This window comes from Canis aureus, chromosome 11 (assembly GCF_053574225.1).
Source record: "Canis aureus isolate CA01 chromosome 11, VMU_Caureus_v.1.0, whole genome shotgun sequence".
Lineage (NCBI taxonomy): Eukaryota > Metazoa > Chordata > Mammalia > Carnivora > Canidae > Canis > Canis aureus.
In genome coordinates, this window is record NC_135621.1 from 49401470 (window position 1) to 50364026 (window position 962557).

Here is a 962557-nt window from a genome sequence, read left to right on the forward strand (position 1 = left end):
ATCCATTATAGGCCCAAACTAAAAACAATCTAAATATTGATAGATAATAGGATAGAGGGGCAGCCCAGGTGGCTCAGTGGTTTAGCACCGCCTTCAGCCCAGGGCATGATCCTGGAGACCAGGGATCGAGTCCCACGTCAGGCTCCCTGCATGGAACCTGCTTCTCCCTCTGCCTGTGTCTCTGCCTCTCTCTGTGTGTCTCTCATGAATAAATAAAAAATAAAGAAGATAATAGGATAGATACATAAATGGTGTGAGAATAGAAATGTATGAACTACCGTTACGTACAACACAGTAGATGAATCTCATATGAATAAAAATGTTGAACACAAGTATCCACGCAGCCCACTTCCATTTATATAAAATTTGAAATCAGGCAAATTTATGGTGTTAAAAGTCAAGAGAGTGATTTCCTCTTGGGAAGAGAGGGAGGGAATAATGATTGTGACAGGGCAGAAAGTAGGTGTTAGTCCTACCCCTTTCAGACCCCATTGGTGATCACATGGTGTGTTCACTTTGCAGTAATTCACTGAGCTGTACACTTAATGATTTGTGTACTTTTCTGTACCTATTTAACACTTCAATAGAAAAGAGAGTATTTAGAAATACATACATGCACACATATATTTGTACATACATATGTACCCTGGCTATAAGAAGACAGACCAAATGCAGGTCACAAGTACATAAAGGGTTTCAGTTTGTGTTGTATCCTTCCTAGATTAATGATACTGAACAAATCACTTGATCTCTTTGTTTGTTTTTTAAAGATTTTATTTACTTATTCACGAGAGACACAGAGAGAGGGGCAGAGACACAGGCAGAGGGAGAAGCAGGCTCCATGCAGGGAGCCTGATGTGGGACTTGATCCCAAAGCTCTGGGATCACGCCCTGAGCCCAAGGCAGACAACCGCTGAGCCACCCAGGCATCCCACTTGATCTCTTTCTTCATTTATGAAATTGGGATATTTTCTCTGAGGATCATTGTGAATATCAAATAAGAGAATGTGTGTAAATGTGTTTTGAAAATTGTTAACAAGCATCAGTTATAGTAACAGATATACCTGAAGCCAATTTTATCATATAGGTTAACTAATTAGAATTTAAATAATAACTTGAAAAAAATGAAAACAAACCCCAGACATCCAGTAAATGGTAAAAAATTGCAAGGCCGATTTTCCTTCATAAACCATTCTCTTTCAAGAAATCATATAACACCCAACTGAGAATTAGCCTCCCATATTATTTAATCCTCATGAGTCACCGACAGATGCACTGTATAGCCACACAGATATGTGAGTCTACAAGATAAATTTAGAAACTTTTCATGGCAACAAAATATTGGCATCTTAAAACGGCTGACTTGTCTCAATGGACAAGTATAGGAAAGATTCTTACTTTTAATCTAGATGTGTCAGTTACAACTGTTTTGGTTGTAAATATCAGAAACCAACTCAAGCCAATGTAAGCAAGAAAATAGTGTGGAGATGTCTCACAGAACTGAGGGGCAGTAAAGTAGTTGGGCTTCTGGAATCGGAAATTATTCAGGCCTTAAAGAATCAGGCAGGGCTTTCTCCCCTGTCTCAGCTCTGCTTCCTAAGGATGTATGCTTCATTCTTTTCTCTTTCCTGTGCACGGAAAGGGGAAAGATGCTCCTGAAACAACTCTGAGTCCAAAGCCTTTCTTCTCAAAAGGCCAGCCTAGACTGAGGGGCTTGGCCTCAAATCAAACTTCCCAGGAGAACACCAGTTTGACCTGGCTTGGGTAGAGTGTGATCACCCTGGTTTGGTCAGCTGGCCAGAAGTCCAGTATCATTTAGTACGAATGTATCTGTTGGGGGCCTATCCCACTGGATCAGGTAATTTTCAGAGGAAGGGAGTTATGAGCTGGGAAGACATCTAGAGAACTTTTGTTGCAATATTCTGTAGTTTTGAACTGAAGTTGTTGCAGCAAATTGCCTCTTCTTTGAAAGTTGTTCCTACACCTGGGCTGAGAAAAAATGTCAAACCACATGATCCTTGCTACTTGGATGGCAGCTGATTGGGCCAGGGATTACTATCTAACCCATCACAGGCCAATCATATTTTTCTGTCAGAAACTTGAAAATAGAATGTGAAAGCTGGGTCAGTTACCCAAGGGTCCTGGACTTGTTAAGACCATGGTAGGTTGACGCTGGAGAAGCCATGCTAAGATACAGGCAGGCAAGAGAAACTGGCCTATACTTACACAGTGAAATAGAAGCAGCTGAATGGAGAAATGGAAAAAAGAGAAACCACTCTCCCTTTTAGAAAAAGACACTGCCTGGTTTCTAACCTTTTAATTCGTAAGTTCATCTTAATCACCAATTTGCAGTTGGGTTCCATGAAATCATCCTGTCTGCTTATTATAGGGATGTACTTAGCTAAGCCAACTGGAGTAGACTTATGTTTGCTATAACCAGAACATCTGAGTGAATTTGAAAACATCAGTGCCTGGTGAATGTCCTTTACCCCACAGAGACGTGAAGTTTTTTGGTTTGAGTTCTAGCCATAGTTGTATAACACCAATGGCTATTTTTAGATTTTCCTACAAGACATTACTTAGTGCCTACCATGTTTAGCCTAAAAGGCATTAACAAAGAAATATGGCATATGGTCCTAGCCCCAGGGACTACAATCTAGTTGACAAGTGAATACACAACACACCTAAAACAATTAAAGACTAGCACAGAACAGTATATAATTAGGTATTAAATTGCATGGCACAGAAACATCACTGCCTTAGCTCAGGAAAGAGCAAGATCCTTGAGGCTGTAATGGGCAGAGATGAGAGGGGAGGGGAGGAGATTCCATAGTGAGCAAACAGCAGGAACGGAGAAGAGAATTCATGTCGCTAATTGGTAGGAAATTTGCTTAAAAATAGTTCTCTTATTTCTGATTACTAGCTTCTAGTTGGTGGTGAGTTCTCTTGTAATGTTGGGAAATTATAAAAGCACATTGCTTTAATTGATGCTGTTCTTCTCTATAATCTTTTAGCATTTTCAATGCACAGTCTACTTTCACTTACTTCAGCTTGATATGAGAAGATTGGATTTCCTGGGGTCAATCAGCTATTTGTCCTACTTGAGGAAGTATTTTGCAACCAACATTAACAATCATGTCTAAACCCTCAAGTTGGCTATTGTATGTTGTCCTGCGTGATGGTGATTAATAACAAACCATAATACAGTCATCTAAATATGAACAAACCTGTGCGCATTCATGTAGCAATTGAAATTCACAAAGTGCTTTATTTTATGATATAATCACTCTATATTAAGCAAATATAAGTAATGCTAGGAAGTTACAGTAAAACAAAATTGCTATAGCAGTTGTATATAATCTTCTAAAACACACACACAGAAAGTACAGCCAGAAGTAAGAAACAAAAGTATACATACATTCTTCTATGACTTCTTATTTTAAGTTATTATTATAATTCTAGAATTGACCTACGTAATTTATTAACAATGACACTGATTACATGAACTTGGTGTTAACAAAACCACCAAAATAGTTGTCCCATGTGGGTGGATGACTACAATGATATAGTTTGAAAATTGTATTTATTTAGTATTAATGACCAATTGCATTCCAAAATAATGCAAGAAAACTATATTTTATTTTATTTTATTTTTTAAAAAAATTTAATTTATTTATGACAGTCACACACAGAAAGAGAGAGAGGCAGAGGGAGAAGCAGGCTCCATGCACCAGGAGCCCGACATGGGATTCGATCCTGGGTCTCCAGGATCATGCCCTGGGCCAAAGGCAGGCGCCAAACCGATGTGCCACCCAGGGATCCCAAGAAAACTATATTTTAAAAGATGGCTCTGGGACACCTGGGTGGCTCAGTGGTTAAGCGTCTGCCTTTGGCTTAGGTCGTGATCCCAGGGTCCCAGGATCGAGTTCTGCATCAGGCTCCCCTGGGGAGCCTGCTTCTCTCTCTGACTATGTCTCTGCCTCTCTCAGTGTCTCTCATGAATAAATAAATAAAACCTTTTTTAAAAAAAAAAAAAGATGCCTCTGTTTCCCCCCTCTATAGCTACTTACTGTGTCAAATTTAACCTTAAAGTATAGTAGTGACTGTAAGAGACCCTAAGTAGAGAATTTTGACAATTCTTTTTTTGTTTTTTGTTTTTTTGTTTTTTTAATTTATGATAGTCACACAGAGAGAGAGAGAGAGGCAGAGACACAGGCAGAGGGAGAAGCAGGCTCCATGCACCGGGAGCCCGACGTGGGATTCGATACCCGGTCTCCAGGATCACGCCCTGGGCCAAAGGCAGGCGCTAAACCACTGCGCCACCCAGGGATCCCAATTTTGACAATTCTATCCATTCTGTATCTTTTTAAAAATGGTACTCTGAGAAGGATAATTTTCTTTTAATTTTCTTTTTTGTAATCTGTAGTGACATTTAAACTCTCTACTGCAAAGATAATTAGCTTTTATAAAATTAGTTTTTAGAAAAATATAATTTTGGGGTACGTGGGTGCCTCAGTGGTTGAGTGTCTTTGAGTCAGGTCATGATTCCGGGGTCCTGGGATCGAGTCCCACATCGGAATCCCTCAGGGAGCCTGCTTCTCCCTCTGCTTATGTCTCTGCCTCTCTCTGTGTCTCTCATGAATAAACAAATAAAATCTTAAAAAAAAAAACCCATAATTTTAGGGGCACCTGGCTGGCTCCTGTTAGTGGAGTATGCAACTTTTGATCTCAGGGTTGTGGGTTTGAGCCCCACGTTAGTATAGAAATTAATTAAAAATAAAAGCTTTAAAAAATAGAAGGGCACCTAGATGGCGCAGTTGGTTGAGTGACACTTGGTTTCAGCTCAAGTCACAATCTCAGGGTCCTTGGATTGAGCCCCACTTCAGGCTCTGCACTCAGCATAGAGTTTGCTTGGGATTCTCTCTCCCTCTCCCTCTGCCCCTCCTGCTCATGCTGTCTCTCTCTCTCTCTTTCTAAAATAAATAAATAAATTTTTTAAAAAGATGAGAGACTCACAGAGAGAGAGAGAGGCAGAGATAGAGTCAGAGGGAGAAGCAGGCTCCACGCAGGGAGCTCAATGTGGGACTCTGTTCCCAGACCACAGGCTCACGCTCTGAGCTAAAGGCAGATGTTCAACCACTGAGCCACCCAGGTGTCCCAATAAATAAATCTTTTAAAATAAATAAATAAAATTTAAAAAAGAAAATTAGAATTTTATATAATATGTATCTTTTTTAAGAATAAGCACAAAGATTTATTGATTTATTAATAAGCACAATACCACCAACATGGTAAAGCTTGTCCAAAATGTATCTATGTATCTATTTTTTTTTAAGATTTTATTTATTTTTTTTGAGAGAGAGAGAACAAGTAGGGGAGGGCAGAGGGAGAGGGAGAAGCTGACTCCCTGCTAAGCAGGGAGCATGACAACTCAGAGCTCAATCCCAGGACCCTGAGATCATGACCTGAGCCAAAGGCAGACACTTAACCAACTGAGCCACCCAGCATGCCTGTATCTCTCTAGTTTTTAAAGGTAGTTCATTAGAACTGTGTCCATACCTTCTTGTAAGTAATTTGAAATTGTATTCTATTGTTTTCTAAATGTCATATTTTTAAAAAGATTTTAAGTAGTCTCTATACCCAGCATGAGGCTTGAACCTATAACCCCAAGATCAAGAGTTGCATACTCTACTGACTGAGCCAGCCAGAGCCCCTTAAATGTCACATTTTAAAGATATAATGCTGGCAGAAATACAAAGAAAACCAAGAACATATTTAGAATAAAATATTAATTTAAAATAGTAATGATTTTGTCTTATTTTTAGAAGTGCTTTTCAGAAATTGTTTGCTTTGGGACTCCTGGGTGGCTCAGCGGTTGAGCATCTGCCTTTGGCTCAGGGCGTGACCCTGGGGTCCCAGATCAAGTCCCACATCGGACTCCCTGCATGGAGCCTGCTTCTCTCTCTGCCTGTGTCTCTGCCTCTCTCTCTGTCTTATGAATAGATAAATAAAATCTTAAAAAAAAAAAGAAATTGTTTGCTAATCATTTAGTTTATTAAAACTAAAAAAAAGTTCACAGATACTACTTTCAAAGGACAACCCAAAGCAAAACAAGGTAAAATGTGATGTAAAACTTAACAACTTGAGGGTTGCTGGAGAGGAGGGGGCTGGAAGATGGGGTAACAGGGTGATGGACATTAAGGAGGGCACATTATGTAAGGAGCACTGGGTATTATAGAAGACTGCAAATCACTAACCTCTACCCCTGAAATCAATAATATATTATATGTTAATTAATTCAATTAAGAAACATTTAAAAACCTTAAGTATGGACTTTATGTTTTGCAATCTAGTTGGCAACAAAATATTCAAAGGAAGATTCATAATTGGGAAGTTTACCTATTTGGAAATACTCCATTCTTAGATAACGAATAGGGACTTAGGAGAATGAAACCAGCATTTATTAAGCTTCTCTGCTATGCTAGGCATTCACATAATTATCTCATGGTAATCCTTACTTTGCAAAGTAGGTATGATCTCCCTCTTATGTAGCAGAAAATGAACCTCGTGGCATCTAAATAACATGCTCTAGGAATTCTAGCTAGTGATTGCTGGAACCAGTTTATTGTGGAAATTCAGTTTTCTCTTTTTTCTTCAGTGGCTGTTTTATTTGGAACCATATTAGCTGATGATTAGGTTAAATTTTAAACTCTCAGAATAGGAACTTCTTTCTTTGTAAACAAGGGAAATGGAAAAATGTCTTTCCTATAGCTATTTAAGACTAGTAAAACTGTTTCTACAACTGCCTATGTCTTTTAAAAATTGATGTGGTTAAAAAATGAGAGGCACCTGGGTGGCTCAATTGATTAAAGCATGTGCCTTTGGCTCAGGTCATGATCCTGGGGTTCTGGAATCGAGCCTCATGTTGGGCCTTCCTGCTCAGTGGGGACCCTGCTTCTCCCTCTTCCCCTTGTTCATTTTCTCTCTCTCCCTCTCTCATTCTTTCTCAAATAAATAAAATCTTTTAAAAAATAAGTTAAAATTTTTGAATGAAGGGGGACTCATAGATTAAAAGCACGTAAAGAGATTGATGAGGGGGTGCCTGGGTGGCTTAGTTGGTTGAATATCTGTCTTCAGGTCTGGTCAGGATCCAGGGGTCCTGGGATTGAGCCCCGCATTAGGCTCCCTGCTCCTTGGAGAGCCTGCCTCTCTGCTGCTTCCCCTGTGTGTGCTCTCTCTCTGTCAAATAAATAAATAAACCTTTTAAAAAAAGAGAGAGAGAGGGATCCCTGGGTGGCGCAGCGGTTTGGCGCCTGCCTTTGGCCCAGGGCGCGATCCTGGGGACCCGGGATCGAATCCCACGTCGGGCTCCTGGTACATGGAGCCTGCTTCTCCCTCTGCCTGCTTCTCCCTCTGCCTGTGTCTCTGCCTCTCTCTCTCTCTGTGACTATCATAAATAAATAAATAACTATTAAAAAAAAAAGAGAGAAAAAATTAAATAAAAAATAAAAAAAATAAAAAAAGAGAGAGATTGGTGATGTCCAGGACACGCTACCCCAAAATATGGAAAGCTTTTTCCTCCCTCTATAAAATGTAACAACCAAACACAACATATAAAACTTCATTGAATACTAGACATTCCTGCATACTTAAGTATTTAAGGAGTGTTATGACATCTATAACTTATTTTTAAATGATTCAGCAATAATATAAAATATGTATTGGCAGATAATTGGAGAGTGATGAAATAAATATGGCAAAAGATAACAATTGTTGGATCTAGGTGGAGAGTATACAGATGTTCACTGTAATTTTCTTTCAATTTCTCTCCACGTATGAATATATTAGTAATAAAAATTTTGAGAGATCAAAACCTAGTCTCCAAGCTTCTGCTTAACCTCAAATTTTTATTTTTACTTTTATTTATGTATTTATGTATTTATTTATTTATGTATTTATTTTAACCTCAAAATTTTAAAGTACACTACAAATTATATAAATTAAATAAGTGAGTTTTTATCAACTATCCTACAAATTAAAATAAGTTTCATTCAAAAAGTGAGTTTCTTTGGGGCACCTGGGTAGCTTAGTTGGTTGAGTTTCTGATTATTAATTTCAGCTCAGGTCATGATCACAAGGGTTATGAGATCTAGCCCTGAATTGGGCTTCTGGCTCAGCTGGGTTAAGATTCTTTTTTCTTTTAAGAGTTTTATTCATTTACTCGTGAGAGACACAGAGAGAGGCCGAGACACAGACAGAAGGACAAGCAGGCTTCCTGCAGGGAGCCTGATGCAAGACTCAATCCCAGGACCCCAGGATCACAACCTGAGCCAAAGGCAGATGCTCAACTGCTGAGCCACCCAGGTGACCCTGGTTACGATTCTTTCCTTCCTTCTCCCTGTGCCCCTCATTTCCCCTTGCTTACACAGTCTCTCTCTCTAAAGTAAAGAGAAGAAAAGGAAAGAAAAGTGTGTTTCTTTCATTTGCTGAGGATCTACCTAGTCGAGACCATTCTATGTGTGCAATGCTGATTCAGAAATGATGTCAAAGACAAGGATCTAGGAGCCCCTGGGTGGCTCAGTAAGTTGGGCATCTGCCTTTGGCTGAGGTCATGATCCCAGGGTACTGGGATCCAGCCCTGCTTTAGCTCCATGCTCAGTGGGGAGTCTGATTCTTCCTTTGCCCCTTCCCTACTGCTGTGCTTGTGCTCTAAGATAAATATAAAATCATAATCATAAAAATAAAACTTAATCATAAAAATAAAAACTTAAAAAAAGTTAAGGATCTAGTGTTTAGGAGTAGAATTAGCACCTGTTAAGAAATTAGGGGGGATTTCCTGGGTGGCGCAGCGGTTTAGCGCCTGCCTTTGGCCCAGGGCGCGATCCTGGAGACCAGGGATCGAGTCCCACGTCGGGCTCCCGGTGCATGGAGCCTGCTTCTCCCTCTGCCTGTGACTCTGCCTCTCTCTCTCTTTCTGTGTTTCTCATAAATAAATAAAATCTTAAAAAAAAAAAAGAAAAAAAGAAATTAGGATGGTAAAATTATCAACCAGTGCTGGAGAATTTAAGAGTAATGGGAGATCTCTAGGGACCTATGGGATCTTGTGCCAACCTTTAGAAATGGGGAGAATTTGATTAGCAAAGACATGAAATAAGGATGACTTTAGATTTTTTTTTTTTTTAGTTTATTCATAGAGACATAGAGAGAGAGAGAGAGAGAGAGAGAGAGAGGCAGAGACACAGGCAGAGGGAGAAGCAGGCTCCATGCAGGGAGCCCGATGCGGGACTCGATCCCAGGTCTCCAGGATCACGCCCTGGACCGAAGGTGGCGCTAAACCGCTGAGCCACCCGGGCTGCCCAGCAAGTTTTTTTTTACAATAGTATTTTGATCTTTTTTTTTTTTTCAAAGATTTTATTTATCTGAGAGAAAGAGAGAGTAGAGAGAGAGCACAAGCATGGAGGAGAGGCAGAGGGAGAAGGAGAAGCAAACTCCCCGCTGGCAGGGAGCCCGATGGTGCTCTATCCCGGGACTCTAGGATCATGACCTGAGCTGAAGGCAGACGCTTAACCGACTGAGCCACCCAGGCATCCTTTAGCATGTTTTTTTTTTTTTTTTAATTTATTTATTTATTTATTTATTTATTTATTTATTTATTTATTTATAAAGATTTTTTTATTCATTTATTCATGAGACACAGAGAGAGACTGAGAGAGAGTCAGAGACACAGGCAGAGGGAGAAGCAGGCTCCATGCCGGGAGACCGATGTGGGACTTGATCCCGGGTCTCCAGGATCACACCCTGGGCTGAAGGCAGCGCTAATCCGCTGAGCCCCCCGGGCGTCCCCTTTAGCATGTTTTATAAACCAAAGATATAAAATTGTCATTCTGAACTTCAAATCACTAGGAGATAATTGGTATATCTTCACTGAGTTGGTATAATTCTAGACTCAGAAGCACAAAATGTGGCCAGTGTACCTATATGACAAATGCATGATTTTCTTTAGTTTTTTTTTAAATATTGAAAACCGTTCTCAGATTCATTTGATAACATTTTCTTTTTCAAGACTTATCTATTTTTTTAGTAACCTTCATACCCAATGTGGGGCTCGAACTCATGACCCCAAGACCAAGCGCCACGTGCTCCCCAGACTGAGCCAACCAGGTGCCCTTCCCTAGGTAACTTTTGAGCACAATTAGAGTCAGAGAGCCCTTAAACTGCTAGGTACTAATTTAGGAGTTGGTAACTTTAATTGCTGGTAGGTATTAGATCTTTTAAGTGTGAAAAGGTGATGACTCTGATTAATCTGGTAGCAGTAACTAGTGGCAGCTAATAAAATAGGCTGATGTGAAGGCTAATCTGGGCTCTCTATCAGGGCCTCTAACATTCAAGGGAGATAAATGGATGAGCTCTTTGCACATTGTACTAATCTAGGCAGGCCCCACTGTAGTCGTTCCCAGAAGTATGGTCTCTGGTTCTTTTAAGTATTATCTCAGCCAATTCCAATAACATTCCTTTTCACATAAAACTAAGACTTACTTGAAACCTACTGAGTTATTGAGGGTTATGGAGTTCTGGTATTCATAAACTAAAATTATGATTTGTTAGAGTTTAATGAGGCCTAATTCAGTGTTCTGGGGAGACTGCATACATGTATAGCTGCTATAGTGGCCTGTATGGCTGGTAGAAATTCCCATAATTTCTAGGACAAACGCTTTTATTATCAGTACTTCACCTGAATGGTTTTAGTTTAGCTATGGCTTTAAAGAGTTGCTGTTCTTACATTTCATGCCCAGTGAAGCCTTATCATTATCAGTTTGCTCTGGGGTTTTAATTTACTATATAAAGTATAGTATATATTTGTGTCAGTAGTTGTTTTAGTGTGGAATTTTACGATATTTAGACTTTAGGATATGTAAACATTGTTTCAACAATCAATAAGCCATACTAGAATTGCAAAAATAGATGCATACATAATATCCCCCAATTTTCCCACAGAATGACACTTCCGTATTATGCCCACCTATTTTTCCAGTGGAAAATGAGAATGAGTAGGTAGGAAGGCAATATAGGATATAGGTAGTTCTAGAGTTTTCTCTCCTCCCTGAAGCCATAATTGGCAAAAATAGCTTGAGACCAACTACTCTAGCTACGTTCTGTGGAACTCTAGAAAATGGTGACTCCGGCAGCCCCGGTGGCTCAGCAGTTTAGTGCTGCCTTCAGTCCAGGGTGTGATCCTAGAGACCTGGGATCGAGTCCCACATCAGGCTCCCTGGATGGAGACTGCTTCCCCTCTACCTGTGTCTCTGCCTCTCTCTCTCTCTCTCTCTCTCTCTCTCTCTGTGTGTGTGTGTGTGTGTGTCATAAATAAATAAATAAAATCTTTAAAAAAATGGTGACTCAAGAATAATTGCCTCTCTGGCCAATTAAGCTGGGGTGGCACTGAATAGTAGAGTCCCTCTCTTAATGCATAGAAGCATATTGAAGGCTCTGAGAAGTCCTAAAGCAATTCTGTTTAATGGTTAATCAAATAAACAAACTTATTTGGCAGAGGAAGTTTCTTTCTTTCTTTCTTTTTTTAAATAAACTCTACACTGAACATAGGCCTTGAACTCATGACCCTGAGATCAAGAGTCACATGCTGTACTGACTGAGCCAGCCAGGTGTCTCTGAGGAAGATTTCTTGCTCTGAAAAAATATTCTCTGGAAATTCTTCTCTTGGAAAATGCCTCATCTATCTATCCCTCCATCCATTCATTCAACAAATATATACTGAATGACTACTACATGTTACATGCTTTGAACAAGACAAAGTTGGCTATGACCAATATTATCACTTTCTATGAGCCCCTCACTTTTCATGAGGGCTAGTTCAGGGCATTAGTTGCACTATGTTTTGTTTTGCCACTAATAGTAACTTTGCTAATGGAGAGAAAGAAAAAGCTGGCAGGAAACAATGACAAAATTGGCTAGATATGGGGAATTATAAAGAACACTGAATGGAGAAATGTTGATGCCTTGACAGAGGCAATGAACTTGAGCAAGGTTAGGAAAAAAGAAATCTTGAGTTGGTGGGGGTGCCTGGCTGGCTCAGTTGGTAGAGTGTGTGACTCTTGATCTTGGGGTTGTGAGTTTATCCTCATATTGGGTGTAGAGATGATTTAGAAATAAGATATATTTTTTTAAGATTTTATTTATTTATTTGAAAGAGAGCGAGGGAGCACAAGCAGGAGGAGTAGCAGACAGAGAGGGAGAAACAGCTCCCCGCTCAGCAAGGAGCCCAATGCAGGGCTTGATCCCAGGACTCTGAGATCATGACCTGAGCAAAGGCAGATACTTTATTGCTTTATTGACTGAGTCACCCAGGTGCCCAAAAATAAAATCTTAAAAAAAAAGGAAATCTGATTTGGAGTATATGTATCAATCAGGCTGCTTTTGTTCGCAAATCCCATACTTTGGGATAAATTCTAGTCACCGGCAGGAAGATAATATAAACAGCTTCATTCGGCCTCTTACAGGTTTCACATCCAGCCATTTCTGCTGCTGCTGTGGCTCTGGCTGTTCTGCTGGGATTCTCTGGCTTCCTCTCCTATCACCATTTCTACTTGCCGTTAAAGCCTGAATTACTCAACCCTGATCTTCACTCTTTCTGTGGCCAGGTTTTTGGTTTTTTGCTTTTTTTTAAAGACTTATTTATTTATTCATAAGACACACACACACACACACACACACACACACAGAGGCAGAGACACAGGCAGAAGGAGAAGTAGGCTCTTCGCAGGAGCCTGATGTGGGACTCAATCCTGGATCCTGGGATCACGATCTGAGCCGAAGGCAGCAACCCAACTGCTGAGCCACCCAGGCGTCCCTGTGACCAGGTCTTGATAAGACACCTGCCTCTAGACCAGGTATCTGACTGCCAGGGTCTCTGCTATTTGCCAGAAACATAAGGCCTTTATCTAAAGGACATTTCATGTAGTTCTTAATATGAAGCCTTTTAAACTAATAGCACTCAGATCCTGTGTGTTCCTTTCACCATGACTTTTTTTTTTCTCTTAATGATTTTACTTATTTATTCATGAGAGACACACACAGAGAGGCAGAGACCTAGGCAGAGGGAGAAGCAGGCTCCCTGCAGGGAACCCGAAGCAGAACACAATCCCAGGACCCTGGGATCACACCTGAGCCAAAGGGAGCCACTGAACTACGGAGCAACTCAGATGCCCACCATGACCTTTTCATTGAGAGTTTTCTATCTCTCTCCACACTTGTGTACAGAATCATCAACCTGTGGCTTTACTCTTGTGTTCTTCTCCTTGATATCTGCTTCATCAGAAAGGTTGCGTAGATTCTTAAGATCAGCACTCATGCCCAGCTTTAACAGCAGGAGAAAGAAGAACTTTCAGACAAATAAACAGGAAAGGAGTTGTTGCAGATGTGGAAGAAAAATAAGGAAAAAGTAGCACAAGGTTTCCTTTGGGTTTTTGAAGCATGCACAAACCACCATATTGCATAAGCAAATGGCAATACTGCTAAGAAGCAAAAGATGAAGAGTTGGCAGAAATGTATAGTTTATTGTAAAAAGAAAACAAAACATAACAAAGCGAACGAATAATGTAAATGAATTTGGGCATAAATGCTAAAGTGCTTACATAAATGGCTGATCATAGAGCTTTCTACAGCCAAGCACATTTAAACATTTTGTCATTTTGCAGCATCAATATGGTTGGGCTCCAAGTGAAAAGTGTTTCTGATACCACCCACTGTGTTGTAACCCTAATCTCTATCATCTCCTGTGCATGACACTCACTTTAAAACACAAAGGAGCATCTGACTCTGAGGCAGCTGGCTTTGGCTTCCAAGGCTGAGGGGATTGCATGCAGGATGGCGATAGCTTGATCAACTTCCTCTCTCTGGAGGAAGTGGGGTGGGGGACGGCCCAGCCTTGGCGGGGTGACATTCAGGAAAGGGAAAACATCCAGAACTACTTGAAATTCCCCAAAAACAATTCAGTAAATACTCATTGGGCATTTACTGTGTACAGTACACAACAAAAGGAATAATGTCCTCCCTGAAGATTACTACCTCCTCAGGGGTTATTACTCCTTTTTTTCCCCCCAAAGTACAAATGTCCCAATAAATGTCCCAATAGTGTTTTTTTTTTTGTTTTGTTTTGTTTTTTGTTTTTTGTTTTTTTTTCCAATAGTGGTTTTAAATACATAAAGTTCAGGATGCCTGGATGGCTCAGCTGTTGAGCATCTCCCTTCGGCTCAGGGTGTGATCTCATAGTCCGGGATGGAGTCCCACCTGGGCTCCTTGCAGGGAGAGTGCTTCTCCCTCTGCCTGTGTCTCTGCCTCTGAGTTTCTCATGAATAAGTAAATAAAACCTTTAAAAATACGTATATAAAATTCACAAAGTTTCAAAGGAAACCAATTGTATTGAAACAGTCATCAAACTAGCAAATCTGTGATACAATAAAGCGTAAGCTTCCTTTTTTTTCCCCCCCAAAAAAGCTCTACACCCAACCTGGCGTTTGAACTCACAACCCAGAGATCAAGAGGTGCACGGTCTACTACTGAGCTAGCCAGCCCCTAATACATCTGCTTCTTTATGAATGCTTTAAATAACAAGCGGTGAGTTATTAGTGGTGAGTCTAATAATTCCTGTGATTTCAAATAGTGTTGAGTGTAAATGTACTGTGAGAGACCCGCAACAACTTTAATGCAATGTAAAAATATCAATAATTTCTGTTGGTGATAAAATCACAAGTACTGCTAGTGCTGCTGTGTTGCTGCCTACATTTATAAGAAAGCAATGCTAACTTCAGTTAGAGGTTAGTAAAAATAAATGTTTAATTTTCTTGCTGTCCAAGTTCATAAACTTGTGAATTCAATCCCCTTAGCCTTTGTAGACTGCAGGTCAAGAATTTCTCATCTTGGGGCACCTGGGTGGCTCAGTGATTGAGCATCTGTCTTTGGCTCAGGTTGTGATCCTGGGGTCTTGGGATAGAGTCCCGCTTTGGGTTCCCCATAGGGAGCCTGCTTCTTCCTCTGCCTGTTTCTGCCTCTCTCTCTGTGTCTCTCATGAATAAATAAAATCTTTTAAAAATTTTTTTCTCATCCTGTGCATGTGTGTGCTTGTGTGTGCACACATGTGCTTCAGAGAGGGTAGCATGTTGGAACAATAAATTACCTAAATAATCATAGTATGAGGTAGAAAAGGGTAAGTGTTCTAAGATAGGAACCACAAAGCCCTATAGGGATTCAGCAGGGACAGGAAATCAACAAAGGTAATGGTGTGGGAAAGAGAGGGCTGGGCGTATTGAAGACCCACTGGTGTATGCCAAGACTTCTCGATTTTGCCTCTGCTTATTTTCATTGTGCAGAGATAAAACAGAAATATAGCCGTAAGAGTATTTAAAAATGTTAATGTGGCCATGTCTCTGGGCAGCAGTGTGCCAATGCCAGGCAATAGATCATCGTTAGCCTAAGTCAGTGGTTTCAAAGTGTGGTCCCTGGAACAGGTACCCTCAGAAAGAGGTAAAGAGGAAGAAAAGAGAGTAGAGATAAGAGAGAGAAGCATTTTATCTTCTGAGTCATGCTTTTCTTCCCTTCCTCCTCATTCCCAGCTCATTAAACTGGCTAAGGCTGGACTACCTTTGGAGCTAGCCTTATGTGGAGTATGAGTTAGAGCAGTGTTGAGTTTGTTCTCAGGATTCCTTTGCACTCTTACAAATTGTTAAGTACTCAAAGAGCTTTTGTTTGTGTGAGCTATGTCTATAAACACTTATTGTGCTAGAAATTAAAATTGAGAAATTTAAAAATGTTTTTTAATTCATAAAAAAGTTAGCCCATTATGTGTTCACATAAGTAGAATTTTTGTATGTGTATGAAACAATTGTATTTTCTAAAACAAAAATATTAGTAAGGAAGGAGACATTGTCTTCTGTGTTTTTGAATCTCTTTCATCTCTGACTTAATGGAAGACAGTTGGCCTCTGTATCTACTATTGTAGTATGTTGCAATAGTCCATGTTTTATAGCCTCTGGAAAGCTCTGTCTTCTTCTCAAAGAATGAGAGTGAACTAGGCAAATAATGTCTTACTATTATTGCAAAAATAGTTTTGACCTTGTGGAGGGGTCCTCAGATCATACTCCAAGAACTCTTGATTTAGGGATTTCTTCTAATTTCTTCTGTTTTATAATTTGCATTTTCCTTAACTATAGGAAAAGACTGATTCTATAATTTGAAATAAATGGTATAAAATTCAAATATGTCTGTCTTGGATAGTGCTTGTTCTCCTTCCCGATGTCCAGGTGTCCCTCCACCTTTCTCATTCTGTTCTGTGACCTAAATGGACAATATCAATAGACTCCAGTTGGATTTGATCAAGGGGTAGCACTGGCAGGGGATCAAAGGGAGAGAGGAGAGTGATGTTGGGGTATTTATTCCCAGGTTGAAAAGGGTTCACTCTGTCCTTCACTGGGGGGTGGGGGCAGAGTTCTTGACACAGGACTCTGCACACAACCCTACATACTCTTCCTGTGAGCCCTTCCTACCCACATCCCTTCAGGCATAGGTGTCATAATGTGCCTCCCCATTACTAGCCCAAGGTGATTGGACTGTATGATTTATCTCTATCCTGCCTGCACTTTTGGAAACAGTCCCTTTATTACACCCTCCTCAAAATTCCTAACTTGTGTGTATCATCCATTTCTTGCCGAACTCTGACTAATGCAAGCTGAGAGGACCTGAAGGCTAACTTCAGTTAAAGTATTGCCCATGCCATTGTATCCACTTGATTTTAATGGAAGTTAGGAGGCTGTAATGTTCTGGTGTCTCAGAGCCTAAGATCTTTAATGGCGTGGGAAAGAGAGAGTTGGGTGCATTGAAGACCGACTTGTGTGAGCAAAGACTTTTTATTTTGCCTCTGCTTGATCTTATTTCCTTTCTTTCTTTGCATCCTTCCTCCTTTTCTTTCTTTTCTCTCTCTTTCTTGATTTTATTTAAAGATTTTATTTATTTATTTATTTATTTATTTATTTATTTATTTATTTATTCATGAGGTACACACAGAGAGAGAGGCAGAGACACAGGCAGAGAGAGAAGCAGGCTCCACTCAGGGAACCTAATGTGGGACTCGATCCCAGGACTCCAGGATCACACCCTGAGCCGAAGGCAGGCACTCAACCGCTGAGCCACCCAAGCTTCCCTATTTATTTTTAAAGTAAACCCTCCACCCAGCATGGGGATTGAACCCACAATTCCGAGATGGAGACTCACATACAGTACCAACTGACCAACCAGGCGCCCCTACTTGATTTAATTTTCATCTGTGCAGAGGTAAAACGGAAATATAGCTGCAAAAATATTTATTTTTTTTTAATTTTTTATTTATTTATGATAGTCACAGAGAGAGAGAGAGAGGAGGAGACACAGGCAGAGAGAGAAGCAGGCTCCATGCACCGGGAGCCCGATGTGGGATTCGATCCCAGGTCTCCAGGATCGCGCCCTGGGCCAAAGGCAGGCGCCAAACCGCTGCGCCACCCAGGGATCCCTGCAAAAATATTTATAAATGCTAACGTGGCCATATGTCTGGACCACACTGTACCAATGCCAGGCGATGGATCGTGATTAGCCTAAGTTGGTGGTTCTCAAAGTGTGGTCGCTAGACTGCCAGCAGTGTTACCAAGGAACTTGTTAGAAATGCAATTCTAACAAATGGTGCCTGGGTGGCTCAGTCTGTTAAGCATTTGCCTTAGGCTCAGGCCATTATCTTGGGGTCCTAGGCAGGCTCCCAGCTCAGTGGGAAGTCTGCTTGTCCCTCTCCCTCTGGACCTTCACCCCCAATCATGCTTTCTCTCTCAAATAAATAAATAAAATGTCTTTTAAAAAATGCAAATTCTCAAGTCTCACCTGAGTCCTACTGAATCAGAAACTTTGAGGGTAGGTCCTAACAATCTTTGTTTTCAGAAGCCTTCTAGAGGATCCTGATGCTTGGTAAAGTTTGAGAAACTTTACCCTCAGAAACTCATGACATTCCAGTTCCCTAAATTGCAGGCTTCCCTTACAGCTAGGGATGGTCATGTGATTCTTTCACACCCTACTGCCTTCCACTTGGGCATTTTATCTGAAGCTGCAGTAACCACCCTGCAATCTTGGGGCAACAAGATAATTGTAGAAGCACTGACCTTGACATCACTGCTCACCTCCAGAATTCTTGTTATGTGGGGGAAAAAAGCCACCCACATCCTCCCAGAATTTAAGCCACTGCTTAGATTTTCTGTTAAACAAACATATTTCTGACTTTCTGACATGGTTTATAACAAATCTTGTCCCTTCATGATGATAAAAACTTTAAATATTTTAGTGTTGAAATAAGTATTAAATATGGAACAGGGGGCAACATTCTTATGGATTTTTAAAAAATATTTATTCATTCATGAGAGTCACACAGAGAGAGGCAGACACATAGGCAGAGGGAGAAACAGGGCTTCCCACGGGGAGCCTGATGTGGGACTCAATCCCAGGACCCCGGGATCACGCCCTGGGCCAAAGCCAGACACTCAATCACTGAGCCACCCAGGTGCCTCTTTTACGGACTTTTAAGATAATTTTTAGCATGTGTGGCTTAATTCTTGCTGAATCCTAGATACTTTGGGATAAAAGAGCCTTCATTCTAAGGAGCTCTCTGGAGCTGTTTGAGACACATTTTTAAGAGAAACTATGTTGTGGTTTCATTAAAATCAGGGTTGAGGCTTTCTAAGAAAATAGTAGTGGTCAGTAAAAAGGAAAAGTTGTTTCCCACTCTTACACTTCTGACCCACGTGTGTGGGTGTTTTCCTTACCTAAAGCAATTTTGACACTAACTATCTGGAGTTAGGGCAGTTCCCACAGGTTAAAGACTCAGTCCCATAAGACTGTCCCCACTTTTAGAGGCCCATCCCAAGTCCCAGGTTGTGATCTGTCCTGACCGCCCAGCTATAAATGGGGGATTTCCACAATGCATTCTTCAGGTTTGATAAATTTCTAGAACTGTTCACAGAACTCAGGAAAGAGCTTCCATGGCTTTACCTGGATCGCAAACCTTCTTAGTGCCTCAATGTATATGCCAACTCAGGAGTTCTCCAAACCCGGTCATTTAGGTTTTATTATGGGGGCTTCATTACATAAGCATGATTGATTAAATCATTGGCCATTGGTGATTAAGTCCATTTCCAGCTCCTTTGCCTTCTCTAGAGGTAGGGAGTTGGGCTGAAAGTTCTGACATTTTCATTATATACTTGCTTCCTCTGGCAACCAGCTATCCTCCATGAAGTTACCTCATTAGCATAAATCCATGTGTTCAAAAAGGGGCACCTGGCTGGCTCAGTGGTAGAGCATGTGACTCTTGATCTCAAGGTCTTGAGTTCAATCCCCAGGTTGGGCCTAGAGCTTATTTAAAAGAAAAAAAAAAAAAAGGCTTCTTATGAATAACAAAAATGCTCTCCTTACCCCTATCACTCAAAAAATGATAAGGGTTTTAGGAGCTCTATGTCAGGAACCAGGATGAAGATTAAATATATATTTCTATTATATCACAATATTACAGTTAATTAATTTCAGGCTCTGTGATTCTCTTTCTCTCTGCCCCTTCTCCCACTCGTGATAGTGCTCTCTCTTTCTTTCTCTCTCTAATAAATAATTAAATAAATAAATAAGATCTAAAAAGAAATTTAAAAGGAACGCCGGAGTACTAAAGCCAACATTGGAAAAATCAGAACATTTTCTACATTACATTTAGTATGTTTCCACTATCTTTTGGAGAGTGCTTTGCATTACTAATACCATCTAAAGCTCTTCATTTGGCTTCATAAGATTTTGTGATTCCTATATATACAACACAAAACAAGACTCAGAGAGCCAGATTAGCTGCATTCACAGAGTTAATAACAGAGCCCACTATCATGGTACTCAATGTTTATGATATGTCCATGATAGTATGCACCAATTTACCTTTAAATTTGTGAATCTTGTTTATGATGTGCAATCATCAGCCCACCTAAATGATTGTGCTTTTGTATTAGTTTTAGGGTCAACTAAGGGAAAGTAAGAAGGAAATCAAGCAGATCAAGAAACTTCTCTGATGCCCTTGTGAGATTGCCTGGATTTTAAAGACCAGGATCCTAAGATGTATCCACTTTTATGATCTTTAGATTTCTATGTTGGAAGCTGGGATCCTAGACTCCTTTCCCCCTATATAAAGTGTGTCAGGTAAAGGAGTGTGGTTAAGGGAATGTATTCTATAAATTAAGAAATATTTCCTAAGATCTGATACTGATAATAAATGGGACAAGAAAAGGCAAAGTCTAAATGGGCCTACTTGTTTTTCTTCACTATTTTTCCTCCCAACATGAAGAAGTGGGGAATGAAATTTTAGTCTATGGTATCTCCCTTACCTATATTAGAGGATTTCAGTCATGGGTGTTCATAAAACCCACCTGGGGAATTTGAAACTTCACCTTTCTTTCTTTTTTTTTTTTTTTTTTTTAAGATTTTATTTATTTATTCATGAGAGACACACAGAGAGAGAAGAGAGAGGCAGAGACATAGGCAGAGGGAGAAGCAGGCTCCTTGCAGGGAGCCCGATGTGGGACTTGATACCAGATCCATGACCTGAGTCGAAGGCAGGCACCCAACCGCTGAGCCACCTAGGCGTCCCTAAACTTCACCTTTCTAAATCTTGTTTCTGGAGTCCCCGATACTACAGGTGTGAGTGGACCCAGATATCTGCACCCCAGGTGATTATGATGCAGGTGGTCCAGCCACCATACTATATAAAATGCTATTGTTCCACAAACTTGGGGCATAGATGAAAAAATCTGAACTGTAATCAAGTCTTTATTTCTACCATCTTCACCATAGCCTGGGCAATGGTCCTATTCCTAAATTTGCCCTTATTCCTAAAACATCCACAGCCCCTAAGCTGAATAGCACTCTGCTGGATCTTGGCTTGTCTGTCCAAACCAGTGTATGCAAAACTGATGAAGGTTTAAATCTTTAAGCAAGATACTTAAAAAAAAAAAAAAAAAAAAAGTATCCTAAGGTGTTAGAATGCTTTCATTAGGGGCACCTCGGTGGTTCAGTGGTTGAGCATCTGCCTTTGGCTCAGGTCGTGATACTGGGGTTCTGGGGTTGAGTTCCCCATTGGGCTCCCCGCAGTGAGCCTGCTTCTCCCTCTGCCTATGTCTTCCTCTCTCTCTGTATCTCTCATGAATAAATAAACAAAATCTTAAAAAAAAAAAAGTTGCTTCCATTACACTTTAGTTTCTTTGCGGGGAATTAACCTAACAATACCTGTTAGTCTAATTCCATTGCTGAACGATTCCTGTCCACGTCCCTCTTCTGCCTATAGAATCATTCCTTCTAGACTCACCCTGTTCTTCGTGAAGCCTTCTTCCATAAACCTATCCACAGGGACCATCCCTTATTCACCACTATCCCTTGCACGTGCCAACGGTAGCACCTATCATCTTGTCCTGGGACTGCCTAATTTAGTTCTGTATCTCCAGTTCTAGGAACAGTGCCTGCCAAATAGCAGGCGCTTAATAACTGCGGAACAAACGAATGGATGTCAAAGACTAGGCCCGAGAGTTGTAAAAATCAATGTGGACTGAGAAACAAAACACGGAAATGTCAAGGGCTGAGCGCCAGGCGTTGCAGGCCTAGAAAGAATAAAAATAACCCCATCACAGCAGAGTCCTCTTGAAGGCATCACCTGTTCCCTTTTTCCACTTGGCTTTGCAACATTCTTCCGACAGCCCAATTTCCCGCTCACTAACTCATTCCCTTCCCACTCAGGACAGGTCAGGCAGGTATCCCAGCTCAGCAGCTCTGATTGGTCGGCGATGATTTCATTGTTAGGAAACATCCGGGCTTTTCGCCTCCGCGCACCCTCCCCGCCCCCCCCCCCCCGCCCCAGCCCTGCGCGGCGAGCTTCCCTCTCCCGCGTCCGCCCCACCCGTTGGCTGGAGCAAAACAACTGCCTCTCCCCGGACCGCTTCTCAGCCTCGCCTGCGCCTTCCCTTCCCGTCTCCGAGCCCCAGAGAGGCGTTTGTATCCTCCAATGAGCGCCTAACAGGACTTTGCTAGCCAATCAGCAGCCAGCCCCCTGCGATTGCGGGTGGGACTAGGCTTCCACACCTATAACTGCACAGCGCGTTGGCTCCTCGATGGCGCTTGTCTTACGCAAGGCTTAGGGATCAAAAAAGAGAGGGGCATGGTTCTCGTAGGACGGGAAGGATCCGCACACACTTTCTGGATTTGACCGTTTTCGAGGACTGGCCAATCGCTTTTCGGATACTTCCCCGCCTTTTGCGCGTTCATTTAAAAAAAGCCAGTGTGACGGACTTGGAAATTGGTTCCGTGACGGACACGCACTGGAAGCCAATGGTTGAGGGTTCAAGTCGCCCTTTGGGCCAATAAGAAAAGGGAATCGCTAGGGCTCGGTCTTTGCGAGGCGGAGCGCAGGTGGGCGTTATTTGATTGATGGCCATGTCTACTTATGGCTGGCAGCGTGGGTCAGTCCCTGACGCCCAGGGGCGGGGCTGGGTAAAGTAAATGGTAATGAAGGGTTGGGTCTCGCTCAGTGGGCGGTGTTTGATGGATAGTTGACCTTGCCAATTGAAGGTGGTCACTGGGGCCCAATAGGAAATCAGGAGCCGGGAGGCGGGGCATTGTGGGCGGGGAAAGCTAAGTACGGCGGTAGAGAGCCGCCGAAGTGGGAGGGAGGGTGGTGATTGACGGGCCGCGTGGCCAACCAGGTGCGACACGAGGGCTGCACCGTCCCGATGGGCGGGGGCTGGGGGCGGGGCCCGCCGGGGGGCGGGGAGGACAGGGTGCGGGGAGGGGGTTGCAGAAGGAGCGGAGCGGCTGCTGCTCAATGGCGGAAAAGCCGCCGGTGCTCTGACCGCCTGGTCCCCCTAGCAGTTGCGGGGGAGTTTCCTGCCGGCGCGGCTGGAGTCTCTGTTTCTCAGGGTTCGGTGGCTGGAAGATGCTCCAGAGAGACGAGGCTGCGGCGGAGGAGGTGGCGGCGGCCGAATCGGCAACGGCGCTAGGGTGGAGAGAAGGCGGCAGCGGCGGCGGCGGCGGCGTGCGGGGCCCGACGGTGTAAACAGCCCCGGAGGCGGCGGAGGCGGCGGCCGAGAGCCCGACGGGGCAGCGGCGGCTGAGGCAGGGTCGCGCCTCGGTCGGAGGCCCGGGCGGAGTGCAGCAGGGGGTCTCTGCGGACGCCCTCGACCTCGCTTCCCTCCCTCGCCCCAGGTAAGGCCGCCCAGCGCCCCGCCGCAGGGGAAACGGCTCGCGGGCAGCGCCGAGGCCCCGGACCGTTTTCGGGGCGCCGCCGGCTGCGGGCGTGGGCCCTGCCTGCCTGGTCCTGGCCTCCTGGCTCGGGCGCCGGGGAGCCTGGGCGAGCAGGACGCCGGGCCTGGCTCCGGGCTGGGCCCCTTCCCCAGCCGCCGCCTCCGCGCTCGGCCGAGGCCGGGAGAGGCTCGGGGCAGGGAATTTTACTTTGCTCCAGCGCCTGCGAGTAAGCTGCGGTGCCCGGCCTCCGAGTCGGCGAGCATCTCCTTCACGCCGCCACGCTGGGGCCACCCCAGGCCTTAACCCCTCCCTTCCTGGATCGCGCCTGTTGGGAGACGAGACCCTACCTTTCCCGGCTCTTGCCTCCGAGCTTCTGCCCCACTCTGCGCTCCATTTCACTTCCTTGTTAAATCTTCTTTCTCGCTCCTCTGGCCGTGCGTCTCACCACCTCCTTCCTTCTGAAAAGTGGCTTTAAATCGCCCCTTTTCTTCTCAGCCGACTCCGGGCCTCCCTTCCCTTCCCTTCCCTTCCCTTCCCTTCCCTTCCCTTCCCTTCCCTTCCCTTCCCTTCCCTTCCCTTCCTTTCCCTTCCCTTCCCTTCGTTTCCCTTCCCTTTCCTTTCCTTTCCTTTCCTTTCCTTTCCTTTCCTTTCCCTTCCTTTCCTTTCCCTTTCCTTCCTTTCCCTTCCCTTCCCTTCCCTTCCCTTCCCTTCCCTTCGCCTCCCTTCCCTTCCCTTCCCTTCCCTTCGCCTCCCTTCCCTTCGCCTCCCTTCCCTTCCCTTCCCTTCCCTTCCCTTCCCTTCCCTTCCCTTCCCTTCCCTTCCCTTCGCCTCCCTTCCCTTCGCCTCCCTTCCCTTCGCCTCCCTTCCCTTCCCTTCCCTTCCCAAGCGATCCTTTTCGCATGTCATTCTTTTTAACAGAGAAGTCTTTAAATGAAACTTCTACAGCCGGTACCCCAGATCTTCCAGAGACCCTTTAAGAGTAGACTAATCAGCTTTATAGTGACAGTTCAGTTTTTTATTTATTTTATTTTATTTTTAATTTAACTGGGCCTAATATCCTTTAAAACAACAACAACAACAACAACAACAACAACTAAAGGTTGTATTCTTAAACGTTAAATGTGAAAGTAACACGAGGTAATTTTAAAAACGAAAGATTCAGTGAACGTTGAGAATAGTTATTTCATTTTTTTTTTTTTAAGTTGCCTGACCTCTAATGTGGAGTTTAGCAGATCCAGAACCTTTGCCCGTCTTACTTGGCAAAACTGCTTCTTAAGCGTTTGGAAGAGTCGGCCCAGATTCATCAGTATTCAAGTCGGCTTAAAAAGGACGTGAAAACTTTAAAAAGAAGACATTATATGAACGACTAACTAGGAAGCGGTTTTCGAGAAGTCATAGTTAAAGACCTTTTAAAATAGGCTCCACATGTTTAATGTATCAAAATAAAGTTGGCAGGAGTCTTGTAAAAGGATTATTTAGGAATTTGAGTAGTCTTAGTGATATGTAGCTATTTTGGGAAAAACATTCTTTTTCTGTTAACAAACGTTTACAATTGTGATGTGAGAATTACTGAGGTTTACTGTGGGATTAACACAGGAACTCATTTTATTTGAGCTACTGCACGGATGTAGAAGTGGTAGATTTTTCAGGGCAGATAGCGTAAGTCCATATGTTCTAGGAGGTGCAGAAACATGCCATCCACGCTGAATGTTAATGGACATTATTTCATTTACTTTCTCTGTTGTGTAATAGCAAAGTTCCTATTGTTGGCCTACTTTTAAATAGAGCATTTCTAAAGAGGGACAAGTTATTGTAATTATTATAATAGTCTTTTCCAAGTGTACAGGCTTTTAAAAAGTATGGTTGAAGTTATACTATTAAAATGGTAATTTTTTGAAGAAATATTTTTGTAGGCCTCCTGAAAGAGCACTGTGTTGTTTCAGTTGAACTTTTAAAATTTAGTATTTAGAACAGGTTTTTGTTTTTGTTTTTTTAAGTCAACGGGTTTTTTTTTTTTCCAGGGATAATCCTGTTTTAATTGTTTTCTTTTTCTCTCAATGTCTTATTTTTTTTTTTTAAAGATTTTATTTATTTATTTATTCATAGAGACACAGAGAGAGAGAGAGGCAGAGACACAGGCAGAGGGAGAAGCAGGCTCCACGCAGAGAGCCTGACGTGGGACTCGATCCAGGGTCCCCAGGATCACGCCCGGGGCTGCAGGCGGCGCTAAACGGCGGCGCTAAACCGCTGCGCCACCGGGGCTGCCCTTATTTTTTTTTTTTCTTTTAATGGTGCTTGTTTTTTCCCCTTTCATTTAGTTTTGCTCTCATAAAAGTCTTATCACAGTTTCTGCAGTGGCTTTTTATATTGCTTTATCAGCGTGGAGTAGTATTTTTATGTAATCTTTCATACCCATTTACTAAGTTTTTCTCAGTTTTTGTACATCATCCTTTGAATTTGTTCATGGCCTAGTTCTCTTAGAAGTGACCAGGAGAGCTTTCAATACCTGTTTTCTCATACCAGGTTTCTGCTTTCTGTAAAGACTCCAGCAATAGGTGAAAGCTTTAAAGTTTGTCTGATAGTCATGGCAATAAATAATATTTTATGTTAGTAATTAACATATTATAATTACCAACTCCCTTAAGATTACATCATCTAAATAGCTGTGCTTCTAAGAATATCTCATTTACAAATTGTAAAGGTCAGAAAAAGTTCTTGTTGAAAATTTATTTTCCTATAGTGAAAGATTATATGAAGACTTTTGAATTAAAATTTGGTGCTGATAGACTCTTGGAAGAGTAGAATTTGCCATAATGTAGCTCAGTGTTTGTGGAGATTCATTACAATGGTTTTATCATTGCCTCAGTTTTTAAACATGCCCTTGTCAATGGGTTGGTAAACATTTCTTTTATTGCACATGATACTGACAGTGAATGACCCCCTCCTTTTATTGTTAGTTACACATATTAACCACATTGTATGAAAAATTGCATGTTGCTTGTAACTTAAAAAATTTTTTTTTTAAAGATTTTATTTATTTATTCATGAGAGACAGAAAGAGAGAGAGAGAGAGGCAGAGATACGGGCAGAGGGAGAAGGAGGCTCCATGCAGGGAGCCCAATGTGGGGCTCGATCCCCGGTCTCCAGGATCATGCCCTGGGCCGAAGGCAGGCTCTCAACCGCTGAGCCACCCAGGGATCCCTACTTGTAACTATTTTAAAGTATTATTATGACATTGCCTAGGCTAGAAAGAAGTGAAATAGTATAATTCTAACTCCGTAGTGGTCTCTCATAAAATGCTCATTCTGTAGTGGTCTTTCATAAGGTAAAGTGAATAAAATTAACTTATTAAAATACAACGTGGTATTTTACTTTTTCTGTGAAATATACCTTTCACAGTTCATTGATTTTAAGCAAAAATTAGTTGGGAAACAACTGACAGTGTCAGTGTTAGAATAGTTAAAAAAAAATTCCAGAATTTGAATAGTAAAATTTATTCAAGTAATACTTAGCATAAAATATGAAATTATGGTTAGCGGTAAGCGAATTTGGGGGGAATATGGTTATTTCTGGATAGCCATTATTTTGTTTTTTCCCCCATATTGTACTTGATTCTTTTAATTGTTTTCTTAGTGAACTAATTTCAGAATCTGAGTTGGAACCAAATAATGTGTTAGGAGTTTTAAAGTTTTACTGTAGAATATATTTTATATATCACATCAGTAGAATTGTGGATTTAGGAGATTGATCAATTGGGGATATGAGGTAAAATTCTCAGATACTAGGTACACTCTGGAAATGTAATCTGTCTTTCCATCCCACTATCCATGCTCAAACTAAACAGTGAAGGGAAATGGGGTAGATTTGGGGAATATTGGTTTTTGTAGTTTTTGCTGGACTGTCATAAAATTCATGAAAGGATGGGGCCTATCATCATCTTCTAGCATCTGATTTAACATGTAGAGGTGAAAAGGTTCTTCATAATCTTTGTTTTATTCTTGTTTTTGTTGATAATACTTGTTATACTAAAACATTGATTTAAAATCAGTTGATCTTCTAGAGTGATTTAAGTATGCTAATATATCTGATTTGCCGTTTTGGAATCTTTTTTAAAATGAAACATTTCTAATGTGGTTTAACCTTTGCATAGACTGGACTTGAGTTACACTTCTCAATGTTTAAGCTATATCCTCTCCGGCCCCACAAAAAACCCCACCATTTAGACTAACTTGAGTGATTTGATCAGGTAGGTGAATCAATATTAATTGACAAAAATAAGTCTTTACTAAATTCTTGATAGAATGAAGTTTTCAAAAACGTAGTCTATATATTGTAGTTTAATATCTCAGATTTCATAAAGATCATGAGATTTTTTTATAGCATCATCTAGTAACCTAGGAAACAAATACCCTAAGGTAAATCATTATTTTTTTTTTTTAATTTTCATTCAAATTTCACGGTGTGTTATTTCTCCCTTTCAATTTAATGTTAATAACAGATGTAAACATTTTGCTCTGAATTATGGTAAGTCATGACACACAGGAGTTCTCAAGTAAATATTTTTCTTTTTTAACTACAGCTAACTTGTGACCATATCTACAATATCTTTATTGTTTCTTGGCATGACATATACCTTTTATAATGATACCCTTTCTAATAACTTATTTAAGTTCAAGAACTCAATAGTTTAACAATCAATTGTGGTATTTTAACTTGTTCATATATTAGAACAAATTTACCATGGTTTATGACAGTTAAAGCACAGCTCACCAATTTAAAGCTTTTTTTCATTTACTTTAGAAGACTATTAAGTAGATGGTTTGATATTGAGAGAGAGAGAGATGAACATTGGAAGACTTCCTATTGGAAGACTTCTATTGAATATTAAGGAACTTGTCTCACTGGAGAGATGGGACCAGTTATTGGTGGTGGTGTAGACAGGATAAGATCTGTGTCTAGTATTGCTGGGCTTTTTGTCTACATAGAATGCCCCCCCGCCCCCCCACTTCAAAATATGTTGTGTATGATAAGTGCATTTTTATGATAGAAACTTGAAAAATCTTTTCCTTCGTGGGAAACTATTTTTTAAATGTGGTTATTACTAGGTATGGTCAAATGTGTAATATATGAAAAAATTAAGTTGAATAGATTCTGTTGGATAGATAATACAGACCCAAGAAGCAGGCTTGATAAAGGATATATAGAGTGATTTTTGACGTTCTGAAGGATTTCAAAACACTTTAAAGGTTGAGAGTAATATCACTGGTTCTTAAGTCTAATAGCATTTTATTTTCTTGTTGTAGGTATGTAAAAGCGCACTCTTAACACTGAAAAAGGACAGTTAATAGATGTTCTTACAAGTAGGAGAATCTAGGAGTGTCCATATTGCTCATGGGTACTTAACCTATCCTGGGAAAGAATGTTTCTTTTCCCCTCTTCTCATTAAAGCATTCAACTCTGAGTTAATGAACTGGTGTTACCTATTAAATACAGGTGACCCTCCTTCTGAGTCCTTTGCAGAAAGGAAATAATGAACTCAAAGCAACTCTAAATGATAGAATGTATGGGAGATCAAGTTCAGATATAAGCGGCTTCCTTTTACTTTACTTACTGCAGGTTACCATCCCACTGAGAAGTAAAGCATTTTATGTAGTTAATAATATTCAGTCTGTAGCCACCCCATTCCCAGCCATTATTCTGGCATTCTCTGAGTGCCTTATAATATGCAAGGCACCATCCTCTGGCTGGAGACTGAATAAAACAGACAAAAATCCCTGCCCTCAAAGATTTTACATTCTGATAGCAAACACACTTCCTTAATTTACATTACAACTGTACTCCCTTTGTGGATGACTGAAATTAGGAGTGGAAAATTTGGGATGTGTATGGTGTTTTCCATATTACCCTCAGAAGTTGTGATTAGAGCTTTCGTGGTGTTTTATTTTTTTTATTTATTTTTATTTTTATTTTTTTTAAGTAAGCTCTACAAGCAAGGTGGGGCTTGAATTCACCACCCTGAGATAAGCAGTTATGTGCTCCACTGACTGAGTCAGTCAGGAGCCCCTAGAGCTTTATTTATTTATTTGTTTGTAATTAGGCTCTCCACACCCAGTGCAGGGCTCTCAGGACCCTGACTTCAAGAGTCAGACACTTAACTACTGAATCACCCAGGTGCACAGAGCTTTACCATTTTTAACAAAATAATAGGGAAGGAAAAAAGAGTTTTTCTGTAACTAGACAAAAACTGATACATGGAAAGAGGAAGTAGGAAGGGGGAAATATTGTTGTACCTAAGATTAAAAGGTGAGCCAAATATAGAAATTAGATGAGGGAAGCTGAGGCCTTCAGGTGTTATCATTTACTGCCCAAACTTGGATAAATTGAGTTCCTATAGAGGAAAATGGAAGAAGGTAGGATAATGGGAGTAGGGTAAACAGGACTTTTTAACAGGACTGGTTTAAGTAACTTGGGATGCACCTATAAAATATATGTTGTCGTTAGTGTTTAGAAAAAACTCTGTTGCTGTTTGTGCTCTTTTGTGAGTACAGCTAAAGGTTGGTGATTGGCCATTAGTGTCTGGAAATACTGTTGCTGATTTGTGACTGCTACTTGTGTTTTCTGGTTATTTGACAGTTCTGTTGAAGAGAGCTGATGGAGCCAATCTGTCTCTTAGTTTACTGTGCTAAAATTGGTCTATATATTTGTTACTGCTTCCCTTCTAGAGCTGTGGTGTAGAACTTGAAGTTGTGCCTTTGTTTTTCCTGCATTATAAATTTCTGCATGAGGATGTCTTACTGCATGATATGAAGCAGGTGCTTATTTTTCTACTTTCTGTCATGTACCTTTTCTAGTGATGATCCAGTTTGGTAAAAATGTCTCTTCCTGAGTTTGCACAAACATTGCACACTTCAGATAAGCATGAGAGATCTTTGATCTTTGTTTTTATCTTAATACATAATAGTCTTTTGCTTTCATTTGTGAGGCATTGAGTAAGACTCTCGTGATCTTGCTTGCTGCAGTGAATTGAGATTTTTTTTATTTTAAAGCAAATCAACTTGTGTTTATTTCAGTGCCTCAATATAAAAATGAACACTGGTTCCATTCATGACCTGAGAGACTTCATTTATAGCACCCAAATTCAGCCTTCAAATTACTAGTTTCACTTTTAATATATTTTTGTGACTGTATTTATCACTTGTATCAAAGTGCTGATGTGCGGAAGAATTTGAACTTTTTAAAAAAGATTTTATTTTACAGAGTGTGAGTGGCGGAAGGGTAGAGGGAGAGGAGGAGGGAGAGAATCTCAAGCAGACTCCTTGCAGAACCTGAGTACATCATGGGGCTCGATCCCACGACCCTAAGATCATGACCTGAGCCAAAACCAGGAGTCATGCTCCACTGACTGAGCCACCCAGGTGCCCCAAAATTTGAACTTTTTTAATATATTAAATTAAGTGCTGTAATTCAGACCAGGTTCACTAAGCTGTTCAACATTTTAGATTAAAAAATAAAGCCTTTCCTAATATCTTAAATTATTTCTTATAACTGGTTTCATTTATATAGTACAGAATTTTATTAAAGCTTTTGTGGTTGAAGTCCTAAATGTAAGGGAACGGAGTTTAATATCTTGTATCCCTCTGTTCTGGAGTGTTTTGAAGCAAAATGTAAAACTGAAATGATAAGTTTTACCTTAGTATATCATTAGTTTTCAGTTATACTTTTCCTTTGTTTTTGTTTTATGCAGTCTAACTCTAGTTTGTAAGGGAAGTAGAAGTTTGGAAGGATTAGTGATATTTTAGATAGCATTGTTGCTTTTAGTCTAATTCATGAGTCTCTTTCTCAGTGATAGGTTTATTTTTTAGATCAGGTTATTTACTCTTGTGCTTTTGGTTTATCTTGCTTTTTCCGTCTCTGTCTGATTTCTTGATTTTTATTTAAGTACAGGGTGGCCACCACGTTTAGAAGCGCAGATGCATACAGTAAGTGGTTTATTGATGTTCCAGTACAGAATGTTAAAATAATACCTCTGTTTTTGAACTTTCTGATCACCTTGCAGACTAGAGTTCATGTAGGTGGGTCTTTCGTTTTTGTTCAGGCGTAGATTGTGTGGGTAAATTATGGAGTCAAATATAAAGTATATTTTGAATAGAAAGGAGAGGAGATGCATCATTAATTTTAGAGAGCTAGCTGGAATAACTATGTTTTTAGAAGGACTGAAAACCATCTAACAAAGGTAAGTATGATATTTAATTGATAGATATTTTTGCTAGCAAAGTTTGGGAGATGGTATACAGCAGTAGTTTCAGGGGTATACCAATTGAAAAATGGTCAGAAGAATTGGCCAAATGGACATGACATTAGGAGAATATGGTTTTAGGACTTTATTATTTCAGAGTAATGCTTTGATAATAATAAAGACTAAGAAGGATCTTAGTCACATGTGAATGAAAACCATTCTATGCCTATAGAATTACTTATTCACAAACATGCATGAGGGAGGCTTCTTGTCAACACTTAGATATGTATTTCTGAATTTTTGCTACTTTATGCATTTAGGTAATAGTGTAGGATGCTTAGCACCACTTACTTGTGTATGTTTGTTAAGTATATATTAAATGTAAGAAGGCTGTATACTTGGAGTGGGTTATGTTTCTGGAAAAAGCTTCAAAAGGAGGAGGATGATTGGGAGTGTTGACACTAAAGTTAGACCACTTGGATTTGAATTAATTGTTCCATCATTCCACAGATGGGTAACTTAAAGCAAGTTATCTAATGTCTCTAAATCTCAGTTTTCTCATTTGTAAAGTGAATGATAATATGTAAATTTTTAAAAACTTATTTATTTTTTAATTTTTTAAAAAAGATTTTTAAGTTATCTGTACACCCCACCTGGGGCTTCAGTTCATGCCCCCAAGATCTAGAGTCACTTGTTTTACTGACTGAGCCAGTCCAGCGCCCAGAAACAGTATTTTTAATGGGAGGAGACTAGGGAGAAGGAGGAGGGGAGAGAGGTTTACATTTCTTCTCTTGAACTAGACGCTTGGGGCACCTGGTGGCTCAGCGGTTGAGTGTCTGCCTTTGGCTCAGTTCATGATCCTGGAGTCCTTCATGGGGCTCCCTGGTCAGTGGGAAGCCAGCTTCTCTCTCTACTACTCCCCCTGCTTGTGCTCTCTATCTCTGTCAAATAAATAATATCTTTAAAAAAAAAATCCAGATCACTGAACTTGAGAAGAATTTATTTTGGGTCAAATTTGATATACCTTGAGAACTTTGGGGGAGACTTAAAACTAGTATTTTGAGGAGAGTGATGAATAAAATTTAATAAGCTAACAAATAATCTTGTAATGCATTTTGCCTTTTTATGAAAAATTCTTTTGTAGAAGCATGTTGACATAATGCTATATTTATGAAAAAATTTTTAGTGTGTGAAAAATTTTAATCCTACAGAACATTGTAACAGTTTATGGAGTACCTACATACCCACTACTGAAATTCAACAGTGTATTTTTACCATATTTGCTTTATATAATCTTTGCTGAACCTTTTTTTTTTTTTTTTTTTTTTAAGATTTTATTTATTTATTTGAGAAACTGAGAGAGGCAGAGACACAGGCAGAGGGAGAAGCAGGCTCCATGCAGGAAGCAGGACTCGATCCTGGGATCACAGGATCACACCTTGGCTGAAGGTGGCGCTAAACCGCTGAGCCACCGGGGCTACCCTTTGCTGAACCATTTAAAAATAAATTATAGACATGTGTTACTTCACTTCTAAATTATTAAATATGAATCTCCCCCTAAAATGATATTTTCTTCCTACCTACAATACTGTCATCATACATACACTATTATCTAATGCCTGGAGTCCTCTAATCCCCAATCCATATGCAGATTTACCCATTTGGGTAAAAAATGACTTAACATAGCTTTTCCCTTCCACACTAAGTTCCACTGAAGATCATGCACTGTTGTACTGCATTTGCTGTTGTGTCTCAGTTCTCTTTTAAATTGAAACAGCTACTTAAAAAGTGACCCTCTTTTTGAAGAGGTGTATTATCTTGTAAAATGTCCTGTATTCAAAATTTGTCTGATTTTTTTTTTTTTTTTTTGAGGTGTTTTTAAAAAACTTACTTCTTCTCTGTAGGTTGTTAAATTAGGATTAAAGACTGAGTTAAGTTCAGGTTAAGTATTTTGGCCAGGTGCTTTGTAGTTGATGCTATTTCATATTACATCACACCAGGATGCACAAAATGCCCGATTGTCACAAGATTTAGTGGGTCTAAATTTGGTCACAGGTGAAGTTGGTGATTGTTAGGTGTCCCCATGGACAAGGAATATTTTCTCCTTTGTGATCGTCAGGTAAATTGTGGCATATTTTGTTACCATGCAAATCTATTTCTCCTTCAGAATTTTACTTAATAGATTTAGTGGTTTGTTTTTTCTTTATTTGTTTTAAGATTTGATTTTTTTTTAAGATTTTATTTATTTATTCATGAGAGACAGGAGAGACAGAGATACAGGCAGAAACAGAGAGAGAGGCAGAGACATAGGACATCACTCTTGTGACCGAAGGCAGACACTCAACCACTGAACCACCCAGGAGTCTCTAAGATTTAATTTTTTAAGTAATTTCTCCACCCAGTGTGGGGCTTGAACCTACAGCCCTAGGATCAAAAGTAAGATGCTCTACCAACTGAGCTATCTGGGCACCTCATGATTTCTTTTTTTGAAGATGGATATAGACAGGGGTCACCCAGCTATGGCTCGTTGGCCAAATTTTGTCTCCTGCCTGTTCTTGTAAATAAATCTTTATTGGAACAGCTATGCTCATTTGTTTTCATATTGTCTATGGCTGCTTTCCCACTGCTATGGCAAGTTGAGTAGTTGTAACAGAACCCATATGGCCCTGCAGAGCCCCAAACATTTACAGTTCCTTAAAGAAAAGTTTTGCCGAGCCCTGATTTTTATATATATATAGTCCCATTTTTCTCATTGTAGTGGTAGTAGAGGTATAAAATTGGTGTTTATATATTTGGTGTTCACATAATTGGTATTTATATGTAGCTTCTGCAACCTGATGTTCAAGGTCTGACTGCTTTTAATGTGGTGAAAATTGTGAAGCTTTTCTTTATATCTCCAAAACAATAAAGTATGGTTCTGTACATGGTCCATAAAATCATATGTTAAAAAAACAGATATCCTTCAGATGTCAAAAAAAGGTTATAGAGAATAAGGAACACCAAAGTACCCACTATCCAGTTTAGTTTAGGATAGAGGACATTTCCAGCATACTTGCAATCCTGTTACCTTCACAGATTACATCCTTTCTTTCCCACCGTCCCGAATCTTGTGCCTGCCCTCACATAGATGATCTCTGTGTATGTGTCTAAATAGCATATACTACTCTTTTAAGAGATTTTATAGTTTTTATGTGGAATACTTGTTCATCCAATTCGCTTTTTTCACTTAACATTTTTGCGAAGTTCTTCCTTGTTGCTCTATTCCCCTCTTTCTAATAGTATTGCATATGTATTGTATTCCATTGTATGATTATAATGCATTTAATCTAGTCTCTCTGAGTATTTGGATTATTTTTTTATTGTAAACAATGGCGCTAAAATGCAATTGACCTGTCTTTCAGTTGTGAAAGACTTTTTCTAGAGCACATACTTAGGGGTATAATTGCTGAATTGGAGGCTTTTCTCATTGTACAACCTACCAAGGTGTTTCCAAAATGCTCTCCAAAGTGGGTATAACAATTTATGCTCCCACCAGTGGTATACAAAAGTTTATGTTGCTCTTTATCCATATCAGTACTGTCCTATATAAATATAATGTTGGCCATACATGTAACTTAAAATTTTCTAGTAGCCGCTTTAACAAAAAGGAGTAGGTGAAGGTAATTTTAATAAAATATTTTATCTAGTTTATTAAGATACCATTTCAGTATGTAGACGATAAAAATTAATGAGTTTTTTGCATTTTTTCTTATTAAATCTTTGAAATAGGGTATGTATTTTATATTTAACAGCGTGTCTGGATTGGTTTGGATTGGCCACGTTTCAGATTCTTACTAGTCACATATGGCTACTAGCTATTGTATCAGACAGCACAGCTCTATGTCCTTGTCTACATTCGGTATTGAGAATTTTTTTTTCTTCACTCTAATGAGAGAAGCACTGTTTGACTGTGACTTTAATTTTGCATTTTCCCTATTAGGAAATTTGCATTTTCCTATTATTAATGAGGGTGAACATTATCATATGTTTTACTGGTCATTTGAATTTCTCTTTGTGTGTATTTGCTGTTATAATTTGGTCTTACTGTTTTCTTGTTTTTTTTTTTTTTTTTTTTGTTGTTGTTGTTGTTTTAAGATTTTATTTTTAAGTAATCTCTACCCTCTATGTGAGACTGGAGTTTACAAGCCCCAGATTGAATTGCAAGCTCCACTGACTGACCCAGCCAGGTGCCTCATTTTTATTTATTTGTTTTCCTTAATAACAAAATCTTAGCCATTAGAATGCAGATTTTGCATAAATGCAGATTATCTTAGCCATTAGAATGCTGGTGTTTCTGTTTTGTTTTTAAGAGTTTTTAGGGATTAATTAGATGGTGTGTCTATAAAATGACTCAGACTTTTTTTTTTAAGATTTTATTTATTTATTCATGAGAGACATACATAGAGAGAGAGACAGAGAGAGAGAGGCAGAGACACAGGTAGAGGGAGAAGCAGGCTCCATGCCAGGAGCCCGATGTGGGACTCGATCCTGGGTCTCCAGGATCAGGCCCTGGGCTGAAGGTGGCGCTAAACCGCTGAGCCACCTGAGCTGCCCCTGACTCAGACATTTTAAGGGCACCTGATTGGCTCAGTTGGTGGAGCATGTGACTCTTCTTGATCTCAGGGTTGTGACTTGGAGCCCCATGTCAGGTATGGAGATAACTTAAAAATAAAATCTTTAAAAAAACAAAAAGCCCAAAATTTTTAAGATTTTATTTATGTATTCATGAGAGACACAGAGAGAGAGGCAGAGACACAGGCAGAGGGAGAAGCATGCTTCCTGCAAGAAGCCCAATACGGGACTCGATTCCAGAACGCTGGGATCATCATGCCCTGAGCCGAAGGCAGACTCAACTGAGCTGCCCAGGCGGCCCAAGCCCACCTCATTTTTAATCTACACGTAGTTTGTTTTTTTTTTTTTCTAAAGGTAGTTTTAAAATAACTCCAATAATAATTTGTATTGAAGTAAATGCTTGGAAGTACTTGAATGGTAATATGGGGGATGGAGGAAAAGGTGATTGCTCTATACTTAAGGTAAACAATCCTTTGTGTTTATTTCTTTTCCTCTATACATTCCTACTTTTGCTCAGTTTAGTCTTGTTCCTTTCCTTAATTCTTTTTTTTTTTTTTTTTCTTAACTCTTAAGCCCAAAGACCTCCTAGGAAGAGCTAAGCTGAATAGATTCTGGTCTAGAACCAAAGATGTCCTCAAACGGGCTTACAGGGGTAGACTGAGGTGGGAATTAGTGGTGCTTAATGTAGAACATTTGGAAACAGACCAAGTGATAAATTCGTTAGTGTGCCTTCTGTCTGCAGTAAATGGGTGTGATTGACTCTGTGCTTTAAATGTGAAACACCAGGGCACCTGGGTGGCTCAGTGGCTTTGTGTCTGCCTTTGGCTCAGGTCATGATCCTGAGGTCCTGGGATTGAGTCCGCATCGGGTTCCCCACAGGGAGCCTGCTTCTCCATCTGCCTATATCTCTGCTTCTCTCTCTGTGTGTCTCTCATGAATAAATAAATAAAATCTTTAAAAAAAATGTGAAATACCAAAAGTAGAATTGATAGAAAATCACCACTGAAATAGCCCCGTTGTCAGACAGAGAGTTTACACAGGCATTGGAGATAGTGACAGAAATACAGCTCATGTCTAAGATGGACAGATTCCTGAGGAAGCAGTACATGAGTGTGTGGAGGTTCTGGTGTGTTGTGGTGGCAGTGATAAGAGATTTCCTAATGGTGTGGCCAAGTATATCAGTAGAAGTAACATGCAAAGTACAAACCTAACCTCCCATATATGAGCAAAGTCCTTGAGGAGAAACTTACGTCACCAATGGTGGAATTGGCCATGCTTAGAAATGTTGGTTGATTTGGAAAGTAAAAGCAATAAAAGCTAGGAATCACAAAAATAATTAATAAAATTACTTTAAACACTTAAAAAATTGTTGGAAATAAGAACTGCTTGTACTTAATACGTTACAGTAGATGACAGGTTAATCAGTGTTCCAATAGAACATTGAGTCTCTGCAATTTAATATTTTTGTGAACTTTGTAATGGTTGACTAGGCTATCCTTTCCTAAAGAAGTATCTTTTAATGTGTATTTTACTTAGTAGGTGCTAGGTGTCAGAGTCACTAGTTAGGATAGGAAGGATAAGGAAGGCAAAAATGTCAAGGAATATGGATGGGTCTATATATAGGGATGCTGAGAGGCTGATGGCGACAAAGAGGTATTATTTCTTAGACGCCTTGAATGATTTGGGTGCCTTGAATGATTTTCAGTTCACTAAAAGAAGGTAGGACAAGTTGATTAAGGTGTGAATAATGTACTTGGCCTATGTAAGGCTAGGCAGGGCAGGTTATAGAGGAGGGTTCCAGACTAGATGTTTTGTACTCAGTGTCACTTGGGGGAATGGATGGCTACTACATCTTTTTAGGATGCTTAAGGTATGTTTTAGGGAAATGAAACTGGTAGTAAATCTGCAGGGTAGATTGAAGTCAGCAAGACCAACTAGGAGGCAGTTAGATAATCCAGACAACAGATAGTGATGCTCAGGATTAGCATGGAGGATAAAAGAGATGCTTAAAAGGAAGATTTGGTGGAACATAGTGATTTGGTTTGTAGTGATTGGATTTATATAAATGATTTATGGTTTCTAGCCTTAGTTACTAGAAGAAGGATTAGGGATAGAAAGATTAATAGATAGTGACTACAAATAGATTGGAATATGAAGGTGGTTTGGGTGCAGAGGTGAAGATTTTGGGTATGTTTCGCTTGAAGAGATACATAGAACAGCCAAGCTTAATGATTAAAAATCTGAGAAGTCAGTATAGAAGTGACAGCTATAAGAGGGAGGCACTGTCATGACTGGCTTAGTTGGTAGGACATGTGACTCCTGATCTTGGGGATGTAAGTTCGAGCCCCATGTTGAGTGTAGAGATTACTTAAATATTTTTTAAAAAGTGATATCTGAAGTAATGAGATTGGATCAAAGGGCAGATACTGTTTTGGGTTGAAGGCTAATTACTGTTTTGGGGAACCATCTTCCCTCCTGAATTTTGGAGGCCAAAGGAAAAGGAATGGGCATGAATGTTAGTTTTGTGTTTGGAAAGTCAGCAGAAGTGGAAAGAGTTTCAGGAACCTTAATCTGTAGTGTGAAGTGTAACAAAGTACCTTATCTTGACAGGCCTCCTTTTTAGAGCCAGACTAAAGAATGAGGAGCTGATTCTACCAAAAAGACATCAGTGTTTTGAGTTGTTCTGGTGATTTTTGTTATGAAATGGTTATGTATTATGTTATAAAAAACATTCCCTATATGAAATATTCTAGATATGTTGGTCATACCATATTATGAAGTTGCTTCCGGGAAAAGTAAATTCACTTTTGTGGGTGTTAGGACTACAATGATGCATTAGAGCTATGTTCTGTATCACTTCACTAACTACTTATAAACATGGCACTAAAGATATTCAAACCTATCAATAAAATTGACTCTGAAAGCCTCCTAAAACTTTATGCTGTCTGATTCTTTTTTTTCTTAAGTTGCTTTTTGTAATCTGGAACCATTTATTAGGGAGGGAGGTGAGGACAGAGAACAACTAGAAGTAAATCCTGTAGCTCTGCAGTTTTATTGTCATTGCCAATTGAAAAACTGTTGGGATTAGGAAGAGTGCTTATTTGAGTTCTTGGCTGCTTTGCTGAAGTTAAAAAGGTGCTGTCAATATGTTTGAAATCAATCTTGTAGTAAAACAATCAAGCAGAAGATCATGACAAAGTTCAAGGTACATTTAGCTCTTATTTCATCATCCACATAGTCAAATAAAGATAGGACATGAATTCCCTCTGATTTCAGCAACAGTAGCTAAAAAATTTAATATTATAATAATAATTTAATATTAATTTAATATTATGGTCAAGGGGAAATAATTCTTTTACCTTAAAATATTAAGCTTTTGGGCAGCCCGGGTGGCTCAGCGGTTTAGCGCCACCTTCAGCCCAGGGCCTGATCCTGGAGACCCGGGATCGAGTCCCATGTCAGGCTCCCTGCATGAAGCCTGCTTCTCCCTCTGCCTGTCTCTCTGCCTCTCTCTCTCTGTGTCTCTCATGAATAAATAAATAAAATTTTTTTTTAAAAATTAAGCTTTTAACAGAGACATGCAGGTAGCTGGTGATAAGTCTTTATATAGGCCTAAACTACTTTCCTTAGCCTTTGTGTCTCCATCGTCTTTCAAATCTATTAAGACCTCCAAATTTTTAAAAGCCATGGAAGTAGTTAAGAGGAACAAACTAATGATAAACACAGCATGGAGATAGATTTTGCAGAAAGAAATCAGACAGAAAGGGGTACATACTATATACATTTATGTGACATTCTAGAAAAGGCAAAACTATGCATGAATGGTTGTCTAAGTCGTGTTCAGGGGAGATTGGTTTCAAAGGGACATGAAGGGAACTTTTTGAAGTGACAGAAATGTTCTGTATCTATATTGCAATTGTGGTTACACAAGTATCTACACTTAACTCATCAAACTATGCACGTAGAATGGGTGCATTTTGTTATACGTAAAAACAATAGCTAGAGGTCTTCAACTGGAACAAGTTGGATGGCAGAATGGAATTTTATGGATTGGACTACAATCTGAGGTTCTTCGAGTGAATTGACCTTTTTTTGACAGTAAAGACCTTTAACATTGGTGGTACCCCTTGATGTGTCTGACAGGGAGTTTATATGTAAGAGAATGTAACTGAGATTAATATGCGATTTTACTGCATTTGACATATAAGTAAATATATGTAATCAACGAAAACATTCTGGTAATATCCAGTTAAATAATTTTTTTCTGGTTTGCTGGTTTTGGAAGTCACTGAAAGGATTTCAGTAATGAAAAAGCCTTTAAGAAATACTGACCTATAGTTGAGCCTAGTTGGAAAAATTTGAGAGATCAAAATGTTATCCGTAGGATAATCATCCTCTAAACGTCAGATATTTTCTCCTCTGTCAATTTATATGTGGATAGTTGATCTAGGATGTAAATTATAACTTTGTTATTTGACTACATCTGATTTTACTTATGCATTGAGTTGGTTATGATAGACTAAGGTTTGATTTATGGATTATAATGGTAATGATAGCTAGTACTTTTAAAGCACTTACTTTATGTCCAGCACTGACCTACAGAGTTAACCTGTACTCTCATTCATTTACTACGACAACTCTGTAATGTAGGTGCTTTTATTACTCTTGTCTTTTAGATGGGTATATCACAGCTTTAGAAATTAAATAATTAGGTCAGGGTCATCACATAGTAAGTGGTTGAGCTGGCATTTGATTCAAGGCTATTTTGTGCTAAAGCTCATACTTTTTTTTTTTTTAATGTTAAGAAAGAAGTCTTGAATGGAAGAATGGTGATTTAAAAGAAGAGGGCATGACTTGGCTTTCTGCAGATTCCATGACCCATAATAGATTCTGGGTTCCAAAGAGTCTGGCATTCCTAGCTTTTGACAGCCCACAATGGCAGGCAGTGCCTCATGGATCTGAGCTAATGGTGATGATGGCCATTGGGAATGAGGTTTCTGCCATTCCCAAGGTCATTCATTCCAACAGTCTGGCTCTTGGCCTTTGGGAGACCTTCCTCTTATTTCTTGTCTTCCTCCGTAGCCCCAATATCTTTCTATCATTATCTCTAAGTCAGGTTCATTTGGAAGCATTCATTGGAACAATGTTTCCTGAGTTCTTACAGGTTCATATGAGTTTGTTTACACTCTTTTATACTTGAAATCAAATTTTGTTGGATGTAAAATCTGTGGCAGATGTTTTCTTGCATATCTTAAATATCATTGTTTTCAACTTAGAACATCGCTGTCAAAGTTGACAATGTAATATAAACTGAATGCATATTATTCATAGTTCAAATATGGATGTAGTATAATTTTTAGTCCATGCTATACATATCCAGAGAGTGATAATTTTTTTCTCATTAAAATAGCTACAACAAAAAATTATTTCCACTTCATGACTTATCTTTTCCTTATTGAAAGGCTAGGGGAGGGATTAAAAATTGGTACCCTTGCCCCAAACTTGAAATTTTTAGCTGTGCTTTTGAATTAGAATAAGATGTGAATTCTTGTCAGACCTGGTAGATCTTACTTAAAATTAAAAATTACAAAATCTGTGACTGACTTGATTTGTTTTCATAATCTAGAGCTATAGTTTCCAGCCTTTGGGAGATTCTTCGTGTTTTTGTTTGTTTTGTTTTGGAAGGGAAGCAGATATTAGAATTAGTTGGAAAGACGTGGGGGCACCATGCATGAACGATCCAAATCAAACGCTAGCTTTGCAGCTGGATTAATTGGTATTCCCATTCCCATTCCCATTCCCAGTTACATTTCTTTATTACTGGAACTGGGTGTGGTCAGTGCCTAGTTAGCCAACTATTATAATAAAAAATATTAAAAGTATCAATTTAACAATTATGTAAACCCTTGTGAACTTTCCATATCTGTTATTATTTCAGAAATCTTAAGCAAATGCCACTAATACTACAGTTCAACAGAATTGATTTGGAAGAAGAGAGAACTTAAGAATTGAAAGGGAGGATGAGAGCCAGATGTTCTGTTTCTGTGAGTTTAGTGAAGTAAAAAGTATTCTTTGCTTCTTATTCAAGTGGATACTAGTATTTAGGATTTGAAGCAGGTATTTCTGGAAAAAAAAATCTGCTCTTTTAGGCTCTGGATTGGTATTGTGCCATGTGACTTTTCAAGCATCATTTAGAGCATGGGCTCTAATTATGGATTTTATTACTGCTATCATTTATTTTTAAGATTGACTTATTTTAGGGCAGCCCGGGTGGCTCAGCGGTTTAGTGCCGCCTGCAGCCGAGGGCGTGATCCTGGAGACCCTGGATCAAGTCCCACGTCAGGCTCTCTGCATGGAGCCTGCTTCTCCCTCTGCCTGTGTCTCTGCCTCTCATTCTCTCTCTGTGTCTCTATGAATAAATAAATAAAATCTTTAAAAAATAGAAAAAGATTGACTTATTTTAGAGAATGAGGGTATGTGCCCACAAGCAGGGGGAGGGGCAAAGGGAGAGGGAGAGAACCTTAAGTGGACTCCCAGGGAGTGCAGAGCCCTACACTGGGCTGGATCCCATTACCTCAACTGAAATTAAGACTCAGTCGCCCATCCAAGCCATCCAGGCATTCCTGTTTATTTATTTTTTTAATATTTTATTTTTAATCTCTATACCCAGTGTGGGGCTTGAACTTAGAATGCTGAGGTCAAGAGTTGTGTGCTCTGTAGCCTGATCCAGCCATGTGGCCCATGCTATCATTACTTTTAGCAGCATAATATACAAGTAAAAGTTGTTAATCTTGCCATTGTGTCTAGCAACAGGCTGGTAGTGAAGAGTACTTGGCTGCATTGTAGAAACATTTCTTGATAACCCTTAGGAGAATATGTGGCCTCAGTTAAAATGTGAAAATAGAAAGAGGCACCATTCTAACTAAGCATTTCATCTGTATTAGATTTTTAAATTTTCTCACAACTCTCTGAGGGTACGTTTTATTCCCCATGTTTGATAGAAACTGAGGCACAGGAAAGGTTAGCTAACTTGACCAAGGTCACCTAGCATGTTGAGATAAATGCAAGTCAAGGCAATTTGGCTCTAGGTTCCTTGCTTTTAACTGCAAATACATAGAATAGAGTGCACTGAGGAAACACATTATATTAAGAGATAATAGCTGAGAATTTTACAGACTTGTGAAACCTGGATCATCTGACTCAGAAAGGTAAGCGATACTTAATTAACCTCAAAGCCTTTAAAAGTCTAAGGTACTTAGCCAGGGGTCAAGACCTACAATCCACAACATAAAATTAATCAGCTTGTGGGCTGTTTCTGCTCTTTTTTATTTTTCCTGCTATTGAATTACAGAGTTTTAGTAATTCCGGCTAGTTTTTTTTTTTTTTTTTATTCTGGCTAGTTTGAATGTAACATACAAGTACTGCTGTTATGAATGCTATAATTATTACTTGTTATCAGCAAGAATATTTCCTGTAAATTTGTTTTGCCTTAGATGTCTTCATTTCTAAATGTCATTTTATTATCTTTACAATTGAGTTTTTTAAAAGTTTTTTAAAGTAGGCTCCATGCCTGACATAGGGCTTGAACTCATGACCCCAAGGATCAAGAGTTGCAGGTTCTACCAACTGAGCCAGCCAGATGCCCCCTCTTTTCTTAAAAAAAAAAAAAAAAAAAAAAAAAAATTTTTTTTTAAAGTAGGCTCCATGCTCATTTTGTGCAATTGACTTTTTTTTTTTTTTTCTTTCTTTTTTTTAGTAGACTGCACAGTATGGATTCTAACTGGGAGCTTGAACTCACAACTCTGAGATCAAGACCTGAACTGAGATCTAGAGTAGGATGCTTAATTGACTGAGCCACCCTGGCACCCCAATAGTTGACTTTTTTTTTTAATTCAGAAAAATATGCTTCATATTTTATAATGGAATGCAGTATGAAAATAAGGTTAACTTTCAGTGATCTATTAAGTGAGCAGTCAGTAAAAATACTTTTATATATATAGCAATGAAAAAAAGGTTAATATGTGCTCTGTTTAAAGTTAAAAAAATTTTGTATAGAAGGCTTATAGTGAGGAAAATAAGTATCTCCAGAAAGTTTTTGATAATATCTATGGGCTTTTCCGGTAATTACTTCCATTATCTTTAACTAAAATGTTTATACAACTATTTAATGAATTTTTAAAAAAATTTTTATTTATGGGGTGCCTGGGTAGCTCTGTCAGTTGAGTATCTGCCTTCAGCTGGGGTCATGATCCTGGGGTCCTGGGATCAAGCCCTGTGTCAGGCTTCTTGCTCAGTGGGGAGTTGGCTTCTCTCTTTCTCTCTGCCTGCCTGCCTGCCCCCCTGCTTATATGAGAGCCCACTCTCTCCTCTCTCCCCCGCTTTGTACTCTCAAATAAATAAATAAATAAAATATTTTTTAAAAAGTAAATAAAATTTTTATTTATTATTATTTTAGGCAAGCTCTACATCCAACATGGGGCTTGAACATGACCCTGAGATAAGAGGTGCAAGCTCTACTGACTGAGCCAGCCAGGTGCCCCAGTGGTTTCTTTGTTTTAAGTTAGACATTATCATTTAATTTTCTGATTTGGAAGTACAAAGGAATTTTCTGTCATCTAGTTTTGCTGATGAGAAGTCCCATGTCATTTGGATTCTTTTTTTTTTTTTTTAAGATTTTTTTTTTTTTTTTTTTTTTTTTTTTTAATTTATTTGAGACAGAGCATGAGCAGGGGGAGAGGGAAAGGGAGAAGCAGAAGCAGCAGACTCTGCTGAACTGGGAGCCTGATGTGGGTTGATTCCAGGATCCTGGGATCATGACCTGAACTGAAGGCCAATGCTTAACCCACTGAGCCACCCAGGCGCCCCTGGATTCAGATGACCTTCTAGCTTCATTCTTATCTCTAAAAGCTTGAACAGTTAATTAAAATTATGCTTAAAAAACACATAAAATTTACCCTCTTAAGTTTTTTCCTAAAAGATTTTATTTATTTATTCATGAGAGAGACAGAGAGAGAGAGAAGCAGGCTCCATACAGGGAGCCTGATGTGGAACTGGATCCTGGAACTCCAGGATTATGCCCTGAGCCAAAGGTAGACGCTCAACCGCTGAGCCACCCAGGAGTCCTGCAAAACAAATTCTATACCCACTAAACAACAACTCCTCTATATCCTCTCAGTCCTTGGTAACCACAATTCTACTTTTTTGTTTCTGTGAATTTGACTAGTTTTACATACCTCGTATAAGTGGAATCATACAGTATTTGTCTTTCTTGTGACTGGCTTATTTCACTTACCATGATGTCCTCAGGGTTCATCCATGTTGTAGCCTGTGTCAGAATTTCCTCCCTCCCTACCCACTCCCTTTTTTTCTATTTTAATTCTACTTACTATAGTTAATATAGTGTTATGTTAGTTTCAGGTGTACAATATAGTGACTCAAAAGATTTCCTTTTTAAGGCTGAATAATAATAAGTTATATGTGTATATGCCACATTTTGTGTATCTGTTCATCTGTTCATTGGGCATTTGGGTTGCTTCATCCTCTGAGCTGTTGCGAAATGTTAGTGTGAACTTGGGTGTGCAAATATCTCTGAGACTTTGCTTTAATTCTTTTGAATATGTGCCCAGAAGTGGGATTGTAGATCATTTGGTTTTATTTTTACTTTCTGGGGAACTACCACATTGTCACAGAAAGCTTTTAAGAGATTTTAATTTTTGGTCCTATGAAAGTTCACAGTGATCTGTCTGAACATGTGTCCCTCCCTTTACCCCACTTCTCCCCCAAGCAGTGGACTTTGAATCTGATTACTTCTATCTTCCCTCAGCTGTGAGAAATTGTTTTTCTTCTTTATTAGTTTGATAATTTATTCTCTTGTTCTCTGTTCTGAAATAGGTATTTGGTCTGTTGTGGCACTGCCTGGACTGAACCTGTGTGTTGTTCACCTTTTTTTCTTCTTTTGTATTTGTTACACATATAAACCATTGAGCGGAAAAACCATTGAGCGAGGTGTGTGTTTTTGTTTTTTGTTTTTATTGACAGGGGAGTGGTGGGGACAGTCATATATTTATTTAAATCCAAAGGGCAATTTTTCATCCTTATTCCATTTTCTTCCTTCCTTCCTTTCTTTCTTTCTTTCTCTTTCTTTCTTTCTTTCTTTCTTTCTTTCTTTCTTTCTTTCTTTCTTTCTTTCTTTCTCTTTTTTTTTTTAGATTTTATTTATTTATTCATGAGAGACAGAGAGAGAGAGAGGGAGAAGCAGGCTCCATGCAGGGAACCCGATGTGGGACCCCATCCTGGGACTCGATCCTGGGACTCGATCCCAGGACTCCAGGATCAGGCCCTGGGCTGAAGGTGGATCTAAACCGCTGAGCCACCCCCCCACCCCAGGCTGCCCCCTTGTTCCATTTTCATAGCACCCTGTTCCTATTTTGTGGAAGCAAGATGCAGTATTTTTTTGGGGGGGGTAGAGAGAGAGAGAGAAAATGAGTGGGGGAAGGACAGAGAGGCAGAAGGAGAGGGAGAGAGAGAATCTTAAGCAAGCTCCATGCCCAGTGTGATCTCACAATGCTGAGATCACGACTTGAACCAAATCAAGAGTCAGACACTCAGATGCTCAACCAACTGCGCCATCCAGGCGCCTCTATAGTGTCTTTTTGAATCTCTGATTCTGATTTCTCATTTAAAAAAATTCTCTTCATTGTTGTAATTCCCATAACAGTGGTATCATCGCAGCTCTTTGCCTTTCATGCTGCTGGGTTTCCTTACATGGTTGATTGTCCTTGACCTATCTGTTCATGCTGCTTTGTAAATATGCATTTAAAATTTTACATTTAAAATTTCTTGAGAAAAGAACACTTTTTTTTGTTTGGGGTAAAAAGTCTGGCAGAAACTTTTCTGGATGTGGACTAGAAGGGGAGGTGGGATTAATGGTTCTCTGTAACTTTCAGTAGCTCCCCCCATTTTCATTTTCGTGTTCTCTCCCATTTTGCTGGGTCCAAGCACCATGCTATGTTTGAGTTCTGAACCTGGCTAGCTGTCTTCTTCCCACTTCTAATTTGCTACTTGCATATTCTGAACTGCTGATTCTTCCATTCTGTTTCATTATTCAATCACCATGCTACCATCTGCTTTACACCTTCCAAAGATTTTTGATATCTCTACCCATTGATGGCATGCCTCTTATGTCCCTCTTCTCCCTCCTAGGTTTTCATTGTTTGTTTCATGGTTAAATATCTTTACTAACATTTTGATGGTGTTTTGGGATGGGTTAGAGATAAACGGGCTACGTTCCTTCTGTCTGGAATGAGAAGATCCTTTATCACATGGGTTAATATATCAATATGAATGATGGTTTTTCATTATAAAAACATTTCACTAGCACCTGGCTGGCTCAGTTGATAGAGCATACAGCACTTGATCTCGGGGTTGTGAGTTTGACCCTATGTTGGGCAGAGTTTATTTTTAAACACAAAAAAAATTTCACTGAAGATTATTCTACCCTAGGGCTTTTGTTTGTGTACAGATAGTTTCTTGTTAATAGTCTAGAGAAATTTAAGTATATTGGATTTGGGGAATATATTGACTCTGTAAGTCTTATGTCTTATTTTTCAGCACTTTGAAACTTTTCTCCTCTTGTTCCATATTTTAAAGCTTTCTTTTCTTGTGAAAGTAATTTTAAAGAACTCTCAAAATTTAGTAGGCAGATAAATTTAAATGAGTTGATCTTTTATTTATAAGTGTTAGACCAGGCGTCTGTTAAAACAGAAGTGACATTTATTTTGGCTAAACAGTTTCTGTTCTACATATGTGTTTACATAGCATTTTCACACTCCATAAATTGAACAGAACAAGTACTCATATTTTTGGGTTGACTAAATTTTACTGTAATATTTGTCAAGGAAATGGGTATTAATGACCATTTAATAGTAAAAGAAATTGATGTGGAATTATTGTGTTGAAATGAAATTGTACTGAGACATGAATTTTCATGTCGGTGTATGCAGCTTCTTGAGCAACATGAATGTATTTTTGCCTAAGAATTTGATTCTTGACAAGAGGATCCATGTGCCTATCTCAGGATTTAATGGACATTAACGTCTTGCTGTGTTTGCTTCAAAGTGCTCGCAGAAAGAAAGAAAATATTACCAAATTTATCTAAATATTATCATTCCATCTCTTCTGACTCCTTCCCCCTGGAAGTAACTATTATCCATTTGGTTTTAGTAGTTCAGTAGTTTCAGTTTTTATAGTAGTGAGGCATGTTTTTAATACTTTTTCTGGACATTCACTCATCTAAACTAATCTATTATTGTTTTGTATAACTTTACATAAATAGCATCACACCGTTTCTTTTCCCAGATAGCGTTGTTTTTGAGATTTATTCATGGCGATACATGTAGATGTAACCCATATTTTTAACTCTATAGGGTATTACATTGCATCAGTGTCCTCATGTGCTTTTCTTGTGTATAGAATTTCTCTAGGGTGGAGACTCTTCTAACCCGACAATTCCACAGGAAGTTATGAGCATCTTTACTTTGCCAGATATTATTCTGAGATTTCTGATGCCATTGTGGTTCCTGATTCTCTATGTGTGACCTGTTTTTTTTCCCTTTGGGAATTTTCAGGGTTTTTGTCTTCTCAGTGTTTTGAAATTTCAGTTACCCTTTTTTGTTGTTGTTGTTGTGGTTCTGTTTTCATCAGTTTGGCCAGGCACTTTCAGTCTTGATACTTTTGTTTAGTGCTGGGGAACTTTTCTGAAACTTTTTTTGATAAATTTCTTTTCTTTGCATTCCTTGTTCTTTCTGGAATATCTATTAGTTGGATGCTATACCCAGTACTGCTCCTAAAACTTTCTTAGTTTTATTCTCTCCTGTTTTGAGAGTGTGTGTGTGTGTGTGTGTGTGTGTATTTTGGGATGAAAGAGGCACAGAGAATCATATTTCAGGGTCGTTTTTCTAACTTAATTTTTGTAATCTTTTATTAAAAATTGCTGTCCTCATTTTAGGTTCTAAGAGCACTTTTCCCCCTGATTTTTGTTTTGTTGTTTTGTGTGTGTGTGTGTGTTTTATTTTTTACATATATGCTAGTGGCTTTATTTATATATTTATCTTTAAAAAGTATTTAAGTAAGCTCTCTACTCTGTGGGACTCGAACTCACAACCTTGAAATCAAAAGTTGTATGCTTCTGTGAGCCATCTAGATTTAAAAAAAGAAATAGCATCTCGTTCTTGTTTCATTAGTATAATACTCTTATTTCTCTTGACGATTTTTTTCTTTAAAAAAAGATTTTGTTGGGACACCTGGGTGGCTCAGTGGTTGAGCATCTGCCTTTGGCTCAGGGCATGATCCTGGAGACCTGGGATCAAGTCCCACATCGGGCTCCCTGCATGGAGCCTGCTTCTCCTCTCTCTGCCTGTGTCTCTGCCTTTCTCTCTGTGTCTCTCATGAATAAATAAATAAAATCTTAAAAAAAAAAAAAAAAAGATTTTGTTTATTTGAAAGGGGGGCATGCACAAGTGGTGGGGGGAGGTGAGCGACAGAGGGAGAAGCAGACCAGGGGCTCTTTCCCAGGACCCTGGAATCATAACATGAGCCAAACGCAGACACTTAATTGAGTGAGTTACCCAGGTGTTCCATTGATTTTATTTTTCCAGCTTTATTGTTCTTTCTGATTACTTTTTGGTTTGTCCTTGTGATTTATTCTGTTTTTCATGTCTGGTAATCTCCAGGTTTCTATTCATGTTTAGCTTTGGAAACCTTGTGTGAATTGGTCAGAGACTATCATTTGGCAGGCCTGCCCATAGGATGACCTGACCATTTGTTGAGTATTCCTGTGTATAAGTAATCTGTAAGTACTTTCTCTGGGACTATTGAATTTCTTCAGAGAGCAGTAGAACTGTTACCTGCCTGAGATGTAAACATATTTCTGGAAATTAAATTTGGAAAGAAGGCTGAGGGCTTCAGGATTCATAACTTAAATCTCTGGTTTCAGTAAGGTTTCTTGCCCTGGTTCTCAGCTGAATATGCTGTCTCTAAATTCAGAGGCTTCGTAGTTCATTTTTTTCAAAGTAAACCTCCAGTGTAGTAGTTTTAATATATGTCTGTAAAGTCTTTTTTTTTTTTTTTAGATTTTATTTATGAGAGAGAGAGAGAGAGAGAGAGAGAGTAGAAGCAGATTCCCCATTGAGCAGGGAGCCCGAAACAGGGCTTGATTCCAGGACTGTGAGATTATGATCTGAGCCAAAGGCAGATGCTTCACCAGCTAAGCCATCCAGACACCCCTGTAAATTCTTTTTTAATCTCCCTTTTTGAAAGATGGAGTCTCTGCTCTAAGAGGCGGGGTCTGTATCCCCTCCCTTTGAGTCTGAACGGGCCTTAGTGGTTTGCTTGTAACCATCAGAATGCAGCCCTTGTGACACTCATGAAAGGACATAGAGCTTCTCCTCGTTTCCCGTGGGACATTCCCTCTGGGGAAGGCCAGGTCCCATGTAAGAAGTCTGACTGCCCAGAGATAGTCAAACTGGATAGACCACATACAGGTGCTCCTGGGGCAGTTCCAGCTGAATTCTTACCAGCAGCAACCATCAACTGTCAACCATTAAATGAATTTTCAAAAAAAAAAAAAAAAGAATTTTCATTTTAGGTGACCATCTCCCTAGCCAATATCTCTGCAGTGATGTGAAAAATCCCATGTAGGAACTTCTCATTTAAGCCCTTGTGATTAACGAGCCAATACTGATACATTCTTACTAATCAAAACCCATACTTATTTACTCTGGCTTCCTCAGATTGGTTGATTGATTATTTATTTATTTACTTACTTATTTGAGAGAGAGAGAAGGAGAACGCACAGTGAGGGGAGTGGCAGGCTACCAGCTGAGCAGGGAGCCTGACTCTGGACTTGATCCCAAGACCTTGGATTGTGACTTGAGCCGAAGGCAGATGCTTAACCGACTGAGACACCCAGGTGCCTTCCTCAGATTTTTAAAAAATGAGGTATAGTTGACATATTATTAGTTTCAGGTGTATAGCATAGTGATTCAACATTTATATACATTACAAAACACCATGATAAGTGTAGTTACTTTCACCATACAGCGTTATTACAATATTATCAATTCCCTATGCTGGTACTTTTCATCTCTTTTATATTTTGAAGGTTTCCATAGTGTTTACCTAATGTCTTTTTTCTGTCCCAGGATACCTTTAGGATATTGCTTTAGGTATTGCTTTATGATTATGTCTCTTGAGGCTGCTCTTGGCTGTGGGAGCTGCTCAGAATTTCCTCTTTTTTTTTTTTTTTTAAGTCACCTTGTCACTCTTGAGTACTGGTCAGATGTTTTGCACAATATCTCTATTCGGATTTGTTTAATACTTTTCTAATGATTAGACTGGGTTATGGGGTTTGGGTAGAGACCACAGAGATAAATGCTATTTTCATCATGTCGTATAAAGAGAACATATTGGGAACATGGTTATGATTATTTGACCTTGATGACCTGCCAGAGATAGCATGTGTCACATCTCTCTGCTGTAAAGTTACTTTTTGCCCCCTTTTCATTTTGTGCTCTTTGAAAAGGAAGTCATTATGCCCAGACCACACTGAAAGGGGTGGAAAGTGGTGATTCATCTATTTGAGTGTGAGGTATCTGCATAAATTATTTGGAATTCTTCCGCACTGATGATTTGTTTGTTCTCTCCCAATATTTCTGTCTTTCATTTTTATCAATATGGACTCATGAAGTTTTTATTTTATACTTTGGGTTACAATCCAGTACTACTTTATTTTGTTGCTCTGATTATTCCAGCTTTGCCTATTAAAAAAAGCGAGAGAGCAGGAGCAGGGTGAGGAACGTAGGGATAAGCAGGCTCTTCACAGAGCAGGGAGTGAGACATAGGGGCTTAATCCCAGGATCACAACCTAAGCTGAAGGCAGAGGCTTAACCAGCTGAGCCACCCAGGTGCCCTATTGTCTTGTCTTTTATTTTTATTTTTATTTTTATTTTTATTTTTTCGTATATTTTTATTTTTTAAGATTTTATTTATTCATGAGAGAGACAGAGAGAGGCAGAGGGAGAAGCAGGCTCCCTTTGGGGAGCCTGATGCAGGACTTGATCCCAGGACCCCTGGATCATTCCCTGAGCTGAAGACAGATGCTCAACCACTGAGCCACCCAGGTGTCCCTATTTGTTGTCTTTTATTTTTTTATTTAAAAAAATTTTTTTTATTATTGGAGTTCAATTTGCCATATTAGTTGTCTTTTAAACTGGATTTTTTTCCCCTTGAATTTGACTTAGGTTACTATTAATTAACACGTTTTTGCATTTGTTGCCCTTGTTTGATCTTTTATCTTCAACCATGTATGGCTCTTTGTTGTGAGTGGATTTTTTAAAGTGTATATAGCTAGAGAAGGAGTTTGTTTTGTGTTCCAGTTTGAGAATTATTTTTTAAATAGGTGAGTTTACATTTATTAATATGACATGTCTTTGTTCTGAATTGTCTTATTTGCTTTCTCTTTTAAACGGTTGGAAATTTGGGGGCCTGGGTGGCTCAGTTGGTTAAGCGTCTGCTTTTGTCTCAGGTCACGATCCTGGGGTCAAGCCCTACATCGGGCTCCCTGCTCAGTGAGGAGTCTGCTTTTATGTCTCCTCTCTGCTGTGCTCTCTCTAGCTATCTCTAATTATCTCTGTCTCTCTCAAATAAATAAAATATTTAAAAAGAATTAAAAGTAAATGTTTGAAAATTTAAAAGTATTTTACTGTGTTTCTTTTGGGCATGTTTTTTCTTTCTATGACTTAGATATTTTATAATCTCTTTCTCTGATGGTTTGTGTATAATTGTATAATATGCAATTCTATCTTAATGATATCTCTAAGATGTGGAAATTAGTTTACTCCTAATATTTAGTACTTTATCCTCTTGACAGTTGATTTTGATTCTTTACTTCTCTTTAGTGTATATATCTGTCATTTAATAGCTCTAAACAAATGTGACCATCTTTCCCGTGAAAGAAGAAATTCACACATATGCACTACCTTTTACCTTCACTTTTTTCCAGTACCTTCCAGTCTGTTATTATTTATACTTCATTATGATTAATGTATGTCACTAATTATCCTGTAGTCATTTCTCATTTAGCTTTCAATATTTTTTTTACAAGAAAGGGCCTTGGGAGAATGAAATTGAGGGAAACTTTTCCTCTGCCCTTTATATTCATGGGTTGGGAGTTTGTGAATTAAAATGATACTATATAGAGTAACAAGAGAAAAGACAAAGTTTATATACTTGGGAGGTTTAAACAAATGGTTAGAATTTAGAGTTCAGAATTTAGAGTTCTGAGAACGAGAAGGGGAAGGAGAGAAAGGGCTCTCATGGAAAAAACAGGACATTTAGGAAAGACAAATTAGGTCTTTAGGAGAATAGATGAGAGGTATGACAATGTTTGATTTCTCATTCCAGTGCCAACTCCCTTTTGCAGGTGATAGGAGTAAATCTCTCATTATTGGAAGCCTCCTTTGAAGAGGGATTTTTGGTCCTGATCAGTGCTTTGGGAGGACTCTGCTTTTTAGGCAGAGAAGGGGTGTGGATTTGAGATAAAGCCTTTCAAAGCATCTGTTGATTTTCAAATGTCTTCAGTGCAAAAATAATTTTTATGCTACTGTGATATAATTTACATCCCTTTACATGTTTGAAAGAATAAGTGTAGTCAGAGATAAAACGCTTGCATCGTGCTTTGCTTCCTTGAAGTCTTTACCATTGTTTCAGTTCCTTCTGCATTGTGCTTTGAAGACTGCGAACACCCTGATTTTTTGTCTACTCTCCTGCTTTAAGTGGCTTTATTTAAGAGTGAGTGGGGGACTGAAGGATTGAATTCCCATGGGATTCTCTATTGCCTTTAAAATTGAATGGCTTGAACATACTGTGTTAAACCCCAAGCTAAACTGTAAATATGTTGCCCCAAGTCCTTAGTATATATAGTATTTCGTCCTGTAGATGAGGGTTTATTAGCCTCAGTACTGTTGACATTTGAACCATTAATTCTTTGCTTCCAGGGTGTTGTGTGCATTGTAGGATGTTTTACAGCTGCTTGGCCTCTACTAACAAGATGCCAGTATCCGCCCCCCCCCCCCCCATGCCACTTGTGACAATCAAAAATGTCTCTATATTTACCAAATGTTCTGGGAGCCAAAATCTTCCTTGGTTGAGAACAACTGCTTATAGATTTGGCCCATTCCTCTATTGTTAAGAAATGTAGGTTATTCTTATTTTTAAATAACACTGTAACGAACATCATTATGCACAAAGATTTTCTCTTTTGATGTTGTTATGGTGAATTAGTGATTTTCAAATATAGAACAATTTTTTTCAAAGATTTTATTTATTTATTCATGAGAGACAGAGAGAGAGAGAGGCAGAGGGAGAAGCAGGCTCCATGCAGGGAGCCTGACGCGGGACTCGATCCCGGGTCTCCAGGATCACGCCCTGGGCCGAAGTCAGGTGCCCAACCACTGAGCCACCCAGGGATCCCTAGAACAATTTTTTTTTTAAAGATTTTATTTTTAAGTAAGCTCTACATACAACGTGGGGTTCAAACTCCCAACCCTGAGATCAAATCACATGCTGTACACTGAGTCAGCCAGACACCTCGTAACCATTTTTCTATTCCTGTTTTGTTATAGGGGACGTATTTTTGATACGCCAATAGATTCTATTAATATTTTTAATCTTTTAAAATAGTAATATATTTATGTACAATTTGTGTTGTTTTTTAAAGATAACTTCTCAGAAATGGAATTACTGTCAGATTTTTCAGTTACTACATAATCTTGATATTTTTAGGATACATTTCTAAGCCACTCTATCATGATTGGCAAAGTCACAGGTGGAGAGATTTTCCAGAGCCAGTTTATAATCCTTGTTTTATCCAGCACTTTGGTTGGTGTGAGGTGTTCTACTTAACTGAGGCTTACCTATTAATTTTTTTTATTTATTATTTTTTTTCCTATTAATTTTTTAAATAAACTTTTAATTTTGAAATAATTTTAGATTTACAGAAAAATAACAAAGATAGTACGGAGAATTCCTGCATACCCCTTGATCACTTTTCTTTAATGTTAATTTTTTCTCTATGGTGTATTTGTCTAAATTAGGAAACAAAATGTTGGTACTGTTCTGTTCACTATATTCCAGACTTTGAGTTTCGCCAGTTTTTCTAGCAATTCTCTTTTTCTGTGCCAGGAACCCTTTTGAGTACCACATTATATTAAATACCATTGCCTTTTGAGTCCTCGAACATTTATGTATGTTTATTTTTTATTTTTTAAAAAGAAGACAAGTTTACATGCATTAACCATTGGAGCCTTGAGTTTAAGGATGCAAACTCTAAGCCATTCTGCTGTGGTGTGAATTCAGCCTTGCCCTTTAAGTTTCATTGTCTGGTTACCTGAGGCATCTCAGCTCTTTCTTTTCTTTTCTTTCTTTCTTTCTCTTTCTCTTTTCCCTTCCTTCCTTCCTTCCTTCCTTCCTTCCTTCCTTCCTTCCTTCCTTCCTTCCTTCCTTCCTTTTATTTTTTTATTCATGAAAGAGACATAGGCAGAGGGAGAAGCAGGCTCCATGCAAGGAGACCATTGTGGGACTTGATCCCAGAACCCTGGGATCACGCCCTGAGCCAAAGGCAGATGTTCAACCACTGGGCCACACAGGCATCCCATCTCAGTTTTTTCAATTGTAAAATAAGAACATTAATAACATCATCTTTACTAAATTGTTTGATTAAATGACACAGTGCATATCTATCTCTTCATATAAAGTCTGGGATATAGACCTCACAAAAAATAGTAAGTTTGTTATTATTGCTGTTTACATTACTTTTAGTCAAAAGAACCAACATGCTAGTCTTCAGAAATCCTTGGGAAAAATTGTGTCCATGGGCCTGAGGCATCCCTGACACCACTTTATCCTTTTGATAGGAAGCAGATGGGATTGACAGATTGTGCTGCTCCTATGGAAGGTTTGCCAATGTCCATGTACCCTTTCTACGAAATAGTGTGCCAGCTGTAGGAAGGAGGGGGGGAATTTTGCAGTGTCTGAATATCTGTGGTTGAAATTTTATAATTTCAACTGTGTCTAAAGATTTTTGGTTGAAGTCTCTTTGAGAATTGTTGCTTTTCAGATACTTGTTTTTCTAAAGGGTAGAATGTTTATGAAGCATTTAAAACAGGGCCTGCAACAGAATGAGCACTGTGTAAGTATTTGCTTATTCCTTAGTGCCTAAAATCCGATAAAAGCATTTTATGATTACTTGTTGTAATGAGTCTCTGGAGCAAAAATTAATTGAAATAGTAAGAGGTGAGAGGACCATTAACCCGCTCAGATTAGTCACCTGGTTGTCCCTGAAGGGGCCTGGTTTCTGACCAAACCTCTTTGCAGTCTGCCCCCTCGGGCTGTTGAGACAGCTAAAGCTCCCTACCTTTGGCCTAGGGCTGATAGAAGTGTGAATAGTTTCTGGCATTTGTAATTATGAGGGAATAAAGGAAGAATGAAATTGTTTTGGCAGGGTTTTCTCTACATGTCCTGCAATTTAAATTTTGATACAATCACCAGTATCTGAGTATGGCTATTGAGGAAGAAGTGAAGTGATCTTAATTTTGGGAGAACTTAGATGACATTAAATTAGCTTTTAAAAATTTGGTTATGGAAAATTTCAGACATACATAAAGATAGAAATAATATATATTGAGCCCTCATGTACCTTTCTACTTGAATAGTATTGACATTAAGAGTTTGTTTGTTTGTTTGTTTATTTATTTATTTATTTATTTATTTATTTATTTATTTATTTATGGTAGATACAGAGAGAGAGAGAGGCAGAGACACGGGAGGAGGGAGAAGTAGGCTCCATGCCGGGAGCCCGACGTGGGACTGGATTCCAGGATTGCGCCCTGGGCCAAAGGCAGGCGCTAAACTGCTGAGCCACCCAGGCATTCCCTGAGAGTTTTTGTTTTTGTTTTTGTTTTTTTTTGAAGAATTTATTTATTTAAGAGATTGTGTGAGAGAGAGAAAGCACAAACAAGGGGGAAGGGTAGAAGGAGAAGCAGACTCCCTGCTGAGCAGGGAGCCTGATGCAGAACTCGATCCCAGGACCCTGGGATCATGACCCAAGCCAAAGGCAGACACTTAACTGACAGAGCCACCATGCACACCCAAGAGAGTATTTTTAAATTGTGGTGATCACTTGGGACATCTGGGTGGCTCAGCGGTTGAGTGTCTGCCTTAGGCTCATGTCCTGACCCCAGTTCTAGGATCAAGTTCGGCATCGGGCTCCCTGCAAGGAGCCTGCTTCTCCCTCTGAATGTGTCTCTGTGTCTCATGAATAAATAAATAAAATCTTAAAAAAAAAAGTTGTGGTGATCCCTCATAATATTATCCAATCTAATAGCAACCTTTTTTTTTAAGATTTACTTAGAGAGGGAGAAGAGAGCAGGAGTGGGAGGGGCAGAGGGAGAGGGAGAATCCTCAAGCAGATTGAGTGCTGAGGATGGAACCTGATGTGGGACCCAATCTCACAACCCAGAGTTCAAGACGGGAGACAAAATCAAGAGTCAGACACTTAACTGATAGAGCCACCCAGGTGCCCTAGTAGCAACCATTTTAAGTTTTGTTTATTTTATATGTACAGATTTTACATTATTAAACAAGAGAACAAATACTTTTACTTTTCTGTTTATTTTATTTTTTTGTAAGTAGTCTCAATGATAATTATCTTAGTGGGGAATCATAATTTCTATTTTATATTCCTCAATTCTTTCACCTTCTGTATTTGCTCTTTCCATAGTCTATTCTGATTTTAGCTTGGAAAGGGCACTGACATTTTTATGTTGCAGTTTACACCAAGATGATGATTCATCTTGGTTTCCATATATTTATAAATAGTTGAAACCTTCAAATATAGAGGTGCCTTTTTAAAAAAATCCCTTGTGTGTGTAGGGGTGGGTGGGAGTGCATTTAAACTGAAGTTTCCAGTTTTTTTTAACTTGATGACATCCTTTCTTTTAGTATCTCTAATAATTAACACAATCTTTTAAAAAATGTCTTAATGTTAATTACACACTTTTCTTCCATCCATTGATTCTAGATCTGCCCTCTGGAACCAAGTGTCAAGTCTTTTCCTCTTTTGCAAGGATTCACCACCAGCCCTGTTAGTACTTAGTACCTACTCTCTAGTCTAAGCAATATCAGCTACTTCAAATGTTCTTCATATGTTCTTCAACTGTCTTTTGAGCTATTCTCATTTTTCTCCTTAGGACATACTTGTATTTTGTCAGGGTCCCTCGTAAAACATGGCTCTTAGTGAATGCAGTGCTTTATGTATTTGGCAAGTCAGTATTGAACCTTATGTTAATCTACACTGTTGTGTTCATATTTCCTAGGTTTAATGAGCTTGAGTTGTGAACTGTGGCTTAGCCATTTTAGTTGCAGGACACCTCCCATAACTGAGCATCCTCCGGCACTGCTTCATTTGGTGCTCACTTGCCCATTCATTCATTCCACAAATATTTGATGGGGTGCTTTTAGTCATTTTGACAGTGAATAAGACCGTTTCTCCACTTCTGGAACTTACATTCTTGTTGGGATAAAAAGATAAAGAATTTAATAAAAAACAATTTCAGCAACTATGAGTAAAGTAAAACCGTAAAATGAGCCATGATGGTGTTTGGAGAATACTTTAGATTTTGTGGTCGGGGAGGGTCTCTCTGAGTGGACATATGGGCTTAGATCTAAATGTCAAAAAGGAGTTAGCCATGCTGCTGGGGGTGTAGAGTTAAGGGTGATTCCAAGAAGAGAAAACAGTAAAAACAAAAGTCCAGAGATGGGGAACAAGTGTGACGTAGTGAGGGTATAGAAAAGGCCACTGTGGCTAGTGAGCAGTAAGTGATGATGGAAGAGTTACAGGAAATAAGGCCAGAGATCTAAACAGGGGTCAGATCGTAGAGTGCTGTACTGAGGTTGGGTTTTCTTCTAAGTTCGTGGGAGTCAGGAGTGACATGATTTCATTACATTTAAGAAAGATCACCCTAGAGAGTGAATTATAGGGGGGCAAAAGTGGAACCACTAATTAAGAGGTTATTGTAGTAGTCCAGGCAAAGGATGATGATGACTTTAGCTTGGCTGGTACAACTACAGATGGGGAGATATGGGCTAATTTGGGCTATATTTGGAGATAGAATTGATAGGATTTGTTAATGATTCAAAATTGTGCGAGAGAAAGCAGAATCAAGGCTCTGACCTATAGATATTTTTGTTCCTGTGAAGAAACAGATTTGTTGCAACTCAGGACAAACCTGGTGTACTTTTAATATCGCCGCCTGTGTTGTATTTTGGTGGTGATTAAGAGCATGGACTCTGGACAGACAGCCTGGGATGTAATTTGGACAACCTAGGTTCCTTACCTTGGACATATTACTCAGCCATTCTGTGACTCAGTGCCCTCCTCCATAAAATAAGGACTGTAATGTCTACCTCATAAGGTTGTTGCAAAGAATAAATGAATTGAATGATATAGATGAAGTTAATATAAAGGTCAGTACCTGGTCATGTTATAGAGCCTATATAAAAGTGAGCTTTTATTATTTTAGCGGTTTTGCAAGGGTATTTTTAAGAGTACATAACGTTAGCCATATGCTAAGTGTATACACTAATCCCTATAAAGGATCCAATTCTACTCTTTAATTGTATCTTTGTATTTTTTGTTTTCCCTCAAGGGTATGATCTGTAAATTTCTTGCTTTCTGCCATTATGAAAATTTGGAAAAATTATTATTTTTTAAAATTTTTTTTTAAGATTTATTTATTCATGAGAGGCAGAGAGAGAGAGAGAGAGGCAGAGACGCAGGCAGAGGGAGAAGCAGGCTCCATGCTGAGAACCTGACGTGCGACTTGATCCCAGGTCTCCAGGATCACACACACCCTGGGCCTAAGGCAGTGCTAAACCGCTGTGCCACCTGGGCTGCCCTGGAAAAATTATTTTGTGTTTTCCTGTAGCCCTATGTTGCAAGCTAAAATCTGCATTAATAATGCATTTGTTTCAAATACTTTTAGGATATGCTTATACTGTAGTCTTAGACCAAAGAAATGTCTTCAAAGAGTTACCAGAAATACTGGATTTTTGCTAAGATGCCTTATAGTATAGCTTTTTTTTTTTTTTAAGATTTTATTTATTTATTCATGAGAGATGGGGGCGAGGCAGAAATACAGGCAGAGGGAGAAGCAGGCTCCATGCAGGGAGCCTGATGTGGGACTTGATCCCGGGACTCCAGGATCATGCCCTGGGCCAAAGGCAGGCACTAAACCGCTGAGCCACCCAGGGATCCCCAGTATAGCTTTTATATTCATGGTGTCTGATGAAGTATATGTTAATTTTATATCTATAAAATTATAAAATGTTCTATGAGAATTTTGTTTTCATCTGGTCTCTTACAGAAGCGCAGTTCGTTTAGGTAGAGTTTGATACTTGTACTTACAAGTAGCAGCACTAAATATTTACTCTTGTTCTAAAGTCTTTCAAGAAAAGGATTTTTCCCTTAGTTACCATGGTATATGCATTTCTCTATGAATTTATGATATACTTTACCATAGCTTGATGTTATCTTCTAGACACTGTTACACCTCAGTTTTCATCATGCATTGAGTGTAGAATTTATGCTTTTTTATTTATGTTCTTTTTAATAGTAGGACTCACCAATGAGTTTACTTCTCCAAGGAAATGATGTAATGAACAGGATATATCTGCTGGGTCTTAATGGCTCACTCTGTCAGTGTAGGTGATTGTTTCCGATTTGTTTGCAGAGAAAAAAAACCTTTGGGTATCAGTATATTGATATTTCTAATGGTTTAGATTATTATGAATTAGAGCTTTTGATTGCTAAAAAAGATTCGCTGTAAAGAAATTTTCCTTGTTGAAATAACATTTATTTAATGGCATTAAATTCATGTCATTTAATTTTATTACATTTATATATTTTAAAATGGAAAGGGTACAACATAGTATATAACAGTGTCTCTTTCACTCCTGTCTTCCGACTGCTTGATTTCTCTTCTCTTCTGCATGGTTTCCAGTTCTGTGTACACTTTCAGGAAATGAATGAATACACACATGTGCATGTGTGTATATTTCTTTTAAAAGAATTGTAGGACATTTTTTTCAACATACTTTATCATTCAGTGTGTATCATGATTCATCCTATGATCGATATCCAAATGAATGATACTAAGATTGTTTCATGTATTTTATTTTTGCTTCCAGTGCTACGGTGAATAGTCAGTTTTGTACATGTAGGAATAAACTTGTAGGTAAATTTTTAGAATTTGGTTGAAGAGTATGTGCAACTGTAATTTCTGATCAATTTTTTAAAATTGCCATCCACTGAGGTTGTAGCAATTTATCGGTACCAGCAATGTAAATATGTTTCTGCACGATCTTGTCAAGAGAATGATGATGATCAAATCTTTGGTCTTTGACAATCTGATACATGAAAAACATTATCTCAGTATAGTCTTATTTTAGTTTCTCTTATGAATGTGAGGTTGCGCTTAGTTTAAGATCCATTTGTGGAGTGGTTTTGTTCCATTTTTCAATCAGTGTTGGTCATTTTCTTACTGATTTATGGGACTTTAAAAAATTAAATTGACATACAGTGTTACTAGTTTCAGGTGCCTAACACCTGAATTCAACAGTTGATTAATTCAACAGTTCTATTACTCAATGCTCACCACAATAAGTATAGTCACTATCTGTGACCATACAACATAATATTACAATATTACTGTATTCCGTATGCTGTACTTTAAAGTCCATGCCTTATTTATTTTATAACTGGAAGTTTGTACCTATAATCCTCTTTATGGGTTTTGGCCATCCTTCCACCCACCACCCCTCTGGCAACCACCATTTTGTTCTCTGTATTTAAGTCTGCTGTTTTGTATAAATGAAATAACGTGGTGTTTGTCTTTCTCAGATTTATTTCATTTAGTGCCTCTAGGTCTATCCATGTCTTTGCAAATGATAAGATCTCATTCTTTTTTTTTTTTAAGATTTTATTTATTTATTCATGAGAGATACAGAAACAAAGAGACATAGACAGAGGCTCCCCAGAGGGAGCCTGCTGTGAGACTCAATCCCAGGACTCTGGGATCATACTCTGAGCCAAAGGCAGATGCTCAACCACTGAGCCACCTAGGTGTCCCAGATCTCATTCTTTTTTAAGGCTAAGTAATATTCCTGTGTATGTGTGGGGGAGCGGTGTGGACATATATAAACATACCCATCTTCTTTATCCATTCATTTATTGATGGACACTGGGCTGCTTCTGTATCTTGGCTTTTGTGAATAAAGCTGCAATAAATACAGGAGTGCACATACCTTTTCAAATTAGTGATTCATTTTCTTTGGGTATGTACCCAGTAATAGAATTACTGGATCATATCATATTTCTATTTCTGATTTTTTTTGAGCAATATTCATACTGTTTCCCCCAGTGACTGTACTAATTTATATTCCCACAAACAGTGCACAAGGTTTTCCTTTTTTCCACATCCTCACCAACACTTGTCTTTTTTTCTTTTTAAAGAACACCTGCAGTATCATAGTGTATTTATTAATTATTTTAAGGAATTCTTGGGACACGGGTGGCTCAACGGTTGAGCCTCTGCCTTTGGCTCAGGGCGTGATCCTGGGATCCAGGATCGAGTCCTGCATTGGGCTCCCTGTGGGGAGCCTGCTTCTCCCTCTGCCTTTGTCTCTGCCTCTCTCTCTCTGTGTCTCTCATGAATAAGTAAATAAATCCTTAAAAAAATAAAAAATGAGGAATTCTTTATCCCCAACATGGGACTCAAACTCATGATCAAGAGTCACATGTTTTTCCAACTGAGTCAGCCAGGTGCCTTTCTTACCTTTTTGATACTAGTCATTTTAAGTGGTGTGAGGTGATACTGTGATTTTTGATTTGCATTTAACTGATGAGTGGTTTGGAGCATCTTTTCAGTGTCTGCTGGCCATCTTTGGCTGTATGTCTTTGGGAAAATGTCTGTTCAGGTCTTCAGTCCTTTTTTTTTTTTTTTAAGATTTTATTTATTCATGAGAGACAGAGAGAGAGAGAGAGGCAGAGACACAGGCAGAGGGAGAAGCAGGCTCCATAAAGGAAGCCTGACACGGGACTCAATCCCGGGACTCCAGGATCACACCCTGGGCTAAAGGCAGGTGCTAAGCCACTGAGCTACCAAGGGATACCCCTTCAGTCCATTTTTAATTGAAATTTTTTTGGTGTTGAGTTGTAGAGGTTCTCTATGTATTTTGATATTAATCCCTAAAGAGACATTTTTATATATTAGGAAAATTGGCTCATGATATGAAATGCAATTTCTTGTTTCATAGTATGCTATTGTTTTATTCTTTGCTTCTTTAATTTAGTTTTCTTAAATATTTACATAGTTTAAAGAACCAGACAGTTTTGTGTGCTCTTGTTTTTGGATAAGATTCCCCAGAACCAACCATTTCAAACTCTTATAGCTGATTCCTTTGGAACTTTATTTTATTTTATTTTATTTTAATTTTTTTTGGAGTTTATCTTTTTAATCTCTAATGTGTGCTTTTTGATTTTTAAAAAAGATTTATTTATTTATTTGAGAGAGAGAGAAAGTGCAGGGGGTTAGGGGCAGAGGCAGAGAGAGAATCCTAAGTAGGCTCCATGCCCAGCACAGAGCCTGATGTAGGGCTTGATCTCACGATCCATGAGCTCATGACCTGAGTTAAAACCAAGAGTCAGACACTTAACCGATTGAGCCACCCAGGCACCTCTGATTGTTTTTTTTTTTTTTTTTAACCAATTCTAGGAATCCTCTATCCCTTTACTGAAGATGACATCTAGCTCTTTGATTTGATTATCCCAACCGTACACATAGACATACTCCCCCATACTTCAACATTTTTTCAAAAAGGGATCAGTTTTTACTTCCTGCAGTTTCTTGTTTTCTTGGGATTAATACGTTTTGTTCAGTGTTTGATGGTCTGATCACTAACTCAACCTCTAGTTGAGACAAATGGCATTTTGATTCTTCATTTTTTGAATTAAACCTTTTTATCTCTGATAGCTTATAGGCTTTTATACCTATCTTCGGTTTTTGAAATTTTTGACAGTGTACTTTTGTAAATGCCTGTTTCCATCCATTGTGCTTATTGTAGGATGGCCTCTTTCAATTTTGAAATCCATGCCCACCCTTCAGTTTGAAATTTTTCTTATATAAACTATAGAGACACTTCATTTTATTGAGCTTCACAGATATTGTGATCTTTACAAATTGAGGGTTTGTAGTAACCCTACATTAAGCTGGACTCTCAGCACCATTTTTTAATTTTTAATTTTTTTAATTTTTTATTTTTTGACAGCATTTGTTCACTTTGTGTCTCTGTCATATTTGGTAATTCTTGGGGTATCTCAAACTTTCCCACTATTATAATTGTTAACAGTGATCTGTGATCAGTGATTGTGACTCCTTGAGATCTCAGATAATGGTTAGCATTTTTTAGCAATAAAGTATTTTTACTTATTTAAGAGTGAGCATGAGTGGGGAGGGCGAAGGAGGAGCAAAGGGAGAGGGAGACAAGCAGATTCCCTGCTAAGTAGGGAGCTGGATGCTGGGCTCTGTCCCAGGACTCTGGCATCATGACCTGAGCTGAAGGCAGGTGCTTAACCCACTGAGCCACCCAGGTGCCCCAGCAATAAAGTATTTTTAAATTAAGATATACACATTGTTTTTTTTAAGACATTGTAATAGCATACTTAATAGACTTCAGTGTAGTAGAAACATGATTTTTATATGCACTGGGAAACCAGAAAATTAATTTGACTCCCCTTATTACGACACTTGCTTTATTGCAGTGGTCTGGACCAAACCTTTAATATCTCCAAGTTGTGCCTGCATTTCTTCTCTTCATTTTTCTGTATTCTCTTACTCCCATTTATTGGCTCTTGAACCTCCTGGGCTGATCTCGCCATCTTGTGCTGTAATTTCTGAGCATTTTCCTCAACTTTCATCTTCTCAGCTTTCTCTTCTACAATTGTGTTTTCACTTTACAGGAAATCTTGTCGTCCTCTGAATGTTTTATTTTTCCTATTAATAACATCCTGTTATTTCATGGATTCAAAAACTCTCTTACCTTTTTGAAACGAGTTTGCTTGCGTGCTTCCTCCTCTTCTTGTGAATAACTTTTTTTTTGCCCAATCTTTCTAGATTTTTCTTTTCCAAGCTACCCTTTTGTGCTTGTTTTGGCCCCTCTCTCTCATATTAGGGAAATTCTTCTATGTTTGGCCATGGACTGTCTGCTTATATTTTAAGTGGACATTGAGTAGCTGATTGGAAGCCTCGTGCCTGTCTATGGGGTTTGTTGGCTGTGGAATTCACTGTGGGGTGATTTGACTTTTTTTTTTTTTTTTTAATAATTTCCAGTGTCAGTACATAAGATCTTTCCTGTAGAATTAATGAGATTCTAAAGAATATAAGTAAGCCTCTTCTCATCTTTTATTTAGAGGGTATATATTTGATTGCCAGCATTCAGGGTGCTGAATGTCTGAAAAGGGCTAGTATATCAAACAATAAGTATGTAAACTTTTACTGAATTTTATGTTTTAAGGCTAGTTTCCAGCCCTAATCTCTGCTTGGTATTCTTCAGTTCTCTGTTTTTACCTTTTTCAGAAATAAACTTTCATCTCCTTCTGGAGATTCCTTCCTTCATTCAGCTCCGCTGACCTAGAGAGTGGGAATTCTGGGAAGTCCACCTGCTTATTAAGACTTACATTAAGGGATCCCTGGGTGGCTCAGCGGTTTGGCGCCTGCCTTTGGCCCAGGGCGTGATCCTGGAGACCTGGGATCGAATCCCATGTCAGGCTCCTGATGCATGGAGCCTGCTTCTCCCTCTGCCTGTGTCTCTGCCTCTCTCTCTCTCTCTGTGACTATCATAAATAAATAAAAATTAAAAAAAAAACACATTAAAAAAAAAAAAAGACTTACATTCAGTCCTCTTGTCATTGGCCCCAGTTTTGCCTCCACTCAGCAATACACCTCCAGCAGTACTTTAAGGTAGCATGCTGTTCGTTTCCTCAAAATTAGCTTCGTGTTTAACTAAGTCAGAGTCTTGGTTCCACCACTTCCCAGGCTTCACAGCATGTTCATTGTTGTCTCCGCTCTCACTAACTGTATCTTCTTGGATTTAAAAGTCCCTCCTCATAGTCTTATGAGATTTCAGAGAGGTGTTCTCTACCGAAACATTAACTCCCTTCTTAAATCAACAGTCGTTCTTCAAGGCAGACAGTACCCAGAAACATGGAGAAGCATAGACTTTCTTTACCCAGAGTGTAAAACTAAACTTCTCAAAAAGACAACTGTGCCAAATTAGTGACTCCTTCCTTAAAAAAAAAAAAAAAAAAAGTAAACTTCACAAATTGGGTGAATAATGAAGATATAATAACAAGCAAGCTTAGTTCTGCTTAATGGTAAATTTCAGTTAAGAAGACTGCTTTGGTTTGAGTAAAAGGTTGAAATGGAAACTTGGTACTGTATGACATAGGCAAATACACTTGGGATGATGTCAGTGTTACCATTTGATATCAGGCTTGCAGTATAGAGTTGATTGCCTTGTGTGTGACACTCCTTCCAGAAATTCAGAAAGGTGATAAATAACTTTTGGTTGGAGTAGTTTATAAGATTTCATTGGAGAGAACATGCTTGATTTGATTGAGGTTTTGGTTTTTTCCCCCAAATTGGGGAAGAGGATATGATTGTGATCATTTTGGGGAGCCTTGGGCAATAAGCCTACGAAAGTTCTCCAGTGTCAGTACATAAGATTCAGAAAGTGAAAAATCTGGTTAAAATCCTTAATTCATTTACTTTATTTTACTTATATTTATCCGATATTGCAAATGAAACACAAACTTGCCCAATGGTACTAAACTATCTGTTGTGAGCTGTATTTTGATCTTACGATGTCATATAATTTTATATTTGTTGGCAGTAGTTGGTAGTTTACTTACTAGTCAGACTCTGACCACATAGAATTTCAGGACAGGAAGAGATGCTCAGTATTGTTTTGTACAGCTTTTCTTTTTTTTCTCCCTAGGAAAGCAGATATTTGGTAGAGCCAAGAATCAAACCTAGTATTTAGGCATTCTATTCTGTTCTTGTTTCCTTCAGTTCATTGTCTTAAGATTTTATGTTTATTACGTGTGTTTGTATTTTGAGTGCAAATTTAATATGCTTTTATTTATTATCAGAAAATACTAATTCTTGTAGCCCACTGCAGATAATCTTGATTCTTTTGGGACCATTTCATTTAGTCTTTTGAGGTTTAGATATGTATATACTCAAACACGTATTTAGTTTTCTGGATTTTCTGCTGGATGAAGCTTTCCCAGATTATTTGAATAAAATATGGCACTTAGTCATAATAATCAGCTCTAATAGATGCTTTTATAATTCATGTGAGAAAATTTCCATGGCCAAACCTTATAGATCTGGTTCCATGGCCAGAACTTTCATTCTCAGCTCTTTTGCTTAAACTAAAGTATTTCTCCCCTTTGGGAGACTATCCCTTATTACTACTGCTTCTTATTATTACTGACTTAAGGGGGTCAGAGAGCATCAGTGTAACTTTCAAAGCCTTCTCTAGAACATGGGACTAAGACTTTCCCCCCTTAATGTGACATAAAGTAATCGAGATAAGAACTTGTAAGGTATATTAAAGATAGAGGAAATCCAAAGGGAAATAAAAAACCTATAGTACGATAACCAAATACATAATTTAGTTGATGACTAATCTTCTGGAATGCACAGTGTCACTCATATTGTATAAACCCTGGATTGCCTTAATGTGGTGGACACCATTTTAGCATCCATTCATTACCCCAGATCCCATACCTGGATGCTGGCCTCCGTGGAAGTCTTTCTCTGACAGAACAAGGCTCTTTGACATTGGAGTGATGAGTTTAGGGTTTGTTGTTTTTTTTTTTTTTGCCTGAGGCCTTTCTCTTTTCAGTGTCATATAGTGCATACCTATATCTTTCATGGAATCTACCTTAGTTGTAGGGAGGGTATGGCCTTATGGTAAAGGTATTATTTATCACTTATTGGGAATGGAAGTGTTGCTTTGTTAAACCACTTCTCTCCAGCTAATTTGTAAAAATAATCCTCTAACATTTAGTCAGTACTTGTTTTGGCAGGGAAATAAACATACTATTTTGGGAAGTAGGAGGTATACACAGAGGGACCATTAATTATGCAAAGTAGCATGTACTCAATGGGAAAGAAGTAGCTATTAATGAAGTTTAATGGAGTACCATGGAGAAAGGATTTCTGGAAAAGATAAGACCCAAATCTGACATTTCTGGAAGGATGTAACTTTATATGAATGAGGATAGTTAAGGAGAGGGGGGGAAAGCGCAATTTTAAAATAATTTAGTGGCCGAGTTTTGGTAGACAAAATAGTCCTGCTTTTGAATTGGGGGTGTATTAGAATCTGTTATTACAAATGTTTGGTGCAATACATGTTTTTTCCTTCACTTTTATAAGTTGTTATTTGAAAAAATGAAGCTATATTTTTTGATGACCCATTGTGTTTCCTACTGTGCTGTCATTTTTTTTTGTGCTGTCAGTTTTGATTATAAATATGAAATGTATTTGAGCTTGATTGTAAACTGAAGGCAGCTTTGAAGTGTGTCCCCCTTGGAATAAGATTGATGGGAACAAATCAGCCAGTCTGTCAGCAAAGGCAAAGGACCTAGAACTTTAAATTCAAAGGAATTTTTTAAAAATTTTATTTATTTATTTGTTTGTTTGTTTGTTTGTTTGTTTATTTATTTATATGAGAGAGAGAGAGAGGGAGGGAGGCAGAGACACAACACAGGCAGAGGGAGAAGCAGGCTCCATGCAGGGAGCCCGGCGTGGGACTCCTGGGTCTCCAGGATCACGCCCTGGGCTGAAGGCGGCGCTAAACCGCTGAGCCACCTGGGCTGCCCAATTCAAAGGAATTTTTAAAGAACAAGGCTTCAGATAATTTTTCTTGTTTGTCAGAGAGTTTATTATCACAATAACTGTTAACTGAGTGCACCATATTTAATAGTTTCAGAAATAGTAGTACATTTAATCCATTGACTCTTGGGCGTTTGGGGAGACTAGCCTTTCTTCTCCAGCAGCTGCTACAAATCCAGTTCTTTAGACGACGTTCTAGTCCATAAACACAGTCCATAAACACGTGTAGGGAGAAAGGGAGAAAAAAGCTTCTGTCCTGTGGATTCGCTGGACCTAATGAGTAGAGACGATTATGAATGAGCTGAAGAGGATTTTAGGAAAAAAAGGGAACCTGAAAATCAGTTATTGACTGTTTTAATTATCTGGTGATGAGTAGTGTACCTTTTGACTATGTGTATTTGCATGTATTTGACCTTATTTTGAACATTGTGGTAATATTTCAATGTGAGTAATTTAAACAGCTTTTCAAGTCTCTCTTCACTGAAGTTTGACTTGTTATATGTAAAAGTTGCCCACCTCCCACTTTTACTCCCTTTCAGAGCTAGTTTGTAAGCTAACTGAAAGACCTCAGAATTTTTTATGTAGAGGCTTATTCTACAGAAGAATGTAAACTATAGATATTCATCTGAATTTTAGGACCTCTAGAACTTTTTCCCAGATTTGTTCTTCTCACTGAAAAAACTTTTTCCCAGATTTGTTCTCAGATAGGTTTACTACCTTGTCAGGCAAGAAGGGGATGACACAGTTTTGAGTTATTAAATCCATGATTCTAAGATAAGTAGATAGTGGACATTTCAGTGGGAAGTAATGCTATTCTTAGGATTTTAGTGCTTGTGTTTTGCCCTTTGAAATGCTTATGTATATACTCACACACAAACACACACATACACACTAGCTATACCAAATTAATTGTGCTTTTACTCTTCTTTTGGTCTTTGCATATGCTGGCTTATTCCTTCTCCATCATGTAAGTCTCAGCTTAGGCTTCTTCCTTTAGAAGAAAAGGCTGTCTTGTTTTAAGGATTTTACTTTTTAGTAATCAGTACACCCAACACAGGGCTCAAATTTGCAGACCTGAGATCAAGAGTTACGTGCTCCACCAACTGAACCAGCTAGGGGTCCCTGGAAAAAATTTTGAATAAACAAGGCTATCTTTGATACCTCCTGTTGGCATACCTGTATTTATCCCATTGTACCATATCTCACAGTCTGCCTTCGTTATCTGTGCACTGGGCTTTATCTTCCACCAGACTAGAAGTTCTTTAGTGAAGGGGACAATGTACTTAATACAGTGCCCGGCATGCAGTAGGTACTCAGGAAATACTTGATTCAGGCATGCCTGACTGGTTCATTTGATAGGGCATTGGTTCTTGATCTTGGGGTCATTATTTTAAACCTCACGTTGGTGGTAGTTTACTTAAAAAATAAACGGGGAGGAGAAAGAAAATATTTGAATGAGGAAATACTGTATTGTCATTTGTAATTTTAAAATCAATTGAACAAAGCTAACGTATTTGTTTGACATATACGTTAAGAGTATGTATAAAATATTGCTGTATTTTATGTACTAATTATAAATGAGAAATTGTAGGGTTATCCCAGAATTGAATGTCATATAATATGTAAACATGTGAAACCTTTTAAGTGATTTTAAAAATGTGACTACCTGGGGCACCTGGCTGACTTAGTCGGTAGAGCATGTGACTCTTGATATCCAGTTTGTGAGTTTGAGCCTCACGTTGCTTGGAGTTTACCTAAAAAAACATAGTAAAAATAAAAAAAAATTAAAATGTGATTGCTTAAAGTGATTTAAGCAAATTACTTAGAGTAAATAAAAAGATGAGGAGTCCTCAATCTTCCATGTATGAGAACCTCTTTTAAAATATTTGTCAGATCCTTAACTTTATGGTACAATTATTATATATTGATTGAAAAAGTAAGTAATATCATGCTGCTGTAGTTTCACTAATGTGTTTTCTTCAAAGAAGGCAACGGAAAAAGACAAATGTATTCAGTCTTTAGATAATGCTTCCTATGCCTACATTCTTAGTCTTGTCAAAAGTCTGTGGCCCATAGAGTTGTATACATCACTGATCTCTAAATATTGGTATGAGGAACAAGCCATTAGTATTAAGTTTTTAAAAATTAGAACTTCCATTTATTGTCTTTCATCTTGGAAAAGGCAAATTGCATTTAGCACAGTGATCAACACTGGCTTCCCACACTGTTAGTAGGTCAGATGTGCTGATGAGAGATCTAAAGCATTTTCACTTTCTCACTTGTATTTGTTGTGGTATTGCATTTACGTTTACATGTGATCATGTTGATTTCCATATTATCAGGTTTTAATGAGGCTGTCTTCAGTGAGCAAGTGATAAATTAGATTTATCAAAAAATTAGATTGATTGTAATTATAATAAAGCACAGAGGCATACATATAAAAAATGTTAGAACTCCTAATTCCAGTATAAGCTCTCATCTCATTCTGGGGTAAAAACTATGATATAATCAGATCCGAAATATCAAATGCAAAAATATCTGCAATTGTCGAAGAAGATTGTTTAAAATATGGATCTGTATTATTGAAACTGTACTTGCCTGAGTTTCCACTGTTGCTTATATGTAGCTAAATGATAGCATGAAACCATAACAAGTTAGTAAGACATTTAAAAATTAGGCGTTCTGAGTATAAAAAACCTTTGTGAGGTTTGTGAGGTTATAAATGTTTATAAGGCCCTTTGAGGTTTCTTGTTAAGCAGTAAAAGACAGAAAACCCTACCACTGGGGATGGTTCACAATAGCACTGTTTTATAATTTTTAAAAATGAGAAGCAACTCAAATATTCATCGATAGGACAATGGATAAAAATTGTACACAAGTGGCATATCTTGAGTTATGGCTCTGCATCATTGTACATCAATCTCAGAAATATAGTGGTGAGCCAAATATACTAGAATAACATACTGTACTTCACATCAATGTATATTGTCAAACATTTGAAACTAAACAATTATACCTCAAATGGTTAAACCTCAGTGGTTACTAATGATAAAATTCAGGATAATAGGAAGCTTCTGTGGTCTTGATAATGTTCTTTCTTAAATTGTATGGTGGGCACATAGGTGTTCATTTTAATGTTGGGGTTGTGAGCTTGAGCCCCAAACTGGGTGTAAGAGACTACTTTAAAAATAAGTAGAGATGCCTGGGTGGCTCAGTCAATTAAGCATCCAACTCTTCAGCTCAGGTCTTGATCTCAGGGTCATGAGTTCAAACCCCACTTTGGGCTTCACATTGGTTGTGGAGCCTACTTAAATAAATAAATAAAATAAAATCTTAAATTTGTGAAGGAATGCAGTCCCTGATAAAGCCAATAGGTGACCTATGCTCAGTCAGATACTCGTTTCTTGGACTGAACCCTGAGCATGTGACTTTCAGAGGGAAACCGGTAGGAATCATAGCAGTGAGAGCAGCTGTGGGCAAGCAAGGCCATTCTTGGTGTAACTTTCACAGTGTTTGGCTCCTTTGTTTTTTCTGGAGTGTGGGGTACTCATTTGATGGTTTTCTAAGCTGGCTTTCTAGGCTCCTTTTTTCTTCTTTCTATTGAAGACCCCTTCTTCCTTTTCTCCTTTCTTTATTCCTAACTTAAAAACAAATTTGGAAATAGAAATTTCTAAACTATTGTTTTAATCTTTGAAAGGAGGAGTTCTTGTGAATTTTGAACCTCTTGTCAAAATGAAAAACAGAGATGACACATTTTTTTTTCATAACTGATAGATGGGATTGAAAAGTGACCTGGCTGGCTTTGTTGGAAGAGTGCAGTTCTTCATCTTGTAGGTAGTGAATTCAAGCCCTCCATTAGGTGTAGAGATTACAAAAAATATAAATATATTTAAAAACTTTAAAAATATTAAAATCTAAAAAAAAAGTGGTTTGATAATTCAGTTCATTTGCATTTAGGCATGATCTAAGTTGTCTTTCTTAGCTGAAATAGCAATTAAAAACAGGAATCTAAACTAAAATGTACTTAGAACTAGGCTTTCAAATTGTATCACAGTATTAAAACTGTTAAAAAAAGGGCAGCCCTGGTGGCGCAGCGGTTTAGCGCCGCCTGCAGCCCAGGTTGTGATCCTGGAGACCCTGGATCGAGTCCCACGTTGGGCTCCCTACATGGAGCCTGCTTCTCCCTCAGCTTGTGTCTCTGCCCCTCTCTCTCTGTCGCTCATGAATAAATAAATAAAATCTTTTTAAAAATAAATAAATAAAACTTAAAAAATAAATGTGTTCTTATATTGCTATCAATACAGAATATAATTTTGTATTATACTTAGGTGAAAAGTAATTTTATGTACATTTTAAATCTTTCAGAATTCTTTTGTAAATATTTGTATATGTAATTAGTATAGTATTCTATAACTCATGAAAAATTATAGAATTGCTATAATTTATAAATATATACATGATGGTTCGTCAGGATTTTACAAATAGAGATACATAAATTTTTATTTATTCATTCATTCATTCATTCATTCATTTATTTTTAAAGATTTTGTTTATTTATTCATAGAGATACAGAGGGGTGCGGTGGGGCAGAGACACAGGCAGAGGGAGAAGCAGGCTCCATACAGGAAGCCTGACGTGGGACTCGATCCCAGATCTCCAGGATCACACCCCAGACTGCAGGCGGTGCTAAACTGCTGCGCCACTACGGCTGCCCGAGACACATAAATTTTATTGTAAAGTTAGGTTAATGGTCATAGCTGGAAAAAGTACCTTAAAAAGATACCTAGATCCAAATGAAAGTCAGTTAATTTAGACTAGTGCCTCTCAAAATGTGATTCTTCAGTTGTCAGCATGTTCTTCTCAAGGTCTCTATGTTAGAATACTGAAAAGCAAATCTTTGGGTGTGTGGTAGATGTGCTGTGGAATCTTTATAGTTTTACTGTTTCAAGTACTGCTCTGAGTATACTACATCAACTTGTTCTTCACTGCAACCCTGTGAAGTGTAGGTACTATTGTTACTCCCATTTGACAGAGGGGAAGAGAAGGTACAAATGACTAATTCACAGGAGGAATTTGAGGTACAAGTGACTAAGAAACTTAGTCAAGGTCACACAGCTAGTGAGTATTAGGGCCAGGATTGTAGGTGGGAGACTACTGGGGCATCTGCGTGCTTATTCGGAGAACAACTGCTTCAGTCCAAGTCATCTGAAATTGCAAAAGCTTTATTCTAAACTAACAGTAAAGTCCGGAGAAAGAGGGATGCATAGTGGTACTTTATAGTCCTGTCTGTAGTTTGTAAGTCTCTGTCAGTACCGAGTAAAAATCGTCCTGATATTTCTTCACGGATTATAAAACTCAGCAATCTTAACTATGTTCTGTAAGCACATCATTAAAGTTGAATTGTTTTTAACAGAATCCAAGTAATAGATTTCAGTCAATCCAAGTAAAGTTTGTAATTTGATAAACACTAAAACTTTGATAAAATCAAATGTTTATAGAATGAAGATCTTATGTTTTGTTTTTTTTAAAAAATATTTTGTTTATTTGATACAGAACAAGCAGGGGGGAGTGGCAGGCAGAGGGAGAGGGAGAGGGAGAAGCAGGCTGTCCACTGAGCCCTTATGTGGGGCTCAATCTGGGACCATGACCTGAGCCGAAGGCGGATGCTTAGCTGACTGAGCCACTCAGGAGCCCTGAGATTTTGTTTTGTTTTGTTTTAAAGATTTATTTATTTAATCATGAGAGACACAGACTAAGAGAGGCAGAGACACAGGCAGAGGGAGAAGCAGGCTCCTTACAGGGAGCCTGATGCAGGACTCAGTCCTGGATCCCAGGATCACGACCTGAGCCAAAGGCAGGTGCCCAACTACTGAGCCACGCAGGTGTCCTGAGTTTTGTTTTAATTGAATTTTACAGTTGTTGTCTTAATCACTATCTTACAGTATCTTACAATACATGCATTTGGAAGTATTTCTGAACTATACCAAAGTACCTTAATATATTAGAAAAGATGCCACACCATTCTGAATATTCTCATGAGACAGTCTTCTGTATTGAACCCCAGAGTTATCTTATAAATTGAATATTTAAGAAAACTTAACTGGTAGTGTCTGTTAGTTTTCCTTTCCTGGAACTGTGGTTCTCAACTTACTGCACATCTAAGTCACCAGAGAGGCTTAGAAAAAAAAAAAAAAAAAAAAGATATCTGGGTCCCAACCCTAGAGATTCTGATTTAATTGGTCTGATGATTCTAATGTGCTAGGACTGAGAAACCACTGTTCTAGAATAAGGATGTATGGGGAAATTTTCTTAGTTTCTTTTTTGTTATTCCAGTAAATTCAGATAATACTGGAAAATATACTTCAGATAGGAGTTACCAGAGAACAGATGGAATATTGTAGATTAAATCTGACAGATTTAAACATATAATCCATGACCATTTTTGTTTTCTTTCAGATACATTATTAAACATGGGTGCATTTTTGGATAAACCCAAAACTGAGAAACATAATGCTCATGGTGCTGGGAATGGTTTACGTTATGGCCTGAGCAGTATGCAAGGATGGAGAGTAGAAATGGAAGATGCACACACGGCTGTTGTAGGTATTCCTCATGGCTTGGAAGACTGGTCATTTTTTGCAGTTTATGATGGTCATGCTGGATCTCGAGTAGCAAATTACTGCTCAACACATTTATTAGAACACATCACTAATAATGAAGACTTTAGGGCAGCTGGAAAATCAGGATCTGCTCTTGAGCCCTCCGTGGAAAATGTCAAGAATGGCATCAGAACTGGCTTTTTGAAAATTGATGAATACATGCGTAACTTTTCAGACCTCAGAAATGGAATGGACAGAAGTGGTTCGACTGCAGTGGGGGTCCTGATTTCACCTAAGCATGTCTACTTTATCAACTGTGGTGATTCACGTGCTGTTCTGTATAGGAATGGACAAGTCTGCTTTTCTACCCAGGATCACAAACCTTGCAATCCAAGGGAGAAGGAGCGAATCCAAAATGCAGGAGGCAGTGTAATGATACAACGTGTTAATGGTTCATTAGCAGTGTCTCGTGCTTTGGGGGACTATGATTACAAGTGTGTTGACGGCAAGGGCCCAACAGAACAACTTGTTTCTCCAGAGCCTGAGGTTTATGAAATTTTAAGAGCAGAAGAGGATGAATTTATCATCTTGGCTTGTGATGGGATCTGGGATGTTATGAGTAATGAGGAGCTCTGTGAATTTGTTAAATCTAGGCTTGAGGTATCTGATGACCTGGAAAATGTGTGCAATTGGGTAGTGGACACTTGTTTACATAAGGTATGTAAGTCTTTTTGTTATAATTAAAATACCATTAATTTTGAAAAGGCATGGTAAGTAAAAGTAACCAAACTTAAATTTTAAAAACTTTTCATTAGGGAAAAACTGTATGTCTTTAAATTATTTTTTTCACCAGAAATAATTTTTTTTCCATCTTTGTTTGCCCCACCCTTCTAATTCAAAAATTAAGTTGAATAAATTTGTGGCATTTGTTGTCATTTAGTACTTTATGGCTTTTGTTGTGGCAAAGGCATCTGTATAGAAGTGTGCCTTTCAATTTAAATTCTCAGTATTGGCAATAGCAGTCTTATGCCTAATTTTGAAGCAATTTGATGAACTATGTATATGGTATATTTCTGTACTAGATATACAAAAGATCAAAAGCCATGTGTCATATGGGGAGGTACACCAGAGACCTAGGCTAAGTCAAGTTTTGTAATTTAGATCTGAGCCTCCTAGCAGCTTAAAATGAAAACCGAAGTAAAAGTATGACTTGTATATTTCTTATCATTTAGTAAAAGAAACTGTTTCTTAGCAACAGAATCAAAAAGACATTTACATATGGCTCTATGTAACTGGTAGAAAATATCTTAGAAAATAGAAAATATCTTAACTTCTGGTAGAAAATATCTTCTGTAGAAGATACTAGGATTCTTTTCATATGGATGTTTTTTTCATCACTAATGATTAAAAACCAAAGACTAAAATAAAATATAATGCTGTGAAGGATTCCTGTGGATCAGGAACATTTAATTTAGTTTTGTAATGTTCTGTGAATCTTAACTGGATACAATAATAGGGAAAGCAAATCCAAACTAAGACATATTTGGCAATTCCCTTGAATGTGTTTAAAGTATTAGTTTCAAGTGGGTTTTTGACAGTGCCTATGTAATGCTCAGTTAAAATTTGAATTATCTGGCCAGTGCCTAGAATATGTGAGCATACAAGACTGATTGAAAAGATATCAAGGCAAATCTAACCTTTGGTTATATGAAATAAAGGTTTTGACTTATTTATTCTGTCTAGATTAGAACTGTTCTGTCTCCCAACCACATAAGTTGCCTTGGAAGGTACAGACATAGCCAGAAAGTTTCTGAACAAGGATGTCTGAGTCTGTGGAAATACCCAGGTTTTGGCAGAGTCAACTTCTTTTCCATAGAATGGGAGGAGACAACTTCAAATAGAGAAAATTTAAGGGCTGGTGTTTCCAGTTGGCAGCTTTTTTCTGAAAGAATATAAAATGATGGTTCCTTTATTAGCTTTTCGATTTTTTTTTTTTCCTTAAGCATACTGTATACTTTTTTTTTTTTACTTATCTGGATAGGTTAAGTATGAGAGTATCAATAGTTGTGGTGATTGAATAGGCTCTAAAAATGTTTTCTCCTTGGACTCTAAATGGAGAGATTTTGACCTGCAACTTTTTGAGACAAAAGCAAGATGTTTTTTGCTTGACTAGCAGACAAAAAAGCATTTTCCTTGATTCTAAAACAAGTATATACTTGTTACTGAAAAAAATTCCAGGTAATCCAGAACATATAAAAAAACATTCATAAACTTTGCCACTAACCTAAGTTGGCTGCATTCGCTGTGTGGCATATATCTTTCCAGTCTTTTTTGCCTGCCTGTGAGTATGTGTATTTATGTAAAAATTATACTTGTTACTCGACAGTATACTTTTTTGTTCAACAGTATGTTGTAGAGAGATCTCCATATCTATAGGTATCAGTCTAAATCATTTGTCATGGTTGCATAGTATTTTGTTGGAAAAATGGCATGTTGTTTTGAAGGAATAGCCAAAATCTATTAGGTCTGTAATTTTGGAGTAAAAAAGAAGTTTGTATTGTGGATAAACTGCACTGTTCTTTCCAGTGAAAGGATGTTACTTTTCAGGAATTTTGACCCCACCCTTCTGAATGGGGTTGAAATGATTCTGGTGGTGTATCTTTGCTTGACAGCTTTTTTCAGTGATTAAATATTCCTGTTGATGGTATTAAATATCCCAGATTTCTAGAATCTCAGAAATGATAAATGATAGTAATAGGGACAAGAGGTTGGAACATAATGATTCATTCAATTTTAGTGGAAGTTGACCACTGTGGTTCCTTTGAATGAAGCTGCATTCAAATTGAAATCAGATTTTTTGTCTTTTTTTTTTTTTTAAAGATTTATTTATTCATTCATTCATTCAGAGAGAGCGAAGAGAGAGGCAGAGACACAGGCAGAGGGAGAAGCAGGCTCCATGCAGGAAGCCCGATGTGGGACTTGATCCTGGGTCTCCAGGATCACACCCCGGGCTGCAGGTGGCGCTAAACTGCTGTGCCACCGGGGCTGCCCTTGTTTGTCTTTTTTTTTTTTTTTTTTAATTTATGATAGTCACAGAGAGAGAGAGAGAGAGAGAGAGAGAGAGGCAGAGACATAGGCAGAGGGAGAAGCAGGCTCCATGCACCGGGAGCCTGATGTGGGATTCGATCCCGCGTCTCCAGGATCGCGCCCTGGGCCAAAGGCAGGCGCCAAACCTCTGCGCCACCCAGGGATCCCCCTTGTTTGTCTTTTTTAATTAGAGTGCCCATGCCCTGGAAGGTGAAGGGGCAGAGGGAGGGGAGAGAGAGAATCTCAAACATACTCCCCACTGAACGCAGGGCTGAGACAGGGCTCTATCTCACAACCTAAGATCATGATCTAAGCTGAAATCAGGAGTCAGATGCTTAACTGACTGAGCCACCTAGGTGCCCCAAATTGAATTCCGTTTTGAGAAGCTTGGTTAACTTTGGTGTTGAAACATACAGACCTAAGAATATTTTGAACCTTTACCTGTTATTTAATGGATTTAAATATTAAACCTCTTATCCATTCTGTTTTTCTAACTCCATAATTTTCTCATTCCACTTGTTTGTAGTGTAAAACCAAGAGTTAACAATATTATAAAACCGTATGATTAAAATAGAATATGATTGCTTTGAACTTAGTCTGAAAGATTGAATACAAAATTTTAAAATCCATGGAAAGCACTTAGCTCAGTGTTTGGCACTTAGTGATTGCTCAGTAGGTGCTAGCTTCTTCAAGAGGAGAGAGAGAGAGGGAGGGAAGGAGGGACAGCAGATCCAGTTTTTAAGTGGAAGTTTTCCTGACAATAGATTTAAATGATGTGTTAATATTTTCTAACATTTCTAACACTTATCATGCCCTAATTGTTTACAAGCACTTTTTTTTATATATTAACTCATGAAATCCTGGGAGATTGTGATCATTGTCATAATCACAATAGCTCAGTAAATTATTGCTTTCTGTGAGCCAAATGTTATTCTAAGCACTTTACACATATTTTAATGCATTTAATTTTCACAACGACTATAAAAGGTAGTTAGCATTATTGCTAATGATAATCTTTTTTCAGGATTTCCACCTAGCAATATGAAGCTGAAAGTGTTGGATGACTCCAGTCGGGCATTACTCTCTAAGATATTTAACTGTAGGAGAGAATAATCCCTAACAAAGGAGCTTTCCCATTTTATTGCCAAAGCTAGTAGCTAATTTCAGGTTGCATAGACTATGTAACTTCTGTTTGCATAGCCTTTCATAACTTATAAATAACAACCATTTATCCTCCTAGTAACCCTCTGAGGTGAACGAAATAAAAATCTGTTTCCAATTTGCAATAAGGAAATAGAGGTTTGACATTAAAAGATAGCTGTAAAGTCATATTTTGATGAGTGTTGAAGCCAAGACTAGAATGCACATTTCTTGATTCAAGTTTGTGTGTCCATTGCCGATGTTTCACAGAGGGTTTGATGAAAAATTTTCCCCAAAGGGAAATAGTAAGAGTTTCTTTTTCTTTTTTCACTAATTAAGAAGATTAATAAGAACATTTTTAAAAAGATTTTTATTGATTTATTCATGAGACACAGAGAGAGGCAGAGACACAGGCAGAAGGAGAAGCAGGCTCCCCATGGGGAGCCTGATGCGGGACTCGATCATGGGACCCTGGGATCACGACCTGAGCTGAAGGCAGATGCCCAACCACTGAGCTGCCCAGGTGCCCTCAGAACTTTATGAACATATCCACAGATGATTGTATTTATGTCCTTTTTAAATATCTCATCTCCCTTAAGTAGCCACATATATACTAACAAATAATTCTGTGTTTATTTATACAAACATACAGAAGTATAAAGATAGGGTTTTCTTTCCCTCGTTTTTTTGTTTGTTTTTTACAGAAATGGATTATATTATGCATGTTACTTTGCCGCCTGCTTTGTTTTTCCTAAATTGTAAAAGTCAGTGTCCCTTTAAATTGTTCTTTAATTTTTTTTCTTTTAAAATACTATTTGAGGGATGCCTGCGTGGCTCAGCGGTGAAGCATCTGCCTTCAGCTTGGCATGATCCTGGAGTCCCGGGATCGAGTCCCACATCGGGCTTCCTGCATGGAGCCTGCTTCTCCCTCTGCCTGTGTGTCTGCCTCTTTTTCTCTGTGTCTCTCATGAATAAATAAAATCTTAAATAAATAAATAAATAAATAAATAAATAAATAAATAAATAAATATTTGATTTTCCTAAATTCACTTTATATACCACTTATCAGAAGCTTATTTATTTTAAAACATGAAATTGTACCTGATAGTTGGATAAAATTGAGGGAAAATAACTTATTTTCCAAAGGCAGCACCATTCCAGATTAGTAATACAACATGGGAAATGTACTTGTACACTCCCCCAAAACTGTTTAGCTCTAAACTCAGGAGTTTTTCTGTTACAGGTTTCAGAAAATAAAATTCTAAATACTGCAGAAGTAAACATAGATAGTATTTGGGGTGTGGTTGGGTATTTTGGAGTAAGAAGAGAATGAGTATAAAAATATAGTCTATAGTGTAGCAATTTGCAAATTTTCTTGGTCACATGGTGCTTGAGTATCTCAGAGTTTTTTTGCAATGCTACTTAGCCAGTAGCAGATACAAGTATTATATAGTTAGAGCCAACAGTTACATACTAATGAGATATGTGTACCTGTTGGTCACTGCATAGTTTCTCAAATCTTGGAATCATGGCCCAAAGCTACCCTCATTTCATGTATCACGTTGATTTTCTTTTCTTTATAAATTTTTTTTTTAAGATTTATTTATTTATGATAGACATAGAGATTGAGAGAGAGAGAGGCAGAGACACACAAGAGGAGGGAGAAGCAGGCTCCATGTTGGGAGCCCGATGCGGGACTCGATCCCAGGACTCCAGGATCACGCCTTGGGCCGAAGGCAGGCGCTAAACCCCTGAGCCACCCAGGGATCCCTCTTTCTTTCTTTCTTTCTTTCCTTTCTTTCCTTTCTTTCTAATTACTTATTTATTCATGAGAGACAGAGAGAGAGAGAGAGAGAGAGGCAGAGACACAGGCTGAGGGAGAAGCAGGCTCCATGCAGGGAGCCCAATGCGGGACTTGATCCCAAGACTCCAGGATCATGCCCTGGGCCAAAGGCAGGCGCCAAACCGCTGAGCCACCCAGGGATCCCCATCACATTGATTTTCTTTGGGACTTGCTTTTTAATCTTAGCTACTCTCAGAACCCTGGCTTTGAAAAGATAGCACATTATTGAGAGGAATATAGTGTTACCAGTTGTTGAACTGAACTGCTTCACGGTAGTTTGAAGGGTGTCCACAGATGTGAAGTATCACTCTCTTTCCCCTCATTTTTAATATCTCAGTATATCATAGTACCCTGTGCCTTTTTTTTTTTTTTTTTAAGATTTATTTATTTGTTTTAGAGCCAGAGAGGGAGAGGAAGAGAGAACCTTAAGCAGACTCTAAGCTGAATGCGGAGTCTGGGGGTTGGGGGTGATTCAATCCCATGACCTCAAAATTACAACCTGAGCTGAAACCCAGTCATTGCTCAACTGACTGGCCACCCAGGCACCCCTGAAAGTCATCTTTATGTAGAAATAGAAGAGGCATCATTGAAATCACACATAGCTGAGGTGTAAATTATTTCCTTTTAAAAAAATTATTTCCTTTATTTTTTGATATTTAAACTTCCTGAAACTGTATTTCAGTTAATTTCTTAATTGATAAGATATAATTTTATAACATAAAAAACTTGTGGAAATTGTGTATGTGTGTGTGTGTGTCTTTAATATATATGGTATAAAGCTTTTGCCTGACTTGAATTTATGTGGTCAACCCTGATTCCTATAGAATGAATGTATTGCTCTTTTAGGGGTGGAGGGAGGAAGGGTGCTATTTGGAACCATAGTGTGTTTGTGCAGATATGTATATACACATACAGCCAATACATTATTTCTTATATGAAGGTCTTGGTGGATTTTATTAGAGAATGAAATTAATTTGGGCCTGTCCTGATTTTTTGGAAATCCTGATTTTTTTTTTTTTCAGATATGGAGAATCTGGTTTTATACTCAGGATATTTTTTTCCTACTAAAGCATGGGAGTCTGTGGAAAGAGTTGTTCTTTTTTGAAGCTGCCTTAAGGCCTAACTAAACTCCATCGTCTTCAAGCTTTACTACATTGAGTTTAGGAGGTGGTGGCAAAAGTTTTTCAAGTCCTTTGTGTATTTTTTGGCTGTGTTATATAGGTTTCAAAAAGGTGGCAAGTCTGAACCAAACAATCTCTGCCTAATCCTGGCCATAATGACTGACAAGACAAGAATGGGTATGGCCTTGGCTTTTTTTCACTTGGGTTGGCAAACTGCACCGTCAGACAGAGTGCCTGCCACCTACATTGACTTTGGTTTTTTTAGAGTGGTAAAAAAAAAAAAATGAGGGGGTGGGTTGAAAAAGTCACTATTCCAAGTCACTGGTGTAAGAGACTCAGTTAAAGTAATATACCTATAGGAAAAGTTATGAGAAAATTTTAAATTTATTTCTCATAAGCTCATGGTAATGGTGCTACTTTTTAAAATGTAGATCATTTGTCTGTGGAAGTGCAATTACCAAGGCAGCAGTAAAATTAGTCCCTAAGTTAGCAGTTTTAGCTTCCCTCTGCAGACTCTGATACTATTTGTGATTCTGTATAACAATCTGAGGTCTCTCCTTCAAAAGTTGTTATATCTGACTATATAGTATCTCAGCCATCCAGTTACATTCCATTGTTTGCTGCTTGATTCTCAGAAGAGTTTACAATCTGTTTTCTACTCTGCTTGTAATTGTTCAGTATAGTGTCTTGGGCATCCTAATGATGAGTAATTTTCAGCTATGTTAAATGCAATAGAGTTTTGCTAACATTGCTCTGATGCAGGTTAATTAGCTAGGTGAAAATTGCACACTTGTTTGGGAATGTGTGTTTGGGTGTAAGCCACTTTGGGAATATGCAATCTTGAGTGGCAAACAGTTTAGAAGATGTAATATATATGAAGATATCTTCATTTCTTAGGTTGTAGAGTGCTGGTGGGTAAGAATAGGTACACAGAATTAAAAGTCATAAAATAATTACAGATCTACTCATATCTAGAGATCTTGTTTCTTCAGGGAATGCTTCAAATAGTTCTTTGGAATGGAAATGAATGTTGTTGAATGTGTACATTCTGGTGATTTAAATAAACTATAATTGCTTAATGTAATTAACTTTTGAGTTAAATAATAGAAAGTTGCTGGACTGTGGAAATAGAATTCTTTCTTTTTCTTTCTTTAATATACAGGGAAGTCGAGATAACATGAGTATTGTTCTAGTTTGCTTTTCAAATGCTCCCAAGGTCTCAGATGAAGCAGTGAGAAAAGATTCAGAGCTGGATAAGCACTTGGAATCACGGGTTGAAGGTAAGAAAGGTGCTTTTTTTTTTTTTTTTTTTTTTCATTTAGAAGGAAAGGAAAGGTATTCTCTCTTGTTTATCAAATAGTTCTTTTAGAATTAGGAAAAATAACAATTAAGTATTTCAAAACAAGGCCTTAAAATAAACATGCATCTGTCTACTGAGATTTACTATCACATCTTGGACCAGTGTGTAGGAATTTATTGGCAGGGAGAAGACAAATATGTCTATTATACCACTAAAGAGAAACATTTGAAAATAGTCTGTAAAAGCTTGCTATTTTATTTCCCCTTTCCCTGATTATACTTAGTAAAGAGTCCAGTGAAATTTGCCTCGGGGCTTATCATGAATATCAAATGCTGTCATTCCACCAACAGTAATTCTCTCCTCCCAAATTAATCTAGAAATTCATGATACGGTATGTTTTTATCTTACTGATAAGAGTCAGCATTGATGTTGTGAAAGATTATTGATTTACAGTTGACCCTTGACCACCGTGGGATTTGGGGGTGCAGACACACCCACCCATACCCACTTTCCCCTTCCACTCTCCCCCTCAGTTGAAAATGTGCATATAAGGGGTGCCTGAGTGGCTTAGTCTTGAGCGTCTGCCTTTGGCTCTGGTCATGATCCCACCATCTTCCTGGGATAGAGCCCCTTATCCAGCTCCCTGCTCAGTGTGGAGGCTGTTTCACCCTCTTTCTCTGCCTCTCCCTCTGCTTGTGCTTGCTTGCTCTCAAATAAATAACTAAAACATTAAAAAAAAAAATGTGCATATAAGTTTTGACTCCCCCAAAGCAATAGTCTATTGTTGACTGGAAGCCTTACTGATAAATAGTTGGTTAACACATATTTTGTATGTTCTATGTGTTATATGCTCTATTTTTCCAAAAGTAAGCTAGAGAGAAGAAAATGGTAAGAAAATCATAAAGAGGGCAGCCCCGGTGGCTCAGTGGTTTAGCGCTGCCTTCAGCCCAGAGTGGGATCCTGAAGACCCGGGATCGAGTCCCATGTCAGGCTCCCTGTATGGAGCCTGCTTCTCCCTCTGCCTGTGTCTCTGCCTCCCTCTCTCTCTCTCTCTCTATGTCTCTCATGCATATATAAATAAAATCTTTAAAAAAAGTCATAAAGAGAAAATACATTTACAGTACCTTACTGTATCGAAAAATATCCACATATAAGTGGACTGACACAGTTGAAACCTAAGTCGTTCAAGTATTAACTGTACTTCTTTTAACTTTTTATTTTGCGATAGTTTTTTTTTTTTTTTTTTTTTGCAATAATTTTAAACTTACAGAAAAGTTGAAAAAATAGAGAGAGCTCCCATGGACAATGTGTAGTACCTTTTACCTAGATTCCTCATTTGTTTACATTATAATTGACTTCTCTACTTTCTATAACATGCTCATTCTTTCCTCCCCCTCCCTCTCCCCATGTCTGTCTCTGTCTCTCTTTTTCATTGTGGCAATCTCTGGAGAAATATTTGGTGTCATAACTAAGAGGGTGTCACAAACCTGTAGTGACTAGAGGCCAGGGATATGGCTTAATATTTTGCAGTACACAAGGCCGCCTGTATGATAAAAATTTGTCTGGTCCAAAAGGTCAATAATGCCAAGGCTGAGAAATCCTGTACTAGTATAAGGAGAAATCTTTATACAAGTATAAGGCACAAAAGTTACTGTCCTGCCTTTAAGAAGCTTACAGTCTGTGATACAGTAAACATCATATACATGGAAGCATGTAGCAGTGCACCTACTTCTGGCTTGGGTTGGAGAAGAATTTGAAAAAGTGACATATGAAGTTGAAACCTGAAGAATGAACATGACTGACCTATACAAAATGGATTGGTTGGAATGGCATAAAAAGTGTTTCAAATCAAAGGGAAAGTATATATGAAGATCTAGAAGTAGGAGAAGGCTTCTCTACCTTTGGAGATAGGGGAGTCAGGGGCAGAGTTGAATGGGAGTGGTGAAAGTTAAGGTCATGGCAAGGGGCTCATGAGGCACAGCAGCTGCTAAGGACACTGCTATTTGTTGTCTTAAAGTAAATTGGCCTCATCTGATATTTGAGGACTTTATGTCTTAATACTGGCCAAATAATCATGCTCTAAAGATGTATTTTCCATAAATTGTAAATATAAATGGAATGTGTAAATGTTTTATTTTGTTCTAAGCTTTAGCAAGTTCTATGATTTATTTTCCTTTTTTTATTTTAAATTGTTGTGAAACATAACTACTTTAGGATCAAAAGTCTTATAAAACAGCATGGATGGACCTAGAAGGTATTATGCTAAGTAAAGTAAGACAATGTTTTCACTTTATGTGGAACCTAAAAAAGCAGAAACAGACTCATAGGTGTGGTCAGAGGAAGGATAGGGGACTGGGTGAATTGGGGAGTAAGAGGTACAAACTTCCAGTTACCATAGAGGTCACAGGGCTGACCTCTATTCCAGCATAGGGAATACAGTCAGTGATATTATATTGTATTAACATTGTATGGTGACTACACTTACTACAGCCAGTATTTTGTAATATTTAAAATTGTTGAATCACGGTGTTGTACGTCTGAAACTAGTATGTTAGTTGTCTTCAATTTAAAATAACCTTATAAAACAATTCCTAATTTTTCTCCTCCTCTTTACAATTCTTATTCATCTACCACTTTTTTTGTAATTATAGTGTTAATAACTTTTGTCTTATTTTTTTAATTTTTTAAAACATTTTTAAAATTCACTTTGCCAACATTAGCTCATCATGTATTTATTATTCTTACATAAAATTAGATCAGAGTGTTTTTCCATATAGCTGTACTATGTTCAGAGGGATCATTTTTAGTGATATACACCATTTCACTCATTGGCTATACCAAAATTTTCTTAACTGTCCCTGTATTTTTGAACATTTCACTTCTTCCAGTTTTTACTTTTATGTATGCAAATAACTTTTTATATTTCTTTTATTCCTGTGTGATAGTAAGATAATGTTTGCTTTTTTTTTTACATTTTAAAATTGATACTACAAAAACTAATACACTATATCTTAACTAACTTGAATTTAAATTTTTAAAAAAGAAAATAAATAAAATTTATACTACCAAATACTTCCCTTTGTTTCACTCTGTGAACTCTGAGTTAACACATTAATTTAGGAATTCTTTTTAAAAACTTGCAGAAATTATGGAGAAGTCTGGTGAGGAAGGAATGCCTGATCTTGCCCATGTCATGCGCATCTTGTCTGCAGAAAATATCCCAAATTTACCTCCTGGGGGAGGCCTTGCTGGCAAGTAAGTAGAACAAAAAGAACTAATTTTGAGTTCATTTATAATTAGTAATTAAGTAATTTTGAGGAAGAAGTATATCAATTATCTAAAGATAAGATGGCATGATGGTTCTTATATTAGAGAAGAAAAATTTCATCCAAAGGGTTTTTTTAAAGGGAATTATTTATCACAAGCTTTGAAGGTGAAAGTCGTCCTTTCCTTTGTAAATGAGAATCAATGGCTTATGCTGAATCAAATTCTAAGTGAAATGTAGAAACTGTGTTCTTGCCAAGCATTTAGTGTGACAGTTCATTTTTGAGGATAGTCAGGATGAATTATTATTTTAAATATTCAGAAGCTTAGTAATTGTGTGTAACTTAATAAAACTAAAGCATAATTTTTTTTAGGCGCAATGTTATTGAAGCTGTTTATAGTAGGCTGAATCCACATAGAGAAAATGATGGGGTAAGTTTCCTTTTATTTCTTAAGCATTTAAAATAATTTTATAATGTAAATACTAGAGATAATACATTCACATTATGAAATCTATAATTTATTAGTACCTTTCATGTTAAGGAGTCAGTTTAAGGAAATGTCTAGAAATAGAGGTAGAGATACAGTTCTGTTTTATAGATAAGTTTGTTGTCACTTGATGGGCATTGAGTACCTTTTTGTTGGACTGTACTTATTTCTTCCCTGTATGTCTGCCTTTCCTTCTCCTTCTCCCTTAAATCTTAATTTTGAGGTGAAGAACATGCTTTTAAATATCTGTTTCTCCTTCAGCAGGCTGCTATCCTCACTAGACTTAGTGATAGAGAAATGAGCTATTGTTTTAAAGACCTGACTTTCCGTGCACGTCTGCCCAGTTGAATACCTAAGGATAATTTCTTTCTTAACCTTTAACGTTACCACTGTAGATATTTTGTGTTGAACTGAGATAACCATTCTGTTGTATCCTGCTGTGCTTTATCAGAGCAAAACTCTTCCTTTACCTTCCTGAGAAATAGCGATGAGCTGTCAGCTGTACCTCTGTAGTGTTTTAATCTTAGTACTAGTAGTAGGAGACAAAACAATGCCTACTCCTTCTTTTTTTTTTTTTAATCCCCCTACATTTCAAAGTCAGTAATTTGAATAAGTATTTTCTCGTAAAGTTTTTGAAGTTTTCTGACATCTGTAAACGAGTAACTTAATTTTTAACATACACACTTGAAAGATTTGGGGGAGCTAAGGTTAACTTGTTGAGAAGAAATAGACACCCTCTGAGTCTCCAGTTCTTTGTGTCAGGTCTTGAGAGAGACATCAGCCACTGGTAGAAATTATGTGTCCTCTCAGTTGTACTGTTTTTGTAGGATTCACTATTACACAGCAATATCCTATCACTTCTTTTTTTCTTAACAATAGAAGTATCCTTACAAAAAGAAAAAAGTTAAAATTAATACATTTTAGTGAGTTGGATGAAAGTGGTCTGTATATTGCTAATAATGGGATATATATATATATATCTTGGTCTAGAGCAGTGGTTCTGAGTCTTTCTTTTGTATCCAGTACCTCAGAGTATTAAGAATTATATCTAAAGTTGTGAAAATTCATTTAAAAATAAAGATATGTCATGTGATAGATTTAGAAAGAACCCAGGTCAGACAAACAAGGGCAGAATGTTGACACAACTGAAAAAAGCCCATGGTAACTGGGTGGTGGAGTGGAGAGAGGCTAATCCCTTAGATCACAGGTTCCACACAGCATCCAGCATCATTAGAGGAAATAAGCCCTCAAAAAGTAGTTATTGATTCATTACTAACCATATAAGTAAGTGCTCCTGTTTCTTCATGTGCTTGAAAATGTACTCCTGTTATATAATCTTAAAAAATTATCTCATTATACCTTGCTGAATTTCTTTAAGGTCCCTTGAGAATATTAGCTTTTACTCCAGATACAATTTTAAGAAACATTTCAACCCCCCCCCCCCAATTAACATTAAGTTAATGTTTTAAACTTTTTTAAAAAACAGAAAATACTTCTTACACACAGTAGCTCTATAAACAGTGAATAAACAGCAGAGCCATGAAACTGAAGACAGGCTCAAGGTAAAAAAACTGGCCTCGAATACAATTATTACATGACTATGTAAATTAAGGAGATGCATACTTTTTTTTTTTTTTTTTTTTTTAATTTTTATTTATTTATGATAGTTACAGAGAGAGAGAGAGGGAGGCAGAGACACAGGCAGAGGGAGAAGCAGGCTCCATGCACCGGGAGCCTGATGTGGGATTTGATCCCGGGTCTCCGGGATCACGCCCTGGGCCAAAGGCAGGCGCCAAACCGCTGCGCCACCCAGGGATCCCAGGAGATGCATACTTAATTACCTCTCTACCTCTACCTTATATATAAGCTTTCTAGTAACTTCAGCAGATCAAACATGGACAGACCACCATGTGGGGAATTGATGGAGGGAGGAGACTCCACAAAACATCAGGCATGGTCTCATCCCCGCCGTCAGTGCTGTGAGCCATGTAGATACATGAGTTAAGGAGTAAAATGGTTTATATCATGTAGTAAAGGATAGAAAGAAATGATGAAATATAGAATGTGATTAATTTCCCTGTGAGTTGTACACCTGATTGCGGAAAAGTCAGATTTTTGCAGAGAAAAGAGGAGATAAGAAGAATGATTAGAATGACAGAAATGAAATGAGGAGGATGATAGTTCAAGTGGATGGGAGAGGCAATAGCAAATTTTGAGCTGTCTTGAAAGGACCTCATTTTGACTAGAGCAGAGAACTGCTGGTGAAAAATAAGAATTTAGGATGCCAGAAGTATTTTTGGAGAGACTGAAGAGGCCTTTTGAACTTTACAGTGAGGAGCCACCATATGTTTGGAGCAGCAGAATGGTAGACTCATAGGAATATTGGTGGTATTTTAATCTGTTAGAAACATGTGCAGTGTTAGATTAAAGAGATGTTGGCAGTCAAGTAGTGAAGTAATTGCAGAGATCAGATGATAACGTGTAAACTCATTACTCGACAGATACATAGATTGGAGAAACTTCCCTATTTACTATGAAAACTAACTTTTGCAACCCAGAATCCTGTTTTGGGAAATAATACTTAACCCTTTCAGAATAATCATGATCTTTGAAAAATGTTGAACCATAGCAGAAGCAGAAATATACTAAATGTACATTAGCAGAAATATCCTCTTAAAAGGAAAAAAAAAAAGCAGGAAAAAAATGAAGTAATTATAGGTATTTAATTAAATTCTTAGCTCTTAAGCTACCATAGCAGTGAGTTAGACACAGATGTGTTCCATAAATGCTTCTCAGCTTACATCTGTGGCCAGGAAGTACAGTGGCAGGAGCCAATAGTTGGGTTTTTTAAAATAAAAATTTTTGTACAGATATTAAAAAAAGAGAATGCTAGTCAGAGTTAATCTGAGATGTATTTAGATTCCTAAGATGTCTGCTTTATATCAGAGATAGACTTACCCTGCTGTGAATGCCTATAGGTAATACCTTTAGAAATAGGGATTCATTTAGTTTCCTTACATTAAAAAAATCTTTTGGATAACATTTCAAAAAGCCAAGTGGAATATATGCCAAATTTTATTTTTTATAATATTCCTTTTTGTTTGTTTTTTTAATTTTAGATTGAGAGTAAGTGAGCGAGAGCACATGCAGGGTGGAGAGGGGCAAAGGGAGAGGGAAAGAGAGAATCCCAAGCAGGTTCCACACATAGGACCCGACACAGGACTGAATCCCATGACCCTGAGATCATGACTGGAGCTGAAATCAAGATGCTTAACCAGCTGAGCCACTAGGCACCCCTATAAGTCAAAAGTAAAACATTTAAGATATATTCAGAAAACTCACTATTTAGGGGAATCTTCTAAAGTTGTTAACTAAATTTGTTTTTTAGTTCAACCTTTTGGAATATGTTCAGAATTCAAGCCTCATGTTGGATGTAGAGATTACAAAAAGAAAATAAAAGCTGGGATCCCTGGGTGGCACAGCGGTTTGGCGCCTGCCTTTGGCCCAGGGCACGATCCTGGAGACCCAGGATCGAATCCCATATCAGGCTCCCAGTGCATGGAGCCTGCTTCTCCCTCTGCCTGTGTCTCTGCCTCTCTCTCTCTCCGTGACTATCATAAGTAAATAAATAAAAATAAAAAAAAAAAAAAAGTAAAAAAAAAAAAAAAGAAAAGCTATTTCATTGATTTAGATTCTGATCTTTAAAATATACCACTAATCAAGTAGCCATATATGTTGATGATTTTGCAAGGGTAAGGACTTGTAGTCATCTAGCTATTGTGTGTGTGTGTGTGTGTGTGTGTACACACAAATATTATATATATATAAAATCATAGGTGTCCTCAACACCCTTCTTTTTACAGATAAGACTAAGAGTCAGTGAGAGGAAGTAGCTCTCTAGTTGCAGAGCTAAAACAAGTCATACAGCCAGAATTTGAATCTTGTCAGGGGGGATCCCTGGGTGGCGCAGCGGTTTGGTGCCTGCCTTTGGCCCAGGGCGCGATCCTGGAGACCCGGGATCGAATCCCACGTCAGGCTCCCGGTGCATGGAGCCTGCTTCTCCCTCTGCCTGTGTCTCTGCCTCTCTCTCTCTCTCTGTAACTATCATAAATAAATAAAAATTAAAAAAAAATATATTTGAATCTTGTCAGGGTAACTTCGAAAACTATTCTCTATACCTTTCTGTGTTGCCTGAGTTACTTAAATTACATATATATCCATACTCCACCTCTCTTTCCTACCTACAAAAAATAGTTTACTATTCTTTTGCAAATCTCTTTTATAGTCTTAAGATATTCTGGTTTTGATGAGGAATATTTCATACAGTTTTTGAAACTAAGTCAAGTCCAATTTATTTATCAGTTGTTTTTCATTAAAATATATACAGTTTTATTTATCTGAATCCAAAATCTTTTTAATGCATTCAGATTTTTAAGAAGGGAGGAAAATAAGTAAGTAAGTAAGGGAGGAAAGACAGGACAATAGCCTATCTCCATAATCTGTTTTCACATTAAGTTTTATATACAGTCTTTTTATTTTGATAATTTCAGATAGATCAGTTATAAACACAGCTGCTTTTACATTTTTATAATCACAATTTCAGGACTATGTGAATATGACTTTTTGTAAATTGTTTCTTTTTCACTTGTCAAAGCATTTTTATGGAGAAGATCTATACTGTTTGAAAATAGCACTAGACTTTAGACTATTTTTAAGGATGGTAGGACATACCGCTTATCTTAGCTATGTGGTCGTAACCACTTAAACAACTCTTCAAAATTATTTCAGATTCATTAAATTTTATATGATCCTAGCAAATAACAGATAGATTCTTCCGTAGTCACTTTAATTTTATCTCATGAACTCATATTTGAGGATTTTTCAGCTCTACAAATTATTCTTAGCTGACAAGCAGAGGATAGAACTCCACCAAAAACACTGTTAATATTTATATTAGCATTCTTCACTATTTTCTCCATAATTGATTGTTTTAGCTAATCATTTGAAGCATTTTGCTTATGGCAACTGCATTAAAAAATGCTGCAAATTTGGGCGCCTGGGTGGCTCAGCAGTTTGGTGCCTGCCTTTGGCCCAGGGCGTGATCCTGGGGTCTCAGGATCGAGTACCATGTCGGGCTCCCTGCATGGAGTCTGCTTCTCCCTCTGCCTATGTCTCTGCCCCTCACTGTGTCTCTCATGAATAAATAAATAAAATCTTTAAAAAAAATGCTGCAAATAAACACTAGCTAGTTAAAATTTATCTTTTAAAATGTGCTTAATTTATTTCCCCTTCTGTTTGCTGTCTGATTTATCTATATTCCTATATCTTATTTGGAATAAGGCCGTATTTTCATGAGAGATTTCTTTTAAACTGTGTTTGTGTAGATAACAGTGAAACCTTGAAAATTGAAACAGAGGGAAAAGTTCTATATTCTCATCTCCATAATTGCCTTCAGTTTATTTTCCAGAATAATTTTAACCATCCCATCTAATAGGATTTTTTGTCCTATAATTTCATTAGTCTTCCTATATCAAGGAAATATATTGTAGATTTGAATATGAAATAAATTGTGGTCGACTTCAGTAGTTTTAAGCACTATTTCTTTAGTAAGTATCTATTACTATGGGGTACTTAACTTACTATGTTACTTACCATAACATATTCAAAAGAACATCGGAGGGACACTGATGTTAATTACACCTGTATAGAAACCTGAGCTATGCCACTTACTACTAGCGTTGTCACCCTGCCAACTTAAGTCTCAGTCTATAAATTTCTTTACTTATAAAAATTAGGGTTGTGGTACCTATTATGTAGGCTACCTATAAGGATTAACAAGGTCATGTGCATAAAGTTCTAAGCACAAACATTAATTTTCCTTTCTTAGGTGGTAGGGAGGAAACAGAAAGGAATGTGAAATTCTGTTTACCTGAAAGAGTTTACAGTCTAATTTAAAAGGCTTATGATCAGTTGCAAGGTAGAATTAATTGCTATAAAAGAAGTGTAAACATGATGTGTATATACGGGTTCAGGTTAAAAAAAAGTATAGCTTAACAGTATTTTTAAGAGTCAGATGAAATGGCTGGAAGAAGACTCACCGAGCCATCTTTTATCAGCACAGTAGGAAAATGTAATTTGCTTTGAGATAAAATGACTTTTAAATGTGGTTATTAGGTCAAGTTCTTTTCAGTTCAGTAGCTCTGTGATGCCAGCCAAAGTAAGTTCATCCCAACTTGATTTATAGGCCTGATTTTAATGTGTTTTTTGTAAAAAGCAGCTATTCCTCCCCAACTACCACTACTACAGAATTCACAGAAACATAGATACTTACTGTAATAATAGGTGTCAGATGAAAAGTGAGAGGTGCTTTATCTTTTGAACCCACCAAAATTGAAATACAACCAATATAACAACCTTTAATCAGTAAGTTCAAGTAAGTCGAGTCTATATTGGAGGTTCTATCAGAATCAAGTGATAGGCTTTAAAAACTTATCCCAATGCAATGAATCTGAGTATCATTTGATAGAACTTTAGTATCTATATAATTATTTTTAAAGATTTTATTCATTTATTTATTTTAGAGAGAGTGCAAGCAGGAGGAGGAACAGAGAGAGGGACAAGCAGATTCCCCGCTTAGCACCCAGAGATCTGACCTGAGCTGAAATCAAGATTCAGACGCTCACACAGACTGAGCCACCCAGGTGCCCCCACGTATTTCTATTTAATCTTAAAAGCTCCGCAAGCAATCCTGGTATGAAACCAGGATTGATAAACACTTCAGAATTTATTTCATTGTCATTGAAGGTTTTTGTTTTTGTTTTTTTGATAAAAAGGGGAGTTGTTGGTTTGAGTTGGAGAGGGCAGGAAGTGAGGTGGAAGAGTGTTTATGCCATCTATTAAAAGTTCTTTGTGATATACCGTAAAGTAGAAATTTTCCTTGTGGAAAACCTGATTAAAGACCAGTAAGGTTTATGATGAGCAAGCTTTTACCTCATTGCTCCATCTTATTAACCTTTCCTGAATAGAGTCAAATGAGAAACTTGATTTGGGGATGTGGGTTTATTTATTTAGCACAGAAGGAAAGGTAAGGGAGAAAAAGTCAGAAAAATCTTAACAGAAGAGCACATTTTATTGTTCTCTCCACATGATAAATTTTGCAAATTAAAAAAAAAAAAAAGTTATTTGGGACACTTGGCTGGCTCAGTCCAAATAGCATAGACTCTTGATCTCAGGGTCGAGAGTTTGAGCCTCACGTTGGGTGTAGAGAGTACTCAAATAAATTAAACTTTTTTTTAATTTAAAAATTAAAAGTTACAGTTAATCTACATTAGGTAGAAAATTGGAGAACTCAAAGAAAATAAGGCAGGGCGCCTGGGTGACTCAGTGGTTGAGCGTCTGCCTTTGGCTCAGGTCGTGATCTGTGATCCCGGGGTCTGGGATTGAGTCCAGCATCAGGCTCCCCATAGGGAGCCTGCTTCTCTCTCTGTCTGTCTCATGAATAAATGTGGTTATATTTGTGTTCCTTTTGTTTCTTTGTTGCTGAGTTGTAGGATAGCAGTCTACAGAAATGGTTAAGAGTTTGTGTCAGATCATCTATATCAGTAACCTTTTTGAGTTATTTTCCCAACATTTTATGATTAAGACTTCCAAATATCTAGAAAAGTTGAAACGATTGTAAGGAGCACCTATACACCTTCTGCCTAGATTCAACAATTGTTAACATTATACCGTACCATACTTGCTTTATCTCTCTTTATGTGTGTGTGAATATATATGCTACTCTTTTTTTTTTTTCACTGAACCTTTTGATAGCAAACTGCAGACATTTTGGCATATTTTGGCATGCCACTCTTAAAAATGTGGACATTTCGAGGCGTCAGGCTGGCTTGGTTGGTAAAGCATGCAACTCCTGATCTTGGGGTCATGAGTTTAAGTCCCACATTGGGCGTAGAGCTTCCTTGGGAAAAAAAAAAATGAGAACATCTTTCTACATAACCATAATATAATACTGTTATCATGCCAGTGAAAATTAAGAGTATCATCTAGTACCAAGTACAGATTTTCCCAGTTGTCTCTAGAATGACTGTGATAGTAGTTATTTTGAACGATGGTCTGGTCAGCCTGTTATCTAGCATATTAATGAAGTTTGTAATCAGGTCATTTTTTCTTCCCCTTGCCATTGAAAAAGAAGAGTCTGAGCCAGCTTTGCATATGATGTCCTACATCCTGGATCGTAGGATTTGTTTTGTGTCCTTTAATACCATCCTCTGCTCCCTATTTTCCTATAAATTGGGAATTTGCTTTATTAGATTTAAATTAAACATTTTTGGCAAGAACATAGGACATGGTTCTGCACTCCCTAATGAATCACATCAGGAGGCACACAATGTAAGGTTGTCTTGCTTTTAGACTGTCAGCTTAACTGTGATCAGCTTCGATGTTAGAGCTTGTTCTGCTAACAATATTAAGTAGCTGCTGTTGTAGAAACCTCTAAGTTTTCCAAAATTTAACAAAATATAAAAAGATTAGGTAGTTTCCTGTTCATGTCTTATTATCATGTTTTAAATAATTTGATCTAAAAATATTTTTATTAAGATATGTAAGAACAAAAAGTAAATAAAATTTTTACCCACAAAAGCATTAAAATTTCCCAAAAATCCAGTTTAAATTTATATAATTCTCCACTTTGTATCTCTTTTCCTTACCTATCATTTAGTGGCAGGGATGAAGAAACTAATGTTCTAATGGCCTGCTTTTCTGTCCTTTCCTATTGCTTTAAACACTAATTTCCTTTTGTGCTAAATCATTCTAGACAATTACTGTTTTTTGTTTTTTGTTTTTTCTGTTAAGCAAGTCAGTTTTAGGAAATGCTTGTGTTGCTGTTGAATTCTAATAGTGGAGTAAATTTCAGAGGAAGCTTCAAATGCCAGTGTGAAATAAGATGTAAACTAGTTAATGGTAATTTGCTAAAATTAACTTGATATTTCAAGTGGAAACTTTTATTGACACAAGTAAGACTTGATACTTATTTAATGAAATGTTCTCATGCTTAGACTATATTACTCGTGATAGAGAAATGAGTGTTTTGCTGTGCTATGTTATGAAATACATGTGATATCCTAGTTTGTCTACTGACACTGGGGTCTTGAATCTCAAAAAAAGGCCTCCGAGGAAGCAGAGGAAAGTGGATCACAGGGAAAATTGGTGGAAGCTCTCAGGCAAATGAGAATTAATCATAGGGGAAACTACCGACAACTTCTGGAGGAGATGCTGACTAGTTACAGGCTAGCTAAAGTAGAGGGAGAAGAAAGCCCTGCTGAACCAGCTGCCACAGCTACTTCTTCGAACAGTGATGCTGGAAACCCAGTGACAATGCAGGAAAGCCATACTGAATCAAAAAGTGATCTTGCTGAATTAGACAGCTATAATGAAGATGCAGGGACAAAGATGAGTGGTAAACAAATATGACTTGACTTTGTGGTAATATTTTTGTGATCTTTGATTTGATGGTTTTTACTTAGGAAGTATAATGTATGCATTTATATAACCGTTTTTGTTATTTGAATCTTGGTAAACTAGTTTTATTACCTTCAGATAGCCTTGTTTTTTTAAGAAGGCCTTTGCATACACCTTTATCAGATAGTTTAAAATTGACTATTTATAGTACTTTGAATTTAATAAAATTCTATGTCATTTCATATTGTATGCCAGAAATGAGGCTACTAGTTATTCGAATCAGTAGTTAACTTCATATTAGATAAGATTAGAGATTACTGATAAGCAAGATGACATTATATTGTGGAAAAACTTGTAAATGTAGAATTCTGCTTCATATTATTTTACATATTAGTACACTCATAGTCAGCTTTGTAATAAATTTGTGTTTTCTTTAGTAACTTTAGTTCTTCAACGAATGGCAGATGCTGGCCTGTAATTTTTTTTTTCTTTCCAAGGATGATAATTTGTGTGTTCTTTGACTTGTTTATACTTTACATCTCTGTAGTTTTATTTTTAGAAGTTCTGAGTTGTTGGATGTGTGGTTATTTTCCTTTCTCTGTATTCTTTATTGAAACCTAATTTTTGAAAAACCTATGTATTATTGATACAGCTTTGGTTTGTACATTCTGTATAGCCTAACTACATACATCAAAATGTATGTCAACCACGTGTTTAGAATGAAATTATAAGTGTTCAAGTCCAAATAAAGCATGTGATGTGGAATAATCTATGCATGTTGTACTTATTTTGAAATTAAAAAAAATTTAAACAACCAGGTTTGGTATATTGGAAGAATACCCATTAGAAATTCATTTATATTGATAGAAAATGTAGAAAACTTTTGACTTGGCTTTTGTCATTAACAAAAGAAAACATTTTGAGAAGTCTTGCTTTCTCAAATCCATTGTTTCTTATCCCCTTTTTGTAATACAAAATATTCATCTGTGGCCAGTATAGACACACATAGTCATGTCAGAGACTTTCCATGATGAGCACATTAAAGATTGCAAGACCCGTCATCTTTGCTATAACTATTCATCAGATATTAAGCAATGCAAGAATTACAGGATATTCTAAATAGTGGTAGATATGAATTTTGTTTTCATTAAAATAGGTTTTTAAGATACAAGTAGCTAGTAGTCACATGGGAAAATATTTCTTACAACAAATATTTTGTGAATGTAGAACATTAACTTTTCTTCTTCATGTTTATGTTTATCACATATCTAAAGTTACTTACGGTGCCCTAAGTTGAAACTTTGGATCTTCGGATGTAGCTGATGTTTTGATCTATTTTTCCAATGCCAGAATATTTTTAAGTGGTTTGAGAAAGAGGAAGGCATTTGGTGGAGAGGGGAGAAAAAAACCAGTTATCTATCTGTATTAGATAGATCCATGTGTATACACACAGTATACACCACACACACCTCTCTGTAAAAGTGCCTTTTCAAACAAAGAAAGGAAGGTAATTTGTTCATCTAATTTTGTTTTCTTTTGAAATTCAATCCAACCTGGAAGTGGTGTAGGTAAATAATAATAATATTCTTCCTTTTCTCTTCCTGTAGGGTGCTGGAGATCTAGAAGACCCATGGTAGCCTTATAAACCTTCTAAAATGCTTTTGATTCTGAAAATTGGGGGAAAAAACTTTTAATCACAGTTTTCTTCAATACAAGGGAAAAATATTCTTGTGGATTCCCAACGTTTTATGATATGAGCAGAAAATCATTAGCATTTCCCATCATTTGTTCATATTTGTGTTTTCTGATAATTGCCACTTGTAGCATTGCCTGTACTACAGTATTTTTTGCCAACCTCAGGCATACTGGTTACATCTGTATTGAACTTTGGGCCGTAGGAACCAACGGAGTTATTTCACCACAAATAACAAACTCTGCCTGAGGTGCATGGGAATATAGTTAGCTGTACTCTGAAGATACATTACGTTTTTGTTTTGTTTTGTTTTTGTTTTTGTTTTTTCTGTTTTTTTAGACAAGACACACAACATATAAGCATGTAAGAGTAAAGAATTGTATGGGATGTTCCTTTCTCAGTTCACCAAGTTGGAAGCCTTTTGCAGCTCTGTGGCTTGAAATTTCCTTTGAGCAATTTACTATAGGATATATATTTATTATTAATTGTTATTTAATTTTTTTCTAATTTTACCTGTATTACCGAACTGGGTTTTCCAATAATGTCCAAATTGTAACGTTGCCTGCTTTTCAAGATAAAGTGTATTTGGCAATAATATTATAAACCCTTACAAATTTTATGCATGTATCTACTACATCCTTCAACTCTCACTAGAAAATCTTTTGAAACCAAATGGATTAATTTATGGCTATTTATAATTTGCTTTGACATCTCACTGCTGCAAATTTTTTTAAATGATGAGATTTGCCTTTATAATGTAAATTGTGATTTTTTGTTTTACATGTGGGTTTCTATAGTTTTAATTTTTCAGCTTTTAAGATAAAGTTTTGTGTGTAATTTGGTATAATTTTTAATTGTTTACGTTCTTTTAAAAGCTCAGAATATCACATTGAAATGACTATAAATACATTTAAAATTATCTATTTTAGATCTAAGGAAATATTACAGAGATATTTTCATGGGTTCAGTAACCTTTCATTTTATAACATTGGGCACGGTACAGAGTGGCTGTCACATAAGGTACTTGAAGATTATTATTTTAATTCTATTTTTACAATAACCTTGAATTCTCTTGAGTTTTGCATGTAGTAAATCCAATTAATGCCGAACATGAAGAGTAAAATATTTATCGAAAAGAAGCTATTGGGGTAGGGGAAGCAATGAATGTATCCATTTGTACATGGTTTACATGTTGTGGATGCTTTGTAAACATTTTCCTATATGTTTAAATTGTGTTTCAGCAGGATGTAATTGCCCTTGTGTGTAGTTAAAATGAGTCATCACCTGGTCCTGTGTGAAATGGAATTCATGATATTTTCTGTAACATTTTCCTGAAGCTGTTTCTGGAGAGCCACACGTTTGAATACAGACAGCTTTCCTGATCATTTGATTTATTGTGCACCTGATTTTTTGGTCTAAAAGGAATTATTGCCACAATATATTTTATTTATTCTTTAGATTTTAGCCTTGTAAGTTAAAGTGCTTTACATGATGATGTTTAAAAGCTATCTGTCCCTTTACTGGGTTTGGGGGGTTGTAAAAAGATAGGGAATGAAGAATGCAAAATGGTTTATTGTTCAAACTGTCCACTCTGATCCAACCCTGTACTGATAGTACCTTTCCAGTATGGTATTGTGATGTTTCATACAATGCAGTGAACATAACCAACTTGTTACCTAAATAAAGAATTGATAAAAACAGTGTGACATATTACTATTTGGTATGATTTTTAAAAGTCCAGTTTTGAATGTTACTTTTAAACATTTTACATCATTGGAATATTTTATGTGAAACTTTTCATACAGAACATGTAGAGGAATTAACCAAACTGTGTAGGACGTTGCTAATTTAACCGCTTCTTTGCTCTGAAACTACTCTTTATGCCATTTCCGAAAAATCTTTTTCAGGTGGTGGTTAGTGGCCCTTGAAATACAAATAATGTGTGAATTAGCAAAAGAAAAACCTGAACTAGTCTTGACTAATCTGAATTTTATAGCCCAGCTCTTTTCAAAAAATTTTAGTCTTAAGACCTACTTATGTTCTTTCCATTTATATTTCTAAAGATTAAAGATCGCCAAGAACCTTGCTTTTATGGGTTTTGTTATTTTATATCGCATTAGAAATGAAAGCCAAGAAATTTTACATACTATTTTAATTCATTAAAAAATGAAACCATTGTCTATTAACATAAATAGCATTGTTTTATGAAAAATAATTATTTTCCGAATTTAAATTTAGTGTGACAGGTAGCACTCATTTTTGTTTTTGTAAACCCTCATGTTGGACTGAATTTTTATACCCTTGCATTCATTTTGTTGCAATGTGGCCTTTTGTTGGAAGTATATAAAGAATTCTGGCCTCACAGAAATACATTATTTGGTAATGGGGATTTTAATAGCTTCGGGTTATTGTGGATATTCTATTTGATACATGATTAAAACTTTCGATCTGGTAGTTTCTGGAAGGTTAGGTGCAATGTGAAATTCAAAACTTTATCAGTCAACTTGTACTCTCTTACATTAAAACGCATTTGATCTATCTTGTTGGAGTTTTGAATGGATGCCCTATTTTGGTATGATTTGGTAACATCATGCATTGTATCTTTGGAAAAATACTGGTTCATTGAATTATGCGGTTCTTTAGAATATTGACACATTATTATGCAGTGTTTAAAATTTTTTGTTAATATATCCGATCTCATCAGAAAAAAATCTTTTTGAGTATTGGGACGCTGTCAAGCTCACGGCAATGGATACAGATTTTTCGAAATTCTAATTTTCATTTGAAAGGTGAGATTTTGTCACTGGCAACAAATATTGTCAGTTGTTTTCTTTGAGTGACAGGCTTACTTCATTTATTTCCAAGAAAATGTCTGCTGAATAACTGTAGTCTGTCAATCATTCTTTTGAGTAGAAGTGGTCTCCATGAAAGTGGCTAGTTGAGCACAGCTTGCTAGCACAAGCGACAGCCATCCCACTTCTGCATGCCGTAGAAACAGTACTGCCCGTGTCGTCATCTAGGATATTAAAAACGTGTATTCAAGGACAGGTGTAATAAAAACTTTTACTGCTTAATCAGGGACACTGTTCACTGAAACTGGCTTTTCTCCCCTTTTCTCTGAGCGTGGCATGAAGTTACAGGAGCAGCTAATTAGTTTGTCTTGATTCACAACCAGGTACCTGCAGTTTTACCACTTATTTCTTTTGCACGTGTAAGTGTCAGTATGTCGAAAAGAATAATTATTAGGAAATAGTTAATAGTTCTGACTTAATAGACCTCCTTGCAAGGCTCCCTGGCACGCTGCGACTTTCACAATTGTTGCCCTGTCCACTGGGGCGGTGGCATCATGTGTTCATTTATTCCAAACATCACAGTGTTCACAGTAAGTGAACCTTAACGACGTGTTAATCTCACATAAAAATTACTTTGGGGGGGCTCCGAGGAGATGGTGACTGTGGCCACTGTGCTACTTAACAAGATAAGGTGGAATCTTTAATTTGGTATTTTGGCAGCAAACTCCTCTGATAGGTTTCAACTTGGGAAATTCCTATTTTGAGGTCATACTTAAGAGGAGAGTTTGGTTCTCCTATTGCATGTATTCAGATCACTTTAGGCTTTCAGAATGTCTTCAATGACTCTAGATTTGTGTCATTTCCAATAAAATCGTTTTGCCACAATTGAGATGTCACATTGCGTTGGCCAGATAAAGATAGGACTTTCTTTTTTTAATGACCATTAAACATATCAGGCTTTTATGCTGAGGTTTTTCTGTTAGATTTTTCAATTTGCTGAACATCCGAGATTTGAGTAACGTTGCCATGGAGGTGTTTTTAAAAAAATAAACTCATGATTTCTGTCCCATGTTTCTTGCCCAATTAGAAGGCTTGGTAATTAAAACACTTACTACTTGAGCTTTTTGTTTTAAATGTGTTAAAAGCAACTGCAGCTCTGAATTCTCCTTAAGTCCTTACATCAATTTTGTTTTCAGATGTGGGGGATCCATTTGGGTTTTGATATCTTTACATAGTGCTTGGCAGGCTCTCCGGTCACCTACTAGACACTTGGTCTTCATAAGAAACTAGCAAATTTTATTTATTTATTTATTTTGAAACTAGCAAAATTTAAAACTAAGATGAGGTTTGCGTATAATGGATCAATCTTATGTGAAAAGAGATGGTGCCACCATGCTCTCTGAGGTCTCCTCCCCATCCCCCACCTCGTCAGGCTTCAAAATATCTTAATGACCAGTGAAATGGTATCAGCTGGGGAGAGGTGGTTCTATATTGTTAGCCCAACATTTTGAGCCAGAAATTAGAAATTTGGTTTATATTCCAAACTAAACTACCTGAAATACTTGATGGAATGAGACCATGCGTAAATAAGTATTTTGATGTTATGAACAGCATTTTTGTTTTCAGACAACAAATTGGTCATCAGAAAACAAATGTGTATGCTTTCTGGATGTGGGAAAGTAGGCAATCAAACCAGAGTTGCTGGAGTTAAACTGGGTTTTTATTCAGCTTCAGTCACAGAAATTAACCGGAACTTGTCTATTGAATTTTCTTTTGCTAGCCAAATCATACTTTCTTGTCTTGAATTTATTTTTTCATTTTTCAGTGACTTCTCAAATTCACAATTTCTCTTTAAATTTGCCTTGATTTGTGTTCTGAAGATAATCTGATTTAACTAATAAAGGGAAGCATTTGATAAAAGATTTTAGAATACATTTTGTTTTGGGTGGCTGACTAGTAAAGAATCGTATACTGTGATTTTTTTCACGTTAACACAATGCACAATGCAGACAATCCATTATAGTTGTAAAATAGCCAAATACTAATGTAATTATCATTACGAAGAGAATTTAAGTTATTTCAGAGAAATTTGCAGAGTTAATTGCTCTTGTAAATTGATTCTTAGTGGGCATTATAATGATTTGATTTGCGTTGTTTTCTATGTTCCATTGCTTTAAGATTTTTCTATTCAATTTTGGGGGAGTTTTTCTGTAAGCTTTAATGAAAGTGCTAAGCAAGTGTTTATTTTTTGCCCATTGTTTTGGTTTATATATGTTAACCTTGTGGTCTAGAAGTAAACCAGTGTAGCTACTGCTACAGTTTCTTTTCAGGCTGCGACTGCATTACTTCTGGTTCTCTCTTCTTGCTGGTTTTCCTGGCTGTGTTCTCTTCTCCTCCACCCCTTGTCTTGTTTTAGTTTAATTCTACCTGACACACACTTCTGTTAAATACATCATTTCCTGTTCAAACTTAAGTGGTAGCTGTGCTCTTCTAGTTGAGGAATGAGGGGTACACGATCTCGGTATTATGAGGTTCTCCACCTCATATTCACAACTCTGGTGGAGCAAAACCCCATACCTTTCAAATATGGGTGGAATCAAAGTGTTGGGATTTTTCTTCCCCCTTGACTAATAAACCTAGCCTATAATGGCAAGAATGATTTCTTGAGTAATTAAATCTGTACAACAAACGCATTTTTACATTTCTCATTTTCTTTCTCATCTAATATTTTACATACTATCTCATATCTACCTCTAATGAAAATACTTGGGCATGTATTTGAAGTGAAGAGGACCAGTACAATCCAAGAATTATTCTAATAAAAGGGTCTGATAACCTTCTTGCACTCTTCTGGGTCATTTTATTTTCATTTGTGCATCTACTATGAGAAGGAGTTTCTGTTTCCTTAAATCTTGAAAACGAGGTGCAATTTATTTTTTCAAAACTCCACAGTGACATGATTCAAGAGGATTGTGGAGTTTATTTTCATAGATTTTGCCTAAGCGTAAGCATCTTCTAAGTCAATGGATATAGTATAAAGTTTATTTTAAATACTCATATATATTTATTTTTATTTTTTTATTGTTTTTTTTTTAAATACTCATTTAATAATTGGTATTGAAATTAGTCTTAGGTAGGACTGGCGATCATTACAGAACTTTGATGCTGTTGGAGTGCACTCCCACATTGAGAGTAACTGGATTTTATTCTGGAATTGCAGGTTCTTTAGGAACTGAAAAACATTTTATGAAGAGTTCGCATTTTAAAATTATATATGACCCCAAAATAAACTAATAGTCTTAAGAATTTTCATGTAGTCCAAATTCACTAAAGTGTTATAATTACAAGGGTACCATTTTTTCAACCTCCAGAGCAGTTCTGCTTTTTTCTGTGTTACTTGAGATTCCATCTAAGATTTGATTTAAGGCTTAATGATTTTGAAAAGTTTAAAGACTGGGATCCCTGGGTGGCGCAGCGGTTTGGCGCCTGCCTTTGGCCCAGGGCGCGATCCTGAAGACCGAGGATCGAATCCCACGTCGGCCCACATCGGGCTCCCGGTGCATGGAGCCTGCTTCTCCCTCTGCCTGTGTCTCTGCCTCTCTCTCTCTCTCTCTCTCTCTCTCTCTCTCTCTCTGACTATCATAAATAATTAAAAATTTATAAAAAAAAATTTTTTTAAAGACCACTAGCTTCAGAGTATATATACGACTTGGTGAATGAAACTAAACAGCACATACCTTTACAAGGCAGGAAACTCAGAAGAGTGTTGGTTGCACTATGAATGATGTTTACAGGTTTTGGCTTGTTACCCCCAAGTATTAAGATTCACCTATTTAGAAGGTGGGAAAGGGGAATGGAGTTGCACCAAGGATCAGGATCACCCACCACCAGGAGTCAGCCACCTCATTACCCCTTCCCCCACATGTCCACCCACCATGTTTGGTCAGTTTTGATTTTGGTGGGGGGTTGGGGGGTGGTATTATGGGAAGGAAAGGGTGTTATTCTCAGGCCTCAGGTTTGAATTTATCTGCTCATGTTATTACCTCTACATCCCCTCTTCTATAAAACAAGCTAATGGTTAAACAAAAAATAAACTGGTATAATCCTTCTTATGACTGCACCACAATGTATCCCTTTCCCCACTGAGGGATATTTAGATGATATGCAACTTAAAAAAACTGATGGCGGTGGGCACCCTGGCATGCGTCCTTTGAGTACATGTACCAGTGCTTTGCCTAGAAATAAAATTACTATGTTATTAGGTATGCATACCTTCAAGATAATGTTGCAAATGCATTATACTAAAGGTTTATTAGTCTACACTTCCATGAGAAATGTACAAAAATTCCTATTTCTCTGTCCATTTTCCATAATTTAATGCTGATACTGTTGGATTTTACACTTGTTGGTTAGGTGAACATGAAATAGTATGTCTTAATTTGCATATTTGGTTACCTATGAGGCAAACCTCATTTTCTCTCTGTATGACTATTTGAATTTCCTCTGAAATGATTGCTTATATCCTTTGCTCATTTTTCTTTTTGGTTTGACACTTTTTCATTTATCTGTAGTTTTTTTCTAAATAGTCTTGATGCTAATCCTTTGTTTATATGTGTTGCAAAACCTAGCCTTTTTTTATGCTTTGTATATGGGGTCTTTTGTTATTCATAAATCAGTCTTCTACAGTTTGTACTATTGTCTTTCTTGTTCAAGGAATCCTTGCCATCTCAAGTTCATATATTCTCTCTCTTAAAGTATTCATCCTGGGCAGCCCAGTGGCTCAGCGGTTTGGCGCTGCCTTCGGCCCAGGGCGTGATCCTGAAGACCTGGGATTGAGTCCCACGTCGGGCTCCCAGCATGGATCCTGCTTCTCCCTCTGCCTGTCTCTCTATCTTTCATTCTCTCTCTCTCTCTCTCTCTCTCTCTCTCTCTCTCTCATAAATAAATATTAAAAAAAAAAAAAGTATTCATCCTTCCTCCCAAGCACATATATTTAGGATTTTAATCCATCTTGAGTTTACTGGTTTTTACGGTATAGAGGCAGAGATCCAATTTTTTGCATTCCGCTAGCTAATTGTGCCAGCGCAATGCCAGCCCTGTCACATACCAATTTCTTACATGTGATCCATTTCTCATTTCTCCATCCTCTTCTATTGCCTTTTGTCTAATCCTGTAAAATATCCCACCATTTTAATTAACTGTGGCCTTGTAAATGCTAATACCTGACAGGTAATCATCTAATACCTTCATCTTTCATAACCTTTGTTCCTTTTAATAAAAATGCAATTAATAAGCCCCACTCTCTGCTTCTTAGCAGCCTGCATTCATTTTGGCAGCTTGTATTGAAAATTCTTCACCCTACCTATGAAAATTACTTTGTTTCTGTTGCACATTTACATGTGAAGCTAGTGTGCGGTGCCTTGATTGCTCTAAACCCCCTGCCTTCCCCTGTAAGTCTGGCTGAACCGGTAACAGAGCCCTGCCTGCTAATGTTGGATTCCAAGGCAAATGAAAAAGTCTGTGATAGTGATTCTATCTTTATTTAAAATCTGATATAGTTCCTCATGGTTTTCCCATTAGTTTCTTTTAAATCTTGCATTGTATATTTTTCTAGGTTACTGAATTTTTTGGCCCTAAGGCAATTGTATCATTCATGGCACCTTATGCTCCCCTGATGACTGAATTTCTGGGCCTTTGAAGTGACTGTCTTGAGACCATGTTCCTGATTTGAGGCAGATGTTGGCAAGGAGGAATAACTTAGCCTACTAGTTAGTACCCATTAGCACAAAACAGTTTTTCCTTGGGTGGTTACTGAAAACGCTGGAGAAGCTGGGCTGAGGATCCTCTGCTCCAGCAGCAGCTAGGTGCTATTGGCTTTTCTTCCTTAGGCAGTCAGCCCTCTTAATACTCTAAAAACATAATGTTGAGAGAATCAGCAAGTTCTGCAAGGATGTCATTTAACAGCTTTGATCTCCAAAATATATTCCAAAATGTACTTTTTCATATTTTAATTTCTTTGCAATTGAGAAGCATCTTAGGTCAGTGGCATCTACAATTTCATTGGCTAGGCACAGCTGCACCTGCTTGGTAATAGTGATTCATATTTCAGTTCCATGATTGAGCTTTGCATATGGTTGGGGCTACATGTGTTAAGTCTAATGCCGTTTAAAATGTCTTTAAAATGATTACATACGATTTAACATAGAAGCAAAGTTATAGTGTAAGCAAAACAGAAATGACAGGACTTGTAAAGTCGGTCTTAAAAACCTGTTACAGGGCACCTGGCTGGCTCAGTCAGTGGAGCATATGACTCTTGACCTTAAGGTCCTGAGTTTAACCCCACATTGGGGTAGAGCCTACTTCAAAAACAAAACCAATCGTATTGTAATAAGTATAAAATAATCATAAGTGATATTAAAGCATCATTTTATAGTTTCATTTTTTTCTTAAGTATACATTAAAAGTGGTACCAAAAATAATGGAATCTTAAGAGTTGAGGGATGAGGGAACATGTTATATAATTTATAGGTAAATAATTATAAAACATGCATGGGAATGATAACATTAATTTAGGGCAGTTTATTCAGAAACACTGCAAAGTGTGAGATATTTATTTCCACCCCCCAACCCTCAAAAACCAAAAATGTTAACATGGGTTAAATCTGGGTGATAGGTAAGGGTATCTTATATTCTTTTCTGTAATTTTCTATATGTTTTAATTTTTTATAAAGTTTTGAATTAAAAAATAAAATACATTGGGAAGGGATACCAATTTATAATCCTAACATACAAAATGTCTGTATCTTTTGCTTTCTCTCAAGTGTTGTACATTACCAATCTGGTAGGTAAAATATTGTAATTTATGATTTTTTTTATTTAATTCTCAAATTATTTGATTCCTAATGACATTGAACAGTTTTTCTCCTATTTTGGCTAGTTTTTTAATCATCTTTTATTAAAGCCTGTTTGATATGTTGCTTATTATCTGCTAATACAGTTATCATTTATTGATTTGTGAGAGCTCTTTATATATTCAGGAAATCAACTATTCTTTCAAATATGCCATGACTTATTATTTTATTATTTGTCTTTTTAAATAAGGATATTGGGGATAGGACTAAGAACAAAGCACATCTAACAATATGGAAATGACCTAATTCCTGAAAAACTACAAACTCAATAACATGGGTTTATTTTTCCCCCCAAAAAAATCGTATGCCATGATACTTTGTGTTTTTTCTTACACAGTAATATTGTTTTGGTGCCAGTTTTTTACAGTAAGAATAAAGTCTTTCTGCTATGATTGGAGAGGCACAGGTGAGAGCTAAAATGCTCTGAAGAGTATTAGATAGCTCTCTTTGGTCAAAAATACTAAATAATGCTTTTATCCTCCATACGCCATTTGAAATATATAGTGGGATTTATTTTTTATTTTACTTTTTTGAAGAAGTAAAATTTACATACAGTAAACTGCAAAGACCTTAGATGTTTAATTTGATGAGTTTTGAGAAGTGTTGGCTTGGTTATTTATATTCAATAGCATTAGAATTTGGGACACCTGGCTGGCTCAGTCAGAAGAGCATGTGGCTCTTGATCTCAGGGCTGCGAGTTTGGGCCCCATGTTGGCTGTAGAGATTAAAATAAATAAGTAAGGGATCCCTGGGTGGCGCAGCGGTTTGGCGCCTGCCTTTGGCTCAGGGCGTGATCCTGGAGACCCAAGATCGAATCCCACATCAGGCTCCCGGTGCATGGAGCCTGCTTCTCCCTCTGCCTATGTCTCTGCTTCTCTCTCTCTCTCTGTGACTATCATAAAAAAAAAAAAAAAAAAAAAAAAAAAACTTTAAAAAAAATAAAATAAATAAGTAAACTTCAAAAGTTTTAGAATTTTATTATTTTCTTTAACAGTTTGAACCTTCAGTTGTATACTTAGACAATCTTTTCACATTCTGAGTAAGTAAATATTTACATATATTTTTATTTATGACTTTGGTTTTATTATAAATACGTAATACTAGTCAAACTTACTTTGGGGTATTACACCATGGTGAAAATCTAGTATATTTTCCATTATCCCCGTATACCAGCTAATACATAAGCCAGTCTTTTCTTATTTATTTGAAAATGCCCTTTTACTATATGTTCTAGTATTCACTTGTGTTTTTATGGGCATTCTATTTCATTGCTTTGTATTATGTATCACTATGTCATCTTAAGTATCGTAGTTTTATTATATGTTTTATTATCTGGTAGGGAAAGTGCTCCCTTATTACTCTTAGAAAAATCGAATGCTTATTCCTCCAAATGAACTTTTGAATATTTTGGCCAAGATTTCCCTGCCAAATAAAAATCTTGTTAGTGTTGAATTGTTATATGCTTAGATTAATTGGAGGGAGGGGTCATTGATATCTTGAACAGATAAGAGCTCCAAGCCAGGAAAATGCTGTATCTTACTATTTATATGAGTGTTTTTATGCCCCCCAGTAAAGTTTTATAGTTTTCTCTATATGCATGATGCATTTCTTCAGTTAATTCCTTATTATTTTAGAGTTCTTATTGCTGTTATGAATAAACCATTCTCCCCCAATATATTTTTAATTCATACATTCTTTGTAGGAAAGGACTTAATCACTTACAACAAAATCATTTCAATTTCTATCATTTCCACCAGATGGCAGTCTCGGGCATGTCCATTTGTAAAGCCGCCGAGGGCTCTGGTGACAAGAAGGGCAGTGGCTGCAGACCTTCCAAGCCCCTAAAAGTACAAGGACATGAAGGTTTTTGGTTTTTTTTTTTTTTAATCTGAAAGAAAAATGAACCCCACATTATCTAATTGTGTTATTTATACTGCTATTAACCTGTAATCTTAAAGTCCGTTAACAGAGGCAGAGAAAAACTTTCACTGCACCTTTCAAAATTGCATATTCTCTGTCCCTGTGATAAACACCTGTGTCTTTGGGGAAATATTTTGATTTTATTCCAGGGATTCTCATGGTTAGAGGCTGACTTTAATCTGTCATGCTTGTTTCCCTTCTCCTAAAAGCACCATTTAAATGAGAAGTTACTAGGTTCCTAAATGTTCATGTAAGAACATCTTTCTTTGATTCTGGTATTTGTGATGTCCAGATCTCTTCCGAAATGAGGCTCAGTGTTTAGAGTCAACAGAAAGGAAAGTAAGTTTGTAACCAGCTTGTTCTACATGAATACAAATTTTAATAACTCCCTTAGATTAGACACTTTTTAAACTAGTTTAGATCACGTCAAAGACTTCTGTTTAAGAATATAGAAGGTAGTGGATATCTTGGTCACACAAGACACCAGCTCAGATATTTTCTGGAAAATACTTTCGCAGTGGCCAAAAAACTGTACTTTTGAATGACATATCACCTAAGCAAACTCCCCTCTTGTGCCTTTTATTATAATTCCATTTGTTAACTTTTATATAACAGTAGTAAATGACTAGAACTATACAGTAACTATATACATTCCCTCTCTGAGAGATTGTCCACTCCCAGACCGAAAGCTGCAAAAAAGAATGATAAATAACCCATGTTTGGTCCTTGAGCACAAAGGCTGCCAAATTTAATTCTTGCTTTTCCAAAGAACTGCTATAAATATTCTAGGAAGTAATAAAGCAAAATTTTGAAAGACAGCAGATTATTTCTTTTAGGGAGACCATGGAAAAGTTTGATGTTTTGGTCTCTGGATAATTCTGTGATGTAGTATGTGGAGTCACAGATATCTTGAGTGTATTCCATGGATTTATTCATGTTTTGCATAATATCTGAGAGTGAATATTGAAATAAGGCTTATGGCAATCTCAGCTACGTAGTAGGTATTTCTAGAGCTTGCATGTAATGTACTGAGACCTACCTTTAAGACAAAATTGGAATTGGTTAGAATTAGGTTTATAGCATACCACACATTTCCAGGTCGTTAGGGGTAACCTAAATTATATCAATAAAACTGTAAGTTAAATGTACCTGGAAGATTGGCCATGTAAAATTGTCTTTGAAAAGGAAGGAATTCCCTTCTAATAATCCACGTTTGTATTGTATGTATGATTTTTTTAGGGCTTTTTGCATTTTCAGGGTGGAACATGCATGAATATAACAGGTAAGATGGAATATTCCCCATTACAGCATTATACTGTACTAGACTAGACTAAAGAAGTAGACCATGAAAAATTTATATGATGCTAATTGCTTTAACTCTAGGGGTGAATGGGAGGGAGGCAAAATAGATTACATTTTCTAGACTGATTTCACATCAAAAAACAGCACACACATTTCAGTTGTATCTCAGTAAAACTAGAGGAACACACACGAATGTTTGTCCATTTGAGAGATAAAAGTGGCCAAAAAAAGCAAATTCTGAATGATTTGTAGTTTATGTCCTCAAAAGTTTTAACATAGTAGCTCTGAAGAATTGTCATTTGTGTGCTCTTCAAAAACAGAGTAATAAATTTTGTAGCTGGTCAGATCTTTATATATTTATGGAATTTCAAAGTTGGAAAAAGACATTTAGCAGCCTCTCATCTGACCCTCCAGGAACCAAAATCTTTCATTTTGGGCAGCTCTCCTGGTCCCCAGTTGGTGGTTTCCTCCTTCATTTGTCGTATTAGCTCAAGACCAAACATTTAACAGCAGCTACTGTGACGACTCCTAGCCTTTACTCTTTTCTATCACCAGTTCACTCATCATATGTCCTGGCTTCTGTTGTCTTTACCATTCAAGACCCTTTTGTGCAAATGCTCTAGTTTTCTGTGTCTTTCTGAAAGTGCTCAACCCAGAGCTAACATAAGTAGCAGAGCTGTCATTCCTTTGTGTAGTTAATACTCTTCATCTATTTAGCACCCAAATGATGGACTAGCTTTTCTGACACTCACATGATATTGTGTGAGTCTTCAAAGGTTAACGATTTTTACTGCTGTTAAACAATTTCCCCTCATCCCACACTTGTGTAGTTGGTGTTTTGTTTATTAACCTACTTTGCAGGACCTACATTTATTAAGTTTTCTTTTGTTTGATTCATTAACCTTTTTAGATGTTTTTGGATCCATGTAAGATCAATTTGCTATCTTTTTCTGATCACTCCAAAATTTCATATGTTAAACCTTGTATATTGAATGAAACAAGTCTGAGGATAGTGATCTATCGTAGGCCTCCAAAACTTTGCAGTCAGATACAGGTTGGCCAAGGGATCAATCAACACCCGTTAGTAAGGATGTAGTGATTTGCTGCAGTCCATATCTCTCCAAGGTTACAGAGGATATTGTTGGAGTTTACATTCCTTGCAGAAGTCCTGCATTTCCCAAATGTTAGTCAAGTAACTGCCCCTAAAAGTTTGGAGTCACACCTGTTGATTCAGAGTGAGTGATGGTCTCTCCTAAAGAATTAGAAAACGCTAGAAGGATCTTCCCTGAGATCAGTTTCAAGTTGCCATCATTTTGGGCCTGTCCTCAAAATTGGAATGACCTTTTCTCTTTTTGATGTTGTGGCTGGTCCCTCCCTATTCCACACTTGTCTCAAATGTAAACAGTGGGCTGCTCAGAAATATTCTTAGATTTTCAGTATCATTTTCTTATTTTCTGTCAGCATAGAATAGGAAATGAAGTTCATATTGGCCTTATCCCTTGTGTATAACTTGGCTAATTTACATCTTTACCTTGACCCCATTCCTATACATACCTGCAGATTTCTGGTGGTGGTTTTGCTAAAGGTGTTTCTTGTATCACTTAAACATTTTTGGAATTTGGACTTGTTACATTTCTTCCTGTGAAAACTGCTGGTTTCCTGTTTTTGTTTATTTGGTAATATTACTGTTTTTAGGTACATCTCCCTTTTTCATCCTGTATGTGTGTGATTCTTAAAAAGTATTTTCAAAAATAACGCAGATATGTTTTTAGAAAAACAAAAAAACAAAACTCTTAACGAGGCTGAGAGCCTGAGTGAGGTCAGGTGCGGCATGTAGCTGGAAGATGGGATGGAGCAAAACAGTGCAGTGTCCAAAGGGATGCAATTCACATTTCAGGCCATGGGGACAAGATGCAGGAAAGTGTTCTCAGTATATAAAAGTAGTACAGTTAAATTGCAACCAATATCTGACAGGTGGAAGTAAAGTGACTGTCCAGCAGCAGCCCTGGCTGGAATGTTACATTCGCTTTGGGAAAGGAGAACAGCATAGCTTTCTTCTTTACATTCTTCCCTACCTGTATTATATCCTCTTTCCCCCAAAAACAACAACAACAACAACAACAACAACAACAACAACAACAAAACAGCTGGAGTATAACAGAGGAACTCAGCTCCATGCAGGTGATTGTAAAGGACTAGCTGTGACTCGCTAGGCTTTAGTTCAGCCCTCCTGGAAGATCCCTTCTGGTGCACACTCTGTAGCAGGTGCCTTTTATCTCTTTTCTTGACTTCCTCCATGACCAGGGCTGCAAAAATAAACTGATGGGAAGGAGGAGAATGACCCACATGTAGACAGCTTTGTAAATCTCTGCAGCTATACTTACCATATATACTGTTGATAGTGTATTTGTGTGCATTTATGTATGTATACTATACTTCAATAAAAATATTTGTTTTTAAAAAAAGGGAACCTTGGCTGATACAATAAACTTTATATATATTTGTATTCATAGGAAGTTTTTGTCTTTTAATGGAACACAAATAGTTGAGTAGATGGGTCAGATAATGCTTTGGATAGTATGAACTAAAGTACATTTAATGAAAAACTCACTTTCAGGGCAGTGGGGAGAAAGGGGAGCCTTAAAAAGATAAGCGGTGTTTTAATCAGGGTAAGCAAAACTGCTGCAAAAAACCAGAAGCAAACCTGTAATGGTTCAAATACTAGAAGTTCATTTCTTACTTGTGTTTACCAGAGTGGGTGTTCCAGATAAGTGTGCTGCTTTCTCCCACGTGGTGATTGAAGTCTGAGACTGTTTCCATCTTGTGGCTACATCATCCCCCAGGGCCTTGTTGTCATCTGTATCCAATGAGAAGGGGAAAGTGAGCAAGGAAAAGGTTCCCTTACTTCTTAAAAGTCTCACTACATTTGAGGAATTGAAATCATAGAAGACATATTCTCTGACCACAGTGGAATCAACCTAGAAGTCAGTAACAAAAGAGCAGCACACTTCTAAATAATCCATGTGCCAAAGAAGAAGTTATAAGAAAAACTAGAAAATATCTTGAGCAGATCGAAAATGAAAATCACAGCATACCAAAGTTTGGGGGCTGCGGCTAAGACAATATTTAGTGGGAAATGCATAGCTTTAATCACTTATATGAGAAAGAATGTAAGGTCTCTAATTAAATTTTCAACCTAAGCAGTGAGTACAAGTGTGAGGAAGGAAGGAAGGGTAGGGTAAGAACAGAAAGCCATGAAATAGAAATCAAAAAATAGCAAAATCAAATTAGAAGCTACTCTTGAAAATATCAATAAAAGTGATAACTTCTAATCAGAAAACAAATTGTCAGTATGAGAAATGAACAGGAGAACACCTTACCACAGATCCTATAGACTTTTATAAAAAGGAATATTGGAAAAAAAATTATTCCTATGAAATCAACAACTTAGGAAACATTTGAAAACCAGTGTAATTCAACAGTGGGAGGGAGTATGAAAAAAAAACCATTATCTTATTACATTCAGAAAAAGCGTTTGACAAAATACAGAACCTATTTATGGTTGGAATTCTCAGCAAAGCACAAATAGAAGGGAACTTGCTCAATCTGACAAACGGTAACTAAGTAACACCTAAACCTAAAATCTTTAATAGTAAAAGACTGATACTTTCCCTCTGATATGCTGAACAAGGCAAGAATGTCTGGTGTCACCTCTGGTGTTCCAGGTGACTGGAGGTTTAAGCCAGTACAACAAGACAGAAAGGAAATTAAAAGCATACAGATTGGGAAATTGAAAAAAGAAATTGTAAAGAAAGACACATAAAACTATCCATTTGAATATGGGATGATTGTGTAAGTAGAAAATGATAAGGAATCTATAAAACAACTAATAAGCTTAGCAAGGTCACAGGATACAGGGTCAATGTACTAGAATATCTCTATTTTTATATACTGGAACAAGCAATTAAAAATTGAAATGAAAAAAAATTAAAACAAAAAAAATTGAAATGAAAAAAAATTTACAATAGCATCAAAAAACAATGAGAGGCGCCTGACTGACTCAGTTGATGGAGCATGGGGCTCTTCATCTTGGATTTGTGAGTTCAAGCCCCACATTGGGCATAGAGCTTACTTAAAAACAAACTCTTCAAGAGACGCTGTTAAGAAAATAAAAGGCAAGCCTGGGGCAAAACATAACTGATAAAAGACTCATGTTTATAATAGACAAAATTTTTAAATGGGGAGGATATTGAAAACCTGAGCATTATACCAAGGAAGATAGAACAAATGACTGACTAGTAAGCACGAATGCATGAAGTTATTAGTCACTAAGGAAATGAAAATTGTAATACCAGTACAACTCACTAGGATAAAGTTACAAAGACCAGCATCACCAATTGTCCTCAATAATGTGGAGCCGAGAGAATGCTCACACATTGCCCATGGGAAGGGAAAAAGGTCCAACCACTTTAGAATACAATTCGGCACGTTATCTTTTTTTTTTTAAGATTTTTTTTTTTTTTTTTTTTTTTTTAGAGAGCACAAGCAGGGGGAGCAGCAGAGGGAGAAGGAGAAGCAAGCTCCCCTTTGAGCAGGGAGCCCAATGCGGGGCTCTATCCCAGGACCCCCGGGATCATGACCTGAGCCAAAGGCAGACATGTAACCTACTCAATCACCCAGGCACCCCTGGCACATTATTTTAGTTAGTATAGCTTCATAGTAATTCTCGCAATCAGGTAGTAGGAATCTTCCAGTATAATCCTCCTTTATCAGAGTTGCTCTGACTGGTTCAAACATTCCAACAAACCCACCTCCCTTATAAGCTTTAATACTATACTAACCTTATGACCAGCGATTCCTCAATATTTACCCAAGAAAAGTGAAAACATATGTCCACATGAAAATCTGTACAGAAATGTTTGTAGGAGCTTCATTTATAATAGTCCAAAATTAGAAACACCCCCAAATTCTTTCAACTGGTGTAAAGGATAAACTATATCCATACTAATGAATGCTGTTTCACAGTAAAAAGGGATAAACTACTAATTCACGCAACAATATGGCCTTATGTGGAATGAAAGAAGACACAAAAGATATATCTGATACGATCCCATCCATCTGATGTTCAAGAAAGGCAGAATTATAGTGACAACATATCAGTTGTTGCCAGGGCTGGGGATTGACAGCAGAGGGGTGTAGAGAGCTTTCTGGAATGATGGAATGCTTCACTCTCATGAGTGTGGTGGTCATCACATAGCTATACATTTGTCAGATTTCATCAAATTATACATCTGAAAGTGGTAAGTGTGTATTCAATACACCGTTAATCTGACTACAAGAAAAATGTGTTAATGTAGATTTGGGTTTGTGGGTATTCACTGTAAAATTTTTTCAAATCTGATTTATGTTTCATAATTTCCATTTTAACATATTTCAAAAGATATGAACTTGAGATAAAAATCACCAGAGAAGAATACTCCAAATTTTATGGCCTGAGTTCTTTTTCACAGGGGCCCCTCTTTGTGACCTGCTTAGGGTAAGTAGCAACAGGAACTTACTATTTATTTATTTATATAGTAGCTATATGTATATAAGAATGTACTTACTATCTGATTATTACTTAATGGTTCTCTTAAGCAGCTATGGGGATGAGGGTAAGGTTGGAGTGAGGAGGAAGCTTTGCTAAGTAATCCATTCATATGGGCTGAATTATGTGATATCAAAAAATAGGAATTGATCAAGGCCATTTTATTACATAATCCTATCTGCTGCCTCCCCCAGCAACCAGGAAAACTTATTTGTAGAACATAGCTTTAAAATATTGTAGAGGCACCTGGCTGGCTCAGTCAGTGGGACATTTTGGTCTTGATCTCTGGGTCATGAGTTCAAGCTCCATGTTGGGCATAGGGTTTGCATTAAAAAATAATAACATAAAATAAAATATTATAAAAGTAATTAAAATTGTATTGAAATCCAGCTATAGAAGATGCCCATGGTTGATTTTCTCTCTTCAAGAGCCATGGCTTTGTAACATTTTAAAGCAGTCCCTTCATTGCCAAAACCAAAACCCCTTTCATTTACTACTTATAAAAAGTAGAGTGCCTCCACTGTAATTACGACTTTCATTTTTGATGTCTCTTCATGCTTAGGAGAGTGGAAATCTACCTTTTAAGCAAAGACCATTGCCTTACAGATACAAAGGTGTTAGCATTCATTGAAGCTTTTGGAGTGATAACTTTTTGTAATGACCTCTTAACATATTTAGTTGTTTGTCTTTATTCGATAGGTCTAGGGTTGACAAATTTTGTAAAGGGCCAGTGAGTAAGTATTTTAGGCTTTGAGAGCCACATCATCTCTGTCTCTCAGCTCCTCTGCTATGGCAAGCCGCCACAGATAACACACAAATGAAAGCATTTCATTCATTATAAAATTTTATTTTATTTATTTATTTTTTATTATTATTTTTTTTATAAAATTTTATTTACAGACATGTATTGGGCTGGATTTGATCTGGGACAAAGTTCGCTGACCCTGGCTGTAGATGATAAATACACCCCAAAACAAATCTGCTACCTGCTGTGACAAAGAGTTTATAGAGTCAGGTAACCTGGGTACTTCTATAAAGAAAACTAATATTGATATGATAACAGAGAGGTTTAGGAAATGCTACTCCAAAATATGGCAGCTGGGCATATTGCATATTCCAAGCTGGAAGAATTTGAGAAATAGCATGTTCAGGAAGGACTTTCTGACCCTCCTCTGAAGCAGCTCCTAAAACCACTCTGTGACAAGATGCCCACCTGGCTCAGTTGGTTGGGCATGCAGCTCTTGATCTTGGGATGGTAAGTTAAGCCCCATGTTGGGTGTAGAGATTCTACAAAAGTAAAGTAGGACCCTCTCATGGGGGGCACCTGGGGTGGCTCAGTTAGTCAAGCATCTGCCTTTAGCTCAGGTCATGATCTCAGAGTCCTAGGATAGAGCCCCACGTTGGGCTCCCTGTTCCCTGGGGAGTCTGCTTGTCCCCCTCCCCCTCCCAATTCTTGATCTTGGGATTATGAGTTTTTTACATTTAAGAAAAAAAACAGAAAAATTAATATTTCTTACTTGGAATAATTGAAGATATAAAATTATTCCCAAGCAGATCATTCTTGTTTTGTGAAGAATAATTTGAACCATTCCCTTTAGTTCTATAAATGTAGTGAGTAGACTCTATTGTTCTGGTACTTCATGCTTACTAGCAATTGTTATAATGTTAACAGTAACTTGTATCCTTGACATAGGCCTCACCATGTTCTGCTCTTTGTTGAGGAGGGAACTGACCAATCTTTACAAGAGGAGCCTCTTAACATTGGTAGGTAGCTTGTATATGCTATTTAATTAAATGTTTAATTGAGTTTTATTTAAATTTATCTAAAATAAATTTTAAAATTTAAATGTATTTTGCTTAATCTTCATGACAACCCTGAAGTAAGTGTAACAGGTGAAAGAGCTGAGGTCCAGCCAAGGAGGTTGAATAATTGACCCAGGACCATGGATGGAAGTTTATAAGTTGCTGATCTGGAATTTAAACTGGTCCCAAGATTTTGCCATGTCACCATGCCAAATCGAGGTGAATTACATGAAATTGTAACCCCACCAGCAAGAACAGTGAAGGGCACTGGGCTGTGCCACTAAAGCAGGTGGTGGTGAGCAAGTCATACGGTTGTTGGGCATCTTTGTTTCATCTCCTATAAACAGAAGAGATTGATAATCAATGGTTCCCCCAAACCAGAACTTGAATCCAAGTTTCTACTTGTCCGTCACAAAATTAGAAAAACGAGGACAGTATAGTTCTCCCTTGAAGCTACAATTTACCTACTTAAAGAATTTTCCTGTCATCTAAGATTTGTGTTTTTACATGTTTTGGCATTACAGTGTCCTTCATATAATAAGATACTGGGAGTAGACTATTTTTTAATATCCTTATTGAACAAAGTGAAATGTTGGTGTTGTATTTTTGGTTCTCCCCATTTTGGGATTTTTTTTTTGCCCATAAAATCCCAAAGTTTGGAAATCATTGTTCTAATTATATACAAACTAGCAGGGTGAATATTTGTTGTTAGGATTTTATTAGGGCTACAGATTTTTTTTTCATTAAAACTTTTTTTTTCAGTTTGAAAATTCTGGTCTAGGGGCACCTGGGTGGTTCAGTGGTTGAGCTTCTGCCTTTGGCTCAGGTCGTGATCTCGGTGTCTTGGGATCAAGTCCCACCATCGGGCTCCCTGCAGGGAGCCTGCTTCTCCCTCTGTCTATGTCTCTGCCTCTCTCTATGTATCTCTCATGAATAAATAAATAAAATATTTTAAAAAAGAAAAGTCTGTTATATATAAAGCCTGTTATAGAAAGAAAGCTAATACTTCAGACAGAGCAAAGACTAGAGGAGTATTCATTCGGTCATACACAAGGCCCTTTAAAGAGATTAAGGATATGTTGTGCAGATCCTCTCAAACCTGGATTTGAATTAATTACCCTCATATAAAATTTGGGAGATTCTACATATTAATGCAGATTTTCAGCTTCTCTGGAAGTTAGATCTGTCAATCTCAGTTCTTCATTGTTGCTGTAGCTGAGTGTCCACTGCCCCTATAGTCCGGGGAGGAGCCTTCTCATCTGCCACCACCTTGCTGTTACCCGGTCATCCATGTGTGTCATTTCAGTCTGGCAGGCTTTGGCCTTTGAAACCTTCTGCAGTGTAGTCCAGGTACCACTGCACTGGCCTCACCTAGGAGGTGCTTAGAAATGCAGCACTAAATCAGAACTGCATTTTAACAAGATCTACAGAAGATTTGTATGCAGATTAAAGTCTGCCGAGCCTTACCCAAGATGATCCCAGCAAGATTCTGAACGTTGATCATTGGCAAAGCCCTGGCCTGCTCACTGTGGTGACAGGTACAGCGCTCAGCCATCAGAGTGGAAAGGCCAAATAAAATCACATATTAAAATAGCTGTAATTATGAGGATGAATATACAAATGAGTAAGGAGTTCTGGGAGGGCTAGATGAGTGTCCACTGGAGTTATATTGGTGGGGGATGGCAGATGGAGCAGGGCCTCAGGAGAGGTGGGAACAAGTGTCCAGAACAAGGTGTTCATAGACTAAAGTGGTGAAACAGTAAACATCACTGGTTGACTTGAGCAGAGAGCCTGATTTGGAGATATTCAGAGAGAAATAAGATTAGAACATAGTGTGGGCATGGACTGAAGCTTAGACTTCTAAGCCAAGATATGTGGACTTTGTCTTCTTTATCGTGAGAAGCCACTGAAGGCTACAGAGGCTCAATATAAGTGTTATTGAGAAGATCAGTGGCCTGGCAGATTGTTAGGGTCAGTGGGCTTTACTTTATAGGGACATATTCCCAATGGGTTTATCTATATGGCTACCTTTGGGTAAAGCCATTTCCTTAAAGTATGACATATTTTGTGTCTTTTCTACCTATACTGGCACTCTGTCCCCTGATATATGTTCCCAGAGACCCTGATCCAGCTGAATGTTTCCTGGCTTTAAGTCAGACCTTGCTAAGACTGTCCATTAAAGGTCAGGGACCCATAGAGCTCCACCCATCCCCAGAATACTGGGTTTGGCCTGGGAGTTGAGGGTATCACTCAATATCCAACAACCACATTTCCCCAGCTTTAAATTGCAGAGAATGGCGTTTGTGTCCTAGTGAAGTTCTAATGCACAGTGTTCTCAGATGACTGTAGCTGTTGATTCGTGCTCTTTGATTTTGGAGCAAGACCATTTGTGGCAGTACAGTGTCTACCGGTGCTGATAATTACAAGTTTTCTGGAGCAGCTCCGTGTGTCTGAATTTGAAGTATTTGTCACAGGGTAGGTAACTTTGGTGTTTGACTGTTGGGTGACCTTTTTCAACAGAACTTTGTTAAAGACCAGATATTATGTGTCATTATTTCTTTTGTGATTCTGGACTTTTTTTTTTTTTTTGAGAGCAGTCTTTAAGCAGTAAAGAATTGAGACACCCTCAGGTTCAAACACTTTATAAATCAGCCCATTACACTGTGGATCCAATTACATGGTTGGCCAATGATGTCACATAAGGACATGATTATGCTTTTTTTGTTTCTGTGTATGTTGTTTTGTTTTTTAATGTCTGGAGGATAGGCCACCAGGAAGGCACAGTGGTGAAGTGTTACTATTAATAGCAGTTGCTCTGGATTGACAATGGCCACGGAAATCCCTCATCTATGATTGTCACAAATCTGGGCCTGAGTTACATAGAGATGTGTGTCATTCATCAGGCCGAAGTATTAGCTCCAGGCTGCACCTGGTGCATAAGTGGCTGTTGGGAATACAAATTAAACATTGATGCAGCTCAACAACAAAAAATTGAATAACCTAATTAGATAAGGGGCAAAGGACTTGGACAGACATTTCTCCAAAGATGATATGCAAATGCTGGCAAGAATGGGAAAGATTAGCAGTAATCATCAGAAAAATACAAATCAAAACCACAATAAAACATCACGTCCACATCCATCAGGATGGCTACTATAAAAACAAACCAAAACAGAAAATCGGGAGTGCCAGCAAGGATATGGAGGAACCAGAACCCTTGTGCTGTGTCGGTGAGATTGTTTAACAGCACAACCACTATGGAAAGCATTATGGAGTTTCCTCATAAAGCTAAAACTGTGGGCAGCCCGGGTTGGCTCAGCAGTTTGGCGCCGCCTTCAGCCCAGGGGTGTGATCCTGGGGACCTGGGATCAAGTCCCATGTTGGGCTCCCTGCATGGAGCCTGCTTCTCCCTCCGCCTGTGTCTCTGCCTCTCTCTCTGTGTGTCTCTCATGAATGAATAAATAAAATCTTAAAAAAAAAGTTAAAACTGAATTCCCATATGATTTAACAATCCCAGATCTGGATACATATCCACAGAAATTAAAAGTAGGCTTTTTTTTTTTAAAGGATTCATTCATTCATTCATTCATTTATGAGAGAGAGAGAGATGAGGGGACGAGGGAGAAGCAAGCTCCCCATTGAGCAGGAAGCCTGATGTGGGAATCAATCCCAGGGCCTCAGGATCATGAGCTGAAGGCAGATGCCCAACCGACTGAGCCACCCAGGTACCTCTAAAAGTAGGCTCTTGGAAGACATAAACAAAATGTGGTGTTACATATGCAATGGAATATTATTCAGTTTTAAAAAGGGAAGGAGATGCTGACACCAGCTACATGAACGGACCTCAAGGACAATATCCCAAGTAGAATAGGCCAGTCATGGAAAGACAAATACTGTATGATTCCACTTATAGAAGGTAGCTAAAGATGTTAAATGCCTGGAGACTGAAAGTAGGATGGTGGTTACTAAGGGTTGAAGGGAGGGGGGATAGTTGTTTAATGAGTGTGTAAAGTTTCAGATTTGCAAGATGAAATAATTTCTAGAGATCGGTTTCACAACAATGTAACAATGTGAATATACTTAACACTACTGAACCGTACACTTAAAAATGTTAAGACAGGGATCCCTGGGTGGCTCAGCGGTTTAGTGCTGCCTTCGGCCCAGGGCATAATCCTGCAGTCCTGGGATCGAGTCCCACATTGGGCTCCCTGCATGGAGCCTGCTTCTCCCTCTGCCTGTGTCTCTGCCTCTCTGTCTCTCTGTGTCTCTCATGAATAAATAAATAAAATCTTTAAAAAAATGTTAAGACAGTATATCTTATGTGTTTTTTCATCACCATTGAAAAAAGTGTTAAGCACGTGATAGATTAATTGCATCAATATCCCAGGTAATGGCTTCCCTGTATCCAGGTCCTTTGCCCCAGAACTTCACACATGGACTCTGGGCTTGGTCCATACAGTACAATCCAAACGGGGCTAGGGGCCTTTTGAGGCTGGTCACAAAAAGGAAATAATTGTGCTTTGTTTTCTTTCTGCGGTTGGGACACTCACATAGGGGGACCAAGCCAAAATGCTATGAGGAAACCCGAAGTAAGCCCCTATGGAAAGACTACCTAAAGAGGTCCATGTGGAGAGAACTGGGACCCCCTGGCTGATGGCCAATATCACCCTCACCAAAAAGATAGATGTATGGTAAGTAAGCCCTGAAGAGATACTCAATGTCATTAGTAATTAGGGATGTACAAATCAAAATCACAACAAAATACCACTCTGTACCTACTAGAATCACTAAACTTAAACCTAGTGAACATAGCAAGTGTGGCAAGGATGTGCAAGTACTGGGACGCTCATATGCTGCTAAAGGTAATACCAAATGGTGCAGCCACTTTCCAAGACAGTTTGGTAGTTCCTTAAAAGGCAAAACACATGCCTCCTATATGATCCAGGCTTCCACTCCTAGGTATGTACCTGAAAGAAAAGAAAGTCATATTCTTACAGAGACATGATTGTTCATAGCAGTTTTATTTATCATAGTAAAAAACTGGAACCCCCCCCAACAATGGTATGTTCATACAATGGAATTCTACTCAGAAGTAAGAAGGAATGTACTTAGCAACTATGAGATACCACTACCCTCCTATCAGAATGGCTGACATCTGGGCACCTGGGTGGCTCAGTGATTGAGCATCTGCCTTTGGCTCAGGTCCTGATCCTCATGAATAGATAAAATCTTAAAAAAAAAAAAAAAAAAAAAAAAAGAATGGCTGACATCCGAAACAGTGACAAGACTAAATGTTAGTAAAGAAGTGAGTAAGACTTACACACTCTTATTCATTGCTGGTGGGAATGTAAAATGGTATGGCCACTTTGGAAGACAGTGTGGCGGTCATGCAGGTAATGGACATGTTCATTATTTTGATTGTGGTGATAGTTTCATGGGTGTATACACATGTTAAAACTTACCAAATTATATACTTTTTAAAAAATTTTATTTATTTATTAATGAGAGATACAGAGGGAGATACAGGCTCCCTGTAGGGAGCCCAGTGCAGAACTTGATCCCAGGACCCTGGGATCATAACCTGAGCAAAAGGCAGACGCTCAACCACTGAGCCACCCAGGTGTCCCTCAAATTATACACTTTAAATAAGTATGGTTTATCATATGTCAGTTTTCTTTTGGTAAAGCCATTTTTCAAAGGCCAGAATCAAACAGTAACCCAACTGTTGATTTTCATGACACAACAGTTGATGGGCAGTTTGGTTGACCTGGAGTAGGTGGCCTCCACTGATGCCAGCTGAGCTTGCTCAAGCGTCTGCGGTCCATTGAGCAGCTGCCTGGGGAACAGCTGGTCAAGAAGACCCTACATGGGCAGATTCCACGCTCCTTCCCACATCTCCCACATCCCTCCTTCATCTTTCTGCAGGCCAGCCTGGGCATGATCTCCTGGTGATGGGAGAAGTGAAAGAGGAGCAAGAATGCACAATATTTAGAACTGCTTTTTGTGGTGGTGTCCCATTGGCCAAAGCAAGCCACACGTCCAAGCCCAGGCTCAGAGTGTTAAGGGTCTAAGACAAAAGGGGCAAAAGGCATGCATACAGGGATGCAATAAGTGCAATTAATACATCATGTACTTTAACAATGTTTTAATTTATGTTTATTTCTTTAATTCCATCAAGAAAGTACTTTTATGCAATGACTTTTATATATGTTAATTTCTTATATATAATTTGCAATTGCTTTTAATCTCTTACTGAACAAAATTCAGCTACTGATTTCTTTGCATTAATTCTTTGTGTATGAAACGTAGTAAGGTTTTTTTTTTTTTTTGAAAAGTTTTGTTGTGACATTTGTCACACTCATTCCGTTCACGTTTCTTTTGCCATTTTTTGGGTTATATTAGATCATAAAAATGTTTTAAAGTAGTCTAACTTCCAGCAGAAACATGTTTAAATATTCTCCTCAGATTTGAATGGTGATGTAAGTTTAACTTCCCTCTCTAACAGGCATAAATCTATTTTTTGTTTCCTTCTTATTAGAACTTTTTTTTTTAAGATTTTATTTATTTATTCATGAGAGAAACACAGAGAGAGAGAGAGATCGAGGCAGAGATACAGGCAGAGGGAGAAGCAGGCTCCATGCAGGGAGCCTGATGTGGGACTCGATCCCGGGACTCCAGGATCACACCCTGGGCTGAAGGCGGCACTAAACCGCTGAGCCACTGGGGCTGCCCTAGAACTGGTTTTTAAAAAACGTTTTACTCTGGACCATATTTATAACAGTCAGTCCAGAACCAAGTTAAATGTTATGGTTGAGGTGGGGCCCCTGGGTGGCTCAATTGGTTGAACATCTGTCTTTGGCTCAGGTCATGATCCCAGGGTCCTGGGATTGAGCCCTGCATCGGGCTCCCTGCTCAGCAGGGAGTCTGCTTCTCTCTCTGCCCGTCCCCCACTCATATTCTCTCTCCCCCAAGTAAATAAATATTTTTTAAAAGGAAAAAAAGGGAAACTGGCCGGGTATCCAAGATCAGAGAGCACATGGTAGAGGCACACTGGCATCTCACTTCCTCTGACTTCAAATCTCCTTCATTAAACTGTACCAAGGCAGGAACATTTAGCTAGGTGATAAAAATCTACATTTTTGTGCAGAATGTACTTTCTACTTTTCCTCTTCTTCCTCGTCTTCCTCCTCCTCTTCCTTCTTCATAGAGTTTGGTCTATCAGTCTTTAAGTGATAATTCTTTTTTTAAAAAAAAAGATTTTATTCATCCATTTGACAGAGAGAACCAGCACAAGCAGGTTGGGGGGGAGCAAAGAGAGAGAGGGAGAAAGGGGCTGAGCAGGGAGCCTGATGCGGGGCTGGATTCCAGCACGCTGAGATCATGACATGACCCAAAGGCAGACTTTCAACGGACTAAGCACCCAGGTGCCCCTTTACGTGACTATTCTTTTATTCATTTAATAATGTACCAAGCACAGAGCAGGAGGCTGGGAACTTAGAGATAACTTTGCAGTAGGTCCTGCCCTCGGCTAAACAGGTGAATGCAACATGGGAAATCATTCTTCTCTTTCAAATGTTCACAAACCTGACAGGTTATATGTTGCATATCACTTTGGTGGGTTTGCTGCTGAGTGGACGTCTTTATGATATGATGACTTTAAAATGCCTTATATACATATATTCCCTCCCTCCCCAACTGATGACTACTTCTGTATGTTTGTTTACTCACAGAGTGTTTCTGGATCTTGTGGTAGTCCCTAATATTCTATCTCCTGTTTCCTAGATATTTTTCTCTTCTTTGCTTTACTAGCATGATTGTGTAAGTCACTTGGGGTTTGAATTTACAGAGCAGACTTATCTTCATTATCTCTGATTCTTTGTCCTGATTATCCCTGGTGCCTCTTAAAGCTTCCTTAGTCATTTTGTTCCTTATTCACATTTAAAAGTTTTAGCAGCAGTGTGTTTGGCTTTCTGCAATCAATACATGCTTTTAAAAATATCCTTGAAAGTAAGTTTTACTGATCCTTTGTGCTTGGAATTCTTAGCTTTATGGTTATCTTGTCTAGATGACTGCCAGCTGCCTCTTCTGTCTGGTGTTTCAGTATTGGTTCATTGAAATTCTTTTCTGTCTTCTTTCTTAAAGTTTGCTTTTTTTTCTCTTTCCCTTAGATATGGGTATGGTGTTTATGAATTTTGGATGGCTGTTGCTAGGGGAAGTCACCCTATTTGGAAAATATGCTGAATGACTAATATTCTATCACATGGATATACAATAATAATTTTTTAGCTGGTCTTGCGTCATTGAACATTTAGGTTATTTCCAGTGTTTTCTATTATAAATAGCACTGTAATTTATAAGCCTCATTATATGCAAATTCTTGTTCTTTTTTTTAAGATTTTATTTATTTATTTGAGAGGAGAGACAGCTGGGAGGTGGGGGGCAGGAGGAGAGGGACTTCCCTCTGGGCAGGGAGCCTGACTCAGGGCTCAATCCCAAGACCCTGAGATCATGACTTGAGCCAAGGGCAGATGCTTAACCAACTGAGCCACCCAGGCACCCCTACTAGCTGAAAATTTAATAATGAATGCACACATTCATCTGCCATTTCCCTCACACAACTCTGATTATATTATCTGTACTGTTCTAAAACATTTTTTCCACTTTACACTATATTTTGAATATTTTTTTATCAGCCCAGATACATAAACTTGTCTTTGTAGGATATGTGCTATACCATTGTCTGAATATGCCATAGTTTATTTAAATTATTCTCTAGTGATGTATATTTAGATTGTCTCCAATTTTGTTGTGTACATCCTTGTACACATATCTTGTTGGTTCCATCTTCAATATAAGTTGTTTTTTTTTTAAGATTTTTACTTATTTATTAGTGAGACAGAGAGAGGCAGAGAGACATTGGCAGAGGGAGAAAGAGGTTCCCTGTGGGGAGCCTGATATGGGATTTGATCCCAGGACCCTGAGATCACGCCCTGAGCCAAAGGCAGATGCTCCAATATAAGGTTTTAGCTGTATAATTTCCAAGCAAATGTTACATGATTTCTTTTTTCTTTTCTTTTCTTTTTTTTTTTTTAAGATTTTATTTATTTGACAGAGAGAGGGAGAAATGGAGAAGGAGAGGGAGAGAAAGGCACAAGCCTGGGAGCAGCAAAGGGAGAGGGACAAGCAGGCTCTTAAGCAGGGAGCCTGACACAGGGCTCAATCCTAGGACCCCGAGATCATGACCTGAGCCGAAGACAGACACTTAACCAACTGGGCTACCCAGGTGCCCAAAGTTTATGCAATTTCTAATTTTGACATATATTCCCAAATTGTTCTACATAAAGTTTGCTCTACTTTATGCATGAATGTATGAGTGCCAGTTCCCATATATTTTCGAATGCTGGATTATCGAAGTATTTCATTTTTGCCAAAATGATAGTTTAAAAATAGTGTATATCTTTTGAATTTTTGTTTCTGTATCTTTAATTTTGGGTGAAATTTACATTTTTTTTTGTTTATTAAACACTTGTAATTTTTTTTCCTGCCAACTGCTTATATCCTTTGTCCATTTTCCTATATTGTGGTGTTAATTTGTACAATCAATTTCTATATTATGGAAATCAGCTTGTCATTTGGCTTTGCCATTTAGCTTTTATCTTTGTGGATTGTTCTTTTTTATTTTATTTTTACTTTTTTTTCAAGGTTTATTTATTTGAGAGAGAGAGAGAGAAAGAGAGAGAGTGAGAATAGGGGAAGGGACAGAAGAAAAGGGCGAAGCAGATTCCCCACCAAGCAGGAAGTCCAGTGTGGGGCTTGATCCTGGGACTCTGAGATCATGACCAGAGCCAAAGGCAGACACTCAACTAAGCCACCAGGTGCCCCTAGAACTTATTTTGATGTAAGGAATAAGGAAAGCTATATAATTTTGTTTTCTCTTTCAAATAGCTAGCTAGTGTCCAACATTACTTACTAAATAATCTCTTTTCCTGATTGGAAATGTTGCCTTTTCATGTTCTAAATTCTCTTCTAATAAGTGTCTATTTTTGATGACTCCCATCTGTTCAATTGATCATTTGACCTATCCCTTCTTTCGTACCAACTCCTTATTTTACTGGAGTTTTTATTTTTAAATTTAATGGAACTGGCTTCATTTATTACTCTGAAAATGTTAAAACTCATGATACACATTGCCAAATTACTTTCTAGAATTATTGTGTTAATTTACACCAGACACTTGTCAGCACTATTATCTTTTAGAAATTCTTTGCTAGTGTGATTGAAAGTGCTCATTTGTTTCTCTGATATTAATGAGTTGATTTGTGTGAAATGTCTTTATATTTTTCCCAAGTTTTCTACTGGCATTTATACTTTTTAATTGATATCATGAAATTTCATATATACGTATTAAAGCCTAACAATATATATGTACCTTTGATATTAAAGACAAAAGTGCTTTGGCATATTTATTACCAACATATTTCTAAACTTCATATATACTCTTTAATCAGTATACTTTGTTATATTATATATCCAAAAATTTTGTTCAATCTAGTCCAGCAATCTTCTTTTCTGATTGCTTTTGTTGTTTTAAAAAAAATCCTCTCACTAAAGACCAGAGAATCATTCAATTGTTTTTATTCTTTATTTTTTAAAAAGATTTAAAAATTTTTTTAAATTAGTCTCTACACATAATTGGTGGGGCTCAAACTCATGACCCTGAGAACAAGAGTTGCATGCACTTCCAACTGAGCCAGCCAAGCACCCTTTGTTTTTAAAAGCTTCTAGTTTGCATATCCTGGAAACTCAAAGTATTGCTATTTTAAATGTAGGGAAGTTATTTTATTTCGTTTTAAAGATTTTACTTATTTGACACAGCAGAAGTAGGGGGGAGCAGCAGGCAGAGGCAGAGGGAGAAGCAGATCCTCGCTGAGCAGGGAGCCCGATGTAGGACTTGATCCCAGGACTGCATGATCAGGACCTGAGCTGAAGGCAGACATTCAGCCGACTGAGCCACCCAGGGGCCCCAGGAAGTTATTATCTGAAATAAAATACAGAGAAGTAGAATGGGGCACCTGACTGGCTCAAGTCCATAGAGCATGTGACTCTTGATCTTGGGGTTATTAGAGTGAGCCCCATGTCGGTGTAGAAAAGTTGAAATGAAACATTTTTAAAAAATTTATTTATTTATTTATTTATTTATTTATTTATTTATTATTTATTATTTGTTATTATTATTTATTTCTTTATTTATGATTTTATTTATTCATGAGAGACAGAGAGACAGAGAGACAGAGACACAGGCAGAGGGAGAAGCAGACTCCGTGTGGGGAGCCCGATGCGGGACTCGATCCTTGAGCTCCAGGATCACGCTCTGAGCCGAAGGCAGACACTAAACCGCTGAGCCACCCAGGCGTCCCAAAATGGAACATTTTTGTCACGAAGGCATATTGCTGTGGCGTAGAGTTTTCTCTACATTTATATGATTGCACATTTAGGATTTGAGGTTTTATAGTTATTTTTATGATTTAGAATAATTTTAAAACTGAGTATTTTTGCACATTGTTTTTTTCCCAAACAGTAACTGAATTTCAAGAATTAGATCCTGTGTGAAAATTACCATTATGTTTTTGAGATAAAGCAATTTTAAGACACGATGTTTAAATTCTTTTGATTTTTAAAAAATTCACAAGGTGCATAATTAATAATGAGAGATGCTAGTTATTGGATGCATTCAATGAACTAGGTATTGGGATTTACTCATTTAAAAAAATAACCTGGACAAAATCAAATGGTTTATTCCTCTGTACCATACACTGCTTCTAAATCATTCTACAAAAGAACAAAAACTCAGCACCCATAAGAATTCATACAGCTTTTTTTTTTTTTAAGGTTTTATTTATTTATTCCTAAGGGTCACGGAGAGAGAGCCAGAGACATAGGCAGAGGGAGAAGCAGGCTCCCCGCAGGGAGTCCAATGTGGGAATCAATGAGATCCTGGTGTCCTGGATCAGGGCATGATCCCAGAACACCAGGATCACTCCCTGAGTCAAAGGCAGAGGCTCAACCACTGAGTTACCCACGAGTCCCTCATATGGCTTTTTTAAAGAAAAAAAATTCTTGTTATCTGATCAAATGAGTCATAGGGTTGTTAAAATGCCACTGATTAAATGGGAACCATGAGTCATCTTATATTCTTGGAAGGCTTGCAGAATCTTTAGGAAAGCATACCTAACTTTAATGCAGTTTCCTCAAGGTCACAAATGTTGTAGTTTACACATGTCAATGATTAAATAACTCTTTTATTTTTTTTTTAAGATTTTATTTATTTGGGGCAGTCCGGGTGGCCCAGCGGTTTAGTGCTGCCTTCAGCCCAGGGCATGATCCTGGGGACCCAGGATCGAGTCCCATGTCGAGCTCCCTGTGTGGAGCCTGCTTCTCCCTCTGCCTGTGTCTCTGCCTCTCTCTCTCTTTCTGTGTGTCTCATGAATAAATAAAATCTTTAAAGAAAAAAGATTTTATTTACAGAGAGTGAGCAAGCACAAATGGAGGGGCAGAGAGAGACGCTCAAGCAGACTGCATGGAGCTTGACTCGGGGACCCTGCGACCCTGAGATCACGTTCTGAGCCAAAATCAAGAGTTGGCTGCTGATGAAATAACTCTTAAGTGCAGGTATTAGGTGCATTTATATTTACCTATAGTTAAGCACTTGAACATGCAAGTCATGGAATCCTTTCTCTTTATCCTCTCCTTCTCCATCTTCAGAAAGTGCTTCCAAGAATGGAAGGTAAAAAACAGGAAAGAAGACTGAAGGCATCTGGCGTCCAACAGAGTATACAAATGGTTATTTATATGGTTGACCTGAACTGAGATGAAATTAGCTTCCATAACAACGTGTTGTTCCTTGTCCCCATTCTTCCTCTTGGATTTGTAGGAAGAGACCTTCACGCCAAAACATAAAGGAGAGCCTGTTGCCGCTTGCAAAATTTAGTTTCTTTTTCTCATACCTAGCTAAAATGAACACTTAAAAAAGATTACTTATTTATTTATTTGACAGAGGAAGAGCACAAGCAGGGGAAGCAGCAGGCAGAAGGAGAGCAAGAAGCAGGGAGCCTGACTCAGGGCTCCATCCCAGGACCCTGGGATCAGGATCTGTGCTGAAGGCCGACGCTTAACAGCTGGGCCACTCAGGTGCCCCCAAAATGAACATTTTTAAGCTTTTTTTTTTTTAATGTGGCAAAATATACATGATATAAAATTTACTACTTTATTCAAGTATACAATTCAATGGCATTAAGCACTTTTACATTGTTGTGCAACTTTTTCATCCTCCCATTTGGAAACTCTGTACTCAGTAAACATTGATTCCTCGTTACTTGCCTCCTCTTAACCCCTGCTAACCACCCTTCTATTCTCTGCATAAACTAGTTTAGGGGTCCCCTAGAAGTGGAATCGTGCACTTTTTGTGGCCGGCTTCGTTCACTTAACATAATGCCCTCCAGGTTCATCCATGTTAGGGCCTGCAACAGGATTTCCTTTCCACGGCTGAGTAACATTCTATTGCTGGCATGTATCACATTTCGTCCATTCACCTGTCGAGGGGTGCTTGGCTTGTTAACACCTTTTGACTATTGTGAATAGTGCCGCTGTGAACACCGGTGTCCTCCGTCCAGTCACATCTGAAATCGCAGTGGAACCCCGCCTCCCGTTTCCCTTTCTTCCCCTCTGGGCCCCTGTCCCCATCCAGGTCTGAATCCCTCCGTGTTGGGACTTGAGCCACAACAGCCTCAAGGGCTGATGTAAAGAGAATTTTTTTAAAAAGATTTATTTATTTATGATAGAGAGAGAGAGAGAGAGAGGCAGAGACACAGGAGGAGGGAGAAGCAGGCTCCATGCCGGGAGCCCGACGCGGGATTGGATCCCAGGACCCCATGATCACGCCCTGGGCCAAAGGCAGATGCTCAACCTCTGAGCCGGCAGGTGTCCCAAGAAGTCTTTTTTTTTTTTTTTAAAACCCTTTTTACCTTTGCCCTTTCTCGCTCGCCTGGACTTTGGCCAGCCAGGTTTATTTATAAACCACCAAAGCTCCTTAGAAGCCCAGCGTTTCAGCCCGCCTGTCCACCGTTGTTATTGCAGGAAGGGACAGCGAAGGGACAAGGCTGCGCGACATGGCCAAGGGGACGGACCGGAGAGGCTCCGGGGCGCTGAGGATGCAGGCGTGCCGGACCAACAACGGCTTTGTGCAGAACGAGGGCCTCCCGGCCAGCGAGCCCGAGCCCGAGCCCGAGCCCGAGCCCGAGCGGGCGCGGGGCCCGGCCAGCTCGCCTCCCTGCCCGGGCGGGGCCGCGGGGCTGGGGCTGGGGCTGGGGCTGGGGGCCGCGGGGCCGTACGCAGGCATGCCCAAGGAGGTGCTGTTCCAGTTCTCGCGCCGGGCCCGCTACCGGGCGCCCCGGGAGGCCCTCTTCTGGCTCACCGTGGCTTCGGTGCTCGCGCTCACGGGCGCCACCATCGCCATCATCGCCGTGTCGCCCAGGTGCCTGGACTGGTGGCAGGCGGGGCCCGTGTACCGGATCTACCCGAGGTCTTTCAGGGACAGCGACGCGGATGGGAACGGAGACCTGAAAGGTGGGTGCGGGCGGGGGGGGGGGGGGGCTCCCGACCCAGCCCACGGCGCGCGCTCAGGTTCCGCCGCTGAGCCCCCCGGCGCCCCTGGCCGGGAGCTGCTTATTAGTAAAGAAGCATAAATAATGTTTTAGGGACCCCCGGGGGGCTCAGCGGTTCAGCGCCCGCCTTCAGCCCAGGGCGTGACCCTGGAGCCCCGGGATCGAGTCCCGCGTCGGGCTCCCTGCATGGAGCCTGCTTCTCCCTCTGCCTGTGTCTCTGCCTCTCTCTCTCTCTCTCTCTGTGTCTCTCATGAATAATAAAATCTTTAAAAAAATAATGTTTTATAAAAATATTAAATCATATCTTTAAAAGGTAGAGGCTGAGCCTTTAAAGTTTAAAGAGAGAGATGAAGGAAAGGAAAAAAAGCATTAGCAGGGTGCATTGGACATTACTTGAATTGAGGATGATTTAACATAATACCCCCATTAGTAAAAATAAAATGAAACACAAAGTAAAAAAATTAACTTTTTAAAAGTCATGCCAATAATTTCCAAAGGAGTTCTGGGTAGAATATCCTTAGACTTTATTGCTCAAACTAGGACGCTTTGAAAAAAAAATTTTTTTTTAAGGCTTTACTAAGTAATCACCACACCCAATGTAGGACTTGAACCTTGAGATCAAGAGTAGCATGTTCCTCTGATGAGCCAGCCAGGCAGCCCCACAACCCGGTTATTTTTAGAGTGAGACAGAAAGAGGGCAGGGAGGGGCAGAGGTAAAGGGGTGAGAGGATCTTAAGCAGTCTCCGCACCACACGACCTTGATCACAATCCTGAGATCACGACCTGAGCTGAAATCAGGGGTCAGTCACCTAACCAACTGAGTGACCCAGGTACCTCTCCAGCCCCCGAACACTTTTAAAAGTAAAATTTTACGACAGTAAGCATAAACTGAAACTGTCCTGGACAGCTTGGTTGATATGGTCACCATAGTTCAGGGTAATGATAAGAAACAAAATAACAGGGACACCTGGGTGGCTCAGTGGTTGAACGTCTGCCTTTGGCTCAGGGCATGATCCCAGGGTCCCAGGATCGAGTCCCACTTTGGGCTCACTGCATGGATCCTGCTTCTCCCTCTGCCTATGTCTCTGCCTCTCTGTGTCTTTCATTAATAAATAAATAAAATGAAAGAAAAAAATAAATAAAATAACAAGGTAATTTTTGATAATAATACTTAGTTTGAAAAAAATAAAACAGAATGATTTAATAGGGTTTGGGACCTGGGGATGAGCTTAATCTAACTTTAAAATGTTACAGATAGAATTTGAAATCTCCTACCATCCTTAATAATCCATAAAAGGCTTCTCAGGGCATCTGGGTGGCTCAATTGGTTAAGTGTCTGACTCTTGATTTTGGTTCAGGTTGTGATCCCAGGGTTATGAGATCGAGCCCAATGTGGCATGGAGCCTGCTTAAGATTCTCTCTCTCCCTCTCTCTCTTCCTCTTCCCCAGCTTGTGCGCTCTCTTTCTCTCTCTAAAATAAATAAAATCTTTAAAAAAAAGGGGGGGGGGGGCTTCTCCTTTTCACGATCTTATCAGTTTCTCCTTTTTTGTATCTTCCTGCATCTTCACCAATTGATAGATCATCTGACCTTCAGGGTGCCATTGAAACCCATTTTCTGCATTAATCTTTACTCAGCCTCCCAATCAGAGCATGCTCTGCCATCCCCAGAGCTCCCGCTGGGCTTTGGACTGTTGACGGCACCCTCTGATAACCTTGTAAACTCTCTGGGTGACTTTCCCTTGCACACCCGCCATCCCGGCATGGCCCCAGCACCTGCTGCCTCGTTGTAGTAAATGCTTAGCAAAAGTGATGTTTTTGATAGAATAGAGCTAAATCCCTTAAACCCAAAGATAAACTCCCCACTTCCTAGCCCTCCCTTCCTAATCTCCTTCCCAATATACCCCAAATTCTCATTCACAGATTCCCATGCACAAAGCAGTATCTCATCAGCTCCTACATTGTGTGCCATTTCCAGTAACTGCCTTGAGGGACTAGCTGTTTCCTGTCATCAATAGATATTTGTCCTTGAGGTTGAGGGGATCTGCTTGTTATTATTCGAAGGAACCATTGCGGTTTCAGTTTGTTTTGGGTGATTGCTTTCTGTCCCCTGGAGTGGAGGCCTGGGATCCTTTGTTTGCTTTGTGTCTGTCCAGACCCTTTGTTTTTAACATCCTGTTCCTTTGAGCTTATTCTTAAGATGTATTGTTGTTCTGATTTAAATCAAAATCCTCTTGTTGGCCATGAACACTCCTGGAGGTCCCATCCACATCTCTATGGGGGAACTGAGGTACCGAGGACAAAAATAAGCGGCCTATCACAGAGGAAGAGCCCCAGTCTTGGGAGTCAGGAGGCTTTGTGCTTTGGTCTCAGTGGGCTCCAGCTTGCTGTGTGACCTGTGACAGGCTCTGATTGTAGGAAGCCACTTAGGGGGGTCCCCCAGAAAGTTACTGGGGATTGAATACTAGACTCAAGTCTCTGATCTGCATTTAGGACTGTGAACCAAGACCACACAAAAAAACACACTATCTGCTAAATTATCCTACAAGTTTCCAAGTACAAAGAGTTTCATTCCTGTGTCTACAGCAGCCAAATCCAGAATTCTCTTCTGTATAAATTCTTGGCTTCAGCATTGTCCAAAGGAAAGAGAATGTGAACCACATAGGTAATTATACATTCTCTAGGAGCCACATTAAGACAAATAAAAAAAAAAAGGGGACACCTGGGTGGCTCAGCAGTTGAGCGTCTGCCTTCAGCTCGGGGAGTGACCCTGAGTCCTGGGATCGAGTCCCGCATTGGGCTCCCTGCATGGAGTCTGCTTCTCCTTCCGCCTGTGTCTCTGCCTCCCTCTCTGTGTCTCTCATGAATGAATGAATGAAGAATGAATGAATAAATAAATAAATTTTAAAAAAACAAGTAAAAAAAAAGGGTGAGAAGTTCATTTTAATAATCATTTAATTTTAAGCATGTCTGGCTGGCTCAGTCAGTAGAGCATGCGATTCTTGATCTTGGGGTTGCCAGTTCAAGCCCATTGTTGGGTTTAGAGATTGCTTAAAAGCAAAATCTTTAAAAAATTTTTAATTTTGGGATGACTGGGTGGCTCAGCAGTTAAGTGCCTGCCTTTGGTTCAGGGGACTCTCCCTGGAGTCCTGGGATCAAATCCCACATCAGGCTCCCTGCATGGAGCCTGCTTCTCCCTCTGCCTATGTCTCTGCCTCTCTCTCTGCCTCTCACTCTGTCTCTCATGAATAAATAAATAAAATCTTAAATTTTTTTTAAATTTTTAATTAATTAATTTTTAAGATTTTATTTATTCATTCATTCACACAGAGAGAGAGAGAGAGAGAGGCAGAGACACAGGCAGAAGGAGAAGCAGGCTTCACGCAGAAAGCCCAACATGGGACTTGATCCCAGGTCTCTAGGATCATGACCTTGACCGAAGGTGGCGCTAAACCACTGAGCCACCCGGGCTGCCCTTAATTTTTAATTTAAAATCTCTTTTAGTCATATTCATTTTAAGTATTTTGTTTAAGCCAACATATCATTTCAACATATAATCAACATAAAAATATGAATGGCATATTTTACATTATACTTTTCAGAATCCAGTGAGTGTTTTGTGTTTATAGCACATCTCAATTCACACTGGTCACATTGCGAGTGCCCAATAACAGCCATAGATGTAAGCGGCTGTCGTCCTGGATAGTACAGCTTTGACCATGTGTTACTTTGTCCTTTGGCACTTAGCCCAGCACCTGGCCTAGATTAGGTGCTCAAAAACCATGTGTAGAATAAATTAATATTGTGGCCTTGGTTTTATTTTATTATTATTATTATTTTTTAAAGTAGGCTCCCTGGGTGTGGAGCCTAGCGGTGGGCTTGAACTCACGACTCCAAGATCAAGACCTGAGCTGAGGCCAAGAGTCTGATGCTTAACCTACTGAGCCACCCAGGTGCCCCTACAGCCTTAGTTTTAAATATAAAATATAAAAAATGCACAGATTTTTAAAAAAAGATTTTATTTATTTATTCATGAGAGACACAGAGAGAGGCAGAGACATAGGCAGAGGGAGAAGCAGACTCTCCGCAGGGAGCCTGATGTAGGCCTTGATCCTGGATCCTGGGATCACACCGTGAGCCAAAGGCAGATGCTCAACCACTGAGCCACCCAGGCATCCCTATAGACTTTTTTTAATGTTATACATTTACGGTAAAGGTTAGAGGTTATTTCTAGATGACCATTTGATGCTATAGTAGAACTAGACCTTTCTATTTGAATTTCACTCAAATTCAACCAAATTCCAAATATTTCTGTTTCAATAGAACTGTTTCAATTTTAGGCATATTGGTTTTATTTTTAATCCTTCAACTAAAAAAAAAAAAAAAAAAAAAAAACCTTTGTTTTTCATGGCCTTGACTTTTTTCTTTAGGTATTCAAGAGAAACTGGACTACATCACAACTTTAAATATAAAAACCATTTGGATTACTTCATTTTACAAATCATCCCTTAAAGATTTCCGATATGGTATCGAAGACTTCCGAGACATTGATCCTATTTTTGGAACAATGAAAGATTTTGAGAATCTGCTTGCAGCCATACACGATAAAGGTAAACTGAGTGGCGGAGGGATGGGAGGGATGGTGGGGTTGAGAAAAGCATTCTCCAAATGCTTACTTAAAGCATTTTTTCCTTAACTGACAAGTATTATTCTAATGTAATTTCTTCCTAACATTTGAAATACTTTCACTCAATTAGGTTTAAAATTAATAATAGATTTCATACCAAACCACACCAGTGATAAACATGCTTGGTTTCAACTGAGTCGGAATCGGACAGGGAAATATACTGATTATTACATCTGGCATGACTGCACCCATGAAAATGGCAAAACCATACCACCCAACAACTGGGTAAGTACCAACTTGTCTGATTTACAAAGGGAAAATGGGCAGATCTTCAGTGATTAAACTGATTATTTATAAAGTCCTTTAAGGAAAAAATTAATGGATATAGTTTTGAGGAGGAGGAAAGTTTCCCAAAGAAATGGAAATAAGCTACCCACCCCTCCTAACCATTTGGATTTGGACTTTTTATATCATTCTCAAACTGATATATTTTAGCAAATTATTATTATTATTTTTAAGATTTTATTTATTTATTCATGGGAGACACAGAGGGGCAGAGTCCAATGTGGGACTTGATCTCTGGACCCCTGGATCACGACTTGAGCCAAAGGCAGACATTCAACCACTGAGCCACCCAGGTGTCCTTATTTTAGCAAATTAAATCGTATATTTGCTTAAAAAAATTTATTTGAGAGAGAGAGAGAAAGCATGAGCTGGGGGAGGGGAAGAAGGAAAGGGAGAAGCAGACTCCCCACTGAGCAGGGAGGGAGCCCAACGTGGGGCTTGATCCTAGGACCCCAAGATCATGACCTGAGCCGAAGGCAGATGCTTAACTGACCAAGCCACCCAGGTGCCCCAAAACCTATCATTTCTATTAGCCTCTCCTTCCCTCAACTTTCCACTCTGTCCACATGGACTCCATGTCCCCTTAGGTTAGTAACTGTTTTGCTATTCTCCAGATTCCTTTGCCTTTCTGATTTTGTGACTCCCCTCAAACAGAACCCTAGCTGTAAATAAACCTGCCCATCCACGTTCTCTTTGCCTGAACTTTGGTATCCGTGCCTTTGGAGACAGTCCCCACCTGAACGGAGCCCTCCAGTCTTCTTGAGGATTTTACTATCCAGGGACCTCCCTCATTCTCAAACACCCTACCTGCCATCTCCCCATCTTATCATGCTCAGCAGCAAACTCTACTTCAAAGGGAGAGCAGAAGTCATCAAACCTGCCTCTATTTTTTCTCCTTTTTAAGTTTTATTTTAGAGAGAATGGGAGAGAAAAAACAGTGGAGAGGGCCAAAGGGAGAGGGAATCTCAGACTCTGCAACGAGTGCAGAGCCTAATGCCAGGCTCTATCTCACAACCCCGAGGTCACGACTTGAGCTGAAACCAAGAGTCAGATGCTCAACCCACTGCACCAGCCAGGTGTCCCAAACCTGCCTCTCCTGTGCCCACCCTCCTCCTACTCACTTCTCTTACAGCAAAGGCCAGGTCGGTCTTGACTGGGGTTTCCAGACTTACAAATAAAAATCCAGGAAGCTCAAAGAAATCTGAATTTTAGATAAACAATGCATAATTTTTTAGTATAAAGTATTGCATGGGACATAATTATACTAAAAATCTATGCATTGTTAACCTGAAATTCAGATTTAATTGTATGTCTTGTTTTTCTCTGGCCACTCTGCCCCCCACGCAGGCCAGTTCCTCTGCCTGCTGTGGTCCCTATCTCTCCTGCTTTCTGCAGAGCCTTTTTCACCCTGGATCCTCTGGATCTCCACCATCCAGGCCCTCCACTTCCTTTCCTGACCTTCTCCATAAACACTTAAGAGGCAGGCTCCTGTGCATCAACTTTTAGATGAACCAAGGGCACTCAAAATCGACACATGTTAATGCTGTGTGATCTTCTCCCAACCAACCTCTTAAACCCCAGGCTGATTGAATATACTAGTATGCAGCCTGGTGAACAGGTCATCAGCAATCCTGGTGGTTTGAACTCCTTAATTTTTCTTTGCCCCAGTCCACACGCTTGTTAAAATGATAATGATACTAGCAAATGTTTACTACAAATGCTTACTATGTGCCAGGTTCATGCTAAGTGTGTTATATTTGTTCATTCATTTAATCCACCCAGCAATCCTAGGAGTTAGGTTTCAGTTCTTGTTTTGGGGGCGGGCAAGGTTAAGCACTGTGCCCTCAGTCACACAGCCCATAAATGAAAGGGCTAATGACCCACCACACAATCCAACTGCACAGTCTGCTTTTAAAAACCACCGGTGGGTACATCCCCGGTGGCGCAATGGTTTAGCGCCGCCTGCAGCCTGGGTTGTGATCCTGGACACCCGGAATCAAGTCCCACGTTGGGCTCCCTGCGTGGAGCCTGCTTCTCCCTCTGCCTGTGTCTCTGCCTCTCTCTCTCTCTCTCTCTCTCTGAATGAATGAATAAATAAATAAATCTTAAAAAAAAAAAGTCCAATGATCTTATTTAAAAAAAAAAACAAAACACTGGTGGTTCAGTTGGTTGAGCGTCACACTCTTGATTTCAGCTCTGGTGGGGATCTCAGGGTCGTGGGATCGATTTCTGTGTTGGGCTCCACACTCAAGGAGCCTACTTGTTTCTCTCCCTCTACTCCTCCTTGGGCTCATTCTCTCTCTTTCTCTCTCTCTCTCTCTTAAATAAGTAAATAAATAAATAAATAAAATCTTTTAAAAAAAATTGCCAGCCATACCTGAAACCGTATCATCTCTTGCCTATCAGACTGTAACAGCCTCCTCTTTTGGCATCCAGTTTTTTTTTTTTTTAAGATTTTATTTATTTATTCTTGAGAGACAGAGAGAAAGGCAGAGACACAGGCAGAGGGAGAAGCAGGCTCCCTGAAAGGAGCCTAATGAGGGACTTGATCCTAGGACCCCGGGATCACGCCCTGAGCCAAAGGTGGATGCTCAACCACTGAGCTACCCACGTGCTCTGGCATCCAGTTTTTCCATCTTTCCATCTATTCTCCACTGTAGCCAACATTGTAGGTTTTTTTCTTTTTCAGTGTAATAGCTGATACATCCAAAAATATATGTAATACATGATTGATGTATAAACACCTTGTGTATAACCATACAATGGAATACTACTCAGCCATAAAAGGAATGAATTATTGATAATGGGCAATGCCTTGGATGAATCTCAAAGTAACTATGCAGAGTGAAAGAAGTCAGACAGAAGAGCACATACTATTCCACTTACATGAAATTACAGAAAATGCACATTCGAGCAGCCTGGGTGGCTCAGTGGTTTAGCGCCGCCTTCAGCCCAGGGCATGATCCTGGACACCCAGGATCGAGTCCCATGTTGGGCTTCCTGCATGGAGCCTGCTTCTCCCTCTGCCTGTGTCTCTGCCTCTCTCTCTCTCTCTCTCTCTCTCTCTCTCTGTGCCTCTCATGATTAAATAAATAAAATCTTAAAAAAAAGAAAGAAAATGCAAATTCATCTGTAGTGACAGGAAGCTGAATAGCTGTTTAAAGATGGGGAGGAGTGGGAGAGTAGAGTCAGGGGCCACAAAGGATGGATATGTTCACTATTTGATCATGATGAGAGTTTCACAAACATAAAGGAATGTCAAAACTTATCAAATTGTACACTTGAAACATGTGCAGTGTATTGTATTCAACTTCACCTGAATAAAACTGTTAGAAATATGTGTAATATATATCTAAGTTAGGGGAGGTAATAAAACAGTGAACATCAATGAACCCATCCCCAAATTAAGAACGTGAACATTACCAACACTGCTGAAACCACCTGTGGGCTTCTTCCTGCTTCTCCCTATGCCTCCTCTTAGGGGTAATCACCACCTTGAATTTGGGGGTTTTCCAAGTCCTTGCTTTTGTGTTTTTTTTGCTTTTGTTTTTCCTACATATGCTACATATTTTCTAAAGATTTATCATTTAGTTTCTCTTGTTTTGGACTCTATGATGTATCCTGCTACATGTAAATCTCCTATAAAGAGCTTTTTCACTGTTTTTAATATTCATGTAGTTTCTGGTAGATGTGGTTTATACATTTTCTTTGTTATATTCCGCTGTGTGCATATGCCATGATTTACCTATCCACTCTTCCACTGATGGGCTGTTTCCAGTGGTTTATTTTATTTTATTTTATTTTATTTTATTTTATTTTATTTTATTTTATTTTATTACCAATGATGCCATGGTAAACATTCTCATTAACCTAGTTCTCTTGGGGTTCAGCTATTAGAGCTTCTTGAAGGTAAATAACTAGGAGTGAAATTGCTGGATGCATGATACTGCATGTTCCACTCTGCAAGATAATACCAAAGTAATTGTACTGATTTATAGCCCCTTCAGCAGTGTAAAAAAATACATATTTTCCTTAATTTATTGGTACTGCCACACTTTGTAATTTTTACCAAGTGAACATAAACTGGTATCACATTGAGGTCTCAAATTTACATTTCTCTAGTTATTCGTGAAGATTGATCTAATTACTAATGATGTTGGACATTTCTCCATGCATTTATTCATTTGAGCTTCCATTTCTGTGAAACATCTGTTTATGTTCAGTTTTCTTTTCGATTGTTTGTGCCTTTGAAATTGATTGGTGGAGTTCTTTTTGTATTCTGGATACCCATCTTTTCTCCGTCATATATACTGTGAATATCCCAGTTCATGTCAGGTTGGACCATGAGGTGTGCTGGTAAGGGTGTGTTTCCTTGAAAGGCAGCAGCCACCCCTTAGCTTCCGCCAATTGTTGCCCTGGTGATGTGAACCCCACAGGATGGGGGGGTCTTCCAATTAAAAAGAAAAGGATGTATGCAAAATCCCTTAGTTTCTAAATGTTCTCTTTAGCATGAAATTAACAAGAACCCTGAAAAACTGTTACATTGAAGAAAACAAGTTGACTGAGAAGGAGAGAGAGGTGTGGGAGAGTCCACCAGGAAGGTGATGCTCTGCAGTCACAGATGTGAGCATTCCTAGAACGAGGAAATCCGTACCTGCGTCAAATGCTGCTTGATCCCAGCACTTGAAGTTGTTAGATTTTTATTATTATTATTATTATTCCTGAGGGCTAGAAGGGTGTTTTAAGTGAATGATTCTAATACTTTTCTGAGGATAACAGTTTAAATATTCACTCTGTGTGGATTCAAACTCCAAGACCAACGGGAGGTGTCTTTCTCCCCCCAAATGACCATCATTTGCATTACTTCACAAGCAGGAGTTCAGAGCCTGGATAGAAGGTTCCAGAAAATATATTAGAAGTGTACGCTCTTTAACGTGGCCTTGAGAGCCTTGGTTTGCTGTTGTGGTTGTCACGAACAGCTTCTACTCTGCAAATATATCCCAGCCACATTTGTGTGACATTAGGCCAGCAGATAGCATTTTAAGGAATTAACTTATCTAGTGCTCTCCCTAGAAGGAAAATTCTGAGGATCTGTGCACTCAGCCTGCACAAGGCCAGGGATGGCAATCACCATTTCTTTGTGGGCAGTGCCATTATATGAATGCTAAGTAAGCGATTTGCTGACTTGCTGTTTTCTGTTTGCTAGTTAAGTGTGTACGGAAACTCCAGCTGGCACTTTGACGAAGTACGAAACCAGTGTTATTTTCACCAGTTTTTGAGAGAACAGCCTGACTTAAATTTCTACAATCTTAATGTTCAAAAAGAAATAAAAGTGAGTATGGATACCCACACAGACTTCTCCAATTGCATAGGTGTTTAAGTGGTTACTTGATATACTCGATGTTGAACGATAGCTGTTCAAGCAAAACCAAAGTAATGTAATTAAACTCTGGGGTTATGGAGTCTGATACAGATAGAGGCCCTCAGACATATTGGTGGGTCCCTCCTCCCTCTCACCCAGAATGAGCGACAGGGGAAGGAGGCAGAGATATCTGGTACCTTCTCTCTGTGGTGCCCCTCCGCCTGTGACAATGAGCTGATGTAGCGGGGGGCCAGAGCCTGGGCTCCAGGGTCTGAACCTGCGTCTGGACCCAGCCCCACTGCTGCCAACAGTAGGCTCCTGGGTGAGGTATTTAGCTTTTCTGTAGGTCCCTCATCTATGAAACATGCTCGATGGCACTATTTGTCTCACGGGCTGTTTGGAAGGTTAGAGGACGTAACCCATGCACAGCACTTCTGTGTCGCTCAGTAAATATTAACTCACTGTCTGCTCTGTGCCAGGTCCTCTTCTAAGCACTGGGAATGGAGCAGTGAATAAAAGAAGCCCTGCTCTCGAGGCGTCTCCTGTATACTGAGGGGAAGGCAGACAGTTAACAACTAAATACATGTCAGGTGGTCCCTAAGGGTAAGGGACATCAGAGTGCCAGGCAGAAGTTGGTTTGGAGACATCCCTATGTTGAGGTCCTGTTTGAACAAAGACCTGAAGTTTGAAAGGGAGCCCTGTGGATATTTGGGGGAAGAGAATTTCAGGCAGAAGGAAGAGCCAATGCAAAGATCTGGAGGTGAGCGATGCGTCATGTGTTTCAGGAATGGCCTGGAGGCGGGCGTGTACAGTTGCCAGCGAAGGCAAATAAAAATACAAGACACCAATTAAATTTTAATTTCAGATAAACAGGGGATCCCCGGGTGGCTCAGTGGTTTAGTGCCTGCCTTCAGCCCAGGGCATGATCCTGAGTCCTGGGATCGAGTCCTGCATCGGGCTCCCCGTAGGGAGCCTGCTTCTCCCTCTGCCTGTGTCTCTCTGCCTCTCTCTCTGTGTCTCTCATGAATAAATAAATAAAATATTAAAAAATAAAATATCTCTATTGAGGTATAATTCACATAACCCTAAAATTCACCCCTTTCAGGTGTATAATTCAGTGGTTTTAGTATCTTCATAGGATTGTGCAATGAACACCCTGATTTCGCATTTTCTTCGCCCCAAAACAAAGCCCCATATCCAGTAGCAGACACTCTCCATGACCCTCCACACCCCCGCACCCTCTACTCCCCACCCGCGCGGACATCTGCTCATCTACTTTCTGTCTCCACGGCTATATCTGTTCCGGACATTCCCTAGAAACAAAATCATACAATATCTACCTATATGTCTATGATATATATCTATATTTATCATCTATATTTAACAATTTGAGAAACTGCCCAATTGTTTTCCGAATCAATTGCACCATTTTCTATTCCCACTGGCAGTGTGTGAGGGCTCCAATGTCTCCATATTCTCAGTAACACTTGCTATGGTCTATATTTTTGAGTACTATCACCCTAGTCGGTGTGGGTGGGATCTCACTGTGGTTTTGCAGTTGCCTGATGGCCAGCGATGTTGAGAATCTTTGCATGTGCTTATATAGATTATTATTATATCTTTACAGTAGAAATGTCTGAATACTTTGCCCATTTTAAAATTTTGTTATCTATTTTTTTATTTTCAGTTGTGAGTTTTTTGTATGTTCTGGGTACATGATTTGCAATTTTCTCCCATTCTGTGGGTTGGCGTTTTATTTTTTGTTTTTTTAATGAAAGATTTTATTTATTTATTTGAGAGAGAGAGAGCAGGAGTTGGGGGAGGCACAGAAGAAGAAGCAAATGCTCTGCTGAGCCAGGACCCCGGGATCATGACCTGAGCTGAAAGTAGACACTTAACCAACTGAGCCACACAGGTGCTCCAGTCTTTTTACTTTCTTGATGGCATCCCTCGAAGCACAAGTTTTAAATTGTCCAATTCATCTATTTTTTCCTTTGTTGTTTGTGCTTCTCATGTCATTTGAAAACCATTGCCTAACCCAAGATGATGAAGATTTACTCCTATGTTTTCTTCTCTGAGTTTTATAGTGGTAACTCTAATATTTTAGGTTTCTGACCCATTTTTTCCCCTTACTTTTTATATATGGTGTGAGGGGGGTCTAACTTAATTCGTGGCTATCCAGTTATCTTAGCAATGTGTGTGTTAAAAAGATTATTCTTGGGCTGCCTAGGTGGTGCAGTCTGTTGAGAATTAACTCTTGGTTTTGGCTCAGGTCATGATCTCAGGGTCATGGGATTGAGGTCAAGCTCTGAGCTCAGCAGGGATTCTGCTTATCCCTCTCCCCCTGCTCCTCCTCCCTCTCCATCCCCCCCTCCCTCTCTATCTACCTCTAAATGAATGAATGAATGAATGAATGAATGAATGAATGAATCCTTTTTAAAAAAATAAAAAGATTCTTTCCCCATTGAACTGTCTTGGAACCCTTTTAAAAATCAATTGGCCATAAATGTCAGGATTTGTTTCTAGACTCAGTTTTGCTCTATTGCTCTATAAGTCTGTTATTGTGCTAATATCACAGTGTCTGGATTAGTGTAGCTTTATAGGAAGTTTTGAAATTGGGAAGTGTGAGTCCTATGACTTTATTCTTCTCCTTTAAGATTGTTTGGCTATTTTGGGTACTTGTATTTCTTTCTTTCTTTCTTTTGGTGATCTGCTATTATTATTCATTTGAGTATATTTGACATACAATGTTATATTTGCTTCAAGTGTACAACATAGTGATTTGACATTACTATACAATAATTCCGTACTCACCATGATAAATGCAGTCACCATCTGTCACCCTTCAGGTGTTATTAGACTATTACTGACTGTATCCCTGGTGCTGCACTTTTCATCTCCATGACTTGTTTTGTAACTGAAAATTTGTAACCCTTCATCTCCTTGATTTATTTTGCTCATCTCCCCATCTACTTCTCTGGTAACCACCAGTTTGTTTCCTATATTTAAAAGTCTGTTTTGTTTGTTTGTTTTGCTTTTTAGATTCCACATTATAAATGAAGTCAAATGGTGTTTATCTTTCACTGTCTGACCTATTTCACTTAACATGATACCCTCTAGGTCCATCTATAAGCATACAATTGGCAAATCACATTTTTAAAAATTTTTAAAGATTTTATTTATTTATTTATTTGAGACAGAGAGAGAGAGAGAGAGAAAGAGAGCAGGAGCACAGGTGAGGGGCAAAGGGAGAGGGATAAACAGATTCCCTGCTGAGGAGAGAGCCTGATGGGAGGTTCCATCCTAGGACTCTGGGATTGTGACCAGAGCTGAAGGATGACACTTAACTGACTGAGCCACTCAGGCACCTTCCTTTTTTTTTTTTTTTTTTTAAAGAAGATCACATAATTTTTTTATGGTTGAGTTATAGTCCATTGTGTGTACACCACATCTTTATCAATTTATCTCTCGATGGGCACTTGGGCTGCTTTCTTATCTTGGCTATTGTAGATAATGTTACAGTAAACATAGGAGTGCATGTGTCTTTTTGATAGTGCTTTTGTTTTCTTTGGGTAAATATCCAGTAGTGGAGTTACTGGATAGTACACATTCCATAAGAATTTAGGACCAGCTTGTCAAGTTCTGCAAAGAAGCCTGCTGCTGAGATTTTTTTTTTTTTAAAGATTTTATTTATTCATGAGAGACACACAGAGAGAGGCAGAGACACAGGCAGAGGGAGAAGCAGGCTCCATGCAGGGAGCCTGATGTGGGACTTGATCCCAGGACTCCAGGATCACGCCCTGGGCCAAAGGCAGAGCTAAACCACTGAGCCACCTAGGGATCCCCTGAGATTTGAGTAGAGATTGCATTGAATCTGGGCATCAGTTTGGAGAGGAGTATTGCCACTTTAATGATAATAAGTCTTCTGCTCCAGGAACACAGGGTGTCTTTCCACTTGTTTAGGTCTTTTATTTCTTTCAACGTTGTTTTGTAATTTTCAGTGTACAAGTCTTGCATTCCTTTTGTTAAATATATTTCTGTAGCCTCCTTAGTTTTAAGGCTGTTTTTACTATACATGTTTGATGTTTCCCAGAATTTAGATGAATTGCTTTGGGATCTGTTCTAGAATCAGGGCAGCCTTATCTCATTGGGGTTGGGAAGATGGGGGTATTGAAGGGTGATAGACACAGCTACTAACTAGGGGTTAGTTTTAAACTTCTTTGGTGGAGGTGGGCTCTTTTCTCCATCACCAAAGATCATTTACACACCTCTACCTGCACCTTCCCCCTGACCTGCCCTCACACACTTCTTGATTTACTTTGTGCCGAGTGCTTTACCCGGGTCATCTCATTTAATGCTCACACCAAGTCTAATTTAGGAGATTGCAGGACAATTTTACAGAGAAGGAAGCTGAGGCTTAAGGAGGTGAAGTCACCCACCTGGGGAGTGACAAAGCAGGATTCAAACCCAGAGTCCACTCTCTTACCCACAACTCCACTTCTGACTTGAGGCAAAGCTGGTGCTGTCTCTGTGCTTCACTTTGCCTACACAGTCTTTTCAAGGGTATTCAGTTGGAAATTCATAAATGTGAGCATAATCCAGTTGGTTTATCAGCCGTGGACTTCACCAGGCTCCTTGTGGCGACAGTGATGGATTATCTGGAGATGTTCAAGAAGTGTAATAAATTGTCCCAATATCTGCCAGCCAATACATTAATTATTTTTTGACTAATCCAGCTGTTCCCTTGCAGGCATCCAGGTAGTGGAGTGTGTTTTACTTACTAGTCTCAATAGGATGAGATTCCTTTTGGGATGAATCATTACTGCCTTTAGTTGAAGGTTGGACATTTTTGCAAGGCTGGTATAGATTTGCTATTAGAAGTAAATAAGAAAGGCTAAGAAGCTGTAAGAGAAGGCTCTTTGCTCCCGAAAGGCTTTTTGCATGAAGGAGACTTTCCAAACACCCTTCTACCCCCCAGTAGCTCTTATCTCTGCAGTAGAGCTAAGCAGGTTAATAATTTGCAACCTAGAGAGTTTGTGGTGGGGAGGCATTTGGAATGACCCCTGCTTGCATACCAGCTTGCACTCATGGAGACTTCTCGCTCTTGGCTCCCATCAGATTTCAGATTATCTGCACAGTGGGAGGCTGGCATGTAGGGGACACACAGCACAGAGCACCTTCTTCTCTCCTCTCTGTACTCCCCCTTGGACTGGCCTTCAGGGGACTTGGCTCTCCCCTGAACCTCTCAGGTCTTGAGTGTGTTTACCTAGAGAAGTCTAGAAGCCGCCTTGGAGGACATGGAGACTTACTGTATGTATTTTGTAATCACTTTGGTTTTCACTTGCCCTCAAATTCTGTATTTGACAAATGAGGGAACTGAAGTCCAGAGAGGTGAAGTGAACCATCAGGTTAGCGGCAGAGCAGGGAAAGGACTGCAGACAGCCCAGCCCTCTGCCTGAACTGTGTTGGTGTGACACTGACCTCACCATGGGAAAATGTTGAGCCCTGGACTGTGGGATCCTGCGCTGTTCATGGCACCTGGGGACGGGGAACCCAGATGTCCCACCTCCATCCCCCTGGCTTAAGATGAAATCTAGACTCTAAATGTCAGCTCTGTTCCTACTGAGCAGCATGGTGTTGGCAGCTCAATTCAAAATAAAATGTCCTCACGACCTGCTTAATAACCCGACTCTGTGCTTGATAATAACTGTGCCATTTATTGTACCTCATACATGCCAGGCACTTTAGTATAAATCCTTGACTCATTTGGCAGTGTGTATTATGTATTGACCACATGCCAGGGGTATGATGGTTGGTAAGCTAGACACATGCTGTAGCCATCTTGGGGCTATATCCCTAAGTGGGAGGTAGACCATGAAACAGACCGTTATGTAAGTGTATTGAGTGGTTGTGATGGCAGGAGGTAGGAGTACACAGGGCAGGCACCTAATCTGGACATGAGTGAAACAGACCGGAGAAAGCTTTCAGAGGATGTAGTGATATCTAACGGATGAGAAGGACTGAGCCAAGTGGAGAGGCCTGGGTCAAGCATTGGGAAGGCATGGATCATGGCACATTGGAGGTGCTTGGAGTCATCCAATATGGCTGGGACATGGTATATGGAGAGGGAGCTTGCTAGATGAGACTAGGGGGGGATGAAGCAGGGCTGTGCTGAAGATTTGGCTTTACAAGATCCTAGGGAAATCATTTGCTCTTTGCATTTTGGAAATCAATAACTTTGGAGAGGGGATTTGAGTGGGGTATTTTCAGAGGCAGAGGGGCCAGGGCAGAGGGTGGTTCAGCCATCAGGAAAAAAATATCAGGGTTCAGTGCAATAAGGTGGTTCAGGGTTGCAGGGAAATCATCAGGTTACTTAGCGAGGAATCTAGTGTGACTCTCAGGTTTCAGATTTGACTGGCACTGGTGTCATTTCCTGTGATGAGAGAGAAAGGAGAGGAGGGGGGATGTCTTAGTTTTGAAGAGTTTGAGCTCTCTGTGAGACATCAATTGTTCAATTGAGAGTTGGATATGAGGACAAGGAGTTCAGGGACGTGTCTGGCCTAGAGATAAAATTCTCTGGGATTTGCTGATATGTGGACAAGGCCTACACAGGTCAGGCAGGTAATTGCAGTGAGAGCCCTGGGCCGGCCAGGATGAGGAAGGGGGTCAATTGCAGCTGAGCTCCAGCCGATTGTTGCTACGTGGAAATTAAAGGGCCCAGAGTTAGAAGATCTTCCAGCTGCATTTCTGGTTGCATTTTGGAAGTCAGTAACTTTGGAGAAGGGGGTTGAGTGGGACAGACCTGGAGGAGAAAGCAGAGCAAATGAGTAAGGGTGCCAGAGGGTACCAGTTCTGCTGCCTCTACTTACTAACTCTATGACCTTGATCAACGTACTTTATCCCCCTGTGCCTGGGATCCCTCATTGGTAAAATAGGGAGGGTAATGGCCCATATGTTGTAGGGTTGATGGGGAAAAGTTTTTTTTTTTTTTTTTAATTGAGATTTTATTTATTTAGTTGAGAGAGAGAGTAGGGGGAAGGACAGAGGGAGAGGGAGAAGCAGACTCCTTGCTGAGTGGGGAGCCCAACGTGGGGTTCCATCCCAGGACCCTGACATCATGACCTGAGCTGAACTGACTGAGCCACCCAGGTGTCTCTGTAAGGCATTTAGGTCAGGGTGTTTCTTGTTTTTTGAATACTTGTTAAATAATAAAGGGGTAGATAAATGAGTAAATACTGCTGTGAAATGAAATGAACAGTAGGTAAGAACCCCAAAGAGTGCTAATATTTAAAGGACTGCAGACTAGTGGCACCTGGGTGGCCCAGTTGGTTGAGTGGCCAGCTCTTGGTTTCAGCTCAGGTCATGACCTCAGGGTCCTAGGATCGAGCCCCATGTCAGTCTCCATGCTCTGCTTGAGACTCTCTCTCCCTCTCCCTCTGCCCATCTCACTCGTGCTCTCTCTCAAATAAATAAATAAATCTTAAAAAAAAAAAAAAAAGACTGCAGAGTAGACAGAGAAAAGTGGCAAACGAGGAGCAGGTATCTTGGAGCTAAGGTATATGAATTTTTCTGGAAGATTTCAGTCAGCAGTGTCAAACACTGCAGAGAGATCAGATCATATAAAGACCCAAGTGTGAACTGACTCTAGAAGCAATACCTTAGTCCTCACAGAGACTGCAAGGTGGGTTAGTGAGGTCATGCAGATGCCCCAATGCACACAGCTGGTTGGACAGTGGGGAGATGGGAAGGTTCCTGGGTGGGTTAGAATCTGGAGCTCACGATCCTTCCTCCACGCCCTGCTCCTGGAGGAGTTAGCCAACAATTTTACCAGGATTCCTGGACAGCAGTAGGGTCTTTCCTTTGTTTATAAACAGAGTATATAGTTTTCTCTCTGTACTTTTCAAATATCCTATACTTTCTCATTTCTTCTTCAGATAGCCGACCTGGGGTTTATGTCACTTTCAAGACGATGTCTTACAGATCACCACACGTAAGAGCAGAGCTTTTCTATTTCCCAAACTAAGTTTTTTAGATAAATGGGCCCAATAATTTCAGTCATTGCAGAAGAGGAGGTCTGCCTCAAGGTTTTGTGAATTTGGACATTAGTAATGTTGAATTGATTACTTTTTTACTCAGAGCAGTGAGCTGTTTAAGGAAAAAAGGATGAAAAGGTGCCTGGTAGAAAAACCAGGACTCTGTGATGTCATGGGAGTTGTACAGGAATCGGGGACACAGTGTACTGTCCCAAGAGTCCCATGGCGCCTTGGTGGGTCACCCAGACCCAGCAGAACTAGGCTCTGTGCCCATTTCTGTACCCGGCACCCTGGGAGGGCTTAACTGGAGTAAGGAGAGAGTTAACGATTAAGATCTGGAGCTCCCTCTTCTCACCTAGTTGGGAGAATAAATAGCACAAAGCAAATATTTTTCAAGAGCAAATTTTGGATTATGTCATTTACAATGACTCCCCAAAATACCCAGGTTTTACTGTTTTGTCTCTTTAAACAATGGTAGTATCTCTTCTTGGACTAAAGTGAGAACCCCTGCCAGGACCAGAACGCTTTTGCTGGGGTACACGTTTCTCATTTTGTATGGCTGGGTCAACAGTTGGCAAGGCTACCTATTCCCCAGAGGGAAGAAGGACCCATGAAGAAACAGATTTTTTTTCCCCTAGGAAATCAGTGCTCCAAAGCTTAATGGTTACAACGGCATGGCATTTAACGTTTTCCCACATTTTTGTCAGAGGTGGCTTGGATGGATTACAGCTATTTGTCCGTCCTTCCTGCACCTGCCACCTCCCGCCTCTACCTCCTGTGTTCCCTCAAGTTCAGCGCCACCTGGGGGTGGACCCGGGTAGAGTGGGGTCTGAAGCTGGTGAAAATTTGAGGCCTTCTTAAAATAGCATAAAATTAGGTAGAGTGTTTATTTAGAACAGGGGAAGAAGGGAGGTAGGAAGGGGCCTGCCTAAATGAGGGGTTCTGAAGCTTAAAGCTTTATTAGCTTCATGCTGAATTGACCCCTCGAGCCCCTGAGACTATTCTGCAAATGGGGTGCCTTAATATCTCTGTTGACTTTGCTTTCAACAGCTAACCAGTTGTCCTTACTTCCTGCCATCTAGGGCAGATCCTGCTATTTCACCTTTTTGTACTACCAAGTTCCTCTCCTTTAAAGCTCTATCTGGCTGTGATTTAAATTTTGCATTACTATGTGATGTCTAGTTGGGGATTCTAAGTAAATTCAGGAGACTGAGGGCCACATCTGTTGTAGTTTGCTCATGATGATAGGGTTTAGCTAAGGGCCTGGCCCAAATACTTATTGAATGAGTGTATTTGGTAAGAGTAAGATGCTAGTAAGAACACATTTGTGGGTTTTGTGGGGTAGAGCCTGCTTAACATCATTTGGTTCAATTGCATCCACGCTAAGACTGGTAAGGAGCCTGCTCTTAGATTTGAAAATGCTTTTCAAGCTTTGTTATTCAAAAATGTCACCTTAAAGGGATTTGACCTCAGCAGTGTTAACCCTTGCCTGTGGTACGTAGAAACTGTGGAAATCCTTGAATTGCAGCACTCCAGAGACCCCACATACGCATGTAGATACAAGAAACACGTCAAAGGAAATGTGTGATTTTGGGGGATAGTCTTCATTTGGGAGCTGTGACTCTGTTCCCCTCCATCAATTAGCTACTTAACTCTAGTACTTTGAATTATGGACAGTTTGTTCTAATCTGGTAAGTACTTTCCTATAAAACCTATTTGGCAAAGGATGAGCTGAGGGAAGTGGGGAGAGTCACTGTCCCTTTGCAGAAGGGTAGCCTGTGATTGGTGCTAGCATAGGGCCAGCTAGGAGGGGTAGGGAGCTGAGATCTAGGCCCTCTGCTCTCCAAGGGCATTTGGTCCTCCCACCTGCCCCAACAGAGACCAAGTCAGTCTCTGCCTGTGTGCTTGGCCATCTTGTCCTACAAATAGTCCAGAATGTTCTTTGTAATCTCACTCCCTGATAAACTGTCACTGGTCAAAGTAGAACTGGTATCTCTCCTTTCTCCACGTGTGTCCACATTAAATCTATTAAATCCATTCTTCTGGGAGCTCCAACATCCTGAAAGGGAATCTCCTTTCATGTTGTTGAGCTACACCCACCTTGCACAGGAGGTAACTCTCTCCTGTCTCATGGGCCCCCAACTATAGATGCCCGGATGCCAGGGGACATGTACTTGTAGTGTCCCAACAGTATCCCAGCATGTTGGACTTCTTTGGGCTTGATACTGTGTTCTTCACTAAGGACCTGGTGCTGTGTCAGAGGCAAGGGAAACAAACGAAAGCTGCAGTTTTTCCTTCTGGAATTTCCCAGTCTGGTGGAAGAACCCCTCATGACCTGATGCTTGGCTGATTATTTTCTCTGTTTGGAGTGACTTTTAAGGAACAGGGCATGGGAGAAGATATGTTCCCAGTTTCTCCCGAGTCCTTTCAGCGTGGTTTCATTCCTTTTGAGTGATTCTTTAAGCTTTGCAAATGCACTCATAACCATTACAAATGGAACATTCTGAATTCAAATCTGAGGGAAGTGTGGGAGTCCATAGATGCAGCTGAGAGTTCATTATATTAAAACACTGCTACGCCTACCAGATAAAAATACACCATATGAGTGCTGTGCTGGTTTTGTATGTGGAAATGGCTGTTTCATAATGGGAAGTGATTATAATGTTAATGTAACCAAAGCATTTTGCTTCTTCATGTTTAGGAAATTATACAGTTCTGGCTCACAAAGGGTGTTGATGGTTTTAGTTTCGATGCTGTTAAATTTCTTCTAGAAGCAGAACATCTGAGAGATGAAGCTCAAGTGAACAAGGCTCAAATACCGGTAAAGTTTTTAAACATTATTTTTCCCCCTTTCTGAAAATGCCATCCATGTTTTCTTTTTTAGCACGAGACACCAATGACCAGAGATGAGAATGTAGTTAAATTTATTAATATATGCATTTGAATTTAAGGCATAGTTTTTTTTTTAAGGCTTTATTTATTCATGACACACACACACACACACACACACACACACACACACACACGGAGGCAGAGACCCAGGCAGAGGGAGAAACAGGCTCCATGCAGGGACCCCCATGTGGGACTCGATCCCGGATCCCGGGATCACACCATGAGCCAAAGGCAGACGCTCAACCACTGAGACACCCAGGCGTCCCTTTTTTTTTTTTTTTAAAAGTAAACTCCACACCCAACATATGGGGCTCAGATTCATAATCCCAAGAGTCACATGCTCCACTGAGCCCAGCCCTGTAGGTACCCCTACAGGAAGTGCTTTGAATCATTTTCTTCAGGAAGAAGGAGTTTCAAATCCATATTCTTAGATGTTTCCATTGGTTCCCTTTGGTGTAGAGCATCCTTAAGAAGTATTTTGGTGACAAGGGTTCTGAGGGCATGGACACTGGACTCCACCAAGAGCTGTAACCACTCACTGTGATTTTGTCATCTCACTCAAGTTCAAGTGAGGAGGAGGCCTGTAAATTCCCCAGGTGCTTTTGTTGTCATTAAAGGACACACCAAAGGGAACAAACACTTGCTGAGTGTCTCCTCTATGTTATGTGTTTACTTAGGATAGTCCATTTAACTTTTGTAACAGCTCATGAGACATTTCATGATCCCCATTTAGCAAATCTTAGAGAAGTCAACTTTTCAGGGGTGACAGAGGTGATAAACAGAATTATAAACCAAGCCTCCCTTGCTACAGAGTCTGGTAGCTACACCAGCGGTTCTCACCTTTCCCCCCATGTCACACATGAGAAACAGTAATCAGGACACCACTCTGCTCTTCTGGTTGACCACCACTCTACAGACACTGTACGTTCAATGGCTAAATAGACAGGAGTCCTAAAATGGGTTTCAAAATAATGGATTTGTAGATTTATTCAATGGAAATATTATATACATCAGTCAAAATAGACGAATTACAGTGACACACAATATGGGTGAATCTTAGCAGTGTAATGTTTAGTGAAAAAACCCTAAAACATATATAGCATGATGCCCTTTTAATAAAGAAAAATGAAATTGATAGTTAATTATCAAGTGTCTAGCTTTTGTCCTGAGTAACAGATTTATGGTTACTTACTGATCTCATTAAACCAAATAAATTAAAGTTGGCAATGCATGGACTAATTATGAGAGCATGTCATGAACCAAAGGCCAGTTTTTGGTGGGGTAGGGAAAGCAGATGATTTCCAATAGGAAAAATGAAGGTGTGTGTGATGCATTATTCAATCCCAGAGAGCACTTATCCTTGGAGAAGAAATCTCAAAGTAACCTTGCTAATTATGAGATACTGTAAAACAGGCGTATGTTTCCAGTTATGACAAATGATCAGAATAGGTTTTGTGTGTTTGCCAAGAAAAACTTAAAAAGTTACTTCAGAAGGGACCCATGGGGATCCCTGGGTGGCGCAGCGGTTTTGCGCCTGCCTTTGGCCCAGGGCGCGATCCTGGAGACCCAGGATCGAATCCCACGTCAGGCTCCTGGTGCATGGAGCCTGCTTTTCCCTCTGCCTGTGTCTCTGCCTCTCTCTCTCTCTCTCTCTGTGACTATCATAAATAAATAAATAAATAAAAACTAAAAAAAAAAAAAAAAAAAAGGGACCCATGATTCCAAAAAACTTCACTTGATCTAACAAGTAAGTTCACTTATTTTCAAAAAGGGGTCCATTGAATGGATGGCAATGCAGGTTTATACTGTGTAGTCTGTCCATGTCCCAACCACCTTGGCTTGTGTTAGATACAGTCTTTTACTTTGGATTCTAGATTATTGTAACCCGAGGAAGGCAAAGAATGAATAACAGGAAAAATTACTGAAACCCTGGCAAAGGTTTTTTTTTTTTTTTTTTTTTTTTTAAATACCACTTCTAGCCTTTTTCTTACCATTACACTTTGGATTGCGGTTTTGTGAGCTGACCAAGTATAGGTGTAATAATGAACTGTATGTTTTCTTTGCCTTTAAGTTCAGCATTTGGGAGAAATTAAATGTTTGGGAGGAGGATTCTGTTAAATACACTTGTAATTGTTATTCAGTAAAGCTTACTAGACCTACAGTTAATAATAGCCATCAATATTATGCTGCAGCCACAAAACCCCGTGAGCATTGAAAGTCCTACTATCATCTTTCAGCATGTATGCGTTGGCTTGAGCCCTTTGAAGAGAACGTCTGTATTTGCTAAGGGCAGCTATGGGGATTTGTCATGTGAAATGATGGCAATCGTGCTTTTCTGTTTCCAAAGGACACGGTCACACACTACTGGGAGCTGTACCATGACTTCACCACCACGCAAGTTGGAATGCATGACATTGTCCGGAGTTTCCGCCAGACAATGGACCAGTACAGCAGGGAGCCTGGGAGATACAGGTAACTACAGGACACAATTCTGTTCTTCACAGGCGAAGGGTGTGACCTGTAGTTTATCCTTCACAGCCAGTTATTCTCAAGAGATTCAAACTATTTAACAAACCTCCATGACTACAATGTATTATAATTCGGTTATGCCAAGGCGTAGTATATTCCTTCATGTTGCTTAACTTTGCTGATTTTGTTTCCTTATTTGTAAAATAATGTGCATCAGTATTTACTTCATAGGAATTTTTGTGAAAATCACTTAAAAGATAAAATATAATCTAAATGTTAGCCTTTAAGTATTCTATTGTTATCATTACAATTTGGTCTGCTGGTGTCCAGTATACAGTATGAATCCAAATGTTTCAGCTAAACTGCTAGTAGAGCACAATGCTTTGTGATCAGATGGACCTAAGATAAGAGTTGTGTATAACAGCTGAAACCTTGGGTTGGTTCACTGACTCACGTCCCATTTTCTAATTAAAAGGTGATAGATAGTAATACCTGTCAGGGTTTTATGAGACTGCATGAGATCATGAAGCACTTAAAACAGGGACTGACATGTAATAAACATTCACTAAGCCTCTATGTGTATACAGATCACCCAATAGTATCAACAGAAAGAATTAAATTTCTCCTCCTTAAAGTAGGTCCTCTCTGATTGCCATCCCCATTCTATAGTTGAGAAAACAGAATTTGAGCATAAAGGCAATGGTCATGCAGGGAGTAATGGCAGGGATGGGAGTGAAATACCTGTGCACTTACCTCAAACAGGTAAAGCTAGCATTGACATGGGTCTTTTCAGGCTAATGTGTCATTCCCTAAATAGTGTCTGCTTCTAAGGAAGCTCTACTCCCAACATGAGATAAAGAGTCGCATGCTCTACCAACTGAGCCAGCCAGGTGCCCCCAGAGTTTTGGTTTTTAAGAACCAAGAGTGCACCCAATTATTATTGTGAGACTTTACAAGGATTCCTATACAAGAGGTTTCTGGGGAAAACCCCCTTTCGTGATATGCAGACATACACTGTAGATTCTAACCAGTGATCAGAATTGATAGGCTTCATGGAAGTTACTGAGTTTTAATCAGATTTAGGAGGAAGAGAACAATATTGACTGAAATCAAATGTGTTTAACTCTTTTTTTTTTTTTTTTTATTTATGATAGTCACACACACACACACAGAGAGAGAGAGAGAGAGAGAGAGAGAGGCAGAGACACAGGCAGAGGGAGAAGCAGGCTCCATGCACTGGGAGCCCGACGTGGGATTTGATCCCGGGTCTCCAGGATCGCGCCCTGGGCCAAAGGCAGGCGCTAAACCGCTGCGCCACCCAGGGATCCCCAAATGTGTTTAACTCTTAGACACAGCCTAGTATTAGGCTAGTTCTTGGGTTTATTGTCCATGAGAAATGAGAAACTGTCCAGGTCACCCAGCATGCTATGACTTGGCCATCTGGCTCAATTATGCTTCCTAGTGAGCCCAGCCAAATATGGTTAATAGGCAGATTGAAGGAGCTGCAGAATGCTTCCCAGTCTTCTGACCGGCCCTGAGGACACTGCACCCTGCCAATTCTTCCAGGTTCATGGGGACTGAAGCCTATGGAGAGAACATTGACAGGACCATGATGTACTATGGATTGCCTTTTATTCAAGAAGCAGACTTTCCCTTCAACGATTATCTCAGTAAGCTAAATACTCTTTCTGGGAACAGTGTGTTTGAGGTTATCACATCCTGGATGGAAAACATGCCAGAAGGAAAATGGCCTAACTGGATGGTAAGTCCTCATTGCCTGGGGCAGCATATCTGCTGCTGGTATGCTGGTTAAATAGTTACCCCTAAAACGAGGGGTATATCTTGTCTGTAAGTGACCTTAACCTTTCCCTTCATCAGTGATTATTTAGTGAGCCAGGCCTGTCTGTTCCAGCTTCTGACCATGTTTTTCATATTTTTTCTTCATTCTTTTCCTTCTGGTTCTTAGACTAGGTAATTTTGACTCCTCAGTCTTCAAATTTGCTGATTTCTCTGCCAGTTCAGGTCTGTCCAGTCCATCTAGTGAAATTTTTCTTTCAGTGATCATACTTTTTAATTCTGAAAATTTCTTTCTGGTTATTGTTTGTATTCTTTTTATTGTCTTCACACTTTAAATTCTGTTTTAGTTTTTTGAACATATGTATAGTAGTTGATTTTAATGTCCACTAGTCCAATGTTTGAATTTCCTCAGCTGCATTTTCTACTGACTGCTTTTTCTATGTATGGGCTATATTTTCCTGTTCCTTTGCATATCTTGTATTCCTTTTTGTGTTGAGAATTGGATATTTTAAATAATGTATTTAAATGTAAAGCTTACTAGACCTACAGTTAATAATAGCCATCAATATTATGCTGCAGCCACAAAACCCAAAATTAATGTATTAATGTAGGAAATCCCCTTCTCTCTTCCTCCTCAGTGTTTATTGTTGCTGTTTCTTCAGTGATGTTCTTGAATTAATTTTGTAAAATGTGTTCTGTTGGGTGTGGCTGCTCGGGGAGATCATTGCCAGCTAACAATTGGAAGAGCTTCCTGAACTGCCTTGAACCAGTCAGTCTCCCAGCCTTTGCTGAAGGGGCTGTGTGTGTGTGTGTGTGTGTGTGTGTGTGTGTGTTGGGGCATGCTTTCACCACTCTGGAAGACAGTTTGTAGATTTTAGTCTTCACTTTCTGCTTGCACGGAGTTTCAAGGTTAGCCAGAAGTGAGAGATGAGAGCCTTCTCAAGGCATCTGCATGTGTTCTGGATTCCAAGAATCTGTTAGACTTTCAAAAGCCAGTATGGTTACCTCTTCCGCCAGCTTTTAAAGTCTGGTCAGTCTCCATAGAACCTCCAACGGGTAACACCACGGCAGGCAGGTGGGATGTTAAACAATTGTTGATTGTTTCTAGCAAATACCTTTGGGGACAGGGCATTTCTCAGATTAAAAAAAAAAAAAAAAAGCCAACTAAAAGTGAATGCTTAGGCCAAATAGTGACAGTTCTCTAAATTGAGTTTTGGTGAACTCTAAACTTATTCTGCCCCTCCAGCTATGGTAGTTCCAAGATTGTTTGGAAGGCTATCATGGGTCTCAGGGGCAGGAGTTCAAGGCCAGTTAAAAGGACATAAAGCCTGTCATTTTTCTTGAGTAAATGCTTCTTGGATGGTTGAAAGCCTTTAGCTAGTTTCCAGAGTTCTGAAACAGTGGATTTTTAGTTTTTGCCAGCATTCTCCTTGCTTTTATGGTAGAGATTTTAGAGGTCCTTCCCCTACCATTCCACAAGTGCCCCCTATATTACAAAATTTAATAATGGAGTTTTAGCACTTGTTTTTTCATATATTGAGTCTCCAATATCATAGGTGACTGGGATTTCTGTCCATTGCTGTGAACTATCTGTGGAAATATTAATTTCAGTTCTGAGAAAGAAAGTGCTCTAAGTCCACAAAGCTTGAGAAGCCATAGTTTCTTATCAAAGGCTCTCAAGATAATGAAAATAAACAGAGGCAAAATTTGACTTTTCTGGCCATAAAAATAGAATAATGATCCAACTAAGTTCTTATTCTCAAAGGCTGGTTTTACACCATACCCTGCCTTGAATAAGTGATGTGGTTTCTCAGAGAGCTTGTTTCATCTTTAGTAAAATGGAGACAATACCTGACAATGGAGCAGTACAATAAGATGTAATGTAGGTGTGAAATTACTTTTTTTTTTTTTATAAAGTTTATTTAAGTAATCTCTACATCCATGTGCAGCTCAAACTCATGACACCAAGACTAAGAGTTGCAAGCTCTTCTGACGAGCCGGCCAGGTGCCCTATAAGTACTTTATAAATAGTAAAATGCCATGCTCAACATATGCATATGAAATTGAGTTGTGGTATATATGGTATAGTTTAACAAAAGCTATGATGTTGTAAGGACTAGATAACATGTAATATTATGTAATTAGAGCATTTAACTAGAAATAGCCAAATTTAAAAATAGAAAACACTTTAGAAAATTTACTCTTGGGCTATGTACATTTCCCTATAAAATTTGGTGTAAATTTTTAAGTAGTTCAGAAGTCACCCCCCCCCCCCCACTTAGAAATCTCTGCTGCCTCTGTTCCTTCCACCTGTTCCCTACTTGTTGTGCTACAGGAGAAACATTTTTGTTTTCTTTCTTGTCCATATTCTTTTATCCAAATGTGAGAAAATATTAATATACACCATCATACATTTTGTATTTGCAATCTCAATGAAGAAACTTGTTACCACCATTTTGTTAATCCTAATGCCAAGACAGTAAATTGATCAATTACACAGTAAGTAGCAGGGTTGGGACTCAAATCCAGGCTTGCTGATACCAAGGTACCCACAGATGAACTTTTTGTGGAATAGGGTAAATCTTCCAGAAAACTGTATATTGAGCTGTGTTCTTAAAATATCTGCCTTTCAGATCGGTGGACCAGACAATGCCCGGCTAACTTCTCGTTTTGGGGAAGAATATGTCAACATCATGAACATGCTTGTTTTCACACTCCCTGGAACTCCCATAACTTACTATGGGGAAGAAATAGGAATGAGAAATATTTTAGTCACAAATTTTAATGAAAGCTATGATGTTGTAAGTTAACATAAGAATTTACTATTCCTATTCTATGGCTGAAAATGATTACTCTCTGCTTTCCTTTCTTATTATTAGTCAACTGTCTTGGTTGGGGGCTTAAAAATGCTGTTTCCTAAGACCTACAACTGAATTGTTAGAGCCCAGGAATCTATGTTGTTTTCCATCTGATTCGTAGGCACATTAGACTTTGAGATCCCATGTTTTGAGTTTGGAATATTACTTATTGCCCTCCACCTGAAATATGGAGTTAGGATCATTAATTATACTGCTTGTCTGTACTGCTAGATTTCTTTGAACACAGAATATTCATCCTTTAAAAAAAAATTCGTCCTTTCACGTTAACAAATTGTAAATGCACAGCCTCAGACTTCAGTGGTTTTTATTTTGTTTTTGTTTTATGAATCTCAAAATTGTGTTGTTGGGTGAACCTGAAATAATTTGTATGGTTAGTTTTCAATGTTAGGAGATCCAATTTCCCTAATATTTATTTGGTGTGCATTTCCTAAATTTGTGTATGTGCAGCACTCATGAGCAATAACTAGGCTGGATAAAAGAGGACAGAATTGTCCTCTTACTTATACATGGCTGCATCACTGTACCACAGAATGAATTGGTAACAGTACATTTTGAAATCATACATTACTCATTTTTAGGGAAAAAAAAGCAAAGACTCCAAGCATGTATCAAAGTCTAGTTACTATAGTTTATTGAAACTCAAGATGTCACTATTTTCCAAAAAAAGTGTGAAGCTGGCTTAAGTTAAGGAATTAATTATGAAGTAAATTATGGACAAATGATTTTTCTTTTACTAACTAGACCAATGTTTTCTCTTTATGGTCTTTTGACACAGAATACTCTTCTCTCAAAGTCACCAATGCAGTGGGACAATAGCTCAAATGCTGGTTTTTCTGAAGCCAATCACACCTGGTTACCCACCAGTTCAGATTACCATACTGTGAATGTTGATGTAAGTATCAAAATGTTAATCTGATTCCAGAAACAGGAAATGAGTTTCTCTGCTGATACTATACAGTCACCCTGAGGGTAACTAAAATTTTAACTGATGCTCTCCCTAAATCAATCACATAGACTTCTCTTACAGTTTTTAAATCATTACAAACTGGTACATAAGTACACCATGTGAAATATAGTATAGAATATATTATTCACTGGCAAGACTAGCTATTTGTTTTCCTTTCCTGCCCACAAAAGGAAGGAAAGGAGACCCATCAAGGCTATTTACCTGGAGAAACCAAGACATTCATAAAAGTCAGTGAATTCATAAAAGTAGCTGTTCTGGAAAAGTACATCCTTTGGCTTTTGCCCATACTATTTATTGTTCTTGGGTGATCAAGTTTGCCAAATCCAGCTGGATTTGCTGGAATCTGTGCATTCCTGTTTAGAAAACTGGTTTGCTCAATTTGGCAAAGTGCTAAGTATATTTCCTTAGACCAGAGCAGTATGAAATGGCTCCAAGTGGAATCATGTGCCAGAGAAATTACTAGCATTCCACGAGACTTAAAAAATTTCCCCTTACCCCAAAATATAGATGACATACAATGTTATATTAGTTTCAGGTGTACATGTAGTGATTTGACAATGCTCACACCACAGTAAGTGCAATCTTCCCATGTTATTGTTTTGGGCTTTATGCAAACCGTCCTGTTCCTACAGCTCCCTGATCCAAACTCCAGAGGCTTCAGGGATATAGTATTAGTTTTGTTTTATATATTCATAGGTCTTTGAAAACAAAAATATGTATTTTAACATTTGTGTTTTGGATTAAATCTCTTGATTTTTGTTATGTCCTATACATAAGAAATCCAATAGGGACTCCTAGGTGGTTTAATGGTTGAGCATCTACCTTTGGCTCAGGTTGTGATCCCGGGATCAAGTCCTGCATCAGGCTCACAGAAGGGAGCCTGCTTCTCCCCCTGCCTCTCTCTCTGTCTTTCATGAATAAGGAAAAGAAAAAAAGAAATCCTACATAAAAATGTATATCAGAAAGATGAAAAAGTGCAAGTGCAAATTAAAATTTTTTCTATAACACTAGTCAAGCCTTTCAAATGATCATGAGTAACAAAATGTCTCAAGCAATGCTATTTAATAAAATCTACAAAAGCCCTAGAGATAGGTAAAAATTTAAGTAACTTCTAAAGGAAAGTAAAATTAAGCTTCCCATAATTATTAGAGGTAGGTAACTAAAGACAAGGGGTATCAAAATGCAAAAGTAAATGGATCACCAAGAATCACACCATATTTGAGAAAACTTAAGATGAGACACTCCACTCTTACCAGAACAGTAGAAAGTAGAGGGGATATAGCAAACATTAGATATCTTAGAAATGTAGAACATTGTGAAACACTGAAATAGAAATTCTAATTAGGGTGTTGGAAAACTGATCCAGAGGCTCCTCCCAGAATGCACTGTAAAAAAGCAAAATAAAACAAGAAAAATTTTGGTGTTTCTAGAAGAGAAGAGAAACTAAACTCAGAGAAATTTTCTTTTCTAGAATGGCAAGAATAAAGAAAATACCCTAAAAATATGTAGAAACCAAAACCAAACTTGCCCGAGGAAAGGACTGAGAGTTGGATTGGCTTCTCAAGAGGATCCTAGAACACGTTAGAACTTTAATCTTTAATAGAAGTGTGATGGAAATCTGATTCTATACCTATAATCCTGTATCCATTCAAATTAGTATTCAAGAATATCTGGAAAAGGACCCCAATTTTTGCATATATAGTTTCTGAAGGAATAATCAGGAACTCAGAAAATGGATCTAAAAAGACAATGATGTAGGGTGCTGGCTGGCTTAGAGCATGTGACTCTCAATTTCAGGGTTTTGAGTCCCAAATTGTGTGTAGAGATGGCTTTAAAAAAAAAAAAGACATGATATATAAAACACTGTCAGGAAAGGATCAACAGAACTTAAGGATATTTTTTGATATACAATGTAAAAAAACGGTAAAGAAGATATTCTGAAACAAAAATCTTAGTGATTGACTTCTAAATATGGAAAGTGGCAGGAGAGCAGGCAGCATGGTCTTTTCAGGGCATGGAAACAGAGTAACTCACTCTGGATTTGAGCTGCCTAGTGGCCATTAAATGGACTGAAAAATTCACTTTCTGTGACACACTGGCACCATTTCAAGTGTACTGTAGCTAGTGGCTACCACATTGGACAGCACAGATACAGAACACTTCCAGCACCGCAGGTAGTACATTTAGACAGCATTGCTCCAAATGTCAAGAAAAAAATATTTTTAAATGGGCACTGCAATTTTAAGTGTATAATTTTCAAATAACATTAGAAGGAAAATTATTACATCAAATCAATTCGATGTTAAAAAGGATGAAAATAGCACAATTATAAATAAAGGGCTGTAGGATTATATCTGAACATATGATAATCACAAATATAAATGGTGAAATTCACCTACTAGAAGATAAAAACTCTCAGATTAAGATACCAAGACAAAATCTGACATAAGACCTGCTAAAATAAAAATTTAAAAATAAAGCTTGCCTCCTGGCTATAGCTATCAAACCAAAAATGCATCTAACCTTTTGAACACAGTAACTTCATTCTGTGAATACCTGCTTATGTGGAAAATGATAAATATTCAAGGATCTCTATCACATCATTTTTTAAAAAAGAAGATGACTTGAAAATGATTTAAACATTTTATCAATAGAAAGTTGACTTGGTTATGGTTAATTTATAAAATGGACTAGTATGCAGCTTTAAAAAAGAATGCACTGATATTATGAAACTATCTCTAACATGTACTAAATAAGAAATAGCATCTATAATGGTATCATGCCATAGTGAAAAAGTAGACGTACATGTTTGCACAGGCACAACATGTATCACACATAATCATAATAGTGTCTATTTCTGAGAGAGGAAGTGAAAAGCTAGGGGTGGTATTAGGAAAAACCTTATTTTATATATTGTTCTCATAAATTTTATACTGTGTGCATGCATTTCCTACTAGAAGAATAAAGTTACAAAAAGCAGGTGTGGAAATATTTAATAGCAGACAAAATAGAATTCAATATGAAAAGCGTTATGAGACAAATGCAATTCTCAAAAATTGATAAAAGAACATTCCACTACAAGTCATGAATCTATGCATCTAACAATAGCTCCAAAATTTATAAAACAAGTACTATGAGAAATGTCAAGAGAAAGTGACAAATCCACAATTACAGAGAGACATGTCAACATACTTTTAAGGAAGGAGACACAAATAATAGTTAACACTTACTGGGCACTTCTTTGTGAGTGGCACTGAACTATACTTTTCCATGCATTATCTAAGGCTATAGGAAATGTTAATAGTAATTTGACAAGTCATATACATACACCATATACATATACCATAAATACCTTTGTACCTGTTAATAGAGAATAAACATTTTTTCAGACATTCAGTAGATGTTCACTGAAGACCACACATTAGGCACTTGCCCCCAAATAACAGTAACAGCAACAACAGCCAACACCACCACTGCAGTCAACATGGCTGGCAAGAGTCCAAGGAAATGAACATTACCACTGATTTGGCAATAGCTCTGATGAAGACTAATTTGGCATTATGAATCAAGTGTCCATACTCTTTGACATAGCAATTGTCTTTCTGTACTAAATAACTCAAATATGAGGGATGCACAGAAAATATTAGAAAGTTGAATGTTGAAATGAGAGAGATGATTAAGTATGGTATATCCATCCAATAGAATATTATCTTGTCATTATTAAAATGACATTTTAACATAATAACAGGAGAAGATGCCTGAAATGTTAAAGGAAAACACAACATTAAATTGTATATTTTTTATATAGCTGTGAAATAAAGCCTGATCTTCCTTAATGGACACACATTAAAGTAGTACAATTTTTAACTTTCCCTTTAGGGAAAGCATTTTGCTTTTTATCCCTTTTTGCAACCTCCTGTTCACCATTAGCTACTGTAAGAATACATATCTGCTGAAGTTAAAACAACCCACATATTATTCTACAAAACAGAACAGAGAGGCCCTCAGAGTCCACAGCCACAGTGGCTGCTTTTCTATCAGTTACAATGTAGCATAAAGGGACTGTATTTAGGCAAGTTAAACACCAGATAACTTAGACATGGACATTTGGTTAGGGATTCCTAAGTGGAGTCAAATTTGGTCCCTCATCATCTCTGGCCAAGATGTAGCAGAGCACTGTGCATATGATGACTCCCTGAATTTGCAATACCTCTCAATAGTTAAACTATTCTTATCTACCTATCAATACATATAACTTGGTAGTCATTTTAAGAAGCACAAACTGAGGCAAATTTTTTGGGGAAGGAAGTTTCTATTTGATACTAAAAATATATTAAAAAAACCCCAAACAACTCTTAGAATCAAACCTTTATGTTGATTTTTCTTTTTTTTAAATAGGTCCAAAAGACTCAGTCCAGATCAGCATTGAAGTTATATCAAGAATTAAGTTTGCTTCATGCCAATGACCTGCTCCTCAGCAGGGGCTGGTTTTGCTATTTGAGGAATGACAGCCACTCTGTTGTATACGCAAGAGAGCTGGATGGCATCGATAGAGTCTTTCTTGTGGTTCTGAATTTTGGAGAATTATCACTAGTAAATCTCCAGGAAATGATTTCCAACATTCCCGCAAGAATGAGAATAAGGTTAAGTACTAATTCTGCTGACGATCGCAATACAGTTGATACGAATGCCATTTTACTGGATAAAGGAGAAGGCCTCATCCTTGAATACAACACGAACAATCTCCTTCATCACCAAACAGCTTTCAAAGACAGATGTTTTGTTTCCAATCGGGCATGCTATTCCAGTGTATTAAACATACTGCACAGCTTGTGTTAGGCACCTCTATGAAAGAGATGAAGACACTGGCATTCTGTTTTATTACAAGCATTTGCAGTAACTTCATGTATAGCATGCTGCTGGGTAAAAACAGCTTGAATGCAAAGGTTCCCAAATGTTTTTTAAAAATAATAAAATTATCACTTGCAGAACTTGTAACTTTGTTGAGATAGTATTAATACAAGAGATGATCGGAACCTCAGGACTCCAGATATTAGAAAGATCTGCTGAATTCTAATGTGAAGAATGTTATCTTTTTCGTAAAATACAGGCATAGAAAATTGGAGGATGACTTACTGCTGAAGTGTCTTAAAAACATTCACTAGCAAAGAGGCAGGACCTTGATTTGTAAACTTTTCAAAGAAAATGTTAGAACAGACAAAAAACAAAGCTGTTCTGATGGGGGTGTGGGGAGAGTTGTGCTGTCACCAATCCTTCCTTCACCCCCAACTCCATGTCCTTCTGAGGAGCATGGTTTGAAAACTACTTTCCCAGGCTGAGGGGCATATGCACCAGTGAAGAGAATGACATAAGCAAGTGAGATGTACATTAGACAAAGTTTGGATGGAGAAGCAAATTTTAGAAAATTACTAACTTAAAAAAAAAATCTCACTTTTGCTTACCCAATTGGAAATAAGACTATGAAATATTTCAGTGTTTCCAATTCTCATGGAATGCAGCATTTCAGAATTTTAGGTATTTCTTAAGATTCTCGAATATACTGGTGCTGTCAAGTCCAAGTTCCTCGTACAAGAATTTAATTTGGGCTGTAATCTAAAAGAAACACATTAAAAAATTAGAAGGCCTCTGTTGTAAAACTCCAGTGCTAAAGCTCTTGATCTATCCATCTTCACCTAAGCCTTAAGTCAGCAACTTATGGCAAAGGTACTTTTATTATTTGGGACAGAGGCAGAAGGTGCTCCCAAAAATTAAGATTCCATTACTTTCTTTAATAGATCTCATTTACAAGTGTTAAGAGGGAACCCTTTTTCTCGACTGACTTCACTGTTCTTCCTCTCCGCCCTCCCCCCCCCCCCACAGTTAATGAAGCAGCTATCATAAACCCTGATGCAATCACTGAAATGTTAACTGCAACACATTTCTACTTGTGCATCTGGAAACTGAGAGAGGCTTGATAACATACCTTTTTGTGGGAATCCTCAATTACATGATTGCCTCCAGGCTGAATATCTAAAACAACATTGGGGGCCTGATAACCTGAAAGAATTAACATGAAACAATTAGGTTTTTTGAGACTCATTTTTCACCCTCTTTCCTCCCACATGTGCTATTAAAATAATAAATGAAGGAAAAAGGCATAAACTATCACCACCAAGAAAGAGATGGGAGGGGGCAAGCAGTAGAAGGCAGACTTCTGAAACAGAGAAAGCAGGAGGAGGAGAACCAGTGGCTGAAGACACTAGATGGAAGACATTTGGAGAGCCACATGGAGAAGGTTGTGTCACAAGAGGAAGCCAACTGGCCCTATGGAATCAGAGTCTTTGCGACCTGGAAACAGCTTCTATTGTAGTAGGTGAGTGTGAAGCATGGAGTGAAAACAAGGTGACTGAAAACTTGTATATGGGTCCCTCCCACCCTAAGCCCAGAAGGTCTTGTTAAGGAAGAAAGGTAATAGTTCTTGTCCAGTGAAATGGAAAGATCTAGAGAAAATTACAGCAGCTAGCTTGGGCACTGAAGCTCCAGAGCAAAAGCTTCAGAATCTCTTTTTTAGAGGTTTCCAAGAATAATGGCTCAATTAATATTATTAAATGAATGTTTTATGACAGTACATCTCTAAGTTGTATTTGATGTTTAAACTTATTTTTCTTTGTGCCTTGCCTACCTTATTTTAATATTTCCTTTCAAAAAGAGACAAGTATAGTCATTTAATATGACTCAACTGAGTAGTCAACATAGGAAAACCAATTTTTGTCCAAAATCACAGGCAGATGACTTAGTCTACAGTGTAAAGTGTATTACCGAGCAGTATGTGGAAGGGAATAGTCCATTTAGCTACATTCCCTGCATACAGGTAGTCTCCTACCTTCACCAGTGTCCTTAGCATGCTCTGTAATGGCTTCCTTGAGTTTCTCAGTATAGTTTACAATTCCTTTCAGAGGTACACGCTCATCGTTTTCATAAGCCGTGATATGAATAGAAGGATAATGCTGAAAGAAAATAGATGCAAAGTTTACATTATTCCTTATGGTCCTTTTCTACCCTATAGATTATGAAAAAGAACTACCTCCAATTTTTTTATCTAGGTGCCAGATATATTTTCTTCTCATTTGTTTTTTTGAAGAGTTATTTATGTATTGGATTTTATATACATACATACATACATACATCTATCTATCTATCTATCTATCTATCTATCTATCTATCTATATTTTTTAAAGATTTTATTTATTCATGAGAGAGAGAGAGAGAGAGAGGCAGAGACACAGGCAGAGGGAGAAGCAGGCTCCCCATAGGGAGCCTGATGTGGGGCTTGATCCCGGGACTCCAGGATCATGCCCTAAGCCGAAGGCAGACACTCAACCTCTGAGCCACCCAGGCATCCCTTTCATTTGCTTTTGAGAGATATACAGCATTATAGTACTAGACCACTTGCTACCTGGAATAGCCTTTCCTTGGCTAGCAAGACCATGATCATATCTATTCTATTGAACTATTAAATTGAGTATTAACAGAGATGTTGCTGAGAGGTGTTTGGGTATTTTGAGCAGAAATAACTTAAAACCCCAGTAAAAATTCCTGCCTCAGCATGGTAAGTATCCCTTTGATGATCTTTTCTATCACTTTAGGATAGTGTATCACAACTTGCACTACCTGTGGCTTGATATTTTGATAGGGACAGTAACGTTTTATGTAGTTCTTGTGTTTTTCATCAGATGAAGGATTTCCCCATTCTTCTAATTCTTCTAATGTCAGAGGAAGTGTAGTGTCCATCATGGTGTTGAGAACATCCAGGAAAGGTGCCTTAAAAAAAAAAAAAAAAAAAAAGCCAAAGAAATTTAAATTTTGACTAATAAGTTGTCAAAATGAGTTTCAGAAAGACATTTTATTTTATGAATATACATATGGACATGAGAGAACAAAAGTCAAGAAGCCATGTGGATTCCCAGGAGGTGGACTAACTACTCAGTCCTTAACTAGGTCCTGTAATTTTATAACTGGCCTTTATGGTTTTCAGACTCTGAAAATGATGATGTTATACATCATGTTTATATATGTGTATACACACACACACATATGTATAACAAAACAAAAAATGTTTTCTAATTTCACAATTTTTTAGTTTGATGCCTTTATTTATACACATATTTTTTTTTTAAAGGGGGCATTTACACTGAAGTTTTTTTTTTTAATTTTTATTTATTTATGACAGTCACACAGAGAGAGACAGAGAGAGAGGCAGAGACACAGGCAGAGGGAGAAGCAGGCTCCATGCACCGGGAGCCCGACGTGGGATTCAATCCCGGGTCTCCAGGATCGCGCCCTGAGCCAAAGGCAGGTGCCAAACCGCTGCGCAACCCAGGGATCCCCCACACATATTTTATATAAAAGTAAGAAATGCTACTACTTTACATTCATTAGAATGGGTACTATTAAAAAACTTAAAAAACAAACAAACAAATAACAGTGTTAACAAGGATGTGGAGAAATTGGAACCCTTATGCACTGTTGGTAGGAATGTAAAATGGTGCAGATGGTATGCTAGTTTCTCAAAAAACTAAACTCAGAATTACCATATAATCCAGCAATTCTATTTCTAGGTATATATCCCAAAGAATTAAAAGCAGGTTCTTGCAGAATATAACCATATTTGTAGCAGCATTATAAACAACAGCCAAAAGATGTTAGCAACTCAAGTGTCTGTCCACTGATGGATGAATGGATAAGCAAAATATACACAATGACACAAATACTATTCAGCCTTAAAAAGGAAGGAAATTCTGACATATACTATGATAATAGATAGACCCTGAACCTTATCTAAGTGAAATAAACCAGTTACAAAAAGATAAATATGTATGATTACATTTGTAGGAGGTAGACTCTAATTTATAGAGACAGAGCAGAGTGGTGGTTCTAAGGGGAAGGGAGAATTGGGGAGTTGCTATTTAATAAGTGCAGAGTTTTGATTTTGCAAGATGAAGAGTTCTGGAGATTGGTTGCACAACAATGTGAACATACTTAACACACATGAACTGTATACTTGAAAATGGTTAAGATGTTAAATTTATTTTCTCACAAAAATTTAAAAAACCCAACATGAATAATTCCTTACCAGTTGGGACATTTTACATAAAAAAAAAAAAAAAAGGCAATAAATGTTAATTGAAGAAAATCTAGAAAATATACAACCTCAAAGGAGGAAAAAACATTCACTGGCTTATAACCAGTGTTAAAACATTTAATAAAATGGCAGCTGCTTTTTTTTCACTTGTAGTCTTCTGTTAACATGCTTTTCAGCTTTCTCTTGTATTAACATTAACCTAGTGGGCAAAAGTAATTCCTTCTGGCTGCTTAGCATCTGGACTCCACTTTTTTGCATTTAAACTATTCCTAACCTTATGAGGCAGAGCCTGCCTCTCAGTATGGAGCTGTTAAATGCCAGGTAGTTCCCTTCTCCGTTTTCCCCACAGCATGGAGTAGCTACATGACTTGGGTTTACCAAATCAGACATAATAATGTGCTCCAGACTTTGAATGGGAAGTTTGTGGCTTAAAGTAGGGACCACGAGAATTTCTTCTGGCAAAAGCGACACATTTATGTTGAGTTTTCAGATGCAGCACTGGGAGTATACGGTGACTTGTGCCCAGCAATAGCAGCAGTGATAGCTTCACTGGGCCAGTTTTATGGTATATATGGATATGTTTCTGGCCGTGTAGCCTCTATAAGATTAGTTCTATGCCTGCCCTTTCCCAATACCTTTTAATAAATCTTTTTTCTGCTTAAATTAATCAGAGCTAGTATTCGGTGCTTCTAATTAAAACTATGGATCCTCTATTGTTGGATATTTAGGTTGATTCTACTTCACTATTACAAGCAACATGGGGTAAATACTCTTATACACACATTTCTGATGATTTCCTTTCTAATTTCTAAAATCAAAGATCAGCTGTATTTTTTTTTTTTTATATTGTAAGAAACTTACTATCTTTGTATATAGGTTTTCTTCCCTCTGTACTTAGCATTTATTTCTACCTAAAAAAGTAGATTTGTAGATCAGGATTATTTAACACTTATTAAGAGAAGCCTAGAGTGTATACCCCATAAAAGAAACCTAAAATAATTTACTCTCTCCATCCCAGCTCTTCTTTTCTAGAGTCTGACCAGGAGCAAAATGATGAAAGTGAAACAAGTGGCTATAATACTTCTAAATTTCGGACACCAGGAAAAGATTATACAGTTGACCCTTGAAAGACACAGGTTTAAACTATGGAAGACCCCTTACACTTTTTTTTTTTTTAAAGATTTTATTTTATTTATTCATGAAAGACACAGAGAGACAGGCAGAGACACAGACAGAGGGAGAAGCAGGCTCCCTGCAGGGAGCCTGATGTGGGATGTGATCCCAGGATCCCAGAATCAGGACCTGAGCCAAAAGCAGATGCTCAACCACAGGCCAACCAGGCGTCCCACACCTGGATTTTTTTTTTAAGTAGGTATACATATGGTACTATATAAACAAATGTATTTTTCTTTTTTAAGATTTTATTTATTTATTCATGAGAGACACACAGAGAGAGAGAGGCAGAGACACAGGCAAAGGGAGATGCAGGCTCTATGCAGGGAGCCCGACATGGGACTTGATCCCGGGTCTCCAGGATCACACCCTGGGCTGCAGGTGGCGCTAAACCACTGCGCCAACAAGGCTGCCCCAAATGTATTTTTCTTATGATCATCTTAACATCTTTTCTCTAGCTTATTTTAAGAACACAGTATATAATTTATAGACCATATAAAATATGTGTTAATCAACTGTTTATATTATTGGTAAGGTTTCTGGTCAATGGCAGGCTGTTAAGTTTTTGCAGAGTCCAAAGTTATACATGGATTTTGGACTGGGGGCGGCAGGGGAGGTGGTTGGTGTCTCTAACCCCCATGTTGTTCAAGGGTCAACCGTGGAGACTTTTAAGGTCAAAACAAAATATTTAAATTACAATATAGAAAAACCACCCACTTAAAGACCTTTATGAATGGAGTATCTAAAAATAGAGAGCCTCTACATCTAGTACTGAAATGCTCATGGGCAATATAATATAGTCAAAGGATTTCGTGGACTTCAGAGTTGCAGTGTCCTCTGCCTGATTCCCTGGAACTAGTGAATCACATATGCTCTCTTTTCTAGCAATTCTAAATGTTTTTAGAAATAAGAAATAACTAATGAGAACAGCCATTAATATCTTTCAATGGAAGAAAGGATAAATAAAGGAGAAGTAATTAGAGTAAAAGAAGTTTAGAATAGAGCTCCAATTCTGTGTTTAAAATTTAAAGGCTTTGCTACACTCCTGTGTTATGGTAAAACTGGAACAGAAATATTTTTCAGAGTAGCTTATGGCTTCATGCCTTCCCACTCTGTACATAGTAGAGAACAGAGTATACTCACCTCCAAAGTCACAGCTCTCAGCAGCTCTGGATTAGAATTACACAATGCTCCCACAAGCACCCCTCCAGCACTGAAAGCAGTCAGGGTTGTTAGACTTGGCTGAGAAAAGCCTTGGCCATGAAGCGTCTTAATGCAAGCCTCTAAGTCAGCAAGGCCATTGAGTTTTTTAGTTAGACGGCCATCAGCGTGCCACTGGAGGCCTAACTCACCACCACCTCTGAAATTAAAGGGCAAAAAATTTTTTTAGTGGGGCAAACATATTAATAAGTCAGGGTCAGCAAACTGTAGCTGGTGGGCAAATATTTACTCAGAGGTCTGTTTTCCCCCCCCTTAAATGGCCTTAGAGCTAAGAATGATCTTTAAAGGTTGGGAGAAAACAACAACCACCACCAAGAATATACAATAGAGACCATATGTGGCCTATAAAGCCTGAAATATTTACTATTCAGTTTTTTTAGAGAAAAGGTTTGCCAATCTCTGATATAGACAGTCAAAAATGGATTTCATAAATGTCTTAAAAATAAGTCACTGTCATTTTTTTATTCATTCATTTAAAGTAGGTTCTACATGCAATGTAGGGCTTGAATTTATGGCCTCAAGCACAATGTAGGGCTTGAACTTATGCTGCTCCAACTGAGACAGTCACACACCCCTAAACAAATACGTTTTGGGTACCTCCTACTGTATACCAGGCATTGTGCTAAATGCCGGCCTTATAAATATACAAAAGCAAAAATCTGCCCTGAAGATTATAAGTTTGGGGGTAAAGAAAAGAGCTGCCAAGCAATGTGGTTGCTGCTTTTACACAGGGTATTTAAAGTTATCAAAGAAGCAGCAGGAAGAACATCCACCTGTTAGGTGAGAGGTATATACTTCCTAAAACAAATGCTTGAGGAGGAGATGAAATGTAAGCCACGTCTTAGAGGAAGAATATGAGTTCCCAGAGTGCAAAGAAGGGGGAAACATCAAGACATGGCAGGTGCAAAGGCACAAAAGGGAAAGAGTTTATCAGGTGAAAGGATGTAATAAGGCTACAGTGCAGGACGCATTTGGGCAGTATTCACAGCTATTACTACAGAGATTAACCAGGTTATAAGGATATTAAAATACTACACTGAAGAGTTTGGATTTTATTTCAAAGGTGGAAAGGCAGAGAAGGATTTTAAGCAGAAACATAAAATAGTATTTGTGTCTTGAAAATAGTGAAAATAAAATGAAGTTAGAGTGGAAAAAAGGATCTAGTTTGAGAGACTATTTTAGAAAAAACTAAACTCTAGAAAAAAAAAAGGAAATAATAACATTACTAAGATAATACACAGACTGGTATGTCAACTCTACAAATCTGGTACAAGATCTTAAAAATCTACCCTTTTGCTTTTTAGGTATCAACTAGTCTGTTAAATTCACTTCCACTAGCACATGCTTAGGAATACATAAATTTAATAACACAAATGAGAAAATAAACTTTGCTCCCTGATAGACTTTATGCTGGACATCTGTCACAATGCTCTGGCACTCATACGCCAGGTAAAATGTTGCTGACTCACCGAACATGGCAATATGCTAATATCCACCCATCGTCCACCAATACCCGTCTTTCAGGTCTGAAATTCATTTTTAAATCCATTCCATAAGCTCCATACACATGTACCAGGAGAGGTTTCTTCTGCAAGTCCTCAGAATCTGTCTTGTGGAAAATGGTCATTGGCACTGATTTTCCATCCTGAAAATTAAGAGTTACTATGCATGTAAGTAAGAGTCTTTTAAAACAGTTTATCCCTAACTTTATGCCTTATTGATGTTGAGCACAAACTTCATTTAATTAAGGTAACAGAGGGGTGCCTGGTTGGCTCAGTTGGTGGAACATGTGACTCCTCATCTCGGGGTTGTGAGTTGAGTCCTATGGGTGTAGGACTTTGGGTATAGAAATTACTTAAAAATAACAACCACAACAAAAATAAATAAAAATAAACAACCATAATAAAGACAAGAGTTATGGTCTTTAAAAATACATCATGGTTCATCCCCATTTTCAGCTGTACTACTGACCTATAATATTATTCAGAAAAGAACAATAAGACTCTGGCTTGAAAAGAGTTTATTAAATGTAGCTTTTCATGACAGTAAAGTGATTTTAAGGGGTTCTTCACTACTACCATTACTGTAATTTTCTTCCGTCAAGTCAAAGTCAAAATATACCTATCAAGGTTAGATATACCAGCACAGCATTTTTCCTATACCTAGAGCCAGATAGTGACATTTCTCATCTTTGAGTATTTATAAACATGCTGACTGAAGAAGTTTTAACAGCCAAGTTTTCTGACCTCTGTAAGCAGAGTCCTCAACCATTAGCATCAGAATTTCTTACCCCAACTGACATACATCCTTATACTCTTCAAAGGTCTACCTTTATTTTTTAAAATGTTTAAAAGTGGCTTAAGTAAGTAATCTTAATTACTTTAGGACAGGTTAACTATTCCCCAGTTGAGTTCACGTTCATTAATTGCAAACCGATTGAAACTAGGCATTCCCTGGACAAAATTAACATAATCTGAAGTATTTCTGATATTCCCTTTGTAGAAAAAGGGCAGAGAAATTGGTTCTCACCCTGCTTACAGAAACTAGTGAAATAGTGCTAGTCTACATAAAATAAGAGGAAATAATAAAAGGAAAACAATAACCAAGCCACTCTCCCTATTTTTATGCTTACTGTGAAAACTTAACTTTGAGGCACTAGAGTAATTATCAGATAAGGAGGCAATCTTTCATCCTTCCTTATGATGCTCAACTTGCTACGACAGTGTAACTGGAGTTTCACTTCTCAGATTTATTCTTACAAAACGATGTAGATTAATTTCTACAATTATCTTTGTCTTTTCATCTCCCTGCCTCCTCCCCAACAATCAGAGAAAAACTAGTTGGTTGAAAACTTAAGAAAAGGGATGCCCGGGTGGCTCAGCGGTTGACTGTCTACCTTACCTTGGGCTCAGGGTGTGATCCCGGGGTCTTGGGATTGAGTCCCACATCGGGCTTCCCGTGGGTAGGCTGCTTCTCCCTTTGCCTATGTCTCTGCCTCTCTCTCTCTGTGCCTCTCATGAATAAATAAAATCTTTAAAAGAAAACTTATGAAAAGGAAGAGGTGAGGTTGGTGGCAAGTCTTGTGATGAGCTGGATCTGAGTTAATCAGCAGTGCAAAAATGCATGTGGAAAGTTGTAGCAGTGGGGCACCTTGGTGGCTTAGTCAGTTAAGTGTCTGACTCTTGATTTTGGCTCAGGTCGTAACCTCAGGGTCCTAAGATTGAGCCCCAAAGTGGGCTCCCTGCTCAGCAGGAGTATGCTTGAGATTCTCTCTCCCTCTGCCCTTCCCCTGTACCCACGCACATTTAGCGCGCTAATAAATAAACCTTTGAAAGAAAGAAAGAAAGAAAGAAAGAAAGAAAGAAAGAAAGAAAGAAAGAAAGAAAGAAAGAAAGAAAGCATTTATAGTAGATTCCACTGAGCACTTGTCTCCCTTCTCTAATTCATATAAAGAATCCCTGGGCTCCCCAAGAACTTAGCTTCACTGTTCTTTCCATTTGGGGTATAATAACTACAACAACATTTTAATAGACTGGTATAATCCCACATTTCTAAAGCAGAACAAAGCCTATTCTATTGACAAAAAACAAAACATAAAAATCTATGGTGACACACTAAATGGTAAACAGTAATTACATCTAAGAGGTACAGCAAATGGGACCAAAAAGCAGTCGTCTAAACTTTATATACTTGGCATTTTTGCATTTCTTCTAAGTGTACTACTGCCATAGGGGAAAAGAAGAAAAAACAAGATAAAATAAGAGAGGGATATAAATTATGAAAGACTTTTTTTTTTTTTTTAAAGATTTTATTTACTTATTCATGAGACAGAGAGAGGCAGAGGGAGAAGCAGGCTCCATATAGGGAGCCCAACACGGGACTCAATCCCGGGACCGCAGGATCACACCCTGAGCCACAGACAGACGCTCAACCGCTGAGCCACCCAGGTGTCCCAATTATGAGATATTCTTAATGCTGAGAAACAAACAGAGGGTCAATGGAGGGAAGGTGGGTGGGGGGTGGGGTAACTGGGTGATGGGCATTTAGGAGGGCATGTGATATAATGAGCACTGGGTGTTATATAAGACTGATGAATCAGGGACCTCTACCTCTGAAACTAATAATACATTATATGTTAATCAATTGAATTTAATAAAAGAAAAAAAAAGTGTGTATTGCTTTTCTATTACTGAAAAATATATATTTAAATAAAACTAATAGTTTATTTATTTATTTATTTATTTATTTATTTTTATTTTTTTAATTTTTATTTATTTATGATAGTCACAGAGAGAGAGAGAGAGGCAGAGACACAGGCAGAGGGAGAAGCAGGCTCCATGCACCGGGAGCCCGACGTGGGATTCGATCCCGGGTCTCCAGGATCGCGCCCTGGGCCAAAGGCAGGCGCCAAACCGCTGCGCCACCCAGGGATCCCTAAAACTAATAGTTTAAAGAAACTAATAGTTTAAAGAAAAAATTCACAAAGACAAAAGGCTGTGTCATCATAATTCACTGCCAGCACGTGCAATTATCTGATGTTTTAATATGCTAAAGTCTGAAAATTCTTTAATTTATTCCTCATTTGCACAAACTTTCTTTTTTTAAAAAAATATTTTATTCATTATTTGAGAGAGAGAGAGAGAGAGCAAGCATAAGTCAAGGGCAGACAGAGAGGGAGAAGCAGATCCCCACTGAGCAGGGAGCCCAACATGGGGCTTAATCCAGTGACCCTGGGATCATGACCTGAGCTGAAGGCAGACATTTAACCCACTGAGCCACCTAGGCGCCCCTCTTTTCTACTTTACACTCCCCCCCTCGGTCTTGCCTCTTTTTACTCTAACCTTTGGCTGTATTGTCCTTTTTTATACCTTTTAAAACATTTTACAACATTTAAGTAAGCTCTACACCCAATGTGGGGCTCAAACTCATGACCCCAATATCGAAAATTGCATGCTCTTCTGACTGAGCCAGAGAGGTGCCCCCTCCTTTATACTTCTTCTTCTTTTTTTTTTTTTAAAAAGATTTTATTTATTTACTCATGAGAGACACAGAGAGAGAAAGAGAGGCAGAAACATAGGCAGAGGGAGAAGCAGGCTCCATGCAGGGAGCCCGACGAGGGACTTGATCCCGAGTCTCCAGGATCACACCTTGGGCTGAAGGTGGGCGCTAAACCGCTGAGCCACCCAGGCTGCCCTCCTTTATACTTCTTGAATATACCACTTCTCCCTCAATTCAGGGCCTTTACACAAAATGGATTCCTCCTGCCCCCGTTCTAGCTTAATTCTTAATCCTACTTGAGACCTCACTTCCTCAGAAAAGCCTTCACTGATCTTTCCAGCCTGAGAAAGATCCTTGTGTCCTGTTTCCATTGTACTCAGCGTAGTTTCCTTTGCAGCAATCAGTACATTAGCCAATTACTCCTTCATTGGTCACCTTCCCCACTAGATTTAAGTTCCACAAAGGCAGGACTTTTTTAAAAAAAATTAATTAATTAATTAAAGCAGGACTTTTATTTATTTTTTATCTTTTATTATTTTTTATTTTTTTTAAAGGCAGGACTTTTATAAATCTAGCTCACTCTAGGTCAACTGCTCACCACCTTCACAATTTTTGCCATAACTACAAACCGACTTTGACTACTTCTTTAAGTCAACTTTAAAAATTCAAATAGAAACAACACGTGAACTCAAGAGCTTGATGTGCTGGTTATACATTTTCTAATCCATGTTAAAATAAATATATGAATATTAAAGTTACAAAAAAAATCTATGTATCCCCTAAAAATCATTTGGGCCTTGCTGGAGTGTGTGAGATCTACTTTACAAAACCATGCTACTACAGTACCAGCAACAACTGCACAGCACCTGACAGCATGCCTGTAATAGATGAGGGCTCAGAGGTGAGATTACAAAGCCTTCTTACCTTGCTTTTGGCTTCTAGACGTAAAACACGACTAGTCTTTGTGATTGGGTCTTCATGTCCAGTTTCTTCAAACAGTTTGCCTTCTGCAAACTTGTATGTGTAATATTTTGGGGGACGTATTGGAGAGCAAAGCTGAAAGGGACAGTTCTTTGGGTCTGAATTTGTATCCATTATGAATCCACAGGCCCAAGGAGGGAGCTAAAGAAAGAAAAGTTATTTTTACTCTTTATCTAGACTAAGTATCATTAATTAAATTTCTGAGTCTGCTACAAACAATACGATGAGGATATCAAGTTAATTTTTATCTGTTATACATAATACCTCCTTTAAGTATTATTTCAGCACAAATATATTTTGAGTAACAAATGAACAACTCTACGTAAAGACTAATAAACTAAGGAAAAATTATAGAAAAATGGTTCATTATGAATCTGGATTTACATGAAATCTCTATTAATAAAGTTGTTTATTTTGGGTATAAACTTGAGCAGTGGATAGTAAAATGGTTAAGAAAAAGAGCAAATCAAGTACTAATTCCAGAACCCAACAACATCTATAGGTCTCTGTTCTCAAAGAACATGAAATCTCTCTCATGTGTTTTTAATAATTTACCCATCAGCCCTTCCCCTGCTGCCTAGACAGCCATAGGGATGACAGTTATTATTCCAGGGCTACAAACTGGCTCAGCAGCCCTAAAGCATTTACAATTTGTTTCTAACTTTAGCTCCTAGGCTAACCATTGTGCAGAACAAAACCTTTCCTGGCATCTCCACTCTGAGAGACTCACAGCTATTATGATTATGATTCTTAACTTTAAGAAAAAAAAGGGAAAGGAATCAAAATTCATTCTCTCAGAGCAGCAGGGTCCAGTTTCAAGCCTGCCACTAACATCCCTCTTACACCTTTCAAAGAACTCTGGTAAGCAGATGACAGAGTATAAGAAATGGTACCAAGAGTCAGAACATTAAAAGAAAATTGCCTTTCTTTTCCTGAGTAATTGTAGAAAGAACAAATTCCTTAGAAAATCAGAGGTCTTGGCACAGCAATGTCACTGGTGGGCACTATTCAGAAAGGGTTGGGGGGGGCCATGTGGATAAAGAGTACACCATCTAACCTGTAGAAACTAAACCCAAAGAGCTTATGTTCACAGAAAACGTCTTGCTATTAATTCAAAGAATCTATCTTCCTAAAACACAATAAGGTTGTATATTCATAATGTCTCTTAAAGAGACTTCCTTATTGACTGTCCTCAGATTGAGGATTATGTTCAAGGATAATGTTTACTTAAGTGCAAAGCCACAAAACTGGAAAGAAGAGTGTGACATGTGAAAGTTGCGAAGTTTGGCAGCATAAATGGAGTAAACAGAGACCTTAGCGGGAAAAAGTACCACTGCTACTGGCCTTGTAACCAGGTTTCAGAAAGAGGGCACATGGTGCCTCAGTCCACAGAGGCAAACGTTTGTTTTTTTTTGTTCTTTGGTGAAATTAATAATAAAAAAAAAGTTCCACGTGCCCCATGCTGTAAGCAGTCATACTTTCAGACCAGGTGGTTTCAATAAATAAAAAACTCTCTTGGGTGTTATTTTTTAAAGTAGTAGGACCAAGGTTAAAGTTTTACCATAACAAAACCGTTCCAAGGCTATGGACTTTTTTTTTTTTTTTTAAATTTTTATTTATTTATGATAGTCACAGAGAGAGAGAGAGAGAGAGGCAGAGACACAGACAGAGGGAGAAGCAGGCTCCATGCACCGGGAGCCTGATGTGGGACTCAATCCCGGGTCTCCAGGATCGCGCCCCGGGCCAAAGGCAGGCACCACACCGCTGCGCCACCCAGGGATCCCGGCTATGGACTTCTTAAAATTTATCTAGCTCATGTGGAAATAAGCATTAACCATCTCAAAGACACCTTAAGCCACATTTCCTACTGAGATAATCCTGTAGTAACATCTGGGTATATTAATGGACAGCACCAGAATAATTTTAGGTTGGCTTTGATATGCAGATATTTCTTAGATACTTGACAGAAACAGTTTCAGTTTTAGCATTCTACCAGCAAATCATTTATTTCACTGAAAGATTAAGACATACATGCTGAAAGAAAATTGGCCCAAGCATGTAAACACCTCCTGTAAACTGACATTAATACAAAGCAAGAAACTTTTCACAATTTGCTTAAATTAAATATTATAACCAATTAAAACATAACTTATTTTTGTGAAAAAAAAAATCAGGAAAAACTGATGATATGATGACCAAGGAGAGGAGACAAATATATTAAGGATTTTTACATTTCTGTTTTCAGATTGAGTTTTAAAAAGCCTTTTAGTCAAGTGCCTACTGGGCAGAGATGTTACATACAGAAATACTTTATAATCCACTCTTAGTTTGGCTTAAAGATTTTGTTCTTTGTGATTGACACTGTCTATGCATATTAATCAGTATTACCCAGTTCATGAAAGGCTCGGATCTATAAAATTTTCTTTAAGTATAATCTAGTATATAATGTAGTACTTGATTCCATGTGTTGATAACTCAGAACATTATAACATTATAACAAGGCCTAACATATTGGGAAATACAGAATAAATTAAAGACACAATGATGTTCCATTGGAGACACTCCTGGAAGCACCAGGCTTTGGTGAACACGGAAAATTACATTGCAGGGCACTACAGGACCTCTTCTTCATAAAGTCACCACTCTCAAGAACAAGAGACACAGGTGACTTTCCTAACACACAGAAAAAGGTGCAGAGACTTAAGACAAAATGAGAAGACAGGAATTTTTCCCAAATACAAAGACAAGGTCATAGCCAGAGATCTTAAACAAAACAGATATAAGTAACATGCCTGATGGAGTTTAAAGCAATGATCATAAGGATACTCACTGGACATGAGAAAAGAGTGGAAGACATAAGTGAAACCATTAACAGAAATAAGGAATAACATAGAAGAGACAAAGGGCTCAATAAACGAAATGAGAAACACACCTGATGAAATGAATGAACAGCAGGCTGAAAGAAGCAGAGGAAAGAATTAATGACCTAGAATACAGAGTAACTGTAATCAAGATGAGCAAAAGAGAGAAAAAAGAATTATGCAAAACAAGAACAGACTTAGGGAACTTAGTGATGCCATCAAAACAGAATTAATATTAATATTATAGGAGTTCCAAAAAAAATTAAAGGAGTTCCAGAAAAAAAGAGAAAAAAGGGCAGAGAATTTATTTCAAGAAATAATAGCTGAAAACTTCCCTAATCTGGGGAAGGAAACCGATATCCAGATCCAGGAGGCATAGATAACCCTCCAATGAAATCCACAAAAGGGCAGCCCAGGTGGCTCAGTGGTTTAGCGCCACCTTCAGTCCAGGGCATGGTCCTGGAGACTCCGGATCGAGTCCCACGTCAGACTCCCTGCATGGAGCTGCTTCTCCCTCTGCCTGTGTCTCTGCCTCTCTGTCTCTATGAATAAATAAATAAAATCTAAAAAAAAAAAAAAAATCCACAAAAGCAGATCTACACCAAGATATACTGTAATTAAAATGACAAAATATAGTGATAAGGAAAAAATATTAAAAACAGCAAGACAAAAGAAGACAGTTGCATACAAAGGAAATCCCATAAGGTTATTGTGGGTTTTTCAGAAGAAATTTTCCAAGTCAGGAAGGAGTGACATGATGTATTTAAAGTGTGAACTGTGTGTGTGTGTGTGTGGGTGGCTCAGGTTAAGCATCAGGGTCCTGGGATGGAGTCCTGCATCCGGCACCCTGCTCCATGGGGAGCCTGCTCCTCCCTCTCCCTCTGCGCACACATGCATGTGCTGTCGCTCTCAAATAAATAACATCTTAAAAAAAAAAGTGCTGAATGGGAAAAACTTGCAGCCAAGAATACTCTATCTAGCAAAGCTACCATTTAGAATAGGAGGAGAGAGAAAGAGTTTTCTAGGCAAACAAACAAAAAAAACAAAACAAGGAGTTCATGACCACTAAACCAGCTCTGCAAGAAATCTTGAGGAGGAGTCTTTGAGTGGAAAAGAAAGATCAAAAAAGAGTATGACAGTAGGAAACACAAAAACAGTAAAAATGAATATTCCTGTAAAAAAATCAGTCAAGGAACTCAAAAGGATGTAAAATATGACACCATATACCTAAAACTTGGGGGAGGAGTAAAGAAACTTAAACAACTATCAACTAAATATAAACTTCTGCTATATGCAGAAGAGTGTTGTATTAAAACGTATCAAAAACCACTTATAAATATGCAAGGAATAAAGAGAAATCCAAATATATCAGTAAGAAAGAGAAAGAGAAGAAAGGATCAGAGAAAAACTGCATAAACCACCACAAGTAATAAAATGGCGATAAGTACATACCTATCAATAATTACTTTGAATGTAGATGGACTAAATGCTCTAATCAAAACATACAGGGTGACAGAATAGATAAAAAACAAGACCCATCTACATGCTGTCACAGGAAGCTCATTTTAGACCTAAAAACAGTTACAGATTGAAAGTGAGAGGATGCAGAAACATTTCATGCAAATAGATGTCAAAATAAACCTGGAGTAGCAATACTTACACAGGAAAAAATAGATTTTGAAACAAAAACTGTAACAAGAGACGAAGAACACTATATAATAATAAGGGGGAAACAACAAAAAGATGTAATAATTATAAATATTTATGCACCCAACATCGGAGCACCCAAATACATAAAACAGTTAATAAGAAACATAAAGGAACTAATTGGTAATATAATAATAATAACAGGAAACTTTCACATCCCACTTACATCAATGGACAGATCATCTAAAGAGAAAAATCAACAAGGAAACCATGGTTTTGAATGACACCCTGGACTAGATGAATTTAACAGATATACTCAGGACATTCCATCCTAAAATAAAATACACAATATTTTCAAATGCACATGGACCAAAACAGATGACATATTAGGCCACAAAACAACCCTCAACAAATTTAAAGAGATGTAAGTCACATCATGCATTCTTTTCTGACCTCAATGTTATGGAACTAGAAGTAAACCACAAGAAAAAGTCTGGGAAGATCACAATTACATGGAGGTTAAATAACATGCTCCTAAACAATTAATGGGTCACCCAGAAAACAAATAAAAAATTATGTAGAAACAAATGAAAACACAATGTTGAGTTCAAAACCTTTGGGATGCAGCAAAAGCAGTTCTAAGGGAACGTTATAGCAATACAGGCTTACCTCAAGCAATAAAAAAATCTCAACCCAATTTTACACCTAAAGGAGCTAGAAAAAGAACAAACAAAATCTAAAACCAGCAGAAGGTTAGGCACCTGGGTGGCAGAGTCGATTGAGCATCCAACTCTTGGTTTTGGGTTGGATAGTGATCTCATCAGGGTGGTGAGATCAAGCCCTCTTTCAGGCTCTGCGCTCAGTGAGGAGTCTGCTTGAGACCCTCTCTCACCCCCTCTCTCCTAAATAAAGCTTAAAAAAATAAAAACAAGCCCAGCAGAAAGAAGGAAATACTAAAAGATTAGAAGAGAAATGTGATATAAAAACTAAAAAATAAAACCCCAAAACCTCCTCAAAACACCCTCAATAGATCAGTGAAATGAGGTGCTGGCTCTGTGGAAAAAAAATAAATAGAAATCAATACAGGTGATAAACTTCTAGCCAGACTTACCAAGAAAAAGAGAAAGGACCCAAAATAAATAAAATTACAAATGAGAGAGAAGAAATAGCAACAAACACCACAGAAATACAAAAAAAATCATAAGAAAATATTACGAAAAATTATATGCCAATAATTGTCCAATAAATTGGACAACCTAGAAGAAATGGGCAAATTCCCACAAATATATAACCTACCAAAACAAGAAAAATAAAAAATTTGAAAAGACTGGTAACCAGCAATGAAATGGAATCTGTAATCAAAAACAAAAACAAAAACAAAAAATCCCCACAACCCCCCGCTCCCCCCCCCCCCACAAAATCCAAGACCAAATGGCTTCACAGGTGAATTCTACTGAACATTTAAGCAAGAATTAATACCTATTCTTTTCAAACTATTCCAAAAACTTGGAAACGAAGGAAAACTTTCAAATTCATTCTATGAGGCCAGGACTACCTTGATACCAAAACTAAAGACCCCAACAAAAAAAAAGGAACTACAGGTCAGTATCTCTGAAGAACATAGATGCAAAAACCTTCAACACAATACTAGCAAACTGAATCCAACAATACATTAAAAACATCATTTACCACAACCAAGTGGGATTGGGTTGCAAGGGTGGTTCAATATTTACATATCAATCAATGTGATAACAGTACATTAGAAAGAGAAAGGAGGAGAATCATATGATCATTTCAGTAGATGCAGAAAAAGCATTTGACAAAGTACAACATCCACTCACGATAAAAATACCATCAACAGAGTAGGTTTAGAGGGAACACAATAAAAGCCATTTATGAAAAACCCACAGTTAAAGTCATCTTAAATGGGGAAAACAGAGCCTTTCCCCTAAGGTCAGAAAGAAGTATGCTCTCATTTTATTCAACAGAGTTCTGCAAGTTCTAGCTCAGCAATCAGACAACGAAAAGAAAGAAAAGGCATCCAAATTGGTAAGAAGGAAAATTTTCACTATTTGTAGATGATATGATACTAGGAAATCTGAAAGATACCACCAAAAACCTGCTAGAACTGATAAATGAATTCAGTAAAGTTGCAGGATACAAAAATCAATGTATAGCTACCTGTTGTATTTCTATACACAATAATGAACAGAATAGAAATTAACAATCCCATTTATAATTATACCAAAAATAATAGGAATAAACCTAACCAAAGGGGTAAAAGATCTGTACTCTGAAAGCTATAAAACACCAATGAAAGGAACTGGAGAGGACACAAACAAATGGAAAGACCTTTCATGCTCATGGGTTGAAAGAAAAAACATTGCTGAAATGTTTGTACTACCCAAAGTAATTTACACATTTAGTGCAATCCCTATCAAAATACCAACAGTATTTTTTACAGAACCAGAACAAGCAATCCTAAAGTTTATGTGCAACCACAAATGACCCCAAAGAGCCAAAGCAATCTTGAAAAAGAAAACCAAAGCTGGAGGCATCACAATTTCGGACTTCAAGGTATATCACAAAGCCATAGTGACCAAAACAGTATGGAACTGGCACAAAAACAGACGTATGAATCAACAGAATGTAATAGAAAATCCAGAAATAAACCCCCAACTCTATGGTCAATTAATCTTTGAGAAAAAGATAAAGAATATCCAATGGGAATAAAGATAATTTCGTAAACTCCCACAAATGGTGCTGGGAAAACTGGACAGCCAGTTTACATACAAAAGAATGAAATTGGACCACTTTCTTACACCACACACACACAAAAACTCAAAATGAATTAAAGACCTAATTGTGAGACCTGAAACCATAAAAATTCCAGAAGAGAGTACAGGCAATATCAGCCATACAACCTGATTCTAGATATGTCCCCTGAGGCAAGGGAAACAAAAGCAAAAATAAACAAATTGGGACTACATCAAAATAAGCTTCTGCACAGCAAAGGAAACTAAGCTAAAAGGCGACCTACAGGATGGAAGAAGAGATCTGTAAATGACATATCCCATAAAGGGCTAATATCTAAAATATTTAACTTAAAGAACTCAACCCCCCCAAAATAAATAATCCAATTAAAAATGGGCAGAAAATATGAGCAGGCATTTCTTAAAGAAGATATGGCCAGCAGACATATGAAAAGATGTTCATTTTCACTCCTCAGTAAAATACAAATCAAAACTACAATGAGATACCACCTCACACCTGTCAGAATGGCTAAAATAAACAGAAGAAACAACTGGTTTGGGCAACATGTGGAGAAAAAGGCACCCTACCTCTTTGCACTGTTGATAGGAATGCAAATTGGTACAGACACAGTGGAAGACAATATGGAGGTTCCTCAAAAAGTTAAAAACAGAAGTACTCTACTATCCAGCAATCACACTACTGGATTTTACCCAAAGAATAGAAAAATATGTATTCAAGGAAAATGGAAGCCTTTCCCCTTTCCTTCAGCACCTAGTACCTGACCTACATGTGAATGCTACTTTACCATGGCGCAATAAGGTTGGTATATTCACCAATTTTAACAAGTTCACTTGTATAGGCAGATTTTCTTGGCTGGCAGCCACAGGCAATACCACCAAGTTAGCCTAGAAGGCAGATGTGCCACTATCACACCTCTGCTGCAGCAGGGAGCACTGCCACCTCTCCCTTAAAACCTTGGCAGGTAAGAAAATTGGCAAAAGAAGATGGTGCAGACATAAAGGCAGAAATATAGTGGGCACAGCTACTATCCCTACTGGGGTTATAGGATGGGAGCAGCAAGCAGAATCTGGTTAGCTGTCAAGCTGGCCTGAGCTATCAGCATACCTAAAATTGTAGAGATGTATGATATACAGAGATAAGGAAAAGAGAAAAATAGGACACTTCTAAAGTTCATGCTGTAAGACAGTATTTTAAGTAAAACTTTATTAAAAGCAAGGTCCTCTAAATAATTCTAAAATAAACCTCCTAAACATGAAAAAACCTTGTCTGCTACATGTCATTTAAATTACACTTCTTTTCAGGAAAAAGTACACTGCTATTATTCAAAATTTGATGTTCTGTTAAGCTAAGCTATATGGATTTTGATTAATAGTAATCTTTTGTAAATGAAGCATACCTTCAGAGACCGAACTGAATCATCAGCCAGACCAATCACATTAACATAAAGCAGATTGCTGTGCTTCAGGAACAGAACACAGTGATCCTTAAACATATCCAGGTCTACTACTTTCGTATTTCTCTTCATTGTGAAAAATAAATCCCAGTTCATAATAGCAGGGGTATCAGCTGCTGTTCTCATGAGCTGTGTGAAACAAAGTCAGAAGAGATCTAGGTAGCAAAATGTGATGACTACAGCATCCAGAAAACTAGTCCGTATTAATCTGCACTGTTTTACGAAGAGCCAAAGAACTGAACTCCGCCCCAGAGCTGCAGTGTGTCTGTTATCACGTGAATGCTCATGTGATGAGGCAGCAGGGCCTAGTGCTCACCTTACAGCAAACCGATGTGTCTGAATGAAGGCATTTGACAAACAGCTCACTGGGGATGCATTCAAGAGCCTAGCTGGGATCAGAACTGCCTAGCTGAGATCAATCCAAATTGCTAAATTATAAAAATTATGAGTTTATAAAAGTTTGTTCTTTCGAATCATTAAGTTTGGCTTTGATAACTGGTAAAGATCAGTACATTCCATTTACTAACCTTTTTAGGCATAATTATATAGAAGCATTATATCTAAGGGAAGAGAAATCGGACTGGTTATGGGTAGGAAGGTAGCATCAATTTCTACGCTTTACCAAAAACCTTTATTTTTTAACCAAATGCCAAAACAGTTAATTATTAGAGCAAGAAATGTTGATGGAAGTATGACACTTTTCAAAGCTCAAATAAGTACACGGAGAATCCCGGATTACCTTGAATTCTGTAGGCTCGCCAACATTAGTGAGAATGTATAATTCATCATCTCTATGTTCAACGTAGTAAAGGACTCCATGTATTCGTTTCTGGATAAGTACTGGTGGATCCCAAGGGCTTAGGCCATCTATTAGCCACACTTCAGAAGTAGTCTTATTCATAATATTTATGGTAAGGAAACGACTGTCTTTTGTAAGATAAAGGAAAACAAAGTAGCTGCACACGCATACAGAGAAAGAGAAGAAAATCCAGTAAGTTTCAAAGGCATGCTACCTTAAAGACAACATCTCACTGCTTGTTGTACATATGTTGATTTATAATGCAGACAAAAATTAAAAACTCCTTGTTTTTAGTGAATATTGCTTATACATTAAAAAAACTGGCTATTATTTTTCTCAATTCCTTCACAAAGGTATTCAAAACCATTTTTTCTCTAACATTTTATTATGAACATTTTTCAAACCTATAGAAAAGTTGAAAATGTCAGGTAAATACCTATATACCCACCAAGATTCAATTATTACCAATATTTTGCTATATTTCCTTTATCACATTATCTGTGTATCCATCAATCCAACTTTTTCTGACTGCATCTTACGGTCAACTGTAGACATCATCTAACTCTCACTTAATCACAATAATTACAGGGCTTTTGCTGGGAAGAGGAAATAAACTTCTTAGAGGAGTAGGGAAGAAGAGAGACAGAGTTTACTTTGTTCCTCCTCTGCGTGCATGTTGGCTTTTTTCTCCCTCCCAGTTTTTATAACAGAGTAGAAATAACAAAAACAGAAATAGGAAGAAAAACCCTTGCAATCTCAACACATTAAAAAAATTAATATAACGATTTTAATTTTTTTCTATTTTTCCTTCCCAAGTTTATTTGCATTTCATGCATGCCTGCTCCACTTTATTTTTATTTTTTAAATTAAATTTTATTTTTTTTGCCTGCTCCAACTTTTAAATTAATTTTTTATTAATATTCAAGTACAGATGATACATAATTGCCTATTAGCTCAGGCATACAATATAGTGATTAGACAACTATATACATTACTCAATGTTCATCACAATATATGTGGGGTTACCATTTGTTACCATACAACATTATTACAATATTATTGAGTATATTCCCTATGCTGTACTTTTTATCTCCATGACTTATTTTATTCATGCATATCTTTAAACTGATATAAGTAGAATATAGATGCAGTTTCATATTCTGCATTTGTGACTTCACATAATATCAGCACCCCCCTACCTTAGTCTTCATGCTCATTTTTTTAATGGCTACCTACTATTCTATCATGCTGCATTATCAGAATTTTAAAACTTTGTATTTTAATGTTTATAATATTATTATAAATTCATTATAATAGAGAACATAACAGAGAACTTCACGAAGACAGTTCCTTCTCCCTGGCCTTTACAGTTATTTCCCTGAGATAAATTCTTAATAATGGAAATGCTAATTTAATTAAACAATATTTTTAATGACCTTTATTTTTTAAAGATTTTATTTATTTATTCATGAGAGACACAAGAGAGGCACAGACAGGCAGAGGGAGAAGCAGGCTCCATTCCATACAGGGAGCCTGAAGTGGGACTTGATCCCTGGTCTCCAGGACCACAAACCGCTGAGCCACCCGGGCTGCCCTTTTTAATGACTCTTGACACATAAATCAAATGATATCCCAAGAACATTATATTAATTCACACTGACATATTGACTGGATGTCTTTAAATGCTATATTTATATATTATTATTTTTTAAAGATTTTATTTATTCATGAGAGACACAGAGAGAGGGAGAGAGGTAGAGACACAGGCAGAGGGAGAAGAGAAGCAGGCTCCACGCAAGGAGCCCGATGTGGGACTCGATCCCAGGTCTCCAGGATCACACCCTGGGCTGAAGGCGGCACTAAACTGCTGAGCCACCTGGGGTGCCCTCTATTTTTATTATTAATCCATACTGAAAATACTGAAAAATACAGAGAAGAATGATAATCCTGGATCTTACAACACAGAGATAAGCATGGCTAATTTTTTAAAAAGATTTTATTTATTTATGTTCTTAAAATATTTTATTTATTTATTCATGAGAGACACAGAAAGAGGCAGAGACATAGGCAGAGAGAGAAGCAGGCTCCATGCAGGGAGCCTGATGTGGGACTGACTTGATCCCAGAACTCCAGGATTACACCCTGAGCTGAAGGCAGACACTCAACCACTGAGCCACCCAGGCATCCCAATTTTATTTATATTTTTGACACAGAGAGGTAGAGGTAGCACAAGTAAGGGGAGCCACAGGTAGAAGGAGAGGGAAAAGCAGGCTCTCTGCAGAGCAAGGAGACCGATGTGGGATTCGATCCCATCATGACCTGAGCTGAAGACAGATGCTTAACCGAGTAAGCCACCCAGGCACCCCAAGCATGGCTAATATTCCTTCTGTATTGGTCGTTAACATGTTTGTCAATTGTATTTCTTCTGGGATGTGTCCTTGTCCATTTTAAACTTGGGATGTAGTTTAAATTATTAGTCTATAAACATCACTTCATAAATTAAGGATATTAACTTGCCCTTTTGCTGAAAATACTTCCCCATTTTGCCATCTGGATTTTGTTTATAATGGCTTCTGACGTAAAAGTTTAATATTTTAGGTAACCAAGAATACTGTCACACCTTTTGTAATTTCTTTTTTTTTTTTTTTTAAGATTTTTACTTATTTATGAGAGACACACACAGAGAGGCAGAGACACAGGCAGAGGGAGAAGCAGGCTCCCTGCAGGGAGTCTGATGCGGGACTCGATCCCAGGTCCTGGGACCACGACCTGAGTCAAAGGCAGCCGCTCAACCCCTGAGCCACCCAGGTGCCCTTTGTAATTTCTTCTATTGATTTTATGCTTTGGAAATATTTTATCCAAGTTAAGTGAGGTACTTATAATGTCATCTAGGTTTTGGATAGTTTTATCAATTGATTCTTTACATCTTTTAGGAATGTATGCTGATACACAAAGTTATGAAAAATTTAAGCAGGGGTGGGAAGGGACAGAGAATCTTAAGCAGGCTCCATGCCCATCATGGAACTTGACATGGGGCTTGATCTAACAACCCTGATATCATGACCTGAGCCAAATTGAAGAGTGGGATGCTCAACTGACTGAGCCACCCAAGTATCCTGATGAAAATTATTTTTGTCCACATATTATTTCCTGTACCATTAAAAAATAATACCCATTCAGGGGCACCTGGGTGGCTCAGTCAGTTAAGTGTCCAACTCTTCATTTCTTTCTTTCTTTTTTAAAAATATTTTATTTATTTATTCATGAGAGACAGAGAGAGAGGCAGGGACATGGGCAGAGGGAGAAGCAGGGTCCCTCTGGGGAGTCTGATGTAGGACATGATCCCAGGACCCCAGGATCATGACCTGAGCCAAAGGCAGCTGCTTAACCACTGAGCCACCCAGGTGTCCTTGATTCTTCATTTCTCCTGAGGTCATGACCTCAGGTTCCTAGGATAGAGCCCTGTGTTGGGCTTTGCAGTCAGCAGGGAGTCTGCTTTTTTCCCTTTTCCCCACTCGTGCATCAAGTGCATTCTCTCTCTCAAATATATAAATCTTTAATAATACCCATTCATTTTTCATTAGTCTTGATGTCTCTTTATCCTGTAAGTTGTTTTTATTATTTATTTATTAAAAAGATTTTATTTATTTATTCATGAGAGACACAGAGAGAGAAAGAGGCAGAGACACAGGCAGAGGGAGAAGCAGGCTCCATGCAGGGAGCCCAATGCAGGACTTGATCCCAGGACCTCAGGATCACGCCCTGAGCTGAAGGCAGATGCTCAACTGCTGAGCCACTCAGGCGTCCCTTTCATATAAGTTTTTATACATATAAATTTTAGAGTTATCTATTCCGGTTTCTATTATATGTCTGTCAATTTGTATTAACTATTGTAGGTTCACGTGTTTTAATACATGATTGTAGGACAAGTCTCTTACTCTTGGCTTGATCTTTATTTTCAACACTATCTTTGCTATTTTCAATACTTTTTATCTATTTATTTTTGTTTGATGATGACACAGGTAATCAAAAGATAAATTACTTGGTCAATTACTTGGCAGATATGTGGTCATATGAGTGTCAAAATACAACTGGCTTTACAGGTAAAATTTCCTTAGAAAGAGAAGACAAGTCATGGTAATCACAAAGCAAAAACCTACAGAAAACATACAAAAGATAAAAAGAAGGGAATCAAACCATAGCATTACAGAAAATTGTAAATTCACAAAGGAAGATAGCAAAAGTGGAAGAAAGGAGTATGGGAACTACCAAATAGTTAGAAAACACTAATAAGATGGCATTAGTAACTTCTTACCTATCAATGATTACTCTAAATGTTAATGGATTAAGTTCTCCAATCAAATGGCACAGACTGGTTGAATGGACAGATAAAAAGACCCAACTATATAATGCCTATACGAGATTCACTTCGGCATCAAGGACACATACAGGCTCAAGATGAGAGCATGTAAAAAGGAATTTTATGCAAGTAGAAACCAAAAGAGAGCAGGAGTAGCCATATTAATATCAGATTAAAAAAAATACACTTTAACTCAAAAGCTGTTAACAGAAGATAAAGAAGGCCATTATATTAAAAAAAAAAGAAGGTCATCATATAATTATAAAAAGGTCAGTTCATCAAGAAGATATAACAGTTGCAAATATGCTAATCATTATCTTAACTTTCAGGGAGTGGTAATCATTGATCACAGATTCTCCATAAGCAAATAATGAAAAAGTTTGAAATATCATAATAACTACCATAAAGTGACAGAGACATGAAGTGAGCAAGTGCTGTTGAAAAAATGGTGCCAATAGGCTTGCTCCACACAGGATTGCAACAAAAAGCACTTGTGAAGTGCAGTAAACAAGGTATGCCTATATGCACTCAATATCAGAGCGCCTAAATGGATTAAGCAAATACCAACAGATCTGAAGGGAAAAATAGACAATACAATAATAGCAGGGGACTATAATACCCCATTTCAACAATGCAGAGATCACCCAGGCAGAAAATCAGTATGAAAATGTTGGACTTGGATTTGAACTATGTACACTTAAGACAAAGTGGATGTAACAGACATATACAGACCATTCCATTCAACAGCAGCTGAATACATTCTTCTTAAGTTATACATTAATAGAATAAAAGGAATAGTCTCCATGACAGATCATATGTTAGGTCACAAAACAATTATTATCAAATTAAAGAAGACTGAACTCATACCAAGTATCTTTTCTAACCGCAGTAGTAATTCATAAGAGAAAATCTGGAAAATTCACAAATACATGGAAATTAAGTAATACACCATTGATTAAGCAATGAGTCAAAGAAATAAAAATGGAAGTAAAAAACAATTTTGGACAAATGAAGATAGCAATATAACATACCAAAACTTAGGGATACAGCAAAAGTACTTCTAAGAGGGAAGTTTATAGTGATAAATGCCTACATTAAGAAATATCTTGGGGTGCCTGGGTGATACAGTGTTAAGTCTCTGACTACTCTTGGTTTTCATCTCAGGTTGTAATCTCAAGATTGGGAACTCAAGGCCCACACTGGGCTCTGTGCTCAGCATGGAGTCTGCTTAAGTTTCACTCTCTCTGCCTCTTCCCACCACTCTTTCTCTCAAATAAATAAACCTTCTTTTTTTTAAGGCTTACTTTTTTAAAAAAAAGATTTTATCCATTTATTTGGGGGAGTTGCAGGGGTGGAGTGCATGAGCGGGGGGAGGGGCAGAAGAAGAGGGAGGAGCAGGCTTCTTATGGAGCAGGGAGACTGATTCAAGGCCCGATCCCAGTACCCTGGGATCATGACCTGAGCCTAAGGCAGACATTTAACCGACTGAGCCACCCAGGTGCCCCTCAAATAAATAGATCTTAAAAAGATTCAAATAGGGGCATCTGGCTGGCTTAGTTGGTAGAGTATGCAACTCTTGATCTCAGGGTAGTAAGTTCAAGCCTACCTTGGGTGTGGAGCCTACTTAAAAAAAAAAAAAAGGAAAAAAAAAAAAGGGAAATATCTCAGATAAACGATCTAACATTATGCCCCCCAAAATTAGAAAAACAAAAAATAAGTCCAATGTTAGCAGAAGAAAGGAACAAAGATCAGAGCAGAAGTAAATTAAGGAGACCAGAAAAACAAGAGAAAAGATGAACAAAACTATGAGCCACTTTTTGAAAAGATAAAACCGACAAACTTTTAGCTACCCAAGGAAAAAAGAAGACTCAAAATCAGAAAGGAAGAGGACACATTACAGCTAATAGCATGGAATCAAAAGGAGCATAAGATTATCATGGATAATTACATGCCAACAAATTAAATAACTTAGAAAAAATGATAAATTCCTAGAAACAACCTATCAAGATTAAATCATGAAGAAATAGAAATTTTGAACAGCCCAATAAAGAGTAAGGAGAGGGATGCCTAGGTGGCTCAGTGGTTGGGCATCTGCCCTTGGCTCAGGTCATGATCCCTGGGTCCTGGAATCAAGTCCCACATTGGGCTCCACACAGGGAGCCTGCTTCTCTCTCTGCCTATGTCTTGGTGTCTCTCTCTGTGTCTCTCATGAATAAATAAAATATTTAAAAGAATAAGGAGAATGAATTAGTAATCAAAAATTTCTCAGCAAAGAAAAACCTGGGACTATGGGACTAGATGGACTCACTGGTGAAATCTACTAAACATTTTTTTTAAAAGATTTTATTTATTCATTCATGGGGGGCGGTGGGGGGGGGAGCAGAGACACAGCAGGCTCCACACAGGGAGCCCAATGTGGGACTTGATCCTGGGACTCCAGGATCACGCCCTGGGCTAAAGGCAGGCACTAAATTGCTGAGCCACCGAGGGATCCCTCTACTAAACTTTTAAAGAATTAGCATCAATCCTTTTTAAACTATTCCAAAAAAATTAAAGAGAAGGAAACACTTTCAACTCATTTTACCAGGCCAGTATTACCCATTACAAAAGCCAAATAAAGACACTATAAGAAAACTATCCAATATCCCTGGTGAATATAGATAAAAAATACTCAACAAAATGCAAGCAAACTAATTCAACAGCGCACTGAAAAGATTATTCATCATGCTCAAAATTAATCCCTGAGATACAAAAATAGTTCAAACATATGCAAATCAGGGATCCCTGGGTGGCACAGCGGTTTGGCGCCTGTCTTTGGCCCAGGGCACAATCCTGGAGACCCGGGATCAAATCCCACATCGGGCTCCCAGTGCATGGAGCCTGCTTCTCCCTCTGCCTATGTCTCTGCCTTTCTCTCTCTTTCTCTCTATGACTATCATAAATAAATAAATAAATTAAAAAAAAAACATATGCAAATCAATGAATGTGATACAGTAATAGAATAAAAGATAAAAATCACATGATGATCTCAATAAATACAGAAAAAGCATGTGACAAAATTCAAAATCCATTCACAACTGGATATGGAACAAATGTTACTCAACATTACAAAGGCCATATATTACAAAGGTCCATATATATGGACAAGTCCATAGTTAACAACATATTCAATGGTGAAAAGCTGAACAGTTTTTTCTTCCTCTTGAGATCAGTAACTACACACAATCACTCTCACTATTTCTAATCAACACAGTACTAGAAGTGTTAGCCAGGACAATCAAGCAAGAAAAAGAAATAAAAAGCATCCAAATTAGAAAGGATTTGCAGGTGGTATGATTTTGTATATAGAAAACCTCAAAGGTTTCACTGTAAAACTAATAAATGAATTCAGTAGTTGCAGATGTGAAATCAACATCTAGAATCAGTTGTGTTTTGATATACTAACAGTAAAATGTCTGAAAAAGAAACAAAACAACCGCATTTAAAATAGCATCATAAAACAAACATTTAGGAATAAATATAATCACAGAGGGAAATGATCTGTACATTGAAAACTTAAGATTTTGATGAAAGAAAATAAAGACACAAATAAATGGAAAGATAGGCCATACTCATGATTTAGAAGAATGAGTATCATTAAAATGTCCACACTTTCCAAAGCCATCTATACTCTGAATTCAATCCCTAATTTCCAATGGCATTTTTTACAGAAGTAGAAAAAATAATCCCCAAATTTGTAGAGAACCACAAAAGATCTCAAATAGCCAAAGCAATTGTGAGAAAGTAGTAAAAGGCATCATACTTTCTGATCCCAAACTCTATTACAAAGCTATACTAATCAGAATAGCATTGTACTGACATAAAAATAGATACTTGGTGTGGGGGTGGGGAGTTCCTGGGTGGCACTCAGTCAATTGAACATCTGACTTTTGGTTCCAGCTCAGGTCATGATCTCAGGGTCATGAGACTGAGCTCCATGCTTGGTGGGGATTCTGCTTGAGACTTTCTCTCTCTTTTTCTCTGCCCCCCCTCACTGCTTATGTGCACAGTCTCTAATAAATAAATAAATCTTAAAAAATAGACACTTGGATCACTGGAATAGAACTGAGAACACAGAAACAAACTCTTGAATATATGGTCAATACATATGTATATTCGTTTACATAGAATGTATATACCAATATAAATATATTTATATGTAATATATAAATATATATAATATACAAATATTTGTGTAAATGCTTATACACATAAATATATATATTTACATGTATATATTTATTTGATAAGGGAGCCAAGAATACTCAGAAGGAAATGGAAAATCTCTTCAAGAAACTATTGGGAAAACTGGATAATCCTAAGCTATTGAAATTACCATCCTAATAAAATTGGACCCTATCATACACGACTCACAAAAATTAACTTGAAATAGATTTAACCATAAGACCTGACATTGTGAAACTCCTAGAAGAAAATATAGGGAAAAAGCTCCTTGACATCAATGTCTTGGCAATGTTTTTTTTAATGATACCATAAGTACAAACAGATAGATAAGTAAGTGGGACCACATTCAACTAAGAAGCTTCTACATAGCAAAAGAAAACAACAAATTGAAAAGGCAACCTGTGGAATGAGATAAAGTATTTGCAAACCATATATCTGATAAAGGGTTAACATTCAAAATATATAAGAAACCCCTATACCTCAAAAAAAAAAATCTTATTTAAAAATGGGCAGAAGACTTGAAGAGACATTTTCCCAAAGACATACAAATGGCCAACAGATACATGAAAAGATGTTCTACATCACTTATCATGAGGGAAATGCAAATCAAAATCACAATATCACTTCTAACATGTTAGAATTATCAAAAAAGACACATAGTAAGTGGTAACTGATGTTAGTGAGTATGTGGAGAAAAGGAAACCCTTGTGTACTGCTGGTGAGAATGTAAACTGATACAGCTATTAGGGCAAAAAAAAAAAAAAGGGGGGTTCTCCAAAAAAAATTTAAAAAGGAGAGGCACCTGGATGGTTTAGTGAGTTAGGCATCTGACTCTTGGTTTCAGTTTAGGTCATGATCCCAGAGTCATGGGATCAAGCCCCGTGTTGGATTCTGTGCTCACCAGGGAATCTGTTTGAGATTTTCTCCCTCTCCCATTTTCTCTCTGCCCCTCATCCGGCTTGCAAGTGCACTCTCTCTCAAATAAAATCTTAAATCAAAAAAGGATTCATATGATTGAATCCATATGATTCAATCATCCCACTTCTGGGTACTATCTAAAGGAAATGGAGTCTGGATCACAATGAGGTATCTGTCCTTCCAAGTTCACTAGTATTAACAACAATAGCCAAGGTGTGGAAACCACCGAAGTGTCCACTGATGGATGAATAAGGAATACACACACACACACAAACACACACACACTGTGGAGTATTATTCAGCCATAACAAAGGGAAATCCTGCCATTTGCCACAACATGGATTGACCTTGAGGGCATTATGCTAATAGGTCAAACAGAAAAAGACAAATACTGCATAATGTCACTTATACGTGGAATCTACAAAAGCGAAACTCACAGAAAGATAGTAGAATGGTGGCCAGGGGCTGAGAGCTGGGCGAAATGGGGGAAGATAACCAATAAAGGGTTCGTTTGTTCATTCATTCATTCATTTGGGGGGGGGGGGGCGGGTGGCCCAGGGCCCACTGGAGACCCTAACGTGGAGCTTGTTCTCACAACCCTGAAATCATGACCTCAGCTGAAATCAACAGTCGAATGCCTGACAGATGCCCCCATATCTTCAATTATATAAGATGAATAAGATGTAGGGATTGAATGTCCAGCATGATGACTATAGCTAGCAGTACAGTATTATATACTCAAAAGTAGCCAAGACAGATTTTAAATGTTCCCACCATACACAAAAAAGTGGTAATCTGTGAGATGATTGAGATATTAACTACCTCTCTGTGTTAATCATTTTGTAATAGGTATATGTATCAAATCACCACATATACCTTCAAATTGTCTTATATGTTAATTACATTTCAATAAAGCTGAAAAAAGTAAAACTTTAAAAAAAATGTGTGCATAACAAAACAAGTTATAGAATGATATAAAAGAACTTTTAATTCAAGGAAAAGACAAGGAATGTAAAGAACTAAGGCCAATTCATTCTCCTATTTATTTCTATATATATATATATATAGAAATATATATTTTTATATATTTATATATAAAAATAAAATCTATATATATACATATAAAAGATTTTATTTATCTATTCATGAGAGACACAGAGAGAAAGAGAGAGGCAGAGACACAGGCAGAGGGAGAAACAGGCTCAATGCAGGGAGCCCGATGCAGGACTCGATCCTGGGTCTCCAGGATCATGCCCTGGGCTGAAGTCAGCGCTAAATCGCTGAGCCACCTGGGCTGCCCTGATACTTATTATTTTTTTTCTGATACTTATTTTTAAACTTGAAATATATTTTGCCTGATCATGAAAATAATTCTGCCTACTGTTAAAAATAAGTTGATATCATACTATTCATTTTTCTCACCTAGTACGGTATTTTTGAATTAATTTTAATTTATGATTTAGTAGCAACATATACTTTTTTTTTTTGAGTATAGGTGATGTACAATGTTACATTAGTTTCAGGTGTACAACATAGTGATTTGATAAGTTTATGTTATTCTATGTTTACCACAAGGTCACATACACTTTAAATTCTGCTATATACTGCTAAGAATCCAATGGTTAAAAGGTACTCACAGTCATCACTGAACTCAGATTTTAGCTTGAAAGAGAGAAACTGACCTAAGTGCACCATTTACTCAATGGGCTCAATGAATGGCAATAATACAGGCCTAGAATTCTAGTTATCAATAAAGACACAAAGGTAAAAGTGACTAAGTCTCTGTTCATAATCTAGCAGTTCTAGGTTGTTTTTATGAAATTACATATAGGGACCATGCTGTAGTACACAAAATCAATTTCAATTTTAATAAGCAAACATGTCTTTTTATTAATTACACTGGTTGTGACCGTTATGCCTGCATGGGTAGCAAACTCTAATTTCCCATTCTGCAGTATTATTGGCTATGTTAAGTGATGAGTCTGAAATGATTTGCAAAGTTTTTTAATTTGCATAAATAATTTAAAGATAGGTATAGGTATGGAAGAAACACAGAAGCACAAAATAAACCAGAAAGACTTTTGGAATCAATATGTGAGTGTCATTATCCAAATCCCAAGCATGACCTAGGTAAAGTAATTACCAAGGGTACAGAAACTGAGCAAGAAATGGCTTGTCCAAGATCAAACAATCTGTGTAAGAAATAAGGCTAGAACCATCTACCACGTAGAGGAAAAGGGGACATTCCAGGCTAATTTCATTTTTCACTCAAGAATTTAGGTTCTACTGCAAAGGAAGAGCAGTATCAAGTACTAGAAGATGCAGGAGTCTGGTTTTTTACCTAATCAACTGTATAATTTCATGTAAATCTTTAACTGTTTCTAGATTTAAAAAAACTACTTTCTAAAAGTAGTTAAAGGTCTATTTCTCAGGGTGCTTGGGTGGCTCAATTGGCTAAGCATCTGCCTTCAGTTCTGGTCATGATTCCAGGGTCCTGGGATTGAGTCCCACATCAAGCTCCTTGCCTGGCGAGGAGTCTGCTTCTCCATCTGCTGTCAGCACCGCGCCCCCCCCCCCCCCCCCCCCCCCGGCATGCTTGTGTGCATACTCTCTTTGGTAAAAATAAATAAAATCTTAAAAAAAAAAAAAAAATTAAAGGTCTACCTCTAAAATCCCTTTTACTTGAAATTTCTAAGACATCAACTGTTTAGCACTGCCCTGACTTGTCCTCATTGGGATCTTTGGGGTTTGGACCCCCAGTCTTCATTCAATGACCAGGGCAGGGGCAGCCCCGGTGGCACAACGGTTTGGCGCCGCCTGCAGCCTGGGGTGTGATCCTAGAGACCTGGGATCGAGTCCCACATCGGGCTCCCTGCATGGAGCCTGCTTCTCCCTCTCCTTCTGCCTGTGTCTCTGCCTCTCTCTCTGTGTCTATGAATAAATAAATAAAATCTTAAAAAAAAAAAAAGAAAAAAAAAGACCCATCTTTAAAAAAAAAAAAAAAAAAATGACCAGGGCAGTTTCAGTAACCTCCCAGGGCTTTTTCAACTTAGCTCTGTTCTGGCTTCTAGTGATGAACGAAACTGTAAATCTATAGTGAACAGCATTTGTACCAGTAATAGTTTTTGGTGGTGGTGAGGGAGGTGTTTTTCAGTGACTGAAAAAGGTTTTCTAATTTTGTTCCGATCTTTCCCTTTAGAATCTATATAGTTCTGCTCTCCCTAGAATGTGTGAATTAAATGGCTCTGGAAATATTTCCAAATTTACTCAAACACTTGGAAACAAAGCAGATAAATGTGGTTGCTTAAGAGTTCTTTTTAGGCAAATTCATGACAATACCTTTTAAAAAATCAGGTACCCAAAACTGGACCACCAAGGGCAGGTAAATGGAAATTACATACTTTGGTAAACTTTACTTATGAGAACAGAAAAGGATCAAAGCAAACACAGTAAAGTAGCAACTCTGTGTTTTACAAGTTCTTTGAAGACCTTTATATTTTCGCTTTGGGTATTCTGCTTTTCCCTTTTGGTCCTCCCCTCTGGATTTGGGGATTATAAAGTGTTAAGAATCTATAGACTCGTTTGTTGTAGATCAGGGTTCTGAATGTCAAATGAGGCTTACCCATAACTGGTTAGCTCCTTAAGGGGCAGAAAAGCATGTACAAACCAAGTAGTTTCCACTTTTTTTCCCCACTTTTCTCTTAGAAATTAGGATGGGTAACAATATATGGAAAACAAGTATCTTATTCAAGGATATAGCTTGCTGTGTTCATTCTGAGCTTCATTCACAAGATGGCAAATGGTCTGTAGTCCTAAGTTATTGATATAACAGAATACATTACTAGCTTAAACTGTCACGTCTCCAAAAGATATCCTTGAAAGACGATACATAAAATAGTGGAATCATATGAATTGTTCTGATAATTTCTCAAAAACAATCATTATCAGAGAAGGAAAAAAATTAAAAAAGCAATGACAGCATTACTAGTCCAAGAATGTTAGTTCTACGGTCTGGAATAATAGAATTTCTCTAGACCTCAAATTCTTAATAAAAACTAGGGGGCTAGGGGCTATATAAGATTTTCATTAAGATCCTTATCAGTTCTGAAATTTCATGAAATGATGAGAAATTTCATGAAATGAGTTAATTTTGACTATTAACTCTACTGACATAGATGTCATTTTTTTCCTTATAAAATCTGCTCAGTGACGCCTGGGTGGCTCAGTGGTTTAGCGCCTGCCTTTGGCCCAGGTTGTGATCCTGGAGTCCGGAGATCAAGTCCCATGTCGGGCTCCCTGTATGGAGCCTGCTTCTCCCTCTGCCTCTGTCTCTCTCTCTCTGTGTGCCTCTCATGAATAAATAAATAAAATCTTAAAAAAAAAATAAAATAAAATCTGCTCATTGTCCAAGCTTTACTGTTAAATAACATATATGGTGACAGGACCCTGGTGTTAAGGAAAAATTTCTCATAAATCATTTGGAAAAGTTTATCTGGGTAAGAGTCAAGGGATTTTGCCAGATAAACTTACTGTCATTTCCTCCCAAGCCTGCTAAACGGTAATATGGGACACGAGTCCTAGATAATAAGGAAGTAAAGAGGAATTACCAAAATACTGGGGAGAGTGAAATTTAAAGAGCAGTGGATACCACAGCTCAAAGTACAACAATTTAAAAGGTAGATAATCTATATGAAATGAGTAGTGAATTCTTTGTAACTGACACCATGTTATTCTACCTATGGCCTATAAAAGATTCAGAAATGTAGTATGGCAACCCTATTAAAGATTTAATTAACAACTCTTTTCATATGTCAGTCTACAGAGAATGTTAGCAACTTAGTCTTTGCAGTCTAATAGTGTATTTGTGTTCACTGTGGAGAATGAATATAACGAGATTCCAATTTTGAATCCAAACAACTAATAAATGAATGATTATGCTCATCTTAACCTATTACACCTGGTTCTAGCTGAAATCAATATTTTATGTCAACTAAGAATAGCACTTTATTTATTTATGTATTTTCCCCCAAGAATAGCACTTTAGATAACTGGAGAAAAACTCTGGAGAAAAAGATTTAATTGCATTATCCTAGTACCTTGGGTCCTTTTCTGTGTAAAAACGTTCATTACGTTTGTTATCACCAAAAGTTGCCCGATATACATCATGACAGCGAAGGTTCCTCTGGAAGGTGTAGAATAAAACATCTTCCTCTTCTTCATCCTTTACCCATTCTGAAAGAAAATAATTAAAGAATTATAGATTATATATTACTTGCAGTTGAAAAATAGGGCACAACACATTCAAACTTGAGTGCCACCAAAGAAGAGATGTGTAAGCTCATCCCTGGAAATGTAAATCAAACACTGGTTTGATCAGATCTAACCAATGTTATGTAGAAGTCAGCTTTTTTGGAGAATAAAATGTTGCTACATCAAGTCCAAGGTTTCAAGCAGTTCTCATTCTCAGGTTTCTAATTAAGAATTGGAATGTTCAGTCAGAGTCATGCTTACAGGAAATGAACTATGTTTACATCTACAATCTTTAAGTCTGAAGAAACACTGGATCACTTTCTCTCATGCCTAAATCTTTTCTGTCTTCCCTCAATCCACAGGATATCTCAAACTACCAATACATTTTAATGCTGGAGTTTTCTTGATCTTACCAGAAACTGTCAATAGAAGTTTTCACACGATTACATCATGACTGCCACCGGGCTGACAGTGACTGTATAAGACAGCACTGTATAATGTGCATCGTGATTTGAGAGAGATTAAAATGTACAAAATTTATGTTTCAGGGGGCACCTGGATGGCTCAGTCTGTTACGCATCCAACTCTTGATTTTGGCTCAGGTCATGATTTTGGGGTCATGAGATTGAGCCACAAGTGGGGCTTGGTACGGGGCGTGAAGCTTGCTTAAGATACTCTATCCCTCTCCCTCCGTACCTCCCTCTCCATGTCCTCCCCCCTCTCCACCAAAAGTAGGTTTCAGAATCAATTAGACTATAATTTCAATTCACTGCAAAAGTGCTTAATTATTAAACAATGGAGAAAATTAGGCAGAAAATGAAAACGGAAACAAACTATGAACATATGTATCACTCAGTGATAAAAGAAAATTTATTTATTTTTTATAAGATTTTATTTATTTATTCATGAGAGACACAAAGAGGGAGAGCCAGAGACATAGGCAGAGGGAGAAGCAGGCTCCTTGAGGAGAGCCCCGAAGCGGGACTCGATCCAGGGGCTCCGGGATCACACCCTGAACCGAAGGCAGATGCTCAAATGCTGAGCCACACAGGCGTCCCGATAAAAGAAAATTTAAAGTTGATTCTCTTAGTCAAAATATCACAACTTCTACTGATGAATAAGTTCAACATGTTCCAAAGTTTGTTGGTAGTAACTCTGGGCAATCTGCTCTAATGGCTTGAGAAGATGACGTGAAATTAAAAAAACAAAAAACAAAAAAAAAACACCTAAATTTAAAGTTGAGTAACACACAAAATACAATTTGTATGCAAAAAGGTGTCTGAATGGTAAATTTGCAAAGAATTATTGATACATCAAAGCTGTACAGCTTGGATTCTGGCTGTAATATTTTAAAAAACATGAACATGAATTTGGATATATAATTAAAGGGAAAGTCTCCCGAATAAGAGATAGATAGGAAGCTATGGAGTCCATAGGAATAAAAGGATTAGGCATTCACCTTCTCATTCATATGGACAAATAAAAATGTTTCAAAGGTATAGACAAGTCTCTTATAGTTGCCTAACACAGAAGACTGTTTTGTTTGATGGCTTACCAAAACTGGACACATTTGGGAAAGAAGCTTCCATTACAGGCTGATCACTGAGCTTCACAACTATACAGGTAGATGCTTCAGAATCTTCAGTTCTTATCTTAGCAGCTACATATTTTTCATCAGGAGCAACTCTGATACAATCAATGAAGGGCTGATCTAATTTAAGTTCCTCCAAATTGAATAAGACTTCATAATTATCATTATCTGCTGCATAGAGAAAAATATGAAAGTGATAACTCCACAAGATGTACTTAAAAAAATCTTTAAATTTGAATTTGCATTCCCCTTCTATAAGAGGCTACATTCTGGCTTCCTTCAGCTCTGATACCAGCTTGAAATCAAGAATCTGATATTTCTTATTTAATATTAGCCTATGTTATTCAATATTAATCTATGCATCAGCCTATGTGTTATTATATGACAGATATAGTCTAGTACCTATAGACTATGGAGAAACTAGAAAGTTAACAGAATATAATAACATTGAACTAGAAAGTTAACAGAATGTAATAACATTGAATAATCCATGTAAAATGTCCAGTATAGTATAATATAGGATATTAGAGATGGAAAAAAAACAAAACAAAACAAAACAAAACAAAACAACCTCCATTCTCCCCTCCAAAGCTTTTAGGTATAGCTGTTAACTGTATCTTGAACAAACCCTGATATTAACTAATCATTTTTTTAAAGTAGAAATAATCTAAAATATATTTCCTATGCCTTTGAGAAATTACTATCAAATTTCCTACGAAAAATGTGAAATATGAAAAATCAGAACACTTTAGGAAAAAAGGAAAAACTATGGTGTACCTTCTTCATCTTTGGAACGAACCAAGCAGCAACCTTCTTGATAATAAACGAAACCACCATGTTTAACCTGACAAAAAACAAATAAATGGTTTAATAATAATTTAAACACAATTTAATTAATTGTTTAGTGGTCTGACCATTTAGGATGAAGAAGAAATGAGATCTTTCATAAAAAGCAGACCTAATGAAGTCTACAAATGAACACATAAAAAAATAGAAAATGGATCACTTTTTACAACACAGTAATTAAGATCTGGTTTTCATACATTCACAATTAGTGAAGGAGTTTCTAATATATAAATATAAGAGGCAACAAAGAGAAGGCATAACAAAATCTGTTTCGGTTCTTATGATGGTACAAACCGCTTTAGCTGTCTTTTGGGAGTATGTGACATCCCTTTGGTGGGGCTCAGTTAACAAAAGATTGAACGGCCTCTTTAAGGTAATACAAAATGAGGCAGATGAAGAAAACAGTGGTTCAGGTTAGTCTGAAAACCCAGCCAATAACTTGCTGAGATTCTTTCTTCTAAAATATGCACTCACCACCAACTGTAAATGGTTTCAATTTGATTTTTTTAAAAGATTATTCAAGAACAAGAGAGAGCAAGTAAGTAAGCAGAAGGAGGGGGCAGAGGGAGAGTTTCAAGCAGACTCTTCAATGACAAGGGGCTCTATGCCACAACTGAGGTTATGACCTGAGCCAAAACCAAGAGTCCAACACCCAGGCAACCACACCACCCAGGAGCCCATCAATTTGATTTTATACAATGCATCTAATGGGTTGACATAAGTTGGGTTACAGATATAGACAACTTGAGGTTGAGAGAATATTACCCAATATATTAATAGTGCTCTTGTCTAATACCTACATGTTAAATACAATTGATTGATTGATAGGACTTCACGTAGCCTAAGACACACTTATTACCTGCTAGCTAATGGCTTATTTTCAATCTGGAATTCCTAATTCTTAACCTACTGTTATTTCCATTATACTATGAATGTGATTTTCATTTATAAGCTGTGATTCTATTTTCCGGTCTTACTGAAAAATTTGCAACATGAATGTTCAGTCTGTTTCAACTCGATATTTATGACTGTGCAGTAAGTGGTCAAATATTTGGCTCTCAAGATATTACACTACTTGAAGTGAATTTCCTTTTATTAAAAAAAAAAAGTGTAGACAGAGCAATCAAATCTTTTCAAATAATAAAAAAGAATGATGGTTTCATATGAACATCTCCTTGGAATTATTTAAAACATTTAAAAACAGAATTGAAAAAAAATTGAAAAAATAAAATTAAAAAATAAAAAATAAAAAATAAAAAAAAATAAAAACAGAATTGGCTGTTCCCCAAAACCAGAATTAACACAGAAATTAATTTTGATCTTCAGTTTTAAAAATTGCACTGTTTATTCCTTGTTGTTTAAATTTTTCAGTATAAAGACTAAAGCAGTTTAATTTTGATTTGGGATTATGTCTAGAATCACATTTGCATCTTGATTGGTAAAACCAGATTAAAAAAAAAAAAAGACATTAAGATATCCTACCTCTGCATTGATGATTTCATATTCTTCTTGTGGCTGTGTTTCCAATTTTGTTCTCACTTTTTCAAAGGCATCCATGTTTTCTGAAAGTGGTTTTTCGTTTTCTTGTTTAATAGGCAGAAAATCCTGGAAAGAGTTTTAGTGGTATGATCATAACGTCTCAAACTAGAGAGAAAAACCTTTGCTTTTTAGAGATCATCCTTATTTCCTTTTCTTGCAAGTACTACCATGTTGGTCTATACCTATGAAGTAGTATTCAGTTCAAGGATCTTAAATGCTGTTTCTTAAGCTCAATAAATAATCTCTTTTTCATTTAAAAATGTAGACGAAATAAGGTGGACACCTGATGGCTATACTAATTTAAATGGGTAAGTCGTTACCATGCTGAAGCACTAAGAAGCACTGGAGAATGTTTAGAAATACTATAAGAGAAGTGTATACAAAATTAAGCAGTAAAGGAAAGGATGTTTACATATTTAATAGTCAGGGGTAAGAGGTAGGAAAAAAGTGTTTACCGAGTTATACAAAGTATTACAATATCTTAAAAAGGAAATTTCAAAAAGAGAGGAAGACATTATCTTTATTAATAAATGTTCAACATTTTATTCACAGTAAGAATTACAAGAAATGTGTCTTTTAATTAATTAATTAGTTAATATTTTTAGAAATGTGTCTTCTTAAAGATCTTCATTAGCCATAATTTTCTTCTCATGTGGGGAGAAGGAATCCCACATATAGAACTGTTTATCAGATCAAAAAGTTAATTAATGCTGTGTAAAACAGAGCTTCTTCTTAAGTTTAAGAAAAAAACATGTTTGCTTATAAAAATAAGAAAAAATAATGGACAATTAATGAACATGAACAGAGATACAGATTAAAGCTAAAGAAGCATTCAATGTCTTATTGGAAATATGTAATGAGCTAAGAGCTTTAGGTGACCTGTGGTGAGCATGTAAATTCCACATGAATTATTAAAATTTGGATATCGCAAAAACCTGTTATCAAATAAAAAAATATTCACTAATTCAACACTTCAGAGGTTTGTCTTGGTTAAGCAAAAGCATTCTAGCCAAGATTTTCAACATCAGCTTTCTGCCAAAGACAACAACTGTACAGTGATTTGTGCCAGAGGGGCACTAAGCCTTAGTAAGGACCTCTAACAGCTGGTAAATATTTATTGCACAAGTGTGTCCATGACTTTAAACACTAGAGAATGTAAGCTATAAATATAGTTTACATCACAAAGAGCTTACAATCTAAAATTAAACACAAGAATAAAACAAGTATCATCAAAACAAATTAAATGGAAAAACAATAATTTTCAGTATTTTTCCTTTGGACTTTTTGGAGATGCTTTATGATTTGGATTAGATTCCACTTAAGAACAATTGCTGTTATGGGAGACTAAGTCATTCAGTGTATACTTCAGTCATATACTTAATACGCTTGAGTAACTACTTGAAATCCAAATAGAAGACGCTCATATGATTTTCATTTATTTTTTAGCATTTTCACAAAATCTAGAGTTGATCTCTAGCATAGTGCGGTGAAGTATCTATATCAATAATTTCCTATTATCATCTGAAACATAAATTAGAAGGTCACTAGAAATCTATCCTGAACCTTTAAATTAGCAATAGGAATTGCTATTTCATTTTGAGATAACGTTATTTGTTCTGTAATTCTACTATAACTTTTGAAGTAAAGTCAGAATAGCTAACAAGAGTACCTCTTTCTACCTTGCAGTTTCTAACACATTCTGTGTCAGGGAGCTGGGCCCTGATATTTTTATTTTTATTTTTTTCCTGATACTTTTAATAACCATTCTTCTTCTTTTTAAAAAAGAAGATATTATTATATCTTCTTTTTCTTTTAAAAAATCCTCATTCTTATCGAACCATGGCTAAAGTAGGGCTAAAGGCAACAGAACTGAGAATACCTGTCCACTTAGTAAAATTAATTTTACTTCCTTAACCTTTTTCTGGGTCAAAATTTTCAATAAACTGAGCTTATCTAAACCAAAACCATGGGCAGCCTGGGTGGCTCAGCGGTTTAGCGCTGCCTTCAGCCCAGGATGCGATCCTGGAGACCCAGGATCAAATCCCACTTCGGGATCCCTGCATGGAGCCTGCTTCCCCTCTGCCTGTGTCTCTGCCTCTCTCTCTGTGGATCTCATGAATACATAAAATCTTCAAAAAAAAAAAAAAAAAAACCACACAAAACCAAAACAACCCTGTAAGCAATTAAATGGAAGTAGAACTGCCTTAATAAAATGAAAGTAGAATTCAGAGCTATTATCATCTGAAATATTTCCTCAAAAGGAATTACTCCCAGGAAAACTGAGATATTATATAATATTCATAAATCTAAGTTATTTAAATAAATTCCAATTTTATATAATATTCATAAATCTAAAATATTCAACATCCAAGTTGTTTTTGGTTTTAATCCTGTCCCAACAACTCCCATTGGGTGTTTTACAATGCCAGTTAGCATTGTATACTCTTTAGAGTATACAGCTAAACCTATCCATGTTAGCCAAGTATCTTAATATATTAATAGTCTACTGGTTTGAAGGGCATATACTACTCCTAATGGAGCTGAGGTGAGGATAACTCTAACTTAAAATTTTAAGGTTATATGAAAAGTATCACTCCATTAGTGGAAAAAGGTACTCTTTCCCACTTTTGAGGTGACATACCATAAAACCATTTTAATAATGAAACTTATGAAACAGGAGGATGAAATATGTACCTTTCATTATGGCAACCACAAATTTTTTTTTTAAGATTTTATTTATTAATGAGAGACACAGACAAGAGGCAGAAAGAGAAGCAGGCTCCTTGTAGGGAGCCTGATGCAGAACTCGATCCCAGGACCATGGGATCACAACCCGAGCCGAAGGCAGATGCTCAACCACTGAGCCACCCAGGTGTCCCTGGGAACAATGAATTCTAAAGGCAGAAAAATTGCACACTGGAGAAACACACTGGACAGTTTTTGGTCAAGACAGTACCATTAATAAATGGCTAATTCCATGACCAGGGCAGGAGAGTTAATAATAAGCATGTGAGAAAGCAAAGAAATACCCAAAGCTTAATGGAGATGTGTTAAAAGGTCCAGTTTGTAAAGGTTCCTACATTTGGGGAAAATCTGAGCATCAAAAAGAATAATGATTTTGACTGTTATTACCCTGAAAAATAGGAAAAATCGTAATTTGAAAACAAGTCAAAACAAACAACAAAAAACTCCCAAATACACCAAATTAGAAAAAAGAAAACTCTCTTTACAAAATAGTATCAGCTAATAAATGTAGAAATAATTAGAAAATCATTAGCAACACCAGTGTAACAACTGATTAGGGTAAAGATCATTAATGGTTGTTAAGCTTATTAGGTGAAATGATGTTGGGTAACCCAATGCTCATTCAGCACCCAGTACTACCCTATGGATTACTTAGTAACTTCAAAGAGAATAAGGCCCCCTTAATTATGGAGAGAACTAGCAATTATCACCTTAACCAAAATTATCAACCTTAACATCATTAATAATGGGACAAACTGACATTAAAAGTCTTATTAGGGCAGCCCGGGTGGCTCAGTGGTTTAGCACCACCTTCAGCCCAGGGCGCGATCCTGGAGACCCAGGATCGAGTCCCACATCGGGCTCCCTGCATGGAGCCTGCTTCTCCCTCTGCCTGTGTCTCTGCCTCCCTCTCTCTCTCTCTCTCTCTCTCTCTGTGTCTCTCATGAATAAATAAATAAAATCTTAAAAAAATAAAATAAAAAAATAAAAGTCTTGTGAAATGCAACACGAAGCATTTCAACTTGAGAGAGAGTAAACTTAAAGGGGAATAGAGAAACAGAATAAAGTTGTTTCAATGAAATTGATAAACTAGAGAAGATCAATAAAAAGCTGGTTGCTTTATTTTATATTTTAAAAAAGTTGTCCTCTGAAAAACGTACTAAAAAAAGACATGTAGAGCGAAAGCAATTAGGAAAAGAATATTAGAAATGAATAAGATGGCATAACTACAGATATAACAGATTAAAAAAAAAGCCACAATAAAAATCTTTATCCTATACATTTGAAAACACAGATAAAATGAATGTTTTCTAGAAAATAAATGAATTACCAAAACAGATAAAAAAACAGAACAGCAGGGCAGCCCGGGTGGCTCAAGGGTTTAGTGCCACCTTTAGCCCAGGGCCTGATCCTGGAGGCTGGGGATCAAGTCCCACGTCAGGGTCCCTACATGGAGCCTGCTTCTCCCTCTGCCTGTCTCTCTCTCTCTGTGTCTCTCATGAATAAATAAATAAAATCTAAAAAAAAAAACAAAAAAAAACAAAACAAAAAAACAAAAACCAAAAACAGAACAGCAGCTTTATACACCAATAACTATCAAAGAACTTAAGCTGGTAATTAAGTGTTCTCTTTTTATTTATTTATTTATTTATTAAAAGATTGATTGATTGATTTATGATAGACATAGAGAGGCAGAGACACAGGAGGAGGGAGAAGCAGGCTCCATGCCAGGGGCCCAATGTGGGACTCATTCCCGGGACTCCAGGATCGTGCCCTGGGCCAAAGGCAGGCGCCGAACCACTGAGACACTCAGGGATCCCCAAGTGTTCTCTTTTTAGAAGAGGAACCAAACCCAGATGCTTTCCAAGGTAGCTTTCTTAAATCTTCAAGGAACAGATAATCTTCTCATATGCAAAGAAAAAAAAATGTCTTACTATAAAATACGGGCTAAAAAAACCCACCAAAATAAAATACAATGAATCAATGTATTTTTAAAACACACAAAACAAAAAATAGTAACAATAATAATAAAACCTTATGTGACCAAATAGGATATATCTTAATAAAAGGATGATTCATCATTAGAAAAATCTAATGTCATCTAACACAAATAAAGGAGGTAAGTCTTCAGGCCATTTCCATAAATGCAGGAAAAAGCAGAAAATAATCAACTTTAAAAAAGGATAAAACCTTAAATTAGGAATAGAGAATTTAGAGAAATTGGGAACTACGTTGACTTGATAAAAGGTTTGTTTTTACACAGGAATGTACTAAATCTGTAATTAATACACCTGAAGTGCATTCATATTAGTACACATCTTATTTAGCATCTGTGAAATTCTTCTCAGTAACCTTAATTATAATCACTTAAAATATCTAGTTACAGGGACGCCTGAGTGGCTCAGCAGTTGAGCGTCTGCCCTGGGCTCAGGGCATGATCCCAGAATCTGGGATCCAGTCCCACATCAGGCTCCTTGCAGGGAGCCTGCTTCTCCCTCTGCCTGTGTCTCTGCCTCTCTCTTTCTTTCTCTGTGTGTGTCTTTCATAAATAAATAAATAAATAAATTAAAAAATCTAGCTATATTTGCTGTTTCATTATTCAAAAGTGATTGTTAAATGAAGGTAAGTAATTGCTTCCTATGCCCCCTGCTTCAAATTCCTTTCCTCCCTTTTCTTGAGCCTAAGATTTCTGCCCTTCTCATTCCATTGACTGCTCTTGTCAAGGTCACTGACGGCCACAGCACTACAAAATACAAATGTTATTCCAAGTATTGATATTACTTGACCTATAAACATCATGACACAGTTGATCACTTCCTCCTGAGAACACTTTTCTCCACTTGACTTCCAGGACACCTCATGCTTATTGTTTTCCTAGCTCACTAGCCCTACTTAGTCTCTTTAACTGGTTCCTATTAAATTCCCTGGCGTCGGGATCCCTGGGTGGCGCAGTGGTTTAGCGCCTGCCTTTGGCCCAGGGCGCAATCCTGGAGACCCGGGATCGAATCCCACATCGGGCTCCCAGTGCATGGAGCCTGCTTCTCCCTCTGCCTCTCTCTCTCTCTGTGTGACTATCATAAATAAATAAAAATAAAAATAAATAAATAAATTCCCTGGCGTCTTGGGCAGTCCGGGTGGCTCAGAGGTTTAGAACCACATTCAGACCAGGGTGTGGTCCTGGAGATGGGGATTCCCATGTCAGACTCCCTGCACGGAGCCTGCTTATTCCTCTGCCTGTGTCTGTGTGTGTCTCTCTCTGTCTCTCATGAATAAGTAAATCAAATCTTTAAAAAATATATAAATGCTCTGGCTTAACATCTGCATGGCCTGGACCACTTCTTCATCTACAATCTGCCTGAATTCCCTTGGTGATCTCATCCAGCCTCATGACCTTAAATGCTCTTTATAGGCTGAGGACTCCCAAATTTATAGCTTTACCCTGAACCTTTCCACTGCACAAGTTGAATCTGTTTGTCAAATTGACTACTCAACATTTCTTCTTGAAGGACTAACAAGGATGTCAAAAAATGCCCCAAACAGAACTTCCAATCTCCCCACGTACCCTCACCCCCAAAACTGGTTCTTCAATCACTTTAATCCTGATAAATGACAATTCTGTCCTTCTAGATGCTCAGGTTTAAAATCATAGTCTTCTCTCTTTATACAACCAAGTTATCTGCAAATGTTTTCAAGTTGACTTTCAAAATCTACCTAGAATCTGACCACTTATTACTCTTATACTGGTAATACTCTGTTCATACTGTCATCTTTTCTCCTTTGGATAAGAAGAAAGCCCAAATACTGTTTCTGCTGTCTTCCATAGTCTGTTTTCAACAAAAAGAGCTAGAGTCAGCCTAAAGTCAGATTATATCACTTCTTCGAAGTTCTCCGAGGGGAAGAGGAAAAGCGAAAATCCTTACAATGGCCTGCAAGGTCCTTGTTCCATGACCTTGATGACCCCATCTACTACTATACTCCTCCCACACCCATTTAATCTGAGCCACATTGGCCTCTTTGATATTGCTTGAATGTGATTGGCTTGCTCCTATCTCATTTTCTTAGAACTTGCTATGCCCTATGCCCAAACACCTCCTTCAAGCTATTGCTCAAATGTCACCTTCACAAGCCTTCTTTGACCATCCTATTAAAATAACAATCCTTATTTCAATATGGCCTCTTCATTCTTTCCCTGTCTTAAGTTTCACTGTACCTACTGCTTCTGACATACTTTGTTTTATTCATTTGTTTCTTTGTTCTCTCTTCTCTCAACTAGAATGGTAAGCTTCATGAAGGCAGGGATTTTTGTTCCGTTGCTCACTGCTGTATACTTGTTAGAATGGTGTATAGGAAGTGTTCAACAAATAATTGCTGAGTAGAATGAAACAAAGCATAAAACATAAAAATTTAAAAACCTATCAAAACAAAGACAAAGTGAAAAGACGTAGCACAAATTACAGAAAAGATATCTACAGTACATAAAAGACAAAGGACATGTAAAGAACTCTTATGAATCAGTAAGAAAAAGAAAACCCAGTAGGAAAAACGGTCAAGGTATATGAATAAGTAATTCAAGATAAAACCAAAGGGGTTAATAAACACAGAAAAGATGCTCAACTTCATTATTAATCAGGGTAGTGAATATTAGATGATGACATACTTGACACATTTATCTGTTGGGAGAAAAGGAAAAAGGTCTGATAAAGTGAGATGCAGAACTCTTATATATTCCTTATTTGCATTTAAAATGGTTTTACCAATCTAGTTATTTCATAAGGCAACATTAGCATGCGAATACAATCAGGAATTCCAATTTTAAAGACAGTCTAGCACATATAGATAAAGAGATATATATATGTAAGATTGTGCTTTGCAGCTTTTGTTTGGTAAGTCTGGAAACTGGAGAAAATCGGCTTACTTGTCCAAAGAAAATGGATTGTGTATATTATATAATGAAACACTACATAGTAGTTGTATTAAATGAACTAGCAACATACATATTAATGTGGGATCTCAAAATTTTAAGTTGAACAAAAAAGCTAAACAACTTTAGGGATCCCTGGGTGGCTCAGCGGTTTGGCGCCTGCCTTTGGCCCAGGGCACGATCCTGGAGTCCTGGGATTGAGTCCCACATCGGGCTCCCGGCATGGAGCCTGCTTCTCCCTCCTCCTGTGTCTCTGCGCCTCTCTGTCTCTCTCTCTCTATGTCTATCATAAATAAATAAATAAATCTTTAAAAAAAAAAAAAAAAAAGCTAAACAATTTTACATATAGTATATAAAATCTCAAAACTTGCAAAACACTCGTATATGTCATCTGTAGATACAAATACATGTGCAACTTACATAAAAACACACACGGATAGATACATTAAAGACAATGATCACCCCTGGGGAAATTTGGGAATGTGACTGAGGAAGCACACAGGAGTCTTCAAATGTTTATTTTTTTCCAGTTAAGAAAAGTCACATTGAGTAATGAGTGCTCATTATGGTATTTGGATTTCATAAGCATTTGTACTAATTTGTAATAAAAGATACTAAAAGAGAAAGATTGGGAATCAGGTTACCTGATGTCTAGTTCTGACTGCTAATTTTTTACTTAACCTTGGGCTTTGTGGCTCTGTTTTTTTCATTTTGTAAAGAAAGAGCTCACACACTTCCTGATTTCAAAACCTACTATAAAGCTATAGAATCAAGATAGTGTGGTACTGGCATAATGATACACATACAGATCAACAAGTTAGAACTGGGAATTAAGAGATAAACTGAACATTTATGGTCGATTGATTTTTGACACTGGTGTGAATAAAATGCAATGGAAGAATAGTCTTTTCAACAAATAGTATGGGGATAACTGGATATGTATCTACAAGCAAATGAATGAAGGTGGACTCCTGCTTACTTCTTTTGGTTAATCTTTGATCATTCTGGCTACACTACTCATACTGGTTTCCTCTGTAGATCTGAAGCGTTTATACATGCTGCTACCTCTGCTTGGCAGGGCCTTAACTACATGAGTCATTTCTTCATCCAGCTCAATCCTTTATTTTGGGATTAGTTCCAGAATTATATTGCAATCCATAGACATGGCATTCTATAAACTGATGTAGGCCTCTAATTACAGGGACAAGCATTCATTCAACAATATTACTATATCATGCACTGTTTCAGACAAAAGGAAACAATGCTGAACAAGACAGGCATACCCCTACCCTTATGAATTTTACATTTTAGTTAGGAAGACAAAAACAAAAAGGGAAAATGACCAATGAAATAATAATAAAGTGGCAGGAAAAAAATCAAGGCTATAGTAGAAAATAATTAAGTGAGGAAGAGTTACTTTGGTTACCAGTCAGAAATGTACTTTCTTAGAAGTAACATTTAACTAAGACCTAAAATAGGAGAAGGAACTAAGGTAGAGATAAATGGCATAAGGGAACAGCATGTATGGGCCCTAAGATGGATGTGAAAGAGTTCTGTTCTTTGATCTGGGAGATGATCACAGTGGCTTTACCAAGGTGAATGGGGAGCAAAGTGGCATAAACCAAGACAAAGACAGATGCAGCAAGGCCTTGGGGGCACAAAATTAGGAAACTGGATTTTATCTTTATGTAATAAATTCTATTAGAGTTTTAAGGTAAGGAGTAACATCACTTAATTTATATACATATATATACACACACACACACACACATATATTTTTTAAAGATTTATTTATTTTTAAGACACACACACTGAGAGAGAGAGGCAGAGACATAGGCAGAGGGAGAAGCAGGCTCCTCACAGGGATCCTGATGTGGGACTTGATTCAGTGTTTCTGAAAGTATGTCACACATGATGGCATACAAGATTTGGGGTATGTGAGCATTTTATTAAAAAGAATATAACTAGCACATCACATTGGTCATTTACTAAATTTATTCCTTAGAATTAGCTAAAATAATTAAGTAAATAGTCATAGTGCTACTGAGATATAGTTAAAAAAAAATCACAAAGCTAGCTTGGGATACAGTGCTAAGTGATGTGATAGTAGGGCAAAGGAACAGGAGGAATAAAGAATGTTTTCCTGTGCTCTAGAGTTTGAACAACTGAGTATACAGCAATGAAAAGAAGAACTGAATTGCAGAAGTTCAACTATGGAAAGTTTGTCAAAAGATGTCCAACAGGAGAGTGTTAAGAGGCCATAAAATACTGTGCAGCAGAGGGGAATCTGGGATGAATAACTGCTATGGTAGTTAAATCCACAGGAATGAAAAAAAAATTCCATAGGAATGGATAAGATTACTTAAAAAGAAATTAAAGAGACAATAAAGGGCCAGGACCAAGTCCTGAGAAACTCCAAATTTAGAGGTCATATGAAATAAATGTTAGAAAAGGAGACTGAAGATAGGTTTACAAGGTAGGAAGAAAACCATGAAAATGTGGAGTCAAGAGGCAAACAGAAGAGTGTTTCAAGGAGGGATGGATGGTCAAGTGTATCAAATATGCTGAGAGCCTGTAAAAGGAGCTTGAAAGAGAAGGTCTACTGGGTGGAAATATGCTACATCTCTGGTGACATTAACAGAGTTGTCTTTTTTTTTTTTAACTTTTTTATTATTTTTAGAAAGGGTGGGGAGAGGGAAGAGAAAGAATCTTAAGCAGGCGTAGTGTGGAGCCTCACATGGTGCTTGGTCTCACAACCCCAAGATCATGACCTAACTGAAATTAAGAGTCAGACACTCAGCAGACTGAGCCACCCAGGTGCCCCAACACTAACAGGGGTTTTAATGGAGGAATAGAAGCCATAGTCTAGCAGGTTAAAGAACAAATGAAAAAATGGAGAAAAATGAAAAAATGGACTGGAGAAAATAAGAATGAAGCTTTATCTATAAGGCAATCTCACTTTGATTTATTCCAAAAAAAATTATGAGAGTACAATGTTCACTTTCTTTACTGGCTTTCCTGAATTTTACTTTCAAAATATCCCTTTACTACTTCTTACCTGATGATGTTTCAAACTCATTAGTTAGAACTAGTAGTTCCTACAAATCACAGATCACGAGCACTAGTGATGGGATATCCATCTGCTAACCTATCTCTCTTAGAACTACTGCAGGAACTGCTAATCTGTATTGTAGAAATAGCCAACATCTTTAACCAAAGGATTTCGTATTTTCTCTATTTGGTTTTCTTTTTGTATCTTGTTTAACAATCAAAGATTTTACGAATTGCTTTTGTAGGTACAGAAGGATGTAGAAGAAATATGGTATCTGGTTTGATGCTAGTCTTTGAATATTACTAGTTGGTGTAGAGTATAATGACAAGTTCATTTTGTCCTCTGGTACTGTAAAATGGAAAGCTAAGGTACTTGCCAGTAAGAACTTTAGAACTCAATGAATTCTTAGGTTTAGGTCAGCAACGTTTGGCAACCAAGTATCTCTAGCTCCTACATGCAAGTCCATGGTCAGTGGGAGGCTGGGAATTTCAGAATTACCTAACGAACTTTAAAAAAGGAGGAGAAAAAGACCTCAGTCACAGAGATTCTGATCCAGCAGATATGGAGGGAGATCCAGGAATCTGGACTTCTAAAAAGCTCCCAGGGACTCCTGATATACAGCCATAGTGCAGAAGATGGTACTAAAGAATCCCAAATGTATAGGCGATAATTTATTGCTAAGATTAATAAGGTAGAGGTGATGGAATCATGAAACTTTAGCACCTGGAGGACTTTTAAAGAGCACCATATTGAAACTCCCTTTCTTTTTCCAGTCAAAAGGATTAGAATTCTGACTAGTTCACAAACACACACCAGTCATGCATGGCCAGACCTCTTGCCTTCTAGCATTTTTTAAAAAGATATTTTATTTATTCATGAAAGACACAGAGAGGCAGAGACCTTGGCAGAGGGAGAAGCAGGCTCCCTGTGGAGAGTCTGATGTGGGACTCGATCCCAGGAACCTGGGATCACGCCCTGAGCTAAAGGCAGATGCTCAACCACCAAGCTACCCAGGCGTCCTGCCTTCTGGCATTTCTATTACATATGATGCCCCTTGTTTTTTTTTAAAGATTTATTTATTTATTTATGATAGACATAGAGAGAGAGAGAGAGGCAGAGACACAGGCAGAGGGAGAAGCAGGCTCCATGCCGGGAGCCCGATGCGGGACTCGATCCAGGGACTCCAGGATCATGCCCTGGGCCAAAGGCAGGCGCTAAACCGCTGAGCCACCCAGGGATCCCCCCCTTATTGTTTTTTAGTTAACTTAAGCAGATATATTTTAATTTGCCTACAGGCACTAACACTTTGGTTTTTTTTTAAATGTATCTACAGGAGTGAGAAAGTTAGATCTGAGTGCATGCTTGCTGAAAGAAAATGTATGTTGTTCCAAGGTCTCTTCATAGCTTTCCCAGGTCCCAATGATCATAAAAGCACAGCTTTCAGATCATATTGTTTCTCTTGGAAGAAATGGTTGATATACCATATGTGAAAGCAGGACCAGTTTGTTACTAAAAGAGCTACTTTTTCTTGCAGTCATTTAGTCACATTACAGTTTCTAGGTGACAGGCATCTGTGAGAAGAGAATTAGAAAGTTGCTTCAGGGACAAATGGAGGGAAAAAATAGTCAACCTCCTGTTCAGGGTGTGAGCCAATCTCAGCTGTCAGTCTGCTGGTAATTCCTGCCTACTATTTATAAACTAAGACTCAAGATAAATGTACTCGATGACAAAATGTTCCAAACAAATGCAAAATAAAATGATCTAAAGATCCAAAATTTTTTGAACAGTAAAATTTAAAGTTTCTGTTTCTTAAGTAGAATAAAGCTGCATACACATACACAAGGTAATAATGAAATAAAAGGCATAAAGAATTCCCGAGTAAAAAAGGAATCAAATTGCTAAACTAAGCCAAGATACCATAAAAAGAAAAATAATTTGAAAGACTAAGACGTAAAAAAAAAAAAGACGTAAAGAGTAAAAATGTCTAGGAACCAGAGATAAAAAATCAAAAGCAAAAACCAACAAGAAACAGACAAAAAACAAAACCCACACAAGAACTCACAAGCTTGAGCTAAGAGCATACATTAAATAAAAAAAGAATCTAGTAAAATAAGATGAAAAAAAAATTTTTAAAAAGAGAAGCCACTCAAGTATCCATCGACAAATAGAAATATGGTATATATGTATATACAATGGAATATTATTCAGCCATAAAGAGGATGAAGTTCTGATGTATGCTACAACATGGATGGACCTTGAAAACATTTTAAATGAAATAAGCCAAACATAGAAGAATACCGTACGACATGAATTAACTCAACAGGCAAATTCATAGAGACAGTAGATATAAGGTTACCAGGGGCTTGGAAAAGGAAGCAGTGAGGAATTACTGTTTCATGCATACATTTCTTTTGGGTGATGACAGGATTTTAGAAATAGCGGTGATGACTACAACATTCTGAATGTAATTGCCACTGGCTAATTTTAGGTTTATACACATTTTACCACAATAAAAAAATGAGGTAGTAAAAACAGACTAAAAAGAAAAAAACCAGTACACAACAAAACATTTTAAACCAGAGATTAAAATATTAAAATAATATGGTAAATTATTGCAAAAGTATCACTCCCAAATGAAATTTAAAGAGCCTAAGGAACATAACAAGTTTATGGTAGGGAGGTATGTCAAAGTGGCAGCAGCATAAATAGATAGCTTAATATCAGATAAGTAGGATGACCATGTAATTTACCATCCTAACCAGGACATTTCTGAGAGGAAAGGGGACCCTATTAATAATTACACAGGGACAACAGGTGTAGATTGGGACTGTCCTAGGCAAATAGGAATGTGTGGTGACTCTACACATAAAGGTAATCAGGTCCTCAAGGTTGAGGTCAAGCCCACAGCTTGGGGTCTTGCCAAAGTACAACAGTCTGAAACCATCTTCCTGAAGGACCCAAGTGGTAAAAAATGCAAGCCTTTTTTTTTTTTTTTTTTTTTAAACAAAGGATTAACACAATTACATAGAGTTATTCAAGTTTACTAATTTGGGATTCATAAACAATTAACATCTTATTAGATTTTGTTAAAAGCTATTACGATATTCTGGGAATTCAGGAAGCTGAATTATACTTTGAAACGCACAGATTGGCAACCTTCTCAGGTCTCCTCCCTCCTTGGGAGCTTTGTACTCTATCATTCAATAAAGTTTACTATCACTCGATAAACCTTGCTTTGCTGCCCACAGAATAAGAAAAAAAAAAAAAAAAGAAAAAGGAAAAAAGATATGCACTGGCAGGTGTAAAGATTTCCTTTTTTTTTTTTTTTTTAGGTGTATAGATTTCCTAACGTGAATCATTTTCTATAAATACACATCTTTATATATTACATTACAGTGCTAAAAATTTATACATGTATATGCTTTTATACTTATATTGAACTATAGACAATTAAACCTTAACATTTTAAAAATTAAACTAGAACTACTGAGAAAATTAGTAACTGAGATCCTATCCATTCTTTATCTTTAAATTAAATTATTTTAAACTAAAATTTAAAACTAAAATTAATCTTAATGACCTATAAACAGGTTAACTTAAAAGTCCATACCTTACTTGAGAAGCTCCGAGTTGGGATGTTTCTTGCTAACTCTGATATCGTGGGTTTACTCTGCAGACACTTGGTTAGGTGATATTTTTTCAATTTTATTCTATTGTAATAATGATCAGCGAAGTTACAGTGATTCAAGTGCTGTTTCTGCATGCATTTCCCAAGGTGAGGAATACTATACTTCAAAGCCTGGAGAAATAATTTGCTCTTCTGCTGCATGATATCAGAGTACCTGGTTTATGCTCCCTTTGGAGCATATGATTTCATAGGTAGGATTACACAGTAGTGGGTTCTCAGAGTATCTAAGATCCGTAGTTCTTATCCCTCCCCTTCAGGGCCATCCACCCCTCAGGTTATGAATAACTGCAGACAGCTGATAACTCAGGTTAAAAATACCTGAGAACTTGTGTAAGTTTAAGTTTCATTCAAATCACACTTCTTGGCAGACGGGACTTAAATGTCTCATTTGTACAGTCAGTCCTATCAGGCTCAAACTAGGCAGCACTGATTCTGGTACACATGGGGCAAACTAAAAAACAATAACAAAATAAAAAACAAAAAAATAAAAATTTGCAAATTTACACACACTTAAATGAAGGCATTCTGGAACTCTTGAGGGTGTTAAGAGGCAATTGCGAAATTCAGAACTTATCTTTGGTACACATATGAAGGATAAGCCAGAAAAGCCTACTTAGTAAAGGTAGAAGAGTGTTGAGTGTTTGCTACGTGCCAGACACTTTTATACACTTTGTCTAATTTAAACTTCATAAGGACCTGATAGAGTTGCCATTACAACGTTCATTTTACAGGTGAGCAAGCTGTGGCTCTGGGAAGTTTCCACAAGTGCCCTGGGTCACCTGGACAGAAAGTAATAGGACAAAAAGTCCAATCTGGTTTGGCTCCAAATCTTAGCCTCCCCACCGGACTTAACGTTAAAGAGGTCTTTAGCTCTTTATTTAAAACAAAACACATCACTTCAGAATGGGGGGGAAAAAAAAAAAAAAGAATGTGAGGCCACCTCTGATTTCTGCTGAAAAGATGGTTCTTTATTAACCCATCAAAGTAAGGCTAGTAAGAAGAGACACCTGGGTTCAGGTCGTCACTCCGGCACTCCCCACCTGTGCCTCAGTTTCTTCATCTGCAAAACTGAGATAATGACACCATTTACCTTATGGAGTCAAGAATTAAACTAGACAATTTTTGTTAAGATCTTAATACGGCGCCTGGCTCGTAGCGGGCACTCAATAGATACCGGCTACTGTGATTTTAAGAAAAGCGGCAAGTATCTTGCACACGGTTGAATGTCATCGTGGAAGTCTTCCGCAAAAGGCCCCTCGGTGTCAAAGGCATAATGCTGCGTCAGATTTACTAGAGATCCCTCGGATCTGCTACGACGCCTCCGCCTCCGCCTCCATCATCTCTGTGTCGCAGCAAAATAACGGGCGAGTGGGCACAAGAGATCAGCAGCCAACACTAACCCCCGCCCCGCCCCCCGGCCCTGTCAGGACCTCAGTCCTTACGCCCATGCCCGCAGCCTCCATCCATCCGTCCGTCCGTCCGTCCGTCCTTCATCGGCAGGGAGAGGACAGTATTGCAAGGCTAGGAATGGGGTGGGGGAGACAAATGGGTGTTCCCGGCGCGACTCTCCACCCTGGGGAGGAGGCGAAGTGAGAGCAAACCGGCTGGGGGCTGCGGGTGGGGGTGGGGGTGGGGGTGGGGTGGCGGCCACCGTTTGCGCCACGCGGAGAAGCGACGCCGGGCAAAGAGCGAGGAGCAAGGGGACTGAGGGATGGCTGCGTGAGGGGACGATGGGGAGAACCCCTCCAGGACACGGTATGCCCCGCCATACGTACGCAAGTTGGAGGACAGTCGGACGCGCTCTGCACACCGAAACGGGAGGGCAAGTCCGAGAATTAAAGCTTTCAGGGAGGAGCGCCGGTGCTGCCTCAGTCCCGTCCAGCCGAAGTCTGCGTTCCGCAGCCCGCAGGACGACAGCCTATCCAGAGCCGCCCAGAGCTGGTTTGCAGCACGCTGGCCTACGTAACCCCAGTCAAGCACGAGCCCTAAGCGGATTTCGCCATCTTTATTATGGTCATGAGTAGTTTCTCCTCCGCCGGAGGTTTTTTTTTAAACCCTGAAAGTTCTAAGATTTTTCGTTCTTTGCTAGTCTTTTGAGCTCACGATGAGGCAGAGGACGGGGGGAGCAGAGAAGCCAGTGTCCCACTAGTTCTGCCGCAACGCCCTTACGGTTTGGTCCGCCCTCACTAAAGATGGCCGCCAACAAAAATGGTGCAATGACGCGAGCCGCGCGGGCCTGGTTGCCAAGGAGACGCGAATACCGGAAATGCGGAATTCGGGGAGGGCGCGCGCTCCAGGGCGGTCGGAGGGAGGTCCGGCTCGCAGGTCCTGACTGAGAAGAAGTCGGCAGGTCCTGGCAGGGGAGAGCTGTCGCCGCGACAGCTCGGGGAAGAGGCGGCTTTAACAGGATGGAGTCGCGAGTCGCGGACGCCGAGGCCGGGGAGGCTGAGCGAGCTGCGGGCGGAGGCCCAGCAAGCAGCGGCGCTTCTCGGGGGCTTCAAGTCTCGGAGCCCTTGGGAGCCGCCCGGTGGAAGCTCCTGCGTCAGGTAAGGAAGAGCCTCACCTGTGCAGTCGGTCTCTGCTCGCAGCTGTGCGGCGGGCGACCGGCCGCGACTCTCCGGCAGCTCCGGCAGTTCCCTCGTAGTTTTGCCGGGAGCCCCCTGAGAAGCGCCCCCTTGCTTCGGCTAAGGGTCCCACCAAAGGGGAGGAATTGGATCGGGTGGGGCGGGGAGGGGGCAGCCAAGGCTGAGTTCCTGGAAAATTCGGGTGGAAGTAGGTCTTCCGTTGGGTATTTGTCTGCATCTGGGGACTTTCCCTTTGGCGCGCCAGCCCGGGTGGTGGGACCGCCGCTCCGCACCCTGCGTTGCTCCTCACTCCCGCTTCTGCTTTACTTACTTCTTTCCCGGGGCTTCCTCTCCCGGCTTCTTAGCCAGACTGAGTGCGGTTCAAGTTTGGCCTCTTTCTGGGAGATCCGCGCGGCTGACCGGGTCGGGACTGTGACGTTGCACGTGCTGTCGGGCCCGGGACGGGGCTGGGTTCCCTCTGGCCTTCCCTGGGCTGTGGGAGCCTCGCGTTGATCTTGCCCGGAGTGACCCGCGAGATTCTTAGCGTCCAAGGTGGGCTAGTCCGGGTGTGTCGGACTTGAGGACTTCAGAGCTGTGACCGTTGCTGATGACCTCAGCTGTATGCAGGTTGGACACATTTCTGATTTGACATCCCCGACCCTCTCTCCAAACTTCTTCCCCGCCTCCCCCCCCCCCCCCAACTTCTTGAACTAAAATCTGTTTGTTGTTTTGCACACCAGGGTTATGCCTCTGCCTGGGGTTTCCTCCTAAAAACTTGAATCAGGAGGATACTTTCCATTTCTGACTTGATTTTTAATTAATTCTTTAAATTTTTTTTTTAAAGATTTTATTTATTTATTCATGAGAGACAGAGAGGCAGAAGGAGGCTCCCCGGAGGGAGCCTGCTGAGGGACTGGATCCTAGGACCCCGGGGATCATGACCTGATGACCTGAGCCGGACTGGATCCTAGGACCCCCGGGATCACGACCTGAGCCAAAGGCAGATGCTCAACCCCTGAGGCACCCAGGCGCTTCCATTTCTGACTGTTGTATTTTGACAAGAATTTTCCAGCAATGGCCACATTATTTTTTTGAGATTGTGTGTTGAGGGGTTACTTCGTTTACAGTTGTCTCCAGTCCCCTTCTCATTATGGTGTCATGACATAACTCGGTGATCATTTCTTTTCTGGTGCTTTGACGGTCTATCCAAAGCATTCATGATCTGGTTTTGTTGCTAATGTTGCAAAATTACAGGATAATGAATGCATGTCTTCACATAGATCACTATCACAGGGATTTTCTACAGTGAAATAAACATCATTTAAAGTTGAATTATGAACATAGCCAATTAGGGCCTTAAATTAATCAATCAAATCTTAGTGTGATGATGTCAGTGAATCTTAGTGTAGTGAGAACTCCAGGTGACCAGCACATAGGTTCACTCTGAGAATGCAGAACGAACCAGGACAAGCTTTGGCTATGGCTGCCATTTGAACTCCTATGCTTTGACATTAGATGTTTTGGTACACATGTGTACTCTGCTTAGAGTCTTGTCTTCTTTCCTACCTGTTGAATGACTTCATTTTTCAGATCTATGTTTTAATGAAGTCTCCTGACTCCATTTGGCTGAGTTAGACCCTCAGCTCACTTTACCAGTGAACCCCATATCATATCACTTTATGATCGTTTGATCAGAGTCCGTCTAACTTACAAGAATGGGAGTTCTTGGGACACCAGGGTAGCTCAGTGGTTGGGCGTCTGCCTTTGGCTCAAGGTGTGATCCTGGAGTTCTGGGATCGAGTCCCACATCTGGCTCCCTGCGAGGAGCCTGCTTCTTCTGCCTATGTTTCTGCCTCTCTCTCTGTCTCTCTCATGCATAAATAAATAAAATCTTAAAAAAAGAAAAAAGAATTGGAATTCTCCCTGGTTTGAAAAGATGATATTTTATTGATCTGCATCCTCTGCACCTTGGACAGTGCCTGTCTAGTTGGTTTTTAGCACATGTCTTTAAGCATCATGGAAAGCCTGAGAGGAGGAACAGGTTTTTTTTATTTTTATTTTTATTTTTATTTTTATTTTTATTTTTATTTTTATTTTTATTTTTATTTTTATTTTTATTTTTATTTTTTATTTTTGAGGAACAGGCTTTAAATGGCCCATAGTATCAGGTCCTCAGTATATTGTATTAGTTAACTGTTAATGAGTAACAAGGAAGGCACATAGGGCAGATGAAAAAGCAGCAATGACCATGACACACATTCACAAACACCTACAGAATGAAATAATGTTGGGGCTCCTGGGTGGCTCAGTCAAGCATCTGCCTTGGGCTCAGGTCATAATCCTGGGACATTCTGGGATTGAGCCCTGCATCAGGCTCTCTGCTCAGTGGGGAGTCTGCTTCTCCCTCTCCCTTTGGTGCTGCCCCTGCTTGTGTTCTCTCTGTTAAATAAATAAAACCTTTAAAAAGTAATATTACTGAGAGGTTTAAATCTTGGCTGAAGAATCTGATTAATGGAATATTTCATAGTATGATTTAAATTAAAAACAATGCCATATGTTTGAGACTATCAGTGTTGAAAGAGCATGATTTTTGTGCCTTTTCTTATCTCTGGTATTGAGCAAATTAACATTCCCTTATTTCCCTTCTGACGTAATGAGTATATAGCACAGAGGGTTATTTGAAGATTTAGTAAAGAGTATGATAAGACATGCGTTATTCTTACTTAGACATTTAGTATAATTTGCTGATGCGCAATCTAGGCCTGGAGTTGTCTTTGGTAAGATTTTTTTATGCATTGTATTTTTATTTTTATTTATTTTTTAAAATTAGTTTTAAAGGTAGAATTTAGTGATTCATCAGTTGCATGTAACAGCCAGTGCTCATTACATCAGGTGCCTTCCTTAATGCCCATCACCCAATTATCCCTTTCCCCCCACCCACCTATGCATTTTTTTTTTTAAGATTTATTTATTTATTTATTCGTGAGAGACAGAGAGAGAGAGGCAGAGACCTAGGCAGAGGGAGAAGCAGGCTCCTCATAGGGAGCCCGATGTAGGACTTGATCCCGGATCCTGGGATCACGCCCTGAGCTGAAGGCAGATGCCCAACCGCTGAGCCACCCAGGCGTCCCTATGTATTGTATTTTTAAAATAGTTTGCCATTCAGACTTGTTTCTTCTTGCGTCAGTTTTGGTAGTTGTATTCTTCTAGGAACTTATCCATTTCATCTAGATTTTCATAATTTTATAATATTCCTTTGCTATTTTTTTAATGCCTGCTGGATCTATAGTGATCTCTTTACATCACATTGATATTTATATTTTCTCTTTTTTTTTCTTATTAGTGTCAAGGATTTGTCAGTTTATTAATCTTTTTTTTTAAAGATTTTATTTATTTATTCATGAAAGATACACACAGAGAGAGAAAGGCAGAGACACAGGCAGAGGGAGAAGCAGGCTCCATGCAGGGAGCCTGATGTGGGACTCGATCCCAGGACTGCAGGGTCACACCCTGAGCTGAAGGCAGACGCTCAACCATTGAACCACCCAGGCATCCCTATCTTTTCTAAGAACCAGCTTTTGGTATTTTAATCCTTCTAGCTATATTTTTGTTTTCTACATTATTAATTTATATTTTTGTTTTCTACATTATTAATTTCTACTTTTTAGGGAACTTAATTTGCTTCTCCCTGTAGTTTTTGCAATGGATGCTTAGCTTACTGATTTAGCCTTTCCACAGATTTCCCTCTAAGCATGAATTTATCTGCATTTCATATGTCTTGAAATATATATTTTTTAAATTTATTTTTATTTTTTAAAGATTTTATTTATTTATTCATGAGAGACAGAGAGAGTCAAGGCAGAGGGAGAAACAGGCTCCATAGGGAGCCTGATGTGGACTAGATCCTGGAACCCAGAATCATGACCTGAGCCAAAGGCAGATGCTCAACCACTGTGCCACCCAGGTGCCCCCTGAAATGTATTTTTATTATTCAGTTCAAAATACTTTCAAATTTCCATTGTTTCCTTTTTTGTTTGTTTATAAGTTATTTAGAAGTATATTGCTGTATGTCCACAGATATTTGGTGTTTTAGGTATGTTTTTAGTTATTTTTCATTTGATTATAACTATTAGGATATTCTATATCTTTAAAAAAACTTTCCATTATGGAAAATGTCTAACATGTACAAAACTAGAGATAATAGTTAATAATCACTCAGATATCCATAAACTTCAAAAATTTTTAGCTCCTGTGACCAACTTTATCTCCATTCTCTTATTACAACTCCCACCTCAGATTATTTTGAAATAAATCTTAGATATATTTTTTCTATAGTTATTTCAGTACATATCTATATAAGATGACATTTAAAAAATAACTAAAATAGAGATGCCTGGGTGGCTCAGCAGTTAAGTGTCTGCCTCCAGCTCAGGGCGTGATCCTGGGATCCAGGATTGAGTCCCACATCGGGCTCCCTGCGAGGAGCCTGCCTCTCCTTCTGCCTATGTCTCTGCCTCTCTCTGCATCTCTCATGAATAAATAAATAAATCTTAAAAAAAAAACTAAAATACCATACCACACCCAAAGTAATTTCTTTCTTTCTTTCTTTCTTTTTTTTTTTTTTTTTAGATTTTATTTATTCATTAGAGACAGAGAGAGAGAGAGAGGCACAGGCACAGGCAGAGGGAGAAGCAGGCTCCATTTAGGGAGCCTGATGTGGGACTTGATCCCAGGACTCCAGGATCATGCCCTGGGCCAAAGGCAGGTGCTAAACCGCTGGGCCACCCAGGGATCCCCCAAAGTAATTTCTTGATGCCATGAGGTAGCTGATCAGTTTCCAAATTTTCCCCATTTGTCTCAAAATTTTTCTTTACAATTTGATTATTTTGAAATATGCAACTCAGATGTAAACATTGTTATTAGTTGATAAGTTACTTAAGTCTTTTTTTAAGTACAGTTTTTATTAATTTAAGTGATCTCTGCACCTAATGTGGGGCATAACCCATGACCCCATGACCATGACCCCAAGATCAAGAATTGCTTGCTCTTCTGAGCTGACCAAGTGCCCTGTTTCATAAGTCTTTTTAATCTAAATGTTCTCTCTCTGTCTCTTTTACCTCTATTAGAGTTTCCCGTAATTTGAATTTTGCTAATTGTCCTTGATGATGTTTAATGTGTTCCTTCATGTCTTATTTTCTATTTCCTTTAAAGTTCCTATTTCCTAGATAGAGAGGCTTGATCAGATTCAGGTTTAATGTTTTTGGTTTGGTCTGGTTTGGTTGGTCAAGATGATGGTGAGTATGCTTTCATTAGTAGTCAAAGTTGTGTCTGGTTATTGCTCTTCTTCTTCTTCTTCTTCTTTTTCTTTTTTTTTTTTTCAAGATTTTATTTGTTTAAGAGAGAGTGAGACCAAGAGAGATCATTCATAGAGGGAGACGGAGAGGGAGAAGCCGACTCACCCCTGAGCAGCAAGCCAGATGTGAGGCTGGATCCCAGGACCTGGATCAACCAACTGAGACACCCAGGCGCCCCTGGATATTTCTCTTCTTGGTGATATTTGTCTAGGTTCATGAATTCATGAGGAGGTTGAAAATGGTGATATTCTAATTGTGTTGTTTCTTCATTTATTTATTGTTATATTAGCATAAATACAAACTTCCCCTTATCATCTATTTGTATATTCTTAGTTATAGTTCATGAAAGACAGAAAAATACTTGATTCTCCTCTTTGTTTACTAATTTTCCGAATAATAAATTGGTTCTCTAGCATCCTTTAAAGATCATCAATGGGGCATTTTATTATTTTATTTTTTTTTAGGTCTTATTTATTTTTTTTTGACATAAAGAGAGTGTGAGACAGTGAGCATAAGCAGGGGGCATGGCAGGCAGAGGGAGAGGGAGAAGCAGGCTCCCTGCTGACTAAGGAGCCCAATGCTAGACTCGATCCTAGGACATCGGGATCATGACCTGAGCAATGGGGCATTTAAAAAAAAAACAAAACCCTGATGAACTTGTGTTTTGATTCCATTACATTTATTTCCTTTGTTAGTGGTCACACTGTCCCATCTTTGGCCAATGGCCCTATTTAAATTGGCTTTGGAGTCCTTTTATTTTTTTAAATTTATTTTATTTATTCATTTTTAAAAGATTTTATTTATTTATTCATGAGAGACACAGAGAGAGGCAGAGACATAGGCAGGGGGAGAAGCAGGCTCCTCACAGGGATCCTGATGTGGGACTTGATCCCTAAACTAGGATCACTCCCTGAGCCAAAGGCAGACGTTCAACCACTGAGCCACCCAGGCATCCCTGGAGTCCTTTTAATATAGCCTTTAATTTTTTATGGCTTTCTTATTTTCTTGTATGCAGCATGTCCTAGGTTCATTTGTCCAATTTATGCCATTTCTCCAAGGGACCTTACTTTGTTTTAATAGAAAATGCTATTTAGAGGCAGCAATGTGGTCGTTAAGTATGCTCATTGCTACTGGTTTGGTCATTGTTTCTAGAACTTTTAAGTGGTCAGATGCAGGAAACATATATTTTTAAAAATGTTTTAATAAGTAAAATAGCCATTATTTTCTTTATTCAGATTCAGAGCTGTAGAGTTTTTGCTTAATATCATTAATATTACAGCTATATTTGTTTCTCCAATACTTAAAAACCCAGTTTTCAATGACCCCCCCCAACAAAACTACTCATTTATCTTAAAACAGACGCACATACATACACAGAATAATATACCTCCCCTTGCCTAGGTAGCAAGCTTTGACATTCTAAGTCCACAGGCTATAAAAGGTGTTGCTTATCTTTTTAGCTCTTTTTTTTGTGGAATCAGATCATTGTCCTCACAAGAAAAGTGATTACAAAAGCCAGGCTCACCTCTCTAGATTTATTTCCTTTTTAAAAGTTTTTAGACTGGTAAATCTTCACTAGCTCTCTACTTTGTTCTCTGCTACCTACAAATAATGTTTTAAGGTACTCTGTCCAGGGGTGTCTGGGTGGCTCAGTTGGTTAAGCATCGACTCTTGGTTTTGGCTTGGGTCATGATGTCAGGGTTCTGGGATCGAGCCCTGTGTCAGGCTTTGGGCTCAGCTTATCCCTCTTCCTTTGTTCCTCCCCCTGTTCTCTCTCTCTCTCTCTCTACTCTCCTCCTCGAATAAATAATTTTCAAAATATATTAAAAAATATTCTGTCCATCTTCTCTAGTTCTCTAGTAAGAGGTTGGTCTGCATTATCTAATCTTCTATTATTGGTATTGTAAGTCCAACTTTGAATGCTGTGTTTATATAATGTAAACACAATATTTGGTTTTATTTCAAAGGTTCTGAAGCAAAAGCACCTGGATGATTGTCTGCGACATGTATCTGTAAGAAGATTTGAATCATTTAATCTGTTTTCAGTAACAGAAGCCAAAACAAGGGCAACTGAAGAGGAAGTTGGTGCATGGTTCCAATATACAAGTGTCTTCTATCCTGAGTACAGCATTTCTCTAAGGTAAACATCACTCCGGTGACGATTTTTTTAAAAGTATTTTTCTCTTGTAGAAGAAAAGCCGTCTAATAAGACTCTCATTATTCATTCTATTGAATTTGCAGGTAATCTTGATCAGAACTTGGGTTTTGTAGCATTGTGTTAGGAAATCCTGCTGCTTTAACTGGGTTTTGTTGTATTCTCAGAACTAAAGAAAAAAATTCTCAGGAATGTAGTGGTATTTGAGGACAAAGTGCCTTGCAAATCAAAAGGTTCTTTTAACCATTCTCTCATAGCATTTGACAAGAAACCAAGTTCTTTTTGAGACAAGGAAGGCTGAAAGTGAAAACAGAATTTTCCAAACTACTCTTGAAGTAGTAGTTATCTGAAAAGTCAAGCTTTAGGATTTTTTCCCATTCATGTTTTGTCACTTTCAGAATGGAATCTTAAGAATAGGAGGAAAAAATTCAGCTGAAAACACTGATTTTGTGAGAAGCATACAGAGTGTTCTGGCTTTAAAAATCATTAAAAAAAAAGAAAAAAGACAGGAGAGTTGCAAACTGAAGTAACAAGATACCATCTTTACTGAATTAATTTTCTCTCACAGTTATAGCCTAGCATGTTGCACTATTACCGTAGGTGTTTGATTTTATAACATCTGCCTTTTTTGACAAGATTTCACATTTTGAAAGGGAGGGAGGAGCACATTTACAGTAACTGTAAGAAGAGCAAAAAACATTTTAAGTGGAATGAGACTGAATAAGGTTTAGGTGAGGCAAGGAATAATTTTAAGAAAAAAAGTTTTCACAAAGGATGTCTATTTATAGTATATGTTTCTTGAACTATTTCAGTTTAAAATATCTAAGCTTTAGAAGACATCATAATAGCTTAAAATTTGGGATCTGGATAAAAATTGACAAGGGTGGGCAGGGAAGAACAATTAGGATCTGGTTTCATAATACTGCTTTGTTGGAAACTCCAAAAAGAAGATAAAAACCTAGGGATTTGTGTGAGCTTGCCTGATATTCATTATGAGATTCTAATTAGAATCTCACATTCTGATGGAGATAAATAGTTTTGTTCTTGGTTAGGAAGGGAAGAAAAATGCATTACTTGCTGACTATGTGCCTCGTACAGAGTGAGGTTCTTTGATATATGCTAACTCATGTAATCCTTACAGTACTCTACAAAATAGTAATGAAGATAATTAAACAATTGGGAGATAGGATCTCTAAGGAAATTAAAAAGAAGTCAGAACAGAGTGATCCAATAACAGTCTTCAGGTATAAAGTTCTAAAACTTACCCTCCAAATTCACTGGTGACAAGATGCAGTAAGTGTAAGATGTGCCAAGAATCATATCCTGACATCTTCAAGGTCCTGGTAAGGGTTAGCTAGAGAGAATGTGACATCATCTATTCATGGTTCTGTTGCAAGTGACCTTACTGTAGCAGGAACCCAGGTGCCAATGTAAACCGAAACTCCTTTCTAATGGCATGGTTCTTTGTGACATATCCATTTTTCAAAAAAATAAACACAAATCTGTCTATATAAATATGACATTGAATTCTAATTTACAGAGAGAAGACAAGTGACTAAGCTAGAACATTGGCTGCAATGGCTACCAAGATGTAATCTCTTTTTTCAAACTAGTTTATTTTTCTCCACGTTAGTAATGCAAAAATCACAGTAGCTTACATGTATTCTAGAGCTGGACGCTACCTTAGAATAATTTTGAAAAGATCAGGACCACATTGGTAAAGGCTGACCACTGAGTGACTACGATGTGACAAGCCCTATTGTGAGTGGTTTACAGGTATTAGCTTATTTAATCCACACAACACCTTATGTGGTAAATACTGTTATTATCCTCATTTCACAGATGAGCAAAATGAAACCCAGAGAGGTTAAATGACTTGCTGAGGTCACACAGCCAAGTTTACACCTCTAGTCAAACCCCAGTTGTCTGGTTCCACAGCCTGTACTTTTAAAAACTTTTATTTTGGAATGATTACAGACATTCAGGAAGTTGCAGAAATAGTACAAGGAGTTTGCATACCCTTCACCTAGCTATTTCCGTTGGTAAAATTTTATATAATGATACTCACTGTCTGTACTTTTAACTTCTACATATACTGGCTCTCCGGAGGCAATCGTGTATGCACTTATTCATTTTACAGATGAAGGGATTGAGGCCCAGATAAACTAAATTTCCTCATTGATTATTCTGAGCAATGTGTTTCTTACTCCATAATTCTGTTACCGTATAGGAAATTGCTGAAATTACTACAATTGCTTAGGTTGGGGAGGATTTCCGCCAACAATAGTTCATTCCATTCCATTGCCAATTTTGTTCACCCTGATTTTTTTTTTTTACCACTTTCTCTTGTTTTCTGTTATATGCCCAACATGGCTCTGCATTCTTGTTTCCTTAATATCTCATTACCAACTCTTTTCTCAACCTGCTTTCAAGACATTTATGTAGCTACTTCTATCATCTTCTTCAGTGTTTGAATTGTGAGCATTCTAAAGTTTAAAAAAAATTACTTGCAGTAGCTAAAAGTAGTGGTTTAGAAGGTAGTTTGGAATGGCGTACCATTATTTTCATCTACATTTTTTAAAGTTTGTTGAGTCAACACTATGGAATGATTGAAAAAAAATGATGAATAGTTTTAAATAAATTTAAATCAATAAATATTTAATGGCACCTTCTATATAGGTTAACAGAAAGAAACGTAAGATATATTATCCTCAAGGCTTTTTTTTTTTTTTTTTTTTTTTTTAAGATTTTATTTATCCATTCATGAGAGACACACAGAGAGGCAGAGACACAGGCAGAGGGAGAAGCAGGCTCCACGCAGGGAGCCCAATGCAGGACTCAATCCCAGGACCCCAGGATCACGCCCTGGGCCAAAGGGTGCTAAACTGCTGAGCCACCCAGAGATCCCCTCCTCAAGGCTTTAAATATGTGAAAAGTTGAATAATAAAGATAATTAAGAAGGAAAAGTGAGCATCCATTCTCAGAACTCTCATTAGGCAGTGCATAACTAATTTCCAAAGGAGTGAAAGACTTCATACAAATTAGGCATTTAGAGATACGAGTGATACTTGTGAGGCCTTGACAGGCAGCGATTTAAATTGGATCTAGAAGTAGTTGGAACTTCTGAGGGAAAGGGAGAAGTCATTTCAGATGGGAGCAAAGGCACGAGAAAATATTCAAGGGGAAAACATACAAGGCAGAATCATAAGTGGTTCTCAAGAACCATCACGATCTCTAGGGGAATGGTAGTCAATATGTGATATATGATGGCTCTGCTTCTGGGTTCTCATGAAAGGCTGAGCCTTTGGGATGTTTTGATCGTTACGGATTTTATTTATATATATATATATATATATATATATTTCACTTTCTCAGTTCTTATCGTCTGACATCACCTGCTCCAATTCAACAGGGGTGGTGCCTATCATGATTAATAATTGTTATCAGTACTTGCTAGTATTGTCCTTCTTAAAATTTCCCTACATATTAATTTCTGTCTTGTTAAAGTTTTATTAGGCTTGAAATGAGTTAAATAACTAGATGCTAAAAAAAAAATAACTAGATGCTTGTGAATTCAAAGTACATAGTTGTATCTTGTTTGTACTATTAAAAGGCGTATAAGTGGTGGCCTAAATTAAAACTTGGACTATTATTTTTTGTCAGCCTTGTATGATGATACTTAAAATGAAGGAATAGCAGGGAGAAGTAGGCAAGTGGGAATAAAAAAAAAAAAATGAGGGAACACACAATTTCCCGTGGTGACTTTTCATCAGCGGTAAAAGTCCGGACAAGGTAAAAGTTAGACAAAATCCCCAAGATGTGTTGTCTTTTCTGTGTATCTAAAGATAGTTGACTGTTTGTTCCTAAGCGAACCATTATAAGTTAGGAAATTAAAATCCAGGGTATGACTCCTACTTTATTCCTTGGGAAAGTCTTTTTGTCTTTTTGATACTTTATTTTTATTTCTTAGAACTTTATAGAAGAGGTTCTTGCAATTAAGTAGATGTTTGTATAGAGAACATCCAGGAGATGTTTATATTAAAATCTGCCCCCCCCATCTCGCTGTTTTGTAATCTACAGTTTGTTATAATCTTTTGTTGTAAACAGAGTTTACTATATTGATACTAGAAATTGTTTCCCGCTCTCCATATTTCAACCCAATTTCAGCGTCATAGGAATTTGCATATTCTGGAAGCTTCAAATACTTACATTATATTTGGAACTATAGAAGTGCCTGAGTTATTCATTTATAAATGTGTATATGTCATAGGTGTAGACAAAGCTGAAAGGCCTGAACTCTCCTCCTTTCTTTGAATAAAACTACTGTTGCCATAGTAATTGCTGAATTAGAAGTCTAGTGTTTTTAACTTTTAGCTTGTCCTGGGAGCTTAGAATGGGCAAGAAGACATCAGGAATGACTTGTCTTGGACTGTGGTGCATCTTTCTAGTACAACATATGCACTGCAGTGAGGTCATATATTCCTTCTGTAGGGAAAGGAAAACAAAATCTTCATCCACTGAATTTAGTATGTACTCTGTGAGAGCCCATGAAATAAGAACTAGCGATGGGAATGGTATGCTTGTGAAATTCAATGTATGGCAGATTATCATTACGTATGTGATAGATAATAAGTATCCATTTAAAGTTTGGCAAGGCTGGCATCCCAGGCACCCCAATAACTGGAAGTGTTTACCTCTTAGTACCCTTCACTTGTTTCACACCTCTCCAAGTCCTCTCCCCCCCATAAACAATAGTTTGTGTCCTATATCTGTGAATCTGGTTTTGTTTTGTTTTTTCATTTTTGATTTGCAGTCCCCCGATGACTAAAGATGTCCATCCTTTCATGTGCTTTCACTTATATGTGAAATTATACAGCATTTGTCTTCTCTCTGACATATCTTCTGTCTCACTCTTTAGCCATTTATTTTTGAAAGAGTTCCAAAATGTGTTGTATCTAGAACCGTTTTCAAATCTTTTCCTTCTATAAACCTCTCTTTTTTCTTCTGTAGCCTTTTAGGGCTCATTTTACACTCTGGCCCACTCTTTCTTTTTTTCTTCTTTTTTAGACTGAAATTCAATGGTTTTTGTATATTCATGTTGTGCAGTCGTCACCACTGCCTAATTCTAGAGATCTTTTTCACCCCAGGAAGAAACCCCATACCCGTTCATGGTGATTCCCCATCCTCTTCCTCCCCACCAAACCCTGGCAACCACTAATCTACTTACACTCTGTATGAATTTACCTATTCTGGACATTCCATATAAATATAATCATGCAATATGTGGACTTTTATGTCTGGCTTCTTCAACTTAATGTTTTTGATTCATCTGGGTTGTATCATTATCTCATTCCTTTTTATGGCTGAATAATATTCCATCGTATGGATAACACCACGTTTTGTTTATCGTTTATCAATTGTGGACCTTTGGGTTGTTTCCACTTCCTGACTATTGTGAGTAATGTTACTATGAACATTCATATGAACATTCATATGCAAGTTTTTGTGTGACTGTGTAAGTTTTTAATTCTCTTAGGAATGAACCTAAGGGTGAAATTGCTGGGTCCCATGGTAAATCTTTGTGAAGCATTTTGAAGAATGGTCAAATTGTTTTGTACAATGGCTGCACCATTTTACATTCCTATCAAGAATATGTGAGGGTTCCAGTTTTTCTCCATGTTTGCCAGCACTTGTCATTTTTCCTTTATTATTATTTTTTGTTTTAGTCATTCTAGTGAGTATGAAGTGATATCTCACTGTGGTTTTGATTTGCAGTCCTCTGATGACTAATGATTTCCATTTTTTCATGCGCTTATTGGCCATTTGTATATCATCTTTGGAGAAATGTCTATTCAAGTGTTTTGCCCATTTTTAACTGGGTTTTCTTTTTGTTGTTGAATCATGAGAGCTCTTTATATATGCTGGATACTAGACCCAGTTATTTGCAAGTGTTTTCTCCCATTCTGTGGGTTGTTTTTTCACTTTAATGATAGTGTTCTTTGATAGACAAAAGTTTTTCATTTTCATCATGTTCAGCTTATCTAGTTTTTCTTCTCTTTTTTTTGTGCTTTTGGTACTGTAGTTAGCTCTGGCTTATTTTTAACCTCTAGTTTCAGCCTCTTGATATCCTTAGACTTCAAACTTTTTATTTTTTTATTTTTTAAAAAATATTTTATTTATTCATGATAGAGAGAGAGAGAGAGAGGCAGAGACAGAGGTAGAGGGAGAAGCAGGCCCCATGCAGGGAGCCTGACGTGGGACCCGATCCAGGGTCTCCAGGATCACGCCCTGGGCTGCAGGCGGCGCTAAACCGCTGCGCCCCCCGGGCTGCCCCAACTTTTTATTTTAAAAAAGATTTTATTTATTTATTCATAAGAGACAGAAGGAGTGAGAAGCAGAGACATAGGGAGAAGGAGAAGCAGGCTCCATGCAGGAAGCCTGATGTGGGACTTGATCCCAGGACTCCAGGATCACACCCTGGGCTGAAGGCAGATGTTCAACTGCTGAGCCACCCAGGCATCCCGAGACTTCAAACTTCAAGCTCTGCCTCAGTGTCTTGCTCCCTAGTCCTCCTTACTCCATAGGCCATTCTTGGGAAAAACTCAAAAGTCTTCAGTTCTAGGATAGCTTAAAGTGCTTGTGAAAAAAATACTTCTATGCTACCAAATGATGATCACCATAGCATTAGCTAATACTACTATCATGTTACCATTTCTTTTTGTGGTGAGAACGTTTATGATGGCTGTTGTTATTAAGGACTTAGGGAAATAGGTTAAAGACTGGGGATTTAGGGAAAGATGAAGTGAACTTTTTATACCTTGATATGTTGGCAAAAAATTGTTATATAACATTAATTGGCAGTATAATGCTCAGATTGAAGTTTCAGGATCCCTTCCTTGTAAGTACCTTTCTGTCTAACCACACTGTCCAGGTAGGACCTATGTAAACTGTTGAAAAATTAAGGATAGACAAGATCTTATAGATTTGACACATTAATAAAGTAGATTACTCAGTGAACAAAAAAACATTAAGTTTGGGACAAATGAAAGGAAATGTGAAATAATCAGACTGAATCTTTGCCACATTGTGTGCATGAGAGTTTTCCTATAATTAGCATTAATTCTTATGCTATTGAAGTCAATGATTGCTGATATTATTCTTTCATGAGATGCCTTCTTTTAGGATTTCTAGACTTTATAAACTATTTTCATATTTTTTAAGTTATTTAGAGGTGTAGAGTTAGTTTTACACTTTCCCTACTTTCTATCCCATTTAGAAATGTCATAGGCTACACTCTGTTTTTTAGCTTTAACAAATCATGTTTTCAAGAATAGACAAGTTCTGCTTCAGTGATAACTCTGAGAAATCATACTTTTTATTTTGAATGATGCTTTTTAACTTTTAAGCAAGCATTTTACTTCAATTATCCCAGTTTCTGTTTTTTAGAAATATTTAACATTTTTCAAAATATATATTTAATTTCAAATTTTTATTTCACCCTAAATTGAGAAACTTTTAGGAATTTATCCTAAGGCAGTAATGAGAAATGGTTCAATGATGTTTCTGCAAGGATGTTCACTGTACATAGTACAAAACTGGACACAAACTAAAAATCCAACATAAAGCATTGATTCAGTAAATTACGGTGCAGTCATTCATTGAACTGCTTAGCAGCCATTAAATTCATATTGCAAAATACTTGGTGATGTGGGAAACTGTTTATAATATCTTAAAACACAAATTGCAAATATGTGGACAATGTTCTCTAAGTTATTTAATCAAGGTATAAGCATGACATTAATTTGAATATTTATAAATATCAGTAGCTTTTGTCTCTGCATGATAGTATTAGGAGTATTTTTTTATTCTTGAAGGAACCATATATTTCTTTTATATTTACAAAAAAGATTTTTGAGTTCTGTGCCACATTGCTGATCATTTTAATAGCTTCATCTTGCATTTTATTTTTTTAAAGATTTATTTATTTATTTATTTATTATTTATTTGAGAGAGAGAGAAAGCACAAGCAGAGAGAGGGAGAAGCAGGCTCCCCGCTGAGCAGGGAGCCCAATGCGGGCCTCAATCCCAGGACCCTAGGATCATGACCAGAGTGGAAGGCAGACGCTTAACAGACAGAGCCACCCAGGTGGCCCACTTTATCTTGCATTTTAGATATTAAATACTTTATCCTTTTTTCACTCTTGTTCTCTTACATGTGTACTGTAGTTTTCCATGTTAAGGTAGATAACCTCATCTCTGTATAGAATCTTGTATTATTGGTAACTTATTGATAACATTGGTTTCTTAGATTATGGTACTGATGAGCCCAGTGCTTATTTGGCCAATGATGATGGCACATAAATTATTGCAATCTCACTTAGTGACTCTATCAAGGAACTGGGTCTGTATGATAGAAATAAAAAGTTCTTCTGCAAAGGGTTATTTATTTATTTTTTTTAGTTTTAGGTCTAGAAGTCTGAGATCAAGGTGTTACAGGTTTGGTTTCCTCTGAGGCCTCTCTCCTTGACTTGCAAGTGGCTGCTCTCTTCACATAGTTGTTCTCTGTGCAAATGCCCTACTGTCCCAACCTCCTTTTCTTATAAGGACACCAGTCATATTGGATTAAGCCTACCCTGATGACCTCATTTTGTCTTAATCCCCTATTTAAATAAGACCATTTCTCTAAATACATTCATATTCTGAGGTGCCAGGGGTTAGGGCTCAAGCATATGAATTTGGGAGAGGTACAATTCAGTTCACAACCATATATGTCATTTATGATAAATTTAATGACAAAGTGGTGTTGAAGTAAATTGTATTGTGAGTTATTAACAGTTATTGTAAACTATTATAACATCCTCAAGATTTACAGCTGTAAATGAACTCTCCCCTTGTCGGGGAGAACAGAGGGGATTACAGATGTGTTAACAATTTTTGTTGTTGTTAGAGAGTGCGTAGTGGGGGCCTGGGGGACCCTAGAGGGAGGGAGAGAACCTTTTTTAAAAGTTAATATATAGGGCAGCCTTGCTGGCTCAGCAGTTTAGCACCACCTACGGCCCAGGGCCTAATCCTGGAGACCCGGGATTGAGTCCCATGTCGGGCTCCCTGCATGGAGCCTGCTTCTCCCTCTGCCTGTGTCTCTGCCTCTCTCTCTCTCTGTGTGTGTGTGCGTCTCTCATGAATAAATAAATAAAATCTTAAAAAAAATTATCATATAGTGTATTATTAGTTTCATGGGTAGAGTTCAGTGATTCGTTAATACCCAGTGCCCATTACATTATGTGCCCTCCTTAATGCCCATCATCCAGTTACCTCATCCCTCTCCCTAACTCCCATCCAGCAACCCTCAGTTTGCTTCCTATAGTTAAGAAGAGTCTCTTATGGTTTGGCTTATTTTATTTTTCCCTCCCTTCCCCTTTGATCCTTTTGTGTCTTAAATTCCACATATGAGTGAAATCATAAGATTGTTTTTCTCTAATTGACTTATTTCGCTTAGCATAACAGAGGGAGAGAATCTCAAGTAGGCTCCACACTCAGCGCAGAGCCTGACTCAGGGCTCAATCTCACAACCCTGATGTCATGACCCGAGCTGGCATTGAAAGTTGACACTTAACTGACTGAGCCACCAAGGTGCCCCAACAATTTTTTTTTTCAATTTTTTTTTTTTTTTAATCACCACTGGAAAAGTATTGCAAACCCTATGACCTATTGACATTTGGCCCATTTGAATATGAAGAATAGCATCTTTTATAAGTATTAATAAATATCAGTAATCAAATTCGATATATCAGGAGCTGTCAAGTGAATAGAGATTAGAATTAAAGGGAGTGGAATTAAGGTTAATGGGAAAAAGATACAAAACAATTTGTCCCCTGACATTTTGAACCCTCTAATTGTGGATTGTGCAGACCTGAAGGTGTTAGCTCTTTGTGACTGAAGTTCTGAATTTATTGGGCTGATATAGAGGAAATCTATTTATTGTTGAGTGTGGCTCTGGAGGTTGATGATTTATTTTTCTTTTGAGATTCTTCAAGGTAAGATTTTGTTTTGTTGTCTTTAATAATCTACCTTACCTTTAGATAGCTAAAACAATAACAATAAAAAGTATTTACTAATACTTTAAAATGCAGATTAACTATCAAGAATATCACTAAATATTCTGAGAAATGTATTCTGTTATTTCTTTTTCCTTCTCCCTCTAGTGGGCAGAAAATATTTTGAAAATATTACTAGTACTGGGTGGGTATATCACAGTATACAGTCTCAGCTTTTTAAAAAATTAATAAATGGGCAGCCCCGGTGGCCCACCGGTTTAGCACGGCCTTCAGCCCAGGACGTGATCCTGGAGACCCGAGATTGAGTCCCACGTTGGGCTCCCTGCATGGAACCTGCTTTTCCCTCTGCCTGTGTCTCTGCCTGTCTTTCTCTGTGTGTTTCTCATGAATAAATAAATTTCAAAAAAATCTTTAAAAAAATAAATAAAAATAAAAAATTAGTAAATGTTAATATTTCAGAATCATTAAAGAAAATGCTTTATTCCTTTATAGGCATAATAATGGATCTTTGAATGTTGAAGATGTTCTTACAAGCTTTGACAATACAGGAAATGTTTGTAAGTCATATATTCCTTTTGTGGAAATATTTTTGGTGTTTTTAAAAGTGAATTTATGATTAGTGCTTTTTTCACTAATATTTATTATGACAATGTGCATATGTATGTGTGTAATATAAACTCTTACTGTTTTTAGCTGTAAGATAAGCTTCATATAAGATGCACTTACGAAGTGGGATAAAGCTGTTTTTACATTTTGCATTTGTGTGTATGAGTGTGTGTGTGCATGTGTGTGTGTGACAGAATGTAGGTCAGAGGGAGCATAGGACTCTCCAGCACTACCCCTTTTGTTTATTTCCATTTTGGCCTTCTCAGTTAGTTTAATAGATGGGCTGTGTCTGCTGTTTTGGGTACTTTCTTTTCCACTTCCTTCTGCTTCTCTTTTTCACAATGGAATAAAACCAGAACATTTGATTTCCTTGCTGTTAATACAGTGCCAGAGGTTTTTGTTTTATGCGGTATTATATTATAGAACACATTGTCTTTTCATCTAAGCTTCTGATTGTCATGATAGATTTCTCCATTCAGAGAACCATTTTAATAATTATCATGTCATATGATGAAAGAAATCAGCCAAGAATATCTTTATATCACTGTGTTAAACAATATATGACGATCAGAGCTGTGTATTTCTTCATGTGTATTGCATAAGATATTTCTTTTAAGATAGTGAATTATCAATGTAATATGGCCTTTTTACTTTAATTTTTAATATGACATTTTTAAATGTAAAAATTGTACTCAAATGCTTTTTTTCTCAAAGAAAATTTCATAGCTGCAACTGTTCTCTGAACTAAAATAAATAACACTTTGCTAACAGTACTACTTTATCAGATGCCCTCTGATTTTAGATCTGCATAAAGTGATGTTCAGCAATACTCAGGCAACAATTTTGTTTTTATGCCCACATATAGCAAGCTTTTGATAATATATAAAAATTTATATATTTTGTCACAGAAATCTATAAGTGTCCCAAAATCATCCAAAAATATTTAAATAATGTGAGTTTCTTTTTCATAGATAGTGACAAGTGTACCTTTTAGTTTCTACATGTTGGCATTTGCTGAATTCTTTCCCACCTAGGCTTATCTCATTTTTATTGGGGATTAGGGCAAAGGGTGCTAGTGGTGGTTGAGGAAACATTATCCTTTAGTTCTGGGGTAAGGTAAAATAACATTAAGTCAGGCTTATGCATATATGTTTTAGGAACATGATCCTAGAATGTAAATGTGGAATTTCTGATTTGGTAATGTAAAAATCAAGCGTTGTTCCCAGTGGCTCAGTATGAAATAGGGCCACTAGCTGGCAGCATTATGTAAAATAAAAATACTTTCCTAAAGGTCTGTGCTACTATTTTATACATGAATAACTATCTTATCCTTCCCTGACATTTTTTCTCATCAACTTGTTCCACACCACCTTCATCTACCCCTAGTGGTTGCATTGACAAACGGAGGAATTGCATGGAAAGGGTATTTTTTCACTGATGTATTGTTTGGTGAAAAGGTTTGAGTCTTTGGAATGAGACTTATCTACATTTGATTCTTGGCTCTGAAATTCATCTTGAGCAATTTATATTATGTCAGTTTATATCAGTTTATGTTATGTCTTAGAACTGGATAGAATATATAGAAAATGTATTAACATATACTGTATTCCTCATAGTTGACACTCAGTAAATGGAAGCTATTTATTAATTATTACTGGTGATGAGTACCTTTAAAATGTCTTTCCTTCTTTTTCTAATAATGAAGATAATATTATTAAGGGTTGTTCTCATGTTTTAAAATAAGCTATTTTGATTGAACTAATAAGGCAGGAAAAAAAATAGATCAAATTACCAAAATAGTAATTTATTAAAATGTCTTGTCACAGATGTTGTGTTAAAAACCTGAATATGGTGGGATGCCTGGGTGGCTTAGTGGTTGAGCATCTGCCTTCAGCCCAGAGCATGATCCTGGGGTCCTGGGGAGTCCCACATCAGGTTTCCTGCATGGAGCCTGCTTCTCTCTCTGCCTGTGTCTCTGCCCCTCTCTCTCTCTTTGTGTCTCTCATGAATAAATAAAATCTTGAAAAGCAAAAAACAAAACAAAAAAACCTGAATATGGTGGCAAAAATGAGACCTATTAAAACATGTTTGGTGTAACTATTATACTATCCTCTTATTTTAAGAGAAAAATCTATACTAATACTTTAATTACTGATAAATTGGTAGAATCATGTTACAATAGAGTAAATATTGATTATAACTTTTATATAATCTTTGCCAAGGCTTAAAGTGATCAGTGACCGCAAAAGTGATTTATTGCCTGCTGCCTCAAATGTTTGATTTTATGCTAATATTAGGTTGAGTTTGTGACTAGAAACCCAGCAGAGGGCGCCACAATCATAATTCTGTCTTACAGTCCAATATAATTGGAATAAATATTGAATAATAACCATAACTTTTCATCATGTAAACATATGAAGAAACAAAAAAAAAAAAACATATGAAGATGTGTGCTTAAAAGTTTCCATTTGATTACTTTCTTGTATGTTTAATATATTCAGCAGTTCAAAACATGGATTTTCCTGAGTTGTTTTTGAGTTAATTGTTCAAGTATCAGTTTAATTTTTGTACTTCTAGCTTTAAATAAAAGAATACTTTGGTCTTGTTAGTCTTGAGAGAGAGCAAGAATTCTTTATAAGAATATCTATTCCTAAATCACCACAGTGGTAGTGCACTAATGACACACTGAAAGATATTTAAATGAGGAAAAAGTTTGATACTCTGAGAAAACCGATAGAATTATTCATTTGTTTCAAGAATAGTTTCCAGGTTAATATAACTTCATGAAAATAGAAGAAATAACTAAAATATTGTATAGTTACAAAAGCCTGATATGTATACATGTACAAAACACATATGTATGTGCATATATATAAAATATATTCGCAGTTTAATAGAACCATTAATCTCAATTTAATTTTTAAAACAAAGTAATGATTTTATTTATTGTAAATTTTCAAAGATGAGAGGATCAGTCTTAGTTCCTGAATTTGTTCTGTAACCAAAAAGATATAGAAAATCTTTAATTTGAGGTAGTAAATGAAACCTTTAAATAGTTTCTTATTTCTTGGTATATTAGAAAATAAAATATTTTGTATATTTACTGTTATTATTTAGAAGCATTTTTTGGGAGCAGCCCTGGTAGCTCAGTGGTTTAGCGCCGCCCTCAGCCCAGGGTGCGATCCTGGAGGCCTGGGATCGAGTCCCATGTTGGGCTACCTGCATGGAGCCTGCTTCCCCCTCTGCCTGTGTCTCTGCCTCTCTCTCTGTCTCTCATCAATAAATAAATAAAATCTTAAAAAAAAAAAAAAAAAAACATTTTTATTTTTTTGTTTTTTTTTTTTAATGTTATGACCTGTAAAGTGTTTTAGATTTTTGAGTTTTGTTTTCAGAGTTTGAATTCCTTCAAATGTTGTAGGAAGAAATTAAAAATGAATCTTATGCAATCATTTTGGCATCATGATTCACTGCTCTGTATATTTGCTATTGTGGAAAACACATTTGGAAAGCCACACTCCCGTTTTTGCTTACCTCTATTTAGGAATAGGTATGCATATTTCATTCTTTGGGTTCTACTACTTGAGAATCTATTTCCTTTTCAAATATCAAAGCTGCTCTATGGAGAGGTTATGTCTGCTATTGGTTCATCATGCCTGAAAGAGAAGCCATCACACTACCTAGGGAAAAGTGTAGGATGGCATCCTTTACCTCAAACGAAGTGCTGGCCACTTTTTTCATGTAACATGTCACTTTAATATGTTGGGTAATAAGAGTACTCTGCAAGCGCTGGAGCAGATCACTTGCTTCTGTTTTCCCTGTGGACAGAGTCTCCTTTCTAGCAAGTTCCTAACCTCTAATCAAAGAAGCCTCACTATGCTGTGTCTCTTTCAAATCTGCTTTCTCTTTCTCTAAAGCCATCTCCTTTACTGAAATGAATTTTTTAAAAATGTGATTTTCTCCAAAGCTTAGTTGATTCAAATATGGTTGTCATAGTACATAATGTAACTATTTGGTATTTGCAAAACCTCATCAGTACTTGGGGTTATAATAGCTTCATTTGGACTTTTTTCGCACATCATCCTTCATTTGACAGCTTGAGCAGATGAGATAATACTTTATATAATATTTTGCACAATATATGCAATATATATGTATAAGCCTTTAAAGGATAGGAAGTCAACAATACTATCTCACTGCAGTAACCTAGTATGAATCAGGATCCCTGGCTAACACTGCAGCTTACATTTGAGGAATGTATTAGAAAGACTCCTTCTGCATTCTTTGAAAAAAAAATTTTTTTTCTCCTGGCTGAGCTACATGACATGGTGGTTGTTATTCTCATAGTCTCTTGGAGAAATTTGTGGACTCTCTGCCTTTTATATATTCTTACATATGACAGTGTTAATTCTTTTCCCCTCCATGAATCCTGAACTGGACTTTTAAGGCACACAGCTACAGTCTCCTGCTTCTAGATCCTTCCTAGTGTCTGATAGTAGGACTTGTTTTATGATGTATCCAAAATGGATCTCTTTCGGTTTAGTAATAGTTACTACCTAAGGAAATACTTTTTTTTTTTTTTAAGATTTTATTTATTCATTTGAGACAGAGAGGTACCGAGAGAGAGAACATGAACAGAGGGAGGGGCAGAGGGAAAGGGAGAAGCAGACTCCCTGCTGAGTAGGGAGCTTCGTGTGGGACTCTATCCCAGGACCCTGGGATCATGACCTGAGGCGAAGGCAGATGCTTAACCATCTGAGCCACCCAGGTGTGCCCCCTAAGGAAATATTCTTATTAGAAAATGAAAATATTTTGTATTTTTACCTACATTTGGGAAACCAAGAGGAGGCAACCATTTCTCAAAAAATATAGTCCAAATTTTTAGTTTTTGTTTCATTGTTACTGAGTTACATAGTTAGACCTGTAATATTGGTAGAATTATCAAAGCTTCAGGAACATCAGCTTAGATTTTAGGGTTTTTTTCATCATTCAAATAGAATCATATCTATGCATATGTGTTTATGTATGTGTATAGGTGTATAATATGTATATACATATCCATGTGTATGTAGATATCCATGTGGATATATGGAATATATACTTGGTAAGGTACTTTGATTAAAAAATGAGAAATTTGGGCTTCTATAGGTTATTGCTCTATTTTTAACTTAGTGGGTTCATGTAAAGATCATGGAATATGAGGTTCAGGTTTTAGTTCTGCCATTTACTAGCTATTTAGGTGAGTCATTGAATAAATCTTAACTCCTTATGATTGAATAAGAAACAATAACTTCTAGTGTGGTAAACATAATGTTAGATAACATGAGAGCACTGCGTAAGTTATGTGTATATTAGTATTAATATCATCTATCTCGTTCTTGAACCTTTTCAATATATTTGATATTGGAAAGTAACAAAAGATAGGAAACATTTTTGGTGAGTGCTCTCGTGTTTTAATATTTTTACATTATTTTGTTGTGTGAAAACATGGTGCAAAGCTACATAATTAAAACAGTGTCAGTGCAGAAATGTACATATAAAGCAATATTTTAGAATATAGGGTTCAGAAAGACATAAATATATGTGATTTATCATATGATGAAGATGAAATTTCAGTAGGAGAGGAAAGAGTGGATTCTTCAACAAATGGTATCTGGAACCATTGATTAGAAATTTGGAAAAAAACAAAACAATCTCTCCTTTTTGTTATGTACCAATATAAATTTAAGTTGTGTTAAATATTTAATAAAAATCCTCCTAGATATTTTAGATGAATAATTTTATAATAAAATAAAGTCAGGATGCCTGGGTGGCTCAGCAGTTGGGCATCTGCCTTTGGTTCAGGACATGATCCTGGGGTCCAGGGATCAAGTCCCACATTGGGCTCTCTGCATGGAGCCTGCTTCTCCCTCTGCCTATGTGTCTGCCTCTCTCTCTGTGCCTCTCATAAATAAATAAAATCTTTTTAAAAAATTAAAATAAAAAATTAAGGAAAGTTCTTTTAAGTGTGACCCAAATCCCATGAATTTAAAGGTGAATATACTGATTAAATAAAAAATTTAAAAGCATCAAATAAGTTGGAAGACAAATGGCAAACTGCTTATTATTAGTGACATATATACAGAGAAAGATGTATTTTCTTTTCTTTTTTTAAAGATTTTATTTATTCAGGGCAGCCCTGGTGGCTCAGTGGTTTGGCATCGCCTTCAGCCCAGGGTGTGATTCTGGAGACCCAGGATTGAATCCCACGTCTGGCTCCCCGCATGGAGTCTGTTTCTCCCTCTGCCTGTGTGTCTCTGCCTCTCTCTCTCTCTCTCTCTCTCTGTGTCTCTGTACCTCTCATGAATAAATAAATAAAATCTTAAAAAAAAAGATTTTATTTATTCATGAGAGAGATCGAGGCAGAGACACAGGCAGAGGGAGGGAGACAAATGAGATAATACTTTATACAATTTATTTTGCACAATATATGCATTTGGAATAGGTATGCATATTTCAAGGAGTCCAGTGTGGGACCTGATCCCAGATCCCAGATCCCAGATCCCAGGATCATGCCCTGAGCCAAAAATAGATGCTCAACCACTGAGCCACCCACGTGTCTCAAGATGTATGTTCTTTTTTTTTTTTAATTTATTATTAATTTCGGGATCCCTGGGTGGCGCAGTGGTTTGGCACCTGCCTTTGGCCCAGGGCGCGATCCTGAAGGCCCGGGATCGAATCCCACGTCGGGCTCCCGGTGCATGGAGCCTGCTTCTCCCTCTGCCTATGTCTCTGCCCCTCTCTCTCTCTCTCTCTCTCATAAATAAATAAAAATTAAAAAAAATAAATTTATTATTAATTTATTAATAAATTAATTTATTTAAATTATGATAGTCACAGAGAGAGAGAGAGAGGCAGAGACATAGGCAGAGGGAGAAGCAGGCTCCATGCACCGGGAGCCCGACGTGGGATTCGATCCCGGATCTCCAGGATCACGCCCTGGGCCAAAGGCAGGCGCCAAACCGCTGTGCCACCCAGGGATCCCAAGATGTATGTTCTTAAAAAGCTACAATTCTATAGGAGAAAGACAAAACATGGCCAAAAAATTAGGACAAGTTATTTCACAAAAGAAAATCAATGCTCTACAAACACATCAAATGATTATTTTACTAGGAATGAAGTAATGAAGTGCAATTAAAACAGTGAGGTGGGGCAGCCCGGGTGGCTCAGCGGTTTGGTGCTGCCTTCAGCCCAGGGCCTGATTCTGGAGACCCGGGATCGGGTCCCGCATTGGGCTCCCTGGATGGAGCCTGCTTCTCCCTCTGCCTGTGTCTGCCTCTCTCTCACTCTGTGTCTCTCATGAATAAATAAATAAAATCTTAAAAGAAAAAAAAAGGATCTTATTTATCTATTCATGAGAGAGAGAGAGAGAGAGAGAATGGCAGAGACACAGGCAGAGGGGGGAAGCAGGCTCCATGCAGGGAGCCCGATGCGGGACGCGATCCCAGGACTCCAGGATCATGCCCTAGGCCAAAGGCAGGTGCTAAACCACTGAGCCACCCAGGGATCGCAGATAAATAAAATCTTTATTTTTTTTATTTTTATTTTTTTAAAATAAAATCTTAAAAAAAAACAGTGAGGTAATAATTTTTGTTCATCAAAAAGTCAAAGATGAGTGAGGATAGGTAATCACTGAATTATAGGAAATGGATCTTTTCAACTACTGTTGATTGGAGGGTAAATGATTCTACTTTCAGAGGTGATCTGGCAATACTTTTCATAATTTGAAGTATCTATATCATTTTGACTAATAATTCTTTTCTGAAAACTAATGAAACCACTATACAAAGCTGGAATGTAAAAAAATTCATTGTAGCACAAAGAACAACTGGAAAAAACATGAATCTTTAATTTTAGGTGACTGATTATGGATAACCATGTACATGGAGTATTCCTTAGCTGTTCAAGATCTCTAAATCATATCAAGTTAAACAATTACTTTAGGAAATATGATCTTATTTCTATAAAATACATAGATATGTATTATGCATGTACATACATGCATAGAACTGTGTCTTAATGTTCATCATGTTTTGTAGGGGTGTTGGGGTTATGGATGATTTCTCCTTTATACTTTCCAGCATCATTTGATTTCTTTATGGCACATTATTAGTTTTATAACTGGAATAAGCAATGTTCCTCTTGTTTTTGAAAAAAAAAAGAGATACTCTTTAACTTCCAGATTATTAATTTTTTTGAGTGAAAGCTGTGATAAAATCTCAAATCGCTAAGGACAGCACTGTGGAAAAAAAGGAGTAATTCATTTTACCAGTGAAAAAATATAAAATATTTTGTTTTAAAATAGCATTTTTCTCCAAGGAGCTCACAACATGTTAGATGTTAATGTATTAATCTTCCAATACTCTTATGAGATAAGAGATCAGAGATCAAATCATTCTAGTCCCATATTAGGTTGGGGGAGTATAAAGAGGCTTAAGAGCTCAGTCAGTGGTAGAATATTGAGCTTGGGCATAGATAATTTATAAGTCTTGTTAAAAAATAAATTTATGTTTTAGCGCATCATACATTTATTATGTGGGGATGGTCAGTGGCTCTGAGACTATCATAGGCTTCAGTATCAGTGGGGAGCTAGTGGTTTGATCACTGGCACTGGATTTGGCTCTTTGCACTTCTTGAGAATCACAATGTACACGTAGTATGTGGTCTTAGTGAAAAAAACTTCTGGAGCATAGATAAGAAAAGATTTCTAAAGCCTAGCTAAGTTTCCAGGTGTTAGTTTTCCTAGCCATGTACCTCCACGTATCTGAATTCCTAGTTCCATAGTTGTCAGGGCACTTTTTCTTTTTGACACAGTATTGGGTAAGCATGTCCCTAAGTCATAAACAGAGTCCTACTCATTTTTTACTATTATTTACCAGGGAGGGTCATTTAGAACTCCCTTCATTTTAATTCACTTTTAAAATTTTTATTTGATTGAAAAATGGGCAGAGGATCTGAAGAGACATTTTTCCTTTTTTTTTTTTTAAAGATTTTATTTCTTCATGAGAGACACAGGCAGAGGGAGAAGCAGGCTCCATGCAGGGAGTTCGATATGAGACTCGATTCCGGGACCCCAGGATCATGCCCTGAGCCAAAGGCAGACACTCAACCGCTGAGCCACCCAGGCGTCCCTGAATAGACGTTTTTCCAAAGAAGATACACAGATGGCCAAAGACACATGAACAGATGCTCAATGTCACTAATCATCAGGGAAATCAAATCAAAACCACAACAAGATAATATCTTATGCCTGTCAAAATGGCTACAATCAAAAAGACAAGAAAATAACAAGTGTTGACAAGAATGTGGAGATAGGGATGTCTCAGTGGTTCAGTGGTTGAGTGCCTTCAGCTCAGGTCATGATCCTAGGGTCCTGGGATTAAGTCCCATATCAGGCTCCCCACAGGGAGCCTGCTTCTCCTTCTGCCTATGTCTCTGCCTCTCTCTCTCTCTATGTCTCTCATGAATAAATAAATAAATCTTAAGAAAAAGAAAGAATGTGGAGATAAAGGGACCCTCGTGCACTGTTGGTGGGAACGTAAACTGGTATAGCCACTGTGGAAAACAGTATAGAGGTTCCTCAAAAAATTAAAAATAGAAATGCCATATGATCTAATAATTCCACTACTCGATATTTACCCAAAGAAAATGAAAACACTAATTTGAAAAGCTATTGGCACCCCTGTGTTTATTACAGCATTATTTACAATAGGTAAGATATGGAAGCAACCCAAGTGTCTATTGTTAGATGAATGGATAAGGAAAATGTGATATATGTACACAATGAAATATTATGCAGCCATAAGAAAAGATGAGATTTTGCCACATGTGACAGCATGAATGGGCCTAGAGCATATTATACTAAGTGAAATTAGTCAGATCAAGAAAGACAAATGACATATGATTTCACTCACACAGAATCTAAAAACCAAAACAAATGAATAAACAAACAAAAAGCAGAATCAGACATAGAAATACATAGAACAGGGATCCCTGGGTGGCGCAGCAGTTTGGCGCCTGCCTTTGGCCCAGGGCACGATCCTGGAGACCCGGGATCGAATCCCACGTCGGGCTTCCGGTGCATGGAGCCTGCTTCTCCCTCTGCCTGTGTCTCTGCCTCTCTCTCTCTCTCACTGTGTGCCTATCATAAATAAATAAAAAATTAAAAAAAATTAAAAAAAAAAAAAAAGAAATACATAGAACAAATTTGTGGTTGTCAGAGGGATGGGTGGGGAGGAGCTGGGCAAATTGGGTAAAGGGACGTGGGAGATTCAGGCTTCTAGTTACAGCGTAGGGAATATAGTCAATGATATTGTAATAATGTGTATGGTGGCAGATGGTAACTACATTTGTAGTTAGCATAGCATAACATATGTTGAACCACTATTGTACACCTGAAACTAATACAATATTTTGTATCAACTATTTAAAAACTTCTTTGTCTGAAATATAAAATTATAGAGCTTGAATGATTCTCTTTGATAATAGGAGGTGCTGCTATCCTAAGAAAAAAGTGAAATATACCCTGTAATCCTTTCTAGATTCATCACATGTGTTATGCTTCATCACTGCAATAACACTGGAACATGGATCATAACTTAGCACTAAATCTGCTAGTTTTTCCCTCCTTTAAGTAGTTGAAGGAATGTTCCTAATTTCGGTCCCTCCAAGTTTTAGCAGAAGAGATAAATGCAAAACAAGTCTTTTTTTCTTCCCCTCTCTGAGCAAGTACTGAGTATTATTTTTTTCTCCACCCTCTTTTAAATAGCTATCATTTTTTTGCACCCCCCCCACTACAGGATTTATCAGGAACTTTGTGAATATTGTTCCCACGTAGTCTTTTAACTTTGCAAAGGATAAGGAAACTGGTACTCAGATAAAGATAACTTGCTTAAAAATTAATATTTAGTAGGTCTTTACACAAAAATTTATAACTATTCTGTATTTCTTGAAAGTAACATTTCCCCAAAGTGGCAAGAAATGAATTTTAAAAGTTCACGGTGGGAATTGGAACTAAAAGTGGTAACTTGGAGTGCTAGAAAATAACTTTGGCAAATGGAAAAGAATTCTGTCCACTGGATTGTGTCTCAGAGGAGACTGATTAAAGGTCACTGGAAATGGGCTCTGTAGGGTTCCTGAGTGGTAGTTGACAATCTAATGGAGTGGGGATTTGGGGAGTGAGGATGGGGCAAAAGAATTCATTTTCTTTTCATAGTCTGAAACCTAATGTGGGTTTTGTTTTATATCAGGGTTTTTTTTTTTTTTTTTTTTGAGGGGGGCGGAGGGCTGCTTTTTTGCACAATAATACAATAGTACCAGTGATTTGTGTTTTTACATAGCCTTTTCTTTGAGATACTCAATGCTTTCTTAAGCTTATGGCTATAGTGATATTTAAGCGTTGCTTAACATAAACAAACGTAAGACGCAAAAAGCTTGACAGGATATTCTTGTCTTTAGCAAAATTGTTTGGCTTGTGGCCAGCCTTTCCACAGGGAATTATGGATATTTGGATAGTTGTATGGCCTGTATGTATTGTGCTACTCTCTACATGCTTGATGTGGACAAAATATTTGATGAGCTAATGAATTTAGTGTTAGTGTGTATATCTCTCATCTTTCTTATGTTCTTGCCTCTCACCCTTCACCCTCCACTCCTATCCCTGAATCTATTTGTGTTTAGATAGGTGGGGACAGTTCTGTGGTGGGGACAGTTCATGGAAAGGAAAAGGAAAAGTTTCAGATTCTGTGTGTATGAGCTGGAAAATGTGGATGTATTCTGTGTGTCGTAGATGCTTCCCATGCTCCTAATCTGCTCGTTCTAGTATGCTGTATCAGTAGTCTTTGCTCCTGGTGGTAAATTCATTGTGTGTTTGAAGCTTTTACCTATCCATGTTGTTGGAGGCCAGACTTCTGTGTTGTTGCCATTTACCAGGGGTCTCTTGGTTTCTGACTGTAAGATGTGGAATCCAGAATTTCAACTTAAATAAAGTATCATTTTTGATTATATGATAATCAAAGAAAGAAAAATAGTATTTTGATTAATCCTGGGCTTTGGTTTTATTTTGGTATTTGACAACCCAATCAGAATTTAGTGGGGGTTGGTTGGACTTTCATTATGTACAAGTGAGCAGTAGCATATAATCATATAAAACACAACTCCTCTGTTTGTGCTTGTCCTCTGGATCCTTTCAAAGAGAAATGAGAACAAGAAAGGAGAGATCGATTCATATTGCTGTTTGGTCTCTCTGTCTCTTAAGTCCTACAGGTGTGTAGTTCATATCCTATACTTTAGCACTCAATTTTGTACTATATTGTATTAGTTCTTTGTTATTTTTTTCTCCCAAAATAGAATTTAACCCCCCAGATTACAGGGCCCTTGTCTTATACTTCTGCGATATTAATAAATTCTCTGGTTCAGTCTTAGATGGTGTTAGGCTTAAGTCCATGCAACAAAGGAATTTTCAAATAACTCTAGAGTTTTACTTCTCTTGATTAAATGACATGAAGGCAACACGTATCCCTTAACAATTTTTTTCTTTTTCTCCCTCACCCATCTGCTACCATTCCATGTTGCCGCCAGTTCTGCACCTGTTAAGTACAAAACAAAAAAAATCTTAGAAAACAATTCTAATGCTTTCTCTCAAAAGACAACTCTAGTCTCTTCCCTCTTTCCTTCTAATTCTCTGTCACAGTACTGAAGAGCTAGCCTGACAAGGCAGGATCCTCCTTGGACCGTGTGAGCCTGGAGTAGGCAGAGGGGAGGAGACTGAAGCAGACCCGTTTCTCTTAGGTAGTAGGGTGACTGTACAGCCTGGTTTGTCTGGCATGGTCCCAGTTTACGTCTGTTGTTCTTAGCTTAATTTTTAACATGGCTCTTTTCACTCCCAGAGTGTCCTGGTTTGGATGATAAATTGTAGGCCCCATTTTAGAAGACAGAGAAAGATTAGAAGCTTAAATTAATTACTTATATCTAGTCATATCTCTTTATTCCACCATAGTAACTTGTAAAACGTCTGGCTCAAGTGGTGTTCAATAAGTATGCATCGAATCATTTGAATCCTTAGTCATATTCATATGAATCCATTGGTTCCACACAAGTGTATTTGTATTTGATATGTTATTCTGCTAAAAGGGTAAATCTGGGTCTCAATGTTGGAGGACATATACTACAAGACCCCTAAACTATAGAAATTGAATTCAGAACACATATTTAGATTAGCTAATGAAAAAAATTAGCTAAATGAAAAAAATGAATTAGTGCCAAGAGTTGAAAATAGGAATATTAGAATTTTCTCTTATATCTAGCAGTCTGAATCTCAGCTCACATGGTTATTATTATTATCTGGGCCTGAGCACATTTTCCATTTTGCACCCTTTTACATTCCACTCATGGACATGTGAATTTGCAACTTCTCTTATGTGTTATATATTTTGAGAACTTTTAGGCATGTTTGTATATTTTTCAGGTTGTTTAGTTGTCTACTTAAGAGTTAATTCTGATTAATAATATTATTTATCAAACTAATTAAATACTTGCAAATTCCTTTTGAATATACCTTTTAAAAAATTATTTTAGTGTAGTTGACACACAATGTTATATTAGTTTCAGGTATACAACATAGGGATCCCACAAGTCTGTACATCACGCTATACTCACTACAAGTGTAGCTACCATCTGTCACCATGCAACATTATTATTATTTTTTTTTATTTATTTATGATAGTCACAGAGAGAGAGAGAGAGAGAGAGAGAGAGGCAGAGACATAGGCAGAGGGAGAAGCAGGCTCCATGCACCGGGAGCCCGACGTGGGATTCGATCCCGGGTCTCCAGGATCACGCCCTGGGCCAAAGGCAGGCGCCAAACCGCTGCGCCACCCAGGGATCCCCAACCATGCAACATTATTACAGTATTATTGATTATATTACTTTTGCTGTGCCTTTTATTCCTATGATGGAAATGAGCCTTTTTTAATTTAACAGGTTATTCATTTTGGGGAAATGTTTCTTGCCCATACTTTGTAAGAATGGCAACAGCTATTATAAAAATATTTTTGTTGTTCTAGCTAATGAGAAATAAGCAGATACTATTTACAAGATTTGTCAGAAAAAAAAAAAATATTTGTCAGAAGCCAGTATCTTTAAGAAAACATTTTTTAAACTTAACCATTTGAATTAAAATTGTGAAATACAGTAAAAAATGAAATTGAACACTAATGTAGAGCCATAGGAGAATTTTAAATATTTGTGAATGTATGTTGTGTATGTGTGTACATGTGTGTGTATTTCTGTGTATATGTAAGATACATAGTTAACTTTATTTTCACTTACCTCTTCTTGTTTATAGATTGGAAAAGAAAGAGCAGTCTGAACAAGTGTTTATATTAAGTGCCTATTATGTGCTGTCCTGCATTTTCAATTCACAAATGATTTCTCAACTTTGAACTACAAAGGAATAAAACATTCTTCTCCACATGTTGAAGAAACTACTGTGTGTTAAAATATGGATAAATATCTCAGTGTCTTGATGCATCCAGGTACTTGGATGATCTGTGAATTATGTCTTAAATCTCACCAGCAGACATCTTCTTAAAATAATTTAAAAGAACTATATTGCTTCATCAGTGAAGAATTGAGTCTGGTAACATTTTTAGAATGGCTTGACTTTATGTTAAATGTAAATCTAGGGATCCCTGGGTGGTGCAGCAGTTTAGCGCCTGCCTTTGGCCCAGGGCACGATCCTGGAGACCCGGGATTGGATCCCACGTCGGGCTCCTGGTGCATGGAGCCTGCTTCTCCCTCTACCTGTGTCTTTGCCCCCCTCTCTCTCTCTCTGTGTGTGACTATCATAAATAATTAAAAATTAAAAAAAATAAATGTAAATCTAATTATCTGAACATATTGTCTGAGGACAAAATATTTGTATATTTTTAAAGCTTAATGTATTTTCAGTTAAAATTATTCAAATGTAGGGGCAGCCCTGGTGGCCCAGCGGTTTAGTGTGGCCTTCAGCCCAGGGTTGTGATCATGGAGACCCGGGATCGAGTCCCATGACGGACTCCCTGCACGGAACCTGCTTCTCCCTCTGCCTGTCTCTCTCTCTCTCTCTCTGTCTATCATGAATAAATAAAATCTTTAAAAAAATTATCCAAATATAGACTATCAATTTCATGTTTAAGAGTCTTTTTTGATGCCCCCTGACCTGGTCTCCACTCTAGGCCTGCTATAAACCTTCCATCCTGAAATCTTCCTTAACTATCATCCTGGGGATCTCTTCACCTCCCTTTTTTGTTGGATCTCGTTTCTCAACTCCCATGACTTCCTTTATTGTTTATCATTTTGAGGATTATAAACTCCTTACTTTCTGAGAAAGTAAGGGAATTTTTTGAGACCTTGTGATACTTTGGTTGTATATAAAATGATAGAATTTAAAATAGTTTCTTTTTCACAGTCTTACAGGAGTGTGTTATAGCTTCAAGTGTTGCATTTGAGAAGTTTAATGGTTTTCTGGTTCTTTATCTTTTTATGACTGTTCTCTCTGGAATTTGACAGAATCTTCTATTTCAGTGTTTTATTTATTTATTTATTTATTTATTTATTTATTTATTTTATTTCAGTGTTTTAAAATTTTAAGATATACCTTGGTGTGGCTATGTTTTTAAATGTTGTGTCGAACACATATTGTGTCATATTTTTTCACTTCTGGGAAATTTTCTTGAATTATTTCTTTAATGATTTCCTTCTGTTTTCACTGACGTCTTTCTGGATTTTCCATTTCCTGGATAGGTTCTCAAAATTATCTTTTCATCTTGTATTTCCATATTTTTATCTTTTTTTTCTTTACTCTCAAAGTCACTTTTTAAAGAAGATTTTATTTATTTGAGAGAGAGAGTGCATGAGCAGGGGGAGGGGCAGAGGGAGAAGCAGGCTCCCCACTGAGTAGGGAGCCCCATGGGGGGCTTGATCCCAGAATCCTGGGATCAAGACCTGAGCTGAAGGCAGATGCTTAACCACTTGAGCCAAGCCACCCAGGCACCCCATAATTTTTGTACTTTAGTGACCTTTCTCCTTAGTCTCTGCCTACCCACCATTGCATTTTCTTTTTCATATTTCTCAATTGATTTTCTTAGTTTTTTAAATATATTACTGGAAGGTTGTCCCCCCCACCCCCCACGGTCTCCATTTCCTTCAAGTTACTTTTTCCATTTGTTTTCTTTGGCCTCTGTCTTTTATAATAGAGGCCTTCATCAAATATCTGGTGATCTTTTAAGAGTTGTATACTATGCAACTAATTGAGTACTACTATGATATCCTAGCTTATTAATATGGATTTCACTATGGGATGATCTGGCTGTTTCTTAGGGAACCCTAGATGTCCCTATGTTTAGGTGTTTCTTTTGAGCTAGTCTGTTTCCCAGAGAACATTTTTGAGTCTGCTGCCTTGGTGAGTGTGTATACCTTAGCAGCTAACATGTTAGGAATTGGGTAAGAAGAAGAGTCTCAATATTTAGTTACTTAATCTCCCTTTTAAAAAATTTTTACATTTCCCCCCACTCCCCTCCCTCTACTGTGCTAATGCTGTCCAGTCCAGAGACCCTTGTATTTTATACTCTTCGGAGACTAGACTAGAAATTACCTGATAGGATGGAGGAGAGTTAGAGTTAGTTGTCCAGCTGTCTGGAGTAGAGGATAAGATTCTTTTTTTTTAATTAAAAAAAATTTTTTTTAAAGATTTTATTTATTTATTCATGACAGAGAGAGAGAGAGAGGCAGAGACACAGGCAGAGGGAGAAGCAGGCTCCATGCAGGGAGCCTGATGTAGGACTCAATCCCGGGTCTCCAGCATCACACCTCAGGCTGAAGGCAGTGCTAAACCGCTGAATCACTGGGGCTGCCCAAGGATAAGATTTCAAGGTCTAACTACGTTGTAAATATATTTCCAACAGATTCTGTATTTAGCCCATTCTTACGTTAATTCACAGAGATAGAAATGGCTTTTCTCAGTGCTGATTAAGGATTCAGTGTTTTGTTATCATCCTCTCGTGCCTTTATGAACCCTTGTTTTATTTTGAAATCTACTTGTTGTAGGTAGGGTATCAGGAAGGTCATAGAAGCTAATATGTAGATTCTCATTAACATCTTTAACACATACATATACACACATGCATAAATCATCAATGTCACATAAATGCTATAATAGCTTAAAACAATAAAATTCTTAAAACTTAATGTCCGTAGAACACATACGGTTCTTGTCAATTCTACACTAGAAAAATATTTGCAGCCTAATAGTACTGAGATGAATCACCAACCTTTGCTCAAGTTGTAGGAATTCTTTTCTCTCTTATTTCTGAATTGCTCTTCAGCCTTCAAGATTCAACTCCTGTGCCACTTCCTCTATAGATCTTTTCCTGACTCTCCTAAGTGATAGTTTAGTGGTTTTTCTCGTGTTTATCTGCAGACTTGAATGAAAAGACATACCATTAAGACATATTGCATTGTAGTCTAGTTGTATTTAAATCACTCACTAGGGCAGCCCGGTGGCTCAGCGGTTTAGCGCCACCTTTGGCCCAGGGTGTGATCCTGGACACCCTGGATCGAGTCCCACGTCAGGCTCCCTGCATGGAGCCTGCTTCTCCCTCTGCCTGTGTCTCTGCCCCTTCCCCCCCCCCCCTGTGTGTTTCTCATGAATAAATAAAATATTAAAAAAAAATAAAATAAATCACTCACTAGATTGTAAGCTCCTAGAGAGCAAGAGTGATGTTTTTGTTCTGTATGTACAGTGCCTGGCATGTAGTGAAAAATCAATAAATGCTTTGTGGATTAGGGAATTTAATATATTAAAGAGGGGAACCATACTTTAAATAAATCAGAATATGATTATTTTATAAAATGTTCATTGTGCAAAATAATTTACTGTTGGATTCCTTAAAATAGCCCATGTCTCTAGTGCATTTAAAATTTCCTGGGATAAAAAAAAAAAAAAATAAATAAAAAATAAAATTTCCTGGGATGCCTGGGTGGCTCAGCGGTTGAGTGTCTGTCTTTGACTTGGGGCATGATCCTGGAGTTCCGGGATCAAGTCCCACATTGGGCTTCCTGCATGGAGCCTACTTCTCCCTCTGCCTATGTCTCTGCCTCTCTCTTTCTGTGTCTTTCATGAATAAGTAAATAAAATCTTTAAAAAAAATTGTTTATGTGCTATTTTTCGAGGAACACATTTAAGTGTAGTATGCCTTCTGCATGTATGTGTACATATACACACATTCTATATTGTTCATCTTTAGTGGAGATGTTACTTATATTTGAAGAGAAATAAATGTTATTTTGTTATACATTGGTGATGTTTTTTCCCTCCAGATATCTTTTGCTGGCTGAGCGCTAAGTGGCTATTCTCCTAGCTTTCTGACGATCAGTGCAATATATTTTAAGCAGCTAGCTCTAAAATACATTCAAATAGCATGTCCTATTCCTCATGAATTGCTCTTTCTTTGCTTAAATTTCCCACTCGGACCACCAGCAATCTCTTAAGTACTTTCCCTACCAGCTAATGCTAGCTTTTAAAAATCGACTTAATGTTACTCCTTTCTTTCTCTTTGTTGCCTCTGTCACTTAATATACCTCTATGCCTGCCTGATATTTTTCTTTTCAAGGTCTTTTTATGCTTTTAGGATGATCTTTCCTAGTCCCTTTTTCTACTGTCTTAGATGCTTTGATTCTGCTGTTTCTCCATTGCAAAGAGCTTAGTAGAGGGAGGAAGTGAATATTATGGGTGACTTTTTTTTTCAGTTGTTATGTACAATATTAAAGAAGATACAAATGCTGGTGGTTACTATGTAACTAGTGTTCCAAAAAAGGGTTTTAATAAACCTTCAGAGCCATTCATGAAGACAAAACTTTAAAAATGGGACTTGTTTAAATTTCACAGATAAAGGGAAAAACAATGTTAAAATTTGGCAACTGTTTAAGTTGAATGATCGGTAAATGGAAGTTCATTATTTCCTATTCTCTTTATTTTTGTGTATTATAAAACTTTTCATATACACAATATTTTTAAAAAGTTGAAGTATCATTTTTAAATTCCTTTTGACCTAGCAATCCCATTCTTTGTTGTCTTTTGTCTAGTACATTAGGACACATTACATGGATATTGATAACAGCATCATTTGGATTGGAAACCGTCTAATCAGTCTGTTACCATCACTAATGGAATTATTGAATAAATTGTGGTGCGTCTATACAATAGATTATCATGCAATAATTAAAAAAGATGAACTGAGTTATATACTGTATGCTCTGGAGGATGTTCAAGATGTATTGTTAAGTGCATTGAATAATGTGTATGATACCATGTCATTTTTATAAAAAGGAACTGGTAATATTTCAAAAGCTTTAAAAGCATATATAACAATTACCAGAATTTATTATTTTAGGAAAGTGGGGTCTGAGGGGATGAGGTAGAGGAAACATTAACCTTTTCTCTGTTATTCTTTGTATTGTTTGATTTGTTTCAAGCGTGTGCAACTTTTGGAGGAAATCTAGTATAGATTTTTAAAATAAATATAAAAATAAAATATTTTCAAACTGAGTGTCAGTTCATTCATGATAATAAAAACTCATTTTTTAAGTTTTAAAAGTGGAAAGTGATGTGCGTAAGAAACAAAATGATACATTAGATCACAGTTTGCCTTCAGAAAGAAAAATAAATGAGTTGATACTCCTGTATATGCAATATACCAAATGCTGACACTTTTACCAAACTTCCAACAGAAATTAGCTGGTGACAATTAGAAGACTTTGGCCTTGTCTATATTAATTCAGTAACCCCGGGGCAGCCCTGGTGGCGCAGCGGTTTTAACGCCACCTTCGGCCCAGGGCCTGAGCCTGGAGACCCGGGATTGAGTCTCACGTCGGGCTCCCTGCATGGAGCCTGCTTCTCCCTCTGCCTATGTCTCTGCCTCTCTCTCTGTGTCTCTATGAATAAATAAGAAAAAAAAAATTCAGTAACCCCTCACTCCCTACCCGTTTGTGACTAAAATTAAAGCTTTTTTTTTGTTATGGTTTTGAACTAATCTGTATCATAAATAAAGATGCCCATTTTTCAAGAGGTCACATTTAACTTAGAACTAGGCTACTAGTTACATCCGTTAGGCTTCTTTGATTGCAAGCAAAAAAAAAAAAAAAAAAGAAAAAAAGAAAAAACAAAACCCTGAGTCTGGCTAATTTAGGTAAAAAAAAATGTATTGGAAGGATACTAAGCAGTAATAGAATTTAAGTTTCTTTTGATAATTGGGCATTTTTTTTGATAATTGGGCATTTTGCTTTATGATTTAGTATGCCTCTAATTATATTTCCTGCTTTTAATTAAAGCATTGCAATGGAAGTTCCTAGCCAAACACTTTTTTGTCATCTTGCCTTTTAAGGATTAAATTTAGTTAAGTCTTTTAAAAAATTTGTCATTATTTAAAAGAAACTTATAGAGAATCCATTGTTTAAATTGTTCTCTAGTAAGTGGTGAGTTTGGGATTATAATTAGTTTCATTTATTATAAGAGGGATAACCATTTAAATACTTACTGATAGTCTCAACCTACATATGTTATTTTAGAATTGTCACCATTGAGTTTCTCTTTAATGTCACATCTATGTGTGTATGTGAGTATGTGAGTGTGCTTTTAGCACAGTTTTTTTGTATCCTTTATGTTTCTTTTTTTAATTGTAAATTTCGCAGAGAGATTCTTATAAATGCTTTTTCCTGTTAAATCATGATTTTATTCCTGTGCTATTATTTATCATTTGTATCTACTTGACTGGAATATACTGATTTTACATTGTGATCTGAGGAACAAATTCTTCCAGAAGTTTCTCACATACCTTTTAGTGATAGCACGCTAAGGGGTGCCTGGGTGGCTCAGTCAGTTAAGTGTCTGCGTTTGGCTCAGGTCATGATCCCAGGGTCTTGGGATTGAGCCCCACTTCTGGCTCCCTGCACAGCGGGGAGTCTGGTTCTCCCTCTCCCTGTATGTGCTTGCTCACTGTCTTGCTCTAAGAAATAAATCTTTTTTAAAGAAATATTTTATTTACTTATTCATGAGAGACAGAGAGACAGAGGCAGAGACACAGGCAGAGGGAGAAGCAGGCTCCCCACAGGGAGCCCGATGCTCAATCCCGGGACTCTAGAATTCCGCCCTGGGTCGAAGGAAGGTGCTAAACCGCTGAGCCACCCAGGGATCCCCAAATTAAATCTTAAGAAAAAATAGAAATAGCACACTAATTTTGACCATATTTTTCAAGTTAGTTATCTGGCTTTCTTCCACAACTAAAAAGTTTAACACTATTTTTATTATAAACTATAAATCATTTATATTATATATAAGCTTTTACATATAAATTATATGTCATATATAAGTTGTATAAAGGCCAGCTTAATGTTTTCTATTTTGAGAAGCTTAAGATTCTCCCTGTGCACTAGATACAGGCAGCACTTGTACTTAACATCAGGTGCATTGCACTTGTTTCAGATTTAGCTCGTTTTTCTCATCTTTCTTTGGGGTCAAGTTTCAACTAGCAGTAGGAGTGGGAGTATAAGTGGCATGTTTGGGCCAGATTTCCCAACTAGCCTTTCTTCCTACCCATTTCTCCCTTTCCTTTTGTTGGAGTCAAGATTTAGGTTAAAATATGGGCGAGACTGGGAGGTGGGAGGATGGTGGGTGGGTAAATCTGGGATTAGGTTTTCTGCTTCATAGCTGAGAAATTGATTACAATCAAGGGATGGATGTAAACAAATACAGTGATAATGGGAGGTAAGTGTCAGTGTTAACAAAGGGAATTATAAATATGAAGGGGGGAAGGCTAAAACAAATTTTGTGTTGAATTAGAATTAGAGTTATCAGTATGATCTCATTGCTTTGCAGGTAGGTAGGTAGGGGTGTGTATGAGAATGTGTGCATGTGTCTGGGTATGATAGTAGTGAGCACACTAGCCCTCAGACCTTGGTTTCTAAATATTCTCCACTAAAAAGAACCAGGGATCTTTGAAGAAATGGCTGACCCTAGCACTGGACATTTTACATTATAAAGTAAGGAAGTCTTCAAGTAATTGACATTGCCTAAAGGATACAACCAACAAGTTTGAAGGGTTACTGTTGACCAATTTTGAGACAATTTGAGTGTCAAAATAAATGTAACCCTTTTGTAAAATAGGACTCCATGAATCCATACTGCTATTAATAAATATATAAATGAGAGAGAACAGAAAATTCTGAATGTCATTAAGTAAATCTAGAACCTTGACACTAATGACATTTTGGACAAGAGACTTCTTTTGGGTGGGAGAGGCACTGTCCCGTGCATTGTAGGATGTTTAGCTTTATCCTTGACTTCTACCTACTAGATAGTAGCATCCCTGCGATTCCCAACCTCTAGTTGTGAAAAGCAAAAATGTCTTCAGGCATTGCCAAATTGCAATGAGGAGGCAAAATCACATCCCTGATCCTTATTTGATAATCACTGATCTGGAAATAATGATGGAATTGGAAAATTATCATTTGGTAACTGTCAGAGTGATAGGCAATTAAGGCATGAATTATTAATGGATACTTGTTATCAAATGATGAGGAATAAGATATTACCTTAATCTCAAAACATCTTCACAAAACACTGCTTAGTAACTTATGATAAATACAATATGCTTATAATTAGCTTTACAGTGGGAAAACTGACCAGATACCACCTTTACCAAATAATAAAAATTAACATCATGTGCCTCCTAATATGATGCCCTGACAGAGCACAGCATTGCTTCTGCGGTATCTCTGCCCCAAATCACAAATCATGGGGAAAATCAAATTGGGGGACATTTTACAAACTTAACTGGACTGTACTTTTCCAAAATGTTAAGATCATGGAAGACAGAGAAAGAACTCTCAGTTTGAAGGAGAAAAAAGAGGTGTGATAACTAAATATAGTATGTGATTATAAAGTGGATCCTGGACCTATAGGGAATGTGTTAGGGATGATCACAGAAATTTGAATGGGGTTTGCAGATTAGATGGTAGTATTGTATCTGTTTATTTCCTGATTTTGACGATTTAAATGCGGTCAGATGAGTGTTTTTCAGTCCTCAAACCCACTACACTTCCTTCCTTGAGAATGTTTCTGTTTCTGTTCATTGGGTCTTTCCTTAGTTTTTCTTGTGCGTGGCACCATTTCATCATTTAGGACTCCAGTTTTCACCTTGTCAGAGACGCCATCCCTAATTGCCCTATCCATTGTACCCATCTTTCCTAAATCTCTGTCACTTTATGTTGCTTATTTCATTCTTAGCCTTCATTGTTACCTGTTACTACCTTGTTTCTTTGTTTAATACCTGAGTCCCTCTGCTGAAAGTAAGCTCATGAGAGCAGAAGCTTTCTCTGTGTTGCATCCTCAGTCTGAAACAGTGCTTGATACCTTAGTGGATTTATTACAATAACCATGTGTTGACCCCAAAACTGTACCTGTGAAATCTGCCCTTCTGTGGTAGCCACTTGGTCATATAACGAATCCGGGTATGTTCATGGGTACTTTCCAAATGTAGATGTTAATATCTACTAAGAAAATGATAAAATAGTATCATTTGTACACGGGGTGTGGGGGTACACGGTGAGAGAAAAGGGGAAGGGTAAACAGAAAAATACAATTGTTTGTAAAACAAAGTTTAAAATAATAAAATAGCTCCTGGGGATTGCTTGAATGTGCTGAAAGACTTGGACTGAATATAGTTTCTCTAGGGCATATTTTGCCTAACCATTGAATTAAAACCCAGTGAGTTGCTGGGACCTAGCTCCTTCTGGTCTCTGTGCCAGCTAGGTTCGCTTGGAAGGCTGTAAATAATAAAATCCTTTTAAGATAGAGAGAGGCTAAACATTGTTCAACACAGAACTAAAAGATGGAAATAGATAATGTTGAATAATTCTGATCTCAAGTTCCCATGTCTTTTGGTCTTAAGGAACACGTATGTATTTTTTCCCTGTGAATTAATTTGTAAATAATCACCCCAAATTATTTTTGACATTGTAGTGACCCTAGACCACTGTGAATTGAGACCACCCCCAAGTGGCAGATAAGCTGCAAAATTATTACCATTTAACTGATGAACACCATGCAATTTTGTTGCCTTTTACATAGCAAATTGTATCTTTAAGGTGGAGCTATATGAGCGAGGTCAAGGGAATACTATCTGTTACAGTGAAAAACTTAAACTCAAAACCTTGAGTTTTGATCAGTTGAAAAATACGTTTTTCATCTTATTAACATTTTAATGTACCTTCTCCTGAACCCTCATTAGTTTTATCTATGTTTATAACTTGAGAAGTTGTACACTAAAAGAGATTTCAGACATTCAAATGAAAGAAACAGCATTGAATGTGATGCCTGTATAAAAACATTGTTTTAGTTAAATATGAGACCTGATACCATAAAAATCCTAGAAGAGAACACAGGCAGTAATGCCTCTGACATCGGCTATAGCAATATTTTTCTAGGTATGTCTCCCGAGGTAAAGGAAGTAAAGGCAAAAACAAATTTTTAGAACAACATCAAAATCAAAATCTTCTGCACAATGAAGGATACAATCAACAAAACTAAAAGGCAACCTACTACTGGGGCGCCTGGGTAGCTCAGTTGGTTAAGTGTCTTGACTCTTGGTTTTGGTTCAGGTCGTAATCTTGGGATTGTGTGATAAGCCCCGCATGGTGGTCCATGTTTAGAGTGGAGTCTCCTGTCCCTCTCCCTCTGCTCCTCTGCCTGCTAGTGTTCTCTGCCTGCCTCTCTCTCTCTCTAAAATAAATAAAAATAATATTTAAAAAATAAAAGGCAACTTAATGTGAGGAGATATTTACAAATGACATATCTGACAAAGGGTTAGTATGCAAAATTTATAAAGAACTTATACAAACTAAAATCCAAAAAACAATCCAATTAAAAAATAGGAGAAATGAACAGACATTTCTCCAAGAAAAACATCCAGATAACCAACAGTTATAGGAAAAGATGCTCAATAACTCTCATCATCAGAGAAATGCAAATCAAAACTACAATGAGAGGGGTGCCTGGGTGGCTCAGTTGGTTAGGTGTCTGTCTTTTGATTTTGGCTCAGGACATGATCTCAGGGTTGTGGGATGGAGCCCTGAATCATTGGGCTCCACACTGGGCATGGAACTTGCTTAAGATTCTTTCTTTCTTCTTCTGCTCCTTTCCCTCCCCCCGCCATGCACATGCATGCTGTCTCTCAAAAACAAAACAACAAACTGCAATGAGGTACTACCTTACATTTGTCAGAATAGCTATATTAAAAACACAGGAGCAAGAAGTGTTGGTGAGGCTGTGGAGAAGAAGGAACCCTCTTACACTGTTGGTGGGAACGCAAACTACTGCAGCCACCCTGGAAAACAGTATGGAGGTTCCTGAGAAAGTTAAAAATAGAACTACCTGGGGCACCTGGGTGACTCAATGATTGAGTATCTGCCTCTGGCTCAGGTGGGGATCCTGGGGTCTTGGAATTGAGTCTTGCATTGGACTCCCTGCTCAGCGGGGAGCCTGCTTCTCTGCCTCTGTTTCTTCCTCTCTCTCTGTGTCCCTCATGAATAAACAAATAAAATCTTGAAAAAAAAAAAATAGAACTACTCTATTATCTAGTAATGCACTACTGTTTACTCAAAAAAATCCAAAAACAGAAATTGAAAGGGATACACGCATCCTTAAATTATATTATAGCGGCTTTATTTACAATAGCCAAATTATGGAAGCAGCCTGTGTCCATCAATAGATGAATAGCTAAAGACGTGGAATAAAAGTACAACACAATATTATTCAGTCGTAAAAAAGAATGAAATCTTGCCATTTGCAATGACATGGATGGAGCTCGGGAGTATAATGCTAAGCAAAATAAATCAGAGAAAGACAAATACCATATGATTTCACCCATATGTGAAATTTAAGAAACAAAACAAATGGGCAAAGGAAAAAGGGGAGGGAGGGAGAGACAAGCCAAGAAGCAGACTATTAATTAGAGAACAAACTGATGGTTACTAGAAAGGAGGTAGTGGGTAAGGGGAATGAGTGAAATGGAGGGTGGAGGAAACAGGTGATGGGGATTAAGGAGTTCACTTGTTTGTGTGTGTGTGTTTTTTAAAAGATTTTATTTTTTCATGAGAGACCCAGAGAGACAGGCAGAGGTGGTAGGCAGAAGGAGAAGCAGGCTCCCTGTGGGGAACCTGATGTGGAGCTCAATGCCAGGATCCTGGGATCATGACCTGAGCCAAAGGCAGATGCTCAACTGACTGAGCCACCCACTCACCCTAGTCTCTTGTACTTTATAATTCAATACCAAACGTGGTGTGTAACAAGACAGCAGGGGCTGAGGTAATTATATTCATGCCCAGAGGTGGGCTTACCTGTTGTTCTGTTAGGCTGCTGGCATATGGGTTCAGTCAATCTGGTCAATAGTTGAGCTGGGTTTGGCTTGTATTGTTGCTAGAGTTACCTTGAATGTACTACAGATAAGTTGTTCCAATGGACTGCCATTTATCTTGTGCTTAGTTTGAAGCTTGTAATCCTGGAGAGTCTTTCTCAGAATTTCTGCTCTATGTACGGCTTTCAGAAGGATTCGTATGCTTTTATGAGAGAAAGGGTTTCTCTCTGTGCTGTTGAACTGTGGTAGCAGTGGACTGTCCTAGTTTGTTAGTTCATCCAAGGCTTGTGGTGGGACTGCAGGACTCGGTCTTAGGCAGGCCTTGAGTACCTGAGCTTTAGGAGTTGGCTTTTCCGGTGTCCCCTGCCCTTTTCCAGGTGGCAGCAATTTTTTGCTTTTTATCAGTATGGGATCCTAGTCAAGAGTGGATTTTCTCCCCTTTCCTGAGAGCAGGTAGTAAGTAGCTTTTGCCTAGTGTCTGTGCAGGTGGGGTAATTGGCTAAATTGACCATAATGAACCTTGTTAGTAAAATGGAAATGATATTGCTGTCTACCTCACAAGGTGTGGTAGTGAAACATCTTATGTACTGTAAACGATTTGGTTTTATACAAACATTTGTTAATCTGGTAATATTTAATGCAGAAGGTATACATTGAGCCGTTACTTGGAAGGATTGAGAGGACTTAACATGGGCAGAGTGGAGGGAAGAGAACATACATAGGTAGGTTGAGTAAAGACAGTGATAGCCAGTCACATTTTGTGACTTGGAAGTACTTTTTATTTATTTATTTACCAGATTTATGGAGATATAATTGACATATAGCAATGTGTCAGCTTAAGGTATACAGCATAATGAGTTGACTTACATATATTGTGAAATGATTAGAAAGTACTTTTTCTTAAATCAGTCTTCTGTACCTCAAAATGCCATCATTCATTCATTCATTCATTCATTCATTGTCTCTTGCTGTACTTTACCAGAGTTGGGGTTTCAGAGGCATGTGGCTTAACTGTATTAGCAGATGGTACCTAATGCATTTCCTGATACATTGGGAATGATCAGGGAAATTTAATTGAGTTCTGGGTTAGCTTGGAGGCAGAAGACAACAGCAGAGGGTCTCGTTGCCTCTTTGTAAGAGACCTTTGTAGAAATAATAGCTCTGCTTTATAGAGGTTTGGTTTTGTTGTGGTTGGACATTGACTAGATACTTCCATCACATTCTTTCTAGTCTTTACTAGAACCTTGCAATATATGGATTAGTATGTATGTATGTATGTATGTATGTATTTATTTATACAGGTGAAGAAATAGAGTCTCAGGAGGGTTAATTGAGTTGCCTAAGGCTGCTCCATGAGTTTAAGCTAGAATGGCTTTGACCAAGGTCAGCTCGACTTTAAAGTCTGAGCTGTTTTCATCATATCACTCTGCCTCCCAAGAATCAGAGATCTAGTAAGGCAAGGCAGTATTCAGAAACCTGCAATCAGAAAGCTCCTATATTTTTTGTTTTTAGATGTTTATTTTAGGTGATAACCTTATATTGCTGGATAAAAACAGCTAGCCAAGTGTTAGCTAGTTCAGTTGGTTAAGCACCTGACTCTTTTTTTTTTTTTTTTTTTAAAGATTTTATTTATTTGTTCATGATAGACACAGAGAGAGAGAGGCAGAGACACAGGCAGAGAGAGAAGCAGGCTCCATGCACCGGGAGCCTGACGTGGGATTCGATCCCGGGTCTCCAGGATCGCACCCTGGGTCAAAGGCAGGCGCTAAACCGCTGCGCCACCCAGGGATCCCAAGCACCTGACTCTTAATTTCAGTTCCAGGTCATGATCTCAGGGTTGTGAGATCTAGCCCTGCATCATGTTCTGCTCTGGGCATGGAGCCTGGTTAAGATTGTCTCTCTTTCCCTCTACCCCCGCCCCCAGTCCCCTAATGCTTTCTGTCTAAAAACAAAACAAACCAAAACAGCCAAAATTCAAAGAAATGCCTATTCAGAGTTAATTAGGTCTCCAGCATTCTTTTAGGTATATATTCTCTCAGTAGTTTCCATCTGATCCTTCAGAAACAACCATGACCTGTTTGTTATGCCCAATGTGACATTTAAGTTCTTGTGGCTCAGGAACATGTAAACTTTCATATTACACTATGTTAGGTAATTTACAAATTATGTATTGTTCTGCTTTTTTTTTTTCTCCTCTTGAAATTTCACTTGAATCTTGGCTTGATTTTAAAAGTAGACATTTGGGCAGCCCCGGTGGCCCAGCGGTTTGGCGCCACTTTCGGCCCGGGGTGTGATCCTGGAGACCCGGGATCTAGTCTCACGTCGGGCTCCCTGCGTGAAGCCTGCTTCTCCCTCTGCCTGTGTCTCTGCCTCTCTCTCCTTCTGTGTCTCTCATGAATAAATAAATAAAATCTTAAAAAAACAATAAAAGTAGACATTTAATGTGCAACTTGGAATTTTACTTTTTTTTCCCTACCCAAGCACATCTTAAAACCATTTAATAAGATTAGCAACTATTGCAGTGGCAGATTTGGATGGCTAAATATTTGAAATCAATGAAGACTTGTTCATGTTGTTATAAAAGTATAAGATTATTCATTATAATTAAGATTATAATATATTTTATATTTAATTCTGTATATCATAGGCTATAGAGATTTATTTTTAATTTATTTTTTATTTATTTTAGAGAGAGAGAAGAGAGAATGAACAGGAGGGATAGGGACAAGCAGACTGCACTGAGTGTGGAGACTGATGCAGGGCTCAATCTCAGGACCCTAACTAAAATGAGGACAAGCTGAAATCAAGAGTCAGATGCTTAACTGACTGAGCCCTCCAGGCATCCTGGCTATAGAGATTTTTAAAAAATTATCTATCTATCTACCTATCTATCTATCTATGACAGAGAGAGAGAGAGAGACAGACAGGCAGAGGGAGAAGCAGGCTCCATGCAGGAAGTCTGATGTGGGACCCGATCCCGAGACTCCGGGATCATGCCCTGAGCCAAAGGCACAAGCCCAACTGCTGAGCCACCCACGTGTCCCTAGAGATTTTTAATAAAATAAGCCATGTATAAAATCACTTGGACTTTTTTGATCTTCAAAATGTATAGAAGCAATATGATGGAGATATGTTTAAGGGCTGGGTTTGTTTGTTCATTTAGTCACCTGATTGACAAATATTGACTGTGCTAGATACTTTATTAGGTCTTGGGATACAAGGTGAAATAATATCTGGCCCCTGTTCTCTAATAGTGGAGAGTTTAATGGGGTAGACAAACAATTTCATAATTACAATGTTAGAATATTCTAATAGAGGTATGAGAGCTGCTGTGGAAGCATATAGAACACCAATTGTGTCCTTTTTTAGTGCATTTTCTTTATGTACTTTTGGCTTCTTAACACCAATTTTTACAGAAGTCTAAATCTGTTAGAGAACATGTTTCAGCAGTTTCACATCATGTGCTATCACAGAAGCACAATATAAGAAACCAGGAATCCAGCAATCCTGAGAAACTTCACATAATCTCTAGGTGGAAATATTTTCAATTCCATAAACAATGGATATTTGTTAGACATTAGTATATTTCACAAGCCTCTTTACTTGATGTATAAGGATATTTTCAAGCCAGTGTAAAATGGGGAGGATCCTCTTAAAAATTGAGAGTTCATCAACCTGAAGTCGAAGTTCCAAGGCTATTCACAGCCCAAGGTAGGCTTTCATGACTCATTTCATCTAAGTGAAACATACTCTAATTTATTTGAAGCCAAATTTCAGTTGCCTGTTCTTTAATATGCCAAAAGACTAGTGTAGTAATTTGGAGAAACAACTTCATTAACAAGTGGAGGATTACTGAGGCAAAGAGCAATTGCCTGATAACTAACTGGTAGCAGTATACCCAGAGATTAAAGGAGAATTTTAAGAGGTTAGAAACAACAGCTGTGTTTAAGGATTAGTGAATTTCAGCTCACCTCCAGAAAATGAAGCAATTACTTTTTTGGTGAAATGTATCATTATGTGTAATATTAATTTTAAAAAGAAATTGATAGTTCTAAAGTATTAAGGAACTTTTTGGCTAAGATTTTCCTATTGGAGTTATACACCTTAACAAAGGAAATCTAATCTTTTGAATATCAACCTTGACTACTGAGTTCTCAGAAACGGTCTTTACTGGCATACTCTTTAATTCCTGCTTGTCAGAGCTTCTAAACATAGGAAATTGGATTGTTTTATTTTATAAACACGTCTTTTGTTTAAGCAAATATAAATTTAAAAAAATATTTTATTTATTTATTTGAGACAGCATAAGTGTGGGGGAAGGACAGAGGGAGAGGGAGAAGCAGGCTCCCCACTAAGTACAGAGCTGGACACAGGCTCAATCCTAGGACCCTGGGATTATGACCTAAACTGAAGGCAGATGCTTAACCCACTGAGCCACCAGGTGGTCCTGAGCAAATATAATTTGTAATCTTTGTAGACAGTGCTTTGTATATAATACTCTTGGACATCCAGCTTGGTTATGGTAGATACATTCATGATTAACGTCCTATCAGACTTCATTCATTCATTTATTTGTTACATATGTACCAAATACTACCTAGGCACTGGGGATACAAAAGCAGAAAAAAAAAAAAAAAAAAAGACACTGTCCTACAGAAAAACTACATTTGATTTTTCAAAGTTTCTGAATATTAAAATCCAAGGAATTATACATTTTATACTCATTATATTAGAAATAATTGCATTTTTTAGATATTTTGACTTTGAGCATATAATTTCATCTTTCTAGATTTTAAGTTCTTCATCTATAAAACCATGCATTTGAATTATGTAATCTGTAAATTCACTAATGAGATTTTTAAGATCCCTAATTGTTAGTGCCTCATGATTTTGAATAAAGGCTAGCTTGAAAAAAAAAAAAAGTAAATCCTGGGTAGTAAATTTTTTGTATCTTCTTAATTAGCATATTGAATATAATAATATAATATAATAATAGTATGCAAATAAATATAGCCTTTGACAATGTAATATGGTTACCTTTCTATTATATATTGTATCTACCACTGGAGCAGTCTTTCCAAGTTTCTTCCCGTGTTCTGTTTTTTTTTTTTTTCCTTTTTTTTTTCTTTTTCCGTGTTCTTTTTAAAAAATTCCACTTATTAAACTCCCTCTATATTTTTCTCCTTCCTCCCTATTAAACTACATTTATATGGTTTTTGCCAGTTACCATTTTTTTTAAGGATTTTATTTCTTTATTCACGAGAGACACACAGAGAGAGATAGAGGCAGAGACACAGGCAGAGGGAGAAGCAGGCTCCATGCTGGGAGCCCAACGTGGGACTCCAAGATCACGCCCTGGGCTGAAGGCGCTAAACTGCTGAGCTACCAGGGCTGCCCCATTGTGTTTTGTTTTTTGTTTTTTTTTTTTTTTAATTATTATCAGTCACTGTAGTCTTTTAAATAATTTTTTTTCCTTTGGCATCCTAACCGCTTAGATTTCAATTGACTCTTTTAACCTCACTTTCATTGTTGATTTGCTGCCCCAAGGCATCATTAACATTGTTTTTTTTTTTTTTTCTTCATCATTAACATTGTTAAAGAAACCTTGGTTTTGGATATATAGCCAATCAAGATTTACATGAAAATTCTTTTAAAATTGTTTTCTTCAGCAGAATGTATAGATTTGCATTGAATCCTCCATAATTCTTCAGCCAGGACTCCTTGATGGTAAAGGCAGGTAGTGGAGAGAAGACAGCATATAAAAGTAACCACAGAAAGATAGAACTGATTGTCATGAGCATTATGTCCAACCGTGAGCAATTGAATGCAACAGCTAAAGGTAACTCAGGCTATCCATTTATTTTGTGTATCCCCTGCAGCACCTGCTGTAGTCCTACAGTGGAGGAACAAATATGTGTTGAATGAATGAATGAATGAATAAATAATCAAAATAATGGAGAGGTGTTTTTTTTTTACCACAAATTGTTTTTGGGCCATCAGAGTATTAAAGTTATATATTATATGAACAGAAGTATGGATATCTTGAAGAAGAGGGAATTTACATACAAAAGACTTGTTGCTGTTTTTTCTTTTCCATTCTAATATCCCTCATTTTTAGCTTCTTTTATATGAATATACCTGTTTGTTATTTCCAACACTTATCAGTAATGAACTATTTCCAATACACAGAAAACTATTAAGAATATGAGAAACATCCATGTAGCCACCATCCTGATTTAACTGGAACAGACATTGAATTTTTTATAACTATATAGTTATAAATCAATTTTACAGTCCTATATTAATTAGTTCTTTCCACTCTCTCCAGACTATGGTGATAGTGATACAAATTAAAGAATCACAGATAAATTAATGGTTATACTATCTTTTGAGTCTTTTTCTTTGGCCTTTAAACTGGTAGGAATTTCTAATGAAAACAGCAAATTGCATGTGTGCATATGTATATATATGTATGTATATATATACATATATATACATATGCATGTGTGTGAAATCTATAATGAAATCACAGTTTAGAGAAGGAATTATACGTTTAAACTCTTCAATTTTGTGAAAACAATGATTCCACATTTATTCAAGTGGCTGCCATAGAATGGAAATTGAAATCCCTGGGTGGGAAGTGTGCTAGAAATCATAGTATTCCTTTTCAAAGTATTTTGCATCCCCTTATACGTATATTCAGTAGTTCATTTCTAACCCCTACACACTGAATCATGCTGTGATTCATAATACTGTGTTATGTTTTAAATTCAAATATTGTTTTTAAAGGGAAATTGCTACTAATGTTGGCTAAGCTGCACATAATAGTTTAGTAAATGGTTGTAGGTTTGATTCTTCTCATGTCAATCTAAATGTGAACTAATATTACTCAAAATCCTTTCAAGACATTGAATAATTGTTTCAGTTAACTAAATGCTTCACCAAATAACATCAATTTATGAAGTATAGTTGAGTTTAGTGCATTTATTAAAGAAAAAAGTAATAGGTGCATAGCTACATAATTAAATGTTAATGGATATCTTTTCTTGTTGTTATTAATGCATATCTTCTTAAGTGGCCCTCTGTTCAGAGAAAGAGGCAATTTAGTATCTTAACAGAACAATTATAGATTATTGAAAATTTTCAAAAGTGATGTATGACTTAGTTTTTGCTCTTTTTTCATTTAAATTTTTGAAAGAGCAACATTATTTAGATATCATTTACACAAATAAAGTGTACCAATTTTGATGTACATTTTGGTGAATTTTGCAAATTTTATATACTCACTTAATCACTATCAAAATCCAATATAGAATGTTTATATCAGCCCTGAAAGTTGTCATGTGTCTTTTTCCAATGTTTCCAGTTCTCCTGGACAACCACTGGTACATCTGTCACTGTAGAGTAAACTAGACTCTTCCAGAGTTTCATATATGTACAGTCTTAGGGGCGACTGGATGGTTCAATGGTTGAGTGTCTGCCTTCGGCTCAGGTTGTGATCCCAGGGTCCCTGTCAAGCTCCCTTGTGGGAGCCTGCTTTTCCCTCTGCCAATGTCTCTGCCTCTCTCTCTGTCTCACATGAATAAAGCCAAACTGTGGAAGGAGCCTCGGTGTCCATTGAAAGATGAATGGATAAAGAAGATGTGGTATATGTATATAATGGAATATTACTCAGCCATTAGAAATGACAGATGCCCACCATTTGGTTCAAAGTGGATGGACCTGGAGGGTATTATGCTGAGTGAAATAAGTCAATCGGAGAAGGACAAACATTATATGGTCTCATTCATTTGGGGAATATAAATAATAGTGAAAGGGAATAGAGGGGAAGGGAGAAGAAATGGGTAGGAAATATCAGAAAGGGAGACAGAACATGAGAGACTCCTAACTCTGGGAAATGAACTAGGGGTGGTGGAAGGGGAGGATGGCGGGGGGTGGGGGGTGACTGGGTGGTGGGCACTGAGGGGGGCACTTGACGAGATGAGCACTGGGTGTTATTCTGTATGTTGGCAAATTGAACACCAATAAAAAATAAATTTATTATTAAAAAAATAAAATCTTTAAAAATATTTAAAAGATAAATGCAATCTTACATGCGCTTTATTTTTTTCTCTAGCTTTTTTCACTTAGCATAATGTTTTTGAGGTTCATCTTTATTGTTGTGTCTTTTGTTCATTTCTTTTTTACTGCTGAACAGTATTGTATGAATAGACCTACAATTTGTTTATCCATTCATCTGTTGATATTTTTTTTCCCGGTTTTGGGGATATTTTTAATAACACTGCTGTGAACATTCATGTGCAAGTGTTTTTGTGTGGACATATGCTTTCATTTCTCTGGGGGTGAATACCTAGGAGTGGAATTTCTGGGTATATAAGTGTATGTTTAATTTTGGACAATAGTACCAAACTGTTTTCCAAAGTTGATGTATTTAGTACCAATTGTAAGAGTTCCAATTGCTTCTTACTCTTGTCAGTGTTTGGTAGTGTCTTTGTAGCCTTTCTACTGGGTATGTTGTGTATCTCATTGTGATTTTAGACGTGTACCTGATGACTGTGCTGTTGAATGTCATTTATGTGTTTATTGGCCATTTGTATATTTTCATTTGTGAAGTATATGCTAAATCTTTTGCCCATTTAAAATTGGGTTGTTTGTCTTCTTACTGATGAGTTTTAGGAGTTCATTATATATTCTGAATACAGGTCCTCTGTCAGGTATGCATTGAGAGCACTTTCTCCCAACTGGTGGTGTTGGCTTTTGCATTTTTTCTTTTTTTAAGATTTTATCTGTTTGAGAAAGAGGAGAGCTTGAATGCACAACAAGCAGGGGGAGGGATAGAGGGAGAGGCAGACTCCCCATTGAGCACAGAGCCCCTACACAGGGCTTGAGCCCAGGATTTTTGGACCATGGCCTGAGCTGAAGGCAGAAACTTAACTGAGCCACCCAGGTGCCCTGCATTTGCATTTTCTTAATGGATTTTTCAAAGAGCAGAAGTTTTTAATTTTGATAAAGCTCAGTTTATTAAGTTATATTTCTGTGATTCATACTTTTTTGCACCCTAAGAAATCTTTATCTACACTAAGGTCATGAAAAATTTCTATGTTTTCCTTTATAAGTTCTATAGTTTGGCTCTTATTTTGGTCTATGGCCCACTTTGAGTTAATATTTACATATGGCATGAGGTAGTGGTCAAAATTCCTTTTTGTTGTTGTTGCATATAGATATGCAGTTGTTCCCACACTATGTGTTGAAAAAAAATTCTTTCTTCATTAATTTACTGTTGCATCCTTTTTGAAAATCAATTGAATATATATACATATACATATATATGTCTATTTCTAGACTCTTTATTCTGTTTCATTTATCTATCTTTTATGTCAATACTACATTACTTATTGTGGCTTCCAGTGATTCTGGTAATTGGTCCTCCAACTTTGTTTTTGTTTTCCAAAATTCTGTTGGCTATTTGGGTTCTTATATTTCCATATAAATTTTAGAACCAGGTTATCAGCTTCTACTAAGGAATCTACTAGGGATGCCTGGGTGGCTTAGCAGCTGAGTGCCTGGCTTCGGCCCAGGGCATGATCCTGGAAAGGATCCCCGAGTCCCGGGATCAAGTCCCACATCGGGCTCCCTGCATGGAGCCTGCTTCTCTCTCTGCCTGCTTCTCTCTCTGCCTGCTTCTCCCTCTGCCTGTGCCTCTGCCTCCCTCTCTCTTTGTGTTTCTCATGAATAAATACATTAAAGTCTTAAAAAAAATTTTTTTTAATAAATAAGAGAATGGTTTCATATAATAGCCCTAGCACTTTAGATTCTTTGCTAATTAACTTTGAGGTCTGTTTCTAAAAACTGAGTGAATATAAAGATTTGAGGTTTGTTCCTTCAATATTTAAACTTTCATCTTATGCTAATTGGCCTTGAGAGCCCATGACTAAAATATTTGACCAAATATGGCACTGCCTGGACTCATTTTGAATTTAGCAGGTGCTCTGAAAAGTAAACCAGGTGTCTTTAAATGTTCAATTTTAACTGATTAGGTAATTAATTAATTTTTTTGAGAGAGTGAGAGTGAGTGAACAGCAGAAGAGAGGCAGAAGGAGAGAGGGAGAGAGAATCTAAGCAGGCTCCTCACCCAGGGCAGAGCCCAATGCAGGGCTTGACCTCACAACCTTAAGATTATGACCTGAGCTGATACCAAGAGTCAGACACTTAACTGACTGAGCCACCCAGCATGCCTATTTTATTTTATTTTATTTTATTTTATTTTATTTTATTTTATTTTATTTTACTGTTTAATTTTAACTGATTGCTTATTTTTTTAATTTTAATTGAGTATTTTATTGCTATAACCCTCTAACTTACTGAGACATTAGTACTGCATTTTTTTGCTTTATAAAGAAATAACTTGGGATCCCTGGGTGGCGCAGCACCTGCCTTAGCACCTGCCTTTGGCCCAGGGCGCGATCCTGGAAACCCAGGATCGAATCCCACGTCGGACTCCCGGTGCATGGAGCCTGCTTCTCCCTCTGCCTATGTCTCTATCTCTGTCTCTCTCTGTGTGACTATCATAAATAATAAAAAAAAAGAAAAAAAAAAGAAATAACTTGAACGAAAACTGCATTATATTAACATAGTTTGTTTTGTCCAATGTATTTAGAGAGAACATTGAATCACTTCTATCAGAGGTAAGATATTACCACATCTGGGTAAGATTTAGAAATGGCATATCCAATGATTTATAATTAAATTCCATAAAGATGGGTGTTTGGGTGGCTCAGTGGTTAAGCGGCTGCCTTTGGCTCGGATCCTGATCCCAGGGTCCTGGGACCAAGTCCCGCATTGGGCTCCTTGTCGGAATGCTGCTTCTCCCTCTGCCTATGTCTCTGCCTCTCTCTCTGTTTCTCTCATGAATAAATAAATAAAATCTTTTTTTTAAAATTTTTATTTATTTATGATAGTGATGCAAATGATATACTTTGTTAATTTTCTGTTGCTGCCCTAACAAATTATCATAAACCTAGTGTCCTGAATCATGAATTTGTTATTATTATCTTACAGCTCTATAGGTCAGAAGTCTGACTCAGGTTGCACTGGGCTAAAGTCAAGATGTATGCATACTTCCATCCTTAATAAGGTCTAGAGGCAATTCCATTTCCTTGCCATTACCAGCTTCTGGAGTCTGCTCACATTCCTTAATTCATGAATCCCTTCCTGTACCTTTAGGATGGAGAATCAGGAGGTTACCACCCAAACTGCCGAGTTCAAGAATACATACCTGAGGTCTAGGGATTAGAAAGCTGCCATCATACCTTTCTCTTTCACTCATGAATCTAATGGCTGTACACTGGAATGGTTTGCAGAAAAAAACCCAATATGTCTATCACCTGCTTTATAATAGCAATAGCTAGCCAAAGCATTGTCTTGTGTCTACATTTTACTCACATTGTACCAACATTTCAGTGCATCTCCTGTGCAAGATATGGTAAAATAGAAATATTCAGCATACATTCCAACTTTCTTCTAGCCTGACTTCTAATACTGCAGAAGCAGGAAGACTATCTTCCCATATTCCATTGCACCTAAGATTCTTCATGTGAAATAGGCTGCACCACTTAGATGCACTTACACAAGATTTGAAATGTAGATTGACCAGGAGCTAGGAAAGAGAGTCCTCTTATATGAGTCTGGTTCTTAGCTGCAACAACAGAATCCACACTAGTTGGTTTAACCATAAAAGGAATTTATTAAAGTATTAAGAAACTCATGGAATCCTAGAAGAGCCAGAAACTCAGACTAGGGGCGGGGTGGGGGTTGGAATGCATCAGGTACAATACCCAGAACACAATGGGAAACCACTTGGCACTAAACCCATAGTCCATGTTGAATCCTATTGGCCATTTGCTTCTTCAGTTTGCTCACTAGTAAATGAAGTACTGTGCAAGTGTGTTAGGCTGAGTCTCTTCTATTACCAAGATAAAATGAGTTCTGGCTTTCACTTTGGAGGGGAAGAATTCACAATGTGGGGGGATGCCTGCCTGGGTGGCTCAGTGGTTGAGTATCTGCTTTTAGCTCAGGGCATGATCCCAGGTCTGGGGATCCAGTCCCATGTTGAGCTCCCCACAGAGAGCCTGCTTCTCCCTCTGCCTATGTCTCTGACTCTCTCTGTGTGTCTCTCATGAACAAATAAATAAAATCTTAAAAAAAATAATAATTCACAATGTGGGAAATTTTCTAGACCTTAATGGATGCTCAGGAGATGCAGAGTATTTCACAGGCATGAAGATGTCCACTGAAGTGAGCAGTAAGTTGAAGACATTTAAGTATATTTTATAAACTGAATCATCTGGTTTCCATTATATCTAACCTCCTCTTTGTTAACGCTTAACTTTTTTACAGATTTGATTTAAATAGTTCAGCCTGTCTCAGCTGGGTGATCCAGGTGTTTAAGGACATATGTAGGCCTTAGGAATTCTTATTTTTGGAGGCAAACTCTATCATGCTCATTACAGTGTACCCACAGCCCACATTAAATACAATTTCATTGCAACCACATGTTAAATTGAAGTTTAGTGCTTGTTATGTTTTGTAGACATTTGTGTGAACCTTTGTTAGAGTTTCTGTTTTGTATGTTGGCATAATATTTTTTTTAGATTTTACATATTTTCATAAGTTTTTGGAAAGCACATAGGTTCTAAGCAGTTCAACTGTATTGCCTAATGCATCAAAACACCTTAATGCTTTGTGTGGAATCCAGGGTTCAAACTTGGACCAAAGAGTAACATTGGTAGCCTCCCCCCAACCAAGACAGTGTTGTAGCAACAGTGATAATAAGTGATGAGATTCCCAAGGAGAAAGGAGGAGACAAGAATCAAACTTTTAGGTACCTGAATGCATACAGCATAATAAAAAGAACATACTGCTAATGCCTTTTGTCATGTCACTCTGTTTACTTTATTTAAAGATTTCATTTGTGTCTTTGAGAGAGAGAGAGAGCACTAGAAGAGGGAGAAGCAGGCTCTCCACTGGACTCAGGGCTTGATTCCAGGACCCTGGGATCATGACCTGAGCTGAAGGCAGACGCTTGACCAACTGCGCCACCCACGTGCCCCATAATTCTGTTTTATGAGAATTAATAAAATTAACAAATAATATGCCATAGGAAGGATATGTACATATGTAAGACAATAAGTGCATCGCAAAGTCAAACCAGGCCAACGTAGCTATTTCTAAGCAGGTAGCAAGTGATAAATAATCTTTGTTTACCATGGAATCCCTTGCTTAAAGCAAGAATCTATTCAAAATGAGCAAATCATTCCCTTGATCTGCCCTATCAGTCTAATGTGGCAATTCCCTTAGAACTTATTTTTCTGTGGCTTTCTTTTTTTTTTTCATGGTTCATAATAATCATTTTTTTAAAGTTCAAGGAGTGTCACAATCATCAGATACAATAGATGATGTAATGCCATTATTCTCTATTTTAGTATTTGGAGCTTTTTGCTATCTGAGAGATACTCATACAATGTCACTGATCATCCAAGTGTAGGTGAATACTCAGAGGAAATTACACAGTTATTGTAGGTAATTTTATATAAAGATTTACTAATTGTATGAGTCCAGCATGACTTTAGTAATGATGGGATATAGCTTAAATCTGTGGTTTGTATTTTAAAAATTTCCAGGGATCACATCCAAGTATATGAATTAAAAGGTGACCTGTTCATCATGTATAGTTTGCATATTCCTGCATAAGTTAGTCAAGTCTCTGGCTGTTTTCTTTTCTTTTCTTTTTTTTTTAATTTTTATTTATTTATGATAGTCACACAGAGAGAGAGAGAGAGGCAGAGACATAGGCAGAGGGAGAAGCAGGCTCCATGCACCGGGAGCCCGATGTGGGATTCGATCCCGGGTCTCCAGGATTGTGCCCTGGGCCAAAGGCAGGCGCTAAACCGCTGCGCCACCCAGGGATCCCTGTTTTCTAATTAATACCAGCTGCTGCTTCTGTGATTTCTTTTCTTTCTTTAGTTTTAGGACCTACAGTACTTTCCTCCTGGTTGTGAGAGAGGGGATATATATGCAGAGAATAAAAACACAAAAAACCTGGTGCAGTGAGGTGCATCCAAGACATTTCCTGGATTATTACTAGGCACTTGAAGGTTGTGTAGGGAATTTGGAGCTAAAATCATTTAATTACATCTTAAAAAATATTAGTTTGTTGGAGTTATTCCCAGGACAGACTGTTCCGTCTGTTTAGTAGCCTGCATTCTGCTGGTGGAAGCCACCTTTTTTCCCCCTGTGGGTGAAGTTTTTTGGAGAATTGTCTAAGGGATTAGCTGTCACCTCATTATCTTTGTGAATCGCTTCCAGAGCTTTTTGCATTATCCATCACAGTGGTCAAGAGATTCACAAAGAAAAGAGATTCACAAAGAAAGTGCTCAATCTTTATTCACAAAGGAAGTTGATGTTGGCTGCTGCCTATATCTACTATATATTTCCTTTGAATATTTGTAAGATAATTTCTTGAGATTTGATTCTTAATATTGTATTTGTGGGAGAAGATTTGATATCTGAGCAGTATTGAATATCCAAAAAATAAGACCATAGAAAATAGAACACAAACCATTCAAATCTACAATTAATGATTGCTCAGAAGGATTTAGAATATTCTTCTCTGTATATAGTTCTTTTAAGCAGTTTTCTGGAAAGTTCTTTTTGTTGTTGTACATTATACATTTGGTACATTATATCCCTGGAACTTATTTATCCTATACCTGGAAGTTTATATACTTTTACCTAATTCCTCTCCTCAGAAACCCCATCCTTCAAATCCCTTGTCCATCACCTCTGGTAACTGCAAATCTGATCTCTGAGTTTGATTTCTTTAGAATCCGCATATAAGTAAGGTCATACTGTATTTGTCTTTATCTGACTTATTTCACTTACATAATGCCCTCAAGGTCAATCCATTTTGTCGCAAATGGCAACATTTCCTTATTTTTTATGGCTGAATAGTATTCCATTTTATATTTATACCACATTTTCTTTACTCATTTATCTGTCCATGGATACTTAGGTTGTTTGGATATTGTAAATAATTCTCCAATAAACGTGGAGGGTACAGATATATTTTTGGAATAGTGATTGCCTTTCCTATAGTTATATACCCAAAAGTGGAATTGCTAGATTATATGGTATTTCTATTTTTAATTTATTAAGGAAACTTCTTACTCTTTTCTGTAGTGGCTGTACCAATTTACATTCCCATCAGTAGTTCACAACGGTTCCCTTTTCTCCACATTCTTACCAGCATTTGTTATCATGTCTTTTTGATGATGAACATCTTAACAGGTGTGAAGTGATATCTTACTGAGGTTTTTGTTTTGTTTTGTTTAGATTTTACTTATTTATTCATGACAGCCACACACAGAGAGAGGCAGAGACACAGGCAGAGGGAAAAGCAGGCTCCATTCATGGAACTTGATGTGGGACTTGATCTGGGAACCCCAGGATCATGCCCTGGGCCGAAGGCAAGTGCTAAACTGCTGAGCCACTCAGGCGTCCCTCTTACTGAGGTTTTGATTTGCATTTCCCTAATGATGAATAATATTGAGTACTTTTTCATGTACCTGCTGTCCATTTGAATATTTTCTTTGGAAAAATGTCTATTTAGATCCTTTGCTATTTTTAATGGAATTATTCATATTTTTCCTATTGAATGATATATGAGTTCCTTATATATTTTGTATATTAATCCCTTATAGATGTGTGGTTTGCAAATATTTTCTCCCATTCCATAGGTTGCCTTTTTATTTTGTTGATCATTTCCTTTGATGTGTAGAAGTTTTTTAGTATGATAGTCCCAGTCGTTTATTTTTTACTTTGTTGGTTGTGCTTTAGGTATCATCTCCAAAAAAATTTTTGCCAGGGCCTATGTCAAGAAGCTTTTACTCTATGTTTTTTCCTAGGAGTTTTATGGTTTCAGTTCTTATGTTTAAGTGTTTAATCTATTTCAAGTTAAATTTTGTGGATAGTATAAATAGGAACCTAGTTTTATCCTTTTTCATATGAATATATTTACATGTTTGATAAAAACATCCATGGACTTTTCTTTCAAAGATTAAAAAAACCTCTGAGGGCAGCTTGGGTGGCTCAGAGATTTAGCGCTGCCTTCGGCCCAGGGTGTGATCCTGGAGACCTGGAATCGAGTCCCACGTCAGGCTCCCTGCATGGAGCCTGCTTCTCTCTCTGCTTATGTCTCTGCCTCTCTCTTTCTCTTTCTCTCTCTCTCTCTGTTGCTCATGAATAAATAAATAAAATATTTTTAAAAAACTGTGAAAGTTAAAGTTATAAAATGAATATTCTCTCACAGCTAAGAATGCCTTTCTAGAAATATATAAATGCAATTATCCTTTAATAAATAAACACATCCTCAATTTTTTTTAGTAATGTGTCATGGAAAAAAAATTAAAAGGTGACATTTCTACTCACAATATGAAATGAAAGCAATTGTAACACAGATGCAGGATGTTAGAGATAAATGAAAAATTATCTTGCTTTTTATAATTAAAGTTTGCTAGTTTAATATTCATAACAGGCGTATAGACTTCTTAATTACTCAGGTGAAATATTTCCTTTGTTTTGAAAGCATTCTCTTTTTCTTCCTAAATCAAAAACAGAGAAAACTTAAAGCACATGATTCAGTTATAGTTTTTAGAACAACAATGGGTAAGAATGTCTTAGGCTTAGGAATCCTTTCATCTCTCTGACGATTCATTGTTTTTTGTTCTGTATCTAGTTTCTAGTTGCAAAATAATAGAAACTGATGCCAACTAGCTTGAGTAGAAATAAAATTTATTGGTGTTGGGCTGTTTCCAGAATCTGTGGTGAAGGCTGGAAAGTAGGGTTTGGGGAATGAATAGGAAATAAGGCAGGCTGGGTCCAGTCCCCTCTGCCCAGACCAACCTGGAGGGTAAGTCTTGAGCTTTCTAAGAGGTGAGCTGCTTTTTGATGAAGGGATACAGTGATGATGGATGAACAGTGAATTGCCTGTGTTGGCAGCCTCCAGCTTTACTGTTTTCATTGTGAAGTAGGCTCCTGTTTTCAGAATCACTGTGGTGTGACATGCCACACATCCAGTACACCTTGGGTCTCAGCATTTCTTTCCCCCTCCTTTTCTGTTTAGTAATGAAAGAATCATAGGGACATCTGGGTAGCTTAGTCAGGTAAGCATCAAACTCTTGGTTTTGACTTGGGTCATGATCTCAGGGCTGGGAGTGTAGCCTGTTTAAGATTGTTTTTCTCCCTCGCCCTCTTCCCCTCCCTGCTCACTTGCTTGCTCTTGCTCTCTCTGTCTCTCTCTTAAAAAAAAAAAAAAAAAGGATCATTAAATAATTTTTATTTTATTTTATTTTTTTTAATTTTGTGTCTTTTTTCTTTTTTCTTTTCTTTTTTTTTAAATTTATGATAGTCACACGGAGAGAGAGAAAGAGAAGGCAGAGACACAGGCAGAGGGAGAAGCAGGCTCCATGCACCGGGAGCCCGATGTGGGATTCAATCTCAGGTCTCCAGGATCGTGCCCTGGGCCAAAGGCAGGCGCCAAACCGCTGCGCCACCCAGGGATCCCCATTAAATAATTTTTAATGGATTCCTCAAGAGGAATACTGGTTGTTCTGGTTTTAATGGACTTACCTCAGAAGTGAACTTAGATGTGAGGACAAGTAATCATATGCTCAGGTTCAGACTCAATAATCCTTTAAGGCTCTTAGCTCAAATAGCATTTCCCATATCAGTTCCCCATTTCTTCCCTTCCTCTGTGTTACTGTGCCGCCAAGATACCATCTTGTAAATATTCTATGAGCACACTTACCACTCTGAACTGTAACTTAAAAAAATATATCTAGTCTTCCTCATGGACTATGAAATCTTGGAGAACAAGAAACAGACTTGAATATATTTAAATTTTACTTATTTATTTAAATTTATTTCAAATTTATTTTCTGCACGTAATGCCACATTTGGGATATAGTAAAGGCTCAGTTTTTTGTTTTTTGTTTTTTTAAGATTTTATTTATTTATTCATGAGAGACACAGAGAGAGAGAGAGGCAGAGACACAGGCAGAGGCAGAAGCAGACTCCCTGCAGGGAGCCCGATGTGGGACTCAGTCCCAGGACCTGGGATCATGACCTGAGCCAAAGGCAGATGCTCAACCCCTGAGCCACCCAGGTGTCCCGTAAAGGCTCCAGTTTTAAAAGTCGAGGTGACATACACATATAGGTAGAATCAAATCTTTTATATTTACTTTGATGCTATATTTGATATATTTGATTACTGTTTTGAAGAGCTTATAGTGAAAATCAACAGTCTCTTTTCCTTCCCTGTCCTCATGTCCCTCCTCTCAAGGCCAACACTTTTAACTTTTCTAAGTAGTTTTTCTGTCAGTTACTTTCGTATTTCTTTAGAAATATGCTTATCTTGGGGCACCTGGGTGGCTCAGTTGGTTGAGTGTCTGCCTTCAGCTCAGGGTGTGATCCTGGGGTCCTGGGATCAAGTCCCACATCAGACTCTCCCAGACTCTCCTTATTTTCCTCTCCTTACTATTTTGGAACTCCTATTAATGTTGGATGAACTAGATTAATCCTTTGTTTTTCTCTGTCTTTATATAATTATTATTTAAAAAATTAAAATAATATAAAAGAGTTCACAGTGAGTAGTAGATTTGCACTCCTGATGCCATATGCCCTCGTTCCCTGAGGTAACCCTATATCAGTTCCCACCCTCCCTGGTCTTTCTAGAAGTATTCTATGCATATTGTGGCAGAAGATTATACACCAAAATAGTTGTTTTCTTCTTCCTGGGACCACAGCTGAACTATACATTTCCAACTGTCCTAGCAGTTAGATGCAACCATGTGACTAAATTCTAGCCAATAGAATATGAGAAGTGATGCATGCCATTTCTGGACTAAGACTTTGAAGGACCTAACGCTAGGTCTTCTCTTTACCCTACCTACTGGGAACATGCAGAAAATAATAAGGTCTCTAGGGGAATGGTAGAACCACAGACAGAAGGATCCTGGACCCATAGATTATTGCTTGAAAGAAAGCAGCCTATCAGTAGTAGAAATGAATTCCCATATTTGAGCCATTATAACTCTTTGGCCTGATGGTGATACTGATGTGGAAATCTTGGGATTCAGAGCAAACATTCAAGAAAGAATTCTTGAGGAGTTTTATTAAAAGCACTAGGACAGGACCTGTGGGCAGAAAGAGCTGCCCTGGGGTTGTGTAGGGTGCTGATTATATACTTTCATGTTGGGAGGGGTTAATGATAGCATAAGTCACTAAGAGATTTTGGAAGCAAGGTTTCCAGGACTTTTAGAGGACTAGCTGTTGTTAGGAAAAGGTCATTTATTACTGTCTAGTAAACCCTTAGTCATGAGACCACTCAGATGTGTACCATGAGCCATATGCTTGGAGGATGATTGCTAACATATGTCTTGGGAGGATAGAGATAAAGGAAGTTTCCAAAGAAATTTTTATATGCTAAAGAAGACTCACAAGATCCTAGGAGTCTGGATAATGTTAAGCTAAGATTGCCTTTTGCCCTTAGCAGAGTGTTAACATCGAGACAGCTGAATTCCTAGAGGAAGGTCACTATTTTAAGGACTTGTCAATGGGCTGTAAGTAGTAAAGAAATTTAATTTATTCTTTTGCCTTTGTTTCTCACATCAATACTGCCTAAAATTACCTAATACACATATGCAGTAATTTCTCTGCCTTTTTAAAAACTTTTTGTGATAATTTCTTTTTATCATCTATCCTGTCTAGCATTATAATTTCTAGGAACTTTTGTAATTGTTTTCCTTATGTGTCTAGTTCGTATTTTATATATGCACTATCTTCTTGAATTTGTCTGAGGCTTTCAGAATATTTTTTTCCAATATGTTTCCCAAATTCCTTCTATCTCCTCCAGAGCATTTTTTTATCTACTTGCTGTGGTCTTCTTTTACATTTTAGCTTTTTCTCAACTGTTGAGACTCAGTTGTTCAGTCCTGTGTGAGAATGAGGCGACAGAAACCAGCGGCGAGCTCTGTACGTGTATGGGTAGGGATTTGCCTTGGAATGACCCAAGTGGAGAACACCCATTGATCTCTGTAGGCTGTTCAATTTCATTTTCAATTGTGTAGACACATGGCTGCTAGGGGATCAACTACCCTGTATACAGACTCTCATTCCCTCTGCTTTTAGCTCTGCTCTTAAATCTCTTCCCCTTACATTTGGTGCTTCCAAGCCTGGAAACTCTCTGGGATTCTGATAGTACATTGTCTCCTTTCTCCATTTTTGGGTTCATTGGTCTTGCTTTGCTAACTGCCACTCTTCCATTTGCTTTCCATCTTCCACAGAAACATAAAGGGGCCAATCTTTATTCCTTTTGTGTAACTTCTTTCTTTCCCTTTGCTGTTGTGGGTTTGTACTTTTTAAACTCTATTGTCATTTTAGTGGAGCCTCTAGAAGAAGAGGAGATAAATGCATGCTTTTCAGTGTTCAGAGTTCTATTCTTGATGGCTGTTTCTCTGTGAGCTTTGAAACTTTGAGTCAGCCAGCTCACTTAGAAAACTGAGAGCAAGATGGGCTCAACACTCAACTTTTATGGACTTGTTTTTTAAAATCTGTGATCTAGAACACTAAAAAGTCCTTTAATCCTACCCCTTTTGGTAAAATAGTAAAACCTCACACCTTTTTTTAATATTATTAAAAGTTAAAACAAATTTAATATCATGACTCAGACTTAAGGGACAAAATATTGCTTTGTTTTCAAACTGCACAGATGCTTTCAGAGACATTTATTTATTTATAAAGATTTTTAAAAAGTTATTCATGACAGAGAGAGAGAGGCAGAGACACAGGCAGAGGGAGAAGCAGGCCCCATTCAGGGGGGTGGGGGGTGGGACACTTGATCCTAGGTCTCCAGGATCATACCCCTGGGCCGAAAGTGGTGCCAAACGGCTGGGAGCTGCTGGAGACATTTATTTAGGATCTACTCCTTACCACCATTCCATCCTGTCCTTAGAGAAGTGTTAATTTCAAGATTGCATGGCACATCGTAACCCTTGACTTGAAGTAAATGTTTAATTGGATCTAATGAGAAAAATTCACACACTTCAAGGGAGATTTTGAACAATATTTCTAAGGAAATGATGTAGCATTATAAAGGTATGGATACTTATAGTTCAAGTTCTTAATGAATTCAAGGAAACTGTTGTCCTTTTATCGCCTATTAAATTTGCTTCTGTGCTATATAATACTTAGAGAAAAACCTGTATTATGTTCTGATCCACTTATTTTGGACCTTTGTCTATCATAACTTAAATAACATTTTTATTTTTAAATTTGGCTAACTTCTAGAGCAGGAATCCTTTTATTATTTTTATTTTTTTAAATATTTTTATTTATTCATGAGAGACACAGAGAGGCAGAGACACAGGCAGAGGGAGAAGCAGGCTCCATGCAGGGAGCCCGATGTGGGACTTGATCCCAGGACTCCAGGATCACGCCCTGGGTCGAAGGCAGGCGCTAAACCACTGAGACACCTAGGGATTCCCAAGGACTTCTTTTCAAAATGAACATCAAAAAGTAATTTGAAGAATCTTTCATCCTTTAGATTCTATTTTATTTTTTAAAAGATTTTATTTGAGAGACAGCAAAAGAGAACCAGCACAGGGGTATGGGGCATAGGGAGAAGGAGAAAGAAACCCAAGCAGACTGTGCTGAGCTTGGAGCCTGATGTGGGGCTCGGTCTCACAGCCCTGAGATCACAGCCTCAAGAATGGGACACTTAGCCAAACCAAGAATGGGACGTTCAACCGATTCTACACTTGGGTGCCCCTCATCACATAGATTTTAAAGTCATTCTTTTCTTTTATTACAATTATTTTCCTTTGATTTTACTTCCTAACTGTATTCATTGACTCTCTCTTCTTCAATCCCCTTAATAAAGTGATAGTCATAATAATAATGCTAGGATATGTCACCAGGGTTATATAAGTCTCTGTACTTAATCTCGTAAAATGGGATTCAACCTAAAGTTGATAAAGAAAATGATACTTCTATTTTTATAATGACTTCATTCATATGAGTTATAAAGATAAAGAATAATTAAAAAGAAAGACAAGCTACTTAAATAGATTGTGGCCAGGTTTTTAAATGAATACAATTCATCTTACCAAAAGAGCAATATTTCAAATCTAGCTGAGACTAATGATCTGCCTATCTAGTATCTGTTAACCATTGTTATAACACCCATTTTGATGGAGAAGATTTATTCACATTGTGAAAAGAAGAATATCATGACTAAAAGAAGAGAACAGCAATTGCAAATTATCATAGAGATATAAAGATGAGGTCATTATAGACTCTGACAGTTAATAGAGCAATCAGAAAACAATGACATTTGATATGAACTGTTTTGATTGCAGAAAAGGCTATGACTCATTTTTACATTCATATATCTACAAGAAAATTTTCAGATTTATAAGATTGACCCTTCAATTATTATTATTATTATTTTTTGGTAACATACAATGATTAAATGAGGTTACATTTTCAAGGGGCAAAAGAACTGTTAAATCAAAAGCTGTAAGTGTAAAATGGAGACTGTTTCAGGGAGACTGATTTAATTTTCTCTCTGGGTCTATCTAGGATTAAATCCATTAAGCAAAAAACTTAATAGCTTTGTCCATGACTTAAAAAACACATACGCACACACATGAAAATCATTTTACCAAATAATTTGCTTTGCAAGAATAATTTGAATTATGCCAATTCTAAAGCATAGTGTAAAATTTTTTGAAAAATAATTTTAGTGTTTGTATAAAATAGAACTAAGGCAAAAGCAACTCAACATAATTGTTAAAAGGAAAATGTATTTAGTAGAGGGGTTGCTTGGCCTGAAGAAAAATAAATATTTGAATTTCTGTACAAATTGAAATTTGTGGTTGTACCATTGTGAATGATCTCCTGGCAATTAAGAAAATCTAAATACATAGTATTAAGAATATCTGGGAAAATATTCAGGATGGAGAAAAATGCTAAGAATTTATATTAGTCCAGTTTATAATCAAATTCCTAAAACCAGTAGTTTGGTGAGATTCAAAGAGTTCTTTTGGTTCATGGTAGTCAGACTACCACCACACATACCAAAATGAAATAGTTCATAACACTTTGGCATAAAAATGTTTGACTACCAAACATTAACCATTAGGCTTCAAATGTAATTTAACATGGAGCCCAAGATGCCAATAGCCACCACAACACATACTAGATTCATATTATAATGAATATGTGACTTAAATCACACCATATATTTTCCTTTTTGATAAAAATGTGGAAGTGTTTGTGGATGTAGCAACTTCTTTTAGTAAACACAGTACAAGATTTTCCCAGAGTTCTTGTTTTTGTTTGTGTGTGTATCCAATTTTCTCAGGCTTCTCACACCATTTTTTAATTAATTAATTAATTAATTAAAGATTTTATTTATTTATTCATGAAAGACACAGAGAGAGAAAGGCAGAGACGTAGGCAGAGGGAGAAGCAGACTCCAGGCAGGGAGCCCGACGTGGGACTTGATCCCAAGACCATGGGATCATGCCCTGAGCCAGAGGCAGGTGCTCAACTGCTGAGCTACCCAGGCGTCCCTTCACACCAGTTTAGAATTATAGAGTCACATTATAACTCAGATTCCACTGACTTTTATAACTACTGCTATTGCAGGACCTCAGCTAATGTGCCCCTGAAATATTCTTGCGAGTCCCCAGGAGTATCACAAGTCCTCACACACGAGGCCTCTTTCACCTGGTATTACTATGCCTGTTAGGAATTATGTATCTAGTACTATTCTATTACTGTGGTGCTTTGCCCTATGCCTCCTGGGCAGTACACTGAGGAGGATACCATGATGATATAGAATGTGGAGTGATTAGTGATAAAGAATTTCTCCCATTCATATTTTTCTCCGTTATTCTAAAAATAGTGCTACTTATTGCTCTATCGTACAGAATCTTGTAAAGAGACAGTTTTCCTGTTTTTTTTTTTCTTTTTTTTTTTTTCATGAGTGCTATGGAGGATGTTCAAGAACCAAAAGTCATTATTTCTGTCCGATAGCCCTTCAGGGTCCCATCAGTGTGCTTAGTTTCTGCTTTCCACCACTTTCTGTTTATTTATTTACTTTTAGGACAGATTTCTTAGATGTTTTGTCAGTGACCCACCTCCATCTCTCCGCCCTGTTCCCTACACTTTGTTGGTGTCAACTCACTAAGGTACTAGACATATCAACAGCTGGCTGAGCTTGCATTGTTTCCCTTGAGGCTCCCAGCTACCACTCAGTCCCAGCCTGACAACCTTATTATTTGTGTTAGGCTGTTTCCTGCCCCCCAACCCCCCACTCCTTAAAAGGATTTAAATGGCTTTAGCTTGTGTAAGGGAGCCATAGATTTGGGAGATACATCTCCAAATGCAAGTTTATCATGACTCCATGCGTTTGTAAAACTATTACAGACTTTCGAGAATCTCAAAGCAAGGGCAGCAGTCATTTATACCTGTGCAATGTGTTCTGCCTGCTGGAGTGACAGTCTCAACCCGGGTACTGGAGGAGCAGGAGGTTATTTTGCTTCTGCTTGCCTTTTCTCCACCTATTGGGGGTTTTGAGAATGCTTTGAGTCAAAGGAAGGGATTTGAAATATAGGTCATGAGAATCTTTGTTGCAGCCATCTTGAACTTAAGATCAAGTCAAAGAACCTAGGTCTTCTTACAGGGCCCTTTGAGCCCTTTACCAAAACAGGTCTTGTTAGATGGGCTTGTTAACCTTAAAAATACAGCTGTCGAGTTATTTTACCAGCAAAAATGGTTTTATTCGAGAATAGCAGAGAATTACAATTTGGGACTTGAAGGTTATAGCAAAACCACAAGCAAGTCTGTGGAGAACAGAGGAGAGACCCACTCTTACGGAGAAAAGAGGGAGTCGAAGGGACTTTTATAAATAAATAAAAAGTCCATTTCAGTAAACTGGGAGTTAGAAGTATAGTGGCTTTTCATTGTGAGTCTCTCATTGGCTGGACTGTTTCTAAGGCAGAAGAAAATCTTTCTCCCTCCCCCTGAGGTTGAAAAGTGTTATCCACTTGCAAGGTATTGCTCTTACTATTGGGGTGTGCAATTTACTAGGCCTGGTAGGGAGTTGGAGCTCCCCCTTCTGGCCTTCTAGCTCCATTTTAGCAAGGTTTCCCTTTATTAAATTTCACAGGTTCACCTTATGAGCCCAGAAATGTTTGACTCCCTCTGGGACTCAAGTTGGCAATACCACCCTCCAAGCTATGCAGCTGACTTTGAATCATTGTGGAATGTATTAGCTTGGTGAGGGAGAAGCAGGCTCCTCACAGGGAGCCCTATGCGGAACTCGATCCCAGGACCCCGGGATCATGCCCTGAGCCGAAAGCAGATGCTCAACCGCTGAGCCACCCAGGTGTCCCTAGCTTGGTATCTTGATAGCTTTACTATATTAAAAGAAATTTTCAATATTTTATGGATAGAGAATTATCTATTGTTAATACAAACTAACATTTCTAGATACATGTCACATTCCAACTATAGCTTTAGAAGATTGTTCAGTCTGAAATAACCTTAGCCAGACAGTATCTTTGCCTCTTTCTCAGTCTCTATTTTATCATAACTTACTTCCTCATCTACCATAGTGGGACTACTAATACTAAGACTTACTGAGTCTTCTTCCAAGGTTTGGGTTATGTTTTCTGTTTTTGAGAGTGTAATTTTTAATGAGACTGAAAGAAGAATGTGTCAAACAAAATAAAACCAGAGTTAAATTAACTTACCATGATTAGACAGGCTTTCATTAAATAGGGTTAATAGAGTTTGTGATAGATATATATAGATGTATGATGTTTGTGTATATAACTATATTAAGACAAAATTCCCTAAATAATCAAAACAGTGAGTTACCAAGGGAGATTTCTGTCCATAAAGTGAGAGCATTGTTTTGGGCATTGTGACTTGAATAGCAGAGTGGGCTTTCAGCTCGGAATGCTTGAGATTCCCCTGCTGTAGGATCAAGTCAAAGTATTGCATTTAGAACAAAGATACTTTTTGTGGAACCTGAGGAATAACCTGCTTTGTAGTCTCCTGTGTTACAGAAGCATCTGCTCAAACATGTGATCTCTATCAGATGTAAAGTTAGGGCCTGGAAATACACCTTTCATTTTCTTTCTTTTCTCCTTTAGCAGCCCCGAAGAGTTTTCACCAAATTGCAAACTGGAGTCAGGTAATAATGTTTGTTTCTGAGCTTTCAGAGGAAGCTGTTTATTTTAGTAGGCAATTTTCATGTGTGATGAAGTGAAATGTTGAGAAGGCAGCCTCTCATCAGTGGACAAACAATGCCTAAGAATTTAGCTAATGGCCCCCCTTCAGTGCAGAGAATAGATGGCAACAATTGTACTTGCAGACTAGACCCAGAGCTACTTGTTTGGCTGCTAGGTGTTAATGCAAATTTGTTCTTCAGCTCATTCAACCCTGGGGCTCCCATCCTTTGATTTAATTAAATGTAATTGGTTACATTGCTCCTCCCAGGCCCCTGAGGTGTTTTTGTTTATTGCTTACTCTTTGCAATAAAGCTTCAATTCATGGCACAAAATGCTGGATAAATAAGACTCTTTTTTTCCTATGTTGGATTTGCAGGGAGATTATTCCCTTCAAATAGTTTGGCTTTACTGTTAAAAGTAAATGACCAGTGAAATAAACGCATTGGGTGGCAAATGTAGCATATCCAGAAGCAAGGAATTAAGTAGAGTAAATTACATGAGATTAGGAAAAGATATGAAGTTGTAATGTTAAATTAGTAAAGATTTGCAAGACTACTATAAGAGGTATCAACACTAAATAAATAAGGCTTTAATAAGTAAGATTATCATTGTTGTAGCACATAATAAAGATTTTAAAAAGTTTCTTTAAAATACCAGCTCTGAAATAGTCTGTAAATTCACTTTTAGCCATCCAGAATTCTCTTACTCATAAATATGCAAGTAGCATTGTTGGGGACAAAAGCGAGAACGATATTGACTTAAATGAGGTTGGCACAATTAACCTATTCCTCTTTAATGAAGGATTTTTTTCTTATTGTGTAAATTTTGTTTTTAAGCTGAAGATATTGTAAATAACATTTTTTTGTAAAGTGATATTTTTCCCCCTTTCACGTTTTCATTTTAATTTGAGAGGTGGGATAAATTATCATGATATATTAACCTATAATATATTAACTTCTGAGGAGCATCTCAGAAACTTAGGGAAATTAGAAAACTAGCATTAGCACTTCCCAATCCACTTTTAAGTACCAAACAGTATAAATGACTTTTCCTCCTTTTGTCCTTGTGAGCTGGATAAAAGGCCCCACCCGAAAACCGAAATTAATATATATATATATTTTTTTTAGCGTTTCCTGGTTAGTTCCTTTATTTCTTTCTTCTTTTCCTGGCCTTTATTTTTCCCATTTTTTACTGTGGAGGTATAAGATATTGTACCGATGACGTTTTCATTAATGCCGTAGGCCTTCTAAATCTTGCTGTGTCATAAGCCTAACTCGTATTTCTTCTGATGGAAAATATGGAAAATCTATGATAAGAACACAGGTATTCTCAGCACAGTAGTTTTCAAGCTTCACTTCCTCACAATAGGATTGTTTTGCAGGATTTTTTTTCTAGGCTCCTCTCATATCCAGTTACTGAGGTGCTAGGGTTTAAGGTTTATCGCATTGTGCTGTCAGAAAGTTAGGTCTTTCTTCTGGAGGGTGACCCTGATGAAAACCAAGTGGTAATTATAATAGAAAACTATAAAAAAAAACACTCTCCCCTGGGAGGTGGAGACATGGCCTCAGATGTCAGCTCAGGGGTAGGTGTTCAGAGCAAAGATGGAGCACCATATCCACATGTCGGAAATAAGCCGTCGAAAAAGCTGCACTTCACTTTCAGAAGGAGTTTGAATTAGTCTCCATCAGCTTAGCTGTAGGCAGAGAACCCAGTTGGGACCCTAGGTCCAAAAACCTTCCGGGGGAAGCACAACCTTTGTCAGCTGGGTTCAGGATGATTTAACCTCTCACCTAGTTTTACATGAAGGAGTCACCGTTTAAAATAACTAGTGAGGGGCGCCTGGGTGGCTCAGTGGTTGAGTTCTGCTTTTGGCTCAGGTCATGATCCCGGGGTTCTGGAATCTAGTCCTGTATCGGGCTCCCTACAAGGAACCTGCTTCTCTCCCTGCCTATGTCTCTGCCTCTCTGTGTCTCTCACTAATAAATAAATAAAATCTTTAAAAATAAAACAAAATAACTAGTGATCCACAAATGGCAAATAAGGATGTTTAACATAATGTGGTGGGTACTTAGTGGTTTTTTTTTGTAAATGGAAATGTAATGTTATCGACAGAAAAAAGGGGAATATTCCAATGGTCTTTGAGATAAAACCAGATACTCTTGTACTTGAGTAATTTTCCTCGCTGGGTGCTGGTAATAATAAGCCCATTGCCCGTCCCCTGACTGTGACTCTCCTGAATCCACAGCTTTGATTGGAAACTCTCAACCCCTGACTGGCCTCAGGAGCACTGATTACGGGAGGCACCCCACACACTTCCCTCGTAAACATTTGGCAGATCAGGAAGTGCTGAAAAGCGATGCCCCTGGCTCTCAGGAGAGGGTACTGGTGGGAGAAGAAATAGAACATTTTCCCTCTTGCAGCTGTCAGAGAGTGATTATGTCAAATGGATTTTCAAGGAGCCACAAAGTAATTACAGGGTAACTTCTTGACATTATTTTCCAATGTTTGACGCAGCAGATGATGATGATGAATTGATGTGTATTATTTTATGGCTCTCTGAAACTTTGATACTTTAGATAGAGGTCAGACTAAGTTTTCGTTTAGACTAGTAGAGCAAATCTGCCTTAAATTTTAACATGTTGACTCTCCTTTTGTGATAGATGATTTCCTAAACTTCTGATGGCTAAGAGACACTATGTTTGGGCTGCCTTTTCCATGTAGATTTCATGTGCTTTCAAAGTAGTGCTTTACATTTGTGTTAAGATAATACTGTGGATTTCTGAGGTTATGGTGAGACTTAAATGAGCTAAATCATGAGAAGTAAAAGTAGTTAATACCTGGCACATGGTTGATAGCAGCTATATTGAAATGTGACTGCAGAGGGATGCCTGGGTGGCTCAGTGGTTTAGTGCCTGCCTTCCGTTCAGGGTGTGATCCCGGGGTCCCGGGATGGAGTCCCACATTGGGCTCCCACGGGGAGCCTGCTTTTCCCTCTACCTGTGTCTGCCTCTCTCTCTGTGTCTCTCATGAATTAATAAATAAAATCTTAAAAATGATTTCAGAAAGGTATTGTAAACTTCAAAAAGGTATTTTCTTGTATGCTTACTAATGTTTTGGTTGAATTAGGGAAGATTCTGACACCCTGCTTATTTTCTTCTGTAGTTATGTTAGGACTGGTCTGTGGTTTTATATCTTGTTATTAATTTTAATTCAATATAAAACAGGTGGGATTATTTAAATACAATGGACTTGAAATATATTTTTATTTCATGCCCTCTTCCAGAGCATACCTCACATATATGTCTGTAATTGATTAATTCCAAGCAAGTAATTGATTCAGGTTGGCCAAGATCTGGACATTCTTCACAGGTAAAGAAATTAAGGCATTAATTGAAATAATAAGTAAAAAATAGAATAGAGCTTTTATTATTTTACTGTTTGTAAATTGTAAACATCTTTTTCAAATCAAAGTTGTCAGCGATAGGAGAAATGTTTAGTGATCTTTTTAGACTTTTATAAGCTTGTATACTAAAAGATGTTTCATAGGCAGAATGTTTTTTTAATGAGAAAAATGGAAGTGTCTGATACAATACTCTACATTCAGCCTAGATAGGAAAAAAAACTGTCTTAAGTTTCATTTTTGCCTTTGTTCTGTATAAGTAATATCTATTTGCTGACCCCAAACTATTCACCAAAAAATAACTACTGTACAAGGCACCGAGCTGGCTCAGTTGGAAGAGCATATGACTCTTTATCTTGGGGTTGTGAGTTCAAGATTCACATTATGTGTAGAGATTACTTAAAATCTTTTTTTTTTAAGATTTTATTTGGGGGATCCCTGGGTGGCTCAGTGGTTTGGCACCTGCCTGGGCACCTGCCCAGGGCGTGGTCCTGGAGTCCCAGGATCAAGTCTACATCGGGCTCCCTGCATGGAGCCTACTTCTCTCTCTGCCTATGTCTCTGTGTCTCTTATGAATAAATATATAAAACTTTTTTTTTTTAAGATTTTATTTGGGGGAATCTCTGGGTGGCTCAGTGGTTTGGTGCCTGCCTTCAGCCCGGAGCATGGTCCTGGAGTCCCAGGATCGAGTTCGCATTGGGCTCCCTGTGTGGAGCCTGCTTCTCAACCTCTGCCGATGTCTCTGTCTCTCTCTGTGTCTCTCATGAATAAATATATAAAAATCTTTTTTTAAAAGATTTTATTTATTTATTTAATTTTTCATGAGAGACACAGAGAGAGAGGTACATCGGCAGAGGTTGAGAAGCAGGCTCCCCAAGCCTGATGGGGAACCTGATCCCAGGACCCAGGGATCATGACCTGAGCCCAACGAAGATGCTCAACCACTGAACCACCCACATGCACTAAATTACTTAAAATCTTAAAGAAACAAAAACAAAACTACAATGCATATGAATATCGGATGAATGACTTGATTATGACATAAAGGCTAATATTTGATATACTTCTGAAAACATATTTGAATACTATCATGAAAGTAAGTGCTTTTGAGTAGATTTTTAAAATATTTTCAGGTATCAATATTTCATTCAAAAGTATTATTTTCTCATAAATTTAAGAGAAATAGCTTAGAATTAGGTATCTTGTTATAATAGGACCTTGCTATGTCTTTTTACACATTGACTACATTCCTTTGTGTGATGGTGTCTGTGCTATAGGTGATGTGTTTTGTAAACAAATGAAGTAGGTGAGCTGTCTTTTGGCCACACTGCTTCTGACTGCCAACTGGGTATATCATCAACATTTGAGGTACAAAAAAATGTTTAATCAGTTCAACTGAGTAATCTTCCTTTGTCTCCACATGTGTGTCACAAAGAGAAGATGTTGCTCTCATGGTAACAGAAGGATGGCAGTCTAGGGTTTGTAACGCCATCTTATGACGTGTATACTGAATTAAAAGAAACCAAGTATTCGACTGTGGGATGGTTGCGAGGGATTTGTTTTTTGGGAGGGGTGTGGGTGTTTGTTGTGGTGTCCATTGATAGGATATTTTAGACTTTATAAAAACCATCTCTTTATAGGAAGCACTGAGGGTGTACCCTTCTGTTGAATTTGTTATATGTATTGCAAATAACAGATGGCTCAGCAATAGGTTTTCCCTTCTGCAGGAATTTTGTCTTCTAAATTCAATATTAAAACATATTAGGACATTTGAGGTTTGTTTTCCTTCTAAAATAAGGCTCTTTTTGGCAGTATGATCTATATATCTCTCATCAACTGACTAAACCTTGCCTTGTTGCTCTGAATCATCAGATTTCTTGCTCTACTCAACTTCCACCTTTGGATGTTTGATATTTTTTATTCTCTACCGGAATTATTATTAGGAAGCATTAAGTGCCTAGGACCTTGCCAGGCCCTAGGGTTATAAATATTTACTTTCTATTTTTGTGATTACAGTTACAGCAAATTGACACAGATTACTTCTAAATAAGATTATGGCAGAACAGCAACTCTATATTATTGTGTGTATAACTCAGCTTACAGTGTTTCCTTTAAATTTTCTATGGCTCTTGTGTTTCCTTGAACTTTTTTCTTTCTCGTGAAAGAAGAAACTATATTGTTTTCAGTTAAGATGATTAATAGATACAAAATAATCATATATATGAGATAAAGATGAATGGAACAACATACATCCATGAATTCACTACATTGAGTGAGTGAACTATCTAAGGTAGCAAGAAGGTGGTATATGTATGGATACTTAGGAGCAAGTTATAATAAGTTCAACTGGGTTGGGACCAGAACAGTCTTTCATGGAAATGGATGCTTGTCCAAAATCCAGCTAGTAAAGTTTCCACTGGGAACATCCCTTTTCTGTGAACAGAAGTTTTGGCCATGGCAGCTGGGCAGCAGACTGTCAGCTAAGTATAATGGTTACAAGCTGGCCAGCCAACATTTCAAACATTGAACCAAATGCAAGCGTTTTCCACAGCATTCCACGTACCTAGATAAGTGTTCAGTAAATGCTGTCTGCTATTTTGATGGTGATGTAATTATATATGATAATTTTAATCCCTATTTATCTAGTTCTTGCTTCTATAAGCTTCTTATATAAACTTTTTAATGTATACTCTAATTCCCTAAGGTTTTGTCTCTTCTATCACTCTTAACGTCTTCTAAATTTTTAAAGCAGAAATTTCACAGTTTAGGGTCACCTGGGTGGCTCAGTGGTTTAGCGCCTGTCTTCTGCCCAGGGTGTGATCCTGGAGTGCCGGGATCGAGTCCTACATCGGGTTCCCTGCATGGAGCCTTCTTTTCCCTCTGCCTATGTCTCTGCCTCTCTCTCTTTCTCTCTCTCATGAATAAATAAATAAAATCTTAAAAAAAAGAAAAGAAATTTCACAGTTTAATTCTTCTATGTGATGTATCTATATTCATTCCAGGTTTGCCTAGAGATATCTCACATTTCTTACTTTTCTAGCATGTATATTTCTAAGTCCTATAAAAACTAATTTTTGAATCTGAATTCAACTTATTTTTTAAATGTAATGTTCCATATTTAATAAAGTTTTCATTTAGGTGTTTTTTAAGTTTAGTTTTTGTTTTTCATGCTCATCTTTCCTGATCTAGTAATTACCAAATACAAGTACAAGCTATTAGCAATAAGCATCTATCTGTATGAAAAATAGCCTAATTCAAAGTAACCTCAAGTTTTGTTAAGTCTTGCATGAGTTAAATGAAATTTGAGGTTTTTAAAAAAAACTAGAGGAAAATATTATAGACCTGCGGACTTCACCATCTCTCCCCTCATTTTCTACCCTCACTGTTCCCTGCACATGTCATTCCATCTCAGGTGACAGGAACTGGGAACTGTTATTTATCTGTGTGGCTTATCACTTGTCCCCTAGCAGAGTTGGTGGCTGGCTTCTCTTTGTGCCCAGAGCTCTGTTTATACATTAATTGTAGCACTTGTCCTGTTATCTTGTAATTATCTGCTTACCTGCCATCTGCTCAGCAGACAGGGCAGTGACTTTGTCTTACTCATTTTGCTTCCCAAGCTCAATAAACACGAGTGTGTTGAGTGAATGAAGTAGTTTTGTGTGTGTGTGTGTGTGTGTGTGTATGTGTATGAGAGAGAGAGGAGAGGAGAGAGAGATTGAGAGAGGGAGAGAAAGAGAGGAGAGAGAATCCATCACAGGACATCCAGAGATGCTGTTAATACACCTTTAAGGATCTGATGAAATTCAGCTGTTTTGTGAAAGCTCTCCTCCCCTTTTTAGATAAAGGTTGCTAATAGGCTTCCAACAAAAATGGCAGAAACCTAGACTGCTAATTTACTGTTTATGTTTGCATATATTAATCTAGGACCCCAAATGAAAAAATTAGAGTAGAATGTTAATCACAATTTGAGGTCAAATCAATTAGAAAACATCATAAATAAGTTTGTTATTTCCAACTTCACATAAATGGCATTATGTTGTCTCTGGGGCATGTATGTTTTGGAATATGAACATCGTTAGGTTCTTTTGAACAACTGTACACCATCTCACGAATTTACATATATAAATAGTACTAATTAACATTTGTTTATTATTTTGCATTTCACTGCTATTTACTAACAGATTTCAAGACAATAGACAATTTTGTAACCTCAGTTTTATAAAAACCACTAGTATTTTTGGTCCCTAGCAACCATTTAGTATGTAAATTAGGTATTCTCAGGCTTAATGTACTTCATTTTTATAAAACAAATACATCATTAATCTGATTAAGTTCTTGGATGGGAGTGCTGTCCTCAGATCATTGTGGATCATTTATTGTTGGGCATGCATCCAAAAAAAATTCAAGCATGGCACTTACAGCCTAGGTTTAGGAGAATTGTTGAAACCTCCTAAATGACATTTTCCAGAAGAATAGAAAGGCACTGCTTACTTACAATTGCAAGCATTACCTAAAACTTAATGATGTTCTTATCCTTAATTGCAGCTCAGTTTGATGATGATTCAGTGCCTGAAATTATGCCATGTTTTGCTTTGATGTTATAAAATGTATAATGAAATAAAGGTGATCCAAGTGAATCACAAATAGATTCTGGCTTTCCAGTAGTGACTTAATCACTATGTTTCTGAATTCAGAAGTTGCTTGACTGTCATGGCTATTATTTTGTGTGTCTTTAGCTTTTAGTCAAATTTACTCCTTAAGAACTGAGAATGTTTAATATTAAGGTTAAAGAAAGTTCATGATGTTTTAATTTATCTAGAAGAAGGACCTTTTAAGAAAATTTAAAACAAAGTTTATTGAATTCTGCCTTCTTGGTTTTGTTTACAAAGTTGTGTATCCTCCATTTGGAAATAGTCTTTGTATAATGCAGCACGATTAGAATGGCTTTCACTTATTAAATGTCTACCTTATAGTACTTCATTCATTCCCTAGAAATTGTTATGAAATTGCTAGTTTTTTTCCCCCCCATTTTGCAGATGATTGAATAAAGGCTCAGAAGAGTAAGTGAGGACCCAAAGGCATATAGATAGTGTGTGATTCATCCAGGACTCAAACACAGTTCTCATGCTGGAGCCTCCTCAGATTTTCATCAAAGAAATCAAAATAAAGTTTTAGTATTTATAGTGATATTTTTAGATTTCTGGAAGATTAAACTTTTGAAGCTATTCATTTTAGAATAGAAAAATGAAAGGTTATATTACAAGGAGATTTTGACAGTTACAGAATTTATAACATACCATTTTAATTTCATCCTTGAGTGTTTAATTTTTAAAAAGATTTTATTTTATTTCTTTGAGAGAGAGAGAGAGAGAGAAAGCACAAGCAGGAGGAGGGCCAGATGGAGAAGCTCAGCAGGGAGCCCCATTCAGGGTTCCATCCCAGGACCCTGGGATCATGACCCAAGCTAAAGGCAGACACTTAACCAGCTGAGCCACCCAGGCGCCCCTGTTCAATTTTATTTTAAAAAAAATCTTATCTCCTTGATATTTGAGTTCTTACTCTTCTGTCCCTATACTTTTGAAATTGTAGGCAACTGGTTCCCTTTTTTTTCACAGTATACATTTTTTTGAGGAGTACTAAAGAATAGCTAAGAAAATGGGTTTTTTACTCTTTTGTTTTTTAAGTTTTATTTATGGTACTCAGACTCACAACCTCCAGATTAAGAGTTGCATGCTCTTCTGACTCAGCTACCCAGGTACCCCTTTACTCTTAAGGAAAATCATCGTGTAACTGTAGGTACTGGGCATCTAAGATTTTTTTTTGATAGGTTAATGCTTACGGAGATGTGAATGTTTCTCTCCTCAACTTTTTAATTTATGTTCTAGTTTCAACTGGCTTAGGGTACACAGATTCCAGTCCCTTTCCTAAAGAAGCTCCAAGCAGGGTCTTTGCAGGGCATTTGTCCTCCTGGTGGGACACGGGGAGTGGTGGGAGACTTGGGGCTGTCACACTGATTGTGGGAAACTTGTTTTATTCCGCTCCCCGGCACCCGTGTTTTTCTAATTTCTTTGTTTTTCTTCAAGCCATTAGTAGTGTTGCTTTTGAAAAATTCAGTGTTATTTTGGTGAAGAAATGAAGAAAGTAAAGAGATGTTTGTATCTTTTACCAGACTAGATCATAGGTGCCTTGGAGGCAAGAGGCAAGAGTAGTGCTAAGCCAGTAGGCTTCTAGTTCTTCCTTCTGGGAGGGTAGCCTTCTTAAAACTTTTCCTCTAGCCCTCAGAGGGTTGCAAGGACAAAACCAGTCCCATAGATCCTCATAAACAATTTCACAAAAGATTAAAAAAAGATAAATATTATATAATATCAAATTATAGAGCCAAGAATTAAGTCATTATGTAGGTGGTGAGGGTGGGTTTTTATTACTATTTACCCTTCCTCTTTATTTTGTAAAATTTAATTGTTTTTTATTTTAACTCCAGTATGGTTAACTCAATTGTTATATTAGTTTCAGGTGTATAGTATAGTGATTAGTAATTCTGTACATTACTCAGTGCTCATCATGATAAGTGTACTCTTAATTCCCATCACCTATTCCCCGCACCCCCCAGCCATCTGTTTGTTCTTTATAGTCAAGAGTCTGTTTCTTGGTTGTGCTCTCTTTCTTTTCCCTTTGTTTTGCTTCTTAAATTCCACATATGAGTGAAATCAAATGGTGTTTGTCTTTCTCTGAGTTATTTCGCTTAGCATTATACTCTCTAGATCCATTCATATTTTGTAAATGGCAAGATTTCATTCTTTTTTTAATGGCTGAATAATACTTTATTGCATATATATATACATCTTCTTTGCCCATTCATCTATTTTTTAAAATATTTATTTATTCACAAGAGACATAGAGAGGCAGAGACACAGGCAGAGGGAGAGGCAGGCTCCATGCAGGGAGCCCAACGTGGGACTCAACCCCGGGTCCCCAGGATCAGGCCCTGGGCTGAAAGCGGCGCTAAACTGCTGAGCCATCTGGGTTGCCTGCCCATTCATCTATTGATGGACACTTGGGCTGCTTCCATAATTTGGCCAGTGTAAATTGCCCTTCCTTTCTAAAAAAATTATATCCAAACACACAATCTTGCAATAGTGAGGATATTGAAGGATTTGAGTAGTTCAATCTCTAAATCAAACTGCTAAAGTCTGACATATAGACAGTTTCAAATGATGTTTACCAAACACTTATTATGTACCAGGTTCTTTTCAAACTGCTTTACATTCCTGATCTCATTTAGCCACTTTGGGAGAAAACTGAGGTTTAGAGAAGTTGAATAACTTGTTCATAGTAACATTACTAGTATGTTGCAGGCAGGATTTGAACATGGGCAATATGACACCAAACCCATGCTCTTAAATGGAAAAAAAAATGCTTTAAAAAAATGTTTTATCCTTCCCTGTAACAGTCCTCATTTGAACAGAATAGAACTGAAAGACAGACATTATAGTTACAAAGGGAGGCTGTAAAAACCTGTGACTATGTCCAGGTAATTCTATGACCAATCTTAGGAACAAACAAAACAAAAAATAAAATAAAATAAAAGTTTCTGAGTTTAAAGTAGCTCCTCAACTGATTAGAATTTATGTGTTATGACGTGACTGCCTTTAGTTCATAGGCAATGCTTTTTGTTTGTTCATGTGAAAACTAATATTTTAAGAAATTTTAGTAAGATTAAGCTATGTGTATCAAACAAGACACAGCCCTGCCTATGAGTAACTTATGGTCTGAAGAAAGAGATAGACAGGTAGAGAGAGTCGATTTTAGTATGATGGGAGTATCCAGTAAGCATCAACTGGGGAAGTCAGAGAACGCTTTTTAAAGGGAGGGACAAAAAAAAAGGCAGGGACATCTATGCTGGTACCTGGGGGAATGGGGGAAGGTGTCCCCCAGTTAGAGACAACAGCACAAACAAGGCCCAGAAGTGAAGAAGAACGGCTTAGTTAGTTGTTACCAAGCACTATTGAGTGGTGTTTGAATGAGAATCTTTCAGGGGAGGAAACAAGGTGAGGCCGGAGGAGCAGAAAATCCAGATTGTGAAGGATATATATACCCAATGCTAAAGAGAGTGAACTTGATCCTGAAAGCAGTAGGGAGCTCATAGAGAGATGTGATCAAGTCTGTGCTGTAGAAACATTTTCACTCTTGCTGCAGTGTGAAGAATGAAAGAGAGGAGAACAAGCAGGGAAAATAATTAGGAGGTTGGTGATGTGGAAATAGGGAGAGACGAGTGGGTGAATTCCAGAGATTAAGAAAGTATAGTTGACAGAATTTGGTGAAGGAGTAAACCAAATGTGGGGAGAAAGGGAAGAGGGAGAAGTTACAGATGACATCTTGGCAACTTGTTGGAAAGGGACAATGGGACACAGAGATAGAACTGAAAAGGGAGAATGGAAAAAAATGTATAGAGCTTAGTAGGAGTTTAAAGATGGAATGTCAGCAAAAGGTCTTTGTGTAGTGTAATGGGATTGTCTCTAAACCTCTGCTTTTCTACCCAAATGTTAGCTGTCATTTGTTTCCGGTGTTGAGCTATCCATTCACCCAGTCAGTCTTTATAGATTCTAGGAAAGCAATATTTTAATTTATTACGGGCATTTTTAGATAGAAAGCTTTTATGAGGGATGCCTGGGTGGCTCAGTGGTTGAGCATCTGCCTTCCGCTAAGGGCGTGATCCCAGGATCCAGGATCGAGTCCTGCTCCGGCTCCCTGCACGGAGCCTGCTTATCCCTCTGCCTGTGTCTCTGCCTCTCTCAGTGTGTCTCATGAATAAATAAATAATTTTTTTTTTTTTAAAGAAAGTTTTTATGAGCCAGTGTTTTTAAAATTCAAGGCACAGACTTTGTTGGCTTAGAATTTCAAATACCAGTATGTTTTAAAATATTTTTATGTGATGAGGTTTCAAATTACTGATGCTTGATAATAGTGTTACTTGAGATTAAAGTTTTACTTTCTCTTTAATATCCCCAACCAAATATGTAGATGAGTGTATGTGTGTGTGTGTGTGTGTGTGTGTGTGTACACACATAAATATATTTTTCTGTTAAAAAAATCTGGGGACGCCTGAGTAGCGCAGTGTTGAGTATCTACCTTTGGCTCAAGTCGTGATCCTGGGATCGAGTCCCGCATTGGGTTCCCTCCAAGGATCTTGCTTCTCCCTCTGCCTATATCTCTGCTTCTTTGTGTTTCTCATGAATTAAATAAATAAAATCTTTAAAAACAATTCAAAATTCCAAACTGCAAGTTGAATATGACAGCAATATTTTGTAGTGTTTCCTATAACAAACCTCTAGAATTTTTAAAGCTCACTTCTCTTTCTTTGTATTTTGTTTCTTTGGGGTTTGACCACATGGTGGTCACAAATGTGCAACTCATGGCAGTGTATAACCCCGTACATCATATCAAACTTTAAAAGACTGATTTATTTTATTTATTTATTTTTTAAAGATGATTTATTTAAGTAATCTACATCCAACATGGATCAAGATCAAGAGACACATGCTCTCAACCCCAAGATCAAGAGACACATGCTCTATTGACTGAGCCAGCCAGGTGCCCCAAGACTGATCTACTTTATTCATTTTTTAATATTTTATTTATTTATTCATGAGAGACACACAGAGAGGCAGAGACCCAGGCAGAGGGAGAAGCAGGCTCCATGCAGGGAGCCTGATGTGGGACTCCATCCCAAGTCTCCAGGATCACACCCTGGGCTGAAGGTGGCGCTAAACCGCTAAGCCACCCAGGAAGCCCAAGACTGATCTACTTTAAATTGTATTTCAGGTTCATCTACTTTATCATTGTCAGTCGATACAGTTAGGAGGTGTGGCCAAATAGAATTTAGAGAACTACTGCCTTCTCTAGATTTCTGGTTTTGTGGGCTTCTTTTTCAGGTCATCTGCTCCAGATATCCACCAATGTATATCCTCTTTTTCTGCCACCCCTATTAGTTTATTTATTTATTTATTTATTTAGTTTTTGTTTTTAAAAGATTGTACCTATTTGAGAGAAACGAGAGAGAGAGCACAAGTGGGGTGAGGCACAGAAAGAGAAGCAGACTCCCCAGTGAGCAGGGAGCCCAATGTGGGGCTAGATTCTGGGACTCTGGGATCATGACCTGAACTGATGGCAGATGCTTAGCTGAATGAGCCCCCAGGCATCCCACTCCTGATTTTATTGAGGTTAAAAATATAGATAGCTAAACTTTATGTGCTTACTGTTACATTGTTCGAAGTATTTTATATATCTTAATTAGTAGGGAGTAACTCTGTGAGGCAGGTACTTTTAGCCCTGTGAGGAAACTGAGGCATAGATAGGCTTAATAATTTGTCCAAGGCCGCTCATCTAATAAATGAGTCGTTGGAATTTGCATTTAGGTAACCTGGCCCCAAAGTTTGTCCTCATAACCATTCATCTATACACCATTTCAAATTAAAGATAACATGAGATTTACATCTTCCTACTATGAAATCCAGTTTTAGTAAAACATTATCCATCACAATAAATTGATGACTTCAGTTTGAATTTAATTGGTCTGGAAATTTTGTTTGTCTTTAATTTGTAAACTTGTTTTGGTTGTATAAAACTATAACTAGGGAGTGCCTGGGTGGCTCAGTCAGTTAAGGGTGGACTCTTGGTTTTGACTCAGGTCCTGATCTCAGGATTCTGGGATGGAGCCCTGATGAGTGTGGAGTCAGCTTAAGATTCTTTCCCTCTCCCTCCCCCTCTGCTCCGACCCCCACTTGTGCACTCCCTCCCTCTAAAACAAATAAATAAATGGACTCTTTTAAATAGCTCTAAGGAAGTTATACTTCTGTCTGTACGTATACAATTAAATTTACAAAAATAATTTAGTGGACAATTAGAGCAGTCTTCAAATCTTTTCTTTTAAAAATTTTTCTTTTAAAAAAATAATATGTTTAAGAAACAACGTGACATCATGTCAGTCTAATATGGTATAGAGATCCTTAGATATGCTCCTTACTATGTCTTCCTTTTTTATGTCTTCCCATTTCCAGCTTTTCCCTTTATGTTTCTAGGGCACTAAACCCTACCCAGATGTGATTTTTTGTGACTCGTGTTGCCCTTATGTAGTATTAGTTCTTATTTTCCACTCCTAAACCTCCTGTCTAACTCAGATCAGTTGCTACCTCTTCTAGAAAGACTGGACAGCATTCCCTCAGTGCCTCTCCAAACTTGGTTGGTGCCCCTTCTTTTAATAACCTCACAGTGTTGTGTACACCTTTCTATCATTTTATGCCACCAAATTGTTTTAAAATTGTTGTAGTTATTTTCCATTGAACTAATAACTGTTGAGGAAAGAGATAGGTGCTGAATGAACAGCTATAGTTAAAGGTGTACTTTGTTGGTCCAGTTGGCTTCATTTTCCTGAAGCCACCATCCTTTTTTCCCCCAGCTGCCTTATGAAGCCCAAAATTGAAACCACCATCAGTTGTCATTAAAGCATCAAAAACTCTTATTTTGAAGCATAGTTTACCATAGTACATTATTTCTTGCATGCCTAGATCTTTCTCCTCTTACCATGCCAATGACTTTATCTTGTAAGTAATCCTCTCTGACACATCCTTATTTATCCTCTATAAAATCATCCTCATCAGCAAACAAACCTGCCATAATAGCTCTCCTGTTAAAAATAGTTCCTCTTTACCCGATTTCCATCCTAGCTACCGTTCTAGTCTCCTGCCCACCCATTTGCTTTTTGGTTTTCTTTGCAGAAAAACTTCTTGGTAGAATGGGTTCTAGTTGCTTTCCCTCTCTCCCGGTGCTGGATTCAAGAGATGTCAATATATTGGGAATGTCTAGATATATCTGAAAACTTTTATAAGCTTCTTAAATGCTGTAGGTCAGGAAATGTAAGTCTACAACAAAGTTCCTGAATAAAACCCCTGAAATAAACATTTTTAAATTTGAGGCAGAGTTCACACTGGGAGGTTCAAGCTTCCCATTTTTTTCTGATAATGCCTTCATGTCATGGGATAGGGTTTCTTATAGTACAGGTCAGAGTGAGAATGGGGGGTGGTTGGAAGTGAAGGGGCTGATATGGACGGAGAGGGAAGGGATTTTTGACTTATATAAGTCTTATCAAAATGTATGCATTTCAGCTAGGACTTGAGATGGAATATCCCCTGGTCCCATGACTCTAGTTCAGCTTCTGATTTCCTTGAGGAAATCTTAAAATTCTGAAAAGGACTCTGCTATTATTTTTTAGTTAAGTAAGGATCTCAGGGGAGCCATAGAAAGGGAGGGTATTGGTAGCAGTAATATGATAATATAGTATTGGGACATCTGGGTGGCTCAATAGTTTCCAACTCTTGGTTTTGACTCAGGTTGTGACCTCAGGGTTGTGAAGTAGAGCCCCATGTCAGGGTCTGTGCTCAGCAGGGAGTCTGCTTGAGATTCTTTTTCTCCCTCTCCTTTTGCCCCTCCCCCTCCTCTCTCTCTTGCTCTCAAATAAATAAATAAATCTTAAAAAAAGAAAAATACAGTATTATTCCCATTTTTTAAATGAAGAACCTGACATTCACATTGCCTCATGATACCATGCTAGTAAATGCTAGTAAATGTCAATGCAAGGGTTTGAAACCCAGTCTGATTTCAAAGCATATATTTATTCCACTGTTACATTTATAAACAGTGGGCAAACTTTTTTTTAAAGATATATTTATTTGAGAGAGAGAGAGAGAACATGAGTGGGAGGGGCAAGAGGGAGAAAGAGAGAGAGGGAATCCTAAGAAGACTCTGTGCTAAGTATGGAGCCCACCATGGCTCAATCTCCAGACTTGAGATCATGACCTGAGCTGAAACCAAGAGCTGGCACTCAGCTGACTGTGCCACTCAGGCGCCCTCCTTTTTCTTAAGTAATCTCTTTGTCCAATGTGTAGCTTGAACTCACAACCCCAAGATTAAGAGTCATGTGCTGAGTAGCCACTGAGTAGCCAGCCAGGTGTCCCCACAAACTCATGAAGTCTTAAGCTGCATTTTCTGGTATGGTAGCCACTAACCTGATAGCTTTTTAAAACAAAGTTTAAATTAAATAAGGCACTTAGGTACCTCAGTGATTGAGCATCTGTCTTCTGCTCAGGGCATGATCCCGGGTTCTGGGATCGAGTCCTCCATCAGGCTCCCTGCAAGGAGCCTATGTCTGCCTATGTCTCTGCCTCTCTCTGTGTCTTTCATGAATAAATAAATAAAATCTTTTTAAAAATAAATTAATTAGAATAAAACTTAAATTAAAAATTCATTTTCCCAGTTCATGAACCACATTTCATTTGCTCAATAGCCACGTGTGGCTTATGACTACTGTATTGGGCAGGGATGATACATTTCTTTTTTTTTTTTAATAGTTTTTTTTTTAAGATTTTATTTATTTATTCATGAGAGACACAGAGAGAGGCAGAGACACAGGCAGAGGGAGAAGCAGGCTCTATGTAGGGAGCCCAATGTTGGACTCGATCCGGGACTCCAGGACCATACCCCGGGGTGGAATGTAGGTGCTAAACTGCTGAGCCACCCAGGGATCTCGGATGATACATTTCTATGAGAAAGATTTGTTGAGACAGTACTGCTTCTAAGACATTCATTTTCTACAGAAGAATCTCACATTTTTCCAATTCTATACTATGGGTGTTGATTCTAATTGTAGAACATTTGTTCTCTTATTTTTTTTTTTCTCATTATCCATTTTGAATATCTTGGCATTGTTTTTCACAGAATTTGTCTTTTACTTGGGGTAGTCAGAGTTTTCCATTCAGTTTTTAGCTTATATTTGCTGTGTTCTCAGAATGGCCTAATTTACGTTAGTCTTGTCACTTCCACTGATTTGAATTCCACATCATGAGATGAATGAATGTTAGCATAATACTTTGTGTTACCTGGCTACCTCAGGAATTCATCTACCAGATCATGCTCTCCCCTTTGATATATTTCTTTGGTTCTACTTTGTTAGCATTTTTTCCCTGCTTATTTTGTTATCTGGTAAATAGCAGAACACTTTTTTTTTAATTTTTATTTATTTATGATAGTCACAGAGAGAGAGAGAGAGAGGCAGAGACATAGGCAGAGGGAGAAGCAGGCTCCATGCACCGGGAGCCTGATGTGGGATTCGATCCCGGGTCTCCAGGATCGCGCCCTGGGCCAAAGGCAGGCGCCAAACCGCTGCGCCACCCAGGGATCCCCAGAACACTTTTCTTGTATGTGTCTCTTTACATGTTTATATTTAAGTCTCTTTTTCAGTCTGAAGTTTCTGGATACTTGAGGTTCATGCCTTTTGATTTGACTTCCTGAAAAATAAGGGATTACTCTTTTCTGTATTGAGTTTTCAGGATTAAAAGTTCTTTGACTTTTAATTTATGACTGGTAATTTGCCTAAATCAGTGTTGTTGGGTGATTAAGATCCAGGCTAAATCAGAATGATGACACTGAGGTCTCACCTTCAGCCTGTGCCATTGAGCTTGCAAATAGAAAAGTCTTGAGAACCTTGTAAGACTCTGTCTTTGCTACCCCCCCATAGATTTCATTTTGTGTATTCAGTAAATATAGGTGATTAACTGTATAAAAAAGGCAAGATGTGTGGTTAACCATTTCTTGTACTTCTTTCCCCCCTTTTCCCCCCTTCTTTTCTGATCTTTTTTTTTTCTTTAACCCAAGACAGAGTAAGCAATATAATATCTTTGTATACCATTTTTTTAAAAAATATTTTATTTATTTATTCATGAGAGACAGAGAGAGGCAGAGGCACAGGCAGAGGGAGAAGCAGGCTCCGTGCAGGGAGCCCGATGTGGGACTCGATCCCGGGTCTCCAGGATCACGCCCTGGGATGGAGGCGGCGCTAAACTGCTGAGCCACCCGGGCTGCCCTTTTGTATACCTTTTAATTTTTGGTGAGTTGATATAGACATAATTCAGATTTAGTGCTAGGTCCTCTGCCTTCTAACTCTGTAGGTATATATTTCCTTATATCAACTAGTTTTACTGTAGAAGGTGACCAGAGGCCTTACAGCTACACATCATTCTTGCCTTTTTATATCTGTATTGAGCCACTGTTTTTTGTGTATTTTGACATGGGAGTTTTTATATTTGAAATGATGTAAAGGAAAGGTAAATATTCTCTTCATCTGGACTTCTAAGACAGGCTGTGTTTTGTTTTTGTTTTCCTTTCTTTCATATCTGCTGTGGGAAACCATATATAGGATTGATGGAGGAGCAAAAGAAGCTGCCCACTAGCACTTGGGAAAAAAGATGTTGGGCTGGCCTTCAAGGTGGCCCTTGGGAGGCAGGTAGTGCCCTTGTTGATGGAGGAATGTGCTGGTCACAACTCAGGGATAAAGAACATCAGCAGAGTCTGGCCTGGATATTCATCTTCACTTGAGAGACTTTAGTTTAAGAGAAGGAATTGTGTAGATGAGGTGACTGGGTGAAAAGGTGACCTGACTGTTCCAATCACCCAGCAAAGGCAACAGTTACTTAGCAAAAGCATTAGTGGCCCTAGCAGAGGGCTAGGGCTCTCTGCAACAGAAGCCCGAGAGGATTGGTTATAATTCCCAGCTCTGTGGGAATTATATGTGTATATATAAATGTATGTATTTGTTACATGTATATATTTTATACATACATAAAACTTCCTTGAGTCTCTCTCTATAAGGCAGATATATATATATATATATATATATATATATATATATATATATATATATAAAATAAAACTATATGTGACAAATACATATATAACCAATATATAAAACATATATAAATATACATACTAAAATTAAGTATTTTAATATAATATATAGCTATAATGCCACACTTTTCACGATTATGGTGCTGTTGGAATCTATTCCTAGTACAAACTTGAAACCTATAATTTCTAGGTACTAAGTGTCATCTCCTGCCTATAAGTCATGTTGTATTTCTCAATACTCCCTGAACAGGTCAAACTTCTTGACAACAACTTGTGTTTTAATATGATATTACCTCTGCCTTGAAGATTCTCTTCTCAGTTTTCTGACAGACTTTTATTACTCTTTCTGCATATAGTTGAAGTGCTGTCTACTGGCTAAAGCCTTTCCAGATTCCTTCAGGCCAGTGGCTCCTTCCATGGTGCTTCCTCAAGCACTTACTTTATCCTTCTATTACAGTACTTGGGACATACTGTAGTTATCACCTTGTATGTGTGCTCTCTGTCTGGAGAGCTTCTAGAGCAGGGAGTGTTTTTATATCCTTAATATCTAGCACAGACCTAGACTTATAATAGATGCTCAGTAAATGTTTAACTGACTGAAAGAAAAGACGAATGAATAAATACTACTTCAGGTTTGAGACATGCTTGAGTTCTTCCAACTGCCTCTTCTTTTGTGCTGCTTTTCTTTATCTTCTTCCCTGCCACGTGTTCTTCTGTCCTACCTGGTAGATTTTAGAGCTTAGGAAATATGTGTTTGAAGATTTAAAATATAGTGCCTTGAATTCCTTAGAGGAAAAGTCTATGAATAAATAATTAGACTCATTTCACATCAAAATCTAAAGTGTGAAAAAATGTTCGCTATCATTTGGTGCTTTATTCACTTGTATGGTAATCTAATGGCATATCCATTGTTATCACAGAACTATACTGAAATATTTTACTCTTGGGGTTTTCATCTGACAAAAGGAAGCTTTTCGAAAATGAAAAAGCATAGTTCCTGTCCCTGGTATGCCAAGGGGCAATTTATTAGTTTTGTAACGCATGGGTTAATATTACCATGTTTTATATTGAACATTACTTGAAAAAATTACTATTAATATCGCAGTAGCATGTATGTATATAACTCCTGTCATCTTTGGGGTATGTAAATCAGGAATGTTGCTGAAGAACTACTTAGCATTTTCTTGGGGGTGAAGTGCTTAGTTTTGGAATTTAATTGTAGGTTTTACATTTAAGCTGTTCAGTATTACTCGTATAAAGGTTCTATAAATTTCTTGCTTTGTAGTTTAACAGGTTTAGTCACCACAGTTGAAAGGCATCATCCTCATAATGAAGCCAGAAAAGAATAAAGGTTGATCATGCAGGGCTGGCTGGCTGTGACATTGAACAATAGAGCTTGACTTCTTCATGTCTGTTAAATGAGACTATGGGGTATGCTTATCTTGCTGCAATGATATTGAATTGTAACAAGAAAATGTTATGTTGTGCAGCTCTGCAAAGGGGGTGTGCATGTATTCTCATTTCATATGTATGGGAAAAAGGCTTTAAAACACTACCGAAGCAGCCTCGTGAGCCTAAAAGTCTGATGGCACAGACTGGCCGTAATACTGAAACAAAAATAAAGAAAAAAGTGAAAAGGCTTTTATGTATCCTTCTAAGTTTTATCCAGTGCAGTCTTCTTTAAAGGACTAAAGACAGCTCAGGAAGGGTGTGCTGGAAAAATTCAATTTTGAAGAGGTCTTTGAAGGAGATAAATAATACGGTGTAAGGGAAAAAAAAATAAGAGGATATTATGTGGCCCAGATGACAGATTTATTCTAAGCTTTTCTGCATTTGTACTTGTAGAGTTCAACTCAAGTCTCTAAACATTAGTGAAATACCTTCTACATTCCCAGCACTATGATGGGTACATAGGAAGTTTTGAAAAAAAAAAAAAAATGTGATTCAGTCCTACTCTGATGAATTTAGTATCTTTTTTGGGGAAATGAAAATTAACTCCACGAAATAACTTCTTAGAGTTGTTGAATATATGAATGACAGTATTGTAAGCTGTCAAGATCATTTAAAAGTTTGATTCTGTTATTATATGTATCATTCCCAGATGTGTCACATGAGCATTTGATAGACATCCCTTTTATGTTTTAAGTCACTGCTAAAAATATTGAAAAGTCATGGGCAGGGTTAGGGGCAAGAAAGAGCATCCTGACATTTCCTTTACTTGTTCTTAGCATGTTTTTGGTCTGCTCTTGATCACTGCATCATTTTCCATACATGAATAAGCCACTTATACATTTTAATAATCAGTTACAGAATTTAATCATGGACATTTAGCTATTGTTCAAGTTTTTATGTATACCTATTTATCTTTTCCAGAAAACCAAAAAACAACACTTCCATATTCCTGCTTCCTCTTTCATTCATTCGTCATGATTCCTCAGTGTAATTACTGACAGCAGACTACAGATACAAGTTTTATTTTATTTAATTTATTTTTTTTTCAGATACAAGTTTTAAATTTAGTTAGTTATGGTGAAATATAGACTGCTTTTGCTAAAGATTCAAAAAAAACCCTCTTAAAACAAGTACTATATCTTCTCTTGTTTCCTTATTTATTGTGGGCTGTGTTTTCTTTATCTTTCTTTTCCTTTCTGAAGACTAGTTTTCTTCCTGGAGAAGACTGAATTGAAGGAGAATGTAAGCAGCTGCATACCTGATGTCCATTTCAGCTCCTTTCTTCCTTTAAAGCAGAACCAGAACTCAGATTTTTTTTTTTTTAGGGCAAAAATGTGCCCAATGAAAATACTACCTGGGCTCCCTTGGGGGGTGGGGTGGCCTTGTGACACATTCTGGCCAATGAGAGGTAAGGGGAAGTTGTATATATTAGTTAGCAGATGCTGCATAACGAATTACCCCAAAACTTAGTGGCTTACAACAATGATAAACATTTATTATCTCACAAATTTTGAGGGTCAGTATCTCAAGAGAGCTAAACTATGTGATTTTGGCAATGTCATGAGATTGAAGTCAAGATGTCAAGTGGGCCTGTAATTTTCTCTGATTTGACTTAAAGGATCTTTTAGCCACTATGTTTTCTTGCCTAATAATAATAATAACAACAACAGTAGCAATAACAACAATAATAACATCTGCCCCAGGAAGGTAAAGCTAAAATATGTAGAGCACTATTATAGGTTAGATGTTACTATGAACTTAAAGATGCTGATTAGAATTAAGTCTATGTTAATGGCCCCATTCACTGATTTCTCTACTTTTTGAAGTGTTAGGATACTTTGAATCCTTTCTCACTCCTAGGACTTTTGTTCTTTGTAGAACTTTTGTAATCTATTTGAGAAAGACATCCTTGCCCTCCATCTGACCAGTCATTGCATACTCACTTTCTGACCTAAAACAAACAAAAATAGTACAGGGTAGTACAAAATTAAATGCTAAACTGATGATCATCAAATGTAAAATCATCCAAACAAAGGTTACATATGTTGGAGTTGAGAGAAATCAGTAATGGCTAGAGGCAGGGAAGGACACATCATTGTGTGAAGAGTAGACTAATTGAAATATGACTAACCCTAAAGCAAGAGATAACTGAATGAGGATAAAGAGACTAAATAAAGAATTATATAGACAGTCCATTATTATACATAACTTTGAGGCAGGAATCCATTTGCTGAACTTTTGAGTAAGAGCTTAATATGTATAGGTTTCTTTTACTTTAAGCAAAGTTTCTCCCTTATACACAAGTAGCTAGACATGTAAGTGTAACAGGAGGCTGATAAGCATGATATGTACCTAGCATGATAGTTATGAGTAAGGTTGGGGTTGGTGTGGGACATCAGCAAGGGGGCATGAGGAGGCACGTGAAGCATCAAGTAGCTTGTTTCTCAGCACATCCTATTCTTTGCTTCAACAAAGACAAAGGGGGTAGAAAAAGCTGGAGATGGTTTATTTGGAGTCTTAATCTCACTGGAAGAGAGAGGGCTTGGTAATATGATTCATCAATAAATGGATTTTTGCGTTTGGTTTGGTAATATTTGGGGAAAGTATAATATCTTAGTTGAAAAGTTGCAGGATCTGTATCCTGTCAACAAATACTTATTGAGAGTCAATTACGTCAGGTTCAGTGATGATTATTCATTCTCAGAGTTCTCTTATATTCTCATTTATTTCAACAACCTAAGTTCAGACTCAGTGGCCTCCCTCTACTGCTGTTTTCTACCTCTTGTGTACCTGTATGCTTTTGGTCCAGATCAAGTTTTTCATCAATCAGTTTTTGCCCTAAAGCTTACCTTCTGACATTCCTCATTGTAACTCAAGGAATTATGGCCTCACCTGTGTCTTTCATTGTCATTGTCTTGTGTATTGGTAATTCCCGTATCTGGGCCTTTGCTTATTCCTATACTTTAGCATTTGTGAAGGCAGTCTATACTTGGTTGCCCAAGTGTCCTATCTGTAACGTAACTCATATTCCTGACAAGTGAACAAAATTTCAGTATAGTGAACCATTGAAGAGAAGAGTAAATAATTTTAATTTATCTCCATTTAAACTTCTATTTTTATTTAGTGGATATATGACCCATCTAAATATTACTTTGTTACAGAAACATGGAACCTCAGGATTGGAAAAACCTTGGAGCTTAGAGTATACTCTTCTTCCTTAATTTTCAGATAAGGAAATGGAAATTCAGAGTGGTTAAGAGATTTGGCTTAAGATATTTGAATAATATGTAGGAAGAGTAGGATTAAAACCCACATTTTATAACTTGTCATTGAGTGTGGTTTTCAATAGAGTAATTGACTCCTCTTATTCTCCTTTTATGTATCTCTTTTATAAAAACCTCTAGAGTTAAGGGCTGTATTTTCTTTTCTTTTTTTTTTTAAGATTTTAAAAATTTATTCATGAGAGACACACACACACAGAGAGAGAGAGAGAGAGAGAGAGAAGCAGAGACATAGGCAGAAGGGGGAGAAGTAGGCTCCATGCAGGGAGCTCAATGTGGGACTCGATCCCGGGATTCCGGGACCAAGCGGTGAGCCAAAGGCAGACACACTAAACCACTGAGCCACCCAGGCATCCCAAGGACTGTATTTTCTATCTCCTTCCAACCCATATCCATAACGTTAGCACCAAGCAGTGGTTTTGGATAAGTAGACTTGGAGGAGATTTAATTATGTAGATGTATGTGAATATATCAGTCATAATGGGATAGGTCGTGCTGCAATAACAAACAGCCTGCCGCCTAACTTCAATGGCTTATAAGACCAAAGTGTGTGTGTGTGTGTGTGTGTGTGTGTGTGTGTTTCATGTTTATCTTGGATTTATTGTGGCTCTGGTCCATTTTGTCTTCAGTCAGGGATGCAGGATGATGAAACAAATTCTGGAACAATTGTACAAGATGGAAAAAGAAACACAGCAAATGATATGCTAAGCCTCATACTTGGTTTTAACATCTTATTGGCCATAGCAATTTATATGGCCATGCTTATTGTTGATAGGGTAGAAAAGTATACAGGTAGGGACAGCAAATGTTTTTGAAAAATAATACCAAAAAAAAATAATTTGCTGTGACCCTAGATACAGTGTGTTGAGTAACTTATGGGGGCCCTCCACGGGTCCCCCATGGCCACTCTTTTATTTTTAAATTTGTTGGTTTTAATGCATACTGTTGAATGGGTTGTGTATTTTGAATTTATATAATGGGTATTATGCTAGAAGTTGTATTCTGTTTCTTAATTATTTTCATTCAATGTTATATTTCAAGATTCGTCGACATTGCTCCCTGTTCATCCAGTTTATTGCATCTGGTAAACACATGTATTTCATGATAAGCATCCACCACTTTGCCTCTCCACTCCCCTAGATTGCCTGCAATTCTCTACCGTAATCAGTGATGCTGTATGAGAATCTCTTTGAGCTATGTACCCAGGAGTAGGATTGCTGGGTCATGGAGCATGCATATGTTAATTTAAGTACTTAAATATTGCTCTTTAAATATTTTCATTAGCTTTTCAGAACAATTAATTCTTGGTGTTACTGAAGTTTAGCGATTTTATGGTGTGTATCTATCTTATAAATCAATATTACTAATTCTGTAAGTCACTCAAGTTCATCCAGCTGAGAATGCACAAATGACTAATATGATATGTAATTCACATCTGTAGGGTGATTTTTTGCTAATTATTATCTATAAGCACATGTTATAAACTGTTGTTCTCAGGCATTAGTTTGTATTGCTGTAAGACCCAATTATAAATGGATAAACAAAATGTGGTATAAATATTCAATGAAATACTTTTCAACAACAAAAAAGAGTGAGTTATTGATACGTGGTCTAATTAGGGACGAACCTTGAAAATGTTTTGCTGAGTATAAGAAGCCAGTCACAAAATCTGCACATTACATGATGCCATTTATGTGAACTATCCAGAACAGATAAACCTATAGAGACAGAAAGTGGATCAGTAATTGCATCTAGCAGGGACCAGGGAGTGAGTGCTAAACAATACAGGATTTCTTTCCAGAGTCACAAAAAGTGTTCTAAAATTGATTGTGGCAACTGTTGCACAATTCTGTAAATACATGATAAACCATTGAATTGTACACTTTATTTTTATTTTTATTTTTTTTGAATTTTTTTTTTGAATTGTACACTTTAAATGGGTGAACTTTTGTGGTATGTAAATTATATTTAAACTGCTAAAAATAAAAAAGACCAAACATCTCAATTGGATCATTTTCCAAGAAACAGGTCAGAAGTGAGTTCAAGGCTGACTACTTAGTTTCCTTCTTCCTTTGGAAAGAATGGGGGAACGTTTTCTCCTCCTATGGGAACCTGAAGGGGAAGAATCAGGACAGTTTGCCCCCAAGGCTTTTGAAAATAAACCCAGTTTACAGTTAGGTTCAGGACATTTTTGCTTGTGTTACCCACCACTAGTTCCCTTCTTAAATATCTCATTTTGGCTGTACCCTCAGTTTTTATTTATTTTTTAAAGATTTTATTTATTTGTCCATGAGAGACACACACAGAGAGAGAGGCAGAGACATAGGCAGAGGGAGAAGCAGGCTCCATGCAGGGAGCCCGATGTGGGACTCAATCCCGAGACTCCAGGATCACGCCCTGGATGGAAAGCAGATGCTCAACCACTGAGCCACCCAGGTGTCCCTGTACCCTCAGTTTTTATATATTGATATTTGAAAAATGTGGAGTTTTTTTTTTTTTACTTTTTTTCATTTTTAGATCCAACCTTTTATCATGTCTTATCATGTCATCTTAAAGTTATTTTTCAAATATATCTCCTTATATTCATTGGACTTTACCCTGCCCAAAAGGAGAATATTTTCAAAATTTTAGGAAAAGGTAGGATTGGCAGATTTGTGCTAGTTATAATTGTTTAAAAACAGCAAGGAAGTTTCTTCTTTCTAAAGTATTAGCAAATGTTTGACTTTACTAACCCTTTTGTGAATAAAACTGGAAAATTCAGTTCTGACTTTTATTATGGTTTGCATATGGCATTTCATAGTCACTGTAACATTTGCTTTTTTCAAATCAGCTAAACTGTGGTAGTTTTTAAGTAAAGTATCAAAATCCATGATAACCAAGGGGTGCTCAAGTGACTTGAATGCTTCAGCCTGAGATAGGTCAGCTTTTGGGGTCAAGTTGTGAAGAGAAAGCCATCACACACACTTCATCAACACTGTGGAATGAGAGACCAGTGCATTTACTGAGCAGTGGATTTCTAGTGAGCATATAAACTAATTGGTGGATGAACATGCCCCAGGAGCAATGATTTTAAGGTCATAGCAGGCTCAGTGAGTAATGCTGACTTATACTGTGTCTCACTGATAGCTGATCTTACCAATGAGCAGTTTAGAAGCATTCAAGCCTGAACTCTCTTCCATGTGCCTTGAATGGCATGTCAGCGGTCACTGTGTTTGACATCCTTTATATTTGTCCAGTCAGCTCTAAATCTTTAGGTTGGGCTTCAGAGTACTCAGGAAAGAAAAGAGAAGCAATTATTTTCAGTCATTGAGTTTTGAAGATCTTAGCGTTAATTATGCCAAACATTGTTGGTTCATCAACAAATAAAAATGTTAAAAGGCCGTATGAAGCATTCCAAACTTGCTTAAACATAGTTTATGGTGATGAAGAATATCTTGTATACACTAATATATTTTTAGCTACACTCTTACCCATGCATGTTCATGTAGAGTTTCAGAACCAAATATTCAAATTTAAAATAATTTTCAACATTGGAGAAAAATATTGAAAGCTTATTCACTTTTAGTTAGCGTACACTTTTTTTTTATCATTTGAAAAAAGGGGAAGTAAATAGTGTAATTAATTCACTCTTTCTGTGTGAGGAGCCTAGAATAATTTGGGGTATGAAAAATATTTCAATAAAACAAATCAGTGTTCTAATTCTAGTAATACTTGTTAAAATTATTTAAATAATAATGGCCTTTGAGATTTAAAAAATTTCTCCCACTTAAGTCCTTAATATATAAAAGATTATTTGAGCATTAAAAATGTGCTTTACCTATTGTTTTTCAATCCCTGTGCTGTCTGACCTGGTGAAGTTTTGCAGGAAGTGCCCAATCAAAGGATTGGAGGGAACAGTACTGAACATTCTTTGCAAATGTTCCTCTGAGAAAATGAAAGTGAGAAGCTAAGCTGGAATTCTTGTTTGTGGCTCAAATTTTAAAACTTCTTTCCCACATAAATAAAATAAGCAAGAAGCAGAGGAATATTAAAAATCTACTGGAATTTTTATGTTAATAAAAAAATAATTCTGTTGTAGTAGAAGAAACACGTTTGGTTCCTAGAGAGAGTACCATGGGTGGTATTCTTTTGCTGACGTAGATTTGAAGTAGAATAGTTGTTTTTCATAACACTCATATTTAACATATATACATAATATTAAATTGGAATAGTTTTAGTTTCTGACAAACTCATGTTTAAAAAAAATCATTATCCTAATTCTTGGTTTGTAATTCCAAAACAAACTAAAATGCTTTTTTGTTTCTTGGGCCATATTCTTTCCAAGTGATGAAATGTGTTCCACCATTAGTGTCATATTTTGCCCTCCAAATTAAGATGTAATAATCAAAAAAAAAAAAAGATGTAATAATCAGAATCTAATGCAGAATTAATTTGGATTTGTTTGCCTTTTATTAAGACAAAGTGATATCATAGTTGTTAAAAATGGAGACGACCATTTATGAGAATCTGGCTGCAATCAAAAGCAGTAACTATTAACTTCATAGGTTTATTATTCAGTAAAGCATTACACTATTTTTACTACTGTTTATGTATTCTTATGAAACATGTTTATCTTTTATTAAAAATTTCTCTGTCAGATAGGTTGGTCTGTAATAATGCAAGCATAGTAAAATGTTAATGATGGCTTTTAGGTGGTGGATATATGGGTCTTTTCCGTAAAATTCTTTCATATTTGCTATATATTCAAAATTTTTCATGATAAAATTTTGGAAAGAGATTTTCTATTTTGACTGAATGTCATATCCAAATGGCCAAAATAATGTGTTTCATTTTTTTTAAAGTGTATATTTTAATTTTCTCCTATTTTAGCAAAGCGATGCAGATACAATATAATTTATGTATTGGCATTAGCACATATTTAATCAGTTAGCAAAACACAAAACTTATTCTAATTGTAAATCTGTTCACTATACCATGTTTATATTTGGTTTGTGGTTGAAAAGTTGATTTAGTCATTTTTAACTGAAATAGGAAACATAAAAAATGAATTTTTAGCCAGAATCATCTTCTATGTTGTTAAAGGGGCTGTGATGAAATGAAGTGTTTGGAGAGTTTTAGGCATAAAATGTGGATGTGTCTGAGGACCTGAGTTAATTTAAAATAGAATAAATTTCCTTATTTCCAGCGTATGTTGGGATGTGAAGAGCATCAATAAATTATGCTTATTAGGCTTCCAGGTACATGTAATTCTGATTATCTCAGATTTAGACAGAATATTTTGTCCTCAAAGTAAATAAATACAATAGCTGCATCCTTTGGGTGTTTTTTGTATTGTCTTTATTCAACTGTTAACCACACATGGACCTGATATATTGGTGACTCATAGAAGCAACATTGAAATATAATATGTGTATGTCTACCTCTTTTTCTTAGACATACTTGAAACAAACAAACAAAGACATATTGTTTCTGCCCTGAAATATTTATTTTGGCAGATTTGGCGTACAGAGTTTTAATATTGTTGAAATACTGAAGTTTATTTTACTTTTTCACCAATCATGGGGTCTGTGAGTTTGCATATTATTGTAGCTTTGATATTCTGAGGTAGGAATCTGGAGTTGAGTTTTTAAGAGTAAGATTTATTTTTCAGTGTCATGACTATTACGATCTCTTCTCACATGCCTCTACCAATAGCTTCTGTGTATTAATGAAAATAAAGACTTTTGAAAATAAAAAAAAAAATTAACCTGGTCCTTGCATTCATTACATGTATTTACAAGTCATTTGTGACCAGTTTAGTTGCTATCTATTTGATATCCTGTAGCTGTTGTTGCATGCCTTTGGGGTTATGCTATCATGCTGTGGAAGAACGATCCAGCTGTGGATTTTATGTGCTTTTTTAGAGTTGTTCACAATATCCCATACTCAATTATATGGTGAATTATTATACATTAACTAGTTAAAAAGATGTCTAATTGATTCACTATGCTGAAATATCAAACACTATATGCTTTAGGAGTGATGCTTCCAGTTAACAACCTATCATGTATTCATGGAGACGACAATGCTTGCTCACATGTTGGCAATATTATCTAATTTGGTGTGCCCAGTGTTGTAATTCAATCATCTATTATTAAAAATAGATATGACTACAGGGAGCAAAACCACATACAAACCCATAAACACAAGAATGTGCATGTTTTCTTACACTCATATATTCGATGAGTTTTTTTGTCTTACCTCCTATTAATGCTTATACTGGTGAGTCACAAATGGAAAATATGTATTAGCTTTAAGGTAAAATAAAATAGATTTTGAGTTAGTTCAAGTGAACCATCTCATTTAAAATTAGCCCAGGGGTCTCGTAAAGAATGCAAGTAATCTAAACATAATAATGCACATTGCCCAATTGCTTCTGTGTATGATACAGGTTCAGTGCTGTAGTGCTTTGACAGCCCATTACTGAATGTAATGAACAGCTATTTTTAAACAGAAGAAATTCAAGTTGACAGCTTGGCAATGAAATTCAGCTAGTGGGATAATTTTTGTCATCTTTAGTATAGAGAATGGATTCCGTTTAGTTTAAGAAAATTTGTATCATGTAGTTTATAGAGCATACATTTTTATTAAAAGTAAATTTGTTGTCCATTTTTGGGGACAGATGTCACTGTTAGAGTATGGAATTAGCTTTTAATGCATATTTTAATGAATTACTTAGACATCATCTCTAGGACCTGGGTTTAAAATCAAATTTCCTCTTTTTTTCCTTCTGCCATGGGTGATGTATTCAGTCTAGTAAAATGACTTTTTTTTTTTTATTATTCATGAGAGACAGAGAGAGAGGCAGAGACACAGGCAGAGGGAGAAGCAGGACCCATGCAGGGAGCCCGACGTGGGACTCGATCCTTGGTCTCCAGGATCAGACCCTGGGCTGAAGGCAGCGCCAAACCGCTGAGCCATCCGGGCTGCCCCTAGTAAAATGACGTTAAGAGTGACCATAAAATGTGTTTTTCAATGCTGTTTTTTAGTCTTTTAGAGTTTAAAAGAAGTAGCTTTTTAGAAATAGGAGAGTCTTTGGAAATGTGGATGAAGCTTGAGGCAGTGTTGTCTTAATGGATGTAAGAATTAGAATAGCATGGAAGGAAAAAAGGAAAATAATCTGTGTGACTGCATATTTTGGAGAAATTCGTTAAGGGGATGGTAATGTCTGACTTTGACAACTCTGAGAAAAGTTGGAGAAGTTTGTTCTGCAAATCTTAAACAAAATAGGTATATTTAAAAACTCATAAATATACTTGGGTAAATCACATTAAATAATTTCATTTGTTTTTGTTTACAGCAAAAATTGAGAAATTTAATTGCTATTTTTTCTAAGTGCAGTTATTAGAGCTTTTACAATAAAAACCTTAGGTTCAACATTAAGGATTTGTGTTAAATGTAGCCAGAATAAAGTAGCAATACATTACTTGATGAAATTGAGTGAGTTAAGTAAATTGAGTACTTCATCTAGTATCTAATCATGCTCCAACCAATAAAAGAACTTGTAAGTCTATAGCAGTGTTGGGAATTTACAAATGCCAGAGTCATTCCCTTCCAAATACATTACCAGAAACCTCCATTGATGGATCTTCATTGCCCTTCCATGCTTCCAGGGTACCTCCTTTGGATCCCCAAAGGGTTAATGACTGAGTACTAGCCTTGCTTAGGGACTCAGCCTTAAATTAGGAAAATAAAGCAAATCATCTTTAATAGCTAATAGACTTTTTCATTTCTGATCAATTTCTCTATCTTACTTACCTCTTGAAAGATATAATGTCCTCAAGCGTAATGTAACAACGAATCTGTGTACAAGTCAAACACTTTTGGAGAGGCTTTCATGTTTGGTCACTACTGTATACTCTCATTTAGAATTGTATCAGTGAATCAAAGGAATTTCCTGACATCAAAGAATTGGTGAACCTCAATAAACATTTTATTTAAACCTAGAGAGGATACTGTTCATCTAACAGGATCTGGCTTATTTCTAGCAATGGTGCCATCAGTTTGTAGCCTGAACTTTGAGCTCTTGATTTTGTTGTGATGTGTCCCTTTTGAAATCTTGGTTTACTTGTGGATAGCAGATCTTGTATGAGGCAGAAGGGCATTATCACATTTGCCCTGCCTCTCTATGGCAACCTGGGGTGCTAACCCAGTAGTACCTGAATGTTTTTTTTTCTTTTATTTTTCTTTTTTACTTCTTGATTGAGTAATAATTTGAGAACGCACCCATGGCACCCAGGTCCTGAATTAATAAAATAGTTTGTCACGTTTGGTGATATGGTGATATTATTCTTGGGGAGGAAACCAGTGGCAAAATGAAGCAGGGCTGGTGATGCCAAAACCAAGCCTAGAGATATATCTTTTAGAAGGAGGCTTATCTCTAAAGATGAGCAGGATGAAGGAAGTCAGCAGTAATTCTAGTAAATGCTTTCTTTATTATCTGACTTAATCCTTTCTGTCTACATTCCCTTTAAACTGTACTTTCAAATCTGAGCAGTGCAGGAAAAGGTGAAGAAATTGTGTTGCCATGATACACTATGGAGGGCTTGAGGAAAATATGATATGGCAGTGGTTTGCAAGATACTGAGAAGATTTCCAACCCAATTATCATCCATTGCAACTGGAAGAATTTAATGGGATATGGTCCAATGAAACACATACCCGTTGTAAAGTTCTTAAAGTATACTCTAGTGTCTTGATTGTCAATATTGTGTGGTAGTGAAATATTCTAACCATAGCCTGACTGTCTGGGTTTCAGCCTCATCACTTCCTAGCTACAGAACTTAGATCAAGTTAATGTAACTTCTTTGTGCCACAGTTCCCTTATCTGTAAAATAACAAAGACCACACCTACCTTCCAGGTGTACTGTAAGGATCAAATGAGTGAAACATTGGAAGTTCTTAGAACAATGCTAGGCATTTAGAAAGAGCTTGATATGAATAATCTCTTATGTTTGTTGTTTTGAAATTCATTTTCTATTTCTACTTACATTTTTATAATTAAAGAAAATTATAGCTGGAATGCTCTTTGTTAAAGACCTCGTTCTTTAATTGAAAGGTTAAAATTATTGGTTATCCTAACTTGGAAAAAAGAAAGTCAAAGTGAGAGTTCAGTTTAATTTGATTGACATTTGTCGATCATAAGTATTTAGTAACATGGGGTGGGATTTATAAAATGTTGAAATCATGGCTTCCACCCTTTTAGTAAACTCTGTGGCAGTAGGGGACATGCTGCCTATCTTTGTAACCTAAATTGTGTTTTGTATAATTCAAATATATGTCCAATGAAAGTCAAATCAACATGAATTCTAATATATTGCTAGTAGATATTAGACTCTTGAAAAATGCAACTTGAATGGAAAGATATTTCTTATGTCCCTGTGGTGTGTGTGTGTGAGAAAATAAGTGTTCACTATTTTCACTAGTGATGGAGAACTTAACAGAATTAGGTTAGATATAATTGGATGCATCCTGACTGTAGGGTTGGGAAACATTCTTATCCTTTATCAAGGGAAATAACAAAATCAATGTAGTCAAAAAGAATAAGGTTATTAGTGGGTGTTTAACTATTTGCTATAGAAGAATATTTAAGTCTTTCTTGATCTCTTTTTAGATCTCTTACCCTCTAATTTTCAAATTTAATAAAAAATTTGTACATTCTTATGAAAGAAGCAAAAACAACTTAGAATGAAAAGGTTTAAATATTGCCAACTTTGCTTTTCTGCATATCTTTTCTCTCTTGGAGGAAAGAAACGAAGGGAAAATTAAAGAAATCACCACCAATAACTCTCCTCTTTTTTTGCTTTATTGGTAAATATGGTTAGGAGGAAAGGGCTCATGTGAAAAAATATTTTGGCTGAGGCACCCTACCTATCCTTGCCTCCATGATCTTGACTATAATTGGAGCAGAAATCCTCATGCTAAATGTCTTTCTTCTCTGGAATATTAGTAATCAGTTATCCTATTTTTTTTAATCCTATTTTCTTATTCTAAGACTCCTCTTTCTCAAGCTCAAGAATGTTTTATAAAAGCCAGTGTCTGGGATACTATCTCTAAATCATTCAAACTGCCTCTTGTGCTGTATTGTTAGAATAAATTCTGTTTAAAATACTTAGTAAAGTACAGGATTCATAAGACAATTACTGCTTTAGCATACAGCTGTAGTGATATTGATCAACATTCGTCATAAAGACAGTTAAATGTGATTTACTTATGTTTGTATGTAGGGATGTATGTTTTGAGTAGGTAGTACACTTCCGTGATTCAAAGTTCAAAAGAACATATACTATGAAAAGTCTCCTTCCCATCCTTGGCCCTTCCATCAGCTCAGTTTGCCTCCCTGGAAGCACCACAATGACCAGTTTCTTTCATATCCTTCTAGAGTCATTTTCTACATACAAACAAAAACATTTATGGTTAGATGCATTTTTGTGTACTTAAAAATGAAAATGACCTTCCATTTGTAAATTGATCACTTTCTAGCCAAGAGATGAAAGCCAAAGAAGGCCAAGAGTTCTTTCTGAGTGTATCAACTTGCCTTAAGTCCTGTTTCTTAAAAGTGCCTACTGTGTGAGAGTCTTTGATAATAGAGATAAATAAGGAGAGAAACCAAAGGAAAATTAGAAAGTAATTTTTTCCTCTTAGAATTCTCTTCTCTTAAAAAAAAAAAAAGAATTCTCTTCTCAAGACAAAAATTTCAGATTTTACAAAGTTAAGATAGTTCACTCCTCTGTGAAGAATAACTTGGTGTCTCTGAAATAACACCTGACACAAAGTAGGTACTCAGTAAATGTTGTTTTCTTTATCAGTCCACCATTATATTTAATCCTACTTTCAGCGGATTGTGGTGTTCAGTCTGATGGCGTTTCTCAGAATTGAAAATGGTATTTAGAAAGAAGTTTTTAGGTGATTATTCATCTTGAGAGTGCCAGCACTTTTAAAAATCTAACAACTAGAGCTTATGTTGTGCTTTAAGTTTGCAAAAGTTAACTTTCTATTCTCTGTCTAATCTCTCTTGAGGTTGATGAGAGGAGTGGATGAAAGAAGATTATAGATGGAACCATCTACAGCAATACTTGATAGATTAAATTATTTAAAATGTGTGTTTTCTTCCCTTTGCTCCAGTTGCAGTAGTAGGAGGTTTCCAAAGCTTGTAGTGATGGACATAAAGAGAAAAACTAGCTGTGATAGAAAGACTCTCAGATTAGGCTTGACTTCTTTTTTTTTTCTCTAGTAAACATTTATTAATTGATGAAAAGTGTTTCTACAACAGTTGAGACTCTGCTCAAATTCCACGTCCACTCAGAAAACTTCTCTAGACTTTCCAGCTCTTATTCTACCCCACAGATCTCAAGACTTGTGTAGGTCTCTCATAACAAGCACTTCGTGGTCTTCAACCCTGCATCTCCCCCCAGCTCCACAGGGCCCACCGTGGGGCCCCGAGATGAAGAATCCAGTCCAGGAAGTGGGCATGCAGAACAAAAAGAGTACACTCACCAACAAACAATGTGGCCAAAATATCACTGAATTTTAAGTGACAGATAAACAAACTGAAAATTCCCCATCAACTTTTTGAGTTTTAGTTACACTAACTCCCTCTGGGATCTGGGGCAGTCACTTAACCTTTGTAGTTCTTAGATTCCTTCTAAAAAAAAAAGGTTTGAGAGTAGTAGCCTTTTCAGATTCCTTCAGAATTATAGCTGTAAGCACTATGTAAATTCATAAAAAATAGTTTTGAAGACCAGCTTTAGAATTTCAATAGTTATTGTATATTCAAAACAGCTACAGAAGTACTTTATTTTCATTTTAAAGATTTACAATTAAAGTGATTTTATGTATACCTCAAATGCCTGATTATATACAAACCCATTACAGGGTTTATGCACACATTAAATCCCCTTCTTATTATGGGGTTTTGTGCACATTAAATGCCTAGTTGTTATAGATTGTTGTTTTTCTTGTTACCGTTAAATGTAACATTTCCCTAGGTGATGAAATGTATTATTACTGGGAACATTTATTTTAGTGTGTGTTCTGTATTTTAGAAAAGAAAGGTATTTAAGCAGCAAAGACATAGCTGTTATGAAATTTATTTTTTATAAATAGCTTTCAGCAGAAATCAGAGCAGTGCTTTAAAATTACAGTTAAAAAAAATCATTTAATCATTACACTCCTTGTTGGCTAATAGGGTACTAAGTGACTTTTCTCCCCCTGCAATAGGCTATTCTTGATATGCTCACTAAGTGGACCTAAGAGTACTAGTATATTTTATGTTAGCAAGCCTTGATAGCAAAGTGCTGAAAGTTCAGGGGGCATTTGTCTCCTTTCTCACAAATTCATTTAAGTACCAGTCTTGCTGAAGCTTTAACTGGGGCAGACAACCATACAAATGACTTGAGATAAAATGAAAATAATGGACTGAGCTGGGTTCTGGGGGTGGTAGTTATGCTGAACACACATCAATAAGCTTCGAGTGTGATTCTATGCTAATGCAAGCCTGATGGATCAGCTTTCTCTTTTAGCCTGGAGGACCATTAAGCTCTGGAAGCTGGGTCAAACTGATAGAGTCTGCAAATATAGCCCATCGGTTAGCAGCAGTAGTTAACTGACTGTGATTCCTAATGTGCGAAACTAACATTGCTTAAAGACCCTCCATGATCAGGACATAGATGAGGAAGAAGATAATAGATTCTGTTTTAATTTGCATAATCAAAGCTTCTCATTTTTCCACCTATAGATAACATAACAGGGGAAAAAACAGCTGTGACTACTTCCATTATGTTGTTAATCTTCAATCACAGCAAATAATTTCCATAAAAATGTAAATAACTTATTTCAAAAGAAAAGGGTATAATTGAAAGAATTTACGTGTTATTTCTTTGGAATTAAACTGGAGGCACAGTTATGCAGGTTAGGTAATGAGGCTCTTGGGGCTTTTTGAAAGTCTTCAAAAAATTGTCCCTAGTGATTTGATTCAAACACTAAAACTTTGCTGCTGGTGATAAGTCAGATTTCTTTTAATACATGAGCTTGAGATAGGTGTAAATGAACATGGTAACCAAAATGACAGGGAACTTGATCATTTTTTTTTCTCTCAAGAGAAAATGAACTAATCTGTTTCATAGCAAAAATTAAAATGGACAAAACCACAATAAAGAATCCAGAAATACTATCTATTTTTATGTAACACAAATGCTTAGAGGACTCTAGTATTATAAAGAAAAGCATCTTCTATTCTCATATACCACTCTTTATTCCTTTTACCCCTTACTTTTTGTGTCAAAATATACTACAACTATGGTGCACAATCCTCTTTTTAACTAATGATTATTTTAATCTATAATATTTAAAATTCTGTAGGTTTTATGAGGATTTTGGCTTTACAAACTTCTCAAAAACGTTTACTTCAAATTTTGTTGAGTTCATATTTTTGTGATATGGGAACTCTCTTTATTCATTCATTTAAAAGACATTGATTGGGATCACTCTGTGGCTCGCGGTTTGGCGCCTGCCTTCCTCCCAGGGTGTGATCCTGAAGTCCTGGGATCGAGTCCCACATTGGGCTCCCTGCATGGAGCCTGCTTCTCCCTCTGCCTGTGTCTCTGCCTCTCTCTTTCTCTCTCCCTCTCTCTCTCTCTCTCTCTCTCTGTGTCTCTCATGAATAAATAAGTAAAAATCTTAAAAAAAAAAAACATTGATCATCCATTTATTTCAAGCATTGTCTTGGACACTGGCAGTAGAGTCCTCTTGGACTACCCTTTTCTTTTTTTTTAAAGGGAAATACAGGAGCACCTGGGTGGCTCAGGGGTTGAGTCTGCCTTTGCCTCAGGTCATGATCCCAGGGTCCTGGGATCAAGTTCTGTATCAGGCTCCCCATGGGGAGCCTGCTTCTCCCTCTGCCTAGTCTCTGACTCTCTCTCTGTGTCTCTCATGAATAGAGACATAAATAAAATCTTTAAAAAAATGGAAAATGCAGTAAGCAAACAAAGATATAATTTCAGAGAATGATAAATTCTTAAGGAGAGCCTTTTCCACCTAGGATTATGTTTCTGCCTAATGGACCCACACACATATCAAAAGTGATACTATTTTTTCAATCCCGTTTCCAGACCATCTCAGGAATTTTTGAATACAAAGAAAATAAGCATATTTTTGTTAAAGAAAAATTAAGTGTTTTTGTTTTCCTTTTTGTAATCTAGGCTGATATCTCTATGAAACACCTAATAAAATTATATACGTATGAATTTTTTCCTTAGTATGTAGAGTGTGCATCAGTTCTCTTCTAAGCACTTTACTCCTTTACTAACTTACTTAAAAACTCTGAGAAGAGGGATTATTATTATTCCCAGCTGAGGAAACTGAGGCAAAGAGTGTTAAGTAATTTGCCCAAAGTTAGATAGCTAGTAAGTGGGTGAAGTGGGATTACAGCCTAACAGCTTGGCTCCAGAGTCAGTATTCTTAGTTACTATTATTCTCTGGCAACCAGAAGAAATTTATTTAGCTGAAAATGTGTTGCTTTATTAAAATCCAAGTTCTAGGAGGGCAGGGAGTGTCACTGTCTTGTTCATTGCTTTCTTGCACTTAACATTCAACCTGGGCTAATTGAAGGTGCCCAGTTAATATTTTATGAATGAATAAATGTAAATGAGTATTGAGTTTTATATCCAAAGTAATAATATTCTCTGTCAAACTCTTTTAAACATTAATTTTGCTACTTCTGCTTTGCTGATGCTTTAAGTATATATATGCCTTGGGTGTATAATCCAGCACTAGTTAGAATGAAGCATGACCACTTATTAATGATGAGGTTAGGGTAGAGCCAGAAGTTCTTGACCTTGTTTGGTTTCATACCCTATCTGCCCTAGGTGGGTGGGATTTCTCTATTGATCACATTGGAATGAGCTCATCCTCTCATCCTCTATCCTTGCATAAAACTTCCTACACTTGTGTTCTTTTTTTTTTTTTTTCTACACTTGTGTTCTGAAAGGGTTAATTCATTTCTAAAATATGAGTAGTTTTCTTCTGGAAAGCACATTTACTAATAGGTAGAATGTAATCTGGCTTCCAAGTGTTTTGAGTAAAGTAGAATAGGAGAGACTTGCATACCTTCACTTTGAATTTATTTCCTTTCTCTCTGTGTCTTTGGAGAAGAATATTTTTAAAGTATCAAATAGATATTAAAACATAAAACTTTCTAAAAATATAATACACACTCATGTTAAATTTTGACCAATACAGAAAATAATAAATAATAAAATGAAAATAAATCATATTCTTGTGACTCAAAATAATTCATATTCCCATCACTTAAAGCTATTAATTCTCAGTTAACATTTTGATCATTATCTTTCTGAGAGCTATGTATATTTAGGTACTTCTGTATTATTTTAAAGAAATGAATTTATATTTTGCATGTCATTGGGTAACCATTTTTTTTTCACTTACTAGTTCTGAATTTTTTTCATGGCAACAAACATCATATTAACATCATTATTACTTTTTTTCTTTTTTGAGAGAGAGTATGTGAGTGAGGTGAGGGCAGAGGGAGTGGAAAAGAGAGAATCCCAAGCAGGCTCCGCACCCAGCATGGAGCCCAAGGCCAAGCTTGATCTCATGACCCTAAAAGATCATGACCTGAGCCAAAATCAAGAGTTGGACACTGGGATCCCTGGGTGGCGCAGCAGTTTAGTGCCTGCCTTTGGCCCAGGGCGCGATCCTGGAGACCAGGGATCGAATCCCATGTCGGGCTCCCTGCATGGAGCCTGCTTCTCCCTCTGCCTGTGTCTCTGCCTCTCTCTCTCTCTCTGTGTGACTATCATAAATAAATAAAAATTAAAAAAAAAAAAAGAGTTGGACACCTACCTGACTGAGCCACCCAGGCACCCCTCATTATTACTTTAAATAACTTCTTAACATGCTGTTTGAATTTATCATTCTAAAATTGACTTCCTAAGAAGAGACCAAATTCCTTTCTTTTATTTTTAATTTTCCAAGAAAGTTGCAGTTAATACACATATATAAACACACACAGACACACACACACACATGCATGCATGAATTGTTGCTGAATGAAAGATTTTATTTTGTGTGTCATTATATAAAGTCCTTGTATTTATTACCTAGGGAATATTTGCATACAAGAACATTATATGAGAGAATAGAAATATAACTTAATATCAGGTATTTTAAAAAAATCCTTCTTACTCTATAAGTCTCTTTATATCCTCTTATTTTTTCCCTTTGCATTTTGTCATAGACACTGATTTTTTTGTCCTGTAGATTTTCTTATAGAACCTCAATTTTGCCTGTTACATGTCCAGATTGTCATTTAGCATGAGCTTCTGTTTTCTATATTCTCTCTTAATTGGTAGATCTAGAAGCTTGAGCTATTTTAAGCTCACTTCTTTCTTCCCACCCTCCTTCCCGCCCTCTCTCCCTCTTTTCTTTTCTTTTCTTTTCTTTTCTTTTCTTTTCTTTTCTTTTCTTTTCTTTTCTTTTCTTTTTTTCTTTTCTTTTCTTTTCTTTTCTCTTCTTTTCTTTTTCTTTTTCTCCTTCCTTTCTGGAAGAGGTGGCTGTGTTTTCAAATGCATATATTACAACATGAAAAACAAAATACAGGAAGAAATGGAAACATGGTCCATATGCCTAGGATCAAAGGAAAAATATAAATCTTCAGAAGTGAACTCTAAAGAAATGCAGATCTACAAATTACCTGACAAAGAATTTAAAATAGTCATTTTAAGTTCAGTATGCTATAGGAGAACACAGAGACCTAAATGGAATCAGGAAAATAATGCATGAACAAAATGATAATACTAATAAAATTACTTGAACTATAAAAAGAACCAAACAAATTCTGGAGCTCAAGAATACAATAATTGAACTGACAGTTTCACTAGAGGGTGATTAAGATAAGATTTGAACAAAGAATCAGTGAACTTGAAGACAGGTTATTTAAAATGATCAAGTCAGAGGGAGAAAAAAAAAGAGAGAAATGAAGAAAAGTGAAGAAAACCTATGGGACTTATGGGACAGCATTAAGTAGACCAATATCTGTATTGGGAGAGTCCTAGAAGGAGAAGAGAGAGAGAGAGACTGGGTCAGAGAATTTATTTGAAGGAATATTCTGAAAACTTCCCAAATCTGAGGAAGACAATGGACACCTAAATTGAAGGAGCTGAAAAGACTCCAACTTAGATGAATTCAAAGTGGCCAACACCAAGACACATTATAATCAAACCGTTAAAAGACAAGATAGAGAAAATACTGAAAGCAGCAAGAGAAAAGTAACTTGTTATGTACAAGGGAGCTCCCATAAGATTATCAACAGATATCTCACCAGAAAGGAGTAGGATAATATATTCAAAGTCCTGAAAGAAACAAATTGTCAACCAAGAATAATATATCTGGCAAAACCCATGCTTCCAAAATAATGGAGATAACCAAAAGCTGAGGTTGTTCATCACCACTAGACCTACCTTGCAAGAATTGCTAAAGGGAGTCCTTTAAGTTGAAACAAAAATTTTAGACAGCAACACCAAAGCATATGAAGATATAAAGCTCTCTGATAAAGGTAAATATATAGATAGATCCAGAATCCTGTAATACTGTAATGGGGTATGTAGGTCACTTTTAATTCAAGTACAGAATTTGAAGATAAAAACATTAAAATATAAAACTTTGTTACTGGATATAAAATATAAAAAGATGTAATTTGTGACATCAATAACAAAGTGTGGGGAATATAAAAGAGGAATAGTGTTTTTATATGTGATTGAAGTTATCAGTTTAAAATAGATTGTTATAACTATAAGATGTTTTATGTAATCCCCGTGGTAATCACAAAGGAAATACCTACAGAAGATGCACAAAAGAAAATTAGAAATTAAAGCATGTCATCACACACAAAAAATCAATGAAACATAAAAGAAGGCACCAAAAGAGGAAAAGAAAGACAAGATAAGCACAAGGTACATGGAAAAAAATGAATAAAATGGCAATAGTAAGTTCTTTCTTGTCATTAACTACTTTAAATGTAAGTGGATTAAACTCCCCAATTAAAAGATCTACTGTGGCTGCATGGATTAGAATCCAAGTATATGCTGTCTATAGGAGTCTCACTTTAGATATGAAATATCTGTAATATAGAATTAAATATCAAAGTCTCACTTTAGACTGAAAGTGAAAGGATGGAAAAAGTTAGCCTATGTAAATAGTAACCAAAAGAGAGGATAACTGACTATACTTATATTAGACAAAATAGATTTTAAGTCTAAAACTGTCATAAGAGACACAGCAAAACATTATATGATGATAAAAGGTTCAATTCACCAGAAAGATATAATAATTATAAATAGATATGCACCTAACAGCAGAGCACCCAAATATATGAAGCAGATATTGACAGAACTAAATGGAGAGACAGACAGGAACATAATAATAATAGATTTCAATACTTTACTTTCATTTAAGCATAGATCATCAAGACAGAAGATCAATAGGGAAACAGAGACTTGAACAAAATTATAGACAAACTGGACATAACAGACATATATGTAATATTGTCATCCAACAACAGAATACACATTCTTCTGAAACACACAAAAAATGTTCTCCAGGACAGATCACATGTTAGGCCACAAAACAAGTCTAAACAAATGTAAGGAACTGAAATCATACCAAGTATCTTTTCTAACCACAGTGTAAATGAAACTAGAAATTAGTAGCAAAAAGAAAACTGGGACATACACAAATATGTGGCGATTAAACAGCACACTCTTGAACAACCAATGTGTTGAGGAAGAAATCACAAGAGAAATTAGAAAATATCTTGAGACAAATGAAAATTAAAACATAACATACTAAAATGTAGGGCAGCCCCGGTGGCGCAGCGGTTTAGCGCCGCCTGCAGCCCGGGGTGTGATCCTGGAGACCTGGGATGGAGTCCCACATCGGGCTCCCTGCATGGAGCCTGCTTCTCCCTCTGCCTGTGTCTCTGCCTCTCTCTTCGCTCTCTCTGAGTGAATAAATAAATAAATCTTAAATAAAATAAAATAAAATAAAATAAAATAAAATAAAATAAAATAAAATAAAATAAAATAAAATAAAAATGTATGGGATGCAGCAAAAGCAATGCTAACAAAGAGACTTTTAGCAATAATACATACATTAAAAAGGAAGAAAGATCTCGGGGATCCCTGCCTGGGTGGCTCAGCGGTTTAGCGCCTGCTTTTGGCCCCAGGTGTGGTTCTGGAGTCCCAGGATCGAGTCCCGCATCAGGCTCCCTGCATGGAGCCTGCTTTTCCTTCTGCTTGTGTCTCTGCCTCTCTCTCTCTCTCTCTCTGTGTGTCTCCCATGAATAAATAAATAAAATCTTAAAAAAAAAGAAAGATCTCAAATCAACCTAACTTTATGCCTCAAGGAACTAGAAAAAGAAAGACAAACTAAACCTAAAGTTAGCAAAAGGAAGGAAATAAGGGGAGTTTAGAGCAGAAATAAATGAAATGGAGAATAGAAAAATAATAAAACATCAATGAAACTGAGAGTTGGGTTTTTGAAAAGAAACAAAACTGACAAACCTTTACCTAGACTAAGAAAAAAGAGAGAAGTCTCAAACTCAGAAATGAAATGAGACATAACTGATTTTGCAGAAATAGGATCATAAGAGACTACTATGTACAATAATACACCAACAAATTTCTAATCTAGAAGTAATGGATAAATTTCTAGAAACATAATTTACTAAGACTGAATCATGAAGAAATAAAAGTCACAGATCTATAGTTGGTAAAGAGATTGAATCACTAATTGAAAACTTCCCAACAAAGAAACACCTGTGACCAGATAGATTCACTGGAGAATTCTACCAAATATTTAAAGAATTATCACCAATTCTTCCTAAAGTTTTCCAAAAACTGAAGAGGAGGGAATACTTCTGACCTCATTCTATGAGACCAGCATTACCTTGATACCTAAATCAGATAAAAGATACCTTAAGACAAGAGAACTATAGGCTAATATCCTGATGAATATTGATGCAAAAAATTCTCAACAAAATACTAGCAAATTGAATTCAACAGCATATTAAAAAGATTATACATCATGGCCAAGTAGGATTGATTCCTAGAGTTCAAGGATGGCTTAACATGAAAAAAAATCAGTGCAACATACTACATTAACAGAATGTCAAAAATGACATGATCATCTTAATTGAAACAGAAAAGACATTAGACAAAATTCAACAGTCTTTCTTGACAAAAACACTCAACAAACTTAGAAATATAAGAAAAGTACCTCTACATAATAAAGCCACATATAAAAAGCCCACATCTAACATCATACTCAATAGTGAAAAACTGAAACCTTTCCCTGAAGATCAGGAAGGAAAAGATGCCAACTCTTGATACTTTTACTCATCATACTCCTAGAGTCTGAGCAGTCAGGCAAGGAAAAGAAATAAAAGATATACAAATCATAAAGGAAGAAGTAAAATAATCTCTGTTCACAGATGGCATGATCCTGTAGAAAACCCTAAAGATGTAGAAAACCCTAAGGATTCCACAAAACATATATTAGAACTAATAAAAGAATTTAGTAAACTTACAAGACACAAAATCAACACACAAAAATCATTTTGTAACTAACAATGAACAATTTGAAAAAAAATGAAGAAAATAATCCCATTTACAATAGGCATTAAAAATGCTAATGTAGGGGATCCCTGGGTGGCTCAGCAGTTTAGCACCTGCTTTTGGCCCAGGGCTCGATCCTGGAGTCCCAGGATCAAGTCCAGCGTCGGGTTCCCTCTGCCTGTGTCTCTGCCTCTCTCTCTCTCTCTCTCTCTCTCTCTATGTCTATCATAAATAAATAAATAAATAACTTTAAAAAATAAAATAAATAATAAAAATGCTAATGTAATTAGGAATAAACAAGTTAACAGGGTGAAAGACCTATACACTGAAAACTACAAAATATTGTTGAAATAAATTTTAAAAGACACAAATAAATGGAAAGATATCCTGTGTTTATGGATTGGAAGAATTAATATTGTTAAAATGTCCATATAGGCATAAAATATCAGGGTGCCTGGGTGCCTCAGTTGGTTAAGTGTCTAACTCTTGGTTTCAGCTCAGGTCATGATCTCATGGGTTGTGAGATCAAGCCCTATGGACGGGCTGCACTCTTAGCAGGGAGTCTTTTTGTATATTCTTTCTGTCCCTCCTCCCTCGTGCACATACACTCTCTTTCTCTATCTCTCAAATAAATAAGTAAATATTTAAAATGTTCATACTATCCAAGGTGATCTACAAATCCAGTGCAATCTCTATCAGAATTCCAATGGCATTTTTTTAAGAAATAGGAAAAAAAACCCCTAAATTCATATGGAATTTCAAAGGACCCCAAGTAGCCAAAACAGCGTTAAGAAAGGACATAAAACTAGAGGCCTCACACTTTCTGATTTTGAAACATATCACAAAGTTACAGTAATCAAAACTGTATGACCCTAGCATAAAGACAGACATATAAATGAATGGAACAGAATAGAGAATCCAGAAACAAACCCTCACATAAATAGTCAAAATAATAATTGACAAGGTTTCCAAGGCTATACAATGAGGAAAGGATAGTCCCTTCAACAAATAGTAGTGGGGAAGCTGGATATCCACATACAAAAGAATGAAGTTGGACCCTTACCTTATACCACGTACAAAAATTCACTCATTCACTCAAAATGGTTTAAAGACTTAAATGTGAGACCTAGAACTTTAAAACTCTTAGAAGAATACTTAGGGGGAAGTCTTCATTTTATTGGCTTTAGGAATGATATCTTGTCTATAACACCAAAAACTTAGGTAGCAAAGGCAAAAATAGACAAATGGGACTATATCAAACTGAAAAAGTTGTGTGCAGCAAGGGAAACAGTCAACAGAATGTAAAAGCAATCTATGGAATGGGATTTTTAAACTATATCCGATAAGAGATTAGTATCCAAAATATAAAAAGAACTTCTATAACTCAACACAAATACCAACAATTCAACTTAAAAATGGGCAAAGAACTTGAATAGACATTTCTTCAGTGAAGATATACAAGTGGCCAATAAGCATGTAAAAAGATGCTAGGCATCACTAATCATTAGAGCAATGCAAATCAAAACCACAATGAGGTATCACCTCATACCCATTAGGATGGCCGCTATCAAAAAAATAGAAAATATTTTTGTTGATAAGAAAATATTAAATGTTGATAAGAATGTGGAGAAATTGGAACCCTATGTGCTATTGGTGGTAATGTAAAATGGTGCCACCACCATGGAAAACCATTTATAGAGGGTCCTTAAAAAACTAAAAATAGAATTACTATATGATCCACCAATCCCAGTTCTTAGTATAGGTTTTTTTTAAGATTATTTATTTATTTATTTATTTATTTATTTATTTATGATAGAAATAGAGAGAGAGGCAGAGACACAGGAGGAGGGAGAAGCAGGCTCCATGCTGGGAGCCCGACGTGGGACTCTATCCCGGGACTCCAGGATCGCATCCTGGGCCAAAGGCAGGCGCCAGACCGCTGAGCCACCCAGGGATCCCCCCCCGCCCCAGTTCTGAGTATATATATATATAGAATAACTGAGAGCAGAATTTCGAAGATATATTTGCATACTCATGTCCATTGCCACATTAGTCACAATATCCAAGAGGTGGAAGTAACCTAAATGTCCACCAATAGATGAATGGGTAAAGATAGATTATTCATACAATGGTATGTTACTCACCCTTAATAAAAAAGGAATCTTGTCATTTGCTATGATATGGATGAATCTTGAGGACATTAAATAAAATAAGCCAGTCACAACACAACCAATACTGTGTGATTCCACTTATATGTGGTATCTAAAGTAGTTAAACTCCGAGAAACAGAAAGTAGAATGGTGTTTTCCAGGCACTGAGGTAAAGGAAATGGGGGAGTTGTTCAGTGAATAGAGACTTTTACTTCTACAAGATGAAAATGTTATAGAGATCTTTTGTACAATAACGTGTAAAGTTAACACTACTCTATATACTTAAAAATGGTTAAGACAAAAAATGATCAAAATATTAAATTAAAAAAAAAGACTTATCACAGTGACTATTTGTATATATTTCATCAATTCTGTGGATCAAGTAATCAGGCATGGCTCAGGGGCTCTTCTGGTGTTAACTGAGGTTATTCAGCTGGTGAGTGGGGTGATTTGGAGGAGCGAAAACTCCCATGTCTTTGTTCCAATATTTTGTGCTTGTTTGTGGTTGGCTAGAAGGTTGAATTCATCTGGGACTGTTTCTCCTCAGTGCCTACATGTGTTGTTGTTTTTTAACATGTGATAGCTCTCAGGTTAGTCATACATTGTATACAGTAGGTGCCATCCCCTAGAGCAAACATCTAACAAAACCAGGTAGAAACTGCATAGTCTTTTCTAACAATATCACTTCTGCTTCTTTCTGTTGATTATGATGAGTCAGAAGGCCACCCCAGATTCAGGGGGACTCCGTTTCCACCTCAGTGGAGGAGGGTCAAGATTACATTGTCAAAGAGCATGTAGAGTGGAAGATCCTTTTGCACTAAAACTCAATTGGCCTATGCTTATTTTCTACTAGTTTTTCTCAAGAAGAATTCATGGAAACATATTCCTGACTTCTTTTATGTCTGCAGTGGTCTGAATTCTTTGTATTTGAAAGTTATTTTAGCTAGAGAATTATTAGCTCATTTTTTTTCTATTAACGGTCTTAAACTGTCTTAAAATGCATTATCCGTTGCATGATGGCATAAAACCATGTTTTTGAAATCTGATGACTATTTGTCTGATATCCAAAGCTTAGGTGTTATGGTGTTCCCTTTTAATGTGTAGCTTTGTGTGTGTGTGCATGCACCCATGTATGTTTGTGTTAAATTTCAGAAACATTTTCTTGAATTAGTTTCAACATTTGTCTTGTTCCATTGCTTTTTTTTTTTCTTTAAAGATTTTATTCATTTATTCATGAGAGACACACACACACAGAGAGAGAGAGGCAGAGACACAGTCAGAGGGAGAAGCAGGCTCCATGCAAGGAGCCCGACGTGGGACTCTATCCCGGGGAGGATCACGTCCTGGGCTGAAGGCAGGCGCCAAACCACTGAACCACCCAGGGATCCCCTATTCCATTGCTTTTGCTTTCTTCTTTGGGAGCCTCTATTATATGTATGTTTAATCTGTTTTGTGTCTTCTAAATATGCTACTTTATCTCATATTTTATGATCTCTTTCTTCATTTCTTTTTGGCTTTAAGGTTTTTACCCCTTTTCACTTTCTATATCTCTTAAGGCATTATCAGCTTTGTTTAATTTGCTTTCATGTTCCTTCTGGTTTGTTCTCATTTTTGAAACTTTTTCCTTTTATTTCTAAACACTTTTGCTTTTTATCACTTTATTTTTGAGTGTTCTGATTTATGTCCTTTAATATCTTCTTTCATTTTCTTAATTTCTATTGGATTGTTTTGAAATATTAAGTTTTAAGAGTTTCCATCTGTTTTGTGGACATGTCTTTGTTATGCTTTTATTAATTGCAGGTATAATTTTTTCTTTTTTTTCTCTTTATAATAGTAGCTATCCATGGGATTCAACTCCAGTCTTTTCTGTGGCTCACTAGTAATTATCCTGAACACTTAGGTTGGGTTGGGTCAGAATAACTTTTCTAGCTTTATAGCTCTAGAACTCTTAATTCATGTCTTTTTGAAAATATGATCTCATACTTTATGAGATTTCCTGTTTCTTTTCCTCCCCCATTTTTATCTGGTTCATCTCTTTCCTTTGGCCCTATTACACCATTCTATCCAATTTGCATCTGACTTCTGGCCATTTGTCCTTCACAAGACTGTTTGCACTCTCATCTGGAAATTGGAGTGGGCAATGGTCTCTTTCATTTTCAGCTGTAGTTCTCAGATTGGCTCTCTCTGCTTTCCAGGGAGTACTTACTAGTAATTGGATGTGGGCATGGTTTGTTCCCACCTGTTTTGGTTTGTCATTCATGGTGATACCTTGTCAACTAACTTTGTTATTGTTGTGACTATGGGTTTTTGGTTTTTCTAATTAAGAGGTATGTTACTGTCCTGATTTAAGAAACCTGAATTTTGCTATATATTGGTAAAATAATATCCAGAAAAAAATTTTCTTATGTAGTATATACATGTATCTGTTTCCCCCTTCTCTCAACTATCTTAGGATTAGCTCTTTTTTGAAATTGTCAGTTGGCCAAAAATAAGACTTTACTGAATTTTTATTTACATTTTATTGATTACCTGTGGAGTTAACCACTTTTTATGTGTTTATAGTCTATGCATTTCTTCTATTGTGAATTTTTTCTTTCGTCTATTTTCCCATTGCTATATTTATCTTTTTCTTACTGACTTCTAAGATCTCTTTGAATATTAGAGGTATATCACCTCTTTGTTTTTCATGTTTTGTTAATGTTTTTTTCCCCAGCTGTTTTCCTTTCAGACTTTAAAAAATTGTTTTAAAACTTTATGTATTTAAATGTATCAGTGTTTTCTATTATCATTTCTTATCCTACGAAAAGGCAGTATTATAGATTATTAAGTTACTTAAATTACATATGGAATGCTTTAAATCAGTGAAGTTCGGGTTGCCTAGGTGGCTCAGTGGTTGAGCATCTGCCTTTGGCTCAGGTCATGATCCTGGGGTCCCCAGATGGAGTCCCACATTGGGCTCCCTGCAAGGAGCCTGCTTCTCCCTCTGCCTGTGTCTCTGCCTCTCTCTGTGTGTCTCTCATGAATAAATAAATAACATCTTTAAAAAAAATCAGTGAAGTTCAAAGATTTGCTAAAATATTGGTTTTGGAAAATCTTGAACCATGAAACTTAGAAAATTATGAAGAGACTCAAGGAAAGATAGTCATATGTAAATTTAAAGATAATGAGCAATATAACCAGGAACAATTAAATATCCTAAACTAAGGAAATAATTAAAAAGTTAACTCAAGGAACTGAAGTGTTAGCGATGGAACACATGCAGAGTGCTTGAGATATAGAATATATAGGAGAGGTTGGTAAATAGGATTTAATTTAACTGATACAAACACATATTTACATATATACCACATATATATATATAGACACACATATATATACCCATGCATACATATACATTTACGTGTATGTGTCTGTCTGAGCTAATAAATAGCAGATAAGAATATAGACTTATATAAATAAGGGAAATATGTATATATGTGCATATACTGTATTTACTTTATTTACATAAAAATATATAACATATAATATCTAAAATATGTAAAATGTATTTGGGTATTTATTAGGTATTTTAGATTAGGTATTTGTTTGGATCCACAAAACAAGGGGATCAGTGATGAAGAAAGAAAGCTAATATATATTGAATGTTTACTTTGGGCAGCCATCATATTTTCACTCATTTATTTATTTATGAGAGAGAGAGCATGGGAGTGAGTGGGGAGGAGGGACGGGGAGGCACAAAAGAGAGACTCTCAAACAGACTCCACACTTTGTGAGAACCCCACACAGAATTCAGTCTCCCATCCCTGAAATCCTGACCTGAGCCAAAACCAAGAGTTGGATGCATAACTGACTGCACCACCCAGGTGCCCCTATATTTTTGTAAGATTTCTTTTTCTTTATTCATTTGGGGGGGGGGGCGGTGGAGAGACAGAGGGAGAGAGAGAAGCAGACTCCCTGCAGAACTGGGAGCCTGATGTGGGGCTGATCCCAGGACCCTGGGATAATGACCTGAGCAGAAGGCAGATGCTTAACTATCTGAGCCACCCAGGTGCTCCCCTCCATATTTTTTTTTAAAGTAAACTTTACAACAACCCTGTGTGGTAGATATTATTATGCCCATTTAGTAGGTGTTTGGGAACGTAAAGAAAGAACATGGACTTTGTCAGTAACCGCTGACTAGCTGTGTGACTTTGGTCAAATTGCACCTGTCTGAGTCTTGACTTTCTTCTATGTAAAAAGGAGATAAAAATGGCACTTTAATTCATGAGGTTGTGGCGAAGATTTTCAAAGGAATTATTAATTATTTTTCCAAAAAAGAATAAAAATCCTGTTTTAACCATTGCATGAAACTTGCTCTTGAAGTTCATTTGAGTGGTTATTATTTCTTGTTGTGAAGATTAAATACCATAGTAGTCAATAAATGGTAGCTATTACTACTGCTGTTGTAATCTAATAACTTGTCTAAGGTTTGAACTTGTGTATCAGCCTTCAAAACCCTCTTTATACTAAAATATTCTGTTTAAAAACATTCATAACACAGATATTCCATATCTCCTCTTTCATTTGAACAAATATTTATAGATGATACAATGTAAACTAGGCCCTGAGGATACAGAAAAGTAAGGCATGGTTGATAATCATGTAGGAGCCGCAGTTGATAGAGAAGGCAGACAGTTGTTAGAAAGAAGAGATTGCTTTCTTAAAATTAGACAAGCCAGAAAACAGCATTTTGGAACCTGGTTTTTAATAGACTTTGATTCTCCAGATAAAAGTTACATGTTGATGAGATTAAATGTTGGAGTCAATTTATAAAATAATTTACATATAATACTTTCAATACCTTATGTAATCATCAAGTTGTATTTTTCCCAGCTACTTTGAAATCTATGCACATTTCTTTCCTAATTCTCCTGAGATTGATATGCAATCAGCCCATTTTAGTTATCATCATGAGGAATAGACCAGATGAGAGGAATGACAGGGGGCAGCCAATTGGACATTTGCTTTTCCAATACAGTATGTCTATATGGCCAGTTCTGCCCATACCATAATGTTTTTTCCTAGTTCCTCCTGAATTTGTGAGTGGGGGCAGAAGGAATGTTTCCATTGGTGAAATAGTGGTACTGCCTGCTGTGTGGCACATCCTACTATCAATTATTTACTAAAAAGAAAACCAGAGACATAGATTATTATTAGCCAAAGTATGTACCGTTGTGGGCATTTCCTTTTTTTTTTTTTTTTTAAGATTTTATTTATTCATGATAGAGAGAGAGAGAGAGAGGCAGAGACACAGGCAGAGGGAGAAGCAGGCTCCATGCAAGGAGCCCGACGTGGCACTCGATCCTGGGACTCCAGGATCACACCCTGGGCTGAAGGCAGACGCCATACCACTGGGCTACCCAGGGATCCCCAGTTGTGGGCATTTCCTTTCTGTTTTGCTTTATGAAAATTATATGCCTCATAGTAAGAAACCAAATAGTTTATATACTTGAAACCTCATTAGTAGATTTTTACATTTTACTTACCAAAATGCTAGTAATCTATGTTTGAAAAATTAAACATTGAACCACTAGCAAATTAGAACTAAACAGGGATCCCTAGGTGGCGCAGCGGTTTGGCGCCTGCCTTCGTTCTAGGGCGCGATCCTGGAGACCCGGGATCGAATCCCACATCGGGCTCCCAGTGCATGGAGCCTGCTTCTCCCTCTGCCTGTGTCTCTGCCTCTCTCTCTCTCTCTCTCTCTCTGACTATCATAAATAAACAAAAATTAAAAAAAAAAAAAAAGAACTAAACAAATAATTTCATTGTTGGAGAAGGACCAACAGTGTTGGATTATCATTGATATCTCAGATCTTTCTTTTTTAAAAGAGCATTTTATTTTATTTATTTATTTTTAAAGATTTTATTTATTCATGAGAGACACACACACACACACACAGAGAGAGAGAGAGAGAGAGACAGAGGCAGAGACATAGGCAACGGGAGAAGCAGGCTTCATGCAGGGAGCCTGATGGGGGACTTGATCCCGGGACCCCAGGATCACGCCCTGAGCCAAAGGCAGACGCTTCATCGCTGAGCCATCCAGACATCCCAAAAAAGAGCACATTTAAAAAATAATTTAATTATACAGTTTACATTTAAAAATATGGGCAGCCCGGGTGGCTCAGCGGTTTAGCGCTGCCTTCAGCCCAGGGTAAGATCCTGGAGACCTGGGATCAAGTCTCATGTCAGGCTCCCTGCATGGAGCCGGTTTCTCCCTCTGTCTCTCTGTCTCTCTGTCTCTCTCTCTCTCATGAATAAATAAATAAAATTAAAAAAAATAAATTAAAAATATGTGAGAGGGATGCCTGGGTGGCTCAGTGGTTGAGTGTCTGTCTTTGGCTCAGGTCATGATCCTGGGGCCTTGGGATCAACTCTCTGCGGGAGCCTGCTTCTCCCTCTGCCTATGTCTCTGCCTCTCTGTGTCTGTCATGAATAAATAAGTACAATCTTTAACAAATAAATAAAAATGTGTGAGAGAGAAATTATCTAGAGAAGATTTAAGTTGCATAAAATAAATTGCATTTCATATGGAAGATCCACCTTCCAGACAATGAAGTATTTACATCCCATGATTTTTCTCTGTGTAGAATTTTTTAGTAGGTACTCTGAGGTTACAAAATATACAGAATACTCTGTCCTTGGAGAATTTACAGTTTAAAGTAGAATAAATAAACTATATGGTAGAAACCCAAATGACAAAAGCTAAAAACAATTTATGAAGAGAAAATTCAACTATCCAGGGACATGGTAGACTTGCTAGGATCATATGCCTCTGTGGCTGAATTTTGGTTAATGGGGAGCCCATCATTCATTTGTGCCTTTCTTTTACAACTGCCTTTCATGCAGCAAACTGGAATCAACCGTTCTCTTTAGAGATTATCTGTGAGGCACCATCCAAATTGAATACTATCAAGCAGCAATTACATGAATTCTAGCACAGGTTATCTGTATTCTTGCAGCACAGGGTGAAAAAAAGAATGATATATTAGAACTCCATTAATTTCATCACATGATACATGGTAGATGAGCACCTTAATAAACATCATGGTTCTCCAGAACTATGAAATATCTCTTGAACTTAATAGAAATTTGGGGTATAAAGAGAAAATAAGCGTTTAGAGAAAGAGAAGGATCTAGTCATGTGCTAGGGTACTTGATTTTTGTTTTTGTTTTTGTTTTTGTTTTTTTGAAAAAATATAACCAGGTCAACATGTTCTGTTACTGTTTAATTCCTATATGACTGCCAACCCAACAAGATCTCAAATCTCTAGGACAGTGACTACCTCAGATTCAAATTCAGCAGACAACTGAGCTGGGTGTCTTTCCTGGTCTCTTTCACTTCACTAGGCCAAGTGTTCCTCCTGTGTGTTCCAAACAGCATTGTATGCTATTTCTATCAATTATATCAACACCAATGTGGGGACGCCTGGGTCACTCCGTGGTTTTAGCATCTATCTTCAGCTCAGGGCATGATCCTGGGTCTGGGGATTGAGTCCCGCATCAGGCTCCCTGCAAGGAGCCTGCCTCTCCCTCTGTCTGTGCCTCTGCCTCTCTCTCTGTGCCGCTCATGAATAAATAAATAAAATCTTAACCCCCCCCCCCCACTAATATAGATGCATTGAAATACTCCCAGTTAAACTGTTCTTTTTTTGTGTTTGCTCTGCTGTATTGCTGAAATCCAAGCTTTTCAAACTAGTAACTTTGCCTTATTCAGGACCTGGTACATAGAAGGCTCTAAGTAAACTGAAGGCTGAGTAAACTGAATACTTAAAAATAACAATATAGACACTTGGTGTGAAATACTGGCCAAGCAGAAGAATGATAAGACCTGAGACATAATGATAGACATGATTCAGGTCTATTACTATTTGAACAAACTTGATTCTAATATTTACTCCCCCCAAGTATATAGTTGAAAAGACCCCAAATGGAATCTTCCTAATGCATGTGGCATTAGTTTAGTATTTGTCATGTCCTATATTTCTTTTGTATCTCTTGAGCATTTTTTAAAAAGTTTATTTATTTTCTAATTTTTCAGTAAACTCTACACCCAACGTGGAGCTTGAACTCATGACCCTGAGATCAAGAGTCCCATACTTTTCCAACTGAGCCAGCCAGGTGCCCCTCCCCTTGAGCATTTAATACATTTTGTTAATATCTTACTTTAAAGTTTCAGGTAGATAAATGAAAGCTTAACACAAAAACAAAGTCTTAGGAAATGATAGGAGCTTGTTATCTTAAATGTAGGAATATAAGACTAGGTCTTGTCTGAAAAGTAAGAGTTTGTAAACATAGTTAAGAATAGGTAGAAATTTTGGAAAGAATCAACTAGTGTGCCTAAAGCAGAGCTAGCAATATCCGGTGTGTATTGCAAGTATGGCCCCCATGGGGAGGAGGACTGTTAAAAGAGTGGAATAACCCACTATTTTAAAGGAAAATTTCATTCAAAGAGCCTCATGCATGATCTCATTTTCATTTTGATTTACTGGAGGCATATGGTGGGCATATCAACAGTACCCTTCAAATCAAAATGCATCATCGTTTAAGAATTTCTGAGGGGGAAATAGTCTGTGACTGCACTGTCTGAGAACCATCTGGTCACTTACCTACATTCCTTAGAATTGAAGCTTTAGGATATCCTTCAAAACCTTTTCCTTTGTTTCTTGCTATATCCTGTGTAATGACTGAAATTTCACTGCATTTGATTTTTTGGTATAAAACAAGATTCAACCACTGTTTTTTTAATTTTTTTTAAACGAGATAATTTTACTTGATGATTTAAAGAAAAGGCTTCTTTCTAAATATATTTATGACATCTAAAATGCCTTTTGTCCTCAGGCTAGCACTGTTGTTCTTTGGTGCTTGAGTCGATAATGCATTTAACACTGCACCTACAAAGAAAATTACAGTTTTTAAACTGTTTATTCTAAGAGCTTTCAAAATGAAGATACCACAAAAGTGGCAAAAGTGTTTTGTTGAAAAAAAAAATGAGGTGGGAGATTATTAATTCCTTAAAGATCAAGTATATTGTAAATTCAAATGATCCCACTCATTATCAATATGAAGTCCCTTTATAGGTTTGCATATTGTAATGTGTTCTTAAAATGAGATAGATAATGACTTTGTAGCATCAACTATTTAGTTTCCAGCTGCTGAATCCTTTTTTGGCTGTGAAATGTGTTCATTTTATTGTGTGGTAATATATATCAAGAATACAGTGAGATTTTAAATCTTGTCATATTCAAGTTTTTGCAGTACTTTATGCATTTTTAAGAATTTTGAGTGGCTCAATTTTGTAAAATAAATTGTCTTGAAAAAAATGTGTTTGCATCACGTGTTCCATGTAGCAACTGCTCAATAATTTTCTTTGAATTGAATTTAAATTATAACCATAGTTGCTTAATGAAAAGAACATGTAATTTGTTATCCATAGGCCTCATGGCCTTGGGCAAGTCATGAGATTTTCCTGTTCTTTAGTTTTCTCATCTGTGAAATGTAGATAATATCTCATAGTGCTGGTTGAAGACACAAATGTTTATGAATAAAAAGCTCCTATCAAATGACAAATGGTGGATGTGAACTATATCAGAGCTATTATTATTATCCAGGTGGCTTATTACTGAAGCAATAAAAGAAAGTTTTCATGTGATTATATCAAAGATAGTTCTGGGACATAGAATCTGAGAAAGCATTATAGTGAGGATAGAGAACTTAGGAAAATAAAAAGAATATGTAAATAAAATTTGAAGAAAACTGTGAAAATATATTATGTACAATTATATCTGTCCATATATCAAATTACTGTCTCTTAAAGAATACACAATAAAAGTCAAGTTTAATACTCTTCATTATTGATTTAAAAGGAACTTGGAAGTTTGATCTAATAAAGCACTTCAAGCCATCATAAATTTCTAAGAAGCCCAGGATTTGTATATGCACATGTATCCCTCCTGAGAACAGGGGATATTTATAGAACTGCTGTATTAGGTTCGCTACAATGATTTTGTTTACATACAAGTATGTGTCAAATTTGCTTAACCCTATGGAATGAAAACTTTTCAAACCATATTTACCCACCATTGTTTGGAAATTGGAAAAAAAATTAAAGTTGAAACTGTAATGATTAAATAAGCAATGTAAAAATGGCTCATGTAGGTAGCTGGGGAAAGAAAAATATAAAAACTCAAAAGTATAAATGTAAAACCCAGTTATCTAGAATTCTTAGGTGCTAGTACATTTTTGATTGAGCACTTAGACCGTTTTCTATTCCTCCACTCTGCCTAGCTGCTATTTCTCAACTATGGAGGGGATTGAAAGTCCATCAGAGCTTTTCTCAGTAGCACAAAAGTCATTTGAAGAAGATGGTGGCAGGCTAGACACATAAAGAAGAAATGAAGGTGATAGGCTTCAATTCAGGACTATCAGCATATCACGATGGTAGAGGTGTGGGCTAAGCCTCATTATAGGTAAAGGATGGTAATGCGTGAACTCATGAGGTTAACAAGCTACTTCACACACAAGGAGGGATAATACTTCTTCCTACAGGTTTACATGGCAAATGGAGTGCATGTAAGGCTGCAGTGACAATTTATTTCAGTGGCCTTAAAGAATTATACGTACTATAGATTTAATGTGTAAAATTAGGAGCAGTATATATTAAATATATTTTAGGAATCTGTGATTTTATAACCAAAGATCTGAATGATACGAAACAACAGATCCCAAGTGGTTTTTCTACAGAAATATGATAAATATCTGGAGAGTTGGCTAAATTTGTCAATATTCATCTGTCTAGTATTTAAGGAATTAGTCAATATTTCAATAATAGTTTTATTTTCTTTATCATAGCTCCAGATTCTGTATCGTTTGTTGCCTTGTTTTGTCCTCTCAGTCTACTTTTCTTCTTGCCATTTTCGAGAATCACATTTAGGGGTTTAAAGTTTAGGAGTTGTGATACCTTGGTATTGAATTCAGATTATCAGTTAATAGCATGTCTAATGCAATATATGGGGCAAGCAGTATTTTCATAGCACAAGTGCCACTTGACTCTGACTGGTTTTCTGTTACAAGATTTTCATTTGTAAGACTGTTTTACCTTGGCTTCTGAATATGCTGACATCCTTTGCTTTTGCCCTTGGTTATGACACCTTTCATTTTTGAACATTTAAAAAAGCTCCCAAATCTTTAACAATAATATAGGCATTGGCTATTTTAATTAATACAGACAAAATACAAACAAAGGGAAACTCTTTGTTTTGTCATTGGATGGTTACCATAGAACACAGAAAACTTAATTTGCTTTTCTAAGGAAAATTATGCTGGCATCTTTGGTACACATTCCTACCCATAAAGGTTTGAGTTTTTGAACCCTCCACAGTTTTTTAAAATGTATAACCTAAGAATGTCATAAGAAGCAGTCAGCTTTATAGTTGATTTCATTATAGAGTGCTTGTGTAATAAGTTATAGGAAGATGGGACTAAGTATGGTAAATGGCATTCCACACTCTGTAAACACTTTCCTTCATCTTGTCCCCTTGCAGTGACTCTCAGCAGAAAGCCTCTCTCTTTTGTGGCCTTGTTGGTACAGTGTTGCACTAAGTGACATCAGATTAGCAACTGGAGAACAACTTTGCAAAACTGTTTATGGAACTGAATTTGCAGAGTTCAAGGCTGTGTTTTTTTCCTTCTCAAATCACCTAGCAACTTTAGATTCAGGCAGAAGTTGGGAGTTTATTTTACAAAACACGAAAAAGCTTTTAAACCAACGTCTTTGAGGTAAATCTGTAGCAAAAGTGAGGCCACCTGCTGTTAAGAAAAGTGCTTACACTAATTCAGCACATTTCGGTCCCCAATAGAGGGTATCGCTGAGTAAAACACTGCCATTATTGTTCAGAGCCTGTAGGTGGCAGCAGTTTCCGCGGTTTCAGGGCATAACAATGGCTTGATTTGTGTGTCTAAGAATAAAGCTGTCATGAACTCATGGGATCCTTATACTGTAAGGGCTCTTCTTTGGAATGTGATACATGAGAAAATTACTATTAGTTTTTAGTTTCTCTTTTAAGATTTAAGTAACTTATCTTTCTTTTAAGTTCCATTTTGGGTTTTAAATCGTGTCCCCAAACAAGTGTTCCCAGCCTTAATTTTACATTATGTTACATTATAAAGTAATAGATCTTTAAGTAATCTGACGGAGAGACATGATAGGAACTTTTTTTTCCCTTTTCCTTCCCCTCCCACCAGTCCTGCCCCCCATTACAAAAATAATTCATTGTTAATTTTTACTGCTGTTGCAATCTTGGGAAGGAAATCCTACTTGCTATACAAGCATAATTTTTCCTCATATTCAGGAGCTGAGTGGTTAATGATTTAATGTTGCCATTCAACTTCTAGGAGGCTTTGAACCAAATTGTAGCACCTATAAGACAGTGATTTTGTAACTGCCTTTAATAAAAAGGAGTTTTGAATAATACTGTGGTTTCCTATTAGTCAACTCAGAACTCAGCAAGTAAGTACTCTTAGAGTGATTCAATCACCTACTGCTTTGAGAAGAAGCAGTCATTATCAGTGTGCCTGGTCTCTCTCTCTCTCTCTCTCTCTCTCTTTCTCTCTCACACACACACACACACACACACACACACACACACGCCTACACTTGTCCAAAATAAACCACACATTAAAGATTGCTATTCATTTACTTTTAATGGTCAAAGTGATTACTTAAAGACAATTTTCCCTGCTTATTTTGTTTAGTTCAGAGTTGCAATATTCTAAGTGAAACTAGTTTTGGTTCAAGTTAAAATAGAGGTAAGCCTGCCTCTGAAATATTTATTGAGAAATTCAACAACTAATTTAAACTTATTGTTCAAATTAGTTATCCAGAACTTAAAAATGATAATTTATTCAAATTAACATCAAAGTCTGGAAATCCTATCTTTTTTTAATTTAGGAAAGACTCAATTTTCTGCATTTATCATTTGAGATAACAGAATAGTAAATTAACTGCACTGTATAACTATCCTAATATATTTTGAAAGGAATAGGTTAAACTTATTCTCTTGGAGTTGATCTATTTTTATTAATTAGATACCTTTTAGCTCTATTGCTCTATTTTAGAATTAATCTGCTTCTGTTAAGTAAATATATTCAACTCTCAAAACATATAGATTTATATGTATTGTGCATATACACAGACATGCATATGTACATTTTTTTTTAATTTTTATTTATTTATGATAGTCACACAGAGAGAAAGAGAGGCAGAGACACAGGCAGAGGGAGAAGCAGGCTCCATGCACCAGGAGCCCGATGTGGGATTCGATCCCGGGTCTCCAGGATCGCGCCCTGGGCCAAAGGCAGGCGCCAAACCGCTGCGCCACCCAGGGATCCCTGTACATTTGTATAGATAAAGGAAATGTAGCTTTATGAGCTAGGCATATCTGGATCACATCAGAGATATTTGCCTATATTGTTCATCTGTATATCAAAACATTTTATCTTTATGTTCAGAATGGTGTTTTCCAAGAAGAATGATGAGTATTACATACACCTACACATCCCATTTGATGAGTATGAAAGAAAACAGAATTATAAATGCAAAAAAAGTTTGCTTGGAACCTTCAATGATCTGAATAGTTATATTGTGTGTGTGTATCATCTGCCACAAACCTTTGTTGTTTTTAAAGCAGCTCCTAGGAGCAAAAATACAAACCAATTTATTTTTTGATACTTTTAATATTATATGCTCATATCAAACCTATTTTTGATGGCAAAATAATTTAATTATATACAAATATATTTCTTTTGTCTTTCTTTTTAGCATATTTAAAATAGCTACCTGCATAGTAATGATCCATCATTTAAGACAAGGCTCTCTTGGTTATCTGGGAGGATTGTGGCCTCCCTAAAAATATTTCAGGTAGATATATACCAAGATACTACAAGATAAATTCAATTTTTTTTGCAATTCTTTTTTTTTAGAAACTTATGTTAAAATCAATACCAGTTTGTTAGTTTCTCATATAAATTATAAACATGTAAAGGTGATCACTTTACTCTAGTTCATAAATTTTATGAAGTATTTAATGAAATAAATTTTGTCCTTCAATGAGTTTATATTGCTATTTAACAAGATATTCCCTACTATTAATGTTGATCTTTGCTTTTTGTAAGTAAAGTTATTTTGACGAATGAAAAAACTTTTGATGAGTCAGATACTGTGCATTCTTGGAATTGTTTCAACAGTTGAGATGTATGTAGGCTTAAAAATATATTAAAAAATATTTTAGGCATCATAAATGTGGAAAAAGAAAATGAGCCCTTTAGTTAAGCTTGAATGGTTTAGAGTCACTTTAAACCCATATTTTAGCATTTACTTTTAATTCTTTAAAATTAAAATTCTTGCTCTTTTATTTAAAAATGATTTTGTATTGTATTTCCCCATATTCAATAGTAGTAAACTTTAGTATTAGTAAAATATCACCTAAAAAGATGTTCATAGAAACTACTTAATGTTTGAGAAGACAGGATAAGATTAACTCACATATTTTAAGGGGAATGTTAGAGCTTACAGAATAGTGTAATACACTGATAGGGAAAGATTTTTAAGAGAGGAAGTACAGTGACTGGTATGTCTGACTTGAGAAAGCAGCAGATACAATAAGCCCTTGAATGGTTGGTGAATGGAATTTCTCATTAATTGAATTTTTCTATTTAACCAATTTCCATGTGTATACACTGTACATGTGACCAGTTTTATAATCATTGGAATATAATAAGATAAACAACTTTAAACATATACTAAAAATAATTACTTCTAAAAAAATAATTCAGGAGGCCCATTGTGATCTTTAGTCTCATTGATTATTATCAATGAGCATCTATTGCTATTTTAGAGTCCTGTTTTATGGGGAGAGAGTTTGATAGTGATTGAACTTTATGGTTGCTTGGGTTACAGATAAGTGAGAGTTTGTTAATATTTTATAAATTTAAGGATATTTATTATAAACATTTAGCTAAAACGTTATATAAGCATAGTCATTTTCTGAGTCATATAATTTAAAATAACAGGACCTCAAGAAACTTTGCATGGCTTTCTATAAATTCCTGGACTCTCAAAACGGTCTTCTTATTTACCCTAGGAGAGCCCTGTTCTTTCACAGGTCTGATACTCTATAGAATCCACATTAGGTATTATTAATGAACGTTGCTTTTTTTTTTTCTATAGGGTAGAATGATTGTTAGAAAGCTCGATTAGTGTCATAAACATGTCAGGTATTCTAGAATATGAGGGAATTCTTCTGTCTCTTCATGGATGGCACATTGTCTCCTTGTGTAGCCAATTCCATGACCCACAAAAGGGACCCTCCAAACCATGGCCATATAAAATCAGGTTCTGCTTAAGATTAACATTTTAAAAGGTACCACTTCTATCATAGAGAATTATGATATTAGTGCTCTAGTTTTGAATGCTTTCAAATCAAATCAACAAGTATATGTAGCACACATGCTGTGTGCAAGACTTGCCTACACCGTATGCTTACACTGTATGAAAACACAGTGAAGGCTCCTGCAATTGAATTCTTCCCTTCAGGTCTGACTGACCAGACACATCTACTCTGTCACTTAAGTGGATATACCACCCTCAACCAGTATGGGGAGAATGAAGCCCAATGTGAATTTTAGTTTCCCTACTTAACATTTAAAGTCAACTTCCCATTCAATTTAAGTATTTTTCTTAGTCTCTCTTATGCCTTTGCAGAAGAACAATGATGAGATAAAAATTAATTACTCATGAATTCAACCACAAGTATTGCATTATACTATTTTTACTGTGTAGGGATCCAACATTCCCTGTCCCAAAGTCCTTTATAGTCTAATGGACTGGACTAACCTTAAAATCATCACTCCGTTAATATAATAGACAAAACATAGGCAATACAATTCTTCTCTTATATATAGAAAATCTGAATATGAGTAGTTACAAATACTTGATGGCACAGTTCAAACTGGAATCCTAAATTCTTGACTTCTAGTTTTGGACTGTTGTACTTCTAAAGTTTGCCTATAAGTTGGGCATTGAGAATTCAAAGCTATGCAGACAAGGGTGCCTGGCTGGCTCAGTTGGCAGAACATGTGACTCTTGATCTCAGAGTCATGAGTTCAAGCCCCATGGTGGGTGTAGAGATTACGAAAAAAAATAAATAAACTTAGAATAAAACAACAACAACAAAAAACAAAGCTGTAAGAACATATAAAAGTCATTATTTAGTAGAAATTCTAAAGGAAAATAATACTGTTGCAATTCTCATAATAATATAAAACAAAAATGATTATGTGAAAAATTATTCATTTAAAAAACTGATATTTGGGACACCTGGGTAGCTCAGTTAGTTAAGCGTCAGACTCCATTTCACCTCAGGTCATGATCTCAGGGTTGTAAGATTGAGCTCCATGACCAGCTCTGCACTGGGCGTGGGGCCTGCTTAAAATTCTCTCTCCCTCTGCCTAAAAAGAAAAAAAAAAACTGATATTCAAGTAAAACTGGATTTAATTAGAAGAGTAATCCCAGAAAACCCTTTGCCTTCTTTTTTTTTTTTTTTTTTTTTAAGAGAGAGCGCTCTGTTGCTGTTGCTTATGTGTGAGTTGGGAGGAGGAGCAGAGGGAGAATCTCAAGCAAGCTCCATGACCAGCATGGAGCCAGATGTGGGTCTCAATCTCATGACTCTGAGATCATGACTTGAACTGAAATCATGACCCCTTATCTCACATTATCTACAAATATCAATTCCAAGTGGAGTAAGAATCTAAGTGGGAAGCATAAAACAATAATGCTTATAGCAAAAATATCTAAGAGTTTTTTCATGACCCTTTACAAAAGGATTTATAAACAGGAAGAAAAACAACCATATGGAAAAAGATCAATAAATTGGTCTATATTATAATTAGGAACTTCTCTTACTGAACTTCTCTTACTGAAGGACACTTACTTCTCTTACTGAAGGACACTGTTGAGAAAGAGAAAAGGCAAGTTATAGAGTAGAAGATATTGGCAATGTGTTAATGAACTAAGGACTTGTTTCCAAATCAATGAAAAAAGAAAACCCAATTTCACAAATGCAGAAGACGTGAACAGGCATCACAAACAAGACATCCAATGGCCAATAAACATAAACCTAAATGGTCACAGGGAAATGCAAATTAATACCACAATAAGATAGCAATGCACCCACCCCCAAGATAATGGCTAAGATAAAAACAAAAACAAAAACAAAAACTTACAAAACCAAGTGTTGGTAAGGATACAAAGCAAATGAAACTCATACTACCCACAGAAATGGCAAGCCATCTGGAAGCTGTTTGACAATATTTACTAAAGCTGAGCAGATACACATCTTGTTACCTGGCAATTTCACTCCTAAGTACAGTAAATCGTACAGAAATATGTATGTATGTGCACCAAAAAACATACAAGAATGTTCATAACATCATTAATATAGCTAAACCCTGGAAATAACACAAATGCCCATCAATATTGAATAGATATTCTGGTTCTTTCATACAATGGAATACTTTATTATAAAGAAAAATGAATCCGCTACTTCTAAACACAACATCCTGAATGAATGTCACAAACATAATGCTGAGTGAAAGATGCCAGACTCAAAATAATGCCTACAATGGGATTCCATTTATATAAAGTTCCAAAGATGGCAAAATTGTGGTCTTGAGATCAGGGTGATGGTTATATCTGGGGAGGAAAGAAAGGAAGCTTCACAGGTACAGGGCGTATTCTATTCCTTAGACTGGGTGATGATAATGTGGGTGTGTTCACCTTGATAATTCTTCCAGCTATGATTTTATTTTATTTTTTTTTTCATTTTTCCAGATGTAGGTTGTAATTTCAAAAAACATGTTTAACAAGAAAGTGAGGTGACTAGAGTTTTGTTTTGGTTTGGTTTTTTGAAGGCTTTGAAAGTAGAGAGCAGAGGCCAAGAAGTAGAGAAGGAGCTCTGGAAGCTCTTTTTCTGATTTGGGAGAAGTGTTTCATAGGTGAGATAGATCAACATCATTCACTGAGCCAAAAATTCAGTTAGTGCTGTTTGTAGAGTGCCACGATGCTGCAGCATTCTGTGTGCTATGGGGCTTACCCTCCATGGGTTGGTGTTTATAAAGTACTTGAATGCTGTCGGAGGCTAGGGGTCTTTCTTGGTCATAGAACTTAAAGTTATTGATCTTTGAGCACATATTGCTCAGCAGAGACACCTTTTCCACCATTATTTTTTTTTAAAGATTATTTATGTATTTATACATTAGAGACACAGAGAGAGGGACAGAGACACAGGCAGGAGAAGCAGGCACCTTGCGGGAAGCCTGACAGGGAACTTGGTCCCAAGACCCCGGGATCAGGACTAGAGCCAAAGGCAGGCTCTCAACCACTAAGCCACCCAGGAGTCTTACCTTTTCCCCTTTAAAACCTTTCTTCTCTCTTTCTTTTTCCTTCTTTCTTTCTTTCTTTCTTTCTTTCTTTCTTTCTTTCTTTCTTTCTTTCTTTCTTTTCTTTTTCTTCTTTTTTTAAAGATTTTATTTATTTATTCATAGAGACAGAGAGAGAGAGAGAGAGGTGGGCAGAGGCACAGGCAGAGGGAGTAGCAGGCTCCATGCAGGGAGCCCGACGTGGGACTCGATCCAGGGTCCCCAGGATCACACCCCAGGCTGCAGGAGGCGCTAAACCGCTGCGCCACCCGGGCTGCCCTAAAACCTTTCTTGACAAAAAACCCCACAACCTTTCCTGACCCGTCAATTTAGGCCAGGTACTCTTTATGCTCCCACAATACCAGTCCTTGCTGTACCCTGCGTTCCTCCCCTCCAGACACTGTAAGCTTCTTGAGGGAGTAACTTTGTCTTGTTTACCATTCAAATCCCAGTGCTGGGGATCCCTGGGTGGCTCAGCGGTTTAGCACCTGCCTTTGGCCCAGGGTGTGATCCTGGAGACCTGGGATCGAGTCCCGCATCAGGCTTCCTGCATGGAGTCTGCTTCTCCCTCTGCCTGTGTCTCTGCCTCTCTCTCTATGTATATCATGAATAAATAAAAAATCTTAAAAAAAAAAAAAATCCCAGTGCCGTGCTGAGTAGCCACTATTCACTACTCAGTAATTATATGAATGACTGTAAGTCAAGGTTCATAATGTGAGAGGTGCCTGTGGTTAACTATTTCATTGATAGATATGCTCAGGTTGAAATACACAATTCTTGTCAGCACTCAAAATCAGGATGGAGAGTTTGGGACTCTTTAAGGCCTTATCTCTTTTTGTTGTTGTAGTGAAGTTTTACGATAAAGTAGAATCTTGACGGGGTCTGCTATTCTCTGTCCTAAAACAGCATTTTTCTCAGAATGACAGTGTGCCCTTCTTAAAAGTCTGCTCACTTTGTAAAGATGTGAAATAATTTCTTTTTCCTGATAGCATAGAGTTTCGTGATATTTTAAAATTGCCAGAACAATAAAGAACTTTAGAGTGAAGTTATTGTAGGTGATAGTTTCTCAAATGTTGAGTTTGGGCGGGGGGAGCGTTTATTGTACAGAGTTGAGATACGAACTCTCGTCATAATTATAATCAAGGAATGAAGCCAGGATTGAATTTCATATTTTTACCATTGATATTATGCTTTCTCTCAAATTAACTGTGTTTTTAATAAGTGAAATTTTTACACTGAAGTCATAAGAACAGATGTCTGTGTCATACCACAAATATAAGCTGTGTGATTTAATGACCACACGAAAAGCATAACTAGAGTGAAGACAAATGAAATTCTTCCTTTTGTATTTGTTGGTCGTTGTGTGAAGGCAATCACAGACACAATCTGTGTCCTGGGATGTGGTATGTGAAATGGATGCAAGTCCTTGAATTCCATCATTTTGTGCATTCAAATGGATAGACAGAAGACCACGAGGCCCATTAATTTAGAAATTCCCACAGTTCTCAATACAGGGCCCTCCAGTGGTTCCAGCTGTCACCTTTTCTAAGGGCTTTGACATCACATCTTCTTCAATGAAGTAATTCTGCTCCAGCAGGTAGATTTTCATATTTATAACCTACTGGCTAGATTCCAAATGCTCTTTGGTATTTTATTTATATTGTGGCACACTTGGCTTTGGGTGGTTTCTGCCTCATATTCATGGTAGCTTTGTAAAACTCTCTGTATTATGTAAGAGAGCTCTAAAATTGAAGTTTCTCACATATAACCGTATGAGAAATATTTTAGATGTATGAGGGAATGGCGTGAAATATGGGATTCATACCACATTAATGGCATCAGGTATCTGAAAACCATGTATTTAAAAAAATGTATCAGTTGTCTATCTTTTAGGGCTATGAAATGTGTAAACTTGCCTGTATATAATTCAGTAATACCTGTTATTTTAATAATTTGCTTATAAAACAATGTTCAGTTGTGTTGCTATAAAATATGGAATCAGGACATTTTTTAAGCTCAGAGATACTGTTAAGCATTAGAAAAAGCCTTTGTTTTATTAGATATGTTTAAAATATATATTAATATTTCTAATTTGACTTATTTTTCATAATTTGAGTTGATTTCACTAGACAGTGGTTTCTTATTTTGCTATACTATTTAATTTTGTAAGTTTATCACTCTTTTTTATCTTACTGCTTTCCAGATCTATTCATCTGTGGAATACTTTTTATAGTATGACATTGTGGCAGAACTTCAAAATGCATTCATGAGCTATACTAGTAGATTGCTAATACTTGGGTTAGAATTATGAAAAAATAAACAAAAACTTTATAAACTAATTGTTGTGAGAAGTACCAATTATGATTCTTATGCTTTAAAAACTTTGTAACAGAATGGAAGAAATAATGGTAACATAATAGAATAATTGGATTATTATATAAAGAACAAGAAAAATTCAATTTAAAATCAGGTTTTTATAAAGCCTTTCAATGAGAACAGTGTTTTTATGTCTTATCATATACCTGTTTAATAAAAGGACAATGCTTCATGGTTGGATTTGCATAGTAGATATAACATCCAGTTATTATATTTTGTTTTTTTAGATACTGTATTTTCTCTGCCAGAGAAATGTGAAAATCCCTTTTACACATATATGTTGTACGAAAAGGAAAAACATATGGATTTATTTTGCAACAGATAGGTGCTCTTGAATCAGACTGTTCAAAAGTGCTTTATTATTTAATTTTCAACAGCCATTTCCTATTCTTCTTGCAACTAAAAGCTCTAAGTATCTTCATTTTGAAATGTTTTGGATTTTGAGTACATGAGTATTACAACTTACGTTCTCTTTTTAAAAAAATTTTTATTTATTTGAGAGAGAGAGAGAGAGAGAGAGCAAGAGCAGAGGGAGAGGGAGAAGCAGATTACTCGCTGAGCAGGAAGCTTGATACGGGGCTGAATCCCAGGACCCTGAGATCATGACCTGAGCCAAAGTCAGACACTTAACCAACTGAGCCACCCAGGTGCCTCACAACTTATGTCTGAGAGCAGTATTTTACTAGATGAGCAGTGTTTTAGTTTTACTTCTCCACATTCCAAACTAATAATTCCATAAGATCTAAATTCAGCTTTGCCATCTCCTTTGTAAAATACTTGACATCGAATGAACAAGAGGAGAAAAAAGAAGGGAGTAGTGGGGGAGGTCCAGCCTAAGGAAAAAAGGGGTGTTAAAGAATTTTTTTAAATAATAAAATTAAAGTTGATCTGCTTTTAATTACCACCTTTTGTCAGCAATTTTTAAAAATGCCAATGATAAAATATTTCTCCCTAATAGGGTGGACCACTCCTATCACACTCTATTCGGTGGCACATCAATGGTTTCCAGTATATATATATTTTTAATTTTTATTTATTTATTTATTTATGATAGTCACAGAGAGAGAGAGAGAGAGAGAGAGAGAGAGAGGCAGAGACACAGGCAGAGGGAGAAGCAGGCTCCATGCACAGGGAGCCTGATGTGGGATTCGATCCCAGGTCTCCAGGATCACGCCCTGGGCCAAAGGCAGGCGCCAAACTGCTGCGCCACCCAGGGATCCCCAGTTTCCAGTATATTTTTTAAAAAAATGAAGAAAATAGCAAAACAGCGTTATAAAAATTGTGGATAATTTTTAATATCTTAATTTAATAAATTAATTATTTTAATACAGAAATCAATTAAATTGAACTATTCATAAGGTAATTGCATAATTTATACAAATATTAATTCACAATGTCCAATGATGGATGGCTTATCTTTCATTTCTGTTAGTGTAACTTTTATGACTGTATGTATGACCTTTTTTTAAAAAAATTTTTTTAATTGGAGTTCAGTTTGCCAACATTTAGCATAAGACCCAGTGCTCATCCCGCCAAGTGCCCCCCTCAGTGCCCATCACCCAGTCACCCCAACCCCCCGCCCACCTCCCTTTCTACTACCCCTTGTTCGTTTCCCAGAGTTAGTTGTCTCTCATGTTTTGTCACCCTCACTAACATTTTCATTCATTTTCTCTCCTTTCCCTTTATTCCCTTTCACTAATTTTTATATTGTATGATCTTTTTTTAATGTTCTTTGTCAATGTGAGGTCTGGATTATATACTTTTCTTACTACTCCTCTTTTACCCATCACACCCCCCAACTAGAATAGGCCTTATTTAATTGGTAACTAATTGCTTAGGGTACCTTGAGAATAAACATGATTTGGGACACCAACAAATTTATAGCAAAATCTTGGAGAGCATGAAATTCAGAAAATGTTTTCTTTCTTTCTTTCGTTCTGTCTTCCTTGTTTATTATTTTATTTATTTATTTATTTATTTATTTATTTATTTATTTATTTATTTATTTAAAGCCCCACCTTCGCCTCTAGTGCAGGAGCCAGGCACCTTCCTACCACATTGCCATGGCAACTCAACCACCCCCTACCCCACAACCAGACTCCTTTCTTTTCTAAATAAATTAAATATCCAGAGTTAGTTCTACTAACATTATTGGTTCATCTTTTTTTTTTCCAGCTTTACTGAGGTGTAACTGACATATAATTGATTTATATGAAATCCAGACCCTAGCTCCTAGCTAATCAACCTTTTGAAATGTGATGCACTAGTTAGTAGTCTGAGTACTACAGGTGTGGGGCTGTTATCTAGATCTTTGTTATGATTTTATTGCTCATTTGATTTTGAGGGACAGAAGAAAACAGGCTTGGATTAAATGTAAACCTCACAGAGATTATATGAAGATTAATGAAATTGTGTCTCTTATAAAGCATTTGGGTTTTCATTTGTCTACAGAATGCTGGCATGTAAGAATGAAGGAGGCTATTCACCAATATCTTCCAACATTTATTTGAAATGTTAACAGAAGCAGATCATATTTGCAAATGAAGCTTAGTCTATGGTCAAGAGTTTATTTCTATCTAAAATGGTTATCAGCTTGTGTAAACTTAAACTGGTTTTTTTGTCTTATATTTTGTATTTTTTTGATGGTTAGTCAGTACTTCTCTCCAACGTGGACAATGTTAATCTGCGGAGTTTCTAAGGTGCTCTAAGTTTCTTAACTCCTTTTATTTTTAGATTAAGAATACAAGTGTAACACATGTTTTAGAAATTTAAAAAAATTGATAAGCAATGCCATATAATATGATGTAGTATGTTTTGTATCTGGATGTTCTTGGCCACTGTGCAAAAGCAGTGATTGAGTATAATGATCACATCTCTTGACACATCTTCCTTGGACCCAGTGTCACTGATGATGTTGGTTTGTGGGTTGGCTCTTCTTCCCCACTTGGTCCATCTTCAGTGCCAATTGGTGATGATGATGCAATTCATGACAAAATATTTTTTATGTGACATTTATCAGTGTTCAAAATGGGCTACAATTCTTCATAGAACACATGAAAATTAAAGCTTTCTCTTAAGGCACTTGTACCTACTTTAAGGATTTGTTGTAACAAAAAATGCTTCCTTGATTGTATGTTTTAGAGCTAAATTATGTGATCTTTTGTGGATACACTAGGTCTTATTTTGGCTATGTTAAGCAGTGGTCAATAGAAGAGAAAATTATTTTGAATCCTAAATAGTTATAGAAAAGAACATTAGAAGAAAGTCACCTGGGATCCCTGGGTGGCACAGCGGTTTGGCGCCTGCCTTTGGCCCAGGGCGCGATCCTGGAGACCCGGGATCGAATCCCACGTCGGGCTCCCAGTGCATGGAGCCTGCTTCTCCCTCTGCCTATGTCTCTGCCTCTCTCTCTCTCTCTGTGTGACTATCATAAATAAATAAAAATTAAAAAAAAAAAAAAAAAGAAAGTCACCTATGCCAGAGACCTTAGGCCTAAGAAGCAAATATCTTTGTTTTTTTTTTGTTTGTTTGTTTTTTGGTTTGTTTGAGAATCAAATACCTTTAGGTGATTTAAAAACCAAACAACAAAACTTCAAGTTTTAGGTCTGAACTTCTAATCTTCCAATCCCACTTCAAAACCTGTTCTTTCTCTGTCTCTAAACAACTCAAGAGTGCTTACTCTTGTTTTTATTTGCTTTGCAAAGCGCTAATCAAACTCTTGGTGGTAAAAAAAAATATTAAATAGAAGTGACTTTTGCTTTTTGTTGATGTTCTTCATGAGATTTTTCCCAGGGCCAGTTAATGAGGGCATTTTGACCACCTGATTTTAACCTGCTGCCATTGACTTTTCCTTTCTGAAGCAAGACTAAGCTTTTGACAGCTCTTTCTTTGGTAATTCATAGAAGAATAAAGCCTTCAGGAAAAAATATTTGTACTTGATTTTAAGGGGTAACTAAATTTCTTTGTTGTTTGTTTTTTTGGAACTGTGTTAAAATTGTGAAACTGTAATGACTAAGTGCATATTTTTGAAGATTTTTACCTTGTTTATTTCCTTCATCAAGAAACAAAAATGAAACGAAACAAGAAAAAAAAAAAACAAAAAAAAAAAACAAAAAAACCCCAAGCAGACCAGTAACTGTTAACCCTAATTTATTTTTACTCTTCAAGTGACATTACTTTTAACTGGCTACATTTGGATAATAAAAGCCATGGATTTTAAACCACTTAGTAATTTGGTTTCATTTTTAACACAAATAACACCTTTTCATCCATTTTATATAAACTTCAAACAACATATGTTTTAACTTACTGCCAAATAAGAAGAAATGTGTTACATTAAAGTGCATGTTGTTTGCTTGCGCATTTGGAAATACCATTCATTTTATAGCAATTTTGAGTTATTTTTCTGTCACTTTGTATTCCTATTCAAAGAGACATACAGAAACCCTCACTCAAAACAACTCCCTTAGGGTTTACTCCTGATGTCAGCAGACATGAGCGGGAGGTACAGTATACAACAAGCTTAGGTCATGGAAATGTCAACTCTTGGTGACTTGCATTTATTATTATCCTTTGAATTGTGTCCTCTTGAAATTCTATGAGTGGTATTTTAATATATTTCTTTTGTGTTTAGGTGGGCAAGGGAGAGATGCCTTGTCACTTTTTTTCTCTTCCCTCTGTTGATGTAAAAAATTGAGAGACTCTCATCTCTAGGATTTGGTTCAAATTTTAAAAACGTGTGTTGCCAATGGATAATGCATATAGAATGTGAAATGTTAACATAAAAGACTAGGACATAAAAATGGAAACTTTTTCAATGTTAAGATGCAGTTCAAAGTGTAAGCTTGTTTTAATTAAATGAAGTGAAACAGGTATTCGAGAAATTCAGAGCAAATAGATTTTATTGTGTTCTTGTTCTTAGAGGCAGTTTTTTGATAGAGAATTCTGAGGAATCAAGGAATTAGCAGGCATAGATAGGAATGTTGTGGCTCTCATTAGCTGTGTGACCTTGGATGAGTCATTTTATTTTCTGATCCACAGGGGCTTAGGCTCTATCTGTCAAAGTTTAAGTTCTGATGCATTACAGAATGGTGTGGTGATCTCAGGGTGCCAGGAGGGATGAAGTGCATAAGAAATACTGCCTCAGATTTAGTCTCTTTGGGGAACATAAAAATATCGGGGAAAGGGAGGCTATTAAAAATAATTGATTCTGGGATGCATGGGTGGTTCAGTGGTTGAGCCTCTGCCTTCAGCTCAGGGCGTGATCTTGGGAGTCCTGGGATTGAGTCCCATGTCAGGCTCCCTGTGGGAAGCCTGCTTCTCCCTCTGCCTATGTCTCTGCCTCTCTCTCTGTGTCTTTCATGAATAAATAAATAAAATCTTTAAAAAAATTAATTGATTCTATGAAAGCTCATCCCCTCCCCTTTACGTCCCTTATAAACTTCAACAAATTAAGTTTAGTAGCCATCAACAAAAGATGGGTTAATACTCTTCTCAAAGAAAAAACAGCACAGCTGTTATATGGAGGGGTATACCCACTATATTTGTTTTACATCAGTTTTTGTATTTTCCTACAATTTTAACAGTGTGTTAAAGAGGGATTTAAATTTTCTCCAGTGTTCTGCAGCAGATTGTATGGCAAGAGATTTGTCTGGAAAGGGTGTGAGGTGTTTGTGTTGTAACCTAAGCATTCAGTTTGCCAGTTTACTCCCCATACTGCCTATTTGTCTGTCTTCTATATTTAAAGTGATTAAAGAGTATCACAGGGTAAGATGTAGAAGAATAATAGAAAACGGCTCTCCTGGAGCTTTCATTGTGGTTCTAAGACAATAGTGCACTGGGAGGTTAGAAAGGAATCCCTTCCTGCAAAAGAAAAAAAAATGGAAATATTTTTAGTCCCTTTTCTTTACCACTTTAAATTGTATCAAGAGAATGTGGTTTCTTTTAAAGAGAATATGGATTAGAGTTACCTAAAACATATCAATTAATATAGGAAAGCGAGACTCCTTTACGGCAGGTAAGGTTCAGATAAAATTTGTAACTAGTAAATGAAAAAACATCCCCTGGAAGCTTTCTCTGACCTATCTCATCTCCTGCACCTGTTGGGTTGGGTGCCCCTCTGTGGAGCTCTTGTAAGCAATACTCTTTGTCTCTTTTTCACTGTGTGAGACGCACATCATGACTAGCACATTATCACTAGTTGGAGTGCTCTGTAAAGCAGGGATTGTATCTTATTTGACTTCGTATTCTCACCCATGTCACACAGTAGTTGCTCAGGAAATACCTGTTAAATGAATGTCAGATGTAGAGAGATGATGGACAGACCCTAATTATGTCCACATCCTTACATCAAAATGAGTAGAGTAGCATGTTTAGATTTGAAAATATTCCCACTACCTTTTCATTCAGAAACAAATGCCTCTGCAATCTTCCAGAAGAAGTGATATTTATTATTTTTGAGGACAAATATTTTTGATATTTGTTATATATGTAAAATTACATATGTGTAAAATTTTTGCATCAATTTTTTTTACAGTTTTGTAATATGTAAAAATTTCATAAAAGTATATTGTCAAGAATGTTGTCACTTGATTTTGGTAACTTCACTGCTTAGGGGTCTTTAAAAGCCTTTGTAGTGTTAATTTCAATCCTGTCCTTTACTGGTGGCCAAGGATGTCAGTCAGAAGCAGTTCTTACTCATTACTAGTTGTTGGCCAATGATGTGAGCAAGACAGCTTTGGACGCGAGCTGAAATATCTAGTGAGGCCCCATTCTTTATTAGTGGTCACGGTATAGTTCAAGCAGGCTGTGCACATTTCTCATTTGCCATCAGTATGAGGCCACAAGGAAAGCTACCAGTGGACATCCACCAGCAAAAAGTTTTATTGTTCTGTTGGGCTGCTGTTGAGTAGATCCAGTTTCATTTTTATTAACCATTAAATTAGATTTCTTCCATATGTAATCATTTTTTACTTATGAACTCTAGAATCTCAAAGTAAAGAGCAATACATTAAATTAAATTCAGCAAAGTTTTCTCCCCTATTGTATTCAGAACAAGGCCAGTGTTGCATGGGGCCATAACCAAGTTTATAATTTTCAAAATGTCAAAGCATTTGAAGTTTCCCAGGTTTCTGTGCTAAAAGTCCTCAGTAAAGTTTTACACTATCCTTTATATTGACTGATCTAAAGATTTGACTATTAATGTAACAAGCATTATTACACTTTTCCCCTAGAATAAACCACAGCTCTTTAAATAAATTGATCCCTTACTGTCCCATAACAATAAAGAGTATTCAGTAGTCAGATTTTTCAGACACTACTGCACAGTATTGTCAATATTTGAAGGGAAGAACGGCTGTTGTCTAGTGAGTGAGGGCTGAAAGGTGAACATTCCCCACAGATTCAAAGAAATGCAGGCACCCTTTATTATGTATGCATAAGTAGAGCTCAGTAGAAAATATGGTCAGATTTCATGTATATTTCATAGAGTAACAACAGCATTTTCCACTGTTGACTAATACAGCCTGTAGAGCCCACCCTTGTCAGTGACTTGTACATTGCCATATACCCTGCAGGCACTCATTAAATACTAGATGATGAGGAGAGATGAATATACCAGCTTTTTAGTACTGCACATGAGATAACCAAGCCTTTCTAGGTTAGAGTTAATTACTATCTGGTGGTCTTCTACATTCCAAGAGAATATGACTTTGAATTATCTCTCTTTGTCATAGATAAATTTGTAAGGTCACAAAAGTAGTTGTCCCAGTTTGGGTCTTGGGAAATAACATTTAAATGAGTAATGGTAACCCATAGTGTAATGTAAATGCACTTGGTTCTACTGGCCACTTAAATCTAAAGTGTAGGCATCTGGGGACTCTGATATACTCATTTGCTTGTGAGAACCTTTGGTGCTTCTGGCAGCAATATGTGTTGGCATCATATGTTGCATTATTAGTGTGACCGTGGATTTAGAAGTTAAGTGTCAGTCTTTGGCTGGAATTACTTGCTTGCCAAAGAACCTTAGCCATTTTCAGGTATGGGGTGTTTTAATTGGAAAAGGGAGAATATCCTCATTTATTATTCATAGACGCAGTACATTTGTTATGATTCCTTTGTTAAAGATGAGACAAAATAGGAATTAAAACCAAGTACAGTTTTAAAGGCTCCAAAGTAAATTAGAATGCTGGTTTTATATATCTTCATATGCAAAATTATGACTTTAAATTTTATAGTTGATTGAATCTTAGTTTATACTGGAGTTGTTGACAAATAATTACATGTTCTTTTTTTTTTTTAAGATTTTATTTATTTATTCTTGAGAGACACAGAGAGAGAGACAAAGACACAGGCAAGAGGGAGAAGCAGGCTCCATGCAGGGAGCCTGACATGAGACTCGATCCCAGGACTCCAGGATCATGCCCTGAGCTGAAGGCAGACACTCAACCACTGAGCCACCCAGGGCTTCCCATAATTACACATTTCAATTTCACTGGGGATACCTTGTTTTTAATTATCACAAAAATAAATATCATAGATTAGATACTTCATTTTTCATAAATAGAAAAGGAAATTGTATAGTATTGGACAAGGGTAGAACAAAGTACTTGGGGTAAGAAATACAGAGTGGGGGGCTCCCTGGGTGGCTCAGTGGTTAAGCGCCTGCCTTCGGCCCAGGGCGTGATCCTGGAGACCTGGGATTGAGTCCCATGTCAGGCTCCCTGCATGGAGCCTGCTTCTCCCTCTGCCTGTGTCTCTGCCTGACTCTCTCTCTCTCTCTCTCTCTCATAAATAAATAAATAAAATCTCTAAAAAAAAGAAATACAAAGTGGGTCTGTACAGCTCAGTGTATGGATGGGATGGTAAGGAGTCAGATAATTCACTAGTTCATATTTGATTTTTTTAATTGAAATTTCTCCATGTAGGCATGACAAAAGATAAGGGAGAGACTAATGAAGACCCATTTTTGTGGGGGGAAAAAAAAAAAGAAGTTTTCTGTAGGTGTAGAAAACATATACCTGAAAGTTGCACACCACAGTTATTACTAATGATTGCCTCTGGGGAACATGCCTCTAGCCAGAGGGCCTTTTCTTCTTTTTTTAAAATTTTACATGCCTCCTTATTGCTGCAATTTGTTTTGAGGAGTGTGTATGATTCCTGTAATTTAGAAAAATTAAGAGGCAAGCAAAAAGAGAGAGAGAGACTGAGACAGAGACAGAAAATGCAAAGGGCTCCAGGAAGCCAGAGAATGGCAAGAACAGTGAAGACTCTGGTCCTTAAAACTGGATCCTAACCAGATCAATGTAGACACTTGCTGGCTGATGATATCTTCTTGCCAGAGAGAAATCTGAAGCGCAGCCAGTAGTGGCGAAGAGGGGGCCTGTATGGAGAGGGAGTAGGGCTGTAGTGGAATGTGGTAATAGAGAAAGATTGGGAAGGTAAGGGGATTGATTATGGAGATAATGACAGTGATCCTGGAGTGTAGCTAGGATATAAGCATTTTGTGGCAAAAGTGTTTACCTGGGTAGCCCTTGGGAGTTTAAGTATGTGTCCCTATTGAGAGACATCAGTCATTAGTGAGCCTTTACTCATTTTATTATTATTATTTTTATTTTTATTTATCAGAATACAAATGATACTTACCCTCTCTAGACAACCTCGATGCAATGATGTGACTTCAGTTTGCCTAATTGACCAGGTTATATTAACATTCAGAAATGGAGCTATTCATTTTTTCAGTTTTGGTAATGACCCATGTAAAATATTTTTAAAATTGTCTTACATGAGGTTGGACTCTTAACACCTAGAAATTAAAGTATAAGAAGCTATTTATTAGTTAATAGTGTGGGTCAATTAGTCATTAGCTAAGCTAGACATCCGGAATTACATCAATATATATATAGATGTAGAAACATATACATACATATTCTCTAAGGTTAAAATCTATAAAGCTAAATACATTCATTAGTATCACTTAGGAGATGCTCTCTTTTGTCATGTTTCTTTGGCAAAAGCTAGCAGTTCTGTTAGCAATGGTTTTGATGATAAAATCCTGCAATTCAAGAGGTTGGCTTATTCAACTAAACTGCTACCTTGGGCAATGCTGGACCAACTGTGAGGGGTCTGTTTTCTTGAGACCTGGAAAGCTGTTCTGTTTGCTAAACAAAGGAATTGTTGATTTCAGTGATTTAATTCCCCTTTTGGCTAAAGGCTGCTGAATGAAAACAGTGCTTATTTGGGAAGGAATCTGTTGCTAAGGCAACTGATATCTCCCTAATTATTGGCCAATATTCCCATATGAGATTGGTCTCTTTTGATTGTTGGAAATAACCATATTATCCTGAGCACTTTCAAGTCTTGAATTTGGTGTTGGATGATGGGGGATGGGGAAAGGATTTTTCTCAAGTTTATAATCAGAACTCTCCCACATGGGTTGGCATAGTGAAGGTAGTATGTTCGGGGTGGTGGTGGTAGTAAAAATATAGGTAACCATGTCATTTAAATCTTTAAAAAATCTTTCAAAAATTTGCAAAATCTTTAAAAAATTTTTTTGCATTGTAAGAGATCTTGCTACTTAAGACTGGTTATAGATATGAGGTTAATGACCTATGTTCATTCTTTTTTAAATTGAATTCTTTCATGTCTAAGAAAATATATCTTAATCGGTTATTTATCCTCAAGAATGGGCAGATCTGAGGAGAAACTTGTAAGTACTATTTGAGTAATTATGTTAACAAAGACTGTCTTTGGAACTATCCACAACCATTTATGTTTAGTTCTATTCTTGAACGTGTATCTAGCGGTGCATATGTTGACCTTGGAGACTGACCTCTTTCTGCCTATTACTTTGTAGGATCATGTAAAAGACCTACGGTTTCTTGTCTCTTGGCAGTTAAGTTGTTTGATCATTTCAAATTAATTGAAGCTTTGAATAGTCAGGCTAAATTCTATTGTGTTCATATCATACTTACTTCATGATTGTTCTCCTCCAGTGTGAAGGACATACTGAGAAACCATTACAATTCCTACAAAATGTGAATTTGTCTTTATAATTTTATTGTATGTCTTTTAAATACTTATTGTGGATAATAAAGATCATATATCTCGTGTCTTTACGACAAAATAGGAATTCCTTATACTTGTCCTCTACAAGCCTGGTGGGCACTGATGAGATTCTTCTAAGATTACTCAGGGTGTACCAGGTCTTCTAGCTGAGTGAATGTGAGGTTCTGAAATGTGATTGTGATTTTTGTGCCATGGAACATGTGGGTTTTCAGGACTCTCACATGAAAGGCTTTTGGCATAATGGCACTGAGTCAATCTGTTTTGTGATTCTTTTGGATGGTTATAGTTCTTAGGATTAGTCTTTCCATGTTTCATTCATAGGGATGACATTGGTTTTACACCTTGGGTTGAATTGAATATGAAAAGCTTGCACTATGTATTGGAACCATACTTGAGTTGGATTTTATGTACATATTTATTATCTATTCTAGACTTTCAGAATTTCACTCTTCAGTTTACTCTTGAAGAAGTAAATACAAATAAGATTCACTTGATGAAAATATTAAAATACATGAATAGGGACAATAGCCTGCAACACCATTGACTAAAACATAAACACAAAGCCACAGATTATGGGTGCAAAGTGCTCACTGTCCACGTGTGCCTTCAACATCATTAATCTGGTTGTCATCTGTGGGTTTTGCAGTATCTACTGAAGTTCTTCTATCTAAGGCTACAAACATCTAAGGCTCTATAACTATACAATTAATCCATGATACATTTTGAATTGGCCTCCTTTTAAAAAACGTTTTAGCTTATGTCTTATTGAAATTACATTGAAGTATGAACTATCTAGACATTATTCTTATATCTGGGGTACCTGAGTGGTTCAGTTGGTTAAGCATCTGCCTTTGGCTCAGCTCATGATCTCAGGGTCCTGGGATTGAGCCCAGCATCTGGCTCCTTGCTCAATGGGGAGTCTGCTTCTCCCTCTCCCTCTGCCCTTCCTTCCCTCTTCCCCTTGTGTGTTTGTTCTCTTTTTGTCTCAAATAAATAAATAAAATCTTTAAAGAAGGCATTATTTGCCTTATTTTTCAAATCCATAATGTTCATAAAAATTTCAAAGGTATTATTTTAGTCATTTATCTTAAGAGATTACTTTTCTGAAAAAAAAAAGAGATTACTTTTCTGGATTATTATATGGAAAAATAAATTTTCCTAAGATTGTAAAAACAATTGATTTTTTTGTGTTGATTAGATCATAAAAGCTTGACCCAATGTTATGCTCTAGGCATGTCAGTCTATTAGTTTGTTTTGTCACATAACATTTGATTCCATTTTCCAACAAAAATACAGCGTTTTACCATTTTCTCAAATTCATTGAAGATCAAAGATGTAGAGAGTTGTTAACATTTTTTTAGGTTTTTTTTTGTTTTGTTTTTGTTTTCTGGGGATTATACTTAGTACTAATTTTCAATTTGCATAATATACATTAATATATTTGATATTAATATATAGATATTTATGAGAAATCTTTGTCTTTATATACATATGTATAACTTTTTTTTTTCTTTCTGCAAAGATAGCCATTTTTTTTCTCCTAGTCTAAGCCTAGTTAATTTGTTAGTTAGTAGTTTGTTTCTCTTTGTTTATAACCATGCACCTGGTATCTTTCTTTTGAGAAAGCATTGACACTTTATTACTACTAGACATTTTCTTTGGGTGAGGTAGAACCACAGAAACAGTGTGCTATGCATGTATGCACCAGAGAATATGCAAAAACAAAGGAGAAATGTTCCATCACACTTTTGAAGGGTCTATTGAAAATGCTACATATTTCTGTAGAATCTAGAACTATAGCTTGGAGCAGGAATAAGGAAAGACGTGTAAAGTTTAAGTTTTCTGTTTGTTGGTGGAGTAATTTCTACATAAGCTTTAGCTCAACCAAGACTTGGACAAATTCAAACACTGGTTCTACTCAGTGAACACTTTCAAGGCACAGTTCAAATGTATGAATTAGATCATACATTAGAAAATAAAAAGGTTATAGAAGACTTGCCTCTGGCAAAATCATCAAATAGATACACATTTATCTTTGATGTTTCCAAACTTACTAACTCTACCTCATCAGTTGAATTGTCTTTTTCCTCTCATAAATGCTCGCCAGTGCTCTTATGCACATTGTGATTGATAAGGATCTTTTTCTCATCACTCCCACGGGCTTTTCGGGCTTTTCGTCTTCTCCTGTTCTTTTTCTGCCCTCCAGGGCTTCTCATCTCCTGTGTCCTTGCACCCTGTCCATTCCTTTAGACTTTGCCAGGCCTGCATTTCAGCCTCTCCGCGCTGCATTGTCCTAGGAATTAGTTCAGTGTACTAATCACGGTCAAATTGGTAATGGTTAATGACATGTTAGCTTTTTCTAGTTTGCCATGTTAATGAGAATTGTAACTTAGTTTTCGGTGAAGGACCCTTTAAAGTACACCCCCTTGATGGCTGGACTTTGAAGATTTAGGTACTATTCCAACCTGGTTTACTTACGCATTCATTTTAAAGGAAAAAGAATAATGATAGCCTATCAATGCATATCCACTTTCAAGATTTATTAATTTAAATATGAGGGGATCCCTGGGTGGCTCAGCGGTTTAGCGCCTGCCTTTGGCCCAGGGCATGATCCTGGATTCCCGGGATCGAGTCCTGCATTGGGCTTCCACCATGGAGCCTGCTTCTCCCTCTGCCTGTGTCTCTGCCTCTCTCTCTCTCTCTCTCTAGGTCTATCATGAATAAATAAATAAAATATTAAAAATAAATAAATAAATAAATAAATAAAAGATTGTGTCTATTCCTTAAGGAAAACTGATTTCAGGAGAGAAGACAAAACTTTATTCAATAATTACTATCCATAATAAAATGCCCCCCTAGTTGCATACTCTTAGCAAATTAAATGAGAATATTTAAATGAAAATATTTTATATTAATTGGACACATAATTTTGGAAGATAGAAAACATTTCCCTTTTTAGTCATCTATTATTATTATTTTGAGAGAGAGAAAGTGTGTGCGTGTGCGTGAGTGTGGGAGGGTGGAGGGGCAGAGAAAAGGAGAGGGAGAGAGAATCCCAGCAGGCTCTGTGCTGGGTGAGGAGCTCAATGAGGGCTCAATCTCATAACCCTGAGATCAAGACCTCAGGAGAAATCAAGAGTCAGGCACTCAACTGACTGAGCCAACCAGGCACCCAGTCATATAATTATTTAATCTTCGTGGTGATGACTGCTGATTCGCCCTGTTTTATAATTCTCTTTTCTTTAATTACAGCACTGTGTGTGTGTTTATGTATCTGTTCTTATATAAAATACTTTTTTTTTTTCCTATGGATAATGGACAAAAAGGTTGAAAAACACCAGCCTAGATATCTAGCTGGGATTCAAGGGTGTAGGTAACACAGCTTTTGACTACATGCATCTTTCAGCCTGGAACCTGGAGGGGAGTGATAATGGACTGTCAGAAACAGAAGAGAATGAGATGTCCTTGAAGAGAGCAGAGTATTTTGATAGAAATTATATATCAGGAAAGATGTTCTCACTTATCCAGAGGCCAGCCTACTTTAGGGAAGACATCTAGGCGAAGTGCCTGTGGGCTCTGTCAGCTATTGTGGTTATCTATTGCTTAGAAAACAAATTGCTCCAAAACTTAGTGGATTACAGCAACATTTTTATTTTGCTCATGATTTTGTGGGTTTAGGATTTGGGAAAGGCTCAGCTGCTCAGTGAGAAAGCCTCAGTGATGATGGCTCTTTGCTCACCTATCAAATGCCCCGATGCTCTTTGTCCAGTCTCTGTCCACATGTGTTGTCATCCTCCAGGGTGTCCCCATATGGCTTGATCTTTTTTTCTTACAGCAAGGTAGTTCCTGGGTAGTCACATTTCCTACATGCCCAATTGTGGGCTAAGAAGTGTTCTGTGAGTGTTTCAAGAGACAGGAAGTAGAAGTTGCCAGTATATTAGGGGCTGGGCTCAGAAATGGGTATGAGTGTCATTTCCATTGTATTCTATTGGTCAGAGGAGTCACAGAGCCTACCCAGATTCAAAGGGAAAAGAAATAGACCTTACTTCTCAGTGGGACTGTTATCAAAGAATTGGAGGCTATTTGTCATGTGCTACATTGGCCAATTTATGGTGATTGTTTTAGAAGGGTAGCCCTGTCCTAAATAACCTACTAAGGTTTTGGGTTTTGTTTTATTTTTTGCTACTTTTATTGGAATATTAAATCAGAAATAATTATATTGTTAGTTCAACTATTTTCAACATTTTTTAACATAACCTTTTTCTTTTCACTTATTTAAACTTTAAAAATAATTATAGATTCATACGCAGCAGTAAGAAATAATACAGATATCCAGTGTACCCTTACCTAGTTTATCTTAATAGTAACACTTGTGAAATAATAGTATAATATTACAACCAGGAAGTTGACATTGATACAGTTCACTAACCTTATTCAGATTTTCCAGTTTTATGTGTATTCAACTGTGTGTGTATTTAGTTCTATGCAATTTGATCACATGTAGGTATGTGCATCCACCACCACAGGCAAGATACAAAACAGTTCCATCACTACAAGGATCCCTCATGTTGGCCTTTTATTAACATGTCTACCTCTTCTCATCCTCTGGCCACCACGAATCTATTCTCTGTCTGTATTTTTGTTATTTCATGAATGTCTTATAAATGAAATCACACAGTGTTATAACCTTTGGGGGCTGGCTTTTTTCACTCAGCATAATTCCCTTAAGTTTCATCCACATTGTTGCTTGTATCAATAGTTTGTTCCTTTTTATTGCTGTTTAGTGTACTATGCTATGAATGTACCATATTAGCTTTAACTATTCACCTGTTGTACATTTCTATAAGGTTGTTTCTAGTTTTGCATTTTTATTAGTAATGCTACTATAAGCAGTCAAGTACAGTTTTGTTTTGTTTTGTTTTTCCCTGAATGTCAACTTTTATTTCTCTGGGATAAATGCTAACTGGTACAATTGCTGGATAGTATGGCAATTGCACTGCATTTTTAGTTATACTTTTTCCAGGGTGACTATACCATAGTTCATTCCCAATGTATGAGTGATCCAGTTTTCCCACATCCTTGTCAGTATTTGGTGGTGTCATTATTTTTGATTTTGGTCATTTTGATAGATGTATGGTGATATCTCATTATGGTTTTAATTTGCATTTCCTTAGTGGCTAATGATGTTGAAGGTATTTCACATGCTTATTTGTCATCCATATATCTTTTTTGATGAAATATCTGTTCCTGTCTTTTGCTCAGTTTCTAATTGGATTATTTGTTTTTCTCATAATTGAGTTTTGAGACTTCTTTATATATTCTACAGACTAGTCCTTTGTTGGGTAGGTAATTATTTTGCAATTATTTGCCTTTCGTCTGCAGCTAATGTTTTCATCCTCTTAATAGGGTCTTTTGCAGAGCAAAGGTGTTTAGTTTTGATGAATTCCAATTTATCTATTTTTCTATATGGATTGTGCTTTGGCATCAAGTCTAATAACTCTTCTAATCCTAGATCCTGAAGATTTTTCTTCCCTGGTTTTGTCTAAATTTTGTAGTTTGATGTTTTACATCAAGTCCATATCCCATTTTGAGTTGATTTTTCATATATAGTGTGAAGTTTTACTTGGGATTCTTCTTTCTTTCTTTCTTTCTTTCTTTCTTTCTTTCTTTCTTTCTTTCTTCTTTCTTTCTTCTTTCTTCCTTTCTTCTTTCTTTCTTCTTTCTTCCTTTCGAATGGTTGCCCCAGTTGCTCTTTTAAGTTTTTTTTTTCCTTTAAGTTTTTAAATACTGTTGCATTTAAAAATGCCAAGTTTGTCTTGGTTAAAGAGAAACAAAGAGTTTTAATGTGTGGCAAAGAGAGAGTAGAAAATGACTGGTCGGGCAGCCCCAGTGGCGCAGCAGTTTGGCACCACCTGCAGCCTGGCGTGTGATCCTGGCGACCTGGGATGGAGTCCCATGTCGGGCTCCCTGCGTGGAGCCTGCTTCTCCCTCAGCCTGTGTCTCTGCCTCTCTCTCTCTGTGTCTATGAATAAATAAATAAAATCTTAAAAAAAAAAAAAAAAGAAAATGACTGGTCACTGAGTGGTAGGGTATCAAAGCGAGATAACTGAATAAGGAAAGTTGAAATTCAAGGAGAAAAAGCTCATCCCTTCTGTAGAGTGTATTTATTTCATTTTAAGAATTTTTTTATTCTGTAAGGATTTTATAATATAAAGGGATGATTTTCTTCCTCACATATGAGACAGTTTTCAGAGGTTTTTATTTAAATACAGTGAATTATTTTTCTTGTTCCTGATTATACTTGATTTTTGACACTCAGGGATAATAGTGGTTGGTTTTGGTCAGTATTTATGTAATTTATTCTTTATTTGTTGGAGTCAAAATGATGTTAAAATCCTGATTATAATCCAGTCAGAATTAAACTTTATTTCTTATTGCAGAGGGACTCTATAAATACGGATACCCACAGTCTCAGAATTTTAGTGCCAGTAAAAGACTAATAGCATGAAGTATTTCTTATAATATAAATATAGTTCAAGAAATCCATCTCTTTATACCAAATTGGATTTCTGTAATAAGTCTACTTTACTGACTAATTTTCCTCCAAAATTAACTCTGTTTAAACCATTCTTGCTTTTTGTCATATTTCAAAATGTGTTAGCTAATATTACTTTAAATAATCAAGGTATCATTTTTATCTTGCAAATTTATGCTGATCAAAAAATCTTCAAATTTGAAATGTTTATAAAAATGACTATGTGACAGAATGGCAAACATACTCTTTAAAATGATTTAATTTTAAAAGCCTACAAGGCATTTAGAAAGGTAGTGCCTACAAGAAAAGTGTTATCTTCAATATTATTTACCTGTTCATTTTGGAATTCATAAAATTTGTTCACTTTTTTTGGGGGAAATTTGAATATGTGGGTCCTTATCATCAGAAAGGAATAGAAAAATTGAAGGCAGTTTGAAGCTGAATAGAAGTTATTAATGAGCTTAGCTTTGACTGAAATGACAGATTAATGGCTAAATTTTCTTCTATAGCAAGTCTGTTAAAACTTCCAGCTTGCTTCAGTAAATTCTTTTTGTCGTTACAAATTGAAGGCAAAAGGCAAAGTAGTTTTCATTTCAATTTTGAAATTCAGACCTTAAATCTTTAGTGACCTTCATTCAGAACAAGGACTGGTTGTACTTTGGAGCACCTTAAAAAAAAACCTGATGGACATTATGAATCGTGTAACATAACATTTTCTTCTTTGTATTGACTACAAAAACCCACTGAACCAAATTTATAGGCTACCTTTAATTAGTATACCATACCATGTGGGATATCTTTTATGTACCCACCCTTTATTCATCTCATTTTTTTTCTTGTGCACTTTGCCCTGATTTCCTCTTCTATTCTGATAATAGTAATAATCATAATAAAAATTTATATTTAATACATTTTATAAACACTTTACATAGGTTACATTAAGCTTCATGTTTAAAGATTGTATTTATTCATGAGAGACAAATACAGAGAGAGAGGGAGAGATGTAGGCAGAGGGAGAAGCAGGCTCCCTGTGGGGAGCCCAATTTGGGACTTGATCCCAGGACTCCGGGATCAGGATCTGAGCTGAAAGGCAGACACTCAACTGCTGAGCCACCCAGGCATCCTAAGCTTCATGTTTAATATCCCTTTGAGATAGGTATTTTCATTACCTGCCTTTTATTGATGAAAGGTAGAACAGTTGTACTCAATGTACCAGTCTGCAATGAAATTAGGATTTTATACCAGAATTAGTCAGCTCCCTCCTTTCATCAAGAAATTATGCTATCAAGAAGCCTGGCTGACTCAGTCAGAAGAGCATGGGACTCTTAATCTCAGGGTTGTGAGTTCAAGCCCCATGTTGGGTGTAGAGATTTAAAAAAAAAAGCCCTTAAAAAAAAAGAAAGCCATGTCATAAACAAAATTTCTCCCTCTTTTTATGTGTGTGTGTATTTTCTCTTTGAAGAGGCAGTAGTGTAGTGGCTAAAAATAGGACATAAAATTATTAGCATCTCCCTTTATCCAGCATTGTCACTTTGGACAAATAATTTCACTTTTCTGTGTTCATTTAAAAAAAATAAACTGAGGCTAATAAATCATAGGTTTGTTTTAGGGATGCAATCAGAAAACACACATAAAGCACTTAGCATGGCACCAGGCCTGTTGTCAGCATTCGATGGGTGGCAGCCATTACTGTTATTACCTAGCTGTTATGGATGCATTTTAAACATGGAACAAAATTATACTTTCATTTATCTCATTTTGACAGTGTACCTCTTCTTCTGACCTACATATACCTAAAGTTAAAGAACATTTTTCATTATTGTTAGCTTTTCAAGGATCCTCTACCTTTTTTGCACTGTCTCAGTTCCTGGGATATGATGTATATGAAATACAATAAAATAAACTCTTGGTTTTTCTATATTAGAAGGCCAACTGGTTAAAGATAACATAAAACATACAAAAAACCTAAATACATATCTGTATAAAATTTTGAAAGGTGTAATATGAATCTAACTTAAAATGGTTTTATTATACTTACTTAAAGTTGGACTTTGATTTATATTTTTGTTTTTTCTTAAAATAAGATAAAGGTAAACAAACTTCCTTTCTCAGAGCAAGTAAATATAATATCATTATTCCTAGGATCTCTAGAGGGACTTGGCAATGATATGATACCTGCTCTCCCCTCTCTCTGTGTGTGGAGCCAGTTCACGAATTTAAAAAAAAATGCTGTTTAGTTATATTGGTGTTAATATTATTCACAAGAAGCCATGCATTTTCATGGAATGAAAAGAAATTCTGATAAGAGTATTAATAACTTCTTATATGTATTTATTTTCATGATTGGTGCTAGCTGTTGATCATAATTTCCAAGCCCTGCAGAGGCTAAAATGCCCTGAGGCAGCTCTTCTCTGTGGTCCACTGCAGACAGCCAACTGGGCTGACTACCAGGCTCCTGCCTGCACTCAATGCTCTCCGGTTTTCACACAGAATTAGATGGGGGCCAGGGGAGAGGGCTCCGGAACGTAGAAGTATGGCTAGTACATAGTAGTGACCCAGTAATTGTTATTGAATTAATGAACAAACAGATAAACACACTATTTCCATGTTTAATGTGACTGCTAGAAATATCCAGGCCAAATTTATTTATTATTCAGTTATAGTGACTGGGCAAGGTGTCTGATACATCGTATTTCTATTCCTAATTGTTTAAAAGTTTTTGTTATCCTGCTTTATAATATAAAGCAGGATGCATTACTGTTACAAGCAATCTCCCATATTTAGACTTGGAGACCAAAGAAAACCTGGTTTCAAGTGCGTGGGGCGCGTGCATTGGGAGTTTCTCCTGGGGTGATGGGCCAGTTCCTTTCATGCAGTCTGTAGTGTTCACTCCTCCTTCCCTCCTTGGGTAGGAGTACTGGAAAGGACATATTCTGATGACTGTGGACCTCGATTTACTCTGACCAGTAAATGTGCCAGGCAATGTACTAAAATACCTTTGGCCAGACCTTGGTGACTGGCTATATAGATAGGTTGGTAGAGGGGCAAGCTTGCTGAGATGAAGGTTTTTTTACGGTAGCATGCCTGAGATGTCCCCAAATGTCCAAATAGATCCAATGTCTCTCCTCTCTAAGAACTAAGTAAGCCTAGAGCTAGCTTGCTCTGAGAGCAGGTGAGCTGGTTTCTGTGAGTTGCTAGTCTGTGCTAGGTAGAAAGTCAAAAGAAGGAGTACTGTGCAGATTATCCCAGGGTGTCTAGTTCCAAAGCAAGGGATACTGAGATGGTAAGAAAGGCAGAGGAAGAGCTAATGAGATTATAAATGCCATGAGAGCAGGGACCTTGTCTGTCTTATTCATTGCTCTGTTTTCAGCTCTTAGATGAGGGCCTGACACATGGCAGATGCTCAGTAAATAGTTTTGAATGACTGTATTAACAGAAGAAACTTCTGACAGATTAAGTGCAAGGTCAATTTTATATAAGGGTTATTGCTATATCAATGATATTCATGCCTAGATTTCTCCTCATATCCTTCCTGAATATATTAAGATAATTAAGTTAATATTGAAGGAATATGTTAGGTAATCATAGGATATAGTTGCTTTGATTTATGGGATAGGGCAAGAGATGGTTTACTATGTTCACAAGGGAGGATACTATTGGATACAAGGCACACACAGCCTCTGGGAAGTTGAGTAGTCTGTGTAGACCACTTGCTTATCTATCCCAGGTCAAGTGGCAAATAGAGCTGACCTGATAGACTTTTATGTCTTAATCTCTATATAACTTAAGGGATGGAAAAAGGGAGTGGCCAGGGAAAGGCAGAGGGTCCTAGGATTAATATTATAATATCATCTATAAAGATTATACCTAGAAGTGAATGGGGCCTCTCTTGTGGTTCGAATTTCTGTTTAAGAGGAATTTTGATCTACTGCTAGATCATCCAAAAAGCTTTTTGGAAAAATTCTGGTTACTAACAGAGGCTCTTTGGGGGGCCTGGGAGGGGTTTGAAGGAAATTTGGATTTCAGTACGAAGAGACTTATGACACTGGGTCAAAATGCTCAGAGTTTGACAAGAATAACCCTTCAGGCTTTGGTGAGGGATCTCTGCAATATCTACAGAATATCCTAAAACACAGGGGCTTTTAGGGGAGGCAAATGACCAATGGAACAGGCAACTTATTCACCTGTCAGTCACAGAGGTCTTACTTTTAAGGAAAATCTGAAATTGAAGGATCTACTCTGTTATGTGAATCAGAGATGTGACTTGAAGAATTGGGAAAATGATGGGACCAGCTAATGGGTCAGGGGATTCAGCAGGAACTGGGTTGGGAGGAAGGGTCACCATTTGGGTTTTAGAAATTCTGAGTGGGAAATGACAGCACAGCATGTTGAAATTTATAGTAGAGAGTAAAAGCTTAGATAAGAATAAAGTTAAGGATCATTTGCTATTTGTTCAACCTCCCTGGGAAAGCAATGAACCACAGACACTGTAGTTAGCCTGTTGCTGCGATGGGCGTTAGGCCCTTTGCCTATGTGTAGTCTAAGAGCATGAGGACATGGCTGTGACAAATGACATGTTGAGAACACAAAGCAGTGACTTATATTTATTAGAATGAGAGAATCTAAAGAATAAGAGTCGCAGATAAGAGATGTTCTTTTTTTCTTTACCATTTTTTTTCTCAAGAAATTATTATCAGGGTTCTATCAGAAAATATATGCTTATAGTCAAACAAAAATGTCTCATTGCTTATGGTAAAATGCACCAGGGTGGCTGATGGGTGAAAAAGAAAGCCTCATATAGGAAACCAAATGTTCCAGTAATCCTGCTCTGAACCATGCCAGTTTACTTAAAATTTCTTTCCTAGTTCTCGTTAGACTCATGCGGTAAATAAATTAAGTACCTTTCCCACTGGGAGTTTTTTAGAAACACTTAATGAAGTAAATGCCACAGTGTTTGGTCAGAGGGGAGCCTTGCTATTGAATTATTTTTAGCATGTGTTTCTAGTTTAATATTGGTTGGTTTCTTTTGATCTGGGCTTAAGTCCTTGGCCAGATAGTGTGGTTCAGAGATCAGAGTGAGGGAGAGTTTTGAATTTAGTGTCTAGTACACGTAACCAAGGGAAGCATCCGTCTCAAAGGTTAAAAAATTTAATTTGATAAGAATGCCGTATTGAAATGGCTGTATTTGGAAGACAGCTAAAGAGACATACTATTAACTCCTTGCCCTTGAATGTTTGAAAACATTTTAAATGTGTATTTTTAACTATATAGCATTTTAAGAAAAGTATTATTATGTACTATTTTAAAAAATAAACATAGTTAACAATTAAACTATTTTAAATACAGCTCAGTCTTTATAATTAAGAAAGCTTTTGGGGATCCGGAAGGGTTTTGAATCATCATTATAATAATTAAATTGTTATTATATTGACAAAAGGCCAACAGGTACATGAAAAGATGCTCAATATCACTAGTCATCAGGGGAATGCAAATTAAAACCACATGGAGATATCACCTCATACCTGTTAGAATGGCTATTACAAACAGACGAGAGATAATAAATATTGGTGTAGATACAGAGAAAGGGTAACCCTTGTGCACTGTTAGATTGTAAATTGGTAAAATTATAGCATGGAGGATCCTCAAAAAATTGATCATATGATCCAGCAATTCTACTTTGGGGAATATATTCAAAAGAAACAAAAATACTAACTCAAAAAGATAGGTGCTCTGCTATGTTCACTGCAGCATGATTTACAATGGCCCAGACATGGAAACAACCTAAGTGTCCATCAATGGAAAAATGGATAAAGAAGTTGTAGTCTATTTATAGCCTACTATTTGTGACAACATGGGTGGATCTTGAAGGCTTTATGCTAAGTGAATTAAGTCAGACAGAGAAAGACAAGTACTATATGATTTCAGTTATATGTGGAATCTAAAATAAAACAAAACCAAATTCATAGAAAAAAAGCTCAGACTTGTGGTTACCAGGGGTAGAGGGTGGGGGGATGGGAGATTGGCAGTCAAAGGTAACAAACTTTTTTTTTTTTTGTATATTTTTTTATTGGAGTTTGATTTGCCAACATATAGCATAACACCCAGTGCTCATCCCGCCAAGTGTCCCCCCTCAATGCCCATCACCCAGTCACCCCATCCCCCGCCCACCTCCCCCTTCCACCATCCCTTGTTCGTTTCCCAGAGTTAGTAGTCTCTCATGTTCCGTCACCCACTCTGATATTTCCCACTCATTTTCTCTCCTTTCCCCTTTATTCCCTTTCACTATTTTTTATATTCCCCAAATGAATGAGACCATATAATGTTTGTCCTTCTCTGATTGACTTCCTTCATTCAGCATAATACCCTCCAGTTCTATCCGTATTGAAGCAAATGGTGAGTATTTGTCGTTTCTAATGGCTGAAGAATATTCCATTGTATATATAGACCACAGCTTCTTTATCAAAGGTAACAAACCTCCAGTTATAAGATAAATAAGTGCTGGGGATATAATGTTTAGCATGGTGACTATAAACTCTGCTGTATGGTATACAGAAAAGTTATTAAGACAGTAAATCCTAAGGGTTCTAAGGAGAAATTTTTTTCCTGTTTTTCTTTCTTTCCCTTTCTATTGTATCTGTATAAAAAGACATGTTAGCTGAACCGATTGAGATAATAATTTCATAGTGTATATAAGCCATACCTCAAATTTATGCATTGATGATATATCAATTATTTCAAAATATAACTGGAAAAATTATTATAGCATAAATGTACATAAGTGTTTTTTAATCAAGTTTCTGGTTAATAAAATTCCTTTTAAAAACAACTATACCTGCATTCTTTGGATAACTAAAAGCAATTGCTAAAGAGACCAAAATAAATTAAAAAAATTTTTTTGGAATAAAGACAATACAAAAATGCATCACAGAAGATCCATTATACCTGGAAACAATCTGTATCTGGAGAGGTATCTTCAGTTTTGATTAATTGAGAATTACTTTCTGAGTAACTTAAGAATTAACAGCAATAGTTTTCCACTGCTGAACAGTTCAACATACTCTTGCAGTTTTCCAGTGGTGTACTTTTTGAAGGATGAGATTTTATTCTGGAGGAGAGAAAAACCCCAAAAGATAGTTTTCTTTTTGCACAGAGCTCTGTAATACCTCTGCACACTGTCTCAACAGGGAAAGTGGTGCTTTTCATTTTAATGTACAGCCTATCGTGAACACAATCCAGCCTTTTTGCAATCTCCAGGTAGTCAGGAAGTATTGAAAGGTGCTATGGGAAACAAAGTGGGAAATGGCAGTATCCCAGGTTGTAGGCCAAGTGGGTAACTCCAAGAGAAAGATTTTGACAGCCATAAATATTTCATCTCTCAAGGCCCCAATGCTACTGTGTGAGAACAATTTAGCTAGAAAGATCATCAACAATTAGGTGACATCTCTATCACACCTATTACTGAGTTGAAATTTCACTGACATGAATAATAAGGGGTCTTGTTTGACATTTAACAGTTTAATTAATTTGTTTCCTAAAGTGAATGATGTTTTACACTGTGATTTTTCAATACGCCATCTCCATACACTTGAATTTTTTTCTTCTGCTTTTCTTGGGAAACCACTTAGTTTTCCTTTTCACTTAATAAACCACCTACCCATCTTGGGTCTGGTGCTAGCTAGTGTTTGGTTGGGCTTAGCAGGTGGGGCTAGGGTTGGGGAAATTGGGGACGTATTGTACATCTTCCTCTGCTATTCAGTTTTATTTTTTTTTAAGATTTATTTATTTATTTATGATAGAGAGAGAGGCAGAGACACAGGCAGAGGGAGAAGCAGGCTCCATTCCGGGAGCCTGACGCAGGACTCGATCCCGGGACTTCATGATCGCACCCTGGGCCAAAGGAAGGCGCCAAACCACTGAGCCACCCAGGGATTCCCACTGCTATTCAGTTTTAGAGGGGAGACATTGCAGGGGTATGAAAAAGGAAAAAGAAAACACCTTTCCTCTTTCTTTTTCTTTTGGAGACAATGTAGTGCTTATGTGTTGTTGTGATACAGAAACATGAATGTTGTCTCTGGTCACTGGAGTCATGGAGGATCACCAAGGGATAGACCATTATGTGTAGTCCCACTGTCATGTGGCACGTCTGCACTGTTCCTTAGATGTTACTGACTTTACTGGTTTCTGCACACATTCAAGATATGTTGTATATAAATATATCTGTAGTGCTATTTTTGAAAATAAAACATATAATGTTTGCTAAAGGTCACTTCTAACACAGCTGCTGTAAAAGCAGGAGGAATAATTCAATGTGACATTAGAAAGCATGAACCTACTCTGTGTTCTTGTAAATAGAAACTTTTGAGAAATTAGTCAACCCACTTACATTATTTATTCTGATTACCCCTATACAACCCTCAAATCCCCTACCTCAATCTCCTTCCTTTTGCAAAGAGTTTTTGAAAAAACCAAAGATGTATGGGAAGGCTCCTCCTCTCCCACTCAAACCTGTAGGACATCAAGTAAATGATACATGGATATTCTCCAGAGTACAAGTGTCCTTAACTGTCTGATTACGATGTATATTTCTGACAGATGGAGCTTAGCTAGGTAGACGTGCCCAGATGAAATCAAGTGAGTGAGTGCATGTTCGTGACAAATATGAGTGGGAAGAATGTCTTAGAACATGTCATCCTGAAGAGACAACGCTGAAGTGTTGCCAGTTGAATACTGAAAGGGAAAGAATAGGCTCCAGCTTCAGGGGGGGAAAATAGTCCAGGACACACCTCCCACGTGATACTTCTTTCCTTGTTATCTATTCTTATTTTATAATGGCGCCTGAAAAGCTGCCACCACTTTTCTGAGCTGTTTTAGGACCAGATATGATGAAAGGGCTATGGAACTGATTTTTAACTATTAATCCTCTGGGTTGGATAAACTTTTAATACTATCAGAAAACACCATGAGATGCCTTGGCATCATAGAGTGCTAGGAAAAGTTGAAATTGCTGCTATTGTGTATCTTGGACCTGTTAACACTGTTCCAGACCCATGGTGAAATAGATTGCTTCCTTCCACTGATGGAAATTGAACTTTTTTCCCCCTGTCCATGTGTTTATAAATAAGCTGGGCCATAAACTCTTCCTTTGGAACATATTTTGAAGCAGACATGTATGTTCATAGAGAGTATTATGTATATTATTAACTGTTTCTTTTTTTAAAACAGCTAGTTTCCAGTTTGTAACTTTGAACATGTATAATTTTTTTTAATTTTTTAAAATTATTTTTAAAGATTTATTTATTTATTTATGATAGACACACACAGAAAGAGAGGCAGAGACACAGGAGGAGGGAGAAGCAGGCTCCATGCCGGGAGCCCGACGTGGGACTCGATTCTGGGTCTCCAGGATCACACCCTGGGCCAAAGGCAAACGCTAAACTGCTGAGCCACTCAGGGATCCCTCTCTTTTTTTCTTTTTTTTTTAAAAGACTTTATTTATTTATTCATGACAGGCACACAAACACACACACACACACACACACACACACACAGAGGCAGAGACACAGGCAGAGGGCGAAGCAGGCTTCATGCAGGAAACCTGACGTGGGACTCGATCCCAGGTCTCCAGGATCATACCCCAGGCCAAAGGCGGCGCTAAACTGCTGAGCCACCGGGGCTGCCCTGAACCTGTATGGTTTTCATCATGATTTTCTCCTCTTCTGAACTGAAAGACTCTCTAATAAATAAGAATATTTTATATTCACTTTATTTTTTTTAAAGATTTTATTTATTTATTTATTTATTCATGAGAGACACAGAAGAGAGAGGCAGAGACACAGGCAGAGAGAGAAGCAGGCCCCATGTAGGGAGCCCGATGTGGAACTTGATCCTGGGACTCCAGGACAACGCCCTAGGCCGAAGGCAGACGCTCAACTGCTAAGCCATCCAGGGATCCCCTATATTCACTTTATTAAGTACTTTTCCCTCTCCACCTCAGGATATGCAAAGTGTCAAGAATAATCTATGAAAGATAATTAAGCATAAGCCTCAAGTGACTTTCTTCTACCACGAAGATTTAAGAAGTGAGACTTGAGTCAGCATGGTTTGGTTAAAGAGAATGTGTGACATGGTGTAGGAGATCTGCATTTACTAAATACTTTTGCTATGTGCTAGGCACTGTGCTTTGAACTCAAAAAAACACATTACCTCATTTGGTTCCAATAATCCAGTGAGGTATTTAGTGTCTTCATTTTGTACGTGAGAAAACCAAAGCATTTTTAATCACTGTGCAATACTTCCACTCATCAACTCATATCATCATGGGTGAATTATTTGGGGAGAAGCAATTTCTTTACCTATTAAGTGATGGTCATGGTACCTGCTCCTCTTCTTTCAAAAGCAACATAGTACAGTGGAAAAAGCAATGGATTTAGAGTCATAAAATATGGATCCAGAGACTGACTCTGGGAGTTATTAGCTGTATGACCCTGGATTATTCACCTAATCTCTCTTAACTTGTTTCCTCAGTATGTACGGTGGGGATAATGGTATCAGTGCAACCTATCTCCACAGGGTTGTTTGAAGGACCAAATTGAAAATGAGATAATGTTGGTGAATTTGCTTTGTGGCAAACTGTATTACATTTATGGACTGCTCACCCCACATGGTAGGGACGGTTGAAAGCATTTTACACTTTATCTCTTATTCTGTATAACAATCTTACATACAGTTTTTATCCCAATTTAATAGATGATGATCCTAAAGCATAGAATGGTTAGGCAACTTCCCTGGAATTACAAAGCTACCAAGTGGCAGAGCCACTTAATTTGAATTTAGTGATCTGTCTCCAGAGCTCATGCTCTCAACCACTTTTTATTTAGCCTTCTATAAAGATAAGTTGTTTAAAATAGCTCTCATTATTCAAATGAGCGGCTGAAGTAATGTGAGACTGCTTCTTTTGAGGGATGAAGAAGGTGTCCAGGAAAGAAATGGAAGGGAGAAAAGCCAAAGTCAGTGAATCCTGGAGTATGTGTCTTCTCAGCTGGTCAAGGTCAATGATCCTTCGTGGGTTTGGGGGAACTTTAGAAGTTAGAAATTCCATGGGCCTTCTTCATTATTCTGGAGGAGATCTTGAATCTCAGGCCTTAGAATAACACCATTGAAGAGGTATTCTAGCCTCAGGTGAGCTGGAGGCAGAAATTATTTACAGTTCCCTTTAAGTTAACATAGACTCATAATGCCATCCCATCGTGACAATTTGATGTCTAAGAACTTGTCATCCAAATCAAGTTCAAGTGCAGATAAGGTCCTCAGCTGTGTGGTTTCTTGAGCGTGGTTTCTTTCTTTCTATAGTCATATGAACCAGAGAGATACTATCTGCTCTCCACACTTACCAACATATAGTGGTGGGATAGGCAGTGGGTAATTGCAAAGGATATTCCTACTAGAAAGGGGAGGACTGGGACACACATGACTATCACTGATCCATAGATATACATCCTGCACATGTTGCATGTTCTATGTTCTTTGTGACTTGGCTTTGCCCTGTAGGTTCTAGGTCCCACTCTGAGTTACCCTTTCTTTCCTGTAAGAAATGGCCTATTTGCAACTAAGTAGTCTTATTCTCTTGCTTCCTTCTTGTTAAAAACTTCCTTCTTGTAAAAACTTGCTTCCTTCTTGTAAAAACAAAGGTCAGTTTTCATTTTGTACTCTATTTGCACTTTCAATTTAAACTAATACATTTTCTTTAAAAACTTTGTCAATTTAGGGCAGCCCCGGTGGCGCAGCGGTTTAGCGCCACCTGCAGCCCAGGGCGTGATCCTGGAGACACTGGATCGAGTCCCACATCGGGCTCTCTGCATGGAGCCTGCTTCTCCCTCTGCCTGTGTCTCTGCCTCTCTCTCTCTATAAATAAATAAATAAAATCTTAAAAAAAAAACCTTTGTCAATTTACCATATGTAAATTTATAACCCATTACATTAGACAAACGTCATACTTACTACAGAGTCCTTCTCTTCCTTGGACTCACTATGAGACTGCTGTAGAACAACAGCTTTAAGATCCATAGAAGCTCTATTTTTTATCATCTTCACCTTAGGAATGATCTTAGGAGATTTAGAAGTTCTTTGTCTGAAAGGGTTTATGATGTATTACCTTAACAAAAGTCCTTTTCTTTTGCTATTTTTTAAAGTGATCTTTACACCCAACACGGGGCTCGAACTCAGGACCCTGAGATCAAGAGTTGCATGCTCCCTGAGCCAGCCTGATATCCCTTAACAAAGGTCTTAACAATGGGATTTATAGTCAGTCACATTCGGGTGCTTTCTTCACAGCACCCTAGATTTGATCTTTATCCTGAAGGCATTTCTTAATCTGTGAAGTGTTTGCTGTCTGGAGAGACTGGGAATAAGAAATGGATTTAGTTTGTTAACACAGCCAAGTCCTGGGTGCTTTATGGTTCCTCTAAATTTTGACTGAAAACTGAACAGTTCATCTCTCTCTTCTCCTATTTTATCATAGGCTGCAAGAAGACAGGTAGCACTTCCATCAAATGAATTATGTTTCCTATTTCCCAGACCTCTGTAGCCCACAGTATTGCCATGTCTTAAGCCACTACATAGCAAGGGCCTAATTTCCTCCAGTTTCCAGTAACATCTTTGTTATCTTCTTCCTTTAAGCCCTCACTTTTAGCCTCTAGAGTCTGTGTTTTAGATTTTGTTACAGCAGCATCATACTTCCAGCAACCAAATTTGTCCTGGTTGTATTTGTTACCTTAAAAAATCAAACCAACTTTAATGGTAGTCATGTGAAACCATAACCATTTTATTATGCTCGTAAATTTGATGGGTCAGGAATTTGGGAAGGATACCGCAAGGATGGCTCTTCTCTCCCCAGTTCCCCAAGGGTAGGCAGCACACAGTATTTCTGATACAAATGAGAGAAGAGAACTTCTAACCTTGCACAGATCTCCTTGCATGGTCAGTGCAAGTCACTGAAAATGGGAATGGAATTGAGGGGAGGTGAATTAGCTAGAAGAATCTGTGACTATTTCATGAGTATAGAAAAATACATTTAGAGTATGCATTTTCTGAGCTCCTAATAAAGTCTTGTGAATCATGTATGCTAATAGAAGAGTATAATGAAAAAAAAAGAAGAGTATAATGATATTGAAACTCAAATATCATTATGTTATGGTCATATTTTGCTTGCTTCATGTTATTTGAGTTTGTACCAATTTATATGGTAAGGAGTAAACTGGGATCATCTAGAGGGCAGGTAAGTAGTCAGTAAACTGTTTAAACTTTAAGTCCGTAATCCACCAAGTGGACAATGTCTTTGTGAAAAGTAGAAGAAATTTAAAAATTTGAAAGTGAATGAGGTGAGTCAAAATGGCTCATGTAAAATTAAACAGGAGTCTTAAAATAGTATATTTTAGTGACTCAAATAGCTTGTCTCACAAAAGTCCACAATAATTTAAAATGTCAGTGCAAACTTATTGCCTTGACATTCTTCTGCCAGGTACTTGTGTTAACATCCATTATGTGCCCCACTCTAGCACTTTGAAGACATTAATATAATTATTTCCATTGTCTACTTTCCCTGTTAGACTGGAAGCTCTTTGGGGAGCATTAGGTCTACCTTGTTTACTTCTGTATCCTCAACACCGGTATATATTTGGTGAATAAATGAACTCAACACCAGGGCTTGAGCAATCTGCCTTATATTTAATCATCGCACTCCGTGGTGCTGAAGGATTCCTTATTTTTGCAATCAGCCATGCCCTACTTTATGCTGAAGGAATACTTTGTATATTCCTCTTGTTAGCATTTATTCCATTCTATTGAAATTGTTTGCTTACTTACATGTGTGTGACAATAGTTGACAATCAAAATTCATCATTAATCTATCAGGCCTGGCACGATGTGTGGAATTTCGAAAATGTTTGTGGAATGGTTAAATGAATGATTTTCTTTTTCTGCTTTTCTTCTAAACAATAGCCATGGGACACTTGGGTGGCTCAGCGGTTTGGCACCTGCCTTTGGCCCAGGGTGTGATCCTGGAGTCCTGGGATCAGGTCCTGCATCAGGCTTCCTGCATGGAGCCTGCTTCTCCCTCTGCCTGTGTCTCTGCGCCCCACCCCCTTCATGAATAAATTTTTAAAAATCTTTTTAAAAAATTAATAAACAATAGCCATTATACCTCCTAAGACCTTTTCTTTTTACTTGAAGCAGTTTAGGAGCTTCAACATGAGTGCAAAGTATCATAATGAAAAAACCAGTTTAGGGGCGCTTGGGTGGCTCAGTTGGTTAAGCATCTCATTGTTGGTTTTGGCTCAAGTCATGATCTGATCTGCATGGGGCTCTACACTTGGTGTGGAGCCTGCTTGAGATTCTCTCTTTCCCTTCCCCTTAACTCCTCCCCACGCTCACTCTCTCTCTCTCTCTCTCTCTCTCTCAAATAAATAAGTGAAGTTTAAAAAATAAATCAGTTTAGCTTAAGCAACACTTTGTATTATTTTCATCAAGTATTCATTTAAAACCTTTTATATGAGAATAAGTGGAATTAAGATGTTCAGTGTATATTCATAGTTAAAATAGTAGTAACAGTACTGGAAGTATTTTTTTTAATTTTTTTTATTTATTTATGATAGTCACAGAGAGAGAGAGAGAGAGAGAGAGAGAGAGAGAGAGAGGCAGAGACACAGGCAGAGGGAGAAGCAGGCTCCATGCACCGGGAGCCCGATGTGGGACTCGATCCTGGGTCTCCAGGATCGCGCCCTGGGCCAAAGGCAGGCGCCAAACCGCTGCGCCACCCAGGGATCCCTGGAAGTATTTTAGATATTTATACAAACATCTCAGGCTAGATGATACAATATATATTAAATTAGATGATGATTCTTAAAACTGCCCATGTTTAGCTTGTTGGTGACCACAATCCAATTACAACCGTTAGAAAAATTATACCAATAAATACTAGAAAGGTATTACCTCCTTTCAAAAGTTTCATTGTACATTTTCACAGAAAAATTATGATTACTTCCTTTTTTGAGCATTAGCTGCTTTACAGCCTCCTATGTCATATAGTCCTTATCATAATCTTATTAGGTGAAAATCACCATACTCATTTATTGATGAGAAACTGAGGCTGAGCAAGGAGAATTCACTTGTCCGACGTCACAAGCTAATGAGAAGCAGGGTTAGGTTCACACCTGGGTCTGGCAGATTTCAAACCTGTTGTCTTAAGCAATATGCCTCTTCCCCAATATTTCAAACTGAAATTTCATCCCAGTAAATTGAATGTAAATATTAATAATCTTATAAAATTAATAGCTACTGCCTTGGAAAATACACAGTGCTGAGGACATTTACAGATAATTTTCATTTTTTTCTATATGCAGATATAAAAACCCCTCAATTTTTTAAAAAATAGGGGCTTTGTTAAGTTATAATTCACATATTATATACAGTTAGCTTTAAATTGTATTATTTAATAGTTTTTAATAGATCCACGAGATTTTATAACCATACCCACAACCAATTTGAGAACACTGTCATCACCCCAATAGAAACCCTCTACCCATTGGCAGTCACTTCTCACTTCCTCCCAATCCCTCATTTCTAGGCAGGTACCCCAAATCTTTTTTAATGTCCTAAACTATTTTAAGATTATTTATACTTAGAGACAATCTATACCTTTAAGAGCAGCAGTGTGGGACGCCTGGGTGGCTCAGTGCTTGATTAGCTCAGGTCGTGATCCTGGGGTCCTGGGATCAAGTCTCACCTCGGGAGCCCGCTTCTCCCTCTGCCTATGTCTCTGCCTCTCTCTGTGTGTCTCTCATGAATAAATAAATGCAATCTTTGAAAAAAACGTTTCTGGGGGATCCCTGGGTGGCTCAGTGATTTGGCGCCTGCCTTTGGCCCAGGGCGCAATCCTGGAGTCTTGGGATCGAGTCCATGTCGGGCTCCCGGCATGGAGCCTGCTTCTACCTCCTCCTGTGTCTCTGCTTTTCTCTCTCTCTCTCTCTATGTGTGTGTCTATCATAAATAAATAAATCTTAAAAAAAAAGTTTCTAAGAGCAGCAGTGTGCTGAGCTTGTGCAGCATGGTAATCTGCCATCACATAAATATACAGCTTCCCCCTCTATCAACATCCTGCATCAGAATGGTATTTGTTTGTTACAATTGATGCACCTACACAACATGATATTCTCATCCAAAAATCCATCAAGATTTACAATGGGGCTCGCTCTTGGGTGTTACACATCCTATGGGTTTTGACAGATGCATAATGACGTATGTAATTCACCATTAAAGTATCATACTGAGTAGTTTCACTACCCTAAAAATCCTCTGTGCTCTGTGTATTAATCCATGATAGTTCTTTTTAAAGCTGTAGAATTACAGAAATTCATAGTGGAAAGGGATTTAGAGATTACTTAGTTCAACCAACCAGTTGGGAAGGATCTAGTAAGAATTTTGTCTCTTCGGCTGAATTTGTTCTTTCCTTCCTTGTTGATTGTTACAGGTAGAAGCATTTTCTTCTTCTTTTTTTTTTTTGTAGTTTCTCCCCCTCCCAAATCCCCAATTTAAATTAGTCAGGCAATAAATGTTTAGGATTGAACAAGAAATAGTATTTCCGGGGATCCCCGGTTTAGCGCCTGCCTTCAGCCCAGGGTGTGATCCTGGAGTCCCGGGATCAAGTCCCACATCAGGCTCCCTGCATGGAGCCTGCTTTTCCCTCTGCCTGTGTCTCTGCTCTCTCTCTCTCTTTCTCTCTCTCTGTGTGTCTCTCATGAATAAATAAAATCTTAAAAAAATAGTATTTCCTTAGTTTTATTTTATATGCAATAAAAATGTTTATAGTAGAAAAATTTAAAACTACAAATAGCAGAGAGTTCAAATATATATATACACACATATATATTTTAAGATTTTTTTATTTATTCATGAGAGACACAGAGAGAGAGGCAGAGACATAGACAGAAGCAGGCTCCCCACAAGGCGGACCCTGGAATCACACCCTGAGCCGAAGGCAGATGTTCAACCGCTAGCCACATATTTTGATGTCCCTAAATATATACATATATTGAACTTCCATATAACTACCCATTCCCTAGTTATCAACACATTACCAGTCTTTCCCATCTTTTCCTTTGCCCAGTGCCACCTCCTACTAACTACATCATTTCTCATTAACAGATATCACTAACTTCATCTGTACATATTTTAGTATGTGTTTTAAAAGATACAGACTTGAAGAAAAAAACTAACACAGTACTATTATCATACCTTAAAAATAACCAACAATCTCTTAAAAATCATCAAACATCTAATCATTGCTCAAAATTCCCCAAATTTCAATTTCTTGAAGCTTTTTTTTAACTGTGAGTTTAAATTGAGAGCAAAACAACATCCCCTATTGCATATTAACCTATGCTTTTTTTAAAAGATTTTATTTATTTATTCATAAGAGACACACAGAGAGGCAGAGAGACATAGGCAGAGGGAGAGGCAGGCTCCCTGCAGGGAGCCTGATTCAAGACTCCATCCCAGGATCCCGGGGTCACGCCCTGAGCTGAAGGCAGATGCTCAACCACTGAGCCACCCAGGTGTCCCTTAACCTGTTTTCTTTGTTTCTTTCTTTTTTTTTTTTTTTAAGATTTTATTTATTTATTCATGAGACACACAGAGAGAGAGAGAGAGAGAAAGGGCAGAGACACAGGCAGAGGGAGAAGCAGGCTCCATGCCGGGAGCCCAACATGGGACTCGATCCCCTGTCTCCAGGATCACGCCCTGGGCCGAAGGCAGGCACCAAACCACTGAGCCACCCGGGCTGCCCCTTAACCTATGTTTTTAATTTATAGTTACCTGTCCTCATTTTCCCTCCTCCCTTCCATCTTTATTTGTTAAAGAGACTGGGTCATTCTTCTTGTTCTTTCTCACATTCAGGATTTGCTCATTGCATCTCTGTGGTGGTGTTTAGTACATTTTTCTCCTGTGAACTGGTAGTTAGCTTAAGAAGCTCTTTGGGGGTGGGGAGACAAGACTACTTCATTGGTCGTACTCTGTATTTTTGTTTCAACCAAGTATCTGATTGTGTTGTGATGTTAGTGGCCATTATTTCATCAGGGGTTTGCAGAGTGGTGATGTGATATTCTAGTACATTTCTTTCTCCTCATTTATTAGCTGGGATTCTTCTATAAAGAGAAAATTTCTCATATCAATAACCTGAGATACAGTTCTTATAGGAAAGGCAGATTAAATGCTTGATTTCTTTCCCTTTATCTACCAGTTTTCAGAATTTCTTCTCTAGCATACTCCAGAGGAGACCAACCAGGTTGCATTTGGCTTGTTTTTCTAGTATCATTATGACCTCACAGATTTTTAACCTATTTTTTTTTAATTTTTATTTATTTATGATAGTCACACACAGAGAGAGAGAGAGAGGCAGAGACACAGGCAGAGGGAGAAGCAGGCTCCATGCACCGGGAGCCCAACGTGGGATTCGATCCCAGGTCTCCAGGATCGCGCCCTGGGCCAAAGGCAGGCGCCAAACCGCTGCGCCACCCAGGGATCCCCATTTTTAACCTATTTGATGTGTTTCAGTCCACTACCATTCTTTTGATACTCACACTTGAAAATGAGTGAATAAATTTCAAATAAAATTTGAAAACTAGATCATTGAAGGGTGATTGCATTAAAAATGGTTTTCCTTCATAGAATTTTTTTTAAAAGCTTCCCTGTGTAGTTACAGTTGACTTTTCTAGAATATATTTCACACATAAAGTGGGTTGAACCTGCAAGGGCCTTTGTTATGCACATATACTAAACGAAAGAGTTCCTGTGTGTCTCTGGGACTGGGTATGGCATCCTAAGGAATGACTCTATGTTCACCTTTATCAGAAATATCTCAACCCCTCTGCTCTGGGCCAGGATTGTTTCTGAGGTGGCAGGCATTCTGCAACAGCCCTTCCAGGCCTTAAAAATGAGCATGGCCTCCTTCAAATAAGTTCTTTGGCTCTGACCACAGGAGGGGAGCTAGGCTAATGCTCAGTGATTTGTCAGGTTTACCTGCATTTTCATAGTATTCCTATCAAAGAAATTTGTCCTAAGTGTCAAATTGCTGATTTTTCCAGTGACTGAAAGGTTTCATGGGGATTTCTGTTGTTATTTACATGTATATGGAGAAAATTGCAATCTGTGAGTAATTTGAGAAATTTCAACAGTTCCAGCAGTAGTGATCTAGAAATTGAATGGGTTTCAAATACAATATTCCAGTGCAGTGCTGCATATATAATGTATGTGCAGCATATGCTGAGGTCTTTTTCAAAACATTTACATTAAACCTGTCAGGTATTTATGAATAGCAAAAATTAATTTCCCCTAGTTCTGTCATCAGTTAGAGAAATGGATTTTAGCAGAGAAGACTGTCAGTGTTTCCTGCATACCAGAACAGCTCACTTCAATGTCATAGTATTACACCAGGTGGCCTTCTAAGAGTCAGCTTAATGTGATTTCAAATGATAGGGTAGAGAATGTGAGGGAAATTAAAATAGTATCATACTTATGATTTAAAAGCAAGTTAATTACAAGGGCTTGTTAATAAACAAAGAAAAATTCAGAATGTATTATTTGTTATATAGCATATCAATAACAAGTGTGATGCTTTGAAAACAAAAAAACTACCACTATGTGACTTTGAGATGACTTAAAAATATTTAATTAAATTGTTGACAAGTATGTTCGTCTACTAATGGCCTTTATAGCATTTGAAAGAATTTTTAGATATTCATTTTAGTTCTTAAGGCACTTCTGAAAGCATTGTTTAACCAGAAAGATTAGCCACACTGTTGGCATTTTCTCTAGAAAATCACTGATGATGTGTTTGGCATGAATGATTCTAACAGCACTATACTTTGTCAATGTTCAGTCAGTGTATTTTCCCCAACTGAATACTTTTAAGGTTCTTAAAGGGCCAAAGCACATGCAATATCACTATTCCTGAAACAAGACACATTTCACTTGATGAATGACTTCAAATTTTTGATGGTCATAGGTGATGTGCCTCCCCAGTGCTCCTGTCTCATATATTAGAGAAAAGGAAAGGGGAGGGTATATGATGTTTTTTAAGAAATTATTTAAATTCTAATTTTAAAAAGTCATTCTGAAATATTAATGTATAGAAAGTATTGAAAATATTCACTATTTATCAACCTTTGACAATATCACAATACTTGCAGGTATATGTTTGTTTTTTTAAGATTTTATTTATTCATTCATGAGAGACAGAGAGAGAGAGAGAGAGAGAGGCAGAGACACAGGCAGAGGGAGAAGCAGGCTCCATGCAGGGAGCTCAACGTGGGACTCGATCCCAGGTCTCCAGGATCACATCCCGGGCTGCAAGCGGCGCTAAACTGCTGCGCCACCGGGGCTGCCTGTTATGTGTTCTTTGTAAAAAATATTATTAATAGTTTTATAGTGTAGTGGCCTCAGAGGGAACAAGAGATAATGACAAAGACATTCCCCGTTGTGCATGTGAACTTGCTAGGAGCCTGATATATTGGTATAAAGAACAGAGACTGACTTAAAAATATGTGACTTATAAAAATCTCATTTTCTAGTTGCAAGATAAACTGAGGAAAGATCCTTCCCTCTCTAGATTATACTGTTAGGTAGTTAACAAAACTATTATTTATTTACTTATTTATTCGTTCATTCATTTATTTATTGAGAGAGGAAGAAAGAGAGAGAAAAAAATGTGAGTGGAGAGAGGGGCAGAGTGAGAAAAAGAATCTTAAGTAGGCTCCATGCTTGGTGGGGAGCCCAATATAGGGCTTGATCTCACAACCCTGAGATCACCACGTGAGCTGAAATCAAGAGTTGGACGCTTAACCGACAGCCACCCAGGTGCCCCAACAAACCTATTAAAGATTATTCTAAGGAATTTTAATAGTTTTGTTCCACTCTGTTTTTAAGTTGAAGAATTAAGTCCAATTCTTAACAGATCTCCTTTTAAATAATGGATCCAATATACGGTTGCATGGAGTTCAAATTCTAGAAATATATACTTCTCCTTACACAATGTTTTATATGATTTTCCTTGTAAAAATTGCCCTATTTAATATACCATGGTATAATTTGAGAATGTACAGCCCCATTAGGAAGGATTTCTTTGTAAAATCCAGCTGTTTTAAGGTTCTTTAAATGTCCTGGCTGACAGCCCACAACTGCTGTGCTGATGTGGATACAAGAAATTTCATTTGAATAAGAAAGACAACTGACATTATATTCATAGTTTCATCAAAAGCCAGAGCATTATTAGTCACAGGAGTTAGTGCTTTGGTTCCAGTCATATATCCTTTTTCCATTGGACTTCCTATTTTATGATTACAGTTTATTCGCATCATGTATATCTATTTTATGTAAAACAAATAGTAACACTACAAATCTCTTTGGTCCATATCAGCATCTATTTTACTTGAGGTTTGTCTGACATAGCAATTTTGATAAACCTTTGAATCTCATGATATTATACTTGTATTTTTTAAGTTACACACAGGTTCCCTTTACGAAAAGGAAGCCAAATGTTTTAAAAGAGCATCATTTCTGCCTTTTCTTTTCTCGGTCTTATCGCAATGTTACAGTGTGATGCCATCATTCTCAGGCATCTTGTACAGGAGTTTAAGCATTAGAAAATAAAAAGCAGGAAAGGGTATTTTTAGAGATTATTTACCTAACTTAAAACAAATGTATGTCATAGTAACTGGGAATTAAGACTCTTGATTCTATTCCTTATGGTACTTTCCTACAGTTCAGTGTATAGTATGAATACATATATAGTATACATGCATTTTCTGAATCTGACTCTTTGCTGATTCAGTGTCATTTTTTATCAATATTTTAATCAAATAACCGTTAAAAGATGGTACCTACAGCATTGAGGGAGGCTGGTTAGCTACTTGCATTTGAAGTGTCAATATGTTGGAACAATAAGATGCTTTGTTGATCGAAGTCAGAACGTACAAATGTCTAAGAAATCACAATTATTAATATTATTACATATAGATTATGTTGGCATGTGAATTCAAGAGGAAGTAGATCTGATGACCAGTTGATATACAAAAAGAAGATAGTTACTAAAATAATAAGGAATCCAGAAGTTTGGTTAGGCAGAAAATTCAAGTATCAAAGCTGAAAAAATTTATGAGGACTTTGTAAGGTCCTATTAAAGAATTTTACATTTATCCTAAATGCATGCCATTGAAGATTTTTTTTAACCATAGTGATGGATCACATTTTTGTGTTAGAAATACAGTTTTGAAGTGGCAGAGTAAAGATGGTAGTTACCTCCACATTTATGCTGAGGATCAAATCCAAAAATCTCATTTTTACAATCATGGGATTGGATGCGTGCTTTCTCCTTCAAAGTTACCTTCTAACTGACCTGGAGTTTCTCAGTGGAAAATGAACCCTCCCAGGGAAGTACTATGTGGGCCATGTTTTTATACGCAGACCCACAACTTACATATTTATATATTTATGTACACACACTTGAAAAACTTTTTAGCTTCAAACTCACAGATCTTGAATTCCTATACTTTGTACTTGAGTACACTAATTATTTACATTTTGCCTCATTTACATTAACATTTTCTCTCTATCCACGGATCTCTATAATCTTTATATATAAAAATAGCTCTTTTATCTATCGTTTTATATCTCTATCTAGTATCTACCTAGCTATCTTGTAAGTTGCAGACATAATATCCCTTGACCCTTAAGTACTTCTCTGTGAGTTGTCTAAGAATGAGAATACTCTTATAATATAACCACAGTATAGTTCTCAAAATCAAGAAATTTAACATTTATGGAAATCTATTATCTAACCTGCAGTCCATATGCAGATTTCAACAATTATCTTGATATTCTTTATAGTTATTTGTCCCACACCAGTGTCCAATTTGGGATCAAGTCTTTAATATACTTATCCTATTTAGTCCCCTTTAATCCAGAATGGTTCTTAATCTCTGTCTCATTTGATCTTGACATTTTGGACAAGTAAAGGCCAGTTATTTTGTTGAGTGTCCGTCAACCTAGGTTTATTTTCTTTCCTTATGATCAAATCCAGATTATGCTTTTTGGCAAGCATAACCACCACAGAGTGATGGTGTCTTTATCCAGTGCATCCAGTCATGGGGTAATATCATACTGGTTTGTTCCATTATTGGTGATATTGACCCGACCACTTTGTGATGACTTCTGGGTTTTCCATTACAGAGTTGCCATTTTTTCTTTTGTAATCAGTAAGTAATTGTGAAAAGAAGCTTTGAGACTATTTAAATATATTATTCCCCATCAAGTGTTCAGTTACCAATTTAAACATTCATTGGTAAATTGTCCTTGAGTCAATTATTGCATAAATAATTACTTACACATTTATTTTGACATTCTGTTGTAAAGAACTTCCCATTTCCTCTTTCTTATGTATGTATGCATGGATGCATTTTTAGTATAGACACCTGAATTCTTGTTTTATTCAGTGGATTAAAATATTTTGTTTTCACTATTTATTCTGGTGCTCAAATTGTCCCCTTCAAGCTGACTCCTTTGTCTTTTTGACATGGCCCTCTTCTTTTCCATATTCTTTTTTATTTTCTGATACAACAAGGTATCATAGGATCATTTTATACATACCTGGTGCAGACATGGCACCAACCAATTCTCCAAGGAACACTGGCTCTTTTTAGTGGAAGATATTATTTAGAAACCCAGAAGTGGGGACTAGGTGTGCTCCTTATTACTGGGCTGTTATTGCTTTTAAGCCCTCGCCAGAAACAAAGCTACAAAAAATTCATATTTATATGTATAAACTCAAATTGATATCTTCAATACTATTCCAACATCATATTTCATACTTGTAACTCTCTCCTTTATCAGTGAAAAACCTGGCTTTCATTATCTTCAATATTTATTTATTTGCTGAGTCCTAGAATATACAGAAAATAGTTTCAGAATTACTAACCCGTAAATACTACAAAAACCAAACCTATTTACTAGAGTTCAATATTTGTTTATAGTTTTTTCTGTCTGTAGACTGAGGTATAAAATTAATCCCCACCTACCCCTTTCAACCTCTGCTGCCTTCAGTGTAGTTGTGTTATTTAACTGAAATAAAGTTACATTCACTTGTTTTTATTCATGTTGCATTTTAGGGCTTTCCTCTCATCCTTGCTGGTTTTATGCTATTTTATCTTTTTTAATATATAAAGTATTACGATGGTTCAAAAATATATAACTCAAAAGGCATCTTTCTCCTCCCTCCCCATCCCACCACTGTCCACCCATTCTCACCTGCCTCTAAGAAATCTATCTCCTTAGACTCTGATTTATCTTTTCTCTATTTCTTTTGCCCCAAAAAAGCAGCATATTTTCTTATTTTATCTTCTTTTTTACACAAAAGATACCTTTCCATAGATACTACTGCACTTTGTTTTTTTTTTCAGTTTAATACATCCTGTAAATCACTGTATTGATTTATAGAGATCTTTCTCATTCTTTTTTATAGTTATGAATTATTCCACTGTGTTGATGTATCATGGTTTATTTAGCCACCTAATTGTTCTTGGACCTTTAGATTGTTACAAAATATTTTAAATTTAACTAAAAATGCTGCAAGGGATAACCTTGTGTATATGTATTTTTGCAATGTTCAGGTTGTGTCTTTACAGTGAATTCCTAGAAGTAGCCATATCTTTGCCTCTGTGAATATAATGAGCTCAAATCTAAGTTTGTGTGTATAAATATTTTCAGATACTGTTTGGTTCATAACTTCTTTCAACTCTTTGGAGCATATTTATGAAATGTAGAGTAGTTATACAATTCCATATAAGGCCCTCAGCCCCCCCAAAAATCCAATAGTAAATACTTTACAGAGCTGTTGCCATGCAGAAACACCTGCTAGGCATTTGGGGGTTACTAAAAAAACAAGAGGAAGATGACAACTAAGACCTCTACTCAACTTGTGTAATATTCAAGGAGATAAGACTCACTCTCTCTTTTTTATACAGATACCTATACATAGACATACACATGCACAGACATATGTGTATATCTGTGTATAAACTTGGCTGGCAGGTTAAGGAGGCATTACATGGAACAAAATGAGTAGGTCAGAGAAGGAGGGTAGGCAGGGGAAGGCTCATGGAAGAGGTAGGGTTAGTGCCAGGACCGAAGCAGGTGTGGTGTTCAGAATAGCAGTTATGGAATGCATAAGGTAAGGACCAAATAAAAGATCATTCCAACATGGCTTCATCTAATGAGCTGTGTGTGGGAGATAAAACTGGAACTCTGGACTACTGGTCAGATGGTGGGAGGCCCTGGATACCAGATTAGAGGGCTGGGATCTTCTTTCTCTTCAGCCTCCATTCTTTGCCCTCATTAGCTTTTAAAAGCCATACTTTCCTTTCTTGTTATAATAGAGAACATGGCTTATGTATCAAAGAGTTTGTTTCATGCACATTATCTCTTATTAGTTGGTAAACAGGAGAATGAAGTTGGAAATGATCTGGAGATTGTGTTGGTTTATTTGAGATTTTCTTATTTTTTGATTTATGTTTTGTAGCCATTGGGGCAAGCTTTCTTTCAAAGAGAAAACTTTAGTACTTTTATGATGACCTCAAGAAAGAAGTTGCCAATCTACAGAAGTGCCTTCTTTTAGTGCAAATAATGGCTCATGTAGTGGCATTAGGAACCTCCATCCCTTCCACCTTGGTAAGCCATCTGTGAGGACAACGGCAAATGAAGGCTGCACGGACATTTCCCCTTGTGTTAAGAACATGAATTAATGAAGAATGCTATGTTCTGGATTATTCATACTTTTAATTTTCACGAAAATGGTCTCTTTAAAATAAAATCCCTGTATCTAGGAGGAAGCATGAGCCTCAAGATTTAAGGCTGCAAAGAATAGACAGTGGAGCTAAGTGTAAATATCAGTGGAGATGAACTGTGCTAGTATTTTTTTTGTGTGTGTGCTAGTATTTTTAATAGTATTTTTAATTTTAAATAATGTTGTTATCTTCATTTGCACCCTAGTTAACACGTTTTTGGGTGGTCTGACCCAACCCTCATAAGCCCTATTATTTTTTTAGCACATCATTTTGCAGAATGCAAAGATTTTCAGGAAAGATTGTGTGGTTGGTTTTATTTTTTTTATTTATTTTTTTAAGATTTATTTATTTATTTATTCATGATAGACACACACACACACACACACACACACACTGAGGCAGAGACACAGGAGGAGGGAGAAGCAGGCTCCACGCTGGGAGCCCCGACATGGGACTCGATGATCCCGACCCCTGGACTCCAGGATCTCGCCCTGGGCCAAAGACAGGCACTAAACCGCTGAGCCACCCAGGGTTCCCCTATGTGGTTGGTTTTAAAAGGCAAATTTGCAAATATTTACATGACCTAGTTGATCTCATGCAGTAATAAGATAATTTATTTCTCTTAAATTTGTACCCTTCCTTATAAGAATTCAGAATATTAGTTTAGTCTAGAATCTTACCTAATTAACCTTATTTGTTGGCTGATATATTTTAATGAAAGTCAATGATGATGAACAGTCTGATGGAGTTAGCATTTATTTTAATTTATTTTCAGAGGGTAGTATATATTGGCCAAACCAAAGCCAAGGGGCCCAGGTAGGCCAAATGAAGTTTATGAGATCCCATAAGCATGCTAGACAAAATCTGCTAGGCTACTGTTGGTGATAATAATTCAAAATAGATACGTTTTGGGCAAGATCTGGTCTTTTAAATTTAGTGCCCCCCAAAATAGGAGTATGAGAAAATAATTTCAATTTTGGTATTACATTAAATACATTCCAAGCTGATTCCTAAAATAGTTAATGGAATTCTTTTATTAAAAGATGGTTTTATGATTACCTAGCCATTTGGGAAACTCAACAATTAAAGTTAAGCGTTATTTATTCTAGTGCTGGTTCAGAAATATCTGTTTCTACAAATCAAGAGGGATTTTCAGCAGCTTGAGCCTTCTTTTTCTTTTTAAGCTGGCAGAGTCAATGGTTAAAGGACAAAAATTCGAAATTGATTGAGTTACAAATGAATACAGTGTTAATTAAGCCAGGCCATTGTCTTTAAAGTGGAGTTAGTACATTGGAAGTCAGATTTCTCTTGCTGCTTAGTCAAACTGCCTAGGGCTGCAACTGCTTCCTTATTAGGTTACTGGCTATGGGGAGATGTCATTGTTTGCTGCTGTAGCTGGGCTTTCTGTTAAAAATCACAGCGTGAGGCTTAAACTGCTGCAACCATTATCCAGTGCTAACATGTCACTAAAGGTCTGCTAATAGAACAAGAGGAAAAATATCAATCTTTAATTTTAGAACAGCTGAGTAACCTGTAGCACCTGTTCATTTTCTCTCATCAGCCCATTTAAAACAAGACTGGAGTGATCCTTTGATGGACAGTCTATAAGATCCTAACACCTTTTCTTCGTTTTTCTTTTCTTATCAGAGGAAGATTTAGAACTTAAGTGATAATGAAGAAAAGAAACAATAAATCCACATGTATATTTATCTTAAGAATTATTTAAAAGAGAGGATATGCTGATGTAATCCAATGATGATAAGGTTTTTATAAATAATTTTTGAAAAGGATAGTTTTGTATAATTTACCAAAATGCATTTTGTAGATAAAAGCGAATCAATGAGGACATACTATGGTAGTCAAAGGAGCAAATTTCCTCTAGAAAGCAGAAACTCTTACAAGCTGTAAATAAACAAATTTACATTTACCTATTCAAATATAATAAACAATTAGAACTTCACAGCTGCTAGCTTTCCCTTATGGAGAGCTCAAGACTCCAGTCACAGTATGGGGCAAAATTAAAGAAGGCATTGTGGTCTGCTTTTAGGAGACGTGAAAGCAAAGTATGATTTCAGCAAACTTCCATTAAGCAATGCAAATTTCAAAACATTTCCAGTGATGTTAGACCAAGTATTACATACTTAGCAACCAAATATATAATAATAAAGGCAATAAGAGTAACAGTAAACCTTTACAGTCTCAGAGCATATCCATCTTTCCTTTAAAGTAAAAAATAAATTATTATTCTGAGCCAATCACTTTACTAGGTATTGAGAACATAAAGATGAATAATAATATGTACCTGCTCTCCATTATGGAACTTGTGATCTATTATTGATCCTCTACCAAAAACCTTTTTTGCAGAGCTAAGTGCACATAAACTTTTTGGGTTTTATTGTTTTGCAGGTGAGGATATTGAGATATAGGTGGTTGTGTCTCGCCTAAGGTCACAAGATAAATAGCAGAACAAGAATTAAAAGAATCTAGTGTTCTGATTTAAAGTCTAGGGCCCACCCCAACCTTTCTCCCTCCCTCCTTCCCTCTCTATCTTTCTTTCTTTCCTCTCTATCTTTCTTTCTTCCCTCTCTTTCTTTCTTTCACTATATCAAGGTGAAAGCACTAAGAGAATTGCAGAAATTACAGTGTTAATGGACATCTCATAGAATAACAAGGGAATGGAATAATAATAGGGGAGGATATGATTAAAAAAATTAGTTCCAGTGATGGAAATCCAGATGCCAGATATATTTTAAGTGTTTTCAGAAGGAGATGTCAATAAAATAACAAATTGCACCTTTAACATAGACTGTTATCTTTATTTTGTAATATTCGTGCCGGCACCTGATCACATTCTTTTGGATCTTGCTCTTGGAAATACCTGAGCCTGGTAGGACACACACACACACACACACACACACACACACACATGCATGCACACGTACACCTTTGACCAATTTCACATCTGAGATCTGACATTTAGCCCCCAAATCTCCTTAGCCCAAAGCTGCTGTTGTCCTTGTCCCCGGCATTCCAACTTTTAGCATTTTCTTCCATGGTCACTTGTGTGTTGCATCTGTCCTGAGGTCTACATCAGAGCAGGCTCAGCCTCATTCTGCCACGACCATTTCCATCATCACAAGTACTTGATCTGTTTCACGTTTTATGGAATCGATAAATCTCATCCCTAAAGAGTCCAGCAGGCCTTTGATTCCTGACCTGACATTTGCTAATGCTATTCCTGATGACCTGCCACTACGGATCTGCAGCACTGCACTCTGTGTTTGACAACACTCATAATATGAATCAATATTCAGCATTCAGTAAGTGAGCTGGGGAGTCATTTCACTGCTGCAAAAGGCAGCATTGCCCCTGGGCAGCTGTCAGAAATGGGTAGTTATTAATAGCCCTCTCTTTTCACTTAGCATAGTCAGTAGGGGTCAGGCATGAAATGATTTAATCAGTTTATGATATCTGTGACAGAGAGCACTTAAAATGTAATCACAAAATTTAGGTAGAAGTGTCCCTGGGCTGTTGTAATGTTTTTCTCACTTAATTTTCCCTAATGCTGATACAGTGCACTGTGCACTGAGACTGACCATACAACGAAATGACACGCGACTTGGTGTTGCTTTCATTTCTCCCCCTGTAAATGTGCCTTTTTCGTGGGATTTTCCACTTTAAAATATGGACTGTAAATCCCTAAGGGTAAGTAAGGATAAATCTCTTGGGTTGGCTTGCCTGGCTCTGCAGAAATGTATCGGTTGTTGGGGGGTGGGGGGTCTTGTGGGTGGAGAATAGAACCTGATTGGACAGAAGGAGCTCAGGCACGTATGTGTCTCTCTGATCCCCAAAGAAAATGCTGAGTGCCTTAGAATCCAGAGAACATGATCCAGGTACAGAAACCTCCACTCTAGTACTGGTAGTCTTATTCACCCTTTAGGCAGCCCCTTGAATTCGCTCGGCCGAAGTAAGAATAAAATCTCTTCTAGGCTGATGGTTTGAGAAGACAGTGCCTCAGCAGGATTGATCAAGTTGAAATTCAGGGCTCCAGTGAGAAGACTGGGTCAGAAATGGTAGGTGAATGATTAACCTAAAACTTAGAGGACAGTGAATGAAATCATTACAGGTTGACAGTTAGCAATGCATGGAATAAGATTGGCAAAGCACTTGGAGGTTAGTATCAGAAAGACCCTGGTTTCAGATCCCATCTCTGTACCTTAATTTGTTTATTAGAAATAATATCCATTTCATAGGGTATGAGAATTAAATAAGAATAATTAAACATTAAATTATTAAAGAAGTCTATAAAGTGTCTGGCACACAGGAGATGCTCAAATCATATTACTTCCCCTTCTCTCTTTCCTTCTTCATAAAGGCCTAAATTTAGTTAATTATAATGCAGTAGGGAGGACAGGATTGAGTTGAAACTCAGGTAGAAAGAGGTCGTCCCCACAGCTGTCTGTCTCTGTCTCTCCTCTAGCATTGTCCTGCCACTGGCATACTTGCCCATCAGAGGTATACTGGTCACTGTAACTATCCTGATGGAGGAGCAGGGAAAAGCCTTAGCTTAGGACATTTTCCCAATTTAGGAAAATGGAAGAAAGACAAAAACATAGATATATGCTAGGTTTAAATGTGTGATTCTAACAATAAATAAATAAATAAATAAATAAATAAATAAATAAATAAATAAATAAATAAATGTGTGATTCTAACATTAGTGTTTGCCCCCCAAAGACTTAGTTCTTTTATTCAACAAATATTTACTTAGCACCCTACTATGTGCTTCCTATAGCATAGTTTATGGGGACAGCCAGTTCCGGGTGGCCTCCTTTCTCTTCTTGGCTCTGTTGGATATCACAGAATGAATGTTAGACAAATACGTGCCACTTTTTTTTTTTTTTTTTTTTACACATGCCACTTCTAGTCCCAGTCTAGAGTTTTCTGTGAATCTGGGGCCTTGGAAGCTCTGCCATTGTCCAAGACCCATTTCCCTCTCCGTGCTTTGGTTTTCACTGGTTCTAAACCAGGAAGTCATAATATCACACAAAACCACAAATCCTAATGACAAGTATGTCCTGCAATAGGCAGAATTCTTAAATGGCTCTCATGATTCTTGGCTCTTGGTGTGCACACACCTTCTTCCAGGTATTCAGTCAAGTACTAATCTAGGTATTGCTGTGGAAGGATTTTTGCAGTTATAGTTCAGGTCCCAAATCAGTTGATCTTAAGGCATGGAGATTATCTGGGTAGTCTTGACCTAATCACATGAGCCCTTTAGATTTGAGGCTAGAGGTCAGAAACAGGAAGTTAGATTTTGGAAGCATGAGAAGGACTTGCTGACTTGAAGATGGGAGGAACCACATGGTAAGGAATGTGGGTGGCCTCTAGAGCTGAGAGTGGCCAGTGGGTGTCAACCAGCAAGGAACAGGGGACCTCTGTTCTGCAAACGCAAGAGCTGAATTCTGCCAATATGAATGAGCTTGGTAGTGGATTTTTCACCAGAGCCTCCAAATGAGAAAGTATGGTTGACGCTTTGATTTCAGCCTGTGATACCCTGAGCAGAGAACCCATCCATGCTGTGCAAGACTTCTGACCTACCAGATGATGAGCTAATCAATGCATGCTGTTCTAAGCTGCTAAATCTATGGAAATTTGTCGTGCAGTAACAAAACACTGGAGTGTCTTCTCTCTCTGAGCCTTGCCTCTTCCATATGAGTTTCTTCCAAAGCCGGAGGAAAATGTGATCTCCTTTTTCTATTTTCGCATCTGTTAAGGTCTTCTTCCTGTTGGAGGAAAATGGTCCCAGTTCATTTACAGTAGAAAGAGATGGCTGTGATCTTCTGAAGCTAGTGAATGACTAAGGCTTTCTTTAGTTTACCAGCTCTGTCCACTCCTTTGGGCTCTCTTTGGTGATTAATCACTCAGGCACCCCCTGGGGGAATTCCTCGCCAGAGTACTATGATTATAGTTCTATAATCCCCAAAACACGGAAAATGTACATTGAGTGGCAAACATAATTCGCCCCAAGGGAAGAGAAGAATCTTTTCTCACAGCAGGAAGACTCCATTTTTTTCCTGTCAAGCCACCTGCCACAACCTCTTGAACTACTCATGTATTTTAAAAACATTTCTTGACAGAGGATCATTATCCTTTTGTTTATTGGCTTATCTTAAGGACCCGGAAAGCCTCAAACTCCAGTTAGCCTATGTCCTATATGATGTCCTCCAACCCCACCCTCTGCCCGGCTTTCATCTTCGAAGGACAGAATGGGTCTTCTTGAACTTCTTGCATGTTTGCCACATGCCACACATTTTTGTTCCTGATCCAGCTCTGTCATGTTCAAAGTTAAGTGGAAAGCATCTTTGCTCCATCCTTCCCTTGCTTAGTGTGTAGTTCTTATTAGCTTTAGGTTCTAGGATTTTAAAAATATTATTCACTTTGATCTGTCAGAATTGGAAGTAACATTAAAAGGTAGGCAGAGAGGTGCCCGGGTGGTTCAGTTGGTTTAGCATCTGCCTTCACTCAGGTCTTGATCCCAGGGTCCTGGGATCGAGACCCATGTCAGGCTTCTGTTCAGTGGGGAGTCTGCTTTACCCTCTCTGCCACTCCCCCTGCTTGTGTCAAGCAAGAGACAGTGTTAACACAAGGAACACTAGCCTATATATATTTTATTTTTAGCATATATATTAAACTGACAACCAGGGACACCTGGGTGGCTCTGTGGATGAGCATCTGCCTTTGGCTCAGGTTGTGATCCCAGGGTCCTGGGATAGAGTTCTGCATGGGGCTCCCCGCAGGGAGCCTGCTTCTCCCTCTGCCTATATCTTTGCCTCTCTCTCTCTCTCTGTCTCTCATGAATAAATAAATAAAATCTTTAAAAAAATAAACTGACAACCATGTAAGTGTGTATTTACATATAAAATGTGTATATGAAAATTCCATATGTGGGACATATGGAATATGATTTAAATCGATTATGAAATGTCTACTACAAGGTTAACATTAAGCAAGGCTCTTGGGGTGACACTGAACACAGGGAGTTTAGGCTCCTCATATCTTTTTTTTTTTTTTTAAGATTTTATTTATTTATTCATGAGAGACACAGAGAGAGGCAGAGACACAGGCAGAGGGAGAAGCAGGCTCCATGCAGGGAGCCCGATGTGGGACTCGATCCTGGGACTCCAGGACCACGTCCTGGGCCAAAGGCAGATGCTCAACCACTGGGCCACCCAGGCGTCCCTCATATATTTTTTCTATTTCCATGTGGTGAATATGGGAAGAAGTCAGTAACCGAATGATATCTGTTGAGCATTTATTCACTGTCTTCTAAACCAAAAGAGTCCTCTAGGAGCTTGCAGTGTATGGATGAGTCATATGCTGTGGTTCCCTCTTTTCCACATGTTTTGTAATTTGGAATTAAGCCAATGCTGTATTGCCTCATACATTGCAAGATATGAAGAAAACTGTGGATATTTTATATATTCTTTGGATATCTTCATAGGGACTGTCAAGAATGGGGCTTGGGACTAACATTTTAAACTACCTTTTCAGTGAAGGCCCATCTACCTAAATTCCTGTACATAATGTGGGACATCTTGCAAGACCTAAAATAAATGTCAATTAATTTTAAAGTAATTTCTTCAGTGTTTTGCTTTTTTAAAAGATTTTATTTATTTATTTATTTTTGAGAGAGAGAGAGAGCGAGAGAGCATGAGCGGGAGGTGAAGGGAAGGGAACAAAGGGAGAAGCAGACTCCCTGTTGAGCAGGGAGCCCAATGCAGGGCTCTATCCCAGGACCCTGAGATCATGAACTGAGCTGAAGGCAGACGCTTAACCTACTGAGCCACCCAAGTGCCCTCTTTACCGTTTTGTTTGGTAAAAAATTGTCTATTCCCCCCTAGCCACAAAATTCTAGGTGTTGTTCCAAAGTTCCAGGTAGAGTACACCACACCAGTCTAATCACAAGATTTTGTAGTACTGTTTAACTTGGGGGCAGAAACCTACATCTGCAAGATCTTTATTCTCTCTCTTAGATTGCCCAAAGAACTGTTGCAGAGCCTCACACAGTGTCAGGCAGTAGTTGTGCATGCCTTCAATGCCACAGTAATTGAATTCGTAAATTTACTTTAGAAACCTGAGCACAGAGATCTCAAATTCCCATTGTCCAAGTGACTCTAAGCAGATGGCTTCTGTGTAATGTTGGAAGGGTTGCAAGTTCTGGGGGGAATTGTGCCTGTTGCCCTTTGTATTCCTCTGGCCATTACTGATGGGCCTTGAAGCTCCCTGGAGTTTTATGCGTAAGAAAGAAAGGTGTCAAATTTGCTTACTTGAGTAGTTTTATCAGGGTCACCTGTGATCTGTATTTAACATTCAGTTGCTGGAGAGAGTTCCCAATAAAAAGATGCTGGGACACAGCCTGTCCATTAGCATTGAGGACATGCTTTCTTAATACACCCTGGCTGGGCTTTAAACCAAAGAATGCTTTTTAGATGGCAGCAACGGAAAGAATTTGTTGAAATTTTATGTCACTATAGATGAATTTGTGTGGATGAATAGAGATCATTGTCAGCACAGTAAACTTTGGGACATCACAGGAAGGTGCTGCACTAAGTGCTTTTGCATGTTATTTTGTTTGATCTTCCAAACAGCCCTAGGAATCACATGATATTACTCCCACTTTACAAAAGAGAAAACTGAGGCCTATTCGTGATCTACCTCTCTACAACTATGAAGAACTTTCTGTAACGGCATGTTGGCATTTATATCAGAACCAGTTTAACTTACTCCAGGCAAAGTGGAACATGGGTTTCTAACATATCGTGTGGATAAATGTTCACAGTGATACATACTAATATTTTGTCTATAGTCATTACTACTTCTGAATCTTTTTGATAGAATTCAGAAGAGAGGGGTACCCAGCTGGCTCAGTTGGTTGAACATCTGCCTTCAGCTCAGGTCATGATCTCAGGGTGCTGGGATTGAGCCCCATGTCAGGCTCCTGCTCAGTGGGGAGTCTGCTTCTCCCTCTCCCTCTGCCCCCATCCCCACACCTTGTACTGTCTGCCTCAAATAAATAAATGAATAAATGAATAAATAAATAAAAAATTTCAGAAGAGAAAATTTTAAAACTCCATTTTCATTCTGGATTTCTTGTTAGCAAATTGTGCAAACTGAGCCAAGTTACTTACCTATCTAGGGCTTGATATTTTTTCCTAGACATGGAGGATCTTACTTGGTGATTGTACACTCCATAACAACTCTAAGATTCTAGAATTGTATATGGTTGGTGTCCTTGCACACCAATACTGTAGCCATGCTCAGACTCTGGTTTGAGGACTGAGACAACCACCTTCATAGTTTCATAGTTTCACCTTCATAGTTTCCATTTATTGAGCACTTACTATGTTTCAGGAACCATGCTAAGCCATTTACAGACATCATCTTATTTAGTCCTCACAACTATCCTGCTAGTATTATTCCCATTCCACAAATGAGGAAACTGAGACACACAGAAGTGAAGTGATTTGTCCAGAGTTACATGGTGCATGGTGAGAGAGCTCAGATTGTGAAAATTAGTCTGTTTGACCACAAAGCCTGCCTCTTATCCATTGGGTGACTGCCTCCCATTATTCCGCCTCAGGGATAGAATAAGTTGATGTAGTTTAGGTAGGACATTTCCCTTGATAGTTGTTAGACTAGTCTGCAGTGATTTTAGAAGAAAGAACAATTTGGAGAAAGGAAATAGGAGAGTTGGAAAGAAAGTATGAGGGGAGCTCTTGTTTTAGCCTACGTCTTTCTCACCTAGTACAAGTAATATAATCTGTCGTCCATGCTACTGACATTAATATTAATACTGAGCTGAAATTATTGTCATATCTGCCATAAATATTCAGGTTTATTGGCATGTATATGGTTGAGAATGATTTTCCTTTCTTTATTAGTCCTCTGGATAGTACTGAGTATGGTCAGCCTAGTGTCTTACATCCATCTCTGTACATCTAACAGACAAGGCATATTTAGGATGACCATATAATTTATCATTCCAACAGGGGCACTTTTGAGAGTGAAAGGGGGTACTATTAATAATTGTGCTACAGCAATACCATAAACTAGGACTGTTCCAGGCACAGCAGCTGATACTGTCATCCTGGGGTCAGGAGAATAGGTTCATGTTTCTTATTCTAGTGACAGGACAAAGGTTTTCAGATCTTTAGACTAAAATATAAAATTCTCTTTTGGACTCATTAAAATTTATAAATCTTCATGGTAAACATTTGTGGAACAATGTTCTCATGCTGGATTCCCTTTGGCATGAAGTTTGTACAGGTAAAATGATGCTTAGCCAAAGAGTTCAAGTCAAAACGTTCCTTTGTCACAGAAATGAAGTACCAGACATGTGCTATGATTGAAAGTTTCATGGCACATCAGTCTTGTTTAAAATCGGTAACATCTTCAGCAAGTAGCCAATGGTATTCAAATATCTGTAATTGACCAACATGGTATTATACTACTCGCACTCTGTTGACCATTGAGCCAGAAGGTCACATGTAGATAACATGTGAGTCTTCCTCATTTTATACTCTTATACAAGGGCTGTGATTCTGGGGTAACTATATATAAGTACTCCTAAGTAGAGGCAAGTTGATTTTTAACCTGTATTGTTTTATGCATTAAAAGGACATGGCCTCCTGGGACAGCTGGGTGGCTCAGGTAGTTAAGCATCTGAGACTCTTAATTTCAACTCAAGTCATGATCTCAGGGTCGTGAGATAGAGCCCCAGGTGGGACTCTGTGCTGGGCATGCTTAAGATTCTCTCTCTCCGTATTCCCTCTGTCCCCCTCTGTCCCTCCCCTTGCCAACTGCTGCTTGCACGTGCTCTCTCTCTCTCTTAAAAAATAAAAAAGAAGAAGAAGAAGTCATGACGTCGTTTTGTCTAGGAATGAAACACTTTTTATTTTAATATTACAAATGTGCTGAAAGCATGGTATTTCCCCTCTATGGTCTACCAGAGTTGGATGGTAAGATATTCCATAGTTGTATCCTTTTTCACTCTATTCTAATGAATGGTACAATTACTCTCAAAGCTCAGGTGGAGTTTTTAATTATAATTTTACACTGAAATAAAAATAATAGTTTACCAAATGAAGACATTTTAATGGATTTAAAATTTAAAGACACCCCTCTTACAAAGTATCTTTCATTTGATTGGTTACCTTTATTGTTTGATTGGGTACTCTGTTTCTGTAAAACACAAACTTTAAAAAAGAGGATCTAGGCATTAAGTGACTTGCAAATAAAAATGTGTGGAGAATCTTAAGACATGGATACTTGCTTAGGTTTTAGAAATACTAAGTTTGCTTATCCATCGTGACTTTTTTGCTACCTTATTCATTCATTGAACAAGTATCTAGTGTCTGTATACTGCATAACAATTACTGGGATGACCACTGGACTTTCAAAGATGAAAAAGATATAGTTTCTGCCTTTAAGAAACTGTTGTGTAGAAGGGATGGACAAGAGAGTAGGAAAAATGATTAGTTAAGCATTATGACAGAGGGACGCATTCAGTGGTGTAGGAACACGAAAGTCTTCTTAGTAACCAAGTAAATGGAAGCTGGACCCAGATTGGGATTGAATCCTGACTGACACTGCCGGCTGTGTGCTCTTGGACAAGTTACTTGACCTATTTGTACTTCATTTTTTCATCTATAAAATGATGGGCCCTTAGAACACTGACTGATACGTAGTAAATGCAGCATTACAGTCTGTTAAATAAGATGAGTAAGATCAAACAAGTGAGTAGAAACGAACCAGATAGAGGTAGTTTGGGTTGGAGTGGGAGTAGGGGGAGAGAGGGAAGTTCTAGGAGAGGAAGCTGCATGTATATAAGGACTTGACAGGGATGGTCTTAGAACTGCCAAAAAGAGGGAAAGGGGGTAGCAATGAGAGAAGAAACTGGAGAGAGAAGCAGCAGCCATATTAGACAGTCTTGTAAAAGCATGGCCGTGATTTGCCTTTTTAGATGCATATTTTTGCAATATTTTCATGGAAGATAGATTGGAAGGAGGGTGAGTCTGGAGACAGGGAGACCAGTCAAAGGCTTTGTTGACATAGTTCGGATAAAAAAAAAAAATCACTGAGGCCCTACACTAAGGATATTGATAATGGGGATGGGAGAGCAAGGGGACCGTTTAGAGATCTAGTAACAAAGTACAGATACTAGGATTTGTTGACTATTTGAATGTGTGGGGTAAGAGATGAGGGGGAATCAGGTGTGACTCCCAGGTCTCTGGCTTGTGTGATGGGTAATGCTGAAACAGGGATCAGAGGAAGAGAAACAAATTAGAATAAGGGGTGGGGCAGGAGGGGTGAATTTCATTTTAGTATTTTGAGTGTGTGGAGTCCGTGGCAGTTAGAAGAGTTGTCCCAATCGGCCTTCCACTGCTCAGAGGTCTAAAGGTCAGCAAAGAGGTCTCAGCTGCAGAAACAAATCCAGGAGTCTTCTATAAGTGCATGGGAGCTGAAATCGTGATAGTGGGTGTGGCAGAACACGAAGAAAGGAATAAAGAAAGAAGAGAAGAGAACTTAGGATAGATTCCTGGTGATCACGAATTTGAAGGGTGGATAGTAGCAAACAAAACCATGGGAAATAGACTGCAAAGTAATGCCCAGAGAGGAGGAAACCCAGGAGAAATTGTTGTCATAGAAACCAAGCGAAGAGAAACTTTCAAGAAGGAGAAAGTGGTCAACCATGTCAAATCCTGCAGAGATGGTGGTAAGATGAGGACAGAAAAGTGTCCATTGAATTTAGCAACAAAGAAGTCATTATTGATTTTGGCCAGAGAGGCTTCCAGGGGGTAATAAGGAGTGGCAGCCAGATTGCAGTGGGTCGAGGAGTGAATGGGAGGAGAGGAAGTCTGGCTTGTCTGGAAAGGAAACCAAGACCTGGAGAGCAGCAGAAAGGAGACTGTAGGGTCATACCTGCCTGTGTAAGTGGCATCTTCATTGCAGAGTGAAAGGTTATTAAAAAATAGAAACAAGTTAGAAGGATGTAATTGTATTTTGGGGAGAAAATGTACAGGAAATATCCACCCTCGCCCCCCACGAATGCAACTGTATGCAGAAAGTTTATCTTTTTTTACTCTCCCTTCCGTGGTTTGCTTTGTCTCTTTTTGCCTTCTTTATTAATTTACCTAGATATAAGATTCATTCATAATTTATGGTAATGTGTTTTGCAAGCATTATTTGTCACAGAAATGTCCAGTAGCAATGATAATGGTAGTAACTGCTGTTGTGTTCTTTATTTGGCATTGCTTCAATCGTATTCACAGCTCTGCCAGAGCGCAGCACTGAAGGAAGCATTTGGAATGTTTTCTGGTTTGTTTCTGTTTTGGAGGGAGGGGAATTGTGTTTAAATGCTAGTGCATTCTCTCATTTGAAGAAATAAGACTCACACAGGAAAGAAATAGGAAGCAATACTGAACTGTGTTTAATAAGGCACTTAATTCTGTAGTACTCCGAGGGCAATCCTTTTGTTTGTTTGGCAATCCATTTTTGAAGAGAGGGAATACTAGTGGGGTGGTCTGATGAGCTGCTCCTGATCTGGAGTTCATCTGCTGGAATGCCTTGAACAACTTGCCTTAGTCTTTCCTTCCCTCTTCCATGTGTAAAATAGAAACAGAAACAGTAGTAACAATATCTTTATGAAAGGCTTGAGGAAAAACATTTCTAAATAGTTAAAAGGACGGTTGGTACCATGTTTCTGAGTCACTGTCCATTTGTTTGTACCAGCAGGTGACCTCTGTGGAGAGGTGATTTTTTTTTTTAAAGGCACTTTTCATTATTTCCTGGATGTTTCCATTCCATGTTAGTATTTTTAAAATATAAGGGATAGACAAATATCCCTTGAATTTAATATATAATAATATATTGAGGGAGAACAATAATATATTAAGGGATAGGAGGAAGGTTAAGAATTAGATTAGTCATTGTTCTCTGCCTTCTATTCAATTTAGGTTGCCCCTCCCTCCTCTCACATGTCAATCAGTTTACTTTTTTTTTTTTTTTAAGTAGGCTCCGTACACAGCATGGAGCCTGATGCAGGGCTTGAACTCATGACCCTGAGATCAAGACCTGAGCTGAAATCAAGAGTCGACACTTAACTGGACTGAGCCACCCAGGCACCCCCATATCAGTCGATTGAAAATACTGTTAGCAGGACCCTGCCTTGCATTAAAGGAAAATGTATGTGATGAGTCTTGCCTTGAGATTATCAACTGCAGTAGCATTGTCAGTTTTTTAAAAAGTTCTTTCTCACTGTCACAGCTTCCTTGGTGCTTGCTAAATTGCTAAATTTAGACCTTGGGATGGGCCAGTTTACTATATATTGAAAGATATAAGGAATGCTTGTACCTCCTGTTGTAGCCTCAAAGGATTTTTTCCAAGGCAAAAGTCCATCTTCAACACACAAGTTTTGGAGAGACTCAATTAATTCTCAGTGTCTATAACAAATGATTCTTCAAAGGCTAAGAACCACTAGAGCCATCCAACTTGAGAGCTGTTGAATTAGAAGCACGACTCAGTGATGGCATTGTTCTAAATAGGGCACATTATTCATAGATCATGGAATGATAGCATTGAAAAGGGATGCACAGTCTTCTTTTGCATCTATTCCCCCCAGTGTGGGAACCCCTCCAATAAGTATCTTGCAGATTTGTGAGCATTTTTACTCTGAGGAACTGTGCTTCTTTTGAGGTGGTGCATGGTTAACAATAGCATACCCTATAATGAGCCTGATGTACCTCTCTGTGATAATATATGCTCTTTGTCCTCTTTCTGGAGCACTACCCTATTTTCATGAAACTCCTTCAAATATTTAAGAACAATGCTCATTGCTTTGGAAAGTATTTCTTCAGACTGAATTTCTCTTTTGTACAACCATTTATTTATTTATTTTTAACATAGTCTTCAGACTTTTCACCCTCTGCTCTACTGAATCTGTCATCCCTTTGGAAAATGTGTCTCACACAGGGTCCAGTATAGCAGACTACTACATGTTTACATCTGGGCCCACTACTTACTGAAGCCTAATTAAGAAGTAGATAAGAGTGTCATACAGTGCCTGAAACAGTTGAATTAGAATTATATAATTGGTTCATGATGAAGCATGTTATGGCTATTGAAACCATCTTTTTCACTGGAACTCTTAATAAGCTCGGTCTTCTCTAATTTGTACATTTTACTTTTGTTTGTTTTAGGATAAATAAGATTCTTTATATTCCTACCTGCCAAATTTCATTTGAATTTGAATTACATTGGTTTTAAACACATTTTTATGCCAATCAAAATCAATTGAAATTTTTTATTCACCGTCCAGATTATTATCTAACCTTCCCGCTTTGGCTATTGGAAAAGGAGCCAAAAAGTTTGTCTTTGACATCTCTCTCCAAGTTGTTAATAAAATTTTTGAATGGGCTAGATCTAAACACACCATTCTCAGAGTTTCTCCTAAGACAGGTTGACATCCATCAACTAACTTGGCTGGTTTTTCTTGAATTTGTCCATAAGGATCTTCCTGAGGCTTAGTTAAATGCCTTCTTGAAATGAAGAGATATCTGTGGCATTCTTCTAATGACAGCCTGATTGTTCTGTCAAAAAAGAAAAAAAGACTATGAGATGAGTTTAGCATACTTTCCTTTATTAATATCTACAGTTTAAGGAGGGGAGGTGTTACAGTTACAGTCTTTGGGCTATAGTTTTACCTAATCTTTTACCTTTTAAAAGAGTATGAACAGAGCCTATACTTATCTCCATTCTTTTGGCCCCTCCTCTGTTTCTTTGGGATGTCTCAAAGCTCCTAATATTGATTCTGCACACTCACCCTTAAATTCTTTCAGTACCCTGAGATGTAGATGGTCTGATCTTGTACACTCGGATTCACTTGAAGTGACTTCATTCTATTTTTCTTATTTACTATTCTATATCTTAGGTGGGGCTTTGAGTCCTTCTTTTCCACTTGTTCTACCCTTCCCAGAGAGAAATTTAAACCAGGAATTGATTTATTAAAAGGAATTGATAAATACTGCATTCTTCCTGTCATCCTTCATTTTACATTGCATACCCTGGACACTTGGTCTATAACATTCTTAATTATCTTCTTGTTCCAACCAACCTTTTCTAATCTTTATCATTTTTTTCTTTCTTCTTGCAAACATCAGAATTTTAGAATTTAGCCTTTCTGACACCATGTTTTATAACTTCCTATCAACTTTACAGCATAAGTCTTGCAAGGTAAAGTTCCTCATCACTACAATATCTTAGGAAGATGTCAATTTTCTATCTAGATTTAGACATAGATCATCTTAATTCGTCATCTTACTAGTGCTTTATAGTATGTGTATTCTCATAGGACTGCCATTACTGGTTTCCTTTCTTAATCTCTGCTTTATTCTTTGTATTAGATTTTTATGTAGATAAATACATTTTTTTACATACAATTTAATTCTTGCTCATCTCTATGAATTGGTATATAGGCATATTAGTCAGGGTTCTCAAGAAAAACAGAAGCAATAGGAGATATTTGTTTCTCTATATAAGGAGATTTTATGAGGAACTGGCTTACATGATTATGGAGGATGAGAATTCCCAAGATTTGCTAACTACAAGCTGAAGACACAGGAAAGTATGTGGTGTGATTCCAGTCCAAATCTGAAGGCCTGAGAAGTTGGGCGGCCAATGATATAAATCCCAGTCCAGGGGCAGGAGAAGACTGATAGCAATGCAGTGGGCAGGCAAAAAGAACAGGAGGCCTCCTTTCTCCCTCTTTTTGTTCTTTCGGCCTGTTACAGGATTGGATGATGCCCACCCACATTGAGGAGGGGTTTACTGAGTCTTCCCATCCAAATGCTAATCTCATACAGAAACTTGTACCTCACAGATATACCAAGAAATGATGTTTAATCTGGGGATCCATGGCTTAGTAAAGTTGACACATGAAATTAACCATCATAAGTGGGAAAATGGGCATTTGACTTTGTTTTCTCTGTCATTTTCTCCTGAGATGACCTGGTGACCTTTCCCTGTATATAATTCTTAGTCATACCTATGGCCTTTTAGTTAATATTTCCATTTTCTCTCAATCAGTTCAGTCAGTTTTTTGTTTTTTGTTTTTTTAAGATTCTATTTATTTATTACAGACAGAGAGAGAGAGAGGAAGAGAGGCACAGACAAAGGCAGAAGGAGAAAAAGGTTCCATGCAGGGAGCCCCATGTGGGACTGGATCCCGGGTCTCCAGGATCACGCCCTGCGCTGAAGGTGGCGCTAAACCGCTGAGCCACCTGGGCTGCCCAGTTCAGCCAGTTTTTTGTCAAACATGTTCTGCCTCCTTTTTAAGGGGTAAATGGGATTCCTCATAAGGTGTTCTTCAATCTGCTAAGTTAAGCTGTAGATAGACAGGAAGCAACATACGGGGTCTAGGACAAATGGCGACTAATGAGGCTTCTGAAGATCTGGTCATACTCCGGGCCCCTCAGTCACTTGTGACAGAGAAGGTGAAGTCAATCTGGTGCTGCTAAATGTACTGGGGAGTGGAATTATTCCGTGCAAAGCCTCAGGGCAAGGATCGGTTAGGAAGTCACCAGGTAGTGGCCAAGTCAGGAAGTGAGCCCTGGTCAGGGTGAAAGAGTAGAAGTAGAAAAAACTGAGCCTCCATTCAGAGTGGTAGTGGTTGTGATGGTGGTAGTGGTGGGGAGCAGTGGTGGTGGAGTTGCTTTTATAGGTAAGGAGCTTATACAGAATGAAAATTCAAAATCATGACGGTAGAAAATTTACTGGGGTATTCTGCTGAGAGCTTTGTGACATTCCACCTAGCTGCAGACTTTGAGTCAGGATTCCTCTGACATTGAGCTGGTGAGAGGGGCTAGTAGCCCCCCACTGTCTCCCATGCCCACCCTGGACTGTACATTTGAACTTCAGACCCTGAGTAGTTTCACAACAAACTAGTCCTGGGTTTTTTTTTGACACTGTCAGGTGTCTGTTTTTTATGTGTGTGGATTAAAAAAAAAAGATTTTATTTATTTATGTATTTTCAAGAGAGTGTGTCCAAGAGGGAAAGAAGCAGAGGATGAGGTAGACGGTGGGGTACTCTACCAGATTCTGTGCTGAGTGAAGCCCCCCCATAGGGCTTGATCTTAGGACCCTGAGATCATGACTGAGCTGAAATCAAAAGTCGGACACTGGTTTCTGAGCCACCCAGGCACCCCCTGTAGTGCAACCATTAATAACAGTAAAAGCTTACACTTTATGAGCCTAATGATGTTATTATTATTTCCATTTCACAGATGAAGAAGCTGAGGCCTAGAGAAGTGAGGTAGCTGGTCCAATGTCACATAGCTAGTAAGTCAGGATTTCTATCCATCTCCAAAGGCAAGGCCTTAACATATCATATCCCTACGTGCCCAGCCTGGTAAGAGCACTTACATCCATCAGTACTGATAGTGGAGGCAGAGGTGGTGGGATACAGATAGAAGTATATATTTCATAATAGACAAAGATTAAAAAGTTGTTTTAAGATTTTATTTATTCACGAGAGACACATACACACAGAGGCAGAGACATAGGCAGAGAGAGAAGCAGGCTCCATGCAAGGAGCCCGATGTGGGACTCGATCCTGGAACTTCAGGATCATGCCCTGGGCCAAAGGCAGACGCTCTACGGCTGAGCCACCCAGGCATCCCTAAAAATTTTTTTAAGCAGACATTATACCATTTGATCTAAACAACAATCCTGTGCTGTAACTATTATTATTCCCATTTTACAGAAAAGAAAATTACAGTTGTACTGAAATTAAATCTCACCAAGAAAAAAAAAATCTCACCAAGGTGTTGCCTTTATTGAATTTTAAAAATATTTTTCTTATAAAAATAATTCTAAAATTCCACTACTTAGAGACATTTACTTTTATTTGGGATCTATTTCTCACAAGTGTGTGGAAAAATTAGTCTTTCTTTTTATAAAAACAGGATTATACCACATGTACTGTTTTATAACCTAACTTTTTAATTATTTTATTTCATTTTATTTTAATTCCAGTATAGTTTACATACAGTATTATATTAGTTTCAGGTATACAATATAGTGATTCAACAATTCTGTACATTATTCAGTAGTCATTATGACAAGTGCCCTTCTTTTTTTTTTTTTTTTTAAGATTTAATATATCTATTCATGAGAGACACCGAGAGAGAGAGAGAGAGAGAGAGAGAGAGAGAGAGAGAGAGAGGCAGAGACACAGGCAGAGGGAGAAGCAGGCTCCATGTAGGGAGCCCGACGCAATCCCGGGTCTCTGGTCACCAGGATCACACCCTGGGCTGCAGGCGGCGCTAAACTGCTGTGCCACCCGGGCTGCCCAATACGTGCCCTTCTTAATCCCACCACCTATTTCACCCATCCCCCACCCGCCTTCCCTCTGGTAACCATCAGTTTGTTCTCCATAGTTAAGAGTCTGTTTCTTGGCTTCTTTCAATCTCTCTCAATCTCTCTCTTTTTCTTCCCTCCCCTCTTTCTTTTACTTTGTTCAGTTTGGTTTCTTAAATTCCATATATGAGTGAAATCATATCATATTTGTCTTTCTCTGACTTATTTTGCTTAGCATTATACTTTCTAGCTCTGTCCATGTCATTGCAAATGGAAGATTTCATTCTTTATTATGGCTGAGTTTATTCTTTATCCATTGTCCACTGGTGGACACTTGGGCTGCTTCCATAATTTGGCTATTGTAAATAATGCTGCAATAAACATGGGGGTATATGTATCCCTTTGAATTAGTGTTTTTGTATTTTGGGGGTAAATACTCAGGAGTGCCATTACTGAATTGTATGGTAGTTCTATTTTTCACTTTTTGAGGAACCTCCATACTGTTTTCCACAGTGGCTGCAACAGTTTGCATTCCCACCAGCAGTGCATGAGGGCTCCTTTTTCTCCGTAGCCTCACAAACACCTGTTGTTTATTGTGGTTTTGATTTTAGCCATTCTGGCAGGTGTGAGGTGATAGCTCATCATGGTTTTGATTTGCATTTCCTTGATAATGAATGATACTGAACATCTTTTCATGTGTCTGTTGGCCATCTGGATGTCTTTTTTGGAGAAATGTCTATTCATACTCATGTTTTCTGCCCATTTTTAAACTGCATTATTTGTTTTTGGGTGTTGAGTTGGAAAAGTTCTTTATAGATTTTGGATATTAACCCTTTATCAGATATGTCATTTGAGAATATCCCCCATTCAGTAGGTTGCCTTTTAGTCTTGTTTTCTTTATAGATTTTGGATATTAACCCTTTATCAGATATGTCATTTGTGAATATCCCCCATTCAGTAGGTTGCCTTTTAGTCTTGTTTTCATCACTATGCAGAAGCTTTTTATTTTGATGTAGTCCCAATAGTTTATTTTTGCTTTAATCTCCCTTGCCTCCGGGGACATATCTAGAAAATGTTGCTACAGTTGATGTCAGAGGCATTACTGCCTGTGCTCCCTTCTAGGATTTTTTATGGTTTCAGGTCTCACATTTAGGTCTTTAATCCAATTTGAGTTTATTTTTGTGTGTGGTGTCAGGAAGTTGTCCAGTTTCATTCTCTTACATGTAGCTGTCCCGTTTTCCCAGCACCATTTGTTGAGGAGACTATCTTTTTCCTATTGGATATTCTTTCCAAATCTGGCTTTTTTAAACTTAAAAATATATTTTGAACATTTCAATGTGTTTAAATATTCTTCTACAGTTTTATCTTAATAGTTGTATTATTTTTCATTATGTGAATATTACCCTTTGTGCTCTAATACTGCCTCATAGGGGAAAAATAATAAAGGTAATAATTTGAAAGAAGAATGTAGAATCAGTAGTTTCATATTATTAATAAAGTTGAGGTTCAAAGCATATCAGTTGACTGGAACTTAATTCAGGATGAATAAATGCCTACATTTCTCTTATTTATCAAGTATTATAATACTTTAATTTTTTACTGGACCTTGCAGTATCATTGCTATTATGGTTGTGCAAGATGGAATCATAGTCCAAAGAGCTGTCCTAGGGCTATTCATTGCTTCCTCACTTGGTCTGTGTGATGCCAGTCATGTGTGTTCTTGTCTTAATTTTTTCTCCTAAACTATAGGGTTCTTTGGAAAAGGCTTTGTCTTTCTTGTCTTTGTGTGTTGCAGTTCCTAGCAGAGTGTAATTCAAGAGGACCCCTCCAATGGTTTAACTTTTATATTTACTTAATATGGTGGAGATGGCTTTGTGGTAATGGATCCAAACACTTTTTAAACCCATAAATTGGGTGAAGAATGCTCAGAAAAAGAAGTAAAAATTAAAAAAAAAAATAGAGTACTCAGGCAATGTGGTATCTTGGAGAGAGCTGTGGATTGGAGCAGGAAGATGTGGCTGTAAAATTTGCCACTAATTTGCTGAGAGAACTTGGGGAAGTCATTTGACCCTTCTGGGTCTCCATCTCCCCTACTTGAAAATGAAGACATCACGTGAGATAATTTTTTTTTTAGATTATTTGCAGAACAGACATATGATGATTCTGTAATTTAATATTGCTTTAGCTTGTACTTACTTTACAGAAAGAGAAACAAAGATCTTGGAAATAAATAGATTCTCAAGCAGTTTTCTAAAATTTGGCTGCACATAGAAATCACCTGGGGAGCTTTGGAGGCTAACACGATGTCTGGATCTTACCCCAGAGCACTCGATTTAAGTGAGATAGAGATGTGGCCTGGGTCTAGAATTAAAAACAATACAAAAAAAAAAAAAAATCCCCAAATTCCCCAGGTGATTCTATGTTCAGCCAAAACCACTTTTAAAAGGTTTCCAATTGTCTTAATAGTAAGTAATCGAGTCTTGGTCATGCCACAGGTGCCACTATTTTGGCTCTAAAAATAAATAGGAAGGTTGAATTTGAAAGTTCATGATGCTATATTCACAGAGAGCTAGTTTGCCACACAATATTGTTTTGTCATACAACAACATGTATTTGTGTGTGAGTGCACGCGTGGGTGTATATAGCCAGTAAATCTGTTGGGTAAATTAGATGGGGCTAAAAAGGAATTGAGGATTACAAATTATCTCTACCGGCTGTTGAATATTTCATGTCAATTAAACATTTGCAAAAACCAAGTATAGTATTATGATCCACTCATAACCATTATGAGACTGGCACATCTCCATACAGCAATAGCCATTGCTGAGGCTACTGTACTTACTCTGGCACAAATCACAATAAATTGGGGTCCCCCTGGACATAATGAACAGTAATATAATTTTGCAGTTATTCTCCTAGCATGATGAAGCAGCAAGCCAAATTGAGTTTCTAGATAAATTTTGACATATGGGTCTTATTCCTAAGGAAAAAGAGCTATTGTTGCTCTGGCTTTGTTCCAGAATTCTGCAGAAATCCACATGGTAGCATATTGTTGTATTACAAAAAGGTACTACAAGTATTTTTTTATGAAAAAGAACAAATTGCTAAGTTCAATTAGTCCTTTGGGGCAGAATTTGGAATTTCTTTTCAGTCTGGCTGCTGGATCGTATGTGAGCTATTGTTTGACTCACACAGGGGCAGTCTTAAAGGCCTGTGAACCACAAGGCCACTGTCGGGGCTTCTACTTGATGGTGGAAGAATCAAGCAGCCCTCTTCATCACAGTAGTGAAATATGACGTTTAACATCATTTTTTTTTTTAAATCAACCATAGGAAAGGAGGTTAAGAAGCTGTGGCAGATCAAAACAAATCTAGGCCTTTCAGCTGGCAGTCTGAGAACTCCACTTGACATTTATGAGTGGATGCGGGTTGAGGAATTGTATAAGAATAATCAGTTAAAGGATACTTTTAATTAAAACGTAAGATAAATGGAAAACATACATGTTAAAAACATCTCAGTTGGCACTGTCTTTTATGCTTATAACAGGGATTTACGTAGTTGTATATTTAAGAGTTGGACCCTGATCTGTAAATATTTCTTAGGGAGACAAGACTGTAGTATTCAAAACCTAGTGGTAGTGGAAAGCAGCATTGGAGTGTCATTAAATAGCCAAAGTCAGATGCTCAAGGGAGAAGGACAGGTACCGTAGAAACCAGTATTCCAAAAGTAAATTCTGCTTATGTGTTACCAGTTGACCAAAAAATTCCTGCGTGGATTTGTAAAGAGCATCAGATCCAGTGGTCTCAGTATAGAATTATTGGATGATATAATAGAGGGACAAAAATTTTCCTGTAGCTCTTTTAGTAGTACTGACTCAGTCTTGGGTTATCCAGAGAACTCTGTCCTCATTAACATTAATTCAGCCCTACTGTCAGGCTTATGTGACATAGGCAGTCCAGCCATCAGTCAGCAGCATATTAAAATGCTCCCCACAGAACCATGGAGCTGTGGGTAACCTCTACATGGACATGATGTCTGTGGAGCAGGAACACTCATATTTCTGCCCTAAGCACTGCACAGAGCAACGGCTATGAACTGGAAAAATTATGTTCATTCATTAGAATCTGGAAACATCTCACTTCTCTCTTATGCAAATCCTTTGTTAGAAAGTCAGGGAAGGGATAAACACAAACACAGTTTTGAGTAACAGTGTCTAAGCACGTGCAGTGGTAGAAATGGGGTCCCATTTCAAGGAAGCTCAGTTTAGGGCTCAGATTGTTTTCTGGAAGGAAAAGATTGCTATTACGACATGAGGGGTGGTGCCTGGGTGCTCAGCATGGTAAGCACCTGCCTTTGGCTCAGGTCATGATCCCAGAGTCCTGGAATTTAGTCCTGCATCAAGCTCCCTGCTCTGTGGCAGCCTGCTTCTCCCTCTCCCTCTGCCTGCCACTCCACCTGCTGTTGCTCTCTCTCTCTCTCTCTCTCTCTGTCAAATAAATAAATGAAATCTTTAAAAAAAGAAAAAACATAGACAGGGGCGTCTTGATGACTCAATTGGTTAAGTGTCCGACTCTTGATTTTAGCTCAGGTCATGATCTGAGGGTTGAGGATCCACACTGGGTGGGAAGCCTGTATAGGATTCTCTCTCTCTCTCTCTCTCCCTGCCCCTCCTGGTTCATGCTCCCTCTCTCTAAAAAAATAAAATTGAATAAATAAACATTAAAAAAAAGAAAAAGATACAGACATTGGAGGAATGAAAATTGAAAGAAGATAATAAGGGTTTCCTGTGTCAAATTTCTTCTGTAGTTATGTCTGCTGTCCTGGCACAACCTGCTAGCCTAACTTGAGGTTGAATCCAAAACTGGGCCAAAAACTAGGATTAATTTTGACAGCACAGCCATTGAAGCCACTTTTAAAGTTGACAGTCACTGCCACTGTGGATCTAGAATTATTCATTCAGCAGGTTTTTTTGTTTTTTGTTTTTGTTTTGAAGATTTTATTTATTCATGAGAGACATAGAACAAGAGGCTGAGACATAGGCAGAGGGAGAAGCAGGCTCCCTGTGGGGAGCCCGATGTGGAACTTGATCCCAGGATCCTGGGATCATGACCCAAGCTAAAAGCCTGAGACTCAATAACTGAGCCAGTCAGTTGCTTTTTTTTTTTTTTTAGTGCTTATTTCATATTGGGGAAATTGCTGAATGAGACCAAATTTTATTCTTGCCCTCATAGAGTTTGCAAGTGAGTCCTGGAGAGATTAATTGTTGACTTATCATTGTGGTAAATGTTGCCATTAGAGTTTAAAGTAAGGATTGGCCAGGGTGGGGCCAGGGTGGTGAAGGAGTACATCCTGAAAGGGTCAGTTAAACACTAGTCTAAAGGATGCACTGGAGATAGAGACAAAGGGGTGGGGCAAGTCAGACAGCTGGAAGAGCATATGCAAAGTTCCTGAGATAACAAAGAGCTCAGTACTGAAGGAACTAAAAGAAAAAGGCCAGCCTAGGTGGAGCAGGTGAGCAAAACAGAAGAGGAAGGAGAAAGAGCCAGACATCATAGAGCCACATCATAGGCCATGGAGGGGGGTTTTCGCTTCCTCTAAAAGCAAATGGGAAGGTATTGAAGGCACAAAGCCCAGGAATGATATGTACAAGCTGATACTTTTAAAGAACTCTCTGGTTACAGAGTGCACAAAAGACCGGGCCTGGAATGAAGTGTGGGTTCTGAGAGTCCCTGGGGACACTACAGCAAAAGCACAGATCAGAAAACTGGAACAAGGGAGACAGCTGTGGAAGAGACAGAAGGGAGAGAAGAGGAAGCATTCATGGTAGGTTCATAAGGTGGAGAGGTCAGGCCTTGGCTTCTATATGATGATGATTGTTGAAATGCCAGTCTTAGAATCTCACCTGAGTGCCCTGGCCATCTAACCTCAGTTTCTGGATTGTTTAGGTTAGTGCTAGATGGTTAGAGCCCCCAAACTAAGTATGTGTTCTGAGACTGTGCCTCATGAATAAAAATCACACTCCTGTGATATTTTATTCATGGAACAATTGTACCTAGAGACAACTCAATAGGAAAACCATTAATAACTGGTGATAATATCATCTCACTGCTTCAAAATAAATGTTTTTCATTTTCAAAAGTTCTAAGTTCAGTTACTTGCAATATTTCTGTGTACGTGGTAAAGGTCTATAAATCAAGATGCAAATATCATGGACTTCTTACAGCTTATTATAGGAATGGCGATTTTCTTGGAGTTATTTCACTACATTTGCATATGTAATCCAATGGAATATATTCATTGAAATGATTCTGAGTCATTGGTATTTTTCCCCCAATTTAAAAAATGAGTTTTGTTTAATAACTTCCCATTCCCAATCTTGATTATTACTGTGCCTCGATAGTTCTCTAAAATCTCTTCCAACTCTCAAATTCCATGATTTTCCTGCCTTACTTCTTATCTTTCATCCCATCCCTTTGCTCAGTCCCTCCTCCCCCCACAAGGTGGTGGCTGGCTTGAGAGATGTGGGTTAGAATATTCAAGGAGTGTTGTTACCAAGGGAAGCTTGGGCCCTAGTCATTGCCAATCCTCTTTCCTCAATTTCTTCTGTGCATTAGCTTCAAGTGCAGTCATTACTCATTTAGTTCTCAAATAAAATGCTCTTTGTTGCAATGACAATTTTTCTCTGGTACAAGGCAAAATGGCATATCAGCCTGATAATGTGAATTTGATAGCAATTGGCAGGTTTTATTTGTGTGGAGAGTTTTTATAGTTGTTGGTGATCCTTTTTTTTTTTTTAAGTTGCCATTTGGATCAAGGAGGAATTTATTTCTTAACTAGGATTATTCCTTTATCGGATATTAATTTAGAAGTGGTTTTTTTTTTTTCTAAATACTAAATTCATAGAGATGCTACATAGTTAATTTTTTTCTTTTTAACTGGATTAGCCCCATATCAGGTCTTTCATAAAGCCAGGATAAATGTATTTAGGAGAAAATACTCATCTTATGAGTAATATTTCCCCCAAATACAATGAGGCCCATTTAAAGGAATACCTGAAATAAAAATAATCCTAATGATAGATCTAATGCACTCTGTATGAGACCCACTGAATTCCTTTAAACCTTATTCAATAAATGCCTGATTAATAAATAATCCTGTTAAATGAATAAAACTCCAGTGTGCCAAATGGAGACATACAAAGCACTCATGATCAGACTTGTTATGGGAGAATGATAGATGAATAAATCTACTGTGCAATTAATTTATGACTGAACTATGATGAAGTCCCTGTGGCAATGCTAAATCTGTTAGAGGAATAGATTTATCATCTTCTTTCAAACAACCGCATTCCAGGAATTTAACAAAATACTGTTATCTGAGTCTCCTCATAATGGAGATATTTGTTCATTTACATGGGGGAAGACAGTTCCTTATCTGCAGTCAGAACTAAATAAATGTTTATTGTTAGTGATACGAACCACCAGAACCAGAGCAGTCTCCAGTAGATGGAAACTACCAATGCTGACAGCTTTTTTTATCTGCTCCTGTTCCTTCAAATGTGATCAAAGTTACCTAATTCTTAGATAGTTTGGTGTTAATAATTCTACTTTTTAAAGGACTTTAAAACCAGTAAAAATAGGCCACAGGCTATTTTAAAACAATCTGTACTGATGTATAACATAGTTCCATTTTGCTTAGGAAAGCACAATTTAGGGGTGGGGGCATGTTTGCAGATCATTAGAGTGGGGTTGCATATTTTAACTTCAAGAGATAGCCTGCCATGTTTTAGTCTTATTGCACTTTTAGATGGGCACTTTTTGTTACAAAAAATAAAAATAAAAAATATCTTGAGTTAGGTAATCTGAAGTTTGAGTGCTTAGATTTAGAGCATTGTGGCAAGGTTAAAAGAGTCTTCAGGATCAATAAACAAAACAGTGGTTAATGCAATCTTTCTTTTGTTTTGGGGGAATAGAGCTGATACTTTAAATCCAGTCCTCTTTACCAATGTAAGGGGACTTAAGAGATAAGAGCTGACTAAAAAGGTACATTTATATAATGATATTGAAAGATGTGGACTTTAATTAGAGGTTTGTGTTTTGTTTTTGTTTTTTATTTTCCAGGTAGAAAAATGAAGAATCTATAGAGGTGAGGTTGAAGAGGAGGGGTTTCCTTAAAATTTGAGGGAAGAAAGAATTTGTCCCATTGGGATGATATTTGACATCAGGTTTTATTAATATTTTAATATGCATTCAAATAAACACATGTAGACTTGGTCTATGCAAATGAAACTAAAACATTATCCCTGTTTAAATCTAGTCTGCTGGGATCCCTGGGTGGCGCAGCGGTTTGGCGCCTGCCTTTGGCCCAGGGCGCGATCCTGGAGACCCAGGATCGAATCCCACGTCGGGCTCCCGGTGCATGGAGCCTGCTTCTCCCTCTGCCTGTGTCTCTGCCTCTCTCTCTCTCTCTATCTGTGTGTGACTATCATAAATAAATTAAAAAAATAAATAAATAAATAAATCTAGTCTGCTCTTTTCACAGTTAGTAGCTAGGCCTCATAATTTTTTTTATCAACGTAATATCTGTATGTAGCAAAACCGATGTATTCTCTTGTTTCTATGACTTAACAAATAAGTACTTTACCAAATCCATATAATATAATGGGTTTTGTTTATTTGCACAATTATTCATGATCAGTAGTATGCATTCTTTACATATAACCATCAGTATAGATAAACAAAAATAAATAGAAGGTATCGCTTTGCAAAACTTATATTGAGATGGCATTAACATAGGAAATAATTCATTAGAATATCACATGTGACAGGTCACTCACTTAAGAACTATTTTCATGAATTATTGACAATAACTCTGCTACCTTAAAACATTTTTTCTTTTTAAATTATAATCAAATATATATAAGATTTACCTTTTTAATAATTCTTAAGCATATGGCTTAGTGGCATTAAGTATATTCACATTGCTGTATGACTATTACCACCGACTCTCTCTAGAACTTTTTTATTTTCCAAACTGAAACTCCAGACCCATTAAATAACAACTCCCCATTCACCCCTTCCTTAAGTCCTTGGCAACCAGTATTCTACTCTCACATTCTGTTAATTTGATCACTGTAGGTACCTCATATAAGTGGAACCATATGATATTTGCCCATTTGTAACTGGCTTGATTTCACTTAGCATAATATCTTTAAGGTTCATTTCATTTTGTAATATATCAGAATTGCATTTTGTTTTGCAGGATATTATTCCAGTGTATGTACATACTGTGTTTTGTTAATCTGTTCATCTGTTGATGGATATTTGGTTTGTTTCTTCCTTTTGGCTATTGTGAATAATGCTGCTGTGAATATGGGTGCACAGCTATCTATTTGAGTTTCTGCTTTTGTTTCTTTTGGGTATATACCTAAAGATGGACTTGCTGGATCATATAATAAGTCTATGTTTAATTTTTTGAGGAGCTGTCATACTATTTGCACCATTTTACATTTTCATCAGCACTGCACATAGGTTCCAGTTTCTTTATGTCCTCACCAATACTTGTTATTTTCTGATTTTTTTGTTTTCTTTGTCATCTTTTAAAAAAAAATAATAGACATTCCAGTAGGTGTGAAGTGGTATCTCGTTGTGGTTTCAATTTGTATTTCTCTAATGGTGAGTGTGATGTTAAGCATATTTTCATGTGCTTTTTGGCCATCTGTATATCTTCTTTTCAGAAATGTCTATTCAAATCCTTTGCTCGTTTTTAAATCAGGTTGTTATTATTATTATTCTTTTTTGCTATTGTTGAGCTGTAGAAGTTCTTTATGTATTCTGAATATTAATCTTTGATTAGATATATGATTTGCCATAAAAGGCTCTGTTCAGTTTCACTGATTTTTTACTTGTCAGTTTCTATTTTAATTACTATATCTTTATAGTTATATTTTGATTTCTGATCAGGAAGGTCCCTTGCTTATTCTTTTATTTAAAAACTTTTCAGACTATTCTTATCAATTCTTCCAGGTGAACATTTGACTCTCTTAATTGAATTAAAAAATGCAAATTGTGTATTAAAATGTACCCAAGATTTGTTTTAATCGTGGTTGGTAGGATGCAGATATGGACATGATTGTCACTAATGAAGAAACTTATATGCACAGATCTCTAGAAACAAGAGGCAGAGCATGTCATGCAAGGCCACATGGAAAAGCACCAAGATAGACAGGAAATGGAAGAGGAGATGGTGGAGCATGGCCCAGAGACTTTATTGGGGTTTTTATGGAAAGAATAGATGAGGCAGGGTAGGTATGCTTAGTAAACTTAGTTTTGGATAGTCTGAATAATTTTGATGGTCTCTGGGCTGTAGGAGTGGCCCCTAGTCATCTGGTACCTGGCCTTGGGATGACTGAGAGCAAGGGGAATATTGATTTGGTGAGTAAGAATTTGATAAAGGAGGTGGCTGGGGATGTGGGCTCTAGATTGGTTGGTTTGTATATTAGAGGCACTCTTGCTAGGAAGTTGTTTGCTCTCTTTAGGAATTAGCTGTCCCCAGTGGAAGGATACCCTCAGGATCATGTCTCAGATGCCAGAGCGTCAAGAACACAAAAATAAAAAGAAGAGATTGTCAATACAAGTTGTGATTTCGATTGAGGTTGCATTGACTTATAGAGTAATTTGATAATGAAATGACATCATTGCAATATTGAATGCTTCCATTTAGGAACATGGTCTATTTATTTACATTTTTGGTAGCATTATATATTTTTCTTCACAATAAGTCTTGCCCACTTTTGTTAGGTTAATCTTATAAATATCCTTATAGGGCAGCCCTGATGGCTTAGTGGTTTAGTGCTGCCTTCAGCCCAGGGCCTGATCCTGGAGATGTGGGATCCAGTCCCACATAGGGCTCTCTGCATGGAACCTACTTCTCCCTCTGCCTGTCTCTCCCATCTCTCTCTCTCTCTCTCTCTGTCTCTAATAAATAAATAAAATCTAAAAAAAAAATTAAATACCCTTATAATTTGTGTTGCTGTTCCTTTTTGCATGTGGCTTCATATACCATTAAACCTTATAGGTTATTCAATATTTGATTGTAGGGGAGGAAAAATAGTTCCTCTACCTTTCTAAGTTCTTTTGGCTAGTCTATTGACTAAGCTGAAAGAAGACAGATTCATAAGAAAAAAATAAATTTAATTACATATGTATGGGAGCCCCATAGAAAATTAGAGACCCACGGACAAGACCAGTTGAGTGATTGAGACTTATGTACAATTTGGAGCTAAGAAATGAGAAAGGGGCCTAGGGCTTTAAAGAGGAGGAGGGTAATTCACAGGACAATAGGAAGAGCAAATGTTTGGTAATTAGATGTTTGCTCTGCCATAGAGGGGTCTTTCAGGTAAAAACTTATCTCTGGTAATAGCTCTTTCTGGGCCAGATCCCCTATACAAATTCTTTTTGATAGTTGAGGGAGAGGTAAAAGTTTTTAAGACTGCTGGGTCTTGATTGCCTTCAGCTCAACATAATCCATAAGCCCAAGTGGAATATTTTGGGATATTTTGCTCCCCAAATCATTCATTTGTCCTCCTAGCAAATATTTGTTGGCTCCTTGTAAAGTATGCATCAGACTCTAAGGTACCCACTAGGCATCCCCCGTCCTGGAGACCTGTTATATCCAGATTTGGGAGATCTGAGCTCTCCTTGGAGATGTTGCATATAGGGAGGGCACAGATGGTGGAGTCGGTTTCAGAGAAATTGAGAACAGATGAGATCAAGAACACAGATAGGAGAGGGGAGAGGCAGAAGCAAAATGAGATAGAGAACTGAAGCGAAGAGAATGGAAGTTATGGGATGTGCGGCTCAGTGGCTTTAATATATTCAGTACTTGGGGAAAAAAGCAGTCATCTGAAAATGAAAGGTCAGGGGCAAGTTTGAATGGAGGAGGATATTTATTGTGAGAAAAATAGAGAGCTTGTTGGATTACCCAGGGCCCAACATGAGTGTGATCACTGATCAAAGTGAATGTGATCTTGTACCTTAACACTGATAGCGGTCAGCAAGCATAGGGGCAGGTGGGGGAGAATGGTTGGTGAGATTACCAGTTCTGAAGGGTAGCACATTAGGATTAATGAAAGAGGGCAGTCAAAAATAATGGTGACAGCCCCGTTGAAACTAGAGAGTACTTATGATTTGCTCAGAAATAGCCTCACTTACACAGTTTAAAGACGCAACCCAGAAGATAATCCTGGGCACTTAAATAGACCCATCCTCATAACCAAGATAAAAATATTGCATAGGATATTCGTTTTTCCTGTTTCTGTGGAAAGAATGCGGTGTTCAGTGCTGGACCTGTTTTCAAGGAGTTTATTTCTAAAAGATTTACTTTCTTGGGCCATTTATTAATATCATTTTTAAAGGTATATCTTATTCAAATATGCAATACTTTCTATGAGCATTCTGGTTATATGATTCCCCAGAGTAGGCAAATCACTTTGATGCTGGTTGTACCAGGGAAATGCCATGAATTCCCAGATGCTTTTTAAATACAGATGAGTTATAATGACAAAAGTAATGAGACTTTTTGAATGTCTCTTTTTTTTTATCATAGCTTTATATAAATTCAGCATATGAATAATGCCTGAAGGTAAATTAACATTGGTAAGAAGGATATACCATAATATAGAGTACTTTAACATTTACAATATAAAGAGACCATTTATTAAAGAAAATACCATTATATAATAATGAGGCTAATAATTTCATATGGAAATAATACTGTATTAATTTGATGTATTCATACTAACAGTGAACATGATATTTTAAATTTTGCTGTCACATAATTATGCTCCTACTTTATGAAATGTTATACTGTCACCTAGAAAAACCCTTCTTTGAGTGTAGATCTGTGATCTTCAGCTTTAGATGGCAGATTGTAATGTGTCACTGAGGTATTTTTAAGTGAAGAGGTGGGAAAAACTCTTGGCTGAGTCATAAGGCTGAGGATTCTTTCTCTTCTAATCTTCTACCTGGAGCAAGACTCTCTAGGATAACACTGGCCTTTAGGAAAGAATTAAAACACCTTAATTCTATATGGCAAACTGGGTAATTGGATGTGTTGTTAGGTTTGAGATGAGAAAGATATCCAAAGGACTGAGAATCATGGTCTGTATAATTGTTGCTCTAAAAAAAACATTCAAAGGGAAAGCGAGAGCTAAAAGAATTTGAAGACCAGATAAATCTGTGCTGGTCAGCAAACAGCATTGTTATAACAAGGAATGACTGTTTGGTAGAGGCCTTGTAACTCCTCAACTCTACTAGTTACCTGTAGTGTTTCAGGGAGTATGTTTCCCGAAGGAAAATGAACACATGTTAAAGCAACTGATTAGAAGTGAAAGAGTTGACACGTTGGTGCCCTGGAATAAATAATGCCTCCAAATTTACTCAGTGGTGGCAATGAAACCAAAATACAAAGCTATGTCTTTGAGTAAAGTTTGCTAACATCAGGAAGTAGGTTGAAGTGACAGTGGGTAATAGGAGATACCAGACATATTTCTTGCCATGATATTTTACGGCTGTCACTGGTGGTGTGTTTTCTTAAACTGATATCAACTACTATTTATACACTTAGAATTTCTGGTCAGATTAGGGTGGAAGGTTGTGGTACCCACGTATATAAAATAGTATAATAATGTTCTATTCTTTTTGGAACAAATTTGTTACATGAAATGTCAGATGAGTCATTTTGCTCATGTCAGGTATTTGAAAGTAATGGAAAGATGCCAACGTGGAAGCCCAGTAATTCATGCACTGGTGTAATGGAGCAAATGAAATGCAAAGCTCTTGTACAGGTCCAATTTCAGCACCAAACGCTTACCTGTCAGTCAGCAAAATTGTCCCTGAATAAAAATGAACCCCATCTGAGAGGCAAAGCATTTTAATATACATCACATTCTTTGACTCTATTGCGAGGTAGAGGCTGCATGGAAAGAAAGAGAATGCAGCTGAAAAAGACATTTAGTAGCAACCCCTGAGCATGCTGAAAATCTTGCTCGCACTGCTGCCCACAAAAGGTTTTTGGTGTGCCCTTTCTCTCCTGAGCTATTGACAAACTCTTTAGCAGTGCTCCCTACGTCCCCTCATATCTCTTATCTACATGGAAAGCGGCTGATTGACTCCAGACAGGGTGAGAGATTTGGCCACTCGTGTGGAGACCAAGTTTTAGACAGGTAACTTTGTTGCTGTGTGGGTACAGCTGGGGGATGTATTTATGGAAGGGACAATTAAAAATGTGTGTCTCACAAATCGAAAATCAGACATACCCTTGTAGAAATTATTATTGTGGCCCAAAGTGGCTGCCATTCTTTCAAAAAAGGCTTTCATTTTGGAGTTGGTTCCCACTTTTCTATATGAGCAAGCATCTTAACAGAAATGAGGTGTCCTAGTTTTTTTTTTTTTTTTTTAGACTCGATTCCTTGTGGTTTTTAAAAAGCAAATGGAAAAGTTAAGAATTTGTGTGCTTCAGTACTCACACACCCAGGGCTTCTTGAACACTACCTCTAGGAGTCATGGTTTGTTCTACCTTTGAAATGTCTGTTTTCCATTTCTGTGTTTTAAGACTCTTAGTGCTTCTAGGAACCCAAGCAGCTATTGAAAACCAGTAATGACTAGTTCTTCTAAATGTTAATGATTGAGAATGAACTAGCAATCAGGGCTCAAAAATAAAATAAAATAAAATAAAGTGTGCTATATTAGAAGCAGTAATAATTAAATCAAGCCAAGGTGCCCTATACTTATGACTGCACTAATGCTTGAAAAATTATGAGTACAGAGAAAATTTACATAAATCCTCTTTAAATGATGTATGTGAGAAAAAAGGAAAGAAAGAAAACCATGGTCACAGGACTGAATTTATTTTAATCCCCTGGTTCAAGTGGCCCTAGAAATAATCATACTTGTATCAATCTATATTGCATGAGTTTCGTAAGATGTGAAAATAGTGTTTTCCACTAAATTGTCACTTATTATTGTTCATTTAGGGCCACAAACATAGAAAAATTTCTCAGCTACAGTGTCAAAAGAATAGGGACAATTTGATGTTTTCTTTTGATGCTGTTTGTTGATATCTAGACCACTGTAGCTTGATTGCCTAACATTAAACCTATAATAACAGTGCAATCATAGCAGTATCATCATGAATGTTGTTACAATAGAAACAACATTTACACGGCTTCAGAATGGTAATTATCAAACTTTTTGTCATGAAGCGCTTATTTGCTAGCATTGATCTGCCCCGGTCAGTTGTTAGCTCTTCTCATCTGAGGTGTATTGATTGTATAATCAGTAGATAGAGGCTGTGGGCAGATGAAATTCAGTGTTGTGGGGCAAATTATCGGCTGCTTGCCTGTTGACCTGGACCCTGCTGGTTGTACCTTAGATGCTGGTGGGATTATTACTCATTTCAGTGACCCTACTTTACGACAGAGCACTCTGTATTATTATAAAAGATAAATGCCATCCTGCTTGCTGTGGTTGTGGTTGACTACACAAATGTCAGGATATAGATAGTCTGAAAAGTAGGCAGACTAAGCATGTTCTAGATGAGATTAGAAAGAGAAATGTTCAAAGACTTTACCTTTTCTGTATTTGTCTCTCTATATGAATATACAGATCTTCCTGGGCTTTCAATGGGGTCATGTCCCGATAAACCCATTTTAAGTTGAAAATATCCTAAGTTGGCAATGCGTTTAATCCCCGTGACCTAGCAAACATCGTTGTTTAGCCTAGCCTTCCTTAAACACATTACCAACATTTACATTAGCCTACAGTTCGGCAAAATCATCTAACACAAAGCCTATTTTATTTATTTTATTTTATTTTTTTAAAGATTTTATTTATTCATAGAGACACAGAGAGAGAGAGAGAGTGGGGCAGAGGCAGAGGGAGGAGCAGGCTCCATGCAGGGAGCCTGATGTGGGACTTGATCCAGGGTCCCCAGGATCACACCCCAGGCTGCAGGCAGCGCTAAACCGCTGTGCCACCGGGGCTGCCCACAAAGCCTATTTTAAAATAAAGTGTCTAATATGTCATGTAATTTTTTGAATACTGTACAAGCAGTGAGAAACAGAATGGTTGTCAGTGTATCGATTGTTGACCCTTGTGATCATGAGGCTGAGTGGCGGCTGTGACCACAGCTACTGCCCAGCATCACAAGAGAGCACCATGTATCACTAGCCTCCGGAAGGATCAAAATCCAAAATTTGAATGATAGTTTCTACTGAATGCAGATCACTTTCACACCATTGTAAAGCTGAAAAATCACTAAGTTGCAGCATAGTAAGTCAGGGACCATCTGTAATGATAAAAAGCCTATGTGTATCTAGCTTATGATAATAACGAGACCTTACATATATATTGTATTTTATCGTGTACTAAAGATTGTGATATGTAAGTTCATTTTCTTGTTTTATAAATAAGAACACCAAGGCCTAGATTAAGCTAAGCACATGGGCTAAAATCACATGATCAGTTGAGCCGGAGGGCTAAGAATTAAATCGATTCCTCTGAATATAAGTCGAGTTTGTTAGGTCCTCTTGTTCTGTCTTATTAAGTTATCCAACCTGAGCATTAAACTGTGTTTACTGAAAGATCTAATGTTTCATTCACCTTCGTTTAAAAAAAAAAAAGACCTTGTTGTTATTTAAATAAATTATTGCATTGGGTAACTTTTGAGACTATCTGGGCCATTAAATATTTATAGCATTCCAAAGGCCAGAGTCTAACAGGAGATTTATATTTTAAAAGATAGAGTCATCTCATATAAAAAGTAATGTGAATTTTATAGCTGGTGGCTGCTTAAAATCTAGATGTTTCTAGTAGAATGTTTTGCTTATGTGGGAAAATTCTTCAAGGTTATTTTGCCATTTCTTACCTTCCTTATTCTGGCTTCTCTGGCATTTTTTTAAATATGATACAATTTTTATTTGAAGATTTTATTTATTTATTCATGAGCGACACACAGAGAGAGGCAGAGACACAGACAGAGGGAGAAGCAGGCTTCCTGCAGGGAGTCCGATGTGGGACTGGATCCCAGGAACCTGAGATCACACCCTGAGTATGAAGACAGATACTCAACCCCTGAGGCACCCAGGCATCCCTTCTCTTGCATTCTGGAATCATTCTATCCTTCACAGGTATCTGCAGTGTGGTATCACACCTTAATGCCTGGACTGGACCTTTCTGACACTATATGGAAGCCTATTTTGATATTCAAGTCACCCTACACGTTTTTTAAAAACCTGACAGTGTTCACAATGGCATAGTGTTCACAATGGCATCTTCATATTTCTCTCTGAAAAGAAAAGGGTGTACTTTCCTAACAGTGCAATGCTACAAAAATATTAACGTTTTAGAACTGATAATTGGATTCTCCAATTAGTAATGTAGACGAAGAGATATTTACACATAGTTCTACATCTTTAAATGAGCTTGGTCCTGCCTAGTAACTAGCTGTTTCATTCTTTCTTGCTGCCAACTACTTGAACATTGTATTCTAAAGGTCAGTGGTTACCTACTCATTGTATTTTAAAGGCATACTCACAGCAAGTAGTCCCATAAGCAAGGCCAGCAGTACCACATTCCCATTTGATCTTAAATCTTGCAGCTGTTGAATCATGATTGAGCAATGATTTTTTTCCATCCTGAAGACTATTTTATATTCCTGGTTTTAAAAGACCAAATGACTGATCTCTTGCGTAAAATATTTTGGAAGACAACAGGTGAAGAATATCAAAGTTACACACAGAAGTAGCTTGGAGTTGGGATACTTAGCACTTTATACCTCTGTGAGGACCAAAGAAAATAGCTGTTTGTGTACTCCTTTATGTCTTACTTAAGTTAGGGGAGGTATCAGATGTAGTAGTCAATGAACAAGACACACGCAGTCTCCATACTTCAAAGCTCAGATAAGAAGGCAGACATTAGACAACTAATTACATAATTAATTGTTTAATGCAATTTTTCATCTTAATACTGTATGCCTAAACAAACTTAAAGACACTAGAGGTTTTTCTAATAAGAAATCAGATCAATTTTATGGTCCTCCAGGACAAGGACCTTTAAAAATCAACCTTTAAATTTCAATTTTACTTTTTTAAAATATACACATTTGAGTGTATATTTTGATGAGTTTGGACAAGTGTATAAACATGCCCATATGTAAGTATTTATCTAGATATATGTGCATCTAAATACTTATGTGTGTCTATATTAAGCATATGCATATATTATATGTAAGGGTTTACATATATACATGTATGTATATACACGGGTATACATACCCACACACACCCATATAATCATCACCTCATCAAGATTTAGGATATTTGGGGCAGCCCAGGTGGCTCAGTGGTTTAGCGCTGCCTTCAGCCCAGGGCGTAATCCTGGAGACCCGGCATCGAGTCCCATGTCAGGCTCCCTGCATGGAGCCTGCTTCTCCCTCTGTCTGTGTCTTTGCCTCTCTCTCTCTCTCTCCTCTCTGTGTTTCTCATGAATAAATAAATAAAATCTTTAAAATAAATAAAATAAAATAAAATAAGATAAAATAAAATAAAATAAAATATTTAGAATATTTGTATCACCCAAAAAAGATACCTTTGTGCTGCTCTTTCCCAGTACAACCCACAACTTTCCCCAGGACTTCAGATTTGTCTTTCCTAGAGTTTTAGATAAATGATACCATACAACATATACTCTTATACTCTTATCTGGCTTTTTTGCTCAGCCGGATGTTCCTGAGAGTCACACATGTTTTTGTGTATCAGTGTTTCCCTTATTATTGCTGATTAGTGTTCTATTTTATGTAGTGTATCTATAGAGAGAGATAGGTATATTAGGATTTGTTTATTCATTTACCTGTTTGACATTTGAGGTTTTCTTTTCCATTTTAGAATGATCCTGAGTGTGGGTACTCTAAACGTTAATACAGAAGTCTTTACATGGACATGGCTTTGAGTTTTCGTGAGGATATATGAAAGGGAATCACTGGGTGGATAATATGGGAAGCGAATATTTAACTTTTCCAAAAAACTGTCAGATTGTTTTCCAAAATGATTTTTTCTTTTTTCATTGCCACAGCAGTGCTTGAGGGTTACAGCTGCTCCATGTCTTTTCCAGCACTTGGTATGGGAAAGTGTAGTAGCATCTTATTGTGGCCAGAAGTGGACGTGGGGACAAGTGGACCTCAATCTCACCCTCTTTTCCTTGTGAAAATAATCTTCTTAACATTCTATTTTCATTCCTCTGCTTACTCAGGGAATACCATATATAGATTCAGAAGCTATGTCTTTTTCTGAGTAGGGTAAGGAGTTTTGATAAGCAGTTGGTAGAGGGAAAGGAAGTAAAAGGAGAGACAGAGAGACAGAGCAGATAGGAAGAGAGTGGTATGAAAGTAGGCCAGAGTTATATTGTGAAGATTTGGATATTGCTGTTATATTGTTGAACTTCAAAGGTAAATGAGGCAATTTTTAATAAGAAGAGACTGTGTCAACATCAGGCTTATGTTTTAGATTTATGTTTTAGGAAGATAATCACGATGAACATATGGTTGTTTGTATGAATACAGTGGGGGGGGGGGGGGGGGAGGAGTGGTAATCTTCATGGCTCTAAGTCCATAGCTTTTTGTCTCCTCTCTATCCCTTAGCAGTTCCACTAGCCTATTGACTGCATCCGTCATCTTTGAGTTAATGACTAAGAAAGCTCCAGGCTTCCTGTCTTACTTCCTGTATATATTCCTGACCACCTCCTGGCATAATCTCTTGGATGCTCTCACTTTACCTCAAACCCAAGATACCAAAAAGGAAAACACCCAAAGTCACCCATTTCTGTTTACCCTCAGTCAAGTCTGTTTCCTTCCAGTGCCTAAGCTAGAAATCTTGGAATTGTCTTGACTTTTCTTTCTTACCTTTTACTTTTCATGAAGTTTGGTGTTTGTTTGTTGTTGTTTTAAGACTGTCTCCTGGATTTGGTTCTTTCGCATCTCACGTCTCCATTTTTATCACTGTGACTGGCATTTCTGTACTGATCTCCTAGTTTGGTTTTTCTTCTTCACCCATCACTCCACTGAATTCTTTCCGCTCCTGCCAGATAAATTGGACATCACATTTGCTCCCTGTCACTCTTTTGAAAGGAAAAGAATCTAGCCCTTGCTGAGGACACTCCAGTGGTCACTTTCACACATTATTTCATTTAATTCTGTGAAGTAAGCCTCATTAACCTCATTTTGTAGTCAACAAAAACTAAGCTCCCAACAGTAATACAACTGGAATTTGTGCCTCATTCTGATTCTGCAGCCCATAACCTTCCTTCTGCTCTCCTCTGCAAAAACCTACAGTGGGTCCCTTTGCTCAGCAACTTTAAGTCCCAACATTTCTGGTCTTCAAAGCCCTACAAAATCTTCTCCCTTCCCTCAGATCATACCACCTACCTTCATCCTACCCCTCAAGCTAAACTCTTATATTTTCCAGTGTCCTAAAATAAGTTCTGTCACTTGTCGTTGGGTCTGCTATCACAAAGACTGAAGCTCTGCATGCTCTTTTGCCCCTGTGTCTTTTCACATAACCTGAGAAATGTTTTTCAAATAACATTTCTCCCCTGGAATCATCTCATTTTTGCCCAGACAACATTTAGACAACATCGGCCATCTCTGATTCCCATGCTGTCCCAAACTGAAGTTGGCCCAAACAACTGTAAATCCTCACCAACCTTTATATTAGGGGATAAGTTTGAGAAGAGTAGATATAGAACATAAAGAGACACATTGCTTCTTCTTTTAAAAAATTTTAAAAGATTTTATTTATTTATTTATTTGGAAGAGAGAAAAAGAGAGTCCAAGCGGGGGCGGGAGAGGCAGAGGGAGAAGCATACTCCCTGCTAAGTGGGGAGCCCACCATGGGGCTCGGGGCTCGATCCCCTGAGGTCATGATCTGAGATAAAGCCATCACTCAACCGACTGAGCCACCCAAGCATCCCAAGAGACACATTTCGTTTTTCTTTCTTTCTTTCTTTCTTTCTTTCTTTCTTTCTTTCTTTCTTTCTTTCTTTCTTTCTTCTTTCTTTCTTTCTTTCTTTCTTCTTTCTTTCTTTCTTTCTTTCTTTCTTTCTTTCTTTCTCTTTCTTTCTTTCTTTTCTTTTTTTCTTCTTTCTTTTTAAGATTTTATTTATTTATTCATGAGAGACACACAGAGAGAAACAGAGACATAGGCAGAGGGAGAATCAGGGTCCCCATGCGGAGTCTGATGTGGGACTTGATCTCAGGACCCCAGAATCACAACCTGAGCCAAAGGCAGACACTCAACCACTGAGCCACCCAGGTGCCTGAGACACATTTCTTTTCTTTCTTTTCTTTCTTTCTTCTTTCTTTCTTTCTTTCTTTCTTTCTTTCTTTCTTTCTTTCTTTCTTTCTTTTCGACACATTTCTGAAAAACAGAATGTAGCTAGGTTTTCAGTTTAGGAAATTAGTAAGAAAAGAAAGTATTGGGCAGCCCAGGTGGCTCAGCGGCTTAGCACCGCCTTCTACCCAGGGCCTGATCCTGGAGACCCAGCATCGAGTCCCATATTGGGCTCCCTGCATGGAGCCTCCTTCTCCCTCTGCCTGTGTCTCTGCCTCTCTCTCTGTGTGTCTCTCATGAATGAATAAATAAAATCTTAAAAAAAAAAAAGAAAGTATTAGTCACAGGATTAAGATTTAGAAAACAGCAAAAATTAAGAAAAACAGAGATCATTGTCCTTGTTCAAATTTCTGTCCATCAAGTTCTGTCTTCCTGAGTGAGCTATGTGTGTAAGTACTATTGGCCTGAGTATGGCAGGAATTAGATATACTATAAAGTGTCAGTGGGAGTGGAATGTTCCAAAGAGAAACAGAGAAGGGGAAAAATAAACTCATTTTCCTGTTTCCTAATCAACATTGGGTCCCAGAGAGCAGCAGAAAAAGGAAAGTTTGTGGAGAAAAGAAAGTCTGTAATACCTTATTAATACTTTCCTAATACCTTGTTTTTATCTTTAGGTAAACTCATTGCCAGAAGTCCTGGAGGTTCCTGTATGTTTAAAAAATTTTTTTTGTATATTTTTTTATTGGGGTTCGATTTGCCAGCATATAGTATAACACCTAGTGCTCATCCCATCAAGTGCCTCCCTCAGTGCCTGTTACCCAGTCACCCCAACCCCCTGCCCACCTCCCCTTCCACTACCCCTTGTTTGTTCCCAGAGTTAGGAGTCGGAGTCTCTCATGTTCTGTCACCCCCTGTATGTTTTAAATTAAGAATTTCAGATTTCTGAGCAACAATTCTTGGGATTACACAGATAGCATTGTTTAAATAGAAATTCAGATATGCGTATAAAAAAGGAGGACATTTGGGTTAAGTGAGAGGTGAAGGCTGGAGAAGATAAAGTGAGATTGAGCATCTCTGAGGAGTTATATTTGCATGGGGAAATTTTTAGATAGCTCCCGAGTTGGGGAGGAATCTCTAGAGCACTCATTATGGATGCTGGACAAAAGAGCCACTTTATAGAGAGAGGTACAATGACAGCAAAAATCCTTACAATGAACCATCTTCCTCTTCTCACAAATGTAAGATCCTTGTGGGCTGGGACTATGTCTAATTTATCTTTCTTTCTCAGTACCTAGAGCCATGCAATGGCCTACAGAATGACTGAACAGGATGGTGAATAAGGCAGACAAGGATTTAAGTCCAAGCTCTGTACCACCTCACACCTGTCAGAATGGCTAAAATTAACAGTACAAGAAACAACAGGTGTTAGTGGAGGATGCAGAGAAAGGGGAATCCTCTTGTGTTGTTAGTGGTAATACAAACTGGTGCAGCCACTCTGGAGACCAGTATGGAGCGTCCTCAAAAATTTAAAAATAGAACTACCCTATGATCCAGAAATTATACTCCTATATACTTAGCCAAAGGATACAAAAATACAGATTCAAAGGGATACATACACCCTGATGTTTAAAGCAGCACTATCTATAGTGACCAAACTATGGAGAGAGCCCAAATCTCCATCAACTGATGAATGGATAAAGAAAATGTGAGATATATATATGTATATCCTCCCAGTGCTCACATCATACTATATATTACATTACATTGTATATATTATACATACACACATATATATATAATGGAGTATTACTCAGCCATCAAAAACCCAAAGTCTTGGCATTTATAACAAGGTGGATGGAGCTAAAGTGTATTAAGTGTATTATGCTAAGTGAAATAAGTGAATCAGAGAAAGACAAATACCATATGATCTAATGCATATGTGGAAGTTAAGAAACAAAACAGATAAACATATGGGAAGGGGGAAAAGAAAAAAAAGAGAGAGGGAAACAAGGCATAAGAAACTCTTAACAACAGAGAACCAACTGCGAGTTGATGGAGGGAGTTGGGAAGGATGGGCCAGATGCGTGATGGGTATTGATAAGGGCACTTGTGATGAACACTGGGTGTTGTATGTGAGTGATGAATCACTGACTTCTACTCCAGAAACCAATATTGCACTATATGTTAACTACCTAAAATTTAAATTAAAATAAATAAATAAATAAATAAATAAATAAATCATTGGTCTGCTAATTAGCTAGCTTTGTTTCCTGTTATTTAATTATAATGATCTATTTAAATTCAGTTTAGTTAACATATAGTGTATGTAACATATAGTTTCAGGGGTAAAATTTAGTGATTCATCTGTTATATATAATACACAGTGCTCATTATATCAAGTGCCCTCCTTAATGCCCATCACCCAATTACCCCTTCCCCTACTCAACTCCCCTCCAGCAACCCTCAGTTTGTTTCCATAGAGTTCAGTGTCTCTTATGGTTCACCTCCTTCTCTATTTTCATCTTATTTTATTTTTCCTTCCCTTCCCCTATGTTCATCTGTTTTGTGTTACCTGTTATTTAATTACATTAAGCCTCAATTTCCTTATGTGTAAAATGGAGAAAATTATACTGCCTTACGTCATAGAGTTGTTATGAGGATTAAAAGAGCTAATGATGATAAAGAATTTAGGAATATGCTTGGCACATAAATTCTCAATAAAAAGAGCTACTATTATTTTTATTGGTAGTTTATAAAATGGTTTGTTAAGCTGATCTCAGTTAATTGCTTAAAGTATCCTCAGTGATATTTAATTTTTACTTGAATATTTTATAAAATAGAACCTCATCCACTGAGATTATGGATAGCTCCTTACCTTATTGCCCCTAAGATAAGATGAAAGTAATGACATAGTTTTAGTTGTGAACTGTGGGAATGTATCAGAGGACCTGGGATATTACCATGTATTCACCATATACAAGTAATGTTGGCCCACATTGAAATCATTTTTATTCCTAAATGGAAGTCTGTATAAAGACAAGTCCTACCTATAGAAACAGTTTCACTGATAACTTATAGATAATATTAAATGCTCTCTAAATTGTTGGGTAGAATGCTGAAGTGTGAGGCACTTAATTAAAATTAACCCAATATTGGTCATTGTGGGGTACTTACAAAACTCAACAATAATTTTTAGAATTAAAATTCTGAATTATAAAGTCAATAAATATTTGTGTCTGCTATACATAGAACATAGTATTCAGTTCTATAAGGCAATTAAAGATAAGCAAGATAGAGTTCCTTCCCTAGTGGTCTAAAGTAGGAAATTTAGTATCTGCGGGAAATGATAAAAAAAAATGGTCAAAAGGCTTGTTGATTCACCCAAAGTAGTTTTAAGGCCCAAGGTTCTTTCTAAAAGGGAGCAAGTTATATCTCTTATAAGCCAGTCAGGTTAATTTTGATACTTTTAAAGATTCTGTGCTAGATGAAATCATTGAACAATTAGTCACCACATAGGAGAGCACGAAGCACTGAGTAGTCACTATCTTGGCTTTGCAAAGAGCAAATTGTACCAAATCGATCTAATTTCTTTCTTCAAGAGATTGACAGTTTATACAGACATTTAGGAAGCAGGGCATGTAATTTATCTGAACTTTAGAAAGGATTTTGAGGCAGTCACACATGACATTTTAGCACTGACTCAAAGGATGTGGTCCAGTCCAGACCATATTCCTGTAGGAAGGGGCCCACTTCTCTCTCAGGTCACAACTGAAAATGGTGACTGAGGGCTAGTTGTCAACAATGGATCTTATTCTTTTTTTCCCCTAAGGTTTTATTTATTTATTTATTTGAGAGAGAGAGAGAGAGAGAGCAACCAGAGGGAGGAGCAGGGGGAAAAGGAGAGAGAGAATCTCAGCAGACCCTGAGCTGAGCGCAGAGCCTGAGGTGCTTGTGACCTGGGCCTAAATCATGAGTCAGATGCTTAACCAACTGAGCTACCCAGGCACCTGCAAAACTGAATCTTGTTCTATAAATGCATATCCTAATACTGAAGTTATTCTGAGTGTCCAATTGTGTCATGGACAAATAATTAAAAATAAACTCATGTGTTGGCTGATGAAAGCCCCAATACAAGGACTTGGGGAGAATATTAGTGTAAATGAAATGATCTCAAACCATAAAAATGAACCATTATATACTCTATGAAGGGCAGTAGGACCAAGTTTGTAGCAACATGCTGTTGTGATCATGAGCAATACCAAAGATAGATACAAGGTGGGAGTGGCTTGGCCACAAATATGGCAAAGAAAGATTTGGTAGTCAGTGGTGGAGTCTGATCCACGTATTGCTGAGCAGTTCTGTGTTATTATTTATAAGTAACACATAAGTTTAGAGTGTGTAGAAAAGAATATGGTTTACTAGTAGGAGAAGCCCAGAAGTCATTACTCTGCAATAGTCCATTTTAATCACAACTCTCAGACTACTCTAATCTTATACTGCAGGGGAAAACCTTCTAAATATGTAAGATGATGAATGGATAATCCTTTAAAGTTCAGACTAGAGAAGAGTGACCAGTCTTCAAATTGTATAGACATATCATTTCATCTCACAGTCATTTGTTAAGTAGCAGATAGATATCAGATTATCAGAATTTGTCATGTCAATATATGGAACAGTTGTTTTAATTTTCACAGGGAAGAATATAAAACAAATGAGCTTAAAATGTAGCAAGAGTTTGGTTAGGTAAAGGAAGAACTCTTCCTGTTGAGGCCATTAAACACTAAAACAGGGGCAGCCCGGGTGGCTCAGTGGTTTAGCACCGCCTTCAGACCTGGGTGTGATCTTGGAGACCCGAGAGCAAGTCCCATGTCGGGCTCCCTGCATGGAGCCTGCTTCTCCCTCTGCCTGTGTCTCTGCCTCTCTCTCTGTGTGTCTCTCATGAATAAATAAATAAAATCTTTAAAAAAAAAAAAAAGAATGGTTGGATCATTATGGTAGGTATATGTTTAACTTTTGGGAAAACTGTCAAATTATTTTTCCATAGTGGTGGTTCCATTTTACACTCCCATCAGCACTTGTGGTAGAGTTCTGCCAACACTTGATATGATGAATCTCTTTAATTTCAGACATTCTAATAGGTATATAATGGTATCTCATTACAGTTTAAAATAAACTTCCCCAATGACCAAAGATGTTGAGCATCCTTTCATGTACTGATTTGCCATTTATGTATCCTCTTTGGAGAAGTGTCTGTTCAGGTTTTTTGCCCACTTTTAATTTGGGCTTTTGTTTTATTATTGAGTTTTGAGGGTTCCTTATATATTCTGAATACTGGTCCTTTAGCAGATATGTGATCTGCAAATATCTTCTCCCAATCTGTAGTTTCCCTTCTCATTCTCCTAACAATGTCTTTCAAAGAAAGAAAATTTTTTGATGAAGTCCAATTCATCCTTTTGTGTTTTGTGTGTGTGTTTAACGAGAATGCTTTTTGTTCATGTCTAAAAACTCTTTGCCTAAGTCAAAGTCACAAATGTTTTCTCTTGTGTTTTCTTAAAGAAGTTTTATAGTCTAAGTTTTATAGTTAGGTCTATGATTCCATTTGGAGTAATATTTTGGCGTATGGTGCAAGGTATGAATCAATGTTTTTATTTTATATATGGCTATCTAGTTGTTCTTGAGTTATTTGTTGAAAAGACTATACTTTCCCCACTGAGTTGTCATTAAATCGGATCTATTGTGGATTTCCAATTTGGCTCCATTGGTTTACTTGTCTGAGACCCAGTTTCCCAATGAGTGTATGTTGGGGGAGTCCCTCCTCCCCACACCACCAAGCAATGTTCTGGAGGCCAGCTGAGTGTACTATAACTCACCTCAGTTCTGATACTATTTACCTAGATTCCATAGGCTGAGGGCTCAGTTCCTAAGGGTTTTCCTCCACTTCAGATGTGTGTTACAGGCCAAGGTTGTTACCTTCTGACTGACTGGCTAGAAATTCAAAGGTCTCCACAACCCCTTCCTTGGGCTCAATTAATTTGCTAGAATGGCTTATAGAACTCAGGAGATTAAAAAAAAACAAAAAACAAAAAACTCAGGAGATCCTGTTACTTTTTGGATTACTGGTTTTTTATAAAAGGATATGATGAAGGATAAAGATAAACCTCCAGATGGAAGAGATGCACAAAGAAAGGGCTTGGAGCCTCCATGCTCTCTAAATGTGTCACTCTCCTCAAATCTCTATACCTTCACCAACCTAGAACCTCTCTGAACCCATCCTTTTAGGTTTTTATGGAGGCTTCATTACAGAGGCATTAATTGTTTCAATCATTGGCCATTGGTGAATGATTCAACCTCCAGCTTCTTTTCCTTTCCCAGAGGTAGAGGAGTGGGATTGAAAGGTCCAACCCTCCAAATCACTTGGTTGGTTCCCCTGGCAACCAGCCCCCATCCTTTGATGATTTAGGGGCATTCCAAAATCGCCTCATTAACCTAACATAAGAAACCTTGCTCCTTCTCACCACCTAGGAGATTCCAAGGGTTTTAGAAGCTCTGTGCTAGAAACTGGGGTGAAGGTCAAATATGTATTTCTTATTACAAATCACAATATCACACTTGTCCATTTTTATCCTGAAACCATGCTCTTTTGATTGTTTTATCATTATACTAAGTCTTAAACTCAGGTAATCGTAGTCTTCCAACTTAGATCTTCTTTTTCAAAGATGTTTTGGTTATTCTAGATCTTTTGCATGTCCATATAAATTTTAGAATCAGCTTGTCAATTTTTATTTGACTGGCAGGATTTTCATTGAGATTGCATTGAATCAATAGGCCAGTTTGGGGAGAATAGACAACAACATTAAGTCTTCTTCTTCTTCTTTTTTTTTTTTAAAGATTTTATTTATTTATTCATGAGAGACAGAGATAGAGGCAGAGGGAGAAGGAGGCTCCATGCAGGCTCCATGCAGGGAGCCGGACGTGGGACTCCATCCTGGGTCTCCTGGATCACACCCTGGGCCGAAGGCAAGTGCTTAACCACTGAGCCACCCAGGGATCCCCAACATTAAATCTTCTAACCCATGAACATAGTATATCTCTCTATTAATTTAAATTTTAAGTTTCTGTCAGCTGTGTTTTGTGATTTTCAATGTACTAGTTTTGTGCATCTTTTGTCAGATTTATCTCTAAGAATTTTGTATTTTTAAATGTTATTATAAAATTTATTTTAAAAATTTATATTTCTAATAGTTTGTTGCTAGTATGTGGAAATATAGATGACTTTGTGCATTGACATTATATCCTGTCCTTATTGATTCTATTAGCTTTTTTTGTAGATTCCATAGAATGTTCTACATAGATAATCATGCTATGTGCTAATAATGACAGTTTTGTTTACTTTTTCCTATCTGGATATCTTTTCTTTTTCTTGCCATTCTGCATTGGTTAGAACCTCTGCTATACTGTTAAACAGAAGTCATAATAGGGGATATATATATTTGTGAGAGATATTGGACTTATGAGTTTTCTTATAATGTCTTTGTCTGGTTTTTGTATCAGGGTAATGTCCTCATAAAGTGAGTTGGACAGTATTCTTCCTTTTCAATTTTCTGAAAGAATTTGAGAAGAATTGGTATTATTTTCTCCTTCACTGTTTGGTAGAATTCACCAGTGAAGCCAGCTGGACCTACTGAATCTCAGTCTGTGGGTGAGCTTAGAAATTTGTTTGTAACAAGCTCCCCATCTGATTCTGTGGTACATTCACTGATTGGATAAAATGTGATTTCTTAAAGTCCAATCCAATCATCAAGCAGCCAGGGAAGTGGCAGTTCTCAAGAGGCAACAGGGTCATAATCAACCTGTGAGTTTCAGCTTTGAACTGTGTTTGTGTCATCACAGACCTGTACCACTGAACTCTGGACCTTTCTCCCCCAGAAAATTTCATGCAAAAAATTCTGTCAGGAGGTCATTCTAAAAGAATTGTAAGAATTGTAACTAGTCTAAAAATTTACTTGGTAATTAGGATCATTCCTGGATTCTTTTCTATTTCATAGCCAGTAGAAAATTGAACATTTGCTTCAATCTGCCATGGGAAATAAAACTTTTTAGAGAAAGTAAGTTGTCCCAGTTACTGATCAGATCTTTGTTCCATTAAAGTTTGGAATGATTAAAATCCTTTTCAATAATTGTGAAATTTCTCCTAATAAAAGTTAGAGGTTGTTTATAACATAGTAAATTCAACTTAGTGGTGTTCTCTTCTGGAGAGTAGCTCTCTGTCCAGAGGTGTCATTATTGCAATTGCTAAGTGCCTATTAATTGACTTGTTGATTTTTCTGTACCATATTTGATGAACTGAGGTGTGACTGTTTTCACAAAGGTTCAACTTTCACACAGACTACTTAAGTATCCCTGTAACTAAGTTCTCATCCTAGGAAGTTAGTACCAATTTGTGAATAATAGGTTTCCATTGACAACATACTTACATACAAACATTCTGTTTGACCAAAATGGAATTCTCAAAAAAATAAGGTGGCTATAATCCTTTGCAGTGAATCTATAATCAGTAATATTCACCAGCTAGTGGTTTGTTCTCTATAGTTAAGAGTCTGTTTCTTGGTTTGCCCCCTCCCCTCTCTCACCCCCCTTTGCTCATTTGTTTTGTTTCTTAAATTCTACATATAAGTAAAATCATATGGCATTTCTTTCTCTGACTGACTTATTTCACTTAGCATAATACTCTTTAGCTCCATCCATGTTATTGCAAATGTCAGGATCCCATTCTTTTTGATGACTGAGTAATATCCCCTTGTGTGTGTGTGTGTGTGTGTGTGTGTATACCACATCTTTATCCATTCATTAGTCGATAGACAACTGGGCTGTTTCCATAATTTGGCTATTTTAGATAATGCTTCTGTAAACATCAGGATGCATGTATGCCTTTGAATAAGCATATTTATATTCTTTGGGTATCTGGGTTCTTTTTAAATCCTAATTTATATTCCAGTAAGAAGTGGAAACATGATATTATTTGGTAGATGGTGTTTAAGAATATATCCCTCAATAGTTTTTAACCCTTTTTATTCCATGGGCCCCTTTGATAACAGATAATGCTTATGGATCCTTTCCCAAAATAATGTTGCAAATGTATTTATAAAATTATAGTACAAAAGAAACCAATTCTGTTGAAAAACAGTTATCAAAATATGTTTAAAACACAACTTTGATATAGTAATATAGGTGCTTCCGATAATGCAATAAAATAATAAGATCTAGTTGCAGCTCTAATAACTATTGTAATTTTTCATTAAGAATGAGCTATGAAATGGCATTTTGAAATAACTGCAACAACTATAATGTCGTATGAAAATATCATTGTTCGTAGCCTACATTTGTAATTGAAGGAGATGCTAAATTTCAGTTAGTTGGTAAACAAAATGGATATTTTTTCCTTCCAAGTTCATGGACCCCCTGAATTCCCTCCATGAATCTTAAGAACCCCTGCTTACTTTCTGTTCATTTTTAATGAAAACTTAGTTTGAATCATAAATTCCAAGTTATGCAAAAAAATAAATTATGAAGGAATATGGGAGAAAAAAATGAAGGTCCGGTATCGTGGAATTGGTTGAAAGGATTTCTTCAACATTTTGATATACATTTTTTTACGTTCCATTACTTCCTGCTGGAATTAGCATTGTCCTTTTCAATGAACCACTAATGAGCAGCCTGACAAGTATGGCTTAATCATACAGCACTTTTAATCTGTGAAGCCTATTTAGAATGTTAGCACAAAATAGAAATATAATGATATAAAGGAGAGAATTATATACCATAATGAAATCTCAGCCCAGAAGAACTTAATGGTGGCAAGCTTGGGGCCCTTGGTTTTAGAAACTCACTTGTTGAAGGCTTTGGGTGGTGAGGTGGTGGTTAAAGAGGATATAAGAAAGCAAAAAGAAGGAACATATAAAGTCATGTTTCCAAAATATGGGATTCAGAAGAATTGCCTCCTATTACAGGTGTTTAGTACATACGCCAAACCTCGTTAGCAAGTTGCTAACTGACATTGCGTGCTTGGATTAATTGTGCATGTAGGTAAAAAGCCATAATTACCTAAGAAATATGTATGCATTTTGTCTGGTACACTCAGCGTGATTTTTAAATTTTGATCAACTAAAAATCTGCTAGCAATGTAGAGAATTCTGTATTTCCTGTGGATCCTGACACATGTGGATTCCTGATCCTTGTTTACTAAACAATTAGCTTTTAAAACATGAAATGGAGGGGCAGCCCAGGTGGCTCAGTGGTTTAGCTCTACCTTCAGCCCAGGGTGTGATCCTGGAGACCCGGGATCGAGTCCTACGTCGGGCTCCTTGCATGGAGCCTGCTTCTCCCTCTGCCTGTGTCTCTGCTCATTCTCTCTCTCTGTGTCTCTCATGAATAAATAAATAAAATCTTTAAAAAGTAAAATAAAATAGAATATGAAATGGTAAAACACTTAAAATTGGTGAGAATTGCCTAGCTATAGGAAGCTTTGGGGCTTGTTGGATATTTCTGTTTTTCTCCATTTCTCCAACATTGTGACAATAACTCATAGTTTATTTACAAATGGACAGTAACACTGCATAATACCTGGCAGCTTTCAAAGCTAGATTATATCTGTACTTGTGTGAAGGGCTCCAATAACTCTATTGTAAAATATTTTCTTTTGACCATCTGGCAGTTCTTAGGAACCCATCTCTCTCAACCTTTATAGCTGCTGCACTAGTTACAGCTAATCCTTTCAATGAATGAGCTGGAAAATGTAGGTACATCAATATCATATCCTTTTAGAGCCCATTTAATCCATGCCCTATTATTATTTCGTTTAATAGGGCCATTATCTTCTGTGGAAATGAAAAGTAATTTGTCAGAATCATTTCTAAAAATTTAAAGATCAATCTATGTAAATTTTTTTAAATAAAAGAAACCATAGATCTTTCTTTCTTTCTTTCTTTCTTTCTTTCTTTCTTTCTTTCTTTCAAGAATCTCAAACACACTCATTAAAAATCTCGAAAATGGGAATCTAGAGCTTAGATTCCAAATACGTTTTAGATCTTATTTTTCTTTCTTTCTTTTTTTTTATTTTATTAGGTCTTATATTTTTCAATTTTGTTCTAAAATGTCTAGTCTAATAACTTAGCTTGGGTTGGGCTGATAGTATTCCTAAGAAAGAGTTTATGTTATACAAATAGTGGCATTGATACCTTAGCAAGGTCAATAAAACAATTTGTATGTTTCTCATACTGTTTGCTTTAAAGAAGCTAGGAAGAGATTCATTCCAGTATGGGAATTTTATGAATTTTCCTTCCAAACAATTTATTGGTCTATGGACTTTGACCAGTTTTTAAATACCTTATTTTGTGATTTATGAGTAAGCACCATGAAAAGTGTCCAGTGTTCTCATTTCACCAAGGGTTTACTTCATAAAAAACCCATGTTGGATAAAGAGTTTTGTTAGAAAGACTGTCACATATTTCCATATTCTGAAATGTACATTTATCATTGAATTGAAATGAAAAAAGCCTTTTTTTTTCATATTCAGAATTTAGAACTGTGTTCACAATACCCCTGTTTCCCAGCTTCACCATTCCATACACATCTTCATCACCATGAGACCAAGTTTTTGACAGAAACCTCTCCCCTAGTGTTTTGCACTTTCATATTTAGGTATTTTAGCTTGGGCAAGTTATTTTCCCCGTTGTTCAGTTAACACATGCATACTTACACGCTGGTGCAAGTTGGCAGACTCTCCCTGGGTTGTAGGATGGAATTGATTTGTTATTCCCAAGGTATTTTGGTGTCAAAATTAATTTTTTTAAAATTTCCTGGGAGGGTGTTATGGTGACTTCTGGGAAATCCTTGTTTCTTTTTTGTCAGATAGGGATTAAAACTGTCCAGTGTTTAGATACCTGCATTTATCTGTGCTTTGGCTGACAATTTAGCAAACTCTGGAGGTTAGAGTCCCTCAAACCCCTTTGTTGATACTGTCTTTTTTCTTCTTCTAATTACTGGGTTTCTGTCATAGCCTAATTTTAAGGAGGGAATAATATACATTTCCAAATTAATTATAACATCTGACTATATTTTGATGCCCTTAGACTGAATATAAATATCAGCCATACTAAAAAAATTTAAAAAGACGGGAAGAAATCTCAAGAGGTCACTTACATAATTTCCTTTCTTAGAAACCATGTTTCCAGAAAGAGGAAATCTCTAGTTTCTGTTCTAGTGTGTAGTTACCTCTAGTATCAAACATTTCAATATATCTAAACAAACTCTTTCTTACGTTCTCTAAACTCCATTCCCCGTATTTCATGTTCTCCTATTTTAAAATACAGAACACTTTAGTTTTACAAAATTTCTTTTTGAAACCAGAAGATTTATACTTATTATTAAGCAGTTTCTCCATCCTCTTAGTTACTTTTTAATGTTTCCTAATTAAGTAGGACAGTTTGGAAAACACACAAAGCTAAAAGGAAAAAAAAACAAACAAACCAAAATCCCTAATCCCATGTCCAGAGGTCATAACTTAATGTGTGTTCTTTGGTTCTTTATTTCTATATCCCTACTTTTTGAACTGTGTTTTACAAAAGTGATTTACTGCACATACTATTTTGTACTTTGATTTTCAAAGATTTATTGGTCAGTTTTGATGATAAACATTCTTCCACCCTGTTATTTTTAATAAGTACCCAGTATTACATAGTTTAAATGCACTACATGATCCAAGCAGTTTTCCCAACTATTTTATTAAGAAAACAAACTACAGAAATGTTGAAATAATTTTTACAGTGAACACATATATATCCACCACTTAGATTCCATAACTAACATTTTCTTATATTTGCTTTATCACATATGAACCGAAATAGCCCTAGGGCTCTCTGCACATCAGGCCATCTTGTATTTTTACGTATTTCGGAGTAAATTTTATATATTCCTCCCCCTCCAAGTACTTGTGCATCATTAACCAGAGTTCAATATTTATGTGCCCAACCTGTAGTTTCTTCTTTTTTTATTAAGTTTTAAAATTTTAATTCCAGTGTAAGTAACATACAGTAGAATTCATGAGAATATATTTGGGGGATTTTGTGGGCAGAAGCTCTGAAAGCTCCTCTAAACTTTTTTACATTCACTAAAATAAAATATTAATTTCAGCACATTAAATACACATATTAAAATAGTTATAATGAGATTCTGAAGAATTAAAGCCATAAGCTTTTCAGGCTCTCCATCATCCTTAATTTCAACTCTGTGCTTTCAAATTCATTGTTGCAGAGCAGGCTTATACTAAAAGTTTTGTGGGGTTTTTTCCCCTGAATGTCATTGTTGATCGTCCAGCAAATTTTATAATACAGAGTTGACTTCCACTATCTAATTCCTACCATGGTCCCAGAGACAGAGAAAACTGGCCATGTAATCTATTTGACTCTTTTTATTCAAAAGCCTAAACGATGGGCAGCCCCAGTGGCGCAGTGGTTTAGCGCAGCCTGCAGCCCAGGGTGTGATCCTGGGGAACGGGGACCGGGGATCGAGTCCCACATCGGGCTGCCTGCATGGAGCCTGCTTCTCTCTCTGCCTATGTTTCTGCCTCTCTCTCTCTCTATGTGTGTCTCTCACGAATAAATAAATAAAGTCTTAAAAAACAAACAAACAAAAAAAAACAAAAACCAAAAAAACAAAAGCCTAAACGAGCATACCTCGCCCCTACCCTTTCAGTGTGTGTTACATTGCCTTAGTTCCAGACTAAGTGCCTTCAGCCCCTGATAAGCTTTGCTTTCCCTCAGCTTCCTGTCTTTCACCCTCTCCAAGACATTCATGCTAATAATTCTGTTCTCCTCTACTTTATTTGCCCTTATTTTTCTATCACTCAATTGCTTTTTTTTTTCTTCTTAATTATTTGTGGGATAGGAAGTCTAAAACTCTTGAGGATGAAAAAGCCATAGTTGAAAGTGATTCACCTAAGGGGAACTCAAAGTAATGATTATTATTTTATAGCACATACCCACACTTATCATACATACTAGTGTTGCTTTTTTCACACTTGTTATCTTAGTCTATCTCTGCTGCTAATCCTTGAAGCATTTTTGTTATGGTCTTTCCAAACTGGAGCATGTTCTCTTGAGTACTTGGTGGTGGCACATCTTTCTTGAGGGGTAAATTTTGTTTTGAAAACAGGTACAGGTTATTTATAATCAATATTGGCGATTTAACTGGATGGAATCACACTGGGTAATATGTCTTTATACACAACACCTTTACATACACATACAGTTACACAATCACACTTATATAAAGTAATGAGACTAATAAAGATGTGGTCTATCATTGAAAAAGTAGTTTCTTCAGGTGGTTGTTGCTGTTTGGGTAGGCACAACAATTTAGAATTTTAAGAAGCAAAGGATCAGAACTGGAAGAGGCGAGTGGGCATTTATTTTAATACCCTGAGGAAACAAAGATGCAGGAAGATGAAATGACATCCATAGTCCCATTGTCAGTGATTCAGAACTCGAACTTCCTTTATGAACCTACACCTTGCTTGTCCTAATTCCCTAACATGAGAGTGAGTTCTGATGGAGTAGTCTTGTATGTAGAGGTTCTTAAGAAATTTTGATGTTAATGATGGAAAACAACCACTTCTATAATATATATATGACATATATATATTAACTTCTTTAAAATATTTTAATAGCTCCAACCTCTATTGATAGAATAATAATTCATAGGCAGATTTCCTTTTTAATTGGAAAAATATGAAAGGAAGTAAGATTTCTATATTGTTCATGATCATTTGAAGAATTTGATCATTAGGTCAGCTCAACTAAATAGTTCACATGAGTATTGTTCAAAATGAACTACTTGAGGAACATCAGTTAAATGTTTATGTGTTTTATGAGTGTTTGGATCTACCTTTTCAAGCATATTAGAAATTCAGTCATCTACTACTTTCTAAAATTAAGACTTCTAAACTAGCCCTTAAAGTATTAGCCAAAAGGGACCCCTAATGCTATAATAAACAAACTATGTGTCTAAAATACCTGTTTGTAAAGTGATTTGGAATGGAAAACAGGTGAAGAAATGAGATAATACTTGATGGCTCAGAGAAACAAATTGGCTGAAAAAATTGCCTCTCAAAATGACAAATAACCTTTTCCATTTAAATAACCTGAAAGATCAGCTTCTCTACCATCTAGGAACTCAAAAGATCTTAGACTCCATGATTCTCACTCAGGATTGGAAGAGACTGTAGAGTAATGGCACCCAAAACCAGTCTACAGACTGAAACAAGCAGTCTAGGATGGCACTTTAGCCTTGGTAGTGAAGTGAGGAGGAGGAAGCTGATGCTGTGAGCTTGTCATAAAGCTAAATATACCCAGCCTTTTATTATTGAAATGGCATTTTTGAAATGGCAGTAATAGTAGATCCTTACTGTTATTTGTTTTTAGTTCTTACATTTATTATTTGTTTTCATAATGATCTTACTTAGCAAAGTCGGGAGCCCCAAACTTTAAAAAAATTATTGTACCATTCAAGAAATTACAAAAATCTGGGCACCGTTGCCTTAGAGGTCATCCAGTTCAATTATCTATCCCTTCAGAAGATAAATAGGGGTGCCCGGGTGGCTCAGTTATTTAAGCCACCGACTCTTGGTTTCGGCTCATGTCATGATCTTGAGGTTGGGGGATGAGTCCTGCCTTGGGCTCTGAGGTCAGTGCAAAATCTGCTTTAGATTCTGTCCCCTCCTCCCTGCCTCCCCTTGTGCACGCTCTCTCTCGCTCTCTCAAATAAATAAATAAAATCTTAAAATATATATATAAAGTACCTGGTATAGAATTTCAATTATTTAACCAAAGTTGAATAAATTACTTAGAAGATTCATAATATGACCTCATATACACACACACCCCATGTCCCCTAAGATCATTCTGCAAGATTAGTCTTCTATAGTTTACATTCAGTAGTTTTTTACTGCAATTCCTAGGCAATAATTTTCTCCCCCTCCATTGTTGTGACCATCCTGAAGCTTTCGTTGAAGCTCAGCCTGCTTATATAGATTCTGAATTGTTTGTCAGTATTAGTAGCTCGTAATTGTGATGTGTCACGCAGCACCTCTTAGTGTTCTTATAACAGTTCTGTGGTTTTAAAGTTATTTTGGTAGCAGTTCCTTTATCATCAGAGGGAACATTTTGCCTCAATAGGAAATTCATTCTGTGCAGACAGGCTGCAAATTCCCATGACATGGCAGGCTCATCTGTCAAAGAATATTTTTTATTCCCATTTACCTCTTTGATTACATTCAGAATGCCCCAGTAATGCTGATGAGATCATTCTGACTCTGAAGAACATTTTCCTCATGTTTTCCATCATTTCCAATAACATAAAAGGCTTAACTCATAGCGGAAGGTAGAGAAATCTCTATTTTTTTCTTTGGGAAGCTAATTTTGGGAAGAGAGGTTGATATACGAAGCTTTAAAAATATTTTTAAAATTAGCAGTACCTATGTTTATTTCTTAACTGAACACCAGGTTGCTCTTGCATGTGTCACATTTGCATATTTTGTGGGTCCTAGCAGTGAACATAAAAGCTGCAGTGAGTTATACAAAAAAGATATTTTCTGCTTGTCAATTCTACCTATAATGTATTGAAAGAACAGGAAACACTATGAATTCTTGGTACATTTTCTAGTGAGATGTGGTGTTTTATGTGCCATAATGAGAACCAAAATAAGTAAACCCTTGGCTATAGTGATTTAAGAGCAGAAATCTATAATTGATGTAATTAGATGCCTAATTGGCATTTTAAATGAAGTCTGTATTTGTGCATATGGAAGTCATTAAAATTTCAAAATTTCTGATTTTTTATCCTCTATTCTCCCAATTTTAGTACTGTTGATGGTTTTATTCTTAAAATTTTTTTAAATGGAAAATATAGAACATTTACAAGATTCAAGGCAATAATATAAATGAGCCCAGTATACCCATCAGTATTTCAGTAATCACAGCTCACAGATCATGTTTCCTTTGTATCTCCATGCACCACTCTCTCCCCATGAGATTATATCAAATAAAATACCAGACAACATTTCATCTTGAAATACTTTCATCCATAAATTTTATACCAAGAATACATCTAAAATGTTTTAATACCATCAAATATCCAAAGTTAAGTTTCCTTCCCTCTTGATTATCTCATATTTTTCTTTTACAGTGTGTTTGATTCTGGTTCAAACTAGAGTCCACACCTTATATTTGGCTAATTTTTTTTTCTGAAGTTCTTAAACTGGGGTTTCCTCCTCCTCCTTTTAAAAAATTCTCCTGCCAATCATTTATGAAAGGAACTGGGGGGACCCCTGCGTGGCTCAGCTGTTTAGTGCCTTCCTTTGGCTCAGGGCATGATCCTGGGGCCCCAGGATTGAGTCCCACATCAGGCTCCCTGCATGGAATGGAGCCTGCTTCTCCCTCTGCCTGTGTCTCTGCCTCTCTCTCTCTGTGTCTCTCATGAATAAATAAATAAAATCTTAAGAAAAAAAACTGGGTCATTTGTCTTGTAGAATTCCCCATATTCTGAATTAATTCTGTTTCTACCTTCTTGGGGATGTTGCCAACAGGTGCCCCTAAATTGTTAGTTTCAATATTTTATTTTAAGATCATCTTCCATCTTTTGCTTGGACTTTTTAAATCTCAACATGTCTTCATTTCTCTACTTCATTCAAGTAAATTACCTTATTTTATTCATTCAAGGAAAGTCCAGTCCCCAAATCTAACTTGTTCTTACCATACCAGTCAATCACATTTGCAGGTATTTTTAAAAAGAAAATTACATATAAAAAGAATGCTTTCCCACTTGTTCCTAGACCTCAAGAAAAGAGATTAATCAACTTAAAAATTTAGCTTATTCTTACTTGTGGGTGGCAGAGAGTTCCACTGAGGTGCACAAAGGCCATTTTAATCCCTTTAGGTAAGAGTCTTTGTAATATGGCTATAAATTTTTCATTACCAAGTGCTTGTTGACCATTGTAATTTCATAGAATTCAGTTTCTGAAATTACAAAATTTGTTCCAATGGACTAGTTCTCTTCTTTTTCTAAATGTTCTAATTTAGTGTTTCTCTGCTTGCTGGGGAGGAATGAGAAAGGGCTTATTTCCAGAAGGACAGATCTGAATTATCCATAAGGCTTTGAATGCCCCCTGGTCTTCCCTTCCCATCTCCAACTACCCGCCCCCCTGCCCTTACTGAGTTGAGCACCACTGTGTAGTGAACCACTACTACTGATGGAATCATCAAACATCTGTCAGATGTGCTGGGGGTGGAAGATAGGTTCAAAACCACTGTCAACAGTCTATCTATGTAAGACCCTCATGAGACAGTTACTATATAAAGTTGCAATGCACCCAGTTGACTTTCTGAGGCATCTTAGCCTAAGATGTTGACTTTCAACAAAACTAAAAAGTCAGGGAAAATAGTGACTGCTCTTTCTACCCTAAGGAAGAAGGATTAATTTATATACATGGAATAGATTAGGGATGAGGATATATTTCTTTTTTTTTTTTTTTTAAGATTTTATTTATTTATTTGACACACAGAAAAAGAGAACACAAGCAAAGGGAGCAGCAGAAGGAGAGGGAGAAGCAGGCTCTCCCCTGAGCAGGGAGCTCGATTCAGGGCTCAATCACAGAACCCTGGGATCATGCCCTGAGCCAAAGGCAGACACTGAACCAACTGAGCCACCCAGTCACCCAGAGGATACATTTCTGACTCGAGAAATAAGTTTATTCACTTAGTGGGAATTTACTGAGTGTTTCTTTGCTGTTGCGTTGTGCAAATCTCTGAGGGAGAAAGGAAATAAAAATGTAGAGTACTCCTTTCCCTTGAGAATTTTAGTTTACTTAAAGAGAAAAGGCCCATGAATGAACATGGTCAGTGGAATTGTAATAGCAACACATGGGGACAGATGGGAGGTATGCTTATGGCGAGCACAGCATCATGTGTCCCCATGTGTTGCTATTACAATCACTATGTTGTATACCTGAGACTAATGTAATGTAACATTGTGTGTCAACTATACTCGAATAAAAGAGAGAGAGAGAGAGAGAGAGAGAGAGAAGGCACACAGACATGAATGTGTTAAATAAAAATGAAAGATAATATTTGATGACACATTAAGATTTGGGATTAAAAAAAATCTAGAAAGCAGTATGAAACCAAGAATAAGGGCCACAGGATTTCTGAAGAAGTTTGGGCCTCTTAGGAAATTTGGGGCTTCTTTGGGAGGTGCTAATTTTATCATGTGAAGTAAAGTTGAAGACAGTTCTCTAAAAGCTCTTAAGTTTCCTCCATATTTGTGATTCACATAAGAAAATTACCCAAATTACCAAAATCTACAGTTCCAGTGAACAAAAACTGTCAGTACAACCAAAATAATGTAACCCTTTCAATTAAACTGACAAGCTACACTTGCAACCTATTTGCTAAAAATAAATGAAACATCTCAAAGTAAAAATAAGGTATGAGTAGTAAGCCTCAATTGTATTCTGTTATTTGAGTGAGGGTGGAAAAAAACAGTTCTTAACCTTTTTGTGTTAAGGATTCTATGGAGAAATGATGAAAGCTATAAAACCCTTTCTCATGAAAATTATGTGCATTACAAACAGAATTTTGCACATATTTTCGGGATCCTTAGATCCTTTAGAAACTGATCCATCAGTTCCATTTTTGAGAATCCTGACATATAAGAATAAAACAGAACCTAGAGAGAGCACTGCCTTCAGTGCCATACTCCACCTTCCATCTCCATAAATCCCACACTCTCTTCCAGAAACCTCCCAATGGCCCTATGATCCAGTAAATAAAAGGAAAATGAAAGGCACAGCAGAGGATCTTCAGGACCCTAATCTAGTGTCAAGGCCAGCATAATTCTGACTGGCCAGGATTCTGTGTTGCAACAGTTATTAAAATATCCAATATTTAAATCACCTTTGGCTATATGCAAAGCACTGTTATATGCAAGGCTTAGCTCACCAGGCAATAAAAAGATGAACAAGTCACATCTCCTAGTCTCAAGAAACTCAGATGTATCAGCAGCAATAATTATAACAATGCCTGATAGTTATGGAGCACTTACTAGAAGCCTAAGCACTGTTCTAAGCATGTTTCATATATCATCTCATATCCTTAAGGGAGTTATTTTCCCTCTTACATAGATGCAAAAACTGAGGCATAGAGGGATGAAGTCATGTTTCCATAGCCGTGCAAACAGGTGAGGCTGTAATACATAGTAGGCAATCTGATGTCAGAAAGAAAAGTACAGGGATCCCTGGGTGGCGCAGCGGTTTAGCGCCTGCCTTTGGCCCAGGGCGCGATCCTGGAGACCCGGGATCGAATCCCACGTCAGGCTCCCGGTGCATGGAGCCTGCTTCTCCCTCTGCCTGTGTCTCTGCCTCTCTCTCTCTCTCACTGTGTGCCTATCATAAATAAATAAAAAAAAAAATTTAAAAAAATGTTTAAAAAAAAAAAAAAGAAAGAAAAGTACAGGAAGATGCTTGCAGAGTTCTCATTTGTGCTGACCTTCCGGGTGCATTCAAGACATTGGAGATATATCAGAGAGTAAAACAGATCAAACTCTCTGTCTTCATATAGCCTATATTTTTATGAGCAAGATAAACAGAAAATACTTAAAATATAGAGTATAACCAATGGTGAAAGGTGTGGTGGAAAAAAAACAAAGCAGAGAAGTGATGAGGTCTGCTGGAACTGGGAGACATTGCCTGCAATTTTAAATAGGGAAGTTGGGAACAGCTTCAGTGAGGAGATAGTTGAATATAATGTTGAAGGCCACGAAGGGAGCAAGCCTCATGACTCTCTAGAATGAAAGAACTTTCCAGGCAGGAAGAATGACGAATAAAAAGTCCCTGAGGTGAAAGTCACTGGCATGTTCATAGAACAGCAAGGAGACAAAGTGACGGATTGGAGCGAGTAAGAGGACAGTCGTAGCAGGTGGACGATGTCAAAGAGAGAAGGGAAATTGTTGATGTGCTTGGAGTCATACTGAGACATGATCCCATAGAGGATGCAGAGACCAGATCATAAAGGGCCTTGCAAATCATTGTAAGGAGTTTGATTTCATCTTGGTTACTGTAGGAAACGGCTGAACCTGAGGCATGGTTAGTGACAGATCTGGCTGCAATGTGGAGAATGAATTAGAGAGATGTAAGCCCAAAGTCAGAGGCACCGTTTGATCAGTAATTAAGGACCAGAAATCAAAGTAAGAGATGATGAGCACCTGAACTAGGACTATGGCCAGTCAAGGGAATGTAGAAGAGTAGACAGATGGAGAGAGATTTAAAAGGAAAAGAATTGCTAGAACTCTGTGATTGCTTAGATGTAGAAACCAAAGGGGATTGAAGACTCCAGGTAATTCCCCGGTTTCTGTATTGGGTAGCTGGGTGACTGATGAGGCCATCCACTGAGAAAGAGGAAGTTTTGGGAGGCATTTAGGTGGGATGGTGAAAATGATTTGGGGCATATATTTGAGAGGCATCAGGTATGGTCTGGACAGGGCATCATATACAGATTCAAGAGGATAATGCTGTCCACTTCAGTTCTTGTTGGTATTTTAAGTGCTGTGATGTATTTTTACAAACCTACCCTGAGATGCCTAGTCACATACTGGCTGACTTCAGACTGTAAAAAAATTAGCATTTATCTGCCAAGCAATCGGTCTCCATAGAAGAGGAGCTCTGGTGACTTCTTGTTCCTTTGTTGTCTCTAATTCTCATATTCTGTAACTCACTTTTTTTTTTTTTTTACTATTGTCATTTGATGAGTTAAAAGCTTTTTCTATCACAAGACATATGTATACTAATAGAACAATGTTCAACAATATATTTTTTTGATTCGCCAGAAAAGGTGATCATTTCTTGATCACAAGCAGTAATATTTCTTGTCCTCAGCTCAACCTCATTATAACTATACATTTGAGCAAACTAAGATATCCTCAGAAATGAGTCACCTCATCCCAGGGTTCAACTGACATGAAGAATTATCTTATTTTAGTTAGAAAACCTTAATTAGATTAGGTTGGCCTTTCTGGACTTTATGTGTTGCTACATACAGGAGTTAAAAACCTTGATCTATGCATATCACACAAATCAGGAGAAAACAAATGAAAGCAGAAATGAACTCATGTTTCTGTATGCAGCTGCTTTGATGAAGACATTTCAAATAGAAACTGGAAAGCAGAAGCACAAAACTAAGGAGATAATAGCCAACGAAGGGGAGAAGTGATTAATTCAGATCAGGAGAAAGCTGCAGAGTTCAAAGAGACTATGAGGAAATTATTAGGGGCTGTTGGAGATGTAATCCATATCTCCCTGTCACATATGTCTTATGTGATAGTACCGTGAATGTCATGGGAGAAAATTAATGCCTCACAGAATAAACATGTTTAAACTTTATGAAAAACACCCACACAAGAGACTGATACACATACATTCAGAGATGGACACATTCGTCTTACAGGAAAATTCATCCATTACACTGTGAGAGCCCCTGCCCATCAGGAAGTTCAGAGTCACATTCTTGCAGAAACTTTTATTAATATTGAACCATAATTGTGTCTCTGCAGAAGTTTTTTTATCTTTTTTTTTTAATTTTTATTTATTTATGATAGTTACAGAGAGAGAGAGAGAGAGAGAGGCAGAGACACAGGCAGAGGGAGAAGCAAGCTCCATGCACTGGGAGCCCGATGTGGGATTCAATCCCGGGTCTCCAGGATCGCGCCCTGGGCTAAAGGCAGGCGCCAAACCGCTGCACCACCCAGGGATCCCGAAGTTTTTTTTTTATCTTATTCTATTTATATAATGTTCTTTGTACTATGGTAAGGCACCTCAATTATTATTGTTGGATTGCAAACAGAATGCTTCTTAAACATATACTCCTTAGGTGAGAAAAAAGGCCCAAGCTAGGCAGTTCTCTGCTCTTGGAAAAAAGTAAAAAAGAATTCTACAAATTTTTCTTTCTTAGAACTAAAACACCCTTGATTAAATTTTGAATTCTTTTGGCATTCTTTATAAAGATTTTTATGAAATTGTTTTTATTCATTCCCAAATAGTTTTAATCATCAAGATGGGAGGCTTGAATGTGGGATGTAAGTATACACATTTCTCTACTTTTCCCAATGATTTCCATTGCTCCCTGGGCTCACTGAACTATCTCTCTTAATTTTGAAGTCACCTGGAGTTCTTCCTCATCAAAGCTTTGCCTAAGGTATGTGGGTGGATGAGGAAAACCACTTAAGTAAAAAGAACATTGTGACTTTAAAGAATACAATGCACTTTCCCTGAATGAGCATTCCTGATTTTTCTCAGAAAGGTAGAGGACATGGGACAACGGATTACTTTGTTTTGATTGAGGATTGAATTAATGTTACAGTACCAATTTTCATCTGTACCCGGGCAACAAATAAATATGTGTGATTCTGAAATGCAAAACTGGGGTAAAGGTGGCTTATATAAGAACCAGATATAGCAGAAGCATGCAAATAACAAACTTTTCTTTATTCAGAAGAAAGTATCATATCTGAGCTGTTCTTCCCCCCCTCCTTGTGTCTCTCGTGCAATGCTTTGAATACACTTTTAATAGTTAAACTGCTCTTAATGGCTGAATTTTCATTTAAAAGTAAAAAGATGTTCTCTACTTCAAGCAGCAGGTGTGTTTTTAATCTTTAATAGGTCACCTTCCCAAGTGCAAGCAGGCAAGCTGTTATTGATCAAAGAGGTTTTGTTGGGTAGCTCTCAGATTATTGAGTGACAAACTTTATTGAATTTGACTTAACAGAAGTCAGAAGACAGCTGAAGCATAAGAGCTTGCACTGCCATCAGAGTCATTTTACGACAGCCAGGGAGCAAAGCTCAGAGATGGATACTGAGCTCTTTGCTGGCCCTTGGAGATTAACTGAACAGCCTTCCTACCAATTCCCAAGCCTGTCAGCAGAACCAATTAGATTTTCAACCAGTAGACAAGAAGGGTGGCACTTGGGGACCTTTTTGCTTTAGGTCGAAGGCTTTTCAGACTGCGATGAGATGACATTGATGATGACACGTTGAGCATTGGTTGGTTTTAAGACAAGTTAAATTAGCAGTCTTGAAATGATTCCAACTGTCTCCTGACTTCTCACTGTTGCCATATTCAGTGGATCCTGTCAGGAGCAAGTTGATGACTTAATAGTCTTTCTTGAGTGGATTTGAGCACTTTGGCTGTGTGTTTATGTGTAGTTGTCATGCTTAAAATATTCATATGAAGGCTTGAAATATTTATTTGAAGGCGCCTTCTGCAGAGTTCAGCAGTAAGGCTCTCAGTGCTTCTACCTACTTTTTAATTTCATCTTATTTTTGCTTCTCTAAGCAGTTATTTTGTACAACTACCTTTTATTCTGTTTCATATATAATTGATGACAATGTTTCATGTAGTTATTGATCACTTCATTTATGATAAAGTTAAAGAGCCTTTTGACATCTTCCTTTTCTCCTAGACTACTGTAAATTCAGATCTACATACTTCTCATGACAGTTTGGGAACCATGAGGACTAGGAAGGACACCATTGTTTTCACTCCCTATCCTTTTATCCAAAGAGACTGAGGCAGCTTGGAGTGGAAGGGATATGAACACAAGCATGGAAACATGAATGTAATACTAATGCAATTAATCTTGTCTTGCATGATGGAAACAGGATATCTTTGAGAAGCTTTAGTTTTGACCTTGAAAAAGTTATACAGGATACTTGTTTGAGGTGTTAAAAATACTATTACTCAAGTCTGCATTTGTACTTAAAGATTGGTGAACAATCTAAATATCTACTGACATTAATAAACTGTTACGAGGCATACTTCTACATAATATAGATCATTGAGATTTCTAATTTCAAGTTTTTTTATACTTGGCAGTTACCAGGCATATAACTCATTTACATAATTTGCAGTTTGTTGTCCCTAACTTGTGTATTTTTAGAAGTGAGAATGATGTTGGCTGATTATATTTGTGTAGTTATATACATATGCCAACATATGTGTATTTTTGTGCATATGTGTATTTTTGTGCATATTTATTTATTTTTTTTTATAATTCATATTTCAGAGTGAAGTTCTGTTATTTCAACAGGTACATTCTGGTGCTATTGCTTGGTAATTACTGATCCTGCAAAGGGGGTGAAAATGAAAGTATTTTACATGTGTAAAATTTTCTAGGCTACTAGAGAGTATTCTTTTGCTGAGATAGAATTAAAATTTTGTAGCTACCACCTGGGCAACCTATAGTGGTTAAGTCCTTTTTGAAGACCTTAATTTACAAACAGGGCATCTTTGGTGTATATGCTTAATGCTGGATTTGGAAATTTGACCCTATGGTTTCATCTGTATATGTTGCTCTGGAAAGCAGTTATAATGTGTGGGAAATAAATCTTTCAAAATCAGATCATGTTTTCAAATGGATTCTCCTAGCTACTTTTTAAGATGGCCATGTTTGGTCAGAGCCCCTCATAATCATCACCTGGTCCCACCAGGCAACAATCCCTGGCCAGTTTTCCCCATCAAAACCCCCATTCACACCTTCTCTGGTATTATTGCAAAGCAAATCCAAGATAATCATATCATTTCATCTGTAAATATTTCAGTATCGAACTAAAAGATAACATTAGTGCAATACCATTAACATACCAAAAATATTTAACAGTAATTCCTTAATATTATCAAAGATAGAGTCAGATATTGTTTGTTGTTGTTACCCAGAATTACCAATGGTTGAAATTTTGATACATTTATTTTCTTTTTTCTAAACACACATGTTCTTCCTCAAAGCTATTTTTGTATTGTCTTTTTTTTTAAGATTTTATTTTTAAGTAATCTCTGTACGTAATGTGAGGCTCAAACCCACAACCTCAAGATCAAGAGTCATATGCTCTTCCAGCTGAGCCAGCCACACTGTCTTTTGCTGCTTTTTTTTGATTGCTTCTCCTTCCCAGCCAAGTTGAGTATTTCAATAGTGCTGTTATCTGTACCTTTAAAACCTTTGGCTTGGGCAGCTCGGGTGGCTCAGCGGTTTAGTGCCGCCTTTGGCCCGGGGCATGATCCTGGAGACCCAGGATCGAGTCTGGCTCTCTGCATAGAGCCTGCTTCTCCCTCTGCCTGCGTCTCTGCCTCTGTGTGTGTGTGTGTGTGTGTGTTTCTCATGAACAAATAAATAAAAATCTTAAAAAAAAAAATGCTTTGGCCTGCACATGAGAAAATGCTCCGCATCACTTGCCATCAGGGAAATAGAAATCAAAACCACAATGAGATACCACCTCACACCAGTAAGAATGGTGAAAAGTAACAAGGTAAGAAACAACAACTGTAGAAACAACTATTGGAGAGGATGTGGAGAAAGGGGAACACTTTTGCACTGTTGGTGGGAATGTGAACTGGTGCAGCCACTCTGGAAAACTGTGTGGAGGTTCCTCAAAGAGTTAAAGATAGAGCTACCCTACGACCCAGCAATTGCACCGCTAGGGATTTACCCCAAAGATACAGATGCAGTGAAATGGCAGGACACCTGCACCCCAATGTTTATAGCAGCAATGTCCACAATAGCCAAACTGTGGAAGGAGCCTCAGTGTCCATCGAAAGATGGATAAAGATGTGGTCTATATAAACAATGGAATATTACTCAGCCATTAGAAACGAGGAATACCCCCCCATTTGCTTCAACGTGGATGGAACTGGAGGGTATTATGCTGAGTGAAGCAAGTCAGTCGGTGAAGGACAAACATTATATGGTTTCACTCATACAGGAAATATAAAGAATAGTGACAGGGATTATAGGGGAAAGGAGAGAAAATGAGTGGGAAATATCAGTGAGGATAACAGAACATGAGAGACTCCTAACTCTGGGAAACGAACAAGGGGTAGTGGAAGGGGAGGTGGGCAGGGGATGGGGTGCCTGAGTGATGGGCGCCGAGTGGGGGGCACTTGGCAGGATGAGCACTGGGTGTTATACTATATGTTGGCAAATCGAATTCCAATAAAAAAATACCAAAAATGTTTTTAAAAATACAAAATAAAACCCTTTGGCCCTCTTTTATGCTTACTCATTCAATCACCAATGACATATAATGCCAATGGTTGTTTTTCTCTGCTCCTGTACTGCTAAATGCTGCTGAGGAAAAATGCAGAACTGTTGATGGCACCATTATGCATGTATTTTCAGCCTCAAGTGGCCCCTTGGTACCACCTGGTGGTCATTTTACCCATTCCCCACAGGAGCTATTTCAAATCCACACTTCTTTTCTCAATTCCCCAGCGTTGCCTCTAGCCAGTATCATCAGGCATAATAGATGACTTGGGTTTTTAGTTCTTTAAGAAAGGACAGTAGTCATTCAAATTCTCTGTATTTCTTCTCATTTAAATGGATCTTTATTCATCCTTACTTCCTACCCCCTGTCTCAAAAGAAGAAGGTTCCTTCTTCCTACCAGGTCAGTGTTTAAGATTATGGACTCTGAAGCTAGACTGCCTAGTTGGGAATTCAGGCTCCACCCTTTCTTGGCTATGTGTCCTTGAGCTATTCAGTTCCTTTGAGCTTCATCTGTTTCTTCACCTGTAAAGTGAGAATTATAATACTTCTTGCCTTTAGGGTTGCAAAGAGGATTAAGTGATTTAATATATATATATAAAGTTCTAAGAACAGAGCCTGGCACATAAGAGATCACAATATATATAGTAGTTATTGTTACTGTGACCTTTCCAAAGCTCTCCTGTGTTCCTGATTGTTATAAGTAGCATAAGGAAATGAGTAGGGGGAAGCTTCTTTACCTAGGGTAGTCTGGGAAGGTGTCTCTGAAGAGGTAACATGTGAGCTGAGATGTAAAGCATGAGAATAGTCAGTCAAGTGAAAAGCTGAGAAAACAGATTCTAGGCAGAGGACACCGGTGCAAAGGCCCTGAAAGAAGGCAATTGTTTGGTCTGTTTGAAGAATGAAAGGACAGTAGTTAGGGCTGAAGTGTGAAAGGAAGGGTGAGAATGGCTTAAGATGAACTTGGCGAGATGGCCAGGATCATAGAAGGGCCTAGTCGGCCGCTGTAAAGGCATGGGTTTTATTCTAAGTGCAATGGGAGTCTGTTGGAGAGTTCTAACCAGAGGAAGAGCACGATCAAATTTGCATCTTGTGAAGATTGCCCTTTTTGCTTAATGGAGAAGAGATTATTAAAAGGGTAGGAATGCAATAAGGAAAGGTTGATAAAAGATTATTGTATGATTCTTTTTTTTTTAAAGATTTTATTTATTTATTCATGACAGAGAGAGAGAGAGAGAGGCAAAGACACAGGCAGAGGGAGAAGCAGGCTTCACGCAGGGAGCTCGACACGGGACTCGATCCCGGGTCTCCAGGATCATGCCCTGGGCCGGGCCAAAGGCAGGCGCCAAACTGCTGAGCCACCCAGGGATCCCCTACTGTATGATTCTAATTGAGAAAGAATAGTCATTTGGATTTTGGTCATGGCAGTCGTAATGGTGTGAAATACATGAATTCAAGATGTGATTTGGAAATCAAAATCAGAAAAAAAAAAAAGAAATAGAAATCAAGACATGGAGTTGGGTTGGTTGTGGGGGGATGGTGAAGGAAAGATAAGCATCAAGTTAGGACTGCTAGGTGATAGGCTTGAACAATAGGGTGGATGGTGGGGTTATTTATATAAATCATTCTCTAGCATAGTCCACAATCTCCAGGCAAAGGTAAAGGTAACTAAGGGTGAGGAATAATCCAAGGTAAATTATAAAGTTACTCATTTTGGTTTCAAAATGGCCTTGGTTTCTCATTCCTCATAGTACAGTAGATGACAAGAAAAACTTCCACTTAATTATGTATAGAGCCTTTTTAAACTTTATTAAATTTTTAAAAAGATTTTATTTATTTATTCATGAGAGACACAGAAAGAGAGAAGCAGAGACACAGGCAGAGGAAGAAGCAGGCTCCATGCAGGGAGCCTGATGTGGGACTCGATCCCAGAACTCCAGGATCGCTCCCTGAGCCCAAGGCAGATGCTTAACTGCTGAGCCTCCCAGGCGTCACCTTTTTTAACTTTAAAATCAACTTTAAAGGTACAATTTACATACAACGAATGTATCCATTTTAAATATACATTTCCATGAGTTTTAATAAATGTATACACCTGTGTAACCACTACTCCGTCAAGTTATAAAATGTTTCTATCACTTGAAAAAGTTCTCTCATGTCTTTCTTTTGATCAGTTCCCAGCCCCATCCCCTATAGGTCTGTATGTTGTCACTATGGATTAGTTTAGCCTGTTCTAGAATTCTATATAAATGGAATTATATAGTATGTAATCTTTTATGCATATCCTTTCCCCTCAAATCATTGTTTTTTCATGATTCATCCACATTGCTGTATATCAGTAATTCAGTCTTCTTTATTTTGGAGTAGTATTCCATTGTATGAGTATGCTACCCCAATTTGTTCATCCATTCCCCTGTTGATAAACAGTTGGAATTTTTCCAGTTCCAGGCTATTGTGAATGAAGCTAATTAGACACATTGACAGCAGGATCTTTGATGAGCATATGTTTTCACTATTCTTGAATAAATACCTGGTAGTTGGATGCCTGAGTCATAGGTATGAATGGTGTATGTTGAACTTTTTCAGGACTGCCAAACTTTCCCAAGGTGGTTTTATCATTTTACATTCCCATGGGCAGTATATGAACCCACCAGCACTTGGTATGGTCAGTCTTTTTTTTTTTTAAGATTTTATTTATTTATTCATGAGAGACAGAGAGAGAGGCAGAGACACAGGCAGAGGAGGAGAAGCAGACTCCCCACAAGGAGCCCGATGCGGGACTCCATCCAGGACCCCAGGATCATGCATGTTACCTTATTAGGATTTTAATTTGCATTTCCTTGATGATTTGTTGAATATCTTCTCGTGTTTTTTTTAGCCGTTTGTATGTCTCTTTTTGTGAAGTGTGAAGATTCCATTTAGTTTTTTTATATGCAGTTTTTAATTGAATTATATGCCTTCTTTTTATTAAATTGCAAGAATTCTTATATAACCTGGAAACAGGTCTTCTGTTCCAACCCTGAATTGAAATGTTGAGAGAGTGTATTATTTCTCTTGTTTCTGATCTTAGGAGAAAACATTTAGTCTTTTACCATTTATGATGCTAGGTGTAGGGTTTTTTGTAGTTGCCCTTTATTTAAATGAGGATGTGTCTTTCTTTTTCTAGTTTGTTGAAAAATCTTGTCATGAATGTGTATTACATTTTGTCAAATTATCTTCCTGCATTTTTTGAAATGATTGTATAATTTTTATTTATTTTTATTTATTATAAATATAATTTGATTATCATGTGTATTATTTGATTTTCTATGTTAATCCAACCTTTTATTCCTGGTATAAACATCATTTTGGGATGCCTGGGTGGCTCAGTGGGTTAAGAGTCTGCCTTTGGCTCATGTCATGATTCGAGGTTCCTGGGATTGAGTCCCACATTGTGCTTCCTGCTCAGCAGGGAGTCTGCCTCTCCCTTCCCTCTCCTTTTACCCCTCCTTCTTGCTCATGCTCTCTCTCATGTTCTCTCTCAAATAAATAAATAAAATCTTTTAAAAAATTAAATAAAAAATAAAAAATATAATAAAGTACCTATACCATTAGAAAAATAAACACCATTTTGTCATAAGATATTATCCTTTTTAGATATTACTGGATTTGATTTGCTATTATTTTGTTAAGGATTGTATCATCTGTGTCCATACTAGCCATAATGGTTTGCATTTTTCTTGAAGCTTGGTTGTATTTCCTTGTTCAGTTTTGGTATCAGGTTATTGCTGAGCTCATAAAATAAATTGGCAAGTGTTCTTTCCTCTTTTCTGAAAGAATTTATATAATATTTATAGTAATTCTTACCTAAATACTTGATAGAGTTAATCAGTGAAGTAATCTGGCCTAGAGTATTCTTTGTGGAAAAGTTTTTATTTATATATTCAATTAAATAGGATGCTTCCAATCTTTTATTACTTCTTGTGTCAGTTTTGACAATATGTGTCTTTTGAGGAATTGTATATTTCATGTAATTTTTCATATTTATTATCATAAATTTATTTATAATATCCCCTTACTATTCTTTGGTCATAGGATCTGTAGCAATGCCTCCTATTTCATTCCCAACATTTGTGTTTCATATCTTTCATTTTCTTGAACTGTCTGCTTAGAGGCTTATCAACTTTATTGATCTTTTCAAAGAACTGGCTTTTGAGTTCATTGATTTTCTCTATTGTTTGTCCCTTTTCTATTTCACTGCTTTATCTTTTTTATTTCTTTATTTCTAATTATTTTGGTTTTAATGTGCTCTTCTTTCTCTAGCTTCCAATTGTTAAAGCTGAAGTCATTGATTTCAAACCTTTCTTTTTTCCTAATGTAAGCATTCAAAGCTGCAAATTTCCCTCCTAAGCACTATACATCCAACAAGTTTTGATATATTTTAATTATTATTCAAAATAATACTAGTTCAAAATATTTAAAAATTTTCTTGTGATTTATTCTTTGATCTATGGATTATTTGGCAGTGTGTTAATTTCCAAGTATGAGATTTTTAAGACATCTTTATGTTATTGATTTATAACTTTTTTAAAAAAAGATTTTATTTATTTATTCATGAGAGATACAGAGAGAGAGGCAGAAATATAGGCAGAAGGAGAAGCAGGCTCCATGCAAGGAGTCTGATGTGGGACTCGATGCCAGGAATCTAGGATCCCGCCCTGAGCCAAAGGCGGATGCTCAACCACTGAGGCACCCAGGCGTCCCTGATTTATAACTTAATTTTAGTTTGGCCAGAGAATAAATTCTAGATAATTTCAATTTTAAATTCATGGAGATTTGTTTTATGGCTCTTTATAGGTTTTCACTTGGTGAATGTTCCATGTACACTTGAAGAAAATCTGTACTCTGCTATTGTTTGATATATTCTATATATGTCAGTTAAATCAAGTTTGATAGTATTACTCTTATCTTCTTTGTCCTTACTAATATTCTGACTTGTTCTATCGATTACTGGGAGAGGAGTGATAAAATCTTCTCTTATAATTATGTATTGTCTAATTTTCTTTCCTTTTCTGTTTGTACATCGTGTTTTTTGAAGCTTTTGTATTTATTGCAGGCATATTAACTATTGCTATGTCTTTTTGATTAATTGATCCCTTTCTATTTATGATATGTCCCTCTTTATCCTTGATGATATTCTTTGTATGAAGTCTGTTTTGTCTGATATTAATATAGCTATTCTAGGGGATCCCTGGGTGGCGCAGCGGTTTAGCGCCTGCCTTTGGCCCAGGGTGCGATCCTGGAGACCCGGGATCGAGTCCCACGTCGGGCTCCCAGTGCATGGAGCCTGCTTCTCCCTCTGCCTATGTCTCTGCCTCTCTCTCTCTCTCTCTGTGACTATCATAAAAAAAAAATATATATATGTATATATATATATATATATAGCTATTCTAGCTTTCTTATGATTAGTGTTTGCATGATATATCTTTTTTGATCCATTTGTTTAACCTATCTGTCTCTTCATATTTTGTGTACATTTCTTGTGGACAACCTTATAGTTGAGTCTTGGATTTTGAGCCCACTGACAAACTTTGCTTTTAACTGCAAGCTTGAATTTCATTGTTAATATAGTTGTGCTTCGATTTAATATATTGCTATTTGTTTTCTATTTGTCCCATTTGTTCTTTGTTCTTTTTTTCTTCTTCCGTATTAATTACTTTTTAGCATTCCATTTTTCTCTACTTGGCTTAGTTACTATACTTCTGTTTAAAGTTAGTGGTTGCTCCATGGATTTTGTTTTTGTTTTAAGATTTTATTTATTTATTCATGAGAGACACAGAGATAAGCAGAGACACAGGCAGAGGGAGAAGTAGACTCCCTCTGGGGAGCCTGATATGGAATTGGATCCCAGGACCCCAAGATTTACAGGCAGATGCTCAACCACTGAGCCACCCAGGTGCCCCACTCCACAGTTCAAACTTTATAATTAACTTACCTACCTTCAAATAGTATTACGGTAGTCCCCCTTTATTTGTGGTTTCCCTTTCCATGGTTTTAGTTTTAGTTACCTACGGTCAACCACGGTCTGGAAGTAGACAATTCTCCTTCTGACATAGGCGGCCAATAGTAGCCTAATACAATGTCACAACACCTGTATCATTCATCATTCGCCTCACTTCATCTCATCACATAGGCATTTTATCATTTCATATCATAACAAGAAGAAGAAGGGTATGTATAGTATAATAAGATATTTTGAGAGAGAGAGACCACATTCATATTATTTTTATTACAGTATATTGTTACAATTGTTTTATTTTATTATTGTTGTTAATCTTTTACTGTGCCTGATTTGTAAATTAAGCTCTATCATAGGTATGTATGTATGTATAAAAAAAACGTAGTATATATAGGATTTGGTACAATCCCCCAGTGTCAGGATCACTGGGGGTCTTAGAATCTATCTTACATGGAAAAGGAAGTACTACTATAAACTACTTCATGTATAATGTTAGAATCATCAAGATTGTACTTCCAAAAAAAAAAAAAAAAAAAAAAGAATGTACTTCCAGTCTTTCTATTCTCCCCTTTATGCTATTGGCATCATACATTTTACTTCTACATATGTCATAAACCTCACAATATGTTGTTTTTATTTTTGCCCAGTTATCTTTTAAAACAACTTAAAAACAAGAAAAAAAATCATACTTAATATTTGCCATTTCCAGTGTTCTTCATTTGTCATGGAGATCTGAGTTTCGATGTAATATCATTTCCTTTCACTTGAAGATCTTTGTTAATCATGTCTTATACTCAGGTTGGCTAGTAATGCCTTCTGTCATCTTTCATTTGTCAGGAAAAGGTTTTATTTTTCCTACATTACTAACGTTTCTTTCCACTGGACATAGAATTTTAGGTTTATGGTATTTTTTTCTTTAACACTTTACAGATGCATTTCATTGTTCTCTGGCTTGTACTGTTTCTGATGAGAAGTCAGTGATAATTCTTATCTTTATTTTTCTGAATATACTGTGTCTTTTTTGGAGGGGAGGGGCTTGTTTAAGATTTTCTCTTTGTTACTGGTTTTCAGTAATTTGATTGTGGTATGTCTTTAATAGGACTTTCTTTGTAATTAACCTGTCTGGAATTTGCTGGCCTCATGGATGTTTGCGTTTATAACTTCCATCAAGTTTTGAGCTTATTTCTTTGAATATATTTTTCTCCCCAGTCCTTTTAGAGTTTTAGTTATGTGTATATTAGACTGATATTTTTCCAATGTCACTGAAACTCTGTTAATTTTTCATTATTTTTTTCTGTCTTTCCTTCAATTTGGTCGACTTCTTTCACTATCACCAATCTTTTCATCCATAGGTTTATCTGATATTAAGCCCTATCTGTTGAATTTTTAATCTCAGGTGTTGTATATTTTGGGCTGTAAAAGTGCACCCAGTTCCCTTTTTCTATACAGTTACCATTTCTCTGTTCATTATGTTTATGTTTTCCTTTAATCCTCAAATATGTTTGTAATGCCTTTTTATAGACTCCTTGTTCTACATCCATCATTTTGTCATTTCTGGGGCTGTTTCTATTGGCAAATTTTCTTGTATTTGATCACATTTTTTCTTCTTTGCAAGCCTAGTAAGTTTTTCAGGATGCAAGATGGGAACATTACATTGTTAAAGTTCTGAATTTTGTTTTCTCTTGGCAGTCAAACTGCTTATGGATCAGCTTGATTCTTTGAAGTCTAGTTTTTGTCTTGTTTTTAAGCTTTGTTGGAGCATGTCCTTTCTGTTGGAGCATGTCATGTTCCTTTCTGGCTAGTTTAGCCCTACTACCCAGGGGACCTTGGAGATCCTTTTGGAATCTTTACTGAATGCCTCCTTTATATAATGACATCCTTCAAGTATGGCTTGATGAAATAGGAACATCTTCCAGCCTGACATTCTTTGCTCAGCTTCATGGGGACACTCTACGAAGCACAGCTTAATGCTCTGGCAAAGATTCAAGGAAGAACTTATGCAAATTTCTGAAGCTCTACTTGTACATAGCTCCCTCCTTTCTGTTGTTCGGCCCTATAAATTCCAGTTACCTCAATCTCCCCTAATTATATCTCTGATTTCCTCAATACAGCACATCATCCATCTTCTGCCTGGAATGATCTTAAGGTTCACCTCATTTGTTTCTCTTCCCCTAGAGATCACAATCCTATGCTGCCTGTAGTCCAGTAGCTGAAAGCAATTTAGTCCAGTTGTTTATAGTTGGGGGCCAAATCTGTCACTTGGTTTCAGCCCTCACTAGAAGCAGAAGATTCTAATGCTTTTTAAGGATTAATAATTAATTGCTTAGAAATTCACTTATACACCCTCTTACCGTGATTTATTGAGCACCTGCAATTAGCTAGGTACCATGCCAGGATTTGAGGCTACAAAGGAATATCAGAGAAGACAATCATATGTTATAAACAATTATAAAGTTATAGGGGAGCCTAAAAGAGTACATAAGTAGCTGCATGGTAGGGGCAGAGGTATTGATGAAGAAATTAGTCCTAGTTTCATTGATGTTGCCCAGATTGAGGGCTGGCAGAAAGTATATGCTGAACAGAGAGCAATAAATGGAAAGGTTCAGAGAGATGAAATAGCACAATGTTCATATAAAGCTAGTTTAATTAAGTAATCATTCATTTAATAAATATATCTTTAGTATCTATTAGATATTATACACTGTGCTAAGGGTTGGGCATCCAAAGGGTGAGTTAGATGTTTGTAATTCCTGCCTTCACAGAGCTTACAGCCTAGCAATTCAGTGAGAATGGAGTATACGGTGCCCAGGTGGGGGTAATATTTGTGGGTGAGGTGGCAGGAATGGCAAGTTGAAGGCAGATTGTGAGCTACTTTAATTGCTGCTCTAAGGAGTTAGTCACTGACCTGAAGGCCATTGTCCTCCAAACACTTTTTATTGTACTTCTTATCTGTAAAAGATTTCTGCGTATTTACCTCCAACATATGTATGTACATTTATTAATAAACTATACATGTGTACTAACTATATTGACATATACACTATAAAATATACAAAAAAGGAAATCTAAGTGGGATATTATAAATGCAAATAGACATTCTAATATTTATTTTCCTGCATTCCATGCTTCGTCTTACACATCCTAGGTTCATAACCCTCACTTTGCAAACCAGTAGGCAATGGGAATCTTTGAAGATTCTTACACAGGAAATGAAATTTATCAGAATTCTGTTTTATAAAGATTCTGAATATGACTTTTATTCTAGTCATGCTGAATAATGTTTTCTAAAGCAGAAGAGAGGCTGGACTAATATGATTCCTTCCAGTCCCAGGATTATGTAGCTGGGGCTGCTCCTAAGAAGAGGTTAGAAATCTAAACTAGAGTGGTTATTTCTTGCATTATCAAGATGTAATACAGTAGACTGGTCAAGTGACTTAAAACAATGGAGTATCTAATGCAGAGCTGGCATTCCCTGCAATGAAACTGGCTTTGCTATACGTGCAAGCCTTCTCTTTACACTACATTTTAAACTTCGGCAAATTACTTTTTGATTCACCTTTATTATGTCCATAAATGGAAAAATAAAGACTGGTCAGGGATGCCTGGATGGCTCAGCAGTTGAGTGTCTGCCGTTGGCTCAGGTCATGATCCCGGGGTCCAGGGATCAAGTCCTGCATCAGGCTCCTCGCCTATGTTTCTGCCTCTCTCTGTGTGTCTCTCATGAATAAATAAATAAAGTCTTAAAAAAAAAAAAAAAAACGGGACACCTGGGTGGCTCAGCAGTTGAGCGCCTGCCTTTGGCCCAGGGTATGATTCTGGAGACCCAGGATCGAGTCCTACGTCAGGCTCCCTGCATGGAGCCTGCTTCTCTCTCTGCTTATGTCCCTGCCTCTCTCTCTCTCTCTCTCTCTCAATCTGTGTGTGTGTGTGTGTGTGTGTCTCATGAATAAATAAATAAAATCTTAAAAAAAAAAGATTGGTCATACTAAACAAGAAGTTGGACCATGGAAGCAAAACTGGGTAGTATTGAAGATCCCAGAAATCAGTGGTACAGGCTAGGAGGCAAGCCAGAGTTGGGGCAGCTGAAGACATCAGGCATAGCAAGAAGCCAGGTATTTAAGAGGGAAGTAACAAGACAGAGTTATCAGAATTAGGACTAGGTGCCTCCCAACTAAGAAGACAGAATTACCAGAGGTAGGACCCAGCAGGTCTGCAGGAGCTTGGAGACTGAATGCAGAGAAGCAGCCCCCGGGAAACCTGAATGACTGAAGAGGTGGCTTTAGCTCAGCCATCTCTGGGCTACTACTGAGGCAGGCTGCCTGGGTGGAGCAGAGAACCTGCCCTGCGCAGGCCACGGAGGCTGGAAGAAAGATGGTTTGGGAGTAGTGGGTGTGCCCCCAAATTTATCCATTGGTTGAAACACTTCTATTACTTATTTCTGAATTTGCAACAATTCTATTTATAGTTTCAAAAGATATTATCTCAAAGAACAAAAGAAGGGGTGCTTCCTAAGTTATAGAAAGATGTATGGGCCATATCCTTCCGTATATACTTCATATGCAGTTTAAGAGCAAAGATGTGTCAACTTCTTTTACAAATTGGAAAACCACATCTGGAAAACTTACTGTTAGATAGGAGAGAGTTCCATGCCTTTCCCGACTTCCTCCAGCTTTGCTTTTGTTTCTTGGCCTAAATCACTGTTGGGGCCAATGTACCTAGCTCTTGCTCCATCTTACCTAACTTCTCTACTTTGCTCCAACAACTGCACTAACATCACATCTCTCTAGAAACGGAAGCCAAGAGCATTCCCTGTCATGAATTCACATGGCAGTAGGTAGAGTAGGACTCCGAGCTGACAGGCATTGTGGCAGGTAAGAGGGGAAAACCAAGTTACCGAAGTATTTGACACAGCGCTGATGAAGCTGTCCTGAGGCTGGTAGGTGTTTGCTCAAAAATGGGCCATAGCCAGGGGTACCTGTAGCACGGTTAATGGCAGTCATTTAGTTGTCATTCATTTTTCAGCTCAAATTATTTTAAAATACTTTGTTAGTTCAGAATATGTTTGCTTAAGTCATTTCGGTAGTAATACTTTTCTCCAGGAGGCAATTAGGTATTCTTCATTTTACAGCGCTTGCATAATAGCTGAGAAAACTGCAATTGCACAAGCAAAGCGCAGATAAACACCAGATTATCATATTAAAGTCCTTATTAGTCTGTCAGAAGAATTTTTTTCCACTGGATGTTTTTTGGTTTTTTTATTATCCATTTTTTTAAAATCAGGATTTTTTAAATGTTAGTTTAGTTTTAAAGAAACCATTGAGATCTCCATTTTTTATTAGGAAATTAGTCTTTTCTCTACTCCACCCCTCCACTGTGTTAACTTCAGCCTAAAATAGCAAATCGCCCTTTCACATTTTAAAAATATATACAAGCTGTTTTAAAGCTTTTTCTGAGCTACCCATTGACCTCTTTACTATAAGGTGATGTATTGGAAAAGGGGCTCCTCTTCCTCCTTTGGGTTTGACTGCAGTGTTAAGGAGCCTATTAGTAATCCTGAACACAGAATGCCAGAGGTTACTTAAAATAATAGGAAGTATACCATTTATTTACAGTTTCCTTTGTATGTGAGAAGCCACCATCTTAACATGTTCTTCAATTTACATATATATTTATGCATTTGTATGTGAATACATACATCCATACATTTGTATGTGTATGTGTACATCCTTTTTTTTCAGCTATGGTTTCATTTCCTGAAAGAGAGAAACTGCATCTTTGACAGCTATTTCTCTCCTGTTACTTTCAGCATTCAGGGCAGTGTTGTTAAAGTTAGGCTCTCAGTCAATATTGTTTGATTTCTATTTGAAATAAGGTATGTCTTCCCAAGATCTGAGGAGAATACACAGAACTCTTCTCCCTCGTGAAATCTAAAAGACGGCCTTTCTTCCTACTGCAGTTGGTGTTAGAGGTTGAACACAGGAAGAAAGAAAGTAAAGTTGCTGCAGAATGTCATGAGAAATTACTGAGAAGTCTAAAATCCTGCCATCGGCTTCATATGAAAGCTTTCCTAATGAAAATCCAAAGCAAAACACTGTGTGTTTCTTCTAATTCCTCATACATAGACTGTCTGTTATCTTTGCAGCCAAGGCCTCTCAAGAGAAAGGAAATACTCAGCTAAAATAAAAGTATAGGATGCAATTATATTGTGATTTTTTTTTTAAGATGCCAAAAGTAACCTCTGGCATTCTGTGTTTTTTTATTAAAAAAAAAAAAAAATCTCATGGCATCTTATCACCTGGATTCCCTGTTTATAAATAGTGAAGGTCCTCCCATGAAGAATGTTACTTCATCCACAGGAAAAGTACACAAACAGGAGACATGTTCCACTCTTTCCATTACCATGTGATTAATTGCCTCTGCCAGTTCCTGACCTTTGGCTGCTCCGACTGCCATGATCAGTGGCAGTCGCCTTGAATGGCCAGTTTTGCCTTCTTAGCTGCAGAATGATAGAAAGAACACATTTGTAGTCATTGGCAAGACCTAGCCCTCCAGTGGTGGAGATTATCTCTGGATTATCTGAACGGCCAAGTTAGCTTCTCAAATGATTTGTTCCACAGCAGGTTTGATCTTTTCATTATATCCTGAGTTATTTTTATTTCCTTTGGCTTCTTGACATGGAGAAAACAAGACACAAGAAAATAAACCAAGACTGGTTCTTTGGTATATTTTTTTAAGATCTTATTTATATATTTGAGAAATAGAGCACGAGCATGAGAGGGGTACAGGGCAGAGGTAGAGGGAAAAACAGACTCCCCACTGAGTGCAGAGCCTGATGCAGGCCTTGATACCAGGACCCTGAGATCTTGACCTGAGCCGAAACCAAGAGTTGGTTGCCCAATGAACTGAGCCACCCAGGTGCCCCCTGGTTCTTTGATATTTAAGAAGCATTCCAATAAAAACTGGATAGACTGCGTATATTAGCAGAGCAGGACAGGATATTTGACTGAAATACCTAGTTAGGTGTGTGAGCTCTTAGTTTATTGTATTTGTTTGCGCTTTCAGCATGGTTTTTTTTCAGCATGTTTTTATCAAAGTAGTAGATATAACTAGATTATGGTTTGTCTGTTGCACAAATAGCAATACCATCTTTCAGACTTGCCAAGGGGATTTGTTTCAGTTCTTGTGGACACTTAGTGGTTAAGAGCACAGATGCTGGACCTAGACTGTGTGGGTTTAATTTACAACTCTGCCACTTCCTAGCTAGGTAAATGGGGAAATTCCTTAATGTCCGAGTTTCAATTTCATTTTCCATATAATGGCACTAATAATGGTTTCTACTTCATAATGTTGTTAATGGGTTATAGTAAATGACTTGATAAATATAAAAGCACTTGGAATAATGCCTGGTACATAGAAAGCTCTATACAAGTGTAGTTAAAGGAATGGTATGGTTTATGGATGACATACATATCATTATGGTAGCTTTTGATACTAACTCCTACCTTCTGTGGTTGGATATTTGTATACTGATGATTTCCTAAAGCCCCATGTTCAACTCCACCCTGTTAGATTAATCCTATGGGGAATGCTGGTCACCTGAATGTTAAATTTAATTTTTTCATTTGTAGTCAATCCTCCCTCAAGAATCCAAATGACAATTACTCATTTTGAGGACTATCCATGGAGGTGTTTCAATTCTGGGCTGTTTTGCTCTGTTCAACCTATTTCTTAGGGCACCTCATTTAATAGATGCTGATTGGGTTCTCTGGAAATAGAAGTTAATTTTATGAATTATCTAAGGACACTAGGGTAACATCTTTTTAAAGATTTTATTTATTCATGAGAGACACAGAGAGAGAGAGAGAGGCAGAGACACAGGCAGAGGGAGAAGCAAGCTCCATGCAGGGAGCCTAACGTGGGACTCGATCCCGGGACCCCAGGATCAGGCCCTGGGCTGAAGGCAACGCTAAGCCACTGAGCCCCCCGGGCTGCCCATACACTAGGGTAATTTAAAAGCTTATACTGCGTTTGTAAATATGTAGGATTGATTCATGTTTTGGAAGGGGGTAAAGCTATACAAGCAAACAAGCTATATAATCCTAACATGGTTGACTCAGAGATTATATATGATTTAATTGCAGTCTTGGCTTTTTGCCCTGGGGGAGGCATCTACCAAGTATCCAGCGAGCACCCATTTCCCTCCCCTTTGAGAACTGAGCTTCTCTTGTAAAACACGTATCCCTCCACTAAATACCTAAGTATTGAATATTCACATTAAGCAACAGACAATTTAAAAGTCATTTTACTATTGATGTGTCATCAAACAGACAATATGACTATATGACTATCAATAATATGACTTTTGGTAAAATGGAATAGAAATAGTACTTTAAATAGAACCATCATAAGTGAAATGATCAGTGGTTCTTAATAGTTTTAAAACACCTTTTGTAACAACATAATACAAAGAAATATCTTCTATGATTTCATTCCCCTTTTATGTAGAATTTTGTTTTGAGTGTTTTAGAGCCTGAATTCCTCTGAAAAATGTAAATACACACTGGATGGCATATAATTTAAGAGTGTGAGCTTTGGAGTTATGTTGCCTGGCTTAACATTCTGGCTTTGCCATCCACTAGCTCTGACTTGGGCAAATTTCTTAACCTCTGTAGATTTCAGTTTCCTCTTATGTACAGTAGAGACACCATCCGCATAGAAGTGATGGAGAATTAAATGACTTAACAATATAAATAAAGCACACCATACAGTGCTGAAATCTTAGTAAAAGCTAGTTGCTACTGCTGCTACTATTACTGCTAATAATAATGCCATTCTTCAACTCAGGGTTTTTTTCTCCTTAAAGGAACCACCAAGTACTGTGTGGAAAGCATAGTTTGCTCCTGTGATATTAATATTGAAAAGATTAGAGATATAGTTGACTCTTGAACAGTGCGAGGGTTAGGGGCATCAACCTCTCTGCAGTTGAGATTCCCCATATCACTTTTGACTACCCAAAGAACTTAACTACCAGTAGCTACTGTTGACCAGAAGCCTTAATGATAATGTAAACTGTCAAGTAGTGTATATTTTATATGCCATATGTATTCTATACTGTATTCTTACAATAAAGTAAGCTAGAGAAAACATTATTAAGAAAATCATAAGGACGAGAAACACTTAGTACTGTCTTTATCAAAAATATCCATGTACAAGTGGACCCTTATAGTTCAAAACCATGTTAGTTCAAGGTCAACTGTATTTACAAGCTTCCTTTAATATCCCAGTGTTAATCCATCAGCCATGCATTTTCCCAAAGCCTTCTTGAACTTCTGAACATGTCCAGGTAATGCCATTTCCTAGAGTAATAAGTTCTATAAGCCTATCTGTGCTGTATTAACTTGACATAGTGTGACCAAGTCTCCTTGCTTCATGGAGTGGTGCCTCCCTCCTTCTTTTTATGTTACAGGTTGGGTGGATGTATCCCTTTTGATCTTCTTCAGACATACTGATAATGACTTTTGTAAATCTCAGTTGCCCCTTCTTCTCATACATTGTTTTCTCAATCTAAAGAATCTTTCAAGTAATGGTATGAAAATATAAATATCTTTTAAGGCTGGCTTTTCCCTCAGGAAGATCACATTCAAAACTAAGACAGTAATTATTTCTCTATCATCATTTCGAATTTTTCTAGCTCCTAACATGGGTAATTAATGCCTATCTTCTTTATCTAACATTGATCTTTTTAGGCTTCTCTCAAAGAATTACAAGGAAGATGGCCTCATGAGCCCATTCAGTCTGGTCCTTTACTGGGGCAAAAATGACTTCCCATGTGTCAGAACAAATAAATTTCCCAGTTGAGATGATAGCTTAGCCCTGGTCTTGCAAAAACAACCCTAGACATGAACCATGAGACTCACACACATACACCTGACAATTGTATGTTATAGGACCAAGTTCCATCGTTCTGGATTTTTGTAATCTTATATTTCGTCTGATTCCAGACATGAATCAGGGCTTTAGAAGAGAAATCTCATCCTTGTTACCAATATTAGTGATGCATTTACAAGCTATCCTCATCTACCTTACCATCTAGTATCCTGAAATTTGGGCAAAAGACTTTTTCATGCCTACTATTCTGAATGGCTTCTGTTGTTCCCAGACCTCTTGCTTTAACAGTTTGTGTTTAATCATAAAGACATAGTATAAGGGTAATGATACACTATTTGTATTTTTTCTTTTTTCCTGCCTTCTATACAAAAATAATTAATGAGAAATATAAGGGAAGATAATTTTATATCTTTGTTTGCTAAAAATCATCTCAGGTGCCAGCCTCAAGAATGCTGTAGGCGGTGTAGGCCTCAGGAACAGATGAGAAAGAACTCAAAGGATCAGCAAAGAATGGACAGAGAGAAAATAAGGCTGTAAAGGAAAGAGAGGCTCATCTGGTAGAAAGGAATCAAGTGCCCTTTGAATTGTCTGAAGTGCTTCCCTAGTGGCACTGGTGGCATAAGGCAGCTGTGTTGAGTCTAAGCTGAGTGTCTTCCTGATTTCCACCGTGTCTTGGAGCTGAAAAGGGTACAGATCTTTCATCCACATTTATTATAATTTAGGGAATGAGTACGATCTAGGTATTTGAAAAGAAGACCAGTCGTCAGGAAGCATTCCTTCTGCTTCCCTGCATTGTGGGTCTGTGATTATGTATGTGGCTCTGTGAGAAGTCTCTGACCTTCTCTTTACACAAATTCTCTTGTTGGTGAAATAAGGTGTGCCCTGATCGGGTGTTGGCAAGCCTGATGAATTGTCTAAACTACTCTGGAGGAAGATTGTGTAGGGGGAGGGCAGTGGAGTGGAGTGCCCTTGGGTCTAGTCTTCTTAGAACATAAAATGAAATGACACTCTGGGACCCAGCTGCACTGAGGCCCAGAGGTTTGGTGGAGGATTTCATCCAGGATATGAACAGTTAATTCTTTGTCTGAATAAACATAGAACATACAATTACCCATGGATGACTCTCAAGCAAAGGCTCATGTTGAGTGTCTGCTGTGTTCAGGGCATGGTTGAAAGCCTAATGGGTCATATGATAAGAACACCTAATTCTTTTTCTGCAAGGACTGCCAGTTAAAGGGCAGGGGAGATAGATTGGCTGAAAACACACATAGAACCCTATGGATATAAAGGACTATTAATGTGTTGGTCAACAACATGTCTAGCTTACCCTATTTTTGTTTAGTTTTCAAAGAACTTCCAGTTAAATGATCTCCCATGAGAACTTTGAAGGTGGCTCTTCTATTTAGTTTGCAAGATTTAGGCTATTTAATATTCCTTAGGAAACACTAGAAAAATAAGATGTTTCCGTCAGTCAGGTAGATCTTGGGGTACTGCATAAAGGCATGGGGAGGGTAGGTGAGGGGACTCAAATTACTTAATTTACTGGAAAGTCAAAGGCACATTATAAAAGAGTTAACAAATATTACAAGAAAAGATATAGAATGTTATATTAATATAAAGAATAGACTCTTTTGGAGCTATTCAAAGGAGAGGAATATTGTTACGGGCTGAATAAGTGAGGGAGGGATTGGTGGAGGAAAAAGAGTTTGAGTTAGTTCTTAAAAGATGGGCAGGGGCTGGATGGGAGGATGAGATGAGAGTGCTTTCCCGCTAAAGGAAATAATAACTAACTTGCAAAACTGTTTTTAAAACGTTTAGAAAGTCACACTCATTCCTGTTTGTTACCTGATAAGGACTAAAATATTTCTAAAGGAATTTAGGAACTTTAAAAATTGTAGAAATTTTCTACATTTTTCTCAGAAAAAAAATGAACTATTGTTCTATTTAAAAGTAACCAATGAGAGACCCCTAACTCTGGGAAATGAACAAGGGGTGGTGGAAAGGGAGGTAGGCGGGGGGTGGGGGTGACTGGGTGACAGGCACTGAGCGGGGCACTTGACAGGATGAGCACTGGGTGGTATGCTATATGTTGGCAAATTGAACTCCAATAAAAAAAAAAAACTCATAAAACAGCAAAAAAAAAAAAAAAAGTAACCATTAACCTTTCTAGTACGATTCAAAAATATTTCTGTGTTTGAACATCACTGTGACTCTGTAGTTGCACCTTTTCCCTAAGAACTTATAAGGATAAGACACTAGTATCGTACCTGAGATCAGTTAACATTTCTATATTTATGTAGATGTGATTGATATTAATACACTGTGGTAAAGTAGGCTAACTGGAGATAGTGACAAAGCATTATGATGGTGGTATCAATGAAGCATTACCTCTGCCCATTTCAGGAGAGGGCAGCAATCCTCTCGCATAGCGATTACCTCTTTGTGACAAAAGACAGCATCTTTGTATTTCTTCATTTAAAGTTGGCATAAATGTGGGCAGAGTTGTTTTCAACTAACATGACTGTGATCATCTCTGTGCCCTTACTTAATTGTTCATAGAGATCAAGCTGTACTAGCTCAAAGGAATCTAAATCTAATCTCGAGCTGTCAGTGGAGTATGTCTGTCATTTCAGGAAATTGTCCCTTGACTATCATCACATATAATTCTTTAATTTTAGGCCTGGAAAATCTTAGAAAGAAATGCTGCATAAAATGTACCAAAAAGAACCGTCCTGCGTGATACACTTTATGTAGTGTTTGGAATTAAAAATGAGGACCCTACAACACTTAAGCCTGTAAGTTGATTCTAAAAAGGCATTCAGAATGGAACCCGTTTAACTAGGCTCATGTGTTCTTTAAAAAAATTACCACATGTTTTCAAATTATGCATTTAATTTAACCTATCTTAACACATGAAAGTTTTGATGTAGTTTCTTTTCTCCATCAATTCCAAAGAGTCAAAGTGATTATCAAAGCTGAAAAGGCTTTTTGTATTTTCTTCAAATGTTGAAGCCATGTATGTGAACAACAAGGCTGATGAATTTGCTGTTTTATTTAGTTGACATTTTAATTCAGAATGTAAACTGAAGTTTCTTTTCATTTCTTCGCATTATTAATATTATTCTGTTTTTGGTTAGCTTGGGTAAAACCATTCACTGGTGTCATTTTTTATAATTAGCCTTTTACATCTTGGGGTTTTTGGTAAGCAAATAAATATTTTAAATGTAATTGGTGCAATTACTGTATGTGCATTGAACAGCTTTATATTGAGCTTCATGTCATGTCACATTTTTATGCTGGTAGGTTTTTTATGATTTTTTTAATTGTATGTGGTATTCTTCTGAAATATGTAATTACCAGCTCAGCCTTGAGTTGGAGAAGCAAGAATTCTGTCGTTCTCTCAAACAGGCTTGTATTGAAAGATTATAGAAAAGCTTGCTTTCTTCTAACATTCCTTCCCTATCAATAAAAGTAGCTTATGTCTGAATGTTAATGCTCTTTTTGCATTTCATGCAATCCCAGCATCACACTGTTCTAGTAGGAGTCCAAGCAAGCAACCCAAGCTTGGTCCACTTTGATTTGGTAGAAACTGAAATATTGGGAGGGGGCCTGGGAGGTATAGTGGTCCTTAGGAGGCCAGGGAAAAAACTGAGGGAAACAAGAACAATGTAAACATTAGCCAAACATGAACTTCTATCCCTGGTCCTGTATGGAGCTGCATAGCAGGGAGAGAAGCTTTGCGATGGCTCATCTTCTCTAACTGGGCTTTTTCTCAAAATGCCACCCAGTGGCAGAGTCAGGCCACATATCAGCCAGAGCAGGGCAGCATGGGGCAAGGGTTACTGGAAAGGTGAGTACAAGGAGAATGGGGGGAAGTAGCATAGTTCTGGACTCTGGGAAAATAAGTGTTAACAAAAACCAAAGAGGAATAGCGAAAGTCCGTTAGCTAAACAAGTGTAAACTAAAAAGAGTTAAAGTGGAGAATGCATAGAAAAGATTAAAAAATTCTGTACTCCTTACTAATCCTCTCTTCTAAAGGGTAGGAAGACTTACTGTGATGGAGAATGTCTTACCAAAGGGCTAGGTTATGAAATGATCTTTGCTCGGTGTTGGATTCTTCGGTTATATGGCATTGTAAATATTATAGCAACACTTAAGGCTATTAAAACTCTATGTGTGTTCCCATTGCATGCTTAAGAATTTTATGCTTTAAAAAGAAATAGAGAACCAGACTGAGAAGAAAACTGATTATAGAACAGTTAGAGGGGCTTCATGCCCAGGAACATCAATTGTAATATACTGTGCCTAAACTATGATGAAATCATTGGTGACATCAGAGCAAAAAGCAGATTGTGGGGAAGCTATTAACAGTTTAGCTTTTGCAGTTCGTGTGAGAATGTGGATGACGTCTACCAAAGGCTCAGATCAGAGATGAATGGCAATATCATGGATTTCAGCTTTGCTTTTCTGTGTGCCTGTAACTTTACAGAATTAGGCATCACTAGAAATTTTCTGTTTCCTTTTTAAACAATATGAAATTTATGATATTCTAAAGGTTACATCGATAGAATGACTACTTCACCTGTCTCACAACCTTACAGAAAAATAAGGGTTCAAGGAAAGAGAAATATCACTAAACACAAATTTGTTATAATTCAGCTAGTGATTTGGAGGCTGACACGGGACGGACTACAGTGAAGCCCAGTAGGTAACTTGAAATATTCAGTGCCGCACTGCCTCCCTCAAGTCTATGCTGAGATGAATGTTTTTCTTGTCTGCTCTGTAAGCTAGCCTAGAACAGACTCCCTTGAGAAACTTGCCACTTTTTTTCTAAGGCCATAGAATTTTGTTAACTTTACATTTATTACAATTTGGAGATACTTTGTTGAAATTGTTTTAAAGCAAATCACCACCCAAGCACCAAGCTTCCTTATTAGAAGCCAAAGACTTTAGAGATACTAGATGGTCAAAGTAGGTACAGTTGTGGTTTTAATTTAATTTCATTTTAATTAATTTAGAGAGAGAAGGAGGAGAGGAATGCCTGGGTGGCTCAGCAGTTTAGCATCTGCCTTCGGCCCAGGGCGTGATCCTGGAGTCCCAGGATCGAGTCCCACATCGGATTCCCCATAGGAAGCCTGCTTATCTCTCTGCCTATGTCTCTGCCTCTCTCTCTCTGTGTGTCTCTCATGGATAAATAAATAAAATCTTAAAAGAGAGAGAGAGAAAGAGAGAGAGAGAGAGAAGGAGGAGAGTCAGAGGGAGAGAGAGAGAGAGAATCTCAAACAGGCTCCTGGCTCAGCATGGAGCCTGATGTGGGACTCGATCTTATAACCCTGAGATCACCACCTGAGCCAAAATCAAGAGTCAGATGCTTATCTGATTAAGCCACCCAGGCATCCCACAACTGTGTTTTTTAAAGAGTATTAAAAAGAGTGTATTGTCTCTCACTGGCAACCTATGTGGGCTGGTTAACAATTTAGATGAAAGAGGGGTGAGGACCAATGTGTCTGTGCTGCTTTCCAGTGGGAAGTGGGAGTCACATTTAGACTATTAGGGAAAATATCTTTCCTGGTTACTTTTCTTATAAGTGGTGTATTTAAAATATTCCTTGAGTTCTGTTATACTTAATTGCAATGAAAAGTTCATCCACACATACCAGATTACCACTTTGTGCCTGTTACTGTAAAAGTAAATGATATTTGCCATTGGATTTTAGGTCAGGAGGATTATCACAGCTTTTACTTTCCATCAAGAGCCTGAGCTTTAGGGTCAGACAGACCTGAGTTTGAGTCTTAGAGCTGCATTTTACAAGCAAATCTGACCTTGAACAGACACTTAATCTCTCAGAGCCTTACATTCCTCATCTATCCAAAGGAGAAAATACAAACTGAAAATGTTAAAAGATTTTTTTAAAGGTTTATTTTATTTATTTATTTTAGAGAGAGAGAGAGAGAGAGCATGAGTGCGGGGAGGGGCAAAGGGGGAGAATCTCAAGCAGACTCCTCACTGAGTATAGAGCCCACCACGGGGCTGAATCCCATGACCTTAAGATCACAACCCTAGCCAAAATCAGGAGTCAGAGCCTCAGTCGACTGAGCTACCCAGGCACCCCTCAAAATATTAGAGTTTTAAACAAAATGACATATGTATATATCTAACAGTATCTGACTCAGTAGACAGTAGCTTTCTTTCTCTCTTTTCATTCATTCCACAGGCTTTATTGAGCAAACTACTCAGTGCCAAACACTTACCAGACTCAGACATGGGAAAAAATGCATAATCCAGCCCCTTAGGAATTCACAATACAGTGTGAAAACTGCTGCAACCTGGTAGCATACAAAGAGCCAAATAAACATAAAGGAGGGTGCTATCTCTTTTGCCTGGGAAATTAGGGTAGATTACTTGAGATGATGTACAGGCTGGGTTTTAAGGAGGAAATAGATGGACAAAGGAAGAGAGGCATTCCAGACAAAGGTTCAGACTTAGTAAAGATCAGTTCAGTTGGGGGTGAAACATACAGTTTGGGCAGAGTAGTTGCTAAAATGAGTCTGAGAAGTAATATTTGGATCCTGGATGCCATGGATTTTCAATGAAGTGACACAGTCAAATCTTTACTTGGAAATCTCCTTTCATTACCCATATGAAGGACAGGTAGATGGTGAGGGATGCTGGTAAGGAGGCACTTACCCTATCCCAGAAGGGAGGCTGAAGCCTTAACCAAAGCAGGAGCCATGGGACTAGAAAGGAGGGAATGGATGGGTGACTGTCTCAGAGGCAGTCTATGGGGCTTGGTGACTACTCGGCTATGGTTGAATGAGAAGGATGTGGGCATCATAGATGATAGCAACTTGGTGGATAGTGATGCCATTTTTTATAAAGAATAGAGGAGGCTGGGAAGGGAAGAGGAGCTCAGTTTTGGACCAGGTAGATTTGAGTAGTTGAGGATACACTGGTGGACCAGATTGTAAACAGTTGGAAGCTCTTGGTCTGGGGCTAGAGACAAATTTAGCCCTCACTGATAATGTGAATCATAGTCATATCTTTGTGAAAGGATGTCCTTACTCAGAGAAAAGGATGTAGAGTGAAAGATGGGGTCCTGGGGAGCCCACCAAGGGAGCCAGCAGAGAAAGGGAAGGAGACTGATATGGTAACACTTAAGGTAAGAGGAGAATCAGAATTATTCCAGAAGCAAAGGTGGGAGAGAATTTAAGTGAGGAGGAATTGAGAGCAATGTCAAGTGCTGCAAGTAATTCAAGAATTAAGAAGACTGAAAAGAAGTCATTGTATTTGGCAATTGGGAAGCCATTGGTGACCTCAGGAAGAGGCATTTCATACAGAGATGAAGGTAGAAAGCATTTCTTTGAGTGAATTGGGAAGTGCAGAAAGCAATGTGTTGGCTGAGCCTATGTGAATCATCTTTTTAAAAAAATCTTTGGGCACCTGGGTGGCTTGTTGGTTAAGCAGCTGCCTTCGGCTCAAGTCCTGGGATCGAGCCCCACATCAGTCTTCCTGCTTGGCAGGGAGCCTACTTCTTCTGCTCCTCCTGCTTGTGCATGCTCTCTCTCTCTGTCAAATAAGTAAACAAAATCTTACAAAAAAATCTATAATAAATCATGAAGGATGGAAGAGGTGCCCTAACATGGAAAATGGGCAAATGCCTTCTCAATTTTTGATAGTTCTTGCAAGCTTATCTTCACACCCCCTTCCAGGGTCTTTAGAAGAGGTCCATGCATGTGGAGAGTGTTGGAACTTGAGCTTCATGATCTTCACAGTGAATTATCTTTGTTAGAAAAAAGCAAGGACTGCTTGCTCAAGAATGTTTGACACACAATTGTTTGTAATGGGAAAAATTAGAGATAATCAACGTGAAAGAAGAGCTAGTTAGACTAGCTCTTTAGGTAAAAGTTAGCACATTCATACTATGCAACTGTCAAAAAGAATGAGATAAATCTGATATGTAGTAATGCAAAAGGGTGTCCATGATATATTATTGAGTGAAATAAGCTAGCTTTAGAACACTAAATAGTATAATCCCATGTATCTAAAAAATAAAGGTGTACATACAATGTGTCCACATATATATACATATACACATAATAGTTATATTTCTATTTCTATTTATTTCTATTTCTATTTCTATTTCTATTTCTACTTCTACTTCTATTTCTATTTCTATTTCTATTTCTATTTCTATTTCTATTTCTATTTCTATTTCTAGTTAGATTTGACAGAAAAAGCACTGGAATTGCACCTGGGTGTCTCAGTTGGTAGAGCATCTGCCTCTTGATCTCAGGGTCATGAGTTGAAGCTCCACTTGGGCGTGGAGCCTGCTTAAAAAGAAAAAAAATTGTTAAAGGAAAAAAGCCCTGGAGAGTCCACCAAATTGTCAGCAACTGTTATTCTTAAAGAATAAAAATCAGAGATTGGAGTTTGGTGATGGGAAGACTTTCATATGGTGCTCTTGCACTTATATATCATTTTAAATTTTTTTGTCAACAAATGCATGATTCTCTAATTTTCACAAGATGTACAAAATTTTTAAATCTCACGTGAAGAATAATTTAAGATATTTGGCTTATACAGAGTCTATCTCAAGGAAAACATCATGGCATCCTTGAAATATTTGAAGGGTAGCCATTGGAAGAGATCAGATTTGTTCTGAAAGATATACTGACCTGCAGAAATAGGGCTGATGGGTGCAATAAAGAGATTTTTTTTTTTTTTTTTTGAGAGAGAGAGAGAGAGAGAGAGAGATTGTATGAGTAGAGGGAGGGGCAGAGGGAGAGGGATAGCGAGAATCTGAAACAGGCTCCAGGCTCCGTGCAGAGCCTGAGGTGGGGCTTGATCTCACAATGCTGAGATCATCACTTGCACCGAAATCAGAAGTTGGATGCTTAACTGAGTCACCCAGGTGCCCCAACAGATACATTTCTGAAACTCTAAAAAATTAAAAAATATACTTATGAAGACCAGACATAGCAGGTCTGGAATCATTTTTGATGTCACCAGGTTTCAGGAAGCTGTTCATAACTGTACTGTGGCACTGTTCTGGTCATCCTGGGCTCTTTTGTTGGGAGTAGATCTTTCAGGCTTAACCTGCGAGAATTCAGAGTGAACCTATGTCAGACAGTATGTGTAGGAGTTCCAGGCAGGGCTCTTGGTCCACTCTTGCACCATCATTTAATAAGCTTGGGGATGTATGTTCCTGAACCTTTCTAGGTCTTAATTTTCAGATCTGTGAAATGCAGTAATCAAACTAATACGGTCTTTGAGCACAGTCATATCTTCTGGAGTTAGGGTTGCTTCCTGCCTCCTCCCTCCACAGTCTGCTTGCTTCCCTCGACCACCCCAAATAAATAAATATACAGTCCAAGTGAAAACCTGGGGACTGGCAAGGTTAATATAGCTTACAGACAAGTGCTTTAATCATCTACTCCCAACCAAATTGCCCCTATAAACCCTTTCTTGGTAAAAGTCATTTAGCACCACCACTGCCTGAGAAGGTTGTTGAGGGAATTCAATGAGATAATTAAGACATTTAGCATAATGCCTTGCACAGAGTAAACTATTCAGTGAAGTAAAAATTATACCTACTCATGTAGCCCACTAAATCATAATGTTATTGTAAGTGAGGTGACGTTTTAAAGATTCTGGGGGTACATCTGTCAGGTTTTCCTTTCATTGAATGGAAAAAAATGATTTGATGATTAAAAACCTGGCATGCTCTTGATGCTCTTGGACCTCATTTCCTTTCAGTTTTCTTATCCTTGACATTCAATGACTTTTCTTATCCCTTTGTTCATTCAACAATCATTTATCGAGTACCTGCCGAGTTCCAGGTTCAATCCTAGGTCCTGGTAGTACTGAGATGAAAAAAGTGGGGCTCCGTGCTCCTGGTCAGAGGGATAAAGAAGTTCAGATCATTGCAATGTTTTGTGATCAGGGTTTAAAAAAAAAAAAAAAAAAAAAAGGTGTGTAAATGATATTAATGGAGAAAGCAGAAAAGTATCCTGAGGAATCAAAGAAAGTTTCATGAAAGAGGACACACTCCAGCTGGAGCCTGAAGAGAGGACAGGAGTCTACTAGATAAAAACGCTCTGTCCATAGGATGGATGGAAATTCTGCTTGATGTTTGCTGTGAAATTTTCCATGACCCTTTATAAAACTGAAATGATGATAAGTTTGATTCCTCTTTTTCCCAGCATTTGGCTGTTGTGACAGAAAACCCAATGAGGACTATTTAAATGTTAGAGATGTAGTCTCTACTGGCACAAGCTTCCACTGTCTTCCTGTACCACTATCCGTACTATGTGGCTCTTATTCTAGGGGTGAAAGAGCAACTGTACTACCTCAGTGGTGAGGCTTTGTAATTCCCTCAGGAAGGAAAGTCCTTTCCCCAAATCTTCCAGTTTCATTTCATTAGACAGAAAGGGCCCACATGGCCTCTGTCAACTGTGAGGGAGGCTGACCAATTTTTCTGGAGGAAGAAGGTTAAGGAGAAAGGAGACTGTGAATGTCGTTGGCCTATCCATAGGCCACCAAGATGGCCATCCATTATGCTGCCAGAGCTAGAAATGAAACTTTCCCATCAATAGTCATGGTTTGGTCTTATTTTTATAGTTGTTGCCATTTGTATTACTTTCCTGGTGCTACTGTAACATATACCACAACCTGGGTGGTTTTAGGCCAATAAATGTATCATCTCACAGTTCTGGAGGCTCAAAGTAAAAAAACTAGATGTCAGCATGAGCCCTGCTCCTTTGAAACCTGTAGGGGAACACTTTACTGCATATTCCTAGCTTCTGCTGGTTCGCTGGCAATCGGTGTTCCTTGGTTATGCTTAGCTGAGTAACTCCAGTCTCTGCTCTGTCTTCACATGATGCTCTCCTGGGTCTCTGTCTTCACATGGCCAGTCATACTGGAATAGGGGCCTGCCCCACTCTAGTACGACCTCATTCTCGCCTCACTAATTATGTTTGCAATGACCCTATTTCCTAATAAGGTTACATTCTGAGGTCCTAAGAGATAAACATCATCTTTTTGAGGTGAGGAGGGATGGATATTATTCAAAGCATACCACCATTATTTTGCCCTCGGTATATAAATAGGAGATGCTCTATTTCCTTTTTTTTTAATAAATTAATTTTTTTATTGGTGTTCAGTTTACCAACATACAGAATAACACCCAGTGCTCATCCTGTCAAGTGCTCCCCTCAGTGCCCGTCACCCATTCACCCCCACCCCCCGCCCTCCTCCCCTTCCACCACCCCTAGTTCGTTTCCCAGAGTTAGGAGTCTTTATGTTCTGTCTCCCTTTCTGATACTTCCCACACATTTCTTCTCCCTTCCCTTATATTCCCTTTCACTATTATTTATATTCCCCAAATGAATGAGAACATACACTGTTTATCCTTCTCCGACTGACTTACTTCACTCAGCATAATACCCTCCAGGTCCATCCACGTTGAAGCAAATGGTGGGTATTTGTCATTTCTAATGGCTGAGTAATATTCCATTGTATAAATAGACCACATCTTCTTTATCCATTCATCTTTCGATGCACACCGAGGCTCCTTCCACAGTTTGGCTATTGTGGACATTGCTTCTAGAAACATCGGGGTGCAGGTGTCCCGGTGTTTCATTGCATCTGAATCTTTGGGGTAAATCCCCAACAGTGCAATTGCTGGGTCGTAGGGCAGGTCTATTTTTAACTCTTTGAGGAACCTCCACACAGTTTTCCAGAGTGGCTGCACCAGTTCACATTCCCACCAACAGTGTAAGAGGGTTCCCTTTTCTCCACATCCTCTCCAACATTTGTTGTCTCCTGCCTTGTTAATTTGCCCCACTCTCACTGGTGTGAGGTGGTATCTCATTGTGGTTTTGATTTGTATTTCCCTGATGGCAAGTGATGCAGAGCATTTTCTCATATGCATGTTGGCCATGTCTATGTCTTCCTCTGTGGGATTTTTCTTCATGTCTTTTGCCCATTTCATGATTGGATTGTTTGTTTCTTTGCTGTTGAGTTTAAGAAGTTCTTTATTAGGTCTTGGAAACTAGCCCTTTATCTGATACGTCATTTGCAAATATCTTCTCCCATTCTGTAGGTTGTCTTTTAGTTTTGTTGACTGTATCCTTTGCTGTGCAAAAGCTTCTTATCTTGATGAAGTCCCAATAGTTCATTTTTGCTTTTGTTTCTTTTGCCTTCGTGGATGTATCTTGCAAGAAGTTACTGTGGCCGAGTTCAAAAAGGGTGTTGCCTGTGTTCTTCTCTAGGATTTTGATGGAATCTTGTCTCACACTTAGATCTTTCATCCATTTTGAGTTTATCTTTGTGTATGGTGAAAGAGAGTGGTCTAGTTTCATTCTTCTGCATGTGGATGTCCAATTTTCCCAGGACCATTTATTGAAGAGACTGTCTTTCTTCCAATGGATAGTCTTTCCTCCTTTATCGAATATTAGTTGACCATAAAGTTCAGGGTCCACTTCTGGGTTCTCTATTCTGTTCCATTGGTCTATGTGTCTGTTTTTGTGCCAGTACCACACTGTCTTGATGACCACAGCTTTGTAGTACAACCTGAAATCTGGCATTGTGATGCCCCCAGATATGGTTTTCTTTTTTAAAATTCCCCTGGCTATTCGGGGTCTTTTCTGATTCCACACAAATCTTAAAATAATTTGTTCTAACTCTCTGAAGAAAGTCTATGGTATTTTGATAGGGATTACATTAAATGTGTAAATTGCCCTGGATAACATTGACATTTTCACAATATTAATTCTGCCAATCCATGAGCATGGAATATTTTTCCATCTCTTTGTGTCTTACTCAATTTCTTTCAGAAGTGTTCTATAGTTTTTAGGGTATAGATCCTTTACCTCCTTGGTTAGGTTTATTCCTAGGTATCTTATGCTTTTGGGTGCAATTGTAAATGGGATTGACTCCTTAATTTCTCTTTCTTCAGTCTCATTGTTAGTGTATAGAAATGCCACTGATTTCTGGGCATTGATTTTGTATCCTGCCACGCTACCAAATTGGTGTATGAGTTCTAGCAATCTTGGGGTGGAGGCTTTTGGGTTTTCTATGTAGAGTATCGTGTCATCGGCGAAGAGGGAGAGTTTGACTTCTTCTTTGCCAATTTGAATGCCTTTAATGTCTTTTTGTTGTCTGATTGCTGAGGCTAGGACTTCCAGTACTATGTTGAATAGCAGTGGTGAGAGTGGACATCCCTGTCTTGTTCCTGATCTTAGGGGAAAGGCTCCCAGTGCTTCCCCATTGAGAATGATATTAGCTGTGGGCTTTTTGTAGATGGCTTTTAAGATGTCTAGGAATGTTCCCTCTATCCCTACACTCTGAAGAGTTTTGATCAGGAATGGATGCTGTATTTTGTCAAATGCTTTCTCTGAGATGCTCTATTTCCAATTATGTTTCTTCATACCTAGGTTTGGTAACAAACTCTTAAAAGCCTTATTTTTATTCCTACTTAAATTCCAGTTTTATTTATTTATTTCATTCCTACTTTTTCTCCAGTTTTTTAGTTAAAATAATTCCTAATTTTCCTAAAATAATTTAGGAAATATAATAATTATAAGAATAATTCCTAAGAATTCCTAAAATAATTCTACTTATGTGAACTACAAAACTGTGTCAATACGAGAGATAACAGTATTCAAATAACTGGTTACACATTTAGGAAAAAGAGTTTTAAAATCCACACCTAGTACCATAGGCCCCTTCTAAAATATACAAATGTGTTGAGAAGTTAAATATTTCATAAAATAGTAGAAAAACAAAGAATCTAGTCTTTTGAATACTTGCATGATTGTAAGAATTGTAAGAAACAGATTGTAAGATTTTTAAGATTGTGAGAAACAGGACAGCTGGCCGGGGGGCGGGGGGCACTCAGCGGTTTAGCGCCGCCTTCAGCCCAGGGCGTGATCCTGGAGACCTGGGATTGAGTCATAGGTCAGGCTCCCTGCATGGAGCCTGCTTCTCCCTCTGCCTGTGTCTCTGCCTCTCTCTCTCTCTCTCTTCTCTGTGTTTCTCATGAATAAATAAATAAAATGTTAATAAAAAAAAAAAAGATTGTGAGAAGCAGTAGAAATAATAAAAGAAAAGATCCATGAGTGCCAACTGTATAAAAATGTAAAGCTCTTTGTGCAGGAAAAAAACTCAATGGGGAAATGATCCATCAGGAAATCTTACACCAAATCAGACAATAAACATAAACAGTATATTACCTGTAACTATTAAGACCCAAATAGATAGATGGCCAAAGGATGTGGCCAGACAATGTATAAAAACACATATGTCTATATCCAAACATATGGGAAAATATGTAGTGATCATTAAAAAGTGCAATTTAGGAGTGCCTGGGTGGCTCAGTCATTTGGGCATCTGACTCTTGGTTTTGGCTCAGGTCACGATCTCAGGGTCATGAGATTGGGCCCCATGTCAGGCTCCACACTAGGCATGGAATCTGCTTCTCCACCCTCTCTCCCTCCCCCTCCTCCGCTTACACACATACACACACACACACTCTCTCAAATAAATAAATAAACCTTTTTTTTTAAAGTCAATTTCAGCTGCAGTGTAATTGATAAACGATTACATTGCTGATGGTGATATCAATTGCTATAATCCCTTTGAAAAGCATGTGGCACAAATAAACAGAGTTATAAAAACATTCACACAATTAATATTTCTGGAAAATTAGCCTAACTAAATAGTCCTAAATAAGAAAAAAAAAAACTGTGTTCTAAAGTTATGAATTGTAGAATCATTTGTAATCATGAAACCTTGGGAGCAGTCTACTTGTCTGACAGTAGAGGAATGGGTGAGTGAATTAAGGTGCATCCTTTTGTTGGAAATGCAGCCATTAAAAGATGTAACAATGAAGACTTGCGGCAACCTGAAGAAATACTTATGTTTTAAGGTCACATGTGTTTTTAAAGTGGTATATATAATTGCAATAATATAAAATTGAAAAGCATACATATGGGTAGTCAGCAACAATGAGATCGTGGAGTGCGCAGAAGGTGTTCAGGAGCATGGAGTTGTTTTAAGGTGATATGATTATGAGTCATTTTTCCATCATTTTCCAAACTTTCTTATAATTTAAAAAATGTTTAAGCATAGTCAACTTACTATTTGATTTAAAACCCTCCTGTGCTTCTTGCATGTTAATGAAACCATTAGGAGCTAAGGAGAATTTAATGAGCTTTCTGAAAAAATATTTTTGCTCACAGTAGTATTGTAAATCACACCAGATGTTTTTCTTTCGTAAGTAAGTCTTGTACTAAGTGGTAGGATTATTCTAATATGAAAAAGAGACATTTGAAGAAAGCGTTTTAATATAGTATATGTGCATTGTATGATTAATGGTGATGATTTTGACTGATGAAGTAATTATTTTAATCCTGTCTTGTCATTCACTTTAGTTTTGATTTTGTGGCTGAGACTTGAAAGCCATACTTGCAAAGAAAATAACTTACCCAGGCCGGAGAAAAATCGTTTTACTTTCACCACAACAAATGATCTCCTCTGACTTAGTAGTTAGGACTTAAGAGTGGACTTAATGCCAGGTGGTCAGCACCATTAACACTATTTTAGCAATCTCTTTATTTGCATTCTTATGAAGAGGATTTGCTCCTCCCTTCTCAGAGGCAGCGTTTATAAGAACTGTAAAAACATGATCATTTGCCCCGCTCCTTGTTCCTGGTGAGATACCTAGCAGATTCCCCAGGCTTACTGGACTGTCCCCGAGGGAGCACAAGTGGTCAACTCTCTTTGGGGGTGTGAGAAGTAACTAGGGATGACAACCCCTTTGGGCCGTCCACTGCCCTGGCTTGATTAGATTATGTCTCTATGGTTGAATAGGCTTTGAATTCACTACCTGAAGATTAAAGTTAGTGGTAGTGCATTGCATTGCCTCTCAAGATAATAGACGCATGCACACACAGGTATGCATGCACCCATACTCATGCTTGTGCATATAGGCTTAGTGCCAAATAACCAATTTATATCCTTTATGAGGAAAGAAGGAGTCTGGCGGGTGGGTGTGGGAGTGATGATGGAAAGGAGATAATCCCTGTCTCCAAAGTAAAGACTAGACAATGGGGGATCCATGCAAAGCAGTGCTGGACAATGGACAACTACCGGCTCCCTAGTGAAACGCAGCCTGCCCTCAGTTATTCAGGGGCCGATCATCCAAAGTATGGATTATCCAAGCCATATGCTTTCTCCTCCTTTGCCATCTGGCTGGTTGCCTGCTTCCCTTCTTATTAACAGGGAAAATACTCAAAATACCTCAGTCCATTTCTGCCCACCCATTTCCATTATTTGTATCAAACCCTGTCTTTCATCTGATTCAGTGCGTATTTTGATTCCTCACAGGACACATGGGTTAGTTTCTAATGCACAATCCTGTGGTTGTTGATCCTTGTCTCAGACCAGTCCTTCAGCCATCATCTCGTGGATGCTTTATTTATCTTTTCAGCTAGCTAGGGAGAGCCTTCAAGATAAGGAGTATCTCCTCTGCTTTTCATTATCTTCTTCGAGAGGCCCGCATAACTCCTTTTCACAAGGTGGATGTGGGACAAATGTTGTTGGCTAAGTACTAGTCATCATCATTTCAACCAGACAAGTCATGAGAAAGTCACCACAGTAAGGAGCAGTGGGCAGACATGCCATTTTCTATAAAAAAAATAAACTGACAGAAAACCCTAGACTTTCAGAACTGCAAGAAGCACTAGAGATAGTTTTATCTTGTTGATAGGGAAATTTGAGCTCAGAGGAGTAGTAACTTGTCTTTTTTTTTTTTTTTTAAAGATTTTATTTATTTATTTGACAGTGAGAGCACAAGCAGGGGGAGGGACAGAGAGGAAGAAGCAGGGAGCCCTACGTGGGACTCAGGACCCTGGGATCATGACCTGAGCCAAAGGCAAACACAACCGACTGAGCCAAGTAACTTGTCTTTGATTGCCCAGAACATTTGTAGCAGAGTTAGGATTAGAACTCAGATCTCTAGAGCCATTTCTGTTATGCTGCAGATTTCTTTCTTTTTTTTTTTTTTTTTTTTTTAAGATTTTATTTATTTATTCATGAGAGACAGAGAGAGAGGCAGAGGCACAGGCAGGGGGAGAAACAGGCTCCATCCCGGGAGCCTGACATGGGACTCGATCCCAGGTCTCCAGGATCAGGCCCTGGGCTGAAGGTGGCCCTAACCCGCTGAGCTGCCCATGCTGCAGATTTCTAAAAATTATATAAAAATAGAGTTATGCAGAAGGTATACAGAAAAGAAGTAGCTTAGATTATTACTTTTTAAAATTTATTTATTTTGAGAGAGAGAGAGAGTAGGGGAAGGGGCGGAGGCATAGGGAGAGAGAGAGAATCTTAAGCTCTGTGCTCAACAAGGAGCCCAGTGTTGGGCTCTATCTCACGACCCTGAGATCATGACCTAAGCTGAAATCAAGAATTGGATACCGGACCGACTGAGCTACCTAAACACCCAGGAGTGGCTTAAATTATACTGGGTGGAAGAGAATGTATTATTGATAGGTAACCAAATTAAAGAAAAAAATGTTATCCTTCTTTTGTATACATGAATCTTTTGGAATTATAAATATCATAGGAAAATAATAATTTTTGGAGTAATTTTTGTTTTAAAGACTGATCTAAAATAAGAATTGAAAAGGTCTCATCTAAGTGCCTACAACAAACCTGACATAGATTGGGAGTCAGTAAAAATTTGTCAAGTGAAAGAATGAGACCCAAACTTTCTCATTTTCTAGGGACTAGGAGTATTCTTTAGTTCTTAGAATTATCAAGTCTGTTTATGAGAAATATTAGTCTTTTTTTGAATCTTAGTTTTGCTGTGTATGTTAATTGACTGGACAAATAGTTCAGCCACAAATAACAATGAACTGAAGTACCTTGTGTGTGGATATCATAAATTACCAGAGAAAACTAGTGGCCTATCACTTACAAATGAAATGCCCATTGAACATTTTACAATCTTGGCCTGAGCATCTTGTATTTGACTAATATAAGTTTCTAAGGTGAATCTCTAACATCAAATTACATTTCCAATTCCAAGTTTAGGGGGGAAAACTTTACATAGTTTTGATGAATATATTTAGATTTAAAATTCTATAATCCATGAACCTTTACATGAAGGCAAAAATAATTTATATGGTTTTCTTTAAAAGTTTTATACATTACCCAAATAATACAGGTTCATTTTAGAAAAATTAGAAAATGTAGGTAATCATAAGGAAGCGTAAAACCACTATTAGCCCCAGGACCCAAAGATTAACTGTTAACTATTAGTTGTCTACACTTGTAGACCTTTACTCTATGCATATTCACGGGGTCATATACTGCACACTGTTTTAAAACTGGGCTTATTTCATATCTTGTGAATATTTCTAGAAATCATTCTTAGTGGTTGCATAGTATTCCAGTATATACAAGTACTATAATTTGTTTAATCCGTAGGTTTGGGATATTTAGATTATTTCCCATTGTTCGCTATTATAGACAATGCCTCGGTGAACTTCCTTATTTGTACATCTTGACTCACATGTTCAATTATATTCTTAGAATAGATTCTAAGGAGTACAATTGCCGAATTTAAAAAATACTCAGCGGTTGGAGTGGAAAAATGAATTTTTAGAGGTCAAAGAGAATACCTTCATATAGACTTTGAAATTATCTGAGATTTAAGATGTTTTTAGGACTTGGTACTTTGGTTCTTCATAAAAAACACATTTTTTTATTGTGCATTGATACAATGGTATTTGACAAATGATGATCTCCCATACACATAGTTTTAGATGGTTTTTAAATATTTCAGTGCTTTACATGGTGGTGTTCTCTTTGTAATAGTAATAAATTATGCTGATTGGTTCCCCCTCATTATTTTCAAAGCCTGGATACTTTGTTTAGCTGGTTGACATGAGGCAGTTTCTCGCTGGAGGCAAAATGTCATTGAACCATGTGCTAATCTTTTTCCCCTCTGATTTTACCCATTGCCAGGCTGATTATAGAAACAATAAGGTGTTGGCTTTTTAATTAAGTGAAAGTGACACATTACAGGTGCTATTTAGCAATCTGAACTTCTCTCCTAAATAGGTCTTGCGCCATCTATACCCAAGTGAGGACATAAATGTTCAGGCAAGGCCACTTTAGAGGGATATTTAAAGGAGCAAAAGACTAGAATCTTCTTGAGTTTTGGGTGCAATGGAATGTAAGAGCAGCGCTAGCCAATTAGGGCGAAATGAGACAAAAGGGGAGAGAGGCTATGCTTACTGAGCTTGTTCAACTTGATGACATTAGGATTTTCACGATAAAGTCTGCAATAAACTTTATCTTTTTATATTTAATTTAATGGCCTTGGAATCTGGAGATGCCAGCAGGCCTCATTTATCATGTGACAAATATCAGCCTCTTCTGGTACAATTTTTTTGTATGCTAACTAAAAGAGTCATGGAATTAAAAATAGGCCAGGAGGCTTTTCATTTCAGTTTTGTTGATTTAAGTGGATGTGAGAAGGGGAAGGACAGGCAAAACATTAGTTTCTTTTAAGTGATATTATGGAGAAAATAATCTATAACAAGCAAACAGAGATTAGAGGGCTATGAGAACGCTGAAGATTATGTTTTATGAAATGAGTTCTTTCCAAAGCATTAGAGAAGTATGATTATAAAAACTACTTCAAGTTGCCTACCAATGATTTTTGCTTAAAGTAAAGAAATGTTATTTATTTGAAATATTTTCATTTATCTTTCTGTGAGGCTGTGATAGAAGAGGTGGAATGTGTGCTTTGCTAAAACATTTGTTCATTCATAAGATGATAAATTTATGTCCTATGAGAAATTTCTCTCAAAAGGAATTATTAGTTTTTTTTCTTAAAACAAAACAAACAAACAAACAAAAACAAAAACCTGAGTCAAAATAATGGTACATCTAAGAGTATGTTTGGAAGGCCCTGGCTAGTCAATAAGAGTGAATAATGAATTACACTCTGAGATATTACAATTTTTCTCAAAAATATTTTTTTTGGAAAAAAAAAAGCTAAATAAAAGCAATAGTTCTGGGGTGCCTGTGTGGCTCAGTTGGTTAAGTGTCCAACTTTGGATTTCAGCTCAGGTCTTGATCTCAGATTCTGAGTTTGAGCCTGGCATCAGGCTCTGCACTTGGTGTAGAGCCTACTTAAAAGAAAAAAAAAGCAATAGTTCCTCTTTAGGTGTCTCTAGAAAGCCTGTGCTGTATTTAAGAGTAAGAGTGGATAATAAATGTAAATTCTGGAGCATTGTTGCCCATGGCTCCATACTGCAGTGAAATGAATTACAGAAACACAAAGAGCTCTTGAAACCCAGGTAAGCATTTCTGTCTCCATTCCACCGTGACCCTCACTCTGAGTGTCACTGAGTCCCTGAAACTCATTATGCCCTCTAATTCTAATCTAAAGAAGGCCCCCCAAAGGGCTTTTTTTTTAGAGACAGAGAGAGAGAATGCATGCACATGCAAACAGGGGAAGAGGCAGAGGGAGAAGGAAAGAGAAAGAACTTCAGGCAGACTCCATGCCTGAGATTATGACCTGAGCTAACATCAAGAGTCGGATGCTTAACCGACTTTACTCAGGTGGCCCCCACCATTCTTTTGGCAACCAGCACTCCTCCTCTCACCCCCTCACTATTACCCCCCAAAATAAGAAGAAGTTATGACAAAAATCAGAGTGGGCAGAATTTTTTTTTCTGACATAAAAGTTCCTATTTCAAATGATACAACACAATTAAACTAAAAAACTAAAACCCAAAATCCAACTTGTATGAGAGTCATATGAGGTCATCCTATTGTAGAAGTCAGGATCTCCCAGAGTATAGTTTAGAGGAGGATCCAGTCCCCTTTCACATTTTGAGGCACCAGTACATTAGAGAACTGAACAGATGCCAAATTAGTGTTGCAAAAATTATTGACTTATCTTGCATGTTTACATATAACAGATCTATGATGTAAACATGCACACCCAAAATACAATTGACTATGTGTCTCACCCAAGTCATTTGGAGAGAGCTTTAAGCCTTAACCTTGTGGCTCCTCATGAATATCATGAATTTGAAGGCCAGACCAGAACTACCTCTTCATCCTCCCCATGGAAGGATCTAGCCGGTCAGAAATTTGGTTACATGTGTCATTGAGATATTTCTGGCCAAGGTCATGCTTTCCATGCTTTATGGTGGATAAGTATGGAATTAAACTGAGTCCTTAAGCACATGAATAGATGAATGTGGAACTTTTTTTGAATAAGTCATACCTCAAACTACAGGTATTTCTGAGGCCACTGCTGAAGGCAGGTCACTACTACTTTAAACAGGAATGTAAGACAATTCTGTTCTTCAAAATCTATCTTCTCTAGCTATATGCTTACTATTTTGTTGATTCTTGGGACAAAAAAAAAATCTTAGTAACATATAAGAATAACTGACAAAGGTGGATTCTCAAGCACTTCCACTAACCAAAGAAAGAAGATGAACTTTGTACTCCTTAGAGTCAGAGTTCAAAATAGCATAGCAAACTCAACATTTCTTTAAGGTCTTAGGTTTTAGTTTTAAAATTCATATAAATGTTAAATTCTTCTTCATACTGTGTGGTAATATAATAGTGTTTCTCCCCCCAATTTTTGATTAACTTTGATTGCCCTGTACTCTGATTCTGTGATGCTGTATAACCATGGCACTCCACTATGTACCCGTCTGGAGTGTGTGTATGCCAATATGACATGCAGGAACCCCCCTCTACTTTTTGTCTTCTCTGATCATGCAGGCTTTATCCCTGTTGAGTTATCATACACACGGCTCATCAAACATGGCTCAAGAATTGGTGAGGCTCCCAGAAGAAAGTCTCCCATGAAGCAAGTTCCATTTTTCCAGAGTAACCCAATTTTTATTTTTAAAATTGATTATGTGTTCCCTTTATCATGTTAGAGCTGGAGAGAGTATTGTAAGAGTATGGTGGTCTAATTCACGACCATGGGAGGCCTATTATAAGGTTCTCAACCAGCGGTTCTCAGAAAGTACAATTTAAAAATTTGTGGGGTTATTTTTTTTACTAGCACAATATTGGGAGAAACTACTGGCCAGGGATGGGGACCAAAGGACGCTGTAAGAAGAGTTTTTTTTTTTTTTTTTTAAAGTAAAACGTGATTTAATGTGAAGACCTTGACAAATGAGCAAAGTGGTTAAGACATACTTCAAAGTTAGACAGACTTTAATTTACATCTTGGCTTGATTTGATGCTTAGAGCTATATGCCCTGTGCAATCTGTTTACCCTCTGGTAGACTCCATTTCCTCAAGTGTAAAATAATAGATGTGTGAAATTCCTTCAACAAGGGTACTATTATTTTTACTCTCCTCCCTATTCTTAGTGAAAAGAGTTGTGTGACAGATTAAATGTCTCCAGAGTTTAGGTCCCCAAGGAAGATTATGTCTCCTAAAGAGCTAGCCTATTTCCTTCCAGACAGTGGGAGTCATTTCATTCATGCTATTTTACTCTTTACTTTGGCTGCTAGCAAACATAAGGCTAGTACTCCTGCTTAATTGCTGTGGCTTTCTGCAAATAGGGCTTAATATTGTTTGCTTTTATCCCATTTCCTCCTCCTTTTCCCCCTCCCTACTAAATGTTGGCCTTTACATCCTGTGTTGTTAGTTGTTGGTCTTATTGTTCCTGTGCTTTTATTGGAAGTGGTCTCCAATCCTTTTGAAAGTAGGTGAAATATAAATAAATAAAATAAGAAGGAACTAATAAGGCCGCATTTTCTTTATGGTACTTCGTAGTGTTTATTTTTACAAGTGGCAAAGTTTCTATTCTCCCCTTAATTTATACTGTTTGTTACTAATAGTATTAGAGAGATCTTTATTATATCACTTATTTGGGAAAAAATATGACAATCCTAAACTGACACTTTACCCAAAACAGCCATCTATCGAGTTAGTTCAATATAAGTTATTTGATCCTATTTTCCTAGCAAAAATCAGAAGAATAACACACATTGCTGTATCTCATCATGTTACTTTAGAACAGTGGTTCTCAAGTTTTTTTGGTCAGGATCCCTTTCTACTTTTAAAAATTATTAAAAACTTTAAAGAGCTTTTGTTTATATGAGCTATTATCTCTCAATACTTATATCAAAATTATGAAATTAGGGACGCCTGGGTGGCTCAGCGGTTGAGCATCTGCCTTTGGCTCAGGGCCTGATCTTGGGACCGGAGATTGAGTCCTGCGTCGGGAGAGAGCCTGCTTCTCCCTCTGCCTGTGTCTCTACCTCTCTCTCTCTGTGTCTCTAATGGATAAATAAATATCTTTTAAAAATTATGAAATTAAAACAAATTTAAAAGATATTTATTTATGAATTCGTCTTAAAAATTAAAAAAATTAAACCCATTATACATTCACATAAATTCTGGTGTAATTAAGTAATTTCCAAAACAACAATGACAGAACATTTTAGAAAAAAGAATGGTGTTGCTTTTGTAAATCTACTTAATGTTTGTTCTATTTTTTTTTTTATTTTTATTTATTTATGATAGTCACAGAGAGAGAAAGAGAGAGAAGCAGAGACATAGGCAGAGGGAGAAGCAGGCTCCATGCACCGGGAGCCCGACGTGGGATTCGATCCCGGGTCTCCAGGATCGTACCCTGGGCCAAAGGCAGGCGCCAAACCGCTGCGCCACCCAGGGATCCCTGTTCTATTCTTTTTAAAAGATTTTATTTATCTATTTGAGAGAGGAAGACAGAGATAGCGAGAGAGAGCATGAGCAGGGAGGAGAGGGAGAAGCAGGCTCCCAGTTTAGCAGGAAGCCTGATGCAGGGCTCAATCCCAGGACCCTGCTGGAATCATGACCTGAGCCAAAGGCAGATGTTCAATCAACTGAGCCACCTAGGCGCCCCTATTTGTTATTTTTAAAATTGAGGTATAACCAACATACAACATTATATTAGTTTCAAGTGTACAACATAGTGATTCAATGTTTGTGTAAACAGCAGAATGATCACACCAAGTATAGTTAACATCTTAACATTTGTCTTCATGGAAGACAACTAGAGTCTCAGATCTATGTCTATATTCAGTCTGTTGCAATATCACACATCTTATAGCCTAATGAGTAGATGAGAGTGAAAAAGGCAAATATGTAGTAGTATTATTATTACTACCACTACTATTACTATTATTATTAAAATAGCTTGGATTTTAAGGACCTCCAAAAAGGTCTTAGGGATGCTCAGGGCCCAGGACCACACTTTGAAGACTATAGAACATAGTCAATGAAAATAGCAATAGATGAAATCTAAATTAATGTTTGCCCACATTTTAGTTTTTAAGTGGTTTCAGTGAGCTACCATGTTTTTAAAAATATGCCTCTTACCCTCCTCCCAAAGTTCATAGAAACATTAAGGTCAAACTATTATTGCCAGGAATGTTTAGATTTCTCCTTCAAGATCTATACAATGTGTTTTTGAAAGCTACTAGCGATATATGAAATCAATGTTATGTTTTTGGCAAGATCTTTTTTTTAATGTACCTATTGAACAGAGATCATCCATTTTGTTGTGGTATGTAGGAAAACTTAGCTTTTTTTATCCTTCCAATCTATAATAGTAAAACTAGTTTTATTAAACTATTATTTTTATTTGTATGTGTTGCTTATTATATCATCTTTATACCATCCTATATCTAGATAGAGCAAATTGATTTCTTTTATTCCTGCTGTGAGGTGGTTCATGATGAAAGGTAGATGGCTTGCCTAATTTACAGAGTAGCATTAGGTTCAGAAGAAGTTAGTACAGAAGAACAACACATTTTATTTTACTGTATTTTATTTCTCTTTTGTGATTTAGGTAATAGCAATAATGATCATGAGCAAGACTTGAAGCTTTTGAATTGCTATAAAACTACTCTAAGGATACCAGCTCTGCTTCTAACATGATGGAATCTGCATTACAGTATAGTTGGTGGAGCTAGTTCCAGTAATTCCTTGGGTTTTCTGTTTCTCTTTCCAAAGAACAATCTTGAACTTTCAAATATTCCCACAGGACAGAATAGACACTGCCAATGTTTACCTTGGCCAAAAGTGGCCACAGAGTCTGGTTTGGATATTTGGACGTGGCAGAGGTGATTAAACAGAGCTTTCTGCTTATGAGATACATGCCAAATCACTTCAGGTTTCAGATGGGTAATAAAATAAACATGGTCAAGGAATGTCAGCTACTGTCTCCAGTGACTGGATATGAATCACCTTCATATCTCATCATTGTACTTTTCATAGAAGATCAGATTATGCCTTCACCTAAAAAATAGCTTGCTTGTATGTGTATATATATATATATATATATCTGTCACTATATATGTTATCATATATTTGCGCAAGGATTTTTCAGAACTGTCAATTAAATCAAATAGACTTTCAAAGTTAGGAAGGAGTTTTAAAAATGATCCATTCCACCAGCCCCCCTTGACCTTTGTTGAAGCTTTTCCAGTGTCTGAGATGAATAATTGTTCCAGTTTTGCTTCTATACTTCGAATTTTTTTCTATACTTCCAATTAAAGAAAACTGGTGATTCCTAAAGCAAACCCTTGTGATTTTAGACAGCTCTAATTATTGGGAAAGCTTTTTCCCAACTTGACCTGGGACAAACACCCGTTTTTACACTCTATCACTTCAAAAGTTTGAAGACAACTCCCATGTTTCACTCTTTATCTTTGTGAGCCTTCTCTTCTCCAAATCCAGTCAACTCTGTTCTTTACCTGAAAATTTTGTCAGCCCCTTTCTTACCCTTCTTATCTCTCTGGTTGGTCGGCTGTCGTTTTCAGCATCCATCTTAAAAACACGATACCCAGAATGACACTCAGTACTCTTGATGTTGAATGACCATTATAGAGTTGAGTGGTGCCTTTTTGCTTCCTTATTACCATTACTTGCTAATGGAGCCAAAGATCTTCTAGTTTCTTCAGCAGTTGTATCACATGGACTTATATTGTACTTACTATCAATGAAAAGTATATCTGAGCCACATCAACACTATTAAGTTGTATTTTCTCCTGCGTTTATAAATAGAATGTGCACATTCAAAACTCAATCCATTAAAGGGAAGGCATTCTTTCTTGTTTTTAGTACTTCATAGGGGAGATAACTTAATTTTAATGTGATTCTAAATCTACAAAAAAGATTTCAAGACTATCTCAAAGGATTACCATGTGTCATTTACCTAGATTCACCAATTGTTAACATTTTACCCCTTTTTCTTTATCAGTTTCTAGATAGATTGATGTGAATTACACAGACATATAAATAGTTATATATTAATTCTTTTTCTGAGCAATTTGCGAATAAGTGGCAGATATGCCTCTTTAAATATTTCAATTTACATTTACTCCAAATAAGGACATTTTCTTGAACAGCCACAATATAGTTATAAAATCAGGAAATTTAACATTAATTTAATGCTATTATCTAATCCATGGTCCATACTCAAATATCACCAATTATCCAAATATAGTCCTTTATTGTTTTTTGGGAGGGATAGAGGGGTTCCAGGATCCAATTCAGTATCATGCATTTCACTCAAGTGTCTGCTGGTTTCCCCATCTTAAAGTGATGTTCTTTATGCTTCAGAAGTTGAATAGTAGCTATGAAGCCTCCCTAGGCCTTTGTCCACAGTTTCAATATCATGGATTCAACAAACACTCAACTACCATCCTCAACTAAAAAATAAAATATATTAATAAAGCTGCTCATTTTTGAGCTTTCCTTTCCATGTAACCTTGTGTAGCATTTTGATTGTGGACATTTCAATGTAGGCATTGGAGGGTAACAACATTCTAAAGGTTCTCAACCTCTCTGCACTCAAGACCATTTTTGTAAGTCTTTTAGTGAGGTTTTCTTCTCCTGCAGACAAAGCATGACCATTAGCATGGACTTTCTTCTTGCCCCGAGGCATACTACATCAGTCTTCCCCCATGCCTGTACTCATGGGGTTTTGCTCATCTATAATGTCTCATCGTTCACCCTCTGGAGCCATACAAGCTCTATTGACTTCTCAAGGTAACATCTTGTTTGCGAATCTTTCCATTCATTTATATAACAAACATATATTGATCATCTTCTGTGTGACAGGCAGTGCTCTTAGTTGACGGGGATACAGCAATGAGCAAAACAGGCAAATATCCTTGCCTTATGAAGCTTATAGTGAGGCAAGGCAATCAATAAATAAGATAAATTTACAGTAAGTTAGATAACGATAAGTCTAAGGGAAAAAATAGGCAAGAAATAGGAGTGAGGAGAGATGTTTCCCTACAGCCCTCTCAGAAGCTGGAGGTTGTTGTTTCTCTTTTGTCCTCCTACCACTGTTCCACATTGCCACTTCCACATTTCTCCTTCCTTCACTCTCCAAATCAGTGGCTCCTTTGAAGTATGTGTTGCTGTTTTCTAAGACACTCCCCACCCTGTAAAGATTCTAGAGCCTGCCTAACTGTCGTCTTTGTCATTATTCTCAATAATGAGGATAGAAGACCTATCCCTGATTTCTTCATTCCTCACCCCCATCTCCTTACCCTAATTTTCCTCCACAGTCTTAGCTATCACCTCTCATAGTCATACCCTAGACTTGGTCATGACCAGTAACTGTACCGCCTCTGAAACCTCCACTGATTCTCACTTTCTGTTTCTGCAGCCCAATTACTGGGATAACTCCATTCCAAAAGTGTATAACTTTTTTGAACCTCCACTCCATTGATCCTGTATATTTTTCACTGCCTGTCACTCCTCCTTACTGTACCCCCTCCAGTCAGGCTCTCCTTGCTCTTCTTTTTCTTTTTCTTTTTTTATATTTTATTTATTCATTTGAGAGAGAGATAGAGCACAAGTGAGAGAGAGGGGCAGAGAGAGAGGAAGAAGCAGACTCCCTGCTGAGCAGGGAGCCTGCCATGGGGCTCGATCCCAGGACCTAGAGGTCATGATCCTAGCCCAGGCAGATGCCCAACCATCTGAACCACCCAGGCACCCCTTCATTTCTCTTCTTACCTATTTATGTTCCATGCTCATCACTGTATAAGTCACCCTTGATATACATCCTCCGTATTCCTTCTTCTCTCTCACTTCAGTGAACTCACCCAGCCCCAGTTAAACTTGGGCCTGACCTGGGCACCTGACCATGACAAACTGACTGGCCCCACTCTGAATCCATGACCACAGAGCTCAGATAAGTGTTTGAGAAATCCTGCTACATTCTCCTAGTAAATTTGCCCAACATGCATCTACAGCATCTCCTCTCCTGTCCCTCTCAGCTGATGACCTGGCTGATGTTGGGCTGAGAGAATAGGAGCTATTACACTAGAACTGTTGCTTCTTGTCATCACACATCTCCCTGTCCACCTGTGTATTGTGTGGTGACGAACTACCCTATTCCTTTCTGAGGCCAGCTGCCCCAGTTTTGTTCTGGGGCCTACCCAGCTCTCTTCACTAGCTTAATATTTCGGTCAATGATTATTCCCTCCTTCTCTCATTAGCAAATTTCCCTCACTGCTGATTAATTCCCATCACCATAAAAGCATATGGCAAGAGCACTCACCTCAAGGGAAAGAAAGAAAAGGCCTCTGTTGACTCTAGCACCTCTACCTATCTTCTTTCTCTGCTACCCTTCACAGCAAAATCCCTTACAAGAGTTGTCTTTACTCATCCACTATATCGCCTTCAATTCATTCTTATTTTTCTTTATTTTTCTTTTGAAATACACATACAAGAGAACATGTATAATGTGTAGGTTTAGTCTAAAGGGTGATAAAGGTAATACCTGTGTCTCTACCACCTGAAATAGAATATTACTGATATTTTTAACTCCTCCTGTATGTCTTTCCCTTAGTGTGTCCCCCTTTCCCAATTACTGAGGTAACCACTGTCGTGAATTTTTGCCATCATTCTCTTGGTCTTTTTTTAAAAGATTTTATTTATGCATGAGAGACAGAGAGAGAGAGAGAGAGAGAGAGAGAGACATAGGCAGAGGGAGAAGCAGGCTCCCCATGGGGAGCCCAATGTGAGACTCGATCCCAGGACCCCAGGATCATGACCTGAGCCAAAGGCATATGCTCAACCACTGAGCCACCCAAGTGCCTCTATTCTCTTGTTTTTCTTTGCAATTTTACTATATGTATATGTATCTCTAAATAATACATTTTTGTTTTGCCTGTTTTTGAACTTTACATAGATGGAATTATATATATAATTCTTCATCACTTGTTTTGTCACTCACCTCTCAGCTTTTGAAAAGTTCTCTCCATACTGTGGGTAGTTCATTTATTTTCCACTGCAGTGTAGTATTCAACTCTATGATCATATTATAATTTATTTTTCTTTTCTTTTTTTTTTTAATTGTTTATTTATTTATGATAGTCACACAGAGAGAGAGAGAGAGGCAGAGACACAGGCAGAGGGAGAAGCAGGCTCCATGCACCGGGAGCCCGATGTGGGACTCGATCCCAGGTCTCCAGGATCGCGCCCTGGGCCAAAGGCAGGCGCTAAACTGCCGCACCACCCAGGGATCCCCTAATTTAGTTTTCTATTTTACTGTTGACGGGCACTTGGGTCATTTGTGAACTTTTTGCTGTTATTAGCAATGCTGCTATGGACATTCTTGTACTTGGCTCCTGCTGTGTGTAGGTACAAGAATTTCTGTAGTGTATCCTGAGGGGTAGAATTACTGGGTCAATTTTACTAGATAGTTCCAAATTATTTTCTAAAGTGTTTTCTATCAATTTATACTACGATGCATGCCAAATGAAAGTTCCTGTTTGTCTGTGTCTTTGCCAAAACTTGGTACCATCTAACTTTTAAAAATTTGGCTAGTCTGGTAGTTAATGTCATCTCATTGTGGTTTTAATCTGTAGTTCCCTATTTACGAGTCAGTTCCTTTTCAATGATTATAGACTTTCATGTTTCCTCTTCTTTGAAATGCCTATTCATGTTTTTGGCCTCTCCCGCCAACACTATTTTTTTTTATGGGATTATCTTTTTCTTGATTTGTAAGAATTCTTTATGTATTCTGGATACTAATTCTTCATCAGGTACGTGTTACCATCTCCCACTTGTCAGCTTGCCTTTCTGCTGTTGTTATGATGAACTAATGAGCAAATTTTGTGTTATGGATTAGGTTAAATACTGTGAGGAATTGCTGATATATGATGATTTTTGAACTACACAAACAATCCCACATGGTTTCTGAGGAGCTTATTAGAACCCAGTGCCGGGCCCCATTTGCAGAGTTTCTGATTCAGTACCTCTCTCAGTGGTAAGTGAGAATTTGCCTTTCTAGTAAGTTCCCAAGTGATGCTGCTGATCCAGGAAGCACGCCAATGAGAAAGTCTGCTTCAGCCTATTCTGTCTTCTGAACGTCACCTTTAGCCAATCCTCCCTCCATGGTTCCTTAGCGATTATACGCTGTGCCTAAAACAGCCCACCTACCCAGCTCAACACAGCATCCTTTTTGTCAAGGAAGCTCTGATCTATCAATCTTTTCTAGGCCCCATGTTGCCTTAGTTGACTTTAGCAGGTCTCCCCAGTCCTGGGTGCAGATAGCTGCCTAGGCAGTGCTTGCCATGTTAATAAATGCCATTTTGTTCAAAGTGAACATGTAGCTTTTAAAATGTCTCAGTACTGTTGATTAAATGACTTTGCTGTCTCCTTTAGGAGTGCACTGATGAAGTTATTTCAATGCAACATTAAATCATGAATCAAAGAGGCACCTGGGTGGCTCAGTCAGTTAAGTGTCTGCCTTTGGCTCAGGTCATGATCGTGGGGTCCTAGAATCAAGTCCCACATTGGGCTCCCTGCTCAGCAGGGAGTCTGCTTGTCCCCCTCCTTCTGCCAGCTGCTCCTCCTGCTTGTGCTCTCTCTGTCAAATAAATAAAATCTTTAAAAAAAAAAATCATGAATCAGACTCTGTCTTGTCATGTTCCAGTACCAAGTCTCCTTCCCAAAAAGCCCTCCCTTTTTTCATTCCAAATTTCACTTACTCTCTCTACTCTTTTCCATCATGGGTTAGTATCCCACATCTCCAGCCCTATTTCTAACACCCATGTGTTTTTCTAGGAATGCATAACAGTCTCAAATATTTTAATAATAAAACCTCAAATAGGTAATAGAATACAGAGTAAAAATTAAAAACAAACATTTAAGTCTTCCTTCTAGTTTATTTAGAGCAAGGTTATTGACTTTTGGGGCTGGGTAATTCCTTGTGTGGGGCACCCCATGCATTGAGGATGTTGGGCAGCATCAGTGGCCTCTATTCAAGTTGCCAGTGGCAGCCCACTCCCACTCTGTGTGACATCCAAAAATTTCTGCAGGTATTGCCACATGTCCCCGGAGGGCACAATATCCTTTGGTTGTGAACTGCTGATTTAGAGACAACTCATACTTAATTCTAGTTCTGACTGGACTTTTCTTGTGAAATACTATCAGCTGGTTTGAGCCTTAACATTTCAACCCAAACCTCTTGAACCTCTGCCTTTTCTTTCCTATTATGTATTTCCCTTTTGTCTACAGAGAAAGGAGAGGGTTATATTTTCATCATTGTTCTTTACTGATTCTCCACCACATTTCTCCATGACAAAAGACAGCTCCATCCAAACACAGAGACAGACCCCAGGACGGACTTCAGATTCTTTTCCCATCCTTCCTGCAAGTATTAATCTCACTGTAGGATGGTGATAGCTACTGTGATTAATATACTTTTAACTGTAATGCGATTATAGAAAAATCATGCCGAAATTACTGGAGCTAAAGCTTGACCTGCCCCGACAGGATGATGAAAACTCAATACCATTCTCCCCTACCCCACCCCAACCCCCACAGTCCCCAAATAGTCTTGTTTCTTAATGAGTAAGAGTAGTTTAAGCTGTAATTATTTCCTCTTATACTGACTGTCCTTTTCACCCTGATTACTCTTTGGATGTATAATGGGGAGATAGTTGCTTGCAGGCTAGCAAGGAGGTCTGGTGAATGGCAGCAATACATACTTGGAAAGAGTGCATTCCACTCTCAGCACAACCTGCCTAGACTGAATGCAGCTCACAAGTGGAGTGCATGGAGCTTTTTATCATTTCAATTTGAAACGCCACTTTTCTAGTTTCTGTAGCTAAAATGGTAAATAATTTGGGGGGATTTTTTTTTTCCCAGCTGCTCATAGTTTGATGTTGCTGAGCCATCTTGAATTTACTTTTGCAAAACAACACAACCATTTGTACCATTAGGGCCACTGCTCCTTTTTAGTTGAGTTTAGGGATCTTCTCCAATTTAGTCTCTTTGGATGTGAGCAGAGCATCTATTCATTCAAAGGGAACACCGTGACACAGCTGGAGAATATGCCTTGGGAATGTAGAGGGCATTGTGTCTATGTTTCCCAATTTCAGAAGCTCAGAGTTGCTTTACTTGCCAGACTATCAACCAAGCTCTGGGTTAGTGGACACTTTCATATATTGATAGTTTTGTGCTAATTGAAATAGTAACAACTCCGAAGCATTATAAGATCTACAAGTACGTTATGAGTCATCACACATACACACACACAAAACTAAACAATAATAATGTTTTGTATAATTTGAGGGCTAGGCGAGTTCTTTTTGTAGCTATTTATTTGAAAAGTACCAGTTCTCGTAAATAGGTATTTCAAAATAAATCCATGCCTTGGTTATCTGTAATTTTCTTTTAAAGCAATCCTAGACACCAGAACAGTGCTGAAACCGGGAATAATAATCTTGTGTCTCATGGTAGTTGACAAGGCACCTCCATATATATGATCTTATCATATATATGATATATGTTCGATTTTTTTTTAAAGTTGGCACTACAGGCAGTCAGTGGTTAAAATAAATAGCCAAAGACCTAAAGATTACACCTGCCCAGTGTGATTGGTTGGTTTGCTAATCAAAAAGAAAGGAAGGGTTTTGATTTGGTGGTGGTAGCCGTACAAACCAAGGCATTGGCCGCAAAACCTAGAAACACAGGAGAATGCCAGACAAAGGAGGCAGGCACATGACAAAGTAAAGAGGGAAGAGGAAAGTCTATGAAGAGGTACTGATAGACAACAGAGGTCCCTGGAAAGAGAAGATTTATACACCAATGTGAGAAAATGGAGAGCATTGGTTACAGAAATTGACAAAGCTAGGGGCCAACAGCCCAGTGTAACTGAACAGCCTTTCAGGACGCCTCCCACTGGTGGCATCAGGCTCGCAGAGCAAGACACTCAATGCATTTAGGTGCCAGGCACCTTAGAGCTCTCCATTTCATACCATTCCAGCACAGAAACTGATCTTCACAGTGAGTCCCCTTCCTGAAAGAAACTGTGCATTGCATCTGCAATTTTTCATGCATTGAGACCTTACATGTTACCTAAAGAAAAAAGAAGTTAACTGAATTTTTCCTATAAAGGAAGTCTATGTAGAATCACGCATTCTCTGACAGAGCTCACTAAACTTGACGTTTCAATCAAATTTATCAGGACACCTCATTTCTCTACTGTGCTATACAGTATATATAAGAGTCAGCTAGAGTCAGCTAGTCACTTCATTATTGTATGAACTATTTGGGATGAGAGAAAAGGTTGACAATCCAAGATGGTAATGCAATCCATGGGATTTATAGTTGGTTATTTACATTTGTATTTTGATATTGTAAATTTATCCCTTTGTATTATAATGATCTGTTTGCATTTGTCTTTTCTAGCAGTCTATCAGTGTCTTGACTGCAGGGACCATCTTAGTATCCAAAACTCAGAGCACAGTTTCAGGCAGATAGCTGGGGTGTAAGGTTCGTTGAGTAAATAATTGAAGAAATAGATATATCTGATCTGAGAAATCACTGCGAACAAAGTAATGCCTCCACACAGTGAAAACACAGTCAGTAACACCTGGAAAGCTTAACTGCTTGCCTCTCAGACTGCTGCGAAGCCCCCAACCTCAACCCAAGTGCCCTACTGTAAATCTTTCCCCAGAACAACGGAAGTGGTTAAGTGTTCAGGTGTCAAAATGCTACCCCGCTGGGCTGCAGGCCGCATACAAAGTTATATTACACTGAGTTTGAAATGCTAACAAAGCAAGTAATTAAGCTGAGTAAGTGCTAACTTGCTTGAAAGCAAGATTTGAAGCTGATAAACGAAAATGCTGATAATTAAGAGTTGATTATACAGCTTTGTTGTTTCTCTACCCTGCTAATAGCCTCTCATTCTTGGCATGTAATGATTTCTCCCCCACAAGGGGGAAAAAAAAAACAACCCAACCATCAATCTTCTCTACTTCTTCTCTCCCATCCAGAGTAAGATATAACTCCTCCCTTCCCTAAGCTCAGTCCTCCACCTGTGGCCTCAATCCTTTTCTCCTCTCTCTTCCAGCTCTGTATCTTTTACCTCTCCCTCTCTACTGATTTCTTTTCTTATTACAAACATGTTCAGGGGTTACCGTCCTTTAAAAAAATTTTTTTTCAAGGTTTCCTTTATTATTTGAGAGAGAGAGCACACGCGCACACATGAGCAGGGGAAGGGGCAAAGGGAAAGGAGAAGCCAAGCAGGAAGCCCTACACAGGTGGGATCCCAGGACCCTGAGATCATGACCTGAGCTACCCAGGTGCGCCCAAAAATATATTTTTTAGAGCAAGCCAGCAGGGATGCCTGGGTGGCTCATTCAGTTAAGTGTTCCACTCTTGGTCTCAACTCAGGTCTTGATCTCAGGGCTGTGAGTTCAAGCCCCGCACTGGGCTCCATGCTGGGCATGGAGACTACTTTTTTAAAAAAAATTTTTAAATAAAAAAATAAAATCAAAGCAAGCCAAAAAATGAGAGTGCAGAATCTTCCCTTTAGCTGCATCCTCTGAAGCCTCTACCATCTTTCTCCTCTACATCCCCCAAGCTTTCAAAGGGGAACCTGCATTCCTTGCATCCTCAGCTTGATTGCTGATTGCTCCTTATTCCCTTAAACTCTTCTACTGGTTACAGCACTCTGATGAAGCTCTTTCAGAAGTTATCGATATATTCTGAATTGTGAGATTCCACAATCTTCATTTTCCTTGATGTCTGCAGCATTTCACATTGTTGACCTGCCCCTTTTCTGAAATGTGTCCTTATGTGACTTCTATGACATGTTCCCTTTGTGGTTTTCTTCTCTCTCCCCTTATTCCCTTCTCTTCCTCTCTCCTTCCCCCCTCCTTTTCTTCCTTTCTGGTAAAAAGAGGAGGAAAAAAATAAGCTACTATTTGTTGACATTTGAAACAAATTATATGCCAGGAATTGTGCCAAATTTCCAAATATTATCTGCTTTTATCCTCACATCAATCCTAGGATTTATATATTATTCCCATTTAAAATTTTATTTATTTGTGATTGCGGTAAAGTACACATAATATAAAATTGACCATAGTAACCATTTTTAAGTGCACAGTTCAGTGGCATTAAGTAGTTTATATTGTTGTGCAACCATCTCCACCATCCACTTCCAGAACTTTCATCTTGCAAAACTGAAACTGCATCCATTAAATATTAACTTCCCAATTGCCTATTTCTCTCAGCCTCTGACAACCACCCTTCCTCTTTCTGTTTCTATAAATTTTACCACTCTAGGTAACTTATATAAGTAGACTCACACAGATTTCACTTAGCATAATGTCTTTGAGATTCATCTATATTGTAGCATGTCCAGAATTTACTGCATTTTATTTTTTTTTTAAGATTTTATTTATTTATTTGACAGAGGGGGAGAGAGCGCGCACAGCAGGGGAGCAGTGAGGGAGAGGGAGAAGCAGGCTCCCACTGAGTGGGAAGCCCACTGTGGGTCTCGATCCCAGGACTCTGGGATCATGACCTGAGCCAAAGGCAGATGCTTAACCTGCTGAGCCACCCAGGCTCCCCAGAATTTACTGCATTTTAAAGGCTAAATAATATTCCAATTTATGTATATGTCAAATTTTTATGAATTTTTAAGAATGTTTATTCATCCTTCCATTGATTATCCCCTATTTTATAATAGTGAAAATGTGGCTCAGATGAGTGAAATAACCCCATTTCCCATGGGGAAAGCATTCTTCTAAGTTCTATACTTCGTTTTATTTTTTCTGTCTCCCTTTCTCTCTGCTCTCTCTTTCTCTCTCCTTCCTGTCTTTGCTGTCTTATCTCACATTTTAAATTATAATCTCCATATGGATGCTTCTCAAATGTATATCCTGAGTATAACCTTGGTGATGAATCTAGTTCCATATATCCAATAGATTCCACCAGATTATCCCTCTGATGCCTTTGAGTCGTGATGCACAAAAACAAGCCAATCATCATTTGATCCGCAAAATAGGCTTGTCATTCTGACACCACTATGTTGTAATGATGCCACAAATTCCCAGTCACCTGGACCCTAAACCTCTGAGTCATCCTTAAGCCTCTTTCTCCTGTATCCCCCAGTTCACCTCCGTAAATTCCTGTCAGTTTGTGCCTCCTAATCCTTTTCATACCCATTCCAGCCTCTCTGTCCCTGTAGAAGAGATCCTTATTCAGGTGGATGTAAGCGCTTGGGTTGGATTCAAGCCCCAGTGTGGCCACTCCCTGACTTGGAAAGAAGAGAGGGTGTTGGTCTGATCACCTGACCTCAATGAGCTTCAATTTCCTCATCTGTACAGGACAGCAAAATGTGCAAGATATTTTGATTATTAAATATGCTAATGTTTATAAATAGCCCAGCACAGTACCCAGTGTTTAGCAAATGCTAAGGAAATGGTAATTCTTCTTTTAATTCTGTGTTTCTACTTCTGGTTTATTAGCCTTCTTCCCTTATAAGGATTTTTCTCTCCCAATATTTAATCACTTGCAGGAAACAAACCCCTGCATTTTAGTATTATGTTTTCATTTTACAACACCCTTGATTCTAGTTGCCAATCAGAGGACAGTGATTGTGTTCAGGGTTGATCCTTCATATTTGTGTTTGGGATTTAATTTGACATTTAGAATTCCTAAAACAGTCTTGGAGGGGATTTCCATCTCGTAGACTGCCTCATCAAAACTGTCTTCTCCAAAACAATTGCAACCTGCAAGATTTATCGAGCCTAGCCTCATTTTTTAAAAGATTGCTACGAAGTCAGTGAAGTGAGATTTCTATGATTGGAGGGAATCTAATGCCTCAGTTGGAGAGAATGATGGAGGGGCAGCATGAGCTTATTCATAATTTTATTTTGTGTGTGCCAGGCCTTTTAACTAGGATAAGTGGAGTCAGCAAATATCAACCCCCAACCCTACACACACACACACATACACACACACACACACACACAAAACACAGTTTGGCAAGAAAACAGACAAACTTCCGCATTTTCAGCATAAGGAACACCTGGGTAGGAGATTATCTTCAGCTTGTGGAATAAGGGTACAGAGGCAAATTAAATCCCAACTTCCACATCAGCAATCCGCTCTCCAGGGAGCTGTCCAGAGTAGCCGGGCCACATCCAGCTGCACTGAAAATAGGAATTCCATGTATGGATCCTGAACTGTGTTCTTTACCTAGCTGGATTGTTGGATCTCAGAAAACAGGTTAACAACAACCACAGAACCTCCAAGCAATCCTTGAGTGGTTTGGAGAAAGATTTTAATAACTAGGCATTGGAAAATTAGACTTCAGATTGATCCTTTCCTTTACTGTTTTGGAATGGTAAGCAAGTAGGTAGTGAGAATGTATTAGACCTTGTATTAGACATCCAGGTATAGTCATCTATTTAGTTCTCTAAACCTAACTCAGTGTGTCTGAGATTGCTGCAGAGCCTACAAAGTTGGTAGCTCATCAGTGAACAGCATGACCACCCTTGGTACAACACTCTAGTTTCCAGCTAATAGTTCAGACATGTCCAAGATGGTCAATCTATCCAAACACTTGGGTTAGATTCATTACTCCTGCCTCATTCCTGAAGTATATAATCAAATTCTAAAAACCAATTGCTTGGGTGTCTTTATTTTTCTTTCACACAGCAGGTTTTACTCAACCAAAGCAGACATAGTATTCAGTGAATAATAGCAGCTCACAAGCTACTTTCTGATGTTCCGTGTTTAATTTTTTTCTCATGAGTAGGACTAAGTGTGAATGCTCACATATTGTCTTTTCTTTTTCTTCTGGTAGCCTCCCTTCCCATCTTTTCTCAGCCTTTCTCTTATGAACCCTAAGGATGGCAGTCTCTAGAAATCTATGTTTAAATTTTATGAAAATGGCAGGCTCCACTACTCACTTCTATTTTCCCATGACTATCTTGCCATGAATCCTGTTTTTCTCTCATTCTGCTTGAGAATTTTGGTTCTCTGGTCTCCACACCAAGTTGAAAATCTCCAGGAAATCAGTGGCAGACTGGGTTTTAAGTTGGTTTGGTTCCAACAGAACCTTAACTGAATCTTCCTTCCATTCCTGTATGGATCAGACTCCTCAAACTCTTTTGAATAAGCCATTGTGATTTCCCTAGGCTGGTTATTAGAGTTGGGTCATAGAGTTCAGAATGAAAGTATAAACTCAGAAAATTCAAACTCAAGTTTTTGGGGCACCTAGGTGGCTCAGTTGGTTACACATTCAGACTTCCGATTTTGCCTCAGGTCAAGATCTTAGGGTTGTGAAATTGAGCCATGTGAGCCCAGCGCCAAGCCTGCTTAAGGTTCTCTCCCTCTCCGTCTGCCCCGCGCCCTTCCTTTCTTAAAAAAAAAAAAAAAATTTATCTGGCTATTTTCTTTTGTCCCTGTCCCAGCACCCTAACATAGTAAAATAAGATTTTATGAATGTGGCTGAAGATTTGGCAATTACTGTATTTGATAATGGACAGCTGCCACACTTTCAGCCATTCCCGCCCCCCCCACACACACACACACACTTTTCTTTCCACTCTGTGTGCCTGCCTCAGAGCAGAGGGCTCAAGAATAAATGCATCACCAAAATGAAGGGAAACAGTCTATGAACTTCAGAGTGAAGAACTGTAAAGTGGCCAAGACTCTGATTACCAGTCAGGCTTCCAGATGGTTTATTAATGAAGCAATGCATTATCCACAAGGGGCAAGAAATGCCATTAGTGTTTTACTCTAGGCGGGGAAGTTCCTATTTAAGGAAAAGTAAATGCATAGCATGTGCCATGTCAGAAAACTAATTTTAATGTTAACAATGAGGTGAGTATTCTTGTGGTGATGAGAAAATATTCCAGCCTTCATTGCCTTCCACAAATAAGTTGCTGGAAGTAAACGAGGTGTGCTATTTCAGTACCAATTTAGCAATACCTCTGCTCTATTATCAGCAACATGCACAGTTGGTTCATGGCGGAATGCAAGCCACTCTTGTCTGTGAATAAGCATCAGGCTGACTGTGCAGGAAGATAATTGCTCTGCCTGCACTTCCTTTGGCACCTACTGATCTCTGCTAAGTGGTTAGTAAAACATTTTTGTAGGAATGTCAAGCACTTCTGAAAATTTGAAGGACTTAGTTTTTGATTGTTCTTTTTCTTATGTTTAAGTTTGAGGAAAGTTCATGCAAAGCCATTCCACCGCTGCCATTCCTCCTAGCGTGTCTTGAATAGTAGGGTGCCACTGCGTCTGTGCCTGGCATCCGTTAATCAACTGCGCTTTCTTCTGCGTTCTACTGTGACACTGGCTGGATATGTTGGGATATCAAATGACTGACTTCAGATGGATGGCAAATTCACTAAAGTGAAAATGATTGTGGTAGTTCTCTCATTTCCCCCCGCAGTGTATGTAAAACTGACTTTTAAAGTGTTTAGTGGATAATGGATCATGTAAGGTCAGTACTAGCCATGGCGGCCACGGCTATTATTTTCCCTTTTCATGGGAGGGTGCTCAGCAAAATGAGATTGTCACACTCTTTTTTTGAGAGGACGGCGACAGACAGTTAAAAGCCTCTTCATGTAAGGATGTTATTTCATAAAGACACCAGCACTGGATTATCCCCTTCACTTTAAACTTCTGCCAGCTTGTACAAAGAGATAAAACAAAATAGCCCCGGTCCCAGGGGTGGGGAAGTGCCGGCCAGCTCAGCCTAGGTCCATAAGCTTTCATTTTGATTAGTCACATGTGAGGAAAATTCACTTAGGCTGAGAGGTAAATTTAATACCAGTTATGCCCATGCTGTTCATATCACAACCATTTTCGCATGATGCCACTTAATTCCCTAAGAAGCAGAAAGGTAAATCGGTGGCTGGCCAGCAAAGGTGTCACAATGCATTAAGAACAGGACTCGCTGCAGGGGATAATGGTTCTGATTGCTGTTGACTCATGTCTCCACCAACTGCCTCATGTAAAATAAGTGACATTTAAAAGACATCAAGATGTGAGAAGAGGTAAGGGAGAGAAAAAGAAAGGGAGAGGAGGGTAAAAAGTCCGCGCTAACTAAACTTGCCACCCAAACGTGCAGTTTCTCTTCCACCCTAAGTGGTAGGAAATGATAACTCCACCTGCCATGAGTGACCTGCACTAGGCTTTTAACTTCCTGTCTTGTGTTTTTAGAGAAAAATCTGTAAAATTGCTTCTGGGAACTGCTCCAGCATGTTATCATTTATTTCCAATTTAATTTTTTTTTTAAGTTTTATTCTTTTGCCCTCACATATCAGTCTATTCATCTCTTTAAAAGCTTTAGGCTGAATCAAGTTAGGCAGTGGTAGACAACAAGAGGCAGTCTACTTTCTGAAGGCCCATTTATGTCTATTTTTATAAAGAGAATCAAACTCCAGTTTACAGTAAGCATATGCTTCAGTTGACATCTGTTTCTAAGACTTGGACGCTTTGTTTGCATAACAGTCACCAATAAATGGCCTTGTTTTAAGTCTGCTCACTGAGTTGTATGTGGGTTGTTCAGCTGGGGATTTCAATCGCAGCTGATCCCCTACCGCTCATAGCTGATAGGAAGGGGGAAAATCCGAGAAGCCCGGTCCTATTTATTAATGCAGATTTTAACATTCTCAATGAACCACTTATCCAGTGCGATTCGGCAACCAAATCCTTATTTGCTCAGGCAGAGGAGGGGGTATTCTTCAAAGTGCTGAATTAAAGCTTACCAGCTTGTTTTTTTTTTTTTTTTTTTGGAGGGGGAAGGGAAGGGGAGGAAAGGGAGAGAGCCAGGCCCTTGCGTCAGCGGGTCTCTGATAATTCGGAGTACAATGAGATTGAATCTTTACTCAGGACATCATAAACCGAGCTTATGTTTAATGAGTTTATTGTTAACTAAGACTATCAGACGTTTATCGTGCTCCAAACGCAGGCCTTTTGTGCAAAACATCTTGATGATTTTCATTCAACCCTGCTTACACATCATTTTAGAGTTTGGTAGAACAAGGTCATGTTTCCTTCCTTCAAGTGGTTTTGTTTCGTTTCAAAGCATACCTGATGCCACATGCGTGGGAAATGGGCACTATATTCAAATCTCTCAAGATGTTCATGTGACTATCTTTAGGATCATTAGTGCTAATTAAAGAAGTTACTACTTGTGTTAAGCTGCCTCAGAAACAAAGCTGATCCGCAGGCTGGTAAGTCTGCCCTTTCTCCCCCTGCCCCCTGGAAGGCATGCCAGCAGTTAAAAATATTAAAAGTCTGAGCGTAGAGTCTACATGCCCTTGAAAGTAAACCTGATCAGCAGGAGGCTTTGTTTTAATTCGCATATTTACAGAGAGGAGATCTAACTTTAATGTATTTGAAGACACAGCATTTGCTAATGTGAGCATACTGAACTTTTCCCCCTGAATTATTGTATAATATTCAAATAATCGTTTATGAAATGTGTAACATTTTTTCGAGGGGATTTACATATCAACTTTTCTGAGTGGAATCAACAACAGTAGCATGAAATGTATCTACTCCATTTACTCTTATCCAGTGCTCCTACTTTCTTTTCCCCTTTAATTTTTATATATGGTAAAAATTTCATTGAAGAGAGATTTCAGATGACAGGACTGTAATTTTAAACCCAATAGAAGAGGTGTAAGCAATTTGAGCTTAGTTGAAGCATAATCTTAGGTTGTCAAGAAGAAACCCATTCTCCCTATGCTAATCAATCAGTGTATCAACCAACCAATCATCTCTTCAGCTTAGCATATATCCTAAGGTTTGATATATCTATTAACTGCCCATCATGCAGCTGGTCTCTGGATGATGAGATTCCCCCTATCTTGGCATTTGGCGGCAGACGACTGAGCTATCACAGCCTCAGATAAATACCAAAGTGGAGATTTCAATCCCGTTCCTGAGTGCAGAGACAATCCAGAAACGTTAAAAATATTCTTAGAAGAGAATACACAGAAAATTACATTTCTCAACACAGTGCTGTGTGTGAAAATTGTATATATTACATGATTTTGCCTCCCGAGACACAACAAAATAAAATAAAATTACTCTTTTATTATGATTGGAATGCTGGTAATCAAAAGAATAGCTGGAATCTGCTGCAAACTCTTAATTGCAAGACAAATTACATGGAGACATTTGAGTAAGCGAGAATAATGACCGTGGAGATAATAAATTTCCTGAAAACAAACAGAAGCCCAATTTTATAAAACAAGGTACATAATCATTTTAATTCTGGAGAAAGGGGTCACCATATCTAAAGATTGTTCATTGCTTCCTGGCCTCAATTCAGAGTTTCCAATATTAGGGGGGCTGCAGCTAAATGTATCTCTAGCCCCTTCCTCTAGCCTGTGATGTTGGGCCCTGGTTTGTGGACAGTGAGTATTTCTAGAAAGCTGTTCATTGAGAAATAGAAACCAAAAAGACTTAGATTTGCTTCTTAAGAGTCTGTAAGTATGTTGAAATTGGAATGAGTTGATTCATTTCTTCACACACTGATTTCCACCTGGAAGGTAAAGCCCTTCCACAAAATGCAAATTTGACTGATGATGTATTTCCTACGCTATTGCTCAAGTCTCTTACTCTGAAAAGAGAACTGAGGCAAGATATTAGGGAACTGAGGTCCTAACTGAAGCTCAGCCACTAACTAGCTAAGGCTAAGCAAGCCCCTTCATTCTCTGGGCCTTTCTTGTTTATGTTGCTATGGAACAACATAAACAAATGAAAAGTATACGTCAGCCTAAATACAATGGTCTGGGTTTGAGGTCCTTTTTTCAATCATTTGTTGTAGATGGGGCCAACGAGAAGGAATGATGGAGTTCACAATAACATGAACTCTTGGCTGCTGGAGAGAGAAAGAAATCTGCTTTCTAACCTGAGAAGTCCAGCATGAGTCCATAGATGACTTTTCCACTCCCAGCAACTCAGCCCGTGCTTTTTGGTCTCGACTTAAAAACACTCATGTGTCCTGGTGTGAAAGGGCCAGCAACACTATAACAACTCTAGAATTTTGTATTTTTCTCAACAGAAAGATAATTGTGTTGTCAAGATCAGAGCAGTAGTTCGGTTTAAATAGTGTATTTTGAAGGCCCTTCTCAAAGAGTTGTAATTCTTAGAGAATACACTTTGCTATATAGGTTAAGGTTACAAATTTTATCAAAGCCAAAAAAAAAAGGGGGGTCCAAAATTTAAAAAAAAAAAAAAAAAGGAAAAGAAGGAAAAGAAAAGAGAACCATTTTCTCTATCTCAAGTCACTTAAAGGGCCCATTCTGGGACTCATTCCAGGCTACTATGATTAGAGACCTGCCTGTTTGTAGATATCCACAGATAAACCCCAGATATGAGCACTCATGACACGTGCTCTGCTGAATGAGGCAAAGGGATTGATTTAGAGAGAGATGGCCTATTGAATGTGGATTCTTTGTTGCCGGCCTGGAACCTCGTAAGCATGTACCTTTCAGGCCCACGACAGCCGTACTCCCTAGAGCATCTATCCTGTCTTCTGGTGATAATTGTCCTGCCAGCTCTGCAGATTGTGGATATAGATAAGAAAGCTAGTGAAAGTGGATTGAGTGCAATTAGAAACTTATCCTCACAAGAACTGACCTGTGATTGCATTTACAGCTAGAATCAGGTCCTGAGTAGACACATCATATAAAGCTCGGCATTAGATTTTGCAAAAGAAGAGGAATTCACTTTTTTTGTTGTTGTGATTTTCAGGTTTAGAGCATTTGGCTATGGTCATGCATGAATTCAGCATGTCTTCACCTACATCGTGCAAACATGCCAGAGAAGTAAGACAACCAGTGAGCTCCCTGCCCTCAAGGAGTGTATGTTCAAAGATAACAAAGCAAAGTGATTTTATAAAACCTTGAAGGCGATATCAGCAGAATTTCTTTATCAGAGTGTGATTAATGCTGGGTCTTCTATCACGAGTTCTTTTAAATGGAAAACAAAAGCTAAAAACTTTAGTAAAGTTTGAAGTAAAAATTAGGAGAGACAAGATGGATGGAAAGGACATTAAAGGAATCAGGGGAGGGAAGAAAGGACAAGGTAAAGTAGAGGGCTTCACTGGGGCCATGGCTGTGCTCTGTCCTTTCTACGGGTCCTGTGTACATTTTAGGGAGGCAATTCTTTCAGCTTAGAATGCACTGGGGCTAGAGAGGGCACCAAGCACTGACCACTGGCTTTGTCAGTGTACGCCACCACAACAAAATGCCATAGACTGGCTGGCTTTAACAACAGACGTTTGTTTTCTCGCAGCCTATGGCAACCACCCATTGGAGCTGGAGAGTATCTCCCCAAAGGCGTCTCTTTCCAACTTACTCTTGGAGAGACGACCATTAACCAGTATGTAGCCCATGAATCTTTGCAGGTTTCTAGAAGCATTGTGCCCAGCCATTAAGCAGTGGAGCAGACGAGGGAAGAAAGCATGCACAGGGACGAGAGGGTGCATAGTGAATGCTTTACAAACACTCTGAATGGGTGAAAAATAATGACCTCTGACTTCTTTGTGGTTCTTAACTCATGCTGCCACAAGATTGGTTATAAGGTCCATGTCACACTGTGATATGAAAGTATTAATTGAATAGGGGCAATCAGAATTTCTATGTGAATAATGACTTAGTAATAATATTCTGCTCATTCAATAATGGAATGGGGAACCAAGGCTTTCCTGGGCTACACAGTTCCCTCACTGGGGTCAGATTTTTTTTTTTTAAACCACAAGTTACATGCATTTTCTGTCCTCTTTTAATTCTTAAATCTGATATGAATTTCTTTAGAACAACTTAAGAAGGAAGAAAATTAAGGGAAGGAAAAGATATATGATAGATGGTAGTATTGTCATTGAGGTTTAATTTTTTACTTTCTTACAGACACCTGCATCCACTCTCCTCTTGAATAGGAACCCTCTCATTAAAAATGAACCCGTGAGGGATCCCTGGGTGGCGCAGCAGTTTGGCGCCTGCCTCTGGCCCAGGGCGCGATCCTGGAGACCCAGGATCGAATCCCATGTCGGGCTCCCGGTGCATGGAGCCTGCTTCTCCCTCTGCCTGTGTCTCTGCCTCTCTCTCTCTCTCTCTGTGTGACTATCATAAATAAATAAAAAATTAAAAAAAAAAAAAATGAACCCGTGAGCGTGGTTTAATGGGAACATACCAGTGCCAGTTTCTTAGTTTTGATAAATGTTAGATGGTGACAACTTTTTGCTTTTCTATAAATCAAACATTATTCCAAAATTAAACATTTATTTTTAAAACCTAAGTATGTGTGTTTTACAGTGAACATGTTTGAATAAGAAAGCTCTTCGCCCTCATGTATGGGAGATTTCCTCAGTGTTTCTATAAATGAGTTCTCATTTAAATTTGATATGCTGAGAAGCTGATGGCTAACCCTACATTTATGTATACCCTAGCCGATCATGCTGAAATGTTCTTTTATCTGATATTGAATCAGAGGAAGAGGAGGATTTAGAATTATCTGACTTTTTGGAATGCCCCCAGCACTAAAGTAAAATGAAATGAAATGAAATGAAAAATCTCTTAGCATGTTCACTAGCCAAAGCATACTGCATCTCATTATAAGTTATTTGCAAGTTTGTGTTTTCTATTAGGCTTGCCTTGTGGTATGTTCGTGATCATGTAAAAGTGTCTAGTGGTTACTGTATTACTAGAGGCTGTCCAAACAAAACTTAATATTGTAAAACTTTTCTCCAAAGTGTAGTAATTCTTGGCTACACCAGTAAACAGTTTGACATGTGTTTAAACATAATTCAATTTTCTTAAAGGTATGTCTAATGAAGTGTGTGACTGTGTAATAGAGGAGATGGTATTTGATTTTTAATTTTTATGTTAGTTTCTCTGTGTTCTCTGCCCATTGGAATTTTTTTTTAAAACAAAGAGGTAACAGAGAAGTGCAATCTCTGTATCACTGTGCTTACTGCATTATTTCACTTATTTTTTTTTGTACCCATCTTTTCCCCTGAAGAGTGAACTCCTTGAGAGTAAGAAAGGTGGCCTCAGTATCTCACCCAATCCAGTACACAGTAAGGATTCAGTAAATATTTGTTTGAACGAATAAATGAATGAAATCAAATGAATTATTCCTATTTTGAAGGCGACCAAATAACCGCCTCTTGATTTGCTCTCTTTCCTGCCCTTGTTTTAAGATGGCCTCACAGTTTGGACTGGTTTTTATCATTGCTATCATTCCACTATGTATACTAACCTTTCAAATCCATAAAAAGTATTTAAAAGAAAGAGAAATTGTTCATGTTTCAAAACCTATTATAATGCATTTTCAAATATGTCAGACACATCTTTGTTAAAATTAAACCAGGGATTGGTTTTGAGCGAATAGCCCTATATCCTTACAGATGCTGTGGATGGATGCATCTAAGCTGCTTATTATATTGATGGGTTTTGCTGCTCTGCAGCAAATGAAAACAGGCAGCTGCTTCCTCCATCAAAGCAAAAAGCAGCCTGAGTTTTTATTAACTGAGCGTTCATTTCTTCTATTGCCAAAATTCTTACACAAAACAAAAGAGCAGTTTTAGCACATTATTGCTTAACTAGACATGAACAACTGACAGCAAGTGATAAGCCTGTCTGCTTTTCACAACTGGTAATCATTTTTGGAATAGATGTTTTAATATAGTTGAATATAAATTTTGTAATTTACATCTACAATGGTACGTAAATTTATAGATCCAGTTTGTTGCAGGAGAATGAAGGCTATAATCACAAAAGCCTTTCCCAGTGTTGTTTAATTTTTAATGACTATTTGAAAACTGGGGAAGGAAAATGAAATCAAATTCATTTCTTTAAAAAATGCAAAAAGGTGTTAAAGACAATCATACAAGTTGGTTGGAGCCATTTGTAGATGGCCCTGACAGAGCAATACTGCTGTGTTTACAGCCAGGACGTGCTTCGCACTCTATTTCCACATTAGTTGTAGTGAGCTGCCCAAGTTTGGACAGCAGCAGAAATTTCTGGAGAGCAGACCGTCATGTTTCCTTTGTATTAATGAATAAGGATGAGCAGGGAGCCCGGAAGGACAGACCCAGGCCATTCTGCACAGCTGAGATTCTCTGCCAACTCACATCTTTTTTTTTTTTTTTAAAGACATCTGAGTATCACACATTTACTTTCAGATAGAATGGCAGAGAGGGGTTTGTTTAAAGTGGGATGAGACCAAACCTCAACAACCTCAGCACACTGAGATGTTGCCATACTTACTGAGTCAATTTGCCAAATGGTGTTTTTCCTTTTGGAACCTACTAATGGTGATTCCTGCTGTAAGAAGAGGGAGGCGGGCCTTCTTCTCCCATCCCATCACAGGCCTAAGAGGAGGAACTTGGAGTGAAGGCAGTTTTGAAACACTGGGGCGCACACCTTCCAAAAAACACCGCTAAATAAATAAGTTCTACCTAAGAAGATTAATACCATGGCCATTTAATAAATGTTCTCTGCTTTGGCACTTGTAACATGTACCTCCTGAATATCGTTTTCTCTCCAGGGAGGCTCTCGTAAGTGCAGAGCATGCATTCCACATGGAACACAAGGCTTTCCATTTGTTTGGAATTCAGTGCTAGAATTTACCTAGAAGTGAGATAAAGCTAGACTCCAAGGCAGGAAGGAAGCTGGTTTAGAAATCAAGTTCACGGGGCACCTGGCTAGCTCAGTCAGTAGAACATGTGACTCTTGATCTTGCGGTTGTGAGTTCAAGCCCCGTGTTGGGTATAGAGCTTACTTAAAAATAAAATCTTGAAAAAAAGAAAAGAACTCAAGTTCACATATCATAAGTGATGAAGGGGAAATCTCACTCTCCTTACTTTTCTTCGGTGGGCCATGTAGCAAGTGTGTGTGTGATAGTGAAGTGACTCCTTGCCTCAGATAAGGAATAGTAATAATTATTTCTAATATTTTCTTCTTTGTCCCACTTTATTTAATGCATTGCTGCTTTCATGTGATTTCAAGACACAACACGGTCCTATTTTAAAAGGAAAAAGGGTGATCTCCTCAAAATGATAGCCTGATCACCCTACTTTGAAGACACTGAGCACAGCAAGGTCTCAGAGGAGACTGTTACTTGGAGTAAAATTGGCAATGAAAATCTGCCTCTTCTTTCTTTTTTCTTTCTTCTTCTTTTAAAAATTTTATTTATTTCTTCATGAGAATACACAGAGAGGAGAGAGAGAGAGAGGCAGAGGGAGAAGCAGGCTCCACGCAGGGAGCCTGATGCGGGACTCGATCCTGGGTCTCCAGGATCACGCCCCGGGCTGAAGGCGGTGCTAAACCGCTGAGCCACCCGGGTTGCCCTTCTTTTTTTTTTTTAACTCTGAGGAAAATGTGGTGTGTTTCTGGTGGAACCCAGGCCATGTTTCTTCTTTTGGTAGCAGCTCTCTGGGTCCACCTTTGCTAGAAATGTCTGCTCTTACTTTCTGACATCCTCTCTGACCAAGGAGGATGGAGCATTTTCTGGCTTAGGCCCAGAGGGGTCACACTGAGAGATGGTATTCTATCTGTGCTTTCAGACTTCAGGAAAATTTCTGCTACCCAAAACGTAGTTTGTTACCTTGACAAGGAGGAAATATGAGTGGAAAAAATGCAGCATATATCTGAGAACCATGTTCAATATCAGAGAGAAAAACTGTACTTGAGGAGGTTGTTGTTAATATGCTGAATTAACTAAATAAAAATTCTATTGCCACTAGAATACACAGATGTAGACCAGTCTCTTCTCTGAAGCTGTGAGATTGAATTAACAAAGGCAGTGCTAATTCACTTAAAATAGGCATGTTAGGAAAGCTTGACTTCTGAAACCATTCTGAATCCTATCTAAAATATTTCCTGGTAAGGGTTTAGATTTGATATTGTTATATTATTTAGATTTGATATTATAGTACAAATAAAATATTTAAGATAATCTAATTTCTTTAAAATGTTGCAGGCTAGAGAGCCCACTCACTGACAGTTCTATAGCTTTATAGAATTTGGAAATGCACAGATATAATGATCTATAGCCATTGGATTTAAGAGTTGGAAGAAACCTCAGAAATCAATTTGACCCTTCCATTTTATTCTTTTTTTTTCCTTCCATTTTATTCTTGAAGCCAGAGCCCAAATGTGATTTGTCCAAAGTCCTAAAATTAGTTATTGATGGCCATGAGACCTAGAAACTAGTTCTCTGGATTTCAGTACCAGCTACCAGAGTTGGAGCAATATAGGATAATGATTAAGAAACTGGGCACTGGCAGGGTGCCTGGGTGGCCTGGTTGGTTAAGCATCTACCTTCACCTTGGGTTGCAATCCCCAGGGACCTGGGATCGAGCCCCACATCGGGCTCCCTTTCCCTCTGCCCTTCCCCCCTGCTCATGCTCTTGCTCTCATTCTCTCAAATAGATAAATAAAATCGAAAGAAAGAAAGAAAGAGAAAGAAAGAAAGAAAGAAAGAAAGAAAGAAAGAAAGAAAGAAAGAAAGAAAGAAAAGGAAAGAAAAGAAACTGGGCCCTAGTGGTTGAGCAATTGGGCTCGAATCCTGGGCTGTGCTCTGTGTGCTTTGGTAAGCCTCCTTGTGCCCCTTCACTGGCCAAAATGATAGTCCATCCCTTACAGGGCTGTTTTCGGGCTTAAAAGAGATCGTCTGTGTAAAGCAAACAGCCCAGTGTTTGCTGAGCAGTGAGTGTCCAACTAGCATTGTTACTAATAGTAACACTATTAGTGTTACTAACACTGACTGAGCACTTACTTGGTACTCTTCTAATTCATTCGATCCTCCTGTCTATACTTACAAGATAGATAGTACACTTTCTTCCAGAGAAGGGCATGATGTAAGGGGAGCTTAAGTGATTTGCTCAACTCCTAGAGCTCAGAAGTCCCAGAGCTGTCTTCCAAGTTGTCTTTGCTATAGGAGGCGTGCGAGCTGGCTGGGGCTGTGGTTACGGTGCGTTCTGTGTATGTCTTTCTTTAGGCAGTGCTGCATCATCTCTCTTGTCCTGTCTTCATTTCTCATCTGTCCCCTAGTTGCTTTCCTAGCATCTGCTCTAAAAGCAACCATCAGACAGAAGGCTGGGGCAGGCTCTCCAAAGACTATCTCCTCATCCCCATCACAGAGTCCAGATGGACTGCTTTCAGCTTTACCTTCCCTCAAGTAGGTATCTGGAGTAAAATTTAAGTTTTTAATTTTAATGCCTTTTTAAAAGTGAAGTCACACCCAGCAACGGTCCCATCTTGTAGTTTTAGAAGAATTTGTCGGTGAGATGCTTGGCTAATTTTCTGTGTCCTCTTTGCTTCTCTTCCTTCCACATGCTCACTATGTCCTCCTTTTGGTTTAGTTGGCTTCTCCAGGAACAGAAGAAGAAACAAAATGGTGAGGTAATTGATTTGGACCTTGTTTTTGCAACCTAGGGGATGGCAGTGTAAGATACAAGTTCAGATTGGAGTCAAATTCCAACTCCATGACAAAATATCTGTCTGATATGGGGGAAGGTTTCTTAATCTCCCCACGACTGGATTTCCTCTTCTAGGTCATAGCACCTGGCCAGCAGTCAGCATTCAGTAAACGTGAGTACATCAGGGGGCAGGCTTCCACCTGCTGGCTGTGCAGGGCGTCGCGGACATTGTCTTTCACCCAGATGTGCCCATGTTCTCAGTGATTTGGCTGCACAAACATACGGAGGCTTGCACCTAATAACTTACTGTTCAGAACAAGTCTGTTAATGGGTCAGAGCAGGGGCACAAGTATAGAGCAAGCGTTGTCCATCTGTATGGAATTTTTTTATTACAGTCGGTTTTCACAATTGCCATTGCTGTGGTAAACTTTCCCAAAGTTCAGTTTGGGTTTGATTTTGCATGTTATCAATTAGGAATCATAGTCTCCCTGAAAGTATTATAAAAATCGAATCAAGGTTGATACAATTTCCTGGACAGAAACATGTCAAAATGATAACAGTGACAAATAGCAGCAACCTTAGCTAACATTATAAAAACATTTTAAAAATTTACTACATGCCAGGCACTGTTCTAAGCACCTAATGTGCATTACCTCATTTAGTCCTCACAGCCACACTGGCAGTGGGTACTTTTACTGCTTGCACTTAACAAATGAGAGAAAACGAAGGCATTGCACAATAGTGCTGGCTGAAGAAGCAACCCCCCACCCTATAGTTATTGTCTATTTCGTTATCATTTTCTTTGCTTTTGTTTTTTGTTTGTTTGTTTGTTTGTTTGTTTGTTTTGTTTTTTAGATTTTGTTTATTTATTTTAGAGAGAGAGAGAGAGAGCACAAGTGAGGGGAGAAGCAGGGAGGGGAAAGAATCTTAAGTAGACTCTGGAATCCTACTCAGGACTCAATTTCATGACCCTAAGATCATGACTTGAGCCAAAACCAAGAGTCAAATGCTCAACCGACCATGCCACCCAGGCTCCCCTAATGTTTTATTTTCTTCATTGTCTGGAACTTCTTTATTGTTTGTTGCCCCTATTGCAGTTGTTTGGGCAAGGGCTCTGTTTTCATCCCTGCTTCTGTCCCAGCTCCTAGAATAGGCCTGACTGCCAATAATTCTAAGTGAATGAAGCAATGAATGAGGCTTAGAAAGCTTAAGTAGCTTGCCCAAGGTCACACAATCATTAGAGCCAGTGTTCAAGCTGGACTCTAAGTCCAGAGCATGAGATATGTTTTTTTTTATTATTATAACTGTGTATAGCTTGAAGACCCCCTGGACATAATCTAGCCCAAACCTCATGTCTCGCAGATGAGGATCCTGAAGCTCAGTATCCTCAGGCCAAATTACTTCCAATGTCACCTAGATTATTAGTGGCAGAGCCAGAATCAGATTCCAAACCACTAGCTGGTGTTTTTGTACCATGAATCCAGCCTCCTCAGTTCATATAAAATTGAAGGGGAACCCTATATGCACTTGCTGTATACGTCATCCACCTACTTATTTATGACACAAACCTAAGTCATATTTGACACCTTCCTCTCTCTCTTACCAACCCCTTCATCTAATTAACCAGTAAGTCTTGTCAGTGTGCTTTCTAAGTATAGCTCATACCTTTTCACTTTTCTTCATCTAAGCTAACCATTACCCAAGTCACCATCAGCACTCACCTAGGTCATGATAGTAGCCACTGACCTAGTTTTCTCCCTGCCTCTCTTGCCCCTCTTCAAACCTATTTTCTTTAGAGTAGTCAGAGTTACCTTCTAAAATTTGAGTCTGATCACACCACTCTTCTGCTTAAAATGTATCACTTATATTAAGGTGCAATTTGAAAACCTTAACATGGCTTTGAGCCTGTGGAATCTGGCTCCCAGCCACCCCTGGCACTGCTGTCTTTATTTCTCCTGTATTCTGAAGCTCCACTGACCCTATTTCTATTCCTAGCCTATCGAACTGTTCTCTTCTTCAAAGCTTTATCTCACGGAGCTCCCCTAGGATGGACCATTCCCTCCACCCATCGCCACCTTCCTCCTCTCCTTGGCTCTTCATCCTCTGGATCTCAGCTTACGTGCCATTTCTAAGGGGAGTGTTCCCTAACAGACTCCTCCAACCTCCCTTCCAGCCAAGTCAGGTCCTCTATAGTATGTTCTCAGGAGTATCCTCTAGTTTTCCTGCATGGCCTTTATTACAATTACAACTAGGCACATTATTTGTGTAATTGTTTATTTAATATCTCCCTCTCTAGGCAGAAGCTCCAGTGAGCTTCTTAAATGCTGTCTCATTCTCTGCTGATCCACAGGGCCTGAATCATAGTAGGTGCCCCCAAAATATTTATGGAGTATTCTGTAGCCTTCTTTTGTATTTCCACTCTGGTTTGAAACATAAATGACAAAGCACAAATGTTTAAGGAGAGTGTAAACACAGAAAACAGTCCAGGAAGTTTACCTACCCAGTCCACATGAGCTGCTTTTCATTTTAGTAATACCTGCTGACGCATTTCTTCTCCTAGAAGACTCAAGAGCTTAGCTAAGGGTGGGCTGGCCTCACCATCTGCGTCTCAGATTTGAGAGCCTTACTTCTCACTCCTGCACAATGGACAGGATCCTTTTGTTTGAGGAGGATAAATAAAACTGCTGCGTGGGTGGGTATCAGTTGATCAGAGGAAAGCCATCTCACAGCATAGAGAGCTGGGTGTGTTGTCCCCATGGGCTAAGTACAAGCTGGTAGAGTGGAAAGTGGGAGTCAGCAGTCTGTTGGTCTTCTGACATCTGAAAAGTCTTAGGACTTTCCTCTAACATGAACTCTAGGGAAGCAAAAGCTTTTAAATCCGAGTCATCTTGGAAGACCATGCTCAGTTAGAAATTCATGTCTCTTAATATCTACATAGTTAATTTTAGGATTGTTCAGCCCTCAGTTTAATAATGGATGTATTGTTTGTTTCCAGATTAACTGTAAAGCTTGGCATTTAAAATACTTCTAAATAGCTAGCTAACAAATAACAAAAAAGTGATTGCATACATAAAATATATCACATTGGCAACTTTCTCCCTCATTATTCCTACAGAGATAACTAGTTTTTCTTATTTTACTGTTGGCTGGCTACGCTTTTTGAAGTTTGTTAGATCCAGTAGACCCATTCTGACAGAAGCATCTGCAAGGAAGCAATCCTTTATTTGAAAGAAAATGGAATGAAATCAAATGACCATGGAAACCCAAGTCTAATATACTATTATTTTTCTTCTTTCAAACAGAGCTCTTATTTAGCTAATGCTTTTATGGAGGCCCAATGGATGAAGGAAGACTTTTCTGCTATAAGTTAAACTAATTCAATTTATACAGAAAGCACTAAGGCATAGAGAACTATAGGCCTCAGAAAACTTCTAAGGAAGTATCCTAATTCATGACATGTATTTAAGAAACAAATTATCTAGAGTACATCATTAATTTAGACACTTTATGATGCTTTTGAGGGGGGTCAGTACTTTAGCTACTTTAAATGCCACTTTGGGCATTCTTCTCTGTCTCATTGGGTGATGTCAAGAACATAGCAGAAATGCCTATAATTGGTTGATAGAGCCCTGTGATATTATTAATGGAGTATAAAAATCTTGAGCATAAGAAAAACCTCCTCAATAGTGTCATTGGCTTGTATGTCCTCCTAAAATTTATTCTCATCACTTTTCCAGTGAGTTTCTTTCTGTTGCACAGAGTCCAGAAGTCACTGTTCTAGGATGTGTACTGAAACCCCACCACTCAGAAAAGTACTTATGCTAAAAAAAAAAAATGCACTCTGTGAGAAATAAGAATTGTAAGAATAAGAATAAGTAATGATATTTCTTGGGTTCCAGAATTATCCCACAGTTACATCCAAAAGACCATACATTTCTGGATTTCAGGTAAACTTGGAGGTTGAACAATGCATCCAAATCATTTCCTTCCAGAAAACTCACTGAACCGCTGAAAAGAGATGTTTTTAAAGCCTAAACCCACAAAGATGATAGAAGGAGGGGACATGCAACAGTATAATTTTGGAAAGATGGGAAACAAATGAATGAGAAGTCATTGAGTTGGCAGATATGAAAAAGCCAGCAGTTGAGTAAGCTGAAAACCAAACCAATTCAGACTTCTGAAACTTTGAACGTCTCAGAAATTGGAGCATTTGTAAAAGTAGGAGTTGAAGGAGGCTAAAATAAGGAAGATTGATTGAAAGCTGTTTTTAAAGCAGTTATATACCTATTCCAGGCTATTGAGTAACTTCTCCTCTGTACTCCCAATGGGAGAGATTTGTTCTCTGGAGAGGGTTAAACTGAACAGTTCTAGGTTGAGGGACATCAGGCACAGTTGAAAATAGAGAGAGCAAAACCAGGCTGAAGAGATTGGGTGACCATACACAGAACCACCTACACTCCACTCCATCCACATACACTCAGCCCTCTTCTCTTCCAACTAGTTTTTTTTTCTTTCTATGATTATGTTTAAAGCAAACAACAAAGAATTACCAGATATCTGAAGAAAGCTTTTAATGTGACAGGAACCAAAATCAATTAATAGGAAAAAAAGCAACATGAAGAAAATAGGCTATGTAAGGATAAGAAAAACTGTAATTAATATTTTCAAATAATTTTTAAAAGATGATCCATGAAACAGGAATAAGATGCTCTAAAAAAGAAATATTCAGAGAACTACCATTAAAACTAGCATAAATGTGGGGCACCTGGATGACTCAGTTAAGTGTCCACCTTTTTTGGCTCAGGTCATGATCTTAGGGTCCCAGGATCAAGCCCCGAATTGGGCTCCATACTCAGAGAAGAATCTGCTTGTGGATTCTCTCCCTCCCTCTCCTTCTGACCCTCCCCTGACTCATTTGCACTCTCTCTCTCTCACATAAATAAATAAATAAATAAATAAATAAATAAATAAATAAATAAATCTTTTTTTAAAAGTAGCATAAATGAGAAGTACAATAAAAAGGTTGGAGGATAAATTTGAGGAAATTTCCAAGAAAGTAGAAAACAGAAAAAAAAGAAAACAGTAAGAGATAGAAAGTAGGAAAGAAAAGATAAGAATATTAGAGTTCAGGAGATTCAACATCTAAATAATAAGAATTCTAGACAAGGAGGACAGGTAAAAATGGAGGTCATAAAATAATGAATGGAACTTCCCAAGAAACGTTCCAAGATCTGAAGAATATGGAATTTCCAAATTGAAATTACCCACCGAATAATAGAAGTTCCCAAATATTTACCTCTTACACACATTGTTTTCAAGAAGCTATTGGGGGATGTCTTGCACTAAAATGAGAACGTAAACCAAGAAAAGACAAAAGATAGAAGAAACAAGAGATGGGATACAGGAGAAGGGCAAAAGGGAGTCTGGAATGAAATGAAGATTGATTCTAGGGTATCAGCTGTATACCAAGCATAGAGGACATTCAGTCCAGACAGACAAGTCAGAAGGCACCAGGAGAGATTTTCTCCTGAGATTGATAGAACACCTGATGGGAATGAATGCACTGAGAGGGGAAATTGACAACTGGATTTTGAGACTGAATAAAAACGTTAGCAAATGAAAAAAAATAGGCAATTATAAACTGCATGGAGGGGGGAATTATACATGAGCGAAAAAGCAATCATAGTTTACTACATGGGTCAGTATTATTTCATTGTCATAATGAAATTGACAATGACAGTATATTACCAAATTATAATATATCTATAATAGGACAATAGTGATGGTGGATGGGTAAGGAGCATGGTATGTGTGACACGGGGAGAGGAGTACAGATGAAAGTGAAAAAAGTTTATCTTCCATACTGGGGGGTCAATAGATTTTGTCTAAAACTGAAAAATCAAGAAGTAGCAATACAAACATATGTAGAAATATGGAATTAATTACCAGAAGAATCAACTAAAAGAATTGGAAGTAGTAGTTTCTGAGAAAGGAGAAAGACTGTGTCAGAGGGACTGGGTACTAATCTTAATCATATTCATTTGTTTTAATTGTTGTCTTAATCATTCTCACAGAACTCAGTGTCTCTTTAAACTCTGAATAAGTTATTAACAAACAAAATCCTTTTAAAAAAAGACCATTATATTTCCACAAATAGAAATGACAAAACTGTTTAAAATAACAGCATTATTGAACTATAATTCACATACTACACAATTCACTCAGTGATTTTTAGTGTATTCACAGAGTTGTGCAACCATCACTACAATTTTAAAATATTTCATCACCTCTAAAAGGTCACTTGACATTTACTCTCAACCACCCAGCCCTAGACAACCACCACTGTATAATCTGTCTCTATGAATTTGTCTATTCTGGACATTTCATACAAATGGAAAATGCAACATGTGGTTCTTTGTGTTGGGCTTCTTTCACTCAGCATAATGTTTTCATGCTCCATCTATGTTGTAGCATGAATCAGTACTTTATTTCTTTTATTGCCAAATAATAGTGTACTACATAGCCATACCACATTTTATATATCTGCTCATTAGTTGATGGACATTTGGGTTGTTTCTGCTTTTTGGCTCTTATGAATAATGCTGCTATAAACATTCGTGTACAAGTTTTTGTGTGGACATATTTTCTCTCGGGTACATTCGTACGAGTGGAATTACTGGGCCATATGTTAATTCTACATTTAAATTTTCGGTGAACTGCTAGACTGTTTTCCAAAGCAGCTGCAACATTTTACATAATTTCCCCTCATCCTTGCCAACATTTGCTGTTGTCTGATTTTTTTGGTTATAGCCATCCTAGAAGAAGGAGTGAAGTGGTATGTCATTGTGCTGTCGATTTGCCCTGAGATAACTTTCGAAACCTGAATAGATGAGCAAAAATAAAATAGGTTGCCAAAACCTCACCTTGGCAAGACCTTGATGAAATAAACACTCTTATTTGGAGGTATAGTTTGGTGCAAATGTTTTGGAAGATGGTTTGATATATGTGATAGGCATTTAACCCTTGGCCAGACTTCCCATTTCTAGTTATTGGACCTATGGAGAAAAATCATATTTTGGGGGGAAAATGTGTCTTCATTATAACAGTGTTTATAATCTCATATATCAAAAACTCAAAATAACTTAAATGCCTTTCAGGAAGAAATTGGTTAAACAAATTTTGATGCAGACATAAAATCAGTCATTAAAAATAATGATCCAAGGGGGCGCCTGGGTGGCTCAGTCAGTTAAGCATCTGACTCTTGATCTCGATCTCACAGTCGTGAATTTAGGCCCTGTGTTGGGGTCCATGCTGGGTGTGGAGTCTACTTAAAAATATACATATATGTAATGATGCAAGTATATTTTTATTGTCATGGGAAGTTATCCATCACATATTGAGTAGGGCAAAATCAGATTGTCAAATACCTGCCTGATAAGATCCCATTTGTGTAAAATATCTTTGTGCTTAGAAAGCTGTTTTTGAAATGATGTCCAAAGTGTTACGAGGTGTAATAGACTAGTGGTGAAATTTTAGGTGATTTTATTAACTTTGTTCTGCATATTTTTGTATTTAATTTAGTTAAAAATCAACCTCTATAATTTTTTGAGAAAATTATAAAACTCTCTTAAAAGACTATGTATTTTAGAAGTCACATTTTTGTACTTAATCAAAGCTTGCATTTTAGTTAAATACCCTTCCCCTATCATTATTTTTTTAAACCTCAAAACCATCTACTAAAGGCATAAAGAAATTCATTATTCTAATGATTATATATACTTGGTGTAGAACACTGTCTTGGGCTCTTCCTTCAGAGAATTTTATTACATACTTTATTCTTTACAGAGTTCTTTTAATGTGGAGGTATGCCAGATATTAGGATTCGGGGGCTGTAGCAAGGTTCACGGGTAGGAGAAGGACAAAATGGTTCTCCATCTATTCTGGTCATTGGGATAGCTGTCGAGGTCCACAGATTTTCTCTTCTACTCTTTTATCCCCCAGAGCAGAAGAATAACATTAACAACAAATTTTTCTTTGAGCTCATTACGAGTTAGGAACTGCTCTGAATACAGTTCATGTATTTTACTTTTTTAATCCTCATAATTCTATGAAGTCGATACTACAATTACATTATTTTACATGAGGAATCTGAGGAACAGAGAGGTTAAGTAAACTACCCAAGGTCACTAGTGAGGGAATGCAGCCCAACAAGCTAGGACTGGAGCCCAAAAAGTCTGGTTCCAAAGCACATGTGATCTTAATTGCTATACTCCACTGCCTTTCTGACTTTTCTCCTAAATATGACTCCCAACACTGCTTGCTGATTTACTTTGTTCTCTCCCAAACTCATTTTTACCAGAAATACCATGGAGGCTGAGCCAGTTTACACTTGACCAGACTTTCCTGCAGCAGATGCTTTTATGGGGTCAATATCTTTGCTGTTCATATATTTACCCACTGATTCCCTTAGGATTTTACTTACCATTTCTTTGACATCCTCTTCTCTGGAGTGCTTGGATTTCTCACTCTTTGAAGCTGGAGATGCATCTAGAAGAAAAAAAAAGTAGGTCTCATTAGGTGTTCCAACTTTGCATCCAGACCCATTAGAAAAGAGTTTAGTGCAAAGGCAGTGAACATTCATTGCTCTTTCCCAGGGCGGCAGGGCCTTCTCAACCTCAGGCAGAGCAGGATGCTAGTGCCCTGCCTGACCTTTGAATCTGAACCCTTGGCGAAAACATAATTTTTATGATGTGATTTATTCTGATCATAGGAGTGATACACATTCATTGTAAAAATCTTTGGAAAATATGAAAAGTGTAAAGAAAAAAATTAAAAGCACTTGCAACCAGACTACTCTGTGATAACCACGGGACTATCATTTCCAAGAATGTTTATCTTTTTTTTTAAGGAATTCATATTCATTCATGAAGACTACCTAAGTCTTCAAAAGAAATGATTTACAAGTGATGATTTAAAGAAAATGCCCATCCATGGAGTTTAGTGCGGAGGATTATTATCAAATTTAAAAAGGTGCCAAAGTTAGTGAAATTTAAATTTCTTAATTCTAATCTCTAGTTTGATATTTCTAATTGAAGAAACGAAATAATTATGCGTATTTGAAAACATTAGGATGGAATCAAAGAAAAAGGACCTCAGATGTTTCCTTTGCAAGGGTTTTTTCCATTTATTTTTGCCTCACGTGGGCTGCACATACAGTAGGTCTTCAACTGACGCTTATGAATTAGCTGAAAAGAAGGTTCACATGTACAAGATCGCTACCTGAAATACCATTAAAATTGGACTTTTAGTATTTGTAGTTTGTGGTTATTGTTTTTGCTGTCTTGTGATTGAAATTTGGTAAAAATTATTTAGGATATTTTGCTGTTTTTCTGGGAAAAGAGCTATAATCAACAACAAAAGAAACTCATTTGATATGACATATTACAAGTAATAATTATGTTAAGTTTGATTCAAGTTGAAATAGCTTGTATTGAACATTATTTTTAAAAGCCATTTCTTAAGAGAACAACTATAGAGAATGATTATAGAACAGACTCCTGTAATCAAAAAGTGTATCCTCTTGTGTTTTCCAGGCATCTGGCCATCTGAAGAGGTTTTGGCTTACTACTGCCTCAAGCACAGTAATATATTCAGGTACAAAGCTGCACTTAAAAAGATATTTTTTTAGCCCATTATGGGTATTATATATGCATATTAAAGATTGCTGTGATTACATTCTTCAAATTAAGTTGTTAAAGAAATATAAGAAAGAAAGAGAGAAAAGAGAAAGGAAAGGAAAAAGTTCATGGTGAAAACATGTTGCTTCTGAAAAGAAATCTGAATTGCCTTTGGGTACTAATATTGCACAGCAAGCTTTTTGCTATATGTCAAAGGCTTTTGATTTTCACTCAAGGCATTTTATTTCACTTTGATTTTGGGGAAACAAAAGTGAAGCTCCAATCAATCCTCCCTGATTGTGAAGGTCCAAAAAAAAAAAAAAAAAAAAAAAACAACAACAACAACAAAAAACCACACACAACTGAACCACAATAAAGACATTCTTTAAACTTCTGCTAGGGAAATCACTACAGAATATTTGATAATTAAGTACCCCACAGCTATTATTTAAAGATGCCATTCCACCCTGGTTTTAAAGGTATTTTATATATCTAACAATATGTATTTGTAAAATATAAATTACTATTACAGATCCATGCTATGGAAATAGATGTTTTCAGTTGTCAATGTGCATTATAGATCACACCCATGGATGTGATTTAGGAAAAGGAAAATAAACCTCCTTTTATTTGAAAATTCTAAAGCTGTTTGGTGGATCCAGAAAATAAGGATTTTTCATTTTTAATTCTCATTTTATAAAAGTCATCCAATATCTACTTCCTGAATAGCGCATTATGATTCCAGACAAGTCATTAGTGATCATGGTGTGTGTTTTAACAATATATATTTACAAGATTGGGTCAATAATATGTATTTTTTAAAGCTCTGTGGGTCCATATTTACCAACCAGTCTATAATGGCTTTGAACAACTAAATACTCATTAAGTGTATTCCGGAATATGAATATCCTTGCTTGGCTTCTCTTCCTCTTCCCTCTCTTTGCACCTCTCCCTCCTTTTCAATTCCCTCTTTCTGTTTCTTTTCTCCTGTCGAGGTAATAAACTTCCCAGCCTGGAAAGAAGGAACAATCTTAGGGGTTTAAGCATATGAAATAAGAACAGGGCAGTTTTGAATTTGGGCTACAGAGCTGCTCTGGGAGTCTGGCATTTGCTCTTCTCGCTGTGCTTAAGCTTGACTGGAGCTCCAATCATGGAGCAGTGGGGCCAGGGTAAGAATGTCACACGTTGAGGGCTGATATTTGGGCACAAAGGGAAAGGTGAGTGCAGAGTGCCACACTAGACTGTCAGCTTTTACTCTGAGCCGCTTTACTTTGGAGCGGTGAAGTCAGAGCCCCGTCATTACTTAGGCCTGGGTTTGCTGGCTTAACCATATTATGTCCCTGCATTGTTTATTCACTGTGTTGTGTTGGGGTCAATTGTGATTTAAGTGTTAATTGCTAAATGCTCTTTGTGTAATTGTTCTTTATGGGGGCAGTCGGCTTTCCAAAATGTTTCAGCGTGGTTTCAAATTTTTTTTTCCAAAAAATCCAAGATTGCATTTATTTGCGTGTGTGTATGTGTGTGTGCATGTGTTGTGTGTATGTGACTATAATATAGGTATATACACACTCATATATGTTCTTCATTTACTTGTCTAACTGTTTTTGAAGGAATGAATGTGGATTAACAGTGTTACCCTTTCCTAACAATTATCTTTCGCTACTCTAGCTAGTTTAGTTCTAAAAGACAGCGCCATTGACAAGGGAAAAAAAGGGAACCTTCTCAGATTTTTCAGCTCAGCGGTGGTAATGTTGCAGTGAACACTAATGAGGGAACCCCCACTGATTTGCCTGCTTTGTGACTTTTCTATTTCATAATTATTTTTAAAACGCAAAGCAACATGAGGTAGCCTAGTCATGTCTCCACAACTTCCTGGTAGCGCCGTTCTTACTGCAGATGGCAATTTGTTCTTGTAACATATATCTCTCTCTGACCATTTTCATCTAATTTGTATGGGTTCTACCATTTCTTTTCTCTCTTTCAGGGACCTTGCTGTGTGTGAGCTAGGGGGTGGCATGACATGCTTGGCTGGGCTCATGGTAGGTCTTTTCTCAATTCCAATCCCATTCAGAGGGAGGAACAAAAGGAAAAATGTTCCAGGGCCTCCAACGGCTGGGTCAGAGAACCGTCAACAGCATCAGCTGCGGTCAAGCTGCCGAGTCTTGAGAGACCTTCTAGATTGACTTACTTTCGGATCATATTGATTTTATGGTTGCCTCGATGAGCAGAAACATTTTACCTCAGTGTAGTCAATATCGCTTGTTGTGACATTCCAGGCCTCGCACGGTCTTTCTTTGCCATAGCGAAAGCATTTTTTTTTTTTTTTCAGATTATAGTCCCATTTGCTAAGATACAGGAATAGCCCAGCGAATCACAGTTGGAGCACCATGATATAGCTGCTAATGTTTTGCCTGCATTATTACACCAACAAACATGATCCAGAGCGCTCAGTAATTAGATTCTTTTGAATTAGATTGGCCATTCAGGAACGTCGTTCCCCATTCTCTGGGTTCTGAGTCATGTATTCAGGAGATATTATGTAGCAGCACAGTGCATTAGACAAGTTTTTATGTCTCTACAAATAAAAGCATATTGTTACACTGATTGGCATTTGACAAACCTGTCGCTCTTACACAATGTGTCGAGGTTACAGCCCAATGTGCGAGCATGTCAAAGCTCACAAAAAAATTACCCTCACAAAGCCATCTGCCTGCAATGCAAAGTTATATGAAGGGCATCAGGCAGTCAGACAGAAGCAAGCTGAAAGGCAGAGTGACAGCCTTGTATGATGGCTCTACTAGATAAACAGAAGCCCACAAATGAAAGCCTCTCAGAATACCATCATCCGCTGTCACAATGCAATTACCGAACAGAATGATAGCAAGATAGAGGCTCCCGCAAATGGAATGATAAAAGTATTGACTGATTTGATTGAATGATTAAAATAATGCAGACATAAAATGAAAAAAGATTGAAGATTGTTACAGAGAAATAGGTGAGGAAGCATGATACTGAAGGCTTGTCACTCCTGTCTTCACTTCCACACAGACAAGCATATTTGCTCATTGTTTGCTGTGCTCCTTTTTTTTTTTTTTTTTTTTCAGGTTGCTATTTCTGCAGATGTCAAAGAAGTTCTGTTAACTGATGGGAATGAAAAGGCCATCAGAAGTATCCTTATTCAGATAGAAAACGGGTTTGTTGTGTTCACTCCTTTTTCCCGGCCGAGTAACAATTGATATAAAGAAAGACAGCATGGGGTATTAAAAAAGAATCCCCCCCACACACATGATAAGTAATTAAGAAAAAGTAGAAATATATGGAATTCATTGGCTACGACGGGTTTTTTTCTTTTATGTTGATAGATTTTTACAGTCACTTCTTGCTAAAGGAGGCCATGATCTGTGGACGACTCAAGGCAATCAGAACATTTGTTTCATCATAGTTTTCAGGCGTTCTTAATGTCCTTTCATTTTCACTGAAATTTCCCAGTATAAAATTAATGATTGAATACTTATGATATCCGATGTTGCTTGCAAAGACTAACTTCCAGCTTCACATTCATTATTACCTTTCTAGGGTTTGATCTTGTCTGTATGTGTTAGGTAGCATTGGACCTACTCTAATTGCCGAGGGGTTACCAAGAAGCTCCCCGTTGGAAACAGCTATCAGCTTTTCATTATTTCCTTTTATTTAGGATTATAAAAGCTATCTCTTTTTTTTCTGCTATGCTATTACAGCTCAAACCCCATTATATTAGATTATGCTTTACTAATATGTACACAGAGTTCATGAAAATTGAACTGTACTTTAACTAAGAAAGCAAGCATAATTTGTGGCTACTTTAGCAATCGAGCTGATTTGTTCAGGAGCAGTTAACAGCCGTTAGAAATTGAGAGGAGAAGTGGAAGATATATTTGCTTTGGATTTTTGGTATGCCTTACATTTACATTATGAAGGAGGCAATCTACTTATTTGAATGTTAGACCTCTAAAATGCCAAAACGGTTTAGATTTTTGCGGCTTCTTGCATAAAAGCCTATGTTTCGATTTTCTTTTCCTGCCTTTGCTATATCATTTTTTAAAAATAAAATTTGCAGCAGCTCTATCAGGCTGTTCAGAGAGGAGAAAGGAGGTACAAGAAGCACAGTAGCTAATATTGTTCAGCAGCACTTGTGTGCTCTACAGAGCCCCACCCAGCTAATTGCCTGACAGACTTAAAAAAAAAAAAATTCAGGAAGGAAAAACAGCCAATCACAACCCTGGCCTTTCACACAAGGGAAAGAGATCACAAAAGGTGCTTCCTTTTTTAAGATGCAGGATTTTAATCATGATCTTCAGACTGTCGCAAGTTTCTCAAAATATTCCCGAAGATGAGCCGATGTTGTTTCATTCACTCTGCTTTATTCTGAGTTATGCCTTGCACTATATCATTTCACTGTGCTCCTCCTCCACATGTCAGGGAACACAGAGAGGAAGTCAGGTATGCTGGCTCAGCCCCAGTGGATGATGTTTTTTTTGGGGGGAGCGGGGGTGGGGAAGGAGGATTATTGGACAAGACAGGGTCATTTTAGCCACAGAAACTTTCAGATTGGCTGGCAACCTGAGGTTTTTCTCAAGTCAGCAGGTGTCTCATTTAATAGCATCAGAAACAAATTAGAACTTTTAGCAAACTATAGGAACATCTGTAGTCAGTATGTAAATTTAATTGTACTGAAATTATTATCGAGCTAAAGTACAGAGCTTCCAAAGAAGGGAAGCAATGCTAATGTCATTAATTAACACACCTTTGCTTTAAACAGCAAAGATGCCATGCCAGCTCTTGGAATCAGAGAGGAAATCTCAGATTCTGTATTCACTCTGCTGGCCTTTCAAAGAAATGATTGGTACAGCCCCCTCCCAAGAAAATGGATTTTTAACATTTGGTCCTCAGAAGCTCAGCCCTGAGAGTGCTTTATTGTGCTGGGTTTTACAATGGGTTTAATATAGCGGGGTGCCAAAGGGCAGGAGGGGAAGAACTTTACAATGTAGATAAAGTAGGTCCTTTCAGGATGCAGACCAAAACCGGTGGTGTGTTTCATTTCATCTCCTAGGACTCTCCTGATGGAGTTCAGTTTTTATCATGCAGTGGTTCTATGTTTGTGTGCCTTTTTCTTTTGTAACTAGATCTAATTTTTTTTAATTAAGAGGAAAAAGCGTGCCTAAAGCCTTAAAAATTGGCAATGTATTTTTTCCTGCTTTTACTACTAATGTTATTCTTGATTTGCTAACAGAGCTTACAATTGGCATCCGTTGTAAGCTGTTGTACTGAGTGAGGTTAATATGAATGAAATTTTCTTTTCTATCTGTGTGCCCACTTTCTGAAAGAATAACTAATTCACTGACTCACATACTGTTGATGCATATAGATTGAAACAAATTCATTTAAAAATTACTGTTTACATCTTTCCTTTAAAATTTTAGGAAGCCTAAATTATATGGCAGTTGTCGGATATTATCCAAAAATTACTTTCTAAAAAGTAAAAGTGGATGTCAACAAAAAAGGGGAGAAACATTGCCAGAAGCCAGAAAATCTCTAAGCAAAGCTGCTAATTATTCTTAATGGGCAAGATGAGCACATTAAGAAACAAATGAATACATCAGTGAAATGTAATTGAAAATCGACCTGGCAATCGCACATCACATCTGAGTATTGGCCTGTATATTATTCTCATCATTTTAAAAATTATTTTTGTTGTTCTTGGCATCCGAATTTAATGAACCTAACTGAACCTTAATTCCCTAGTCTCTTAGGCTTTTAAGGTTCTGATTTTTACCCTTTTTTAAAAAAAATTGCATTTTTGATATTTCCTTTTTATCTTCTATTATTTCTATTTTTTTAAATATGTAAGGTAATGAATGGATGAGTTCTGAATCTTTATATCATAGAAGCATATCAACCAGCTGTGAGGTTATTTGTAATCTTCCCTAAGATGTATCGGATGGATTGGCTATGTCTTCCAGAGCTTTCTCCCTTGACCCTAGAAAGCTAGATGTTGATTTGAGATCTATTAAAGAGAGATATCTGAAAAGAGATTAAGACTTGAGGTATAGGTGAGTGTTGTAAATCCCAAATATTTTCCCAAACTTGTAGGGACATGTCCCTGAGGTTCTCCTTGGTCCTTAAACTGCATTGGTGGGTCTCATCCAGAGCCCCCCTACCTGAAAGCTGCCCCTCCTTACAGATGCCATTTTATCTGTACCCAAAGAGAACAAAGGATACATTGGAAATGGCATCATTTGGTTCATGCAGTTCTCAACTTCGCCTAAGATAGTTTGAAATGTGTTCCCTTTTCTTTGGCACAGCCCTTTTGGTGTAATAAAGGAGGAAATCTCCAGGTGCCTATATATAATAGTTACTAAAGTTTGTAGCTGGTAATGACAGTGACAAAAGAAGAGGGGGAAGAAATGGTATACTGAGTTATTATCTATGCTAAGCCTCTTCCAAATTGTAATGAATAAAAGTACAATACCTAGAGGTACACTCACTAATTCTCCCAACACAAGCATCCTGCCTCGACTCATCCTTAGGAAGCATCAGGCGTGTTATCTGCAGACTGTGACAGTGCTTGGTGACCCATTGCTCATGCTCCCAATCCAAGCATCTTAGTCCCACAGCATGCACAGTCTGGATCATGACCTTGAGCTTAGGGTTCACCCCAAATTCATAAATCTCCTGTGCATTTTAAAGGAGATATCCCTGACTTAACATTATTTTATTTATCAACAGAATCTCTGACTTGAGTAACTAATAAATTAAGCTTCCTGTAGACTGTGTAGCCTGTGCTGTGGATGGTGGAGACCTTAGGAATACTAGGCCATTATCCTTCTAATATCTGTGCCAGCTGTACTCCTGGTTGCTTGCTGAGTCATTAATGGACTCCGTGTGCCTCATTTTGGGGAGGAGCTCAATAAATAGCTTTGAAAATTCAATTTAAATTAAGTAATAAATTAATCTAATTAATTAAAATTAATTCAACCACCATTAATTGCACACCATCTCAGGTTCTAAAAACATAGTAGTGGACAAGACGAACCAAGTCCCTGTTCTAGTTGGACCCAGACTATGCCCTGACTGGAGCACATGGATACATGTGAAAGACACTGAAAATCTACAGGGCAAAAGTTCTTTGATTCCTTCCAGTTATTTAAATTCTGCAATTGAAGTGTCCACATAATTCATCTGAGCATCAGGGAGAGAAAATAAATCTTGACTGCCAAACCTCATTTTAGTTATTCCCCAGCCTCTTTATCCCTCCAGAGCTTTTGCCTGAATTATTGAAAAAGATAATGAATTGACATGAATTAGGCACCTATATGTGTCAGGTTCATCCTATGTGGTGCTCCATTAAGCTTATAAAATAGGTATCATTATTCCTATTTTTGAGATGGAGCTCAGAGAGGCTAATTTACCCAAGTTCACACAGCCACTAAGTATCAAAATCAGCCTAGAAGCCAGCCTGTTTCATTTGACTTCAAAGCTTTTTTATTCAACCCCCCATTAAACTATTCCATTTCACCAAGACCTAGGATGGTTGGCTGAGTGTCATCTTACATTTTCCTCAACACCCTCAGGAAGAAAAGGCCTCTCACCCAAAAATATAACAGTTGACATTGCTAATAGGGTTCAAAGCACCTCCCTGTCATCCTCTCAATTTCTTTGATAACAAGCACATTTAAGAATATTTTGCAGCCTTTAAGTTGGCAAATATTGCCACATCTAGCGTTTAAAAAAAAACTTTAGAGATTAAAATGAATAGGACTTACATTATGATTTCATGGTATCCTACCCTCACCTTGGATGGTCCAATGAAAATAAAGGTAACACAAACTGAGAAAGTAATGCTCTGTGAATCACAATGTTATTATTAAAAATAACTTTCTTGCTTAAAAAACAATTCCAAGTCCCAAAATGTAGATGCAACTACTGATAAACATAGCAATCACTAATTGCAGGAGGAGGCTAATATTTTATATGTAATTAATTATATTTATATATATATATAAAGTTAAGGTTACTTGTTAAGTAAACTGTTACTTTACAAAAATATATATTTTAAGAATAATACTCAACTGAACCAAAGTTAAAACAGAGCCCCACTCTTGAACTGTGCTTTTTGGGGAAGAAAACTTAGATGTAGAAACCTGGTTTATTTTAGCAACAAGCATAGATCTTGTAGCTCTGGAAGCCCAGACAAGGACACTGGAGGTGATTGTCCTGTATCCAATTAATCAGAAATCATGTTAAAGCTTTCTTGGAACTCAGTACTTCCCACTGAAGACTTCCAGAAGATGGGTACAGTGCAAGGAACATTATTTGGTCCATCCTGTTGAACAGTATCCTGGATATATTGACTTGATTTGATTGGATTTCCTTTATCACTCTGAGGTGACACAGAAAAATGACAAAATTTATTATTAGACACAGTGCCATCCAAAAGAACAGCCTCAAAATCTGATCTAAAGTGAAGGGTGGGAGGGCAGAGTATGAGAATATATCTCTTAAGATATTTTAATACACTATTACCATTTGTTTTTCCCTTTGTACTTGTTTTAATGTAAAACACCCCCTAACTCATAAAATATATTTCCTTCCCAGCTTTAAAAATAAAGCAGCCTAAATACTGCTGTGAATTTTTTTCATGAAAAAAAAAGAAAGCACCTCTAGAATATAAATACATACACTTGCTTCAACCTGACCACCTGGAGTCATAGGTTTATAAATTGTATAAAAGCATATAGCGTTAAGATGTTTACTAAAAATTATTAATAGGTTTTCAGAGTTATATAATTTAACTTCCCTGTGACTATTTTATAAAAAGTATTACCTCCACTAACAAAATAATATGTTTTGCTTGATAGATTAGTCATGTACTCATACGACGCTACAGGTGTACCAGGCACATTGTGGCATGTGGTTGGATTACGTGGGAACGTGGCGTAGGGTGTGGCCGGAGAGTGGGGGCACTCAAGCAAAAACAGTTGTCAATTGACTCTTTCCTAATTTTGTTCTTCTCAGAATAAAGATGTCAGCTGTCCTTTTCTACAAGACATTTCATTTAGAAGACTTTCCTGAAATACTTTCTTCCTGAAATAGACAGAACTGTAGGCCGATGTGTCATTTTAGTTAATCAAAACAAGTAGGCAAATTAGTCTCTTTTATTTTTTTAATGAATGTAATTTAACGGTATTTAATTTGCATACAGGAAAGTTCACCCAGGAAAAAAAAAAAAAAGTCTGCATTATAGCACTTTTGTAAACCTCCACAAAGCCCTTCATTAGGAGACCTAATTGATTTTTCCTACCCACTCCTGGGGGGAGAAAGCTATCACAGTACCTGCTTATTCACTCAGAGAAGAAATGGGTGTGCCTGATGTTTCAAGCAGAGATTTGGGTTAAAAAGTCCTGTGGCTCTGTTCTTGCAGGGGGATCTTGGCCACTGCTTGTTCCGAGCATTCAGGAAATCTGTTTTTCTTAGCAATAGGGGAACATCGCTTGTCTGCTTGGTGTCCTCCCCATGGGCCCAATTTAGTTCAGCTTGGAGCCGTCACTGGAATTATTTTATTTCTTGTTTATTTGAACCTGCTTTATTCCGAAGGAGGGACTTTGAGGCTTTTTACAGTGACACATAGGATATACCATATAAAACAAATGAGAAAATGAGGGCAATTGAAATCAGAAAGCCAGGAAAATAGGATGAAGCCAGGATGACAGATCAGTACTGAAAGTATATGCCATGAGCTCTTGTGGTTGATAGAGTTAGGTTATCCGTGTGGTTCTGGGTTGCACAGGGACTGGAGCAAGAAGAGAAACAAGAACAGTTGTAAGATTTAGTGTCTAGAAGTTAAAGTAAAAGATCTCAGCTTTGCCCGGTGTTGGAACCTGACATGATTTTTCCCACAGACCTGCATCAAGATGGCGCTGTGTGATGTAATGGACTAGCTCTTCAAAACATCTTTTCAAGAAATATGGCTTTTCTTGGTACAAGCCCTTTCCCTACTGACTGAAAGAGGCTTGCCTTTGGGCTTGTAGCTCTTTTAAGTAAGTGGGGCAAGGCACCTAGGCAATAGTCATGTATACCCACCAACGCCCATACCCTGGGCCTTGCCTGCGTGCTCCCGGAAGCCCAGTGAATTAAAGAACTTGCCTGTGACAAGTAAGTCCACATTTGGTGGTAGAGCCAGGGCTAGACCCTTCTTCTCCTTCCTCCCACCCTACAACTCTTCCCTTCACACTGTGCTGATCCCATATGCAGTAAGAGGATCACCATGCTTGTGGGCCTTTTTGGGGCCAGGGAGTCAGTTGACAGTCACTGCAGAAGCTTTCTTAACTCTGTCCTTTAGACGTGAGAGACATCATCACAAGGAATCAGAAGGCTGGAGCATTTAAAACTCGGAAAATATCAAGCTGGTAAGATACCTTTCTGCATTAAAACATTCTGGTTTTCTGTATGGATTAGAATTAAAAATAATAATAGCTAACATTTACTGAGCACTTACTATGAGCCAGGCGCTGTTCTAGGTAGTTTTAAAATATCTTATGTAATGTTCAGAAGAACCTGTAACAAGGCAGGCAGGCATTTTCACTATCTTCAGTTAATGTGGAAACTTGAAATGGTATTGAACCCTGGATTGGGAATGGTTTAAGGATTAAGAGTGTATAGTCTGAGGCTGGGAGAAGTCTTCCTGGGACCTCCTGATGAAGGCTCTACTCCTTTGGTCCTCAACCTAAGGGCAATCTTACCCCCAGGGCCGCTTTCATTGTCCTGACCCAGGTAAGAGGATTGCTAGTGGCAGCTAGTTGATAGAGACCAGGGATGCTGCTAACCATCCTACAATGCACAAGACAGTGCTCATAACAAAGACCTACCTGGCCCTAAGTGTCCATAGTGCCAAGATTGAGAAACACTGCGCCAGTCATGATTTTAAAATAATCTAGGTATCCATTCCCATTTAGACTCTGTTCATTCTTATTCAAACTTGGAGAAATGCTTACCCTCAATCAAAACAATGGTGTTTTCTGTGATGCTATGTTTTCTTTTGCCCTGATGATAGGACCTAGAAGAGTGAGTAGTCATTTAGTACTTTTCACATGAAATATCTGTATTTGTGCATGTTTCATTTATACATTGAACCCCGGACATTAGGAGAACAATCTAATTTTTAACTGGTTATTTAATTTACTTCTTACTGTTAGTCTGTCATTCTTTGATATTTTGAGTTTTCTCTGTGTTGAAGATGCTTTCCCACCCCAACTACTCAGTTTGGGGGGTGGGGAGAAGATGAATGAACCATAACAATGCTTAAGAAATCTCCAGTGGTCAACCTATTGAGATGAGGCCATGGAATAGCAATAATTAGAGTTTGTCTTAGGTCAGCTGGTGAAGGTAAGGAAGTGTCCATATACGTGTTTTTAAATCCTGCAGTAGAATGTCAGTGTAAGTGGCACAGAGGGTGGTGTACTATGTGTTTCTCATATAAATAACAAGCCAGTTCCGCTTCCCAGAAAGCCTTAGGCAGGTCAGGAGAAAGAGCCATCTGTTACCTGTGTCTTCTTCATTCTTAGGGCAGCCTTTACTCCACAGTGTAGACTGTCATACCCTTCTGGGGAGGACTTCATTTGGGGATGTGATTTTCAACCTGGTCTTTTAGTTATCAATCAAAAGCACATTTTCTGTGTTGTCCTCATTTACATTTATTTAATGCTTAAGGTCATTTGTGACCATTTGAGTGTATTTCAGCATATGGAATCAGGGAATAATAGATTCAGCATCATGCTGTGAAGAGAGATTGTGTTTTTACAAGACATAATGTTGTTTACTGGGTGTTAATAATCACTAATTAATAAACATATCTAGATTTTGAAAATGTTCCATTTTGAGGAATAAAAGATGTCAAGTGTTTAACTTATGGAGTGCAACAGTATTTTCTGTCATCTCTTCATAAAATAATTAAGTTACCTAAAGAAGCAAAATGTCATTATTCAACACAGGATGTATCCAAAATGGCCTTTGTCTCTATTTATCTGTTCTCAAAAATACTCTCTCTAAATAATATTGTTCTAAGATGTACCTGCACATATAGTCTACATGGCAGTAGTCATTCAGGGACCTTCAAGATGAGGGGTTTGGGTTTTGGTTTTTTGGGTGTTGTTTTTTTTTTTTGTCTTTATTAATTGTGGTCAGTTTTTTCTTTTAACCACTGCAAGCATTTTGTCCGAAGTCTGCTAAAGCACTTTGCCAGAAAACTGAGGGATGAGTCAGTCCTTGAAATACCTTGATCTCATATGAAGAAGTGACTTGACCACTTAACCTTCCAGAAGCTAAGAGGAACTGCCAACCAGTGATGTAATAATCAGCAGTTTCCTTCCTTCCACTGCTTTCCTACCCATAACCAGTACAATATGATGAGCACATTAGTTCCATGCAAGAAGAAATAAAAGGAAACTGTTCACAAAAGAGCTAAGATATAGTTCACTCTTCTTTATTAGTGCCTCAATGCATATGCAGAATTTCTCCTCCAAATTGGAGGTGTGGAATAACAATAGCAACAGATAACTGAGAAGTATTTACCATGGCTACAAAGCCCACCTGTGAGCCAAATACTTCTGCTATTAAAAAGCACTTCAAAGCTTGACATGAAGTTTGGAACAGCTGAATGTCTCCCGTGACTTCATGTGCAAAGAAGCTGTAGCAACAGAAAGGAATACCCTGGTATGGGAACTGTGGGCTTAGGAAATGGTGGTTTTGTTTTGTTTTGCTTGAAATATTTTATTTATTTATTCATGAGAGACACAGTGAGAGAGGCAGAGACACAGGCAGAGCGAGAAGCAGGCTCCCCGGAGCCTGATGCGGGACTCAATCCCAGGACGCAGGGATCACACCCTGGGCCAAAGGCAGACACTCAACCACTGAGCCACCCAGGTGCTCCAGAAATGGTGGTTTTTAAGAAAGAAATGAGAAACCTCCCAGGATATGCACAGCACCCCAGGCTCCTGCTCCTTGTGCTCTGTGTCTGCTCAGTGACTTCCAACACCCCTCCTGTCTCTCAGCCAGGGTGGACTCTGCCTGGGTGGGGCCTGAAACTTATTCTCAGGGCCCTCTTCAGGAGAATGGGCTTGATACCTGACTTTGGCAAATATCACGGAAGCATTTGACCACGTGAACACGTGTCTAGGGCTCCTTTTGGGCCTTGCGAGGAGCCTGTGCAAGTGAGGGCCCTGAACACTTAAGCTTCAGTAGGTCTGCCTTGAATCCACCCCTGGTCTCCTGATCACCACCACCCTTGTCTAGCAAAATGCTCATCCTCTAATAACAAACTTTCTTATTCCCTCTGTTCCACTTTAATCCCGTCTAATTGTTGCTGGGTGTGACAGACATGTTTGTGGAGGCCTGGAAGCTTTAGCCCTGGCCGAGAAAGATCTAGGATGCACGTAGATGAAGCATTATATCCATTTCGTCTCACAGATCTTAATGCAATCATTTGATGGTTCATTTGTGTGTCCATCCATGCAGCCATCCATTCATTTAACTAATAGGTCCAAGCTATTCTGCCTTGGAGAACATAAATATGGAGTTGTGGAGAGTAACTGGTGAACAAAGGAAATCGTGCTGCTAAATATAGCTAGAGAGTGGTTGAAAGAGCAAGGATATTTACAGCTTCTCAATTGTTAGGTTTATCAGAAGCTGTCTTCAAAACTCTGACTTTCTAATAAAGAAGCATTCGGAGCTTTTGACGTCTGCATGTTTCTGGGTGTTCCAGAATTAGTGAATGACGTCATTCTCTGGTTAATATTAGTTAACAGTTACAACATTTTAAAAAATCTATCAAATATACCCTGCTGTGATACTAAAAGTAAGTTTCTGCCTAAGAAAAGAATTTATCTCTGTGTGAAAATTGGTAGTGAATTTAGGCCTGTGACTTTTATTATTCATGGATAAACCATTAATTTTAGTAAACTATGGAACTTATTATAACATTTAAGACTTCTTTATAACCCAAATTTCACCTTTCTGTGGGCCTCCAGGACTGGCTATTGGCCCCATTACCCTCCTACTTTTTAAGATTTGTATCTTTCCTGAGGCTCATTTTCTTTTAAAGGTTAAATCGGAGTATGAAAAATGATTTTAAAAATGTAAATCTCAAACCAAGTGGGATCCACTTGCTGTTTTTTCTAGGCCTTCTGCAGCCTACCGTCACTTCCTTCACTCCCCTCACTCAGTCTAGCTGTCTCTGCTTCCCCAGCATATACCTCCTCCGTGACCCTCTCCCACGGCCACCCAAGCCTCTGTACTCTCAGGACACATCTGGTCTTTCCCAACTCTGGCCTTAGCCATTCCTGTTCCCCTCCTCCTTATACTTCTAAATCCTTCCTTGTAGGATGGCTTACTTACCATTTCTCCTGCCTTTCTCCAGCCCTAATCTTGTCATCCTTTTAGTTTCTATAGCCCTTAGATTGGTCCCAGTTAAATATGCCATATTCTCTTATTGCTCAAAGCATGTTGTCTTATTTTTGTGGCCATTATTCATTTTTTTTAATAAATTTATTTTTTATTGGTGTTCAATTTGTCAATATACAGAATAACACCCAGTGCTCATCCCGTCAAGTGCCCACCTCAGTGCCCACCACCCAGTCACCCCCACCCCCCGCCCACCTCCCCTTCCACCACTCCTAGTTCGTTTCCCAGAGTTAGGAGTCTTTTATGTTCTGTCTCCCTTTCTGATATTTCTCACTTATTTTTTCTCCTTTCCCCTTTATTCCCTTTCACTATTTTTTATATTCCCCAAATGAATGACATTATTCATTTTTTTAAGATTTTATTTATTTATTTGACAGAGAGAGAGAGGTAGAGGGGGAGAGAAAGAAAGAGAGAGAGAGAGAGAATGAGAATACAGGGGAGTGGCAGACAGAGGAAGGAGAAGCAGGCTCCCCACAGAGCAGGGAGCCCAATGCGGAACTCCATCCCAGGACTCCAGGATCACGACCTGAGCTGAAGGCAGATGCTTATCTGCCTCAGCCACTCAGGTGCCCAGTTCATCATTTCTTGACAAATATTTCAATCACTTTCTGTGCACCAAGTACTGTTCTACGTGCTGGAGATGCAGTGATTGAACAACTGAGAAAGTCCCTGCTTTCTTGGACTCCACACTCTTAATAGGGAAGACAGAAATTTTTCTTGAAGGCAAGGATTCTGCTTAATATATTTTTGTGTTCCCTGAAGCAATTAGTACACTAACTATATCCTTCTTACAGGAGAGATTGTAAGATTTGTAGTTGGAGCACATTTTGAAAGACACGAATCCATAAGGCTTATGGAACCAAATAATTTTTAGTAGGAGAGAGTCAAGCTCTAGAGACTCAGACATGAGTTTATACATCAGATAGCTGCCTTTCATTTCAGGATAGGCTTCTTCTCAGGCCTGCACATGCCGTGTCTGTAGACAAACTGACATTGTAAGTAGGTGTTTATCTGTCCTTTGTCACGTTGAAGAGAAAGGTTAGAAGAAGGTAACCAAGATAAGGAGGCTGAGGGCTCTCTTTGAGAAATTTTCTGATAAACTATACGTGTTAGTGGGTCTTGCTACAATTACGGTAACAGAGTCTTAAACACTGCTGAGAATTCTAGAGGTGCCACAGTCCCCTTTCCTTCCATCGTGGTCTTGGACATGGGGAAATGAAATTACTCTGTGTACTTTCTATTGCAAACATTTTTTATTTGCCTGACAAATTTTAAGAAGGGTTTGTATGCCCTATTATTTAGTGTTTTGTGCTGAAGAAACCAGCTCCCAACAAGCATGATATCCAGTTTCTGGTATTTTGATACAGTTCTCCTTCTTGTATTAAAATGAGCCAGATTTTAACATTTGGGGGCACTGCGTTTTTGGTTTTTTTTTTAGACATCCTCTTAAACTGCAGCAAATTAAAAATTAAGGCCTTTTATTCTAGAATAACATTGTATCAACTCTTTGGACATGCAGTTCCCTACTCTTCACTGAGATCAAATTCTCACCACCCAAATTTGGCCAAGTTCTATATTGATAGCAAGATATGCCTATCAGACTACTAGATCCTCTGTGGAAATGCCTTCCAGTTTTAAGAGAAGAATCACTCCTTCATAGAAATGTGTATCCCTAAAGTTACATATCAGGTAAAAACATCTTCATTTCCAAAAGATTTCTTCACTTTAGAATGAACGAGGGGCAGGACTCCTGGGTGGCTCAGTGGTTGAGCATCTGCCTTCAGCTCAGGGCGTGATCCCAAGGTCCTGGGATCAAGTCTCACATCAGGCTCCTCGCAGGGAGCCTGCTTCTCCCTCTGCCTATGTCTCTGCCTCTCTTTCTGTGTCTCTCATGCATAAATAAATAAAATATTTTTAAAAATAATAAAAAATAAAAAGAACAAGGGACAATCTTCAATTTTTAAGAGAATGACCATATCATTTTCCATTGCTAAAAATAACATTTTACTTTGATAATAGTCTGTTTTCAGTTATTTTGCCATTATAAACAATGGTGCAGTGAACATATCTGTACCTGGATGTACGTTTGAAAGTATATCTGCAGAACACATTTTCAGAAGTGAACTTTGTTTATATGACTCTACCATAGTGTAAATTACAATTTTGTAATATATTTTCCTATCTGTTACGATTAGTCCCTTATCATTATTCTTTGTTTTAGAATTTTCTAAAATTATGTTGATATTTTTATTATACTGGCATTTCCATTGTGATTGAAAGAAATACAACTTACTAATAAGCCTTGACATCTTTTTTTTTTTTTTTAAGATTTTATTTATTTATTCATGAGAGGCTCAGAGAGAGGCAGAGACACAGGCAGAGGGAGAAGCAGGCTCCATGCAGGGAGCCCGACCTGGGACTCGATCCCATGTCTCCAAGATCAGGCCCTGGGCAGAAGGCGGTGCTAAACCGCTGGGCCACCGGGGCTGCCCAAGCCTTGACATCTTTATGACTGATTCTTCCTAATCCAGAACAGGGCATTTCCTTTTCATTTAAGTTTTTTTAGATGTTCCACTAGCAACTGAAATCTTTCTTCATTTCTCTTGTTAAATTTATTTTTGGAAACTAGTTTTGTTTCTCTTGTCAATGAGATCTTCTCTTTCATTATACTTTCTAACTGGTTGTTATATGTACATAAATAAAGAAAGCTATAGGGTTTTGTATAGTAAATGTTCAGTCACCTCAATGAGTTATTATTTCTGCTAGTTTGTCAGTTTATTCTCTTGAGTTTTCCAAGTCAAAAATCCCATCATCTGCAAATGGTGATGATTTTGACTTTTTTCTAGTTCTTATACCTTTTCTTTTGTATTTCTTGTATAATTTTATTGAAAAGATAAGAATTTTCAAGGTGATATTAAATAATAGGCATTTTGAGCCCGACTTTGTTGCATGCCTCTAATGTTTCACCATTAGATTATGCATCATTAGCATTTGAGTGGAAATATATATGATTTTTTTTAATCTTGTTAAGGGAGTTTTTAATTTCCTTGTTTTTAAGAGATTTTATTACAAATAAATATGGAACTTCAGCAGATGTTTTTGAGCGTGAATGGAGCTGACCAAATTGTTTTTCTTACTTCACCTGTCACTATGACAACTCATATTTAACAGGATTCCTAATATTAAAGCGTCTCTGTGTTTCTAGTCACTTCGTTATGGTGTCTCAATTCATCTCTTAACATGCTGTTGTGTATTCTAGCATGTTATATGAAATTATTTTTATAACAAGTTTTTTGAGATATAATTCACATACCATATAATTCACCAGCAGAAGTGTACAATTCAGTGGGTTTTAGGATATTCACAGAGTTGTGCAACCCTCATGATCAATTTAGAACATTTTCATCATCCCCGAAAAGAGTGACCCATTAGCCACTGCCCGTTGCCCCTACACCCCCCCGCTTTTCTCCTTCCTAGCACTAGGGAGCCACTGATATACTTTCTGGCTCTATGGATTTGCTTATTCTGGACATTTAACATAAATGGAATCATATCATATATGGTCCTTCATATCTGGTTTATTTAACTTAACGTTTGGGGTTCATTCATGTTTTAGCATGTATCAGGATGTCATTCTTTTTTATGGCTGAATAATATTCTACTGTATGACTAGAACACATTTATTTTATTTTATTTTGATTCTAGCATAGTTAACATACAGTGTTGTATTAGTTTCAGGTGTATGATGTAGTGATTTAACACTTCATACATGCCTTAATGCTCCCCAAGATAAGTGTACTCTTAATCCCCTTCCCCTATTTCACCCATCCCCCAACCTACCTCCCCTCTGGTAACCTTCTGTTCTCTACAGTTGAGTCTGTTTTTTGGTTTGTCTTTCTTTTTTTCCTTTGTTCATTTGTTTCTCAAATTCACATATGAGTGAGATCATATGATATTTGTCTTTCTCTGACTGATTTACTTCATTTAGTATTATACTGTGTATCCATCCATGATGTTGTTGCAAATGGCAAGATTTCATTCTTTTTCTGGCTGAATAGTATTTCATTGTTCTCTTTCTGGCTGAATAGTATTTCATGGTGATATTTCATTTCATATATAAACACACACATCTTTTTTATCCATTTATCTATCTATTGATGGACACTTAGGCTGCTTCCATAATATGGCTATTATAAATAATGCTACAATAAATATACAGGTGCATATATCCCTTCAAATTAGTATTTTCACATTCTTTGGATAAATACCTACCAGTGCAATTACTGGATCATAGGATAGTTCTGTTTTTAACTTTTTGATGAACCTCCATACTGTTTTCCACAATGGCTGCACCAGTTTGCGTTCTTACCAACAGTGCATAAGGGTTCCTTTTTCTCCACACCCTTGCTAACACTTGTTTCTTGAGCTTTTGATTTTGGTCATTCTAAGAGGTGTGAGGTAATAAATCATTGTGGGTTTGATTTACATTTCCCTGATAATGAGTGATGTTGAGCATCTTTTCATGTGTCTGTTGGCCATCTATAGGTCTTTTTGAAGAAATGTCTATTTTTGTCTTCTGCCCATTTTTTAATTTGTTTTTTTGGGGGGGGGTGTTGAATTGTATAAATTTTTTATATTCCTTTATCAGATATCATTTGCAAATATCTTCTTCCATTTAGTCCTTGAGTTTTATTGGTTGTTTCCTTTGCTGTTCAGAAACTTTTGAAATTTTGATGTAATCCCTATAGGTTATTTTTGCTTTAGTTTCCCTTGCCTCAGAAAACATATATATAGAAAAATTTTGTTACACTAGATGTCAGAGAAATTACTGCCTGTGCTCTCAGTATTTTTATGGTTTCGGGTCTCAATTTAGGTCCTTAATCCACTTTGAGTTTACTTTTGTGTGTGGTGTAAAAAAGTCGTCCAGCTTCTTTCTTTTGCATGTAGCTGTCCATTTTTTCCTACACCATCTGTTGAGGAAACTTTTTCCTATCACATATTTTTGCCTCCTTTGTCAAAGATTAATTTGCCATATAATTATGGGTTTATTTCTTTCCACTCTGTTCTGTTGACCTATGTATCTATTTTTGTGTGGTACCATACTATTTTGACTACTACAGCTTTATGATATGACTTGAACCCTGGAATTGTGATACCTCCAGTTTTGTTTTTCCTTTTCAAGTTTGCTTTGGCTAATTCGGGGTTTTCTGTGGTCCCATACAAATCTTAGAATTGTTTGCTCCTGTTCCATAAAAAATGTTGGTATTTTGATAGAGATTGCATTAAATCTGTAGATTGCTTTGGGTAATATAGACATTTTAACAATATTTGTTCTTCCAATCCACGAGCATGGAATGTTTTTCCATTTGTTTGCGTTCAACCTCTTTCATTAGTGTTTTATACTTTTCAGAGGACAGGTTTGTCACCGCCTTGGTTAAGTTTATTCCTAGGTGTTATTTTTGGTGCAATTGTAAATAGGATTGTTTTCTTAATTTCTCTTTCTGCTCCTTCATTTTTAGTGTATAGAATGCTACAAATTTCTGTACACTGAATTTGTATCCTGCAAACTTGCTGAATTCATTCATCAGTTCTCGTAGTTTTTTAGTGGATGGATAAATCACATTTTATTCATCCATTTATCATAGACATTTGGGTGGTTTCCACTTTTTAGTTATTATGAATAGTGCTGCTGTGAACATTTGTATACAAGTTCTTGTGACAAGTTTCAAAGTTAAACTGTGTTTAACTTTTTGAGATATTGCCAGACTGTTTTCCAAGTTGGCTAAACCATCTTACATTCTCATCAACAGTGTTTGATGTTATCTGGGCTTTTTGCATTGATATTCATCAGTAAAATTGGTCCACAGTTTTATTGCACAATCCTTATTATATTTTAATATTACTGGTATGCTGGCTTCTTAAAAGAATTTGAAAGCTTTTCTTATCTTTTGAACCATCTAATCTGGGTCACCCTAAGCTGCTACCATAATGCTAGATCAGAGCAATTTTTACCCCATTATTTTAGAAGCTATAATTTGAAGTTGGCAACATATAGTGAAATTCTTATATTAAAATGCACTGTGCTTGAAAGTTCATTAGTTTGAAAAATAAACAAAACAAAAAAAGAAATAAAAACAATAATTAATTTTGTGATTTCACATCTAATGACACATAGTTGAAATTTGATGTGAAATTAGAACTAATTCTAATTTTTTATCATCACTTTGTTTTATTCCCATGTAAGTTAATAAGCTGTCATAATTATAGAATCAAAGATATTTGAAAAGGGAAATATAATGAGTACCTTTCATTCCAAGATCTCAAAACCCTTTACCAGTCCTCCTTAACCAGTGTGGAATATACTGGTCACCAGCTAAGGGGATCCTCAAATGTTAGGCAAATCCTTTTAGACTCTGAAATAATTTTGTTTCAGCTATATTAGAGACAAAAACACAGATCCAGAGAGTGGTATCAGTTTTAAAGTCAATCCAAGAATATATAATAAGCTGGAGCCATAGTTCTCAAACTTTAGTAATCATCTCTAGAGCTTGTTATGACACAGCTGCTAGCCCTTATCTCCTGAGAGACTGAGGAAGAGGCCCAAAAATTTATGTGTTTGGTTTTTTGTTTGTTTTTTTTGTTTTTGTTTTTGTTTTGTTTTTGATGTTTGCCCAAAGTTTATTTTATAAGAAAACCTTTTTTGGTTAAAAAAAAAAAAAAAGAAAGGAATAAAGGTATGAAAGGGACTGAGGCCTGGGAGCAGCATGGTAAGCCCAGTGGAGAAGAGGCCTGGTAATGGACACTCCTAAACTTCTCTAAAGCCTGGGTACCTGCTTGAGGAGGCAAAACAGGAACCTCAGGCAGGGGGAGAGGAGCTGTCCCCAGTGACTGATGAACACTGTAACCTGGCCCAGGTTCCCAGAGTACTGGGGTAAGGGGCCCAAAGGCTCTACACCCAGTTGTGGAAATGCCTTTGCTGAGTCCCATCAAGGCAGGTGACTCTGCTGCCTCTGGTCTGGAGACCTTGCTTGAGAACCACTGAACTAGAGTTCTCCCTGAGTATTTCTCATTAAATTCTGCAATGTTTCTTTGCCTCAAAAGTGTCTCCAATTTTCATTCATTAAAGCCAGTTCCATCCACCATATTCTGTTGCTTATTTTCTAGATGTCATATATTTACAAAGAAAGGATAGGACCTGACTTACCGTCAACTCTCAATTGTCTGTAGTTAATCTTGTAGATCCTCTAAGGTAAAAATTTCATTGAGACCTAACATTACCTCCCCCCTCATCTTTCTCCAAACCTTATTTCTAGACTGGAAATGTAAATTAGTTTCACTTCAGGATAAAAACCAATAAGGTTGGCCAGGTCATTTGTTTCAAGGAATTTATGTATATAAATGAAATCCTATTTTGGTTCATCTGTGATATTGCTTCCTTCCCTAAGTGATCCAGTGGAAAGTGGTTTTGTTTGTTTTTGTTTTCTTTTTATTTGAGGTATAGTTGACACACAATGTTATATTAGTTTCATGTGTATGGCATAGTGATTCCACAAATCTGTACGTTATGCTATGCTCACAAGTGTAGCTACCATCTGTTACCACATATTATATATAGTACCATTGACTCTATTCCCTATGCTGTACCTTTTATCCTCATGACTTGTTCTCTCTAGCTGTTAAGCCTGTACTTTCTATGCCCCTTCATCCAATTTGCCCACCCCTCACCTTCCTCCACTCTGACAGCCATGTTTGTTCTCTATATTTATGGATCTGTTTCTGCTTTTTGTCTGTTTATTCACTTATTTTGTCTTTTAGATTCTATGTATAAGTGAAATCACATGGTATTTGTCTTTGTCTGACATGTTTCATTTAGCATAATACCCTCTGGATCCAGCCATGTTGTTCCAAATGGCAAGATGCTGTTCTTTTTTTTTTTAATAAGGCTGTTTATTGTTTGTTTGCTTATTTATTTATTTATTTATTTATTTAGATTTTATTTATTTATTCATGAGAGACAGAGAGAGAGAGAGACAGAGGCAGAGACAAAGGCAGAGGGAGAAGCAGGCTCCATGGAGGGAGCCTGATGTGGGACTCGATCTCAGGCAGGCCCTGGGCTGAAGGCAGTGCTAAACTGCTGAGCCACCCGGGCTGCCTGATGCCGTTCTTTTTTATGGCAGAATAGTATTCCATAGCACACATATTTATCCATCTTCTTTATCCATTCATCTATTTTTTTATTGTTTATTTATTTATGAGAGACATAGGCAGAGGGAGAAGCATACTGCCTGCGGGGAGCCCAATGCAAAACTCGCTCCCAGGACCCCAGAATCACGACCTGAGCCAAAGGCAGATGGTCAACCATTGAGCCACCCAGGCACCCCCATTTATCTACTGATAGACCCTTGGGCTGCTTCCACATCTTGGCTATTATAAATAATGCTACAATAAACATAGGAGTGCATCTATCTTTTCAAATAAATGTGTTTGTTTTCTTTGAGTCAATACCCAATAGTGAATTATTGGATCACAGGGTATTTCTATTTTTAATTTTTTGAGTAACCTTGATACTGTGTTTTCAAAGTGGTTGCATCAACTTACTCTCCCATCAGTAGCACATGTGGGTTAATTTTTCTCTACATCCTTGCCAACACTTGTTATATCTTGTCTTTTTCTTTTTTAGCATTGTGACAGGTATAAGGTAATATCTTACTATGGTTTTGATATTCATTTCCCTGATGATGAGTGATGTTGAGCATCTTTTCATATGGCTGTTGGCCAACCTTTTTTTTTTTTTTTTTTTTTTAGTTGCTGTTGGCCATCTTGATGTCTTCTTTGGACAGGTCCTCTGACCATTTTTCAGTGGGATGATGATGATGTGTTAGTTTTATAAGTTCTTTATATGGTGGGGAGTGCTCTTAATTCTGTCTTTAGGGCCACTGTTACTTCTCTGAAGTGGTATCCTCTTTAAAATAACTCTTTTGAAAATAAAAACATTTGACACATGAAACTAAAAGTCTAGATCTATGGCAAAAGAGGTTCTAAATCCAGATCCATACTGGTAAAGATATTCTGGAACTTGCCTCTCAAAGTGGTCCATGACCCATATTCATAGGAATTATCTGTGGACTGAATTGGACTCCCTGGGTTGAGGTTCATGAATTTCACATTTTAATTTCCCAAGGTAATTCTAATATATTTAGATCACAGATCACACTTTGATAAACTCATTTTATTCCTAGATTGCTGTTCAGTTTAGCATGCCAGCTTAAACCAAAAAGGTGAATCTAGGGATATCCTGTTATTTGTCCTTAGGAGAGGTTTGTTTGTTTGTTTGTTTTACCTTTCATGTGAGGGCTTTATTCCTCACTTTGGACTCTGAATTAATTCATTTCTCTCTCTCTCTCTTTCTCTCTCTCAGTAGGCTCTATATCCTGCCTGGAGCCCAATGCAGGGTTTGAACTCACAACCCTGAGATCAAGACCTGTGCTAAGATCAAGAGTCAGACACTTAACTGAGTCACGTAGGTGCCCCTGGACTCTGAATTTCTATGATGTCATCTTAATGAAGATGTGAATAGCAGTGGGAAAGTTATACAGAGAAGGGAGAAATTCTGATTAGTTTCTTGTCTGCATCACAGCTTTTAGTTGTGGGGACTCAACAAGGGGCATACATCAGTGCTTTATAGCACTGTGTCGTACATTATACACCAGGCATAATCCACCGGTGATTCTCAATCAGACTGTGTGCCCACCTCTGCACCTCTTTGTAATTATGTCGGACATTTCTGTTTAGTTGTCACAATGACTAAGGGTTATTACTAGTACTAGAGGGAGCAGATGGTAAACATCCTATAGTGCCAGGGATAGTCCACTACAATTTAGAATTGTCTTGTCCCAAATGCCAGTACTATCCCAGTCAAGAAACTAATTCCACACTAGTTGAGAAAAATGGACATCCAGAAATAACACTTGGATTTCTTTTGTATCATTGTTTGTTTGGGGGATTTTTTTTTTTTTTTTGCTAGATCTGTCTTATATACACACTTCTTCTTTATCCTCCCCTTCCTCCCCCCCTCCTCTTTCCTCTTCCCCTCCTTCCCCTCCTTCTCCTTCTCCTCCTCCCAACATGGAGCCCAACACATGGGACTTGAACTCATGACCCTGAGATCAAGACCTGAACTGAGATCAAGTCAGATTCTTAACCAACTCAGCCACCCAGGCACTGCACACACTCTTCTTTAATTAAGTTTGCTAATAAATAACATTTTTACCTCAAATATTTCACTAAATTAGCTGCTATTCTACTCCAACTTGTACCTTCAGTCCAAGGTAATAAAATGTAATTTAGATTCTGCTACATGTAAAAGCACTATGGTGAGCTCTTTAGAGGTTACAAATATAAGTAAGGTGAGGTTTCTGCCTTAGGAAGCTCAAGATATCCAAATGAGAGATAGATACTTGCTCAACTACCAAGACATAAGACAGAGTCTGCTCTAGTTGGGTTAATCATACTGTGTTAGTATGAAGAGAAGATCAGCCAATCCAAGGCAGAGAATCTGAGAAAGGGTGGTGAAGGAGGTGGCCCCTGAGATGTGATTTAGCACATGAAAGGCAAGAGTAGAAAAGCAGTTAAAGAGGTGCATTCTAGGTATGAAAAGTCGAGAGGAAATCATTAAAGGCATGAAGGTAGAAAAGACATGTGCAGGGGGACCTGGATGGCTCAGTCAGTTAAGCATCTGCCTTTGGCTCAGGTCATCCTGGGAGCAAGCGTTATGTGGAGCTCCCTCCTCATCGGGGAGTCTGCTTCTCCCTCTCCCTCCCGCCCTACCCCCCCAACTCATGTTTTTTTTCTCTCTCCCTCTCAAATAAATAAATAACAACTTTAAAAAAGAAAGAAAGAAAGAAAGAAAGAAAGAAAGAAAGAAAGAAAGAAAGAAAGAAAGAGAGAAAGAAAGAAAAGATATGTCCAGACAAACTTAGTTCTCTGGTGTGATGAATGGGAACAGGTCAGAGGCCAACAGACCAGTTAGGATGTCATTGCATTGAGGTGGAAGAAGGAGGTGAATGGGACAGAGCACATAAAGGGACTTGTGAGGTAACAGGGAAAGTTCTATTTCTTGATCTGGGCTGTGGTTATAATGGTATTTGTCTCATAATTAAGGCATATATTTGCTTCATGTAGTTTTATGTTTCAGTGTCTTATTCTACAATTAAAAGGGTTGGGTTGGGGTGTCTGGGTGGTTCAGTCAGTTAAGCATCTGCCTTTAGCTCCAGTCAGGATCCCAGAGTTCTGGGAGTTGGGCTCCCTGCTCAGTGGGGAGCCTGTTTCTCCCTCTCCCTCTGCCCCCTTTCTTCTTGTGCTCTCTCTCATGCTATCTCTCTCTCTCTCTCTCAAATAAATAAGTAAAATCTTAAAAATAAATTAAAATAAAAATGTTGGGGTTTTTGCTTGTTTTGAAAGCCATCTCAGTGGTTCCAGAGAAAAGAAAAGAGGTATCCAAGCCTGAATGAGAGCGGAAACTGGTGAGCAAATATGAAGGCCATCCTGGAGAATTAATTATGTCAATTGGAGGAGGAGGTGGAGAGTAGTTTGGGACACATTGCACTCACATGGTTGTAGAACATAAATGTGTGTTCTGTGTGATGGTAACTAGCAAGCCGTTAAGGAAAGTTCACATCTCAGGAAATGTTGTGCTAGAAGATTTGGAGATCAGGACTCCTGGGGGCACAGCGGTTGAGCATCTGCCTTTGGCTCAGGGCGTGATCCCGGGATTCTGGGGTCGAGTCCCACATTGGGCTCCCTGTGAGGAGCCTGCTTCTCCCTCTGCCTGTGTCTCTGCCTCTCTCTCTGTGTCTCTCACGAATAAATAAATAAAATCTTAAAAAAACAAAAAGAAAAGGAAGAAGATTTGTAGATCAACATGAAAAGATTAGAGCAGAAGTATGGAAACTGGAATGTAAAAGAAGATGGCCAAGGAGAAATCTTGGAAAATATCTGTTTTAGGGGCAGATTAATAGGGGCCAGTCAGGGATACAGAGAAGGAGCTGGAGACAAGAAGGCTGAATCCAGATGGTGTGGTGTAAAACCAATCCCAACAGAAGCAAGTCCCAGACAGAATTTCAAGTGTTAGCTGCTGCAGATCACTAAAGGTCTAGCAAATTGCAGAACAGTGTCAGTGTCTTTTGCCAGAAAGGTCATATTGGGAGCGCAGGTGAATCAATGAGAGTAGACTCCTCCTGCCAAAGTGTTGATGGTGAAGGGAAAGAACCAAGTGTTGATGGAGTGTCAAGAAGAAGCAAAGTTGAGGGAAGAGTGGCTCATGTTGGCAGGCATGCCAACACATCATGGAAGAAGAAATAAGTAATATATGATGTGAGGGGGGTGAAAGTGAGCAGATCTCATGGAGCATAGCCTAGAGTGGTGCTTCTAAGACATAAGACATAAGACATGAGTATGGTCCCCAGACCAGCAGCATCAGCACCACCTGAAAATTTGTTAGAAATGCAGATTTGTAGCCTCCACGCCAGCTCTACTGTACTGAATCAGAAACTCTGGGATTAAAAAAAAAAAAAGAAAAAGAAACTCTGGGATTGAAGCCTGAAATCTGTGTTTTAACAAACTTTTTGAACATTCTGATGCATGGTTGAGTATGAAAACCACTAGAGGAAAAGGGGAGTGGTTTAATCTTGCACGTAGCTGGGAGGTGATTGAAAGGATGAGTAACCCTACTTCCTTTTAGACAAGAGGCAAAGAGAAAAGATGAGGGAAGTGGTATCAGATCCCCAGGCTTGTGGTGAGGTCATCTTAAAGAACAAAGACCTGGAATACTGGGGAGCTAAAAACCAGGGATGTGTGCATCCAGCCTCCAAACCCTTGCCTCCTGTACACTTTGTTCAAGATGTAATTCCTCTTCCTCTTGCCTGTCCCAGTCCTGCCTTTAAGACCATATTCCACCTTCCACCTTCTTCAATATACCTCCCCCAACATGACCATCTGTAATTATTTTGTTTCATTTTGAAATAAGACTATTTGTTTCCTTAGACTATTTTAATTTTGTTACTTAGAAACAGGTCCTCTTTGTACTATCCTTCTCAGCCTCCAGAGAAGGGCTGAATCACCCTGTGGATGGACTGGCTCACAAGTTAGGAAATCAACAGATAGTGTCTCCTTGAATTCTTGGTTTTCTGTTCTGGATTTAGATTCCTTGGCCCAAGTGCCTAAAACACTATTTATAGAGTCTTCTAGCATATGGCATTTTTGAAACTCTGTAAAAGATCAAGAAAAATGGAGGGACAAATGGCAAATAGGGAAGTATTTAGAAGAAGAGAAATGATTCCTCAGTTTATGTAAACACTATAAATGACTTGAATGGACCTTTGTAAAAGTGAGCTAAGCCCAGACAGACGTTGAGAAGTAAGATGTAAGAAACTGTGGGAAGGGCTCCTGGAGTCTGTTGCAAGGAGGAATGCCTGTAATATCCATGTGAAGAAAACTGTCTTCCCCACTGCTGCTAAGACAGCTTTTTTTTTTTTTTTTTAAATAACTCTAAGCTCATTACATTTGGCAAGCATGATCAAGAATTGTATCAGTACACTACTTTTGCAAAAACACAAGCAAGGGATGACCTTTTTTTAACAGGAGAGTTAAAAATTGTGACTCCCTCCCCAACGGAGTCTGTGAATATAATGGTAAACAAATATTAACTGTGGGAACGTGAGAAAAGGAATGCCTTAAATCTGTAAGGGGAGAGTTATCTTTGAGCACCACAATGAAATACAAATTAGATTAAACATGTTTGACATTAGGTTTTATTACAAACTTAAAACAGAGACTTTCTGTTTGAGAATCTTTTTTCCTTTAGTGCTTTAGTGTGAGTTTTACAAGGTATGAGTCCTATCAGAAATTGACTTGTCTTTGCATTTTGCGTTGACACTCCAGAGTCAAAGCCAGAATGAAAAAAATCTAAGTTAGTGCAAAAGTAAAGGAAAGGAAACTAGTATTTACTGAGCACTGATAATGGACTTTCATGTATTCTATCTCATTTGATTCCTTTATCGTTGTGCAAAGCAACTACTGTCTGTTATAGATGAGGGCCATGATATTCAGCATCTCCTAGCCCCACTGGCCTGTAGGTGGTGGAGCTGGTATTTGAACTCAGAGCTTTCTAGCTAGCTAGAAGCCCAGGATTCTTTCTGCTGTGCAATACCTGTTAAACTTACTAGGTTTGACATGCCTATAACTATTAAGATTTTCCTAAAGCATGAGGAATGCTGACTGGTTTTATATTTCTTTCTGTCAAATCTTAATTTGTAATGAAAAATTTTTAAAGATTTTATTTATTTATTTGATAGTGAAAGAGAGTGAACACAAGCAAGGAGAGTGGTGGGTAGAGCTAGAGGGAGAAGCAGACTCCCCACTGAGCAGGGAGTCTGACATGGGGATTGATCCCAGGACCCTGGGGTCATGACCTGAGCCGAAGGCAGAGGCTTAACCCACTAAGCCATCCTGGTGTCCCGAGCTTGTAATGAATTTCAAACAAATAAGATTTTGACATTGTGGTGAAATACAATGGAGATGATAGAAATTTTACTTCAATGTCAATTTAATTATAGGTGACACATGGGCATGATTTAGGGGTTTAGAGGAACCTCCTTTACTTGCATCTGAATGTTATGCCTTATATTGTGAAGTTCATATTGGCCAAGGAGCCTAGTAGTATATATGTATACATCCTGCTTTCTTTCAGAAAACATTTCCTTTTTAGCTCTTTTTTAACAGTTTGTTGAGGTCAAATTGGCATCCAATAAACTATACATAATTTTACAAGTTTTGGAATTTGCATATGCCCTCGAAACCATCACTACAGTCCAAATACTGAACCTATCTTTCACCTCCCAAATTTTCCTCTTGCCCTTTGGCAGTCCCTCCTTTCTGCTTCTTGAAGGTTCCTTCCTCTCCACTGATTTGTTTTTCCTTAACTTACATGAGTTTATATTTTCTAAGGTTTTAAGTAAATGGAATCATTCAGTATGTGCTATTTTTTTAAGTCAGTATTCTTTCAGTTAGTAAAAGTATTTGAGATTCATCTGTTGTTGCAAATATCAATAATTTTTTTTATTCCTGAGTAGTGTCCCATTGTATGGATACACTACAGTTTGTTTCGGCTTTCACCCATTGATGAACTTTTCGGTTCTTGTCAGTTTTGTGCTGTTACAAATGAATTGCTAAGGAATATTTGTGTGCATATATATATATAGATATAAATGTAGATATATGTTTTGTATGGATATATGCTTTCACTTCTCTGGGGTAAATACCTAGGAGTGGAACAGTTAGGTCATATAGAGGCACATATGTAACTTTTTAAGGAGACTGATGGAACTGTTTTCCAAGGTGGTTGTACTATTTTATACTTGCATCAGTGGTGTCAGAGAGTTCCATTTTGTCCACATCCTCGCCAACACTCTATATGGTCAATCTTTTAAATTATAACCTTTCTAATAAGTGTATAGTAGTATCTCATTAGGGTTTTAATTTGAATTTCCCTAATTACTAACGATGTTGGATACCTTTTCATGTGCTTATTCGCCACTTATGTATCTTTGGTAAAGTGTCTGTTCAAATGCTCTATCCACTTTTTTTTAAATTGGGTTGCTTGTTTTCTTATTAACATACTGTGAGAGTTTGTTATGTTTATATGTACGCTTATACGACAGAAGATTTTATCAGATATATGATATGCAAATATTTCTGCCTCCCCCAACTGCTGCCCTACCCAGCCTGTGGCTTCTCTTTCTATTCACTTCATAGCATCTTTCAAACTGCAGAAATTTTTAATTTTAATTAGGTCTAATTTGCCAATTTGTTCTTTTATGGATCGTGCATCCTGTTTCGTATCTAAGAAGTCTTTGTTCAACCCCAGGTCACAAAGACTTTCTTCTGTGCTTTCATCTACAAGTTTTATAGTTAGGTTTAACGCTTAATTTTATGATCCCCTTGGAGTCAATTTTATAATATGGCACAAGATATGTGTTAGAGATCTTTTTTTTTTTTTTAAATGTGGATATCCAAATGCTAGGACACTATGTTTGAAAATACTCTCCTTTATCCATTGAATTGCCTCCATTTATTTAGGTCTTACTTAATTTCTCTCATCTTTTGTCAGAATTCTCTAAGTATCTCATATTTTATGCTACTAATAGTTTGAGTTTTTTAATATTATTGTGAGTATATGGGATTAGAAATTGTAATTTTTATAAGAATTTTATAAGAAGATATAACTGATTTCTGTAAATTTTATAAGAAAATATAACTGATTTTTTATATATATAACTGATTTTTGTATATTGGTCTTGTATCCTACAACCTTGCTAAACTCACTTATTAGTTCTGCTTGCTTTTTTTGGTGTATTCTAGTGGATATTCTACATAGATGATCAGATTGCCTGCTCATAAAGACAATTTTACTTCTTCCTTCCCAGTCTTGATAACTTACTTGTTTCTTGCTTTACAGAACTGGCTAGAATCTCCAGTGTAGTGTTTAATAGTAAGAGGAAACATCTTTTTCTTATTCTGATGTTTAGGGAAAAAACATCTAGTCTTTCACCACTGGAGTATGATACTGGCTGTAGGTTTTCATAGATGACTTTTTTCAGGTCAAGGTAGTTCCCTTCTGTTCTTAGGCAGTTGAGAGTTTTCATCAGGAATAGAAGTCAGACTTTGTCAATGCATTTTCTGTATTTACTGAGATGATCATATGGTTTATCTTTTCTTTTCATTAATATGGTGAATTATATTGATAAATTTTCAAACATCACACCAACTTTCTTGTATTTCTAGGACAACCTCACTTGATCATGAGATCCATATCTATATATTGATACATATTTTTATACCTATAGATATTATATAATATATATTTTATTAATATATTTTATAAAGAACTTTTATATTCCTTATTATCCTCTTATTATCTGTAGAATCTGTAGTGATGCCATTTCACTCATTCATGATATTGGTGATTTATGTCTTCTCCCTGTTTTCCTAGTCAGTCTGGCTAGAGGTTTATCAATTTTATTGCTCCTCTCAAAGAACCAGTGTTTAGTTTCAGTGATTTTTCTGTTATGTTTCTGCTTTGTAGCTCATTTATTTCTGTTCTAATCCTTTCTTCCAGTTACACTGATTTTTATTCCTTTTCTTTCCTTCCTTCTGGCTATGTTGATTTTAACTTCTCTTTTTTGTTTATTTGTTTATTTAGCTGGGAGTTGAGTCTATTGCTTTAAGACCTTTCTTTTCTTTCTTTCTTTTTTTTTTTTTTAGACCTTTCTTTTCTGATATAGGCATTTAGTGCTATTAATTTCCTTCTATGCACTGCTTTAGTGGCATCCCACAAATTTTATATGTTGTATTTTCATTTTAATTCAATTAAAAATATTTTTCAGTTTCTTTTTTATTTCTTTTTTGAATGCTAGGTTATTTATAAGTGTATTATTTATTTTCCAAATACTTAGAGATTTTACAGAGTATATTGATTTCTAATTTGATTCCATAGTGTCCAGGGAACTTTTTTTTAAAGATTTTATTCATTTACTTTAGAAAGAGAAAGAGAGAGCAAGGAGGAGAAGCAGAGGGAGAGGGACAAGCAGACTCCACGTTGAATATGGAGCCTGACACGAGACTTGATCCCACAACTCTGAGTTCATGACCTGAGCCAAAACCAAGAGTCAAGACACTTAACCAACTGAGCCACCCAGGCACCCCAGGGAACATATTTTTATATGACTGGAATTCTTTTAAATTTGTTGAAAGTTAAAATATAACCCAGAAATAGTATATTTTGATAAATGCTCCATATCTAGTTGGGGGAAAAAAAGGTATATTCTGCTATAAATATAATATATATATATATATATATATATATATATATATATATATATATATATATATCTATATATATATTCTATAAATATCAATTGTCATGTTGGTTATAGCATTGCTAAGGTCATCTATAACTGGTTATTTTCTGTTTCAATTAGTTATTGAAAGAGGAGTATTGAGGGATGCCTGGGTGGCTCAGTAGTTGAGCGTCTGCCTTCAGCTCAGGGCATGATCCTGGAGTCCTGGAATCGAGTTCCACTTCGGACTCCCATGAGAAGCCTGCTTCTCCCTCTGCCTGTGTCTCTGTCTCTCTGTGCCTCTCATGAAATAAATAAATAAAATCTTTAAAAATGAAAGAAAGAGGAGTAATGAAATCTTTCGTTATAATTGTGATTTTGTCTGCTTTCTTGCAGAAATACCCATTTCGGCTTCACTTTAGAAACTCTGTTATTCAGTTCATAAACATTTAGAAGTGTTATGTCTGCTTCTTGAATTGGTCTTTTAACATTATAATGTGATCCTTTTTACAACGAGGAACATTCTTTGCTCTGAAATCTACTGTATGACATTCATATGGCCACTCTGGCATTCTTTTGACTAGTGTTGCTGGTTTTAACCTATTTGTGCTTCACATTTAAAATACATTTGCTGTAAGCTCCATACTTCCATCTAGCATTTTAATCTAATCTGACACTCTTGCCTTTTAATTGGGGCATTTAGACCATTTTTACTTAGTGCAAGTACTGATATGGTTAAATTTAAATCATTTTGTTTTTTTGTTTTCTGTTCCATCTATTCATCTTCTTTTCATCTTTCTCTGCCTCACTTGATTAAATGAGTATATTTTATTATTCTACTTTATCTGTTTTGTTGACATATTAGCTGTAATTGTGTTTAGTAGTTGCTTTAGGTTTTATAGTATACATCTTTAACTTATCACAGTCTATCCTCAAATAATGTACTACTTCATCTACACTATAAAAACCTTATCATAATATACTTCTACTACTCCCCTCCCAGTCTTAATGCTATTGCCCTATATTTTACTTATATATATGTTATAAACCCCACAGTACTTGTTATTTGTTTAACCAGTCAATTATATTTCAAAGAGTTAAATAATAAGAAAAAAATCTTATATATTTGCCCATGTAGTTACAATTTTTGGTTCTCACCATTTCTTTCTGTTGATCCATATTTTTGTCTGGTATGATAATTCTTCCACCTAAAGGACTTTCTTTACATTTCTTATAATGTAGATCTGCTGGTGATTAATTCTTTCAGCTTTTATATGTCTAAAAACATCGATTTCATCTTTTGAGGGGAAAAAAACATTTTAAACTGGCTATAAAATTCTAGGTTGACAGGATTTTTATTTTCCATTCAGACTTTAAAGATATCAATCCACTGTCTCTGACTTGCCTCCATTACTCACAAGAAATATGCTATTGTCCTTATCTTTATTTATATGTAATGTGTTTCTCTTTTCCTCTGGGTGCTTTACAGATTTTCTCTTCATGATTGCTTTTGGACAATTTGATTAAATTATTTGTACCATGTAGTTTTCTTCATGTTTCTTATGCTTGAAGTTTTTTGAAATCTCTTGATCTGTGGGTTAATAGTTTTCATTAAATTTGAAAACATTTCAGCCATTATTTTTGGAAATAGTTTTTCTGGATCTCTCCCTCTTCTGTTCTTTGGGGACTCCAATTACACATATATTGATCACTTAAATTTGCCCCACAGCTCACTTACTGATCCTCTTTTAATTTATTTCTATTCTTTGTCCCTATCTATATTTCACTTTGTATGGTTTCTATTGCTTTGTTTTCCAGTTCATTTATCTTTTCTTCTGAAATGTCTAATCTGCTATTAATTCCATTTAGTGTATTTTTGCTCTCAGACATTGTTGTTTTCATCTTCAGAATTTTAATTTGGGACTTTAAAAGTATCTTTCTTGTCTCTATTCATTTCTTTAAATACAGTGAATATCATTATGGTAACTATTTTAACACTCTTGTCTTAATTCTAACATCTGTGTTAGGTTTAGTCCAGTTTTAGTTGTTTGATTTGTCTCATTATAGATTGTATTATTTCAATTTTTGCATGCTTGGTAATCTTTGATTTTATGCTAGGTAGTTTTTTAGAGAGGATATGGGGAGGAGCATAGGGAGGAGAGAGAGAATCCCAAGCAGGCTCTACACCCAGCACAGAGCCCAACACAAGCTCAGTCTCTCGACCCTGAGATCATGACCTGAGCTAAAATCAAGAATTGAACATACCTGACTGAGTCACCCAGGTGCTCCCAATTATTTTATATTTTACTTTGTTGGATTCTGAATGTTTTTGTATTCCTATAAATGTTTCTGAATTTTGTTCAGGGTCACAGTTAAGTTATTTTGAAATTATTTGATCCTTTTGGGTCTTGCTTTTAAGATTTGTTAGACAGGACCAGGGCAGCATTTAGTCTAGCACTAATTATTCTCCCCTACTGAAACAAGACCCATCTAACCAGTACCCTATGAATTGTGAAGTTGAATTGAAAATAAAGAATTTATATGACTTCTTTACAGATTTTTTTCCTGCAGAAGGGGAGTTGGGAAAGGGAGTAATAACTGGAGAGGTAAATAGAGTCAAGAGAGGATATTATAAGAGTGAGAAAATAACTGCATGTTTGAATAATGATGGAAACAATACAGTACAGAGAAAAAAAGTGATACTATAGGATAGAGAAGGGAGAATTTCTAGAGCCATATCCTAGAGTAGATGAAAAGGCTCTAGTGTATAAGAGGAGGTACTACCTTTAGATAGGGGTATGGTATCTTTAATTCATCTATGATAACAGGCAGGAGGGCAGAGTATATAGATAAGATGCTATTAGGAGCGAAACTGTAGTGGTGGGAGTTTGTAGAAGTTCTCATCTGATACCTACAATTTTGACAGTAAAATATGAAACAAGATCGTCAGCCGAAAGTCAGGATGAGAAAGGAAGTGTTAGAACTTGGAAACAGAGAAAGTAGTACAAAATAGCAACCTGGGAGATGGGGGATGGGGCGGATAAGTAAGTGGACAAAAAAGTCTAAGTCTAACTGCCAGACCTCATCAAGGGTCCACTTGAGGTTCATTGTCATGAATTTAAAGCAAATCCAATCATGATGCATTTGAGCTTTCTCTACCCACACTCAGGTGCACAGGTGCAGCCTCAGAACAGGCAGAGGGTTAGATTTTATAGATAGGAGGAAGTAAGAAAGGGAAAAAGGAGTAGAGAGTGTATGCAAAGGAGTAATTAAGATGATTGGCTGTGGGATGTGAGCTGTGTAAAGAGGGAAGATAAACATTATGGAAGAGAGATAGGGACATGGTGATGGGACTAGCAGATTGTTGGCCAGTGGGACTGAAGAATGGTTGGGATTAGAGTACCTTCTGGAAGGGATGAGCTGTGAAAGGGTAGGTCAGGGTTTCGGGTATTCATAAAGACAAAGTCTAGAACAGTGCTACTTAACAAATAGGCCATACACTGCAACTAATCTATGAACTGCTTGTTACTGATCAATGAGGTGAGTTCAGAAATTGAAAGTAAATGTTTAGGAGCACTACTGTGATATCCAATCATCTGATCAGTGGACTTGTGTTTAGAATGTCTTGAATTTTAAAATCTCATTTGCTATTAATATTTGTTGTATCTTATAAAACTGTCAGTCTGTAACAGATTGGATAAAACAACAACAGAAATCTGATCCTTCTCCACAACTAAAGTATTGCTCTAGATGATCATCATGTAAGTTATCTGAGAAGGGTGGAGGGTAAGGTCATTGGAAAAGAAGAGGTGAAAGGACCAACTCCTTGAATTTTGAAGTCACCATCACCCATTGCCTTCTGAGATAGAAGCCCTTGGGATTGCACAGCTCCAGGGGGCAGCCTTCTCACTGTATACTACGTGTACACCACAAATCCAGAATACAATGTGAATGGTGCTCTCTGAGTGTTCAAGAAGGTGGCCATTGTTATCTCCATTTTACAGATGGGAAGGCAGACTCCCAAGTTCACACAACCAGCCAAGGAAGGAACCGAAGTTTGAACTTAGGTGTGGTGTGTCTGTCACACCAAAGCTAGACTCTGTTCTATACACCACTCTTTGTCATGTGCTTATGGTTATGGTGACAGCATAGTCATAAGCCTCATTAGAACTAGAAAAAAATGCTTTTTGGGAATGTGTTGTGATCCACATGGCGAAGCCAAGCATTTCAGTTTCCTTAGAATCACTCTTGTTCAATCTGCTGTAGTAATCCATAGCCAGTTGCTGCCTAGACCCTCATCTCTCCAGTTTGTCTTTGTTGAATCAAGAGGCTGAAGCACCTCAGGAATCCAATATCCAGTATCCACCACAGGATTTCCGACACTTTGTTTCGTGTGCTTTAGTAATTACTTATGTATTAGAAACATTTTCTGAATAATAGTTTACAGAATGATAAGATTATGAGGAATTTTAACACTTTTCTCTTTTTCCCAAAATTTGTGTGATGGGTCCATTACTTTGATGATTTGAAAAAGTCAGTTATAGAGCTATATTCTAAACCAGCTTGTTCATGTAGAAACTCTTTAAGACTCTTAGGTCTTTGACAGGAGCTGAATAGGCCTGGTTTCCCACTGAGCTGGAGTCCCAGCCACATGGGAGGCCTCAGTGTTTCCATATAAGTTGGTATTGGTTCTGTCCCATTCTCCCTAGGTGCATGGAGTTTCTGAGGAATTAATCTAAAAACAAAGAAAGCATTAATCTCTTAGAGTTTTCCTGGTTTCCTCCAATCCTTGGCTCTCCAGTGGGCCGAAGCAAGTACAACAGTAGAATTAATTTATAAAGCTTGTCCAAGTGTCACAGGATGACAGATTCTTCTGGAAAGTCCTCCTGGAGCTCTGAGTCTATAATGCTTACACAACACATAGGACACAGTATCAGAATTATGGGCTTATGCGTCCACATGTCCTTCTAGGCTACCATCAAGAAGGCATAGCCTATGGCCCAGCACAGGGCCTGCCACATAGTAGGTGCTCAGTAACAATAATTTGAATAAGTTAATGGGTAACTGATGCTCAGTGTGCATAAATATTTTCATGGTGATGTGTTTAATCTTTTCTACCTTAAGAAATTCACTACTGTTAATGTATATTAGTGTACCTGGGAAGAACTTTTGGACTTACCAAAATAAGACTTTTTTTTTTTTTTAAACATTTGGCTTTTCACCTCAGGAAGATGTGGAAGAAATAAAGAACCCAGATAAGCAAATATAACTGGACAGGATGAGATGTGCTTATTCAGTTTGGTTTAAAATAATAATCAAAATAGAAAATAGGAGCACAATTTTACTTTGAAAAATAGCACTGCAAATCAGTTTTGGTGTGGAGGAAGGAATCGTTAAAATATTTTAATATGGTAAAATGCTAATCATCACAATTATTATTAAAAGTAACTTAAGGGACGCCTGGGTGGCTCAGCAGTTAAGCACCTGCCTTCCGCCCAGGGCGTGATCCTGGAGTCCCGGGATTGAGTCCCGTATTGGGCTCCCTGCATGGAGCCTGCTTCTCCCTCTGCCTGTGTCTCTGCCTCTCTCTCTCTCTCTCTCCCTGTGACTCTCATGAATAAATAAATAAAATCTTTAAAAAAAATAAAAGTAACTTAAAATCTTTCATTAGCTTTATAAGCACAACTAGAATTTTTAAATATGGTTATTAATTATTGTTGTTAATATGAGGTTGAAAACCTGATCTTCTTCTGGGAGACTGAGTGTCAGGATGGGTGAATTTTAAAATATGCCTAAAACCTGAGAACTACCAAATGAAATTTGGCTTTTCTTTTCATCTATCTTGCCAGATCGCTCATTTCATCACTAAGAAATGCAACTGACATGCCAGGCAAAATAGATATACACCAAGTTTCACATCATTTATTTTTTATGAATTTGTATTCCAGTCAGATGGGGAATACTTTGATCTCAATATGTACCTCATTGATGTTAAGAGTCTAGACTCACTGTAATGGCTACAGTAAAAATAAGATATTTTTCCTGGGTTCATCTACCAAAAAAAACATAAAAACTAGCACAAGCTTAACTATTATATATAAATAGAGAATTCTCTTCTTCTGGATTTGAAGGTTAAATAAAATACAGAGCAGACAGTTCCATCCCTAGTTTTTTTTTATTATACCTTTTGAAATAATTTGTATATACCTTTTAAATAATTTCAAGTGCCACAAAAAATAATGTTAATAGCTCAAAATCAAAAGTTAAAAAAAAAACCTAAGTATGATTTTTAAAAATCTTTTTCTCCTCAAGCGTTTTACGATGGGATAATGAGACAGATGTCTCTCAACTGGAAGGACATTTTGGCATTGTTATGTGTGCTGACTGGTAAGTACATAAAAATCATAAAAGTCCTGTTAGGAAAAATAGCTTTGCTGGAGTAATTGGGCTGTGCTGCTTTGCTGACGGCTAAGCAAAGTCAACAAATGAAGCACAAAGCCACCTTAACCTCAACAAATTAATATTCATCTCCATGTGACAGTTATAAGGTAGTCTTCTATCACACAGTAACTTCTACCACATTATTTCCCAAAGATTGATTTTGAGAAGCATTTCCATTTTCTGGAATTGCCTCTGTTTCATGCTTGACGTATCAGTAAATGGACGACTTAGGCAAATTGCAAATAATTATGGCTCGGAGAGGAATAGTCTGGAGAAAAAGGAGTTTATCAACACAAACAGCTCAATTAGCTTACTTCTTAGGAGAGATCTGACTATTGATATAAGGGAATATAGGTACATGTGTGTACACACACATATATGCTCCGACAAACCAATCCATTTGTGCAATATCTTTGGGGAAATATCTTTTCTTAAAATGTATGTTTGCTATCTAAATTTTCAGTGTCTTCAATTAAGATATTTAATTATACGCAAAACAGGAATTATAACATTACATTTTATTGTTATGCAAATAACATTAAAATCTCTGTCAGGTGCCTGCTTTTTAAAAATAATTTACATTAGATATTTTGTCTTCTTGTTTGGCTCAGTCTACTTACTGTCAATGAAGTCTGATCCTAAGTTACAGGATAAATATGTATCAAACCTTAATAATTATCTCAAATAATCTTAGGTATTTCCTTCATGCGTGTTGAATAATAACTATTTCAGCATATGGAAACATTGACAGTTCAAAAATATTTTCCCCGGGAAGAGTAAGATCTTATTTGTAGTTTCATTATGTTTTTACAACACTTGAGACTTGAAAACACAACAAGTTCAGATTCTGAAGAAGTTCTGTTGTATTGATCAACCCAATTATAAGATCCAGAACCTGGAGATAGATGACTTCCCTCAAGGGGAGTTAAATGAGATTTTCAAGCAGTCATTACTATTCTTATTTTAAAATTAAGACTTTCAATAGGTAACTCCTCTATGTAAGTCACTGGAATCAGATCTACTTTCTTTTTTTTTTTTTCTTCTGAAAAATACTTCCCCATGGAAAATAAGTACCCTATTCTATTTCTAGCTGAGATTTTCTAGCTTTCCATGGCCCTTTTAGTGTCTTTGCACCCAATTTCGGAAAAACCTTGCACCCAAAGAGGGAAAAACAGCTTTTGGACTAATCATTGATATTGTGCCTAATGCTATATCCCTCACCTAATCCAAAAATAAGGAGCTAAGACCTCACCATATGATTTGAACAAGTAATTTAGTAAATGCCTCTCCTCACCAAATATGAGAAAGGATCCTCCAGGTTTCATTGCACAGATGAAGATAATGCTGGCAGGATCAGATCAGATTAAGCATGAAAGTCAGATCAGAGAGCAGCAGAAAGAAGGAAGGAGGGCAGCATCTTCTTGGAGGTTTAGATGAGGGTTGCACCCGTGGGCTCCGACATGTGGAGAAAGTCAGCTCTGGCTAGGAGATTCGAGTTTAAATGTGTCCTTCACAAAAATATCAGAACAGCCTGGCTTTGTCAGACCTTGTGTTATGGACACTCACACCATGTCATCCTATTTGTACCAGAAAGACAAGCAGAGGAAGTAAGATTTAAGCTCTTTTCTGATTAATGTTCTCGGTGAGGTTAAAAATAGCCACACAACATGTTTGAGAAATAGTCTTTTTTCCCTAGCGAACAACAGGGTCACGTACAACTGATATACATAATGCATATTCAGTGAAGACTTTCATTACAAATACATAACGCAGTACAATGTTAGATGTACACACACACACACACACACACACACACACATTTAGTAGCTATGTGAGAATTTACGGATTCAAATGAATTAAGTACACCCAAGTTTTATTTTATAAATGGCTTTTCTATGCGTGAGGTGTTAAGTTGGGTTTTTTTCCCCCTGGTGTTGTAAGTGCCAGAATGTCAGGCTGTTTATAATTTCCCATTTGTAAATGTGAAACATTAAGCTACTCTCACTGCAATGCTGATATTATTTCCAAAAGAAATGCTTTGGTAATGGTCTCTCTTCATATTCACAGGGATGGGTAAGCTGCTTAGAAACTTAGAAAGCACGGTGATATTTATAATATGCATGTTGTGCGCAAAGCAGTGAAGCACAGACTCTGGGCGCTCTTTATGTCCTGTCAATTTGGTGTCTCTCTGTCAGTTATTCTGTGGGTGCTGTTTCTAGGGACAGGCAGGCAGACTATGCTGCATTTTTTTTTTTTACAGTGTCACAGAGGAGGGGAATAAAAACAACAACAAAAAACCCTCTCTTTAGACACTACCTCCAAGATGAAACCTGAAATACTCGGTGGCAGAAATAGGTGCCACACATAAATAGATCACACTGTCTCACACCACCCTTTGGTTATTGTCAGTCAATGAGATCTGGATTAGGCCATAGGAATATGAAGCAAGAGTTGGAGTTCAAATATTAGGTACATGGATTAAATTCCTTATTGAAGCATTTCCAGCAAGGGTGGCATTGTCTGATTCTCTGAATAGCTAACCACTGGTACTGCTTGATCCCATTTACATGAAAACAAGCTCTATTCACAAACCTATTCCAAACCCACATTGTGGTTCAAGTAAAATGCACATGATTACAACGAGCGGGTGATATGTTTATGTTTTTAAATCATTCATATATTCATATATTTACATTCAAACATTCATAAACCCGTGGGCTATGGGGGAAATAACTTATTTCCCAGAAAAGACAGTCTTCTTAGTTCACATCTACATTTAGGAGCTCAACTAGATTATAAAATAAAGAGGCAAACTGTGAAAGCTAGTCATTATTTCACCTTTCAGCATACTTGACAATGAAATATAGTTTCATGGTTCAACAGTTCCTAAATAACTTGTAAAATGTCAACTTTGAAATAAACAGAAGGAAAAATCGAGGTACAGCCACACCTGCAAAGGATGCTGTTGACAAACATCAAAATATTAGAATATTCAACCACAGGTATAGGAAAAAACCTGCCTATTAAGTTCCTTGGTTGACTTATTTAACATCGAATTCCATAGAAGCGTTCCTTTCTGCTGGAATGCAGTCCAGCCCGGTCCTTGCTGAGTTGAGAATAGCAAGTGATTGTTAATTTTCAGCCTGCCTTTCTACACTCCTGTTCAATCACAATTATCTAAGAGTCTGGAAGTAAGATGTTGTGTTTTTTTTTTTTTTTAATCCAATGAATGCTTTCAGTGTATGTTTGATGGCCTTCCAGTTTATTGTAGCTCTGCAAAAATAAAAAAATGATTCCATACATAGGAATTATCTAAAAGCTTGGAAAGCAGGTCTGAAATGCCATCCATAGCCTGACACAATGATTGAGCTAGGTCTGCAGGACAGTCCACACCATGTCTGCACACACAGTCTGAGACTTTAAGGCGGAGAGACATAGTGGCAGGGGAAGGTTACACCACCTCACTGGCTCCCTTAGCATTTTTACACTACATATAGTGGATTGTTTCTTTTTTTTTTTTTTGTCTTTCTAAATTATGAAAAAAGTTTGGTGTTTAAGGTATTTTTATGGAAGAATTTTTTTTTTCTCAAAACAGCCTCTGGAATATCTTCATTTTCTTCCAGATGCTGTGATCATGGATAGTTCTAAATCACCACCTTTACACCTGAAAAACCCTTTAACACGAATGCAGCCAGTCCTTTCACCTCATACCTAAAATTCAGTCCCAGAGAAGATAAACAGACTGCCAGAGATCGGGGCCCCCTGGGTGAGAGCCCCAAGGGAGATCAGAACCTCCATCAGTCCCCGGCTCCCCAACCATCAGTGGATAAAAACTGTTAGAGGCCATTCTTCTGCTGCAAGTTAAATCTACAACAAGGAATTTAACTTCACATATCACCTTAAAGATTACACAGAGGTCTCCTTTCTGTGGATGCTCCCAGAGAAATGCCTCTTTGTCGGCTACACTAATTTATTTCCCTCTGAGTAGAGAAGTAGATGCCTGCGCTCTGCGTAAAACTCTGACTGACCCTATGGGAGGCAGGGAAAGTGGTGGCCCGGTACCTTCCCTTTGTCGAGAAATCTGTGATTCAGATCAATGGAACAAAGCAAGTTGATTCCACAAGTCCATTACATAGAGGGTCGTGTGTGTGTGTGTGTGTGTGTGTGTGTGTGTGTGTGTTTTAATGGCCAAACTAGACTGACTGTCCATGTATTTTGATCAGTAACGGAAGGGAGAGTTGAAATGCTATCTCCATTCTAATCAGTGACCCACTCAGCCTTTTTTAAGTAGATCCACTTAAGCTACTGTTGTTCTCTGAGCCCATTAGGACTTATTTAAGGGGTGAATTTTCAGATTATGTATCATTCCCACTAAAGCACATTGAAATTGCTCATATGACATATCCTACAAAGCATTATAAATTCTGCATCAGAGGTAAGTAGAAAGGTGAGCTTGCTGGGAATAAAGGCTTATTCAAGAATGATAGAAATTGCTTTGAGGAAATTTAATTTGGAAGAATGGAGTAGACAACATCACCATTCAAACAACTGTGTTTGGAATGGGTGCTTGAGTGTTTAAGTCACATTCTCCAGTGAGCTGCAATGTTAATATCTTTGTCACGTCACCAATGTTGACTGTTGTTCTTTATAAGATTACATTTTAAGCTCGGTTTTTAAGGGGCTGATTATTTATTGGTGACAGAAATTGCTGTGCATCCTATAGGATGCACAGGTATAAACTGAAGACTGCTCTTTTGCTTAATGTTGTATATCCCAACCAGCCAGCTCTCCAGCAGGCCTGAGAAACTGACAGATTTTCCTACAGCAATTAGTCTTCTTAAAAAAAAAAAAACAGAGGGCCACCTGGCTGGCTCAGTTGGTGGAGTGTGCAACTCTTGCTTTCAGGGTTGTGAGTTCAAGCCCCATGTTGGGTGTAGAGATTACTTAAAAATAAAATCTTAAAAAATACACACACATACAACAGGATGCTTAATTATTAAAATTTAAGATAGTATCACTTCACTAAAGAGTAAGGTATATAGTCCTGAAAACTTTAAAAACCACACAGATTTTGAGTCCTTTCTCATCAACCCTTAATGATTATTAATCACCAATTAGTATGACTTACAGGCATTTGAATCAGATACATTCTACACTCTAAGATTTAAGTATTTTTTAATGGAATGATACGAAAATTTTCCCCTCGCGCATTGTCAGGTTATCCTGGTTGATGGATGGAGTGGGATAAGGTTCCCATTCTAGACATGATTTCTAACTCATCTTGAAAGGATTCTTTTTCCATTGCTCAAAACATCCTTTTATAGAAGAATCTTTTAGCGAACACACCGTAGTTGAACCCAAGCACTGACTTCTTGGCAAATTCTCATAAACTGTTATCCCCACTCCACTTTCTCAAATGAGAGAATTGGAAAATGGACGCCTGGGTGGCTCAGTGACTGAGCATCTGCCTTCAGCTCAGAGTGTGATCCCAGGGTCCCAGGATCCTGCTTCTCCCTCTGCCTATGTCTCTGTGTGTGTGTGTGTCTCTCTCTCTGTCTCATGGATAAATAAATAAAATATTTTTTTAAAAAAGAGAGAGAGTTGGGAAAGAACTGGATTGGTGAGACATTCCTACCTAAGCGTTTATTCTTCCTTAATACCAGTAAAGGAGTGTGTACACCCTGTTTTAGGGTCACTGAAACCAACACTCTACATAGGCTGCTTGATTTCAAGGACCATGTTGATCTGCTAGTCAGCCAGTGAGCAGGTACTTACAGAGTTCCTTCTAGGTGTATATGTTGTGCTAGCACTTGCAGCGCATAAATGAATAGAGACCAGAAGCTCTTTATTTTATTCCTAGCTTGTCTCCAGGGCCTGAAACAGCTCATAGTATATAGTAGGTATTCAACAAATATTTGTCAGCTAATATATATTATCGATGTGATGGCCATATCAGCCACATAGGTGGGCCTTTTTTTTTTTTTTTTTTCTAAATAGGTGGGCCTTTACTGACCAGGAAAACTGAGGCCTTTTGTGGAGACCTCACATATAGCAGAAAGGTCAGAGTCGGAGTGCTGTTAAACCCTACACTGTACTCCCCACTTGCCTGTAGTGTGACTCCATATGGCAGCCCTCCTACTAACAGCAGATAGTCACCCTTAGCTCAGATAAGGTGAGGCAGGGCCCTAGAATAGGTGGTACTTACTCATGCTATATGAGGAGTAGGGTCCTACAGCAAACTGCAGCATTAGAAGGGGTGGGGGATAGGGGGCTCCATGGAGGCCCCTCATGGGATGACTGATGCACAAGGCTGCTCAGTGCTCTAGCCCACAAGTCCCAGAGAAGGGAAATCGGCCCCAAGCAGACTGACCCAACCAAAGGAGTGACAGAGCAATAATAGAAATTCTCAAAAGACCAAAGGAGGAAAATGAAAAATCACAGAGAAGTGGGGGGAAAAAAAAATCAATGTGAAAGTCAAAGGAGAAAAACCCAGAGTTGCTGTGGTCTCTGTGACACCTAGCCCAAATCTGGTCTTTGTTTTTGAAACTGTTTACTCCTGAGTCGTTGGTTGAGTCTGACCTCAGCACTGTTCTTAGTCACTAAAGACCATCATCACCTGAGATCTGTTCTGTGATTTGGGCATCACAGGTGTTTGTTTCTGGAGGGTGGCCTCACAGTACCCTCAGTGGGCCAATGGCCCAGGTCTACAGAGACTAGGCTCTAATGATGGGAAGTGTTTCATCTCAACCAGATGATTCCCCCAAACACCAGCTTAGACTTTATCCCTTTAACACTAACACATGGCCCAGTCATGTGTGAATCCTGGCCAATTGCACGTTGATGACTTGGCTTTGGTCGGATAACACTGACCACAATCTTTTTTTCTTCCAGTGAGACACTTGAATGGAGGGAAACAATTTCTCCCTTTTTGGTGTTGAGTAAACATGTGTAATTACCCTTGTACTTACCTCCATTAGTATCATTAAACTTGGAAACCCAATTTAATCTGGATTCTGCTCTCTTCTCAATGTCAGCCTGTTTCTGGACCAATACAGAGCAAGCCTTGTTGATGCAATAAAGAGATTACTCCAGCCCAGAGTAAGTATGTTTCTATTTTCTCCTGAACACTGGCTTCAGAATAATTAGTCTGTGCACAAAGATGGAGAGAGTAATGGAATGGCAGGATTAATGTCATGTAATACTTTAATACTTATTATGTCCAACTTCAATTGGGTCTTCTGATCTATCAGATTCTTTCCTAATCATAACTAGGAAACTTCTTACCCTTGGCCTTCTGATAAGGAACACAGTGGGTAGTAAAATAAATGAAACCGCTTCAAAGATAGTGTGAGATTATTTTTATCAAAGAATTTCTTGAGTCTTTTCCTTTGATAACAATATCTTCATATTAAAGTAGAAGTATGATATTGAAAGTTTTCTGTTGACTTCTGTCATTTTAAATCCCTTCAATGGTAACCTTTGTCATTGGGTATTTATTTATTGCAAAAAAATATTTTTTTTCTTTTTCTTTCTGTTTATATCAAAGAAAAAGGACTTCAGATGAATCTGTATATTAAAAGTTCTTCGCTTTAAAAGGAAGCCATTATTTACATATTATAAACATTAGGTCACAATGAAGCCAAGCATGGCATAAAATATTGTGCACATTTTTACATTTATATATCCATTTATGCCTGTGAGTAAATTACAGAGTTTGTAGCCACTCTTATTTTGTTGGGCTGTTACACTAAGCTAGGAGGTCCTGCAGCCTAACCGGAGAGTTAATATACATCTATTTAAAGTAAGAAAACGAGTTTAAAGCTCATGCATTTTAAAAAAAATCTTATAAGTATGGAAGACTCTTGCTGTGCCATAGGAATTTAAAATAGGTTAACAATGTTAATGCAGTCTAAGACAGGAACTCATATTTATCTGAGAAAGGGCTGCAGTGTGCATGTGTGTGGAGAGTATTTTCTGAAGTTTTGTTTCGAAAGTCTTTTTAAGAAGGTTTGCTCTAGTCTTCTGACCTCGGTGAGACTTCCAGACTAATACCTTTCAATCTTTCTTTTATATCTTTTTCACATTGAAAGTCCCCAGAGCAATTTGATAATCGTCCTTTGCCTTACACTGTTGCTTTTTATTTTGTTATCTCTATATAGCTCAGAAACTTTAAATAGGCCTCTCAGAGGAGTAACCACAGCTTGGTAAGTGGTAATCAATTAAATTAAATTGGCCTTCTCAATTCCCCCTGTGAGGCGGGTAGTAGGTCTTGAGGCAAGGAAGGGGCATGCTCCAGTCTATTGATGGCTGCAGCCATGGTTGAGTGAGCAGCCCAAGTTGAGGGTAGAAGAAGGGATTGGGGGCCTCTTCATCCCTCCTGTTAGCCTTGGGTGATTCTTGTGAGCATTTGCAAGGTCAGGATTTTCAGAGAGGGCATGGAGATTCTTGGATGTAAAGGCCTCTGTGAAAATGTATCATACAAAAGTACAATGCTTTCAAGGACTCTGGATCTCACACGGCACAAACTGTACTTCACCAACACCCTTCAAAGCCTATTTGTGGCAAATATTCCATTTTGCAGAGACTTGCATGATTTACCTAGGATCTATTGTAAGTCATTCGAATGATTTACAATAGAAGACTGTCCAGGCTGTGAATAGTCCTAAATGCAGACTGGACTGGAATCTCTAGCAGCTCTCCTGTACCCTTTATTAAACCCTAAACCTTGCCCGCAGTGTGGCTTCACACAGCAGCCCTCCTAGTGACAGCTGACACTGTTAGCTCGGAGAAGGAAGAGCCAGGGCCCCGGAGTAGGATGGCTGATGCACAAGGCTGCCGGGTGTTCTAGCCTATGGTGTACAAGACCCACCATATGAGAGGAACTCCAAGCTGTGAGTGGCACGTGGATATACTGAAATCACTGCTCAGGAATCTCATCCCCATTGAGAGCTCGGGGGAGGCAGGGCACTTGCACTCCTGGGGCCTCCACCAGGTGGGCCATAGAAGGGTCACACACACTTGGCAGTGGCCACCAGCAGCTCCATATCCTGTGCCTGCGGACTGGAAGAGTTCCCAGAGCTGGGGGTAACCAGAGCAAAAACGGAACCCTTCCTCTTCCAAGCTCTCAGGACTGGCTGTTCTGCTTCTAGAAGCTCTCCCCCTACTTGTTAGAGATGTTGGAGAAATCACAGTCTAAGACCAAGATAACATTCAAGGTTTACTGCCTTACAATTAGAGCTGCTTTCAGCGTTCTCTTGAGCCCAAGACAACTCCTCCATGGTGCTATGGCCCTGGTGCTGTAGGGGCCACAAGAGGCCACAAGTTGAGAGGCAACATTGGTGGATCTTGAGTTCCTGGACATTCAGGGCTCAGCAAATTCAGTGGGCAATGCAGCAAGTTTTCAGAGTGCTCCGGAAAATCTGCACCCTAGCCAAATGCTTCAGATTCACAGGAGGGCCCTGGTTTCTGTGGAGGGTGGAAAGAGTCAGAAATATCTGCACACACAAGGCAAATCTGCTCTTCCTGTCAAGGCTCTCTGAGCCTGAGATTCATTACCTCAGGGTGAGGGAGGTGTAAGTCCTTCATCTGGGCTGATGTAAAATAGTTACCTAGGGAAATGCCTAGCACAGCACCTGGCACACAGGATGTACGCCAGAATGAAAACTGGTTCTTCCTTATTGCTGTGTTACCCTGTCAGGGTTAATACACATGAGACACTTGTCCAAAAGGACCTTGACTTGGCTGACAGGAGGACCAAATTCTGGTCCCTGATTAATACTAGCGGGCTCTGGAACTACCTTCTCACCCTATTTTCTTCTAAGTCCTCCTTATGGAGGGAAACTGTGCTTGGACACTAGAGCCCGAAAGCTTAAGGCTCAGATCTGGGATCTGCTGCCTACTGGGTTCATCTCATGAAGCCTGAGTTTCCCATCTGTAAAATGGGGAGGGAACAAGCCAATGCATCGGAAAGCTTTAGAGTGTGACTGGCTCTGAATATATGTTAGCTCTTGTGACCTAGAAGAACCAGAGAAACTTTCTGACTGTGGTGAGTGCAGAATTACAGGGGGCATTCTCCTTGCAGAAATGCTGGTGGGAGGGGGGAAGCACACCATTCTCTTGACATGAACGTTGGTGACTCCTGTACACACCTGCTGCTGCATGTCCCCTGCACCCACGTCCCGCATGCCTGCATCAGGTTCCTCAGTGGCCCCAAGAGGACTGTCTACCTGGATGAAGATGATACTTTCTACTGCAGACGGAGCAAGATGAGAGAGATGACTGCTAGTGTGCAAGAACAAGAGGTTGCAGGTGGCGAGCTGTGGGAGGAAATGAACTTCACCATTTCAGGGTGTGCAGTTCCTTGATTTCTAGCTAAGGCAAATCAGTGGTCTGGAGTGCTACAACCCAGTAGCAAAATAGGTAGGTGGAGAGGAGGAATTTTGCTGCTTTCAGATTTCTGTAATGGGCTCATCAGGGAGGGTGACAGACCACAGAGAGAGCCTAGCCACCACAGTGGGCTCCTGGCTTGGCGCAGTGCCACTGTCAGATCCCAGGGCTGCGCTTACATCCTCAGCCACATGGGCACCTGTGGCTGCAAAGTCACAAGAGGGAGCCCCGAATTTCACCAGTTAGTGTTTACTACCGGCCCAAATAGAAACTTCCCTCAACTTGTTGGTTGAGAGTAGCTGCAAAACACTTGACTCCTGCCGGAATACTGCAGGAAACCCTCTAGCAAACTCCAAAGGTAAGAAGAAAAGAATAGATACTAAAAAACGGAATGAGGTCAGCAAAATTTACTTATTCCAAGGAGCAATGTTCCCCCCACAACCCCTCCCCTTTTTTCCCTCCCGTGAGTGGCTTCTTGTTGCTGATGATTGATAGGTGACCCCCTGCTGTTGTGTTCTTTAAAGTACATCAGCAATGCCTGATATCAGAGGGCCAGAATGTAATTTAAAATACAGCCACAGCAACCTGCAAGTTGAACTTTAGCCTGGAAATGACAACCAACAAATGGTATCCACTAATATTCCTCTGAAATGGTTTTCGGTGCAGGAAAGGACACCGAGCTAGCTCGACAGTGTGAATTTACTCAGAACCACAAATAGATGGACGGAGATGCAGTGTTGACAGCCCTCCAGCTGGTTGCTGCTCACCAATTGCCAAGAATTCAAAAAATATCACCTTGGAATTCATTTAACCTTTAGAAACTGTCCCTAACTAAATGCCAAATTCCTGGAGCCCCACCTGTATGCAAGGAGTGCTATAATGTAAATCATGGACTCTGATTATGGAAGACCAGACAGATTTCTTCCCTTTTAAAAAAATCCAACATCTTGGCACGCATCTGTACAAACCTCTGTTTTTGCTTATCTCAGGGAAATGCCTTGTGAGTGTGGGCTCAGGGCGGGGAACTGAGGTGGTGCTGGAGGCCCCCTCTGTTCCTGTCTGCTCTCTGGGTCAGAGGCCCCAAAAAATCCTCCCTTGTTCTTGGTGAGACTCTGTGTTCAGTCATACCTGCCTCTCCCAGTTGTAGGAATAGAGAGTCCCCAGGTGGTTTTAAGACCCTCAGAGCAGGGGCCTAGCTCTAAAAGTACTTTCTTAAGGTCTGCCCAGGTGCATAGTGCTGAGCCTCTGCCCCCAAAGTATTTATAATCTGGTTGTGGAAATGTAACACACACACACAGGTAGAACCACAGTGGACAGTGCAAAATGGCTTATAACAGCCCAGCCCTTGGTCATAGCATGGTGCTGCTCTTACTCATTTTGGCAATCTTCCTAATTTATATCTTCAATAGAATGTGAGATACTCAGGGGTTTGGACTCTGTCGTGATGCAACAAGCATTTGTTGAGCAACTACTATCTGGCACTGTGCTGGGAATGTGAGGTGTGGGTCTGCATATGAATCATGAGCACTAGGAGAATCTCAGTTTAGTAAGGCGGATTAGTGCTTGAGCTACCAGGAATCACAACGCAATTGATGAGTCACTGACTGCCTGAGAAAGGTTTCTCTAGGGACAGTGGCATTTGACTTTGGTCTTGAATAGTGAGAAGGGCACCCTCAGCCTCAGGGAAGGAGACTAAAAGGTAGCATCCCTGGTGAGGAGGGTACAGCGCTCACAGATATAGAGCATCTTGTGTTTTAGGGTCAACAAGAAGTTTGTTCTGGCTGGAGTGTGAGAATCTGGGTGGTTTGGGGGTTAGGGTTGGGAGGGGCAAGAGAAGAGGTTAAAAGGTTAGTTTGGGGTCCATTTTATGAAAGGCTGAGGATACTCTGAGAAGAGACTGGGCTTTATTATATGGGTAATAGAGAGCCACTGACAATATTTGAGCAGTGGTAGAGTCAGATGTGGGTTCTAGAAAGATCCGACTGGCCAGCACAGAGGCTGCAATGGAGTAAGAGAGAGCTTGAAAGCAGCAAAGCTCCTCAGGGCACCATCGTGGACCAGCTTGTGCTCGGGATTGTCCAATTAGGAGATAGTGAAGATCTGAAGATGGAGATATTCACTGAGGAGTTCATTCATCAGACATTTCCTGTGTGCCTCTCAGATGCCAGATGCTGTACTAGGACCTGAGGATAGAGTAAGATACAAAATACTGTCCTAAAGGAGCTCACAGTCTAATGTGAGAAACAAGCAAGCGAGCAGTTACCTGACCGTGTCGTGGGTTAAGGCGATAGCAGAGGTAAGGGTGAGCCATGGAAGTGGAAAGCAGAAGTGGCTGACAGCGGGGAGGCACAGCGTAGAGGCCAGGGGTGGTCAGCAAAGGCATCCTGGGGACAGGGTGTCTAATCTGGATGCTGAAGAATGAGGAGGGATGACCAGGCAGACAAAGAAGCAGGGCTAAGAGAAGCATTTCACCCAAGGGAATGTTTGCAAGTGGGGTCCGTAAAGGAACAAATTGGGGGACTGCAATGACTTTGGCCTGCCTGGAGCTCAAAGTGCGGGAGGGAATGGCCAGAACCAGAACTGCAGATATAGGCATGTGTCAGGTCATGCTGGGCTTCACCTGCCTTCCCAGAGCTACCCAGTGGTTGTCGATCCCTTTTTAAATGGCAGAAACTTTTGGTCAAAACAGTTTTAGCCATCACCCCAGTTATAAAACAGTTAAAAGTGAAGCAGCTGTAGTTAAACTGGTTGTAAGATTAACACTTCCTCTCTAGGTCTCCCTGGTCACCCTGGAAGCAACTGGAACATTGTCTGAAAATCATGTATGGCAGATGACAATGATGCAGGTGGGGGGGAATGTGGCATTGGAGGGTTTTACAGGCAACGCCATGATTCCCTGGTTTCCAGCTTCGGTTTGAAGGTGAAGGGTATGGTACGTAGGCTTGGTACGTAGTAGGTACTCAGTGTGGGATGGGGAAGGAGTTTGGGGCCAAAGGTCCTGAGTTTCCCTGTAGACGGCATAGGTTAACAGTACTTTCAGAACATCCTCCTAGACCTAGCAGGCTCCTTAAAAACATGGATGGGCCCTGGACTATGGTAAATGCTCCAGATATATACTCAGGAGTGCTGATGTATTAGTAAGAACTGAAGTCATGGACTTTGGTACAATTTCCTAGAATTTTACAGAACAGGGAGAAAAAGTAGGCAGAGCCGTGGAGACCGCTGACAATCAAGAGGCAGGTGGAGAAGCCAGGGAAGGGGGTTGAGAGAGATGTAAGGGAAGAAGGCGGCATCTCAGAAACCAGGTAAAGAAAAAATAAACATAAGCTTAAACATGTAATTGGTATTTAATAGTTGGTTGCCTGGAAATGAAACAGGAATAAAGGCATTTCACTGGCATAGCATATTCCTTTTAAAAGAAATCTGAAGCATACTTATTTTTTCCAGAAGTACACACCCTTTAATATATGAGTATAGATTAGTCTAGCAAAATAACAACAAGTGAGCTCACGATGTAAACAATATCATTGCTGTTTAGTGGAACTACTCGTCTCTCCTCTCCAGGGATAAATGAATTCTCTCAAATTTCTGCCCATCAGTCAAAATTTTACATTCAATTGAGTGTTCATTCTGAGTTTAAGATAATTCTCTGACTTCCAATGCCCAGAAAGTTGGGCTTTGGTAAATTGAAAATAATTTTTCTAAAGTGATGAGCTAATTTGAAATCCATATATTTTTTTCTTGTTTTGATTTTTTGCAGCCTAAATTGTAAGGCATATTCCTCTGATTGCACCAGTGTGTCCTGCTCCACTGAGGACACGGGGAAATCTAAAACCATTCCTTATGGGGTGGATGCTGGCGCTCAGTGGCTGTTTATTGAATGAACAGATGATGAACTATTTGTCCCTCCTAAATATTGATTCACATCTCAAAAGAGTCTGTATTCAATGAAATGAAAAAGAAAACATTTTAAAACCCATAACTGAGTAATTAGAGATTAAAACTACTGCTTACTCTTTGTCTTTGTTGTGGGTACAGTATTGTGCACAGAATGCTGCCCTCTGAAATCCCAGCAGAGCTACTGACTCTATAAAAGCTTCTTGGAGAAAATCTCTTCTAAAGAATAAGCAATTCCAGAGATTCACATTTCTCAGATTATTCAACATCTGGATTTAGTTTATTCTCTCAATAAATACTGATTGAGAGTCAACTGTTTGCTAGACACTGAGAAAAATGCAGTGAATAAAACATTAGAAGATCCCGTCATCACAAAATGTACATTCCAGCCAGAGGAGACTGGCAATCACAAACAAGGATATAATGTGTGTTAGTGGTGATGAACGCTAAGAACAAAAGTAAAAGGGTAGAGAGTGATGAGGAGGCAGCTGCTGTTCTAGAGGGTTGTTAGGGAAGGACAGGTAAGCTAGAAGAAGACCTAGAGAAGGAGAGACGTCTGGGTGGAGAGGGCTGCCATATGCTTAGTTGGTCCCCCTACAGCTCACCCCGACCAACAAGGGGGTGAGGTATGGGGAGCGTGTACTCATAAATGTAAACAGCAGCCCAGCCAAGAGCCCTGCAGCCACGTAAACATTATGATATATAGCTTAGATAATACCTATTAAAAATCAACTCTTCTGTTGTAACTGTAAGACCGCTTTTGCAGGTGACTTTAAAATAAAACAACTTCCATTATTTAAAAATCCAGAATGGCAACCAGCTCTTAGTAGAGATGACTAAAATGACCTACTAGTATTTCCGCCCCCCCCCCCTTTTTTGATGAAGACTTTTGCTCCCCTGCCGAGACCATGTATTATATCTGGTTTCACATCAAAATGAATTTTTGCTGTTAAGTTTGAAAAACGCCTGAAGATAGCAATTAATATTGGAAAAGCTGACAGAAACTTAAGTGTGGTGGCATGATTGGTGCTGCTATAATTATGTGCCTGAGTGTGTACATGTCTATGTAAACACAGTATGAAAACACACTTGATGTCCAGGACACTGTATCACTGTATTTTCTTGCAGGTAAAGGAGGGAAGGAGAGGGAGAGAGAACTGATAAAATCTTTCTGACACTGTTAAGTGGTGGAGATGTTTCTAGTCTATATCTACGTAACCTTGCTTTTCAAATTATTTTCATATTTATCACCTCATTTGATCTTCACGACTTGCCGGGGTTGGGGGAGGCAGGCTTTGTTCTTCCCATTTGGTGAGTGAGAAACCTCCATGGGTCAGCTGGGGTGACTAAGGAGATTGGATTATGTCATCCCCAAGGTCCCTTCTAGCTCAACAGTTCTGTAGCTTTTCTTTTTCCCCACTTCTAATTTTCCTGAGGTGACAGCTGTGTAATGGTGGAGATTCTTTTTAAGCCCAGAACCCTTCCTGCCACATATTCCTCCTCATATTCTTTAAAGCCTTTGCTGCACGTTTAATCATCTGTAAAATGTAATGTCTACCGCACAAGGTCGTTGAGAAAATGGTTGATGGAATGAAAGGGAAGGCGTGTGAAGCACCTCACACAGTGGTAGCTGTTATTATTATTATTGCCGTCACTATTACTAATAAGGAGGCAATGTCGTGTGGTGGAAAGAGCGTCAGCATTGGAGGCAGCTAAGTGTCCAATCATTTGCTGGTTGTATCCTCTTGGTCAACTATTCAACCATTCAGAGCATCCCATAAAATGGAGCTGATGATACCTATATTGTTGGGTGGTGTGAAGAGTCAGTGAGACAAATAGAGCCCCTATCCCGACACCTGACATGCACTGGATGCTCAATAAATAGTTGGCAGTGATAAATGAGAAACCACCTTTCGTAGGAAACTGGAATATATTTTCATGAGTCCCGCAAAGCCCGACGTGGCATTTCATAGAAGTGAAGTATAACCTTGAAGTTAACAGAAGCATACAGTCATCTTTTAAACAAAAACAAAAGAAGATTCTGAAGTTCAGCTGTCCTGTGCATGTCTCGGAGGGCAAGGAAAGGTCCACATGCCCCCGGGAGTCAGCAAATGGACATCAAGGAGGTCGGTCTTCTGAAATCCGGTATATATCGTATTCAAGTCCATCCATTCTCCCCACTGCAACAATCTCATGAGGTTGTGCAAGTTTATTTAGAAAAGCGTGTTTACCCTCATTATACCACTTTCTTTGAAAAGCAGTCATTTGAGTACCATGAGGAGCTGCTTTGCTCTAATGATGACTATTATGAAGGATTCAATGAAGTTGGAAATGAAGACCCTGTAGCCTTGTCTCTGACAGCGTGGTCACAGAAAAGCCTGTTGGCGGTACTGAAACATGAAAATTCCCTAATAGAGATTGCAGTCACTTGCCTCTACGGAGGATTACTTGGTATTGAATTTCCAGGGTACGATAAGCTAACATGTATAAGCATCCGTTGCCACACGCCCTGGAGCTGTGTTGTGGACATGTTGGCAACAGCTAAGGCATCTCAAGGTGGGTGGCACTGCCAGGGACCAGTTACTCTAAAAGCTAGTTGATGGTTTGAACCACTGGACCCAAGAGAGGTGTGTGTTGTACAGAATACCAACTTCGAGCCACATTTTGTTTATTACATGCATTATTTGAAAAGGATAAAACATAGCAACATTTGAATATGAAATGTACATATTTTTTCTTGCTTGATGTCTGTCTACCCTTGAAATTATTCTCACTGCGAATGTCCATCCTGTGTGGACATCTCAAGAACAATTGTGTTTCCTACCTGAGAGCAGTGCATTAAATGCTCTACCCAGTGTTTGTTATGTTTGGTTGCCTTCCAGTTTTAAAATGTGTGAATTTCCTTTTGAATGTTCTAGGGGAAAGCAATGGTATTCGCCCCACGCCGAGGGAATACTTTAAACCAGTTTTGCAATCTAGCTGAAAAAGCTGATTTCTCCATCCAAAGACATGAAAATTATGATGAACACATTTCAAACTTCCACTCCAAGGTTAGTTTTCTGCTTGTGTTAGATAACACTTTAATCCGCATTGCATTTTGAAGAGATCATGGTCTTTTTGGCAGGTAACCTAAATATTTGATTAAAGTACTCCTTAGGTGTGCTGCTTCTGAACAGCTATTTGTATCTGATTATTTTGTGTGGTAAAGCCATCTTTTATCTTTGCATGTCTAGAAGGATTTTACAGAAACCATTCCTGTTTACTCCTTTCTCTGAAACAAACTAATCTTTTCATTCATAATAGACTAATTTGTAGGATGCAGGGGAGGTGGCATAGAATGAATGATAAACAAGCATTTATATTTTAATGAAAAACCTTCGGCTTTTAAGTAGGTTAACTGCTCAGCTGTACTGAAATAAATAGAAGGTGAATGTCTAATTGTATCATGTTGGACTGTAAATCTTTATCTCTGCTTGCTTTATGGCTGGGTCAGTTGGCAGTTTGAGACTGTTAAATCTCATACAGAATTTCACAGTTGTGGGGTTATATGTCAGATCGAGGAGCTACAAGATTTAGGTCAAAAGCACTTATCTGAGAGTGATTTCTAAGCTTGCTTACATAAAGCAATGTTATCAGCCTTTTTATTATTTATAGGTATAGAGCAATATAGGACACTGAGAGGCAAGCGTTCCACTGAAAACTTTTTTAGGAATCTCACCTTTGCTAATACATATCACACTTACTAATATAACATATATTACTTCTGTAATTTTGTGCCTTACAGAAATCTCCCTTCTCTGAGCTAGTCTGACCTTGGCAAAAGACTTTGAACTTGTCATGATTTTACAAGTCACGAATGCAGAAAAGTAAAGGCCCGACCTTAATTTTCTCCTGGGAAAATGGGAATAGCATTCTTTATTACCCAGGACTATGATATAACGGAGAAGTATTTTGACTTTTGAAAAAATTATATGCAAAGTGGATCTGATCTTTGGGCAAGAGAAAGAAAATCCTCACTTTGTGGAGATGGGTTCACTCTTTTGGGGTCTCTAAGGTTTCATTTAGCCACTCCCCCGTGCAGGGGTGGACGGGGGGGTCGCAGTGATGCTTTGTGAACTGAAAGGGTAAAATCACCTCCTCTGGACAGTAGGACTGCCCTTTGCTTACTATCAGAAAATAAAAAAGTGAATGGCTTGTTACTCAAATCTTGCCTGCCACTCTAGAACGAGGCTTTCCCTTTTGCAACCCCTCCCCATATTCAAAGGAAAGGCTCTGAGGGCTTTCTCTGGCAGAGGGTCTCTCCTGGCCCTGTGGGCTCCTCTACCCCAAAGGGACAAAAACAGCCTTCTCTCCTGGGTCAGGCTAGAGCTTCAGGGATCAGGTGATGGCTGCTTCAATCCCATGTCTTCCACCTTCCCCCTAGAAGAACAAATGCTTTCAGTTTTTCAGTCACAGATCAGAAGAGACAGGCAAGAGTTTCTCCACCAGCGGAGATGTTCAGCAGTGATACCCCCCCATCTCCACCCTGCACCATTGGAGGTGTTCTCGGGACATGGGAGTCCTTAGTAGCCACCTCCCCTTTGTCTAGAACTTAAGATTGTCAGTGCCAAAAAAAAAAAGATTGTCAGTGCCTAACAGACAGCAACTTCCTCTTTTTATCTCCAATGCAGTACACTACCCTGCTAAGCATAGTCCAGTCCATAAATCGCTCAAGACGCCTCTTAAGTTTATGTATTGTGCAACCAACCCACAGTTAGTACTCCATGAGTAACCGTGGACTGACTGGTCCCACAAAAGTAAATTGCCGCAATTAACCAGGTGGCCTTGGTTTCTCTATCTTATTAGTAATTGCTTAAAAGTTAAATTCTCCACTTTGCGGGCCTGGACTAAGAAACAGCCTCCCTCCTGTTTAGGTTGTGAGGACGGAGAGTTGCATTTGGCTCTCAGGGAAGTGGAACCGCCAGGGGAATATTCTGCAGGGTCGGGGCGCCCTGATGAACCGTAGAAACAGGGACCCACGATGTGTATTTTTAACCTGGGGGTGGGGGGTGGGGAGGCAGCAGCAGTTGCAGCCGGTCGGTGTCCTCCCGCTTCTAGCAGGAGAGTGCCTCTTGTCCCCCGGGTACCCGAAGCCTAGGATGCCCTAGGATGCCCGGCCCACCTGCTCCAGCAGCGCGGGTGACCCCGTGCCCACCGTGCCCACCGGGCCGGTGACAGGCTGGCGCGCCCCACCTCGCGCTCACACGTGGAGGTGCCCTTTGCAGCCGCAGGATGCCCTGGGCGGGGGGAGCCCCCCGCGCTCCTGCCCCGGGGCGCCCCCTGGGGACCCCGCGCCCCGCCCCCCGCCCGCCCGGGGCTCCGGGGGCGCGCCGGGAACCTCCACCCGGGCCGCTTTTGTTTGCCGCGTGCTAACAGCCAGGGCTTAAAAGTTTTCCATCTTGCGCGGCAATCAGCTTTCTTCCTCCCCATCTCTGGCCAAAGCCCCACGGTCCCGGGCCGAGGCTGCTCGCGAGCGGAGGAGCCGCGTTCTCCTTCGGGCTGCGTGTTATCCTCTTAGCCCTACTGTGTTGGAATAGAGCGTAACCAGCTGGAGGACTGTAAGACGCCTGATAATGCCGCTCTTTTCCGCTGTCCCGTCTTAATCTTGTTACACAAATGGTTGTGAAGAGATTCATGAATTTTAATTTTGCCCTCTGCATTAGCGCCTCACGTCACTCATACACAGCTGGCTTCTATGCCGAGTTTTCCACCCCTCCTCTTACAACAGGGGAGGGAAGAAAAAAATTAGTTACAATCTTGGCAGTAGTGCAAGGTAAAAAAAAAAAAAAAAAAAATCTACAGATTTAGGCAACCACCCATGAAGCTGATTAACAGTCAGTGATCAGGAGGCACAGCTTTGCCTCTTAAACTTTTCACCCCTCATTGTTAACTGTGAAATTTTATTTCCGTTAAAAAGCAAGCCTGTAATCAAAACGGTGCCATTCTGCACTTTTCTGCCAGTGCTTTTGTTCGGTTGTGCCCACACCATGCAGCCAGCGTGCTCGGGATCCAGGCAGCCCAAGGTGGAGTGCGCTTGAGAAAGCCTGCCTTCCTGTCCTTCCAGGCAACGGGGGAAAGAAAATAAAAGCACGTCCCTCTCCCACCCAACCTCTTGGCCTCCTCCAGGCTGGGACTCCAGTGCCGGGGCCCAGTGCTGTGGCTCCGGACCTTTAGAATGTGACAAGAAGCACACTGTCTCTCAAGGTGGAGACCTAACTTGGCGATTGCAGCCGGCTTGAGATTAGTTGATGAAAACACTCCCGGCCGCGCCAGCATTCTCTGAAATATGATTTTACGTGCCCCAGTTCTGTTTTTGTTTTTGAACTTTCGCGAGGCCACCGGTGTGCTTCTGTTCTGTATTTTTTTTTTATGCTTAGCCATGAGAGCAGGCTTGGGCTCGTTGGTGAAGTCGGTACATTGTGTTAAAAGCATGGCCCATATTGCACTTCTGCTTATCTATTCAAAATGCCACATTACAAGTGGCTGGTGCTTATAATCTGTGTGGTGTGCTGTTGATAATTGTGGATACTGTAAAGGGTAAACAGTCTGAACTCCATTCCTGCTGCTGTTGCTCACGCAGCGCCGTGGCGAGGCTGAGCGTGTTACATCCAATTAGGAAGTAAAGCATAATGCTACTAATAGCTGCTATATAATTTAGTTCAGTCCTCAAAGACCCTGTTTTAACCTATGAAATTGAAAAATTGTTTTATTCACAACGTGCTTTTTGTTCATTTTTTTTTCCCAAGGTGCTTTTTCTGTTTCTTAAAATTATAATTATTCATTGAGCGAAGAAGTACAGCCTGCATAAAGGGAATTATTCTTAAACCGCATCACATTCCCTCATCGAAAGCAAGTATTTCCCAACAGCCTCGTTTGGGTGCGTTCGAGTGCCCTCATATAACAGACCTGGTGCAGAAATAATCTGCTGCTGGGGTAAAATATTGCCTTTGAGGGTTGTCAGCCCTTCCTCATCACGGGAAGGGCTCACAGTCAACACGGGGCTGGCCCCTGGCCCCTTCTAGCAAGGAAGCCTCTGCTTTGGCCTCCAGAGGTCAGCACAGAATCCAAGTTAAAAGTGATTTCTAACCCATATTTGCAGAAGAATTATTTATCCCACATATTACCTCAGGGACTTTATAAAGAGCTCATTTGAGTCTCTGTATATTAGTGCATTGTGAGTGAGTAGGTCAGCTGACTCACGCTGAGTAATCAACTTTCCCTGATCCCCAATCCCTGAGGAAGAATTGAGCTAGCTTGGCCCCCTCTTCCCTCTGTAAAATATTTCAGTGAGCTCCTTCTATCACTAGGGCAACTGGCAACAAAGGTATTTACAGTTGGTAGGTCCTGGTTAGTGGGTTTGGATTGGGAAGTTTGTGAAGCCATCTTCTTGGCTTTTTTTTTTTTTTTTTTTTAAGAGTGATGTTAAGGGACCGTGTGTTTAGGATTAACACTGTCACGACTTTGGTGGTAAAAGAAATCCAGAGGACCTCTCTAAGGTGGACAAACTAATCAACTATAAACAAAGCACACTCCATCAAAGGAAACAGAATGCAGTTACTGCAGTGATTGTACCACTATCATTTCTTATGAACATGGATTAGAAAGTAAAGATGGAGTTGGCTTTCTGTTCCCCAGGGAGAAAGGAAAAGCAGGCTCCTTGCTCCTTGTCCTTAACAGTGAGGATATGTCACAGTTTGGGAATACGATTTAGAAGAAACACAAAAAAATTCAAGTTATTATGCCCTAGACCTATACTAATCCAGGAAAATGTCACATTGGAACCATTCATTTCGTTTGAGGGGGAGGGGAAGTAATCTGATTCAAAACAATAAAAGAATTGGTTCCATGCATACTTAAAGGAATATTTGTTTTCTGATCCTTACCAGTTTAAAAATGAATTAGCAATTGGCTCAAAAGTACCGACTTCAAAAACATTAATTTTGTCTTTATAAATAGCATATTATTATTTGCTAAGATAAATAAATACAAACATGACCATCAAAATTCTTCTAGCCAAATAAGGAAAAGAGTACTCTAGATTTGAGAACTCTGACTGGATTTTAAAATCTACCCTGGAAAGGCCCTCAGAACTTCACTTGAATGGTGTGGAAGCTCTAATTGTTGGACTATGTTTTCCTCCTCAGAGAAAAGAATTTTAAAATTACCATTAATATTAAAACCCCTAAGAGGCAGCGGGAAGTCCATCCCTTGTGCCCAGACGCTGCCAGTCTCCAAATGATCTGAAATGCCTGCCTGCCTTGCTCCAGGGGCCCAGGGACAGCATAGACCAAGAACAGAAACTTCTATGCCAAATGGCTGGTCTGGTGCAGCTGAACGAGCCTCCAGCTCTCCCTTCACTGAAGTGCCTCACAGTTCACAGAGGTCACAAATGCAGTCTGGCTATTTATGAAAAAGCCCCCTGCCCTCCTCCTTACCCCCACCCAAGGAAAGATTCCAGCTTGATGGATGCATAGTACTATCATGCCAACACCACTGAGAACTACTTTGAGTTGCTTTTTTGTGTGTGTTTATTTACCGGGACAATATATTCAAATAAGAAGTCTTCACTATACTCAATACTAGAAGCTACTGGTAAAAAAAAAAAAAAATCCTAATCTGAATCTCCTTACCTTTTTTGTTCTATTATTGTTTCCAGTTGAAAAAGGAAAACCAGGGCGTCTATGAAGAAAACCTTCATTACCCACTTCTGCTTATTTTAACCAAAAATGGATAGAAGATTCAGCTGCTCAAAAGATGAAGAAAACACCAAGTTCACAGGGAATATTTTCCCCAAAACAGAAATCTGTGATGGGTATGATGTGCAGCGAGCTTTTGGCTCCCCGAGATCTGTGAGCCCCCCCACAACATTCGCCACATCCCACATGTGGGCTATAGGGTCCACCTGTCCTCACTCACATCATTCCCCAGCCCTCCTGGACTCCTCTTTTTTCATCTGCTCGTCTTGTACCAAACCTTTGTTTGTTTTTAAATATCTACAAACAACCTGGGATTTGAATTGGACTTACAAGAAACCTAATTTTTTTCCTCCTAATTGTGACAGAATTTCTTTTGGTGATTCCCACCGCCCTTTTAAAAAAAAACTATCTTGGTCTTTGTTCTGTTCTGGTGGTGGCACTTTTAAATCTGTAAACAAAAGCAAACATCCTGATTCTTTCCTGGTTAAAAAAAAAAATTAAAGCATATCATTCTCATCTCCCTCAAATTAATTGTATTAAATCTGCCATCTTGTTTTTTTTCTGTCTCTCTCACTGATTCTCTTTTTTCCTTTTAAACAGGATGTTTTTTTCCCTATGGATGTATAAGAAATGACTACATCAGCCCAAAGCCTCATAAACTGACCGTTTGTCCTCTGGACACAATAGCGTGGCCAGCCCTCTGCTCCTCCTCTCCAATTATGTGTGATTAGTCTCAATGTGTTGTGTCAAGGAGGAGGAGTGTACTGAGTGCTTATTATCTGTTTAGGTACAAGAAGAGCACATTTAGGCTCTGACTATGAATGAAAAGTGAGCCTTTATCGAGGCTCACATCTAACTGCTGCTGTTCTCCAGACCTCTTTCAAAATAGGTCCTTGCCAGAGAAATTTTGAATAAATGGCTGCTAAACTAGATTGCAACCAGGGTGGGAGGGGTGAAGTTTTTAAAAACTCAATCACACAATGATCTGATTTAAAGGAAGTACATTTTGTTGTGTGCTGTGATTCAAGTGTGTAGTAAACATTTAATAGGTGCTACCTAGGATTAAGACAGAATGACTTTTCTGCAGGGAACCCAAGCATATCCTTGCCTGGTGCATCATCCACGAGGTGCTCTAATGCCTTTTGTGGAAATTCAGATGTTTATCTGTAAGGAATCATCTGTGCCCACTTTAGCAGTAATGTCATTAGTATGTTAGCTCTATATTCTCCTATCTTTAGTCGAGGCAGAGCGTGTATTTAGTGGGCTACAATTAAAGTGATAGGTTGGGAGACGAGGGAGCAAATCCTTTTGCATGTTAAACAAACTTAACGGTCATAGAAACAGCTACTCTCAAATGTCTTCTCTGCTCACTTCTATCATCAAACAAATTTTTCACCATCAGTTTGCATGTCCTTGTATTCACCACTTTTTCTGCTCCATTAGAGCACCTAGATGGATCTCGGAAGGCATAGGTCAAGTCGCAGTTAGATCATACATTTCTTTCTCACAAAAACTTGAATTGCAATGCCAAGTGATGGGCTAACATCACAATAACAGCAATTTATTCCTCTTTGGATAAAACAGCAGTCTATTCTCAGTGCTAGATAAAGACCAGGGCAATGCAAACCAGCCATTTAGCTGAGTAGTTCAGCTAGTGGCAGCTCTCCTTTGGCGACTGTATAGGTTGCACACTGGCTTCATATTTTCTTGTTTAAAAATTAGAATTTGGAATGTTTTAAAAGGCAGCACAGGTAGTTCCATTTATACCGGTGAAAAGACAGCAGAAATTATTTCTTCTGTAAAACCTGCAACTAAATCTGCCAGACAAAGAAAACCCATCCCTCTAGTAGCACCTAGGATGGTCTGTTCTTTTTCTTTTAAAATGCAGAGAATATTTTCAGGTTTTTTTCTCACGAAAATACATGAATTTGCAAGAATTTAATTTGCGCTTGTATGTGCCATGGGTGTAGAAATCCAGTGTTTATTTCTTTGGGATAAATTTTATTTTTAAAAAGTGAGCTAGTAGTAATGTATTATTTAAAAAAAAAAAAAAGCTGAGAATGATATGTATAATTTCTTAAGCTTGAGTCAGGGTGTAAGAATTGAGCTGTTCTTACCAAGAGATACCCAGTAAAGAAATACACTTATTGTGTGACAAACCCAGAGAGTCTCCTGTAAAATGTTAAAGGTTTTGTAGATCTGCTCTTAATGGGATCCTCACCTGGAAAGATCTCTTGTCCAGGCTGTTTGGAAGTTTATGAGAAACTCACACTATTATTAAATCATTTAAAAGTGTTGCTATTTTCTCAAATTTTAATGAAATGCCAATATTGAGAAGGAAAAAAAATATATAGCTGCTTAAGAAAAGTTACCATCTTCATTTCCTTTGAACTTTATGATTAAGAATTGTTTCTATGTGTCACTGTTGGATTATATAATTGCAACTGAAATACCCCCTTCCATAATTACCTGCTAGGTAATTATGCATGTGTTTGTTTCAAAAGGAAGCCTGTCCGCTTAGGAAATCATTAGAATTATTGTGATATTCCTCTTCTCCATGCACCTGTATCCCCTGATAAAACTCATGATTTTCCGTTATCCCACTAAGTAGATTGGGTTGGATGTAAGAATGTTTCCCATATCATCCATGCTCCTTTCTAATGCGGTGATATGAACAGCTACATACAACTTGGTTATAAGAAATTTATTTTATTTTATAGCAGACATATGCCATGAATTGGGATAAAAGTGCTAGAAAGACTACCTAAGAGGTTGATGCTATTTTGTATAAATTGTGTATTTTGTTGGCTTTTTGACTGAGCATGAAAATGTAACTTCCATTAGGGAAGGGTAATTTAGGTGCTCAGTATTCAGCAGAAAACTTGTCGGGCCATAAAAGCTTTTCTGGCTGGTTCCTCGGGTGTTTTCAGAGAAGAGCTGCCCACCCCTTGCTGATTTTCCCTTTGGCTTCAGTATGGGCTGAATTTACCACGGCATACCTGTTGAATCAATTTGGGGGATCCAGCAGTTAACTGAGTGAATGGAAGGATTAGTGGCCCTCTGGAGCCCTATTTCAACAGCCAGGTGTCTGTCCTGAACTAGTTAACTGCTTTTGACAGTTGAAGAAGCTGGTTTTAATACCATAGGCAGGAGGTGGTTGTGGTGGTGGGTTTGTTGTTACTGTGCTGTTGTTTTTTTTTTTTCCCCCCCTTCTTCCCTCTACCAAAATGGAGCATACCTTCTCCTTAGGATTAGGCTTTTATTTGTTTGTTTGTGTATTTAATAGGAATGGACCGTCCCCTTCCCTCAACCCAGCTTCCATGGAGTCTTTGTGCTGAGTCAGCATTCAACTTATTTCCTATCTATGCCAAACAATTGGGTGGCATTGTCCAGCAGGAACCTTTCACTGGACCCTGGTAGGGGAGGGGGTGGGACACCCGCAAAGGGGAGGGAATCAAAGTGTAAGGACACACACACACATACACACACTCAGAAGGAAGAGATGAGGCTGTTTAGACCCGAGGTCGGGGCTCCAGTTCCCAGATTCCAGGTATACTCCTCACACCAGATCAAAATCTCCTGAGTTCAAGCTGTATGAAATGTCATAATTATGCAGAGTGTATGTCATAGATTAGAAAGATTGATTTGGAAGTCAGGGTCTCCTTAGAAACTGAATTTAGACAGGGCAAATATGTTTTCCTGAGTGGACTATTTCCAAATTAGGAAGGAGCTTGTTGGTGTTTGACAAACCATTAAGCCTGAAATGCCACTTCTCATTCTATGACTTTGTTTTACCCTGGAAGCTTACTGCCTAGGCTGTAGCTAAAAGCTCACTGTGCTCTCTCTGCCCTGGAAGTCTGCATTTGGAGTCTATATTTTGCCTTTTTTGTCCGTCCTGACTTTTCAATTAATACATTTTTTAAATAGATAAAACAGATCATACTGTGACTTTTAAAATGTCAACAAGCTTGTAAACAGAAATGTAATAAAATGGCTAATAGGAGATTCAATAGTTAATAGAGGGCCTGAAGTGTGAGCAAATACAGTAGCTGTATATTGGAAAATGTGCAAGTGAAGATGGCTTTAGTATTGCAAACTGAGGAAGAAAATTGTTTTTAATTAGCACCTTCATAAGAACTGCTGATTAATACTGTTTTGTTTGGTGAAAAGCTTTCAGCTGAGTAATTTGTACAGCCATTACAACAGTTTTGTTAGAGCGGCACTCCTGTTGTTAAACACAAACAGCAGATGATAATGGTGGAAGATGAGTTTGTCATGTAACAATTTACCTTATTGAAAAAAGCTTTATATAAAACCCAATACAGTAGGTACCAGCAGAAATCACATATTTTAAATCTTTCCAAAATTGCAGTGTGCCATGCTTGTGTGTGTGTGTGTGTGTGTGTGTGTGTGTGTGTTTTCAGGGACTAGAAGCAGATTTTATAACATTTATAAAATTATATACACAATTTAAAGGTGGTGTAGCATGGACAGACCACTTTTTCAGCAGCGGTTTTACATCAGAGCAGTAAAGTGGCCGTGTATTCAAACACTTTAACTACACAAAGCAGGTTAGAAAATGGAATCCTAATTAAATAATGTTACTCAGATGGAAATTTGCATTGGGACGGGATGTAAGGAAATAAGAATTGGTGTTTCTGCCTTAGGTGGGTTTATCACACATGGGATCTTTTTTTTTTTTTTTAAATCTCTTTCTCAAGGGAAGTTTAATTAACCTTCCCCCCACCCCCCCTTTGGAGGTGTTCTAACCCACCAGGGAAAAGAGTGCCCATTCAATGAGACTTGACCAGGGAATCAGAGGCTGATTTCAGTGAATTCCCATCATATGGATATTGCCTTAGCCACAAGCATGGGAACTCTTTTTTTTAATAAATTGCAATGGTATAGCATATTTGCATTAAAATATTACACTAACCAAGGCTGGTAAGAACTGTAAATTATTGGAGTGGCGTAATAGAGCATGAGAGATTTTTTTTGTTTTTTTTTTTTGTTTTTTTTAGACAGGCCTTCGGGGTAATCACAAGGGTTGAGGCTCACGACAGTGCCAAATAAGCTTTAGACAGCATAATAGTCTGCAAAGAAAGCCACAGAGCACTAATGTGAAGGAAGAGCTGTCCACCACATGCAGCAAAAATCACCAAAGGTCATTTTATGGTAGCAATTGTGACATAAAATTGGTGGTCATGCTACATGTCTAATACTCAGCACAGCTTTATAAATGATGGGCCCCTAGCGATGGCTGTCATTAAGTGCTTTCATCATAATAAACTTTAAACTGTTGGCTTTATGAATCGCCAGCTAGCTTCAGCTGTTCGTTGGATGGAGCTTGCAGTGCCTTAAGTGTGACAAGACCTATTAGGAATTGCAACCATGTTTCAAGCGTACTTGGCTTCCCCACTCCTGGGGTGATTGCTGCCTATTAAAGGCGTCTGGGAAGATTTTCCTCCAGCAATCTCTGATCAAGAGCTTTTTTGGGCTTTGACCTGCATTTCCTTCAAGACTTTCTCTGAGGAGTTTTATAAGAGCAAAACTCCAGAGGATTTATAGCCACTTCTGATTAATACCTTTCCAGTTTTTCTAGCAACTCTCCCACTGCTGCATAGAGAAAAGCTTTCATTGTTGCCGAGGTGCTTATTTGTGACCTTTTCTCTGCTTCCTGATTCCCTCTAACGTGTTCTCTCAGTGAAATCCTCGGGGTGGAACCGAGACAGTCAAGTGAAGTTGTTACAGCTGGAGAGACAGAAGGAAAAGAGGGAGGCTTTTATATTTTTAAAGAATTACACGCCGCGCAGCCTGGCCCCGCCCACTTAAATACCCGCCGTGACGTCACCCGCCCCCCCCACCCCGAACGCATCCTTAATAAGCCCTCGGTGTAAACCGAGCCGACACATAAAGATTTCATGATTCAAATTACACTTTCATTAACCTTTAGCATAGGAAGTCTTTTAGTTTCTATAAATCTTACAGGGGTTTACCGTCTGCCCCACTGATGTGCATAATAGATGTTTGGGGAACTCGCTCTTTAAAAATCCAGGGTATTTAATTGACAAGGGGCTGCATACCTATTTCAGACTCACTTAGCAAGGACTTTACTTACTTCTAGTCGCTTCTTCCAACTTGGAGGGTGCCTCCTCCCTCCCCATCCCCCCCACCCCCAGATTTCTTCTGCTTGACTCAGATGTTTTAGGGATGACAAAAGCTTCCACCGTCTAAGTCCCTCTCTTAATAGTCTTAGGAGGCTTTCTGTCGAGCTAAGTAACGTCCTAAAGATAGTGAAGGGCATGTCTCAGGTGTGGACCATCACACAATTAAATTAGCAGCCCTCGGAGGGATTGGATTAGGACTCGGCCGGGAGCACCTGGGACCCTAGGGCAGAGCCCGAGCTTGCGATGGCAGGACTCCGCTCCGCGGCCCTGAGTCGCGAGGGGTGTCCCCAGATAAAAGTATTGCAGGCTGAACTCCCTTTCCCGGGGGCGGGGGGGGGCAGGTTTCCGTGGCCGTCCGAGGGAACAGGAAGCCGTCAGCGAACGAGTGAGCCCGAGAGAAACCCAGGCTGGAGGGCTCGCGGCGCCCCGCGCACAAAGGCGTCCGCGCATCCCTCGCCGCGAGCGCGGCCGCGGGGCACAGGAGCACAGGAGCGAGGGGCGGCCGCTGCCCAGGTGCGGGGGCGGGGGCGGGGGCGGAGGCGCGGCGGGAGGCCCCGGAACAAAGGCGCCTCCTGGAGCCTGTGCCGAGGGCGTTCGGAGGAAACGGTGCGGCCCTTCGGGAAATCCACTCGTCCCACCCTCCTCGGGCACAGCGCCCTCCCGCTCGGGGAGCCCCAGGCCCGCGCGCTCGCAGGCCCCTCCAATTCGGTTGTTTCAGCGGGACCGGCTCGAGGCGGCGCCACCCTCCCCTGCCTCCGCTCCCTCCGGAGCCCCTGCCCCCCGACGATCCCTCTCGGCGCTCGCTCCTTGGGGCTCTCCCGCCCCTCTCCCCCCACCCCCACCCCCGGGCTCCTTTGCAGCATCAGGCTGGAAGTGGAACTTTTCCCCCACTCCCTTACTTTGAGATTTCTTTCTTTCCCAGTGACCTGGGCTGCACTTTGCCCCCACTCCCTGCCTGCCAATCTCCTCGGGGTTAGGGCCTCTCTCTTCCCATTCTTGCAGGCTCTCCCTCCTTGAGAGCCCCGGGAGGCCCAGCCTCCCAGAATCCGATCTCCTTCCAACACTGCAGCCCCCCTGTGGAGGAAGGAAGAGGCCTCCTCCGAATGAATGGCCGGTAAGGAGGTTTTTAATTTGTCTGGAAATACAAGAAAAAGTGCTCAGAGCAGCGTCCCCCTCCCTCACCACGTTTGGAAGCCCCTCCGCCTCCCGGGTGGGCGCTGTCACCTGACCGTCCCAGGCCAGGGCCACGGGCGAGCTTTGGCGGAGGGCTCTGAAAACGCAGGTTTGTCTTGCGAAGGTCACCGCTTTTAAATGAAATTCTTGCTACTGCTGGTTTGCTGCCCACCAACGTGAAGTATTTGGAAGTTTAGCAGGTTTCTGGCAGACAGGATCAGAAAGTGAGCTCAGCCCACCCCTGTCTTGATGGGAAATCTGCCTCCCGAGCTCTCCTTGAGCCTCTGGGAATGTCACCATGCTGTTCCCAGCGCAGAAGACACTACATTTAAAAGCTTTGCCCACCTGACCTGTGGTTTCACCTCCAGGTGCATTAGCCTTCATTTTCCTTTATAGCCTTTATTTTTAGGAGCAGAGGGCACAGCCCCGAGCAGCCTATGTTCTGAGTGGAATGCACTCTCCTCTCTCTTTTTCTCTTGGCCAAACCACTTATATAAGTGGCATCTCATGATGCCAAGAGCCAACAAGAATGAGACAGCTCCCAAGTCTGGGGTGTTTCCCTCTCTTCCTAGGTATTGGGGTCAGCCCACCTCAGTAGGACCATCTGGGCTGGGGGGCGGAGGCTCTGTTTTTTCCCTGACCTCACCACCAAGAGCTCTTTCTCTCCGCCTCAACCTCCTTTTCTGCCCCCACTCCTCCAACAGACTAGGGGGAAACCACAGGAGGGTTACAATATTCTCCATATGAATGTGATACTGAACAGGTTCCTGCGGCCCTGCCCTTAGGGTAGACTGGGGGGGGCGGAGGTGAAGCACACTATAGTGCAGCTCTGCTCATCAGGAAATGAAATCTGTTTCTCCAGCCTTGATTCTCATCTTCATTTTGCTCACTTTGACCAGTGAGACATTAGTAACCGTGAGTTATAAACAGAGGCTTGAAAATCTCTTGCACAGGGACGCCTGCGTGGCTCAGTGGTTGGGCGTCTGTCTTTGGCTCAGGGCGTGATCCCAGAGTCCTGGGATGGAGTCCCACATCGGGCTCTGCATGGAGCCTGCTTCTCCCTCTGTCTGTGTCTCTGCCTCTCTCTCTGTGCGTGTCTCATAAATTAATAAATAAAATCTTAAAATATCTTGCACAGTGGATAAATAAAATCTTAAAAAATATCTTGCACAGTGGAGTTTGCTCTCTTGATACTTTTGGAACCCAGCTACCAAGTGAAAAAGTGGGGCTACCCTGCCAGACACTGGACACATGGGGCCCGTTCATCTCCCATTGTTCCAGCCGTGTGTGTGAAGGCATCTAGAACCTGACAGCCCTCCCCACCGCCCGCCCGGACTGGCTGCTGACTGCAACTGCATTGAGTGCGCCAGGTAAGGCAGCAGAAAGACTGCCCAGCTGAGACCAGCCCAGAGTCCCTACTCACAGAATCAAGAGCAAATAAGTGGTGGTTTTAAGCAACCACGGTTTGAGGCAGCTTGTTACACAGCAATAGATAACATCCCTCCTCCCTGAAGTATTTTCCTTAAGTGTACCTTGAGGTGCCAAAACTCGAGATAATGTTTGGCCTAAAATGTCTTGAGTTACATAGCGACTAACATTTTGAAAATACAAAAAGAGGGTACAGGTCTCACTGACCCATCAGAAAACTAGCCAATGTCACAGACAAACCCCCTCTGGCTCCTAGGAGGAGATACAAGAGAAAATAAGCTACAGGAGAAAGCAATGGAGTCCGAATCAGAATAAGTTAGATTCCAGCCCAGGCCCTGGTGATTTCAGGCAAGTTACTTACTCTCTGGGCATCACTTTCCTTCTCTCTGAACTAGATAACTTAATTTTCCATTTCATACTAAATTCTGAAGTATTCAAGATAAAAACATTCCATCATCAATCAGGGCCAGAGATTTTCATCACCTCGGGGAATTAGCATTTTCTGATGCTGCTAAGAAAAAGTTGTCCTACCTTAGCTTGGTCCCAGAGGATACTGCGTACTTCTAAGTAGATTTTGGAGGGTCTAGAATGGCCCCAATATCCTGCCTTGCTCTGTTGCAGGCTGAATCTGGGGGGTTCAGAAACAGTGGGGGCCCTCAAGCCTTCATTTTTACCCACTTATCTAACAAATGTTTATTGGGTGCTGGTCACCCTGTTAGGTGCTGGGGATCTAATAGTGAAAAACCCCATTACATGCTGGGGCCTAGTGAGAAAGAATTTGCTCTTCACATGTAGCTTGCATTCTAAACAATAGATGTGCCAGTGCATTTGTGGGATAATTATAAATTCTATGAAAAACAGATAGGGTCCTATTGGTGGAGAATCATAGAGGGGCCTTACTTCAGACAGGATGGATGCAGAAAGCCTCTCTGAGGGTCTCAGTTCTGAGAAGGAGCAGTCCTGCAAAGCAGGGATGGTGGAGCTGAGGAGCTCAGAGGGAGGAATGTGGAAGGCAGGCCCCAAGGTAGGCCGGAGCTGTTACCTCTCAGGAGCAAAAAGAAGGCCAGTGTGGCTGGGCCCTTGGGAGGAGGGATGTGGGATGCGTGAGGGCCAGACTCTTGCAGGACTGAATGAGTTCGGATTTTATCTGGAGTCTAATGAGCAGCCATTGAAAGGTTTGGCGTAGTGGGAATGACATAAACAGATGTGGATCTTTTTAAAGCTCTGAATGCTGAATGCTGGATGGAGGATAGTTTAGAGGAAGTGGAGATTCCAATTGGGAGTCTCCTATAACATGGTGGTCCTGGTGGAAGAAACAGCAGTGTGGGCTGGGGACACAGGTGACAATGAGGAAGACTCAGAGTCTGTGCCTGACCTACAACTAACAGGCTTTCAGGTGAAGATGTGGTCAGCCTAAAGGTCTGAACCCACCGCATGAGGAAAGCACGCCCCTTTGCTCTACTTGACGGATATGTGGTGGTGTGGGAGGACAAACCATGGACAGGATGGGACCTCCACATGCACCACTCCCAGCTTCATGATCTGCAAGTTCACGGGCACTTGGGAACAGAGATCTTCATGTCCTCTTGTCTCCTTGGCCCCCGAGATGGGCCTGGCCTAACCTCCTCTTACATGCTCAGAGAGAGGGGTGGCAGTGACCAGATGGGATGAGGCTGGAGAACCAGAAGCTCATTTCTACTATTTCTGTGGATATAACCACCAGGATATAACAGTTCATTCAAACTGTTTTTTCTAGGCATCCAGCACTCTGGGGGACTAAGGGGAAAAACCCAAGGGGGTCGGAGACTGGTTTCTGTCCTGTTCCTAAGGCCCCACTGAGCTCAACAAATGTAGAGCAAGTCATTCCTTATGTGGCAAGATTTAAAGAGCACAGGAAAGTTCTTGGATAGGAACAAAATGCATCATTAATACTGAAACCCACCAACAGAACTTCTTCCCCTTAGCTCAAGGCAGGGGGTATTATTAAAATGAGGCTCCTCTTAGCTGAGGTGACACTCTCATGCTCCTTGGTGTGAATGACCTGAGAACAGGTCTTAGTGGGGGTAGAGAAGTGTGATGGGAGGGGGAGGGGTGAGGAGAGGACACTGGGAACCTAGGGCAAGTAAATGGGCTCCAAATCCTGGGGAGGGAATAGAAATGGGAGAACTCCGGTGTCGAAAGCCACTCATCAGCTTCACAATGTTACCTGGGGCCAGAAGGGCTCTCCTGACCGGACAGTGCATGCGCCTGCCTGCGTGTCCTCCCTGTGCACAGGGATAAGAGAACGAGGCCCACGCGGCACTTATAAACTCCTAGGGAAATGGAGCGCATCCTCGGGTAATGCAGATCCATAGGGAAGGACTGGCACAAGGGTTGCTAGAGATAAAGGAAGAGCAAGTGCACTTTGGAAGAGAAGGCCAGATGGGCAGGGGGCCTGGAAGTGGTGGCAGTGGGAGGGAAGGCCCGACCAGGGTAGGCAGCTCCTGAGCTAAGGCCCAGAGGGAGACATCAGAAGACGTTTGACTTGGCAGGAACATGGGGTTAAATGAGGTAAGGATCCACTCATCCCATAGAGGTTCATCGAAGCCTAACGGGTGCCAGGCACTCAAGGGAGCGTTGTAAACCAGACAGACAAATTCCCTGATCTCATGCAGCAGCATTCTAGTATGGGGGAGAAAGGCAACCCACGTGGACACAAATAAGCCCGGTTCAAATCAGGATAGATCTGGTGAGGACAAGAAAATGAGTTGCTATTTTAGAAAGTGACTGGGCCTCCATTAGATACAAGGTCAAGGAAGCTCTCTTGAAGAAGGCATCATTTTAGCTGAAACCTACATGACAAGAAAGACCAAAGCTTTGGAGATTGAAAGGAAGAGAATTCTGGGCAGAGGCAACAGCAAGTGCAAAGGCCCTGAGGCAGAAGCAAATCTGCAGAGCCAGAGTGGGTGGAGCATGGAATATATGAAGTGCGTGGTGTGAGGCAAAGAGTGTATAGGATCTTGTAGGCCATGGAGGTGAAGCTGGATTTTATTTCAGTAGGAAGCTACTGGTGAATCTTAAGAAGAGGAGTGACGTGATCTTGATTTCTCAGTTGCTGCTATGAGCAGCGCGGGAAGTAAGTGTAAAGGAGGAAGTAGAAGGTAACATAAGGGTGTTACAGTGGTTCAGGCAGAAGGAGACAGATGAGGGGAGGAAACAGCGAGCCAGCCGAGGCCTGGAGAGTCAGGAGAGAGCATCCATCTGGCCAGGAGGGCTGGCCTCCCGCCCGGAGCAGTGGCAGACCAGCAAGGCTGGTCCTGGTATGACTGGTTTGACTCTTCCAAGGATGTGGCGTGGAAACGTTCCTGCGCTGCTGGATGCGGACACGGGAGCGGAATCCCAGGTCTGATGGGGTGTGTGACGAATGCAGGACCTTACCCGGGGCCCTGAGAGGCCCAGGGCCTGTGCGCTGCCCCCGCCAGCAGGGAGCAGCGCCTGGTTCATGGAGCCGCACCAGCACGTGGCACGTAGTGGTTGACGGACGGCTGCGCCAGAGCCAGCCGGGCCATCTCTGGCCCCATCCCCACCCTCGAGGCTGCGTTCAGGAATTGGCAGAAATGTCACACGCCTCCCAACAAACACCTCTAAAAGTTGTCTTCGGCAATCACATGTCATACAACCATGGAGTATTTCAAGGAAAGAAAACCTCAACCGAGGACTGGAAAAACCCGCGAGAGACCGTAGCAGCAGCTCACGCTCATTGAGCACTTACTGTGTGCGGGGCATCGTGCTGAGCACCTTGCTCCCACACCTGACCCTCACATCAGCCCTCTGACCTTGTTGTTGCTATTATCTGCTTTGTGACAGATGGGGAGACTGAGGCTCAGGGAGGTGGAATGACCCTGCCCAACCATCTCTGGCCTGGCACCGTTCCTGCTGAGGCTCTGCTGTGCCCAGATGAACGCTGGCCCTTCTGCCTGTGAGACCCTTGCCCAGGGGATAGGACCACCTGGAAAGAAGTCTTATCGGTTAATTTGGGTGTTTTTTTTTTTTTTTTAAGATTTTATTTATTTATGAGAGAGAGAGAGAGAACACGTGTGAGAGTGCATGAGGGTGGGGAGGGGCAGAGGGAGAGGCAGAAGCAGACTCTCTGCTGAGCAGGGAGCTCAATCCCAGGACCCTGTGACCTGAGCCGAGGGCAGACGCAACCGACTGAGCCACCGAGGTGCCCCACTTAGCAGTTAATTTAAATGCAGTGGAAAAGAAGGGCGGCAGCACCAGTGCTCTGCTGTTGGACTGTAGAGTCTTGGAAGCAGATCAACAGTGGAGAGCCATGTCTGAGTGAGGGGGGTCATGTTGTGGCTGGGAGGTATGTGACTTGGCCAGATTGGGGCCCAAACTGCAGATAGATGGGACACCTGGGTGGCTCAGCAGTTGGGTGTCTGCCTTCAGCCCAGGGCATGATCCTTGAGTCCCCAGATTGAGTCCCATGGCAGGCTCCCTGCGTGGAGCTTGCTTCTCCCTCTGCCTGTGTGTCTCTGCCTCTCTCTCTGTGTCTTTCATGAATAAATAAAATCTTTAAAAAAAAAACCTACAGACAGATGAGAGGTCAGCCACCCCTCAAAAGTCATGTGCCAAACCTTCCTTTCCCACCACACACGCACACTCACAAACACAACCTGCCTGCAAAGGTGCTTCCCTTGGACTCTGGCCTCCCAGGACTCCAAGTGGTAGCCAGTGGCTAGGTGGTCCCGGTGGCCAGTCTCCAAAATCACCTGAAACGCTGCCTTTGTCTTGGGCCTTGATTGCTACCCCCTGGAATGGATGTAGGGAACTCAGAATTTCTCAGATGGTGTCCAGCCCTGTGGCCGCAGCAGCTGCTCCCAGGTGAGGTCACTTGTGGCCTGCTCACCTGGGCTGAGGTTAGGCTCACGGGCCACCCAGCCAGCCATGCCGGGGACCTTGCTTGTCGGTGTTCCCTGGCCTTCGCCGGCAAAGCAAGGCAGAAGCCAAGTTTTCGACAGAGAAATGGAGTGTGCCAGCGCGATGATTCACCCCCGCACAGGGTGATTAAGTGGCGCCTCGTCATCTGAACTCTGGGTAGAGACTATGAGAATGAAGGAAAGACGAGGAGAGACGAGGAAACAGAGCCAGCCCCACAGCCCTTAGGACGGATTGCCATCGCTGGGAGGGCAGGACAAAAGACGCGCCTCCCCAGGAAGCAAGAGGCAAAAAAAAAAAAAAAAGAAAAGAAAAGACCAAGAATCCAGGGACATGCCCTGGGTAGGGACAAGCCACAGAGGGATTATTCTAGGGTGATTCCACTCTCAGCGCAGAGAAGCCCACACACAACCCCATCTCTCAAGTGCCTGTCACCTCGCTGCCTGGTTGCCAAGTAGAGGAAGACACCGAAAATTCCATTCCCTTACATGCAGGTGACGTCACTACAGCCATTTTAAAAAATGATCAAGCATATTTAGGTGCTTCTTTGTCTTGGGGCTTGGTCGGGATTGCGGGCACGTGGGGTGGGCTCTCCTCCGAAAGGTCTATTTTTGCCAGCAAGGCTCAGAACAGACATATTCTAGTTGGTCGCTTATATAATTAGCATTCCCTTTCTCAGTCTTTGGGAGGGGGGTGGCTAGGACTAAACAACATTCTTTGATGTCAATGGAATATTAAAGATTTAGATCCTTCCACCTTTGATGTTGGCAGCAACAGCTGCTAACCTGACACGAACGACTCTGGAATCTTCCTCAGATTTGCTGCAAGGGGTCTCCAGAAAGGGGCTGAGGGGAGAGAGGTGTTTACTCAGGCCCTTCCATCCCAAATTAAATATTCAAATTGGGTTTGTTCTGAAGCATTGTTAAGGCTTGAGCTTTAGCTTAATGGAAATGGTATTGTCCCCCGAATAAAGGTTTCATTAGGCCAGCCCGCAAACTTTTCCCATTATCCCCTGCAAGAAACAATCTGGGTGACAGCCTACCCGTCATAATCCCCTGCTTCAGATTTATGGTGACAAAAGACTCTTAATACTGAAAATGTTCGGGGGGAGGAGAAACACTTCCCAAACAAGGGGTCTCTCCCTTCCAGGCCAGGTAACAAAGGGTCAGGAGGAATTTGGTGGGGCCTCCCGGCCACCTGCCGAGTAAGCCTGCGCTCAGTAGATTAACTGCAGCCCTGACTGAGTGTTTGGAAAGGCAAGTTACATGGCAGAGCAAACAAAATTCAGACTGTGCTTTACACATGGTAATCCCAAATTTAATAAGAGCCTCACCACTGGGAAGCCAAAGCCAAAAAGGTAGCGGAGGTGTGGGGCTATATTGTTCCCAGCAAGGAGTATGGCCATTGGTGCTGGGCAGCCGCTGGACCACCCCCTGGGGGTTTTGTGGCCTCAGCTAAAAAGTTCCTTCTGGTCTCTTGGATGAGTTGGCTATTTTTCCTCCTTCCAGGCTTCAAGGGCCTTGTCCAGAGATGAGTCACAATTCTGTGTCCTGAACAAAGTCCCTACAGAATGCTTGGGTGGTCAGAAAGGTCCATCTAAGCCTCGAGCCTGCAGGCTGCACTGGAATTCACCTATTTGACCACAGGGCCCACCGTGGGCAGAGCTGAGGCTGCAGAAAAGAGGCCATGGGAAGCCCGTAACTCAGGCTTTGCACGGCGCTAATGAAGGCCTGTGTCTACACCTAGTCAGTTATCAGATGTTTAAGATGGAGTGTATGTGGGATTTACTTGGGGCACACGTGAGTTATTTCTCAAACTATGGTTAGCTCAAGAACGGTCTCTTTTGTGGCCACCTTCATGATCATTTGTTCCCTCGAGAGCTATTTACGGAGCACGTGCTATGTGCCAGGTCTCTGCTCAAGTGCCTCTGACATCAAAGTGAAGAGAAAACAGACATGGTCTCACTCCACAAACAATACAAGCAAAGGTAAGTACTATAAAAGAGAGAAAACTTGTTCCATGAGGCCAGACTATATATTTTTTTTTCTTTCTAGAGGAATGCCTCTTAAGTTCTATGAAGGAAGAGAAAAAGATACGTCATGTAATGCCAATAAATTCATTTGGTTCATTTATCAAAGGCCAGAGGACTATCTTCATTGTCATCTCTTGGGGACCAAACAAAGGCTACTGTAAGTTTTTTTAAAACGGAATTCCCTAAGTAGTACCTATCCCACTGGTGTTTGGTCAAAGGCTAGCAGAAATCTTAGAGTCTTTCAGTGAGCTATTTGCTATGGTGGTCTACACCAATGCTTGGTCATATGCTCAGGAAACATGATGAATTGACCAAGAAGGGGCTTGAAAACACAAGTACAATAAAAATTAAATTGAAGTGCGTGGGAGAGTGTCTTTCTATTAGAGTGGGACATTTTGGGGAATGTGGAAATCTATACAAATGCAGGACTCCAAGAAAAACATGGATGCTCCATTTCAGCTTGCCTGAAATTTGGCACTGTACCATCTCCTTGATTAGCCTTTTCTTTCTTAATGCCCTATCCAAATAGTTTATTGTAACCCTTTCCCACGGATCCATACATCTAGGTACTTAGTAAATGTGTGTGCCCATGTCTACATTTCCAGAATTTTTTGTAAGAACCATCTTTACTTGACCCCTGGCAGTTCTTCTGATTGTATTTTCCATGTCTTCTCCTCAGTTCTTGCATCCAAGATATATATATATATATTTTTTTTTTTCCTTTTAAAAGATTTTATTTTAGAGAGAGTACACATGACTGGGAGGAGGGGCAAAGACAGAGAGAATCTCAAACAGATTCCCCATTGAGCCCAGAGCCCAGTGTGGGGCCTGATCTCAAGACCATGAGATCATAACCTGAGCCGAAATCGAGAATCGGATACCCAACCGACTGAGCCACCTAGGCACCCTCAAGCTATGTTTAAACAAATAAAACTTCTCCCACCTCACATGTTCCTTGACCTGTGTCCCAAGACATGATGCCATCTCAAACTTCTCATTTTTTAAAATTTTTATTAATTTATGATAGGCACACAGTGAGAGAGAGAGAGGCAGAGACATAGGCAGAGGGACAAGCAGGCTCCATGCACCAGGAGCCCGACGTGGGATTCGATCCCGGGTCTCCAGGATCGTGCCCTGGGCCAAAGGCAGGTGCTAAACCGCTGCGCCACCCAGGGATCCCTTTCCTTTTTTTTTTTTTTTTTTTAATTTTATCATCTCAAACTTCTCAAACACAGTAAGTCATTTGTTGAGAACCTAGCCATGGGTCAGGCACTGTTCTGGGCACTTTATGTATATTAACTCATTTAATCCTTCACAAGGAAGGTTGATATCATTATCCCATTTTACAAATGAGGAAACTTGAAACTATGATTTCAAGTTACTTTCCAGGAGAATATGGCCAATAAGTTGCCAGTCTCAGATTTTTTTTAATTTTATGATAGAAATATAAAATTTATATAATAAATTTTTATATATTTTTTGCTTTTATTGTCACATGTCTTATCTTAGGGATTATTCTTTCTTCCTTCCTTCCTTCCTTCCTTTCTTTCTTTCTATCTTTCCCCTCTGACTCCTTTTTCCCTTTATCCACTTCTCCCATCCTCTGCCTCTGGCAATCACCAATCCATTCTCTATATCTAGGAGCTTGGGGGTTTTTTTGTTCATTTTTCAGTCTGTTTGGATTCCACATGTAAGATCTGGTATTTATATTTCTCTGTCTGGCTTATTTCACTAAGCATGATGTCCGCAATGTCTATCCATGTTGTTGCAAATGGCCGTGTTGTGGCAAGATTTCATTCCTTTTTATGGCTGAATCATATTCTGTTGGATATATACATCACATCTTCTATATTCTTTTGTCTGTTGATGGATACTTAGGTTGCTTCCATATCTTGACTATCATAAATAATGCTGCAATGAACATGGGGGTGCATATATCTTTTCGAGTTAGTATTTTCATTTCCTTTGGATAAATACCCAAAAGTAGAATTGCTAGATCATATGGTAATTCTATTTTTAACTTTTTGAGGAATCTCCATACTGTTTTCCACAGTAGCTACACTAGTTTATATTCCCACCCACAGCAAATGAGTGTTCTCTTTTCTCCACATTCTTGCCAATACTTGATATTTCTTATTTTTTTTAAAAGCCATTCTAACAGGTTTCAGGTGCTATCTCACTATGGTTTTGGTTTACATTTCCCTGATGATAGTTCCAATTTTAATGTAAGTTTTGCCAAAATGAGCACTGTATTTCCCTGATGATTAATGATGCTGAGCATCTTTTCATGTATCTGTTGGCCATCTGTTGCTTTCTTTGGTAAAAATGTCTATTCAGATCTTCTGTCCATTTTTCTAAAGTTTTTATTTATTCATTTAAGTAAAATCTACACCCAACATAGGGCTTGAACTCACAAGCCCAAGATCAAGGGTCATATGCTCCACTCACTGACTGGGCCAGCAAGGTGCCCCTTTTGCCCATTTTTAAATCAGCTTGTTTTATTGCTATTGAGTTATATGAGTTCTTCACATATTTTGGATATTAACCCCTTATGAGATACATGATTTGCAAAATACTTTCTGCTATTCAGCATGTTGCCTTTTCATTCTGTTGATGGTCTTCTTTGCTGTGCAGGAGCTTTCTCGTTTGATGTAGTCCTACTTATTTATTTTTGCTTTTGTCACTTTTGCTTTTGGTAAGACCATATATGACAAGCCCACAGCTAACACACTCAACAAAAGCTGAGAGTCTTTCCTCTAAGATCAGGCACAAGACAAGAATGCCCACTCCCACCACTTCTATTCAACATAGTATTGGAAGTTCCAGCCAGAGCAATTAGGCAAAAGAAAGAAGAAATAAAAGGCATGCAAATTGGAAAGGAAGAAGTTAAACTGTCACTATTTGCAGATGACATGAGATTATACATAAAAAGCCCTAAAGACTCCATCAAAAAACCATTAGACTAATAAAGGAATTCAGAAATTCCAGGATACAAAATTAATATGCAAAAATCTGTTGCATGTCTACACACTAATAACAAACTATCAGAAAGAGAAATCAAGAAAATAATCCCATTTACAACTCCATCAAAAAGAATAAAATACCTAGGAATAAATTAGCCAAGCAAGTGAAAGATCTACATATTGAAAATTACAAGACATTTAATGAAAGGAATTAAAGACGCAATTAAATGCAACAATAATCTGAGTTCATGGATGGAAGAATCAGTATTGTTAAAATGTCCATTCCACCCAAAATAATCTATAGATTCCACATAATCCCTATCAAAATTCCAATGAGCGATGTGTGAGTGGCTCAGTGGTTGAGTGTCTGCCTTTGGCTTGGGGCATGATCCTGGGTCCAGGATGGAGTCCCAATCCCGCATCAGGCGTTTCTGCAAGGGGCCTGTTTCTCCCTCTGCCTCTCTCTCTATGTCTCTCATGATAAATAAAAAAAAAATCTTTTTTAAAAAGTTCCAATGGCATTTTTCAAGGAAATAAGTAATCCTAAAATGTGTGTGGAATCAAAAAAATAAAAAAATCCACCACAAATAGGCAAAGCAATCTAGAGAAAGAATAGCAAAGCTAGAGGCATCATGATTCCTCATTTCACATTCTATTACAAAGTTATAGGAATTAGAACAGTATGATATTAGCTTAAAAACAGACATATAGATCAATGGAACAGAATAGAGAGCCCAGAAATAAACCTATGAATATATTCTCAACGAATTTACAACAAAGGAGCCAAGAATATGCAAGGGGGTGGGAAGGACAGTCTCTTCAATAAATGGTGCTGGGGAAACTGGACCACTGTCTGACATCATACACAACAATAAACTCAAAATGGATTAAAGATTTGAATAAGACCTGAAACCATAAAACTCCTAGAAGAAAACGTAGGTCATAAGCTCCTTGACATAGATCTTGGTGATGATTTTTTTTTTAATCTGACACCAAAGGCAAAAACAACAAAAGGCCATACTATAGAGGACTTGGCTGAGTCAGGGGGAACAGGAAAGGCCTTTCTTTTCTTTTTCTATTTTTATAAGATTTTATTTATTTATTCATGAGAGACTCAGGGAGAGAGAGAGAGAGAGAGACATAGACAGAGGAAGAAGCAAGCTCCCCACAGGGAGCCCAACGCGGGACTCTATCTTGAAACCTGGATCACGCCCTAAGCGGAAGGCAGACGCTCAAGTGCTGAGTCACCCAGACATCCCAGGAAAGGCTTTTCTAAAGAAATGGTGCTGGATCTGGGGTCTGAAGGGCATATAAGAGCAGGGCTAGGTTGGGGATGGGAGCAGATGGAATGAAGGACAAAGGGAAGCATGTTCAGTGTTTTAGTGGCTCTCAGGCCCTGTGGTGAGAAAGAGGATGGTGCAAGCAAGGAAGGGCTACCCTCATTCTATTTCCTGGGGACCCCAAGCCTGTGCAGGAAGAAGTTTTGGGAAACCAGGTCCTAGCTTATATGTACCATAGTAAGAGTGAGGGCCACAAGATGCTAAGGATCTGTGAATAACACTTTCCTGGGTGGGGGTGCGGTGGGGGCTGAACCTCAGGTGGACCTCCCAGCTTAGCAGCACCAAGCTCCTGGAAGATGAAGCAATTAAAAGTGTAAAAATAAGAAACCCCCAAATTTCTGAGTCTATAGTTCAAGATAGTGAACCCAGGATACACATCTGGCTCCCATCCTTCCCAAAGTCTTGTTGAAATAAAGTTTTAGAATTCCAAAAATATATAAACCTTTAACATTAAAGAGGGAAGGAGGAGGCCACCAACAGATAAGAGACATAAACAAATTTCTGGAATACATCCAGTATATAGGAAGCATCACTAGAGGAGCCAGCTGAAGGAAACCACACAGAATGCTTTATGAGGAACAGCAAAGGGAACAGGATCCAGTTCACAAAGGTTCAGGGAGGTCCATTCAGGTCAAGGATATGCACAAATGCCCAGTAAATCCACACCATCTCAAATTATTTTGTATTCAGCCTCAAAAGATAACCAAGGGGGCATACATGCAGAATGAGGAGTACCATTAGGATGAAGGAAATATATAAAATATAAGCAAGCCGAAAAACCCTTGGGGAAACAGAAGTCGAGAAACAGAAAATCACTTTCATCTTTTTTAGAATTTTCAAATGGGGTTGGGAAGAAAATACATTCCAAAAATGGGATTTTGAGAATAAGAATGAGTTCTTGGAAGTTAAAACTGCAGCTGATGAGATAAAATGTTCAGTAGAAGGACTAAAACATTGATGAAATCCACAAAGCGTTGAGCAGAAAGAGAAAAAATATGAGAAAAAAAAGATACAGTGGAATAATCCAATCCAATAAGAATCCTAGAAAAAAAAAGTGAAAGGGGAGAAAATTATTAAAGAAAGTACAGCTGATAATTTCCCAGGGCTGAAGAAAGACTAGTCCTAACAGGAAGGACAACTTAATGTCAGCATAACTGAAAAAGACGCAAAACTAGATGCATCTTGGCCAAATATCAACACACTAAACATAAAGAGTTGATTGTAGGGGCACCTGGGTGGCTCAGTGGTTGTGTGTCTGCCTTTAGCTCAGGTCATGATCTGGGGTCCTGGGATTGAGTCCCACATCGGGCTCCCTGCAAGGAGCCCGCTTCTCTCTCTACCTATGTCTCTGCCTCTCTGTCTCTCTGTGTCTCTCATGAATAAATAAATAAAATCTTAAAAAAAAAAAAAGAAAGTTGACTGTAAAAGGTTCTGAAACAAAGATCAGATCACCTACAAATGAACAGCAGTAAGAATGGTGTCAGACTTCTCCTCGACAACACTAGATGCCAGAAGACAATGGTGTAATGTCTTCAAATTCTGAAGGAAAGTTATTTTCAGTTTAGAATCCTAAACACACACTACCAGTCTGATGAAAGACAACACAAGGGTTTTCAGACAAATGAGCCAGAAAATTTACCTCCAGCATGCTTTTTTTTTTTTTAAAGAAATTATGTAAGGCTGCACCTCAGTAAAACTCGGATTTAAGATGGAAGAGAGAAGAAAATCTGACCTCAAACCTAGGAGAGCAGTAAAGAGAAGTCTGCAGATGACAGTTACCCAGCAACCCAGAGAGCAACCAGCCCACATCAGAGTGGGATCAACAGAGGCCTCCAAGGAAGAGAGGAAGGCAGTTCTCAGATTCAATAGCTGATCAATTTATTTTTTAATAATAAATTTATTTTTTATTGGTGTTCAATTTGCCAACATACAGAATAACACCTAGTGCTCATCCCGTCAAGTGCCCCCCTAAGTGCTCACCACCCAGTCACCCCCACCCCCCGCCCTCCTCCCCTTCCACCACCCCTAGTTCATTTCCCAGAGTTAGGAGTCTCTCATGTTCTGTCTCCCTTTCTGATATTTCCTACCCATTTCTTCTCCCTTCCCCTCTATTCCCTTTCACTATTATTTATATTCCCCAAATGAATGAGAGCATATAATGTTTGTCCTTACTTCACTCAGCATAATACCCTCCAGTTCCATCCATGTTGAAGCAAATGGCGGGTATTTGTCATTTCTAATGGCTGAGTAATATTCCATTGTATACATAAACCACATCTTCTTTATCCATTCATCTTTTGATGGACACTGAGGCTCCTTCCACAGTTTGGCTATTGTTGACATTGCTGCTAGAAACATCGGGGTGCAGGTGTCCCGGCGTTTCATTGCATCTGAATCTTTGAGGTAAATCCCCAGCAGTGCAATTGCTGGGTCGTAGGGCGGGTCTATTTTTAACTCTTTGAGGAACCTCCACACAGTTTTCCAGAGTGGCTGCACCAGTTCACATTCCCACCAACAGTGCAGGAGGGGTCCCCTTTCTCCACATCCTCTTCAACATTTGCGGTTTCCTGCCTTGTTAATTTTCCCCATTCTCACTGGTGTGAGGTGGTATCTCATTGTGGTTTTGATTTGTATTTCCCTGATGGCAAGTGATACGGAGCATTTTCTCATGTGCTTGTTGGCCGTGTCTGTGTCTTCCTCTGTGAGATTTCTGTTCATGTCTTTTGCCCATTTCATGATTGGATTGTTTGTTTCTTTGGTGTTGAGTTTAAGAAGTTCTTTATTAGGTCTTAGAAACTAGCCCTTTATCTGATACGTCATTTGCAAATATCTTCTCCCATTCTGTAGGTTGTCTTTTCGTTTTGTTGACTAACTGATCAATTTAAAATAAGAATATGAGAATAGCAAATAATGCAAGAGAAAAGGCAACTGGAAACTCTTGGGGGGAAATTGATTAAAAACAGTCAAGATCTGGGGATCCCTGAGTGGCTCAGCAGTTTAGCGCTTGCCTTCAGCCCAGGGTGTAATCCTGGAGACCTGGGATCGAGTCCCACATCAGGCTCCCTGCATGGAGCCTGCTTCTTCCTCTGCCTGTGTCTCTGCTTCTGTGTGTGTGTGTGTGTGTGTGTGCGTGCGTGCGTGCGTGTGTGTGTCTCATGAATGAACAAATAAAATCTTTAAAAAAGAAACAATGGTCAAGACCTGAATAGGAAGCAAGCTAAAAGTGACATGTTTTTAAGCTACTGTTATAAAGTGTAAGGAATGAGAATCCATTTGAGCTGGTGCCAGAAACATCCCTTGGAGAGGCTAAGGGATCATGGCACTGATTTGAAGAGCAGGATATGTAATCCTAACGTTGCAACTACTGTTAAATATAAATTCCACAATAATAACAATACATATGATCAGTTTCCCATTATGAGTCAACTTTTTTTTTTTAATATTTTATTTATTTGAGAGAGAATGAGAGAGCGTGAACAGGGGGAGAGGCAGTGGAGGAGAGAGAAGTAGATTCTCCACTGGGCAGGGAGTCTGACATAGGACTCAGTCCCAGGACCCTGGGATCACAACCTGAGCCAAAGGCAGGTGCTTAGCCCACTGAGCCACCTAGACACCCCAAGAGTCAACCTTTAGACCAAGCTTGGAAAAGCAGGTTATGTATCATAACAGAAGTAAGTTTTTAACAGCCTTATTAATGTAAAAGCATGAGTATAGTAGCAGAAGGTGAGACATGGAAAAAAGAAATACATAGAAGAAAGGATAGGATATTAATTGAAGGAGACAGCCAAGAAACACTATTGAAAGTTGATGGATCCACATATACAGGTTTAACATTTTGTTAAAATTATAAAGGCAAACAGAAAAATGGAATATAATATAAATATTAAAATTTTTCACACTCAGAATTCCATAGATACTAACAAGTTGGTAAATGAAGAAATCGAGATATAATACATTAGAAGTATAAGTATATAAATCTATACATTAGATGAGGGATCTAATGAGATAGACAAAATATAATATTATTGAATACTTTGGACATATTCATTGTTTGTCTGAAATTCAAATTTTACAAGGCATCCTATACTTTTCCTCCCTGAACTTGGCAACCCTAGATCCATCAGAAGAACTAAAAAATAAAATAGATCAAAGAGGTTGCTTCTGAGTAGTGGACTAATGATGGGAGAGGCTGAAGCATTTTTATTTTTTTATTTTTTTTATTTTTTTTATTTTTTATTTATTCATGATAGGCACACAGTGAGAGAGAGAGAGGCAGACACAGGCAGAGGGAGAAGCAGGCTCCATGCACCGGGAGCCTGACGTGGGATTCGATCCCGGATCTCCAGGATCGCACCCTGGGCCAAAGGCAGGCGCCAAACCGCTGCGCCACCCAGGGATCCCGCATTTTTAATCATAAGGGTTAGGTGCTACTGGACCTGCAACTATATGTGTATATTATTTTGGTAAGTTTCAGATGTGTTCAATGCATGTCGTAAATCAATCCCTTACTGTAAATATCTAGGAAAAGGCATGTGATTTTATTAATAGTAAATTAACATTGTCCTTGTAAAATTTGTCCCCACTGAATAAATTGTAAGCAAGTATTTAAGGAATACTGGCTTGAGATATTCATATTATAAATAGTGTAGATATTCATATTGTAAACCCATCAGACACCTGCAGGTCCTGGGTACTTGGACCAAGTATGTGCCAGATGCTATGGGTCCCTGAGCTCTAGGAGCTTGGAGTTTAGTGGAAAAGACAAGATACATATTGTATGCAGAACAGCAAGTCCTCTATGAGAGTTGGCTTCCACTCCTAGAAGCCAAATGATTTAAAAAGAAGTGGTAGGTGCTAAATGCTGCAGGGGCTCAGCTGAGGGACAAGACTAAGGTCAAGGCAGGATTGATGATGGAGGTGGGACTTAAAGGAGGAGAAGTGGGATTTGGAAAAGGAAGAGGCAGGAATTCCAGGGTCTGCTTTTAAAATCTCTGTTCTACTACTATGCGATATCACCTCACACCTATCAGAATGGCTTATATGAAAAAAACAAGAACTAACAAGTGATGGCGAAGATGTGGAGAAAAGGCAATTCTTACACACTGTTGGTAAGGATGTAAATTGGCAGAGCCACTGTGGAAAACACCGTGGTGGTTCCTCAAAAATGTTAAAAATAGAACTACCATATGATTCAGCAATTCCACTTCTGGGTATTTATCTGAAGAAAGACAAAACAGTAATTTAAAAGATACATGCATCTCTGTGTTCATTGCAGCATTATTTACAATAGCCAAGGTATGGAAGCAGTTTCAGTGTCCACTGATAGATGGATGGATAGATGGAAAAAAGATGTGATATGTACAGATATGTATATATATATACATATATACACATCCACATATACACATACATATATATATCCACACACAATGGAATATCACTAGCCATTAAAAAGAATGACATCTTGCCATTTGTGACAACGTGGATGAATCTAGAGGGTTACGTGAAATGAGTCAGGCAGAGAAAGACAAATACTATATGACCTCACTTATATGTTGAATCTAAAAAACAAAAAAACCCGAACCAATCAAAGACAGAAAACAAACTCACAAATACAGAGAATAATCTGGTGGTTACCAGAGGAGAAGGGTGTGGGAGAATGGGCAAAACAGAAGAAGAGAATTCAGAGATATATACTCTCAGTAATAAAATAAGTCACAGGGCTATAAAATACAGCATACGGACTATGATCAATAATACTGGAATAACAGATGGTATTAAGACTTATCAAGGTGAGTACATAATGTATACAAATGTTGAATTGTTATGTTGTACACCTGAAACTAATATAATATGCTAACTATTCCTTAATTAAAGAAAGAGAAAATAAGAATAAAAATTAAAAATAAAGCCTCTGTGTTAAACCACACTTTAGCAAAGGAGCAGGTGTCTTGCCCCCAGCACTTGTACTCCAAGATGCTTCCTTTTTTGTGGGCCCCCAAACCTCAAAAGGGCTACTCAGTCCATAGTTCAATGTCCAAGAAGGGAAGAATCAATGGCCAAATGATGCTAAGGAACCCCTGCTATCATCGGGTCTAGGCAACCCTGGCCGGAAGTCTCCTAGCCTTGGCAGGCTGATAGGACGGAGCAAGCCCTCAGGAAAAGTCCCTTCCTGGATCAACCAGATGCAAGGTGTTGGTCTTGTTTGGGTCCTGATCTGCAAAAGCATCTGTAAAAGTCCATTTATAAGACAAATGAGGAGATTTGAACCGTGGCTCAGCATTTGGTAATGTTAAGGAACTACTGTCAATTTTTTTATGTCATAATATAATTATGGTTATGTTTTTAAAAGAGCCTCTACCTTTTAGAAATATATTCTGAAATATTTACAGCTGAAATGATATGATATGTGGGATTTGCTTCAGAATAATCCAGTAGGGCTGGGGGGAGGATGGGGAAGGTTGAAACAATATTGACTATAAATTGATAATGGTTGAGTCTGGATCACAGGTACCTGGGAGTTCATCATACTCTTCTACTTAAGTTTATGCTTAAAATTTTCAATAAAAAAATTCCTCACTTAATATTCTTTGCTTTCTCTACAGACAAGATAACAATAGTTGAGACTTGTTTAACATGTCTGGTTTACATTTACATCAAATAGCTCCTTTGATCCCTATAATAGCCCAGTTGGACAGTTGGGAAATTTTGCTGATGAGGAAACAGAAAAAAGACAAAGGTCCACAGAGGCCTTGACATGGAGGGACGCCTGGGTGGCTTGGTGGTTGAGCATCTGCCTTGGGTTCAGGGTGTGATCCTGGGGTCCTGGGATCGAGTCCCACATTGGGCTCCCCCCAGGGAGCCTGCTTCTCCCTCTGCCTGTGTCTCTGCTGCTCTCTCTCTCTCTTTCTCTGTGTGTGTGTGTGTGTGTCTCATGAATAAATAAATAAAATCTTTAGAAGAAGAAGAAGCAGTAGCAGCCTTCACATGGAGAGAGGATTCTGTTAGCCAGGCATTTTGTAGTTCCTCCTCAGCATTCAGTCTCCTGGCACCCCATTTTTCTACTCTCCATGGAGGGAAACAACCATTGCCAAAGTCTCCAGAGATCACCCTGTGAAGGGGACCCATCCATGATGACTGAGCGCTGAGGCAGCCATTTTTCTTATTCCAGCCTTCCCCAACTTGCTTTCTCCAGACTATTTGATTGCTCCTTTCCCCCTTCTTGTTTTCCTAAGTCAATACCTTCCCTCTGCCCCTCAAGCTGGCCAATGATTTCAATGTCCTGTGTCCTCAGGACTCACTTCAGAAGATCCTCCAATGTCTGAGGAGTTGGCCTCAGAGTCCTCCCACACTGTTGGGCTCTACTCCTCCTTCCAGCCTTGCTAGTCTCTTCCTTCAACTTAGCTTGGGCCAACTCACTGACAGAAACAGCTACCTCCACGTCAGGGCCTCCCCACTGTTCATGCTTCTCTTCCTCGATCCATTTTACACTTTTACATTTGAGGAGGGTTTATTGAGCATTTACCGTATGCCAGGAACTGCGCTAAACACTTTTGTGTGTTATTTCATTTAGTCTGCCTACCGATGAGGTGGGCTTTATTATCTTAGGTTCAGAAAAGTTCAGAGCTTGGCTGGGGTGGTAGAGCCAATATTTATACTACTCAGCCTATCTCTCCAGAGAGCACCGAAAGCTGGGTGAAGTGAGTAGCAATTATGTTATGAATAGAACAACTGGGCATTAGGACATACAAGCTCTAATTTTAGCTCTGCCATAAAACAGGTGAATGGTAATGGGCAAATCATTTAACTTCTCTGAGCTTCACTTTTGTCATCTTAAAAATGTGGATTGGAGAGGTAAGGATAATACACTCTCTTATGAAGAGCTGTAGAACACAGTGATTAAGTGGGTGGACTCCAGAGCCAGGTTACAGGTTCAAATGATAGTTCTGCTATTTGGGAATCATATGACCAAATCGTCTTGTGTCTTAGTCTCCTTATCTGTGAAATGGGTATGACAGTAATAGTACCTACCTCATAGAGTTATGATGAGGACTAATTGGTACGTATCAAGTACTTAGTGTGCTGCTGGCATATAGTACCATTAGTCATCATTAATATCATTTTTATTATGAATGGTCTCTTCCATCAAAATTATATTATTTTAGGATACATTAGAACTTTTAGAACTATTTGTTGATATAGCTTGGATTTTTTGGGGTGCTTGGGTGGCTCAATCAGTTGAGTGTCCATCTCTAGGTTTTGGCTCAGGTCATGATCTCTGTATCCACTTGTTTTCCCCCTGCCACTTGTCCCTGCTGGTGCTCGCTCTCTCTAAAATAAATAAATAAATCTTTTAAAAATACATAGCCAGGATTTTTGTGTTTAGAAATTAGGAAGGAAGGGGGCACCTGGGTAGCTCAGTGGTTGAACATCTGCCTTTGGCTCAGGTCATGATCCCGGGGTCCTGGGATCGAGTCCTGCATCAGGCTCCCCTTAGGGAGCCTGCTTCTCCCTCTGCCTATGTCTCTGCTTCTCTCTCTCTCTCTGTCTCTCATGAATAAATAAATAAAATCTCTAAAAAAAAAAAAAGAAATTAGGAGGGAAGTGCTCTTTAATAAGGAGAAAAAATAGTCTCTTTTATATAGTAATTCATTTCACTTTGAAAAGCACATGCACCTGTAGTCTTAACTAGTACCTAATAACTCTGGGAAATCCGTCATGAAACTGTACATTTGAACAGTTCCTCATAGTGATCAACACATCTGAACTCATGTCAGCTCACTTTGGCCCCAACTCATTCTGTGAGGCAGACAATGCCAATCAGAGATGAGGATTTCACTCAGCTAAGGTGACTTGCTCAAGGTCACACATTAATGGGTAGTAGAACCAGCAGTGAAACTGAAAGATCCTAATCCCAAGTTAGAACCCTTTCCAGAAAGACCTCTGTATTCTGCAAAATACTTTGTGCTTATACATGTGTTGGGCCCCCATGACCCGAACCTGAATTTGGAGTGGCAAAAAGAAATCTCTGTTCTGTAACCAAGGGCATAAGCAGCCTCTGTCTAGAATGGAATCCCGGTCTCCACGTGCTGGTGAGTAGCTAGGATCACCGCTATCTCATAGAGAGTGAAAGAAGTGAGGGCCCTGGAATCAGAGAGACCCCAGTTCTCTTCCCTACTGTGGCACTTGACTAGCTTTGTGTCTGTCCTTGGGAAGATTACTTACAATTCTCTAAAAACTTCTCAATAATGGGGATGAACATAACCACCTTGTAGGGAAGCTGTCCAAATTTGTGATGACATCTGGAGGCATTGAGTAGGCGTTCGATAAATGACAATTAAAAAAAAAAGCTTTCTTTCCCCAAAAGGCCAAAAGGCCAGCATGGCTGACAGACCCAGCTTCTGGTTTCACTTCTGTTTCTCCAGGATGCTGGCTCAGAGAAAGGCAGCAGGCAAAGCAGATAGGTGACTTTAAGTCATGAAACATATATTCTCACCTTGGACACCTGCTGATTTTAATGACGAAACAGCCATCATTTAGCAAATACCAGGGCTAGTTATTAATTTAAAAACACATTCAGCCTGTGCTTACAGAAACTGCCATTTCCCCCCTTGGGAATGAGTTCTGAGTTATGTTTTTAAAATTAGCTGGCGCTTGAATTTCATTTTCCATCCAAGCTTCCCTGTTATCTATAAGGTCACAGAAACACGTAGGCCACGGACAGTCCAATCCCAGATATTAGGCTCTTGGAATTAAAAAGCGGAAATAAGTAAATAAAGAGAGAATGCCCAGGGATTTCTTTTTTTCAGAGCAGCAAGCCGGTCCCCGGTGAGCTGCAGGAGCCAGATTTCCTTCTTAAGAGGCTCTTCCTTTCCATTTTGAGGTGAAGGCTGAGGAAAAGGAGGAGGAAGAGGAGGGAAAGGGCCTATGACCTATATCTTCAAGGTCTGTCTCTTCTGCGCTCAGCGACGGGAAAGAATCAGAATGCATTCTGGAGGAAGAAGAAAAACCCCAAGTGCTGATTGTCCCTTTAAGCCATTCCAATCACAGGCTCGCGGTTAAAATAATGCTCACCTACTGCGCTTCCAACTGGGCCATCTACCTTTTTCGCTGGCGGGGTCAGGCCCAGTCAAGCCTGATGAGGCTGCGACAGGCCCGGAGAGCCCGGCTGCAGGCCGCGCTACACCTGTTTATCACCGAGTCACTTCATTTCCCTTCCCCTCCTCCCTGCTTGAAAAGGAGCATTAATTAAACCGGTAAACAAGCCGGCTCCCGTTCTAAATCAGAGCTGCAGGCAACGGAGAGATAACTTGGGCTCCGGAGAAGAGGGATTTTCAGCTAATTTATGGAATTCACCGTCACTCTCTCTCTCTCTCCCAGCAGCCAGCTCCCCGCTTAACGGGGGAAATTGAAGCAGACAGCCTTTGTCTAAACACTTCTTTTGCCCAGAATATCTTAATTTTTTTCCCTATTTGAATGTTTAATAAGGTTTGGGGTGCTCCTTCTTTTTTTAATTTGTAACGGTGCAGACGTTTGGGTGTTCTCACTTGGCTGGTGGCTGCAGGGCGCCCGTCCTCCTGGGGCGCGGAGGGAAGGAGCCGCGGTTTTTCCAGGCTGGGCTCGGACAACTAGCGAAAGAAGGAGGAGCCTGGGGTTTGGGGGAAGTTTTGGGGGGAGTTGCGGGGGTCTGAAGTCAGGGCAGCCCAGCAACGCTTTGCCCACAGGCACGCCCTCTCCAGCTTTGGGTACCCCCACCCCCACCCCAAAACGCGGTCTGTGCCCGCATCGCCCCCGGGGCCCGCCGCCCGCTTTCTCTCCCTCCCACGTCGCGGGTCTCCCCTCCCCCCCCACCCGCCTCCCCGGGCCGGGCTCCCCAGCAGCGGCCCGACCACCCCGCGCGCGCGCAGCCCCAGGGCTGGGCCGCGGCCCCTTTCGGGGCGCTGCCGCGGGCACCCCGCGCCGCCCGGACGCAGGTCTCCAAGAAGCGAGCTGTGCCCGCGTCTTGCTCCCCACCGGGAGCCGGAATGCCCCGGTCTAGGCGGGAAGCACCCTGCGATGCTCGCCTTCCTGAGTCTAGACAGTCCAGGGGAAGAGCCTCCGGGAATCTGTGCCCGCCCCCCCCCACCACCACCACCCTGCAAACCTTCCTAAGGACCCCAGGAACGCCTTGCACGTAATTTCAAGCCCGCCTGCTTTTCCGGGTGGCGTATCCAGGGATCGTGTTGACAAATTAATGGTAGAGAATTAGTTGTGCATTAAAGATTTAAATTATATTATGCGGCACATTGTCATAAAATGATATAAAACAATAGGAAAACACATGTAAATGAATTCCGGTTCCTGACACGTGCAGCAGCGGACTGACACCCGCGCGCTCGGCGGCGCGCTCCGAGCCCGGGCCCGGGGCCGGGCAGGGGCCGCGCGCCTCGGCGTGCCAAGGGTTAAGTGGCGCCGCTCGCCGCCTCCCCGGCCGCCCTCCCCTGCCTGCTGATTTTCAGGCCCACCGAGTCGCCCGAGAAAGTTTTCCATTCGACGAGGCCGGAGCATCTCGGGGGCCGAGCTCCTTAGAAAGCGGCAGGGCCCCCGAGGGCCGACTTGCTGGGCGGGGGCGGCCTGCCCGGTGCTGGACACGCTAATTACAAGGATTCCGTTTCCCGGGTCTGCAGGAATGCATTACCTGCAGCAAAGGAGGCTCGGCCTCTCGGGAAGGGCCCGAGAGGAAGCTGAATGCCCCAGTGAATTCCAGCCCCGGCCCTAGGTTTATACCCACAACCCCAGCCCATGCTGAGGGCCTAATCGCTTGGCCATTGTCAGGGCTGTTGTCCAATCAGCCCCTGAATGGCAAAACTTCACAATGCCGGGTATGAATTAGAGGGGAACAAATGTGGATGCAGACTTTTTTTGCAACAATACCTAACTGAGCCTTTCAGGCAGGACAAGGGATGCACAAAAGCTCGACGGAAATTGGAGTAACTTTTGGAGGCCCTCCTAGCTCCCGTCAATAAGCGCTAGCTCCATAATGGCGACAGGGGCCTCCTCCGTCCACCCCCCTCCTTTGCTGTGGGATGGATCAATTGTTCCCGGGGTGGGGGGGAAATTGTCATAAAAATTGGGCATTTTTGTTGTCCTTGTCTTGGAAGCAGTGGCTCTCTGTTGAACGCGGCCAAATGGATTTGTCTCTCTCTCTCTTTTTCTTAATGTGAATGGTACATGTGGTCATTATTTCGCCCACCGTAAAGTACTGACAAGATCCCCCCCCTCCCTCCCTCTGCCCACCCCCAGAAGAACAGAATAGCTTCTTGAGCTATACAAATGTCAGGTCTCTGTTTTAAAATTTAGCTTTGTTTACCCAACAGAATGGAATTCATTACTGTGTAAAAGTGGTTCCATTTTCTGATCTTTTTATTCAAAATGTTGAGAGTATCAGAAAGCTCATTTGAAGGTCACAGGTTTATGTATCTATTCTCTTAAGTGTTTTAGAAATTCATATGGAGGACACAAAAGGTGGAAAATGTGAAAACATACTGTTCATTGTTTATCCTAACCTTGCCATGGTTATTAGATAAATGAGTGTAGGGGGAAAAAATGGCATTAAAAGCCACTGTGAACTGGGATTTTTTTTTTCCCCTGAAGACTGTTAATTTTAGCCCTTGATCTGTAAAGGTCAATTTCTAATTCTTTTTACTGTGCAGTTTATATAACTTCTGCATTTGAAGTCTATAAAAAGCTTTTGCAGACTTTTCATAATGTAAGTAGCAATTTATTTCATTACGGTTTGAATTTTTTATGTAATTCCTATGGACATTTTGATGAAATTGTCAGGCTTAAAAGCTGTAGCGCTTTTCATTTGGGGGTGTGTGGACTTTTTTTTTTTTTTTTTTTTTGCTCGGATCCATTCTTGCTGGATAATTTAAAATTAGTAGATTAATCAGTTCAGTGATTTAAAAGACCACGCTTTGGTTGGAGCAAGGTCTGAGGCAAAATCATTTTATTTTATTTTTTTTATTAGTAAATGATTTAAAAGGCCTTTTCAACTAGTTATCTGAAGCCGATATTTAACTGTTACTTATTCCACTAATTTCTATCTTTTGTTAAGAGAACTTTCCAGCCTAAATCTCCTCGCTCTGTCCCATGCTAATTGCAGCTTACATTATATAAATGGCTTTGTAAAGAAAACTATAACTCCGAGCCTTGAAAGTTGGGTGTTTCTATTTGCTCAAACTTGATGCACTTGTTTGGAGAGGGTCATTGCAGGGAAAGCTGTGTAGCCTGTAAGAATGTCCTGGATAACAAGCTTAAACAGAACCTTTTGTTGTGCTTAGTATTCTCAGGACTCCAAAATGAGGCCTCCTTTTTCTAACCGCGGGCTGAAGTGGTTCATTACTGCTGTTTCCTCCGCCAGGCCAGGGCTCAGCCATTCCCACTACTGAAGGTCTGTAACTTCCTTAAAAAGGAAGAAGGAAAACATGGCCCAGAAAGGTCTTGTTAGCACTTCCTATGTGAAATTAGCAGCTTTCTAAAAGGTACAACTCCAATTACCTCACATTGTGGAGGCGAGTACAAACTCAACAATACGCACAGCCTAGCAAGTGACATTCTGTCTTTCTAGAGTTACTTCCCTAATTAGGAATGAAGAAGCTCTATTCTGCTGAGTGCATCTATTTACAGTGGCCACAATGCTTTAACTTGAGCATCCTTCTCAAAGCCCAGTGTTAAAAAACACAAGTGCTCTTTTCGCCGAGCAGGCTATGGTGAGGCGACACATTCCTAACGGTTACGCCCTCGGAAAAAAAAAAAAAAAAAAAAAAAAGTGTAGCCGCTTTGGCAGGATTGTTAACACTTCAGGATTCATTTTCCACAATAACGCCCCTGCCCAGAGAGCTCTGGGAATTACAGTGGACAATGGGGAGGCATTCTTAGGAGGGTCTAATGATGGAATAAAAAGAAAAATATTTATTGCTTTTGACAGTTCCACAAGGGGCGAAAATCCTTGTCGTGGGTAAAGTTTCCCTGGCTGTTGGAGGAAGGCAGCTCACGGGGACTCAAACAGTTCGACTTCCTTTGTTAGGAGGCTGAGTACCAGGGCCAAGCTGGGAAATTAAAGATTAAGTTCATTAAGGTAAGATAATTGTGTGGAGGCATTGTTGTTGATACAGGTGGAGCGATGGGGGCTGGGGTAGGAAGCCCATTGACGTGGAGGGCCGACCCATTAAACAGGCTTAACAGATGTGCAACACAAATATGTTTATTATTTGCCTGATGGCTGACCTGTGCTTTCGCTGTTTCATTAGTCAACAGGCCCCCACCCAAGGAGAGACCGGACGCCCCGCCGGGAAGCAGGTGGAAGAGAAGGCAACGCAGGCTCCGGAAAGGAAAGATCCAGTCCTGTGGGCCCTGCTCGCCTCCGCCTCCACCGCTCGCCGCCACGTCTAAGCTCCCTCCTGGCCTGGTCCCCACCTGAGGGGAAGAGCCAGCCCTTGCTGGACGATGCTCTCCCACCTGAGGCGTGTCTCGGGTCTCTGTTGGTGCCGAAGAGCACGTTGGATGCCCCACTACGGGAGGCATTGGACTCTGTCCTCTCTGAAATCTGGTGATTGAGCTTCCAGTCAGGGAGTTTGTCAAACGCTCTCCTTCCCCAGTTGCTTGCCTCCTCAGGAACTGACTACTTTGGAAATCTGGGCGGCCTGTCTTTCAATTCCTTCTTCTGGGGGGGGGGGGGAATCAAACAAAACCAAACACACCCTCCCTCCCCAATACACACACTCACACACACACACATCCTACTCACACAGATACACTCTCTCTGCTTTGTTATTTCAAACTGTGTTTGTCTTTGTGAGGGAGAGCTCCTCCCTGCCCCTTCCCTAACTTGGAGACCCACAGATACTTTAAAAAGAAACAAGTGGAAAGCAGTGTCCTGGACTTTCTGGTGAGCATGGGGTCCATCCCTGGCGATTTGTTTGAGAGGAGGAAGGCGGACAGGGAGGTGCCCAGAGTGTGGCCAAATGGCTGAAAAAAAGTGTCTGGTGCAAGTGTTCAAGAAAACCATTCCCACACAAGCCTCCCTGCCTTATTTCCCCCCGTGTCTTGGGCAGAAGAAGAAAGGTCTTCTTTACTTTTGGTGGGGTCAGTAGTTCCATTTCTGCTGAGGAGCTGAGAAATGCTGTCAGCCTTGGAGATGTCTTTGATAACAGAGATCCTGAAAGAGAAGCGCTTGTTTATTTGCATGATAGGGTCACTTATTATACAAAAACTCACCAGCTTTCTTTTCTTTCCCCTCCTGCCCTCCCTCCAGCCCCCCTCTGAGGAAAATAAACAGTGTCATAATGATTTTGGTAAATAGAATTCTTTCTAAAGCCACCTAATCGTGGGGAGACATTCTGAGAAGACCCTAGGATTTAGTTGAGTGTTGATGTGTGAAAAAAAAAAAAAAGAAGAAGAAGAAGAAGACTTAATTTTAGAGAGATTTTAATACACACTCGCACGCACACCCACAGCACACGGCTCGGTGAAAAGCTTTCTCCGGAGTTGAGAATAAGCGTGTTTTGAAACCTTCAGATTCCATCATGTTGTCATACTTGTTGTTATTTACTTTTATTTACTTTTTTTTCTTTTATTTACTTTTAAAGGGAAGGTTGCGGTGGAATGTTCACTTCCCTTAGGCTGCCAGGCGTCTGTACCGTGGAGTGAAACGGAGAGGCTTTTAGTTCTTTTCGTAGATTGTATCAGAGAAGTTTTTGAATAAAACATTCTCAGTGTAATGTGTTTATTGGCTCGGACAGAACGAGAAATAATTCTGAAGCGAGCAGGCAACGTGTACCAAAGTTCTCGGTGTTTTTCTCCTCTTGTGATTGTGTCAGGGTTTCTTTTTATTTATTTCTATAAAGTGTCCTTTGTCCTTGAGAATGTTGAATAGACTTCTTTCAAAAGTTATCAGAGACCGGTCTGATAAATCAGACGAGAAATTAGGAACATCTGAGTTATTTTCTAAGATGGGTTAATGAAGAGATGAGGATTTGCATTTTCTTTTAAAGACCTAATGAGCAAGCCAAACAGAGGAGGGAGGAAGGCTCGCAGGCTGTCACATTGTGATTTATCAGAAAGCAGAAGGGAAAATTTGATACAGACAAGATTCCAAGCTGTGGCTTACTCGAAATGTGTTAACTTTTTGAAAACAAGTGTGCAATCGCTGGCCTTTTACAAAAAAAGGTATAGCTTGAAAATCTAGTGCAGTGTCTTCAGCACTTAAACATTTAGCTCCATAAACGGCCCTTTGATGGAAAAGAAAACTGTTTGGTGTCTAATCAGAAAATGCTGCTTCCTAAACTACTGGAAACTTACATTTATATTTTCAGCCCTGCTGAATCGAGATTACTAAACCCCTTTAAATACTAAGAGGCTTTTTCTTTACCGCTTAAAAATAGCAGCTTGTCATCACATTGTCCTATAAGAAGGGAAGCCTCATATTTGAAATGATTTGTAAGGTTGAGGTTCTTAGAATGATCACCTTGAATTTGGAACTGTGATTAAAGTTGGTGAGAGCATGGGAGTGCAGGCGTGGGGCTACATTTCTCCATGTTCTTGGAAAATCTCTCGAATGGGGAAGAGACCCAGGGCTTCTTCACTTTGGAAGCAGGAGCTCCATCCTGCCCTTTGCAGCGTGAAGGGGGCCACCAGGACCACAAACAGGAACAGCCAGGGAGGGTCTGAAAAGGTCCTACATCCTCCCCAACAAGTCCTGAGCGCTGAAACTATTTCAGGCTATTTGCATCACAATTTCTGGAAACCGTGTTGGAACTCTTACATTTTATCTACTTAATAATGATTTTTTTTTACACTTCCTACTTGCAAAAATGTTTATGGGCTCTTTAGTACTTTATATTTGTTATGAAAATATGAGAATATACTGTGTTGAATTTTAATGAAACCTATTAGGTCGCTATTCCTTGGTCTCCATCATTATTATTATTAAGGTGGAATTCATATAATATAAAATTAACCATTTTGGAGTGTACGATTCATTGGCATTTTGTACATTCACAATATTGTATCGGAGTTTGTTTTCTTTGTTTTTTAAATCTTTTATTTATTTATTAATGAGAGACAGAGAGGCAGAGACACAGGCAGAGGGAGAAGCAGACTCTTCACAGGAAGCCCCATGTGGGACTTAATCCTGGAACCTGGGGATCACACCCTGAGCCAAAGACAGATGCTCAACCACTGAGCCACCCAGGCGTCCCTGTAGTTTGTTTTCAGTTATAATTTCTCCCAACTGTAGAAACACCAACAAGTCTTTGTTGAATAGTTATTAAATATTGATATTCACTCAACAAACGTTTCTGGAGCAAATTTTTCCAAAAGTGGTGCTAAGCTAAGCTCTGTTGTGGGTTATAAAGATGAAAAGGAACTGTCATGCCCTCGAGACATTTTTTTTTTTAAATCATTAAACATGTGCTACTTTAGTCAGGGAATACTTACTGATTTTATTAAGAAACTATTCAACCCACAGAGTTTCAGCATCCTAAAACATCAAGTTGCTGGACATTTCTCAGTATCATAAGACTACAAGAGGTTGAGATTATTTACTGTACTCTTACTCAGAGTGATGTCATTTTCTCTGACATGTTCTCAAGTTTTCAAAACTTGGAACGTTTTGTTCAGCATGTTCACTTATATGGGCGTTTACGCTGAATAGTTCTATTATTTCCATGTGAAATTCTCTATGTGGCTTTTCAGCAAATTTTAGCTAAGGAAGCTATAAAAATTTGGGGAGAAGTCTCCACAGAGATATCAATTACTCAGCCTTGCTAGAAAGGCTCTGCGTGTTTCTCAGGGCGCCTTGAAGGCAAATGGTGACTGTAAGCCCACTATAGGTAATAATAAAAGTCACGAATCCAAGAATGTGTGTAGCCTAAAGCAGGTTTTAAGGATTAAAATTGCCTAATAATAAAAAAAAAGAAAGCGTGATCCCTTAACATATTTATCTTTTCCTTGAAAAAATATTTCTCTCTCAAATAAAATCTGTATTTTGATATTGAAGATGATGACGGTGGTGATGGTGATGGTTTGGAAGTGTGAGTTGGCACAGAGGACATGTGACAAAGAAAATGTTTCATTGAGGTGAGGTTACACAGCTTTGGAGTGTTTTCTTTTGCAGAGAATGTAGGAAAAATATGACAAATCAATAACTATTTATGGAGTCACCTTTCAGCAAAAGCTGGACACAGTTTCATTTGTGAGGAAGAAAGATAGTAGGTAAGAGAGTCCAGTGTTTAAAGCTTGATGCGTGTGGGTTCCAACGTTACTTCTTCCACTTTCTAGCTGTGTGTCTTTTGTCAAGTTACGTGTCTGCTCTGAACCTGGATTCTTTCTTTCTTTTTTTTAAAGATTTATTTGTTTGTTTATTCATGAGAGACACAGAGAAAGAGAGAAGCAGAGACACAGGCAGAGGGAGAAGCAGGCTCCATGCAGGGAGCCTCATGTGGGACTCGATCCTGGGTCTCCAGGATCACGCCCTGGGCTGAAGGCCGCGCTAAACCGCTGAGCCACCCAGGCTGCCCTGAACCTCGATTCTTTCAATAATAATAATAATAATCCGTCCCCTGTAACGGATCAGCAGTAGTGTGATGCTAAATCACATCCTCTGTGCTCAATAAATCATTAATTGCTGAGACAAATACACACATCAGTCCTGCTTGCCATGCCTTTCATCCAAAGAACAGAATCTGACATTCTACTAGGGAAAACAAAGTACCTTTCGGCGTGGGTTTTGCAAATCATAAAGCGTCAAATTAATTTATGATGGTGTGTGTGACGTGTGGGGAGATAATTTTTAAAGCTCTCAATGGAGGAGGGAGGGAGGCTTCAGGATTACTATTTTGAATGGGAATGTCTAGAATCTGTAGCTTTGACTGTTGAATACCATCTCTCGCTGCCACTGAAAGCTTACAAATATCACCTGAAAAATTATTTCAATTTGCCATCGGACTGGAACCATCAATTTACACCTGAAATGTGTCAAAATGTTGGGTATCTCTATAATGATAAAAATGATTGGAATTGCCATGTTTAATTAAAATGTTAATCCACTGTCATCTTACATGATCTCTATTTATAGAGAAATTTCTATTTGCTGTTAGGATATTTTATTATTAAATGAAAACCCTGCTGTTTAGCCAATGGCTGGTGCTAACTTAAGGAAGAGGTGACAGTCGGCCAGGGGTGAGGAGTGGTGACCCCTTCGTCAGGAGAGTGTCTCTTATAGTTGAGGAAGGAGTGATTACTGGGGAGCTGGAAAGACCACCCTGTCTCTAAATCTTCTCAGCCCTGCTCCCTGATGTTTAAAATCTTTTAACAATGCATCTGGCTAAAATGCAAATACTTTTGGGAAAAGGAACACAAAAGCTTGAATTTACAAAAAGATGCAAAATGCTTGGTATCTAGCCCTTTTCTGAGGGTGAAAGGCTTGAAGGGTACAACACGGGAGGAAGGAAATTATCTTCACTGAATTTATAATTTTGCTAAAATTGACCACGAATCAGAGGAAAACTTCCAAGGGCGGGAAGAGGGCCTGAAATTTTGATCTTAGGAAATGATACTATCTCTGCTTTCTTGTCCAGAGGATGACTGGGTGCAGGACCAGTCTCCATTGAGGCAGATCGCAGGGTCTGTATTCAAGATCCTTGGAAAGGACTCCGAATAATTACAAATGTCTCCGCTTAGTGGGGTTGACATCTTAGATTGGATTCAGCCCTTCCTGCCTAGGTTACCTGCCCAACCAACCTTCCTGTGTGACTCTAGAGGGCTAGAGGGATGTCTCCTTCATAAAGCTTCCTTCCTCTCAACTCTAGCCACCTTGGCCTTCACTAACCCCTCCCCACTGGTGCTGACTTAGCTTCTGCCCTCCCCCCCGCCCCCCGCCTCCCAGCTGTTGGTGATGTGCTCCTCAGACTCGGAAGCTCCTCATCCTCTGGATACAACTTCTGGAGTGGTTTGCTTTCTCCTTCATAACCCAGCACTTCCTGTCGTGGTGGGTCCAGGACAGACACGTCCCAGCCACTTCCCACACAAGCCTTCGCCCTGGCCGTGCTGTGTGTGTCCTCAGTGCTTTCTTCCTGGGCCTGCAGGACAGCTCCATAGCAGGTGGCACTGAAGGGCCTCAGCCTTAGGACAGTACTACTCCTCCGGGAGCCCCTGGCCCCGGGGAGCTCACAGAGAGCCCTGTCTTTCCTGTGTTTCTGTCTGTCCTGCTTAAAGGTTCTTCTTCCATCTCCTTCAGTCCAATTCTGCTCAAGGAAGCCCTCTGTGATGCCCACTCTAACTTTTCTAGCCTTCTCTGGAGTATAACGTTTTTTTTTCAAAGATTTATTTATTTATTTTTTAGAGAGAGAGAGAGCAAGCATGGATGCGGGGCAGGGCGGAGGGGAGAAATCTCAGACTCCTGGCTGAGCGGCAAGCCTGACTCTGGGCTCCATCCCACTGCCCCTGAGATTATGACCCAAGCCGCCTGGGTGCATTTTTTTTAAAAAAGATTTCTTTATTTATTAGAGAGGGAGAGAGAGTGAGCACAAGTGGAGAGGAGGGGCAACAGGAGAGAGACAATCCCAAGCTTACTTCCAGCTGAGTACAGAGCCAGTGGGGGGCTCGATCCCAGGACTCTGAGATCATGACGAGAGCCAAGATCAAGAATTGGCTGCCCAACTGACTGAGTCACCCAGGCACCCAAATACACTTTTTTTTATTGTAAAAATATATAACATAAAATTAACCATTTAAACCATTTTTAAGTGTACAGTTGGGTGGCATTAAGTACATTCACAATACTGTGCAACCATTACCACCATCCATCCTTAGAACTTTTTCATCATCCCAAACAGAAACCCTATACCTGTTCAACAAGAACTCTCTTTTTCCCTTGTCCTTTGGAGCCTCCAATTCACTTTGGGTCTTTATAAATTTGACTACCCTCGATACCTCAATAAGTGGAATCATAACATATTTGTCCTTTTGCATCTGGCTTATTTCACTGAGCATAATGTTTTCAGGGTTCATGCTGTAGCCTGTGTCAGGATTTCATTTCTTTTTGAGGCTGAATAATAATCCATTGTATGCATATGTGACATTTTGTTTGTCCATTTGTCTATGGTGGACATTTGGGTTGTTTCCACCTTTGGGCTACTGTAGATGATGCCACAATGAACACTGGTGTACAAGTGTCAGAGTCCCTGCTTTTAATTCTTGAGGTAGATAGCTACATGCAGAATTGCTGAATCATATGGTAATTTTATGTTTACCTTTTAGGAACCTGCCAAACAAAAATCATTTTTATGACATCTTTATGTGACACTTCATAGTTGACCAAATACTGGCTGTTCTACTAGCTCCTCTGAGCAAGACTATGAGACAGACACTACTCTGAACACCACTTTTATTCAGGTGAAGGAAACGAGGTTTGGAGAGGTTCATGACTTGATCAGGGTAACTCAACACATTGACGGGACTTCGGCCTCTGAACAAAATTATATGACTTGATGGTGCCCATAGGCTTTGGGATGCTATGGGACACACCCCAATGTTCCCTCACTGCTTTATCCTCACAACTAAAATGAGCCTTAAGACATGTGTCTTGACTCCCAAACTGTCAACCTCAAGGATGCTATGTTATGGTTATTTTTGTCCTTTAATATGTGCCAGGTCTGGTACCGATGGGCTCTCAATAAATGTCAGTTGGATAAATGAATGAATGAGTTCTTAATGGAAAGGGAGGTGAAAAGAGGGAGGTGCCACAACAGAGAAATGGTCAAGAGGGCCTCATGGTACCTTTGTATTTTGCCCCAGACATGCAAGCAGAGCTGGTGTCTGCATTGGTGGTGACCTCTGCTCCCTCACTCATCTGAAATGTCATTTCTTGCTCTGATTTTCCTGGCTCTGGACATTCCTGCTCAAGATGCTTTGATGGCAATTCTTCCCTAGCTCTCCAGTGAGACTGTAGGCTCCCTGAGATCAAGCATTGAACACAGTGCCAGGCACAGAGTAGGTGCTTGGGATGTAGTTATAGACTGAACGAATTTTGCAATGAAAAGGCCTTAGGAAGTTGCGCCTCTTTACTTATTTATGCATAGGTGGAAGGGTTGTCAGAATGCCAGATGCCCAGTTAAATTTGAATTTCAGATAAACAACAGTTTTCTTTAATACAATACATGCTTATGCTAAAAAATTATTCATTGTCTATCTGAAATTGACATTTACCTGGGTGCCCTGTGTTTTCATTTGCCTAATTGACAACATTGGTCACTAGTTACTTCTTATTACTTATTGTCACATCACTGAAATCTTCAGAAATGTTAAGGAGAGAGTAGGAGAGTAGACTATCTTTTAGTCTCAAAAATGCAAATGGGTGCATTTTTTTTCCTGAATGGAAATAATCCTACACCCGCAGCAATTTCATTCTCATTTGAAATTGTAGTTTCTGCATCCTCTCAGATAGCTGTGCTCTGATGTCAAAATATTTTAAGTGTCTATTCTGGCTTTGGCTAATCCTGGCACCCAAGCCATTCACTCTAGAGATGTATGTGCCTGTGGTCATTTGAGACATTCCTGGAAGGCTGACATATAGGCAGGCATCTTGCTTACTGGCAGGCTAACTATCCTGATTTTTTTTTTTTTTTTTGGAAGATTTTTACATTTATTTTGAGAAAGAGAGAGAGAGAAGGGGCAAGGGCAGAGGGAGAAGGAGAGAGAGAATCTGAAGCAGACGCCTCGCTTAGTGTGGACCCTGAAACAGGGCTCGATCTCACGACAAAATCAAGAGTCAGCCACTTAACCAACTGAGCCACCCAGGTGCCCCTTTGTGTGGAATTTATGACACTCATATTTCTGAAGGCTCTTCTGGGTTTGACTGTTCTATAATCCAGAACCTTCAACTCTAGCCAACTTGACCTGACTCAGTTTCCCATAAGCCTATTTTTAGTTGTGGCACTGGCACAAAACACTCTCTAATCTCCCGGAGGGTCCATCCAAGTTCATCTGAGTGAGAGCTCTGGGATCAGTTCTCCTCACCAGATGTCTCTCACACTTCCTGGAATGAAGGAGAGGCAGTGGAGCGCGGTGGGGAGCACAGCCACTGCCTCGTTGACCCGGATGGTATCCACTGAGGCTGGGGACCTGGGGGCTGAGACCAAACAGGGGTGAAGGTGGGGCTATAAGAAAAGGCCAAGAGAAGAAATGAGAATCTTTCATTTGCTGTTCACTTGTGTGGTTATCCTCCTAAGTACTGAGTTATAACACCCCTTGCTGCTTTTCTAACTCACCTAATATAATCTTGCCAGGATGCAGTTACTTATGTGTCTGCTGACTTGGGGAATTTATTTTTAGACATTAGCTTTTCAGGGGCACTTGGGTGGCTCAGTGGTGGAGCATCTGCCTTCAGCTCAGGGTGTGATCCTGGGGTCCTGGGATCGAGTCCCACATTGGGCTCCCCACAGGGAGCCTGCTTCTCCCTCTGCCTGTGTCTCTGCTTCTCTCTGTGTGTCTCTCGTGAATTTAAAAAAAAAAAATAGCTTTTCAGACTAAGAAGCAGCTAGGCTGATGAAAAACATGGAGTTGGAGGAAGAATGGGGTCATGGACAGGGGTTGGTGGTGGCGGACCCGGGGAAGTTTTGAATAGTAGTCATTGCAGAGCAGCTCAAGGGCACTATCAAAAGTTTGGGGTTTCCCCCATTTGATGGTAGGGCTGGAGGAAGGCAGAGAGGTCACACAATCCAGAGATGTCCAAGTTACTTCACATCCAAACTAAGCATCTTAAACTTGAGAAGATCTTGGGTTAAGAGATTGAAAGTCTGCATCCTCCCAGGGCCTCAGTTTCCCTCATGCTCAGAGTGTAGAGGCTAACCTCTGTTACCAGCTGGCCAGCAGGGCAGACTACAAAAGCTGAGAGGCTAGCATTTTGTATTAGGAAGACAGGTGTCATTCAGAGTCAAGGTGGAATAGATCCAGAGTGAACAGGGCTGAAAACACGCTTGCAGAGACATTTTGGGGTGGGGAGGCGGGAATGTACAGTGGCGCCATGCAGGTTGAGTTACTCTTTGAAATTTCTGCTCCCCTTTGGAATCAGAAATGGAATTTGCCTCATAACCTAAACTCCCAGCTTTACACTCACTGTCACTCATTTGCAGGGACCTCATGGGAACTGGTGGACATGGGCCAGGCAGTCCTAGGGAAGTCAGCCTACCCTGTGGGACTTGTCACAAAACCCCTCAAACTTCCCAAACACTAGGTTTTAGGCTAACACAGAACACTCAGTGGGGATCTCATCACCTGATGCCCCATCCCATCCCATCTCTGAAGGAAGGAGTCATATGGGGGCACAGTAGACCTGGTTGTGTTTTAGGATTTTGCTTTCAGGAGATACTGGAGAGGAGGTCTGTGGAGATTTCATTGTTTGATTATTGCCACTTATGGGATTATATATAAGATTTGACATGTGAGTTGCCCTCTGGCCACCTAGTCTACAAGGAAGGGGCTGGGGGTGAGGTGTGGATCTAGAGGGTAGATGGCAGGTCAGGGTTTGTGGAAACTGTTAAGTCCTGAAACCCTTGCCCTATCAGAAGGGCCTCCTGGTGGGCACAGAAAAACCATCTAGAGACTTCTGAACCCTCAGGAAGCCCCAGAGAATGGACCAGATCCCAAGCATCCAGGAACGTGAATCTAAAAGACATCACACTGTTCCCTTCCTGGATCTAGGCATCCTCTCCCAGCAGGATCCTCTCTGACATGATCAACAACATGTGATTATTTTGCAGAGGTCTAAAAAATCCAGTGATAGGGTTTTATCATTCTCCATTCTCTTCCCTTTGTGGAAAGTTATATTCATTCAAAATTCAATAATATATTGATGTGATGGATGGGTTTGCTGAGAATGGGGCTTTGCTAGTGACATATGAGGCAGAAAGAGCTGGACTGGCATTGGGGAGTGTCTTAAACAAACCAGTCTGTGGTTGGGGGAGCCAACAGGGTGAGATGGGGAGCCGACCCTCCACAAGCTACTAGGGGCAGAAGCAGAGCTGGGGCAAGGACAGATCCTTCCTCTCTACATTTCCACTCCTCATCACCCTCAGCCCAGGCCTCTCTCCTGGGTCCCCTTCTTCCTTGTCATTGGTGTGTTGACAATGTGGGATGGCCAGAGGGGAGCCAGTGTGCTGGCCTCTTGTAGAATCCGATAATTGGCTGTAATCCGTGTATGAAATATTTGGAGATCTGCCTCCCCATTAACTTGAAGAATAATCACATCTCCACACACAGGCCTTTGGGCCATGTTCTCCCCTCACATCCCTGGAGCTCCTATCCTAGCCTCAGCTCTACCAAAGATTCCCATCAATTGTCCACCCCGTTTGTTACATTTTTAACTTATCTCAAATTTTTAAAAAAATCCATATTCAGAGGGAAGGCCCTCCACTGATGTCTTTGAGTTTAAAATTCTTAGAAGCTGACAGAAAGGGGGTCTGTTAGGCAGAGCACGCGGGGACTTGCTGCGACCAGAGAGGGTCTCGACAAGAATCCTGGGCAGAGGGGCAAAACGTTGGGAGGGAGGAGGATTCGTGTTATAGGTGTGAAACTACAGCAATGCCTCTGGTTGTCATGGAAACAGCACTCGAAAGCTGTTTGGAGGTGGGAAGGCCAGGGCGGGAGGCCTGGTACTCTTTCCAGGAGGGAGCCACAGTGAACCAAGGACAGGTGTGCACGGGAAGAGCCTGGTCCGGGGCTCCCGGGGGGCCCCCTGAGCGCTGCTGCCTGCTTTCCTGGTGGGAGCCACGCAAGGGGAGGTTGGAGGACGAGGGAGAATAAGAGGAGCTAGAGACTTCGACGCTCAGTGCTGGCGATGTCTGCACAAAGAGAGCCTTCCAGGCCCTGACGTGCTGCTCCCCAGCGTGGAGGAAGCTGCGGGAAGCAGGACGAGCCCCAGAGAGATCTGGGCGTGCTACTGCGTGCCATTCATTCGGGCAGAGTTGGCCGACTCGGTGGTTGCCCAGCTGGTATATTTTGGGGAGTCCCTAAAGGGCCCCTCTGTCCCCAGTACCCCTCCAGCACTGTCACCAGGCCTGCCATCCCACCACTGGAGTTCCTGCCCTGGGCTTAAGCATACCCTCCTGTGAGGTCCCCCCAGGAGAGGGCCACATTCAGTCCGGCCACCTCGGCGCGCACTGCTTTACCAACCGCTTCGGCAGAACCTGAGCAGCACGGGGCCTCGGGGAGCCTGGGTACAGAGAGGATGCCCCCCCCCGGGGGGGGAGGTAGGAAACAGAGGTGAGATGTCCCAAAGGCCAACTTGTCGACCCTCCCAGTTTGTCCAGGCACCTGTCAGGGCTTGAAGGGCAGCCTGGAATTCTCCTGGCTCCAGCCCTGCTGGCAGGCTTGACAGCTCGGAGGTTGGGGGGCAGGGGCTTCGGAAGGAGACAGCTGCTACACAGGACATGCAGCATTCGGGGGTAAAGCAAAGTGCTGCACTAGGACCTTTCTTCAAATGCTGCCGCTTGTCCTTCCCGGCAGTGCCGTGCATGGAGGGTTGTCAGACCATACACAGACACCAGTAAACTTGGATTTTAGAAGAACAGTAAATGAGTTTTTTAGTATAAGTATGTCCCATATATTGCATGTGGTATAATTAGGATTATTCATTATTGCTCTGAAATTCGAATTTAACTGGGTGTCCTCTACTGTTATTGGCTGAATTTGGCAATCCCACCTGTGAGCAGCTGGCATTCTCAGGCCCTGCCTTCCCTTCCTTCAAGATGGGGCTTCCAGAAGGATCAGCAATGGTTGCTATCTCTTTCTCTCTTTCCCTCCCTCTTTCACTCCTCTCCTGTTGCCCCTCCTCTCTCTTCCCTCTCCCTCTTTCTACCTACCTTATCACTGCCTCGACCATCTCTATCTTGTCTTTAAGAACAGAAGTTTCAGAGTCAGAAACACTTGGATGAGATCCTGTTCAACAATTTACTGATGGCCTGAGCCCGGGCAGGTAACTTTACCTCTGTGAGCGTCAAGTCTGCCGTGTGAGATGGGATGTTATTAAGGCTGCATGAAGCCACTGCCAGGATTAAATGAGGTCATGTGTGGAAAGGACCAGGCACAGCACCTAACCTCATCACACTGGCAAACAGCTTCTGAGCTGTCAGGGTCCCCCTCGGACTCGGTGGTTGAGCTGCCCCGGTGCTATCTGTTCTCACCCCCATTCTGAGCCAGGTGAACACCCTGCCACTTCTTCTGGGGCTGGAAGGGTCTTCTAACAAACATCATTTGTGAGGATTGGAGACTTTCTGCAGGAGAAACAGGAGGGAAGTTAAACCGCATACTTCACAACCAACCAAGAAGAACTCTGAGATTTTGTTCTCTTCCAGTGTTTCCCTGTGAGGTTTCTTTGTTTCCTTTTCCCACCCAAGTTGATCCCTGGACCTGTGGCAGCCTCTCTTTCCCTCCCTCTCAGTGGTCATGCAAATCTGGCCCTTTGTCATATGTAGCCAATTAGCTACATATGCAATTGCTCTTGAGTATTCCTTTGTTTCTTTCTTTCTTTCTTTTTTTTTTTAGGTTTTGTTTATTCATTTGACAGAGAGAGAGAGAGAGCTCACAAGCAGGGAGAGCAGCAGAGGAAGAGGGACAAGCAGGGCTCGATCCCAGGACCCCAGGATCAAGACCTGAGGCAAAGGCAGACACTTAACTGACTGAGCCACCCAGGTGCCTTGTATTCCTTTCCTGGTTTATTCTCCTTTCCATGTGGTCTAGCACAATATTTCCTCCATGCAGAGACAGTGGTCTCCCCAGGAGGAATTCTGGGCAAGATGATTTTCTGCTCATCCTTACTGTTTGTGAGAAAGCCAGACAGTATATATGATAGTCATTTACATTACTCCTTACATCAGCTCCATGATGTAGGTGCTGTTAATATCCCACTCACAGATAAGGAAACTGAGGCTCCCAAGGTTGAAGTAATCACGCAACATCTGTAAAGAACCCCTATAAATTAACAAGGAAATGATATGCAATCCAATGGAAAAGGGGCAACATATACTAATGAGCAATTCAGGATGGAAGCAATCTGGACAATAAACATTTGGAAAAATTCCCCAGCTCTCAGAGAATTGCAAATTAAAGCAAGAATAAGATATTTGTCATCACACTCATCAGTTTGGCCAAACAGTTAAAAACTCTGACAACATAAGGTGTCAGTGAGAATGTGGGGAAGTGGAGGTGGTGCCGGTAAGAATGTAAATGGATAAAATCACTCTGGGGCATTGAGGCAATATCTCATGAAGCTAAAAACACACCTTATGCCATAACAATTCCACATCTCAGTGTCTAGCTTGGAGAAATGCTTGTATTGTCCTTGGAGAAATGCTTGCAGGAAGGAACACTAGAGCACTGTTCATAACGGGACAAAAGTGGAAACTACTCAATGACTCTAGGACAAATCTGGCCTGCCGCCTGCTTTTGCACAGCGTGCAAGCTAAGAATGATCTGAGCCTTTTTAATAGCTGAAAAAATAAAAATAAGAATATTTTGTGATGTGAAATTATGATCGAAAACTTATGCCCACACAAAAACTTGCTCACAGATGTTTCTAGCAGCTTTATTCAAAATTGCCAAAACATGAAAGCAACCAAGGTGTCCTGTAGGATATGATGGATAAGTAAACTTTAGTACATCCAGATAATGGAATATTACTCAGCGCTAAAATAAATGCGCTACCAAGCCATGAAAAGACCTAGAGAAAGCTCATATGCATATAACTAAGGGAAAGAAGTGAATCTAAAAAAGCTGCATACCATAGGGTTCCAACTGTATGACATTCTGGAAAAAGCAAAACTATATAAAGATAGTAAAAAGCTCAGTGGTGCCGGGGGGAGGGGAGAGGGTAGGAAGTAGGGAGAACACAGAGGCAGGGCACATAGGACTTGGAGGGCAGTGAAACTACTCTGTGTGTTACCATATGGTGGATACATGTCATTATACATTTGTCCAAACCCATAAAATGTATAAATCTAGGAGTAAGGGGCAGTCCGGGTGGCTCAGTGGTTTAGCGCTGCCTTCAGCCCAGGGCCTGATCCTGGAGACCCAGGATGGAGTCCCACGTCGGGCTCCCTGCATGGAGCCTGCTTCTCCCTCTGCCTGTGTCTCTGCCTCTCTCTCTCTCTCTCCATCTCTCATGAATAAATAAATAAAATCTTAAAAACAAAAACAAAAACCAGGAGTAAGCCCTAACACAAACTATGGATCCTGGGTAATTATGATGGATGTGTCAATGTAGGTTTACCAGTTGTCTCAAATGCCTGTCTGTTGGGGAATATTGACAATGGGGGAGGCTATGTATGTAAGGGGGATATATGGGACTATATATGGGAATATAAGGGAAGCCTCTGTACCTTCCTCTCAATTTTGCTGTGAACATTACACTGCTCTAAAAAAATTTAGTCTTATTTTATTTTTTAAATATTTTTTTATTTATTCATAGAGGCACACACACACACAGAGAGAGAGAGAGAGAGAGAGAGGGGCAGAGACACAGGGAGAAGCAGGCTCCATGCAAAGAGCCCGACGTGGGACTCGATCCGCGGTCTCCAGGATCACGCCCTGGGCTGCAGGCGGTGCTAAACCACTGTGCCACTGGGGCTGCCCTAAGTCTTATTTTTAAAAAATTATACAAAATAAAATTTTATTGGAGCACAGCCAAATTCACACCGTCTATGGCGCTCTACAATGGTAGAACTCAAGAGCCCATACGGCCTGAAACCTGTGCTGTCTGAGCCTTTATGGAGAAAAGTTGCTGGCCACTGCTCCAGGAGGAGAAATATAAAAAAGGCCTCACTCTCAGAGTGAGCTGAAAACCATACAGCTGTCACAGGGGCCCCAGCAAGGGTCAATCCCAGAATACAATGTCAAACACAGCAAAAGGCATTTCCAAATGAATACTTAAAATCTCGTACCTATCGTGCAAACTTGTAAGCCGCAGATATTATTACAGCATATAGGATTCACAGTTACTTATAGGTAGTGAAAGTTTTTTTTTTTTTTAATGCACTGGAATAATAAACAACTTCAGAACACTTGTTACCTTTGGAGAGGAAAGAAGGGGAATGATGAGAAGATACTTCCAATTGTTAACATTTCATTTCTTCTTTAGAAAAGGGATGAAATGAGCCACCTGGCTGGCTCAGTCGGTAGAGCATGCAATTCTTAATCTCAGGGTTGTGAGTTCAAGCCTCACGTTGGGCATAGAGCCTAGTTAAAAAAAAAAAGAAAAGAAAAGAAAAAGAAAAAATTTAAAAGGGATGATATGGAGTAAATAGGATACAACGTTTGTCTTTAATGCTAGTGATGATTATGTGGGTACCTGTTATATATAAATGTAAAGGTTGTATATAAGTGCTTGCTTTATATTTCTTTGAGATATTTCAGAATTAAACTAAAACATTTTGGGAAAAAAAGAGAGATTAAATAATTTACTCAAGATCACCCAGCTGGGAAGAAGCAGATTTGAAGAGGTTGGATTTTAATTTGGTCCTTCTGATCCCAGAGATAAACTCTTAACCACACACTCTATGTCTTCCTTAATTTACTGACATAAATGACATAAATGCTCAAGAAATGGCTTTTCTCTTTCTGCCTCTCCTCAGAGTTTATAAATAAGAGTAGAGGTGAGTCCCTTGGCACCAATGGTGTCATGCAGTTTGACTTGGCTGCCCTATATCAGGCTTCCGGGTCCTGCATAGGAAAGGACTCTGATATCTCCCCAGAGGTTCACTGATACCTGGAGAGTCTATCAGGAAGCAGTTTGGGATGGAACGTGATGAGATGCTGAAATGTAGCCTTAACATCCCAACAGGTCTGGTATGAAGATGGTGGCCTGAGGTCACATGGGCATGGGCTCCATGTGAATCCTTTGAGACTTCATAGGGCCACCTAAGAAGGCTCCAGAAATTTTGTTTTCTGATTCCTCGTGGAATGAGAATATTATTTTTCTACTTCTGTCTCCCTCAAAATGGCACCCATTAGCCATTTCTATCACTCTTCCTCTCTCACAACAGTGGGGAACCAAATGGGAAAGGGGTCTCCAACAGGTTCAAAAGACCTCAAGCATTAGTGCAACAGTGAGGCATTCCCCCCACCACACCCAACCTCCTAGGCCAGGGCAGCTTGGGGAGTAAGGGAGCCAGTAATCACTCCAATGATTCCCTTTCCCCAACTTCTACGTTCCTCTCATCTCTGGAAATGCCTTCTCTTCTGTCTGCTTTGTCTGAACCATCCATCACTTAAGACCCATTTTATTATTTATTTGTTTTTTTTTATTTATTTAAAGATTTATTTATTTATTCATGAGAGACACAGAGAGAGAGAGGCAGAGACACAGGCAGAGGGAGAAGCAGGCTCCTTACAGGGAGCTGGACGTGGGACTCGATCCCTGGACTCGGGATCACACTCTAAGCTGAAGGCAGATGCTCAACTGCTGAGCCACCCAGACATCCCAAGACCCATTTTAAAGCCCAAATCCCCAGCCTGCCGTGGCCTCTCACATCAGAACTCCCCCAGTATTTGTCATCCAGCATCCTCATGGGTTTCTGAGGTGTGGCTATGTTAGTTATTACCCTTTTACCTTGGTTAGTTTGATATGTGAGTGACTGGAGCTCAAGGTCTACACTTTATTTGTACTTTCCCATGATAGCTAGCACTGTGCCAGGTACACAGTAGGCATTTAATAAACGTGAAGGAAGGAAAGACATTTGAAGAAACTCCTGGAATTCTGTTCCTAAGGAGGAAGACAGCCCCAAATTAGATCCCATGAAATCTGGCCCTGTTCCTCCATCCTAGTTTGGCTTTCAGGGAGCCTTAGAGTCCCTGGCCATGGGAGAGGATCTGCCTGCCTGCTACTGGCCTTGTGGGGCAGGGGATAAAGAGGGAGACCCAGAGCCCAGACTAGATGTGGATGGAGTGGGTGCAGGGGTCACTGTGGGGGAGGGGAGCCCTGGCATTAGCCTCCCTCCTCATATTTTTGTTTATTTTTCTATTTGTGCCCAGGTACCTCAGACAATGCCTCATGCTGGCTAAGTAATGTGAAAACAGCTGAAGAAGAAATAAAGCAAAAGAGAAAAACATGGAAAAGAGGGTAAACAAAGAGAGAATTCACCTTTCATGCGCCTGCAAAGTCCTCGGTTGGGGAATGAAGTTAAGACACAAAAGCTTTGCAACAACAACATTGTGGGGGAAGGCATGAGAGGGAAGCCGAACAGCCATTAAAGCAATTAAGAAAAGATTAAGGTCGCTTGTGGTGGAGAGAGAGAGACCCATTAATCAATAGGCCAGAAATCGCAGCAGGCTACAAAATTATAAGACCAGGCAAACTGGAGAACACACAGGCTCACCTCAACCAAGATGCCTGAGTAACTCAAAAGCAGAAATATTATATTCATTTCTTAGGCTTGGGGGCAAAGCGGCTCTTAGAGGAAGCGTTTCCTTTTAATCAGCTAATGGAGCATCCTGAGGTGGGGGTAAGGTCCACATCGATTTCAAGGCAGATTCTAAAGCATCCCGGTCTAAAGAAAAATTCACAATAATGCATGATACCACTGTTACTGGGAGGGAGGAAATATCAGAGCACAAACCCGTCTGATAGTATTGGGAAGAGCCCTAAAACTCCTGCAGATGGTGGTGGTGGGTGGGCTATATTATTGTTCGCAAATATTTGCCGCCCCTTCCTGGGAACACCTCTATCCTTGCTCCACTGACAGCAGGGTTGGCTCCATGAGCCAATGAAACATGTTCACTTCCCGATGGAAGTTTTAAGAGTCAGTGCGAGTGCTTTTTAATTTTTTTCCCTTTGCCACAACCCTGATGTTTTCTAGACAAGAGACTGTTTGCTCAGTCTGGGTGTGAAGCCCTGTTTGCTCATTCTGGGCCAAAGGCTCAGCTGACTGGCAGAGGACATATATCATGAACATGAAATAAACTGTTGTTTTACCCCACTGAGAAGTTGGGGGGTGGGGGATGAAGGTGTATGCTGATTGATATATGTCCTTACAGCATGTCCCTGCTGTATGGGCTCCCTATTTCTTACTGGATAAATCTCAAACTTTTGGTCCTGACATCAAACCCTTCCCCTTTCCCCATCCATTATAGATTTCACCATTCTCTTCCTGTGTCTCCATGGTCCCCCTGACCTCTCTCCTCATTGTGCCCACACATACCTTGTTTTGGTGAAGAAGGTCTCCTGGTTAAGAGATCTTAATTGCTCAGGCCTTTGATCACACTCTCTCTCAGCTACCTGCCTTGTGAAGCCATGTCATGTAACCCCCAGCTCAAAGCCATCTCTGGACCATTATGGCTCAGGGTCTGTGCCACTTAAACACTTATTTTTATTTAACAAATAAAAATAGATTTACATGTATTAGTACATTCAATTCCCGCACAACCTTATTATTCCCATCTTGTATGTGGCCTGACTTATCTTCTCACCAAGATTACAGAGCCCAGGAAGGCACAGGTGCTTTCTAAACCTCTTTTATCTTTCCTAGCACTTAGCCTCGTAGTTGGCTCACTAGCTTGTTCCCAAGATCTGTTAGTTGATTGAAAATCTAATGGGCCACTTCATTTCACCCATGTCTTTGTCTCCAGGTAGAGCAGAAGCAAAACTATCTCAGAGAAAACCCTCACCCAAGAATGCCTATTTGAGTGTAGGGAAGGCTTCCTGGCATTGAGCTCAAGCATCTCCTTGGGCAGCAGTGACTTGTCGTCCTTTGTTGTAAGTGTCCATGAAGATAGACAGCAGGTGACCAGTTCTTACTTAAGATAATAACTATGATAACAGAAGATCATTATTTTATTAATCCTGTCCTTGTTTGAATACTGCCTTGTTTCTGAAAGGATATATGATGGCTGGTAAGGAACCAGAAAATGCAATTCAGAATACACAGAAAGAGTGGGAAGGAATCATCAAAACATACTGTTAAATGAAAAAAAGTACATTGTAGGGGCACCTGGGGGGTTCAGTTGGTTAAATATCTGACTGTGGCTCAGGTCATTATCTCAGGGTCCTGGGATCAAGTCCCATGTTGGGTTCCCTGCTCTCCAGGGAGCCTACTTCTCCCTCTCCCTCTGCCCCTCCCACTGCTCGTTCTTTCTATCTCTCTCAAATAAATAAATAAAATCTTTTTATTAAAAAAGGAAAAAGCCATTGTAGAATGATGCATATTGTGTGAGCCATTTATAAAATTCATACAAAAAAATAAGTCTTCCCATAAATTTTGATGAGCACGTATACATATTTATTACAATTTTAAAAAGAAAAGTCTGAACTAAATTTAGGATATGGCTATTGCACTGGTTGGGGATAGGAAACAACCCTAGGAGGGGAAAATGGGCATTTCAACTTTATTTGTAATGTTTTGTTGACTTGAAGCAAATAAAACAAAATATTAACAGTTGTCAATTTTGTATGGCAGGTATCAGGTATGATGTTATTTTATGAGCCTTGCAGAATTTTAAAAGTTTCTCAAGTTCTAAAAAAAAGGGAAAGAAATGGAAAGAGATTTAGAAGACTGCCTCAATGCTGTATTGACTTCTCTGGGGAACCACAAATTTATCTCTAAGCTTTCTAAAAGCCTATATAAAGAAAAGCCAGGTCAGTTATATAATTCATGGTGTCATGAGTGTCCCCAGGTGAAAGCCTAACCTGGCTTTGGAGAAGCCCAGAAACTGATACTAAGAACCCCAGAAGCATTGGTGGCTATAGCATGTCTCTATGAGAGCCAGGAGCCTGCATGCATATGTATGGCTGTGTATGTGGTGTGTGCACGTGTGTGTGTGTGTGTGTGTGTGTGTGTGTGTGTGGTTGGGGGAGAAAGCTATTTGTTAGGAATCTGCGTTTGGGTACCTTTACCTAAACTTGTCTATAAGGATAAGACAGGTGGGGGCCACCCTTGGTCCTGCTGCTGTGAGACATGATGAACAACCTCCTTATGACAGCTTTGCCACCAGCCAGTGACTAGCCTTTTTTTTTTTTTTTTAAGATTTTACGTATGTACGTATGTATGTATGTATGTATGTATGTATTTAGAGCGAGCAGGGGGAGGTGGAGGGAAAAAGAGGGAGAGAAGCAGACTCCCCGCTGAGGGCAGAGCCAGACGCAGGGCTCGATCTCACCACCCGGAGATCATGACCTAAGTCGAAATCAAAAGTCGGCTGCCCCACTAACTGAGCCAATCAGGCACCCCCGATGACTAGTCTTTAAAAATGGCATCACAGCAAGGCCCAGTTCACAAAGCAGTTCTGCACGAGCCCCACTGCTGCAGGCAGGTCCTGCTCTCTGCCAACGGAGCCTGGCCCAGAGGTGGGTTTTCAGCCCCTAGAAGAGTAAAGAGGCCATGTGTCCTTAAAGCAAAGACATGCAAACGATTCTTGGCCGTGGCCAAGCCTGTGACCAGTACAGGGAGCTGAGAGGCGGGTTGTGCCATTGGCAGGTGCCTAGGAGAACCGTCCATGTCTTCTTGGGGTCATGGTGGCCAGCTGGGAGCAGGCTTGGCTGTTCCCTTATAGAAGCTGCAGACTCACCCCTCTACACAGCCATCCCACCTCCTCTGGGGATGGGCCCAGGGGGACTCACTGCCCTGCCCAGTATCTCCTCAGAAAGCATTTGGAATCAGCTCTCACACACAAATACCCAGTGACAGAGGCACCCCCAGTCAAGTGTGCCCAACAGTCAGTGTGCCCCAGGCAGTGTGCCCAACAGTCTAGCCTGAAAAATGTTTAAGGCAGGTGTAACCAGATATCCACCCCCCACCATCCTGCCAAGAAAGAATTCAAGAATGTTTGCCCAGCCTGCCCACACTTCCTGATGTGTCCCCTGGATGCACTGCTTGAGAAATGAACGTCGCTGCAGCCCCGTGAAGTGTGAGGCTGACATTTCCCAACCAGTGACTGTGGCTTGCAGCAGAGTGGCTCTCTTTCCTTTCCTTAGGGCGATAATTAGCAAAGAGAACCTACTGCCTGTTCGGGGCCTCTCCCAGAGCACCTACTCCCTAAAGGCCATGGTCAGAGCAAGGGTTCTGCAGCCAGAATGGAGCCCCACCACTTAGCAGGTGCACGTTACTTCACCTTCTCAGATCCGACTCCCTCAGCTGTAAAGTGGAGGTGATAGTGATGATGCACCTGCTTCCCTGGGTTGTTGGGAAATTCATCAGTGTGCTCCGGCTAACCATAAGCATTAGTTACTATTATTGTTGTTGTTGATGGAGGTGGGGGTGGCATTTCTCCCCTTGAATTCTTCCCCTGCCCTTTATCCTCCAGACAAATCTCCATTCCTTTGTGGAAGGGAGCAGCAAGCTCTTCCACCTTCTCATGGCAACAGTGGCTCACGCATATCGTCCTTCAGTCTGGGCCTCTGCTTAGATGGTTTTGGGGATTCTGAGGTGTGCAGTTCATTCTGTGTAGGTTTATCGGGGCCAGTGCCCTGCAGCTGCCTTCTGGGAAGGACGTGCCCTTCTTCCTCACTCTCCCCACTCCCCCTGGCATCTCCAAGGGAGAGTGAAAATTGGGGCTCGGCTAATCCTCAAGGATAGGCCTTGAGAAATGCCCTCTCAGGTCTTGCTCCGGGAAAAGGGTTTGTGAGCTGAGAGGGGCCGGTTGTTGGATTGGTCAAGTTGTGTGGAACGAGATAAGTAATTTCTGAGGTGATAAGAGAGACTCGTGAGCCTTTACAAGGAATGGGGGAGTGGGGGGAGAGACCTGTTGGCCACTGTGAGGGAGAGTGCCCAGAGTCCCTCCCTAAACTCCCTTTCTCACACAGCTGGTCTGTCCTCATCAGCATGCGGCCATGGAGGGCCACTGAGAGCCACACTTTGTGGATTACCCAGAGCTAAGAGTAACCCCAAAATTCAGTCACAGGCTCCAGGAATAAAAGAGAACTGGAAATTGGGCATATGTAGAGAGGAAGGGGTGCTGACTACCAGACTTGCAAATCATATTCAGGCTCTAGTGCAAAGAAAGAATCAGACTTTTGGGTCTCAGGACCTCTTTTCAGTCTTAAAGATTATTGGGGATCCCAAAGAACTCTTGTTTATGTGGGTTATGGCTGTTGATGTTAACTGTATTAGAAATGAAAACTAAGAAATGTTTAAAATATTTATTAACTTACTTTTTAAGTCACCATAATGAGCCCATTACATGTTAGCATTAATAGCATGTTTTTATGAAAATCAGCTATGAGGAGCCTGGGTGGTTCAGCCAGTTAAGTGTCTGCCTTCGGCTCAGGTCATGATCATAGGGTCCTGAGATTAAGCCCCCCAGCGGGCTCTCTGCTCAGTGGGGAGTCTGCTTCTCCCTCTCCCTCTGCCTGCTTCTCTGCCTGCTGTGCTCTCTCTCTCTCTCTCTATCAAATAAATAAATAAAATCTTTTTTAAAAACATGAAAAACAGCTATATTTTCAAAGAAAAAAATTAATGAGAAGAGTGGCATTGTATTGCATTTTTGCAAATCCTCCCTTTAGTGTCTGGCTTAGTAGAGGACAGCTGGATTCTTGTATCTGTTTCTGCCTTTAATCTTTTGTGATATCATACACTCTGTAGCTTCTGGAAAACACCAGCCTGCATTGTGAAAGAATGGGAGGGGAAAAAGCAAATAATATCCTAATATATATTTTGAAAACAGTTTTGACCGCAGAGTCCCCTGAAAGAGTCTTGAGGGCCCCCAGTGATCTCCACACCACACTTTGAGGACTGTTGTAACCAACACTGGAACTAACTCTTGTAAGAGGACAGAAGCTTCTTTTTTTTTTTTTTAAAGATTTTATTTTATTTATTCATGAGAGACACAGAGAGAGGCAGAGACACAGGCAGAGGGAGAAGCAGGCTCCATGCAGGGAACCTGACGTGGGACTTGATCCCGGGACTCCAGGATCACGCCCTGGGCTGAAGGCAGGTGCTAAACCGCTGACCCACCCAGGGATCCCCCAGAAGCTTCTTTTAACTTTGCAGCATCTCCCCTCTTTACTCTTCCCCCAGCCCTGACCTGTATCTGTATGATGAATAAGTGCCAGGCACAAAGAAAAAAACGGCAGAGGCCTGGCCCAAAGATGCTGACAGCCCTGGAGGAAGGTGGACACAAACGCCATGGGCTCCAGAGAAGCTCCGCTCAGCTCCAGGCTCAGAGGACGAGGCACTCTGCCTACAAGTGAAGGAGAGGCAAGGGCCCCCCCAGAGTGGACTCTTGAGAGACGCCTGTAATATAATTACAGAGTCCATCAGTGCTGCCCGTGAAGTGCTGTGTAGTCTGAAGTGGTCAGAGAAGTCTTCAGGGAGCAGGTGGGATTAAGCGCCTAACGCGGCCTTCCAGGCACCTGGCAGCCTTGGCGACAAGGCCCAGGGGCAGGGCTGAGGGTGACAAACTGGAGAGAGAAAGGAGAATGGCCTGACTGATGAGGGGGCTGGGGCAGAAAGCACAGGTGAGGAAAAAAGGAGCAAGAGATTCGGGTCGGAGGTCGGGGCTCGTATCACCGGGGTCCCCACTTAGGCCTGGCCACTTTCTCCAGGGGAAGGACTCTGGGCTGCCGTGAATCTGCAGAGCCTCATCAAGGCCTCCTAAATGGCAGCCTTGCCATTAAGATCTGGGCTGTGAAGACGGTCACGACTGGGGAGCCCAGCCTGAGACTGGCTCCCTCACGCCTGGGTTCCAGAAGCCTCTTGGGGCCTCCTCACCTTCTCTGACCCGGTTTGCACACTCCCATGGTGGAGCTCAAGCGCCTGGGTTCTGCGTCCAAGGCCAATATTCCTTCACCGCCCTGCTCGGGTCTCTGGATGGCTATGAGGAGAGGAAGGAAGGCGGGTGGGGGAATGAGAAAAAGAAATGAGGCCGTTTGACAAGAATCACCCTGGAGTCCTTCCTAGCTCTGGATGGAGCAGGCCTCGTTTCCAATGTGCTAACTGCCAGCCCAGCGCTCCGGCCAAGCTCTTGGTCAGCCCGCCCTACGTGAAGTGCATGTGCTGTGTAGACAGGCAGGCTCCCTCTCGAACCTTCCACTGCATTATCCTGCAGGATGAAGACCCCAGAGATGCTGCAGATGCTCCATGTCTTCTGAAGATGCAGTTGGGAGAAGTTTTGAAACTTCTCTATAATGGACAGAGAACCGAAAGCCGAGAAGCTCCCTTACCCCCGTGAGCCTCCCCGCTGTTGTCACTTCTCCTTCTGCTGCTCCATCCGGGGTCCCCGGGGTTGCGAGAAGGACCCACATGGGCCCCTTCACGTCTCCCGGCACAAGGTGCAGGGGCAGGCGCTATCACCCGAGGAGGCAGCGCTGCGCAAAGGAGCCCAGGGGTGTATCATGTGAGAGTCATGGGACCAGGGAGTGCGGGGAGGGGGGCGGGATTGATGAGTTAGGATCCAGCGGGAGGGGGTGGAGAGCCCGGGAAGCCGGAATGAAGCTGATTGAAGATCCATTCCCCATAAATCACCTGCCTTCCCCGTGGAGACTCGAGGCCTCATGGACCCGCAACTTGCAGATTGGGGGGTGGGGGGTGGAGGGAAGCCAACCTCCTCCCAGGCTGCAGGGAGATGCTGCTGCTGCGGAGCTGGCTAGGAACGCACAGCACAGGGGAAGCAACACATCATCAGAACAGTGGGGGCCATTCGCTCTTCCCCCTTGTTCAGCTTTCTCTAGGTCCCGAGGTCTGGGATGAGCTCTGGGGCTTGCTGACTGATGGCACAGATTTTCTTCTCAATATACGGATAAAGTAGCTGCAAACTTTCAATAAACCGCGTGGAATGCCAGCAGGGACCCAAGGAGGGAGCCACAACCCACAACGTGTTTGTGAAAGCACAGCTCTGGGGGAAGCTATGACTCTTGTGCTTATCCTTTTCCCCTTCCAGCCTGCTGCAGAGGGGCCAGGCCTGGCTTACCCCCGGGGCAAGGGGCCTTGGGCCAGAGGAGGGAGACGGGTGCCACCTGGCCGGGTGGTAGGAGCAATGGCCTGAGACCTGCTCACCGTTAGGAGCAAAACCCCTGGGAGCGGGTCCAGACCCCATCTGAGGAGGCCCACCGTCCCAGGCCCACGCTGCCGGAGGCCTTGCTGGTTATTAGGCCCATGGGATACTTTACAAAGGAAGCTTAGATCCAGGAGAGAGCCATGACTTGCTAGGGTGGAGCCGGGTCCCCCATCCCTGAGCACTTTCTCCCACACACTTGTGATTCTTCAACCACCGCTGCGTGGGCAGATAGGACGTCAACTGTTGCCACGGCTATGGGGAAACGGGCCCTCCCATATACTGTGGTAGAAGCATCAGTTGGTAACCTTTGAGGGGGGTTAAGTTGGCAATATGCAACAAAAGCCTTAAGCAAGTACAGCGCTTTATCCTGGCAATTGCATTTCCAGGATTGCATTCACGGGAGATAACCGAGTAGTGTTGGAAGGGGAATGCACAAGGACGCTATGGCACTGCTGTTCATAACGGCACCAGAACACTGGAGAAACCCAACAATCCAGTGATGGGCTTGGCTAATAAATGATTGTACAGAGCCTTGCCTCGGAAGAGGATTCAGCCACTCCAAATGTTGCTGTGGACTCACGGATAGCACCAAGGACAAAGCGTCACAATATGTTGTTAGATTTTATTTTATTTTTATTTATTTTTTTATTTTTTTATGTTGTTAGATTTTAAATGGCAGGTTACAAAAGAGGATTGCATAGCAGGATTCCTTTTTTTTTTTTTTTTTTTTTTTTTTTTTGTAGATAAACTCCACACATGTGCTTGAACATGATCTAAGAGGATACATATCAAAATGTTGACAGTGAAAAAAAGAATGTTGACAGTGGCCACCCAGCAGGTGGGGTTTCAGGTGGTTGTTTTCTTTTTGCTTATTTTCATTTTCTAAATTTTATATAATGAGTAGTATATGCTCTTGTGCAGATTTTTTTTTCAGCGAAGAGGCATTAAAGATTCATGCCATAAGTTTATTTACAAACATATTGAGTATGTTGAATTCAAGAGTTTGATCCATTTTTCAGAGAGTGCACCTCCTAAAATGTTCCTTTTCACATCTGTTTAGTGGATCAATTAAAACATCTTTATTTCTTAAGCAGTTGGTGTCTTCTATAAAAAAAAAAATCCAGATCCAAAATACAAAGTCATCATAAGTAGTAGCCTCCACTTGTTTTCCACTGAAAATGGCAAATTCTTCCCGGGCCTCTCCTCATAGTGGCTCCTACGGACCACAGAGGTTGTGAGCCTCTGGATGCTCTGTCCCAACATAACTCCGTTTTGTGCATTTATTTATTTATTTATATTTTTATTTTTTTTCAAAGATTTTATTTATTTATTTATTCATAGAGACAGAGAGAGAGAGAGAGAGAGGCAGAGGCACAGGCAGAGGGAGAAGCAGGCTCCATGCAGGGAGCCCGACATGGGACTCACCAGGGTCCCCAGGATAAAACCCCGGGCTGCAGGCGGCGCTAAACCCCTGTGCCACTGGGGCTGCCCTGTGCATTTTTTTAAAGGGCAATGTGGGGGACATTGGGTGAAGGGCTGCGGGTGAGCCAAAGATGGTCTACACCGGCCAGGTTCTCGATGGATTGCTTCTCTTTGTTCCATTTACCCGCAAGATCACCAGGAGACACCATCTCCTAGGAAGCACAGGCAGCTGGGGCAGAGGGTCTGACCCAATTCTAGAAGGCCCTAGGGATGTATATTCAGGATCTCAGAGGCCCCTACTCTTTCCCCTAGAAAGGGAAAGGTGCCCACCAGGGCATTTGAGATCACTTGGCCCATGCCTTCAGGGGAGCCCCTCGTGGGTTCTCATGCCACCCAGGTAACATGAGAAGAGCAGGCAGGTAAAAGAGAATACACTGCATAACCTGAATCTGTCTGAGGTCACAGTGGAGAAAACCTTCTGATGAAGCCGACAAGCAATTAAACCATTTTTGAACATAAAACCAAAATATTTTCACCTCAGTGCCTGTCTCTAAACATCCTCCTTCCTCCATCATGAATTAGCGAACATGGAAGTCTCTAAGGTGTCCCACATTTTTACCTGAGGTGATTTAGGTAGCACGAAGGATAAAATCATTGGTGAAACAAATTAAGTTACCTTCGGCCTGCGTTGTACTTCTAGACTCTGGGTCTCCTCCTTCTCCAAGATTCTTTTTTCCTCTCCCGATGTTATTGAGATAGAACTGACACGTAACATTGTTTTAGTTTTAGGTATACAACACAATGATTTGGTGTATGTTTATATTGCAAAACAATCTCCACAATAAGTTTAGTTAGCTGCATTTTGTTTCACAATTGGCTACTGATCTTTGAGCTGCTACTCAATCCATGAGAAATCTCCAAGAAGTCCACTGGAGGAAGACAAATACTGTATGATCTCACTTACATGCAGAGAATAAATCTTAAAAGTTCTCATCACACACACACATACACACACACACAATTGTAACTACGGGAAGTGATGGATGTTAACTAAAGGTCAAAGTGGCAACTGTTCCACTTTCCCAAATCTGCCTAGTGTAAGCCCAGAACCTAAGGATACGGTGCTAGGAAAGGCCAGTTTTGTTTTGTTTTGTTTTTTAAGATTTTTATTTATTCATGAGAGACACACACAGAGAGAGAGAGAGAGAGGCAGAGACACAGGCAGAGGGAGAAGCAGGCTCCACACAGGAAGTCCGACGTGGGACTCAATCCCGGGTCTCCAGGATCAGGCCCTGGACCGAAGTCAGCGCTAAGCCACTGAGCCACCTGGGCTGCCCTGAAAGACCAATTTGAAGCATATTTGTAGAGAAAAAAGAGTGGGACAAAATAGTGAATGTGTCAGTGCTTCCGATGTCCACCAGTGAAGCTGGCTGGGTTACCCCCATCCCGGGGCCATGTTGATGTGAGGTAGGAAGTAAAAGAAGAAGTGGAAAAGTGTTCACAAACCTCTTATGTACAGTGACTACTACCTCCGAGAGCCACCCTTCCTCCTATGGAGAGAGAACCTATAAAGGGGGGCGTGAATGTTCCCCCCAATACCCACCAGAGTGGGAAAGAGGACTGAGAGAAGTTCTGTCCTCCTCCACATAGAGAGGCAGAAGCACGATGGGTGAGGGGATGGAGAGAAGTTTCCTCTCTCCCCAGCAAGGCCATGCCCAATAGAAAGGAAGGACGGAAGGTTGGCCTTGAGACATGACCTCATTCATCCCCACCTTGAATCCATACCATCCCTAACCTCTGTGGTTCTGAGATTCATCTGCCTTCACTTGGAGAACCTTCGGAAAGTCTTCTTCTTACCTGTCAATAAGCACAGCCTCATCCCTCCATCTCCCTAGGTTGACCCTCCTGTGCAGCAGGAACTCTGAAACTGCTCTCTGTGTTGTTTCGCCCACCTGAGGCCTCCCCAAAGGAGACAGTGGTCCTTGGTTGCCAATTCTGTCCCTCCTCCTAAATTGTTGATGAAAGACAGTGGGAAGATCTGACAAGAGAGGAGGGGGTGAGCCAGAGGGCTGAACTTCTGTTCCTAGAACAGTCCTAAACCACAAGGTCAAGTGTCATAAATGACTAGCCCACTCTCTCCTTTAGACAATGGAGAGTGAATAAGGATTCCTATTAGCCACTGGAGCGTTTCCTCATATTTCAGAATATGGCCTGAATGATGAAATGACTATAGACAACATATTTGGGGGCTCTGTCCCCTTTTCTGGGAACTGGGTTCTGCCTATGGGACTTCCTACCCTCACAAAAGGAGCAGGTGTAGATGGCCATGACTTGTCTTATGTTCTCCTCGCCCTCCAGCGTCAGCTGACTGGACCAGGGGTGAGCACTAGACTTAAGAGGAGTGTGCATAAGCTAGCAAGCCTTCCAGATTCTCCCCTCTATGCAAACAAAGCATATTTGGGAGCAGGCATTGGAGAGAAAGGCCATGTAGAATGGGTGTTGGAATTAATGGCAGGGCAAAGCCAAGCTTCATGCTTGGAGGGGAGGAGTGGTCAGAGAGAGCAAAATGGTCTGTAAAGAGAATAAGACCGAGCAGGAAAAAGAAACCAAGGATGACAAAAAGTGGGAAAGAAGGGAAGGAGAATGGAAAGAAGGAAAGACAGGTGCAGAGAGCCAGAGAAATCCAGAGGAGGCCAAGAATCTTTCTGGCTCCCCATGGCTTCTCATTGCCAGCTTCAGTTCCCACAGGGCCTGAATTTACTTTATTTCTAGAAGACACTTCTACCTCCTTTTAGGAATCATCTTTTTTCTTAAGTAAACTGTAGGTTCCTGGAAGCCTTTGAGCTCTGACTCAAACTATGACCCTAGCTGTGGTGGCAGGACGGGATGGTTTGAGAGAGCTGGAGTCTACCAGTGGACATGCCCCGTTGGGTGAAACAAGCACCTGAGGGCAGAGCCAGTGCAGGGACCCTGTGAAATCAGGGGCAGCTTACCCAGGGAAGTCTGGGCAGACAAGCAATTGGCATCTGAACAGAAAATGGGCAGATAACTGGGTCCCTGGGATCAGAGACAAGATAGGGCAGACGGTAGAAGGGAAGTGGCTGAGTCAGAGCAGGGTTCCAGTTCTGAAAATCTTGGACAGAGATTCACCCAAATGGATCCTATAACCAGAACCAAGATGGGCCAAGATTTTGGGCTTCTCCTTTAAAGACAGGAAAAGAACATCTTAAACACACACACACACACACACACACACACACACACACACACACAATAAAGAACATCTTTGTCAGTGTTTCCAAAAGCCCCATATCATTTGAGTCTTCATTGAAAGCGGTAGCTATTGCCAGACCACTTCCTGTGCTCTGGAGGACTCCAACTCCAGAGTGCCTGGGGCCCCCCTTTAACTCCACAAATCCCTTACCCTATTTACAGTCAATTCTTGTTATTGGTAGTTATGTTCTATAAAGTCACCTGTTCACCGAATCAGCAAATACTGAACCATTGGGTCTAGGGGAAATACAGGGTTACTTTCCTGCAAGCCTCTGATCACATTTTCATGAATGGGTCAATGCATAACCTTGTTTCATGTGTGTTTCTGTTTAAAGATATCTTATTTAATGTATGTGGGTGATTCATTAACATTGGATTCAAGGCCAACAGCTCTACAACTCATGCCTGAACAAAGCTTATCTAACACACTTATTTTCTCCAGAAGGCATGTCACAGCCTTTTAAGGTGCATTAGAACCTTTACCACAATGGCAGTGCCAATAAATGGAGGAGCCATTACGTGTGTTCCTCCCAGAAACAATGACAGCTCTTTAGCGGAAGAGAGAAAGATTACTTATTAATTTTCATAGCCAGAGTGCCTAGCACAAGGCCTGGCTCCTAACCATCACTCAATAAATATCTGATGAAAGAATCATAGAATCAGGGAAGAAGCCCAGTTCCAAGAGTCTGTACCGGGCTCATAGCAACAGCAATAGCAATGGTTCTCTGACTGTCTGCAAGTTTGCCTGCCATGATGGGACTTGGTCCTTTCTGAGGCTGAGCCTGCAGGAAGGGATTCAACCGAGGAGAGAGGAGTAAACACTAGGCAGGGCCCGGAAGCACTCATCATTGCACACAAGGGAGCACAGGTAATCAGCGACTTTCAGCAAAGAACCGTCCATGACCACTCACAACATGGGAAGCCACGTTCCGGGCTCAGGCGGTCAGCTGAGCTGGTGAGGAGTCAGGGAGGTATCCCAACTGGAAAAGGAAGGAGATGCATGTGTGCAAATTGCACTTACTTACATGAAAGTGCTGAGGAATAATCTGCTTCATTAACATGGCACCAAAACTTCTAGTTGTAACTGGGTCAGATAAATAGCCTAGACAACAAGCCCTATGCACAGATCATCACTTGCCTAACTTTTTGTCTCCGTCTTTTTATTAGTTTACCCCCCTGAGCAGGCTATTTTAAAAGAGACTGCCCCTGCAACAAATGGCATTTTAAGTAACTACTTTTCCATTGTTATTAGTGGCACAGAATTGCCACTCAAGCTTCTCACCACCAAGAGATGCCACACGGAGTGATTCTCTTCTAGCCAAAAGTAAAAAAGCTTGAAATTTGCTCTGCTTATAGTGGTTAAATATACATGATTTGGGCTTTTAAAATACTGAATTAGGGGATCCCTGGGTGGCTCAGCGGTTTAGCACCTGCCTTCGGCCCAGGGTGTGATCCTGGTGTCCCAGGATCAAGCCCCGCATCACGCCTCCTGCATGGAGCCTGCTTCTCCCTCTGCCGGTGTCTCTGCCTCTCTCTCTGTGTGTGTCTCTCATTAATAAACAAATAAAATTTTTAAAAGAAAAATACTGAATTGGGATCCCTGGGTGGCGCAGCGGTTTGGCGCCTGCCTTTGGCCCAGGGCGCGATCCTGGAGACCCGGGATCGAATCCCACATCGGGCTCCCTGCATGGAGCCTGCTTCTCCCTCTGCCTGTGTCTCTGCCCCTCTCTCTCTCTCTCTCTCTCTCTGTGACTATCATAAATTTAAAAAATAAAATAAATTTACAAAAAAAAAAAAAAAAAAAGAAAAATACTGAATTAACTTGAGCCTATCCATTGCTACGGATTTCACTGATCTCTTGGGAAACCTCAGATGGACGGTAACGGACACTGATGTCTGGATTCCCCAGTGCTCACGACAGCAGTGCACGCACAGGTGAACTTTGTGAGCCTCTGCGGGGGTTTTAGCCACAGCTCACCCAGCCCAGGTGAAGTGGCTTCCGGCCTCTCTCTTGTGCTCTGTTCTCGACAGACCCAGACAAGCGTTCTCAGCCATCCTAGGCCCCAGCATGGTGGGCTGTGAACCTCTGCTCTTGCCTGCATTTGCAGAGCCACACACACACACACACACACACACACACACACACTCGAGGGGCTCAGTCAACACTGGCAGACTTTTTACATCCCTTCTATTCAACTATCATGGATGGATCCCCTACGGGGAAGTAAAATTCTCTTGTCCAAGGTTCTTCTTCTGACACCCCCTGGGATCTCTGAGCTCTTTCCCTCAACAGAGATAGAAGAAATGACCACACCTGTGCTAGAGAGTTCAGAGAAAGAATCCAAGGAACGCGGTGGCAGGGCTGGGTTATGGCAGAGGGAGCAGGCCGCTGTCTCATCGCCTCGGCTCTGGTTTGAAGAATGAAATGCTGTAATTATATATTTGGATGCTTCCATAGGCACATGAGATTAAATCCCTTGGCAGATCACTGCTCCTATCAATAGGGACACATTCCCGAGATGTGCCTGCCTGTGATCCGTGCCTGCCAATTGGACATTCCCTTACTCAGACTGCCCGCTTGGGCCTTCCTCCTTCCTGCTGCCCACTGCCCGTCAGCTCACCCAGGCTGGGGCCTCAGGGCATGCAGGGGCAGTTTTTCTGAAGATCACGGGAACACCTCTGGCCAAGCGGTCAGTGACACCTGAGTGCTGATTCCTGGCAAACAGAGAGCACTAAGTTGGGAGCCGTGTTCTCCAGGCTCCGCCTCAGCTCCTGCATGAAATCTGCTCCAGCATGCAATCGGTTCTCAGTTTCCCCACCCAGGACTGTATGCTCTGGACAAATACAATCCCCCTCCTATACGGTCCCTGCTCCTCAACAGTTGAACATGTCTGGAGAAAAGCAGATGGCCGCACTGACGGGTCTCACTTTGAATTTAACACCACAAATGTCAAGTGGACACTCAGCACTGTCGAAAAGTCCTAAGCTTTCCCCAGACTATTGAACTCTCCTCTTCCAGGTGGTTATTCCCTCCTTCTCCTCTCTCCTCAAACCTTCAATGCCCTCCTCTTGCTCATTTCTCTCAGCTAATACAATACTTTTTATTTCATTGAGAAAAAAATAGAAGCATCAAAAAAGAATCTTTTCATCCTGTCACTGATCAACCAACCCCCCCACACCTGTGTCACCTGCTCTCCCTCCCCTACCCCCGGCCCCCTCCACCAGGAGGGACCAACCATCTCAGTTTGCTGGGATCTGAGGGTTTTCCTGGGAGGTGAGCCTTTCGGTGCAAACAACAGGCAAGTCCTGGACAGACCAGGATGAGTTGGTCACCCTACCTCCTACGGTATCCTGGATTCCATCTCCTCCTATAATTGGGGACACCATTCCCATAATTGTGCTTTCGCCTGCACCGTTTTTTTTTTTTTTCTTGCTCCTCTGGATGGGTCTTATCAGTGCATAAACATGCTATGAATTTGTCCACCCTTTAAAAATCCCCCCTAGGCCTCACATTCCCTCAGCTACTGCCCCATTACTCTGCTTGCTAAACTGCCAGTTGGTCAAGTTCCATCATCAGCCAAGTGTGACCTTCCAGACACAGGCCTCCCTGTTGCCACCATTCAGCATTCATGGTTGCACTTCATGGACCTTAGCACTGATTCCCAACACAAACCCAGAGTATCACGTGCTGAATCTCAGAGAGTCCAGGGCCCGCTGATATATTGGGATCATTTGGTTATGGACCAATCCCTCTCCCTCACCTCCCACCGGGAGCATCTTGACAGCAGAACCTTCCTCTACTCATCTCTGCATGTTGGTGGTCTAGAACATTGCTAGGCACATAGAAGGAGAAGAGTAGGTGTTTGTTGAGTGAACAAATGACTAAACTCATTTGAGTGAATTATGGACCCGGTTCAAGGTCCCTGATCACTTTAACCACATAGACCTCACCCTCCTCAACTTCCGAAGTGCTAGTTGACACTTCACCACACCTTCATGTCACATTTTTCCTTTTATCACGTGGCCAGTTATCTCCTGGAGTGTACCAGCTCTCAGGCATCAGTCTTGGCTTTCTCCCATAAGCTGGCCGGTTCCTCGTGGGCAGCCTATACGCTCCCCAACATCCAACAACTACATTGAGCTCACCAGTCAGTTGGTATGAATTACGATATACCTCAAGGGAACACTCTTCCAAGTGCTATGGGCCATCAGACAAAAGACATGTCTCCTTCTGGAAGGAGCTTGTATGATAAGGGACTGGAATATTGAGTAACAGGATAGCAGAAGTCTCTTGCCAGTAGATAGTAATCCGCCCCCTTTTTCAACCACCTCAGGACTCAGGCAAGATTTGGAGTCCAGGAGAGAGCCAGCAGCCACGGTGAACAAATCAGTGAGTAATGCCTGGGAGATGGACCCATCCAGGCTGCTGGTATACCTGGGGAAAAGATAAACCTGGTTTCAGAATGTATTACCTGGATGGATCTGCTTTCAACCCCCCACCCCACCACCCACTGGCCCCCACGAGCCCTGCAAGTCTCTTCCTTGTGCCTTTGGAATATTTGGTCTTGTTATGAGAGAAGACTTACCATCAAAGAAACATTTCATTCCCTGCTCAATTAGGTGGGTCGTCTCTCATTTTGCTCTCTTAAAACCCCCTCCTCCCCCACCTGCATCCACCTTCCTCCTCCAGTAGCCAAAGGAAACTCCACCAAAGTGCTTGGATACCAGCCTGTAGCACCCTCCCCTTCTATGCCCTGCCTCTCTCCTCCCCCAGAAGGGCACCTGCAGCCCTAGCAGAAAAATGGTTGTCAATTTGTGCGGCTGGCACAAGCGTTTTAGCATATTGAGTGGTCCAAATATTTAAATATCTATGATATAGGAAGCGTGGAGAACATTAAAAACCATTTTCTCCCTGCTGATTGCAAGAGAGGAAATACACACAGTCCCCGCTCCCCTACACAGTTGCAAAACTGCTGGCCTAATCATATTGCCTATGTAAAGTACCTCTCCCGCCTCCTCCAGTCTGGCTTTAGGTTGCATTTACTGTAAACAAAGATGTATTTTGGAGGGGGCAGTTGGATTGAGTTTATTGTTTATGTAAATCTCTCAGAATGTGACATAGCAAGATAGCTTCCTATGTTGTGTTGATCCACATTTTAGGCCAACAGCCAAAGTATTTTATCTTTTCCTTCATTATAGTGATCTTCCAATTAGCCGTGGTCTGTAATACCCTGATTTTGGTGGCAGTGGTTTGGACAGGATTGTTTGATAGTTCTGCTCGAGAGGCAAAATAAGGGGTCTTATTATAGAAGTGCAGAGGTTGCGCAGAAGCTGAGTTCTGTTGCAAAGTTTGCCGATAAGGGGAAAACCGGCCCTTAAGCGTCCATTCTGTTCTGTATATTAACACTTCTAATCTGCACTGCTGATAAAACTGCAAGCCATTTGCCTTTGGAGGAATTAGTTCTGCCTCACTTGTGTAACCAGGCGATGGTGATTAACCTTTAAACTGTCCAATATTCCCAGCAGCCTCCTGCTCCAGATTAGAAACTATTTAGTTATGACCAACTAAATTAACAACACTCCCTCCTCTGAAGAATGAGATTTGGAAGGTGGATGCATTTTAAGGTGGAATTGTGTTTTGAATTGGTGATCCATCTTTCTAAGGTGCTTATTCCCTCACCCGTTAAAGCAGGAGGCTGCCACAGTGGGGAAGGAGGGTTCAGCTGGAGGCTGGGGAGGAAGGGGAGGGGGACCGGTTGTCCTGGTTGGGTTTGCACATCCAAGGTTTCATGAACACAAAGGAAGCCTGTCTTAGGTTTGGATTTCCTTCCCTGTTATCACCCCAGGTTAAAAGGGGACTTTAGCTCCTCTGCTAGACCCAAGCCATGCTCGCAGTGGGACAGAGCAGTTTGCTCCTGATGGGGATTAAGGCATAAATGAAGTAGCTCCCTTACCACCGTACTCCCAATTTCTTCCTGGTGTTGAATGTCAGAAAAAGAGGCTAACTAACTTTCATGTTCCAGACCCAGCGATCTGCCCACCGCAGGTGGGTCCACCCAACTGAACTGCGGTCGCGCTAACAATCCCGCTCAGCCCTCTCTCTCCTATCTGCCCATTTCGAATGTGTAATTTATCAGTGGAAACATACCCTCGGTGGTGAGGGCCAGGCAATTATGTAATCGTGTCGTGCCTCAAATCCCCAAATTGTTGGTCCTCCCCGGATAACAAATAAAATGGAACAACAACCCGCACTACCGACACCCCCACCGCCACCCAATCCCGGGAGCAACCTTTTCTGTTTTACTAGTTTCATATTAGCTGCCTCCTTAAAAGCTGCTAATCTGGATACTGCATTAGCAGGATGTCAGTCAAGCCGCAGTCCACGGCGAAGCCTTCTTCATATACCAATTTAAATCATTCATGGTCTTTTCTTTGGCATTATTCAAAAGATCATAATAATTTTCTTGTGCCCACGGCACAAAAAAATCAATTATTTCCCCACAAAGACTTGAAAGTACTTAGCGAGTGCGGCAAGAAAAGCTGAGGGTGATATCAAATTGAAATTGCACTCATTACATACAACACAATTAGTTGCCACTAGCCTGGCCGGGCTTTAATTCTGAATGGCATATCTTTATTATTACAGAAACAAGCATGCAAATGGCATTGTTCAGGATTTGCCGAAATCAATAGGATATAGTGCTGTGTGTTTGGTGGCCACTGTCACTCACGCTGCTGTGGATGCGAGATAATGTGTGTGTTTGAATTAATGAAGGGAGCAGGCGACATCATAAGTGACACCCAAATAAAAGAAATGGGTACATGATATTTGTAATTATTCTACTTGTGTTTCTGTTGTAAATACTTGTGCTTTTTGTTTTTTAATCAAAGGATTAATTGCATTTTAATAAGGCATTATGATTTGCAGAGCTTTAGTTAATTAAAACTTGTAGTATATAATTATGAAGTGATGCTGAGATTTTTCTAAAGATCACCCATATGTTTAGAATATGTATAATTTTTCTGTTAAGCAGTTGCGATCTCCTCCCCCCCCCACCCCGCCTTTCTCCTTGGTCCCTCCCCTGCCAACAGAAGATATGGATGACTTACGTGAAATGGTGAATTGATGATTCCAGGTGCATCTCTCTAAGTGGCAACTAGAACCCGATTTAGGTTATTGCACAAATTAAAATGACTCTGAAGCAGCACTCATGTGACAAGCTGTGGCCAAAAACTTTCTTGTTGACACCTGCTTTCCAGGTAATCCTCCTGAGATGCAGCACTGCGAGGTCTGGGGGCTTGATATGGGTTTCAGAGGGCAAACACTGAGATTTTCCATCTGGGTGAGGTGGTGCCATTGAGAGCTAGACCCTGGTTGGTTCTCTGGGGCTGGGACCAGACCCTAGTTGAAGCCGCTGAGCCCCGACCTTGCCCTCTGTGGCACATAGGAACTTACTCAAGGAGGGTGGGACGGGGAGAGGGGATGCTGAAAATCAAGGGAGCTTGGAGTTCCCGAGTGTTAACACATTAGTAATTCACAGTGGAATCCAGCCCAGAGACGCGGAATCGCGTTTCCTGTAGGTGTGTGTTATGTGAAGGCTGATGGATTAATTGCTAGATAGATGGAATCAAGCTAAGGTAAAACATTATTAAAAAGTTTTAAAATCTTAATGTAACATTTTGAAATCTGCTTTGGGAAATTTTTTTCGTTTCAGGCTCCTAGTTTTCCATCCTCTCTGGGATCAGGAGTCCTAGCTGTCTCTTTGCAGAAGGGGGGGGGGATCCATTTGCTGGGAACTTACAATGCTCTTTGTTAAGGACATCCAGGTGGCCCTGTGATGGTGGGTGGATGCAGAAGCTGGTGGTTGGGTCTCGGGTGGCCAGTGATATGATGAAATGAGGTGACTTCAAAGTTATCCTTTAGGACCTAGTTGGCTGGGCACCCAAAGGCAAATTTCCTTTCCCCTCTAAAGACCCAGTCGCTGCAGTGAGGAGTATCAAGATCCCCCACTCCCTGCGAGGCCACGTGAAGAAGGATAAAGTTGAGGGGAAGAGGGTCCTGTGATGCTCATGCCTCAAACCTGGTTTTCCAGGAGACCCACAATAGTGCTCTAAGTAGGGTGGCCCAAAGCTGATTTAAAATCTACTATTATTAGGTTGGTCATGGCTTCCTATTTTAACTCTGAAAACCTAGAGCTTGAAAAGGTGGTTCATTTAAAGCTTGCTAAAATATTTGCTCAGCAGCACAATGGCTTGTGATGGAAAATAAACTCTTGTGGCTTGCTTCATCCTATCAGCCGCGGCCTGCAGCAGGGAAAGAATGAGGGAAGGTCAGTCAATTATGTGTGGTAATCACCGTAAGCATATTATCTGAGACACAGATGTCTTCTATGACCCCACACGACATGGCTATTAACCTCGGAGCAATATAAAAATGGAGTGGGCTTGGGGGGAGGAGCAGAGGTAAACCAGACTTTCAGCCTAGCCTTGTCCACAGGCTCGGAAAAAAAAAAGTTGTGGACATGAAGACTCTTTTCAGGTACCCAACCAACAATCTGACCCCAACTCACGGCAGCTGGGTCCTCACGCCCCTCCTTCCCGGAGACCTTTCTGTAGGTCTGGGCATGTGTGGAAGTACTTGCCTCATCTGAAAATGAGACTGATAAATTGACTCGGGAGATATCTCGGTCACACAAAGGCCCTGGAATGCTACTTTCCATTCACTAGAGAAGAAGAGAGAGGGAAAAGCAATTTGGGTATTTATGTGGGTATTTAAAGAAGTTCACCTCCAGTCTTGGGCATTAGTGGGCAGGGAGGACGGGGTGGGGGGTCACCCAGGTGTGTCAGGGGACACAGACAGCGGAAGTCATGGGCTTTACTTCCCAATGTAGCCCTGATTCTGGTGTCTCCCTGGGCTAAGTTGGCACCGGGGCCCAGCCTGGGGGAGGGAGTGGGGGGGCACGAGAGCCTTTGACAGGTTGTTACATAGTCGGGGATGCACACACGTTTAGGGAGGCAGCTGCCCCTTGAAGCACCCCGGGCCGGGTGCTAAGGATTCCAGAATGAAGGAATGAGCTTCTGCCCTCCAGGAGCTTATAGTCCTCGGGGGCGAGGATGCGAGTTGGTGCTCAACTATTTTAAAACGTGCTGTGGATGCTGGGGTAGGCCTACACAAGGCGTTCTGGGCAGCAATGAAGAAGGGCCTCTTCTAGCCCAGGAGGTCGGGAAATCTTCCTGGGGCAGCGATGCTTGGTGCTGGGATGCATGAGCTGGTCATAAGAACAGCTGTCCTTCGGAGGAACTCACCAGAGCAGGGCCTCGTCCTGGACCCTCTCTTTGCCTGTTGTCTGATTCTCACGGACCCATCTCGGATCTGAGGCTCAGACGGGTAAGGCTACTTGCCCGGGGTCTCACAGCTGCTTAGTGGTGGAGCCGGGATTAGAATCCAGACCCAAGGGACTCCAAACTCCACAAAAAAGGAGGATGTATTTGCCTGTCAGGCAGGAAGACGGCATTCATTTCAGGTGAAGGGAGAAATGTAAGCAGGGCCGCCTCCAGGGTGTGCAGGGGCAGCTGGGGCTGGGGCAGGTAGGCGGCGCGACCAGGACACTGGACAGTCCCAGGCCCAGGGTCCGGTGGCCCCTGCCGTGCAGCTCAGCTTCCTCCTGCCAATGACAGAGTCACAGCACCATCAGCCCCATGTTTCTGGAAGGTCTTCCTGAGAGTTGCAGGGTGAGTGAATGGCTTGGGGTGAGGGGTGGGATGGGGGGGATGAAGATCAGAGACCTGAGTGACTTTGGGAACTCTCAGAGCAAGGCCAGGTGCAGGGCGGTGAAGGAGAGGAAGGGCTGCATATCCTGAAGGGATGTGGTGGCCAGGGAAAGGGAAGAGTCTAGGATTACCTCAGTTCCTCGCCCCAACCCCTTGCGTGCCTTACGGTTTGACACTGCTTTCCTCTCTCTTTTACAATAAAGACACTGAGGTTTGAAAAGATTGTCACTTGCCCAAAGTCAAGCAGTTTGTGTTTTGTCCCAGCCAGGTTTTTTTTTCTTTAATAAATTTATTTTTTATTGGTGTTCAATTTGCCAACATATAGAATAACACCCAGTGCTCATCCCATCAAATGCCCCCCTTAGTGCCTGTCACCAGCCAGGTTTTGAACCCAGACTCTGGTTCTGTAGCCAGGACTCCCCCCCACCCCGGCCCCGTGGCCCACTGTGTATGCAGGGTGGGGGCAGCAGAGGACCCCTTCCGGATGCTTTAGTCTGTGTTCACCGCTTCCATGGACCTCCCCGCGTCTGCCCTCTCCCTAAACTTGTCCAGTGAAAAAGAAGCTTACCATGTATTATCAAAATGGCAGTGGTAACCCCAGCTACTTTTCTATTTTTAAGCTGTTATGAGAAAGTGGTTGTAGAAAATGAGCTACAGAAGAGATATTGTTGCTGTGTGTGTGTGTGTGTGTGTGTGTGTGTGTGTGTGTATACACACGTTTTTAAACACTTAGAACAGCATGGGATGCCTGGGTGGCTCAACGGTTGAGCACCTGCCTTTGGCTCAGGGCGTGATCCCAGGGTCCAGGGATCAAGTCCGGCATCAGACTCCCTGCATGGAGCCTGCTTCTCCCTCTGCCTGTGTCTCTGCCTCTCTTTCTGTGTCTCTCATGAATAAATAAATAAAATCTTAAAAAAAAAAACTTAAAACAGCTTAATCTAACAGGTATTCATGACACACGTTTTAGGGAGGGTGACAAGATCATGGTTAGCATGACTAGTAAACGGCCTTCTTAAGTGTTATTTGGCAAAGCTGTAGCAAACCCAGTTGGTGGCTTCCAGCATCCTTTCCACCACCCCCACTATCCTACAGAACCTATTTTGCTCATGTTCCACCCTACTCCATGTGGCTTTCGGCTTCAAAGGAAGCTGGCTCTGATCTCAGCTCCAAAGGGCAGCTGGTTGGTCTGAGATGGCCATGACAGCCCCCTTAGGCACAGGGTCGGGTGCAATGTAACTCTGGTCAGGGAAGTGGGGCCAGGTGCGCTGGGAGCCTTCTGGGATATGTTTCCTCTCTCCTAAGAAAACCCCTTTCTCCCCAGGAAGAAATGGTCTCTCTAATTTCTCCTGTCTGGGTGTGATGTGTCCAAGTGTAACAACCATCTTGTGAGCAGAAGAGCCAGATACACTCCCAGGGCAGGCAGGGCAGAGAGCTCGAATGGCTCTGATTCCTCCGCACTGTCACCACGTCACACCTCACGCACTATGGAGTTGCTCTACCCCTGGACTTTGTGTGCTGTGCGATCATTTTAAATGTACTTATTGTAAGTCACTTTTTGTCTTTCTTAAACAGTTGTGCCACAGTATACATAACATAAAATTTACCATTTTAGCCATTTTTAGGTGTATGATTCCGTGGCATTAAATGCCTTAGCATTATTGTACAGCCATCACCACCGTCCATCTCTAGACTGCTCATCCTTCCAAAATGAAATTCTGTACCCATTAAACATTAATTCCCCATCCTCTCCCTTTCTCCATCCCCTTGAAACCATCATTCTACTCTCTGGGTCTATGAACTTGATTATTTCCCATACAAGCAGAATCATGTAGCAGTTGTCCTCTTTAAAAAAAAAAAATTGAGGTATAGTTGACATACAGTACTGTACTAATCTCAGGTGTACAGCATAGTGACTTGACATTCATTTATGTTGTGAAATGATCACCACACTAAGTCTGGTTACCATCCATCACCATACATAGTTACATTTTTTTTCTTGTGATGAGAATTTTTAAAGATCTACTCTTCCAGCAACTTTCAAGTATGCAATACTGTCTTATTAACTATAGTCACCATGTTGTATGACTTACTCATTTTATAACAGAAAATTTGTACTTTTGACTGCCCTTCACCCATTTTGCCCATCCCTTACCTCTAGCAACCATGAACTTACTCTCTATCTAGGAGCTTGGGTTTTTTTGTTGATTGGTTGGTTTGCTTTGGATTCCATGTATTAAGTGAGAGCATATGGTATTTGTCTTTCTCTGTCTGACTTATTTCACTTAGCATAATGCTCTCAAGATCCATCTATGTTGTCACAAATGGCAAGATTTCCTTCTTTTTATGGCCAAATAATATTCCACTGTGTATATGGACTATGTTTTCTTTATCTATTTCCCCACTGACAGACACGTAGGTTGTTTCCTTATCTTGGCTATTGTAAATAATGCTACAATGAATATGGGGATGCAGAAATCTTTTCAAATAAGTGTTTTCATTTTCTTCAGATAAATACCCAGAAGTGGAATTGCTGGTATAGTGATTCTACTTTTAATTTTTTGTTGGCCCCTTGGCTGTTCCAATTTACATTCCCACCAACGGTGTAGAAGGATTCCCTTCTCTCTCCAACACTTGCTATTTCTTGCCTTTTCTTTTCTTTTTTTTAATAATAGCCACTCTAACAGTATTTGTCCTTTTGTGACTGGTTTATTTCACTTAGCATAATGTCCTCAAAGTTCTTCCATGATGAGTGTGTAAGTAATTTTGAGAAAGAGTTTCTGATATTCGCAGCTCAAGGCGTTCCAAGTTATAAACCCATTAAACCAAAATTTAAAAAAAATTTTTTTAATTAAAAAAACCCACAAAAGCCAAGATTTAAAATTTATCTTGCCATCAGTGACTCTCAAGTGTAATGGTTAAGAACATGGACTCTAGAATCCAAATCCCTGATTTTAAATCCTCACTCTACAATTTACTAGTTGTGTGACCTTAGGAAATTTGCTTGCCTCTCTATGCTTCGATTTTCTCAGTTGTTAAATGTGTATTAATAATATTACTTCCTGCTTAGGATTGCTGGAGGCTTAGATGAGTTATTACATATAAAGCACTTAAAGGGTGTCTGGCGCACAGCAATTCTTATCATCACTATTATTGTCATTCTTGGCTATGAGCAGTTTCGATAGCTTCCCCGAATGCACACATGAGTTTATCCTACTCTCAGCTGGCCACTACAAGACAGATCTGGGATGGGTCCCCCTCCCTGCCTTTGTTGCTCTGTCTGGAATGAAGGTTCTGAGTCCTCCCCAGTCTTTCTCAGTCTTTCTTTTGCTTTGGGTCTTTGGGCCGACTCCAGAGTCCCAGGACCTAAAGGCCCAGAGGCAGCTGGTGCTGTGGGCTAGAAGACCAAGAGTGGGCAGTTGGGCAGCCAGGTCACCCCTGCAAGAGTGCTGGACTCAAGGAGGGAGGCATCTGAACATCAGTGTGTAACTCTGGATAGCATGGAGGGAAAAGAGTAAATAAAGGAAGTCTGAACCCTGGTTTCACTGTGTGGGAGTCTGAGGAGATGAGGATAGCAAGGATCTAGGGGCTAAACTGAGAGAGAAACCAGCAGGCATGGAAAGCTCCAGAGACCAGAACATACAGTCAAACACACTTTTACTTTACTTTTTTTTTACTTTGCTCCTGGCAGTTGCAGAGAGAGGCATCCAGCAGCCCCTGCCCTAAACCCCATGGCTATCTCTCTAAGGAGCTTTTGATGTGATTAGGGAAGGAGGAGAGAGTAAGATCACCTGGAAGGATGGAAGGTGAGCATCACAGAAGCCATTCTGGAGCTAGGGACAGGGGTGCATACGTGTATGTGATGTGTCTTAATTTCCCCATCTGCATCAAGAGGGTAAGAAAAATCCTGGAGATCATGAAGATCTTGCCAGGAACGAATGAAATATATAGCTGATAACATTCTATTATCATTATTTTTAAAATATTTTATTTATTTATTTATTCATGAGAAAGAGAGAGGCAGAGACACAGGCAGAGGGAGAAGCAGGCTCCATGCAGGGAGCCCGACGTGGGACTCGATCCCAGGACCCCAGGATCACACCCTGGGCTGAAGGCAGGTGCTAAACCGCTGAGCCACCCAGGGATCCCCATAACATTCTATTATATAATTGGGAGAAAAAGAGAATAAATCAAATGATGCACTAAAAAGTACTTTGAAAAGAAGATAGACTTCAAGGTTCAGTGTTACTGGTGTGCCTTTCTAAGATGTCATTTGGGCCCAACCTCATGGTGACAGAGGGAAATATGGCCTTCTGGTGCAATAAGGACAGAACCTTGGCCATGCCACATTTAGAGACCAGTGAAGGGTGGCCCAAAAAGGCATTTTAGGGGCCCTAGACACTGACTCCCCACTGTCCCCTTTACAGAAATGCTCAAGTCCGCAGGGAGGCCCCGGGGTGCGGGGTCAGATGGAAACTCTCAAGCAACCCACTTGGACAGAAAGGAAACAGACTTGGATTTTTATTAGGGGGGAGGTAGCGGAGAGGGGTGAGTGCCACTGGAGGCAGGGAGGGTGCCTGATAAACCATATATTTGGTGGAGGGACAAGCAGGAGATAAAAGATTAAAAAAATGTAATAGAAGATGTGCTTACACTTCTTGGAATGGTAATTAAATTTATTTATAGTTATGGAAAATTTGGGGAAGGGAGGAAAAGCAATTTAAATGCAGAGTTTTCACAGGGCAACTGCAAATGGCTTGCTTTAACGGTGCCTCTGAAGGTTAACAGAATGGCAGGAAGGCCGGACTGAAGTGCATATGATAAGTGACAAGTGTTAACGTGGCAAATCATGTATTTAAAATTACTCTGAGCTTTATCAAATGTTTCCTCTTGAAAATAAACTATCCTGGAAGGAAAGGTTAACTGAGAAAAGAGTATTACTCTGATGTTCCCGCGATGACCAGGGGGGAAGGGAAGGGGTCTTGTAATGTAGGAGAAGTGGTGATAAATGTAAATAGGTTGTTATGTTCTTAACAGTAAAGAAACAAAGATATTCCAAACTTACATGGTGCTCGGAGGAAAGGCAAGCTAAATATTCCCTGTCCTCTTTCTCTTTCCTTTCTGCATGAGCCAAGCAGCCTCCCAGTCAACCCATGGAGTAGAAGGGGGGGCATACAAGCCACAGGGGGGTTTACTGGAGGAGTAAGAGCCAAGGCCTCTAGGATTGTTAACTATCCATGGTCAGCTTTGGCCGTACAGAGGCATCTAGAGGATTCTCTGAAATCCCCACCCCCCATGCCCCTGACCTGGTTTCCATCTCTCACAGGACTTCTCTTTGACCCTGCCTGGAGGAGAGGTAAGGTGGGCAACTGGGCAGAGTAGAAGCATCCCCGCAACCCAGCCCAGCCAATGGGAAAGAGCCACTGGCTTTCAGGGAGGATCCTAGACTTTGCCCCATCTTTTCCTCATAGCCCAGCTTTCTCCAACTTCTTGGAGCAAAACTGCAATTAGCTGGGTGAACAGTAGAAGGAGTCCCATAAAAGTAAAAAACAAATCGGCAATGTCATTTTTGAGCACTATCATTTAATACTGCTCTGCTCTGGAAGCAGCAGCCCACAAAATGAAACAGGGAAGAAGAAGCCAAGTGATTATTCTTCATATATGCTGTGATCATTTACCAAGGGAAAAGAGCAAGAGAACCGCGTGAAAAACGATTATAATTCAGTGACATGGCTGAATATACAATTAATATAATACCCGCAACTCCTATCACCTAAAAAAAGAATAATCTTAACATGAAAAGTTTCTAAAAGTCAATGACAAAAAGACAAACTAATAGAAAAAGAAATAGAAATGCTTTTCAAAAATGAAAAGTGGGGGCTCCTGGGTGGCTCAGTTGGTTAAGCGTCTACTTTCGGTTTCCACTCAGGTCATGATCTCACGGTCGTAGGATCGAGCCCCACTGGGGACTCTGCACTCAGCATGGAGTCAGCTTGTCCCTCTGCTCCCCACCAAACTCGCAAATAAATAAATAAATCTTTTTTAAAAATGAAAAGGGAACATGATGAGCACTGGATGGTGTATGGAAGTGGGGAATTTCTAATTGTACACCTAACACTAATATTATACTGTATGTTAACTAACAGGAATTTAAATAAAAGCTAAAAAAAATTGGTAAGACACAATTAAAAAAATGAAAAGAGGCCTAACCTCTCTCATAATAAAAGAAATAAAAACTAAAATGACAATAAAATATTATATTTTACTTATCAAATAAGAAAAAGATTTAAATGTGAGAATGTGTAGGGAAAAAGGAAATTTACATTGATGATGGGAGTAAATACCAATATAATCTTTATAAAACAATAACAATCAAGAGTACAAACGAACATCATCTTTGACTCAGGGATTTGGCATCTAGGAATTTATTCTACTCCTTTATTTGCCCGGGTACATACAAGAATATTTACTGAAGAATACTTGTAATAGCAAAAAGTGAGAAACAACCTAAATGCTCATCACTATGACACTGGATTTTTTTTTTAAGATTTTATTTATTTATTCATGAGAGACACAGAGAGAGGGGCAGAGACACAGGCAGAGGGAGAAGCAGGCTCCATGCAGGGAGCCCAATGTAGGACTTGATCCCAAGACTCCAGGTTCACACCCTGGGCTGAAGGCAGACGCTCAACGTCTGAGCCACCCAGGGATACCACTATGACACTGGTTGAACAAGTTATTGCTCTTACATGAAAGGCAATGGAACAATCTCCAAGATGTATTTGTAAGTGGAAAAAGCAAAGTGCATTACATTCAACAACATGGATGAATCTTACAAATATAATATTAAGCAAAAAAAAAAAAAAACATGCAAAGGAATATGTACAGTATAATCCCACTAATATAAAGTCTAAAAACAGACAAAGCTAAACTTGACTGTTCAGAGATACAATTCAGAGGAGGTAAAACTGTACAGAAAATTAAGGAAGTGAATATCACACAAGTCAAGATAATGGTTCCCTCTACAGGGAGGGAGGGAATGGAGGTTAAGGAGAGGCAAACACCAGGCTATGGAGTGTCATCGCTGTTCTGTGTCTTGATCTGAGTGGTGGTTACACAGGTGTATACTTTATCATAATTAAATCCACGTAGATGTTCTTTGCATTTTGCATTTTCTATGTGCATGTCCTTTTCCCCAACAGCTTTGTTTTTATTTTTTAAAGTATTTTTTTAAAAATTGTATTTATTTATTCATGAGAGACAGAGACATAGGCAGAGGGAGAAGCAGGCTCCCTGTGGGGAGCCCGATGCAAGACTTGATCCCAGGAGCCTAAGATCACCACCTGAACCAAGGGCAGACACTCAACCACTGAGCCACCTAGGCGCCTTCCCCAACAACTTTTTCACAAAAGGTAGTGTGAACTATGAGCATAGTATGATACTATTTATTTTTTAAAAAAGAAGATACATACATGTCCTTCCCTATGCATCAAACCTCTGAAAGGATTGGCACATAACTGATAGCAGTGTTTGTCTCTAGGGAATTGAGCTGCTTGAGGACAGAGATGGGAGGAGGACCTGCTAGTGCTTTTTTGGATGTTCCAACATGTGTGTGTATTACCTTTTTAAAAAATGTCTAAAGCAGGGGATCCCTGGGTGGTGCAGCGGTTTGGCGCCTGCCTTTGGCCCAGGGCGCGATCCTGGAGACCCGGGATCGAATCCCACATCGGGCTTCCGGTGCATGGAGCCTGCTTCTCCCTCTGCCTATGTCTCTGCCTCTCTCTCTTTCTCTCTCTGTGACTATCATAAATAAATAAAAATTTAAAAAAAATTAAAAAAAATGTCTAAAGCATTGATTAAGCTTTAAAATGATGATCATACCAAAGATAGGTTAAAATTCTTAAATAGACTTTTACTGAAAAGGAATTGAAAACAATGCCCCTTGAAAAAATAACCATAACAAAATCTATTGCCTGGGGTGCTGAAGGAACATCACGCTTCCAGAAAATTCAATAGAAAGGAGTTTCAGGGAGCCTGGGTGGCTCAGTCAGTCAAGCATCTGCCTTTGGCTCAAAATGGAGCCCCATGTTGGGCTCCCTGCTCAGTGGGGAGCCTGCGTCTTCCTTTCCCTCTGCCCCTCCTCCAGCTCATGCTCTCTCTATTGCTCTGCTATCTCTGTCTCTATCTCAAATAAACAAATAAAATCTTAAAAAAAAAAAAAAGGGGGATCCCTGGGTGACTCAGTGGTTTAGCGCCTGCCCTTGGCCCAGGGCGTGATTCTGGAGTCCCAGGATTGAGTCCCACATCAGGCTCCCTACATGGAGCCTGCTTCTCTCTCTGCCTCTCTCTCCTGTGTCTCTCATGAATAAATAAATAAAATCTTTAAAATAAATAAATAACTAAAATTCAAAAATAAGAAAAAGAAAGGAGCTTCTTATGGGATATTAAATAGCTCACAGAATCATTGTACCAAAGAAACAGACTCCAGATAGAGCTTTCAGAAACAATTCTCAAGGCCACTAATTTTCTAGCTAATTGGGCCACCAAGATAATGACCACCTCTTAGCTGATCTGGAGTCACCATGACCAATGGTTCTGGTGCTATGATCTACACCAACAGAGTGAGTGTCCTGCACTCTGCTTGCCACCCCTTGAGGCTAGGGACCAGGCCCTCGGACCCCTGCTAATGCTACCACAGAAAACAAATGGCTCTACAAATGTCCTTGCTTCTGGATTCTGCAGAGCAGGACTTACTCCCCCTTCTGGGTTTTTAAGGAGTGCATTCGATTGGCAGAACGAGACCATATCTGGAATGCTAGGTGCAGAGGAATCTGGGAAATGCACCAAATATATATAAGTTTGTACTACCACTGTGCAGAGCAATTTTGTGCTATCTAGTAAAGTTGAAATTGCACTTACCCTAGGACAAAGAAACTCTTCTTCAGAGTAAATATTCCAAAGAAACTCTCACTCATTCACTTGAGGAATTATGTACAACAAAGTTTATTCCAACAGTATTTGTGACAGTGAAAAATTAGAAACAACCTAAATATCCATCAACAGGGGAATGGACTGTGACAGTTTTTTTTTAATAGATACTATACAGTAATAATTAAAGATATCAACTAAAGCCACATGGGCTAAAATAAATAAATCTCAAAAAATACTAGATAATAATATATTATACAATAAAACAACCAGTATAGAATTATGCATGTAGCAAAAAAATATCACTTACACAAGTTTTTTAAAATCACAAAGCAAAACCATATATTGGAAACAAAGACACAAACATATATCACATGGATGGAAATGGTAAATGCCAAATTCGGATTAGTGGTTGCCTCTGGAGAGAAAAGAGTGGGATTAGAGAAGGGTACACAGAGTTTCAACTGCTTTGTAATGTTTTATTTCTTTTTTAAAAGACTTATTTATTTATTTGAGACAGAGTGTGCACCTGCATGTGCAAGTGGGTGGAATGGCAGGAGAGAGAGAGAATCTTAAGCAGACTCTGCACTGAGTGTGAAGCCCATCCTGGGGCTCAATCTCACAACCTCGAGATCATGACCCGAGCCAAAATCAAGATCTGGTTGCTTAACCAACTGACCCACCCAGGAGCCCCACGTTGTATTTTTTTATAAAAAATCTGAGCCAAACATGGCCTATGAAACTAAATAGTAAGTACATTGATGAGTATATTATTATTTTGTACAACTGTCCATAGATTTTATTTTATTTTATTTTATTTGTCCATAGATTTTAAATATTTCATAGTAAAAAATTTTAAAGTAGGGACAACCATTAAAATAATTTTTAAAAATAGGGGTATCCTGCTGGCTTAGTCAGGAGGGCATGTGATTCTTGATCTCAGGGTCATGAACTCAAGCCCCATGTTGGGTGTAAAGAGTACTTAAAAAACAAAAATTTTAAAATCTTTAAAACAAAATAAAAGATATATGCGGTTTCCATTTAGCAGAAAAAACAAAAAATGGAGATAGAGAAAACGTCATCAATCCAACAATAGAAAAGGAGCAGAAAAATAAGTCAAGGAAAAGCATGGAAAAAAAATAAAAAGAAGATGCCAAAAATAATTCTATATTATATGCCAGTAATCATCATAAACATAAGTGGACAAAACTCAACTACAAAAAGCCTGAACTTATCACATTAGATTTTTTAAGTCCAAATATATACTGTCTACAAGTATACCTCAAACCAAAAAAATAGAATTTACTGAAGCCAAAGGCATACAAGGAAAATGCTAATGAAAATAATTATTCATATCAGACAAACTATAACTTAAGGCAAAAGACATAAATGGGATCCCTGGGTGCCTCAGCAGTTTGGCGCCTGCCTTCAGCTCAGGGTGTGATCCCAGGGTCCAGGGATCGAGTCTGACATCGGGCTCCCTGAGAGGGGCCTGCTTCTCCCTCTGCCTGTGTCTCTGCCTCTCTTACTCTCTGGGTCTCTCATGAATAAATAAATAAAATCTTTTTAAAAAGACCTAAAGTGGAATATTTCATAATGCAAAAATATTCATAAATAAGGTGTAACTATCATGAATTGTATGTACCTAACAAGATGGTCCCAAAATATATAACATACAAACTGACATAATTACAAGGAAAACAAATTTTAAACCCAAAATTACAGCGTGCAATTCTAGTACATCTCTATCAGGTTATTAGATTAAGTAGAAGATAGGGAGAATATATAAATAATAACATTGGATGATGAAAGAGAACCTAACTACAGATGCAATAGAAATTTTTAAATTATAAAATAATCTATAGATGACATTACTGACATTTGAAAACTACATTTATCTAAACTTAAGAACTTAGATAAATGGATAATTATCAAAACTGACTCAAGGAAAATTGTAACCTTTATGGGATCTGAATTATTATCGAATAAATTGAATCTGTACTTACGTCCATTATCTAAACAACTGTTCCAGAGAGTGGAAAGTTAGAAAAAGCTCACTAACTCATTGCATATAGCCAGTTTATGCTATATGGTAATATACCAGGTAATAAATACTTGGTAGTAAACCTGGACAAGGATAAGAGGATAATAGAAAATCACATAACAAAAGAAGAAGGAGGAAAGGAAGGAAGGAAGGAAAGAAAGAAGGAAAGAAACATATGGTTATCTAACTTATGAACAGGTGGAAAGTACTAAATCAAATCAACTTCAGAAGTGTTCAAAAACAATAATATATCCTGATCAAGTAGAATTTATTTTAGGAATGCATCAATCAATAACAGAATATATCAACATAGGTGACTGCTTATCAGATTAAAAGAGAAAAGCATTATCTTAGCAGATGCAGAATATATGTGACAAAATTAAATACTCTTTCATAACTAAAAAAAGGAAACTTTTTAACTGAAAATAGAATGGGTCTGTTTTAATCTGATACAGAATATCATTTAAAAATCTACAATAATATCTTAGTTAATGTTTGAAGTTTAGTTTGAAGTTCCCTTGATGTCAGGAGATATAGATGCCCTCTTCTGCTCCTCTTACATAAAATTATACTGTATGTATATATGTATACATATATACATCCCAGAGAATGCAGTAACACTGGGAAAATTTTAGTTATTTATGGACAACACAAGGAAAACTTTATTTACAACACAAGGAAAAAATTATTATTTATAGACAACATAATTATCTACATATAAAATCCAAAAACTAAGCCTTTTAGACCTAATCAGTGCTCTGCAAGGCTGCTGGGCTCAACATCAACATACAAAAAGTATTAGCACTTCTAGACACTAATAATAAACTATTAGTCAAGAACTTTATACACTGTGTAATTCCAAAGTTCCAAGTTAGTGTATGGATATTGACAAGCTGAAAAAAAAGGGGGGGGATCCCTGGGTGGCTCAGCGGTTGAGCATCTGCCTTCAGCTCAGGGTGTGATCTTGGAGACCCAGGATCGAGTCCCATATGGGGCTCCCTGTATGGAGCCTGCTTCTCGCTCTGCCAGTGTCTCTGCCTCTCTCTCTCTATCTCTGTGTTTCTCTCATGAATAAATAAGTAAAATACTTTAAAAATATTAAAATAAAATAAAATTTATATGGAGGGACGCCTGGGTGATTTAGTGGTTGAGTGTCTGCCATTGGCTCAGGGCATGATCCTGGAGTCCCGGGGCTTCCCAGGGGGAGCCTGCTTCTCCCTCTGCCTGTGTCTCTGCCTCTCTGTCTCTATCTCTGTCTCTGTCTCTGTCTCTCTCTCTCTGTGTCTGTAATAAACAAAATAAATAAAATCTTAAAAAAAAGCTGAGTGAAGTAAGCCTGTCGGAGAAGCTGAGTGAAGTAAGCCAGTCGGAGAAGCTGAGTGAAGTAAGCCAGTCGGAGAAGGACAAACATTATATGTTCTCATTCATTTGGGGAATATAAATAATAGTGAAAGGGAATATAAGGGAAGGGGGAAGAAATGTGTGGGAAATATCAGAAAGGGAGACAGAACGTAAAGACTGCTAACTCTGGGAAACGAACTAGGGGTGGTGGAAGGGGAGGAGGGCGGGGGGTGGGAGTGAATGGGTGACGGGCACTGGGGGTTATTCTGTATGTTAGTAAATTGAACACCAATAAAAAATAAATTAAAAAAAAATAAAAAAAAATAAAATGCATATGGAGAGGCAGAAGATTCAGAATAGCCAACACAATATTTTAGTATAAGAACAAAGTCAAAGGAATGACACTACCAACTTCAAGACTTACTATAAAGCTAGAGTAATCAAGAGAGTGTGGCATGAGCAGAAGAATAGACAAATAGATCAGTGGAACAGAATAAAGGGCCCAAAATAGACTCTCATAACTATAGTTAACTAATCTTTGGCAAAGAAGAAAAAAAAAATGAAGATAGTCCTTTTATAAATGTCGCTGGAACAACTGGACATCCACATGCAAAATAATAAACCTAGACACAAACTTTCATTCTTCACAAAAATGAACTCAAAATGGATGGTAGACCTAAATGTAAAATGCAAAACTCTAAGACCTCTCGAAGATAACACAGGAGAAAAATTAGATGATCTTGGATTGGCAGTCATCTTTTAGATATAACACAAAAGGCATGATCTATAAAAGAAGTAATTATTAAGCTTGACTTCATGAAAGTGAAAAATTTTTGCTCTGTGAAAGACATTCTCAAAAGAATGAGAAGACAAGCCACAGCTTGAGAGAAAATATTTGCAAAATACGCATCTAATAAAGGAATGCTACCAACATATACAAAGAATCCCTAAAACTCAGCAATGAAAAAAATGAACAATTCAATTTAAAAATGAGCAAAAGACCTGAACAAAGAGCTCACCAAAGAAATACAGATGGCAAGAAAGCATACGAAAATATGTTCAATGTCATATGGCACTAGGGAATCGCAAACTAAAACAACGAGGTACCACTACATAACTATTAGTAATGGCTAAAATCTAAACACTGACAACACCAAATGCTGACAAGAATATGGAGCAAATGAAATTCTCATTCAGTACTGGTGGGAATGCAAAATGGTACAGCCACTTGGGAAGACAGTTTGACGTTTTGTTACAAAATGAATGTATTTTAACCATGTGATCCAGTAATCGTGCTCTTTAAGATTCGCCTCAAATGAACTGAAGATTTATGTCTATGCAAAATCCTGAACAGAGATGTCTATAGCAGCTTTATTTCTACTCACCAAAACTTGGGAGCAACTGAGATGTCTTTCAGTTGAGTGGATAAATCAACTGGTACATGCAGACAATGAAACATTTAGCACTAAAAAGAAATGAGCTAACAAGCCAGGAAGAAACATGGAGGAAACTTAAATGCAAATTACTAAGTGAAAGAAGCCAACCTGAGAAGGCTGCATACTGTTTGAGTCCAACTATATGACATTCTGGAAAAGGCAAAACTGGCAATAGTGAGAAAGATGAGTGGTTGCCAGAAGTTATCAAGGAGAGAGGGATGAAGAGACACAGCACAGAGGATTTTTAGGGCAAGTGAAAATATTCTTTTTTTTTTTTTTTAAGATTTTATTTATTTATTCATGAGAGACACAGAGAGAGAGAGAGAGAGAGAGGGAGGCAGAGACACAAGCAGAGGGAGAAGCAGGCTCCACGGAGGAAGCCTGACGTGGGACTCCATCCCGAGACTCCAGGATCAGGCCCTAGGCCCAAGGCAGCAGCACCAAATCACTGAGCCACCCGGGCTGCCCCAGTGAAAATATTCTGCGCAATACTACAGTGGTGGATTCATCCATTATACAAAATTAACGGCCTAGCAGCATACTGGGAGGAGAAACTGACATCATATATTACAATCAAAAGATTACTATTTGGAATAAAGAACTACAAACAACCAAATAGAAAAATGCATGATTCGTGTAAGAAGAAACCTGAATAGCCTGAAACACATTTTAAAAGGTTCAGCCGAAGTATAATCAAGGAGTGCTAATTAAAATCACAATGAGAGATCATTTCACACACATCAGATTAGCAGAAAATAAATTCTGATTGTTGAAAGGATACGAGGGAATAAGAACTCTTTCACAATGCTGAGGGGGGTGGGATGCAAATTGGCATAACTGTTTTTTGGAGATCGACTTGGCAATATCCGGCAAAATGTGCAATGTGCCTCTCCTATGCCCGGGGAGATCTGTCTTTAGTTCAATATTGTAGAGAAACACTTGCGTGTGTATTCAAGGAGATGTTATAAGAATGTTCATTCCAGCACTAGAAGAGCAAAACATTGGAAACGATCCAAATGTCTGTTTGTGAAAAAGGAATAAATAAATTATGCAATGTTTATTCTACAAACTACTATCAAGGGGTTAAAATGGATGGTCTGTACTTAGAGGTATCAACATGGACAGATCTAGAAACAACGTAGAGGAAAAAAAGACTTATGTAACACTATAAACTGTGGGAGTTCATTTAAGTGATTCTAAGAGAACACAAAGCAATACATTGTTTATGGCTATCTGTATGTAATAAAACACACATTTATGGATACTCTGTTAATTAGGATTTTTTTAATGCAAGTAACAGAAACTCCAGTCCCTGCCCTCTTTTTTACTGGCCTCTGTCTTAAGCAATTCTAAACTGTCCTAAGAGCAAAGATCTCAGGAGAGGACCTGGGGGATGGCAAAACACTGATGCTTCTCTTGCTCAGTCTCCCTCTTTACTCTGCATTAGGATGCCTTTAGTCATCTCTGTCTTGTAGAATTTTACCAAAAACAGTAAGAAGTAGTTAACACGCCATGATCCCAAATTTCTTCCTAATACCTCAGCTTCAATAGGTGTATTCTACTTCTGAAGGAACAATGGGGGACACTTGTTATGAATGGAGGGTCCCCAGATTCCCAGCCTCCTCTGTCCTCCAATCTCCACTAATCCAATTCCCCATTTTATTTTATTTAAAATTGTTTTTTCATGGAACCTTTTTTTTTTTTTTAAGTAGACTCCATACCCAACGTTGGACTTGAACTTATGACCCTGAGATCAAGAGTCTCGTGCTCTATGGAGTGAGCCAGCCAGGCACCCCAAATTCCCCATTTTAGTGTCTGATGCTTGAAGCATCCACTTCCTGGTTAAAAATAAATAAATAAAGGGAAATAATCTTTAATCAGGTCAGCAAAACCACACACCCACTTGAAAAGTATAAAAACATGAACTGGATATAAACTGAATTCATTATAGTGGTTGTTGATGGAGAGAATGGGACTGGAGAGGGACATAAGAGAATATGTTACCTGTAAAAGTCATGTCATTATAAAAAGATCTGAATAGAGGCCCCTGGGTGGTTCAGTTGGTTAAGAGTCCAACGCTTGATATCGACTCAGGTCATGATCTCAGGGTTGAGAGACTGGCCTTGTGTCAGGCTCCAGGCTGGGTGTGAAACCTGCTTAAGAGTCTCATCCTTCCTCTCCCTTTCCCCCCCTCCCCCCGCTGCGCTCTCTCCCTCTCTCTCTCTCTCAAAATAAAATAAAAGTGGAAACCACAATCCACAGAAGGCTGATTAGAACTTACAGCCTGACACCAACTGGGCTTTGGACCTCACTAAAAGTTAAAAAAAAGAAAACCTGAATAAATATGATAAAATATTTTTTTCTTGTTTGCGATGACATGGGCATTTGTTTTATTTTCCTCTATGTATGTATTTATTTATTTAGTTTTATTTTATTTTAAGTTTTCAAAAAAAAAAGGCAGAGCAGAGTCTATGACCATAGATGAACACTCCTCAAAGTCATCTGTCCAGTATAACAGGCAAGGAGCCGGAAGCTAAGAAGTTTCCAAGGGGATAGTCTCTCATAGCCAAGTGAAGGCCATCCTTGGGATCAGAGCACATGGTCAAGTTTTGTCTCTGTCCTCTGCTCTGCCCACCTAAATCCTAGTGACCTTTTAAGGCACTGCTACAGTCCTACTACTCCAGGAAGCCTTCTCAGACTATTCCAGCTCAGACTTATCTCTCCCTCTACTCAACTATTGGAAATCCTAAAACCACTGCTCACTGTGTATCACTAAATTCTTTATTTCAAGAGTTTTAGATAATCCAAGGCAGTGGGGTTCAAAGCCCACAAGGGCCACTATGAAGTTGACAGGGACTTCATATGCCCCCACCAGTTGCTCCCCAAACCACAAGCCCATTAACAGAAGATGGCCTCAAGTGTTGCCTGGCTGACAGTGTGTAGCTGGCAGAAAAGGGTCCATTTGTCACAATTCCGCAGGTTCAGCTCTCAGCTCAGATGAGCCTCGATCCCCTCAGAACGCATTTTCCTTTTGTGTGATATATGTAAAACACTCCTAATGTGAGGATCCTCAGAGAGAGCTCACACTGCCCGTCTAAGTGTTTTTTAAAGAATCAAGCTCTTACCTTTTAAAATTACACTGGGGTGGTATTGTTCAAATATGTAAGACTGACTACTCCAGAAAGCAGCAACAACAGGATACAATGCACTAATTTTATCCCACTTTGACTTAGAAAATATAATCGGTACTTACAAAAATTGTAAATACTAAAGAATCAAGGGAATAGGATTATTCTAAAATAGGGCGCTAATACATCAAGCAAAATAGCTTTTGCTAGCCTTAACTGAGGGCCATTATCTATCAGAGAAGATATACCTCTGGCCTTGGTAATGTAAAGAAACACAAATGACTAAAGAAGCTTGCCAATATTTCTGGGAGGGGGGAGAGTGGAAAGCGTCTTTAACGAGATGGAAACTCGGAAAAGCTGAGCCATTCAACAGGGTAGATAAACAGCCTCGAGCATGCCATGCCAGACAGGGGGCAAGTGCTGCCTGGTTCAATCACTATAATTTCTTTGGAGACTCCATCCCTCCCCTCCCTGAATTGCTGTGGCTATCACATGATCAAGGACTTCCTTCTACCTCTTGGTGGTTGTGTTCATTCACTGTAGGTGTCCCCTCCTCCCCCCACTGAATACAACCCCCTCGGGGTATTCTTTCCTGAATCAGCCCACATTATCCTGCTTCCTGCCCACAAACCCAGGACAGCCTGGCAACCCAGTAGCCTTGAACCTCAGGGATCAGCCCACTTCCTCCCTCTCTCCGTGTCCCTGCTTATGGTACATAGAAAGGGTTGAGAGAATCTGCCCTGCTGTCCTGGTGGGCAATAGCCATGTTGTCTTCCTGAGGGTGTGTGGAGATTAGTGAGAGGCCTTCATTCTGGACATAACTCCAAGATAGAAAGGTGAAATATCTTCAATATAAAATATTTCAGCTGGTGCGCACTACTGACATCTGAAATGTGGTGTTTAGGAGATTTTAGTGTGATTTGCAGGTCCTGAAACTGGTGGAGAGTTGAGGGACCAGTGTGGGGACCCCAATCACTTTACTAGAAACTATAGGCTGTTTGGTAGTGACCAAGGATGGTGCATGGTGGTCTTCATTGGTGTCCTCACTGATGAGCACCCAATCTTTGCAGGACTCCCCAGTGGCCACCAAGTCCATTCCTCTGCCTCTACGTATCACCACACCTAAATAATTCCAAGAATATGTGGTGAAAGACCACAATGGAAATCAGAACCCTTTATACTCGTGCTGTTCATGTTTTGTGTGATTCTCTAAGCAAAAATGAGTAGAGGAAGCTTCCATTTCGTAGTATATATATATATATACTTTTTAGTATATATTTTGCTTTTATTTTTGTTCTCTGTACCAAATCCAGGCCATGTGAATACAGTCCAAAGGTCCTACATGTTTTCTTTTCAGCAGTTATATGTAAAATGTATTTATTGGCTCTTGAGTCTAAAAGAAAACTGCAATATCAAAATTAAAATTTGCTAGATTAGATATCTAAAATGTGCCATATTTTATCATTTTTCATTATTAATTTCAGTATTCAAAAAATCTATTTGTAAATTATATTTTGTTCCTTCCCAAAATTCTTGGGCAAGCATCATATTGCCAGAATACAGTAGTCAATTATGACTTAAAGGAGTTGCTTTTATCCAAATAATTTTAAAAGAAAAAAATTTAAACTATAAAGAGCATTTTGTGCAAAATGTTTCATATATAAAACACATGTATTTAGTGCAGGTGTGAGTACATTTTAATATGTTAGATATGATGAGAGGACAGGGCTCCAAATTAAGATTGACATTGTTCATGATGGTTTTAGAACTTCCAGTGATTCCAGCTCAAAATTTCTATCTCAGTTTCCATGAAAGACTTAAGTTCCCATTTACAGCACCTATATGAGTGTGTGTTTAAAAAACATATATTCATGTAATAAAATTTGCCATTTAACCATTCCATTTACTCTAAAAATATATACCATATAGTATTTATAACTCATATCATTATTTGGGGCACTTGATCATTCCTACTCTGGATTGTTCCTTAACTGACTTGTAAGTTTCTAATCTTTTCTCTACGATGGTAAGCTTCTTGAGATAGTAAGTAGTTTCTTTTATGAGTCATAGGGCTAAAAACAGCTGAGTATTTAACTGGAACTCAATAAATACTCACCAGGTGAATGACTCACCAGTAAATGACAGATATCTTGATAAGACACTTGACTGGAAGCTCTGCAGTGCCATACTGGTTTTCAAACTATTTATATGGGGAAAACCAATGTTTTGGTTTGGAGGTGTTCTGGGTGGGCTGGAGTAAACGAATTGAGGCTCCTCCCCTTTGCTTCCAAGTTTCTGGAAGCCTCCCAGAAAGCTTTAGACAAGAGAATTTATTCCAGGATCAAAGGGCTCCTGAGAAATACCCCTAACTCTTTCTGGCTAATGAGGGCTTCTGCTTGTCTAAATTCCATCTGTGTCCTTGTAGTAAAGAGTATAATAGCAACATAAGATATTCCCTTTCCTAGGATGAACAATGCTTATCCATTTACCTTCCCCTCAGCACTCATCCTAAAACCATTAATGGACATTGTGTCCCTTCCAACTCCTTCCCTGATTCTCACCATCTGTTCATATTCTGGGATATAATTGCACAAAGACTGAAAATGAGCCCATGATTTGCAATCAAGATGCTTGGGTCCAAATTCTAGTTCAGATACCAGCTGTGTGACCCTGGACAAATTATTTAACTCCACTGACTCTTAAGTCTCCTCCTTTGCAAAATGGAGTTGGTAATATCTAACTCATAAGGTAAAGATTAATGAGATAATGTGCTTAAAAACAGCACACAATAGACGCTCAGTCATGTTTTTTTTTTTTAATTTTATGTATTTATTCATGAGAGACACAGAGAGAGAGAGAGAGGCAGAGACACAGGCAGAGGGAGAAGCAGGCTCCACGCAGGGAGCCTGATGTGGGACTTGATCCCAGGACTCCAGGATCATGCCCTGAGCCGAAGGCAGGTGCTAAACCACTGAGCCACTCAGGGATCCCTGTTGCTCAGTCATGTTTGAACGTTTTAACTTAGTTATTGTTTCTGACTCTGATTTTCCTGCTTTCTTCCATCCTTTCTGGTTCCCCATGGTTTTTGGTGAGCGCGGTGTTGGTCAGTGGTCATTTCATTAGCTGTTAGTAAGTGATCACTTGAAACATTTATTTATATATTTGATCATATATTTGTTGCCTCCCTAAAGATAGAATTTGAGGTGGTATTTAGATTTATGCCATTTTCCAAAGAGGTCCTTGTGAACAGCTGTAAGATTGACTTGTCCAATTTGGGAACGTATTGTCCTAGCCTTGTCAACCACTCTCAACAGAGTCCTCTCTTTCTTCCCTGTGTCAGAAGTGACATAATGGGAGATATGCATCAGTTCCCTGGAGAACAATGAAGGACTTCACAGAGCTCAGTTTGGGAGAATACACAAGTGTTGTTGTAATAGAGTGATATTCCCATGACACTTGCAAGTGGGAAATGAACTGGAAACTAGATGAAGTGAAAGATACTTGAGGGGAGAGAAACTTGCTTCCAAAAGGAATTAAAAAAAAAAAAAAATGCCTCCAGCCAGCAGAACTGGAGGCCAGCAGAGACTCTTTAGATGCAATGTGCAGGGTTAATTAACCATCCACTCTGACATCTTCCATCAATCCCTTGGCCATCATTGTAGGTGAGGTCCTCTCCAGGACAATATCTGTTTACTGAAATATTCTTTCTTTTTTCCTTCTTTTTCTTTTTCTTTGAGGGTAGTGGTTAATGAGGACCTCAGTCCTTAAAGTTTCTAGTAGCTTTCTAGAAATCATTAATCCTTTCTTCACTCAGCAAACATGCATTGAGTGACTTAATGAATGAAGTAAGCAGATCCTGATTCATCCAAATAGCCAAATTGAAGGTGACAAACTAATCCCTTGAGGATCAGCTTGGAGGGAAACTCTGTTCTTCTATTTTAGACCTCATTTATTGTTTTCCTCTTCAAATGCTATGGTGAATAATTCAATTCCAAATTTCAAACCAATCAATTCATTTCAGTTTCTAAGCTTGCATGGATGTATCTAGTTAGGCAAAATCTAATTCAGATCCAGAACCATAGCTGCAAGAAAATTTCAGAAATGTAGTTTTAATCTTTCTAATCTCCCCAGCTGCAAATGGAAGTTGAGTAAGCCAATCCAGAGTATATGGCAGATGAGAGTAATCAAATCTCATGGAGATGTTGAGCTTTGAGATAACCCTTGAAAATGCATAGGATTTCTTTTAAGAAGGAAATTTTCAGGGGAGAGAATTCCTGGCTGGAGAAAAGAAAAATTGAGCAGGGAATAATGAGAAGAATAGCTTTTCTGGACTGGACTAGAGAATGCAGGTGAGGAAGGTGGGAGGTACATAGGAGCTTGGAAGGCTGGTTAGAGAAAACTGAACTTGATCCTATAGATAGAGGAGTGTGAGAGACATGGAGAGTCATTGAACAAGGAAGGGAATTCAAAGAAAATAAGTCAATGCCACCATTCTTATTACCATAATCAATATAAACCTGCTAAAGGGTGATCTCTTGCCCTTCAATTTTTCTCCAGTTCCCAAAAATCTACCGGTATATTACCACTATGATAATCACTGATATTGTCAAGTTGACTCAATATTTTCAGAGTCAGTATGAAATCTCAGGAAGTACAGAAATGCTTTACAAAGCTGGAGAGAAATTATTTGCACCCTAGAATTCTATACCTAGCCAAACTATCAAAAAATGAGAAGTGCAGAATAATGACATTTTCACTTATATGATTTGATGCTCAAAACATCACCTCCCTCTTTTTTTTTTACCTCCCTCTTATCTTACATATCTTTTCACATCTGAAGAAATAAATCAAGAAAAAGGAAAATACAGGTATAAGAATCAGAGAATCTAATATAAGAGAAAAGCTCAGGGAATTACCATGATAGTAATAAGAAAGATCTAAGACACTAACTCCACCACAGCTTTTGGAATATCCCATCCAGATTGAAACAGGAGGATAGAGAGCTTTGAGATGGAAAGTTTCTAGGGAAAAAATAAAATTGGTAATATTTTAAACATATTGAGAGAAGATTTACAATATGTAGGGATGAATTAGTGATAAATATATAGTAAGCCAAGGAAGAGAGGGAATTATTAACTGTATGGAAAACAAAGAACATTAAGTACAAGAAAGGAAGTATAACCATAGAATACATATAGCTCCACAACAAATAATTCCTTTTATAATCATAGTATGTAAAAACTAAACACTGACCTTATAAAAAATTAGGATATAACTATGTCATGAGCCTAGAACAGAGAAAGGGCTGGTGGAGAAGGAGCATGTGTGACTGGGGTTGGGGGAAAAGAGGTATAAGACAGCCCAAACCTCATATTCCTCAGTAGGAAGTTAGTGGACAGTGGCTAAAATCTGCAAACAGTATAAGCATGCTATCTAAATATATGAAAATTAAATAAAGAAGCTGCTCAACGATTTGAAGTTGTGCCCTTTGGGGGGTGTAAGAAGGAAGCCAGGAGGAAGCCTGACATATTTTTCTTTTAAACTATGTACCTGTATAACTTTGGTAAAAATAATATTTTACATGGGTTTATAGTAAGTGCTCAAGCTTTGTTCTCTGTTTCCATGTCACCAAATCCCTTCAGTCTCACACCCTTCTGACTACCAGCTACTAGGTCCTTTGGCAAATGGGTGGCTCAGACTTTGTTGAATTCCATGTTTGCTGCAAAATCAGAAGCATTGGGAATTTCTTAAAATATACTATTATTAATGGCCTCAGCGTGTCATGTGTAGCCAAGGGAAAGCAAACAGGGCACGGGGGGAGGGCCAGCATGGCAGCAGGTCATGAGGGGCTGCTTTGGTTGTGGTATGCTCTAACCAAGGACAAAGCAACTTAAGAACATTGTAAATGTAGGAGGAACAAAGATATAATACAATCTAAAAATTCATTTTTGTTTGTGGCTGCAAATTAATTCTATCCCTTTGAAGCAGGCTGCAAAAAGAATGAGGAATTGCTCAGAGAAACCAATAAACAGAGCTGCTTCTGAGTAAAAAAAAAAAAAAAGTAAGAAAAACACTGTAATATTTCCAGACCTTCCCCTGGCTGTGCTCTATCTCACCATACTTCCCTTGGGCTGCCTGGGTTTTGGAAGAGGGGGAGATAACCATTATAGTTCAGGAGGGAGGAAAAGCCATTTGTTCAGTATCAGAAATTTAGAAAGTGTTTCATTTTCTAAGCTCCTAGTTACTAATGTATTAAGTTCTCTGAAAAATTCTCTTCATCATTCTCTGTAGATTTTTCCCCCTTTCTAAGCAGCATAAAGCTCCAGCAGAAGGCAAAGACATTTCCTTGTCTGAATTACTGCCACCATGAAATAGATTGAAAAAAATACATCATTTTATATCAACCAGTAGCATCCCAGTCCACGGAGGGGTGTCTCCTAAAGCTATCAAGATAGTATCAGAGTATTAATCATTTCTGGAACAGTGAGAGCCCCAACACCAGCCAGCACCCACAAAGGCTGCAAGCCCAGGGCCAGCTGCAGCTGCCCGTGATAGACACCAGCTCAGGATTCAATCTCCGAGTTCTGTGACCGAGAGCACGTTCTGGCTGGCTCCCGCTATTTGGCTAAAGGGCTGCTGCCAGGCACTGTGGCTGATGGCCCTGACCTCCCAAAGCTGGGGAATCACAAAGACCTGCTCACTGTCGTCCATAGGGCAGGGAGCGGTGACAGTGGGACACACAAGATCTGCAAACACGCCCACCCACGGCCGTGCACTAAATATATGAATGAAAGAGTCCTCATGGACACACAACGAGAGCAAGCTGGGCCCTGGATGCGTGAGGCCTTACAACACAGTGGTTAAAAGCACGGCTCTAGAATGAGACTCCATCCAGCTGTCAGTTACTTCATTTCTCTAAACCCCAGTTTTCTCATCAGTAAAATACGAGTAATAGCAATACCCAGCCTCAGAGGGTTTTATCAGGATTAGGTGAAGCCACATGTAAAGAGCACTAACCCAGGGCCTTGCTTATTAAAAAAGACCCAAAAAATCCACTGGTGTTAGCTCCCGATATCAATAATAATAATTGAGATTTACAAATGGGTGCATTTAATCAGTACTTTTTTTTTTTTAAGATTTTATTTATTTATTCATGAGAGACACAGAGAGGCAGAGACACAGGCAGAGGGAGAAGCAGGCTCCATGCAGGGAGCCTGATGTGGGACTTGATCCCGGGACTCCAGGATCACACCCTGGGCCGAAAGCAGGCTCCAAACCGCTGAGCCACCCGGGGATCCCCATTTAATCAGTACTTGATGAACGTTTGTATTGATGGTGACAACCATTGTGGACTAAAGAATTCTTCCTTTCGGTTGGAAAGAGTCCTGCCAGGAGGAAAGGGGCTCCTGGTATATTTAAGTGTCTATTTTCAGGTCACTAAGTATCTGACAGAAAGGTTGGAGTTCTAAGGCACAGAAAGGTCCCATAGAAATTAAACATATTGGGCAGCCCGGGTGGCTCAGCGGCTTAGCGCCGCCTTCAGCCCAGGGCCTGATCCTGGAGACCTGGGATCGAGTCCCACGTCGGGCTCCCTGCATGGAGCCTGCTTCTCCCTCTGCCCGTGTCTCTGCCTCTCTCTCTCTCTCTCTCTCTGTGTGTGTGTCTCTCATGAATAAATAAATAAAATAAAGTAAAAAAAGAAGTTAAACATATTAACTCTGAGACGATAGGGTATAGCTTCATGGAGAGGAAGCATTTGCTTTATAAAGTTCCTTTCACGCTCAGATTGAGGAGCATGTCCAGGAGTTCAGGAGAGGGACTGTTAGGAACACAGGACATCCAGTTGTATGGATGAAGGCAACTTTCTCCCATAAATAGGAGTTTGACAACAAAAAGGGTACTAATGGGTACTTAGGTGGCTTTGATGGATTCTCCCTCCATCGTGAAGTTAGAGCCCTGCCTGAGTGGAGAGGCCTGCCTCCACCTCTAGCCCTGAATGGGAAATTATTCAAACAGCTGAGTATCTGGGGTGTCTTTTTCCTGTGGATAAAGGCTTCGGCACCCCGCTCTCCTTGCCTCACATCAGCCCCAGGAGAGATTCTGGGAGGACCCATCGTGTCTCTCTCTCTCTTTCTTTCTTTCTTTTTTTTTTTTTTTCTTTTTAAGAGAATCAGACTGTCACATGCATGTGGCACTTCATCTGGATGTGTCTAGAATCTTGGAAGATTGACTACCCCATGTTCTCCTACAAACAGATCTTTAAAGCTTGTTTGGAGGTTCTAGCAGGGGACTACAGCTACTCATATACTCTTGACTGAAGAAAGTCTTCCTCTTGGACCCAGCTAGCAGCTTCAGCACCATGTGGAGTGGTGAGGGAGGGAGGGGACACCTGCCCAGCCAGCCAGAGCAGCCAAGCAACCCTGGCGATCAGTGGGGTGACAGATGTCAAAGCCAGATCACCCTCTCATCCACAAGGTAATACCCCCGTACCTACCCACAGCATGGTGTGTGGCCAGAAACCAGAGGCCAGTGGTGGAAGGTGAGCTATTTTCTTTTGGGTCCCAGCCAACAAAATAGACTTTAAATGGCCTGGCAGCTCCTGGGAGACGGAGGAAGGTGTGTACTGACATGCCCTGCTTGTGTACGTCCTGACCAAGTCTTTCTCACTCTGTATAGTCATTGGATCCAGATTCCCCACACTCCACCGAGTAGGTGTTACTGGTCCCATTTCACAGAGGAAGAGATTAGGGTCACATGGTGGAAGGTGACACAAATGAGCTAAGATTGTGCCATTTCTTGCCCCCTTGCCCACAGGTGTTTCCACCTCAGGGGACCAGATACAAAACTAGCCCCTTTCCCAACAAGGCACATCAGCAAGTCTGGGCTGGGATTGTAAGAGAAATTCATCCACTGTTCTCACCATCAGGGGGTTTACAATCCACCGGGTAAAACAGAGCACACCTACGAAAGGGTAACTGATGCAAAGAGAATTAGAGCCACAGATGCCTGGGGTGTGTATAACCCGGAGCAAAGTGGAGCTGCAACCTGTCCCAAGTGAGCTTCTATTCCAAGTGATGCAAAGACATGCTGAAAGAGGGTCAGACGTGAGCATGAAGGGAGCACAGGAGTGGCTTGCACAGTGGCTGGGACGAGTCTGGAAGCAGAGCAGTTGGAACTGAGCTTGAAGAGCAGCTGAGTGGGGAGAGGCTTCGAGGGGTTCCAGGTGGGGAGTGGTGCATGTTCCTTTTGGCAGCCAGTGAACTCTCCAGGACTGGAAGGTCCCTGTGGGGAAGAAGGGGTTCATGAGTGAGGAAAAGTAATCGAGACCAGACCGTGGAGGGGCCTGGGGGCAGGTGCAAGGTTGAACTGTCATCCAACAGACTAATGAGGGGTCTTTGCTGGTTCTGAGCAATGAAGGGAGCAGGTGCAGGGCTCCGAAGGTGACAGGGGCATGGAGTCCAGATCACAGATGCTCATCATAGGTGGGAGTTGGTGGCCCGAGGGAAAGGAGAGGACAGATGGAGAGGTGGGTCTATCCTTGATGATGAAGAGCGGGGTCCTGGGGTCAGACGGACCTGGATGGCACCGCTGGCTGCCATCGGGGGCAAGTTACTTTATCTCTGTGGACCTCGGGAACAGGACTTTAAAATCTAAGGCAAAAGTGTAAGCAGTAGAGGTGCCTGCCTCCTGCTGGGAAGCAGGGATAAAAGGTGCGTCGGGTTGGGCCTGGCATGCAGGAGCTATTCCAACACCGACCACTACTGCTGTTACTTATTATCATGAATGCAGGCTACAGGGGACAGAGGACTTAAAGACGCCAGACTCCGATCTCTGAACCTGAAAGAAGGCCCCACCCTAACTGCACCGTGTGTGGAGGCCACGCAGTGTTGAGCTCCAAGGGCTGGAGCCCCCAGGGGCTACATCTGTGGAGTAGAAGCCCCCCCCCCGCTGGCCTGCAGGAGCCTTCCTTTCTTCTCACCTGCCTCCAGAAGCTTCCAGAAATCAGGCTTCATCCACAGAAAGAACGAGCATGCAGCTTCAGCTGTTGGGGGAAACAAATGCTACACGGAAAGCCTTCACCCTTTCCTAGTCTGTCTTCCCATATATGAGGTTGGGGGGGGGGCGGCCCCGGGGCGAGGGGGGTGCACGGAACCTGCACACTGAGTCCTAAGGCAGCCCCCGGCCCTGCAGCGCGGCGCTCAGAGGCAGCTGGAGCGCCAGGCCGAGGGCTCTCCCTGTGAGAATCAGTTTCAAATATGAGGTTGATTTTATTTTCCCCCGTTGCAATTAACTGAGAAAAAATATTTCAAAGCTGTATAATTAAAGGCCGGCGTTTTATTAGGGTTTAAAATAGTCGCTATGAAATTTGCTCCTGCCACTGGTAATTACAACGTACATCTTAATATCCCCCTGCTTGCCAGCCCCGAGATAACAGCGCTGTGTACGCCGCATTTGGCTGTGCAGGGAAGGTAAAATCCTTATCTTATCTCCATCTGCACACAACAACCAGCCTCTCTTCCAATTCAACCCTAATCTTCTTAGTAAATAATACTGATATTTTTCACCATAACAAAATGGAGCGGGTGCCAGATTCTCACTGATAACACCTCTCGTTTACACACCATCCTCTGTCAAAATCGGCCCGATTTTTCTTAATCTCTTTAACTTATCAAAAAAAATACTTTTTACATTCGGCCATAGTAAGTTCTTTTCTCCCAAATAATAATATTATAAATAAATCCCCCTGCCTACAGCTGACTCATTGAGAAGATACCCGGCCTTCTCATTTTCTTCGTGAGTGGGAAATTGTGACCGCTCTTCAATTTTTCTTCCAGGTTTGGAGTCCAAACCAAGGGAATTGTTTCCAGGCCGGCCTGGAGCCCTCTCTGTGTCTCACACGGGGTCCCCTCCGTCCAGGAGGCGCAAGCTTGCCCTCGATGCGTATCTTCCTGGCCGTGGGGGGCTTCCCCCAGCCCTGGCTCCGTCCCCCTCCAAAGGCAGAGATGTCAGGCAAACCCTGGCCTGGAGACGACCGCCCGCTCCCACTCCCACACCCACGCGGGACAGGCCTTTGCTCAGCGCCCCGTCTTGGCAGAGACCAAGCCCAGCTGCCTTCTCCTGCTGCCTCCTGGGGTGAGTCTCAGAACTGTCACCCGACCAGGAGAGGCAAAGCTGAGAAGTGTTCATCACACAGCAGGTATTTATTGAGCACGTACTGTTTGCCCATTCCAGGCTTAGCCTGGTAGTGATGCCTGAGACGGGAAAGCATGGTTTCAGCCCACCAGGAACACATCACATATGCACTAGGCTCTCTCCAGGCATGAAAATGTCCAACGTAGTGGGGTTGAGATTTAAGAAATTTAAGATGTTCTAGGAGAAACGAGATTGGGGCAAGGAGGCTGAGAATGAGCCCTTTCGAATATGTGTGTAATCACTAAGGTACAGCAGAAAGGAGATACTAACAGACACTATCAATAACATTTTACAAAGTTCAAATTAATAATAACCGGCGCTGTACTGGGAGATTCCGATTTCCATTTCCAATTTCCTTGTTCACTAGAAACTTTCTATGATTTCCCTCTCCTGCAGTTTCCATAATATGCTTGTAAATTTGCTTTGCTTTGTTGCTGATAATGCACTCCTAAGAGGGGTTTTATTTCCTATATCTCTCCTCCTTCCAAATATCCAGTGCTTTTCTACTCTGTGACACCCTGGTCTTGGGCAGCTGCCACGCATCTCTGGGGCCTCAACTCCCCAGGACAGGGATTCCCCTCCCTCCCCCAAGACCTCAATAAATCCAGATGGTTGAGATTGCAAAGGCTGAGGGTGCCCTGCTTAGGCAATTTTCAATCCCATGTGGCTCCTAAGCATTCCAGATTATGGGATGTGGGCTCTGTCCATGGTACACACGTCTAGCCGGAACATGAGGCATGGGCTCCTCTGACCCATGTACCTCCTGTCCTCAAGCCCCAGGAGTACTGTTCTATCGTTCTCTTTGCTCTTCTTATCTTCCTTCATCTTTTCCGAGGCAGCACTGAAACCCTTCCATTTTTTTCTCCCCCATATGCTCACATGCCCTTTGTATTCCTGATCCCCCATTGTTATAGGATCCAGGAGGTGCAAGAGTATAGTTATTAAGAATCAGAATCAGACAGACCTGGATTTTTGTCCTAGCTCTGCTGTTGCCTGCTGTGTGACTTTAGGCAAGTGCCTTAGCCTCTCTGGACCTGTTTCTACCTATCTCCACAAGATGTAGTTTATAATCTGATTTAATAAGCCATATACATACCTAGGTCATAGTAAAACCTCAATAAATGAGAGCGACAGTTAAGAAGAATATGAATCATTCTTAATTAATTCAAAGAAGAGGGATACCAGTGTGAATACCCTTGGTTGGGAATCTACTCAGAGTCATAGAACATCCTGAAAGCTGTTCACAGAAGGCAGGCAAGTTCTTTAATGAGTCCTCTTGGCATTTTGGTTTGGAGACATCTTTAGAAACTCAGTGTTTGCTGGACCCACTTACCTCTTGGGAACAGCATGGAGAGCACACACAGTTCTATAAACAACTTTGTGCCCTGGTTGAAAATAATAAAGAAAAAAATGTGCAGAGCTCATTTCCCTTCAAAAGTGAAATTTGTCCTGAACACGCCAAGAGATCAGTTTAACTCAAATTTTGTCTAAAGGGCTCTCCAAGATCTGGGCTGTTTATGCAGGTTGACAAGTCATTTTTGTGCAAAAACAACTCCATGGAGAGGATCTTGGTGCCAGGTCTGTACCCTTCTCCGTCTCTGAGGGATGCTCGTCCTTCAGTGCAGCCACCCCCCTGGCTCCCTCTGCAGCCCTCTCCAGCTGCTCCCCTGGGGCTCCTTCCTCATACGGGTTGCACCCACGCAGATTGAACAGAAGATAGGGTGTCAGTCACTCACTAGTGGTTGTATTGGGACATGTAACTAGTGCTTCCTATGTACCAGCACTATTCTGGATCTTTATATATTATCTCATGTAATCTTCCAACAACCCTGTTAGGCAGGGGCCCTCTTGGCCCTCTACCATCACTATGCTTGCCCCTTCCCACTTGACTCAACCCTCCGCTAGTCGCCTGGAGATTTGTCTCCATCTTAGAAGGTGGTGCATGTCCCACAGACAGGAGAAAAGAGTTTTAGGTTTTCTCCAACACCAATAGCCTCTCCCTCCCTGACCTCTAGTCCCTGAGATATTATTATTTCACTGGAAGAAATCAGAAATCTTTCCAGCAAGATTCCGAGGCCCTTTAGGGCATAGGTCACACCACTAATTATAGAACATCTAGGGCTAGAAGTCATGTTAGACATCATTTCTTCTAACGTTTCATTTTATAGTTGAGGAAACAGCAGCCTGTAGAGGTGGACTATGTTCTCTTCCATCTTCCCAAAGACTTCCTCCATTGGGTGGGTATATAGAAAATGCTCAAAAAATACCAAAGCCATCTGCTTGGATCTAGCCTTGCTCCAGCATTTGCTACAACACCTGTGCTATAAACTCTTGTCTCACACTCATTTTAATTGACTGTGTTCACAGTATTCACAATGTACAGGTACCTCACTTTAAGAAAACCTAATATGCCGACTTCCTGAGCCTGATAAACTAACATGAATTATTCTTTCTAAAATGCAGGGCTGGAGCACCTGGGTGGCTCAGTGGTTGAGTGTCTGCCTTCGGCTCAGGTCATGATCCCAGGGTCCTGGGATTGAGTCCCACATCGGGATCCCCGCAGAGAACCTACATCTCCCTCTGCCTATGTCTCTGCCTCTCTCTGTGTCTCTCATGAATAAATAAATACAATCTTAAAAAAAAAAAACTAAAACACAGGGCTCCTTTAAATAGCTGCTATATTTATGGTAAGATTGGATTTTCACACTGAATTCAAACCAAAGTTTTCAGGACATGTCAAACTGCAGAGAATAAGGCCCTCTTGTGTTTCACTTGCCTTATAAACAATATGGATCTCTGAAGGAGCCGATAGCCCAGCAGAGTTACCCTTGAATCTGAACCGTAATTGGTGAGTTATCACCAAACACAGGCCGGCTGAATGAAGGGGCAGACAGGTGTGGGCATACAGATCCAACAGCTCTGGGGGGCTGGATTTCCAGGTAAGAAGGTGGGAGGTGGGGGGCAGCTGGGGCAGCATCATGCCCCACACAGCAGGGGTGCAGTCCTGCTACCTTGCAGCTGGAATTCTCCAGCAGTGCGGCAACAGGATTGCCTCCACAATCAAGCCCCAGGCCAAAATGCTGCCCACTGCCTTCCTTGTCTTGCCACTGGTCATCCGGGTCTCTCACAACCCGTCTGCTCCTCTTTCTATCCCCCATCTGATTCCCCTTTCCCTCCCCATGTCCATCTGTATGGGAGAAGGGACATAACCATGTAATGGAGCGAAAAATAGATTTTCTACTGGTGGCTAGTTAGCTCAGTTGGGTAGAATGTGACGCTAACACCAACATTGCGATCTGATCCCCAAACAGGCAAAGGAAGGCATTCGTTCCCATGTTTAATAAAAATTAAGTTAAAAAATAGGTATTTCTATTATCTGGGACATTCTTGAATGTTTGCATGAAAAACCACCCGGCCCCTCTAAGAGGTCAGGAGGTAAACATTGGAAGCTCCTATAAGTATGGATAGAGCAATTCTGGGAAGATTAATTAGAAGTTAACAGCTGACACAGAACACTGTGTCTATGAATTCCCTGCCCTTCTCAATTATCCACCCTGGAAGAAAGCCTATTCTATTGAGCCCAAGTTACCATAAATGGGCCTCACTGTTGACCTAATAGCTGGAGCCCTGGTGGTAAGCACGAGGCTTGAGGAACAAATCTGCACCCCGCCCCAGCCCCCAGGAGACCTTCCTACCCTGGCCAGGGACTGCAGTGACTGGCATCCTCTAGTATCTGAAATAGAGACGTTCTCATGTGAAACCCGCCTCTTCTGGGCCGCCTTCACCCTCTGCCCCAACTGCCCTCTGCTCACCTTGTCCCTCTGCCAACCTTTCAGCACCTCACATGGAGGCCGTACTTCAGCATTTTGCGCTCACTGCCAGGTTGTTCCATGACTATTCCCTACTTCATGTGTTATATTTTATTTACTCAACTAGATAAAGCTCAAAAATAATAACAGCGAACGTTGACTAAGTGACTCTTATGGGCCAGACGCTGTGCTTCACATTTGGCATGTATAATCTCATTTAAACGACCCCAGAGGTAAATATGTTCCCATTTTGCAAATGAAGAAATTGAGGCTTAGACAAGGTGAGCACTGTGTGAGTACTAAGTACACTGTGCTCACGTCCCTGTGTAGGAGCCCGGTGCAAGCTCTTCCCTCCCTCCCGCCCAGGGCTCCACATGCCACGCAGACTTGGCAAATGCCACTAACACTAATACAACGTGCCTTCTCATCAGGGGGGTTGGAGCCCAGGTTCATGGGCACCAAGATGTGTCTTCCCGTGAACACGTTGTGGGACACAGAGCTCCGCACCCCTCTGCCCAGCTGCTCCTTGTGCACCCGCCTATGACAAGCTCGAGAAGAGTGAGAATGACAGGGTGATAAGGGTGGGGGCCCAGGCGTGCCTGGAAAGCAGGATCTGCCTACATTGAAGAAGCGAGGCTGCAAAGTGGCAGGAGTTGTTGACGTTCGCTTTGTGGCAGCTGCGGCAGCTCCAGTCTGGGAATGCTGGTTAGGGTGCTGGGGACACTCTCAAAGTCAAGGGCAAAACCTCCTAAGCACCGGCTTTCCCTGCCAAGTATGGACCCGCCCTGCATGTGGCAGCCTTAATTGGGCTCTCGTTTATTATTGTAATGAGGATCCCTTTTCTAATGTGTTTTTCTAGCCCTCATGTGGCTGAACTGTTATTTTTCTCACTTGACTTTTTTTGCCTATGAAATGTTTTGGATAAATATGCAGCTGAAATGGCTTGTTACTGACTGTGTACATTTTTAGTTGAATGAAAAGTAAAGAAATACAGCCTCTCGCATATAAAATATTCCGTTAATGTTATATAATTTGGCTGCGGAGTATCATTTTGCTTTTATGAAAGGGTTTGGAGAAACCCTCAGGAATAGCAGATGGCTAACATGCAGTAATTATCGGTTACTAAAGATCACTTATATCATACTGATCTATTCACACAAGTATAACTACATTAAAAGTATACATTTTTTTTTTTAAAGACACTATGTAATGTGAGTGCTGGCTTGAAACAATGGACTGAAGTAAAATTCATCTAAGGTGTAAGGGATTCCAGGGGCCGCCCCAACAACCCTCCCCCTTCACCCCCACCCCATCGCACAGTGGCCTCTGCTCTGGCTTTTCACAGGGAGCTGGGCTCTGCCGACAAACAGCTGGGCAGGGCGGGAATACGCGGGGGGGATGTCGCGTGGAGGTCAGCACTTGAGCAGATGTTTTGAATTCTCTGCACCAAAGCTGATGTTTAGGACCAGCCACGACTGTCATTCTGGGCATAATTTCGATTTGGCTGTGAGTCAATGAGGACTCAGAAGCCCTGAGATGGATCTTGAGTTGGTTCGATAACGAAGCATTCTATGGGCTGTGAATCACATGGAGTCCTGTGCTGGATGCTAGGTCCACAGGTGACTTTCATCCTCCAAACAACTCTCCTCAAAGCTCACAGACCTTCCACGTCCTCTGCCCTTTCCTGTCACTGTCTTCCCAGAAAATGGAGACTGGATCCAGGTAGCTCAAGTAACTCCCATGTGGGAAAAACAAAACTACTGTACACAGTAAGTGCCTAATCAATGTGGTTGCCCCATCATCACAGAGAAGGCACTTCAAAGCTACAGCAAAGCGATTTTAGATTGTCTTCTGGTTTAGGCTTAGCAAGACTTAGGGTGGTAAATACATTTCAATTCTAGGGCCAATTCTAATTGATTGGAGGTGGGGGCGTCTTGGGGCACCTTCTTACCTTCTTGAAGAATCTGAGGTTGAGTCCCTATCTGAGAAAGGGGGTGCTGTAATCAGTGAGTGATGCCTGCCATTTGACATGGGCAGGAGGGAAGAGCATTATGTTGCCTATCTGGTAATCCAGCTTGCTATAGATTGAAGGTTTATATCTCACCAAACTTTTCATGTTGAAACCTAATGGCCAACCTGGTGGTGAAGCCTTTGTGATGTGATCAGGTCATGAGGTTGGGGCCCTCATGAATGAAATCAGTGCTCTTGTAAAAGAGCTCCCAGTGAGGTCCCCGTCCCTTCAGCCAACGGAGAGGACAACGCATCACAAACCAGAAAGCTGGCTCTCAGCAGAAACCAAATCTCCCAGTATCTTGATCTTGGACTTCTCAGACTCCAGGACTTCGAGAAATAAACGTGTATGGTTTATGAGCCACCTGGCCTATGGTACTTTGTTAGAGCAGCCCGAACACAGCTCTACTTGTCTTTAGTTCTCACCTCATTGTCACCTCCTCAAGAAAGCCCGCCATGACTTCTCAGCAACATACCTTAGGGCTTGAGAGTGCAGGCTCTGGGACCCATCATTAGGATTTGAAATCTGACCCCGCTCCTTACTAGCTTTGTGACCTTGAGCAAATCATGTAACTTCTTTATGCTATAGTTTCCTCCTGTGCAAAATGGGACCAATAATAGCAGCCAGCTCAGAGGATCCTTGAGAATATGCAATACACGGACACAATGATGCCACCTATAGCAGTAAGTCAGTGTCAGACGCGGCAGTAAGTCCTCCTGAGGATTTCGCTAGCTAGGACTGTTTCCAGGCTAGCTCAGGGGCCAGTGTCACTCAATTGTCCTAATCCAATTGTATTTTACACTTGCAGTGTGGGTGTTGAGTTAATGTCTGCTTCTTCTCACCACTGTGTGTCCAGTAAATAGGAGCAGGTGACCTCCTGGGCTGGTTGACTCATCCTGCATGAGAGAAGGGACTGATGATGGCTCTGGGGCATCTCAACTCACCTCTAGATGTTTTCCGACCACAACTTACGGTAGCGCCAACATTGCTGCAGGAGAAAGAGACAGATGACAGGGGTAGGCATAGGCAAGAAGAAAAGGAGGAGAGGTGAGAGAAAAGGCTAAAGACAGAGAGAAGGAGAAGAGGGAAAATACAAGGAGACCACCTTTTAAAACATGCGAAATAGAGGTGCCTGGGTGGTGCCGATGGTTGAGCATCGGACTCTTGGTTTTGGCTCAGGTCATGATCTCAGGGTCCTGGGATCAAGTTCCATGCCAGGCTCTGTGCTCAGCATGGAGTCTTTTTGAGATTCTCTCTCTCCCTCACCCTCTTCCCCTCCCACTCATGCTGTCTCTCTTTCTTTCTCTAAATAAATCAAACTCTTAAAACAAACAAACATGAGAAATAGGAAGGATGAAAAAATCAAATAAGCAAGTGAGGACTGGAAGGGGCAGGGAATGGAAGGGACTTCCAAATGCTAAGGAGATGAATATGTTGAGGGAGCTGGGTATCAGTCTGGGGAATAGGGTAACCAGAAGCCTAGGGTTGTCTAAAAATCCCCTTGGCCTTGGGACAGGCTCTCTGTGGGGGAACCAGTTCTGACTCGAAGAGCATGGTCTTTGGACTTGGATTGCCCGAGTTTGACTCCTGACCCCCACATCCTGCCTGAGTAACCTCAAGCAAACCACTTATCTGAGCCCTGGTTTCCACACCTGTAAAACGGTGATAAAAAAAAAATTACCCATTTCACAAAAATCATTGTATTACTGAGATAACCCATGTAAAATTTTTCAAGTTGCTGGCACACAGTAAGCTGTCAATGAATAATAACAATAGTAATTGTTATTATTAGAGAATGCCAGGCTGACTCCAGAGCCTCTAATCCGTCCTCTCTGCTCTATGGTTTCACCCCTTGCTAGAAGCTCAGGAGTACTAAGCTTGTAGCACCGGCAGCTAACTCACGTCAGTACCCGTTTACTGAGGAGCCCTGTGTTTCAAGCTCTGAGCCAGGCCCTGGGACATAGAGCAGGTCCTCAGAGGCCACAATGGGCCCTTGACAGGCACTAAAGCAAATTCTTAGTATAACCTCTCTGGTCACTTGGGGCTTTCTCACTCCCAAAGCAAGTCTCCACCTACAAAGTGGGCATTGAAAGTCAGAGACTGGGAATGGACAGACAGGTGGAGGTGGCCAAGGAGAAGCTTCAAATGGGCTCAGGGTGAGAATGCCCATATTCCAGCCACAGTTCCTCTATAGTCCTGCTGCTGGGCCTTGGCTGGGTCTGTTAACCTCTCTGAGTCCCTGTTTTGCACTTTTTTAAAGTGAGAGAAATAATACCTACCATGACCTAATGTGCAGGGTTTTGAAAACACTAGGGTCCCTCCAAATGCCCAAGATTTTTATTTTATTTTTTTAATCTTTACTGAGGTATAATTGACAAATAAAATGTAAGATATTTAAAGCACGTGATGTAATGATTTGATATATGTATACATTGAGAAAGGATCCCCCCGTTGAGTTAATTAACGCATCCGTCACCTCACATATTTACCCTCTTTTGGTGAGAACATTTCAGTTCTACTCTCTTAGCAAATTTTAATTATACAATACAGTGTTATCAGCTACAGTCACCAGGTTTTTATTATTGTGATAATTATTTGTGCTAAAACAAACGATAAAATTTCTAGTCAGAATAGAAAAATCCTTCTGGAGGTTGTTTTTTGCTTTTTTCTTTTAAGAAATAAAAAAAGGCTCTGACAAGTATTAGAAAAACAATGTGAAGGGGGCTCAGGTTGGCAGAAGGAATGAACTCTCAAGGGAGACGTGCTCAAGGCAAAGGGGTGGCCGGATGGCCTGTAAATGGTGGGACTGGCGTGAACCCTTGCCTCTTTCTGAACTTCCTCCTTAAGGCACTGGACAGGAAGACAAGATCCTGAAATACCATAAGAATGGTGTTTCTCATTCCTCGCCAGTCCAAACAAGGAAGCCAGGAACTCTTGCAAGGGCACGTTTTAGTTCAAAGGCCTCAAGTCCAAAGAGCAGATGAAGTTCAGCCGGAGCCAAGAACCAAGGCCTTCAATGCTCCTGTGGTCCGGCCCCAGGTCTCTGGATCTCCCAGACACCTGGGCCAGGAGAAGGCTTTGGTTGGATCTTACCTCGTGAATCTGCACTGCTAAATATTTTGGTTGACTCAGGGTCAACCAAAGCACAAAATGGTGGCTCGCCAGCAAACAGCTCATTTCCATATAAACTGACATAAATAGTTGAAAAGAACTCAGCTAGCTATTAACGATTGTTCCATACTACAGCATTTTAGAGGCTAATAACTGAATTGAAATGAATACAAACATTGGGCTCCTTTCAGAATTTATGTTCACATGGCCACAGTGAAATCTTCTTTTGAAATGTGAAACCACAAGTTTAGAGAAACTGTTTGGCTCCTTTAAATTTATTCCACTTCCAAATCACTTTTCAGAGGGGCAATAAGAATATTTATAAAACAGCACCACAAAAAAAACTAAAAAACTAAAACTAAAAATAAAACAGTACCACACAAGCTTTCCCTGTGTACCTTCCCAGTCAGCATTTCCCTGCCACCATGGAAAGGTCACCACCTCTGTCACCGAAGATTCATTTAGCCTGTTCTTGATCTTCATAAAAGTTAAATAATATCTATAGTATGTACTCTTGTATGTCTGGCTTCTTTCACTCAACAATAATCAGTACTTTGTTCTTTTTTTATTGCTGTTCAATATTCTGTTGTATGACTATATATATATATATTTTTTACCCATTTTACTGTTTATTTACCCATTAAATTTATTTGCCCATTCTACTGTTACCCACAATTTATTTACCCATTCTACTGTTGAGGGACATCTAAGTTGTTTCCAACTTGGGACTACTATGAGGAAAGTTGCTAGAGATACTCTTTTCAATGTCCCTTTGGTAGCACAAATGCTAATTTCTCAAAAATTACTCAATTGTAATTTTTCCAAATTGAAATAGGTCTTTGTGGGCACTTGATCCAAGCAATATTCCTAATTCCTATATTCCTAATTGAAAGTAAACATCTTCGGATTCCACTGGGTTTACAAAAAGAAGTGAAGCAGCCATTCTGCCCAAAGGCTTTCCACGTTGTCTCGTAGTCTATTCTTGAAACCACACCAACTTTTCTTATAGGCAACTGCACCCAGCATACACTCAGAGAAAGTGTACACTGCATTGTGCAGTCATATGCAGAACTGTGAGTCTGTGTGCTGCATTAGGCTCGGAGCGATTTAAAAATCACAATAATTGTCACTTTTTACTTCAAGATTCAACCAGCCTGGGGGCAGCCTGGGTGGCTCAGCGGTTTAGTGCCTGCCTTCAGCCCAGGGCCTGATCCTGGAGACCCGGGATTGAGTCCCATGTCGGGCTCCCTGCATGGAGCCTGCTTCTCTTTCTGCCTGTGTCTCCACCTCTGTGTGTGTGTGTGCGTGTGTGTGTTTCTCATGAATAAATAAATAAAATCTTAAAAAAAAAAAAAAAAAAAAAAAAGATTCAACCAGCCTGCTAAAACTAACTTTAGAATGGGACCCACCAAACTCGGAGCAGAAGAAAAGAGGTCAAATATGAACAACCCTTACCATGTTGATGCAGGTAGAAAGCCAGGGAAGCAAAAGTGAAAACTTCTATCCCCCTGAAGCAAGGCTCCCATTTCCACTTGCAAATCTGCCCTTACCTTTTATGTTTTATCATTATTACTTGAACTTATTGTGGTCACTGCCCGAAACAGTTTCCCAAGAGCAGAGGGCTCACAGACAGCTTAATGGACCTGCGTTATCTTGTCTGTAGTACCCAGCATGAGTTGATGTGAAAAAGCTTTAATTAGTATGTATGGACATGTCATTGTACTCTTCTCTTCTCTTCTCTTCTCTTCTCTTCTCTTCTCTTCTCTTCTCTTCTCTTCTCTTCTCTTCTCTTCTCCTCTTCTCTTCGTGATGAGGGAATTTGGACCAAGTTTTGAGAGATGGGTAACAGTGGTAGTCAAAGCCACTCTCACTCACCAAGCCCGGGCCACTGTGCTGTGCATCTCATGTTGCTTATCTCTATCTATTCTGTTAGCCCCATTCTACAAATGTGGAAACTAGGAGTCAGAAAGGCTAAGTAACTTGTCCAGGATTGAACTGTTCATAATTTGCAATGTCAGGATTCGGAACCAGGAGTGCCTGGCTGCAAATCCCAAGCTCCCTCCTCCACCTCCTGTTGCAACCTTGTGTTTATATGCCACTTACCAATATGCCAAGTGCTTCTTCGTACATTCAAGTCATTTAACGTTCATTATAAGCAGAGCTGGGTATTGCCATTTCCCCTTACCAGTGTCACACAGCTGGTAAGCAGCAGATTTGAAATCAGGCTGCCTGCCACCAAGTCCGCACTCTTTCCACTGTACCACAGCTACCTTCCAGTGGAAGCCCTCTCCCTAAGTCCTTAGAGCAAGTTTTGTCTCAACACCCTGCATCTGATGGCAATCTAAATTACCTTAGAGAGGATATTGCAATACCTTGAGGATATTGCTTGCTTTAGCATATAGGGCTTTTAGAAAATTCTAGGCTCTCGGATGTGTTGAGGGCTGGCAGGCAACTATACCCACCTTGGGCCAAGTTGTTCAGAGCAGTCGTATAACCACAGGACCAGACCTGGGAATAAATGAGATGATCAACAGAATAGATTTCCCTTCCTCAAGAGAGAGGCGAAACTGAGAAGCAAAAAGCCCAGGTACAAGTACTGCTACCCACCCTTACCTACTCCAATCAAAAAATTGTTCCTCTGGCATACTGTTCTGTTCTCATTCTTTGAAAGATATTATGTGTTGTTCATTGAAAGGTGCACGCTCTTTGAAAAGTACAATGTTCCGTGTAAATGCAGGGCAGTGGTGTCGTTATTGTTATCATGATTATTTCTGCAGGGGAAGGAGAGGAGGGGCCAGGGAGCTGAGGTTCCTTCCCTAGCCCCATCCCTCCTGCCGGGTCTGCTAACTGATCGGCAGGATGCCTCTGCTAGGTGTCGATAGAAGAGTCAGACCAAAAGTATTGTCTGAGGACATCACGAACAACGCAGGCAGAATGATTCAAAAAGAAATCAATGGTCCTAAAAATAGCAAAGAGACGTTGCAGAATAACGTCTTAATGGAAAAAGAAGGGTTGAATGATGTGTTGTGTTGTAAAAAGTCAAGTGTTTTTAAAATGTCTATATAGAAATATGAGTTATCAGCTTATAAAAGGGAGACAAAAGCCTGGTGACATTCAAGCTGAGAAGGCCCTGGGCCTCAGGACCCTGGCAGGGCCCACTGGGAGAGGATGTGCTTTTCCCCTGTTGACTGCAACTTCTTCCCAGTACCCTGAAGGGGAGAGCTGTTGGTGAGGAAGGCGGCAATCTTCCGGTGGTAAAAATCACCCAGGAAGGAAGGAGCATGCAGCTAAGATAAAAGTCATTGCCTGCACGTGCACGCGTGTGCACGCGTGTGCACACACACAAACACGTGTGCAGGCACACACATCTGCTCTAGTTCTGGTCGTTGGATTCATTATGCTGTATTATACACTATGCTGTATTGAATAGTGTGTGTTTCGTTGGATTTGACTGAATTGTGCTGAAATCCTAATTGCCCTCAGTGCAGGTGTAAAGCAGGTAGATATTTCTGATTTCAACCCAAGGCAGGGAATGGGTCTTCAATGAGAATCATGACATTCAAAAGAATTGCCAGCTTACAAGGGCTCTTCAGAACTCTCTCTGGCCTTGCTGTCTTGGATAATGACTCAGAAACTCAGAGAAAATGCTGACGGTGGTCCCCAAGAAGAGTGCTCTGGTGGGGCTCTTAGATTCTGCTGTGACCCTGCCCCACCATCACCACCTCCATGTCCCTTTTGGGCCATTGCAGAAACTGGGTTCAAGTTGATTTAGGAAAGTTACATTAGTATTGCTGATCGTGACCACAAGAAATTTTTCCAGCTTTTGCTCCTGAAGATAATACTCTTGTTGCCAGATTTGGTGAAATAAGGAACCTGAACTGGTATCAGTAACCTAATGGCCAAATAGGGTTAGAATTTTTAATTGACAAGCTGTAGGATATATGGCTGCCCTTGTGGAGAGATTTTTCAAGCTGCAATATGGAAAACCTCCATATCAATTAGGAAGCTTTTGGATTCAAGTAACAGAAGATCTGACTAATTGTAGTTTACTAATGAGTATTTTAATTGTTTATTTAAAAAAAAAAAAAAAGTCCGGAGATTGGTGGTCCAAGGGTTGGTTTAGCAACTCAGTGCTGTCATCAGGACACCAGGCTGTTTATCTTCTTATTCCACTGTCTTGAACTTCTTGGCTTCTGTCCTCAAGCTTGTTGTCTCATGGTTACAGGATGGCTGCCATTGCTCTTAGCTCAAGAACATGCAAGGAAAGAGAGAAGGGGGCAAATAGTTTTTTTTCCCTGTGCTGCTCTATCATCATGAAGAAAATTTTTCCTTTGAAACTCCCACAGATTTCCCACCATATCTCACAGAGGGACAGGAGTGGATAGAAGGTCTCAGGCTCTGAGCTCACTTATAGACTCTTCCACTTACTAACTGTGTGGACCTAGGAAAGTTCTGTGTCTCTGTTTCAATGCCCATAAAACTGTCAAAGTAACAGACCTATATAAAGGTCTTAGAACACTTCCTTAGAACACTTCCTAGTTCATAGTCAGTATTTAGCACACATTAGCTATCACTTTTAATAGCCTTATCACCATCATCATCATTGTTTCCTTGGTCAGATCTGGGTCATATGCTCCAGAGCATCTCTCTCAACTCAGAGGTTATGAAATAAGTCATCAGCTAGAATTTGAGTCTTTAAGAGTCCTTTTTAACAACTGAATATCACAGGCAAAAAAACTCCTTAAGCATTTGACTTCTAATAACCTTAGCCTGCAAATTTGTTGCTCAAATAATGTTCCTGGGAACAAGGCTGGAGGGAAAGAGATGAGAGAGGTCTCTGGGAGGTCAGGTGAGGACAGCTGAGCTCATAAGCCCTGTGGCCAAACCTGGCCACCTTTATAGCTTTGATCAGAGTGAAGGAAGCATTTCAGAGGGCACACTGTCCCATGACTATGATTATCTTCAGCAGTTACAAGGACGGTAAGATTCCAACCTTGACATTGATCCAGAAGATCATAAGAGGCCAAAGAGGCCTAAAGACACAATTTCCTGGATCCTCATTGGCCTAACTCTTATTGAACTGACAGAGTTGAGTTCCTTGAAAGCAAAAACCAGCAACTACCCATTCTTCTGTCCACTCCACAGCACCTTAAATAGTACTAGGCACAGACATCAGACGTCACAGGCTTTCAGTGTTGACCAGTTACTCAATGTCCACATCCTTCCAAATAACTGCAGATGTCCTGGACTTCTAAGGAGGGTAGCCGGTGCCTAAGAGGTGGCCAGAGAACAATATCTACCAGGTTGGTGCCTGTTTCAAGTCCTTGGGAGTTGAAGGGGAAAAGATAGTTAAGAAACACCAATATGCCAGACCGATATGCCAATTGTTCTGGGTTATCTGCTGACATTATTTGTTCAGCTCTCACAATAATCCTATGAACAAGGAGGTATCGTGATGCCCATCTGTAGATAAGGAAACTGAGGCTCAGAAAAGTAGCTATTTGACCTATTATGTGGTTGCTAAGCAGCACAGCCAAGGTTAAAAGTTGGTCTACCTCACACCAAATGCAGACCTCTTCTGTGCTGTTTCCTGCAGGTGTGACCCCAAGGGGAAGGGAAGGGAAGGGAAGGGATCTCAAGTTTGATGTTGGGATAGAAACCTGTTTCCTTGGGTTCTGAAGCCACGTGTGTTTCAGCCGCGGAGATGGTGGCCAGGACGCATGCTATTCAGGAACCCCAAGAGCTCAACTTTTGATTCTTCCCACCCCCCAGCACCAGCCTCACCCATAATCACCAAATGGGCAGTCCTGCCCCTGATGCCTATGCACGTGTCTCCAGTTGTTCATATCTTAGGTTCAACATGGTATCAGTGTGCTGTTTGGCTCCCAGGCCTGCACGATGAAAGCCAGCCACAGTCTCTGCAAGTGCGTTGTATCCCAGCTCTCTTCCGTCCCTTCCCAGAGGGTAGCAAGCAAATCAATTGGGTGGAATTGATTCCATCCACAGCATAAGAAGGTCAGAGAACAGCAGGTGTAGGCCAGGTCCTGATGACTGGTTTGCAGGTGATTCAATCAGAGAAAAACTCAGGACCATTGAAGGGTGATTTTCGGATGATACCCTCTCTCCTCCTTGGAGTGAATAAAGAATATATTGTCCTTAGTGCTTCTGCAGCCATCTTGTGGCCATGAGGGAAGTCAGCCTATGCCTACACACAGAGGAAGGTAAAGCCAAGAGAAATGCAGAGAAATAGAGTTGATTCTCTAATCAAACTGCATCTAAAGTATACCTTCTCTGGGCTTTATATGAAATGATAAATCCAAGTCATTTTTTTCAGTTGGTTTGATTGGCTTATTTTTTCTACTTGCAATCCAAAGCATCCCAGCCAATATGCCCCTGCTATCTTATCTATACTATCCTATCCACTTTGATTAGTAAGTGGGTTTCATCTGATGAGTGAGTCATTTCCGGTTGCCAATACTAGAGGAAGAAGTACAGCTACTATATGGGAAAATGGGTAAAAAGGACAGACCCTAGTGGGAGGGGCGGGGATTGCCTATCTGTCTTACTGTGAACTGAAAAGAAGGTGAAAGGAGTAGAGCCTGTCACCTGGGACGGTCCAAGAAGTCAGGTGTAGGGAACCCAGGCAAGATGTCTGTGAAGAGGTGCTAATCTTTGGGGCAAGAGTGAATCTTCCTCAAGACACCAGCAGGAGGGTGAACAGGAAATCTGTGTGGGCTGTTTAAATTCCTTACACTTTTTATGTTTGTTGCCCTTTTGTCCTCTTTCAAAGTTACTGAAGTCTTGGAGTGCTCCTGCCTGTCTCAGCTAAGCTAAGGGGTACAGCATGGAGCTATAATATGGTGAATCACCCTCAGCATTCATTTCTGTTTCTTTCTTGACAAACTAGAGAGGCTGAAAAGCCAAAAACTATAGATCTCTTTGCACGGGGTTTTGGGTGTCCATCACATTCCACCGATTATATACACTCTCATGAGATTTGGAAGGCGAATCGGGGAGGGGGCGCGTCTTCTGTCCTTTGGCTGTTGCTCCTGGCAAGCACATTCAGAGAAATACTGGGTTTTTCGGCACAGACCTCCAGTGTCCCACGTGGAGGTGAGAGGCAGATGTGTGCTCCCTGTTTCTGGTTCACACCTTGATGGTGTGTTCTTGGCCTGATTCTGGTGCTGGTCTCCAGATTCCTCCTCTCAGGCCGTGGCAGAAGCAGCAGTTCCCAGGAGGGTCAGTTCTGTGGTGATGTTCTAGGAGTCATTTCTGGAACCAGCTGGAACAGGCTCCTATAGCCCTTAATGACTTCATATTTAACCCTGTGCTTAAAATCTATAAAGTGGCTTACGTCTCCCGCCACCCAGCTCTGTCTGATACGGGAAACAAAGGTGAACACATTGTTCCTGCTGAGGACAGAGCATCAAAGGGTAGAAGTGTTCCTTGAAGCCTACATGGAATTTAGTGGGATGGAATTACTGTTTCAAGGTCAGCAGGTAGATTCTCCTTCTTGGACTAAATCATTGTAGGTCTAGGCTTTACTCACTAAGCGAAACTACATCCTCTTATAGAAAATAATGTCATTATGTTATGCAATTTACTGTTTGTGCAGCACTATCTGCATGTCCTCAATCATCACATCCTGTAGCTCTGACAAGAGTCAGAAGCAAGCCTAATGTTATAATCCCCATTCTCCCAGTGTTCAGAGAGTATGATCCAATAGACCCTGATAAATATTTCATCAGAGTTTGAAAATGTCAGATCTTCCAAGGGCTGCAGTTCCACCACTAGAGACTGATTTCTCCTGGATTAAACACTGGTCCTTACTGGTTCTTCTTTTAAAATCAGATTAGCTGGGATCAGAGGCCATGCCCAGAGTTCCTGACAGGCCACTATCAATAGGTTTATAGTCTTGTTCCTAGTAAAAGGGGTGTGGCATCATTGGGGTGCCTGGCTGGCTCAGTCAGCAGAGCATGCAACTCTTGACCTCTAGGTTGTAAGTTCAAGCCCCACATTGGGCATAGAGTTTACTTATTTTAAAAAAGGGATGTGGGCATCATAGAAACCCTCGATGCCCACAGGGTGGAGAGTGGGGAATGAGTTTGAGAAGGCACTTGCCAGGGGAAGAATCAACCAATGCCAATGATATTCCCTGGACACTATAATGTTTCTAACGGCCAACCCTGCTATCACACATCATTTCTCTTCAGGGTGGGAGAAGGTCGCTGATCCACTGTAGGAACAACCACTGCAGCCAGAAGGGTGAGGGGTGGATTTAAGAGCGTGAAACTGGCACAGGAGCCAGCCTCCCTCCTTTGCCAGGAAACTTGGCAGGATTGGGGCCCTAAAACACCCTGTGTGGTCTGGGCTTTGCCAGGGACCCTGGAGCTACAGTGGCAATATTACCCGACTAGGTAAAGAGGAGGCAGCTAGGGAGCACTGACTGTCAGCAGTCCGCTGGATGATTTCCCTGTGCTCAGGCAAGGATATATCAGTAGGAGCAGCCTCGCCTGTCTCCAGCAGCCCTGACCCTTCCTGCGAGCTGCAGACTCGGGGTGCTTGCTGTGGGCACCAACGTCCAGCCCCCAACCAGTGTGGCTGACAAAGAGGACTCCCAGGAAACAGCCCGGGGGCCAACCCGGGGACCCTAACCCAGGGAGATGGAAGTGCAGAACGCACCTCCAGGTCGAAGCCAGCTGAAACTTCATTCCCCCCCACCCCTTGATTAATGCTCTCCCAGGGACTCGGGGGTGGCTCACGAGACACTGTGATAGGAAGAGGTGACACCTCATCTTAAATTCCTTCACCGAATTTCTGAAGTTGACGGAGTGTCGGGAAGTGAGGCTGATAAAGCCCGCTGTCCCCTCCAAGCACACTAATCGGACGTGAAGTCTTGGCGAGAGATAACCAGGTTACAAGAGAGCCAAGATGACATCGCATCAACTCCATTTCAGATCCTGTGCACACCAGTGCCCATCACCGCTCCAGGTGGCTGGCATCCTCGACACACCAGAGGAATTTTCAGACCAGGACATCTGTCCCCCCTTTACCCTGTAGCTGTCACTCTGGGGTATGCGGGGAACATTTTTGTCAGTCCAAGTAAAGCCACACTGTGAAGGTGAAGGCGGCTCTGCGCTGTACTCCGTACTCCTTCCCCAGGCCGGCACCTGCAGCAGAAGAACCTTGGCCCGGGCGCCAGAGACAGAGGCCGGGGCATGTGCCTTCCAGAAACCACCCCCTGGAGAATTGGACCGGGCTTGCCGTCGGAAGAGTCGTTCACATCAGTAACGAACCCAATAATTTCTTCACTTCAGGAGGAAGTGGCTGGCATAGAACCCCCACCTCTGGTTGGCGGAGGTCAATGATGTCTCAGAGTGTGAGGATGGGGAAAAGAAACAGGACAACTGGCGTGGGCTTGCAAGGCAGTTGAGAACCTCATATCAGTTTCCTCATAGCTCCGTCGTTAGCCGACATGGGTTCTTTCCTCTGCGAATGAAAATATCCGAGCAACTTGAAATGGAACAGTGATGAATTTTCCCCGTGGTGCTCCCTACCTTGCATCCTGGCTCAGGGCGCTGTTACCAGCACACTTCGAGCTTTTTTCAATAGATAGTTAATGCGACATGCAAGAGTTGCCTGCATGACACAGATAACTCAGGGGAACAGCACAAAGTAAATGAGATGCATTAGTGTCTGGATGGGAACTGAAGATAGAAGTTCTCAGAACTTCTTGTTTAATTTATAGAAACGGATTTCCCTCCTGTGCTTAAGATTTCAAAAATAGTAATCATATTCTGAAGAGGAGATGTTCCCACTCCAGGTACTAATATCAATATGTAAAAGAAAATCATTAACTAGCTGTACCTCTCAGCAGCACTATTATATGTCAACATGCTAACTGAGGTGATAAAACAAACTGTTAGTGGAAATTTAATTACTAGCCATTGAGATTTGGGCAAGGACCGAGGATTCTAGATTCATTACTCTGGCACCAGAGGCTGCTGGGAGCAACCATCCGCCCGGAACGAACATTTTTAATAGGTGTTTTCCTTCCCTCTGAAGAATCAGAGCACCAAGGGCCAGTCGGAAACTTTTCAAATCCAGTCCCTCAGGGGTGGCAAGGGTGAGGTGGAGTGGAGAGCTAAACAAAAAGGAAAGAAAATTGTCTGTTTCCAACCACTTGTCTGGTCAATTTAGGGGATGACTGGGGCCTGTGAGGTCATTTTGTAAGTGATTTCTTCACATTTAATTATGTCAGATTCCTGGCCAGTGGCCACTATTCAAGCTGGCATGATTTGTTATTTATAATATGATCAATAAAACAGGGTCCCCCTCTCTGTGAAGCTAGCTAAGCTGTTTTCCTTCTTCGGATGCCCGAGCTGTGCCAGTCTAGCTACCCCCCCACCCTGGTCCCACGCCAAAGAACCCCTTAACGGTGCCCATACGGTGCCCCACCAGCTTCAGTCACCTTGGGTATGAGCCCAGGCACAGTGTCTGGCACATGAAAGATTTAGTGATAGTTGCCAGTTGGACTCAGACGTTACCTGGGAGCCACCTTGTCCAAGGTCTCAGTGCGAAAGTCATCAAACCACACCAGTTCCCAATCCTAAGCCCTCTCACAAAAAGTGTGCATATTCTTGGGGACTTACCCAGCCACTTCAAGTTCAGACGCTTGTCTGTGTCCCATACTATTTCAGCCCTGGAGTGAAACCCAGCCTACTTTCCAATTTTGGAGAAAAAGTTATTCATATTGGGTATTTTTGAATTGGTGGACTCTCATGAAATTAGGGGATCGTGAAATTGTGGGTTGGAGGGATCGCAGATCCCAGCCTTCATCAGCTTCCTTTTCTTCACTCCGTTTGCTGTTTGTCACCCCCCAAATTCCCCTACTTTCATTATGCAGGACTGAGCCAGCCTGCATTACGGTTGGGGTAATACAGTTAACAGCCTTCTTGGTTTGGCTGGGGGACAAGACTTTCAGTACTAAAACTAGGACAACAAAGTGGATGGTTGGTCCCCTTAGAGGAAAAAACTGTCCTGGCACAAAGAGGACAAGCTATTGAGGAAATGACACATTCTCTTCTTCCTTATATTAACATCCTCTTTCTTTGCTCACTTGGAATGACCCCCTTATAGATCATTGCTCTCAATCTTAGCTGTAGCACAGAATCTTCTGCAGAGATTTTTTTTTTAAGATTTTACTTATTTATTCATGAGAGACACACAGAGAGAGAGAGAGATAGGCAGAGACACAGGCAGAGGGAGAAGCAGGCTCCACGCAGGGAGCCCGATGTGGGACTTGATCCCGGGACTCCAGGATCACACCCTGGGCTGAAGGCAGGCGCTAAACTGCTGAGCCACTCTGGGATCCCATCTGCAGAGATTTAAAATCTGGGGCCAGTGTCCAGGCCATATCCCAGAAAAATTGATTCAAAATCTTTGGGAATAGGATGTAGACAGTAGTGCTTTTTAAAGTTTTCCAGATGATTCCAGTGTGCAACCAAGAGTGAGAACCAATGCATAGAAGTGATTTCAGGGGTGCCTGGCTGGCTCAATTGGAGGAGCATGTGACTCTTGATCTCCAGGTTGTGAGTTCAAACCCCACTTTGGGTATGGCGATCACTTTATATATATATATATATTTTTTTTTTTTTTTTTTTTTTTTTTGAAAAAAGAGAAATGATTTCAGGAAGTTCTTAAGATTGGGCTTCCTTCAGCTGTGTCTGTTCAGCAGCTTGAACTATCTTAGAAGCCTCAAAAAGAGTCCGTGTTTTGGTAAAATCAATGATGTCCAAATGTGTTGTGTTTCTATCTGACTCTACTGACTACATTTTCTCCAGTCTCGTTAAAACAGCTAAACTGGTTTTATCACTTCCTTTCTCCCTCCTTAAAGAATGTCTTAGGCTTGCAACCTTCTTGGCAGGTGGCTAGAACTAATTGACATCTGAGGCAATCCAAATGCAAATGACATGAAACACCATCACCCTACCATGGGGGACTTTTTGTAAAGGAGGCGAGGCTGCACTAAAAATAAGTATTTAGCCGCCTAGATGACCTTGACAAGCTCAGGTAACTCTGGTCTGGTTATCCATCTGCAGACCAAGGCTAAATAATCTTATCGGTCCCTTCCTATGAAGAACTTCTGAGTTCTGGGTCTGTCAGTTCCCTTTAAGCAATTCCACTTAGATCCTAAGATTTGACATTACTGACTCAGACTTTTTAAGCAGAGAGAAATCTCTACCTTTGTGTCTGTCTCTGAAAACTTCATCGATGCACTTGCTGCTGCTGGGGCTAGAGTCACCAAGAAAAGTTTCCAATCAAGTCCGTGAGTCTATGTAGAGACTGCAAGTCTCTAACTCCTTATGCTTCAGTTTCCTCACCTGATACATGAAGGTGGGGGATGGAGAAAAGGTTGTAATGGGGATAAAGTAGTGTTGTCATATCAATTTCACAATTACTATACCCTTACAATGTGGACAAAGATGATTAAGAAAGGGTTCTTGCCTTCAAGGGGCTTATAATCTAGCAGATGTCTACTAAGAGCTGTCCATGGGCCCTGTACAGTGGGGTATACTATATAAAGTCAAGAGATAGTGGAAAGGAAGCCTTAGGAAACTGGTATCAACATGTCCAACTATGGGATCCCTGGGTGGCACAGCAGGTTTGGCGCCTGCCTTTGGCCCAGGGCGCAATCCTGGAGACCCGGGATCAAATCCCACGTTGGGCTCCCTGCATGGAGCCTGCTTCTCCCTCTGCCTGTGTCTCTGCCTCTCTCTCTGTGTGTGTGTGACTATCATGAATAAAAAAAAAAAAAAAAAAAAAAAAAAATCTTAAAAAAAAAAAAAGAAAAACATGTCCAACTAGACCAAATTGAATTTAATCCAAGTAAGGAGAATAGAGTGGCTCACCTTTTTCTTTTTAAAGATTTTCAAGTAATCTCTACTCCCAATGTGGGGCTCAAACTCACAACCCCAAGATCAGGAGTCACATGCTCCACTGACTGAGCCAGCCAGCTGCGCCTAGAATGGCTTACCTTTTACCTGTCTTGGTAGCATTATTTCAGAGAGGAAATATTTAATATTCACTGAGTGTCTAAAGCATTTGCCAACCCTTGCTGGTATGGTCGGATAGCACATGTCTAACACTTCCTAACTCTTCACCGTGGCCTCCTGTCGGAGGTGTGAGTCGGTGACTGACACCAATGTGTCCGTTTCACAGATGAGCAATCTGAGGTGAGGAGTAAAGAAAAGTTGGTAACCTGAGTAAAGAAAAGTTGGCAGCTCCAAAGGGAAGTTTTCTAACTTTCCAAGGCGTCATCCCTGGGCTTCATAGGACTTCCTGTTTCTTGGCTTCCTTTTTCAATATGGAGAGACCACTAGACCTATTGCACTATTAATTCACTATTAATTTGCATTTGTTCTTCCCACTTTCTTCATTATTCTTCCTCTTCTTGACATTCAAGCAACTTCTCGATATACAGGTCCCAACTCAGAGTTCATCTGCCCAGAGAGCTCTTTTCAGGTTCAGTCAGCCTTGCTGCTTCCCCTCTACCAAATTGTTCTATCTTATGGTCTTCATAGGACCTACTTATGGGCTTCGTAGCAACTATCTTGTTCATTTATTTGTGTATTGTCTTCTTCTCTTACTAAAAGGGAACCTCCCTGAGAATAGGACTTTGTCTCAGTAGTGACTGTAACCATCATGCCTAAAACATTGTTTGGTACAAAGCAGGTGTTCAGTAAAAATGTGTTGAATTATTCCATAGGTTTGCACTCTCTCTGCGACACTGATGGCGAGAAGGCTGGCACAGGAGAATGGAAATGTCTCAGCTCTCACAGCAAGGCTGGTCAGCTGCTCTCTCTGTACCCTGGCTTTCTTGCTCTGGCTACACCCACCAGAGGAACCGAGAACCAAAGCACCATGGACCAAAGAAGAAAATGGTGGTGAAAGTGCTTTGACCAGAGAAAACTCGAGTTCAGTGGGAGATGCTATTATCTTCTGCCATCTGCTTTACTTTAATCTTTTTTTCCCTTGGTAAGCGGACCTATTGATTGTGGCTTGCTGGAGGAAGCTCTCACTGTCTAATTACTGCCCGAGCTCAGCCTGTCACTGTGTCCTCCGCAGTCAGCACGTCCTGACACTGACCCCCTGATACCAAAGCCCTCTGCAGATCAGCCGGTTCCGGCCCTCTGCGCCCAGCACAGGGGAGGCAGGTCGGCCTGGCTGCCTGCCGTGGGAGGTGCTGTCCTCTCCCCGGAGCTCAAGCCCCCAGCAAGGCAGGCAGCTGGGGAGGGGCAAGGACACAGGTGCAGCCGCAGCCAAGGGCAGTGGGAACGAGACTCTTCCCTGGAGCTAGGGGCCTGCAGCCAGACAGGAATGTGTCCCACCCTTACACACAGATTTGAGGATTCTCAGATTCTGGCTTTTTTTGTTTTGTTTTGTTTTGTTTTTTAAGATTTTTATTTAGTCACAAGAGACACACACACACACACAGAGGCAGAGACACAGACAGAGGGAGAAGCAGGCTCCATGCAGGGAGCCTGATGTGGGATTCGATTCCGGGTCTCCAGGATCATGCCCTGGGCCGAAGGCAGGGGCTAAACCACTGAGCTACCCAGGGATCCCCAGATTCTGGCTTCTAAGAGAATGTTCCCTGCAAATTCTTTCTGGCCTGATATTATTATTAGTTGGGGAGTGGGGCAGGAGGGGAGGTAGTATGACAATAAATCATTTCTAATGCTGGGCAATAATGATTCCTTTCCCATAAATTATAGAAAGTTTTAGAATGTCCAGAGTATTTTCATATACATTACTTCACTTGGTCCTCACAATGCTGTTGTGATTAGATTCTCTTTTTTATAGGAATGGGACTGTGGTCTTGAGAATTGTGGGGCATGATTTTTCCCAGGTTCAGTCCAATAGTGAACAGGGGAATTAGAACCCTGGTTTTCTCACTCCCAGTCTAGACTCACACAGCTTAGCCCCTACCAGGTCTGCCCCTGGTTGTACACAAATAACTGTATCAAAACAGTAGTTGAGAAAAATTCCTAGTAGGTATCAGGACTCTTAAAGTGCTCTTAAAGAAGCAAATGCTTTTTGTCCAGCAAAGGAAATGGGGGTGTGCCGCAAAAGACAGGTCAGTTTTGTGTCTGTTTTTTAGAAGGAAAAAAAAAAAGATACAAGTAAACAGCACAAGTTTTCTGGGTTTTGCTTTGTATTTATTTATTTTTATTATTTTTTAAAGATTTTATTTATTTATTCATGAGAGACAGAGAGAGAGAGGAACAGACACAGGCAGAGGGAGAAGCAGGCTCCATGCAGGGACTCTGACGTGGGACTGGATCCCTGGTCTCCAGGATCAGGCCCTGGGCTAAAGGTGGCGCTAAACCTCTGAACCACCCGGGCTGCCCTGGGTTTTGTTTTTTAAAGATTTTATTTATTTATTCATGAGAGACATACAGAGAGAGGCAGACATAGGCAGAGGGAGAGGCAGGCTCCCTATGGGATCACAACCTGAGCCGAAGGCAGATGTTCAACCACTGAACCACCCAGGTGCCTCAGGGTTTTGTTTTAATTCTTAAATAAACCACAATTTTGCTTGGTTTGTTTGTTTGTTTGTTTGTTTACCCCTCCCAAAATAATTGAATTGAATAATTGAATCAGGTAAACTCCAGGCTAGGAAAGTACCACATAGAAGGTGCTTGGCAAATCCTTATTGAATGAATACATGAATATTGACCTGTCTACAAATAGCCTGTGCTAGCTTTTTTCACTCATCCTAATGAAAAAAAAATTCTAATTAGATACAGATTCACAAAGTGCTCTAATATTGGTGTACTGCTTTACTTTATGGTTTAAAAGATCTTTCTTGTACAGTATTTCAATTGATCCTTAAATGGTCCTAGGAAATACATGATTTTATAGATGAGGAGACTGAGGTGTGGAGAGGTCAATTGTCTCAAATCATAAAGATAGTAGGTGGCCATGTCCATTTCTTATAAGACAGGGGACTAGACACTCTGATCAACCTTCCCAATGAAAACAACTATAAATTCTGGATAAAACAAAAAGAACATTTTAAAATGCACTAATGAGTTGGAAAGAAACTAAGGAATATTCAGTCCAAAAACTAGATGAAAGTGAAAATTCAGAGAAATAAGTGAAGCATTGGTGTTGGCTTTGACCTTGAGGGCATTTGCCAAATCATGTAAAATTTGGTTTTAGTTTTCACAGCCTCATAGAGCAAGGGGGAAAGGAGAAAAAGCCTAGTGCTTATCTAAGGTGGGGGATATAGTAAAGATCCACTGTACATAAAACTGAGACCCCTGAATTATTGCTAAATGAAAAAATAAACTAGACTTTATTCCTACCATAGGAACTACAAAGAAAATTACATATATCTAATTTTGACTCTAGAGGGAGAATTATTCTGAGAATTTATAACTATAGCCAGCTTTCCATGAGTTTGCATCAAATTCATACTCCCTGGGTGGTCTAAGAAGTCTCAAGTAAAAGTTTTGAGGAAGTGAATCTAAATTAGTAGTGGTCCCAGGTACCTAGAAAATCAGATGATACCTCTCTGGAGAAACTTTAAGCCAGACCTCAAAGAATTCCCATCGATGAAATTTTTTTTTTTCGATGAAATTTTAAAGCTACAAACTCGTTAAAAATCATAAAGCACTCAAGGAAACAGAGTGCCATCGGCAAGAGTCGGCAAACAGCAAAATGAAAACCACAAAGATATCAGATGTTTAAATGATCAAATATAAATATAAAGTATTATGTTTAATACATTTAAATAAATAAAGGATTAACAGTATGACTAGAAATAAGAGGTTATAAAAACACCCAAACATATTGGAAAAGAATTCCAACAGAGTTTTCATCCATCAATCAATAAAATTATTGAAATTAAAAACTCAATTGATGGCTTTAACAGAAGATTAGACACATTTTGTTACTAGACAACTAGAATATAGATCAAAGAGACAACTAGAATATAGGTTTGGAAAAAATGATCCAGAATGCTGCTCAGAAAGACAAAACTAATGTCAAAGAAAATGTAGAGTCATGTAGAATTGAATGAATATGTTTTACACATGGCTCAAGAAAATTATAGAGGGTAGGAACGCCTGGGTGGCTCAGGCCTGCCTTTGGCCCAGGGCGTGATCCTGGAGTCCTGGAATCGAGTCCCACATCAGGCTCCCTGAGGTGAGCCTGCTTCTCAGTCTGCTATGTCTCTGCCTCTCTCTCTCTGTGTCTTTCATAAATAAATAAATAAAATCTTAAAAAAAAAAAAGAAAATTATAGAGGGGAGGAGAAGAATAGGGCAGAGATAATATCAAAGAGATAAGAATTTTCCATAGATTCTGAACCCCCAAAATGCCAGGGAAGATGAACAATAAAACTATATGGCAATGAGGGCCCAATATCTAGTATGATTTGCAGAAGGTCCCTGATTTTTCTAGTTTCATGTCACAGGTTTAAGACCAAGCTGGGAGGGATTAGTAAGATTTACATTCATATACCAGTGTACTGTATTATACTGTACTGAACTTTGTGATCATACTCTATATTATATAACACCAAGATTGCAAGTGAGACTGAGCTTGGAAAGGAAAATATTTTTGCAGAGAGTCTGATGCAATGCTCACTCACTTAGAAATTGCCATTATAATAAGATAATCTTATGAAAACTGGGGTCCAGAAGTTAATCTATCTCTCTCTGCTCTGTATTCTCACTTTACTGACTTCTACCTGTATTTTTTTTAGATAAGCAGACATCATCTGAATTATCCCAGTCTGTGTCTGATTAATTTTTTCAATCTCAACCTACTACTGATATTTATCAGTGCAGACCAATTCAGTGGTCATGCATGTCCTATCATACTACACCCATGCATATCATACTGCAATTACAGAACACAAAAGACAAAGAGAAAATCTTAGCAGCAGCCAGAGAGAAAAAACATTATTTTCAAATGAATGATCATTGGAGTAGCAACTGGCTTCCCAATATCAGCAGTGGAAGCCAAGAAGATAGTGGGGGGATACATCTTCATTGTATTGAAAGAAAATACTTAGCAACCTAAAAGTCTATACTTAGAAAAAAAACACATTTCAAAGCATTTGCAGACAAATGAATTTTTCTTCTGACAGACCCTTACTAGGAAAATTAGCAAATACTGTAGGATCAAATAGTACCTTTCAAAATATGTGAAAATCAGCTAAAGTTGTTCTTAGAAAGAAATGTTTAACTTTCAATGATGAGGTTAGAGATGAGGAAATAAAGACTAAGAATTAATGTGCTGAACATCTGACTTAGGAAGGTAGGCAGAGCCAGGGATCTAACCTCAACCTGCTGCCTTTCCACAATCTGAATTGTGAAAGTCAGTTTTATCTAAGAGAAATCCAAACCTAAGTCTTGATGAAATTATTGAATGCCACACAGTCAGACATGATAGTATCTTTTCATAGTCTCTGAGGTTTTCGTTTTGGGAACTGGCGTGGCAAGGACAGAGCCTGGAGTTGGAAAATAGGACAGGAGCAGAACGATCCCTTCCTGCCCATTCCTTCAGGGTAAGGATTTCCTAGATTTCCTTTGTGTTCCAGCCTCTTTGAGCCCAAGTGTCCCACTCTGCTGGAAGCATCAGAGGCCCAGGAGCACAGAAGCAGGATTCAGAAAAGCACTTATCAAATACAGGAGACAAAAATAAATGAGGCACAGCCCGTGAAGGGTTATATTCTCTTTTGGAGGGAACTAAACATCTCTCTCTCCACTCACTCAAGAGAGCTTATATCTTGGCACCTGGGTGGCTCAGTGTTCGAGCATCTGCCTTTGGCTCAGGTCGTGATGCCGGGTCCCGGGATGGAGTCCCTCATCGGGCTCCCTGCATGGAGCCTGCTTCTCCCTCTGCCCATGTCTCTGCTTCTCTCTCTGGGTCTCTCATGAGTAAATAAATAAAATCTTAAAAAAAAAAAAAAGAAAGAAAGAAGAAAGAAAGAAAGAAAGAAAGAAAGAAAGAAAGAAAGAAAGAAAGAAAAAGAAAGAAAGCTTATATCTCTGCTCCTCTCTAAATAAGTATGTAACTTTGCTGTCTGCCTTTGGATGGAATCCAATAATGAATGAAAATCATGTGACATGATTCACAAAGTCTGGTGGCCAGAGTTGCAGGGACCCTATTTGTCTAACACCCAACCCTAGGCATCTCGGTCTTGCGTCTGTCACTGATTGGCTGTCTAAGTTCCCTGGGACTTCGGTCTTAATCTGGCTGATGATGTGACCAAAACTGAGCAGGAAATGTGCTCTGGTGAGAAAGTGTTATAAAATACAAGATGTTGGTTGTCACCAAAGTCTATCTTCCTTTAGGAGTCTGGTAGAAAGCCCCAATTGTCTATAGGCATCCTGCAAACAATCCTTCCCATCGGAGCCAATGATCTGATGCAACAATTTGCATAAGAAGTAAACCTAGGAAAACTTAATTCTGTGTGATTTTAGATAATCCACACCTCTCAGTTGTTACTGTTTTATTTGTGTGGTTTTTAAAATTTTTTTATTGCATGTCTGATGGTCTCTGTTTTTCTCCACCGAATAAAGGATTTGGACTCGAGGAATGATTCTTAACCTTGACTTCATTTAGAATCACCGGGGGAGGCATTAAAATACACGGATGCTTTGGTCCATCCCAGGCTGGTTGAATTAGAATCTCTGTGAGTCAGGCTTTGACTCCAGCACTTTTATAAACTCCCCAAAAGATTCTGAGGCACAGGGAGGGTTTTGAACCCCCATACTGGACTTTGTCTGCAGTCCTTTCCAGTTCTCTGATTCTGTGATCCCGGCATGTAGAAGGCTGCAGGCTGTGGCCCTTTGGGACGCAAAACAGATAAGTTGTCTGAGTCACACCACAATACTCTGAATACAATCCTTGACCTTGGTCCATACTGAGGGTCATTACCTCATCCAATATCTACAAAACTGCCCACTAGTGCCCCACATCTGACTCCAAAGGCTGGCCTGTAGGGCCATTCTGGTATGTGAAGCCAGAAGAAAGCCAGACCTACACTTACTAATAACAGAACCACTAAGGGCCAGGCGCATACATACATAATTGCCAATTCTCACAACTACTTTTTCAGTACAGGCTACATTACTTCCATTTGATTTTTTTTTTTTTTAAGATTTCATTTATTCATGAGAGACACAGAGAGAGAGGCAGAGACATAGGTGGAGAGAGAAGCAGGCTCCCTGCTAGGAGCCTGATGCGGGACTCGATTTCAGGACCCCAGGATCACGAACTGAGCCAAAGGCAGATACTCAACCGCTGAACCACCAGGCGTCCCTGCATTACTTCCATTTTAAACAGGAAACAAGAGACTCTGAGAAGTTAAGCAGCTTGTCTAAAGCAATAGCTGGTTGAGAGATTCAAGCTCGGGTTCATCTAGATTCAAATCCCCCATCCTTTCCATTATACCGATTTGGTCAAAGATGAGGCCATGCATTGGGCCAGGAGAGGATGTTGTTACTTAAGTCAGAACCACCAGGGTTCGGCTGGGTCACAGTCTATTGGGGTCCTGAGAGAAGACCCTCAATCAGCTGGGAGCCGAGTCCAATGGTCTGCTTAGCACCAGGCCTCCCTGGGAGGGAGGACAGTGTTCTTGACTAACACACATCAGGCTGCCAGCCTCAGTTTGTATTTTTACAGTCTACTAATTAGGCCATTTTAACTAATTTGTTTGCATTTTGTATGAGCAAGTTGGGCTTTTGGATTGACTAATGTAATTGCAGCTGGTTTCTGCCAAATACAAATTACTCAGTCTAGTGTGGGCTAGAGAGAAAAGCAAATATTTAATAGACATCAATACCCTTGTAGCTTTTTAGTGGAGCCTTTTTTTCCCCCTATGGAAAGTTGAAATAATTTCTTCAGCATCTGATTGAACTTTCATGTAAGGGAATTACTTTTTAATCATTTTTTAAAAAAATAATGAGGCTAAGGCTTTAGTGGCTCTGTTAAGGTTTATCTCTGATCCATTTACCCCTAAGCTCAGGAAACTTATGGGACTTTGCCATTTCCAGGCTAGCTTTCCACAATCCCTTTCTGCTTGGGCTATTCCAGTGACCACCAACCAATCCACATCACAGACTGTCACAGCTAGAAGGGGACTGAGAGCTCATCTAATCCAGTGGTTCTCCAAGTGTGTCCCTGGACCAGCAGTGTCGGTATCATATGGGAATGTGCTAGAAAGACAAATTCTCAAGCCTGCGGAATTAGGAATTCTGGCGTATGGCAAGCAAACTGTGTTTTAACAAGCCCTCCAGGTGATTTGGATGTAGGCTGAACTTTGAGAACAGTTGAAGAAACTGAGGCCTGGGATGAGCCCATGTTTCTGGTCATGGAACGAACTGTGTCTGCTTCCCTCACTGCACATTCTCTGAGTTTAGCCCAGTGTGATAAGCACTTAGTGAATATTTGCTGAATGAATGATGGAATGAATGATGGAATGAATGATGGAACAAATGATCTAGAACAAGAAACAAAGACTCTTGATTCTATTACTCCACCTGTGCTTCTCTTGCTCTGAGGAAGGATGGGAACCAGGGCAGGAACTCCTTCCTGCTTCTTCCTTTATGAGAAGGGCAATAAATGGAGCTTGAAACATTATATCCTGTGGCCTGGCCCTTAGAGGGATGGCAACCTTGCTCCTAAGCCAGGGACAACCTGGCTCACCTGTCCCTGGCCCAGTAGATAACAGAGCCAAAACCCCATGAGGAATTGTTTCTCTCCCTTCCAAAGACCCTAATGTTGTCTGAGGCAGAACCAGATCTCCTGTCTGAGTGTTTGATTCTCTGACCAATAATCTCAGCTCAGCTAGCAAGTGGGGAAAATAAAGTTGAGACTGGATTTATGAAAAAGGATATTTCTGGGGCAGCCCTGGTGGCTCAGCGGTTTAGCGCCACCTTTGGCCCGGGGTGTGATCCTGGAGACCCGGGATCGAGTCCCACGTCGGGCTCCCTGCATGGAGCCTGCTTCTCCCTCTGCCTGTGTCTCTGCCTCTCTCTCAATCTCTCTCTCTCTGTCTCATGAATAAATAAATAAAATCTTAAAAAGAAAAAGAAAAAGGATATTTCTAAGAAGAGGATGCTACAAAGGGGAGTACTTCAGATTAAATTACTGGCTCCTGTGAAGCCAAAAAAAAAAAGTCCTCGTCCTCAAAACTTCTGATTGTGGACCTGTCTCCACAGGTCTGTTTCCTAGACCTGAATAAAGTACACTCCACTCTGTTGATTCCCCAGGCCTGGCCTGCTGACCCTGTAGGAAATGAGAAGAAGAGAAAGGCAAATAGTGCCCATAAGTTTTCAAACAGACAAACAAGGGAATCTCCCAGGGCCATGAGGAGTGGGCTTCTAGAGAGGATGCCTGTGTCCTTAATCCTGTTAAATTCTTCTATGAACTATATAAGCAACTAAAAGTACCAAGCCATGTGGATTTAGTCACTCAAGGAGCTTATGTTCTTCTAACCTCAAGTTCAAATGGCTCTCGTGACACAGCTTCCCAAATCCCTTGCCTCTGCTTGTCTACATGCCTCACAGAGCCCTTGGAAGGATAGTGCAATCTTTTCAACAACTCACAAGGTCCTCCCTACCATCCCTTCAATGCTTGATGTCTTCTTAATTATTTCCAAGTTTCCCTGAGACCTCAGGAAAGAACATGATAAATTCACTCACTTACAGGTGATAGCAACTAATAAGAGTTACCACCTCCACTCCACAGAAGATTTAAGCTAAAGATCCCATACCCCAGTGTGAGCTCTTAGATCTTAATTTATTATAGACAATCTAATCCACGACATTCTCTTCTGAGAACAAGTCCCCACCCACATAAGGACTCAGTCCTCTCAATGGTCTTCCAACCCAACAGACGACACAAACTCTCTCTCTAGGGAGTCTGGCGTTGGCCAATGGAAAACTGAGTTGGGGGATCCCTGGGTGGCACAGCGGTTTGGCGCCTGCCTTTGGCCCAGGGCGCGATCCTGGAGACCCGGGATCGAGTCCCACATCGGGCTCCTGGTACATGGAGCCTGCTTCTCCCTCTGCCTGTGTCTCTGCCTCTCTCTCTCTCTCTCTCTCTCTCTGTGACTATCATAAATGAATTTTAAAAAATTTAAAAAAAAAAAAAAGAAAACTGAGTTGGGGGATCTCCTGATTACCTTAAGTGAAAATATATAAGTTCTAGAAAGGAAGAGGCCCTGGTCCTCCATACACACAAAGAAGCAGAGAATGGCTATCAGTAGAGAGGCATGAACTAAGCAGAGGCAAGAGTGAGTGAGGCTGAGAGTGGCCACTTCTCTTCTGATGCCTTCTTTACTTCTGGTCCCAGACCTTTCTGAAACAAGTACTCCTGCTGCTATTTACCTCTGAGTGTCCGGCCTTGTGAGAAACTCAAAGAGTGTCCTTAACTGAAAATCCTTCATCATTTTAGTGATGCTACTTTGACACTAAAATGTCAAAGTAGCATCTCTCTTACTTCTCTTACCTACCAGGACATTCTTTGAGTTCCTCACAAGGCTGGACACTGCAGGGGTGCTCTGTGATTCTTTGTGCAACAAATGAGTGATATCAATTCACACAAATGTAGAAATGGAGACATTTACAGATTTTAGATTGTTAGGTAATTAGATTGTTGAGCCTCCATGTGGGCCAAGACCTATACTTGTTGGAAGGGTCCCTGAGGTCTAGGAGACAGTTATGATAGCTACTCAACCCAGGAGACAGGAGGCCAAGTTTAAGGAGAAGAAAAGCCAAGGATGATGTTAGGGGGGAAAAAAAAACCCAGGAGAGCCTTGGAGATGCCCAATTTGGGTAATCTAGAAGCAGATATCAAGGTTAGAGCTTGGGTGGGACTTTAAAGAATAGGAGTAAATCCCAAACATCCCAGTCTTTAGCATCTGGCCAAAGATGACCTTGGCGGGCACAGTGTTGGGTGGTAGCATTCCTTCTCTTTGGCTTCAGTCACCCCTTTCTCAATTCCTTTGACCTTCAAACATGGATTGTAAAATCAGTGTGAACTGATGACAATGTTCTCATTGGAACACATTTCAAACAGGCAAATCAACAAATTCTCCCCTGACTACAGTGGGCAAGGGCTGATTCCTCCTTGGAGCATGCTCCAGGGACTAGGAAAAGGTGGAACCCGAGTGAGCAAGCCATATTCAAGGATGAGTGATTGCCTATAGACTGCTCCCCTGAGAGTGGCATGGTGGTGGTAGTGGACAGGTATGCACACAGGGGACAATGAGAGGCTTTTTAGATGGTAATCTGAAGGATGACCATACACTCTGAAGAGGAATGGCTAGGGAGACAGGAGAAAGGACTCTTCCAGCCAGATATCTCAGACACCTCTGAACCACCCCATTGTAGCCAATATTTAGAAGCCAGGATTTATGATTCAGAATCAGGTAGGGGTTTTGTTTTATTTTGGGGGTGAATTGGTTGGGGAGGTGGGGAGAAGCCCTAGTGATTTTAAGTGTTGGAGAAGAGTAAAAGCTATTATGGAGAAGGCTGAGTGTACAACTGGATTATAAACCTGCATGGGGTGGGGTTGGGGGACGGATTAGGGGGACTGTCCCCCACTTAATTAGAGTAACAAATTGCTCAAACCTGGCATATTCTCTGAGTAGGAAAGGAAGTAGCAAAAATGGAAGAAGAATAAGAATAAAAAAGAATTAGCTGATATCAGATGTTTTCTCCTCGGTTTCTGCTTGCCCAGGTCTGACTGGGGTAGCTTATAATTAGTCTCTGCTTGCAGATGTGTGGTTCCAAAGACTTGTGGATTAAGGAGAAACTCTAGAATTTCTCAGTACCTGACAAGTTGTAACGTGAAGAGCTACACTTAGTCCATTAAAGATTTTTCACAGTGACATTTGAGTGCAGCTTGAGAAATATGCCACCTTGCCATTTATCATTTTCAGGGCACGGGTGTCGGAAAGGAGGTTGCTATGAAGAACAAAACAAAATGGATTGCATGTGTAGAGGTGAGCTGGCGAATACTGATAAATGTACTTCACTGAATGTCAGCAAATGTCACTTGAGAAGCCATTTGCAGCTACCATAACAGCCTCCCAAACCCAACAAAGAGTAGCAAAAACAGGCAAAATGAACTGGGCGTCTTGCTTCCGCATGAATAAGCAATCAGCCCTCTCAGAAGTTACACCAGAAAGTTGTTAAACTTGATAGAAGACGCTTTTCCACCCACACTGACGCATGCTGGAGATTGCTACCGAGGGTTGGAGACCTGGTAAGGACATCGGCACGGTGGCCCTCAGGGGAGGACCCAGTAACCCCTTCTGTCCCAGGTGGGTGCCTTCCTTTGGTGTGTGGAGACACTGGCTTGTCTCCTAGGCCCACTGGGTGGGTTTTTCCTGTCCCTTCCTCTCGCTGCTTCTGCCGATTCCATGGATCCCTCCCCTGCTCCTGGTCTACCCTCCCTTGACTACGACCTGGGAGTGGTTGAAGATGTGATCTGTGGACCAGGACTTGAGGGTGCAGCCCGCACATGCCGTGTCATGAGAAGACCCAACGTCCTGCCCTTGAGCCAGATCTTCCATCTCTTACTCAAGAAAAAGGCTTTTCAGTGTGTTCTCTGGTTAGTCTGAAAATGTGAGTAACAGATTCAGCTTCTGTTTCATTCTTGGTGACAGGGCCAAGACTTTGCCTGCGTGTAATTTAGAATTTCTGGGAGCTAAGGCCAAGTGTTCTTCAGAATTCAGCTGGGATGGAGATGGTTTCCTCCTCCTCCTCAGCTTGGTGAGTCTCCATAGTTGACTGCAGGGAGGCAAATGGGAAAGAAGATCATATTCTCAGAAAAGCTCTCCAGGGAAATGTGAGACTAATTAAAATAAAATTCCAGCCCCTGTTCAGTTTTTAATCTCTGGGGGTTCCTCCCCCTCAACACATACACACAGGGTCATCCAATACTTTTTTCCTCCTTTTTTTTTTTTTTTTTTTTTTTTTTTTTACCAGGAGTCTTACAGAGTAGCTGGAATTTGGCCTTGTAAATACACAACACACGCGCACAAGCACATTGCCACACCAACTGAGGTCAGTTCAGCTTTTCCTGGAGCGATCCTGTGGTATAGGGCCCCATACAAGAAGCCTTTTATTGAACGTGCATGCCAGTCTGTGCCCCTCAATGTGCCAAAGGACACACTTCCCTCTTCACACTGTTCGGCCATATGTTTAGCCTGTGTATGGTGGAGCTGAATACATTTTACAACCCAGACAAAAATGAGCTCTTGGGAAAGCAAGCTTCCCTCTGATGAGTTTGGAGAGATGGCACATGGAGGAGAGGTGGAAGGCTGACTCCTCTTCAGCCACACGCATTGCAGAATGCTCCATAATCCTTAGTGCTTCCTCCTTTTGAATTGGGTGCCTCCTGTGGAATGGCCTTTACTTAGGTCTTGGGAACTCAAAAAAACATTTGTTTATTAAGACTGAATTGCCCTCAACTCGTTGACTTTCATGCTTAATTTAGGAAGAAACAGTGACTTGTTTAGAAAAAAAGGAAAAGAAGCTGCAGAAGAAAGCCAGATTTCTGGAGAAGTGGAGGTGAGAAGAAAGTAGAGGGGAATGGAGATGTGGTATGTCTTGCTCGCTGGGGGTGGGAGCCTGACACTGCTTTACTCAGCTAAGGCATTTTCTGAAGAAACTCTCTGCTATGCCCTAACGTGAATCGCATTTCCAGACCCAAAGACCTAATAAAGCTTAAAAACACATTCTGAAGAAAAGATAGTATGGATGGAGATTTCCTCCCTTGCCAGGATTGGTTTTGTTTTGCTTTGTTTTTCCGGTCGTGGTAGTTTAAAATTGGTATCTTCAAGCTCCAACTAGTAAGCATCTGTTTCCAGAAGAGGGGGTGGAAAACTGTTCATAATTGATTAATATCACCCAAATCCTGCTGGAGGTCAGAGCTATATAAAGATACAACAACAGGAAGGTGGGTTTCCAAAGAACAAAACCAAAAGTCATATAGATGAGGGTAGCCAGTATTGTCTCCTTCTCTCAGATGAGAAAAAGTGAAGCTAGGTTGGGTGAACCACTTTACCCACGCACTAATTAGCGGCACTACCAGGCTTCCTTGTTTCTAATCCATAGGCCATTTTCAGTGGACTCTGCTCCGCTCTGTGTATAAAAACCTAACGAGCCCCCTTTCACCATTTTGCTTTCCAAGATGTTTGGAACAAAACATTAGATTGGAACCATCAGAGAAGGGTTTGTTAAAAATAGGAAACCTCTTAGAATTTCAGTAATCCCCTCATTCTTGCAAAGACCACGAAGGAGACTTTAGTAGAGGGAACATTTGCTGTAGAGAAGTGTCCTCTGAGTAAGCACCCTCCCTCCCTGGAATCAACAGGAGTCATTTTGTCAGCCCTAGACACCATCATAGCTTCAGAATGAACTCCCTCAACCTAACTGAAGAAAAGATATACCATTAATGATGGAGAGAAATAAGAGAGGTCCAGGTTAAAGTAGTAGGCAGACGATTCTAAAAAGAAATGTTTAGAAGAATTTATTATCAGGCTTCTAAATCATTTCATTGATTTAAGTAAGCACTTTTAAATGCCTACGTTATGGGAGACCTGTCACTGTATCTTAACTGCATACCAGTTTTGCTTATGTGTCATTCTCCTCACCATCTCGAATCATCCTCAACTTTCAAGGCTCAGCTCAAGCCCCACCACTTCCAGGAAGCCTTCTGAGATTTCTCCCATGCTTCCTTCCAATGTGCTCCCAGCCAGGACACCCACAGGACAGCATTGTTCTGTGCTATTGACCCAGGTATGTTCCACACCCCCGTATAAGTATCAGCTCCCTGAGAGAAGGGCCTCTATGTTACTTATCTCTGAGATGGTCTTCCCTAATATGCTCCTGAGAAGGGGATTTAAGGCAACTGAAAGCAGGTTTATCTTTCACCCACTTGAGATTAAGCCACCTTGGTTTAAATATATGAGAAACAGCCTTCTCCTCCTTGGCTATTAGTCGTAGTCAGCATTCAATGACAGAAAAGAAGTAGATGAGGGAGAGGCAAGAGGGTGTCCCATCTAGATAATATGGGCCCTCTCACCCGTGGAGGAGGCAAAAATCAGACTGGTTAATTTACAGTCAAAGAAGATGATAATTGTGTGAATCTGGTCTTTGCTGGCAGGTGTCATCGTTTTTGACACACTTAGGTATTTAAAACAGTTTTCCCCACTTCTGTGTCAAATATGTTTTAGAAACTTGGGGGTTGACTCCTTATCCAGATATTGCAGGCTAGAAATGAGGAGAGTTCACATTTTCTTTTCTAGAACTATCAACATTGGGGCACCCAAGCTTCTTAGTACATTGATTTTTGTTATTTCCCCGAAGGAAAAGTTTGCCGCATAGGAGTCCTCACACTATCCTTCCTTTATCTGCGCTCAAGTAATCACCAGGGAGAGAATACCCACTGCTTCCCTCAACACAGCACAGAGAATTTTCCTGTTGAAAACGAAGATTTTGTGTGAGGGTTGCAAATGTTAATAACTCTTGATGGAGAGATTTTCTTTTTTGAATCAGGAATTCAGAGATGCCCTTCCTGCCTTTTAACACCTGTTGTTTTCATCCAGGCCTTTCAGGGAAGCACCTTTCTTAAAATTTTTCAGTCTTGTTAATGCAAAAAAAGTCCCCCAAAGCGAGCAGAATGTATCATGTCGGAGTCGAAAGTCAGGACAGGAAAAGCTGGGCTGCCAGTCCCTTGGTAAGTGCGCAGAGTCTAACAATCTGGTGTAGCTATTATTTTTTTCCTGTTGGGCCCTAAAGGAAAAAAAAAAAAAAAAAACCACACACACACACACAAACACACACACAAAAAAACCTCACCTAGCATAATTTGAAATATCCTTTCTTATCACGCCAAATGTTTCATTTCAGTTCCTGTAATATTTACTTTGTTTCCCTATTCAGATGGGGGGAGGCGGGAAATCTGCCTCGATTTTAAGAAGAAAAGGATCTTTAAAGTTTCTAAATGTAAGAATGGTTCAGAAGTTCTTTCCCTCTTGAATCAGCATTCAGAAAAATATATTTACATAGTCCCTTCCATCTGATGTGAGAGCAGAACCGTGACTTTTGCTCAAAGGAAAAAGTTTTGAAATGACACAAATCTCTATGTGCGTATTTTTAGAATTAAGATGCTTGTATTCACTGTCGTGGTGGGATTTCCTTCCAGGGGAATATGCATTGGGGGATGTACCCCGTCTAGGGAGCATTTAAAGAAATTTTAATATCCAAACAAAAGCAGTATTACGGTTGCCATCCACTCCCACGCCCAGAGGAAAAACAATTAATAATTTGCATATGCTCCTGACACAAATTAAATACAAAGGGCCCCTCGCAGACTGTGGTTACTACGCAGCTCTGCTGCATAGCCCCAGCCCAGCACTGTTCTTCCAAATGAATAGCATTAAGCTGGATAACTAAAAATAGTGGTTCTGGGCCCTCTGGCCTAAGTCCCACGGTAGAATCTTGTGTCCCCAATCAGAAACATCTCCCAATCCCTCCATCAGCTTCTAGGCAAAAAGAACATATAGTTCCAAGGGGAAAAAATACGTATATACTTTGCCCTTTTTATTTTAATGGCCAAACATTGTAATGCTAGCTAAATAGAAATTCTTGTCTGTTAATAGGTTCCTTTAGTTTGTAATAAATAGGAATGCTAATGACTAAAATTTGGTATTTGGTATGCATTAGCTTTTGTGAGCTTTTCTTTACAGTCCTCATTGACATGCAATATGGCAAGCTTCCTTTGAAACATATTTATAAAATAACTACAGTATAATTAAACCAACAAAGCCATCTTTTAAGTAAGCTTAATAGCTTGGGTTTTTTTTTTTTCACCTCAGTAAAAATTTATTTTAAAAAGAAAAATAGTTATGCCTCAATCCCACTGTATATTTTATTCTGTGCATCTAATATTTCCTTTGCATCTACAATCTATGCATATCTAATTCTTTCTGACAACTATGATTACTAATAAAGTTCTCATGAAAGATATGCTTCATAGCTTCTTCAACAAGAATAATGTTTTTTTTGTTAATGGAAATTGTAACATATCTTGACAGATACAATATAGAAGATGGGCTTTTTTCCCCCTAATTGTTAATATTGCTGTGCTGAGCACACAAGGAGCAGATCAACAGATACGGCAGGTAATAATCACAGAGTGGATGCTATTTTGAACAAAGTGACTAAAAATATTTTAATGATATAAAAGCAACAGATAAATAAAAGCAATTATGTTTCATTTTGCTTTAGGTGTGCGCACAGTTTTCGGTTGCTGCTGCCGCTGCTGCGGCGGGCGTGTTTAACAGAGGAGGCAGCTCGGGAGCGGAGGGATCGGCACAGCAGCGGCTCTGCCTTCTTGCAGCCGAGGGTCCTGCAAGCCTCGCTTCCTCCGCTCGCCGCGCCTCGGCCTCCCAGGGGCGCAGGGCCGGGCCGCACGCGAATTCACAAGGAGCAGGGGCTCGAGTTCACCAAGTTTTCCTCAATTTTGCAAACCGTGGCTCGGTCTCCAAGCCTCGCGGTTTAAGACCACAGGATTTCCAGAAAGGAAAAACTCCAAAGCCCGCAAGGCGCAGGACCCGAGCAAGCGGAGCAGGCTCTGGCCGCCTGGCCTCCGGGACCCCGGCCCGCTCGGCTCTGCCCCACGCGCCTCGCTCCCTTCTTTCCCTCCGAAATCCGTCCTCTCCGCCGAGGGGCTGCCGGGCCCCCGACCCACCCCCCGCGCCGAGGATAAACACAGTCGACATCACTGTTATAATCTTTATTTAAAACTGTTTCCAAGGTGACAAATTACCGTGCCTCGTATGCAACAGGTTCCTCCGAAGCGGTATCATTACAGATTAACTGTAATGTGCAGGATTAGAATAAAAGCATAAGGGATTAGGTAAAAGGGGGGACGCTCCAGGAAGGACGCCGGAGCGCATCTCGACGAGCGGGCGGTGGGAACCGCGGGGACGCTGGGCGTCCGGGCGCCGGGGCTCGCAGAGCTGGGGCGGCTCGGAGCGGTCCCGGGCGGCGGCGCGGGCAGGGCCGGCACGGCCGGGGGCTGCGGGGCGGGCGACGCTCCCGGGGCGCCGGGCTCCAGGGACGGGGCCCCCGGGCTCGGGCAGGCCCGGGGCCCGGAGGCCGCAGAGGCGGAGGCGCGGGCAGGCCTGCGGGCCGGCGGGGGCCGCGGGGAGAGGCGCGCGCGGCCCGGGTTCCAGCCCCGTGCGCAGCGGCCGGGCTGCGGCGGGCTGACCCGCGTGGCTGACCCCGCCTTCAAGGTCCAGGCCCGCGGGGGCCCCTCCCCGCTCGGCGTCTCGCCCCCCTCGGCCGCCGCGCTCCCGCCGACCCGGGGCGAGGCCCAGGGCGCGCCGGCCGCTGCGGAGCCCAAGACCGGGCCTCGGCCGCCAAGCGAGGTGGTGCGCCCGGGGAGGCCCGGTCCCCGCCGGGGCTCCAGGAGGCCGCAGAGCTCCTTCGCCCCCTCGCTCTGCTTCCTGGGGGGCCGGCCCGGCGAGCTCCGGACCCGGGGGCAGCAGCGGACGCAGCCCCGAAGGCTGCCGGCGCGTCCGGGCGGAGGGCGCGGGGCTGCAGGAGCAAGCAGGGCGCGCGCCCAGGCTGGGGCGGCGGGCTGGGGGCTGGACGGAAGTGGCGGTGCGGCAGGAGAGCCGAACAAAGCCCTCGCGGGAGCCCCGTCACCCCGCGGTGACCCCGGCCCGCCCCGCTGAGCCGCGAGCCCCCGGCCCTAGCCTCGGAGCAGGCCGCCCGCTCGGCCGCCGCACGCCGGGCCTCGGGGCCTCCGGGCCTCCACCGCCGCCCGCGCCGGGCCCTCCTGGAGTCTCGCCCGCCGAGCCCGCGGGCCCCCGAAGGCTCCGAGGACCGCTCGGCCGGCCGGTAGTTGAGCCTCACCCCCGCCCCAAAGCCAAAAGAGCGAGGCTGGGGGCTGAGTCCAGGCCTCGGGCCTCGGGCAGGACGCGGGGGACTCCGGGGCCGCTGGAGCCGCAGCTCGCAGGCAGCCCCGGAGGGCCTGAGCGCGCTCCCAGGTGGGCCACCACATTCGCCGAGGTCCCTGCTTCCAGGAGAAGGGCCCCGGCTGAGGAGGCGGCGGGAGGGGACTGTCGCAAACAGCTGTTCCTCATACATATTTCATTACACAATCAGATAATGCGTCCCACCACCTTCTCAATTATTCACAGATAAACATTTTCAAGACGTTTTGACATCTGTCTTAGTGCCTGCTATTAATTTAGTAATCACTGTAGTTAAAAATGTATGGGATTTTTGCCGTCGGAGCACCTCCTCTCGGGCGCGCGGGCCCAGTGTTGGGCTTCGCCTGGAAGCCTGGGCCCTCCGGGGGTGAAGACGCCTTTGGAGGTGAGACGGCCTCTAGCGCATTGACACTGTTAATAGAAGGGATTAAGGGGGTATCTGGTTATTTTATTATTTTATTGTCCAAGGTGATGGTTGCCCCCTCCCCAACCCGCAGACACTGCCCACCCCCCCCCCCCTTTCCCGCCCCAGCCTGGGACCGGACAACGACGTTCAGCCCTTTGCCCCGGGCAGCGGAAATGGTTAGCTTCTATCTAGGCAGGCCGTTTCTGCTGAGGAAGAGGCAGGCAACTCCACTGGGCTCCTTTAGAGCAAGAGACAGACAGACAGACAGACAGACAGGGACTGGGCGGGGGCAGGGGGGAGACAGAGAGAAACTCACACCATTACTAAAAATTGCTTACAACAAAAAACACCCCTAAAAACACAGTGCTCTCCTCTCAAGAAGTCACAAACCTCGGAGGTTTGGCCCTGAGTCCTGTGGCTGCGGCAGAGGTGACCAGGGCTTTTAGGAAACATAGAGAAAAAGGAATTCGCTCCAGCGACTGTACATGGGGGCATTTAGGGCTATGAGAAAGCCGAGCTGCTTTTCTGCTTGAGTGATGACTGTTGCAAGGACTTTAGCTGCCTACACCCGGTTTTATAAATCACACAAGCAGACTTTGAAGAATCTTGTACAATTAATTGGTAAGCAAGAGCAAACATCTTTAACTCTAAAATGCTGTTGGTTATGTATTATTAGAAAGGCTCTAAAGAAATTACCCAAAGAGGGGAGAAATGCCCCCAAGGTAAAGGAGTCTGCTTCTTTGTGACACAAATCTCAGCTATAGGGAATGGCAGTCACTCGGGGTTTGGGAATGACGGTCTCCTCCTTACTCATTTCTCTCTCTTTTGGCCAGAGTCTCCTCCCGAGATGTGGACTCTTACTAGGGGAATAAGGAAAAACAAACCTGGAAAAAGAAAAAAAACATCTTGGGAGAAACTGCCCTTCCAAGGAAGATTGAGTCTAAAATGATTTTCACTCTTTATTGTTTAGAACATCTATAAAGAACAAACTCTTACTACAATTTCCAGGAATTAAGTGTATATTCGGGAGGAAATTAAAAGGACACAGTCTTCTCCAAAGGAAAGAAATTCTTCCCTACTCATGGTCTCAAACCCCTCCATTTCTAGGGCAACCACATTTGTTTAAAAGTGTCCTCCTGCCGTGGTTTCCAGATGGTTCGTCTCTTCTTCAGAAGACAGACCTTCCTCTGCTCCTTGGAGGGCGGTCATCCGACTTGCTGGCCCAGAACGTCCTCTTTTTCTCCTATTTTTTTGTCTAAAAGAATCTTCCCAAACTTACCCTCTGCTTTCAGAGAGAGAGAGAGAGAGTCAGGAAGGGAGGTGAAGTAGAAGGGAGGGCACCATGGCGTCCAGCGTGCCTGCCTCTTCTGCAGGGAAACCATGGTGGCTCCTGTCTGGAAGGTTCGCCCAGACTAGGCAGGCAAACGGAGCTGAAACCAAAAACAAGTATGTGCGCTTGTTTGGGCCTTTCTAGGAGAGAGCTACTCTGGGAATCACTCCCTCTTCTTCAATCCCCACCCTCACTGGGCCCCGACAGGGACTTCGGCTTGGGACCCGGGAAGGAGGGGGTGAGAACTTCCCAATATTTCACAAAGAAAAGTAGTTTAATAAACCAAATAGTTGGATGTTCTTTGGAGTGTTCTCTTGCATACTTATTTAATACAAAGGGGACTGGGCTGGAAGTGAAGGCAGGACGGTGTGGAGCTGAGCCACCATTCTTTTTAAAGACTAAATTTAGCATTAGAAGGGGTTAGGGGCAAAATCAGGGCCCTCCCGCTACTTAAGAGAACCTGATTAGCTCCCAAGGTCTCCATTAGGTATTAGGAATCTCGGGGCACTGAGTGAGCGCACCTATGCTGTCCACCCCATCCTCCTTCAGAATGCAATCTCCTAAACCAATAACAATAATAACAAATAAATCATCCCGGTCCAAATGAACCTTTCCTGAATTGCCCTCTTCTGTGTGTCTCCAGCCGGACTAGGAGGAAGGGAAAAGCGTCAGCTTTGGGGTGGAGGACGTGCTCTTTGTAGTCTCCTGGACTTGACCTGAAACCTTTCACCCAGTCGGCTCAACAAAGTTTTTCCCTCGGGAGCCAGCGTCCCTCTAGCAGGAAGCCCTCAGCTCCGCAGCCTGCATTCTCAATCGACCACTCTCCCGGTGTGTGGCTTCCTGTACATATGCCCCATGCCCCGTGTGGCCGGGGTCACTCTGCGCCGGCACTGTGGCTTTTGTCAGCATCTGGACAACTGGGCCGGGTGCTGGAATGATCCTGTCTGTGGACCCTTCTTTCTTCCTCAAATTGCCCCTAATTCTACCGTGTGTATTCCGGGACAACTGCATGTACTTTCCAGGGTCCGTCAGGTGACTCAACTTCAGCCTGAGTGTGCGACCTGCCGGATCTGCTTAGGGAGGAGGAGGTGTGCAAGTGCAAACTCGGGTTTTGGGTAGGATGCGAAGTCAATACGGCTTCCTAGCCCCGGGGCCCTCTAGGCCTCTCCTACCCGTTCATCTGCCCAACTTCATAACATTCCAGGAGGACGCAGACCCTCCGACGATTCTGCGCCTCTCTCCCTTCTGGAAGGATCCAAACGGCCTCCGGGACGTGTCTTGGTGGATTTTGTCGGGGCCGAGCCCAGTGAGGGGGAGGGCCGGAGGCGGGGTCGCTAGGTCCCCTCGAGGCTAGCGGTCACACCCCACCTCCAGGCCACCCGACGGCCAAAGGAGTTTGGGGATCTTGGGGAAGGTGCAGGACCCAAGAGTGGAAGTCACGACGCCTTGGGGCGAGCGATCCGCATGTTTGGGGGCGAAGCTCTCCACCGAGGCCTCCGAGAGCAGCCGTATTTGTAACTGGGAACTTGCCTGGGCCCGCCCCCTCGGCCCCTCCTCCCGCCCCCACTTGGGCGCTCGGAGCTCAGCCCGCCGCCCCGCCGCAGCGCGGAGCCCCGCCACCCCCCCGCCAAGCACCCTGGGACCCCGCCACCTCTTAGAGCCCTTGGAGTGCCCTAGAGGCCTGGAGCGGGGAGAAGGGTGGCCAAGGTCGTCCTGCGTCAGTCCACAGACATATACCTCTGTCGGGAGCCGCCTTGAGGGCCGGCTCGCCTTCCAGTCTGGGGGCGCGAGAAGCTTGGGCCTGGGGTGTGCGGGGGTGGGGACGGGGGTGTGTGCGTGCTCGCCTGCCGCTGCAAGCGATTCTCAGAGGGATCCTGCGGGGACTTGCGCCTTCCTGGAATCCCGTTGATGTGTTTTCTCATGAGCGTGAGGGAGAAAGATGCGGACTTGAGTCTAACTTCAGGTCAGTTTGTTCCTAAAAGGCCATGGTAAATCCGTCAGTCGGTGGGTCTGTGTCTCCTGCACAATCGCATAAAGTGAGGCCACCTCTCCCCCACCTTTCATGGAACCTCCCAGGCCCGGCCAAAGGTCTAAGGCCTGGGGACTCTGAGGCCTGGCGAGGTGAGGTCCTGAATGTGTGCCTCGTGTTTTGATCCTAAGGCCCAGGAATGCCCAGGTGCCTACTCAGGGTGAAGCTATAAAACCTACGTGCGAAAGGGGGACTCAGAAAGCTACCCCCACACACCCAGTGCAGGTTGAAGTTCCAATCCCGCGCGCGGAACCTGCAGACCTGGCATCTCACTGCCGACCCAGCCCCCAGCCGGGGATCCAGACTGGTGGTGGCGAGCGAAGGAGGGATGGAGGAGTTAGGTTGATCCAGATGGAGGTGGAGATGGCAGGAGGGGAAAAAAGACGGAAAGACTGGGTGGGGATGTGGGGTGGGGATGTGGGGTGGGGATGGAGTTGGGGCAGACTCAGATAGCGCCGGCTTTTCGCCCTGCTCTGGGGAGGTGCGTCGGTCTGCGCCGTTACCACCCCCCCAACCCTGGAAAATAAAGCTAATGATGTAGTAATTTAGGAGGGGTGAGGGGCTGGGCGAAAGGAGGGAGGGAGGATGGGGAACGCGCGCCCCAAGAGCGAAGGCAAACAGCTGTGGAGGCGCTGCCCAGGGCTCAGGCTTCCCAACAGGTTAGCTAGACGGGGATCCACCCGGCATTTCGCAGGAAAGGGGGGGGGAGACTGAGCGACAGGGGGAGAGAGCCTCAGAAGAGGACAGAGGGAGGGAGGGAGAGAGAGAGAGGAGCGAGAGCGCGCGCCGCGCGGTTTAAAAGGAGACACTTACACTTCCTAATGAATATTTATCCGCCGCTGCTTCCTGCTCCCGGCTTCCCTTACCTTTCCGCAGGTAAGATCCTCCCTGAGCCCCATTCCTGGGGGCCCTCCCAGCTCCCCCAGTCATTCCCGGGGCACCGGTGGCCGGGCGGAAGGGCTCTTGACAGCCGGGGAGTGGGGGAGCGGGGGGAGTAGGAGGGCGGCTCCGCTCGCGGCTCGGCTCGGGAGCTGAGGCTCGCGACCCCGTACTTGCAAGGACCGCGTGCGTGGGCAACCTGTGTGGAGTGGGTGTGAGTGCGTGTGTAAGAGTGGGTGACACAGGAGGATGTGCGCCCGCGAGAGCGCGCGCCTGTTTCCCGCGCGCTCCGAGGACGTTTTCGACTTTTCACTCGGACGCCCGGGATTTCTTGCCTTTGCCTTTCTCGGCTTCCCCCTCCTCCCTCTGCTCGCCCCCTCCAACTCCCCCGCCCGGGGCTGCCCCGAAGCTCTTCTTCGGGCTATTGTACAACTGGCGCGGGCTCCCCCGGGCCGGGCAGGATCCAGGTCTCCCATAAAAGAGGGTGTATAGTTGGGTTTCTGCAGTAACCCCACACACAAAGGCCGCCGGGCCACGGGGTCCCCCGCCCCCTTCCTGTTGGCTCTGCTCTTGAGATGCTGCGGCGCGTCCTCCCCTACCCAGACTCCCCCATCCCCCCGCCCCCTGCCACACACACGCACACCTTGGGGTATCGCGGCCCACAAAGGACCTAAGGGTGGTTGGGACCTAGGGGTACTGGGTGGAGCTTCACGGGCCGCCAGTCAGCTGTCCTGGGCTGGAACTGGGAGCCTGAGGACCCCCAGGGGGAGGGCGCCTCTCACCACCACCACCACCACCATCATCACCACCACCACCTTCCCCACCTTCACCTGAGTAAGGAGCACAAGGGAATTCGGGGAGGCCACGGGGGAACCTTGTAGGGCAAAAGGAAGGAAGCCGGGGAGGAGCTGATGCTATAACCAGAATTTTTAAATGGACTTACCCGGCCACCTGTTGGGAATTCATTTGGGGTCAGTCGGCTCCAGAGCTGCTCCAAGTGGACACACAAAATCAAAAGCCGAAGTTGGAAAAAGGAAATTCTTTCTCTGGCAGTCCCCTGGCGCGGCCAGTCTGGCTAGCAGCTCTACGCTCCGGTCGGCCAGGCGGCTGTAGAGCCAAAAGCAGCTTTGCCAGGTCTCCCGCCACCCCAGCTCCCCCTCATCCCACGGCTCCGAGGCCGGGGCTCTGAGCCCGCGGACTCGGCGCTCAGGGCCCAGCGAAGGCAGTTCGGCTTAAGCCGGGACAAGCTTTCTAAGCCCTGCTCAGAAGTCAAGAGCAGCAGCGCCGCCGCCTTGGCGCGGCCTTTCATGACGCGGTCGCTCCTTATTCTTGTGCCTCGGCCTCTCTGGTCGCCCCCGGACAAAGCCACCGGAGCCCGACCGCTCCCTTCCCGCTAAATCCGCTTCGGGGTCAATGCGCTACCAGCACCGGGCCGCGCGCTTCTCCTGCCAGCCGTGTGGCTCTTAAAGAGCCGCACCCCCCCCCCCCTCCGTCCTGCGCGCTCCCCCGACCCCCGCCTCCCCGCCCCTCTGCTCTGGATCTAGCCTTAGGTCCCTGCTGCCCCGACCGATGCCTGCGGACTCCTAGCCCCCTCCCTTCACCTCCTCCCCTGAGCAGTTGGTGGGCCTGGCCTTAGGGCCATAGGGCTGAGTTTTACCCCCCGCTTCAGGTCCCTTTTCTCTCCAGCATCGTTCCTTCCTCGCTTGTCGGCTCCTACCTTTGCCCTTTGGATGGATCAAGGCCCAGGCACCGTCTTGCCGGGGTAGAGATGATCCCTAAAGATCCTCAGTTTGGGCTTGAATTAGGGGGTCCTGGGATGGGAAATGGGGTGGGGCAAGCCGATTGAGCTGGGGGAAAGGGAAGAGGAGCAGACCAGAGGGACTTTGAAGGCTCTGCTATCCCAGGGCCTTGCTGGCTTTTTGGCAGAGGGTGAGGGCTGGCTGGGTGCCACTCATTCCTAGAGGTGGCCACCCTGGAATGGGGTCCTGAGGCTAGGCACCTGGCCAGCCTGCTGTATATCTGAGGGACTGTGGGGGGTACCTCCAGAAGGCCCAGAGCATGGATCTGAGAGAAGCTTGTTTCCTAAACACAGTGCATTAATCTCTCCCCCTCCCCAAAAGTGATGCTTAAAAACCCAAAAACTGGGTGTGCAAGGAGGGACCTTGAGTGACAACTGTCCAAGGGAAATGAGCATTGGAGGAGAGATGGAGCAGAGAGAGTCTACTCCTTTTCCAGAGAACTGAAACACAACTTCTAATAGGGCTCCTTAGATTTGCTGGCCAACCGTGTCACTTGCCCCACTGAGAAAAGGAGAAGTAGATGGTGGCTTTGGTGCCCCTACCTTAAAGAGTTCTCCCTCTCTCCCTCGCCCTCAGGTCTGTTTTAGTACCATCTTGCCCTAGCAGCCAGTTGGTCCTGAAAAGGGTGGCCCTGCCTAAAATGCTTTCTATAAGCTTCCCAAGGACTGGAAGCAGGATTAAAGAGAGACCACAGAAGGCTTGGTGTTCTGGGGCAGGGGAAGTGGGACAAGGTAGGCTGTTGTGCCATTGCCTTTCCTAGTAGTGCCAACTGCATTTGACTGTTTGGGATCCGGGTTGGAGGGACAACAATGTCTGAGGAGTTGAGTGTACCCAACTCCTTCTCAAATTCAAGCCCTAGCATACCAGTTCTGGCTCTCCCAAGGGGATCTCTGCAAAGGATTTGATGGTCTCCTAGGCAGTGGAGCCCAAAGAAACTTGGGAAGGGAGGGAGATTGAAAATTGACCTTCCCCCAGACATCTGCCCTCTGCCACCCCAGCATTGGTCCGAATGCACCTGGAGTAAACGATTGGAAATTGGCCCTCTTGAGAGGTTGCCAGTGCACTCCCTGGACTAGACCTGAGGCCACAGCCCTCCTCCCCAGCCCCTATCACTCACAACCCCCAAGCCTCCCACCTCTCACTCTTGGGGCTGGGTCACCACAGCCAGCTGGGAACGGTTTGTGCCCACTCTCCTGGGCCTGGCAGTGGGAGGTATGGTGGGCCAAGACAGAGCCAACTTCTCTTGTTTGAGGATGTGGGGGGTGGAGGGGCCTTGCGCGGGTGGTGGGGCTCATTAGGCAGAGTGGGGTGCCGAGAGGTGCGCAGCGCCGGCCCCGGAGGCCGCCTTTGAGCCATCGGGGCAGCTTCATTAAGCGGCGCTAACAAGGCATACAAATGCCTTGCCCAGCAGCTTTCTTGCAATGCCGGGGCCTTAGCAGGGCGCCAAGCTAATGAGGGTCACTCAAAGGGGCTGATCAAATATTCAAATTTCCCCGCACGCCAGGAACTTTTATGTGCGGAGAAAGTTGAGGCAACTGAGCTGTGTTTACTGTCCGGGGCGACAATTGCTCGGAGCGCGGGTCCCCGGAGGCTAAGGCGGGGGGCGGGGGCGCAGGGAGGGAGCAGTTGTTGTTGTTGTTGTTGTTTTTCATTCAAAGGAAAGTAATCGGGGTCCTTGAAGGGCTTCGCGGCCTCCCCGCCTACGTGCTGCACTCCCCTGCGCCCTCCTCGGCCGCCCGCGCCAAGCGCCTCGGATTGTAGCTTGCGGGAGGCCCAAACCGCGGGCTGCCGGGCCAGCCCCCGCCCCCCGAAGTCCTGGGGGCCCCCCAGGACAAACTGGCCTCACGGAGCCGAGCAAGGCCGAGTGGGTGCAGCTGCTCCAACCGGGAGGCTTGCGGACCTCTTGGCTTTCCGGGTAACGGCAAGCAAGGACTGAGTCTCTCGGGCACCTCTCCGGGTGGAGTTGAGACTGCTGGGGTTGGGGCTGATTTTGTAAATCAACGCCCAGTAGGTCCTCGTAGGAGAAACACACTCTCCAGCTCAAGCGCCCTTTCTCCCCGCACCACCTGTACGCAGTCTTGCCAGTTAGTTGCCTGGCCCAGGATTAAAGCAGACGCGGTGGTGGCAATTTTGTGACCTCGGACTGTACGGGCTCCAAACCCCAGATCCGGAAGTCGGAGCGGCCAGGGGGGCCCCCGCGGGCTGACCCGTTCCTCCCAAACTCCTCCACTCTCTGAGAGATCCAGGGTGCTGGCGCCCCCCCGCGCGCCACCCCTCCAGACGTCCCCCAGCTCAGCTCAGCCCTCTTCCCTCGCGCTACCCAGTGCTTCGGGCCCCCAGAGCGGCGGGCAAGGCGCCTGGGCCCCGGAGCCCGAGGTCCTTCTGCTCCGACGCCCCTCCCCAGCGCCCAGCGCCTGGGAATTGGGGAGAGGAAGCTCTGGGGCTCCGGAGCCCCCTCCCCCACTCGGCCCGCGCTCCTTGACCGGGACCCACGGAGCCTGCGCTCCCGGCTCCACCCGGAGCCAGTCCGGCCATCCGCACCCACCGAAGGCCGGCCGCCCCGCCTCCCCCTCCCGGCTCTCGGGACGCTCCACTTACGCGCTCCCGGCGGCGGGCGTCGTGCTTCGGGCCCGGAGCGGAGCGGAGAGGCGCCGGCGGCCGCGGGGCAGCGCGGCGGGCTCCGTGGGCGGCGCGGGGCTCGGTTGCGCGGGGCGTCTCTGACAGCCCGGGGCTGGCCGCCCGCCCCGCCGCTCCCGGCCCCGTCCCAGCGCACAACGCTGCGCGCCCCGCAGCCGCCCTCGGCCCGGCTTTGCACGCCCGAGTCGCCGGCGGGGTGCGGCGGGGTGCGGCGCGTCGGCAGGCGCCCCGGCCGGGGCTGGGGCCGGGGGTGTCGCCGAGCGGAGGCTCAGCCCCACCGGCCTCACTTCTCCCCGCGCGGCGACGGTTTTCAATTTCAGCACTTTCGGCGGAGCCCGCGGCACCTGCCCAGCCTCCCTCCGGGGTTGGCCCGGCGGCGAGCGGCGGGGAGAGGCCGGGTCGCCCCCACCCGGAGGCGGGGGTTGTGGGGACGGGGAGGGGACTGGCTGGGTTCACCCGCCCGCCCGGCGCCTGGGTCCTCGGCTCCAGGGGATGCAGTTTCGGGGGTCACGAGCTGCTTTCAAAAAGTTGAACACAATATTCGGAAACCCACCCGTAGGAATTCTACCCCCATACGCGGCACAATACCCACTCCCTCCCCTTTTTCATTCCTTCCTCCCCCGCTTCCTCCTCCTGCCCCTTCCCCCTCCCACCCCTCAGCCTATAATCCTTCCCCTGCGAGAGAAAGGGATCGGGAAGAAAAGATGAAGCGTCTGTTTTTGTGTCCCAACCTTAGGGCTCTTTCTGGGCCGGCTGTGCACGACCGCCCAGAGCTTCGAAGCTGAACGGAAAAGGACTCACGGTTGGGAGCAAGATACTTGGAGGGGAGAGATCACCCGAAGTGGGCCTTGGCGGGTCTTCCCTTTGAGCGAATATTTCCCTGCCTCCGTCACTGGGTTTAGGACCGGGGACCCTCGGCTTCCAGGGGTGACGCTGGGATGGGGGGCCCATGAGGCCCCCTGGCCCAGCCCAGAGCCTCTCTGCCAGAGTGGAGCATCCATCGCAGCTTGCACTTCTCTGCCCAGGAGGCCTGGCTCTGCGGGAGTCAAGGCCTAAGCAGGGCCCGAGCTCGGGGTTTAGGGGTGGGACACTCACAGCCCCAGTCACGTTAGGTTTCCCATTTAAATTCTCTCTCAATCTCTTTCTCTCCTCCCTCATTGAGATCTCCAAAGTGGTGTGGACTCGGTGCCTCGCCCCCAGATCTGCATCGGAATGTAGAAAAGATCTTTTTTTTTTTTTTTTAAAAGAGTTTTGAATTCCTCAATGATTTTTCTTCTGGAAAGGCAGCTTAGGATAATTATTTCAGCTTTATTGAGGGCAGATTAGTTGAAGTCTGGACGCTGCGTTTCAATACGCGTTGTACACGGGCCGACAATGTGGGCATTGTTGGCTACTGTGTGTGAACTCATTCAAAATATACACTTTTTAACACCAAACCGAGTCCTGTCTAAATATACACAGTGCTCAGGGGAAAGACGTCTCTGACCCCGACAAATCTGCGTAAATCACACTTCCATAGTTACAGAAGCCTCACAAAGGGAGGCCCCGCTAAAGATGCTGATTACATCTTCTTAAAAGCAACATACCTTAGAATAAATACCCATACCGGCCCTGGGTGGGGGGAGAGTAAGGGGGGGGGGAGGGTTGCAGTGGCCAGAGGGAGGGAGGGAGGACTCTCTCTCTATTCTACGGGCCTTTGGCGGTCTGTTTTAGGCTTGTCACATTACTTTGCCTAGATAAATTAGTTTTATTATTTTTTCTTTACAATATGAGCAAACACGCAATGTTCAGGCCTATCTGCTTCTTTGGAGAAGCCTCCATAAGTTTGAGTGTCCTTCTGGGGCTGGTAGGCAGATCCAGAGCTCTTTGGAGGAGTAGAAGTAGCGAACATGTCAGGGGGCTCCAAAGGGTTCCAGACTTGTCAGCTCCCGGGGGACACAGCTGAAGCCTAGGGGGGAAATAAAGAGGTGGCTTGCTTTTCAAGGTGAAAACAAGAAGTGTACTGTTATTTTAAAATACAGGGCAATAGTAGAAATCAAGACTTCTTGACCGGGGCAGAGTAAAGAGAAGCGGGTAGAAGCCAGTGCAGATGAAAGTGGGATAAATGTGGACAACGATTGAGGCCGAGAGAGACCAGAGCGGCTTCTGACACCCTGGGTCCTGGCCTCTCGCTCTCAGGCGTTAGCTACCCCTCGAAATTCGGGATCCCGGGAGCAGCAGACAGGGTCAGTGTGTGGTGGGCCCCATGATCTCATCTCTTCTTTCTTCCTCGCCACTATTAGTGCTCACATAGGCAGAAAGAGGCGGCCCGACGTGCACACCATGTGCAAACGGTGCCTGCTTGGCCGGCCCTCGGCCCTCGGCGTCTTCTTGAGGGCTGGCCTTCGGCCTTCATGCGGCGTGGGGAGCCTCTTACATCCCAACAAAATCCCCCCTTTAATTGCTCATCCCATTCAACAACTCTAGGTCCATGGCCTTTTGAATTTCTGGATCAACTTCTTTGGGGAAGAGGGAAGAAGGGAGCTCAGAGACATGGGGAGGGGAGAGAGAGAGAGAGAGCGAGAGCGAGAGAACGAGCGAGGGAGAGAGAGAGAGAGATAGATAAAGAGGGGGAAGTGGCGAGATTCAGAGTTGCAAAGATTAAAAAAAAAAATCTCTTTCTCCCCCTTCTCCCTCTTTCCCTCCTCTCCCCCTCCCCCCTACTCTGGCTAAGTGGTAAAACCGTCCTTACGTTCTCGGTATTGATTGGCAGGGCTGACAGTGATTGGCAGCGGTTGCCGTGGCAACGCCACAACGACACGCCGCAGACCAATAGAAAAGCGAAACAAAATGTTTCAATGCTGCACTCACTGTGGATTTAGGGGAGATATTATGAGGCTGTTGTCATTAGGGCGATTGCTGTGGAATCGCTGAATCTTGACTCGGCGGTGGTTGGCTCTCGCTCTCCTCTTTCTCTCCCTCTCCCTCTCCCTCTCTCTGTCTCGGGTTCTCTCTGCGCGCGCGCACCGGGCCGCTCTCCTTCCTCCCTCTCTATGTGGCTGCGCGGGTGTGTGTGTGTGTGGATGTGTGTGGGGTGTGGGTGTCCCTTACGCCCTTCCTCCTCCCCCTCCTCCTCCTCCCGCTCCCCCCTCCTTTCCTTCTCCTCCTCCCCCCTCTCCTCTCCCTCCTCCTGGTCCTCATCGCCCCTCTCCTCCTCTTCCTCCCCTCTCTCTTCCTCTCCCTGAATTTTCTCCTCTCCTCTCAGGTCAGTCCATGGTATTCCGCTCCCCCCTAGACCTCTATTCCTCCCACTTCTTGTTGCCAAACTTCGCCGATCCTCATCACTGCTCCCTACTTCTGGCGAGTAGCGGCGGCGGGAACGGTGCGGGCGGCGGCGGCGGCGGCGGCGCGGGCGGCGGCGGCGGCGGCGGCGGGAACTGTGCGGGAGGCGGCGGTGCTGGCGGAGCAGGCGGCGGCGGCGGCGGCGGCGGCGGCTCCAGGGCCCCCCCGGAAGAGTTGTCCATGTTCCAGCTGCCCACCCTCAACTTCTCGCCGGAGCAGGTGGCCAGCGTCTGCGAGACGCTGGAGGAGACGGGCGACATCGAGCGGCTGGGCCGCTTCCTCTGGTCGCTGCCCGTGGCCCCCGGGGCGTGCGAGGCCATCAACAAGCACGAGTCGATCCTGCGCGCGCGCGCCGTGGTCGCCTTCCACACGGGCAACTTCCGCGACCTCTACCACATTCTGGAGAACCACAAGTTCACCAAGGAGTCCCACGGCAAGCTGCAGGCCATGTGGCTCGAGGCGCACTACCAGGAGGCCGAGAAGCTGCGCGGCCGCCCGCTCGGCCCGGTGGACAAGTACCGCGTGCGCAAGAAGTTCCCGCTGCCGCGCACCATCTGGGACGGCGAGCAGAAGACGCATTGCTTCAAGGAGCGGACTCGGAGCCTGCTGCGGGAGTGGTACCTGCAGGACCCCTACCCCAACCCCAGCAAGAAACGCGAACTGGCGCAGGCCACCGGCCTCACCCCCACACAAGTAGGCAACTGGTTTAAGAACCGGAGGCAGCGCGACCGCGCCGCGGCGGCCAAGAACAGGTCAGTGGCGGGCCCGCGGCCTGGCTACCGTCTCCGGGGGGCCGCGGAGCGGGGGGAGCGGGGCTGAAACCGGGGCGGAGGGGGCGGAGGGGGCGGGGGGCCGGGGGCCGCCGGGCGCGCGAGCAGCCGCGACCCCCTGGCCAGTTGGAGAAAGTTTCCGCTGGCCCAGACGCGCAGAGGAGGGCCGGGCGGCGGGCTTATGGACTACTTTGTCGGAGAGGGGCTTTCGGCAGGGTGGAGAGTGTGGGGGTGTGAGGTCCCGAGCGCCCGTCCACAGGCCCCCCGGTCCCAGCCCCGGGAGCCTTGGCCCCGCGCTGCACCCGTGCCACCTCCGCAGCCCGTGCCCGGCTCCGCACTCCCCTGCAGCCTGCAGACAGGGAAGGGAGGAAAGCCGTCCTCGCCAACCGGTTCTTATTATTATGCATTGCAAAAACCCGGAGAGGAATCCACGAAGTCACGGAAAGGAAACTGAACAGTGGGGTCTCTGCCACAAAGGGAAAAAAAGAAAGGTCGCTGGCCACCGTGGAGCAGGCCTCTTTCCCTCAGTTTTGCCAATTGCCTGAGTGGGAGCAGGAAAACCAGGCGGGGAAGTAGAGAGGCCTTGTGTGTGTGTGTGTGTGTGTGTGTGTGTACACGAGCACACAGGTGCTAGCCCTCCTGCCCCAGTCAAGGAGCATCCCCTTGGTCCACTAACTTGGGAAGCCAGGAGGAGCAGGAGCAAACCCACTGCCAGCAAGTTGGCCACAAAATCATAAAGTTGTCTGGGCTTCACCAGTCAGCACACTTGGGCCTGGGGGAAGGTAAGGAGAAAAAGAACTAAGAGGGAAAGAGGAGGAGGAAGGGGCGAAGAATGGGAGGGAAGGGGGAAGGAAGTGGGGTAGAAGCCCTGGTGAGAAGCCCGCGCCCCTACCTAGCCTGCGCAGGCGCTGGGCCTGGTGTACGGCAGGGAGCAGGGCCCCAGCTGCTGACAGCTGCCAGGGGCTGGAGGCCAGGGCTGAGTTCCTGGAGTGAGTGAGTGTGTTTGCGTTCAGGTGGCCCAGGCCTGAGCCCTAGGCCCTCTCACCCGTGCCCGCCGAGCCAGTTTTTCGTCTGAGAGGGGGAGTGCCCAGGACCAGGGCAAGGCCTCCTTGTGGGAACTCAGAGACTAGGCTCCGGCAGCAGCTGCCTGGTGCGGGGAAAGGGGAAGACGGAGACTGCTCTGCACACCCCCCTCCTGCCGCCTTCTCTCTCCTTTCTCTCTTGCACCTCTTCCCCACTTTTTCCGCTTCCGGCTTCTCCGTTCTCTCTAGCCCTGCTCCTGCGCTCAGCACAGGGAGCCAGAGAGCAAAGCCAGCGGGTCCTACTGGGGAGAGGCTGCGGGTGAGCAACCCACAGCTCTGGGTGTGTTGGGGGAGCTGGGGCGGGAGCCACTGTGGCCACCCGCCGCTGGGCCACCCGGTTCAGTCTGAAGAGTCCCCGGGGCGGGGGAGCAAGAAGCACCCTGTCCCTCTCGGACTTGGGCATCTTGGGGCTCCGAGTCCTGCGCTGTGCTCCCGGGGCCTCCCCAGGAGGCCGGCCTCGGGTCCTACCTCTCCTCGGAGGCCGGCTGCGAACTGGGAAGCCTTGGGGAGCCCCGAAGAGCCCCGGGAAGGAGAGAAGAGAGCCCAGACCCGCGCTGGGGGGGGGGGGGGCTTTGCGGCGTTCAACGAGTGGTGGGGTGCTTGGAGGCAGGGGAAGGGGGCGAGAAATGAGCGCAGGGAGCCGAGTCGGGGTGGTGGCGGAGGGCGCGCGGCTGGGGAGGCTGGGAGGCTGGGGAGCCCGGCGGCCGCGGGCGCGGGGAGGCGGCTTGACGAGCCCGGTGGCGGAGCCGCCGTGTCAGGGCTGGTGCGGCTCTCTGTCTCCCGCAGGCTCCAACACCAGGCCATCGGACCGAGCGGCATGCGTTCGCTGGCCGAGCCCGGCTGCCCCACGCACGGCTCGGCAGAGTCGCCGTCCACGGCGGCCAGCCCCACCACCAGCGTGTCCAGCCTGACGGAGCGCGCGGACACCGGCACCTCCATCCTCTCGGTAACCTCCAGCGACTCGGAATGTGATGTATGATAGCCAAGGCCGCCCTCCTCCCCCTCCCCCTCCTTCCCCTCCTCCTCCTCCTCCTCCTCCTCCTCCTCCTCCTCCTCCTCGCCCTCCTCCTCTTCCTCTTCTTCCTCCTCCATACCCAGAACAAACCGAAATCAGGATACACAATCATACACACACACACACACACAAAAGTACACACACACACACACACACACTTCCACCCCAGCCAAAAATATATAAAAAACCAAGAAAAATAACAAATTAAACGCAAACTATCAACAACCCCAACCACCATCTACCACCACGGCCACCCCAAAGGACCGCGACGCCAACAGACAGTTACAAACGCTGATGTTTCGGGCAGAAAACATAAAAGAGGTGACAATTGTATACTTTCTAGGACAAGCACGGCTTCTCCTTTCGGTTCCCACGGACCCGGCACCCCACCTGCATGACGATTTATTTGTATCTGGGAAAATATTCTCTCTAGTTTAAAACGATTTAAAAAAGAGTCGACTATACAAAAACCGACCACCACCACGACGACAAGACGACAAAAGCAAAACAGACAAAAAGAGAAAAAAAAAAAAATAAAACCGCCATCTCCGTTCAGAATTTGTTAAAAAAAAAAAAAGAACTCCTCGAGAGGGAAATAGCAAATGTTTCTCGCCTTTTGTTGCTCGCTCTCTCTTTTTTCCTCTCTCGCTCTCTTTCTTTCTCTGTTTTTAAGTCCAAGTATTGGTCAAACAAGATGCAATCTTCTGTTTTTTGTTCAGCAGACAATCATTTTCTTCGTAAGCACCTTTTTCTCTCCACTCTGTCACTGCCTGTGTGGGTACTGGTTATAAATGTGGAAAAAGAATAGTTATGACTGTAACAGATTTTTATTTTTATTTCAAAATTTTATATGAATTATGTATATCTTAATGATCGGTCATTTTCCCAGTTTGTAATATATGTGTAGAAATTGCCTGTATATGATATTGCTTTTTCTCCTCTTCCTTTTTCATTCTCTTCCCCCCCACCCCCTGCCTCCCTCCCCGCTCACCTGTCTCTTTCCTTTTTGGGGTTCCCCTCCCACTCGGTGTTCCTGGCGTCGACTTGGCAGTCGAGGCGTGGCGTGGCGGGCTGGGTTAGGACGAGGGACCCCGTCGCTAGCGGAAGCGGAGAGTGAGTCCGTAGTATTCTTATGCAAAAGCTATTTCAAGTATTTCTTAGCTGCTTTGGAGATATCTCTCACTCCCCGTAGGGCGCTTTTACTGTTATCTTAACTGCGTGTTTATCTATATGTAAAAACTTTCTAAAGCAAATACAGTATTCTCCATTTTCTTATCACTCCCCGAGACTGGTATTTTTGTTCGAGCAGCGCCCGGCCTTCACTTCCACTCCGACTCCGTGCGCCACTCGAGCTGGGGCAGCATTTTAAGGCTGGGTAGGAGCTTTTCCTTGGAGATGGTGGGGGTGTGGGTGGCGGGGGAGAGATGGGAACAGGCCCTCCGGAGGAGAACCGGAGCCAAATCTGGAACGAAAGGCTCCGAGGGCGCAGAGGGGAGGGGGGCTCCCGCCGGTTTCTTCAGAAGGAGATGCCAGGCCGAGATCCGCATGAATTCTAGCCTGCTGCGGCCCTGTGGGTCTTTGGGGGGTGTGTTTGGCATCTTCTGGTTGTTGTTGTTGGATTTTGTGTGTGTGTGTTTTTAAGGGTAAACACACAAGGTCATCAAACCAACAATCCACCTATCCAGAGCAGAGTTGACAGGTTTTGTCTTCTTTTTGCCCAAGTGGAGTTGGGGGCAACCATAGTGGCCAGGGTAGGGAGGGTAGAGAGAGCGAAGAAAGAGGTAGTGCAAGGAGTTTAGGGCCTACAGCTGGGGCGGGCTTTCTCCTCACCACTCCTGCTTTGGGTCTGTGTGACTGTATTACTTGCCTTACGGATCTTGATCCTTGAGGATCAAAAATCCTTGAAATTTCTTCCCGTCTTTTGGGGATCAACTGGAGTCTCTTCCAGCTCCTAAGACATTTTCAGGGCTGATTTACACTTTAAAATGAAAACCAAAAAAAAAAAAAAAAACAAAAAAAACACCACAGCCTTTGGCTAACCAGGTTCCCACTAGCCCCAGGCCTCCCTGCCCTGCCCGGCGGGGGCCCCCACATTTCCCCCTGATGGAGTGGCTGACTGCGCCCCTGCCGCTCTGGGCCAGGCCAGCCTGAGCCGGAGGAGCCAAATAGGTAATTTCAGAAAACTTGCCTTCACTTGAAAAGTCCAATTTCCAAAGGGAGGAGGATTAGGGAGAAACGTGCATGGAATTTCGCGCTGGTTCCAAACTAATTTTGACTTCCGATTTCCTTTTGTCCCCATCTCCAGTCTCGCCGTGAGGTTTACACAGGGCCTGGCCAGGCAGAAATGCCGCCAGGCCCAGAGGTGCCCTGTGCATTCAAGTGGGGCCTGGTGTACCAGGGTGAGCTTGCCTGGAGGGGAAGGTTTCTGTGTGCGTCCTTACTTAGATCCAGGGCATTCAGATGACCTGAGAGCTTCCAAGTTCTGAGGCCTGGCACACTGCGTCAGAATCTCTGCATGCATTCTCTGCCTTGGAAAACATTCCTGGTGATGCCACGTTTCAGGCAACATTGACCCAGGTGGCAGGAATTTGGGAAGGGGCTGCTGGCTTCTCCCCAGATCGAGCCAATGTTCTGGTGCATAGAATGCCTTGGATGCCAGGCTCTGTCCTCTTACCTGCACTTTAAAATGTATGGTTCATACTTGCCCCAGAACTTGGGCCTGCAATCCAAAGGGGCCCAAGGGGCTGGAGGGGCTGCCTCAGACAGTGTAAAGATTCTGGATGGACCCTACCCAACCGGCTAACTAGAATTGATGGGTGGAAGGACAGGGGTGGCACTGCTGGAGAGTGACTGTTGGGAGGTCTTTGATTGGTAAACTAGGGAGCAGATACCTTTCTGTCCTGGGACAGAGGACAAATTTGTGAAGTTGAAATGCCTCCTTGTCTCAACATACCAGAGAAAGAAAGCAAGTTTGTAGTATCCAGTACCCTTTCCTCTCGCTCCACTTCAGAAAACAGGCTATCAGACACCACAGCAACCTTCAGCGTTGGGGGGCCTAGGTTCAGTTGGGTGGCCACCAGCCTGCTACCTGTCTGTCTTGCTATCTATCATCCATCACTCTCCCTCATCCCCTATGTTTCTACTCAGGTCTGTGCAAATACCAATACTCTATACTCTGCACTTTCTGACCTTCCCTACAGATTCCCTGCAGGAGAAGTATGAGTGCTTGTGGTGAGTGGTGTAGATGTTTGCAATTCCAAATGCTGGGCTTCCACATGTGATCAAGGTCTACATATAAAGGTGTGTGTGTGTGTGTGTGTGTGTGTGTGTGCATGTGCGTGTGATGTTTGATATACATGTGTGTATAGTGCATCGATGTGTGTCCAGTATGTGTTTTCTTTTATATTGCCTGTAAGGCAATTATTTGCATGTAGCTTGGGCAGTTTATATTTACCTAGTTCGTCAAGAGGCGGCTCTGGTACTATAGGGTGCTGTGTGTACAGGGCCTTTCTGTGCAGTGGACACATGTTTTGTGGATGTCCATTTGGGTGGATTCCCTTGTTCTACTCAACCCAACGATATGACTCCCAGGCTACCCAGCCATCACTGACCTTCCTCTTTCTGCCTTTAAGGAATGGGGGCAAGGGGATCACAATCTGTATTCTTTGACCAGAGGGCAGACTGGAGTTGGGCTCTTTGGCTTCTCCAGTCTGCCTTTTACCCTGATCAATACGGATATTACATTGGATTTGGCCCCCCGCCCCTTCAAACATGGGAGTGAGAGAAAAGAGGCCCCTTTCTAGCCAGATCTCTCTTTTCATGGGCTGTCTGCCCATTCTCTTTCTGGGTCCCTCAAAGCTATGGCCAAGACAGTCAACATCCCAGGGTCAGCCAGGGCGGAGCTCAAGGGTGAGGCTTGACTGAAGCCCCTGCTGGCAGAAAAGCCAGCTCAGCCACTGTGCACAGCCCCCCACAGCCTGGGAATGCTGTGGACCGTGTCTGGAGGGGGAGAGGGTGTATACCGGTATGTGCGTCCTCATAAGCCTTGTCAGGCTGGGTAAACAGGCCTCAACATTGACCATCCATCTTCTCTGTTCAGGCCCAGGGATCAGCTCCCCTCCTTCTGGTGTGCTTCAGCTCTGGCACAAGCCACCCCGTGTGTGCCCCTGCCCTGTGCACAGCACGTTTCTGCCTGGTGCCCCAGCAGGAGTGCCTGAAGTCTCCCTGTGTGCGGAGGCCTGAGTGTCCCTGGGCTGCCTACTGTTGGGATAAGGGGCTTGAAGATTAGCAGCCGATTTGGGGATATTCTCTTCATTCCTGCCTCCCTCAGTGAAAAACAATGGCAATCCTGGATTTGCATGGGAAACCTGAAGCCACAGAATGGGAAGCAAAGCTGGAAAAATCTATCCCAAAGTCACTGGCCCCTAGAAGCTCCCTGCCTGAGGTGAGAAAGGCCAATCTGCCACTTCCGGCCTGCTCACCTTTTCTTCCTTGCACCTCCCCGCCTCCCCAGCACCCGGAGCTCTGGCCCTGAGACCCCACTCAGCCCCTCTTCCTGCCCTCTTCAAATCCTGCAGCATCGACTGCCCAGCACCAACACAGTTAATTATCCCAAGTGAGACATACAGCTGATTAAAATGAAATGACCTGGAAGCTGCCACGGCATGGGGTGAGGATGCTGATCAATAGTGGAATTGAAGGCGTAGGAGCCTGGCTGGTTCGGGCTGGGATTCAGGCTGAAGGTGGTGGCACCAGCCAGGGATGGCTGGACTTTGGATGCGGGGAGGGCTCCAGTGAGGTAATGGGAGGGCAAGGCCCAGGCCTAGGTGGGCCAAGTTGGGGTGGAATGCGAACCCTACTGTGGCCCGTGGCGCAGAGTGACTCTCTCAGCTTCTTTAGAAAAGAGAACTGACCAGCCTGGCACACTCTGGATCTAGCCCATCGCGAGGGTCACTGGAGCCCGAAGCCTAGGCTCAGACCTGAGGCACATTGGGTGTACTTGGCCTCCCCCAGCAGGGGATGACCCAGTCTCTTCTCCCTCTCCTTGTCCTTGTGTGCCTCTGTGGCCATCTAGGTCCCTACCGATGTCTTTGTGTGGCTATCACCTGGAGCACTGGGCTGCTGCTTTGGGGTCTTTCCCGGAGCCCTCACCAATCCCCTGCGTGCCCAAGCACAGGGGGTGAGAAGCCCAGCCCTCTGGGATGTGAGCCCCCAGGTCCTGGAGCTCAGGCCCACCCAACTCCCCACCACCCTGGGCCCATCTAACCCCAGCTGAGTTGAGCCTCCTCAGTCCCCATGTGTAGGCAGGTGGGCAGCCCCAAGGAAGGGCAGGAGGGAGCCTGGGAGGGGGGAGCAGTGCTAGCCGGCTCCGATTTCTCCGGTCAGCTGAGCACAACTTTCCATTCGAGTGTATTCATGCAGCGGCTGATTGAGCTCTGCAGTGTAGGGCGGGGCTCCCCAGGAGCAGGCAGGAACAGCCAGGCTGACAGAGCCTACGACACACACGCACATGCACGCTCAGTTATTGACACAGATATACCCCTCAACTCACATTTTATGCACACACCTCACCCTTGGTCCATTTTATTGTAAACCCTATATAGGCCTTTCCCTTATATACCCGCCTGCCCCCAGAGCAGGTTCCCAGCACCCATGGACCTCCTTCCCTACACCATTTAAGGCCCCTCTCTGATTCCTCTTTACAGATTCTACATTGATCCTCAGACACAAACACAAGAACTCACCAACCTCCCTCTCCTGCAGGCACACCCTCTAGGGCACATACACTCCGAATTGCACAGATGCACGTGCAAACATGCCCCATCTCACAACTGCACCCTCTACAGAACTATCCACTCTGTGAAAGAAATACGCGGCTGCATAAAATGGCATTAGCACCAAAAAATATTTAGTGTGCCGCCTGCTATATATTATGGCCGGGGCTTGCCAAAAGTTCGCATACCAGAAAAGGAGCAGATAAGTAATAAATATAGTCGGGGAACACAGCTGGTACCCATCCACCAAAACAAAAACACAGAGGATATGCAGAGGAAGCCTTCAGACACTGGACAGGCATGAGACAACCCAAAGACATAATGGAAAATGTCCCCCAGAGGCACTTCAACCCCCAAACCACATTGCCTGACTCTAGATATTGGAGGCCACTGTTTAGCCCAACCTCACCCATTCCCAGAACACACACACACACACACACACACACACACACACACACCCCACACCCCGGGGGAGGCTGGGACCACAACGAATATAGGCAGAGAATAAGATAAGCACCTCCAGAGAAACATGGATGATGTTGGGAATAGTCAGGAAATGGGGGGTCTCCATGTTATAATCCACCCCCAAATGCTCAAGGGCATGTGTTTTGCTGAGCAAGAAGGTAAGGGAGAAAATAGAAGAGGGGGAGAAATTATAGAGGAGGAAGAAAAGCAAAAGGAGAAGAAAGAGAGAAAGGAGAGCAGGGGTGAGACCCAAAGTGGAGAAGGATAGGAACGTGAAGGGCCAGGGAAAGTGCCGAGCAGCTCCTTCCCGGGCTCAGGCAGCAAGAGGGCCAGGCCTGGGTGAGGAGAGGGTGCTGGCTGTAAGCGCACGAACAAATCGGGTTTCCAGGGAGGTGTCCCTGCGAGCACAGTGACCGATGCCAGGTGGGACCTGGGAAGGGAACTGAGCGCTGCGGCTGTGCGACAGGAGGGCACAGTGCCCCCTCCCCTGCGGGCCGGGAGCACAGGCTGCTTCCTGTGCCCAGAAGAGGCCAACCCTGAACACACCCCGTCTGCATTCAGCAACGGCCTCCCCCACCCGCACTGCGCTCTCGGAGACCCTCGCCTGCGACTCCACTCACATGACACACGGCCCCCTCCACACGGGCACACACCGCCTCCCACGGTAGACCCCGGCGCGCATCCGAGCGCAGAACAGAGGCGAGCCTGCACTCCTAGCCAGTTCTCTCCACTTTTTACAAATAAGCCCAGACTCTCGACCGATTTCTACACACACTCTTGTTGGAAAAGGAAAGGGCCTTAAGCTGCAGGAGTGCAACCCTTCGGGCACTGAGGACTTTACAGACTGTGCTGGCAAGAAAGGACGGCACTGGGAAAGCCACGTCGGCCCGTCCGTCTGTCCTCGGGCGGGGAGAGCCTCTCCGCGGGAGGATGGAAATGGCAGTGGGGCTGGGGTCGCTCTCGATCAGGAGGTCCCCGCGGCTCTCCTCCCCTTGGAAGAGGTGAGGCTGGGGCGGGGGCGGAGTGCTGGGCCCCCTGGAGGTGCAGGCCGGAGGGTGTGCGCGCTCCGGGAACCTAACCACGTCCGAAGGGCGGCGCGAGGCCGGGAGGTGGGCGTGGGAGGCAGGCCCGCGGGGCGGGGGTCTGGGCGAGGCCGCGCGGCTCGGTGGGTGTGCGCGCCCCGAGCCCCCGCTCCGCCCCCGGCCTCCGCGGCGCTCGGGCGCGGGGCCTTTGTCCCGGCTTGCCTAGCTCGGACTCCGTCTTTCTTCTCTCCGGCCGCTGGGAGGCGCTGTGGCCGAAGTCCCCCGCCCCCCACCCCGCCCCCGCCCCCGCCCCCGCCCCCGGGCGCGATTCCCCGCTGCTCCAGCCGCGCCGCCCTGCCCCACCCGGGTCCCCGCGGGGCTGCGCCGCCCCCGGCCTGTGCCCGGGGGGCGGCCTGGAGCCCTTCCAGGACGGCGCTGGCTTTCGTTTGTTGGATTTTGAGATGACTGTTTACCATTATAACTAATTTGCGACCATTATTAAACAGAAATTCTTAGCAGGGCCTCTGAACGACGGATCGCCCTGCTGGTTACGGGCGTGCGCGCCCCTGGCTCTGCGGCCTGGTCACACCCGTGTGAAGGGAGGAAGGGGTCCGCCTCGAGGTCCGCCGCCGCCGCCTGCCCCCTGCCCCCTGCCCCCTGCCCCCACCTCGTCCGGGACGCGCCGGCGCCGCAGGGCCAGGCCGGGCTGGGAGAAGGACGGACCCACGGATGCAAGTGCACCTGTGGGCGTTTGGCGTCTAGGCCACGGCCCCCGCCGACGTGTCGGGGCCGGACGCGGCTCTGATGGCGCGCGAAGGGGAGAGCGAGGCCCAGAGAGGGCCCGGGCTCGGCGGCGGCCGCACAGCCAGCCCCTACCTTCGCACGCTCCGCCGAACCTGTGCGTCCGGTGCCCCCTCCGACCTCTCTTGCCGCAGCGCTCCCGGTAGCCGAGGACGAGGACAGACTTTCCTAGGATCCTGCTTTTGAGCGCGCAAGATGAGGCCAATGCGAGAGAAGGGAGTGGGAAAGGGTGGGGAGCGGCCGCCTTAGGCCCTGCCTGTCTGGGCGCACACTCCCGCTCGCTCCTCCACTTGGGCTTTGCTGGTATGTAGCCCCAGCCAGAACTCACCTCCCACAGGAACTGGACCTGAGAGACGCCCTGGGCGAGGGGCCACACTGCACGCTGGCATTCCTCCGGAGCTCAGAGGATGAGCAGAGATTTCAGCCGGCTCCTCTCCCAGATTGGACTGAGCTCCACTTGCACCACCAACTCTCCCCAGTGCATGGGACTCCATGGTGTGTTTATGTGAACTTTGTTGAGTGTGCAGTGAGACTGTTGTACCGATTGCCATAAGATGCAGCAGAAATATTGGTTTCATGACCTGGGGGCACATCTACTTGCACACGTGCCTGAGGAGGGAGGAGACAGTGTCCAGACTCCATGTATGCTTGTGGGTATGAATACATCCAACCTTGTCCAAAAAGAAGAACCGAGGGGGTAGGGACAAGCACAGTTACACCCTGCCCTCAAGTTACTTATAGTCCAGTGGATGGTCAAAGTCATCACTGGAAAACAAACAAGCCCACTGTAGTTGCAGACAGAGGTGTCTCAGAGAGTGGGAACTTCAAGACTAATTACAGCTTTGGGAGTTGGAACAGGAAGGGCTTCTCAGAAGAGGTGGCTTTGGCCAGGAAGATGAATTGGATTGCTTGGAGGAGATTCCAGGCTGGAACAGAGGGAGCAAAGGCATGGAGAAGGTTTGGATTCCAGAACAGAGCAGTGTGGCTGGTGCCTGGTGCCTAGGTAGGCTGGTAACAGTCTGAGAGATGGGTGAGTGGGGGTCAGCTACAAGGTCAGGCAAGTTGTGTGGCCTTGATCCCCTGGGCACTGGGAAGCCAGATGTGGCTTTATGGAGAGCTAAAGTGGTTACACCCAGAGCTCTGCTCAAAAACTTTGGCTGGAGGGAGCAAGGCTGCAGACAGGAAGGTGGGTAAGGAAGCTATTCCCAACCAGCAGGCAAGAAGTGAAGGAGGATTGAGCTAAGGCTGCAGAGCCAGTTAGAGACATTCCCAAGGAGGAGTGGGGAAGGACCTGACCAGTTGGAGACCTATGGGCCCCCTCGTGATGTGATTTCAGTGTTTGCCCCCTCTTCATGGATCTGTGCTTTGCTCCCAGATCTCATCCTCTGACCCACAGTCCCTCCAGAAGCATCATGTCCTTCAGCCTCTCATAAAGTTCACCTGTGTTCCTTGGAGGGGTCTGTCGGGGGATCCCAAGAGCCAATCAGACTAGTGCACCTGGTTGGGAAACCCATCCCCTACCCAGGACGGAGATGGGGATGGACAGGTCTCCTCCCATACCCACCACTTTCTGCTGTAGTTCTCTGGCTGCCCAATAACACCGTTTCAAAGTGGGCGCTAGAGGAAGGGAGGAAGGGGGAAAGCTGGAGTCTCAGGTCCCAGGCCTGAAGGGTCCTCGAGGAGTGACAGAGGAGACCAGCACCCTAGGGGAATGGGAGTGTGACCCCGGGCGAGGGGTCCCCAAGGGTCAGAGAGGAAGCAGGGGACCCAGGGCCCGCGCGCCTCTCTGCGCGCCTGGAGAGCCTGCGTCTTAGCGCAACGGGCTCTGCGCAACTTCCACGCACGCAGCCTCCTGCAAACTGCTTCGGCGCGTCCTCCTCGGCTCGGGCTCCCGGGAGGGGAGGCAGCCCAGCGCCGGGCGCTTCCGTTTGAGCCTTTGGGACGTGAAGGAAAGTCTTTCCAGGCTGCGGCGGCGCTTGGGCGCAGAGGAGGCATCGGCTCCGGAGCATCCAGGCAGCTTAGCCCTCTCGGTATCGGACGCGAGCTCCGCGGAGAGACCCGGAGGAACCGGAGTGAGACCAAGTCCAACTCCAGGGTCTCCGCGCCAGGCTCGAGAGCCTCCCATTGCCCCTTGCAGCCTCTCACGGCTGTTCCTCGTGACTGGGGCGAGTGTGTGCGATTGAGTGTGTGCGCCCACACGTGTCTATGAGGGTGCGTGGCTGGGTGTGACAGGTGTCGGGGAGCAAGACCGGGAAGCCTCAGCTTCCAGACTCACTCTCACGTCCTCGCCTGAACTGTGAGCGTGAAGCCTCTGTTCCTGGGCTTGACCCCGTCTGCAGAGCCAGCAGGGATGGAGGAGGGAGAATTGGATCCATTCCCCTCTCCCCGGGGTGGGGGTGGGGGTGGGGGTGGCGGGGTGGGGGGAACGCGGAAGAGGGGAGTGGGTCAGGGAATCTAGCCTCCAAGAGTTCCCTCGAGAAGTTTCCAGACACCAGGTTAGAGGCTTTTATGAGCAAGACACCGGAGGAAAGTTCGTCTTGCGCCTGCAGGAGAGCCCGGCCGGGGAGCCCAGCCCCCCGCCCCGTCTGAAGGGTTACCCCTTCTGCTCTCCAGGTGCGTGCCCAGGCAAAAAAGGAAAACCGGGTCCCCGGCGGGAGGCCGCGCGCTGCGGGCCATTGGCGGGTTTTTGCTGCCACCTCGCGGCGGCGGCGCGCAGCGGCCCAGTCCTCTGCGCCGCGGGCTCTGGATGTGCAGGTGGGGAGGGGGGCTCACCCTGAGGTCCTTTCCCGCCCGCTTCGTTCTCCCCAGCACCTCTTACCCCAGAGTAGCCTCTTCCTACACTTAAAGGGGTCTTCCATGGACCAAACGTTTGCGTCTTGCGTCTGAAGGACTCTCTCCCTTGACCTGTGGGGGTTTGGGTTTACCTGTCTAGCTCCCACCTCTCTCTTAACGATTTGATCCCGGAGCTGTCCACCTGGATTTGCCATCCGTGTCTCCTGGTAAGGCTTGCTTTCTCTTTCAGATGCTTCTGGGTCTCTTACAGGGGAAATGTGGGGCTCTGCTTCCAATGCGGTTGTCTCTCTGGCGGGAAGCCATACCCACCTGGCACCCTCTCCTCCCCTCTACTCAGGTAGGAGGGAGCACTGGATGCTGAGCCGCTTTCCTGGGCTCTTCCTGTTGGCAGCTCAGCGAAACCTGGGCTAAACTGATGAGAAGGCACTGCCTCTCTCTGAGCAGTCTGGCCAGCTCGGGCTAATGTATTGAGTAGGATGGCAAAATCAGATATTAAAGGAACCTTTGGAATCATTTCCTTTCCCATTTAAAGAGATCAGGAAACTAAGACTGAGAATGGCCCAGTTTCTGGCCTTAAGCACACAGCCAGCTAGGTGGCCCATAACTCTACAGAGTCCCAAACTGCTCAAAGGAGGTGGGGCTCCAATGCCAGGAGATCTCAGAAAGGCGGGTGGTAGGGAGTGGGCAGGAGGAGCTTTTACCTTTTATTTTCTCTCTTTATTTTTAATTTATTTTTTAATTTTTTAAAGATTTTATTTATTTATTCATGAGAGACACAGAGAGAGAGACACACAGGCAGAGTTAGAAGCAGGCTCCATGCAGGGAGCCTGATGTGGGACTTGATCCCCGGGACTCCAGGACCATGCCCTGGGCCAAAGACAGGCGCTAAACCACTGAGCTACCCAGGGATCCCCTATTTTCTCTTTTTAAAATATTTTATTTATTTATTCATGAGAGACACAGAGAGAGAGAGAGAGAGAGAGGCAGAGACACAGGCAGAGGGAGAAGCAGGCTCCACGCAGGGAGCCCGATGCAGGACTCGATTCCGGGACTCCAGGATCATGCCCTGAGCTGAAGGCAGACGCTTAACTGCTGAGCCACCCAGGCGTCCCTCCTTTTATTCTCTTAAGGATAGTTTGTTTGCCTTATTCTCCCTTATGCAGCATAAATACCGATCCCCCGTCTCTTCTCTACAAATCCAGAATTCTGAAAGCTTTGTTTCGGCTTGTTTGTTTGTTATATTTGCTGCCAAAACTATTTGGCAGCGAAACCTGAGCTAAACTGATGTGAATCTATTTATAGCCGTCACTTATCCCACTTGGCACAGATATCAGATGTTTCACTGGGGAAATATTAATGTGCTTGATTACAGGTACTGCTCTGTCCCCTCTAGGGTGGTGTTGCATAACACGTACAGTAGGTACCATTGTATGTGCCTTCCTGAGACCTCCAGAATTCTGAATTCCCAAACACATCATTTTGGGAAAATGAATGGGGTCCATGGGGTTGACTGTGTATATTCTAAGGATAAATAAGTTCATAGTGGGAGAGGAAGTTGGAAGAATTGGAATGTGAATCATGGAGGTGGATAAACCACAAAGGGTCAAGTCCACAGGAAGGCTGCAGACCAGAATCACAGGGCCAGCGCAGCAGAGCTGGTGACATCCTGGATGGCCCCAAGGGCCTGGAGTCTTGATTTCTACATGAGCTGGAGAAGGCAGATAAATCTTGGCTCCTGGCATTAGGGGTGAGAGGAGCCACAGGGGCATCTGGGAAAATCTCTTCCTGCCATCCAGCTGGAGGACTGCCAGGGCCCAGGCCCCTGTCTCCAAACACTTTCCTTTCCCCTGGCACATCCAAGCCTTGTGTGGGTTTCTACTGGACATGTCATGGTTGTTTGGGTTGGCTGCCTCCCAAGGCAAGTTTGGCCCATCACAGACTGAGTGTGGTGTCTCATGACCCCTTGGCTGGGGCCAGCTCTCATCATTATCTTTTTTAAGGATTTATTTATTTATTTGAGGGGGGAGGGGCAGAGAGTGGGACAAGCAGACTCCCTGCTGAGCACGGAGCCTGACCTGGGGCTCTGTCCCACAACCCTCAGATCATGACCTGAGCCAAAATCAAGAGTTGGATGCTTACCTGACTGAGCCATCAGGCATCCCTCATCATCATCATTATTATTTTTATATTTTATTTTTTCCCTCATAATTATTTTTTATTGAGGTGTAACTGACAACATTATATTAGTTTCAGGTGTACAACATAATGATTCAATACTTATATATGTTGCGAAATGATCACAGTACCTCTAGTGAACATCCATCCCCATGCCTAGTTACAAATTGTTTTTTCTTGCCATGAGGACTTTCAGCTCTCATTTTTTAAACATTTTAAAAAATTAATTAATTTATTTATTCATGATAGACATAGAGAGAGAGAGGCAGAGACACAGGAGGAGGGAGAAGCAGGCCCCATGCCGGGGGCCCGATGCAGGACTCGATCCCGGAACTCCAGGATCACGCCCTGGGCCAAAGGCAGGCGCTAAACCTCTGAGCCAACCAGGGATCCCCTCAGCTCTCAGTTTTACTTGTCATTCCCTCCCAGAGTGGGACTCTGCCCTTAGTGCCAGCCATCACCCTTTCTCCAAACCCAGGGAAACACTGGACTCCAGCCCCTGGGTCAGTCTCATCCCTGGGTGTCCCGGGACACAGTTCATTTCTACCATAAAACCACAAGTAATTGCCTCAAGCTTTAACTCTTTACGTGAGACACAGCGCCAAGAGAGGAAGAAAAGGAACCTGAGTTGACTGTTTATGAGGCAGCAGGCTGTGTCCTGGGTTCTTTCACTGTCTTATTTCCTTTAAGGGTCCCAGCATCCTGGCCATCAGCATTTTACAGTTGAAGATGTTGAGAGGCTGAGAGAACTGTTTGTAGAGCACTGGCTGGTCTTCTCCACTGTCTGAAGTCACTTTGCAGGGGGTGAGGAGTTCCATCACAGACACCCCTCTTGTCCTTCTTCAGAGCCTGATGGTGGTGGTGAGGGTGGCATCCCTGGTGAGGAAGTGTCTGGGGGGCCCTGAGTTCTAGGGGCAAAGGGGTTGCTCCCTGAAGGCCTAGCTGAAGGATAATCCTGTGGAGCTCCTTTCCCAGGAAAGAGACAAATAGAATGATGACACATCCCCATGTCCCCAGGTAAGGCTGTTCCCTCTCTAACAGCCCGTATCTCCTCCTGTAGGTGTTCAGCATCTCTGCCTGGGGCCGAACTCGCCTCTCGGCCCTGGCACTCCGTGAGAACTCGGGCTGGGTTGTTTGCGATGTTTGCTTAAGATATAATACTAAAACTTGGGTGATGAGAGTCTGGAGCTGCCCTGTCCTGGAACATCTGGGTGCCTGAGTCACAGGAGAACAGCTCAGAGCCAGGGCGGGGTGGTAACCTGAGCCCTGCGTCATCCTGGTGGGTCCAGAAGCAGAGGTCACAGGCACTCAGCAGGTGACCCAAAGGGAGCGGGGTGGGGGGGGGTGGGGGGGGTGGGGGGGTGTTTAAATAGCAGCAGGGGGGACTCACTCAGTCTGTGGAGTTACACCTGGTGCAGAAAGTACTAGACAAACACAATGTCCTCACTGAGCTACCTTGGCCACCAAGGAGCCACCGTCACATTCTCCCTGGCCTTAGAGGGATTTGGGTATGTGGCTTAGTTCCCTAATTAGACTGGGGGCAGGGGTGTATCAAATGCCCCTTTGGATTACCCATGGCACCTAACACAAAGCCTGGCATGCATTTGTTGAACTGATGAGTGAGTGAGTGAGTGAATGAGTGAGTAATAAGCACCAGCTCAGGGTCATGGACTGAGAACCCAGGCATTACCTGTGGGCCACAGAATTTGCCTAGAGAAACCAATAGGTGTCCCAGGTAGGCCATGCTGAACCTGGAGATAGCCCCCAAAAGAGTGGGGGTGAGGATTGCCCAGGCAAGGCAAGATAACCTGGAACCAATAGGAGGATTCTGTGGGGCCCGCAACCAGGCAGCTTCCAGGAGGAAGTGCTGACAGACCAGGCAGGACAAGAGAGAGCCAGGCGGGCGCCCCTGGACAAGCAGTGAAACAAGACTGCGGCAGGGGGAGCAGGGAAGGAGAGTGGTCTGGAGGTGATTTGCACCCAAGTACTCCGCCCACGTGTGTTCTTCTATACCCAGCACAACAATGGTTTTCTCTCCTTTCCCTTTCTTTTTTTTTTTTTTTTTCCTTTCCCTTTCTGCTGTTTCTCTTCTCCAACCATCTCTCTCCTCCTTACAATACGGACACGGCCTCGTCCCTGGCTGCTTCTCCAGCACCCCTTCCCCTGGTGCCTCCCCCCATTTTGTCTGCCACGTGCCCCAGGCTCTGTCTACAGGCTCTGTCTACGTGTTCTCCTATTACAGATGATAAAGCAGAGGCAGAGATGGGAAGGAGCTTGCCTAAGACTGAAGCCCAAGGCAAAGTCAACGTCAAGGCAGGCATTCCCCTGCTAAGGAAAGGGCGCCCGGTAAACATGGGAGCCCAGGGAAGAAGGCCCTGCCTCTGGTACCAGAGCCTCCCAGCTGTGGCTGCATCTTTCCCACACCTCTGGGGCAGCTTTCCCAAACTGTCCTGACCATTAGGAGCACCTGAGGCTCTTGTCAAACAGTCACAAATCTGAGTCCTTACTGCATCAGGATCTCCCGGCATTCCGGGTGATTCTTACAAACAAGCAAGATGGGAAAACCCAGCTCCAGGACCTAGGCGCTCAGAGTGCGTGTGTATGTGTGTGTGTGTGTGTGTGTGTGTGGTCTGCATAGCACTGATGTCACCTGGGGACTTCTGAGGAATGCGGTCCTAGATTCAAACCCAACACACATTTAATGAGACCCTCAGGTGATTTCCACCCAAGGCGGCATCCCTGGGTTTGCAGTTACTCAAGGAGGTGACATTGTGCAGGTGGAAAATTCGGGCCTTGTGATCTTAGTCATGTGTCTGCACCATAAGCTCTTGCTTTCCTCCTCTGTATAGGGGTGGTGACAGTATCTGCCAGAGGTTGTGCTGATCCTGTAGGATGCTGAGTTGGAAGCGCCTCAAGGTTTAGAGTTGTTGTCTGGCCCGAGCCCTCCTGTTGCTCCTTTCACTCTGGCTGCCCTAGGACTCCCCATGCCGTCAGCCCTCTGGCAGGTGCTGGCCTCCCACCCTGCCCCAGTGCCCAGGCCCACCGCGCTAAGGGGAGGAGATGGGTGGCATCATGTGGGTCGTCACCTGGGCCACTCTCACGCCCCCCCACCCTGCCGCCACGGAAACTGGATGCTCCCACCACCTCCTGGACACGCACACCGCAGCAGGATGGGGAAAACAATCACAGACAGAGCCCTGTTCCCAGAGGGACAGACCCACTGCCAAGGCCGAAGCCCAGAGCAACGGGGCTAGCCCCAGAAACCACCCCCATGGAAGCTGGTTTGCGAATCGGGCAGGACTTCAGATGTGCTTAGGGCTCCAGGAGGCCTGGACCGGACCAGCTACTGAAGCATCACAGGGTGAGCCCACGTGTGTGTTGTGCCACCAGCCGAGGTGTTCCCCCATCAGTGGGACTGCCTTCTGGAAGGAGAACGAGGCTGCTGTAGATCACCCCAGATCCCACGGCATTTCTTGGCTCCAGACAGTTTCTCCTCTACTAGGATTTGTCCCATAGAACTGCGGGGGGAAGGGGGGTGGGTCTCTGGAGCCCCTTGGTGGGCCCCAGTCCGGCTATTCATGATAACTGTGTGGCCTACATTTTCCTTTCCCACACCTTCAGTTTTATCATCTGTTATTTGTTCCCATAAATGTCCCCCTGTGTGTCCAGTCACATGTTCCAGTTATTTTTTTTTTTAATCTCAGAAGACAGGATCGTCATATTTACAGGACATCGTTGAGGTTTATTTTATTGAAGGCAGAAGTTGAGCATAGTTATCAGACCCTGCTTTCCTTTTTTTTTTTTTTTAGATTTTATTTATTTATTCGTGAGAGACCCAGAGAGAGAGGCAAAGACATAGGAAGAGGGAGAAGCAGGCTCCCCGAAGGGAGCCCTATAAGGAACTCGATCCCAGGATTCCTGAGCCCAAGGCAGGCGTGCAACCGCTGAGCCATCCAGGTGTCTCCCTGCACCTGTCTTTCTTGAGAGACCTGCCCAGTGCCCCTCATCCTGGGGCCTGAGCTCCGGGTGACAGGCCCCTGCAGGCAGGAGAGCCAGCACCCCGGGTCCCCCTGTCCCGTCTGCCTCCCCAGCGCATCTGCCCCCCTCCTGGCTCTGTGACATCTGCGGGCACCTCCTGCTTTGTTTCCCATCCTGAAGACGAGCAGCTGCCGCACTAAAATGCCACCAGCAGGGGGTGGGGGCCGGGCTCACACTCCTCCTGTCGTGTAGCTTAGGAGTCTGGGGGGGGGGGTGGTTTACAGGAGCCAAATGAGCTAAGCCAGTGTTGAGCATTATTCCAGGAATTTTAAACACTCGTTAAAGGCTTTGCCGTGTCTCACTTCAGTACACATCATGCTCCAGTTACTGCTCGTGACTGCGGGGCATCAGCCTGGGCAGCACTTATCAATATTTTAGCACGAGAGAGGCAAATGATGTTGAAACATTGAACTATATTTCCATCTGTTCAAACTGAAATGGGACAAGCACAGCTCAGGAAATGGAATACCTCCTCCCCAGCTGCCTCAGAAGCAGCGATACTCACTGGCCTGGCCTCTGCCCCTGCCTCAGTTTCACTTTTACCTCTCTTATTATTCGGTCCCCAATATTCATACCTCGTGGGCAAACTCTAAGGAGCTTGGTATTGACTAAGTGTTGGGATCGTTGGTAGAGCAAGGGTGGCGTCACTTCAAAGGATCCAAGAGGGATACCCGTCTTGTTAAAATGTGCTTTGCCCATTGATGGACAGAGCAAACAAGGTCAAATGTAAGCTGTCTCTTTTGGTGTCAGAGGACATCATCTCCATCCCCTGCACTGATGTGGCTCTGTACCTGCACTGTCCCTCCTGCAGCAAGACTCAGGGTGGTGGTTAGACACGAAGGGAATGCAGGTGTATAACTGCTGCATAAATACTTTTATTGTGCTCCCACTGCCCCTGGAATAAAACAGAATTTATTGGCAGGGGAAAACCTTGAGAACTATTAGTGTTTTATCAAATACTAAAGGATTCCCAAAGGATCTGATAAGTTACTAGGGTGTGGAAAGCAGAACTGGTTGTCATGGGCCTTGAGACCGGTCGTCTCAGATTTAGTGGCTCCCATGAGAGCCCGTGGGGAATCTCGACCAGCTGGGCCCCAAGAGGTCTGAGATAGACAGGATTCAGGAAGTATGGAACCTTTGACCTTTTCGTCCCCAGCCCCAAGTAGATGAGAGTTTACTTCCTCCCCATTTCCCCTCACACTGTGTTTTTGCAACTTCATTTGAGACTGTTCTGTTTAATTTGATTTGTCTACAGAGAACAAGGGTTGGGGTTAGGAAGAGCATGGAGTGAGAATAGAACCCCACACCCCCAGGACTCACTCTGTTGAGGTGAGTTGTGTGAGCTGGTCTCAAACCTCAGGGCACCTACCAAAGAATAACTTCAGATCTTCTTCATGCTGTCAGCCAGGGCCATCGGTGAAGGGAAAGTATCTAATCTGAGTCAAATATCCAAGTGCTAAATGGCATCACAAAGTCATCTCAGCAATCTGATATCCAATGAATCACAGGCCAAGGCCATTGCTGACACTCTTGGAGAAGAAAGTTTTTTGAAGGTATTTGTGCCTGTGTGAGGCCTGGGGGGAGACAGCAGAGTAGAGTGCCTGGCCTTGCAGGAATCTTGGAGGCTGCCCGAGTGATATAAAAACTGGGCCCTATGTCTATTTGTAAATAGAAAGATGTAATGCGTTTACTTCTATCGAAGAAGAGTGATTTTTAACTTCACTATCTGTAAGACTCAGAATTAATGTCAAATGTGGGAAAGACACAGCCTCTTACCTCTCCCTCCCTTGACCATAGAAGAAGGGGCTAGTATGGAGGAGAGAAAAGAGGGAATTTTTATTTTTATTTATTTATTTTTTTAAGAGGGAATTTTAAAAAAATTTTATTTATTCATGAGACACACACACACACACACACACACACACAGAGGCAGAGACACAGGCAGAAGGAGAAACAGGCCTCATGCAGGGAGCCCAATGTGGGACTCGATCCCGGGACTCCAGGATCACACCCTGAGCTGAAGGCAGATGCTTAACCACTGAGCCACCCAGGCATCCCCAAAGAGGGCATTTTTGAAGATTTGTGAAGCAAGCAGAGTCATAGTGAACCTTGGTCCTGGAGGGGCCCACTCCAGCATCCTCATATGCATGGTCCTACTGAGGATCTAGGCAAGACTCGAAGAAGGACTGATAAAAGACAGAAGACAGAAGGAATTAGTGCACTGGCTGTGGATGACAATGTGAGCCTGAGACTCAAGACTAAAGCCAAAACCACATCCTTTAAAAAAAGCACTTGCAGATATTAGGCAGAGGGCAGAAAGGCAAGGCCAGGGGAAGACCCCTCTTGAGGGAGCACTTACTTTGCACTCGGCACTGTCCAAGGTACTTTTTATCAATGATTTCTCTCCAAGACTCTGAGATAAATATATTTTTAAAAGATTTTATTTATTTATTTATTTTATATATAGAGAGAGACAGAGACAGAGATAGCAAGAATGAGCCTGAGCAGGGAGGAGAGGGAGAAGTAGGTTCTCCGCTGAGCAGGGAACCCAGTGTGGGCCTTGATCCCAGAACCCTGGGACCATGACTTGAGGTGAAGGCAGACCCTTGACCAACTGAGCCACCCAGGCATCCCTAAGATAAATATTATTAAACTTATCCAACTAATGAAAAAAAAAATGAAGGTTAGAGAGGCTAAGTGACATACCAGATGACACATGCAAGGTCCCTGAGATTGTAAGAGCCACATTCAAAATCGGAACCTGGATTTGTATGCTTCCAAAGCTCATGTTCCTTTTATAGCACATGTTGCATATAGCTTCAAAGTCAAGAGCTAGGGATAGAGAAGATAGAAGGCAGGACGGGGCTTCCTGGAAGCCAGAAGGAAGGGAGCATCATGGTGAAGGAAAATTGTGCCTGCAACGTTACTGAGATGTGGCTGGTCGACAGCCCTGTGAACCTGGAATTGCAGAAGAAATGGGAAGAAACCAGGAGGATTCCAAAGAAGGTGAGGACAGCTGCAGAGTGAGTACAGGTTAGCCAGAAATTAGAGCTGCAAGCTCAGAGGCCAAACCAAAAGACCATCGCAGAGAACCCAGATGGGTGACTGGTGGGCTGCCAGCATGCCTGGGGCTCAGCCTGAGTCTGTGTGGGCAGCACTGACGGGATGAGAACACACGGTAAGGGTTGCAGGAAGCAACTTCCTCACTTCCTGAGACAGGCTAATGCTGTTAGGATGCCAAGCTCGTTAGAATCGGGAGAGTGAACAAACACGAAGGTTCTTTTTTTTTTTTTTAATAAAGATTTTATTTTTTTTAAAAGTAATCTCTACAAGCAACATGGGGCTTGAACTCACACCCCCGAGATCAAGAGTTACATGTTCTACTGACTGAGCCAGTCAGGTGCCCTCCACACAAAGATTCTTTAAACTGTGACTGTGCAGAGCCTTGTGCTGGTACAGGCTCTGCACAGAGCACATTTTGCATGTTGTGCCCATTGTGTGCATATCCCACACCTGAAGGGATCCCAGGTCAGAAGGTAATGAGGGATACCACGGTCCCTCCAGCAACCCAATCTGCAGAAAGGACTCCAGGAGTTTGGAGACAGGATTGGTGGGTTCTTTTGACTCAGAGTAGAGAGTCATGTGCTCTCACCAGAAACCAGTACTCCCAGTGCAGATGCATGTGGAAATGAACTTGAAAAGGGTCTTTTTTTTTTTTTTAAAGATTTTATTTATTTATTCATGAGAGACACACAGAGAGAGGCAGAGACACAGGCAGAGGGAGAAGCAGGCTCCATGCAGGGAGCCCGTTGCGGGACTAGATCCTGGATCCCAGGATCATGACCTGAGCCAAAGGCAGACACTCAACTGCTGAGCCACCCAGGCGTCCCTGAAAAGGGTCTTGACTGTGAGTCTGGGCCTCTGGGAACCCGAGGAGAGCTGCCTGGAGAGCCTCACAGACACTGAAGAGTGAGCTATTCAGATATCAGAAGGTTGCTCAGGATTGAAGGCATCAGGAGAATCAAGGACACATGGCCGTCCTTTAGCAGGTAGGACTGGCCCACTCTTCAGTTCTATTACTAACATCATCAGGCTGTTTGCTCTGCAGGTACAGTGTCACGTGGCCTAGGACTTGTGACAGTATTTCAGATCTCAGAAATACACCCTGGCTCCAAATGTGAAAGGAAGACTGCAAAATCACAACAAATTCGTATTTTATTACGATCCCCAAAGTCCATTAACATTCATAAAAGATTTGAGACTGAACTTTAAACTGGAATCTCACACTTCCCAAGGTTTTCCAAGTATGCCCAGTGATGGAGACATCCAAACTAATCATAAATGAAATGTGCAAACATTCTGTAGACAAAATATTTTTAAGCAGGAGATGATGTGAGACTGGTAACAATATGGGTGCATTATCATTATGTTTGCTATGCAGCTTCAAATCAGCCTGGAGGAGATTCAGCTTATGTCAATGAATCTACAGTGTTTATTGAGCATCTACTATGCAGCAGGCACTGTTCTGGGAACTTGGGCTGTATCAGTCCAGGATTGGTGTCCTCATGTGAAGGGAGATGACCCCCTAAAATAAATATATTAATTAATAAACATACAGTGTGTTTGAAGGTACCAGGGCTATAGGAACAATAAAAGGTAGAACAAGGGAAGAGAACCAGGAAGAATGTGGTAGGGGCAAAGACATGGCAAAAAGTAGGGTTGTCAGCTTAGTCGAGAGAGAGAGAGAGAGAGAGAGAGAGAGAAAGAGAGAGAGAGAGTGAGATGTGGGCTGACTCATAGGAGGTGAGTCAAGTAAGTATCTGGAAGCAATGTGTGCTATGAAGAGAGAAGAGCTAAGATTGAGGCCCAGGGGCATGTCTGCTGTGTCTGAGGGACAGCAAGGAGGCCAGTGTGATTTGAGTGGGGAGCATTTGGAGACTTGGTCACAGAAGTGATGCTGGGTGTGGTACTGGTCCTGCCAGGCCATACAGCTGTTGTAGAGAACTGGCTTGTCCGTGAGGGCTTATCCTTAGGAAGGTTCCGAGAAATGGAAGGTGGGAGGTGCCATTCACTGAAACTGGGAAGGCTAAAGGCAAAGGCGAGGCATGTTTGGGGAAGGGATGGGGGTGATCAGCAGTTCAGTTTAGACGTGTTGAGTCCGAGTGTCTATGAACCTTCCAGGTAAAGAGGTTGAGTGGGCAGTAGGATATACAAGTAGGCATTCAAGACTGGTCTGGGTGGGTTGGAGTTACATATTCTATATAAATGTTTAAGGCCATGGAGAGGGATGATGACCTCACCAAGGGAGAGAATAGATGGAGAAAAGGAAAGGAACAAGAAGCCCTGCCCTAAGCACTCCAGTTATTACGAGTCGGCGAAGAGGAAGAACCAGCCAAAGGGGCCAAGAAGGAGCGAACAGGGAGACAGGAAGAAAACCAACAGGGGGCTGTCTTGGAAATCAAAGAAGCGTAGCCAGGAAGGAGGCTGACGGGGTGAATGTCAGGTAACACGCGTGCAGCTTCCGCAGAGGTTGGCACATGGTAAGAACTCAGCAAATGATAGATGACTGATTACTGTATGAGCAGCAGTTGGTGAGCACTGACGATTAGGAGGACGTGGAAGGCCAGCTAGAGAAATGAGCCCTTGGTTAATCGGATCATCATTGAGAAGAACCTACAGTCCATGAGACTCTGATGGAGAGGAATCCTTGATAAATCCCTGCCAGGTCAAAGCAATTCTGAGCAAAGGGCCCCGGGTTTAGGGACGAGTCCCTTTCATGAGCTCCAGCCCCCTGCCGCTCCCCACCGTGGGGAAGAGGACACAATCCTGCTCATGCGTGGGCTTTTAAAAAAGATTTTATTTATTTATTCATGAGAGAGAGAGAGAGAGAGAGAGAGACAGGCAGAGGGAGAAGCAGGCTCCATGCAGGGAGCCCGATGAGGGACTCGATCCTGGGGCTCCAGGATTACGCCCCGGGGCTAAGGCAGGCACTAAACCACTGAGTCACCCAGGCGTCCCACAAAATGACTCTTTGGACTTCTTTTGAGCTTCACCTCTGACCTTGGGATCGGGTGCCCTGGCAAGCCCGCCACAGAGATGCGAACAAGACAGACCTGCGCATCCTCGGATGTGACATCTCGCAAGCTGCCTGCTCCTGGTGGCCTGTCCCTGGGAGGACACAGCCCCTGCTGGCTTCTCTAAACACTCATCAGCTGGGGCAGTGACTCAGCCACAGACAGGACGGGCAGCCCGGTGTGGACATGGAGGGGCTGGAGAAGGAATTCAGGGCTAAGGTTCTGGGAGGGGGGGCGGGTGGAGAGGGTCGCTGCAGACTCACTGACTCCCCACGGAGGCCCTCCTGGGAGCTGGGCTGCTGGGTGGTTGCACACTGGGCTCGGGGGTCGGGGCTCCCGGGGCCACTTGGGGGACCCAGATAATTGGATACATCCTCAGTTTGCTGACTGTTCCGTGAAGCTGCGGACTGTCTGGTCCCCAACTCCTCGGCTGCATGGGAGGCCCATGACCCTGGCCTGGGAAGCCTCTCACTGCCCCCCGCCCCCGCCCCGTGCCCCCCAGCCATTCTCCACCTGGTAGCGCAGGAGCCCAGCAGGGGCAGCGATTTGCCTTCGCCTCTCCTCCCTGAGGTGACCCGTTTGCTACGGAGCCCTGTGTTTTTACCAGAGACAATCCGCGGAGGCATCTTGGCAGGTAGGCCGCAGTATTTTTGACATGCCTTGGAGGCGATTCTGAGGTGTGGTTTCCTTTGGGACCCTCAGGTATACACACACCTTCCTGCCCACGACTGCTGACTGGTGCTTGGTCTGCAGGCCAGATGGCCCCAGGAGGCAGCGGAGGGCTGGTGGAGAAGAGCACCAGGAGGGCCCCGTGCCCAGAAAGCCTCCCTTGCCAATCCCGCCTCAGACCTCACCGTGGAGCGTCATCCAAGTCTTTGGCTACGCATCGTCCTCTCAGAAAATTCCTAAAAATGTGGCACTCAAGAGTGTTCATCTCGGGGATCCCCGGGTGGCTCAGCGGTTTAGCCCCTGCCTTCAGCCTAGGGCATGGCCCTGGAGACCCGGGATCGAGTCCCACGTAGGGCTCCCTGCAGGGAGCCTGCTTCTCCCTCTGCCTGTGTCTCTGCCTCTCTCTCTCTCTCTCTCTCTGTGTGTCTTTCATGAATAAATAAATAAAATCTTTAAAAATATAAAATCTTAAGAGTGTTCATCTCTCTTTCCAAAGGTTGGAGGCTGCCGAGAGCCAGCATTGTCGTCTCCTGCAGCCCAGGACCGTCCGTCTGTGTCACGGGCTGCGCCCCTGTACCTGCTGTATCCGGGGATCCGTGTCCTCTCCTTCCACCCGCAGCTCTGAAGCAGGCCTTAAGAGAGCGAGGGTGACATTTCCTCCTCCTCTGTGCCATCCTCCTGCCGTCTCCCCTCCCCACTCCGGAATTAAGGCCAAAGGCACAGGGAGCCAGACTGTCTGCCCCTGGCCCACACTGTTGCCAGGAAGTGTTGAAACGGCCCTGCTGCCCTGCCCCTCGCGCCAGGCACCAGGATGAAAGTAAACCCCAGAATGGCAGTTTGGGATTATCTAGTGCCCTGGGCCAGATAGGCTCCCCGCGAGGATTAGTGGCTTCCTGGGACAAAGCCGCAGACACTCCTTCAGACAAAACCTCCTCTTCTGGGAATCGCCTGCCTCCTTTCTTCACCAAGAAGGTCACTATACGGAGGGCTACGACTCTGCAGAGGACAGCTTATCTTGGAACACCCCTGGTGATGGGGAACTCATCACCTTTCAAGGTTCTAGATACTTCTTCCTTGTACTGATTCAGAAGAGCCTCCCTGTGGGGCACCTGGGTGGCTCAGGGTGGCTTAGTCGGTTAGCAACCAACTCTAGGTTTCTGTGCAGGTCATGATCTGGGGGTTGTGAGATCGAGCCTCATATGGGGCTCTGTGCTTGGTGAGGAGTCGGCTTGAGATTCTCTGCCTCTCCTTCTGCCCCTCCACTCGCTTGCACTTTCTCTGTCTCTATTTCTGTTTTTCTTTTTCTAAATAAATAGATAAATAAAAAGAAGAGCCTCCCTGCTCTTCTCTGGGTTATGTTGCAAAGCCTGCTGCTCCTACTACCGAGGAACCGGAAGCCCCACCGTCATAGGAAATCTGCACCTCCCCCAGTCCACAAGATATGTCTTTGGACACTGGAGACTTTTTCCTAATGGGAGGGTACTTTGGGGTTGGTGTCCCTTCTGCAGCTTGCCTCCACTGCCCCTCAGGCACCTGTCAACAACATGTTCCAGGAGCAATCACTGCAGCCAGGTTGATATTGGCCCAGGTCCGTAGGGCTCAGTACTGAGTGGGGCTGCTGGCTATTTCCTTGCAGCCCCTGGCACACCAAGTGTTTGTCCTGAAACCCTTGCTGGGTTCCCCTAAGCCCCACTAGTATCTCTTTTCCCATCAGCACAAGGCCTGGATCCCAGCCACCATGCTAGCCACTGGGGTGTGGTGGACAGACGGGTGTTCATGGCAAAGGGTTAGTAGGCTGTGTCTTTGGAAACAGAATGCACAGCCCATTCACTAAGGCTTTCCGAACCCTAACCTTCCAGTGCGGGTGTGTGTTTAATATTGCCGTAAAATATACATAAGATTTACCATTTTGATCATTTTTTAAAGATGTATTTATTTATTTGAGAGAGAGAGAGAGAGAGAGAGAGTGTGTGTGTGTGTGTGTGTGCAAGCAGGGGGAAGGGCAGAGGGAGAGGGAAAGAGAATCCTCAAGCAGACTCCCTGCAAAGCCCCATGTTGGGGTTCGATCTCAGGACCCTGGGATCATGATCTGAGCTGAAATCAAGGGTCTGCTGCTTAACTGACCAAGCCACCAGGTGCCCCCTGCCCCCTGCCATTTTAATCATTTTTAGGAGTACAGTTCAGTAACATTAAGTACATTTGCAGTGTTGGGCAACCATCACCACCATCCATCTCCAGAACTTCCTCATGCCCCCCAAGTGAATCTCTGTGAATCCAATCAACAATAACTCCCCATTCCTCCTTCCCTCAATCCCCTGGCAACCACCATCCTACTCTGTGGCTCTGTGAGTTTGAGGACTGTAGGTATCCCATGTACGTGGAATCACACCGTATTTGTTCTTTGAGTCTGTCTTATTTCACTGAACATAATGTGTTCACGTTGTAACATGTATCAGAATTTCATTCCTTTTTAAGGCTGAATTATATTCCATTATATGCATATACCACATTTTGTTTATCCACTCATTCATCGATGAACACTTGGGTCATTTCCACCTTTTGGCTCTTGTGGACAATGCTGCTATGAGCAGGCGTATTCAGCATCTGTTCAAGTCCAGAGTGTGTATTTACATGTTGCCCCAAGAACTTCTCCCTCCAACCCCATAACACACACTGTGCTCCTGTCAAATGGAGAATTGCCCCAAGCAGGGTGAGAACCTGGGTCTCCGATGATACAATAACTTGTACTGTTGTTTATTATGTCAACGCTTTCTAGGGAGTTAAAACACCATATTGTGTTTTTAGAGAATATCAAGTATAAGCCCAGTGCGGGACTGGATATGCACATCGTATGTTTTCATACAAAGCACTTTCAAGTATTGTTTTGGGTTATTGTTCTAGATTAGATTGTTAAACACTGTGTTTGAGGCTGGGCTGTCATTGTTGTAACTGCCTTGGTGTTTTATTGCCATTCCTTATTACATTTATAGAGCAATAAGAAGATATATTTGATGTGCCTTGTTGTTTTTTTTTTTAAATATTTTATTTATTTACTCATGAGAGAGGCAGAGACATAGACAGAGGGAGAAGCAGAATGCCTGCGGGGAGCCTGATGCAGAACTCGATCCCAGGACCTGGGGATCACGCCCTGGGCCGAAGGCAGATGCTCAACAGCTGAGCCACCCAGGGGTCCCTAATGTGCCTTGTTTTTAATCGAGTAAGAACTGAAAGCATGAATCAACACAATTGATTAAAATGGGAAAGAAAACGTGGGATGTGCATATCCATTCCCACAATGGGCTTATGCTTGACATTCCTTAAAAGCACAGGAGGGCTTTTTTACTCCTTAAAAAGGGTCGACATAGGACAAATGTGCCCCATCCTCACCTTCCTACCTCCATGATCAGAACCTTCACCAGGGCCCTGATGAATCACTGTGACACCAACTAGGGAGTCTGGCATTTTGTAAGGGACAGTACCTTAGCTCCAAGTGATGAATCTGCAGTGCAGGAATTGCAGGCATCAGCAATGGACGCAGAGAGATTTGGGGTGAAAAGTTCCTCTTGTATCTTGCCCCTTAGCAGTCACCTGTTTGAACAGACTCAGAAACTCCAGATTAGGGGCATTTGGGTGGCTCAGTGGTGGAGTGTCTCTGCCTTTGGCTCAAGTCGTGATCCCGGGGTCCTGGGATTGAGTCCCACGTAGGGCTCCCTGCAGGGAGCCTGCTTCTCCCCCTGCCTATGTCTCTGCCTCTCTCTGTGTGTCTCTCATGAGTAAATAAAATCTTAAAAAAAAAAAAAAAAAGAAGCTCCAGATTAGGGGAAGTATAAGGTCATTTATTCCATTCCCTCTTCCACCCCCAAACCCTCCTGACCTCACCAGCCTCTGTGTGAACACCTGGTGGACTGACAACACACCACCATGGAAGCCAACCAAGTCAACTGCTTCTCCAGATCGTACCCTCTAAGGGGTCCACTAGCTACCTCTTGGGGCTCCTAAGGACGAGGCAACTCTGTTTAAATATTGGAGGCCAGTATCCAGTCACCCTGAGGGTGAACATCCTGGCTTTTGAAACTCTTTGTCTAGAAGTCCCTGTACCCAGACCTGACCATCGCCCCCCAGCCCAGCAGCAGTTTGCTGGGGCAAGTGCAGTGCTGGGGGCGGCTGTGCGAGGTGGCCACTGAGCGCCACCTACGGCTGAGCCAGGCTCCGTCTATGCGGGGCTCTTTACTGGTATGAAGGGTATTAACTGGGTTTGACCTTAGTCCCTCTTGACAGATGGGGAAACTGAGGCTGGGAGAAATTAAGGGGTTAGAACTGATGGAAGTCTGGAATGAGCAAGAACTGCTGCAATCTCACTTCTTGAATAGCGGTGGTAATAAGAGCAGCAGCAGTTCCTTGATTCCCCCCCAAACCCAGGGCGGTGGGGGGCAAGGAGGAGACAGAAGGTGGTCCCAGGCTCTCAGAGTTGCCCAAGGGCTTTCTGAGCTGGGGTGCGGGAGGAGGAGTTGCAGCGCTTCAGAGAGAAGCTGCTGGCCGTGGGGGCCGTGGCTGGTGTGGGGGTCAGCAGCCCTCAGCCCTGGCCTAGCCCACCTCCCAGGCCCTTGGGGTCCCCCCAGGACCCTGAGCCAGCTGCCCTGTTGATGCCTGTCATTCAGCTCCATTCTTGGGCATGTCTGGGGCTTGTCTCTGTGACCTGGTGTGGGGCCAGGGGAGCTCAGACAAAGTGAGAGGTGAGTTTTGCACACCCACTGAAGGGGTCCTGCCTGGAGGTGGGTGGATGTTCTGTCTCAGGCTTGGCTACCCAACCTCCAAGTCAGTTGTCGAAAGGCAGAAAGAGGGGATGTTGAGACTTCTCCCCGCTCCCTTCCCTCCACCTCCTTCCCAGCCCCCTCACTGATGAATCCCATCCCAGCAAGGACATGTAATTCCCCAGCTGAGTAAGAAGAGGGTCTGAGTTGAGCTGAGTTGAGGTCTGAGTTGCCAGGAAGGCTCCAGGGGCTGGAGACCTCCTCCGGGTCTCTCTGGCCGCCTCCCTTCCTTCCTGCCCTGCTTGTCGGCAGCTCCCACCAGCCTGGGCAGCTGAGGTGGGTGTGGGCCTGGAGCCTGGGGCCGCCTGCCGGGCTGTCCACCTTGGTTCCCAGGCTGAGACTCTCTTATAGCTGCTTTTACTCTTTCTTACTGGATGGTCTTTTTCTCATTGATGGAGCCACTAGAGCTCAAAGCCAGTTTGGGAGGGGACAGCAAAGGGGCCATTCAGCCCAGGTGGTTGCTGGCCCTGTGGCCAGTAGCTGGAGTTAAAAGAATCTTCTAGGGGGGTCCCACAGGTTCTCACCAGACACCACAGAAGGGCTTGGGCATGTGGTGGAGGTGATCAGAGGCTCGGTGTTTCCTGGGGCTTCAGTTTCCTCTCTGTAAAAGGAGAGCAATGATACCCACCTTGTGGGTTTGTGATGAAGGCTAAATAAAGAGCAAAACACTGAGCAAGCTCTTAGCACTCAGTAGGCGCTCAACAAATAACAGTCGTGATTGCTGTCTTGTCTCTCATCTTCTGGCACATTTTTCCCTCAGGAGGGCTTGGCAGGCCCTGTGGGCTGTGGCTTTCAAGCTTTGGTTTCTGATTTCCAAAACCCGGCATGCCTAAATGCAAATGCATTTTTGTTTATTTAATTTTTATTTTACGTCATTTTCCCTCTCATCCTTTGTTGCAAACCTTCTTTTCCTAAACGCCCCAGTTTGGTGAGTGGAACGTCATCCACCAATATGTCACCACCACCCCCTGTCTTCCTTTCATTCAGCCCACCACATGCAGCCAGGGTGCAACCCATTCCCATTCCCACCCCCATTCCCATTCCCATTCCAGGAAGAATTGGTCACTTGCTCATCCACACCTGGGGTGGTTTTACAGACGTCCTGGACAGCACTTACCCCAGCGTGCTGTCATTTTTGTGTGTAAGTCTTTTTCTCCCATACTGAAGGCCTAGGGGTCATGTTCTCTGTTTCTCTTTCTTTCTTTCTTTCTTTCTTTCTTTCTTTCTTTCTTTCTTAATTTCTTTCTTTCTTTTCTTTCTTTCTTTCTCTTTCTTTCTTTCTTTCTTTCTTTTTTTTTTAAGATCTTATTTATTTATTCATGAGAGACAGAGAGAGAGGCAGAGACACAGACAGAGGGAGAAGCAGGCTCCATACATGAAGCCCGATGTGGGACTTGATCCTGAGTCTCCAGGATCACGCCCTGGGCTGAAGGCAGGCGCCAAACTGCTGAGCCACCCGGGCTGCCCTCTGTTTCTTTTTAAGGTAGGCATCAAGGCTGAATGGATGGATGGGAAAGAGGCTGTGGAAGAGCTCTGTGAATCTTGGGTGTAGCAACAGCCATCTGCTCTCAAACTTTAAAAGAATCCCTCATCCTCCCCTCCTAGAACACTTGGGAAAATGGAGCAGCTGTCTCTCCTGACTACCAGATGTGTTGCTCCCAGGCCCAGAAAGGATAAGCGACTTCCCTAAGGACACAGAGCAAATAAAAGGATTAAAGTGTCTGAATGCAGGACCTTGAGATATTAATGATACCAGTTCCTTCCAGTTCTTAGACAAAGCTTCAGTGTGTTTCTCTGGAGCCAGAAAGAGTGGGTGGCTTGAGAAGGGGGATGATGCAGACGTATGGAGGCTGTACTCAAAGCCACAGGTTCGGAGATTTGTCTGAACACACGAGAGGGGAAGAAAAAAAATCAAAGCACACTCTAGACAACTTCTGGCTATGAAACATATTGGAAAAATTCGAATTCTAGGGAAGATTTACTACATGAAGTTCGCCTTTCCAGCTAACAACCTGCTTATCCATGCTGTCGCCTGTAGGCCACCTCCCTGACCACCCACCTCCTTGCCCATACAAACACCAACATCACTTCTTTCAAACTTATTCCTTGAAGGAAGCTCAAGCTTTGAATTCTCCTTGAGGACTAATTTCACACCGTAAGAACAAGACTTTTACTCTTTGTGCTATAGGCCCCGCCTCCCTTCCTGCTCCTCCCTGGACAGCCTGAGTAACATTTTCAGATGCATAAAAGGAAGTACAGAGGACCACAAAGGAAACCAATCATTTTGAAATACAGTTATCAAAATATTTTTAAAAGTAGTGATATAGTAATATATGTGCTTCTCCAATAATTACATAATAAAATCTACTGGATGGATAACCATTGGCGTTTTGAAGCAGTGATGCACACAGATGGTATTTGCAGATACCCGCTAAGGCGGTAGTAGGATTGGAGCTTATCTGTTATCACCACGAATATGATTGTGGTTGATTGCCTCCGTTCACAATTTAAGAAAAAGCTAAGTTTCAGGCAGAAGTTAGTGAAAATAGAGACATCATTTTTCCCTCCCAAAGCCAAGTAGCGCTTTGAATCCTACCCATTAACCTCTTGGCAGGGAGGGAGTCAGAGAGGGTATTTATGGACTCCAAGTTAGAAATGTGTGTTCCAGAGCAGTGTTTTCACCAGAAATATAAATTTTCACCCCCTTCCCCAGATTTGGTGAGTCAGAAGCTCCAGGGTGGGGCCCAGCAATCGGTGTTCGAGCAAGCCTCCAGATGGTTCGGATAGGTGCTCCAGTCTGAGAACCACTGTCTGAGAGCTACATGAGACTCAACTTCTGAAGCAGAATGCACAGCCAAGATAGTCCCTTACCCCAAAGTCCTAGAGAAGGAGAGATTGCCTCTATCCTCTCCCTCTGCTTCTTTCAGACTAGCCCTTTATTGAGGTGGACTGGTGCTATGGAGTTTAAAAACCCAAGATTCTTGTCAATGCATAATGAAGTGCTGCAGAGCGGCTTCCGTGACAAGTGCAGAACAAAACCCAGCTGTAGAGCTATTGCAGCTAGGGTCTCACTCCTTTATGTACATAAAAAATAATTGCCTTCTAATTATCTCCATAAAAGTGAGAAAACTTGCCTGGCTTATTAGCACCCTTATTAGCACTAGGAAATAACTAGACACCTTAATAGCTTTCTAATGATCCCTAAAGGAGGGAGCCACTTTTAAGGCATCCGCTGGCCATTATTGGGTTATTACAGAGCCTTTTAGAGCCAGTCCACACAGAACGGGGCCCTGGCAAATTCAGGAGTGTTGGGATGGGCTTTGGATCTCTGTGGGTTCACTCGTGTGCCAGAAAGTTATGCCATCTCCTACCTGCCCGTGCTTCCTCCCTCAGACCCAGAGCAGGGCCCTTCCAGAAAGCTCTGATAAGAGGCCCCTCACCATGGTGGGCTGGCAGGGAGGGCTGCTGGTTTGCAGGCGGGCAATCTCAGGGGACCTCATCTCTCCTCTGGCCCTAGTTCTGGAGCACGTTCATCCTATCCCAGTCGGCTTTGGAGAAAGCCTGCTAGGTTTAGCACATTCCTGTTCTCCGACACAAAAACACTGGCTTTGGAAAGCTGAAGGCATATTGATAAGCAGGATAGTGGTTTCCCATCTGGCTGGGACGGGCGGGGGTGGGGGCGGGGGGCTCTCGGCAGGTGCTGGGTCTCTGGAGCCTTGAGCTTTAGGGCTGTTAGGGACCAACAGAACCGGCGCGGGCGGGGAACCAGCCTCTGTTTCTCCAGCAGGTGGCGCCATAACTTTACCTTCGGAGCCTGAGCGCCAGGGAGGGCAGCCCTGAGTTTGCAAACCCGGGATGTGAGTCATCGCTTGGGACTCCCTTTTTCCGTATTTGGGGCTTTGCAAACTAACTCCAACTAACCTTCTTCATCCTACTCTCCTCCCAACAGCCTCAATAGTTCTAATTCTAAAAGGAGCATCATAAACACACTTGATAGAAATACTTACTGATTGGCCTTCTAGACTGGGCCCCCTGGAGGAATTTGGGCAAGTGAGAATTATGCTCTTTATCACCCTCAAATTCTGGAGCTCTCCCCAAACACCCCCAGCCTCTTCCTTTTTTTTTTTTTTTTTGAAAATTTATTTATTTATTTGGAGAATGAACACACGCAGGCAGAATGGCAGGCAGAAGGAGAGGGAGAAGCAGGCTTCTTGCCAAGCAGAGAGCTGACTCAGGGCTCCATCCTAGGGACCCTGGGATCACAATCTGAGCCAAAGACAGCTGCTTAAGCCACTGAGCTACCCATGCACCTCCCCCCCACACCTCTCAGCCTCCTTCTAGAGAGATTTGCCTTCCATATTTAGTGCTTCTAAAATCTTTTTTTAAATATGTTTTATTGGAGTTCAATTTGCCAACATATAGCATAACACCCGGTGCTCATCTCATCAAGTGCCCCCCTCAGTACCCGTCACCCAGTCGACCCGTACTTATATAGGGACACCTGGGTTGCTCAGCCATTGAGCATCTGCCTTTGGCTCAGGGCCTCATCCCGGATTCCTGGGATCGAGTCCCACATCAGGATCCTTGCATGGAGCCTGCTTCTCCTCCCTCTGCCTGTGTCTCTGCCTCTCTTTCTGTGTCTCTCATGAATAAATAATAAAATCTTTAAAAATAAATAAATAAAATCTACTTATATTTTCAACCTGATAAAGAGATCTCTTGCCTGTCTGACACTCCCATTACAGAGGCTGGGGAAGGAGCAAGAACACTGGACTTAACTCTGAGACGTCTTTGGAAAGGTGAAATCCTGACCTCAAAGTCATACATGGGAGCATATAGTTTTGCACCTGTATATGCCTTACTACATGAGGTAGAACTGGAGTTTCTTTCTTACAGAACCTTGGAGTTCATTCACCTAATCCAATTGCTCATCCAATGCGGGAGGCCCTCCTGTAATGTGACAGCGGAGGGAAGCAGAGGCCTTCGAAGTTTGCGGATGGTATTCACATCTATTTCAATGCCTGCTACGGTCCTGTGAGGTGCACAGTAAAGTGACTTGTCACAGGACTCACGGCTGCTTAGGGGCAGGATCTACTGGAGTCACCTGATGTCAGCACTCTCAGGACAGCACAGTCACCTCCCAACCTCCCTAGGCCAGCATTTGTCCAGCCTTTACTGCATACTGCCTACAAGCATTCCCTCCAAAGACAGTCTGTCCCACTGTTCGGTAGCTCTGATTTTTGAGCAACACTTGCCTTATTGTCTGGTTATCCTCTGCTGCATAGCAACTATCACCAAATGTAGTGATTTAGGGACGCCTGGGTGGCTCAGTGGTTGAGCGTCTGCCTCTGGCTCAGGACATGGTCCTGGAGTTCCAGGATCAAGTCCTGCATTGGATTCCTGCATGGAACCTGCTTCTCCTCCCTCTGCCTGTGTCTCTGCCTCTCTCTGTGTCTCTCATGAATAAATAAATGAATAAAAATCTTAAAAAACAAACAAATCTAGTGATTTAAAACAACCATTTTTTTGTGTTCTTGTAACTCACAAGTTTATGTGTCAGGAATTCACTTGCCTGGCTGATACTTCTGTTCTGTGTGGCGTTGACAGAGGTCATACCATAGCATTTAGTTGGCTGGTGAGCTGCTCAGGAGCTTCTCTTATATTCCTGGTTCTTTGGCAGGGATGGCTGGAAGACTGGGCTGGGCTGCACCTGTCAACCAGAGCACCTCTGCGTGCTCTAGCACATGGCCCTAGGGTGGCAGAGTTTCTTAAGTGAAGGCCCAGAGCTCCAGAAGTGAATGCTCAGTGAGCAAGGTGGAAGCTGCATGGCCTTGCATGATTAACCTCAGGAGTCACATCATGCCCTTTCTACCGTATCTGGTTGGTCAAAGTAAGTAGTCAGAGGCTTGCCCGGGGCTCTAGGGGAAGGATTTCTGCCTCTGGATGGAAGAAGTGTAAAAAATTTGCTACAGTGTTTTGAAACCAATACTTAGCTGAATTGAAATGAGTTTTCTGTATCTGCCTCTCTCTCTGTGCTTACTAAATCTAGTTCTTCTCTATTCAAAACCTCTATTCAAGTTTTTTTTTTTTTAAGATTTTATTTGTTCATGAGAGAGAGAGGCAGAGACACAGGAAGATGGAGGAGCAGGCTCCATGCAGGGAGCCCGACGTGGGACTCGATCCAGGGTCTCCAGGACCACGTCCTGGGCTGAAGGCAGATGCTCAACGGCTGAGCCACCCAGGTGTCCCTTTTTTTTTTTAAGATTTTATTTATTAATTCTTGAGAGACACAGAGAGAGAGGCAGAGACACGGGCAGAGGGAGAAGCAGGCTCCCCGCAGTGAGCCTGCTGCAGAACTCCACCCCAGGACCTGGGATGGCTGTCGAAGCAGATGCTTAACCACTGAGCCACCCAGCTGTCACTCTATTCAAGTTTCAAGACAGCCTCCCTAAATACACTTTAGATCTAGGACTCAATCCACAAAATGACCCTTTGGGATAAGACAAGAAAATAACTTTGATAGTTTTGTCTATAAAATTTAAAATGAAAAAAAATTAAAAAAAAATAAAATTTACTAGGTATTTCACATACAGATTGAGGCTGGTACTCATATTCAGCTCCAGTTCCAGGTGGAAATATATTAACTGCTATATATAAGAAACTCCAAGAGAATATTGGATGTTCTCCCAAAAAGAATAAAAGGATCTCAATCATTTGTATTCCTTGTGTAACAGAAGTGCTTGAGTGACAGGGTGATCATATCTGGTTTAAAAAACATTATCCAGGGGCCCTTGGGTGGATCGGTCAGGTAAGCATCTGACTTTTGGTTTTGGTTCATGATCTCAGAGTCATGAGATTGAGCTCTGCATTGGACTCTGTGCTTAGTGGGGAGTCTGCTTGAGGATTTGCTCCCTCTGCCCCTCCCCTCTCACATGCCCTTCCCCCCTTCAAAGAAATAAATGAATCTTAAAAAATAAAAATAAATAATATTACCCATCGCCAGATGGCTAAGAAGTGCTTAAAAGGATTTTGCAAATAATCTTTAAGTTGAAAAACTAAACACATAATACAAGCAGAACAATGTGTCAGAAAGCAGGAAAGGAAAATAGTTCAAGATCCCTTCCTGGTGACACTTGGAACTAGACCCCCCACCCCATGGAGGCAGGGTGGACGTCTTGCATGTATTTGCAAACTAGCTCTGAGTATGATGCCTGGCACATCACAGACTCTTGATTGACAGTGGGCAACTGAGTTGCTTTGAACTTCTTGACTACACCAGCGCATTGGTTAACTGATGATAAACCCTGTGCCTTTACCTTCAGCTCCCCAGCCCAAGAATTTGGGTTATTTACCCTCAGGCTGCTAGCTGCTTGCCTCAGTTTACCTGTCACTGCTCTGCCCACGCATGTGCCTTTGTGAGATCTTCCTAAACTTGTTCTCATCCTCTTAGTCCTTCACTCCTTAGGAGAGCAGAGTGTCATCTGCATATCTGGAGACTTCACCATGATTCCTCCAGAGCATTTATACAAATGAGGTAAAATAATTTGGGTACTGAGCCTACAGGCTGGGAAGGAGATAAAGTCCATTCTCTCTGGCTTCCACTGGCTCATTACCCCGCAGAGCCACTACGACACACTTCCAGGTTTTCCCCTCTGTCTCTGTCTCTGGACTCTTCCTGAGAGGGCCAGCCTGAGAAAAGCCTGACTTGTAAGTGGAAACATCTCTGGTAGCTTCCTGAGTTCAGACAAATTTATCTAAGGGATCTGAGTGGCTGAGAACTTTCTCTGCATCATTTCTTTTTAAAGATTTTATTTATTTATATGAGAGAGAGAGAGAGAGAGAGAGAGAGAGAGAACAAGCAGGGGGAGGAGCAGAGGCCGAGGGCAGTCTCTCTGCTGAGCAGGGAACCAGATACGGGACTTGATCCCAGGATCCCAGGACCCCAGGATCATGACTTGAGCCAAAGGCCGACGCTTAACCGACTGAGTCACCAAGCACCTCTCTCTGCATCATTTCAGTGTTAGCATATGTGCTGCTGAAGCAAGCAAAGCGATATTCTGTATTCGGGTTCCCGGTGCCTTTTCACAGTACCCTCTGGTGGGGTCGGCATGCACTTTGGGGAACTAGAAGGTAGGTCTCAGCTCAGCTGACTTCATTGCCTTAGGCAACACTGTAAATGGAAGTATGCGAGTTTACTGTACCTTTGTGAACTAGGAATGGTCAGACTTAAAATGCTACAGGTCAGAGAAATACTGAGAGAATAAATGCAAATTACATACATAAGAGGGCCATAGTGTAGGTTCCAAGCAGGAAGATTATACTCTGAATTTGGAAAGGTAGTTAAAATTAGTTAGATACAACTGCATGTGCCAGAAAACCCAAGGGCTTTAAATAAAATAGGTGTTTATTTTTCTTTTATATTAATGAAGTCAGGCATAGGAAGTCTAGGGCTGGAATAACTACTCCAAAGTTATATAAAATTCAGACTCCTTTTGCCTGGCTTTTCCACCAACTTTAGCATGCTGCCTCATGGTCCAAGGTGGCTGTGGAGGCTCCACCATCACGTCTATAGTCCTGTCAGCAAGAAGGAGGAAGGGTAGAGAAAAGAATCCCCTTCCTTTAAGAACACTTCAGAAATTTGCATACACCATTTCCACTTGGATTCAGTAGTCAGAGCTTAGTTATGTGGTACAGCTACCTGCAAAGGAGCCCAGAAAATGTAGTCTTTATTCTGGGCAGCCATGTGCTCAGCTATAAACTGCAGGTTCAATTATTACAGGAGAAGTGGAGACTGAATAAAGGGGACCAAGAGGACTGTGTGCTGAGGCGGAGTCCATTACCAGAAGGAAAATTATGCTAAGCCTGCAAACCACTAACGAGTATGAAAAATAATTCTGTCCTCATTTTTTCCCCTTGGGTCACCTCATCAGTCTATATTGGGCTCACCTTAGGGAGGCATTAGGAGGGGTGTTAGTCAGGGTTCTTCAGAGACACCAGAACCAAGGGAGGCCTTATCATCAAGAAAGAAATTTATTATGAAGAACTGCCTCATGAGAATGGAGGCCGAGAAATCCCCCAGTCTGTCATCTGTAAGTGGAGGCCCAGGCAAGTTGTTGTAGACTCAGTGGTTATTATAGTCCCAGTTCAAGTCTGAAGGCTGGAGAACCAGGAGAACCAATGGTGGAAGTTCTGGTCCAAGTCTAAGGGCTTAGAGCCAGGGGACCGATAGTAAGTTCCAGAATAAGTCCGAAGACCTGAGAGAATAGGGAACACTGATGGCATAAGTCTAGTCCAAAGATAGGAGAAGACTGACATCCCAGCTCATGCAATAGTCAGAGAGAGAGGGGCACATGGGTGGCTCAGGGGTTGAGCGTCTCTGCCTTTGGCTCAGGTTGTGATCCCAGAATCCCTGGATCGAGTCCCACATCGGGTTCCCTACAGGGAGCCTGCTTCTCCCTGCCTATGTCTCTGCCTCTCTCTGTGTCTCTCATAAATAAATAAAGGGAATTAAAAAAAAAAAAAGTCAGAGAGAGAGAATTCTCCCTTTATTTGTCATTTTGTTCTGTTCAGGCCCTGAACAGATTAGATGACGTCCACTTACACTGGAGAGAAAAATATGCTTTATTTGGTCTACTGATTCAAATGCTAATCACAGACACACCCAGAAATAATGTTTTTTTGTTTGTTTGTTTGTTTGTTTTTCCAGAAATAATGTTTAATGAGGTATCTGCCTACCTCCTGGTCTGGTCCAGCTGATACACAATGTCAATCATCACAAGTCCACCCCTTGTCAGCTTGTATCTCCTCAAGCCATACTTACTCCACAAACAAAGCCAGTAACAAGGTCATAATTCTAAAGGAGATACAACTACCCAGAGTACACTTGGAAATGCACTGCCGCCTTCCCCAGAAGAGGGGTGATGCCCTTGAGTCATGTGTACTCTTCTTGATTTCCTGTAACTGAAATACGATGATGTAAGATTAACAATCCTGAAATGCTATGATATAAAGTCAATACATCTTATGTTACATAATTAGGGAATAAGAGAGAAGAAAAACCCAGTTATTTGCTTAACATATATATACATATATACACACAGATGTATTCATAACAAAAGAAGGAGGAAATACTCGTTTTAAAAAGATTCTATTTATTTATTCATGAGAGAGAGAGAGAGAGAGAGAGAGAGGCAGAGACACAGGCAGAGGGAGAAGCAGGCTCCTGTGGGGGAGCCCAATGCAGGACTTGATCCCAGGACCCTGAGATCATGACCTGAGCCAAAGACAGATGCTCCACCACTGAGCCTGGATCCAGGTGCCCCTGGGAGGAAATACTCTTGACAATTACAATCCTCATTTCTGTAACTGATCACATGATCGTAGCTGGTATTTCTAATTACCTTCATCACCCATTCCGTGTTTCCTTGCTTACAGCAAGCACCTGAGCTGGTCATAGTTCTTTGCCTGGTGGGGTGGTTCTTGGAGGGTCTGGACCATCAGTAGTCCTGCCTGGTTTGAGTTGCTGTAATTTTCTGCTGACCTTGATCACAGGTCGCGGTAATACTAAGAGATGCCCTAAGGGACCTCCTGATTTCCAGACATACTCTCGCTTACCTCCATTGTGGAGTACGATCCAGTTTCCCCCTCGTAGTCGGGGCAGATCACCCAACCAGCACAGTAATGTCCTTCTTTGCCTGTTGATGCAGAGCATGAGAAGCCCAAAGTGGGCAGGTGGCAGTCTCAACTTCCAATTCAGTGGAATCATTGCTGTGTCTCCTGGTGGAAGCATTTCTCCTGGAATGAGACCCTCTAAGAGCATATTGTCATGGGACCAGGAATCATAATTTTTGCTAGTGGGTCACTAGGGATAATAGGGAGTGGTGCCCTCCCATTTCTACCTCTTGATTCCTGGACCTTTGAATTCTGGCTATGGGAGAAACAGCACTCTATATCGGAGATGAATTCAACGCATATCTAGCTTTCTGGGGAATCTCACCCCAGCCTTCCAAGATATTGCTACCTCACTGGTTTACCTAAACCTTCAAAAGACCATTCCACCTTTCTTTTTTTTAAACTTTTTTTATTTATTTGAGAGAGAGAGAGAGTATGAAAGACAGAGAGATCACAAGGAGGTGGGAGGGGTAGAGAGAGAAGCAGACTCCCCACTGAGCAGGTAGCCTGATGTGGGACTCAATCCTAGGACCCCAGGATCATGATCTGAGCTGAGGGCAGATGCTTAATGGACTGAACCACCCAGGTGCCCCCATCCCACCTTTCTATCAAGCCAGCTGCTTTAGGATCGTGGGGAACCTAGTGAAACCAGCGAGTTCTTGGAGCATGGGCATATTGCTGCACTTCTTTTGCCATAAGGTGAGTTTCTTGATCAGAAGCAATGCTATATGCAACACCATGATGGTAGATAAGGCATTCTACAAGTCTGTGGATGGTGGTTTCACAAAAGCATCGCATTCAGGGAGGACAAATTCATATCCCGAGTAAGTGTCTATTCCAGTAAGAACCCTGCCCCTTCCATGATGGAAGTGGTCCAATGTAATCACCTGTTCTCTGGGGAATGGTGCCATATCAGGGACTCAGCATTGGTCTCTGCTCCTGGCCCATTGGACACTGGGTGGAGGTCATAGCCAGGTCTGCCTTAGTGAGTGGAATCCATGTTGCTGAAGCCATGCATAATCTCCATCCTTGCCACCCCAGCCCATTGGGGGTTCATGGAAAAGAAGTGCCTAAGAAGCTGACTGATATTCACAGAACAGGTCATCTTATTCATGTATTATTCAAATCCTCCTCTGCTGTGGTCACTCTTCAGTGGGCCTTGACATGGGATGCAAAGATCTTAATGTTTTCACCCATTCTGAGTGGTCTATCCACATACCTCTTTCCCAGACTTCCCTGTCACCAATTTTCCATTGTGTTCCTTCTAAGTCACTGACTATCTAGCCAAGGCATTGATCACAGCCCATGAATTGGTATTTAATCACATATCTGGCCATTTTTCATTCGAAGCAAAATGAACAACCTGGTGCCCTCTTCAAAGTTCTGCCCATAAGGAGGATTTCCCTTCACCACCATCTTCAGGGATGACACACAGAGAGGCTGTAGTGTTGCAGCTGTCTGCATTCAGGTGGTGCCTGCATATCATGCAGAACCATCTGTAAACTACGTTTGAGTTCTTTCTGTGTCACCTGATTAGAGGGAACTCCCCATGAAGCTCTAGGTGCAGGCAGGGAGAGAGCAGGTAGTGTGGCAGGGGTAAGGACCATGGGCATTTGTGTTACGTCTTCATGGAACTTACTTGTACCTTCAGGACGTGTTCAGGACCTTCATTTGATGACGGAGTGCCACAGCGTAGGCCCAACTTTGTGGTGTGGTAGTTGTGCTGAGCAGTTCAGGTCACATGGGAACTTGATGTGACCCAGGGTTAAGTGTTTCATCTCAGCTAAGGCCCAGTCGCAGGCCACAAGCTGCTATTTAAAAGAAGAGGGGTTACCTGCAGAGGAAGCAGGGCTTCACTCCAAGTTCCTAAAGGCCCATGCTGCAATTCTCCTATAGGAGCGTGCCAAAAGTCCCAAACAGCATCCCTGTCTGCCATTGACACTTCCTGCACCATCAGATCTCCTGGGTCATGTGGCACGTGTCAGAGCAGCTTACGTGGCAGCTTGGACCTATTGCAGAGCCTTCTCCTGTTCTGAGCCCCACTCGAAACTAGCACCTTTTCAGGTCACTCAATAAACGGGACAGAGTAACACACCTAATGAGGAACATGATGCCTCTGAAATTCAGAGGCTCAATAGATGTCATGCTTCGCTTCGGCTGTAGAAGGGGCCAGATGCAATAGTTTGTCCTTCACCTCAGAAGACCTCTCTGTCCTCTCCGATATTTTATTCATTTCCCTCCCCAGTATAATGGGCCCTTCATCTTTTTACCCCATTCCTTTCCTTCAAAGTCCTAATTTTTTCTCATCTTAACCCTCTAGCTTCAGATGTCAGTCATCACGCTGGAAGAGAAGATGAAGGAAGGCAGTCCATCCCACAACTCGTCACCCCTTAACTTTCTCAACTGGAAAGAAAGGGAGATAGTTTGTATGATTTTTCACAGTGAGATATGCTGAATGTTAACTGGTAGCTAAGGGCTGGGGTGAAGCCAAGGCCCAGAGCCTCTTCCCCCCCTGGTACAATGGTCATGGTTTTGTAACCTAGTATTTATGGCAAAGAAGAGGCTCTTAAGGTAGCTCCTAAGGATCTTGCCAGAAAGCAAAACTCACTATCTCTGAAAATGCCTTAATTTCTCCTTCTTCTTCCTTTGACTTTCTTTTTCTTTTTTTGATTTTAAAAATATTTTATTTATTCATGAGAGACACACAGAGAGAGGCAGAGACATAGCCAGAAGGAGAAACAAACTCCCTGCGGGGAGCCCGATGTGGGACTCGATCTCAGGACTCCTGAGATCATGCTCTGAGCAAAAGGCAGACACTCAACTGCTGAGCCACTCAGGGGCCCCTTGCCTTTCTTTTTAGGAAGACAATTATTTTAGAGCAGTTTTAGGTTTATAGCAAAATTGAGAGGATGGTACAGAGATTTCCCATGCATTCCCTGCTCCCACACAGGTATAGACTTCCCTCTTTGTCACCAGGGTTGTACTTTTGTTACAATGGATGGACCTCCATGGACAGACACATCATAATCACAAAAGTCCATGGTTTGCTTTAGGGTTCATGCTTGATGTTGTATATTCTATGGGTTTAGACAAATTTATAGACATGTATCTACCATGAGTCATCCCCCTACTTACTCGTTCACCCACTCAAGGATATTTTGGTTGCTTCCAGGTTTTTGAATAACTTATCTGGGCAATTCTGAATAAAGATGCTATAAACATCTGTGTGCAGGTTTTTGTATGGACCTACGTTTTCAACTCCTCTGGGTAACATTTTGAAGAGCTGTTTTGCTGGCTATAGAATCTTGGCTGACAGGTTTTTTTTTTTCTTTCAGTGCTTTGAATATGCCATTGTACTACCTTCTGCTCATGGACTCTGTTCATTTTCCTTCATTCATTCTTCTTCTTTTTAAAAAACATATTTATTTATTCATGAGAGAGAGAGAGAGACAGAGACAGAGACAGCGACAGAGACATAGGCAGAGGGAGAAGCAGGCTCCATGTGGGGAGCCGATCCCGGGACTTCAGGATCACGTCCTGGGCTAACGGCAGGCGCTAAACCACTGAGCCACTCAGGGATTCCCTTCATTCTTTCTTCTTTCTGTTCCTCAAACTGGAGAACTTCAACCAACCTACCTTAGAATTGGCTCCTGCTTTCTTTTGCCAGCTCAAAATGATTGTTGAGTCCCTCTGGTGATTTTTACATTTTGGTTACTCTCATTTGCAACTCCAGAATTTCTATTTGGTTACTCTTTCATGGCTCTAATTTCTTTATTGATACCTCTATTTGGTGGGTTATTGTTCTCATGCTTTTTTTAAGTTCTTTTTTAAATAAATGTATTTATTTAATTAATTTTTAAAAAGTAATCTCTACACCCAATGTGGGGCTCAAGCCCACAGCTCCAAGATCAAGAGTGGTGTGCTCTACTGACTGAGCCAGCCAGAGGCCTGTCTTTAGTTCTTTAGATATAGCTTCATTTATAGCCTTGATCATACTTAAAATAGATTATTTAAAGTCTGTGTCTAGGGATGCCTGGGTGGCTCAGTGGTTGAGCATCTGCCTTTGGCTCAGATCGTGATCCTGGGATCTTGGGATCGAGTTCTGCATTGGGCTCCCTGTAGGCAGCCTGCTTCTCCCTCTGCCTATGTCTCTGCCTCTCTCCCTGTCTCTGTGCCTCTCATGAATAAATAAATAAAATACTAAAAAAATAAAAGGCTTTGTTTAGTAAAGTCAATGTCTAGGTTTTTTCAGGGACAGTTTTTATTAATTGCTTTTTTTTTCTGTGTACAGACTACCATTTCTTGCTTCTTTGTGTGCCTTGTAACTTTTTCTTTTAATATTTTTAAAATTGTTGTAAGATATATATATATCATAAAATTTATAATTTTAATAATTTTAAAGTGAACAGTTCAGGGACATTAAAATTAAGTACATTCACAATGTGCAACCATCATCACTGTCCACATCCAGAAGTTTTTCATCCTTCCAAACAGAAACTCTATACCCTTGTTATTATTAAATAACTCCTCATATCCCCTTTCCCCAGCCTACTAACCTCTGTTCTACTCCCTATCTCTTATGAAGGTGCCTATTCTAGAAACTTCACATAAGTGGAATCACACAATATTTGTCCTTTTGTGACTGGCTTTATTTCACTTAATATAATGTTTTTAAGGTTCATCCATGCCATGGCATGTATAAGAATTTCATTCCTGGGGTGCCTCGGCTTAGTCGGTTAAGGATCTGCTTTTGGCTCAGGTCACCATCCCAGGTCCCTGGGATCAAGCCCTGTGTTAGGCAGGGAGCCTACTTGTCCCTCTCCCTCTGCCCCTGCTCATGTGCTCTCTCTCTTGCTTACTATGTTTCTCAAATAAATAAGTAAAATCTGGGCAGCCCTGGTGGTTCAGTGGTTTAGCGCCGCCTTTAGCCCAGGGCGGGATCCTGGAGACCCAGGATCGAGTCCCACATCAGGCTCCCTGCATAGAGCCTGCTTCTCCCTTTGCCTGTGTCTCTGCCTCTCTCTCTGTCTCTCTCTGTCTCCCATGAATAAATAAATAAAATCTTTTTAAAAAATAAATGAGTAAAATCTTTAAAATTTCCTTTTCATGGATTTTCTTAAATGAATACTCCATTGTATGTATATACATTTTATCTATTCATCTGCTGATGGACGCTTCCGTTTATTTCCACCTTTTGACTTTTATGAGTAATGCTGCTGTGAACATTGGTATGAAAGTGTATGTTTGAGTCTCTAAATTATTTTTGGGGGGATGCCTGGGTGGCTTAACGGCTGAGTGTCTGCCTTCGGCTCAGGGCGTGGTCCCAGGATCCGGGATTGTGTCCCACATCTGGCTCCCTGCAGGGAGCCTGCTTCTCTCTGCCTGTGTCTCTGCCTCTCTCTGTGTGTCTCTCATGAATACATAAATAAATCTTTTTAAAAATTTTGGGGGGATATACTTAGGAGTGGAATTGCTGGAACACATGGTAATTCTATGTTTAATTTTTTGAGGAACTGCCAAACTATTTTCCACAGCTGCTACACCATTGGACTCAAATGCACTCATTTCTTCATTTTACATTTTAAACTCAAACCCACCAGTAGCGCACAGGGTTCTAATTTCTCCACATCCCCACCAATACTGTTATTTTCTGTTTTTTTTTTTTTTATGACAGCCATTCTAATGGGTGTGAACCTTATAGTTTTTCATTGTTATTGTTCAAAAGTAAACATTTTAATAATTATAATGTGGCAACTCTGGACGTCACATTTTACTCCTTCTCCTAGGGTTGCTATTCTTGCTGTTTGTTATAGTTGTTTGCTTAGTAACTATACTAAACTAATTTAGTAAAAACTGAATTCTTTGTCATGTACAGTCACTGAAGTCTATATTCCATTAGCTTCATGGTGAGCTAATTATTGGACAAGGATTTTCTTAAAAACTGGAACCAACAACAACAAAAAAATCTAGTCTTGGGGCACTTGGCTGGCTTAGTCAGTGGAGCATTCTACTTTTAATCTTCGGAGTTGTTGGGTGGAGCTCCATGGTTGGGTGTAGAGATTACTTAAAAAAAAAAAACTCCCAGTCTTTTTCTTTTTTTAAGATTTTATTTATTTATTCATGAGAGGCACAGAGAGAGAGGGGCAGACACACACAGAGGGAGAAGCAGGCTCCATGCAGGGAGCCCAATGCGGGACTGGCTCCTGGGACCCCAGGATCATGCCCTGGGCTGAAGGCAGATGCCCAACTGCTGAGCCACTCAGACATCAGACATCCCTCTCCCAGTCTTTCTTTCTTTCTTTCTTTCTTTCTTTCTTTCTTTCTTTCTTTCTTTCTTTCTTTCTTTCTTTCTTTCTTCTTTCAAGGTTTTATTTATTTATTCATGAGAGACACAGAGAGAGAGGCAGAGACACAGGCAGAGGAAGAAGCAGGCTCCTTGCAGGGAGCCCGACGTGAGACCCGATGTGGGACCCGATGTGGGACCCGATCCTGGGTCTCCAGGATCATGCCCTGGGCTGAAGGCGGTGCCAAACTGCTGAGCCACCAGAGCTGCCCTTTACAGAGAGGTTTAGTGAGCATGTTGGCTTGGGGCTGCAAATCAGCCAGGAAGTCTACTTATGCAGAGCCCCAGGGCAGCCAGAAAGCTTAGGGCCTTCTTAGGTCTTTCCTGAGTGTGTGCATAGCCCTCAGCATGCATATGCCCTTCTAGAATCCCAGGAATAGTTTGGAGCTTCTCAAAGCCCTTATTCCCCAAAGCACCCCATTCCCCAGCTTTGTCTTATCAAGATTTTGGGGTGGCCTATTCTTTGCCCCACTATTATCCATTTCCTCAGGCAACAGAAACAGAAACACTTACAAATGTGGGCGGCCCGGTGGCTCAGCGGTTTAGCGCTGCCTTCAGCCCAGGGCGTGATCCTGGAGTCCCACGTCAGGCTCCCTGCATAGAGCCTGCTCCTCCCTCTGCCTGTGTCTCTGCCTCTCTCTCTCTCTCTCTCTCTCTCTCTGTCTCTCATGAGAAAATAAATAAAATCTTAAAAAAAATCCAAATGTTTTTGAAAAATGATCCTTCATTGGTGACTGTAGCAAAAGATGAGTTTCAGCTAGGCAGTCAAGATGAAGACAAATGGTTAAGTAGGTTTTCCAGAGAGCCACCCTACAGATGAACTAAGATCAGTTTGTAAGTGGGGTCCTTTCTGCTCCCTCCCATACTGGCACTGAGAATGCAGATGGGTAATTTCAAAGCTACCGAGGAGCTGAGAACAGAGGGATAGGACCAGGGTTAAGTTCAAATGCCACAACGTTTGAGGTTCTTACTAAGATTCAGCCAGATTCTTAAATGAGGTCTCTCAGGATGCTTCAAGCTTTTAGTTTCCAGAGTTCTAAAAAATTTGCTGCCGTTGGATGCCTGGGTGGCACATTCAGTGTGGGTGACGGACTTCCAGTTCCGGTGATGATCTCAGGGTCTTGAGATTGAGCACCGACTAGGGCTCTGGGCTCAGCAGGAAGTCAGCTTGAGATTCTCTCTCTCCCCCTCCCTCTGCTCCTCCCTCTCATGCTCTCTCGGTCAAATAAATAAATAAATATTTTTAAAAAATAATAATTAATTTAAAAAATTCAGCTGCTGACAGTTTCTGCCAACTTTTTGTGGCATTACTTTCATGGAGGGGGTGGGCTTTTGGAGCTCCTTAATTTGCCATCTTCCTTGGAGACTTTCTACCCCTTGAAGTTTACTTTAAAAATCCCAGCACAGGAGCTCAAAGACAGTAGGTTCAAATAATTGTCCTCTACCCAGTGTTCAGTGAAATAGCGTGAGTGCTGCTGAAGATCAACTGCCTTCTAAAGGAGCAATGCTCCTATCCATGCCACCATGCCATCCTTCCCAATGTCTTTCTGCCAAAGATTTTAGGCTGCTCTCCCTCCACACTGACTAGATTTCCTCTGTCACATCTATACAATGAGAGGTTATGGAGAGTCCGCTCTCTCTCTCTTTGCTGTCAGGGGAACTGAAGTTCAGAGAGTCTTGCTGACATGCTCAAGGTTGCACAGGAATGTGAGGATCGAAGTAAAACCCCACATCTCCTGTCTCCCCACCAAGTGTTATTTCTATGGCATGAAGCTAGAGACAGGTGTGCAGGTTGCTCTGTGTGGCTGAAACAAAATATTGTTTTCTACATTACGATTAAGCGTTGGCCTCAGTTGATCTCTCCCTACTCTCCCTTCCTCTCCCCATTTTCCCACTTCCCCATTCCCACACATCATGAAGAAAGGATTTCTTAGCACTCTTGAATAGAATACTACCCCTCTGGCTACCAAAGAGTAAGTATTTTCACCCAAAGCATTGCTTCCAGAAAAGTCCATTCTTTTAGAGTTCTCTGTTGCCTACTGTGGTATGTCTCAGAGAATCAAACATGTTGGACTTGGAGAGGATGACCTTTCACTTCACAAATGAGGACACAGATCCAGTCATCTGTCTACATCGAAGATGCCTTGTCTAGCACGCACATCGTATTTATCTGGTTTGTTAATGAGGCTGTTGTGTTCCAGGAGCACCTAGAATACTGTATGGATGGTCCCTACCAGGGTTGATGATGCTCTAGAACTGAGTTAGACTAACTTGCTGTAACAAATAGATACCATGTTGGGTCAAACACACACACACACTCACACACACACACACACACACACACGTGCACATTTATTTATCTCTTATTTAGTCCAGGGCATTTTCTCTAAGTAAGGGTGTGTGTGTATGTGTGTGTACAGTGCTCTACTCCACATAGTTATTTAGGGATCGAGGCTAGTGGTGACTGCCATCTTTAGTGCATGACTTCCAAGGTGGTTCTACTTATTGCCATTCCAGTGTGTGGAAAGGGAACAAGGGGAAGTACATGTGGGAGATTTTACAGGCCAGCCCTTGAAGTAGCCTACATCATGTCTATTCATGTGCCTTTGGGGAGCACCTGCTTGCAAGGCCAAGCCTAACAAAAGGAGCTGATAGGGAGCCCTGGTGGCTCAGTGGTTTAGCACCACCTTTAGCCCAGGGTATGATCCTGGAGACCCGGGATCAAGTCCCACATTGGGCTCCCTGCATGGAGCCTCTTCTCCCTCTGCCTGTGTCTCTGCCTCTCTCTCCTTCTGTGTCTCTCATGAATAAATAAAACTCTAAAAAAAAAAAAGAGCTGATAAAGGTCATGTAGTTGGTCAGCCATATGCCAGGCTACAGTCTTGTTACTAATGAAGATGGGTAAAAACAATATCTATATCCCCACATCTAGAACTCAGGAGAAGGTGGTGCTCAGGAACTATTTACAGAATTGGGACAGATGAATGAGTGAACGGATAGATAAATGAAAGAAGGAATGAAGTGTTTCTTTTACTACATGATTATAGAGATGTTTTCATGGCCCTCAATATTCCATTAGCAGTGAAAGAGGTTGCATGCCCGCCTGCCCCCAGTGTTTCTCCACATTCCCACAATGCACCTCGGTGTTAATGCTTGGGGAAATAATTTTAAATGGCCCGTTATAAGTAAATTCCGTCAACAGATTTCTAGAACTACATTATATTTTTGTGGGGAAGGAGGATGAAGATCACTGCTATTGGTGTGAGTTTTCTTTTTTTAAAAAAGATTTTTATTTATTTATTCATGACAGACACACACACACAGAGAGGCAGAGACACAAGCAGAGGGAGAAGCAGGCTCCATGCAGGGAGCCCAACGTGGGACTCGATCCCGGGTCTCCAGGATCACACCCCGGGTTGAAGGAGGTGCTAAACCGCTGGGCCACTGGGGCTGCCCTGGTGTAAGTTTTAACTTTAAAATGAATTAGCCACGAGCTTTTGATAACAAATTGCTTTCGATTTCTAAAATAACTTTTTTGTTTATACTTTGCTGGGTTGCTTTTTTTTTTTTTTTTTTTTGCTTGCTAATTGCTTTTATAGAAATACTGAACCTCTGTAAGGGACCTTGGAGAATAATACTATGTCCAACTCCCTATGAGTTCAGATGTAACATCTCCCATTCTTCCTCAGCAATAGAACAGCCAAATTTTAGTTGCACATGGCTGTTCTGAACAAAACCTACATTTCATATCTTTCCTGGCAGTGCAGTATGATCATGTAACTAGGGTATGGCCATTGAGATGTTGTATAGCAGCTTTTAAAAATCTTTCTTAAGGGGCACCTGGGTGACTTAGTTGGTTGTGTCTGCCTTCAGCTCATGTCATGATCCCGGGGTCCTTGGATCAAGTCCCACATCTGGCTCCCTGCTCAGCGGGGAGCCTGCTTCTTCCTCTCCCTCCACCTGCCAGTCCCCCAGCTTGTGCTCTCTCTTTGTCAAATAAGTAAATAAAATCTTCTTTTTTTTCAAATCTGTCTTAAGAGACAGTGGGCAGGGGTGTGTGGGTGGCTCAGTTGGTTAAGCACCTGCCTTCTGTTTAGGTCATGATCTCAGGATCCTGGGATCAAGCCTCATGCCAGTTCCTTGCTCAGTGAGGAGTCTGCTTCTCTCTCCCCTCTGTCACTCCCCGCTTCCATTTATGCATGCATGCTCTCTCTCATAAATAAATAAATCTTTTTAAAAAAGAGACAGTGGACCTATGTATCTTCTTCATTCCTTCCTTCCTACTGCTACCATCTTGGGCATGAAGTTGAGGTCACGTACAGTGAAGCAACAAAGTAGGAAGAGCTTGGCTTGCACCAATCCTTGATTGCCTACCTAGATGTTGATGTGTGAGAGAAATAATCTTCTATTATGTTTAACCACTCTTGTTTTTTCATCACTTCCAGCTGGCCCTTACCTTAACTAATATACTATGTAACATGAGGAAATTGAGCCCTACAGAAGTGAAATGAAGTGATCTGTAATGTAGGAGTGGTATCTCCACATGTATTCCTCATTAGAGAAAACCCAAGATAAGCAAGACAAAAAGCAAAAACAAAATCCCAACCCATAATAGTAAAAACAGCAACAGTAATACATACAGGTCCTCAGAAAAAGGAAAATTTACAGAACACAGATTTCTCTGGTCTAAAATCACTGGGGATTGACTAACTCCTCATAGAGACTTAATGAATCATTTTCCTTGGATTTCTTTGTGGTCACACAGGTAGCTCCATTCCTTGGTTTCTCTTGCATTTGGGTTGGTCATGTGACTAAGTCCGATCCAGTAGAGTGTAAGTGGAAGCGATGTGCACCACCCCAAAACAGCCCCCCACCCCGTACTCCCCACACCTGCCCTCCAAGCTCCTTACTCCACCTGCAGCTGCATGCAAAGGACACCAAGGTTCCAAGTGAGGGCGGAGCCACCTGATGAGGGAGCCTGGGTCTATGAAACACCTCATGGAAGCCACCTGCTGGCCAGAAACACCCCTACTGGACTGTTACATAGGTGAAAAATAAGTTCATGTTTTGGCATGTATGAGTTATATCCATACACAATAGGGTCTCTTTTCCTACTCTTTGCTTCAGGTAAGTTTGGGTTGGAAGCTACCTATGTTGGGGAGATTTTGAGTGTGAGGCAGACTTTTGTTGACACAGTTACCAGGTATGGTGGGATTTTCAGTCTTTTCTGGTCTCAAATTTGGTGTCTCATCTCAGTTGCTTCTGAGTGTGCAAGTCTGCTGGTTTGTGCCTCCTTCAGCCCTCCTGATTCCTGGTCTCTAGGGAAAGAGACACTGCTGGCTGCCCTTCCTAACCCCTGAGACCGTGTCTTGGATCCAGCCATTCTGGATTTTCACCCTTTCTCTGAAGTCTTGTCTTCACTTCTAGTTGGCCCCTAACAAAATTTCTCATTTCTCGTATGCAATATTATTTGCCTTCTGGGTGACGGCTTAACAGAACTCCTTGAAAGAAAAATCAGTAAATGATAAAGTGAGTCTTGACTTCTTCATTTACAGCTCTGAATTGACACTGGGGGTTAGTCTTTCCAAGTAAACCGAAATCTTGGGTCTCTTCCCATTTTCTCCAGTTAAAAAGCCTACAGCAATTTTGGGTATGACCTCCAAAATTCTTACATTCTGAGAAAATTCCTGGCTCCCAATTCATTTGCAAGGAGCCTTAACCGACAGGTCCTAAGCCCAATGAGAAAGCAAAGCTCTAGTTCTCAGCTCTGCCCACTTCCTAGGTCTTCTCTGGTATGGAAGTGTCCTTTCCAGAGAGACCTGTTTGAGGCATTCCTTGTAGTGATTGCAGGGATAGATTTTTCTGATTTTGAGGTACACTTGCTTTAAGTTTCTGTAGCAGCATCTAGGGCTTCATGATCTATTGTGCCATCTCCTAACCCCTGGGGTCCTTCCCCTAACCTCTGGGGAGCAATCTTTGGGCAGGTTTGGTACCTGCTATTTCCCCCAAACTAAACAAGGCACTTCAACAATGGAGCGTAGAGGAAGGAGCCTCTACTAACCCTGGAGCCTCAGGAGAGCCACACAGAACACCTTCCTTAGTCTCATGTCCTCATCTGTCACGAGACAGATGGAGATAAGACAAATGGAGATAAGAATCACTTTTCTGCTATCCTCTACAGGTGAGAATATTAAATGATAGGAAGTTTGTGAAACCAGCGCCACCCTGCAGATTGCCACATAATGCCAGGGCTACCTAGACTTGCAAACCCAGTTTGCTTTCAGAAACCGTTCAGCTTCGCCTTTTCTAATTCCCTCCAACCCCCAGCCTCCAAGCCTGCCCAGCGGAGGGCTGAGGCTCTTCCCTCAGGGGAGGCAGAGGGAGGCAGGCCGCACACTTCCGGGCTGGCCTCCTTTGCTGGGCCTGCCCCACCCGCCCCACCTCGGGCTTGGACCGGTGACCTCCCTCCTCAGTTTAGGTGCCTCTGGGTGGCTTTCCAGGGTCGCCAGTGGGTCTGCCTCTCAACAACGGGCTACTTCATATCCCCAGTCTTGAAAGTGATAGAATCACGCAGCTCAGGTGGAACGGGAGTGCTCGCACCGCCACCATCTCTGCGGACCCACCGAGAAGGGGGCCTGAGTCGGGGGAAGGGCGGGATGAGTGTGGTCGGTTCCCATCCTCCAACCCTCTGGAGCCCCTGTCCCTTCTGAGCTCCTCTCGTCCCAGCGTAAATCCAGGTTAATAAAGTGACGTCTTAATACACACACTGCCCCCCAGATGCAGAGCCCTGTCGGCAGCGCGGGACGAAGCGGGGGTGCAGTGGAAAAGAGGAGGGCGTCCCACCCAAGACGCACGTCGCAGCCCTCGGGGGCCCCCAAACGGCTGGGCCGGGGTCAGAGGCTCAGGAGGGCGCAGAGGGAGGTAGCAGCGGGCTCATCCGAGGGTCCCAAGGTTCCCTGTTTCCTGGGGAGTAACCTGCACGGGTCCAAGCCCCTCGGTGGGGCGCGGTGCGCTCTGCCCACGTAGCAGCGGGCCAGCGGGAACCGGCGCGATCATCCCGAGCCTCGCTGCTCAAGGAGATGAACTCGCTCAGGGTCTGGGGCCGGTCCCCGCCGTCGGCTCCCTTGCCCTCGGCCCGGCGAGGCCCGGGTCCCCGCGGGAGGCTGCTGCGCCCGCCTCGGCCGCCAGCTACCCCCGGGGGCCGCGCTGCGGCCGCGCGCAGAGCGGGCTCGGATGCGGCTCCTGCCGCCCTGGGGCGCGCCACGCTGGGCAAGCTCCCGAACGCCGGCTCCGTTCGTCTACCCGCAGGACGAGCTGCTTTGTGTGGCCGCTGCGAGAATCAAACAGACACCAGGTGCGCAAAGCGCGTCCAAGAAATGGCAGTTAGGACCTGTACGCTGGGGACCACCGAGTCACCGCGGAGCTGCGGATCCGCCGCCCGGGGCAAGTGCGCCCGCGAGGAGCTTTCCAGCCTGGAGCGCGCCCGGCTGCGCGGAGCGATGGAGGGGCCTCGCTCGGCCGGTCCGCCCCGCCGCTGCTCTTGCCTTCCAGCCTCACCTGTCGCTCGCTGGACGGGGACTCAGGCGACCCTGGTGGGACTCCCAGGCCGCCGAAGCCCGGGGGTGGGCCTGTCGGGCCCGGGTGCCCTGAACCCGCAGCGGATGGCCACTGGGGGTGGCACAGCGGCGGCTGGTCTTGTCGCCCGCGGCGTGTCCCGAAGGCCCGGGCTCCCAGGCCTCTGCCCCCGCCCGACCCCAGCTCAAAGGCCGGGAGGAACGGGGCTGCGCAGCCCCGCGGACCCCGGCCCCAGAGCTCCGGGACTCCGAGCAGCGCCTCGAAAGCCGGCCGCGGGGGGCCTGGCACCCAGGGCGCTGGTGGGCCTGCGGGGTTTCTCCCCGTGGCCCCGAGAGTCGGCGCGTGCACACTGCTCGGCGAGGGCAGCCGGCGAGGCACTCCGGGTGGACTGGGCCGCTGGTAGTCGTGGACGTAGCCTTGGCAAGAGCCAGGCTATTCGCGTCCTAAAGAAGGACTCCCCCTACGTGGCCGCCCTGTGCCAGCCTGTTGGGTTTGTGGGTCCCCAAGCAAGGGAGGCTCTGTGGCACTTAGGGGCGCCTGTCGGGTCTCGGGAGGGGGCTTTCTTTGCGCAGATCCCTGGGTGTTACTTAGGCATCCACCTGGCGAGGGAGCAGCCTTGCTGGGGAGATTGTGGGAAAACTGTTAAGCGCACCCCAGAGTAGGACACCTAATCTGTCTCTGCTCTGATTAATCCTCACACCCCAAAAGCCATTTCTGAGTTCCAGTCACATGGACACCCACAGAGAAGAGACTCCTGCCAGGCACGCAAAGGGTGGCGGAGGCCTTGACCCTGACACCAGGACTCCAGATCTCTTGGGCTCAGACTTAACTCCACTGCCCAGCCCCTGGCAGCAGTGACACAGGGAATCTCCTTCCCTCCTGGCCCACCCTGCCTCGCATTGCTTCAGGAATCAGCAGCAACTTGCGCCCTCCGCCGGGTTGGGTTCTGGCGGAGTGATAAGAGAGGCTGGTCCTCCTCTGGGCTCCCTTGGCAGCAGGAGTGCACAAGTGTAGTTTGACTTCGCTGGCTCACCGGAGAGCTCTGGGGCGCACTGGCTCATCCGCCCACCCGTGTACTCAAAATCGGCCAGCCTTCCAGGGCACGGCTCGTCTGCCCCATCTACAACACCAGCTTTTCACCCCACTGAGCCTACACACTATCTTAGGCCTTCTCACGTTTCTCAGTACATCCTCATGCACTGGGTCTCTACCGTTTCCAGATGCCCTAGACAGCTTTGTGCCCCGGGGGTACGGATGCCCCCGGGCTGGACGGGACTGTTGGGATCGGCAACACGGAAAAAGGAGGGGCCTCAGTCACAAGCCCAAACCCTCCTCCAACCTTCTCCACCTGCCCCTCAACTAAAAACATTCACATGTCTCCAGGAACCCCAGCAGTATCCCCATAAGAGTGGGGCACTAGTGGGGATGTGGAGGCCAAGTTCCCTGACTCCTGCACCCCCACTTGGCTGGTCCCTGTTTTCCCAGGCACCGAAATGGTGTTTCCTACAAGACTAGGGAAAATCTAGGACTAGGTGGTCCTGTGTTCCCTCCTCAGATCTCCCTGGCACTGTTCAACTTTTGCTTGTGTGGTGCGCCATCACTACCTGCTCCCCAGGTAGACCTGCCACTACCTTGAGATGCATTTTGGGAGTGGGAACAGCAGGATCTGTGCTAGGACCACATCCCAGTGCCGGCTGCTGAGTTGGAAGTGAGGGGGAGAAGACTGCCCCGGAGGCACAGCGAGCCCCCTGGCTCTCTTCTGTGCTCAGTTGCCCTTGAGTTTTATGCTTTCAAGCAGGTGAGTTGGCCAGCTGCGCTGGAGGGCTGGATTCTATCATCTTCATTCATGTTCACCTTTGAGGGTTGCGTGGGTATGGAACCTGGCTGGAAGCAAATGAAAGGCGGATGAGGTCAGGAGAACAGAAAGGAAGGGAGATTCGCGTTTCCAGCGCTGTGTCCTCTATGGTTGCCAGAGCAAGACTCCTGGCTTCCTGCTGCTGCGGGAAAGGAGTGACAAGCCATTAGGAACCCTGTTTGGTGGACGCCTCTTGGGAGTGGTTGTATTCATCTGGCAGCATCTGTGCAAAAGCTGCGTCCAGTTGGCACGCTCTGGCAGGGGCCACAGCCTCTCCCTAGGTCTAGTGGAGTGTGGAATGGAGGACTGGCTTGTTATAGGTTTATGCAGTGGGTGAGTAGCTGCTCGGGTTTATTTTCAGAACTTCTGCATAGTTTCCCGTTTAAGTAAATATTTTCGGGGTTAGCCTTCCAAAGGGGAGGGAAAGAGGAAAGTTGCAACAAGTAGCTAGGCTGTGCCCCAATAAAGCTCCAGGACAGGCAACCGGCCCCCTACTGGCCAGTGAGAGCTCCCTGGCAAACTCGAGCCATCCCACTTGGGCCCCCCAAAAGAAGGTGCCACAGGTGGGATCCCTGGCCCTCTGCTTCCTCGGGCTAGGACCATCTCTTTCTCTGGGAGACAGCCACTGAGACCTTCAAGGCAAGCTTGTGCTGCAAGGCCATGCTCCGGCCTCAGCAGATCCGTAGACCAGGACTGGCACTGGTGTGAGTGTGGGTTTGCACGCTACTGGGGAGAAGCATGGTGTGTATTTGTGTTTGTGTGTGTGAGTTCACATATGTGGGAGAGACTCATTTGGGGACGTATCTCATATATATTGGGGCAGGAGAGTGTTTAGGTTTTGCCTGAAGACTTGAGCTTGTGTCTCTGAGAATGGGTTCAGAGTCAGTGGGTTTGCTTCTCTGTGTGTTCAAAGATACGTGTAATAGTGTTTCCCTGTGTGGAGGGTGAGAGTGTGTTTTTTTGGTGCCTATGCACAGTGCCTGGCACACAAGAGCCTTTCAATCCTAGTGAATCGCATATGAATGTGTATGTTGGTGTCCTTGTGAAAGATTGTGCAGAGCCTGTTTCCCTGAGAGTGGGAGTGTGGGAAATAGGAGGCAGGTAGGGATGATGTGGGCTACAGGGGCTACCCTGTTTCTTCCATTCCCAGAAGTAAGCCCTGGGGTGGGGCTGGTGGCTCAGCTCGGCTGAATCAGGGTGGCTTCTCTGGTCGCTAGAGCCTCTTGGGACTCTCAGGCAATAGCTGGCTCTTCACTCCGCTAGTCAGTGAAGGTCAGGCAGCTGGGGCCCTATAAGTGTAGATCTGGGCCTGGGAGAGCCCAGGGAGACCTGCGTTGTCCCCTAGAGCAGAGCCTGCAGGAGAGGTGGAGGGAGCTGCCTCCTCAGGGCTGGAGTTCCTCTTAGGGTGCTGTTTCGGGCCCATGTACAGTCTCAGCCTGCTGGCGGTTCTGATTCTCTGGACCTTCAGGCCTGCACAGAGCAAAGGCGGTGTCATAGCCTCGCGCCAAGTGAGCCCGCCCAGCTGTCTGCCTCTGCGGGTCCGCGGCGGCCCGATTCTCGAATCAAATCTCGGCAGGAAAGGAATCCTCCGTACTTAGAAAGTACTCGCAAAAGGGTCTTTGGCGAATGCTGATTTCATCTGAGAGGAAAGTCTCCAAAGAGGTCCCAGCACTCTAGGATCTCACTGTCCTCATTCCCACTTTCCTTAGGGTTGACATGGCAAGTCTGGTCCGAAGCGTCCTGGTCCCGTTGGAGGAACACATTCGGTACTCACAGCCGTGGTGATCTGAGATGCAATAGCCACAACTTCCTCCTGCAGGCTTCAGATCTGCCAGGATAGGCTTAGACGGGTCGAATAATGTGGGGGAGAGGTGGGACTGGGTCCCCCAGAAGGGAGAGGGCGCTGCAGGTTAATGTACTGCTACAGAGGAACCTACTGTGCACTGAGCCGAGGCGCAGCCAAGCCCTGGTGCCCCCTTGCTCCTATTAGAACACATGCCCGAGGGCCTCCCCAGTCTCTTTGGACTTCCACTGTTCCCCAATCCTTTCATCACCATCCCCAAACGACAGATTTCTGAGCTTGGACACCTTTGCTCCACACCCACACGCACCACCACTACCCGGGCATTGCAGCTGGCTCAGCGGCTGCCCTTGGGGCCACCGGTTTCTGGGGACTGTGGCCACCACTAAGGAAACCTCCATGGCCGGAGTTGTTCCCCAGCTTTGGCATCTCCAAATGCACGTCCCCTTCATTATTTGTCACACAGCTTCTCTTTTTCTTACTTCCATCCCCAAAGTGAAGAAAGAGGATAGTGAGAGCCCTGCGTGGCTGATGAAGGAAGAGTCCCCAAGAACAGCAGACCACCCCCTTCCTGCTTTTGCAGGGAGCTTTCCGGACAAGAAAGGGGACAGAAGGCTTTGGGGGAGGAGGTTTCAGCGTTTTCAATCCCTTCACCTTAGGGCTGATATGAGTCTCGGATGGGGGAAGGCAGCTCCCAGTTTCTGGGGCTCACGGGATGTCGCCTCTCACAACGGTCCACCCGGGGTGTCGAGTCCCTGTAGGGAAATCAGACACTGCTGCACTCCCGGATCCCGGGCCTTGTAGTATATATCCATATATATATTTATGATTTCTAATTTTATTATAAAATAAAAGCAGAAATATTTCCCGAAGAACATTCACATGAGGGCATGACAGGGAGACGGCAAGTCCGCGGCTGGGGAGGCACACTCTGCCGGGAGCACTGTCGCCACAGTCCCGGGAGGAAGAGGAGAGAGCATGGCCTCACAGAGAGAAAGAGAGGCAAGTGCGCCATGCGTGGTCCTTTCTCTTTCGCTTAAGTCGCTAGGCGCACAGCTGACACCTGCAGCCCCGCTGAACCCCGGGGAGGGCCTCTGGGGAAGGCCTGGTTCCTCTGCTCTCCCCCCTGCCGCGTCCACCCCTGAAAGTGAGGCAGGAGGACGCAAATCGGTGTCCAGAGGGGAGGAGGAAGGCTGAGGGGGTACAGACCCGAGGGCCAGGAGCGCAAGGGGCTGCCAGAGGAGAGACGGAAAAACAGAAATAGAGAAAAGGAAAAGTGGTGAGGGGTGACAAGCCAGAAATACAAAGGGTCGGGAAACCGGGGAAAGCAAGAAGGAGGGAGGCAGGATAAGAGAGATGGAAGGGAAGGGACTGGAAAAAAAGAGCAAGGGAGGCAAGGAGAGGGAAGGAACAGGAAAGAAGGGGTGAGAAGGTCGGGAGAGAGAGAGTGTGAGAACGGTGTATAATTTATTCCCTTCCCCGGTTCAAGGCCCGGTCCCAGGCCTCCGAGGGATCCCAGGAGCAACTTGTTGGAAGCCAATCCCGGACACAGACCAGACCAAGGCGCCGTCCACCCTGCCCGGGCCGGCGGTTCTGCTGGGCAGCGCGCGGGTCTCTCAGTACCTGGTGGGGCGCCCTCCCGACACCGCCTCTCGGGTCCCCAGCGCCACGCCGCGAAGGCCAGCGCGCGAGGCCGCGGGGCTCTAGGAGCCCAGGTCCACGAGGTTGGCCGACATGGGGTTGAGGATGGAGTCCTGCAGGCCGTGGTGGTGCTGCAGCGGGTCCGCGCCGCCTGCGCCCGGCACGGGCACGGGCACGGCGCTGGGGCCCGGAGGGTGGCCCAGGCTGTGCAGGGACGGCAGCCCGGGCGGCGGCGGCGGGCTGAGCAGCAGCGCGGGGCTGGACGACGAGTGGTCCGGCGTCCCCGACGGCGTCTTCTCGTCCTCCGAGCTGCCTAGCACCGACTTGCCGCTGCCGTTCAGCGACGCAGCCAGCGGGTTGTGGCTGTTGGAGTTGGAGTTTTCACTGTTCTCCCTGCAAGTGCAGGAGCAGAGCGGCCGGGTCAGCCGGGGAAACCGAGGCCGCCCCGCGCCGCCGCGTCCCCTGGAGCCGACCCCGCCGCTCGCCTCGGCGCCAGAGCCGCCCAGCGCTGCTTGCGGGGCTGTTTTCGGTTTCTACCATTTTCTCCGCCTGGCCTGGGGCTCTCCTTCTTTCTGCCAGTTCTCTTAATCGCTCAGTACAAGATTTCTCTCTCTTGCCCTTTTCTCTGTACCGTTTCTTGTTCTTAACCTCTTGAATAGCTTTCCAGTTCTGAGTAGGTTCTGCTCGCCCCCCCACTACCCCCTGCGCTGAGTTTCTAACATTTCTTTCCCAGAGGAGAGCGGCTGGGGAGCGAGGCTCAGTGGAGTTGGGGAAGGGGGAGACAGAGAGGAAGGGAAGATGCCTGAGTTTTCAGATTCTTGGCTCCTGGAGCCACGGTTGCGGTTGCCGGGAGAAGTGGGGCCAGGGCAGTGAGGGTCCCTAGATCCTAGGCTGCCGGCCTCATGTGAAGTTAGGGATCTCACAGGTCTGCACTTCTCGTTGCTTTTTTTCCACTTAAGGGAAAACTTCTAATTGGGGTTCAGGTTCCTGGAGCTAAGATCCAAACTGGCAGGTCTTGGGAGGGTTCTCCTTGCTGGGCCGAAGGGCAAGGCCCTAAGGTGGTAGCACTCCCTTACCGTGGTGGCACGGTGCAAACCGCAGCTGGGAGTCTGGAGGCTGTAGGGGCTTGGAGGGCAGCCCTTGGGAGAAGAATGGAGGGGATGGCTAATCCCGGCCTAGAGTTTTCCAACATACAGAAACTGAGAGATTCGGCAGCCCTCACCTGGGGCCTGGCCTGAGAACCAAGTTCTTCAGGAGTCTGGATGCATGCCAGGCTGGGTAGAAGGGGACCCCAGCAGGGAGAACCCACCTCCTGCTCAGCCTTTGCCTGTCGGCCCCAACCAGATTTGGAGATTTGAAACCTTGGGTAGATTGTTTCTTCACTGGCTTCCCAAGACCTTTCCTTTCTGTTTTCCTGGAAGGGAACTTCCTACATGGCTGGCAGCTGAGACCTTACAACTGCAGATACCCCAACCTCATTGTCTGGGAGGCCAGGGTCGGCCTGAAGCTCCCCTTCCTCTTCCAGAGATCTGGTTCCACTGTTCAGCAATCCCACCCCACCCCCTCGCCCTAATCATTTACTCTGGGCTGCACATGCCCCATATCACCAACCCCAGGTGTCTTGTTTGGCTGTTACACTTAGGCTGGATTTCTTTCCCACCATCGGGTTTTCTCCCATTTCCCTCTTTATATTTGGGGTTCAGGGGGGCCACAGACTGGCAGCCACAAGGGCCTAATGGTTCTGTTAGGCTAGTTCAGGAAGTCCTGGTTTCCTTGAGGACAAGCAACTCCCAGCCCTTCTGTTGCTCTCAGCTCATCCCAGGCCTACCGATCCACTCCCTAAAGACGGTGGGGCCTTAGGGGAGAAGAGTTGAGGGGGCCTGGCAGGCCAGGGAAGGGCTGCTGGTCCAGAAGGCAGGAAAAGGGGCATGTGTTTCTCTTTTGCTCTCCTACAGCTGACACTTCCTCTCGGCCTTGCTCCTCTTGGTCCTTTCTATGCAAGATATAAGACTCTCCAAGATATAAGACTCTCCCTATCAACTTCCATATCCAGACAAGGAAGATTCTTGCCAAGGCCCCTCCACGTCCAGATCACACCAGGAAACTATCAGTCTCAATCCTGACCCCAATCACACTTTGGCTGAGGGCTGTTTAAGGCGAACAGGAAGTGCCGGGCAGTGCCCGTGAATTCCCACAAGCAGCCCGAAATCTGCACCCCAGCTAGTCCTGACTGGAGACCCCTCTGTCGTGCCTAAGACTGTCACACCCTGCCTGCTGTGCCCCCTTTGCACAGGATCCAGCCACTGTCTTGCTTTCGCCCCAAAGTTCGAGGCTTCTCCACTTTGTTCCCAAGCGACCGGGGAGTTAGTTGACAACTTCCCCGACCGCTTTGCCCGCTTTAGACAAATTTCTGACCTCCTGGTCTCCCACAAGACCTGAGGGCCGGCGGGGTCAGCCGAGGCTGCAGCTGGGGGCCGGGGCAGGGCCGGGGCACCCGGCGTAGGCCTCCCCCGGGGTCCGTGCACACGTCCTGCGACCCCTCCCTCCCTGGAGCCCCGGGGAGGGGAGCTGGCGCCGCAGTTTTACTTACTCGTACCTTTCTTTGGCCTCGGCTGCCCGGTCGCGCTGCCGCCGGTTCTTGAACCAGTTGCTGACCTGCGTGGTGGTGAGGCCCGTGGCCTCGGCCAGCTCGCGCTTCTCGCGCGGGGAGGGGTAGGGGTTGTGCGCGTACCACTCGCGCAGCACGCTGCGACTCTTCTCCTTGAAGCAGTAGCTGGTCTCCTCGCCGTCCCAGATGGAGCGCGGCAGCGGAAACTTGCGGCGCACGCGGTACTTGCCCACGGCGCCCAGGGGCCGGCCGCGCAGCTTCTCCGCCTCGATGTAGTGCGCCTTGAGCCACAGCTGCTGCAGCTTGGCGTGGTTGTGCGGCGAGAACTGGTGGCTCTCCAGGATCTTGTAGAGCTCGCGGAAGTTGCCGCGGTGGAAGGCCACCACCGCCTTGGCCTTGAGCACGCTCTCATTCTTGTGGAGGTGCTCGCAGGCGGGCAGCGACCACAGGAAGCGGCCCAGCCGCTCGATGTTGCCGCCCTGCTGCAGCACCTCGCACACGCACGCCACTTGCTCCTGCGTGAAGCCGAAGGTGGGCAGCATGGACATGGTGCCGGCTGCGCCCCCGCCCGCCCGCGCGCGCCCTCACCGCGCTGCGCCGTCCGGCATGGGCGCCTCCCCGCCGGGTCGTCCGGGCCGAGGGGCGGGCGGGGCGGCCCCCCTGGCCCCGCGCGGTCTCCCGGCGAGCCCCGAGTCACGGCAGCCTGTGCCCGCGCCGGCCGCGCCGCCCGCGCTCCTCCGCGCCCCCGCCGCCTGCGCGCCTGGCCTGCGCCCTCGTCCAAGCCCGGGGGCCGCCCGGGGCGCCGCTCCGCATGCTCCGCGCCCGCCCGCCGCTCCCTCGCCCGCTTCTCGCTCGCTCTCCCTCCCGTCTAGCTCGCTCGCTGCTTTTTTAATAATATTATTCTAAGCGGGCATGAGGCGCGGCGGCCCGCGCCCTGATTGGTCTGGTTATCTGACCCGGGGCCTGCCCGCGCCAGACAATAGTCGGAGTCAAATTATTCGCCATGGAGACGCTGTCAGTCACTGGTAACCCGAGCCCCGGCGGGTCGGGCGGCTCCCCCCGGCCGGCTCCGCTGACAGATCGCCGGGCTCCGCGCACAGCGGAGGGCGGCCCGAGATGGGAGCGGGAGGCGCTCCAAGAACCCGGGAGGCGGAGAGGACCGGGCAGGGGCCGGCGGCGGCGGTGATTGACGGGGCGGACGCCCAAAGAGCAAGGGAGGGGATGGACACGGAGCGGGGGGCGGGGGGGGGGCGGAGTGGATCCGCGCGGAGAAGAAAAGGGGAGGATCGAAGTGGGGAGGGAAGAGGGGAGAGGAGAAGGCGGGGAACTGTTTAAGGGGGTGCTGGGAGGAAGAGGAGGGAGAGGGGTGGCGGGTACCCCGAGGGGTTAGAAACTTAGAGCAGCTTTCGCGTGGGTGCCCTACCCCCACTCCGGCTCTTCGGCGCCCCGCTGGGCGCGCAGTTTTGGGGATAAATTCTGCCCAGGAGACGGCCAGCAGGATGGGAGAGTTTGGACGTGCTTGGGCGCCTCTCAAAGATTTGGCTTTTCCTGCTGGCAGTGCCCCGCCCCCACCCCAGGAACTCCGGACCTGGGCGGTCTTCGAGGGAAAGGGGGAGGGAGTAGGAGAAAGAAGTGGAGAAGATTTGGCAGTGGCCGCAGGCGGACGCCTGAGAATCGGCTTCTTGGAGGATCCCGCCTTTCCTCTCTCCTAACCCGGCCGGCTGCCCCGAGGTCGGTACCGCCCCAGCTCCGCGCCGGGCGCTCTTCGCCGGGCGGGGACTCACACTTAACCCCACGGGTCCCGCGGCCCGGGAAGCACCAGGCGCTCCCGTGGGGCCTCTGCGGAACTCGACTCCTGTGTCCCACCGGGAGGCGAGAGCGGAGTCTAGGAAGCTCGTGGTGCTTCCCCCGTGGGTGGTCCTGGAGGACAGAGTGGGAGCAGGACGCATCCCGCCCTTTGGCCCCTGAGCCCGGACCGGGCTCCGGGCACCTCCAGCCTGGGAACCAGCTCACTGAACTCTGGAATAAGGGGATCCTCGGTTTTTTTTTTTTGTGTCCTTCTAAGGGAAGGAAACGTGGAAACACGTGGTGCTGGTTCTCTGGGAGGAGGGCATGGGGAGTCGGTGGAAGATCTGGGGGTAGAATCAGGGGCGGAGGGGGCGTGTTGCTGCTGTTTGTAAGGTTTTGAAAAGCCCGGGGCTTTGCTTCTTCTCGGACTGGTCCTTTCCACTTCCGTTTCCCTTCTTTGCTCTGAGCTGTTGGAGGCTGGAGTCAACCCTGCTCCCTGCTCCAGGACCCAAGCCAGCAACAGAGCCTGGGCTCTGCCCTCAGCTTAGAAGTGTGGAACCTGTGTCTAGGCCGCATTTATTTTTCTCCCCCACTCTTTTAAATGTTCTCTGGAGGTTGTGCTAGGAGCACTGGATGGGCATCCAGAACCTTGGGTTCAAGTTTTTGCTTTGCTTGATGTCTATGAGAAAAGCTTGTGTTTATTTCTCTAAGTGTTTATTTCCCTAGCAAGGTTTCCAAAAGTCTCCCCTGGCTCTAGCATTCTAGAAGTCCTCTGGGGGAGTTGCAGGCATGAAAGAGTGGAACCCTGGGACTCACTCTAAAACTTGCTTTTGGAGGCCTCCTCCATGTGCATTGAGACCAGGGCTGTCAAATAGGTTCCATGCCAGTGCCAGGGACAGCTCCCTGTAGAAATCCAGGTGGCATCTGCAGAGTCTGTGTCTGTTGGCTGGGAGGAGCCCTGTGGCATCCTGGCCACTCTATCCAAAGTCCTGTGTGCTGCTGCCCAGGGTTCACACCATAGTCTTACAGGACTCTGGGAGACATATGGGAAATGTTTATCTCTGGCTGCACTAATGTGTAGAGTCCACCTTGCTGACTCCCCCCCCCCCCCCCAAAAAAATGGGCAACCTACTCTTTCCAAGATGTCATCTTCAGCCACATGGTTAATGACCGCAGGCAGGTCCCAGTTCTCACCATGGCCATCTTACATCTTGACAAGGTCAGGCTGGGCTCTGGGGGAGCACCATGATCTGGTGTCAGTGAGTGGGACTGGGCAGTAGCTTCCTGGTATAAGACTGGGCCAGTTTATGATCTGCTCCACCTCACTTTCTCCCACTATTAGATGATGCTTATGTGATCTTTTGTGTCCCTGTTGATTCTGGGCTGGGGTGGGTCTGAGAATCCCAACCTTGAAAAAGCATGTAACTTTTGCAACCTCAGCCACAGCTCCCACCATGAATATACCCCTCCCTGTGTTCTTGGAGCTTCAAGATTGAACTTCCCCCAGAATTGTGCCTTATCCTGCTCAGCTAAGGCACATTTTCTGGAACTTCAGACTCGCTGTTCTTTCCAGCTTTGCCCTTTTTGGGGCCCTGGCTGCCAAGCCCGAGAGTCACCCCTGCCAAGAGAACAGCCGTGGACCTGGATAATATCGTGTGTGCCATGTGAAAAATCATCACAGAGCAAGCCCAGAAAACCTGGAATGCCATTACCCAATGTATGGGTGTGTGTGCATATGCCACCAACTCTCTCCTCCCTCCCATATTTGTAGGAAACTGGCTCTAGCAGGTCTGGGCTAGACCCTCTTGCCAGCAGGGACAGCTGAGTGCCTGCCCAGGTTCCAGTGCTCAGAGCAGCTGCAGGAGAAGCCACGGTTCTAACCCACCCTTATCTACCCAATCCCATATCCCTTCTTTCCCTAAGACATGCTGGGGAGGCCTGCGCTTGCCATTTCATCAAGCACAAATAGGAGAAGCTCCATGACTGGGAAGGAGAAAACTTTTGCAGATAGGTGGAAATTTGGGACTCACTGAACTGTCTCCTCTCACCTCCAAGGTGTGCTGGAAGTCCTCTGGGATCAGACTTTCTGGAAGGCAGCAGCACAGGTGGATGAGCGTGCTCCAGGGAGCTCACATTGACAGAGTATTTTTGCCCCAGACTCTTGGTCAGGGACAGTCTGGGGCTGCTGGGCAGGAAGCACCCCAGAGAAAGGCCTCCACAGATGGCCCCCTCGTTGCCCACCCTAGGGCGAGCACATTGCCCACTAGCAGAACCTTTGGGGAAGGGAGAAAGCAGCCCCGCAGCCCCTCAAGTGCTTCCCTGCCCTTGGGTTGAGAACATTTCAGAAAGAAGGGGGTGATCTAAGGAGGGGCTGCTTGCAGGCTGTTTCCAAGGCCCTCAGCAGAGGAGGGGGCAGGAGGTGGGGGATTCGGTGGGCCAAAACAGAAGACCAGAAACTTAAATACAACAACAACAACAACAACAACAACAACAAAACCTTTATTTTTTCCAGGCTTTGAAGGCTGCAGAAATGCCCTGGGCCGCCCAGGACCCTGGTGCGGTCCCCCCGGTGCGGACCCCCTAGGGCCTCGGCGCAGCTCGCAGCTCGTAGCGGGCTGGGTTCTGGGGCGCCGCCGTCGGGGGCGCGGGCGGTGGGGGCAGCGGGCGCGGCCGTCTCCGAGCGGTGTTTCCCGCAGGCCCCTCGCTGCCCCCGGCCTCCCGCTCCCGCTCCCGCTCCCGCTCCCGCCTGGCCGGCGCGTTTCGATGCAAGCGGGCCAGCGGCGCGGGGCGGGCGTGCGCCGAGGCTCGAGGGCTTCCTGCCGCCCGGCCCCGCGGACCAGGGGGCTCTCTGCAGATCCCTGCACCCCACAGTTTTCTGTGTTGCCCAGCGTTTGGGCGCTGTCGAGGCGCAGGCATTCCGCTCGCCTGGAGCTCCGCTTCTCGAAGGGTCCCCGCCGCACCCCAAGCGCGGGCAAGCTGCGGGCCCTGGGCTCGGGCGGCGGCCTCCGAGGCGGGGCGCGGGGGGTGGGGTGGGGCGGCCCCGGGGGGGGGGGCTGCGCCGGGGTCGCACGTGCCTGGCCCTGTCGCGCGCCCCCAAGGCCGGGAGTAGCAGGTAGCAGGGCCCCCCTCTCGGGGCCTTTAGCTCCCGACCCACGGGGCGGCCTAGAAGGCCCTCCGGAGACAACGGTTTGGGGGCCGCGGGCTCACAGGGGTTCTCGTTCCAACGAAAAGATCTAGAACTAGAGCTCCGGGCCCGTTTGGAGGCCGGCAAACCGGCGAGCGGCCCGAGGGGGCGCGGGGACCCGGGGCCCGGGCGCCGCCCGCCCTCCGACGACGCTCGGCCTGGCTCCGGCCGTGTGTCCCCGCCCGCGGTCACGATCGGGGCTCGGGGCGCGGGGCTGCAGCCCCCCCGGAGCCGCAGGGGGCTCCAGGCGCCGTCGCGGGGAGGCGTTGGGGCTCGGACGCGGCCGGCGGGGCATCGCGGCCAGGCGGCCTGGCTCTCGGCTCTGCGCCCGGGAGGCCGCCCAGGTCCGCCGCCAGGCTCTTGTTTTTGTTTTTCGTTTTGCTTTTTTTCCTTCCGCGTGGGCCGCAGAGGGCCTTTGCGTCCCTAACTAAGCCCGCCTGCGGCCGGGTGTGCCCGCGGGAGCCCCCAAGCGGCGGTGGTTGGGTGGGCGCGCGGTGCCCCCAGGCCTCCAGCGGAGGGGGAGAGGGCGCCGCGAGGCCCCGGTGGTTCCGCGGGACCCCCCGGCCCCGGCACCAGCCCGGCTGGCGGAGAGGCCGCTCGAGCGGGGCGCGTCCGAGGCGCCTTCCCTCCGAGGCGCGCTGGGTGGCCCGGGTCGGATCGCAGGATCCTTGGGGAACAGACACCGGCTTTTCACCCTCGCATCTCCACCACCGCCTCCCCCCTCCCCGAGGATCTGGATCTGCCTTGCACACAGTGGGTGCCCAGGAAATGTTTGAGGGGATGCCAGAGTGGCCAGCGGGATTTGACTGGCAGGAGCAACTGCAAAGGAAGCTTCCTCTCCTCTTCTCCCGTTCTTCCCTCCCAGCCCTCCTCTTCTTTGCAGGGGGAAGTCTCGGAGAGTTGGGGCGGCTTCCTCCGACCAGAAGCACCGGGCGCTGGAGTCTCCGAGGGGCCCTGTAGAAACTGCAGACTGAACGCGCTGCGCTTAGAAATTCTTTCTAACTGCCTGTAGCGTTCCCGGGTTCCCATGGGTTGCAGGAAGGAAAGTTTTCTAAGTAGAGCTACTCTAATTTTTCTGGGGCTGCTGTCTTTAGTTGCATTTCCTTAGTTACTTTACAAAAAATCCTCTGTAGGCAACGTGTAGATCAGGTTTCCTATAAGAAGTGACTTTTTTTTTTTTTTTCTTCTTCTTCTTCTTCTTTCCATTACCTGTGAGAAATTCTATCCGGGAGTAGGGATTCCTAGCTTGGCACTTCTCTCTCCTGCAGTATCTATTTTTATTAGCATTAATTACAATGCATCAGTCCCACTCATCAGTGATACCCCCTCCTCCTGGCTGGTGACTGTTCTTGGCTCTCCCGATTTGGGTAGCAGCTGGGCAAGAGGGCATTCTCACCCAGCCTTTGAAAGCAGCCATGCAAGGGGTTTCCACCAAATTTTGCATTTTTTCAAGGGAAGCTGGAAAAAGCCAGATTGTTCTTAACTTGGAAATCCAATACTTTATTTTGTTGTCTCTGTGAATTAAGGCTAAGATCCAGGGGCTGTTTCTTATAGAAGAATGTCTGCTAATTAATTTATGCACAGTGCTGTGAAAACGCTCTATAACAAAGCAGGTAGAAACAAGATACAGCCCTGCTGGGGAGGGCACATACCTTAGGAAAACCTGTGCAGGAGGCTGCTGCCGAGGTACCAGGTCAATGTCAACCTCAAATAGATGTCCTCTGGTAGCACTGTGGCATGGGGTTTGTGATGACAGGTGTGGTTGGCTCTCTGGCAGTTACCATCTTCGTTCTGGTAGAGTTGCGCTGTTAGTAAATGCTCAATTTGGAGACCCGAGTGTGGGTTGAGCAGAGGGTATGGACTTTGTCATCAGGCAGGCCTGGGTCCTTGGTTCAGACCAACCACTTCAGTAACTGACTCAGTCTTGGAGCCTATTTTGCTCATTTGGAAAATGATAATAATGACCCAGTGCTTGGTGCACCATAAGCATTCAACAATTTCTTGTTGAATTGACTACAGTTGCATTTGGGACTAGGGATGAAGTGTATGCAACATCTGGTTCACAATAGGTGCTCAATAATTAAGGCTATTGTTATCGGGATGTGACGGGGTAGTGTATTTGCATAATTGCATACAGTTAATGTTATTTCAGAAAGCACCGGACTTAAGTGTCAAAAGGCAGATTTAATTTCCGTGACAGATAGTATCAGGCCTTTATCTTATGGCCAGACCTGGGCTAGGCACTCTGGGAAATGCTCAGATATGTGGCTAGAGGTTCTGGAGCTGTTGGTAATGCCCGAACTTGCACACAAGAGACTACCTTGGTCTCTCTAGCTCACTGTCCACAGCAGCCTTGGATGAGTGTGGGGTTTGGAGTCAGGCTATCTGACTAAACCCTGCCTCTGCTGCTTAGTGACAGTGTGACCAACGGTAAATCACTTAATCTTATGGAGTCAGTTTGCCAGTCTAGGGAGAATAAAAAGTTGGCGTAACAAACACCTTGCTCCCAGGCTTTGGGGAAAAGGAAATGAACTAATGTGTGTGAAAAGCCTGGGTCCCCGTTTGGAGATGAATAGGAGAGCTTCAGCTGCCATAATGTTTTGCATTAGCTTATGGTGTTTCCAGGATTTTGGTCTCATTAAGACAATTCTCAGAAATCAAAAGACAGCTGCATACAAGTGTGACATAGCATGTTCCTAGGGGGTTGAGACCAAGGCTGCTTCTTCTGTTGTGTTTGCTCTCACAAAGCAGAACTCATGCTGAAAGCTCCATGGGCATGTGTGGATTGTGTGTTGTGACCTGGAGTAAGCCCCCACCCCCAACTCCTTCCTCATTAGTCCCCTGTACCCTGAGATAGAGTCTGTTATGGGTTAAAATTAAAAATAGCTTCCACTAATAGAGGATCTTCTATGCACAAAGCAGTACCAGAAATTTATGGTGGGTACCGTAATCCTATAAAATGGGGATTATCAGCATTTACAGAGGAGGAGACAGGCTCAGAGGCCAAGCAACTTGACCAAGGCCATACAGCTGGTAAAGAGCCTATGAAGTTGCAGGCCTTGATGCCAAAACCCATACTATAAGACATGGGGCTTACTGCCCTTAGTTCCTCTATGATAGCAAAATAATAGGGTAATAATAATAGGAAGCATTTGCTGAATGCATATTATGTGCCAGGCACTGTGGTATTTCACATAATCTCAAAGCATGCCCATGAGTGGGTATAACTCTATAGCTCCATTTTACAGGTGGTCACACTGAGGCTCAGAGAAATTAAGTACAAGTCCAGCAGCTATGGAAAACCTGAGTTCTTTCATCCGGGTCATTTGGCTGTGATCCACTTCACTGGGGCAGCCTTTCACCACAATTTCACCTGGGGGCTGAAATCCAGGCTCTGGGGTCTGTGGCCTTTGGTCTTTGTTAGCTTCTGCTGGGCGGAAGCCCACTGTGACCAGGGCAAGCTGTACAACAGCAGCCTCAGTCCCAAGCCGGTGAAGTCTGGACGTACTCATGGTCCCATTATACCTGGGGTGATCTTGTGGGACTCAGAGAATAAAGTATCTTAATCAAGGTATTTTGAGGTACAAACCACAGAAATCCACTCAGACTCACAGGAGAAGCCAAAGAACAAGTTTATTATAAGGATTTGGGGTAGCACACGGATTCAAGGGCAGGGAATACCATTGTCCTTAACAAGGGGTGGAACCAGAAACTGGGCAATAGTTAGAAATCAAGGCTTTTCCTCCCTCCTGGTGGCAGAGCGGTCTCTCCTCTGCTCCTCTCTGAGCATCCTTGTTTTCTCTCTCAGGAGCAGTCTTCCCTGGTGCTGCTTCTTTAATACTTCTCTAGTTTTCCATGGAGCCCCTGCTTCAGCCACTCCGGAGGCACTCTATAATACATCTGCTCCTGTTTGGAATTCAGGGGAGAGAGAGAAGGAGGAGGAGGGGAGAGAGAGGAAGAGGGAGAAAGAGAGATGGAGGGAAGGAGGGGAAGGAAAAGAGGGAGAGGGAGAGGAAGAGGGAGAGGGGGGAGGGAGAGAGGGAAGTGGTGGAGAGGGAGAGAGAGATGGGCGGGAGAGAGGGAAAAAGTGGGGAGAGAGTGGGAATCTTAGAGTGCAATCCGTGATGGTGGGTGGGTGGGAAGGACTCTATGGCCCGCTGCCCAATCTGCAGGGACCGTGAGCCCAGACTCGCAGACATGAGGTGAAGGGTGGGCTGCTGTTCTAGACTGCTATGGAGTATAGAATTCTAGTGCCCAGTACATAAGAAGTGTTAAAAAAATATTTGTTCCTTTGCTTCCCTTTTTTCTCGACTCCCCAGTGTGCTGCTTTTTCCAGTCCTTCTATCAAGAATCATCCAGAGCCACTGATTTAGAGCACAGATATGATTGTGCCACTCCGTTTAAATTCCTCTAATGGCACCTATTAACCTCAGGATGAAATTTCGACTCCTTAGCATGGTTTCTGAGGCCCTTTGTCATCAGACTTTGTGTGTGTATTCAGCTCACCTCGCCACACTGCCCACTTCTTACTCAAGGCTTCAGCCATCCCGAGTGGTTTCCATGGACTCTTCCACTCCTGTGGTGCATATCCATCACCACCCACTTATTCCTTTATGGGAGAAGCCTAAGTCACTGCCTCATTGACCCTGGGCTTGGCCACATGACAAGCTTGACTAATGAAATGTGAGTGGATGAACAGAAGCTTTTAGAGACACTGCAAATTGCCACCGGGACTCTTTCTTCTTTTGCCCTCATCTCCCAGACAGGTGCTGCTCCAGCTTGTGTTACAGGATGAAAAAGAAGATGGAGTGGAGCCCCAACTTCAGGCAGAGTCACAGGTGGCCTGCAGCCTACATTCAATATGAGTGAGAAATAATGTGCATGGTTGTGAACCGCTGAGGTTTGGGGGTTGTTTGTCACCGCAGCAGAGTTAAGGGATATGTTTCCCTCCCTCAAATCTCTGGATGTGCTATTCCCTCTCCCTGGAAACCTCTCCCTTATTCCCAAACCCCTTCTTTTTCAGGACTCAGATGAGATGTTACTTTCTTTGGAAAACTGTCCTGACGCTCTTCCTCCCCCAGGTTGGGTCTGTGGCCCTGTGCCAGTCCCCATGTCACCTTCCTATTCTCATCTCCCCTATTACACCGTTTTATGGTTACGATAACCTCTTGATTTTTGTACCCGGCTTCACCATCAGTCTATGAGCTTCTGGAAGGCAGGGACTGGATCCTCTGGTTCAGCTAACACATGGTAAGTTCTTAAAAAGGATTTGTTGACAAGGGATGAAGTTAGTAGTCTCCCTTGGTGTGTGGCAGTTTTGATTTTCTGAAGATCCATCCCATATACTCTTCTTTTAATATGTCTTCGATATTCTCCTTGTAGAGGTGTGTGTGTGTGTGTGTGTGTGTGTGTGTGTGAAGGAGATGGTAGTCGATGTTTCTTCCCCTTAAATCTGGGCAGGCCTGTTATACTGGCAGAGGTGACACAGTATGACTTCTGAGGCAGGTCGGGAAAGGCAATACAGCTTTCGCCTAGTTCTCTTGGGACACTAGCTCTTGGAACCAGTCACCAAGCTGTAAGGAAGCACTGTTGAAAGGCCCTTGTGGAAAAGAACTGAGCTCTCCCCACCCCTGCCCTGCCCCAGATCTGGCTAAGCTCCAAGCAGCAACCGGCGCTCCTTTGCCAGCATGTCAGTGCACCATCTTGAAAGCGGACCTTCCAGCTCTAGTCAAATTGCCCCAGCTGATACACAAAGAGCAGAGATGAGCCGTCCCTGCCCAGCCCTGTCCCTGTTGCAGATTCTTGAGTAAAATAAATGATTGCTGTTGTTTAAGCCACTGAGTTTTGGAGTGATTGCTACACAGCACTGATACTGAGGACACTTGGCTTTCCTCTTAGCAATCTGATTTTCTCTTGAATCTCATTTCCTCCCAAACCCCAGCCTCTCCGCCTTGGCCCTTAATACTAGCCCTCTCACCTTGTGGGGACGGGGGGGACACTGTGCCTCTGGCTGGGGTAACTCTGATAGATCTTGGCCTCTGGAACTCTGAGCTGCCCTCTATGTGGCCTGGGATAGTACTTTCCCCAATTCCTGCCCTCCTAGAGTAGAGCTCCTGGGCATACATGCTAGTGGGGAATCCATCCTAAGTGCCCCAGTCCCCAATTGGACACCAGATATCACCTACATGCTGTCCATCTTGGGTCAGGACCCAGCTGGGGGCAGTTCCCCACCCTTAAGGGAGCTCCATTCTTTTCCCTGGTCCATGCAACTGTAGCTCAAGCCTTCCTTGGTGCTGCCTCAATTAGGACAATATTTCACATTCTTTTTCTGCAGATGGATTCATATTAACAGCTGGCACATGAGGTTAGTGTGAAGACTAAATGTAACTCTACCCATGAACCATTTGGTAAACTTTCAATATTGTTATAAGTTTGTTCAGCCAGAATTAATGTTGCCTAGGAAGACCTTGCAAAATAGACATAAGAGCTACAGCTACAAACAAATCTGAGTCACTGTCTCCTCCACTTCCGCCATAATTTTTCCCTTTAAATGTCTCGTCTATTGTGTACTTCACCTTATCCCAGCAGATGGGTGAAAATAAATGCTGGATTCCCCCATTAAAGCTGGCATGATCTGGGTTTTTGAAAGTGCTTTTCAGAACCTCTTACCACACATGTTTTAGACTCCATGTGTCTAGGCTGAATTTGCTCCACATTTAATCCATGTTGGCCAAAGCCAATGTCCAGACTCAGGGAGTGTTTGAAAACTCAGAGGTCATGAGTGTTGCCCATCACACACACACACACACACACACACACACACACACACAACCAAGGACATATGTGCATATTCATGAAGATCTGTAAGGGCACATACTGTTGAGTACATATTCCCAGCCATACTGGGCACAGTCCTCTAACATTGACCCTAGAAGTCTAGAAGTTCAGGTCCTTCTCTGAATGGGTCTATGATGGGCTATGAACCCAACTTATTGTCACCATCCATGGCTATGAGACTCAAACCTCCTCTTCCCCCATGTTTTCAGCATCTGATTAATACCTATACAGGCCTAGGAGAGTTCTTGATTCTCAGTAGGTTATATGACCAGAAAACATATTACTCCTCAAAGGACATGCCCTGTAACTTTCTACATAGGACATACAATAAAAATATATAGTTTTAAGCAATAAATTAATAGTAAAGAGTAAACAAAAATAATCTAAGATAGATGCAAGGTGAGGTATGAGTGGGCAAAGGTTCCTTGTGTTAAACTAAGGCTCTCACCAGATGGGGAAGCCTGGAGCCATGCCAGGAGGAGGGCAGACCCGAGAGAAGGCTCCATGAAGAGACCAACCCAATGAAGAACAGAACAGATTCAGACCATGAAATTCATGAGAGTTTCATTAAATGAGATTTCCTCATGGGGAGGGCTTAAATTAAGCCTATAAGATTATTAAGTGATACAGTTTGTAGCCTCAGCAAGACTTTAATTGTGGGTCTTGTTTAAAGGGTATATGGAGCCACACGCACACACACACACATACACAAATCGATGTGTGTATGTGTGTGTGTGTATATATATATATATAAATTCAAATACCTGTCACTACACACATACATGTGGATACACACAAACACATATGTTATTCATATGAAATGAGGAATACACACATTCATCCTCACATGAGGATATAATTCCTGAAATCATGGGGACTATTTCACCCTCAATGGGTTGGTGAGTATACTCTGGGTTATCTCCAAACCAGTTCTCTCTCAGAGTTTAGTCATAACTAGGGAGCTTGGGGGAAGGAGACTTAGCTAGTAAGTGGTAGCAGCTGAAGTTGGAAAGCATAAATACATTCAGTGACTGAGATTTTCCCTTTCTGAATAGCAAGTGTTCTTCATTGGAAAAATTTGTATGCTCAATATGCTAAAGACTTTGTGGCTACATGGGATATGGCTGGGGATAGGGCTATTCTTAAGGAATCTGTAATTTCTTTTTTTATTTTTAAAAATTTTATTTATTTATTCATGAGAGACACACACACACACACACACACAAAGGCAGAGACACAGGGAGGGAGAAGCAGGCTCCATGCAGGGAGCCTGATGTGGGACTCGATCCCAGGACCCCAGGATCATGACCTGAGCCAAAGGCAAACTCTCAACCGCTGAGCCACCCGGCCTGAATCTGTCATTTCTACTAGATACTTAACCTGAGGTATTTCTGGAAGGTCAAATGTCACCCACATCAATCAATACTGCCAATGCCCTCCAACAATTCAATTCAATTCAATCTCATCCCATTCTAGTCAATGAAACAAATATACTTATTTTCGTAAAGTATCAGTATAAGGAATATTTGAAGTGCTTCTACTCTATGTCTGACTCTGTGTCAGGTTCCGTCAGGGGGAGAAGAGAGGAGGACACCATTCTGTCTTCTAGAAGCTAAAGGCTTATTTGGGCAACAGACCTGAGCTGTGTGAAACTACAGAAAATGACAGGGCACAGAAGCTGAGAGGGAAGAAGTATTGCGTGTCAGGATGGGCAAGGAAGCCTTCTTGAAAAGGTGGTCTTGATGTGAGGTTTGAACAACAGAGAGAATTAGGATGGTGGGGAAGACATTGGTGAGACAGACTAAAGTCTTGGCTGAGCCTTCCTCACCTACGTTACTTATGCCTGGGAAGGCCTCCTAAGGTTTGTGTTTATCGCCTATCTCCCTCCAGCTTCCCAAAGTGAGACAGTGAGATTTCTGGGAAAAGTCAAAATATGTAGGAATATTCAGAATCCACTGACGCACATGCATTTTGGCCCCATTCGGTGACAGCCAGGAATGGCAGATACAGCCTTATTGCAGAGAAAGGCCTGGTATTTGCAGTGTGGTCTGAGAACCATACAAGATGGTGACGCTAATCTGAAGAGTGGTGGCTCCTAGCTTTGGGGGTCAGAGATCCCGTTGGAAATGCGATGAAAAGTCCTCTTCCCAAGAAAATGCCCATATGCACCCGCACACAAATGGTAGCATTCTATTGAGGGAACTCACAGATGCCACACCCCCAGCCCTGAGCTCCCCGATAGTTCGATGGTGTGGGCCACTGGAAGGGCTGCTGGGGCACAGAGCACACACAAACGCTAGAGGCCACAAACGCTAGAGGCCTGGTGTTTCCTGGGAGTTTCCAGCACCCCTTGGGGGTCAAGGACAGAGCCTCTATCTCCTTTCATGGCTGCTAGGTTGACAAGCACAAGTGGATGAAAAAGTCTGTGCTCATCCACTCAATCCCATAGTACCAGGGGTCTTCCTTGTCAAAGACAGATACCATTTTTTAGCCCTTAGCTAATATGGTCAATTTTCTCAAACACCAAATATTTTTCCTTTCCTATAGCTGTTCAAAATTAACTGGGTTATTTCTCCCTCGCAGCCCTTACCCATCCTTGAACGTGAAAATAGTCCAGCATCCCGAGGATGCCTTGTTCCAGCAGGAGCTCAAAAACAATCTTTGTTCACATGATGGGATGAGCACTGGGTGTTATACTATATAGTGGCAAATTGAATTCAAATAAAATATTTTAAAAAACAGATATTTGTTAATTTATAAGTAATTGCTATCTTTTATTGCGTGTTTACTATGTGCTGACACTGAGCAAGGTTGCTTTGGAATCAGGATTTCACTGATTTCCCCAACAACCCTCTCAAGTGGATACTATTATTGGGCCCATCTTACAGATGGTGAAGTGGGTATTTGGGGGTGCATAGAGGTTAAATTACCAAAATGGCAGAGGAGAGAGTTGAACTGAGGTCTGCTGGCAAAGTCTGAAACTATGACCACGCTCCTATATTGCTCCTCTGAGCAGTATAACTGCTCAGTTAGTGCTGGGTACACTGGCCACAACTGGGCAGGAACAGTGGGGAGGAGGGTCCTGAAGCCCACCCAGATGCCAGGTAGGTTGATAGGTGCATGTAGGATAGAGCGCTGCTGCCAGGCCGGGGCCCTCTGCCCTGCTCCAGGCCGGTCCTGAGCCAGGATGCAAGGACAAGCCAGTGCAACAACACCTCACTGGGGTTTTCTTTCAGCCATGGTGGGGACAGGAGGGAAACTGCCCATTGAAATAATTGGCTCATTCTGGAATGGAGACTCATTTCCCACTGTTCCTCCTCCTGTGTCTCCCAAGCTGGCTGGCTGGTGTCTGAGGGAGGTTATTTTCCTAAGGATGAACTGTTCTGGAACATTTCCTGCCACTGCACGGGTCTCCCATTAGCAGGCCCAGGGCACCCTCCTCTGCTTCCAAATATATATACATGGAAATAAAGCCCCTCTGTGAAAAGCCCCAAGGCTTTAGGAACAAGCTGGACACCGGGAGTGGTGGTGGTGGTGGTGGTGGTAGGCATGATGCGCTCTCCACGCCTCATTCACGGTGGGAGTTGATTCAGTCCAGAGCACATTTCCTACAGGGTCTGGAGGTGAGCTGGGGTCTAGGTCTGGAGTAGGAGGCCCAGGATACTATTACTGGGCCCGAGATCCCATTGTTAAGTGGTCAGTCACTTTGCGGCAATGCTATCCGGCGGGCAGCATTCAAGTTAGCTGAGAACTTGGATGGGGAAAAGAATTGCATCTTCATTTTAACCAATTCCTAACTGAACTTTAGTGGTCTTTTCAAGAATATAGGCTTCCACCACAGCAGTGTTAGGCAATATTAAGGACTCACCCACCGGCAGAAGCCACGGCTATACTTCCGTATCACATTAGCGTTGATGCAGAAATCTTGCAATACTTAGACCCATCACTACTTTGATTTTTTAAAAAGACTTATTTATTTATTCATGAGAGACACAAACAGAGAGAGAGAGGTAGAGACACAGGCAGAGGGAGAAGCAGGCTCCCCACAGGGAGCCTGATGTGGGACTCGATCCTGGATCCCGGGATCATGACCTGAGCTGAAGGCAGGTGCCCAACTGCTGAGCCACCCAGGCGTCCCTCATCACTACCTGTCAGACCTGCACCTGCTGCTAGATCTCACCATTTAAAGTGTTCATAAAGAAGCACGTATGTTACTATATCACTTTAAAAATTATTTTTATAACTTTATTTCAATGAAATTTGTTTTCTTTACAATCCTGCTGTATTTTACGCATTAGAAAATATTATTCTGAGAAGGGGTGCATAGACCGGTTCACCGGATGCCAAAGGCACAAAAACTGGTTAAGGACCCCTGTGAACTCGATGTGTATTTAGGGCTTCTTCCTTCAATGCTGAGTTGCAGCTGGTTTGAATAAGAGCTAACTCTCCATCTTTCACCTGCTCAGAGGAGCCACGGCCAGACATCAGGGAGAAAGAGGGGCAACCTGGGGAACCCTAAGAGGTTCTGATATGTTTAGATCTCGACTTTTCCATCTATAAAATGGGGTGGCGAAGCCCATCAGTAGGAGGTGCTCTTTCCCCATTCCTGACTGGTCAGGAGGTTGGCAGAGCAGTCCTTTACAGTTAGGTGCCTGGGTTTGACGCAGCTGGGGGCTGGTGGCTTCACAAAGTCAGCTGGGCCCTCTGTACTTCCTGCATGCCAGGATGAAAACAGCTTTTTTCATCTGGAATCCAAGATGCTGAGTCACTGGGCAGCTCAGAAGAGTAGTTTTTGTTGTCAAACTGCCCAAGAGGCCCCTCCCCTGTCCCTGCCCCACCGGCTTGAGCTCAACCCAATTCTGATTTTGAGGGGATGCCTTCAGGAAAGCACTTCAGGGGTGTATGAAGCATGTTCTGGGAGGAAAGCCCAGGTTTCAGACTTTTTAGGGATGAGCCCAAGCCAGACACTTGCCCTGGGGTCCTCCTCCATTTACTTTGTCCAGAGGGGGTGTTGGTCCTCGAGTCTGTTGATTGTCCCTTGTGTGGCCAGCCACATGCTCCCGTCTGTGAGCACCATGAAGGGGAAGACAGCTGTGGTCCTTGGTGACCTGACAGTTTAACAGGAGCTGGGGGAGACAAGTTCAGCTTCCAGAAACAGCACACCTCCCGGAAGAGTTTAGGCATGTGGCACAGGCAGGCCAGGAGAGGCCTGGAGTGGGCAGAGGTGCCGAGTAGAGTGGGGAGGGCATTCCAGGAGGGGGTGTCCACCCCAGCTCAGGGGTGGGAGGGGTTTTTATTAGTGGTGATGGGGGCTGCTGTGACGACATCAACCAGGATTGTGGTGAAAGGCAAGTAATGGAGCGCTGGCTATGGGAGGCAGGGTGTAGGTGAGGGAGGACTGGCTGACTCTTAAGTTGTTCTGAGCAGGAGATGTGATGCTGGCTGGGCTGCAGGCTTGCAGGGTGGGGTCGGACTCCAGGACCAAATTATTCCTGTGTTATTGCTCTCCTAGCTTTCTAAATGCAGCAACCCACCTTCCATCCATCCATCCATACACCTGTTATCCATCCATCCATCCATCCATCCATCCATGAATTACCCATCCATCCATTCACCCTCACTTGTTCCCTTCTCTCTGCCTACCTCCTCACCTCCTCCAGTGTAAGCTCCCTCACTGGGCTTGAGACTGTGTTCTCTGTTGTATTCCGGGTTTCTAGCACAGCTCTGGGCACATAGTAGGCCCTCAACAAATATTTTTGAACATATTCTCTCACAGAGCATTCATTTAGCCATTGACAGTTGCATTGGATGCTTCTCCTGCAATATGGAACCCATTTGTCCCTGTTCAGCTCCAGAGCCACATCTGGTTATTTGGAGAGTCCGGAATGTCCCCTCACTATTCCAATGAGGCCTCCCAGGTCCCCTTCCTCTCTAGTTTAGTCAAGTGGCTCGACATGCAAGAAAGGAGACTGGGGGTGGTCCCAGATCTGCAAAGGCAAGGTGTATGGCTTCGGGTACTGTCATTTTCTGTGTTTCCTTGGCAGAGAGATGGCAAGCGTGGACAAGGAGAGCTTTGAGATTCTTTACACTCTGATGGGGTGCGACTCTCTAACCTTAACTCCTCCCACTGTAGGGCAAGTGAAACCATGATAACAACTGCTTGAACTCAATCAAAGGGAAGTTTCCCCAGAGTTGGTGGTTTAGGTGTGTGTCTCTGCAACACAGAGTTCTCCTAGCTGAGCAGCTAACCACTCCTCAGCCCTAGGAAGGGATTCTCTTCTGATGGTCCTTTATGAGCGCATTACCTGCCTCATAACTGGGAGGAGCCAGGGGTGCCCAGACAGGGACTTAATTGCTCTGAGATTGTGTTACTTTCCTGATTAAGTCACTTAATAAATGACCACATCAAGTAGCCTGAAGGAAGGCATTTCCTGAGAGGACCTACGTCACTTTTAATTTTCATGGCTGTGTGTTTTCCTCTCGCAGCCTGGAGCGGCTGTGCCCAGCCTGCCATCTGAGAAACATTTCTTCAAGGTGTCAAAAGGACGTGTCACGCATTTGGAATGAGGGCTAAATTAAAAGGCCACACAACACATAGTTAGAGGAATAGTGAGATATTCCGGGCTGTTTCCAGTGTAAACTACCCAGCTGGCAGTCTTTTCTTGAGCAGAAACAATGTGTAGTGGGACACTTGCCTGATGTTTACCCCCCACAAGCTCATACAAGCACACACACACACACACACACACACGCACGCACACATATACATATGCACAGGCATGCACGCATGCAGTCAGGAAGGGACATGTAGGGTCCCCTGGATTGGACATACCAATTAGCTGCATGGATTTTGTGGCTATAGAAAGTGGGAGGATTGGTGACAGGTAACTTGTTGTTACCTGTCTAGTTGTACTGAAAATGGCCCTGGGACTCTTGTCTCTTTGCCTTTTAAGAGAGAGGCTTGAGCTCTCTGATGGACTCACATAACATGTTCTAGTTCATTTTCTTTCCTTTTTTTTCTCTAAGATTTTTATTTACTTATTTATTCAGAGAGAGAGGCAGAGACACAGGCAGAAGGAGGAAAAGCAGGCTCCATGCCGGGAGGCCGATGCGGGACTTGATTCCGGGACTTTGGGATCATAGCCTGAGCCAAACGCAGACACTCAACCACTGAGGCACCCAGGCATCCTTTTTTTTTTTTTTTTTTAAATATTTTATTTATTTATTTAAAAATTTTTTTTAAAAGATTTTATTTATTTATTCATGAGAGACACACACAGAGAGAGAGAGAGAGAGAGAGAGAGAGGCAGAGACACAGGCAGAGGGAGAAGCAGGCTCCATGCAGGGAGCCCGATGTGGGATTTGATCCCAGGACTCCAGGATCATGCCCTGGGCTGAATGCAGGCACTAAACTGCTGAGCCACCCAGGGATCCAGATTTTATTTATTTATTTATTTATTTATTTATTTATTTATTTATTTATTTGACACACAGAGAGAGGCAGAGACACAGGCAGAAGGAGGAACACGTTCTAGTTCTTAATTTGAGGGTGAGAGGAAACTTTAAGTGATTTCAACCAATTGCCTCCATTTTAAGATGAGGAAACCAGTGCCCAGAGAGTCCTGGGGATTTGCCCAAAGACACACAGCTAGAGAAAACCAGAGCCGGTACAAGGACCCAGGTTTCTTGGTTCTTTGTGCCACAGAACCCTACCTTTCGGGTTTAGAGGGTACCATTTACATCAGTGAGCAGAGTGGCTGTCCTTGTCACTTCGGCCTCTGATCTGCCTGGAAACTGGGCTGATAGGGAATCCCTCCTCCGCCAGCTGGTGTTCCACCCCTGGCTGCCCGGGCCACACAGAAAGGACATTTGAAGCTAGTTCTCCTCAAATGGCTCTCCCATGAGCTTCACCCCCAGAATCCCCACACCTTGTGTAGCCTCTCGGGCACCGAATCTGGGCTGGTTCTTTTATTTTTTAATTTTTATTTATTTTTATTTTTTAAAATATGTATTTACTTATTTATTCATGAGAGACAGACTGAGAGAGAGAGAGAGAGAGAGAGAGAGGCACAGGCACAGGCAGAGGGAGAAGCAGACTCCTCGCAGGGAGCCTAATGCGGGACTGGATCCTGGATCCCAGGATCACGACCTGAGCCGAAGGCAGGTGCACAACCGCTGAGCCACCAGGGCGTCCCTGGGCTGATCCTTTTAATCACTGGAGTGGAAGTAGCACTGTGTGACTCCTGAGACTGGTGCACAGACAGCCTTGCAGCTTCCGTCTTGAGCCCCGGGAACACCGATCTGGAGCAAGCCGCCCGGTGTGCGAAGTCCACCACTGCGAGACGGCCGTGCTGGGAGGGAGCCCAGCCAGCACCACCGTGAGGCTGCGTGGAGACCATTCCCTCAGCTCTTCCTACCATCTGAGCCCGGGCGCCAGGCACACGCATGAAGGGGTGCTTTTGGGTGGACGCCCGGGCCGGGCGAGGCTTCCGCTGCCACCTGAAGACCACCACACGGGGGACCCCAAGCGAGCTCTTGCTGCCATCTGAGGACTACCACACGAGTGCCCCAAAGTGAGCACTGTCCAGCCAAGCCCGGTCAACCCACAGAAACCATGAGAAATGAAAATGCATTGTTGTTCGAAGCCACCGCATTTTGGGGGTGGTTTGTCACCCAGCCATAGATGACAGGAATGGGCCCAGACATGTCATGGCTTCCTCCAGCTTTGCCCTCCTGCTGATCAGGGCCGCGTTCACCCTTTCCCCTCCGTCCCCAGTCCTCCTCTCCCTCACGCCGACCTTATCCCTCCTCAGATAAGCCACAAGGCAGATAATTGAGAGCAGACCGCCTTGGCTACTGATTTTACCCCGGGGAGAAAACAAGTGCTTGCTGCCAGCTGAGAAGTCCCAGCTGCTCACAGCATGTTCTGAAGCTGTGGGCTCTGGAGAGGGCTGCTGGCCTTGCTTCTACTTCGTGCCATTTCCATTTCCAGGACCTGCCAGGAACCTTCAGATATTTTGCAGTTCCCATTTCTGCTCTTTTTCTAGCCTTAAGGGTGGTTTTTGCTTTTCATTAAAAAATGTCACCCTTTTTCCCAATTAAGCTCTCACTGGGTGGGATAGCCCCAGGCCAGCCCTTCCAAGACAAATGAGGTGAAAGGGCCAAACCCAATTCTGGGACCAACCCAGGAATGAGCAAACTTCCGGGAAGAGAGAAAACCACCGAGCCCTCCTGGGTCCTTTCCCAGACTCAGTAACATGCTCTGTCAACCTTTTCCTGGCCCCGTGGAGCCAAGGGGCCATCTGGGATAAATGGGCTAGAAGCTGGCCTTCGGAAAGCCTGGGGGGGGAGAGGGTAAGGCCTTTTTCCAGAAAACTAGACCCAAACAAAACAGTTTCTGGGCACCCACTGCCACCAGGCGCTGGACAGGACACCTTCTCGTTGAGTATTTTAGAGAAAACTCTCTGCGATCTGAGGGCTCCTGGCCTGGTATTTACCTCAGGCTGAACTCTGGAATGTGGTGATCACTCATTCTTCCCGTGGAGATCCATCACAATCTCTCTGCAATACCTCCCCCCACCCCCTCCCCCCGCGGGAGAAATGGGGGTTCAGAGAGGCCGCTGGTCACTGGAGCTCCAGAGCCCTGAGAAGTGCTCATCCTGCTCCTGCGCTGCAGGATTTAGCAAACCACAAAGACAGGATATCCAGTTAGATTTGAATTTCAGATAAACAACATCTACTTCTTTGGTGTCAATACGTCCCATGCCACACTGAGGGTATACCTATGTTTAAGAAAATGATGCATTGTTTCCTGGAAATTCAAATTTAATCAGAGTGTCCTGTCTTTTTTTCTGGGAATCTAATCTATAGGGCTTTGGGTAATTCTTCATTTGGCTAACGGAGTCTGCTGCATGGGGAAAAATGATCGCAAGTTACTAATTTAGGTTAGCTCACCTGTTTGATGATTTCCCAGAAACATCCAGGAGGAAAGTTTCTCAGCTCCCCAAGAGCCAATGGTGAGTCAGGACTGAAGTTCACCTGCATCAGGTCTTTGGTCCAATGTTACCTTCTCAATGATACTGTCCCTGATCATCCATTAAAAATTGCACACTCCGCAGCCCTGGGGATCTACCCGGTTTTATTTTTCTCCATATTCTATGCTTTATTTTCTGATTTCTTTTATTGTCTCTCCCTTCCTACTAGAATGTAAACTCCATGATGGCAGACACAGTATTTGTTTTGTTCACGTCTATAGCTCCAGTGTCTAGGAGAGTGCCTGGCACATAGTTGGCTCTCAGTAACTTTTGTTGGATGGATGAACAAAAGAATCCGGGACTCAGGGCTCTCAGTGAGAAGCTCTTCTCCCTGCAGACCTCCCTGCTTTCCCTGTCATCTCTCTGCTGCTCTATAGCCCCTTAGAGCCAAGGAATTTATGTAACAGCTGCCTTTGGGGGACCGCATGAGAATGCATGTCAAGGGTGGGCTCTAGGATGGCAGCCTTCAGGGTTTTGCCCTTAAATCCCTACCACTCCTGCCATCCTGCTGGGTGTCAGCAGCTGCCAGTGTCAGGCGGGAAAGGGGGTGGACAGACTCCGAGGAGGGGGGGAATGGTGTGACTACTGTGCACAGGGGCAGGGGTTTCTTTGCAATGATGAGAACTCAGTCGACCACAGTTGCTTTCTCCTAACAGTCCTGCCTTCTGCTGAGACTGTAGAGGGAAAGGGGTCCTGGAAAGAGGTGTGAACTAGGTTAACCCAGTGTGGCAGAGAGTCTCCCTCCTGTCTGCTGGTCACCACCCACTGAGGGCTGGTGGGTCCATGGGGAACGGCACCTTCCCATCTCCTGCTTGTGAGTCTGCTGGCCTGACAACCTCATAGGTGGAGGTCTGATCCCCACCCTGAGCCTCCTTGGCTGGATCCCCAGCCCCACTGTGCCATCTGCCCCAAGGGGACTTACTGGGTAGGAAACCTCAATGAGAAATCAGAGAGAGATTCACAATCATGTGGGGTCGCTGGATCAGGGAAAGAAGCCTGCCCAGTTACAAGAGACCTATCCAAGTCCCAGTCCAATGGGACAAATGTCTTATTTTTATTTTTTGTTTTATGTTTTAAAGATTTTATTTATTTATTCATAAGAGACACAGAGAGAGGCAGAGATTCAGGCAGAGGGAGGAGCAGGCTTCCTGCAGGGTGCCCGATGAGATGTGGGACTTGATCAGATCATGCCCTGAAGGGAAGGCAGCCACTCATCCGCTGAGCCACCCCAAATGACTTCTTTTTAGAAAAGGAATGTCAAACACTTCTGTTGAGTCTTTGACTTGTAAAAATAGTCAAATACATTCTGAAGGAGATAAGAAAGGAAAAAGTATATATAACTGGAGAGCGCAAGGGACCTTGGAGTTTCTCTAATCAGCCCCATTTCCTGATGAGGAAATGAAGGCTGGGAGGCTGGGATGGGCCAAATTCATTTAGAGACTTGGGGGAGTCCTGAGGGAGGGATGGGCCTGAGCTGGGGCCAGGTTCCCTCTGCCCTGCCACCCTGTCTTGCCACCTGCATACATCTAGAAGTTAATGTTGTTGCACAAGTCTCAAAATGGGTCTCAAGGGGTTAAATCTATTGTTTGGAGAGTTCAACTGCCCATGAGGGTCTTAGGGTCTGCAAAACAGGGAATCTCCAGGGTTTATGGTGAAGATGTCTCAGACGGGAAATGAAAGCAAAGCCGTGTCACAAAGATAGCTGCGGCTGAGGGATCTACTTGCTCTTTTGCCATGATCTTGGACAGACCTTGTAAGTGGATGAGATCCTTGACTTTCAGGAACCTTCATCCTTTACCTTGGTGGGTGTGAGGCCTTGGGTAAGCTCCCAGCATGTGTGAGGGAGTGAGGGGTGAGGGACCTGGCATCTCACCTCAACACATTGAGGGAGAGGTCACAGAGGGCCACCCAGAAGAACATCCACAGAGGGGGCTGGAGGGCCAGAGAGGGGAAGGGGCTTGTCTAGGTTTCCATCACTGTAGATTCTTCAATGGACACCAAGTGTCTCCCTTCTGCTGAGTTCTGATTAATGCCAGTCATAGTGCTGAGCACATTGCATATATCAGTTCATGTGCAATTCTAACAGCAATATGAGATGGACACAATTTATTTCCATGTAATAAGTGAGGAAACAATGACTCAGAAAGGTCAAGTCTCTTGCCCAGAGTCACACAGCTAGGAAGCAGCAGCAGAAGAATGAAAAAAGCCTTTGCATGTTCAGCTTTTGTGGGAAGGGCTTCACCTCCCTGGGGCAGGCCAGGGAATGCCACGTTGTTTTTCTCTCTGCTGTTTAAGGACACAGCTGTGCCTTTGTACCAGCTTTCCCAAATTCTAGAGTCAATGGCTTAACACGAAAACAGATGCCACCTCAGATTTGCAGCCAGGGGTCCTGATTTATTTTGTTAATGATTCTATTTATCAGTATCTGTATTAATGTGTTCTCTGACTGTCTAGATTACAAAGTTCATAAAGAGTTGTTTCCTTAATTGAAACATGTCAGGAGATTACAGGTGCAAGTCAGGTAATTATCTTTCCTTTCCAAATGGAAATTGACCTTAATTGTGAAATTTTGATCTACATATTTTATGCATTATACAAACCCCCCATTTTTGACACGAAGAGCTAGGAAGGCAGGTCTGCGGTTACGTAATTGTTTTTAATGTAAGTGAATCAGTTAATTAATACATGCAAAAAACCCAAGGTTTTTCAGGAAACTTACAATTACAATCAATTTAAGTGTACAGCTACATTAATATGGTGACAAGTCCAATAATAAAACTTAAGTGATTGCAGGCAAGTGCTGAGCAGATGTGTGAATAGGCAGGCAGACCGTGGGTTGAGTATCAGACCCTACTGGAAAGCGGAGCAGTCAGAGACCTCCACTCCTGCACCCCAGCCTCCAGCCCCCCTATCTCAGTCTCCAGCGTCAGCCCCCACAGCCTCCAGCCTCCAGCTCAGACTTCAACCCCAGCCTCTTCTGCATGATCATATAGCTGCACCCTGAAACAGGCCACAGACAGATCTACTTGCTCTTGTTGATCCAATGTACAACATGCACATTTGGCAGTGATCTCCTTATTTATTTCCTAGCTATCAAAGAGAGTTATTGCTCAGCACAGAGAAAGTGGGCACCTCTCTAAGTAGTTAGAGTCCAAAATGGTCAGAGAGATCCAAGGGACCCACAGAAGCAGAGAAGACCACTGGACCCTCCCCAACCACCTGCTGCCACCATCCCAAGATTCTCTGTTAACATATTGCCTATCAGGTGCCAGAAAGGAGGATGACAACTGCTCAGGGAGCTGGTGGTGCCTTTGATTGCTGTTCTCTCATCAGCTGCATGACCTTGGGCAAGTTCACTTACCCTCTCAAGCCGTTAGTTTTTCTTTTTGTCCAATGGGGAATTGTGGCAAATTTAAAACATGTTGGGCACATTCTTTGACATTCCTGCTATTGAGAAGTGCAGTGTGTGTGTGTGTGTGTGTGTGTGTGTGGTCTAACAACTGCCTAGTTCTTCTGGGACACTCCCCCTTGGAGCCCTGGGCCATCATGTAAGAAATTCAACTACCCTGAGGCTGCCATGGCATGAGGAAGCCCAAGCCATTCGGAGGGTACGTGTAAGTGCTCTGACCCGCAGCCCCAGGTGAGCCTCAGCAGCCAGCCAGCACCAATCACCAGATGATTCTAGGCTCTGGCTGAGGCCCCAGACACCACGTGGCCAAGTCAGGAGTATGTTACCTTCATTTCCTAATTTGAAGACTTGTTGGGATGAGAAAATTAAATAACATAACAACAAAAAAAAAGAATTATTATTATTTTTGTGGTTATTTTTATTATGGTGTTCAGTCCTATACTAAGTCATACAGAGAGAGAATAAGGTCTCTTCTCTCAAAGGGTCTATTCTAATGGGCAGAGAGAAGAACAAGAAACAGAGAACCACAGATAATATAGACTAGGGCCAAAAAGTAAGGTGTACAGAACAGAGTAGTGGTATGGGTGTTTATAGGAGGGGACCATGGTGGGAGCAAGGAGAGAAGGCCAAGGCAGGCTTCTTGGAGGATGGGGGACTTACCTGGGAGGATAGGGAAGGTTTGGGTTGCTGGAGGGGAGGGAGGGAGGATATGTTAAGCATGGGGGAGCCAACTGAGCATAGGCATTGACAAGGTAGCCTTGTTAAGGTGAGAGAAAGACTGGAGGCAGAGTCCTACCTGGTGGGACTGGCTGGGGTCAGACCAGCCTGCTTCATGAGGGCCCAAATGCCAGCCAGCACTCAGATTGTTGTGTTTGCTGAACCCCTACATGTAGGAAGGTTTCATGTTCCCTCTGGGTCACCTTTTCTCATATCATCACTGATCTTCTTGGCTCACAATAACCCTCCTTCTGTAGGAACTTCTTATCCTACCCCTCCCTGGCATCCTTGTGTCTGCTCAGGCACCTGATCCATTGGCCAAAGCTAACTGGTCTGGGATGTAAGCCTGACCAGGCTGGGATTTCTGACTCATTTTTTCTAGGGGTTTGAAGCTTCAACCCACGGAAGATGAGAGTTGGCACCAAGGGCCCTGGACAGAAGGGCCACCAATCCTGCTGCTCGGGACCCCAGCTGCCGCGCTCCCTCCCTGCCTGGGGGTGCAGCTGTCCACGGGATTCTGAGAGCCTTCTAGAAATCTTCTAGTGAATGCTAAGCTGTCTCCTTACTCTTGTATTTATTTATTTACTTCCTTATTTAGCCGGCTACTGTTGGTGTCTGGCACCGGTGCCCAGAAGAAACTTAACCCATACCAGCCACTGTTGAAGTGTGGAGAGTGGTGAAGAGGCCAAGCCACCCCTGCGTCTTGCCTCCCCCCCCTCACCAGCTGTGTGACTTTGGGCAGATCATCTCTGAATCTCGGTTTCCCTATCAAAACGACACAAATAAAGCCAAATGCATAGGTTTATTATGAGGATTTTATGAGATAGACTATGCCTGGCATACATTATGTTCTGGGGAAAAACAAAACCTGTTAGCTGCTGTTACTATTACAATTCCAGCTTAAAGAGTTGGAAGCAGACTGCCTGGACCTAGGAATTCCTACCTACCATGCTCCGTGTAGCATGTGGAAAACAAACACAGATGACAAAGGGGGTTTTTGCTGATCTTTAAGTGGCCTTTTGACATCCAGTGGAAGGCACTTGACCCCTGGCAGCAAATTAATTTCTGGTCCCAGCCTTGGTGTTCGTTTCCGATTATCCAGCTCTTTACATCACAAAGGGGAGTGGCAGGGGGCTGGTTGGCCATGGTGACCGAAGCCATCTGAGAGATGATGAGGTCAACCTTTGAGCCTAGAAGCCAGAGAAGTGTGTTTCCAGGCCACAGGCTGCAGCCTTACTTTAGCAGCCAGGGAGAGGGTGCCGATGGCCTCAGGCAACCCTTCACCACCGCTGGAAACAGTTCAGGGTGTTTGACCCCTGCTGGCTTGGGTGTCAGGGACTGAGGTACGTGGGAAGTGAGCCTTGGAAAGAGGGTGAGATATTTCTGCCTCTTGTAATAAAATAAAACTCCAGATGGATTCACCTCTTGAGGTGGGAGGAGTTGGGAGCAAGCTCTCCCACCCTGATCCCCACGGTCCCTGCCTGTTGGCCCCAGGGGAAGGGGCTGATCTTTGAATGCCCCAGCCCAGTGGGGCACAAACGCTTTCTCTGAGCTCCCCTTAGCTCGGTGGTGACAGCTGGAATTTCTCAAAAGGATTCTGTAAATCTTCAGGGAAGACAAAAGAAAAATCAACCCAGAGGATGAAAGAAACCTGGCTGCCTTCAAGAGGACAGGGACCTTCGCCCTGTGTCATTCCCAGGAGGATCCCAAGGAGAGGTTTACTCCTTTATCCTCATCCCGAGGATGAGGACACCTCGGCAGGCCTCTTGCTGGCTTTCTTGAGCACCAGATCCCCAGCCCCACCCAGAAGGGCCCTGCTACATGCTCAGCTCCCGCTGCTCCCCGCCAGAACTCCTTAGGCTCTCCCTTCATCGCCAAGACCCGAGGCATCCAGGAAGAACCTTGGCTCCTCAGAGAAGTCCCCATCTTGCACAAACAGGAAGTAGCTCTGGCCTTGGCTGGCCCACTGTTGCAGGAGCATCTACACAACTGTTGCCCATCAACACGTCTGGAGGAGTGTTTTCTCCCAAAGCTTCTAGGTGCATGTTTTTTTTTCATAGGTGAGAAAACTAAAATTCAGGCGAGGTTAAATGACATGCCCCGGGTCACTGACCGATGCTACTGCCATCAGGATTCAATCCACGTCGCCTGCTGTCAAGCCCCCTTCTCTTTATACACACAGCCTGCTGCCTCATTGTTCCAGGCTTTTCCTTCCCGGTCTCTCTCCATCCCGCCCCCAGAACTCACTGTCGCATGACCAAAGTCACTGGAGCTGCTTTGATTTACAGATGGAGGAAATGTTTACAGAAAGTCAGCGGACACTCAATAAGTCTTGGTTGAGTTACATCGACAGAAAGAGTTGTTGATAATCGCAGTGATAATAATGAAACTAAATGATCCATTTTAAAGGGGAAAAAAACGTTGGCTGAAAGGGGATAAACAGAGCAGTGACTTCGAATTCAATGACTTTGCAGGGCCACGGTAACTTCCCCCCTGGGGTTGCCTCTCCGCCCCCACATGGGCCCTGGTAGAGGGATATACCTGTTCATGAGAGTGTGAGGGACAACAGCATAATTATCATTAAACATATTTCTTCGAAGGTTCTGCAACTGAATAACTAGAAACAGGAAAGGTTTTGTGTGAGAAGCCAGGGAAACGTGGCTATAGGAGTAACATTCATATTTAATTGATTTAAATGACAGCCTCAAATACAATGCGATTAAAAAAAATACAACAAACATGTGGTGGAGTTTAGAGCATCTGGGTCTGTTTAAATTGCCCTTGTTTTTCAAGATCAAGGGTATTATTGATAAAAACAAAAATCTTTGTAATCACTAAATTTAATCCAACTAACGATGATGAGAAGACCGTTGTAAACATGAAACATAACTTGGGAACCGAATCTTACATATTTTCCTCATTGGGAAAGGCATGTTTTCGGTCATTTGCATCGGGAAAAGCTGCAGAACCAGCCAGGCAGGGCTGATGGACTTCTCAGCTGCCAGACTGCGCCCTGCAACCGCCAGCACTTCAGAAGGATGGACCGGGTCAGTCACAGCAAAACTGAGCAGCAGTAGGGAGTGCCTTTCTTTGGTCTCCGACAGCTCTGGAAGGGAGAGAGAGAATTGTGCACTGGGTGAGGAAGCAATTGCAAATTCATCGAAGAGGGACGCCCGCTTGGCTCAGTTGGTTGAGCATCTGCCTTTGGCCATGATCTCGGGATCCTGGGATGGAGCCCCAGGTCGGGCTCCCTGTTCAGCAGGGCGTCTGCTTCTCCCTCTGCCGTCCCTCACCTCTGCTTATGCTTGCTCGCATGTGCAGATGCTCTCTCTCTTAAATAAGTAAATAAAAACTTAAAAAAAGAAAAAGAAAATTGACAGAAGAAAAGCATTGTCTGCTGGGGAGAAATGATGCCCAAGAACAAAATAAAAATGAACCTGTCGGTGCTTGGCTTTAGCAAGTCAAGTGTTGGATCTAGTTTTAAACTTTTATGCTTTCTTGATTCTTTGGGGTACTTGCCCCATCAAGATTTCAATTTAATTAACAAATGTTTATTGAGTGTGGGGTCCAGGGCACCATAGGGGTCAGAATCTGACCCTTCTCATTCGTGTAAATGGTGGTGCACTCACATGGGAGGAGGCACTGCTCTGGAACCATCCAAGAATTTTTTCTGTTCTCCCTCTGCCTGTGTCTCTGCTGCTCTCTCTCTCTCTCTCTCTCTCTCTCTCTGTGTCTCTCATGAATAAATAAATAAAATCTTTAAAAAAAAAGGGGGGGTGGTGGATCCCTGGGTGGCTCAAAGGTTTAGAGCCTGCCTTTGGCCCGAGGTGTGATCCTGGAGTCCTGGGATCGAGTCCCACATGGGGCTCCCTGCATGGAGCCTGCTTCTCCCTCTGCCTGTCTCTGCCTCTCTCTCTCTCTCTCTGTCTCTCATGAATAAATAAATAAACTCTTTTAAAAAAAAAGAATCTTTTCTGTCTACTCTGGGCATCAGCACGGTGACAACTGTTGGTTCTTACTATTCCTGCCTCACCTGAGCCTCCTGATTCCTACACACATTTTTGTCCTAGTTCAGGTATCAGTCCTTAATAAAACATAAACAGATACTTGGGACTTTATGAGGACAACAAAGGATTGAGAAGACCCAAACTCACAAAACAGAATAAACTGATACCCAGTTTAGTAAACTGCTAACCCAGAAACATCAGCAGAAATAGTGGATTGCATATCAGGGCCACACACGGTAGCGGCCGGACTCTGGTGGTGAGTACTACTACCTCCTCCAAGCTGCTGATTGGTAGAGCTCTCAAGAGAGCGTGTGTCCAGGCAACATCCTTCCTGGTTTTGTGTCACCCTCCAATCTGCTTCTGTGTCACAAGCTGGTGTCCATGTTGAACTGCTCTTTCCTTGAATCCAAGGTCATATGTTGTTGTAAAACTTTCATTCCATTGATATTCAACTTCAGTCTTTCAGACGGTATTTTTTTTTTTAAGATTTTATTTATTCATGAGAAACAGAGAGGGAGAGAGAGGCAGAGACACAGGCAGAGGGAGAAGCAGGCTCCATGCAGGGAGCCCGAAGTGGGACTCAATCCTGGGTCTCCAGGATCAGGCCCTGGGCTGAAGGTGGCACTAAACCGCTGCGCCACCCGGGCTGCCCACAGAGGGTATTGCCTGCGCTTCTACTGCCTGAGCTGTCTGCCTTGCCACCGTGGGTCTCCACGAAGCCCTCGCTGTTGGAGGTGGTATGGCTTCCCGGATACACGAAACAATTTAGAAATGTTTCCCAGCACAGACCTCTGTGTACCTCTTCTAAAACGTCTTCTTGGGGTGCTGGGGTAGCTCAGTCAGTTAAGTGTACAGCTCTTGGTTTTGGCACAGGTCATGACCTTGGGGTCCTGGGGTCTAGCCCTGAGTGGGGGGCTCTGTGCTCAGCATGGAGTCTGCTTGAGATTCTCTCTCTCTCCCTCTCCTTCTGCTCCCCCCCCACCGCCTGTGCTCGCTCTCTCCCTCAAATAAATTAAAAAAAAAAATGTTGTCCTCTTATGAGTAGGGGAAAAAATCCATCAACTCATTAGAAAAATGAGAAAAGGATATTTATAGAAATCCACAGACCAGAAGGTAAATTACAAGTGTTCAAGTCTAGTGATGTTTAGTGTCTCTAATTATAAATAAGGCAAATTAAACCCATGGCAGTTTTTACATTTTCCTATCAGAGCAGGAAAGATGACAGACTGCTACTACCCAGTTTGGCAAGGGTGTGGGGATAACAGAATTTTCCATGCTGGGGACAGAAGAGTAAACTGGTACAACGTTTTAGGAGGGCAATCTGGCATTATCTATAAAAATGAGAATGTCCATACCCTTTCAACCAGAAATTCCACAGACAGGAATTGATCCTATGGAAATAGTCACACAATGGTGGAAGCAATAGATATAGTCATTACATTATTTCTAGTAGCATAAAGTTGGAAACCCCTTAACTGTCCATCAATAGGGAATTATTTAAATAAACTATGGTAATCCAGTAACCCTCATAATGAAACACTGTGATAGTGTGAAAAGACGAAGTGGATCTATATGTACCCATCTGGGAACAGCTCCTCAACATGCTCAATTGAAAACAAAACAAAACAAAACAAGTTGCCCATCAGTCTGTATACTTGGATCGTTTTTCCTCTTGAAACCTCTTGAAAAAGAGAGAGAGGTAGTTTTGTGTGTATAGACTGTTCTGGAAAAAAAATAGGTAGTGTTTATCTTTCAGGAAGGAGGATTTATAGCACACTTTTACTTTTTGCTATATAGAATTTTGTCTTTTTTGAATCCTTTTCTTAAATCCTTTTTTTATTTAAAGCAAGGAACCTATTTAATTTATAACCTTAGAAAATCCTCAAATAATAATTTTTAAAAGATTTTATTTATTTATTCATGAGACACACACAGAGAGGCAGAGATAGAAACAGAGGGAGAAGCAGGCTCCCAGGGAGCCTGATGTGGGATTTGATCCCAGGACCCTGGGATCATGACCTGAGCCAAAGGCAGCTGCTCAGGCATCCCCTGAAAATAATAATTTTAAAATGAAAGCCTATGGGGGCTGCAATGAGATGGGTTTAGAGAATGTTACATCTTGGTGGGAAACAGTGGCTCCCAACCTATGACACATTAAGCTCTTTCACTGCCCAGGAGCTGTCTCTGGGTCTCATCCTCTCTTCCCCATCACACTGTTGCTCCACACCCTGCTCCAAACTCAGGATGCAGAATGAGGTTAGTAGGTACATGCTTGCTGCCCCTGGGGTTCAGTTGCTTGAGCTCCACTATACACGTGCCTCCCCCACATGCTCTCTCCTTCCTCTGTTCTGGCTCCTTCCAACCCATCTGCTCATGTCTTCCTCAAATGACTGCCCTTCCCCTTCCTTCTTTTCTCGCCACTCCAACAGGGCTTCCCAGGCAGCCCCTGGCACTCTGTCCACCCCTTTTCATTGAGGTGCCGTCCCTTCCCTGAGGGTACTCATTGCACTTGCTAACCTTGCTTGCACACTCTCTCCCTTCTGGGAGCCCCATGGCTCCCCTTGCTCCCTATTCTCAGGCCAATTCTCTTCAGCCACATAGCATTCCCATCTTCTTCCTCAGTTCCATTTCCCTGCAGAAGACTCCCTCGCTAGATTCCTAAATCTACTCTTTCCTAAATCCCAGACCCACATTTCTTGTTGCCTGGTGGGTCTCCCCTCTGCGATGTCCTCTGCTGGCCAGCATCACACATGCCACGCACCAAATATGGAGCTCATCAGCTTCTTCCCACTTCCCAGTACAGGGGAGATGATGAAAAGAACACTTTCCTCAATCCTCCTAGGGTCCCTGCTGAAGAGTCAATGGACAGAAACGAGTTAACAGGGGAAAAGCATTTTCTTAAATTTTAATGTGTACACTGGGGTCTTTATAGGAGAATGAAGAAGTGGGCAGAGCAGGAAGCTTTTACACCTGTAAGACAAAGAAACGATGCATTTGTGAAGAATTGACAAGACAGAGGGGTTTGCTGGGGGTGGTGAAGTATCTAGGGAGATAAGGGTTGGTTTAACAAAATTTGTTTGAACAGATTTTTTTGGCCTCAAATTCCCTGCCTCTGGTGGTAAAAATGTCTTCCTTCCTCTGGGGGCATGGAGGAGAAATTTTACAGGGGAATTTTGTGATCTGTTTTAGGAAAGAAGGATGAGGAGGGAGGTCAGAATTATCTTCCTGCTTCCACCATTTTTTTCAAACTCCTTCAACTTAAGATATTCAATATGCCAAGGTGTCATGTTTTGGGGTAAGGTGTCCTGAACCCATCACCAACATCTTTCTTCTTACGTTGACAGCATCACTTGGAATCCCAGTGCCATCCTCTGCCTTCCTTACCCCTCGTATCTCCTCAGATGCCAATTTCTGCAAGAGCAACTTGCATATTTCTTTTTTTTTTAAGATTTTATTTATTTATTCATGAGAGACACAGAGAGAGAGAGAGGCAGAGACACAGGCAGAGGGAGAAGCAAGCTCCACTCAGGGAGCCCGACGTGGGACTCGATCCTGGGTCCCCAGGATCACACCCCGGGCTGTAGGCAGCACTAAACCGCTGCACCACCAGGGCTGCCCAACTTGCATATTTCTTACATCCCCTCTTGCATATTTCTTGCACCCCCAGCAAAGTAGAGCAGTCTTTCCTGAACCCCATATCCTAACATGACCATAACTTCCCCCCAAACTCCAAAGCATTGTTTTCCTTCTCTGATACACATCTCTGTTGTGTTTGGTATTGATTTAGTTCTGTGTATTTCTCACTCCCTCTCACCCCCCACCCCCTGTAAATCATAAGCTCCTACAGGCAAGGGCTTTCTTCCTCACCTTGACCTCTGCCAATCTTGCACAGGGCCTCACGGGGGTGGGTGTTCAATTTATACACTTGATGGGTTAAGTTGGATCCCAGACTCCAAGTTCTAGGCATTGACTTGAGTTAAAATGGTCCCTGCTCATGCTGGTGGTCTGGAGCACCCCATTAGTCCTAACCTCCAATCCAGGAGAAGCCTGAGGAGCAGGAAGGTGCTACTTAGGTTCTGGTGCTTGCAAGAAGCAGAGACTTACTCAAGTTACCTCAAGAGAAGAGAAGGTATATCTTAAGGATCCTCATAGCCTGGACCAGAATGTGGTCTAGAACGGAGGGAGGTGGCAGGGGGTTCTCTCCCAGAAGCGGCCTAGTTGCTCTGTCTCACTGTGTTTCTGCATCTTTGGGTGAGTCTTTTCCATTCTCCTCCTGATAACTCTTTGAGTCTGGCTACTTGTAATTTCTGTTCCGGTGTAACTTTGGCTCATGCTAGATGACCATGGCTTCTCTGGTTTCTTCTTACATCAGAAACCTTCTGTTTTGGCTTTATTTCTAATTACACCCCTCACTTGGCATTTCTTGGTTGGAATGCCTTAGAGAGTTTGATGGGGCTGGCTCATCTTTTGGATTGGCTGCTGTTGGTCCAGGCACCCAGCCCTTGATTCCAATCAGCTCTTCCAGTGCTGGAAAACGAGAAGAATGGGTCATTACGGTCCAAATATGACTGCTTAACATCTACCCATAACGCAGGTATCTTCTCCCAGAACAGCAGTGAGGGTTTAGCTGACTTTGGAGACTGGGTCTGTCCAGTTTAGGGATGCCATCTAGTGCTGTCTCCAGCAGCTGCATTGGGAACCAGGAACCCAGGTAAATGTAGGAAGGGTCAGAGAGAAGAGCCTCCTAGTTGTCTGGAACCTCAGCCCTATCACAGCACCTTCTCCCAACACACTCCCTCAGACACAGAAAGCATTTCCTGGCCTGAGATGCATGAGGGTGCACAAGCTAGAAGAAAATCAGCAGACAAAGCAGTCCTCACACTGATGTGAGGAAATGCTGCGAATTACAAGTGAGAACATCGATCTTCACTAGGAAGATCACAAGGAGAGAAAAAGAAGATAAACCCAACAGAGAACTTGATATCCAGCCAATTCAGGGGATGAAATAAGCCAGGCCCTCAGGATGCTGAAATGAGAATCTAATAAAATGGCAATTGATGTAATCAAGAGTAACTGCAGGTTTAGATGTGAGAGTGAATTCAAAAGGATTGAGTATTGATTCTCCAACACTAGCAGAGGGTTGGCCAACAAAGGGGACACATCCTAGTCATTCTGTTTGCAACTTGAAGTGAATTTCATAAATTCCCAATGGATTTGTTTTTTCCGCACTGCAGGAATTTTTCTCTTGGTGTGAATATGAAGATGTTTTGAAAGAAAAAAGAAAACTCAGCTGTAGATCAATCTTCGTTCTATATTTAGAGGCTATAATAAATTCCTTTTTATACCTTTTTTCTTTTTCTTACCTCCTTCCTTCTTTCCTTTCTTCCTCCAATATTTATGTACATCTGTCTTATACAAGACATAGTATACCCAAATGGAGTTTTGTTTTTTTTTTTACTTGACAGCATGAGAAATACAAAATATATACAATACAAAAAATGTCTGTCATGTATGGAATGCTTACTACGTATCAGGTGCTGTCCTCTGCTCTTTACACATATCAATTAATCCTCTCAATAGCCTAAAAAATGTACTAATTATATCCTCACTTGTAAAATGCAGAAACTGAGGCACAAGTGGGTCAATAGCTTTCCAGAGATCACAGTCAGAAAGTTAGAAAACAGGGACGCCTGGGTGGCTCAGTGGTTGAGTGTCTGCCTTCGGCTCAGGTCTTGATCCTGGGGTCCTGGGATCGAGTCCCGCATCGGGCTCCCTGCAACGAGCCTGCTTTTCCCTCTGTGTGTGTCTCTGCCTCTCTCTCTCTGTATCTCTCACGAATAAATAAATAAAGTCTTTTAAAAAAAAAAAAGAAAATAAAGCATTTGGCCTCATTGCTAGAAGATGACCGGCAATGTTAATGGATCACTTGGGCAATCTCAGGATGTGGCAAGAGAGAAACTCAGTGAGGGTGGGCTGGAAAGAAATGGAAGAGTCTGCTTGTCAGCTTGCAGGTAACCCTCTTTCCCCCAGGATAGGGGGGATGTTTGAGGGGAAGAGATGGACAGTGAGGTAGTCTCCCACAAATGCAACCTGAGTCATTAATGTGGAGGCAGCTGTTGGGGAAAGCACTGGAATGGAGGTCCTGAATTTCAACTCTGCCTTTATCACTTCCTCCCTGGGTCACCTTGGGCAAGTCTTTTACCCTTTTTTTCCATAGTTTTGATCAATGGAAGAGGAGTTTTTTTATATTGTGGAGGGGCATTCAAATATTTGATATGAAATAGCCATGGCCAGGAGAGCCATATTTGAGCAAAGCCAGTTTCCATGGCGGTGGCCAGTCCTTGTTCTGCAGTGGATCCAGCACTCCAACAAAGTGTGTTCATGTGCCCTGACCTGTTCCCTTCAGTAAAGCTGAGTCCTGACAGGGATGGGTGGCATGGAGTAGCTGCCCTAAGGAACATGCGAGAAGAGAGGGGCCAGTGGCTTTTCTCAGCAGAATTTGCTCCAGGAATATTACCATCTTTCTCAGACCAGCAACCTCCAAACCTTCATAAGAAATTATTGAGACGAGTCTGCCGTGGCAAGATAAAAGAGAAGAGAAGCCAGACACCAACAGTTGCATGTTGTAAGATTCCATAAGCATGAAATGTCCAGAATAGGCAAATCCACAGAAACAGAAAACAGATTAGCAGTTGCTGGGGGCCGAGGGGGAGGGGCAAATGGGGAGTGGTTGCTAATAGGCATGGGGTTTCTTTTTGAGGTGATAAAAATGTTCTGGAATCAGATCGTGATAATTACACAATCTTGTGAATATACTACAAGCTGCTGAACAGTGCACTTGAAAAGGGTGGATTTGTGGTGTGCGAATTAAATCTCAACAGAAACAAAGAATGAAGGGAGGAAGCTCCCGGCAAGATTCCCATTGCAATGGAAGATTTCCTTTTTATTGAAGTCTCTTTGAGTGGAAGGGAATCCATAGGGACCTGGAGTTTCAGAGAAAGCAGCCCACTGAGGGGCCTGACTGGAGCCCATCCTAACAGCAGATCTCACAGGCAGGCCCGCAGCACAGCCAGCCTGTGGAGAGAGAAGCACATAGACCCCTCTGGGTTATTCCCCAATGGGCACCAGTCCCCAGAAGACCAAAGCAATGCCAGTCACCACAGAGGGGATTCAGGTGGAATTTCTGCCTTTAAAAACATGCCCCAAGTGCTTCAAGATGGTCACTGGGCGAGGAAGCTATATGACCCAGACTTGGCACATATTTTGTGGTTTGGTGGGAGGGGGGCACTGCGCTCTACATCAATGTCAACCTAAAGTTGAAGAGTTGAAAGACTCCCTTGACTCTTGCACTTTCACTTGTGGCTTACCTCAAGCACATGCACAGTCTCTCCTCCCTTTGGAGGAGGCCTTGGGAGAATTCTTTTTTTTTTTTTTTAAAGAAAATATAGCAAGTATTCGTCTTGGTCTATGAGACCAAAGCGTGCACTCCACACACACACACACACACACACACACACACAAATCACTTTATATATTTTCTTTAAGTCAACTTAATTCCAACTCCAAGCTCCCATTTGGTGGGCCGGGAGCAAATTCAGTCGTTGTTGGCTCTACCTACAACAAGGGCCTGGGCAGCATCAGGATCTGGGATTATGTGGTACCTGGAGTAGGGGAAGTGCCTCCAATTCTTGGTGAATCAAACTCCAGGCCCGAGTATTACCTTGAAGGCTGGTGGCATAGGGCAAGGGTCTTGGACTCTCCTACCTTCCATGCTAGGGTCTTACTCCTTAGGAGGCTGCCCTGAGTTATGTAGGGGTCCTTGCTCTTGCAAGACCTACCACAGCTGGTCTTGCACATTTGATAGTAAAGCCCAAGAACTTCTCAAGGGCTTGGAGAAATGTCTGATCTTTGGAAGAATGTCCATGAGCTTCAAAAATATAAAAAAGAGAATGGTAAAATGGAAATAAAATGTTTTGTGTTCACAAAAATCTAGTATTACCATCTTCATTCATTGTTACACTTCATATTCACGAATACTTCACTTTATTTGAAAACAGCTTATTACGGGCGCCTGGGTGATTCTGTCGGTTGAATGTCTGCCTTCAGCTCAGGTCATGATCTCTGCATCCTGGGATTGAGCTATGCCTAAGGCTCCCCGCTCAGCTGGGTGTGTGGGGGAGTGTCTGCTTCTCCCTCTTCTTCTGCCCCTCTCCTCACTTGTGTGCTCACTCTCTCTCTCTCAAATAAATAAATAAAATCTTAAAAAAAAAGAAAACAGCTTGTTAGTTAGCTTCCCTCACTTTGCAAGAATTTCTAAGTACAATAATGTTTGCTAAGTCATCCTTGGTCAGGAAACAAGTTAGCAGCACCAGGGAACAGCTCTGGAACAATAGAGAAGTGACATTCACACTATGCAAGATTTCTTTTCTTTTTTCTTTCTTTCTTTCTTTCTTTCTTTCTTTCTTTCTTTCTTTCTTTCTTTTTTTTTTTTTTTTTAAGATTGTATTTATTCATTCATGACACAGAGAGAGAGAGTCAGAGACATAGGCAGAGGGAGAAGCAGGCTCCCTGTGGGGAGCCTGATGTGGGACTCAATCCCAGGGGTTCACAACCTGAGCCAAAAGGCAGACGCTCAGCCACTGAGCCACCCAGGCAGCCCTGTGTCAGGTTTCTTAAAGCAGGGCTTCTTTCTTGAATGTTAACACGCGTGTGAGTCTCCTGGGGGTCTATAAAATGCAGTTCCAATTCAGAAGGTCTAGGATGGGACCAAAATTGGGCTTTTCCAGAAGAGATCCCAGGTGGGTAAAGTGTATGCTGATGGCTCGCAGGCCACATTCTGCATGCAAGGCTCTAAAGTAGCTTTCATGCACTGCTTCTTCTTCAAGAACTTGCACCCTCAGCTGACCTCAGGGTTAAGTCCCAAGTCCTTTGACTCCATCAAGTATTAATAGTCAGATACTGGCCCCTTTTTCCCACTCGGGACCCACTGAATTTCTGTGCAGGCAATGCTTGTTCCGGCCCTCAGGCCTTTGCTCCAGCTATTCCTCTGCCTATAATGCCCTCCCTTGTGATCTCTGCTAAGCAAGATCCTTTTCTACCCTTTAGCATCCCACTCGCCTGCTGCTTCTTCCGTGAAATTTGTCCCAAGCTTGCCAGCCAGTATTGCTTCCTTCCTCTCCTGAATTCAGTTTTTATAATCCTTGGTTTGGCTCTGGTTATGCGCTCTCTCGTGTTATTAGCTAACTCTTTTGAAGATGTCTGCCTTGCTTCTCCGACTAGGCTGTAAGGCCCTGGCGGACATTCCCACTTTTTCTGCAGTCTAGACTTGGCTCTGCCAGTAATTAGCCACATGATCTTGGAAAAAAAAAAATCACTTTATTTCTCTGGGCCTTGGGTCCCTCATTTGTAAAACGAGGAGTTAAACTAACTTAGAGACTGCTGAAAGCCTGTCTGCCTCAAACATTCCTTGGTTCCATATGGTTCTGACTGCTTTACGTTGCCTAGGACATGGTTGACATCCAAGAACACACCTAGTGGATTTAATTAAATTGAAATTTTAAGCAAGGAAAGGCTATATGTCCCTGGAGAGGTCATGGATAAATGGCCCCGGGGCAATGCAACAAATCATGGTTGCAGGAGAGATTCATTCTTACTGTGCCTCCCCCACTTCTGGGAGGCCTCTCCTCTGTGTCTGGAATTTGCCATCTCTTCTCGATGCTAGGTGCTTCCCTTCTTTCCATTCCTTACCAAGACCACAGAGAAAATAAAATACAAAAAGGGGTGTGCCTAGGGGCATGAGGGAGAGGAGGAGGAGAGGAGCAGAACATGAGGTCATAATCTGGAGAGACCAGACTTTTCAGAAATCATCTGTCACAGCAACCTAGCCACCAGAAGATGTAAATAAATTAAGATGGTAATTCCATCTCAGATTTGTGGTGCTGTGAGCAGCCTTCTAAGCTCAGCTCTCACGGTATGTGATGTCACCCACATGCCTTGATGGAATTAGAGCCCTAATTTATTTATGGTTGGGGATATGCTATTCCTTATGGCATTGCAATTGTCTTTATTTTATAGGCTGCTTGAAGCAATTTAATATGGTTGGATCCCTCAGAGGATACATACCAACAGAAACTCAACAAGTGAGAGCTGGCTGGCTACAGGCACCACAGCGCTCACTCCTCATGGACAGCCAGCAGCCCACAGCCACAGAGGGCCTGCCAAAAAATGAGGTTTCAAGTTTTTCACCTTCCTTGAGTGCATCTCTCTCAGGAAGCAGGGACCTCTCTAGTGTGATCATCAGGAGCAGTCACAGGAGGGGTGTTCTTCTCAGAGACCCGAACTGAGCCACTGTGGAGACAAAGCCCCGGCAGGATCAAATAGGGTCAGAGCTCAAGAAGACAACTGTTCCAACTCGGAGTTGAAGCAGGACTCTGTTCAAACTACTCCACACCATGGAAGGAGGTACCTAGGCCATCAGACAGTGTGGAATAGTGTAAGGATTTGGAGTCAGAATCCCTGGATGCAAGTCTTGGCTTTGCCACTGTCTGTGTTGCCCTGGATGATTCATTTAACTAAATCTCAGTCCTCATAGATAAAATGGAAATAACATTTTCTACCTCAAAAGGTTGCTGAGATGACCAAATGCCAATGTAGATAAAGTGCTTACATAGATGGTAGATGAGTATTACATAGATGACAACTCTAACCTGGGGAGGCAATGTGTGAATGACCTCACTTATGGTACAATCTCTCCTCTGGAAGCTCTTGTACTTTCAAGGGAATCATATCTCAGGACCAAAAAGCACTTACTGGTATCCAGCATCCCCCACCTTCTGACCAACAGTTGTCACAGATACTGACTGAGTTCTCTCTTGGTGAAGTACCCAGGGATCAGACATCTCCAGGCTACAATGCTGGCAGACTTTAGATTCTTATGGGTCAGGGGTTCCTTCTTCTAACTTGTCCTCTCATCCTTCTTCTGTAGGAGTAATACATATGCTTTATTTATTTGATGGTTTTATATATTGATTTGTTCTTCTTGAGTGTATTGTAAGCACTCATTGTGTCATGGAGCAAAATATTTCTTCTTTTTGGGAAGAACTTCTTTCCAAGTTTCTAGAATGTTCTGAGGTCTCACTTGAGGTCTCAGCTAGGCAGAGAAAGGAACTGTAGTTTAGAACTATATAACTTATGGTATTCAAATTCCTATGGGACACAGCTATATGTATTTAAGGAAATAGTTAAGGGATGGATGGATGGATGGATGGATGGATGGAAGGAGGGAGAAGGAATGAAGAAATTTTATACATACAAGTATGTCTGAGCATATACTGTAGTTTCTTTCTTTCTTTCTTTCTTTCTTTCTTTCTTTCTTTCTTTCTTTCAAGATTTTATTTATTTATTCATGAGAGGCACAGAGAGAGGCAGAGATATAGGCAGAGAGAGAAGCAGACTCCATGCAGGGAGCCCTATGTGGGACTCCGTCCAGGATTCCAGGATCATGTCCTGGGCTGAAGGCAGACATTTAACCACTGAGCCACCCAGGCGTCCCTACTGTAGTTTCTTTACCTATAAAATGAGAAGTTTTGGCTAAAAATTTCTTTTTTTTTTTTTAAACAACACTAGCTTTTTTTTTTTTTTTTTTAGATTTTATTTATTTATTTATTCATGAGAGACACACACACACACAGAAAGAGAGGCAGAGACACAGGCAGAGGGAGAAGCAGGCTCCCTGTGGGGAGCCCAATGTGGGACTCAATCCCGGGTCTCAAGGATCACACCCTGGGCTGAAGGTGGTGCTAAACTGCTGAGCCACCCGGGCTGCCCTGACCAAATGTTTCTAGTAATGACCTCACTTAATAATAGTAAGTAATAATATCCTATAGATCTATAGTTTAGTCCATCATCAGAAATACATAATATAGGGTTCACCACCCATAGCAGTCACTATGAATTAATCACAGCACTATTCTTCTGTGCTCTGAACCATACCTTTCCAAATTATGTCACCACACAAGATGAAGCACATTTGCCTCCTAGGTTTACTCATTCAACCATCAAGCTATTGTTGAATAATTTTCCTTTTTTTCTACTTAAAAATTTTTATTTTCCCAGCTTCCTTCTTCCCTTAGCTCTGTCAGTGACCATTGTCATGAGAGAAGTTCTATAAGGAAAATGCAATGGATAAAATGATTTTTGGATGAAGCCATGAGGAGTGCCACCGTGGAAGAGGTAGAACTTTAAATATTATTAAAACAAAACACTAGTAACCACTACCATTTAGCAAAGGGCCTGTTCTGTGACAGGCAGTGAGTCTGTCCTTGATCTTATCAATCACAACACTACTTTAAGATACTTGTTATTTTAACCATCTCGCAGATGAGGAAACTGAGACTCAGAGGAGTTAAATCACCTTCCCAGGAACACCCATCATACAAGTGGCAGAGCTGGGATTCACCTTTGAAACCCATGGTTGGTAGGATTTTCATATAGAAATAGAAGAGACAGAGAGGAGGCTTCTATTAGCATCCCTTCAAATGAAAATATGCAGGTATAAATCTGAAAAAGCATGTACAAAATATATATAAAGAAAACTACAAAACTCTGATGAAAGATATCAAATAAAGGTATCAAAGGTGTCAAACCATGATGAAAGATATCTCCATCAAATAAATGGAGAGATAGTCCATGTTCATGGACAATAAAACACAATATTGTCAAGATGTCAGTTTTTCCCAACTTCATCTATAGAATTTAATTCAGTCCTAAACAAAATCCCACCAAGTTATTTTGTGGATAACCACAAGCTAAGTTTATATGGAGAGGCAAATGACCCAGAATAACCAACACAATATTGAAAGAGATTAAAATTGAAGACTGACACTATCTGATGCCAACACTTACTATAAGGCTACTGTTATTGAGACAATGGGGTCTTGGTGAAAGAACAGACAAACAGATCAATGAAACAGAAATAGACCCACATAAAAATAGTCAACTGATCTCTGACAAAAAAAGCAAAGGCAATACAATAGAGCAAATATAAAAAAACAAATGGTGTTGGAACAACTGAACATCCACATGGAAAAAAAAAATGAATCTAGACACAGACCTTACCTCCATAGGTAGAAATAAAGGGAAGGGGACAAAAGAGGCCCCAGGAAAAAAAAATTAGATAACTGTGTAAAACATATTGCAGTTAATATGCAGATGGTCCATGCATAATGAGATCAGTGTAAGATGAGCACACAAGGAAAACTAGCTCGTTTGAAAGCAGACCCATGCATCTCAGAGCAGAGAGGGCCACCTGAGGTCACTGAGCACTTACCTGGCCAAGAAGAAGAAGCAATGAATTCACAGGAAAACTTCTGCAGACTGGGGATCTCTGAGCCTCAATTCTTGCAATCTTGCTACAGAATGGGACAGGCCTCCACACTAGGCTCATGTGCTGTGTCCTCAGGAGAGCTTGGAGGACCGACAATGTCTGGATGGCAGGTTTCATCATGGGAAGAAGAGTCCATGGTTCTGCTTCATGGTTCATCATAGAAAATAGAGTGCAGAGGGGTTGGTGGTGTTTCAGTTTTAGTAATGTCATTCTCTGATCTCTCTGTGTCAAGGAGATGGGGATGTGTCATTCAATGGTCTCTGTGAAGTCTAGCTACCAAGAAGAGCAAGGGTGAGTTGGGGTGACCAGGCCAGGCTGAATCAAGTCAGTGGTGGTATGGATTGTGTTCTGTAAAAGAATTTCTGGAGGCAGCTATGAACATCAGTGGTGGTGGGGGATGAATGGTAGTGTAAGACCAAGTGGGAACCCTTGGAGCAGGACAACCCCTTAATGCCTTCCAATTGTCTGAGCAGTTAGGGAGTACCGTGAGGAAGGAGGTGAGAAATGGAAGGCCAATTCCAAACCCAATGTTAACAGAATTTCAGGGCCTCTGGATGAGGAGGCGGAAGGAAGGAAGGTTCTTGAAAGACTTGCCACTTTTGGGTGACTGTTTGAAGTGATGGCTGGTGTCCTTCTTTGGGGAAGCTGAGGGTAAACAGGCTTACATTGCAGTGAAAAGACTAGAGAGAATCCCTGGTGAGTGTGGGTTCTCGCATTAAGGGTGTCCCCTCAATCACTTCCCATCCTTCGGCCTCAGTTTCCTTGTTTTTGCTTGTTTGTTTTTGTTTTTTAAAGTAGATTGCACGTTAGGTGGGGCTTGAACTCATGACCCTGAGATCAAGACCTGAGCGGAGATCAAGAGTCAGGCCCTTAACTGACTGAGCCCCGCTAGGGGCCCCAAGTTTCCTAATTTTTTTTTTTTTTTTAAGATTTTATTTATTTATTCATGATAGTCACACAGAGAGAGAGAGAGAGAGGCAGAGACACAGGCAGAGGGAGAAGCAGGCTCCATGCAGGAAACCCGACGTGGGATTCGATCCCGGGTCTCCAGGATCGTGCCCTGGGCCAAAGGCAGGCGCCAAACCGCTGCGCCACCCAGGGATCCCAGTTTCCTAATTTTTAACGAGGCTCTTTGAGCAGATGACTCTCCATTGTACCTTCCAGCTATAAACCTTGTTCTCCAAGAGAAGACTCTGAAAGCCCTTGTCTTCAAAGAATTAGGGTCTAATTAAGGAGGCACAGACCGAGTGTGGAAAGGAGTGGAAAGGAGCTGCTCGAACACCAAAGGTGGAGAGGAGGGGTGGGCTCAGGCAGCGGGTCAGTGGGCTTGGGGAAGCTCTGAACTGGAGGCTTGGGGTCAGGACTGAACAAAACCAAAGCCCTCTGACTGGCATGTGGGGCAGGTACTGGCTGCAGGTGAGAAGCTCTTTTTCAGATCCATGGCTCTGGGGTCTCTCCCCACCCTCCTAGTGGGGCAAGGGGCCAAGGTTGGGAGCTGCCGTCTCAGACACCCTGCTCCTTCTAAGCTGGGTGGCTCCCCCTGCCTCTTTGGGCCACAGAGATGCTAACCTGCAGGCCGTGAGAGGCGGCTCAGCCCGCATCTTGAACTCATTTTCCAGCACGAGGGGGTCTGGTTTTATGTCACAGTCCAAGGCACGTGTTTACTCAGCTTCTCTGCTCCCCAGCCCAAGGAAAGATAACTGAACTTGATGGATAACCACTAATTGGATCATTACCTTCATTTCGAAATGATTGCCCCGAGCCACTGGGGGCATTAGTTTGGAGCCGGGGCCCCCGATCGGGCCCAAGGCAGGCTGTGGAGCACAGGACGGCTCCATCGGCACAGACCCCAGCAGGACTGTGACCTCGCAAGGGCTCACAGCTGTGCTCCTGCCAAACGATCCCCTGCCACCAGCTCCCTGCACACACACCCTCTCACACTCCCTGTGTCCTGCCAGTCAGGGTGCATCTTGCTCCTGCTGGGTGTACTCCTCCCCTAGAGTGTACTCCTGTCCTCCTTCTCGGTACTCCCAGGGAGCACCAGTTCCCACCAACCCCTCGTCTCTGCCTCTCTGAGCACTCCCCCCATATGGTGTGCCGCCTCCCTGGTTCTCGCTGCATGCTGCTTACCTCCCCAGATGGAGAACCTGGGTCAACCCCTCTTCTTGCTGGCACTGCGCTGGGCACCCAGCGGAGGCTCACTGGTTGATTGATGTGATGGGGCGAGAGGGACGGGCCGGAAGGGAGGGCGATTGATTCCAGCTGAGGAACGAGGGAGGTGGGGGGCACAGGCGGAGGGTCACGGACACCAGGAGGGTGGGGGCAGGAGGGTCAGTAGCTCAGAGGGTGTCCCCATCCCTCTGCGTCAGTGGCTCCAATCTGGGATCCCGGGAATTAAAAGAAAAAAAAAAAAAGTTTATAGAAGTAATCCCTCTGAGAGTGATTAAGCAAATCACCAGGACTCCTGAGATGAGATACGACAGTCATTAAAAACGCTTTGAAAAATACATAATGACATAGGGAAATGTTCATACTAAATGAGCAAAGAAAACCCAAGCAAGTTACAAAAGATAATGTACGATATGACCCCATTTAAAAAATGTTAAAACATACACGTAGTTAGAGTGCTGGCCGGGGCCTGGGCCCTAGCAGCGTGCCCTGCGCTGGGCTGTGGGCCTCGCCTGTGCTACTTCACGCAGGCTTCAACCGATCCCAGGAGCGAGGCTCTGATCTTGTCCCCACTTCACAGGTGGAAATGGAGGCACGGAGGTGAGGCAACTTCCCCAGCTGTCTTTCCGTGAAGCCGTTAGAGCTCAGGATCTCTTTGGCTCCCTGGCAGGCCCTGGACACGGAGGAATGACGGTGATTCCCTGATAGCTGCAACCACGCTAGGGAGAGAAGCTGTGGGGGGGGGGGGGGCGTCCCCAGAAGAGGGGAGATGGGGACAGGGAGGTGGACCGTGGCTGCCTGGGAGGAAGAAGGGCTTTCTAAGAGCTGCTGAGCGGGGAGGAAGCCCGTGTCCTGGGAAGTGATCAGGCACGAGGTGGGAAGCAGCTTCCTTGGACTGGAGAGGGGGCTTCACGCTGGGGTGACCTCCGACAACCTTGGATCCTTACAGCCCATGGCATGGAGTCCAGGGCTTTCCCTGGCCAGGTGACTGGGCAGAGAATCCAGGGGCTTGGGAGCTGCCCTTTTGCCCTGATTATGGACCCAATGCATCCCTTCACGTTCATATGTTGAAAACCTCCCCACCAGATGGGGTGGCATCAGGGGATGAAGCCTTTGGGAGCGAATTAGGGCTCTCCAGGGCCCTAAGGGTGAGGCCCTCATGGTGGGACTGGTGTCCTTTTAGGGGTCATGAGAGAGCTTGCTTCTTCCCTCACTTGCTCTGCTTTAGGAGGGGACAAGAAAACAGCTGCCTGCATTCCAGAAGAGAGCTCTCTCCGAGAACACCACCACGCCGGTACCATCATCTTGGATCTCAGGCCTCCAGAACCATGAGAAGTAAATTACTGTTGCTTACACCACCTGGTCTGTGGCACTTGGTCACAGCAGCTGGAGCTGCCCCAGGCCCCCACTCGGAGAAGTCCCCCCTGTCCAGGCACACCTGCAGATTTCCCTAAGAGAGTACAGACCATGGCCTCTCCTCCTCGCTCTGTCACTGAAGCATGCTTGTGCTCCATGTGTTAAAAGCCCTGGAGCCCGAGATCAAGTTTTCCAACACGTCCCACATGGGGTACCAGGGTGAGCTTGGGGGTGAAATGGAACGTTCTGGAGAAAGCAACTGCTAACTCAGTAATAGTGTTGTCCAGCATGGGGAGACTCTGTCTCTTCTTGCTTTCTGTGGCCTCCTGAGCTATTGTATGAATCTGGCCTACTTGGGCCTGTGACATTGAGATGTGTGTGGTGTGGGCTGGGCGTGGGGATGTGTCACCTGACTGAGATCTTTTTTTTTTTTTAAATTCCATTGCAGTGTAATGCAAGCAAGCACTTTCCTCCTTTTATTTTATTTTTTTAAATTTTTTATTTATTTATGATAGTCACACACAGAGAGAGAGAGGCAGAGACACAGGCAGAGGGAGAAGCAGGCTCCCTGCACCGGGAGCCCTACGTGGGATTCGATCCCGGGTCTTCAGGATCGCGCCCTGGGCCAAAGGCAGGCGCCAAACCGCTGCGCCACCCAGGGATCCCCCCTGACTGAGATCTTAAGAGTTCACTTAGTTCTCCAGGTGGTGTCCTGACCTTTGGCAATGACACCAGGATGGGAAATTCGAGCTGACATCGCCCCATTATTTCAGAGTGCCCATTGGTGTGGGTCATGGTGATTGCTAATCAATCAATCAACTCTTTATTGCCTGATAATCATGTATCCAGCCTCATGCCATGCAGGCATGTGTGGGCACACGCGGACGTGTGTGAGACATGAAGAGAAGGCATGGCCTTGCTCTGGTAGGAAGACAGACCCAGGGGGGATCCGTTCAGGGTAAAGCCAGCAGTTTGGACACTGCTCAGCCAGGAGGCAAGAGGGACACGAGCTGCTTGTCTGCTGGGAGAGCTGAGCATGAGGCAGCGTGTGCCTGTGGACAGGCAAAGCCCCAGGTAGCGCGATGACGTCTGTACTTAGTGAAATATACTTTTACTCTATTGCCTTAAAAGAGGTCTTTGAGTGCTCTCAGATGTGGAAGGGTTGGCTCTGAGAATCTCAAGCAAGCTGAGCCCTGGGCATCCGGCCCCTCCTCCAGCTGAGTCTCCTTCCCCACCCCCCTTTTCTGCTTTTGTCTCCCCACTCCTCCCCATTTCAACCTATGGGGAAGACACTTCCCTTATCCTGGTCCATAAACAACATTGTTTTTCTTCCTGAGGGGAGGGCTTAAGGCGATGGAGCACAGGGTCTCAGGGAGAGGAGGAGTCAGGGATGGCCTTGGGTGGATGTGGGTGCTATGGGCAGGGGTAGGGAGTGTAAGGGACAGGTGAGGAGGAGGAGGGATGATTTGCAGGGGAAGGCGAGTCAGTGTTTGCCCAGCCTCACTCTTGGTAACTTTCCGTAGAATGGGTGGCAATAAAAACCATCGTCCAAGCCCCCAGAACACTTAGTCTTTCTCAGTGACCCCGGCACATCTGGCCAGGTGGGCAAGTGGCCTGACGTCTGACTTATTCTCTGTTTTTTCGTGCCCCATCCTCCCCAGATACCTGACCTTCTCCGCTGGACTTCTCTGGTGATTTACTACGGGGCTCTGTGGGAAGAATCCAGAATGCCAGTGTACTCTGGGCTGTCTACCCAGGCTGTGCTGAAAGCAGAGTGAGGCTTTGGGGCCTGACCTCGTTTGCTCTTCTCTTTCTCACTGAGCTCTTGCCCCCAGATGTGAGTAGGACCTGTCTGGAATGTTCCTGCAGGATGGGGGCTGATTCTAAAGGCTCCTCTGAGGCATTTGATGTGACCCAGTGCCGGGCAGCACCATCTCCCGGACTTCTGACTGGACCCAGCCTTCTGACACTCTCAGCAATGCAATCAGGGCTGTCTCTGTCACCACAAAGAAAGAAACAAAACATCAGATAGGGAACAAACAGCAGGCACGTGGAAACACTCCGCGGAACTCTATAGCTGATTTCCACAGGGCCTAGCTGCCTCCTCGCTGGTCCAAGGCGGCTGCCCCCAAAGCGGGGTGGGGTGGTGGGGAAAGAGAGTACAAAAGTTCTTTCTATTTTGGGCTTAACACCTGGGACTGCAGACAATGCCAAGCAGACTGAGAAGATTTAGGAGCAATGCTGTAGGAAGCCAGAGTGTAATAAGCTTTAGATCAATGATTCAACGCGCAGAAAGTTCTTGCCCACTGCCCGGGAGAGGCTTCCTAATATGCTGTAACCTGCATCTTCCCCCTGAAACATCTTAGCTCCATGAAGCAATAAAACAGTCTGGCCTAAGTTACTGAACTTCTTTGAAGTCCTGGAGAGGCTCATAAATAAGGTAGGTACTTTGGAAGGGGGCATTCATTTTGAGGGATCCCTATACAACTCTTTCAGAGCCACATTGATTTGTAGCTGCCTCTAAGTCAATTTCCTGGGGTTCATAAATCTTGATTCGGGCAAAACGAAAATGTCCTCACTATTTACTTGATGCATTTCTTACCACTCCGTAGGAAAGGAAGGAAAAGAAAAACATGTCAGCATTCTCACCCGCCACCCCAGAGCAGGCCTGGGACGCGGCCGTTCCCGGGTCCTCCCAGACCATCTCGTCCTGAACCATAAACCCCAGTAACAAATGTACCATTTCATGGTCAGCAAGAGTGGTAACTGTCACTGGAGAAATAAAACTGAGTTATTGTTTCCAGTTTCAAAAGAACAGCAACAAGTATAAAAAAAAAAAAAAAAAAACCTGTATGTGATCCTGTCCTCTTCCCCTCAGACACCTGCAAGCATCTAATGTTTCACTGAACCCTGCCACATAAATGCATAGCTTCACTCACTAATCCATATGGCTCCAGAGACCACGGTTACATGAGAACTTAAACTGATGGGGCCAGGCAGCCCAGGGCAGCTTAATCTTTTTTAATTCAAATCGACTGAGTCCCATGTGGCCCGGAGATGATACTCTATATGCTGCAATCAGACTGACCTAGACTCTCGTGCTCTAAATGATTAATGAAACTGCCTCGAGTTTGTTTCTATGGTGATTGGAAACCCGACCCGGACAGAGGAATCTGCCATTCACGGTGAACGGAACCGAAAGGGGGGTGCGGGGGACCCTGACTGCCCGTGGGGAAGAGAAGATGCCCAAATGCTTCACGGTCCCCTCCCGGGCCTGCCACCGGGCTCGGAGCTTGCACTGAGGAAGAAAATGGCCCATTTGAGGGGAGTTTTAACTCCGCTGAACTGCAGAATTATGTTCCCCTCCCAAAGAATCTAGGCGTTCTCAAGTATTCCTGAAGTGGATGAGTGAAGACAGCATTTACCTCACCTTTGGTTTCCTAAAATAAATATATGAATAAAGAACCTGAAATAAAACCATGAAATCTTTTTTTTTTTTAAAAGATTTATTTATCCATTTGTGGGGTGGTGGTGGTGGTGGTGGTGTGGGGACAGAGAGAGAATCTCCAGCAGACTACCTGCTGGATATGGAGCCCAAAGCGGGGCTCTATCCCATGACCCTGAGATCATGACTGCAGCTGGAATCAAGAATCCATCACCCAACCGACCGAGCAACCCAGGTGCCCCCAGATCATGACATCTTTTGATTTCTTTTTTAGAAAGTATGTTTATGCCTATTATTAGAGTATTATGAAACCAGCTGAATACCCCACATTACCTGTTTATTCTCTGATCATGCTGTCTTCCTTCTTCATTTGATATAGGTCATATTTGGCTTCACACAGCAAAACTTTGCTGTCAGAACCGGCAGAGGCAGGGGCTCCTGGGGGGGCCTCTGTGGTTGAGTGTGATCCCAGGGTCCTAGGATCGAGTCCCACACTGGGCTCTCTGCGGGGAGCCTGCTTCTCCCTCTGCCTATGTCTCTGCCTCTCTCTGCGTGTCTCTCATGAAAAAATAAATAAAATTTTAAGAAGAAGAAGAAAAAAAGAACTGGCAGGGGCAGGCAGTGTGGGACTTTGGGGGAATTTAATGCTGCAGATGGAGAAGCAGCGGGTATGAGTGTTAGTGCTAATGGTCACCTGCTGCCACCCGCCTGGCAGGATAGTTGGGTCCTGCTTGTAGATGAGTCCATCCTAGCTTTCCCATGAGAGCCCCGAAACCCCCCAAGTGCTCCAGCTCCCTGATATCCTGAACCAGGGAGAGGGCAGCCAGGGAATACGAAAGAACGAAATTTGCCATTTAAAAATCCAGAGCTAAAAAAAAAAAAAAAAAATTCCAGAACTTAATGCTATTGAGTGAGATAGAACGAGTACGAAGGTTGGTGGGGACATCATTCCCTTCTTTCTTTCTTTCTCCCCCTGCTTCCCACCCACCTTTCTTTACATGGTCCCTGGACACCAGCTTATACAGTCCCCTGCCTGTAAATCCTTGATGCCTCTTGTTCCCTGAATGTTTTCCCTAATTTTCCCATTTTCTGCCATTGTTTTGCTGTTCCTTCCTTCAACTCCATCTGTTGAAACCACCCTCTCTGTTGAAACTATCCCAAGACCCGGTTCAAGTGCCATCCCAGTACATGGGCATCCTTGGTCCTTGGTGACAGGTGTTCCCTCCTTCATGTTATGCCTTTCAGAAGAGTGGGTCCCAGGCTCTGCCTTGCATTTTGGGACATCTTGCTGCTGGTCAGAAAGCTTAGTGCATAGTATGTGTTCGATCGATGTTTGTTCACTTGAATTTCTTTTTTTTTTTTTTTTTAAGATTTTATTTATTCACAAGAGACACACAGAGAGAGAGAGAGGCAGAGACACAGGCAGAGGGAGAAGCAGACTCCGTACAGGGAGCCCGATGCGGGACTCGATCCTTGAGCTCCAGGATCACGCTCTGAGCCGAAGGCAGACACTAAACCGCTGAGTCACCCAGGGATCCCCTATTGGATTGAACTTCATCTTCCAAACTTACTCCTTGATCTCTGGCTCCACTGACCACCAACTGGGAAATTCATCTGGCCACCATATCTGTTGCCCCCCTGATGGTCCCTGCTAGCTGTCCCCAGATCACCAAAGGCTTCATTCAGGGCTTTGTGGTTCAGCAAACACCTAGGAATGCTTCTGGGAAAGCAACCAGTAACTGCTTAGATTGTTTCTAGGCCACTCTCATGACAAGAAGCTGGAGCTCAAGTTTCTGTAGAAGTTTCTCCAAACTAAAATCTTCCCTGTGGAAGGCACAAGCTGGTCCCAACCAGGCTGTTTAGAGGTCTGTCTAGCCCCTTTCTGATGGTAACTCGGCCATGCTGGGGTGCACCTGCCAGGCAGTGCCCTCCCTCTGCCCTTGGCAGGGGAAGGAGAACCTGAGTGAGAATGGGCCTCAGCCAGCCTCTCGCCCATCCAATTAGATGTTTTCACAAACTCCCCGCTGGAGAGCAAGCCCTTGGCCTTATCTGACTCTCCTGCAGAAGGGGATATCATGTGTGCCTGTTTTGTTCTCTGAAGACACAGGTGGCAAAACTTGGGTATGGGGCCTCGGTGAGAAGGGAGTGGCAGGCATCCAGATGCCCAGGAACAGGTATTTGGGTGAGCAGAGACAGGTGACTGCCTCTCCTGGCAAGGGACAAGCCTGAATGAGTTATGTCCCCAGCCTCGCCTCCATTTCACTAGATTATAGACTCCATCCCAAATCTCCCATCTGGAATGCCCTGTGCCATAGCACAGGGCTCACAAAACACTCCTCTGTCACCTGTTCCTCTGTCACTTGTCCCTGCCTCTGCTTCATGTGTTAAATGGACGAGCTCATAATCCCTGAGTCTGTAAGGCTTTGCAAGGGGTAAAGAACATCTCTTCCCTCTTCCTGTTATCTCCCCTTGCCCATTGCCTTGTCTAACCAAAATGTTACTTGCCACGGCTAGACCTTTCTTTTTCAGCCACATTTTATTTTGAAGCACTCAGAAAAGTCCCAGTGCCTCTCTTCAGAAGGGTCTTCGCCGGATGTTGTGAGCACTCAGCCAGAGCCAGGCAGATGGGGGTGGCTGGGCTGGCAGCAGAACCTGGGGAGCCAGTCGGCCCTGAGGTGAGGAATGTGAGACGCACAGGAGCCGTGGCAAGAGGGAAGTGAAGCCATGAATATTTAGTCGAGGGGGAGAGTGGAATTCAACCTGACACTGATACACAGGAGGATTGGATTGATAGCAAAATCTAAAATTAGAAGCAGTCTGTCATGGGAGTTCAGAGCTCTGGCTCTAGAGACAAACTGGATTTAAAACTGAATCTGCCACTTACCAGCTGAGTGACCTTGGGCAAGTTACTTAACCTCTCTGTGTCTCAGCTTCCTCATCTGTGAAGTGGAGAAAATGTACTTCCTCCATGGGATTGCTGTGATGAGTGAGTTCCTGCAACAGTGCCCGCCCCATGTATGTACTAGCTTTGGTTATGATTGAATAAAAGTCAACATTATGTCCTTCCGCAGCCCAGAGTCGAGATTCTTCTTCTAGAGTTCCTTCTGCTGCTCTCCAAAATCCTTCCCCCTCCTTTTATTTTTATTTATTTATTTAATTTTTTTTTTGAGGGAAAGGAGGGTCTAGGCCACTACTCTCCAATAAAAATATAATGCGAGATGCATTTGAAATTTAAAAATTTCTGGAAGCCACACTGAGAAGCAAACGCATAAAAAATCAGGTTAAATTAATTTTACTGACATATTTCATTTAATCCAATTCATCTAAAACATTATCTTTTCAACATATGATCAATAAAAAAAATTGGGAAAGAGATACCTTACCTCTTTTTGGATACTAGTTTTGCAAATCTAGTGTGTATTTTACATTCACAGCGCGTCTCAGTTCAGGTACTAGATTGCCATCTAGAATACTTGATCATCCTAAGATTTCCATCAGCTGACAGCTGAAAAAGTAGCTCCACATGCCCGCGTTGCTCCAAACAACTTGATGCACTTTCCAATGGCTGAATCCAGTATCGGTTGTTAAATTGTAATAAAATAGTAAAATATTCAAATTTTCACGTCACATTTCAAGTGCTCAGGAGGCTACAACACTGTAGACGTAGTTGGTACTGGCTGGACGCAACTCAGGCATGAGGAACTGGACAGGAACAGAGACCCTGCAACATCCTGAGCTCATTCCCGGTGATGGAGGTGGAGGCAGTAGGGTGGTATGAGGACCGGGGTGTCCTGGGAATTCTGTTTATTCCTTCGAGAACCAGTACCCGCCATCTACCAGGTGCTGCCCTCTGAGCCAGAGATGGTAAGCCTGGCCTCATCAGTATGGTGCATGACAACTTATTTGTGGAATAAATGAGTGGAGGGGGTACAGTGTCCACAAGGACCCCAGCTTCTCTGTATACAGTCCCAAGCAAATCACTCAATGCTCCAACTGCCCAGGGGTTGCTATAACTGGACTCTCCACACATCCCACTGGCCAGATGGGGTCTCCAAGACCACTGTCCCTTTGCTTTGGAGATGTTTGGCTCCAGTTTCTCCACTGACTTTAGGCCTGGTCTTTCCTCCTAACTAAGTGTAGACAAGAAAGGCATCCTTCCATCTCTGTGGCCTGGGAGTTCATTTGAGAAGAGGCCTCAGGGCTGTGAGCTGACTCAGTGAACACAGAACAAGGTGGGGAGTTGGGAGACCTGGGTTCATAGCTTTTTGGATCCCAAATAGCTTGTGTGACCAAGTCAGCCTGCCTCTCTGGGCCTCTGCTTATTTATCTATCAAAAGGGCATGCTGAGGTGACAGCACCTCACAGGGCTGTTGTGAGGGTTGAATGAGATATGCAAGAAGACACCACAAAAAGTGGAAGAATGTCTTACGCCAGCACAGTGAGATATTATTTTAATATTTTATTAATAAACATGTACCTGTTCTGTCAGACTCTTTTGAAGTAGGAAAATGTGTTACTTGTGGTATTGGTTTAATATTTTCTTAATGAGTTAAACCATCTCTGTTATTTTGTTGGATGCTCTTGAGGGATTTTTTTTTTTTATAGAAGAAGAAGAAGAAGAAGAAGAAGAAGAAGAAGAAGAAGAAGAAGAAGAAGAAGGAGAAGAAATAGAAAAAGAGGAGGAGGAGGATAAAGAATGACACATTTCATAGAATAAACCAAAGTTGGAGTTTGGGGAATCTAGCCAGACATATTCTGCGCAGGAACAGAGGGTTCTGGAAGGAGGACATATGAGAAGTGTTTAGCATGTGTAAAGGGATATTACAGCAGACCAGGACAGTCTATTTTGGGGGGTCAAGGTCAGCGTGACAGCAAGAGTAAGGCTAGAGTCAAGCCACAGCATGGACACATGTGGAGTGAGTCTCTGGGAGATGTCTCCGAGCAGTCCCAGGAGATGGAGCAGAGATTCAAACCCTGAGGGCTTCCATACCCAGCCCGACTAGCTCACTCAGGCCCAAAGTACCAGAAGGAGCTAGAAGGTAACCTAGAAGGAGAGGCTGAGGTGAGGGGAAGACCTGGTAGAGGGAAGCCTCTTCCTCTCAGGGTCCTCTGCCACTAAGGGCTGGAGTCCGCCAGGGTGGAGTGGGGACCTAGTCATGTTAGAGTTGTAGGAATGGAACATATCTCAAGTGTGTGCCCAGAGTTTCAAAGGCTGCCTCTTGCTAGTCCCCAGTTCAAAGTTATCCCCAGAGAGAACTGAGACCACAGGGTTTGAAGTGAAGCCCTGCTTCGTGTTTGTTCGACCATCTGCGAGGAGGCGGGGCAGGGGACTCCATCCCTTTTGTCTGCTCCTTTGAAGGAAAACTAAGAGCTCAGCCCTGCCCTGAGGACACTCTGGGTTAAGAGGTACCAATCCACAGGAAGCAACAGATAGGCTGGACCCACGGAACCCACCTCTGTCTTTGGGAGTTAAGCATGTAGATTAAGGAGCCAGATGGCCCAGGTCTAAATCCTGCTTCGCCACTTAAATTATAAAAGTAGTTAATTTTGTTTCTCAGCACATCCCTCTATAAAATGGAATAATAACAGTACCTACCTTGAAGGCCGTTAATAGGGAAAAATAAGTGAGTCTGGCAAAGCACTTAGAATGGTTCCTGTTATATAATATGTTTGTCACATAAACACAGTTTCTCTAAAGGACTACGGACAATTTGATTCACGCAGTATCTCCAGCCTCTGGGAGGCACTCAATATATACTTGTGGAATGGAGGAAGTGCTCCAAGGCGATATTTGGAAGCTGAGTCATACTTTGCTAAGCCACAGAAGGTGCTCCTGTGGGAGACAGAAGAGGCGAGCAGTGGACAGCAAGGGGGGTCCCCGCAGAACCTTTGCTTTGTGACCGGGGGGCAAGGCTGGGCTGCCTTCCTCTGCTCTTCTCCCACTGCTCTTGCTGTCTCCTCCATGTGGTTAATGAATGTTTAAAGGCACCCATTCTCAATGGTGCCCAACGCTGGGCCCTCCCAGGACACTCCAGGTCTCTGTCTGGCCCTGCCTATTGGCTCTGTCCACCTCTGGGAGGATGCTGGAGAGTGGCAAAGACTAGCTGCCCAGTTAGACAAAGCTCCTTCTTCGATAGACTTTATGGAGAACAGTCCAGAAACACAGGCCAATTCTCCCGAAGACATGGGAGTTAGTACTACCCTGAATACCTTCCCCACCCACCCCCACCACCCACCCCCACCCTATTTGGAGGGGTCACTGGGTGGGGTTAAGTAGAGGGAATGAGGGTAAAATCTCTACCATCTTCGTGTCCTTAGCTGCTTTTAACTTCTGGGGGCGGGGGGAGGGCAGGGGACTGAAATGTCCCCTCCCCAGGCTGTGCCCACTGTCTCCCACCCCCAACCACTCAGCCTGGCTCAGTGATCTAACTGAAGCTCCATTTTGATAACATGACGGAGGAGCTTCTGCTGTGGGCGAGGCACTTTAATGCACAGGATGCAGTATTTTGGCGAGGGTGGGGGTGGTGACCAGCACTGCTTGGTTGATTGGGACTTCCAGGTCCCTACTGCCCCTGGCTGTGTGGGGACCCTCTGGCACCCCCACCCCAGCCCAGTGCACCACTAGCTCTCACCTGTCCCCTCTCCATCTCCCCACCTTCCGCTCCATCCAGCTTTTCACTATCCTCAGCATAAGCTTAATGATATATTTGGCTCCAGATCTTTGCCGATTTCATTTCCCCTTCCTGGAATGACCTTCCTATCTGTATCGCTCAACACCTGCCTAGATCCTACCTGCCAAGGTGCTCCTTCTCCAAGCAGCCTTCCAGCCCATGGGATCTCGTTTCCCTACAGTCATAGCTGTCACGGTCTGTAACCAAGGTTGGTGGTTGGCCTGGGGCTGCCGGCCTGGCAGGGAGCAGTCCTTACATCTCATGGTCATGCTTTGTCTCACGGTGCCCCCGAGAGCCGGACCGTCCATCTGCCATGCTTCTGAGTCCTACACAGCTCCCATTTCGCCCTTCCCTCGCAGTCTCCCTCCAGCACCTGGGCACATAGGAGGTGGGCAGGAAATACCTGCTAACGGGCTGATGCTATCGGGCCAGGAGTTCAGCCTCTGTTATAAAGCTTGGGAGCCCATTCTGCCCAGGCGATAATGTATCCCCCCAGGGTCAGCCATGCCCACACTTAGGTCTTACGTAACACAGGCCTCCACTGACATGTTTGTGGGAGAATTAATCGCCCTGGATGCAGCCTCAGCTGAGTTCCCTCATACTGGCCTGCTCTTTCTGCAGAGCTGATTGGACAAAACGTAAGGCCTTACAAGTCTTTATTCACCTATGGAATGATTTCGTTATCGAGAAAATGAGTGATAATGGTCCTAATAATGGTGAGTATCACTAACATTTGTGGATCACTTACCGCGTGCCGGACATTGTGCCAAATGTTTCACGTATATCCTTACATTTCATTGTTACAACAACCCAGTGAGCTTGACATCCTTGGGAAGCCTGGGGTGGTGGAGGGCTCAAGTACCCTTGCTTTGGTAATGGGCGGCCTGGTTCACTGTTGCCAGCTGCGTGGTTTTTGGCAGGTTTATGAACTAGCTATAAAATGGGGGTGACTGATGTACCTGTGTCACAGGATTCTTGCCAGCATAGGAGAGATGGTGTATGCAAAATGCTTAGAAGCCCACCTTCTACGTTTTGAAGATATTTTAGCTGTTATTATCATTAGTGTCCATTTTATAGGTGGGGAAACTGAATCGCAGAGTACCAAGGTAGCTTGCTCCGAGTCACAGAGTTTGTGATACATTAAGATTGGAACCTTGTCTGGCTTCCTAATCTTTGCTTGCAATCACTATGCTACAATGATTACAAACACATTCATCTTCCTTGTCCCAGGCTCTATTCTGGCCAATTGGCAAACAATTACCTCATTTCATCTTCCAAATAATTCTGCGAAATAAATTTATCTCTTGGGCAGGGAGGGGCCTGGGAAGAGCTGCCTGCCGGGCTATTATGTGAAGAGAACAGTCCATTCTGTGTACGAGAGAGCCTCCCCAGTAGATCCACCCATGAGATATTTTATCAGAAGGAAAGTCCGCTGCCCTGGTGGGGATGGACAGGATCTCAGGGCCTGCAGAGGAGGAGCCTCAACACCACTTGAGAGGTCAGGAAAGTCCTAGAATGGAAACTTCACCTAAAACGGCTGTAAACTTGATGAAAACAGGATTTCTTATTTGTTTTGTTCACCACTCTATGCCAGATCTCACACAGTGCCCGATATACAGTAGGTGCTTAGCAAGTATTTATTGAATAGTTAGAAAGTGGGCTCAAAATTACATTCCAGGCAGAGAAAAAAGCATATGCAAAGGCCCAAAGGTACAAGAAAGGACATCCACGGGGGGACTAAATTGGTTAAGCCTCTTCTAAACCATAGGAAACCATTCTATAAGGCAAGTGACATTCTTTCTCCGGGGGAAGGACCTAAAGGCTCACACGAATCCACTCTTGCTAAGCAGGGTAGCAGTGCTTACCCTGGGCTGGAAACCCTTGGGAGTAATGACGAGGACTGTCCTTGTGCCCCTCAGGCATAGGCGGGATGATGACAACAGACAGAGGAGAGCCACAGAAACTGAAAGCCTGGAAACTGATTCCGGTAAATAGTACTAAGTATTCAATCCGTGAATAAAAGCACTAAACATTTTCCAGCACCTTCTATGTGCAAAGGCCTTTCACAGCATATCTGAGCTGGGAGGGACCTCAGGGAGCATCTCTACCTTCTCCACTTTGCAAATAAAGACCAGGTCCTTCTGTGAGAGAGCCCAAGGGCAGGGTGAGAGACTCACATTTGCTGAACATATTCTATATTCTGGGTATTCTTTAGGTCATTTCATCCAACTGGGATGTTGAGTTTCTTCATTTTCGTTTTTGGATGAGAACGCTGAGACTCAGAGCTTCAGGAACTTGTCCGGGGTCCCAAGCTAATCAGTAATGACACAGGAGTCCACTTGTTCCTCCGCCTCTTAAAGATGCAGTCTATGCAACACAAATGACAACAAACAATGGGAGGAGGTGCTGATTAAGAGCACTCTGTAAACTCACTTGACCAGTGACCTTAGACACCCTATAAGCAACCTGCAACTCCCTAGGGCTCTGTGTCTTTATTTGCAAAATGGAGAAAATGGGGATGGACCCCTAAGGTCCCTTCCAGCTCCAACTGCCTAGGGTAGGGGTATAATTCAAGAAGGTATCACCTGTCCACTATCAAATGAGGGCAATATAAAATACACTGTGTAACCCAACAATGGTGGGTACAATTCGGAAGTGTCTCTGAAGACTGGAAAGCTCAGTAGGGCAGGTGCTTTTAAAAGCACTAGAAAGGGGATCCCTGGGTGGCGCAGCGGTTTGGCGCATGCCTTTGGCCCAGGGCGTGATCCTGGAGACCCGGGATCGAGTCCCACGTCGGGCTCCCGGTGCATGGAGACTCCTCCTTCTGCCTGTGTCTCTGCTTCTCTCTCTGTGTGTGACTATCATAAATAAATAAATAAATAAAAAATTAAAAAAAAAGCACTAGAAGGATTTTGAGGGTGTTTGGGCTGTTACAGCCCATCTGGGTGTCCATTTAGCTGGTATTCTAACGATGACATCTGAAAAGCACCGAGTTCCTGAAGCTGCTTCCCCCCCCCCCCCCCGCCCGCCCCACTGCCAACACTCTGGATTTATTTCTCTGGACTCCGAGGCCTGGCCCCTCACCGGGCTCCCGCACCAGCCCTGCCCGGCCTCTGGTGTACACGTGGGCTGTACTTCGCTCCCCCAGATTGCAGACACTTTTGGTTCCTATAAGTAGCTTTGACAGAGCTCAGTGGTATTCCCGGGATGAAAGCTGTTTTCTTTTAAAAAACAGATGTTGATGACAATAAAGTCTGAAGAGAAGACTGCAATATAAGTGGATTTTTAAATCACTTCTACTTAGAGGAATTTACAGGACATGTTTTAAAAAATATAACCCCCTACATGATTCCTATTACTAGCTCCATTGATGAAAAGGCTCAACCACATTTGGTTTAACATCCTTAATACAAAGGGGCACCTCAAAACACATTTCCAGATGAAAAACGATGTAGATTTTTTTCCTTTTCAATTAGACCCTACTTTCTGTCAGTGAGGCTCCCCTGTTACCTTTTTCTTCCTTTTTAAAAATTAAAAAAATAATGCAAGTAGTCTCTTTCCATTTATGGGACAATAAAAACAAAGAAGCAAAAAGGTAAACGATGATTTTATGGGTATACTTAACTATCGCGAAACATAGGAAACACATCAATATGATTAAAAATTTTAAAGGAATGAAAGATAATTAGCAAAAACCCCTCCTTCCCACCCCATTCCAGACACCCTGTTCCCCTTCCTAAAGGCAGCCCAGCATTAATCATCTTTTTGTGTGTGTGTTACCCTTTCCAGAGCTATGTTACTCATAAACAAACACACCCCCGCCTATCATTTTTTCCTTTTTTAATGTACCATACTCACATTCTGTTCTCTCTATTGTTTTTTCATTTTAGCAATATATCCTGAAGATCATTCCTTTTCATTATAGAAAGATTTTCCTCGTTCTTTTTTCAGCTGTATAGTATTTCATCCCAATTTATTCAGTAAGTCCCCTATGGGGAGATAGTTGCATTGCTTCCAATCTGTTGCCATTACAAAAAGGCCAAAAAAGAGTGCCTTGTATATGCATAATTTCTCACATATGCTCACATATGCATAGGATAAATTCCTAGAAATAGAAGTTTAAGGTCGAAAGATATGGGCATTTGTAACTTTGATGGATTAAACTTTGAGTTTAAAATCACCTATAATCCCTTCTCCAGTGTTAGTCATGCTAACATTTTTATGTATAATTTTCCAGAGTCGCTCATTGAACAAGCATTTACTGAGCCCCTAGGGGCTGAGTGTTTTGTTAGGCACTGAATATACAATAGTGAACAAAACCCATTTAGAGAGTGGAGACGGGGTGGGGGGTGGGTGTGCACACATGTGGGCCAAGCAACTGGTATGAATTGCTCCCTGACACTTGGGTGTGAAAGAAAGATTCCCCCCAAATCCCATCAAGTCTGGCGCTCAGCTCTACCCATGCCAAGGTCTGTACTAAGTTCAACATTAGATGTTGGGGTCATTTCCTTTCCCATGAATTGTACCAAAATCCTGGGGTTTTTGTGGCCAGAAAATCGGAGGCGGCTCTCGAACGCCCGGCCCACCGTCCCAGTTCCTGTGGGTATCCTGTTCGGTTGGCTCCCAGTGCCGTTCCCAGCAACCCTTGTATGGGTTCCCACCAGCCCTGGTTGCTTCAGAGTTGAGGCACTGGCTTTCCAGCCCCAGAGGAAATCCTTGGCCCTACTGCATCCCGCCCCTGGGGGTTTACTCAGTTTCCTGGTGCAACCCCCTCTGCCTTGTTTTCAAAACACCAGGCCAGAGCCACCTCCCTCCTCAGAAACCCACCAGTACCTAGGAGATGTGATCCCAGTACCTGGGAGGAGGGGCTGAGACATGGGCCACAGAGCTTTAACTGCTTTGAGAACTGGGGAAGGGGAATCACATTTTCCTTCCTGGGGACAGGAAGCTGTACAAGCTGTGGCAAGCCTTGCCTTGTTCCCTCATATTGCCTAGACGAGCGCTTGACACATAGTAGGTGCTCAGTAAATACTTGTTGACTGAAAGAACAAAGTCTTACGGAGAACAGGACAGGAGGGATGATGAGGGGAGAGCATTTGTGCTGGCAGTTACTGAGCTGGCCTGGGGGTCAGGGACAGTTTCTCCGAGCTGACATTTCTCCTCATCTTTGAGGATCTGTGAGCTGTAGGGGGAGAAGACGTTCAGGCTGAGGGAGTGGAAGAGTATTTTCGGGGAAGTGAGCACAGAAGAAAGCCTTGGGTGGAGGTGGCACAAGAGGTGACAAAGGAGGGCAGAAGCCAGTCGTGGAGGACCTTGTTGGATGTGGTAAGGGCCGTGGGGTGTGTGCAAACTGGCAGTGCAAAAGCTCTCGGTAATTCTAAGCAGGCGAATAAAGTGGTTTTTAAAGAATCTCCTTATGTTTTGAAGGATCTGTCTGGCAGCTGTGTGAGTGGCTTGGAGCACAGGTGCTGAATGAAACAGGATGGCAATCTGTCCGTCCCCGCAGGAAGACGTGAGCGGTGGGAGGAGGGTGGGCAAGTGCACGCAGATTTAAAATACAGTTTAGAGGTTGACTTAATAAGACACGATTATGGATCGAATGTGGGAGACAAGAGAAAGAGGAAGATTTTCAGAGGATTCCCACGTTTTCAGCTGGGAAGTATTATGGGCTGTGAACAATAGTGAGGTACAAGAGGTCGTCTTGCAAGAAGAGACAGTGAACCAGGCTGGATGGAGTGTATGTGTAGGGTTATGTGTAGGGTTAAGGGTAGCATCCAGGATCTAGTTCTGTCTCTGCCAAATCAGCTAAGGGTCACTGGGTTTCCTCTTTGCTTTGCCTCCATTTCCTCATCAGGAAGGAAATAATACTAGTACCTTCCTACATTTTTATGGGGGTTAATTGACATCATCTATATGAAATGCTTCTAGTAGTATCGTTTACATAGTAAAGCACCTAATAAAATTTAGCTATCTTTATCATCTATCATATTGGCATTTAAAACAGATGGACAATATTGCATTTTAAGAATAAATTATTTACCCAAACCTCCAGTTGGATTGTTTCCAGTGCTACCGCTTAGTGATAATAGCACCATAGTTAAGAGTATCGACTGAAGAGCTAAATTATCCAGGCTCCAGTCCTGGCTCCAGGATTTGCTAAATGTAGAGTCTTGGCAGGTTACCTGGCCAATCTGGGCCTTAGTTTCCTCATCTCTGAAGTGAACAAGACAAAAGTAAGTAGATTTAAAAAAAAATGAGGGCAACCATAAGGTCTATCCCAGAAGAGATTCCATAGAAATAAGTGAGTTAAAAAGTCTAGCTCACTTAGAACATATTAAATACCATGCCAGCATTAGCTTTAATCACTTTTGTGTCACCTTTTGGAAGCATGTCAAGTGTATTTCCTTATTTAATATTTATGACACCCCTGTGAAGCAGGTACTAAGTAGGTTTTATCCCAATATTCCAGTCCAGAAAACCAAGGTATAAACATGGCTTGCATCTGGATTCCATGCCTCTAGTTCCAACAACTGCTCTGCATGCACATCGCTTTCATATGTGTCTTTGCTCATCCGCACCACTATTTCTTTAGGATAAAAAAAGTCCAAGAAATGGAACTTCACAATTTAAAAATTCCTTTTAAAGGCTTTTGATACATATTGACAAATTATTTTCCAGAGACTTTGTAGTGATTTACAATCCCTGAAAGTTACGATAGCTATGTTTTCCCAGTGGATTTATCACTAAGTAATTCTTATTAATATGGCTGAACCAGTTTTCTTTTGGTTAGTATTTGTATAGTATATATTTTTTCAATTCCTTAATTTTAATCTTCCTGTGACTTTATTTTAGGTATGCCTCTTGTAAACTGTATATCTCGATTTTGGCTTTTAATTCATTCCAGTATACTCTGTACCATAATACGAAAAGTTTTTTTAAAAAAAGATTTTATTTATTTATTCATGAGAAACACAGAGAAAGAGAGACATAGGCAGAGACATAGGCAGAGGGAGAAGCAGGCTCCCTGTGGGGACCCTGATGCGGTGGGACTCAATCCTGGATCCCAGGATCACGCCCTGAGCTGGGGGCAGACGCTCAACTGCTGAGCCACTCATAATAAGAAAACTTGATTTATTATGATTACTAACATAGTGATCATACTCATTCTCCCTGACATATTACTTCGCATTTTTTACTTACTATGCTTTCCTTTCCTTCTTTCCCTTCCCCTCTTTTCCTTCCTCTACTGGATCAATTGAATTTTACTTATTCTTCTTTTGGTTTCCTTGGTTAGTTTGAAGTTATATGTTCCATTTTTAAGAGATGTTCTTGAACTTTTAATATGCTTATGTAACTTAACAAAGTTTATCTACCAAGCAAGATTAGGATCTTAAAATACATTAATCCCAAATGACTTCTCTTCCATTCTTCCATGATAATATTGCTAATATATTTAAAATATTGCTAATATATTTATCTTTAAAAATGTCCTGTCTTTGGGCAGCCCCGTGGCGCACCGGTTTAGCACCGCCTGCAGCCCACGGTGTGATCCTGGAGACCCGGAGTCCCACATCGGGCTCCCTGCATGGAGCCTGCTTCTCTCTCTGCCTGTGTCTCTGCCTCTCTCTCTCTGTGTTTCTCATAAATAAATAAATAAATCTTTAAAAAAAAAATGACCTGTCTTCCATGCATCCATGATAATATTGCTAATATATTTATCTTTAAAACTATCTCTCCAGTTAGTCTTTAAAAAACATTAAGACGGGATCCCTGGGTGGCGCAGCGGTTTGGCGCCTGCCTTTGGCCCAGGGCCCGATCCTCGAGACCCGGGATCAAATCCCACATCAGGCTCCCTGTGCATGGAGCCTGCTTCTCCCTCTGCCTGTGTCTCTGTGTCTCTCTCTCTCTCTGTGTGACTATCATAAATAAATAAATAAATAATTAAAAAAAATAAAAATAAAAAATAAAAAACATTAAGACAGGACTTCTGGCTATGGACTAATCGGGAGATTGGCAAATTCTCCTCCCCCCAAAAAACCTACAAAGCCAGACAAAATTGACCAAAATAACCATTTTTGGTCCCCTGGAAAGTGAGCAAAGGTAACAATCTGAGAAGATATTATGCTGGAGAACCTGCTGGATTTAGGGTAAGGACAAGGGAAATCTGTGGTGTTTTAGCCTGGGGCTGCTCCCCTCCTTCAGCTCCATCTAAGTGAGATCACTGGCCAGGGTAGATCAGGAACTTCACTGGATTTGGGGCAGTAGGTGAAGCTACCCTCGGTGACATTGTAGGTGGAAGTGACTCTATCAGTGGTAGATAAGCTGGAAGGCCCTTGGCTCCGCTAACCTGAGCTTGTGGGGCTGGGCAAGCATATTCCTGGCTGAGGCTGTGGGCATACTACAAAGGGTTCAAGATCACATATTGTGTTTAGTTGTCCTGTCACCTTAGTCTTCTCCATTCTGGCACAGCTCTTCAATTTTTTTTTTCATGATCTTGACACCTTTGAAGAGTCCTATACATCAATCTGTAAGATACCCCGTAATCTGGGATCAGATGAGGAATAGCTATTAAAAATATGTTACAGACTTTTTAGGAAAAGATGGATATGATGAGTCAAGAGTTATATAGGGGTATTTCAGAAAAGAAATGGGAACTCTAATATAGAATCCAATAAAAATTCTAGAACTGAAAAATAAATGATCTGAAACCATTTCATTGGATAGGATTGCAAGCAGATAGGACATCAGGGTATTGTAGGCTGAAGGAGCCATCAACTTGCAGTTGGGACAATATCAATTATCAAACCAAAGCAGAGTGAGAAAAAAAATTTCTAAAAGCAAATAAAACAGATCATCAGTGCCATATGGAATAATAGTCTGACATATATGTATTGGAGTCATAGAAGAGAGTCTATGACAGAAAAGTTTTAAGGAAACAATGGCCAAAATATCTCAAATTTGATGAAAAATATCAATACACAGACCCAAGAGACTTAACAAACCTCAGATGGGATAAATATTGATACTTAGGCACATCGTGGTCAAATTGCTCAGAGATATTAAAAGAAGGGATGCCTGGGTGGCTCAGTCAGTTAAGCCACTGACTCTTTGATTTTTGCTCAGGTCATGATCTCAGAGTCATGGGATCAAGCCCCGCACTGGGCTCTGCACTGAGCATGGAGCCTGCTTGGGATTCTCTCTCTGCCCTTCCCCCTGCTCCCATGCGTGTGTGCACGCTCTCTCTCTCTCAAAAAAATAAATAAAATAAATGAAAAAAAAAATTTAAAGGCAGAGCAAAAAAAAAAAAAAAAGGATTACACACAAGGTAACAGGACTATGATTTATGTTTTTTTTTAATTAGAAATAATGCAAGCCAGAAGAAAGCGGGACATCTTTTTAGTGCTGAAAGGAAAAAGAAAAAACAAAACCCTTCAACCTTAAGTCCTAGAGCTAGTGAAATGATGTATTCTTCAAAACTTAAAGTGAAATAAAGACATTTCCAGATGAGCAGAAGCTGAATTTATGGTTGGCAGCCCCTCATTATAAGAGGCTGCTAAAGAGAGCTGCTTATACAGAAGGGAACCAGTGCCAGAGAGGAACACAAACGAACAGGAGGAAATAAAGAGCTCCAGAGATGACAAGCATGTGGGTAAATGAAAAAAAGTTTCTTTTCTCTTTCTTTAATTTCTTTGGAGTTCAATTGGCAGTTTATAGCAACAATAATAACAACAATATATCATGGGGCTTTTTAAGGTACGTAAAAGTAAAATATATGACTGTAATAGTACAAAGCTCAGAGGGAGCTAAACGGGAGTATGTTGCACGGTTTTTTACTACACGTGAAGTAGCATGATATTAATAAATTGTAGTCTGTAAAAAGTTCAAGTTGCAGATGGCAATCCCTAGAGTAAGAACTAAATATAAAACAAAAGTATAGCTAAAAATCCACCGAGGGAGAGAAAATGGAACACTGAAACGTCCGTTTTAAAAAGTCAGGAAATGAGGGGAAAGGGAACGCAAATGGGACAAAGAGAAACAAACAGCAAGGTGGTCGAGGTAATCTAATCTAAGACAGTTATTTATCAATAACTCCCTAAATGCAAATAGGCTGAGCACCTCAATTAAAACCTGAGTGCCTTGGGCATGTATCTGGTTCTAATAACACTGTGGGCCATTTGGTTTCTTACTCCCTTTTACTGCTCTGATTTTAACTTTCTTTGTCCCTTTTCTGGTGCTTGTGGGTTTCCTTTTCTTATTTTTGAGATAGGCCAGGTATGAATTATATTTAACTCAGGAATTCCACGTGTTTGGAAGTAAGGTAGGGAACCTGGGGGCTTCAGGCAGCGGTTCAGTCCTCTGTGTGGGCAGCGCTGTTTTTAAAATTTAAAGAATTACTCCAGCCTGAACTTATTTTAAGTTATCAGGTTGGTTTCTAACTTCAGTTTAAAATTTATTATTAATCCATTGCCTTTATTTGTTAAATAATCCAGCTTTCCTCCATTGGTGTGAGAAGTACCTTGATCACAGTTTAAATTATTTTTATACATTTGGGGACGTCGCTGAATTTCTGTTCTGGTACCATGTTGTCTGTTTCCGTTCTGGTAGTACAGTCTCAAAATCATTTCTGCTTTATATTGTTTCAGTTGTGGTGTCTGGTAGGTGAAGCCTGCTATCATCACCTTTATTTTATTTTGTTTTTTTAAAGATTTTATTTATTTATTTATTTATTTATTTATTTATTTATTTACTTACTTACTTACTTACTTACTTATTTATTTAGAGAGCATGAGCAGGGGGAGGGGCAGAGGGAAAGAGAATCTCAAGCCCAAGGTCGGCTCTATCTCAATCACCCTGAGCTGAAATCAAGAGTTGGACACTTTACTGACTAAACCACTCGGGCACCCCTATCGTTACCTTTGTTTTAAAACACCTTAACTGTTCTGTTAATAGGACCTGTAGGATAATTTTGTCAAGTTTAAATATTTTGTTTGGATCTTATTTGGGATAACGTTAAAGATGTAGCACAATTTGAGAGAAGAACCGTTACTGAAATGCTTTTAGATTTTCCCATCCAGAAACATGACACATTTTCTCATTTATTCAAGACATTAATATCTCTAGGTAAAGTTTTAGAATTTTCTCTGTATGGATTCTGTACATTTTGTCATAAGGATATTCCTCCATTTACATTTAATAACTTGTTTTGCTGTAGGATGAGATCTTTGTATCATATATATTTATATACATTTACATTTTTTTGGTCCTGCCCTGTGTTTAATGAAATAAAGTATTAGAAGTTTTTCTTTTAAAAAGCTCACTCATGTGGTACTGTATTTAAATTCTTTTTCTCTTTTTTTCCCTTTTTTCTTTCTTCCTTTCTTTCTTTTCTTCTTTTCTTTCAACTTTTTATTGATGTATTTATAACATGCGTTCAGTAAAGTATGTAAGTGTACTCACCTTAAGCCTTGATGAATTTTTATAGGTGTACACATATACCCAGGTCAAAATATAGAATCTTTCCAGTGCCCCCAAAAGATTCCCTCATGTTCCTTCTCCATCTACAAAACCCCTGAAGTAACAACTGTTTATGTTTCTATTAACAAGGAATAGCTTAGCCTGCTTGCAAACTTAATATAAATGAAAACATGCAGTAGGCACTTTATTTAGTGTCTGGGCTCTTTCACTCAATATAATTATCTTGAGGTTTATCACTTTGTTGTATTCATCAGCAGTCTGTACTTTTTTATTGCTTTGGAGTATCCCACAGTATATGTGTGTATGTATATATCTATATGTGTGTATACACATATGCACAAGTATTTATGTATACACATGTATATACCACAGTTTGTTTATTCTACTGTTGATGGGTCTTTGGGTTGTTTTTAGTTTTTGGCTATTATGCATAAAGCTATCATGAACATTCTTGTACCTGTCATTTTGTGAACATAGGTACCACCTTTCTGTTAGGTGTACATCTGGATGTGGATTTTCGGAGTCATAGGGTATATACTTGTTTACTTCAATAGACTCTATCAAACACTATTCAAAAGTGGTTATGCCATTTTCCATTCTCATCACCAATAATTAAGAGGTCCAGTTGCTTCATATGAGCACTAACATTTGGTATCGTAACTCTTCTAAATTGTAGTCATTCTGGTGATTGTGTAGTGGTATCTCATTATGGTTTTAATTTGCATTTCTTTGATAAAGAAAAGTGTTCGGCATGTTTAAATATGTTTATGTCCATTTGGATATTCTCTTTCTTAAAGTACCAGTTCAATAATTTTATACATTTTTAATTTGGGTTGTTTGAATTTTCTTATTGATTTGTAGTTTTTCATATATTCCAGAGATGAGTCCTTTGTCCTGTCTGTTCAAAGATATTTGTCTGAGGCTTGCCTTCTTATTCTGTTAATGATTTTTTTTGATGAACAGAAATCTTCAATTTCAGTGAAGTTCAATTTATCAATTATTTTTCACCTGTGTGGACTACTGCCTTGTGTTCTAAGAAATACTTGTTTACCCCCAAGATCATGAATATGTTCTCCTGTGTTTGCTTCTAGAACTTTAGTGTTTTACCTTTCATATTTAAATCTGTGTTCCATTTTAAAATAATTTCTGTGCCATGTGTGAGGTGAGGGTGTCAGATTTAATTTTTTTCCCTATTATGGTTATCCAAAGTTTCACCAGCACATGTTGAGAAGATCATGCTTTCCTCCAGCAAAGCATTGGTGCTTTCCTTGTGAATCAGGTGAGCCTAGAAGAGGGTCTATTTCTGCACTTAATTTTGTAACATTGTCTGTTTTATCTATCCTGTCACCAGTGCTACTCTGTCTTAAATATTATGGTTTTCCATTTTTCTAAGACTTGAAATCTGTAGTGTAAATTCTCCAATTTTGTTCTTCAAGGTCATCTTACCTATTCTAGATTTCTTGCATTTCCTTGTAAAATATAGAATCAAACTGTCAGTTTCAACAATTAGTAATTTTTGGAGATTTTGAATGAGATTTCATTGAATTTATGTATTATTTCAGGGAGAATTAATTCCTTGATAATTTTGACTCATTCAATCTGTGTGTGTGTCATTTATTTAGACCATTTTAAATTTCTTACAGCAAACTGTTGTGTGTTTTCAGTGTATAAGTCTTGCACAGATTTTGTTAAATTTGTTGCTAAATATTTCATATTTTAATGCTATTGTAATGCTATAGAGTTTTTACATTTTAATTTTCCAATTTTTTTGTGGCTTTTTTTTTAAACAGAAAACACAATTGTATAAGTTGACTTTGTGTTAATTCATTACTTCTATGGTTTGTTGTAGGTTCCTTTGGAATTTCTACATAGACAATTATGACAGCTGCAAATGAAGAGTTTTACTTCTTTCTTTCCACTTTTTATGGACTTTTATTTGTTTTTCCTTTCAAAAAGACTTCTATAGACTGATGGTCTTAATTCAAGTCATATGTAAAATGAGCCATAATAAGTGTCAGGACAAGGAAGACTTAGTTAGAAAGAATATTGGCTAATTTAATTGAAACAATGATGTGAATGTGATTTCTCACAGACTTCCCATTGATATAAAATGTTTACATGCACAAAAATGTACAACACCCATGCACAATAAATATGCACATCAGCAGCGACATGGTGAAATATTCATAGAAAATTCAAGAAAATCTTGCCTGCAGGCACACTTTTGTTAAATCACCACAAAATGTTCAAGAGTTTGAATACAGAGGTCTCAAAATAAACTTTTGCTTATATCAAACTTGACCTGTTGATCTTTTGGGATTTTTCGTAAAGCCATTTTCTCTGTATTTATCCACAAAAGGACACACAAGATAAGGGCAGGATTTCTATCTTTTGTTCCTACTCTGTACTTTGTCACTTAGGTATTCCACAGATGTTCCTTGAATGAGTGAAGGGATGAGTAAATAAAAGAGTGATTAATGAACACTATGTCTGCAACTTACATATGTACTGTATGTTGGCTAATTTGAACTTAAATTTTAAAAAAAAGAAAGAAGACTGAATGGGTGGAACTATGGATGAGAAAAGTCAGCTCCCATCTTCAGTGATCTTTGACAATGCCTCCTGTGGCACTTTGAATTTAGTTGCTATTTTGTTTGATGTTGAAATAATCTGGCTTTCCACTTACAACTTGGGTCCGCTGAAGGAATATTCCATCCACAGTCGATTATTTTCAAAGATGGTCATGACAATCTCTCCCTGCCACAATTCAATCTCACCTCTGAGACGTTGCCACCGCTAACAGTAAAACAGGTGACGTGGATGTTGGACTGAATTTGACTTTTTTTAAAAGCTGAATTTGGTTGCACCAATCTGTGTGTACACACTGTATAGTTATGGGTGATGGAAGAAATGTCCTCAGTGTCGCCCAGCTTTGATGAGCTGCAACCCACCAGCTGGCAGCATTGGCAGGGAAGTGAAAGCTACTCCTCTTCTCCATCCATCTTTGGGCAAGTGTATCCACCCTTCGGTCCACACTCAAGGCTCCTGGCAGCATCTACCAGCCCTTCACCTTTCCCCAAATTAACCTATTCACTGACTCATGTACATGTCCTCTCTGTGTACAACTTCCTTAGACCCTAAGTGTTTTGCAGAAAGTGGACCTTCAGAACAATATCTGCTAGAAGCACAAAACAAAGGAGGAAAGGAGGATGGAGTAGACATGGAGATGCAGCTAATACATACTGAATGTTATAATCTGCAAGGTACAGTGTACGTACATTAAATTACTTTGGATTGCTTTCTAGTGATTATGGTTCTGGGCTTAACATGTTTTTTAGAGAGGCATTAGAAATTCCTACTTGAGCTTAATCACTATGTTTAGTTTTCTCTCGGAAGGCACCTTATTTATTTAATGTCACAATACGAAAATCATTCCATTCTGCAATGTTCAATAAACAGCAAAAAACCCCAACATCTATATTAAATTGTTACTAACAAAGTAAACATTTCTCCCCCTGTTTTTTTTTCTGAGTTGATTAAGCACCAGTATATTTAAAACTGTTCCCCGAGCCTGAGAAAGGCTCCCCTCTGAATATACAACTATTCATGGAGAATGTTTTTCCTACCACTTGATTACAATTTGGCAGTAGTTTCTGAATAATTTACAAATTTTAAATTTCTGTGCCCCAAACACACATGTGTTTGCAGCTAAACAGACTTGAAAGAATATGCAAATTGCACTTTTATGTCAAAAATGAGTGAATGCAGCTTCATGCAGGAAAAAGCTAACTGTCACCCTCATGTTTTTGTTTAGACTAATCTGTGTGCTGTCACCCCCACATCAGACTGCATCAACATTTTCTTTGGGATATTAGACGTAAATGTTTATGGCTGCAGATAGCTAGGAGGGATTGGCACTTATTAAAACCGACCCTGGAGTATTTTCTTTGGTTTCCACATAAATATCCCAGGGAAACGTTCAATCAAACAAGGTTGCCAGGTAGAGGGAAATGAGCATTGGAGCAGAGTGTTGGGGTCTCCTGGGCTGTGTCAAGTGGGAGTCCCATCCAAGAATGTGGTAAGCCTGAGCCCAGAGGACCGGCTGGAGATGGCTTCTTCTCCGCGTGGAAGATATGCTGCTGCTGACTGGCAATGTCTCTCCCCGAGGCCATGAATCCATCCCTTCCCACAAAAAAAGAGCTTCCCATTTTAAAGAGTCGTCAAAAAACTAGATACCATATGTGGGTTTCATGTCATCTTCCGCTGTGAGGGCCAAGCCTGGGTGTGTTCCCAAGATGGGACAGCTGCTCACAGCGCAGCTGGTTTCCCCCAAGGGGTTGAGGCAGGTGCTGGTTCACTGTGCCTTCACAAAGGGCAGGAGCATGTTTCCCAAGCTGAGGTCTGGAAATGTCTGTTCTTGACTCTGAAAAAATCTGAGAATCTTGTTCCAGAATCTCAGACACTGAGACTGTGGACACACTTTAAGCCCTCCCTGCTTCAGCCAAAATGTGTCCAAAATTAGCAGTATAAAAGCTGAGCAAGTTCCCCAGATGCTCACTGACTGCTTGAATGTAATCACTGCCCTCTAGCTTTCCCTAGAGTCCCTGAAATCTAGGGAAGGACATCCTGCTCTGAACCATCTTGTGCCTCTTTTCATCCTACTGCAACAGCTGTCGCCAAGCTCAGAAACAACCTCTGCAAAACCAATCACCTTGAGCATTTTTCAGTTCCCCTCTGATCACTGCTCTCAACAGTACTGAAAGTCTTGGCCCCTCCCTTCTCGAAACCTTCTCTGCTGTTGGCTCTAGTCACGCCACAATCACTTGGTTTCCCTTCAATGGCTGGCTATTTCTGTCTCCTTTGCAGGTTTCTTTCCCTCTGCGTGGTCTTTTACAGTTGGCAGACCCAAACCCACGTAAACATCTCAGGGGGCGCAGAGGAAGCATTTGACAAAATCCAACTCCCTCTCGTGTGAAAAACCCTCAACAAACTAGGAATAGAAGGGAACGTCCCTACTGCGATAAAATACTAACAGAAAAGGAACACAGATTTTGGTACCTGGAAGTGGGGAGCTGCTGTGGCAGACACCTGAAATGAGGAAGTGGCTTTGGAATCGGATGATGGGCAGAGGCTGGGAGGATGTTGAGGGGCGTGATAGAAGCAGCCTAGATTGCCTAGAACAGACAGGTAGTAGGAATAAAGATGTTGATAACGCTGCTAACGAGGACTCGGAAAATGAGAAAATGAGAAGCAGCAGAGACAACAAATTGCTTCAGAGGATGCCTAAATCATAATGAACAAATATACGGATGCTAAAGGATTCACTGTTGAACGCTCAGAAGGAAATGAGGAACGTGTCATTGCAAATGGGAGGCAAGCGATTCTGGCTAGAGAGTACAGAAAGCTCAGCGGGACGCGTCCTGCAGACATGCAGAGGGCAGAGCTGGTGAATGAGGAAATTCAACACTTGGCTGAAATGTCCAAGCTAAGTGTTGAAGGTGTGACCTAGTTTTTTCTTGCTGTTTATAATACAATGCAAGAGAAAAGAGGTGACTTGAAGGAAGAACAGGTTTTTTGAGAAAGGATCTAGGACTTGATGACTTGGGAAATTCTCTGCTTGTCCAGATTGCAAAAGACTCTAAAATCAAGAGATTCACCACCATGGAAGTGTATTATAGGGGGAAAATGAATATCTTGGGAAATAGAGCATTCAGTCATACAAAAAGTTCTTAATGGTTACATGTATGACACATAGATCCTGCCCCCCACCCGCCAACCATCCCAGCAGAAGCCAATAATAGAGCTGGGGTTATTTAGGAAGAATCTGTGGTGAGACCTCTTGTTTAATGGGAGAATGATAGATTCTTGATAATTTTACACCAGCACAAACACTGCCAGCTTGGACCAAAGGGACAGAGAGAAAATAAAATGCAAGAAAACTGTAGGATGCCCCCCCGCCCCAACACACACACACACACAAACAAATTTTGCGGGCAGGAAACAGTCTGAGTAAGCAAACCATTATGCTGCAAACATATACCACTTTTTAAAAAAATATTTTTATTTTTATTTATTCATGACAGACAGATAGAGAGAGAGAGGCAGAGACACAGGCAGAGGGAGAAGCAGGCTCCATGCAGGGAGCCCAATGTGGGACTCGATCCTGAAACTCCAGGATCACATGCTGAACCGAAGGCAAATGCTGAACTGCTGAGCCACCCAGGCATCCCCACATGTCACTTTTCATGAGAAAGAAAGGGTGGCTCAGAAGATGGAGTCTCAGGCCCAGAGAGTGGAGCCATGACCCAGAGATTGGAACTGAGGACCCCAGAAGATGATTTCCAGACCTTGAAACCCAATGGAGTTTGCCTGGCTGGATCTCTACATTTGGGGGACCAGTGGCTCTTTTCCTTACCCTTTTCTCTCTTTTCGAATCAGAGCATCTATGTCTGCCTTACCTTTATATTTGGGGAGCACGTAACTTGTTTCTTTGGTTTCACTGGTCCACGTGGAGAGGAACTGTGCTCCAGAATAGGTTATACAAAGTCGCACTCACACTGATGATTTAGATGATGACATTTGGAACTTTTGAACTGAAGGGATATAGGGGAGGTTTTGAACTTGTTGATGCTATTAGGAGCTGAGAATTCAGGGGGTCTTAGGATGGGATGAGTGTATTATGCACATGGAACAGACATGAATACTTGGAGGCCAGATCATAGAATGTGGTGGGCAGAATAATGGCCTCCTAAAGATATCCACATCCTAATCCATGGACTATGTGAATACGGTGCCTTCTGTGGTAAAGTGACTAAGGTTAAGGACCTTTAGATGGGACCAGTATAATCACCTGAATCTTCAAAGTTGAGAACCTTTGCTGTTGTTTAGCCATGGGAAGAGAATGACTATGGAAGAAAGGTGAGAGACACCATGTTGCTGGCTTTGAAAATAGAGGAAGTGGGCCATGAGCCAAGAAATGTGGGTGGTTTTAGAAGCTGGAAAAGGCAAGAAAAACTCCTCTAGAATCTCCAAAATCTTTCTGTCACCTTTGTTTTAGCCCAGTGAAGCCTGTATTGGACTCCTAAAGTACAAAACTGACAGATAATGAATTTGTGTTGTTTTAAGTCATCAAGTTTGTCATAATTAGTTATAGCAGCCATATAAAACAAATACAGCCAACTACAAAAGGCCCACAGCTAACATCAACCTAATGATGAAAGACTGAATGCTTTCTCCTTAATATCAAGAACAAGGCAAGGATATTTATTCATGCCACTTCTACTCAACATTGTACTGGAGGTTCTAGCTGGGACAACTAGGCAGGAAAAAGAAATAAAAGGCATCAAGACTGGAATGGAAAAAGTAAAATTAGATTTATTCACAACTGAAATGATCTTATATATAGAAAAATCCTAAGGAATCCATGAAAAAAACTATTAGAACAAATAAGTGGTTCAACATGATTGCAGGGCAAGATCAATATGCACAAGTCTATTATATTTCTGTACCACTGGCAATGAGCCATCAGAAAATAAAATTAAGAAAAAATTCCATTTATTATTTATTTATTTATTTATTTATTTATTTATTTATTTTATTTTTGTTTATTGAAATGTAGTTGACATATGATGTTATATTAGTCTCAGGTGTACAACATAGTGATTACACAATTCTATACATTGCCCAGTGCTCATCATGGTGGGTATAGTTACCATCTGTCACCATACAAAATTATTATAATATCATTGACTATATTCCCTATGTTGTGCTTTCCACAATTCCATTTATAACAGCATCACAAAGAATAATTAGAAACAAATTTAACAAAAAAAGTGCAAAATGTTCACTGAAAACTGCAAAACATTGCTAAAAACAGTTTGAGAAGACTTACATAAATGGAAAGCCATCCCATTCTCATGGATTGCAGGAATTAATAGTGTTAAGATGACGCTATTCCTTAAACTCATCTACAAAGCCAGTGAAATCCCTACCAAAACCCCAGGTGCTTCTTTGCAGAAATTAATGAGTTTATCTGAAAAGCCACGAGAGGGGATCGCTGGGTGGTTCAGCTGTTTTGCGCCTGTCTTCAGCCCAGGGAGTGATCCTGGGGTCCCTGCCTCTCTCTCTCTCTCTCTCTTTCTCTGTGCCTCTCATGAATAAATAAGTAAAATATTTTTAAAAAATCAAGGGATCCAGGAAAGCCATCTTGAAAAAGAACAAAGTTGGAGGGCTCGCACATTCTGATTTCAAAACTTACTACAAAGCTACACTAATCATGGCTGTGTAGTATTGGCATAAAGATAGATGCATAGGTTGATGGAATAGAAATGAAAATCTATAAGGACGCCTGGGTGGCTCAGTGTTTGAGCATCTGCCTTTGGGTCAGGGTGTGATCCTGGGTCCTAGGATCGAGTCCTACATCAGGCTCCCCATGGGGAGCCTGCTTCTCCCTCTGCCTATGTCTCTGCCTCTCTCTCTCTCTGTGTCTCTCATGAATAAATAAATAAAACCTTAAAAAAAGAAAATCTATAAATAAGCCTTTATGTTTTGGGTCAATTGATTTTTGACAAGGGTATCAAGATAATTCAATAGGCAATATAGTCTTTTCAAGGAATGGTGTTGAGACAACTGGATATTCCCATATGAAGGAATGAATTTGGACCTCTACCTTCAAAACATATATAAAAGATTACTAAAATGGATCAGAGATCTACACGGCAACAGTTTCTTAGATATGACACCCAAACCACAAATTATAAAATAACACATAGGTAAGTCGAGCTTCATCAAAATTTTTTAAAAATTCATTGATAAACTGAAAAGGCAATCCACACAGTGTTTGTACATCATATGTCTGTTGAGGGACTTGTATCCATTATACAAAAAACTTGCATAACTGAATAAAAAAAGACAACCTAATTTAAAAGTAGGCAAAACATTTGAATAGACATTTCCCCAAAGATCTACAATAGTAAATAAGGACATGAAAGAATGTATAACCTCATCAGAGAAACACACATCAATAATGAGATGTCACTTCACACTTCTAGGACGGTTACAATAAAAAAGACAGAAAATCACTAGTGTTGTTGAGGATGTGGAGAAATTAGCTTTCATACATTGCTGGTGGAAATGTAAAATGATGTAGCTGCTTCTTTTTTTTTTCATAAAAACCTTTTGACACTTCCTCAAAAAGTTAAATGAAGAGTTACCATATGACCCAGTAATTTCACACAATTTCTAGGTGTTATACACTATAAGAGAATTGAAAACATGTTCATACACAAACTTGCTCATAGCAGTCTTATTCTTACTCATAGTAGCCAAAAAATGGAAACATCCCACATGTCCATTAATTGATGAATGGATAAACAAAATGTGGTGTATCCAAACAATGGAATATTACACAACCATAAAAGGAATAAAGTACATATACATGCTATAGCACAGAATAACTTCAAGATCATTATCCTAAATGAGGGAAGCCAGACACAAATGAAATGCTCAGAGTAGGCATATCCATAAAAACACAAAGTAAACTGATGGCTGTCTGCTCCCGGGGACGGGGTAAAAATGGAAAGTGACTGCTAATAGGGACAGGATTTCTTGTTGAGGTGACAAAAGTGTTCTGGAATTACATAGGAATGATAGTGCTACAACTCTGTGAATATATTAAAATAATGAACTATAAACACGTTTTAAAAGGTTGAATTTTAGGTATGTTAATTATGTCTCAAAAAAGCTCTTTAAAAAAAAGATTTTATTTATTTATTTATTTGACACAGAGAGAGAGAGTACAAGGAGTACAAGCAGGGGGAGCAGCAGAGGGAAAGGGAGAAGCAGGCTCCCTACTGAACAGCCTGATGCAAAACTCAGTCCTAGGACCCTGGGATCATGACCTGAGCCAAAGGCAGGTCCACTGACAGAGCCACCCAGGCTCCCCAACGTCTTTTTTTTTTAAGATTTTATTTATTAGAGAGAGAGAGAGAGAGAGAGAGAGAGAGCAGGGGGAGGAGCAGGAGAGAAAGGGACAAGCAGCTTGATGTGGGGCTCGATCCCACAACCCTGAGATGGTGACCTGAGCTGAAATCAAGAGTCGGATGCTTTTTTTTTTTTTTTTTTTCAACAAGTCAGATGTTTAACTGACTAAGCCACCCAGGTGCCCCTAAAGCTCTTAAGTATTAGAAAAAACAGCTGATGAGCTTCCAGCCTTGGTCCTAAATCCTGTTCTTTTCTCTATTCAACAGCTCTGGCTATAACTACAGTTGAGGAACCTGTCAACCCCAAGTGTCTATTTCTGCCATGAACCCCTCCTGTGCATTCCTCTGAATTGCCCACTTGGAAGTTTCAAAAGCATCTCTAATTCACCATGACGGAGGCTCAAGTTTCGCATTTCCCTTCACCACCAAAGCCTGATCTTCCTTCCTCGTTACCCATTCAGCACAGGGCACCCACCCACACCCCCTGGGCTGGAAACAGAAATGACACTTGCTTTTCCATAATGCCTCGCTGTCATTGAAGAGGACTGGTGGATGCCAGTCTTTTTCCTCTGCTCCAGCTGGTATTCCATGATGCCGGATTGCTATGAATGAAGATTTTAGTGTCAGCTTTATGGCCAAAAGAGTCAATACTAGAAAATGTGGTTTAATTGCATAGCGTCGGGTGATTTCCCAACACTGAATCCCAGATGCCCGCAGACTGAACACTCATAAGCAGAACCAATTACTGCAGGGCCCTACCTCTGCGGAAAGTGCAAAGAGGAACAGGCAAGGAGGCACTTTTGGTGGACCAGAATCCAGAGGAGGGATTTGGGTAAGGGATATAAACTTTGGGGTTCATGGGTACCTCAAACACAATGGAGCCACAAGAGCAGAAGAGATTGCGTGGGGAGAACATAGAGAAAGAATAGGATTCAGGGCTAAGGCTTGAGGCCAAACACTTTTAAAGGCTGTGTAAAGGGAAACAAGCCACTGGAGAAGACTGAGTAGCCACCAGGTGTAGGGTTAAGCAGCTCTGGTGTCGTGGGGTTAACAGAATTGAGGGTTCCAGAGAGAGGGAGTTCTGTACCAATCCTTCTTGACACCTTTGCACACATTGTTTTCTGTTGGAATGTTCTTTCCCACTTCTTTTTTTTTTTAAGATTTTATTTATTTATTTGAGAGAGAGAGAGAGAGAGAGAGAGAGCAAGAGTAGAGGGAGAGGGATAAGCAGACTGAGCACTGAGCCTGTTGTGGGGCTCAATCCTATGACCCTGAGCTCATGACCTGAGCTGAAATCAAGAATTGGATACTCAACCCACTGAGCCACCCAGGTGCCCCTTCCCCACTTTATCTGCTTACCTTCAACTCCTCTATTGAGTCTCTATCAAAATGGAATTCCCTTGGAGAGACTTCCCTAATCCCTAACCATTAGCCCTGAGTGAGTCTGTCTCTCCCTTTATATGCTCTCGTAGGCAGACAAGTGTCCTATGTGACTTATCATAATTGAGTTGGTTGAAATGGGGCTAAAATAAGTGTAATTGTATTAACTGGAATGTAATTAAATGCATGGGCATCGGGACACCTGGGTGACTGAGTGGTTGAGCATCTGCCCTCCTGTCAGGTTTTGATCCCCGGGTCCTGGGATCCAGTCCCTCATCGGGCTCCCCACAGGGAGCCTGCTTCTCCCTCCGCCTCTGTCTCTGCCTCTCTCTCTGTCTCTTACGAATAAAATAAATAAAATCTTAAGAAAAAACATAAACGCATGGACTTTGTTTCATGTCCCCATTTCCCATCCTCCAATGTGATTTCTGTGATAGTCTGTTCTAGTCACCTCTCCCTTTGCTCGAAAATATTGATGAATATACAAGTAAATGAAGGAACTGTTTTAAGAGTGCCACGTGGTAAGATAGGTTTCTGGCTCACTGACATGTGGGTGTTACTTTTGGAAAGAGTGGCTCTCGGTAGAAAATACCCTGGCTCACGATACACATTTCCTACTGCAGAAAGATGGGGAGAAAAAGCATTTAGACTTGGAGCCTGATCTCGAGCGAGCGTACCTTCCAAGAGGCACCACGGAGATTATTCTGCCTTGATTGTTGACCTTTCTGGAAGATTTTGAAAACCCACACCTGCAAATGGGAAGGCCCTTCATGCCTCATGAGTGTTTGGTGAGTGACAGTGAGTACTTGGCAGTGGGGAGGTCTGCACTCTCTTCTATAAAGATTTTATGGCAGTGACAATATGGATGAGAGCATTTCTCACATGTGGCAGAGCAGAGGCTCCCTCGTGCAGCGCCCTGACGCTTGCGGCAATAAACCTTTTATGACGGCCCTGCTATCTTGCACACCACATATACCTTCTTGTGCTAATTTTGGTCTCGTTCTGTTCTTCCTAAAAGAGGGACACAATGGGAGACTGATGTCACAACCATGTATGTGGTCCTGAAAGGAGCCAGAGCCCTCTTGAACTTTGCAGTTTCCCTCTTCCCCTTGCAGCGGCCAGAGTTACATGATCCCAGCCACTCACAGGGTGCCTGCTAGGCTCCTGCCCGGGCTACGTCTGGAATATCCTATATGTACTCGGTATTGTGGGGTGACAAACACTTGGACTTGGCCACCCTCAACCATCTGGGCTGTAACGTGCCTCTGCTCATTATCAGAATTTAACCCAAGGGCAATGTAAGCTACTCTGTGTATTTGCTGAAAGGCATAACCTGTGGAGCCCTGCAGAGACATTAAAAGGCATGCCACCAGACTCGTAGTTTTGTCCTTCTTCCCAAAGCTTTGCTGGGGAGGCCTGAGACGAGGCGGAGAGGCTTAGAGGAATGCATTTTGGAGAAGGATTGTTTTTTCCTCCTCCATCAACAAGGATTGCTGGGCCTCTGGTTGAGCATGTTGTATCCTGTGCATCCTGACCTTGACCTTTGCCCTTGCCTCCTCTTTCAGAGCCTTGGTTGTCCCACTGTGGCTAACTACACACTCTTGTATGTGATCCAGCTTGCAGTAGTGGTGACCAGTAGAAACGACCTTAGCAGGTAAGAGGTCAGAGAGACTTGGGTCTGAATTCTGTGTGACCATGGGCAAGGTACTCAGCTTTTCTAAATTTCCGTTACCTTACCTGGAAAACTAGGATAATAATAGCAGCCCCCTCAAGAGGTAAGGGGAGGAATAAATGAGCTAACATAGGTAAATCGGAGTGCCTAGAACACTCAGGTAGACAAATCACCGTTAGCCGCCACTTCTACCCACGCCAGCACCAGCACCACCTTCATCCTCATCATGAACATACTCATTGGTCTTAGTTGCAAGGAATAGAAGCCCACATCCAATGAATTTAAGCCAAGAAGGAAAATAGTTGAATTTAGTTAATTGAAAATTCCAGGCACACACTGGATTGAGGTTCCATGATGTTGTCTGTGCTTGATCTTTCTCTACTCAAACCTTACCCCACTTCCCTCTATCTTGGCCTCATTCTCCAGCAGGTGGACTAACGGGCAACCAGGGAACTCGAGTGTACAGAGGTCCACCCCCTTCTTTTCCCACCAAAGGGTCTGTGCATATGCATTGTGGGCACCCCAGCCCACGGGTCCAAGCTCCAACCACAAACCCACCTCCTGGCAAACAGCCTCCCCTTGGCAACCTTTTGGCCACTGATCTGGGGAAGAGGTCTTTGTGGGTATTGGGAATAGATTCAGGGCTGTTTGGGCCTAGAATTCTGGACTCCTGGCTGTCAGGAGCAAGGTCTAAAAGTGGGAGTGGAAAGGATGCAGGCCAATGCAAGAGTGATGTAGGGAGTGGAAAAAGATGGGTGTGTTCACTTGATCCCATAGAACCATCACTCCATAGGGAAGAGTGGGCTGGAGGGGCCCCAAGCTGGGCCTTCTAAGGCACAGGGGCCCCAGCTGATAGGCCTCTTACTGTATAGCATATTTGTTCATATAGCGATTGTTGTGAAACAATCTAGTAACCATTCAAGAAAGGACCTGGCTAAATGGGGCGGAGTCTCAGAGAGGAGAGATCTCTGCCAGTGGGGAAGACTTCCTCCAGAAATGGACCCTGAGAGATGGAAGATCAGGAGAAGACCGGACATAGGTCAGGGCCTTCCCAGTAAAGAGAGCTGCGTGAAGAAAGGCCACGAGGTCCCACTGAATATACGGTGTGTCAGGACAACAGGGAGACCAGTCTAGGAAGACAGAGGGAGTGTGTGTGGGGAAAAAGGGGGGGTGGCCGGTAGGGCCTGGAGGAGGCCTTTACAGGAGCCAGAGGAGACTCCAGGTCCCAGTCTGTTAGAGTGAGAACTGGGGAGTCTCTGAAGGTATGTGAACAGAGGAGGCTGCTTGAAAGCAGTACCTGAGAAGCTGGACCTGGCAGGACCATGCGGGTGGACCGAGGGGCACCCCCACCGCAGCTGAGATCCAGGCTAGCGGAGGAGGAGCCAGACAAGGCCTCCTGTCAGGACGATGACCCACGGGGAGGTGGGGGGAGGAAGGGAGCCCTTGTGCACCGTCAGTGGCACAGGCGAAGCTGGCAGGGTGACCCAGTCCAGAGCTGACGTCCCCACAAGAACCCACGCCTGGGCCTGAGTGAGCAGCATGCAAAGGTCTCCGAACAGAGCTGTCAGGTCAGCTCTGGTGGACACACGTCTAGGCTCCTCTGTGGTGAGGATGACCAACTCAACTGCACCAGGTGTCTGCTTCTCGGTTTTGCTCAGTCCCCTGACGGGCACATTAAGCTCAGTGAGTCCATGCGACCTGGCCCGGCCAGGGTTACTGCCTTCGGGTGTCCTGTGGGCAGAGCTGGCGCCTCAGGCTCGGGCTGACGCGTTGGTGAAGTTCCTGTGGCCAGAACTGAGGGCTTTTTCCTGGCTGCTTTCGCCGGGCGGTTTATAGGGCCCCGTCTGTTGGCCGGGAGTGAGTGCGGACTGGAATGTGTTTGTAAAGGGGGCTTCCAGGCCTGGCCTGGGCCTGTCGGCTTCTCATATGAGAAAAGGGAACCGCAGGCGCCTGGCCAGCCACATGACTGGAAGTGCGTGCCAACAGGTCCGGCGGTCCCTCCGAGCCCTGGCTCCTGGAGCATGGGGCCCTCGAAGGGGCCCGAGGGTATTCCTGAGCGAGAAAAAAATCACGCGAGGCCCTGTGAATCCACCCCAGCCTTTAAGCCAGGCAACTGATAATTCTGTGGTATCTGTGCACCCACAACTAGGTATTGATCGCCTGCTACAGACCTGTACTGTGAGCAGTGCCACATGAGGTAAAGAAGAGCTCCAAGTGACTTCTGAAGAGCCTAGGGGTTTAAGTTGAAGGACTTTGGTTCAAGTTCCCGTTTACTTACGTTTACTTGAAACAGTAAATGTTTGCCATTTAGCGTTTGTGTGGATTTACTAAGTCCGCATAAACCTCTAACCTCTCTTGTCCTCAGTTTTCTTATCTGTAAAGTGGGAGCAGAAACAACCCATCTAAGAATGTTGATAAGAGAAATAAATGAGATCACCGATGAGGACATATAGTTAACTGAGACATATTTCTTCTAACATAATAAATAGAGATTAACATAATTTCTAATTTTACAATCGTTAAAAAATAATAAAATTTGTCTTGGAATTGAGCAAGTTCCGTGAAACTTTTTCTCGCTCCTAAGAAACATGTAATCTGATTGGGGGAAATAAAAACACACACATGTATAACAGGAATAAATACATCATGGAAAGAAAATATGCCACATTTTGTGAAATAGAGGGTAAGAGTCACTTAGTATTTTGTCAACTTTGGCCCAAATAAATTTGGTCATCTTCTTCCCCTCTTTTTGCCAACCTCTCTGGAAGCATTCGGTTTTCCCATAGTTTCTTGAAGGTGGAAAATATCTGTCATTAGAAGCCACTGTCCTCTCAAATCCTGTTTACAGATGGGACAACCAGGTACCGAGGAGGCGAGGAGCCTTGTGCTGCAGGTTACGTGTTTCGGAAGTGGTGGGGCTGGGCCTTGACCTCAGGCCTTCCAGTTCTTTCCAATCCGCTCTGCTGCCTTCTGAGCTGGCAGTCATTTATAACGTGTAAGATCTGGTCCTGGCTCCTCAGCCACTTCATTGCAGGCCATGCCTTGCTTTCCTTCCCTGGGGGAGTCTTCACCCATAACCACAGGGACAGAAAACACTGTCTTTGAAAACATTAATTTGGGAGGGGAAAAAAAAAATCCAAAACAGTAAACCAGAGAAATGGGAATTTTCAAGTGGCGGCTGGATGGAGAGACAGGTAAACCAGTGGTCCCCTCCTCAAGCAGGGGCCACTGCTGTCTGGCCTTAGAGCTTCCTGACTCTCCTTCCTTGGCTCAAGGAGAGATCACCCCAGAGTTGTGGCTGCTCTCTGAGCAATCCCTGGCCAGAAGAGAGTGGACAACTGAGGCTCGGGAGAGAGTTGACAGAGATGGCCGGCTCTGGCCCAGGGCTGGGGAGGATGAGCAGAGCAGGGCGGCCAGGGCAGCTGCAGCTCTCAGGCTGTCCCTTCCTGGGCTTCGGGGCAGGTGGTGGGAGCTCAGGGTGGGAGGAGCAGCTCCCAGGGAGGAGTAGCCCGCAGGCTCCCCGAGCTGAGCGCTGGTGCTGGGAGCAGCCCAGGGCTCTCCCCGGCTTTGCCCCTTCCCCATCTGGCAGCAGCCCTGAAACCCTCATTACTGGGGAGGGCTTCTTTATCAGGACCCGATCGCCGCGAAACCTCCTATCATTAGGATGCTATTGCTGCTGCTCCTGTCTGGAAACTGATTGTCCCAACGATGTCCCCGGGGCCCCCGAAGCACCCTGGAATGCTTTCTGAATAGCTGAGGGAGTATGCACCGTGTTCCATCTCGTTTTTATGTGAAGCGATTCGCACAGTGTTTTTCCAAAGCAGGAATAAAGGGCGACTCCCAGGGGAACTGCCCAAATGTTGCAGAGAAACAGAAGACACCTGTCTTCGCAATGACAGCGTGTCCCGGTCGTTTCAGCTGCTCTGGGCATCCCCGCACCCACGTCGATCCGTGTGTATCCGCTCAGCTCTGGTCACACGCGTGACCCCGTGTGTGTCGGAGGGCTCCGCGGCCTGGCATTTATGGTGGACCCCGCTTCCCTTGTGTGACGCAAGGCCCTCGACGGGGAGGCCCCGCTCTCGCCCTTTGTCTACCAGATGTGTTCTGCTGATGGCTCGCCCGGGAGCCCAGTCTGTGGGGCCGCTGAGCTCATGGCGGGGCTTGCTCTGACCAGACAATCGTCTGCTCCCTACAGATGTGTCACCTGCAGAAATGCAAACCTGCTTCCCCAAAGGGATCAGTCCTCGGGCCCAAGTGTCTCACACACTTTGGCCCTTTCACTTGGAACTCGCCTGCCAGCAGTTCTCCCAAGGAGATGCATCCACTCCGTAGTTCCTGCCCGCCTGCCTCACATACTGCCTTAATTACCCTCTGCGCCTCTGGGGACAGCAGTTGGCCCTGGGAATGAGGGGAATGGCTGGCAGGGCGGAGGCAATAAGGAACCCTCTCAGTGACATGATAGGAGGCACAGATGTGTGTGCTTCTTTCTATAACACAGGGCCCTCAAGGGCAAGCATCTGATGCGTCCAGTTCACCTCTATGTTCCCAGCACTGAGGAAAGTGCTCTGCTTATGTTCAGTAAATATTTGCTGAGGGAATGAGGCACAGGCTTCCCACCAGCTCAGCCCTCCCTGAGCTCTGAGGGCCTTTCACCGTTTCTCTCTCCATTGTTCTAGTTCTTCCATTGCATCTCTTCCATGGGATCAATCGCAGAAATGTAATGTTGAGTAGAAAAGAAAAGTAAGTAGTAGGTAATGACTTTCCACTTTATCATTTTTCAAAGTTTTAAAATAAGCAAAAATAAAATACTCTGTTGAGAGATGTCCTGGCTATTAGCAGCCACTGCCACAATACTCTTGCCTGACAAACTCAGTGGCTCATACACCTTCACATATCTTTACTCAGGTGTCTGCGGACTGGCTGGGGGCTGGCAGGTCTGGTCTGGGCCCAGTGGGGCATGGCTCCAAGTTCAGATGGGGTCCGGCTCTGCTTCACACATCTTCTCTCATCCTCCTGAGACTGGCAGGTGACCTGGAGCACTTTCTTTTCATGGCAGAGGAAGAAATACAAGAGAGGAAAATGGAAATGTGATGCCCCTTAAGGATTAGGCTCAGAACTGGCATCCATCACTGCTTGCAACATTGTACTGGCAAATCTAACATCATTGGGCAGGGCAATTTATGTCACTGCTAATGGGAGGAATCATAAAGTCATCTATCAAAGGGTGTCTAGAGAATCTGGAACAATAATGCAACCTATCACAAAATGTAACTAACTGGAAGAACTATAAAAATAATCAAGAGAACGATAAACACAAGATTCTGGATAGTGGGTATTTCTGTGGGGGAGGTGGGAGAAAAGGAAGGGAGGGGCAAGCATTGGAGCCACCTGGTTGTAAGGTGGCATGGTGGGTTCCTGGGTGCTATGACTACTGTGTTTTATAATTTACATATTTATTATTCTGTACATGTCAAATGTTACTTAATTTTTAAAAAGCAAGTTTAAACAAATAAATAAAGGGTGTGATCCACCAATATGAGAGTTTCCGTGCTAACCTTGTATGCTGTAGCTGCAAGCTCTCCTGTGGAAAGCATCTGAACACTCAGTATTAATCCTGGCAACCCAGCACACAGGTTAGGAAAAAGTTAGCCTATGCTTATTCTATCCAGGCTGTGCCTTGCATTAGGTCCAACAGGGAAGAGGAAAAGAAATGCTCTCTGCGCTTAGGGCTCTATGGAAGATTCTAGAAAATAATTGGGGCTGCAGTTGTGAGATAGCATTCAGAGCCCTGGCTCTGCCTCCAATCTCCTTGGCCTCAAATCCCAACTGAGACACTCAGCACCTGTGTGACATTGGGAAAGTTACTTAGTCTCTCTGAGTCTCTTTCCTTACCCATAAAGGAGACCACTGTATCTTGGAGGGTTGCTATGCATCCTTGAATAAGTGAGTTTTATTTACTTTCTGATGGTGAGCAGAGAGCCTGTGTGGCACAGTGAGTCAGGCAGTGGGTCCTAAGGCAGTGATTTCACTTTTCCAAATCTCCATTGCCTTCTATAATGCAGTGGTTACTAACATTTTTCTTCAAAAGGTGAGTTGGGTGATTTAAATTAAATAATGTGTATGACACATCTAAGGGGGCTCAATCAATGTTAATCCCCTCCCCTCCTGCTTCCAGCTTCCACTCAGCTTCTTTCTGGATATGGCACAAAGAGGGTGCGGGGAAAGAGGTCAAGTTCACAGCCAGGTGCCTTAAGAAGATGAGTGTGGATGTTGAATACTGGCCTCCTCGGAGTAAATGGTAGGGGTGTCTCAGGTGTGGGTACTGAGAGGGAGCTTGGGCTCAGGGACGGGATTATGTTTTCCATTACCCAAACATCTCTGATTTCAGCCTACAATTTTGGGAAGCAAAATAATTTTGGCCCCCCACACAGTATCTGTCTCTGGAACTGATTATCTGCTTTGTTAAGTTCAGAGGCATTCTGATAAGGGTAATTGAATTAGGCTTCTCAGGGCTCCTAGAAGCAGGCTTGCTGCCACAGTAGGGGGTCTCTCTGGCCGGGCCTCCTCGGCTTCAGGCTCTGGTCATGGTGCGTGCTCTCCTGGGGTGCACAGTGCCTTGGGCTTTACCTTTGAAGATCTTGGCAGAGCCGTCTCTCCACACTGTCCACCCTCCCAAGGCCCTCCATGCTTCCCTGGGGTCCTGCCCTGACTCTGTTCCCAGCCCCCTTCGGAGGCATCTGGGGGGCAGGGGAATCTTCCCTTGAGGGAGAGGAATTTCTGGAGGCCAAGGAAATGTCTGTCAGAGGACAAAAGGGCAGGAGGTCAAGGTTCACATGAGGCTGACCTAAATTTTTCCCACTCCAGAAGGTTTCTTTTTCAGGGGAACTTGCCCCCACTGTCCCCACACCCTTGGCAGGACTCGGCCCACCTAAAATGACAAAGTCCAGTCGTTTGGGGATATTGCTATGACAGCAGCCATTCCAGGTTTCAAAAATCAGCAGGCTTCAAAAAATTTTCTCTGATTGCCCCCCCAGATATATGCAGACTCAGCCCCCTGTTTCTCACACTTCTCTGTGGTCTCCACTCCCCTACTTCCTCCGTCTCTTTTGACCACACTGAGAAAATCACAGGGCTTGTCCTTCCTCCCACCAGACCAGGTCTTGTGGAAACTCAGCACAGAGGGAGACAAAGGGCTGAGTGGCTGTGCAGTGAGTCCTCAAGGCTCCGTTCCATGGTCTTTTGGTCCCATCCCACTTCCTCACCTTCTGCCCCTATAAGCCAGCCTACCTCTCCATCTCTTCATGAGCCCATGGAGGGCCCAACGGTATGATAAGCAAAAGTGATGTGTTCTAGAGACCACTAGAAGAGAGTCCAGTTCAAATGGCTACTCTGGAATTTACCACCCATGTGATCCTTGGCAAATTAATAATCTGGGAAGATTGGTGAAAACACAGAGGTTCTTGAGCTTTCTTGGTTCATGTACTAATGAGTTTGAACCTCATTATCTGCTTTGTTAAGTTCAGAGTCATTCTGATAAGGATAATTGAATTAGGTTGAATTGAATTTTTTCATAGTGTCTCTAGGCTTTAAGAAGCTTCGAAAAGTCCCATTTATTAAGAGGCTGGGACCAAAAGAGTTAGCAAGTATTTATGTCCTGAAAAAGTAATACATACACATTGAAAGAAAAAAGTAACAGTTTTTTTTTTTTCCATTCTTAAGTAACAGCAAATACTTATTAATGTGATGTGTGCTCCTCTTGGGCACTGTGCCACTTTTCAAACCTTGGAATCTGATTGGATCCCACTGCCTTCATCTCCTGTTCCATGTCAACTTTCATTTGGTTCCTGTTTATATATTGCAGCTGCCACCAAAGACCCAGCTCTACAAGATATGACATCATCAAAAGGAATGCTGCATGATCTCATGTTAAAACTGTGAACTACCTTGAGCTTGTAGTTTGCTCAGTGTCTAGCAGACATTGAGTATCATTACACTTCCCTCAAAATTTAAAACAACTCACAGTGCCCCAGAGTGGGAACCAAGGCAATAACGTTTGAAAAGCACCTAACGTATTACAGGTACTTACAAAATGGTAACTATCATTACCTCTCAGTCTCAGTGACTGTTGGCTGACTTATGACTGCAGGGCTATGCCAGAAGATTACAATCTCACTGAAGGCTATTGTATCCATCTAAGTACCTCCTATGACTAGTAAATATTCAAAAAATATTTTTTGAATCAATGGATGGTTGGTTGGATGCCTTCTGGACTATCCAGCTGCTGGTTCATCTATACTTTCATCCATCCATCCATCCATCCACCCATCCATCCATCCAACAAACAGTAGAAACTTGACTTCGCAGTCAACTGAAACTGCCTCTGAATCCCTGCCCCACTCTAGTGGATCATTTCGGCTTCTTCTTCTCTTCTTGTCTACTTCATGTTGCCTTGAAGGACCATCATACTTTGGCCTACAGTTCTGGGATTGTTCCTTCATGTGTATGGCTAGTTTTCTCAAAGGTCTCTGCAAATTGCTCAAAAACAGAAACAGGTCTTAGGAATACCCACACATTTTCTGACATAGAATATTCCCCGTATGGCTGAACGTAAGGTAGGTAATACTTGCTAACTGAATTATTTGTTTTATGCTATGGATCTTCGCACAAACCAATGTCAACATGTTGATCAACTTATCTAGTGACTTGTTAATTCCAAAATGGGCAGCTAGTGACCAGCCCATCCATGGAAGGAACAAGAAATTGGTGTCAGTGAAGACTTCACTAAGAAGTGAAGGTGGACAGGATTCAGAGAAGCTGAAGGAAGGTCACAGGCATTTGGGATGGGATGGTGAGGCATAGCATAAGAATGATCTGAAGAAGGAAATAGGCTTGACGTGTAAAGGGCCAGTGAAGCAAAAGGCTTAACCGGATAGAGAGGGCATGAGATGGAATCACACAGAATAACTATGGATGAGAAACTTCTAAGATCTGGATGCTAGGAAGAAGCGTTTTAAAATGTGAACATTGGTGGTTAGGTAAAAGGTATGCCATAGAGTTGGTTCTGAGAAGGTGGTTGTCTCATACTGAATCGCTTTACCTAGGGAAGAGGACGAGGGGTAGAGGGAAATTAAAATAATATGCCTTATTACAGGAGAAGTCCAAATGAAAACATTTTGCTGGGGTCTAACTGGCCATAGGTCCGATGGTTTTCTATCCACCACACAAGTAAATAGCTCAAGGGCAGGCTGCCCGCCAGCATAAACCTTTGTGTGGAAAATACTGCCAGTGTGGCTATGGAAAATGCCCTCTTGCTGACCATAATTATACAGAATGTGTGCAAATAAAAGCTGAAAGAAAACACTTTTGCAGAGGTGTATTTTTTCTGTTCTTATTTTGACAGAGTGGAAGCGAAATTCACAGACCATTTTCTCATTCTCCCGGTTGGGGTGGAATGAGCTCATGCTGTGTGGCTGGGCTGGGGGTTGGGTTTCAGGGAGAGACCCAAAACTAGTTTCCACACACAGACCTACATTTATGGGTCTTTCAGTCCTTGGGGCAGCAGGGGTTTGCCTTGTTTGGCTCTGACCAACCAATAGGTTTGGTCTTATTCAGTCAAAGGAAGACAAAAGAAGCTGGGGTGTTGGAAGTATCATCTCCACCTTCCTTCCTTCCTTCCTTCCTTCCTTCCTTCCTTCCTTCCTTCCTTCCTTCCTTCCTTCCTTCCTTCCTTTTTTCTTTCTTTCTTTCTTTCTTTCTTTCTTTCTTTCTTTCTTTCTTTCTTTCTTTCTTTCTTTCTTTCTTTCTCTCTTTCTTAGTAGGCTCCAGTGTGAGGCCGGAACTCATGACCTTGAGATCAAGACGTAAGCTGAGATCAATACCAGACACCCAATCGACTCAGTCAACCAAAGCACTCAGTCTTCCTTTCCATCTTTGACTCTTTCTGGGGCTCCTATCAGAGATAGCCCCCTACCTCAGAAGAAGCCCAGAGCATAGCAGATTCCTCCTGAAGAAACTTCTCCAAGCAGCAAAATGGCAGATTTTATTTCTTTTCGTTTTATATCTGCCCTTCCAGAAAGTTGCCCTTTTTCTTCTTCTCTTTGACATTCTTAGGAATACTTGAGTGAAAAATCCCTCAGCAAAGAGTGGTATTTGCCAGTCTTGCTGTGCCGTGTCATGCACTACCTGGCTCCACCAGACCTGAGCTCCAAAGTGCAAAGGGGCAAAGGATAGACCATGGAGAAGAGGCACACTATAGGTTTGCTGCAGGGACCTGGAGATGGATCGGGAACAGGAATTCTGGAAGGAACCAAGGCAACTGTGGAGACCAGCCCTTTCTCTCAACATTTCTTGTTCTGTCTGCCTGTCTCTCATTCTCCCTTCTGCTGACTCATAGTTTCTGTTACCTCACTTTGCATACAGCCCAACGTGACTGCCAGCCCCTTTCATTTGTGGCACTTCTCTATATGACTTCTGGCTTCTGTCCACAGTGCTAACTGGCTGTTTCTCTGTGTCTTAAGAGAAATATAACTGGCCCAACTGGTTTCAATCATTTTTGAGAGGCAGGGCCTAGTGCCTTGGGCATTCAGTGGCGTGGCTGCCCTTGTGCTAGATGCCCACCCAGAACTCAGTCAGCTGAGGGGTGGGTGATGTGCCACTTAGAAGCAGACATTATGAGTTGGGGTGGTGACAAAGCAGGCAATGATTGTCATCTCTAATACAATAATCATTTTGAATAGCCCTGGTGGGTAAGACTGTGGCAGGGACTACAGGCCAAGTTTTATCAGTCTACCTAACATTTGTTTTATATGTAAAAAAAATATCTTCATAGAAAGAAGAAAGCCTGGCTAGGAATACCATAGGACTGTGATACAGTCTCAGACACACAGGTATATTCGTATCCAATAACAGCCAAGTAATCTGTTAAAGAACAGAAATAGCTCACTTCAACTCTTTAGTGTCATGTTGGAAAGAAAAAACATGTCCCATCAGAAACAAAGAAAAACCGCTCAGGGGGTACCTCAGTGGCTCAGTTGGTTAAGTGTCTGCCTTCAGCTCAGGTCATGATCTCGGGGTGCTGGAATAGAGCCCCGCATCGGGTTCCCTGCTCAGCAGGGAGTCTGCTTCTCCCTCTGCCCCTCCCCGCTGCTCCTGCTCTCTCAGGCGCATGTGTGCTCTCTCTCTCTCTCTCTCTCTCTCTCTCAAACAAATAAATAAAATCCTTCTCAAAAGAGAGAAAAAGAAAAACTGCTCAGCTGACTATTTTATGAAATTTCTGAAAATTGGTTTTTAATCAAAATTTCATCTATCTGAGGGAGATAGGAAGAATTGCAATGTTTAGGTTATAATTCCCATTTCTTTTGAAACTTAGCTTCACGGGAAGACAACGCTCCTTTGTCCCAAGCATCCCTTGGGGTGAATAAATGCAGCCACGACCTGCACGAGCACATTCAGCATACTCTGGACTCTGGCAGACCCTCCGTTACAGTAGACAGAGCGTTGAGTATGTTGTTTAGAACTAAGTTTTGCTTGGTAACAGACATCCAAAATAGCAGTGGATCAGACAAAAACGTTCATTTTTCTTTCAAGTAAAAGTTCAGAATAGCATAGTGGTTTTGCTCCGCAAAATCCTTAGGAACCCAGGTTCCTTCTGGGTTCTCACGAGTTCTGGAGATCCCCAATTCTCCTCCTCCTAGAGCCAGGAGGGAGCACCTCCTGCCACATCTTTCTTTCTTTCTTTCTTTCTTTCTTTCTTTCTTTCTTTCTTTCTTTCTTTCTTTCTTTCTTTCTTCTTTTTTTTTGTATTTTTTTTATTGGAGTTCAATTTGCCAACATATAGAATAGCACCCAGTGCTCATCCCGTCAAGTGTCCCCCTCAGTGCCTGTCACCCAGTGACCCCATCCCTCACCCACCTCCCCTTCCACTACCCCTTGTTTGTTTCCCAGAGTTAGGAGTCTCTCATGTTCTGTCTCCCTTTCTGATATTTTCCACTCATTTTTTTCTCCTTTCCCCTTTATTTCCTTTCACTATTTTTTATATTCCCCAAATGAATGAGACCATATGTCTCATGTTTGTCCTTCTCCGATTGACTTATTTCACTCAGCATAATACCCTCCAGTTCCATCCACGTTGAAGCAAATGGTGGGTATTCGTTGTTTCTAATGGCTGAGGAATATTCCATTGTATACAGAGACCACATCTTCTTTATCCATCTTTCGATGGACACAGAGGCTTCTTCCACAGTTTGGCTATTGTGGACATTGCTGCTACAAACATAGAGGTGCAGGTGTCCTGCCATTTCACTGCATCTGTATCTTTGGGTGCAACTCAGCAGTGCAATTGCTGGGTCGTAGGGTAGCTCTATCTTTAACTCTTTGAGGAACCTCCACACAGTTTTCCAGAGTGGCTGCACCAGTTCACATTCCCACCAACAGTGCAAGAGGGTTCCCCTTTCTCTGCATCCTCTCCAACATTTGTTGTTTCCCGTCATGTTAATTTTCCCCATTCTCACTGGGGTGAGGTGGTATCTCATTGTGGTTTTGATTTGTATTTCCCTGATGGCCGGTGATGCGGAGCATTTTCTCATGTGCTTGTTGGCCATGTCTGCGTCTTCTTTGGTGGAATTTCTGTTCATGTCTTTTGCCCATTTCATGATTGGATTGTTTGTTTCTTTGGTGTTGAGTTTAATAAGTTCTTTATAGATCTTGGATACTAGCCCTTTACCTGATATGTCATTTGCAAATATCTTCTCCCATTCTGTAGGTTGTCTTTTAGTTTTGTTGACTATTTCTTTTGCTGTGCAGAAGCTTTTATCTTGATTAAGTCCCAATAGTTCATTTTTGCTTTTGTTTCTCTTGCCTTCATGGATCTATCTTGTAAGAAGTTGCTGTGGCCAAGTTCAAAAAGGATGTTGTCTGTGTTCTCCTCTAGGATTTTGATGGATTCTTTTCTCATATTTAGATCTTTCATCCATTTTGGGTTTATCTTTGTGTATGGTGCAAGAGAGTGGTCTAGTTTCATTCTTCTGCACGTGGCTGTCCAATGTTCCCAGCACCATTTATTGAAGAGACTGCCTTTTTCCAGCGGATAGTCTTTCCTGCTTTGTTGAATATTAGTTGACCATGGAGTCGAGGGCCCATTTCAGGGTTCTCTATTCTGTTCCATTGATCTATGTGTCTGTTTTTGTGCCAGTACCACACTGTCTTGAGGATCAGAGCTTTGTATACAACCTGAAATCCGGCATTGTGATGCCCTCAGCTCTGGTTTTCTTTTTCAATATTCCCCTGGCTATTTGGGGTCTTTTCTTTTCTTTTTCTTTTTTTAAATTTGTGTATGCTGGGTTTTTTTTTTAAGATTTTATTTATTTATTCATGAGAGACACAGATATAGAGAGAGGCAGAGACACAGGCAGAGGGAGTAGCAGCTTCATGCAGGAAGCCCAATGTGGGACTTGATCCTGGGACTCCAGGATCATGCCCTGGGCCGAAGGCAGGCGCCAAACCGCTGAGCCATCCAGGGATCCCCTATTTGGGGTCTTTTCTGATTCCACACAAATCTTAAGATTATTTGTTTCAACTCTCTGAAGAAAGTCTATGGTATTTTGCTAGAATGTGTAAATTGCCCCGGGTAGCATTGACATTTTCACAATAATAATTCTTCCAATCCATGAGCATGGAATATTTTTCCATCTCTTTGTCTCTTCCTCAATTTCTTTCAGTAGTGTTCTGTAGTTTTTAGGATATAGATCCTTTACCTCTTTGGTTAGGTTTATTCCTAGGTATCTTATGCTTCTGGGTACAATTGTAAATGGGATTGACTCCTTAATTTCTCTTTCTTCAGTTGCATTGTTAGTGTATAGAAATGCCACTGATTTCTGCTTCCACATCTTTCTTATAGGCAGTGAGTAGGAGGACGAGGGAAGGATGTAGCAAAGGGCAGACACCAGCTATCTCTTGAAGAAGGTCCTTAGAATCTGCCACGTGAGCTTCTGCTTATGTTCTGTTGGCCACATGGCCACACCTAGCTGCAGGAGAGGCTGGGAACTGCAGTATCTATTCCAGTTGGCCATGTAGCAGATAAAATTCAAACATGTGTTAGGTGTATTAGTTCGGGTTCTCCAGAGAAATGGAACCAACAGGATGTGTTTATGTATATAAAGAGATTTGTTATAAGGAATTGGTTCATGTGATAACGAGGCTGGCAAGTCCAAAATCTGCAGGGTGGCTGGCAGGCTGGACACCCAAGAAACCTGGTGCTGCAGTTCCAGTTTGAAGGCTGGCAGGCTGGAAAATTCTTAGCCACCAGTCTTTTATTTCTACTCAGGCCTTCAACTGATTGGATGAGGCCCACCCACATTATGACGACAATCCATTCTACTCAAAGTAGGCTGACTTAAAGGTTAATCTGATCTAAAAACACCCTCGCAGAAACACCCAGAATCGTGCTTGATCAAATGTCTGGCACTCCACAGCCCAGCCAACTGGAGGCATAAGTTACCCATCATAGTATGGAAGAAGCAGAGATGGCCACTGGGAGACAATAGCAGTCTCTGTCACACTGGGGATCAGCCACCTCTACCCTGAGCAAGACTGTTAAAATTGCCAAGGGCAAAGTCTCTAACTATATTGGCCACCATTGTATTTCTGGGATTTTCATACTTTGCACAATAATGCTGGCCAATGAATAAGGTGAATGAATAAGGAACAAAGTCAATGAATAGAGAGGATTAAAATGAGCTGGAACCACAGATGAGAACAGTGTCAGCAAAGGTTTTCCATAAAAGCCTGGAGAGTTAATACTTTCAGCCTTGTGGGTCTTTGGCCCAAGCCTTCAATTCTGCAGTGGTAGGTGAAAGCAGCCACAGACAATACGTAAATGAATACGAGTGATCAGATTTGAGCCATGGGCGGTAGGTAGTTTGCCAACCCTTGGACTAGAATGTCAGGCTGGGAAGGGCCTCACCTCTCATTTTAGAGAGAACTGCACTTGGTCAAGGTTACCCATGGGTCAGTGGCTGCAGAACCAGGAATAGATCATAGGTGTCCTAACTGCTAGTTCAGTGCTTAAGCCCTTCCATTCAGATATTAATTTCTGAGGGGCATCAAGGTAGCATAGACAACTCCTGCTCCTCACTCTATGTCACAGACCCTGGAAGAACAGATCTGTGTGTGTGTGTGTGTGTGTGTGTGTGTGTGTGTGTGTTGATGGCTGTGGAGAAGGATCACAATCCATCCCCCACTGGGGCTCAGCAGGCACTGGTGTGCTTGTGCTATCTGGCACCTCCCTGGATTCCTTGTCCGAGTGGACAGGCTGTGGAATGCCTAATCCATCCATGCTCACCACCTCCTCAAATTGTTCATGCCTTAAAGGGTGGGCTGTAGCTGAAGTCTTGTCCTCTCTGTTAGCAGTCCTGCTGAACAGGATAACTAATGGAAAGAAGATGCCAGACAGGTACATGATGGGCAAAAGCAAAAGCCTGGCCCACTTCCCAGACTCTGAGACTCAAAAGAGCCAAGCTTCTGCCAACGTGGTTTTCATGATTTCTCTGTGGCTGAGCCATCCGATAAAGTAGCCATGAGCCATGTGTGGCTGCTGAGCTCTTACAGTGTGGCTAGCATGACTGAAGAATTGCATTTGAAACATATTTCATTTTAATTCATTTAGATTATAATAAAAATACGGACACCTAAGTTGTTAGAAAATTTTAAGTCTCTTTGGAACAGCCAACGTATGTGAATCTACTTTTTCAATGGAGTATTTTCTGAACTCTAGATACAGATCAAGTGTTAGCGATGAAAATTTAGGGTTTGAGTAGGGCTTTGAAGTGTACATGGGTGGTGAGGGTTTCGTGGGTGTGCGCATGTGTCCAGACTCACTGAAATGCGTACCTGAGATCCGTGTGGTCTTTCATATCTCAGTTATACCTCAAAGAAGCTGTTAAAAAATAAGAATCAAATCCATGTGGGATCTCAAAACTTTAATGCAAAACAAACTAATTTAAAAGCACCGTGTTAACAATTTGTTATATTGATTACAAGTTGAACACATGCCGAGAAGGTTTCAGATATTTTGTATTACCTACATTGCTCAATTTAATTTCACCTGCTTCTTTTTACTTTTCGGGAGTGTGGCTACTAAAACATGTGAGATGACACATGCGGGTCATGTTATATTATTGCGGAATGGAGTTGTTGTAAGGGTGCCAGCCCTACACCCTCAGGGACACCCCGATCTCCTCTCTCAGCTCCTATAGCCGGTTTTGTCTACACCCCGACTGGACAGCATCTCGGCCTGGTCTCTGATTGGTTCACGCAACCAGCTTCCTTTCTTCCTTCATGGGGTGGAACTGGAAGGAAGAGGCTTGGGCATTCTCTGCAGGGCCCAGCAGACAACAGGGATGCACTAAGGATGGAGGGGAACAGGGAGTGTGAAAGCTAGGACTTTGCCCTGCCATCCAGTGACCAGGGGGTGACTGGAAACAAGCCACCTCACTGCTCTGGGCTTAGGATTCCTCATCTATAAAGTGAGAATAATGCTCAGTGTCCTCCCCTCCCAGGGCCACTTGAAACATAAGAATTACTATCTGCGGAAAGCTGGAAACAATGGAAATGTGATTCTGACATTAGATCATTTGTATTCACCAAGTGGAGGAAATCTCTTTCCAGCCCTTCCTTCTCTCCTACCCGTTTAGCAAATACTAAATGCGGAAAGCCTGCTTCAGGCCCGGGTTGCATAAGGCTCACCTGGACGTCACAGAGGATCTTGCTTACCTGGCCGCGCTCCATCCCGTTTGCTGCCAGGAGAATCCTGGTTGTCTCGTGCCTGTCACCTCTGTAATACCTGGAGTCACAAACACAGCCTTTGGGCCAGTCTTGGTCTCCCCGACTTCATCGTCATCATAAACCCTGCGTGAAGCCCCGAGGAAGGAGTCCGCTCTCACTCCGCGCTTCAGGCCCACCGCTACCCCCCGATGATGAAATGTACACAGAAACCCTCAAAATTGGTGTTAAAAGCACATAAACCTCTTGGGTTGTTGAGATTCTAGCCCAAGCGGGGTGTGTGTGTAATATCGCTAAAAGCAAGTATGATGGATAAAAATGAACGATGGCCCCTTCTCAACGTAAACCGAGCTGCTCATCCCTCAGGGTTGTTTATAAATAGAGGGCAGTCCATTTGTTCAGGATCCCAGGGACAGACCGGCACTCCATTTAGATAACGGCCACATCTTGTGCCCAGCCATCACTCTCGAGCTTGCAAGGTGGCGATTAATCAAACAGTGTTTTGGTTTCCCCTGATACACATCTAGTCCTTCCGGTTTAGAGTGAGCTGAAGATGGCCTCAACAGTTTACAGAACAGCTCTGGCCAGTGCATTAGGAGGCGGCGAGGACGAGGGCCCTCGGAGGGCCTGCGGCCTGGACATTCCACTTGGGACTCTGGGTTGGGAGCAGCTGCGTGGGTGCGGATGCCTGCAGTCTAGGCCCGTGGAGGCCTGGCCCTCTGGGCCACCACAGGCCTGTTACGTCCCGTCCCAGAGAGTGAACTACACTGGTCATTACCAAAGAGACACCCGGCAGGTGAAGGGACACCAACATGGGACTAATCGGAAGGCTTTATTTTTCTGATCAGGTGATTGGATACAGACCCAGTGTGGTACAGTCTCTCCCCCTGGTCACCTCACCCCGCCAAAGAAGGGTCCCAGGGCTTAGTGTGTTCTTCTAAGATGCATGCCCCCCAACACTCACAGCCTCATGACCGCAGTTGGCCTCCCAGACCCTCGGGCCTTATTCTGTCATGCCTCGATTCCTGTTTGTAGCAGTCACCCTGGGAAGCCTGGGACTCCCACATCATATGCTTCACCCTAATTCTTTCCTCCAGACAGCTCCGTGAAGCCCCCAGTCTCAGCCTATCTCTCACTCCCCAGTTCCCCAAGTCTCTGGGCCTTGTGGTCCAGCGTGAGCAAAATCCCTTCTGTCCTCTGCTTCCTCTGAACGTGCTCTTCATCCTCTTGCTCCTACCAGATGCTGGCTTCCCACCCACCCTGCGAGTGAAGTCGGCTTCCTCTCCTCCATCCCTCATGCCGCTGGGTCATGCCGTGATCCTCCCTACGGCTTGGGCACCACTGTTCTTGCCTCTTCTCTAAAAAGTCTGCTTTAGGGACACCTGGGTACCTCAGCGGTTGAGCGGCTGCCTTCGGCTCAGGGTGTGATCCCGGGTCCTCCCCCTCAGGGAGCCTCCTTCTCCCTCTGCCTGTGTCTCTGCCTCTCTCTCTCATGAATAAATAAATAAAATCTTTTAAAATAAATAAATAATAAATAAAAAGCCTATCATCAGCCTAGAGAGCTTGTCATAGTCTCCTGGGACAGTCACCTACAGAGCCCCGGCTCACTGCAGGGTTTCCCAGAGGCTCCAGGTATCATTTTTGGTGATTTCAATATCCATGAAGATAATCCTTCCAATGTCTAGACTTCTGAGTTCCTTGACAACCTCCTCTCTAATACCTTGTCCTCGACCCTGTCATAGACACTCACACCTTATAACCTCCCCACTGCCCATGGCTGCAACTTTTTCACAATCTCAATTTCATCCTCCCACTCTGGGATCACCACCTTCTGACCTATATCCACCCTTCTAGTACTCGGTCCCCACAGTCTTTTGACCCAGGGCTGCCACCTACAGTTGTGCATTTTGTGTATTGCACAGAAGTCCTTGGCCAAGTGAGCCCCGAAATCCAGCCCACACTCCAGGAATGACACTGTGTATTCTGGCTCATGGCTTTCTTTATCCAAAGGAATAAGCAACTTTTTTATTGCACAATTGTTGTTGTATCACCTGGAGGGGAAGGGTTTAACTAGTTCACTGAAGATGCTCCAGGGACTAGTGCCAGCTCTGATATAGCCCCACTAGGACCCATAATGCATTGCTTTCACTGCTTTGTCAATGCTCCTCATGCCCTTTCCTCCTTTCCTCCCACAGAGTCTATGCTCTATGACAATATTCCTTCCTATCAACTCTCTGGCCCCTGGCCTCTTTCATTGTATTCCCAGCAAAATCTCAATCTTTTTCAAAATGAACCCCTCATGCCCGCACCATGCAGCCCATATGGCTGGAGTAAAACATACACGGTTCATATTCACATTTGTGAGCACTGATGTCAGGTGAACCCCTCTTTGTGCCCAGTGCTCCCCCATCTCCCAGGGTGTCAGTCTGTTGTCTATACCCCACCAGGGCCCTGCTCCTTGTTTCTCTGCAAGAACATAGCAGAAGGGAACTCCCGCGTGTTCCCACCACCATATTCACTCATTTGTTGGCATGTGTCTCCCGTGCTCTGCTTTCCCTCTCATACTGTGCACAACTGTCCCTACTCTTCTCCGAAGCCAACCCCCTCCACTGGGACCTCAGATACCATCCCTTTCACCTTGACACGGGCTTCTGTAGTATCTTGCTCCTGCACCATCACCTCTTCTCACCCTCTACTGATCACCTATATCAGCATATCAACATGTTGTGACATCTTTTATATTTTATTTACTTTTTAGTTTTTAAAGATTTGTTTATTCATTTTAGAGAAAGAGAGAGAAAGAGCACAAGCAGGAGGGGCAGAGGGAGAGGGAGAGAGAATTCTAAGCAGACTTCCCACTGAGCACAGAGCCCGACACGGAGCTCAATCTCAGGACCCTGAGATTATGACCTGAGCCGAAATCAAGAGTCAGAAGCGTGACCAATTGGGCCACCCAGATGCCCCATCTTTTACCTTTTATTAAAAAAAAACACAACTGTCTCTTGACTCTACAACGTCCTCCAGCTGCCCCACCATTTGTCTGCTGCCCACAGCATATCTTTTCTCAAGAAGGGGTTAACCTGCTGCCTGTTCCTCCTTCCTTCTTGAATGTACTCCAGTCAGGCTTTGGCCCTCACCATTCCCCTGAAACCTCCTGGTCAACATTACCAGTGGCCACCATGTTGCTAAATCCATTGGTGAATTCTCTCACCTACTTGACCTATGGCAGCTGATGACATAGACAAGCACCCTATTATTCTTAAAACTCTTTTCTTGGCTTCTGTTGTGTCTCCCTTTGTGGATTGGCGTCTCCCTTTCAAACTCCTTTGTGAGCACCTTCTCCTCTGTTTCCTCCAGCTTTAAGCTGGTTCTTTCTCAATTCCTCAAACTCTGAGCACTGACACAGCCCCACACAGGCCTTGTGTCTTCTCTACACTCACTCTCTTGGTGATCTCATCCTCTCTTGTGGCTTTAATTATCATTTACTTGCTGACTACTCTCAAATTTCTATCTTTGGCCCCCTGAACTCCAGGCTCACATGTCTAGCTGCAAAGACAGTTAAGTATCTGTGCTTGGATATGGGACCTGCCAGAGTTCCAGGTTCCACCATCCACTCCAACATGCACACCTTCCAGGCTTCATTTCAGTGCATGGCAACCCCACCTTTCCAGTGCCTGGGCCAAAAGTCTTAGAGCCTTCCTAGACCTCTGTCTCTCTCTCCACCGTGATTACTAGCAAAGCCTGGCAGCTCTCCCTTCAGAACTGATCCAGAAACCAGCCACCAATAATTTCTACTACTACTGCCACCAAGGCCCAAGGCCCCATTATCCTTCACCTGATTGATTCTAGTAGCCTCCTTTGGGACCTCAGCTGGGACTGTGGCCAGAACCTCTCCACAGTGGCCTGAGTTTCCTCACGGTGCAATGGCTGGGTCTAAGGCAAGTGTTGAGAAGCGAGATAGGGGGGTGGGAGGGTGGGAGATGGGAGGAAGAGGCTATCTTATCTTTCCTAACCTGGCCCTGCTAAAGGGCCAGGTCGGACATCAAGGCCTGAGGGAATGAGATGAATAAGAGCTAGTTCTCAAGTGCAAGGAGTTTATAGACTAGAAGAGGAGGCAGACAAGGGAAGCCCCCGGGTCAGAAGCCAATGTTTATGTGTGGTCACAGAAGTAAGCAGAGGGTACCAGAGGGGAGTGAGATGAGGGAGGTAGATCGAATGGGGGGGTGGAGGGGTTGAACTGAGTCTGAATTACAGCATGGAGGAGAAAAGGGCCTGGACACACTGAACACGCGTGCCAGGCAAAGGGGCTACAGACCTTGGGGTGAATCAGATAGAACGGATACAGTCTTCCTTGCTCTTACTAGTTAAACATGAGAAGCTACATAATCTCTCTGAACCTGCTTTGTCCTTTACCGAATGGAGATTGCTCTTCAGATTTAAGACACCCATCACAATGGCTGAGAAGGCATCCATCCAGTGGATGATTTTTAAAAATTAATTAATTCAAATTTGTTCTTTGAGGTGTTGTGGTTTTGTTTTGTTTTGTTTTGTTTTTCATCAGCCTTATTCAAACAGGTCCAAACAATATCTGGAGTTTTAATCCAAAAAAAAAAAAAAGAAGAAGAAGAAATGTGGGGAGCTGGAAAGCAGAAGGATTAATTTCCTCCATGTCACTTGGATCACTGCTGCACGGCCTGACTTAGAGCCCCTCATCTGTGTCTACAATATAGAAATCTCTCGCAGCAGGTCATGTATTTGGTTCTGGGGCCCAATCAGGGAATGGTGTCCCAAGATTGGGATAGGCAGGTGAGATAGATTTCAGGGCACACTTTCTTTTCCATCGGCTGTGGTGGACGAGAGTGGAGAGAAAATAGTATGAACATAAAAGATTTCTTTTTTTTTTAAGATTTTATTTATTTATTCATGAGAGACACAGAGAGAGGCAGAGACATAGAGGGAGAAGCAGGATCCTCGTAGGGTGCCCGATATGGAACTCAATCCCAGGATCCAGGCGATCACGACCTGAGGAGAAGGCAGATGCTCAACCACTGAGCCACCCAGGCATCCCTAAAATATTTCTTTTTAATTCAATTTTAAGTTAACAGCTGGTTCCTGCCTTCAAGATGCTTGCAACATATTTAAAAGGATCAGATTCAAACCCAGGAATCTGTGAATTTTATCTGTGAAGTCACAAGATACAATCAAGCATTTCAAATGTCAGGACAGCAGATAGAGACACTGGGAACAAGGGAAGCAGGAGGCAGGGAGGCCTCTTTGGTGGCTGTCGGGGTCAGAGGAACCCCCAGCCTATCCTGCCAGTCTGATTCTGCTGGGGCAGGTGGTGTCTCTACACAATCAACTATTTTTTAAAATTTTTTTTAGCTGTTCTTGCTAAGACTGAGACTTTCTGGAAAGGAAGTGCCAGCCAGATCCGAAAGCCATTAGGCCATATCCACCAAAGGGCCTGCCCCACATGCTTTGAGGATTAGCGTAGGTCTTATTTAACAATCTAATTAATGTTTTGATAATTTAACAATTTTGTATGCTTTCTGGAGGGCTTTCTAGGGGAGCGACCTTGGCAAATAAAGCCACGTTTTCTTTCATTCTTAGAGAGATGCCTTTTCTGATCCTATTAATGAGAAACATCCTTCCTATCTGGGCTGGGCCAAGTGAGTTAGAACAGGCTTTCCTGCTGTTGGGGCAGGGTGGGGGATCCCCAGCAGTGTGGCTAGTGCGGTGTGGGGAGGGTGTGGGGCAGGGTAGTAGCCATCTGCTCAGCCCCGGTCACCCCCGTTTCAGGGCCAGCCCTTGCTCGGGCTCTAGCTGTATCCACCAGATGGTGTGGCACTGCAAAAGGTGCCCTGGCAGCCTGCTGTGCTGTGTGGACTAAGCTTGTCCTTTCTCTGGGACTCCATTTCTTCCTATGGGTATGATAATCCTTCTCTTACCTGCCTCAGTGGGTGATAAGCCAAGCCATCTGTCCACAGTGTAGGAACCACTGGGGAAGTGTAAATTAGACTCGGGTCAAAGATCCCCTGTAGACCAAACGCAAGAAGTGTGGTGGGACAGAAGCCTTTTCTGTGATGAGGTGCCCTCCAGGGAAAGGCACAACTAAATCAATCAAGGCCCTCCCTCCTTCCAAATCAAGGCCCTGTGCATGGTGGTGGGGAGCACAGGCTTCCCAAACCCTGCTCCTCCACCACCTTGTCCTGGGCTCATGAGTGTGAATTAGGTGGTCTCCCCCCGCCTCTTCCTCTACAAGTGGGTACCATAGTGACATTACCTGCATTCTTCATAAAGCTACTGTGAGAACTGAATGACATAACGTGGAGATAATCCTTACTTTGCAGAGTTCAAATATGCATGAATTTCAGTTGTCACCCCTGAATTTGATAACAATAGTCCCCAACAGCGGGGTTTGAATCTCAGTTACCATGCACATTAACTGTGAGGGAAGCACAAACTTCTCTGCCAGCTCTTCAGTCCACAGCAGAGACACGTCATGCTTGGTAACCAACTGTCTCATTTCTTTCAAAGAGTGCCCGTGACTGCTCGCTGCACACCTGTTCCTCGGTTCATGCACAGACAGCAAAGCATGTACCTGTGACATTTCCTGTCTCTCTGTGAGAAACCCATGTGATAATCTAAAAGGGAGTGGACCAACACAGATGAAAGTGCAGCAAAGAAACAAAAATGACGATGGTGGAAGTGAAATTCAAACCCAGCATAAGTGGAGTTACAGCAAAATGGCTGGTCATGAGAATTGGGGCAATGCAGCTCTTCTGAACTCTCAAGGTATGCAGCTGAGAATCTTAGTGAAGGCAAACTCAGTGACTTAAGTGAGGAGAGCAGTGACAACAAAAAAGATGAAGATGTCCCAGAGGCCGTGACACCGGCAAAACACTTCACATTAAAGCTCTTCTCAGAGACACTTCCCAGCATGGAAAGCACAAAAAAACAGCATTGGAAGCCGACCCAAATTTGGAAAGAATGACAATGCGGTGAGGCTTAGCAGAGACACTGACTCTCTAGCTTCCATTTTATGATGAGAAGGCCAATGCTATTCAAACTTCTCTCAATTAATAGGTTTTTTAAATAAAATAAAATATGTGAATTCTTCAAGTTTATAATGTTTTTTTAAAAAAACATTTATTCATTTATTTGAGAGAGAAAGTACCTGCACAGTGCTGGGAGGAGCAGAGGGAGAGGGAGAGAGCATCTCAAGCAGACTCCCTGCTGAAATGTCCACAATAGCCAAACTGTGGAAGGAGCCTCGGTGTCCATCGAAAGATGAATGGATAAAGAAGATGTGGTCTATGTATGCAATGGAATATTCCTCAGCCATTACAAACGACAAATACCCACCATTTGCTTCAACGTGGATGGACCTGGAGGGTATTATGCTGAGTGAAATAAGTCAATCGGAGAAGGACAAACATTATATGGTCTCATTCATTTGGGGAATATAAAAAATAGTGAAAGGAAATAAAGGGGAAAGGAGAAAAAATGAGTGGGAAATATCAGAAAGGGAGACAGAACATGAGAGACTCCTAACTCTGGGAAACGAACAAGGGGTGGTAGAAAGGGAGGTGGGCGGGGGGTGGGGGTGACTGGGTACGGGCACTGAGTGGGGGCACTTGATGGGATGAGCACTAGGTATTATTCTATATGTTGGCAAATTGAACACCAATAATAATAAAAAAAAAAGACTCCCCACTGAGATGGAGCCCAACTGGGGGCTTGATCTCAAGACCCATGAGATCACAACCTGAGCTGAAACCAAGGGTTGGCTGCTCAACTGACTGTCACCCAGGTGCCCTTGAAGTTTCTAATGTTTGAAATGACGATGTACTAAGTAAATATTGGTTTTAGTATTTATTCCACTTCAATAAACATTTGTAACCAACAGTAAGAGAGTGCTCAAAGTTTTGTGAAAAATGTTAAGGATCACAGAACAATGATAATTGCTCTGGTGACTATTAAGATCGCTGCGAGGGGCATCTGGGTGGCTCAGTATGTTAAGTGTCCGACTCTTGGTTTTGGCTCCAGTCATGATCTTAGGGCCGTGAGATCAAGCTCCGCATGGGACTCTGCGCTCAGTGTGGAGTCTGCTGGAGATTCCTTCCCTTCCGTCTCCCTCTTCCTCTCTTCCTCTCCCTGCTCACCCTTGTGTGCACTCTCTCTCTAAAATAAATAAATGGGGATCCCTGGGTGGCGCAGCGGTTTAGCGCCTGCCTTTGGCCCAGGGCGCGATCCTGGAGACCCGGAATCGAATCCCACGTCGGGCTCCCGGTGCATGGAGCCTGCTTCTCCCTCTGCCTATGTCTCTGCCTCTCTCTCTCTGTGTGACTATCATAAATAAATAAAAATTTAAATAAATAAATAAATAAATAAATAAATAAATAAATAAATAAATGAAATCTTAAAAAACAAAACAAAACACCTTGCAGGTTTTCAGCTTCTATCATCCCCTTGACAGTGGGCACTATCATGCAAAGTGAGGACAACCTCCATGTAAAGATAAATGCTGATTGACGGTGGCTGCCCTTGGTATTATATTGGCTGGGGAGTCTGGTGGAGCAAGGTGCTCTGACTCTTCCACCCTTTCTACTCACTCTGCAGATAGAAATACTGGTTGAGGAAATTCTGGGAAAAGAAGAAGTTATAATAACTAAGAGGTGGAAGGGTCCTGAGCTGGCAAGCCTTACTGAGAGAACTTTCTAAGTGGAATAAGCAAATGACTGATCTGCAGCCACGGGCAGCATGCTTAATAAAGATTGGCAAGGATCCCTGGGTGGCCCAGCGGTTTAGCGCCTGCCTTCAGCCCAGGGCGTGATCCTGGAGTCCCGGGATCGAGTCCCACATCGGACTCCCTGCATGGAGCCTGCTTCTCCCTCTGCCTGTGTCTCTGCTTCTCTGTCTCTCTGTGTCTCTCATGAATAAATAAATAAAATCTTAAAAAAAAAAAAAAGATTGGCAAAAGCTTCCTAGCATCTTCCAAGTTACTTTTAAGATGCTCAGTATTTGGTGGAATCTTCAAATTCTGCATTGAATCTAACTGACATTAGGAGAGTTGAAGCATCTGGGTGGGCTCAAGATCCTGAGTATGACTTTGCCCTCACCCATTTGTCAAGAGAAGAGGTCTGTAGCGGTGGGTAAAAGGCCCAGAGTGCAGGCTGGTTCGGAATTTCCAGCTGTCTCTTGTTTCTCCAGTGAACCAATCATTCCAAAGCACTTATTTTACGCTCAGCTCCAAGAAAAATGGAGAAATGAGGGGTGGAGAGGCAGGGGTTGAGGATAATTTAGAAGACAAGCTCTGTGTGGGACTGCCAGGGTTCAAACCTTGGATCTGAGGAAGTTGGGCAAGTTACTTACCTTCTCCATGGCTCAGTTTCCTCATTTGTAAGTTAAAGATAATACTAGTGTCTTAGTTCAGGCTGCTGTAACAAAAATACCATAGACTAAGGGGTTTAAACAACAAATATTTATTTCTCCCAGTTCTGGAAGCTGAGAAGTCCCAGATCCAGGGATGAGAGGTGCCCACTTCCCAGCTCACAGCCGTTTTCTTGCTGTGTCCTCACAGGGCAGAAAAGAGTGAGGGGCCTCTCTGGGAGCTGTTTTACGAGGGCACTAATCCCATCAACGGGCCTCCACCCTTGTGACCCAATCACCTCCCAAAGACCCCACCTCCAAATAGCATCACACTGTGGGTTAGTCTTCAGCATATGAATTTGAAGGGCACAAACATTCAGCCCATAACAAACAGGATCTACTCATACAGATGTGAAGTCCACTAAGTGATTATCTGTACTGAGCTCTTTGCATAGTCTCTGGCATCTAGTTACTACCCTATAAATATTTGTTTTATTGGAAAACAATTAGTTAAAAGAAAAAAAAAAACACCAGAAGATTTACATTTATACAGAAAGTTCCAGAGCATCAAGTTTTTAGCATTATCCAAATAACTTAATTCTATCCTCAGTTGTGTGGTACAGAGAATTTGTGTTGCTGGTATAAAGAAAGAAGTGCACGTCAAACTAATTACTGGTAAGCAGGCCTCTGTGGTTCAGGAGAAACTTCAGTGCCACTCATCATCTCATGGGCTGTCACGGCCTCCTTTGACAGAACTAATTGGTATCCTCTGAATGAGATGCTATTGAGTTAATTATTTATAATAAGAAGGAGCTCCCCTTCATCTATCTTCACCACAGGGACCTCAGTGGCAATTGTTTAATTTTCTAGGGGTGGGGGCATTCAGATCCTTTACCAGCCCTGCTCGCCCCCTTCTTCTTATCAGTGGCATGTTTTTGTGAGAGGGCTGGCTAGGGTTAAGGGTTGGTCTGTGGGAAGAGAAGGAGATAAGGTAAGAGCATGACCTCATCCATTACCTTCTGACCACCTAGGCCTCCGCTGAGCTCTCCTTCTCCCATCTCTTTATTGCCACCAGTCCTCTTCGGCACTCAGCATGTACCACAACTCTACCACCTGTTGTCCATCCGGGTAGATGTTCCATCTCAGGAGGGCAAAGTGCCATCCTTTCCAGTCTCACCGCTCCCACTCAGGGAGCTCTGGGTAGCTGTGAGTAGTGAGTACACGTTGAGTGACTGAGATGACGGACCTCTCGGGGGCACAGGATGGAAGCTGTTGGTCTGGGAATGGTGTGGTGGGGAAGGTGAGGGCTGTACACATCCATCTCATTTTTATCTCCATAACTGACAGTCAGGACAGAGTTCACTGCCTCCCGCGGGGCCTGCTGGGAGTGTGTCTTGGGTGACTTAAGGGTTCTATGAAAAAAAAAAACAACATTGTAAGTGGGGGCCTTGCACTCTCTGGACACAGTGAGAGGGAAGGGCCCAATCCCTTTAAGGACCATATGGCAGATGGGACTGGCTGCACAATTTGCAAGGCCTGGTGCAAAATAAAAATGTGAGGCTCTTTGTTAGAAAATTCTCGTGAATTTTAAGACCATGGCAGCAGAGCAGTAAACCAAGTGTGGGCCCATCGAAGGGTGGGACCCTGTACTGCTCAGGTCTCGTGCCCACAAAGCTGGCCCTGCAGCAAATCCAGGAGCTCTGCCCAGCTTGGGCATGGAACATTAACTCACCACCTCTAAACTCAGTGGGCTCTGGGCTTACGAGTAAGGGAGGAAGGAGCGAGACACTCCTGGCTCAGAGCAGGGATGGGGAAACAAGACTGCTGGCAAGACTAGCACATTGTGCCCTCAGAAGAGGCCCCAGCAGCCCTATGGACGGAAATGTTAAACACAGAGTCTCTGTGTTTATCTCACCCGTTGTCATGTAGCATGACTAAGGCTTGCCTGCAATTCTACACTGGCCATGCTGGGGAGGGACATAGCCTCCCTCTGACAATATTTACTTCTCTGTTGCCTGGGGGAGCTCTAAATTCAGAGAATGGTGGTGATTTTTTTCCTAGAGCTCCACCCTTGTGAGCAACGTCTTTTGCCCACTGAGAGTATTCAAGAGCAGGTTGCAAGTCACCTGTGGGAAAAAACCCAGGGAGACTCATGACCTTCCACCTTTTACTATGGCCAAGGATAAGGAGTGGAAGAGGCTAGTCACACTCAGTTCACTTTGCCCTCCACCATTTAGCTCCTATTTTTTCATTTTCTCTGAGCTCTTCAGATGAGACCAGTGGCCATACCTTCTCTTTCATCTCTGCCCGCTTCCTGCTTGCCTCCCTGTATGTAAGTGCTGTTTACAGAATGGAAGGAGGTGGCTGGAAGGGCAGCTGGGCAGGCTTTCTCACATGCTGAGCGTGTTGGGCGTCATGAGTCCCACTAGGGGTGGCGCGGGATGGAGGGGTTTCCTGAGAGCCATCTCATCCCCAGCTCTTGAAGGCAGAAGAGCAGACTGTGATTCAAGTGTTGACTTTTGGCAAATACTTTAAGAGCAATGAACACTTAACAGCTTTGTGAAGTTCCCCACAGAGGCACCAAGGTTTTCCTAAGGATTTAGCCTGTCGTGAGTGTGTAACACCTAAGAAAACTCTGCTTTTGAGAGTGACGTTCCAGAAAAGCCAGATAATACCAGGGAGATGAGCCTTCTGTCTGCAGGAGCCTAGCAAATGTATCATCCTTTTGCTTCAAGCAGATACTTCTTCTGCTCTCTTTACACTGGTGGCAATACATTTCCTCCGGCATGATTTCTATATGTCAAACCTATCAACCTTACATTTTTAAAAAGATTGCAAAGGGTTTATCTTTTATCTTAGTAATGTGAGCTGGTATATATATTATAAAAGAGAAATAAGAGGAAAGTAACTTTTTATAAATTAAAATATATTCTGTTTACTATGTATGTTTGTGTTATATATATTATAAAGTTATACATGTTATACATCACAAGTTAGTGTTGTATATTTTATACTATGCAATTATATATTATACAGGTATATTGTATATTCTGTTGGTTTCTGTTACTTAAAGTTAATTTAGGATTCGTTTTTTCAGTCTTCCAAATGCCTAGATCCTTCTGTCCTCATTGATCTAGATACTTGATGTCATCACATGCATGCATTGAAGAGAGAGGCTAGTTCAGTCAGTGGCTTCATCAGACCACTAGCCGTTCTACCTTTTATAATGTGATATAATCACACCACACCATATATCAACAAATCATCATTTGCTCCGTATCTTTGCAAATAATCTACTAATACACATTTTATTTGCAAGCAAGATTGGCCGCAAGCTACATCAAGCTTTTATGAAGTTGGGCGGGTAATGGAGCACATATGTACAGCAGCCAGTATCTCAAGGGCGACCATGAGGGTCTTTTCCAATTGTCTCAACCGATTTACAGAACTGAGGAGTAAACAGAACTTGCTACAGGGCCAACATGATGCTCTACTGCTTTGCTTTGTAGTGACTTTACGTACAAGTTTTCAGGCCTGGAAGAATTGGGAAATTTTTTTAAGACTAGGCATGGTATCCATGATTCCCACCTTACCCCTCTCCCTACCACACAACTTCCAAAACTTTTTCCTCCCTGTTAACGTTTTACTTCAGCATAGAGACCTCATTTACAAGCAGATATAGTGACAGATTCATGGAGGCCTCTCAAATGTCAACCTTCCATTGCTTCCTGGTTAACAGTAGCCATCCTCCGCCATAGAAATTAAAAATGACCATGAGGGCCATGGTCAAGTGACCCAGTCCTGATCAATGGGACCTGAGGAGACATTGGCCTGAGGCTTCTGGGAAAGATTTTTTTCTCCTAAAGAGAAGAAAAAGGAGAAATGGCAATTCTTGCATTTAGATGTGGAGTGTGGTGAGTAAGAAAATCCACATGCGGCAGCAATGTCCACAATAGCCAAACTGTGGAAGGAGCCTCGGTGTCCATCGAAAGATGAATGGATAAAGAAGATGTGGTTTATGTATACAATGGAATATTATTCAGCCATTAGAAACGACAAATACCCACCATTTGCTTCGACGTGGATGGAACTGGAAGGTATTATGCTGAGTGAAGTGAGTCAATCGGAGAAGGACAAACATTGTATGTTCTCATTCATTTGGGGAATATAAATAATAGTGAAAGGGAATATAAGGGAAGGGAGAAGAAATGGGTAGGAAATATCAGAAAGGGAGACAGAACATAAAGACTCATAACTCTGGGAAACGAACTAGGAGTGGTGGAAGGGGAGGAGGGCGGGGGGTGGGGGTGACTGGGTGGCGGGCACTGAGGGGGGCACTTGACGGGATGAGCACTGGGTGTTATTCTGTATGTTGGTAAATTGAACACCAATAAAAAATAAATTTATTATAAAAAAAAAAGAAAATCCACATGCGGAAGTTGATGGAGCAGAAAAATGGAAAAAGCCTGGGTCTTCCCGTCATGGCTGAGTCTCTGCATTGAGCAATCCTGCTTTGTGCCCTACCTCTCAATTTCTTGCTGTGCAATCTAGTGAATGCCTCGTTGTTTAAGCTGCATCTAGTTTCTGTTATGAGCTGCTGAGAGCATCTGTCCCAAATAATAATAACATTTACTCATTAACAACGCATATAATAGATGAGGAATCCTGGATCAGGTATTAGTGCGAAATCCAAAAGAAACAGAAAATGTCTTTATTTCCTTTGGCGAAAGTGTAAGCTAGTTGACAGAAATAAAATATACCTATAAGTACACATTTCTGCCCAGCATCTTGTGTTCGTGTGCAGAGTACTATGACATAAGCTAAATGCAGATTGCAAAAATTTCTGCAAGATTTGCTTAGATTATCAGTTTTCAATAAGACATTTTCACACCATTAGGAGAGAACCAAAGAAAAATGGAATATAAAACATGACTCCTTTTTTTTTTTTTTACAACTCTCCTTAGAAGTCAGCATTGCTCTCTTTGAAAGCCACATACCCTGGGGTTGTTTTGGGATATTCTGGGACATACAATATTTCTCAGAAATAGGAACTCATCTATAAAGCCTGTGGAACGCATTCTCTGCTGCTTATGATTGATTTGGAATATGCAAGCAATTTGCCTCTTTAAGAATTTATTACTGTCAGGTTAATCTGACATCTAGAGAGTAAATCATAGGTAGTTTTATGGGTTTTTTTTTAAGTCCTATCTGTGGCTAAGCAATTAATCAATGTTAGTGCAAATGCCAACTTGATAGTCAAAAATAATAATTGTGTGCCTTTCAGTCTTCCTGGAGGTCGCTTCCATTAGGCATGTTCTGAAGATGCTAACGGAGTGTCCTTGTAGGTCTGTGTCACTCGGCAGTAATTATGGTGGCAGCTCTGACTCAACCTTTCAAGGTTTGGTGAATGAAGCCTCATTTGGAAGATAAACCGGTTGGCTGGCCTTTGCATGTTTCCCTGGAAATCCCATAAATAAAACTATGATCTGAATTCCAGAAAAGTTGCAGGGGGGTCCAGCAGCTGGAGAACAGCCCTATCCCAGAGTGCCTCAGGACTTGAGAGGACCCCTATCCTGTTGAGGAGAAAGTGAGAATAACAAGGCAGGATTTATGGATGCTGGTATTTCTGTTGTGCTATGGTAGAGAAACACAACTATAGAACACAAACCAGGATGACGTCTAGAACCTTCCACAGATCCCTTCCGTGCTGCCTCAAGTGCAAGCTCTTCGTCTCAGCTTTCTAGGCCCTCTGCCCTACCTTTGGTCCCACTTGTCTCCCACACTCATCAGTTTCCTCTCTTTAGAGCAGTCCTCTGAAGTGGGCATGTTCATTTCCACGTCCCTGCCCTTGCTCATGGAGTGCCCACTGCTGGAATGCCCTCCCCCCTCCCATTTTCCTTCTCCATCCCTCCTCTCTGCCTGGTTTAAGCCCTATCTCTTCCAGGACTGTCCAGTCCTCAGTGAACTCTCTCTTCTTATAATAATAGTAGTTTCCATGTATTGAGCAGGGAGGGTGTGCTGGAGAATTGACACTTAGTCTTGCTCATCATTGCAACACCCCTTGCAGGTGGGTGATTTGAGGAAACTGAGGTCCTAAGAAGTTTTAAGTGACTTGCAAGAAACTACACAAGTCAAAAGTGGCGAAGCCTGGTTTCCTCCATCAGATCTAGCCGCATCTAGCTGTTCCCTGTCTTTTACCCTGCCGAATTGCATCAGCTTCAGCATCTCCCACCCACACAGCTTTGCTTGCCTGGAGAGAGAATAAATAGAATTTTAGCTCCCAGAGTGCTAAATGCTCCTAGGTGATAGGCAAATATTGTGCCGTGGTGGATTCTCCGTACACTGTTTCCATGCATCCCCAGATTGAGACCCGGTACACATTGTGAAAGGGGTATTTGGTAAAGCAATTCAAGGAGTTTGATAATTAGAGCTTCCTGCAAAAACAGTGCTTGGATGGTCTTGCAGATGTTCCGCCTCTCAGAGCTAAAGAATCCAGCCCACTCAGAATGGAAGGAGATGAAAATAAAAGAAAGGCAGGTAACATTTATCAGAGGCTGGGGAGAGGCTGTAAGACCCGTGAATTAGAGGACAAAGGGTTAAAGTGAAGAGAATTCATGGTAATCATTTGATTTCCTCATGAAAGAGGTAGCACCCCCAAGAGCCACGATCAAAGGACCTGCTGATCTTCGGTGGATCCTCAGTGATCTATTGAAGAGATGGGAGGCAGGTTGAATTGGCAGAGGGGGTTCATCCATTCCCACCCTACTACAGACTCAGAATGAAAGCTCAACCTAAAGCAGAAGGGTTTTGGTGCTTTATTTTTTAAAAGATTTTATTTATTTATTCATGAGAGACAGAGAGAGAGAGAGAGAGAGAGAGAGGCAGATACACAGGCAGAGGGAGAAGCAGGCTCTTCACAGGGAGCCCAACATGGGACTCGATCCCGGGACTCCAGGATCACACCCTGGGCGGAAGGCAGGCGCTAAACCCCTGAGCCACCCAGGGATCCCCGGGTTGTTGGTGCTTTAGTGGTGTACTTTCAGTGGAGCAATTTGTGTTATCTAGCGGACTCCTGAGGGGTTGGCTCACCCAAAAGTGAATGCATCTTTGATCGTCTATTAGCTAGGCTAATTAGCAGCTCTGTAGGAGTAGAAGTTGTGTGGTAGAAAATATACAGATGCAAATGATTTTCATCTCTAGGGATCAAATACATTTTGTCCAGTAGAAATACAGTTATTTCAACTCTGTTGAAAAAACATCCCAAACATTGCATTTTGTTGTATTATAGGAAATATATATATGTGTATGTGTGTGTGTGTGTATACATTTTTTTTTTAAAGAGTGGGCAAGAGTAGGGTGGTGGGGGGACAGAGGGAAAGGGAGAAAGAATATCTGTTTTAAAAAGATTTTATTTATTTATTCATGAGAGACACAGAGAGAGGCAGAGACATAGGCAGAGGGAGAAACAGGCTCCTAGTGGGGAGCACAATGAGTGACTCGATCCCAGGACCCTGGGATCACGTCCTGAGTGAAAGGCAGAGGTTCAACCGCTGAGCCACCCAGGTGTCCCAAGAGAGAGAAAATGCCTGGCTTGAAGCCCGATGCTGGGCTCGAGCTCATGACCCTGAGATCTGAGCCATAACTAAGAGTTGGATGCTTAACCGACTGAGCCACTCAGGCACCCCCGTGTTGCCAGATATTAACTGTTTTTCTTTAAATAATTAGTAAATTCATGTCTGATATCAGATTGCCTATATACACGTGTGCCCATTCTTTAAATTCTCCTTTGAATGAGTTTTGACATCATGCTGGCTGTCTCATTTAATGAGTTAAATAAAACACTCGATGTGTGTTCGTTTGGTATTTATATGAAGATCATGATTTTACCTCTTAGAAAATTATGGTTTAGCAGAGACTCAGTGGACTAGGCTAGCTCAGGAGTTTAAGAATGAATTCTGTCCACTGGTGATGGTAGAGTGCTGAGCCTAGCAGGTGGCAGGAAGAGTGGCAGGGCTCTCGTTTTCTCCTTCAGCTGTCATACCTCAGTAACTTATGGGAGTCATTAAAAATTCTTACACCTGGACTACCTTCTCAATGCATTTTTAGTCTTCCTTCCATCTTCTCAAACTGTCTTTGGTAAAGAACCAGTCTATTTGTGGCCCAAACTTTGGGGAGTACCACTTTATTTAAAAGGCTTCTACTTCCATAGGCCAACCTGTCCTACAAAATCCCAGCAGACCAAACACCCGGGCATACGTGTTCTTCCCTGAGGTTGGGAAGCTTTTGGGGGGAGTAATACAAGGTAGGGGAGGGACAGAGGTTGACTCTCCGGTGGTTCAATCAGCTCCTTATGCTGAACCAAGGCCCCTTCTAGGCTTAGGCTTTTGAAGGAAGGTCTTCCACAGACATTCTTGCCCTCCCGACCTTTCTCTTCCACACCCAGTTTCTTGGCTTTTATTCTTTTTGTTCCCTGCATTAAGTAGAATGCAGCTCTGGCTCCTGTAATAAAAACCAAAATAACAGCAGCTTAAACAAGGTAGGAGTTTATTTTTCTCTGAGTGTGAATAGTTCCTGGCTGTTATGATGGTTTTACAGTGTGTGAAACTGACTCCTGTTGTGTTGCCCTGCTGTCCCCAACACACGGCTTTCCTTTGGTGATCTAGAAGCCACTCCAGCTCTTAGCCATCATGTCTACAGCCTAGCCAGTGGGAAGGGGAATCAAGGGAGAAGAAGAGGCCATGCTCCTTCCTTCCAGGATCATGACACAGAAGTTGCACACAACCAGTTGGCCAAACCCTAGTCCCATGGCTACCCTAGGGAAGCTGGGAATTGTGTCTTTATTCTGGGCACCCATATGCCCCGTTAAAATTCAGAGATCTGGTGGTAAAGCAAGAAGAAAAGATGGATACTGCAGCCCACCAAGCAGTCTCTGCTGCAATCTTCTTGCAGTTTCTGAGTCAGCTGCCTCCCTTCTCCTTTCGACAGCATTCCCTCCCTCCAGCAAGGGCAGGCAGTTCTCATTCCTTTGCAAAACTTGGCCAGATACTCACAGAGGCTTTCTTTGGCTCTGCCACATACATCCCAAATGGGTGGATTGTGCTCTGCTCTTATTAGGGTCACCACGAATCTTCCACTTCCCCTTCAACCCCCCTGTTAGGAAGACATGGCTGTTTTTCTTACTAGAGAAAGGAAACCCACTTAAGCAAGGCAACACTTGAAATGTTCAAAGACACTACAGCGACTCGCACGTGGTGGGAAGATATTTCTCATATCAGCATGCTTTGGCTCTGCCTGTTTGGAAACAAAAGACCCCACTGCTGTCTTCAATTTATAGATGATAACACTGAAATTAAAGTTAAGTCACTTGCCCAAGATCTGGCTCCCAAGTGGTTTAGATTCAAAAAGAACATTCATAGTTTTGTTTTATTTTTAAATTAATAATTATTGGGCAATTTTCTAATGACCAATTCCTAATTATCATTTCCCCCCTAATTATCCATTTTTACTACAGAGACATCTGGAAAAGAAAAAATAGACATCATCCATTATGCCATTTTCACAGAGACAGCCACTGCAAATACGCTGCTGTAGTTTCTTACAGGCTTTTGCCTCTGTTGGTCCATTTCTCTCCATCTTTATCCTGGTTTCGCTTTACTAGGGAATAACCTGACTCCACGGACACGCCACTCACAGCCTGTAGACACACGAACCTCCCTCACCTTTCACGCAGCATCCTCTGAACGGCCGGACCTAGTGCGACCTTCTGAAAGGCCTGAGATTGGAAGTCACTCTGCAGGGTGGGGCCTTCCTTGTCGGGTAATATGCACGCAGGGAAATGCCCAGAGAAGTTTTTCAGGCAATGACAGTAATGCTCGGATATTTTTTAAATGTCATCTGCGCTCTTTAAGCTGTAATTCAAGTCCTCCCCGGTGGCTGCAGCTTGAACCCTAGGGCTGCAGGGGAGACGGGCGTGTGGCTTGATTCCAGTCTGAGGGCCTCAGCTATCAACAAGAAATTCCCTGGGAGGCGGTCTCAGGCTTTTTAAGGCAGGAGCCAAGAAATGGAATCATATGATGACATATGATAATTTTTTTTAAGATTTTATTTATTTATTCATGAGAGACAGAGAGAGAGAGAGAGAGAGGCAGAGACATAGGTAGAGAGAGAAGCAGGCTCCTTGCAGGGAGCCCGATGCAGGACTTGATCCCAGGACCCCGGGATCATGCCCTGAGCCAAAGGCAGATGCTCAACGGCTGAGCCACCCAGGCATCCCAAGATGTATATATATATTTTTTTCTTTCTTTCTTTTTTTTTTTTTTAAAGAAGCACATCCAGAACTACAACATTTTCTGCATCCTTAGGCGGTACCTTGCCCTCACTCCACATGGTGTCTGGGCCTCTAAAATTGGTTGGGGCCTAAGAGACAAAATGGTCAGGCAAAAGATGCCAGCTTTCCCTGAAGCCAATTTAATCTAGAAATGTTTACTCACATTGCTTAGGCGGAGCTAGATGAAGGATGCTGTGACTCTTTGAACTTGGGACACATTTGGCCTCACTTTCTTGGGGACAAGAAATATTCCTAGGATGCCAAAGAGAACAGGATGAACTAGTCTCAAGCCCCTCCTGTGTCCAAAAGACTCTGTGGTCCATTATTTGCTGCTCATTCTTCTCTCCTCTGAGCTCTTTTCAACATTTACTGATTCTTTGTCACAGATGCCCCATCGTGTTGGTCATCCCTTGAGGGCTCATCCCCAGTGCTTGACTGCATGTCCACGGTGACGTTTCTTCCTCACCCTGCCTCGATGGCCGGCCAAGGGAGCTGCCACCCAGTAGCTGCTCACCTGAGTATTTTATTTGTTCCTGTGCTAAGCTGCAGAGGAGACGTTTCTGGACCCGGATATTCCAAAGAGCTGCCTAGACAGTCTTCTGGGTGCCCTCTGCGCCCCCTCCCCACCTTTACTTCAATCCTTACAATTCTCTATGAGGTGCCGTTGCCCCATTGACAAGGGAGGAAGCTGAAACTCGGAGAGGTGGGGAGTTTTGCCAAAGGTCCCTGAGTGAGCAAGTGGCAAAAGCGAGGCTGGAAATGAGCAATTCTGGCCCCAAGTCCAGGGTCCTGGCTTGACATGACAGCTCACTCCGCCTCGATTATGGGGCCGTGGCAAGCCCTGCAGCAGTGCGTGTGTGGGAAGGGGGCAGAAGGTGCACTTGGCCCACGTGGCTTTGTCCTGCACCCACTGTGCCAGGCCCGCGTGGGCTCCACGGTGCGCTCCTGGCAGCCTCAGGCTCCTCGCTGTCCCCTTGAAGTTCTTTTATTCTCTTCTCCCTGCCCCCTCACCCCCTTACCAAATACACCAGTGACCCCAGGAATAAAATGCAAGAGCTCGACCAACATAAAGCAAAGGTTAGAAATCGAACGCCACCCCTCCCGAAGCCAGGAAATTCCAGAGACTGGTTCTCATGGCAAGGGGACTTCGAGTTACATATTTTGCAGTCTGGCTAACCAGTCGTGCTTTTCAGTGTGAGGCTTAAGACAGGGTCTGCCTATGCCACGAGGCTGCCTCCGGGGCTCTCACACTCATATTAGATTGCACGCAGGCTGTACTGCGGATTAGCTGTGAGATTTGCAAATGTATAGTTTACAATGTGGTAAGAGCCTCACGGCCCAGGAGCAAGTTACTGCAGCCTTGCTGGCGTTGGGGGCGGGGGGGGGGGGGCGGGGGGGGGTGGTGCGGATTTGCCCTTCAAACCTCAAGGCTGCATTAGCATGGCTGGGGCCCACAGAGCTCTCCTGCTACAAGAAGCATTGGAAAGTTCATTTAAAGTGATTTTCATGAGTCCTTCCTCCTCCCCACGCCACCGGGATGTGTTTCCCTGGGTAAAACCTTGAATGCCTCAGGGGTCCAAATAGGCTAGGAAGTCCAAGATAGTCAAATCAGAAGATCTGTCTCTATCAGAGGTGGTTTCTTAATCAGTTGGGGGCTAAGTGAAGGTCCTGTGACCCACCTCACTCTGGTCTGTAGGTTTCTAGTGTGTGGGCAAAGCATCTGTTCCAAAGATCTTAGGCTGAGCCCCTCTTGTCCACTGCCCACTGGCCCCAAAGCAGGGCCTGGGTTGTTCCCCAGCCCATGGCATGGCACAGGAAGAGACTCTCATCATGGCCTGGAGAATGGCAGTGAGGAAACCCTGAGTTTTTCTTCACTTCTCTCTCCCCTTGCTAAACTGTCCCTTGCCCTGGAGACGGGCCTCAGGCCTCTACAGATAACTTCTTAGGGATCTTCCACAGTCTGTGTTTTTGCAAGGGAAGCTGAGTCTGAGTCTTAGACAAATCACCCAACTGGCTGCCTAGTTTGGGCATCTTTCTTGCTTTTTGACCACATCCTCTTCTCCCCTCAAGGCCCCTCCCTTATTTCCCTATGACTTTCTTGTACCTTGCAGGTGCCCAGCACCCCTCCCAGGCCAGTCTGCCTTAGACCGTACTCTGGGGGAGCTCTCTCTCTCCCCTCCCCATCCCTCCTCTGAGGCCTCTTGTTATACTTCCTCCCAGCTAGCTGTCACTTCCAAAAAGATCGATAAAATTGAATAATAAGATGGATATTATTGGGTTCTATATCCAAAAAAACGTATTCGGCAAACGCTCTCTTAACTGTCGCATCAGCCTGTGATTCTGTTTCACCAGGGATGAAGGAAATAACTATGTTTCTCAAACAGGTTAAGGGATCACGCACTAAGAAGGTAGGATTTGAATCCAAGTCTCCTCCTCCCAAATATCTGACACCCTTTCCTTTACAGTGGCTGCTTTCTCAGCCCTGCCCTACTGGGGGTTAATGGCTGCTCAAGACTTAATCTGACACCGCAGCGAGGTTTGTATTTTAGGGTCGGGCACTCACATCAGAAGAGTAAGCTGGCTTCTGAGAGAGGCTGGTGGGAGAGCCTGGGAGAGCCGTTCTGACTCTCTTCCAAGCAGACCTCAGCACAGGCAGCTCCCACTTGACCTGCTCAAGAGAGAAATGAGTTGTACTCATGCAAAGAGCTACTGAGGGCTCTTTGCTGCCTAATTCTAGAAGGCAAAGCCAAGGAAGAGAGATGTTGTGGGGGTCCATTCTGAGTGATAAGCTGACACTGTGGAGTCCACAGACTCCCCTCCTCCTTTTCTTCTTCTCTTTTCTGGGGGTTCTTTGCCCTGAGGCAGAGAGTCCTCTTTCAAATATGGCTAGGAGGCTCAGCCCTCACTATGAAGCTGATAGCACCCCTACCCCAGTCCCCCGGAAAGCCCTGTTTCCTCTTTGCTCCGTGCCTTTTTTCCTTCCCTCTTTTATTAAATACTTGTTGCATGCATGCTACTCTACCTGTGTGCTCATTGAACCACTCATCCAGACAATTCATTCTCATAGATGGACCCTGAGAGGCTTAAGAGGTTACCTTTTGCTGAAGTAATGCACAATTTTTTAAAAAGATTTATTTATTTTTTATGTAGAGAGAGAGAGTATGTGTGTGTGTGTGAGTGGGGGGAGGGAAAGAGGCAGAGAATCTTTAAGCAGACCAATGTGGGGCTGGATCCCAGAACCCTGAGAACATGACCTAAGTCAAAGCCAAGGGTCAGATGTTTGACTGAGTCACCCAGATACCCCCAGCAATGAATAATTTTAAAAAAATGGATTACCAGTGTAAACCTTGAGGCCCCTATAGCTCTTGGTTGGAGAGGGTAACTCATTAGAAGTCATTTTAGTTTACAAGCAAATGCATTCCAATGAAAATTGACGCAGGCTGCCTATTACATAATTGGACTAGATGGTTGCCCATTTAGTGTAACTGGAGAGCAGCTGGAATAGCTCTCCTGTCCTGAGTATCACTCACACTGGTCTGTCTCTGTGCCTGGAATTCCACCATTAGAGATGCATTACTTCGTAGTTTTGAGAGCCTTTTAGACAAGCATTGTCAACAACTCAATATGTGGTTGGTATGACACTAAATTTTCAGATACATTCATTTCTATGATTGGAGTTGCATAAAGATAGCACCATTATCCTAATCAAATTAAAGGAAATCTACACAAGATGAGATTCACATGCTTCTTATTTTCTGAAACTGAAGACACTTTGCTGACTCTGGTTCTGCCTCCCCTGCCTCTCCCCATGCCCCCCTCTGCTGTCTTCTATATTAAGACATGGGTTCAAAGGCACCTCCTGCTCTTTGGGATCTTCAGCAGGGCAAAGTCACATCCATGGATCCCAGGTTCAGAAACTAGAAGGAGAGGGAGGGTACATGTGGAAGAACTGGTGTTGGAAAGCAGGAGTGGGAGACAAGTGAAGAATAGGAGAGGAGACAGGTCAAGGAGGTGCTCATGGTGGGGTCAGGAAGCAATGGTTTCCTATAGGAAGCAATGTTCTGCCCTCCCGAGCTAAGGCTCTAATCCTTTCCCCCAGATTCACCTTATTGTTGCTTGTCCCAGGGCCCAGAATCCCAGTGTAGGGGATGAGCTGCTTCATCACTTGCCAGTCCCCATAGCAAACCTCACTGGTTAGCCTGGGGCTGGCTTTGGGTCATGTGATCCTGTAGTCTAATTCAGGGTCAGATGGTGGGCCTGTTGGGTAGATGTTTTGTTCAGGCTTTACTTGGCATCTTCACAACCATCACCAAGTTCAAGAAAAGTGTGAATTGGGTGTCACACCCAAGTTGTTCTGTAGGACTGTCTACCCTGGCTGCAGGATGCTGGAGACAAAGACAGGGAGTCCGGCAGAGATGGATGCGTTTTCTCCTTCACAGCACCCAGCTCATAAGCCTCTGTGCTCCCAGTCCTCATTCGGAGATCTGGGCCAGGTCGGAGGATGTGGGGGAGTGTGTCAGCCCCTCCTGAAGAACCAGGCTGATGGGCAGGTATTGCTTTGCCTGGTTTTCTTTTTCTGAATCAAATTTGTGTATTGATGTTGGGTATCTGGACACCAGCCCTGACCCGATGGACTTGGACATCAGAGCCATGCACTCGCCCACCTGGGCAGTGCTTTCTAAAGCATTGGCCCTCCAGTACAAAGGATAATTCTGGTCTCTGTAGCAAATGCCTACTGCTGTGGTCTGCAGTGAAGAAATCGTGCTGGACTCTTTGAGCTTCTTCTGGGGCTTCTAGACTGCAGGGGTGGGGAGAGAAAATCCTGCTTGGCTCTCATTTTTAGGAAGTTCTTCATGGTTCCCAGGGGCTCTCTCCTCTCAGCCTGTGAGAGCATCTCATTTCACCATGATCGGGTCTTGGACAATGCTCACCACCATCCATGCAAAGGACCTGTAGCTTTAGCTTCTCCTGCTGAGCTGGAGGCTTCAACCCCCCTCCACTGCAGCACCCACCAGCAGTTCCCAGGACTCCCTTCCGCACTCTCAAAAATTACTGAGGACTCCAATCAGCCTCTCTTCATATGAATCACACTCATCACAGATTTCCATATTAGCAATTAAAACTGTGCCAAGTTCAAAATACTCATTTATTAATTCATTTTAAAAAATAATAAACCCATTACATATTCATGTAAATAACACTTCCATGAAAAGTAACTACACATTCAGAAACAACAACAAGAAAAAGCCTAGTGGGAAGCCTGGCCTTGTTTGCCATTTTTTGAAAACCTTTTTAATGTCTGATTTATTAGAAGTCGTTTGGATTCTTTCTATGCTTCTGCATCCAGTCTGTTGTGCTAGAACATGTCATATCACGGGTGGAAGACACTGGTGTTCACGTGCAACTGCATAAGATTGAAAAAGGCAATTGATGCCTTAGTGTGGTTTGGAAAGTGGTTTTGACTCGAGGGCCCCCCTGAGAACCACTGCTTTATGATATTGGATGTGCTACGTTTCCCAGTGTCAACTGTCTTCTCTTACACAGGTACATGCGCGTGCGCACACACACACACACACACACGTGCTCACACATGCTGGTTCAGGATCTCAGTTTGGTCAGGTCGTGATGTTCTGGGGATAACTGCAAACTGCATTGAGAATTGGCATTCTGCATGCCTGGCTGGCAACGGAAGGGAGGTGATGGCCTCACCTGTGCACCACATAGTCTCCTACTTGGATCCTGGCTCTGTCACTCAGACACTCTGGCCTGGGGAAAAATGACATAATCTCTTTAAAGCCTCTGTTTCTTCCAGTGAAAAATGGGACAATACCAACTTCCCTTCATAGAGTAGCTGGGGGGATCAAGGACACAGTGGAATAAAGCAACAGGTACAAAGAGAATGGGGACTCAATACATAGTAGGTACGATTGTCGCCATCGTTACTGGTATTCAGGAAGGAGGGAAGCTCAGAATACGGGGACTCTGTTCACTGCTTTAACTCTAGACCTCCAGTGAGTGTTCAAGAAATATGAATGCCTGGAATCTTGCACAAATTCGAATTCCTTCAGAAGTTACTAGCCTGACTCAAGGTACAGTTAGGCATCTGAGAGAAGAACAGGTGGTCCCTGCCCCTGGGAGCTTTTGGTCTAATTAGAGGGAAAAAAAGACTCACGCTTGAGAAACACAGCAGTAACCAAAGGTGTGTGATGAAGAGTCAAAATGAGCAGAGCCGCCAGCATTTATTGCAGTTGTTCACAGATGGAAAATTCTAACAGCTGGCCTGGGGACTTGCATTGGCCCCAGGTCTGTTTGCCCACTGCTGCTGTTCTCAGCCCTCCAGCAGCTGCAGGAATGCCATGCGGTGGGGGCAGGTAGAGCCGACTGTCCTCGGACACAGCCACCACCGAGCCCTCTTCTGCACATGCATGAACATCCTCTGGATGGCAGGAGGTCTAGTTCATCCGGGCTGGCCTTGCACCTGCTCAAAACAATAGCATGTTGGGGAGATGACGTGGTGGTGGAAATCCCAAATGTAGGCTTTCTTAAGGCAGAGGCTCTGCTTCTCCGTCTTGGAAGCCAGCAGCCATGGGAGAAGTTTGGCCATCGGGAGACCACTGTGCTGGAAGAAGGCCCAACAGGAGGAATGGCCACAGGGGGAGGGACCGAGGCCCCAGAGGTATGCACAAAGCCTTTCTTGACCTAGCAGCCAGATGCAGCCCTGGGAGTGACCCAGCCAATGTCACAAGGATTGGAGCTGTCTGGCTGAACCCAGCTAAGTCAGAGTCATGAGACATAACAACTTGTTGTCTAAAGCCATTGTGTTTTGCAGGGGTTGGTTTCACAACAATAGAAAAGTAAAACAGGAGGACAGGGGCTGGGCAAGAGAGGGGTCTCAGAGCCCCTGCACACATACAGCTCGTGTCTGGTAAATGGCACGCTTCCCCTCCAGCCTCTGCGCAGAGAGCAGATGGAGAGATCACATACACTTTTGCTAAGGTGTCTGGTTTTGAACTTACATCCTCAAAGGATATCCCGTAAACAATTGTCAAGTAGGAAAAACATTTAGGTAACAGATAACAGAGCTGCTGGAAAGTTCACCACTAACAAATGTGCATAGCTCTCCTGGTGGCAGAGCCACGACTATGGTTTCTCTTGAATATTTTTATCTTGCATTCCACTTCTGTTGGGACCACCTCGTTCCTGTGGCCAGGCCTTTGCCCCTGTCTTTCTCCCTCTCTAGCTGCCCTTTCTCTTCTCTTTCAGTCAAATCCTCCCATCCTTCAAGATCCCGCTCAGCCCATCCACTCTGCTGCAGGACCTCCCCAACTCCCTCCTGCACCGGTCACACCCTCCTGTGAAGGTCCACAGCACGGGCTGCGCATCACATACATTTTGCCATTTAGAATCCAAGCATCATTGGGACGCCTGAGTGGCTCAGCGGTTGAATGCCTGCCTTCGGCCCAGGGTGTGATCCTGGAGCCCCGGGATCGAGTTCCACATCAGGCTTCCTGCATGGAGCCTGCTTCTCCCTCTGCCTGAGTCTCTGCCTCTGTGTGTGTGTGTGTGTGTGTGTGTGTGTGTGTGTCTCACATGAATAAATAAATAAAATCTTTTAAAAAAAATCTTAAAAAAATAAAAAGAATCCAAGCACCGCAGATGGTTACAGCGGACTGGGCTTCAGAGGTGGAGTCCAGGAAAGTGACTCGCCCCAGCTCTCACAGTTAACGGGGCATAGAACATTAATAGTCCGGCTCTATAGTTTTGGTAACCCAAATTTAATAAACATCCGAGTTAAAATGGAACTAGACCAGGACTCACTGCCTCACAACTAGAGCCAGCAATTGCAAAAGAGGCTTATGCCTGCTGTAAAATGAAGAGAAGATGCTCTGGCCAGGCAGCTACAGAGTTGAATTCTATAAGACTGCACTATTGATAAGAGAAGATGCTCAGAACAAGCATCATTTGGGGGCAAAGATTAAGATGAAAACAATAAAAATGCATCTGTTTGGTCAGAACCTATCTTATGTACAGTTCTGATGTCATGAATCAAGTCTCTGAATAGTAAAGTGCCTGGCTGGCCAGACGCTGACCTTGGAAAGCAAACCCAAGTCACCGCTCCCTGTCCTGAATTGAGACCATCCACCTGTATTTGCAGCCCTAACCTGGCTTACAAAGTAACTCTGACTCATTAGGGAGGTGGAGTAAAATCATACCCAAGGCAAAGAAGATGGAACTAAAAGGTTAACATTGGGAATAAAAACAAAAAGAAGAATTACAAGTGAGTGTGTGGTGTTAGCTGTTTTGTAACAGATTTTAGTGTAAAGCAAACTGATGATTTTGGTATCATGAGATTATCGCCAATTTATTTTTTAAGGTGCCTAAGCAATTAGGGGAATCTGATATATTAGAATTGTAAAGACTTTAATTGCTTAAGTGTGCAAAAATGTTTACTTGTTAGGGGGAATCTAATTAGTTAAGTTGATATTCTTGACTTATTAGCTATTCAATAGTGTGTATTTTCAAAATGTTAATTGCTTTAAAATTAGTAAATTAGATACTGAACTAAGTATGAATCATTTATGTGATTGAAAGAAGGGAACACTTCTTTTCATCCCTCAAAGCCCCTTGGGCACAGACAAACCTTGACTTCTCCCAGGGGAGCTTCTGCCTCCAGGCCACTCACCCAGCCCCTCTCGCCACCACACAGATCCTGCCCTGCTCTCCATTTCTTTCACGTGTGTTCATTTTCCATCACGGGGGTAGAGAGCTGGCACCCTCTCTTCTTTCTCTTGCACCAGTCAGAGCAGCCCTGAATTGTCTTTACACTTTAAATTAATTGGATTTAGCAGAATCGAATGGGACTTTTAATTCAATGACAGCAACATTCCCAGTTCTATAAAGAACTGAATTAGGGACAGCTCTTGTTAAGAAGCATCCCTGGGGACATGACACAAAAGCAAAGTGGTTTCCAGACCCAGAGAAGGGACAGAGTCAATACACTCGTTGGGAATGTACTGTGCCTTTGGCTGGTGCTGGCGGGTAGGCAGGTGGAGTTCAGCAGAATTCCCAAAAGTGGTTCTGAAGGAGGAGGTGATGGTTGGCTCCAACACCATCTTTATGGGTCAGTAGAAGGGGGAAGACATGACCAGGCAAAGGAGGCCAAGAGTCAAGGCTCCAGTCTCTTCCTCTTTACCTCCTGCAGCCCCACCCCTTCACTCAAGGACAGATAAGTATCAGCACAAGGACAGCCACAGGAGGGAGACAGAGCAAAGGTCAAGGGTAGAGTGAGCTTGCTCTGGGGAGCAAAACAAAGGCAGAAGCTTGGGAAAGTCTGGTTTTGAAAGAAGAGCTCTCAGGAGGGCTAATGCTTACAGCATTAAAGGTGACAGCCAAGGGTTTATTCCAAAGACAGCAGAGAGTTGAGACCAATGTGGGAGAAAGGGTTGGATGGCCAAGAGGGAAGAAAAGAGGAGTAGCTAGGGCTCATTGAAGAGGAGAGCTGCCGAGGGCCAAGTGGCCAGAGGTGGTGCTGGAGACACACAATGTCTTCAAGAAGCAGAGGCAGACCCAGAAGACATGGGGATGGAAGAGCCCCAGGAGGAGGCCCTGCTGACAAGGGAGATCTCCCGGGTAAGGCGGCGGCGATGGGGCCCTTTGACCATCAGGGGATTCAGAAGCAGAGATGAGTAGGAAAACTGCCCGACATGTGGGACTAGCCTGAGGTGAGGAAAAGCATTTGAGTCACTTGCATAAAGCCAGTGAAATCTATGCAGAAAGGTCAGGTTTTCCAGAATATTGACATTTGGGACCGAACATCGGCCTTGGGTGCCAAGGATTTCTACACCCATTACGAGACCTTTAAATGTATCCTTTTGTGGTGGAAATAGCTGTTCCTTTATTTGTACAGTATGTAACTTTGCACTTAGGGGAAAAGACAGTGATGTGAATCACCCTAAATTTCCATCCCTGATGAATTGGGTTGTGCTGGGAGAGCCAGTAGACTTGGAAGCGGTGCGCATGAAAAAAGCAGCTTTCTAAAGTATTTCAAAACAATCTCCTTTTTTATCTGAATGAAATCATTAGACACTAAAGCCAACACGGCTGGCTGATGTGGGAGGGG

At 41.2% G+C, this 962557-nt stretch overlaps 6 protein-coding genes and 5 long non-coding RNA genes across 40 annotated transcripts; 6 read left to right on the forward strand and 5 right to left on the reverse strand.

Annotated features, from left to right (window-relative positions):
• Positions 1-21961: 21961 nt before the first annotated feature.
• PPM1B (protein phosphatase, Mg2+/Mn2+ dependent 1B) lies at positions 21962-110862 on the forward strand. Of its 8 annotated transcripts, none has more exons than XM_077915251.1 (7): positions 21962-22506; positions 22966-23298; positions 75715-76574; positions 84211-84328; positions 87492-87603; positions 87987-88044; positions 97264-98329. In XM_077915251.1, exons 3-7 carry the CDS (start codon positions 75729-75731, stop codon positions 97567-97569), a joined length of 1440 nt encoding a protein of 479 aa, XP_077771377.1. In that variant the 5' UTR covers positions 21962-22506; positions 22966-23298; positions 75715-75728; the 3' UTR covers positions 97570-98329. The 8 variants fall into 8 exon arrangements, with proteins under 8 accessions (XP_077771377.1, XP_077771379.1, XP_077771376.1 ...); XM_077915253.1 differs by having other exon boundaries at positions 23013-23298; XM_077915255.1 differs by lacking the exons at positions 21962-22506; positions 22966-23298; positions 97264-98329 and adding exons at positions 53516-53615; positions 109948-109992; positions 110711-110862.
• Positions 109918-133857, reverse strand: LOC144324058 (uncharacterized). Of its 2 annotated transcripts, XR_013389435.1 has the most exons (4): positions 133587-133857; positions 132258-132504; positions 114916-115032; positions 109921-110794 (listed from the first exon to the last, which is right to left on the reverse strand). It is a non-coding gene; the product is annotated as an uncharacterized LOC144324058 (long non-coding RNA). The 2 variants fall into 2 exon arrangements; XR_013389436.1 differs by lacking the exon at positions 132258-132504 and having other exon boundaries at positions 109918-110794.
• Positions 124705-172787, forward strand: SLC3A1 (solute carrier family 3 member 1). Of its 3 annotated transcripts, none has more exons than XM_077915246.1 (11): positions 124705-124870; positions 133699-134187; positions 138654-138833; positions 138981-139135; positions 144402-144527; positions 155292-155411; positions 157830-157954; positions 159518-159713; positions 162382-162549; positions 163403-163519; positions 167993-168592. In XM_077915246.1, the coding sequence occupies exons 2-11, from the start codon at positions 133731-133733 to the stop codon at positions 168431-168433; spliced, it is 2085 nt and encodes a 694-aa protein (XP_077771372.1). In that variant the 5' UTR covers positions 124705-124870; positions 133699-133730; the 3' UTR covers positions 168434-168592. The 3 variants fall into 3 exon arrangements, with proteins under 3 accessions (XP_077771372.1, XP_077771374.1, XP_077771373.1); XM_077915248.1 differs by lacking the exons at positions 124705-124870; positions 167993-168592 and adding exons at positions 169743-169967; positions 171825-172787 and having other exon boundaries at positions 133703-134187; XM_077915247.1 differs by lacking the exons at positions 124705-124870; positions 167993-168592 and adding an exon at positions 169743-170222 and having other exon boundaries at positions 133703-134187.
• PREPL (prolyl endopeptidase like) lies at positions 155498-225712 on the reverse strand. Of its 8 annotated transcripts, none has more exons than XR_013389431.1 (15): positions 223701-224076; positions 209316-209438; positions 207765-207831; positions 206952-207158; positions 205243-205378; positions 190585-190801; positions 189789-189974; positions 181053-181250; positions 176600-176775; positions 175053-175269; positions 171266-171415; positions 170478-170601; positions 169578-169651; positions 169057-169207; positions 155498-159535 (listed from the first exon to the last, which is right to left on the reverse strand). XR_013389431.1 is itself a non-coding variant. In XM_077915243.1 (15 exons), the coding sequence occupies exons 2-15, from the start codon at positions 223851-223853 to the stop codon at positions 169118-169120; spliced, it is 2115 nt and encodes a 704-aa protein (XP_077771369.1). In that variant the 5' UTR covers positions 223854-223889; positions 225554-225712; the 3' UTR covers positions 166571-169117. The 8 variants fall into 8 exon arrangements, 5 of the variants coding, with proteins under 5 accessions (XP_077771369.1, XP_077771368.1, XP_077771370.1 ...); XR_013389432.1 differs by lacking the exon at positions 155498-159535 and adding an exon at positions 164642-164979; XR_013389430.1 differs by lacking the exon at positions 155498-159535 and adding an exon at positions 166571-167352.
• Positions 225713-226040: 328 nt separating this feature from the next.
• Positions 226041-630295, forward strand: CAMKMT (calmodulin-lysine N-methyltransferase). 7 transcript variants are annotated; one of them, XR_013389434.1, is made up of 12 exons: positions 226041-226324; positions 233664-233836; positions 244399-244463; positions 552594-552654; positions 554662-554716; positions 555782-555845; positions 563056-563122; positions 591377-591451; positions 598540-598603; positions 608707-608838; positions 612574-612704; positions 614484-615050. XR_013389434.1 is itself a non-coding variant. In XM_077915260.1 (12 exons), exons 2-12 carry the CDS (start codon positions 231920-231922, stop codon positions 614559-614561), a joined length of 852 nt encoding a protein of 283 aa, XP_077771386.1. In that variant the 5' UTR covers positions 226189-226324; positions 231725-231919; the 3' UTR covers positions 614562-615050. The 7 variants fall into 7 exon arrangements, 6 of the variants coding, with proteins under 6 accessions (XP_077771385.1, XP_077771384.1, XP_077771390.1 ...); XM_077915260.1 differs by lacking the exon at positions 612574-612704 and adding an exon at positions 231725-231937 and having other exon boundaries at positions 226189-226324; XM_077915261.1 differs by lacking the exons at positions 226041-226324; positions 612574-612704 and adding exons at positions 226528-226969; positions 231725-231937.
• A 13306-nt stretch (positions 630296-643601) lies between these two features.
• Positions 643602-650537, forward strand: LOC144323065 (uncharacterized). Of its 2 annotated transcripts, none has more exons than XR_013388612.1 (5): positions 643602-643638; positions 644430-644491; positions 647869-647978; positions 648516-648665; positions 648838-650537. It is a non-coding gene; the product is annotated as an uncharacterized LOC144323065 (long non-coding RNA). The 2 variants fall into 2 exon arrangements; XR_013388611.1 differs by having other exon boundaries at positions 643609-643638; positions 644436-644491.
• Positions 650538-759422: 108885 nt separating this feature from the next.
• LOC144324060 (uncharacterized) lies at positions 759423-767185 on the reverse strand. Of its 5 annotated transcripts, none has more exons than XR_013389439.1 (6): positions 767112-767185; positions 763658-763821; positions 762649-762913; positions 762052-762139; positions 761544-761781; positions 759423-759906 (listed from the first exon to the last, which is right to left on the reverse strand). It is a non-coding gene; the product is annotated as an uncharacterized LOC144324060 (long non-coding RNA). The 5 variants fall into 5 exon arrangements; XR_013389438.1 differs by lacking the exon at positions 767112-767185 and adding an exon at positions 764432-767090; XR_013389437.1 differs by lacking the exon at positions 767112-767185 and having other exon boundaries at positions 763658-764202.
• Positions 762459-774616, forward strand: SIX3 (SIX homeobox 3). Its single transcript, XM_077915265.1, has 3 exons — positions 762459-762711; positions 770395-771223; positions 773110-774616. The coding sequence occupies exons 1-3, from the start codon at positions 762657-762659 to the stop codon at positions 773300-773302; spliced, it is 1077 nt and encodes a 358-aa protein (XP_077771391.1). The 5' UTR covers positions 762459-762656; the 3' UTR covers positions 773303-774616.
• LOC144324061 (uncharacterized) lies at positions 768874-770264 on the reverse strand. The gene is made up of 2 exons (XR_013389442.1): positions 770001-770264; positions 768874-769098 (listed from the first exon to the last, which is right to left on the reverse strand). It is a non-coding gene; the product is annotated as an uncharacterized LOC144324061 (long non-coding RNA).
• Positions 774617-831023: 56407 nt separating the features above from the next.
• SIX2 (SIX homeobox 2) lies at positions 831024-835063 on the reverse strand. 2 transcript variants are annotated; one of them, XM_077913217.1, is made up of 2 exons: positions 834443-835063; positions 831024-832239 (listed from the first exon to the last, which is right to left on the reverse strand). In XM_077913217.1, the coding sequence occupies exons 1-2, from the start codon at positions 835000-835002 to the stop codon at positions 831909-831911; spliced, it is 891 nt and encodes a 296-aa protein (XP_077769343.1). In that variant the 5' UTR covers positions 835003-835063; the 3' UTR covers positions 831024-831908. The 2 variants fall into 2 exon arrangements, with proteins under 2 accessions (XP_077769343.1, XP_077769342.1); XM_077913216.1 differs by having other exon boundaries at positions 834437-835063.
• Positions 835064-835780: 717 nt separating this feature from the next.
• On the forward strand, positions 835781-845261 carry LOC144324062 (uncharacterized). The gene is made up of 2 exons (XR_013389443.1): positions 835781-836185; positions 843746-845261. It is a non-coding gene; the product is annotated as an uncharacterized LOC144324062 (long non-coding RNA).
• The last annotated feature ends 117296 nt before the right edge of the window (positions 845262-962557 follow it).

Excerpts from the sequence above, each read along its gene's own strand:
- PPM1B (XM_077915249.1), top strand. Across the intron at positions 84,329-87,491 it reads CTTGGAATCACGGGTTGAAG|AAATTATGGAGAAGTCTGGT; the intron begins GTAAGAAAGGTG and ends AAAAACTTGCAG. Across the intron at positions 88,045-97,263 it reads CACATAGAGAAAATGATGGG|GCCTCCGAGGAAGCAGAGGA; the intron begins GTAAGTTTCCTT and ends TCTCAAAAAAAG.
- SLC3A1 (XM_077915246.1), top strand. The coding sequence starts at position 133,731 with ATGGCCAAGGGGACGGACCGGAGAGGCTCCGGGGCGCTGAGGATGCAG. Across the intron at positions 134,188-138,653 it reads TGGGAACGGAGACCTGAAAG|GTATTCAAGAGAAACTGGAC; the intron begins GTGGGTGCGGGC and ends TTTTTTCTTTAG. Across the intron at positions 157,955-159,517 it reads AGGGAGCCTGGGAGATACAG|GTTCATGGGGACTGAAGCCT; the intron begins GTAACTACAGGA and ends CAATTCTTCCAG.
- PREPL (XM_077915241.1), bottom strand. The coding sequence starts at position 223,919 with ATGCAGCAGAAGAGCAAATTATTTCTCCAGGCTTTGAAGTATAGTATT. Across the intron at positions 209,439-223,700 it reads CTCGGAGCTTCTCAAGTAAG|GATTTTCTGCCTATTAAACA; the intron begins GTATGGACTTTT and ends AACTCTTTCCAG. Across the intron at positions 181,251-189,788 it reads ATTCAGTTCGGTCTCTGAAG|CTCCCTCCTTGGGCCTGTGG; the intron begins GTATGCTTCATT and ends TTCTTTCTTTAG.
- CAMKMT (XM_077915258.1), top strand. The coding sequence starts at position 226,187 with ATGGAGTCGCGAGTCGCGGACGCCGAGGCCGGGGAGGCTGAGCGAGCT. Across the intron at positions 552,655-554,661 it reads AAGCACAGTAATATATTCAG|GGACCTTGCTGTGTGTGAGC; the intron begins GTACAAAGCTGC and ends TCTCTCTTTCAG. Across the intron at positions 608,839-614,483 it reads TTTCAAACTTCCACTCCAAG|TTGAAAAAGGAAAACCAGGG; the intron begins GTTAGTTTTCTG and ends TATTGTTTCCAG.
- SIX3 (XM_077915265.1), top strand. The coding sequence starts at position 762,657 with ATGAATATTTATCCGCCGCTGCTTCCTGCTCCCGGCTTCCCTTACCTT. Across the intron at positions 762,712-770,394 it reads CTTCCCTTACCTTTCCGCAG|GTCAGTCCATGGTATTCCGC; the intron begins GTAAGATCCTCC and ends CTCTCCTCTCAG. Across the intron at positions 771,224-773,109 it reads GCCGCGGCGGCCAAGAACAG|GCTCCAACACCAGGCCATCG; the intron begins GTCAGTGGCGGG and ends TGTCTCCCGCAG.
- SIX2 (XM_077913216.1), bottom strand. The coding sequence starts at position 835,002 with ATGTCCATGCTGCCCACCTTCGGCTTCACGCAGGAGCAAGTGGCGTGC. Across the intron at positions 832,240-834,436 it reads GAGGCCAAAGAAAGGTACGA|GGAGAACAGTGAAAACTCCA; the intron begins GTAAGTAAAACT and ends CTGCACTTGCAG.